Source organism: Malaclemys terrapin, chromosome 1 (assembly GCF_027887155.1).
Source record: "Malaclemys terrapin pileata isolate rMalTer1 chromosome 1, rMalTer1.hap1, whole genome shotgun sequence".
Taxonomy (NCBI): Eukaryota; Metazoa; Chordata; order Testudines; family Emydidae; genus Malaclemys; species Malaclemys terrapin.
Window position 1 is genome coordinate 304155086 of NC_071505.1, and position 1153433 is coordinate 305308518.

Here is a 1153433-nt window from a genome sequence, read left to right on the forward strand (position 1 = left end):
AATTAACCCTCGTGACATTCCTGCAAGATGGGTAGGGATTATTATCCCCGTTTCATAGCTGGGGAAGCTGAAGACTTGCCCAAAGGCAAAAGAGGAAATAGGAGTTAGTGTCAGGTTGGAATTAGAACTCCAGCATTCCTCATTCACAGCTCAGACCACTAGACTACACCTCACCCAAAGGGTTTTGAAAAACTGGAGAGGGTGCAGAAGAGAGCCACCAAAATGACTCAAGGGCTAGGAAAAATGCCTTGCAGTAAGAGACTAAAAGAGCTCAACCTGTTTAGTTTATCAACAATTGATTAAACTGCAGCACAGGAGGTTTAGGTTGGACATTAGGAAAAAGTTCCTAACTGTCAGGGTGTTTAAACACTGGAATAAATTGCAGAGGGTGGTTGTGGAATCTCCATCTCTGGAGATATTTAAGAGTAGGTTAGATAAATGTCTATCAGGGATGGTCTAGACAGTATTTGGTCCTGCTATGAGGGCAGGGGACTGGATTCGATCACCTCTCGAGGTCCCTATCAGTCCTAGAATCTATGAATCAAAAGAATATTGAGAGGTCACTTGATTGCAGCGTATAAATACCTCCACAGGGAGCAAATACTAGGTATTAAAGGGCCCTTCAATCCAGTGGAGAAAGGCGTAGCAAGAACCAATGACTTGAACATAAAGCCAGACACATTTAAATGAGAAAGTAGGCATGAATTATTAATAGTGAGTGATTAACTAACTGGAACAAACTACCAAGGGAAGGGGTGGATTCTCCATTTCTTGGAGTCTTCAAATCCAGTTTGGATGTGCTTTTCTGGAAAAAAGGCTTTAGTCAGACAAGTTGTTGGCTCAGTATAGGGGTAACTGGGTAAAATTTAACAACCTGTATTATACAGAGGGTCAAACTTGATGATCTCATCATCTCTTCAGGCCTTAAGCTTTATTAATTTAAGAGGGATCTCCAGGAGACGTGCACTGCCTGTGAATGGTAGAGGACTAAGCCCATTCCAGAAGACAGAATATTGTTCTTGATCATTCACAACACTCTGCAGTTTGGGAGAACCTGATCATTTTGCCAGAATTCACCGAGCTTTGGCAGGATTTAAGGTGTCTCCAATAAGCATTGGAGTCTTCCACTGTTAGAGAATAGAATTTTGTTAGTCTATAACAAAACTTTAAAGCTCAGTTCCTACTGTTCCCCCTTTTGACACATGCTGTTAGACAATGTTCAAGGTCTTGTGGGTTGTTTCTGTTAGGAGGAGAAAATTATGATGGAGTCTGATTGCCCAAAGAAATACCTAAAAATGTACATAAAATCCTGTTTCCTTGACCACAGTAGGTATCAAACAACAGGAGAGAATTTCTCTGTGTGTTTCTGTGGTGTTTGTCTTGCTCTCCTGTGTACATGCGCACAAACACACTCAACCAAACAATAACCAGCTTCACGTATGTGCATTCAACCCCTACTTTATCCCTTCCACTTACATAGCTCAGACTCCTAACTAGCCTTACATGTGGTCTGTGTTTTGGGTGATGGCTCCTATTGTTTCAGCTCTTTAGACTATTCCATAAAAGGAGCTTTGCTGCTTTTTACATTATCCTAAATGATGGTTGGCTCTTGTGCCAACTCACTTCAACATGGTTTCACCCAACCGCCATCATAACACCACAAATATGTTTATAGTGCTCTTTCCCTTCCACTTTTTTAAAGGCAGCACTAGATTTTAATACTAGACTGGAAATAGATTCTAAGCTGAAAAGGTGTGAATTTGCTCATCAAGAATCACTTAAAACATCCCTGTTTTTAGAGGCTAGGTGAGGACGGTCCCAGGAAAGTGGTGCAGCAGTCTGGCATACTCCACAATAGTAACCCTAGTGTTGTCCACAGCAAGAATTCACATTTCAGAAGCCAAACCAAACTAATTCAAGAAATGTATTTCCAGCCTAAATTTCACCACATTCCCAGATGGCTCCATCCAACCCTGGGTAGCTTACTTAATGCAGCAAAAAAACTTTGGACAGCTTTATTACCACCATATCAACCAGCATCACCATCATGGCTGTCACCACACCAACATGCTAGCACACAGGTATTTACTATTACACTGTTGGCCTCCTTTGTCCTGAAAGACTTTTTGACAGGACCAAATGGGGATTTGAGACTAGATGATGCCATCACTGCTGTGGCTAGGTTCTTAGCAATTCCTGAGATATGAAACTAAGGTTTCTGATATATTCTAATATGTCCATTTCCTCTCACCTTATTACTCCTTTTTCTTTTCATCCTAAGCCAGTTGGCACAAATCTAGACTTGCAATGCTTTGCTATGTCCAGGCTGGCAAACTAATAGGTTTGCAGTGTGTTGTGCCTGTGGGTTGCCAACAGTTTACCAACTACACAGATCAAAGACAGAAGCAACTTTTCCCTTTCTTCCCCTCTTCCTCTCCTCTGTGCTACACCTCAGCTTTGTGTTCCTGAAGAAACCAGATAGAACTGTCTCAGATGAAGCTGAGCACTATCACCTAAAACTGACATTTTCTTCTCCTTGGGAAAGGCATTTGTCACCTAAGAGACTTCAGCCAAAATGGATCCCCTTTGAACGATTCCGTGCCTCTAAAGAGAAGAATATGGTAGTTTGATAAAATTAAGATTTATTAATTTTTTTGTTTTAAATATTTTCACTCTTCCACTGCCACCGTCTCCATTTCTTAACCGTCCTCCTTCCCTCCTTATTCTTAGCTGCTTGGGAATGTTTTTTATATCTATCTATCTATCTAGATATAGATATACACATACATACACACAGAGAAACTGTAGTGCCAAAAGCACTTTTATGTGGATAAAGAAGAACAGGAGTACTTGTGGCACCTTAGAGACTAACAAATTTATTAGAGCATAAACTTTCATGGGCTACAGCCCACTTCTTCGGATGCATATAGAATGGAACATATATTGAGGAGATATATATACACACATACAGAGAGCATAAACAGGTGGGAGTTGTCTTACCAACTCTGAGAGGCCATTTAATTAAGAGAAAAAAACTTTTGAAGTGATAATCAAGATAGCCCAGTACAGACAGTTTGATAAGTGTGAGCATACTTACAAGGGGAGATAGAATCAATGTTTGTAATGGCTCAGCCATTCCCAGTCCTTATTCAAACCGGAGTTGATTGCAGGACGCATGATTATCACTTCAAAAGTTTTTTTTCTCTTAATTAATTGGCCTCTCAGAGTTGGTAAGACAACTCCCACCTGTTTATGCTCTCTGTATGTGTGTATATATTTCTCCTCAATATGTGTTCCATTCTATATGCATCCGAAGAAGTGGGCTGTAGTCCACGAAAGCTTATGCTCTAATAAATTTGTTAGTCTCTAAGGTGCCACAAGTACTCCTGTTCTTCTTTTTGCGGATACAGACTAACACGGCTGCTACTCTGAAACCTGTTTTTATGTGGATAACATCTACAGTTAGTCTAAGGCTTATACCAACATAGATATGTCATAGAAAGGTAGGGCTGGAAGGGATCTCGAGAGGTCAATTAGTCCAGGACCAAGTAAACCTAGACCATCCCTGCTAGGTGTTTGTCCAGCTTGTTCTTAATCTCCAATGATGGGAATTCCACAACCTCCCTTGGAAACCTATTCCAGATCTTAAATACCTTATCGTTGGAAGGTTTTTCCTAATATCTAACCTAAATCGCCCTTTCTGTATATTAGACCAATGACTTCTAGTCCTACCTTCCATGAACATGGAGAACAAGTGACCATCATCCTCTTTATAAACAGCCCTTAACATATTTGAAGACTTATCAGGTCCCCTCTCAGTCTTCTTTTCTCAAGACTAAACATGCCCCGGTTTTTTGTTTTGTTTTTTTACATTTCCTCATACGTCAGGTTTTCTAAACCTTTTATCTTTTTGGTTGCTCTCCTCTGGACTCTCTCCAGTTGTCCACAACATTCCTAAAATGTGGTGCCCAGAACTGAATACTGTACTTCAGCTGAAGCCTCTCCAGTGCTGAGTATAGGAGGCCAATTACTTCCCTTGTCCTAAATACAACATTCCTGTTTATACACCCCAGAATGACAGTAGCCTTTTTTGCAACTGCATCACATTGTTGACACATATTCACTTTGTGATCCACTATAACCTCCAGATACTTTTCAGCTGTACTAAAGCCTAGGCAGTTATTCCCCATTTTGGAGTTGTGCATTTGTTTTTTCCTTCCTGAGTGTAGCACTTTGAACTTGTTTTTATTTAATTTCCTCTCGTTGATTTCAGATCAATTCTCCAACTCATATTGAAAATATTGTATAGTACTGGACCCAGGACAGATTCATGCAGGACCCCACTAGGTACATCCCTCCCAGTTTGAGAGCATTTTTGGGAGGGAAATCACAGCCCTAATCGGCAGAGCTATGCTGGTATAAGTTTTAAGTGTAGACAAGACCGAGTGTAGATGCAGCTATTCTGGCAAAAAAGTGCTTTTGCCAATATAGATTATTCCAGTCTGTCAAGCAAAATAAGCTATATAAGCAAAAGCACTTATATGTCGGTATAACTGTATCTACAGTAGGGCTTTTGCTGCCAGAGCTATGTAGCAAAGAAAAAAAATGGCATTATAATGCATCTGACATAGCTATGCCAGCAAAATGTAAGGTTAGATCTGGTCTCAGTCATTGGCAATAACCCCCCACATACAAATTACTGTTAATGTTGTGGCAGTAGAAAACTAACAGACAGATTAATTAAAAATTATCCTAAAAATCCTGCCACTAAAGCTTTACATAGGGCACTAAAAGGCCCGTACCCTTTTTGTTGTAAACAGGAAACTGGTAGATGTACAATTAAAATAAAGTTTGCAGTGTGTGATGTACAGTAAGTTTGATTCCATTTCTAAGGGAGGGCATTATGTCCCTCCTGGAGCTGCAAAGCAGGGGACTACAACTGCCATCAGGCCCTTTCCCACTGCACTTTCCTTTCCTCTGGTCAGGTAAGAAGGGGAAAGATCCTTCTGAACCAGGAGGTGGCCAGGGCCTCTTTGGAAGTTTAAACAGCAGCCACATGCCAAGCAGAGAACTGGAAAGAAACTGGAAACAGGAATAGATGCAGAGCATCATCTGGAACAGGCTGTGTTATTTATATACTAGAAATAAAGACTGGGCTGGAGATGGCACCCCAGGCACTAGGGCTGAAGAGCCTTGACTCTGGGTTGGACTGCCCCCGGCACCCAAAGAAGAATTGCTATTGCTCACTTTGAACTGCAATTGTTGAAGCCTCTGTACTTAGGGTGTCTGCAACCTGTCCCTTTCCTGCCATCCTTAGTAAAAACCTTTCCTTTAGGCATGAGTTTGAGTGGTTACTGGGACTCACCAGGTCTACTTCCTACAAGGCCTCACTGCTGAAGCACCTACAGTGCTTGCCTCTGAGATGTGGTACACTGGGAATGCTATTGTCACCCTAGGGTGTTGAGAAACTCCAATAATAGCAACAACATAAATACAACATATACTGCATACGTTTTGCAAATTCTTTCTATTAGCATTCATTCTTTAGAGCCTGCCCCAGGAAATAAAAACAGCAGATTTCCACCTATATCACAAAAATATTTTGAATCAAAATATAATTTCATATTTTACAACAGTGTTAGAGCTGCAACTTTCAGTAAATTGGCAATAATGTACATTCCATTAGCATAGTTAAAAACAACATGAGCATATGCATTTCACAAGCCTATTAACACCAACTATCTCAGATGCGAAAGCTTGTTAATTTTCAAAACTAAATTATGCTATGTTTAGATCTCACTCTATTTTTATAATAGTGTTCTGTTGTTTAAAAATTAAAATCTGGTTGCTGTCCAGTCATGGCACAAGCTACTATGGATGCTCTCTTCACAGAAGAGTGTTAAATCACCATTTACAAATAAATACTGAAAGCGAAAAAATGCCATCTGTACCACACCCTGATTACTGAGGAGGAGCTGAATCAGTCTGCAGGAGCACAGTGCAAATGTTACGCAAGCCTTAGGGGAGTGGTGTCCAATCTTAGACCACTGAAGGGCCAGTTTGGCAGTTTTCAAGGAGTCTGAGAACTGCTCCTAATGTCCATAAAATGAAGGAGACTGCTGAATCTATACCCTGGCATGTGCTCGAGCAAATCAACCTGTAGTTTGCTTGGGCCACCGCGCCATGTTAAAGGTGCAGAATTAATTCACTCAGATTTGTACAGTGTTCTGAAAAGGTAAAGCACTTTATAAGCGCAAGGTGTTATTTGGCCAAAAACTTTCCTTTGGACACTCCTGTCTTATTAAAAAGAGATTGTTCAGTTTTAAAACAGCCTGCACATGGTACTGAAGTAGATAGGATATTGTGGGAAATATTTCTGCATATATTTATATTGAATACATGAGGTCAGTGTTCTTCAGTGATATTTAAAGTCAGTTTTGAAAGTAAGAGCACAAAAGGCTGTATTATTTCTACAGGTGCCGGCAGCATTATTGTATGGGATAATGTTTCTCTTACGTCACTGTAATGAATCCCTGATTTACTTACACTAGCTAGTCAGTAAGCACCATTTGAAAACTCAACATTTAGCGCTCACTGACTACAGTATCACCTAATCTAAGTATCGGAAGAACCTGCAATGGTTGCAGATACTTGATCAATTAATTTGTTTTAATGGTGCTCGGCCTCTACTGATTTCAGAGGTGGAAATTTTCACCATGGTGATTTTTAAAATGGCACAGCAGGATCATCTGGCAAAATGCCAACCTAACCATGGAACTCTAAACAATCCTATACTTAGTCCAGTCCACACCAAACACATTTATCCTATTACTACTTGTGAGCAGACTTTATACATTCTTACTATGTCTGGTCCATCCTGAGTGTCTTGCTCTGTATAAATGCAGTTTAGGAAATAGGTTGTTGTTTTTTTTATGGTGCAGGTGTTATTACAAGTTGTTGCAGTTATTGCACCATTGGTGCAATCACTGATGCAGATAAATGGAACAGACATGTCCCCTGCCATCTTTTTGCTGCTCTATTTACATCCCCCTCGATGTGCATGCAGGTTTCATGCATTCTCGCTTCAGGCCTCCCACTGCCCCCAACATTTCAAAATGTGGCTTTACAAATGACTAGCTCAAGATAGTAATGCATTGATCATTCCTAGGTAGTGAAATAGTCGCATGTTAAATACACATTTAAATAGCCAACCAGTGGGGAAGAGCGAAGGAATATAAAATACTTGGTTTGGGTTAGGATTTTCAGAGGTGCTCAGCACATGCACACACACAATGCAGTCAGTGAGAGCTGCACATGCTCATCTACTCTAAAAATCAGGCCCAGTATTTATGATTCTAGCATAGTTATAGCAAGGAAAACTAGCACGTAGATATATTTGGCCATGTATATATTAAATATTGTCCTTTTCACCATCAGTTGAGTTTTCCACCTGACACCATGAAGTAAGCTATACATTAAATATGTAAATAGGTGACTCTTTACAATGACATGGAGAAATCTAAATAGCTCTCCATGTATTCATTAAGAACTGTCTTTTTGTATTACAGTCCATGTAGCACCATATGGCAGCAGTTAAACGTAGAAATGACACACAGTAAAGTTTGAAAATATATTCTCCTTCAGCAAACCTTTCCAGGCTAATATACATTTTCTATACTTTATCACCTACCCCGAATTTGTCACCTGAATCCTCATAGCAAAATATATATATATATATATAGTGCAAATGGAGACTCTTGTAAGTCTGAAACTAAAATACAAACATATTAATCACTATGACTGAACAATAATCATTTTCTATTTCGCTACATAACCTAAATAGGAAAGAAATGTAATTTAGTTTGCAAATGAAAGTAGGCATGTTTCACAAATAAATTTCAATTTACAGTAGATAAACATTCACATTCAATACAGCAACATCAGCTTCTGCTAGATAAACTACTTATAATTTACACAGAGCATATTAGATTAAAAAATCCTCTCCTGTGATTAACATAACTCACGTGGCAATATGGAAATAGAAGCATAAATGCATCTGAAGACAATGCAAGCACGGAGATAGAGAAAACAATCACTGTTCTGCATTATGCAGAATGGGCTCCTAATATACTGATTCTATTAATAAACAGTGTTGCTTTTTTTGCTAATTTATTCCATTGAGAGAGAAGGGAAAGTCGCTCAGACTTTCAATGGTATTTCTGGATCTGAGTGCTATCAAGGCCTGATCCAATTCCCATTACAATCCATGGAAAAGACTCTAATGGGAGTTGGGTCAAGCTCTTAGAGAATAAATGAGTGAGTTTCAAAAGCAAGGGGTGCAATACTTAAATTCTTGGCAAACAAGGCAGCAGGTTGCCTGGGTAGAGGTGTGAAATTTAAAGGCTTAAAGCCTCCAGACCCAACATAATTCAAACTCAAACAAAGCCCTTCCTCAAATCATTCCACAGTTTGCTAACCAATGGGAACCTGGGAAATGGTTAATTGCCTGTTTTGTTTTTTAATTGTTGGGGGAAGGTGCACAAGTAGGAGGAAAAGGTTCTGGTTACTAGGTGGTGGTATGGGTCCACGCTATATTTGCCCTCTGCACCTCCATAAGACATACAGTTTCCTGCTATCAAGCACGGCAAAGGTCAGTGCAGTTCTCCCATTTGTCAACTGGGAGCACCCCAGATCCTTCACAATTACTACTCTCCCCCCTCACCAAACAAAATAAGACCCTTTAATCCTCTTTAACTATCCCACATCTCCAAGGCCTGGACCCTACCCCCGAGTGCTTAATTTGTAATGGAAGAGGTGCCGGAGCTCAAGCAATTAGGTGTCAGGGTTCAAGCAATTTTTTTATTTTCATAACTGACACAGCGAGCCCAGAGGTGCCAGGGCTAGGAACTGCCAAGCCCAGAGGTGCCGGGGCTCAGCCCTGGCAAGCCCTGGCATAAATTAAACACTGCCTACCCTTTGCCAGGAACCACCTTTACTGCCCTCCAAACAGGAGTCAATTCCCCTTGCTGCTGTTTCCCGATGGATTTGTCAGGTTAGACACAGCAAGGTGGAGCTAGGTCACGCTCCACAGCATGGAGCCAGGGCAGTAGACTGGCAGGGTGACAGCACCAATAGGGACAGAGCAGGTAGGGAGTGTGGGACCAGCAGCCTGCTTTGCAGTTAAGTGATTTACCCAAAGTCACCAGCACAGCAGGGAAAAAATTCCCAATCTCTTCACTCCCTGTCCTCTGCTTTAGCAAGAAGACTCTCCTTTCCCTTTTGGTGCATACAGTTGTTGAGTCTCTACTTTCCTGATCATTTAAATCATGTGTTTGTTTTGTATCAGGTGCCATAACACCTGGTTTGGGGAGATGGTTTATTTTGTTTCTCATCAATCTTTCACTCTGAGAACTCCACATCTGTAGTTTTCCACTACTATATGTCTTAAAATAAAACCGAACCCAATATACATCTAAGTTAATATCTTTGTTTGTGTCTCCACCATCAGGCTAATTGTAGGCCTTTTTTAAAAATACCCTTGCCCGAGTGGAAAAAAACCTGCCCAAATAAAGGGCCTCAATCAAAGTTCTGAGATAAATTTGATGACAACAATCAAGGATCTGTCATAAACCAGAAGTATTAAAACACAGAGAAGGATTTCAGGGCCCTATGTTCACAATCCATTTTCAACTTCAGTGCTTCACAGTATTATAAAGTGCAAATGGTTCCCTAGTATTGAAGTGATTACAACCTTGTGTGCCATTATTTCAGAATTCCCAAGGGAATGCAGATGAAGGAGTAGCGAGTGCTGGATGCGAAGGGGCAGCACTATTTATACCTTCTTTCAACCCTCCTAGAGTAGTAAATAATGAAGAATACAGTACAAATAAAAGCAAAAAATATAAAAGATATAAAAGCTAATAAAGATTTTCTGGTTTGGAAAAGGTTGCATTCAGGGCACAAGACAAGCATTTCTGGGCACAGTCTATCAGGAGTTTCTGAACTGGGAAAACCATTATTGTCAATTATTCCTCTGTAATGTTTCATGGAAGGCTTCGGCTCATACTGATTAGCAATGTAACGATAGAGGCCGTATTTGGGAGCAGTCCTGTCATTAAAAGAATAGACAAAATATCCCCGTAGATTGACATTATCCAGGGTATATGCTGCAAAAGAAAAAGGGGAGGGGAAAGGAAAATAAATCAGTTATTAATTTATTTAAGAACAATGCTGTGTGCTACTATATGTTGCTGAGGAAGATCAGATCTAGGTTTGACTCTGAAGAGAGAGAAGATAGATATGCATACATATATTACAAGGTTATCATTAAAAAGTGAGCATTGGATGACAATTACCATACAGCATGATCTGTGATTACCACACAGTTTTTCCTTTTAATTAAAATATATATGGTAACTCTGGGGTAATGGTTAGCCTATTAATGCAGGTATGGATCTGTTTGTATCAAACAAACAAACAGTAGTATACCCATGCACAGACATAAACTTATAGTATAACATATAACTAGTATGGTCAATGAAAACATCTTCATTCAAGGGAGTGAAACCTAGGGGCATGGAATCTATCACAGAATGCAGCCAGTGAAATTACCTTTTTAAAGGCATGACAAAAGCAGTTTTCATAATTTTCTGCATGATATGTTGTTTGGGGGGTTGGGATTTTTTTAATTTTCTCTGCTTACCCATGCCCCCAGCAGTGAAGATAAATATGTTGAACACAACCAAGCTCTTTACACAGTGCTTCCAAATGGTAAAAGGGGAGAGTCACATGAACCATTCCTGCCCGTGGCACCAGGAGAGCATACACACCAACATGGGGGGAAGGGTAGAGTTGGAATAGTCAATGTAACCTTCCTCAATTGGTAAATCCTGCTCCATCACATCAGAAATCATTCCAGGACATGCTATGTGTATCAACCCCATCTCCTCAAATTGCCCTGTGATTTTGGACTGAGGTGACCTGAGTCATTAACTGAGTCAGAAAGGTACTTAAGCACAATTCTAGCTTTAAACACATGAGCAGACTCACTGAAGTCAAGTTAGGCATGTGCTTAAGTACCTTGCTGAATCAGGACCTGTCAAACATGGACTATTCAGCTGACATCATCTCACAGTGTATCTTCAACTCACATAAGTAAAGTTATGCATGTGCACAAGTGTTTGCAGGAGAAGGCTCTTACTGAAAGGTACAGGCTTCTTGGCAGCAGGCCGTGCAGTTGGCAAGGAGAGTCAGACTGAGGTGAGGCAATTAGTAAGGCTGGTGTGTAACGCTGGCGGTAAATTGCTCCTTAGCACAGGTAGGGAACATCCAACAGCAAATATTGGTATCTGAGAGTGTATTTTTATATATCACTTTATTTACGGGCATTCAAAGATATTATCTGCCACAACTCGAGGTTCCTTCACACATTACACTAGAATGACCAAAAGCTACTCTTTTTCTTTGTTGTAAAGTTCTGTACTATCCAAGTACTTGTAGGTTGGAAGGCCCAGGGTCTCAAAAGTATTTAGGCACTTAACTCCCGTTGTATTCAAAAGGAGTTAGGCACCTTAATACCTTTGAAGCTCTACACCAAAGCTTTTAAAGGTCGGCAACATGCAGCTTTTTGGCAGATGTCTCCCACTGCACAGTATGGCTTATACGTACAGCACTGTGCAAATTATTTTTATTTCAAGGTGATGTAAAAACATTATATTGGGAGACATGAGCCATTATTTAAAACTGGTCTTTTTGGATAACTAATTTAACTGTGTGTGCAACATTACACAGTTAGAGTGGAAGACAAGTGCTTATTAATTTTGTAAATAAATCTAAATAAATAACTAAGCTCCTCCATCCAAATCTTTGTGCGGGACAGAAGTAAGCTTTTTTGTTTCAGTTTCTCCATCAGTAAAATGGTGATAGTAAGACAGAGAGGTTAAAGGACTTGCCCAAGTCACACAGAGTATGAGAACTGTGATAAGGAGTCAGGAATTCCTGGCTACAAGTCCACTAGATCATACTGCTCTCCAAAGGCAATGTTTATTTTTATCCCCATACACACAAAATGTAAAGGGAAAATATTTTCCTGTGCTATTTTTTCTGGCTCATACACCTGTGTGTTATTTCACTGAAGTTGAAGATGTAAGCTATACAAAATTGCATACATCATTCAGAACCTGCTATAAACATTGCAGGCACAAAACTGACATCTAACCCAGTTTCAGTCCTAAGGAAAAAAAACTGAAAAGAAAGTATGTTTGCTTAGATTCCTGGCTGGTGCAAATGGAGGTTACTTACCTGTAACTGGTGGTATCTCGAGATGCCTGGACCAAGCAGTGTCTGTTGGTCTGCACCTGCACCGTAGCTCTCCACATGCACCGAACCAAGGGCATAAAAGGCAGCACAGAACGTGTTCCTCCAAAAACGGTCAAATTTAAATTACTGTGCATGCCCCTGCGTAAACCACAACTGTCTCAGCCAGATGGGCACTATAAGGATGACTTGAGCCCTGTCTTGATGGATTTTCTATAGAACCTGTGGTATTAAAGGAACGGGAGGTAAGGCATATCTCAGGTGATCCTTCTGTGATAGCAGCTCATTGTCTCCCATTGAGCACTTGCCTAGGGGAAGTTTCTCGATCACCTGTGAGACAAAAAGATTGCAGGACAGCATTTCCCATTGAGTGAAGACCTTGTTGAGAACTGAATTGTGAAACTTTCATTTGTGATTCATGGAAAAATGTCTGGTGAGACTGTTCACTAGGTGAGAACTGGTGAGTTCTGCACCCCGGTAAGTGTACTGCTGAAAGGGTTTATGATGGCTGATGCACCTATTCCAGAGGTTGGCTGCCTCTGTACCAAGAGGGAGGGATCTCGTTCCCCCTGAAAAGGAACCAGGAGGAGGTTTGTGGATAGGAGTTGCCAGAAACTGAATCAGGTAGCTGCTGTGAATAACTTCCAGTACCCATTTGTCGGCAGTTAGGGCCTTCCGGTTGCAGACAAATTGAGTAAGGCAGCCTCCAAAAATCTGAAGAGGGCAATGATGTGGCATCAATAAAGGGAAGGAGGTCTTGACAGTCCTATTCAAAGAAGCTCTTTGGCTGAGGGTCAGAGTAAGATGCAGTGGTAGATACTGCAGGGGCTGCATTCCTGGGATGATAAACCTTCTGTCTTTTACATGGCGGTTCCTGAGGACATTGATGCGAACAGGGCTGAGGAGGCAGTCACACCCTATACTCTGTCTGTGATGTTTTCTCTTGGGGGTTGGGGTATAGATCCTAGTGAGCAAAGAATTGTTCTAAAGTCCTTGAGGGAGTGGAGAGATTCATCGGTCTTCTTGTGGAACAGACTGATCCTATCAAAGGGTAGATCCGGGATGATACTCCGCATCTCACTAGGAAAACCACAAGTCTCTCCCCATAACAACCTCTGGAGGCAACGTCCGCAGAATTCACCATGACCTGGAGGGAAGTTCTGGCCACCAATTTGCCCTCGTCAATTAAGGCCTGAAAGTGGGCTCTATCCTTTTCCCGCACCTTGTCCTTGAAATTTAGAAACAGCATAATTGGTAAAACCATATTTGGCTATGAGGGCCTGATAGTTTGAGATCCTGAACGGGAGGGAGGTGGAAGAGAGGATTTTTCTTCCCAGAAGATCAAGCTACTTCTGAATCTTATCAGAGGGAGTAGCCATTGGTCCTTGCTGCCTGGATCTCTTGGTAGCCACTTGGTAGCTTAGGCAATGGGTGTGAGAATAAAAACTCTCCCCTTTTGGACTGAACAAAGTCCTTTCTGAGATGGGAGAACAAGAGGTAGGAGGGTGCCTTGCCATCTTTCCTGGGTCTATAATGGCTTCGTTGATTGGGAGGGCCACCCAAATGGGACCAGAAGGCTGCAAAATGTCCAGCCATCTGTGTGAGGCCACTGAACTTCCTCAAGCTTTATCTGCAGCTTGGAAGCCATCCTGTGCATGAGCTACTGATGTTGCCTGAAGTCATCAGGCAGAGATGGAGAAAATGAAGTCACTGCCTCATCCAGTGAAGACTATGAAATAATGAAGTCACTGCCTCATCCAGTGAAGACTATGAAATCACCCCTGGAATTGTCAGAACCGGCGGATCTGGCCTTCTACCAAATACTGCGATGGGGCCGGTTGGTGTTGGCGGGGCAATGGTAAATATGGCTCATGTACTGAATCCCATGTGTCTATGGTAGGTGTCCTAGAGCCCCCAATAGTGCCAGTAGATGGGATCAACTGGCAGGGTAGGACCCCATGGCATAGGGTACCACTGGTCCCATAGCCAGTCATATCTGGCCAGGACCCTGATCTTCTACAACTGCTGTCCAGGGCCACCTCTACCTGGTACCACAGAGACTCCTGAGGAGCTTCAAACTCATCAGAAAAAAAGGCTGGATCCTGGACTACTGGCAGAACCAACAGTACTGATGGCTACATAACTAGGCTGGCAAGCAGGATGGGAGAACGACACTGCATCCTTGGGGTAGCCTCTTCCTCTGGAGGAAGAATGTCCAGGAACAGAAATGGTCCTGTTAGGAGGGGTGAATAAGGATGGGGAGAACAAAAATATCCTCCAGGAAGATGTAGGTCTCAGATCACCCTGGGTATGGGGAGAGTCCATTGGTGGAGCTGTCAGATCCAAAGCTTCCCTGGTCACAGTGGAAGTCAGATCCATCAGGGACTATGTTGTTATAGGCACCATGTCAGCTCTAGATATGGATGGGAGCACCAGAGGCTGTTTGTCTTTAGCCTTAGCCATCAGAACTGGTGCCAGAACCGGAAGGTCTGTAGTCTTGCACATCACTTTCTCTTGCTGAGGAAATTTATTCAGGCCTAAGTTCTTAGCACCTGTGTGTGCAGGCTCTCCCAACTTTGATGGGGTTGGAGAAGGATCCTTTCTCTTCAGGGCAGGCTTCAATGAAGATGGTTTGTCCCTATGCTTATGAGAATGCCCCTACTGTCATGGGAAACCTTCCCTTTAGGCTTAAAAGATATAGCTTCCATTCCTGAGCTCAAGCTCAGAGGGGTGCTGCCAGCTTGATAAGGTTGATATACTTGGGGGGTGGTCTGCGCCAAATCTGATTGGAATCTCATTGTCTTCTCCATCAAACCTCAGTCCCTGAATCTTATAACTTCTGGGGGAAAGGAGCGGCAGATACAGTTCTTGGCTTAGATGTGAGCCTCACCCTGGCAGTAGAAGCAGTGTTGATCTTCATCACTCACAGCAAAGGAGTGAGGGCAGGAAACACAGTTCTTGACCCTTGGGCATAATCTCAGCCTTCTCTGGGGAGAAAAATTCCCCCAAGGTGGGAACAAGAAAGGGGAAAACAACAATCTAACTACACGATACCAGAAAAATACTAAAACAAACTACTTACAATATATTTACAGCAATGATGCAGCAGAAAGGCACTGAGGACACCGAGGATTCTGACTCAGACTAAGCAGCAGTAAGAAGGAAGTGAAGAGGCATCAGCCTGCACCACCCGTTATGCCCTCAGTTCGGAGCATGAGGAGAGCTACAGTGCATGTGCAGACCAATGGACACTGCTTGCAAAAGAAGTCCAGACTCAGGCGCAGACTGTGCATGCATATCCACTTGTGGGATACACATAGGTTCTTCTTTGAGTGATGGTCCCTATTCTCTGTTGACTTCATTGACACCAGACATAAATGCGCTCTATTACATCTAATGGACATCTGAGAGTGGATTTTCTGAGTGATACAGAAACAGAGCTGTAACTAGGTATTTTTGCACCCGAGGCAAGAATATAAAATTGTGCCCTCCCCCAGGGACGGCTCTTTGGTGGCAATTCGGCGGCGGGTCCCTCAGTCCCTCTCGGAGGGAAGGGCCTTCTGCCGAAGAATGAATGAAGCAGCAGCGGTAGAGCCTGTGATTTTGGGGGGTCTAACTCATAATTTTTGACTGCTTGGGCTGGTAATGTTGCTTCCAAGATGATCTTTGGTTCCAGTCCAGTTCCAATCCAGAGAGGGACTCACAGGTTAAGAGAGGAGGGAGATGCTGGATATCAGCAGTGGCCACTAGGAATCAGCATGTGTCCTGAGAATGCTGGGAGTTCAGGTTTGCAGGGCAGGATCAGGGGTGGCAGGTTTGTAGAAATTTTGGTGGTGCCCAGAATCCGCCCCCACCCAAACTCTGCCCACCCGCCCAAGGCTCTGGGAGGGAGTTTGGGTGAGGGAGGAGGTCTAGTGTGCAGGCCCTAGGCTGGGACAGGGGATTGGGATGCAGGCTCTGGGAGGGAGTTTGGGGATGGGAGGGGTGCAGAGGGAAGGGTTGCAGGGGTGAGGGTTGTGGGTTGTGGCTGCAGATGAGGGGTTTGGAGTGTGGGAGGGGCTCAGGGCAAGAGTAGGGGTGAGGGCTCTATCTGGAGCTGGGAATGGGAGATTTGGGGTGCTGGAGGGGCTCAGGGCTCAGGCAGAGGGTCGGGGTGTGGGTGGGTGAGGGTTCTGGCTGGGCCTGGGGATGAGGTGTTTAGGGTGCTGGAGGGGCTCAGGGCTTGGGCAGAGTGTTAAGGGTGCAGTGGGGGGGTGAAAGCTCTGACTGGGGGTGTGGGCTCTGGGGTGGAGCAGGGCTGGGGATGAGTTTGGGGTGCAGGCAGGCTGCTCCGGGACAGGGGCCAGAGAGGAGGACTCCCCCCAGCCCCCTTCCCTGCTGGCAGCAGCAAGCTCTGGGGGAGAAGTCCCACTTTCCTGCCCCCCCAGCAGCACACTCACCCCCACCACTGTCACTGCATGTGCTCCTAGGGTCCCCCTCAGGTCCAGGAATCTTCCTCGCCGCCCCCATGGTGGATGCCAGGGGGCGCTGCCTGCGCCTCCTCCCCTGCTGTTGCCCCTGACTGTAGCCTCACTGGGGGTGAGGGATGGGGCTGCCTCCTTGCCCAATATGGGGCAGGAATGGTCACTGGGGGTGGGGGAGGGGCTGTGCTGCTGGAGGGTCCCATTGGAAAATGAAAGGGTCTGAGGGGGAAGGGCAGGCTCAGTCTGCCCTGGCAGTCGAGGTGGGGGGCACTAGGACCCTGTAGCAGCAGTTGCTGCAGGGGAGAGACAGGGACTCTCTGCTCCCTTCCTCCCCCCCCCCCCACTCGCCTCGCCCTTGTTACGGCACTGTGCAGAAAGCAGGATTTGTCTTAATTATTTCAGAGGGCTAGAAGTAGGTATGGACCCAAACCAAAATCCTTGATTTAAATACTCGAGTACTTTGAGAAAAATTCAGTTTGGATCTAAATTTGATTCCAGACTCATATTTTGCACCTGCATTCTATCCCTATAATGGGCCATATCAAACATGCAAATCCCAACACCCCACAAACTTTGGGATCTAGGTGCAACTTTTCTGCACTCTAGTTAGGTGTAAATTGGCCAGGGGGAAGATTTGGGATTTGAAATCAGAGCCACAAAAAGGCAGAAATCTGTTCTAGATGGTGGAAACAGTATAGGACAGAATTTACTGTTCAATACAAAGAGCTAAGGGGTGCGAGGGAAATCACAAACATTCTACTATATAAGAAAAGCAGGGGATGGCTGGAGAAAACAAAGAGGCTAATATTCAAATAATAAGTGAAAGAAGACCGTGGATAAATATTGATGAGGAAACCTTGTCCTGAATTCTGAAACGGAAAGCAAGCCAAGAAAGATTACTGAGAATTGGGTTGATGTATTCCCACTCTTGGATATAAGTAAGTAGAGCTCTGCAAATCCACGGATATCCGCTACATATCCATGGACCATTTTTGCAGATATTGGACCGGATGCGGATACAAAAGGGCTCTACCAATGCGTGCTGCTGCTGCCACCGCTCAAGCCCCCAGAGCAGCATGCGATGCTACGCCTCTTACCCTGAGCCCCCCATGCCGCCCCTTACCCTCAGTCTCTGCCCTCCCGCCATCTCTTGCCCCCGTCCCACCCCACTTGCTCATCTTTACCCGCACGGCTCTTCCCCCCCCCCCCGGTCACTGGCCCTAAGGGCTTTTAAAATGATGGGGCCTGGCGGGCGGAGTGGGGCAAGTGCCCGCGCCTCGAGCCTGCTCCCTGATAGTAGGGGGCGTATTGCAGACTGCAGGCCCCATAAACCCCTAATCTACCTCTGGCCCCCTTGTCCCTGGTTCCAGCACCCCTGACCTCCTACCATCCAATGGGGAATTTGCTTGGCAGCTTCCCTATACCCAGCGTGTGGCTCCCACTTTGCATTTTGCATCCCAACGGTGATGGATCTCAAAGGCAGGGAAGCAGCTGGCTGCAGCTCATAACCTATGAGTCACATAAGCTATGACCTGCACACCGCTACTTCCCCACCTTTGACATCCTACTTCCAGAGAAGGTGGAACTTGAGTACAAACCTCTCATGCCTCATGTGATGCTTGCTGTATCTCCACATAACTCTGCAAAGGGGAACATACAACCTAGAAACCCATATAATGCAGCAACCACACCACCACATCTCATCTGTCTAAGGGAAATAAAATCACTGGAAATACCCCAGGCATGTAGTTCTTGGAGGCATGATCTGGTGCAATATTTGTTATGTTTTGTGCTGCCTCTATGAGAATATTCTCCATCCTGATGTGCGGTTCACAGGCTGCACTGTGTCACTCCTTCCAAACACAAATACAGCCGTGTCCTTCAGTGATCACCAGGAGGTGCTTGCCCATTTACAGTGGCAAGCCTCTGACATAGGAGGCTGGCAGGGGTCAAGGAATCCACTGGAAATAGTAAAGGTTTAGTTGTGGTGGGGCAACTTTGAACAACATATAAAAGAGCAGGACAAATGGAGCAGTATTTAATTTAGCTGAGAGAGGAAAAAGCTATTCCTGAAAACTGCGATTGTCTGATTAATTTGGTTACTTTACCTATAGCAGATATTTTAGAATACTGTATCTGAAATAAAAAATATTTTGCTTTTTACTCAGATCAACAACAATAATAATATTCTTTTCTAGTTGATACAGCAAGATCAAACCGAAGGCCAATTTTGCAGCTTCCTAGGAACCAGAACCCATGGTGCATAGAAAGGGAGAAAATGCAGTCTCCCTCACTATTGATACGTAGGAATGGCCAACAGACCCTACAAATCCCCTTATGCAATCTATTTTGAGTCATGCTTCTTCACAGACCACACCTTCTTATTTAAAATGAGGTTAGCCACAGACTGCCTATTAGAAATCTATGGGCTGAATTTGGATCATGAGATGTATCTTATCCACCCTGAGATACAGAGGCAGTAATTTAGCTAAAAAAATGCTTAGTAGATAGAAATCAATCCAGAAACTAGTGATCTATCATCAAGCCCATTCAATCATGCTAAATTTAGCCCTGTAAATTTATTAGGTGCGTAGATGCTTTTAAAAATCCCAGTAGGCACCTAAATACCTTTAAAAATCTGGTCCCTACCTCGTGGAAGCAACAAGAGTTTTGGAGGGATCTGAATGAGGGAAAAATAAGGGAATGTCTACACTGCAATCAGCATGGACTTCAGTGCGGTCTAGCTGTCCAAATAAGTACCCAGGATCCCAGGTAGGCTCCTACAGCCCATGATGCTGTGGATTCACTGCAGCTAGTACACACACTAGCTACATTAAAAGCTAACTCAGGTATGTCTAAACATGGTGCAATCACACCTCCTACTGTAGTGCAAACATACCCCACGAGCTCATTTCAAGTGTATGGACAGTGTGGAAGAAAACATGAGACTCATAGACTTTAATGCTAGAAGGGACCATCATAGTCATCTAGTCTGATCTCCTGCACATTGCAGGCCACAGAATCTCACCCACCCACTCCTGTAATAGACCGAGAACCTCTGACTTAGTGACTGAAGTCCTCAAATCATGGTTTAAAGACTTCAAGCCACAGAGAATTCACCATTTACACTAGTTTAAACCTGCACATGACCCATACCCCATACTTCAGAGGAAGGCAAAACCCCCCCAGGATCTCTGCCAATCTGACTGAGGGGGCGGGAGGGGGAGGAAATTCCTTCCCAACCCCAAATACGGCAATCAATTAAGACCCTGGTGGGCAAGACCCACCAAGCAGATACCTGGGAAAGCAATATCTGCTCCCAATCTAGTGTCCCATCTCCGTCCGTTGAGGATTTTTGCTACTGGCAGTCATTGATGGGCAACATGCTATTGTAGGCAGTCCCATCATACCATCTCTTCCATAAACTTAAGCTCAATCTTGAAGCCAGTTAGGTTTTCTGCCTCCACTTCTCTCTTAGGGTAGATGTATGAAAGCAAGTGTAAAGTCTTCCTGGCAAGGAAAAGTTTTAACTTGATACAGAGAGCAAGGGGAGCTAGTGCAGAGATGTGAAAATGGGGCCTGCGTGTTGTGACTGGAAAGATAATGTGTGTTCTGGATGGACAGTGGGAGTGATACCCTACATGACACAATCAGATGAAGAGATAAGGGAATGTGCAAGTGTTTTAGCCAGCAGAAAAGACAGGACGGACTGAATTTTTATAAATTGTGAAAGATGTAGTGGCAAGACTTGGTGATGGCCTAAATGGGCAGAGAGAAGGAGGAGGAATTAAAAGTGACCCCGAGGTTGGAAGCATGAATGACAGGCAGGATGATGGTGTTGTCAGCAACCACAGAGAAAGTATTAAGAGTTTGGTTTTGGCCATGCTTATCTTGAATGGGAGACAGGCCACCCAAGACGATGTGCTGGAGAGATAGTCAGATATGTAGCACTGGTCAGAAATAGTACGCAGAGGTAGACTGGTGAATTGGCGTGAGGAGAGGACATCACCAATGAATAAGGTGTAGGGAGAAAAGGAAGGAACTGTGACTGAGGCCTGTGGTACTCAAACAGGGGGAAGAGGAAGAAGCACCAAAAGGGATGATGAAAGGAGCAGTCCAGGGGTGGAGAGGAGGTAGGAATCTCATGAGCAGATTTTGAAGCTATCCACAACCAGTTACTTAAAGATAGCTTTTTCCTCTTCTGCTTTATTAAGAACACGTGGAAGTAGATCTGACTTCCTACTGCTTAAAAACAACAACTGATTTATGAACCATAGAATAAGTTATCCATTATAAAGTATAGCATAACTACATGTTAGATGCTAATTTTTTTTCAATCATACACTATGCCAAAATTTATGCTAGTACTTTCAGCGTATAAACTTTGCATGGATTCCTTACCTTTTAAAGCTTCATTGATATAATTTTGTATGTAATATACTCTCAGTTTATCTTGAGCCATATTCTGATCATCATCAATTCCATTGGCTGTAATATAAACTGGGACATCCCCATACTTGGATTTAACCCACTTGAGCATTTTGCGCAGTCCCCAGGGCACCACAGCGGCTCTGCTTGGGGAGTTCAGCCATGTGATGTCTTTTATCATTTGAACTTGAAGATAGTGATCATACTTCAGTGCATCTTCTTTTTCCCAGTCCACAAGAATAGTGGTGTAATGACTTAAGGCAAAAAAATCAAATGAGCCTTGGATTAATTTCTTTTCTTCTTCAGAGAAATAAGGCAAGTGGAAATTGTATAAATCAATGCTGTTTCTTTGGTGAAGCCATTTTCTCATCACATGTGGATAGTCACCGTTCCCAAAGATGGGCTCAGCAAGCCAGCCAATGTCAAATTCTAGAACTCGATCAGCAACTTCTTGGTCATTTTTGGAAAAAGGACAGGCTGGCTCTACCCAATCGGCTTGCAGAGCTATAGATATTTTACCTTTCTGAGATCTTCTAAATTCTTTGTCATACAGGTGCCAGGCTTTAGCATGGGCTTTCAACAGATTATGCCCTGCAGAGTATGTCAGGTTCCTCACATAGGGTTCATTCATTGTAATCCAAAATTTGACATGGTGGCCCAGACTTTTGAAGCAGAGCTTGGCATACTCAACAAAGGCTTGAACAGTCTCTGGGTTCTCCCAGGCTCCATATTTGGCTAGCACAACAGGAAGCCCTTGGTTGTCAGCCATAGGTTGCCATAAAGCTACAACAGGAGTTATATTAACTCTGAGAAGTTCACTAACAAAACACTGATAATAGTGCAAGAATGTGTGGTTGATTTGAGACAGGTTACCCAAAGGGAGAATCAAAGACCATTTCAGTGAAAAATGAAAATGTGTGACATGCATTTCCTGCAGCAGCGAGATCTGGAGCCTGATGGCAGCAAAGTCAACACAGTGACGCTTACATTTTGGGGTAGCAACTCCATCAACTTTAATAAGTTTCTTAGTGTGGTGAACATCCCACACATATACATTAGTGTCAAGGAATTGGGTGGGGGTTGTGTCTACCTAAGAAGGGAAAAGAAATACACAAGATTCAATTTGTCAGTTCTGATTACATAGAAAATTCATAACCATCAGACAAGGTTTATTAAAAGATAATCACAAGTAGAATATTTCTTTTAATTGATGCTGCCTCCTAAGATGAACACATTTTCCCTTTTAGCATCTCCCTCATACATCTCTGATGCCATCTCTGACTCATATGAATGAATGCATCTTAATATTGTGAGGTCCAGAAAATGCCAAATACATGTAGCACCTTCACCGGACTTATAAAAAGCAATGTACTAGCGTATGCCTTCTGTTTACACTCTCCCTACAATGCTCAGTTCTGAGAGAGAAATCAGGGGCTGCTCAGGGACAAAAAAGCAAATCCAGAGAAGGATAATACAGCAAAGTCTGTACTTATTTTTCAAAATAATTTCTTTAAAGATTAAAAGGCTATATTTTAGGGCTATTTGTACACTATACATTACCATAAATAAGCCTTCCTTTTTCCTGTAAGGTGGAACAAAATAAATAATAAATGAAACATGAAGAAGAATTAAACAGTTTCCTTATTTGAACCTGTGCTAAAAGAGAAATGTGTCTCTGAGCCTGATTTTCAGCATGAATACAATTGACGGGTAAGAATTTTGCTTCTTGCTAAAGAAATGTCCTTTAACTGCACTAGCATATTGAACTAAAAAGTTCCTTCACTTTTACAACATTAAATTGGTTAAAATAGCATGCTGTTGATTTCTGAGTCATATTTTTGTCTGATATCAGAGTTATGCCAATGTGCATCACTCCAATAATAAGCAAATTTTCCACAAATCTTTTGGGCCTCAGAGCTGGGGAACACCTGCATTACCCACTGAAATCAATGAGAGTCTTACAGCATCACATCTTCATTTTTTAATAAATACCATGATCATAAAAAGGACTCTAAAGGGAGGGAAAGAGTTTCTTAGAAGGTTTTATTATGTGTATTATTTTTTTCTCCTTCCTGTTGCCGGCACAGAGGGCCCAAGGGGGCAACAGCGGGGTTCGTTGCCCGGTGTGTTTCGCGCCAATGAACACACCAGGGTGGAGAAGCAGACAAAGTTTATTCAAGAGCTCTGAATAGGCACTAGGAGACCAGCATGTCTCAAATCAAGCTCGCCAACATAAGCAGTTTTTCTCTTTTTATACTTTACTTTAGCTAAGCTCTTCCCCTTCCTCCCCTCCCCCTCCCTTCTCCTACAGCAGTTACATTTAAGCAGTTAAGTCATTTTGGCGGCTATAAGTTTAGCTTGTTAGTAACTCTTTTTGAACTGTTATCTTGTCCTTTTCCCTTTGATCTGTTATCTTGCCTTTCAGCCAGAAGCATGCAGGCCTTAGTACTACCGCTTCCCAGCTGCTGGCCTGTGAGGTTAGTAAAGTTTAACATGGAGGGGCTTTGGTTTACTTTGGCCTAGTGCCGGGGGGCTTCATCGACTCTCGTGGTCTTCCAACCCCCCGAGTTACCTAGGGTGATGCCTAGTGACACCAACATTCCTAGTCCAGTTTACCTTCAAAGGAAAGACCCAAACTATAAGACACAGTTCCTACATATACATCTACCTATGTCCACTATTTTTCTTCTTAGATTAACCCTCTGAGCATAAGTTTCCCTGTCGGACCTTTTGTTTCAAAAGCAGGGTCAACCTAAACCCACTGTTGAGCCTGTAACTGAGACTGTAGATTGTGCAGAGCAGCTGCAGATCACTTGCTGTTTTCTCTGGAGAGGTCAGTGTTGTGCTTACAGAGGAAAGCAATAAAAAACAGCATGTCAGAGGGAAATTGCTTTTCTGGAGAATTGTCCCTTGTAGATTACTAAAGCATGCATTTCCACTAATATTGTGGGAATGCTGTCAGAAATGTTTTTCCACTATGATGCATCTACAAATCATTCTACCTCAGCCTTACAGCACAAAATGTTTGAATATCCTTTTGAAGTGAAAATATCCAGAGTTTTAAGGGTTCTTTTAAGTGTCTTGAACTAACAGACTCAGTAACTTTACAGCTGTTATTGATCCCAAAGGTAGTAGTGCCATTTCCAGTCTCAACTTATTTAGGACCAGAAGGACAATGATTGCTGAATTTTCTTAAAAATCAATGCATCAGATAAGGAGGTTGCAATGTTTCTCAATAGTGTGAAGTTAGAGCTTACTTTTAGGGTATGAAACAAAACCAAAAAAACCCCAAACCTATGCTCCAGCTCATAGGTGCTGGAACTAGGGGTGCTGCACCCCCTGGCTTGAAGGGGTTTCCATTATGTACAGGATTTACAGTTGGTTCAATGGCTCTCAGCACCCCCACGATAAAAATTGTTCCAGCATCCCTGCTCCAGCCTTCAGAAAATTTCTGTCTTTGTGGAAAATCTAAATTAAAAATTTTGCTCTTGGATCCAATCTGAGAGCTGAATTTTACATTACATCTTTATTGTGGCTGCAGGAGCCCTACAGACCAAACAGAATCTGAGAATTATACAGTCATATTTTCAAAGAGACCACAACCTGTCTATAATTTTTGCAAGTGAAACAAAGGTTTTAATCGTGAAGGGTTGTCAGAGTTAACAGATCTAGCTGGAGAAAAAAAAAACTGAAAACTAAGAAGAGGGTCTCAGATTGGTTGCTACAAGGGGGCAGTGATGCAGCAGAGGCAGAGACAACACTGCACTGCCTGGCAAATGAGGAGCACAGCAGAATTGTCCATTCCTGATACAGAGGTACTTTCCTGTACACTTTCTGCTTCTTTTTTTTTTTTAGCACATAATACCAATAATAACAATGATGCTGTAGTGCACTTGCAGAAAACATGAACACATTAGGAACAGAACCGAGCAAATAACAGAGTTTTCAGTTTGGGGGCTAACCAAAAAAAAAAAATCCAACCCCCTGACACCCCCCACAAAAACCTCTTAGATTGACTTTAAACAATTTATTTTTGTTTTTTCAATTTGTTTTTGTCATTTTTCAGGTGTGGTTTTCTAATTGGGCAAATTTGAAAACAAGACTCCGTTTTGAAACAAAAAGTTAAAGTGAAATGATTCAATATGATTAAACCAAAATATTTTAACTTTTTTTATTTTTTTTCCATTTTTGGGGTGGTGGGATGGGGGGCAAACTATTCACCAGATTTGACCCAGATTTGCAAATAGTTTCACAGCCCTGAAAAATGCATTTTTCTGTAAAATCCTAATGGCAAAAAAAAAAAAAAAAAAAATTCACCCAGCTCTAATTAGGAATGGCTTTTAGAAAACATGAGTAATGATGGTTTCGTGACTTTTAACATTTCCAAATACAAGGGTATATTTAAACAAATTTCTTGCCATTAAAAGGAATAGATTTGGATCATAACAACCAAATATGCTGCTGTTAAAACTATGGAGATAAAAATGCCACTTGCAATATTTGCCATTTTCATATATTAGTATCTTTGTGTGGAAGTGATGAACTTAGTAGATAATTATCTTCCAAAATGCATTTGAAAAAGGACGTATTTTTGTTAACTTAACACATAATAAGTGTTCTAGGAAGATGGACATTAGATCACATTTTCTGTTTTTTGTTTATGTGGTGTTTGTTTTTAGAAAATCTGTTATTTATGATATTTAAATTTGGATCCGCTTTCATGGTCACATTTAGGATGCCTGGTGAAAGCTGGGAAGATATTCTGTAAAATGTGCAGCTTTAATAAATTGGTGCTCCCACTACATCATTATGGTAACAGATCTTATATCACCCAAGTAAAAATGATTATATACTTGCACAATACAATTATTATATACTTAAAGAACAATTTGGTTGGAGCATCTATTGACTGTCATCAGACTTACCTGAACGTAGTTATCAACAATTCCCCAAGCAAAGTCACAGGGAAACTTCCCATCTATGGGTTGATTCTCAGGTAAAGGCGGGAAGCCATTTCTCTCAATTAGCTTTTGGTAGAACAAAGCTGAAGACTTTGGCAAAAACTTCTTGTCGTGGCTTTGAAAATCAACATAAAATAATCCACGTCTAATGCTGTATCCTCTATGCCATTCAAAGCCATCCATGAGGGACCAAACGGTGTACCCAAAGACATCAACTTCATCATATCTGATGGCTGAGAGGAAAAAAAGCAAGATGACCTCATATTGCTCATTTTTTCCAGATAGAGTATACCATTTAAAAAACGATTTTAGTATTTGAGCATTAGAACAATGTAGGAGGATAAATAAATGTCTTAAGGCTTGATTCAAATTCCATTCAGTGGAAGTCCTTCAATTGACTTCAATGGGCTTTGGATCCAACTCTTACAGTTTACATCCAAGAAGTTATATAGAAACAAAAAAGTTACCCTGAAGAAATTATCCTGAAAAATTTAACACAACTTTTTGGTGTTCTTAGGGATTTGCATTAACTATCCAGGCAATGCGGATGGTAGTGATAATGCTAATGAGACTTTACTCATTTGATTTTACAGACCCCCTCATATCTGTTATGAGAATACCATTTTCTGGAATAAATATCTGGCGTTTATTAACCCTAAAGTAGGTTGAAGGCCTGTTACAGATGTAAGGGTCATACCAGCATTATTATTGTTGTGACAAGTTCCACTCTGTGATTTAATCTGAGGTTTACAAATGGTTTGCATTTCTATAGATATTAAACACTTAGAATCAGCAAAATGTGCTTAGAGAGGGTCCCGATTCAACAAAGCCCTTAAGTGTGTGTTTAATTTTAAGCACATACTTAAATCCATTCCTATTTAGCAAAGCATTTAAGCACATTTTAAAGTGCTTTGTTAAACTGGGGCCTGTATCAGTATCCAGCACAATTTAGCTTTATCACTCACCACCGTATGTAAACACAAATTGGATACATATTGAACTTAACATTACCCAGCCTAGTTACACTGCCAACGTTTTACACAATCAAATGTCAAAGTGTTCATATTTCCTAGTTTTATTAATGTATCTCATTACAATTAGATATGAAGGGCCAAACTGATTCTTGATGTAGTACCGTTTGAACCAATTAAACAAATGGAATTATAAAAGAGCTGAATTCAGCAGTCTCTTTAATTTGCCATGATAAACTCGCAAAGAAACTGGAATATTTCTTTCCCTAAAGATTAGTTCAAAACATTGATTTTTTTTAAAAAAGCCCTCCACATTCACACAACATTTGCTGTTCTCAGAGAGTAAAAGTCAGGATGGATTCAAATTGTTAACTAGCATCAGCAAAAATTTCTCTTAGACTAGCATTACACTCCTGCTGCAAGTCAGCAGGGAGAGTTTCCACATTGCTTTTCGGGCTCACCAAAAATTCTCCTAAAATCCCTCCTTAAAAGTTTGCTGACTTGTGCCATGTTCTCTATGAGAAGTGAGTTAAAAAAATTTTGAAGCAGGAAAAAAGTCTCAAATACAATGTAACCATCAAGTAGTGCACATGCCTTATCAAGTAACCACATGACTTATTGATATTACTTTTATCTTCCTTCATACTTCTCCCCATCTTCAGGGCAGGAACCATATCTTTACTTGTTTCTGTAAAGGGCTTAGCACATTTTTGGCATTCCAAAATAATAGTAGTTCTTGTTATTTATTATGAACTTCTTGGTGACCGAGTGGCAAATTGAAAGGGAAAATATAGTCTATAATTTAATATGTTGCCAGTAAGCCCTAGTCACACTCAGAGTGCAGATCTATGTATATATATCAATAATTTTATTAAATTGAATAAATAAATAACACCTTTTTGTTAACAAGAATATGACTATGTAGTTTCCATATAACTCCACACACACCTCTAACATATTGTATATGCAATAATTAATAACTATGGTATATACTATCCCCCAGACTTCAGATACAACATTGGTTTGCATGTTAATTCAACTTTTAGTTTAGCTGTAAGAGTGAGGTGTTTGGAACAGCAGCTGAAACAAATGTAGCAATTCCAGGATCTTTTATCCCGGTTGAGAGGCAAATGGAAATCATCTTCACTAAACCATTAAAGGAAAATTCCATTGTAACATGAAAGCTATTTAAACTGAATGAATAGTTTAATTCAGCTACTATTTTAAAAACCCTTGAAGCAGATAACAGAGAAATAAACCAATTATAACATGTTTTGTAGTAATAAGAAGTACAGTATAATAAAAATAATTATTAAGGAGGAAACAGGGAACAGTCATCCCAATAAGTTGTTGTTGACAAGCCGGACTGAAAGAATCTACAGTACTTTGCCATTAAAGAAGTATTAGAAATGGGATGTGTCAATGTTATAAAGTAAGTTGGGGGGGGGGGTCATTTTTTTAAATCTAGGTTAACAATTGGTAAAAAAAAAATTAGTTAAAAGAATTTTATTTAAAACTTCAAAGGCCTGATTCTCAGACCAGTGTAAATCAGGTTTAGTTCCACTGAAGTCCACAGAATTACACTGCTGTAAGAACAGAATCAGGCTCCAAAACTACAGGAGAGCCCCATATATCCGAGCCTTCATTATCTGGCTCTCCATATTAAGCAAACAACCAGCACACACACAGGATCATTACAAAGCATTAAAATGTAGCCTCCTTATTTATTTACAGCGTACACAAACGGTTACTTCTAGTAAAGAATACAGTACCAGTTTTTAAAAATGCAGAAATAATAAACTCAAGCAACTCAAAAAAGTATAGTATTGCTGTTATTGCAACTTAAAACTATCATTTTGGCATTTTTAGAAACTGGATCTCTTTACTAGACGTAACAGTTCGTGTACGCTGTAAATAAAGGATGGTATGTTTTAATGCTTTTCCAGGAAGGGTCAGCTAGTTTAAAAGCAACTCTGCATCTTAAAATAATGGTAAGAAAGCTCTTTGCCCATTCTCTGGATTATCCAAATTTTTTATTATCCGATGTGTGTGTGTGTGTGTGTGTGTGTGTGAAAACACACACACACTTCAGCTAACATATTAAAACTCATCACTGGAGTTTTCCTGTAATGATTCCAAGCAAATCCCATTGATGACTATAAAAACAGCAATGTTCACACAGGGTGTGCACTTGCTCTTACTGAAATCAATTGAAGTTTTGCCATTGGCTTCAAGGAGAGCAGGACCAGACCAACAAAATCCCATCCATACAACACTCATTAAAAGGCACTTGTCAACAACTGATAAAAATGAACCTAACTAACTGATTTGAAGTCTCATTTCATAGTGAAAGTCTAGATAAATGTTCAAGACCAAAATTAAGTTTTGGAGCATTTGTTTAATGAGCTTTAGTCGGATATTTTCCATACGTTTTGTCAGGAGAATAATATTAATTTGTCAACAGAGCTACCTTTTAAAGTTTCCATAATGAACTTCTTGAGATAATAAATATACTTGGCATCATCTCGCTTGGTGCTACCAGAGACAAACCAGCTGTTCTCCACAATGAATATTTTGGGCTTGTTATATTCACGGCTTATCCAATAAAGGAGCTGCCTCAGGCTTAGTGATTCCAACTGATGGAATTTCATCTGAGAGTCCAAGAGCTGGAAACTCAGTGTTGCTCCAAAAGAAAGAGCAAAAAAGTCAGCTGTTCCCTTGATATACTTCTTCTCTGCATCACTGAATTCAGGCAGCAGAGATGAGAGGTTACTCTTCATGCTCTGAGGGTAGTCACCATCAATAAATATGGGTTTAGCAAACCAGCCCAACACAAAGTCAAGGGATTTTTGACATTCTTGTATGTCTTGTTCAGTCATAGCTTGAGGTTTTATCCAGTGGGAGCTGAGGGCAATGGACACTTGGCCTCCTTGAGTTGGACGAAAATGATCATTGTAGAGATGCCAGACTTTGGCGTGGGCCTGTTGAGAAGAAAGATTATAATGAATGCATCTGAAATTCTGTCTTGAATAACAGAAATGCAATAGCATATTCAACCACTAATGTTCAGATTTGACTAGCAATGCTTTATCCTCACATCCCTAGGCTAAGTCTTATTCCCTTCTCAGTGATTTATGATTGCTAACTTCTATTATCCTAATCAGAGTAGATAATATTACACTGATCCAAGAAGAGCTTGTTTTGGAAAAGCAGCAAGATCTGCTTAATATGGTATATATTCCATGCACTGAATATAATGCTGGTTTTTCTGATCTTTTGAAAAATAGTGTTTTAATTTTACAAGGAAACCTGGCTTTGTACTTACCTACTGGTATGAATGAAACTTAGGCTTTGGTTTGAACACATATATAAAAGAGAAAGCCCATTTTGTTTGATATCATTACTTTTTAAAGTTTTGCTGGTTTTAAATTTTATTAAATTGGTAACAAATTACATCTTACAGTATTATTGGCATCATGAGATTTCAAATAGTTAAAAAGTAAGAGCACATTTTAAAATGTATTTGAAAAAACATGTTTCAGATTATATTTTACATTACAGGAGTCTTAGCTTGTTTATTACTGTTTTAGATTGGGTGTGTAGAAATTGTCAAAAATTACATTATTACATTTTTAGACAGTTACAAAGTAAGGCAAAACTAGAAAAAAGCTATGGGCACTTCTTATCTGGAAATGTGGAAAAAAATCTGGAGGTCATACATTTAGCAATTAGAGCTGGGACTGGTAGTCAAGAGATGACTTCAAAACTCTGCCATCTCTGTCCTATATACAATCCTTTAAAATCTTTTATTTCTTTAATTTATAAATGAATGAATAAATTAAACCTGACTTTTCTTGTTGTTCAAAATAACTGGAGTTTTCAAACAGATTCTGAATCATCTGATTTAACACTATGCATAGAATCAAGAGGATTTGGAAAAAGGATAGACATGGGCAGGAAGAGAAGCAAGTGCCCCTTCACACCCATTATAAGTGGGTTTAAGGCTACTAAATCCAGATGGTCAGGAATCTCATAACCCCAACATAACCCACACATCTCAACTCTGGCCCAGCTCCCAAACACACACAGAGACACACCCACACATTCACTCTCTCTGCACCAACCTATTCAGAGCCAAGTAGGAGCCCCATTCTACAATATTCAGGAAATGCAGAGACATCCATGTATAGCCACTGTTTCCAGCCCTTCCTCAGGAGTTAAATGATACAGAAGGCCTTGCACCTCCATCCTGATAAATGTATCACTGATGCATTCATAATTGCTTCTCACAGTTTCATTTTAACAGAATTATCATTCACAGCTTCCAGTTGCAATGAAATGCCAGTTTTATTAAGAACTAATTGTTTAAATGTTAGATTATCTTTTATGGCAATAGAGATGACAAATTTAAAAAACATGATTAACTACTGAGGGTTAGGGTTAGGGTTTACTTTTACAGTTCTTACAAAATCTTAATTCTCAATGCTAAGCAAAAAAGCAATTAGAACTAAACGGACAGTTAAAGTTATGGATAATAACGGACTTCATGTGTGTTTTCAGTTATTAGTATTGTACCAATAATTAAAAATAGCAAAGATATAGTTGTACAGTTTATATACGTACAATGGATTGTGAGAGAAGTGAAAATTGAGAAATAGTAATTCTACTTCAAAACCTCACAGTACAGACATGATATCTGAATTGCAGAGACACAAGACAATTTTGCCATCCTGCCGACAAAAGAAGAAAATATCATGGTGTCACGCTGTCTGGAGTTGCTAACTACCTCAGGGAAGACTATCAAAACCTGGGCAGACACCCCAAACTGGTGGTATGTTCTATAATTAGATTTCCCCAACCCAGTAACAAATGTGAACTCCTGGATCACTATAACAGTCTTACCACGGAGTTCCACACAGTTCCTTTGGGCTCTCCAGTCTATTTTGCCACCCAGGCAAGATAGACTATGTGATAAATGGTCACTTACACCAAAAATCACAAAATATTCAGCAACAGAGGGTCCTGTGGCACCTTTAAGACTAACAGAAGTATTGGAGCATAAGCTTTCGTGGGTGAATGCCCACTTCATCAGACGCAATATTCAGGTTACATCCAGTCCCAAATGGACCAGTCACTCACCTGGGTTGATTTGCATTCTAGATCTCACACCAAAGATAATGCTTGGAGCCAATTCTACAGTAAACTAACTAAAGGTTTATTAGCTAAGAAAAACAAATGAGAGTTATTGAGAGGTTAAAGCAGGTAAAAATATATGTACATGTGAATCCCAGTCTATAACAGTGGTTCTCAAGCTGTAGCCCCCGGGCCGCTCGTGGCCCAATGAGCACACAGCTGCGGCCCATATGACATCCTCAGAGCCCTACAGATAGTATATGTATTGTGTAGATGCAGCCCACATAACACAGAGAGCTGCATAGGCAGCCCACAATTTAAATAGATTAAGAACCACTAGTCTATAATTTCAAAAGGTAGCAGAGATGTAATCTGCCAGTTTCCCAAAAGTCTTTTAGGGCTACTCAGAGTAACTCCAGGGATCTCCATCTTCTTTTCCGTTATTTTGCCTGTTAGAATCCAAACAAAAGATTTTTTCATGTGTCCATATTTATAGTTTCTTTTCACAGAAACTAAGCTGACATGTGTCCTTTCTTTCATGATGGGGAGAGAGAAATGTACTTAGAGACTTTGACCTCACACACAATGATCATATGCTTTCCATTCACAGGAATTAGCACTTTCCTGTTAAAGTTCTTCATTTGCATTACACAAGGTTTCTTTCTCATTTGATGGGTTACTTAGTTACAGGGGTATATACAATGCAAATGTTTGCTATTACATTGTAACAGGGCACAGATAAGCGAAAACAATGCACGCAACATTTCCCCAGTTTTTCATGAAGTTTAAACTCTAAACACATTCTTATACATTTTAACATCTACTTTGAATTATACTAACACACAAGCAAGCTGGCCTGGCTTACAGCTGTGAGTTTGTCAGTTCTTAAGCTAGCAACTGCGGCCTTGGCCAGAGCTGGCACTTAGCTTACCAGCATCACGCACAGCATGAATATCTTCTTGTGACCATGACTATAAATATGATTTATAAAATACTATGAGGTATCAGATATGCATCATTAGGTGCTACTCTATGGAATGTTTGAATGTATGCTGCTGACAGCCAGCTTCAAAGTCACCCTCCCTCCCCATCTGAAGACACCAGCATCTGAGCAAGGAAGCCCCTGGTCAGATGACCCACTCTGTCGCAGACACTTTCCCTTTGTACTATCTCCTCCATAAATCCCCCTATGTTTCCTCATAATAGTGGTATCTATTCTCCCCATGTGACTCATGCCTCCCACCCCATATCCCTGACCTGACACCTGGAGACACTCACCATCCATGCTCCCAAAGATACATGACTTCTCTATGTCAACCAAGACCCATTTCACGATCCATGTTCAAAACGCTTGTATCCCTGTACATGCTGTCTCCTCCAAGGTTATACAGGGATTGGCCCAATATGTCCTGATCCTTTCCCTCTAAGGGAGCAAAACAGATGCCTCCTTCAGATAGGTGCCAACTCCAGGGGTGCTCCGGGGCTCAAGCACTCACAGGAAAAAATAGGAAGTGGTCTGAACCCACAGGGTCAGATTAATCTTTTGTGGGCCCCAGCATCTGGACTGTGGCCTCGCCCCCAACTCCACTTGTGTTCTGCCCCAAGGCCCCACCCCCACATGGCCTCTTCCCCCCAAGGCCCTGCCCCCACCCTGAGGCCCCATCCCTGCTTGGCCTCTTCTCCCCGAGGACCAGTTCCCACTCAGCCTCTTCTCCTCCAGGCCCTGTCCACACTCCACTCCGAGGCCCAGCCTCCAGCCTCGCTCAGCCTCTTCCCCCCCAGGCCCAGCCCACCACCTTCATGGGGGGTGGGGGGAAGGGGCAGAGAGGAGGTACCAGCAAAAACAAAAGTCAGTGCCTGTCATCCTGCATCTTCATATCCACCTATCCCAAAACAAAGCCAAAGACGAGGGGACTTCTCACAGCTCAATCCTTTCTTCATAGTAAAGAGGAGAAAGAGGCACTGTACAGTTCACCACTGGTGAAAAAGAAAGTACAACAATGGCCAGCCAGTAAAATTTTGCAAAGTCGCATTTATACAACAAATGCCTGCCTTCCGCAGTTTGCCTGGATAAAAGGAATGAGACTGCTTTTGTGGCAAAAAATCCTAACACAGAAAATAACATACCATACATTCATTCTAATGATAATGGACGGAGTGCCAATCAACATTACTGGGGTATTTGGGTATAGTTTGGTGTACGGAACTTGGGAATTTCTGTAATTAAAGACTTCTGGAGATAAAGCTGCAGGAGGCCAGTGACAGAGCAGAGACAGCTGGTAGTAAATGTCTATCTGTTCCTTTGTCCTTATTTGACATCTCAACTCCTGATAGTGTAGCAATGGCAAGCAAAAACTAACCTATGGTTCATGCAATTCCGTTCATGGTTGAATGCAATTAAGACTACCAAAATCCACTATTTACTTGTATTAACTGATACTTCTACTGAGCCAGGTTTGCCTAGGCATTTTTGAGCTGGTTGCTCAACTTGGCATGAGCTTGGGCTGATCTGGAATGTGCAGTGATCATACCTTTTATATTTTGAAAGGAGGTACCTCACTAAAATGGACTTGTTACAAACTGGCCCCCTGACCCACTATACAGTCACCAGTCTGTTGCAAGTGGACCCAATCACTGGGTTCCACATGCTTTCAAGCCACCTGAGTCTGGATGTAGTCTAGTCACCATTTCTTGCTCTTGGACTCTAAGGCTCACTCTTAGGTTCAAGCCTCTAGTCTGATACCTTTCTGAGGGATGTGAAACATTCCATCCAGCCACCCTAGACCCTGAAACCTCTGAGCTCTCCTGAGCCCTCCAGTTACTTTCAAACACTCCCTCAGCACCCCACTTACGCTGAGGGCACTCTGAGCTTAGTAGTTTAATTCCTCCAGGGATAACATGGCAGGGCAGCAAGGAATATGGAGTTAGCAGGGGAATTTCTTAACCACAGTCACTTTACTCTTAAAGTAGCTGAGAGTTACAGCTCTTTGAAAATAACAAAAGCCCTGAGACACACCCTCCCTTAATCTCAGCTCACCCCTTCTTGTGCACCTGGGGTTCATAGTGTTTCAGGTATGGAAGAGCCCCTCCTGTCCTCTCTCTCCCTCTCCTGCCAGTTTTTCCTAATATTTAATCTAAATCTCTTTGCTGCAGATTCAGCCCATTACTTCTTATCCTACCTTCAGTGGACATAGAGAACAATTGATCATAGTCCTCTTTATAACAGCCCCTAACATATTTGAAGACTTGTCAGGTCCCCCTGCCCCAGTCTACTTTTCTCAAAACTAAACATGCCCAATTTTATTAACCTTTCCTCATAGATCAGGTTTTCTAAATGTTTTATCATTTTGGTTGCTTTCTTATGGACTCTCTCCAATCTTATCCACATCTGTGGTGCCGAGAACTGAACACTCTACTCCAGCTGAGGCCTCACTAATGCCGAGTACAGTGGGATAATTACCTCCCTTGTCTTACACACAACATCCGTTAATATATTCCAGAATGATATTAGACTTTTTTGCAACTGCATCACACTGTTGACTCATTCAATTTGTGACCCACTATAACCCCTATATCTTTTTCACCTAGCTAGTTATTTCCCATTTTGTAGTTGTGCATTTGATTTTTCTGTCCTAAGTGAAGTACTCTGCACTTGTCTTTCTAGAATTTCTTCTGGTTGAATTCAGACCAATTCTCCAATTTGTCGAGGTTGTTTTGAATTTTAATCCCATCTTCCAAAGGCCTTGCAAAACTCCCCATACCTTGGTATCATCTGCAAATTTTATAAGCATATTCTCTATTCCATTATCCAAGTCATTAATGAAAATATTGAGCAGTACTGGACTCAGGACTGACCCCTGTAGGACTGCACTAGACACACTCTCCTACTTACACATAGCGATGGTCAGACCCCTGGCACAAAACAGGACACGACTCTTAAATTGACACCTGTCTCTGAACCACATATTCAAACTTTGAAATTCCATATCCACCTCTCATGTTTGCCTCCCAACCCCTCTGTGGGCCCCTGTGTAGAAAGCCCATTGTTCCATGGGTAGGCCAGTTGTTGAAAATCAATACCCCCAGCTTCAGTTTTGATGGCTCTCAATGATGGCCTTCCAATGAGGTGTCAACTCCCTTTCCCCAGCAGAGCATCTGTCTGGAATGCAGCATAACGGTGTCCCTGGGCAAATCCAAACTAATGCAGCCACGGTGCCAATATTTCAACATGGGTATAAAACATATTTCATAATTTTATACAGCCATATCACACTCCATCACAGAGTTCAGCAGAGTTATGAGATATATATTCTTAAATTAATTTTGAGTATATACCAGCCTGCCTATTCCCCAGGATTCCTGCCCCAAATAACCGAGACCTCCTAAGGTTTGGCATTGGCAATACATATCATTCTGTGCAATCTTGGTGTCAATCTCTAGGATTATCCTTATGTTTTTACTAGTGGCAAATCCAGAATAAGAGTTTAGGGCCTCCTGACTCCCAGGACCATGCTTATTCTAGACCAGTGTTTCTCAACCTGGGGAAAGCAACCCCCGGGGGGGACGTGGGACAGGTTTAGGGGAGTCACAAGCAGGGCCAGCATTAGGGGGTAGGAAAAAGCAATTCCCTGGGTCCCCATGCCACAGGGGCCCCATGAAGCTGATTTACATGTTTCAGCTCAGCGCCAGAGAGGGCTGAAACCCAGAATCCCGAACTTAAGGGGAGATGGGGTTGCAATTTTTTTTTTCTATTGTGGGGCGGGGGAGGGGTCCACTATTTCCACGATTTTTTTTAAAGTCCAAAGGGGGTCACCAGCACAAAAAGGTTGAGAAACACCATGTTGTATCAATTTTAATGGTGTTTTCTGAACCAAGAACTGTGCGCTATTCATTTCACAAATAAACTGCTTGCCATGCCCAAGTGACCTACAGTAACTCCTCACTTAACGTTGTAGTTATGGTCCTGAAAAATGCAACTTTAAGTGAAACAATGTTAAACTAATCCAATTTTCCCATAAGATTTAATGTAAATGCAGGGGGTTAGGTTCCAAGGAAATTATTTTGGGGCAGATAAAAGACATTATATACTGTACAGTACTGTACTGTAGTGGGGAGATACCCCTGGGGCTCGGGGTGCAGGGTCTGGGAGGGAGTTAGGGTGTGGGAGGGCGCTCAGGGTGGGGGTTCGAGCTCTGTGAGGGAGTTAGGGTGCGGGAGGGCACTCAGGGTGGGGTGCTGGAGGAGGCTCAGGGCTGGGGCAGGCAGGAGGTGCAGAGCACTTACCTGGGGCAGCTCCTGTTTGGTGCAGGGGGTGTGCAGGTGGCTCTGCACAGCACAGCACCATCCTTATGGCCGCGATTCTGGGAGGGGAAGTGCTGGGAGGGAGGAAGGAAGGGAGGAGGAGGACACAGAGAAGCGGAACTTGTGCAATGCTCCCTTGTAAAGTCAGCCAAATGATGTTATAAGGGAGCATTGCACAACTTTAAACAAGTATGTTCCCTAATGGAGCAGTGACGTAACTTCGAAGCAACATTAAGCGGGAGGACGTTAAGTGAGGAGTTACTGTATCTGTATTAGCTCTCTATCTGCATGTTAATGAAACTCTGCATAGTAAAGTGTTACCAAAATTCTTTTAGCAATACAAAGAAAAAAGATAACTGGAAAAGACATGAAAAGGATTTTGATTACTGTAAGTACATTAGATATACCTCCAAAAAAAATTTGTTATCCAATCCTAGCTCAGAAGCCCTTTTGAAATGCATATCATTATCACTATGGCTTGGAAAATATTGGTATATGATTAGTCAGAAAATACCTTGTACCAAGAAGAAGAAAAATGTAATCTGTATTTTTCCTTACCATCAAAAGGAAGGATGTGAATCAAAAGTTACAACATAATGTACAACACATCTCATTCCATGTGCCATCTTTAGACCCAGAGTGAAGTAGGTTTTATCTATACAATCTCTGAGCTGACACAACATTTCCTCCCAGGAGAAGATGACAGCCCTAGCATAGTATAAGGGACAGATATGGCTGTTAGAAAGCTAAGCTATTTCTTCATATTTGGAAACTGCTAATATAAAGTATATAAAGGAGCCTCTCTCTCCTATTACTTGCCATAAATATCTCTTGGTCTACTTCTTTATTAGAACAAGGTGAACTACTTTGCAACAAACAATTACCAAACAAAATGTAGCCCCTTCTTCTAATTGCAAATATTGGAGACCAGAATTAGATATTTACAAGTATGTTTGGTATTTGATGAGTGTTTTATGTGAACATATTTCAGCCTATGACAGGGTTCTCGCAACACATTTTTAGTGGCCTCAGAGTGCAGTCAACAACTCTTGCTGGTGGTCACATTGACCCTGTTTCCTAAAATACTTGATTAACTTTAGGAAAAACAAATAAATAGCACATGTACACATCCAAATCATTGTCATTTCTTTATGCAGGGGTTTGGGGTTTTTTGCAGACTCAATAAAAATATTACTGTGAAAAGTGATATTTGTATGTTTGTTAATATCACTTTTTTCAGCAAGTGCCAGGACAAATTAAGCCCTGGACGGGGTGGGGAGTTGGAGATGAAGGCAGTGGGGGACATGGTGGGATAGATGTGGGCTGGGGGCAATGGAGGGGTGGCGATCAGCGCCAGGAGCTGGCTCCTGCTGCCGCGTGGCTGGGACTACAAGTCGGCACCCGGGGTCAGAGCACATGGCAGAGGATTGGTGCCCAGGGCCAGTGGCTGCTGCTGGGGTCGGGGATCGGTGCCTGGGACCAGCAGCTGCCACCGGGGTTGGGCTAGAGACTGGGACTGGAGCCTGCCGCCACGTGGCCAGGGGTTGGAGCCTGAACTAAAACCCCATGGCCAAAAACCGGGGCTGCCTGGAGCCTATCTCCCAACCACCCCAGGCTGAAGCATGGAGGTGTTGGCTCTTCCCACTACACAGATCAGAGTTCTAGTCCCTGAAGAACCCAGCACCTGTTTTTATAAACCCCCCAATGACCGAGATTCCACAACCTCCCTTGGTAACTTATTCCAACACTTTGCTAGCCTTAGAAATGTTTTCCTAATATTTAACCTAAATATCCCTAACTGCAGACTAAGCCCATTACTTTTTGCCCTACCTTCATTAGACATGGCGAGCTGATCACCGTCTTCTTTATAAGAGCCCTTACCATATCTGAAGACTTATCAGATATCCTCTCAGTCTTCTTTTCTCATGACTAAACATGCCCAGTTGTTTTTTTAACATGCCCTCATAGATCTTGTTTTCTAAATCTTGTATCCTTTTTTTGCTCTCCACTGGTCTCCAATTTGTCCAAATTTTTCTTGAAGTGTGGACCACTCAAAACCAGACCCAGTATTCCAGCTGAGGCCTCACCAGTGCCAAGTAGAGTGAAACAATTATCTCCCGTGTCTTAGATACACCACTCCCATAAATACAACTCAGAATGGTATTTGCCTTTTTTGAACCTGAATTACATTGTTGGCTCATATGCAATATGTGATCCACAATGATCCCCAGAACCTTTTCTGCAATATTACTGCCTAGCAAGTTATTCCCCATTTTATAGTTGTGCATTTGATTTTTACTTCCTAAGCAAAGTACTTTACATTGTCTTTATTGACTATGGTTAAACAGCAAAAAATAAAGATCATACAGTCCCTACTTTGTAAACGCTGATGTTTGTATTGTATATATGTATGATGACAACATGGATTCTTCTGTTTGTATACAAAGGACTTGTAGAAATGTTGTGATCATTAAACTACCATGTCTTTTTTAATGTAGTTGAAACGAGGAAGCCAAGTTTTCAAAGAGCAGGTGTAGGAGTCGCTCCTAGAGTTATTAGTTTTCCTGAAGTGCAAGTACTTTCCAGTTTTTTTTAATTATTAATCCAGCAGAAGCATATTAGTGTTGCACCACTATACTGCAATAACAGCTTGAACAGCCAAGAAAAGAAACTGTAGTAAAGTTTGACCTTATTTTGGAACAGTTTTCATCCAAATCTAGAAGTGCATACAGTAGGGCAGGACAAATTATTTGTTGGCTGTATGACTGCAATTTTTTTTTTTTAGATTTGATTCCAAAGCATACAGATTTGAAGACACTCCCATCACATACAAATAAAACCAAAAGCTAGTTAGCCATTTCCCCATCACCAAGCCTTGTTTAGGTTGCCAGTTTATTTAGCCTGAGTAGTGTTTCATAGGCTCTGAATGGAAGCTGATATTGTTTTAGGAGATGGAAACTATTCTTAGAATAATTGGTTGATGTTTAGAGGTGCTGCGTATCCACCCATGCCACTAAACTCAATGAGAGATAGAGGTGCTCAGCACTTTTGAAAAATCAGACATGTGGTTTATAATTAAGGCTACGTTTTAGTGACGGGTATTTTTAGTAAAAGTCATGGACAGGTCACAGGCAGTAAACAAGAATTCACAACCCATGACCTGTTCATGACTTTTACTAAAAATACCAGGTGCTGGGGGAGGGCAGCCCAGCTGCTTGGGGGGTGGGGAAGGGGGTGGCACACAGCTGGGACCCCCCACTGGTGCTGGGATCGGGGTGGGGATTGGAGGGGCCAGGCAACCCCATCATATAATCCCATTCAAATGTATCAAGCTCCATTTTAAAACCAATTAGGTTCTTTGCCCCCACTACTTCTATTGAAAGGTTGTTCTAGAAACTCACTTCTTTGATGGTAGATACATCCTTCTAATTTCCATCTTAAAATTATTCATGGCCACTTTATACCCATTTATTCTTGTGCCAGCAGTTGTCTTTTAGTTTAAATAGCTCTTCTCCATCCCTGTTGTTTAGCCCCACGTTTCATGTTGAAATGAAACATTTCAACCTTTTTCAACCAGAACAAAAAAATCCAGTAGCAGCTAGTTTGATTGGAATTTTCACTGCATCACTTAGTCCAGGCAGGGAGGGGCCAGAGGAGGATAGGAGTACTAGTGACTGAGAGATGTAAATAAAAGTGAGATAAATAAATAAATAAAACCTCCCTATAGCAGAGATGGAGGGAAGAGTGGTGTGGAGGGGGAAGCTGAAGAGGAGGGAGCCTCTTGCCACTCCACAAGGTGATGCTCAAGTATATGGGAGAACTTTGCAGTAGTGACAGGGCAATCAAAGGTGGCTGCCCGCCACCACTGTGAAAGGGGCTCCCAAGTGCACAGGGGAAAGACTCTGGAACCAGTGTCTCTGGTTCCACCTGCAAAGGAGACACCCAGAGGTACTGTGGAGGCACCAAGGACCCCACTAGGGGCCTCTGATGTGCAGATGAGACTTTAGATGATCCAGTGGTCCCTTCTGGCCTTAATCTCGATGACTCTGAGTAGGCCTATGACATTCCCTGTCAAGAGACACATGCACCTGTTGGAGACTGTAGGGCCTGCTGCACTAAAGCGGTGCTCCAAGTACAGATTTGATGGGAGGCAGGAGAAGTGGGCAACAGCCAGCTAATGCAATGCTGGCCATACATCCTTCCTTAGCTGCCAATAATGAAGAGAGTCTGAGTCAGGGGCACCAGCATCATATCTTGTAAATATTCCTCCACCATCCTCTCTGCTGAAGCAGCATCGGGCTCCTGCTCCTTAAGGTGGGAAGAAGCAATGTGACCATTCCAAAGTCCCCCAACCTCTGCCAAAAGGAGGACGACGACCTTTTGCTCTCTCCCTTGGCAGAATCCGTGTCGTACTGCCCACTGCTAGTGTTGCCTCCTGGTTGTGACAGTGTCTTGAATCACCCCATCAATGACATTAACCACCATGTCTTTCAGGGTGTGACTACATTACAGTCAGAAGTGTGACTGCAGCACATGTAGAATAGTTAAAAGCTACATTGGGTAACTAACACAACAATTATCAGTGATGCCACGGCAGCATGGGTGGCAGCAGAAGCTGTTTTTCCACCTGAAGTATGCCTGCCTCCCTGTTCTCTGATGAGAGGAAGGAAGCCATAGTCCTTTGAATCAGCAGTCTAGATATGTTGCTATCCAGTTATGCTCCTTCTCCCAGCTAAGAGATGGTGATTTTCCAGAAGAAAAGACCACATGACTCCCACCAGGGTTTCCCCACTCAGTTTCTGGAACATGTGTCTCAGTTCTCTCTCCAGCAGGCACAGCAAGGGAATTACTTGTTTAATCCCTGCATCCCTGTGGTCTCAAAATGTCAAAGGAGGTTGGTTAACTTCTTCATGAGGACCCAGTGGGTGGGTGAAGTTTGGAGGCTGGTGTTCATCTGTACTTTCCTGGGCCCACAGATGTGGAATTCTACCATTGCTTTTCTCTGCTCATACAGACTTTCCATCCTGTAAAACAGGGGTCAGCAAACTACGGCCCACGGGCCACATCCGGCCTGTGGGACCATCCTGCCCGGCCCCCAAGCTCCTGGCCTGGGAGTGGCAGTTTGAGTGACTCCTGTAGCTAAGTTTGTGGTGCACTGCACAGGTCTAGCTGAAATGACCACAGAGCTTCCTGGCCATTGACAGCAGCATCTGCAACCCTGTATCCCACCCCTCCTAGGAATTTCCTCACAGAGAGACTGAGGCAGTGAGCAAGACAAGGGACAAGCTGGAAGCAACCATCACACTCTGCCTTTGTGATGTCTACTCCATTGTCCATTGCCAGAAACCCAGCAGACAGGTCCAGGGGCTTTAGCCACTTGGTGACAGCACAGCTTATTTAAGATGTTTCCAGAGGTGTGCTGTTTTTCAAAGCCCCACATGCAAAGCATGGTGGGCTGTCAACTGAGGGTATACATATTGCAAGTGCTGTTGCTAATCTCTCTGCTGCTGCTCACCCAAATGATCATAAACAGTCATGCACTCTGACCACTGATACACATGTCTATGGGCAGATGCGCCCTTCCACCTTCAGTTACCCAGTCAACCCTACTGCACTTCTCACAGCAATACACAGACCTGGAACTGCATTTTTAGGAAAAGAGGAGTGTCTAAGGTTCTGCAGGAGCGCCACCAGCTTTTCCTAGGTGGCGGAAGGTGCCGCCCTCCCCCCCGCCCCCGAGGCAGCAGAAGATCCCGCCGCGGAAATACCGCCACGGTCGCCACCCCCCAAATCGCAGCGCCCTAGGCGACTGCCTAGGTCACCTAATGGGTTGTGCCAGCCCTGAGGTTCTGCCATCTGCAGACAGCTGCAGCCATAAGGTGTCTGCAGCCCTCATCCTCCACATGGGAGAAAGGAAATATGTCCACAGCCAACATCCTCACGCATCTGTAGCCAGTGTCACAACCCTAGGGTGGCTGCGATCATATTTTTGCCCCTTCTAAACACTCTCTGCTAAGCTGTCAAAATCATGGAATTCACTGGTTGTGCCAGCCTCTGCTCCATAGAAGATCCAGTGCCTGGCTGTTTTTCTCTGAAGCCAACCTGTTTCAGTATGTGCGCTCTGTGATTGAGTTCCATGTGTGCCAGCATGCCTGATGTGCCCAGCCTTTGTGGTGACAGCCCTGTCTGACCCTATGTCTACATAATTGGCAAATGGCACTGATACTTTCTCCAGGATCAACTTTGAAGTGTTTGCAAACCCAGGAGGATGTCTGTTTAGGATGTCTGTTCAGGAGAGATTTGGGGGATTGTAGCTGGTGACAGTTGCTGCTAAGTTACATGCTGAGTGGGCGCAGTGCCTTCCCCTCTACTGTTCCCACCAAAAACCACGTCCGGCAGAGATGGAGTCAGAGATTGTCCTCCCATCTGGGAGCTGTGACTAAAACCCCATCCTTTCCAGAAATTAATGAATGGGAGCAGTGGAGCTAAGCTTAAGAGGAAGCTAATGGGTCTCTGTTCATAGCTTGCTGGGGGTCAGCCTCTAGATCAGAACCTGCAACCTCAGGCCAAACTAACTGGAGATACACTAACCTCCTCCACCTCCTAGTATTGCCACGTCCACCAGCCTGGTCAATTGTGCCTCAGGGAAATATTCCTTTTCAGAGGAGCTGTCTGCCTGGGGCAAAGAGGATTCTGCCAATTCCTGTTCCTTATGAGATTCTGGTTTCCCTCCCTTCACTCCCTGTGGTTCATGTTGCAGAGTTTAAACAACCCTTTCTCCACTGAGCAAGCCAGAAGTCATCTTTCTTTTTCCTAACCCTGAACTGCTCCATGGAAGAACGCTGCTTCTGAGCAGCCTCACACTACAATCTATTAATTCCACTGAAAAAGTTTTAAGAGAGGCATTCTGAGAGGGATGGCACAAGTTCACCACTGCTTGCGTGCAGCTTCTGAAAATGTTTTTGTCCCTCAAACTATTGCTGCTTTAAAATTCCTCTTTTTATCTTGCAGGATTGGGGGAAAGGATGATGGAGGAATGAAGGCAGGCAGGCTTCCTGAGGTGAAATAAATCATTGAATAATTACTGTCTCACACAAGAGTCATGCCAGCAGCCAGCAGCTACAGGGGCAAGTCGGACAGTACCTACTATGCCAGAGGAATTCTATCCTGACAGTCCTCAGTCGTCTACATTTTTTTCACTAAAGAATCAGATGCATCAGTCTGTAACTTCAAGCAAACAAAGTACACAGTCCTGCTGCAACAACTCACACTGGAACTTCTCATGGGTAAGCTGAACAAAGGTTAAACAATGTGCACTCACCCAATGAAGGAACACACAGGGCAACATGTGACAAGAGTGACTGACACACTACATTGTAATGGAATTTTTCAACAAGATGAAATGAAACAGGAAACTCAGAATGAAATTCTAAATTTGGAATAAAACGAAGTGGTAAAGTCAAAACAACTCAGTTTTTTAATTTAATTTTATTCCAAATGTTTGTCAAAATTGAAATGTCTCTGTGAAATGTTCTGATTTCAATGAATCTGCAAATTTTGATAAAAAATTCAATCAAAATTTTTTCAACCAGCTCTAATTCCTATGTCATTTGGGAAGGAGAGGAAGTGTCAGGAATCTGAGCAAGGGGTAGCTGATCTGATAAAGGGCACACTGAGCCCTCATGGATCCAGTTAACACAGCTAATTGGACAGAGGTCATTGGTCCTGCCAGACTAATTAACATCAGGGAGGCCAACAGCAACATTCCAGATGCATTGGGACCAGCAGACCAGGAGATGGAGCCAGCCTCACCTGTGCCTTAATTAATTAATTGTTTCTCTGTCTGTGGGGCCAGGACTAACTGGGGGGTCAGGTGATAGTTTAATGAAAAGCTGGGCCTTATAGAAGAGCAGTGAGAGATCTGTCTGGGGAGTAAGCAGGCTTCTGTGGAAGGTCCTGAGCCATTATCAGTCAGGTGGGTACTCCAGGGAAACCAGTGCTTTATGGCAGAGCAGTGAGGAACCTCAGGGAGCAAGATGGATTTCTGTAGAAGGCCTTAGAGTAGGGTCTTGAAAGAGTATGGGAGTCTGGGCTCTATCCCAGAGCCAGGAAGGTAGCCCGGACTGTGAGAAGGACTCCAGTGGAGTCCAAAGCAAGGTGGAAAGAACCTTTTGTCTGTTTGGGACTACTGTTACCCTGAAAAGAGACTGAGAGTGACCCAGATAAGAAGACTGAGCCATATGAATCTCAGAGAAAACACCTGCGTGAGGAGAATTTGAAGTAGGAAGTGCCTGCAGTGCCATGTTCCACCAGAAGGTGGTGCTAAAGGGCACCCATGGCCCACTACTTACCCCCACAGAAAGTTCCCTTCACACTCAATACAGCAGAAGAGGAGCAGAGACCTCTGGGGAAGATGGATTATCTAGGTTACCATTCATCCGGATTCCCCCTGACATGTCCGGCTTTTTGAGCTAAAAATAGCGTCCGGGGGGAATTTGTAAATGTCCGGACTCCCGCCCCCCCCCCCCCCTTGCAGAGCGCTCCCGGCTAACAGGGCAGCCGGCTGGATGGTGCCACTTACATGGGGCTCCGACAGCCAGAGAGAGCCCCTCCTCCTCTCCCCTGCAGCAGAGATCATTCTTTCCCTCCCTCCCTGCATTCGCAGATCGCCTCCGGCAGTCTGGAGCTCTTCCCCCCCCGCTGCTGCCCGGCGTGCCGGGATGAACAGCTCAGGCCGTTCCTGAGCAAGCTCACAGAGATGTTAGGCGAAGGCCAACAACAAGGGGGCCAGGGGGTCAGAGAAGGGGCAGGGAGGTTTTGGAGGGGGCAGTCAAGAGACGGGGGTGGGTTGGGAGTTCGGGGGGGCTTTCTGGGGGGGTGGATAAGGTTTTGGGCAGTCAGGGCACAGGTAGGGGGTAGGGTCCTGGGGGGCAGTTAGGGTGTGGGGGGTCTTAGGAGGGGGCAGTTAGGGGATAACTAACAGAGAGGCTTAGGTGGGGGGGGGGGTTTTGGAGGGCAGTTAGGAGCAGGGGTCCCAGGAGGGGGCAGTCAGGGGACAAGGAGCGGGGGGAGGGTTGGGGGTTCTGGGGGGGCAGGAAATGGGAGGGGCAGGGGCAGGGCTAGGGCAGGACGGGGGCAGGGCTCCTTCCGTCCTCTTTTTTACTTGCTGAAATATGGTAACCCTAGTTATCTCCAGTGGTAGAAGCCCTCCCGTTGGTGTAGGTAGCATCTTCACTGAAGCACTGCAGCTGTGCCACTGCAGCCTTTGAAGTAGAGACAAGCCCTTAGGCTCCTTTGAAAAATCCCAAAAGTCAAATACCTATGTGCTCATATATTTTATTGAGGTGAATAGACTTACCATTTGATGTCACATCATATGTCATTTACCCTTTTCTCATGGATGGAGGGTGGAGCCCCTTCAGGGAGGCTAGCCCCTGGCTCTGCCCCTTCTGCCTGCTTTCCCACCCCCCACCCACGTCCCCTGCTGGAGAAACCCTGGGCCTGAACATCTCCCCCCCCCCCCCCTCCACTTGCCCAGAGGAGCCCCGAGCCAGCTGCACCATGCCTCCTCAGACCCCAAGCTGCGGTGGGGAAAGGCGGCTTGGACTCTCTCCGGAAGAAGCTTTTGCTATGCCTCATTCAGGTTCCATGGCGGCTGAGGAGGCAGTATTTGCTACTCAAATTCCTGAGTTTATCAGTAATCTCTCTGGAGTCCAGGGAGATTATTTATGAAGCCAGGAAGCTGAGTAGCAAATAACCGCCTCCTCAGCTGCCCTGGAACCTGCATAGGACATAATAAAACAAAAACTTCCCCCATAAACCCCACAACCGGGGTTCCAGTAGCAGAGCCTCCCCTGCCCTATTATACCCACTGCCTTTGCCTGTTCTGTTTTTCAGATTGTTTGGCACTCCCTCCCTTTCTCAGAGTCATGAACTGGCAATGATGAATATGATCAATCACATCTCTGCAATCCAGATCAAGTGCAAAAATCTGAATCTTGGCCTTGAGCTCCATCACCTGCACTGTAGCTCATTAAATGATGAGTCCGACTCACCAAAATCATAAGATTATCTTCAAAATCTTATGATTTGTAAACTAAAGTCATGGTGGGGTTTGCCAGCCTTCTGATATTTCTTGCCTTTGGGGAAGGCCAATTGCCCCGAATTCCATTTTAGGTTTAAATGTCAAGCTTTAAAAACACATCACACAAATGCAGGCCTCCTTGTTTGCGACTCAGAGGGGAATCCACTTACCAACACATACCCCTAAGTCTGCCTCCTGCTCCCCACTTTCTCCTGACTCCTCATAGGATCAGGTCCTGTTTCCTAACACATTCCTCATGCCATTTTCCTCACAGTCTCACTACCAGCACCTCTGCATTCTTCTTTCTCCTGCCTGGCTTTCACATGGCCACTAAGAGGCCACCATTTTGGAAATAATGGGAGATGCTGGCCATTTTAGCTCAGGGCAGTCCCGCTGTCACCTACAAAAGGTTAAATGGATAGGGGGACCATCTTGCTGAGGGCAGCCTGTGGCTATGTTTATAGTTGAATAAGAAATAAAATATGATGCCAACAATACAGTAAAGTACATCATCATAATAAAGGGCCCAATCCAATGTCCATTTAAATTAATGGGTTTCTAGCATTGACCTTTTTGTAAAGAAAATTAAATTGAAATCTAAGTAAGAGGACATAATTAATTATAGTCCATAAAGTGAATTAACACCACTTCATCTGACTACACAATGTATTTCAAACTAACTTTCTCAAAAGAGAACCAATAATTGGCATGGGACTAGTGTTTGCAAATACTTGTGGCTTAAGGCAACACAATCAGGATAATGAATCAGTGACCAGGTTCAAGAGTTACTGGGGCTGCTTTTAAAATGAGATAATTTTTTTAAAATGCCAAAAGTTAAATAAACAAATTAAGTAAACTTTGCCCTTAGCTCTGGACAACAACTGATCTAATGGAGCTGCTAAATACACAGAGCAATAACTGAAAAAGAGAGCTGATTAAAAAATAGCTCTGATAATTACCGTGGACATTTATCAGATAGTACCATTTATTAGCTACAAAAACCAGATTACCTTTTGTTGTTTTCTTTAGAAGCAAATGAATATTCTTATCTATCCAACTGTAAAAACAAACATTCTATATTGGGATGGACATGTAATGATTCTAGTAGTGCCAAAGTTTCCTAACCTTTGCTAAGGACATTAAGCTGTAAATAGATTTCTAGGTTGACTTTTGGACTTACAAAATAGCAAGGCATTACCATAAAATAATCTCGCCTGGCTGATTTTAAACTGTCCTGTTGCTCTGCGCTATGGTGGTAAACTGGAGTAAAACATAAGTCCAAGATCTATGGCTATTACAGCCTTAAAATTGGAGGAATAATTGTCTCAATTTCAGGGACTGCTGGGAGTCTCAAAATTAATTGATGTTCACTAAAGCTGAGTGGAAATTTTTCCAACACAGCACCATTCCGTCAGAAAAACATAATTCACTGAAACCAAAATAAACACTCAGGAAACCTGTTGATTTTGACAAATCGCCATCAGAAACCTTCCTGGTTTCCTGCCAGCTTGTGGGCCTCCCCTGCAGCCCACCTAGCAGGCTGCCACAGAGCCAGAACCCCCAGGCTCTCCAGCTCGCAAGCCAGCTAGCTCTCTGATAGTCAGACCCAGCTGACATGGGAGGTGGGAAGCTGAAGGAGCCCCAGCCAGGTGGCATGCTGCAGATCTGGAGTTTCCAGGCTCCCAACCTCCAAGCCTCCCATGGCTTCTAGGCTCCCAACTCACCATTTGCCTGCCTGTTTTGAAATTATCAAACAATGTATTTTGGTTTTTCAAATAAATTGTTTTAATAATCTTTGTTGCAATGAGAATTTCTAAATTTTTGGTTTTGTCTGAATTGAAACAAAAACAGATTTTGAAATCCTCCATGAAACTGAATTGCCATTCTCTGCTCAGCTGTAATACACACAGAAATGAAGAGTCATGGGTTTTGCATGTCAGAGAGGCAATGTACTTTAATTTGGGCTAATTCAGAAACTCTGGAAGTTAGTTACCTGGCAGATGCTGGACCAAGTTACACCAGTTAAAATTCAAAATACCTCCATTGACATCAATGCAGATATACTGTGTAAAACTGGTGTTAAGCGGGAAGAGAATCAGTTCCAGAATCTGACCCACCGTATTTAATTTACAATTCTTTTGCCCACCCACAGAATGCTGAATCAGTGCAAGTTATACTACGTTACCAATTATGGGTGAGATTCACCAGCACAGTCTGGCTGCTTTGAGCTGCTCAGACAACACAAAACAGCCATAAATCTGGTTTAAATGGCAAGTTAAGCCATTCTTACGACTGTCTTTCCCTGCTGAAGCAGTGTGAGGTGCCTCGAGCATGCCCATAAATCTGGTCCCCATATCCAGTTTTATGGCCAAATTAAATCAATGACTAATGTACATCATCTTTGAATTTGCTCATTGAATCCAACTCCTACTGATTGTACCCTACCTCTTACCAGCCAACCCTATCCCTGCAAGAAAAAATACTCTCAGCACTGGTTATCTGCACACATCTATTATTTTGGCCATATTTCAGGTTAGCGTGAAGCAATAGTTGAAGACAGGGGAAATTCATCTTTTGTTTCTTATTGTAGGTAGATCCGTGGAAGGAAGCTTTTATAACTCAGTGAAAACTTTATAACTTTATGGAAGGAGTTAGTGTCATAAAGAACACTGAGAGCCAGATTCTGCAAGTTACACCAAAATAAATCCAGAATGATTCCTATGAACCCATCAGTGTCTCTGGGCCCAATTCTGATTTTGTTTCCACCAAAGCAAAAGAGATCAGAATCAGGCCCCCAGAGGTTCAAATGCTGAGTAGGAGATAAGGAGATAATGTCTTTTACCCCAGAGTTCCCGTATAGCTTTCTGCTAAGACGTGCTGAATAGAGATTGCTCTTCTCTTTGTCATAGCTCGCACAGCTTTGCTGTCTTCAGTCAAGAAGGAAAGGCAGGAATTACAAAATGATAAATGCTATCTCAAATTAAGCTAACAATTTCACCCTTTAAAAACTGAAGTTGTTTTTTATTCCAAATGTCCAGACAAAATGTTTAAGTACGGGTAGGGATTATTCCCACCCTTTACCTGGAATACTAGGGAAAATTTGTAAAAATAAGGAGAAATGTAAAAATAAAAATTTGTACAAATACAGAGTAGAACTGTGCACCTCATGAAGTATTTAAGGAGTGCTCTGTAGAAGCATTCAAGTCAAGAAAGCAGCCACTCCTGCAGCCCTTAATCATAAGAGTGGGCCCACAGCCCCACTATTTCCAATGGGACTATTCCTGTGAATAAGGGCTGTGGGATTGGGCACTGGATCTTGATCAAAGCCCACTGAAATTAGTGGGAGTCTTTCCATTGACTCCAGTGGGTTTTGAATCAGGCCCTCAAAAGTACAATTATAAAGAAGCAAAGGTTCTGAGTTGCTTGATTGAAGTGTCAGTATCAAGAGGTCCCTTCCACTCTATCATCTTTTATTAGATTAACATAGAAAAGGGTATCAACAAAGAGCAAAAACCTTTTGACTTTCAGTCCTTCAGTGCCTAGTAAAGTTTTAGGAAGGATTATTTTGGTGCCTATCCAAATGCCCTTTATCTTTATTAAACTGCAGTTAACCAATAGTTCACTATCTTCCTGGCAATGAGCAGAAAATATCCTATCCAATATGTACCAATGTCAAACTAGAACTTTGATCTTAAATAAAAATATTGGCACTGCTTACACAGGAAAGCAACAACAAAGAACTTACACATAAAGGGCATGTCTTCACTACCGGCTGGATCGTCAGGGAGTGATCGATCCAGTGGGGATCGATTTATTGTGTCTAGTCTAGATGTGATAAATCGATCCCTGAGCGCTCTCAAGTCGGCTCCTGTACTCCAGCTCGGCGAGAGGCACAGGCAGAGTCGACTGGGGAGTGGCATCAGTCAACTCACCGTAGTGAAGACATCACAGTAAGTAGATCTAAGTACATGAACTTCAGCTTTTCCTTTTATCTCTTCTGATCAAGACATAATATGCCTACAGTTGAAGGACATCCATTTAGAGCCTAACCTTATCACTCTTACACACCTTGAATAGCATCTTACTTCACAAGTAGCCCTCTCTTACTTCACAAGTAGCCCTAAGTAGCCAATTGCAGAGTAAGATATCACTCAATGTTAGGAATGTGGTAAATCAGGGACTTTATTTACTCAGACTATTTGAAAACAATTCATTCTGTGAATGTAGTGTGCAATCATATGCTTGGAGGACAAAATGGGGTTACTTTCATCCTTTCTTCACCAGGTATTAACAGTTGATTTTTATAAAAGTACAGCCAACCCAAGAATTCTTGCCTTCTGTTTTAGCATACTTTACAACTGAACTCTTACTTTTTGTTTTTAATTTTTTTCATTCATGATGAAAGCTTCAAAGAGTTTCTCACCTCACAAATGGTAGAATTGTGACTATATCAGAACCGCCTATATCAAGATTACATTATAGGGAATCATGATGTCTAATCTGAATCCTCTCTACTGATTTAATTATACTTGTTCGTCATCTCTGATGCTTTAAAGCCACATGACTCAAAAGATGAGTGATTAATTTCTATTGAAATAAAATATTTGCAAACAAATACTATCAAAGAAGAGGAAAGGACAGATACTAAAAGCTAGAAATTAGATATTTTCTTATTTGTTTCCATTTCCATTGTAATTGGTAATATTAAAAAAAAATGAAGGAGAAAATCTGCATGATGTGGTAAAACAGGATTATTTACAGTTGCTCCTTGTTAAAAAAAAAAAAATCTGTTAGATATATTTCTACAATAACTATCAGGTGTATTCACCTCTAACTGGCCAAGTTCTGCTCTCAGTTATTTCAGAATAAATAGATCAATTTACTTCAATGGACCTACTCTGCATTTCCAAGTGAACAGAATTTGGTGCACTGACTATGCATTATTCTTATTTAATATAAAGGAAGTGGTGTGCATGAATTGAGGAGAAAGTTCCTAGATTTATAATTTTTCACACTTTTTAGGGTTTAGTGTTCAATGGTCAAACCCCAAAAGGTCAACACCTAAGAACAGTATTTATCCAGGAAAAGGAGAGGAGAGTCAACATCCTGTCTACAATGTGACTGGTTTCTAGGAATCAGCTCCTCTCCACGTCTTGAAGAAATAAATGTGTTGTTCAGTTTCTGAAAATGCAGTTTATATTGTGAAAATTGGCCCAAATTCAATGCACAAACAATTCACTTAGATCAAGAAACAGAAAAAATGTATTTGCAGAAACAGAACATTTCTCTGATTCTTTGAGGAGAAAGGGGACCGGCCACCAATACTCTAGTCACTCAGTAAGGGGACTGTCAAGGCTGGATCCCCACTTTGAACTTTAGGGTACAAATGTAGGGGCCTGCACGAAAAACTTCTAAGCTTAACTACCAGCTTAGCTCTGGTTCGGCTGCCACCATTTCAATGGATTCCCTTCCTGGGAAACCTTGAAAAACCTTCACCAAATCCCTGGTGAATACAGATCCAAACCCCTTGGATCTTAAAACAAGGAGAAATTAACCATTCCCCCTCCTTCCTCCCACCAACTCCTGGTGAATCAAGTTCCAACCCCCCTGGGATCTACAACAGGGAGAAATTAACCATCCCCCCTCCTTCCTCCCACCGACTCCTGGTGAATCAAGATCCAAAACCCTTGGATCTTAAAACAAGGAAAAAATCAATCAGGTTCTTAAAAAGAAGGCTTTTAATTAAAGAAAAAGGTAAAAATCATCTCTGTAAAATCAGTATGGAAATTAACCTTACAGGGTAATCAAACTTAAAGAGCTCAGAGGACTCCCCTCTAGTCTCAGGTTCAAAGTACAGCAAACAAAGATAAACACTCTAGTAAAAGGTACATTTACAAGTTGAGAAAACAAAGGAAAACTAACATGCCTTGCCTGGCTATTTACTTACAAGTTTGAAATAGGAGAGACTTGTTTAGAAAGATGTGGAGAACCTGGATTGATGTCTGGTCCCTCTCAGTCCCGAGAACAAACACACTCCCAAACAAAGAACACAAACAGCCTTCCCCCCCCCCCCAAGATTTGAAAGTATCTTGTCCCCTTATTGGTCCTTTAGGTCAGATGCCAGCCAGGTTACCTGAGCTTCTTAACCCTTTACAGGGAAAAGGATTTTGGAGTCTCTGGCCAGGAGGGGTTTTTATAGTACTGTACACAGGACAGCTATTACCCTTCCCTTTATAGTTATGACAGGGACACTGACTCTTCTCTTCCTTATCTGAAGGATAGTGTTGCCCCTTTTCAATCTGAGGGGCTCGTCAAACTTCGGGCTCTTGGAGGTGTTCCAAATGGAAGTATAAACTGACTATGGAATCTCATGTTTTCTTTGATGCAATCTTGTTTATTTACAAGGAATATACAAGGTCCTGCTTCTCCAAATACAGGAGGAACTAGAATCAAAACAATAGCTTCTTAGGCCTAGTCTACACTAGAAAATTAGGTCAGTTTAACTATGGCAGTCAGAGACAGAGCCGGCACTAGGCATAAGCAATTACTTACCCTGTTTCCCCGAAAATAAGACATCCTCCGAAAATAAGGCCTACTTACAGTTTTGCCTCTCGTTGTAATATAAGGCATCCCCCCGATAATAAGACCTCCCCGATAATAAGGCATCCACCGATAATAAGGCATTTTTCATTTCTGAAAAATAAGACATCCCCTGAAAATAAGACCTAGCGCATCTTTGGGAGCAAAAATTAATATAAGACACTGTCTTATTTTCGGGGAAACAGGGTAGTCTGCTTAGGGCCGCAAGCAGCTCAAAGGGACCCCTATTCGCTTTTTATTATGTGTTGTATGTGGAGCCCCCCCAGAGTTTTCCCACTTATGGCCTCCAATGGGCTAGCACCGCCTCTGATCAGAGATGTGAAAAATCCACACCCCTCAGTGGCATTGTTAAGCTGACCTAAGTCCTCATGTAGACAGCACTAAATCGACAGAAGAATTCTTCTATGAACCTAGCTAACGCCTCTTGGGCAAGTGGATTACCTACACTGACAGGATAATCTCGCCTGTCAGCGTAGGTAGTGTTTACACTGAAGCCAGGGCTGGCTCCAGGCACCAGGCAACCAAGCACATGCTTGGGGCGGCACCTGGTAAGGGGCGGCCAATCTTGGGGTGGCAGGGAGCGGCGCGGCGCTCAGCGGGGGGAGGGGGAGGATGCTCCGGCGGCATGGCGCTCGGCGGGGGGCGCTCTGGCGGCGGGGTCTGGCGGCATGGCGCTCGGGGGGGGCGTTCCGGCAGCGCAGCGCTCGGCGGGCGGGGGGATCTGGCGGCATGGCGCTCGGGGGGGGGGGGCTCGGGGGCAGCGCTTTTTTTTGCTGCTTGGGGCAGCAAAAAAGTTAGAGCCAGCCCTGACTGAAGCACTACAATGGCACAGCTGTGCCACTGTGGCATTTTAAGTATAAATATGCCCTTAGCTTACAGTCCCAAGCCTCCTGAGTCAACACTAGACCCAAAACCCCTCTCCAGTTTTTTTCCAGGGTCATACACCATGCTCACAGGCTGTTGCTTGGATTTCTTGCTTCTTGCCTCTGAGTCTGTCTCTGTTCTAAGTAACAGAGGGTCCTGTGGCACCTTTAAGACTAACAGAAGTATTGGGAGCATAAGCTTTCATGGGTAAAAACCTCACTTCTTCAGATGCAAGATGTCTCTGTTGTCTGTCTGTCTAAGTTTCTGTATCTGCAGCCCAGTTTCTCCCTCTAATCTCTCTCTCACACCCACACACAAAGAGTAGAAACCTCCAGCTACATGGTGCTGGTTTGTGAGGTGTGGCCTCTTAACTGTCTCTTACAACTATCTTAAGTGAAGGGCGTATTCACACATCAGTTTTAACAAGGTTGTAACTCAGCCCATAACAAGGTTTAACCCAGCTCATAAAAATAGGATGGATCCTATAATAAAATAATAAAAAAAAAATGGAGATATCCCATCTCCTAGAACTGGAAGGGACCTTGAAAGGTCATTGAGTCCAGCCCCCTGCCTTCACTAGCAGGACCAAGTACTGATTTTGCCCTAGATCCCCAAGTGGCCCCCTCAAGGATTGAACTCACAACCCTGGGTTTAGCAGGCCAACACTCAAACCACTGAGCTATCCCTCCCCCCTATATGTGTCAGCTTTCTACCATTCTGTTTTCTGGCTGTAAACTTGAGGGGGTGTCAACCTCTATGGATTCAACTTGTTCTATTCAACTTCTTTTGTTAATAAAAGCACATAATTGCACCCATTTCTTACCCAGTTTTGGAGTCTTAGACAAGTCAAAAACAAAGCGTTAGCTTAAGAAAAATATTCATTTTCCCCAGTACCCTAAAACTAAGAGCCAGATCTTCAGCTGGTGTAAATCAGCATAGCTGCATTGACTTCAGTAGAACTATCCAGTGGTTTGTTTCCTACATACTCTGGGAGAACAAAAATAATCTAAAGTATACTCACCTACATTATACATCTTCCTTATTATTTATTAGTTAGATAAAATGTGCCTTATTTTATCAATTCAGAATTTGAAATGAGGCTACTGCAAAGAGCTTTATAACTAGTGAGTGGACATTTATAGAACATGTGATGCTTTCAAGTGGTACCCGGGGTTGTGAGGCACCTTGCTAATACCTTCCCTTAGCATGAGGAAGCCTTATCTGTGCCTTCTGCTGGTCAGCTCCCCAACTCTATGTGCAAAGGCAACACAAGCATGCCCCTCTAGGCCTAGGCAGGCCTCACTGCCTACACGTTAGCAATAGGTACACTGCAACCCCCAAGCCTTCTGAGCATATCCCTGGAGGGCCCAGCCCCTGATCCACTGGACGGACACTCACAGAATTCCCAAGATCCACTGTTCCCAAAGGAGCAGTACACCCCTGCTTACCAGATTCACCTCAGGATCACTGCTCCACTCAACTCACAGCACTTAGATTTGTTAATAGTGAAATTAAGTATAAGTTTATTTAACAAAGCACAGAGACTGAAGTAATAACAAGTAGTATTGGAAACAAATGGTTACATATAAAATAAAACCGTAACATGCATTCTAGAACCTAAACTTAATTAACTAGATACTTTCATGTCTTGTAGAGTAATGTTCACCCAAAGTCTTTTCAGTGTTTTACAGACAGTCTGGCTGGGACCCTCCTTTCATACAACAAACACGCTGTTAGCTTGTCTCCTCAGTGAAGGATCCTGTGTTTTTTGTGCCTTCCCTGACATACCAGACTAATCCTTTTATCTTTGTCATAAACAGGATACCCCCCTGCTATTTTATTTCTTCCTGTAGATTTTCTCTCTTGTAGATTTTGCAGGGGTTTTTTGACTGACTTTTAGCTTAGTGTGCAAATAAGCCTCCACTGTGAGACATACAATGCACAATACACACGTGGCCAGACAGAGACATAAGCATCTGTTTCCTCCTGCCTGAAAGGAACATGTCCAAGGTATGTCACTGCCCGGTGACCTGCCTTAACTCCCAGACATTAAGAACATACTTTTTTAGTATAACTACATAATTTCTGAAATATTATCCATACATACATTTCACAATGATAAAGATGACCAGTGGGTTACGGACTCTCAGTAGAGACCTCACATGTCAACCTTTGGTTATGCAGCTATTTGACTCAGGGAATCCCTGTAGAAATCTTTGCAACCCCTATGCCCTCTGGCACTTAGCACTGAGAAGTCCCTGGGTCATGCATGCTTATATTTCTCTCCAAAATTAGCACTGTGCACATGCAGTAATTGGGCATGCAGTTTTACTAGCAAGCACTTCAACATTTTCAACAGGTGGTGCTATTGGACAAATCCTACAAAGGTGACTTCTATAGGAGATGAAGTTGCCTCAGCACTTCACAGGAAGCTCACAGCATTTTGCAGGATTGGGCTCTAAATCATGAGAGCTACTGTGAACCTAAAAGAGCACAAGAAGTGGTAGGTTGGCCGGGGTTATGACCATAAGCATTCAAGTGACTATGCAACATGTATTTTAGAAGTTCTCTATTTATAACGTTTCACTCCACAATTCCTATATGTCGAAGTATGGCACTATATACTGGATTTTCAACATTATAAAAAAAAAATTTTAAACTATCACCTTTGCCCTAAAGTTCACAAATTTAAAAATGTTAACCACAAAGCAGAACAAACAGTGACTATGTAAATTAAAAAGTTCAAGAAATGAAAAGGTAATACATATCACAGTGTAAAACGAACACCTAACCAGCCAAATTCAGACCCAGGTAAATGCATGAAATTCCACTAACTTGTTTACATCAACCCTGAATTTGACTCACATTCTAATTCTTATCTGATTTAATTATTCAGATAATAAACAGAAACAGTTCAATATCCACATTAGTATCTGTGGGATTTAAAGGATTTGAGGGACATGAATTAATCCTTTATGGTAATCAACATTCTGTAAAATGCATCAGTAAAAAGACTTGCACGAGCTTCTTTTTGCTCATAAAGGTCTTCATTTTAATAAAAGCAAAAAAGACGCTAGAAACTCTGTACATATTGTAAATTAGGGGATACATGTGAAAGGACATGTATATTAGAGAGATGGGGTGTTAATCTGTTGATAGCCGAACAGTTGAGAACAAAGGAGTTTTTCTGAAGTTATTCAGCAAGCTTGATTTCACTGGGACAAGTAACGAAGGAGAGGTGTAGTGGAGAGACTCAGAAGGTCAGTTGGTGGAGACAGATCAGATGATGAGGTGGGATCAGAGAAACTGAGACTGGTTGGAGAGAGAGACTGGGAACAAGGAAGAGAGCTGTGAATGGCTGGGCAAGAAGAATTGGACTGGGAGCAGGGTAACTGGAAATGGAAGCAGGAGGGGAGCCTGGCACTCGGACAGGAAGACCAAAAGGGGAGACTAGTGTGGGCTGGGCAAGGAGACTTGGATTGGGATGAGAAGCCTGAGGAGTGGAGACTGGGACTAGGACGAGGAGCTGGGTTGGGGGAAGAGACAAGACTGACACAGGGATAAATTGGACTGGATGGGGCAGAAGGGGTCAAATTTCAAGGTAACAGACAAAAGAATCTGTGTCACTAGCAGTGATTAATTTATGCTGAGGCTTGCCAGGGCTGAGATACGGCACCTCTAAATTTGGCACTTCATAGCCTCAGCAACTCTGGGCTTGCCGTATCAGTTATGAAAGTAAAAAAAAAACTGCTTGAGCCCTGACACAAATTACATTACAAATGGGAATGAAACCCAAGATTCCTGAATCTCACCACTGCTCTGCTGTCAGCAAATATCCATGAAAACTGCTGAAGAAGTGCATGTCTCATCCTCATCTAGTACTGTTCCACAATGAGAATGACAGCCTATCAATGTTACTCAGTTAATCAGTTACTCTGTTAGCTCAAGTGGCAGTGGTCTGTGTGTGGATCTAAAAACTCCCTGCTTGATGATCCATGTGGGTGTCAATGTGATGCCACACGATGGAGTTTGGGGAGCAGGAGGAGTGTTTCAGTTTGCTTTAAAAAAATCTAGAATTTTACACACACACAAACTGTGTTAAAAGAACACTATTAAGGTTACAAAATAAACCACTCAAACGTTTTGAAATGCCTGTGCAACTTTAATTCAGTCCCCTTATGCATAAACATTATGATACCGTTTTAAAAGATCACATACTATAATTTTCTACAGGACTTTTGCCTTATTCAGTGCACTGAATGGGATGGTGCTACCACACACCTTCCAACTATTGCAACAGGGGGGTGGTTTATTCACAACCCTAAGCGACATAAATTATGCTTGTATAGGCTGTAGTGTAGACATCGCGCTAGCTACTATAACACGGGGACGTGGAGTTCCTTCGGTGATGGAAAAACCACTTCTGTCGTTGTAGTCTGTGGCTATGTCCTCATTACGGGGGGGGGAGTTTGATTTAAGATATGCAAATTCAGCTACGCGAATAACGTAGCTGAATTCGACGTATAGGAGCCAACTTACCCCACTGTGAGGACGGCGGCTTCCCCGTCGACGGCGCTTACTCCTACCTCCGCTGGTGGAGTACAAGCATCGATTCGGGGATCGAATGTCGTGTCCCAACGAGACGCGATAATTTGATCCCCAAGAGATTGATTTCTACCCGCCGATTCAGGCAGGTAGTGTAGACGTAGCCTGTGTCTACCCTACGGTACCATAGCTTTGCTGCTGTAGCACCTGTAGTGTAAACAGGTGCTACACATTTCCTAAACATTATTTTTGTGGAGAAGACACTACATCATTCCATCACGCAGACGTATAGCACTGAAACTTTTTTTTATATTGCAGATGGCATAGTCAGAATTTGCAGATTTAATATAGTGGCAATTTTAGCAGGGATACCAAATGTATTTTATCTTCTCTGGTGGATGGCAATGAATTCACAAAGTCTGCGCACCACACAAAAGTTCACAGGTGGATAGACATTAGGGAGATGGATATTATCTGCAAGCAATCTACAAACATGTAGAACTCCACTTCATCTCCTTTGCCTGCCTCTGAATCCCATTTATCTGCTCTAGAAAATATCCTCTGTCTCAGTAAATCCCAGTGTGACATATTTTCAGATTCCCCCAACTGTTCTTAGAGTAGGCGTACATCGTTTGCAATGCTCTTCCTAGGAACCTCCTTCCTTCCACGTTTCTTAGATCGGCAACTCCTGCCAGGCATTTTCTAACTTGGCCAAGTCCCGTATCACTGCCAGTGGAAATCTGAACTAACAAATCTGACTTTGTAAATCCCAGCTCCTCAGCTGCTTCCTCGGTGTGTGAACGAGAAAGCCCTTTTCCTCTCTTGCCCTTTCCTCCACTAGCCACCCCCATCTCCTCTCCCCTGTCCAGCCACCTCTCCTTCCCAGCTGGGGGAGGGATTTTCTCTCCTCTCCAACTCAGAGACGGGCTGGGAGAGGAGACTGAGGCGCTTTCGCCTTCTCCCTCCATTCCTACTTGTGGGGCAAACACTCCTTGGCCGGCCTGCCTGCCATCCAGCTCGGCTGGGAGTGGGCATCGCCCCCCATCCATCCATCCCTAGGCGTTTCCTCCCCTCCATCCCCTGCCCGCGGGGCGCCCAGCCCTTACCTGGAGGAGGTTGTGCGCCGCCCTGTAGCCCAGCGGCGGGCCGCCCTTGACGCCCGGGGGCAGCCTGCCGGTGGCGTAGCCGTGCCAGGCCACCACGTAGGGGTTGTCGATGGTGAGCCAGTAGCGGACCTGGCCGCCGAAGTGCTTGAAGCAGAGCCCGGCGTAGCCCCGGAACAGCTCGGCCAGGGTCGGGCTGGCCCAGCCCCCGTAGGCGTCCTGCAGGCGCTGCGGCAGGTCCCAGTGGTAGAGGGTCACCACGGGCTCCACGCCCAGCTGCCGCAGGCGGGCCAGCAGGCGGCCGTAGTGCGCCAGGCCGGCGGGGCTGGGGGGCGCGGTGCCGTTGGGCAGCAGGCGCGCCCAGGAGAGCGAGAAGCGGTAGTGGGAGACGCCCAGGCGCCGCAGCCCCTCCGTGTCGCGGAAGAGGTTGTTGTAGCTGTCGCTGGCCACGTCCCCGCCGGCGGGCGCCGAGGGCAGCGGCTGGGGCTGGCGGGCGCCGGCCGGCGCCGCCCGGTGCGCGAAGGTGTCCCACACCGAGGCGCCTTTGCCGCCCTGGCGCCAGCCCCCCTCGGCCTGGTACGCGGCGCTGCCCGCCCCCCACAGGAAGCCCGCGGGGAAGGTGTCGTAGAGGAAGAGCTCGTCCTCCGGGTAGGGCAGGCGGGCGAAGCGAGCCCAGGTGCCCGCGCCTTGCCCGGGCTCCCCGCGCAGCCGGCGGCCGCTCAGCAGGCAGAGCAGCAGCAGGTGGAGCGGGGCCGCAGGTGTCATGCTGCCGGGAGGGCGGAGAGGGGACGCGTGTGAGCGCCTGGCTCCCGCCCCGCAGCCCCCTTTATCCCCTCCCCGCCCCCCGGGTGGGCACGGCCATTAATCATTACCTAGGTGCTCAGCGCCCTTCGGCAGCCTCGCCCGGGGAGGGGGCGAGCTGGATCCTCGGGGCGTCCTCCAGGGGCGCGCCGGCCTTAGCCGTGACTGGGGGTGGAGTCCTAGGGGTGCACGGCCCGCGCTGCCAGGAGAGGGAAGGGGACGGGGAGCAGCTGCCCCGTAGGCTCCAACTCTTGTCCCCTGAGAAGCAGCGCGTCGGTTTGTCTCTTTCCCTCCCTTGCACCTGGCGCAAAGACACACGAGCGCTCCAGAGACAAACGCTGCGGGACCCATTGCAAAGGGCGGCAGGCGCTGAAGGGAGGCGGGTATTGAAATGGGGCACTGGGATGCCTGGGTACCTAAAACGCCCGCGGTGCCCAACTTTAAGCACACGCCTTTGAACAGGAGCCCTTTGCTGCTGCCGCCTTGCTCCGCTTCCTTCTCTGGAAGGAGCCATTTCAAACCACTTTGGGATGTTTTCTTTGAACCGATTAAATCAATGATTGATGGAGCACAAAGACAGGTGAGAAATAACCTGAGGCTCCTAAGAAGCAGTCCGCCATACTGTATGGGGGTAGGATTCTCTCAGCACCCCCGTGCAGCAGCCCAAATCTGGCTGGGGAGACACTTATTACCAGCCCCAGGCTTGGGCTGTGACGGTGACCACGCTTTTAAGTGCAAAGCGCTGGTGCGGAATGGATTTATTGGACAGAAGTGACGAGTAAGCGTTTCACCAACTGTACCAAAGTCAACATAAAACAGTCTTCAAGAAACATCTTAACAGGCGTCTAAATGTCAACTCTTCCAGAGCTCTTGAGACAAATTTATGATTAAATTGCCTTTCACGGTCATTTCTCCACCTGTGCGCATGGCTAATTAGGAAAGAAAGGGGGAAAGTACAAAACCGTCCTGTAATCTTAGCTCCAACAGTGGAAAAACTGGCTGTGAGGACTCGGAGGAACTAATGTCTACACTGGAAACTTCAAAGCGCTCGTGTAGTCGGGCGCGAGTGCTGGGAGAGAGCTCTCCCAGTGCTCCTGGTAATCCACTTCCATGAGGGGATTAGTTCCGAGCCGGTCTACACTAGCGCTTTCAAGCGCTCAGTAGACTAGGGTCTGGTCTATACTACCCGCCTGAATCGGCGGGTAGAAATCGACCTCTCGGGGATCGATTTATCGCGTCCCGTCGGGACGCGACAATCGATCCCCGAATCGGCGCTCTAACTCCACCAGCGGAGGTGGTAGTAAGCGCCGCCGACAAAAAGCGGCAGAAGTCGATTTTGCCGCCGTCCTCACAACGGAGTAAGTCGGCTGCAATACGTCGAATTCAGCTACGCTATTCACGTAGCTGAATTTGCGTATCTTAAATCGACTCCCCGCTGTAGTGTAGATGTACCCTAGGTTTATGCTGCTAACTGGAAGGCTGTACTTGTGGTCGCAACGAGGCAAAGTTAGAATCGCACCGACAATCACAAACAACAGAAATTGAACTGATTTATAACGCCCTGCAGTCACAACCCCCTTGCAGTACAGTTACATACAGCACTTTGTCTAGTAGTTTTAAATGTCAGAGGCACGGGGGCTCCAACCACCTCCTATAGAAAATTACTCTAAAAATAAATGTAGCCCATGTTTTTTCTATCCAGAATCTATTTCATGATACAATATCAAGAGTCACCGCAGCTGCGATCATTCCATTTATGCAATAAAAAAATAATTGACCAAGAACTCTATACTCTCTCACCCACGCATATACTAGTTTCTGGGTAGCCACACACAGGCAATATCCTATTTTCCTTTCTGGAGGGGAAGGGTATGGTATATGATTGTTTGCTGCATGAAATTAGAAATGCCTCACAGATCTTCACAGGGCAAAATCCATCAAGCAGGGTATTTAAGTTTAATGATTTTAGTCACTCCCTTTAATTGCTTGTGTGAATGTGATATGTGGACTGTTTCTAAAGGTCAGGTTTCAAATGGCTACTCTTCTTATCTCATTTAAACCAAAAAAATCCGACTAGAGCAGTCAAATAAAAAAAGTTGAAAAGGCCAGTATTTAAAATTCAAATATTTGAACTCTAACAGTTGGGGCATCTAAAAGCAATATGCATCTGCTAGAGAGGCTGATAACTACAGATAGATGTTCCCAGGAGATAAAGTTATTATTTAACCAAAGAATGAAAGTATTATGATAATTTAACTATTTTTAGAAAAATAATTGACTGCAGAGGGGAAAAGGCAGGTAATTGCTTATAATTCATTGTATCTCAAGCAGCAATTGCTGGTGAAGCTGGAGGTTTTACCTATTTTTTAGGTTGGTTCTAACCTTTCACAAGCACGACAGACCATTTTACTTGGCCTTTGATAGTGTTCCATCTTTTTCCCTTTTGGCACTGATTAGACTTGAAAGGGTTTGGCTGCTTTGTTTTTTAAATATAGGAACCCAAATTTGCCATACTGGATCATACCACTTTAAATTAATCAGAATTAATGGAGATTCTTCTGTCAGATGGCTAGAGCTTTAAGTTCGTGGCTGTACAGGGGCAGACTGTACCCATTAATGCTGTGTGCAGGAAATTTATGAAATGGAAGCAAATAAGAGTGAAGGTAGGGGTTGATACTATGATGGTGGTTAATCAGCTGCAAGGAGTGTATTTCCAGGCTGATAACCAGACAGTAGCAATACAATCTGATCAGCTGGATACATTCTATTCCAGTCCAATTAAATAACAATTTGTTTCAAACAGGGCAATACAAAACAATTCTGAGTTTGTGCTGAAGCACCTAAAAGGTTAAATCAGTTGCCCCAGCAAGGAGTCTGGTGGCACCTTAAAGACTAACAGATTTATTTGGGCATAAGCTTTCGTGGGTATAAACCTCACTTCTTCGGATGCATAGAGTGAAAGTTCCAGATGCAGGCATTATATACTGACACCTGGAGAGCAGGGAGTTACTTCGCAAGTGGAGAACCAGTGTTGTCAGGGCCAATTCAATCAGGGTGGATGTAGTCCACTCCCAATAATAGATGAGGAGGTGTCAATTCCAGGAGAGGAAAAGCTGCTTCTGTAATGAGCCAGCCACTCCCAGTCCCTATTCAAGCCCAGATTCGTTTTACCCAAGAAAGCATATGCCCAAATAAATCTGATAGTCTTTAAGGTGCCACCGGACTCCTTGTTGTTTTTGTAGATACAGACTAACATGGCTACCCCCTGATACTTGCCCCAGCAGTAAATTAGGACGGAAACCAATGAAACATTTCAGTGCAAAGAGCGGTTTAATTTTTCTGGTACTGTACAGTGAAAATACCTTGTTTGTTGGGTGGTCTGTGAGTTTTGCATTGCTTTTAAACATGCTCTTTTATGTAACATGCCATGTTGCTGTTCTCTGTTTTTTTTTCCTACGAGTTTACTGGTTAAGGAAGAGGAACATATGATAACTATTATTAATCTTAAAAGTAGTGACCAGAGGCTCCAGTCATACTTGGGCCCTTTGTGCTGGGTGCTGTACAAACACATGGTAAGAAACAGTTCCTATTCTGAAGAACTTGCACCTCAGAACTGCCATGGACTTCACTGTGTAATGAGTGTAGAATGAAGGTCATTCTGTTACTGATCTGAGTTCTTAAATCGATCTAGTTTACCCCATACCATGATATCTGAGCACCTCACAATGTTTTTAATTTATTTATCCTCACATCATCACTGTGTTACCACTTAAACAGTTTTACATTTCTTAAATAGAAGATTTGTAAGTCATCTTTATAACTAAACTGTGCTCCGTGGTAAAAGTAAATCAAAATAGGAAAGGGAACTCACGTGTTTTGGTGGTTGTCTCTGGTCATGACACCAGACCATCTTGAGGTATGGGATGCAGCAAGAAGAGGAGAATGCGGAGAAGAAAAGAAATGTATCCGTAAATTCCTTTGCCCAAACAAGCCCAAAGCCATCTAGGTAAAGGTGTGGGCAGTGTGTGGAGCTGTGCAATAGTGCATCTCTGAAACTCCCCACTCCCTTTCCAATAAATCCCATTGTATAAATTTAACCAGGAAGGAGACTCTGAACTGATGTAGAAACAAATACAAATGGGGGAGGGGAGGTGTTTCCCTTGGAGAATTTTTAAATATCTGATGCAACATTTATGAAGATGTTTCACAAGAGCACTTTTATGAAAAAGGAAACACATCTGATATAGTTGCCAATGACAACTATATATTCTGTTAAAAAAACACCAGGGAGTTTGCACCATTAACATCAAGGCTCCTGTCAGTCATACATACTTAAAAATTAAAACCATGACCGGTGTTAGTAGAAATGAAGAACAAAGACAACAAAAAAAAAAAACAGGGAAGGTTATCCTGCTACTCTGTGCATACAATACTGGGCTCATTCCCATCCACAACTAGATCTCTTAACCCCCTTCCTCCTTCTCGGTCATGTCCCCTAAAAACTAAGTTAACGGTTACATATTTCATTGTAATATTTTGACACAAGACTTTCTATATTACAGTGTCTTTTTAAAAAGCTTACATTGTCTCCCAGATTTTCTCTTTTCTTTTCCTTCCTTTCATTCATTCCACCCCCCCACTTACTCCTATGTCTGCCTCTCTCTTTTCATTAATCTTTAGTTTTCTCTGTGATTAACTATTATTTCCCCCATACTTTTTCTAGTGCCCTAGTTCTCTTCCTCCACCTCTTTTATCTTAATGTCCTTCATTTCCCCCTCCCCACCATCATCTCAATTCACTCTCTCTCTCTTCATCTCATCCCCTTCCCATGACTCACAACCAGGGTATGAGAATGGAATATTCTGAGTGAACATAGTTCTCTCAATCACCCTCCCATTCTTAGCTTCCCATCTTCTCCTCTCTCCCCCCGTTCCTATCTTCTGTCAGGCCACATCCTAATTCCATCTTCAAGTCTCTTGCTCCAATCTCTTACATTTTCCCCCAGTCACTCCTCCTTGATTCCATCTCCACAAAGGATGAAAGAACTGACAGGTCTGTTTTATTGCCTCTAGGATCTAGCTAGGTCTCTCTTTTCTTCCAGAGAAGAAGGTAAGGTAGTATCAAGATGTGTCCCCTTCCTGTGCTCTGTCCCAGAATGGGTGAGGAAGTCAATGGAGGAACAGATCTTCCCTTAGAGAACAGAAGATTGGTAGAGAACTTCTCCTGACTTGGACATCTTGTCTTCTCCTGTCAGGTTCAGCTACTATTCCATCTATTGGCAGGAAGGCTGAGGACCTCAGAAGCTCTCCACCAGGCTCTAGTGCCTCCTGATACTACTAGTTCATATTCCTTCAGAGTCCTCACTTGACCAAAGAGGATGGGAAATTCTGTGGGACAGTCCCAGTAAGAGGAAGAATGAAATGAGCTCTCAGTCTGCTTTTAATAGAGCAGAGAAAACTATACTCTGCCATTCTCCCCTTTAATTTCAGGTTGTGTGCAAACCAGCATTTTGAAACCAGTTAGGTTTGGTCCTCAAATGATACTACAAAAGCTTGATTGTGTGCCACTGACTCAGTTTAGAAGTGACAACACACTAAAAGTACCTAAGGTGACCTTTCATATAAGAACACATCCTTAGTTCAGGTATACCTGAAACACTTCAATTCACTGTTGACAGTCATAATCTTTCAAAACTGCTGGCCAGATGCTATGTCTACTATGATGAGTATGATCCACAAGGGTTTAAATGAATAGATAATGTTGTCTTACTTTAGTTACTATTAAAATGAATGCAATGTAGAGATTTCAGTATAATTTATATCTGTAAAATTCTGTCCAGACAAACCGTCTACAGATCACTTTCTGCAGGGAGATTGATGAGAACTGCTCTTGCTGAAGTTACACAGCAGGACAAGTAACTGCTAACAAAATTCATATTTATAGTGAGCAGCTGTGAAGTCTAGAAATCAGCAGTGAAGTCTAGAAATCTTTGGTATCCATATGCCTGTGAGCAAACCAGTGTATTTGGTCTGCCTCTGCCATAGGTGGGAGAGAAGACCCAAATCTTGGTTGAAGGAAGTGATGACAAGTCTTTGGTAGAGGCATATTTGGTACACCCTTAGTCTCATAACACAGGCAGAGGATTAGGTGTTTTGCAATCCTGGGCAGGTTCAACTGTGGTGCTAAAATCAGCAGGGAGAGGGATTTGAGCAACAGTTTTATTTCCTTGTCAACACATATTCGCCAACACTGGACAAAGATGCTGTCTAAATCCTGCAGCATGGTAGAAGAGGACACTTCCACAAAAATAAATAAACCTTTCATTCAAAATGAGATAAAATAGAAGGATGCATGTACTAGATTTAAGATACTCAGTTTAATATTTGACAAGACAAACTTTCTAAAATTTTTCCAAGATTTCCAGACTTACAGTAAACACATCTACCATTGGGCTAAACCACCTAAATCTAACACCTAATAGGTATCAAACTTTGATTTATAATGCTCTTTTATATATGCCCAAAATATAATCTGTGCACAAACAGTTTTAGTGTAGATATTGCTCATCTGAGCCTAAATGAAAAAAATAAAAGTTATATTTCTCTTGGAGGACAAAGACTTTCACATAGATACAATACACCCACAGAGAGAAAGATGGACCATGATGAAAAGCAGACCTTATGAAACTCGCATTATAGGATACAAGATCAAGATGTCTATTGAATGTAAGAAGTTTATTGCATTCACTCAGTGTAGAGAAACTCATACATTTGATGAACATAGGGAAAGGATTCAACCAGGAGCGCTGCCAGCTTTTCTGCTGCCCTAGGCGGCGGAAGGTCCCGCCCCAAAATGCCGCCCCCCTCAGAGGCAGCGGAAGGTCCCGCTACCGAAATACCGCCGCGATTGCCGCCCCCCAAATTGTAGTGCCCTAGGCGACCGCCTAGGTCACCTAATGGGTTGCGCTGGCCCTGGATTCATCATTGCCACACTTACTGTCGCGGTAACGAAGAATCAAGATTTTTCTAGAAGATTTTTCTCTCTTTTATGTACCAAGAAATACAAGAGATTTTTTTTATTGACTTAACTAAGCATCTATAGAACATGCCCTTAAAATGAATTTTCACATGTGCAATTCCTGGCCATACAAAATGATTGGTTGATATTACTCTTTTCAGTATTAACTTTGTGGCCTGGTAACAGATACCCAGCAAAGTTAATTTTGTCTTTTATGATTAACTTGGCCAGATCATCAACTGGTGTAAATCAGCATAGGTACATTGACATCAACAGAGGTACACCCATTTACCCTATCTGAGGAACTTGGCCATGTGTCTTTTTAAATCCTGAATGAAATATAAGTTTGAAGGAGAATTGAAAACAGAAATAATAAAAAGCTGATCAACTTATTAAACATTTTTACATGTTTAGCATACCCTTCTACTTTCTATGCCCATCAGCATAGTACCTGTGCATCTAACACATTTTCCAGAATTTGAGATTATCATGCTTTTCCGTTGCCCCAAATATTCTTTCTTTAAAGTAAACTAAAAGTAGCCTTGATGTCTGAAGGTCCTCCAAACAAGAAAAAGCCACAGAAGAGTACATAACTGGAGGTTCTTCGAGATGTGTGGCTCCTATTTGTAGTCCACTGTGGGTACGCATAGATGAATAGACTGACCATAATTCCAAAATACTGATGTGCATCCAGGTCTCTTGGGTATCCAAGTGCCCTGTGGCAAGTGCCTGCCCATGTGGGCTCCCCAGCCAGAGTGGGAGACATCCGTAATGATTGTCCTTTCTGGTAAGGGGAAAAGGAAGGGAATGCCCACACATACTTGATGGGGATCTTTCCACCCCACAGTAGAGATGATGTTACCTTGGTGGGAACTGTTACTATGATATTCAAGAACTGTTTGTTGGTGAGTACACTGTTGGAAGCCATGCCTGCTAGCAATGAAGGTGGAGTCTGGCAAATTGTGTAACATAAGTGCATGAGGTCATATATCGCAGGAAAGAAAACAAGTTCTGAGTGGTTTTCTAGGGTTGTACATGAACTGATCTATTATTGTCCATTGCTTGGAATCTTTCCATCATTAGAAAAACTCTTGCTGTGACTGAATTTAGGGTTGCTCTGATGAAGTTGGAGTGAGACTTTTCAAAGCTTACGATGATCCTTAGGGAAGAGAGGAGATGAAGCACTAATGAAATTGACTTATAGGCTTCTTGATGTGTCTTGACAATGAGAAGCTACTCATCGAATTGATAAAAGCTGGTGAAGCTGTCATATCTGATATGGGCTGCTATGACCAGGAAAACATAGGAAAAGACCATATAATCTCTATGGATAGAAACTCCATGCTTGAATAATGAATATAGCTGTAGGAATATACTACTGACCACCTGACCAGGAGGATAACAGTGATTGTAAAATGCTCAGGGAGATTAGAGAGGCTATAAAAACAGAAAACCCAATAATAATGGGGGATTTCCACTATCGCCATATTGACTAGGAACATGTCACCTCAGAACAGGATGCAGAGAGAAAAATTCTGGACACCATTAATGACTGCTTTTTGGAGGAGCTAGTCCTGAAACAACAAGGGGCGGGGAGCAGTTCTTGATTTAGTCCTAACTGACATACAGGATCTGGTCCAAGAAGTGAATATAGCTGAACAGCTCAGTAATAGCAAACATACTGTAATTAAATTTAAAATCCTTGGGGGGGGGGAGGGGAGATACCACAGAAGCATTTATTTTCAAAAGGGGGAACTACACAAAAATGAGGAGGCTTGTTAAACAGAAATTAAAAGGAAAAGTCACAAATATGAAATGCCTGCAAACTGCATGGAAACTTTTTAAAAACAACATAATAGAGGTTAAAATGATATGTATACTTACACACACACACACACACACACTAAGAGGACCAAAAAATGCCACCATGGCTGAACAACAAAGTAAAAGAGGTGGTTAGAGACAAAAAGACATCCTTTAAAAATTGGAATTCAAACCATACTGAGCAAAACAGAAAGGAACAAACTCTGGTAAGTCAAGTGTAGAACTATAATTAGGCAGGCCAAAACAGAATTTGAAGATCAACTAGCAAAAGGCACAAAACCAAAAACAAGTACAGTAGAAAAAAGAAGGCTGCCAAACACTCTGTGGGGGTCACTGGATGATCAAGTTGGCAAAGGAGCGCTCAAGGAAAATAAGGCTGTTGCAGAGAAACTAAATTAATTTTTTCCATCAGTCTTCAGTGCAGAGCACGGGATGGAGATTCCCACACCTGAGCCATTATTTTTAAGTGACAAAACAGAGGAAATGTTCCAGATTGGGATATCAGTAAAGGATTTTTTGGAACAGATTGATAAATTAAACAGTAATAGGTCACCAGGACCAGATGGTACTCACCCAAGAATTCTGAAGGAACTCAAATATGAAACTTTAGAACTACTAATTGTGGTATGTTACCTATCCTTTAGATTAGCCTCTGTACCAGATGACTGAAAGATAGCTAATGTGACACCCATTTTTTAAAAAAAGGCTCCAGAGGTGATTTTAGCAATTCCAGGCTGGTAAACCTAATTTCAGTAGCAGGCAAATTGGTAGAAACTATCATAAAGAACAGAATTATCAGACACATAGATGAACGCTATATGTTGGGGAAGAGACAACACGGCTTCTTGTAAAGGGAAATTATGCCTCCACAATATATTAGAATTCTGTGAAGGGTGTCAACAACCATGTGGACAAGGGAGATCCAGTTGATATAGTGTACTTGGACTTTTAGAAAACCTTTGACAAAGTCCCTCACCAAAGGTTCTTAAGCAAAGTAAGCTGTCATAGGATAAGAAGAAAGGTCTTTTCATGGTTAAAAGACAGGAAACAAAGGGTAAGAATAAACAATCTTTTTTCACAGTGGACAAAGATAAATACCAGGGTCCCTCAAGGACCAGTGCTGTTCAACATATTCATAAATGATCTGGAAAAGGGGTAAACTGTGACATGTCAAAGTTTTCAGATGATACAAAATTATACAGGATCGTTAAGTCCAAAGCAGACTGTGAAGAGTTACAAAGGGCTCTCACAAAACTGGGTGACTGGACAAGAAAACAGCAGATGAAATTTAATGTTGATAAGTGCAAAGTAATACACATTGGGAAATATAATCCCAACTATACATACAAAATGAAGGGATCCAAATTAGCTGTTACCACTCAAGAAAGAGATTGTGGAGTCATCATGGATAGTTCTCTGAAAACATCTGCTTTATGTGCAGTGAGAGTAAAAAAAATTAACAAAATGTTAGTAACCATTAAAAAAGGGATAGATAATAAGACAGAAAATATCATAATGCCACCACATAAATCCATGATGTGCCCACATCTGGAATACTGCGTGCAGTTCTGGTGGCCACATTTCAAAAAAGATATATTAGAATTGGAAAGGTACAGAGATGGGCAACAAAAATGATTAGAGCAATGGAACAGCTTCCAGATGAGGAGAGATTAAAAAGACTGGCACTGTTCAGCTTGGAAAAGAGATGACTGACAGAGGATATGACAGCAGTGTATAAAATCATAAATGGTGTGAAGTAAGTTTTATTTACCTCTTCACATAACACACAAACCAGGGGTCACCCGAAGAAATTAACAGGCAGCAGTTTAAAATGTACATAAGGAAGTACTTCTTCACACAACGCACAGTCAACCTGTGGAACTCATTGCCAGGATGCTGTAAAGGCCAAAAATATAACTGGGTTCAAAAAAGAATTAGTTAAGTTCATGGAGGATAGGTTCATCAATGACTATTTGCTAAGGTGGTCAGGGACACATCCCCATGCTGTGGGAGTCCCTAAACCTCTGACTGCTGGAAGCTGGGACTGGAGGGGAAGGGTGAGGATAGGTCACTAGATAAACTGCCCTTTTCTGTTCATTCCCTCTGAAGCATATGGCAGCGACCACTGTTGGAAGACAGGCTACTGGGCTAGATGGACCATTGGTCTGACCCAGTATGGCCGTTCTTTAGTTTCTATGTCCACTTCTTCCAAACCAACCAACATTAATTCTATCCCCCACTTCCACTCCCACTATTACCCCACTTCTTGCTGAGGTCACTTTCTCCCTTGGATTTTATCATCATATCTTGCTGCCTTTTCGCTTCCCTGATGAATAGTTGATAACAACCCCTGTTGGATCAGTACAATCCCAGGTTTACAACACCCATCTCATGGAACTAGAGTCCTGGTCAATGCCTCATTACTGTGACATCTGGTAGGGTCCTTACTGTATTCCTTTACCTTCTCCCAGCACTGGAGGGAAGGGCAAGTCTTCGAGCAGCCACCACATTTATGGGCTGATCTACACACAATGTACATGACTAGATTAGTTTAGAAATGGATATTATTAAATTGGTATAACCCCCTGGTGTGGATGCATGTATACTGGTATAAAGGTGCTTATATCAGTAGAACTTATTTCTGTATATTTAGGGGAATAAGGTCTACTGATGATAGAACTTATATATCAGTATAACTGTCCAAAGTAAGGGGTTGCATTCGTTTAACTATAGCCATTTCTAAACCAATACAATTAAATTGTTAAAAAAATTGTGTTTAGATGAGCCCTGTATTCAGCACAGGAGGAATGGGCAATGGAGAGATCATAGCAGCTTTTGAAGCCTTGTAAATCACACTTTGCTCATCATGAGATTCCAGATGAGTTAATAACAGATAATGGCTCACAATTCACACATGGCTCATTTTGGCGATTCTTATTGATATATCAGTTCAAGCATACCACATCAGGCCTTTACTATGCACAATCACTTGGGTTAGGAGACAAGTCAGAACAAACAGCAAAGAACAGAAGAGAACAAACCAACCCACGGAGGATACTAGCTCTGTTTCTTCAGGACATTTAGGATGCTACTGATTTTACACATGTATGGATAGATGTAACGCAAGCCCATCTAGTCATTGACAGTGATGGAGCAGCAAACAGACTTCAGGTGGCAGATCCACCTCAGTGGCTGAAAAGGGCAATGCTGATAGCACTGTTTTGAGAACAAAAAGTAGCCATGTGATCAGAAATTATTACAGTTCAGACAGCAGTTACTGATTGATTGTATAGGTTTGTAAGCTGGTATTATACTATACTTGCATTTTATATATTTTATGTTTTAAAAGAAAAGTTGTAATTAGCCAGTGACCCTGTGTTGAGTTAGGGGCATGGTCCTTTGTAACCCAGTTACAGGACAAATGAAGGATTCAAAACATTCCATTGTGACCTTCCTGATTGTGAAGTTCCTGACTAGCAGGAAATCTTCATCTACAATTCCCCCAACATCCCCGATAAACACATGCACACATGTCCAAATTCTGCAATCATGTAATAAGGAGTAACTCTGAATTCAGTGGAGTTATTCCATGTTTACAGTGGTTACTATGAACTGAGAAGTTGGCCTCTCACCTTGCCAAATCACCTGTTCTCAGCCCCCAATACACACACACACACACACACACACACACACACACACACACACACACACACACACAGCTAGTATGACATAAGAATGTGAAGCAAGTGGAGGTGGGAAAGTTGTACATGACGTCTTGGGTCTTGTAGCTGGTAGGCAGTGGGGAAAGACATTTGAATGATCTCAGAGAGGCCCAGGTTTGCTATAAACAGACCTGAGAGTGATAATGAAGAAGAAAAAATCATGCTCCAGAAACCATAATCTTGATCAAGTCTTCTGCTTTTAAAAGCTTCAGGCCTTAACAGATGACCTATTCAACTTAGATTTACTTTGCTTGGATTGAAAGCTCCTTGGGGCAGATCTTTTCATTGTGTGTGTGAACAGTGCCTAGTACAGTAGAGCTTCAATCCCTAGCTTTTGTCCATAAGGGATCTATAGGTTAATGCAATACAAATAATATATAATAATTATAGCTCCTCCCCTGAGATGTGGCATAAGTCTCCTCCCTTTTCGCTACCAGGTGCTTAGAATAGTCAATGTTTGCAGCGGCTTGTAGGTCCTCAAGTCTATCATGGTGACCACTCATTGGGCCGATATAGGGGGTGCTTTCCTTTGAGACATCGCTGATAATACTATTACTGGAAAGTAGTGTAAAGCCCAGTGCCCTGGGGCCAATAAAATAAACAAAAACTTCAGCAAAGGAATGACACACCAATAATAATAGTATAACAAAGTGAGAAACTTTTCGGGAACAGGAAAATAGGATTTGAGGATGGAAGAGGTTAAGGCTATTTAATAATTAACCAACATTTATAAATAAGCTAATTCTCCAACTCCGCACATTCAAACTTTTCCCCTGGGTGGGGCTGGGTCCTCTCCTGACTTCAACCAACTCATTGGTTTCCTTGGTCTGGAATCCTTCTGGGAGCTCATCTGGTCAGAACTGTCTCTGGATCCTAGCCGCTGCAGTGCTGGAGCTGCCTGACACCTCCAAGGAGAGTCTTAGAGTGGTACAAACTCCCTTCAGGGAAGTAGTAATTTAGCAGAGCCTTGCTGAGCCACGTTGTCTCTCTTAGGGTATGTCTATGTTGTAATTAAACACACATGGCTGGCCTGTGCCAGCTGGCTCAGGCTACGGGGCTGTTTAATTGCGGTGTAGATGTTCAGGTTCAGGCTGGAGCCCAGGCTCTAGGACCCTGCGAGATGGGAGGATTCCCACATCTACACTGCAATTAAACATCCCCTTAGGTTGAACGTCCTGAGCCCAAGTCAGCTGCTACAGGTCAGCAGCGGGTTTTTAATTGCGGTGTAGACATAACTCTTCGATTCTAAACTCTTTATCAGTCTGCCCCTTCCCCAATTAACTTGCTGGGGGATGTGCAGCCCTATTTTGTCCCTGGTCCAATGGACTGCTCAGCTAGATCACCCTATTCAGATACCTCCCTATTTGCGCCCAGCATGGGGTTCCAGTTTCATCTGTCCCCTGCTGCCTCCAACCATGCTGGGGATAGGGTAACGGGACTTTGGTAGCCATCGTAGTACTAGCGCTCCCTTAGATGGCCTCTAAGCATGCCAACTGGATGTTGTTCCTTGCATGTGAGTTAGTTGGAGGAGCAGCAGAGCATGCATCTTTCACTGGTTTGTGGATAGCAAGCAGAGATAGGCGCCTTCTTGCAACCCAGAATTGGGTGCCTATCTCTGTGAGAGGGGCAGGGCTTAGCACAGACCCCTCTTTGTCAGCCTCTCCCATTGGCTAGCTTAGGCATTCTCCCGGCCTAGTGTGTTGCGTTTTGTGGATCACATTCCAAGGTGCCTGTCTCTCCCCATTCATTGTAGAGGGAGCCTAAGCATCTGACTCAGGCTTTGTGGATTGTTTCTGTGATTTCCTCAGTTGCCTGAAAGTTAGGCATTGTAACACTCAGTGTCACAACACCTCAGTCTGTTTGTGGATCCATGCTTCACCACTACCCTTCCAACAGCACATCTTATTTCCTCTTTCATGCTTCACCAGCACGTGGCAGGTGGAGGAGACAAGGCTCTGCCCCCTCCTGACCCCCATGTTTACAGGGGAGTATCTGGAGAGCAAGGGGTGTACTCTGCACCCCAGAAAACCTGGACCCAAAATCCAGGTAGGTCTCGCTCAGTTGATCCAGGGGAGTGGGGAGTCTTACTACCCTGTTCAACCAAGTACGTCATAATCTAGGCTTTTTTGTAATTTACCAAATATCAATAAAGAACACAAAAGGAACAATTATGTGTTACCTAATCACCATTCTGTTGTATTAAAGGCATTCATTTTTTCTGCCTATGGCCATGACATTTGTCTTATCCTTTCAAAATGTCAAGTGAATTTACAAGTGCCTTTCAATAAGACATTTGTAGTCATTTTCTTTTTCTAAAATAATTTTTTTAAGGAAAAATAATGTCTCCCACATCCATTATAATAAGTCCTTTTGCAAGACACATTCTGCCCAACACATTTCCTTACAACAAAAGAGTACATGACGTGACATATTGCAGTTTCTACTCAGCCGAACAGCATTACAGTCCTATTCTTTTCCATAGTTTAAGCCACTGCAAGGAATATTTTACACAGACTTTTTTTTTCCCGTTGCTTACATGTACAAAAGAGTAACTAACCAGAAACTAAAATTATATTTGTGCTTTTTCTAAGAGTTTTTCATTATCTTTTTCTGTTTTAGCCCCCTGACCTTATGGATCAAAGCATGAAATAAACAAGGCTGTGTTCACTGACAGAAAAGAAGCGTGTTTGCAGAGAACTTTGACTCAATTCAAACTAATGCATTTGCCAGCAGTTTTGTAAACTTCAGCCATCTGCTGTTTAGCTTTGGAAACCATGATTCCCTTTTACATGGAGTAAAAGGTGCTAAATTTAGATGCTATTTAAGAACAAGACAAGCTATCAGGGTGAAAACCTTGAGAAACAGCAGAAGCAATATGTGAAGACAGCTCTGAAAAAATTTAAGGTGTGCATCACAACATCACAACACATAGTGGGTGTAGATTCTCCTCTTACTTACACTGGTGTAAAATCGGGAGTAATTTCATCAAAATTGACATAGGTGTAAAATTGATGTGGAATTAGAATGAGGCCCATTGTTTCTAAGGATATCTGCCTGAAGGATTAAATTCTCAGTTACACTGGCATCAATCTAGAATAACATTACTAACTTCTGTGGATTTGCACTGGTGTAACTAAGGCTGCATTTGGCATAAAAAGTTGTTTATGTCCTCTGAGATAATGGCAAACATCCAGACTGATAGATATATTAAATGTTTTGGTCACCTGAAAAAAACTGTTTGGCTAAATGCAATAGTTTGTTCTATTTCTTTTCACAAATCATTCCTATTTCCTGCATGTTTAAAAATTTAAAAAAAAAATAGATTTCAGATAATTCTCTCATTCAAGTGCCTTATCAACTACAATGAAATTTATCTGTTTCCAATTATCAAAATGTATTGCAGAACACATCATCCTTGAGAACAGAATCTCATAACTTTAAAAATAAAAATATAAAACTTACAGCAACAACAAAAAACACAAATGAGAAAAGCATTTTGTTTCCTTTTGGTGGATATTCTATGCAGAGGATACAGTGGCTATATTCAGCAAACAAACCCTCACACCTTATGAGACTTGTGCCTGACATCAGGTTTGGCACAGGTTTCAGTGTTTATTTGAACTCTATGACTTTTTAACCAAATTCAGATATGTCTTTTTTCAACTCTCTATGCAGTTTTGTTTGTTTGTTTTGTTTACTAAGTACGTCAGGGGAACAGATAACTTGGGGTGGGGACTAGCATTAAAAATAATAACATAATAGCTGTTGAAAAGCACTTTAATGAGTAGTTTTGCACTATAACTCAAGTTGTCCACTTTTAATAAAGTGAAATAAACTTCTGTTCCAAACTCAGTGCTTGTTTATTAATTAAATCCCTAAATTTTGAGGGGATGCTAAAGCGCTCATTATCTATATCCATGTACATATAAAACAAATCGGTCAGTTAGGTTATCATGCCAATATAACTCCAGAGTAACTCCATTAATTTCAGCAGAGTTTTAAAAACCTAAGAATGGCCATAATGGGCAAGATCGATGGTCCCTTTAGCCCAGTAGCCTGCCTTCCAACATTGGTCAATGCCAGATGTTTCAGAGGAAATGAATAGCACAGGACAATCTTTGAACTCCCCATCCCATGTCCTCCAGTCCCAACTTCTGGCAGTCAGAGATTAGGCATAGAGCATGGGGCTGCATCACTGACTATCTTGGCTAAATAGCCATTGATGGACTTATCCTCCATGAACTTATCAAATTCTTTTTTGACCCCAGTTATACTTTTGGCCTTCACAACATCCCCTTGCAATGAATGCCATAGGTTGACTGCGTGTTGTATGCAGAAGTACTTCCTTATGTTAGTTTTAAACTTACCACTTATTAATTTCATTAGGTGACCTGTAGTTCTTGTGTTGCGTGAAGGGGTAAATAACACTTCCTCATTCACTTCCTCTTTTCCAAGATGAATATTTCCAGATGTTTTAATCTCTTCTCACATGGAAGATGTTTCATTCCCCTAATCGTTTTTGTTGCCTTTCTCTGTATTTTTTTCCAATTCTAATATATCTTTTTTGAGAAGTGGTAACCAGAACTGCATGCACAGTTAATCAGATTGTACGTTAATAAGATTGTAAGCTCCTTGGGACCATCTTTTTTGTTCTGTGTTTGTACCGTGTGTGGCACACTATTGTCCTTGGTCATGAGTGGGGCTTGTAGGTCCTATGGTAACACAAATAGAAAATAAAAATACAAAAAGGTATTGTAACAGTAAATGTTTTAAATATTACATTCAATAATTACATATTTTATTACATATTTTCAAATTTGAAATTGGTTAACTAAAGATTTAGCTGATGTGAAAGTGATAGATGCAGCAATACATGTTAAAGAAACATGTTTGTTGTGATTACTAATGCTATCCTCTGCCCCTCCTTCAGAGGCTGTCCACACTAGGATCAAAGGTATATTTTTAAAGAGTGTTAGCTAACATGTTTTAACAACCTAGTTTAGACAGGGGATATTGTGTTTTAACACATTAGCCATTCAAGGTGAACCCTAGTGCAGAACTTAGAGTTTACCTTTACCAGCCAGCACCTGTTAAAATCCAAAGACAGAAGATAGTGGAGCCATCAACCACCCTGGAGTATAAACACTTCAAGGACAAATGGACCTTTCCTGGAAATCTTCACAAACAATATGACAATGTTCGAAGCATACGTCTGGAGCACAGTTAGGGCCTGATCTTGAAAGAGTCAATAAATGTTGAGGGCCCTTGGCATCTTGCAGTCTCTAAAATAGACCAATCACTTTTACTAGTCCAAAACTAATTTTATTTGACACAGCTGTCAAGTTTTAGGGTTCAACCTAGACCAGTGAGAAGTTGTGTCACCTCTTGTCTTGTAACCTCAGGTGCCTTAAATGATCTGCTGCTGTGGCTCATAGCCCGGATACCAGCAGCCAAGCATGCTGCAGTTCCCTGAATTTCTGTGTGCTGTACAGCCCTGGTTCAGAACTCCGACCCCAGCAGCCTGCCTACGACACAACAGACCCACGCTGGTTACCATCAGCCTTGGTTATTATGTGCAGGATGACCCCAACATACCCTCCATCCCAAATTTACCCAAAATTGTCTGCCCTGAAATGTCCAGCCCTCTCCTGGAACGTTCAGAGGAGTAATATAGTCTGTTTTCTTAAAGAGACAAAAGCCCCCAGAAGCTTGTTGCTTTAACTGGAGTTAACAATGACTTCAATTTAAGCACAGCACTGCGTTGGTTTAGATTAAAAGTAAAACAAAAGGTTTTAACAAAAGAGAGAGGTTTTAAGTGAGTGCAAGTACAAGGCTAAAGTCAAGACAAAATGGGTTACAAGCAAATAGAAGTGAAATACACTTTCCAGTTGCTAAGACTTAACTCAACAAGCTACAGCCTTGGTTCAAGTAGATTTCTTACCAATCTTTTTTTTTTTTTTTTTAACAGCCGTGGCTGACTTTCTATCAGTCAAGATGTTCTACAGAAGTACACAGTGCTGATTTCCCTTGTCTTCCTAGGTGAAAGATCTTTGCCTAAGCAAGATTTTCCAATTATATTCAGTTCCCAGAGACTTCAAACCCTTGGGTAAATGGCCCAGCTTTCTCAGCTTGCAAGAGCTCTGTCATTCAGGGATGGATTCTAAGCTAGTTTCTTCTCTCTCCTTATATCTTCCCAAACTCACTCTTTTTTGTCCTAGACTCAGGATGACCTCATGTTGTTCCTCCATTCCTATGGACTTCCCATCCCCCTGCTGATTTATAAATGTGGCTTCCATTGTTTTGGTCACACTTGGACTAATTTTGTTGGAGAAAGTAAAATAGCAACTTTCCCACACGTTTGCGGGGGAAAACCTGTTTCTCCCTGTGTTTGGTCACAAACTTTAAAGCATAATATCATTGAATATTCAAAATTTCACATATAGTGTTAATATTTATATTTTCAATTATATTAATCACCAGTGCGTCATTAGCTTTCATAAAAGACCTTACCTGATACACTTTTATAATACACTAATATTGTATACAATCAGTTGCATCAATTACTTACCATTTGAGGTTTAGACTCTCCATCTTTATAATTCAAAGGCTGTCTCTCCCACTCACTAAGTTGGTGGTTTTGTTTACCTTTTATGTAAATGTACTTTCATTGTCTGTGCCTGACAATCAGGCTGGTCAGACAAACAAATACACATTCCATTGTCTAGGGCAGACTGGACTTATAACTGCTGGCCAGACACATTTTAAGAATGTAATTCTAGCACATACCTGTAACTCTTTGTACATGTCCTGTTATACACATCACGCAAGAATAGTAATGGTTAGTGAGTTACTAGTTTTCTAATGATATATACCCAAAAGGTGGCATATAATATATCATGACAACAGTGTGTTAGGTGTAATGAGTATGTCAGGCCTGATCGGAATTGTTGACACAGATTAGTGAACCACCAATGGGCCATTGTGTCACAAAAGCTCAGGAAGTGCAACCATTTCCCTTAATGTTTTCATCACAATTCTTATTTCCTATCTGAGTGGAATAGTGGCACCATGTACTTTAATGTGTTCCATAATATACAGTATCAGTCCCTGCATACGTTGCTTCCTGCAGCTGACCTGCTATTGCAATAAATAGCACTGAAGAACTATTCATTTTAATGACACTTAATGTAAGAAATGTAGTGGAGCACTGTATTCCTGCAATTGTGTTGTTCAGCAAAGGGATAGTATAGTGCACAAGAAGAGGTTGGTTTTATAGTATATGATAGGGATTGCTGCTTCATACAGTTTTTTCCTCCTAATGTTTATTCTTCCATAGCTTATGTTCAGAAAGTTGCTACTCTGAAGTGTAAATACAGGTCACTTACCACTTGCTAGTTGCAGCATAGGCTCAGAGCAAGAATAGAAGGGACATTGACAATTCACATTCCAAAGTGAAACACATACCCTTCCGACCCCAAATCAGACAACTCTAATCAATAACCAATGATTCTTTATTACAACAAGATTTACACAGTGCTTCTCATCCTGGAGGCCCTATATACATAGAGTAACATTAATATGCAGCTATATGTGGAATGCATGTAGGGGGAGGTGGCATCCAGCCAGAAAACACACTGCACAACCATGAAGAGAGATAAAAACTTTGGCCAAGTTCCATAAGATCTTTAATGTCATCTCAGAGCAGTATTGCTGAATATTTTATAACTATGACACCTGGTGGTCCCCATCAGGATTAAGGCCCAATGATGCCAGGTACTATAAAAACCACACATTAAGATAAAGTCCCTGCCCCCAAATAATTTATAATTCAAGAAATCAATACTCTAAAATAAATACCATAATCTGGATTGATTTGGCTCCAGGCTATTTGGCACAGAAATGCTCAGTGCCATGCAAGAGGCTCAATCCAGCTTCCATTGAAGTCCGCAGACAGCTGCCCATTGTTTTCAACAGGAATTGAATAAGACCCAATGTGCACATTCAGTGAGGCAAAGATTCTCTGCTCACTGAGTAATCTACCTGGCAGACTGAAAGAGATGGAGATCACTTTAAACAATACGCATTGTATCTGTATAGCCCTGCTTTATTCAAAGCGTCTATTTGCTATGTAGCTAAATTAGCCATGCACAGTAGAGACTTACCTTCCTTCTGAACATTGCTTATTTAGTGCTATCATTACTAAGCATTTATTGCACATGCAGAAAGTGTGATGGTCAGTTAGTCATAAGCTAACCAAAATCAGGATTCATTGGAACATTCAAAGACACTACTTAGTCAGAGCTAATTCTCTCCCAACTGTCAATCCCCAGCCATTTCAGCTCTATCGTTCAGAAAAAGGTTGGCAAGATTTGTATTTATTTATATAATAGGATAAAGTGTGGGTTTTTTTCACCTCTCTCATACTAAAAAATGGCTTTCAAAATATCAATTTTAGACAGAGACCAGGCCTGGGAAATATCAGCCTGGTACATGGAAGTCTGAGAAAGTTACGAGCAATTCAAAACCAGGATCTCTTCACCTATGCAGAACCCTACTGATGGATCTTCTTTCAGGATCAGGAAATAGTTTGGGTACTTTGCACTCACAGCAGCCATACTGGTTTATAGGCCTGAGATAGAGAATAGAGTTTAAAGCCATATATTGCATGCCATGCATCCATGTGGTTTTAAGGATTAAGGAAACAAAGTGAAATTTACCACTGTGTGACCTATGCAATACTTAGGTTCTCCTTAAGCACTCAAAATAGAATCATAATGCTAAATTCCCTCCTGGAGTAGCTCACTTGAAGTGATTAGAGTTAGATGAGCAGAAAACGTGGCCTATAGATTTTAAAACTGATCATCTAGTTTGAGAAATCTCCCAATGTTTGCAGTAGTATAGGGAATTATTCTTTGCTATTAGGCAAGTGAACACTGTCAAGCCCAATATTCAGAAAGACCTGCAAAATTAAAGACTCTATGTGATGATGAATTTACCACTTCCTGTGGTAAATTGTTCCAATTATTAATAACCCTCTTAAAAGTCACGTCTTACCTGCAATTTTAATTTTTGTAACTTTAACTTCCAGCCGTTGAATCTTGTAATTTATAGACTATGATGAAGTTGCTCTTTATAAACAGAGCTTAAAGGGAACTTAAGTTGTGCATAGGTCTTGTGCAGGCCCTCTGCACACAGACAAGTTTCAACCAAGGAGAAGAAGACAGGCAAGGGAAAATACAGAATGGCAAAATAGTGGGTTTATTGCAGAGTGAAAGTAGAATGATAATTGCTACTGCAATCTCCAGCAATTACAGATCTTGAAACACAATTAATGTTTTTTTAAATTAAAGTTATTGTAACTACACTCATGATATTTACACTGTAGTTAAAGTATGTGTTATCATGAAAACATCATGGTATTATATCTAACCATCAGTATTACTGCAACAACTATAATTCATTCTTAGTTTTCCTATAAAATATACTTTTTCAATTTTTTTATGTTTGCATATTTCTCAAATTCTATTTAAAATGTTAAATGTATGGTAGGAATAACAAGACTTACTTTGATTTTTCTAGAAGTATCACTTTAAAGGTTCTTCTAATAAGGCCAATAGGCCCATGGGGGGGGGGGGGGGTGGAGACCCGGAAACAAATTGAGATCCTTCATAAATGAGAACAGCTCACCTTTGCTGTGATAACTAAGATTTGATAGAACTGTAATATTAATCAGACTAAAGAGCAGAGGAAAGTATTTAAATGGTCAACTTGTATATTAAAAATATTGAATGGTGATGGAGAGAATGTGAGGAGAAGGAGAGAAAGGAGGAGGAGGGAAAGGAGAAAGAGAATTGGATGGAAGAGAAAGAGACAAGGAGAGTGGAGAAGAGGAGGAGAGATTTGGTAGAAAACTGGAAAGGAAAACTAGGGGAGGGAAAGTGACAAGACAAAAAAGAGGGAAGAGAGAAAATGGTCCAAAAAAGGTCAGAAATATTTTAACCATAACACTGTTTGGCATATGGGGAAATGCAAAACAGTAGCTCAGGCAGTTACAAAAGTGTGCTTTCCAACCAGAAAGTTGGCAACCACTGCCATAATGCATAATGGTTAAATAATGAATTGCCCACACAATCAATTACATATATTCCAAGACCATATTGCATTAACTACTTACTGTGCTTTACAATAATGAATTAAGCCTTACAAACTTCCCTTTGAAGCAAGCATAAGTAGTCATTCCACTGAACCCACAGGAAACTCAGACACTGAAGGTTTTAGTGCCCAAGATCACACAAGAAATCCTTGGCACTGCCGGGAACAGAACTTGAATCATCTGACCAATGGTCCCATACTTTAACTGCTAGATCATGTTCAAATTCTAGAATGATCATTTAGAATCATCATGGTACAACAGGAAAAACAAACTGGTAGACAATCTCATCAGCTAACCAGGCTAATATATATGCTTAGAGTGTCCCTTCTATCGCAGCAGCTATAATAATTATCTTCTAAAATTGATGCTGTGTGACAAGTGTATAGCAAATTAGCAGCATCAAAAGCTTAATAAGGTTGCTAAGCAACATAGCTTTGCATCATTCACAGACTGATTTGTACAAAGTCACTCTAGAATAACTTTGATGATTGCAGCCTTTCTCCTTGATTACCCATTAGGAGTAGGAACTGTAATTTGGGGTTGCCACCTGCCTGTTCTATTATTAGTAAGACAATTTCTTATTCTCATTCTCTGTCCTGCAGGCTGCACCCAAGACAGTGGTGTTTGGGGACAGGGGGGAGAAAAGGAAATTTCAGTGCTGGAATCAAATTGTCACATTTTAAAGTTCCAGCTGGAAACCTGTTACTTTGAACGTAGGAGAGGTATTGAGCATCTGCAGTTCCCACTGAAGTCAAAAAGACTGTGGGAGATCGCCACCTTTAAAATCAGGCCATGTCTGTGTGTTTTCAACTCCTGATGACCTATTCTGGAAGATGGGTGAGATAGATCAAAGAAGTGCGACTTCTTTGCATACAAACAACAGCAAAGTTTTCTAAAACAGATGACGGTTATTTCATGTTCTAGAATAAACTGTGTATCATACTTTGTGACTGTTGTACCTTACATAGCCTCACTTGGCTCCCTTCTGAATTTTGCCCAGTGAATTCTAATGAGCATGAGTTTTGTGTAACTGCAACCATGGATCAATACAATTAGATTCACAGGCAAAACTGGACAGTTGCTTGAGTCTCCCAAAGCTTGAGTTCACTGAGAAAAATGAGAGTGGTATGTGAAAGAAGAAAATAAGATTTGTGAATAGTTATATTTGACCAGGACAAAGATAAGATTAGTTCTCTAATGAACGTATGAGATAAACATAATTAATTCTTTCTAAAAGAATTGTCATAAGGTCATCAAGATCAGCAATAATATTTCAAGTTCTTCCTTCTTTAGCACAGGGACCACATTTTTGTTTTGCGTGTATAAAGAGATACCCTAATCTCTGACTGCTGCCTCTAAACAACTACCAGAGTATAAATAATAAGTAATAACCTTAAATAGTGGAAACCTGGCAAGAACATCTAGTCACATTAAATTTTTGCCACCTTGAGCCAACATGTAATGAGAGATTATTTGGATGAGATTTCTGTTATATCAAACCACATCAAATCATTTCTTCATACTACCGTCCAAAGGCAGAAGATGCAGAATTTGCATTAGTAGTTAAATCAAGACACACAGTGCTTAGGGAGTTTTCACTGACTACAATTGCCTCATTATTTTTGATAAAACATGCCAAATGGATGTTATACCAGATGTTGACCTGGCAGATCTATATGAAAATATTAAAGAAGAATCAAAACTTATATGCTTCCAAAATGTCAATATCAGCTTTACTAGTTCTAAGATGGGTTAGTCATGTGGTAAGGACTAGAGGCAAATTGAAAAACAAGGACAAGCTGGTAGTCATAGTAAAGAATCTACATACAGGTGATCCAGGAAGATACTGCTATTTATTGCTTGACTGGGAAACAGCATTCGTGTTCTGCACATCTTACATTTGAAAAAACTTCTCAGCATGTATCTAACAAACAATTTTAATTGTTTATGTATCATCCATTGCTGTGGTATCTAGAAACTTTTAGCACAGCTGTGCTCACCCTCTATAGGGAATGGGCATTATAAGGTGGGTATTAAAATTATCTGTTTTAAGCAGACCAGCAAATAGCATTTGGAAGGACACCAGATAGCACATGATATCCAGTCATTTTCACCTTTTGAAAACCCAAAGAAACTGATAAACATGGTTGGATGTGGGATATGTAGGATTCTAGAACTATGGATTAACACTCAGCTAACATAAAAACCTGTTTTGATTTACCTGGAGCATCCCAAGACAGAGGGATTCATTTTAAGGTCTGTATTTTAAGAAATTATATGCACACTGTGCATGAACTGCATGCTCAAATCATCCACTAAATCTATGATTGCTGGTTTGTGTGCACAAACACAGAATATGTACACGTATTGGATATTTATTTACATCCATATATTTCTGAAAATTTAGGTTGAAATCCATTCAATTATTAGGAAATCTAGGTAGACACCATTAGAAAACCACACCCTAACTTTGAGACTCTTCAAGAATGCCCCATTTTCAGAATGGAAGTTAACCAAGGAATTCTTGCTTGGTGTAGTTTGCTAAGGTAAGTTTATAGGGCTTGATCACTGGAGGCCTTTCCACTCATTTCAGTGGGTTTTAGACCAGTCCCATAACCCTTTATATTGTTATGTATAGGTTCTAATTCTATCATAGAAACTAGCTTTGCTTGTGTCCGGGATAAAAATGTGCTTCATTGCTCCTATTTAAGGGACAAAGATGGTGGCTTGCTCAAATTAAAAAACAAAAAAACACAGACCTCCACATTTTCAATTTTTTCCTCTGCTTTCAGTTGTTTCCTTTCTTTTGTCCAACCAACAGACAAAAGCGTGGGAACCACATACACACTTGTACTCACCTATTGGATGAGGAGAAGCTGTAGACATGATATATCTTGATTTTAGACATTTAATATAGTTCCATATGACATTCTCATAAGTAAACTAGCGAAATGTGGTCTACATGAAATTACTAAAAGGTGGGGGTAAAACTAGTTGAAAGACTATACTCAAAAAGTAGTTATCAATGGTTGGTTCACTGTCAGACTGGGAGGTCATATCTATGGGGTCCAGCAGTGGTCGGTCCTGGGTCTGGCACCGTTCTATCCAAGTCATTAATGAAAATATTGTAGAGTATATTTATAATGTTTGCAGATTATACCAAGCTTGGAGGAGACGCAAGCAAAGCACTTTGGAGGACAGGATTAGAATTCAAAATGACTTTGAAAAATTGGAGAGCTGGTCTGAAATCAACAAGATGAAATTCAGTGAAGACAAGTGCAAAGTACTACACTTGAGGAAAAAAATCATATGCACAAATGCAAAATGGGGAAATAATTGGCTAGGCAGTAGTACTGCTGAAAAGGATCTGGGGGTTATAGTGGATTACAAAATGAGTCAACAACATGATGCCATTGCAAAGAGGCGAACATCAATCCAGGGTCCATTAACAGGAATGTCATATGTAATTGATGAGAGATAATTGTCCCACTCTACTGAGCACTGGTAAGGCCTTAGCTGGAGTGAAATGTCTAGTCCTAGGCACCACACTTGAAGAAATATGTAGAAAAACTGGAAAGAATCCAGAGTAGTAAAAATGGTTTAGAAAACCTGACCTATGAGGAAAGGTTAAAAAAAACCTGGGTATGTTTAATCTTGAGAAAAGACGACAGAGAGGACATAATAGTATTCAAATATGTTAAGAGCTGTTATATAGAGGATGGTGATCAATCTTTTTCCACGTCCACAGAAGGTAGGACAAGTAATAATCACCACTAAAGGAGATGTAGGTTAGATATTAAGAAAAACTTTCTAACTAGAAAGGTAGTTAAGCACTGGAATAGGCTTCCAAGAGAGGTTGTGGAATCCCTATCATTTGAGGACAAACACCTATCCAGGATGGTCTGGTATATTTGGTCCTGCCTCAGCATAGGGGCAGGGGGTGGATTAGATGACCTCTTGAGGTCCCTTCCAGCCCTACATGTCTGTGATTCTACTATTCTAATTTTACCACTGAACAACTGGAGCATTGAAAAACTTCCTTAGGGCTGGAAAACATTTTGACTGAGGTTGAATGCATTTAATATTTTCTCTAAATACAAATTCCATGCACCTGATATATATATGATCAGATATTATATAGATATGAGAACATTCATAGTTAAATTAAATAGGCTACTTCTATAAAAGATACAAACCTAGGGCATAATACAACAATTAACTATCATGGGGTGGGAAAAATCTTCCCTTCTGGATAGGTTATTGCAAAACTCTCCATTATGTAGCTTCTTGCACCTTTCCTGTACTGGCCACTGTTAAGGACAAGAGACTGACCCAGATTATCTGATCTGGTATGGCAATTCCTATTATTCAGAAACGTTCAGTGCATAAAATCTGCTAAAAGCTGCTACTTGAACAGAGATATGCTGGCCTAAAAATAGAGATAAGCATCGCAAAAGTACACCTGTCTACCAGCTCAGCGAGGGCTATTATCTTCATTGATTTTTTTATTATTATTATTTTTGAACAGTTATTTTCAACCAGAGTAAAATGATTTTTAAATGGTGTTAAACAAGTCATTCAGACAGTTTTCCCCTAAATGCAGTCCTTCTAATTGGTTTATTTGTATTTGTCCAGTACCCTAGATCACAATGTTCTTTCTTCCTTTTGTCCAGTCCTTTATTTTGTATCACACGCTTTTCTATTGATGTATTCAGAAAAGAAATACAGATTCACAACTAAACAAAGTATTGAAGCATAAGCTTTCATGGGTGACATCTGACGAGGTGGCTATTCACCCACGAAAGCTTATGCTCCAATACGTCTGTTAGTCTGTAAGGTGCCACAGGACTCTTCGTCGCTTTTTACAGATCCAGACTAACACGGCTACCCCTATGATACTTAACTAAAAGAAGATAACACTGGTAACAAGAAACACTATGTTACCAGGAGCACCAAGGCAGATTCAATGTACTGTTATCGAATTAATCCTGGTAATATTAGTAGTGAAAAGAAAATTCAGTGTTTACATTCAAATCATACCTACTACCAGAACAATATTAATGTACAGAAAAATAAAAGAACAAGGGACATAACAAATAATGCTATGGCAATTATTAACAATCCCAGCACTGATTACAAGGAAGTCTTTAAGTAGAGAAGCTTGTAGTTGGAGATGGAGAGATGGGGAGGAAGGTATATGCTGGAGCTCAGCCATATGCAGAAGCAACTTTCTAGGTGCTCTGGATTGTCCAGCAGATGTTGCCTGCTCTGAAAGTTGGTGAAAAGAAGGTCAATATTCTTCCCTCGCCCACCCGTAAGTTACTGTTATTATTTCTTTGAATTTATATAGATTTTGAAGTCAGAAGGGACCATTACATCATCTAGTCTGGACACCTATATATCACAGACCATAGAATTTCACCCAGTTACCCATGCATTGAGTCCAATAACTTGTGTTTGACTAAAGCACACCTTCCAGAAAGGCATTCAGACTCCATCTGAAGACACCAAGAGAGAGAGAATCCACCACTTCCTTTGTCAAGCACCCTGACTGTAAAAAACTATCTATAGCAGCAGACACCCACCCTATGCTCTGGACCTAACTGGTTTGCCCAGAAAGATAATCACCCCCAACCCCAGCTTGATCCCTCCTCAGTACCTTGAGAAAAGAAATGAGAAAGATGAGCTCCCATAAATAACTTTATTGCAACAGCTGTTCAATTTGTCAGTGTCAAAATACAAGTGTATATTTTGCAGATGCAAACTGCACCCACAAAGAGGGACATGCCCATCCTGAAAATCTGTCCGAAAAGGTATTCTTTGAAAATGTAAACCTGAACGTGTGTACATCTGTGACTCACCGAGAAGCCCAATCCTTTTGCCATTGAAGTCAATGGCAAAACCCAGTGACTGCAGTAGATGGAGATGGAGCAGTTCCTTAGCTAGCATCAAGCCTTCTAACCATTCTCAAATCTGTTCTCAACCAACAGCCTTTTATAATGACAGTAAAGTGTACAACTTATTTAAAAAAAAATCAGTCTTACCCTGAAATATTCTGAAGGCTCAATTGTAAATCTTGTACAGACAGTATATGTATTTTACTGTTCTGGGACAAGTCAAATAAGAGAGTAGAGGCATTTTATTCTTAAGTGTAAAATGTATTTGCTGAAGTTAAAGATTAATATGAAGACAGTAGTTCAGAATTCCAGTAATCACTGAAGCTAAACGTACCATGTGTACAGGGCTTGGACTTGTTTTTCTCAGTCTTGTCCCGGTTCACTGATCACAAATGTATAAGGAACTTTAGAGCTATCTCGTCTTCAGGTCAATCTTTGTTGCGTCCCTTAGGTGTTTCCCTTTGCTACTTCAGGTTTGTTTCTTTCAGATTTTAGATTTAAAAAAACAAACAAACAAAAAAAAACACTGAAGATAGGATTTCTTCAACATATTGAACCTCAGCCCATCCTCAAGGAATCAAGCCATTAGTCTTTATGGAACTTTTCTACAAAAATTATTTAACATTCACCTAACATTTTCATTTTGTTCTATTCCATAATATTCCTTTTTCTTCTTAAGAACACAGGCTTTTCAAGACTTAAAGACTTTGATAACATTTCCATAAGACATATATTCCAAATCATGTCATTTTATAAGTGAGGCTAAACAAAATGGATCTAGTTAACAGTTTCAATTTTTCCTATTCCTTCATATATAAAACAGATAAAATGAAGAGTCATAAACAACAAAGAAAATCAGTTTCTTTTTGTTTAAAATTAACAAGCCTATTTTATACACAGAGATGCAAAAGAAATATTGTGAGTTTATGTATTGCAAAGTACAAAAACAGGAGAGCTAAATTTTTCCTGTGGCCTTGTACAAATCTGAATTTGTCCTTTGTCTGGAACTACATATTGGGGGGAGAATTAACTACTCCAAGGCTAGGTCTACACTACCCGCCTGAATCGGCGGGTAGAAATCGACCTCTCGGGGATCGATTTATCGCGCCCCGTCGGGACGCGACAATCGATCCCCGAATCGGCGCTCTTACTCCACCAGCGGAGGTGGGAGTAAGCGCCGCCGACAGAAAGCCACAGAAGTCGATTTTGCCGCCGTCCTCACAGCGGGGTAAGTCGGCTGCGATACGTCGAATTCAGCTACGCTATTCACGTAGCTGAATTTGCGTATCTTAAATCGACTCCCCCCTGTAGTGTAGATGTACCCCAAGTTACCTAGTGTTTCCCTTCAGGTAGTCATGGAAAATGTATAACAATAACAACAGCAACAAATAAAACTATTGACTTCTACAGTACTTTTCAGCTGAATATTTCAAAGCACATTTCAAATGTTAAGCCTCACAACACACTATTATTCCGATTCTATAAATGTGGAAATTGAGGAAGAGTGATGCTAAACTACAAAACAAGTTAAAAGTGGAGCAGGAAATAGAGCCAAGAATACCTGACTCTAACCGGTAGACTCCACTCTTAATTCCTTTGATTTTGCTGTTAAACTCCAATTTCCTAAATAGCTGAAACTAAACCTAGATATATGGGAAGAGTTTCCCAGTATTATAACCCAGTCAGTCAAAAAAACAGATGTTTTAGATCAGAGCCTTAGCATTTGTGTCTGGAACTGCCTTCTAATAAGGTTTGCCCCGTCTACCAAAACTGAAGGCATTAGTCTCAGAGAAAACTATCATTTCCCTATGACAAGTCTGAATAACACATGAATTTGCTAAGAGCACGACAATACAACGTAACTTCCCTTTGTGATAATGTTCTATGGGGGAGACTGAGTTTCACTCACAATAAACTGAAAATAGTGGCTTGATAAGGTTGACAGGATTTGGAAGATACACTAGATATTGCTGTATATTGGACAAATTAAAATATCATTTATGGGAGGCAGTGTTGTCCAGTGGGTAGAGCACTGGACTAATACTGAAAAGACCTGGGCTCTATTGCAGCTTTGCCACTAATCTGCCGGGTGACTTTGGGCAAGTCATTCTCTACATCTCTGTTCCCCTGTCTGCACAACAAGGGACAATGATACTAAATCCTTTATAAGATGCTTTGAGGTTTACTGATGAAAAGCATGATATAAAAGGTACTGTATTATTATCAATACCCAGATGAGACACAAACACCAAAAACCAAATGATCTCACAAAAGATACAGGAGAAATAGATGGGCTTCAGAGACGGTGGATGAAAAAGATTAAAAGCATGAAGAGCGAGGAAAAGATTGAGACTGTTTAGTTTAAAGAGACAAAGGTTGGTGAGGTAATATCTTTTACTGGACCCACTTCTATTGGTGAAAAAGACAGGGCTTGTCTACACGACTGCTTAAGTCGATGTAACTTATGTCGCTCAGGGGTGTGAAAAAACCACCCCCAAGTGACATAAATTACATTGACTTAAAGCGGTGTTTACACCTTGCTATGTCGGCAGGAGATGCTCTCCCACCAACATAGCTTCCGCCTTTTGTTGCGGTGGAGTAATTATGCTGAAGGGAGAGCACTCACCCATGGGCAGGGTGTGTCTTCACCAGATGCGCTACAGCGGCTCAGCTGCTTCGATGCAGCTGCACCAATGTAGCGTGGCAGGGAAACCAAGCCTTCAAGTTACACAGAGCTCTTTCTTCAGGTCATGGTAGGATGTATACAAAATAATGAAGGGAAAGTAAATCAAGAGCTACTTATCCCCTCTCCTAACAGATGAAAAAGGCAACACTTGAAAGGCAAGAAATTTAAAAGTGATAAAAAGAAACTTCACAGAATTAAACTGCGGATGACACTAAACTGGGAGGAGTGATAGATACGCTGGAGGGTAGGGATAGGATACAGAGGGACCTAGACAAATTAGAGGATTGGGCCAAAAGAAACCTGATGAGGTTCAACAAGGACAAGTGCAGAGTCCTGCACTTAGGATGGAAGAATCCCATGCACTGCTACAGACTAGGGACCGAATGGTTAGGCAGCAGTTCTGCAGAAAAGGACCTAGGGGTTACAGTGGACGAGAAGCTGGATATGAGTCAACAGTGTTCCCTTGTTGCCAAGAAGGCTAATGGCATTTTGGGCTGTATAAGTAGGGACATTGCCAGCAGATCGAGGGATATGATAATTCCCCTCTATTTGTCATTGGTGAGGCCTCATCTGGAGTACTGTGTCCAGTTTTGGGCCCCACACTATAAGAAGGATGTGGAAAAATTGGAAAGAGTCCAGCGGAAGGCAACAAAAATGATTAGGGGGCTGGAGCACATGACTTATGAGGAGAGGTTGAGGGAACTGGGATTGTTTAGTCTGCAGAAAAGAAGAATGAGGGGGGATTTGATAGCTGCTTTCAACTACCTGAAAGGGGGTTCCAAAGAGGATGGATCTAGACTGTTCTCAGTGGTACCAGATGACAGAACAAGGAGTAATGGTCTCAAGTTGCAGTGGGGGAGATTTAGATTGGATATTAGGAAAAACTTTTTCACTAGGAGGGTGGTGAAGCACTGGAATGGGTTACCTAGGAAGGTGGTGGAATCTCCTTCCTTAGAGGTTTTTAAGGTCAGGCTTGACAAAGCCCTGGCTGAGATGATTTAGTTGGGAATTGGTCCTGCTTTGAGCAAGGGATTGGACTAGATGACCACCTGAGGTCCCTTCCAACCCTGATATTCTATGAGTCTATGATTACCCAAGTTGGCATTGAGGACAAGAATTTATTGAGTTCTTTTTAAAAAAGGGAGGAATTAGGAATTTATATGGATAGTGAAAATAGCCACAGTTACATCAGACAGGGGTTTTTGGATGGGTTATAAACCCTCGTGCTCCAGGATATAAGAGAACTACTAACGGACGGATTAGAAATAAATTTGGTATATATGTGCCAGCAATGCCCCTCTGCCATGTGTATTAGCCAAACCGGACAGTCTCTATGCAAAAGAATAAATGGACACAAATCAGACATCAAGAATTATAACATTCAAAAACCAGTCAGAGAACACTTCAACCACCCTGGTCACTCAATTACAGACCTAAAAGTCGCAATTCTCCAACAAAAAAATTCAAAAACAGACTCCAATGAGAAACTGCAGAATTGGAATTCATTTGCAAACTGGACACCATTAAATTAGGCTTGAATGAAGACTGGGAGTGGATGGGTCATTACACAAAGTAAAAACATGCTAATTTTTCCACTACTGTTACTCACTCCTTCTTGTCAACTGTTTGAAATGGGCCATCCTGATTATCACTACAAAAGTTTTTTTTCTCCTGCTGATAATAGCCCACCTTAATTGCTTAGTCTCATTAGAGTTGGTATGGCAACACCCATTTTTTCATGTTGTGTGTGTGTGTGTGTGTGTGTGTGTGTATATCTTCCTACTGTATATTCCACTGCATGCATCCAATGAAGTGGGTTTTAGCCCACGAAAGCTTATGCCCAAATAAATTTGTTAGTCTCTAATGTGCCACAAGTACTCCTTGTTTTTTTTGCTGATACAGACTAACAGGGCTACCACTCTGAAACCTGTCACCATGCAAGGCAATTATTTTAAAATAGATAATAAAATGGAACTAATAAGCCATGTGCTAATTATCATCCTGACTGCTTTGCACATATGTTGTATTTCTTTCACTTTCTGTATTTTTGTCTCCTTAAATTGAAAGTTCTTTAGGGCAAGGACTGACTCTTCCCATGTTTTTGTACCTCAGTAAGTACAATGGGGCAAAACCTCTAAGCACTAAGTAATTTTAATAATGCACAGTTGTGCCGTGCACTACAGAAGACTATGTGTCTCAGGTTTGAAAGCCCTCAGCACCAAGAATTCCAATTGACTTCACTAGGAGTTCCAAATATGAAATGCTTGGAGAACTGAGCCAACAGCTAGCAGAAAGAACTTTACTTCTCATTAGATGTATTTTCAATTAAAGTTCTTAATTTTAATACTTAAGATGTTTCAACACTAATTTTCTGAGGCATGCAGGGTATTTCCGTTGAAAAAAGAAAAATAATTAATATGCCCAGTTTAGTTTTCCAGTTTCTCAGATCTTGTTTTCTTATGCTGCTTCCAGAAAAATGTAACTAGCAAAACAGATTAACAATAATTCAGCAGCTGCTCTTAAGTTTCCTTAGTAACAAAGACAATCGTAAGAATCAAAAAAATTCCATTTTGCTGTGCTGTTATGCAGGCCAGTAAAAACAATCATGCCAACTGACATCAGGCTTTAATTTTTCTAAGGGACTCTAACTACATTGCAAATCCTGCCATAATGTACCACCATTAAGTCATTATTAGTAATATTTATAATTATTTGGGGTACTATAGATTAAACAACTTACTCAGTTATACCTGAAGTCCATGGTAGAACAGGTAACAATCCAGATCTCCTGAGTCCCAGTCCAGAGCCTTAGCCACAAGAACATCCTTCCTCACAATTCATTTTGGAGCCATATAAGTTCCTTATTAACTCAATGATGACAATATATGATAGGCAATGTATACTACAATGCCATAATCTCACATTCCTAAAGTAATGCTCTGAACACCACAGAGGATCTCCCCATTAGTGACTGGCAAACCAGACTAGATGAAAAACAGATCTGGATCCACAGAACTATCCTCTGAAATTTTGCCCAAAACTTGAACCAGAGCTTTTTTTTAAGGTGTAAAAAAGGAAGAAAAAGAAAACTTACTAACTTCTATATTTACTGCTATTTTTCAGTTTTGTTCTCTTACTTGTAAGTGGCAGTTAGGACTAAAATCAATAGTGCCCAGAAAAAGGTGAGAAAGGCTGTTTTTGTAGTATATCCATGTATGATGTAGTACATCAGAGGAAAGAACCAGGAATCTCACAATGAACCCTGATGTCCAGAGATTTCTAGCCACATTTTGCAGAACCAAGAGATTTGGATAAAGTCTGGGTAAGCATCCAAACTTGTGATGGCTTCTCTGACCCAACCCAAACATTGTGAAATGTCTATCAATAATCTCAATACAGGAACAAATGTGGAAAGTCTTCTGTGAACCGACTGTCATTCCTTGGGATTAAAGTAACCCAGAGAACACAGGAAATTTACCTATAAAGTACATTTCAATATAGAGTCTGTATCCCCCTTTGAAGAGAAGTGAGCAGCATATTGAACTCTTAACCTTCAAAATAAGAAAAAAGACTCATAACCCATTGGCTACTGAGTTTTTGAAAACAGCAAATATACAGTGGCTTTTCTTATAACAAATAAATCCCTGTGGTATTAACCCTTAGAACATCAGTATGGATGTGCTTGTACTCAGCATTTTTCACATTTACTCATTCACCTTTGTAGAAGCACCTACCCAGATCTGTGGGTGCAGACAGATATGGCACATACATTCAAACATTCAGGAGGTTAAAATTACCATAAAGCCCACCCACACCAGTACATATGCTGCTTCTTCCCAATAACCCCTGGAAATTAACAGCCTCTAGAGGACATAGATCTGGGTACTAACTAGCTTCCAAAGAATTAAAAACAAACTGAAATTGACAGTTTGTACAGTAAAAGGAAAAATTAGCTCTCTTGAAACAGCAGAGATCAAACCATGTTCAATTTAGTTATGCAGTTTGGCAGGGAAATCCTCCAGGTTCCCTGACATTGGATCAGTGTTTGCAAAACTCATCATGCCCAGCTGTGTAGAGGCTCCAATTTGGGACCTGCGTTAAATATTTTGGGGATCAGATTACTGCTGAAACTTGTTGGTTATCTTGAAACATGGGATCTGCTTGCATGGAGAAGTTGCCTCTTTCAGTGTTGTGTTTAGGGCAGCTCTGATTTTCCATAGGTTCAGGGAGCACTTGAATTTAATTCCTATTAAATATTAAGATTCAATAGTAAAATCCTATTAAGATTCAATAGTAATCTTCTTTGTGGGCCAATGATGGAGCTATCCTGTAAACGTGCTAGCTAGAGCCAGGTATGAGTCAAGCAAGGTGCATTGTCAGTTTCTCCACACAGCTCTGCCAATTCTCATTAGTTCTGACTTACAAAACTGCTATTATTCCACTCCTGGGACCCTGCTAGGCAGAGGCTGCCAACTGTTTATGAGGCATGGACAAATAGGCCGCGGTGCTGAAACTCGGGGTCCTGCCGCATCCCCTGGATTGATACCAAATACATGGTTTCCATCATCAGTGCCCCCACTATAAAAATTGTTCCAGCACCTCTGCAAATAGGGTCTCGCTCAACCCATTTTCAGTTGAAACCTAACAAGATTTAAACTCAAATCTCCAGAGGTAAAAGATTATCACAGCCATCCACTGGACTACCTCATTTTTAGATGACACTGACTCTTTCAAATCCAAATATATAGTGTATTTTACCTTTAACCCTGATTTATATTCTCTCCCTTTAGAACGCCTCCTTTAATAAAACAATCTTTGGGATGCATTTGTTTGGTATGTGCAGTTTAGGTTTATTCCAGCTATTACTAAATGAATAGACCACCACGCTGTTATTATTATGCTATGGAAGGTGTTGTTTATTCCATACAGATAAATAGATTCCAAGGCCAAAAGGGACCGTTGTGATCATTTAGTTTGACTTCCAGTATAACAGAGACCATAGAACTTCCCCCAAATCATTCCTAGAACAAATCTTTTTGAAAAACACCCAATCTTGACTTAAAAAATGGAGAATCCATCACTGCCCATGGTAAGTTGTTCCAATGGTGAATTACCTTTAAAAATGTATGCCTTATTTCTACTCTCAATTTGCCTAGCTTCAGCTTCTAGCCATTGCATCATATTATATCTTTCCCTGCTGGATTGAAGAGCCCATTGTTAAATATTTGTTTCCATGTAGATACTTACAGACTGTAATCAAGTTACCCCTTAACCTTCACTTTGTTAGACTAAATAGATTGAGCTCTTTGAGTCTATCACTATATGGGAGGTTTTCTAATCCTTTAATCATTCTTGTGGCTCTTCTCTGGATCCTCTCAAATTTATCAACATCCTTATTGAATTATGGACCCCAGAACTGGACATAGTATTTCTGCAGCAGTTGCACCAGTGCCAAATTCAGAGGTAAAAAAACCTTTCTACTCCTACTCAAGGGTCCCCTGTTTATGCATCCCGGGATCACATACCAGCTCTTTTGGCCACAGTGTCACACCGGAAGCTCATATTCAGCTGATTATCCACCGTGATCCCTAAATCTTTCTCAGAGTGACTGTGTCCCACAATAGAGTCCCGCATCCTGTAAGTATGGCCTACATTCTTAGTTCCCAGATGTATATCTTTATATTTAGCTGAATTAAAACACATAGTTTGCTTGAACCCAGTTTATCAAGCAATCCAGATCATTCCTGTGACCTGTCCTCTTCATTATTTACCACTCCTCCAATTTTGGGGTCATCTGCAAACTTTATCAGCGATGATTATATTTTCTTCCAGATCATTGATAAAAATGTTAAATAGCATAGGGACAAGAACAGATCCCTGCAGGAGCCCACTGGAAACAGACCCATTCGACCATGATTCTCTATTTACAGTTACATTTCAAGACCTATCAGTTAGCCAGTTTTTAATCCATTTACGGTGTGTCATGCTAATTAAAAAAAAAAACCTAGAAAGATATAATCAAAACGACGTGTTACCAAGTCAAATGCCTTAGAGAAGTCAACACTATTATCTTTATGAACCAAACTTGTAATTTCATAAATAAATATGTCAAGTTACTTTGAGAGGACCTATTTTCCATAAACCCACATTGATTGGCATTAATTATATTAACCTCTTAATTCTTTATTAATTGAATCCAATATCAGCCACAGTATGGGTTTCCTTCTTGCCAGCAAAAGTGGGAGGCATTATGTTATTTTATTTCAGTGAGAAATATTGAGGAGTTCTGAGGGAAGCAATATCTCCTAACAGTGGGCCCAATACAAGGGTAACAGTGTGACATTTAAAGGCCTGTGATACATAGGTCAGGCTAGATCTAATGCTCGCTTCTGGCCTTTAACTACATGAATCTATGAATTTGTCTTATGGAAAAGAAGCCTGTTTAGGGGAGCAGCTGGCAGCACTAAGAGAGGAGACTCGGGATTGTTAATGGTGAAGTATGTCTGCATTTTCAAATAAAATTCATTTTCTATAAAAAATATCACAATAAACAAAAGCTGCATAGTCTACATAAAATAAAAGCTTTTGTGTAAGGAGATAAGGTTATTGATGGTTCTTTAATCCTTGCTCAAACTTTTTTGTACAGTAGGTATGCAAGTGTGTCATTCTGTACCTCGTAAATAAACACGAACTTGGCTGTTTGTAGTTCACACAAACAAGAAGATGGTGAAGTAAAAAAGGATCAGACTCTACCTAAGTAACTGACAGATGTTGAAGTGTGAGAAATTAAGGGCCTGATTCTGTTTGCACACAGCTGTAGCTTCATTTGCTTTAAAGGAGTTACTGCTGGGTTACAGTGGTGCAAGGCCAGAATAAGACTCCAGGGGTACATATACACTTGGAAAATTCACACATGCAGTTCTCCACAGGCAGTACCAACGGCAGAAGCTATAATGTAGACAAGATGCTGGCATTTTTAACACCATATTGTCTAACTCTTGGTAGAGCTGCACGCTGGTTTACATACCTAACCTTCAAGAACTTCACCCAACCTTCGCTGGCTAAGAAGTTTGTGTTTGCAATACAAGGTCTAGATAGCTGGGGGTCATACTAAAAAGAACTCTTTGGGAACAAGATTGTGTACCTTTTTGCAACAAACTAATTAAAAACGTGTGTGTGTGTACACACACATGAGATTGAGAGAGCAGTGCTGCTATTTCCTGGTGCATTTGTTACATGGGTTTTTTATATTTGTGAATAATATAAAAATATATATTACTTCCCATTCCAGCAAGAGTATCTATTTTAATATATAACCTAGTCTTATTCTAATTGCCACTATGCAAAATGTTGTCATCAGTTTCTACCAGTATCCACCCTCTATCACATCGCTCTGGCTCCTTGGATGGTTGATTTAATTGCCTCTCTTGTTTAATTAATCTCCATTACCTGTGTGTTCTTTTGAGAAACAAAATGAAAAAAAGTATTTCCGAGTAATTGAAGACAATAAAAAGAGAAATTTGAAAGGCAATTTAGAGGTTTAATAGGGTTTGAGCACAGGACTGGGAGTCAAGACTCCAGGGCTTTAATCCAGTCCCTTTCACTGGAGTGTTGTATCCTAAAAAAGGCTAAGAAGTAAACTTTAGTAAGGCGAGGTGAGAAATCTGGGGCACAGCTCCACCCAGAAAACTGAGAAAATAAAGACAGAGTGAAATAAATGCATCTTTATTGGGGGGAGGGATAGCTCAGTGGTTAGCATTGGCCTGCTAAACCCAGGGTTGTGAGTTCAATCCTTGAGGGGGCCACTTAGGCAGGAGCAGCGCCAGGGTGTTTGCCGCCCTAGGTGGCAGCGCTCCTCCTCTGAGCATTCAGGGAGCCTGGGGTCTTCAGTGGCGGGGGTCCTTCCGCTCTGCGTCTTCGGGGCACTTCAGCGGCGGGTCCTGAAGCAAGTGAAGGACCCGCCGCCAAATTTCCGCCGAAGACCCGGAGCGGAAGGACCCCCCACCGCCGAATTTCCGCCGAGAGCGGCAAAATGCTGCTCCCCAAATCTTGCCGCCTTAGGCGACCGCCTAGGGTCGTCTAGTGGAAGCGCAGGCCCTGTACTTAGGGGTCTGTGGCAAAATTGGTACTTGGTCCTGCTAGTGAAGGCAGGCGGCTGGACTAGATGACCTTTCAGGGTCCCTTCCAGTTCTATGAGATAGGTATATCTCCATATATATCTCCATATATATATATATATAAATCAAAAATGCTGTGTCATTCACGTCTGTTAATGTAATCAAATACCTTTCCCAAAAGAATGACCCATGCAGAGGCAGTTGGTCCAATAGCCCAGAATATGGAGTTTCATGCACATTCCAGTAGGGGGCTCCAAAGAAGTGGTAGCAACATTAAACAGCTTGGCAGCGGCAGCATAGAATTGAGGGGCACCCTCAAAAGCTCCTATAATTAATGAACATTTGGCAGCTAAAATAAATAATGTCTTGTTGTCCATCACACACATCTTTATGTTGATTGCCAGATTTCATTCTCCAGTCCAGCTGCATTGGATTTGAAATTGACCAGACTGAAGGAAATGGGGTACACTGATTTTTCAGTTCCTTATGTTGCAAAATAAAGCAAACCCACTTTGCCTTTGCTGTTGTTACCTGTTTAACATTTTTAAATGTTTTGTTCTATTTATTTAGTAACCATCTGTAGAGATGTCCTTTCTGACAGCCAGGTGTATGGGACAGAATCCCAAGAGAAGGGGTGGAAATGCCATTGATTGATTCATTTTTAAATGGACTGGATATGCTCCCCAACCAGGCTGTTATTTTAAACTGGAGCATATTATTAAAACTTTTGCAACAATCCAGAAGAAATGAACACAGCTTGCATAACCCCCACTGCTGGAGAGTCTTCCAGGAGCACTGAACTCTTCAGACAAGTCTGAAAGAGTGCTTGATGCACTGAATGGCTTTAATGAGGTCTGGGATCGGCTTTGGATCAAAAACTCGCCTGATGGCAGCCATTAATGCCTTCCATTATAACAATACTCTAACATACATATTATAGCTTCAAGTGCTACAGACAGGATCCTTGGAAATTGTAGTGAGGAGCCAAGTCTCTTCATATATGAGTTTGTACCAAGTATTCATTATACTGCTACTTTTTGGCCCACTTGTAAATTACTCACAAAAGTCTGTGCCCCACAGATGATGATGATAATACACCACATACATAGTATTTATTTGTATTACTATAACACCTAAGAGTTCTACTCATAAATCAGGACCCTATGGCCTGTGGAGAATTTTTTGGCAATATCTGGGGTGCAAACTGACCAAAAATCAGAGGAAAGAATCAAAATGGTCATGAATTTACACCCACTTCTATCCCCTTTGGCATATAAATTAGGATCTTTTAGACAGACTCTGCAAGGCTCAAATTGCGCACACATCTATCACCTCTGAATGTGGCCCACTGACTGGAACTGTGTTTAAGGCAGTGTAAACTAGTGTAATTTACATGCTTAAGGCAGGAATAAATTACACTGCTTTAGATTTACCTCTAAATCGAGCCCCCAGAGTTTGAGATATGGGTTTGGGAGGAAAAACTAGCCAAAATTCAGCTTTTGAAGTCTTCTGCGTCTTTTTTGTCATGTCATAGCTCAAGAAAGTCTTGCTCTGTAAACCTGTATGTTTTTAACTGATGAGCCCTTGACTAGTTCTGGTTCATATCACCATTCTGAAGCAGCTGAAGTGCTTATGTTCAGAAAGATTCAGCTCAAAAATAGAATCATACAAGCAATCTGTCAGCCTTTATAAAATTCAACAAAGGTCTGGCCATTTTATGATGTTATCAGATCTCCAAAGACTGGTGCAGGACAACAGGCTCCACAAGACCTCCAGGAAATAGTTTACAATGCATTAGTACCTCGTATATGGAAAGAGAGAGAGAGAGAGATTCCAAGTGAAATCCGGGCCAGGATTTCAGCCTCCATCTTTTGAAATCAATTATGTTCAAAATATTACAGACAATTAGTTTAAAAAAAAAACAAACAACAATTCAGGAATTTTTTTTAAAAAACCCTTTACATGGAGTGAAGGTTATACAGATGTATCAAGATTTAAGGAGGATGTGGGGAGGTGTGGAGAAATCTTAAAATAAATAACAGTCTTTTTAAAAGTTTCAGAGAGGCAGTTAAGGTATCACTTTAAAAAACACTGCAGACAAATGAAAGTAGCCAAAGCAGAATAAAGGCAACTAAGGAACCCTTAATTCTGTACTCCCACTTCCTTCCCTCCCGTCACTCAAGCTCATACAACAATCTTACACCCACACATCGTACATCTTCAATAGCATAAACAGAGGCAGAGGTTCCCCTCTCTGGTAGTTAGCTTCACACTCCCACCCTTTGTGTTAGAGGTGAGAAACCAGCATTTGGGGCAGGAGGAATTCACCCAGAAATCACTTCTGCTCCTCTATCAGTATATAAACAATCACCTTTACCAGCAAAACTGTCTAAACGCCCTTCCAGCATCAGTCGCTCAGTCAATGATCAGGGTGCCTCTTTTCCACTTGGGGGTCTCGCGGATTCTCACTTGTGATGCAAGTTTATAGTGACACAGGCTGCTCCCTGATCCTGTCCCCCTGCCCTGGGCTCAGACTCTCAACCTGCAGTGTCCAGCAGCAGCATGTGCCATCTCTGGCAGCAACCTGCACAGTTCTGTCTCAGAAGGCATCTGCATCCTCCAGTTGGAGGAGATCCGGCCTCAGGAAGAAGAGGTGGAATTTCCTGCCCGCTCCCTAGGACAAGCACGCCTCTGGGGCCAGAGGACTGGCCCATTCACACAGTTGGTATCAGGAATAGGGGCTACATCACTGTACTCTCCCATATGTGACATATTAACATATTTGCAACAGCCACACACTCTACTTCTTCTCTAGAAGGAACCTTGCTAAGTCACAGGACTGAGAGTAAAGGCATGTCTACATGAGCACTTACTGTGTGGCAAGATGGCATATAAATCTACAGAGCTCTAGGCTGCCACACACTAAATGTTCATATGGACCTTGCTGATGTGCACGTTACGTCAAAGTGCCGTAAAGAACTTTTAGTGTGCATCAGCAGGGTCCATACAGACACTTAGTTGGTGGCAAGCTGGGGTGTAAATATACTTCGCACTAGCCTGCCAGGCACTAAGTGTTTGTCTAGACAAGCCCTTGGTTCTCATTGAAATGCTGCATTCTGATCTTACCTCCAACCACTGTACACAGGAAAAGCAACCTGTGAAATTTAAAAAATACAAAAAACAAAACAAGAAAAACCACTTGTGCAGCTGTCCCTTTACAGCTTAACTGAGTTATGATGAACATTTGCAGACACTTGAAACTTTCACTGTAGTGTTTGCTATAACATAGTAGATGGTGATAAGGATCATATTTGCCCATCACGTTCACCCCCATATATTAGCCATCCTAGAGAAGGGTCTGAAACAAACCCCCAGATCTGAGCACACCTCAAGCTTGAGGTGTTAAAAAAAAATCAGATCTGGGTCTGAAGGTGAAAGAGTCACCTTCATTTCATTTCTGCAGAGTATTATTCATAATGTAATTCTCAGAAGCCCTGATCAGGATTGGGGCCCTCTTGTACTAAGGAACTGTGCCAACATATAGAGAAACATAGCGCTAGCCTCTCTTCTTGCCGTTGAATGGTTACTACTGTCCTTCCACAGAGCTAGTTATTCATCTTCCCTCTCCTTGGATGCCAGAGTTCTATTTTTGTCCAGGTTCCTATTCTGGGGGCTGCACAGTGCCAGGGGGAAATGATATTTATCTTATTCTCAACTAAAACTTAAGATGAGCGTGTACCTGACAGCCAGGCCATGGATCACAATATGATTATGCATGAACTACATTACGTTTATCTCATCAACTTGGCAGTCTGAAGCGCTACTTGTGAACCACGTGGACCCAGTACAGGAAAAACTCACATTTTTCATTCCCCTTCAAAAGTAAAGCCAAACTGACAATGGATTACGGAGGCCCTGTCTTCCCACAGTCCACATGCAGATCTTCCTCTGCTGCAAAGAAGTGCTGCTTTTGTAGCACAGTCACCTTGGATTCCATGAGGAAAGGGAGAGGAGAGAACAGGGAAGCAGGGAGAAGCAGCCAGTATGGAATCACTGAACATGTAGGGCTATATTAGGTTTTCTCCACACTGTGGAACTTCCACTTTTAAAAAGTATCTAGGGCCAGAGAATGGAGACTTGCGGCCAAGGAGCTCTGGGGTGGGCAAAGGACCCAAGAACCAGGCCAGGGCCTCTGTAAAGGTGGTTACCACCGTCAGGTACCTGAAAGCTGAATGAATCAATGGAGGGGAAAGTCCCTATCCCCTAAAAGAACAATCTAGAGAAAATTGCTTGAGCAGAACCCACACCCCTCCCAAGCCTCCTCCCTGCTCCTGCTATTTTTCTATGGGAGGCGCCAGTCTGGGATATAGGACAAATGCAGGACAGCAGTAGTGTGTGTGACTAGCTGCCTCATCTTACCTAGTGGGCCTATTGCTTTCTGAGCAAGCTGGTGCTCCCCAAAGCATGGACTAGTTACTCTTCTCTTGCAGTGTCTCTGATTTAAGATGTCCTTGTCTTTCAGCAATGGAGAGACTAATGATTTAGCTGTCACTACCAAGCTTTGAAAGACAAGTGCGGAGAGCTAGGACAGTGAGTGAAGGACAAAAATACCTTAATGCCATGACAGTGCTGATTTTAGTTTCATACCGCTTTCAGTCACACCATGGAAAACTGACAGTGTGGTCATCTAGAATTGTATTCTGGGACAGCTGAGGTTAGGACAGGAGGAGAGATACTAGAAAGTCTGAAGAATGACAACAGTGATGTGAAGAGAAATCTAAAGATGATTAGAGGTGTTTAAGTTTATAAAATACCTGCACTTCTAAGAAACCATTGGAAGACATCTGATTCGTACTGCTGACAGATCGTTTTGTTGCTTAGTGATGGTTTGAAGTAACCTGATGCATTACTAAACAACATATAATTCATTTAAAAGGAATGGTCCCCCCTCAATATCCCTGCCACAGACACACACACTTCGATAGTGTCAGAAAAACAGACGATATCTTCTTTTAACGCCTTTGGGAGTTTGGCACTCCTGAAAGAGAAGGGCAAATTGTGTTGGCATCAGTCTGGTAATCTGATGCACTGCTCAGACTCCTGAAGTTTACCTTGCTGTTAAGAGAAGCCGCCACCTCAGTAGGAAGAGATTAATGGATATAGGGCCAGCAACAGTGAAGCAAGGTGACATTTTAAAGAATTTGTTTTAATTAAACAAGCCTGCAACAGAAAGAAAGCTGGTTCTAACTAGCTAGCAAAAATCAAACATCAGGATAATCACAGAGAACACTTTTCAAGATCTCCTCTCTATTTTAAATTAGTTGTGTGAATTTGATGCTCATGAAAATTGCCCAGTTGATTGCAAGGACTGGAGTGTAGCTGTAAAGCGGTTTCAGGGAAGTTCTGGCTCTGTCATTTACCACCAATGACTTTCATTGGTTTGCTAGGAAAACTTTGCAAACCTGGCCAGGAAAGCTTTGTTAAATACACCTAGAATGTTGTTATCCCCTCTGATCAGTCAGGGAAATGTTATTTAAGTCTAGATAACAGCTCCCTTTTCCCAGTGATTGCAAATTTTGAGGTTTTGCAGTGGGTTACTTTCCTGTTGAAAGAAAGATAGGTCACACAGACACACGATTATCTGCTCCTCTATCTTTATTCACAAAATGTACTTAAAGCCTCTTTACCTTAAGCAAAGATGTAAAACCATCAGCACACCAGGCAGTCCACTGACAGAAAATCCAGCTAAGACACCACAGTGTCCAGCCCATTTTCCCCCAATATTAAAACTTGCCAATGTCTGAAATAAGCAATAAAGATATGTAGGACGAATGACCAACTTGCAAAGCACCTGTATTTTGTGGGCATCGTACCATAACTGACAGATTATAATTGTTTTTAAGGAAGCCATGACCAAGTGGGAAAAAATCTGTTTTATTTTTTATGAAGATGGTATATGCCTCGGTGTGTGTTTCTGATGGGTTAATTATTATGGAGTTAGATCCAAAGGATATGTTAAAGGATCCAAGTACAAAAGTAGAACAATGTCCTAGATAAGGAGCATCCCAACAAACACTCAGACACAATAACCAGATTTATAGCCATGAAAAGGCAACTCCTCAGCCCCAACCCTGGTACACAGCTGTTTTGCCAAGGCTGAGAAAAGAGAGATCAAAAGGAAGATGAAAACATTAGAGGACCCCAGGAGCTAGGCAAGGGGTGGGGGGATTGAGTGACCAGAGGCTGCCCAGCGAATGTCAGTGAAAGCTGACAGGCTGCCAAGGGACATGCTGCAAACAAGACAGTCTGCTTCTCCCAGCCAGATATGGGGGTTAGCTGGGCTGAGGGAAACTCTCAAAACCTGGCAAGAAAAGATTAAGGTGCAAGACAGATCCAGGCATATTGGTCTGCTATTATTTTTACCCTTTTCTCTGTGTGCTTTGTACCTCTGGGGAATGAATAAATAATGCTTTGTTTTGAAGATGTTGGATTTGAGTCGCTTTAATCAACTTGCTGGTCACAGGCCCCTGGAATGAAAGGGCTTACAGGTGCCAAGCAGAGATGGCCTGTCACATGAACTTCATTGGAAAACTGGGGGCTGCAACCCAGAGATCCTGTCTAAGAGCAGTTGGACCACACGGTTCCACCCAGAGTGAGGTGCAGGAAGCGAGGCCTGTTAGCTCAGGTGCATTAAAAAGGGACTAAGAGGGGTTTAAAGTGCAGTTTGCCCAGTAACCATGACAGATGTTTTCTCACTGTGTAAACTATATAATCCCATTTTTAATAAAGGAAACTGGAAAAAACAAAGAGTATAAGGAGGGAACAAGATTCAAACCCTTAATCTTCAGTTCTCCAACACAGACTTTTACTCCTTCAACGAAAGGAGTAACTGCTAGCTCTTATGGGGACCTGCTTCCAGGACAGGACTTGACACACACTTTGCCAGTGGGTTACACAACTATTTGCTAGTCAACAGTGGACTGTCGGAAGTCAATATCAACAGTAGAACGTTGGGATTCTTTGCTGACTCACAGAGGGGAGCGTAGTCTAGTAGTCAGAGCAGTAGCTAGCAATACGCTAGCCACCCTCGTAGACAGGCATGTTCATTCTGGGAAGTAGTGTGGCTGAACGGATAAGACTTTAGTTTTTCTGACATGACCTTGTACCACCTCTCAGTTATGAGCAGGAGATGTAAGAGAAATACTTGTGGATGGGGTTGTCAATGCTTGGAAATGCTGAGGCTGGCAACAAAGGTTCGACTGTGGTTGGTGTGGTTTGGTTATTTACCAATTTGGAGCTCCTTGCCAACACTTCAACGTCAGGCAATGTTTCAGGCTGTGTTTCAACAGATCAGTTTTAAGGCAAAGATGTCAGCTAAGATAACCGTGAGGCTGAACACCAGAGAAGCAGACTTAACTATATTCATAGCAAGGCTTAAGCTTCAACCCAGGTGTCATCATTCCCATTGGATGGTAAAATAGCACTTCTGAATCACTGTGCTGTGCCAGCATGCATATCAGAGTCTTTGTCCAAAGTGCAGGGAGGTTACTTATCCAAGTTACTTGAAGCATTATGTTAAAAATGATATCTGAAGACAGAACTGCTGGAGGGATGCCCAGAGTCACTGCTACTGGACTTTTTCTCTTAGTAAATGTTCCATCGCTGGAAACAATTTTCCTCTAATAATAAATAAACTCATCTTCTTTTCCAAGGGGAAAGGTTAATTCTTATAAAACAACACTCGTTCACTGCTGCTATCAATTTTAATTCTTGAAATGAAAAAAGAACTGCTCACTGTTAGTTACAGTTGTTGAAATTGGCTATGTTTAAACCTTTTGTAAGGTATAAGAGTTTCTTTGGTCCTGTAAAAGGAAGCCCTAGAAAAATAACCAGGAGATCTAGCTGCCACTAAGTACTATGTATTTAGATTGGCAGTGAGACGCTCCATAGCATCCTTTCTTCAAAATGGCCCGAGACTTTCAACCTTCCTACCTACAAAATGCAGGGGTTGGGGAAGATTCTTTTCTTCTCTTGAGCAGAGAACGCCAGTCACACTGAAATGTATGACACTTTCATTGCGTCTTATGATAGACAAATGTTTACTTTAGGATTACGTTGAGACCATCAAATGTATAGGAATGTATGCAGCATTGAGACCCAGGTTTCCAGAGAAGAAAGAGTAAGTACATTACCGTCTCCCATTATTGATATGTGAACAGTTGGTAAATAATGTAAACAACCCAGAAACATTTATCCCTGTAGAAGTTTTGTCATAGACTTTCTGTGCCACTCTATGAGAGGGAGGTTCCTGCTGAGCAGACTTGGCTGGAAAAGGTTTTTCAATGAAAACAGTGAAATAACTTCCACAATAGTTTTCTCAAAATATATTTTCCTTTTTTGACAAGCTGGTTGGAATTTTTTTTAAATGAAAAATACCTTGGACAAAAAAGAGGGGGAAACGACACAAGTGTTCACTGTTTTTCAACCACCTCTACTGCTGAGTAATGTGCAGCTCTCTTGCCAACCAAGGGCTAAGCGCACCGGGACGTCAGCTTGAGCAACATCATGTGGAGAAGGACAGCATGTCCAGAAACTGTACCAATGTCTCTTACATGGCAGAGCAGAGCTCTATCACTAGGGCATCAAAGCAGAAGCAGTTACCAGTCTTCGTTAAAAAACAAACCTGTAAGGAGGTCTCTGAACTATAGTATAATCGATCACCGATAAACTGTCTTCATTAACCCAATGGCAGGCGGGACTCACGTTATGAAAAATCATTTAAGAAAATCATCACTGGCATTTAAAGGAACAATTAAAGATAAAGTGAAGCCTGCAAAAGTCCTGGAAAGAATAAAAATCTACATTTTCAACTAATTTCTTCTTTCAGCTGCAACCATTTTGGACACTAACGTGAGCACAAAAACTCCAGAGCAGGTTAATTTTTTGTATTTAACATTTTCACTGAATCCAAAATACTGAATGACAGCTTATGTTTGCCCAACAGTCCATTTATATTATTCTTATCGCTGCAGCTGAGCATTTTGAGTTGAAAATGATAATCCTCGATTACACAAGGTGCACGAAATACCAAAATCAGTGGGCATCAAAGGAGGATAATGAGCAAAGGGAGGAAAGCAAAAGAAAGCTCCTCACAGACAGCACTTAGGTAAACTAATCTTACCACTAAGAAAAGACCAAACACTAGAAATGGTCTCAAGCCACAAAACTAGCATCAGGATCCAAACTTCCCCAAAGCTTGAAATGTGGCTTGGATCTAGAGCTCCAGTTTGGGCCCACCACTGCTAGAATCCCTAATTTATGTAGACAGAAGCCTTCCCCTGCTAACAGGCAGATAGTGGATTGTTGTACCCTTTCTAGGGGGCTAACATCAAAAAGTTTACTTTGGATTCCTGTTTTTTCCATCTGCTCATAGGACCACTGTGCATTGGCTAGACTGGCAAATTTGGACCTTGGAGGATGCACATTTCCTTACGTGGCCTGCTCTGAAGGCTCTCGTAATATAGGATAGGGTTAGTTCTAGTTCTTTCCTGTGTGCTTAGAGGTGAATGGCTTTGATGATATGCAAGGCCAAGCAAGTACATAAGAATTTTATCATTTCTTGGATGCCATGTTAGAATATCAGGGTTTGAAGGGACCTCAGGAGATCATCTAGTCCAACCCCCTGCTCAAAGCAGGACTAATCCCCAGGCAGATTTTTGCCCCAGATCCCTAAATGGCCCCCTCAAGGATTGAGCTCACAATCCTGGGTTTAGTAGGCCAATGCTCAAACCACTGAGCTATCGCTCCCTTCTTTGTTCATGGATGGCTGCCAGGTAGGTATGATATGTCCCAAGTTATCTGTCAAACTCATCAGTGGGAAACAGTGTGTGTGACTGAGTTTAAAACAAAGTTCTTGTTTCAGCATGAATATAGAATTATACAACCTGTATTTTAAATTCACATTAAGTTTGTGCTTTGGAATTTAGAATTCCCCCCTTTCTGTGGTTCTGCTGAGGGCCTTGCACATTTTATTCAGAAAGGACTTTATTGCAGTGAAGACTGATGAATGCTGAAGCCAGAATGAAAAACATTTTCAGGGAATTATTAAAGAAACAATATTGCACTGTCAGGGCCGGCTCTAGGATTTTTGCCACCCCAAGCAGAAACAATTTTGGCCGCCCCCTGTTTTTTTCTTACCCCACCCCGGCCCCGCCTCAGCCCCACCCCTTCCCCAAATCCCCAGCCCTGCCTCCTCCCCCCGAGCCCTCAAAAGCCTAGGAGGGAGGGGGAGAAGCTGCATGGGCCGCGGCCACTCGGAGTCTCCCCCTCCCTCCCAGGCTCTCAAGCCTGGGAGGGAGGGGGAGCAACGGTGGGCGAATCAGCTGTTACTCGGGATCTCCCCCTCCCTCCCAGGTTTGAGAGCCTGGGAGGGAGGGCAAGCAGCGGCGCACGAATCAGCTCTCGGTGCGCAAGCAGCAGCAGCGGAGGTGAGCTAGGGCGGCGGGGCACATTTTTAGGGGCGGCATTCTGGCGCCGGCCATGCCGCCCCTAAAAATGTGCCGCCCCAAGCACCAGCTTGTTTTGCTGGTGCCTAGAGCCAGTCCTGTGTACTGTTCACTGTATTGTTTGATAACCCACAACATTCGCCTGGAAACTACCGTTCTTTTTAATACCTGATCTAATATTCCTCTACTCCCCAACTACAATCAAAGGGGTATCCCTCCTACTCCAACTGTTACATCCAATTAAGAAAAAGACAGCTGCTTTATACCATGCCATTCACTGTTTGACAAGGCATATCACTAGTTCTTTTTTGATATCTCCCAGCCCTGACACACCCCTCACAAACTAAAATCTCAGCCTCTCTGACATCTCCTTGTGGATGTCTAGCCACCAACTCAAGCTCAACATGGCTAAAACAGAGCTCTCATTCCTCCCCTTCAAGCCCCCCCCCTTTAATTAACTGCTCAATCAATGTTGACAACACCACCATCCTGTCACTCAGGCCCTAACCTGAGCATCATCTTCAACCGTCTCTCTCGGTCCTCACAACCAGGCTAGGACCAAATCTTGCCCATTCTTGCTGCATAACATCTGTATGATACATGCTTTTCTATCCACTCACGCAGCTAAAATTGCCATCCAAGCTCTAATCTCACCTCTTGATTACTGCAACATCCTTCCTTGGCCTTGACAAATGTGATTTTGCCCTGCTTGTATCTATTCAGAATGCTGCTACAAAAATCATTCTCCCAGTCCATCACTTGGACCATGTCACCCCTCTCTTTGAATCCCTTCACTGGCTCCCATTATCTAGCTCATCAGATATAAGAGCCTTCACAGTCAATCCACCCTACCTATCACCTCTCATTCACTGTTGATGCTCACCTCCAGCCAGCCCATGATGCCAGCCTTCATTGTCCACATGTTACATTTTCAAACAAGCACCTATGTACTTTCTCCCACCCTGCCCCTCATGCTAGGGAGGAACTCCCCATAAACATCTGCTAAGCTACCTTATCCACCTTCAAACCCTCCTCCTCTGTGATGCCTACAAGAAACTTGACAATAATTAGGCTGCTAGTGTGCTGAGACCACTGCCCATCGTGCTGACCAATACTGTCATTGTTCACTTGTACTCCGCAGTCTGTATCACATGTGCTGACTTTGTGAGTTCCCAGCTACTCCAGGCCCTGCCCCCACTCCTCCTCTTCCCCCAAGGGCCCACCCTGCCTCTTCCTACCCCCGCTCTGCCCTTGCCCCTTCCTGCCCCTGCCCCACCTATTCCCACCCTGTTCTGCCTCCTCCCCGGAGCACGCTCTGCCCTACCCCCCCGGCATGCCGCTGAACAGCTGATCACCACAGGTGCTGGGTGGGGAGGAGTTGATTGGCAAGGCCCACCAGCGGGCATGAGGCACTGGGTGGGGATGGGGAGAAGTTGATTGGCAGAGCCGCCAGCCGGTGCTGAGCACTTACTATTTTTTTCTCGTGGGTGCTCCAGTCCCAGAGCACCCACAGAGTTGGTACGTATGGTCTGTATCCATCTCCTGTCTCTTCTCTTATACTTAGATAGTGAGCTCCTTGAACCAGGGGCCATTTTTTTGTTTGGTGTTTGTACAGCCCCTAGCACAATGGGGTCCTTGGATGCTAGGTCTCCTAGGCATTACAGTAATATAAATAATAAAAGTAATATTCCTCCCACAAGCAGACCTGCAACGTAAGAGCATCCTCCTCCCATTGAAAGGGTAGAATTAAGGATAGGGCGACAAAAATAACCTTTATCTGGCAGTAGGAGAACAATGTATTTTATTTACAAGTTAAAAAAAATGTACGGCCACCTAGGACTTCACTTTTATCACCATGGAGTCCCTTCTGCTCCAAAAGCAGAGGCCTCTACCACTTGAGCTAAAGGATCTTATCTCCATTAGTTATTTGCAGCATAAACGTGGGTGAGTAGTTCTGAGTCTAACCAACAGGCAGTAGTCGTAGCTATATATACACACACACACACTAGCCAGTTCATTATACATGCATATCTACAGTGCTCAACACAGTAGTGTCTACTGTCAACCCTCTCTGGAATAGAGAGCATTGACTGTCATTCCCAGGAAGAGATTAAGAGGGCCACCAGGGGATACTATTCATCTGACCTGGAAACCAGAGTTTTTAATATATAGTGTCTTTCACTGAAGTCTCTCAAGTTAATTTAGAACACATTGCTATGAATGACAGAGGAAATGTAGTATATTTTTCCTTTGACAGGATAAGGGTTATAAAAAAAAATACAGGCTTTTAATCCTCTATTAACCTCTACAATTCTATATTGTGCAGACTGTGAATCATCCATTCAAAGGAGGAACTGACAAGAGTAGATTTACAGTGGCAGGAGCTGTCACTGAATACCTGCTGGGTGATAAATCCATTAGGAGTTTTCAGTTTCCATGCTCAGACTTGATGAAAAAATATAATATAAAGCGCACACAATCGAGAAAAGCACAAGATGCCTCATGACCTGGTCTTACTTAATGACATGGGACATTTCTGTCTCTGGCATGATAAATTATATATAAATATACTTAAAAATAGGTTGAAAAGATACAAATAAAGCCGGCATAATCCATAAAACTATTGAATTACATAACATTCAGTATCTACCATAATCTTTCTAATTTGCATTAATGATTGGGAGACCAATTGCAAAAGACTGAATTTTACAAATTAGTGAATGAACAAACACAATTTAAAAAGCAAGGACATCATCATAAAATATATTTTGCTCATATACTTGATAGTGAAGCTTAACTTTTACCAAAGGTAAAATAGAGTTATGAAGTCATAGCAACATGAAATTTCATCACAGTGCCCATTAGCACCAGGCCAGTCCAAAATGAGTACTAGTACCAGACAGATGACATAAGAAGGGGTCGCTGGAATTGCAAGTCACCAATGATAGCATCTTAGTCTTGGGTCGTTCTAAGGAGGAAGGTGATGTGAACTTGTATTGTATTCAAGAGTCACGTGAAAAAAGTGCATGCCTCAATGCAAAAGGAAAAGAATTATTTGCATTTCAGAAGTATTATTTATCACCAGACATGTAGAGCACAAGCAATGAGAGTACCAATTTCCACAAATTGACCAACAAAATTGCTTTGTCCCTGTTCTGAAACAGCCAGGGAAGAGAAGGTAGTTCAAGACTTGTCTAGACTAAGGTCATGGCAAGCTCGGATGTAAATCTACAGCATGCTGACCTGCCATCTACTATCTGTCCGTGTGGACCTTGCTACTGCACACTAAAAGTTTCCTAGTGCACTCTGTTCTATTCTGATTTGAAAAGAGTGTAGGTAGTGTAGGTAAAGGTGCACTAGGGAGCGTTTAGTGCACGGTAGCAGTGTCCACAAGGACACTTAGTGGCAGCATGCTAGTGAGCTGTAAATTTACACCCACCTTATGTGAACTGTTTGCCTAGACAAGCTCTCATTCTCCATTCAACTCTTTGCCTCACTACTTATACTGCCAATAAGGATGTCACATTTTAGAGCTGGATTTTTTCTTGATTGTCAGGGGCCAGACCAGGTAGGACCAGCTGCTGGTCGGCTCCCTGACTAACTTCACTACTAGGCAACCAATGAACCCAGCTGCCCTGCCTTGGAATTGATGGAGTAGCCACAGCCCCTTTTTGGCGGATGGTTTAACAGGCTTGCTTACAAGCCTGGCCCCCACAGCAGATCAGTGGTTGCTCAACACATACCACAATAGGGTTACCATATTTTGTGCCTCCAAATGGAGGACACTACACGGGCCCCCGGCCCCGCCCCCTCCCCAAAGTCTCCGCCCCCTCCCCTGCTTCCCGCGAACATTTGATTCACGGGAAGCCTGAAGCAGGTAAGGGGGAGCGTGGGGGGAGGATGCGCGGCCCAGGCTGGCCCCCCGGCGTTTCCAGCCTGGGTCGGCTCGGGCCCTGGGGTGCCGGCCCCAGCCCCCGGCCAACCATCCCCGGCCCGCCCAGCACTGCTGGCCCCCCGGCTCCCGGCTCGGCTCCCCGGCTCCCGGCCCCGCGGGCTCGGCTCCCCGGCTCCCGGCCCCGCGGGCCCGGCTGACCGGCTCCCCGGCCCCGGCTGACCGGCCCGGACCCCAGCCCGGCACCGCGCCCCCGGCTCCCCGCCCAGCCCCGCACCCGGCCCAGCACTGTGACCCCGGCTCCTGGCCCGGCACTGCGCCCCTGGTTTCCAGCCCGGCACCGCGCGCCCGGCCCGGCTCCCGGCCCGGCACCATGCCCCCGGCCCCGCACCGCCGACCCCAGCCAAAGAGGCCCCGGCCGAGCACCACCGAGCCCTCCCGATTTTCCCGGACATGCCCGGCTTTTGGGGATTTACCCCCGGACGGGGATTTGAGCCTCCAAAAACCGGACATGTCCGGGAAAATCCGGATGTATGGTAACCCTATACCACAACCACAGCTGTGCTTGCCCATGTTCCAACCCTGCTCCAACCTGTTCCCCTCCTGCTTCTGCCTTTGATTCCAGGCTCTGCACTTGGCTTATGACTCTGGCTAACCCTCTGGCTCTGGCTTTCAACTTCTGTTTCTCCAGTACTGATCCTCGGCTCATTTATGCACTCTGCTCACCCTGGGCTCAGCTTTAGCCAATAGGCCAAAATCTCATTTCAATCACTAGGCTTGACCACCGCACAACCCAGTCGGCTACAGTTTGAGCAGCCCAATATACAGGCTAGATGCCCACCTCAATGTCATGGATCCCACTCAGGCCAATTTTTCTCTTGCAGAGTTGGTGGGAGCCATCTGGAACTTGCAGGTGCCCATCCTGCAAGTGCAGAATGCAGCCCTACAAGCCTAGGCGGCTTTGCCAGCAAACCTGGCTCTGGCCTCCCAGGAGCCAAAGCTCACACTGCCAGACAAGTTTAATGGTGATCATGGGCACTTCTGAGATTTCCTAAACCAGTGCCTGCTCCTATTTTTGGTACGCCCCTAATTGTTTCCCACAGACCAGCCCTGAGTAGGGCTCATCATTAGTCTGCTCACTGGGGAGGCCTCAACCTTGGTCTCCCATCTTGTGGAACAAGGGCATCGATCAGCTGCCCAATACACCGCCAAATTCTGTTGTCTCTCTGCTGACAGTGAGTGAATGAGGCCGCACAATGTTATTAGTTTCAGACTGGGCTGAACAAGGATATAAAAGATGTGCTTGTGCAAGTCAAACCACCATCCCATCTCAATGACCTGATTGGCCTATGTATCAGAATTGACAACTGCCTTACCAAGTGACACAATGAACAGGGCCTACTCCTTCAAGTCCCAATGACACCCTGTACTCTGACCTCACAAGAGCATCCCCTGATCCAGAACACATGCCCATCGACTGGTCCGTCCATGCCTGTCTGAGGCAGAGAAGCGTGGTGTGGCATTGCACTCCATATGCTTTATGAAAATATGCTTATGAATGTGAATATGATATAACTGGAATATGCTTTATGCAAAAGGTCTCTTGTAAGGTATCATTACAAAGCTTATAATCTATTGAGTGTGTTCATCCTATTTGTTTGCATGTATTATTTCTATGTCTGAATTTAGGAGAATAAGCTACAAAATTGTATTACTGTTGTAAACATATTAAGTGGAAGCCATTAAGGGTGCTTCAGAATCAATGAACTGTGAATGGTTTATTTACCTGCAAGCCTTCCTGTTTACATGTGGGCCAGCCCGTGGGTAATGAAGAATAAGGTCTCACAGGGACATGTGACCATGTCACCTGATGCTGAAATCCATCTTAAATCTGGTACTTTTCCATTTAGGAGGAGGGGTGGAGACCCAGAGAGACAAAGGATTCTCACCTTGTGCCAAAGCTATAAAAAGGGCATGGAGCAGGATAAAGTGGCAGCCAGTCATGAGAAAGCCCCTGCTTACCACCTAAGATGTCTGCTGAAACTAACACCGACTGTACCAGGGGACAGGATTGGGCCCAGACTAGGAAGGAGTCTAGTCTGTGAAAGAAGCTTATTGGAACAACTCTGAGGGTGAGATATTACCTGTAATCAGTTTCTTAATGTATTAAGCTTAAACTTGCGTGTTTTTGCTTTATTTTGCTTGGTAACTTACTTTGTTCTGTCTGTTATTATTTAGAACCACTTAAATCTGACTTTTTATACTTAATAAAATCACTTTTGTTTATTAGCAAACCCAGAGTAAGTGATTAAAACAGCTGTGCATATTTCTCTATCAGTGTTATAGAGGGCGGACAATTTATGAGTTTACGCTGTATAAAGCTTGTACAGGGTAAAACGGATTTATTTGGGGTTTGGATCACACTGGGAGCTGGGTGTCTGGGTGCTGGAGTCAGGTAACCTGCAGAGCTGTTTTCACTTAAAGCCTGCAGCTTTGTGGGCGTGGCCTGGACTCTGGGTCTGTGATGCAGCAGACTGGCATGTCTGGCTCAACAAGGCAGGGTTCTGGAAGTCCCAAGCTGGCAGGGAAAACAGGTTCAGAGGTAATTTCAGCACGTCAAGTGACAGTCCCAAGGGGATCTCTGTGACCCAGCCCGTCACACGCGGATGGTGAACTTCTGACCTGTGCCTGTATTTTGGGAGCAGCAGACACATTGTGTTGAGATGCCCTATAAAGGTCAGACCAGCTTTGAAGATGGGAAACAGCAAGCCACAGCCTTGATAAGGGGGTTTGGGCTGGGCTGATCCCTTTTCCCCTCCAATGAGTCTTCACACTGTAATTACGACTGCCCAACTGACATTCAGCCAGGAGCCAAAATTCCCTCTGGCCACATGTACACCCTTTCTGAGCCAGAGCTCCAGGCCCTTTGTATCTATCTACAGAAGGGGTTTATCTGGCCATCCACCTCTCCAGCAAGGCCTCAATCTCCTTCATTAAAAAGAAGGATGGTTCCCTGAGGATCTGAAGTGACAACTGGGCCCTCAACAAGGTGACTACTCCCCCTCATTCACGTACTCCTAAACTGTATTTTTATGCTCTGCCTGTATTTTTATGAAGTTAGACCTCCATGGGACCTATAGCACGGTGCGGGCACGAGAAGATGATGAGTGGAAAAAACTGCCTTTAACGCCCGATATCAACACTTTAAATACATGATCATGCCATTAAGTCTGTGTAATGCTTCTATGACCTTCAAGCACTTTATGGGACATTTTGGATCAGTTCATTATTATCTCAATGACATTCTTATTTTTCAAGTGACCAAGCAGAGCACAACCTGCACCTGTGCAGTATCTTAGAAAGGCTTTGCCAAAGCTGCCTGTATGGCTAGCCAGAGAAATACCAATTCAACCAGGATACAGTAGCATCTCTCAGCTACATCATCTCCCTTGAAGAACTGGCCATGAATCCACAAAAAGTGACAGCCATTGTTGACTGGAGGTCACCCAGGGACACCCTGAAGGTGAACCACTTTTTGGGCTGTGCCAATTTCTATAGATGACTCATCAGTGGTTTCTAAGAGCTGGTTGCCCCACTCACAGCCCTCCTGCAGGCCTGACCACCCACAGCCTAGTTAGTTACACTAATGTAAATACTTGACCACAGGAATTGAACTGATTTCACCCACAGGTTTCACACAGACCAGTGAACAGCCCCCAGATACCACAGCTTTGTTACTGCCAACCTGGGCCAGAATTCCAAAACTCTGGATCTCTGAAGGTTCAAAAGGATTTTTGCCAATACTCTGTCAATAGAATTTGGGTAATAAATATGAATCATAGGACTGGAAGGGACCTCAAGAGGTCATCTAGTCCAGTCCCCTGCAGTCATGGCAGGACTGATTACACTGGTCTACAATTTTTGAGAAATCGTCTGCTTCAGAGATAAAATGTGCTATTTATTATGTATTTTGATGTGCTGAATTCAAATATGACAATTAAAACAACTGATTGACTACTGTTTCTAAGATATTTAAGTTTTTACATTTTAGGTCTATGTATATTGTGTAGATAGAGTTTTAATCATAAATTGTAAACCTAGGTCTTTTCATGTGTTTATGGTTGCTTTACATGATAATATTTCACCTGTCAAGTTTATGTAACACTTTAAAAATCAGCAAAAGGGTTATATAAATAAAATTTATTATGAAACAAAAGGAAAAAAACTATTATGTGCATAGTTTAGTCCTATTCAGTGTCTACTCAGCGCTTCTTGGCTTGTCTCTTGTATTCATTAAATGGAGCATCTCTTGTCACTGTCCAGCAACAGTCTGCAAGCATTGATGGGCTCCATTTGCCCTGATAGCGTTTCTCCATTGTTGCAATGTGCTGGTGAAATCGCTCACCGTGCTCGTTGCTCACTGCTCCGCAGTTCGGTGGAAAAAAATCTAGATGAGAATGCAAAAAATGTATCTTTAGTGACATGTTGCAACCAAGGCTTTTGTATGCCTTGAGGAGGTTTTCCACTAACAACCTGTAGTTGTCTGCCTTGTTGTTTCCGAGAAAATTTATTGCCACTAACTGGAAGGCTTTCCATGCCATCTTTTCCTTGCCATGCAGTGCATGGTCAAATGCATCATCTCGAAGAAGTTCACGAATCTGAGGACCAACAAAGACACCTTCCTTTATCTTAGCTTCACTTAACCTTGGAAATTTTCCATGGAGGTACTTGAAAGCTGCTTGTGTTTTGTCAATAGCCTTGACAAAGTTCTTCATCAGACCCTTGATGTGTAAGGGTGGTAACAAAATCTCCCTTGATTCAACAAGTGGTGGATGCTGAACACTTTTCCTCCCAGGCTCCAATGACTGTCGGAGTGGCCAATCTTTCTTGATGTAGTGGGAATCTCTTGCACGACTATCCCATTCGCAAAGAAAACAGCAGGCTACAAGATCACCTTCCATGAAGAAGACTGGGACAAAATCCTTTTGACGGTCACGGAACATGGAAACCCTAACATCACCTGCCAGGAGATTCCACTGCTGTAGTCTGGAGCCCAACAGCTCTGCCTTACTCTTGGGTAGTTCCAAATCCCTGACAAGGTCATTCAGTTCACCTTGTGTTATGAGGTGTGGTTCAGAGGAGGAGGATGGGACAAAATGTGGGTTCTGTGACATTGATGGTTCAGGACCAGAAGTTTCATCCTCTTCCTCATCTGACTCAAGTGAGAATGATTCTGGTGCATCAGGAACCGGCAGTCCTTCTCTGTGGGGTACTGGGCGTATAGCTGATGGAATGTTTGTATAATGCACAGTCCACTTTTTCTTCTTTGACACACCTTTCCCAACTGGAGGCACCATGCAGAAGTAACAATTGCTGGTATGATCTGTTGGCTCTCTCCAAATCATTGGCACTGCAAAAGGCATAGATTTCCTTTTCCTGTTCAACCACTGGCGAAGATTTGTTGCACAAGTGTTGCAGCATATGTGTGGGACCCACCTCTTGTCCTGATCTCCAGTTTTGCAGCCAAAATAAAGGTGATAGGCTTTCTGAACCATAGTGGTCATACTGCGCTTTTGTGATGCAAAAGTCACTTCACCACAAACATAGCAGAAGTTATCTGCACTGTTCACACAAGTACGAGGCATCTCTGCTCACTTTGGCTAAACAGAAATGTGTCCCTTTGCAAAATCAAACACTGACAAATAAGAGAGCACGACACTGTACGATTTCTAGAGCTGATATAGGGCAGTTTGTTCAGCAGAGTGATGTAAGCTTCGTTAGGATTGCATCATCCATGACTTCTAGGAATAACATGATGCAATTCATATCATGTATGACGCAATACCAGCTTCAGACTGCATCATTCATTGTTTTGCCTAAAAAGCAAGTACTGTCCAAACCCAGTCATAGATTTATTCATAGATCCAGTCAAAGATGTATTTTAGTCATTTCTGGTTAAAACTGAGATCCCTTCCCTTTATAACTCACTTATCCTCTGCCATTCCCAAGTCAAGGGTCATATATACTGACCCAATAGCATATCTTGAAAACTAGAGCCAATCAACAATTTTAAGCATCATTTTAGTTCAGTGACCCAGAATTAGTAAAGTTTGACTACATTTATTTCAGAAGCATTTTGGCTGTAGAGCAGTGTTATCTAGACCACCCCTGACAGATATTTATCTAACCTGCTCATAAAAATCTCCAATGATGGAGATTCCACAACATCCCTAGGCAATTTAGTGCTTAACCAACCTGACAGGAAGTTTTTCCTGATGTCCAATTTAAACCTCCCTTGCTGTAATTTAAGCCCATTGCTTCTTGTCCTATCCTCAGAAGTTAAGAACAATTCTTCTCCTTCCCCCTTCCTCCTTGTAACAACCTTTTATGTACTTGACAACAGTTATGTCCCCCTCTCAGTCTTCTCTTTTCCAGACTAAACAAACCCAATTTTTCAGTCTTCCCTCATAGGACATGTTTTCTAGACTTTTAATCATTTTTGTCTCTTTTCTCTGGTCTTTCTCCAATTTGTCCACATCTTTCCTGAAATGTGGCACCCAGAACTGGACACAATACTCCAGTTGAGACCTAATCAAGGTGAAGTGGAGTGGAAGAAGTACTTCTCATGTCTTGCTTACAACTCTCCTGCTAATACATCCCAGAATGATGTTCGCTTTTTTAGCAAACAGTGTTACACTTTTGACTCATAGTTAGCTTGTGGTCCACTATGACCCCCAGATACCTTTCCACAGTGCTCCTTCCTAGACAGTCATTTCCCATTTTGTATGTGTGCAACTGATTGTTCCTTCCTAAGTGGAGAACTTTGCATTTGTCCTTATTGAATTTCATCCTATTTACTTCAGACCATTTCTCCAGTTTGTCCAGATCATCTTGAATTATAATCCTATCCTCCAAAGGATGTGCAGCCCCTCCCAGCTTGATATCGTCCGCAAACTTTATAAGTGTACTCTCTATGCCATTATCTAAATCACTGATGAAGATATTGAACAGAACTGGACCCAGAACTGATCCCTGCAGGACCCTACTCATTATACCCTTCCAGCATGACTGTGAACCACTGATAACTAGTCTTTGGGAATGGTTTTTCAACCAGTTATGCACCCATATTATAGTAGCTCCATCAAGGTTTAATTTCCGTAGTTTGTTTATGAGAAGGTCATGTGAGACAGTATCAAAAGCTTTACTAAAGTTAAGATATACCACACGTCTACCACTTCCCCCCATCCACATAGTTTTCTTTGATAGGGTAACAAGCCATCAGGTTGGTTTGACATGATTTGTTCTTGACAAATCCATGCTGACTGTTACTTATCTCATTAACTTCTAGATGTTTGCAAACTGATTGCTTAATTATTTCCTCCATTATCTTTCTGTTTACAGAAGTTAAGCTGACAGATCTGTAATTCCCCAGGTTGTCCTTATTTCCCTTTTTATAGACTGGCACTATATTTGCCCTTTTCCAGTCTTCTGGAATCTCTCCCGTCTTCCATGACTTTTCAAAGAAAATTGCTAATGGCTCAGATTTCTCCTCAGTCAGCTCCTCGAGTAGTCTAGGATCCATTTCATCAGGCCCTGGTGACTTGAAGACATCTAACTTGTCTAAGTAATTTTTTACTTGTTCTTTCCCTATTTTAGCCTCTGATCCTACCTCATTTTCACTGGCATTCACTACGTTAGACGTCTAATCACCACCAACCTTCTTGGTGAAAACCTAAGCAAAGAAGTCATTAAGCACCTCTGCCATTTCCACATTTTCAGTTTTCCCTCCTCATTGAATAATGGGCCTATCCTGTCCTTGTCCTTCCTCTTGCTTCTAATGTATTTGTAGAATGTTTTTTTGTTATCCTTTATGTCTCTAGCTAGTTTGATCTTGTTTTGTGCTTTGGCCTTTCTAATTTTGTCCCTACATACTTGTGTTATTTGTTTATATTTATCCTTTGTAATTTGACCTAGTTTCTACTTTTTGGAGGACTGTTTTTTGAGTTTTAGATCACTGAAGATCTCCTGGCTAAGCCCAGAGTGGTCTCTTGCCATACTTTCTATCTTTCCTCTTGAGCCCATAATGTCATCTCTTTGAAAAACTGGCAATTGTCTTCAACTGTTTTTCCTCTTAGACTTGCTTCCCATGGGATCTTACCTATCAACTCCCTGAGTTTGCTAAAGTCTTCCTTCTGGAAATCCATTATCTTTATTTTGATGTTCTCCCTCCTACCATTCCTTAGAATCATGAACTCTACCATTTCATGATCACTTTCACCCAAGCTGCCTTCCACTTTCAAAATCTCAACCAGTTTCTCCCTATTTGTGAAAATCAAATCTAGAACAGCCTCTCTAGTAGCTTTCTCCACCTTCTGAAATAAAAAATAGTCTCCAATACATTCCAAGAACTTGTTGGATAATCTGTGCCCTGCTCTGTTATTTTCCCAACAGATGTCTGAGTAGTTGAAGTCCCCTATCACCACCAAGTCCTGTGCTTTGGATGATTTTGTTAGTGGTTTAAAAAAAGCCGCATCCACCTCTTCTTCCTGGTTAGGTGTTCTGTAGTAGACCCCTACCATGACATCACCCTAGTTTTTAACCCCTTTTATCCTTACCCAGAGACTTTCAAAAAGTCTGTCGCCTATTTCCATCTCAACCTCAGTGCAAGTGTATACATTTTTAATATATAAGGCAACACCTCCTCCCTTTTTCCCCTGCCTGTCCTTCCTGAATAAGCTATACCCTTCTATACCAATATTCCAGTCATGCGTATTATCCCACTCTGTGATGCCAACTATGTCATAGTTGTGTTTTTTACTAGCCTGTCAAGTTATTCCTGCTTATTCCCCATAATTCGCACATAAGTATACAGGCTTCATACTTCACATACAATAGCTCGATGTTTCTTACGGTTAAGAATGATGCAGCTTTGTTGACTGATGCATCATCCCTGTAGAAATCAATTGTAGCATCTTCTACGTACATAGTGTCCTTCACTGTCTGCAGGGTCTGAACACTGTACAGAGCAAAACACAAAATATAACATTATTAGTGCTTGGAAACAATTAAAATCTATTATGTGGGGAGGTTTGCCTGGAGCTTGTTAGAGTAATCCCCTTGAAGAGACTTTTTGTTGTTGTTAGCTTTGTAACAAATTAAAATAGATCTATTCATCTCTGTGATTTAGCAGAACCTCAGAGATCAGTAACATGAGGATTGAGAACGTTTGGATATATGCTGCTGTAGACAGTGTAGATGCAGCCACCTTTGTCAAAAGAAAACAAAATTTCAAGGCACCTCTTGGTGATAATTCAGCCTCCATTTAGAATTACAATTAGAAAAAATGAGAATCACAGTTTTCTGAGCTGTGTTTGATGTAATGGTCACTACCATTAAAAATGCGTTTCAGTAATGAGGCTAAACTAGTACTTCAAGCATTCTGTTGTCTGGCAACTTCTCAGCAATAGTGGTTCAACACAAAAAATCTGAAGACTGTGATGATAGAATTTTACTATGGGCAAGAGAGCCTCACTCACATTGAAGAGAACCTTTTGGATTTTCTGTTAGTAAGGACAGTACAGACACTGGAACAATATGGCAAACACAAAAAAGTGATATCAATAAGAGAAATAGGAGTCGAGCTAATAGTACAGATTCTTGAAAAACAACATTCAAGGACTATCCTCATTTTTCTGACCTCCTAATGCATAATTCCCCTTCCCAATCTCAACAAGTACCTTTCCTCTGCTGCCAGCCCATCAAGAGAAGAGGTTGTCTCATATGTGGGGCTCTGTGCTAGCTTTGTATCAGAGGGGTAGCCGTGTTAGTCTGGATCTGTAAAAAGCGACAAAGAGTCCTGTGGCACCTTATAGACTAACAGAAGTATTGGAGCATAAGTTTTCATGGGTGAATACACATTTCATCAGACGCATGTGGTGGAAATTTCCAGAGGCTAGCTTTGGCCAAGGTTTTCTTCTCCTCAAATGTTACAGCTTTGTGTGTGTCGGGGCATTACTATGGCTTCAGACAGCAAATATGTAATTGAATTATTTTGAACCAATGCCAGAAAACCCACTTTTACTATCCAGGGATCATTTTCAATAAAAAGAGTGGTTACTGGTATACCCTGATTGTACTCACGGCTAATACAATCCCCGCTGAAGTCAATGGAAAGAATACCATGGTCTTTCCATTGAGCCGAGTGGGTATTTGATCAAGTCCTTAATCCTTAGGTATCAAAGGAATGTCAGGGATACAAGGCAAACAGAATGCCTAGTCTAAGTGTCATTAGACCACTATCTAGCCATAAAAAATAGAAAAGAGATTTGTGAGTGAAATACCAAAAAAGTGTTTTAAATGTTCACATTCTAGACAGTCCATCACTTTGTCTAAATACTATAATTGCCACCTAGCTCTTAAACATCTCTTCTCATCAATATCTCCTTTATAAAGTGCTTTGAGGCCTATTGCACTGTTTGGAATTGCTCTAAATGATTGCCCCTCAGTGTTTCTCCTGTATAAACTTACTAATTCCTTTGATGTCACGCTGTTCATCATATACAACTGTGTAAGGGCAGCACTTGTGATCACAAGGAAGAGAAGGAACAAATTAATAACACTGCATTCCCGACACAAAAGAACGCTCCACAGAAGCTACAGATATTTTTTCAGTGGTCTCTTATTGCTCTGCTTGTGTTGCAGGTCTAATCTCAAGAATGAGAGAGGCGGCGTGGGGGAAAGGGAAATCAGAAGTGAAACAGCTCACTTCAATGCACACACAGACAGACTGCTGGGTGGTAGTCCACCTGCCTTTAACAAGCACATTTACAGTGTGAGCCTACAACTCCCACTGAAGTTCACACAAGTTTTGCCATAGTTTTCTGTGGAAGCAGGATCAAGCTGCTGAGGACCTCATGTTGCATTCCAAAAACGTGGTTCTAATTGCTTTTCTATTTTGAAATAGAAATTGGAATATTCTGCTTGGAATCAGTCTCCACTCCGGGGTGCTGATAAACATTATAACAGAACACGAGAAAGAAAATCCATCAAGATACAAGTGCATCTCTAGCTCTAGAATGGTACATTATTTTGGGGAGGATTAATCTGGAATCAATTTAACAATTCACAGAAAAACTTTATCAATGCTAATTGGACCAGGTAATAGACGTATGAGGAGGAAGCAGTACTGACATCCATGATGGTCTGTGGGACCCAGGGACGACTCAGTGCTAACTGGCAGAGGACAGAAGGTGTACATAGAGGTTTACAGGGATCCCCTGGGTCTCATGTCTACATAATAGGGTGGCATGTGAGGTCTCTACCACCAGCCAGTAATGCACTAGCCATCCCAATCATTGCGAGATTTATTTACAGATATTTAAGGAGTTATGTATCTATACTGAAAACTGTTCTTAAGGTATGTGACAAACCTACTATGAAGGCACACACTTTAGGAGGGTCTCCTGTTTATGACTAAGAATGAATTAATCTGATATATCAGGAGAATTCAAGGAGTCACACCGTATCCTTCACCTAGGGGACAAGCTGCCAGCGGTCTTGACTTATGAATGGAGGATTACAGCTAGCCTGGCTGTTAGACACTGTGAGGAAGTCTTTGGCTGAACTAACCTTTATGGGACAGCAGGCTGTTTGTTAGTTAAGTCTCAGCTATAGTAGGTGTATTATGGTTTCATTTTACATGTAACCATTTGTTTCCAATATGTTTACTTGCTATGTCTCAAATGACTAGGCTTTGTTAAATAATAGTAAAAACAAGTATAAATTTAACAAATCTAAGTGCTTTGAGTTGAGGGGAGCGGTGATCCTGAGGTGAATCTGGTAAGCAGGGCTGTACTATTGCTTTGGGAACAGTGGATCAGGGAATTCTGAGAGAGTCCAGTGAACCAGGGGCTGGACCCTCCGGGGGGGGGCCACTCAGAGGGCTCAGGGGTTGGAGTGTGTCTATCACTAATCTGCATAGGGGCAGCAGAGCCTGCAGAGGCTGAGGGGCGAGTGCTTGTGTTGCCCATGGCTGGTGGAATCAGGGAGCTGGCCTCTGGCAGGCATAGACAAGCTTCCTCACGCTAAAGGCAGGTGGTAGCAGACACCTCACAACCCTGGGAAGTGTTAGTCTGCCCTCCACACAGCTTCACCTTGAGGTAGACTTGGCTGGAGAACAAGAATTCCATTTCATGACACCTTTCAAGATTTTGAAATTCATTTGTGTTACACATTGGACAAGAAATGAAACCGTTGAAATGTCCATTCGTGGATCAAAAAGGCCAAGTATTTATTTGAATCTCGCTCTTCCCTCCCCCCCTCAAATTGGGGAGTTCACTCTGGACCTCAGAAACCTTACCATGAAAATCAACACATTCCCACTAAATGCTTCATCTTCAATGAAACTGCATTTTGACCCAAAAAAGGTGTAGGTTTCCTATTGAACTGACCCCGGGGGAGTGAGAGGGGGGTAAGATAGTCAAAGTAGTGCACTCAGTTTGCTCGGGATTGTTAACCTGTTTTAAATGGAAGTTTGGTTCATTATTTTGAAAAGCGAGAGCACAGTAGACCCCTCCCCCCTGCCAGCTGTGACTTTTACTCTTCACACAACCTGCATAATACGAAGGAACCACATGGGCACAGTGGGGTCCAAGTAACAATGATTACTAACTATTCACAACATGCAAGGCTTCGCGAAGTATAGATGTGTATGTGTGTGTGTGTGTGTGTGTGTGTGTGTGTGTGTGTGTGTGTGTGTGTGTGTGTGTGTGTGTGTGTGTACACACACACACACACACACATATATACACATACACACACACACACAGGTGCTCAGACAGGGCTTCTGAAACAGATGATAGCGAGGGTCAATAGGATTTATTAGCATACAACTTAGCATAACCATCTTTCCAATATAGGGTGACCAGACGTCCCGATAAAATTGGGACCATCCCGATTTTTAGCTGTTTGTCCTGATATTTTGCTCCACCAGCAGCACTCGGCTTTTTTTTGCCCCCCCCTCCCGGTCCCAATATTTTCTTCATCTCATCTGGTCACCCTATTCCAATAGATCTTTCCTAATCATCTGCCGGTACAGTGATCTGCTCCAATATGTCACCATTCCTGCAAGCACAGTTCCACCCTCCAGAAAGCCATAGCTCTGATCCAAAGCTCATTAAATGGGAGCCTTTCCTATAACTTCAGTGAGCTATACTTCCAGTCGTACATGAAGATCATAACAAAGGAGGAAATCTGAACCAATGTGAAATGATAATTTCTTATTTTATTTGCAACCAATTAGCATTTCTGAAGTCAACAATTTACAATGAGGAAAAGAAGGACTTTACAGAAGATTTGTACAGGAGGGAGGAAAACCAGAGTACAACAGGATGTGCACTTCTGGGTATGACGAACAGTTGAAAGGTGCGATCCCAAGTGATTTGCACCACATAAGCAGCTATAAAGACAGAAGAGATTGAAAAAAATTATGGGTAAAATGTAAAACATTCTGTATGATACTGTTTGTGAATGAGTTTTTAAAGAGGGGATTTTTAATGTATCTTAACTCTTTATACACAAGTCCTCTGGGCACATCCAGGGACACTTCTTTTAAAGGCAAGTCCAACAAGTTCCTCAGAGAGGCATGATGTACTATTCAGCATGGGGTGCATCTGGTGCCCATTTTGCATGAGATGGGCTGGGCAGCTCCTGGGTCCTGTGGTATCAGAGCAGAGGCAAAACTCCAGCTTTATATTAGACTCAGAGAAACTCCATTCATTTTTCTTCCTACTTGGCATTCAAATTAGAAAGGGAACTTCATTTATATGGGAGAAGTTCTTTTGCACTGCAATTTGCAAATTTCTTTGGATAAAAGTCATTCAGACAGCAAAGAGGACCTATGATTAATCAGTTTATTCATCTAAAAAGTTCACACTATTATGAGTGAATCAGTTTTCAGAGAAATTGCCAGGAACAGATTATTTAAATCCTCCAGGATTGAGTATCACACGTCATTTAGCATCTCATGTGCAGTAGATCTCTGATATTTGATGAGTCACATGCACCATCTACACAAACAGACTTTTTTTGTGTGGTTCTTATCTCAAGGTATTGTGTTCAGCTTATCTTGTCTTAGGGTATGTCTACACTACAAAATTAGGTCGATTTAATAGAAGTCTATTTTTTAGAAATCGATTTGATACAGTTGATTGTGTGTGTCCCCACTAAGCGCATTAAGTCGGTGGAGTGCATCCACAGTACCGAGGCTAGCGTCGACTTTCGGAGCATTGCACTGTGATAGCTATCCCATAGTTCCCGCAGTCTCTGCCACCCATTGGAATTCTGAGTTGAGCTCACAATGCCTCATGGGACAAAAAAAATGTCATGGGTGGTTCTGGGTACATGTCGTCAGGCCCCCCTCCCTTCCTCCCTCCGTGAAAGGGATGGCAAAAAATCGTTTCTCACCTTTTTTCCTGGGTTACCCGTGCAGACGGCATACCACGGCAAGCATGGAGCCCGCTCAGCTCACTGTCGCCGTATGTCTCCTGGGTGCCGCTGGCAGACGCGGTACTGCAGTGCTAGACAGCAGCATCCCCTTGCCTTGCGGACAGCAGACAGAGCAATTTATGACTTTGGATTGGAAAAATATCAATAGGATCCTGTATCAGATTTGCTAAGATTCATTAAAGAATAAGGGACATGGGGGTGTTTGCTACTATTGCAATCCCCAATGTCTGGATCCTTTAGTATAGTCTAGCCCTTAGTGGAAAGCTCTAATTTACATCCAGCTGCTGCAACACTAAGGGACCATTCCAGCAGATGGGAATAGCTGGAGCACAAAGGTGCATCAGCCATGCCTCTACTAGGACTGAAAGTGCCTTCTTTTGAGTTTGGACAGCACCTGGCACTTTGTGGGTGCTAATGAAAATAAATACATAAAATAATAAATGAATATTTACTACAGTCTCAGAATCAGTGTTCTTATTTTGTGTTTTATACACTTATTTTGTGTGTGTTTATACAGCTTGATTACAGATACCTGCTTTAAATTCACTCTGTGGTATTTTAATACATTTATGGGTGCTCTTGGAAAGAGGACAATTATATCAGCAACTACTTGAAAACCTACATGCTGTGAACAACAATTCTGGATGAATAACCAAAAAACAAACTAGAAATGTCAAATTTTTGTAAATATTCCTAGCTGTGACCACACTTCCACAAACAATCAGAATGGGCAGATGTGTCAGCGAATGTCCAAATCTGAAGATGAATTGAGAAGATTAAGACAAAGAGGCAGAACAAAAGCACTAATTCCCAAACCCAGTGCAGCCTAAAGGAAGCAGAAAAAAGAGGAATAATCCCATATAGAAAAGAAATAGGAAGCAGGATTTCAATGTAGCCAAAAGGAACATACCTGAATACAGCCACACACCACAAACAGTTCATAACACCATCTCCTCACTCATTATGCAGAGAATTCTAGTGGAATGTTACCACATATTTTCTATAAACCATTTCTCTCTCTCTCTCTCACACACACACACACAAAGAACTTTTACACCCTTAATTTCTGCTGGAGAGGTTGTGAGTCACTGTGCACACAAGTTCTGGAACTTCTCATGGATTCAGATATGCTGGCCACACATATACAATCCCCTAAAAAAGTCTTTATTATACAGTTTGATTACAAATTCAATACACTCTTTTCTTGGATATTCACCCCCACTCCCCTAAAAACACTGCAAAATATAAAGAATAGCACATGATGCATCATCATGTTATGACTCACCCCCCAAAAAAAACCACTACAATGCAAAGTGCAGCCCAGAACAAACAATATGAGGACCAATATGAGGTTAGATTGCCTTTAGAGATATACTAAACACGTGAAAAAATTAAACAATTTCCACCCAGGCACATACATATCACCATTGTATATTAATTGTTAAGTGCCAACATGTGCAGTGCCATACAAGTCAAGGAGTTCAGAATCTAGTAGACAAAAAGACAGAAAAGACAAGACAGTAGGAAATGAAAAGGAGGTTCATTTGAAAATCTGTCTTCAAACAACCGCAGATCTTAATACACTTTAAATAATTTCACTTAGTCCCTGTAAAAGACATGGTCAGGAGGGCCCCATCTTGGTGGTTCAAGTAGAATTTTCCAATGCCAAGATCATCAGAACTTGCAAGTTGCAGCCAAGAATTTAACAAGAGTTAAAAAGTAATTGATTCTTTAATAAATCTGTGAATATCAAGAATAGCCAGTGTTGTCATAATCAATTATGACAAATTTTGAAAGGATATTAAACTTCATGCTTCAGGTCTTAAGGGATCAGGATGAGACCTACGCGATGGGCAGATTACTCACCTTTGCCTACTGTGGTGTTTTACTTTCCTCTGAGGCAGCTAACCCTGGCCCTCTCAGAAACAGGATACTGGACTCAATCAACTTTAGTTCTGGTAAGTGCCTCTGTTCTTACAAGTACTTTATGCTACCGTTGAGCATTGTGAAGCTAGTGCTCTCCACTGTACTGGAGAAGAAAGTCTATATACTTTATCACTAAAATATTTCTTCAATCAGATACAAAATTACCCAACTCTTACTATTTAACCTGTCATACTATCAGGATCATAACCTGAATAATTATGGAAATTATTCAAATGTAACAGCTAGTGATACTGTATCAGCAAGTGATATAAAATACATTATTATTAACATGTTACCTAGCAACTGAACAACATCAAAGCTTTCAACATATGAAAAAGGTAGAGGAAGTAAAAGAACATTAATCTTTTCTTCCAAATGTAAAATGTGTGATGCTGAGAATCAGAAATTTTTTCTAATTGACAATCTCTCTCTTGCGTTTTATACAGCCACCCAGCACATAAAATCAATGGCAACAGCAGAGTCCTTAGTGGACTTCATGGAGTCTCTGGCTTGTCTTCCTTTCTGGAGATAAAAGCCCTGCTTGGGACATGGTAGGTTTTGGTGGGTTGGTTGGTTGATTTGTTTGTTTCCGTTCTCTCCTTAATGTTTTTCCTTTCAGTCTTTAGCATTATACAGAAGCTGGCTTATTGAAAAGAAATGTGCACGTGTGCGCACACACCCACACACCCTTCTATTTTCTAGATTTCTGGATAAAATAGTCCAGGAGGTACTTTTTAGCTGTCTTCTGTGCTTCTGTCATTCATTACCTGCTTTCTGAATCTTTTTATAGGGCAGTGCCAAAGCCTAACTGAGTTTTTTAAACTGGAGAGACTCTGTGAATTAAAATAAACTATTACAAGACACTAAGGCCCCAATCCTGGAATCTGATCCATATAGATAGACCTGTGCAGCTGCGCAGGGCCACGTTTACTTTGACAGGGCTCCCCACAAGCATAAAGGTCCACTCATGCAGAGTCATAGTCTAATATAGTACAAAAAACACACATTGAATGTCAACTTGTGAATGAGTAAATGAAACCCAGATTACATTTAAGGTTTTTGGGCAGGGATTCTCCTTCATCCTGTGTTTGCAGAGCACGTAGTCCTGACCTGGTTGACCTCTAGACACAATGGCAATATAAATGATCAATAAATAATAATGTTAAGATGGACAGGCTCTGTTGTTCAGAAGTTCGATGTACTAGTGTTTCAACTCTTAGAGTGAGGGTTCCACCTAAGATCATACATGAACATTAGTTGGGTGGTCTCAATCTAGTCTATAGCACAAATGCAGAGTTTGGCACAAGTCAATATAGCTGTCAGACAGGAGATGCCCTCTGCTGGAATAAGCAAGCTAGGCATTGCAAACTGAACAGAACTCTGGGAAAGAGGTTGCACAATACAAGCCCATACAATACATGGCTGTAGGCACTGTGGTTACTGTTGCTTTGATGAGCACAAAAATTAACATTAACAACAACAAAATTAATTTCATATTTATGACCCTATGTGGTAGGGGGATAAAATCTTAATTCCAGTGAGTTAGAAATACTGATATGTAGGTGATGCACAAAGATAACTATTCTTCAGTAACTCAACAGCAACGTACTTAAACAGCTACTCATTTCCCATAGTGGGTCTTAGTTAAGAAATTTACAAAAGCATCCAGATGTTTAGTGGATGTCAGGCACTGTCAGATTTTATTAAACCTATTTAAGAATCCTATACCTAAAGCAACTGGCATAAACAAATGGGAAACAACCCCATTTCCTAAACATCAGAAATACTGCAAGAAAAACTAAGGTGATGCTGCTTTAATAGGGGGAGTCTGGAAAGTATAAAAACATGCAAATAATGTTAATGTACAAGAATTTCTTTTTCTAACAATACATGGAGATACTTAAAAAAAAAAAAGTTCTATTCTCTGATGTTAGTGGCAAACTTAAAACCAAGGTTCCAGTAAGTTAATCTACTCTCCTCTGTAAAGTTGGGTTGTATGTATTTTACAAGGGTTGCAGCAGAGAACTCAATTTATTTTTAACAGTGCAACAGGCCCTCCACTAACCTGTGTTGTTTAAGAGCTTCTTTGAGGTTGTCTGGGGACATATTTATGATCATCCAAAACTGGACTCCGATTGCTGGGTTGGAGTTTTTCCATAGCATCCCAGACATGCACGAGCCCACAATGATGCACAGGCAGGACCTCATTACTCAAAACAAATGAACAAAATCTCTCTCTCTCTCTGACCTCATTATGTTCAATGGGTGAGGGGAAAAAAAAATAAAAGGACTTATTTTCTTTTTTTGAAGAGAAAACCCTGGCCTTCCACCTGTGCATTTTAAAGTGTTTTATTTTTTAATATAAAGCCACACATGATGGTACATTTACGGTGAAACCTATAAACCTACACTTTGACACCTGAGTGCCTGAAGTGAAGCTCATACACATAAGGGACGCGATTTACAAATGTGTTGAACAATTACAGCTCTCACAGAGTTCCAAGGGAGCAGAGGGTGCTCAACACTTCTGAAAAATCAGACCACTTTTGCATAGGTGCCTGCCACTATTCATTTTGGAGCCTAACCTTCACACAACCAGTTTTCAGAACATTGGCCTCGGGGTTTCAGCCATGCTTCAATTCCAGGTGACTTGGGGGGTAGGAGGGAATCTTTCCATTTTTACTGAAAAAAGGGCTCTCTCTAGTCCCCCCCTCTCCCCTCAAGGGCTCTCTCTAGTTTATTTTCCAGTCAAATCAGAAAGACAAAATGTCACAGTGACAGGTGCCACTCACTTCTTGAGCACCTGCTTTTGCTGCATCGAGTACAGCAGGCCTCTTCCTACTCCTGGCACTCCCGTAGATTGTCAGCCTCTTTAGGAAGGTGTTCAGTGGCTCAGCCCTCTGGCCAAGTCACACACAGTAGTAGGAAGATGAACAATCGAATGAACCCCTTCCAACAGAGGTCCAACAAAGACTATTTCTGTGCCCTAATTAGTGTCTTCAGCCCTGTCTCTGGGCCCTTTGAGTCTAGCCCCTTTCTCAGGCTTTTAATAAAGAGTCCAGCCAGAACAGTCAGTCTGCCATCACCAGGTCTTCAGCCCTGTCTCTGGACACTTTTGCTTAGACTTTTAAACCCACCACATCCCCTTTCTAGGGCTTAGGCCATTTCAGCACTGGCTGGTGGAGGGAGAGGGACCCTATACATAGCAGACACATACTGCTCCTTCCAGTTCGCTGCTGCTTTTCCCACATAGCTCCCTTCTCTTCGCCCTTACCTCCAGGCTGAAGTTCTCGGAGCTTCCTCCTCACCACAGAATGCAAAATATCACCAGAACCCATCTTCTGATTCTCTCTCAAGCACCTCTGACCAGCAAAAGGCACCCTACCTTGCTCCCCTGGTCCCACCAGGAACTGACCTGTTTAGGGCCTGCAGCTCCTTTTATCTGAGCCTGCTGGGCTCTGACTGGCTGCTTCTGTGCAGCCTCTCTAGGCAGGTCTGGAGGACCCACTTCCACTGCGCCTTCCTGAAGCAGGATGTAGTAGGATCATGAGCTGCCAGCAGGGGGCCTCAAAGGGCCAGGTACAGCCTATCACAGTCACACTGATTGAACAGATGGGGGGGACCCTTAAAACTTTAAAATGCATGGAGCCTGAATCTCCTTTCACTTACACCGATGTAAATCAGAAGTAACATCACTGAAGTCAGTAGATTTACACCAGGGTAAGACTGGTTTAAGCAACAGGATAATCCAACCAATGTATCCATAGATGGATATTATCCCAAATCACCTTTGATATTTTTATAGCTGAAGCTGTAGGGTAGGAGAGGGAAGATTGCCCAATGGTGGAACACTAACCTGGGACTTGGGAAACCTAGGTTCAATTCCTTCCTCTGCCATAAGGCTTCCTGTGTGACCTTTGGCAAGTCACTTGGTCCCTCTCTGTCTCAGTTCCCAATCCATAAAATGGGGATAATAGCACTTCCCGACTTCATGGGGGTATTCTGAGGCACTCCCAGGGCTGGATCCACAAAGGGACCTAGGTGTTGCAACATTTAGTATCATGGTGCCTATAACACACAGAAACCCACAAAGCCTGAATTAGGTACCAAGGTTCCCCATACAGTGATATGTGCCTAAGAATGCAATCCACAGATGCCAGCATTGATTGCAATGGGACTTATGCACATGCTTGAATGCTTTGTTAAATCAAGGCTTGGTAAAATGGGCAGCTCCCAGTTTACCATCTTTAATTTTTATAAAAAAAGAGAGTAAGAAAATTTGCTGCTGAGTAACCCAGTTGCCAGCGGGACTTAAAGGAATAGAGGATTGAGGGGCAAGGTACCTAACAGTGCAGGGTTTTAAAGTTTAACAACTTTAAAAAGAGAGAGAGAGAGAGAGAGAAAGAGAACAGGTTAGAAAAAAATAACAAAAAAGTGTTTTTAACTTTTTCACTTGTTTCCTCCTCATTTCACTAGGAACTACTTTGCAGAGTGGAAATATATATTGTGACAAAGTTGCTCCTCTATCTTGGTGGGTCCTGCACTTATTGGCGGATTTTCTTGCCTCAGAGATTCACCATGTGGGTTGGGGAACGGCCCAGAGACCTTCCCCTCTGGAAGAACCCACAGTCCAGGTCAATTGGGAGGTTTGGGGGGAACCCAGGCCCGCCCTCTACTCCGGGTTCCAGCCCAGGGCCCTGTGGACTGCAGCTGTCTAGAGTGCCTCCTGTAACAGCTGCATGACAGCTACAACTCCCTAGGCTACTTCCCCATGGCCTCCTCCAAACACCTTCCTTAGTCTCACCACAGGACCTTCCTCCTGGTGACTGAGGAGCACAAGCGTTATCAGACCTCCAGCAGCACACCCTCTCACTCTCAGCTCCTTGTGCCTCTTGCTCCCAGCTCCTCACACTCGCACCACAAACTGAAGTGAGCTCCTTTTAAAACCCAGGTACCCTGATTAGCCTGCCTTAATTGATTCTATCAGCTTCATCTTACTTGGCTCCAGGTGTCCCAATTAGCCTGCCTGCCTTAACTGGTTCTAGCAGGTTCCTGATTACTCTAGTGCAGCCCCTTCTCTGGTCACTCAGGGAACAGAAAACTACTCATCCAGTGACCAGTATATTTGCCCTCTACCAGACTCCTGTACCCCACTGGTCTGGGTCTGTCACAATATACTGTGTAAATCCCCATAAACTGCCTTTTAAATGTTTGTTTTATTTCTTTAGATTTAACATTAACAAGAATGCCCCCATACAATCATCGAGTAATAACCAGTCAGCATCATGAATACTCAGATACAAATAAATTAATCCCATCAAGCAGCAACCTGGAATAATCAAATGAGGTAACAATAAAATTTGAAAAACTTCTCACCTGCAAATCACACTCTGCAACATGCCTCCCCATCCCAAACTTCCCAAGCATGTTTTTTTAAATGATTTCTAAAAGTCAAATTAATGATTCATATTATAGTACCAGTAAACTACTCATGGAGTGCATTAGTAGGCTATTGGTAATTACTGAGTTATTGGCCTCAATCAATCCAGGGCTGGATTAAGGCATTAACACTACAGGCCCATATCTAGGGCCCCCAGTTCCTGGAGTGTGCGATTAAGTCAGAATTTAAAGCAGAAACTCTCCCCATCCCTCATGGTTGTGAAGAAAACCTTGACAATATGACCTGAGTGTACCCAATTCAGTGATGATTGCCTGGATCTGTAGAGAGCCAGAAACAGTAGCTCTGAGAGATGCCCCATTCATCCCAATGTTAACTCCAAGACTGCTAATCTGGGAAGCCATACCAACACCAACCTGACAGAGGGGAGAGAGAGAGAGAGTGTGAGTGTGTGTTTATGGCAGGGAGAGGTGAATGTAGGCAAGCCCTTAGTTCTCATTGGCTCACATTGAAATGCTGCATTAGTTTTTTAACTCCAGCCATGGGACACAGTTAGGAAAAGCAGCATGTGAAATTAAAACAAACTCAACCTGGTACAACTAATGTAGCATGCTGTCCCCATTACAGTTTACCTGAGTTACCACAAACATTTGAAACTTTCATTGTAGCGTTTGCTGTAACATAGTAACTGGTGCCAAGGATCTTGCCCATTACTTTTGCCGCCATATTTTATTAGCCAGCTGAGCCAACCCCTCAGATCTGAGCACACTTGAAGTTTGAAGCATTAAAAAAAATCAGACTGAATTTTGTGATGTGAGTTCATCTGTACTCCATACCTGCCAACATCCGAGAGCTAGATAACAGGGCATTTGGGAAGGATGCATGGTTAAATTCCATGTAAATACATTGGAGTAGGGAAGCTTTTGAAGGGACACAGACTTTTTCCCCCTCTTAAAAATAGGGACACGGCTCCTCCTGCCCGAATGGCTACTGGTAGGAACAGAATGAAAACACCATGAGAGAGCCATGGAGGATAAGCTGAGTAGATATGCTTCTCTTTGGCTTCCACTGCATATGTGCTGAAATCATGAGGTTTGTATAAACATTAGCACTTACGGAATTTATAAATGTATTAGCATAGATTAGATACAGAAGTGCAAGATGTCCCTCCAAAATATACCTGGATAGATGCAACAGAATTCCTGCCAAGCTGCCTTCACAATGAACAAAACAGGAAGTACAATTGTTACCATAATTTCAGACTGCAAAGAAAAAAATTATCAGCATTCAGGGGCATTAAGAGAGAGTCTTAGCATTTGAAGGGAAACTTTGGTTCATTTTTCCAGATTTTAGCCCCTCCACCCAGTCCCACACGAGAGAGGATGTAGAGATTAAATAAGCTTTCTAACAAGACAACAATGAAGCAACAAATCTGTACTCTGCCCTGCTCAGAATAAAATGATAGCACATAAAATATATAGCTTTAATTAACTGTTGAAATCAGCAAAGATGAAACAGAAGGTACAGATTGGAGATTAATTAAGTGTCCTGCTTACACAATCTTATGTTATTGGAAATCAGAAACCTTTCACCTATAAATGTTTGCTGAACTTGATTTTTTGGTGATATGTCTGACAAGATTTTGTTTTTCTGCTTCCTCAACTCAGTGAGTTTATGGACAGACACTTACAATATCCTGAGACTCTAAAATATGGTGTTATAGATAATGTTGTTATATTTAATTGTGAAATTTGTTTCATATTTGAATATACACAAGTGTCTGTATCTTGCTGTTTAGTTTTATGTGTACTGAAATAGAAAGAAAGAAAGAAAGAAAAGCTTAAAGTCAGTGTAACCCAGCTTCACAGCTCTGTTGCCACTTTCAGTGCCTGTTACATAGGGTTACCATATCTCATAAATAAAAAAAGAGGACCCTCCACGGGCCATGGCCCCGCCCATTTCCCCACCCCTAGCCCCACCCCAACTCCGCCCCTTCCCCCACCCTAACTCCGCCCCCTCCTCCCTCCCACTCCCAGCCAGGGGGAAAGGGCTGCCCCAGTGCTACCAGCTTCACGGTTTGCCGGGCAGCCCCCAGACCCTGCGCCCCCGGCCGGCGCTTCCCCAGCGCAGCTGGAGCCCCAGCGCGCAGGGTCTGGAGGCTGCCCAGCAAACCATGAAGCTGGTAGCGCTTGGGCTTTGGGCAGCCCCTATGCCTCCGGACCCTGCGCCCCCAGCCGGGCACTTCCCCTCCGGGGCTCCGGCGGCTCTGCGTAACTTACACTGTATAAGTTACACAGAGCCGAAGAGGAGCAGAGCCCCCGCAGCTGGAGGCTCTGCTCCTCTTAGGCTCTAAGAGCCGGGCTGCCCCAGCGCTACCGGCTTCGGGCAGCCCCCGTGCCTCCGGACCCTGCGCCGCCGGAGCCCGGGAGGGGAAGTGCCCGGCTGGCGGCGCAGGGTCCGGAGGCAAGGGGGCTGCCTGAAGCCGGTAGCGCTCGGGCAGCCCGGTTCTTAAACAGAGCCTCTGTCAGTTACACACAGCCCAGGGGGCTGGAGGCTTTGCTCCTCTTTGGCTCTGTGTAACTGACACTGGATCAGTTACACAGAGCCCCGGGGGCTGGAGGCTCCAGCCGCCCCTGCTCTGTTTAAGAGCTGGGCTGCCCGAGCGCTACCGGCTTCGGGCAGCCCCGTGCCTCCAGATCCTGCACCCCCAGCCGGGCACTTCCCCTCCCGGGCTCCGGCGGCGCAGGGTCTGGAGGCACGGGGCTGCCCGAAGCCGGTAGCGCTCGGGCAGCCCGGCTCTTAAATAGAGCAGGGGCGGCTGGAGCCTCCAGCCCCCGGGGCTCTGTGTAACTGATCCAGTGTCAGTTACACAGAGCCAAAGAGGAGCAAAGCCTCCAGCCCCCTGGGCTGTGTGTAACTGACACAGAGGCTCTGTTTAAGAACCGGGCTGCCCGAGCGCTACCGGCTTCAGGCAGCCCCCTTGCCTCCGGACCCTGCGCCGCCTGCCGGGCACTTCCCCTCCCGGGCTCCGGCGGCGCAGAAGTGCCCGGCTGGGGGCGCAGGATCTGGAGGCACGGGGCTGCCCGAAGCCGGTAGCGCTTGGGCAGCCCGGCTCTTAAACAGAGCGGGGGCGGCTGGAGCCTCCAGCCGCCGGGGCTGTGTGTAACTGACACAGTGTCAGTTACACAGAGCCGCAGCCGCTGGAGGCTCTGTTTAAGAACCGGGCTGCCCGAGCGCTACCGGCTTCGGGCAGCCTCCTTGCCTCCAGACCCTGCGCCCCCAGCCGGGCACTTCCCCTCCCGGGCTCTGGCGGCGCAGGGTCTGGAGGCACGGGGCTGTCCGAAGCCGGTAGCGTTCAGGCAGCCCGGCTCTTAAACAGAGCCGCCATTTTCCCGGACATGTTCGACTTTTTGGCAATTCCCCCCGGACGGGGGTTTGACTGCCGAAAAGCCGGACATGTCCGGGAAAAAGAGGACGTATGGTAACCCTACTGTTACAAATGTAATTATCTTCAGTAGCCAGACTATCCAAGTCATGTAACTGCATAATTAGGGGCTCTTCTGGTTTGTCATTATGGTAGGTTAAATAAGATTTTTTTAATGGCTTGATCTTATCTGTTGTTTTCTACTGCGTCATCTGAATTTTCTTGGTGGCTATTAATAGGACAATTAATAAAAAAGGAAACATTTTGTTCCTGTTTTCCAGTAATAACTCTTGCTAATTTCCATTGCAAATAGTTTTCCTCAGGCTTTGGAAAAAAGCATTGCATTGATAATAAGTCATTTATTTCTGTGAATAGTAAAGCCTCTACTTTACAGCTGATAATAAACAAGTAAACATTTTTCTTCAGGAAAAAAAACCCCTAAAATGCTTCAAAATGACCTCTGATGCACAACCTGACTTTTATGACTGATCTGAAAGTGGCTGTTCCCCCCTCTCCTCCCCCCCCCATAATAGAATATTGGCTGGGGCTCAGGACAGGGGAGAATATCAGACTTGTTTACACACATTGATGTACCTAGTGATTGAATACTATGCATGCAACCCAAGGCCATGAAAATAGAACAGCAGACTTGAGACTTGAGTAATAGGGTCAAACAACAATTAAGCAGAGGTGGCCCACAGATATTAGGAGGTCATTCAAACTCTCGGGCTCTGACAAAGACAATTAGTAAAACCAGATCTACTGTTAAAGCAGGCTGAAAATGCTATCTTCTCATGAACAGTGAGACGTTCTAGCACTTCCTGGCTGTACACCTGAAAACACTCTACTAAGCATTATTATCCCTACAGAAGGGAAAGACAAGGCCCAGAGAGTGACCTGCCCAAGGTCAAATGGCACAGCTGGTAATAGCATGCACGTATCCCAAACTTCCACCCCAGGGCTGTAACCACTGGACCACACTTCTCTACTTTATACGAAAAGTAATAACGATTTTGAAGAATATATTCCAGTAAAGTAACCTGGTGGCTTTTCAGAGTGTGAAGCACATCATCACAATGGGGAAAATATAATATTCCCTTTTAAATGGCCAAGGATAGGCAAATGGCCAATTTACAATTCCTCATCTGGCACCATCTGAAAATATTTTCTGTTCATATATATTTACCCAAACTGTAAAGTCTGAGATTGGCTGCAGCTCATTAGCTAACAAAGAGGTCTCCCTTTCTGGTAACTATTATGATGAGATGGAGTCCTAATTAAAATATCGATTACAATAGACTCATTATGAATACTTTTAATCTCTATAAGAATTTCACACAATATAAGATTTTGCAAGAAAACTACCATACTATTTATGCAGATGTCACTCCATTAACAAGTCATACACATTGTGACTAGGCCCATCCCACTCCCTGACCTCCATAGAATTGGCCCAATAGTTGTAAAATGAACATTTGCCAAAGGTTATGCTCAGAAGTATAAGCTCATATGCTGAAAACACCTCAGGTATGCAAAGTGGACAGAGTTGCCACAGGACACGAATGTGCAACAAATACATTAACAGGCTCTGTCACAGGGTAGCTGGTCCCTGTGGATAGACTAGGCTCAGCGCCCCTAGACGAGAGCACATGAATCCAATCCAGCCAATTAAAGGGAGCTGGACTACACCTGGACCTATAAAGGGCTGCTAGTGTGCAGATGGAATAGGGATTGATTGAAACAGGCTTTGCCTGAAGAGGGAAAGTGAGAGAGGAGTAGAGCCATTTCCTGTACTGGGTCCCCTGGAGCAAGGAGTCAGGTGCTCAGGGAGACAGAAGCGGGAATGCTTCTTCTGCTGACAGAGCTACCGTGTCTTGCAGAGGTTGTTTTATTATGTCGATGGGAGACCTCTCTTCTGTTGGCATAGAGCAGGGGTGGGTAGGGTTACCATATGTCTGGATTTTCCCGGACATGTCCGGCTTTTTGGGCCTCAAATCCCCATCCGGGGGGAAATCCCAAAAAGCCGAACATGTCCGGGAAAATAGGGAGGGGCCGGTGCCGCTGGGTGCTGGACCCGGGGCCGGGCCGGCGGTGCTGGCCGGGGCCGGCTCCCCAGGAGCCGAGCCAGACTGGAGACACTGGGGCCAGCCGCCGGAGGGAGCCGCTCGATTGGGGGGGCCAGACTGGGCTGCGCCTCCTCCCCCCACACCCCCCAGCTTACCTTCTGCCTGCTTCAGGCTTCCCGCGAATCAAATGTTCGCGGGAAGCAGGGAAAGGGGCGGAGTTGGGGCAGGGGCATGGGCGGGGCTGGGGCCCCGGACCCGTGGAGTGTCCTCTTTTTGGACACTCAAAATATGGTAACCCTAGGGGTGGGCAAACTTTTTGGCCTGAGGGCCACATCGGCATTGCGAAACTGTATGGAGGGCCAAGTAGGGAAGGCTGTGTCTCCCCAGACAGCCTGACCCTGCCCCGACTGCCCTCCTCAGAATCCCCGACCCACCCAACCCCCCCCGCTCCTTGTCCCCTGACCACCCCTTCCTGGTACCCCCACCCCTAACCATCCCCAAGGACCCCACCTCCTTTCAATCCCCCCTGCTCCCTGTCCCCTGACCCCTATCCACACCCCCGCCCCCAGACAGGCTCCCCTGGGACTCCCATGCCTATCCAATCCCCCCTGCTCCCTGTCCCCTGAATGCCCCCCCCCCGAACCTCTGCCCCATCCAACTGCCCCCTGCTCCCTGTCCCTTGACTGCCCCCGGGGACCCTCTGCCCCTTATGCAACTCCCCTCTCCGCACCCTTACCATGCTGCTCAGAGCAGCATAAGCTCGCAGCTGCGCTGTCCACCAGGAGCGCCGGGCCACAGTGCTGGTGGCGTGGCGAGGTGAGGCTGCAGGGGAGGGGCTGGGGGCTACCCTCCCTGGCCGGGAGCTCAGGGGCCAGGCAGGACGGTCCCGTGGGCCGGATGTGGCCGCAGGCTGTAGTTTGCCCACCTCTGGTCTAGCACATCCCTACTGTGGAAACCTCAATTCTGAATTTTTAGGGTGATTAAATGAAGATCAAGAGTAGACCTGGGTGAATAACTGATTTTTTGATTTTTTGGCAATTCTGAAAAAAATAGAATCAGGAAAAAAATTCCTTTTGGTTGAACCAAAAATGAATTTTTAAAAAATTTTTGTGGAATCAATAAGTAAAAAAAAGTTCTAGATTGAACTAAATATGTTAGACCCAAAACAAAACATAAAAATTGAGCAATTTTTAATATTTTTGAATTTAGAAAAAATTGACATTTCTAAATGAAAATCATGTAAAATTGAAACTTAAAGCATTTCATTTAGAAAATGTCAAAGCAAATTGTTTTGATTTTTCCATATTTTTTTATTTAGCTTTGTTTTGTTTTTCAAAATGAACAATTCAACACAAACGCCACATATTTGTGATACACTTTGGTGTCATCAAATTTGCATTTTTTGCCAAAAAATAATTTCTGCAGAAAAAAAATCTCAGGACTAATCAGGAATAAGTTCAGGTTGGTATCAGATACAGTCTCTTTCATTGGGAGATGATATGCTGCTTTTATGGGGATGATTTGGCAGTCTTTTCCATCTTTTATTCCTATTATCCCATGCTGTCAGTCTTTTGTAGCTCATTAACATCACATTTTTGTGTTTAATTCCCTTTGTTTCTTCAGAGAAAAAGGGAAAAGACAGACAAATGCTGGGGCTTTGGGGATGAGATGGCTTCTGCTCTGAGATCAAGCTGCAAAACTGCCAACGTCCATGCCTGATGAGACTTGCACTGCTTGGAAAGCAATATTTGAGTCAGACTCAGGTTTGGCCCAGAGCCAGCCATGCTTCTCCCAAGCCACCCCTGAGATTCAGGAATCTGTCAGCTTTTCTCCCACACACACCACTTCACTAATTTTTAGATGAAATAAAAACTGGATCCCTCTCACCTCCAAAGTACAATAAACAGCACCTGTAACAGAGCTGAAGCAGTCTCTCTCTGCTCCTGCCCCTCCATCCCAGACATGAGAAGGGGAGTCTGCTGCTGGTCCTTGGCTCTGTCTGGCTGTTAGAGAGGGAATTGCCAAATAGTGCCCGTCTATTTACTTAGATTCCCAGTGCAGGAGTTGAGGACAAGGTTCTCCCTCCCTCTCATCACCTGAGCTCAATTATATAGGTGCTTGCTACAGAGTCTGAAAAGAAAACTTTTGTCATCCAACCCTGCTTCTCTCTTGGCCTGCAGCCTGCTTACAAGCAATAACTAAAGACAAAAGTCCTGAAGCTAAGTGTGCAGGATGAAGTTTTCTTTTCATAAACAATGTGGTCATTTTAAATTGGCTTCTCTGCTTGGCTTTTGCTAACGAGAAACTAACCATTTTCCAGTTACCATTGGGCATGACCTATTCCCTATGTTGCAGGCATGTGAAATAAAGTCGCAGTGATGTACAATCAGAATTGTACAAGCAAGAGTGCTGTGATATTGTGCCACACAGAAGGCTGTACAACAGTTTGAACAATAATCAACATTAAGGATAAGCAATGAGTCAGCTGACGAGGATGAGGGCAGTCTGGCCTAGTTGCCGAGGTCAGAGCCGTAGTCAGTCACTGGAAGCCAAAACCAAGGGTCAAAACCAGAGATCAGGAACTGAAGTGAGCAGAGTATCAGGCAAGGAATGGTTCAACGCAGGGGCAGGACAGAGGCAAGACTGGATGCAAGGCAGAAGCAGCAGGAACCCGATAATGCAGAAGCAGGCACAGTGGTGAGCATGAGCGTTGAGAAGTGGGCAAGCTTCTGCTGCTACTGGCTTAAGAGCCAGTCAGGTTGTGTAGACTAATCAGGCAGCCTGCTGCAGGCCAGTTGCACTGAGGCTGCCTGGAAACTAGCTTTGCTGCAGGCCCTGATTCCTGACACAATGTCCCATACCTCCAGAAAAACACTGCCTACCCCAGTGGTTCTCGAACAGGGGTCCGGGGGCCCCTGGAGGGCCGCAAGCAGGTTTCAGGGGGTCTGCCAAGCAGTACCAGTGTTAGACTCACTGGGGCCCAGGGCAGAAAGCTGAAGTCCCACTGCCTGGTGCTGAAGCCCTGGGCCCTAAGTCCCGCCACCTGGGGCTGAAGGAGGAGCCCGAGCAACTTAGCTTCACGGTGCCCCCGTGGCATGCAGCTACGGGCAATTGCCACACTTGCTACCCCTTAATGCCGACCCTGGCTTTTATATGCAGAAAACCAGTTGTTGTGGCTCAGGTGGGCCATGGAGTTTTTATTGCATGTTGGGGGGGGCCTCAGAAAGAAAAAGGTTGAGAACCCCTGGCCTACCCCATGAGCTGCAGGATACATTGTGCCAGTGAGCAGAAAGAAAATACTTGTTTTCTTTACTGGCAGAAATGTGAAATGTGTCAGCACCCAACATCTTTGTCCCATCTGCCAAACTCTCTTACCATCTTTCCCCAACTCCCTCACTCTAATCATGCAAGTTCTACTCCCTCTCACCGAACCAGAAAAATAAATACCCATTTTAAACAACCAAATTTAAATATATTTTTTAATTATATATTGGAACCATCAAAGCCTGCACATAAGAAACCTACATCACAGCATGACCTTATCTTCCGCCAATCTCCTGACACCAATTTTCTCCTGCTCCCGCCCTAAATAGTCTCTGTAGTTTAGATTTTGTTGCAATGATAATACCTGGCTCTGGCATAATGCTTTTCACCCACAAATCCTCAATAGTATCATTATCCTTGTTTTACAAATGGGAAAACCGAGGTACAGATAGAGGTCTATAAAATCATGACTGGTCTGGAGAAAGTAAATAAGGAAGTGTTATTTACTCCTTCTCATAACACAAGAACTAGGGGTCACCAAATGAAATAAATAGGCAGCAGGTTTAAAACAAACAAAAAAGTATTTTTTCACACAACGCACAGTCAACCTGTGGAACTCCTTGCCATAGGATGTTGTGAAGGCCAAGATTATAACAGGGTTAAAAAAAGAACTAGATAAGTTCATGGAGGATAGGTCCATCAATGGCTATCAGCCAGGATGGGCAGAGATGGTATCCCTAGCCTCTGTTTGCTAGAAGCTGGGAATGGGTGACAGAGGATGGATCACTTGATCATTACTTGTTCTGTTCATTCCCTCTGGGGCACCTGGCATTGCCACTATAGTAAGACAGGATACTGGGCTAGATGAACCTTTGATTTGACCCAGTATGGCCATTCTGACAGAGAAATTAAGTGATTTGCCCAAAACTTCAGAGCTTGTCAGTGGCACAGCTGGAAATAGAATTAATTCTAATGCCCTCTCCACCAGATAATACTTTTTTCACAGGGTCTTCAGGACAATCACTATACATTTTTAACTTATCTGCCTGGCACTTTGCAAACTGTTGGGTGTGGTGTAAGTAGCAAATCATTATGAGCATGAGTTTGGAAATACACATCACTCGATGCTCATCTGTAATGTGGTCACCCCAGACTCAGGCTGATAAAACCTTTCTAGCACAGCAGGGAGGAAAAAACAAATTTTTAAATAGCGAAATAAATCAATGTTCCAAAAAAGAAAGTATCTAAAAAGTGTTATTGGGACTACTTCTGGGATCCCTTCCTGAATAGGCAGCCTGAATCCAAATATACCAGACTCAGAGGGAGAGAGAAAATATATAAATAATACACGTAAAACACCAAAATGATCATAAATAACAGTTCTACAGATTTTAAAAGTCTGTTATTTGGGGAACTTTCAGAGTTAGAAGCTTAGAATTCTCCCCTTTACAGTGATATGAACCTTCTGTTCCGAACTCTGCAGGACGTCCTGGTGCAAACCCCTTGCCCTGTTAGACCCACCATTTTCCATGACGGGGGCTTGGTTTCTATCTATTGGAATAGTGGGAGGCACTGTTCCCTCTAGGAACTAAGACCATCACAAACCTCAGTACCTTCTGCTCCAAATGCAAGGCGCATTTCTTTGACCTTGCCTTCTGTAACAAACACATAGGATAGGTATGTTTATATTTAAAATACACCACCCTACCAAAACAAGACACTCCACTGCACACACCTCTCCCTCTGAGAGGGTGAGAGAACAAGTGGCGGATGTATAGTCACATTGCTTAATGCACTGCTAGAAGATGCTCGAATACTTCAGTATAGGGTTCCAGGAGGGGGTGTGAATGGGGGCAGGGGTCCCAGGGAGCAGTCAGGAAGGAGGAGGGGTTGGATGGGGTGGTGGGGGGCAGGCAGGGGTTCTGGGGGCGGTCAGGGGACAGGGAGAAGGGGTGGTTGGATGGGGCAGGGGTCCTGGGGAGGCAGTCAGGAATGAGAGGAGGGGTTGGATGGGATGGAGGGGGGCAGTCAGAGGCAGGGATTCCAGGGGTGGTCAGGGGACAGGGAGTTGGATGGGGCAGAAGTCCCGGGGGGGGGGCTGTCAGGGGGCGAGAAGCAGGAGGGGTCAGATAGGGGACAGGGGCCAGGCCACGCCTGGCTCTTTGGGAAGGCACAGCCTCTGCTAACCAGCCCTCCATACAATTTTGGAAATCCGATGCGGCCCTCAGGCCAAAAAGCTGGCCCACCCCGGTCTATATAGTATAGAATAGGTCATTTCGAAAGAAGGCATCTTAACTGAGGGTATGCGTGTGGCCTCAGTGTCCTACTGAAAGCAATGGGTGATGGCAGCCATTTTGAATTAGGACAATTCTTCACAGATTTTCCTGAAGATTATTATTAAATTGCTGTTGAGAAAGACACTTTCCATTTTTAAGAACAGCCACTAAAAATGATCATTGATTGTAAAAAAATTTCTTAGTGTGGTGTTTAGATGCTGCTGGTATTATTAGAACTGGGAGCACTGGCTGTTGGGAGTCTGAAAGGACAGGAAACAGGAAGGAGGGGGGAGGAGTTGAGGAGGCTGGGAGAGTTACAGAGTGTGCAGCTACAGCTTGGAGAAGAGACTTGCACTGTAAATAAAGTTCTGTTAAAGTTTGTTAATACCTTGTCTGGTGGATACAACATTTTGGCGACAAGGATGGATCTTCTGCCTCTGAACCCACCTGCACCCTTTCTGCAAAGCCCAGGTGAGCCTCCAATTGCTTTTACTGCCTGGATCCGTATGTTTGAGACTTCTCTGCTTGCAATCAGTGCTACAGAGATTTCTGAAGTAAGAAAGCGTGCTCTGCTAATCCACTGCCTTGGAGCAGAAGGGCAGTGTATATTTTACACTTTTCCTCTCACAGATGATAAATATGAGACTGCACTCACTGCATTAAAGAACTTTTTTGTGCCAAAAGTGAATGTAGTAGCTAATCGCTACAGATTTCGCCAGCGTGAGCAGAAACCAGGGGAGACTATAATGCAGTATATTGCCTCCCTAAGGAGTCTGATTGCAACGTGTGACTTTGGGAATATGGTAGATGAGATGATTAGAGACCAGCTCATTGAGAAAACAACCATGCTTCGTGTAAGAGAACGCTTACTTCTAGAACCACAACTTACACTAGAAAAAGCAATAATCATTGCTACTCAGATTGAGTCAGCTACAGCTGAAGCCAAAATAATGAGCCAGGGTACAAGAGGCCCAGTCCAGGCTGTGACTCCTTTGCAGAAAAGTTCACTATCGCTGCAGACAAACAATTGCAAAAGGAAAACTAATGAAAAGCCACTGAATCAGCGAATGCAAAATACAGTAAAAGCATGCGTTCGCTGTGGATCCTGTGGCAGAGCTCTGACCTTGTCCCCATGGGTCCTGCACTCTAGGCGGTATACGGTAGCCTCAGTGGCTCTCTGTGACCCTCCCTGTAGCCCTTCGCTCTCTAGGGCCAGGGTTACAGTCTACTGAGCCCTTTTCATCATAAGCCAGCAAGGAGGTTGGTGAGAGAATTCCCACAGTCTGTTGTCCCTAGGGGGCTTGTTTTAGAACAGTTTAGCCTCCTGTCCTGACAGGGGCCTGACTTCCCCTCCCAGGAGGTGTTCTGGTAGTGGTGGGTTGGGGGGAACCCGGGCCCGCCCTCTACTTCGGGTTCCGGCCCAGGGACCCTAATAGTAGCAGCTGTTGGCAGCCAACCTTTCACTGCCAGAGTTGCTACATTTCCCTGGGCCACTTCCCCACAGCTCTCCTGCTTCTCCCTTCTTCACCCTTACCTTAGGGCTCCCTTATCAATAACTTGAGGGTGTCTTCATTAACCAGTCCTTCAGCCGCACTTCCTCTCCCCTAGCTCTCTTCTGCCTGACTGGAGTGAGCCCTTTTTATAGTATCAGCGGGGCCTTAATTAGAGTCAGGTGGTCACATTAGCTTAATGGCCTCACCTGACTCTTTGCAGGTTAATTGGAGTCAGATGTTCTCATTAGCCTGGAGCAGCCCCTGCTCTGGTCAGTCAGGGAACAGAAAACTGTTAATCCAGTGGCCAGTATATCTACCTTCTGCTATTCTGCTGTACCCAACTGGCCTGGGTCTATCACAATCCCCACAACATCTTGCAAGCTACACAGGATGTCCAGCAAAAGTAGCTCAGTGCAATCATTGCAAAAAGATTGGGCATGTTGTTAAAGTATGTCGCAGTAGCCAGTTCAATCAACAGGTGCATGCAGTTACAATACCAGATGTTACTGTGCTGAGTGTAGACAAAATCACTACTGCACGTATTCCACAACAGATAAAGTGCACTGTAAATGTTTCTGCCATACCCTCAGGCAAATCACACTCTATTCAGCTAATGTTGGACACTGGCTCAGCAGTATCTATACTACCTGATTCCATCTATTTGCATTACTTTAAAGATGTGCCTCTTACTGAACCCAAACTTCACTTGGTGTAGTATTTGAAAAACCATATTCCAGTACATGGCTGCCTGCCAGCAATAGTTACTTTTGGAGATCGCTGTGTAACTGCGGAGTTCTACATTGTCCACAAAGGCACTGCTATCCTTGGCAGAGATTTATTAACTGCTTTAAATCTCAGGGTAGTTAATGGACGAATTGATCTTCCTCAGCAAAGCAGTCTTGCGGTACACACACCAGTTTCAGCTGGGACCCAACTCCAGGTTGAGGAGAAACTCGGCTGTGCTTATGGGTTTCTGCATAAAGTTAAAATGCGGAATGTGTTGCCTGTACAACAGAAATTACGGCACTTACCATTTTCAGTCAAGGAAGCTGTTTCAGAGGAACTTAGAAAACTTGTTCAAAAGGACATTATTTAAGAGATTAACTCCTCGGAATGGGTTTCATCTATAGTAGTGACGCAGAAGAAAGGTGGAGACATTCACCTTTGTGTGGACTTAAGGGAACCAAATAAAGCTATTGTGATTGACAGCCATCCTCTTCCTCACATAGAGGAAGTATTTGCAGAACTCCGTGGAGCAAAGATGTTTTCTACTCTTGATTTGCAGCGCGCATACCACCAGGTTATGTTGCATGAAGATAGCAGAGACCTCACAGCATTTATTACACGAGGGACTATTTCGTTTTAAACGTGTTCCATACGGTCTCACATCAGCCCCAAGTGCCTTTCAAAAAATGATGTCATTGATTCTGAAGAATCAACATGGAGTTCAGTGCTATTTGGATGGTATTATTGTGTTTGGAAATACTACTGAGGAGCATGACAATAACCTGCAGTCTGTACTAAACTGCATCAGCAAAGCAGGCCTCAAGCTCAATAGGTCCAAATGCAAATTTAGACAAACTGAACTCTCCTTTCTGGGGCATACAATTTCACAGGCTGGACTAAAACCTGATCCAGCTCATATCCTGGCAATTTCAAATGCTCCTCCTCCAACAGATTTGCAAACCTTACGTTCCTTCTTGGGTCTTACCTCCTGGTATGCAAAATTCATTCCCAATTATGCTTCTGTCATTGAACCGTTATGAGAATTACTACAGAGAAGTTCAACCTTAGTGTGGACAACGGATGCACAAGTTAGTTTTGAAAGGGTGAAAGACTTGATTGTACATAGTCCAGTACTTGCATTATTCAGTCCCACATTGCCCACAATTGTAACTACTGATGCTTCTGATTATGGACTTGGGGCTGTTCTCAACCAACTTCATGAGGGCAACACAGAGAGGACTGTTGCATTTGCTTCAAGGACACTAAGTAATGCTGAGAGAAAGACAGTTGAACAGAACCAAGCAAAGTCTAAGGCTTTCACAGACAAATGGCGGGGTGCTAAGGAACTAAAGTTTGAGTGTGGTTCCTTTGTTAGAATATGAAAACCTGGAATCTTATGCAAAGGGGACCATAAATTCACAGCTCCTCTTAAAATCATAGAGAAGAAGGGACCTTACACCTATCAACTTTCTGGTGGGCGGGTATGGAATGCTTCTTATCTTTGTTCCTGGGGTTAGAACAACAATGTTTATTCTAATTTGGAAAGTTTCTTAAGAGAGGAGGGAATGTGGTGTTTAGATGCTGCTTGTATTATTAGAACTGGGAGCACTGGCTGTTGGGAGTCTGAAAGGACAGGAAATGGGAAGGAGGGGGGAGGATTTGAGGAGGCTGGGAGCATTACAGAGTGTGCAGCTACAGCTTGGAGAAAAGACTTGCACTGTAAATAAAGTTCTGTTAAAGTTTGTTAATACCTTGCGTGGTGGATACAACACTTAGATATACACAATGCATGAGATTTCAAAGTAGATGGGAAGTTTGAAGAGTATTGTAGGTATTGTTCTGTAATTAAGATGATTGGAGACAAAAAAATGGTCTGACACTGGGCACTAAATTAAGGACTCATTTTTAAAGTAATTTTAACACATGCACTAATCAATTAATTTACTTGTAAATTCTCAAAAAAAAATTGTGCTCAAAGTTTCAGGGCAGTAATTTTGGGGAACAAATGATGTATTTTTCTTACATAACAAACATAACGTACATAAAGAGGTTGAGTCCTTGCCTTATGTGCAAAACTCAACTCAACCTTAATAAACTAACAATTATATGGCACTGACGCTGGTGCTTACACAGTATGGAACCACATAAATGCTTCTATAGTACAGCTGTGTCTGAATCATATTACCCACCACTGTAATGCAGTCAACTCTGAGATGAAACATATTAACTTTTAACAGTGCACAGCAACAGTATGTAACTTTAAATCAGGAATGACGACTTATTGTGTCCATTTGAAAGTATGACCAGAGTTTAGGTAGGTAGAATGTACCCAAACTGAAAGTAGAATGGGGCACCAAGGTGAAAATCCCTACTTCATACTCTGGTATTAGTGCAATATTGACTCTCAAAGTAAAGTGTCACCTATGAAATTGCCAGCACACTCCCTGCAGCACCTACATTTTTTCAAGAGCTCTCCAATGTAACTTGTAACTCATACGGATATTGCTTAGCTTGTGAGATCTGATAAGATCACAGCTCGAGTTGATATAACTGCTGTGCATATGTACACATGAAGGAGTGATGGAGACATCTACTGCATGCATTATTGTGGTAGGGATCTTTAATCAAGGCTGATGTCATAATACACTTCATTTAAAAGGAGAAGCAATATAGAGAAGAAACTCTAAACCACATTGCATTTCTAGAGTTATGACTCCTTTCAACTGGTACATACACTGCCATACTGTACTTATGACTCATTTATTATTTGTTAAAAACTGACAATGTACTCAGAACTGAATACGTGATCTTTGCACCAAGGATCTTTAATGGAAAAGTAACCTGTGGGACTACTCAAAATGAGTAAGGGCTGCAGGAGGCAAGTGCTCAAACAGGAGGAAGCAAGTGCTCAAACAGTACCAGTTTATAATCACATTCTCTAACATTAAACAAAAATATTAGCAATAGCAGCACTTGGCTATCCTGTAAGCTTTAATTCTAAGAAACACTTGGTAAGCTGTTCTCTTCCTTTAAGTATATCCCAGTGCAACATGAGTTGCTTTACTTTAATAAAAGGATCTTATGTGCTTGATGAAAACATAGCAGAGCTAGGACTGCTGTTGCTAAGCAACGTTACTACCTTCCTATCTACTCTTGCGTTACAGCTTTGAGTAATTATTCTTTCATGTAACCTTTATTTTTCTGTCACTTATGTTCCATAGCTGGACATCTTCATAACTAAAAATGGGCCCAAACCAAAACCCTCCATCCAAATGCTTCTCATATCTGAGGAAACAATTCCTCACTGTCTGTAACTAGCTGAACTGGAAGCCTGGATCCAAACATCCCCAGACTTAGGGTCTGCATCTAGATCTGAACTTTGTGGAATAGGCCACCTCTACTCATAACTATGGTTTGTTTATTTTCATTTATAACAATATTAAAACATTCACTGGCATTTGTTAAAATGCCTGTTTTCATTTAATTGCATCACTTGTGATATTGAAAGGTGTACAGAAAGAACACTTGACTCAGAAGAAATGTTCTTCCTATATACTCTATTAATACGGCTCCCCCAGGCCATGATTCAAGGCTTTAAGCATGGGTTCCAGCAGACATGCCTCTTGCCTAACATGTTGGAGAAGAAAGATGCATTTGTGGCGGGAACGCAGAGCCTGACGCTTAGATCTGAGTTCTCTACCCAGCTCTGCGGTGTGACTTTGGGAAAGTTGTTTAATTTCTGGATCATGGTGTTTAGGTAGAGGCAGCATGTCCTCCGATAACAGTGGTAGAGAAGAGAAGAGAAGATGCACATACTCACTGCATAGTCAGGGCTTCAATATTTCAGCTCCAGCAACTGCACTTTGACCATCCATCTGTCTCACTTCACAGTCTGGTGCAGTTTTTAAGGTCTAACCACCACCAAAATGACATCTCCAGGTACACCGTGTGGGCAAAGGTAGTGGAGGAGCAATGTTGCTGTGGGTGCAGGTGTATTGGGTGCGCCAACAGGGAGGCACCCCAAAGCACAGGTCCCTGTGCAGGTGCACACGCCTAGGCTGTTCCTGTTTCACCTAATATTTTAAACTAATTATTATGGATCCCCTAAGATAGCATCCAGGAAAGAAAATATGTTTAAACTCTTGAGTGAGAGTTTCAGAAGTACATTGCTTTGTATATGTGTTGAGCACAATGGCTGCAGAAGCACTGCCAATATCAAAACCAATAGAAGTTGGCTTATTCCAGAATTGTACTATCCAGACAGGCATAACTGTCAAATTTTAAATATCTATTTTAACAAATAAAGCCATCGCTTTGTTTCCAAGAAACTAAAAAGCTCTATAATTTCCATAATTTTGGTCTGATCCTAGCAAATTACACGTTATAAACTCCCAGTGCTTTGCTATAGCAAAAGATATGTAAATAATAATGCATTTATTCAACACCTTCTATTAGAGGATCTCAATGCAATTTATAAACATTAATTTACCACACAACACCCCTTAGTCAGGGGCATATTCACTTCATCAAGTTACTGACTTACAGTAGTTTACACCTGACATATTGATTTAGTGTAAGTGTGTCCACATAGGGGTTTCCATCAGTTTCAGTATATTGATTTTTAAAATGATTTAGGTTATGTACACAAGGCCCATGCCTTCCTAAGTGTCTGAGCACAACACCTAGCACAATGGGGCCCCAATCCGAACTGAGCCATTGGGATGCTACCACAGTACCAATGAAATAATAAATAAATAATCATTTGGTAAAAACAAATGTAATTGGAAAAACTGTGTTATTGTTCAAGCAATGGGCAGAGGATTTAGAAAATAATTCTACCCATGGAAATGTAATTCTTTACGTAGACCAAGAAATTAAAAGTCCCAGCCTCAATTCCCACTGGTTTCATTGGGAGTTTAAGCAGTTCCACACCTTGTCAGATTGAACCCCTACACTTTACACCTCTTATCTATATATAGCTTTTAATTATTGCTATGCACCAGTCCCAGGGATGCTGCAGGCTGCTCTCTACTGTACAGTGGCCTCTGGGTACAATGAGGTCCATTCGGATAGACAAGCTTTGACCATTTTTTCAGCTAGCTCACTGAACGTTTCTATTGACTTTTCTGTGGTTAGGTTTTGGCAGTAACTAGTACACGTAGTAGGAGTGATTGCATTGCTGTTCCATACAGTACAAGACTGTGACGGCTATTTCATTATGACCTTCATTTTATAATTGCCTTAAAATTCAATAAGAGAAGAATTTTAATCAAAATGTATTTATGGAGGATTAACCAGGCAACAAATACAAAACTTCTATTGCCTGGGTTTAAAAATTCACTAAATAGGTCTTCATGAATATCTGAACAACATAACTTCCCTAATAAAATTAGCTCTCTATCTTGAATACAAAGATGTGTTCAATACTAACAGTTAAACATGTATTTACTGAGGCCGGACACATAACATATGTAGCATATAACTAACGCTCCGCTATCATGCTTTAATAATCATACCATTAACACACTGTAACCCCCCGTAAATCTAAATTTTAAACCTTCATTTTAATTGTTAACCTGCTTCAGTACAGTATATATGTTTGTACATTGACCAATAATCTTCCTATCTAGTTAAAGTCACTGAAGATAATTTGGTCTATTAGAATTAGGAGGAGTTCAGAGATTGGCAATGGTGAATGGTTAGGGATATGGACAAACTCTCTTATGAAGAAAGATTGAAAGGATTGGGACATTTACGTTAGCAAAGAGGAGAATGAAAAAGGAAATGATAAAAGTATACAAATAATGAGTAGTATAGAGAAGGTAGATGAGGAACATCTATCCTCCTAGGATACATTTTTTAAGTGATTTAGGTACTTAAGACCCATTTCCCAAAAGCGGCTTAGGTATTTAGGAGCCTAAATCTCATTGAAATTGAGACAAAAGATTAAAGTAAATTCCACTAACCATCTCAGCCACTGCCTGCAGCTGGTATTCACCAAACAATGCCCTCTCTCTAATCCCTCTGGGCCAGAGCCAAACTGTTCCAGGAAGTACAAGAATGTCTGATATGCTGGGGATGCATGAGTGGCCACCCTAACTTTACCCCAGAGCTCCACTCTTGTGGGAACTTTGTCTTTAGAGATGAACCATAAAGGGACAAATGATAGTGGAAGGAGGCAGACACACAGGCTTTGCTAGGTTTCCAAAAACTAATCATTCTATACTGTAGACAGCAAAAGAAATATACAACTCTAGACAAAAAACAGCTGTTGGCATTTCCCTGACCCAACATCCTCACTAATCTTGAGCATTCTTTAGGCTTAAGACAGAGTTCTCCAAAGAGTCCAGGATCCACACTCCTGGACATGGTTTCTTCTCTGAATCATGGAGTGTCTCTCTTTTTCACTCTCCTCTACAGCCAGTTTCCTTCTTCCTTGGCTGGACCCACAGTTAAAATTTGAATTTTGACCTAAAAATATTTACAAGAGTGACCAAAACCATGTATTTTCCACTTGATCTGAAGTACAACAGCACAACAAACCATGATCTGGTTTGTCAGATGAATATGAGTAACATATGGTTCTCATTTATTCAAGTTAAACCGAATAAGAACATAACACAGAATAAGACCTGTTATAACCATAAAAAACAAGCTATTATTGGAAATCATTCTTACATACTGCATATTACTGACAGGACTGAATGTCATTTGGGGCCAATAATCAACCACCATTTAATCCTAGTGTTTACAACCATCATAGATTAATGGTTTAAAATACAGCCACATGAATATAAAAATTTACTGTGTAAGGTGGATGAACTAGCAGAATGGAACAGTACAAAGTGCTCCAATAGATGTGCAATAACTAGGACATTTTAAATTCAAAACAATAATAAAATCCGTAAGAGCTGTTATCAGAAAAACTAGGTGGACACACCTTGTTTTAACTGCTTGTTTTGCTTTTTAGTGACATGTTCTTGTGGTTTACTTATCATGAATTAGTTGCTTGCAATACCATGTGGTGGTTAAAAGTCCAAAGCTGTTTTGGGTTACACAGAGCAGAAACAACAGTAATGTTTCATTAGCAAAGAATGAAGCTGAATGCAGGCTAAATTGAACAAATGGGATTTTATTAAACCCTGTGCACTGCCCTATCCATGTGGCTGAATTGCTTCCACCTAACTCCACCAAGTCCTTGTTCCCAGTGTCCTGTCAATAATAGTCCCTCCAGGGAACATGGGCCCTCTGACTCCAGTTCCACTTATGATACATCTTTCCTATTTTATAAATATTTTCATATAAACATTTAAAACAAATAATTGATGCCCCATGTCCCTTTGGCCAGAGGTGGCTAGCACACAGCAGAGTTGGATTCTCATCTTTACAGCAGACTCAGCTGGTTACCAAGTTTTTGAGATAGTTTGGTCTTCTCAACAGGTGTCACCTGTCTAGCAAACTATTTCTCTGCAGAGTCTCCTCCATTCTAGATGTTTCATTGTTATTCTGTTCTGTGATGATCTCTTTAGGCTCTCTATGGGTGTTGTGTCTGCTGGCTTTTTAGTGCCACCTGTTCCTTTTCATCATTTGTCAATCTTGCATAGTCACCTCATTTTGACCTGGGTGCCACTGTGCCCCTTACAACGTCTTCAGTCTGCTCTTTCTAGTATTTCTTTTACGGTGGGATCTTCACAGGAGTGCCTGTCTCTGAGGCCAGTAGGTCTTTGTCTGACCTGTCATACTTTAGTGCTTTCTTTGATTGTTGGCCATCTCCTCTCAGTATCTTCTTTCTTCTGGCTGCAACAGGTCTTCCCTCATTGGTAACAGGGTTTGGATCCTTTGTCCCATCAGTGCCTGTGTTGGATGGTTTGGTACCCCAATGGTGGGGTATTCCTGTGCCAAAAATGCTAACAAGGGGTCTGAACCACAAGGAACAGCCTCGTGTAACAGTCTACCTGTTTTCACAGCTGATTTTACCTTACCATTACTCTGTATGTATGCTGGGGAGAAGGTGTGATAGTCAAATACCCATTTGTGTGCAAATTCCTTGAACGCTTCCCAGGCAAATTATGGTCAGTTGTCAGTAAATACAATGTGTGGTATGTATGTGACAAAGTGGGCCTTCAGTTTGCCTACTTCTTATATCAGGCAGGGCACTGACATCACAAAACTTTGAGTAACAGTCCACTGTAACCAAGAACTACTTTTTCTTGAAAGTAAATAAATCTGCTCCCACCTTTTCCCATGGTCGTGTGGGCAGCTCATTTGGTAACCGGGTCTCTTTCTGCTGGTGGTTCTCCTGCTACCAAGGAACAGAGTTGTGCATTCCCAGCTAGTAAACAAAGTCTTGAGCGTGTTAAAGATAGCTGTCAATGCCCAGGTGCGAAGCATGTATATTTTGCATGACATCCTTGTATCTCTTAACAGAAGTTAATACCAATAAAAGGTATTACCTCACCCACTTTGCCTCTCTAATATCCTGAGATCAACAGGGCTACAACACTGCATACAAACTATAAGAACTTATCTTTTGCCTTCTTGCCATCCGGATAGTATCGGTCTCCTAACTTCCTGTAGTTGGATGTCCTTTTCACTAGCCTCTTTGATTTTCATCAGCTTCGCTGTTGAAACTGGGAGATAGGACACTGAATCCATTAACATGCTGCACTGATACCCTTCACCCAACTCGCTGATGCTGGGTAGATCTGCCCTGCCCAAGGTGTCAGCTAACACCAGTAATCATCCTGGACAATATCTGATCTCTCCCTGGTAGCATTGGAATTGCATCAATATGCACTGCAGTCTCTTTGGAGCATTAAGAAGGCGCTTTGCCATGATTGTCTCTAAGGGGTTGTGGTCTCATTATACTATTGCTGGATGGCCATAAATGTACTGATGGAGTCACTCCACTCCAAATACCACAGCCAGAACTCTCTTTCTATTTGGATAAACTCCTGTTCAGTCTCTGACAGGGCTCTATTGGCGTAAGTGATCAGCTGCTCTGGCAAAAGAGCTACACCTAATCCTCGCTCCAATGCAGCACACTAGAGTGTCAGTGTATCTCCAGTCTGGGAGTACCTTCAGAAAAGGGGCATCTGGCAGCTTTAGTTTCAGCATATCAAATGTTTGCTGTTAGAAACCTGCCCAATTCCACTCAACAGCCTGCCTTGTGAGCTAACATATGGGTTCCACTACTGCAACCAGGTGTGGACAGAACTTAGACAGAAAATATAACATTCCTACGAAGTGCTGTACCCCTTTCACATCCACTGGAGCTGGCATGTCTCTGACTGCCTTGATCTTGTTGGGACTCTGCTTTCAGTCCCTCTGTTGTGAGCAGATATCCAATGTGTGTCGCCTCATGCTGTTTGACTCATATTTTCTCTAGGTTCAGGTTTATGTTCTTGTTCCTGCATTGCTGTAGAAAAGTTTGTAGTTTTCTGTCAGGATCTCATTCAGCTTCTTTATCATTGTTCCCTTCACCTACAATGAGGCTATCATCTACAATTATTGTCATGCGAGGCAGCCCTTCAGAACTTGGTGGAGTCTTCTCTGGAACACCTCTGGTGCTGGGCTTATGTCCATTAACATGCACAGCCATCTGTGACACCAAATGGTGGTGCAAAGGTTGGCAGCATGATGGACTCTTTATCCAGGTTTATGTACCAAAACCCATTCCCTCACATCACAGACCATAAAAATTCTAGCTTTGGAAAGTTCTGGTAAGATGTCATCAAATATAGGCAGTGAATAGTGGCAATTTATTGATACCTGGTTCGGTGGCTTTGGATCTATGCAGATGTGTAATTTTCCTGCTGGCTCCTTTACCACCACCATACTGCTTATCCAGACTGTACTGGCCTCTACAGGTGCAACAATATCCCTGCTCTGCAGACTTTCACACTCCTTATGTACTGGATTATGTAGTGCCACTGTACTTTTCCTTGGTGGTAAGCACACAGGTTCCTCTATGGAGTCTACTTCCAGTCACAGCTTTCCTTCAAGGCACCCATCACCTCTGAAAACATCCCCATATGTTTTAAAAGTGGTCTCTATTTTCCCTGGGACTCCCCCTTTTTGCTTCTTCCACTGCAGCTATACAATTCTGATGCTGCACCCTGATGAGATCCAGGGCTTGTATGGTGATATTCCCTCTGAGGAATCTGTGGTGCTTACCATCCACCACTGCACAATGCAGTTCGTAACTTATCCAAAAAATAACAGACAGTACTAAGAGGTCACATTTTCCTATGAGCTGCATTATGCTGTCATTGTACGTTATTAGAGTGCCCCTGCGCTCTGTAGTGGGAGTGTTTGATTCCTATTCACCCCAAGGAATCACACTGCAGGAAGCCCCACTATCCAGCTGAAATCACATAGAGCATTTCCCTATTAACACTGGTGCATAGTCAAAGGATGGTATTGTCCCGTGTTGCTTTCCTGTCCTGAAAACCTGAATCTGATGAACTCTCAGACTCAAGGAGAGAGCCATGATATCATCACCACTGTGATGTGCCACTGACCTGTTGTGCAAGCCAGACTGAATCTTTCTGGGACCCTCCTCTGCTCTTGCACACACTGCTAAAAGTGGTTCAACTTGCCACATTCCTTGCAATGCTGTCCTAGTGTGGGGCACTTCTTTACCTGTGCATGCTGTTTCCTACAGTAAATGCATCTCACTACAGGCATGGAACTCTGGCCACCTGCTCTCCTTTGCTATTGTCTCACTAGATGTTCTTCTGAGGCTTTTATCCTCTCTCTTGAAGCTTCAGCTACAAGCCACATATCTAAGCATCTGTCTAATGTGAGATCACCTTTCTGGAGCAGCCACTCCCGCAGGTGGTGATCCCAAGTTCTGCAGACTATCCTGTCCCAAATCAGGGAGTCTGTCAAGTTCACAAAATTGCATGTAGCAGCCTGTATGCTTAAGGAAGTAACAATAGGGGTCTACCCCCTCGCCTACCCTCCAATTGGCAGCTAGTGGAAAAAAACTGTGTAGCTCCACAGTTAGGTTCTGTGATGTGATGTGATTAGATTAGATTAGATTAGATTGCTGTGAGGCTTGAGGCAGTGGTGAACTTCAGAGTGGTGCAGACTTCTCTGGGTTGCTCCCCAGTAAGGTAAAGTAACAGTTTTACTTTCCTGCTGTTGTTATCTCCTGCATGGCCAGGTCTCTGAACAGTTCAACCTCCTCTTTCCCCTGGGTTCATCACTGGGCTAGATTTGTGTCTGCAAAATCCAGGACTCCAGGAGGCTTCAGACCAGGAACTGCAGAGAACTCACAGCTCAGATGCTGCCACCATATTTTATTCATAAACTCTGAAGCAGAATGCAATTTAAGTTGAATAAGTGAAACTTTATTAAACCCTGTAGACTGCTGTGTCCATGTGGCTGAGTTGCTGACACCCTAACTCCCCAGTTCACTCTTAAATAACAGTCCCTCCAGGGAACAAGGGCTCTCTGACTCCAGTTCTGCTAATCATAATACAAGTGAGACAACTCATGCCACCAAGACAGAAAGCATTGAGCACTGTGTCATGTAGACCTGCTTTAAGTAGGGTTAAGTAATGACTCTCCAGCTCTACAATTGTCTGTGTAGGTAGAATACTGTCCTGAACAGATTTCGACATTTGATGGGGCACATGAGCCTTTAAGACCAAAATGTGATTGGATGGCACTCTATGTTGCCTGGAGAAATGAAGATCCTTTGCTGCTTGATATTAGGTGATGGTCTTCCAAGAGAGAAGCTGGTTTGTAATGTTCTCATGTCAACATCTAGTCAAAAGACCTAAGTCCTCAACTGCAGCCAGCAAAGTGGGAAGACTCTTTGAGAGCCCTAAGGGATGGAGAGAAGAGTTAAGTTTGTGTATTTTGATCTAATGCCTTGTCAACATGTATGTTGAAGCCTCCAGGCCAATGAGTCTGGGCCACCTCACCACTTTCTCCAACAGCATCTCAGTCACTCTATTATGAACCCTTTGGTTTTCAGTGGTCTGTATGAAAATCCATGGTGGTGTTGGCTCTGGTTTCACATGGTAAGTGTAGGAATTCCCTAGCGGGTCCTTGTTTTGTATTTGAATTTGGGAAATGGACACAACGCTGCCTGTTCACTTCTCTGCTGGTACCCTTGGATGAGCAGAGTGAGCTGGGGAGATGAGAAGGGCTAGCACAGGGTTTGTGTTGTCATCCACCCTATAGAAAAGCAGGGTGCATCTGGAGACTTACTGACAATGAGATTGTGACCGGTTTTCTGTCTGTTGACTGCTGTAATCAACACAAGTTTGAATTCTTGGGGCTTCTTTGCATCAGTTTCATCATTGTATGTAGTTGCTATTTATTACCTGGGTACAGTTCACAAGCCCCCAGTGTTATAGACTTCTAGGGTATACGCCATCTTTCCTAAGGCTGTTCCTTCCATTTAGAATTTTAATAGGGGAGGAGGATGGTGCAATTGAGTGAGGACTGCTTCTTGTGTGTGCCAGATGAGTCTGCTCCAGGGTGGCCTTGTCACCTGGCAAAAGAAGATAGAGTTGGCATAGCCTGGCTCAGAAGGGGTGGTGATGGGATGGAATAAAATATGCATAACAAGGCTACCCAGTGACTAATGCAGCATACAAGGATAAACATCTACAGGTATTTTGAAAGTACAAAACATTAAAGAGGAAGAGGCTTTGTTTGAAGTAGACCTAAGAATAATGGGATGCAACTGAGGAAAGGAAAATTTAGGCTGAATATTAGAAACCATCCCTGAGAGATATGATGTCACCATCCAAAATAGCTAACCGGCACAAGTCAAATGTTTAAAATATGGACACAAGTGGCTAGGAGAATTGTTGTGCCTGAGAGGGTTAAACTAGCAGTGTAGCATACTAGATATTTTCCTACTTTAATTGCAATAAAACATGTCTGAGTTAAATCCAAAACACCAGCGAGTTCCCACAGAGTTATTCCCAGAAAGGCTCATAGTGAAAGCGGTGGCGCTTTAGCTATCGCTCAGCGACACTGAGGATTAGTTAACATTTGTAAAGTGCTCTGAAGATGGAAAACACTCAGTGTCTAGTCAATTAATATAAAATCTGTCCTAACAATGGGGTCTATGAAAGGATAGAATAATCCCTCCAGGGAAGTGGCAGAGGCAGCATCACTTCACACATTTAAAACTTGCCTGAACAACACTAAAGAATATGCTGTAGGGAATGGCTCTGCATTTGACCCCAGGCAATGAACTAGCTGACCTAGCACCTAGCAAGTGTTTTCTATCTCTAGTTTGTAGGAGCCTTTCCTGAGGTTCAAGCAGTGGAGAAGATTATTTCATTTAGATTTTCTTTATAACTAACAAGTGAGATGTATTGACAGAATTAAGTGTATCATTAACCTAGTAAGGCTGGCAGCTAAACGGAGTCTACTAGTTACATATTCTCTAGGATTAAAATATACACACTGGAGAAGAATGCAGGGTCATCTGACTTTTCTTGGTAACCAGTACAAATTTACAAGCCTTTTTCATTCTCTGTGCAGTCCTGCTCACTGGTGAGATGTCAGCCAGCACTGATCAGGAGGGAGTGCACACTCCATCAGCTGAGTGCAGCAAAATCCCTCGTCATTAAGAGCCAATCAGAGTCCAAGTGTAATGCCAACAGACCCCAGTCGTGAGGATCGAACCTGGGACCTCGGGAACTAAATGCATGAGCCTTTACTGCATGAGCTAAAAGCCATATGGCTGTTTGCTAAGGCTGTAGAGTGGACACATTAATCTCTCTCTCTAAGTGGTCTCAGTGCCACTAGCTGGGACAGAACACCACACTCAGGAGGCGTGTGGGTTACACAAGCAGGGGAAGAAAGGAGCAGCTTCTATTCTTTTCTCCTCCTGCTGCTGCTACTGCCCACCATGCAAAAAGCAGCTCTCTTCCCCGCCTCCTGCCCACTTTGGGCTTAACTCAGGTTGGGGAAGCAATGCCTCAAAGGGCTGTGCAGCCAGCATTACAGGCTCTTGTAGAGGTGTTTTCCCAAGCAGGGAACTGAGTGCAGTGCAGGCAAAGGGCGAGGGATCTGTTGGGGAGAGAGATGCCCCACTCCACTGCTCAGCAGTACCAGCTTACCACCACTCACCTGTTTTAATGCATAACTCACTAAGTGGCTAATGATCATCACTGTGACTCAAATCTTACACCCCCTTACATCCTCAAAGGATTGTGGGATATGGGGTTGATGGGACTATCTATCCGGACTTTTGTGTGTCACAAACCAAAAGCAAGTTAATAGATTTAAGGTCAGGGAGGATTACTGTGATCATCTATTGATCCTGCAATTAACAGGCCCCGGTGTCAAGCATAACCACGAGGGCTTGAACTAGAGCATATCTTCTAGAACATGTCTTCGCTGCCATGTTAACTTGAGTTACCTACTTTTGAATTTCTCCTCTTGCATTAGCCTAGCCCAAGTGTGAGCGGCAACACTGAAATAACACTGGCGTTACTGTGTCCACATTGGCACTTCACTCACTATGTGTAGCACTAACACTTTTGGGACATAGCCCGTGGTTCTTAGCACTGCAGTAAGCTGAGCTGCTAACGCTATGAATTCTTTCCCAATGGACTGTGAGAGAACTTGTCTGTCCTCAGTGGACACACCAGAGGAATTGTGGGAGCGCATTGGAGGACTAGCAATATTTGAGTGGCAGTAGCCTGTATTCACCTTACATAGTGTTTATGTTAGCAGATAACCAATTGTGATCACTGGAGCTGTAGCCTATACCCTCGATGGGGCAGCCAACTTAAGTTAAAAGCACCACCTCACTCAAATTAAGGTGCTTGGCGTAGACAGGACTCGAGAATGACCTGATAGTGCAGTCCTTGGTTATCATAATTAGAGTTCAAGACTCAGTGAGGATTCTCTCTCTACCTTGAATCAACATCAACATTCAAATTCCCAAGTGCCCAGATTTCACCATCAGCAAACCTGATGGATGTGCTAGAAATGAGTTTAAGACAGTTATTTAAACTTAATTAGAAAATGAGGACCGATTCCAATAAATCAACAAGGTTTTTGTAAACCCTATGTAAAGATTACTAATAGAATAGAGCACAGAGGCTTATATGTATGTTAATATTCATGCCAGTCCTGGGAGGATATAAAATGCTGTAAACATACCACATATCACCATTATAAAACTATTTCATTCACTATGATAATATTCTAAAAGTATTAATAGGTCTATCTTGTTTAATTGAAAGTTTTTTGTGGCGTACAAATGTGCCATGATGCAAAACAAGAACTCAGTATGATGCATTACATTTTGAATATAGCTTCAGCTTATTTAAATAAAATTTTAATGTATGGACAGGATGAATCAATAAAAGCCATTTTCAGAGTCCGTCTCCGAGTAACCACAGTAACTCACTTGCCATTGTTTTTGTCCCCCCTGCACATTGTGTATTGTTTGGAGGTAAATAATGGTTTGTAAAGGCTATTGACGGATTGATAACAGATTATTCAGAATAAAAACACAAAGTAATTCATGCAGCTGCAGAGGCAACACATTTACTGAACTATTCCAAATAAAAGTACATATGTGACTAAAACAGCTGACTCCCAGTGTGCAGTGCTTTACGCTATCCCACTTTAATAGTCGAGTTCACTTTCTGCACTTTTTATCCTTTCATAGTCTGCAAAATAAAACCAAACAATGCAATTCTTTGGCAAACAATGCCAGGGTAACATTTTTAGTGCTGTGTGTAGGGAATTAAATGAGCAATTTTACCTCTACAGTTCCTCATTCAACCGTCTGAAATCTGGGAAATGCTTTGTTAGAAAAAAGTTTGCACTCAACTTCAGTCCATGAGTTGTCTAAGGATAGCTCATAAAGTTACAGTCCAGCCTGGATAAGGTGCAGCACGTAGGTGGGATGCCTCTGGAGCAGATAAGGGATGGAATTGTGACTCAGTCATAATTCTCACCCTTATCCCATTTTACTCTAGGGGAGGCAGTAATTTGCTGCTGGTTTGTACCTGTAACAGCTTATGTGTCTGCACTGGCCTAGCTGGCGCACTGTGGGTGGAGACAAGACTCTATTCATTTCCCATCTCCCTGCCTGAGAGGCGAAGGTATCAGCCCTGCTGAAGCTGCTCTTCCCTTGGACATGCCAGGTACATAGCTCATGCAGAAGATCATGACATTCCCTTACTCTCTTCAATGTGGGACTAGGGCAAGAGTAAATCTTGTCCTTAGTCAGCATGATCCAGGAAGTAGGGCACTAGACTAGGAGACAGGAAACTTGGGGTTTGTTCCTGGCGTGTCCTTGGTCAAGTCACTTCATCTCTCTGTGCTTTAGTGTCACCCATGTTACAAACAGGGACAATGATCCCACTTACTTACCTTTCTAAAGCACTTTGAGACCTCTAGATCAAACGCACTATTTAAATAGTAACGACAATCATATTAGCCACAGAAGTTAACTCCTTGAAAGTCATGTCGTTTCTGATACGGATATAGTCCCTTTAAATTGTACTGTATCACTAGCATCAGACTTGTATCCTAGCACCTCAGGGCTGCTGATGCCCAAAATAAGTCATGCGGCTGCCACTAGCCAGCTCCCCCCCTCACTCTCACACCCCTCTTCCACTGCAGGTTGATCTTCTTTTGAAAGTGAAAAAGTGGGACACTGTGTTTGGGGGTACCATCAGGAAGTGTTATGATGGAGGATAAGGGAAGTTGTGGGTAAGTGGAAGAAAAAAGAACCCCTTTCTCTCCCCCACCCTTTAAGAATGAAGCTAGGACGATTTAGACAGGATGGGAGAAAACAGTATTTATGTCTCTGTGTCCCCTTCACTGTCCTCTCCTACTCCTAGTCCTTCTATCCCTCCCAGTGCCCTGCCACACATATCCCATCAATTCATCCACATCAAAACACGTTTTCTTTACACTAGATGCACTGTTTTCTGTATTTTACAGGTAATTGAGTAGAATATTGAAGCTAGTGAAAATCTCCAGTGCTTGAAAACTTAGCACCTGTGAAGTCCATCATGAGAAACATAAGAGTTGCCATACTAAGTCAGACCATGGTCCATCTTGCCCATATCACAGTTCCAGGGGGAGTGTACATAACAGGGCAATTATGGAGTGATCCACCCTTCTCTTCCACTCCTGGCAGTCAAAGTTTTAGGGTCACCCCGGGCATGGGATTGCATCCCTGACCATCTTGAGTAGTAGCCATTGATGAACCTATTCTCCGTGAACTTATCCAATTCTTTTTTGAACCCAGTTATACTTTTGGCCATCACAATATCCTATGGTTAGTAAGAACATAAGAATGGCCATACTGGGTCAGACCAAAGGTCCATCTAGCCCAGTATCCTGTCTTCAGACAGTGGCCAATGCCAGGTGCCCAGAGGGAATGAACAGAACAGGTAATCATCAAGTGATCCATCCCCTGTCGCCCATTCCCAGCTTCTGGCAATAGTTGGGCATTGTGTGAACAAGTATTTCCTCTTGTTTGCATTAAGCCTGCTGTCTATTCATCTCGTCAGATGACCCTTGCTTTATGTTGTGTGAAAGGATAAATAAAACTTTTTTCATTTTTTCCACACCATTCATGAATGTAGAGACCTCTATCATATTCCCCGCTCCCCAGTTATCGCCTTTCCAAGCCAAACAGCCCCAATCTTTTTAGGCTCTCCTCATATGAAAGTTGTTCCATACCCTTGATCATCTTTGTTGTCTCCTTCAGAACTCTTGGGTGAATACCATCTGGTCCTGGTGATCTTCAGAAGGTCACAAATCTGGTCAATTTAACTAGTACTTTTCTCTCATAATCTGGATCTGAAACCAGATTATATCCTCATTTTTCTCAAGTGCCAAGACGTACCTAGAATCACAAATATTCCTCCTTTCTCCCACTTATAGTGTGGGTGGGTCAGGGGCTTATAGATATAAAGGTCATGTCAATTGATTCCCTCTCTTTATATTAGTTGACACTCCAGTAATGATACCACTTCCTGGCCTGTATTGAAGATTTTAAACTTACAGGACAATGGGAAGCTTTGTAAGCATCCCACACAAAAATCTGTGAACTCTGAGTTAAGGTTGCTGGCCTGCATAGCTCAACAACACAAACCATAAAAAGCAAAAAAAAAACCAGCTATGTGCTGTGCCCCACCTATCAGTTCCCTTTATCAACCTCCTTTCTACTCCCCACACTGCCTCACGCTCACCCTGAACTATGTGCATCCTTAAATTCCAATTTGATTACATGTATTGGTTATACATTAATGGTGTTCCATGATTTATACAAGGTTGATTCAACTTTCATAAATTACACCATACATGGTTTTGCACTGGTATGTGTAAATAAGTGAGCTAAAAGATACATTTTTCCTGTGATGTTTAGGTAAGCTTATGTGAATGGGTGATCTTTGTTGTTCATGGTTATTTTAGAGCTAGAAATTACAGAAAAGCAGTGGATCTGAAACGTTATATGGATAGTCTGAGTTAAAACTGTACGCTTTTTTTTCTTTTTTTTTTTTCTTTTTTTTTTTTAAGTCTAACTCATAACACATCCTTATCTATAGAGTCACTACCAAAACTTTCATAACATCCATTGTGGGAGACTTCATGGATTAGCTTGTTCCTATTAATTTTCTCTAGGTTCAGAATGGCTCTTCCATTCATTCCTACTTTTTCTACATCATCAGTTTGGGCCAGTTGCTTCAGTTTACCAGTCTCTGCATTTCTAATAGGCCTCTCGCCTCGGCATGGAGGCCCAGTATGCATCATTACAAGTAGTAGCATTTCTGTATGAAAAAGACAAGACTCTGCACCTCTCCCTCATTTTGCTCAGAAATGGGTCATTCTTCATGGCTGTCTTCATGAGAAAATATTAGTTAGCAACTCCCAATTAGTGGTTTTTTTTTTAAACAGGAATTTCTATAGCACTCATCACCACAGCTGGCTTCCTCACTAATAAGTGAGGAACACTCATCACCACATGCGGCCTCCTCAGTTATAATTAGTGAGGAAAGGCCTGTGCAAAGACAGGACATCTTGCCTTGCATTTAAAGGTTATAGCCCATGCCAGACTGTTCCCTACTGTATATTCCTAGTACTCTCTCCAGTACCTTTCTAAATAGCTCCAAGAAAGGGGCTTCTATAATTAGAACAAATACAGTTAACTCCTAGACTACCATTGTTTTCCCTTTTTTCAAAGAAATCATCCAATAGTGTGTCTAGTATGATTTGATTTAACATGGGGATTATTTTATCTCCAGTGGAGCAAACGATCAGCATTTTCCACCCATTCCGGAGCTGTCTTTACAAGTTTATCTTAATCACAGCCTTGTAGTTTGATTCAGAAGGAATGAGATCAAAGTGGGGAGCAGAGGAGGCACACTTTCAAGATTAAAAATTGGCCAGAGGCAATCAACAGAGCAAGTAAATAGCTATTAAACAGTCTAAGGAGCAGTCTAGTCTCATGTGCACATATTTATGTTCCAATAGGATTCCTGCCGTTCTTGCTCTTCTTCAGTTACACAAGCTGGCTCGGGAGATTACGCCTGCCAGTCACACTATTTCTTGTTCCCTCTCGCCCCCGTTTTAGTTCTTGTACCTTGTTAACAATGATTACAGGATGTATTCTTCTGGTAGCAATAGGTATGCCCTGTGGTTTTTCACTTTTATTTAACAAGACAGGACAGAGCTATTTTTCTTACAAATATAGTGGCTATCCATGCAAAGACTTAATGCATTATTTGACTCATTGAAACTCCTTATTCTAGTAAGCATTATGCCCAGTAGCAAGCACTGCCAAATTGAACCATAGTGTTTAATCCACACCAATAATATTATAGTATGTAGATGGGGCTTTGCGATGGGAATTTCAAAAGTGCTCAACACTGGCCTGGTTTTCCTCCCATTGAAATCAGTGGTAAAACTCCCAATGATTTCATTAGGAGCAGAGTTAGGTCAACAATGAGCAATTCTGAAAATTATTTGCTTGGTGTTTATGTCATGCCAGGTATAACTCAGTTCCTTAACATTGTTTAATGTTTCTCAATATTTTATATAATAAATGAACCCAAAATTGTGTCATTAAGTATTGGTGGTGTACCATGTGCTGAGCATAACAGTGGGACTGGAAATGAAAATAAAAGGGGATTATCCTTGTTATTTTCCTGGAGAATTTTATACATTTTTGTTTCCATTTTCTTGGTAGTTAAAATTTTATACTGAAAACACATACTTTTTACTAATTTTTTTTAAATGTGTCATTTTATTAGTTTTCATTGTAGCTTTACTTTTAAAAAAGCACCCTCCCTCCTCCTGCCAACATACTTGGGACATAGTTTAAAGCCATTAGCATCTTGCTCTTGGAAATTCATTTCTGATCCATGGTCATTAGGCTTGTTCCATGCCTTCAGCTTGACAGAGTCACAATGGTTCAGCCACTTGGTCCTCACCTTTGACTGAGAATCAATATGGCCAAATGCATCTAGAAACAATAAAATGTAGGCCTTACCTACTGCATGGGGGACTGTATCCTGGAAAGCAGAGAAAGGCACCTTATGGGTTGTAGTGGCCAAGCAACTGAACATGAGCTCACAGTGTGATACTATGTCTGAAAGGGCTAATGCGATCCTTGGATATATATGGGGGGAATAGTGAGTACGAGTAGGGAAGTGGTATTACCTCTGTACACGGCACAGGTGAGACCATTACTAGAATACTAGGTCCAGTTGTGGTGTCTATGCTTCCAAAAGAAAGCTGGAAAAATAAAAATCAGAAAATGTTCAAAGAAGTCACAAAAATTATTCGAAGACTGAAAATATGTTTTACAGTGAGACTCTAGGAGCTCAATCTACTTATCAAAGAGAAGGCTAAGAAGTGAGTTCATCATTGTCTGTAGGTACCTATATCAAGAGAGAATGTATCAGATATTAAAGTGCTCTTTAATCCATATTTACAGAATGGGGGATTCTATCCTGGGAAGCAGTAACTCTGAAAAAGATTTGGGGGTTGTTGTAAATAACCAGCTAAACATGAGCTCCCAATGTAATGCTTTGGCCAAAAGAGCTAATGCAATCCTGGGATGAATAAAGAGGGGAATTTTGAGTAGCAGTAGAGAGGTTATTCTACCTCTTTGGCACTGATGCGACTGCTGTTGGAATACTGTGTCTGGTTCTAGTGCCCACAATTCAAGAAGGATATTGATAAATTGGAGAGGGTTCAGAGAAGAGCCATGAGAATGATTAAAAGATTAGAAAATCTGCCTTTTAGTGATAGACTCAAGGAACTCAATCTATTTAACTTACCAAAGAGAAGTTAAGGGGTGATTTGATCACAGTCTATAAGTAACTAAATGGGGAACAAATATTTAATAATGGGCTCTTCAACCTAGCAGAGAAAGGTATAACACGATCAATGGCTCGAAGTTGAAGCTAGACAAATTCAGACTGGAAATAAAGTGTACATTTTTAATGGTGAGAGTAATTAACCAATGAAACAATTTACCAAGAGTCATAGAGGATTCTCCATCATTGACAATTTTTAAATCAAGATTGGATGTTTTAAGATTTGTTCTAGGAATTATTTTGGGGGAAGTTCTATGGCCTGTATTATACATGAGGTCAGACTAGATGATCACAATGGTCCCTTCTGACCTTTAGAATCTATGAGTCTAGTAGATAAAGGCACAACAAAATCCAATAGCCAGAAGCTGAAGCTAGACAAATTCAAACCGGATATATGGTGCAAATTACTAACAGTGAGGGTAATTAATCATTAAAAAAAAATTTATCAAGGGTTGTGGTGGATTTTCCATCACTTGACATTTTAAAAACAAGATTGGACATATCTCTAAAAGATCTACTCTAGCTCAACCAGAATGATTGGGCTTAAAGCCAGAATTGCTTGGTTAAAGTCTATGGCCTGTGTATGGGTGAGGTAAGACTAAATGTTCATAATGGCCCCGTCTGGCCTTAAAAATCTATGACTCCATGAATGGTTTAAGTGCCAGCACCAATTTTGTAACTTCTCCTTGAAGGCCGGAGGATTACTATAGCAGCTTAAGATGGGATGGGCTATGGTACCTTAAGATAAAAACATTACTTAAATAAAACAAAGCTTACTGATACTTGAGAAGTCAAATTGAAAGAAAGAACAAAAATAGAGTGAAGACCAGGTTGCTTCATCTAAGTAGGTCCAAACAGTCTATCTAGGGCTTAGATAGTGTCTACACTTAAACCGCTACAGCGGCCCACTATGTGGTAATCCACCTTCCCAAGAGGTGGTAGCTAGGTCAATGGAAGAATTCTTCTTCAACCTAGCACTGTCATAGGAACTTGAGTCATCTTATCTATGTCGCTCAGGGGGTGGATTTTTCACACCCACGAATGATGTAGCTAGGTCAACCTAAAGGTGAGGTAATATATTTTATTGGACCAACTTCTATTGGATATTCTATTCAGTTTCTCAGGCCCTCTTCTTTCTCACCCCAAGACTTGTCTACACTGCAAGAATGCTTGTTTGCTGACAATGGGTGTCAGCAATGGAGATTAACTCAGTTTAGCAGCAACCATAAACCCTGTAGTTAGAGCCAGTTGAGGAACTGTGATTATAATCTGCTTCTGTATCTGGAAGCAGATGGAATGATCTGGCACGTCTGATATTCGTTTACAAAACAGACCAGTTCACGTCTTTAGTTCTAATTCTTTTCTTATATGCGTGGTCTTGGTTTTGAAAAGATAAAATATTTAGTAACAAAACAAATAATCACTTTCTTCTAGGAAATAGACATTTTAAACAAACTTCACAAAACTGCTCACAGTATGGCTAAAAACAAAACAAAAAAGTGTTAGTGCTCATCTGACTCTAGCTTATTTTTCACTGGGCTTTGCTAAATGGCCTTTCATGTCCTGGCTTATGTTAGTAAGAGCTCTGCTATGCATGTGAAATCAAACCACCACTGGGCTGATTGAAGCTAGAGTAGGAACTAGAGGATCAGCCTTAATTACATCTTTGAAAGCTAAAACAGCTTCCACAGCCATGTCAGGCATGTCTCAGCCCTGCTTACTCGGACAGCAAATTGAGAGGCAGACTAAGTCATTGTAATTAGATGGTCTCAGTTTCCTTTATTGTTCCCACAGGAGGTGTTTACAGAAAGAAGCAGATGAAGTTTTGGGAGGCCAAACAATTTAGTATGAATAGATCAGCCACATTCAGAACCCTGCCCACAAAAAGGATGGGCAGCATTTGTGAAAGTTTGTCACCAAATTATTTCCTTTCTAGGGCTGACTTCACCCCTAGTCTGAGAATTTGGACTGTACCTTACTTTCTGGAAATACTAGAGGCAAACAGACTTGTCCATGAGGTTGCAGGACTGGACACTCCCTTTCTACCCTCACATCAGCTGAGTACTTCAAAAACTGTATGGAAAAGTTACGTTTTTCTTTGTAAAATAATTTAACACTGCCAACTTACATCTCTTTATCATACCCTCGGACCCTAAAGAGATCTCTGTAGAGATAGCTGGAAAATTTGTCTTGTGTGGGATAAACTGCAGGGGAGGGTCAGAAATGAAATCAGGTGATAAATTTGCCATTCTACATCCTATCTCTTGCCACCGTGTGAGACATTTGGGATACATCTAGCTGGAAGGAAAAATTAGTAGGGAGAAAGAGAAATCAAATGGGAGGAGAGAGAGATTTCTGATTTCCCCTAAATTAGTAGTATGAATCTATTCTGAGATTACCACTTGGAGCACTTTCCTGACAAAGGATATTTCTGCAAAGGACCGAAGATCAAGACCGTGATGCTTTGTAGAAGTGTTTGCCCAGGTGACAGCTTTACAAATGGAACACTTCTTGATTCAGTGCCAGTTCACTTTTGTGTTCAATGATCCCTCTGTGTATTTTCCCCTGATGGCTGCCAGGTGATGCTAGGAGAGAACCTACACGCATTTAGACATGAACTTCTGGTATCTACTTGCATTACGTACTGTGACAAAGTTCCTCCTCTATCTTGGTGGGCCCTGCGCTTATTGGCGGATTTTCTTGCCTCAGAGATTCACCATGTGGGTTGGGGAACAGCCCAGAGACCTTCCCCTCTGGAAGAACCCACAGTCCAGATCAATTGGGAGGTTTGGGGGGAATCCGGGCCCGCTCTCTACTCCAGGTTCCAGCCCAGGGCTGCAGCGGTCTAGAGTACCTCCTGTAATAGCTATATGCCAGCTACAACTCCCTGGGCTACTTCCCCATAGCCTCCTCCAAACACCTTCCTTATTCTCACCACAGGACCTTCCTCCTGGTGTCTGATAACGCTTGTGCTCCTCAGTCCTCCAGCAGCACACCCTCTCACTCTCAGCTCCTTGTGCCTCCTGCTCCCAGCTCCTCACACTACAAACTAAAGTGAGTTCCTTTTAAAACCCAGGTGCCCTGATTAGCCTGCCTTAATTGATTCTAGCAGCAGCTTCTTAATTGGCTCCATGTGTCCTAATTAGCCTGCCTGCCTTAACTGGTTCTAGCAGGTTCCTGGTTACTCTAGTGCAGCCCCTTCTCTGGTCACTCAGGGAACAGAAAACTACTCATCCAGTGACCAGTATATTTGCTCTGTACCAGACTCCTGTACCCCATTGGTCTGGGTCTGTCACATATCCCTAACCCTGCTCAACACGAAGGGGTTGGGCAGCTTGTGACGCCAGACAGTGCACACATGACAAACCATCGGCGTTGCCATGACGGCTCCCTGCTCTGTGTTGCACACGGAACTGGAAAGGTTGGAGGGATAAGAACCATCTGGTCACCCTTGTGTTCTTCTCCTTATTCCACTGCAACCATTGAAAAGGGGCATGGTCGGTCACGAGGACAAATCTGCGCCCGAGCAGGTAGTAGTGCAATGTTTCCATGGCCCATTTTACAGCGAGGCATTCTCTCTCCACCACTGCATATTTTTGTTCCCTTGGAAGGAGTTTCTGACTGAGGTATAGAATTGGGTGTTCCTCCTCCCCGACCATCTGTGATAGAATGGCCCCCAACCCTACTTCCGATGCATCTGTCTGCAGGATAAACTCCTTGGTGAAATCAGGGGCTATCAGTATGGGGTTACTGCAGAGGGCAGTCCGTAGGTCTGTGAATGCTTCCTCTGCTGCGTCAGACCATCTCACCAGATCAGGTCCACGGGCTTTCTCTAGGTCTGTCAGGAGGCTTGCCCTGTTTTGCCTGGCAAAGTGGGGGATAAATCTTCGGTAATATCCCACCACATCTAGGAACGCCCGGACTTGTTTCTTGCGACTTGGTCGGGGCCAATTTTGGATGGCCTCTAACTTGCTCACTTGGGGTTTTACCAGACCTTTTCCCACAATGTAGCCAAGATATTTGGCCTCTGTAAACCCTACAGCGCACTTGGCAGGGTTTGCTGTAAGGCCAGCTCGCCTGAAGGTATCGAGGACTGCCTTCACCTTCTCCAGGTGGGTTTCCCAGTCTGGGGTATGAATGACCACATCGTCCAAGTAGGCAGCAGCATCACTGTTATGCGGGCGTAATAGCTTGTCCATGAGGCGCTGGAAGGTAGCAGGGGCCCCATGTAGTCCAAAAGGGAGGACAGTATATTGAAAAAGACCCTCTGGTGTAGAGAACGCAGTCTTTTCCTTTGCGTCTTCTGCAAGGGGAATCTGCCAGTACCCCTTGGTCAAGTCTAGGGTAGTCAAGTACCGGGCATTACCCAGATGGTCCACTAGCTCATCTATGTGAAGTATGGGGTATGTGTCATTTAGTCGCCAGAAGTCATTGCAAAAATCTTGTGGTGCCATCAGGTTTGGGCACCAACACAATTGGGCTGGACCACGGACTGTGGGATTCTTCAATGATCCCCACCTCCAGCATTTTTTTTTTTTTACTTCTGCTTTTATTTCCTCCCTTTTTGCCGCTGGCACCCAATAGGGCCTCATTGTTACTCTGGCCCCAGGGTTCATGACGATGTGGTGATATGTCTCGGTTGTTCGACCCGGTTTTGTCGAGAACACATCTTGGTGCCGGAAGATCATCTCAGACACCTCATTCTTCTGGTCTGGTGTAAAAGCGGGAGACACTCTCACCTGTTTGGAAGGCTTGTTTTCCTGGGTTAGGTCTTTTTGGACCGTTGTGCATGCCACTTGTGCATGCCAGGGTTTCAGAAGGTTAATGTGATAAATCTGTTCTTGTTTTCTGCGTCCTGGCTGCCGCATCTTGTAGGTTTCTTCCCCCACGGGTTCAACCACGTCATAGGGCCCCTGCCATTGGGCCAGAAGCTTACTTTCTGCCGTGGGTACCAACACCATAACCCGATCCCCTGGTTGGAACTGTCGCACTTTTGTCTGGCGGTTGTAATGGGTTCGCTGGGCCTCCTGTGCCTTCTCCAAATGTTCCCATACAATAGGGATAACACGGGCTATCTGGTCTCGCATCTGCATTATATGCTCTATTATATTTCTTCCCTCATTGGGTTCCTCTTCCCAGATCTCTTTGGCGATATCTAGTATGCCACGGGGGTGACTCCTGTATAATAACTCGAAGGGGGAAAACCCAGTTGAGGCCTGAGGTACCTCCCGGATAGCGAACATAAGATAGGGTAGTAGGGTGTCCCAATCCTTCCCATCCCGACTTACCACCTTCCTTATCATAGCCTTGAGGGTTCGGTTAAATCTTTCTACCAACCCATCAGTCTGCGGATGGTAGACCGAAGTTCTCAGGGTATGTATATGGAGCAGTGTACAGAGGTCCTTCATTAGCTTCGACATAAATGGGGTTCCTTGGTCAGTTAATATCTCCTTCGGTAGCCCCATTCGGGCAAAGATCCCCACCAGCTCTTTGGCTATAGTTGTAAACGCCGTGTTCCGCAGGGGGACGGCTTCTGGGTAGCGAGTAGCATAGTCCAAAACAACAAGTATATATTGGTGGCCCCGAGTCATCTTCTCCAGGGGTCCCACTAGGTCCATGGCTATTCGCTCGAAGGGGGCCTCTATGATGGGAAGAGGTACTAAAGGTGCCCTCAAGTGGGGACGGGGACTGTGCAGCTGACACTCCGGGCAGGAGGCACAGTACCTCCGCACATCTTCATGTACTCCAGGCCAGAAGAACCATCGTAGGACTCGTGCCAGGGTCTTCTCTACCCCCAAATGCCCCACAAAGAGATGACTATGAGCAAGACTTAATACAGCGTTCTGGTGTTTTTGAGGTACTAGGATCTGCTGTACCTTCTGCCCCTGTACTGGTGCAACCCGGTATAAGAGATCTTTCTTCATTATGAAGTAGGGTCCTGGTCCCTGGGTTTTCCCTTCCACGGGGACCCCATCTATTTCAGTCACCTCCTTCCTAATGTTGTCATACCTTGGGTCTTCTGCCTGGTCCTGTCCAAAATTTCCTCTCCCGGGGCTAATCTGCCCAAGATCTAGGGGCCCAGTCTCTGTTGGCTCTATTGGTTCAGAAGCATTAGAGTGGGGGTCAGACTCAGGTGCTTCTCCCTCCTGCGTGGCCTCCTTTTCAGCTGCGCGGGTCCACCTACCTACGAGAGCGACCCTCTGGCTTTGGGTCAGTATTCGGGTTCCCAAGGCCTTAGCTGCCCTTCTTTCCCTTTTTGTCTTTCTACCCTGTCTGGGAGTAGAGAACAAATCTGGGGATATTTCAGAGAAGATTGGGGGTTGACAGTCTGCTGTGGATGCCTCACCAATTTTAGGGTCCCCATCTTTCTCCAATCCCCCTATAGGGAGTACGTTTCCAAACCCTGGGAAGTTCCTCCCTATGAGCACCAGGTATGGGAGTTTAGGGACTACACCTGCTGCTACCTCAGTAGTGTTCCCTTGGATCTCAATTTTTACTGGGATGGTGGGGTAGTAACTAACTGTCCCATGGACACATATTATCCCCATACATTTAGCCTGCAGAAGCTGACTACGCTTCATGAGCTTCCCTCAGATGAGCGTGATAGCACTCCCCGAATCAACCAGTGCCGTGGTCCCTACCTCATTTAGTTTCACTGGTCTGGTATACATATGTGGGGTTAGTGAGACCCCCACAAGGTGGATTAGGGAGCATGGATCTGCCCAGTTCCCCAGGTTACACTGCATACGCTCCTCAGCATTGGGACACTGTGCAGCTATGTATCCCCACTCCCCACAGGCATAACATCTGTATGGAGCCCTAGGCGTTCCCCGGTCTCTTGGTTTGGGCAGTCTAACATCACGATCCTCTTCTCTCTCAGTGCTCTGACTCTTTGTGGCCTCTGATGGGCCTTCAGCCTCTCTCTTTTTCCACCTGGGCCCTCCTGGTGGCCCAGTCACCCAAACTTTAGGGCTTGGTGCTACTAGTTTAACCCGGGGTGCCTCTTCCTTAACTGGTCGGGTCAGCTCCCTCGCTGTCCTTCGCCTCTCTACCAGCGCGACAAACTCATCATAGGTGGAGGGTTCGTTCTGGCTTACCCAGGCACGAAGGTCTGGTGGTAGTCCCCTCATGTATCGGTCAATGACCAGAACCACTAGTATCTTTTCCGGACTCCGGGACTCTGTTTGCAACCACTTTCGCGCGAGATGGATGAGGTCATATAATTGGGACCATGGGGTTTTGTCTTCCTGGTACCTCCAACCGTGATACTGCTGGGCCCGCACTGCTGTCATTACCCCAGATCTGGCCAGGATATCTGCTTTCAGCTGGGGGTGGTCTGCCGCAGCCTCTTCAGGCAGATCATGGTAGGCCTTCTGGGCCTCCCCACACAGGAATGGGGCAAGGATGCCAGACCACTGATCTCGAGGCCAGGCCTCTCGTAGGGCTGTCCTCTCAAAGGCCAGAAGGTATGCATCTACATCATCCTCCCGTGTCATTTTCTGCAGCCAATGGCTGGCCCGTATGAGCCGCATCCCATCACGGCCACGATTCAGCTCTGTAAGGGACTTTATCTGGTTTACCAGTTCCCGCAACATAGCTCGGTCTTGAGCAGCCTGGTCCATCAGCAGGCGATTAGTCTCTTGCTGCAGCCGCACTGCCTCCTGTTGGGCGGCTGCCTGGACACAGGTAGCCTCCTGCTGGGCCGCCGTAGCTTGTATCAGTGCCCGCACTACGTCATCCATTGTGGTGAAAAAAATAAACCCTCTCCCTTTTGTTTTTTATTTTTTTTAAATCACCCTCCTTCTTCCGCCGCACTGTACACCCCAAAGATCCCACTCTTGACAACGGTGTGACAAAGTTCCTCCTCTATCTTGGTGGGTCCTGCGCTTATTGGCGGATTTTCTTGCCTCAGAGATTCACCATGTGGGTTGGGGAACAGCCCAGAGACCTTCCCCTCTGGAAGAACCCACAGTTCAGGTCAATTGGGAGGTTTGGGGGGAACCCCGGCCCGCTCTCTACTCTGGGTTCCAGCCCAGGGCCCTGTGGACTGCAGCTGTCTATAGTGCCTCCTGTAACAGCTGCATGACAGCTACAACTCCCTGGGCTACTTCCCTATAGCCTCCTCCAAACACCTTCCTTATTCTCACCACAGGACCTTCCTCCTGGTGTCTGATAACGCTTGTGCTCCTCAGTCCTCCAGCAGCACACCCTCTCACTGTCAGCTCCTTGTGCCTCTTGCTCCCAGCTCCTCACACTCGCACCACAAACTGAAGTGAGCTCCTTTTAAAACCCAGGTACCCTGATTAGCCTGCCTTAATTGATTCTAACAGCTTCTTCTTAATTGGCTCCAGGTGTCCTAATTAGCCTGCCTGCCTTAACTGGTTCTAGCAGGTTCCTGATTACTCTAGTGCAGCCCCTGCTCTGGTCACTCAGGGAACAGAAAACTACTCATCCAGTGACCAGTATATTTGCCCTCTACCAGACTCCTGTACCCCACTGGTCTGGGTCTGTCACTGTATGCCATGGTCATTGAGTTGTCTGATTGAATCAGGATATGTTCCCTCCTCAGGTGAGCCCAAAGAACCAGCCTGTGGGCTCACCTCTCTTAGGAAACTAATGCTCATGAGACCTTCTGAATTTGACATTACCTGTGTATTGTGGTGCCCCACAATTGTGCTTTCTCCAGCTCACCCTCTTTCTCTGGCTGGATTTGAGTGATGGCTATCAATTCCTTCAGTGATGGGTTCAGATATAGCTGGGAAGAAATAACCCTGAGCTGGAGAATCAGGGGTGATTGTCCTTGTCAAAGAAGTTTGTTTTTTGGGGTCTCATGCTCTCATTTGGATCTTAGCCCACTATGGTAGAGTGTTGTCCTCAGCAGTTGTGGTCATCATCACATGCAATAACTGGACAAATGAAGACAAACATTTCTAAGAGAGCCCAGTATCATTGTGGGAAGGAAAATCAAAAGGATGTCTGATTCCTTGGCAATTGACTTGATTACCCACTTAAGAATCTGGGAGCTTTTCCCACTGTAGGTGGATTCAACCAGGGAGGGGTTTGAGGGGATTATTGGGCCTAGGCTCACAACAGGCCCTTGACTGCTGACGATAGTCCCAAGAGCAGAAGAGGAATGGGCTTGTGGAGGTCCCTCTGCTTTTGTGGGGGAGATGGACAGTTACCAACAAGCAACCCAGAGAAAGGATATACACGCTGGGAGCTATCACAGTAGAACTCCCCTTTCTGTGTCTCCTGAGAGGGTCTCCTCTCAGATATCTCCTCTTAGTTTTCAACTTGCTCTATGTAGTGTCCTTCATCAAGAAGGGGAGAGGGTATGGAAGGAGGAGCTAAGTGGGTGCCCTCATTTGCAGACCAAATTCCCCTAAATTTGGCCACCACAGGCAGGGATGCGGTAGCATCCCCTGGCTTGAAGTGGTTTCAGTCTTATACAGGGTTTGCAGTTTGGTTTAATGGCTTTAAGCACACGCACTATACACATTTTTCCAATGCCACTGACCACAGGAGAGTGAGGGGAAAGGATGCAGCTGCCCCCAAATCAGCTTTAAAAAGTGATTGAAATAAATAAAATTGGAACATTGAATCATTGCTTTGTTTGCACCCCTGGAAGCAGAGACTCTCTAGTGTAGTCAGACTGGATGGGGTTAAGCCCTAGGACTTCATGGACAATTCTCAATTGTCTCCACTATTTAAAGGGGAAAAATGTGCAGCCCAAATATCAGGATCAGAAATGTACTCATTTTATTAAATTAGAAATTCATGTATAGGTCCCAAAGTTGTGAGAACTTGCAATATTTGAAAGGCTATTTTCCAAGAGCTGCATTTGACATTTCTTATTTTTCGACACCCAACTTTGCTGTAACGTTTTCCAAGGCCAACACTGCTCTCGGAGTGTTTTTAGGTGCAGAAAGGCACTTAAATGAGCCTTTCTCCATCTACCTCCCACGTGCCCCTTGTGCATTGTGTGAAGGAATATTTCCTCTTGTTTGTTTTAAACCTGCTGCCTATTAATTTCATGTGGTGACCCCTAGGTTGTGTGTTATGAAGAGGAGTAAATAACACTTTACTTTCTCCATACCAGTCATGGTTTCATAGACCTCAATCATATCCTCCCCCCCCCCTTAGTTGTTTCTTTTCCAAGCTGAAAAGTCCCAATCTTATTAATCTCTCCTCATACAGAAGCCTTTCCATACCCCTAATAATTTTTGTTGCCCTTTTCTGAACCTTTTCCAATTCCAAAATATCTTTTTTGAGATAGGGCAATCACATCTGCATGCATTATTCAAAATGTGGGCAAATCATAGATTTATACAGAGGCAATATGAAATTTTCTGTCTTATCTATCCCTTTCTTAACGATTCCCAACATTCTGTTAGCTTTTTTGATTGCTGTTGCACATTGAGAGGATGTTTTCAGAGAACTATCCACAATGACTCCAAGATCTCTCTCTTGAGCAGTAACAGCTTATTTAGAGCTCATCATTTTTTATGTATATAGTTTGAATTATGTTTTCCAATGTGCATTAATCAATATTGATTTTCATCTGCCATTTTGTTGCCCAGTTACCCAGTTTTGAGAGATCCTTTTGTAGCTCTTCAGTCTGCTTGTGACTTAACTATCTTGAGTAGTTTTGTATCGTCTGTAAATTTTGCCACCTCACTGTTTACCCTTCTTCCAGATCATTTATGAATATGTTGAATAGGATTGGTCCCAGTACAGACCTCTAGGGGACACCACTATTTACCTCTCTCCATTCTGAAAATTGACCATTTGTTCCTACTCTTTGTTTCCTATCTTTTAACCAGTTACTGATCCATGAGAGGACCTTCCCTCTTACCCCATGACTGCTTACTTTGCTTAAGAGCCTTTGTCAAAGACTTTCTGAAAATTTAAGTACACTATATTCACTGGATCCCCCTTGTCCACATGCTTGTTGACACCCTCAAAGAAATCTAGTAGATTGGCGAGGCATGATTTCCATTTACAAAAACCATGTTGACTCTTCCCCAACAAATTATGTTCATCTATGTGTCTGACAATTTTGTTCTTTACTATAGTTTCAGCCACTTTGCCCAGTACTGAAGTCAGGCTTACCGGCCTGTAAATTGCTGGGATCACCTCTGGAGCCCTTTTCAAAAATGGGCATCACATTAGCTATCTTCCAGTCATTTGGTACTGAAGCTGATTTAAATGAGAGGTTACAGACTACAGTTAGTAGTTCTGCAATTTCACATTTGAGTCCCTTCAGAACTCTTGGGTGAATACCATCTGGTCCTGGCGACTTATTACTGTTTAGTTTATCAATTTGTTCCCAAACCTCCTCTAATGACACCCTCGTGGTCAGGGGAGTGTCTGCAGTACTTTAACAATTTCTCCCTTCTCCAGGGCTCCCCCATTACAATCTCACAGGCTCTTCGGGCTGGGTTTCAATCCCAGGTCCTTTCCCAGGCTTTTATTTCTTTTCCATTTTCCCAATGCAGCAAACCAAAGCTGAAAACAACAACATTACCCTTCTAGTCTCGAGTTCTGTTCTGACGGGTCTCTCCCATAGTTTATTGCCAGGTCTCCTACCTCAGGCAGTCTCAGCAATTCTCAGACACACACCTTAACTGCAGCTTTCTGTTGCATTTATAGGGGAACTTCCTGATCCAGCCCAGCTGTGGCTCCTTTGCAGTCAGGGTTAGCTAGTCAGAGGCCCTCCTGCCCGTAAGGGCAAGTCATCCCGTTACAATCCCTTTTAAAAAGACAACACATTTCTATGTTTTTCCTCAGGAATCAGAAGGAATAGGAGAAAACAGGGCCACATTCACTAAGCTAGAATAGAAGAAAGTTAGGAAATAAAGTTTTGTTTTAAAGAGTAACTAGCAGTAAATTTACAACTACAACCATGTGGGGCATGTTTGGAAAAGTAATGCAGGTCATGTGCTTGCATATTCTAATGCCAAAATGTTTTAGTGACTCATGCTACGTTTTTATAGCTGTGCTTAACACCGTACTTTATCTTTACGCTATCTGATAAATGGCTTCAGAAGTTCCAAAACACGACTACAATTTACAGTGGCATTGAACTCCAAATGGCCTCTTGGTCAAATTTAAAGAAAGGAAAGAGTTAGATGAAGAAAACATGTCAGTTATAAACAATACTAATAGGGTATAAAGCCTTAGCTGCTCTTCTAAATACATTGATAACTAAATCTGGGCCCACAGATACACTCAACAATGCCATAAGCCCTGCAAGAGCTAATGAGCGTCTCCACTTTAAACCACATTTTTGGTATTATGTAAATTATTTTTTTCCAGTATGAGGCAAGTTAACACTTGGTACACAATTTGCAGCACCAGCTGTGAACTCTCCTCTCCCCCAAATATTCAATGATCTATTCAGAGGTTACTGCTTTTAACGGGACTTCCCTTTCCAAGTTTGTTTTTTTACATTTTGGTGAAATGTTTATGGGTTTGGTAAATGAGTTTCCCTTCACTGTTTCAAATGGAAAGAAACACATTCACTTTGTATACTACTATTTTTTTTTTTTTTAATTGTCATCAGCATTATCAAGGATGTCAGCATAGGTTTGTAAACTGTCACTTACGCTCCAGCTGCTGGTTAGTTTGCAGCAGCACAGGAGAAAATAAATATTGCCAGATGTAAAATCTAATTTCTCTGTCAATAAGTAATGGGTTTAATTCCCTTTCCTCCTCACCACCATTTCCCTACCCTTTTAACACACATGCGCACCAAGTTCTAATTTGATTTTGGACAACATCCAAATGCACAGCCAATTCTAACAGTTGTAAGGTTGGATATTTAAGCTTTAAATATTTAAGCTTACAATACAGAATGCTTCACGGACTGCAGAGTGAGTCTTCCTTCACAGTATTTATAACAATACTGAAAAAAACTGCCAAAATTTTGAAGAATTATCCTCTCTGTTTCTCCAAATAAATCTATGGTTAGTTCTATAGATCCCACAATACAATGTAGTATTTAGGAAACTCCCACAAACCCACTTCAGAGATCACAGATTCATATTTTTAATTGACGGTACCGTGTAGCATATAAAGTGAAGTGTTATACTGCAGGGAGCAATTCTACATTGGAAAAGTGATTAACTGAAAGAGTTAGAAGAGATTTTCTCTCTCTAGTTTCTATAATGCTAGATAGTGTATTACAATCCACAATGGGATATCCAGATGTTTAGCATCCATCTTACACGATGAAACAAAAAAACTGAACTGTAAGAAAGCATGACTTTCTAAAATATGGAGTAAAGACGTGACTATATTTAATTGGAATAAAGTTTCAGATTAAATATAATGCAAATGTATTGACATACGGTAAATTAAGCTTAAGGGTTTAATTGTACTGTATTAAAAATCTTCCACCATTTCAACAATTTAAAACACCTCTCACAGATCAGCAATTGTAGCTGAAGGCTACCACAAACTCATATGCAAGTGATAAAATATGGTCATGTTGTCCTTGTAGGATGGTATTCACAAATGGGAACACAGTTGACGATGAGTGCAAGTCACTGGACTAGATGACCTCAAGATCCCTTCTAGTCCTACAATCCTATGATGCTTTGATTCAAAAGAATCCACAATAAATCAACCTCTCTCACCCCTCCTTCCATTTTATTCATTTTGAAAAAGGGGTGCATACAGTTAGACTCATTTTCTTGCACCATCTGCTGGGTTTTAGCCGTAACTACAGTCCAAATGCTGGCATACTTCATTTCCTAGTCTATACATATATGGGCATAGGATTCCTTAATATGTCTTTATTTTTCAGACTACCCATTTTCCTTTGTGTCTTGTAAACTATTGCAATACATTTTCTTTGGTATACAACTAAAGAATGTGTCATACATTTTTTTTTCCAATACTCTTTTCACTCGTATATATTTCTCCTCCATGCTATTGCCATTATACTATACGCTGATGAGACAATATTTCAGGCTACTGAATAATTGATTTCAAACTAAACTAACTTGGGCTAATGGCATAATCAAACCTTGCAATTTATACAGCTCCTAATGGAACAGCACACATCCAAGATGCCATACCAATTGTACATTCCTATATTGTTATCCAAAGACTCCACATCACTAGGAAGAACACATTTTGTCATTATCCTGTAACAAATTACCTTCCCTGAGTCTCTGGGCCAGATCCTCAGCTAGTGTAATTCAGCAGAGCTGTGCTAATTTAGAATGACTGAGGATCTGTTCAATTTCAACTTGAAATGATCTCTTTGAAAAGCCTAACTTCAGAGATGATCATATCACTTGTATGAAAATTGCTGAGAAAATTGTCCTATATTTTGCTAACTTGGAACGGGACACACTGATTAATTCAATTTCATATTTTGAAGAGGAAAATCAACACAATTCCTATAAAGAACTTTATAGTGATGGAGGAAATGTCAGTGAGTTCTAAAGTTATTGAAAGTACTGAACCTTTTGAGCCTGGGCTTCTCATCCATAATTTCTTTTATCTATACTGTAGCTCAAGGAGTAGCTGAGAATTGGTAATGTAACCAGTGCTGGCCTGATTCCGAGAGGTGCTGAATACTTTCAGCTCCCAGGAGAGTCAATGGAGAGATGTAGGTGCTCAACAACAGACTCAAATGATGGTATGCCCTAGGCACTTATGAACCACATACCAGTTCTGTTTTGTTCTTTTTTAAATGTAGATTTTGTACTGTCCCAACATTTTAAATTTAAAATATTAAAATTCAGAAGTATTTAAATCATTGTGCAATCATGATCGTTATTGGATGTGACTGGAGCTGACAAGGTGTTTTTGGCTCAACTTAAGTCTCATCTGGTTCCAGTTTTTAACTAGTCTTTTCAACACATTATGAAAAAATATACCTACTATCCACTGTGCTCTGGAACCAAATACTTCTTCCTCAACCCCCCAAATCTGCAAACCCCTTATTCTTCTATTAGTTATCTCATACTTGTCGGGATCACCTAAGAATCTCCTTGTTTATGATTAAATTGAACCAATGGATGTTAATCATAGAATCATAGGACTGGAAGGGACCTCGAGAGGTCATCTAGTCCAGTCCCCTGCACTCATGGCAGGACTAAATATTATCTAGCCATCCCTGACAGGTGTTTGTCCAACTTGCTCATAAAAATCTCCAATAATGGAGATTCCACAACCTCCCTAGGCAATTTATTCTAGTGCTTAACCACCATGACAGGAAGTTTTTCCTGATGTCCAATTTAAACCTCCTTTGCTGATATTTAAGCCCATTGCTTCTTGTCCTATCCTCAGACGTTAAGAACAATTCTTCTCCCTCCTCCTTGTAACAACCTTTTATGTACTTGACAACAGTTATGTCATCTCTCAGTCTTCTCTTTTCCAGAGTAAACAAACCACATTTTTTCAATCTTCCCTCATAGGTCATGTTCTCTAACCTTTAATAATTTTTGTTGCTCTTCTTTGGACTTTCTCCAATTTGCCCACATCTTTCCTGAAATTTGGCGCCCAGAACTGGACACAATACTCCAGTTGAGGCCTAATCAGCACGGAGTAGAGCAAAAGAATTACATCTCATGTCTTGCTTACAACAGTCCTGCTAATACATCCCAGAATGATGTTTTCTTTTTTTGCAACAGCGTTACAACTGTTGACTCCTATTTAGCTGGTGATCCACTATGACCCCCAGATCCCTTTCCGCTGTGCTCCTTTCTAGGCAGTCATCTTCCATTTTGTGTGTGTGCAACTGATTGTTCCTTCTTAAGTGGAGTACTCTGCATTGGTCCCCATTGAATTTCATCCTATTTAATTCAGACCATTTCTCCAGTTTTTCCAGATCATTTTGAATTTTAATCCTATCCTCCAAAGGATGTGCAACCCCTCCCAGCTTGATATCGTCCGCAAACATTATAAGTGTACTCTCTATGCCATTATCTAAATAACTGATGAAGATATTGAACAGAACCGGACCCAGAACCAATCCCATGGGGCCCCATTCATTATGCCCTTCCAACATGACTGTGAACCACTGATAACCAGTCTCTGGGAATGATTTTCCAACCAGTTATGCACCCACCTTACAGTAGCCCCATCTAGGTTGCATTTCCCTAGTTTGTTTATGAGAATGTCATGCGAGACAGTATCAAAAGCTTTACTAAAGTCAAGATATACCACGTCTACTGCTTTCCCCCATCCACACGGCTTGTTACCCCATCAAAGAAAGATGTCAGGTTGGTTTGACATGATTTGTTCTTGAAAAATCCATGCTGGCTGTTACTTTTCACCTTATCTTAGAGATGTTTGAAAATTGATTGCTTAATTATTTGCTTCATTATCTTTCCGGGTACAGAAGTTAAGCTGACTGGGATGTAATTCCCCGGGTTGTCCTTATTTCCCTTTGCATAGATTGGCACTATATTTGCCCTTTTCCAGTCTTCTGGAATCTGTCTTCCATGACTTTTCAAATATAATTGCTAATAGCTCAGATACCTCCTCAGTCAGTTCCTTGAATATTCTAGGATGCATTTCATCAGGCCCTGGTGACTTGAAGACATCGAACTTGTCTAAGTAAATTGTTCTTCCCCTATTTTTGCCTCTGATCCTACCTCATTTTCACTGGCATTCACTATGTTAGATGTCCAATCACCACCAACCTTCTTGGTCAAAAACGAAACACAGAAGTCATTAAGCACCTCTACCATTTCCATATTTTCTGTTAGTTTCCCCTCCCCCCCATTGAGTAATGGCCCTAACCTGTCCTTCGTCTTCCTCTTGTTTCTAACGTATTTGTAGAATGTTTTCTTGTTATCCTTTATGTCTATAGCTACTTTGATCTCGTTTTGTGCCTTGGCCTTTCTAATTTTGTCCCTACATACTTGTGTTATTTGTTTATATTCATCCTTTGTCATTTGACCTAGTTTCCACTTTTTGTAAAAGGACTCTTTTTTGATTTTTAGATCATTGACAATCTCCTGGTTAAGCCAGGGTGGTCTCTTACCATACTTCCTATCTTTCCTATGCAGTGGGATAGTTTGGTCTTGTGCCCTTAATAATGTCTCCTTGAAAAACTGTCAACTGTCTTCAATTGTTCCCCTTAGACTTGCTTTCCATGGAATCTTACCTACCAACTCCCTGTGTTTGCTAAAGTCTGACTTCTGGAAATCCATTGTCTTTCTTTTGCTGTTCTTCCTTCTACCATTCCTTAGAATCATGAACTCTATCATTTCATGATCACTTTCACTCAAGCTGCCTTCCACTTTCAAATTCTCAACCAGCTCCTTGCTATTTGTCAAATTCAAATCTAGAACAGTCTCTCTGCTAGTAGCTTTCTCCACCTTCTGAAATAAAAAATGGTCTTCAATACATTCCAAGAAGTTGTTAGATAATCTGTGCTCTGCTGTGTTATTTTCCCAACAGATGTCTGAGTAGTTGAAGTCCCCTATCACCACCAAGTCCTGTGCTTTGGATGATTTTGTTAGTGGTTTAAAAAAAAACCTCCTCCACCTCTTTGTTCTGGTTAGGTAGCCTCTAGTAGACTCCTACCATGACATCACCCTTGTTTTTTTACCCCTTTTATCTTTACCCAGAAACTTTCAACAAGTCTATCTCCTATTTCCATCTCAGTCTCAGTCCACGTGTATATATTTTTAATACATAAGGCAATAAATCCACCCTTTTTCCCCTGCCTGTCCTTCCTGAGCAAGCTGTATTTCTTAAATACTGGGGTGTGTGAGTGTGTGAGAGAGAGAGAATTAGAAACTCAAACACAAACATTTTAATGAAAACCTGGTTTCTGATTCATCACTGAAATTCAAGCTTCTAATGGCCAAATCCTGCTCCAACTGAAATCAATGAAAGCTTTCATGTTCACTTCAGTGGAAGTAGAATCAGGCCATTAAGCCAACCAATTCATTTTTTAAATAGGGATACAGTAATCAACAGTTTGCCACAAGCCTATGGTTGCCTACAGTTATGGTAACTGTGCCACACTGCACACTTAAGACACAATTTAACATCAAAATGCAGTAATTTGTTAAAAACCAACCACCACCATCACCACCACAGTACTATCTACGTGCAAGGAGATCAAGATCCTCTGGGATCTCTTTTACATTTAATAGATGAAAGCTGCAGACTAAGGATGGCAAATTTAGTTTTGGATGGGAGAGTCTTCTTTCCCTGGCTGCATCTCAGTGGTGGCCACCAGGCTCTATACTCACTCTCTGGCCCAATCAATATTGAATCATTTATACAAAGTGGAAAAGCTTCAACAGGGGCGAGAGGAGGGGAGAGAGAAAGAACATGCACAACCCACCCCAGACTTGCCATAGGCTGGTGCTTAGGTCACTCACCTCAGAGGAGGGAGGGCTGGGTTCCAGAAATGAACCGTTCTGACATTTGCCAATTTTTTCCCCAACCAAAACAATTAGCTAAAACTAACTCACACAATGTTTTGATTGACCTGAATCTGCATTTTTCAGGGAGAAAAGAAAAGGGTTGGATGAAAAATTTTGCCCAGCTCTACTTGGCAGAACACACTGTGTACTATGTCTTGCTAAATGCTGCATTAACTGATAGCCTGGCATCTATCAGTAATAACCACATAAAGTGTTTGGGAGATGCAAGCCCTGATTTCTGATTCCTCCACACAGAGAGCTCCACAATGGTACATCAGACCTGCACCCACATTTCTGATTAATGTGGTTATGGTATTTTACTTGAACATATCCATCAAACTCCCAAGTATTTTTCTCTAAACCACACTCACTGTTCCTTTTATTCTGACTGATGCTAAAAGTGACGCATCAGAAATGACCACTTGAATGAAAGGGAAGCTGTATCCCCTACCCAGAAGCATTCTACATGCAGCTATGGAACCAGCAAACTGATCTTCAACTTCTCTGAACTTCCTACCTCACAAATTCCTATTACTCCCGCTGTTTCTCCTCCCTATCCTTGCCTGCCTCCCACACAACTCCTGCTACTTCTCCAACCCTGACTTCCAATCTCATTCTTTAGTTTAAAACAAAATAATGAAGGGGCTGAAGGGCTCACCTAGAAGCATGATCACTGAGCTGTTGGAGGGGATTGTTTAAATGTACATGTACAACATCATGTACAACATAATTTTAACCTTTTACATCTCCTTAATGCGACTCCTTCGGTGATGCGAAGTGCTACTGCCTCACTCAAGGCATTAAGCATACATAGCACTCTTCAAGCTAAGAGCTAGTGGACAATAATGTTACTGTTTGTGCAACATTCAAAGAGGTTATTCCTTTCTGCACAAGTTGTGTTTATACATTTTTACTAATGGAGACATTATCTTCACAGTAAACCACCTCAGCATCACAAATTTTTTATTGTTTATGTATATTCTATATACTGCACCAGAGGGACACATTCAAGAATCTGCAAATTCATATTTCTTACATTATACCTCATTATTTGTAACATATTTGGGATCTGAAAAACGTATTTCTCCCCATACCAATTGTTGAATGTTGAGACTTTTCCCTCTGTTTTGAATAGAGCTGACTCTTGGCCAAATGCAGGCTCATTGTAAGCAGGAGAAACTTCCAACAATTTCAATAGGCACCTGCTTACTCAAGGAATTCAGTCCCTTGTGAATATCAACAGCCTTAAAATGACAATGCCACTTGAGCTACTGTACTGCTTGAGTAGTGGAGAGAGTGAAAAGGTGTTCTATTAACAGAATTAACACATTCAAAAGGGAAACTAGACAATTTGGGGGGGATACCCAGTTTTTTTAAATTTATATTTTTACTATTAGACAAAAATATCAAGAAGGATAAAGAACAGGTGAATAGAGGTATAGAAGGAAGATAACTAGAAGCTGAAGAAATGAAAAGGCACAGTGCAAAACAGAACGAACAAGTGTGGTGTATGTATAGCCATAGCTTATGATTTTGCTTTTTGGTGTACTACATCTTTACATTTCTCAGAACCTGCAGCAGCAGCTTTCAATTTTGTGTTCAGCTCAGACGGAACCTGGTACAGAAGAGACGACACTCCATTCTTTCATTAGGACTTTGTTTTTTTCTTCTTTGTACATGGAAAGCAGTATAGGAACTATAGAATGTGATTTTCTGCTTTATCAAGTGATGGCATAAATCCACTGAGAAGTTTATATTGTGAGCTATATTACAGGCCTGTACATTCATTTTGTTTTAGACTCTCCTGATGTGGACAGCAACTGATCTAAAGTATATTCACACGTACTAGCAGATCTGTGCTGTAAAGCTCACTCATTCTCATATTTCTGATAAATGTAAAAAAAGCAGGAGAAAGGGGATTCTGGGTTATTAGAGTATTGGGACTATTAATCTATTAATAAGAGATTCGAGTATATGAAACAATTTTTTTTACTTGTGTAATTTAAAAATAAAATCAAGAGCACATAACAGAAGGAAGGAGTTAAAACATGCCTTAGGGGTGAGGAAAGCAGACCCCCCGGCCCTGCACATCCTAGCTTTCAGAGCCTGAGCTCCAACCTGATCCCAAACATGGACGCAGCTATTTTTAGCGCGAGCCACTAGATCCCAAGTCTGGGGAGATGGGCTCTGAGACTTGCTGCCACAGGTTTCTGCTGGCCATGTAGACATCCCCTGTGACATTCCATACTTTGGGGGAGCATCCTGTAACTCCTAAAAAAACAAGGAGTCTGGTGGCACCTTAAAGACTAACAGATTTATTTGGACATAAGCTGTGAGGTTTTTACTCACGAAAGCTTATGCCCAAATAAATCTGTTAGTCTTTAAGGTGCCACCAGACTCCTTGTTGTTTTTGTAGATACAGACTAACACGGCTACCCCCTGATACTTGACATCCTGTAACTCCTGTATTCCTCATTTATATATAATTGTGATATTGCATATAAAGCAGGCCGTGTGAGGTATTGGGGAAAGGTTATGATCTGCTGAAAGTCATTGTTCTATCGAAATATGTATATCATTAATGCATATAAAGTTATGAGAATTGTGTTGTATGACTATCACTAAAACATGCTGTGGGTTTGGGAAGCACCCAGATACTAGTTCTCCAGAGACAATGCCAAGGAAAGTAATCAACACCCAGGCAGGTGTCAAACAACCCATCAACAGCTATTGTCCAGCAAGGGAGCTACAATTCAATGACTCACCTGCAAAAGGCCACATCAGGGAAATTGCTCAACCTTGCCTGGGGACTCAGCAATGCCCACCAGACATGCCTGGATTTAATGTTCTCCAAGCACATGGACTGAGGGTATAAAACAGAACATAGGGGCCCCATGCTTGGCCTTTCGTCTGCCCCCACCTGTGCTGCAAGAAACAAAGACACTCAGAAGAAGACTGAAGACTCCACCAGAGGAGTCTGGCCCAGGTTTAAGGGACAAACCTGTATAGTAAGGACTGCAATATCCAGTGGGGTGAGAAAAACTGTTTAATCTAGATGTCGCCCCGTCTAATAGGTTGAGAGTTTAGACTGCGTGCTTATATTTTATTTTGGTAACTAACTGACTTTTTGCCTATCACTTAAAATCCATCTTTTGTAGTTAATAAATTTAACTGTTTATCTTTACCAGTGAGTTTGCCTGAAGGGTTTGGTAAGGGTTCTTGCTGAGGTTTACAAAGGCAGGTGTTTATCCACTTTTGATTGATGAAGTGGTGAATCAATTAATAAATGTGTACTGCTGAAGCAGTGCAGGACAGTATATTCCTGAGGTACAAGGCTGGGAGCTGAGGGGATCTGGCTGGTGCCTTTCTTTGTGAGACTCACGAGTGGCTCTGGAAGCATTCATGCAATGTAGCTGGGTGTGGGGCTCCACATGCTGTTGAGCTGAGTGATGACAGCGCCTGGAAGGGTTTGCTGCTTGTCACTAGCAAAGCACTAAGAGGGAGCGCAAACCCAGACTGGGGAGTTAAGAGGGCACAGCGGTCCCACAGTCCCAGACTGCACTCCGGGGATCCCGTCACATCCCTTAAGTGTCTTGGTAGGGACAGGAAACAGGTATCTCTTAGGGAAAGGAGGGTAAGTTGGATTCCTGACGAGCAAAGTGGGGGTTATTCATGTTGCGGGACACTGAAGCCTGGCAAATAGTTATAGCTGAATTACAGAGAAAGGCAGGTATTGAAGGGTAGTGTTAGATAGCATATTAGGAGCTCAATACGAATACCGAGATAGATTTAATGGATGGCTGCACAGGTGTCACCATGATTGTCAGGACTCCATTGCGATATGGATTGGTGTCCTTAGTGTTAGCTTCAGTACTTGCAGGGGCCTGGGAAGAAATTGTGGTGCCTTTTTATCATCTTAAGTAACCTTGAGGCATCTGTTCTGGGGTGAGATGTTGGCCTCTCTGTCCTTATTTTTAGCCACATCTGCTTCATATTTTGCTCAGATGGTGGTTACTTTGACCTAAGCAGTTTGGTTTCTGGCCTCACTTGTTTCTGCCTAGGAGGCATCTGAAAAAAAGCAAGAAAACAGTTCAGTTTCCAGGATGGGGACATTGGCATTTTTCTGACTTTGCTTAGCTTGGTTTGGTTAGTGTACTTCACCTCTTATCTCAGTTAGATTCCCAGTGCCCTGCATTTTTAGTAAGGAAAAGGAGATGGGGATTACAGAGAGAACACAAGTTAAATCCTCTTAACACACCTTGGATACTAATATCTCACAGCTATGTGGGTATCTGCTCATGTAATCTTCCACCTTTCCACTTTTTCCTCAATTTCCACAGGCAAGTCAGTTAGCCTCTCTCCGTCTTTCCCCATCTGCAAAATGGGGATAATACAGATTTATCTATCTCATGTAGGTATCCACCTTGCAGCCTTCTGTTAATATAAAAGGTGGCACTCAATCCCATTTCCACTTGGTTGAAGTTTGATGTTCTGCTACTCCTTGCTCCTACCGCCATTCATCTCTGTAGATTACCCTACTCTCAACTCAAATTTCCAGTATCTTCAAAGTGCTTCCTTCCACCAACAACCATTCTCCCTCCCAGCCACACACCCCACTCCACGCACCAGTGTTTAGAGTTCATCAAAATCATTTCAAAGGGAAACTCTAAGAAGTAGAAGCATGACAAGATTCTCTCCTACCTCCATGCTCAGTTCTTTTCAACCTTACACAGAGGGTCAGTTGCTTCTTTAGGAAAAAGTGGAGCAGTATCCGGCCTAGTAGGCAGAAGGTCAAAGGCTACCCCATAGAGAAATGCAGGTATCTCAGTATACTTAATCCCAGAAGGTATGTTATAGCACCTATAAAATTGCTTTAAAAAGAAGAAACTAATTTATTTAGAATTAGCATGTTATGGTTTTATTAAATATAGATTTAAAAACATTTCTGTTCTTTCAAATAGCTTTAGTTTACATGTCTTATTTTTTCTGAATACAAATATGCTATAGGGACTGTAGAGACATGGAAACTTAAAATATAAGTTCTTTAAGGCAGAGACCTATCTTATTCTAGGTCTGTAGCACACTGTCGGACACTTGATAAATACTAATAGAAATAGCTGCTAATCTAGAAACATCTTTTATATTAGATTCCCACATGCTTTGTAGTCCAATCCTATTCTCATTACTAAGTTAAACAAAGTGTACTTCTACTACTATACACACAGAATAAAGTGAGGGGGAATACTAACATTCTCTTTATAGTACCCAGCATTTTATGTTCTGCAGTTTTGTGCAGAACCAAAGACACTAGCTTATGAAATGCAGAACAAATTAAAAAACATTTTCTGCAGTGACAATGAGTATGAATAAGCAGGGAAACACAAGAAATGCATTCAATAACACTGCTTAGGTTTTCAAAATATGGTTCTTTAAGTGTCTACCTACATTTAAAGTTTAATACAAAATATCAGAAAATAAAAGTAACCCAATAAAATACCTGTGAGATACTGTACTTTATGCATGTTAAAATCAATTCCAAAGTTGTACTGCATGATTTCTGAAATGTCAGAGTATGGATTTGTGAAAAATCTATTTTTATTTCAGAAACAAATCTAAAGCATATGGAAACAAAGGATAATATATAGCAGTTGCCAAAGAATATACATGCTAATTATTTAAACGAATGTGTATTAAAAACAAGACTGAATACTTGTAGTGAGGCATTGATTTACAATGCAACATCAGATGCTTTGTTTTAGTTGCTACTTATATGGGATATTTAATATATAATAACTAATGCACATTTATTTATCCTCTCCTGCTCACAAATTTGTTAATGGCACTTAGTGAACTAATTAGACGGAAGTCAGAACTTTTAGATGGAAGGATTTGAATCAAAGTTTAAGAATAAATTGTTTGGGTTCTACTGTTTTTGTTATGCTTGCACCTACAATTGTTAACATTCAGATTTGCATTCTTCACTGGTCATAATAAGAATGGATGCTCTACTGTAGATAAAAGAGCATTTGTTTTAACAGCATGTTGTGTAATCCTTTGGAGACAGCAGTATAAACACATGCTCTGCTTACATTATAGCATCCATCTTTGCTATCAAAAGGGGGAGTTGCATCTAAATTAAAGGTAGAATTTTCCTAGTGTAGACAGGGTCTTTGTGCATGTGATGTCCATTAAGGGTAATGAGACAAGAGAGTGCCAGCCTGCCTACTACAAGGGTGAAGAGTTGAGTTCTATTCTTCATTCTGCTTCTGACTCAATGTGTGGCCGTGTTTAAGTTATTTGAACCTCTCTATGCTTCATATCTGTAAAACAGGGATAATGAGAGAGATCTACAGGATAGTAGTCAGGTGCTCATTCTACTCATGACTCACTGTGTTGCCTCGAACAAGTGTCTCAACATCTACCTCAGTTTCCCTAGTTGAAAAATGGATAAAATACTTACAATACCTACCAGCTCACTGATGTGAAGTTGAATTAATCTGCCTAAAGCTTTGAAAACAAATGGCCAGATTTTCAAAGGCTGGATGCACGCACATGCTCGCAATTGTGCACAATTAGGTATACACACTTCTTAAAGACAGTCTTGTGTGCGAGTGTTATAATAGTCAAAGTATTTTAATGGAGTTGGTTGCTGAAAAGAGCAAGTACATATGTTAAATCCCAATCCTGCAAAAATTTATGCATATGAGTTTGCAGGATCAGACCCCTAAAATTTACAGTGTGCATTCATGGAGACAGATTGTGATAAACTATCCCATAAAGCAATTCAAATCCTAAGTCTTAATAGCAATAATAATTCAACCCCTTTGTGAATGGTTTTGAGATCCTCACAAGATCCCCACAATGAAAGATATTACACAAGTGTTAATACTTCACCTCTAAGTTTGTTGCATTTTAGTCACAAACAGGACATACTAGTATTTAATGGAAATTTCTTCAGCATTGGTGATTCCTCCTTTTGTAAATTATTATTTAAATGTTTGTACTAATAGAAAAACTTCAAAACAGTAGGAGTCATATGCTTGAAAAATGGTTCAATATTTTGTTATGAAAGGTAAAATGTGAGATTCAAATATGAATTAGTATGTAGAGAGCTTAGAAAAAAGCGGGCCAGATTTTCAAAGGCCATCTTTATGCAGAGGCTCACAATTACGTGTGTCAGGGTACTTAAGGAACTTGCTGAAGCAATTTTGGAACCACTAGCAATTATGATGGAGAACATCAATATCTGAGAAAATACTGGAACAATCTAACACCTAGAGCAGGGACGGACAAACTTTTTGGCCTGAGGACCACATCGGGTTTTGGAAATTGTATAGAGGACTGGTTGGGGGGGGGGGGGGGGGTGTCGTGGCCCAGCCCCCACCCCCTATCGCGCCCTCCCCGCCGGGACTCCTGCCCCATCCAACCCCGTTCCCTGACGGCCCCCCCCAGGACCCCTGCCCCATCCACCCCCGCTCCCTGTCCCCTGACTGCCCCCCACCACCTCATCCAACCCCTCCCCTCATTCCTGATGGCCCCACCCAGGACCCCTGCCCCATCCAACCACCCCTTATCCCTGTCCCCTAACTGCTCCCCGCCATCCCATCCAACCCCCCCATCCTTCCTGACTGCCCCCAGGGGACCCTTGCCCCATCCAACCACCCCTTCTCCCTGTCTCCTGACTGCCTCCAGAACCCCTGCCCCTGACTGCCCCCCACCGCCCCGTCCAACCCCTCCTCTCATTCTTGACTGCCCCCCCGGGACCCCTACCCCCAAATCAATTCCCCCGTTCCCAGCCCTCTGACCACCCCGACTCCATCCACACCCCTGCCCACCTCCCCAAACTTCCCTGCCCTCTATCCAAATCCCCCCGCTCCCTGCCCCCTTACCGCGCTGCCTGGAGCATGGCTATAGCGCCGCCTGGCTGGAGCCAGCCAGGCCACAGCGCAGCAGGTCAGGGTGATAAGTAATAGCCAACATGGATTTTTCAAGAACAAATCATGTCAAACCAAGTTAAGTTCCTTCTTTGGTAGGGTTACTGGCCTCGTGGATTGGGGGGAAGCTGTAGACATGAAATATTTTGCTATTCTTCAAAAAAGAACTACATAAATTCATGCAGGATAGGTCCATCAATGGCTATTAGCCAGGAGGATGTCCCTAGCTTCTGTTTGCCAGAAGCTGGGAATGGGCAACAGGGAATGGATCACTTGATGATCACCTGTTCTGTTCATTTCCTCTGGGGCACCTGGCAGTGGCCACTGTCAGAAGACATGGTACTGGGGTAGATGGACCTCTGGTCTGACCCAGTATGGCCATTCTTATGATTTTAGTAAGGTTTTTGATACAGACCCACATGACATTCTCATGAGCAAACTAGGGAAATGTGATCTAGATGAAATTACTCTAAAGGGCCACAAAACTGGTTGAACGACTGTACTCAACAAGTAGTTAAAATGGTTTGCTGTCAGACAGGGAGGATATATCTAGTGGGGTCCTGCAAGGTTCTAATCTGGGTCTGGTACTATTCAGTATTTTCTTTAATGATTTGTATAATGGAGTGAAGAGTATGCTTATGAAATGCAAGTATAACCCTAAACTGGGAAGGGTTGCAAGCACTTTGGAGGACAGGATTCAGACCTTGATAAATTGGAGAACTGGTCTGAAATCAACAGAATGAAATTCAATAAAAATGAGTTCAAAGTCCTACATTTAGGAAGGAAAAATCAAATGCACAACTACAAAATGGGGAATAACTGACTAGGCTGAAGTACTGCAGAAAAGGATCTCAGGATTATAGTGGATCACAAATTGAATATGAGCCAACAATATGATAGAACTATGAAAAAGGCTAATATTATTCTGGAGCATATTAAAAGGAGTGTCATATGACAGGCCTGGTCTACAACTAAAAATTACAGCAAGCTAGCAATATCGCTCAAGGAAGTAAAAATGTCATGCCTTATGTGACATAGTTAGTTAGATTGACCGTACCACCACTGTAGAGATAGCCAGATTGACAGAAGAATTCTTCCGTCAACCTGGCTACAACCTCTTGGAGAGGATGATTACAGACACGGAAAGAATAAAATCCTTCCATGATGTAGGAATCATCTATGGTGCAGCCTCGGAGGCGTGTTGCTGTAGTGTAGACATGACCTAAGACATGGGAGGTAATTGTTCCATTCTACTTGGGCCTAGTGATGCCTCAGTTGGAGTAGTGTGTCCAGTTTTGGGCGCCACACTAAGGATGTGGATAAATTGGAGAGAGTTCAGAGGTGAACAACAAATATGAAAACCTGACCTATGAGGAAAGGTTAAATTGGGTATGTGTAGTCTTGAGAATAAAAGACTGAGGGGACACCTGATACCAATTTTCAAATATGTTAAAGGCTGTTATAAAGAGGATGTTAACTCCATTCCAGTGAAGGTAGGACAAGAAGTAATGGGCTTAATCTGCTGCAAGAGAGATTTAGGTTAGATATTATGAAACACTTTCTAACGATAAGGATAGTTAAGTAATGGAATAAGTGACCAATGAGGTTGTGGAATACCCATTACTGGAAATGTTTAAGATCAGGCTAGACAAGAACCGGTCAGGTATGGTCTAGGCATACTTGGTCCTACCTCAGTCCAGAGGGATAGACTAGATGACCTCTGAAGGTCCCTCCCCCAGCCTTCTACGATTTTATGATTATGTATAGGTAAAGATTATCTAATTTTGTGGGTAGATTATTCAGATACAACTCTCAAACAAGCAGTTGCATATATTTCCCTATTTATGAGTAGCATTAAAAAGAGCCCTTAATATTCACATTCTCAGAGGTGGTGGTGGAAACAAGGAAGAAGTGTCAAAAACCAAGGTTATGGAGTCAGAGGTAAATTAACCTTTAACAGCTAGAGAGGAGTTACAGTCACTGTATGTATTTTACATATAAAGTGAAGAGCATGGAAATTTTCCTGTTGGACTGCAGCAGGAATATGAAATATAATGAAGATTAGCTTAATTTGCTGCAAGATACAGCAAGATACTCACTGTAATTTTGTAAGAACTTCATACTGGAACTTGTTACAGTGAGTTCAATTTGATTTTTTAATGTAATACAGTACATTTTTATAAACTGAACATTATCATTGCAGAAGAACATGCTAACTAAATGTTAGCAATTTATATTTTTATACATAATTATTTTACTCTACTGTAGCTACTGTATGCAGATCTCAATATTAGTACATAAAATATTCATTTTACTTATATGTGGAGATGAGGATGAACCTAGAAGAGGTTTGAATATCAGAATGTCATATCTGCTGCACCTGTTTTCCATTGTAATAATGAATTACACACCATAACCCAAAAAATAAACATTTAAATTGCAAAACTATAGTTTAAATTTACATTAATCATATTTTATGATCAGTTGTTGTACATCTATATTCTATGAAATTTGATTTAATCATGCTTATGGACATATAAACAACAGCCCTCAGCAGTTTCAACACCAATTTTTCATATTTTGTATAAAATGGACTTAGACATATCTTCCATAAATGTTTTCAGTGCAATTCTGTCAATGAAGAAAATATAAAGTTAACTTTCAAATTTTATTTTATAGGATAAAAAAATTGCATTTGCACTGCTGAAGTGTAAATAAGCTATTCAGGTTAGTTGTGCTAATGAAAATTTCAAAGTCAGTCATTAAACCAACTTTAACTGCCCTTACGGGCAGCAGTTCCCCCGTATTCATGGGTATAACTGTAGAATAGCTGAATACTGGGAAAAACTTAAGTAGAGGCAGAATAATCTACTTTTTGAAAATAAAGATTTCAATGAACAGAAATTTTAAATTGAAAAAGTCAAAAGAAAACAGTTAAATTTCTTATGATGTAGTCTTGAAATCGGTAAAACCATGTTTCAACACTATCATCCTCTCTCACATCCCTATGCTCTATGTGCTATCTTGCAAATATAACTTAAGAACATATGCTTTGATGGGTTATATGAAAATGCTTCATTATTCAATGAGATAAAGATTTAATAAGTTAGAAACTGATCTTTTTCACGTCAACTGCAAGGAACCAGAGGGAGAAGTGCACCTGAAATTATAAAAACGTGCTTGACTAAGCATAAAATAATAACCTATACATTTTGGTTCAAAGACAGTTTGTAAAACTGCACACAGGATACTGCCTTACATATTTCATCTCTGTTCTTTGTAAATTACACCCAACAAACAAAAATTCAACAACCCTAAAGTAGCACTAAATAAAAGCGAGCGTCATTCAAATCTTGAATACCTGACTGCAAAGACCTACAGCTGGTCATTCAATGACAATTTAGCTCTTCATACCAAAAAAAATTTGGCTCACAAAAAATAAGTACAATAAACTCTTGGTAGAAGGTGCTCTCATGAAGCAACCTACCATATACTACTGCTAGATACGAGTTTCCGAAAAAAATTACATCCCATTTTCAGCACATTTTTCATAAACATGCAACTCACTATAAAATACAAAACACTTGGCTCTCAAGAACAGCTTTATAAAGACACACTGCATCAATAAAATTTTTTTTCTTTGTGATTAACTTTACATTGTAATAAGAGAACTGTATTTTCACTAAAGTTTATATATCAGATTTCATATTATAATGTAGTAATAATTTGCTCTGTGTGAACATAATGTTCAGGAGGAAATATCTATACACATTAACATACTAGACTATTAAAAACTCATTCAGTTACAGAATTTTATTGATACAGTAGATTAATAAAAACTGATAGGGGAAGATAAAATGGATAGGGTATTCAGTACATTATTTAATAACACATTTTTAAAATTAAAATATTTTAAATCCTTTCTGAATTTTCAATGCCACTAGAAGTCCAGAAAAGCCTGGCATCAATACTGAGGTGTAAAGTGAATCAGACAACTTATTTCACAATTTGAATATGTTGTAGTATTCTATCGGACATCGTTCACTGGTAAAAGGAAGTAATTTAGCACTTTGATGACAAGTGGGTGCTTAGAAGTAAACTCTAGATTAGATATACAAAGGAAACAAAGATCATTCCTTTTCTCCCCCCTCCACCCCCAAACAAATAGTGGCAAAAGAAAATGGCACTATTTATTCAACTGATTTTTTTTTCACAGTTAAATGTCAAGGAGAGTACAAATATGAACACTGACAGATATTGCTTGAGATCCATTCTAACAAAAACTTTTTTCTTTTTTAAATCAACAGATCTAATAAACAGTTGGGCACTGTCAGTTTAAAGCCACTGATAAAAGCTATACAAGCACTTCAGAAGTCAGAAACATTAAAAAAGGGCTATTTACACGTTTCTTCTTTAGTTCATATGTCTACAAAGGCAGCGCACATTACACTTCACAAAAATCCACAGTTAATGATATCAACGTGTGTGGCTAAAGCTTGTGACCTAGGGACTGCAAACGTAGGGGTAGTAAATGTAAAGTAAGTTTTTGTCTTCAGCAACCCCATTTTGTGCACTAAAAGCTTCATTCAGCCTCAAGCTTCAAATTATGAACATTCTTCAAAGCTTTCACCTTGGAACGTGGATAATTACATGCTTCCTCATCGCCTCTCTCTTTTGGAAGTTCTGCGACGTACCTGTTATTTGAAGAGAGAGTCAAGAGATTCATTTTATAAATTACAACAGTGTCCTGTGGCACCTTATAGATTAACAGATGTATTGGAGCATAAGTGGGTATTCACCCACGAAAGGTTATGCTCCAATACGTCTGTTAGTCTATAAGGTGCCACAGGACTCTCTGTTGCTTTTTACAGATCCAGACTGGCTACCCCCCTGATATTTTATAAACTATTTTTTTTAAATTTAATTAATTGATTTATTTTAAAGAAAAGCTGCACATACATTATTTTGAAAAAGTTCATGTGTAAATGTATTCTATTATGGGAAAAATGTTGAGACTGACAATGAATTTACATAGTTCTTCATAAGATATGAAATAATATATTTATAGGAGCTCCCTAGGCCTGTCTCCTTCTAGTATTACCAAAAAAAAACAAACAAAAAACAAAAAAACCCACCCCTTTTGGGGAGATACCAGTTACCAAAAACCGCAGATGGGCAGTTCTTGGAATTGGCCCAAATAGTAAACTACTAGTTAAATAGTTTTTGGGGCAAGACTTTGCATTTTGGGTTTCATTCTTATAAATTGTGCTTTTCTGCAATTTCATCTGGCCTATAGTATGGAGGCATTGTTTGCAGCTCCTCAGTTTACACAGATTTGCAGTTACGTGAGGGATTAAATCCTGTGCTTAGATACAAAAATGCTAGTCTATCATTCCCGAATTTAAAACAAAAAACTCTTTCCTGCCTATCTTAAGAATTAGATAAAGACTGAATTTTCTGAAAATTAAAAGTAAATCTTCTAAAGTTTGAAGGAACTAAAAATTTCTATTTAAAATTTAAACTTGGTATCACATATGTTCCTTGGATCTGCCAAGCCTAAGATTCATAAAAGTAACAAGCCTTAAACTTGGCACAATTACAGATACTGGTAATATCTCAGAACTTAAATAAATTATTAGAATTATCTGTCCTAGCAGTTTCAATGTATGCTGTAGAAGCAAACTGAGAAAATATTACTAACCAGCAAGAAATACTATTTTCCACATCAACTTCTAAGGCCTGTAAGGACTCTTGCAGACTTTCTAAACTCAGCAGGCAGGTACTCAGGGATTGCTTAGCAGCTCTTTGACAAATGGGAACTAGAGGGGAAAAAACAGTTACCCATCTTTTCGTAACTGTTGTTCAAGATGTGTTGCTCATGTCTTTGGAGTGGAGTGGGTCGGCCAAAAATTGCAGGGTATAGCCCCGCGATATTATGTCCAGGTCCCAGAGGTCTGACATAACCCACAACCGGGCCAAGCGTTAGGGGAACAGGTGGTTGAGGAAGGTAGCAGACCCAGGGAATTGGCTGGGGCATCGCTCTCGATTGTGCCATCAAAACAAGTGTTTCTGCCCTGCAGAATGCTTGGTCTGGCCGGCTTGCGCAGGCGAGAGGGAAGTAGAAGGGCGACAACAACTAAAAGCAGTGCCCCTGTGCCTCCTCTCAGATCCAGGGCGAGACTGCCAGGACCTCAATGGCGGGGGTGGCCGGAATGGCTTATGCGCCAACTGAAGTGTGTGGATACCAATGAACGGAGGGGAGCCTTGGTGTCTTTCACCCCGTGCAGCCTCGCATCAGTCTGCTTCGAAAACAGACCGTTCCCATCAAAGGGCAGGTCTTGGATAGAGGTCTGCATCTCCTGGGAGAGACCAGAGACCTAAAGCCAGGAGCTGCGCCTCATAACCGGCACGGATGCCGAGCCCGCCGCGTCCCATGCCATCTGAAGAGCAGAGCAGGCCGCCGAGGTACCCTCCTGCACCAGAGTAACAAACTCCTGGGCTCAGTCCTGTGGGAGGGAGTCCTTGAGTTTATGGCGAAAGCCCCACAAATTTCACAATATAGCGGCACAGGAGGGCCTGGTGATTTACCACCCGAAATTGTAGACTTGCAGTGGAATAAATTTTTCTTCTGAACAAGTCAAATCTTTTGACCTCCTTATTTCGTGGGGTGGAGTTGGTGTGCCCCACTTCTCTTTTTCATTGGCTGCAGAGACCACCAGTAAGCCAGGAGGAGAGTGGGTATATAGGTATTCAAAGCTATTGGCCAGCATGAAGTACTTCTTCTCCCTCTGCCTTGAGGTGGGAGGGATAGGGAGGGTGTCTGCCTGATGCCTTTGTCAATTCTCAAGACCCCCTCGTGCACGGGTAGTGCAATACGGATGGGGTGAAGGCTGACAGCACGCTGAAGAGTTTCCTCTTCCTCAGCCATCTCCTCCACTTGCAGGCCCAGGTTGTCAGCCACCTGCTGGAGCAAGGTCTGGGGGTGGTCCTTGAAGTCGTCAGGAGGGCTGGCACTGGAGGGCTCCGTGACTGCTTCGTCAGGGGATGACTAGGAGTACTGAACCCGTGAATGGAGGGCTTGTTCCTCCTCCTCCGCTGGGGAGAATGAGTTAGGTGTAGGTGCAGCCTCCTGAACCTCGGACACCGGGTGTCTCTCTGGCACAGGGCCTGCTGCCGATGATCACAGGGCTACACGGCCCTGACCGACGAGTTAGCTGAGGGGGGCAACGCCATGACTGGACCCCCCCAGGTACTCCAACATGGCCACTGAGCAGGCCACTGTCCTGGTTATCACTGTCCTGATGTCGCTACTGGCTCGGCTACCTCGCCACTGAGGTTGGGGTGATGGGCTGAAACGCCCCTCGGTTCTGGAGGAACCACCCTCTGGAGACCACAGAAGGGCTGTCAAGGCCTGAGTTTGCCTTAAGACCACTGACACTGGAGATCGGTGTCTTGGGGACCGGTACCAACAGCACGGTGAGCGGGTGCAGTGCCGGGGAGATTGGAAGCGGGAGGGAGATCATTCCCACGGCGTCGGTGACCAGGAACAGCATCAGGATGAGGACCTCTGGGACTTTGATAATAGGACGACGGGTGGCTTTCCCTTGATGAATCACATCGCAACAGGGGCGACCACGACACTGGAGACCGAAGAGAAGTTTGCGATGATCTAGATGATGGTACTGGTGTCCATCAGTGTGGAAGTGGACAGCGCGCCATTGTCTCAAGGGATCGGCAGTGCTCCACTGCTCCTTGGGGAACCTTATCGACTGGCTTGAGGAGCCTTAGTTGAGGCCTGCAGCACTGGTTGTGCTGTCAGCATGGGTGGAGGTTTGAGTTCCTTCAGCGCCTGAGTTCATGAAGGTGTCGGTGCCAGCAAGAGAGTCGGTCCCGTACCACTCGCTGAAGTCAGAGGAGGACCTTTCCCCGGGTTAACAGCCTCAGCAGCAGATGGTCGACTGTGGGGCTCCAGTGTGGATAAGCGATTCGGGGCAGGCTCTTTGCTCACTGCCACCTTCTTCGTCTGCGCCGGGAAGCTGTGTTTTTTAGCCCTTTTCTTAGGTACCAGCAACTAAGAATGGTGCCAGGGGTGCACTTTGCGCTGATGTCGAGGTGCTGGTTGACTTATGCCGGGTGGATTCCATAAGAAGAGCCCGGAGCCTGATATCCCTCTCCTTCTGGGTGCAAGGCGAAAAGTTCTTACAAATCTTGCACCTCTCTAACGTGTGCTTCCCCCAGGCACTTGAGGCAGCTGCCATGGGGGTTGCTAACAGGCATAGGTGTGTTACAGGAATCGTAGGGTTTAAAGCCCAGAGACTGGGGCATGTCCCACTGGGGGCGAAGTCCCCACTGGGACCCAATTCTAACTACAACACTTAACAGGTACTTAACAGTAAAGATAATGATGTAGAAGCCTAAAGGCACAAAGTCCAAGATAAGGAAAACTGCAAGTCCTTGACGAGCAAGGAAAGGCACTCCAACTGACCACCACAGGCAGTAAGAAAGAACTGAGTGTGCATAGGGCCGGCAGCGCTTGATATACCAGTACATAAGCGCTGCACTCAAGGGGGTGACACAGCCGGCCCTACAGATACCACTAAGGTAAAAATCTCCAATGACTGCGCATATGGGCACGCGCACACCTACAATGAAATCAACATGAGCAAACACTCGAAGAAGAACTTCTGTTCAATTTACTGAGCTCCTTAAAGTAGCTAGATGGTTTGTTATGAAAATATGCAAAAACAGTAGAACATCCGCGGCTCAGCCCTTCAACTCGGGACGGTATCCTCAGAGACGTCCAGAGAGGGTAGATGGGCACTGAGCGAAGGCTTTCCACGGGATCGGGGGCCCGACTGGTGCGGCGCCCCCAGTACCGGAAGCGTCATGATGTCGCACGCGGCCTGAGCTGCCTCCAGCATTGAAGGCATTCTCACCTCTGGCGAGGCGCGCGTGGACGGCACCGGACTACTCCGCTCTACCCGAGTCGGAGGTCTCAGTCCCGATGGGGATCGTGGGCTGCCCAACGCGGGTCTAGCCTCCCCCCGATCTTTCTCCCGGCACCACTGAGTCTTCCCTTGCTTCTTAGAAGGGGAATGGTGCCAGCTCGTCGACGAGGCCTCGCTGCGCACCGACGACGCGGTACAGGGCGCGGAATCACGACGGCGCGCCTGGGGCGCTTCGCTGCACGCTGAGGACGAGGTGCCCAGCATGGGGTTGACTCGGCGCGTCGGTGCCGGGGTCAACGCTGACTCCATTAGGAGAGCTCGGAGTCGGATCTCACGCTCCTTTGTTCGGGGCTTGAAGGAGCGGCAAATTTTACACTTCTCACTAATGTGAGTCTCGTCAAGACAGCGAAGACAAAGTATGTGGATCGCTTCTGGGCATAGGATTGCGACAAGAGTCGCACGACTTGAAGCCTGGGCCACGGGGCATGCCCTGAGCGCAGCACTAACAGAGAAAAGTTCCACAAGTAACCTCAGGGAAAGCTGGATACTACTAAGGCTAGAATTGCTGCAGCAAAACTAGAGCACAAGTTCCGACTACCTTCACTGACAGCAAGAAGGAACTGAGGATGGGGGGAGCACGCAGCCCCCTTTATGGCGCGATATGTTGGCGCCACTCCAGGGGTCGCAGCGGTGCTCCCCCACTACAGAGGGAAAAACTTCCATTACCGGTGCACATGGCGAGCACGCACACCTACTGTGGAATAGACAGGAGCAACACATCTTGAAGAAGAACTTGATGTCCCCAGTATACCTAATCTTAACTATTAAGGCTCATTTTTTTTCCTGGCAGAAAACTAGGAAATACGATTTAAAAATTGTTAACTTAGAGATAATGTTGCCTAAATAATATAATCCTTATGCAAATATACATGCTTTAGCGTTACCATTAAAAAAAATCGAAGTTAAAAGGACTATCGCTAAATTCCACAAATATTTTATTACTCTTATATTTCAGACATTCAGCTAGTGACATTGATCATGAAAAGACCACCTTAAAACATCCTCTTACACACAAGGCAAACAAGCACACCCACTTAAAAAAATATACATCACCAATATAGGTACATATTTGAATATTTATGATGTACAGGTTTATATTGAAGGAGTTCATACATATAGCTAATTGAAAAACAAGATTTCCATTGTATGGGAAATTCTGAATTTCAACATTTGTCTTCATCCCAAATCTGGATGTAAAGTCAAAATGTTGAAATTTATAGTGGAATAAAAAACATTCTGAAAATTTTTATTCATAAATGTCAAAATGTTTCATTTTAGGGCATTAATCTGCATATGCCTGAGCCACTGCAATACTTCATGGGAGTTATTGGTCAGATCATGTTCCCAATTTTCCCAGGGGCTAGGTTCCCCAACTGAACCACATCTCCCACAATCACAAGACTCCCAGGATGTCTGACAATCTCTCCTTCCCTCTGGCCCAGGTGCATCATAGGAATTCCATGACTGTGATGTATCACGGGAGATGCAGTTTGGCTGGTGTGTCCTGCGAATGGAGGTAAGAAGCACATGAATTACAACTCCCATGAGGCATCACAGCAGCTCAGGCAAATGCTGAGATTAATACGGTCTTGAAACAAAATTTTTGGAAACTTACGGAAAACTGAAAGCGTCTGACAAAAATCGACAATTTTCCCATACAAAATTTCAATTTCGCAGAATTCCTATTTTTCACCAAAAAACACTCATACTTCTAAGTAGAGCTGGTGAGAATTTTCCATATCTTGAGAGCTAAAATATACGCTATCAGAGTCTGAAAAGTGAGTTTTTGCTCGTCAACATTAGGCATACAGAGAGGTACCAGATAGATCTACAGAACACATTTCAAACATGTATCTTACACTGATCGTGGAAACTTCCTCTTCCTCCATTACTTCTTCTTGGGGAATGTCATCACTGATAGGAGAACTGCCCTGAAATATATCCATCTCTTCACTAGATTCATTTTCTTTACTTGCTGCTTGTTTGGTGCGTCCAGCACGGCTAAAATTAAAAATCACAAATTAATTTTACAGCACATGGGTCTTTAAGCACACAAACTCTGCAATGGAAAAGCACTTCCAGCTAGCCTTTTAAACAGTTGTTCTTAATTTGCTTCCTGTAAAACTTATAGTAGATGTGCCCACCTACTTTTTATCTGCAACCAGAGGGTAGAAATTCTATTAGGCTGAGTGATTTTGCAACCAAAATTACTCCAGGATAATATATCAGGAGTACAAGATATTTATGAGGCCAGACTATTAATACGTTTAGGACTATTTATGTTGAGCTTAAATTTGATATATTTTTCTTCCCAACACCTTAAGTCAAATTGCAGGCCAAGGGGTGTGTTTTTTTTTCTTATCAATAACCCTTATGAAATGATAGATGTATCTCAGTTATATTGTTGGTTTCATGGTTCTCAGGTACATCACTGGTTTTGTGGTAAAATGAAAGACATGGGAGAACACTTTTCACAAAGCAATCACTCCATATCTGATCTTTCAATACTTGTCCTCAAGGGAAACCTGCACAACACCTTCAAAAGGTATGTTTAGGAACTTTGCTAGACACCAAAAAACATGGACTTTATCACTGGTTTTATGGCTTATTATGAAATTTTGTAATATACACCTCTACCCCGACATAACGCGATCTGATATAACATGAATTCGGATATAACGCAGTAAAGCAGCGCTCAGGGGGTGGGGGTGTGCTGTGCACTCCGGCGGATCAAAGCATGTTCGATATAACGCGGTTTCACCTATAACGTGGTAAGATTTTTTTGGCTCCCGAGGACAGTGTTATATCGGGGTAGAGGTATATCACATGGCCTGTGACCCTTAATTTCCCACTTCAATCCCTTTATGCATAACACTAACCCCCAATTGCCCATATCATTTCGAGTGGCCACCTCCAAAATGCATTAAACCTTCCGCTTAGCAATCTGATTTTTTTGTTCCTAAGTGAAGTACTTTGCACGTCTCTATTGAATTTCATATTAATTCTCCAATTCGTCCAAGTCCCTTTGAATGCTAATCCTGTCCTCCAAAGTGCTTGCAATCCATCCCAGTTTGGAGTCATCCACACATGCATGCTCTGCACTCCATTATCCAAGTCATTTTTAAAAATACTGAATAGTATCAGACCCTGGACTCACCCCTGCAGGTCCTCTCTAGATACATCCTCCCAGTTTGACAGTGAACCATTGATAACTACTCTTTGAGTATGGTCATTCAACCAGTTGCTCACCCACCTGTAATTTCATTTCCCTTCATTTACGACATTTGCCTAGTTTGCTTATGAAACTGTCATGTGGGACTGTGTCAAAAGCCTTACTAAAAATCAAGATATACCATGTTTACTGTTTCTCTCCTATCCAACAGGCCAGTAAGCCTGTCAAAAAAGGTTGGCTTGGCATAATTTGTTTCTGACAAATCCATACTGGCTATTCCTTATAACACTATTATTCTCTAGGTGATTATAAACTGATTGTTTAATCATTTATTCTAGTATCTTCCCAGGTATCAAAGTCAGGCTCATTGGTCTATAATTCCATGTATGCTTTCTTCCCCTTTTTAAAGATAGGTATTATGTTCGCTGCCTGCTAAACCCAGGATTGTGAGTTCAATCCTTGAGGGGGCCATTTAGGGATCTGGGGAAAAACAAAACAAAACAAAAAAAAACTGTCAGGGACAGTGCTTGGTCCTGCTAGTGAAGGCAGGGGACTGGACTCGATGACCTTTCAAGGTCCCTTCTAGTTCTATCTCCATATATTTATTTATATACACCTCTACCTCAATATAACGCTGTCCTCGGGAGCCAAAAAATCTTACCGTGTTATAAGTGAAACCGCGTTATATCGAACTTGCTGTGATCCACCGGAGTGCACAACTCCGCCCCCCCCGGAGCACTGCTTTACCGCGTTATATCCGAATTCGTGTTCTATTGGGTCGCGTTATATCGGGGTAGAGGTGTATTAACCTTTTTAGTGAAGACTGAAACAAAACAGCCATTCTTGATGTCAGCCTTCTTGAGGTCATCAGTTATTAGCTCTCCTTCCCTGGCAAGTAGAGGACCTACACTTTCCTTAGTCTCTCTTGCTCGCAATGTATTTAAAAAACTTGTTCTTACTTCCTTTTATGTCCCATGCTCCTTTTATGTCCCATGCTCTAGCCTTTCTGATTTTGTCCCTACAATCTTGTGCTATTCTTTTGTACTCCTCTTTGGCAATTCATCTATGTTTACACTTTTTGTAGGATTCTTTTTTGATTTTCAGGTAATTATAGAGCTATTTATGTAGCCATATTGGCCTCTTACTACTCTTCCTATCTTTACTTCACACTGGGATAGTTTGCAGTTATGCCTTTAACACTTTAACCTGAGGAACTGCCAAGTCTTGTGAACTCCTTCATCCCTTAGATTTTCTTCCTATGCGACATTACATTCCAGTTTGCGCCCCCCGCCATTGTTTTTATTCTGCAGCTCTTCCTTTTTTCTTTCCTTAGACTCATGAAATCTATAATTTCATGATCACTTTCACCCAAATGCCTTCCTTCTTCAAATTTGCTACCAATTCCTCCCTGTTAGTCAGAATCAAGTCTAAAATGGCCGTCCTGGTTATTTCCTCCATTTTCTGGAACAAAAAGTTGTCCCCAATACGTCCCAAGAACTTACTAGAAATTTTGCGTTTTGCCATACAACTTTTCCAACCAATGTCTGTGTAGCTGAAGTCCCACATTACTAAAAGGTCTTATGTTTTGGCTATTTCTGTTATTTGTTCTAGAAACGCCTTATCCACCCCTCCTTGTATTGATTCGGTGGTCTACAGTAGACTCAACCATGATTTCACACCCATCTTTGATCCCTTTTAATTTTACCAATCTCACCTTCTTCTGGACCTCAGACAAGTGTATACATTCTTGTTGTATGATGCAACAGCCCTCCCTGTCCTTCCTGAACAAACTATATGCCTCTATACCAGGGGTGGCCATACTTGCTGAACATCTGAGCCACATATGATAATCTTCATAACTTCAAGAGCTGGGCACACCTGCCAGTGCTCAGGGCTTCAGCCCTGCAGGGCTGCCAGCCAAGGTTTGGGGCTACCCTGCGGGGCTGAAGTCCCAAGCCCCACCACCTTGCTGCATGGCAGAAGCCCTGCCAGTCTGGTAGGTGGAGAATGGGGTTGTCTGTGTGTGTGTGGGGGGGGGGGGGGAGGGAGGAGAGGGGGGACATGGTGGGCTCCGCGAGCCTCACTTTAACTGTAAAAGAGCCACATGTGGATCATGAGCCAGGGTTTGGCCATCCCTGCTCTATACTAATATTCCAGTCATTAAACTTATTCCACCTAGTCTCTGTGATGCCAATTAAATAATAATTTAGCTTATGTACTAATATTTCCAGTTCTTCCTCTTTATTCACCATACTCCTGTCATATATATTGACTGAGCTTCAGATACCTACAGTTCTACAGGTAACTACGGAGAAGTGAGGTAAACCACGTGCCCTAAGACCTTCAAGAATAGTAACTCTCTGTAGACTGTAGCACATCTTGTATAAAAAATATTAACCACAGAGATGGTCTCCAAGTGGCTAAAGCCTGACCTTTCAATAGGAAGGCTAGACGAAAATTCAGAAGGTTACATTCAGAACTTACCCTTTTTTTTGCTGCGATGGTGGTGTTTTTGGTGGCCTTCCTCGTCTTTTCTGTGGTGTAGACTGTGTTGATTCAACTGCACTAGTTTCAGATGGTTCTACTCTGTTTTGAGGGAGACCCAAATTGCAAAATATCAAATTATAATTAATATCCAAGGTGTGTGGGGTTTTTTTTTTAGAATGCACTTTATAAGAAAAGAGACACACCTTTGTTGCGCTCTTCTTGGTGTCCTGTATTGCCTGCCTTTTGGCTTCTGTTCCACGTTTTCACTTTGCCCTTCCTCCTCCTCCTCTTCCTCCACTGCTGATGCTACGGGCACTGCTTTTTTTCTGCCCCTTTTAGATGTCTTTGCTGTTGGTTCTTCCTTTGGTGTATCCCCACTAGCTGCTTTAGGAGGTCGTCCTCTTCTTCCCTTCTTTGGTGGACTGTTTTGTTCATCCTCACTTTCTAATACATCTTCCTTTAGCCTCTTTTCCTCTGGCCACTGTGGTTCATCAGATTCTGAAACAACTGCAGCTCTCTTCCTCCCCCGCTGACTCCCTCTAAGTTTCTGTTCCTGCCCCAATTTATTCAGGTCATCTATGCCCAACTTCTCTTCTGAGTCTGTGATGGTTGCTTTCTTTCTACCTCTGGGCTTCTCCATCTCTGACTGAAAAGACAGATTAGGTTACTTTTTTTAAATTCAACATTTTAATGATCTTATTTGACTAAAGTGATTTTCAATCCATGAAAAAAGTAATTTATGGCAATTTTTCACCTTCAACAAATAAAGCCTTAAAGTTAAGGTATTAGAGTAAGATCTTGCACCACACTTCAAATACCTTTGCAAGGGTATATATATATTGACAATGTTGACAAGATGACAGAAAATATTCTAAGGAAGCCGGCTATTAAGGCCTACCAATATGTGGGGTCTTGCTCACTTGGATTCTCAGCTGTGAAAATATGCAAGTAACTGGATAATTAAGACATTGCAAAAATACCCATAATCCCATTCTTTAATGGTGGTAAAGGACCAAGATATAGTATCTTGCCTGGTTTTGTATAGGAGGAGCTTGCAGAAAATAGGTTACTTAAAATGATATGTAAATTATGTTCACCAAATACAGTATTCCGAGTTTCATACTTTTGGTGTTGGGCTCAGTATAGTTGAAAAATTATAACACTTGATCTCTCTACCTATACACAAGACTAGATTATATTTAGACCCCCCATCACAGAAAAGGGAGAGCATTCCAAAAGGAAACTTACATTACATCATTTTACACCAATAATACGTTTAGTAAAGCAACATCATCATTATATTGCAATCCAAATATAATGCTTAAATGCATACGGACATCTGCTCTGTCCCCATTTGGTTGAGAGCAGTCATGTTCACCAGTATGTCATTCATATACAGATTGGACATTTCTCCTTTCAAACTACCCTGTGAAGACTTAAATTAGTAATCAGAGAGTTTATGAAGAGAAGTCTCTGCTCTGGTACCCCATCTTTGCTCAAGAAAAAGGTGGAAAGTCCAGTCAGTGAGAAGGAGTTGTGAGAAAGAACAGGGAAACCTACAGGATGAGATTAACTAGAAGAAAATGACCTGGTTACTGTTTTTAAAAAAAAAAAAAAAAAAAAAAAAAGGTTACTACCCTTTCCATAACTATTGTTCTTTGCGATGTATTGTACATGTCCATTCTATTGTAGCTCTCTGTGTGCTCCAGTGCACAGTTGGAGAGTTTTCCCTTTGCAGTATCAGTTGGGGCAACATGAGCACCTCACACACAGTGCACAGGCATAAAGGGCAGAGCCACCCTGACACCTCTCACTACCAGATAGATTCTGATAGAGAGGGGAAGAAGGGCGGGTTGTAGAATGGATATGTGCAACATCTCAAAGCACAACAGCAAGAGAAAGCTTACTAACCATTTTTTACAGTGACCAGATCATGTTTTCTCAGCTTAGTCATGTATATCTAGTTGTGGTTCAAGTTACCAGTCCAAATTCCAAAATAGAGGTGGGCTTGGAGTCTATTTGAACAGGGATTGGAGGACTACTTGTCCAAATCTGACATCATCTCTAGACTGTTGAGAGATCGTGTAATTAGAGGCAAATTTATGACACGAAGACCAGGTTGCTGCTTTGCAAATGTCTAGTACAGGAATGTGAGCCAGAAAGACCGCAGAAGCTGCTTGGGACCTAGTTGAATGACCTAATGCTCTAGCTGGAAGCATCACATTAGCCAGCTGGTAGCATAAGTGATTACAACTGGAAATCCAAGGTGAGAGCCTTTGAGTAGATAGTGGACAGCCTTTTATTCCGTCTGCAAACACAATGAACAATTATGTCAAAGACCTAAAAAGGCTTGGTGCAGGCCAGATAAAAAGATAAAGCTCTTCCAACGTTTAGATTATGAAGCCTCTCCTCACCCTTACGGCCATGAGGCTTTTAGAAAAAGGTCAGCAAGAAGATACCTTGGTTAAATGAAAACTGGAAACCACCAAATGGAAGGGGGCGAAAGAAACTGCAACCTGTACCCTAGGAATATAGTGTTGCGGACCCAGCAGTCCGTAGTAATACGGAACCATTGCAGACTGAAGGCAGCTAAACGATTGGCAAACCTGAACTTTAGTAACTGGGGGGGGGTGGTGTGTCGCGCTTAACCTGGCAATAGGCCTGGCGACCCCCCGCAAGCAGTCAAAAACGCCACTTCCCTGGCCTCCTGGCCTTAGAGGGCCCCAGACGAGGGGCCAAACGGGATTGGCGTTGTGACCGGCACCTCTGCTCCTGCTGCTTCTTAGGCAGGAGCTCATATCTGCCCCGAGCCTTTGGAGCGGAGGTGTGAGGCTTGGGCTTGTCCTTGGCCGGCGGGACGTACAGGCCCAGCATCTGCAGGGTGGTACGGGAGTCTTTCATCCCGTGCAGACGGGTGTCTGATCAGCAAACAGGGCCCGACTGTCGAATGGAAGGTCCTGCATGATCGACTGGGACTCAGCCGATAGACCAGAGAGCGAAAGCCAGGACACCCTTCTCATGGAGACTGCCGCGGCCATTGAACGAGCGGTCGTGTCCGCTGCACCTGAGGCCGCCTGGAGCGCTGCTTTAGCCGCCATCGTACCTTCATCAACCAGAGCCCAGAACTCCTTCCTGTCCTTCTTGTGGAGGGAGGGCTCAAACTTCGAAAGGGATCCCCAAAGGTTAAAAATCATATCTGCTCAAGAGTGCCTGGTGGTTGGCCACTCTGAGCTGAAAACTCGCAGACGAATAAAACTTTCTTCCAAAGGAGTCCAGCCTGCGAGCATCTTTGTCCTTAGGGGTGGGAGCGGGTTGGCCATGTCTCTCCCGGTGGTTAACGGACTCCACCACTTGAGAGATCAGAGCTGGGTGAGAGTAGAAATACTTGTGCCCCTTCATGGGCACAAAGTACTTCCGCTCAGCCTTTTTGGAAATAGGACCGAGGGATGCAGGGGTCTGCCAGAGGCCAGTAGCGATATTGGCCACCCCTTGATGGAGCGGGAGGGCCACGCGCCCCGGCGTTGAGGAGGTAAGGACATCGCACAACGTGTCCGATGGTTCCTCCATCTCCTCAGCCTGGAGCTGGAGGTTTGATGCTACCCTCCTGAGAAGCTCCAGGTGGGCACTGAAATCCTCCTGAGAGACCGGAGGAAGGGCAGCCACAGAGTCATCCGGTGCCGAGGAGGTCGGTGCCGCGGTGTTGTCGGCACCCGGTGGTACCGGTAGCTCGATGTCCTGACCCTAGGCCCGAGTCGGTGCTGGAGGGTCGGTGCCCACTGCCTCATCACAGTGCCGAGGTGGTGACATCGGCTGGGCTTGGGACACTCCCGCCACGGAGCAGGGTCCCGGCGGTGCCCACTGGCACCACTGTCCCTGCCAGGGAACAGCCTGGCCCTGGGACGCAACGGGGCCCGGAAGGGCCGGCTAGTCCTGCAGCACCGAGCGGCTTGAGGAGGGGCGGCTGCGTGCCGAGGTGGAGGTCCGGGACGAACACACAGTGCCGTACAAACGGCTGGAGCAGTTCCAAACATAACGTCTACGCCCCTGGACAAGGACAGGTAGGAGTCAGGAGTGCTGTCTCTGTATTCCCTCCGACGCTCGAGACTACAACGCCTCGGTGCCTGGGACTCCCGTGACGAACTCCAAGCATGGCGCCTTCCACGGTGGGTGCCGGAGTATGAACATCGGTGCTGCCGCTGCCGAGACCTGTCCCTGTGGGCAAGGCTCGAAGACGAGCGGCGACGTCTTTTAGTGCCACCCCTACAGTCTCCCGGAGAAAAGGAGGTAAGCTCGCTCACAGATGACCCTGCTCACGGCGTGGAGGCGTGCCTTGGTCCGTGGCTCGGCCCTTCGACTCGAGACAGTGCCTCGATCTCAGAGATGTCTGGAAAAGGTTGATGGGCACTCAGCGGTGGCTTCCCACGGGATTGGGGGCCCAACTGAGGCGGCGCTCCCGGCACCGGAAGCATCATGGTGTCACATGTGGCCTGAGCTGCCTACGGCGTTGAAGGCATTCTCACCTCTGGCGAGGCGCGCGTGGAGGGCACCAGACTACTCCGCTCCACCCGAGTCAGAGGTCTCGGTCCCGATGGGGATCGTGGGCTGCCCAACGCGGGTCTGGCCTCACCCCGTTCTTTCTCCTGGCGCTGCTGAGTCTTCCCTTGCTTCTTAGAAGGGGAGCGGTGCCAGCTCATCGACAGGGCCTCGCTGCGCATCGATGAGACAGTACCGGGGGTGGAATCCGGACGGTGCATCGGAGGTGCTTCGCTGCGTGCCGAAGACGAGGTGCCCGGCGCTGGGTCGGCTCGACGCACTGGTGCCGGGACCAATGCCGACTCCATTAAGAGGGCTCGGAGTCGGATCTCATGCTCCTTCTTTGTTCGCGGCTTGAAGGAACGGCAAATCTTACACCTCTCACTAATATGAGCCTCGCCCAGACAGCGAAGACACTGAATGTGTGGGTCGCTTCTGGGCATAGAGTTGCGACAAGAGTCACATGACTTGAAGCCTGGGCCATGGGGCATGCCCCAAGCCAGGCACCAATGAAAGAAAGTTCAGCAAAACAGTTCAGTGAGACTGGACACCACTAAGGCTATAAACGCTGCAGCCAAGGCTGGAGCACAAAATTCCGACTACCTTCACTGGCGGCAAGAAGGAACTGAGGGTGGGGGGAGCACACAGCCCTCTTTATGGCGCGATATGTTGGCGCCACTCCAGGGGTCACAGCAGTGCTCCCCCACTACGGATGCTGCTAAGGGAAAAACTTCTGGCACCAGTGCATGTGGCGAGCACGCACACCTACTGTGGGATACACAGGAGCAATCACTCGAAGAAGAATGAAAACTGTTATGTACACTGTATGTCGATATTCAAGTGCACATGTAATTTAATAGCCATTGCTTTCTCCCTCACTTCTATAGTAAAAGGGGTGTTCTGAAACTTGGAGGTAGTTGACAAGCACTCTATCATCAAGGTAAAATTATCTGAGGGGACAGCAGACGTACATGTTTTAGCTAGCAATCTCTCCACACAAAGCAAAGTTCTGAGAATGATTGTCAATGAAAACCACAGCTATCTAACTTTGCCTTAATCAACTTAGATAGCAACAGGCATTCTCAGAGACCCAACCAAACACAAAGAATGGATGGCAGTCCATAAGGAGCACCCAGCTTTTGCTCAAAATGCTCTGGGAGACAAGCCTGAAATCCAGTTCTCTCACCAACAAAGAAATCTGAAAAATCAGTGATCAATTAAAAGGGCAATTAAGAGAGCAAGGCAGTCTGGAGTAATCAGCTTTCATACCACATGAAAGTGTTCAGGCAGACTGCTCCTTGTGCTGTGTAAGGATGAGACCAAATAATATTTCTTGGCCTCAGTCATACCTCTTCTGTGCAGCAGTACAAGTTATCTGTACAAAAGATGATCTGACTCTCGGTGGCTCTTCAGCCAATTCTTCTCCATTCGCAAGGCTTAGCTGTTTTAACTTCCAGAATTCTGTGTTATGCTATGGTGCCCTTTGGGCACCTGAGACAGCCAGGACACAGCAGATATTGGAGAGTCCTATCAACTCAATCAGTTGATAGAAGCTGTTAGCTGGAAAGGGAGGCCTGATTTGCCTCATCACCAGTGAAGAGACAACCAAAATATACGATAGTAAAGCATTAACACAGTAATAAAAATCGATACCAGGAACATGGATATGAAATATCCCGCTTATTTAGGGGAAAGAAAAAAAAAAATCAGACTAGGGGTGCATTTTCAAACTTCTCAGTAGGGTTTACCCAGTATCTTAGCCAGCCAAACTAGTCCCCAAAGCCAAGTCAAACATATGGTTAACCTTATGGGAGTTCTCCTTGATCTGAAAGGTAATCAAGCTTAATCTTCCATAGCTGGACTTGTTATGCAGTGCTAACAATAGCTAGGGTCACCTTTAAGCACAAATTAGAGCAAGCAACTGCTAGGGACGGTGAGCAAATCTGCAATTCACATACCTGTCCAATTTCTTTCCAACAGGTTTTGAGCACAAGGCAAAGCATGCACCAATTCTCACTAGTCTAGCTCCTCTAAAGCCTTCAGTCCCAACCCTTGTTGGTAATCTGCAAATCTTACTGCTAGCCTTTATGGTTTGGTTAGTAACAGAAAGCAAAGACAACTCACACAAACGAAACAGATATGTTAAGTAAGAAGGTGCCTTTTTTTTTTGTAAACAGTCCTATTTCATATCATAACCACATTGACCATCATGGACATTAGCTCAACTCCATGTAAAAGTGGGAGCTTACAAAACTACATTAGTTAATGTTTGTTATAAGGACTGTATACACTTATTTGTTCAATGTTCAATTAATTAAGTTTAAATTTAATTGAAATAGCTGCAATACAACCACGCAGCTCACCCTTACAAGATCAGAGTCGTCCCTCTTGTCAGTTTTCTTTCCTGGTAAAGGTGAAGCCATCGTGAAATCTTCATTTTCACTGTGGTCCATCTCAGTACTGTCAAGCCTATCAACGCAGACATTTATCATCACTTAATATCAGGAATGCAGTAACATAATTTTAATGTGATTGCTTGGATCTAAACTGTCAAATTGGCAGCAGCTTTGTCTACATAATAAATCTAAAAAAAAACAAACAAGAGCAAACTGAGCATACCTTTAGTTATTTTTCAGATCACCTATCACTGGCAATATCATAACGGGTGACTTATAAAACACCTTTTTTATGGTTTTTCCTCAGCATTTTTGCAATTACTGAAGAAATCAGTTTTAATAAGAGTCAATCACCCAGGCCATCCTCTGTCTTTGATTCAGCAGTGAAGACATAATGCTCAGTTTATGACATCCCAATCAGGCTGATGTCAAATAAATTCAATACTTCTGTGACACAACGCAGAAAAGATTAAGCATCCTGCAGGATAAATGACCCAAATTCAACCTTTAGGGACATATTGGTAGATAATGTTTGTGTTTTTACATACATATTGTTAGCGGTTAACAATGTAACCAAACGGTTCCTGCCTGTGCTATATTCTGTTCATTCAGAGATCAACTTTTTTCCCCTAAGTTTTCCTCATGTTAAATTCCTCTTAAACCACGCATTAAAAATTCAAATTCTGAAATAAGAATTTAGCTTAATAGCTGCATAATACATTAATCAACAAGACTAGAATTCAGAAGATGATTGAGCTCTAAGCCAGAAAAGGTTTGGCAAAGTCATTCAACTTCGGTTACTGGAGCTGACACATGGCAGTACGTCGCATCATAGCATAAATTGTCACTCCCAACCAAAACAAAGATGTTGATGGCAAACTGGGGGGCACTGAAACACAGTGATGAGAATTTTTAAAAATAATAATTTCAAGACTTAACATTCTTAATCCTGCACCATCTAAATGATGGAATAAATAATTCATTTAGCTTCACAGATGATAAACATAATAAACTTGTGTGACGTTATTGATATACTCTGGGACCATATAGATCATTGTTGCAACCAAGGTCCTGTAGTGGCACCCAGATCTTGTGTAAAGGGGGTCAAATGGGGTGTCTAAGACAAGGCTATGGTTTACTGGTTATAATTATGCTGTCTATATGTATGTATCAATTTTGTAGTTGAAGTTAGGAATATTGGCTCTATACTGTCTGTATTTCAAACTTAGGCTATGCTGCTGGGTGACATCCCAGACAACATGGTGTTAGCTCTGCCTAGCCTGCTTGATGGCCCATTAAGGACCATCAGCTATACAATGGACCCATTGAGAGAAGGCAGATACGCCTTGTAACTCAGCAAAGTATGCAGGGACTGGCCCATGTGACTCCAGACTCCATTTTGCTGTAATTTTCCACGGTAAGAACAAAGGTGTTCTTACACCTGGAAAAGACTATATAAGGCTGATGCCTCATCTCCATCGGGTCTTCAATCCTGCTTCATACCTCTGGAGGAACTTTGCTACAAGCTGAAGCTTTGAACAAAGGACTGAGGACCCATCCCAGCGGGGGATGTATTCCAGAGACTTGATTTGAACCTGCAGTTTATTCCATCGCTGCTGCAAGCCTGAACCAAGAACTTTGCCATTACTGTATGTAATTGATTCCATTTAACCAATTCTAACTCTCATCTCTATCTTTTTCCTTTTATGAATAAACCTTTAGATTCTAAAGGATTGGCAACAGCGTGATTTGTGGATAAGATCTGATTTGTATATTGACCTGGGTCTGGGGCTTGATCCTTTGGGATCAGGAGAACCTTTTTCTTTTACTGGGGTATTGGTTTTCATAACCATTTGTCCCCATAACGAGTGGCACTGGTGGTAACACTGCAAACATTGCACAATTGTTTGGGGACAAGAAGTGAAGACTATCTTATCTAATAGAGCAAAGGGATAATTTAGGTATATGTGGAATATAGTTCCTTATTCTAAGATATGGTCTGAAGACTGTCGTAGTTATTCCTACTCTTAGAAAAAAGTGCCAATGAGATCTTTAATGGACAGGAGTGATCAAGAGCTCAGTTTTATATTTCATCTCAAAGACTATATACATATACTGTGTTGCAATGTCCTGCCATCATGCTGGTAGATTGGTTCAGTACTGATTACAAAGGGGAGTGATAACTATTGAGTCATTAGCATCCTTTTGTGCAGTATTTTGTTTTTTCCTTGGAGGTCTCCATTCAAGTACTGACCAAGCTTGGTCCTGTTCAACTTGTAAGATCTGATGAGATTACAGTCCAGGCTATACATTTTGTAGAATTGCAACAATGAGAAGACTGCTCAACAATCTGAATCTAGCTATATTATTAGCCTAACAGACTGAGTTTACTCACTGGAGCAGGGAAGAAACTGACTTCCAGTCTGTCTTCAGTGAAAAACTATTTCCATATACTACTTGTATTTCTTCTTAATTGTTGTTCAACATGGTGCTTCCAGCAGGTGCTCCAATATATGCAATCAATCACCCTCATCAACCGCTCACAAATTCTTTAGTTATAAACCACTGGTCACATTAAAACTAGTATTACAAATTAAAAGGTGATACGTTGTCAGGTGTCCAGAGGCAACGTATAATTCACCACCACAGGACAGTCTACCAAAAATCTTAGATCATGACAAAGCTCACACGTCCTTAAACTCTCAGACTCAATGGGAGATTATGATGATGTAGCTAGAATTACTGTTTACTACACAAGCTTGATGGGAACCCCAGATCTATAACTGAATGTGGGTTGCTTTTTATTTTACATTGTACATGATGATTTGAATTTAGCTTGCTTTCATGTAATGTGTTTGGACTGCTTTTTTAAAAAAAAAACATCTATTTTTATTGTGGTAGTAAGCCAAATTCTGGTTTCAGTTATACTAGTGTGCTGGTTATTCTGGATGTACACCAACACAAGAGAATAGAATTCAGTCTAGCACTTTTAACCATTATAGAAACCCTTGCAGCTTTCATAAAAATACTTGAGCATCAAAGCTGCACTGCTGTATACTCACCTCCCTTTGATCCTTCCTGGAGAGCTTGGATTTGAACTGCTGCTGGCATTGCTTACAGTTTCCATTCGTGAAGATTTGGATTGGGACTGTTTGCCTGCTGCCGAAAGAGGCTTATTAACTGCTCCAAGAACATTGGCTGCTTTGGGCTGAAACAAAAAATATTTTTTGTTATTTTAATCTACATATTTAGTATGTTACATACCTAGTCTCAAACATGTACTAAGCTTAAAATGTTTGCATGCAACCTGCACACATTCTACAATCACCAGTGTCTTTTTTTTTATTGGAACACAATTTACTTAAAAAGCAAAAATAAGACAAAAAAGTTACAACTGAAGCCAAATGGAAGGTGGCAGAGACTACAATTTCCATGAGGAAAAAATAGGTTCAGAAGCAAAACATTTGGGATGAAGTCCTGACCCCATTAAAATCGATGAGATTTTTGCTACGGACTTCAGTGAGATTAAGATTTCACCCGGGGAGCCAAAATTTCCAAACATGATTGGATCTTAGGTTAAAACTTCAATAAAGAGTGGTTTGATTTTCAGAGGGGCAGAGTATCTTCAGCTCCCACGGACTTTAATATAAGTTTAAGAGGTTAAGTCACTCTCAGCATTAAGCCACATACCTAGATGCCTAAATAGAGAGACAAATTTGAAAACCTGCTAGAGATAATACATATAAAAGAACATAACTCTCTTATGGATGACAGTATAATCCATTATTTTCCCGTTTCATTACAGGACTGTTTAATATTAAATCACTCCCTGACTCTAGCTGACTACACTGAATGATGAAGCTGTATAACATGCAAGCTTTACCAAAGACAGTTATCAGTGATTCTGTAGACAGAATGTGTGTCTTATGGAGGTGCTCGTTGTGCCTCCAAAGTTAAGGTTGAATTGAGTTTTACACTTACAGAAGGGATTCACTCCGTTGTGTATGAAGACCATAAAATATCCTTCCCACAACTGCGTTATTCTCTGTATATAGTATTAATTTCTCAGAATGTACAAGTAAATCTGTTACTTTATTTAACATCAATCAACAAATAGGTCCTTTAAGAAATTTAGCACCACTTCAGACCCCCTTTTGTCCTGAATGATCTTAGCAATGAGAAAAACTCCTCAAACTTCTCATACAGTTAAAACTCATTTAAATCTTGTGTATAGGCTACTTTTGAAGACATATGGTTATAATTAAGCTAAATTAACACCAATTGTTGTATTTAAGATTTGATTATAGGCAGGGCCATGTCAACAGGTCAGATCATTCTTAATTTAGCTCAGATATTAGATAACACAATTAAACATTACCATTCATCTGCACCCAATTTGCATGCAACAGTTCTATCTATTGTAATGAGAGAGATGGGACTCCTGTTAGAAGTTTTTACTGGTTGGTTACTTGGCCCCAATTGTTGCTTCTATGACCACTTGCTAGTTTGGGTATTGGTGTCTTGACTCCACTGTGCAAGATGCAGCACTGCCTGGGGAACTCAGGCAGAAACACGAAGGCAGCCCTTAGAGCAAGGGAGCCTTACAGGGGCTGGACTGGGCTCCAATCCAAAACTGGACTATAGATTCCTACATTATAGAATCATAGAAATGTAAGGCTGGTAGGGACCTTGAGAGGTCATCTAGTTCAACCCCTTGCACTGACGCAGGACCAAATATACCTAGACCATTCCTCAGGGGTGAAAGTAAGCCTCCCCCAGCCAGACCTTCTGCGCTGCCTGGCCCGCAGGCTATGATTTAAATCGCTGGACCCCAGAGCAGCTACCCCTTTTCCCCTCCCCGTCATCAGCAGCCTAGGGTCTCTACCGGGGACTGCGTGCGGCCCCGTACTGGTGGCCACTTCTTACCGGTATGCTGTACCAGCACATTTTCAGCTCTGCCATTCCTGACCATTGTATAAGGCCAGAAGGAACGACTGTGATCACCTACTCTGACTTCCTGCATAACACAGGACATAAAATGTCCCTGAATTAATTCCTGTTTGGACTAGGGCATATCTTTTAGAAAAAAAAACCCATCTTGATTTAAAAATTCAAATGATGGAGACTCCACTACAACCCTTTGTAAAATATTCCAATGGCTAATCATCACTTAAAAATTTGCACCTTTTTCCAATGGGAATTTGACTAGCTTCAATGTTCTGCCACTGGATCTTGTTATACCTTGCCTGCTAGACTGAAAAGCCCATTATCAAATTTTTGTTTCCCATATAGATATTTCTAGATTGTGATCAAATTATCCTTAAACCTTCTCTTTGTTAAACTACACTGAGATTCTAAAGTCCATCACTATAAAACATGTTTTCTAATCCTTTAGTCATTCTTTGAACCCTCACCAATTTATCAACATCCTTCTGGTGGAGACCAGAAATGGATACAGTATTCCAGTTGCACCAGTACCAAATACAGAAGTAATATAACCTCCTTACTCCAACTTGAGATTCCCCTGTATATTTTCTTAACATTGTTGCCATTATTTCTAGTTCATATTTCATAGAGTTTTAGTCTACTATAAATTTTTTTAGAAATATAACATTGTTCAAAAAAAAAAAAATCCCCAAACATTTTACAAGTTTGCTAAACTTTGTATTATCAGGAGACAACCACCTTACTGTTACGTGTTCTTCCCCCCCCCCCCCCCCCCCAGCTTCTGTCCCTGTTTTGTGGGATTTGTTTTTTTGGGGGGGCAGGGGACATGCCTCCTTTTGTGCCTGTGCAATGGTTAGCCTACTGGGAGAGTTTAGTTGAAAAAACAGATAGGTAATAATAAAAAAAACACACCTTTCCAGGAGTGAAAAAAGATTTCATTTCCGGAGGGAGATAATTTTTGGTATTACTGAAATTCTGCAAGCAAGGGAATAAAGAAGGAAAGAAAGGTCAATCAATAAACAAGTTATAAAAAATAGGTTTATGAAGTAGAACAGGCAATTAAAAAAAAAACTACTAAATTTTTTCAAACTATTTATGTTTTTTAAATGCTAAATCTGAACATTTAAGATACCACATGTGCATTGACTTGAGACATTATTGGGATCATAAGTAAAAAGAGACTATGTAAATTACAAGAGCTCTATCGTAATAAAACAGATGAAAACAACTAGTCTATTTAAATCTTTAGTGCAATTTAATTTGAAAAAAAAAAAAAAAAAATCCAACCAAAAACCTAAATTATACCTTGTCAGGCTGCGTGAAATATCGAGCTGGAAGTACTGGATCTTTAGGGGATTCCAAACTGTATGTTGTACTCTTTGACATAATGATATTCATTGCTACATCACAAACTGTGTAGAGTTTCTGTTACAAAATAAAAATGAGTTATTTTTTTTAAAACAGACTTGGCATCACCCTTAATTTTGACAGTAACAAGTATAAGTTCATTTGAAACTTTTAGCCACTTTAGAGGCATACTGGAAATTATTCAAAGTCCAAAGGGTTTCTTTGCTACCTGAGTGATCAAACTATCTGGTCAAACGGAGCTCATTCTTGTGGGGTCTCTACATTAGAAAACTGTACATTTCAAGATTAAATCCTGGTGTTCACACCTCAACTGCTAGCAGAGGACCTCACCCTCCCTGATTGAACTAACCTCGTTATCTCCATACTGATTCTTGCCTGCATATTTATACCTGCCTCTGGAAATTTCCATTACATGCGTCTGATGAAGTGGGCATTCACCCACGAAGGCTTATGCTCCAATACATCTGTTAGTCTTAAAGGTGCCACAGGACTCTCTGTTGCTTTCAGCCTATAATATGTCTACAATATATTCAATGCTACTGTAATGCTAATAATAAACACAATAATCTGGGAGATGTACGTAGTATAGAATACATATATTCCCACAAACAAAAGCCATCTTATCATTGTAATAGTTGTGAAGTACAACCTCCGCCCCCAACAAAATTCCTTACAAGTAAAGAAAAGTCCTGTTAAGTGAATTATCTTTAACATACATTATCCACACATCACATTAACTACTCTGTAATAGGCTCCACCTCTCCAAATTCCCACAGAAACAATACATACCAAATTCCTGCATCTCTCACTAACACAAAACCTTAATAGCAACCTCACACTTTTCCCATGTACATAACACATCACACACCTAACTAGTGCATGTCTACACTACATAAACAGAAATACTAAAGATTTTGCATTGTAGAAGGGGTGTCAAACTCATACTATGGGGAGGACTAAATTCTATTTTCAATTATGGTCCATAGGGTGCATGGGAGACATATTTAGGACTGTACACCCATTCCTCAATCCACAGAAGATCTCCCACTATGTCAATGGGAAATATTAGCAAAAACAAGGGTAGATGTTGGCTTTATGTAATACCTAATAAATGTGAAGTACAAAGTTTATTTGTTCAGTGACACACACTGACTACAGGGAGTTCATTCCTACATTCTTCCTCAATCCATCCATTAAAATGATTAGAACTGTATAGTTAATACTAAAATTTAAAATGTCATTTTTAGGCAAGAGAGTTAATACCCCAAATGAGATTATGGGGGTGACTGGGAGTCTGCAAACTCTCAATCACTGTTTCAGGCTATCTGCAGTAAAAGAAAGACACAATCAGTTTATACTCCGTTCATTTGGAAGGTGAGGTGTTGTGTGGGGTGTTTTTGTGCAACCGTGAGAGTTAAAACTTATTTAGGGAGAAAAAAAAATAAGCTTACATTCTTCAGAATCTGAATATACCATATCACGTGATTTACATAAACACATGAAGCGATCCAAATAACTGACATGTTTGTGTTATTAATGCAAGTTAGAGAAATTTGGTTTGTGCATATTTTTAAAATAAATGTTCAAGAAACTGCTTACTGGTACTACACTGCAATTTTTGAACATTGTTGCAAAGTAGAAAAGCCTCACATTATAGAACTTAACCCTAACTTGCCAGAACTTAAACTTCTATACCAGTAAAGATATTTTATGCATATTTAAAGAAAATGGTTTATTGAAACTAATTTTTAAAAGAAAGATAAAAGGCTCCTAACAATTCCAACTAGCTTCTGAAGAATATAGGCATCTACTGAAGCCAAGTAAAGTAACAGGACACCTAACCTAAACTAAGTCCATAGTTTTGATTCTTGTGTACAGAACACCTATTGCCTTCTATATATAATTCTATTGAGAAATATACATATTTTAAAATAGGCATCTAAAATGCCTCAGTTTCATGCTATTAGAATAAATAAGCAACTTTCACTAAAGGTAAAACATACTTCATTCATTTTTGGATCATCTGGTCCTTGAGCATCTTTTGTCTGCTTAATGTTTTCCACCATTTTTCTGATAAACGCATGACTATTATTTTCATTTTTAGACATCAGTATTTCCAGTATGAACCACAGGCACCTAAGGGGAAAAATGGTTTTCCTTATTAAGTACAGTAAGAAAAACTGTCAAAGAAACCTTGAAAAAGATCTAGTTTAAGAATACAGTTTACTTTAACTTGAATTCATCCACTGGTAAGTTTGGCTTTTGGGAATGAATTCATTTTCAAATTTTCTAAAGATACTAGGAAGGAATAACCAAACATAAGAACAGAAAAATGCATTACTGACATTGAACTGTCCCCAAATGAAACAGCCAATATGATCTAGGAATATTTAGTATTTTTTATACCAATTTAAGAAAATAATTACTCTTCATAATTATGTACGGGACAATTTATCATGGTATCTGTAACGTAAAAAGCTATCATGGAATTATCTCAGAAAGTGACAAGTTAGATCTTAGGCCATGTCTACACTTACAAGCTTACAGCAGCACAGCTGTACCGATACAGCTGTGCCACTGTAAAATCGCTTGTGTAACAGTGTTATGCCAACAAGAGGCCGTAGCTATGTCAGCAGGAGAGCCTCTCCTGCCGACACAGGACTGTGCACTCAAGCACGTATGCCACAAAATTCATGCGACTCATGGGGATTGTTTTTTCCACATCCATAAGCGACAAAAAATTTGCTGGCATACGTGTTAGCGTAGACATGGCCTTAGAAATCCTCGGAAAAAAGAATATCAAAGGAAATAGTCTTACTCTTTAATGTCCTTAAGTTGTTCAATATCCTGGACTTTCACATAATCTGGGTCATGTGCCAGAAGGTGGATAGTATATGGAACAACATATTCTGGTAGAAGTGACAATAGTTTTTCTGAAAGTATAGAATAGAATTAAAAAAAAAGGGAAACAGTTATGTTAGAAAGCTGTATATTAGTTCAGGATTTTTATTTTTATTTTTTTGCTCCTTTACATAAAATTCAAAGAGCACTATATAAAGTCAGTCAGCATTAATATATAGGCTAGTGCTGGTTTGGTGGACATAAAGAACAGTTATTTACCCTACAGTAACTGTGGTTCTTTGAGATATTGTAGTCTGTACAGATCCTACAATAAGTGCACTTGCACTTCATGCTCACAAGAACTGATTTTTTGACTGTCTATTGAGGCCTCACATGTGCCTTGTGCCTCACTTGTTCTCCTGTATGAGGACAAAGGGCAGGACAGCCGTGACCCTCCTTCTCTCAAAGTTCAACCCCACGTTACTGAGGACTCTGAAAAGCAGGGACAGAGGGGCAAATTGTATATCTACAATAACTATATCTCGAGGAACCAGTTACTGTAAGGTAATTAACTGTTCTTTCTTCTCCAAGTATGTCTTGGTGTGGATTCCGGCATAAGTGACTGGCATGCAGTAACCTCCCAGGATGGTGGGAATGAGGAGTTTCAGCTGTATCAATCAAATGGTGATTGCATACTGCTCTCCTAAACAGGTGTCTGACCTGGCTGCCATGTCAAGGGCGTAATATTGAACAAAAGTAAGCAGGTTGCTTCATGTACTGCTACCGTGCCAATCTCAGAAAGTACCATGTTTCTGAAGCAGGTTAATAATGCCACCTGTGCCCTGGTGGAATGTGCTTTGATGTTCAGTGGGAGAGGCTTGGCAGCCCAATTGATAGCAGGAGGAAATATACTCCGTGACCCACTGACAGTCTCTGAGTTAGCTTGGCCTGATATGGTTACAAAGATGCAGAGAGAGAACCTGAAAGGCTTGGTCCTGTTAAGGTAATAAAGCAAGGCTCTGGAGACATCTGAACTATGCAGCTTCTTCTCTCCCGGTGTTGAGTGTGGATCGGGAAGGAGACTGGTAAGGTGATGGATTGGTTCACGTAGAATTCCGAGACTATTTTCGGGATGAACTTGGGATGTGGTCTCATCACTTTGTTCCTGTGGCAGGGTGTTTAAGGTGCCAGCTGCAATGGCTTGGAGTTCGCTGATTCTCCATGCCTAGGTAATGGCCATGACAAAGACATCCTGATAGTTGGGAGGGCATGTTGAACATTTCAACAGCAGCTCAAAGGCAGGCTCTATAAGCTTTACAAGGATGATTCTAAGGTCCCACGTGAGAATTGGGTCTCTGACTGGAGGACAAGTATGAAGAAGGCTCTAGGAATTTCGATACCAGAGGATATGAACTGGAGTATGACATGCTGATATTGTGGCAAGGTGAACCTTAAGGGAGTTAAATGCTAGCCCAGTTTGTTTCAGAAGTATTATATAATCCAAGATTCAAGTGAGTCTTTGTGGTGCAAGGTCTCCTCCTCCGCACAAGAATTTCCTGAACTTGTAGGAACACAATCTTTTACAATAGTGCTGTCAGTCAGTCAACATCCAAGCCATCAAGTACAATGACTGCAGGTGCAGCATCTGACTGAGGTTCTGGGATATTATGTCTAGGTAAGCCAGGTGGCATATGGGAGGCTGCTTGGAAATCTAGAACAGGTCCAACAACCAAAACCACTTGGGCTATCATATCAGTATGGGGCTATCATGATGATCAAGGTCTTGTCATCTGATTTTAGATATTATTCATGGGCTTGGGTGAAATCAGGGGAACTGGCAGTAAAGCATACAGGAGGCCCTGAGACCACAAAAAAGATGAAAGCATCTAGCAGGAAGCCAGGGCTCTCACCTTCTTTGGGGCAGAGATTTGGACACTTGATGTTGTCCACTGTGGCAAACAAGTCTATAGTGGGAGTTTCTCACTGACAGAACATTGGGTCTAGGATAGAATTTCCGCAGTGACCATTCATGACTGGTTACCACATTTCTATTCAGAAAATCTACTGTTGACCCCTGACAGGTGTAGAGTTAGTGGGATCATGTCCCAGAACTTGAAGCCTTCCTGGCAAAAAGGAGATGATTGAGCATCTCCTTGTTAGTTATATAGTGCCTTACCAATGTGGTGTTCATCAAGATTTGAACCATGAGTTGCACAGAATGGGCAAGATGCTATATGCTATACAGGCTAATCTGATTACTCTCAGCTCCAAGACATCCATATGTAGTTTCAAATCATCTTGAGACCATGTGCCTTGCATCTGAAGGTGGTTCAAGTAAACATCTCAGTCGGCTCTGCAGCATCCATGAGAGAAGTTACTGGGACAGAAGGTGTCACCCTTTCCTCAAAGCAAGCTCTCACAGAACTTGAGGTAAGATTATGATCATCCTGTTCATGTGATGTGTGAAAGGACCTCAGCCACAGTTATAAGTGTTGAAGGTAAAATCTGGCAAGTGGTGGCATGTACTTGCATGCTGATTTAGGGCTTTAAGAGTCTCAGGCACACAAACACAGTCATAGTCTTGCCTGTAGGTCATATACTGGTGGACTGAAGAGATTGGAACTTGTCATCTAGCAGTTAGGCTTTTTCAGATCTAGAGCTGATCAAAGTTCCTATAAAATCTTATCAGTGATGGTGTGAGATTATTTCTCACAGTTCATAAGGAGTCCCAGTTGAGATAAAAGTGAAAGGACACAATCTGAGGCTATTTAAATCACCTGCTATGTCCTGTCCCTGATCAGTCAGTTGTCCGGATACAGGCATACATAGATCTTCCATTTCCTTAAATGTGCTATCACGACCACCAGTGAAAACTCTCAGTGCAGTGGAGAGTCTGAAGGGCAGAACCTTGTATTGTAATGATTGGGCCCCACCATGAATCTTAGCCTCCACTCAGCTCACAGGAAGTACCTATGTAAACGTACATATGAGAACGGCCATTCAGTAGAACCTCAGAGTTATAAACAGGCCAGTCAACCACAGACCTCATTTGGAACTGGAAGTACACAATCAGGCAGCAGCAGAGATTTAATTAAAAAAAAAAAAAAAAAGCAAATACACTACCATACTGTGTTAAATGTAAACTATTAAAAAAAGGAAAGCAGCATTTTTCTTCTGCATAGTACAGTTTCAAAGCTGTGTACAGTTAATGTTCAGTTGTAAACTTTTGAAAGAACCATAATGTTTTATTCAGATTTACAAATATTTCAGAGTTACGAACAACCTCCATTCCTGAGGTGTTCATAACTCTGAGGTTCTACTGTACTGGGTCATACCAAAGGTCCATCTAGCTCAGTATCCTATCTTTCAACAGTGGTCAAAGCCAGTGCTTCAGAGGGAATGAACAGAACAGGTAATCATCAAGTGATCCATGCCCCATCATCCATTCCCAGCTTCTGGCAACCAGAGGCTAAGGACACCATCCCTGCCCACCCTGGCTAATAGCCATTGATGGACCTATTCTCTATGAATTTATCTAGTTCTTTTTTGAACCCTGTTGTAGTCTTGGCCTTCACATCTTCTGGCAAAGAGTTCCACAGGTTGACTCTGCACTATGTGAAGGAATACTTCCTCTTGTTTGTTTTAAAGCTGCTGCCTATTAATTTCATGTGGTGACCTCTAGATCTTGTGTCATGAGAAGGAGTACACAACACTTCCTTATTTACTTTCTCCACACCAGTCATGATTTTATAGATCTGTATGATATCCCCCCCAGTCATGTCTTTTCCAAGCTGAAAAGTCTGTCTTATTAATCTCTCCTCATATAGAAGCTATTCCATACCCCTAATCATTTTTGTTGTTTTTTTTCTGTATCTTTTCCAATTTTAATACATCTTTTTTGAGATGGGGTGACCACATCTGCATGCAGTATTCAAGATGTGGGCATACATTCATTTATATAGAGGCAATATCATACTTTGTCTTATTATCTATCCCTTTCCTAATGATTCACAACATTCTGTTAGCTTGTTTGATTGCTAATGCACATTGAATGGATAGTTTCAGAAAACTATTCATAATGACTCCAAGATCTCTTTCTTAAGTGGTAACAGCTAATTTAGACCCCGTCATTTCATATGTATAGTTGGGATTAGGTTTTCCAATGTGCATTACTTTCAATTATCAAAATTGAATTTCATCTGCCATTTTGTTGGCCTGTCATCCAGTTTTGTGAAATCCCTTTGTAACTCTTTGCAGTCTACTTTGGACTTAACTATCTTGAGTAGCTTTTTATCATCTGTAAATTTTGCCACCTCACCTTTTGCCCCTTTTTCCAGATCATTTATGAACATGTTGAAGAATATTGGTCCCAGTACAGACCCCTGGGGAACACCACTATTTACCGCACTCCATTCTGAAAACTGACCATTTATTCCTACCCTTTGTTTCCTATCTTTTAACCAGTTACTGATGTGTGAGAGGACCTTCTCTCTTATCCCATGACAGCTTACTTTGCTCAAGAGTCTTTGGTGAGGGACCTTGATAAAGGCTTTCTGAAAATCTATATCCATGAGATCACCTTTGTCCACATGTTTGTTGACCCCTTGATTAGTTCCTTGATGCCTGTGCAGGCAAGCCCATTACTCCCAACAAGGCCATGACACACTGTATGAGTACAGATGACCCCATGCTGTTGGCTGGACCAACAGCAGGCTTGGTGGCCCAGCGGTGGCTGAGGACTGCAGGTCTCTCGATGGCACTGACTGCACACCTGATAGGGGAAGGGTCTCTGGTTGATGACATGGAGAATAATAATGTCCACCCTGGTGAAGGCTCGGAGGAGTAGAATTCTTCTAGGGATGGCATCAACGTACAATGCACTAACTCTGTACTGGTGCTGATGGTCATCTTGGTGCCAACAATGGACCTGGGTTTGCACGAGTCTGATGCCTCCAGGCCGGCATCAATGCGGAGGTCACTGCAGTAGAGTCTGCTGCACTGCAGTCTGCTCCAGGACGCCATCCCTTGATACTGTGTGGGGCTTGGACAATTTTACTCTGAGGTTTTGCTATGTCTGTCCCCACACAGGAGCTCACTGAGTTCCTTCTTGAGCTTCTGCCTTTGTGCTCACACTGTCCGCTTTCAGCACTTGACTTCAACACCTGAGATGTTACTAACAGGTTTAGTGTCAAAAGCTGAGGTCAGTTTTGATATTGGTGCTGGGTCTTTCCTTGGTGCCTCTTCTTAATAGTAGTCTTAAGTGCCTAGAAGCTCATAGGGTAATAAGTAATAGCCAACATGGATTGGACTAGAACAAATCATGCCAAGCCCACCTTATTTTCTTCTTTCACATAGTTACTGGCCCAGTGAATGGCGGAAAGTAGTAGATGTGATATATCTTATGTTCTTAACTTGATTTTATAAGGTTTTTGACACAGTGTCACATGACATTCTTATAAATAAAATAGGGAAATGTGGCCTAGATGAAATAACTATTGTAGAAGAGAGCACTGGGCCTGGTGCAAGACCTGAGGCCAGCTCATGTATCAGACAGTGAATCTGTAAGCATCTGAGTCTCTTGCAGAGAGATTAGTCCATCGTAGGATGGACGGTCTTCAAGCCTACAGGTTTCAAATCCACCATTTAAAAAGCCCTGCGATAGTGAGGGTCAGATCAAACAAAGTTTGATCCAGACAGCTGGTTATCAGTTCATGACAGTCAAAACAGGATCTCAAAAATGGTTCTAACGATTTGAAGAATATTTCAAAGAAGTTTAGCTTGATTTCAGAACCAGCAGATTGGACATTCATAGAATTTCAGGGTTGGAAGGGACCTCAGGAGGTAATCTAGTCCAACCCCCTGCTCAAACCAGGACCAATCCCCAACTAAATCATCCGAGCCAGGGCTTTGTCAAGCTGGGCCTTAAAAACCTCTAAAGAAGGAGATTCCACCACCTATCTAGGTAACCCATTCCAGTGGTTCACCACCCTCCTAATGAAAAAGTTTTTCCTAATATCTAACCTAAACGTCTCCCACTAGTTTCATCTTGCTGCCCTGGGAGGGATTAGGTAATTGAGGGATGGTGGTGGCTGTTCTGCCTTTTACGCTCTTGTACAGAAGCATGAGGTGGTACAGGGTGCCTATTCACTTTGAGTGATGTGTGGTGGAGATATTGACCCAACAAAGGCTGTTTGGTTGAGCTTGATATTGATTTACATACTTGTACATTTTTTTTAAATTATAATCTTGCCTTTACATTTTCTAATTTCTTAACGGATTAGCTTTCATTAACCACAGACTTATTTTAATGTTTCCTCTGACATTACCAATACATATTTTCATGGCCTTAAATATACTGGTCTTAGAATTTCTTTAAGTTTCTAAAGTTATGTTCATAAAACATTCCAATGATTGCTGTGGTGCAGGAATCCTTTTGTTACTAATCCCCACCCTGAAGTCTTTAGAACTCAAAGAACATAATCTGCAACCCTGTGCCCAATGTAGGTTTTACAATCCCTACATAGGACTCACATTTTTCATGATCACTGTATATAATAAATTATTAATCCACGAAATTTTCCTAAATTAGTCAAAAATACCTGTTGCCACTGAAACACACAGAAAAAAATAGATTTAGCCAATCCTAGGACAAGCCAAAACATTTGGCTTGTCACAGGATAATCGAAGAATCAAAGGGAAACTTTAAAAAAAAGAAGTTATTTTAAACAAATCTAAAATTATCCAAGTTGCTTTAAAATTTCTAAAAAGGTCCTACATTGGTAACAGATTATTATGGCCATTTTCACATGTGTTTATTTAATTCTGGTGAAATTAGGTATATGGGCCCAAACTGGAATTATAATGGAAAACTAGCTACAGCCTTAATTGGTCTCTCTCTGTAATGATTCATAAAACATATTAAGCACTAAACTGCCAAGGTGTATGGGGGGAAGGACCAGTCCTTGTAATTCCCTTAGTGCCAGAGACTACAATTGTAGGACACACGTAGGATTAGAGGGAAGGCTCTGGAACACACCAGCACAAGGGCCAGACAAATTTGACACCATGTGCTTTTAAACCATTAGTCTTGTTTCCTATTAACTAATGAACTAAAATCTAAAGTCAACTCAACTAAATCTGAACTAAAATGAACACTTTGTTCATAATGCTGTCGTATGTAACAATACCTTTACATTAGCTCTTGAATTTTAATTTACAGTCTAACTTTGAGCAAACCCCTCTCAATAAAAAGGTTGTAATACTTCATTTTGTAACAGTATACTCTATTTTAACAACTTGTGTTACGCAAAATTAGTTGTAAAATGTGTATAATCTTTCATTAGCTAAGATATCTCTTAAATGAAATTTATTACAAATTTAGAGTTAGTTTTTATTTACTGAAATACTCTGCAAAAATCAATCAATATTTTTACAGCCTAGTCAGGGTCTGCATACAAGCTAGCAGACTTGTATTTGCATTTGCTGAGAATTACTTCTATTTATTTTTCTTACCACTCACTGCTGCATGCTGCTTCAGATATTCTCTTCTCACGTTTATGTTTTTCACAAGGCACTGCCTAGCATGTGCTCTTCTTTCCTTCACTGGGTCTTTCGCACACAGTGCACAAATGGCCATATATTCCAGAGGGAGCCGTAGTCGGGAAAGGCCTTTGTGGAGTTTCTGAGCAAATATTTGTCTAACTTGGTAACACTCATCCTGTTTAAAAAAAAAAAAAAAAAAGAGAGAAATAAAAAACGAGCATTTTTACATATAATACAGACATTTAGAAGTTACACACAAAAATGAATGATGGTATGTATGAAAAAAATCAATCCGTCCCCTTGCAGCCATAAAATTCTTCCTATTCTATAGAAAAGGAAGATCTCTTCATCCCACCCCAGGAACTCACTAGGATTCAACTGGATGTATCCTAAAGGACAGAAAATCCCCTATAGAACAAGAAGAATGTTAAAGTATAGGTTTAGGTCCAATCTTGAAGCTTTTTAAGGCCCACTTAAGAAGCATGTGCCTAACTTCTAAGCACATGAGCATTCCCTTCCGTTGACTTCAAAGGGACTGCTTGCAAACGTAAACACGTTTAAGTACCTTACTGAATCAGAACCAAAAATAAGGTGTTCCACTGAAGTAATAAAGCCTTTATTGATAGTTAAAACAAACAATAAAACAATGTGGAAATGTAAAGTGGTAAAATCAAAATAGATTTTCAGGCCACTGAAAAGCACCTGACAAACTCTATCTCCCTGCTTAATGTAAGCTTTCTACCGGTCCTGCTTAGTCAAGAGACGTCAAGTTTACAAATATTTTTATAACGGCAAAAGATATCCTCCCCTTTAGTCCTGGTTTCTGAAAATTCACTATAAATAACGTAGTTTCAATTATTAGAACTATAACATGAAAACTCATACATTATCTGTTAAACAGTGCAAAACTATTTCAGCAATAGACAACAAAAGGTGCGTAATTAGAGCACCAAATGCAGAGAGCATACCAATAATTTGACAAGTTATTATAACGTGGTACAGTTTCAAAAATATACCCAACCAGCACAGGAGCACAGTGAGTGTCTGAAGTACTGCAGGAGAAAGACCATAGATCAGAAAGTAGACCAAAACAAAAGGGGAAAAATAATCTTTCCACTTTTAGAATATTCCCTGCAAATTAATCTATGAAGCACCATTGGGCTGTGGCTTTGTCAGTTGGCATTCTAACCTGTGACTAGAATCAACTGATGCTACTAAGCAGAGGATGAGAATTAAAGAGGGGTGGGACTGAATGTCTAACATTAAGAAATGGGCTCCAATACCAAAGGGTTACTCTAAACATGTGTGTACAAGTATCAGGGGGGTAGCCGTGTTAGTCTGGATCTGTAAAAAGCAACAGAGTCCTGTGGCACCTTTAAGACTAACGGATGTATTGGAGCATAAGCTTTCGTGGGTGAATGCCCACTTCGTGGGATGCATGTACATTCACCCACGAAAGCTTATGCTCCAATACATCTGTTAGTCTTAAAGGTGCCACAGGACTTTATGTGTGTACAAAAGTCTGAAATGGAATATTTGACACCCAGGCATAGCTTTTTATTCCACCTAGGTGATATAGATTGCTGTTCCATTGAGCATCCGTAGTAGTACCTCCTGGAAACACAAAAGTCATTAAACTATATTAGCTGCTCTAGCACCAGGCACAGAAAGAAAGGTTATTTACTTTACAGTAACTAGAGTTCTTCAAGTTGTGTGGTACCTATTTGTATTAGACTGCAGGAATGCATGCGCCCCACATGTCTGACACCAGAAGATTCTTGCAAGCAGTGTCTGTTGGAGCACACCTGTGCCCCTATCCTCCTTGTGCTCCAAACCAAGGGCATAAGAGACAGTGTGGACCAACCAACTGCTTCTCCAGTACCTTTCTACCATGAAAAACCTTAGCAATGCTCTGCAGCAGAGGGAAAGGAGGGCATATAGTGGAATACAGACAGGGACCACACACCTTAATGTAACTGGAGTTCTTAAAGACAAGTAACCTTTCTTTCTCTGAGTGAGGGCCCCTATGTGTATTCCACCATGGGTGATTCACAAGCAGTTTTCATTGAGGAAAAGCATGCAAGGACCTCTGCTCTACCACTAATTGGAGGACTGCTCTGCCAAAAGCTGTATCAGTTGTAGAAGTCTGCACCAGAGCATATGTCTTGTGAAAGTGTGAACAGAGCTCCATGTTGCCACTTTACAAATTTCCAGGAAAGGAACCTCTTGGAGCAAGGCTACTGATGCAGTCTGTGTTCTAGTCAAGCGGTCCCTTACCCCTCATGGGAGAGAGGTTGCCTTTAACGCATAACAGAGTATGATGCAATCTGAAATCCATTTGGACAGGCTTTGGGATGAATCACTTACAAGTTCCACAAAGGATACGAACAATCTAGGTGATTTCCTAAAGGACTTATTCCTTTGCAGGTAGAATGCCAAGGGTTGATGGACACCCAGAGTGAAGCCACTTCTCCTCACTGGAGGCTTGCGGCTTTGGGAAGAACACAGGTAAGAAAATAATCTGATTTAGATGGAATTCTGAGATCATCTTGGGGGTGAAATTTGGGTGTAATCTCAGGGAGACACTGCCCCTATGGAAGACTGTGTAAGGCAGATCAGTCTTAAGGACCTCCAGCTCACCTACTCTTCTGGCTAAAATAATGGCCATCAGAAAGACAAGCTTCACTGATAGGTGGGCAAAGGAACATTTGGGTAAGGGTTCAAAGGAAGTCTTTGTTAACGCTGAGAAGACTCAACTGAGGTCCTAAATCAGGGTAAGATTTCAGTATCGTAAGAAAGGTTCTAATGATAAGCCCTTTAGAAAACGTACTGTAAGAGGATGGGTGAAGATTAAGTGGTTGTCAACTACACAGTGACAGATGCTGATAAGCAGCTAAGTGCATCCGTAGGGAGCTAAGAAATAGACCAACGACTTTAAGAAGAGGACATATTCCAAGATGATAGGGATGTCAGAATCTTCTGGTGTTACCCAACAATGTTGACACCAGATACAAAATCTTTTCCACTTTGCCACGTAGCACTTTTTTGTGGACTCCTTCCCTACGACTATTATAGATGGATTGAACTGCTTCTGACCATGTCTTTTCTAGGTCTGTTGCCCATACGAATGAATACCAGGCATTTAGGTGTATCGATGCAGGAGTGGAATGACTGATCTTGCCTTTGTCTTGGATCAACAGGTCTGGGAAGAGCTGGATATGGATGCATGAATGTGCTGACATCTGGAGAAAGATGGGAAACCAGAATTGTCTATGCCACCTGGGAAAAAATCAGGATTACCAATGCTCCCTCTTGCTTGTTCTCTCTTAGAATCTAAGGTAAAAGTGGAATAGGTGGAAAGGCTTATGTTAGTTGCCCTGTCAATAGAACCAGACATGTGTCTCCTCTCCTGAGAAGAGTCCCTGAAGAGAGACGGGGAAGAAGGTTTGGAGGGGAAAAGGAAAGAAATTCTATAGTGTTGCCAGTATAGATGATCTCCAGGACTCATTTGTCTGTCACTAAAAGATGACAACCATGGCAAAAATGAGCTAGGCAGCTACCAAATTGGGTGCTGGAGTCCTGGAGAGATCTGGTAGATGGATTGATTTGCAGCTCTCAAAGATCTTGTCATAAGTGCTTTCTAATGGGAGGTTGGGGTTGGAAGCAGGGTGAAGGGGGAACAATATGCTTGCTCCACTGTATCCACTGCCGGGTCGCTTGTAATCCTTTTGATGATAAAAGGGTTGAGGAGCTGGTCACTGCTTGTATGTTTGCAAACTGGTATGGTATTTCTCCCTGGCTCTGGAGTGTAGCTAGCCAGTGAGTGACCGACGGTCCTTTAGTCCTTTAAGGAATATAACATCTCATCTGTCTTTTCACTGAACAAACTGTTTCCCTCAAAGGGCAGATTTTCCATCATGGATTGGACTTCTTTGGGAAATCTGCAGGATTAAGTCCACAATGCCCAAAAGAGGACTATAAATATAGATGCCAGCCAGTAGGAGGCTGTATCCACTGTATTGCCTGAGGCCTGAAGAGGAGATCTAGCCAGCAGTTTGCCCTCTGTGATGAGCACTTTGAACTGCAGCCTATCCTCCGGCAGAGTGTGTCAGTGAATTCTCAAGCTTAGTATAATTAATGTAGTGATACTTTGACATTAGTGCCTGATAGGATTTTACTTCAACCAGCTTCCCATTCCGCATAGCAAATTTTCTCCCTGAGAGATCTAAATGTTTTTAACTTTTCTACTCGGAGGAGTGGATCTCAGCTCCTTCCGAGTCCCATGAGCCTGAGTCAGCTGACAGAGGCCAGCAGCGGTTATTTAATTGCAATGTAGCTATACCTTTAAGGTCTGCAGGATGAGAGCTCTTTTCTGCAGACCTCAAAATAAGTCAATATCACAAAGTGAACTTTGCATGGCTCGTAAGAACCGAAGCTCTCTCTAAAAATCATCATACCCCAGTGTATCTTTCTTACATTACTACGTCAGCATTAAAATAAATTTGTTATCTAGCTGAAGTTTAGCAAATAGATACTAGAAGAATCTTTTAGTTGCAATGAATACCAATTTTCTAATGCTCGGTCCACTGCTCTTACTATTAGACCACTCCTTTATTGCTTTTAGTTCCTAGTAGTATCCATCATTTCAACATAATAAAAAAACCCTGAATTTTCAGGATCATGAGAAACAAATTTAAAATTGAGGACAAGTTAGAATTGCAATCTGAATATTGAGAATGACTCTTCAAATGAATATTCTTAGTGATCTGAAGCCACAGATTATTAGCATACATATTAGCTGGTTCAGACACACACACACACACACTCCTCTCTCTTCCCTCCACCCCATTTCCTTACATTAACGGCTAATGCACATAGCTGGTATTGTTCTAATGTGATGATTTCATGGTAACAAGGTTCCTGTGCCAGCTTCACAATAGCACTAGCAGCAGCCAGCCTCAGACGAGACATATCGGGTTTACTGAAAAACAAGCACAGAGGTAGATAGGTTAAATTAGTGCAAGATTATTTAAGTATCTGTGTCATGGAATCAAGTTCCTCAAGTTTGAAACAATTTTTCTCCACAATGCTGAAAAATGGCTCAGGTGGAACAGTGAGGAATCTGAATGGCCTTTGCTTTCTGTACACAAAATAATTATGTAAGTAACTGAAAAGTAAAATTAGAACCTTGTAAATTAATACTTCTCATGGAATCTCTACCCATCTAGAGGTTTGCACAGTACCTCTACTAAACCTTGTGTTATTTGTTGTATGAAAGGGATTAGTTTCCAGATTCAGGACAGCATAATCACAACCTACTTAGGGTACACCTATACACTTGGGCACATTTTCCCCAAGGGAATTAATGTCCTTTGTGATTTCCTCAAAGAGTTTCACATGAGGAAATGGTTCCAGTTTGCCTTATCATAATGCCTATGTATTAGCGAATGCTAGCACAATATGAATCATGTCCTTGTGTATACTAGGGCTTACGAAATCTCAGTATAATGGCTAAAGCATTCCCTCTCCTATGAAGCCAGATAAAGGGATCTGGTGAGTCAAACCAACCATCTCTCAACGTTTTAGGAGTACCAGTAATTGATTTACATGCTCCCCTAATCAGGCATTTGCTATTTTCCAAATAGGGTTGGATTTTTGGTACACCGAGTAATACTATAATGACAAAGAGATCATAAGAGTATAAAACAGTTTCAACTTATCTCTGCAAATTGGTATTGACCCAATCTGTATAAACTTATAATCACTTTATTGCTAGCCTTCAGGGACTTTCAAAACCCTCTCTCTCATTTCTGGTAAATTAGCATTTCTTTTGGCCTTCTGTGCATCTAATTGTCAAAAAGAAATAGATCTCGAAGAGTCTCATGTCTCACACAGGCTCTGGCTTGGGCCTGGACTCTAGTGTTGACTGCTACAACAAGCATAGCTTTTTCCCCTGGCAACTTGTAGTAGAAAATAAATCTAATTAATGAGGGGATAAAATTATTGATATATGAAAGATGACAAAATATTGAACGCCTTAATCTTTCTCTCAAGTATTTATGGAGCAACAGCTACCAGATTATTTTAAATTCATCTTTATCATGAAAAATATATTTAAAAGTTGGGGTGATTAGGAAGGAAAAGATTGTAACTATACTTATTAATAACCAGAACATGACAGAATACTTGGCGGTTTTGAACATACTCAAATTGTCTAGTCGTGTACCGTAAAGTTTTAAGGGGGTTAGCTAACAATTTTTTTGAAGTCATGTAGAACTGGAATACTACTACAACAAAAAGGGCATGAAGAATGATCCTGGAATTTTCTAGTGCACAGTGGCTTCTAACTAAAATAGAATGGAAAAAAATTGAGAGAAAAAACAAGTATGCTAATTGAGTCATATGCAATAAGTAGCATGGGTTTATAAAGAATAAAGTCTTGCCAGACAAGTTTGCTTTCTTTGTGGTAGAAATCTATTTGTTGGTGAAGAGAAAGGATAAGCTTAAGAACTCAATTTTACTCAACCATTTTACAGTATCACAAAATCTTATTTTGAAAATTAAAGCCAGATTTTACATGTAAACTGGCTAAATGATTACAAAGTTCAAATTATTCATATTAAATATTATTTGCATTATAGCAGTGCACAGAAGCCAGAATAAGATCAGGGCCCAACTGTGTTAGAGATTATACAAACACATAAGAGACAATCCCAGCCCTTAAGCGTTTACAATCTGAATTAAAACAAGCCACAAGTGGTTGTAATAAGCAAATGAATTAAGAATGTGGGGGGGAAGGCCAGAGGGATGAGGCTAACAGCAATCACACGTGGTGTATTGTATAGGAGGAGGCATTGTAAACAGAAATATGAGGATTTAAGAAAGGGGTTCTGATATAAGGCATATATTTGAAACTGCAGCAAAGTGAGACCAAATGGGTAGATAAATTGTTGGACCGGAGTACTCAGTCTTAATTTTGTGAAGTTCTGTTGTACATAACCCAAAGATGTGTCTTGAAAGCACTTGTAAAAATCAATGGCTTATAAACTTCAGTGTGAAGTGACATTTTCTCTCATTCCACAGACTAATACTTAGGTATGTCAGAAAGAAATCCTCTTCTGAATGCACAGCATGTAAACGAAAGTTGTCTAACCCTCTAAATTTCTTCCAGGTCACATGGAGCAAAAGGATTCCTCTGAACAAATCAAATCCTTTGGCAATAGGGTATCAAGCTGGAGCCCAGAGGCAGCATTATGCCTGAATCTATAAAGCAATGGCAGCCATTGAAACGGTATATTTTTCTTTCATCCAACTCTTGGCTTTCCCCTGCTAGTTTCATTTTTCTGTAGGCCTTCATTCTAGATCCATGTGGATGGCATGGCCCTTCAATATTCTTATTTCCAAAATGCAGTTTTATGAGGGGTGACTTCTGGGACTTACTGCCAGTCAGTACTTCGGTGGGGCTGGAGATCTCTTCAAATAGATTCTTGCCCTAGTATCAGTGTTCTTGCCCTAATATCAGAATTTTAACAGCTATTTGCAGCAGCTGGTGTCCTGTGGTATTGCAATATCCTAGTGCTCTTTTCACAAATACTTAAGCAATACTGTATTTTTACATTTAATGCTTTATTTACATCAAATAAAAACAGTATTAAAACAGCGTGGTGTGGCAGCTTTAACTTAAATTGTTTTAGTTTAGCCTATTTCAATTAAGTCTCAAGCTTTTCTAAAGAAATATTTAAATTTAAAGGGTATTATCAAGGTAAATAAGCCAAAAATATTTCATCTGTACATGTGCTAACATTGTATGCATAAAGGAGTATAGTTGCTATGTAGAAGATTTACCTAGAAGCTAAAAAATAAAGCATTGAAGCCAACTATCCAAAGAAAGCAACAGAGTCTCCTGTGGCACCTTTAAGACTAACAGATGTATTGGAGCATAAGCTTTCGTGGGTGAATACTCACTTCATCAGATCACCCACGAAAGCTTATGCTCCAATACATCTGTTAGTCTTAAAGGTGCCACAGGACTCTCTGTTGCTTTTTACAGATCCAGACTAACATGGCTACCCCTCCGATACTATCCAAAGAAACTACCTCAGAGAAATATCTTAGCAGTTGCAGTCTACCAAGTTTCTTCAGCCAACTGCCCCATGGTTTAAATGGGAGGTGGCTAGTGTCAAAGTGTTTTCCATGTGGTGCTCAGACTGGAACCCAGTTCATACCTACATATGACAAAGTCTGGACTTGGCAACTTTCAGAGGATGCTGCAAGGCCCATGTCCCCATACTGTCCGTAAAGAAGTGGGGCTGTATAGGTGTATAAATGAGAAGAGGGGGGTTAGAATCTTATTTATGGTGGATGGGAGATTCTCTTACCAAGATAGGGACATTCTTGAGGAGGGTGACTGAAGAGGAAACCGACCTCAGTCGCTGAGTATGTGCATATCCTGGATGGATATTGTGAACCTGATGGTGTTTGATACAGTTCAAGACCCATCTGGAGAGCTGTTGGGCTGATATAGGACTGTGCCTTTAGACCTATTTGCAATGGAAAGAAAGAACTTAGGAGATTTCCTAAAAGCTTTTGTCCTGTCCAGGTAGAAGGCAAGAGCTCTCTTAACATCTAGCATGTGAAGTATGGCCTCTCGGTTATTGAGGTGAGGCTCAACATAAAATGTCAGGAGGTGAACTGGTTGGTTTATGTGAAAGGATGAGGTCACCTTGGACATGATCTTTGGGTGTGGCCTCAGAGTAACCTTGTTGTGAAAGAAGACTGTAAAAAGGGGGGTGCACCCATAAGCACTGTTATCTCCCCTGTTCTCCTTGCCGAGGTGAGGGCAACTAGAAATGCGGTCTTCATTGATAGGTTTGTGAGCGAACAAGTGGCCATAGGTTCAAAGGCTCTTTAAAATTAAGTTCAGGTCCCACGTTGGGATGGGATGTATGGGTTGGGGAAAGAGGTTCGCTATACCCTTCAGGAACCTCTTTGTTTGAAGTGTGAGAAAACTGAGTATCCCTGTTTGTTGATGGAAAGTCACTAGGGACGCCAGGTTTACTTTGAGTAAACAGAGAGAGCCCTGACTTATTGAGAGTCTGTATGTAGTCTAACACTGCAGGGAGATGCCAGGGTAATTTGCCTGGATTAATACCAAACTTGAAACCTGATCCACTTTTCTAGGTAATTACGACAGGTAGCCGATTTCCTACTGTTTATTAAACACTTTTTGTACCTCCTAGAACAGGAGCTCTCTATGTGTTGGAACCACGAAGGAGCCAGGCTTTGAGCCAGAGTATCCATAGGTTCGGATGGAGAGTGCGTCCTTCATTCTGCAACAGAAGGTAAGGACTGAGTTCAAGAGGGATCGGTGGACAAGCCACCAGCTGCGACAAGTACGGATACCACATCTGTCTTGACAGGTGGGAGAAATCAGTATGTTGTTTGCTTTTTCTCTTTTCATTTTTAACAAGACCTTCAACAGCAGAGGGAACGGGTGAAGCCGTATAGAAAGCCCTCATCCCATGGAAGGAGAGCATCCCGAAACGAGTGCTGGCCAAGGCCTGTTCTGGAGCAGTAGTATGGGCATTTCTTGTTCAGGTAAGTGTCAAAAAAGTCTATCATCGGTGTCCCTCACTGACAGAATGTGCTATGAAATACTGCTGGGCTCATTTCCCGCTGGTGGTCATGTGAAAACTTGCACCTGAAACAGCCTGCTGTTGTGTTCCCGGTAGACAGACCACTGATATTACAAAATTGTGGGAAATGCACCAGTTCCACAGCTTTAGTGCTTTTGTGCAGAGGACGGATGATCTGGCATCCCACTGGACGATTTATGCAGTACATGCACGCAATGTTGTCTGTCATGACTTTCATATATGTACCTCTGATAGGTGAGAAAGCGAGCACAAGCATTCCTGACTGCTCTGAGTTCAAGAAGGTTGATGTGGAGAGTCGCCTCTGCGGGTGACCATTTGCTGTAAGTCATGAGGTTGTTGAGATGGGCATCCTCTGAGGGATATGTCCATAGTGAGAAGTGTCGGGGGGAAGGGAGAACTGTGTGAACGGGAGCCCTGTGCAAACGTCTGCTGGGTCTTTCCACCAATTCAGGGAGTGCTTAACCCTAGAAGGCATCAAGTGTGGTTTGTGTAAACAGTTTTTGTTTGGCTTGAAAACCGAGGTGAACCACGTCTACAGGCACCTCATGTGAAGTCTGGCATGAGATATTATGAACACGCCAGCTGTCATGTGCCCCAGAAGCTGGAGGCAATGTATGGTCAACGTTTGAGAGCTGGTTTGCACTGTCTTTAAAAGCAAGGACAGGCTGTGAAATCTGTGCTGTGAAAGGAGCGCCTTTGCTTACAGTGAGTAGAGATCAGCCCCTACAAATTCCAAGCATTGTATTTAAGTTAGGGTCGATTTTTGGACATTGATTTGTAGACCCAGTTTCATAAATATGTCCATAGTTCCATGGGTGGCCTGTAGAGCTTCTTCGAAGGAGCGGGCCCTGAGGAGACAGTTATCTAAGTATGGGTAGATGATGATCCCAAGTATGTAGGTGGGACAGCATTAGAGAGAGGACCTTGGAGAATACTCTGGGAGCCAATGAGAGGCCAAAAGTAATACTCTGACCAGGTAATGGTCCTGACCCAGAGTAAATCAGAGGAATCATCTGTGGAACAGCAGGACTGATATGCGGAAATACGTGCCCTGGAGAGTGAGGGCTGAGAACCAATCTCCCATTCCAAAGATGGAACAGGGATGCTACTTATGCGATCACATTGAATTTTTGAGCCTTGATGTATTTGTTCAATGCTCTGAGGTCCAGTATGGGGGTCTCACCTCCCTTTTTCCTGGGGATCAGAAAATATTGAGAGTAAAACTCTTTGCCCCAGAGATGCAGTGGGATGGGTTCTATGACACCTATCTCCTGTTGTAATAGTCTCTTTTGAGAAGGGTCCCTGAAGAGGGACAGGGAAGGGAAGTCGGGGGAAAGGAGGGAGGTGAAGTGGACTGAATACCTCTGGAATATAATTTCTGAAACCCATCTGCCGGATGTTGTGTGTTCCCCAGTTATGAGAGAACAAAGTAATGCAGCATTCAAAGGGATGCAAGGGGTTGGAAAGCGTCAGCTGTTGTTGAAAGGAGTGGTCTCTCGGTGCCTCGACCAAGGCATCAAAACTGATGTTTTGAGGTGGAAGATTATGATGCTGAGGATTGAGGGCCTGATGGTTTGCACCTCTGAAACTTGGAGCTTTTTCTCTGTGGTTTGTAATAGTGTTGTTGTGGGAACTGAGGTGTACGCAGTTTGTGAGACGACTGATTAAGGGGAGGTATTCGACAGTTATCTGAACCTCCTTCAGAAAACTTGAATGACGAAACCACAAAAGCTCGTCACATCTCAACTATCGTTGATTCAGCTGATACAGCAGTCCATTCCATCTCAAATGCTGTCTGGAGCACTGTTTTAGCCACCAACTATCCCTCGTTGATAATGGCTCAGAATTGTTCCCATTGTGACTCCACTAGATGATCAATAAAGGCATTGAATTTGGCATAGTTCATATTGTTGTATTTTGCTGTTAGGGCTTGGTAGTTTGCAATTCTGAATTGCAAAGTAGCAAAAAAGTAGGCCTTCCTCCCAAATAAGTCAAGGCACTTTCAATCCCAATCATAGGGTGTGGATTTGGAATGATGTTAGCAGCCACAGAAATTCACTGCATCAACAACAATGGAATTAGGCAGAGGGTGGGAGAAAAGAAATTCCGTATCCCGGGGGAGGGGAACATAGTACTTTTTATCAGTCTGTCGGTGTGGCCAATGCTGACATTTGCCATATGAGTTTAACTGGATCCAAAAGGGCCTTGTTGATAGGGAGGGCTATCCTCAAGGAGGAGGATGTATGTAAATTATCTTGCAGCTTATGATGAGTGCATTGCCTCCTCTAGAAGTATTTGTATGGTATTTGCCACCCTCTTTGTAAGATCTTGGAAGAGCTTAAAATTGTCTGCCATAGATGATGAAGAGGGCATAATCATCTCTTCTGGAGGGGAGGAAGAGATGTAAGAATATGGTATAACATCTTCCTCTAGTCCCACTTCCTGCTCCTCCAGGATTTCCTCAGGAGGTTCTGAGGCTCTAGATGCAGTGGTTGTGGGAGAATGCCTCAGTTTTTCAGTGTGAGACACCAGACACCCAAGAAGGAATGATGCCTATAGGCCAACCATGGATCCCATTTGGCCGCCACTGGGGCAGTGGGAAAGGCATGGGAGGCTGAGCCCATGCCTGGTTATGGTAGCAAGAAGGAGCACAGTAGAGTGATGAAAGAGAACCTCCTCCTGGTCACTGTCCAAATCTCCACTGAAAAGTGGTGGAGCTCACATGGAAATTGGAGGTGCACAGCTTGGTGCCAGTGGTGAGCCCTAAGCCCGAGATTTGCTCAGTGCCAGGGCCCTGGTACCAAATAGAGGAGACTCTGGTGCCTCAGGTATCATAAGGTCCTTAGAAAATCTAAACTCCTGTGGTGCCGCAGTAATATCTACCGGTAGCGGTTGCTGGTGTTGAGTTGATGGTGCCAAAGGGATTGGAGACCTTGGCCGCAGAAAGCGGTCTGATGATGGCTGTCTCGCAGTTGCCTGTGCCGGGGGCTTCTGTACCGGAGCCATCTGCCCAGAGGTGGTACAATCTACGCCCCTGTCCCTGACTGGCAGTAACGCTGCTTTGGTGCCTGTGTCATAGGGTTCTCAGGCTTACCAAGCGTGTCTATTGCACCCTATGCCACCCAATCTAGGAGTACTGTGTTTACACGCCTTTGATACCAAGGAGACTGAATGTGCTGGGTGGCAGCTGGGCTCCCAGTGGGGAGCTGAGAGCCCGGGTTGCAGCCTGGCTCACTCAGCAGCTCAGTGCTGAGAGCTCACATTGCCCCATTAAGTTGATGCAAGCACTCCTAGTGAAGACACAGACAGAAGGAGGGTAGTGGGGACATGGAAAACCACAGTAATTACTGCAGTGGCTGTTTGTCGACTTAAGTCTACTTAAATTTGTAGTGTAGACATGCCCTAAGAAAAGAATAAAAGCACTAAAAACCAGCTAACACCACATTTCTAAAGAAATAAAGTATCTGTAAATGGACTGCTAATCACTCCATCTTTAGCCAGGGGCGGTTGAAAAGGAACTGAGCGTGATTCTCCCAAGGCAGAGCACGAGGACATGAGCATGCATGTGCGGGCCGAATGGACACTGGTACAAAGATTTCCGATCAGAAGCACAGGAACGCACATACGCCTATGGTGGAACTCCCATAGGGACACTACTTGAAGAATTATTACTATTTAATTCCTTCGCAGACAGACTTCTATATATGGGTCATATGATGGTATTTTAAATTTAAGAGTGTTATGATTATTTACAAGTTATACTGAAATGGAATTTTCAGCTTGAGTGCAGTGACTAAAGTTAATGCACAACTGCAAAATGCTCTATTTTGCAATTCCCTACCCTCTGGACTGGTCTGGTGTTTGATTTGCATAATAATTGTAAAGTCATTTAACTATATACCAAACATGCAAATCTCTTTATTTTGACTACTGTAATCCCTCTCTGCTCTCCATTTGTTTCTGTAAACAGAATTTTCAACGTTTGCCAAGAACAATGATGGTGAACTCGGCTCCTCACTTGTGCTTGAAGAAAGATTAAAAAGTTTACACAAAAATAAACATTAGCAGTCAAAGCAAATGGGCTAACAGCCAGATGAAACAAATTGTTAAAAAGCTAATCTTCTTTACTTATGTCCCTCCTCCCCTTCATCCTTATCTCCCTTCCTAAAAGCAGTGTGCCTTCAACTATGTATAAAGTGCACCACAAGGTAAGATTTTTTTAAAAAATTTTTGTTTAAAGTCAGTTTAGAAGGAGAAAAAGGAGAAATTGTGCAATTTTTCCTTCCAGTATGAAAAGTAGTTCAGAGTGAAAGGATAAGAGAAAAAGTAGAGGAAAAAGCACAACAACTCTTTACTATGATTTTGGATTATATTTATAGTAGCAAAATAAATATGAAGTTCCCTGGACTTCTTATCTGGGAATTCAAGCCTAGAGTACCATTACCTCATAAAAAGGTAAATTTTATATATAAAGTACACCTCTACAACGCGACCCGATATAACACGGATTTGTATACAACGCGGTAAAGCAGCGCTCTAGGGGGCGGGGCTGCGCGCTCTGGCGGGTCAGCATGTCTGGCTCCGACGTGCTGCTCTGAGCAGCGTATTAAGGGCGGGAGGCAGGTGGGCAAGCAGGGTGAGGAGGCAAATGGGGAGGTAAGCAGCAGGCAGGAGTGGGGTGAGGTGGGCGGAAAGACAGCAAGCAGGAGAGCGGCGGCCAGGCCGACGCGGGGAGGCATGGCGGACAGACGGTGAGGAGACTAGTGGGGAGGCGAGAGCGGGCAGGTAGGTGGGATGAGGAGGCGAGCGGCGGCTGGGAGTGCTGGGCAGACGGTGAGGAGACTAGCGGGGAGGCTGATTTTTCCTGGGCCCCGCACCCCTCTAGGGACAGCTCCGACACACTGCTCTGAGCGGCATGTTAAGGATGCCAGGCTGTGGCCGAGGGATTGGTTAAGGGGCAGAAGGTCTCAGGGGGCAATCAGGGGACAAGGAGCGGGGGGACTGGATGGGTCCGGGGTTCTGAGGGGTCAGTCAGGGGGTGGGAAACAGGTGGAGGTCGGATAGAGGGCAGGGCCAGGCTGTTTGGGGAGGCACAGCCTTCCCTACCCAATATAACGCGGTTTCACCTATAACACGGTAAGATTTTTTGGCTCCCGAGGACCGTGTTTTATCGGGGAAGAGGTATATAACATATCCATACATCCCAAATGCCTTTAAATTCTTCTTCTCCATACAGTGCGCATTGCCCCTTCTAAGTTACTGAAACTGTTGAGCAATTATACTGTCCAAATAGATGGTTTCACTTAATTGTCGATGGTATACCTAATTTTTCCCTGTTCTGTCAAGTCTCCATCACTGTGCAATATTGTTGTTAGCAATCTCAGAGTAGAAGTTCCTGATTTACTGTGGTTATTCTTCATTCCTAGCAACCATCGAACCATCATCTTAATGGCCTGGATCTGAAAGAAATGTTCACAAGTAGTATGTTAATTATGCTCTGCAAACAAAATTTTGAAATAATCTCTGTAGTAGTCTGATCACTTAGCAATATAATCGTCTCAAATGCTTTATTAGATAGAGAACATATTCCTCATAAGCATGCGAAACATGCATTCATCATCATTGCAACATGCATAGTTTCTAAATTTTCTGAAATGTAAATAAACCTTACTAGTTTTTATGAAATAAAGCAATTTTTCATTGAAAGGTACAATAAAAAAATTATACAACATTTACTACTGTAAGTTAACATCTGCTACAGAACATGGCTAATCAAGCCTTTCACGATAAACATTCACATCCGCTGTCCTGTGACACCACATAATATTTAATTTGAATTACATGATAAACGTATTACTATTAAACGCTGGAACTCACAAGACAGCCAATATAAATAATCCAATCACCATTTATTTTGTTTTTATGCCTATGAAGAGCAAAATTATCTTATTTGTGCATAGAGATCTAAGATATTGAGCAGATTCCCCCACTGTTGTCCCTCTTGCTGCTCTCCTATGACTTTACTATAATTTTCCCTTTTCCTCCCTCACAACATATTTAGCCCTTTGTTAAGATCACCTTTTTTAATACCTACCTGTGGGATTTTGTCACCTGCCCCCTTTGAACCTAGTTTAAAGCCCTCATCCCTAGGTTGGTGAGTCAGTGTGTGAAGATATTCTTCCCCTTCTTGGTCAGATGGACCCCATCTCTTCCCAGCAGTCCTCCTGTTCAGAACAGCATCCCATGGTCAAGGAAGCCAAAGCCCTTCTGTAGACAAGATCTGTGCAGTCATGCATTTATCTCCAGGATGCACGTGTCCCTGCCTTGGCCCTTACCCTCAACTGGGAGGATGGACTAGACTGCCACCTTTGCTCCAAACTCCTTCACTCTCACTCCCAGAGCCCTGTAGTCACTGCTGATCTGCTCAGGGTCATACATGGCAATATAATCAGCACCCATGTGGGTGAACAGCATGGAGAAGTGATCAGAGGGACAGATGAACCTCAGCATCCTCTCTGTAACGTCTTCAATCAGGGCTCTAGGCAGACAGTACACCTCCTGGGATATCATGCTACTGTCTGAGATGGCAAGCAGCCAGCCTCCTCCCCACAGAGCAGCCAGCTCTCCTCCTTCCTCTGGTGTTTCTGTAGTCACCTGTAGCTCGCTAGCATACTCCATCTTGGATGTCTCCATGTGCATCCTGTCAATGAAGTCCTTATGTTCTTGATATGTCTGCAGATGAGACACCTCTTCCTTCAGCTCTCTTACATGCTTTCTAAGGGGCTACACCAATGGTTCTCAAACTTTTGTACTGGTGACCCCTTTCACACAGCAAGCCTCTGAGTGTGACCCCCCCCTTATAAATTAAAAAATTTTTTTTATATATTTAACACCATTATAAATGCTGGATGCAAAGCAGGGTTTGAGATGGAAGCTGACAGCTCACAACCCCCCACGTAATAACCTCGCGACCCCCTTAGGAGTCCCAACCTCCAGTTTGAGAACCCCTGGGCTACACCAGCAGATACCTCTCACTGAAATAAATTTAAATAAAGGGAGTGGAGTCTCTCGTCCTCACTACTATTGTGAGGTTTTGGATAAAATACAGATAGGTGGGTGTTTGGTTCAAGTGAAATTGGAAAGAACCTTGGGAATAAGCCTGGGATGTAATCACAGGTAAATTGTCTCCGTGAGAGATCATGTAAGGTGGGGGAACTATGAAGTCCCCAAGCTCACCCACTCTCCTGGCCAATGTACTAACAGCTGGGAAGGCTACCTTCACGGTTAAGTGTAAGAGGTAGCAGAAGCCCAGGACTTGAATGGCAGGTTTATAAGTCCCAATAGTACAGAGTTCAGGTCCCACGCAGGCATAGGTTTTAATACCAGCAGGAATGTTCTGATAATGCCTTTTAGAAACTTTATTGTTGTGGGGTGGCTGAAAACGGAGACGTTCTCCATTGGAAGATAAAATATATTAATAGCTGTTAAATATACCAGTAGTGCACTGACAGATAGGCCTGATGAGTTCAAGGAGAGTAGATACTACAGGATAAGAGGAATCCTTGACTCCTCCCGAATCCTGCTGACAACACAAAGAGAACCCCTTCCACTTGGCAGTATAGCACCTTCGTGTAGACGATTTCCTGCTATTGAGAAAGACTGGCCCTCCTCTGACCAAGACTCCTCTAGCTCTGTTGCCCATCCAAAAAGCAGGCCACCAGATAGATGGATATAGGTTGGGGTGGCTGGTGCTGCCTCCGTTTTGCAACACTAAACCCAGAAATGACTGTAGATAAATGCAAGGGTGAGAGGCCATCCAAAGGATCATCATGAACCAGAACTGTCTCAGCCTCCATAGTGTTATTAGAATTACTGCTGCCTTGTTCTTCTCAATCTTCTGGAGGATGCAAAGGAGCAAGGGAGATAGGAGGGAAGGTATACATCAGTGGATCTGACCACTAAACTATGAAAACATCCCCTCTGGAATTATGTCCTGGGCATCCCAAGTGCAGTAGCCCAGGTATTTCCTGTTTTTTTTGGGTTGCAGAGAGATCCCAATATGGAAATCTGCATTGCCAAAAAATGTGCTGCACTACAGAGTTGTATAAAAATGCTTACAATTTGGTGGTTGCATTAATATTGTTTAGCTCAAGGGTTCCCAAATTGCGGTACATGTACCACTGGTGGTACATCAGCTCGCTGGAATGGTATTCTGTAACAGGGTAGTCTGTCTCCTTTAAGGGGTAGTGGGGCCTGGGGCTAGTCAACTTTTAGTCTATGACATGACCCATTTAGGGAAACAGGTATTCAAAACAATAGAAGACTAACTGGGGAATAAGAGCCAGGGCATTAATGAAGTAGCTACCTCCTTAACATGATAAACCCCAGCTGCTAAGTGACTCCCAGTACAGGAGATAGGGCAGACAGCCTGGAGAGCAGAACTCCAGAGAAGTATCAAGTCAGGAGAATAGGATGGGAACAAGAACCAGAAGGGAGACAGGTGAGCTAGGGAAGCCAGTCTGAATCACAGGCCTGCCTCAAGAAGGATGCATGTTGGGCACCCGAACCAAGGTATAAAGTGTGAAACACCAAGGGATGTTTTGTGGAGCAAGACCGGAACCTGGATACCAGTGGGCTGGGGAAGCCCGCTTGGATCATGGCAGAGCCCCAGGAATGAGACCTGTGGAATCCCAAGAGGAAGGAGTTGCAAGTCCAAGCCTATTCTGACAAAATCCTTATTTTATTTAAACCAGACATTTTTAGTTTTAGAAAGATCATGGGACTGATAAATCTGAAGGAAACATACAGAAAAGAATGACAATTATTAATTGCAGCTTTAGAAATACTAGGCATCTTCAGGTATACAGACATCATTAATTCACAATTATTATGACAGTAAATATACACCAAGAAAAAGTTTTAAGAGCTACTTACTTTGACAAGCGTTTCTGGAGAAACTTCCTCATCTGGAACCCAAAGTTTAGTTGTCTTTTTCCCAGGAAGCTAAATCAAATTTTACATCTTGTTACATTTAGTTTATTATTCTATTATTAATAGGATACGATACTATTGGTAAAGCCTACTATCATCTTATTTGCTTCTGTTTGCTTTTAAAGACAAACAGCAGCATTCACTGGTTAACTATTTTGTAATGCTAGTACATGTATTCACTATTGAAACAGCCAGTTTAATCATACTGAAAGATTTTTTTTTTTTTTTTTTTTTACTTATTTCATTTTTCTATTTCCCAAGAGAAAGCAATTGCTTTAAAGTATAAGCCAAACTGAAAGTTAAATTCTTGTGTTTACAGACCTACTAATTATTTCAAAATTGGAATAAAGCCTTGTTAAAATGTCAAGTTGTTGGCCCAAGCACAGTAGAGGAAATCCTGACCCAGCTTGAAATCAACCACAAAAATCCCATTGACTAAAATGGAACTAGGATTTCACCAAGTGGGTTTAATATTTTTAAGAATTAGACAGTCACTTGCTATGATCCATGAAAGGAAAAATGATTCTACACTATCGGGGAGGGGAGAAAAAACCCTCTTAGCCCTTTTTACTGCATAAATTTCCAGTCAAGTTAAAAAAATACATGCCAAAACACCAAAATATCTCAAGATGTATATAGACATGTTACTAATTTTTATAACTATCCTAATTTTGTATTTCCTGAATATCTTACCAAAGAAAAAAGTCAATTTATCAAAAAAGGCACAAATAGTTAAAAAAGTACTTACCCTATCATTCATTAGCAAATCTTTAACAATAAAGGTGGCTACCAAGGATTTCAAAGGGGCAGCAAATTGGTCTGGGGCCAGCATGGCTATATGACCAATAGAAACCAATGGTGTAATGAGATGTTCAAGGTTGCTTGGATCAAGGCTCTTATGCAGTGGCTAAAAGATAAATATAGGCAACAAATTCAGATCATAGCAATCTAATCAGTTTAGCTATACTAGAATAGTACTTATTATTGAACACTAAATTCCAGTCAATGGAAAGTTTCACCTGCTACTGAAACAATGTGTTTTCTCTCTCCCTCCCTCATTCACACACAACTCCCTCCCCCCCCCCCCCCCCGAAAGCCTTGCAGGAATTATGAATTCATTAGATTAACGGATATATTTTTCTGTGTTAAATTGCTGTCAAAATTACTATTTCAATAGTGGAATAAGCGTTTCTTCTTTGAAAAGTGATTTAAGATCCTTCGAGATGAAAGGTACTAGAAATGTTAATTATAAAGGATGCTGAAAGCATAAATTTCCATCAGTCCCATTTAATCCCATTTACCCTGAGCTTCCAATGAAAGCGAATGATATACACTGTTCCCTTTCCAAATACAAACTGAACCATCAAGGACTGCTTGCTGGAGCCAGTAATCACTACAAGGTAAGCATAGACCCTCTACCAGAATCTATTCAACCAGCAAGATTGGAGCCCTTTTATATGACCTCCACTGCACCAACAAGAACTATTTATTTGAGATTGAAGGGAGAAAGGAAAAAAGTTCATTTCCTAGTTTTATGACTTGGGTACTGGGGAAGGACTGATAGTGGTAACTAATCTTGAAACAAGTTATTCTAACACTCATTTTAACAAAATAAAAATACAGAGGCATAAATATGAATATGCAATATGAAGATTAAAAGAAAAATAATTAAAACCTTTTCTTCTTACCTCAAATATCTGTGCAAACTGTGTTTCTTTGCTGGAAAATATTGCATGGATGCAGTGAATGGCATACTTGGCCTGACGAGGGGGGCCTTTTTTAGCTTTGTGATGCAAGACTGGGAGCAAAGCACTAAAAATAAAAAGTGAATACCTTTTAAAAATTGTAAGTTTGCTACTTTACATGCTTTCACAATACAGCTATACAAAAGAACTTATTTGTACAAATGACTGGGGGACTCCTTGGGAAATTCAGTTTTTTCCCTGTCCTTCATCTGGTTCTACAAATGTTACATATGAAAACATCTTTTCTGCATTACAAAAGTGATTAACTTAGGAAACAGGCTGTGGTAACTGAAGTACAGTAATATGGATTTAGTTTTCAGACATGCACACTATGTATCCATAGCCAGAGAATTTGAAAGTAGTAATGTCCATTGGTCTGCACGCGCACCCTTGGCCCACCTCACGGTTTTCTGAGGTGATAAAAGAGATGGGCGGACCAACCGGCTCTCCACTTCCTTCTCTACCACAAATCCAACAGATCCAAAGCAAAGGGGAAGGAGAGTGGGAAGTGGAATACAAATAATCTCTATACATCTCAAAGAACCTCCAGTCACAGCCAAGTAACTTCCTCTTCTTTTTCGAGTGATGGTCCCTATTGTATACCACTGAGGGTGATTAACAAGTAGTACCTCAGTCGGAGGAGGGTGCAAGGATGAAGATGGAATGGTTAAGTGAAAGACAGGTGTGCTGAAGGAAGAATCTGCCACTGCATCCTGCACCAAGGTGTAATGCATAGCAAAGTTGTGTACTGAACTCCACAAGGCTGCTCTACATACGTCCCCAAGAGGGATGCCATTGAGGGAGGCCATGGTTGAAGCCTGGGCTCTCATGGAATGGACCCATATCCAGGAGTGTGGAGGAAGTCCTGATAACTGATAGAGTATAATGCCCCCTGAAATCCACTTGGAGATCCCGTGTGTGGAGATTGCCACAATAGCTGAAAGAGTTACAGGTCAGGCACACAGTTTAGGAGATTTCATGATCGGTCTTGTCCTCTGCAGGAAGAAGGCCAAGGCTCAACAGACAGAGGGAGTGGAGATGTAGTTCCTCTACTGAAGTGTGAGGGTTCAGAAAGAAAGCTGGTAAGAAAGTGAATGAGTTGATTAAGATGAAATTGAGAGACGACCGTTGGAAGAAATTTAAGATGCAAGCGCAGGGAGATTTTATCTTTATGGAAAGTGACAAAAGGAGGAGCTGTCATCAAGGTCCCAAGTTCACCGACCCTTCTCGCCGAAATGATAGCAACAAGGGGACTTCATGAAAAGGAGGGATATAGAGCTTGCTGCCAGCAGTTTGAAGGGCAGTTTCATTAATGTGGATAGAACTAGGTTGAGATCCCACTGGGGAGTGATGGGTTGAATGGCAGGAAGGTTCCACAGGGTGTGTAAAGAGTGCCCTTCCACCAGGGGGAAGGCGTCAATTGCTGCTAGGTGAACATTAAGAGAGTTGAAGGCGAGACCTGATGCCTTCAATGACAGGAAGTCCAGAAGGAGAGGAATCCTCACCTTTTCTGGGGAAAGCCCCTTCCGTTGGGCCCAGGAGTTGAAGCATTTTCACTTGGCCTGGTAGGAATGCCTAGTGGACTCTTTCCTGCTGCTGGAAAGGATGTTTTGCACATCTGATGAACACTCCCGTTCTAGAAATGATGCCTATAAAAAATGATGCCCATGCTTTGAGATGAGGTGTTTGTAGACTGGGATGTCTGATCCTGCCATTGTGCTGCATCAGTAGATCAGGGAAAGAGGGGATGGGAATTAAGCAATGGGAGGACATACAGAGGAGAGTAGGAAACCAGAACTGTCTGGGCCAGCAGGGGCGATCAGGATGACTGTTGCTGTGAGTTGTCTGATCTTGTGGAGTACTCGTGGCAGGAGTGGAAGAGGAGGGAAGGCGTAGTTGATCTGACCAGTGAAGTATGAGAGCATCATCCCGAGAGTCAGGACCAAGATCCCCCTGAAGCAGTATGTGCTCCATTTGTTGTTGATGGGGGAAGCAAAGCTGATCAGAGTCCCCCATTGGTTGAAGATGTTGTGCACTACAGTGTAGTGTAGTTCCCACTTGTGCTCAATCACAAACCATCTGCTGAGCAAGTCTGCAATCACATTCTGAGTCCCCAGGAGATAGGCTGCACATAACAGGATCTGGTGGGCAATGCACCAATTTCAGAGGTTGACTGCCTCTATACACAGAGCAGCGACTTCGCGCCTTGTTTGCAGATGTAGAAACGGTGGAGCTGTTCAACATGATAAGAACATGATGGGAACGATGAACAGGAGAAATGCCTGGCATGCCCTCCTTACAGCCCAGAGTTCCAGAATGTTGATGTGTATCCTAGATTCCCAAGTATCAGCGGGTAGCCGTGTTAGTCTGTATCCACAAAAACAACAAGGAGTCCGGTGGCACCTTAAAGACTAACAGATTTATTTGGGCATAAGCTTTCGTGCATGCAGATGCATGGCCATGCATCTGAAGAAGTGAGGTTTTTTACCCACGAAAGCTTATGCCCAAATAAATCTGTTAGACTTTAAGGTGCCACTGGACTCCTTGTTGTTCTTCTAGATTCCCAAGGAATCCACATTCCCTATGTCATGTGATATCGCACATGCGCTCCCATCCTACGAGGGACGTGCCGGTGATGACTGTCCTGTCCAGGGAGGAAGGAAGAAAGGGAACCCCTATGCAAATCTGCCATGGGTCCATCCACCAGTGGAGGGAAAAGAGTACTGGGGGTGGGGGAGACTGTCAGCATGATGCGTGGGTGAGTAAACTCTTTGGAGATGCATCTGGATACAGCAAAGGTGGAGGCCAGCAAAGATGGTAACATATGTGCAGGAGGTCATGTGACCGAGAAGAAATAGGCAAGTCCTGGCCATGACAGAAGGACTGTTGACTATGCGGGCTATGAGTTCTTGCAGAGTCTGAAACCTGTTCCTTGGTAGGTATGCTCATGCTGTGACAATCTAGGGACTGTGTGGGGTCCAAAGTTGATTTTTCAATGTTGATGCTGACTCCAAGGCAGGAAAGGAGTCCAAGCAACATGGAGGTTGAAAGTTGAGCTTTGCATCTGGACCTCACCACCTAGGAGCCAATCACCAAGATAGGAAAATACAAGGACCCCATAATACCTGATGTAGGCTACCACGATGGAGAAAAACTTGGTGAAGTCCATGGCAACAGCGGTAAGTCCAAACGGAAGGACGCTGTACTGAAAATGGTGCAAGCCAACAGTGAGCCTCAGGAACGATCTGTGGACGGATGAATGTCAATGTGAAAATAAGCATCCTACATATCAAGAGCCATAAACCACATGCCTTCTTCTAATGTACATGTGGCCAGCATATGGCAAACTGTTCTAGCTAACTCTAGCTAATGTACATGTGGCCAGCATATGGCATCGTTGATTGGCAAAGCAACTCTAACTGGCACTGATGAGTGAAGTAGGTCCCACAGCTTATGCTGAGTGTCTTGGATCTCCTCAGAGGACTGTGCAGCTCTTCTGCCACTTTACATAGGAGATCCTGGAATTGGAGACAGTTATCATGGGGTGGGGGAAATGCCAAAGCCACTGCCGCATCAGATGAGGATGATGGGATTCTCTTCTGTTCCAGCAGTACCATCGGAACTGGACTGAACGGCTCTTCTTCCATCATCTGTTCAGAGCAGCTACTCTAAGGCACCCGAGATGGGGAGATGGGCGAAGTTTTCCTCATGGGTTTCAACTGTGGGTATTGGGGCCAGGATGATAGATAGGACAGTTAGCTGTTCTGTAACTGGCGTTCTTCGAGATGTGTTGCTCAGGTGTATTCCACAGTAGGTGTGCGTGCTCATCACGTGCACCGGTGCCGTTCCCCCCACCCTCAGTTCCTTTTTGCCAGACAACTCCGACAGAGCAGAAGGAGGGCGGGATGTGGAATACAACTGAGCAACGCATCTCGATGAACGCCAGTTACGGAACAGGTAACTGTCCTTTCTTCTTCGAGTGATTGCTCATGTGTATTCCACAGTAGGTGACTCCAAACTATACCTGATAGAGGTGGGTAGGAGTTTAAGGGTTACCCGGGCGGAGTACCGCCCTACCAAACCTGGTGTCATCCTGCGTTTGGGAGACGATCACATAGTGTGATGAAAAGGTGTGGACAGAGTACCATGTAGCAGCCCTGCAGATGTCCTGAATAGGGACATGAGCCACGTAGGCCGCTGATGAGGCCTGAGCTCTCGTCGAATGAGCCTTCACTATAGGAGGCAGGGGAACCCCTGCCAGGTTGTAACATGTGCGTATGCACAAGGTGATCCAGCAGTAAATCCGCTGGGTGGAAACCGGTCGCCCCCTCATGCACTTGGCCGACGCAATAAAAAGCTGAGGGGATTTCCGGAATGGCCTGGTTCGGTCTAGGTAAAAAGCGAGTGCTCTACGCACATCTAACATGTGCAGGCGTCGTTCCTCATTGGAGGAATGGGGCTTAGGACAGAGGACTGGGAGGAAAATGTCCTGATCCATGTGAAAAGCCGAGACTACCTTAGGCAGAAAAGCTGGGTGCGGGCAGAGCTGGACCGTATCCCTATGGAAGACCATATACGGGGGTTCAGAGGTCAGGGCCCTAAGCTCCGAGACCCGGCAGGCTGAGGTGATAGCCACCAGAAACACCACTTTCCACGATAAGTGGGACCAAGAACACGTGGCCAAGGGCTTGAAGGGGGACCCTGTGAGGCAGGACAGCACTAGGTTCAGGTCCCAGATCGGGACTGGGGGTCTAGCGTAAGGGAATGCCCGATCCAGCCCTTTTAGGAACTGGGACGTCATGTGGTGTGAAAACACCAAGTGACCCTGCACCAGGAGGTGGAAAGCCGAAATGGCCGCCAGGTGTACCCTGACCGAGGAGGGGGCCAACTCTTGGATCCTAAGGGACAGGAGATAATCGAGGATGACTGGATACATGCAGAGAAGGGGGAGGAACCCCTCTCCCTCGCCCACGTGGAGAACCGATAGCATTTGGCCCGGTCGGTTCGTCGTGTGGACGGTTTTGGTTCTCAAGCAGAACCTGTCTAATCCTCAAAACACCTTTCCTCCTGCTCCTCCTCCTCATTTAACCACGGAGCAGCCATGCTGTCAAGTGGAGCACAGCCAGGTTGGGGTGGAGGAGATGACCTCCCTCCTGGGAGAGGAGGTCCGGTGGAAGCGGCAGCCTGCGCAGGGGGCCCACTAAAAGTTGCAGGAGAGTCCCGTATCAATGTTGACGGGCCCAATCCGGGGCTATCAGGATAATCCGCGCCCCGTCTGCCTTTACCTTCTGTAGGACTTTGCCTATCGGGGGAAGGGCAAAAAGGCGTAGAACAGGTGGCCCGACCATGGAATTAGGAATGCGTCCGATATCGCCCCTTCGCCCTCTCCCTCCCTGGAGCAGAATCGTGGGCAGAGGCGACTGTACCGTGGCGAACAGATCTACCTGGGGAGTGCCCCACTCTAGGAAGAGTCGCCTGACCACCTCCTTGTATAGAGACCACTTGTGTTGCTGGGAGAAAACCCTGCTTAGGCGATCCGCAAGCGTATTGAGCTTGCTGGGCAGGTGGAAGGCCCTCAAAAGGATGTTGTGGGCTATACAGGACTCCCACCGGTGCTGGGCTTCCTGGCACAAGGCCCCGGAACGCGTGCTCCCTTGCCTGTTGATATAATACACCGCGGTTGTATTGTCCGTGGGACTCCGACCACCTTCCCCCTTAAGTGGCGGCTGAAAGCCACGCACGCCTGACAATTTCAAGGACAACCATCTTCCCTGGGTTTTGAATCTCCCCACATGGGCTCCCCATCTCAGGTCCAAGGCGTCTGACACCAGATCGAGTGAGGGAGGGGGCTCCCGAAAGGGGATACCCTGAAGCATGTTGCTCGGGAGGTACCACCATTGCAGGTCGGCCACTACATTGGGTGGCAATGTGACGACCTTGTCCAGGCCGTCCCTGGCTGGGAGGCCAGCCAGAGCTGGAGGGGCCTCATTCTGAGTCTGGCATGTCGCACCACCGAGATGCATGCTGCCATATGGCCTAGGATCTGAAGGCACGCGACCAAGGCGATGAGACCTTTGAGCGTCTCGAACCTGTCCCAGGGGAAGGAGGCCGTGGCCACCATCAAGTCTAACAGCGCCCCTATAAAGTGTATGCGCTGAACAGGGACTAACGTGAACATTTCCTCATTTACCACTAGGCCTAGACTTGTGCAGGTATCTAACAGGAATTCCATCTGTGACTGCACTAGGGACCGAGACTTGCCCGTGAGCAGCCAGGCGTCCAGGTAGTGGAAGATCTGCAGCCGTTTCTCCTGAGGTGGACTGTCACCACCACCATGCATTTGGTAAAGACCCTGGGGACCATGGAGAGGCCAAAGGGAAGGACCGTAAACTGGTAGTGGTCTTTCCACACCAGGAAGCGGAGGAAGAGCCTGTGACTCTCGAAAATGTGGATATGCAAGTATGCATCTTGGAGGTCCAGGGCTGCGAACTAATCTCCCGGGTCTAGGGATGGAACAATAGAGGCCAGGAACACCATACGGAATTTGCAGCGGACCAGAAACTGGTTGAGATCCCGCAGGTCGAGGATGGGCCGGAGCCTGCCTTTCACCTTTGGGATTAGGATATACTGGGAGTAAAATGCTTTGCCCTGGAATTCCCGAGGTACCCTCTCCACCGCGCCCAGGGCGAGGAGGCACGTCACCTCCTGATCTAAAAGGAGGACGTGCTCCGGGTCCCCGGGGACATCCCGGGACGGAGGATGGTGGGGTGGGGGCGAATGGAACTACAGCCTGTACCTCTCGGAGATGGTACCGAGGACCCACCGGTCCGACGTTATATGGGACCAGTGCACTCTGAAGGCAGATAAACGGTTGCCAAAAACCAACTTTATTAACTGGGGGGCTTCCCTGGCAACAGTCCTGGTGCAAAGAGTCAAAAACCCCTCTTCCCCTGCCTCTTGTCCCTAGGCCTCTTAGGCAGGGGCTCGTATCTGCCCCTTAGGGGGAGCCAAGGGCTGCGGCCTGGGTTTGTCCTTGGTTGGCGGGACATACAGGCTGAGATCTGCAGGGTGGTGCAGGAGTCTTTCATCCCGTGCAGATGCATGTCCGTTTGGTGGGCAAATAATGCCTTGCCGTCGAAGGGCAGGTCTTGCATGAGGGACTAGGATTCCACGGACATCCCTGACAGCGAAAGCCACGACGCTCATCGCATGGAGATAAGAGGCCATTGAACGAGCTGCTGTGTCGGCCGCATCTGACGCCGCCTGGAGAGCCACCTTCGCTGATGCCTCACCCTCGTCGACTAGGGCCCTGAATTCCTTCTTGTCTTTTTCTTGGAGGGAAAGCTCAAATTTCAGCAGAGACCCCCACAAGTTAAAATCATACCTGCTCAGGGGTGCTTGATGGTTTGCCATCCTGAGCTGGAAACTCGCAGAAGAATAAACTTTTTCCCCAAAAGTGTCTAGTCTCCTGGCATCTTTGTCCTTCACGGTGGTTAACGGTCTCCACGACCAGTGAGTTCAGGGAAGGGTGAGTATACAGGTACTCATGCCCCTTCGTTGGCACAAAGTATTTCCACTCTGCCTTCTTAGAAATGGGTGGCAGAGAGGCAGGGGTTTGCCAGAGCCCGACAAATGTTGGCTACCACTTCGTGAAGCAGTAGGGCCACACGGCCTGCTGCCGAGGAGGACAGGACATTAAATAAATTGTCCGACGGCTCCTCCATCTCCTCAGCCTGGAGCTGGACATTGGTGGCTACGTGTCGGAGAAGCTCTTCATGAGCCTTAAAATCCTCCTGAGAAGGAGGGGGCGGCGCCGCTATGGACTCATCTGATGCCGACGAGACGACCGGTACCGCCCCTAGGGCATCGGGTGGTACCGGCGGGTCCAGGTCCGGGTGCGGTGCCGGTGGTTCGGTACCCGAGGACTGCTCTCGGTGCCGAGACGGGGATGTGGAGTGGGCTTGAGATGCCCCAGCCACGGAATGGGGCCTCGCCAGTGCGGGCGCTTGGGGCCACGGTGCCCACTGGCACCACTGTCCTTGCCATGGCGCCCCTTGCCATTGAGCTGTCTGAGGCCCTACCAGGGCTACATGCTCTTGAGGGACGATGAGGCCCGGGAAAGGACGGCTGGGAGCCGAGGCCGAAGTAACCGAGGAGCACACGGTGCCGTATGAGCAGCTGGACCGCTCCTATCCATGGCAGATCCGACTCCGGGATTTGGACCTCGACGACGATGAGATTTACACATTGGAGGTGCTATCTCTAGAATCCCTTCGGCAACCGTGGCTAAGACGCCTCGGTGCAAGTGATGGTCAGGATGCACTCCGAGTATGGTGCGCACCATGGTATGAGCGGCGGTGCCGATGGCATCGAGACCTATCATCACTCCAACTGGAAGAGGAGCATCAACACTTTCTGTCCCGGCGCCTGCGACCCCTCTGGGCGGAGGAAGACTCCGGAGACTCGCTCTCAGGCAACCCTGTCAACAGGGTGGAGATCTGGCGCGGTCTACAGGGAGGCCCCGCAGATTGAGCAGGGACCTCAACCTCCGATCTGGCCGGGGAGGGCTGGTGAGCACTGAGCGGCGGCTTCCCTTGGGACCGGGGGCCCGACTCGGGCAGCACGCCCGGCACCGGCAGGACGAGGATATCGCGCGCTGCCTGAGCTGCCTCCAGTGTCGACTGAATTCTCACCGCTGCAGAGGCACACGCAGACGGGACCGGACTACTCTGCTCAAAGCGACTCGGAGGTCTGGGTCCCGAGGGGGATCGAGGGCTACCCAACTCGGGTCCAGCCTCACCCCTGTCCTTGTCTCGGTGCCGCTGGGTCTTGCCTTGCTTCTTGGCAGGGGAGGGGTGCCAACTGGTGGATGGGGCTTCGCTCCGCACCGTGGACGCGGTGCCAGGCGCCGAGTCGGCGTGCAGGTGTCGGGGCCAATGCTAACTCCATAAGCAGGGCCCGGAGTCGGATCTCACGTTCGCACTTAGTCCGATCTCACGTTCGCACTTAGTCCGGGGCTTGAATGACTTTTTGCAGCGCTCACTTATGTGAGCCTCGCCCAGACAGCGAAGACACTCAGAGTGTGGATCACTTCTGGGCATGGAATTGCGACAGGAGTCGCACGACTTGAAGCCTGGGACCTGGGGCATGCCCCGAGCCAAGCCACTAACTGAAGAAACTACTAACGGTCGAAGATTGTACTACTAATGATAGATGCTACAGCAATGCTAGAGCACAAAGTTCTGACTACCTTCACTGATGGCAAGAAGGAACTGAGGGTGGGGGGAGCGCGTAGCCCCCTTTATAGCGCGATATAGAGGCGCCACTCCAGGGGTCGCAGCGGGCTCCCCCACTACGGATACTGCTAAAGGAAAAACTTCCGGCACCGGTTCACATGGCAAGCACACACACCTACTGTGGAATACATCTGAGCAATCACTCGAAAAAGAACCAGAGGATGCTATGGTAGGCACCATAGCATGGGGAACCAGTGGCTCCGTGGCAGCTGCTGTGGAGGATATTACCATGGGGTAGGTCTCAGCTGATATTCGTAGTGGTAGGAGGGAATGGACGGTCCCTGCCCCATATCGGACTCCTCTGAAGACAAAGAATTTGAAGACCGGTTCCATTGGCGGTACCGCTGGAAGGGTATACGCTGCCAGAGCGGTGAGTAAGTGGGGCCTCAGCTGTGGCATGTCCTGAGCAGGAGATACTCTCCCTCGAAGAATATGGCCCCAGAAGACAGAGACCTCAGTTCTCCAAGGGCAAACACTTCCTGGGGTTCTGGCGCTTTTCCCGGAGAGTTAAGAGTATTCTTTCCGTCCCCTGAACCAGTACAGAAGTGGTGGTCTTCCCCGGAGCAGGCAGCTCTTGAACATTGAAGGACCCCGATGTTGACGGCGTATGTGGTTCGGTACCCTTACACCTATGGATCCGTCAGTTTGTGCTTGTGCACTTCAGAGCATGCTCCCTCCCAAGACTGGAACTTGTGGAAGGAGCATCACCTTTCTTAGATGTGGAAGAAGACTTACTGCCATGCTTATGTGCATACTTCTTTACCCCCCGAGTAGGCCCCGACATGGGGTCCGTGGTGTACTGCCGGTGCCAGACTTGGATTCCATAGCTGGAGGCGCACTCTTGGCTGTCTCAGGCCAATGTACTGGGGGAGGGGGGGGCGGCAGTTTGCCGAGCCTGGGTCTGAATGAGGTCTTGTGGCAACTTCCATGAGGTGCTTCTGAAGGCAGATCCCCCAGCCTTCTCAGGTACAGCTTGGGAAGGACTAGCAGATACTGGGATCCAATGTGGGCTTCTCCCAAGCAGTAAAAGCGTTAAACGTTCCTCACTGACAGAGAAAGAATGAGGCAGGAGGCGCAGATTTTAAAGCCTAGGGCCATTGGGATAGTCCAGTACGGGCACATGACTACAAGGGGGAGGGAGGATATTTACTCAGAAACAACCCCCCCCCAAAGTCCCAATTCTACTCCTAAAACTAGTTAATTATGAAAAAGGACTATATAAACAGTAAAAAGAGTTAGTTTTAGAGTATTTTACTATGTACAACTATATATTTTCAGTTCATCACATGCAAGAGGACACAATAGCTCTGACCTCGACCATGTGGCGGTGGTAAGAATGAACTGCAGACATGGTTGGTCTGCCCTACCTTTTATCACGTCAGACAAAACCATGAGGCGAGCCTATGGTACATGCGTGAAAAAACTGTTACCTACATTTCGTAGCTGCTGCTGTTCGAGATGTGTTGCTCACATCCATTCCATTCTAGGTGTGTGCGCACCCACATGCACAGCCGTCTGAGATTTTTGCCATAGTAGTACCCACAGGGATGGCTGTGGCGCCCTCTGGAGTGCCACGCTCATGCCGCGGTATATCAGGTGCCACCAGCCCTAAGCCCTCTCTGTTCCTTCTTGCCAACAACTCCAACTTTTTCCTCAGCCCGTTTCAAGATGGGCGAGATGGAGAAGGCGGTCTGCCACAGGACCTTTGACTATCTCAGCCATACACAGGGGAAGGGCTTGATGCTCCCTAAAGCCACCCGGCGGGCCAGCTCTAGACGGTCCTGTGATTTCATCCCCAGATGGGGCAGAGGAAGACTCAACCACCGGTGAGGGTGCTCGAGTCTTGACCACTGTCATAGAAAGAGGCTTTGGGGTAGGTACAGGTTCCTCCGCCCTGACCTCGTAGAACGGGCTTCCGGTACTAGGTCCGGGGCAGGTGGGGCCGCTGCCAGATGTTTCGTCGCAGCAACCGAGGAGTGCTGTGAAAGAGGCATCGTCACAATCTGCACGCCCCTCCTGCTCCAATAAGGCCACTGTGCTGGCCACCGGCAGTGCAATCATTGAGGTACTGCTGAAGAGGGAGCGGGCTCCAGTGCCTAGTGATGCCGATGAGACCGTGGTGACGGGCTGAACCAGCCCTCCGTACGGAAGGAACCCCCTTTCGGCAACCAGGGAGGAGCAGTCGACGCCTGGTCATGGCTACCGGTGACCACTGACAAGGCGTAACTGAACTCTAACTGTAGCGTGGAGGGGAGGACCGGTACTGGGAACATTCCCACCATGCTGGTGATTGGGACTGATCCCTAGACGATGAACCTTGAGAAAGTGAATGGTGCTGGGAATAGGAAGGGGAGTGTCACCCCCGTGCCAGAGTAGCGCCGCAGAGATGCAGGAGCTTGCCTGGGCAACCGACGACACGATTGGTATCTCCCCCGGGATTCCCAATGCAGCAGCGAAGATCAGTGCCTTTTCTCCAGCGACTGGCATTGCTCCCCTGTCTCCTGAAGGGTCTTAATGGCGGGCTTGCCCTCTTGGGGAGCCTTAGCTGGGTCCTGAGGTCCTCCATCATCAGAGCAGGTGGAGACCTGTGCTCTCTCTGCACTGTGGGAGCCTGGGATGACCAAGATGCAGGCAGGAGTGCGGATCCCCTACTGCTCCCAAGAGTCGGTGACAGACCTTTAAGGGAGCTGGGTGCCCCAACCAGGGATGCACGATCATGTGGCTCCGGAGCAGTCTGGTGGGCAGGCCTGCGTCCCTTGATAGATGACCTCTGGGCCTTCTTGCTCAGCGCCGTGGTACGCTTCTTTCCCTTCTTCTTCGGTACCAGCAATGGCAAACAGCACCAGGAGAAGTCGGGTGCCGGCGATGCGCTGCACATGGGGGCCGAAGCACTTGCCACAACCTGTCTGGATGGCTTGGAAGCTGGGCGGAGGGCAGACTCCATCAAGAGAGCCCTGAGGCCAATGTCCCGCTCCTTCTGGGTGTGGGGCGGGAAGTTTTTGTAGATCCAGCACCGTTCCTTAACATGTGACACCCCCAGGCACTTAAGGCAGCTACTGTGGGGGTCACTCGCAGGCATACACCTGCTGCAGTCAGAGTAGGGCTTGAACCCTGGAGACCGGGGCATGCCCTGCCTGGGGCAAAGTCCCCCTGAGACCCTAACTACTAACTAACTTAATTACTTAAGATCTACTTAACAACTACTTAAGACTAGTAAAGCGAACTATATACAATGGCCTTAAATCACAAAGTTCAGAATGGTAGACAACCACTAGCTCTTGCTAAGCGACTGAGCACCATGGGCGATCAGAAGGAACTGTGAGGGAATAGGGCTGGTAGCACCTGACATACTGTGGCATGAGCACGGCACTCCAGAGGGCGCAACAGCCGGCCCTACGGGTACTGCTAAGGCTAAAATCTCTAACTGTCATGCACATGGACGCATGCACACCTAGAATGCAATTGACATGAGCAAGCACTCAAAGAAGAACAAGTGGACATTACTGCTTCCAAATTATCCAATTCCAGACACATGGTGCGCATGCATAAACACTCAGTGCAATACAACAGGGACCATCACTCAAAGAAACATTGCTTTTCACATATTACTTGTACTTCTACCTTTCATCAGTTAATGCATTTAAGGTTATTTAAACCGCACTGCTATTCTTATTAAAAGCCTGAGTGCCCCAAACTTTTCTTTGGAGTAACATTTTCCTTCAAAAAAAATAACGAAGGATGTTTAATATGGCACTTCCATATGAATAAAATGTAACATTTCTAGACTTCCATTTAATAAAGAACTGTACTCAAATAGAACAGTATAATCTAACTCACGATCTGATGTGAGGAAAGTCCTCTTCAATTTTACTTCCTGTGTTTTTGAAAATTTGTAATGCAGCTTCTGCCACCTTTTCATCATCCATTTTCAGGCAAGCCAGAAGGGATTCAAAAGTTTCAGCTGAATGAAATGAGATAGGGTGTGTAAATGACAGGACCTGCAAAAAGAAAGTGACAAGTCACATGTTAACTTTAAAAAAAAAAAAAAAAAAAAAACACACACCCACACAATTGTTTAAATGATCAAATGTTATCTGCCATATTTTGAACCCTTAGAATACACTGCAGTTTTTGGAAAAGCAATCCTATCTCTCCCCTCTCTGTTGAAGACCTTATTTCGCTCCACTTCTGCTCACCCATCTCCCTCCGCCTATGGTCTTAATAATGTTTATTTGCTTTCCCCATCCTCGGCCTCCTTTCACAATCCTTTGATTGTTTTTTTCCTTTGTCCAACAGTGAGGTCTCTGAAAACATTTATCCCTAAAACCCTTTACACTGCCAATGCCATCCTACTCCATCCTGCCTTGCCACCTCCTTCTCTCTTTCCTGGCTCTTTCCCTTTTTTCTCAAAGAACAGACTATCTCCGACCGTAAAGAAACACTCTACTTGATCCTACTTCGTCCTCTATCACCTCTTCTTCCCGTCATCGACTTGAGTAGGCTGTTGATTTTCTGGAGCTTCAACTTCCTTCCTTTCACACCTGATTATGTCCTCTCCACTTTGCTAAAACGGTCTTCATGAAAAATCACTAATGACATCTTTTTCAAAATTGTGTGCTTTTTCTCCATACTCCATAATTTCTTTGCTGCCTTTCATATTGCTGACTATCCCTCTCTTCCTTGGGCTTCTGTGGACACTATGCTTTCCTAGCTCTCCTCCAGCCTTGCTCACTGCTTCATCAGCATTAATTTCAGTGGATTCTCTTCCTCCTCCCTCTCTTCTTTGTTGATATTCACACAGTTCTCTTCTGTATTAGATCCATCTTTCTCCATTGTCTTCAGGAGCAACATCATGGCTCCTATGGTGTCTTACCACCTCGGATGACAAGTTAAATCTACCCTTTCATTCCCGACTTCTTCCAACTTTATCCACACATGCACAGATCTTCAACTAGGGATGTTAAACACCTACACTCACCCTTCCACATCCCCAAATTCCCATATTGTTAAACCAGCTGGCCTCAAATCTCTGCATAATCTGGGCTGTATGTTCTGCAGACTTCAAAGTCTACTGAGTTCGCATCTTTAACTGTTGGAATCCAACTGTCAATTTTTGGTGACCCAGAAGACCTTCATAAACTTGAGGCTGTACTCTACAGCATTAATGTATTTGATGCCATAAACATAAAAACATAAGAATGGCCGTACTGGGTCAGACCAAAGGTCCATCCAGCCCAGTATCCTGTCTGCTGACAGTGGCCAATACCAGGTGCCCCAGAGGGAGCGAACCTAACAAATCAAGTGATCTCTCTCCTGCCATCCATCTCCACCCTCTGACAAACAGAGGCTAGGAACACCATTCCTTACCCATCCTGGCTAATAGCAATTAATGAACTTAACCTCCATCCAGTTCTCTTTTAAACCCGGTTATAGTCCTAGCCTTCACAACCTCCTAGGACAAGGAGTTCCACAGGTTGACTGTGCACTGTGTGAAGAAGAACTTCCAGGAAATGCTACAAAGACACACTGAAAGCAGGTCTTAATAAAACTGATGTGGACATCACAAGCTGGGAAGAGCAAGTGACCAGCTGACCCCAATGGCACCATATCCTCTATCAGGCAGTGACCTGCTTTGAGAAGCGCCTTGCCCTCGAAGCTGAAAAAGGAGAGAGGAGGAAGGAAAAAGAAAACTTCTTCCTAGCAGGCTGCTGGCCTGCCACAAAATCTCTGTAGCTACTGTGGGTGGATTTGTGGTTCCAGTATCAGACTCCTGAGTCATCTCAGGACCCATATGTAAATCCATGGTAGAGATCATCCTCAAATTGAAGGATCGCCAATCAATCCAAACAGGACTCGGATTGCAAAGTTATGCAGCAAGACAATACATATGATAAAGGTGAAAATGGTTGCACTAATGTGTGTGTGTGTGTGTGTGTGTGTGTGTGTGTGTGTGTATACGTACAACGAACAGGACAAAGGAATAAGACCAAAAGAAGAACTAAAGTAAAACAGAGGTGAGGGATGGAAGTGCAGGCAAATGCACACTCCAACAGCTATAGCTCGGACACAATCCTCCAAAAGAGAATACTTTCAATTTTAAAATAAAATTTAAGAATATATAGCATGGTATATAAATATCCTCACTGCCTTGTTATTTACGTCATGCATGAAAAAGGGACACACAGTAATGTTTGAGAATACTTGTGAAAAGATACTGAGCTTGCAATTATAGTTTCTATTGCTCTATCACACTGATTAAATGGAAAACATTTTCTTCTGGATAACTGCTGAAAAGCCTATAGTAGTTTAAGAAATTGAGAAAAGACGGTTACTCACCGTTGTAACTGTTGTTCTTCGAGATGTGTTGCTCATATCCATTCCATTAGGTGTGCGCGCGCCGCGTGCACGATCGTCGGAAGATTTTCTACCCTAGCAACACCGTCGGGTCGGCTGTGGAGCCCCCTAGAGTGGCGCCTCCATGGCGCTGAATATATACCCCAGCCGACCCGGCGCCCCCTCAGTTCCTTCTTGCCGGCTACTCCGACAGTGGGGACGGGGGGCGGGTTTGGAATGGATATGAGCAACACATCTCGAAGAACAACAGTTACAACGGTGAGTAACCGTCTTTTCTTCTTCGAGTGCTTGCTCATATCCATTCCATTAGGTGACTCCCAAGCCCAACTTAGGTGGTGGGGTCGGAGTGAGACATTGCTGTGTGCAAAACCGCTGACCCGAATGCAGCATCGTCCCTGGACTGCTGCACTAGTGCATAGTGAGCTTTAAACGTGTGGACTGATGACCAAACCGCCGCTCTACAAATGTCCTGTATCGGATCATGTGCCAGGAAAGCAGTCGAGGAGGCTTGGGCCCTCGTGGAGTGAGCGGTGAGGTGCGGTGCTGAGACACCTGCCAGGTCATAGCAAGTCCGGATGCAAGACGTAATCCAGGAGGATAGGTGTTGTGAGGAGACCGGTGAGCCTTTCATTCGGTCGGCCACTGCAACGAAGAGCTGCATCGTCTTTCTAAAGTGCTTTGTGCGGTCAATATAGAAGGCCAGGGCCCTTCGTACGTCCAGGGAATGCAAACATTGATCCTGGCGAGTGGCATGTGGTTTGGGATAAAAGACCGGGAGAAATATATCCTGGTTGATATGAAAAGGAGAAACCACCTTAGGGAGAAAGGCAGGATGTGGACGAAGCTGCACTTTATCCTTATGAAAAACTGTGTAAGGGGGCTCAGATGTAAGCGCCCTGAGTTCAGAAACGCGCCTTGCTGAGGTGATGGCTACGAGAAAGGCTGTCTTCCAGGATAGGTACAGAAGTGAACAGGTGGCCAGTGGCTCGAATGGAGGACCTGTGAGCTTGGAGAGAACCAGGTTGAGGTCCCACGTCGGGACGGGCTGACGTTGTTGTGGGTACATCCGGTCTAAGCCCTTGAGGAATCTAACGACCATCGGGTTAGAGAATACCGAGGACGCGAGTTCCCCTGGGTGAAAGGCCGATATAGCGGCCAGGTGAACTCTAATTGAAGATATCGCCAACCCCTGCTGTTTTAGGGAGAGGAGATATTCCAAAATGAGAGGAATGGGTGCCTGCAACGGGGACGTGGCTCGTTCGCACCAACAGGAGAACCGCTTCCACTTGGCCAGGTACGTGGTGCGTGTTGAGGGCTTCCTACTGCTCAGCAGAATCTGTTGGACAGAGTGCGAGCATTGCTGCTCTGCCTGGGTGAACCATGGAGCAGCCACGCTGTGAGGTGGAGTGATTGCAGGTCGGGGTGACGCAGCCGGCCGTGGTCCTGAGAGATGAGATCCGGACATAATGGAAGCGGGATCGGTGTCTGAACCGAGAGTTCCAACAGTGTGGTGTACCAATGTTGTCTCGGCCAAGCTGGAGCGATCAGAATTACCTGTGCCTGGTCTCTGCGCAATTTGAGCAGTACCTTGTGGACCAGAGGAAACGGAGGGAAGGCATAAAACAGGTGGTCTTTCCAGGGAAGGAGAAACACATCCGAGAGGGAGCCCGGAGCTCGACCTTGTAGGGAGCAGAACACGTGGCACTTCCTGTTGTCTCGAGATGCAAACAGGTCTATCTGGGGAAACCCCCACTTCTGGAAGATGGAATGTATGATGTCCGGACGGATAGACCACTCGTGCGTCTGGAAGGACCTGCTGAGTCGGTCCGCTAGAGTGTTCTGGACTCCAGGGAGGAACGATGCCGTGAGATGGATTGAGTGGGCGATGCAGAAGTCCCACAGGCGAATGGCCTCTTGGCATAGAATTGACGAACGTGCTCCTCCTTGCTTGTTGATGTAAAACATGGCCGTGGTGTTGTCGATGAGAACTAACACACAACGGCCACGTAGGAGATTGAGAAATGCTTGGCACGCCAGGCGTACCGCCATCAGTTCCCGAACATTGATGTGCAGGGCTAACTGGGGTGCAGTCCACAGGCCCTGGGTATGGTGTTCGTTGAGATGGGCGCCCCAACCCAGAGATGAAGCGTCTGTGACCAGGTGCAGAGAGGGTTGTGGGGTGTGAAAAGGCATCCCCTCGCAGACCACATTGTGATCTAGCCACCAGGTGAGGGAGGTCAGGACCGAGTTCGGGACCGTGACCACCATGTTCAGGCTGTCCCGATGTGGGCGGTATATTGATGACACCCAGGTTTGAAGTGGGCGAAGCCGAAGTCTGGCATGCCTGGTTACGTACGTGCAGGAAGCCATGTGACCCAGCAGGGTGAGGCACGACCTCACCGTGGTAGTTGGGAAGGCCTTGAGCCCTTGAATGAGGTTCTTGATGGTGCCAAAGCAGTTGTCTGGCAGGATGGCTTGTGCACGTCTGGAGTCTAGAACTGCGCCGATGAATTCTATTCTCTGGGTAGGTTCTAGAGTGGATTTGTCCTTGTTGAGTAGGATGCCCAACTCGTTGAATGTGTGCACTATTATGTGGACGTGAGCTTGAACTTGCTCCTTGGTGCGACCGCGTACCAGCCAGTCGTCTAGGTACGGGAACACCTGTATCCCTTGTCGACGAAGGTACGCTGCCACAACAGCCATACATTTCGTGAACACTCTTGGGGCCGAGGATAGGCCGAAGGGAAGGACTGCAAATTGGTAGTGCACCGTGTTTACCACGAATCGCAGGAAGCGTCTGTGAGGTGGGTAAATTGTGATGTGAAAGTATGCGTCTTTCATGTCGAGGGCGGCGAACCAGTCTCCAGGATCGAGGGAAGGGATAATGGCCCCCAAAGAGACCATGCGGAACTTCAACTTTACTACGAATTTGTTGAGTCCGCGCAAGTCCAAGATGGGCCGCAGACCTCCTTTGGACTTGGGGATCAGGAAGTAACGGGAATAAAATCCCCTGCCCCTTAACTCTATCGGAACCTCCTCTATGGCCCCCAGGGCCAGGAGCGTAGAAACCTCCTGTATAAGAAGTTGCTCGTGAGAAGGGTCCCTGAAGAGGGACGGGGAAGGGGGGTGGGAGGGGGGGATAGAAGAAAACTGGATAGCGTATCCCCTCTCCACCGTGCGGAGGACCCAACGGTCCGAAGTTATAAGGGACCAAGCACGGTGGAAGTGGGAGAGGCGATCCCGGAAGGAGGGGGCTGGATCCTGGGGGATGACTGGGGCGCCGTCCTCGACCGCACCTTCAAAAGTTCTGCCTGGGGCCTGAACGTGGTCTAGGTGGCCCCTGGTTCTGGCCTGGTTGAGGGCCGGTCCACCTTCTCCTACCACCTCGCCCTCGCCTCCGGGCCGAGTCCTGTCTCTGACGAGGCGGGGGGGGGGGGTAGAAGCGCTGAGGCTGTGGCCTAAATGGTCTGCGCTGAGGGCCCGCAACATGCATCCCCAGGGAGCGCATGATTGTTCTCGAGTCCTTGAGGCTCTGCAGGCGAGAGTCCGTCTTGTCCGAGAACAATCCATGTCCCTCAAAGGGCAGATCCTGTAGGGTTTGCTGCAGCTCCGGAGGCAAACCCGAAACCTGAAGCCAGGAGATCCTCCGCATAGCGATACCCGAAGCCAGGGTCCTCGCAGCCGAGTCCGCTATGTCCAAGGAGGCCTGCAAGGAGGTCCGAGCCACCTTCTTACTCTCCTCTACCATGGCTCCAAACTCCTCCCTGGACTCTTGGGGAACCAACTCCTTAAACTTCCCCATAGAGTTCCAGGATTTAAAGTTGTAGCGGCTCAGGAGCGCCTGCTGGTTCGCCGCTCTAAGTTGCAGCCCTCCGGCTGAGTAAACTTTACGGCCAAACAAATCGAGTCGCTTAGCCTCCTTTGATTTAGGCGCTGCAGCCTGCTGACCGTGGCGCTCTCTTGCGTTCACTGATGCCACCACCAGTGAACACGGTTGGGGGTGGGTATACAAGTACCCGTAGTCTTTAGACGGGACAAAGTATTTCCTTTCCACCCCTCTCGCTGTGGGTGGGATAGAGGCAGGAGTTTGCCATATCGTATCTGCATTGGCCTGTATCGTGCGGATCAGGGGTAACGCCACCCTCGATGGGGCATCCGCTCCGAGGATGTTCACGATAGGGTCCTGCACCTCCACTATCTCCTCCGCCTGCAGGTCCATATTACGGGCCATCCTACGCAGGAGATCCTGGTGAGCCCGAAGATCTATCGGAGGAGGACCTGTACATGATGTGCCCGCCACTGCCTCATCCGGAGAGGAAGAGGAAGATGCCTCCGGTGGTACAGGATCCAAGGGAGGGTCCTGGTCTCCCTGCTCCTGGGCCAGAGCATCACCTGTGCTTGGGTCCATGGCGTCGGGTGGCGTGGACACGGAAGCCTCCATGCCCCCTGGCGGAGGCCGAGAGATGGTAGACTCCGGGGCCCTTCTAACGGAGTGACCCGAGCGAGAGGTCGAGGGTATTGGAGCCCCTTGCTCCTGGTGGTACGCCCACGGGGTCCAAAACGACCAGTGAGATGGGCCATGAGAATGGTCCTCTGTCATCTCCTGCCAATGGCCCAAGTCCCGTTCCTCGGCTTGCCCTTGAGGGGGGTATGCCGATCTCGACAGGTCTTCGGAGGAGCGAGACACCGATCTTGATGGCCATGGCGGTGCCGAGAGAGACGAAACGATTCCCGTGAGCTGCGGTGCCGCACGGTGCCGGTCCGGAGATGATCTATCTCTACGCGGTGCCGGGACCGCGATCGGTGCCGATGACCTCGTCGGTGCCGGGAGCCGGATCTGGACCTCGACGAGGACCTGGAGTATGCCCGGTGCCGGGAGCGGCCTCTCGACGTCGAGCGTCGACCGTGGCGGTGCCGAGAACTACGTCTCGACGTTGATCGGTGCCGACGATCATAGTGGTGCCGAGACGTAGAGCGGTGCCGTGACGAAGATCTTGGCCGCGAGTACGACCGGTGCCGAGGTGATATTCGGTGCCGGGACTGCGAGCGGCGTGGGGACCTGCTTCGGGACCTGGACCGGTGCCGAGGTTCCAGCCCTTGCGATGGAGGGCGCATCAAGGCAGGTTTCCCCCTCGACTGGACCGGGCGAGTCAACGGTGCCGTCGGTGCCGGTGGTTGAGGCGGTGCCGGCTCCATGAGAGCTATCAAGTCTCTCGCCACCGTGAAGGTCTCTGGAGTCGACGGGAGTTGTATCACCGCCGGTCTCGGTGGAGACGCTATCTGCACCGGACTCAACGGCCTCGGCGCCGGAGTCGACAGTGCTGGAGGCACCTGTTTTCGGTGCTCCACCGGCGAACTCGGCTCTACCCCCGGCACTGGGGGAGCCGGCGTCTTCGGCACGGAGGCCCCCGTCTTATGGGCTTTTTTATGCCCCGGGGATAATGACCGGCGTCGAGGCACTTGCTGCGGTGCCGACGAGGTCCGGTGCCGAGGCGGCTTGTCCGACACCACTCGCGTGGTCGGCATGGCCGGTGCTGCCGGGGCACTGCGCACCGAGGCGCTAGGTGCCGGGGCTTGGCTTGTAGAGGGAGTGTCCGGACTAAGTGCCGCCTCCATCAGGAGTTGCCGGAGCCGAAAGTCCCGCTCTTTCTTGGTCCTTGGTCTGAAGGCCTTACAGATCTTGCACTTATCTGTTTGATGGGACTCTCCCAGGCACTTCAGACAGGAGTCGTGCGGGTCGCTCGTGGGCATAGGCTTAGCACAGGAGGCGCACTGCTTGAAGCCGGGAGCGTTGGGCATGAGCCCGGGCCCGCGGCCGGGGGAGAAAGGGGGAGACGACCCCCTTAATCCCCTGGACTACTATAACAACTAGAACAACTTTAAAAACTATTTAACTATTTAACTATAAACACTAGAACTATAACTATAACTGCAACTGCGAATAACTAACTAAGCTAGGGAGAGTGGAGGACAGCTATGCCGCGCTCCACAGTTCCAACGACCGTCAGGGGCGGTAAGAAGGAACTGAGGGGGCGCCGGGTCGGCTGGGGTATATATTCAGCGCCATGGAGGCGCCACTCTAGGGGGCTCCACAGCCGACCCGACGGTGTTGCTAGGGTAGAAAATCTTCCGACGATCGTGCACGCGGCGCGCGCACACCTAATGGAATGGATATGAGCAAGCACTCGAAGAAGAATTAATAATATATTTTAACAAAGTTACTTTATAGAATTTTAACAAAGCTATCTTAATGTTCACTGAACAACAAGAGAATATTTACCTTAAGCAATTCAAGACCTGCTCTGATTGCCTGATCAGTAGGTACACCCTCATCTTCATCATCTGCTGTTCCATCTATAGACTTGTTTACTTGCTTGATAAGGGCACTGAGAAATGGAAAAACAGTACGTTGACTCAAATGTACAAATTACTGCAGATTTCAGCTAACATGTCCATTTTTAAAACATTAAGTTCAAATCTATTAGGAAGGCATTGTTAATCAGCCTCACACAAATATCTGATTACTCTTCCCCAATATATAATTTGAGATGATGGCTCTAATGTAATATTTACGCTCACAAAAATGCCTTGTTTACAGTAAGGAATAAATAAGCTGTAAATAAATTATTCTGTTCAAGGGGGACCAATGCGAAATAAGTGAATAGTTTAAGTGCTACTAGGAAATGAAAATAGAGTTGAAATATTTTTCCACTTGAGATTACTGGCTATCATGGTTTCTTAGAACTGATAAACTCAGAGGTTGCTCATTATTTAGCCTAAAGCCAGAATTTTAGGAATTGAGTGGTGAAATAGAAAGAAAAAAGTATAGATTTTAAGTGTACATTAAAGATGACAGATATTGTAAAGTTGGAGGTAAAGCTTGATTGCTCTTCCTTGTATTACACTCAAAGGGAAACTGTGATTGCCAGACTAAACATGTTTGGCAATACTCCTGAAAAATATCGTCCGTAATCCCTGGGTTCGCTCTGGCAGAAAGGGACTTTAGCGAGACATTTTTTCAAAAAATTCAAACATTTTCCCAGGACAGAAATTCAGTTTCCTAACTGGGCCTAGTCAAAACACATTCAGACACATTACTTCTGGTCACTCTTAAAAACATATTTGAATTGAAGATGGAGCTGGCAGCAACAGCTATAGTTAAGAAGCAACAGTTTCACATTGCTAAGATGTAGCCATTGTGGTGTGCAAAATGGACTTCCATCTTGAACGATCCCTTGCAAATACTTCTTCCTTCACCAATAGTACGGAAGAGTTTAGGCTTAAACCACTCATAACTGCATCTTCCAACATCATTTGTGGTTGGCTTTGTACTCTACTTCCTTCGATCTTAGCTCTAGAAACCTTCTGTAAAAGTGTACCTTCTTCTACCTGTTGTACATGACCGCACCACTGCAGTCGTCTTTTTCTCAACTGGTTCAAGACTGCAACTTGTCGGGATCACCTAAGTATCTCCTTGTTTATGATTAAATCGAACCAATGGATGTTAATCATAGAATCATAGGACTGGAAGGGACCTCGAGAGGTCATCTAGTCCAGTCCCCTGCACTCATGGCAGGACTAAGTATTATCTAGACCATCCCTGACAGGTGTTGTCTAACCTGCTCATAAAAATCTCCAATGATGGAGATTCCAAAACTACCCTAGGCAATTTATTCTAGTGCTTAACCACACTGAGAAGAAGTTTTTCCAGATGTCCAATTTAAACCTCCCTTGCTGTAATTTCAGCTCATTGCTTCTTGTCCTAGTCTCAGAGGTTAAGAACAATTCTTCTCCTTCCTCCTTGTAACAGCCTTTTATGTACTTGAAAATTGTTATGTCCCCTCTTCATCTTCTCTTTTCCAGACTAAACAAACAACAAATTTTCAATCTCCCATCATAGATCGTGTTCTCTAACTTTTAATAATTTTTGTTGCTTTTCTCTGGACTTTCTCCAATTTGTCCACATCTTTCCTGAAATGTGGCACCCAGAACTGGACACAATACTCCAGTTGAGGCCTAATCAGCGCGGAGTAGAGCGGAAGAAATACTTCTCATGTCTTGCTTACAACAGTCCTGCTAATAAATCCCAGAATGATGTTTTCTTTTTTTGCAACAGCGTTACAACTGTGGACTCATATTTAGCTGGTGATACACTATGACCCCCAGATCCATTTCCACTGTGCTCCTTTCTAGGCAGTCATTTCCCATTCTGTATGTGTGCAACTGATTGTTCCTTCTTAAGTGGAGTACTCTGCACTGGTCCCCATTGAATTTCATCCTATTTAATTCAGACCATTTCTCCAGTTTGTCCAGATCATTTTGAATTGTAATCCTATCCTCTAAAGGACTTGCAACCCCTCCCAGCTTGTTATCGTCCGCAAACTTTACAAATGTACTCTCTATGCCATTATCTAAATCACTGATGAAGATATGGAACAGAACCAGACCCAGAACTAATCCCTGCGGGGCCCCACTCATTATGCCCTTTCAACATGTATGTGAACCACTGATGACTAGCCTCTGGGAACGGTTTTCCAACAAGTTATGCACCCACCTTACAGTAGCTCCATCTAGGTTGCATTTCCCTAGTTTGTTTATGAGAAGGTCATGCGAGACAGTATCAAAAGCTATACTAAAGTCAAGATATACCACTTCCCCCCCCCCATCCACGAGGCTTGTTACGCTGTGAAATAAAGCTGTTAGGTTGGTTTGACATGATTTGTTCTTGAAAAATCCACGCTGTTACTTATCACCTTATCTTCTAGATGTTTGAAAATTGATTGCTTAATTATTTGCTCCATTATCTTTCCGGGTACAGAAGTTAAGCTGACTGGTTTGTAATTCCCTGGGTTGTCCATATTTCCCTTTGCATAGATTGGCATTATATTTGCCCTTTTCCAGTCTTCTGGAATCTCACCTGTTTTCCATGACTTTTCAAATATAATAATTAATAGCTCATATCTCTTCTGTCAGCTCCTTGAATATTCTAGGATGTATTTCATCATGTCCCAGTGACTTGAAGACATCTAACTTGTCTAAGTAATTTTTAACTTGTTCTTCCCCTATTTTTGCCTCTGATCCTACCTCATTTTCACTGGCATTCACTATGTTAGATTTCCAATCACCACCAACCTTCATGGTCACAAACGAAACATGGAAGTTATTAAGCACATCTACCATTTCCACATTTTCGGTTAGTTTTCCTCCCCTCATTGAGTAATGGCCCTAACCTGTCCTTGGTCTTCCTCTTGCTTCTAACGTATTGGTAGATTGTATTTTTATTTGTGGATTCTTGTTACCCTTTATGTCTCTAGCTAGTTTGATCTCGTTTTGTGCCTTGACTTTTCTAATTTTGTCCCTACATACTTGGGTTGTTTATATTTATCCTTTGTCATCTGACCTGTGCCCTGCTGTGTTATTTTCCCAACAGATGTCGGAGTAGTTTAAGACCCCTATCATGACCAAGTACTGTGTTTTGGATGATTTTGTTAGTTGTTTAAAAAAAGCCTCCTCCACCTCTTTGTCCTGGTTAGATAGCCTGTAGTAGATTCCTATCATGAGATCACCCTTGCTTTTTACCCATTTTATCTTTACCCAGATACTTTAAACAAATCCGTCTTCTATTTCCATCTCAACCTCAGTCCAACTGAATACATTTTTAATATATAAGGCAACACCTCCCTTTTTCCCCTGCTTGTCTTCCTGAGCAAGCTGTACCCTTTATACCAATATTCCAGTCATGCATATTATCCCACCAAGTCAATATGTGATGCCAACTATATCATAGTTGTTTATTTACTAGCATTTCGAGTTCTTCCTGCTTATTCCCCATATTTATCACATTAGTATACAGACATCTAAAATACTGATTTGATTTCCCTTCCCCCCACCCCTAGTTCTGTCTTGTCTCTCCCTTATCCCTGCTGTAACAGGCCATGCTTCCCCCAAATTCCGACCCTTCTCTCAAGTCTCCATATTTTTTACTTATCTATGGGCTTTGGTCACCTGACCCCTTCAAACCTAGTTTAAAACCCTCCTCAGGAGGTTAGCCAGTCTATATCCAAATATTCTCTTCCCCTTCCTCGATAGGTGGACCCCATCTCTGCTTCGCAGTCCTTCCTCACCAACCACCACTACCCGATGTTTCCTCCGGGGAATGGTAGCTGCGATCCTCCCAGCCTTGGGGCTACGTGGCTTCTCCTCCTGCACCTTTGGGGAGGATTCCTCATCACTCATTGCCAGGGCAGCATAATGGTTTTCCATCACCATGGTGGGTGGGTTGAGAGTAGGGGTGGAGCACTGCCTGCTGCCAGAAGTAACCAGCAGCCAGTGTCCTCACTCTGACAAGAGCCATATCCTCCTGCCACTGTGGTGTGACAGCAGTTCTCTGTAGCTGGATAGCTTCCTCAGCCTTGGATGTCTCCATATGAATACTCGAGGAATTCCTCATGGGCATGGATGCTCCTCAGCCTAGCCACCTTCTCCTGTAGCTCTCCCACCTGCTTCCTGAGAGATTCCACCAGCAGGCACCTTTCCACACTGGATGGTCCCCCAGCCTGGCTCTCTGTCAGTGGGAAATGCAGGCCAAAGTCTCTGCAAGTCCACACCAGGATATGGATAGAGGTATCCATGGTTAGGTTGTCCATGTGGATACACAGGTGGAGGAGACAGGAGCAGGGTTAGCACTTCCTAACCATAGCAATATTATGTCTCCCTCCCATAACTCCCTCTCAAACTTCGCCAACGCCATAACTTTTAACAAAGAAAACTGTTTAGTTTCCTCACCTCAGCTGTTTTTAACAGCCATGTTTCTGCTCCATATACTCTCCATATAGCTCTCATCACTGCCATGTTGAACACCTATATTTTAGTTGTCACGCAGACATCCCACAACCCAAACGGAAGCCTTTGAAGACATTGAAAGAGGAGGTTACTTCTTGTAACTGGAGGTTCTTTGAGCTGTGTGGTCCCTATTTGGATTCCAGATGTGGGTGTGCATGCGCACCATGCACCAGAGCTGCAACTGTTTGTAGTAGTGCCTGTTGACCCACACATTCATTGTGAGTTGGCTGCGTAGTAAGTAGATGCTGCTCCAAGTCACTCTTACCAGCAAGCAATAGAACCTGCAGTAGAGGGGATGGAAAGTGGATATTGGAATCCAAATAGGGACCAAACATCTTGAAGAACCTCCAATTATAGCAGTAACCCCCTCTTTGTCTTCGAGTGACGGTCCCTATTTGGATTCCAGACGTGGGAGAGTAGCGAGCAGTGCTCAGAATGGAGGTGGGTGCGAGGACTCGCAAGAAGTCATAGGTTGTAAGACATTGCGGCTGACTGTCACATCTGCCACCACTGCTGGGATGATCGTGTAGTGAACGCTAAAGGTGTGGATGGAGGACCACATGGCTGCTTTACAAATGTTCTGACACAGCATCTCTGCGAAGAAGGCCGACATGGCAGCATTCACCCACTGCACGTGGGCCGTGACTCTCACTGATCTCAAGTCTCACGGATTCTGCACTTTTTCACAGCTCTTCCAGCATTAGCTGCAGTTGGTCAGTAGGGCTCTCCAAATAAGGAAATATAATTTGCATACTCTAGATCCGCTAAAGATGAATTTTTAATTTCACACCTGCTACTTTGGCCTCAATCAGCTTTGCCGTCACATGGTCTATCAGAACATTAAATAACAGTCAAAAAACACATCCAAGGTGTACTCCTGGTTCTACTGAAAATCAGTCTAATATGAACATTTAGCTGTGTGAGGGGTCAATGGATCACTATATAGTTTCTCCACTAGGGATACTAAGTCCTCAGACACTCCATACTGGCGTAGCAGTATCCACGGTGCTGATTGATGCAGCAAAAGCGGCTGCAAAGTCTACAAATGTGATGCCAATTTCCTGTTGTCACTCTAGTTGTTTTTCAATTACATTCTGCAGAACACATATAGCATGGATTGTTGATTGACCTGTATGGAAACCAGACTCGTTGTCCCTCATTTTTGAATTAAGACACTATTCCAGTCAGTTTAGCAGACACCTTCCTTGGGACTGACAGCAGTGTTATTCCCCTATAATTTGAGCAAGGATTATTTCTTTCCTTTTTTGAAAAAAAGGGATGGCGCGGATCCTTTTCCAATCTTCTGAAATGTGGCTGGTTTCTCAAATTTAAGATAACTCTTTGAAACCAGTGAACTAAATCTGAGCCGCCACTCTTTAGCAAATCTGATGAAATACTGTCAAGAAAAGAAAGCATCTAGTCTTAACTGTCTGACTGCAAGTATCATGTTCTCTAATGTCACCTGACTGTTTTCTGGACTGTTCATTTTTTGATTAAGATGTAGTTTACACTTTGATGGGGATCTGTTCATTAATTCATTAAAAAAATATATATGCCAATGCTTAAGTTGTGCATCAATGCTCTGGCAGTATTCTCCATTTTTGTCCTTAACTGGCAGAAGCTACAAGAACAGATGTCCAATTAGGACCTCCAAAGTCTCAAATACACATTTCTGGTCATGTCCTCAATGCACTTCACCATACTAATTATGATAATTCTGACAGGCCTCTGACTGCTTGTTCAAGACATTTCTTTTTCCTCTATTGCCCATTTCCACCTCTCATCACTGACACAAGAGAAAGTTACTCATCTTGTACAGGAACGTAGGTTCTTCGAGATGTGTCCCCCTGTGAGTGCTCTAATTTAGGTGTCCATGCATCCCTGCGCTCGTAATCAGAGATTTATGGTAGCAGTGCCCGATTGGGTCGCACATGCGTGGTCTCTGTCTTGTGCTGCTTCAGGTGGTTAACTGACTTTGTGCAACCATCTCCACCTGCACAAGGTGAGTAAAGAAGAGGAGAAAGTTGAGTGATGTCCCCGTGGGTGCTCCACTTCGGTGACTTCAGAGCAGTGCCCTCCAGTGGAAGGAGAGAGTTGAAGTCATAGCAGATGAGAGTACAGTGGGACCGAACAGGGTATCGGAAGATGCATGATGTTAAAGCGTAATGCTGGGTAAATGTGTAGGGGAGGACCAGGTTGTGGCACTACAGATTTCCATGATGGGAACATTGTTAAGAAACACTATAGAGGCTGATAGGGCTCTGGTACAACGTGTGCGGCTCCCCGTAGAGGGTTTTCGGTCATGCCATAGAAAGTTTTATGTAGTCTGATATCCATTTGGATAGCCATTGTTTGGATATGGTGTTGCCTTTTCATCGTTTGGCGATTGAGACGAACAGTTTTCGAGACTTGCAAAAAGATTTTGTTCTATCAATGTAGAAGGCTATAGCCCTGCAGACATCCAAGGAGTGTAATCTGGACTGTCACCTATCCACATGTGGTTTGGGGAAAAATGTTGGTAAGTGGATTGTTTGGTTGAGGTGAAAGGATTAGGCAACTTTAAGTAGAAACTTGGATGTAGTCTGAGGGATACTTTATCTTTGAAAAATATAATGTAAGGTGGGCCAGCCATGAGAGCTCCCAATTCTTCCACCCTCCTGGCGAATGTAATGGCCACTAGGAATGCAACCTTCATGGAAAGGTGTAGCAAGGAGCTTGTAGTCATAGGCTAAAATGGAGGGCGCTGAGGGTACGGAGGATTCAGTTGAGGTTCCATGATGGGTTAGGATTTCGAACTTCCAGGTAGGAATTAGAGAGGCTCTTTAAAAAGCGAGTGTGTAAAAGTAGAGAATCAGTCTACATTGTAATTGAACGCTGCGAGAACGGATAGGTGTACTCATATCAAACTCATGGAAAGGCCCATCTGTTTTAGTTCTAGCAAGTAGTCTAGAATGAGAGGTAAGGGGGCTGACATAAGTGCGGCCTGTTTGCATTGGCACCATGAGTCAAATCGCCTCCACTTATGTATGTATGAGAGTCAGGTAGTTGTCCTCCATTTGTTTAACAAGATGTTTTGTACATCTGTGGAATATGTCATTTCAGATCCCGAAAGTCATGCAGTAACCACGCTTTGAGATGGGAGTCTTTGGGGATCCAGATGGATGACATGTCTTGCGATAGCAGCCAAGGAAGAAGTGGGTGTGTACGTGGTGGACAGACCTCCTCCATGTCGAGAAGGTAAGGATACCATGTTTGTCACTACCATGTGAGGGCTATTAAGATCACTCTGGATCTGTCTTGTCTGATCTTGTGAAGCACATGGACTAGGAGGGGGATGGGAGGGAAGGCATATAGGAGGTGAGCGTTTCACTTGATGAGGAAGGCATCACCCAGAGCATGTGGACCGAGTCCTGCCCTGGGGCAAAACTGGGGGCACTTGGTATTTTGTGTAGTTGCAAAAAGATCTATTGTTGGAAACCCCAAAGTCCAAAAAAAATGTTTAGGAGTACATGTATATTCAACTCCCACTTGCAGTCCTGATAGAAGTTCCTGCTCAGGGTATCCGCTGTGGTATTCTGGCAACCGGGTAGATATGATGCTGTAATATGGACATTGTGCTTGATGCACCATTGTCAAAGTCGCATGGCTTCCACACAGAGGGAGTGTGATTGCGCTCCCCCTTGTCTGCTTATGTAAAACATACAAGCCACATTCTCTGCGAGGATCTGCACCATCTGGTCTTTGATTATTGGTAAGAAGTGGGAGCAAGCGTTCCAAACCGCTCGCAGTTCTAGCAGGTTTATATGAAGATGGGACTCCTTTGTGGACCACTGGCCCTGTATAGAGTGTGGTTTCAGGTGCGCTCCCCAACCTAGAAGGGATGCATCCGTGGTGATGGTGAGAGACTGTGAAAGAGCACCCCCTCTGACGATGAGGTCTGGATTGGTCCACCACAAAAGGGAGTCTTATTGCATCCGGCATAGTGAGGCTTTATACTATGCCTGTGGGACATAATTTGTCTGGAGCCACGCTTGTAGACACTGTATATGTAGTCTTGCGTGTCTGATGATGAAGGTCATGGTGGCCATATGGCCTAGAATTTGTAGGCAAGTTCTTGCAGACACTTGTGAGCTGTTTTGCGCTATGGAGATCAAGTTGGTTAAAGGTCAGAAATTGTTTTGTTGGTAGGGAGCCAGTTGCCTTGAGAGAGTTGAGTCTGTCCCAATAAATTCCAGGTGTAGAACTGGTGTCAGAGTAGATTTTTGTATGTTTACCTGAAGGCCTAACCTTGTAATTAGAGTTATTGTGCGTTCGGTGGACTCTCTCACTGCCTGCAGTGTTGGTGCTTTCAGCAGACAATCGTCCAAGTAGGGAAATAACATGATTTCCTGTGTAGGTAGGCAACTACGTCGTCTAGTACCTTTGAGAGTACCCAAGGGGCAGTGGAAAGGCCAAAGGGTAGAACTTTGAATAGGAAGTTATCTTGTCCTATTGCAAATAGTAGACATTTTCAATGTAAGGGATGGATGGATATATGAAAACGTGTCCTGAAGGTCCAGGGCTAAGAAGTAGTCAGCCCTTTCTAACGCTGGGATTATGGTTCCTAGTGTGATCATTTTGAATCATCGTGTTTTCACAAATTTGTTGAATCGCCATAGATCGAGGATAGGTCTCCAGCCTCCTGTTTTTTTCTGAGAGAGAAAATAATGGGAATAGAACCCCTTCCCTCTATACTCGGATGGTATGGGTTCTACTGCTCCTAGAGATATGAGGTGAGTTACCTCTTCTGGCAGTAAATGCTCATGAGAGGGGTCCCTGAAGAGGGACAGGGAAAGGGAGTGGGTAGGGGGTTTGGAGGTAAGGGGGATGGAGTAACCAGTTTTGATAATTTCTAATATCTATCTGTTGTAATACTCTACCAGATCGGGTAAAATAGAATCAGGTGATTTCCTAAGGTCTTGCAAGTGGTAGATGGTTCTAGTATTGAAAGAGATGGGGTTCTTGGGCCTTCGACCAGGGCTTCAGATTTGTTGTCTGGAAGTTGATGGCTGAGATGTAGTATTCAAGGGAGCAGACTGTCTTCTCCTCGAGGTTTTCTGTTTCTGCCCCGATGGCCATAGTATCTATGGCGTTGTGCATACAGAGGGGGCCAGGATGTTTGAGGGGCTTGATAACTTCCCTGTCTTCTTTTGATCTTACATGTGTAAATTTCCAGAGATTGCAATGTTGCTCTCGAGTCCTTGAGAGTGTGTAAGGACTTGTCTGTCTTGTCCGCAAAGAGTGTGGATCCCTTGAATGGTAAGTCTTCTACAGTTACTGTACTGGCTTTGGGAATCTCAATAGATGAAGCCAGGAAGCCCGCCACATAACCACGGTCGCTATGGATCTCACTGCTGAATCTGCTGAGCCAAGAGCAGCCGTAATGATGTTCTGGTTATGAACTGACCTTCTGTGATGCTAGATTGTACTGTTCTTTTTTGTCATCTAGAATAAATTCAGAAAATTCAGAAAGACCTGCATAGTTAAAGTGGAAATACCTTGCCAATAAGGCTTCATAGTTGGCTTTTCTTAAATTGTAAGGTTGCAGCCGAGTATGCTTTGCAGCCGAAAAGGTCAAGCTGTTTCCAGTCTTTGTCATAAAGGGTGTTGCTGGGATATTGCTGTCTACCTTGCTCATTGACTGAGTCAATCACAAATGAGTTCAGCGTTGGACACGAAAAGAGAAATTCAGTGCCCTATGCAGGCATGTAGAACTTTTTATCAGACCTCTTACAGATAGGTGGAATTGTTGCAGGGGTTTGCCAGAGCAATTTCACAGGGTTCATAATCATATCATTTATCAGAAGGGCAATTTTAGATGAGGTTGATGTGTGCAGTAATTTATGTCAAGACACCCGGACTTTCTTCCAGTGAAATGTCCAGAGAAGTGACAACTCTCTCTGTTGAGGTCTTGGACTTGTTTGAAATCATCACCTGTGTTGGAAGGTGGGGGCATAACAGTGTTGTCAGGTGAAGATTAAAAGAAGTGGACTTCAGGTGGATTGTCCTGGTCAGAGAATTTGTCCTCCTCTTCAGCCCCCTGTTCTGGAGGTGTCAGGCGGTCCCTGTGGTGTTAATAAAGATGACTGATATGTGCCAGCTCTGGAAGACTGGCAGATGCACAGTTGTTGTGGATATGCTGCCCATTGGTTCCAAAATGACCATTGTGGCAGGAAGGGCATAGTGGGCATCCAGGGGTGCCCGTACCAGGATTGGTTCAGAGGGTTTGCTGGGTAGCACTTGAATGGAGGAACATGAGTGATGGGAGCAGTCACAGGGGAGGAATGTTGTAGAGTGCCCAACATCCTCGTCTCCATCTTCATCCTCACTCAAGAATTGTGGAGCAGAAAGAGGTGGAGAGCTCGATTGTTTGGCGGCTTTTGTTTTCTTGGTACTGACGGTGCCGGAAGGTCCCACTGTTTCGGCGGCTGACATGGCAGGTGTGGTCGGTACTGGAAGTGTTTGCCCATTAGTGGAGTGCCTTTTCTTGACCAACTCCAAGGTCGGGAATGTGGTACCCTGTTTTTTTGCCGCCTTCTTGGCAGGCTGATTGGGAGCCCGGGCCATGGAAAAAAGGGTCCTTGTCCGAGGCTGTGTTTGGCAATTTCTGGCCAGGTGGGGTGCGTACCTCAGGCTCAGACGCTGGGCAGAGAGACTTCTCCATGAAGAGAAGTTTAAGTTGGAGATCTCGTCTTTCTAGTGCTTTTAGATTGTGACAGTCTGAGCACTTCTGTGGTATATGTGTCTTGCTGAGACACCAGACATACTGAGAGTGGCCATCTGAGAGTGGCCGTCAGAGAGAGAGAGAGAGAGAAAGAGCGCCTGCAGCATCTGAACTCTGGAGAGCCAGGCATGCCCCTCAGGGAGCATGCTCTCCCCATAAGGGGGCAAGGTATGAATATTGTGCTGCGGTGGTGGAAAAAAACCCGGAAACCTACAGCCCTCCCTTTGAGGAGAAAATAATTTTTTTTTTTTTTTTGAACAATCAAAAGAACGGGGATAAAGTACTAACACTAACTATTCTAGTTGAAAAACTATGCCAGGTATTCTCACCAGGCTTTTATTGAAAGCCCCTGAAAATCGATCAGAAGTTTCAGGAAACAAAGCACAGCAAAACAATGTATTTTTCCCTTATGTCAAAAAATTCTTACAACCGTTTCTTTGAAAAAACTCTAGCCTGCATGTTTTGGAACAGACAATCTGAAGTTTGGCAAGAGAGTCACTCTGGAGTCAGAGAACTTCTTTTATGCTGACTCTGAAAATTTGAAGAAACCCAGCCAAGTCATAAGCCTCTGAGAACTGCCACTTCCACATGCTCAGAGGATTGCAGCTAAATTCTCTGAACATTCTGCCGACACCAAGCATGCATCACACCAGGGTTGCTGAGACTGCTGGGCTGGCCTACATTAAAGCTGTAAGTTGACCTAAGAGACTACTTCAGTTACAAAAGTTACGTAACTGAAGTCAATGTAACTTAGGTCAACTTACAGCGGTGTCTACACTGCACTATATTGACAGGAGACGCTCTCCCGCCAACTTACCTTCTGCCTCTCGGGGACGTGGAGTACAGACGTTGATGAGAGAGCGCTCTGCCATCGACTTAGCTTGTCTTCACCAGACCCGCTAAATTGACACCGCTGCATTGATCATAGCAGTGCTGATTTAGCCATAAGTATAGACAAGCCCTAAGAAGGGCTTTTCCTGCAATTGGTGCTTGGTAAGTAAAACTGACAGCAGGGCTCTCGATACCCTGTGCTAGCCCCCAGACAGCATGAAGGAGGAAGAGAAAGCAGTTTGACTCAAATGAAGAGGGGAGAGAAGCAGAGGGGAGCAGAGAGAGACTATGATGGAGAATGCACACTCCCCTGCAGAACCTATATTAGAATCCAACACTTCCAAATCCAGGCTGTCTTGCAAATAGCTGTGCTTTCCGCTGACAAAGCCTACTACTGCTACCAGTTATTTCATTAGGACAAGTAGTAAAGGTCTGTGATGTGAATCTAAAGGCCTGCTAATGAACCACATAGAGGTTAATAGGTTACCAATTCTAGAATTTCTGTTTTTTTTTCCAGTTTGCTTTCTAAAAGAAGTTAGTTGGTTTTTGTATGCAATTTCCTATTTCAAAAGACTGTTAAGGTTGAAAAGTCAAACACTCAAAAGTTAAGAATTGGGAGAATTTAGACAGTCTGTACAATCTTAGTTCTGCATTTCTTTGTGCCTAGATATTATGATAGATTTCAATTACATGATCATATACCGATCTTTCCACGGGACCGACCCCTGCCTTATTCAGTGCACAAGATACATGGTGATCAGGGAATGAATGAGGGTTGTGTAGTGACTAAGGCTGCAGGACTCCTACTTCCTTTGTTGCAGAAGTTGGAAAGTATGTACGGAATGAGGCAGTTGACTGTGGGAAAAGGAAAGATGGTCTTGTGGCAAAGCTGTACACTTCTGCGCTCTTATCACATATGCACTTTTTTTCCTTCCACTACTTATTTAATAGTATAGAGTTCAACTGATATGTCTACAGTGAAAAATATTACTGTTTGTAATGAACTACATGAATATTATTAGTTAATTAAAATGTGAATGTTTTCTATTGCTTTTATGATTGTTCATACTTCCAATATGACCAGTTTTTTGGAATGGACATACAATTAACTGGTTCTAATAATTAAAAAGGGAACAAGAAATCCAATCCAACTTTTCCATATAGGTTAATTCATGTAAGTTTTCATGTAGATTAATTCTAAAATAATCTTTTTATGACCTGACCAGAGACTGAGATAAGACCATGTGGAGAACAAAGATTTTGGTGTAGATTTTTAAATGGAATAATCTCAGTGGTTCAGCTATTTTCTATGTTGAATGAAATGGAAAAAATAAACAAACAGTACAAATGCTGAAAAATTAAATTTAAAAACCTGTTTTAATCTAGGATACAATTATACAACATCTAAAAATATTTTAATCTGATTGTGTCTTTTTGACAACCCACTATTACATCTCAAAGCTTCCATTAGTTTATCTGCAACCCAATCAAAATACATACCTGATTGATTCTGTATCAATGTGCACAGGGGCTATCCTCTCTAGAAGAAACTTAATCATTTCCAGGAAAGGGTTTGTAGGTTGTTTGGGATTGCCCAACTTCTTTGTAATTTCTCGCTGCAATATATATTTGAAATCGGTTAAAACCCAATTCAGTACCAAAATATCATAAAATATTCTGAAAGCTATTCTTACCACACATCCTTCAGCCTGCTTGCAAGAACATGATGGGCTAACAAGCATTTCTAACTGGTTTCTTATTTTCTCATCATCTTCCAGAACTTGAGTGAACTTCTTCATGAAATCCTGAGCCTTACCAGGATCTGGCAAGTTTCCTTTAAATATTAAAAATCTTCAAATTAGTATCAAATTAGTGGCAAATTTTAATTTTTAAGCAAATGTTTACTTGCTTAATAAAAGCACTAAAGAGAAAACACAGAATGAAGCCTCATATTTCATACTGCTGCCGATTTTAACTAAAGTGTCCATTTCTAAATCTCTTCCCCCTGTGCTCTCAGCCTCTCTCTTTGCTTCCCTCATAGAACCCAGGCTAGACAGCTCCCTCTCCTTGCTGCCGCCTGAGGCTTCCCTATTCTGCTGGTAATACAAAGAGCTAGGGCAGAAATGGTGATGGGCCAGCATTTGACCTATAGACACTTTATTACCAGGGAGATGTAGATCAGAAACAACACAGCAAGGCTGGTACTTACTAAAAATACAAAATATATTTACACTAACTGATCTTATCCAATTTACGTATCACTTGCATATAAACATGGAACCTCACACTGCCATTTTAACAAAACTACTTTTCCACTAGTCCTAGACTATACTTTATGATACTTTCTATAATGTAGAAAAAAAGTTTGAGAAGCCCTTCCCTTAAACGGTAAATACAAGATTACTGAATTTAAAAAAAAAAAAAAAAAAACTCAGTCTTTTAGCAATGGCAGCATTTAATGCTAATCAGCATACTTATTCTGCTGATACATTAAGAAATGGGTGACGACGACAACAAGGGTAGAAGACCACTAGACGCCTGTTAAAGCTAATGAAAAGCAATCTCTCTTGGACAATGTCATACCAAAATATTTATTTTGAAAATTATGTAGCCTAGAATTGAAGGAAACAAGAAGTTACAAGCTGACCATCCCTCCTACTATGGAGGGAAAAAAAGATTCAGGAGAAGGCTAAAGGCAAACAATAGGAACTTCTATCATGTGCTAAACTCTTCCACAAATGTCATACTTTATGTGAAGTCTGTGTTATTTGAACCAGATTATTTTTATCCAATTCATGATTTTTTAGATAAATTAAAAAAATAATTTTAAACTAAGATTTTTATTTTTTATGTTCTCCAGTTCTTTACTTTATGTTTCTTTAACTAGTTTCTTATTGGAAGAATTTCAGATTTTACATAAGGGTTCTCTCTCGTCCGAAGTCTCACATTTAAAATGATCATCTACACCAAAAGTCAAGTCCCTTGGGGTCATGAACATCTGTCATTGTGGGAACACACTCTCAATACAAATCTTAAGCAAACAGCCTATGTTAAATCTGCAGCCAACATCAACTTCTAATATATTTTGTGCGCTACTGTAAATGCTGAAGGACAAGTTGTGTCATCCATATTCATCTGACTACTTTACTGTAATCTCTAGAAATGCTGTCAAAGTGTGAGAAAGAATATCAGTACCATGAAACTAGTTCTGTGATTTGAGACTGTGGACTATTTTATAAGTAATAGTATTTTTACAGTTGCCTTGATGATCCCTCTCTTTGAAAAAAACGAAGTAAAATGCAAAGTTTGCTGCAATAGTTTACAGGCTAATGTACCAAACATTTGAAAACCAGGAAACATCATATTTCAATTCTAATTTTTAACAGCATAAATATTTAATCAGACTTACTTGTAATGACCATCACTTTTGAGAATATAGCTTTACTGCTGGCATCTGTCTGAAAAATCACAAAATAAGAAAAATCTGTTTAAAGTGAAGACTTGACATTATATGCTAGCAAATGCATATAGTGTGAGCAAAATTCTGTAAAGCTATATAATCAGAACCAGACTTATTACTAATGCCAGTATATTAAATGAAAAAAATGGCAATATCCATATTAGATGTTTAATCACAAAGTCAAAGTTTTCATGTAACAGTACTACACCCTCGTGGCGTATTATGGATATATTTAGACAATCATTTAATAGTTTAACTATTAAAAATATTTTATGCACAATGAAGATGAGTTGTTTCTATGAGGAAACATTGCATTTAATGACCTTTTGTATTTCAATCTAATCTTAACACTGCATTCATAGTTTTTTGCATTTTATTATCTTAGGGATTTTGTTTGTTTTTAACTGCTTTTAAAAGTTAATATATAAATAACCCCAGCTGAAGTTTGTTTCTCACTACAAAGAATGAAGTTCATACCAGCTGTTCAACTGAAGGTGTTTTTTTTTTTTTTTTTTAGTTTTGGGGGGTTTTGTGTGTTTGTTTTTGAGAAACGGAGGAACAAGAGTGACTAACCGTACAACAACACAACTGTAAAAGCAACCATCAACACCTGCAATAGCAAGGAGTAGAAATGCATTTCTGGAGGACTATGCTATTTGTATTTTACTGAGACATTTACAATCTCCTTCATACCAAATGTCTCAATACAGGACAGTTACCTGTTCCATAACTGGCATTCTTTGAGATGTGTTACTCATGTCTATTACACAGTAGGTGTGCGTGCTCGCCACGTGCACCGGTGCCGGAAGTTTTTCCCTCACCAGTACCCATAGGGGAAGGGCTACTGCGACCCCTGGGGTGGCGCCACTATAGCGCGCTATAAGGGGATCCGCGTGCTCCCCCCACCCTCAGTTCCTTCTTGCCAGACGAATTCCGACAGAGGAGAAGGAGGGCGGGATATGGAATAGACATGAGCAACATCTCGAAGAACGCCAGTTACTGAACAGGTAACTGTCCTTTCTCCTTCGAGTGCTTACTCATGTGTATTCCACAGTAGGTGATTACAAGCTATGTCTGATGGATTCCCTGGCTGAAGCACAGCCCTACCGAAAACAGCGTCATCCCTGGTGTGGGAGACGATCACATAGTGCGATGTGAACATGGGTACTGAGGACCAGGTAGCGGCTCTACAGATGTCCTGGATAGGGACATAGGCCACAAAGGCAGCCGGCAAGGCCTGAGCCCTTGTCGAGTGAGCCCTTACAATAGGTGGTGCGGGAACCCCTGCTAGGTTGTAGCATGTGTGGATGCATGATGTAATCCACCGGGAAAGCCTCTGGGTGGAGATCGGTTGGCCCCTCATGCGCTCGGCCAAAGCAACAAAGAGTTGGGAAGACCTGCGGAACGGCTTAGTACGATCCAGATAAAAGGCCAGAGCTCTGCGCACATTGAGCGTATGGAGGCGGCGTTCCTTGTTAGAGACATGCAGCTTAGGACAGAGGACAGGTAGGCAGATGTCCTGGCCCATGTGAAAAGCAGAGACCACCTTAGGGAGGAATGCAGAGTGTGGGTGGAGCTGAACCTTGTCCTTGTGAAAGACTGGGGGGGGGAGAGCTCCGAGACCCGCCGGGCTGACATGATGGCCACGAGGAAGGCTGTGCCCCCCAAAAATATATGGAAGTATGCGTCCTGAAGCTCCAGGGCCGCATACCAGTCGCCAGGGTCCAGAGGGGGTATGATACATGCCAGAGAGACCATGTGGAACCAGCATTTTGCCATGAACCGATTGAGGCCTCGCAGATCCAGGATGGGTCTGCGCCCCCCTTTCGTCTTGGGGATCAGGAAATAACAGGAGTAAAACCCTTTTCCCTGGAATTCCTACAGAACCTTCTCCACGGCTCCCAAGCTGAGGAGCTGGCCCATTTCCTGCTGTAGCATGGGTAAATGCGACGGGTCCCTCCTGCTGTCCAGGGAAGGAGGAGAGAAGGCGGGGGCGAGACAAATTGTAGCGTATAACCCTGGGAAATGGTGTTGAGGACCCACTGGTCCGATGTTATCCGGGACCATTCCGTAAGGAATGCAAACAAGTGGTTGCTGAAAGCAAACTTTATTGGTAGGAGGGTCCTCTCGGGAGTCCCCCAGGTACCCTCCTGCAACCAGTCAAAACCGTCTCTTGCCCTACTGCTTGCTCCTGGAGGGCCCAGGCTGCAGGGCAGAGCAAGACTGCCTCTGAGGTCGCCTCTTGAGTTTTGGACCTCTTGTAGGTGGGCTCGTATCTCGATGGGGCGCAGGGACGGAGGTTTGCAACTTAGGCTTCTCCTTGGGTGGGACGTAGAGCCAGAGGGTCTGAAGGATGGTACGTGAGTCCTTCATGCCATGGAGCCTCACATCTGTTTGTTCCATGAACGGGTCCTTTCCGTCAAAGGGAAGATCCTGCATCACAGACTGTGCCTCCGCGGAAAGCCCCGACAGCAGTAGCCACGGCGCCCTGTGCATGGACATTCTGCATCCGACGACGCCTGCAGAGTGGCCGTTGCAGCGGCAGCGCCCTCTTCCACCAGTGCCTTAAAATCCTCTCTTTCACGCTCCGGAAGGGAAGGCTCAAATTTTGGCAGCAACCCCCACAAGTTAAACTCCTATCAACTGAGGAGGGCCTAGTGGTTGGCCACCCGGAGCTGGAAGCCGGCGGACGAATAAAGCTTCCTGCCAAACGAGTCCAGTCTTTTAGAGTCTTTATTTTTGGGTGCGGGTCCTGGTTGACCTTGTCTTTCCCTGTGGTTCATGGACTCTACCACTAGGGAGCTGGGGGCCGGGTGGGTATAGAGGTATTTGTGCTCCGCCTTCCTCGATATAGGGGCAAGGGAGGCTGGTGTTTGCCAGAGGGCATTGGAGAGGTTAGCCACCCCCTCATGGAGCGGGAGGACCACTCTGCCCGGTACCAAGGATGAGAGTACATTGAACAGCGAGTCCAAAGGTCCCTCCATCTCTTCAGCTTGGAGATGGAGACTGGATGCTACTCACTTTAGCAGCTCCTGATGAGCCCTGAAATCCTCCTGCAGTACGGAGGGGGGCGGGGCTGCGATCTTGTCATCCAGTGCGGGGGAGGGGGCCGGTACCGGTGCATGACCGAGGGCCTTGCTGGGTGTGCACAGGGAGCCAGGGGGTCCACTGGCTCTGCCACGGGGGCCCTTGCCATTGGCTCTGGTGTAGCACCAGGTGGTCAGGTGGACCTGCTAGATCATAGCATGCTGCGTGTGGGTCGAGGTTGGGGATGCCAACGACCTATCCGTGTCATGCGAGCAGTACGCACGGCGGTACCGAGAACGACGCCTGCCACGGGACTGGGACTCCAATATCGAGGAATGGTGCCGCCTCAAGCTGCTATTCTTCGAGACCCTTTGACACCTGGATCCGTGACGACGTGGAGCTGGCGATCCCCACTGGGAGTCGTGGGTACGGTGCCTCGATGCGCGAGAGCTGGAGCATGACCGGCGACTGCGTCCGTGCCGGGAGCGGCTCCAGTAGCTCCACCAAGAGTGGGAGTGTCTACGGCGTCGGCGCCTATCACGTGGATACCCTGTACGCACCGTGGAGCGGTGCCTGGAACTCTGCTCCGACAGCACCCGACCAGACAACCTAGAGGGTGACGAGAGTGGAGACTGGAGGTTGCATCCAGACAGAACACTGAGCGACGAGCGGGCCCGAGAGTGATCCCCTGACTGGGATCTGTGTTGGGTTGGCATGGGCTGTCGAGAGCCCAGCGGCGGCTTGCCTCTAGAGCTGGGTCCGGGTGCTGGCGGTGCCCCAGGCACCTGCAGAGTCATATAATCTTTGGCCACTTGCAGGGCCTCCAGTGTCGAAGGCATGCGGACTTCAGCCGGAGAGGTCTGAGTTGACCCAAACGGGCTGCTCCGCTCGACCTGAGTCCAAGCTCTAGAGCCCGGGGAGAGGGGGGGGGGGCGACTGGGGCTGCCCGACACGGGTCTAGCCTCACCCCGTGCCTTCTCTCGACACTTCTGAGAAGACGAAATCTTCCTCTGCTTTTCCGACAAGGAGCGGTGCCGGCAGATTGCCTTGCACCGAAGACAGAGTGCCTGGTGCCGATTCCGCTCGGCGCACCGGGGTTGGAGCCAGTGCCGACTCCATGAGAAGTCTAATGTCTCTCTTTTCGTCTTGGGTTTGAAGAACCTGCAGATTTTACAGCAGTAGCTGATGTGGGATTCGCCCAGGCAGTGGAGACAGTCGGTGTGTGGGTCACTCCTGGGAATCGAACTCATGCAAAATGCACATGATTTAAACCCCGGGGCCCGGGGCATGCCCCAGCCCGAACATTAACTAACTAAACTAGAACTTTTAACGAACTAACTGATACAGGTACTACTGACAAAGAACAAGATCTGGGACAAGCTGCAGCAAAGTGGGAGCGAGCAGTTCTGATGCACCGTCACTGGCGGCAAGAAGAAACTGAGGGTGGGGGGAGCACGCGGCTCCCCTTATAGCGCGCTATAGTGGCGCCACTCCCGGGGCCGCAGCAGCGCTCCCTCTACGGATACTGCCGAGGGGAAAACTTCCAGCACTGGTGCACGTGGCAAGCATGCACACCTACTGTGGAATACACATGAGCAAGCACTCGAAGAACTACAAATGAGTATGTCATACCTAGCAAAAAAAATGTGCATGTGATGTCAGAAAAGGAGAATGCAGTTTTTCATTCACTAATGACTCAAATGTTGGAGAAGGACTTTAAACTCCACATGCAGATATTTAACACTAAGAACTAGGCTCCCTTTGCTAGGAATGAGGGAGAGAAGGGAGAATGTTTCAGAAATTCAGAGCACATAAAACTACCAGGCAACTGCTATTAGTTATCCAAATAAGGACATTTTTCCTGATCTGTAATTCTGGTTTCTGGAACATTAAAAAAAAAAATACATCCATTGGCTTCTTCCTGTAGGTGTCACTCCTGTAGGTAGTTAAACCAATTACCAGACAACCTCTTCCTTATTAGCTGTACTCTATGAGGCTCTACAGTTTGGAATTTTCCATAGCATTCACACAACTTTTTTAAAAAAAATAGGAGAAAACTAACATTGAATAATATTCCCACCGACAAAATGGGAATAATAATGCTTAATCACCTTTGTAAAGTGTTTTGAGATCTATGAATGAAAATTTAAGTATTATTCTCAGATATTTGAGTATTTAATTCTGGTGTCAAAAAAGAGGTTTGGGTTTGCAGCAGATTCTCAAATGAACAGTTGCAGAAACCTAGATTTACAAGTAGAGGAAATCTGTACATCAGCTCCTATCCATTCTCAAATCTGCATCAATACACCCAAGTAGCAGGTCTACTGACTCTTCAGTCATAATGGGAACACTTCTGTTGCAAGGTTCCAGCTCCCAGTACTCTTCTGGCAGAGACTGACCATCCTGAGGCCAGATTATGAAGCCTGTAATGCCTTGCAAAGGCATGCAAGGCACACTTTCAGTTTCAGCTTTAAAACAGCCATGGCTCTGACATTTTGAGCTCCGGTGGAACTGAGAAGAAAGTGTTTGATATCTGAAGTGATCAACACTAAGTTACAATTAAGCTGAACAATTCTCCCCACCACCACCACCCAGACACACACACTCACACACTTCGGGTAAGTCATTTTACTGGAGGCAAAATTAACAGCCAAAGTGAACCACCCCAAAAAAACTGAGGACAACTTATGAAACTGAAAAGAAATCTCAGAAATAAGTCTTACCTTACAAAAAAAAAAATTCCCAAAGAAACACTTAACTACAGCATGAGACAGAGGCCTCAGCCTTATCCTTAATAGGTTCTAGTCAAGAAATTATGCTTAAGATGTACTAAGGGAAAGACCAAGCTCCAGATCTGCTTGTAGGAAGTCTAAAAAACATTTTTGGGGGGATAGGAGGAGAACTGGAGGCAAAGGAGGAAAATCATGCCCAGGCAAGTTTCACTTTTTTGCATTCTTTTAGAGGAAATCTTTCCTAATACCAAACAAAGCCAGGCAACCAAGCTATATAGGCCTTGGGATGACAAGATATCTATCTAATAGGGCAATTTTGACCATTGTGTGTCTATGGCAATCTAACTCCAGAAGGGAATGACTTTGAACCTTTAAGTTCCCAGCATGTGCGTCATACTTTGGTGATTGACTAGCCCGTGACAGAAGGTATGGGAATCCTAAATTCTGAGTGACTGTCAGATTTTTGGAGCAGGACAGAAATATGAAAGTGAATAGTGGTGCATTAATGTTAACTTTAACATATTTGGAAACACAGGCAGTAGCGGGAAATTATATATCATCTGATAGAGCAGGCTTCCACAGAACACATTCCTTCACATAAATCTTTTGCATAATTTAGCTACTTTCCTACTCAAATCAGAGAACAAACTGATCGTTTGGTATCTCCCCCAAGACTGCCGATTTCCTGAAACAATGAGTTTCCATTCCATGAGTGGGAATAAAGACTCTCTCAACTTGGACACAGAGGACTCTTGCTAGATAGATTACTCAGGTGGACTGAAAATACAGTTCTGCTTAGTGCAATAGAGCATCGGTGTCCACAACGGGTTTATTTTTCATCCTCCTTTCCTATGTTTACAGTGAATATGCTATTACTGAAGTACTGTCTGTTTGAATAATCACTTGGTGATCAATTATCTCATTTTGAACATAAGTTTTCCAGCCAGTAGGGATGCCATTTCTTTCCTCCTGGAAGACTAATTTCTTTAGTCAATCAACTGTTCAGCGTGGCTGTCCAGCTTTTCATGCGGACATCAGAGGCAACCAACATCCCACAACTGATGGTAATCCTCCTACCTCTGAAAGGAGGCTCAGAATTCTACGGAAGATGACCAGGTAATGAGAGAAGCTGGAACCACTGATCTCAGTAAGAAATTAAGTGAAGTAGCAGACTCTTGGAACAGGGCCTGGCTCATGGAACAAGCTTAAATATTGAAGTCAACAGACTCAGCCTCCAGGGTTTCCAGATTTCAGCTGAGTTAAAAGATGAGACAGAGCACGCAAGATCTGACTGGTCTGACCTTGCAGCGCTGAACAGGGCTCCCATATGAGGCAATGTTTGGACTCAAGAAGCTGCTAGTCTCCTTTATCAGAAAATGCAGGCAGACAAAAGCGTTAATAACTTTGGACACGGTCTCAGGTAACCAGCTTAAAAGGCCAGATTTGAAATTACTTGAATTACAAGACTCCCTCACAGATACCACCACTACCAAAACTTTGTTTTGCCTATAACAGGCTGAAGGAAATCAAGACACTTACCTTTCTAGAAAGCTTACTGTGACATTCTATCTATTTAATCAAGTTCTGAATTCACCCTAGAGAAGCTGTATACTAGGAAGAACTGGGAATTAAGCTATGGCCTTCAGGGCAGACTCATGTTCCTTTCAAGTCTAAATAGTCTCTTGAATTAGAAGTGGTGACATCAAGGTCACTAGGAACTGAGGATTCTTTAACAGCGCTATAGCAACTGCCTTATCAAGTCAACTTGCCATCTTTAGCTGAAGGAAAGCTAAAAATCTTGCCAAAAACTGGAGAAAACACTCCGAATCCAGCTCATTTCAGGTCTCCAAGATCCACTTTCTCCAGGTTCTCTCTCTTTTTGCTTTTTGGGGTTTTTGTTTGGGGTTTTTTTTTTTTTTTTTCCGTTTCTTAGAGAAATTACTTCTTTTCTTTAATTCCTTGGATTCTTCCACATGTCTGAGTACAGGCCTTGTACAGACGAACAAATCATCAAATGGTACATCAGCGTAATGCCTTTTTGCAAGGCAAGATCCAGACACTTTTTATGTGCCTGTCCAAATGAGGAGAAGAAAGGAGAATCACCACACAGAGCTATAGAACCAGTAACCTAAAGGGCAGGTCAGCCTTTCATCCCCACCCATGCCCTTGCAAGAGACAGAACATTCTGAAGTCATACTGACAGAAACAGATGGAGTCTGCTCATCTTCATGAACAGGAGCCTAGGGCAACGAAGAATAAAAGCTGATCTGCTAGAGGCAGGAGACCCTTCTCTAACTCTATAGTACCAAAGGTTCAACTGTCTGACCCGAGAGAGGAGAGGAACCCAAATCCAGGAGAATCACTTACTGGACCTATGAATCCTTAGATAATTGCCCTGTTCATACCCTCTGAAGCACCTGGCATTGGCCCCTTGGGAAGACAGGATACAGCTATGCTGTTAGTTGTCAAGCAAAACACTGATTTTACAGAATTTTACATTAAGTTGTAGAAATAATATTTATTATTCAACATTTATATGCAACACTTTATCTATGAATAAATGTTTATTTTTTTCCATCGTCATATAAATTTTTAACGACTGTAACTAAACTGTCTGTCTTTGGAATAACCGAATGAATTTCCAACAACTTGCAGAAAGAAAACATAAAATGAACACTGTCAGGATAATTAATATACTTTTTTTTTTACACTGTTAAATAATGATAAAAAAAGTTTTCAATGTTTGTGTACTTCCTTGTACTTTACTCATTTGGCCATCAGAAATAGATTGGTCAGTTTCAATTTCTAATTCTCCAGCCAGAATACATTCCTGCAAGATGTGGCTTTTCAATACTGGTATTTAAAGCCAAACAAAATCTCTTTTTAACCCTATTTCATATTTTTTTAATTTTCCAAGTAGCTACAAAAAAACCTCCTCCTACCATAGAGACATACACACTTTGCTATCTCATATATAGTCTGTCAGAATTTTATTTGGGTTTCCAAAAGATTTCACATCTGTCACTGAGAGTAAACATGGCAAATTTCAGCTCACAGATAATAGGTTCTGGACATAAATTAATAGTGTGCCCCTTTAAGTAAAGCCATAAGGGATATACACACAAAATAATTCAAGAAGGAACTTAACTTACTTTGGGCTGTTTAATTAAGTCGACCAAGTCCTTTACCTGGTGTCGTAGCAGATTTTGACATTTCCACATTTCATTCAATGCTCTGAAGTGAAAAAAAAATTAGTTGACAGAAGCTGCTACACATTAACATGCCTGTAAACCTATAATATACCAAGTGACTTCAATTCCCATTGACTTCAATGAAACTTGAGGCGCTGAGCATTTTCCAGGGCTTGCTAAACTAGACAAGTTCAAACTATAAATAAAATTGTTTCCCCTGTGGTATGACATTTAATTGCTTGTCTTTTATTTTAAAGGTTCTGCTCGTACACCTGTAGAGTTTAACTTCCAATTATTTCACCTTTAAAAAGGGGGTGCAAGTCATATGTCTCCTCTACAAAGAGTTCTTATTTGAACAAGTCTGAGCTCAGTGTCCTAAATACGTTGAAACATGGTAGGTTACAGCAGATAACACTTAAAAGTCCATTGGTTTAAACCAGTATCTTTCTACCAGCTGCCTTTTTTTATTTGCAGGAGCAGCAACTTGACAAAGAAGAGACCAGATTGGACTTCTAAGAAGAATCTTAGAAACATTATATAAAGGAACCAAATCAAACCCCTCCCCCAAAGGCAAATAACCTACATTTTAAAAAATCCTCTAATCTCAGCATCATTTTGAAAAACAAAAACCACCAAATTTTACAGTCCATTGTTGATAAAAATACATTTTTTAAACTTTTAAAATAAACTAAGGTATAATTTTAAAAGATGTATTGCTACAGCTTTATGAACCTCTACAGAAAAACAACAGTAGCAAAAGCATAATGAAGATTTTTTTTGTCATTTGTTATTCTGCCCAAAATAAATACTGGAAAAGCAATTCTTTCTACTCTTAAGATAGCTATTTATTTCTTTCACTGCAACAGTTTTAAGGACATCTATGCCACAATATTTCAACTTAAACTATGTAACAGTTCTTACAGTATGCTAAAGAAAACATCTTTAAGCTTTTTTTTTTTTTTAATTGTTCTTGACCAAGTTAAATACATGCTACAGCAATGCAGCACTATTAAAAGATCAAGACAAAATGACAAGCGTGGAGACCTTAGCCAACAACTTACGCAGCACTTAAAAGCTTTCATTCGGAAATAATTATGTTTCTGTCCCTTAGCGTGGCAAAAATAATCTACCAAATGTAAACCAAATAGAATATATACTTTTCCTGAGTTTGCAGGCATAGAGCTCCACTGTTACTGTAATGCTCATAGCACTGTCAAACAGGAGCACAGTGAAATTAACAACACTCTTGGTCAGCTTCTGAACCCTGGAGGCAGCAGTGAAACTATCAATAATCATGTCATGCTTCTGCTTGGGAAAGCGATGAACAGCAGCAGACGCAAGCTCTGCAGTTACCAAAAACAGGTGCTATGGGGAAAGGGTTCAACAGACTTTCTTCACTTTCCCCTTTGAGCAGCCAGGAGACTGAAGGTGGGGTAGAATAATGGAGACCAAGCTGCCAAATATGATCCAGAAACAGCACCCCTACTTCCCCATTTCCAGCAGCTATAAAGGATATGGTGCTCTTGCTTCTCACCAGGGATTTGCTCCTGGGCACATCTTTCATATCTATTTATAGTTAGTGGGTTTAGTCATCTGGTTAGTAGGTGTTTCATAAATTTTTCAAGCCCTGAATTAATTTTTTTATATATATATATATATATGACATTTTAGCACTATATGTTTATTGATAATTTATTAAAAGGATTTGTCCACTATGGCCTGAACCATCTACAGTTTCTCCAACATTTATGCAAAGCAGTGGTAATACTTTGTACTAATACAAAGCAACAGAGGGTCCTGTGGCACCTTTAAGACTAACAGAAGTATTGGGTGCATTAAGAGTTAGACTTAGAGGTGCCACAGGACCCTCTGTTGCTTTTTACAGATTCAAACTAACACGGCTACCCCTCTGATACCTGTACTAATACAGTGCTTTACAAAGGAATATCATTTTTACAAATGAAGAAGCTCTGGCACAAAGACATTAGATGACTTGCCTAAGATCACTTAGTTGGAGGCACAGTCTGGTCTAGAACCCAGGCCTCCTAATTCCCAATCTAGTGCTGACTTCCAAGACAGACCTATGCAGCTCCATCCAGGTTTATTAGGATCTCTATATTAAATATTCTCTATAAAGTAACTCTGTCACCCCTCTTAGTGCTGCAAAGGTAAAATATATTCAAGTTCACATTTATTATAGGAAACATACTTCACAGCATTTGAGTCCAGTGTTGCATAAAGGTAATATAAACATTTCATTCGTTCATTTGTTTCCAAATTGTGAGGGACCATATATTGAGCAAAGATGCGTTCAACAAGCAATCTGAAAGAGAATATGAAGAAGGAATTTTAGCTATAAAGAAGCAAGGTGGTTCTAAATTCAAATTACTAAAACATTCATTTAAAAATTCTCAGAACAGAATCAGTGGTAGGTTTACACAAGAATATGGGTGCTGTTGAGAAATCTGAAAGCAAGCCACTTGATTCCCATTAATGGTCTCAAGTAGAACTTGATCACAACAGAGCTAAAAGTTATAATAACCCTACTATCAGAGTCTGACACAAAAAAGACTATGCTTACTAGACTCAAGTGTATTGGAATTTGGGTATGAATCCAAGTATGTAGAGATTATTTTAGATCAGAAAACTGGAATTAGTAGACTTTTTCCAAGTGAGGGAGTTTAGAGTATGAAAGCTTTTACTTCATGGGTAAAGTCCTTTTAGGGTCATCTGACATTGCATGTGTTTGATTCTACTGTATTTATTTCTAAAGTTTATATGTCTCTACAGATTTGTTGATCTGTCCAATGCATAAATCAAAAGAATAAATTAATGAAGCAAACAACTTTTGGAACACTAACATGGGCTGAGTGAGAAACAGAAAAAAACTAGAGTAATTCTACTCCATTGAAGCAATACTTCTGAGTTTAAAAAAAAAGGAACACAACTTGGCCGTGTCCATTTAAGAACACAAGTTGACCTATAAATAAATAAATGTATCTTTTATTTATTTATTTATATTTTTTTCCTTTTATCATCATTTAACAATCAGAAAATACATACAAGTTATAAAGCTAGGCAACCAGTATATAACAAGTCTCTAATCTTCAAAACCTAGTAAACTGACCTACCGGTCATCAATACTGTTTTGATAATATATATGCAGCAGTTTGTCCTTGATCCATGAAATTTGTTTTGCAGCTTCTTTCCCCGCTTCTGACTGTAATGAATATTTCTTGTATATCTGGGCAAGTCCCATCATAGCTTCTTTTCTCACTCTCCACTAAAAAAATAATATCACAGTTTTAAAACGCAAAATAAACAATTTTTTAAAATTATGGTAAAAAAAAATCTCTTGGCAAATAAATATTTCCTTTTTCCTTAAAAAACTGAAATAGTGATTCTAACTTGTTTAAAAAAATTTTTTACTGCATTTTATTAAATTCACTAAAAAAATTTATATTTATCATATCTGCAACTACCAACATTTTCATCACCATTCATAGCTAGCATGTGAATAAAACTAATATCTGAGTAAGCAACAAACCCTCTGGACTTTAATGGGTAATATTTCTAATATCAAAATATTCTTTTCTTCAGGGAACTATACTGAATACCTACCATTATTTTATGGCTGCATAGGGGGAAAGCATGTCACCAAATGAGAAAAATAAAATCAGAAAATGACAATGTGATTGATAAAGTTTGCCCTCAGCTTGCTTGCTGTTAATGCTATTTAAAATACATGAAAACAGTTTACTGGATAATGAAATATGGTTAACTGGAATTTCAAAAATGCACAAGTTTGGAAGTTAGTGAATTTGCTCAGTCTTCCAAGGTTCTAATTAAAAGTGAGCAACTTGACAGGCTGAGGATGATTGAATATTTTTCACTTTAATCCACAATAAATTTTGAATTCTGTGTTCCATATTTTTCAAAAAATATTTCAATATCTTGGAAGGATTTCATTTTTATTTACAAATACTAATATAACAAAGACAACAAATGATACAGAAAATACCATTAAAATAGTTGTAAGACCTACACTGAACACAATCCACAGTACTACAATGCACGACTATGGTTTGATTTTTGTTCTCTAGGTATGAGCTGGCAGGGACAGAGTACTACGGAAACAGGATATTCAGGCCCTAGGGCAAGAGAATGCCTCAGTGTTTAGCAGTGACTATTCCAGTTAAGTATAAAGGACCACCAATAATTTCTCCAAAGGGAATCCTGTCAAGTTTTCCTCAGCTGGAAGGATAATGGATAAATTCATGGTGGTTAAGTCCATTAATGGTTATTAGCCAGGAAGGGTAAGGAATGGTGTCCCTAGCCTCTGTCTGTCAGAGGATGGAGATGGATGGCAGGAGAGAGATCACTTGATCATTGCCTGTTAGGTTCACTCCCTTTGGGGCAGCTGGCATTGGCCACTGTCGGTAGACAGGATACTGGGCTAGATGGACCTTTGGTCTGACCCGGTACGGCCTTTCTTATGTTCTTAATGATTACACAATGGTAATGTGATGTTTAAAATGGGATATTTCTCAGGGCTGAATGAGTGACACCCATTCTCCCATGCCCTAGGACAGGAGTGGCCAACCTGTGGCTCCGGAGCCACATGCAGCTCTTCAGAAGTTAATATGCAGCCCCTTGTATAAGCACCACTCTAGGGCCAGAGCTACAGGCGCCAACTTGCCAATGTGCCAGGGGGTGCTCACTGCTCAACCCTTGTCTCTGCCACGGGCCCTGCCCCCACTCCACCCCTTCCCGCTCCCTCCCCTGAGCCTGCAGTGCCCTCACTTCTCCCTCTCCCCAGAGCCCCCTGCATGCCACAAAACAGCTGATCGGGAGGTGCAGGGAGGGAGGGGAAGGTGCTGATTGGCAGGGCTGCCGGTGGATGGGAGGCACTGGGAGCGGATATGGGGCTGCTGACATATTACTGTGGTTCTTTGGCAATGTACATTGGTAAATTCTGGCTCCTTCTCAGGCTTAGGTTGGCCACCCCTGCTCTAAGAGGAGGAGAAGAAAGTGGACTAAAGTGAACACTCTATTATGCTATGAGGCAATACTCCAAAGAATGCAGTTTGTCTACCTGTCTTTGACAAAGACATATACGATGGTGTTACCAGATATTTCATCAATAATCTTTCAATGACAAGTTATTTTTCTCTTCGGTTTTAACATTTTTTTTACCAGTAGACTTCAAAATACTTTAAAAACTGAAAATTTGAGATGAATAAACTTTAAACTATCAACAGCAAATGTTTTTATATTATTTAATAGTTTTTATAATCTGTTCAAATGAAAGTTTTTAATTCTGGTGTTTTTAAAAAGGAAGGTTATTTCTTATCTAAAAACAGAACACTAAATTTATTACAAGATATTTGAGACTAACACAATTAATCATTATTAGAACTAATCTACGTCTTACCCGTTTGTCCAGTGTTCTCTCTCTTACAAAATTAAGTAGGTGATCATTGACAAGCAAAAGATCTTTTTTAGCAGCAGTAACTATGGATACAATAACATCATGCCTAATGGCTTCTTCAGGGTCATGTGACCTTACTTTAAGGTATTCTGAAAGAAAAATACTATCATTAAAATGAAATATTTATGCAGCTTTAACTGTGTTTAATCCCTAGAGACTGCTTAAAGAAATATGACTAAAGTCAGCCACATTTTACACTATTTCAAACATCAAGTATAAAGTCACTGAATTCTTCTTAAGCTTAGATGAACTGCCAATTATTTAGCAAACTTTTGTTACTTAGAGTATAGTATATCTAACAATTATTCCACTATTAGTCTCTCAGCTCCCATCTATAATTAGAAGTTTTTTATTTTTGTTAATAGTTAATTCATTCAGATATAGAGTAAGATTTTCTTTCCCAGACTACCTCATGGTATCCCTAACTGGTAACTATTTCCTCTGCCTGATCACCAATATTTTAAAAACAATACAAGGGGGAAAAAGCTCAGAATCAGTAATAAAATACATAACCTTTTTGCCAGTACAGTAATTTAATCAAATTTGTATAAAACTGATAGGTGACGAGAAGTCATTGCATCTTGATCACTGTTCAGTGATCAAAGAAAAATGAGTTGATCATCGCAAACAACCACGATTAATACTACTGGCAGCAAGCCGTGGTGCCACAGACAATGTCCAGAAATAATGAAGTCCTGCCTTGCATTTAAAGAGGCTTTGAAATTTGAAAGCTATACCTACCAGGGTGTGTGGTTTTGCCTTTTTTTTTTTTTGGTTAAGTATAATTTGGCTAAAGTGATATTTTCTAAAAGAATTCACCTAGAGGACACAGTAATGAAAACAGTTTTAAAGTTTACTGAATAATGACACAGTATTCAAAAAAAGTTCTCATCCACAGTTATAAAGGTTGGAACTTAAATATATTTTTCAATGACACAAACTTAATTCCGTGGAAAAAAAGCAATACAAATCCACTATTCTCCTCCATATCTCAAAGTGTTCCACAGTGTAAGCCAGAAAGTCTAGTACCAGACATGAAAGCAGGCAAAAGTCAACTCAACCACACTTCCAGGACAACAGAAGTAATACAATTAACCTTTTGTTTAGTAAAAGATTGAAAATAATGCGCTGACATTTTAGGTGAAACATTTCCTCAGCTATATTTGTGTTATTTTGCTCTGCTTATCTGAAACACTTCATACTATATTCTGTGAAGATCATGGAGGCAGTGGTGATTAGGTAGTTATTAATTACTGAAAATACAAGAATAATCTGGTCCGAAATCTTAAATTCATCTCTGCTCATATTTATCAGCTTTTCCATTTTTCATTCACTGTAAAAATCTACTTAACCAGCACATTTCAAAACTGCATTTTTCACAAATGTTGCAAAGCCACAATAGTAACCAGATACCTAATTCTGCTATTACCCTTGAGAACAAGATAAAAAATCCTGAAGAATATTATTAATAATAAAAAAAACTGGTACCTGTTAAATCTTTTGCTAGATCTGGATGGTTCATAAGGCAGTGGCTAGCAAATTTCACACATTCAAGCCGGATAGGTACATGGATATCATTAAACCTGTTTTAGGAACAAACACTGTATTTAATAAATCAAGATGTGTAACTCAACATTATTTTATTTCATTTCCATCAAAGCACTATTTCTATATACAAAGCACTGAAATAGTGATAGTCCAAGACTTATCTTAAACTCACATTTTCACTTAAGAGTAACGCCTTACCACTTCCTGTCCTCTTGTATCATGCAACCTTGTATACATACAATTAAGTTCTATGTCTCTGATTCTATTTCTAAGGCCTGCAGCCTCAGTTGATGAACTGATAACTAGGATTAGACTAGAAGGTTTTGGGACATAGGACAAAGTGTTCCAGGAACCACTATCTGCTTTTACATTTAGCTAGGCAGCATGAAGCAACCTAACTTAAGTGAACACAAAATAGATGTAGCTGCTTTCTAGCCCTTTTTTCTTTTCCAACTATGTCTATGCTTCTCATGTATGGATGCATGAATAAAATAGATGTCCTTAATTTTACACTGATAATTTGATTGGTCTTGCAAAGTCTCGTTTAAAAAGGAAACTTAGAAATATTTCCTATATAAACACAGTTAATTTATTTGCCTTTTACTAATGGAAATATCTTCCCCAATGAACACGAAAAACTCCCACAAACACAAATGACAGTTGCTTATGGGTAGCAGACATTGGTTTAAAAAAAATAGATTGTTCACTGTCCATTTCCATAAACATCAAATATTTAAATAGTAATATGAAGAATCACATGAGTTTCACTAAAAAAATTAGTTTCCTAAATTGTCAATCCCGAACAACCTATTTCTCTTTGAACTGAATAATGTAAGGCAACATTAATAGGCTTCTATATGCATCAAATGTAACCTAAAAGGAATCTGTTTAAAGATGGACCACTTTAAAAGTACAGACGCTCCCCAAGTTACGTAAACCAGACATACGCAAATCCAAGCTTACGGAAAAAGGTCCGTAAGCTAGAAATGGTCGGAGATACATTTCTGACTTACGCAAAATTCAAGTTACGCAAGGCGTTCCGGAATGGAACGCTTGTGTAAGTCAGGAAGCGTCTGTAGATAAAACTTTAAAAAAGTTTAAAAAAGTCTCGACAGAAGTGTCTGAACATTTGAAAACAAAATCTAGTCTTGTTTGATTTTGATTGGCATTGTCCTATAGAACTATCCAACTTTAAATTATTACTTTGTAATATGATCAAATACAAATTTATTACAAGATACTATACAAAAGGAAATCTTTTGAAAAAGATCAAATGCCTTTTACAAAAGGAATTCTCTGGAAAAAAAATCAAATCTCTAAATTTTCAAAATCTCTAAACTAAAATTATCTAAATTAAATAAATTTAAAATTTCCAAATCTTTAAAAATATAAATTCAAGATTGTGACAACACAGCTCAAATGTCAATTAACAGCATATATGAAAAACTTTTGGTACAATAAAGATGACATTTGAATGAAATAAAGCTATACAATAAAAACATTCAGCACATAATTTAGAAAATAAAATATAGAATTGCACTATATTTTAATGAAAATGGATTTATAAAAGGATTTATTTCAAAATGTAAATTTACTGGTTACTTATTTTTTCAAATGTTTAAAAGATTCAATAAAACAAATATTGAGTCTTCAAATTTGTAACCTTCTTAAAACAGCCACTGTGATTAGTTGATGACAGAGAAATAACACATCTTCATTACTATTTTACTTTACAATGAAGTATTTTTCGCTAGGCCCAATTAGCATCTAGTATTTTTTAAAATATAGTATGAAAATATGTTTGATAGTGTCTTCAAAAACAATTTCAGGCAAAAACACTTCTACATTTAAATTTTCTAAAAATTTTATCGGTAGAAAATTTCCCTGAATACTGATATTTTATCATTTTAATATGATGTAATATTATTTGCCGTATAAACTATTGCCCACTTGCATTAATTTACAGGGATTAGCACTGACCCAACATCAGGTACGCTATCACTACAGTCTTTATACCAATATTTTTAAACACAGCAATTATTATTCAGTAAGATACAATGTAGTATAAGCATACAGTATATGAAGTCTCAGGATTTCTTAAATATAGTCTGATACTACCAATGCCATCTGATGTTATTTTAAAAGTTATAAACTCATTCATAGTTTTATATATAATAAATATATAATATTTACAATATTAAAATTATATAAGTAAAGGAACAGGATGGTTTATAATTATTAGCTCTATAGAATCACAGATGTAATATCTTTAATATTATCTGTGTCATATTTCAGAGCAAGCAGCAGAATAGAATTCTTACTTATCCATAGATTATACTTATTTTAAATAAAGGAAATTTGTAAAATGTTGAATTATACTTCATTGTTTATCCCTGTGGGAAGGGAACTAAAACAGTGTATACCTCCCCAAGTAGCACTGCCAAAGTGGTTTGTTTTGAGATGCCAACTCTGAATCCTTTGCCCCAAACATTTTTGCTAGTAGTTTTACAACCTGCAGGCGTTCTTCATTGTCATTGCTCTGGAAAATGAACACATTTTTCAAAAATAAAAACTGTATAAATGACTTTTACATACTTATCTTACATTACATACATTTATCTTCAGACAAATTAAAATGCAGATTAAAATATTCAGTTCTGGTATAAAGCAATCTGTGTTTCAGAGAGATAAAAGACTATTAATCATGGCGATGAAGAAATTAGTATTGAAATTAAGGAAGTTCAAATAAAGATGCAATGTAGAGTGCCCCAATATTACAAACCTGTTGAAAGAATACCAGGCTTATGTACATTATTTCAACCCTCATTAACAGTTTGCTAATATTTTTTATCTGTATTTGTTAAAAACAGTAAAAGAGTTAGGCATACTTATACAACCAAACTTAGGCAGATAATGAATGAGATAAAATGCAACATTAAAACACAATTTAGAATATTGTCAGCAACTATACTATAAAAATGTTCTGCATATCTCCTACTGTTGATATAATGAGAACCTCAGCAAGGAGTAAGGTTCACTGCCCCTAAGATTTTATGGAGTCGTCACTGAAAGCTCTTCAGCATAATTTTCAAAAGAAACTAGTGATATAATGCCTCAAATTTTTGGGTGCCCAACTTGAGACAACTTGAGGCCTCATGTTCAGACAATGATGAGCAACAAACTTTAAAAAAAATCAGGCTGCTTTAAAATAATCTCTCAAAACTTGGGTCCCCCAAATTGAGGCACCCAAACACACTGGTTAGGCTTTCATAATTCAATACTTTCCAAAACTACAACACTTCCTAAAACTATGCTTTTAGTTGAAAATTAAATGTGCTCCTACACAGTTCAAAATTATATTCTCGCTAAATATTCTAGTACTAATTTTCATTTCCACCTGCTTGAAGTACAGAACATATCCTTTAAGTTGAAAATATACTGTAGAGATGTTGTCACATTTATTAGCTTTCCATACGTTTGTAATTCACCACACAATGACATGCATATTTTTGCATAAAATAAGAAAACATGAAAAAGTTCTCCCATGGCTACACTCGCAGTTTAATGCTGCTTCTTTGCCCCTCCACAGTCATTAGCTGGGCACTCCTGGCTCCTCCCACTCTCCAGTCTCCTTCCTGCTGGTATAATACAAGGGGAGTGTTGAGGCAGGAAGGTACAGTTCCACTATCACAGACATCCCTACCATATCGGTCCAACCGTTTGCCTCCTTTGGAGTTAGTTTCTATCATCAAGAAATATGGGCAAGGTGGTCTTCGTTAACATTGCCTAATCTGACTTGGTGCCTTGCTGTGGCTGGTTCAATACATTCTACATACCAATGGTTACTGTGTGGGGAAAGCACAGAAAGCTGGGCTTGCCCCAACTTGAATGGTGTCTCCTACTTCCAGCAATACCATTTTAAAGGAGTTCTGGCCACTATCAAATATCCCAATCTGTTGGTAGGCACTACTACACTCTCCAGCAGTGGCCACTAATGTCACCCCCAGCTACTCAGGAACAGGTTGAAAATGTTCACTGTACACTTATTTTCACAGAATTGTCAAAATCTGAAAATATTTCACATATTTACAGTGAACATGCTCAGTTCTGCAATGTAACTATAGTTTAAGAAATAGCCATATCCAAAATATGTTGCTCATATAAATACTGGTCATTTCACATGAGAATGGAGACAACCCTTAGCTTGAATACAGCATTTATCTGGTAACAGAACAATTAAATATATTTTACTTCTAAAATTAACCAATAAATTCCCTGGTTATGATTCTGCTTTAGTATTAGCAAGAACTGGCAACAACAGTATGATTTTATTCTGTTACAACTGTGTATTTATCTGTCCATTTTTTTAGATGAGTGTTCCAAATTTGTCATTCTATTATGTGGTAATAAGGCAGATGGTGGCAATATTTTCAAGAAAACTATTTTTCAGTTTCTGCTCTCTTAATCAGGTTATAGGATTATTTGTCTGTCATTGGCTTCAACAAGTGCCAGGACTACAGCATCTTTTCCAAACTCATGCCAAGAATTTGTCTACTTGTGCGATTTTCTGCCTAACCACCTGGACAAAACAAACAAAAATCCAAAGGTCTGCACAGACTAGTACTATGTGCTACTTACAATCTATCTATTCTTATGTGTATATCTACTTTCCTTACAGGGAGAAAAGTCATGCATACCACCATACACTGAAGCATCACTCCTGATTATGCCATATAAATTTCAGAATCTGACTGACACTAGCAAGCCAGTTCTTACCAGGACTGGAGGCATTAGCTAAGAACTAACAAATTCGTATCCGGAGACCAGACCAGCTCAGCTGTATGTTAGTTTTACTCAAAACAGGTATTAGTCTTATAAGAATGTGTTTAGTGCTTAGACTATATGAAATGCCTGTAAGTTGCTACATGCTTTAGTCCCATGTTTAATGTCAGTATTCCATGCTATAATAAAATATGTAAGTTTTGCTTTATAACTTTGAAAATGTTTGCTATTAACTTGTAAACTGAGGTACAGGAATCGTCGCCCCATCCAGAAAGGCTATAAAAATCAAACGGGCCATCAAGAAACATCACAATACAAAGGATTGATTAATGGTCCTATTGCACCTTGGAAATGCTACATGCAAGGAAGCTCCTCCCATGGGCTTGGAAGCTAAGTGAAGGAAATAAAATAAAGGCTATGGTTACAGTTGAGAACTTACAGTGGCACAGCTGTAACCAATACAGCTATGCATGCCACTGTAAGCTCTCTAGTGTAGCTGCTCTAAGGCTATGTCTACTGTATCATTTCTGTCAGTGTAAAAAACAAACAGTTACTCACCTTCTCGTAACTGTTGTTCTTCAAGATGTGTTGTTCATGTCCATTCCAATATGGTGTGTGGGCGCACGTGCACAGTAGTCAGCCTGGGCGCCCCCTGGAGTCGCGCCTCATGGGGCCCAATATAGAGCCACCCCCTCAATTCCTTCTTGTCGGCTACTCCGACAGAGAGTGGGTACTGGAACGGACATGAACAACACATCTCGAAGAACTGTAAGGGTTACTCATCTTGTTCTTTCTTCGAGTGCTTGTTCATGTGGATTCCAATCAGGTGACCCACAAGCCCAAGATCAAGAGGCGGGGTCGGAGTCATTCACTGACTGGAGCACTGCTTCTCCAAAGGCCACATCGTCTCTGGCCTGCTGAGTAATCGCACAGTGCATGGTGAAAGTGTGGATAGAGGACCACATCACTGCTCTGCAAAAATTTTCTGAACCTGTGGCAGGAACACTGTTGACAAAGCCTGCGCCCTGGTGGACTGCGCAGCAATTGGGGGTGCGGGAACTCCCTCCAGGTTGTAGCATTCCCGGATGCAGGATGCGATCCATGACAAATGCATTGTGATGACACAGGCAGACCTTTCATTCTGTCTGCCATTGCCACAAATTCATTCTGGACCAATTTTCTGAACGGCTTCGTTCTCTCAATATAAAAGGCTAGCACACTGTGGACATCCACAGGGGAGTGTGTGCTCCCTGCCACTGGAATGCGGCTTAGGTAGAATACCGGGAGAAAGATGTCCTGTTTGATGTGAAACTGCGACACCACCTTTGGAAAGAAAGGAGGATGAGGTCTGAGCTGCACCTTGTCCTTATAGAACACAGTATAAGGGGGCTCTGATGTTAGGGCCCTGAATTCAGATACCCTGCTGGCCGAGGTTATCACCACGAGGAATGCCATATTCTAAGAGATAGAGAGAGCACATTGCCAAGGACTCGAAGGGTGGTCCCATTAGTCTAGAAAGGACCAGGTTGGGGTCCCAGGCTGGAACAGGCTGTCGGACGTGAGGATATAGCCTGTCGAGTCCTTTTAAAAACCGGCTGACCGTAAGGTTAGCAAACACCAAGCGGCCCTTCTCAACCGGGTGAAAGGCCTAGATGGTGGCTAAATGCACCCTTATTGATGACAACAAAAGCCCCTGCTACTTCAGACTGAGAAGGTAGTCCAGAATAAGCGGCGCCGGGGCCAGCGTCGGGGACGAATGGTGCTGCGCCGACCAGATTGAAAACGTCTTCCACTTGGCAACATAGATGGCTCTTGTGGAAGGTTTTTTGCTGCCAAGGAGGACGTGTCTAACCTGTTCTGAACAGGACAGCTCCATCAGGTTCATCCATGGAGCTTCCACGCCATGACGTGAAGTAAATCGAGGTTCGGATGTTGAAGATGACCATGATCTTGCGTGAGAAGGTCCAGGAAGAGCAGCAGGGTGACTGGGGCTTCCACGGACATGTCTAGGAGAGATGTGTACCAGTGAGGTTAGGCCCATGCTGGAGCTATCAATATAACCTGAGCTCGTTCCCTCCGGATCTTGAGGAGCACCTTGTGAACAAGTGGTATGGGCGGAAAGACATATAGGAGACAATCTCCCCAGTGGAGGAGGAACACGTCCGCTCTGGGGCCCAGGCTGTGGTTTTGGAGGGAGCAGAACTGTTGGCACTTCCTGTTGTGTCACATGGCGAATAGGTCTATCTGGGGAAAGCCCCACCTGTGGAAGATTGAAATCGCAACATCCGGACGAACGGACCACTCGTGGCTGTGAAATGACCTACTGAGGTGACCCGCCAGTTCGTTCTGTTCCCCGGGGAGGTGCAACGCTTGCAGGTGTATTGAATGTTCTACACAGAAGTCCCACAGCATGAGGGCTTCCTATCACAGCGGAGAGGAGTGTGCGCCCCCACTTGTTGATGTAGAACATTGAAGTGGTGTTGTCCATTATGACTGATACACACATTGTCCCACTAAGTATGCCCAGAAGACCTGGCACACCAGGTGCACCACTCTCAGCTCTCTGACGATGTGGAGAGCAAGACCTGGCTGCGGAGTGGCGAAGGAGACCCCCTGAGCCAGGTATACTGACGCCAGCCACGACTAAAGAGGTCGTAGTCTGAGCCTGGCATGCTGCACCACATAGGTACAAGCCATGTGTCCCAGAAGCTTCAGGCAGTTTCCTGCTGTTATGGTGGGAAACCGTCTGAGGCCTTGAATGTTATCGGTGAGGGCCTGAAACCTCCCTTGCAGCAGGTATGCCCTGGCCTGGGGTCAAGTCCAATATTGCTCCTATAAACTCTATCCTCTGGATGGGGGACAGAGTGCACTTTGCTTCATTTAAAAACGAGACCCAGGTCGACAAAGGTGGCTCTGATAAACTTGATCTGAGCCTCCACTTGGGTCTTGGAGCGAAGCCAGTTGTTGAGATAAGGAAACATGTGAACATGATGCCTACGCAGAAACATGGCGACGACTGCCATGCACTAGGTGAAAACTCAAGGTGCTGCTGACAGGACTAACGGGAGGACTACGAATTGATAGTGGGTGTTGTTCACCACGAACCTGAGGTACTTCCTGTGGGGCTGAGTAATCGCAATATGAAAGTATGCGTCCTTCAAGTTGAGGGCGGCATACCAGTCTGCTGGATCCAATGAGGGAATGATGGAGGCCAAAAGAGATCATGCGGAACTTGATTTTCTTTATAAACTTGTTGAGTTCCCGCAGGTCCAAGATGGGCCTGAGGCCGCTTTTGGTATTAGGAAATACTGGGAATAAAAGCCCTCAGCCCTGTGCTCCTGAGGAACCTCCTCCACTGCCCCTAAAGATAGGAACAACTGCATCTCTTGGAGAAGGAGTTACTTGTGAGAAGGGTACCTGAAAAGGGATGGGGAAGGGGGGTGGAAGGGCTGAAGGGCACCGAATTGGATGGAGTATCCCCTCTCTACCATGCCAAGCACCCATCAGTCTGAGGTTATACGGGACTATGCACAGTAGAAAGGGGATAGTCGGGACGAGAAGGTAAGGAGGGGTGGGATCCATTGCCAGGTGTGGTACACTGTCCTTGACCAGGATTTCAAAAGGCATGCTTGGGGCCCGAAGACAGCTTCAGTTGTCCCAAGCTCTGGCCAGAAAGTTGACGTGGCCTTCTCCTGCCACTTCTGTTATGCCTTCTGAAGCCATCTTGGCAGTTCTGCTGACCGAACTTCTGGGTAGGCTGGATCTCCGCTGATTGGAGGGCATCCAGAGGCCCAAGGACCTGAGGGTGGCTCTGGAGTCCATCAGGCTATTTAGCCTTTTGTCTGTTTTCTCAGAAAATAGTCTCTCACCTTCGAAAGGCAGGTCCTGTATCATTTGTTGGACTTCAAAGGGGAGAGCCGATACCTGGAGCCATGAGCCCCTTCTCATGGCTACACCCCGGAGATCAACCTTCCCTCCTTGACCAAAGCCGAGAACGCGGTCCAGGAGTCCGGGGGGGGGGGGGGGGAGAGGAGCAACTCCGTAAACTTAGCCACTACTGAGCAAGAATTGTAGGCATACCTACTGATGATGGCCTATTGGTTGGAAATGCGGAGTTGTAGTCCCACTGTAGAGTATATCCTCTACTCAAATAGATCAAGCTTTTTTGCGTCCCTATTCTTGGGGAAAGGGCCTTGAAAACCCTGCCTCTTTCTCTCTGGTTTGCAGCATCCAGACAGTCAGCTTGTGTGTGGGTGTCTAAGTGTTCATAGCTCTTGGAGGGCACAACGTAGCGCCACTCATTGTGCCTGGTGGTAGGGAGGCCGGGATCTGCCACAGGGTCTTGGTCGGGTCCATGATTGTTTTAATTAGCGGTAAGGCTATACAGGAAGGGCTCGAAGGGGCCAGAATAGGGTCTGCATCATATGTAACTTCTTCTGCCCTAATACCCAGACCCTGTGCAACCTGGCGCAGCAACTGCTGCAACACCCTGGAGTCTTCCAGGGCAGCGGCAATGGTAGCTTCTGTGTGCGCCTCATCCGGGGAAGATGAGGATGAAGCCACTAAGGGAGGTGGTTGTTCCCTTCCATCCCTGCCAGAGGGATCACGTGAGCCAGTGGGGACAGTGATGGGCTGGGGCTCGCTGGTCTCGGTGCTGAAAAGAGCGCCGGCATTGATATCGCACCCCACGTTAGTGCTGGAGGCACTCAGGTGGTGTGTCTGCACTGTGGTGGTCATCGACTTCGGCGCAGGCAGTATCAATAATGGCATCAGTGCCAGTGCCGTTGCAGGAGCCGCAGTCGGTGCCAAGGGCGCTGTTGGCATCATGACTGAGCCACTGACACCTTTGGTGCCAAGTAAACTGCCAAAGGGGGCACCGCCATTGGTGCAGACATCGTCAATGTTGATGCAGATACTGGCATCGATGCCGGAGGTAGCTACTCAGCCGCTGGACGTGGTGGGACAAAGGTAGCAGACAACTGAAGCGGCACCCAAGCGAGAGTGTTGGCTCCAACCCTGGGCTTGGTGGAAAGCCCATGGAGTCCAGAAGGGTCACTGAGCTGGGTTCTGCCATTGAGGGGCCCATTGCCTCAGTCGGCACCTCCTATGGTGCCTGAAGGATGACCTTCTGCTCCTACTATAGTCATAGTGGTACGAGTCCAACTCCAACTCAGAAGCCTCGGAATATAAGGACTAAGGCAGCACTACACCTCTTAATGTGGACAAATTAGATGTCTTTAAGTAACCAGGGCCTGATGAAATGCATGCTAGAATACACAAGAAGCTGACTGAGGAGATATCTGAGCCATTAGCGATTATCTTTGAAAAGTCATGGAAGACGGGTAAGATTCCAGAAGACTGGAAAAGGGCAAATATAGTGCCAATCAATAAAAAGGGAAATAAGGACAACCTGGAGAATTACAGACCAGTCAGCTTAATTTCTGTACCGGGAAAGATAATGGAGCAAATAATTAAGCAATCAATTTGCAGACACATAGAAGATAATAAAGTGATAAATAACAGTCAACATGGATTTCTCAAGAACAAATCGTGTCAAACCAACCTGATAGCTTTCTTTGACAGGGTAACAAGCCTTGTGGATGGGGGAAGGAAGCAGTAGACAAGGTATATCTTGATTTTAGTAAAGCTTTTGATACTGTCTCGCATGACCTTCTCAAACAAAATAGGGAAATGCAAGCTAGATGGAGCTACTATAGGATGGGTGCAAAACTGGTTGGAAAATCATTCCCAGAGACTAGTTATCAGTGGTTCACAGTCATGCTGGAAAGGCATAATGAGGGGTCCTACAGGGATCAGTTCTGGGTCTGGTTCTGCTCAATATCTTCATCAGTGATTTAGATAATGGCATAGAGAAATACACTTAAAGTTTGTGGAAAATACCAAGCTGGGAGGAGTTGCAAGTGCTTTGGAGAATAGGATTAAAATTCAAAATGATCTGGACAAACTGGAGAAATGGTCTGAAGAAACAGAATGAAATTGAATAAGGACAAATGCAAAGTACTCCACTTAGGAAGGAGCAATCACTTGCACACATACAAAATGGGAAATGACTGCCTCGGAAGGGGTACTGCGGAAAGGGACCTGAGGGTCATAGTGGACCACAAACTAAATATGAGTGAACAGTCTAACACTGTTGCAAAAAAAGTGAACATCATTCTGGGATGTATTAGCAGGACTGTTGCAAGCAAGACATGAGAAGTAATTCTTCCGCTCTACTCCGCACTGATTAGGCCTCAACTGGAGTATTGTGTCCAGTTCTGGGTGCCACATTTCAGGAAAGATGTGGACAAATTAGAGGAAGTCCAGAGAAGAGCAACGAAAATGATTAAAGGCCTAGAAAACATGACCTATGAGGGAAGATTGAAAAAATTGGGTTTGTTTACTCTGGGAAAGAGAAGACTGAGCGGACACGATAACAGTTTTCAAGTATATCAAAGGTTATTACAAGGAGGAGGGAGAAGAATTGTTCTTCTTAACCTCTTAGGATAGGACAAGAAGCAATGGGCTTAAATTGCAGCAGGGGACATTTAGGTGGGACATTAGGAAAAACTTCTTAACTGTCAGGGTGGTTAAACACTAGAATAAATTGCCTAGGGAGGTTGTGGAATCTCCATCATTGTAGATTTTTATGAGCAGGTTAGACAAACACCTGTTGGGGATGGTGTAGATAATACTTAGTCCTGTCTTGAGTGCAGGGGACTGGACTAGACCTCTCGAGGTCACTTCCAGTGCTATGATTCTATGATGCTAACTGAGTTTGGCCCATCACACTTGCTGAAGCACAAGAATTCCTAAAAATAGCAGAACAACCTGTGAAACAGACCCAAAACTAAAACAACAACAAAAAACCCACTACTGATTAACAACTATCCCCACTACTAATGAAATTGTTAACACTTTATTCAGAGAAACATGCCTGCCAAAGTCATTGAAAAAAAGCAATAGCTCACCAGTCCTCAGAAAACCATCACTCTGGCCTTAAACGCTAACAAAAATTATGAAATCTCATTGGGAGCAATTTCTCCACATTAGCGAGGAGTGTAGTCAGTGCTACATGTGATTGTATGGAGTGCTTCATAATCAGTATCAGGGACCCTGGTACCACCTCAGAGTCTTTCAGTGCCAGCCGTTTCTGAAGACGAACAAAAGGCACAGATGTTGGCACTAGGTACTTTGTTGCTGGATTCTTCAATGGTGATGGGAAATGAGCTGCTTGTGTAAGTGATGCTGAGATTGTTCCAATATCAATTGGCACTAATCGAGCCCTTGGCACTGCCTCCTGGCTTGGACCTACTCTGTGTCAGTGAGGGAGATCTACGTCTTCCAATCACCCTGGGAACAATGCTCCTTTTTCCCCCTTTCGTCTGATGACTGAGCTAAGGAGGATTTGGAGGCTCTTGCTGATTCCACAGTTGAGTAGTAAGACTTTCACCAATCAGTGGCTGTGGAGCTTAGGGTGGACCTATGGCTCACCATCACTACCACCACCGTTATCTACTCCAGTCTCTTTCCCCTAGAGCTCAAGAGAGGCTCTCATGGATCCTTCCACAAGGAAGAATTTAAGGGCTGATTCCCTTGCTTTGTGTCCTCTTTTGAAACGAGTGGCATATTGAACACTTGTCTGGCATATTTGCTTCACAAAGGCAAAAGAGGCACTTATTGTCCATAGTTAATGGGGACAGCTGTCTTGTAGGTTGGACAGGATTTAAATCCTGGAGACTAACTCTGCTGTATCAATTCTATATAGAGGTTTATATTGTACTTATCACCATAGTATCAGCAGCGGCTAGTAGTACATTAAGCAATGTGACTTCACATCTGTCACGTAGTTTGTTCTCTCCCCTCGATCTCTGGTTTAGGACTCCAATTGACCCTACAGGTTCTGGCATTCAGCTTGTCCCTCTCCGGTACTGACCCTTGGCTCGTTTCCTGGACTCTACCCATTCTGGCCCGAAGTAACTGACAGGTCGAATTCTCGTTTTCACCATTAGGCCTGACTGCAAATGGCATGGTCAGCAACAGGATAGTGGTGAGGTTTGTAATGGTTCGTAGTTCCTGAGAAAGATCATTCCCAGTCTCAACTTTCTCTGAGGGCAGTCTCTGTCTCTCACACATACAAGCTATGTTCTTATTGTTGAGCATTCCATTCTACCCAAGGAGCATAGTTGTTAACCACTTCCTTAGTCCCAGAGTTTTAAATGATCTTTTAGATATTCACAGAGTGATTCAAAAATAAGGACTGAGACCTTGAACTTGATTTGAAATCCTATGGGAAGCCAGAGCAGAGGACAATTCTGATATGTTTGTAGTAGACTGTGTTGCTGCACTGTTTTGAACAAGTTGGAGTTTCTTAAGTGCAGAAGGCTTCATGCCCAGATATACTATAATCCAGGCAAGAGGTGATGAAGGCAAACAACAGAGACCAGATCCTCATCCACCAGAATGGGATAGACATTCCTGGCCAAGCAAGGATAGTAGAAAGTGTTACATGTGGGGAGTCACCATCAGCAGGGAATACAAGACAACCCTTAGATTATGGGTGTGTATCTTCAACCAATGGAGACTGCACCATTGCTGCAAGTTCTTCAAAGTACCTTCCCCTCTATCCACCAACATCACCTCTGTCTTGCTTGGGTTCTGCTTCAGCCAGTTCTTCATCCAAGATCAGATCTCATACAAGCACTGGGCCATCTTAGCAATAGTGTGGTCTTACATGGAGAAGGATAGGTAGAGCTGTGTGGAGATGCAGTTTCCCATCACTACTCATTGGGTGTCTGCCACCTCTTTCAAGTGAGACTTTTTTCTCATGGTCAGTGTCAAATACTGCAAAGAGGTCCTGGAGGATGAGAATCGATGTCTAACCTCTGTCCATTGACAGGAGATCATCCATCAGTGATACTATGGTGGTTTCAGTTCCACATCCAGATTAAGCTAAATCCAGAATGTTAACTTCCATTAGATGAGTTGTAATTGGCCTAACAGGCTTCTATATGAGCTTGCTGAGGAATGGGAAGTCTGATGCAGGGAGCTTCTCCCAGACCTGAGGCCCTCCTTTTTGCTAACGGGCTAAATTATACTACGCTAGAACAACAACTATAACATAGTGCTCAGAGATGCAGTTACTGCAGGGGATCTGTCTTGCAACCCTAGCAGTAAGAAGAAATTAAAGGATGGTTGTGGCCATCCCATTTTTTATGCCAGTAGTCCCCAAACTGTGGGTCGCACGCCCCTAGATGCGATGGAGCCTGTGCCAGCCCCCACAGGGGGCAGGGAGGGAGCACCACCCAGCCTCTCTGGCCCCAGCTCTGCTCCAGCCCCACCCCCGGTCCTGGCCTTGGCCCTATTCCGGCCCCAGACACAACTCTGTCCCCACTCCCAACCATGGCTCCAGCTCTGGCCAAGCTGAGGCTCTTGATCACAGCTCCAGCTCCTGGCTGCACCGCTTGGGGGTGCTGTAGGGGCATGGACAGATTCCATTATTGGGGGGGAGCGGAGCACATGACATAAAAAATTTGGGGACCACTGCTTTATGCCCTGAGCTACAAGGAGCGAGAAGGCATCGAGGGCACAGGCTATTAAAAATAATCTGATCTCACCAGCATGGGGTGCAAGCACACCAAAAATGGAATACATATGGACAAATCACACAAAAAAGAAAATTCAATTGCCCACCTTCTCTCTGGCTTAGGAAGTGGTGAGCACATCAAGCCTGTGCTCTGGTCTCTTGACTAGCTCCCAGGCAGTTTCCTTTGCCAGTTTAAGGCCTTGGTTCTAATCTTCAAAGCAATTATTGGATCAAACCCCATAAAGACTACATTGTGATTTATAAACCACTGGAAGTTGTGCTTATCTAGGACAATGCAAATGCAAAGCACAGGATGAAGCACATAATAGCTGGGGACAAGGCACTCAGTTGAGGTTATCTTGTTATGGAACAAATTTCCACAGGCGATCAGGCAAATCTATAGTCTGATCATCTTTAGGAAAAGCTTCAAAACCTTCCTTTTTCAAAAAGCCTTTCCACCATAGGTAGAATGACAGTCACAATATGACACCCTATCTACCAAAAAAACCCAACCCCTAACTCTACCCCCACTTTGACCAAAAAAACCTCTAGCCCCTAAACAGAGAACAGAGAGATTCCATGAATTTCACTAGGTATTTTACATATCAGGTGTTAAAAGCACAGTGATAGGCAGGCATATAAAATCCAAAAGTAGACAGATATAAAAAACACTCGCCACCCACTCTACCAGTACAGCTGAAACATTAAACCAGTGTTTCCCAAATTGCAGGACACACCTCAGAGGTTGGGGAGCCCAAAGGAACAGTTGGAAAGTAGATGATATGCCACAATTGAAATCCAGAATCTGAGCTCTCTTTTAAAACATGTCTGTTAAAATATTATGGTTGTAAAGAAAACCTTGAAAATAAGATTTGACTGTAACAGAGAGTGATGACTGCAATAGCTCTTAGATGTAAACTGTTTCATTAGCGGAGATACTAATGATATTTTAAAGGTCAACATTGTTAACTATTTAACTCCTAATTAAATCACGTAGGAAAAGAGGAAGATTTACGTAATACACTTAGATGTTGCGAGATACCACCACTGTTTTTTTTCCCCCTTAATCAGAGAAGGCATGTTGGCAATTGACCCACAATGAGGAAAAGCCAGGCTCGAAGACCCCAAAGGAGACGATGGCTATGAAACGTTCTGTTCGAGAAAAAAAACTTAATGCAGCCACATAGCAACAACAAATATCATTAATAGGGCCCTACCAAATTCACAGTCCATTTTGATCAATTTCACTGGCATAGGATTTTTAAATTTCATGATTTCAGGTATTTAAATATCTGAAATTTCAGTGTTTTATCTGTGTGGGTCCTGATCCAAAAGAGAGTTTTGGGTGGGGGTCACAAGATTATTGTAGGGGGATTGTGGTATTGCCACCCTGACTTCTGCGCCGCTGCCAGTAGTGGCACAGAAGGAAGGATGGCATGGTATGTTATTGCCATCCTTCTGCACTGCTGCTGGCAAGGCACTGCCTTCAGAGCTGGGTGCCCACCACTGCTCTATGACCACCAAACTCTGAACAGTGCAGAAGAAAGAGTGGCAATACCACAACCCCCCTACAATAACCTTGTGCCCCCCCCCCGTGACCCTCTTTTGGGTCAGGACCCCCAGTTTGGGAAATGAAATTTGTATAGTAGGGTAAAAGTACACAAAAGACCTGATTTCATGGTCATGATGCGTTTTTCACAGCTATGAATTTGGTAGGGCCCTATATAAAATCATTGGTAACACTTCTATAAACGTGAAAAATAAAGTTCAATGTCAGTTTTGAACTCTAAAACATGTTAAAATGTTTCTTAACATACAATATTGAATATACATCATTCCTTACATTAAAAAATAGACATGTTTTAAAACAATTTAATTTTATTAAAATCTAAAGTATCAGTATGTATTTACAACATATTTGAGTTAAAGGAGGAGGAGTCTGATTGGTTTAATTTACCCGGGGCACGATGCAACCAGCCTGAATGGAAAAAGGAAGATGGGCTGAAAAAACACAACAGGGGGGGCTCAACCCACCCTCTCTGCCATAGAAGTACAAGGCATGTGGTCTTCAAACTCCTACTCTTTTTTCTTTATCCACTGAATCTCAAAAAAAAGGGCAGAAAACTGGAAACTCAAGGAAGTTGGCAGGGACCCAATACTCTTTTCCCAGGAAATGAAGTGCAGTGGGATCCTTAACCTAAACAGCTGAAGCATGCTCTACATGGCAGAGGAGGACAGTGAGGTGATTGTGAAGAAACAGTTGCTGAAAAGTCATTCTAGGGTCTGTTGGAGTCAAGAAGTCAACTGTCTGGGGGCAGGAAAAGGAAGTCAAGGGGGGGGGAATTCTACTGGCTGAATTAGTGTGGAAAAATGGGAGTCAATTTATTTTGGGGCTAAGGAATGATGTTAAAAGCAGCAGCTAGAAGGTCACAGGGAACTTTAATTGGGAGTAGCACATATTTGGTGTATAGGAGAGAAGTAGAAGACAGAAGGTATCATGGATATGCGGGATTAAACTGCAGCAAGGGAGGTCTAGGTTGGACATTAGGAAAAAGTTCCGAACTGTCAGGGTGGTTAAACACTGGAATAAACTGCCTAGGGAGGTTGTGGAATCTCCATCTCTGGAGATATTTAAGAGTAGGTTAGATAAATGTCTATCAGGGATGGTCTAGACAGTATTTGGTCCTGCCATGCGGGCAGGGGACTGGACTCGATGACCTCTCGAGGTCCCTTCCAGTCCTAGAATCTATGAATCTATGACTAGCTGGGGAAAATTGGGCTGAAACAAAAGCCAGTAAAAGGGATTTCTGCATGGAATGGCAGCACAGAGGGGAAAAAAATATAACAAGTAGAAATAAGAATAAAATAATATACATATCAACATTTGACATAAAATACTGGAGTAATCATATGAACTACATAGCAACTATTCAATGGTATCAAAACAGTCAATTTCACAGTTCTCAAACTGCACACTGGGGACCCTGTCGAACACCAACTATTTCCAGGTGACCCTCAGAGGTGCATCTATGAGTGTCTGTATCTGTCAAACAGTGAGTCTACCTGCTAACTGTAGCCCAGCCCAATACAGTAACCTTGGCCTCCTTCATGACTTTCATGCCCTACTTTTTTGGGGGTTATTTTAATGTAAATTCAGCCATGATCAAATTTGAAAATGACACCAACACTGGAAATGTGCAAACACAGCAAAGGACAAAAACAATCTGCAAATTACCTTGGACAAATTAAAGCAGTATGGGCTGTAAACTAGGAAAGATTCAGTGATAATAAATACAAAGGAAAACACTCAGATACAAAATTGGGGACTAGAGAGGAGTAGGATGGGGAATAGGATGCAAGAGGAAAAATCAAATGCACAAACATAAAACGGGGAATAACTGACCAGGCAGTGGCACTACAGAAAACGATCTGGAGTTATAGTAGATCGTACACCGAGTGAGTTAATAATGTGATGCTATTGCAAAAAAAGACGTCATTTTGGGATGTATTCACAGGACAGTAATATGTACGACATGGGAGGCAATGTCTTCTCTACTGGATACTAATGAAGCTTCAGCTGGAGTACTGTGTCCAGTTTTGGGCACTACTCTAAGAAAGAAGTGACCAAATTAGAGAGGGGGCCAAGAGAGCAACAAACACGATAAAAGATTTAGAAAACCTGACCTATGAGGAAAGATTGAAATAACTGGGCATGTTTAGACTAGATAAGAGAAGATAGGGGACACTTCATAGTTATACATATTTAAATGGTTGTTATAAGTAGGATGGTTATCAATTGTTTTTCAAGGGTAGGACAAGTAGGGAGATTTAGGCTAGATATTAGGAAAAGCTTTCTAACTATATGGACAGTTAAGCACTGGAACAGTTTACATGGGGAGGCTGTGGAATCCCCATCAATGGAGATTTTTAAGACCAGATTAGACAAAAACCAGGGGTCTCCAAACTTTTTTGATCACGCACCCCTATCAGTAAAAAATTTTTTGAGAGCACAGCCCCGGCCGCGCTGAAGCGCAAAAGGGAAAATAAAAAAATAAAAAAAAATAAAAAACCTCGGACTCCCGCCCGAACTGCCGAAGCACGCAAAAAAAATTAAAAATAAAAATAAAAAAAGCGCTCCTCCTGCCACGCACCCCCAAGGATCCTCTTGCGCACCCCCTGGGGTGTGCGCACCCTACTTTGGAGACCACTGGTCTAGACTTTAGATATATTAAACCTGCCTCAGTGCTGGGAGGTTGACATGATGATCTCTTGAGGTCCCTTCTAACCCTACATTTCTGTGATAAGTGAAGCAGCAACACGGTGTACTGAAGCGAGTTTATTTACAGTTAATTATTTGATGTTCATCTTATTTTCCTAATTTTTTCTTATATTACTTATATTATTAAACGTAACATTTATACTATGGTAATACCCAAAGGTCTAATCAAGATTAAGGCTCCATTCTGCTAGGTATTGTACAAATACTGATAGGAAGATGACCCTAGCCCTGTAGGGTTTACATAAGGCATAAACAAATGAAAAGCAGGATATAAAATACAACCAAATAAATATGAGGAGTTATTATTGTATTGTTGGGTTTGTTTTTATTTTTATATGGGGCAGGAATGCGGGCATTAGTAAGAGTCATGAAGGAAATGTGATGTGATATAGTGAGAGGAAGGAAAAGAGTAACAAGTCTCTGCTGCATGGACAACTGTCACATAAGCGAGAACGACAACTGCCACACAGAAGGTAGGGAATCAAGATTGGGGAGAGATTGTTTATCTTAAGAAGTGGGCAATCATAAGAAAAATTTGAAATCTAATGCTTTAGAAAAGTGAATGGAAAAGTGCATACATCTTCAAAAACAGTTGATGAACCGGATATCAAGCATTCTAGTGTGCTTGCTCAGTAAACATCAATATGTATGAACAAACCACCATATTTTTTTATATGAGAGAGAGAATGTATCTATAGATATATATAGAGAGAGAGAGTGCAAATTTGTTCAAAGGTTTAGACACCAAGTTCTTGAAGTATTCATGTAAATCAAAATTTTACTGTTTTTAAAATCAATCACCTAACAGTATCTCTTAAAATCAGTAATACAAATCAGTTTAGAAGCACAACATACACAAACTCCTCCACTTACTTAAAAATCCTAGAGACTAACAAAAGTACATTTAATGCTACACAAAAAGTTTCAAAGGAATGTGACGGCTTTTAGAAATTACGTATCTGAATACAGATATTTACATGGGGGTAGTTTGCAGCGTTAGAGAAAAAGCTAGAAAGAAGGGCCCATTAATAAATGAGGATGACAATGATTTATATACAGCTAAGATATTGAACTCCCTTTCAAACTGAAAATTTTTTGCAAAATTGGTAAACCATGAAACCAAACCCCAAAATGATCTGTGGGCATATATTTTGGAGTCCTGAGCTCAATTTTCAGCTCCACCAAAAGCTTGTGTGTGACCACATCATTCAGTGTATTTACATTCTCCATCAACAATGGGTCAAGTTCTTCCCAGCTGGGTTTCACCAGCCTGGAAAGACATATGTCCAAAGCACACAGTTTGTAGCTCAAAATATTTCCAACATCACTTAACACTCCTCACAAGGAGCAACACCGACTGAAGTAGAGAAGACAAAGGGCCGAGTCTCCAGTCCACTAAGTTCACTTTTCTCCATGAAAGCAGTGCAAGGAGAACTTAAGCCAACCAGAACTCCCACAGAATTCTCTCTGAGTAGGGGCAATCTCCACTAGCATAAAGGAATAGGTAACATAGCCACCTGTATCATCAGCTGCCCTCACCCATAACCACGCAGAGGAGTGGGTGCTGAAGGCAGGTGGTAATGTGAAGGAGGCACAGCCCACTACACCTGGTTGTCCAAAGGTATAAGTTAGAGTAGGCCCCCTATTGCTGTGTCACCAGTGCTGGGCCTCTGACAAGGAGCTGCAAATGGCTCCCCTGTGGCTGCCCCTTCTCCACTACATCCAAGCACAGCCACAGAAACAGTTAAGTCCAAATCTTTCTAATTTTATCTACAAGTGAACATGACATTTCCCTCACAAAATGACGCGGAGGAGGGAAGTTGTATTAATTCAGTGCCTCATACAGTTTTTATTAACCACCCTATCTACTACATGAAACATACAGTAGTCTACATGAGACTTGTTTACACGAGAAAGTTGTATGGTCTAACCTAAGGTGCAAATTAAATTTACTTTAGTTACACTGGTAACAAAGGCTGCATGGACACTTATTTCAGTTTAAACCAGACTTATGTCAATTTAGCTTTAGTTTACTGGGAATAGGTTTAAGCTAAGCTGAAAACCACTCTTAAATCAAAATAAGTGTGTCTACATGGGGTTTACACCAGTATAATAAAATCAATTTAAAAAATATGAACTAAATAGGTTACAGTAATAGGTAAAAACATACATAGGTGATTTTTAAGTTGATGTGCTTTTAAGTCTTAAAGAGGAAAGCAACTTTTAAATTTTGTGTAGTTTGTCTGGGTCCGCATCCATATAGTTAATTCATCTGGACTAATTCCTTCCTGGCCATACTTAAAGCATGCGACTTATTGCTTTGTACACATCTACAACACTCCAAATTAGCCTTCTTAGGATTCATTCCAAGGCTTTCTTGACACTATATACTGGGTGATAAAGTACAAAAAGAGTTTATTTAGGAAGATCTGATTATGATCTATGTAATTTCATCTTAAACTGAGGGTATGCCATTGCTTTTTCCAGAGGATGAAAGGATCTTAGAAAAGAGAACTTCCTTCAATCTGTAAAACTGGATATTCGATTTTAGGAATAAACTCCACATTAATGACAAGAACCACCTTCTACTTGCAAAGTATACAATGTTAAGGTTCAACGGATAATGCCCCTACTTCAGATACCTTCCTTGACATGGTGATGACTAAAAGAAAATTATTTTCATTGATAAGTAGTAAAGACTTCAACAGAGATTCTAAATTGGCACTTAGTGAGAGTATTCAGGAAAACGTTCAGCTCCTATGGCTGTGTTCTACGATTTTTGAGTAATAATTGGACATGCTCACTACACAATTTTCTTATACATGAGTGAAAAGCCTGTTGACACACAAATGCTGAAATATAGCCTCCAACTGAAGTTAAATTTGGAGTTTTAAAATCCCTAGTGAGCCCATTTTGCAGAAATTAAAACAAGTGTTGACCATGGCGCTTATAGGAAAAAATATCCTGGTCTTTACACCAAAATTTGAATTGAGACTAAGTTATAGAATATGTTGATGCATTCCTTGATACTAGTAATTTGTCAAGACTAACATGTTAATAGCCTCTATTTTTTAACTCTCTCCTTTCAAAGTTGAAGCAGCTACATTTACGGTTGGTGTACACAGACTAGCCCCCAAATCATGAAATATGTCCTTAAACTTATTTATTTACTTGGGGGCAAGTCTTTCTTTGGACACATTTTGGAATATATGTGGATTAGATAAACTGATTTTAGCCACTTTTATTCCAAATAAGTGTCCAGGGACAAACTTGCACTGAAAATAATTAATCTGGTTTTAATTCACACTTGTTATTTCAGTTCAAGTTTGTACACAGCCCCCTTGCATTTTGATGTAGAATGAGTCCACGTGACAACAACAGGTATTTTCTGCAATGGAAATAGATGAGCAGGCTAGCTAACATATTGCCTACATCACAGAAATGAGGTTGCCTTGAACAGCGAGGGGCAATTAGAAGCATAATTGATTTCTCCTTCCTGATCTTCTGAATTAGGCTGGATTGACATAGCATTAACACAGAACTGGACACAAAATTGCCCATAAACTCTTCCTTGACACATGGGAGACTGAATGGAAAATCTAAGCCCAGCCTCCTGGCCAATACTGCAGGACCAAGACCTGGTGAATGGATCTAAGCTACCTGGAGAGCACATCAAAACAACCTCATCCTCAGAAATAATTACATTTCTGAACTTTACATCAATAACTATTAACCATAGTTGTGCATGTTCTTGAAGGCTGCAAGGAATGGCAATGCAGGGAACTTCGTGGAGAGAAAAATTAATTTGCACCAGCAAATCGGTGGTTGTTGCAATGGAGCACATGGGGCCCTTTGCTCTGATCGATAATATAAACTTTTTGGCAAGGTTCTCCAACAAGTTAGATTTAGCACAGTATGCCCATTCCTCTTGGATAAAATTCTCTATAGACAGCTATGGGACACAGGTGTTTTAGATGCAGATGAAAAATACTTCTGAGTTGTCTGATCCTTTTGTATTTTCCTCCTCTCATTTCTCTTCCTTTGTCAGACTGTTAGGGGAAAAGATCTGGACTGGTAATTAACCATGTGAGTAGAGTTTTAAAAACATTTTTAACTGAAGATGTCTTACCCTCTCTCCTTCTAAGGTTTCTGCCCAGCATAAGATCACTGGCCTTCCAGAAGGAGAGGAAAGTATTCTTTCCCTTTTTAGGTCTCAAAGACTTTTTCTTAGACTTTGATGACCTATAACATTTCAGTTTATGTCATTGGCCATTTAAATATAAAGAAATGGCTCAGGGAGAAGCTCTGGTGTTTTCTCTTTGATCTGCAGTATACCACATATTTTATCAATGTATCTGGGGCTAGTTCCTCCTCTAGAATGGAGTTAAAACTAGAGGAAAAGTTAACTATTCTTTAGTTTTAATGGAATCTTGGATATCTTTGCTTTTTCTCAGAAGCAGTCTTCCCCTGGTCTTGGGGAAGGTATGTCTGCCTGAGGGTATGTCTACACTGTAATTAAAATAAAATAAAATCAGACTTGCGGGGCCCAGGCTAAGGGGCTGTTGAACTGCAGTGTAGACATTCAGGCTCAGGCTGGAGCCTGGGCTCTAGGACCCCAAGTGGTGGGAGGACCCCAGAGCTCAAGATACAGCCCGAGCCCAAATGACTACACCATAATTAAACAGCTTGTAATGGGATTGCACTCACCTCTCACAAGCACCCGCTGTCCAAGTGCGTGTGCCTACACACTGAGTTTGTGGTGGGTCTTCGGTTGCTCAGCCTTCCAGCCAGAGTTACACACAGTTTGTATGTAAAATAGGGGAAACAGTCCAAAAGGGGGGCCTATCCCAGTACTCTCAGTAGGCCTCTCTTTCCCTGTCGCCCTCCCTGGCCCCGGCCCTCAATTAGTCCAGCAGTCTTCAAAATGGCCTTGGCCCTGGCACTGAGCTATCCTCCAGGGCTCCCTCCCTAGAGACAATGTCTTCACACCCTCTGGGCCTAAAAGAGTTCAGTTCCCTTTTGGGGTGCACAGTTCAGGCCACTTTCCCAGCGGCTGGTGTGGGGAACCCAAGCCCACCCTCTACTCTGGGTCCCAGCCCAGGGGCCCTAAAGATAGCAGCTGTCCGCCATGTCCTTTTAACTGAGATGCATTGCTGCTATGATTCTCTGGGCCACTTCCCTGTGGCCCCAGTACATTCTTCACCCTTATCTCAGGGCGTTGTCTTGGTTGAGTCCCAGCCGCAACCCAGAGCTCCTTCTCGCTCCTCTGGGTCCCTGCCAGCACTGCTCTGTCCAAGGTCCTGTAGCTCCCTCAGCCAGCTAGGCACACCAGTCAAACTCCTTCAACTCCAGCAAGGAACTGATCTCACTCTGCCTCTGCAGCTCTTCTTATACTAGCCTATTGGGCCCTGATTGGCTGCTCCCTGCAGCCCCTTTCTGATGGAGTGGTTGTGTGGGATATTGACAAACAGCTTGAAGGATCCTCTACACTGCCTTTTTCTAGGGCCGGCTGTGGCAAGGCAGAAAGACCTCCAACATGGGGCCTCGGAGCCTGGTCCACCCCACCCACACAGCCCCTTAGCCAGAGTCAGCTGGCACAGCCTGCCACAGCTGTCTAATTGCATTGTACACATATCGTCAAAGGTGACAAAGAAAGGGCTTTCCATATTTACTAGGGACAGAGGAGATTCCTTAGGCTCACACTCAGTTCCATTTTTAAAAGGACACAAAGCTTGGTCTTTGGTGATCTGACTCCTGGGAGATGGAAGTTCCTGATTCAGGAAGGCAGGGGAGGAATAGGCAATGACAAAAGGTTAACACAGCCACCAGCTGTGGCTGGTAAGGCAAGTCCAATCATCTTCCTGCCCTTTGAGATGTATCTTTGGCTAATGCTACTTTGTGAGGACTCCCTCTCAGTTAAGGTATATTACCACTAGCTTCCCCCTATCTGTCTGAGTTTCTGGTCCACTGTCGCTTCTTTCTTGTTTTGTCAGCTCATTGCTTTGAGGATTGGTGTGAATGCTCCTTTCAGACACTCCCATCAGAAGAGAAGAAGAAGAAGATCAGCTTTAACCTTTGCTTCTTCATAAGCTCATCAGACATTACCAGGCTCTCATATTTAACACACTACAATGGGAAGACCTCGTTAGCCTGCCTACAGCTGTGGATTGTGGGCTTGTCAGGGACAGAGACACGCCTATTCTGTTCTGGTCTGTATCCTAAGCTCAGAATTGGTTGAAGACCCATTATTTAGGATCTGTGGACCTTATTACGCAGAAGAATAGAGAAAAGCAGTGGTGATAGACAAGATCAGAAATGGATAGGACAGAGGCAGTATTATGAGAAGGAGAAAAACATTACACCCCAAGCCCACAATGCAAGTGCCTTTTTATTCAGAGCTTAAACATTTCTTCCAGAACTTTCCCAATTCAAACATGAGGAAGTACAATGAGTAATACAGAAGACCTGACCCATGGTAAAAAATACTGACCATAGGCCTCATTTTTAAAACTGTAAGGCCTATTTTCCCCCCCATTCATGAGACTATCATTTTGACACATTTTTAAAATAAAATAAAACCTGAAAAAAGATGTGCTGCTTACTCAAGCAAGATTGGGGGGGGGGGGAGGGGGGAAGAACAGCTCAGCACCCACATCCCCTTCTAATATAAATTTGAGAAGACCGACAGCGAGGCAAAAAGTAGCCCAGAGAGGGGGAGCATAATGCTCAGGGATGACCACAATAATGAAAATGCAGTAAAATGGACATTAATTCTTAAATTTCCAGAAAGTTACAGTAAAGAAGTTGCTGTTTTCCAACCACAAAGGATAACAAATGTTTCCCAATCTAGTGAAAGCTATACAGTATTTTAATGTTGGCCAGACATATGCCCAGAAATTCCACTCTTCTCCACTCAAATTTATTAATTACTACATACAAGGGCATAGTATGCCATTAAGTGGCACATGATTTTCAATCTATTAAAATGTATGAACCACTGCATAAGCATTTAAATAAATAGTAGCTTGCAATGCCAATGACAAAAAACTGGAAATAAGTTATTTTTGTATGAAACATGTGAATCACACTTATAAATGCAGTCTTTTCTAATTACTCTGTGAAATAACTTCTATAATTACATTTTTTCTACAACTTTCAGATTAGTCTTCTTATATATTTACTCTTATGAACTGGTTGTTTTGAGTTACTTAGATGTGACAGTAAGAAAGACATTTAATTCCAAATTAGACATGGTGATCTATCAAATATTACATAGCGCATATTCAGAGAGAAAAAATCCATTTTAAGACTGTCTAAAACAAACATAGTATGATATTTACCTTAAGTTTGAATTCAAGCTGCGGTAAAACAGAAAGCAAGAGATGACCGTCAATATTGTACAACTCCAGAATTAAGTCAAAGACATGCTCTGACAGATCACTGATAGAAGTTTTCCCAAGCATAAGCACCTGATTAAAGAACTGGAAAGGAAAACAAAGAACATTACATCAGTAACAGAATACAAGTAAAACAGTATACATCTTCTGTGTCTTTTCTAAAATTCTAACTTCACATATCACAGAATCAGCTTACAATATCTTCACTAATTCTGAGTAAGGATACAAATTTCTACCTATTAAAGTGATAAAAGTGGGGGGAAATGAGTTAATGGAAAGATGACCCTTAAGATACACAGTACTTTTTTCTCTCGATTTATATTCGTAAACTAGAGATGAAAAGCAACAGTACAAAAAAGGTGCTATGCAATGTTTAGTTTATCACAGCAAGTCTAGAAACAACTAACAGAAACAAATAATTCCTCTACCAGTTTCAATTATATCAGATCTTTTGTAGTGTGACTATTTTTAGAGTTATTTAACCACAAGCGACACCAATTTATTTCAAAAGCATTCCATCCTTTTGCCTAAATGGGACCAATATAGAGAAACAGATAGGGAATTATCACACTACTGTAAAAAATAAAGTGTAGTTGTAGCCGTGTTAGTCACAGGATATTATGAGAGAGGCTTTTGAGCCACACAGGTGTGTGATCTGAAGAAGAGCTCTGTGTGGCTCGAAATCTCTCTCTCTCTCTCTCATCATGAACAGAAGTTGGTCCAATGAAAGATATTACCTCACCCACCTTATCTCTCTAATTTATAAAGCTGTTAAATGGAAATTTCTGAACTCAATGACTTTGTATGTCTAAGAATTTATATCTGCAAAGCAGCATTTTTGTACACTGCAGTTATAAAGCAAACACATTGACTTAGGTGGACGTGAGGGTAAATCTGTACTTTCAACTATAAGAATATCTGATAAAATTCTACATTAATATTAAATGTAAACAAATTAAACATTGCTTTACTTTTTAATCACTCTGTTACTTACTATGTACTGAAATATGTACTGTGTGGGAGAAAGGAAGGAAAGTTATCATGCCTACCTCATTTTAGACCACAGAACTGTTTCTCAAACTCCTTTTTTAATCTACCAAAGAGCCCCATGCCCAAAGTGTGCAACACTGTTCATGCTACTCCAAAACCACCAAGTCTGCTGATGGAGCACATTTAATTGGTACTCACTGCTGTCTCTGCCTGGACTAGGGCACAGCATCAACCACAAAGCTTGCTACTCACTCTACCTGATAAATGTATATCAGATCAGACCAAGTACCAAGCAATAGATCTAAATTTTCAAAATATCCACTTTTAGGTACCCAACCTGAGAAATCTTGAATCTGATTTTCTTAAGTATTAAGCACCTACACCTCATCTGAAGTCAAGAGGAGCTCCAGGTGCTCAGTAACTCAGAAAATCAGGCCCAACTGTTTTGAAATGGGCACCAAAAAGTTAAGGCACCCCAAAATCAATGGCTACCTTTGAAAATTTGACAAGTATTGTGTCAAACAATTGATATTGTGCTGTGCAACAGGCAAGTCAGGATAAAGGAGACCCCTCTCCTTCGCAATAGTCAAGATGAAGAAGAGTACCCTATCAATAACCAAAAGGCTGCATTAACCTGATAGGGAATTCCTTTATGGATCCTTTGAGAGAAACAGGTGTGATTTGAGGTGAGAGGAAGAACACAAAGCTTATGTTCTGCACCTTTTAGATGGGTAAAAATGATCTTCACTTCTTTGAAATAAAAAAAATATTAACCAATTATGCCCCTTTCCCTTTGTCAAATTAATTTTTCCACCCTTGTGTTTGTAAAACAACATATCATAGAACTCTCTTGTGCATCAGCATGATCAATTTGCAAGGAAATGTATAGACCTTGGTAAAGCATTTGAACAATTAACTACAAAACCAGCAGAGGGAGTTCACATGTTCCATGTGCTATTGTAACATGAATCGAGCCAATTAGGAAAAAAAGGGGGCTTCTTTCATAAGCTGAGAAGCGCAAGAAGAAAAATGAGAAACTATTAACTGACCAGGAAAGGATGCACCATATTTACAAATCAAAAAACTGTGTGCTACCCTAGAAACACTAAGCCTGTGAACTGGCCTTATGAGGGTTTTTTTGTTTTGTTTTGTTTTTTAAACAAGCAGCTTTTACTGGAAGATGTACATTCCTGGTTCAATAGTTGTGTGTCCTCTATTGTGTTTGTTTATTTACCCTACCAAAAAAAATAGTTCTTTAATGCTATAGAATGTACTGAGTATCATTCCCCACTTGTGGGGTGTGTTTTCAGAACAAGAGAACTGTGAATGCAAAGATTTTTCACCATGAGGGAGGATTTTTATTGCAGTAGCACTTTGAGGCCCCCGTCAGGATTCACAAACCCTTTATGCTAGATGCTATATCTACCACAAACATCTTACAATCTTTGCACGTGACAAGATAGGTAGTTACAAACAGCAAATGGGAAGGTTGTGGAGAGAGAATCAGTGGGACATGGTAATAGTGAAATAATCACATTAAGTATAATAAGTAGCCACAGTACACCAACTGCCTAGCATCGAGACTAAGTTTGCCACATTTCCAAAAAACAAAAATCAAATCAAGCTCCATTTTTGTCTTTCCTTCCTATCTTCTTATCCATGTTAATTAACATGTATCATGCAACCATGAATTATGGTGGAGTAGCAGCAACAACTGAGTTAAGCCTAAGCCCAAGTTTTGCTTAAACAGGGATGTTAAACTTGCAAAGTTATCTGCTTTATCATCATCAATATGAATTGCTAGATGTCCTTTGCATAATTTTTACACACACCCTTAACAGCAACCTCTCCAATCTTAAGATTGTAAATCATATTTAATATTATATCAGATGTAATGGTTTCTTGTTACAAGAATATGAGGTCAGAGTTGCAAAATCTTGTAAGTGTACGTTTGATGAAGTTGGAGTGCCTATTGCTTTTATCTGTCACAGTTGGAAGTAAATGCAGTGTGGTATTGAAGGCTACATGAAGGTGGTAAGGAATACTGAATATTTTCCCCAAGTTTATTTCCATGCTCTTAAGGTTTAGGGTGGCTCAGGTATGCCCTACTGCAACCTTACCTGTAATAAACAAAATTTGTGTTACTTATGTTACTTATAGTAGAACTCACATTTTTCTTATGCCTGATTGCTCTTCCTTCTCATCTCTTATTTCTCTCCCTCATCATCCATCTAATCTCTGAGGTCTTCCCTCTCTATTCAACTCTTAACTATTCTTTGCAATCCACCTGTAGTTTTTCTTTGTCCTCCCATCCTTCCTGTCTATTCCTTCCTCTTTAACTCCCTGTCCCCCCCTTCTTTCCCATGTGACAAGATAGGTAGTTATAAACAGCAAATTAGAAGGTTGTGGTGTAAGACAGTGGTGTAAGAAATCTATTCATGCTCCCATGGTCAGATCACTTTCTCCATACCTGTAACAAACAGCAGTATATTGCCTACTTTCTTAAGTACTTTAGAGTAACAGAGGTGTGGAAAAAATCAAACAGATACAGTAAAAGCTGCATAGCTACTGCTCTCAATTCTGTGGATCATGCCAGGAATCTAAGAAGCAGTTTAGAAATGGAGGAGAATGAAAAACATGCAGCTAACACCCCTTGTCAAGCCAAAGGCTTCAACAACGTAGGCACTAGGCCTAGGTAATACAGATAGAAAATAATAATGATATATCCAGAATAGGGCTGTCAAGCAATTAAAACAAAGTAATAGCGCAGTTAAATTAATACCATTTATTTAAATATTTTTGGACGTTTTCTACATTTTCAAATATATTGATTTCAATTACAATACAGAATGCAAAGTATACAGTGCTCTTTATATTTATTTTTTATTACAAATATTTGCACTGTAAAAATGATAAAAAATAGATTTTTCAATTCACCTAATACAAGTCCTGTAGTGCAATCTCTTTACCATGAAAGTTGAACTTACAAATATAGAATTATGTACAAAAAAACTGCATTCAAAAATAAAACAATTAAAATTTTAGAGCCTGCAACTACTTCTTGTTCAGCCAACGGCTCAGAAATACAAGTTTGTTTACATTTGCAGGAGATAATGTTGCCAGTTTCTTGTTTACAATGTCACCTGAAAGTAAGAACAGGTGTTCACACGGCCCTGTTGTAGCTGGCGTCACAAGATATTTACATGCCAGATGCACTAAAGATTCCTATGTCCCTTCATGCTTCAACCACCATTCCAGATGACATGCGTCCATGCTGATGACTGGTTCTGCTGAATAACAATCCAAAACAGTGCAGACCACCGCATATTCATTTTCATCATTTGAGTCACATGCCACCAGCAGAAGGTTGATTTTCTTGTTTGGTGGTTTGGGTTCTGTAGTTTCCGCATTGGAGTGTTGCTCTTTTAAGACTTCTGAAAGCATGCTCCACACCTCGTCCCTCTCAGATTTTGGAAGGCACTTCAGATTCTTAAACCTTGGTTCGAGTACTGTAGCTATCTTTAGAAATCTCACATTGGTACCTTCTTTGAGTTTTGTGAAATCTGCAGTGAAAGTGTTCTTAAAATGCACATGTGCTGGGTCATCATCCATGACTGCTATAACAGGAAATATAAGGCAGAATGCGGGCAAAACAGAGCAGGAGACATGCAATTCTCCCTCAAGCTGTTCAGTCACAAATTTAATTTAAAAAAAAAGCGTTAAATGAGCATTTTCAGCATGGAAGCATGTCCTCCGGAATGGTGGCAGAAGCATGAAGGGTCATACAAATGATTACCACAGGGGTCTCAAACATGTGGTCCGCGGAGTTCTTTGCTGCGGCCCGCCAAGCTCCCCACCCTCCCCCCGGAGTTACTTCCTGTGGCCGCCAAACTCCCCTCACCCACTTCTCTCCCCTCTCCTCCCTGCCAGCGCGCCGCTCCCTGCTCCTCTGACTACCTCTGGGCGCTTTTCAGGAGGGAAGGGGGAGGAGCAGGAAGCCGTGCACTCAGGGGAGGAGGGGGAGAAGAGACAGGGTAGAGAATGGGTTGGAATAGGGGCAGGGCAGGGGTGGGGCCTCATGGAAGGGGTGGAGTGGTGGCTTTAATAGAAGTAATTCTAAAACTAAGTGCGTGTTTTGTCCTTTGAGTGAGGTGCATTACTGAGTGTATATATTTTATTAAAACCACTCAGAAATGACTTAGTTGAAAAAAAGAACACTCATGGAAGAAAGTTTTCCAAGACAAATGGGAGAATTTATATTTTTTCACAGAGGTAAAAGATAAAATACAATGCCTTATTTGTCAGCCAACGATTGCGGCTCCCAAGGAGCATAACGTGCGTCGGCACGACGACACGATGTACTGTGAAAAATATGATGCATTCACCAAAAAAATCCGAGAGGAAAAAGTTCGGCAACTTAAAGCAGCATCTGCCAAGCAAAGAACTTTCTTTTCAGAGACTAACAAGTCTAGCAAAGATTCAGTAAGAGCAAATTTTGTGATAAGCGAAATGATAGCTAAATGATAGCTAAATCATCACAACCTTTTACAGAAGGCCTATTCGTAAAAGAATGTCTTGTGAAGGCCAGCGAAATTTTATATCTTGATAGGAAGAAAGTTTCTGAAGGCATAAGCTTGTCTGCCAATACAGCTGCCTGCAGGATAACGGATTTAGCAGAAAATGTGCAAAAACAATTGAGTCAAATGGCAAAAGACTTTGAAGCATTTTCAATTGCTCTTAATGAGAGTACAGATGTCTCAGATACCACACAGTGTGCAGTATTCATTAGCGGTATGGATTGCAATTTGAATGTAACTGAAGAATTGCTAGACTTAATGCCACTGAAGGGTACCACAACGGGACGGGACATATTTCAAGGACTGGAAGAGTGCATTGAAAAAGCTGTGCTGCCATGGAACAAACTCGTATCTTCGGCGACCAACGGTGTGCCATCAATGTGCTCTGAAAATGTTGGTGTGGTTGGATTACTGAAGACCAAACTGAACAGCCTCAATATACCAGGAATTAGCTTCACCAGTATACATTGCATTTGGCACCAAGAAGCCCTGTGTAGTAAAAGTCTACAAATGAAGGAAGTTATGGATGTAGTTAAAACCGTTAATTTTATACGTGCATGAGGGCTGAATCACAGACACTTCACTTCTTTTCTAGCAAGTATGGACAGCAAATACGGGGAACTCCTGTATCACACTCAAGTTAGACGGCTGAGTCATGGAAACGTTTTCAAGCTTTTTTGCACTTAAAGAGCTTGATTCCTTCATGAAAATGAAAAACAAGGAGGTTCCACAGCTTGCTGATTCCACTTTTATCTGCAACCTTGCTTTTCTAACAGATGTAACTGACCACCTGAATGCACTGAACTTGAAGCTTCAGGGTAGAAAACAGGTGATAACACAGATGTATGACAGTGTTAAGTCATTCAAAGTCAAGCTTACTTTGTGGGGGAAACAGCTGACTGCTGGCAATTTGGTCCATTTCTCAACTCTGAACTCCTTAGGAAAAGTTGAACCCAAATCCTTAGAAATGATATCTGCATATTCTTTCGACTTATACAAAAAGTTTGGTGTGTGGTTTAAAGATTTCAAGGCACATGAACCACATTTTCAACTTTTTTCCTCACCATTTGCTGTGGAAATTGACAATGTTGCAGAGGAACTGCAGATGGAGTTAGAGGAGCTTCAGTGTGATACCATTTTGAAGCAGAAGTATACATAATCTTCATGGAAGAGAAAAACTATATAGTTTTTCTCTTCCATGAAGATTAACAAATCTGTGTTATGGTCAAGGCTCACTGATGAGCATTTGAAAGCAACACAGATTGGTTTCGTCTCAGGATATCAAACCTAATATTGATGCTCTGGTTGATGCAAAACGCTGCCAGCTAAATGGCCAAAAACGGAATGACTGTCAAAATTAGCACTGACTTTCCGCATTACAGTTTTAAAAAAAGTTAATAAATAGACTTTTTATAGCATATTATATTACTCTTCATTTTTACTATACTTTTGTATCATCATATGAAAAGGTTTCAGTGATGTGGCCCTCAGGCCAATGTACTAGTCCTCATGTGGCCCTTGCGGTGATTTGAGTTTCAGATCCCTGGATTACCATATCTGGCACGTAAATAACTCGCAATGCCAGCTACAAAAGTGCCATGCAAATGCCTGTTCTCACTTTCAGGTGACATTGTAAATAAGAAGAGGGCAGCATTATCTCCTGTAAATGTAAACAAACTTGTTTGTCTTAGCGATTGGCTGAAGAAGTAGGACTGAGTGGACTTGTAGGTTCTGAAGTTTTACATTGTTTTGTTTTTGAGTGCAGTTATGTAACCAAAAAAAAAAAATCTACATTTGTAAGTTGCACTTTCATGACAAAGATTGTGCTACAATACTTGTATGAGGTGAACTGAAAAATACTATTTCTTTTACTTATTTTTACAGTGCAAATATTTGTATTCAAAAATAATATGCACTTCAATTTCAATTACAACACAGAATACAATACATATGAAAATGTAGAAAAACATCCAAAATATATAATAAATTTCCATTGGTATTCTATTGTTTAACAGTGCGATTAAAATGGTGATTAATTTTTTTGAGTTAATCACGTGAGTTAACTGCGATTAATCGACAGCCCTAATCCAGAACCAATTTTTTTTTCTAGCAGGAGCTTTCTGGAATGTATTCCACTGAAAGGCCAGAGAGACTGGTCTGAAGGTGGGACTTGCATACACCGACATGCCAGAGGTTGAGGGTGCACAAATGAGCAACTGAGAAAGGAGATGTTCAGTCCTATTAGCAACAGTGTCCAGTACCACAACCTTTAGTCTTTCCAGAAATCAAGTTTTCTAAGAGGAACCTGAGCTATCATCTGACTGTCACAGATGACGGGACAGTTCTATTTTAATCATTATTATGGGTTAGATCAGACCAGTGAAGAAATTATGCAAGAAGCTGCTATACTTACTGACACTGACTACATATCAATGCTAGTTTGTTATATTAAATTACCATCCCCCTTGTTTAACTGGGATAAGTCCCTGACACCAGATCAACTGTAAAAAACTTTCATTCCATTCATATACACACAAACCGTGTGTGTGTGTGTGTGTGTGTGTGTGTGTGTGTGTGTGTGTGTGTATATACATACGCACACACAAAAACAACCTCCTTTGATTTCCATTTTAGAACACTGAACCTAAAAGAAACATAGACCATCAACTCCCTAGTTACTGGTATTAGGTCTTGCCTACACCAACTTGCAATTAAGTCCCACAGTATGATAGAACACCTCTCCAGCAATGCAGCATAATCTAATAGGCAAGACACTGGACTGGAAGTCAGAGACCTTGCTTCTATTCCTAGCTCTGCCACTGACCTGCTGTGCCACCTTGGGCATGTTGCTTCATCTCTCTGGGCCTCTATTTCCCCTCCCACACTTTGCCTTGTCTATTTATATTGTTAGCTCTTTGTGACAGGGACTGTGTCTCACTACGTATCTGTACAGAACCTAACTGAATGTGACTAACATGAATGGGACCTCTAGGTGCTATCCTAATACAAAATGATGATGATAATGAAAGCACACTTCGGTTTTGCAACTGGGTCAGGAAATTGTAACTGAGTACCTCAAATTTGGTAATGGCTTTGGTAATTCCCAAAAACAATTGAGTATTAGATTTTAAGGGCAATATGATATGGTATTTTTAATGCAGCAGATCTTCTCCATCATATAAGAGTTCCAAATTATTAATCTTAAAAACTACCTAACCTACAACAAAATTAATAACTACCAATAAATTACTCAGCTCTTTTAAAGTTTCTTTTTTTCACCCATGTGTTTAATCACTTGCAAATCTTGACTTACGTTAGTAATGTACGGTTCAATAGCTTGAGCTGTCCTCTTTAGTAAAGCCTTTGCCAAGTCATATGCTTGCTTGTTTAAATTCTGAAAAACATAAATAGCAAACTTTGATCCACACAATCTTAAATATAGAATTTAAGAATCTTGAAATTAACATGTACTAATAAATAATGAACCCCCTTGAATCCCTCAGTAGTTAAAGGGATGCTGTCAGATCAAAGTTGGTCCAAAATTTAGGTTTTGTAAAACAGAGCTTGGAAACTTAATGAACCTAATAGACAGTGGTGAATGCGGCATTTTCCCAGAGAAATTCAGAAGCATGAACAATCAATTCTCACAGAAACTAAAATTTTATATTTTTTTAATTAAGTTTATCGCCATTATGGTTTTGAAGATAACCTTCCAAATATGACCCAACATGGATGGAATCGGTGCTGCCTGTCTTCCTGATCTATAAACCAACAGCCAAAGTGCCTACATCTGCTGCTGTTCCTCATGGCTCTTTTGCTGCTTGGGGAAAGCTGTGCTCCACAGCATATACTGGCACTGGAGTTAGTCATGTGAGAGACACCCAAAAATGGAAGCCGGTGAGAGGCAGAACAGCAGATGCCTGGTGGCTGCAAGGGTAGAAGGTATCTATGTGGGAGGGGTATATAGCAAAGAGATCACAGCCTCACTCTCCTATAGGGGTATGCAGCATAGAGAGGACAGCCTCGCTCTCCTACAGATGCAGACTCTGGATGACTAGGGAGAGAACAAAACCAAACCTTTTTTCCCTTCTACAACAAGAAGAGGTTGGTGAATACAAATATTCCAAGAAGCATTTTGGTAGGGATCTTGGCACACTTTCCTCTTCTGCGATCTAAAGAGTTGGGTTTTGTTTCTCACTATGGTATTGCCCATAAAACACATCAATGGTGGGCTTCCCCTGCCTTTCCCACCACTTATCTCTTGTATCAATCTCTAACTAGTATGTAAGTTTTTCAATCCCTGTTGCAAAACTAATTTTTCAATAATTTCAGGAGCAGCAGACCAAAAAACATTCTCCTGCAGTATTTGCAACACCAAAATTGCAGTACTACTTTAGTGCAATGAAATTTTCTTTTAAAATTACCCTTTAAGGTTAAGCAAACAAATGTGAAACTGAAAACTTCAACTGTAAAAAAATCAAATGCTCAGTTCTGGTAATCTAGTGTTATTGGTAATAAGTAAAAAACTGAGTAACCTGAAAGAACCCTATATAAGATAATATGAAGTTATTTTTATATTCTATTTAAAAGAAAAAAAATAGTTGTAAAGTATGATCTGTATAGAAATCATAACACAATTGGGTTAGAATGGATCGCAAAGGTCATCTAGTCTAAGTCCCTGCCAAGATACAGGATTTGTTGTTTCTCAACCATCGAAGACATAGCTATCCAGCCTCTTTTTGAAAACCTTTACTGAAGGAGATTCCATGACTTCCCTAGGTAGTTTGTGTAGTATAGTAACATTGCTACATATGACAGGATATTCTTCATTTTACTCTAAATGTTTTCTAAATTATTCCTAAACAGCATGCATTATCAGAAACAACTTACCTGAAAATGGTTTGCTTAATTTCTACGCAGCTATTTTAATGCACACAGGGAGAAATACATCCTTAAATTTGTAATACCCCTCTACCCTTAAACTTTCCAACCCTAAAACTTGACCAGAAGGTTCCAATCTGAGGGATGGGAGCAAAGAAAGACATTTTTAGTTGTAATAGTACAAGAAAAACACGCCATTAGTAAGTAAAAATATTAAATCAGTCAACATGAAGGAAAAATCTGAAGACTGAAAAAAAATTTTTGAATATTTATTGGACTCAAGATTTGAGTCACTGCTTAAGTTCCCTCTAAGCTGCACAGCCACGCAGCAGTCTATTAAGCGCCTCTCCCCCAGCCCTGGACCTACCGCAGCAGTGAGAGGTGCCCCTCCCCCGGCCCCAACCCAACCCAGCCCAGCCAGTATCGGGTTTATAATGGTGCCAGGCTCACGATCAGCAGGGGCCCCGCCAGCCTGGTGTTCCACCTTCACTTGTGCTACGTCCCAGCAGCCGCTGTGCTGGCTCCTCTCCTCTCTGGCCCCTCCCTGGTGCTCCTCTAGGCCCGAAGGCCCAGGGCATCACCCAACCTCCCACCCCCCACCCCCGTCCACTCGCTCCTGAGGGCTCCTCTCTCTGCCCTCTGTCACTGGCAGGCAGCAGCCACCGGCTACCTACCAGTGATCTGGGGTGGGGGGGAACAGCAGCCCCGGAAAGGAGCCCACAGCCACTGCTGCACCGTCACTGATGGACAGACCACTGCTTCGGGCTCCCCGGGGAGCCCAAAGCCACAGACCATCACCAGTGGCCCGGACTACAGACAGACCTGCTGTGGCCGGGGGAGAGGAGCCCCTCCCCAGCCTCCAACCCAGCCCAGGAGCTGCCCAGGCCAGGGGAGAAGCACTTATCCTGCGGCTCCAGCCGCAGAGCTGCCGCAGCAGAGAGAGGCACCTCTCCCCACCCCAGCCCAGGTGCTGCTGTAGGGAGAGAGAGCTGGGGGGAATCTTCTCTCCCCCTGCTGTAGCCGTAGGGCAGCCTGCACCCCAATCCCCTCATCTCCAGCCCCACCCTGGAGCCCTCACACCCCACCCCCTAACCCTCTTCCCCAGCCCTGAGCCCCTTCCTACACTCCGAACCCCTCGGCTCCACCCCCGCCACATTAATTTTCTTATGTGCACAAATATGGAGGTGATGTGTCTCATCACCTCCATATTGGTGCACATAACAAAATTCATTCTGCACATGCATGGGAAAAATTAGAGGGAACACTGGCCACTAGAAGCATATACAAATTCTCATCCTGAACAATTATTCAGTGTTTTCATAGAACCTGATCATGGAAAAGACTTGAAACAATAACTGATCTACAACTATCTTCACTTTTTTTTCTTGAGAGAGAGGGACATAAAACTGCCATATTTAGCACCTGAACCCAGACGGCAAGGGGAAATATACTACATACAATGAACAAAAAAAATCAATCACTGGAGACACGAAGTCATAGTTAGCAAATAAAACCCAGAATGAGCAGATGAAGTCAAGATATGATTTAATATGCTCTTGAAGATTCTAAAACAATTAAAGAGTATAGTAACTCAATTCTCTTGTTTTTAAAGAAGGACTTGGGTAATGTAAAAAAAAAAAAAACCTTTTTTTTTAAACCACCCACTGTTGTCAAAGGGTTATCTCACCAATGTCACAATGAAGAGACAAGTCACTCCTCTAGAAATGTTCATTTAGCAGTAATGGGGAGGAAACTTTAAACTGTATTCAAGAATTGCAGATCATACAATTTTCCACTTTCCAAAAACAAAATTTATTAAAAAACTTGACAAGTATTTTTTGAAAGATGTAGTAACTTGCATTTTTTAAATTTATATTTAATGGACGCGAGACATAAGGAAAGCCATTAACACCCAAAGAGACATAGCAGTAATAATGGACAGCAAATTACATTATAGTTTGCAACATGATGCGGCAGCAGTTACAAATAATAACAGTAGTAATACAAGACTGCGGGCAGCATACGTAGAAACCTCACATCATGGAGCAAGTAACAGCTTCTGTCCAGTGAAAACAAACACTGAACACTGCGTTCAAGGTCTGGACACCTTTACCCAAAACGATCAACACAAATTAAAGGGAGTTCAGAAAAAAAGCAACAAAAATTAGAGTACTTGAAGGAACGACTCTAGGTAAAATAAAAACAGCTAAATATGTATAGTTTGACAAAGCAAGTGTTTAATAGGGCTGTGCTAACGGACCATGAACATTTGAAAGGTATAAAACAAGTAAGAGGAGAAATTATTTAGGGTGATACAAGCAGGAAAAGCTGTAAGTGACAGAAGGAAGTTAAGAAAGGGAAAATGATAGTGAGATCATCAGGCTGTGAAATAATGTCCCAAAAGGTGATGGAAATCCTACTATTTGAAGCATTTAAAACCAGACTTCACAAAGAGTAGCCCAAGTGTACTGTTGGGAGCAATCATGCTCTAGCAACAGGACAGACCAACACTAATAAGGCCTTTCGTTCTTAATTTCCATGATCTGATGCATGGTTCTAATTATGAAAGTTATTTTACAGAATCATCTAAACACTCTAAAGTGGGTAATTATACCAATTTCTTCCCCATCTATAATGAAATGCAACAGAACTCTATAGTATGATCCTTTATGCACTACAGCAGAGATTGGCAACCTTTGGCAAGCAGCCCATCAGGGTAAGCCACCCTGGCGGGCGTGTCGGTTTGTTTACCTGCCGCATCCACAGGTTCGGCCAATTGCGGCTCCCACTGGCCGCGGTTTGCTGCTCCAGGCCAATGGGGGCGGCGGGAAGTAGTGGCCAGCACATCCCTTGGCCTGCGCCGCTTCCCGCAGCCCCCATTGGCCTGGAGCGGCAAACCGCGGCCAGTGGGAGCCACGATTGGCCAAACCTGTGGACATGGCAGGCAAACAAACCAGCTCGGCCATGTGCCAAAGGTTGCCGATCCCTGCACTACAGCTTGTCACTGTTGGCAAGGGTATCTAGCAGTCAACCCAATGAAATCCTTTATTGGCCTAAAAAGGGGAGGCAGTCAATGGTAACTAGGTGCCAAGGAGTTTCTGAAAATCCCACTAGGTACATTATCTGCATCTTTAGATGCCTAAATACCTTTGAAAAATGTTCCTTTGTGCTTTAGCTAGTAAATTTTATGACTATTTCACACTGTGCACCAAAAGCACTATAAATACAGCACAAGAAATAACAAAACATATGTTTTAAAGAAAAGCTTAGACCCATTAATACACGTGAGACAAAAGCAAGATGCGATGAATTCAAAAGTGTAAGTGGCTTCAGGGGAGGTGGCGACAAATAGGAGAAAATAGGATGTAGGGAGCAAAGAGCAAAAACAACACCACCACACACCACTTGATTTTAACAAATCCATAAAACCAAAATGCAAGATATTACTCTGTGGAATATGTGGATAACTACTGAATAATTTTCAAGTTTTCCCTTGTCTTTCATCCCTTGGTGTTAGTTGGTACAAACACCACAGAATACTTGCAAGAAGAAAAACTACTGAACTCCCCACATGAAAAGAAAAGCTACATCTTCATATCAAGTTAAAAAAACTTCTATCAGATTGTTCATTATTGCAAGAGACTACTTATTCTATTAAGAGTTTGCTCTTTTTACCTAGTTATTAATTGGTCTGTTTTTCCTGACACACATTTTCATATTACAGAGTATTTTGCTAATGCTTAACATTCTTTGGCATCTCATATTCACTCCGAGAATCATTTCACCTATCTCCACTTTTTGTAACATCATGACGTTTGACATTATTTAATCTTTATATTAAGTAGCTGCAGAGGACTCAAATAAGTCTATTGTTCTATACACCATGCAGAAAGGTAGACATGGTCCCTGTCAAAAAGAGCATAAAATCTTAGAAATCTTGCCATGTTCAGGTTTTCTCTTTCAGCACTTGTGGTAAAGACATGCTTCTTTTTCTGCATCAAAGCACTTTTTTCTTGCATTGATTGCTACAAGCCTAGTGGGAATGCTGTAGAATGGAGACAGTTCTCCCTGCAATTCTATAATTTAAAATTAGTAGAAGATAAAATTGCACACTTATTCACACACTATTTCACTAAAGTATCAGAGGTGTAGCCGTGTTAGTCTGAATCTGTAAAAAGCAACAGAGGGTCCTGTGGCACCTTTGAGGCTAACAGAAGTATTGGGAGCATAAGTTTTCGTGGGTAAGAACCTCACTTCTTCAGATGCAAGACTTGTTGCTATTTCACTAAAGAGAACCAATACCATATAGTACACTAAGGACTAGCATCTGAAGGCATTGTTCATGTCACATCTCTCAATTTCCCCTACAATTTTAGTGAAATATTATCCATGAGAAATTTCTTCATAATCTATATGTTGCAAAAGCCACCAAGAGATTTAATAATTCAAAAGCTAGTGCAAAGATTAGGAGGCATACTAAAAATGCAGGAAAGCCACTAGATACCAAGAACATTGCTGACTCTGCCTGATCTGCATTCTTAAACATATTACTGAGCTTTAGATTTTCAGGAATCAGCTTACTTTCAAAATCCCTGACAAATATATCCAGAGAACTGACATATCTGAAAACTGAGCACTTAAAAAAAAAAAAAAAAAAAAAAGGAAGAATTTATTTTTAATCAAGATGTGTATCTTATTGAGCAGCTATTTGCCAGTTTTATGACCATCACTTGTCATGTCATGTTTAAATATGAACTGCGTTCTATGGGGAGCAGGGAAGAGGTTTACAATTTTGTGAGGCACCTAGCACGTTGCTGGATGTTTTAAAAGATGTATAAATAAATTTGTTTTCACCTCTTCTCCACTACTTGGTCAGAAAAGACCGTATGGTTGCCCCCCTCAATGATGTGTCTGTCATACACACACAGAATTTTGAGACACTTGTGGGTCCTCCTATGTTCTCCTTGAGCTTCCCCACTTTGATTTCTCCCAAGATGAAAAAAATTAGCTCTACCCCATTTAAGAGGTTTGTGTTGTTTTCCTGTAAAAACAGCTTCCCTCCTGGATCAGTGTTTGTACCAACTGACAAAATTACAGAACACAGCCAAACAGCTGCCTCTCACCCTGTATGGGTACATAATCTTAAAATACGAATTAACGCTAAAATACTAACAAAGAATTAAATCTAACGCTAACTGAGTAACACAAACTATTTACAACAGACTAAACAACCAGAGTTTAAAACAGAAATAAAGGACCACTAAAGTATTCTGACTCTAACCTAAGGCTATGGTTGAAGGAACTGAGTGGCAGGTGGTTCACTACGCCCCTTTATGCCCTCGGGGGAGAGGGAGATGGCCTGAGAGCACGTGCAGACCATCAGGAGACTGCTAGCAAGAAGAAAGTTTCGATCTCCAGTGCTAGGGAGCATACAATATCATGACTGGAAGACAGACAACCACACGAAGAACTAAACTGTAGAGACAGTCAAAACACAGCAATTAGCTCCCTTATTCTTTAGGCTGAGGTACCATCTACCAAAAAAACATGCCCCTTACTTTAAAACATGTCCCTAGACTAAAAAATGAAACCAAACTTATTACAGACTTGCTATCTATGTGTACTTGTAATGGTTCTCACTCAGGGTTTGGTATGGAAGCATGGCCTAGTGGTCAAAGCTGCAACTTGTGACCAGCAGGGGGGTTGTGGGGAGGGGAGCCTGGGCCCTCCCACTCCACTGAGCTCTGACCCAGGGCCCTCTGGACTACCGGTAGTCTGGCAACCGAAGCCACAAAGGCTGCCCTCCCTGGGCCACTTCCTCTCGTCACCGCACCACCCAAGTCAGCTTAGTTCACAACTTTCCCCTGTTGGGGAAGTCCAAATCAAATAAATAAAAGGGGATTACCAGTGTCCAGAGTCCACAGGCCGGGGGTACTTCTCTTCTCTGATTGTTTCTGGGGTGAGTCCTCCCTTTCCTCAGGGAGGGCCCTTTTTGGGCAGCTGTGTCAGACTCTAGGCTTCCCTGGGCTCTATGCTACTGGAGCTGTGGGCTGCCAGTCTGCTCCTTTCCAGCTCTGTCACCCAAATGAGCTGTTTACCTGTCTTAATTCCTCCACCAGATGGAGCATTTGCAGCAGCTGTGGCTGGGCCCAAAATAATCCCTTAACCCCTTGTTGCCCACTGTGGGGTGTGAACACTCCAAACCCTTATAGAAATACCTGGTATCTCCACTTATTCTTTTTTTTTTTTCGGGGGGGGGGGGGGGGGGAAGGAGGAGAAGAGGAGAGAAAGGCTGGAAAAGAAATGGACATGAACCAAAGATCTTTTTGATGGCTACCCTAACAGCCCAGGAGCTTCCCCTGAACTAATTAGAGCACATGATCCATGGTCTCAACACTCCCAAAAGCCCTTGAAAGCTTTTTAAGTTATCAGGTGGGAAGGTTACTACAGGAACCACTAATTATGTCTGAATACACTTTGAGGGGAAATAAGACAGTAACTGACAGGAGCAGGACAAACTGAAGTGAAGATATTGTGAAAGTGACTGGTCAAATAGTGTCAACTGACCACCTATTATTTTACTATGGTCAAATACCCCTGATGTAAGCAGCAGCCTTCCTTTTTGATTGCATCATGATGCCACTGATAGCAAGGCTACTTAAACGTATTTATCACACACTAATGTCACCTGTTGGGAAAAAGGTGAACTAACTGAAAGTTGAGTATCTCAATTGGCTGGAATCTTCTAGAACAACCACTGTATGTACATACATCTTTATTTGTATACCGAGCCATCAGTTTACATCATGGTTCACAAAGCACATTAAACAAGTTAAAAGACATGATCCCTGTGCCCCTCAGAGCTTACAAAACTGGCAAAACAAACATACAGAAATTAACTCAGAAGGGAACTGGAGAAAGGAGATAAGGGTTCAGATCATAGAATATCAGGGTTGGAAGGGACCTCAAAAGGTCATCTAGTCCAATCCCCTGCTCAAAGCAGGACCAATTTCCAGACAGATTTTTACCCCAGTTCCCTAAATGGCCCCCTCAAGGACTGAACTCACAACCCTGGGTTTAGCAGACCAATGCTCAAACCACTGAGCTATCCCTCCCCCAAGGTTCAGTCATTAAACCTTCTCCCACAACACAAAGAACAGATGCACAGCTATTAAACCTCTCCCTTAAACAAAAGTATCACAGCTGTTCACCCCTCAACACTTCCCCCAGTCTCAAAAACAAACAACCCACATTAAATGCATATAAATACACTTCCACTTCTCCCCTCTCGACAACCCCCACCCACCCCTATCCCCAGTGAAACCTTGCAGATATGCAATGTTCTATGCTAATGAGAGGGGTGACACCACATGTCTGCAGAAGTCCTTCCCTTCATGCTCAATTTCCCCTCCTGCTGTTGCTGCTGATTCCATTTTTCTGAATTAAAATAACTCCGCTGAAAATAACTTGTTTTTTTAAATTAGACATAAGTATCTAAGGCTAAGCCTAACCCTACGGGAGACCATAAATTCTTTACTTTTTTTTTTTTTGGTCACTTGTTACTGTTCTGATAAATTAGTGGTTTAAAATATTTGCACATTTGTGACATTTAACCAGGCAATTGACTATTTTTGGACCATCCTAACATATTCCCTCTCCCTCTGAGAACAAAAGATGCAATGTAGGTCTTCTGTAAGATGGGTCCAAGCTCTCTCTCTAGAAAGTTATAGGTGAGGCCCATTCTAAAATAGCTCTAACTCATGTTGAGGCTGCAGAAGCTACAGAGGTGCAGAAGAAACCTCAATTTTGTCTTAAAATTTTTTAAATAGCCTATTTGTAGCTCTATTGGAGAGAAAAAGTTCTCTAGGATAGTGACCAAGCTATTCTTCATTGGCAAGACAAATCAGTACTGACCTTTGAATAAAAACATTCTACATGGAGCCAGCCAAACATGTGGAGTCTTCTCTCCTTATCTGGGCATTCCCCCCTACTTTCTCTGACCGCTTGAAATACTGAACATAAATACCAAAGCTTTTTTTATTATTATTATTATTTTCAGAAATATTTTCGCTGTTTCAATTTTCATTTCCCCCTTTATTTGTTCCTTCGTAGGATGAACTACCCGGCTTTTTAACACAGTTCAAAACACTTTAGGGAGAAATAACCTGCTAAATATTTTGTCCTCTAATGATCAGGAGCAAATTCAGAACCTTCTCTTTTTGCTAATGACAAATAGAAGGCGAGTATTAATCTCTTTTTAATAAAATTGGATTTCTTTACTTTTGGGTGTTTAGAGAGAGATGTAAATAACTGAAATTAACTCTTACTGCCCTCCTGGATCAAATATTCTTCCAAATAAAATAGTCTAGTTTTCATTTTGGCCTTTTAGCTTCTAACTTTTGGAAGGGGCTGCAATTTTACTCTGATAATCAAGGATACAAGGATTGAATATGCATCTGAGTGCCAACAGTGACCTTATCTTTACAAAGCACTAAATTAAAATATTCCATAATCCTGTCTTTTTGCAGATATTTTAAGAGCCTGATTTAAAAAAAATCTTGCTAAGGTGCCTCCAAGGGAAGAGTTAATTATGAGTAAACTCCTGACAAAGAGCCAATTTAGGAATTTAAATAAATTGCCAATGTTGCTGTCTTTTTGAAAGTAAACGTGCTTACGCTCTACGATATGGGATCCCAGTAATCACCGTTACTACTGATGGAGACAGAATAATCTGGCAAGTGCTTGAGGAAATGAAGATATAGTATGATTGTTTAGGTTCTGCCCCTGCTCAGTCTGGCTGGAGACAAATATTACCTACAGGTAGGAATGGAAAACTCAGATGAGATTGAGAAAAGGGATATTTTTTATTATGCTTTTGCACTGCAATGCCAGAAATGGGGCAGACCTGGTTTATGTTCTGGCTCCCATATCAACAGAACCATCCTCTAAATTCCAGTTGTACAATCATTCTAACTGAGTACGTCAGAGCAAGATAGAACAGATTAAATTTTAGATTCCACACTGAGTTTTCAGTACTAGCAGTTTAAAAGTGTTACTTACCCCAAAACTTATTAATTATATTTATTATGATAATGCCTGTGAAGGAGTGTACTAGCCTTTAACTGTTAACCAGGAGTTCACACCCTAGATATAATTAGACTCCCTGCTCCCCTTAAGACTGACTTACTGTTTAAATAAGAGGTAGCTGGCTGGTTGTGGGGATAGAGACTGGAAGATCCACAGCTAGCATGGGGATCTCTGACCAGCTAGCTACCTGAAGGCTGGCCTGACCAGACAGACTTTTGTTTTGGATTCTTAACTTTTGGAGTTCTGAACATGGGCCTTGTGATAAGGGTCTGTTGAGATATCTGAGTCTACAAATTTACCCTAATTCTAAAAACTGTAAAAAGTGAAAGTTAGTTCATAAACTGTCACAATGGCCTGTTATATAAAATTGTTTAAGAACAGATGTAAGGAGGAGACTGACAATTCAAATAGAAAGGAAGGGTTTTACTGATACCACTCATGGACTGTGTTAAAATTATGACTGGTAAACAAGAGAAGCAGAGGACCACAAATCAATGAACCAAAATTGGTGTGATGGAAATTAGACCTATTGAGATATGCCTACACTGAAATTAAACACCCAAGGCTGGCCTGTCTCAGCTGACTCAGGCTCACTGGGCTCAGACGACAGGTGTGTTTAGCTGCAGTTTAGACATTCAGGCTTGGGCTGGAGCCCAAGCTGTGGGACACCACAAGGGAGGATCCTAGAGCCTGGGCTCCAGCCAAAACCCAAACTTCTGCACTGCAAGTAAACTCCCCCATAGCCCAAGCTCCATGAGCCCTAGTCAGTTGATATGGGTCAGTCACGGGTGTTTAACTGCAGTGCAGACATACCCTCAATGAACAATTAGAGGACTGACTATTCCACTCAAAAAGAACAGGAGTACTTGTGGCACCTTGGAGACTAACAAATTTATTAGAGCATAAGCTTTCGTGGACTACGGCCCACTTCTTCGGATGCATATAGCTATATATAGCATATGCATATATATGCATATAGAAGTGTGCTGTAGTCCACGAAAGCTTATGCTCTAATAAATTTGTTAGTCTTTAAGGTGCCACAAGTACTCCTGTTCTTTTTGAGGATACAACTGTCAAAAAAGGGGGTGTTGTCAAAAGAGGTTTTTTCTCCCTTCTAAAAGCTTTTTCCAGATAAAGGGAAAGGGAACAAAGGATACTGTTAAAACGAAAGCCTTATTTAATACTTATTTCAAATTCTCTGGTTTTTTTTTTTTTTTTCTTTTATGCATCTTCAAGCACATTTGTTGGCAAGCAGTTGGGAAAAACAAGGCATAACGGCAATGCCACACCTAGCCACAAGGAGGCACGTGGGGTGGCCCAGTCATTTACAGGGCCTATGGGTCAACTAAGAACTGGGCCACAGGGACACATTGTGCTAGGTACTATGCAAACATGGAATAAGTCATAACCCCTGTCCAGATGAGTTCACAATCAAAATAGACAAGACAAAGGGGTAGGGAATATATAACAAAAGCAGAGTGAACCAGCATGATGTGTCAAATGTCATGTTAGCTTTCACTTATGTATTTATTTAAATCCTTTCAATGGGATGTTAGGAGGACATTAGCTAGATCATGGAAAGGGAGTGCAAGGGGATGGAGCACACAGCTAACTTACACAGTGAGGAAAACATTCAGTGTGAAAATGCATAAAGTACTTGGACGACATTATCAGTTTCCATCCCTACGCCTGAACTGCATGCGGGCAGCTGCTCTACTGGCATCAGACATTCATATTTTATAAGGCTAGAAGGGACCATTGTGATCATCTAGTCTGGTCTCCTGCATAACTCAGGCCACAGACTTTCTCTGAATTAATTCGTGTTTGAACTAGAGCATATCTTTTAGAAAGACAACAAAACCTGATTTTAAATTTGCCAGTAATCCAGAATCCACGACCACCCTTCGTAAATTGTCCCAATGGTTAATTAATCTCACTGTTAAAAATGTAGGCCTTATTTCTAGGGCTGTTGATTAATTGCAGTTAACTCACGCGATTAATTTTTTTTAATCAGTTTTAATCACACTGTTAAACAGAATACTAATTGAAATGTATTAAATATTTTTGGATGTTTTTCTACATTTTCACATCTATTGATTTCAATTACAATACAGAATACAAAGTATACAGTGTTCATTTTTCCACAAATATTTGCACTGCAAAAATGATAAAACATTATTTTTCAATTCATCTCATACAAGTACTGTAATGCAATCTCTTGATCGTGAAAGTGCAACTTAAAAATGTAGATTTTATTGTGTTACATAATTACACTCAAAAACAAAACAATGCAAAACCTTAGAGCCTACGAGTCCACCCAGTCCTATTTCTTGTTCAGCCAATCACTCAGACAAACAGTTTTGTTTACATTTGCAGGAGATAATGCTGCCCGCTTCTTGTTCACAATGTCACCTGAAAGTGAGAACAGAGGTTTGCATGGCACTGTTGTAGCTGGCGTCAAGATATTTACATGCCAGATGCATTAAAGATTCATATGTCCCTTCCTGCTTCAACCACCATTCCAGATAACATGCATCCACGCTGATGACGAGTTCTGTTAGATAACAATCCAAAGCAGTGCAGACCGACGCATGTCCATTTTCATCAGCTGAGTCAGATGCCACCAGCAGAAGGTTGATTTTCTTGTCTAGTCAAAGCATGAAGGGGCATACAAATGTTTAGCGCATCTGGCATGTAAATACCTTACAATGCCAGCTACAACAGTGCCATGCAAACATCTGTTCTCACTTTCAAGTGGCACTGTGAACATGAGGAGGGCAGCATTATCTCCTGCAAATGTAAACAAACTTGTTTCTCTGAGCGATTAGCTGAACAAGAAGAAGTAGGACTGAGTGGACTTGTAGGCTCTAAAGTTTTACATTGTTTTGTTTTTGAATGCCCTTGTTATTTTGTACATAATTCTACATTTGTAAGTTCAACTTTCATGATAAAGAGATTGTACTACAGCAGTGGGTCTCATTTTTTTTTTTACTGGTGACCCCCTTTCACACAGCAAGCCCCTGAATGTGACATCCCCAATAAGTTAAACACACTTTTTTATATATTTAACACCATTATAAATCCTGGAGGCAAGCGGGGTTTAGGGGTGGAGGCTGACAGCTCGTGACCCCCCATGTAATAACCTCGTGACCCCATGCGGGGTACGACCCCAGTTTGAGAACCCCTGTACTACAGTACTTGCATTGGGAGAATGAAAAAAAACTATTTTGTTTTTTACAATGCAAATATTTGTAATAAAAAATAAATATAAAGTGAGCATTGTACACTTTGTATTCTGTTATAATTGAAATCAATTTGAAAATGTAAAAAACATCCACAAATATTTAAATAGATGGTATTCTATTATTGTTTAACAATGCAATTAATCGCGCAATTGAGATTAATTTTTTTAATCGCTTGATAGCCCTACTTATTTCCAGTCTTAATTTGTCTAGGTTCAATTTCCAGCCACCGGATCATGCTATACCTTCCTCTGCTACACTGAAGAATCTTCTATCAAAATATCATTCCCTGTGTGGGTATTTCTAGACTGATCAAGTCACTCCTTAACTTTTTCTTTTTTAATTTAAATAGTTAGAGCTTGTCTCACACTACGAGAGATGTTTTCCAATCCTTTAATCATTCTCTTGCTTCTTGTCTGAACCCTTTCCAATTTAGCAACATCCTTCTTGAACTGTGGACATCAGACCTGGACACAGTATTCTAACATTAGTCGCACAAGTGCCAAACACAAAGGTAATATCTTTCTATGCCTACTCGAGAGTCCGCTGTTTATACATCTAAGGATCCCTTAGCACTTCTGGCCAGAGCATTGCACTGGAAGCTCATGTTCAGCTGATTATGCACCATGATGTCCAAATCGTTTTCACAGTCACTGCTTCCCAGGGTAGAGGCCTCCGTTCTGTAAGGCTGACATTCTTTGTTCCTAGATATGAGAGTTTATATTTGGTCATATTAAAACACACATTGTTTGCTTGGACCCAGCTTACAGAACAATCAGGATGACTTGGTATCAGTGAACTATCCTCTTCATTATTTACCATGTCCCCAACCTTTGGCTCATTGGCAAACTTTATCAGTAGTTATTTTATATTTTCTTCCAGGTTACTGATGTATTGAATTTTATTGGGCCAAGAGCCAATCCCTGCAGGACCCCACAAGAAATACCTGCTCCATGAGTCCCTATTTAGTTACATTTTGAGACTTATAAATTAATCAGTTTTTAATCCTGTCAGTCTCTGGCTGAGGACCTTATAGTTTCTTTGCCAAAATCCATATGGCTAGGGGGCCAGGTGGGAGGGAAGGGACATGCTACATGGTCATAGTGCCCACAGAGGGGTGTTTCCATTGCACAGTTCTTGGGGTGCTGGGAGAGGATTACCCCCAGCTAGGCCCCATTTTCCCCTAGTGCAGCAAAACCATTGTTTGCAGCTGCTGAGCCTGCTTTTAAGCTAAGCTGAGCCAGTAAATTCTGGATGTCACCGAGACACTGAAGCTTGAGACAAACTCCACTGTGCCATTTTACAGGGTCAGTTTCTCAGAGGCCAACAGCCTAATATGGTGGTGTGTAAACCTTCCTGACCTGGTGTTTCTTCCAGGTCTAAATTTTAGTTCTGCAAACATACTGCTAATGGTATTAGTAGACATGAGCAGTAATAAGATTTTCTGTTTTGCGGGGAAAACAAATAAGTTTTTGAAAAAAATTCATTCTGTAGAAGAACAAAAATGAAAAATTTCTTATCTGGGAATTCTCTTTTATGCAGCCTCTCTCCAAATTCATTACTAATAAGTTAATGCCCCCCCACCCTGTGGAACTGGGAGTGGCACAGTGTTGTTGCTGCAGGATCTAAGACTAAGCTCCACCCTTCAGCTCAGGCCACCAGAAAAGTTTTCCATAGCAGTAGAAACACTCCAACTTATTAACATTAAGACAACCTGAGAGTGTATTAAACATATATTGCCTTGAGGTTAATTTAAGTCTCACTCTAGAGAAAAATTTCAAATTTATATTCTCGTCATTTACCAGATTATCAGCGTGGGCTGAATTTGGAGAGAAGCTACTGACAAAGTTATCGGGTAAGAAATTTCTGAATCTGTTGCAGTTTGTATACTCATTCATTACTCATGGGAAGTAGCTAGAAGTGAATCCCAGAAGTAGGAGTGGAAAGGATAAGCAGAGTTTAATTATTATAGTAGAATAATAGAAGGAACAGAAACCTCCCCTACATAAAGCAAGAACTTTTTAAACTTAGAAGTTTAAACTGCAGAGAGATGGCAACTTACTTTGCAAATCTTCCTCTAATGAGGCTCATACACTCCCCCCCCCCCCCCCCCAGTGCCTCCTGGGCCTTCTGTGAATATTTTCCCCATATGCCTAGCATGCCAACTCATGCCAGATCTTTACATTTTGCCTGCAGCAACTTTGAGGCACTGAGGCCTTGGCAGGTTGGATACAATAAGATGAACAGAGTACAATTGGCATATTTACTCAGTAAGCTTGAGATGTATCTTCAGAGCTCTAGGAATGCCAATTAATGCCACAACCTTCCAAGGGTTAGCAAAAACTTATGGGAGAATTATTTCCCAAGAACAGTGAAAAAAGAAACTTTGCTTGAACAGAAAGGTTTCTGGAGCTAGAAGAATAAGCTTTTCCTCATGATAAAAGCAGTGTAGTTCTTCTTTGATTACACTTAACACTTGGAAAATGGAGAATACAATGTACCTGTCTACAAAATACTGGTATGTTTGGTAACCACTTTCCTAAGGTACTTGTTTGCTGGACTCCAAACAAACCTTCTGGAGAAACTAGCATAGGTGAAATCACCAGAAAAAATAGCTACTGAACTGTATAGCAACTGATGTTCTTAGAGACGTTTTGTGCACATATACATTCCACTGTAAGTGTATAAGTGCCTAATTCATTCAAGTCCTAGACTTTTGCCAGCAGTACCACTAGGTGGCACACGCAACTCTGCCCTCTTTGTGAAAAGGGGCATGCTACCTCCCTCTCTACTGCTTCACTCTGAAATCTAATACACAAAGTAGCAGGAAAGGTGGGAGGATTGTAAAAATGTATATGTGCATAATACATCTAAAACATAGTTACTTAGGTAAATAACCTTTTTTTCCCCCATTGAGTGATTGTGCAAATATACATTTCCCTGTAGGTGACTCCCCAGCAGTTGGCTTACAAGTGACTTCTGATTACTTGAAAAGAGACTGCAGCATTGACTTGCCAAAATTGGTATCATCCCAGGAAGTCTGAGTGATAGCATAGCATCTGACAACCATTTTGCTGGCTTGCAAACATCCACTATAAGTATATTACTCAAGAAAGCTGATGAAGTGGTATGAGCCCTAATAGAATGGGCCATTATTTTCAGAGGAGAAACCTCTTCTAGATTATAGCAGATTTTGATACAGTCAGAAATCCAGTGAAATATATGCTGACTGCCCTTTATCCTTTCAGCAAGGGGTACAAAAGTCTAGGATACAATCTGAAAAATTTCGTGTGGTCCAGGTAAAAGGAGAGAGCCTTCCGAATGTCCAAAGTTTGAAGCCTCTCCATCTTTGCTAGAATGAGGTTTCAGAAATAATATTCGGAGATGAAAGGTCTGATTGAGGTAGAATGCAGATACAACCTTCAGCATATACGATGGGAAACCATGTCTTTGTTAAATGTCATAAAAGGGAGTCAGCTTATGGTGCTTGTAGCTCCAATACCCTTCTCGCTGAATTCATTGCTACCAGAAACAGTTTTTATTTACAGCAACAATAGGGAAATTATTGCTAAAGGCTTGAAGGCAGAATCAATTAAACAAGACAATACTTCAGGTCCCTTGAGGAGATGTATGAAAGACCATTTAAAAATCTATATCCAAGTTATTTGAAAAACTGAAAACTCATCTATGGTAGATGTAGCTTCCAACTCCAAGATACATGTTCCTAGAACTCAGCACTGGACTCGGTACCGGAGTCCAGATCGGGTACTGTCCAATGAGGTGGCCAATCCCTTTTTCAGAGGTCATAGAATAGGAGCACCAGGATTGTAGGAAACCCCCACGGGTTCCGAAAGGGCTGCTGCATTGGCATAGGCCCAGTGACCACTATGCCAAGCACTTGATGGCACTCCAGTGCCTGGATCAATGGCAAGGTAGGGATGACTGGAGGAGTGGTAGGACTGATTCCCTGGAGGAGGAGTCAGTTTGACGACCACAAAAAAGTAATTCCCACTAGTGCCACATACCAGGGCCGAGGCGTGGAAGCCTGCGTCGGGGCCAACATAGTTGGTTTCCCCTTAGACAGTACCACAGGGCCTGGTACAGGCCAATAACTGGTGGCCACACATTCTCTCCTGCCTGCTGGCACCGATACCACCAACTCCTATACTGCAAGTGACTGACGTGATAGCAGGTCCCAGGCAGAAGCAATGCCTCTGGTGCGGACAGCACTGCAATAGCGCTGGTACCACACTGTTCCTCGGGCTAAGTTCCCTCTAAGCTGCGTGGCCACACAGTCACATGGCAGCCTATTAAGTGCCGTGCAGACACTCAGGGCTGCAGCGGGGAGAGGAACCTCTCCTCCAGCCTGAACCCAGCCCCGGCCTGCTGGGCCAAGGGAGAGCCGCCTATCCTGTGGTCCCACCCAGCCCCGGAGCTGCCATGGAGGAAAGAGGCGTCTCTTCCCTCCAGCCCAGGTGCTGCTGCAGGGAGAGAGAGCTGGGCGGAGTTCTCTCCCCACTGTAGCCCTGAAGCAACCTGCACCCCAAACCCCTCATCCCCAGCCCCACCCCATAGCCTGCACCCCCACCTGGAGTCCTTGCCCCCCCCAACCCTCTGCCCCAGCCCTGAACCCCCTCCCACACTCTGAACCCCTCGGCCCCTTCCCCGCAACATTTTGTTATGTGCACCAATATGGAGGTGATGTGTCATACATCACCTCCATATTGGTGCTCATAACAAAATTCATTCCACACATGCATGGGAAAAGTTAGAGGGAACAAAACTGCCCTCTGGTGCCAAAGGTTCAGCAAATGTCTCAACACTGCCTATATACGGACTGGGGTCAACGACACCAACTGCTGCGATGCTGGGATGGAGGAGTGGCCTGACTTAGGTTGCACTCCTCTCTTCTCCCCAGGCCAGGCCTTCTTTGGTGTCGGGGCACAACCCTTCCTGGCCGGCTGCTTCTTATGCCTCTTCCTCAGCACTGGGGATGGTGAACAGTGCCATGACTCTCGCCCGGCAGGAGGAGTGCTCCTCACAAATGCCGAAGTGCTTGGTGCCAAGTCCAAACAGCTCACCTCAGAGGAAGTTCTCAGTGCCGCTTCCATAAGCGTCAACTTCAACCTGGCCTCCCAGTCCTCCTTCGTACGGGTTTAAAGTCTCTGCAAATCTGACAGTAATCCCCAATGTGAGCCTCATCCAAGCACTTCAGGCAACTAGAGTGCAGGTCACTCAAGGGCATAGCCTTGTCACAGGAGACACAGGGCTTGAAGCCCAGTAACTGAGGCATGCCTCAGTACCAGGTACGGACAAAACTCCGCTAACGAATGGAGAAAAACAAACTATACTAATGAAGACTAATTAACTAAACTATATACAACTATTGGAAAAACAAAGACCACAGAGAAATCTTACTGTAGCAAGAAGAACAGTTTCAGAGACCATCACAGGCAGTAAAAAGGAATTGAGGAGGCACGGGGTGGGCTGGGCTCTTTATATCAGTGCTATAAGCATGTGGCACCAGAGGGCGCCTGAGTTGCTCTGATGGGTTCCGCTGAGGGGAAATTTCCGGCAATTGTGCTCAAGGTACCCATGCACCTACGATGGAGTAGGCATGTACAAGCACCCGAAGAAAATTTTTAAGACAGAAATCACCATTTCTTTGTCCTCATGGGGAATGAGGTATAAATAGGACATATGTCTCTTACAAGGCCCTTGCCTAAACAAATTAGGTAACTTTTGTGCCTATTGGTGACAGTAAAAGCAGCCCTGAATGTGACACACTGCTTACATCAAGGGAATTTCTACAAGCAAAAAACTTCAAACAACTATTAACTAACTAAACTATAACTATACTAAAGTGACCTATAACTATATACAAAGCAGAAACCAGTTTCTAAGCTAACTGAAGTTCAAGAGCAACAGGGAGCTCCAATTCCTGCCATGGGCAGTAAGAAGGAACTGAAATGGAGCAGATGGCCATGCCTGTTTTATTCTGTTGGCTCTGTGCAGCAGGAGAGCATAGGCACATGCACTGCCTAGTGGTATTACTGGCAAGTCTTCAACACAAGGGTATTGAGCACACACACCTACAGTAGAATGTATACATGCACAATCACCTGAAGGAGAATTTTGGGATTATTATATTTGCATTACAATTGCATCTAGAGGTTACAGCCCCATTGTGATGAGCTCTGCACAAACACAGAAGCAGTGTCTGCCCCAAAGAGCATTCTGTCTTCTCTTGAACTGTAATGTAGATAAATGAATTAAATATCCAAGTTATGTCTGGATACCACACTTTATTGGACATTAATCTAGAATCCAGGCTCAACTACATTTTTCTTCCAAAACCCAAGCTTTTAACTGTATGTATTCCAAAACTGAATGAAAAGGTCCCTTCTAGAGGTCTGGTGTTTTGTGTAGATACAGTGTGGGGTCACTGGCTATCTAGCAAGTCCAAAGTGACTTCAGGTCCAATGGAGGACTATGAAGAGGACTTCAACTCTCCTTTTTCTCTATCCTTTATGTGAACGGTCTTGAAGGTAGCAGGTTTTTGATCTATCCAGGACACTGTTTCCCATTGTCATAAAAAAGTTCTGATCTCCGGTTACTCCCTGGTTTTGGAAAGGATATAAACACTCATGCCTCAATCATAAGTCAACCTCTAATGGTAGAAGACTTCCTCTGAGTACCATAATTGCTCATTATGTGGTTTCTTGCACCTTCTACTGATGCAGCTGATACTGGTCACTGCCATAGACAGGGTATTGGAATCGATGGACCACTGGTCCAGTCCCATATTCCCATATGGCCACGTCCGTGGAGTCTGGGGGGAAAAAAAACCCACCACACCACCACCCTAATAGAGATGTCAAAATGAACTAAAAGAATGCATTTTATGAGATTTCGGAAATCAACCCTCCACAAAGACAGGTTTCAGAGTAACAGCCGTGTTAGTCTGTATCCGCAAAAAGAAGAACAGGAGTACTTGTGGCACCTTAGAGACTAACAAATTTATTAGAGCATAAGCTTTCGTGGACTACAGCCCACTTCGGATGCATCCGAAGAAGTGGGCTGTAGTCCACGAAAGCTTATGCTCTAATAAATTTGTTAGTCTCTAAGGTGCCACAAGTACTCCTGTTCTTCTTTTTCCTCCACAAAGAGTAAGCAAGGGTCTAGAAGAAAGTTGGGTTGACTTTCGGCTTCTTGTTCATATTTACCTGCCCACTAAGGGGCATTTGGATGTGATCTGAAAACAACACCTAATATTGCATTGCATCAAATGCCTGGTTCTAGGTCCTGTCAAGGAATTTCTGCAGGTGCATTGAGAAACCCACTCAAGGGATGAAGCTAATGCATGGCACGAGCAATCCTAGCTATTGGAGATAACTGACTATCCCTCAGGAAAAAAAATTGATGCAATGAAGTTTGGATCTCTGCAAATCTTACCATTAGGGCAATAGCCATGTCTGTTTTAACCTCAGGATGAGCAATTCTCTGCATTGAGATCAAAAGATGTTCTTTATTTTGAAGAGACTTGGTAGTTCTGAATCCTTTCTAGCTGTTGTCCATTTATGAATGGGTCTTCTTCAATGGACAGGGTACTGATTAGCATGCTGCCTATGAATGGGTATAGGGTGCATAACATGCAACTCTGCCTTGCTGTGATTGGCACCAGTCACCTATGACTCTGGGTGTAGGGGGTGAATCAGAAAGGGAGAGTCTTGTACCGGAATTGTGAGCTCTCCTACGCAAATGCTCTTTTGTCTTTGTCATGTTGAGGACTGTGTTAGTTTGGAGGAAAATTTATGTAGGTTTCTGTGGAAGTTTCAGCTACAGTTTTTTCTTTCTGCCAGGGTAACTGTCCCTTTTTAGATACCCTTGATGTGGTAGCAACCAACAGATTGCTATGCTGTCTTCGATAATGAAAGTTGAGGCCTCTCTTCAATCTTCGCTACTAATTTCATTAATATTTCCCCCAACAGCTCCTTACCTGTAAGTTTGGATGCATAAGGTATCTGTTTAGGATGATCAATGGCTATTCATGAGTATAACCTGGCTTTCTTGTAGCCACCAAGATATCCATTGCTCATCATATATCACATCAAGGGTTTGACTAACATAGAACCCAGGACATCTCTCTCCAAGCAAGGATCGAACATCTAGATCAGTGTTTCTCAACTACCAGTCTGTGGACTGGCATCACTCCCTGACACAGTTTAAAAAGGCAGCAAGCTGGTTTCTAACATCAACAAGGTTGAGAAACACTATTCTAGATAAGCCACTTGTTTGCCACAAAGTAGACTTTCCTTACTAAATGTATGAAAAGATTTTAGTCTGAATGGTGATCGCTAAGGTTCTGAAATTGCTATGCAGTGTGTCACCATTCAGAGGTTCTGTGGGGTCTTTTGGAAGGAAGTCCCCTTCTGATGAGGATTGTCTTTCACTGGTGGAGCTATTGCTGCATCAACGTTAAGCTCCCAAAATTTATTAAATTTGTGTTTTTGTAAAAACATTTTAGTTTAACATTTCATTTAATCAGATATCCTCATTTGGATATTATGATACCCTCAAAAGCCACATCAACAGCAAACCATGCATCTAATAATGCTTGAAAGGGACGATAATATTAATGAGTTCCTTGCAAGCCACTGATAAGAACATAGGAACATAAAAATGGCTATAGTGGGTCACACCAAAGGTCCATCTAGCCCGTATCCTGTCTTCCAACAGTGGCCAATGCCAGGTGCCCCAGAGGGAATGAACAGAACAGGTAATCATCAACTGATCGATCACCTGTTGCCTATTCTCAGCTTCTGGCAAATAGAGGCTAGGGATACCATCCCTGCCTATCCTGGCTAATAGCCATTGATGGACCTATCCTCCATGAATTTATCTAGTTCTTTTTTGAACCCCGTTATAGTCTTAGTCTTGGCCTTCACAACATACTCTGGCAAGGAGTTTCACGGCTTGACTGTGTGTTGTGTGAAAAAATACTTCCCTTTGTTTTAAACCAGCTGCCTATTAATTTCATTTGGTGATCCCTAGTTCTTGTGTTATGACAATAAGTAAATAACACTTCCTTATTTACTTTCTCCATACAAGTCATGATTTTATAGACCTCTATCATATCCCCCCTTAGTTGTCTCTTTTCCAAGCTGAAAACTCCCAGTCTTATTAATCTCTCCTCATACAGAAGCGATAATCATTTTTGTTGCCCTTTTCTGAACCGTTTCCAGTTCCAATATATCCTTTTTGAGATGGGCGACCACATCTGCACACAGTATTCAAAAGATGAGCATACCATGAATTTATATAGAGGCAATATAATATTTTCTGTCTCATTTTCTATCCCTTTCTTAATGATTCCCAGCATGCTGTTGGCTTTTTTGACTGCTGCTGCACATTGAGTGGGTGTTTTCAGAGAACTATCCACTATGACTCCAAGATCTCCTTCTTGAGGGGTAACAGCTAATTTAGACCCTGTCATTTTATATGTATAGTTGGGATTATGTTTTCCAATATGCATTACTTTGCATTTATCAACCATGAATTTCATCTGCCATTTTGTTGCCTTGTCACCCAGTTTTGAGAGATCCTTTTGTAGCTCTTCACAGTCTGCCTGGAACTTAACTATCTTGAGTAGTTTTGTGTCATCTGCAATTTTGCCACCTCACTGTTCACCCCTTTTTCCAGATCATTTATGAATATGTTGAATAGGACTGGTCCTGGTACAGAGCCCTGGGGAATACCACTATTTATCTGCCTTCATTCTGAAAACTGACCATTTATGCCTACCCTTTATTTATCTTCTAAACAGTTACCAATCCATGAGAGGACCTTCCCTCTTATCCCAAGACAGCTTACTTTGCGCTTAAGAGCCTTTGTCGAAGTCTTTCTGAAAAAATATAAGCACACTATATCTACTCGATCCCTTTGTCTATATGCTTGTTGACCCCCTCAAAGAATTCTAGTAGATTGGTGAGGCGCGATTTCCCTTTACAAAAGCCACGTTGACTCTTCCCCAACAAGTTACATTCATCTATGATAGCCTGTCTTGGAAAGGTCCTGTATGTAGTTTGTTTTTGTAATGCATGTATGGTACTTCTTCCCCTGGTTGTTTAAATGGGAGTGGTAGTATGCTATTCATCCAGGCACAGGGACCACACAACGGAGGAGGGGTCCTGGTACACATATCTTGATTGTGGAAACAGCTTGTTAAAATATCCTTAGAGAGCTTAATGGGCCACCTCTATCTGCACCCCAGGCTGCCTGGCACCCAAGTAAGTACTGTAGGAGCAATCAGAGCTCTACCTAGTAAATCAGGATTTTATTGCACACAGGAAGAGATTTCTCACCCCTCTATAATCCTAGGGTTGTACAGCTTTGTGGGGAGTGTAATCCTCATGTGCCTCTGTTCTGGTCACAGACTGCCTGAAGTGCTCCTATGGCTTTAATGTGGAGTGAGCCTGTGGAACAGGGAAGGGATGGTGAGCAAGACCCTTTCCCTAGCAGAGCAAAGGTTTATGGCTGATGATGATAAGTCAACTCCATTCCACTCTTTCCCCAAGCATGACACTCTTTCCCTTGCAGAGAGGGTGTCCTTGAGTTGAAAGCCAGGCAGGAACAATTCCCTTTAGGCTGCAGCCTGAGGCAGGACTGCACAGGAGAGAGAAGATTCACTACATGCCCAGACATGCTGCAGGATCGGGGAAGGATGGTGAGCATGATACAAAGGACTGCAAGACGTAATATACAGGAGAAAACCCCCAGCAAACACTCCCTCAGGAGAAGAAGAGGTTTAACCTTTGATTTTCATCCTACTTGTTGATTAATAATACTAACCCCTAACTTGCAAAGGACACACTTGTTTTTGCTTTCTTGAGATCTGGAGTTTGCAAGTCTTACCTCTGAGACGGTCATGAAAATCTCTTAATTCACAGTAGGAAGAAGGGGAGTTGCATAGAAGCCCTGATTCTTTTCCCAAGCAGTTGACAACCCACTTAAGCATATGAGGGTCACTGGATCCTTTTGGAAACTTTCACTCCATCCCCCCACCTCCAACCTGGGTCTGTTGTGGGACTTACCCCTGAGCCAGCAGGATAATTTCCTCCTCAACCTGAGACTCCCCCCCTCCCCCCAAAAAAAGCTCAGAAGCTCCTGATAAGGCTTTTCTGTGTTGCAGTCAAGGCTCTTCAGGGCATGGTGAAAGACCCAACAGGTCAGTCTGACTCTGAGCCCCATACCCTGGCAGTGCAAGAGTTGTCTGGCTGGGAACAGGCAGGGCATAATTCACACACTGTAGAGCCTGTAACTACTTCCTCACATATAAAACACTGCTTACATTTAGATAGGTATTTGCAGGGAAGCTCTGCCATGGCTGAGTGGGGACAGAGTACTCCAATAGGCAGCAGCAGATGGTGGTAGAAACCAGAAAGCTACCATGTACCCAATCTGGGAGGGAGGAAGGGAGGGAGAAGGAGAAGGAAGAAGACGAAGTCACAACTGCACAAAAACTATTAAATAAAAGATTTTAAAACAAAATGGCTGGAAGAAACTGAACCACAAACTTATTCCACTGCTAGAGGCAGAAAATCTGCTAGGTTGAGCTGAGGACAGAGATTAGGCCTGAAGCCTCAAGCAACCACACTGGACTGCCTCCGAATTCCGCAAGTTGGAGGCAGTAGGCCATTTATAATGAATGGCGACAGAAGCGCTATATATATTTTTTTATTTAAAAAAAAAAAAGCTAACATTTTTGTAAAGTAATATACATTTAAAACCATTTATTTGCGCCTTCAATCTCAGGCTTCACTGTAACTAAGGCCTGGTCTACACTGGGGGAGGGAGGAAATCGATCTAAGATGCGCAATTTCAGCTACGAGAATAGCGTAGCTGAAGTCGACATCTTAGATCAACTTAGAATCACTTACTTCGCAGCACGGGATCAATGGCCGCCGCTCCCCCGACTCTGCTTCCGCCTCTCACCGTGGTGGAGTTCTGGAGTAGACGGCAGAGCGATCGGGGATCGATTTATTGCGTCTTCACTAGACGCGATAAAATCGATCCCCGATAGATCGATCACTACCCACCGATTCAGCGGGTAGTGTATACATACCCTGAGTTTTTGTGTTGAAATATAAATATATCACTTGTATTCACTATGAAGCCTAAAATCTGTACAAAAAAAATTCAGAATACTGGCTGAACAACCAAACGTAAAATACAGACCTGTATTTAGCAGATTTAGATCACAACAGACTTGGATCACATACATACAAGTCTCAGAACATTATACTTAAGCAAATTATGCAAATAATTGCAGCAATTAGCGAGCATGTATTTAGGGCTTCTGATTTGTGGTTTTAACCCACAATACAAAAAAAATTAAATCAGTGTTTAATCCACTAAAGATCAGAAAAAGAGCAGAAATGGTTATTTGTATCTAAAGGCTCATCTATATGGAGTAGTAATGAGGACTCACGGGGTGTGATTTCTAAAGCGTACTTTCATGTTGCGCATTTTTTGCTCCAGGTAGACCCTGCTGGTGCGCATTAAATATTTATTAGTGCACTTTAATGTAGTGCTGCTTGAAACGTTTAAAAAAAAAACACTTTAAAGCTCACTTCGGAACAATACGAAGTGATTACTCCCTGTAATGAGTAATGTATATTATATGTATTATTCATTACTGACTATACAAAGTGAAAGCCCCAAAAAAACCCAATTCTTGGATTCCTACTACTGAAAAATTGATAAAATTAACTTAAAAAAAACGAATTAATAAACCCAAAAAACACAGAAGCCCTGTATATAATTAACATTAGTGTAGTTAAAAAGGCCACCTTTTATTAGCAAGAAGAGGAAGAAAAGCCAGAATCGAAGCACTACACAATTCGGGGGTTTTCCTGCCAATACCTTGTTTTTATCCACTATAAACTTTCAAAATGCCCATCTGAGATCCTACTATTCAAACCAGCCTGCACAGTGCTCAATACTACATCCAATCTTCCCTGAATATTTTCACTTTTGTTCTATAGTAAGAGTCAAACTACTGTACTTTTATTCAATAAAAGTTTAGAACTTTCATGGAAACATATATTGAATCATCTCTAACTAAAGATGCAGGAACAACTTTCCACAAAAATGATAGAGAATAAGTTGTAAAGTCTAAAGATCAATGTGGCACAAAAACACCAAATAAAAGAGAGATGTTAAAAAAAGAGAAATTCCAAATTGAAGAAACACAGTGTCTGTAGTCTTGCTTTTACATTTTTCATACCCTAAGGTCTCCTCTAATAAATCTGAATCTGAATTTTGGGGCTGATTTTTTTTTGTCACAGATAAGTACTGGTATTTCTCAAATTACATACAATATAGCTGTGTGTAAGAATGCATTTTGAATATTTTCAGTCAAAAAAGTCTGATACAACAATTTAGGTACTCTCTATATGCCTTAAGTAAGATTGTCAATAAAAAACAGAAGCTTTTCACCCGCTTAAACTCTGCTTCTTATTAATCCCGGTAGCGCTCAGTCAGCAAGGGGGCCACGTCCCTTTGAGGTTTGCCATGATGATAATAAAATTCTGCTCTATGAATTTTCTATGTTGAATACACAGAAGCGAGATGTACACAGAACATTGTACTACCTTGCTTTATTCTGTCAAAGAGCACCTCTTCAAAAGTGTGACTACATTCCTTGCAGTGAACCATGCTCTCTTACATACTGTTTGAAATTGCTACAATCAATTTACCCATAAAAAAATATAAAATCACTTTTTACAAAAAAAAAAAAAATACACACACACACAAATATACCAGGCAGCACTCGGAAGTGACAATCAAAATCTTTCACATATCCATCTACTGTAGCCTGTCTGTAGCAGTATAACATTTAAAAAAAAAAAAAAAAAAAAAAAACCACACTGAGGCCTCTTCTTGAATATATAGTTTAGTTTCAAAAGACTCTGTTCTCCACTGCGTACATCCAAAGCTGCCCAAAATTTAAGCAGTAATATTTCCAAAACTATCTTACAAAATTCAGTTATCTCCATGTAACTTATATAACTTTGCATCATCTTATCTATGTTACATCTTGTATCCAAAGTTCCACGCGATAACATCCCGCATTTGTTTATACCTCAGAACAAATCAGGCTTTCCTCCTTTTTAAAAAAATTCAAGGATGACAATGTATACCAAAGATAAAAGTCTAAAAACAGTCATTTCTCAGTTTGCCTAGTAATAACTGCATGATTGCATGTAAGCCATCAAAGTAAAGCATCCATCCTTTTAGTACTTCATGTTCCACCACTTTCCTAACGTTTTTATTGTCAAAAACAATGTTGAGAATACATTATGATGCACTTAGTCACTGACACTTGTTAATTCAAAGGCAAAAAAATATGAATTTGATTAATTTTGCCTCCCCCCTCAATTTATAGAAGTATGGTACTTGGGCCTGTTCACACATGTACAACTATAAAATCATAAACATAATTAAAAATAAAACTAACCGTATCAACCTTGGTTTCAAAGGAAACAATACATTTATTCAAGGTTCTTACTACCCACATACCACTTAAAGATGTCACTCACAATTAACTTTCAGACAAGTCACAATGCAAATAAAGTTTACAAAGAAAAATATTTACAACATTAGGCTACTGTTAAAAACTAAGACAAAACATTTTCACTTCATGACAACCCAATGAAAGCAATGAAATGTCCCTGAGTTTTACATAAAATTGAGTCATGAAGGCTAGACCAAGCAAATTTAGTGGATTAATTCATCTCACAATTTGCCCTGTGATTTGGATCAAGTTTCAACACAACCAAGCCGTAAAATTCAACGGCTATTAAGGCTTACCTTATGTGCTGGCACTAGATTCACTAAAACTGTATCCAAAAGCTCCTGAGACACAGTATCTCCTTCACAAATGATAGAGCTCATCAAATCCACCATGTGCATGTGTACTTTTTGATTATGACCATTGCTGAAATTAAAGGTAGAATTTCTTAGCATATATAAATATATGTACTATATTACAACAAAGTACTACCTCTAATCAGTCACAAGACAGCCAGAAGCCGTACTTTTTCTTAAAAAGTAAAGCATAAATTCATCCTGAGAAATCAAACTAATTACGAGGCTCTATATGCAAATTTTCATGATAATGTTTCTTATATTCTCTATTCTCTCTCAATGTACGACGCTATATAAGGAAAAAACTGCACATTTGCACAGAGATAAAAATTCTCTCCACCCTCACAATATGAACTTTCTTTATAACAAAAGTTCTCCCAGTGTTATATGAAAGTCTCATAATTGTGATGTCATTAGTTCAATGTTCAGCTTGAAATTCTCAATAAAGATTATAAAAAACATGGAACAAATTAACAAAAATTTTAAGTAATGCACATGTACCAGTGACACAAAAATAAGCAATGGAAAGTTCAGGTAAAATGTGTTTGATTTACTTACACTAGTGTTCACACTACTGATGTAAACTAACAGATCGTATCTAACCACAAAACTCAAATTTGGGAAAATGAAACGCATAAATAATACTGTCAACTCAGTGCAGACAGTAAACTCTTATTAACAGTAAAAAAGTCTACATAAGTGACCACTGACCAGAAAAGCAAGGTACTAAAATACAGAACGACCAAGTCTGAGTCATTACTGGAGATGTAATATGAGAATATGTACTTCCAAAGTAGGGACTAAATGCATTTAATCTATTGTCTACACCATTTTTAAAAAAATTTGAGATAATAGTTTCAACAGGTAAGATGAATACAAACAAATAGACAGTGAAGGCAAAAACAGTGCCTTTTTTTAAAGGAGCATTTCCAAAAGAAGTGGTTTATAAATTTTGGGCTAGGAAGTTTGTTTCAGTTTCATTTGTTTTAAGGATATTATACAAGACAAAACCCAAAAGAGTAGAGCCAGAGCAAGCTCTCATTTTCTACTCTCTCAGACACTATCTTGGAAATATTTCCCACACTTCTGACCTAAGATAATATCTAAATAAAACATGCAACTAAATTTTTAAAGCTTTTGTATATTCAATAGTTATTATCCAAACACTAATACATTCTGATATCACCAAGATTTTTGGAAAGAGGAGGTGGGTAACTGAATCCTCCCACAAAGTATTATCTGAAAAACGAGGCAGAACATACACTTTTTTAATCCTAGGCAGCAGCATAAGTATAATAAACTGAATTCTTAAAACAGAAATGTTAAGCTTTGATTGCTATAATATCCAGACTAACAGCTTTATTGAGCAAGCAGAATATATACAGATTCAATGTTTAAATTAGAATAGTTTTCCTGAAATGTATAATTAAAACTATATCAATCAGAATATACTTACTTTATTACGGAAAACAGCGTTCTGTACAACTGTGTGAAAATTTCATTGCTGTCTTCTAGCTCAAAGCATATATTATAAGATTTGACCCAAGCAATATTCTATGTTTGGGGGGGAAGAAAAGGATATAGTTATTACAAGAACTTGAAAAAGTAGTAATAATAAATAGTAATAATTTTAGCTTACCTCAAGTAAATAAAAATATCTATTGAACTGTGGGCTTTTTGTATCTTCTAATCCTTTCAGTTGCCTTGTTATAAACATAAATATATCCTAGAAAAAACAAACATAATAGTAATTTGTTTCATCATGTAATTTATGACTGTATTTAACTAAATTGTCTAAATATTCCTTTTGAACTATTGATCACATTCCCCACAACAGAACTCCCACAAAAGCCAGAGAAACCAATCCTCACTGACCCTGGTAACTAGGATGACAAATAAACCTATGAAGAATTATGTGAACGACAGTAATCCTTAGAAAGTTTCACCTTGGTAACAAGGTGAGGAAGGCGTTAATGTTGGTTAAGTTTCACATGGAAACATTCAGCTTGATTGACAGAAGAAAGCCTAGAGAAAGTTCCATTCTGCACTTGGCGGACATGACCCATGGGGTCAATAGAAATGTTACGCATCCTCTTGCGGGCTGGATTTTCATTTCACAGAGCAACAGTTTTATCTGTTTGATTTTGGGGACAGAGGTAGCCTGTTTTTTTTTTAAAATAGAATTTTAACCTGTACACGGTGTTTGTCCATCTCTGTTACCATTAAAGACTAGCATATTGAGCAATGTTCCCTCTAATTTTTTATATTCATGTGCAGAATGAATTTTATGAGTACCAATATGCAGGCGACGTGTGGTGGGGGTTCCAATGGGTTCAGAGTGTTGGAAGAGGTTCAGGGCTGGGGCGGAGGGTTGATGTTTGGGTGTTAGGGCTCTGGGATAGGGCCAGAGCTAAGGGATTCAGAGTGTTTGTATGGGGGGGGGGGTGCCGGCTCAGGGCTGGGGCAGAGGGTTCTGGGGTGGGGTCAGGGCTGAGGACTCCAGGTGGGGGGTGAGGGTTCTGGGGTGGGGTCAGGGCTGAGGAGTTTGGGGTGCAGATTGCCCCCAGCGCTCTCCCCACCGGCAGCAGCTCCCAAGACCTGGGGATAGGTGCCTCTCCCCGCCTACCCCTCTCATTTCCCCAGACCCCTGTGGCTGCGCGCCTGCACAGCCCTTTATAGCCTGCTACGTGGCCGCGCAGCTTAGAGGGAACTTAGATATTTGAGCCCGCTGTTGAGGGACAAAAAGCAACCAAGAAAGGGTTATGGATGCCTCTCTCAAGCTTCAGTTTGTCCAATGAAATTTCCATAGCAACATCTCTTATGAAACAGAAAACTCAAATAGGTAACATTAAGCAACAGCATCAGAAAAATTAATTATGTAAGACTCTCTGGATTGGTAAGTGACAAACATCATTATCTTTTAAAACTATTTGTATACACTCAAATCACCAATACATACAGGATAATTATCCCAACCAACTCAAAATTCAAAAGCATGCGTGCCCACCACACGAAGACAACATCCACAGACTTAATTTCCAGACTTCAATGCCTAAAAAGAATCCAGCAATAGCCAGTTTGCAACCTTGCAATTCTCTTCTAGGATTCTTTTCACTGAACAAGGCAAGGCTCTGGTAGAATAAGAGCATAAGAACGGCCATACTGGGTCAGACCAAAGGTCCATCTAGCCCAGTATCCTGTCTTCTGGCAGTGGCCAATGCCAGGTGCTTCGGAGGGAATAAACAGAACAAGTTACGAACAAGTGATCCACGCCCTCTCATCTACCCCCAGTTCTAGCAAATAGAGACTAGGGATACCATCCTTGCTAATAGCCATTGATGGACCTGTCCTCCATGAATTTATCTAGCTTTTTTTAGAACCCTGTTATAGTCTTGGCCTTCACAACATTCTCTGGCAAAGGGTTCCACAAGTTGACTGTGCACTGTGTGAAGAAATACTTCCTTCTGTTTTAAACGTGCTGCCTATTAATTTCATTTGGTGACCCCCTAGTTCTGGAAAAGAGTAAATAATTCCTTATTTACTTTCTCCACACCAAGCATGATTTTATAGACCTGTCATTCACCACCCCCACCACCCCCAGTCATCTCTTTTCCAAGCTGAAAAGTCCCAGTCTCCTTAATCTCTCCTCATATGGAAGCTATTCCATACCCCTAATCAATTTTGTAGCCCTTTTCTGAAACTCTTCCAATTCCAATATATCTTTTTTGAGATGCGGCAATCACATCTGCATGCAGTATTCAAGAGGTGGGTGTACCATGGATTTATATATATTTTAATGTCTTAGTATCTAATCCTTTTCTTAATGATTCCCAACATTTTTAGCCTTTTTGACTGCCGCTGCACATTGAATGGATGTTTTCAGAGAACTATCCACAATGACTCCAAGGTTTCTTTCTTGAGTGAGAAAAGCTAATTTAGACCCCATCATTTTATATGTGTAGTTGGGATTATGTTTTCCAATGTGCATTACTTTGCATTTATCAACCATGAATTTCATCTGCCATTTTGTTGCCCAGTCCCACAGTTTTGTGAGATCTTTTTGTAGCTCTTCGCAGTCTGCTTTGGACTTCACTATCTTGAGTAGTTTTGTATCATCTGCAAATCTAGCATCTCATTGTTTATCCCTTTTTCCAGATCATTTATGAATATGCTCAAGTGATGGGGTTCACTCACCACTGTGGCACCTCCTGCTGGCTGTCCTGGGGATTAGCTCTGTGTGTTAGTGCACCCTCTTAGGGTGGTGCCTCGCCACCATCACTCCTGCGCTAGGACCCACGTCTCTCCAAGGACTGCAGCATCCTCTTCAGCGACACAGCCCTCCGGCCGTGCCACACACTGTGCTCCCCCCTTCCTGGGAACCTGCAGTGCACTGTTCAGCCACTTACCGTAGTAGCTACTGCAGCGAATTGTCTGGCCACTTCCTTGTGGCCCCAGTATCCTCTCTGCCCTTGTTTCAGGGCCTCAGCCTGCAAACCCCAGCCGCCAGGAACAGTCTCTCATTCCCCCGGTCGCTGCTAGCAGCGCTTCTCTGTCCAGGGTGCTGGCAGTTCTCGCAACCCTCCAGAGACAGTCCTTCCTCCCTGGGTTCCCAGCAGAGAACTGCCCTCCTCTGCCCTGCAGCTCCCTTTTTATATGTGCCTGCTTGGCTGCTCCCTTCAGCACTTTTCTGATTGGCTGCCTCCTGCGCAGCCTCCCTAGGGCTCTATTAACCCCTTAGAGCCCAGTGTGCAGGTGCCCCGTCACAGGATCCTTATTTTGTGTTGGGGAAACAATATACTTATCTGTTCAAAAATACCAACATAGAACCAAAGTCACCTACTGAAAATTTAGAAACCCTACAGTTCTCCTTGGACCCATAGAAAAAAAGATGTCCCATTTTTTTTAAAAAAGGACAAAAACTTTCTAAACCACAACTTTTTCTTCAAGAAAGTGGTGGAAAGGGAAGAGTGTCAGGATGGGTCAGCCAACTTATTTCTTCTCAGAAACTAAGGACACAAAAATCCAACCCTAATAGACAGGCTGACATATTTAAAATGGTTCAGGGTAAAGCCATGACAGGAGCCACTTCAGACTAAATAAAACTAGTCTCTTGGTAGAGGATGCAGAAGGAATACTCTTCATCATTCTCAAGGCAAATACCAAAAGGACATGGCCGTCATGCAGATCAAGTGGCATCCAAACTGACCTTTATCTAGGTCTTAAAATGGTCTTGCTGCATACTCCCTCTGTCCATCACTGACTGACTGACTCACTCATTGCACCATCAGAGCTTTTGACGACATGATCACCAACCACAAAGCAGCATTCCTTGGTAAATGTGTTTTGTAATTTGTTGGTCTTCATTCCTAGTATATCCATATAGAGAAAGCTGCCAAAAATCAAACCAGTAAAAATGGAAACTGTTGCTCTGTTTGACTATGAATATTCTCATTGCTGATCTCATCCTACTACATAATATGGAGCAGCTGACAAAGACGAGAATCAGAAACAAGACAATTCATCACTCTTCAACCTTCCCAGTGCTTCTTCCACATCTCACTGCTATACAATAGTGGTTCTATAGATCAGGAACTTCGTGGTAAGCTTTGATATTCCAGTGTCTTCACAGAGGCCACTAAAGAGTTTGGAACACAGAAATAGCTGCTGCAATGAGTACTGCTCAAAAGATATGGATGTTTTGTCTATGACACTTCTCTAGTACTTGACAGTTCCCATCTACTCCATATACTATCCAAATAAGTTACGACTGAACTGGTTGTAATCTAGAATTACAGGTTACTTGATAGTAACAGCCAGGAACTTTGTTTCATCCAGACTGATAACACTGGTCTACAATTTTTGAGAAGTCGTCTGCTTCAGAGATAAAATGTGCTATTTATTATGTATTTTGATGTGCTGAATTCAAATGTGACAATTAAAACAACAACTGATTGGCTACTGTTTCTAAGATATTTAAGTTTCTACATTTTATGTCTATGTATATTGTGTAGATAGAGTTTTAATCAAATTGTAAACCTAGGTCTTTTCATGTGTTTATGGTTGCTTTACATGATATTTCACCTGTCCTGTTTATGCAACTCTTTAAAAATCAGCAAAAGGGTTATATAAATTTTATTAAGAAAAAAAGGCAAAACACTATTATGTGCATAGTTTAGTCCTATTCAGAGTCTACTCGGCGCTTCTTGGCTTGTCTCTTGTATTCATTAAATGGAGCATCTCTTGACACTGTCCAGCAATAGTCTGCAAGCATTGATGGGCTCCATTTGCCCTGATAGCGTTTCTCCATTGTTGCAATGTCCTGGTGAAATCGCTCACCGTGCTCGTCGCTCACTGTGCCGCAGTTTGGTGGAAAAAAAATCTAGATGAGAGTGCAAAAAATGTATCTTTAGTGACATGTTGCAACCAAGGCTTTTGTATGCCTTGAGGAGGTTTTCCGCCAACAACCTGTAATTGTCTGCCTTGTTGTTTCAGAGAAAATTTATTGCCACTAACTGGAAGGCTTTCCATGCTATCTTTTCCTTGCCACGCACTGCATGGTCAAATGCATCATCTCGAAGAAGTTCACGAATCTGAGGACCAACAAAGACACCTTCCTTTATCTTAGCTTTACTTAACCTTGGAAATTTTCCAAGGAGGTACTTGAAAGCTGCTTGTGTTTTGTCAATGGCCTTGACAAAGTTCTTCATCAGACCCAGCTTGATGTGTAAGGGTGGTAACAAAATCTTCCTTGATTCAACAAGTGGTGGATGCTGTACACTTTTCCTCCCGGGCTCCAATGACTGTCGGAGCGGCCAATCGTTCTTGATGTAGTGGGAATCTCTTGCACGACTATCTCATTCACAGAGAAAACAGCAGTACTTTGTGTATCCAGTCTGCAGGCCAAGCAAGAGAGCAACAACCTTCAAATCGCCACAAAGCTGCCACTGATGTTGGTCATAGTTTATGCACCTCAAAAGTTGTTTCATGTTGTCATAGGTTTCCTTCATATGGACTGTATGACCAAGTGGAATTGATGGCAAATCATTGCCATTATGCAGTAAAACAGCTTTAAGACTTGTCTTCGATGAATCAATGAACAGTCTTCACTCATCTGGATCGTGAACGATGTTGAGGGCTGCCATCACACCATCGATGTTGTTGCAGGCTACAAGATCACCTTCCATGAAGAAGAATGGGACAAGATCCTTTGGACGTCACGGAACATGGAAACCCTAACATCATCTGCCAGGAGATTCCACTGCTGTAGTCTGGAGCCCAACAGCTCTGCCTTACTCTTGGGTAGTTCCAAATCCATGACAAGGTCATTCAATTCACCTTGTGTTATGAGGTGTGGTTCAGAGGAGGAGGATGGGAGAAAATGTGGGTCCTGTGACACTGATGGTTCAGGACCAGAAGTTTCATCCTCTTCCTCGTCTGACTCAAGTGAGAATGATTCTGGTGCATCAGGAACCGGTAGTCCTTCTCCATGGGTACTGGGCGTATAGCTGATGGAATGTTTGGATAATGCACAGTCCACTTTTTCTTCTTTGACACACCTTTCCCAACTGGAGGCACCATGCAGAAGTAACAATTGCTGGTATGATCTGTTGGCTCTCTCCAAATCATTGGCACTGCAAAAGGCATAGATTTCCTTTTCCTGTTCAACCACTGGCGAAGATTTGTTGCACAAGTGTTGCAGCATATGTGTGGGACCCACCTCTTGTCCTGATCTCCAATTTTGCAGCCAAAATAAAGGTGATAGGCTTTCTTAACCATAGTGGTCATACTGCGCTTGTGAGATGCAAAAGTCACTTCACCACAAACATAGCAGAAGTTATCTGCACTGTTCACACAAGTACGAGGCATCTCTGCTCACTTTGGCTAAACAGAAATGTGTCCCTTTGCAAAATCAAACACTGACAAATAAGAGAGCACGACAATGTATGATTTCTAGAGCTGATATAGGGCAGTTTGTTCAGCAGAGTGATGTAAGCTTCATTAGGATTGCATCATCCATGACTTCTAGGAATAACATGATGCAATTCATATCATGTATGACGCAATACCAGCTTCAGATTGCATCATTCATTGGTTTGCCTAAAAAGCAAGTACTGTCCAAACCCAGTCATAGATTTATTCATAGATCCAGTCAAAGATGTATTTTAGTCATTTCTGGTTTAAATTGAGATCCCTTCCCTTTATAACTCACTTATCCTCTGTCATTCCCAAGTCAAGGCTTGTATATACTGACCCAATAGCATATCTTGAAAACTAGAGCCAATCAACAATTTTAAGCATCATTTTCGTTCTCAGTGACCCAGAATTAGTAAAGTTTGACTACATTTATTTCAGAAGCATTTTGGCTGTAGAGCAGTGTAACCAGACCAGCACACACTGCTTCTTGCCCAATCAAATTGGCCCCCAGTTGCAATAATTCACCATAGTGAGTCAACAAGGCAACATCATTGGCACATTCAAGGTCTCGAAGCAAAACGGTGTGCTCAGCTCAACACTACTGACAGCTGCCTCCTCAAGCTTATCCATCAATTTCACCAGAGCACAAGCTTCATCAATGGCCTTACTTGCACAGGTACTGATCCAAGACACCTACAGAGCCGCTACCTGTAGCGTCAGTCCATACCTTTGCGTCCCATTACGCCATCACCCAGCAAGCCCAGGACAATGCCAGCTTCGGCAGAGCAGTGTTGCAAACCGCACATAAATGAACTCAGAACTCACCTCCAGGGATACTGCTTGTGAGTCACATGGAATCGACATGAACAAGCACTCAAAGAAGAAAAAATGGTTACCTACCTTTTTGTAATGGTTGTTCTTCGAGATGTGTTGCTCATGTCCATTCCATAACCCACCCTCCCTTTCAGTTGGAGTTCATAGGAAGAAGGAACTGAGAGGGTTCGGGGCTGGTAGTGCCCCATATACCAGTGCACAGAGTACTGGGCTCCAGAGGGCACCAGAGCCAGCCCTCCAGATACCACAAAGGAAAAAATCTCCTGCAGCTGTGCACGTGGGCATGCACACACCTAATATGGAATGGACGTGAGCAGCATATCTCGGAAGAACAACAGTTATGAAAGGTAGGTAACCATTTCTTATAAAGAGGAGAGAGAAAAATTGTTCTCATCCACCGAGGACAGGACGAGAAGTAATGGGCCTAAATTGCAGCAAGGGAGATTTAGGTTAGACATTAGGAAAAACTTCCTAACTGAAAGTGTAGCTAAGCACTGGAACAAATTACCTAGGGAGGTAGTGGAATCTCTGTCATTGGAGGTTTAAGAACAGGTTAGACAAACATTGTCAGAACTGATCTAGATAATATTTAGTCCTGCCTCAGTATAGGGGACTGGACTAGATGACTATCAAGGTCCCTTGTAGTCCTACATTTCTATGATTTAAAAATTGCCAGTGATGGAGAATCCTCTGCAACCCTTGCTAATTTGCTTCACTGTTAAGAATTTGAGCCCCATTTCTATTCTGAATTTGTCTAGCTTCAACTTCAACTTCCAACCCTTGGATAATATTCTGCCTTTGGCTGTTAGATTGAAGAGCCCATCATCAAATATTTGTTCTGCAGATAGGTACTACTGTGATCACATCACCGCTCTTGATAGACTTGATAATGTCACACTTGTAGACTTCCATTGGGCCTTTGATTCAGTGCATTGAGCAAGATTGTGAGCTCTCCAGTGAGGTGACTTGGCACTTCTGGGGAAATAGTGTTATTGATAAAAAAAAAAAACTATCATGGAACAGTAAGCTGCATTTCAGTTAATGGTAGATACATGGCATGGTTTCCTATTTCTATAAGAGTTTGGCGAGGCCTTTCTCCATTGTTGTTCAGTATAAGAACCTAAGAACAGCCGTACTGGGTCAAACCAAAGGTCCATCTAGCCCAGTATCCTGTCTACCGACAGTGGCCAATGCCAAGTGCCCCAGAGAAAGTGAACCTAACAGGTAATGACCAATTGATCTCTCTCCTGCCATCCATCTCCACCCTCTGACAAACAGTCTAGGGACACCATCCCTTAACCATCATGCCTGCCGGGGGCGAAGACTGACAGCAGTTACATCTGCAGGGGTCTGAGGCGCAGCCGCGCATGCTGTACGACGTAGAGTACACACTGCCATGTGGTCTAGTAGCCTGAGGCATACTCTGGTGCTTGTGGGTGGGCGCACTGTGTTATAGGCAATAAAGTTCCAACATTACTCGGGACCAGAAATCTGGTAGGAAGGCTCTGGCCTGAGTGGAGTCAAGCACTGCCCCTATAAACTCTGTTCTCCGAAGTGATGTCAGAATTGATTTCTGTTCCTTTATAAGCAGGCCCAACTTTTGACAGGTGGCCCGTACTAAACTGATGCTGTGCTGAACCTGGGGATCACAAACGGCCCTTGAGGTATGGATAGATCTGCACACCTGGACCTTGCAGGTAAGCTGCCACAACTGCCATGCACTTTGTGAAAACTTTCGGAGACGACAATAGACCAAAGATCAATGCTGTGAATTGCTAATGGCGTTGACCCACCACAAACCAGAGGAATCTCCTGTGCCCACACAAAATAGAGATATGGAAATAGGTGTCTTAAGTTGAGGGCAGTGTACCACTCTCCCAGATCCAAGGAGGGGATGATGGAGACCAGGGACACCATGCGGAACTTTAACTTTTTGAGATATTAGTTGAATCAATGCAGGTCCAAGATGGACCTGAGGCCCCCTTTGGCATTCAGGATTAGGAAATATCAGGAATAAAACCCCTTTCCCCCTCAGCTCTCGAGGAAATTCCTCTATAGCCCCCACACGCAGGAGAGCTCCTCCTGGACAAGAAGCTGCTCATGAGAAGGGTCCCTTAAGAGGGATGAGGAAGCGGGGGTGGTAGCGAGGAGTGGAGGAGAACTGTAGGGTGTATCCAATCACTACTGTGTTAAATACCCAACAGTCCCAGGTAGCATGGGACTATGTAGTAAGGAAAGGAGACAAACAGTCCAGAAACAGATTTGAGGGGGGGGGGGAAATGGATCCTAAGGCAAGTCCGGTACACCATTCTCGGGTACACCCTGAAAATCCCTGCCGCAAGCCACCAGGGTGGCTTGCGGAGCCCGACTGGTAAGTCGGGGCGGACAGAGTGAGTTGATGGCACTTATAATCTCTATCCATTTTCTTATAGGGACCTTGGCGAGATGGGCCCAAGAACCTAGGAGGAGATGGCTGTGGCCAGAAGTGCTTCCATGAGGCCGGCAACATGTGCAGGCCCAAAGAACACTGAGCAACTCTCAAATCTTTCAGTCCATGCAACCTGGTGTCAGTTTGTTCTGAGAACAGTGCATTGCCCTCAAAAGGAAGATCTTGGAACAGCTGCTGCAGCTCATGGGAGAGTCCCAAGGATTGTAGCCATGAACTGCGCCACATAAACACTGCCAACCAAATTGGCCACATCCAGGGCAGCCTGGAGAGAGAGGTTACTTCCTTGCCCTCCACCAGGATGGTCAAGAACTTCTGTCTTGCCTCCTGAGGCAGGGAGTCCTTAAATTTGGCCAATGAGTTCCAGACATTGAAGTCATAGCTCCCCAACAATGCTTGCTGGTGGGAGATATGCAGTTGCAGGCTGGCCATCGAATAAACCTTTTTTCCAAATAAGTGCAGCTTTTTAAAGTCTTTATTTTTATGGGATGCGCTAGTTTGCCCCTGCCTGTATTGTTCGTTAGTGGCCAAGACCACTAGTGACCCTGGGGGAGGGTGGGAGTACATGTACTCATAGCCCTTGGCAAGGACATAGTACTTCTCTGCCTACTTCGATGTTGGAGACAGAGAAAACGGGGTTTGCCACAGTGCCTTGACCAGCTTGACTATCCCATCATACTGGGAGTGCCACCTCAGAGGGAACGGCCGCAGCCGACATATCAAAGAGGCTGTTCACAGGTTCCTTAATCTCCTCAGCCTCCAACCCCAAGTTCGAGGTAACGCATTTGAGCAGCTCTTGGTGGGCTCGAAAAACGTCCAGTGGCAGCAGGTTGGTGTGCCCCATAATTGACTCATCCGGAGAGGATGAGGTAAAGGCCGTCACCACAGGAGGGGATGACTCCTCCACAGTCAAGGCCGATGGCACCAGGGCTGTTGGGGTTTCGGTACTGGCTTCCAGATCCGAGTTGGTCTCCAGTGGTGGTGGCCAGGTCAGCACCAGAGTCCGCCTCTGGGAGAGTACTGAGGACCATGGCTGGGAATATAGTCCCTGAATTGATGGGAATCCCCACGGGGTCCAATAAGGCCATTGCACCGGCCACCGCCCTGGCAGCCAAGCCATCAACGGACCTGCAGTAAAGTCCAGTGCGTACGGCCGATGTCAGTGCCACGACATGGGAGGGGTAGCTTCCTCCCCAGACTCTAATGAGCACTCCTCCCTCAGTGACCAGGGAGGAGCCGTCGCTACCATCTCCTGCCAGCTGTGATGCAGAGAGTGGTGCCACACCTGGGACTGGTGGCAGGGAGCGATAACCACTGCCACAGTGCTGGAGATGTACGACATGGCGCTGGGGAGCAGTGCTGGTGACTGAGAAGACAGTGATTGGTGCCATAACACCAGAGATCAACGTCACAGATCCGGCGACCAGTGACAGGACAAGGACCTGCACGGGGTCAAGGCCAACTGGGGCAGCCCCATCAAGGGATTCTATCTTGAGGTGACCACCTTTGCTGATGGGTGAGAGTCTCTAGGCATGGGCGGCACCAGGAGTGATAGGAGGAGGCCTTTTGCCACCTGAAAAACCTCCAGCATCGAGGGAGCTCAAAGATGTAGGGGTCCCTGACTGCTCCCAGGAGTCGGTGATTTGTCCTGAACAGGGCTGAGTGTCCTGGGAGGCGTATCTGCCGCCAACTGCAGCTCTCGAAAAGACGAGCAACCTGGCAGGGATGTCACTTTGTTAGGAGTTCGCTGCCTGACTCTCCGCAGCCACTGGAAGTACCCCCTGTTGCCAAGCCGTTTTTTGTACCTCTTCTTCGGCATGGAGGAAGGAGAAGAGCCCAGTGCCGACAGAGCACTCTGCACTGGGGCCGATGTGCTTGGTGCTAAGTCAGCAGCACAGCTCCGAAGCCAGAGGAAGAGCAGCTTCCATTAACAGGCCCTTCAAATGAATGTCCCTGTCTTTAAGAGTGTATGGCCTGAAGCCCTTGCAGATCCTGCACTTTTCTTTGATGTGAGCTTTCCCAAGGCACTTTAAGGAGCTCATATGAGGGTCGCTCACTGGCACAGGCTTGTGGCAGGCTGCATATGTTTTAAAGCCCGGGAAACGGGGCATGCCCCAACCCTGGGACAACAGCCCAGATGGGATCTTTAACTAACTAACCTACTATTAACACTAAGAACTATGTACACAGAAAAGTCCACAGACAAAACCACAACTGACCTTGCAATTGTCATGGGCAGTAAGAAAGAACTGAGCGGGCGCGGGGCTGGCAGCGCCCCGTACACCAATGCATGAGTGCACAGCTCCAGGGGGTTCCAGAGTCAACTCTACAGATACCACGAAAGGAAAAATCTCTGGCAGCCATGCACGTGGGAGCGCACAAACCTAACATGAAATCAACATGGGCAAGCACTCAAAGAACCACCTTTTACATACTTGAAAACTATTATTTCATCCCCCTGCCCCTCAGTCTTTTTTTTCCAGGCTAAAACAATTTTTCCAATCTTTCCTCATAGGTCACATACTCCAGACCTTTAATCTTTATTTTGCTCTCCTCCGATTTGTCTACATCTTAACCAAAATATGGTGCCCAGAACTCAACGGTGTGCCTGTTGAAGCCTTATCAGTGTTGAGTAGAGTGGAAGAATTACTTCTTGTGTCTTGCTTAGACCAGTCCTGCCAATACATTCCAGAATGAGGTTTGCTTTTTTTGCAGTAGTATTGCATTGTTAACTCATACAGTTTGTGATCCACCACAACCCCCAGATCCTTTTCTTTTGTACTCCTTCCTAGGCTGTAATTTCCCATTTTCTATTTGTGCAACTGATTATTTCCTTCCTAAGTAGAACTTTGCATTTGTCCTTACTGAATTTCATCCTATTTACTTCAGACCATTTCTCCAGTTTGTCCAGATCATTTTTAATTCTAATCCTGTCCTCCAAAGCACTTGCAACCCCTCCCACTTTGGTATTTTCCACATACTTTATACGAGTACTCACTATGCCATTATCTAAATCATTTATGAAAACACTGAACAGAACAAAACCCCAGAAAGATCTCAGCGTAACCCCACTTGATATACCCTTCCAGCTTGACTGAACGATGCATAACTAGTCTAGTCTATATTTCCCTAGTTTGCTTATCAGATGATCATGTGAGACTGCACCAAAAACCTTACTAAAGTCAAGATGTGATGTATCTACTGTTTCTCTCCCATCTACCAGGCTTGTTACCCTGTCAAAGAAGGATATTAGGTTGGTTTGACATGAATTTGTCGACAGATGGGGTCGAGTGGAAGGGCCGAGGGTTGAGCCCCCTGCCCCCGGCAAAGTCAGTGCCTGTGCTTGCAAGAAAAGCAAGAGGAGCAGCCGGACAATCCATCCTCTTCCACTCTCTGACTCCACCATGTCAACCAAGCTTCATACTCAGCAGTGATGATTGTAGTATTGTTTCTTTAAAATTGTTTAAAATATATATAATGCCTTTTGTCTAGCAAAAAAAAGTTCCCTGGAACCTAACCCCCCTCATTTACATTAATTCTTATGGGGAAATTGGATTCACTTAACATTGTTTCATTTAAAAAAAAATAACATTGTAGTTATGTTCCTGAAAAATGTGAAGTGAGGAATTACTGTACTCTCAGTTCTGGTACCCAACACCACACCACTCTGCAGCAGCCGAGTAGCCATTACAGGGTAAGTCTGACTTTGCTTCTGAAGCTCTGGGCTGGAGCATATTCAGAGATGGTGCACATGCACATACAGGAGCTGTGAGAAGACTAATTATATTCTCTCCCTCTGAGGGGATGGCACATGTGCAGCCTCCACTAGAAGTTATGAGGGGATGGAGCATAGTTAGTGAAGACAATCTTTGGAGATTTTAACTGCTGAACTCAGTCTCCACTAAACACGTACGAATTTTTCCAAGTCTTATCTTTTAGCCAAATTAGGGCAGATTTTCACAGGAACAGCAAAGACAAAGGCCACCTGCCTGCCACATTTCAAGTCCCTGCTCCCAAGTATAGGGGCACTAGAGAGTCTCAAAGAAAATGTCACCAGTATTTTTTAAAATGACAAAACAATGTATTTTTCTCTAGCCTCATCCTCAGGAACAACTGAACCATTTTGGATGGAGTTTTCACACAATAACTTCAGCCTGAGTAAGACATCCAGCATGGAAAATTTCAGACCAAATGGTCAAAGTTGAGCAAAGTTATAAGGCTCTGAAAATAGGCTCTTATAATGGCAAGTGTCAGACAACTTTAACAGGTGGACTACAGACTCCACCTATACCAAGGAATAGGATAGAAAATATTGATTTACATAATGGCATTATAATTCCAATTATATGCCCTAACTGTGCTCATATATTTTAAAGGCCAGAAAGAATAATAGGATTTTAATGCCAGAAGGCACAACTATTAACATTTAAGTCTGATTTTCTTATCTCAAAACACAGAATTTCACCAAGTGATTCTTGTATTGAACCCATAACTTCTGGTTGAGCTAGAACATCTCTGTCAGAAAGACGTTGAATTTTTATTTAATTTGGGGCCATTCACGTTCTCAAAAAAAGATATAGCAAACAGAGTGAGATGGATGACAAAAGTTAGATTGAAGACCTAGATTTTAATTTTCGTTGCCCAACACGAGACAGCTTAAAATGGCCTAGTTTTTACAGTGCAGGGATCACTCCTCAGATGAATCTCCCCCTTCCTCAAGAGAAGCTGTGCACAACCTTCTATGTGGATCCTAAGGACAACACTGTATGAATTGCACTATCAGATTCTTTCATGGGAGACTCAAAGCAACAGCGCAACAAACCTTTGAGTGCAGGGCCGGCTTTAGGCCGATTCAGCCGATTCGGCTGAATTGGGCCCCGCTTCAAAAGGGCCCCGCGCTGCAGCTGTTCACCCCGCCCACTTCCCCCTCCTCCCCTGCCCTGCACGCCCCGCCCCCTCCCCTGCTTCCCGCGAATCAGAGATTCGCGGGGACTCTGAGACTAAGCAGCAGGGGCGGGCCGGCCAGCAGCATGAGGTAAGCTGGGGTGGGGGCGGGAGAAGGGCTCCGGGGAGGCGCGGCCGGTTCCCGCAGGCCCCAGCACGGCCCCCGTGGCCCGGCTCTAGCCCGGCGGCGCGGTCTGGGCTCGGGGCCCCCCCGGCGGCGCGGCTCGGGGCCCCCCCGGCCCCCCCCGGTGGCGCGGCTCGGCTCGGGTCCTGGGGGCGGGGCTTGCAGCAAGCCCCACCCCCAGGAATCGGGCCCCGCTCTTGCTAAAGCCGGCCCTGTTTGAGTGGGCCTTAGAGGCTGAAGCCCAATCTCAATTTCAGGCTAAAACAATGTATGCATGATTAAAAAGCCAGAAAGATTTAAAAGGAAAATAGTGGGGTAAGATCTGGGAAAACAAAACACTGGTCCAGAAAGAGGCATTCTTCCTCTTAATTTCTTCATATTCATGTGGGAATAAAGGTATCGTCATTCTTTGTATCAAAAAGTCTTTAGCCCTGCAACCAGGACACCTGTGAACTCATTTCATGAATATAAACTGTCTCAGTGTGACACACTATACCCTATATTTACTATTTTTACAAGACTACAATAAATTTTGTACAAAGTATGCCTTGAGAGATACCATATGAAAACTCAATCTACTGAACATTATTGTCCTGGTAAAATGTGTATATCAACATTAAAAGAACAGGAGTACTTGTGGCACCTTAGAGACTAACAAATTTATTAGAGCATAAGCTTTCGTGGACTACAGCCCACTTCTTCGGATGCATATGGGCTGTAGTCCACGAAAGCTTATGCTCTAATAAATTTGTTAGTCTCTAAGGTGCCACAAGTACTCCTGTTCTTTTTACATGCTCCAAGTTTAAGAAAAATTAGGCACAAACTAGTTTTTCAGAGACAGACACATGGGTGCCTCAGCCAGATATCAGCATAATCAGATGAACTATTACAGACTATCACCTAGGTAAGTGATCATTCTTTGTCAAGAAGAAGGGTGTGAACGAGAACTTTACATATTGACAGTGGAACAGCTGGGAGTTTGTGTGTAAACAGATTGGCTGTCGCCTGAACCTCAGCTGGAGATAATCCTCAAAGAGGGGAGAAGAGCATAAGAAGGAGAAAACAAACAAACAGTGGCCTCCAAATCACCTAGGCTCCTGCCCACCCCGTCTCTACTCATGGCAGCTACAATGCTTAAAGACAAAGGAAGCAACATTGAATTGGGGGAGGGGTCCTGGCTGAGAGCCTTATAGATTGCTGTAAGCATATTGTGAGATAAAATCTTTGCTTTGAATCCATTTAGCTTGCTAAGTTAGGTATTACTTTGCATATTATCATTTATTTGCTTCTTAACCAATTCCGCCTTTATGCCTCATTACTTGTACATCACTTAAAAACTATCTTTCTGTAGTTAAAAAACTTGTTTTATCTAAACCCATTTGTTTGGGTTGAAGTGTTGGGGCATCTCCACTTGAAATAACAGTTTGTGCATATCCTATAATAGGGAGTTTGTGCATATCTAGATAATACTTAGTCCTGCCATGAGTGCAGGGGACTGGACTAGATGACCTCTCAAGATCCCTTCCAGTCCTATGATTCTACGATTTTCCACTGATGAAATGACAGACTTTATATGAGCTCATATTGTCCAGTAGAGAGCTGGGCAGTACAAGATGCACATTTCTAGGAAAAGGTCTGGTACTGGGAAGTTGTTGGTGTTGCCCTGTATGTAAATCATGAGTGGCTGGCCAGAGCATTCATGTAATTCAGTTGGGAGTAATTTTGCATGCTAGGAGTAGCAGTTCTCAAAGCAAAACAGTGTAAAAGGCACCCCAGGATTGGTGAATTGAGGGGACACAGCTGTTCAACAGCTCAGACTGTACCCGGTGTAATGTCATACTCCATCTGCTGCACTACTATTTTACAAGAAAGTGATACCACTATCTGCCCTTTTTTTCATGTCTTTGATGCACTTACAAATTTATCTCTGAAAGGCACAATTCTGAAATCTGCAGACAAAGACAGACTAGAGAAGTGAAAGCCAAGAGCAGGAGACAATGAACAAAAGACACCACTATTTTTTAAATATTAATTTTCACTGCTGCCTATTAAAAAGAAAAAAACCAACCCATCAGTCAAGATTCAGACAGGGTAGTGAAAAGCTGTTTGTTTGAGGGGCAGGAGAAGAAGGAGAGAGAAGGTAGGACCGGTGTTCAGTGTTCCCTATATTTTTTTTACGTGCATGTGCGGAATGAATTTTGTTATGTGCACCACTATGGAGGTGATGTGTGGCAGGGGTGGGGCCGAGGGGTTCGGAGCATGGGAGGGTGCTCAGGGCTCTGGCTGGGGGTGTGGGTTCTGGGGTGGGGCCAGGGCTGAGGAGCTTGGAGTGCGGGAGGAGGCTCAGGGCTGAGGCAGGGAGAGAAGGCTCTCCCCAGCCTTCCCTCTCTCTCCGCAGCATCTTGGGGACGGGCTGTGGAAGAGGCACCTCTTCCTGGCCACCTCTCCCCCCTGCGCCATAGGAGGGGCACCTCTTCCCAGCTGCCTCTCCCCACCTGCATGGCCCTTGATAGCTTGCTGCGCAGCTTAGAAGGAATTTAGCTGGTAGTGGTTCCCCCCCCCCCCGCATTACAAAAAGCATAAAGCCATCTAAGAACTGCCATAATAGGAAAGTTTCTGTAACAAAAAGATGACTTTGCAGCTGCTTAAACTGTCATTTCCCAATCAACCATCTCCATCTCGTTGGGCTATGGGTATTTCACATAATGTAGAGTAAGGTCACTCTTAAAACTTTGCAACTTTCAAATTCTCAGTAGAAATGATCACTCTCTCAGTTGGGTGGAGAGTAACACCATAATTTGAACTATTTTCAAACACATCTTTCTTCAATAAAATTCTCTCTGCCCTCCAAGGGCATTTCTACACTACACACTAAACTTGGTCTCTGACTCTGGTTTGAGCCCAAGCCTCCCCATCAGTCCAACTCAGTCAGCAAGCACTCAGGACCCAGGCCCTAGAACCTAGATAGAGGAGTGGATCAGAGTCAGAGTCCTGCTGCAGCTCAGGTCCAAGCCCTGTTACTTTTCAGTGTGGACACATTTCAAGTAATGGACTAGAGTCATAAGGTCTGCGTAGTGCAGTGTAGACATGTTAGTACAGCTGTGACCTAGGTCCAGCAACTGTAAACTCAGGTTTACAATGCAGCGAGGCACACAAGTGCAGGCTTGGAAACACCAAGTCAACAAGCATGGGTCCCACAGATCCCAAGAGAAATACCCAAAAATGCTAACTGAAAGCACTAGTGATCACTACCTTAAAAGTGCTGGCAGAGGGGATTTTGCAGCTCTCTCACAGAAGGATCCTGTGGAAGCTATAGACCTGTCAACACTACTAAAAGGACAGCAGAGTAGATATTCTAGTTAATCTCATATTGAAAACAGACATAAAAGTTAATTCCAAAAGCCTTTAAATATTATATATGGAAACAGAGATTGCCTGAGATATAAAGTGGGTGAGGTATTATCTTTTATTGAACCAACTTCTGCTGGTGGAAGATACAAGCTTTCAAGATACACAGAGACTCAGCAGTTCGAAATCTTACAACTTCCACTAACAGAAGTGGATTCAACAGAAGATATTACTTTACCTATCTTGCCTCTTTCATAGATTGGGACCACAGTTGCAACAGTTATGCTTCTAATCAGTTATATTTGTTATGTCTACAATATAACTGAGTTAGGAGATTTAATTATAACACTTATCTCCCAACTTTTATAGCAGTTAAAATTTGCAGTGCAGACAGAACCTGTGTCCCCATAACCAGGTTAAAGCCTTGGATTTCTCAAGTAACTTATTGTATAAATCAAAATAAATAACTAGTAACCTGGTGGAACCAGTAGTAGATAAAATCATTTTGCTTGGGGTGCAATGGGCGAAATATATTTGTTCTGCCCTTTCTCCCCCACCACCACTTTTTTTTTTCCCCCTTCATATATTTTCTGCATGTGTGCTTATTTCAACTTACTTTCAGTTTATCTGGTGAGGTGTATGGAGCTTCAGGAGCATAAATTCTGAAAATATCAGCAAGGCAACATGCTACCAGCAAGCGCACATCTTTATCAGGGTGTTTGAGAAAAAAATCTGAAGCAAGATGTAATGCAAGATTTAGATACAGCTCCTTTTCTTCTTCAGAGTCCTGGTCCATATCCATGAATGTTTTCACAACCATCTATAAAAAAAATTACATCAACATATAAGTGAAATTCTCTATGTAAACAGGTCTTCGTTCAAAATAAGACAAGAGCTCATGCAATTCTACCCTTTCTCCACCCTCCCAACACTCAGCTTTTGCACAGTTGCTGAAAGCCACAAAGTAACATTTAATATACCTTTAAAGCAGCAGTTCTCAAACTGTGGGTCTGGATCCCAAAGTGAGTCCGAATCCTATTTTAATGGGGTTGCCAGAGCTGGCGTTAGACTTGCTGGGGCCTGAGGCCGAAGCTAAAGCCCAAGCCCCACTGCTTGGGGCTGAAGCCCAACCTCCACTGCCCAGGGCCCTGGGCTTCGGCCTTGCTCCCCATCCCCACTCGGGGCGGTGGGGCTTGAGCTTTGACCTTCCCGGCCAGGGCAGTGGCACTTGGGAGAGCTCAGTCTTCAGTCCCCCCTCTGGGGGTTGGGAGTAATTTTTGTTGTCAGAAGGGGGGGCGCAGTGCAATTAAGTTTGAGAACCAGTGCTCTAAAAAGACAATTACTGATTCGACTGAGATAAGAGAGGTGTTTACCTTTGCATTAGCCATGCACAAGTAAACCCAGAAAGCAAAAGCAGTCAACTTTTATTAGGAAGCTTAAATTTCTGCTTAAAACATTTAGAGTGACACAGACAAAGCTGACAAACCCCAATCTGAATCCCCCCCCCCATTTATTTTCTTTTTGATATTTTAAGTTTCTGTCCTCTAAAACAAAGGCTGAAACAAGCTTCTCACCAGGACAACCCACCAACCAGAGCAGAGTGCACTGGGTTTCAATGCAATCATACATTAACCCAGGACTTTGTGCAAATTAATTCTATTTTTATTACAGTAGCACTACGCGATCCCAATCAAAATCAGGGCCCAACTGGGCCAAGTCCTGTATAAACAGAGTAAAAATGGTCCCTGCCCTGAAGAGTTCACAGTCTAAATGGACAAGACAGACAAAGAAAAACTAAAAGCCCAGTAAAATATGTTGATGAAGACATTCAGTCACTAGTGCAATTTAAATAAAATGCTTGTGTGAAGGGGATAAAAAGATGTATTATGTTTGGCCCTTTGATTATTAGAATGAAATTCCAATACCCACTTTCCATATGATGCAATTTATTTTATGGGCTATTTTTAAATTGAAGAATCTAAGTCATTATATATGAATTTCTTATTTGAATCCCAGAGATGTAACTATTTTAATTAGTGCAACTGCCATTGGATGTAGCAAAATGGCAATTAAAGCTTGATCCTTCACTCATTGAAGTTAGTGGCAAAATTCCCATTCTTAAAGCCTTAATTTTGTAGCACTAAAATGAGAGAGAACATTACTTGTTAAGTGGCTCACTTTGCACTTCCTGATAAAATACTTCAAAACAACTATGGTATTTTATAATCATAATATTTGTGAGCAGTAAGAAGGTGGGCTCGCATGCACAAGATGAAGTCTGCCATGACTTGGAATCAAGCCTCGGGGAAGAAGGCTCTGGCTTGAGCAGAGTCGATGACTGCTCCAATGAACTCTATGCATTGTACCGGAATTAAGTTCAACTTTCTCATTTATTAACAGCCCCTGGTCGTGGAACAAACCAGATCGAGATGCTGCCACAGCTGATCCCGAGACTGGCCCTTTATTAGCCAGTGTGACAAAGTGGGGGATTTTCTTGTGTTTTCCTTAGTTTTCCAATGGTTTGCATGCCGAGGGAGTGGGACTCAGTGTCCCTGGGTGTTACTGGTTTAACGAGGTGAAGGGAGAGGGAGTTTGTTGTTACAGAGGACCGGAGAGGGAACTTGGGACCCCAGCCAATGGCCTGGAGGATGGACACCCCAGCGACTGGTGACCTGACAACCTGAGGACCCAGCTCAGGAGTCACAGCCGGTTCTGGCCAGAGGGAGTACAATGGACTGTAAAGAGAGGACCCCATGACCTAACCAGCCGGTTCCAGCCAGAGGACAGAAGCAAGGAGAGGAGGCCCAGCAACCCAGTTTATGATCCTGTTTCCCTGGAGAGAAGACAATGGACAGAGGCAGGGCTTGAGGCCAGTGATATCAGATGCCCAGCTGGGAAGCAGGGGGACTCTGGGCTGGAGAGAGAGAGAGCAGGCAGAGCCCACCTGGATGCTGGGGAGACTTGGATGTGTTGTGCTGAGGGAGGCCAGGCCAGGGGCCCTGAGAATTTCCTGTGCTGTGTTCAACGCTCAATAAACCCTCCTGTTTTATGCTGGCTGAGAGTCACTCCAGTCTAGAGAACAGGGTTGCATCATCCCTTTCAGGGGGTGGAGGCCCCGGGGGTCCAGAGCGAGTGGACTCCCTGAGGGGGCCCACGGCGAGAGACAGACGTGCTAAGGCTCAGAGAGGTGCAGCTCCAGAAGGTGGAGAGGCTTAACCTTGAGAGAGAGTGGACCCCCGAGAAGGGCTGTCTCACTGAAAGGGGCACCCCCTGACAGACCGCACAGGGCCAAGAGTGGGCACGATCTGTGAGTCTGTGACAGCCAGTCGTCAAGGTCTGGGTAAATCTGAACACCCTGACACCTCAGGTAAGCAGCCCCTTGTGCTATGCACTTTGTGAACATTCTTGGGGATGACGCGAGACCAAATGGTACTGACGTGAACTGGAAATGGTGCTGGCCCAGCATAAAACAAAGGAAGCGCCTGTGCTCTGCAAAAATGGAAATGTATCTTTCAAGTGGAAGGCAGCGTACCAGTCTCTCGGATCCAAGGAGGGAATGATGGGAGGTAAGGGAGACCATGTGAAACTTCAACTACTTGAGAGATTTATTGAAGCGATGCAGGTGCAAAATGGGTCTGAGGCCTCCTTTTGCTTTTGGGATTAGGAAGTAGCGGGAGTAGAACCCCTTTCCTTTCACATCCCAAGGGACCTCCTCCACCGCCCCTAGGTGCAGAAGGTTCTCTGCCTCTTAGACGAGGAATTGCTCATGAGAAGGGTCTCTGAAGAGGGATGGGGAAGAAGGGTGGGACGGAGGGTCAGCCACAAATAGCCGGGTGTAACCTGAGGATATTACTTCAAGCACCCAATGGTCCAAAGTTAGTCAAGACCAGGCCAATAGGAAGAGGCGGAGGCAGTCCAGGAAAGAGGGGAAGGGTGGATCCTGGGAAGCGACTGGGGCGTCATCCTTGAGCGCACCCTCAAAATGTCTGCTTCTGGCCTCCATGGTTCCTGGAAAGGTCAGGCTGAGCAGAAGAACACGAAGATAACAGGTGTCACCGCTTAGGATAGAAACAAGGGGTCTTTCTCCTGTAGGTGCTCAGCCGAAGAGTCTCCCAGCACCCAGACTGTGGAGGCGGAGGGCGGAACAGCTTCCTGGCCTATTGAGGAGTATGGAGGCCCAAGGAGCAGAGTGGCACGGGAGTCTTTAAGGCTGTAGACTCTCAAGTCCATGAGTTCAGAGAAGATCCCCACCTCCTCAAATGGGAGGTCCTGAATGGTGGACTTCATTTCCTGGGACAACCCAGGACTGCAACCAGGAGCTGCGTCTCATGACCACCGCAGAGGCAATCACAGTAGCCGCTGAGTCAGTTGTGTCCCAGGCCATCTGGAGGGCCCCCCTTGCCACAACTGTGCCTTCGTTGATTAGAGCAGCGAACTCCTGGGCCGCTCCTGAATTTGTTAAGGGAGTCCGGCAGGTTAAAATTGTACCTGTCTAACAGGGCCTGGCGGTTAGACACCCGAAATTGCAGGCTGGCCGTCAAATAAATCAGCCTGCCAAATAAGTCCAGTCTCTTGGCATCTTTGTTTTTCCAGCGTGACACTGACTTGGCCCTCCCTGTCCCTTTCATTAACATCGGACACGACCAGTGATGCCGCTGGAGAGTGTGCATACAGCTATTCAAACCTTTTTACAGGGACATAATACTTCTTTTCTGACATCTCAGACGTAGGTGGAATGGAAGAGAGGGTCTATCACAGCGATTTGGCAATCTTAAGGAACCCTGAGTGGACAGATAGTCGACCCGGGCTGGGATGGAGGAGGATATAACATTAAAGAGGTCAATCAATCTCCTCTGCGGCCTCAATTTTTAAGTTCAAGTTGGTAGCCACCCTTTTAAGAAGAGACTGGTGTTCACTGAAGTCGTCAGGGGGACTGCCCGTGTGGGAGGGACCCGCCATTGCTTTGTCTGGAAATGATGACGATGATTGCCCCACCGGGGGAAGGCCAGGTTTCCCTTCCTTCTCCGGGGACGGCTCCTTGGGTGCTGGAGTCCAAGGTGCTGCCCCCGCATCTGATCCGGTACCATGTTCCGACTCTGGTGCTGGCAATGCCAAGAGCAGTTTGTCTGAGGCAGCCAGGGAGGACTGGTGGGAATATGGGACTGGCATTACAGGCACACCCCACAAGTTCCAGTACGGCCATTGAGCAGGCCACTGTCCCTGCTGCCACACCAGAGTTGCAGATACAGCATGGGTTTCGCAGGTCCCAATCCAACTCCAACCATTGCCTTCCAGCATCCCGGGCAGAACCGTCAAGGCCTGAGTTTGCCGACTGACCCTGGCCAGCAACCAGCGAGGATCGGTGCCTGCCCAACGAGCAGTACCAGGGAGATGGAGACCGGTGCCATGACTGGGAGCGATCCTGCCCAGGTGGGGACCAACGTCTGGGAGATGGGCTGGGCAAAGGTGACCTAGGCCGTGACAACCTTTGGCAGGAAGCTCACCAGTACTGGTGGCATGGGGACCAGTGCCTCGACTCTAGTGTCCCGTGTCTCGTAGGGGAAGAGCGCAGTGTCAGGGACTTGGGTCTTCTGACCGGAGATGCAGTGTTGGGGTCCTAGGCCAGAAAGATGGGGATCTGCGCCTGCGGTCCAGGGACCGAGGATGCTCCATTGTCTTATGGGGCAGTCCCATGATCGGCTTGCTTTTAGGTGTTGGGGCCTTAGCCAAGTCTGGACCCTGGTGCAGTATCTGCAGTGAGGTCGGCCTGCTTTTACTTTGGTCGACGGGCAACTTCTGGCAATGAGGGCCCTAAGAGAAGCCGGGCTCCCCTGCACCTCTCAGGAGTCACAGAGAGCAGGCTGCAGTTCCTGGAGCAAGAGGGACTGCAGGGCATGACGACAGGTAAAGATACCGCCAGATGAGGGCAGTGCCTGGCAAGAGCTAATTCCCAGAACCACCAGGAGGCAGCGCCACGTGCCTTGAGTGGACCCCATGACACTGCCCTTAAAGCTGCAAGATGGCTAATAATATATGGAGACATACCTATCTCATAGAACTGGAAGGGACCCTGAAAAGTCATTGAGTCCAGCCACCTACCTTCACTAGCAGGACCAAGTTCTGATTTTGCCCCAGATCCCTAAGTGGCCCCCTCAAGGACTGAACTCTCAACCCTGGGTTTAGCAGGCCAATACTCAAACTACTGAGCCATCCCTTCCCCATGGCTGAAGACCCACTGTTTGGATCTGAAGGTGAGATAACCCTAATTTTTTCCTAATGTTATACTGCACTAAGATTCTTGGATACAGGAGACTCCAAACAACTTTGACTCTATCCAGTCATCTTGAATACTGAAGGATACATTAGATGTATATAGTACACCCATGCTAGAATGCCTTTCACAATAATGAACCTTGGGCTGTAACAAACCCTGGGGGCTGACAGAGCTGTCACACACACACACACACAAGGCCGGCTCCAGGGTTTTTGCCGCCCCAAGCCGCGATCGCGATCCGCGGCGGCAATTCGGCGGGAGGTCCTTCACTCCAAGCGGGAATGAGGGACCGTCCGCCGAATTTCCGCTGAATAGCTGGACGTGCCGCACCTCTCCGGAGTAGCCACCCCAAGCACCTCCTTGGCAAGCTGGTGCCGACCCTGCGCGCGCGCGCACACACACACACCCAAAACCCCTCCGCAGGTCTCTTTTTGTTATAACAAACCCCTGGCTATAACAAATAAATGGCTTGGATCCAGAGGGGTTTGTTACAGTGAGGGTAAACTGTACTTTTAAAGAATAAAGGAAAACTCTTCCCAACTCATGAAAGAATCTGAAGGATCCTATGTATGGATGTGCATATCAAGAAAAATGTTAGAAAAACAGGAACTGAACTAAATGCTCCCTATTTGGAATCTGAAAAGGGACTACCCATTACTCAGGCTCCTGATCTCGAAAATCTGATACCTGTCAGCAGTCTATAAAAATTCAACTGCAATACAGAAGTATGTATCTGTCTGCCATAAGATTTACTTTGTGGCAAAGTCTCTTGAGAACCTTTGCTAACAGCAGATCTCCATCAAAAGGCATTCTAATGAAATGAGTTTTCAATACCATATTTTCCTTCTATAGATTGGACTAACTTGTTTTTTGGATGTCACTTGCCATCATACCTCCAAGACACTAACAAAGAACTCAAGGTGCGGTCAGCTAACCATTCTGCTGCCTTAGTCAAAGCAAATGTTTTATTTAAAACAAATGTACAGGAATTCGCCCTTAACTCTTGCAGCTACAAAAATAACTCTGGAAATCAATCCAGCATACATTGGGACCTGCACCCCAGTTTGTACTATCTCCAATGCCTGGCTTAAGGGAAACATCTGCTACTGACAGATCTTTAACGCTTGGAGTAACCTTGAACTGGAATGACATTTTCCTTCCCATGTTAGGGCAAATATTTCAGTAACATTTCTAATTCTAAAAAATCAAGAGCATTATTACAACTTATCAGAGTTGTAGCCACCCAAGAAACTGTTGCCCATATGGTTTATGTGATACAAGTTTAAACATCTTAGAAACATCTAGTTGAGATTTTCAGCGCAATCTAGAGTTTTTGGTAACAAAATTTTAATGGAAACCATTTCTAAATCCCCTGTACTTCTTCCAAAATTTCAACTATCTTTATCTAGGAACTCCTGATGCTGATCCACCAACTTTGTCGTATCATAATGGGCAGGAAAAACTTTCTGGAGCTTTACACTTAGAAAAGAATTACATCCCCATATGTTTTCCCTAGTTCCATAATATCTACTCATCTTGCTCAGAAAGGTTTTCATATCCAAACATGTCAAATGGTCCAATTTAAACATCATGTTATTCAAGACTTTATCCTTAACTCATAATTCTCACATTGCAGCCTGGTACAAACAGAAGTACTTATAGGAAGTAATTGTCACTTACTTGCAATCTGCTGTTCTCAGCCACATTAAGATAGTGCATTAGAATATAGCAACTAACAACTGGGATTAACCCTACAATATTTTCATTTTATATCAGACAGCCTCCTACTAAAAGGGCACCAATCAAGCTAATCAAACATATTATTTCTCTCTCTTTCCTAAGTCTAGATTTTATATGAAAATGAACCACAACACGATTGTTCTTCCACTAAAGAGAAAAACCAAAACAAAACAAAACACCAGGAGAAAAGATAAGGTATCAAATAAAAATTTTAATGCATTTCCATGTGCTGATCAAAAAAATTAACATACTTGTTCTGGACTGGCTCTGTTCTATGTGACACCTCAGCACCACTATAGTGGAAATCTATCAACCACAGATTCCTAATGGAGCACAGAGAACCTACAAGAGTAGGCAAATTATTTTTAAAAAAAGCAATCACACCTCTTTCCAGAATAAAGCAGCTGGCACCACCACCCTCCTGAGATATGTGAAAGGGATTCTGAAAGTGACAGAAAAAGATTTCATCCATACTTCTCCCATAAAGATCTCACACACTCACCCAGGGCAATTCTATTTAAGGCGATCCTTCCATATACATAGCCTTGTTTTTAAATAAGAAGAAATTATTTTAAATAGTATGTCTCAGAAATCGTAATATGTCATTTATTTCCACTATTGATTGCCACTTTGTACTTCAAAAATATTTGAATAAAATTGGGACGGACTAGTCTGAGGCAGCGGAAGAACACAAAAACAGAAAGCAGCCAATAGTTACTCTGAGAGTTAACACGAATAAATAAAAAAAAAAAACCACACAAATTTAATAGGTATAATGTATATTATGCAAAGTCTCATTTCATATTGAAAGTAATTTCAAGATACCCCAAATGAAACTCCAAAACTTAGCAAGCTATTTACTAACCTTTAACCGCCTCACCATCTCTTCTTTAGATATTTTATCAGATATTTCTTTGACTCCTGGAGGATACGTAATTTTTCCATCATTGGCTCGTGTCTTTGAATGAGCCATGATTTCACGGTTTTAAAAACTGTAAAGAGAAAATCAAAATTAGTTAGTACTTTCACAAATCATTGTTTTTTAATCTATCTTGATATAACTTGCAATACAGTAGACGGGGTGAATACATAAGCCATCTGCCCCACTGGGGTATTATTTTATAGGCAGTGAGATAAATATGAAGGACCCTAAATTCACCCTTCAAATAAACACTTGCAAGTCCAACTGAAGCCAATAGGAGCGATACACTTATTATTGAGGGTAAAGTTGGGTCTTGTTTGTCTTTCAATAATTAACAGTGTGACTATACAGACCCTAAGGTTTCTTCTCGGATAATGGCACCCTAAATAAAGGAACCAAGAACAACTGTTTTCTTGAAATATTTTAAGCCACCAAGACATTCTAACTGAACAGGACCTCCAGAAGTAAAATAAACCGTAATATAACAATCCCTCATACTTAATTATAATTTGACCATTATACTAAAGATGCAGATAATGCTGCCTTTAGTTACCATGCTGATAACTTGATAAATCAAAACAACAACATGCTCCCTAGATCCTATGGGCTTCTAGGCTCTCACAGTAGAGCTCTCTTAAAAGGAACTAAAAGAACAGTTAGAAAAACAGAAGTAAACAAGTTAAAGATGTTGGGTAAAATTTTCCCAAGCGCTTAAGTGATTTAGGAGACTAACTCACTTAGGTACTTTTTGAAAATTTTACTTTTAATTTGCCAGTGATGTGTAAGAAGCTTCTTTTCCCATCCTAGAAGAAATGTGGAAAAACTCTGAAATGTAGAAGCAGCATGGGTAGTAGCAACAGCAGGAGAAGGGAAGAGGACAGGCCTATTGGGAGCTTTCTCCCATGCCCCTGCTCCAAATTTTGGGGCAACAGGCCCAAGGTTCCCATTTAGCCCCCAGGAACATGTTGACTAGAACACTCCAGCAGCACTTCCAGGGAACCACCTATAAGAAGCCCAGGGAAAACAGGAGAGAGGCTACACATCAGCAGACTTTTACAACCTTTAATATCTGCAGGGAGCTGATGCTCATCTTTATTTTTATATTGCCACAGCCCATAAAAGCTCTATTCATGGATCAGAAACCCACTGTGTTAGCTGCTGTACAAAACACTGAACAAAAAAGTCCCTGCCCCCACGGAGTTTACAGTCTAAGCACATGCAAGAGACAACAGGAAGAGTACAAGGAAACAATGAGACATTTGTGACAGACAGTGGTCACAGCACATCAGCAGCCCAACCATCCTCAAGATTTTTGTAGACATTGTTAAAGAGTTTTGAGGAAGGCTTTGAAAGAGAATGAGATAGTGGATGTTTACAGGGACCACCTCCCCAGCATGACAGGCAGCATGGGAAAAAGAAAAAAAGATGCTTGTTTGAAAATTTAACAAGTGGGCAATGGAGACTGACATCATGGGACAACTGGAGGCAGGCATCAACAGCTTGATGCAAATGAGAGATGATAGGTAGGGTGGGGATGATGTGAAGGGCCCTGAAAGTGAAGATGTAATAAACAAGGGGGAGCCACTGGAGGGTGGCAAAGGGAGGGATGACAAGGTCAAAGCAATGGGCTAGGGAAATTATCTTTGCACTGGCACTCTGAACAAGGAAGACTGCCAAACTCCAAGACAAGTATATTGCAGTAATCAAAATGTAAGATGAAAGTGTGGTCAAGTTTTAATATGTGGATGGGTAGGAAGGGCCATATCTTAGAGATGTTATGCAGGAAGTATCAGCAAGATTTAAACATAGCCTGGATATGAGGATCTAGACAGAGGTCCAAGTCAAAGATGAGGCCCAGATTACAGACCTGAGTGACAGGCAGGATTGTGATATTGTCCTCAGTGATTAAAAAAGGAGGTAGTGGGGAGGGCTTGAGGGGTAAGATTGGGAGCTCTGTTTTTAGTCATGTTTAGTTGGAACTGACAGCAAGACATTTATAAGGAGAAGTCAGAGAAAAAGGCTGAGATTTCAGTCTGGACAGAAGGAGACAGGTATGGAGTAGAGAGGAAGATCTATGAGTCATCAGCATATAAATGGTAGCTGAATTTGTGTCTGCAAATCAGATTATCCAGAGAAGGTATAGAGGAAGAAGAAAAGGGGACAAGGACAGAGACATGAGTAGCACCTACAGAAAGCTGGAGATGTATGAGCAGAATCGTCTAAAGGATAACCATTCTCCCCACCACCACTGACAAGTGGTCTATGTGAATACCTATTTTCCTCTCTCCCCCCATACAAGGGTTCCCCAATCTCCACCCCACCAGGGGTTGTGTCCCCCCACTCCCTATCCACCCACTCCAAGGTCCCTCATTCACTCTCCTCCCATGGCAGAGGCTCTGTATGAGCTCATTCCATACCAGTGGCCCCCTCCCATTCTAGTGTCCCTCATTCTCTCCCTCTCCCCCCCATGCCTTGAGCTGTGTGCACACCTCCATCCCCCTCTTACTCTCTCCCCCACCACCATTATTCTTCTGTCTGGCTGTTATGTCATTCAGAATGTCAACATGTTAACTCTATTGACAGGATAAGCAAGGATACTGTTATGCAGAAAGCATTAATGGGTGCCATCAACCAACTGTTTGATCTATACATAATTGTAGAGGGGCTTGAAGCCACTATGGCTCTGTAAATCAGATGGAAGGGGCTCCATTTGTCCCGCATTTTTCTCCTTTGTTTTCCCAAGATCACAAGGGTTCTGGTCAGTGGCCACTGGTGCCTAGTACATTCCATGAAATGTTGAAATTATGGGATGCAGCATTCAAAAGTTAATGCATTACATGTAGAAAAAGGCTGTGGAGTTGAGTGTAAGGCCTTTGTAAGCAGGGCCAAAAATTTTCTATTGTTTGGAACCAGGTTATGCAAGAGCTCACCTCTTTCCCCAGGCCATGCTGTCACACCTGAGATCAAAGAAGCATTCATATTGGAGCCCCCTTGATATAAAGTGAGAATGAGCTGCTGAAAGGTACTCACCACTGGGGTCCTTGACATTGGAATTTGCTCTCCCCACCATTGGTTCGCCAGACCCCAGATGTTAACCTTCTTGGCACACTGAAAAGCTCACCTTGCCGCCCCCCCCCCCCTTGAGTAATAAGCTAAGAGTTGGAGGAGTTTGATGGATATTTGTTTATCGGTCTTATAGAGGTGTTAGGATTCCACAGTTAAGGCTGAGCTGAGTTTTTCACCTAACCAGAGACCACTCACTCTGTATGAAAGACAGTGTGTCCTCCCCAAACTTATAAATTCTAAGAAAATTAAAAAATGCTGTAAGTAAATGTTGGCTGATGAGTTAAAATGGGTCAGTGTCGGACCTTTTAACTTCCCATATAGTTAAAATTCACTGAAACTTTGTGCACATAGGCTACATATGAATTGTTTTAGGCTTAACTGTTTTTTTGTTTTGTTTTTTGCCTTTCTTCATAATAGAAATTTCTTCTTTAGCAGAAACTAAAGAACATTGTTCTACACCAGAGAATTCTACAACAGACTACCCTCTTTAATGGAGGACATCTGCTGCTATTTATCTAAATGGGAATGAGGCCACAGCCTAGGCTACTATAAACAACAATGGCCATTCCCTTCATTCCCCTGCACCTCACAGAGGGCAGTCTAAGGCCTTGGCTACACTGGCGTTGTACAGCGCTGCAACTTGCGCCCCTTCCCCCCCCCCGAGCGAGAGTACAGCGCTGTACAGCACCAGTGTAATCAGAGCCTGCAGCGCTGCACGCTCGCTCACAGCGCTGCATGCTATTCCCCTCGGAGAGGTGGAGTACATACAGCGCTGTGAGAGAGCTCTCGCAGCGCTGGCGACACGACTACACTCGCACTTCACAGTGCTGCCACGGCAGCGCTGGGAAGTCCCGAGTGTAGCCAAAGCCTAAGGGCTTGTCTACACTGGCACTTTACAGCGCTGCAACTTTCTCATTCAGGGGTGTGAAGAAAAAAAAAAAAAAAAAAAAAAAAACACACACACACCCGAGTGCTGCAAGTTTCAGTGCTGTAAAATGACATTGTAGACAGTGCACCAGCGCTGGTAGCTATCCCCCTCATGGAGGTGGGTTTTTTTAGAGTGCTGAGACAGCTCTCTCTCTATCCAAGCCAAGTTAAAGGGTTGCCCCAGCAGCGCTTTAACATTGCCAGTGAAGACGTGCCCTAAAGCCTCAGGCCCACTGAAAACAGACGATATTTTAAAAGAGCAAATCTTTGCGAGTTTCTCTGAGAAAAGATTTTATACATCAGAATCTGCTGACAGATACATTGAAAAAGCAATGGCAAAAGACTACCACTCAATAGGAGGCCAGCAGGGAGGTAAAACAACCAACATGTGCGGACTTAGGGGAATATGGGGTGTCCATCCTGGCTGATTTCCACAGCCAGAGTATACCAGCGAATTGGGCTTTCAACATTAAAATAGGATATGCACCCATATGCACCCATAGCACAACATAAACTCCTATTGATTTTTTTAAAATATAAATTTGAAGAAAAATAATGGTTCAGCCATGACTTGGGTGTATATCTTCCCTCAAATCACCTACCCTACAATCCTAGATTAAAAATCCAATTTAAAGTATGGCATACTTTTACATGTATCAAACACTTGGAATAGGTTCCATTTTTTTCAAGCTCATGAGCTCTTAAACTAGCCTAGAACATTCATCATATACATGGTAAATTAAAAGAATGAGGAGTACTTATGGCACCTTAGAGACTAACAAATTTATTTGGGCATAAGCTTTTGTGGGCTAAAGCCCACTTCATCGGATGCATGCAGTGGAAAATACAGTAGGAAGATTATACATATACATACATACACACATATACATACAGACAACATGAAAAATGGGTGTTGCCATACCAACTCTATGGAGACTAATCAGTTAAGAAGAACAGGAGTGCTTGTGGCACCTTAGAGATTAACAAATTTATTAGAGCATAAGCTTTCGTGGGCTACAACCCACTTCTTCGGATGCATATAGAGTGAAACATATATTGGAGGAGATGTATATACACACACACAGAGAGCATGAACAGGTGGGAGTTGTCTTACCAACTCTGAGAGGCCAATTAAGTAGGAGAAAAAAAACTTTTGAAGTGATAATCAAGATAGCTCAGTACAGACAGTTTGATAAGAAGCAAGTGTGAGAATACTTACAAGGGGAGATAGATTCAATGTTTGTAATGGCTCAGCCATTCCCAGTCCTTATTTAATCCTGAGTTGATTGTGTCTAGTTTGCATATCAATTCCAGCTCAGCAGTCTCTCCTTGGAGTTTGTTTTTGAAGTTTTTCTGTTTTAAGATAGCCACCCGCAGGTCTGTCATAGAATGGTCAGACAGGTTAAAGTGTTCTCCCACTGGTTTTTGAGTATTATGATTCCTGTCAGATTTGTGTTCATTAATTCTTTTGCGTAGAGACTGTCCGGATTGGCCAATGTACATGGCAGAGGGGCATTGCTGGCACATGATGGCATATATGCAGGTGAACGAGCCCCTGATGGTATGGCTGATGTGATTAGGCCCTATGATGATGTCACTTGAATAGGTATGTGGACAGAGTTGGCATCGGGGTTTGTTACAAGGATAGGTTCCTGGGTCAGTGGTTTTGTTCAGTGATGTGTGGTTACTGGTGAGTATTTGCTTTAGTTTGGGGGGTTGTCTGTAAGCGAGGACAGGTCTGTCTCCCAAGATCTGTGAGAGTAAAGGATCATCTCTGATGATGCGCTGGAGAGGTTTTAGTTGGGGGCTGAAGGTGACAGCTAGTGGTGTTCTGTTATTTTCTTTGTTGGCCCTGTCTTGTAGGAGGTGACTTCTGGGTACGCGTCTGGCTCTGTCAATCTGTTTTTTCACTTCAGCAGGTGGGTATTGTAGTTTTAAGAATGCTTGATAGAAATCTTGTAGGTGCTTGTCTCTATCTGAGGGATTAGAGCAAATGCGGTTATATCTTAGAGCTTGGCTGTAGACAATGGATCGTGTGGTGTGTCCTGGATGGAAGCTGGAGGCATGTAGGTAAGTGTAGCGGTCAGTAGGTTTCTGGTATAGGAGGGTATTTATGTGACCATCGCTTATTAGCACAGTAGTGTCCAGGAAATGGACCGCTTATGTGGATTGATCTAGGCTGAGGTTGATGGTGGGATGGAAATTATTGAAATCATGGTGGAATTCCTCAAGGGCTTCTTTTCCATGGGTCCAGATGATGAAGATGTCATCAATGTAGCGCAAGTAGAGTAGGGGCATTAGAACAACGCTTCCTTAGCTCTCGTCCCCTAAGTCAGCCATAAAAATGTTGGCATACTGTGGGGCCATGCAGATACCCATAGCAGTGCCGCTGACTTGAAGGTATATATTGTCCCCAAATGTGAAATAGTTGTGGGTGAGGACAAAGTCACAGAGTTCAGCCACCAGGTTAGCTGTGACATTAATCGGGGATACTGTTCCTGATAGCTTGTAGTCCATCTTTGTGTGGAATATTGGTGTACAGGGCTTCTACGTCCATAGTGGCCAGGATGGTGTTTTCTGAAAGATCACCGATGGATTGTAGTTTCCTCAGGAAGTCAGTGGTGTCTCGAAGACAGCTAGGAGTGCTGGTAGCGTAGGGACTGAGGAGAGAGTCCACATAACCAGACAAGCCTGATGTTAGGGTGCCAATGCCTGAGATGATGGGGCGTCCAGGATTTCCAGGTTTATGGATCTTGAGTAGCAAATAGAATGTCCCTGGTCGGGGTTCTAGGCATGTGTCTGTACAGATTTGTTCCTGTGCTCTCTCAGCGAGTTTTTTTAAGCAGATGGTGTAGTTTCTTTAGGTAATCCTCAGTGGGTTCAGAGGATAATGGCCTGTAGAATGTGGTGTTAGAGAACTGTCTAGCAGCCTCTTGGTCATATTCCAATTTATTCATGATGACGACAGCACCTCCTTTGTCAGCCTTTTTGATAATGATGTCAGGGTTGTTTCTGAGGCTGTAGATGGCGTTGTGTTCAGCATGGCTGAGGTTATGGGGCAAGTGATGTTGCTTTTCCACAATTTCAGCCTTTGCACGTTGACGGAAGCAATCTATGTAGAAATCCAGTCTGTTGTTTCGACCGTCCGGAGGAGTCCACGCAGAATGCTTTTTTTTGTAGTGCTGGTAGGGGGGATTCTGTGGGTTAGAATGCTGTTCAGAGGTATGTTGGAAATATTCTTTGAGTCGGAGACGTCGAAAGTAGGATTCTAGGTCACCGCAGAACTGTATCATGTTCGTGGGTCTGGAGGGACAAAAGGAGGAGCCCCGAGATAGGACAGACTCTTCTGCTGGGCTAAGAGTATAGCTGGAAAGATTAACAATATTGCTGGGTGGGTTAAGGGAACTACTGTTGTGGCTCCTTGTGGCATATAGCAGTTTAGATAGTTTAGTGTCCTTTTTCCTTTGTAGAGAGGCAAAGTTTGTCTTGTAAATGGCTTGTCTAGTTTTTGTAAAGTCTATCCATGAGGAAGTTTGTGTGGAAGGTTGGTTTCTTATAAGAGTATCCAGTTTTGAGAGCTCATTCTTAATCTTTCCCTGTTTGCTGTATAGGATGCTGCTCAGGTGGTTTCGCAGTTTCTTTGAGAGTGTGAGAGTCTCTCAGCATAGTCTGTGTGATATGTAGATTGTAATGGATTTTTTACCTTTAGTCCTTTTGGTATGATGTCCATCTGCTTGGACTATTATCAGGAGGAGAAAAAAAAAAAAAAACTTTTGTAGTGATAATCAGGATGTCCCATTTCAAACAGTTGACAAGAAGGTGTGAGTAAAAGTAGGGGAAAATTAGCATGGGGAATTAGTTTTTACTTTGTGTAATGACCCATCCACTCCCAGTCCTTAGTCAAGCCTAATTTAATGGTGTCCAGTTTGCAAATTAATTCCAGTTCTGCAGTTTCTCCTTGGAGTCTGTTTTTGAAGTTTTTTTGTTGCAGAATTACCTCTTTTAGGTCTGTAATTGAGTGACCAGGGGAGGCTGAAGTGTTCTCCGACTGGTTTTTGAGTGTTACAATTCTTGACATCTGATTTGTGTCCATTTATTCTTTTGCATAGAGACTGTCCGGTTTGGTCAATGTACACAGCAGAGGGGCATTGCTGGCACATGATGGCATTTATTACATTGGTAGATGTGCAGGTGAACAAGCCTCTGATGGTGTGGTTGATGTGATTAGATCCTATGATAGCGTCCCTTGAATAGATAAAAACACTCAGGACAGCAAAGTCAGCCCTAGCAAATTCAACATCAATTTAGATATGAATTACGTTAGGGAGAGGGTGGAAGATAAGTAGAGGGTCCAGACGCTGAGTCTCTTCCCATGCAAGAGAAAGCCAGGTAGCAAAGAGTCCTTGCTGTTTTAAATTGGAGGATATAGGGAACCAGATGTGAGCTTGTGGGTATATGTGGGAAAATTGGTAGGTGTAGGTGAAGTAGCCAAGAGAAGAAGAAGAGAAAAAAAAAATTCTAAGTATAGTACAGACTTTGGGGGAAGAAATGGGAGAGACAGTAAACAGAGGAAAATGAGAAAAAAAACAACAGTGTAGGAGAAGGAAATTATAAAGAAGGAAGAGAGGGAACACACCCAGAACAATGATAATATGAACATAAAAGTGGAGTGAAGCCAGAGAGGATAGAAAATGTGAAAAGAAAGGAGAGTGTAAACTACATTTTTAGTTTATTAAACAGAAGGTGATTAACACTGCTACAATTAAATACAGTACAAAGTACACAATTGTTTTATTCCTTTACTCTGCAGAAGTGCAGCAGAGCAGGTATTTTTCCACTTAAACTAGCAGACTGAATCATTGTGGCTAGTTGATATGAAAAAGTTCAATTCCTGGTGATGAACACTTTAGTAATACTTGTAACAGTTTTCTTTGAAAGCTAAATTATGAATTGGTCCAAATGGCATACATGCAAGTGTCATAGCATTTCACTCTACTTCTGTGTGAAGAAAATTACATTTAAACCCACATTTAATGCAAAATTATGGTTATCTACAGGGGGCTGGATTGAATACAACTCATTGCCATTAACAGAAACATCAGGTAGTAATGACTGTCCCTGTCAAAGTTGGACAGATTACAATTGGTAATTTGAAAGTTAATGGTTCTGTAAATAATTGCAAAGACCCGAGAGTCATCCAATTATGTTAAAAAAACTCACATGTCTATTTTAAAATAGCCAAGTTACCAAAAGGTAAAAAGTGCCTTACACATACACTATTTTTATTAAGATTTTTAGAATATTGTTCCTTGCTCTGACACATGTATGAGAATAGAACACCGATTCTGCTGTGTGCTTAAGTGTAAATATAACATGGACTGTGGGTCACATTACTAAATACTGACATGTTAGATTTAATGGATTAGTAAGCACTGGTCAAGTGAAAATAATTCTCTAAGTTATATCTCAAGTCAGTGATCCATGCCTTACAGACAGGTCTTAACACACAATTCAGTCAGATGCAGTTTATTATTTCTGTTTGGATGGCAGTTTACTTGGCTCAACATTCTTCACTTTAGTAAGTTTAAGACAGACCCATCACATGGTGCTTCAATTGTGATTGATATTGTGGCGATATTAAAATAGGAACATCTCCTAATATATACGAAGCCAACTAATGAGAGCACTTTTCAAAGATCCAATACATATTTCACTGTAACATAAACGCTGAAGACAAATGAAGCTCTCCTCCCTTCTGCTATTCTTGTATGAAACTGTCCCAAGAGATAAAAGAAACTTTGAAACTTCAAAGTAACAATGATCAATTTTACATTTTATGCAAGTTTATCTTTCTATTTCTGTTGGCTGACTTTAAATCACGTATTTAAAATCCAAAATCCAAAAAACTACCAATACAAAAAATTCACTCTATTTAAAAAAAAAAAAAAGAAAACACCACTGTATTTTTACCACTATTCCACGTAAGATGTTTATAACGCATGGTATGGTTACCACTAAACATTTTAGAGGTTTATAAAGGAGAGTAATTTTAAGGGCTTGTCTACAAAGGGATATGATTTGTAAAGCGCTCTAATGTGCTGCGCTCACTGCCTCATGCAGACCCTGATTTAGCACTCTAAAGGTACCTAGTTCATGTTCTTCAGTTAATAGTAAATTACTTGCAATGAATTTCCTATATGAAGCACATACAACCTTCTTTCTAACACTTACACTTCATCTTTACAACACAGATTACTCAAACAGAACAGGGTGTGCAGTAGACAACACTCTTGCCAAGTGTTCTCTGCTGTCTGTAAGTCAATAGCATATGCCATGGAAGTCTTCCCTCTTCAAAGCAAGCACTCTTAGGGACAGTGCTGGCTCCAGCTTTTTGGCCTCCCCAAGCGGCGGAAAAAAAACCAAAAAAACTAACAACCCGATCGAGCTGCCGCCGAAGAGGAAAACGGCAAGTGAAGGACCTGCCGCCAAATTGCCGCTGATCTGGAGCGAGCTGATTGAGCTGCTGCCGCCGAACCAGACGTGCCACCCCGACAACGGACGCACTGCCGCCCCTTACTATTGGCCACCCCAGACACCTGCTTCTTTGCTGGTGCCTGGAACCGGCCCTGCTTAGGGAGATGGCGGATACAGTTTAGAAGAGAAGTCTTAAGAAAAACTGCCATACATTAGGGTTGGGCATTTGACCAGTCCAAAAATGACTGGTCAACTGACTGGTCATATATTGTCAATGTAAAAAACAGTCAAATATTTTAAAGCATTAATTTATTAGAACAGTAACAAAAAAGAGTAAGACTTTATGGTCGCCAAAGGCGGCACACGAGCTGATTTTCAGTGGCACTCACACTGCCCAATCCTGGCCACCGATCTGGGGGGCTCAGCATTTTAATTTAATTTTAAATGAAGCTTCTTAAACATTTTAAAACCCTTATTTACTTGACATACAACAATAGTTTAGTTATATATTCTAGACTTATAGAAAGAGACCTTCTAAAAACGTTAAAATGTATGACTGGCACGCGAAACCTTAAATTAGAGTGAATAAATTAAGACTCGGCACACTACTTCTGAAAGGTTGCCTACCCCGATTTAGATCAAGAGAAGATTTTAGTTTCATTTCTGCTAGATGAATTTCACTTTCAGATTTGATTTGGAGTGTTGTAGAACCCCTATTTTACGAACTAATTGGGGACTACAAAAGATATGGTGCTTAAGTTGCAGTATGGTCACTGCATCTTTTTTGTCTGGTCTTTTGGAGTATTGGAAATTGCTTTGCAATGGCGTTTGAAGACACGAACATGATGGCATGTCAATTTGTTTTTCATCAACATCACCTGCATTATGTGATTCTCTCTCTCTGACACACACACACACACACACACACACACACCCCAATCATCAGGAAAAATGGTTTATATAGCTGGTCATATATAAAATAGTTTTTGTAAAAATCAGGATTCTATTGTAGTTCAAAACAAAGGGTTTTTACACACATTTCTTTTGGTTTACCAATCCACCACGAACAGTTCATTGAATTGGTGACTGAAAAACTACAGAAATTCTCTTCCTTCTCCCCTTCCCCAAAATCATGTGGAACTATAAATCTCCCCATAAAAATAAAATTACTTGCTCTCTTATTTACCGTAATAATTTGAGCAATCTGTCTATGTATAATTTATTAATTCTGTTTTAGGTTGTGTTCTCCATATATTTAAGCCCTTATGACTAGATGGCAGTCAGCTCACTAGACAGAGCATTGGACCAAGACACCAGAGACCTAGGTTCAATTCCTGGCTCTGACAATGGTCTACTGGGTGACCGTGGGCAAGTCACTTCCTTCCCTGCACCTCTCTTTCCCAATTTGTAAAATGGGTATAATGATATTGACCACCTTTGTAAAGCACTCCAAGATCTACTGATGAAAACTGCTGTACAAGAGCTAGGTTTTATCATCTGCACCATATCCCTGCCTGAGTGGTGCACCTGACTGACTGTCTCTGAATAGGATGGTTGTTAAAGACCATCAAAACCTAAACCTGAATAGATTTTGCCTAAACAAATGGAAAGGCTGAAACCTAAAAGAATCAGTTAAACCCAGCTTGTTTGCAGGGAAGGAGAAGAGCACTAGAACTTCTCCAGGATTGGAATAAAGACTGAGGTACAGCCCTTTAAAAACAGAGGCTGAGAACCAGAACGGATAAAAAACAGTAATTTTTTCTTTAAGTTAAAATCCAGATTTAATTTTAAACAGTTATTTTAAAAAAATGGTAATTGACAGTGTACGTTAAGGCCTAAACTTGTTAAAATCATTTAAATTAAATACAAAAAATAGAAAGCAGTACGTTTGCTGCCAAGTTTTAAAGTTAAATCACTGAAAATGTGGAAGTCATTGGCCAATCACCTGTAACCAGAGTTAGCTGAACTGCTATATGAGCTTTTGATAGCAGCTTCTTCTGCAGGTGCAGAAAGAGTATTTTCTTAATTTCAGTATATGCAACTACTTCAACTCAATGATTAATTAATGCAAAGTTAAACTGGGAGTTGAAAAAAAGCAGGGAAGTTTTTTCCATTTCTAATCTATGAATACAAACTATGTGCAAAGGGATGTGACCTACTAGTTCTAAAATACTGAAAGATATGGTCATCAGAAATCAGTTCCATTAACCAGTAAATACTTCCTTTAAATAAACTACTAAATACTTCCTTTTATAAATGCAAAACATGTTTTGATAAACGTTTTCTTATGCAGCAAGCACATTTAAGGTAGTTTTATTTAATTAAAAAAACTAAACGCTGTTCTGGTGAATTGAACTGAATTTCCATCCATATTTGGCACAATTTGACACAAATCATCTAGTAAGTAAGAAATGCATCATTTATTTTCTAACATCATGACAAATATAACAGTTAATCTGAAAAAATGCAAATTAAACTGAAGGAAGCAGACTGCATAGGTCAGAGATGATTTCGGAGGAGAAGGTCTGAGCTGAAGGAGTGTGCTCCAACAGAGGGGATTTGGAACCCTGAAAGGATACTGACCCAAATCCCAAAAAATGCTCAAGAGTGATGAGGAAACTGACGCAGAAATGCTGTACAAGAGTTTCTTACTTTGCATTCATCTTTACATCTCTTGTGCTGTATAAAGTGAAGAAAAGTGATTTTAGAAATTATTTTCCAAAGCCTGTATCTATTTGCTTCAACTATCACATGTTCATGAAGCTGTTATAAACCACAGTGCCCCGAAGAGTGGAATTCTGGGAAAGGGTGTGCTTAAGCTATTGGGATGTCTTGGTAGGTGATCATTGATCTTGGGGTCCCACTTCCAGAAGGGGTACCAGACAGAGTCCATGCCCAGAGAGCATGCTGGACAGGCCGATACCAAAGACAGACTGTGTCTACACTACGAGCAAGGGATGTAATTCCCAACTGACATTCACATACTCTCATCTGAGCTACCATGCTAAAAATAGTGTAGCTGCAGTAGCACAGGAAGCAGCGACCCAGGCTCACCACCCCGAGTACATACCTGCACAGATCAGGTGGCTTTGTACTCAGGGTAGCCAGCCCATGCCACTGTTGCCTGTTGTACCATGGCTACGTTACTATTTTTAGTGTGCTAGCTCAGATGAAAGCTAGTACAGAATATGACTATACAAGCTGGGAATCCCATCCCTAACTAGTAGTGTAGCTGTAGCCTCAGTGGCTGAAGCCTACTAGTGACTAAGGGGAGCTTAAAAGCCCACAGATCCACTGTTTGGATACAAATACAGCAGCCCAGTGAATGTCCAGCAAGGGGACCTCAACCAGGTCTGTAACATTTATTATCCAGTTCCTTCTCAACCCCATATTTTTTTCTGCCAATCTCTTCTGCTACTTCAATCCAGAATTTCTTCCCTCATTCCCCATTCTTTTTATTTCCTCTTCTTCAAAGAATGCACAGCCCTTTGGCAACTTTATAGACGTGGGGGAGAGAGAGATGGACCATTCAGGTCCGAAGCAATAGCATTAACCAAAGCCAAACAACTTTATAAACTTAGTCTTTCAAGGAAATCTTACTTTGGGTCTTGTTAGACTCCTACTTGGGTTAGCTGGTGATCAACAGTGCTTAGGTCTGATCTGGCTTAAAGTTTCTCCACTAAAAGATTAATCTATTGTCAAGGAATCATAAATTATTATTTTTTTTAAACAATCAAATCACTCCAGGTTGAAACTTGGCAGACAAGTTCCCAGATCTAGACCAAAACATAAAACTTTACAAAAGTTGAACCAGTATGATTTAGTGGGTAAATAGAGAAATGTTTCATATTGATTCAGACAAAATATTTAGATGGAAAGAGTGCATTTTCCTTCCTCTCATTAAAGTGTCTTTAGATGTGACACTGCTTCAACTGAAGAACTGCTGTTCAAACAGTGAAGGTATACAGTATTATCCACAACCTACAGTGAGCATCAACAAAAGAGGAACTATAAACCTTAACGGTTTTATCCTCCTCTCTCTGTAAGACAGCATTATATCCAGTAAGGATTGTAAATACTTCTTACACCAGAAACTGCTATCTGCTTAATCAACCATCTTCCTGAACTGAAGAATCTTGCCAGAAAGGCAAAAGTAACACTTCACCATAGACAAGTGATATGAAAAGTAGTGGGCTTCACCACAAAGAGAGAGTCATTAATGGCAGTAATCTATTGAGAGTCACTGTTTAAGGCAACTAAGTGTTTCTGCTTAAGTCAAGAAACCTCTTGTATTCTTTTAGCCTTGTATTACAAAATATGGAGGAGAAAGTTACTATGAAAAGTTGAAACAATGAGAAGTCCTTGTGGCACCTTAGAGACTAAAATTAATTTGGGTATAAGCTTTCGTGGGCTAGAACCCACTTCATCAGATGCATGAAGTGAAAAATACAGGCGCAGGTATAAATACATGAAAGGATGGGGGTTGCTTTACCAAGTGTGAGGTCAGTCTAACGAGATAAAGCAATTAACAGGATATCAAGGGAGGAAAAATAAATTTTGAAGTGGTAAGAGAGTGGCCCATTACAGACAGTTGACAAGAAGGTGTTAGTAACAGTAGGGAGAAACTAGTATTGGGGAAATTAAGTTTAGGTTTTGTAATGACCCAACCACTCCGAGTCTTTATTCAGGCCTAATCTCATGGTATCCAGTTTGCAAATTAATTCCCGTTCCGCAGCTTCACCTTGGAGTCTGTTTTTGAAGTTTTTTGTTGAAGAATTGCGACTTTTAGGTCTGCTATTGAGTGACCAGAGAGACTGAAGTGCTCTCCTACTGGTTTTTGAATGTTATGATTCCTGATCTCAGATGTGTCCATTTATTCTTTTGCGTAGAGACTGTCCGGTTTGGCCAATGTACATGGCAGAGGGGCATTGCTGGCACGTGGCATATATCACATTGATAGATGTGCAAATGAATGAGCCCCGGCAGTGTGGCTGATGTAGTTAGGTCCTAAAATGGGGTGGCTGTAAATTAATATCTCGGTAAAACAAATTAAATAACACTGCTCTACAGCCAAAATGCTTCTGAAATAAATGTAGTCAAACTTTACTAATTCTGGGTCACTGAGAACAAAAATGATGCTTAAAATTGTTGATTGGCTCTAGTTTTCAAGTTATGCTATTGGGTCAGTATATACGACCCTTGACTTGGGAATGGCGGAGGAGAAATGAGTTATAAAGGGAAGGGATCTCAATTTAAACCAGAAATGACTAAAATACATCTTTGACTGGATCTATGAATAAATCTATGACTGGGTTTGAACAGTACTTGCTTTTTAGGCAAAACAATGAATGATGCAATCTGAAGCTGGTATTGCGTCATACATGATATGAATTGCATCATGTTATTCCTAGAAGTCATGGATGATGCAATCCTAATGAAGCTTACATCACTCTGCTGAACAAATTGCCCTATATCAGCTCTAGAAATCATACAGTGTCGTGCTCTCTTATTTGTCAGTGTTTGATTTTGCAAAGGGACGCATTTCTGTTTAGCCAAAGTGAGCAGAGATGCCTCGTACTTGTGTGAACAGTGCAGATAACTTCTGCTATGTTTGTGGTGAAGTGACTTTTGCATCACAAAAGCGCAGTATGACCACTATGGTTAAGAAAGCCTATCACCTTTATTTTGGCTGCAAAACTGGAGATCAGGACAAGAGGTGGGTCCCACACATATGCTGCAACACTTGTGCAACAAATCTTCGCCAGTGGTTGAACAGGAAAAGGAAATCTATGCCTTTTGCAGTTCCAATGGTTTGGAGAGAGCCAACAGATCATACCAGCAATTGTTACTTCTGCATGGTGCCTCCAGTTGGGAAAGGTGTGTCAAAGAAGAAAAAGTGGACTGTGCATTATACAAACATTCCATCAGCTATACGCCCAGTACCCCACAGAGAAGGACTGACGGTTCCTGATGCACCAGAATCACTCTCTCTTGAGTCAGATGAGGAAAAGGATGAAAATTCTGGTCCTGAACCATCAATGTCACAGGACCCACATTTTGTCCCATCCTCCTCCTCTGAACCACACCTCATAACACAAGATGAACTGAATGACCTTGTCAGGGATTTGGAACTACCCAAGAGTAAGGCAGAGCTGTTGGGCTCCAGACTACAGCAGTGGAATCTCCTGGCAGATGATGTTAGGGTTTCCATGTTCCGTGACCGTCCAAAGGATCTTGTCCCATTCTTCTTCATGGAAGGTGATCTTGTAGCCTGCAACAACATCGATGGTGTGATGGCAGCCCTCAACATCATTCACGATCCAGATGAGTGGAGACTGTTCATTGATTCATCGAAGACGAGTCTTAAAGCTGTTTTACTGCATAATGGCAATGATTTGCCATCAATTCCAGTTGGTCATGCAGTCCATATGAAGGAAACCTATAACAACATGAAACAACTTTTGAGGTGCATAAACTATGACCAACATCAGTGGCAGCTTTGTGGCGATTTGAAGGTTGTTGCTCTCTTGCTTGGTCTGCAGACTGGATACACAAAGTACTGCTGTTTTCTCTACGAATGGGATAGTCGTGCAAGAGATTCCCACTACATCAAGAACGATTGGCCACTCCGACAGTCATTGGAGCCTGGGAGGAAAAATGTTCAGCATCCACCACTTGTTGAATCAAGGAAGATTTTGTTACCATCCTTACACATCAAGCTGGGTCTGATGAAGAACTTTGTCAAGGCCATTGACAAAACACAAGCAGCTTTCAAGTACCTCCATGGAAAATTTCCAAGGTTAAGTGAAGCTAAGATAAAGGAAGGTGTCTTTGTTGGTCCTCAGATTCGTGAACTTCTTCGAGATGATGCATTTGACCATGCAGTGCGTGGCAAGGAAAAGACGGCATGGAAAGCCTTCCAGTTAGTGGCAATAAATTCTCGGAAACAACAAGGCAGACAACTACAGGTTGTTGGCGGAAAACCTCCTCAAGGCATACAAAAGCCTTGGTTGCAACAGGTCACTAAAGATACATTTTTTCCACTCTCATCTAGATTTTTTTCCCACCGAACTGCAGAGCAGTGAGCGATGAGCATGGCGAGCGATTTCACCAGGACATTGCAACAATGGAGAAACGCTATCAGGGCAAGTGGAGCCCATCAATGCTTGCAGACTATTGCTGGACAGTGACAAGAGATGCTCCATTTAATGAATACAAGAGACAAGCCAAGACGCGCCGAGTAGACACTGAATAGGACTGAACTATGTACATAATAGTTTTTTGCCTTTTGTTTCATAATAAATTTAAAAATCAGCAAAAGGGTTATATAAATAAAAGTGTTACATAAACAGGACAGGTGAAATATTATCATGTAAAGCAATCATAAACACATGAAAAGACCTAGGTTAACAATTTATGATTAAAACTCTGTCTACACAATATACATAGACATAAAATGTAAAAACAAATATCTTAGAAACAGTAGCCAATCAATTGTTTTAATTGTCATATTTGAATTCAGCACATCAAAATACATAATAAATAGCACATTTTATCTCTGAAGCAGACGACTTCTCAAAAATTGTAGACCAGTGTAATTAAACATTCTGTGGAGAGTGTGAAGGCATAAGGGCAAGAACCGGACCAAAGTACAGATGTTTATATGATGGACTGGATGCAACTGGAGGAGAGAGAGAGAGGGGCTTTTTTGTAGAGCTTATGGCTAAAGAAACATTTGCTTTGTCTTTGAAAAGTTAACTGATTTACTACTGTCTTCTTAAGTCTTCAGATGCACCACTCCAGTGCAGCTGCAACAGGTTCACAAGCTGCAATGAAGTGAAAACTAACCAAACTCTTGTCAGTTCTCAGTGGGCACAGTAAAAGTGACAAGAATGGAGTCACTTTCATTCATTTGCCGCTTAGGAGAGCTAGCGCCACCATTCAGTGGGGTGGGAGGAACTAAAAAATGAAGGCTGCGGGGAACTGGTATAGCAGCAGAAATACAACCACTACAGCAGTCAAAAACCTGAGGGAAGAAGAGAGTTCCCTTGAATGGTGGGATCTCTGAAGCTTTCATATCCATCTGCAACTGATCTATCTAGTCCTGAATGCCTATTTGATACCTACCTCCTTTAAAAAGCACTCTGAGAACTACTGATGAAAAACAAATTAGTATTATTAGTAAACTGCATGAATGGGAGTGGGCAGGAGTGACTAACTACAGTAGAGAAGTTAAAGGAGGAGAATAAAAGAAAATATGGGAAAGGGTTGAGAACACAATGTAGGGAAAGAAATGAGAGAGGAAAAAAAAAACAAAAGATTCACTTTTTAAAAATCATGGTGTAAGGAAGAAGCAGAGTTCTTCAGGCAGAAATAGAAAAAAAAATGTCAAGATTAAACAGGTCTGGTTCCTGAAACAACTCAGCAAATGTTTTGTTTAATTTTACCAATTAATAATTATTTCTGTTAATACATTTCTGTGATATTCAACCAACACATTAGCTTTATTAATTGCTCAATTACTATACTACAAATATACTAGATTAAGACTGGTAGAAGTCTAATATATTTAACAGATTTTTCTTCTGACCTAGTAGTAAGTTAAATGTTTTAAAATATTTATTCATATATTCCAAGTCAAGAAGGGATCATTGTGATCACCTAGTCCGACCTCCTGCATAACACAGATCATGGAATCTCTCCAAAATAATTTCTAGAGCACATCTTGGTTTGAAAGTTGCCAGTGACTGAGAATCCACCATGATCCTTTGTAATTTGTTCCAATGGTTAATATCCTTACTGGTAAAAATGTACACCTCCCCCACTTCCCCTCATGCAGAAGAGAAATATTTATTGAACAGTTCTGCTTCTTTTGCATCAATACTGGTAATTCTACCATTTCCATTTATTAATAGACAAATTATTGTTAGCATTTTTGTTCCCAATACACTTCAACATTTTATTGTCCTTAACTCTGCTGGCCACAGATTTCTCCTTGTGTCCCTTAGCTTCCCTTATTTTTCTACAATTCCTAGCTTCTGATTTACATTCATTATCAATCTCCTCTTTCTCTATCTCTATCAGAAATTGAAGATAGATAGATCTATCTATCGGCTTTCACTGCCTCTCTAAAAAAAGGTATTTTTTTAAACTAATACAGTCTTTTCCCTTGATAGTGGGTTTGTGGCTTTTGGGGCATCTTGTAAAGTTCTTAAACAGTTCAATTGTTATTTCCATTATTCTGATTAAATTCTTCCTCCCAACTGATTTGGCTCAATTATTTTCTGCTTTGTGAGACTAGCCCTTTTAAAGCACCATTTTTTTTTAAAAACTAGTCTGGCCTTTATTCTTCTTGCACATTATAAAATTGATCAAGTCATGATCATCTTTACCTAAGCTGCCATTAATTTTTAGTTGTGACAAGATCCTTATCTGTCAAGACAAAGTCTAATATATAATTCCCCTGTGTTGGCTGCAACATTTTGAGTTAGGAAATGGTCATATATTATGTTTAGAAATTCCAAGCATATTTTAGTATCAGTAGCATGAGACCTGCACAGCATGTCATTCAAATTGAAGTCCCCCACGATCACACAGTTTTTTCCTCCACATATTACAGATAGCTGCGTAAGGAGGTGGTCATCCTAAGTGTTATTTGGTCGTCTGTAGCAGACACCAACTAACATACCGTCTTGTGCTTTGTGTGTTACAACATTGATCCATAAGCATTCAAGATCATTTTCTTCTTCAGTGATTCGGAAACAGGTAATGCCATTTTTGACAGAGTGCAACTCCCCCTCCCCTTTTGCCTATTCCATCCTTGCTAAATAGGCAATCACCATTGATTTTAACATTCCAGTTATGCAGATCATCCCACAAGGTTTCAGAAACACCAGCTAGATCAAATTTATGCTAATAAACAAGCAATCCCAAATCCTAGTGTGTTATCCAGGCTCCTCGCCTTTGTGTAAAGGCAATTAAAGAACTTATTCTTTTTATGTCCTTTTGTTTGCTTGATTAATTTTGTTCTCAACATCTTGATTTTGTGCTAAGTTAGTGCTCATATCATCCTTCTTCTTACCCTTCCTTTTTGCTATTAGTTTAATGCCTGCCTGACTACTCTTGTCAGCCTGTCCCCAAGGAGATTCGTTCCTCTTCTACTGAGGTGCAGGCCATCCATCCAAACTATACAGACCCCTCTCCCCATAGAAGGTGGACCAATGTTAAACAAAACCAAAAGACTTCACCTTACACCACTTACCTAGACAACAGTTCACTTCCAGAATCTTTTGCATTGACTTCCTTCGCTCATAAGGTAGGAAAGATCTCAGAGAAGAATGTCCAAACTTTCTTCTTCAGCACGATTTTCAAGTTCCCGGAGTCATCTATTATCTGTGAGATAGTCCACGATGCAGTATCGTTAATGCCGACATGAACCATCACCAATGGATCCTTGCCAGTCTACTTCACAAGCCTATCAAATCTTAGAGCAACATCTCTTGTCTTGGCTCCAGGAGGATAGCACACTGTCCTGTCATCTGCATATTTTGTTCCTTGCGAAAAGTTCTTTTGATTCATCTGGGTACTGAATCCCCGACAAGGATCATCTATCTTCCTTTTATGGCTGGAGACCTCTGTGGGCAAGCCTGATTTTCTTACAGATTGGGCCAAGCTGTCGTCCACAGGTACGTCCCGTACCTCTCTCCATTCCCTTCAACAAGCTGAATCTTGAGAGATATCTTCCACAGTTTCCAGGCTGAAGTCCTGGTATTAATTGGAAACTTCTAGCTCTGTTCTCTTAGTTCTCTTCTCTCTGGTGGGCACAGCCAGCCCATCTTCACCTATCTCCAGTTGTGTACGATGTCTCCATGTCCTTTTGCCTCTGGTAGTTACGAATTGCCAAGCCTCTTCTCTGACTCCTTGGTGACCAGTTCCTTTCCTCCTTGAACTTGGGGGACAGATATCTCCTGAATCTGGCTGGCAAGGAACTCCTCAGTATCATCTCTACTAGCCCCTCCAATCCAACAATTTTTTTTCCTCCAGCACACAACCACCAATCTGCATTTCATATATAGGAAGTCCGTTCTGCCTTCAGGCAGGAAATAAAATACGGCACATGCATTGCAGGTCACCACCACTGTTCCCTTGCTGACCTTCTTGAAATCAGAGATGAACCTCAAAGGCAAGCCTCACACACTTCCTCTCTCAACTCCCTCCAAAACCCTCCTGTAAGCTGCCTATGTTCACGGCTCTCGAGTTTGCTTCTAGTAAGTGACTTTTCATACCAAGTCTCCTTGCTTAGCTCAATTCAGCTTCAGCGCTCACCACCAGGGAGCAATGAATTACTTAGAGGCTTCAAACAGCAGGGATGATCAAAGTTCCAAGGGTCAGAGCCACATGGCCCTTAACAAAACACCAAACAGTCGTCTCAGGGTCCGCAGCCCAACTACACAGCCTGTATGCAGAAAACAGCCGAACAATGCACCAATATATACTTCCACACAGAGTCCATAGTTATGCCCTCCAAAAACCATTAACAGAGACAGATAACAGGAAAGTTAAATAATATGTTACTATTAAATACAAAGTACAATAAGCAGTTCACAATTGCCTTATTCTTTTAGATTACAGGGAAACTGGCCCTCATAGAAGGTAAGGCAGCACCCTGACTAGTACGTTTAACCATAGGGCTTGGTGTCATCTGGTAATTTCCTCAAGACCTCTGGTACATAATTGATTTCACTCAATGGAGTGACAACTTTAGTGCTCCTTAAAAGAAACGGAGGCAAAAAAAGCATGTTAACTTAGAATAGCAAATAAGCGTGCTATCACCATGCTTGTGAAGACAAACCAAGAAGAAACTAGTTGTCTCTATTTTCAAATATCTTCCTATCTCAAAATTTGTGTAAAACTAATCTTACTTAAAATGTAGTAGTGGGGGGGGCGGTTGTTTTTAAGATAATACCTAAAAAATTACTTTATAAAATGTTTGACTATGACCCTGAAACTTGATAATTTCAGGGGCTATTTCTTTTCTAAATATATGTATGTACAAATGGTAAAGTTTAAGAGGCACTGCTAAATACTTTATAAAAGTCACTTTTTAAGCTTTATTTTAGGGAAGGCTAGTAGCATCATCTCCTAAGGTTGCATTATACTTTCCACTGTAAAACCCTGCTTTCAGTTACTTTTAACTTTGCCATTTAATTGTTTGGGCTGACATTTTCCCTGGTGGGTGTCCCCCTAAGAGGGGATTTTGTTGGAAGATTTCAGCCAGAAGGATTCTTCCATTTTTGAGAATATGGCTATGGGGGAAAAAAAAGACATCTTTCTCAGGTTCAATTATGGTGAGCTTTTCTTTGCACAGTTGTAGTGACCCCATGCTTTAGGGCAGGAACTTGAAATTTGGCAAGAGGTGGCATGTGTGTCAGGGATGTACCTTTTGTTCTCTCTGAAAATACACACAAATTTGGCCAAGATGTACATCTTTGAAAACGCTCAGTTTGCACATGCTTCAGAAAGACTGATTTTAACTGCCAAAATCACCAAAGATTTCATCCATACTCAAGCCTCTCACAGTAACAAGGACTGACAAGACAGCACATGCACCATCCCCACAGAGTAACTGAGCATACTCCAGCTCAGGGCTTCACGGATAAAGCTGGACTTTCTCTGTAATAGCTGCTCCAGATCTGGGTGAGGTCAGCATTGGAACTGAAAACAGGAATTCTGCCTCTTCTGTCCTCTAAATGATATCCCTGCAGGGGCATTCAGGCAACATGGACAAAGAAGCCATCTGATCCAAATGCAGAAGGACCAAAACTGGACTAGGAAGATGGATGGACAAGAGTAAATTGGGACAAGGATGGGACTTAGGGGGTGGAGAGAAAACCTGGGATGGAGCCAGATGGGAAAGGATACAGAGTCAGGAAGGGGGCGCAGGGGAGACTAGGAGCTGGTGCGAGGAGAGGCAAGGACTTGTTGGGCAAGAACACAAACTAGACGCTAGGGGGAGGGGAATAATGAGACTGAACAAGGCACAGGAGGAGGGGGCAGGCCAGGACAAAGAATCAGCATGAGGGGAACGGGAATCAGAGGAGACTGACTGACAAGGAGCTGATATGCAAAAAAAGAACTGGACTGGTTGGGAAAAGAGACTGGAGCAAGGAGCTGGGGGACGAGGGTTGGCGCAGGGGAAGACTAAGACAAAGAACCAGCATGATGGGGGAGGCGAGAGAGAGACTGGACAAAGAGCTGGGAAAGAACTGGGGCTGACTGGGTATGGGTGTGGGAGGAAGGGGGGGGAGAGAGAGAGAGAGAGAGAGAGAGAGACGGCATGGGTTGGAATTTGGGACTTGGACATCAAACCAGGGTGGATCAATGATGTTTTTATTTAAAACTGATTTTTTTGATAGAAAGGTTTTTTCCTCAAAAAGCAATCTAAAAATAGTTTTAATTAAGATACATTATAGCTCAAAGATATCTCATCATGGAATAGGGATTATACATTCTAATTCTATAGGATGAGAATATATTCATGTAATGTTTAAGAAAAGTTTTGTAAATGAGTTCCAATAGTTCATGGATTAGCGACCCAATTTTCATAGAATATCAGGGTTGGAAGAGACCTCAGGAGGTCATCTAGTCCAACCCCCTGCTCGAAACAGGACCAATCCCCAACTAAATCATCCCAGCCCAGGGCTTTGTCAAGCCTGACCTTAAAAACCTCTAAGGAAGGAGACTCCACCACTTCCCTAGGTAACCCATTCCAGTGTTTCACCACCCTCCTAGTGAAAAAGGTTTCCCTAATATCCAACCTAAACCTCCCCCACTGCAACTTCAGACCATTACTCCATGGTAATGATGACAGAACAAGGAGAACAGTCTAGAACCATCCTCTTTGGAACCCCCTTTCAGGTAGCTGAAAGCAGCTATCAAATCCCCCCCTCATTCTCCTTTTCTGCAGACTAAACAATCCCAATTCCCTCAGCCTCTCCTCACAAGTCATGTGCTCCAGACTCCTAATCATTTTTGTTGCCTTCCGCTGGACTCTTTCCAATTTTTACACATCCTTCTTGTAGTTGTGGGACCCAAAACTGGACACAGTACTCCAGATGAGTCCTCACCAATGTCAAATAGAGGGGAATGATCACTCCCTCCATCTGCAGGCAATTCCCCTACTTATACAGCCCAAAATGCCATTAGCCTTCTTGGCAACAAGGGAACACTGTTGACTCATATCCAGCTTCTCGTCCACTGTAACCCCTAGGTCCTTTTCTGCAGAACTGCTGCCTAGCCATTCGGTCCCTAGTCTGTAGTTGTGCATGGGATTCTTCCATCTTAAGTGCAGGACTCCACACTTGTCCTTGTTGAACCTCAGATTTCTTTTGGCCCAATCCTCTAATTTGTCTAGGTCCCTCTGTATGCTATCCCTACCCTCCAGCCTACCACTCCTCCCAGTTGAATGTCATCTGCAAACTTGCTGAGGGTGCAGTCCACGGCATCCTCCAGATCATTAATGAAGATATTGAACAAAACCAGCCCCAGGACCGACCCTTAGGGCACTCCACTTGATACCAGCTGCCAACTAGACATGGAGCCATTGATCACTACCCATTGAGCCCGACGATCTAGCCAGCTTTCTATCCACCTTATAGTCCATTCATCCAGCCCATACTTTAACTTGCTGGCAAGAATACTTTGGGAGACCATATCAAAAGCTTTGCTAAAGTCAAGGAATAACATCCACTGCTTTCCCCTCATCCACAGAGCCAGATTTTATGGGGTCCCAGGGGCTTCTGTATACATTATTTAGGTTAATCTTGCTATCTTCCCAATGAGACTCAGTGCTCAGTCTAGAAGATACCATCAGAGATGCTTAGTTTTGCAGTTCTCAAACTGTGGATTTGTGTTTCTAGAGGTAACATGCTTGTTAACAGTAAAAATGTTTTTAAAATAAATAAATATCTAGAGGTGAGAAACAACAGGCCTCAACCCTATTGTCCCTCTGCAAATTTGTGTACACAGAGTCAATCCCTTAGCTCTCTCTAAAAGTGCAAAGTTTCAAAAAGTTCAATGGATAGAAGATTGTTGGGGGCGGAATAGATCTGGACAAGGAGAAGAAGTCTGCAGATAAATGTCCAAAGCGAGGGACAGGCAGTAGAAACAAAAGTGAAACTGAGCAGCATATTCCAGAAGTCTTGAGGGTCTTTCTGAATGCAGCCTTCATTGATTTGAGATCTATGATACCATTCTCTCACTAGAAGGGAAAACCTTGAATATGCTTGTTTTTTGTTAAAATATTATATGTTTGCTGTTGAAGAAAAAAATCCAGAATTCATAATGTTTTAGTTAAATAAAACAATGTAAATGTCCGTCTGGTGATGTTCTCCTCCTAATATAGCATGGCAAGAAAATCCTCCAAATATTAATGATTAACCTCCTAATGACTTCATAAATATCTGCTTCAATTACCTTTGGTAAATTAAATAACCAATCATTCATTTTCTGATATAGCTGTAAAACTAATCTGAAAAGTTTTCAAAATAAATCATTTTAAAAATGTATAGTGTGTACCTTCTAAAAATGAAACCTACATCTATCTCTTAGTTGTGAAGAATATGTATTAAGGTTATAACAACCAACAAGAATGCACTTTTATGTAGGAATCCATGATTAAATTGAGTCTTCCTGACTAGTGACTTAAAATTAATTTGATTTAAATCAGATCCACCCTGCATCAAACCTAGAGGGGGAGACTATGCCTGGCTGAAAAAGAAGCCTGATGAGAGGCAACTGGGACAACAAAGAGAATGAAACAGGGAAAAGGAGTCCGGGGGTAGGGGGGAAGAGAAGGGGAGGGAGGAAAAGAGAACTGGGACAGGGCAGAAGGGGTCAAGCTTGGAGGCGAAGAGACAGAAAAGCAAGCTCACAAGTACACAATTCCCCTCCAGAGCCTGGAATGAAATCCAAGATCTCTGAGGATCACCATTCCTCTACCAAGAGCAAATAACCATGAGAGCCATATATATGTCATCTCATATCACCCTCTACTGCTGTCCACATAGCAGCAAAAGTTTGTGTTGTGGCTCTAAAGGTTCCAACCCTGCTGATGACCCATGTGTAGGTCAATAGGATTCCACGTGGTGGAATTTCTACTTCTTCAGTTTGCCTTTTTTTTTTTTAATTAGACTATTATGAACATTAAGATTGTGAAGTCAAACATTCAGAAGGTAGGAAATGCCAATATGATTCCCATGTGCATCTTTATTTTAGCTCCCTGGTGCATATGCATTATTATACAAATTACACGATCATATACAGTTTTTTCTACAGGACCCTTGCCTCATTCTGTGCACAAAATGGATCATGCTCTGGGGATGAATCAAGGTTGTGTAGTAAAAGAGGCTGTTGCTTATAGGACCCCCTACCTCATTTGTTGCAGAAGTGAGCGGGTGTGTAATGAATGAGGAAGGGGATCATAAAAGAGAAAGGATGGTCTCATGGTTAAGGCAGTTGAATTCTGTCCTAGAAAAGTGGTGTCTGTCCCGGTCTCTGGCACAAAATTCCTATGCAATGCTAGGAAAGTCATGTAAACCAAACTTTTCAGAGGTGGTCACTAAACTATGTGTTTTTAATTTTCTGGGTATCCAACTTGATACTCCAGGGTCTAACTTACATGAGTGCTGAGCACTCACAGCTGCAGCTGAAATCAATGGAGCTCTGCTTGAATATATAAAATGCTATATAATGCCAAGTACTCTGAAAAATCTGGTCCCAGGTGTCCAAATTGGGTACCTATAATTAGCGGAAACTTTTGACCTTAATCTCTCTCAACTCTCCACCTGTAAAATGCAGACAATACGGCAACCTCTCAACTCATGGGCTGTTGTGAAGATAAATTAATTAATATTTGTGAAGCAATCAGATATTATAAGCACCACAGAAAAACCCATGATGAACTTAACTATCTCCAGAGCAGGGGCTTCCTTAATTCTGGTCTTTACTAATTTTTGACTTTGCAACTTTAACAATGTTTTTTTAATGTAGTTTTGTGTGTGTACTGTATAGCATGTACAGATAAACCAATACAAATACTATGGCTCTGATGTTAGGAAGTATAGTGCATGGGCAGGCAGCTGACCCTCCATACCACATTTTCCAGGATTAGGCCTATAATTAATCTTTTTTAACATGCCTTTTTATTGGATCAAATTTTAAAAACATACACTAGAAATTGTTACAGAAGCCTTGTTGCATTAAATTATACTTTAAGAGATTTATTCCTTCAGTGGGACTTATTTTGTGATAACTATTCATAAATTACATTAATATATTACTGCATATATTCAATCATAAGCTGGCTCATTTATAAGCCAACACCTCCCTCCTCCCCCACTCCCCAAAATGGATAAGTAAAAATGGAAATTTTTTGTGACCCATTCATAAGCTGACCCAGGGGTCAGCAAACTTTGGCTCTTGGGCCATCAGGATAAACAGATGGTGGGCCGAGACTGTTTACCTCGAGCGTCTGCAGGCACGGAAGTAAACTTAAGTCAGCATTTCCCAAACTGTGTTCTGCAGAACACTGGTGTTCCACACGATGTGAATAGGTGTTCCGTGAAAGAATTGTAATTTTAAAAAAAAAGGGTCTTTAATTTTTTAATTTGGCATATTTGAAGCATAATTTACAACTCTTTGACTATAATTTAACATTAAACTCTTTTTCCGGTTATTGATAGATCTCATATTGAATATCATGGCGTAAAGAGAACGAGGCACACAAGCATGTTGACATCTACCCCTTTCAGACACGTTTCAGTTAGTGACGTTGTACCACTTCCGCTCGAGGCAGCGTGAACTGCAGCGGTATGCACACACCATTCTCTTTACGCCATGTTGAATATAACATTCATCAACACGTTCAAACCTGTGGATCTTTACCGTGTGTGCGATAAGCACAACTAAACTAGCTTCACTCAAAACAATATAAATTTGTGACAAACGAAATTTGACAAAAATCGATATTTCTAAATATTGTTACTAATCACCATGGATTTGTGGCTAAAAGAAGGAACTTTGAAACGAAAAGCAAGTTCTTCTGATACTACAACTGTGGCCGAAATAAACGAGCAAAATACTGTGATACTTCAAAGTGAGGATGAACAATTGCAGTCTTTTGATGACGAAAAATCTGTTAGTACTAGTGAATTATCCAAGGTGAAAGAATTTCCACTGAAGTATATCAAAAAACAAGAAGCAGGTGTTAAAAGTTCAAAACGAAAGTATGATGAAAGTTATTTGTCTTTCGGTTTTACTGTTGCACGCCATATTAAAGATCTTGCCGATGACATAGAAAAAGAGCTAGTTTGCCGACTGAAAATTTGCATGAGTATTCATTGCAGCTAGATGAGTCCACTGACGTTTCAGGACTTGCTGTGCTACTAGTATTTGTCCGATATAGATTTAATAATATTATTGAAGAGGACCTGCTCTTATGCGAATCTCTGCAAAGCAACACGACTGGAAAAGAAATATTCAACTGCATCAAAAATTTTATCAGAAAGCATGAAATTAGTTGGGGAAAGCGTATTGATGTATGTACTGACGATGCTCGGGTAATGATCGGGAAGATGAAGGGAGCTGTAACATGAAACTTAAGTGTGGCATCAGAAAGCACTAAGAGCCATTGTGTTCTACACAGACAAGCACTTGCAGTTAAAAAAATACCAGCATATCTGAAAATTGTGCTCTATGAACCAGTACAAATGATCAATTTTGTCAAATCTCGACCACTTCAATCCAGGTTATTTAAAATTTTGTGCGAGGAAATGGGTAGTCAGCACAAAACGCTTCTTTTACATACGGAAGTGAGGTGGCTATCCAGAAGAAAAGTGCTTGTGAGGCTTTTTGAGCTTCATAGTGAACTACTAGTATTCTTCACTTCAGATAATTCAGGACGAAAATTTAATGACTGTTTGACAAATTCCTCATGGCTAATGAGACTTGTGTATCTTGCAGATATTTGTGCAAAATTAAAATGAAATTAATCTGTCGCTGCAAGGAAAGAATGTAACCATTTTTACTACAATGGATAAAATTTCATCATTAAAAAAGAAACCTGAATTCTGGGCATCTTCTGTAGAACAGAATAACTTTGACTGCTTCCCTACAGTACATGAATTTCTGACTGAAATAAATTCTGCAGTCTATGAAGAAGTTTCCAGCACCATTTTACAGCACTTATGTGACTTGCAGGCCTCTTTATTGGAATATTTTCCTACAACTACTGATGATAATGCTTGGGTTCGAAATCCATTTGTAATTACAGCCAAACCAGTCGGCTTTACTGCGCATGACTATAAGCGGTGCGGGCGAGCAATGTGCTGGCTGCGGCTTCTCGCCACCCCCATTTGCCCGGGACGGCGAACCGCGGCCACTGGGGGCCACGATCGGCCGAACCTGCCGCGTCAGCAGGTAAATAAAACTGGCCCGGCCAGCCAGGGTGCTTACCCTGGCGAGCCGAACGTTGACAACCCCTGATGTACAGCATTCAATTTTCTTTCTTGGTCCTTGGAAGATTAATAAAAAAAAATTCTATTTCAATCCATAACGACTAAGCTTGGCAGGATTCAATATATTACAATTCAGTAACAAGCTTAATGAAATCTAGATTCAATAACTTACTTCATCTGAGATGCATTTTATGAAGTTGTCTCTGCAGATCCCTACTGTATCACTAAAAGAATGATGAATTGTGCTTCCTGATCTCAGGACAATTCTATAGCAGTTTAAATTATTAGGGATATATATGCTTCAAGCAGTGAACTGGGAGTTCCATTCGGTTATAAAGCCCATGCCCCTAATAAATCTGTTTTCTTTCCATTTGAGAATGTGGTCTTAAAAACAGTCTTTCCTTTACTGTGTAATTTGTTTAGCTTTACATTTTTATTAATCAGTATGTTGAGGCAGTTTAAATATAGATATAATTACAGCAGTAGTAGCTGATAGCACTGGCCTGAAATGAAGGATTGGATAAGTGTGTTCTGGCTTTAGGCAATGTGATTAATAAGATTACATACTGGTCTATGATGGGAATTTAAAGAGCTTGAAATGCCTGGGAGGAAGGCATTTCCTTGTTCAGCTTTTATTCCCAGAGCAAGCAACACCTCAAGTTTATACTTTTAGAGAGAGAAGGCAAAGCAAACAAGGCTATTTCTAAAGGCTCAGAGTTTTGTATCTGAAACTGTCAAATCCTTCATCAAGAATACAATGAAGAAAAAAAATGGTTCCAGGAGCTCATTTTAACCACATAAAGTCTGTGGTGCCACTACCATCCTCTTCTCAAAAAGCTGTATTCCAAGGCCTCAAGATGCTCTGACAAATGTCTCCAAAAGGAATTCCAAGTTCATTAAACCAATCAAACGAAAGAGATGCTCACCTATTTGGATGTGCCCTGGTGCCATCTAACTTCTCTGATTAATAAAGACCCACTGATCAATCTATTCAGTCCATCTCTTTGGCTGAAGGTGGAAATGGGGGAGAAAGTGGGAAAGAGAAGGCCATTTGAATTCTGCAATGTCCTCTCCTGAAAAGTTCATCTGGGCAACATCTCAGAAATAATTACTCCTAAAACAGAGTCCAATAAAACTGCACCAGAATTTATCCCCTTTAATAACTCTTCACTCCCTAACCCTGTATCAGAGAGATTACAATTTTTAAGAAAAGCAGAGAACTATCAGATCCAGAATGAATTTTCATCATATCAGATCATCATCAGGTCAGGTGCCCACCTAAACACCTCGGCTAGCCTATCTAACACAAATACTCTCAAGCCAGACCACCCATCAGTATCCTAGAGATAAGGGCAGGAGAACACTACAAAAACTTCAAATCTTCCATGCTAGGGAATGAAAAGTCGTGATACTGTCAGACAATGCTACAGTTTTAGATGGGCATAAAGCAAAGATGAGTACGAATCTTTTGGAACTTGATTCTGCAATAAGGACAACTGTCTTAACCAACAGTCTCACAGAGAAATTTCATCACTCTCAAAATCTTTCAGATTCTGGTAAAGCGGAGGAAAAAAAGAGGGGACCACCACACATGCTTCTGTGTCAACCAAAAACTTCATAATCCAAATAGGCTACAGCCATAAACTTAAAACCAAAGGCATAATCCTCCCTGTGCAGTCATTCATTTGCAAATTTAACACCATTAATCTGGGCTTGAATAGGGACTGGGAGTGGCTGGCTCATTACAGAAGCAGCTTTTCCTCTCCTGGAATTCTATGCATCCGAAGAAGTGAGGTTTTTACTCACGAAAGCTTATGCCCAAATAAATCTGTTAGTCTTTAAGGTGCCACCAGACTCTTTGTTGTTTTTGTAGATACAGACTAACACGGCTACCCCCTGATACTTCTCCTGGAATTGACACCTCCTCATCTATTATTGAGAGTGGACTACATCCACCCTGATTGAATTGGCCCTGTCAACACCGGTTCTCCACTTGCAAAGTAACTCCCTTCTCTCCATGTGTCAGTATATAATGCCTGCATCTGTAACTTTCACTCTATGCATCCGAAGAAGTGAGGTTTTTACCCACGAAAGCTTATGCCCAAATAAATCTGTTAGTCTTTAAGGTGCCACCAGACTCCTTATTGTTCCTGTGCAGTCAGGCAAACTATTTTGGGGTGCAGTGAGGAGTGAAGCACAACTGTTTGCCCCTTTTCCCAGCCTTGAAATATCACCCTTTTCTTTACATTGTCAACTGAAAATAGTGCATAGTTATGTCATTTTAATGAGTTAAACACAGGCACAATTTTTGTTTCAATATACAAGTCTCAGACATTTTTACATTATTCTGCATTTCACTTTTTTGAAGGCCAATCTTTGTAGTACTTATGTACACATTTCACATTATAGACAACAGTAGTATCAGGTTTGAGACCACAAGAAAGGAAAGAAAAATCTGAAGGAACAAATAAAACTGGGAAAAGAAAAATAAGTGAGGGAAATAACTGAAGCAGAGAAGGTAATATACAAATAGAAAGGAGAAGACTGCCTAGTACTTGTGATCTACTGACAGCAGACACAACAAGGAGTCTGGTGGTACCTTAAAGACTAACAGATTTATTTGGGCATAAGCTTTCGTGAGCAAAAACCTCACTTCTTCGGATGCATGAGGTTTTTGCTCACGAAAGCTTATGCCCAAATAAATCTGTTAGTCTTTAAGGTGCCACCAGACTCCTTGTTGTTTTTGTAGATACAGACTAACACGGCTACCCCCTGATACTTGACAGCAGACCTCATCCTCTGAACTGTCCCTGGGTAGGAAGAGTGATGGTTAAGCAATTTTAACAGCCCAACTAGTTGACAAAGAACAGCAATGAAAAGGTACAAAAGGAAGCTGTGTAAAATCCCATCCTGGGTTGAAGTTTTAAACTGTCTAAAGTGGACAATAGATGCCAGGATGGTTATTTTAAATCTATAACATGAAATTTTAAAAATAAAGCATGAAACAGAATCAAATGAATTTGTAAACTAAGTTTAGAAAAACTTACTAATTAGGGGTTTTCAAGGCTTTGGGTAATTTTTCAAAATTGTTTAACAGACCAGAGGAAATGCAAGTAAATGCACTATCAAGGAATTTGTGCTGAGTGGTTGAGTTTGAGAAGACAAAGTTGCCTTCTCTTTGGGGGATTTTTTTTTCTCTGGGGAAGATGGCAATTTACTCAATGTCACAGTGAACTGAGAGCTTTCTATGTTTTTACACTAAGTTGTACAATAATAGTCTCTTGATACTACTATAAAATAAATAAATCTTCTCTCCATTTGTGTGTACATCTTGACTGGTCTTTTAAGAAACAGACTCAATCTTTAGCAACAGAACATAAGAACTGAGAGCTACCAACTAAAACTCCTCAACAAAGACATTTAATACTATTTGAGAAACTCAAACAAGAGTTTTCCCCCTTTAAAATCCCTATACAAATAAGAGGGGATAAAGGAGACAAGGTGGTTGAGGTAATAGCTTTCATTGGACCAGTATCTGTTAGTGAAAGAGAAACTTTCAAGCTTACACAGAACTCTTCTTCAGGTCTATGGAGTAAGGGAGATTATGTAAAATATAGGATTGAGTAAAAATTTATTTTAACATTTTGTTTTTTCCTTCCTTCCTTAGTTCAGGGCACACCAGCACAACCAAACCCTAAACACCAAGTTATTAGCAATAATGGTGTGTTAGTAAAGTTAATAAATAGGGTAATCAGAAAGCCTTAAAACTCCTATCCTAACACCACAGAGACATACACTGGGATAGGATAGAAGGAAAGGGAAAAGGGAGATCCTAGAAACTCCTCCATCCTCCCACATATAAAGGAAGGGTAAATCTGCTAAAAAGGCATGAGAGCAAAGAAGTGCAAAAAAAATCCAGGAGAGGTGAAGAAAAACTAAACATTTTAAATTGCAGGACCCAAGATAGTGCCTGAATATTGATCTCTCCTCCAACTCCACAAACAAAAATCTAGGCTTTAGAAGTATTACTTGAGTAATAAGGTACCACTGGAAAGGGCCCAGTTAACCTGGCACCTCAGCAGGACTAGCTTCAAATTTTTCATTTTTTCTATAGTGAGTGTAATGCCCTCTGGCCATATAGCTGAGATCATATAAAATTTTAATTGAATGTACAATTGAACACATCCAGATAAACACATCTGGGATGGTGGTGTGCATGGCTGGAGGTGTTTGGCAAAGATGCCAGCAGAGTCCAGGGATGTTTAAGATGACAGTGTAATGCTTTTAAAAAAATGACATGGATTAAAATATGCCACTCAGGTAAAACTAATCTGGTTCATCTTATGCCTAAACTTATTTAAACTGTATGATGCCCAAAATACTTGTACTCCTATGCTTATTAAAATCTTGCACCTTCCTAAATTCTTAAAAATAGAAAACAATGTACATATACCATATACTACTATGTTTTCTAACTTGCTTATTTTTCTTCAAATATATCTAAGGCACTTCTCAATTTTTATTAATAAATAGACATTTATATATGAATATCTAAAGACCCCAGTTACTGTCATTTTACTGGGCACTGTACAAATAGAACTCACTTACACAGCTGGGGTATATAATTTAGCTTAATTTGCTAAATAAAATTTAAAAAATAATTTTAATTAAACCAATACAAGTTGTATGCATATAGACAAAGACACAGAGGAAAGCACAATCCCTGCCCTGAAGACACAGACAAAAGGTTGACAAATGAAATATAACAAAAATCAATAAGGAGAAGACTCACCACAGATTTATCGGTTAAATGTTTTGTTGTCGTTGGGTTTTGTTTTTAAAAAATTTTAACAGGGTGGGGAAGGCGGTAGTTAGGGAAAGGAATGGGCAAGTTAGTAAGTGAAGAGGAAGGACAGCCACAATTTGTCACCTACTTAGCCATGATCAGCAGGTAGAGTTTTGTAGGCAAGCAGAGATGAGTCTTCAGGAGGTATGTGAAACAGGATGAGGTAATGAACCAATGAGAACTACAAACTTAGTTTAAAGGTACTTTTATAAAGCCATACAAGTTATATGATTACACATAGTACTTCCACAAAATGTTTCTGTTTAGGAAAAACACTTGTAAAGTGTTTTGAATTCTCAAAACAGCCAAACAGAATCCTATCAAGCTTAAAAAAAAAAAAAAAAAAAAAAGATGGATTGAGAATATACATGAACTTCAAGCAAACAAGTAATTTTTTCAGTATGTTATATGAACATGAAACATGGAACTTAAAATTATATCTTCAACCTTAACTACAGAAACATTAATAGAGTGCACATGGTCCTAACTGTATCAGGCAACCTGCACCTCATAAAGGACAATACACCTCTAACCTGCTGACTCCTTCAAACTAATTCCACCAAAACCCTGAGGGGATGCCATAGAGTTCCAGCTCAACTGGAGGTGAAAAGTTTGGGCTGAAGTAAAGAAGTGGTCATCTGGGACACTCCAAATTCTCCCTTCTACCCCCAGCCAGTAATATAGCACCACATGTTAATAAATCTCACTTATTAGCTTATATTAGTTCACCAACACATTGTAGAACAGAGGTTCTCAAACGTCTGTACTGGTGACCCCTTTCACATAGCAAGACTTTGAGTGTGACCCCCCCCCCTTATAAATTAAAAACACTTTTTAATATATTTAACACCATTATAAACGCTGGAGGCAAAGCAGGGTTTAGGGAAGAGGCTGACAGCTCGCAACCCCCCATGTAATAATCTCGTGACCCCCCTGAGGGGTCCTGATCCCCAGTTTGAGTACCCCTATTGTAGAAGCTGACCAGATATGAGGGAATCCACAGAAAACAGTACAACAGGCAGCAGGATGGAAAAAAGGGCAATCCATCCAAATGCCCTTTGCCTCTTCAGATTAAACAATGGGAGAACACAAATCACACCCCATAAAGAAATTCCACAAATTGATGCCAGCAAAATTTATTCTCTTTAGAATAGATTACTCCTATACATAGGAAAACAGGGTCCCTAAATGCTTAACCATAAGGAAGCTTTTTTTTCCCAAGTAAAAAAAGGATTTTATTTAAATCAGATTTTTTAATTTAAATTATAATATGGTTTTCTTTTAAAAAATAAACCTGTTTAAAATTACGTCTGAATTTAATACAAAGTAAGTTAAGGCCTAAATTTATTATAATCTGTCAAAACACTTAAATAAAAAAAATATGCTTAATCCATGTGTCTATCACTTTTCTATATAAAGAAAGATGTTTTTCCCCCTGATTCTAACTTGTGAGGTCAAGCTTTATGAATATGGAACAGTAAGTCATGTACTGTATTGTGAGCTTGTTTTGATTTAATAAAAATACATTTTATTTGCTGTTGTGTGTTTAATTAAATTCCATCTACCATCCTAATGTAGCTTGACACAAATCATGAGCAAAAAGTTAATTATCTAGTAAATAAGCAATATATCATTCATTTTCTAACATACTACAAATATACATTTAACTAATATGAAAATATTAAGCTATATAATTGCTTAAATAGCTATAGTGTATCCTCATAGGCAGAAGAAAGATGTACCAGATGTAAAGTAAAGGTTCTTTTTAGTTGATTAATCAACATGTTTTAATGGTTGTCAACCAACGTAAATGCACCTTTCTTTACAAAAAACTGAAGTACAAAGAGAAAAATTGATTAAAATTGATTTAAATTGGGGCTTTCCACTTGGTCATTCAAATCATTCTTTAAATCACCTTGATTTAAATCAATCCACCCTAAGCCACCTAAAATCTTCACATTGTCACATAACAGATATGCTCAACATAAAAAAAAAAAAAAAAAAATCAAAACAGCAGAAAAACTTCAGCTTGTTTGTTCACAAAGTTCACCAGGATGCTTAAAACAAAGTGTCTTCCACAAGGTGCCCTTTTGCCCCATATTCTCAGTTTACAACTTCTATCCATTTTGCTTTTATCAAAATGGAATTGTATGGGATGCACTTTGCCAAATCTATGGAAAACAAAGTTCTTCATTTGCAATATCCACAACAATATATACAGAAGCAGTCTAGAGACATTAAGGGCATGTCTACACTTACAGTGATGCAGCTGCACTGTAGCGAAGATGCTATCTACACTGACAGGAGAGCGTAGATCCATACAGCAGTCTCTACTCTGGGAGGTAGGTCAGTATAACGGCATCACTAAGAGTTGTTTTCTCCCCACCCAGGAGCAACGTATTATACTGATATAAGTTTGTAGTGTAGACCAGGGCTAAGAAAAGTGAAGCAAATAAGTTAAATTCCAAGGGATTTTAGAACTGGATATGAAAAGTTTGTGTATTTAATTAAAGAGATGTTTGGACACTTCCTACAAATTACACTACTTGCATCCACTTAGTGCCACAAGAGTTGAAATCTCTCAATTTTTGAACAAGTGTCAATTTTTTTCTTTTCTAGTTTAACTTCTCTCAGAAATTGATATTAGGCTTAACTGTATTATACTCATCTCCCATGTGAATAAACTGGGTTTGATTAACAGAGAAGCAAAAGCTGGAACTGCTTTGAAAGCAACAGACTACGCTAACTCTTAGTACAATGGGAGAGGAGCCCCATTCAATAGTTGCCCTTCCAAAGGGAGAGATAACTAGGCTTTTAGTTCACAAGTGAGAATCTAGTCCTCTTTACATGGAAAGGTATAAGTGATAATTTAGGCAACCAGAGCATTGGGGGATTAAGAGAATGATGATCTAGGTTCTGGACTTTAAGGACACTTGTGTTTATTTTTTCATTAAAAAGTGCATCAGATGTGGCACAAGTGTAAAAAAATGGCACTCGAGGAAAATCTACAGTAGGACTCAAGAGTTTCTCCAAACAGTTGACTACTTACTTCTAAATTCTAAAGATGGGTCATCAGATTCTTAGATCTGCACAGAGTGGCACTCATCCAACCCTTCATCACCCTCCTCACCCCCAACTACTGCCCCATTGACAGCTGCACATCTTATGAGTCCTGCAGTTAAAAGGGAGGAGAGTGTAAATTAAAATAAAGTTGAGAGCAACACACACACACACACACACACACTAAATTTATATTTTCCTGTTTGAAGGACTCAATTTCATTTACAAATTCTGACAGAAGGAAAGGGAACCCAGGAGGTTTTATTCTTCACTTCCATTTCACAGTTTCTATTAAAGTTAGTAAGTACACCATACTTCAGTGGTAAGAGCTGACATTTCCAAAAAGGCTTTGTGAGGGATAGATATGTATAATTTCTGTGACAATAAAATGCAGTTTACTGTAAAAAAATGTGTACTCTATGCTTCAATCTGTCACACATACTATTTACAATGTTATAAAACATTAAACTACTTAGTGAACCAGTGTCATCTCTTGGAACTGGCAGTTTTTTTCTATGTTTATTTAATCCACAAACACAAAAAGACTGCATTCTCAGGTACTGCTTACGGCCCCAATTCTGTATTGGTTATGTTAAAACTGACCCATGTCTGTCAATAGTCCTAGTGATCCCAATGGAAGATCACTCTGATTCAGAAGTCTGCATTAGAGGATCCTGATGAAGGATCAGGGCCTAACTTAGAAAATCTCAGATAAAATTTAAAAAAAAATTTTTTTTTTAAATCAAACATTTAACACCAACATAACCCATCTAATTTTGATGGGGAGTTGCTGTTCTATCATCTCTCACCACGAATACTATACCAAAGTTACAATCAGCTAAGGCACTAGAGCAGGAACACTCTCAATTTAAAAGCAAGGGGGCTGCTGGCAGGACATTCCCCATCAAAGGCCCTCAACTCTGGAATTCACTACTTCATCCCCCATTCCAGAACACCACAAGTCTTGACTTTCAGGACATGCCTCAAGACCTACCTTTCTCATACTTTGGAGTAAGACTGAAGAAGCAATTTGTGGTAGGAGCGAGGAAAGAGATTTGTGGACTTTAAGAAGGCTGAGTTTTTTATGCTTCTGCGTTTGATTCTTCGTTTATTACATTACACGACAGGAGTTAAAATACAACAAACCTAATTTAAAGTAAGTTTTTGTATGAACTGTGTATTTTATTTTTATTGTGAAATCTTTTAGGGCTTTTGTATAGTCACTTGCATAAATCACAAATATACACACACATTTGCTAATGCAATCCCTCACTAGCAAAGTTTCTCACACTCAAACTCATTTACTGTTTGTATCAATACTTTGTTTAAAATTAAGCATATTCTACTGTATTTAAAAACTAAAAAGAAAATCAAATTTTCTCTGAGACCAACATTTAACTGATAATTTCACTGACAGAGGGTTGATAAAGATACATCTATCTTCACATACACACACAAATATAAATTGTTTCACTTTTCTATGTGTGTTTGGAGGCAGGGAAGACGAGAGAATCCATTCTTAAAGGCCCTGTGTTCTGGCAATTCTTCTCCAGCTGATGTCTGCACAATTCCCTCCAGAATCTGTCAATGTCACTCAAGCACTGTCCATAAACTAAGGCAACCTAACACACTCCCCACCACTCTCACAGAGAAGGACCAGTCAGCTTAATAACCTCTTTCCAGGGTTTATTTTGGGTTATATGATTGGAATCATGTACCCAGCCTACACAGACACTTAGGTTTATAAACCTATGAAAGCATGATGAACTGTCATATCAGCACAAAGTGCTAGACACTAGAACTGCCACTAGGCAGTAATGTAGAACTACTCTGGAGGAAGCAAAGGATGTATGAAGGAAAAGAGACAGTAAAGGAAGGAAAGCCTAGCAAAGAATTGGGTCTGAATAACATCAACGAGGGTGAACTAAGAGATTATGAATTTGCTCTCATTTTTCCGACTCTACTCTTCCTATACCTAAAAATCACCCTCCTAATGTCCCACTTTGGATCCTTCTTCCACTCATTTTCATGCCTTCTTCCAAGTTGTCCCTTTGAAAATACTCCTTTTGTGCAACAAGTGGAGTATGCTGACTCCTCCAAATCCAACCTTAGAAAACACTTCCTTCAAGAAACCTTTTAATGATTATCTCGACTAGACTTAACACTTTTACATTATAATCCTTTTACATGTATGAATTGTGCGCTCTGCTCTGTCTGAACTAGGCTATAAATATCCCCCCCCCCCATGTACTTCATGCTGTACAAGCATAATATCAGTGCTCAACAAATAAAAATAGGACACAGAAAGGGAGACCAGAGAAAGACGAGAAAAACAAAGATAAAACAAGAGTGAGACAAAAAATACATCTCACCAGAAAAACCTCTCAGACATGCAGCATTGCCTCTAGAAAATATGTACACATGAGAGACAAGAGTAATAAAGGATTACACTTTTCCTTTTCAAAACAGTGACAATTGCTGAAATTTACATTTTTTTTATTTAAACCTTAATGATTTCACTGAACTGTCCAACTTAAATCTCTGAAAAAAATCAATCTGATTCAAAGTAAAATGTGTTTTAGCATGTGAACTTGCTACATAAATCTAACATTCACATTTCCACAACTTTAGTTTATCCAGCTTCTTCTCAGACAAGACACACGGAACTACAGTTTGGTATACCAACCAACTGGTATAATAGTAAAAAGTGTAAATGAAGTATTAGCTATTACCATTGACCTATAAGAATAAGAAACATGGGCACAATGGAAAACAGATTGAATACTTAGGCATAAGGTGTCCGGCTAACTACAACTGTTTTCTCTTGTACATGCTTTCAGAAAGGTTGTGAGCCCGTGGCACATTTCAGTCAAAAAGAGAGCATAATTTCTTGATTCTCTAACAATACCATAAATCTTTTTTAGGTGGTTTGTGCATAATATATATTCAAATGTTTCACAGAATCAGAGAAGATTAGGGTCGGAAGAAACCTCAGGAGGTCATCTAGTCCAACCGCCTGCTCAAAGCAGGCCCAACCACAACTAAATCATCCCAGCCAAGGCTTTGTCAAGCTGGGCCTTAAAAACCTCTAGGATGGAGATTCCACCACCTCCCAAGGTAACCCATTCCAGTGCTTCACCACCCTCCTAGTGAAATAGATTTTCCTAATTCTACTTCGACTCCTAATTCAATTCCACCTTGATTAACTAAGCACATTTAGTGCTGTTCAAAAAAAAAAATTAAAGGTTTTTCAACTGCTCTCCACAGTAATTTAAAATAGAATACACAGAACTTGCACTATACCAACTTTGATCAAATAAATTAAAACCTACTGTTGTTTTCAGGAAGAAGACTACAACTTAATTTGTTTCGAGGGAGGGAATGTGAAAATGTATGTCACTAAATACCCCTCCTGAAGTCAAATATTTGAGATGTATTCCACTTTAAATATCCTCAATGTTTAAAATTTTCTACCTTGTTTGTTATCTATTTCACAGTTAATGAAGAGACACTGAACATGGCTAAAGTGCCTCCCCATCACTTCATAAAGTGTTGAAATCAAATAAAAGATTGAGTGGCATTCAATAACTATGTTAAACCAAACTTAATATAACACAATTGAAAAGAAATAGTTATCAATAGGTAACCATTTAAAAATCAAAACTCACAATTCGGAATCTCATTATTTCTTTTAGAGTAAAATCCTGTCCTGTAAAAGCTCAGCTACTGCAGTTGAATGTTCAGGTTTGTACACCATCATTTACTGTTGATTTGTTTTGAAGAACAGATAGCGAGTTATTTGCAGCAGCATGAAGTTACAGACCTAGATTCCTCGACCAGAGACTCAAACAATACATATCCTACACACAAAATGTCCTTCACCTGGTAATTCAAGTGTAAAATTTCAAATTTACTAACCAAACGTCCATATTCCCCCTCCCCCCCCCCCAAAAAAAAAAAAAACAGAACGTGGTGAAAAAAGACAACATGGGGGAACGAGCTTGCTGCAAATAGTGACCCACCAAATCCAGGTCCTCCTCAGTCACCACCTCCCCCTAGCTGAGCAGCCTCCGATCACTGGATAGTGGAGAGTATTGAAGGGAGCGAGATGGGCTCTTTTCCCCCCTTCTCGACCCCGGGCAGCAACACGAAAGGGCTGCGGGAGCCCTGGGTGCCGCTCAGCGGGGGCTAGGCCAGCTGCCCGGGGCAGCGAGGGGACAGCCAGCGCCAGGAGAATCACAATCGTTAACCCCCTCGGCACAGCTCCGCCACAAGGAGCCACCAGCCAGCAGCACATTGAGGGAGCGACGCCGCCCGCCAGGGAAACAGCAAGAGCCCAGGCCACCCGGGGAAGGGGCGGGGGGCGACCCGCAGCACCAGCCACCAACTCTGGGCGAGGGGATCAAAGCCCCGCCAAGGTCACCCCCTAGCCAAGGCCCCCGCGTTGCGACCCCCCCCCCCGAGCCAGGAAGGGGAGGGGGCGCCAAGTTTAGTATGTAGAGAGGCTGGAGATCGCGCAGGGGCGGCGGCGGGGGGAGGGGAGCAACTAGCGGGAGGGGGGGCGGACTCGGCTCCGGGCCGGGCGCCCCCACACACTGGCCGTGCAGCATGGTCCGGGCTGGCGCCGCTCCGGCCCGGCTGCAACGGGGGAGAAAGGAAAATGAAACAGCATGTGGAGGGCGCACGGCCACGCTCCTTACCTCCCCTGCAGCCGCCGCCTTTCCTTGCTGCCAGGCGGGTCCGCTCCGCGCTGCCGCTGCTCTGGGCTCGGAAAGGAGCCGCCGCCGTAGCCGCAGCCAATCGCCTCTAGCCCCCTCCCCTTCCGCAGCTCGCCCCGGTCTGCCTGTCGGCTTCAAAATGGCGCCAAGTTGTCTCCGGCTGTTCCAATGGAACCGCCGAGAGAGGCGAGCAGGCAGCAGGGCGGAGCAGCAGCGCCCCCTGCCGGCCGGCGCGGGCAGGCGGAGCGAGAGCGAGCCACCCTCACACAGACACAGAAACAACTTCCACATCTAGGCAGTTACCCCCTCATGGGGGCGAGACCCCGCATATCGCTCTGCAAACCTGTACCGGCGGCTGCAGAGCAACTCGGCCACAAAGGCTGCGGAGCGGAGCCGGCTCAGATTCCCCCTACCTCAGCAACGTACAGAAAACTAAACTCCTGCTGCCATCACAGCAAACCCTGCTTCCCCTGTCAAGCACTAGAGGGCCAAAAAGTAAACCCGAACGAAAGCGAGATCCATCTCTAAAATACGAATTCATTGCCTGGGCGCAATAACGTTAACTTCCCACAAGGGAAGCAAAACACGCATCCCCTAACGAAAAAGCAATGAAGATGGTAGCCCAACAGCTAGGACACCAATCTATGAATCACTAGGAAAAGCAACAAGCTAAACTGTTACAGATCCTAGCACGGAATTCTTGAACTAGCAAAATACCTCACTATAGTGACTTGGACTCTCACCAAATACAGAAAGCAAGGTCAAGGACCATATGCAAGAGGAGGAAACAGAGGGACAATGCACAGTCCAAATGCAGAGAGAACTGTGCAATCAATGTGACAGATGGGAGAGAAAGATACAGTCTATGTCACCGTGCAAAAGAAATATTTCCTAAAAGTAGCTGGAATTATAAACTACTTCTAGTAGAGCAATCATGAATAAATGTGTTTAACCTTGGGAGGGAGTGAGAAGGAGAGCTGAGCAGCTCCAATAAGTGCATCACTTTATTGGGAGGAAAGTGAGAACAAATGTGGTTTATTTCCATCTCCCAGGTAAACGCTATGAAAGAGGGGAGCCAGGATATCAGAAGACAAAACTAAGCAGTTTAAACTGCAGTTATGTTTTTTTAAAAAGTGACGACACTTCACTCAACAAGTCTACTAATACAAGGGGCTTTGTCTAGACTAAAAATAACTTTTTTTTTTCATTAGTTAATATGTTACCCTAGCGTAGACAGGTTTCCTAGGACTCTCCTCAGCTATCTAACACATTAAAATACAATATGTGTGATCTTCACTGAAGTTTTAAAATATGTTAAAATATGCTAGCTAACAAAAATATATTTTATTATAGTCTAGATAAAGCCTACAAGAGTAAACTGGATCCTTCATTGCCAGAATTGTTAGTTTAATCTAGTTGCCAGGGCCAGGTCAAATCCTGACCTTTACATCTTTGCAACTCTGTCTGCCCTTGGTTATGCCTGTTCCACCATTCTTGAAAACAAAAGCATCACTGCACAGGTATAAAAGAGGGCAACATTTTGCCTGACAAATCTTTATTGCGGGTGATAATTTACCAAAAGTAAAGAACTCAGCTCGACTTTCAGAACTCAGAGGAAATTTGTTGCACTGGCAGTTCAGGAAAACATTTTTACTTGCAAGCTGAACACACGATATGTCAATAATAATTAAAATAAATTTCCCATGTGACCATGTAAGATTATTTTCCTTTTCTGCCCCTTTCCCAGTCCTCTTCCTATTGTGGTGATCTTTACCTAGATGATAAGATTTTATGGTCAGGGAGTCTGTCTTTATCTTTATTTGTTGTGTGAAGTGCTAGACACATATATAAATCTCTATACGTATCTCTTTCTCCTCATTCCTGGGGCAGGGAAAGATACTTATCCCGTCCATCTGATGTCAGGATGCCTGTCAGCTATGGACAGACATTTGGAGACTGAAAAATGGCGAGGTAGATGCCGTGAGGAAGCCTAAGACTTGATCCCAAGTTACCAGAAGGTCTTCATAAATGCCCACACATTTGAATGTATCTGCACTTAGTCATTCAGTCATTTCAGAAGTTAACGCTTTTAAAGAAATCCCTTTATTTTTTCTCCCCTCCTCTACCAGTGTTAATTTTCTTGTAGGGGTTAACACACAAAATAAAACACGCACCACTAGTTTACAAACTATAGTATTTAGCTACTTCTTACTGCTTGGTAACTCAACAGCAGTACCTTTCATGTTCCTCCAGAGGGGGCCCTTACAGCACCTCTTTTCATGAGGGTTAGCTGCTGTTTCCTCCTCAACTGTCATATAGGGGTGATGGAACTTGGGTGCTAGGAGTATGGCTGCACCTCCAGGCTTGAAGTAATAATAGCAGCTGAATGCACGGCTTTCATCACATTCAGGGTTTCCAATTTTGTTCAATGGTCTTCAGCATCCCTTCTATAAAAATTGTTCCAGTGCCCATGCTGTTATTCCCAACTGCCAGAGATTGTTCTGATTCTAACATCCCCTATTCTTCTTGTAAAGGGACATGACTCAAAACATTCAAACACTGAAGTTTGAAAAGAGGAAAATAATCACTCCATACACACACCCTCCTATACATGCAGCAATTTTTCTGCTCCCATTGCTCCAGCACCACCCCTGGAGTTAACTTATGGCAGAAAACAGCTCCTGATGCTACAACTTCAGAGAAACGGATGAGCAAACTACCGTAAATTGAATACTTGCCCTGGGTGGTGATAATCAGCAGTACTGCCCTGCCCACATAAGCTGCAGGAGGCAGCGAGGAGCTGCTGTTACCCAAACACCAGCCAAATCCAGGTGCATACTGACTGAGGCCAGTGATGAGGCTTTGCAGAACACTCTCATATGTTGCATTAAATTTCAATTAACATTAAAATTACAGGGTTATGCTGCTATAGTCCCTGTAGTATAAACATGAGTTGTGTCTCAGCTCTCCATCTGTAAAAATTAGGATTATAGTACTTCCCTACCTCACAGGACTACTCTGAGAATAAATACTTTAAAGATTGCAAGGTTTTCAGATACTATGGCAATGATCCTATATAAGTACCTTAGATAGAGAGAGGCACATGAAGAAACAGAATTCAGTACACATTCCCTTGTTCTGGCTCTTCAGTGCAAGTAAGAGTAAAAAGCAGTAATAATGGCCACAGGCAAAATTGGCCCCTTTTCCTACATACTGTAAAAGATAACAGTATCCCAGAGAAAACCTGGAAGAACAATGATTCAATTTTTCCACATAATTCTCCGGACTCTTTCCTCACTGAAATAACCCTGAATGAGAGGACAAGGATGTGTGTGTATATACAGCTGGAAAAAGTTTTCAGGTGAATAGTTTATTCCCCTGAAAAATGCAGTTTCAGTCAACCTGAAACTATTGTACCGTGCCAAATGCAGTGAGATCCCTATTAATGATTGGGATATCTAGCTGTTACTGCTATCGAAACAATTAATAAACCTGGATAGCAACAGCAATAGGTGTGTTGGGTTACAGAATATTTTTTCTCAAACCTTTTCCTTAGGAGCTTCTGACACCAGTTTCTTTCATGGCTTCCTGACAGTTTTCTGTCTCCAACTACCATGGAACCTTCTCTGGTGTTTTATAACACCACTGACAGTCTGTCTCATTCATTAACAATGACAACTCCAGTTTTTTACAGAGTATACAGCCGACAATATTAATTTTAATAAAGAACACAGCAGTTACTATCCAAAAAAATATGAAGCTTGAGAAAATAATTGTTCCTGTCTTTACCTTCTTTCACTGTATGGAAGATAGATGCCTTGATGGCAGATGGGGTATCAGAGATCTAGCATTCTTGGAGACTGCAGGAGCAGTCTGCCTCCTTCCAAGGTAACTGACTGACATCCGTAGAAATGGTTTAACTCAAAGTTGTTCAAAGCCCTATACTAATCTATACTAGGATACAGTTCTGTATCTGATTTCACAGTTGCTGCTACTGTATTTTTGTTTGTTTGTTGTTTATTGTTTTTATAGGTGGAGCGTGGAGCTCTGCATATACTTTCAGGTGCCTAACACTTTCCATTATAAGACTCTGTTTTCAATTGCTTATAACGTTGCCAAACTTAAATCCTTTGAGCTGAAATTTTCCATGCTGGGTATCTGCTTTGGACTAAATACTTCTGGAAAGTTTGAGCTAAAATGGTTCAGCTGTTTCTAAGAATGAGGTTAAGGGAAAATTGTTTTGCCCTTGTTAAAAAATTCTTATAATCATTTCACAGAAAAGATCTAGTGTCTCCCATGTTTTGGTGCAGGGACTTGAAATTTTGCAAGGGAGGTGCTAGTGTCAACGAGGTGCTTTTGGCTGCTCCTGGGAAAATCCAACCACATTTGGCCAAGTTATACATTTCTACAAAATTGAAGGTTGCACATACTCAGTGGAGGTTTGTTGGAGTCTGGCAGCCTTATTCCCCAAATTTTCTATCTGCATTGAGCATACTCCATTCCCCCAGACCTGGCTCCTATTTGCTGACTGGACTGACCATGCTCCATTCCATGTTTGCAAGAGCTGACTAGGACTTTTTCTGCAAAAGTTCTTCATAGCTATTGGGAACTATTGTGGCACCAGGTATCAGAACTGAGAGTAGGGAAACCATGTCACCTGTGCTTTCTATGTTCCCGTGCTCGAATCCAGGCATCAAGAGGAGGAGAAGCAGCCTGACCCAAATGCAAAAGAGCAGCAGAAGAAGGGGGAACCAAGGTAAAGTGGAAGTGATAGGAATATGGTGTGGTGGAGTATAGGAGCAGAGGGGACAGGTAAAGGAAGCAGGATGGTGGTGGGTAGCAAAAAGGAGGATAGGGAGAGAAGCTGGGGGGTGGTGGCCATTCTTATGCCAGAATTAAGTTTGCCCATGGAACCTTAACTCAGCACTCTGTGCATATGCAGTCTCTACTGTACTGTGTACTCAAGTGCATACAAAACACTAACATGATCCAACCAATGTACAGATGAGTAATTACTCAACAGGTTACTAACAGTAATTACTGATCTGTACATTTGATTAAAAATGTTAAAAAGGGAGAAATGTAAAAATCATTTATTTGTATTTTCGCCCTAGATTCAAGACATTGGAAACTGACTGCTCATTCTGATACTATACTATGGGCAGGGATGGTCACATTTGTTTTAATTGATTCAATGTAGTATTTAGTATAGGTGAGAGAACAGTGGAGGGGAATTTTTGCAAATAGTTGTTTTAATTATAAACAATATTTTGATTTGATCATGTTTTTTTCATATCCAGCAGACAAACTTTTTAAAAAATTCACATTTATGTACAAAAGTAACCATATAACATTAGTTGTAACTTTTTTAGGGAGGAAATACTCCAGCATGTAAAATGCAGTATCAGTGCTAAAATAAATTACCGGTTAGCAAGAAAAATATTATTTAACAGTTATATCAAAATGGAAGCAAGTTAGCTTAGGGAACCAAAAAAGTAGGATTCCTGAGTTCTATTCCCAGTTCATAAACTGGCTTGCTTTGTGACTCTGGGCACATCATTTAGACTCCTTTTGCTTCATTTTCTCCATCTGGAGAAGCTAATATATGCTCATCTTTGTAAAGCATTTTGAGATCCTTTAGATACTATAGAAGGGGAATACAACATTTATTTGTAAATGTTTATTAATGCATGTTTCAACAGATAGGTTGTCGGCTTGAGAAACTGCTTTAGTCCAGATATGCATACTATTTTATACAGAATAGTGTGCATATGAAAAGCTGTTCCAAAGTATCAATCTAAACAAAATATGTATTTTCATTTCTCATTAATGATAATCATATTAAGGAAGATAAACCAACATGTGAATTGCAAATACCCTTTATCCCCAGATGACGTATTATTCATGATTTATCTCCTTAAATGTAGAAAATCATTCAGTATTGTAAACGTGCCCAGAGGCTTGGGCAATGAGAATATGTGGGGTTTATTTTTTTTATAAATCTAAATAAATTAGCACAACATCAACATTTGTGCCAGACAGAAAAATCGCTTCTACTGTGCCAGGAGACCCAGACATCATTATTTGGGTCTGTTTGTATATATATTGGGACTTCTAGTTCTTAGTTTGGGTTACCTCCTACACCTTTGACCTATGTCAATATTTGTTATATTTTACGATACTGTAGGTGTGCATAAAAGGAACACATAAAAAGACAGATCCCTATTCGGTGAATTTACCATCTAACAGTATCTCTATATTTCAAATGAAGTTTACTCGTGAGGGCATTCTGCGCCAAAAAAATTTAAAATTCTGCATACAATATTTTAAAATTCTGCAAGTTTTATTTGTCAATAAATAAATGCAGAGGGGAGCATAGGCCACTGGCCACACAAAGGTGGGAGAGCACCCTGCAGACCCCCCATCCCCACCCTTGGGACACGATTTAGCGGTGAGGCTGCACCTGACTCTAACACAGCACAAGGCCTGGACCTGCCCCTCTGCGCCAGGCACACCAGGTGTGTGGCAGGCAGGCTCAACCAGACAGGATCCAAATGTGAAGGGGCTCAGTGTGGGGGGATACAGGTGTGGGGTGAAAGGGTTCTGTGTGGGACAATCTGGGTGCAGGCAGTTCATTGGTGGGCCCAAGTGTGGGGGAATCTGGATGCACAGAGGCTTGTTCAGGGGGTTCCAGGTGCAGGGGCAATGGGACTCTGCAGGGGCTTCCAGGTGAAGGTGGTTGGGGCTCAGCAGAGGTATCTGGGTGCTGGGGGAGTGGGGCTTGGTGGGGTGGAGGTCTGGGTGCAGCTAGTTGGGGGTAAGTGCTGTGAGTGTCTGGATATGGGGGCTTAGGGTGGTGTGGGAGGGATGGGATTCATCAGGGTGGGGGTTTGAGTGCAGGGAGCTCAGTGTGGGGAGGTCCATACCTGAACCCCACCTGACTGAATCTCAACTCCTGCATCTGCAGCCCCCCTGCACTCAAACCTCCTGACTCTGGACCCCCACCCCTGCACCACAGGCCCCTGGTGTCCTGAGAGCTTCAGGTAGAGAGGGAGGGTGCGGCCTCAGGGTGCAACATGAGCAGGGCCACATCCTGCGTCAGGCAGGGTTGCCAACTTTCTAATCACACAATACCAAATACCCCTTCCCTGCCCTTTCTCTGAGGCCCTCCCCATCCCCTGCTCCTTCTCCGAGGCCCCACTCACCAGATCCCCCCTCCCTCCATTGCTTGCTCTTCCCCACCCTCACTCACTCTCACCAGGCTGGGGCAAGGGGTTGGAGTGCAGGAGGTAATGTGGGCTCCAGCTGCGGGTGTGGGCTATGGGGTGGGCCAGGAATGAGGAATTTGGGGTGTGGGAGGGGGCTCCGGGCTGGGGCAGGCAGTTTAGGTGCGGGGGGGGTGAGGGCTTCATCTGGTGGTGGGACTGGGGATGAGGACTTTGGGGTGAAGGAGGGGACTCCGGGCTGGGGCCAAGGGATTCAGAGTGTGGGAGGGGTGTGGGCTCGGGGTGTGGGCTCTGGGGTGAGGCCAGGGATGAGGGGTTGGGGTGTGGGAGGGGACTCTGGGCTGGGGCAGGGGGTTGGAGTGTGGAGGGGGGTTGAGGGCTCCGGGTGGGGGTGAGGCTGGGGATGAGGAGTTTGGGGTGCAGGAGGTGGATCTGGGCTGGGACAGGGGGTTGGGGTGTGTGGGGGTGAGGGCTCTGTCTGGGGCCACAGGCTTGGTCTGGGGCCAGGGATGAGGGGTGTGGGGTGCAGGAGAGGGTTCTGGGCTGGTCCAGGGGGTTGGGGTGCGGGCTGCAGCTGCGGGTGTGGGCTCTGGGGTGGGGCCAGGGATGAGTGGTTTGGGTTGCAGAAGAGGGATCTGGGCTGGGCCAGGGGGTTAGGATGCAGGGGGTGGGGTGAGAGCTCCAGCTGGGGGTGCAGGCTCTGGGTGGGGCTGGGAATGAGGGGCTAGGGGTGCAGGAGGGGGCTCTGGGCTGGGCCGGGAGATTGGGGTGCAGAAGGGGGTGCAGGCTCCGGCTGGGGATGCAGGCTCTGGCTGGAGGTGTGGGCTCTGGGTTGGGGCCAGGGATGATGGGTTTGGGGTGCAGGAGGGGACTCTGGGCTGGGCCAGAGGGTTGGGGTGTGGAAGGTGGTGCAGGGTCCTGATGGTTCTTACTGCGGCTCCGAAGAAGCGGCCGCCAGGTCCCTGCAGCCTCTAGGCACATGGGTGGCCAGGCAGCTCTGTGTGGTGCACACTGCCTTTGTGCCCACAGGCACCGCCCCATGCAGCTCCCATTGGTCATGGTTCCCAGCCAATGGGATTTGCAGAATCAGCACTTGGGCGAGGGCAGCGCGCAGAGCCTCCCAGTCCCCAGCCAACCCAGCACCTAGGGCCGCAGGGAACTGGCGGCCACTTTTGGGAGCCACACAGAGCTAGGGCAGGCAGGGAGCCTGCCTTAGCCCTGGGCCTCTGCTGCGTCATCAACCGGACTTTTAACAGGGTCCCTTTTTGACTGGGCGTTCCGGTCAAAAAACAGATGCCTGGCAACCCTAAAGTCAGGGGAGGTTTAGCCTGCCTTGGCCTATGATATCCGCCATCCATGATATTAACTTATGCATTGTGAGTAGTCTCATTACAGTACATGCAAAAGTCTTTGCAGGATCACGATCTTAGTAAACTTTGAATAGTATTTTAATTTTTAACTTTTCAGAGTTTTACAGAAGAACTATTAGCACAGTATTTCCCAAGCTGGGGGGTGGGGCAAGGCTTGGGGTAAATGACAAGAGCAGCAAGGGCCAGGGAAAGTTGACTGATTCTAGATTTAACCTTGCACAGTTGCATTCCTTCTCTTCTCCTCTCCTCTCCTTTCCTTCCCCAATTCCCCCATTGCAAACATGCTTCTACTGCAGCGGCTGGCTCCTTGAAAGCCAACTTACCCACCCACTGTGCTCCTACGGGAGCTTCTAATGCAGCTGGGAGAGAGCTTGGAGAGAAGTTCATTCTACTATGGCTTCGGGAGGCATATTCCAGGAAGACTATTTTTATCTATATAATAACCAGATATAGCAGTTTCCCATGTGGGAGCTGTAGCAACTGTAGTCATATCATTAGGGAAAATTTATTTTATCACCTTCATTGAGGTTAAAACAATTAACATTGGGGTATTGTCAATTATACAGTGATGTGGTTTATTTAATCAGGTACATGAGTACTGAGAGAATTCCCAAAATGAAATATATCTGAGAGAGGAAATGATTGTTGTTATAACAAGAGGCACTTGAGATTTTTCATCTCCGGATACTGGCTGCAAAAGACACAAATGAGGAAGCAAATATAGTATATTGTTTTCCTATTTAAAAGGTTAATTTTGATGTTTCATGATTTAGCTTGTCTAGGGACCTGAGCAGTAATGATTTAGGATGGGATATCTTGAGCGGGACCAGGGAGGTCTTTAGGAGCAAATAATCAACAGTACCCGTATTCAAAGGGGGTTTTTTTGCCATCGAAATCAAGAACAATTTGTGCCCAAAATCTTCTTACATTTGAAAAATCAGGAGCAACTCCAATGACTTCAGTAGAATTAAACTAGTGAAAAGCTGGTATGAGTGAAAAGAATTGGATTTGTCTCCATTTTGAAAATGGACATTCTAATGCCCTTTTCAAGTTAAAGTAATAGTCCTGCTTGCATGCATAATAAATAAATGAGTGTATCTCTCTCCTAGCATCCAGTCCTCTTGTTTTAGTTTTTCCACTGGAAAAGGACAATTCTTTAAACCATTTCTATTTTCTTTCTCATGAGAATTCCTGTACGTTTAAATGATACAAGCTCCTTTACACATTCTTTTGCTGTGGGCTCTGAAAAATTATTAGAGCAGTCAGGTTTCATGTCTCCAGGCAGCGGTGTTATTGAAGAAAACACTGTTCCAGCCCAGGCAATGAGTATGTTGGAAGAGGTCCCACCCTATTTCCTGGCCTGAAGTGCAGTGGAGACTGTGCCAGCTCTGCTCCCTTGGAAGAAGCTATACACTGGTTTCTCAGAGTATATCTACACTGGCAGAGTTACATCACTGGCAGTTACATCGCCACTCAGAAAGCGCTGAAGGGAAACCGCTGTTGTGTGTTCACATTGTCAGCTGCCTGAGCAATAGCGTGTTCACACTTGCAGCACTTGGATCAATATTCAGAGCGGTGCACTCTGGGCAGTGATCCCTCAGAGCATTTCTTCCTCTTCTGCCACTAAGGGTTGTGGGAAGGCGGAGAGGGTCAAAGGGCATCCTGGGTCCTGTCCCAATGCCCCGTGATGCATTGCTTTGCATCCCAGCAATCCCTGCGCTTCCATCCGCATTTGGCGCCATCTTTCAACGGTTTGTGTACTGTGTGCTCTGTCTCTTCGGTCTGCAGGAATGGATCCCGCACTGTTGACTGATATGCTCCTTGCTGTCACTAACACGTCTCATGAGTGGCAGTGGAGTTGTTCCTTAAACTACAAAGGCAAGAGGACCATGCCACGCATAGTAGCTATGACATGAGATTGCTTTTGGCATTCACGGAGGTGCTGACCACAGTGGAAAGCTTCTTTGGGGCTCAGGAAACAAACACTGAGTGGTGGGATCACATCATCATGCATGTCTGGGATGATGAGCAGGGGCTGCAGAACTTTTGGATGAGGAAAGCTACATTCATGAGACTGTGTGATGAGCTCACCCCAGCCCTGCAACGCAAGGACATGAGAATGAGAGCTGCCCTGCCATTGGAGAAGTGCGTGGTGATTGCACTGTGGAAACTGGCTACTCTAGACTGCTACTGATTGGTCGCTGACCAGTTTTGGAGTGGGAAAGTCGACCATTGGACTCGGGTTGATGGAAGTGTGCAGGGCTATTAATCGCATCCAGCTCTGAAAGACTATGACTCTGGGCAACATGTGGGAGCATTTCACAGACATTAACGCAGGCTGGTCCGGAAAGGTGCATGATTCATGCATCTTTTGGAACACTGGCCTGTTCAGGAAGCAGCAAGCAGAGACTTTCTTCCTGGACCAGAAGATCACAGTAGGGAAAGTCGAAATGCCCATTGTGATCCTGGGAGACCCCGTCTACCCCTTAATGCCATGGCTTATGAAGTCATACAAAGGGAACCTTGACAGCAGCAAGGAGCACTTCAACAACAGACTGAGCAAGTGAAAAATGACTGTTGAATGTGCTTTGGGCCGTTTAAAGGCCCGCTGGTGCTGCCTCTATGGGAGACTGTACCTGGCTGATGACAATATTCCTATGCTTATAGCCGCGTGCTTTACTCTCCATAATATTTGTGAAGGGAAGGGTGCAAGCTTCACTCAGTGCTGGACTGCTGAGGCTCAGCACCTGGAGGCTGAATTTGAACAGCCAGAGACCAGGGCTATTAGAGGGGTGCAGCATGGGGCCATAAGGATCAGGGATGCCTTGAGGCACCAATTTGAAGCTGAAAACCACTAATATTTGTTGCTATACTTGGGAATGCAGTGCTTGTAATGCTAGCAGGTGATTGTGATTGGTGCAGACGATACACTGTGAAGGTTTAAGAAAATTGCCTGTTGCTTTGCAGAGCTCTGTTTGCTTTCAATTAATGGAATAAAGATTGCTTTCAAACCAAAACAATTCTTTTATTAAAACACAACAACCGGAGGAGAGAGACAAACAAAAAACCACATCAGCACTGTGGAGAATGGGAGAAGGAAGCAGCCCAGGAGGAGGTGGAGTCCTGGGACGGTTAAAGATTTGTGTATGTCCAGGTATCATATGCAACCTTGTCCTTTGGAGTACAGTGCAGCGGACACTGTTCTTCAGCAGGCCTAAAGTGCAGAGGGACGGGTGTTGAGTGCAGTGGGTATTGGGAGTCCGCAGGGCTGGACTGTGACGGGGCCGGAGTGTAGGGCTACCATATGTCCGGATTTCCCCGGACATGTCCGGCTTTTCGTTCTATAAATAGCCGTCCGGGGGGGATTTTTAAAAATCTAAAAATGTCCGGGATTTCCCCAGTCGGCTATTTATAGATCGAAAAGCAGCGGCCAAGTGCCGCTGGGCAGCCAAAGCCCCTTCCCGGCTCCCCCCATCCCCTGCAGCCTTACCACTCCGCTGGCCCCGCAGCTATCTTCCCCCTCCTCCCCTCCCCTGAACGCTCCGCCCCCTGCTCCCCTGATTCCCGCGAAGCTCGAAATGAAGCAGGGGCAGGCCGGCGGCAGCAGCAGGTAAGCTGGGGGGGAGGAGGAGGAGAGCTCCGGGGAGGCGCGGCCCTGGCCAAGCGGCGCCCGGCGGCCCCAGCAGCACCGGCCAGGACCCGACCCGCGCCCCAGCACCCCCGGACCCGGCCCGGCCCAGGCCCCAGCAGCGCCGGCCCGGCCCGGGCCCCAGCAGCGCCGGCCCAGGCCGGGCCCCAGCAGCGCCGGCCCCAGCACCCCCGGACCCGGCCCGGCCCAGGCCCCAGCAGCGCCGGCCCCAGCACCCCCGGACCCGGCCCGGCCCAGGCCCCAGCAGCGCCAGCCTGGCCCGGGCCCCAGCACCCCCGGCCCGGACCCCAGCAGCGCCGGCCCCAGCACCCCCGGCCCGGCCCCCAGCACGCCCGGCCCGGGCCCCAGCACGCCAGCACCCCCGGCCCGGACCCGGCCCGGGCCCCAGCAGCGCCGGCTGAGCACCTCCGGCCCGACCCCAAGCCCTGCAACCCCGGCCGGAGCGCAGCCCGATTCCTGGGCTCTTTAAAGCTGGCCCTGGAGTTTTGGGGGGGGGGGCTACCAGGGGGGCAAGGGTGTGGAGAGGGGTTGCGACAGTCATGGACAGGGAGTGGGGGGGTTAGATGGGTCTGGAGGGGCTGTCAGGGGGCCAGGGGTGTGGAGAGGGTTTGGGACAGTCAGGGACAGGGAGCAGGGGGGGTTAGATGGGTCTGGGGTTCTGGGAGGGCTGTCAGGGGGCAGGGGTGTGGAGAGTGGTCGAGGCAGGCAGGTAGCAGAGGGGGTTGGATGGGTCAGGAGTTCTGGGGGTCCTGTCGGGGGCACGGAGCAGTTGGATAGGGCATGGGAGTCACCAGGGGTCTGTCTGGGGGCAGGGGTTTGAATATGGGGTGGGAGTGTGGATAAGGGTCGGGGCAGTCAGGGGACAGGTAGGGTAGTAGGGCATTTTCAGGAGGGGGCAGTCAGGGGACAAGAAGCAGGGGGGCTTAGATAAGCGGTGGGATCCTAGGGGGCAGTTAGTGGCAGGGGTCCCAGGAGGGGGCAGTCAGGGGACAAGGAGCGGGGGGTTGGGGGTTCTGAGGGGGGCAATCAGGGGGTGGGAAGTGGGAGGGAGTGGATGGGGGTGGAGCTGGGGCGGGGCTAGAGCGGGGCTCCTCCCCCCCCCCCCGTGTCCTCTTTTTTGCTTGTAGAAATATGGTAACCCTACCGGAGTGGAATGCAGTGGGTACAGACTGGAGCCAGGAGTCTAATAAGAGTGTGTTGGTTGTGTCTGGGGGGTGCATGGAAAAGAGTTTTGTGACAGCGGCTGCAGGGAAAGGTGGGCGCAGAGCTGCTCGGTTTGCAGTTCTAGTAGCGCCTAGAGCATGTCTGCTTGGCGCTCCATAACATTTAAGAACTGCTCCGTGGTTTTGTTCTGGTGTGCCACATTCTCCTTTCGGTCCCTCTTCTCGCTGTCCCGCCACTCCTTGAATTCTTGTTTTTTGGCCACGGAATGCATCATGACATCACATAGAAAGTCCTCTTTAGTTTTTCATGGCCGCTTTCTAATTCTGCGCAGCTGTTCAACCTGCGATAACAAAGAGGGAGGCGAGGCTCCTAAGGTCATATCTGTGAAGCCAAAATGCAACATTTTACGGAAGCAGTATTGTTTGCAACATACAGACCACTGATTCGGTGATTTAAAACACAGCCACTATTAACATACCTGTCACTAATTGGCTGACCCCAGGCAAGCACACATGAGCCACAAGACCCCCAAAATGGTGAGTAACCACAGGGGAAATCAGTGTTCCAGGACCATACTGTACACTGGGCACGTGGCTCCTGGGGAGAGCCAGCACTGTAGTGGGGGGGGGGTCTTATAATCATTACTGTCCCCACATTTTCCATATGCTGTGTTCATTATGGAAAATATCTCGCTGCTTAGGGTGAGCAGGGAATCAAGGGAGGGTCTTCTCCAAGACTGCGGCTTCTGCCCTGGCCCTTATGCAGCTCAACTATGTGCAGCAATGCCCCCCTCCACACACCCCCAGTGATGGCAGAGTGGCGCAGGAAAATTACCCTTAATTGGGCAAGAAACAAAGCAGCTGTGCCAAAGAACCTACGGCAGCAGATTGGCCAGTATCTATATGAGAGTTTTGTAGAGATCTCTGAGGCAGATTCCCGTGAAGTGAGGGAGTCAATCAACACCCTGTTCCGCTGCTCAGACTAGGCATGTGGTGGTACGTGCATCATACAGACACAAGCCTGCTTTCTGCAACCCTCCTGCCCCCAACAACTCGCTTCAGTGATTCCCAAAATCAAAGCTGCTTACCAGGGCCTCCTCTCCTGTTTGCGCTTCGCCAAGCTCCGACTGCTGCGACTGCCTAGCCTCCTCCGGGGTAGAGAAGAGCTCCTGGCTGCATGCATCTCTGACCTCCGAGTCATCCTCTGCCTCTGGATCCACCCCCCCTTCATATCCTCGTCCAAGATTTCCTCCTCCTGGCTTGGTCTACTCTCGACTGGCGCATGAGTCATCAAAGTATCCATAGTGGCCTTCACAGTGGAGGTAGGGTCGCCACCGAGTATCATGTTCAGCTCTTTGTAGAACCAGCAGCTTGTGGGCACAGCACCGTAGCGGTGCTTTGCCTCCCACGCCTTGTAGTAGGCATTCCGCAGCTCCTTCACTTTGACCCTGCACTGCAGTGTGTCCCAGTCATGGCTCCTTTCTGTCATGCATCGTGAAATCTGTCCATAGGTATCATAATTCCTACAGGTGGAGCGCAGCTGGGACTGGACAGCCTCCTTTCCCCAAATGATTATGAGGTCCAGCAGCAAGGCATTGTTCCAAGAGGGGATTGCCTGGTGTGTGGAGCAGGCATGGTCACCCAGAAAGTTGCGCTGAGATCACTGCACGTATCACCGAACAAACAGGAAGGGGACTTTCAAAATTCCCCAGGAATTTAAGGGGTAGGGCTCATGGTTGGTCACCTGAGGGCAGGGCAGTAGAGTTCAAATCGATGACCAGAGAGGCAAGAACAGGCATTGTGGGACAACTCCAAGAGGCCAACTGCAGTGCAGTAATCGACTGGGATGTCTACACTGGCAGCGCAGTGCTGTAGCCCCGGCGCAGAAAGCTGTATGCCTCTCGTCGGAGTGTTTTTTTACAGCGCTGCAACTGCGCGGTTTCTGTGCACTATGTGGCTTGGCAGTATGTACACCTTGGGAGTTACACCGCAGAAAGCTGCTTTACTGTGTAGAAACTTGCCAGTGTAGACAAGGCCTCAGGCTTGGTTGTGGTGAAGAGGAAAGTTAGCCATGGAAGATAACACACAGCAACCACACCCGAGTTGTCTCCATTAGAGCAATGCTACCACAACATAAGAGGTAAAGCTACACCCTGCTCACTGGGACTAATGTATATATAGGGAATGGCTGACATAGAAGTAACAAACACTGTGAAGTGCTTGCTGCATATACTAACTGAACTGGTGTCGTTGAGACCTTTTTCCCACCTTACAAATGACCATTTATGCAACAGAGTGATATGAAAGTTTAAATGTTTGTTTTTTAATACAAGTGGTTTTAATACAGTGGTTCTTGTAAGTAATTTGCCAGTATTAATTTTACATATCTTGTATAAGAGACCATGATAGGGAAGAGTACAAAAGAACAGCACAGGCATGTAGGGACTAAATCAGAAAGGCAGGAAGGATGGGCTCCATCTAAATCAAAACAGAACTGGAATGCTGGCATGTAAAATTAAAAAGGTCCTAGAGGAGTTTTTAAACTAAGGCTGGGGGAAAGGTATGGAGGAGCACACTGTTCAGACAGAGACATCAGCTAGGTGAGGATCTATTAATAGGGATTCTCTGTAAGCTAGTGTAGGCCTTGCTGGAGCCCTAAGCATAAGTAACAGTATGAATCAAAGGCTGTGAACCAGACTAAGCCTGGCTTTGTCAAAATAGTGATGTACCAAGATGTCAGCTAACCGAGTAAGCACATTCCTGACCGGAGAAGATGGTACAAAAACACACAGATCTCTCAAGTAACTGTAAACACATTCTGAAGAGATGATACAATGTTCATTCTCTCTGAAGCATCTGGCATTGGACACTGTCGGAAGACACGATACTGGGCTAGATGGACCACTGGACTGATCCAGTATGGCCGTTCTTATGTTTTCATCTTAAAATCTGTGAATGTCTTTTTCTTGTATCTAAAGGAAAATTAATAAAGGGGACCAGTTTCTTGGAAGTAGTGTGGCTGCTTTGTTTCACATTCCTAGTAGCATCCGGCCACAGGAATATCATCCCATGTAGGGTATTCTCTGGTATATTTGGGACGGGACCAGCACACAGCCAGCCCAAAATCAGGGGAGTGCAAAGGTGAGCTTTACATCCTGCTCTCCCAACCCTGCATACAGTGTGCTCCTTAAAGGCAGTTGAGGATGTGGCCAATTACCCTTTTTCCTTAAAAGATTGCAAACTATTATTGTTTAAATGACCTTGATGCTAAGCAAGCTTTTTCACAGATTAATAGAATTTAAGACAAGAAAGGACCATTAGATGATCTAGTCTGACCTCCTGTCTATCACAGGCCATCACATCTCACCCAGTTACTGCTGTATTGTGCCCAATAACTTACGTTTGACTAAAGCATATCTTCCAGAAAGGCATCCACTTCCATAGGAAGACATTCAGATATGGAGAATTCAATGCTTACCTTAGTAATTTGTCCCAAACGTTAATCATCCTCATTGTTAAAAATGTGTGCCTTCTTTAAATTTACCTGGCTGCATTTTCGTCAGTGGTTATGCCTTTCTCCACTAGCTTAAAGAGTCCTGGAGTACTAGTATTATCTCCCCTTATCAACTGTAATCAGTGTATATGACTATGTGTTATGACAGTTATTATTTTTGCCATTATCAGTAAAGCATTGCTCTTGTGTGTTTGACTTTCCCAGTCCCTATGATCCAAATGATCTGTTCTCAGGAGAAATTCTGCTGTCAGCTATGCTGATGTCAATCTGGAATCACTGAATCTCTGGAAAGCTTGCTTCTTGGTTAGGTAAAAAAAGAGCATCTGTTTCTATAAATGTATCTTTCATCATATCTGCATCTTTAAAACGGATATATGGAATCCTTTCTACTTTAGTGCCAAATCCAAATCCTCTGAAATTAATAGTAAAACTCCAGTTTAAGTAAATGGAACCAGTATTTGGTCAGTAATTTTTATAAACACATTATTTATAATTGTTTAGTTGACGCTTATTTGTCTCAACTGGCTTAACACAATAGAAATTAGCTATACATTTTGCTGAAATTTTAAAATAAATGTCTAAATTAAAAAATTAACCCATGTTTAGGATGTGGATAAACCTGGGGTTTAGTAATACAATTTGTCACCTTTCACAGCCAAGTCAGCAGTTAAAATCCAACCTAGGTTGGCAATGACCACAATTTGCTATATTTAACAGTTTACTAATTTGGTGATTCATTTCTTAGTAGAAGAGTCAGTTCTAGGATTTTTGGGTGGGTCAGAACAGTATTTTTGGTCACATTCAAATATAACTGTCACCATGATCAAACCATTATGCACAGTCAGCCTGAGGATTTGAGGAAGGTATGCTACACCCCATTACTTATCAAAATTGTTTATTTGTAGAGATGATCTTTGTGTTTCCTACTGCTGCAGAAGTGGATTCCAGCTGTATGTGTTGGGATCTGTACGTAGCTGTGAACGTTTAAAAAAAAATTGCATGGAGCTTTTGCTCAAATGAGCTGGAGATATGGGATGGCTGTACATTTATTGAAAGAGAAGTGTGATCACTCTAGTAACTGACCTCTAGTAACCCATTGTTAGGGAACAGTGAGAGACTAGAAGACTTGTTTACAGACTAGTTGTTCTAAAAATGTTAGGAGTGTGGGGAAGAGAATCAGAAAATCAGTCTTTTCATGAACAGCTAGAGAAAGAGAAACAAAAATGTAAGAGAGGCAATATACTGTAATCTGTTTTAGTACAAGACAAATGCAAGCCAAAGAAAAACGATTTCTCTAAATCTCAGAACTCTCTACAAAAGAAAACTGATTATGTCGTTTCTTTGCATAGTAAAAGGAAGTTAGTCTGCTAAGATACAAACAGCTATGGGGGAAGAGAATTATACTAGTCAATATTCAAATTCATATTGACAGAGCAGTTACTAGCCAGGATCTACCACTGTAGTTTATTTGTAAGAAAAATAATCTAGTATTAAAGAGTTCTAGGAAGCAAAACCAAACTGCAGCAACCACAAATCAGAAACAGTTTCAAAATGTGATTGTAGGTATAGTTTGCAACCTTCAGCAAGTGGCCACTGAGAAGAAACCACAAACCATCAGCCATGCCCCCATGTTTTCAACAGCATCCGAAGAGGTTTTCTTTTTCTTTTAAAGCTTTAATACTTATAATTTAAAGAAATCACATTTATTACATGTCTGCAGTCCCACTCTGTAACACTAACACTGACGTTCTCCCCTCATTCCTAAAACTCAGGGAGAGGGGGCAAGAGACTGTAACAAATGCAGAAACCCCCGCCCCCTCCTACCAGCAAATAGATCATTCACAGAGAGGGAGACTGGAAACAGGGGCCCTAAAAACCAAGCCCCAAACAGGGGATATCCCATCCCCTCCGGAACAAGGGGAGCTCCCCGCTTCCCAGTTAAGGACACCCCCCAAAAGAGAGGTCCGCACTCTAGTAATAATGTGCGTTGCATATTCCTGCCTGTCACGTCAGCCTCAATACAGGGGTCTCCTTGTGACCCATCAATGTACAAGGCATCACCCACGTAAGAGTCACCACACCCCACGAGAGACCTTCTCCCCAGCCTGCCCTGGTTCACCACGTTCAAACAGCCTCTGCCTGCGCTTCTCTACGGATCTTTCCCTGCCCTGGGCAGCCCCGCGCCTAAGCTGTGGCGGAAGGGCCGCCCGCCGGGCATTCTGGGAGTTGTAGTTCTAAGCCCGGGCCGGGCTGCACTACAAGCCCCACAACAGGCCGCGTTCGTGCCGGCGCGGCTGCTGAGGCTGCTAACGCCATCTTGAGAGTAAAGAGCCGTAGGAACTCCCCTCCCCCAACCGCCCGGGACTGTGTTGCTGCGAGCCGGAGGCCAGGCTAGGCCGCGGAAGGCTGTTGCTGTCTCTGCCTGGAGGTTGGTCCCTTCACCCAGCCGCGGTTGTGATGAGAGGGGGGCGGGCGGTGCCGGGCGCCTCCCCGCGTGTGAGAGGGCGGTCGAGGGGGGGTCCCCCGAGAGTGCTGCCGGGTGGGCCGCGCAGTGCTGGTCGGGGCCCAGTGCGAGAGAATCCGAGTCAACAGCAACACCCCCAGCCCAGAGAGAGCCTGCTATCACACAGACACCCGGTAACACCCTCAGCCCAGAGAGAGCCTGTTGTCTCACACACACACACAGAGCAACATCCCCAGCCCAGAGAGAGCCTGCTGATACACACACACACAGCTCAGAGAGAGGTTGTCACATGCACAGCAACATCCCCCCCAGCCCAGAAAGGTTGTCACACACACAGCAACACTCCCTAAGCCTAGAGAGAGTCTGTCACACACACACACAGAAACACCCCCAGACCAGAGGGAGAGTCTGTCTCACACACACAGCAACACCCCCAGACCAGAGAGAGGTTGTCACACACCGAGCAACACCTCCCCCAACCCAGAGAGAGTCTGTCTTTCAAACACAGGAACACCCCTCCAGACCAGAGAGAGGGTCTGTCACATGCACAGCAACACCCCCCAGCCCAGCGGGAGGCCACACACAGAGGAACACTCCTCCAGTCCAGAGAGAGTCTGTCTCACACACACAGCAACACCCTTCAGCCCAGAGGAAGAGAGACTGTCACACACACAACACCCTTAACTCTCAGAGAGAGCACGTGATGAACACACACAACAACATGCACCCCTTCACAGAGGGAGAGACTGTGTCACACAAACAGCAACACCCCCTACAACTCAGCCCAGAGAGAGGGGAGAGACTGCAACACAGGTCATTACCCCCAACTCACCGCAGAGAGAGAGAGACCTTCTCGTGCGCACAGCAGCACTTCCCACCCCAGAGAGAGGGGCGAGACTGACACCGACACACCTAACACTTCCCACCCAACCCTCCCCGGAGAGAGGGGAGAGACTGATACACACAGCAACACCCCCCAATCCACTTCAGATAGAGGAGAGAGACTGTGACACACACACAGCAATAGCCTGCACTCTATCCCGGAGAGAGTAACATTCTCCACCCTAGCCCGTATCATTCTTGAAGTTGAGGGTTGTGGCACGGATGACAATTGGGGAGACAAGGGTGTGTGTGTGTGTATGTGTGTTTATATGTGTGTGTGTGTGTATACACACACACACACACACACACCCCAAGAGAGGAGAGACATTTCTTCCCTTCCCAGTCCAATCTTCTCCCCAGAGTAACTCTCAACACAGAAAACAGCAAAGTTCTCTTCCCACCCCTTGAGATTGAAGAGACTAATATGCGCATAGCAAATTTATTCTTATTTCCATATTGGGGCAGGAAGGTGGAGGCTAACCTTACTCACATACAGCAAAACTTTTTTCTGTAAATGGAAGACTATAAAAACTATTTAAAATTTTGTGTTTAGATAAGGGAATCTCACTCTCCCTGCAAATTAGAGAGTTCTCTTTTAATTTTATTATAGTTCAGTTAATGGATGCCTGTCACTTTCCCGAATTCAGAAGTTTAATAGGTTACAGACACTAGTAGAATTAACCCTCTAGTAGGAACTTGAAACTGGAAATTGTCTGTTATCCATCATCTTGTCTGATGCATTTATCACATTATTTCATGCGAAAAAAATAGCATATGTCTTGTCTTTTGAAAGGCAGTTGATATTGCATTCCATCTACTTTATATACCTCTGGAATGCCATGAAAGACCATGTACTTTTGAGTCTGTTTTTGAAGTTTTTCTGTTGTAATATAGCCACCCGCAGGTCTGTCACTGAATGACCAGACAGGTTAAAGTGTTCTCCCACTGGTTTTTGAGTATTTTGATTCCTGATGTCAGATTTTGAGTTAGGTAACTTAATATGTAGGTGACTGGATGACATTCAGAGGAATGATAATGGTGGCATTAGGAAACTACTGCCTGTCATGCTGACCACTATTATGTCACTGTTTCCTTGTACCTTTCCATCTGTTTGTATCCATATATTGTCTCTTGTCTTGTACTTAGACTGTAAGCTCTTTGAGGAAGGGTCAATCTTTTTGTTCTCCATTTTTACAGTGGCCTTTTACAGTGAGGTCCTGATCCTTGGCTGGGGGCTCAGAGGTTCTATGGTAATACAACTAATAATAGATTACAGCTTTAATTTTTAAATCTGATCTATTTTATTATTGATTAATAACTGGCATCTAACAGATGTTTGGTGGGCTATGAGTTGGATTAGTCCAGTGCATATCATAGACATTACATCACAGTGGCTCTAAGTAACATTTTGTTGGCAGTCTGAGTAGAAAGGTCAAGCATTAACCGAATGTCTGTGCTCAGTTATCTGATTCTTAGGGGGGATCCCAGCAGAAAAAGGATTGAAGCTTGTTGGCAATGATGTAAGTAATTGCATTGCTAATGCCCATACTGAACCTGTATGTGGATAACCAGAGAATTCCAGTATTCAGGCTGCTGATCTAATTTATTTCTGAAACACTAACTTTTAAAAAATAGCTTAGCACAGATAGTAAATTGCTAATATTGTCACTGAAATACGAGAAAAGCTCTACACTAAAATAGTTTTTATTATAAACCTACTGAAATAGGTATTTCTTATTTAAAACCAAAACTGCATTAGCCTATAGTGGATGCTTTCTTCGATGAAATTAATAACTAACTTATTTTAGTTGTGAAGGTAGATAAACTCTGCTGTTACAAATTATAGCTTAGAATAACTTCTAATTTTGCATAATGTATTCCAAAGGTGTATGTATTGTTAATATTCTTGCTTTTTTTCTTTAAGATGCTTCATGCTGAATGTAAAGTAAGGCCTTTGGAATGTCAAGATGAAATGACAATTGAACCGTGTTCTAAAAAAATTAAATCAACAGAAGAAGCTCATGATAAATCCTGTGATGATGGTTTCCAGGGATCTCTTATGAAAACAGACACTGAGAGAATAAACAAAGAATGGATACCTTTATACATCTCCAATGACCAAGGAAAACAGGAAGTGCAGCAGAAAGAGAGTGAAAATACAGATGTCTTGGAAACATTCAATGAAGAATTCCCTGGTAATAGGCCAGGGATTATTGAGTCTACTCATTCAACGATCATGCAGAGTGTAAATCTTCCAATAAAAGACACTGAGGTTACAGAAAATAAATGCCCATTCATTACTGAAAAAGTTGATGAAGCTAATATTAAAGAAACTAGCAATAAATCATTCACAGTAAATGGAGATGAAGTAGAGGCTGAAGAACATGGTACAAGCAAAGTATTTATTGGGCCCGTTTACAGACCTGTGGAGGAGAACAAGCAGGATGAAACCAGGAATTTTACTAAATTTAGCACAGGCAAAGAGAAACAAAATGTTGTACTTTACCACAAAAATGACAAAGAAGCAGCAAATAAAATACAGACTCTTTCTTGTGATGTATCAGAAATAGATGATGAATTGTGCCAATTTTATAAAGAAATTCAGCAGCTTGAAAGCGATAAAGATGAGTTAGAAGGTCACTTACAGGAAAAAGAAACCGAATCATCTCAGGAACGATTTATATCATGTAATAAATATAGTCAGTCATCTCACGAGGATGAACAAGATACCTGTTACAGTAGAACACAGTCCTATTATGACCATGAACAGTGTTTCTATAATGAACCAAGTGGCCAGAAGACAGTCAGTGAACCAAAATGTTTTGACAATGAAGCAAATGGCTGGAGAAGTGAGAATCATTTTAATTGGCAAGCGGATTCTAAATTCTGGAACCATTCAGTCCCTCAGTTTAGGCCGGCATGGCAGCCAACACAATCTTTCATAATACCTCAGGGACCACTTCCTCCTAGGTTCAACCATTTAGATGTTCAAACTCTTAATTCCACACCACATCAACCAAATACTCTCCATCCTCAGAATGATGGACTTCCTCACAAGAATTATGCAGGTTACCATGGAAATAGTGGCAGTACTAACAGGAGCTGTCCATTGTTTGATCAGAATAATAGTTATGCTGGTCATATTGGTATCCATAGTATGCAAGTCTCCAGAAATGGATATAGCGACCAGGATGGATGCAAGAATAATGGTTTCTGTGAAACCAGAGAAGAGTGTTGGAAAGATCCTAGAACTTACCAGAAAGAGGGAATACACAATTTTAATTTTCAGCAGTTTTCAGAAGACAAGTTATGTAGGTCGCAGAAATTACTTCTAATTTTAAGAGGTCTGCCTGGCTCAGGAAAAACAACACTGTCTCAGTAAGTATATGTTTGAAAAAAAAAAAAAAAAAAAAAAGTCTGCTAGATTGTTCTTGTTTTAGATCCTGTAAAGTTTTACACAAGTAGTATTCTTGAAGTCAGTGGGACTACTCATATGTATAAGTCTTTGCAGAATTGAGGCCCTAATTGTTACATAGTGAAGGGGTATAGTAGTGAATATTGGAAATATTAGTCACTTCATTGTTAGCTGTTCTTTTGGTCTTTTTCAGTAAGAATGCTGATGATCACAGAAAGCTGTTTTATATTTTAAAAATATTTTTTTCTTCTATCCAGTGACTCATGTATCCTTCCATGCTGACTTCTGAAACTCCAAATGCTTCTAATATGAAAGTTAGCCACACTCTGGTCTTTCAGATTCCTTTCTTAAAATGTCTTCTTCCAAGTCTACTAATATTAATTCATCTAAATTAGAAGTGCTCTTATATGCCATTAAAATAAACTTTAATGGGACATTATCAACTTGAAAAATCTCATATGAATGTTTTACATTTTCTATTATTATTTAATTTTACAAATAACACTTAAGATTATTAGAAGCGAAAGAGACACAAGAGAGAGAGAGAGTGCCTCTTGTTTTTGGTGTGTTTCATTTGTGCATAATTAATTTAATAAAACTTTGTTTATAGTCACTTCCACTGTTTTTCCAGTGTAGTCAGTCAGTTTCCACATTTGTTGGTGAAGGCCTTTCCCACAACAAAAGGGGATTAAAAAACTTTTCTAAGGAAGGTATGCTAGTTAAACTATAGAAATTCTCAGGGACTCAAGTCTGGTAGGAACTGACACCACTTTTAATTTTTTTAAAATTATTTTAATTGACTAGTTTTCAAGTTCATAGTGTCTTACAACATTCTATGACAATGTGCCTGTCATCACGGAGCATAGTTTATGTATCTGTCACATCTAAAAACCCTACATTAAGAGAACTCTGAATCAGTAGTTTCACTCAATTTAATAAAATCACCAGAAACAACACTTCCTGGATGATTTAAAGGAGCTTACCCAGTTAAGTAGAGAGATCTGATGATCATATTACTGCATATTATTTCTCGGAACAAAAAAAAGCGCACTGTTGTAATAATTAGTTTTTGTGTTTGATTTGTAAAGCTGCTAAAACTTCCTTAAAAAAGAAAAAGAAAGTTATTAAAGGGGGGGAAAAAGAACAATATTGAGCATGCTAAGTCAAGCACTCAAAAGTTAGGAAATGCCAGAATTAAGTTTGTCTTAATTTGAGCCCCCTTGTGCATATACATTATGATATGGTCTTTATTTATGTGATGAAATATTGTTTTTTCCACAGGACCTTTCCTTATTCAGGGCATAGAATAGACCAGGGGTCGGCAACGTTTGGCACGCGGCTCGCCAGGGTAAGGACCCTGGCGGGCCGGGCCAGTTTATTTACCTGCTGACGCGACAGGTTCAGCCGATCGCGGCCCCCACTGGCTGCGGTTCGCCGTCCTGGGCCAATGGGGGTGGTGGGAAGCGGCGCGGGCAAGGGATGTGCTGGCCGCGGCTTCCCGCCACCCCCATTGGCCCGGGATGGCAAACCGCGGCCAGTGTGGGCCACAATCGGCCGAACTTGCCGCGTCAGCAGGTAAATAAACTGGCCAGGCCCGCCAGGGTGCTTACCCTGGCAAGCCGTGTGCCAAAAGTTGCCGGCCCCTGGAATAGACAGTCCTCACTTAATGAGCAGCTATTTGATATTTTGTTTCCTATGCTTTTCTTACTGCATCTTATTCAAACCCTGCTCCAAAGACAGAATTGTTAATTTCTTAATAGGCTTTTTATGGAATTTGATGCTATAGTATATGAGTGCTTCACAAACATTAATTTGTTTTCACAACACCCCTGTTAGATGATCTGGTTTTATCATCCCAGTGCTACATATGGGGAGCTGAGAGACAGAGACTTTAAACTCAGAAGTATCCACTAACTTTGGGTGCCCAGCTTGAGACACCTAGAACCTGATTATTTCAGAGCACTTAACTTATATGTAACTTTGTACGTTCAAAGGACAGCTCCCAGTGATTTCATTTGCAGTTGGGAGTGCGCAGTACTTCTGTAAATTAGATCCCAGGGTCTCAAATCAGGCATCTAGAAAATGAGGGACACGCAATTAGTGACCACCTTTTAAAAGTTTGGTTTATGTGATGCTTGGTAAATCACGTAGGAACTTGTTGGCAGGGGCAGGGATAGAATCCAGTTCTCCAAGGCAGCATTCAGATGCCTTAACTATGCTACAATTCTTTCTTTTCTTGCAGTTCCGTCTCATTCACTACACACCTTTCAATTTCTGCAACAGAGTTAGGGCAGACAACAGCTCTTTTAGTTCACAACCTTGATTCATTCCCAGAACAAGTCCATCCTGTGCGCTGAAAGAGGCATGGGTCCTGTGGAAAAAATAGTCTGTGATCATGTAATTAAAGACTGAATCCTTAATAACATTTTAAATGTAGATTTTTTGTGTGTAATTTCCTAGATTTTTTTGAAAAGCAAAGTGAACAAACCGAAATTCCATCATGACATCATATTAACACCTACCTGATTCATCAGCAGGGATGGAACCTTTAGATCTACTACACAGATCTGTGCCACTTGAGCTAATGGAGTAACTGGTAGAAATAGTAGGTTGTCATCCTCTTTGCAGACCAGCACTATAGGGAGCTGAGAGGCACACTTTGCCCAGGGGATTTCATAGATATGTACTGACATCAGAGAAATGTCTGGAGTGGAATGTGGTCTAGTAGGCAAGGACTTTTCTGCTCCTTCCCTCAAAGTTTGACCCCTTCTGCCTCATCCCCTTCAAGCTGTCCCAGTCCTATCTGTTTCCCATCCCATTCCCCTCATCCAAGTCCCAGGTCTCTACTCCTCAATCTCTAATCCCAAACCAAGTTTCCTTGTCCAGCCAGTCCTGGTCACCACCTCTTGACTCCGTATCCCTGTTTTCCCCTCCCAGTCTCCTTGTCCACCCATTTCCAGTTCCCCCAAGCCCCTTCAGCTCCTTGTTGCCTGTTTCCTTGCCTGGCCATTCCCATCCCTCCTCCTTCCCCTCTACTCCTTGTTTGATATGTCTTCCTCCCCACCCACTTTTCCCATCTCGACTGGGTCCCAGTCACAGTTTACCTCCCCGGTCTCCTTATCTAATCTCATTTCCCACCCCTGGCTCTTTGCCCAGCCAGTCCCAATTCTCTCCCCATGCCCTGTCGCCTCATCAAATCTTTTCCCCATACTTCCTTCTGCCCTTTCTAATGGTTCCAAGTCTTGTTGCCCAGTTAGTCCCAATTCCTACTCCTTACTTCCTGCCTGGTCCACATCTAATTTAAGTTTTCTCCCCCACCTCCCTGGAAACTGGCTTCCAGACCCAACCCCACATTTCCCACCTTGGCTCCCATTCCTAAGCCCTTTACCCAGCCAGTCTCTTCCCCTCCTCCCTGCTACTTGTCCCATTTTGCTCCCTAATCCCCTCCTCAACTCTTGTCCCCTCTGCATCTGAATCAGGCAGCTTCCTCTTCTATGCTGCCTGGGACCAAAAACACAGAATTGACATGCTCCCTGCTCTTGCTGGCAGCAGCCCAGAGAAACAATTGTGGCGGAAATACTTGCTCAGTACAGATGGAATTTTCAGAGAGTTTAGCTATGCTAGCAAGTGTCTGCTGAATATATGTGAACTGACTTTTTTTCAAAGGTTTATAACTTGGCCAAATTTGGGTTGTTATGGGGATGGCATATGGCCCATCTTTGGCATTAAGGTTACCCCCTGCCAAATTTTAAGTCCCTGGTTCAAAGCATGGGGGCACTAGAACTTCTCAGAGAAAAAGGTTGCCAGAATTGAACATTTGCAAAACGCTGTATTTTTCCATTGCTTAGTTCTCAGAATTTAGCATGACAGACACCTCTCATAGAAAATTTCTGTTATAAGTTATAAGCAACTGAAAACAAGGTTTTATAGGTCATGTAGGTAGTCTGGTGAAATGGAATTGAACTCTGGTCTCCTGAGTCCAAGGTTAGCATCCTAACCACTGAGCAGTCCTTCTTTTATAGATTCATAGATTTTAAGTCCAGAAGGGACCATTAGATAATCTACTCTGACCTATATAACAGAGGCCATAGAACTTCACCCAGTTACTCTTGCATTGTACTGTCAGTGTCATCTGTTAATGTGAGTCTTCAACATAGCAGCAAGAGGGGAGAAAGAGACATTTTTAAAAATAGGAAAATGTGGATTTTTTTATAAATTTATAAACAAGCGATTAGGAGTCAGGCCACCTAGGTTCTAGTTACAGCTGTTCTGCTGACATGATATGTGATCTTGATGTTAATTTTTTGTCTATAATACTTCTCTGTCTTCCATGGGTATCCCATGGATGTAATCTTTGTAAAGAGCTTTGAGATTTTTGAATTAATGCTTAATAATTCAAGTCCAATTCCTCCAGGACTTGCTCTGTGGAAGTATATGTTCAAATAATGAGTTTTATAAAGAATATCCATTATATCGTGACATGGATCTATGTAAAAATAGAATTGACTAGAAACTGACTATGAAGTTGTATGAGCAAGTTTAATTAGCAGGGAAATTTAGGATGCAGATTCTGACCTGAAACCTTTCTTGGGGACCATCCTTTTTTGAAAGTGAGGTCTGAGGGTCCCCCAAGTGTGCTATAGAGTTGCGGGTTTTGCCTATAAAAAGGCTCAGTTATTCCTCAGAGATGGTGGAAACCTAGTAAGTCAAATTGCATGTTTAACTCTATGGACTACTGAGACTGGTGGCATCTTCAGATATCTAGACTGAGGCCTTGTTTCTACACTGCAGGATTTTGTGAACACAAGTTATGCAGATGATCAAAACCCGCTATAATTACATTGCTTTTGCATGTTGACACGGCGCTCCTGTCAGCGGAGCGCATCCATAGTTGGTGCTCTAGCATCGACAGTGAGAGTAGTGCTGTGGGTAGCTATCTCACTGTGCTACTCGCCACCTTCTGCAATTAGGAGTTGTGGGAAGGCGGAGTGGATCACAGTGCATCATAAAAGCGGGGTCAGTGTCCTATGATGCAGTTTTTTTCTGTCCCATCATTCCATGAGCTTCCGACTGCATTTTGGGTAATTTTTCAACAGTTCCTGTTTACAGCGCGACTGCCATCTCTGCCTGAAGGGATGGATCCTGCACTGCTCTCTTCTGTTGTGGTCACAGTTATGAAAACGTCACAGCTGGTCATGCAGTATATCATGAGTTCCCAATCCGAATAGGAATCCTGATCTGACCTGCTATATGCCATGAAAAGAAACAATGCCAGATTACTTTTGGCATTCCTGGGGCAGATGCATACAGTGGACCATCACTATGGGGCTTAGGAAACAAGTACTGAGTGGTGTGAACAAATCATTATGCAGGCCTGGAATGACGAGCAGTGGCTGCAGAACTTTTGGATGTGGAAAGACACCTTCCTGGAACTGGGTGCGGCGCTCGCCCCAGCACTGTGGTGCAAGGACACCAAAATGAGAGCTGCCCTCTCAATAGAAATGCGCGTGGCAATTGCTGTGTGGAAGTTGGCAACTCCAGACTGCTACCGGTCAGTCGCAAATCAGTTTGAAATCGGGAAGCCCACCGTTGGGGCTGTGTTAATGCAAGTGTGTAGGGCCATTAATTGCATCCTTCTAAGAAGGACTGTGACTCTTGGAAATGTGCATGAAATAGTGAATGGCTTTGCGACAATGGGATTCCCTAACTGTGGTGGGGTGATAGAATATAAGAATGGCTATATTGGATTGGACCAATGGTCCATCTAGCCCAGTATCCTATCTTCTGACAGTGGCCAATGCCAGGTGCTTCAGAGGGAATGAACAGAACAGGTAATCATGAAGTGATCCATACTCTTTTGCCCATTCCCAGCTTCTAGCAATCGGAGGCTAAGGACACTTCAGAGCATGGTTTTGCATCCTTCCCATCCTGGCTAATAGGTGAGTGACCCCTAGTTCTTCTGTTATGAGAAGGAGTAAATAACACTTCCTTATTTACTTTCGCCGCCCCAGTCATGATTTTATAGACCTCTATCGTATCCCTCCTTAGTCGTCTCTTTTCCAAGCGGAGAAGTCCCAGTCTTATTCATCTCTTCTCATACGGACGCCATTCCATACCCCTAATAATTTTTGTTGCCCTTTTCTGAACCTTTTCCAAGTCCAATATATCTTTTTTGAGATGGGGCAACCACATCTGCACACAGTATTCAAGATGTGGGTGTACCATGGATTTATATAGATGCAATATGATATTTTCTGTCTTATTAGCTATCCCTTTCTTAATGATTCCCAACATTCTGTTCACTTTTTTGACTGCCGCTGCACACTGAGGGGATGTTTTCAGAGAACTATCCACAATGACTCCAAGATCTCTTTCTTAAGTGGTAACAGCTAGACCCCATCATTTTATATGTATAGTTGGGATTATGTTTTCCAATGTGCATTTGTATTTATCAGGCATAAATTTCATCTGCCATTTTGTTGCCCAGTCACCTCAGGAGACTGCCCTTCACTGGGTAGGTTCTTATAGCTGTGTGTAACTCCAGATGTCATTTTGGAACCTGTCCGAAGGGTGGAGTGAATGGGGTACTGCAATGTGCCAGGAAGATGCAAGGAATGTGTGAGAGGAGTTTGGGGAGGGCATGGAAAGCAGTTCTGTATGGGCTGTAGGGGTGGGAGTGAGCACTCATGTATTCTGCCTGCAGTGCAATTAGGGACTTCAATATTTCCGTTTGCTCCTCCATCACTTCTCCTTCCTCTCCTACCTAGCTATTTTATTATTTTAATTTACAGTCTCTCTCCATGCCCTGTGTTCTTGTCTTTTGGCATCTGAGGATTGGAGCATGTCCTCCTTGCTCGCTTCCTTATCTGGCAGAGGCATTCCACTGGTGTGTAGGGGGTTCCCCTGAAAGCCACATCAGCAGAAGCACAAGAAACAGTAAATTGTGGCATGATTGTTAGTGCACTCAGAGCATCGAATCATTATAGTAATGATTCCCTTTGTTATCTTTCTCGCTGTCCATTGTCAAGCATGCAGCTTGGCGAAAGCCCTAAAGATGGTGAGTTTGGCCTGGGGTGTGTGTGCTCAAGATGGGGAAAAGGGTCTTGGTGGCTTTCTAAGGGGATCACTGCAAGTGACTAGAGACAAAATTGTAAATTAAGCTACTATTTTCCACAGGCGGGGGTCATTGAAGGTGATATCTCACTCTGAGGGTAAGCAAGAATGCAAGGGTGCATCTCCAGCATGTGTGTGGCCTCTGACTGGGTCCCTCTGCTGCTCGCCTGTGTGTTGCTTGGGTCCCTGTACAAGTGATTACCAATAAACATGGGAAAATTTCCTACAATGGGGGAAGGAACAAAGCAGCTCTGCCAAGGAGCCTTCAGTAGAGAATTGGCGAGTACCTCCAGGAAAGTTTCCTAGAGATCTCTCTGGAGCATTTCCGTGAAATCTCAGCGTGCATTAACACACTGTTCTGTCCCACAGCGTAGCTGCACAGGGGAATGTGAAGCATACGCAAACACAGCTAGTCTTCTACATTTCTATCCCTTAACCCACTTCTAGCATATAACAAAGCAAAGGACAGTTCTACTTCATATAAGCAAGCAACATCAACTCAAAAAGATCACGCTCCTGCGTCATGTGTGCCAGAGAAAGAATGCTGGATTGGCTTGAACCCTCCTGGGTCGAGAAGAGGTCCTGGCTCATCACGTACTGGACGACCCTGTCGCTTGTCCCATCTCATCCTCCAACTCGACCTCTTCATCCACCACTTCATCCTCGGGGTTCATTCCACTGTCCGCTGTCTCCACCCTACCCCCGAAGTATCCACAGGGCTCTTGGTGGTGGAGATGGGGTCACTGCCAAGGATAGCGTCCAGCTCCTTATGGAATCAGCAGGTCTTCGGCACAGCGCCAGAGCGATGGTTTGATCCCTTGTCTACTGGTATGCCTGCTTCAGCTCCTTTATATTCACACAGCATTGATGCGTATCCCATTTGTACCCCCTATCCAACATGCCATGAGAAATCTGACCATAGGTTTCGAAGTTCCTATAGCTGGAGCGGAGCTGGGACTGCACAGCCTCCTTTTTCCACAGAGCCAGCAAATCCACCAGCTCAGGTGTGTGCCAAGCAGGGGAGCTGCCATGGTCAGCTGGGAAGATGCGATGTGACCCTCCATACCAAGCAAATGGGAAGTGGAATTTTAAAAATTCCTGGGCCTTTAAAGGGGGAGGGTCTGATGCCTGGTCTGGTGCAGGGCAGCAGAGTTCAAATGGCTCCCGGAGGTTATTTACAGCGACATAACCAAGCACAGTGTCTACGCTGACACTTTGTCAATCTAACTTTGCCACAAAAAGTTCTAAGCCTCTCATCAAGGTGGTTTTATTTTGTCAGCAAAGCAGGAGAGTTTTGTCAGCGGAAGGAGCATTGTAGTGTGTACAACTCCACTGTTTTCCTGACGAAAGCTGACTTTTGTCAACAGAAGTCTGTAGTGTAGACGATTTCTGAGTAGTAGTAGTAAGATAACGAAAGGGTAAGAATGAGGAACAAGGAAGTAGCTAAAATTTGTAGCTCAGTTTTAAGTATATTTTGTTTTCCTTCTGTTTCTATTTAAGTGTTGGCTCTTTTAATATTTGTTTTGTTGTTTCATGCCTGTTGCAAGTGACATATTTCTATTTTTGTATCCCTTTACTCACCTTAGTAATAGTTTAGCTTATTACTAAATGTTATCTTTTAATCCCACACCCGAGCCTCTTTTTAGGTGACAAATCTGAGGAACTGTCCCAGATTGAGGTGTCACTTGAGGAGTTTTTGGAACAAATTGATAAATTAAACAGTAATACGTCACCAGGATCAGATGGTATTTACCAAGAGTTTTGAAGGAACTCAGATGTGAAATCGCAGAACTATTAACTGTGGTATGAAACCTACATTTAAATCAGCTTCTGTACCAGATGACTGGAGGATAGCTAATGTGATGCCAATTTTTTTAAAAAAGGCTCCAGAGTCGATCCCGGGATAACAGATCAGTAAGCCTAATTTCAGAACCAGGCAAATTAGTTGAAACTTTAGTAAAGAACAGAATTATCAGACACATAGATGAACACAGTTTGTTGGCGAAAAGTCAACCTGGCCTTTGTAAAGGGAAATCATGCCTAATCAGTCTACTAGAATGCTTTGAGGGGGTTAAGAAGCATGTGGACGCTGGTGACCCAGTGGATATAGTGATAGGGTCCCTCACCAAAGGCTCTTAAGCAAAATAAGCTGTCATGGCATAAGGGGGAAGGTCGTCTCATGGATCAGTAACTGGTTAAAAGATAGGAAACAAAGGGCAAAAATAAATGGTCAGTTTTCAGAATGGAGAGAGGTAAAAAGTGGTGTCCCCCAGGGGTCTGTACTGGGATCAGTGCTATTCAACATATTAATAAATGATCTGAAAAAAGGGATAAACCGTGAGATGGAAAAATTTGCAGATGAAACAAAATAAAAAAAAAAGATCGTTAAGTGATCTGCAGAAAGGGGTAAACAGTGAGGTGGCAAAGTTTGCAGATGAGACTAAATGGCTCAAGATAGTTAAGATCAAAGCAGACTGTGAAGAACTTCAAAAAGATCTCACAAAACTAAGTGATTAGGCAACAAAATGGCAAATGAAATGTAATGTGGATAAATGTAAAGTAATGCACATTGGAAAAAATAACCCCAACTATTCATAAAATTAGCCCCCATCATATTGAGCTACAACTAATCAGGAAAGAGATCTTGGAGTCATCGTGGATCTGAAGACATCCACGCAGTGTGCAGCGGCAGTCAAAAAAGCAAATAGGATGTTAGGAATCATTAAAAAAGGGAGAGAGAATAAGACGGAGAATATCTTATTGCTCTTATATAAATCCATGGTACGCCCACATCTTGAATACTGCATACAGATGTGATCTCATCTCAAAAAAGATATACTGGCATTGGAAAAGGTTCAGAGAAGGGCAACTAAAATGATTAGGGGGTTGGAACGTGTCCCATATGAGGAGATTAAAGAGGCTAGGACTTTTCAGCTTGGAAAAGAGGAGACTAAGGGGGGATATGATAGAGGTATATAAAATCATGAGTGGTGTGGAGAAAGTGAATAAGGAAAAGTTATTTACTTGTTCCCGTAATATAAGAACTAGGGGCCACCAAATGAAATTGATGGGCAGCAGGTTTATAACACACAAAAGGAAGTCCTTCAGACAGCACACAATCAACCTGTAGAACTCCTTGCCTGAGGAAGTTGTGAAGGCTAGGACTATAACAGGGTTTAAAAGAGAACTAGATAAATTCATGGAGGTTAAGTCCATTAATGGCTATTAGCCAGAATAGGTAAGGAACGGTGTCCCTAGCCTCTGTTGTCAGAGGGTGGAGATGGATGGCAGGAGAGAGATCATTTGACCATTACCTGTTAGGTTCACTCCCTCTGGGACATCTGGCATTGGTCACTGTCGGTAGGCAGGATACTGGGCTGGATGGACCTTTGGTCTGACCCAGTATGGCCATTCTTATGTTTTGTTTATCATTTTTACAGTGCAAATATTGTAATAAAATAATATAAAATGAGCACTATACACTTTGTATTCTGTATTGTAATTGAAATTGTTATATTTGAAAATGTAGAAAAACATCCAAAAATATTTAATAAATTTCAATTGGTATTCTATTGTTTAACAGTGAGATTAAAACTGCGATTAATCGCAATTAATTTTTTTGAGTTAATTGCATGAGTTAACTGTGATTAATCAACAGCCCTAATTTTAATCTGTTTGTTATGACAGTTTTAATTGTGCTGTAGTCAGAGTTTTGGCTGGGGGTAAGCAATACATGGAAAATAAAATAATTTATTGTGTTTCTGGGATTGCAGGACTTTCGTGCCATTGTCAATGTTGACTTGAGCAAATAGGAGAATACAGCAGAATGAGCTCGATATGTGTCAGTACAACATGAAACGCTATGTCAATTGTACATAACGACACTGTAAAATTTAAAATAAAAATAAAGGTCCCACATTTAGCCTTGCAGAGAGACTTGTTGAAGTCATTGGTGCTCCACAGAGTGCATGAATATGGCTGTATGCAGCCAGTTGGTGGATTGTGGCCTAGTTATCTACTAGCTGTTTCATTAAGGTAGGTACTTTCTCTTAAGATAGGAGATATTTTTGTATATAAGAATCTACTGAATTATCAGTTATTGCTTGGGGAGAATAGCGACACCTGAAGTACATGTGTTTTATACAGGAGGTGAATAATGTGGAAGCTGGATCTCATTGCCAAATGCAGAATCATCTTCAGCTGAATAAGAAAATCAGCTACTTGTCTGAAATCATGGCTTCCTGACTTGGAATGTAGTATCTATAGAATAAATTCCCAGGAGAGGGGGAAATGAAGTGTTGTCAGACATGGGCAAAACTCACCATTTACCTCAAAGTTGTTAAAAAGGCCTCAGTACTATGAGCTTTATTTGCCCAGGAGGAAAATTGTGTTCAAATTCTTATGTTATATCCCAAACCAGCCCAACAAATCTTTTGCTAAAGGAAAAAATATTCCACTCAGTTTACTGTTGAACAATTTGAACCAAAAGTATATGTAATTATACATTTAAAATGTCATGTCATAAATTGTATTACATATGTTGATAAAGATGTTTATGTCACCCTATCTATAGAGGTGGAGGAAGAAAAAAAAATGTTCTTAGCACAGTCTTGATGATACTACTTGGATCATTAGTACCTTTTGGACTTCATTATTCTTAATACCATTATAAATTGCTGTGTTAGGACACTATAAATGAATAAGTAATATAAAATATACACAGATTAGGTACTGTGTTATGAGCTTTATCTTCATGATTGATCTGGCAGAGTGGTGTGTCAGATTCCTTCTGTGGTTGAATTTTTAAAGAAGATGTGTGGTTTTGTTACTGGTCTACGATGTTAGATTATATACTAATGATCCACAACCAGTCTCTTGCTGATGACAGTGGGTTGTGTGCACAAAGTTAGAGGACAGAATTGTGTAATAACGAAACTTTTAACTAGTAAAGTTATTATTGCAAATTTTTATGGACAGGTATGGTAATTGAGAGTGCAAATGGACACACTTATGCTTCTACGTTATTTGTGATTTGGCCTGTTCTCCTCCTTTCCTGGTCTCTAATCTGTAGGACATCCCAGAGTACAAGGCCCCACATGCTGCTCTATTTCTTATCCTCTGGCTACTCTGTCTCCTTTTGAGGCAATATAGCATAGCTGCCTAGATTTCCCAGAATGCACTGATAGAGATATCAGTGTGATAGTTGTGGACATGTGTTGGTAGTGACAGACTGCTGTGTACATACAAATTTAACCATGTTTACTTGAAACCTGTTAAAGTAATAGTGGGTCTAAGAAGTGGTAGATAAATATGAATATAGTAATAAGTATCATTCTGCCCAGGGGTTGAGATTTTGAGTGTGCTGCTGAGGTAGCAGATAATTCTGTTCCTATAACTGAGCTGTAATAAATCAACCTTGCTCGTTCACAAATATGGTTTGGCAAAACTAGGCAATAGTGAAATGAATTTTGGATAAAACAAAAGTTTGTTAATTTTAGTTTTATTCAGAATTTAAAAATTGAAAAGAATAAAATCATTCATTTAAAAATGGAGACCTCTTCTGTAATGGCTTATTTATCATGGTAGCTGATGACAACATTAGATAAAAATATAGAATTATAAAAATGTGAGTATAGTAGATTTTGGTGACACTGAGTGATATGTTTTCCCAAGACAGAACTGCTTTTGCATTACTGATTTGTATATTTGAGATTGCAGTAGCATTTCCAGTGAAAATAAAATGCATATTCATGATGGTCCCATTCCCTTAAAAAGAACTGCACAGACAGACCTCCCATGGCTTCAGTGGGGCTTCATAGTGTTACACTGGTAGATTGTAGCCTTAATTATGTACGTACTGTTCTTCTGATGGATATTACAGGAGCTGCAGAGGGCACTAGATGGATTTGTTTTGGGGATGATATGTCTTTTATAAAAATAATAATTTCCTGGCTCTGTATATTTGAAATCTGAAAACACTTGATTGGTTAAATAACTAATAATTAAGTGTTAGGATGTCTGAATGAAAAAATTAGTAGTATTAAATGGATCCAGTCCATGATACAATACCAAACTGGCACTGACAAATTTTAAAAAAATGTTTAAAGTGGAGAGGGAGGTGAGGTGGTTTAGGAGGATAGATTAGTAAGAGAACAGGTAAAGGAAAAAAGAGCAACAAAAGGAGAATGATTTATTGTTATATGAATTTCTGCTTTCTCTTTTTCTTCGCCATTTCTTTAAAGCTTTTTAAGAAGCTATTGTCAAACAAGATTGTTTAATGCATAGAAATAAATATTTATTTAAAGTGTTGGCAAAGGTTTTATTTTAAATTAAAAAAGACTGTGCATCAAATAATTATGAAATGTAAACGCTTAATTATTGAAATTAAGATATTTAATTTTTTGGCATTAGGGAGTGATAGTGTGATGATTAGATCTAGTATTACATTGATGGAGGACTGACTGCTTTTTTTTTTTTTTCCTGGTTGAGCTAAGAGTGCATGCAGTGACACTAAAACAATGTTTTCCACTGAAAGTTTAGGAAAGATGGAGGGTAGAAGGAATCATCAAATGATTTCTCTGTGTGACCAAAAATGGGAGAAGTTAAATTTGGGGGGTGGGGGGAGAGGGAGAGAAATCAAATAGCTTGTCTTATTTTAAAATAAGTTAAAAGTGAGGGTTGCTTTTAGGGAAAGGCATATGCTCTGTTGCAGTTCTGACTTTCCTCAGTAGAACAGCCCTGCAGGATTATTACATTGGTTCTGCTGCCACTGCCTGTTTTTCTTGTGTGTGCAGCAACAATAGAGTAATTGACGTGTAAGTCTTGTTAGTTTTACTGTGCTGCTCCAGCTAGGCATGTACAGTACTATATACTAGAGCAAGGGTTCTCAGGACAAATTTTTTGGTGGCCTCAGAGTATGGCTACCAACTCTTGCTGGTGGCCGCTCTCACACTTTCCCCTAAAATACTTAATTAGCTTTAGGAAAAAACAAATAAATATGCACATAGACAGTCCAAAACATTATTTATTTATTGCTAGTTAGAAAGTCTGTTGTGAAAAGTGATATTAACAAACATGCCAGTATCACGTTTCACTGCTGACTTACTCAGCCCTGCCCTGCCAAGCCCTGGATGGGAGGCTGGGAGAGGCAGTGGGGGGCTGGAGCCCAAAGCCTTGGAGCTTGGGGGTCTACCACTTCATAGCCAGAGCCTGGGACTGGAGCCCAATGTCCCTCAGCCAAAACCTGCCGCCCTGCCACCCCAGGGCTGAAGGCCAAAGCCTGAGCCCCACTGCCCTGGGAAGGTGGGGAATTCACTGGCTGCCTTGTGCCTGAGGTGTCTCCAGAGGGAGGCAGAGCCCAACTGCTGCTGGCAGCCCCAGCAATCAACACTATCATGGTGCATCCAGGAGCAACAAGGAGGGGGAGAGGCTGCTATTTTGCCACTCACCCCACCCCATCACAGCACAGGAGGGTGTGGCCGCTAGAAAAGCCCTGGTGGCTGCATGCAGCCATGGTGGCCGCATTTGAGAAACAATGTGCTAGAGTTGCACAGGTACAAATGAGAGAAAGGATGATCTAGTGGTTAGGGTACTGGTCTCTGACTCAGGAAACCCAATTCAGTTCCAAACTCTGCCACAAACACCCTGTGTGATTGTTTCCCATACTATCCACCTGCAAGATGGGAGTAATACTTCCCAGGAGTGTTGTGAAAATATATACATTAAAAGATTTGGAATGTGCTCAGTTGTTACTGTCATGGAAAGTAGGCACAAATGTGCTTCCTGTGAGGAAGGGAGAAAAACCAACAAATAAGGAAACAGCGGAGATAAAAGAAAATGCTTAATTTTGGGTTGGAAATTGTTGGGTTTCTTTTAGCGACAAAACTGAAGGTATCGAAGATCAAAAATAGTACAACATTAAACTTCCCTATATCACTTTATTGTTTACCCTCTAAAGAATAAGATTTGGCTAATTTGTAATGGTTTTGCTTTTTTCCTTTGTTTGACAGTATTCTACTTGGTCAAAATCGTGATGGCGTGGTGTTCAGCACCGATGATTATTTTCGTCAGCAAGATGGATATACATATAACGTTGCTCAGCTTGGTGATGCTCATGACTGGAACCAGAAGAGAGGTGTGAACACAGTAGAGGAATTCTTTTAGATCTTGAATGGTTAGAATGTGCATGTGTAGCATAAACATGTAGATAGAAGTGTCAGTGGTCAGTTTACATGGAATTCACAAATACATAACTTCTGTACCCTTCTTTAAAACTAAAGATTCAGATGTGAGAAGACCATAGACAAAAATCCTTTTTCTTCTTTATGCAAAATCCACAGATCTATTACAGTGGGTACGTCAGCCTGCTTGCAAATTCAGGGCAGAACCAGATCTCTTAGTCACTGGTAGCAGAGGAACACCCTGTGTCCTGAAGTTCCCTCCAGTGACCAGCATCTCTGCCACCCCTCCCTGCCACAGAACTTTTCTGTGGGAAATTCCTGACTTTTATTTCAAAATTTTAGACTAACACCTGTCCTCAGTAATGTTTCTGTCTAATTCCCAGTCATGTCCCATGGCTGCACTTGATTTTGGGGGCAGTTGTCCCCTCAGCTATGATTCCCTTTCTGAGGTGTTTGAAGCAGATGGTGCTTCAAACACCAGGCTTCAGGGTCCCAGCTAGGTCAAGAAAAGCTAGAGGCAAAAGGAAGGCCCTTTTGTCTCCTGCTCCCCCACTTACCCAGTGAGACACAAAGGCTACATCTACACTACAGGGGGGAGTCGATTTAAGATACGCAAATTCAGCTACGTGAATAGCGTAGCTGAATTTGACATATCGCAGCCGACTTACCCCGCTGTGAGGACCGCGGCAAAATCGACCTCCGCGGCTTCCTGTCGACGGCGCTTACTCCCACCTCCGCTGGTGGAGTAAGAGCGTCCATTAGGGGATCGATTGTCGCGTCTAAATCGATCCCCGAGAGGTCGATTTCTACCCGCCGATTCAGGCGGGTAGTGTAGACCTAGCCTAAGTATCTCAGCTGGCTGTGCAGGCAGGACACATTTTCCCTCTCTGCCCAGGCATGGCAGGGTTGGCTTGTTCCCTCACCTGTTCCTGGGAAGAAAGGGAACCAGACAGTACTGGGGAAGCCAGCTTTGCTGGGCAAGATGCAGCTCCGGCTTGGTGGCGTTGCTTCAGACCCTCTTTGCCCAGTAGGAAAGGAGTCAGGTAGGACTGGAATGAAACTGGCTCTAGGGCAAGCAGCTGCTCCCTTTTCCCTTCGCATGATGGGAGGGAAGCCAGAAGGGCAGCACACTAGATGGAAGATTACATCTGAGTTCCTATAGCCTGCACCAGCAGCTGTGCCTCTGACTGAGGAGCTCAACTGCCTCCTTGTCTGTAGGTCACAACTGGAGGGAATCAGACACAGCATGGATGCTGCCAATACTAGAGACAGTGGTAAAGGGCCTTTGGACCCAGCTCCCTCCCCATCCTCTCAACTCTAGAACTGCCTCCTCTAGGAATCCCTACTCCTATTCCAGGCTGAGTCCTTCTGGGAAACACTGACCTATCTGGATATAAGAGGGCCGGACTCACCCCTGCGGCGCCTCCTGCTGGTGGTCCAGGGAATTAGCTCACCAGCCCCTAGAGCGCCCTCTGCAGTCCGGTGATCCGCCTTGTCCTCTTCTGGCACCTATGTCCCTCCCAGGACCCTGGTGCCCCTTGCCCTGGGTGCTGCCCCCTGGCAATAACCACACACACGCTAGGTCTCCCCTCCCAGGGGAACCCCCATCCACTAACCCCACCTCACCTCAGGATAAGGCCACTGCCAGTCACCAACTAGCCCCCACTCTCTGGGGCAGACTGCAGTATAGGCCACTCATCACTGGCAAGGTTGGGTTTGGACCTGCTGCCTTGGCCTAGCCCTGGGCTGCCCTCTGCAACCCCCAGTACCCCTTGGCTTTCTCCTAGGCTGCAGCCTGTGGCTTTCCAGGCTGGAGCTCCCCAGCCTTTCCTCAGCCCTGCTCCACTATGGGTACCCTGCATCTAGCTCCCTGCAGCCAGGCCCTTCTCTCTCTGAAGGCAGAGAGAGACTCTGAGTGCCTGGCTCCCAGCCTCTTATGTAGGGGCAGCTGGGGCCTGATTGGGGTGTGGCCCAGCTGTGGCTACTTCCCCAATCAGCCCAGTAGCTTTTCCCTTTGCCCCAGCCCTCTGCCAAGGCTGTTTTAAACCCCTCAGGCAGGAGCGGGGTAACTACTCTGCTACACTGGACCATGTGGATCCCAGGCAGTAGAGAGGGATGGAGCTCCTGGGGAAGCCCATCTTTGAGCACCAGGACAGGGCCATCCTGAGAGACACGAAAGGAAAACAAATACGTCCAGCCTCATTGATGACAGAGATATCGGTAGCCACTTGAAATATTTCTGGAGCAATTTGGGACCAGTTTCACTCCCCCTTCTGAAGCAGGATTATGAGGACAAACTCCCAAAGAGGGAATAAATTAATATTAAAATTGGCGCTGTTTCCCCTGCTGACCTTCACAAAGTGCAGCAGGGCAGATAATCCTCAGTGAGAGTTTCTCTGCTCACCTTCAAAGTGCAGCAGGGCAGATCAGTGCAGAAAAGACTAGGCCAGGGGTAGGCAACCTATGGCACGCGTGCCAAAGGCGGCACGCAAGCTGATTTTCAGTAGCACTCACACTGCCCGGGTCCAGGCCACCGGTCCAGGGGGCTCTGCATTTTAATTTAATTTTAAATTAAGTTTATTAAACATTTTAAAAACCTTATTTACTTTACATACAACAATAGTTTAGTTATATATTATAGACATATAGAAAGAGACCTTCTAAAAACGTTAAAATGTATTACTGGCACGCAAAACCTTAAATCAGAGTGAATAAATGAACACTCGGCACACCACTTCTGAAAGGTTACCGACCAGGCCATAGACATGTGTTGATTCCTCTAGGCTCCTCCCCCGACTTAACACACATGCAAAGGGAATTCTTCCGGCTTGCAGGAGGAAGGCCAGCAGATGAAATCAGAGTTAGAAAATCAAATATAAAATACATTTAAACAAATAACACAGCAGAGGATAGACACTGTTAGACAATAGAGTACTGAGTATTGTGAAACAACGTATAGGAGGTCTGCAGTTTCTTACCCAAGAAAGGTTGTAGCCATATACTTTTCCTTATGCACTCCTGGAAGATGTACTAAAGGGACAGGGATTTCTGGCCACACCAAAAAGCCTGGGAAAGTATCATGCTGTCATTCCCATCTGCTACTGTGCATCACCATGCCATAATATCCAGGTTATTGTTTCCAACCTCTGTTGCAGGTTGCCATGTTTCTCGTCATCGCTTCTATCCCTTCCCAGCAGCAAATGGCTATGGGGTAATGAAAGAGACAGATGTGAAAGAAACAGTGGGCAGTGTTGGGCCTCTTCACTCACCATTTATTTATTTCTGCCCTGGCCTCCATTTTATAAGGCCAGAAGATTCCTCAGTGTTCACTAGTCAATATTTAACATAGGATTGGTGTCATAGATAAATGTGGCTGTTTTCCCCTGTGGTCAGGGATTCAGTGTTTTGAACTCAGGGAGATTTTTACTTGAACGAATGGCCTCTTCACTATACAGACCCTTTACAGCTAGCCAAGTTCAGTCATGCATCATCTCATCGCAGCCTTCTCCTTTGGGCATGGAAACTTTTGGGTGGCATCAGACGAACAAAAATAAACAAATATGAACTGTCATCTGACATGCTGACTTGTCTCCCCATGCTTTCACAAGCAGCTCTAACATAAGTGGAGATTATTGCAACCTAAAAATTGCATGGCCTAAGGACTTTTCCCTGGAAAGAAGAAAAAGGGAGAGAAAAAAGGGATTCATATTTGTTTCATGCATGTATATGGGGCTTTGGATCTTGGGATTAGATGCTCAGACAAATCAGTTCCCAGCTATCGTAGTGATACAATGGGAAACTTTATAGAAAGCTGAGGCTGCTCATGATCAACAGAAGAGTCTTTACAGTTCTGACTCCTGCCAGACATCATCAAAAGGAATACAGGTCATATGGCAAATTGAAGCAGTTTGTGAAGTGTAGCCGACGAAAATACATCTTTACAAGTGGTAGCTAGAACAAGTGCCATGTCAGTAACTGTCCTCTGTTGCTTCAGAGGTATCTGCGGGTCTCACAACCAGCCTTAACTGGAGATAGACACCTGATTGGTGACAGGCTCTCTTATTTTGGGGGCAAAAGGTCTTACCTGTAACTTTGATCAAATGGGGTCACTGGACATTGTCCAGAGTGAACTACCTATGGAGCTTTGGAAGAATTTCAGGAATATCTTTGTCCCATTCCCAGTTACTTACAATCATAGCATTGTAACCTGCTCCTAGTTCTAGTCACACAAAATTGGGGTCAGGCAAAGCAATGTCCCTCTCTGAAACATCTAAATAAGTTCCTAATGCAGGCTTGTCATCAAAGCTTTCCCATTTTACCATCATCAGGCAATTCTTATGTTTTCCAATTTCTATCTTTACCGTATGATCTTATGAGTGCTCGCCAGGATCAGGATAGCAATAATATTCGCTTTAGGGAAGAAGGAAATTCACTCATCTCTTGTCCAACTATTTGTCTTACCGGGGTTCTGTACAGATAGAAAGCTGAAGAAGCAAACACACCCAGAGTGATGCAGTTCCTGGAGTTCCTTTGGATTCAGGACAAACACAGACATATGGTTCCAAGGAATTCAGTCATAGGCCTGTGACAAGAATTAATACCATTAGGTACAAAGGAACATTCATCTCAGAAAAATGTTAACAGAAGATGAAGATGGCCATAAGGGAAAACAAGTGCTGTCACAAAAACAAAAATCCAATTCTTATTGGAGCCTTTTAGGAATTCTGATATCGTACACATACGATACTGTTCATACGATATTTATCCAGTAGATTTGGGTATCCCCTCCATATCTTGCACTGTCTTATCTATTGGCAGAGAACAAGCTCCATTTGTATGTTCTGTGCTCCTATAACTGGTGTATGTAGAAAATCAGATATTTTGAAGGGTTCCTCCAGATCAGGGTACCAAAAAAAGGGAGATCACGGCATCCACTAGCTGGAACACAATGAATTGAACCGAGATATCAGAGCATTGCTCCTTCTATGGATAACAGACCTGTTTGGGTCATGATAGTCAACGTGACTGATAGATTTTCATAATATATGGGAAGAACACAATCAGCTCTATCCCAGAGAGAAATTCTGTTTTCGGTGGAGCAGAGTTTCCTCTCTCTGTGTGCGCTGCCAATCAAGGAGGCAGTGGTCATCAAGATTTACACATGGCAAAAGTCAGATTAGCAGAGTGACTTCTATACCCAGAAATAACTTGCTAATTTTAAATCAATTTGGTGGGCTGATGATTGACCTCTTTGCACCTGGAAACAGTAAATAAGTGCCCTGAGGCCTCTCTGTGTGTCAGGACCCAGGAAGTAAGGTGGTGAGTGACATCTTGCTAAGTTGTGCAGGGTCCCTCCTATATGTCTTCCCACCTTTTCCACTGTTCCCCAGAACAATACAAAATATAGGAATGAGAAAACAGTAAAATATCATTTAAACCTTTCTGGAAGAAGGTGCTGTGGTTCTCAGGTCTGGTTAACATAGCAATGGAACTTTAGATGTCCCTATTTCACAGAAGAGATCTGCTGTTGCAAAACCAATCCTTCCTCTGGGACAGGTTTAAAATGAATATTTGGATGAGGTGACTTATTGCTGTCATGGACTCCAAAAGAGAAGGAAACAAATAGAACTTAAACTGTGGACTGTGCACCAGCCAGTAGAATAACTACATATTAAATCAGTGAAACATATCCTTGAGTGGCCATAGCCTGGAGCGCATTATTGTGAGAGCGTGAGTGTCCCAGCAGAAAGGTCAAGGCTCTGTAGTATAATGTTCTCAGCATATTCAATAAAAGGCAGTTTTTTACACATCCCAACATTAAATATCTCTTTAGGGCATCAATCTTACCCTAACCTCACACAGTCAATGTGTCACACAGGCATGTTGTCCTGCTCCTTACAGCATTGCCCAGATTGAAACCTTGCAGGAAGGGTTGTTATACTTCCTATCCATTAGAGTAGACCTCCAGATAGCTACTATCTTCAGTCAGATGTTTTTTTTATTTATTTATTTATTTTTTTTAAATAAATTGAGAGCTTTTTAACTGAGATTTAGTATTGTACTTTTAATTCAGACAGCTGTCATAGCATCCATTCCTTAAATAAATTCAAGAAATATTCTTCCTTCAGTTAAGCATCAAAGTTCAGTCCTTAGGAGCATTGACAGTGTCAGGACAGAGTAGTCATGTCTCTGCTATTGAGATCTGCCAGACTTCACCATATTCTGAATATTTACTCATCCAGTCTTAGCCAATGCCATTTCCTTTCTTTGGGCAGAAATTTTATCCACACCGTAGTGCCCAAGGAAGGATGGAGGCAATATTTATATAATTTACCTTGTTTTGGAAGACCATTTTTAAAGCATGTTCCTGCTTCCCATTGTGGTAGGACACTGTTATGAAAATCCCGTTGTAATGCATCTGTGGATCTATGCACCAAGAATAAGAAAATTTATCCATGCTTACTTGAAAATTTTCTTTCTTTAAGTAATAAGGTCCACAGATCTGTCCCACCATGGAGACAAATGGATCATAAAGAATAGAGATGGAAATTGACATCCAAGGATTTGGGTTTGTTGCTATTAGTTAGAATTTACCTTGCTTTGCAGTAGGAGAAATTGTTGTTGTGTTTTTTCTCAAAGTATATTTAGCACAATCTATACATTTAAGTAGGTGTGAATTATCCTGGCTGTGGAAGTTATCTGAACTGGAGGGAACTTCAGGAAGTAGGGCATTCCCAGGCTGGTAGCTCTGGTTCTACCTTCAAGCAGGCTGAAGTACCCATTGTAAAGGATATGTGGATCTTATTATTTAAAAAAAGGAAATTTTCAAGTAAGTACAGATACATATTCGTATTCCATCGAAATAGTGGAACAGCAACAGTGTAGGCTTCATCCACTGCTTCTCAATAGTGTTGTAGAGGGACCAGCTTCAGGAGTAGAGAGTAGGTTAATTGATTCATTGGCCGTTTGTTTAAAACTGCCAACTATGGTAATTGTGGTGGATTTTCTGATATAGACACTTGTTCACTTGGAATGAGACTGTAACTCATTTGGTGGCTAATCTCTTCCTGGTAATGGACAACAGTTGTTTGACTATTCTGAGCCTTTAAAATCTGTCAGCAATCTTTGATAGTGAGGTTTTGTTAATCTGCCTGTGGCCACTAGTTGAAAGTTTCCTCTCCAAACCTTTGTTATAGAGTAGGGGAAAAGGTGCTTATTTTCAATCAAATTAACTCAATTCAATTTAAAACCCAATTTAGCACCAGTATAGACTTAGTTTTATATCCTTTGCTCATTTTTAGTATGCCAAGGCTATAATTCACCTGGTAAAATTGAGCTAATGTTGTTAATTCCATTTAGCACCAATATACATAGTTAAACGCAATTTGAAAATAAGCACCTTTTTCCTACTCTAGACAAGGCCCAAGAGGTATTGGAGAGTGGTTCTGAACAATTGCTCATCTGTTCTGAAGAATCTCTTATAAATGGCGTGAAATTTTGGGTCATCCTTATGCAAATTACATGCTGCTCTACATTTTCATTTTTATCAGACCTGGATGATGATGTGTCTGTGCTTTCTCAGCACCTGGCCAAGATTGGGACTTGGATGAGAATAATCTTTCTGTGTAAACCAGACAAAATAGAAGTGGCTGATGGGTTAAGGGAAACAATTATTTCTACTCCTTTTATTTGCTCCTCTTTTGTCCAAGGAAATTTAAACGTGGGAACGCTCTTGGACCCCTGTAAACCTGGGTGGTGGGCGTGGAGGTGGTGAGAGGATTTTGGTGTTTTTTTTTTTTTTTTTTTTACATCTGTCTGGCAAGTTCAAAAAAGAACTAGATAAATTCATAGAGAATAGGTCCATCAATGGCTAGGTAGGGATGGTGTCCCTAGCTTCTGTTTGCCAGAACCTGGGAATGGGCGACAGGGGATGGATCACTTTATGATTACCTGTTCTCTTCATTCCCTCTGGGGCATCTGGCATTGGCCACTGTCAGAAGACAGGATACTGGGCTAGATGAACCTTTGGTCTGAACCCAGTATGGCAGTTATGTTCTTAAGTTGTTGTATACAACATTTTCTTACACATCCAGACCTCAGCACAGTTATCCATGCCACTGTGTTTTCTGGATTTGATTACTGCAAAATGCTCTGATTTGGGCCACACTGAAGAAGTCTTGTGTACCCCAACTAGTGCAAAATATGGTTTCCTACATGCAGGAAATGTATTACAGAAGTCTTCATAGTTTTCCAATTCATTTCTCGATATAGAACAGAGCTTGACTTTAAACTCGAAAAGCTTTACTTGTTCTAGATCTTAGGTATAGAAAAGACCACTTTTCTCCCAGTGAGTCAGCATGGTGAATCAGGTCAGCTGAAGTGCTTCAGTGAATAGATTCTAGATTTAAATGTTCAGTGATAGAATAGTCTCAGTTCAAATGTTCGAGTCCGTTGGAGTCTGTTTTTGAAGTTTTTCTGTTGTAAGATAGCCACCCGCAGGTCTGTCATAGAATGGCCAGACAGGTTAAAGTGTTCTCCCACCGGTTTTTGAGTATTATGATTCCTGATGTCAGATTTGTGTCCATTCATTCTTTTGCATAGAGACTGTCCGGTTTGGCCAATGTACATGGCAGAGGGGCATTGCTGTCACATGATGGCATATATCACATTGGTAGATGTGCAGGTGAACGAGCCCTTGATGGTATGGCTGATATGAATAGGTCCTATGGTGATGTCACTTGAATAGATATGTGGACAGAGTTGGCATCGGGCTTTGTTACAAGGATAGGTTCCTGGGTCAGTGGTTTTGTTCAGTGATGTGTGGTTGCTGGTGAGTATTTGCTTTAGGTTGGGGGGTTGTCTGTAAGTGAGGACAGGTCTGTCTCCCAAGATCTGTGAGAGTAAAGGATCATCTTTCAGGATAGGTTGTAGATCTCTGATGATACGCTGGAGAGGTTTTAGTTGGGGGCTGAAGGTGACAGCTAGTGGTGACATCAGGAATCATAATACACAAAAACCAGTGGGAGAACACTTTAACCTGTCTGGCCATTCAATGACAGACCTGCGGGTGGCTATCTTACAACAGAAAAACTTCAAAAACAGACTCCAACGAGAAACTGCTGAGCTGGAATTGGTATGCAAACTAGATACAATCAACTCAGGATTGAATAAGGACTGGGAATGGCTGAGCCATTACAAACATTGAATCTATCTCCCCTTGTAAGTATTCTCACACTCCTTATCAAACTGTCTGTACTGGGCTAGCTTGATTATCACTTCAAAAAAAATTTTTCTCTTACTTAATTGGCCTCTCAGAGTTGGTAAGACAACTCCCACCTGTTCGTGCTCTCTGTATGTGTGTATATATATTTCCTCAGTATATGTTCCACTCAATATGCATCCGAAGAAGTGGGCAGTAGCCCACCAAAGCTTATGCTCTAATAAATTTGTTAGTCTCTAAGGTGCCACAAGTACTCCTGTTCTTTTTGTTTGATAAGAGATTGTTTTGGAAGGGAATTTTGTTTTGGAGAACTGTAATTTTTTTCTTCTTCTGGTAGAGTGCAAAAAATATACATTTTTAAGGGTTTTTTTGTCCCTGAGATATGTTAGAGGGCATTTTATAAATAAAAATATAAATAAAGGCCACCAAACAGTCATTTCATAATGATTTTTAGTAATTTCTGACCTGAGACTAGCTCAAACTAGTGACCTAGAGGTGAAAAGCTCTCTATCTCCTTATCCATTTATCTAAGTTATCCAGTATTTCTGTATTTCAATATTTTATAGGAACACTATTCCTATTTTTTGAAGCTGGGGTGTGTCTGTGCAGTACCAGAACAGCTGATTACCTTCAGTTTTAGCTTGCAATGAATGCCTTTGTACAGCTTTGGGTGCAAGCAGCTATTAATTACATCATTATGTAGGTGGTGGGGAGGTGCATACATTTATTCATAGACTTGCTAAAGTGCTTTGTATCCTACACATATATATAAGCCTTGAATACTACTTATACTAGGATCATGGTGAAGAAAGCAAAAATGAAAGTACACTTCCCAAATGAGGAAATTAGTCAGTCAACGAAAATTTATGAAATTTTTGTAAAGCTGAAAAGGTAATTTAATGTTATCCCTGTCAGAACACTTGAGAGTTACCTGATACCTCTTTTATAAAACTACTGATTACATTTTAGCTCTGAGTGAAATTTTAGACTCCAAAATATTAATTTGAAAATTAAATGTAAAGATGGTAACTGATATTAAAGCAATTTGTATATTATAATTATATATTGCCTTTAAAAAAACTGTTAAAAAAGTAAGGTTGCAAAGTCAAATAGTCAACCATTAGGAAATGCCAGAATTATGGTTGCTTGTGCAACTTTAATTTGAACTCCTTGTGCATATGCATTATGCTACTGACTTTAATTACATGATCACTATCACAGTTACAGGGTGACCTGTACCTGAGTCCCTCTAGTGCACCCTTTCAGTGATAGACTTCACTGCTACAACTTAAGTAGCAAAATGCCCTCTTCTCTAATAAGATATTGCTTACCCAAAATGCTTTTCATGGTGTTTTCAACCAGAATGGCTGAGACCTTCCTTTCATGAGACCAAAGGCCTGCTGTCACCTTGTCTTCTTACCCCTTTTTTGCTTTTGAGTCAGTCTTGCCTCCTCCTTACCACCTCATGTTGCCTAGTGGCTAGTCCTTCCTGGAATACTGCATTCCGTTTTGGTTTCCACACTTAAAAACGGATTTTGATAAATTGGAAAGGATTTAGAAAAGAGCTACCAGAATGATTTGAGGTCTTACAGTGAGACTAAAACTCCATTCAACAAAGAAAGTTGGCTGGTGATACTTGATCCGTCTATAAGTATCTATATGGGGGAAATATTTCTGGTAATAGAGGCCTTTTCAGTTTAATACGTGAAGTCATAACAAGATGGAGTGACTAGAAAAGTGGTTCTCAAACTTTTGTATTGGTGACCCCTTTCACACAGCCAGCCTCTGAGTGTGACCCCCCCCCCCCTTATACATTAGAAACTCTTTTTTACATTTAATACTATTATAAATGCTGGAAGTGAGCCGGGTTTGGGGATGGAGGCTAACAGCTCATGACTTCCCATATAATAGTCTTGCGACCTCCTGAGGGGTCGCGACCCCCAGTTTGAGAACCCCTGAACCAGAAGCTGAAGCTAGAATAAATTAAGATCAGAAACAGGGTGCAGATTTTTTTACAAAAAGGTTAATTAGCTATTAGAATATTTTACCTAGAAATGTGGTGGTTGAAGTCTTTAAATCAAGATTGAAGGTCTTTCTAAAAGATATGCTCTAGCTCAGCCAAAAGTTCTGGGCTTGATAGTTCGCAGTTATTCATATGGGATTTTATTAATGGAAATATGAGTTTCTTAAAGCAATAAAGTATCTTAAGCATAAGTTTTCTAGAAGCATTTTCATGCCATCTCTGTCACAATAAATGTGTATTCCATGTAATGTGGCCCTGGTAACTATTATTCTAGGAATTAACTGTAAAAGTAACTATAAAAGTTGTTTAGCCAACAACTCTTCGTCTTGTTTCCCAGGACAAATGCCTCCATAGCTTCTTATTAGGAATCAAGAAGGCAATAGGCAGTTTTCCCTGTTAACTATATAGCTCTGTTAGCACTTGTCTCTGTTAAGTAGATTACTGTTTGTTGGTTTACCCTGAAGCTGTGGCCTTCTTATTTAAGTGGAATCTAATTAAATAGAAATCCAATTTAGATTGCTTAATTAATCACGTGACATACTAATGCAAACCTCTTGTAGAAGAAAAATGCTTGTCATCATTTTACTTGAAATAGAATATTCATTCCAATTTTTTACTCAGATATTGAGGGTTGTATTGTAATCTTTATTTACTGCAGCAAAACAAGCAATGGACCAGGGAAGATCTCCCATTATAATAGACAACACTAATACTCAAGCCTGGGAAATGAAGCCGTATGTGGAAATGGTAAATATAATTACTGTGTAATTAAATCCATTGTTGTTATACTGTGGTTGTGTTTTTTGTTTGTTTTGTTGTTGCAGACCTACCTTCACAAAGCACGAATGCAACTACTTTGTCTAGTAATGGGTCTTCCTTGTTGACATTCCTTCCTCTCCTTGAACAGGCTATTTCTTTGACATAGCCACTAACAGGTAGTCTAGTTTGGATTGACTTGACCTCATGTTTTAAGCCTAAAATGAAACCTAGAGGTTGTGGGGTAAGTGATCTAAAGTTCAGTGGGCTAAGACTGCTTCGTATTTAATTTGAATAACAATCTGGTTTTCATTAATATTTTTTCTATTTGTTGCAGCATAAACTAGTATAATAATGTTACACCTATCATGCATACTGTATTTCTTTGTTTGCTGTAGGCTCTAGGGAAAGGCTACAGAGTGGAATTTCATGAGCCAGACACATGGTGGAAGTTTGATCCGGAGGAGTTAGAAAAGTAAGACTTGTGTTATAGTAGCCATCATAGTTATTTTCTTTTTTCATTTGTATTGTGGTTTAATTTAAATTTTTCTCCATGCTCCATCAATTGCTTAAGTGCTTTACTGCTAATGTGTTTTCTAGTATGTACTGACTTCTGTTAATATTTATGTAAATATACTGCTTACATAAATATCAGCTCAGGAATACACAGAGGACCCTGCGTCCTGGTCCCTTTGAAATCAACAGCAAAATTTCCATGGATTTAAGTGGAAAAATAATCAGGCCCATAGGACACACTTCCTTACACAGTGGATGATTAAACTAACCTGGGAAGACATTGCTACAAGATGTGACTGAGGCCATGAGCATTTATGTAGATTAGACATTTATATAGATAAGAACACCCACAGTTTAATTAGGTAAGATAAAACATTTTATAAGGAATATAAATCCTCATGCCTAAGGGTGTAACTCCACTCCTAACTAGTGGGGATTAGGAAGAAAATTCCCATATAAGCAGGCTATTCCATAATTGTCCATCACAGTGTTACTTGAAACTTTTCTCTGTGCCCCTTCGCCCCCCCCCCCCCCCCCCAATCATTTGGTATTAAGTACTGTTGGAAATGTGATACTGGATTAGACAGACATTTGATCTGATCTGTTATTGAGGTGCCTATTTAACTTTGTTTGTTAATTCCTGATGTTTGTCATCCACTCTAGATCCTCTTGAAATTATGGGATGTCAGTGCATGCCAGGCAAACTTGGGAGAAGTCAACTGTATAAATATTTTTACTATTTTTTCCCCATCTCTTGTTGATATGGTATCATTCTAAGGCCACCGACAAAGTGATTGGATTGAGTTAGCCTTGCCATGGTATGTTAACGGGATAAGGAAAAAATAGTAAGAACATTCATCTTCTAACTAGATAGTAGTCAGAAGAGCACCGTTTTTGGTTTTCTTGTTTTGGTAACTAAAAATATTAAAATAGTGTATATAAAAAGAAAAATAATTACTAAACACTAAGAAATTGCATGAATAATCTCACTCAAATTAAACTAAACTCTTTATGACCAAGTATCTGAACTTTCAAAATGTAGGTTATAATGAAAACTTACATAAAGAAGTGTAATGGCTCTAATATAATACTGGAGTGAAACAAAAGTAGGCATAGCAATTCAGTATCTCATCAGCTCTTAATAGCTAAGCAGGGGAAGGTCTGGTTAGTACTTATGTAGAAGGTCATCAAGGAAAATGGGTCATCAAGGGTTGCTTAGGAAATGGCGTTTGGTGGTTCAGTAAGACATTCTATCCTCAAAGTCAGTATTGAACAGGCGTTGCACATGTCAGAGGCACTTTGCTATGAGAATCAACATCTTACCGATTAGTTCTGACCACATGTAATTATGAAATAGTCCATGAAATTATTTTGCAAGAGTTAGGGAAGTTAACACTGATGACCTGGCCAGATTCCTCTCTTGGTAATTGCACTTTACATTTCTCCTGCAATTGGGTACAGTATTGGCGTGGAGTGTTGCTATACTCTGTTAAACAGTTGCTGTTTCTCCCTCCATAGAGGCCTGCCTTCATTCATTCATTCATTCATCTATATCGGTCTAAAGTGAATTGTATGTGGAGGTACAAAATTGTAGTTCCATGGGCTGGAGAGGTTCATTGTGCTTTGGGAGAATTTACAATAGGGTAATGGCAAGTGGTGGTTCTACTATCCCACTTCTTCAGGTTTTATGCCATTGGAGGGCAGCCTTACGCTGCATTCAGTGTTCCTTAGAAATCCTGTCTGTGGACACTATTGTGGGGATGTACTGAACGAATGCATCAGCAATTGTGGCCATGCCCCCTCCACTGTCAGCACCGCGCACCTTTGTGGCCTTACTGGCTCTCTGAAGATGCCTTCCTCAGTGCAAATTCTTTGCATCTGTCTGTGCCACTGGACACTGCCCTTCCTCTCCACATCCCTTACCAATTCATACAAAGGAAGACTTAAAATAGGAGTGACCACATACTAATTCTGTGCTAGGGGCTGAATTATTATGGCGTTGAAAATCAGTGAGTTGGGAGTAAAAGATTGACTGGCAAAATCAGAAACATCAGCCTCCATTGTTAACAGAAGAGGTCTAGATGGACAAGGATGGAAGCAGAAATGAAAGCCTCTTTTAGCCGATCGAATACCAGTTGAGTCTCCGCAGACCAGACAAACCAGGCTCCCTTTTTCAGAAGGGCCATTGGGGGGCTACCAGGTATTGAAATCTCAGGTGAAACACTGGTAGAAGTTAGCAAACCTTAAGAATCATTGTATGCCCCAGACATCCCTCGGAGCAGCCCATTCTGGGATGGTAGAGACCTTATGTGGGTCCATAGCCCCTCTGGAGAGACAACTATGATTTAATTTAGTGTATAAGTCGTCTGACACATACATTCTAGAACATGGTTTACATGCTGGTCATTCTGGTTCTTGTTTTCAGAGAATATCAGGATGTCATCTAAGTAAATTACTACAAAACGGTCTAACATATTTTTGAAACTGTCATTTATAAAATGTTGAAAAGTAGCAGCGGCATTGTGTAGTCAGACCAGCATCACAGTGTATTCAAAATATCTATAACAGGTGCAGAATGTAATAGTCAATACACAGGTGTAGGAAACCATCCTTCTCGGTGACAAATAAAATTGGAGCCCTGGCCAAGGACTTGGAGGGACAGATGAACCTGTTGCACAGGCTCTCTTGTAGGTAGCTTCTAGGGGCCTGCAGCTTGGGTTCTGAAAAGGAATAAATATGTTCAAAAGGGATTTCCACTCTGGCCTGGATATTTATAGGGCAATTATAGGGCTGATGAGGCAGCAAAATATTGGTCCTCCCTTTGTCAAAAATATCAAACAGGTCCTGGTACTTTGCAGTTATAGCCATAGTAGTTGGGGGGCTGGCTGTGTCTAGTGAGGCCCCTCCTAACCTGCCTTAGCCTGGCTTGGAGAGAGACAGCTTCAACAAGTATAAGATGGGGGCTGTCTCTTTCCCCTGACTGAGGTTGAGACGCCAGGTCTGACATGATTGCAGAGAGGTGAACTTGATCATGATAGAGCTCCAGCAGTTGTGAGGGTGATGGGTGGTTTGCCAGGTGATGCCAGAAATAACTATAAAGAGGGGGGAACAGATTAGGCCAAACTGTAAGGTCTCCTGGTGGTCCTGGATAGTGGCGACTTCTGAAGGAGCTGTTTCTCATGTAACTGGGCTGGAGGAAAATAGAGATCCATTGACCGCTTCAGTGAGGTCTGGGATGGAATTGACTCATGTTGGTATCTGGTGTTATGAGGTGCTCCTGTGTCCACGAGGGCTTCCAGGTGGATGTCTGCCATGGCCAGATGTCTTAAGCAGAGTGGGAGCTGAAGGTGAGTAAGTTGGAGCACTGCCACTAACCTGTGAAGTGGAACTGGTGTATCGAGCTAGATCCAGGGGAATTACAACATCCCCAACCAGGATTCTCGTAGAAGGTTGAGGCCCGGTATTTCCTTGTTGGGAGACGGACCGACCTTTAGCTGGGCAACTTGAGCTGTAATGTCTAGTTCTGCCACAATAAAGGCATAGGCCTTCCAAGTGGCATTGGTTCTTTTCACCATCAGAAAGGCAGGACCAGACAGTGCCAAGTTACATAGGCTCTGGTTGCGGCAAGAGGTCAGTGGGGAGCTCAGTCTGGGCATGAGTGACCGAGACTAGTATATGGTCAGGGCACCATTGCCTTTTCCTGGCAACATTCCAATAGCCGGCTATCAATTCTTATGTTTAAATTGATCGGGGTGCCAAGATTTCTGCCCAGGCCACTTGGTCCTTCTCTTCATCACTCAGACCATGACAGAAGTGGTGGTGCTGCATGGCCTTGCTCCATTCCGTGTCAGCTGCAAGGCAGCAGAACTTTGTGGCATAGCTAGCGACCAGCTTGTGGCCTTGTCTCAGGGCTTGAAGTGCTGATTCTGCCATATGTGTCCGGTTCGGGTCATTGAAATGTGTTGTCATGGCCTGGATAAAGTTCATTGGTTCAGAAACCCATGAGAAGCCCTGTGGTCCCCATTGCACTTGTCTGGGTGGGGAATCATAGGACTGGAAGAGTCCTCGAGAGGTCATCTAGTCCAGTCCCCTGCACTCATTGCAGGACTAAGTATTATCTAGTCCATTCCTGACAGATGGTTGTCTAACCTGCTCTTAAAAATCTCCAATGATGGAGATTCCACAACCTCTCTAGGCAATATATTCCAGTATATTAACCACCCTGACAGGAACTTTTTCCTAATGTCCAACCGAAATCTCCTTTGCTGCAATTTAAGCTCATTGCTTCTTGTCCTATACTCAGAGGTTAAGTAGAACAATTTTTCTCCCTCCTCCTTGTAACAACCTTTTATGTGCTTGAAAACTGTTATCATGTCCCCTCTCGGTCTTCTCTTTTCCAGACTAAACAAATCCAATTTTTTCAGTTTCCCCTCATAGGTCATGTTTTCTAGACCTTTAATCATTTTTGTTGCTCTTCTCTAGACTTTCTCCAATTTGTCCACATCTTTCCTGAAATGTGGCGCCCAGAACTGGACACAATACTCCAGTTGAAGCCTAATCAGCGTGGAGTAGAGCAGAAGAATTACTTTTCGTGTCTTGCTTACAATGCTCCTGCTAATACATCCCAGAACAGGGGTGGGCAAACTACGGGCCGCATCTGGCCTGTCAGAGCTTTTAATCCAGCCCTCAAGCTCCCACCAGGGAGTAGGATCGGGAGCTTTCTGTGCGGCACCCAGAATCAGTGTGGCATGTCCCCCTTCTGGCTCCTACATGTAGGGGAAGCCAGGGGGCTCCACATGATGTCCCCCCCCCCCCAGCTTCTACTGGCCAGGAACTTTGGCCAATGGGAGCTGTCTGCAGACAGGACAGCGTGCGGAGTCACCTGGCCACGTTGTGCCTCCGCATAGGAGCCACAGGGGGGCATGTCGCTGCTTCCGGAAGCTGCGGGGGCAGTGCCTGCAGACGGGGCAGCGTGCAGAGCCGCCTGGCCAGCACTGTGCTTCTGCATAGGAGCCAGAGGAAGGACATGCTGCTGCTGCTTCGTGGAGCTGCTTGAGGTAAGCGCCACCCAGAGCCTGCACCTCTGAGCCTCCTGCGGCCAAACCTCCTGCCCCAGCCATGATCCCCCTCCCGCCCTCAGAATCCCTCGGTCCCAGCCTGGAGCACCCTACTGCACCCCAGACCCACCCCAGAGCCTGAACCCCCTAGCTGGAGCCCTCATCCCTACCCCAGCCTGGAGGCCTCTCCCACACCCTGAACTCCTCATTGCTGGCCCCACCCCACAGCCTGCTTCCTCAGCCGGAGCCCTCACCCCAACCCCCAATTTTGTGAGCATTCATGGCCCGCTATACAATTTCTATACCCAGATGTGGCACTCAGGCCAAAAAGTTTGCCCACCCAGTCCCAGAATGGGATTTGCTTTTTTTGCAACAGTGTTGCACTGTTGACTGATATTAAGCTTGTGGTTCAATATGACCCCCAGATCTCTTTCCGCAGTACTCCTTCCTAGGCAGTCATTTCCCATTTTGTGTGTGTGCAACTGATTGTTCCTTCCTAAATGAAGTACTTTGCATTTATCCTTATTGAATTTCTTCCTATTAATTCAGACCATTTCTCCAGTCTGTCCTGATCATTTTGAATTTTAATCCTATCCTCTAAAGCATTTGCAACACTTCCCAGCTTAGTATCGTCCGCAGACTTTATAAGTGTACTCTCTATGCCATCATCTAAATCATTGATGAAGATATTGAACAGAACCGGACCAAAAACTGATCCCTGTGGGACCCCACTCGTTATGCCCTTCCAGCATGACTGTGAACCACTGATAACTAGTCTTTGGGAATGGTTTTCCAACCAGTTTTGCACCCACCTTATAGCAGCTCCATCTAGGTTGCATTTCCCTAGTTTGTTTATGAGAAGGTCATGTGAGACCGTATAAAAAGCTTTGATACTGTCAATAGGAATGAAAAGGAATCTTTGGTTTCTTTACTGTATACTCCACCTGCAGAGTGCTATTCTGCGCCTCTGTGGGGAACCCAGATCAGCTAAGGAAGGACCTCCAGGTGCAGAATCCATCCCTATCAGTGGCTCTTTTTCCTGCCCCTCTCTGAATCTTCTCTTCAGTTTTGTGGGCTGCTCAAACTACAATGAACAAGCCATGGGCAGCCTTGCCTATTGGTCAGGGTGGGAGGCTGGCTTAATGGTTGGAACAGAGGTAACCAGGCTTAGTGGCCAGTTTTGGAGTCAAATTATCACTTTTGGGGGGCCAGCCGAGAGCCAGAGACCCGGAGCCAGGGGCAGAGCAGTGATCAGAAACTGAATGTCAAGTCCAGGGAGTGAGCCAGAAACCAGGAGCCACGGGTCAGAGCTGTAGTCAGAAGATGAATACCAAGTCCAGCAAGCAAGTCAGAGCCAGGAATCAGGAGTCAAGGGTCAGAGTGTAGGCCGGAGACAAGAGCAGGGATTAGGAATCCAGGAACAGAACCAAAGACAAGGAACAGAAAGCAGGAGCGGGGTTTCAGAGTAAGGGCTAGGAGCAAGAAGGGAGCTGAGAGCAGGACCAAAAACATAGCTGCTGCTGTAGAATGCTGTGGAGCAGCCAGGAACCTACGGCTGCTGCAGTGTTTGTTTGAGACTGAGAGTGCTGAAGTCTTCAGCCAATCTGGGTTCATTAGCTGAGTCAGCCAAGTACAATGAGCAGGGTCTGTGTTCAGCTGAGGGTCCCTGATATGGCCCCCATCACGGTTGTATCTAACAGCACCATAGTATCTGATAGATAAATAGAAAGAAGAGTTATCTTAGAACAGTATACACATATTGTCCATATTAACAGTTTGTAAGATATTGCAAACCCATGCAGTATCTTTGGGGTCCATTGTTTTAAATAAATGGTTTATGTATGATTGTGTTCTATTCCATGAGGGAGGATTACCACAGCTCTTCCGGGAATTAAAAACAGTGGGTCGTGACTAAGGTAAATCAGCCAGGTTGTAACCCTCCCAGAGAGGTACCACTTCCTGGAGAGGCTCACATACACTATTTCTAAGCAGATTCTCCAAAGACCAGTAGACAAAGAAAGGACTTTTGGATAAATAGCCTGAGTTTAAACTGACTCGGGGTCTTGTTTCTAGTCTATCAAACAGACAGTAGCTGCTGTCCAAGGGAGGCCCTATCCCTTGCAGAAGAATTGGAAAGACTTTGGCCTACTGGGGCCCCATAAGACTAATGGGTGACCTCTGGTAGGCTGTTTGTTTTTATGTGTTTGTTTACCTGATGAATAAATGTACTTGCTTAGAAAAAGCTGTGTAATGACCTGTCACTGCTGGCATTCACACTACTTATAGCCCTTGGAGAGAAAGCAAAGCACGGGTCTTGGGTTTTTTTAGGCAGAATGGTTTGCTGCCGTTATTGTAGTAGAAGACCGGGAGCTGTGCAGCCTTAAAACCACTGGTTGGGGGGGAGTGAGATGCAGGTCTCTGCCCCAGAGAGGTGATGACTGGGAGCCAGAAACCTTGAATTGGGTGCCCTCAAGGGACCACAGAGGAGGAAATACAGGTGCAGTTCTACTGAAACTGTGACAAACAGCACCACATTTCTGTATAAAGGAAAATACTTTTTTAAAAATATTTTTGAATGTACAGTATATACAATGAATTGTGTTAAAAAGATGCAATACAATTTGGATATTATAAGACGGTAAATATTGTGTAATTAAATCTGAATTTCCACCCACTACAGCATATTGTTTTTCAGAAGTGTGTAGTCAGTTGTAGTGAATTCATCTGTTTCAACTATATTTAAGCTTGCTGTTTTGTAGTGTTGGAAAAACCTATGTGATCCTTCTGGATCTTGAAAGTAGGCAGAAGATTAAATGATGGCATTTGACAGTCTGGATAGATGGAGAGGATAAAACACAAGATACTCTTCAAAAGTTTAAGAAAGACTGAAAACATATAAAAAGTACCAAACAGTTTATTTAAATTATTATTTTTGTAGGAGGAATAAACATGGGGTCCCTCGTGAGAAGATTGCTCAGATGTTGGAACGATATGAATATCAAATGTCCATCTCTGTTGTAATGAATTCAGTGGAACCTCCTCACAAAAACACACAAAGGCCACCTCCACAGCGAAGACAGAGGTGGGGAAGCTGTATAGACTCTTGGAATTCTTTCAGTGTTTCAAATAACCGATAACTCAGGTTATATTCAACTAACACCATTTTTTTGATCACCCTTTTAAAAATATTGAACAGTGAACTTTCTCCTGAGGTTTAAATAGGCTTAATGCAATTAAAGGACCATTCTCTCTTGGAGATTGTTCCATTAAACAAAGTTTTGGAGGCTTAAATGTAAATAAAATTTAATATAAAAATGTATGTTAAATGTTTTTACAATCTCTATTTATTACATTTGTACTAACTTTGGTTTTGGATAGTATGAAGTAAACAAGTTTTCCTTTATAGTTGGGTCTCAAATAATGTTGTCTAAGGAGGATACTGTTGAACAGTTTTTTGTGTTTGTTCTTTTTTTGAGGAAGACCTGACAAAACTGTTTTTTAAATAGAACTCAGAAAAGCCTAGAGGAATAGGTTATGTGTGTAGTTTATTGCATTTTAACTATTTCCACTGCTTTTTAATATTTTATCCAATTTTTACCAGGTTTTTATATTGAACAATTATGTTTTCTATTTCTTGGTGGATGCTTGTTCATTTTAATTGGTATCCAAAATGTTGTCACACTTATAACCCAGATTTCTTTCCCTCTTCCCTTTGTTTCCATCTTCACTTTTGGCCCAGAGTCTCATCTGGCAGCTAAACCAATGTGCTGCAATTGCAGTATTCACCAGCCTGAAATTACAAACCAGGATTTGTCTTGAATTTGCTATCTACTGAAATACCAAATGTAATTGTGCCTAGAAACTATCTAAATTTATTTTTTGAGATTTTTGTTGGCATGAAAATGTACAGCTGCGTTTCTTTAAGTTACAGCATTAAGATGCTTAATTAGAACTGAGTCTTGGGCTAAGTGTTCTAACTGGGCAAAGAAAACAGAATACTTAAAATATTAGTCTCTCAGGGCCCATCTGCAGTTGGAGTGTGTGCAATTCCACCAAGTAGGTACAGGTGGACAGTGGTCTCAGTTCTGTAAAACCACATTACATTCTTTTCATGATTTTGGCACAGATAATATTCTCTTCTTAGCAGATACCTAAAACTGAACCAGCATGGAGATTGATCATTTTATTGCCATAGATCCTTTTTACCTTAGGCTTAAACACTGGTATGGTAGTAAGTTTTAAATTTAATGCTTGCATTTTTCCTGGTCCCTGGACTAATAAAGTATCTCTCTGTCTATTATTGCTGTCATTGTTTTAGTAGTCCAGTGTAAGTCTGACAAAATTAATATTTTGTTCTTATGTTTTATGGTTTTATAGTACTTAAACAGCAGTTGATATAGTGCATCTTTGGACTCTGCCAGATTGGATTTTCTGTTGTGTGTTAAGAAATGTGGGGGAGATGTTGATGGCAAATTTGTTCAAGAATATTTGTCCATTGCGTAAATAGATCTTAATTTAATATTTAATTCTGTTCTTCAAAGACAATTGTAAAGAACTTGGTTGTGTGCGGTACTATCAGCATAAGATAGCAATTATATTGCAGACACCAAGATGCATTTTTTACAATGAATGGATACGTTTATCATGCCTCATTGAACATGTTTATACTGTAGTGATACGATGGCAGAAAAAAGAATTGGCATATTTACAATGGCTGCTCAAGTAAACTGCCTAAAGCAAACCTCATTAATTTCAAAGAATGTAATATGGTATCCATTTGTACCTCTACAATAAGGGGCTAGTCATACAAGACATCTACAGGGAATGGGATGAATTTAGTGATCTTTAGATACTTGTAAGGAGAGAACAAAGGTCATTGGCTGTCTATATGCTGTCTGACTGAGAACCACAAAACAAGTTTTTAAATCTGAGGCTCTTACTTGAAAAGTGGTTGATGCAATTAAGACTTCTGTAATTGTGTAGGAAACTATAACAAAACGAGGTTTTTTTCAATTTTTAAATAAAATTTAAATCTTGGGTCTAAAAGTACTTGACTTTGTCCTTCCCAGGCACCATTTATTGGGAGTCCAGATATGCAATGCAAACTTTTAGGACTTTATACAGCTGTCATTCTAGTATTCTAAGAAGAGTATATGATCAGGCCCCATTATAGTGGTTTTGAAGGGGAACATTTGAACTTGTAATGGGGTCAGGTTGAATAAACCATAAAATCATTATTTCGTTTTTGAGAAAGGGAAGAACAGAAAAGTTAAGGCGAAGTTGTAGATGCCTTTGAAGGATGGCTTCATATAAAAATACATGTCATATCACTAGGCCTCTCGATTAATCGCAGTTAACTCACGTAATTAAGTAAAAAATTAATCAAGAATTAAAATATTAATCGTGGTTAATCACAGTTTTAATTGCATTGTTAAACAATAGACTACTAATTGACATTTATTAAATATTTTTGGATGCTTTTCTATATTTTCAAATATACTGATTTTAGTTACAACACAATACAAAGTGTACACTGCTCACTTTATATTACTTTTTATTGCAAGTATTTTCACTGTAAAAATTATAAAAGAAACAGTATTTTTTAATTCACCTCATACAAGTACTGTAGTGCACTCTCTTTATTGTGAAAGTGCAACTTACAAATGTAGATTTTTTTGTTGATGTTAGATAACTGCACTTGAAAACAAAACAATGCAAAACTTTAAAGCCTACAAGTCCACTCAGTCCTACTTCTCGTTCAGCCAGTCGCTAAGACAAATAAGTTTGTTTACATTTATGGGAGATAATGCTGCCCACTTCTTATTTACAGTGTCATCTGAAAGTGAGAACAGGTGTTGGCATGGGACTTTTGTAGCCCTTGCAAGGTATTTATGTGCCAGATATGCTAAATATTCGTATACCCCTTCATGCTTTGGCCACCATTCCAGAGGACGTGCTTCCATGCTGATGATGCTTGTTTAAAAAAATAATGCATTAATTCAATTTAGATTGAACTCCTTGGGGGAGAATAGTATGTCACCGGCTCTGTTTTACCCACGTTCTGCCATATATTTCATATTATAGCAGTCTCGGATGATGACGCAGTACATGTTCATTTTAAGAACACTGTAGCTGCAGATTTGACAAAACGCAAAGCATGTACCAATACGAGATTTCTAAAGATATCTACAGCACTTGACCCAAGGTTTAAGAATCTGAAGTGCCTTCCAAAATCTGAGAGAGATGAGGCATGGAGGATGCTTTCAGAAGTCTTAAAAGAGCAACACTCTGATGCGGAAACTGCACCAAAAAAGAAAATCAACCTTCTGCTGGTGGCATTTGACTCAGATGATGAAAATGAACATGCGTCAGTCCGCACTGCTTTGGATTGTTATCGAGCACAACCCGTCATCAGCATGGATGCATGTCCCCTGGAATGGTGGTTGAAGCATGAAGGGACATATGAATCTTTAGCGCATCTGGAATGTAAATATCTTGTGATGCCGGCTACAACAGTGCCATGAGAACACCTGTTCTCACTTTCAGGTGACGTGAACAAGAAGTGGGCAGCATTATCTCCTGCAAATGTAAAAAAATTGTTTGTCTGAGCGATTGGCTGAACAAGAAGTAGGACTGAGTGGACCTGCAGGCTCTAAGATTTTTCATTGTTTTATTTTTGAATGCAGGTTTTTTGGTACATAATTCTATATTTGTAAGTTCAACTTTCATGATAAAGAGATTGCACTACAGTACTTGTATTAGGTGAATTGAAAAACATTATTTCTTTTTTTAAAGTGCAAATATTTGTAATAAAAAAAATATAAAGTGAGTGCTGTACACTTTGTAGACTGCATTGTAATTGAAATCAATATATTTGAAAATGTAGAAAACATTCAAAAATATTTAAATAAATGGTATTCTATTGTTTAAGAGTGTGATTAATCGCAATTAATTTTTTTAATTGTTTGACAGCCCTACATAGCACTAGAGAGTAACAAGGTCCATTGCACAAGATAGTAGAGCACTGTTTTAAGATATTGGTTTTAGAAGAATCGTCTGTATTTTTAAAAAAATCAGGATTTGGTAGTTAAGAAAATTTTTTTGAAATTTGCTAAGATTTTTGAGATGGTTTTCCATATAAACATATTAGGCAATAAATAGAAATACTTGATGTTGAACTAATGTTTTAAATACACTTTTTGGTTTAGTGGGGTTTAGTTTTGAAGACTTGCGTCAGCATGCTTTTGTTTTATTATGAAGCAATTGTGAAAACAGTATTTTTAATTAGAGTCTGAGAAACATCAAGATTGAAAATCCAGACATTTAATGCAGTCTCTTTCTGTGGTTCTGTACACCTATTGTGCAATTTTAAGTTTGTACAATGTGATGTATATCTAACGTAGTGTTTTGATAAGAAATTTTATTAAAACTAAAAGTTGACATACTATTTTGTTTTCTTTTTAGTAACGGTTTTAATCATTTGCAAGTTATTGCAGTTAAGATGTTTTTGTAGTCAGTGCATGAATTGTTAAAATATTTGAATTATAGTGTATTTCATAAGTTAACATTCTATTAAATACATCCCCTTATTGTATCTTATTCACAACCACTTGTATTACTTTTTCTTCAGTTTTCATGTATGGTTATCAACATAAATATACTTAAAGAAGGCATAGAAATCATAGGAAAAAGTCTCAATTGTTTTCTGTATCCCAAATCTTTGTACACATTACTACTTTAAGGGGGAAAAAAAAGTGTTAGGAAGCCTCATTTCACTTACCATTGTGATTCTGTCAGTTTCTATAGCCCATAATTAGGTTAGAAAATTACTTGGTTTTGTCTTCAGTTTACATCAAGATATTATAGAAAAAATAGCCAATGACTGGAATCTGATACGTTTTTGTAAGAATTTTGCAATAACTTAACCTTCAGCTTTTAAAGGAAGTTTGGAGGTGACACTGATTTTTCGTTTTCACTTGGAAACTTTTGTTTAAATTGTGAGGTTTAATTCTTGTCTAAAAGGTTAAAAAACAATGTACAGGCATCTTCTATGTTTTTGGCCTATCTGGAATTATAATTCATGGGTCATGGTTATGTTTTTGGTATAAAAAGCACACAGATGAAAGTAGGCTAGTATGTACGAAGAATATATTACTTTTTACAACTTAGCATGTTACCAGCATTTTCTGTAAACCTGTATTCTATCTCATTTGTAAATCTATATTCTAGGGTAAGTGCAAAGGTGTGGTAAGTGTAAACAAAATGAAAATGCTCTGCTGATTGTATAATAGATGTCCTTTGTTATATATATATTTTTGGCTATGTTTTATTTCCTTGTATTTTGTATATCTGTATCTGCTGGGGGTATGAAAAGTCATTGTAATGAGCACTAATTTATAAATAATATCAGAACATTAAGCCCTTCATGGCAGAAACTTTGCCCTCTCTTTTGAGTCTATGTCCTTAGTGATGCTCCACCATAGGATGTACATGTGCCTGTGTGCTCTCAGTCGGAGACTGCAAGTTAATGTCCTTAGACCTGCACAGAGTAGCACCTCATGTGCTAAACAAGGGCATATAGGGAGGCGTGAGCCCAGGCCCACTCAGTTCCTTCTCATCTGCCTGCAGCTTGAGATAGAGAGTTCTGCTGTATTCACTTCCTGCCTTCACTTTGTGAATTCTTTATTTTGTTTATTTGTTTTAATAGTTTCTATTCATTATCTATTTTCGTTTGATATCTTTATTTTATTTAGTACTCTTGTATTGGTTGAGGGGCAGGGGGACTCTTTCCTCTTCTCTTTTTTTCGTCTTTTTTTGGTGTCAGAGCACAATTTGTTATGCCCAAGGCCCCACAGCTTAGGACCTGAGAGATTTGCCACATGTCATTTGCCCATAGTGAGGAACAATCTAGCTACCTGTGGTGTTTGGGGACCCCTCCCAACACTTCTAAATGCAAGGTCTGTCTGGCTTTGAAAGGAAGATGCAAGAAAGACAGGGAGAATAGACTTAAGCTCCTATTAATAGAATGTGCTCTAGCTCTGGAGGGGTCTGCGTCCTCTCCCTGTACATTGGCCTCTACATCTCAAGCTGCCTCAGTCTCAATTGCTGCCTTGTCTGCAGCCCTGGACAATAAAACTCTTAAAAAGAAGAAAACATAGGTCTCAAAGCAAGGAAATGAAGAAAAAGGGGCAGGTCATCCCATGAGACTCGCTGTCGGGAGACCTCTCATTCCTGTAAGGATACAGGCGATGCTCTGACTGAGTCCAATACCAAAGCAGAAACCAGTTTTGACATACCTACCATCAGAGCAACTACCATGGCAGCACCATCTGATACCTTGTAGCACTGTGAGATACACAGGACTCCTGTCCGTGCCCTGGTATCGGTATTTCACTGTACCTCTGAAAGGGGAGATGACTCTGCAGTTTACCTCAGTACCACCATAGCTTCCATCTCACCTGCCAGTAACTATCCAAACCTTATGTGAAAGCCCTCCATCTCCTTCCAGGTTCCTTTCATCAGAGGATCTCATTATCTCTGATGCACCTGTGTCGCCAGTGCTGGCAAGATCTACCAGTACCACCACCTTGGTACCACTACGAAAGCAGCAAATTGAAACTTGTTTATGTCTCAAGGCTTCAGTACTGGTTAGAACACCAGAGTGCAGCTCCCTCCTCCTTAGTTCAGGGGAAGTTTTCTCTGATTCAGAGATCTCGGTACAGGGATACATACCAGTACTGTATTACCCTTCCCTCATGAGTCCCTTTCATGAAGAGGATCCTAGAGAACCTACCAGACATCATAGGCTCAGAGATTATGATTATCATTGAAGTCCCTTCTCTTATCCCCTTCCCATTGGGGTTACTGGGACCCATGGGGTACTACAGCAACCAACTCCATCAGGTGCCTAAGAGAAAGCACTGGCACTCACCAGTACCCTACCAGCCACTGGCACCTACAAATCATCCTATAGTATTGTGTGCATCTGTACCACACACCTCAGTACCACACAGTTCTCCAGTGCCGGACAATGTACAGGAAGAGCAAGAATTGCAGGCGGAGGAGATCTCCCTTTATTTCCAGACTAGGCAGTAATGCTACCACCTCACTCTTACACTGATGATTTTAAGATCTTCCAGGACCTCCTGAAAAGACTAGTGGACTTACTTCAGATCCCACTAGAGGAAGTTCAAGAGTCAAAACATTACTTGATGGACATCCTGAACATTAGTCTCAGAGAAAGGTTGCCCTACCCATCATTGAGGCTTTATCATCTGCTGCACATACCCTTTGGGAAACACCTGCCACAATCCCACCAACCTGTAAGTGGACAGATAAGAAATAAAATATCCTACCGAAAGCAGTGAAGTACTTCTTCCACTCTAACCACACTTTCCTTGTAGTGGATGCAACCAGTGTAAGGAACTGTCAAGCTTACTCTAGATTCCCTGTCAGATGGAGATGCCTAAACAGTTGGACTTGCCAGGAAGGAAGAGCTACTCATTAGCTACTCTCCAATTTTATATTACCAGCTACCAGGCCTTGACAAAATATGATTTTTAACACACACACTAAATTTACCCATTATATTGAGCACGTGCCACAAGACCAGAAAGATCAATTTCAGTCTGTCATCACTGAGGGGAAGTTGGTTGCAAAAGCCTCCCTGCAAGATGTTGTAGATGCTGCTGACACAGCTTCCAGGTCCATGGCCATGGCGGTAGTTATGAGAAGAGCATTCTGATTTCAGTCTTCAGGCATTGCAAGGGATGTACAAAACACCATGAAAAATGTCTCACTTGAAGGGCCCAAGTTCTTCAGCGAACATACAGACTCCTCTCTTCACATGCTCAGGGATTCCAGAGCAATGTTGCAGTCACTGGAAATGTATGTGCCTGCAACGAAAAGGCCTTTAAGTAGATTCCAAACCACTCAAAGATCAAAACCATTCCAATACCATCAGCACACTTTCTCTAAGCCTCAGGAGCCCTTCAGGAGAAAGGTCAGGATACAGAAACTGGGGCCTCCAATCCCTACTTCTGCCCAATCAGCCCTCTCCCTCTAAGAGGCACTTTCGACACCTTGGTCTAGAGCAGGGGTTCTCAAACTGGGGGTTGGGACCCCTCAGGGGGTCACGAGGTTACTACATGGGGGGTCACGAGCTGTTAGCCTCCACCCCAAACCCTGCTTTGCCTCCAGCATTTATAATGGTGTTAAATATATTTAAAAAGTGTTTTTAATTTATTGAGGGGGGGGGGTCGCACTCAGAGGCTTGCTATGTGAAAGGGGTCACCAGTAAAAAAGTTTGAGAGACACTGGTCTAGAGCATCAACCAATTCAGTCCACTGGATCACATGTTGTGTGACTATCCCTCCTTTGGAGACCATCACGCAACCTACTTGTCTGGAGTACCTTATCTCAGATAAGTGCATCGTGGAGGTTGTCAAAATGGGCTACTCTGTACACTGGGTTCTTTTCCTCCTTCCTACCACCTTTCCATTCCTCTTCAGGGATTCTTCTCATGAGCAACTCCTAAAAGAAGAATTTCATTCTCTCCTCCTCCTAGGAGCAGTAGAACCAGTCCGACTAGAGTTCATCAGAAGATGGTTCTATTCCAGTTACTTGTTCCCAAGAAAGGTGAACGGTGGACACCAATCCTTGACCTCAGGAACTTTGAACAGCACTTGAGAATGGTGTCATAATTCCATCCCTAAGTCTATAGGATGCCTACTTTCATATAGCCATCCACCTCTCCCAAAAGCATTTCCTAAGATTTGTGATGGGGCACACTGTCAATATTGAGTTCTCCCCTTCAGACTCTCCATGTCCCCAAGGGTGTTCACAAACATTCTCTCAGTGGTAGCGGTTCACAATGTTCCCATATTTGGATGACTCGCTTCTCAGAGGCCAGTCACCGCAAGATGTCCAGTCGGCAATGTTCAGAGCAAGAACACTATTCCAATTTCTGGGCCTCCACATCAACCACAAAAAATCCATACTAACTCCAGTACAGACAATAGACTTTATAGAAGCTACTCTGGACTCTGCAACAAGAGCTACCTCTCCAAGGAGTGATTCTTCACCCTGTCCAACCTAATCTCAACATTACAGTGCAGCCCGCAAACTGTGAGACTTGTCTGCAGGATTTGGGCCATATGTCGGCCTCCACATATGCGACTCCTCACAAGGATGCCTCCAGACATGGATAAGAACAGTGCATACCCCAGACCCAACCTCTCCAAATGTGTTACAGTGCCTCAGAAGGTGTAGGACTCTCCTACATGGTGAAAGGACTCAAGGAAGGTCTGTGTTGGAACCACAGTCTTAAATCAAGCACCTTCGAAGGCCCTTACAACATGCATCTCTGTTAGGATGGGGAGTTCAGCATAGGGAGACAGCAAAGGGCAAATGGTTGTCACAGGAATTGGTGTTCCATATCAATATCTTGGAGCTAAGACTGGTACATTATTCTTGCCAATACTTCCTTCACGCCATATGAGGTCACTCGGTCAGAGTAATGCTGGACAACAGGGCAGTGATGTATTACATCAACCTCCAGGGCAGAGCAAGATCCCAGTCCTTATGTGCAGAGTCGTTAAGGCTGTGCAACTGGTGTATCTACCAGCAAACAGAGATATCAGCAGTCTGTCTACCAGGGCTCCAGAAAACAGTCACACAATCCCTGAGTAAACACTTATAGTAAGATCAGGAATGGGAGCTCAAAGACTTTTCCGCAGCATCTGCTACACATAATGTAGTCCAAGGGAGGTTACAGCCACAACACTCTGGGGGATGTACTGACAACACCATGATCCCATACCCTTCTTTGTACTTATAACTATACCATTATCCACAAGACTGTTCTCAAGCTGCCCAAGAAGGAGCGAGAGCTATCCTCATAGCACCTGCTTGTCTAAAACAGATGAGGCACTCAAACTTGGTCCACCTCTCAGAGGTAAGACCCCTCTGACTTCCTGTGTTCTATTGACTCAGAACTCAGAGTCCCTCATGCATCCCAACCCCTCCTCCCTGAATTTGAGAACAGGGCTCCTCAATGGCATTCAAGCATGGAAATGACCATTTTGCATAGAGATCAGTCAGTTCTCTTATCCGGCAGAAAGCCTGGTACTTACAAGACTTGCCTCCAAAAGTGGAAGCACTTCCAATCCTGGGGCTCCCTTCCATCTTTTCAAGCCTCAGAAGTTCCACTTTTCAAGATCCTGGACTACCTGCTAGAATGAAAAGCACAGGGTCTCTCAGTGAGCTCAGTCTTAGTCACATCTGACCGCCATCACAACCTTCCACTCATCTATCAAGGCATCTCAGTCTTTGCCCATCGTACTGCAGCCAGATTTCTTAAAGGCCTATACAATTTGTTTCCTGCCATTCAACAACTGCCCCCCCAATGGTACCTCAGTCTGGTTTTAAATACTCTAAGGAAACCCCGCCTTCAAACTAATGGTGATCTGCTCCCTCCTCCACATTTTCCTCAAAATTTTGATCCTAATTGCCATCACCTCAAGGAGAATGGGGGAACTAGGAGTGCTCATGATGGACCCAGCATACACCACCACCTACAAATACAAAGTTATATTGCATCCCCATCCTTGCTTCTTCCCAAAGGTCTAATCCTAACATCACATTAACCAAGAAATTCCCCAAGTTTTCTAACTGGAACCTCATACCTCCAGAGAAGAATCAAGCCTTCATTCACTGGATGTCAGAGAGGCCTTTGCATTCTATCTGGACAGGACTAAACTATTCTGGGCCTCTCCCAAGCTATTTGTATAGGATGAAGGGCCAGCTGATCTCCACAAACAAATTGTTTAAGTGGGTTTTGGGTTGCATCTTGAGCTGCTATGAAAATACCAGGGTGAAATTCCCTCACAGAGTAACAGCACATTCCATTAGAGCTCAATCCACAGCTATAGCTCTGCTGAAGAACATTCTCATAGCAGAAATCTGCAGGACTGCTATTTTGTCATCTGTTTATACCTTTACCAAACATTACCCCATCTTACCGAAAGACACCACCTTTGGTGATGCACCTTTGAACCGTCCTGGACTTACCTCTTCAGCACCCACCTCCTCATTGAGTTACTGCTTGGGAGCGCACCCACAGGAACATATTCTTAATGAAGGAGAGGTTACTTACTTAACAGTAACTTGCGTTCTTTGAGATGTTTTGTCCCTATGGGTGCTGCTTCACCTCCCACCCTCCTCCTCCTCTGCTTTGGAGTTCAGTTTCGCAGTTGAGAAGGAAATAAGTGGCAACCAGCTTGCACTTCCCTATATGCCCTTGTTGAGAGCACAAGGCACTTCTCTGTGCAGGTGCAGGCCCACAGATGTTACTTTGCAGTCTCTGATCAAGAGCATTGGACACGCATAAAATATTTTGAAGAACTCAAGTGACTGTAAGGTATATAACCTCCCCTTCTTGCCTGTTTGAAGATCATAGAGCACACTGAGTGCTATATAAATAACAATAAGAGGTAATGAATAATAATAATAAAAGAGGAAGTGAAACTGAAGGGAATTGCAGGAGAATTTCCCTTTGTATCCTTAAAAGTAAGGAAAATCACCAATTTTGTCAGCAAGGAATACTCCTTAAGGAACAGGCTCAAACGTGGGGCCTAATCCTTTTAATGCTGTCAAGCATAGTGCTTAATACTGTGAATAGTCTTTTTTTTTTTTCCTCAATGCAGTAAACTATATGTCCAATAGTACTGTATATACTCATTCATAAGCCTAATTTTTTTAGTAAAAAAAGGGAAGCACCAGAGAAGGAGGTTGGCTTATGAACGGGTATAGAGAGGGAGAGGTGGGACACAGCCCCTCCCCCCAACAGAGGGAGCAAGGAGAGGCAGCAGAGCCAGAAGGGACGAGGCGCGGCCAGAGTCTCTCTGCTTCTGGCCACGCTGCTCTCCCCCGAGCCTCCGAAGCAGCTGCAGCTCCGGGACTGGCAGGCTGCAGCCATGCCGCTCGCCCCACCCCCCCCAGAGCAGGCTGTGGCTGTGCCGCCTGGCCTGCCTGCTGGAGCACGCTGCGGCCGTGCCGCCCGGCCCAGCCCGCTGGAACATGCTGTGGCCAGATAAGGTGGGAAGGGATGGGATGGAGAGAGTGGGGGGGTCCTGGGCGAGGGGTGTGGTCATGTGGAGGGTGGTCCCAGGGGTTACTCCCCTGACTCCCAGCTTCTTTCCCCCCAAAAATTTCCCCACCAGTTGCTGTCCCGGCCCATCAGGGTAAGCAGCTGGCGCACCGGAACACTTTGTTTACTTAGGTTTATCTTTGTGTCTGCGGACGCTCAAGGCAAACAAACCATCTTGGCCCACCAGCGGCTTATCCTGATGGCCCGGGAGCCAAAGTTTGCTGACCCTTGAATTATAGGATTGGCTTATGAACGGGTTATAAAAAAATTTTCATTTTTACTTATCCATCTTGGGGGGGTCGGCTTATAAACGAACCAGCTTACGATCGAGTATATACGATGTATATATCCAGAATCAGGTCCTCTTTGAATATTTAAGTAACCAACTTGTAAAGTAAACTGCCAGTTCCTTGTATTTTATGTATTAGTGGAACTAGAATTTGCTTTCTCATTAGTTAATATACAGAATTGCTCAGTTTTCTAATCTAAATAATAGCCATTGAAGTAGGAATACTCTTTAATGCTGATACAATGGCATACAACAGAACTTTGCTAATCCACATTTTGCTAATATTTTTCATAATCTACCCCAAACTATCCATATTATCCTTACCTCTCAGCAAAGATTCAATAAGTGCTATTGCATGGTGTTACAAGAAGTTCTTGGAATGGATTGGAGAAAATTTTTTATTTCAGAAGATGCAGAAAGCTCCTAGGGGAGAGGCTGTTCTAGATTTGATTTTGACAAAGAGGGAGGAACTGAGAATTTAACAGTGGAAGGCAGTTTGGGTGAAAGTGATCATGAAATGATAGAGTTCATGATTCTAAGGAATAGTGGAGGGGAACAGCACAATAAAGATAATGGATTTCAAGAAGGCAGACTCTAGCAAACTCAGGGAGTTGGTAGGTAAGATACCATGGGTGGGAAGTCTAAGGAGAAAAACAGTCCAAGAGAGTTGGCAGTTTTTCAAAGAGACATTATTAAGTGCACAAGAGCAAACTATCCCACTGCGTAGGAAAGACAGGAAGTACAGCAGGAGACCACCCTGGCTTAACCAGGAGATGTTCAGTGATATGAAACTCAAAAAAAGAGTCCTACAAAAACTACAAAGGATTAGTATAAACAAATAACACAAATATGTAGGAACAAAATTAGAAAGGCCAAGGCACAAAACGAGATTAGCTAGAGACATAAAGGGTAACAAAAACACATTCTATAAATATATTAGAAGTAAGAGGAAGACCAAGGACAGGGTAGGCCCGTTACTCAAAGACGGGGGGGAAACAACAGAAAATGCGGAAATCGCAAAAATGCTAAATGACTTTTTTTGTTTCCGTTTTTAACAAAAAGTTGAGTAGCAATTGGACATTTAATGAATGCCAATGAAAATAAGGTAGGATCAGAGGCTAAAGTAGGTGAAGAACAAGTTAAAAATTATTTAAACAAATTAGATATCTTCAAATCACCAGGGCCTGATGAAATACATACTAGAATACGCAAGGAGCTGAGAGAGAAGATATCTGAGCCATTAGCAATTATCTTCAAAAAGTCATGGAAGATGGGAGAGATTCCAGAAGATTGGAAAGGGGCAATTATAGTGCCCATCTATAAAAAGAGGAATAAGGACAACCCAGGGAATTACAGACCAGCCAGCTTAACTTTCAATACCCAGAAAGATAACAGATAATTAAGCAATCAGTTTGCAGACACCTAGAAGATAATACGGTGATAAGTAACAGTCAACATGGATTTGTCAAGAACAAATTGTGTCAAAGCAACCTAATAGCTTTCTTTGACAGGGTAACAAGCCTTGTGGATGGAGGGAAGCGGTAGACGTGGTATATCTTGACTTTAGCAGGGCTTTTGATACTGGCTCACACGACCTTCTCACAAACAAAGTAGGGAAATACAACCTAGATGGAGCTACAATAAGGTGGGTTCATAACTGGTTGGAAAGCTGTTCCCAGAGAGTACAGTAGAACCTGAGAGATACGAACACCTTGGCAATGGAGGTTGTTCATAACTCTGTAATGTTCGTAACGCTGAACAAAATGTCATGGTTGTTCTCTCAAAAGTTTACAACTGAATATTGATTTAATGCAGCTTTGAAACTTTACTATGCCAAAGAAAAATGCTGCTTTCCCTTTATTTTTTGTAGTAGTTTACATTTAACACAGTACTGTAATGTATTTGGGGTTTTTATGGGGGGGAGGGTGGGGAGGGAGGTTGTCTCTGCTGCTGCCTGACTGTACTTCCTGACTGGTTCCAAGTGAGGTGTGATGTTGACTCGTCAATTCATAACTCAGAAGTTCTACTGTAGTTATTAGTGATTCACAATCAAGCTGGAAGGGCATATCAAATGGGATCCTACAGGAATCTGTCCTGGCTCTGGTTCTGTTCAATATCTTCATCAATGATTTAGATAATGGCATAGAGAGTACACTTATAAAGTTTGCGGACGATACCAAGCTGGGAGGGGTTGCAAGTGCTTTGGAGGATAGGATTAAAATTCAAAATGATCTGGACAAACTGGAGAAATGGTCTGAAGTAAATAAGATGAAATTCAATAAGGACAAATGCAAAGTACTCCACTTAGGAAGGGATGTTGTTCACATACAAAATGGGAAATGATTGCCTAGGAAGGGCAACTGCAGAAAGGGATCTGAGGGTCATAGTGGATCACAGGATAAATGAGAGTCCACAATGTTGCAAAAAAAGCAAATCTCATTCTGGGATGTATTAGCAGGAGTGTTATAAACAAGATAAGAGAAGTAATTCTTCTGCTCTATTGTGCACTGATTAGGCCTCAATGGGAGTATTGTGTTCAGCTCTGGGCACCACATTTCAGGAAATATTTGAACAAATTGGAGAAAGTCCAGAGAAGAGCAATGAAAATGATTAAAGGTCTAGAAAACATGACTTATGAGGGACGATTGAAAAAAAATAGGTTTGTTTAGTCTGGAGGAGAGAAGATTTAGGGGGGACATAACATAAAAGGTTGTTAAAAGGAGGAGGAAAAGAAATTGTTCTCTTTAACCTCTGAGAATAGGACAAGAAGCAATGGGCTTAAATTGCAGCAAGGGTGGTTTAGGTTGGACATTAGGAAAACCTTTCTAACTGTCAGAGTAGTTAAGCACTGGAATAAATTGACTAGGGAGGTTGTGAAATCTCCATCACGGGAGATTTTTAAGAGCAGGTTAGACCAGTGCCTGTCAACCTTTCCAGACTACTTACTCCTGGGGAAATTCTGCACTACTGCGCACACGCATAATTAATGAGACCCACAGATTTTTATTTTTTTGCACAGAAAAAGCTGCCAAAATGTTGCTGCAGTTCCATCTTTTGCGCACCAGACAGTGCTGTGGCAATAGCCTCTTTGTGGCCATGTATGGGGATTAGCTCCATTTAGGTCTGACACCCCAGCTCTTCTGGTGGATTGCTCACACCACATCTCTCCTTGCTCTCCAGGACTTGCAGTGCTTCCTTTTTGTGGCTCAGTCCTCCAGCCAGGTCACTGTGTAGTCTCCCGTTCCAGTCTTCTGCTCCAAGGCTGGGTCCTGTGCCACTTCCCCCTGTGATTGACTGGGGAATCCGGGCCCACCCACTACTCTGAGTTCCAGTCCAGAGACTCTATGTCTAGCAACTATGCTCTGCTTGCTCCCAGACTCTGTAGCTATTTGCCTACTTCCTTGTTCTGTCTTTTGCCCCCTCCTTCCCTGGGGTTACTAGTCCAAATTCCCTCCTTTCAGGGAGTACCTATAGGCTACTTCCCTCTTGGACTTCTTGCCAGACTCTGTAGCCCTAAACACCCCTCTCTTTTCCCAGGGAGTGACTCCAGATTACTTCCCCTGCGGCTCCCTTCTGTTCTCAGCTTCCTGGCTTTCTACAAGCTCAGCCTATCCCTGCCCAACTGAACTTCAGTATCAATTAGACTTTCAGTTGCTGGCTCTCCCCCAGGTGCAATGTACCAGGTTAATTGGCCTGACAACCTGCTCTGCCTTATGTGGGAGAGCACACTCTCCACCCTATCACAGAAATACTTTATTTTGGATTGTTTCATCCCAAATGGGAATACTATGTTTTTTTTTAACTGACCAGGAACATTTCATTTCAAATGAGTTTTAAAAAAATTTAAACTGCATTTACATACAGTGCATTGCTGTAAGGGTGTTGTAGTTATTATTAATTTGTATTACCAAATCGTCTAGGAGCCCTACTTATCGACTAGGATCCCACAGTGCTAGGTGCTGTCCAAACATAAAACAAAAAAAAGATCCTTGCCCCAAAGTTCCAGCCCCCGTTCCCGTCCATGGGCTAGGTTCCCTGGAAGACATCATTACATAATGCAGTACATTCCCCATAATGCTTTTCCTCTGTATGATGCATCATGGCTGTCACATGAGTCTGGGTGCATTATGGAAGATATATTTTGGCCAGGAAGCCTGGACCATAGGAAAGAATGGGGGTCTGAACTACAACTCCCATAAGGGAATAGGGAAATGCAGTTTAATGTCGAAATGCAGTTCAACAAACTGAGACAAAATTTCTATTTAGGGAGTATTTTGATAAAAAATGTCAAAATAAGTTGTTTAGACATTTCTGAATCAAAATATCTTTGAATTTGTCCATTCTGCAAAAAATTTCAACCTTCAACTTTTTGTCCTATTTCAGAAAGAAAACAGATTTTGAAATATTAAAATTTGTCCTGGAATAGAAATTAATTTTGCTTGGCTCTCGTTAAATATTTGTGCCTAATTTCTATTTTTAATTTGTCAGGTTTTAACTACTAGACATTGATTCTTGTTATGCCTTTCTCCACTGGATTAAAGAGCCCTGTAGTACCTGGTATTTTCTCCCTAGGAAGATACTTTCTGTATATACTCGTTCATAAGCCGAATATTACTAAATAAAAATATGCAGTTAGCTTTATCAACCAAACTTCATCAGTCTCATAAAAAACAAAGTCAGGTTTGATTGGCATTAATTGTATTCCCATGCTTTTAATTCTTTATTAATAGAATCCTGCATCAGCTTTTCCATTTTTTTGTCTGAAACTGATGTCAGGCTAACTGGTCTATAATTACCTGGGTCATGTTGCTTGTGCTTTTTGAATATTAGCACATTAATACTCTTCTAGTCTCCTGAAATATTCTATTATTAAAAATTAACATCAGTGAGCCAGAGATCTCCTGAGCCAACTCTTTTATGACTCATAACTTGGGTGCAAATTACCTGAGCCTGCTGAAAATGTTTCTCCCTAGTAGATGCACTATAACATAGAATCATAGAATATTAGGGTTGGAAGAGACCTCAGGATGTCATCTAGTCCAATCCCCTGCTCAAAGCAGGACCAACACCAACTAAATCATCCCAGCCAAGGCTTATTTACTAATAGACTGAAGAGTTCTTCATCGTCTTCCTGTGATCTGAGTACATCATTCTTCTTTCCAAATAGAGAACAGAAATATTTATTGAAGAAGAGGCAGAAGTATTATTTATTATTAGAAATTTGACCATCTCCGTTTAGTAATGGCCCTATATCATTGTTAAGTTTTTTGTTTCTGATAGATTTTAAAAACTATTGTCTTTAGCACAGCCAACCATGCATTTTTTCCTTGATGCCTTTAGATTCCCATATCAGTTTTCCTCACCACATGACTTTCATTTTTGTATTGTATGTTAGTTATAGTGTGCCTTTGTTTTTAAGTGAGTTAATTATGTGAAAAGTTTGAATGAGTATTAGGGTGTTTTACAGCTAACAAGGCACAAAAGTAAGAGAAGTAAATTTTGAATCAGGCTAATTTTACTTACATTTAACTCAAACTTTGACCAATTTTCTTCACACTTCACAGAAAAATTCTATCCAGCCTTTAGATTAAACCTGGCAATTTTTAGGACAAACCAGTTTACTATTCAAAGATATAAAGGGAATAAATATAGAACTGTTTAAGAACCTCGTTGTAGCCTTTATTGTGAAGAGCAATATTCTCTCCATAATAGACGACTGAACTGTTATCAGACAGGGATGACTTTTTTTTCCCTACCACCTGGGCTGGAATCAGATTGCTGACCTAGAGTGGGAAAGCTCTGTGGCATTGTCTGCACTAGCCTTTTTTTCTGGAGAATTTCTCATTACTGCTAACACTAGTGCAGTTTCACTGGATTGGAGTGCTAGTGTAAACAAGGCTTCAGACTGTTGGCATTTTAACTACTGTGTCTTTTAAACTTTCTCAAAACAGGTCTACACAAGATGGAGGTTAAAACACCCATTGCTCCCTGGAGCTTTGTCCAGAATAGCACTGTCACCACAACTCAGCAGAACTAATGATAGAGTTGATGTGGAATTTTTTCAGAAAATAGATTAGCACAGACAGGACACTATAGCTTGAAAATCTTCACTTTCTAATGCTGCAAAGGTACAGTTAACAGGGCCTGGGTCTAGGAGTCACTGAATGGCTAGTTCTCCCACTGACTCTGCATCTCTTCTGGGCATCAGTTGCCCTCTTCTGTAAGATGATAAAATATTTACTTTTTAGAGTATGACAGATGAAAACACTATGTAAGTGCTTATTATTATTAATTTTCTTCAACATTAATTATTATATGGAAAAGTGAAAATCCTATTAAGCATTAGAGTATCCTCTTCACAAGAAAAGAAGAGAAACTTTTCCCTGTAAATCAAAAACGATGGAAAGTAAAACATCTGGAATTGGGTAAGTCAAAAGGTCCTAAAAATCCTAACCTTCTGTACATTAGACTTTAGTAAATGCTTACTCTGGTGGGGTTCAATTTACAGATTATATAGCAGATTACTGCTTGGTATATGCTCAGAATATTCAGATAAGTATATATGAAGAAATTCCAGATATTTTTTTTAATCTCATGATGACTACAGTTGGAAGAGGGTTTGCCTTTGGCCACATAGGAAAAGTAAAACAAATGATTTTGTTCCATTTTAATATCCTCATTCATCTTCCACTTTCAAAAAAAAAAAATGGGTTTCTGATTTTCAGCATCTTAAAGTTTAAATGATGAGACTATCTTTCACAAAAAGTATGAGGGGAAAAACCCTTTCTGTTTATTTTTCTGGAATTTCATAAAGGAATTACTTATAAAACACGTTCAATGAGAGATTGAATAGACAAAGCATAAAGAGCTAGGGGCTAGGAGGCAAAAAGTAGAGGGAAAATATTCAAATATTGGGAAAAGTAGAAGGAAAGACTTTTTACTGTAAAACTATTTTAAACATAATTCTAGAAGCTGCATTTTATATAATATGCAGACCTAAAAGTTACTTGACTTTGTTTTTCAGCAATCCATACTAAGCATACCAGTTTCTAACACTATATTCAGGTAACTCCACTAGAATGTATCTATAATGTTGTCTTTGGACACTGCAAATTAAGGGCAAGATCGTGAGGAAATGATCTCCTGTGAACCAGGGCAACACTCCCTCCTGGTTCCCCGGCTGCCCTAAGAGGGAATAAATTGGATGCAGGATGGTCCTGTGGTTAGGTCACTAGCCTAGGGCTTGAGAGTCCTGAGTTAATTCCCTGTTCCACCACAGATTTCCTGTGTGACCTTGGCAAATATCTTAGCCTTTCTGTGCCTCAGTCCCCTCTGTGTAAAATGGGGATTATACCTGTGAGGATAAATACATGAAAAATTGTGAGGAGCTCAGATACTTTGGTGATACGAGGTCTACACAGTGGGGATCTACACCCCCAGGTTTGTGGAGACAAGGCTTTTCCCATTCTTCATGCCATTCCACCCCCTCCCACCCACTTGTTCCAGATGAAGGGGAAGTAGCAGCTCTGTAGAGCCTGCTTTCACACTCATGCTATGATTTGTTATGTGCCCCCTTTTGCCCACATGCTGCTGTGTTAGCTAGGCCATAATCGGGACCATAGTAAGTACAACAGTTGCACCCTCCTCAGGTTTCATCTTCAGAAATTAGGACTATTTTTGCTAATAGAATAATACTTTATACTTCTCATTCATAGATCTTAAAGTACTGTACAGAAATGAGCACTATGAAGTTCATTTATAGATGAAGTAATTAAAGTTGTATCAAGTCAAGTTGTATAAAGTTGGATAAAGTGGCCAGATCCCCCAATTCCTGGCTCTGTTCTCTAATTATCAGACAATAGCTGCCCCGCTCTACTCTTAGCTTTATTGTAAGGACAGATTTCCCAGTTCACTTTTCTTCCTGTATAAGTTCTCCAGTAAATTTTTCCTCTCAGTAGAAAGGGAAAATATCTTTCTACAGTCTTAGTCCCTGTATTCCTCTTCCTTGGCATAGCTGTCTTGGAAAAATGATCTTCCCATTTGAATTGTTGCCATTTAACTAACAAAAGTAGCATTTTCTAATCTTCATAGGAAACCTAAATACATGTATTAGTAGAACCCTAAAAATTCTCAGATATCCACTTTATATCTGCAGACCATTTTTGCAGATCACGGATCAGATGTGGATAGAAATTTTGTATCCGCACAGGGCTCTAGGTATTAATATCTATCTGTTCTGTTAGAGGAAAGTGATTAATGGAAAGGGGTACATAATACTTCTCCTGACTGACTACAGAAACTACCCATCCATGCCAAAATTATTACATTTGGAAAGAGAAATTTGGGCTCCTACATAAAGGGTAACTTTAGCTTCATAGTTTTTCTTTGTATAACTTCTGCTCTCCCCTTTATACTTTGATTTCTTTTTAATGGTGCTTAAGCATTGGTGAAAGGTATTGAATTGACAGATGTTTCCTGAGGTCCTCTATCTAGCCACAGAATTGGAATAACGGGTATGTATGCTTCTTTATTCAGTGCATGTTTCTTTGTTTCAAACATGTCGTGGAGGGACCTCCTCAAAAAGTAAAACGGTAGCTGACCACGTGCCTGTTGAGTCTTTGGTGCCTCCACTGAGAGCGCCAACAAAGATGCTGAGGAGCAGTATTGAGACAATCAAATGATTTACATATAGGCCTCAGATGTTAAGAACGTGAAATCACTATCAGGTCTGCTACAAGAATTTACAGGGTGTCAGAAATAGGGTTCTACTGGTACACATTGCGCCCTCACCCTTGTGAGAAACCTATTGTCTCATGGTTCAACCTCCTCTCCCAGAGCAGCAGCTGAAGGCACCAGCCAGACCTTCTGCTGCATTTACTTGGACTGATTATTCTGTTCTTCAGATGCATTCATGAAATGCCATCAATCCAAGCACAACTACCTTGGCTCATCTCTTTTTCCCATGAAGCAGTGGCCATGACTATTACAATCTTGTGTCAGATTCATACTTGTCACCTAGACATGCAAAACTTCTGTATTCTATTATTTATACCTTAAATAGTTCTGATTCTAAATTCACTGACAACAATGTCTGTTGATGACCATCAAATTTGGGGACATACATGATTGTATGGCAACATAAAACAATTCTATATCCAAACCACTTCATTTTATCAGAATAAAAAAGTAGTACTTGTAGTTGTACATTTCTCCAGACGATAAGAAGAGTATGCGACAGTTCTTCGAGTGCATGCTCATGTCCATTTCATATTAGGTGTGTGTGTGCTTGCCACATGCACCGGTGCTGGATGTTTTTCCCTCAGCAGTATCTATAGGGGACCAGCTCTGGTGCCCTCTGGAGTGGCGCCTGCTTGACGCAATATAAGGGGTGCCGCTGGGGCCCCTCACCCTCAGTTCCTTCTTGCCGCCAGTGACAGTGCTGGAATGTCTGCTGTGACAGCTAGCATTGATTCCTTCTCTGTTCTTGCAAACTTTAAAATCCGGTAAAATAGTTATATCACCAAAATATCTGAGCTCCTCACAATTTTTCATGTATTTATCCTCACAGGTATAATAGTTAGTAGTTTTCTTAACTACCCTTAGTAGTAGTTCTCAAACTCTCCATTAGTCCCAAATGGGACCCAGCTGGGGGTTGGAGCATGTCCTGGTCCCCAGGCTTTAAACCCTGTGATCGCTGCAAATGGCCTATGCCTGTCAGTGAGTCCATACCAGCTGCCTAAGGTGTTTAGGCAAAGAACACATAAGTGACAAGTGCCATATCTGCAAGTCCTTCAAACCAGGACGAAGAAGGAGCGCTCCTAATGGAGTTGGCACTCATTCCGGCACTGGAGCAGCGGTCTGTCTCCACACTGAGCACCATGGCCTCAGTGCACAGTGCTCCCCTAGCATCGTCCATGAGCTGGCACTGGTCTACCTCCATGGCTCCGGTCAAGAAGCCAAAAAAGACACTATGGGGAAGATCTCCTACCTCCCATAAGGGAAAGAAGAGGGCAGGGGGTTAGCCAAGACCCGTGTCAGGCAACTCAACGTCCACCTCAGGAAGTCAGGCCCCAGCTCAGGTCGAGCGGTGCAGCCCATCCCACGCTTTGCCTGCAACTCCAGATAGCAGTGCAGGCCCCGGCCAGCTTCAGGTGCTGTTGACCCCCAAAGCCTTTCAAGCAGCTCAGGAGATCCTGACACTCCTGGTGCCACTTTCACCAGCTCCCGCGGTACCCCGGTCTCGGGACCTATGAATGTGACCTTGCCTCAGCGGTACCATTCCCCATTGAGAGGGACGTCCCACCAGAGTTCACCCTCCTGCAGCTGTCTCTCCCGTCCTGAGGAGTGGCAGGTTCAGTGGAGCCCTCTTTGGTCCCCGCACCGGGGGCATCGATTGAGGGACATGAGGCATACCTCGCTGGTAGATTGGCACAGACCCTCTGAGGCATTTACCACCCAGCAAGAACTCCCGGCCCGGCCCCGTCCATCTTCAAGAGCCCGGAACTCATCGGGCACCAGAGACCACCGATTGCCGGGCCATCATTGCCGTCTCCAAAAGGGAGGTCACCCTACTCAGGACAATCCTCCTGGCAAGCGGCTTATAGTAGCTCCCTGTCCCATTTGACGTCCCGGTACTGGTCGAGTAGCGTGAGGCGTGGTTCACCGCATATATGACACAGATCAGCCGAACACCGTTGGTCCCCGAGAGCCCGACCAAGACACTCCTGCTCGGACAGGTCGGCTTCGGGACTACCGGTCAAACAAGAGCCACCGCTCAGCCTGATCCTGCTTGCCTGGGACCAACCACTCCGCTGCTCCTCGGCTTGGAGCGAGGTTCCCTGACTGTGGGACAAGCCCTGGTACCAACGGTGCTGACTACATTATCAGCACCAAAATCTGTCCCATGGCCCCAAGCACAGTGGCTGGTGCCGTGATACCTGTGGAACGCTTGGGGGTTCACCCAGCCTTCCCAGGTTGCCTGATTGGTGTCGGGAGCCTTGGAGAGGCCAGTGGCCTCGGTATCCCGTCCCCCTTCGGTACTGGAGACTTCAGGGGGTAAGAGCCTGTAGCTCCAGGATGAACCAGGGGAGCAAGTTGCTGGACCACCAGTGGACATGGAGGTTCCCACAGCACTGGCATTGTCCTTGTCATTGCCAGACGAGGCTATCACAGAGTCCCCTCACCCAGTTCCTCAGGATGATGCCAAAGTGCACCAGGAACTTTTGAAGAGGGGAACCTGGGGCTTCAGGCAGAGGAATTGGAAGAGCTCTCGGACTCTATATTTGACGTCCTCTGCTCCTTGGCTCTTGCCAGTGTGGCTTTACACCTTCATGAAGCCCCCAAATCCCTTATGGTTGAGGCAGTTAATCACAAGGAGAGGCAAGGACAACCCGAGGCCACTTCCAAAAATAAAGACTCGAGGAGGCTGGATCTTTTTGGATGTAAGGTTTATTCATCTTCCAGTCTTCAGCTGAGAGTGGCCAACCACCAAGCCCTCTTTGGCCGATATGACTTCAGTATGTGGCAAGCCATTGCAAGTTTGAAGGGTCGCTCCCTGAGGCTTCCAAGAAGGAGTTCCGAGTGATCCTCGATGAGGGCACAACCATGGCCAGGGCGGCCCTGCAGGCGGAATCAGATGCTGCAGACGCTGCTGCCCGCACCATGGCTTCTGTTATCACCCATGCGGCGAGCCTCTTGGCTGCTCCTCTCTGGGTTGTCCACCGAGGCTCAGAAGTCAATGCAGGACCTGCCCTTCAATGACTAGGCCCTATTTGCAGAGTTAACAGACAGCAAATTGCATGGCCTCAAGGACTCCTGCACCACCCTAAAAACCCTGGGTGTCTGCGTCCCAGCCCCGGTGTGTAAGCGGTTCAAACTGCAGGAGCCGCAGGGCCAGGAGTGTCCGCCTCAGCAGAACCAGCTCTACAAACAAGCCAAGTACTACAAGCATTGCCCAAGCCACTTGCTTCCACCCTCTGCCTAGTCAGGCTCGACCCATAATAAGCAGGGGTCCAAACAGTCATTTTGAGGGTGCGCCTGAGGGCGACCTACCAGACTATTCCCTGGATCCATCCTTTCCTGTGTTCTCCAACCGCCTCTCACTCTTTCTCCCTGCCTGGAGGGCTATAACCTCGGACTGATGGGTCCTCAGCACAGTGAAACAGGGTTATACCCTCCAGTTCCTTTCTACCCCCCTTCCCACCCACCTTCCCCATCCATCTTCAGGGACTTCTCTCACGAGAGTCTCTTCGCGCAGTAGGTAAACGGGTTGCTCCAGCTGGGTGCGGTGGACAAAGTTCCTCTCGAGTACAGGAACAAGGGGTTCTATTCCCAGTACTTTTTAATCCCAAAGGCCAAGGGTGGTCTACAGCCCATCCTGGAGCTGCGAGACCTAAACAAGTACCTAAAGAAGGTAAAGTTCCGCATGGTTTCCCTGGATTCTATTATCCCTTCCCTGGATCTGAGAGACTGGTATGCACCCTCGCCTTGAAGGACACATACTTTCACATAGCATCTGTGTCCTTGAAAGATTGCTTTCTCTGGTTTATGGTGGGGCCCCACCACTACCAGTTTGCGGTCCTCCTGTTCGGCTTGGTGATAGCACCGAGAATGTTTACCAAGTGCATGTCAGTGGTAGTGACGTACGTCAGCCGCGAGGTATTCAGATTTACCCGTACCTTGATAACTGGCTCATCAAGGGCAGCTCCAGATCTTAAGTCCAAAGGGTTGTCGTGGTGCTTCAGGCCATGTGCCACTCTGTGGGCCTACTGGTAAACAACAAAAAGTCGATTTTGGTGTCGGTGCAGAGGATAGAGTTCATTGGAGTGGTCCTTGACTCGATCTGCACCAGGGCGTTCCGGACGCTGGAGAGGTTCCACACGTTGACGAACCTCATCACAGAAGTCTCTGCATTCCCTCTGACTAGAGCCAGGGTCTGTCTGTCTGCGCCTCCTGGGTCACATGACAGCGTTCACTTATGTGGTCCGCCATGCCAGGCTCCAAATATGGCCCCTGCAACAATGGCTGGGGACAGTCTATACCCAGTCCAGAGACCCACTTGAAAATAATGTTACAATTCCCCAGACGATACTTACCTCGCTGTGATGGTGGACTGACCGCAAGACAGTCCTGGAGTGGGTTCCGTACAACACCCCCCATCACTCAATTGAGTTGGTGTTGGATGCCTCGGACTTCGGCTGGGGTGCACATCTCGGCGACCTCCAGACACAGGGGATGTGGTCCCTGGAGGAGGCGAAATTGCACAGAAACGTCAAAGAGCTCAGAGAAGTCCGGCTGGCTTGCGGAGTCTTCCTGCCCCACCTGTCAGATAAGGTAGTACAAGTCCTGACGGACAACACGGCCTTGATGTTCTACATCAACAGGCAAGGGGGAGCGCGCTCTTCAATTCTCTGTCAAGAGGCACTCAGTCTATGGGACATCTACATCAGCCACTAAATCCACCTGGAAGCTTGTCACCTTCCCGGTGTCAAGAATATGCTGGTGGACCAGCTCAGCAGGGACTTCTCCTCTCACCACAAATGGTCTCTCCATCCAGAGGCAGCCTGCATGATCTTCCAAATGTGGGGAACTCCCCAAGTGGACCTGTTTGCTACCAGGCAGAACAAGAAATGCCACCGGTTTTGCTCTCAGCAAGGTCTGAGCCAGGGCGCTCTCGCAGATTCCTTTCTCCTGTCATGGTCAGGGAGCCTAATGTTCGTGTTCACTCTGATTCCACTCATCTGGCAAAGATCAAGAGAGACAAAGCGCAGGTTGTCACGATTGCCCCGACGTGGCCTCGCCAACATTGGTTCAGCACGCTCATGAACTTGTCAGAGGCCCCTCTCTGGCCCCTGACCAACCGCCCGGACTTGCTGTCACAGGACCACAGCCATCTCCAACACCCCAACCTCGAGTCCCTCCACCTCTTGGGGTGAATGCTGCGTGGCTGAACCCGGAGGAATGGACCTGTTAGGAAGGAGTCCAACAGGTCTTCCTGGGGAGTAGGAAGCCCTCAACCAGACTGACTTACTTGGCCAAGTGGACAAGGTTTTCCCGCTGGTTGTCCGAGTGCGGCATCTGTCCCTCACGTTCCTCCATACAAGCTGTCCTGGACTACCTGCTCCATTTGAGGAACCAGGGCCTGGCACACACTTCCATTAGAGTGCATCTAGTGGCCATCTTCACTTTTCACCTCTGATCCAAGGACAGATGATGTTTTCTTGTGACATGATGGTCAGATTCTTGAGAGAGCTCGAGAGACTCTTCCCGCAGGTATGTACTCCTGTCCCACAGTGGGAGCTTAACTTGGTCCTCTCTAGGCTTACGGGCTCGCTCTTTGAGTCACAGGGTTCCTGCTCCCTTTCCCATCTGTCATTGAAAGTCGCGTTCCTGGTGCCGGTGATGTCGGCAAGACAGATCTCTGAAATGAAAGCCTTGTCCTCAGAACCTCTGTACGCAGTCTTCTACAAAGATAAGGTTCAGTTGCGGACCCACCTGGCCTTCCTGCCAAAGGTGGTCTCCACCTTCCATGTGAACCAGGACATCTTCCTCCTGGTGTTCTGTTTCAAACCGCACAAGACCAGTGAGGAGAGGCATCTTCATGCCCTGGATGTCCAGAGGGCCTTGGTTTTCTACTTAGAACAAACCAAGCCTTTCCGAAAATTGACTCAACTCTTCGTCGCTACAGCGGATAGGATGAAGGGTCACCCGGTGTCCTCGCGGAGGATTTCCAATTGGTTTACTTAGTGCATAAGGACCTGTTACAACCTGGCAGGGGTTCTGTCGCTGTCAGTTGTCAGATCCCACTCGACAAGAGTGCAGGCGTCCTCGGCGGCCTTCCTGGCACAAATCCCTATCCAGGACATCTGTAGAGCTACAACGTGGTCCTCTGTCCACACGTTTATGGCTCATTATGGCTCATACCACTCATTATGCCATCACTCAGCAGGCCAGAGATGACGCTGAGTTTGGCAGAGCTGTGTTGCAATGTACATGTCCGTGAACTCCTACCTGCCTCCAGGGGTACTGCTTGGGAGTCACCTAATATGGAATGGACATGAGCAAGCACTCGAAGAAGAAAAAACAGTTACCTTTTCCGTAACTGGTGTTATTTGAGATGTGTTGCTCATGTCCATTCCACAACCCACCTTCCTTCCCCGCTGTTGGAGCTTCCAGCAAGAAAAAACAGGGTGTTATCAGGAAATAAGCAATAAGACTCTTATATCATATCGACATAAAGTGTCACCTTTGAGGTTTACTTATGAAGAAACATTGTTTTTATACTTACTGTACAGCAATATTTAAATAACAAAACTGAAAGAACAACTTGGTTTATTTTCTTGGTATTCTTTGGGGTTTGGTTTTGTTTTTACACAGTCCTACTAAAAAACTCCACTTTGTAAACAACTATCTCCATGCTGGTTCTCAAATTTCCTCTGTGTTTCAATGTACCTTATTATGTGTGTGGTTTTATCATACGGAAAACTCTCCACCATGGATTTAGGAGTGATCAAAAAGAGAATGAAAGAAGCAAATGTTTCTACTCATTTTCTTTGATTTTTTTATTAAATTCTAAAATCTTAATATATATATATAGAATATACAACAGGCAAAAATATTATTCATAGTGCTGCTGGCACAATGAAACATTGACAAACACTTGTCTTATCAACCAGACTTAGGATAGAATCCATTGCATGAAATGCAGATGTCTGGGCAAAGGAGAGGTAAAGAATGAGGTCAGATGTTTGATCTAGAGTGTAGCACCAATGCATGTTGTTGTTTTTTTTTTCACCCAGAGTTTTTTGCTAAACTGGCTGAATGTGTCTCGTCCTACTAATACTTCTCTTCTTCCAAACCCAAAGTCACTGACATGGTCTTATGAACGTGGAATGATCTAGATCAGGGGTAGGCAACCTTTCAGAAGTGGTGTGCCGAGTCTTCATTTATTCACTTTAATTTAAGGTTTCGCGTGCCGGTAATACATTTTAACATTTTTTAGAAGATCTCGCTCTTCAAGTCTATATTATATAACTAAACTTTTGCTGAATGTAAAGTAAACAAGGTTTTCAAAATGTTTAAGAAGCTTCATTTAAAATTAAATTAAAATGCTGATCTTATGCCGCCAGCCTGCTCAGCCCGCTTCCAGCCTGGGGTTCTGTTCACCTAGGCTGGCAGCGGGCTGAGCGGGGCCTGTGGCCAGGACGCTGGCTGGCAAGGGGCCGGTAGCCGGGACCCCAGACTGGGGTGGGGTTCAGGGGTCAGGGCAGAGGGCTGGGGTGCGTATGGGGGTGTAGGACCGAAGGCTGGGTGTGTGTGGGGGAGTTCAGGGGTGAGGGCAGTGGGGATGTGGGGGGTTCAGGGGTGAGGGCAGAGGGGATGTGGGGGGATTCAGGGGTCAGGGCAGAGGGTTGGGGGTGGGGGGGTGTAGGGCAGAGGGCTAGGGGATGTGGGGGGTGCAGGGCAGAAGGCTGTGGGGGGGGGTTCAGGGGTCAGGGCAGAGGGCTGGGTGTGTGTGGGGGTGCAGGGCAGAAGGCTGGGTGTGGGGGGGAGTTCAGGGGTCAGGGCAGAGGGCTGGGGTGCTCGGCTCGGGCAGGGGCAGGGGGCTGGAAGGGATATGCGCTGTTCCCCCCCCTTCCCCAAGGCTCCGTCCCTACCTCTTCTCTGCCTGCTCTACGGAGCAGTGAGCACGCTGCCGCTCGGCTCTGCTCCGCTCCCCCTCCCCCTCGCAAGGGCCATCAGCTGATCGGCAGAGGGAGGAGGAGGAGGGGCAGGAAAGCACCCGCAGGCGTGGGACCCCCCTCCCACCGCTCTCCCCTGTGGGGGCAGGAGGCAGAAGCTTGGTCCTGCGGCAGCCAAGCTTCCCCCCTCCCCCGCTTCTTCCCCCAGCTTGGTGCTTTCCTTCCCCTCCTCCTCCTCCTCCTCCTCTCACCAGGCAGGCAGCGTGCCACTCAAAATCGTCTTGCGTGCCGTGTTTGGCACGCGTGCCGTAAGTTGCCAACCCCTGATCTAGCTCAATCTTTGCTAAATCCATCAGTCCAGATTGATGGGTTGCACTTCTTATTGAGTTTGACAGGCAGCAATTTCAATGAAATAATCTCTGTTGGTTCCACTAGATCCTTCAGATTCCTGTTTCCACAGTCTCTGGTGCCATTAGTTGCTCCAACTGTGAAAATACAGTTAATGGATATACAATCATAGAAATGTAGGGCTGGAAGGGATCTCAAGAAGTCATCAAGTCTAGCCCTCTGCTCTGAGGCAGGATCAAGTAAACATAGGCCATCCCTGACAGGCGTTTGTCCAACCTGTTACTAAAAACCTCCAATGATGGGGATTCCACAACCTCCCTTGGAAGCCTATTCCAGTACTTAACTACCCCTATCATGGGCGGTGAATATCGTAGACTGGGATAGGCTATGCCTCTCCAAACAGTCTAGCGTGGCCCCACCCCTAGGGCCAGGTCCCCCTCCTGCAGTTCCCCCCATCACTCTGCCCTGGCCCAGGATGGCTGGGGCTGGCCGGCCTGTCTCTTGCAGGGACTCAGGGCGGCTGGTGCTGGGGTCATGGTGCCTACCCAGCGCTCAGACTGTGCCACTTGGCGCTCTGGGACTGGCCGCCCAGCGCACCAGGGTTGGGGGCACTGCTGCCCGGCTCACCAGGGCTGGGGGTGCTGCGGCCACGCCACCCAGTGCACCGGGGCTGGCGCCTCAATCCCGGTCCACCCAGCGCTGGGGCTGAGGGCCACAGTGAGGGTGCTCTGGACTCCTGTGGTGAAGGGAGGGCAGAAGGGGAGGGTGAGAGGCATGGCCCCAGGCACAAGGGGAGGGGGTGGGGTTTAGCCTCCCCCAATGGCCACATCACCGTCCGGCCATGATCCTTATAGTTAGAAAGTTTTTTCTCTAAATCTCCCTTGCTGCAGATTAAGCCTCTTACTTCTTGTCCTACCTTCAGTGGACATGGAGAACAATTGATCACAGTCCTTTTTATAACATCCCTTAACATATTTGAAGACTGTTAGCCGGTCCCCCCTCACTCTTCTTTTCTCAAGGCTAAACATGCACAGTTTTTTTAACTTTCCCTCAAAGGTCATAACCTTTCCTCATAGGTCATGTACTTCTGCTCTTCTTGCCCTGCAAGTTGAATCCTGTCAGGATGTTTTTCTGCTACCTATTTCAAAATGAAGGTTGGGGCGGGGGGGGAAGACAAACTCACAGGACTAACACAGTTATTCCTCGCACTTTTGTAAACCTCTACAATACTTTAGGAAACCACCCTCCACTGTAGGCCACAAGAGAACTGGGCTCTCATGTGGAATGGATTGAGAGAAGTGGCCCAGTATATCAGGAGGGGCTGAGTGAGTCCTCCATTTTTTGTCTAATTTTTTAAGCCCATGGGGAAGGTACAGAGAACCTGCTTTAATCAGTACTTGTAATGTTCCCTTCACTTGGGCCTCAGCAGGCTGCAAAGTCACATCTGGGAGAGGAGAATGGTAAGAAGGGATAGGGCTAATCCAGCAACCATAAGAGAAGTAAATGATGACTCCATACCTTTGCCTCTGGATTTCAATTATATTCCTGCTAACAACATTGGTAGTATATCTCTCAGATCTTTATAGTTGTTCAAGCACTTTTGTACTGTAGTAGCGTAATACCTTGTTCTTTTGTAATAGCAAGGAACCAGTTACTGCAGAGACACAGGGCAGCTCCTTTTGTGAAGTTGGGACATCCCTGTCTGTCTCATTGCAAGTGACCTTTAAAGAAGAAGTTTGCATCAGTTCTAGAGAAGTCTTCTAACATCCTTGTAAATCTTCCATATAGAAATGTAGGGTTGAAAGGGATCTTGAGAGGTCATCAAGTCCAGCCCCCTGTGCTGTGGCAGGACCAAGTAATCCAACCATCCCTGACAGATGTTTGTCCAACCTGTTCTTAAAAATGTCCAATGTTGGGGATTCCATAACCTCCCTTGGAAGCCTATTCCAGTACTTAACTATCCTTATAATTAGAAAGTTGTTCCTACTATCTTACTTAATCTCCCTTGCTTTAGATTAGGCCCATTTCTTCTTGTCATACCTTCAGTGGACATGGAGAGCAATTGATAACCATTCTCTTTATAACAGGCCTTGACATATTTGAAGACTGTTTTTAGGTCTCCCTTCAGTCTTATTTTCTCAAGACTAAACATGCCCAATTTTTTTAACCTTTCCTCATAGGTCATGTTTTCTAAACCTTTTATCATTTTTGTTGCTCTCCTCTGGACTCACTTCCATTTATCCACATTTTTCCTGGCCATGGTACTCCAGCTGAGGCCTCACCGGTGCTGAGTAGAGTAGGATAATTACCTCCTGTGTCTAACATACTACACTGCTGTTAATACATTCCTGAATGATATTCGCTTTATTCTCAGCTGCATCACATTTATGGTTTACATTTGATTTGTGGTCCATTATAACCCCCAGATCCTTTTCAGCAGTATTACCATGTAGTCTTTTGTTTACCCATTTTGTAGTTGTGCATTTGATTTTTCCTTCCGAAGTGAAATATGTTCATAGATTCACAGATTCTGAGGAGCTGAAGGGACCATTGTGATTATCTAGTCTGCTCTGCTGTATAACACAGGCCATAAAACTTTCCCAAAATAAGTCCTAGAGCATATATTTTAGAAAAGGATCCAATCTTGATTTTAATATTGTCAATGATGGAGAAATCCGTCATGACCATTGGTAAATTGTTCCAGTGATTAATTACTCTCACTATTAAAAAATTACACCTTATTTCCAGTCTGAATTTGTCTAGCTTCAACTTCCACCAATTGGTTCATGTTATACCTTTCTCTGTTAGGTTGAAGAGCAAATTATTAAACATTTGTTCCCATGTAGATACTTAGATTATAATCAAGTCACCCCTTAACCTTCCCTTTGTTAGACTCAAAGAGCTCAATCTAGTTAGCTTATCACTATAAGGCATGTTTTCTAACTCTTTAATGATTCCTGTGACTCTTCCACCCTCTCCAATTTATCAACGTCTTTCTTGAATTGTGGGCACCAGAACTAGACACAGTATCCTGGTTCCTAGGATAGAGTCCCCCATCCTGTAAATATGGCCTACATTCTTTGTTTCTAGATGTATGTAACGCCAACAGACCCCAGTCACCGGCAGGCGGGATCGAACCTGGGACCTCTGGAGCTTAGTGCATGAGCCAAAAGCCAACTGGCTGCTAGCTAAGGCTGTAGAGCAGATCTCTTTCTCTCTCTCTCTCTCTTATTTTTATATTTATATATATATATATATATATATATATATATATATATATATATATATATATATATATATATATATATATATATTATTGTTTGCTTGTGCCTAGTTTACCAAAGGATCCAGATCACAGTGAATCAGTGATCTGTGCTCTTCATTATTTACCATTCTCCCAAGTTTTGTGTCATCTACAAACTTTATCTGTGATGATTTTTGTTTTTTTCCCCAGGTCATTGATAAAAATATTAAATAGCATAGGGCCAAGAACCAGTCACTGTGGGACCCCCACTACAAACACACCCACTTGATGATGATTCCCCACTTACAATTATATTTTGAAACTTACTAGTTAGCCAGTTTTTAAACCATTTAATGTGTGCCATGTTAATTCTATATTGTTTTAGTTTTTTCATCAAAATATCATGCGGTACCAAGTTAAACATCTTATAGAAGTCTAAATATATTACGTCAATACTATTATCTTTTTCAATCAAACTTTTAATCTCATTAAAAAAGTTTAGTTTGACAGTTTCTATTTTTTTGTAAACCCATGCTGATTTAAATTAAAGAATGAAAGGAGGGTAATGTAATTATTAATCAAGTCCCATATCAGCCACTCCATTATCTTGCCTGGGATCAATGTCAGGTGATAAACTTACAATTATTCAGGTCATCCCATATACCCTTTTAAAAAATTCTGACAACACTAGCCTTCTTCCAGTCTTCTGGAAATTCCCCAGTGCTTCAAGACTTATTGAAAATCAGATGAATGATCCAGTAAGCTCCTTAGCCAGTGCTTTTAAAACTCTTGGATGCAAGTTATGTGGACTTGCTCATTTTAAAATATCCAACATTAATAGCTTCTGTTTATTATCATCCAGAGATACTAGAGGAATGGAAAGAGTTATCATCACCAAACGATTAGACTATATCTTTTTCTCCTCTCAAATAGAGAACAGAAATATTTATTGAACACTTCTGCCTTTTCTTTATTATTATTGATGATACTACCATTTCCATCTACTAATAGACCAATATTATTGTCAGGATTCTTTTTATTCTAAATAGATTAAAAAAAACTCCTTATTGTCCTGAACTCTGCTAACCATAAATTTCTCCTAGTATCCCTTTGCTTCCCTTATCAATTTTATACAGTTCCTAACTTCTGATTTATATTCATTACTATCTAATTTCCTTTTCTTCCGTTTGATATATGTTGTTTTTTACAGCTGCCTTCACTTCCCTTCCTCTGTAAACTCTTCACTTGAATTACATCTTGATGATTTCAGACCAATTCTCTAATTTGTCAAAGTCATTTTAAATTCTAGTACTGTCTCCAAAGTGATTGCAACCCTTCCCAACTTGGCGTAATCCACACATTTTATAAGCATTCTTTCCACTCTATTATCCAAGTCATTCATGAAAATATTGAATAGTTCCAGACCTAGGCTAACCCTTGTGGGACTCTGGTAGATACGCCCTTCATATTTGACAGTGAACAGTGACAGTGAGCCACTGATAACAACTCTTTGAGTATGGTCTTTCAACCAGTTCTGCACTCACCTTACTCCTACTCACCTTATAGTTATTTTATCCAGGCCACATTTCTGTAGTTTACTTATTAGAATTTTGAATATCTGAAGAGGAAGAATTAATCAGCTCTGTATCAGGGTTAAAGGGATTTATTCTGTTTTTCCTACATACTTACCCTAGAAAATTTTTGTCTCTGTATATATCAAACTTTCTACCCAACTGCTAAAGCAACGTGAATAATTTTTATATCAGAGTGTTGTCAAAGTGTTAAATATGGCCCACTCATCTCTAAAACTCATTCCAACACCCTGTGTCTTTAATTTATTGTAAATTTCATTCATAGTTAGATCTAAAAGATGTCATATTTTTAATAGGGAGTACTTGAATGCAGACACTTAGGCTATGTACACACTACAGCTTACGTTGGTATGAGTTATGTCACTCAAGCGTATGAATAAGCCACTTCCTTGAGCAACATAAGTTACACCGACCTAAGTGCCAGTGTGGACAGCGCTATGTCAGTGGGAGAGCTTCTCCCGCTGTTATAGCTTCTGCTGCTCGCAGGGGCTGGAGTAATTAAGTTGAGGGGAGAGCTCTCTCCCGTTAGCATAGAGTATCTATACTAGCAGCGCTACAGTGGTGCAGCTGCATTGGTACAGCTGCGCCGCTGTAAGCTCTGTAGTGTAGCTATAGCCTCAGCTACTACAACAGTGTGCACAATATAAATGTTCATCTATGTAAATGGGGTGGCATGGGATAGGTGGTCTCTCTCAAAAAATTCTCTCCATTTAATGTGTTTAGGTTTATTGTTACCAGGAAAGCTTTTTGACCCTTTGGAAAAGTAGAGCCATATCCTGAACTGTGAGGATACTTCTGTAACAATGTACTTCAAGAAATAGGAAATGATCGATTGGAGGAGGAGAGTGAGTTTCCTTTTATCTAAGTGGAGGCATCCCCTCGCCTTAAGAGCCTGCCATCTATTAAGGAAGACTAATCTCTTAGTAGAATTCCTCAGCTGGCTGTTAGTTCAGGGGAAGCTAATGTGCACCCAAGCATGTTTAATCTCACAGACGCCAGTAAGAACTCCCAAGACCCTATTTGCTTCTTTGAGCAATACTGAGCTGTTCACTTCTGCAGCTGTTGTCAGATAACATGGTGATTTTCATGGTCACTTTTTCTCCCTATTGCCGTGGTTCCAGAATTTTATGTCAGATCATTCATGCCCAAAAATAATTCATTAAAATGGAACATCAGGCAGAAGACCCCAACATATCTTAGTAGTTCTTGCCGTGGACACTTCGGCTCTGATTTGTCAATATGGTTCCCTCATTCTGTTTTGAATTCTTTCATGAGAGGGATACATTTAACTGCTTATCTGTCCCCTCAAGTACTCATGGATTGATCTGTGAGAGTGTGCATCTTCAGAGACTGAGGGTCAAGCTCACCTGTGCACCATTAGGTTATAAAAGGCGAGTCAAAAGTGACTGGTTACTTTTAGCGTGAGTTTCCTTTTGAACAGTTGTTCAACCTTGGAGCCTTAATATACTTAATTAAACTGTTGTCTTTGGCCGCTCATGTTCTTGAGCATTAAGTGCTCTTTTAGGCCTGTTGTACATTACAAAAAATAGCATTCATTTTAATGCAATTGCCAGCATTGGTAAGGCTGCAGTGATGGTAGTAATCAGATAAGTGCTAATGTAGAACAGCCTCAGGCATTTTTATTAGTGTTATTCTAGTAACTTAGCACAGGTACAGCTACCCTGTTGTTGTGGGCTGCTGTAACACTTTTTCTAGTGTGCGCACATACATTGGTGACCACAGAATGACAAGCTGGCAAATTGTATTATAGTTTTTGTTTTATATATGGAAAGTATTTTGTGTTTAGGACCATTTTCTACTTCCTTTTTTCTGTTTATCTCAAGGTTTATTTTGAATTAAAAATGCACTTTTTTGTCCCATTCTGTATCCAACAAAGAGCACGTTTTGGTGCTTCTTTAATTGAGGAGTCTTCTGTGATCATCTGGAAAGAATTCAGCATGTTTCTGCTAGTGGAGGGTCTCAAGTATGTTCACAGCTTAGATATCAGGTTAATTGATGCCTTTTTTTAAAACTGTAATATAAAAGGAAATCAACACTTTCAAATCCACTATAGCTTGATGAATTTGTATGAGACCTACCTAGAAGACTGAAACCTATCTTTGTCTGAGACCTATCTACCATGTCCACTGAGAGTCAAGGTGCCTCGTCTTTGATTGGTGGTCCCAATGTGTATTCCACTCCAGGTGTGCATGCGCTCCATGCATCTGAGACCAGAAGATTTTTGCTAGCAGTGTCAGTTGGTCCGCACCAGTGCTCCTTATACTCTGAAGTGAGGGCATAAAGGGTGGTCTAGACTAATGGCCTCTCCAGTTCCTTTCTGCCACCTGTGGTCTGAGATGGACTTCTCTAGTGTTTGTAGCTTTAGCTAGCATTCCTGTTAAAAAAAACAAAAAACAAAAAACACCACTTAGATACTGTTAATAGTTTTACCAGTTTAGATAGTGTCATTTCAGTAGTTCAGGAATACAAGGGGCACCCTCACCCTGATACCCCCCTATGCAGGTGCCTAGGATGCCCAAGACCCTGGGATTCAAGATCTGTGTGGCCTGTCCCCAGGCTTTTCCAGTCAGTGACGACTTTGATACATGCCTCTATTGCCTCGGGAAAGCTCATATCCTCTCTCAGCACAGTGTCTGTTGGTCCTCTCCTCACCAAACTAATCAACCCTGTGAGTTCACACTTAGAAGGTTACTGATGGATCATTCCATGAGACGAGACCTCATCCAGTTCTGGACCATCAGATATCAGAGAGAAGCACTGAGAAGCTCCCCCTTGAGCATGGTGGTCTCTGGCTCTGAGGCTGTTCAAGGTGGAGTTAAAGACTCTACTCAGGGGGGTAAAAGCAAACACTTTCATAAGAAAAGTGAGAAATCTCCCTCCAAGACCTCATCCAAAAGAGGACTTCCTCTCCGACACCGTTTAAGTCAGGTGTCACTTTGCACCTATGTGTGGTGTGGAGCTCACAAGGAGCACGGTATTGGTTCCTCAGCACTGAGAACCAAGAGGGCCCCAAAACTGTTGACAGCCGCAGGGCTGGAAACATCCTCAGTATTGATGAGGGAAAGAAGACAGTGGACACTTCTTACACCGATGATACTGATGTGCAGAGAAAAGGAATAGTCGGTACCAAAAACTGCTGTCCATCTGAAGCTGGCACTGCCAAGGTACAGGCGTCTGCTCCACTGTCCAGCTGGGGCTGCCACTAGATACACTATACTGGAGGACCTTACGATCTGTGCAGACCAAGAATCACCCATATTTTCAGATCCAATCCTAACCAAGCAGGTCCGTACACCAACACTTTGGCGCTTTCCAGTATTGTCGACCAGCTGAATCATAATGAGACCACAGATACCGACAGCACCTCCTATTGTCACAGAGACCTCATTCTCCTCCAGTGAGTCTGGAATGAGTGGGAGAGCTTCACCACCCTTATCAAGGCGGGAAGTGAGCCCCAAGAGAGGCTCCAAGATCTCCAGGGCACCTTCCCAATCTCACAGGAAGGAATACCCAACTCGGAACGAATGGTGTCCTCCATGAGGACAACCCTGTTACCCGTATGATTAAGCTTAAGATTTTATCATGGTTATTTTTAGTAAAAGTCATGGACAAGTCGCAGGCAATAAACAAAAATCCACGGAAACCTGGGACCTGTTGATGACTTTTACTAAAACTACTTTTTTTTTGGTGGGGGAGAGACTACCTGGGGGGGACTAAAGCCTGAGTTCCATGTCGGGGGGAGGAGCCTGACAGCTCCAGTCCCCACCACTGGCTGAAGCCCATGGAGGTTCGTTACAGTCATGGAATACGTGACTTCCATGATTAAATCATATCCTTACCTATGATCCCTCACACTGGCCTTATTGGGGGTCCCTGGAATCCATATATGAGGCATCCCAAATAGGCAAGGTTTCAAGGGGAGTCGAGACAGGCTTCCCCATCTGGGGAAGAGCCTTAACCTGCTCAGGGACACTGAGAAAGAGGAGCAACCTGAACAGGTGGAACCACTCGTTGCTAAAGAATTATCAACATCCTCACCAGATAAGGCAGTCACAGCAGCCTTGCCATCACCACCTGATAACTACAGGCAATTCCAGGGCCTCCTGAAGAGAATTGCAGACACACACAAGATCCGACTGGAGGAAGTATATGAGACCCCTCATAAGATACTGGATATCCTCCAGCGCGCTAGTCCCAGTATAGTGGCACTGCCTGTTAATGAGGCTATTTTAGAACTGGCCAAAATAGTCTGACATATTCCAGCCACTTGCATTCCCACTCCCAAATGAATGGAGAAGAAATACTTCTTATCATTAAAGGGGGCAGAAAAGTTACTTTCACACTGTGCTCCAAACTCTTTAGTGGTGCAGGAAGTCACCAGAAGGAACAAGCAGCAGCCAAGCTGGATCTACACCCAAGACCAAATGTGTAGCCCTCTTTGGAAGAATGAATTTCACATCTGCAAGTTTGTAGTTCTACATAGTGAATGACTAAGCATTGATGACACTAAACTGGGAGGAGTGGTAGATACGCTGGAGGGTAGGGATAGGATACAGAGGGACCTAGACAAATTAGAGGATTGGGCCAAAAGAAATCTGATGAGGTTCAACAAGGACAAGCGCAGAGTCCTGCACTAGGACGGAAGAATCCCATGCACTGCTACAGACTAGGGACCGAACGGCTAGGCAGCAGTTCTGCAGAAAAGGACCTAGGGGTTACAGTGGACGAGAAGCTGGATATGAGTCAACAGTGTGCCTTTGTTTCCAAGAAGGCTAACAGCATTTTGGGCTGTATAAGTAGGGGCATTGCCAGCAGATCGAGGGATGAGATCATTCCCTTCTATTCAACATTGGTGAGGCCTCATCTGGAGTACTGTGTCCAGTTTTGGGCCCAACTCTACAAGAAGGATGTAGAAAAATTGGAAAGAGTCCAGCGGAGGGCAACAAAAATGGTTAGGGGGCTGGAGCACATGATTTATGAGGAGAGGCTGAGGGAACTGGGATTGTTTAGTCTGCAGAAGAGAAGAATGAGGTGGGATTTTATAGCTGCTTTCAACTACCTGAAAGGGGGTTCCAAAGAGGATAGATCTAGACTGTTTTCAGTGGTAGCAGATGACAGAACAAGGAGTAATGGTCTCAAGTTGCAGCGGGAGAGGTTTAGGTTGGATATTAGGAAAAACTTTTTCACTAGGAAGGTGGTGAAGCACTGGAATGGGTTACCTAGGGAGGTGGTGGAATCTCCTTCCGTAGAGGTTTTTAAGGTCAGGCTTGACAAAGCTCTGGCTGGGATGATTTAGTTGGGGGCTGGTCCTGCTTTGAGCAGGAGGTTGAACTAGATGACCTCCTGAGGTCCCTTCCAACCCTGATATTCTATGATGTCTAAGTATGATTTTATTAATTACAATAAGCTCTCTGAATTCACTAACAAACTACCTCAAAAGGATAGATTTCAGTTCCAAACAATCATTGATGAAGGTAAATTGCTAGCTAGATTGGCCCTTCCTGGCTTCAGTGGACGCAGCAGGTACAGCCTCCCTGTTTGATGGCAACACCCATAGTTATGAGATGGGCTTTGTGACACCAATCCTCCAGATTTTCAAAAGAAGTTCAGTCCACTACAGAGGATCTGCCTTTCATGGGAAATAACCTATTCAGTGAGAAAACTGAGGAATTGTTACATATCCTCAAAGACTCAAGAGCAACTCTTTGTACTCTGGGTATCTGCATTCCAGCACCAAGGAGGATATATATCCTAAGGCTCAATCTTACATGCAATAACCATCTCCTCAGTCATTCTACCATGAAAGAGCTTTCAAACCTCCTAGAAAACACCAAAGAATACAGTATAGTGAACAGAATGTTCCTTCTTCATTATCCTGCTAGCCCCAGCCTCCCATCAAGAAATCTTTTTGATGGGACTTTTGTGTCCGTCCCCCCCACCACATCCACATATACGGAGATTCTATACCCTAGTCTAAAGAGTGTATTCCAACAGTGGGGATTCCCATTGTGGGATCTCTTTGCATCCCAAGAAAACAAGAAAAGCTGGCATATTGCTCCAGAGTGGCTAGGGGCCTCAACTCCAGAAGGGACGTGTTTCTAGTACAATGACCAGAAACACTGATGTATGCATTCCCACTCATCCCTCTCTTACGTTGAATCCTGAGTAAAATCATACAGGACAAAGCATTGGTGATCTTAGTTTTTCCTCAGTGGTCAAGACAGTTTTCGTTCACCAGCCTTCTCCAGATGGCCTCACACCCGTTCCTCTGCATTCAGCTCTTCCCAGACCTTTTGACCCAGGAGAAAGGCAAGATCCTCCACCCGAACTCAGTATCTCTCCCTTTAACAGGTTATTATGATGGATGACAAACACCGAATGATCATGCTCAGAGATAGTACAATCCATTCTTAGTTATAGCCGAAAAGACTCCATGAGAAAATGCTATACAGCTAAATGAAAAAGATTTTCTACCTTGTGCCAGAATCAATATAAACCATCAGAGGATGCTTTATGTCCCTACTGTTCTGGACTACTTCCTTTCTCTAAAAACATTGAGACTATCTAACATCTCCTTGCAAGTGCACTTGAGAGTAACTTGTGCCTTTCACCCTCCAGTGGACAGACATTTGGTCTTTGCCCATCCTCCTACAGAACTGTTTCTGAAGGGACTTGTCAGAAACTTTCTTCTGGTACTGAAACCTACCCCAGTATGGAATCTCAGTTTAGCCCTAATAGCATTAATGAATGTTCCATTTGAACCATTAGCTCCATTTTCCTTTGCTTATCTAGCTACAAAGGTTACCTTTCTGGGTGCAATTACCTCAGCAAGAAAAGTAGGTGAGCAGTGGGTCATTATGGTGTATCTGCCCTATATGGTCTTCCAGAAGGACAAGGTTTCCTTGAGGTTATAGCCTAAATTCTTCCCCAGAGTAATCTCAGAATTCCATCTGAACAAGGTAATCCACTCACCTGTCTTCTATGTGAAGCCACATGCCACCAGACTGCAAAAGCAGCTATGCTCTTTGGATGTTTGTTGAGTCCTGACATTACACCTACAAAAGGACAAAACCCTTCAGGAAATCCCCTAAACCAGTGGCTCTCAAACTTTTGTACTGGTGACCCATTTCACATAGCAAACCTCTGAGTACGACCCCCCTTTATAAAGTAAAAACACTTGTTTATATATTTAACACCATTATAAATGCTGGAGGCAAAGCACGGTTTGGGGTGGAGGCTGACAGCTTGCGATCCCCCATGTAAGAACCTCATGAACCCTGAGGGGTCCCGACCCCCTGTTTGAGAACCTCTGCCCTAAACTGTTTGTCTCCTTTGCCAAATGCACAAGTGGGGGGGCAGTCTCCTCACAGAAACTTTGCAAAGGGATTTCAGGCTTAATCTTGCTTTGCGATGAACTAACTGCGACCTCTCCCCCACAAATGTGAGGGCCCACTCGACCAGAACCCACGCTATGTCAGTAGTTTTGCTTTGAAGTGTCCCTCTTGTGGAAATCTGTAAAGCAGCGGGATGGGACCCTGTGCACACCTTTGTGAGACATTACACACTAGTACAAGCCTCTACAGCAGATGCAGCCTTTGGCAGAGCAGTCTTCCAATCTGTGGTAGCGGTTCCTCACCCCAACTCCCCTTTTCAATTAATACTGTATGTAAGCCACCTCAAGTGGAATACACATAGGGACCATCACTCAAAGAAAGTACGGTTACTTCTCTTGTGCAATTACTAGAGTTCTTTGAGATGTGTAGTCCCTATGTATATTCCACTACCCACCCTCCTTCCCCTCTGCTGTGGATCCTTCTGGTAATTCACTATAGAGAAAGAACTGGAGAAGTTGTCAGTGCACAGTGCCACTGATGCCCTCTGCTCAGAACACAAGGAGGCGAAGGGTGCAGGCATGGATCAATGGAGCAGGGGGTTGGACTAGATGACCAACTGAGGTCCCTTCCAACCTTCATATTCTATGGTTCTATGGTCATGCTAACAAAAATCTTCTGGTCTCAGACACATGGACTATGTGCACATCTCAAGAGGAATCCACATAGGGACCAAACATCTTGAAAAATTCCAGTTACTGTACAAGATAAATAACAATACTTTTCCAGATGGACTCAATAATTCAGAAGCTACTAACTATAAAAAATCCTGATTGACATACAAGTTTAATAATTATTTCCATTCCCTCAGACCTACTGCTCAAGGTACCATGTTTAGCATGTGTACACATATAATTTATCAGGGGAGTATAGTACCTCTAATTACTTACTTATTTAATTTGGAACAAAGTGGTACCTCATGACTGTCAGAAGGGAAGGCATATTTAGGCCTTCCAGAAGCCTGCTGTGGATTTTAAGATTCTGTTCTGATAAACCAAATCTCTATGGATGTGGCCTCGAGGTATGAATGTGGTACTTTACTGATGGTGTCAACTTTTCCCTTATTTTTTATTTCTATAGAATCACTTCTCAAATTGTATCAGTCTGTTCTGGTGTACATGAAGGTACAAAAAGAAACCTATTTTACCTATATAGGTCATCAATCTCTTAGATTTGTTTATTTGGAATTACCTTCCCTTCATTGTTTTTTCTCTATAAATAAAAGTATATCTATAGACTATATTAAATTCCTGTAATAGGTTTCCCTAGTTATCTTCATTTTCTTTATTTAGGACTTAGTTTGGTTAGAAACCTGTAATTGGGACGTGTGATGCCAAAAAGTTTAGTTGCCATTTTATTTGTACTGCTGCCTGTTAATCTTGTTGAGAAGTGCAACCCAACAATTCAGATGTATAGACCTGAGATTCATAAGTAATCTTACACAATTGCCTACTACTAAATTAATTTGTCTTTAGTAGACTTAGGTCATTGGATTGAGGTTCACTTACTCAACAGATGGGTCTAACAAATATTTATTAAGGCAAAACACTCAGCAAGTAGTGATCAGTTACTTATAAGTAGGAAGCTTATTAGAACAATCTCATCAGTCACCTCCAGCACCAGACTCTACAGCTTCAACCTTCCTTTGTTACACAAACTTATTTATAATTTTTTGTTATCTTTTCTTATACATATATATTATTCTCATTTCCATGTTAACTCTCCTTCCCCATCAGTACAGGTTTCAAGCTTTTTAATTAGTTTATCTCTTCTTGTTCTCATGAACATGATTACTCTGCAATTTCTTACACATGTGCAGCAATAAACATAAGTATTCTGCAATTTGTTACACATACAGTTCTATTTATGCTTAAACTATTGAACATTATCAGAACAGAATCTTAAAATCCACAGCAGGCTTCCGGAAGGCCTAAATAAGCCTTCCCTTCTGACAGTCATGAGGTACCACTTTGTTCCAAATTAAATAAATAAGTAATTAGAGGTACTATACTCCCCTGATAAACTGTATGTGTACACATGCTAAACATGGTGCCTTGAGCTGTAGGTCTGAGGGAACGGTAATAATTATTAAACTTGTATGTCAATCAGGAGTTTTTTATAGTTCGCATCTTCTGAATTATTGAGTCCATCTAATCTATTTTGTCCAATAGACGAACACTCTGATATCAGTGGGATATTCTAACAGAAGGAAAACAGATCATTTTACTCTCCACCCATTTTCCACCATTCTGAATATTGCACAAGGTGGAACTTCACAAAATTACAGAACATGGGCAAACCCTAGATGCTGAATGACTAGTGGGGATCAATCATTCATAATTTTGAAAGATGCCTGAAAATGCTGCTTTACCTACTACTTTGTTTTAAGTTGGAAGTTCTTGAAATGAGATTCAAACTAAAATTCAGTGTATGTATGTTAAACAGTTTAAAGATGCTTTGTGAATTGTAAGATACATTTACATCATGTTTCTGAAATATACAGAAATGGTACTTTTTAAATGAAGTATCAGGATTTAAAAAAACAAAAATTTCAGTAGTGAAGGGATCAAAACTTGATTACCCAAATAGTTAAATAAATATTTTTTCCTAAAGCTGCATATTATGAGTAGGTTATTACTGCTATGGATTTTTTTTCATATTTAGTTTTTTATTCTACATTTAGGGAAACAGACATTAAGAAGAAACCTGGGCACAGACTGAGCAAAGCTAAACAGAGGAAAAAGCGAAAAAGAAACAGAAAAATGAAGCATGATAATATTAAAATCACAGAGAAAAAATCAGATGGAGTCCCTTGTCATCTAATTCCTGATGACCAGGAAACGTCAGACAGTGAAGAGGAAGATTCAGAAGAAGAAAACAGAAAATCAGTATTTACATTTAATGGAGATCCAGGAGATGAAGGTTGTGAAGATCGTTCCAATGGTGATTGTAATGAAAGCCCAAAATCTACAAAGCATCAAACAGGAAGTTTACCTATTGCTGTGTCTGAGACTTCAGCAACACTAGCTAGTCCAATGAAAAGTGACTTGTTTACAGAAGATGACGGTACATTTCTAATAAATTTGACATCTGCTCCTAATAAAAACTTAATTGAATTTGAACACACATTTGATGATCAGGTGGTTGATCATAACCAAAATAAAAACCTTATGGTAAATGAGAGCAATTCCTCAGATACAGATGATCACAGTTCTGTTCTAGACACAGAATATAACAGTAAAGAAAATAGTTCTATGATGTTAAACAATCAAGATGAACTTACATCAGATCAAATTGCATGTGAACCTGATCTAGAAAGTAAATTGTTAAATGTGAGTAACGGAAAAAAAGAAACCCTGTCTCTCCAGCATGATTTGAAAACATCTGAAATTTGTGTTGTCTTGCCTGATAAAGCCATGAAAGACAGACAGACATCAAAAAGGTATGAGAAAAATCCTTGGGCTTTTTTTTCAATTGATTTAACTGATATACAATTCCAGCTTGGCTCTGATCGATCGGGTTCTTATTCTTGGCCTGAGAGGACCCATAAATTCATATGCGAGCAAAGACCAAAAAGAGTGAGGCGGCCTAAAGAGACCTATCCTGACAGCACAGTAGAACAAACTCGTGAATCTAATGAAGAATTAGAAAAAGAAACCAGTCTGCAAACATTAATTGAAGAGTGTGGCAGTGTAACACATGGTGGTCTACAGTCATCACTGACTGACAAAGTACATCATAATTCATTTATAGAGTCGGGAGTCACTGTCACAAACTGCTTAACTGAAGTCAATGTTCCAAGCAATGTAGGTACACCAGTTCCATCAAAGAAGAAAGGAAGATGCAAAAGGATTTTCAACTTGGCACCAAACTTTCATCTACCAAGGCAGATTGCTGTTAGTACAAAGGAGGGACTGAAGGATGTTCTATTAATGGATGATAACCTATCAGAAAATGTTTTGAAAACAGAACAAGAGAGAATTTCAAATAAGGACAATGGAAAGAAGAGTGAACAAAACCTTGAATTTCAAGAACATCTAGCACCTTCTAATAATGATGTGACAGATTCTTCACTTAACCATGGTGTGGGATCTCTCTTACATAGTAGTCAGTTGGGACAATCTCTGTGTCTTTCAAAGAAAGCTGTTTCTTCTCCAGCTCAGAAATTTCCCTCTAGTTATTGTATAGTTTCTTCAACAAGTAAGGAACAAATTACAACTTTTAAACAAGAAAAAATACTTGATAAAAAAGAGGGTGAGAGAGAACAGTTCTCTTTAGAGCTTACAAATAGTCAACCAGATATTTTGTGTTCTGTTAAAGTAACATCTGACTGTCCTACATACCCTCATGTATTTGAAAGCTGTGGTGAAGATATGTACAAAACAGATGAAAGTAAGCCATCACAGTCCTCACAAATTGAAGCTAATCAAGATACTTTAAATTCTAAATCCAATTTTTTGGGTCTTCCCTTATCATTGGGATTTGCATTTCAACTTGTAGACCTTTTTGGTTCTCCTGGATTTCCACTGGGTAATATTATTATTTATTATTATTTATTTTTAACAGTGCCTAATGATATAAGTCTCAGTTTCTTATTGCAACTAGCAATTGTACAAATGTGATAATATACTGTAGCTGATCACTGCTTGCCAATATAGATACTTTTGATGGCATTCACTTAGTGTCTTGCAAATGGTACTTTGCACCAAGATTTTGCTTTTCAGCTCTGTAGATTATCTATTATGCAATGATCATTGTTTTCTTTTGTTAGCAGTTTACCCTCATTGCATGATCTTGCGTAATGCTGAGTATTTACTAACTTTAAATCCAAGGAATGATGTCCTTGTAGCTGTGTTGCAATTTCAGCTGCACAAATACATCATACTGAGTGAATTTTTAACCTGTCATTTAGAAACTGCATGAAAACACGTGCTATTTGGATTTGTATTTCTTTGCTGGTAAATGTTTGTTTCACCTTCGTAATACAGTAGTATCCCTTTACTAATAATCTAAAGTTATAGGGTAAAATTTTCAAAAGCACCTACATTACATGTTCAAATGTGCCATAGGCATTTTGGAGGCTTAATCCCACTGACTTTCAAATAGACCTACTCTCTTAAATCACTTCAGCAGTATGAAAATTTTACCCCTAATCAAATTTAATTTGAAATTGAAATTAAAAACCATAAAGTATATTTTCTAGTACTGAACATATTCTTTTAATCATGCAGTCCACACCTTCAGATGTCATGGTTAGAAGGTAAATGAACAAACAGAGCTTGAATTTTCATATTCTAGTGTCATTTAATGTATATTAACTCATGTAGTGTAAATACTTTCAGAAAGATAAAAAAAGAATGAACTGCTTAAGCTATAATTCTTCAGACTTAGGCACATGGTTAATTTTACAATGGGACTATTCACATGTCTATATTTGAGTGTGCATAAATCTTTAGAGCCCTGCGCAGATTCAGAATTTATATTCTCATCCAATCCATGATCAGAAAAAATGGTCTGTGGACATAAAGCAGATATCCACAGATTTGCAGGGCTCTATAAGGGCTTGTCTATACTTACCGCGCTGGTTCGGCGGCAGGCAATCGAACTTCTGGGTTCGATTTATCGCGTCTAGTCTGGACGCGATAAATCGAACTCAGAAGTGCTCCCCGTCGACTCCGGTAATCCTGCTCGCCGCGAGGAGTACGCGGAGTCGACGGGGGAGCCTGCCTGCCGCGTCTGGACGGCGGTAAGTTCGAACTAAGGTATGTCGACTTCAGCTACGTTATTCACGTAGCTGAAGTTGCGTACCTTAGTTCGATTTGGGGGTTTAGTGTAGACCAAGCCTAAATCTTCACAGAATTGATGTCACTTAGGCCCCTGTTTAGCGAGCTACTTGTGAACCTTCTAACTCTCTAATTGTAGTCTCTCCTTAATGAAAACATTAACAACTGCACCAGTGCAGGTACGCCGCTTAAGTTCTCTATGTAGCTGTTCTAACCTGATGGGAGAGAGCTCTCCTGTCGGCTTAATTACTCCAGTCCCCATGACAGAGGGTGGTGGAACCTTCCGAAAAGTGGGGGGGATGGCCCTGCCCCTTCTGCCCAAGGCCCCGTCCCTGGACAAGCTGGAAGCTGGAGCGGGCCAAGAGCCGCAGGTCCTCCACCTACCTGGGGGGGGGCCAAGAGCAGGCCCTGGCCCATGTCCGTGCCCCACAGGTCCCCCGCCAGGCCAGGAGGGTCTGCAGCTCCCCACGGCTGCCCGTGCAGCTTTGACCTGACCTGACTCTGGCCAGGGGATGGGGCCTTGGAGCCACAGCCCAGCCATGGTAAGAGCCATGCACCCTCCATCTGCCCTGGGTGGGGGACCTAGTGGGGGTGGAGACACCCCGGCTGCTGGAGGGTCCGCGGCACAGCACCCCGTGCTACCCGGAGTCCCCAGCCAGGCTCCAGCTGCCAGCCTGGCCGGGGCCTCAGGTGGAAGAGGAGGGGTAGGGGCGGGGCCTGTGGCAAAAAGTGGATGGGCCGGCAAGTAGGAGGGCCATGGCCCTCTGGGCCCCCCTATTTCAGTGCCCCAACCCCACGAGTGGCGGCAGCTATGTTGGTGGGAGAAGCTCTTTTGCCAACATAGTGCTGGCCACACCGGTGCTTAAATTGGCATAAGTTATGTTGCTCAGGAAGGTGGCTAATTCACACCTGTGAGTGACATAACTTATGTCAACTTAAGCTGTAGTGTAGCCATAGCCTGAGGTACTGGCCACTTGTGATCATTAAAGAACCCATAGCATTTTTCTCAGAATTATAGGTGTTAATTCCACTTTCCTAGCCATATTCTGATTTGAGTATCAATATTATTTCTTTTTTAATGTCTGCTTCAATTTCAGTCATAGATATTTTTCCTCATTGCTTGTCCTAAACTGTTATGTACTGCTGCGTATTTTAAGGCAACTACAATGAATTTGTGGGTGAATGGTTTCATAAAGCATTTAGGAATAGTCCTAAATGAAAGGTACTATAAATGTTGTTAGTTGTTCTATGGGAAGGTAAATAGCTTTTTAGTTAACAAATTTATTTGTCACTTATTTACAGTTAACACATAGAACATATATTCCATAAACATTTTACACTGTTTTTCTACAAAGCATTTCTTTTCAACTTTAATCATTGAGGAACTCTGTCAGGTTAAAAATATGACATATTTATAGAACAATTTCCATATACTATGTTAAAATATCCTCTTATTATAAATGGTTAAAACTGATAAAATTTTAAAAACTATATTCACTTTTCGTTTAAGATGTTTGTTTACTTTTTGCATTTTACTCAATTTAGAGAATGAAGTTTCACTTTTGTTTTTAGTGATTTTCCTAGTAAATTTCACTTTCCAGTTCCCATGTGCTTGGACAAAGCAACAATTTTTGGGTGTGTAAATACTGCAGGAAAATCTTTGGTTTAAAAAATATCTTTACATTGGCATTAAACAAAAATATAGATTTTTTTTTTAATTGGTCTTAGGTTCTGTAGAAGCTTATTTGTATAAAACCTAAATTCTGGGCTTTGTTTGAGCTCGCAGTATCTCCTTCAGATATGCATGAAACCTGACAAAATATAATGCCATGAAAATGTCTTGTTCTTTTTCAGTGTCTTTATTGCCGGATGATTACATAGTTCCTCTTGACTGGAAAACATCAAAGATGATCCATTTACTATGGAAGACATCTGTGGAGGTATGGGTTTTAGTTCTCTGCAAGGCTTTCCTGTATTTTAGGAGTAAAGAGGCACCATTTACTCTAGGGTGCAATCAGAATTTTCCGAAGAAGTGGGCCCAGGTCACCTGCCATGTCCTCACTGAGCCACCATCTCTCCTTCCAGTGTGAGACCATAAGTGGAAGAGACGGTGTGAGGAGATGGCATCCTGGGGTTCTGGGAAGCAGAGAGCTGGGTCGAGGGGGTGCTGGGAGCCAGAGCCACAGGAGAAGCTGCCACCCCATGTCCCTGCCCTCCCCTCCCCTCCCACAGGACCAGCTGGGATCTCCCCTTCCCCTGGAGAGACCAGGGGAGACTGTGAATTTGTGTTAGCATCTATGCCCCTCCTGTTACCCCCCGCCCATCATTGTGCTTCTGCATTCAGTTCATGTGGAGAAAGAGTATTTCTTGCTGATAGATCCATGTTTTATATAAGTGAATACAAACAGTGAAGGAAGAGCATTATATAGGTCCTGTCCTGCAAGCCCTGTGCAAGGGAGAGCTCTAACCTTATAGCAGGGTTGAGGGTTTAGGTGGACAGAGCAGAAAAATATATGAACCAGTCAACAAAAATAAAACCTTTCCCTATTGCTCAGGGTCCTTCTTTTTACCCTGCAGATACTGTCCTCCATTTTCCTTTTCCTCCTCCTGTTCTTCTACCACCTTCTAAGCAGACTCCGCCCTCTGGTATCTGCAGTTCCTTACCCATCAATTCTAGCAAAAATGCTCTGAGTGGCTGACTGGGATTTAGCTTATTTTGTCTGGTCAGAAACTGTAATTGTTTTATACTCTATCAATGCACTCTATTCCGAGACCCAGCTCAGTGCCACTCCCCTCTGTTGGTGAAGAGAAAAAAAGAGCCTTTCTTCAAACCTTCCTCCCTTGTGGGGATAGATAAGAAGAAATCACCCTAAGTGTGTTGAGGGGAGGAGGTGAATGAGCTTAGAATCATAGAAACGTAGGCTGGAAGGGACCTCAAGGAGGCAGAACCAAGTGAACCTAGATCTAGCTTATAATTTCACATGTTAGGAAATACCCCATTATTGACAAAGTAGGACAATGCAGAGCTGTAAGTAGATCTTCTAAAGGTCTGAATGTAAGCATAGTTTCATATTTCAATATTACATATTTATATACTGTTTATACCAGAGTAGTTTAGTCAATAGTTGGACTGAATCATATTTCTGAAATAATTTTTATATTTCTTAACCTTTCTTTTGTCACTTCTCAATGAAAGGATAGCCTATTACTAGGGCTGTTGTTTTATGGTGGCAGTTTTTAGGAGATAATACAGGATAATGTGATGAAAAGGACAAAAGCCTTGTAAATACAGTTTAAAAACTTATGTAATGTAATGTGGACTTTGTTCTGTACACTGATTACCCAACCCCCCAGACCATCATATATATTTCCTTTTTCTTCTTCTCTCCTTTATTATTGCTTATTTTATTTGTTTTTAGAGGAAACAGAAAAAGAATGGATTACAGAATGGGAATTCTTTGGCTGGTAAGCATAACAAAATGATTGTAAACGTTATTTATTCAGTGCAACAATCAGTTAATGTGTTACCCGGGGTTATTTCAACCCAAAGCTCTTGGTAACTTTTACTATGTGCGAGGAGGCATCAGGAAATAAAACAGGGGAGACATGGCCATCCGACCGATAGATGGTTGGCACAAACAGGACAACACAAGAGTGCTTTCACTTAAAGCTAAACCTTTACTTAGTCTCAAGCACTTACATACGTCCGCAACAAGATTAGTAAAACACCCCCAACCCTTGATAATTACCAAAGCTGCGTGTGGCTCTCGAGTGGCACAGCCGCAGCCCGTTTGCTGGTGGGGAACACAAGATGCATCCAGAGGGAGAGACCAGTCCCGAAGAGTCCCCCACAGGAGAGTCCCACCTATCTCAAGCTTTTCCCACTTATTTATACAGTAGTAATACAATGACATGTCCCTTAAAGAAAACTTGTCAAGCAAACAGTTCCACTGGGCAAGCAAGAGGCTCCTTCTGATTATTGATTAACCAGGTGTGGGTTTTCCAGAACTTGCAGCCTTGAGACCTCAATAGACATTCCTGGGACATATCCTACTCTTTTGAAACGCATGTATCAGCAACTTCAACACAATTCTTATCAGGAAGGATGCGGAGTCAAGCTGCCCTTTCTGTGGCACCCCAAAACCCCCTCCCCTCCTGCCTTGGTCAAGCTGAGATTGCTGAATGGCCAATTTACAGCTTGCTGACTAGGTTGCTTTTTAACAATAAGCCATAGTGGTTTTAGGCACTTTACTGGTTTGCCAAAATCTCCCCGTACAAATGTAGAAGTAAGTAAGTTGAAAGTTACTGTGTCCATAGTATCTGTAACTACTTCTTGTGCAAGTGCAGGATTTCGTATTGTAGTGTATGGTATTAAATGTATGCCTCCATATACAGCATACATACAATGTGGCAGAGTTACAGCTGCTGTGGGACACAATTTTGAATTTCCTGATTTGTGATTTGAAATTCTCCACCTTAACAGTTTTTCTTATTAAATGAATCAAATAATTTTACTTTGAGTTTACTTGAATCCAATTCAGATGGAGCTTAAAGTTGTAGTGCATAGGCTTGCCTTTACTATATTCACTGCCTTGCCTTAATTATATTTAGCTGCTTTCATTATATTCAGCTCTAATGGAAGAAGCCTACAGTATCCTATATCCTGTAATACATTAACTGAAGCATAAGCTTGCATAAGTGTGGTTAAGTAGGCTGTAACCCTTGGCATAGATCAACGGTTACCTTTAGATTTTAGGAACTAAGAATAGCTTGCTCAATGGTAGGAGGTAGAATGTTCCAGTAAGTGCTACCACAAGGAACATGGAAGTAATAACCCCAAATCTGCTTAAGCAAGCGATGGCAGATATGATCATGAGTTGAAATTGTTGTTACATGTATCAGTATACTAACCTATAGAAAGAGGACACCTCAACATTAGTAGGATGAGGAAATACATATAAGGAAAAGGGGAAAAATCCCCTACTGACTATGCATTAGATATAGTGGCATCAGCGTAATGTATTATAGAAGTTGCATGCCAGTCTTTGGGCAGTAGGAGAGGGAGAGCTGTAGCCCTTAGAAGGGACCAGAATGATGGCCACTAGTGGTGAGGAGGAAGGTGATGGTGATGAGGAAGATAATGGTTAACATTTCAGGTCGTCCTGCAAGGGATGGTGTGAGTATATGGATGCTCAGATGTACATTCTGTAGTCTCTCTATCTGAGAGTTAGAGTGTTTGTGACTTTGCTAAATGTATTAATAAACTATTTGGAAATATAGAAGAATTCTGATACTGTGAGTGTTGCAATTGTGCACGCTGGGGTTCCGAACTATATAGTAATTTTAATAATACTGGGCCTGATATTGGGACAAGAACCTGTCAACCCTCAAAGTGATCATTGGGAATTCTTAAAGTAATCAATAGAATTAATACATAATCTATAGATCGGGCTGCAAAGTGAAAAACATGTTGTCTTAGATTTTATCTGTGAAGTGTTGAGGGTCATCAACTCTCATTGAATTCAGTGGGTATTGAAAGTTATCAACACCTCAATGGATCAGGCTCCTAGGCTGCAGAGGAAAGAGGCTTGATGAGAAACATCAAAAGTTTGGTGTTAGGTGAAGGAATCCTGTAGTGTTCAGACGGTAGGAGCATGTTTCCAGTTGCCTCACACTCTGATTTTGATTTCTTAGGATGGGTGGGTCACCACTGGCTTCCACTCAATGTCCTACTACTGTGGGGATTGAGAGCATCAAAAGCATCCATCCCGCAATTCTGCTGTCTTCAGTGGGAGAGCTGGCTTCCAGCAGCCTCCCTCTGTAATCACCAACTGCATCTATTCTCTCACTCTAGCCCATAAGGTCTCTGAAGGCAGCTGGAGAATACCCTGCTGGCAGCCTTTCTCTAAAGGTATCTGCTGCAGCAGAGTCTGGTAATGCATGGTACTTCATATACTGTATATATGTGTTCTAAAATACTATACCAGAGGAGAATAATCACATCTAGGGAACAGCTTTTGTTGTTTAATATAATTGCACAAGTTGGCATAAGGCCTTCTAAAATTGTTGGAAATGCATGATATAATTGTTCCCTGGAGAATGACAGACAAGTTGGTGTCTGAAGTTGGGGACAGATCCTGTGGGAAAGGCTGAGGGTATGTCTACACTGCAATTAAACACCCGAATCTGGCCTGTGTCAGCTGATTTGGGTTCACAGGGCTCGGTATAAGGGGCTGTGTAGATGTTTGGGCTCAGGCTCTGCAATCCTCCCCACTCATGGGGTCCCAGAGCCTGAATTCCAGCCTGAGGCCAAACTTCTACACCTCAGTTAAACAGCCCCTTAGCCAGAGCTCTTTGAACCCAATTCAGCTGACACATGCCAACCACAGGTGTTAAATTGCAGTATAGACATACCCTGTAGCTCTTGGCTTGGAAGTTAATTTGCTGGAGAGGCAAGAGAGATTCAGACCGGTAGGGAATGTATGTAATTGTCAGGGCACACTGAAAAATCCAACAAAATAGATTAAATATTTTATGTGTAAAATTGGTAACATTTGTAGTTTTCTAGGGCAATAATCTTGTTCTGTAAATAATCTTGACATAAATACAAATGACAAACTATATAAATTATACTTTGGGTGTCATTTGGCAAATTGCAATCATGTTTTTTTAGTTGGTGCCAATATACTGGAGGATACAAATAAAGATTGCCAAAAGAGTCAAGAATCTTATGAAACACATCCGGAAACAAACCTATATCAAGATGTAGTAGAAGAGAACTCTGTGACTTATCCAGACAATAAGCACTTGTATAACGTATCAACCAATCTTGAATGTCATCTTAAACAGAAAAAGTCAACATGAAGATAAAGGTAACATTTTATAAAACTATCATTCTTGTGGATAATGCTGGTCTAAACAGCTGAAAAACAAAGATTATTGCATTCATTTTTGATAAAATGATTTTTAAAATACTAACAGCTCATCCTGTTTGTAAGCACCTATGACTTTACTATAAGTAAATATTTAATTATTTATACAAAGTGGAACAGCTCCAACAGGAAAGACTGAGAGAGACCCATCCCAGAATAGCTATAGCCTGGTGGTTAGGGCACTCTCCTGGGATATGGGCGATCCAGGTTAAAAGTTCTTTCCAGGCAGAGCAGAGGATCTCACACATTTCAGGTGAATGCCCTAACCACCAACCTATTGGCTATTTTGGGTGGGGAAATCTCACTTTCTCCTTTTGACCAGAAATTCCATCCTGGACCTGAGAAACCTTCCTGATAAAAGTTTAATTGAAACTCATATGTTTCAACATATTTTCAGATGAAAAATGTTTTGTCAAAAAAATCCCAACAACCTCTACCTATCATTAAATGGTGCTAATGAACAGCACATATACTGTGTCTCATGATCCAGAGGTTAGAAGCTTCATTTCTCCAATCCTTTTAATTCTAACTATTCCTAGTAATTATTTGAGAAATATCATCTAGGAAAATATCAAACACGTTTTGTAGGACAGGACACTGGCTGATATCTTAACCATTAAACGTATAGGCTAACAAATTTATTAGAGCATAAATATATATAACTTGTTTCTCAAAAATATACTGACTATGATAGCAGCATTAGCACTGTGTTCAACTTGTGTAATTTAAAGAGGTTACAGTGGAAATTCCCAGGAGTCTTCTCTTCTGTGACATTTATTTTTAAAATACCTGACATTTGGTAAAATCTGGTCCATTTCAAGATTTTTATATTTGGTCTTTAGAGTATTTTTTAAAAGCCTCCGGAATATCACTTCTGACTGGGTTACTTTATTAGCATCCATTGGGGAGGTGGGAAATGTGTGATTTCTTGAGAGGGAGAGAGATTACCCCAACCTCCCTTCAAACTGATGGCAAAATTTTAGCAACAGGCTCCTGTGAGCCTCTCAGAGCTAGTTCTCACACATCCCTGCATATCTCACACATATTCAATACTCTCACATAATTAATAATTAATTAATGGAGATATCTTATCTCCTAGAACTGGAAGGGACCTTGAAAGGTCATTGAGTCCAGCCCCCTGCCTTCAGTAGCGGGACCAAGTACTGATTTTTTGCCCCAGCTCCCTAAGTGGCCCCCTCAAGGATTGAACTCACAACCCTGGGTTTAGCAGGTCAATGCTCAAACCACTGAGCTATCCCTCCCCCCTCGTATGTTTAAGTAATTATAACTTAACTTATAAGTAATTATACCTGATTATGCATTTTTAAAAGCAGATCTTTCACACTATTGAGTTCAAAATGTCAGAATGAAAAATAACCCAATCACCAACAACTCAAATGTTATTAGACTCCTCCTTTCACCATTTGATGACATGATCGTGTGTTGGATTTGTCACTGTCTATATTTATATATGCATAATTTTAAAAACCCCAAAGAGGTTGATTAAATAACGTTTACTCCATTCTGAGTCAATTTGAAGGTATTTCAACTAAGAACTTACTGAACATCCATCCACATACAGTCTGATAGATAGGATGTACAGCATTACAAGAGAGGCATTGAATTGTAAAAAATAACCGCCTTAGTTACATTTGGAATATCACACCCCAAATTTACTCTGTCATTATAATGACATCCATTACATTTTAGGACTTCTATTTAAACCAAAGTGGGTTTTTTTTGGAGCTTGGAAAGTTTTTTCTCCCCATGCTCATAATGTTCACACATACCTTCATAAACACAGACATACTTGTACATACAAAATACACAAATAAGTAACATAAGTTTAATGACAGGTTTCAGAGTAGCAGCCGTGTTAGTCTGTATCCACAAAAAGAACAGGAGTACTTGTGGCACCTTAGAGACTAACAAATTTATTAGAGCATCAGCTTTCGTGGACTACAGCCCACTTCTTCGGATGCACACCAGCAACCTAACCGTTGTCCAACTTTTTTGCAGGCATCATAGACGCAGAGAGTTTTAAGCAGAGTTCTGAATGAGGATAATGAGTTAATTTTCTGCCCAAGTGTGAGGGGCAGCATAGAAGAAAGCACAGAAGTGCTTATTTGAAAATTTGAACAAATGGGGAAAGAGGCCAGGATCATACTCCAATCAGCGGCAGGGTACAACATCTTGATTGCGAATGAAAGAAGATAGGTAGGGAAGGGAAAGGCGTGAAGATCCTTAAAAGTGAAGACCAAGTAGCTTATGGAAATGTGGACAAATTGCTAAGGATTGAATACAAAAGAACAGAGCAAACATGTAGAGACAAAATCATAAATGCTAAAGCACAAAATGAGTTACATCTAGCAAGGGGGCTGTTATAAAGAGGACTGTGATTAATTGTTCTCCATGTCCACAGAAGGTAGGACAAGAATTAAAGGGCTTAATCTGCAGGAATGGAGATTTAGGTTAGATATTAGAACAAAAGTTTCCAACTGTAAAGATAGTTAAGCACCAAGGGAGGTTTTGAAATCACTGTCGTTGGAAGTTTTTGACAACAGATGAGACAAATACCTCTCAGGGATAATCTAATTTGCAGAGTTGTTATAGCGGTGTTGGTCACAGGATATTAAGAGACAGGGTGGTGAGAGACAAACTTTCGAGCTTACACAAAGCTCTTCTTCAGGTCTGGGCCCAGCTCACATTTTATCACAATGATAATGAAAACTTAATGATTTTTTTTGGACAGGTGACTAAAATATTATGTGCCCAGTTCTCTAACTTTAGTGGGAAGTATAATCTATTAAATACATATAGTAAAAGTTATTTTATCTGGCATTTCACCAACCAGAAAGCTCTATAAACTGGCATTTCTGATCTTCATTGAAATTCTGGTTTATAGTCCAGTTGGCGTGGGACTGGCAGGGGGCTGGGGTGCAGGAGGGGTGCGGAGTGCCGGATACAGGGGGCACTCATCTTGGGTGGCTCCCTGCAAGCAGCAACATGTCCCGGCTGCTCTTACGTGGAGGTGTAGCAGACGGCTCCGCGCGCTGCCCTGCCCCAAGTGCTAGCTCCGCAGCTCCCATTGGCGGGGAACCACAGCCAATGGGAGCTGCGGGGGCAGTGCCTGTCAGTGGAGGCAGCGCACAGAGCTGCCTGTTGTGCCTCCGCCTTGGAGCTGATGGAACAGGTCTCCACTTGTGGGATCCACCCAAGGTGAGCGCCAGCTGGATCCGGTACCCCACACTCTCTCCTGTGCCCCAACCCACTGCTCCGAGTCCCCTCCCGCACCCAAACTCCCTCCCTCTTAGTTAACTGGCATTTTTCACTTACTGGCATCCCCCATTTCCCCAACATGCTGGATAAAACAGCTTTTACTGTATTATCTTGGAAGAACTGTGTGATGTAGTGAGTATACAGATATCCGCAAAATTACATTTCTAGTTTACTGAATCTTTCCCATGTTGGTATAACCTTTAATTTACACTCTATTATTATTCAGCATAAGAGAAAACTCTAACAATCTGCAGAGAAAGGTATGCTAATACAATAGACACGTGGATAGTCAGTGCCTTTATGAGCACAGAGAGCTATCCATAAACAATCTCTTCTCATCATTAAACGCAAAACCTCTACACAAAACAAAATAGATCTTAAGGCCTGGGGGGGGGATCGACCTAAGATATGCAACTTCAGCTACGAGAATAGCGTAGCTGAAGTCGACGTATCTTAGGTCAACCTACCTCGCGTCCTCACGGCACAGGGTTGACTGCCGCTGCTCCCTCGTTGACTCCGCTTCCGCCTCTCGCTACAGTGGAGTACAGGAGTCAATGGCAGAGTGATCGGGATGGATCGATCGATCCCCGATAGATCGATCACTACCTGCCGATCCGTCGGGTAGTGTAGACGTACCCTTAGACTATTAGACATTTTATGCTAGAACTAAAGCTCAAATGAAGGAGAATACTACCCCCTTCGTTAAAATACAATTATTTGTTTAAATATATCAGAGATAGGACAAATCTGGAGCAAGAACTCCCTTGTACAATGTTTACCAATAGAGCCCAGCCTCACATTTGACTTCAAAAAGAGAGGGAATAATTGATAGGAGACACAAGAGTTATATAGAATAGGCTTGTATCTACTTAGAAGAGCTTAAGAAATTGTAGATCAAATTATGCTGATATCTTCCACAGAATTCCTCAGATTTTTTTATAGATGACAATCAGGTTCCATATAAATTTTACAGAGGAAAAAAAAATTGAAATTAGTTTCTGAAGCCTAGCTATGATTGAAGTAATATTGGTGGAATTTTAAATTCATTTTAAGTATTGTTATCCTTTATTCCTTTTCTTGTTTTTGATTCTTCATGATGTCTAGCTCCTTGCCTTTCTCTATCTCTGACATCGTCTTCCTATCTTCCCTTCCTCTATAATCTTTTCAGTTTTCCCACCTTTTATACTCTCCACTTCATTTCTTTTCTAAGCCTTCAAAATCCCTCTTTGTACATCCTTCAAAATCAAACTGCTAAAACTGAGAAGGAAATAGATCCCTTTATCAGGGACTGGAGGTGAAAAATTATCCTTTAATACTTTCTTTTAGCCATAGGGTGGGTTGTGGCAATATTGAAACAATGTTTACAACGGTTAGTATTTTTTAAATCTGCAGTGACTGGTTATTATGATACTTCAGCAGACTCTCTTCTTTTATATTACAGAAATTTGTCAATCTTGGCACCATCATGGAAGGACCTCAGTTTACAATCAAGTGTTATAAATGTAAGGAATAACCTGGAAGAAGTATTCAGTGAAGAATTTGGTGCTTAATCCATGGCCCTCAATAATCCTTAGGCTTTATATCCACATAGCCACCCATTCTGGTTTTGAAATAAAAAAAATTGTAATAATTTTTGATTGTCAAATGGCCACTTTCAGAAGTCACTTGATATTTATGCTTCCTTTACTTATCCTTCTGTGGGACAGAGAGACTGAAAATAAAGGAGATTGCTTTGGCCAATATTTAGTCTGAAGCAAAAATAGCAAAAAGATTTCCAGTGAAGGATTTCTGTGTTTACAAATCAAAGGAAGGAGAGGGGTCTGTTGTCTACATAAACTGTGAGCTTCAGACTCCTAGATCTAATTCACTACTGGAACACTGAAATATTTGCTACATGCATAAAAAGATAATGGCTTGATGGTAACCATGCTTTTGCAGAGCTGGGTATCTGACTTCACTGCTGGTGTCCCTTTATAAGTCTTGTGTTTGTGGCAAGTTAGATAATTTATTCTTTCTACTTCTGCCTACTTCTGTTTTCTCCTATTCCTGTTACTAATTGTTTTTATCCGTTGCCTCCTCATGATACTAAATGGAGCAAGTCTTCATCAGTCTCTCCTCCCTATTCCTTGTTCCACAAATACTTAACCTTTTCTTGTTCATATTTACTCTGTCTTGAATCCATGCTTGCCATCTCCTTTAGGCTACATTGATATAGACTTATTTCTGACTATAGAAATAAGTAGAAGTCATCTTTGATTTTTTGTTATTGGGGCTGATCTAAATCCCATTGAAGTCAATGGAGACAGTCCCCTTAACTTCAATTGACTTTTGATTGGGGCCTCTACAAACATTGATATTTAGTTATTTATATTACCATCAATGATGCTCCTTTTGCCTCTATTGTCTAAAGAACCTCATGATGACTCATGGAAAACTTTGAAAATAACCTAATTAAAAATAATTCTTTTACTGGTATAACACATTTTTGTGTTTTACTTCCCTAGTTTTAATTGCTGGGTTTTTCCTTCAGAATTAATTAGCTACTACTTATTCCCCACTTGAAGCCATAGTCTTATTGGTAGCATCTCTATTTGTTGCTCTGGAAATGATCATAATAGCACTAACAGAAGATTGATTTCATGTGGGGAATGGGCAACAAAAGCCGATTAACAATGCTCGTGTTTTTAAAATAGAATTTCAGTTTTCTTTGAGGCATTGATGGGTTTCATAAATTTGTCTGTTATTTGGAGGATATAGGAACAGTGTGGCTCAGCAGTGCTTTAGGACTTCCATGGGGAAGCATCAGATTGCTCTGCTGCCAGTAGTGTTGTGGTGCACAGCTCACAATCATGCCATTCCTTAAACTGGTGCTCAGTTACTTGGTGTCTCTGAGAGGCAGAGGTGGGGAGTGGAGCATGTTTCAGAGGTGCTGCAGGAGGAGAGTGGTCAAGTAGCACTGAATGACCAGCACTCATAGATAAATGGTGTCAGAACAAGTGTGGGAGGGGTGAGGAGCCCAGAAGGGAATGAATGTGGTGTGGTGAACTAGAGAGGGAGGCGGAAAGCAAGAGGACATATGTAACAGGGAGGGGAGTGGAAAGAGGGGATAAAGTATGAAGAGGGAGTGGTTTGGGCTATGAAAAGGAGTAATAACACACAGGAGGAGAGGAGGAAATTAAAAGCAGTAAAGGTGAAGACTAACAGTGGAAAAGGCAGTTGGGGGGGGAGGTGAAAGGACAAATTGATAGTTTATGGCATAGTCTGATGGCACTGCAAAATAGTTACACATAAAAAAACCAGAAGGGAAGAGAGAAAGTTCTACTTACCACTAGCACAACTTTTGTCAATCACAGGAGTGGATGAAAGCTTCTCTGTGATGTGTGGGAATGAATAGAGGAGGACAAAAATTACCTTGACACACGGCAGGTAAAGTGGAAAAAATGAAAGAACACTGGGTGGAAGAGTGGTGAGGCTATCACATTAGAAAGCTTAGATTGAATATGTTTGTCAAACAAACAAATCAACGATTCGGATTAGTCCTTCCCCCCCCACATACACACATGCTTCAGATTGAAAAACAATTTAATACAGTTTCTCTGACTTGGGCATCTCTCATCTTCTGCCCTCCCCCACCTTTCCCCCTTGCCAGTATTTTCTTATGTATGAGCTCCTGACCAGAACGCCTGCTAAGGAATTGCTGCTTTGTGATCTAAACTACCTGCAATTTCCCCCCAGGCTCCAATGTAAAACCAGTAAACAAAATTGAATAAGCAGCTCTAGCACATCAGTATTTCTAAAATTATTACTGCACCATTGGCAAAACTGATACTTTCATTTTGCTTAATATTGTTTTTCCTTGGGAGAAAATGTACTGTACTTCTGCCAACATGAACACTATATAAAATAATAAGGGGGTTGGTATTTCACATTGTTTGAAACATTAGTGCAGCATAATTTTGCATAAAATACTAGTGACATTAGAACAGGCCACATTTAATTTAATTTAAAGAAAGATTTACCCAAACGTTTAATAGAAATGTGATTTTTTTTTCCTATTGATAAAGAATAGGAATCTGAGTACATTTACTGTCCATGAAATCTAATATTGTTAACTGAGTATTGAACTTCCAGAACACCTGAAATAAAAAAGAATGTCAAAATCTCTCAGTATCTTTTTTTTTTTATGAAAAAGAAAAGGTTTTGAGGTTTGACTCTTAAAGGAATACTGTCAATTTAAAAAATAAATTTAAAAATCAATTTGTAAGCACCTAGAGGATAATAAAATTATAAGGGTTTGTCAAGAACAAATCATACCAACCATTATAATTTCCTTCTTTGCCAGGGTTACTGACCTGTTGGATGAGGGGAAGAAGTAAACATGATATATCTGCGGCTTTTATCACAGTTCCATGTGACATTCTCATAAGCAAACTAGTGAAATACTGTCTAGATGAAATTACTGTAAGATGGGCGCACAACTGGTTGAAAGACTGTACTCAAAGAATAGTTATCAATTGTTTGCTGTCAAACTGGGAGGGTGGGGCCAGTAGGATCCCACAGAGCTCAGTCCTGGATCCAGTACTATTCAATATTTTCATTAATGAGTTGGATAGCAGAGTGGAACATATGTTTATAAAATTTGTGGATGACAGCAAGATGGGAGGAGTTGCAAGCACTTCGGAGGACAGGATTAGAATTCAAAATGACCTTGACAAATTAGAGAATTGGTTTGAAATCAACAAGATGAAATTCTGTAAAGACATGTGCAAAGTACTTCACTTAAGAAAAATCAAATGCACAACTAAAAAATGGCGCATAACTGGCTAGGTGTTAGTACTGCTGAAATAGATGTGGGGGTTATAGTAAATCACAGATTGAATGAGAATCAACAGTATGTTGCAGCTAAGAAAAAGGCTAATATTCTGGGATGTATCAACGGGTGTCGTATGTAGGACACGGGAGGTAATTGTCTCACTCTACTCTGCATTAGTGAGGCCTAAGCTAGAGTTCTGTGTCCAATTCTGGACACCACACTTTAGGAAACGTGGACAAACTGGAGAGAATCCAGAGGAGAGCAACAAAAATTATAAAAGAACCTGATCTAGGAGGAAAGGTGGGAATGTTTAGTCTTGAGAAAAGGAGATTGAGGGGGACCTGTTAATATTCTTCAAATATGTTAAAAGCTGTTAAAGAGAACTGTGAACAATTCTTCTGTATGTTCATGGAAGGTGGGAGAAAAACTAATTGGCTTAATCTGCAGTAAGAGAGATTTCGGGTAGATATTAGGAAAAACTAACTATAAGAGTAGTTAAAACCTGGAATAGGTTTCCAAGGAGGTTGTGGAATCTCCATCATTGAAGGTTTCTAAGAACAGGTTGGACAAATATTTGTCAGGGATGGTCTAGGTTTACTTGGTCCTGCCTCAGTGCAGGGGGCTGGAGTCGGTGACTTCTTTAGGTCCTTTCCAGCCGTACATTTCTATCATTTCTCTGATTCTATAATGTGGCCATAATATGTAGCACATATGCCTGGCTTCTGCAGATCTTCATAAGAACCTCAGCATCCTCCCCCTTTTCAAAACATTTCTCAGTGTTGTCAACAAAACCACCTCTCAGCCAACGTGCATAGTCTTGTATTGATCACCCACTGATGTCACAGAGCTATCTTCAGCAGATATGTTTATAACATTTCCCCTTCTTGAGGTCTGATTAGCTCAGCTGTAAGGTGAATAAACACAGAGTGACCTGTCAAGTGGCTTGCCTACAATGAAAACATCCTTTATAGCTTCGGAAACAAATACAGAACATATCTAGTAACTGCCATCTGGTTTTTGGATGTTTCTTGGTCAGGTAATGGTAGGGTTGCCAGGTGTCTGGTTTTTGACTGGAATGCCCAGTTGAAAAGGGACTCTGGCAGCTCCAGTCAGCACCGCTGACCTGATCGTTAAGTCTGGTTGACGGTGTAGAGGGGCGAAGGCAGTCTCCCTGCCTGCTCCCCTGGCTCCATGCAGCTCCTGGAAGTGGTGACATCCTTTGACTCCTAGGCACAGGGGCTGCCACAGGGGCTCCATGCGCTGCCCATGCCCCGAGCCCTGGCTCCATAGCTCCCATTGGTCGGGAACTGCGGGGGCCGCATCTGTGGATGAAGGCAGCATGCAGCCCCTCCCTGGCAGCCCCTGCACCTAGGAGCCGTAGGACATGTTGCCACATTTGGGGGCTGCCTCAGGAAAGCTCCACCTGGAGCCTACCCCAAACCCACTCACTCACCCCAACCCTGAGCCTCCTCGTGCACCCAAACTCCCTCCCAGAGCCCCCAACCTCCTGCCCCAGACCTGAGCCCCCAGATGCACTCTGAACCTCTTGTCCCCAGCCAGGAGCCCCCTCCTGCACGCCCCACCCTCAGTCGGAGCACCCTCAGTCGGAGCCCTCAGTCGGAGCCCTCAACCCCCCCTGCACTCCAAATCCCTGCCCCAGCCCGAAGCCCCCTCAAACATGCCGAACCCCTCGCCTCCACCCCCCCAGCCCAGAGCCCCCTCCTGCACCCCAAAACCCTCATCCCAGGCCCCACCCCCCCGCCCTGTGGAAATGAGGAAGTAAGCGAGGGTGGGGGAGAGCAAGCGATGGAGGGAGGGGGGATGGAGTGAGCATGGGCAGGACTTGGGGCAGGGGCAGGGGCGGGGCAAAGGTGTTCAGTTTTCTGCAGTCAGAAAGTTGGCAACCCTCAGTAATGGACCCTGCACTTTGCATGTGTGCTGAGACACCACCACCACAATGTTTTTAATATTTTTGTTGCAGCCTCTCCTACTGCGTCCTCACATCTTTGTGGATATTGCAATAATGAACTCATTACAATTACCATCATAATGTAAGAAAGGTGTAAACACAACAACTGCTGTGTTTGTAAGTTAACTTTTCCTGGGAGCATGTACTTAGTACAAGATAAGGTTTATATCGTGTGTGATTATTGAGCAGGCAGAAGCTGAAATCACAGAGGAATCTTTATATTTAAAGCACCAAAAACATGGATCATTTGGTTAATTCTAATGGGACAAGAGTGCCACCACGTGATATGTATTGCTTATAGAGGGGATCCCTGTACAGCTAGGCCAATATCCTCTATGTGCACAGCAGGATATATCTTGGCACTATTAGGCCTTCATTCTCCTGCTCATGAAAGATGTCCTGACCAGCACCGGGCAGAAAGAAGGAGTAAGATCACCTACATTTTAACTTTAAACTAGGGCTGTTGATTAATTGCAGTTAACTCACATGATTAACTCAAAAAATTAATCATGAATAAAAAATTAATTGTGATTAATCGCACTGTTAATAGAATACCAATTGAAATTTATTAAATATTTTGGATGCTTTTCTACATTTTCAATTATATTGATTTCAATTACAACACAGAATACAAAGTGTACAGTGCTCACTTTATATTATTTTTTATTACAAATATTTGCACTGAAAAAATAGTGTTTTTTAATTCACCTCATACAAGTACTATAATGCAATCTTTCTCATGAAAATGAAACTTACAAATGTAGATTTGTTTTTTGTTACATAACTGCACTCAAAAAAACAAAACAATGTAAAACTTTAGAGCCTACAAGCCCACTCAGTCCTACTTCTTGTTCAGCCAATCGCTCAGACAAACAAGTTTGTTTACATTTACAGGACATAATGCTGCCTGCTTCTTATTTACAATGTCACCTGAAAGTGAGAACAAGTATTTGCATGGCACTTTTGTAGCTGGCATTGCAAGGAATTTACATGCCAGATAAGCTAAACATTTGTATGCCTCTTCATGCTTTGGCCACCATTCCAGAGGACATGCTTCCATGCTGATGACGCTCGTTTAAAAAAAAGTGTTAATTAAATTTCCTTCAGATTGACAAAACGCAAAGAAGGTGCCAATGTGAAATTGCTAAAGATAGCTGCAGCACTCGACCCAAGATTTAAGAATCTGAAGTGCTTTCCAAAATCTGAGAAGGACGAGGTATGGAGCATGCTTTCAGAACTCTTAAAAGAGCAACACTCCAATGTGGAAACTACAGAACCCGAACCACCAAAAAAGAAAAGTAACCTTCTGTTGGTGGCATCTGACTCAGATGATGAAAATGAACATGCGTCGCTCCGCACTGCTTTGGATCGTTATCAAGCAGAACCCATCATCAGCATGGACGCATGTCCTCTGGAAGGGTGGTTGAAGCATGATGGGACATATGAATCTTTAGAGCATCTGGCACTTAAATATCTTGTGATGCTGGCTACAACTGTGCCATGCAAACACCTGTTGTCATTTTCAGGTAACATTGTAAACTAGAAGTGAGCAGCATTATGTCCTGAAAATGTAAACAAACTTGTTTGTCTGAGCGATTGGTTGAATAAGAAGTTGGACTGAGTGGACATACAGGCTCTTACATTTTCCATTGTTTTATTTTTGAGTGCAGTTATTTTTTTGTACGTAATTCTACATTTGTAAGTTCAACTTTCATGATAAAGAGATTGCACTACATTAATTGTACTAGGTGAATTGAAAAATACTATTTTTTGTTTTTTACTGTGCAAATATTTGTAATCAAAAATAATAGAAAGTGAGACTGTACACTTCGTATTCAGTGTGGTAATTGAAATCAATATATTTGAAAATGTAGAAAACATCCAAAAATATTTAAATAAATGTTATTCTATTATTCTTTAACAGTGTGATTAATTGCACGATTAATCATGATTAATTTTTTTAATCACTTGACTGCCCTATTTTAAACCATTTCTTGTAATTTTGTCAGGCCAATATTTACACCTGTGAAATATTGCCAAGGCTTTTCTACAGGAAAAGTTAAGATGAGTGCTCCATTACTTCAGCCCTTCTTTTTGGACTTAAAAAAAATCAAATGTGGGTTACACCTAGCCAGTACAAAATTTTTAAAATGTTAAAGACGAGTCAAAGACCTGATGATTAATAGAGGGTTTGGGAGTGAGTCCTGCAATCTAGGGTTGCCCTGACTGCCATTGTCAAAACTAAAGGCACTTCATTTTTCAATGAAATCATCCACACAGGTTTAAGGCACTGTAATGTATATACATTAACTTCACACCTTTACTGTCACATGATCTAGACAAGCCCTTACTAAGGGAAGTAATGAGGGAAATTGAGGGGGACAGGGAAGCCTCTATTAGTTCCTTTAGTTTAAAATGCTTTAACAGGTTTTGAATGACACCAATTAGGGTGACCAGATGTCCTGATTTTATAGAGACAGTCCCTATATTCTGAGCTTTGTCTTATATAGGTGCCTATTTCCCCCGTCCTGATTTTTCATACTTGCTATCTGGTCACCCTATTGCCAATCTATCTTGCGGTTGTACCTATCTTGAGTAAAAATTACAGTAGACATTTATGTTTGAGAAGGATTTAATACACAAGAGTATAGTGCTTCTTAGGGCCAGATTTTTAAATGTATTTAGGCAACTAGTGGGCTTTTCAAAAGCAGCCAGATGCTTTCGACTTTTAAAAATGTGACCTGTAGTGAACCATGTTCTAAACACAAGTGGGGACGTAAAAAAGGACGAGGGTGCTGGACAGAGGCAAAATAACAGTTGACAAATCCCCTTTGGTGGATTAAAGGAACCCAAAGTTTTGCCATCAACCCAGGAAATCAGTCACCCTGACATCATACGAGCCCCCAAAATCAACTTGTGTAGAAAAAAAATCCATGTATGTGCCTGGCAAGGGAAAGGCCGCCCAGACCCCAGTTCAGCAACCAGGCCAGCCGGCAAGGCAAGGCAAGGCAAGGCAAGCTTGTCACCTGCTGAGGCTTTATACACTTGTCAACCCCTGGCCATTAGAACTGGTTGTGGTAGCGGCGGGAAACAGACGTCACAGACTCGCGGCTCCTTGAGCGACTCACCGCATGGGCGCAGGTGGGGCCGTGGGCGGACACTGGGCTCTGGCGCGGTGCCGTGACGGGCACAGCCCTGGGAGCCCGGCGCTACGAGCCGCCGCCTCTGCGCCCCCCCCATTCCCCTCCCCCCCCCCCCCGGCGCTGCAGCCGGCTCAGCGGACCTGGGATACCGGTTCCCCCTCCCCCCGCGGCTGGCAGCGCCTCGCGCACGGGCTCAACCCCCGCTCCCCCCTGAGCTGGGCCTGGGGCCCCGCCCCTCGTCCTGCCGCCGCCGTCAGCTCGGCCCTGCCCAGCCCCGCGCGCCCCGGAGCACGTGGCCATGCCTAGCTGGGCTGTTAGCGCGCATGCTCAGTGCCGGCCGAGCCGCTGCTGCTGACGGGCCGCTGTTGGCGGCTGGCAGCTGCCCGCTCCGCGCCCATGGAGGGGAGCCTGGTCCGCGCCTTCGAGGCCCTGAGCCTGCAGCCCCCGGCCCGGGCGCAGCCCCGCAGGCGCCGCTTCCGCAAACGCCTCTACCTGCTGCGCGGCCTGCCCGGCTCCGGGAAAACCACGCGGGCCAGGTAACGGGGGCGCCGGGGTGTCGCGGCCCCGCTGGGGCAAGGGGCGCCCCGCCCTGCTCCGGGCCGCTCCCCCTGCGGGGCTGCCGCGGCAGGCGCCGGGCCGGAGCCTGGCCTGGGTGTGGCGGGGCCAAGCGCCCTCCTCGCGGCCATCCCGGCCGAGGGGTCCGGGTCCGGGTCCGTGCCGGGCGCGGGCACAGGCTGACGGGCAGCGGCCCAGCCGCGGGGAACATTTGCTGGCAGCTCCGCACGTGGCTGTTGTTCGTGCGGCCAGTGGCGGGGAGCGGAGCCTTTGCCCGCAAGTGTCTCCCAAATCCGGACAGCCGCGGCGGTAGCGCCCGCGGCTCTGCCCCCTTCTCCGAAGCTGGGGGAGGAAGTGCCGGGTTCCTGTCAGGCTACGGGACCAGCAGTCACGTGTCTGGCACGCTACAGGTCTGTCTCATCTTGCGCTGGGGTTACCTTCCGCAGCCAGCGCCTAAAGCCAAAATCACCTATAGTCAAAATTACATTGGGTGTAATGGCAGGCGGGATCGCCTACACTACAGAAACAGTATTTAAATTATTTTTCTCTCTCTTGTTTTTGCCAACGGAGTAAAGCTGAAATCGCACATGTTAAATGCGCCTAAGATGCGACAGACCTGTACTGGGTGATGTTGTGCAAAGTGAACAAGGTGTCAGCAGTAGCTTCACGCGGGGGAAAACCTGCCTCTTCCCTCCCCCTTTTGCTGAAGGAAAGTTAATGTAGAAACTGATTGTCGTTGTTGTTTCCTTTTTGTTAATAAAGTTGAACTGAACTGATGTACAATAAGCAGTGATTGGACCACATAGAAGCTGTGACTTTTCTTCTTTTAATGTATTCTTTGGATTTGTATACCAACACTTCCTAGCCACTTTACATACACAGACCAATTTTCATCTCTGAGATACCTTTTCTTCCTCCTGTTGTGCACTCTCCAGCGCTCATTTTTCTGACCTGTTGCTTAGACTTTGTGATGTATTCTCCTAGCTCATCACTACAAAACAAAACAAAAATCTTTGCTTTAGTTTAACTCAAAGCTAAAGCAAACTAAGGCCACTTTACTTCCAAATGAGCTTATCGATTTTTAGAAATCACACCTTCTTTGTGTTTTGTCACATCTGCTGTGAAAGTGTTCTTAAAATGAACAACATGTTTTGGGTCATAATCCAAGACTGCTATAACATGAAATATATGGCAGAATGCGGGTAAAACAGAGCAGGAGACATACAATTCTCCCCCAAGAAGTACAGTCACAAATTTAATTGCTGCATTATTTTTTTAACGAGCATCATCAGCATGGAAGGATGTGTTGAATTCATATGGTTAATTAATTTGGCTTAATTTCCCATGCAGACAGCCCTCATTGAAGAAAAAACCTTGGCTTACACAGCACAGTATACAAGTACCTTACATATACCACGGGCAAGATTCTGTGCTGCATCTCTTGTGCAGCACAGGGGACTTTAAGGCACTTTTTTTTGCCTTGGCCAAGAAGTTGGAGAGGCCCCCAGCATACCATACACAGTCCTGGGGGCTTCTAAATTATGGCAGCCTCCCCCAGTTGCCCTGTAGGCTGCAGTGTTATGGCCTTACTCTTCACATATCCCTCCTGTTCCCAGCATGCTTCCTGCACCAGGGCTCACTGCTGTCTACTGTCCTGGCTGTACTGAAGGAAACCTCAGCTGGAACTGGGACTTTTAAGGCCCATTTATGCTGCTCTGGTCCTTTTCTTCAGCCTAAAGGGGCTGGAATGGGCTTGAGGATCTCACCCAATTACTGTAGCTTCACAATACGCTTATCAGGTAGGGAAGTATAATCTCATTTTATGCATGGGGAATTGGGAGATTGACTGTTCCACATCCCAAAGGAAGTCTATGGCAGAGTCAGGAATAAATCCAGTTTTCCCATGATCTATGACACTCCCTAAAGTATAAGAGCATCCTTTTTTCCTCTGAAGGATCTGTGACAAAGTGCAAATCTGATAAAACCCTCATCACACTGTTAGAGGTTAATGTACATAAAGCATCGTCTTCTAATGGGAGTTGAGGTTGGGGGCATGTCTATATCAACTGTTAGTACAGGGCAAGCTCATGTTTAAATCTACCTTGCACTACCCTGCTGCGCATTAACTGTTCATGTGGACACTGCTGCCTTGCACTTCACCTTCTGTAGTGCACTTTGATCTACTCCCATTTCAAGGTAGAGCAGATCAAAGTGTGCTAGGGAACTTTTACTGCATGGCCACAGGGTCCACATGGACAGTTAGTATGTGACAGGCTAGTGCAAGGTAGAATTACAGCCTTGCTTGCTATGTGCTAACTGTTTGTATAGCTGGGTTGTTTTTTTCTTTTGTGTCTGTCCATGTACGTTTCATATTCAGCTTTATGTACTACTATTCTGTGAATATGAGACAATCTCCTCTCCCATTTTTCTGCTGTTTCTGTGTGATGTCAGTTAACAGGCAAGCTAAATGCATACACAAGTTTATGTGTGAACTGAGGAAAACAGCTGGCATAGAAGAGCAAAGCCATCACTGTGAGTGGTTTCACAAAGACTGTTGCATGCAGTGATGATTAGTTGTGTGTGTGTGTGTTGTGGTTAAGTCACTTGTGCATTTTAATCATGCCCCGTTAGGAGGGAAGAGTAACACAAGAGAAATTGATTCAGTGAAAAGAGGAAAATGGATTCACAATGCTGAAAAGTTAGGTTTCAGCCCCATGGGGAAAGTAGCTTGCAAAAATCTTAAACAAGCAAAACAATCTGCTTTTTCTTCAGAACTGCTGCAACAAATTGAGTTTATCAGTCTATCCTTAGAAATAATTACTTTTAATCACATCTATAGCACTGTAACTGTATATGCTGCTGTTCAGAGAAAGGTCAGTGCCAAACTAGTGTTCTTCTTAAGAAGGGCCAATAATCTAAAGGCATGGGTAAATATGTTGCATCCACAAAGTATAGCAGAGGAAGGATGGCTCTATGCTTAAGGCACTAGACTGGAACTCATGTGTTCTGAGTTCTTTCCTGGCTCTGTAACAGACTTCTTGTGTGAACTCATTAAACCACTTACAAATTATAAATACAATAAGCAGAGAGAGTGTTACCATAAGCCTAGAGCTACCAAGGGGACTTAGATTCAGCAGTGCAATGCCTAACTGGCATCCATAGCCCTCAGGCACCCAGGCTCCCTATGCAATGTCTGGGGAAGGGTAAGACGCCTAAGAATGGGATTCACAAAAGCCATCAGGCTGAATGGGGAGCCACCTAAGCTGGACAGTAGGAAGAGCTGAGGAGAGGGATGTGCGTGCCCCTCAGAGATAAATGTCTAGTGAGAGGCACCCCCTCTGCTTGGGATCACAGCTGTGAACCCTCTCCAACAGTTAGGCACCTAAACCAGGTCAGTCCTTTCTCAAAAAAAAGTAAGGAGGAGGTGGTGCAGCACTTGCTCAGGATGTGGGAGACCAGGGTTCAAATCACACTGTGTGAGATGTAGAACAGGGACTTGAAGCCAGGTCTCCCTCCTAGGTGAGTGCCCTAACCACTTGGCAATAGGTACTCTAGGGCAGCTATTTCCCACTTTCCCGTTGAAAGTTGTTCCACTTTGTATAAAATACTTAAATATTCAGTGGGTAAGAAAGATTGATTCTATAGCCCAATGATTAGGGAACTCACTTGGGATATGGGACACCTTGCTTCAAGTCGCTGCTCCACATGAGGCAGAGTGGGCATTTGAACCTGGGTCTCCCACATCATGGGTGAGTGCACTAACCCCTGGGCTATTGGAGTATAAACTAGGGTGGTACCACCACCTGTGTGTTGTACTGACCTTGACCTAGTAGGCGTGCTCTGACAACATCTCCCAGATTGGGCAAGATAGTTTAAGGATCCAACTGGGACTTCAGTATGAGCTAGGACTGAAGCAGCATTGTACATGTCCACTAGCAGAAATTTAGGCACCTCCAGTTAGGTCCTCAAAAGCCCTGCTCAGTGGCGACCTATGTTTTGGATTTAAGCACCTAAAGTGACAGGTGGGCACTAACTCCCTTTGTAAATCTAACTCATAGTGCTTAGGAATCATAGCCATGGACCGGGAACCCCACTGTTCCAGGTGTTGCACAGATAGAACAGAAAAACAGTTTCTGCCCCACAGACCTTGCAATCTAAGGACTGATCTACATTAGAAAATTAACACGCAGGCTGTGTGAAAAATCCACACCCCTAAGCGACACAGTTAAACCAATCTCACCTTTGGTATGGCTAGAACTAGGTCGATGGGAGAATTCTCCCCTCGATCTAGATGCTACCTCTTGGGAAAGTGAATTATCTGCCCTGACAGGAGGAGCCCTCCCATTGGCGTAGGTAGCGTCTTTACTGAAGCACTACAGCACAGCTGCAGTAGTTTATGTGTAGACAAGGCCTTAATGTAAGACAAGAGACAGACGGATATAGATGGGGTGGAGGGGTGGGTACAAAAGACAGTGAGACAATTACTGATTAGAAAGTTGGCTCTAATCCAAGTAAACCACTCCTTACTGAGGCAGAGAAATGATATACAATGCCGTGGGGCACTTTAATTGCTCTGACTCTACGACCCCATAAGAAAGGAGACTGGTATTCTCCTGTGTAAGCTCACCAAAGTTTTCTGGGCAATAGTCATGCAAGGCCTAACGCAGGAGGAGCTTTCCACTCCACAACCCCAGCCTAACTCCTCACATTCCCTCAAAAAGGGCCCCATCCCTAAAAAAAAGTAAATAAATCCTAACCCCTGCTCTTAGCAGCGCTTTTACCATGACAAGGGAGACATGCCATAGACTCCCTGAAATCCACTAGGGGGACATTGCAATATAAATATATTTTCATCCCACTCCACACTATGGTTACAATCCTTCTGAGCCTATCAGTGCAGATTAGTAAGCAGTCAGAAGTTGTGGTTGAACTGATATGAGGTACTGGCTCCCAGGTGTCCATAACATTGCATCTGCAGCACCTTTATGTCCGAAAAGCAACAGAGGGCTTATCTTCACTGCAGGAGTCACTCTAGTAATAACTCAAGTTGCCCCTAACGTGTTTCCCCTTCACACACAAAACCCCTCAACATGAGTGTGATGGAGTTTCTAACTTGTGTTGGTTGGCATCCCAGAAGGTACATACTACAGCTCAAATTAGTGCAACTTCTCAGCTGCCATTACAAGTCACTGTGTGTGGGTCGAGTGTTGTTTTGCAGTATGACCACTCTTACTCAAGCTAGGCTATGTAGGAGCAGGCAGCATGGGTAACTTCCCTGATTTATAGTTACAATTTTGAGACACTCCATGAACCTTGCAGCTTATCACTAACAACTGCAATTCATCCCAACTGTGTGGGATCAAGGCCTTCATTTCAATTGGCTTCACCAGGCTACTTTCAGGTTACATATGTGGGAAGGACACACGATTCATTATATGCACTGATTCTTAAAGTAGCTCTACTGTACAATATTTATATCTATACCCATTACTGTATTACCATGATGCACAAAACATGATAATGTCATCTATTTGGCATCACTGCACAAACACTAGGACCTGATCTAACAATCATAACAGACCATTCAAACTCTCCCCTTAAGTCAATAGGCCAATATGTAACTTTTCAGCCAATAATTCCGGTCTCTTTTGATTCCTAGTTTTAAGAGGGTCATCTCTGTATCCCTCCTAAGACATGCAGTGAGTGGTCCTACTGATAGAGGGCTCTAAGAAATGCTAGGACTAACGATACTAGCATTCCCAAAGGAAGTACTGTTCCATATAGTTTGTGTTTCTTTTTCTCTATATACTTATTTCTAACCCTTTTGTCAAATTCCTTCCCTTACTTCTTCTTATTTTAGTCTCCACTCCAACCCTTTTGTAAGGTTAGTAGGATCTTGAATGCATATCCAGCTATCCAGAAGTTTATGGGCTATGACTAATAGATCCTGTAGCTCCTTAACATATTGTAGAAATTTAATGTTGACTATTAATAATGTGTAATCAGCACATAATTCTCCTGTAAACCCCCCCCTTCTGAACTATTGCTACTGATTAGAGAGTTGGCTCTAATCCAAGTAAACCACTCCTTCCTGACACAGAGAACATGATACATTGTGCTGTGGGGCACTATAATTGTTCTGACTCTACAACACCATAGGGAACTCCTGTGTCAGCTCACCAAAGTCTTTTCTGGCAATAATAACAGTCTTGCAATCAGTATTACAAGTAAAAAGGTACTTTCTGTGAAAGTGCATGCGTTCTAAATATGAATGATCCTTGAGTGTACACCATACTAAATGCCCTTCTAGATGTTCCAGTGATCCCTTGCTTTGTGAGGTGTGAACAGAATGGCATGTGGAACTAGTGTTAGATGCATCAGAACTCTAAGACATTAAATAGGCAACAAATAAAAATCCTGGAACTGTACCAGTTGTTGGATATGGGTAACCTATGATGCCTTTCCCAATCTGAATGATAGGAATATCCTTTTCAGTATGCTTTCTAAGACTCAATGTCTTTCAAATTCTGCGATTAAAAACACCTGAAAGCTCTGATTATTTCCCCAGCAGTGTTATCCATGAACCTGAAGGCCTCTCCCCAGCTGCTTACTTGCATTTCAACACCCGTTCAAAATGAAGTTGAAAATAAACTTCTTGGTTTCATGGACAGAAACAGGCATATAATTAAATCAGAAATGATTATATGGAAGCCTTGAAGAGTTAATATACAGTGCTCTCAGCAAAAAAGGACTTTAATTTTATCTTTATTGTTGTAAAACACCAATAATGTAGAATGATGTGTGAACCTGAAAAATAATAAATAGCATGATTACAGTGCTTCCCAGCTCATCTAGTTATTTCATATAAACATTGGACAGGAGGGGTGATAAGACAGAACCCTACAGATCACATCTGAGTGCCTTTGGAGTGGACAACAGTTGGCCAGCGTGACCTTGTGGGATCTCTCCAAGAAGGACCAAAGCTACTGGAGAGCTGTTTGTCCATTCCACAAGATCCCACAATATCTTGTGTCAGCGACATCAATGACTGTTGAAAAATCCAACAGAACCAGACGTTGGTATTCTTTTTGTATTGGTTTTCTTTCCTTGCTATATTAAATTTCAATTTTTTTTAAAGTGGACCTTCCATGGGCATATACAAGGACTTCCCTTGAAACCCTTAAGCAACATATGCCATCATGGACTATGTTCTCGTACATTATATACACTTACAACAGTTTGCAGTTCTTTTATCAGAGAAGTTATCTGGGACGTCTCTTCTATAGTGCCTGTACTGTTCGGGTTTTTTTCTCTACCATACCATATTTTTTTATTGCTATATTATTATTACTACTCTTATTACAAGTAGAGATACAGTTCCTAGCCGGAAGAAAGTAAACCAATACACAGACGATGAGAACTCGCAGCTCTAAGTGTGGAGAGGGTATCTGGTGGCTTATGCTACCTTTGCCCCCTCCCAGTCTTGTGGTATTCTGGAGGGTGGAGAAGTCTCCAACATAAGTTGGACAACCCTGGGGCTGTCTACGTTACAACAACCTGCCCAGGATGCCCTACAAGCCACAGCAGTGCTGTGTGCTCCCGTCCCACCACTGACACATCCCCCTACACCAGGGCTTGTCATAAGATCCTCGACCAACAGCCTTACAGCTCTCTTCCACTGCACCCTCACTGTGGGAAATCCTCAGCCAAATACAGGCTTTTCGATCCCCTTTATGCTGCTCTGGCCCTTTTACCTAGCATAAAGTGGCTGGAGCAGGCGTGAGGATCTCATACAGAATATTTTAAATAGTCTCAAGAAACACCGCCAATTCAGCTTTCTAAATAATTGCCTCTTACAGTTAAAGCCCATTGGAAAGTTGGTGTTAGAGTTCAAGCAGAACAGGAGAGGGGAAGAAGAAAGATATCATGGTTTATGTGCTGGCTTCTAAAGCTAGATATCCAAAATATTTGAATGACGAGAATTTCATTACAAATAGAGGAAATACTGTTTCCCTAAAGCAGTTTTATTCTGTCCAGTCTAATGACAAAATTAGTGTTTAGCAAGATTCACCCAGGCCAGGGCTTTATAAAGCAGCGCACAAGCGACCAGGGAGCTTTTGCGAACAGGGGCTGCTAACAGGGAGTTTCGCAAGGGAGTTCTCCAGGTGAAGGAGGAGCAAATACAGGATCCTTGGGGTAAGTGACTGTCTGTAGTGTGTGTTTGTTTGTGTTTGGGGGTTACTTGCTGTGTGCTGAGCTTGTGTTTGTCAGTCTGTTTGTTTGAAGGTCCGTGTGCTGTGGCTGGCAGTTGGAAGCTGTGAGCTTCAAAGGAAGGTCTGAAGGCTAGAAGCCTCTGGTAATTGGCTGAGCCTTAATCAGTGGGCAGGGCATTCACCCAGGCCAGGGCTTTATAAAGCAGCGCACAAGTGACCAGGAAGCTTTTGCGACTAGGGGCTGCTAACAGGGAGTTTCGAAGGGGAGCAGGAAGGGAGCGCGGATCCCTTGCCGGTTCTATCTTAAACCCTTTATTCCCCTTAAAACCTATAGCCCAAACTACATTCAAAACTTCTTGCTTTAAACAACCCCTTCATTAACTAGGAGACAATTCAGGCAGAAGCCCAGCTGCAGAGTGGGGGCTATCCAGTTTATTGCACTGAGTGTAGCATGGGCGGGTGGCATATGTGTGCATTCGGTGCAAGGAGCTCCTGGCCCTCAGAGACCACATACGGACTCTGGAGTCAAGGGTGGCGGAACTGGAGGAGCTAAGGGAGGCAGAGAGGTATGTTGATGAGGCTTTCCGGGACACTGTAGAATTATCCCACCTCCGGTCAGACAGCCCCTGCGCTGTTGAGGAGGATGAAAGGCCCAGGGCAGCAGAGCAGTCAACGGGAGCAGAGGGAAACCTTCCCATATTTGGGACCCTCCTTCCAGACAGTGCTGGGGTTGTCTCTCCCACTGAGGTTACCTCTCCGGGGGAGGGAACTCCAGTTGCTAGGAAAAGGCAGGTATCAGTATTGGGAGATTTGATCATTAGAAACGTAGATAGCTGGGTTTGTGATGACTAGGAGAACCGTATGGTGACTTGCTTGCCTGGTGCAAAGGTTGCGGATCTCTCAAGGTATCTAGACAGACTTATGTGTAGTGCTGGGGAGGAGCTGGTGGTCGTGGTACATGTAGGTACTAATGACATAGGGAAGGGTAGTAGAGAGGTCCTGGAGGCCAAATTTAGGCTGCTAGGGAGGAGACTGAAATCCAGGACCTCTATGGTGGCATTCTCAGAAATGCTCCCAGTTCCACGCGCAGGGCCAGGTAGGCAGGCAGAGCTTCAGAGTCTCACTGCGTGGATGAGACGATGGTGTAGAAAGGAGGGGTTTACATTCATTAGGAACTGGGGAAACTTCTGGAATGGGGGGAGCCTATACAGGAAGGATGGGCTCCACCTAAACCAAAGTGGAACCAGACTGCTGGCACTAAACATTAAAAAGGTTGTAGAGCAGTTTTTAAACTAGGAGATAGGGGAAAGCCGACTGCTGCAGAGGAGCATGTGGCTCGGACAGAGACTTCTCTCAGGGGAAAGTCTAATGATAGAGAATCTCCAGGTTATAGTCAGGAGCAGAGGATGGAAGAGGATAAAGTAGGGGCCAGATCAGATGATAAACATTCACATAAAAAAGAATCTGATACATCAGAAAAGGGCAGACAAATAAACAGTGACAAGTTTTTAAAGTGCTTGTACACAAATGCTAGAAGTCTAAATAATAAGATGGGTGAACTAGAGTGCCTTGTGATAAAGGAGGATATTGATATAATAGGCATCACAGAAACCTATTGGACTGAGAACAATCAATGGAACACAATCATTCCGGGGTACAAAATATATCGGAAGGACAGAACAGGTCGTGTGGGGGGGCACTATATGTGAAAGAAAATGTACAATCAAATGAAGTAAAAATCTTAAGCAAATCCGCATGTTCCATAGAATCTCTATGGATAGAAATTTCATGCTCTAATAAGAATATAACATTAGGGATCTATTATCAACCACCTGACCAGGACCGTGATAGTGATGATGAAATGCTAAGGGAAATTAGGCTCTCAAAATTAAGAACTCAATAATAGTGGGGGATTTCAATTATCCCCATATTGACTGGGAACATTTCACTTCAGGACGAAATGCAGAGATAAAATTTCTCGATACTTTAAATGACTGCTTCATGGAGCAGCTGGTACGGGAACCCACAAGGGGAGAGGTAACTCTAGATTTAGTCCTGAGTGGAGCGCAGGAGCTGGTCCAAGAGGTAACTATAGCAGGACCACTTGGAAATAGTGACCATAATACAATAGCGTTCAACATCCCTGTGGTGGGAAGACCATCTCAACAGCCCAGCACTGTGGCATTTAATTTCAAAAGGGGGAACTATGCAAAAATGAGGGGGTTAGTTAAACAGAAGTTTAAAAGGTACAGTGACTAAAGTGAAATCCCTGCAAGCTGCATGGGCGCTTATTAAAGACACCATAATAGAGGCCCAACTTCAATGTATACCCCAAATTAAGAAACACAGTAAAAGAACTAAAAGAGAGCCACCGTGGCTTAACAACCATGTAAAAGAAGCAGTGAGAGATAAAAAGACTTCCTTTAAAAAGTGGAAGTCAAATCCTAGTGAGGCAAATAGAAAGGAGCATAAACGCTGCCAAATTAAGTGCAAGAATGTAATAAGAAAAGCCAAAGAGGAGTTTGAAGAACGACTAGCCAAAAACTCCAAAGGTAATAACAAAATGTTTTTTAAGTACATCGGAAGCAGGAAGCCTGCTAAACCACCAGTGGGGCCCCTCGATGATCGAGATACAAAAGGAACGCTTAAAGACGATAAAGTCATTGCGGAGAAACTAAATGTATTCTTTGCTTCAGTCTTCACGGCTGAGGCTGTTAGGGAGATTCCCAAACCTGAGCCGGCTTTTGTAGGTGACAAATCTGAGGAACTGTCACGGATTGAAGTGTCACAAGAGGAGGTTTTGGAATTAATTGATAAACTTAACATTAACAAGTCACCGGGACCAGATGGCATTCACCCAAGAGTTCTGAAAGAACTCAAATGTGAAGTTGTGGAACAGTTAACTAAGGTTTGTAACCTGTCCTTTAAATCGGCTTCTGTACCCAATGACTGGAAGTTAGCTAATGTAACGCCAATATTTAAAAAGGGCTCTAGAGGTGATCCCGGCAATTACAGACCGGTAAGTCTAACGTCTGTACCAGGGAAATTAGTCGAAACAATAGTTACGAATAAAATTGTCCGACACATAGAAAAACATAAACTGTTGAGCAATAGTCAACATGGTTTCTGTAAAGTGAAATCGTGTCTTACTAATCTATTAGAATTCTTTGAAGGGGTCAACAAACATGTGGATAAAGGGGATCCAGTGGACATAGTTTACTTAGATTTCCAGAAAGCCTTTGACAAGGTCCCTCACCAAAGGCTCTTACGTAAATTAAGCTCCCATGGGATAAAAGGGAAGGTCCTTTCATGGATTGAGAACTGGTTAAAAGAGAGGGAACAAAGGGTAGGAATAAATGGTAAATTCTCAGAATGGAGAGGGGTAACTAGTGGTGTTCCCCAAGGGTCAGTCCTCAGACCAATCCTATTCGACTTATTCGTAAATGATCTGGAGAAAGGGGTAAACAGTGAGGTGGCAAAGTTTGCAGATGATACTAAACTGCTAAAGATAGTTAAGTCCAAAGCAGACTGTGAAGAACTTCAAAAAGATCTCACAAAACTGTGATTGGGCAACAAAATGGCAAATGAAATTTAATGTGGATAAATGTAAAGTAATGCACATTGGAAAAAATAACCCCAACTATACATACAATATGATGGGGGCTAATTTAGCTACAACAAGTCAGGAAAAAGATCTTGGAGTCATAGTGGATAGTTCTCTGAAAATGTCCACACAGTGTGCAGAGGCAGTCAAAAAAGTAAACAGGATGTTAGGAATCATTAAAAAGGGGATAGAGAATAAGACTGAGAATATATTATTGCCCTTATATAAATTGATGGTATGCCCTCATCTCGAATACTGCATACAGATGTGGTCGCCTCATCTCAAAAAAGATATACTGGCACTAGAAAAGGTTCAGAAAAGGGCAACTAAAATGATTAAGGGTTTGGAACGGGTCCCATATGACGAGAGATTAAAGAGGCTAGGACTCTTCAGCTTGGAAAAGAGGAGACTAAGGGGGGATATGATAGAGGTATATAAAATCATGAGTGATGTGGAGAAAGCGGATAAGGAAAAGTTATTTACTTATTCCCATAATACAAGAACTAGAGGTCATCAAATGAAATTAATAGGCAGCAGGTTTAAAACAAATAAAATAAAGTTCTTCTTCACACAGCGCACAGTCAACTTGTGGAACTCCTTACCTGAGAACGTTGTGAAGGCTAGGACTATAACAGAGTTTAAAAGAGAACTGAATAAATTCATGGTGGTTAAGTCTATTAATGGCTATTAGCCAGGACGGGTAAGGAATGGTGTCCCTAGCCTCTGTCTGTCAGAGGATGGAGATGGATGGCAGGAGAGAGATCACTTGATCATTGCCTGTTAGGTTCACTCCCTCTGGGGCACGTGGCATTGGCCACTGTTGGTAGACAGGATACTGGGCTAGATGGACCTTTGGTCTGACCCGGTACGGCCTTTCTTATGTTCTTACAAAATATTTAAACAATGTATTGTAAATAGAAGTTATATATTTTATAATCACACTAAGACAATAGAGTGTATGTTGTTAGGCAATAAAATGGCCCAACCCATGTGAATTCATATTAGCAGTTAGACAAATGTTCCCTATCGCATTTTAGTAATTAAAGTCCAATGACATTGTTTAATAATAAAAAACAGAGCTGATAAGGTTCAGTTACAAGCATGCTTTGATCTTGCTACCAGCTATGTTTTCAGTCTTTTCTTTCTCTATATGATTTTGTGTGTACTAATCTAACTAATATGTGGGTTTTTCTTTTTACAATTCTGCTCAAAGTCTACTATTAAATTTGTATTAGTCACAAAATTTCCCATTTTAATGCCTGGTGTAGATTTTGATAAAATGTAGGCATTGTGTTGTTCAGAGTAGTATTTATGGTGACACTATTGATAGTGGTACTATATAACTTTACTTCAGTCAAAAATCAACATGTTCTTAATATGGGTAGACTGACACGGGTGATTTTTAGGAGTACTGTGTGCACTTTAAATAATAAAGGTCAAAAGAGAAAGCTTCTGACAATTAGCCTTTTACATAGACTGTAAAAAAGTTTACTGAAAACATGAGAACCTATTATTACAATATTTCAGTTTGGTTACTTTACAAAGCCAAATGTAAACATCTCCTTTCAATTAATGTAAGCTTATGCTATTGTTAATAGGCATTTACATATATGCTTCTAAAAACAGAAAATATCAAATGTGCTAATGATTCATAATTTGTAATGTACATTATGTAAAATGATTTTCTTTTTGAAGCACAAATATATTGGAAGCTGTTAGCCCTAAATACCAATGGGGTGAAACTGGTAGTGCTAGTTTTGAGTTTACAAACACCCTGCAGATACAGTCTAGATAGCTATGAGGATGAATATCAAAGCCACCATGTGAAATATCTGAATGTATGTGATCTGTGTCTGGAGTGAGATAAGGCACACATCAAGGAACAACAATTAACTTGTCCTGATTAAGCAACTTATTTTCTCAAATTGTGAATTTTACTAAAAGATGCTTATCTGTTTTCTTGCTCAAGGAACTTTGAAGTAGCAATTCAGAGGGGACAGTATTATTCCTCTCAAGATAACCACCTCTTCCTCTGACAATCAAAGAAAGAAGGGGCTATGTTTACACTATCTAAACTATTTTTTTTACTGTAAAGGTCATGATTCGGAGGCTAAGATTGAGACAGAGGGCAAGACAGTGTTTTGCAACATCAGAGTTAAGACACAAGGTCAGTTTAAGTTTATCAACATACAGAAATACCAGTTTCATTGCCATGGTGACAACACGTTGACAGAAAGTAAATGTTCCTTTTTAAACACATACATCACCATATTTTTTCATTTTGCAGCAGTTGGAGTTAAACTTTCCTGCAACTAAATGATCAGTAGACATATAGGCACATTCATGCAGAATGTAACTTCTGGACAGAACTCAAGATCTTGCTCCAAGATCTCAGGGACAATGTGATGGTGGTTGTTTAATTTGGTTCTCATGCTTATTTTGCTAAGAAAGGGCTATATTTCGCCAATACTGAGAGTGTGAAACTCCCAACAATTGGAGTTCTTTGCACAAACAAGGGCAGAATCAGGTCTGAAGCAAGATGAAAAAGTAACTGTTTGCAAAAGTACCAAGAGTATTTTGTTTAGACATCTGTTCACATAACTGCTTTAAAGAACATGACTTCTTTTCAGGGGTTGGAAGGCATAGATTATATAGCTGTATGACTTTTGCAATGTGGTGTAGTAGCAAGCACAGGATCACGAGCCAAGATTCTTGGGCTACTCTTCTATCTCTGCAATTGACTTGGTCTGTGATCTTGGGCGAGTCACTTAAACTCTATGGCTCAGTTTCTCTATCTGTAAATTGTAGACAATACAGTAGAGCTGCAAAGATACGAACACCATAGTTACGGGCTGACCAGTCAACTGGACACCATGTGAAACCGGAAGCAACCAATCAGGCAGCAGCAAAGATTTTTTTAAAAAAGCATGTACTGTACTGTGCCTGTATTGCATCTTAAAGGTAGGCACATCTGGGCTGCCTACCTCTGCCCCTGCCCCCGCTCGTGGGGCAGCCACTTAAGCAAGATGGTGGGGCTGCCAGCCCAAGACAGCCAGAGACAGCAGACCAGGAGCAATGCTGGGGTCTGCGCAGCTTCTCCCCTCCCCTCCCCCGCTGGGAGGGGGACATGCTGTTCTTACCCCCCTCCCTGGTGTTTACACACAAACACACACATAAGAACAGCCATACTGGGTCAGACCAAAGGTCCATCTAGCCCAGTATCCTGTCTTCCAACAGTGGCTAATGCCAGGTGCCATAGAGGGAATGAACAGAACAGGTAATCATCAAGTGATCCAGCCTGTTGCCCATTCCCAGCTTCCTTATTTACTTTCTCCACAACAAGCATGATTTTATAGACCTCAGTCATATCCCCCCTTAGTCGTCTCTTTTCCAAGCTGAAAAGTCCCAGTCTTATTAATCTCTCCTCATATGGAAGTCGTTCCAAACCCCTAATCATTTTTGTTACCCTTTTCTGAAACTTTTCCAATTCCAATATATCTTTTTGAGATGGGGCAACCATATCTGCACACTGTATTCAAGATGTGGGCATACCATAGATTCATATAAAGGCAGTATGATATTTTCTATCCCTTTATTAAAAATTGCCAACATTCTCTTCGCTTTTTTGACTGCCACTGCACATTGAGTGGATGTTTTCAGAGAACTATCCACAATGACTCCAAGATTTCTTGCTTGAGTGGTAACAGCTAATTTATATGCATAATTGGGATTATATTTTCCAATGTGCATTACTTTGCATTTATCAACATTGAATTTTATCTGCCATTTTGTTGCTCAGTCACCGATTTTTGAGAGAGCATTTTGTAGCTCTTGGCAGTCTGCCTGGGACTTAACTTTCTTGAATACTTTTGTATCATCTGCAAATTTTGCCATCTCACTGTTTACCCCTTTTTCCAGATCATTTATGAATATGTTGAATAGTACTGGTCCCAGTACAGACCGCTGGGAGACACCACTATTTTCCTCTCTCCATTCTGAAAACTGACCATTTATTCCTACCCTTTGTTTCCTATCTTTTAACCAGTTACCAATCCATGAGAAGACCTTCCCTCTTATCACATGACAGCTTACTTTGCTTAAGAGCTTTTGGTGAGGGACCTTGTCAAAGGCTTTCTGAAAATCTAAGTACACTATATCCACTGGACTCCCTCAAAGAATTCTAGTAGAATGGCTTAATTTTAGAGGCATTTGAGGAAAAATTAATTAAATTTGAATTCAGGATTTTTGTCATGAGACTCAGTCATGCAAAATCTTTGCTCCCAAACCAACTTCCAGATGGTAACACACAGATACCAGAGCTTTTTCTCATTGCCATTATTGGACATTTAGCCATGAAATTACTTCAGCAAATACAATACAGAAACATTTAATTGAAAATTAACCCCAAGATCCTACACCCTTAGCTGTAATGTCCGTGGAAGATAGTGGTGCACAGCACCCTTGAAAATAAGGCCATTGCTTTAGGTGCTTAAATGTGGATTTAGGTGCCAAACTTTAGGAACTCATATTGGAAGATTTTGGCAGTATCTACACAACCTCAGTGTTACTCAGAACTGAAATAATTGCAAATATTGGTCCTGCATTGGGGTTTTATAGGAAATAGATGTTACATTGAACTCAAATAAACTAAAAGATCTTAAAGCCTGAATGTTTTTAATAACTACGCTTAGTTATATAGAAAGCAGAAATAGGAGGTATTGGATGTATTAGTCACAACAGTCACAGGGCAGTCTGCAAAAGGCAAGTTAGAAACAAGAAATGCAAGCATAGAGTACACTAGAGGAATATACCATTCTAACCGGTCTAACCCATTAAAACACTTGCAATACACCTCAAGCTCACACAAGCTCCAACCTGTTTTCTTGCATTTTTAAGAACTATTTAGATTAGAATAGCTTTCAGCAGGTCTAAACCAATTTAGTGCCAATGGGGACAGCATGAAGATGCTTAAGATAGGCCTCCTACTACGGCCCCACAGGGGACTGATGGTCTTTCCGGGTCTTCCTGCTTCTGGTAGCTATGGCAGGAACTGGAAGATAGGTACCCAAAGGCAATGCAAATTAAACAGTTGAAACAATGGCAGTATGGACAAGAGCAAGGTAGTTAGTGTGGATTGATATATTGGCAGGCTCTAGTACAAATAGTCAGTTACAAACAGCTGAATTCTTCACTGCAGATCCAGCTTTTGGATGGTGCAGTCTATGGAACTTTTATAATACAGAGGCTAGTTCTGGCCATCAGCCAGTAACTACTGAGTCACAGCTGAATGTGGTAGTAGCTACCATCAACTTGCACTCATTTAACTGGCAGATAAAAGCCACAATGGAAAAAAGAAGCAAACTCAACAGCTGAACTCTACTGATAGGGATTTATGTAGAATAATTGCACAGTCTAAAGCAATATACAACACAATTTACAAGTGAGGAACTTCTAACAGCAGGCAGATTAAGGTAAACAAGTACACAGACAGACAGCAAACAGAGATGACAGAATTAATCTTTGTCTGTCTGCCTCTCTGTTTATTTGTAGATAACCCAAAGCAGTTCCTTCCCTGCTATTGCTCAACTAGATAATACATTGAGAAACAGTTTTGAAGCTTAAGAATTATGGATCCGGTAGTTTAACCCTTCTTTGAGAGCACCCTGCACTCTTGAGATGGATGGGGGATTGGTGCCCCCTACTCTTCATAACCATATCCTGACACTGTTGCTGCCATCTATCTTTTTTCTCTCTCCTGTCAGTCTGCTTTTCTGTCTCTTCTCATTGACTTTTTCCCTTTGTTCTTTCTTTTTTCTTGCTCCATTACCTAGCTCTACTCCTCTCTTCCACTCTTTCTGTGGTAGTTCTGACCCTTTCTCAGCCCCATTCACCAGAAGAATCCAAGGTGTCTGGGGTGCATGATATCCACTGATGGCACCCAAGGCTGACTTGAGTGCTAAAAGAATGGAGAAAAGAACTTGGACTGATGCACAACTGCCTGAGCCTGAAGTCTCCTATATAAGAGCTGCTCCCCCTGTCAGCTATGTAGGAGGCCACAGTAGGTATAGAGACGGAAGGTGGGTGGCTTTCAGTGCACCACCTGACATTTTATCTGCAGACACAGCAATGCAGAAGGAAGGTGGAGATTTCACCTGCAACTTTCCCACCCATGTTATCTTCTGTTCTGCCCTGTAGCTCCTAACTTGCCTGATCCCCGCTCTCGCCCCTCCACCACGGGAAACATTGCTTTAGAAGATGAACAATCTACAGTGAAATTATTCAGTAAAGAAATTTAATGTCCTTTTCAAGAATGCATATAGCCAGTGTTGTCTTTTGCACCTGTGCTGGGCTACAAATGAAACAGTTACCTTAAAATACTTAACAATGAGGTTGCAATTACAAAGTTTTCAATAATAATAATAATTAATAATTAGTTGGCAGTGAGAACTGAGTGGAAAATAAATATGAGAAAAAAAGAAGTAGAGCAGGAACATGATGAAAACACACCAAGTAGCAATGCTCAGGAAAATCAAGAGAAGAAAAAAATAGGGCTCAACAGTCAAAGCAGAGAAGTAAAAATTGTAGCAGGACTTTTAATTGGCTCTGAAAAAGGTCAAAAGGGTTGGAAAAATAAAAAGTTTAGTGCAGAGGACATTAGACCATTGGTAGAAAAAAATAAAAGTGAGGGCAACATCAAACAAAAGGATAGCGGATAAGACTGTGGGCTTCAAATGTGAGAGGAGGGAGAGATCCGTGGACAAAAAAAAAGGAATATATGGAGCACAAGCGCTCAAAGAGGCAAGACGACAAAAATAAATGAACTGAATGTCTGCTTGGCTAATGCACAAGACAATTTTCTAGAAGTGCCCTGTATCTGACTATACAAAGTGACACTATCTCACCACAAGCGTCAATACACCAACAATGTAATATAACCACCACGTAATTTGACCTTGGGACACAGCATAGTCAGAGCTGTTAATGCTTCCCTTACCCATGGGTCTGTGCACATTAACTGAACCAAAAGAAAAACAAATACTGGAGCTTCCCTCAGTACCCCTATTCTATATTTAGCGTGGCTGGCTGTTTTAAGGTGGTGACTAGTAATTGGCCAATTTGAAATTCGTTCTAATCCAAATAATAACATGTATGAGTAGAAAAAAAATCACAGCAAAAAATATGAACTTGAACAACCTATTCACGTATCTGTTGTTACTGATTAATGGCAGCTATGTCTTGCCCGCCACTAACTTCTCCTGTTGTCCAGTATCAGGTCTTAAAATGGTCTGAAAAAAGTGTGTGTGGGGGGGGGGTCTAGCTACAGAAATGAAATTGCTATCACATCTGCCTGACCCTCCATTAATTCTGCCCCCACATCTGTCTTCCTACCCTCCCCCAATTCTTCCTACAAGTTGACCTTCACCTCCCACTTTCCCAGGCCTCGGAGGCTGCAGCAAGGTCCCTTTCTCCCCTTTCCCAGGAGGGGTGTTATAGAGAGGGGTGTGTGTGTGTGTGGTTGGGGGCGGGAGCAGCAGAGGAACTGGCCAGTTAGTCACAGAAAGGTGGGGAAGAGGAAGGGGTCACAGCCTAAATAAATCAACAAAAAGTCAGTGTTAGACAAAAAAATATTGTAACAACACTTTCTTTGTATTACATTAAAAGAGCTGGAAAATCTTGATTAATCATGCTTACATTTATTTGCAAATATGACAATGCAGAGGTGTGTGCTATGTAGCTAAAAAGGCAAAAAGTGAAGAGGTAGGATAGAAGAAAAAATATGAAAAGTGGTAAAACAGAGATGAAAATCACATCTTCCTTACTTGGCACCGAACCATGCCCCTTAGCCACTCCACCTGTTTTTCCCAACAGTCTTTGTTTTTTTATGTACAAAGAGTTTTTCCTTTGAAAAACTCACACACTCAAATTCTCTTCGTTTCCTCCAAAAAGACAGATTAGCTTGAGGTTATTGATAGCTTTTTGGAAATTTACAAGCGTTCCTCCAGCTAACTCAGAAAGACAACATGATTTGTCAATGTGATTTATGGCTTAGACTCACATGTTGGACACTTATTGTTGAGCTCTCTTATAGATTAAAGGAAGGGAAACATGCCCTTCAACTCCATTCCTTTCTGCCTATGTTCCAAGAGATTGAGGAAATAATTTTTAATTTTCTTTGAATTGGCATCTGCAGAATGAAAACATTATGCAATTCACAGTCAGTCATGCAAATTTTTATTTGGAAGTTATATAGTAAAGGGATAGATTTATGTGCACTAATCCTTCTCTCACCATTTTTCAGACAACTGAAACGTGAATTTCCTGGTGCTGTGATTCTTAGCACTGATGACTTTTTCTTCATGGAAGATGGCACCTATGTGTTCAGACATGATTGTCTAGAAGAAGCACACTTATGGAACCAAAAGAGAGGTGATTGAAACCATTCCTAGTTTCTTCACAGTCTTAATAGATTCACTCGCATCAGTTTCTAGGTACTTATACAGCCTTCAAAACCATAGCATTTCAGCTTAGTATCCTTGCATTATAGTGACACCCTAGGATGAGCGAGAACAAGTTTAAAGTTGATCTTCCATTGAAGTTCATGGCTTGTCAAAAACCATATGATTTACAGTCTCCAACTTTGTTCTCTAGGATGTTAAAGAAATAAATTCAATATTACATGAACAAACTTTGATAAACTCATGGCTAATTTTGTTTTTTAAAAACTTTTTAAGCAGTACACACTCACTATAGAAGTGCAGCTGCTGCGAAATTTAGATATTGACGTGCACGAACCCCAGCTGACGTTGTTCAGAATATAGCAGCTTAACCATCTACAATGACTGATTTGTGGCTTTTACACTAGGTATTTGTTGTGTCAAAGAGGTGGTTTACAGAGTTTATTAGAAAGATTTTTACTAGGTTTGGGAGCTGAATAACAGTAACATTTTAGGGAGAAAACTGTGACAGTCTTTTAAAGAGATTGATGAGTGTGAACTTGTGTATATCAATATTACAACATTATATTTATTCCTGGGGGGATTCTGTGCCAAAAAATTAAAAATTCTGTGTCAAAAAGTTAAAAATCCTGCATATTTTATTTGTCAAAATAATGCAATACAATCACACCAGTTTCAATTGTTTTGATAATTTATTTGAACTACAATACAGAAAAAAGTCACAATAACTATTCAGCATTTCCTAAGCACATGAAAGTTAAGTTATAAATACTTGTAACTAATACTCTGCATTCCAGTTATAATCCTGGATTTTCATTTAAATTAAATTATGCCAAGGGAAAAAAAAGTAGAATGTCATTTTAAATTGCTCAGACTTTCACACATGAAAGTCATACAGTTTTGCTAATCATTGTCCTGGACCTGGCTGGGTACTTTGGGAAGTGCTCGGTTCTGATTGTCCTGACATTTTATTGACTGCTTGGTAAATGTTTTATTTGCTCTCAAAGTCTTTTTTTTTTTTCAAATAGGTAAGTAAAATAAATCCTGAGATGTAATCTAACTCCATTGTGCCACTTTGGCACAGGAAAAAAGTGTAAAAGCACATAGATCTTCCTAGCTGATTCCCTTACTGTCATTTATAAGGCTTTACATCACTCTGGCAACGTAGCAGCCTTAAAATTGTTTACAGGTTTTATGCTCCTGGGGGAATTGACTGAGAATGGGAACAGTTAACTAACAATAGGAACATTAACAATGTTACTAGGCAGGCAGGCTGCTACGTTTCTGCCTCAGAGCATGAGATCAATTAACTAGCAGGCAGGCTGCTATATTTCTGCCTCGGGGACAGAGCCTTCCTCATGCATAATAAAAAGCCCTACCTCTCCATGCCAGGCTCTCTCGTTTGTTGGCAGGCATGCATGCCAGGCCCTGCCCCCTGACAATGATTACCGTCTCCCATACAGGCATGCACACCTAGCCCCCGTCCCCCCTGCAGCGATTTGCATCTCTGAGGCTTCTCCAAGCATGCTGGAACAGACGCGCTGCCTGGGCTGCCAGGGAAGAGGCGCGTGTCCCCCCGCAGATTTCCTCTGCATTTTTTTGTGAGGGGGCAGAATTCTGCCAGGAGTATATATTGTACCAAAGTGTATTTATACCTGCCTGCAATCACCCTTTATAAATATTTCATTTACATTGCTACTGCTTATATAAATCCAAGTATGTTCTAAAACTAAATATCAATATTTAGAATATATTGTTTTTAATTCAAGGTTTACTGCTGAGCACATCCATTGGCTACTTAACATCTTCTAGCAATTTTAAAAGCATTAGCTGATTACAGTCTATTATTTATTTTCATTGTGATGGGCATAGACGCCAACTTCCCCTCTGCCCCATGGGTGCTCGACCCCCCCTCGCTCTTGCACCACTCTGATCCCACCCCAATTCCACCTCTTCCCCCAAGTCCCCGCCCCAACCCCGCCTCTGCACTGCCAAACAGCTGTTAGATGGTGGGCAGGAAGCAATGGAAGGGGGAGGAGTGGGGACGCAGAACGCTCAGGGGAGGCAGAGGCAGGGAGGGGGTGGGGGGAGCTTGGCTGCTAGTGGGGGGGGAAGCACCCACTAATTTTTCCCCGTGGGTGCTTCAGTCCCGCAGCACCCACAGAGTCGGCACCTATGGTGATGGGTCCTCAAAGTCCAAGTCAGGAATGGGACCCCACTTTGCTAGGGGGTGTACAAATAGAGCCGTGGTGCTCAAACTGCGGGTTGGGAACCCAAAGTGGGTAATGACTCCATTTTTATGGGGTCACCAGGTCTGGCATTAGACTTCCTGGGCCTGGGCTGAAGCCGAAGCCAGAGGGCTTCAGCCCTGGGCAGCAGGGCTCAGGTTACAGGCCCCCTGCCTGGGGTTGTGTAGTAATTTTTGTTGTCAGAAGGGGGTCACGGTCCAATGAATTTTGAGAACCTCTCAAATAGAGAATGTTTTCAGTCTGGATCCATCTGTTGTCTGGTGTTTTTGAGCTTTATTTAATGTTATGTTACAGCACATAAAGCAATGAAGAATGGGAAATCCCCCGTTATTATTGATAATACCAACATCCACGCTTGGGAAATGAAGCCATATGTGATTATGGTAGGCAAAACTCTGATCGACTATCATTCTAAATGCTTAGCTATGAAATTTAAGAGGTGGACTGATTGAAAAAAATTGGAAAATATTAAAAAAATAGTATTTCAATTTTTCTTTTGATCTTCAGTTATATTTATCAATAGTTGAGTCCTTGCAGAAATGGTGAAGAGGTTTGCCTGTGTACATGCTAATAAACTCTTTAGTTCAGTAAGAGCAAAAATCAGGTGAAAAAATTGTCTGTTAAACTTACCCAATAATTACTGAGAGATCAACTTGTAATTTCCCTCCCCCCCCCAATAGTAGTCTTAGATTTAACAGTTTCCATATTGTTTATCTGACAAACATATAAAGTCCTGATTTATGGCCTTAGTTTACAGCTTGCTGTGTGGAGATCATACAAAGAGTCTAAAGGCTGTATTTGTATCAGCCTTTAATGATTGGCAGAGATGAAGCTTTATTTGCAGTCTTCCTAGTATGACAGTGAGGCCAGTTAGTGCTAATGTTTCAGTTATGCTTGAGTACAGCCACCTTCGATTCAAGTATCAGAGGTGTAGCCATGTTAGTCTGAATCTGTAAAAAGCAACAGAGGGTCCTGTTGCATCTGAAGAAGTGAGGTTCTTGCCCACGAAAGCTTATGCTCCCAATACTTCTGTTAGTCTCAAAGGTGCCACAGGACCACCTGGGATTGTGATCTTGTCAGAGTTTAAAAGGCTGAGACCTCCAAGATGCAGGAAATAATGGCGGTGGCTCTGTGTCCTCTCAGCTGCTATCAAACTAGTGCTTGTGTGTAATTTTTCCAATGAAAATCAATGTCATGACCACTTGTGGATGAATGCAAAGTAACAGCAATCTAGATCAGAGGTCCCCAAACTGTGAACTTGTGGCTGGTCACGTGGTGCTGGCTCTCCCCCTCCTTTCCAGCTACTAAATTGGATTCTTTTAGAAAAGGTAAAAATATTTTAAATACTTTTTTCCTAATCTCACTTTTCCATCTAAGCAATTGCTGTAGTTGCCACAGACATGTTATGCAATTGTGAATGGGAAAGAAGATGATCTGTGTGATTAGGAATGGAAAGAATGGTCCACCCTCTAAGTTTGAGAATTCCTCGGGTAGGTGACTAGGCACATAGTGAATGTTAAGTGCTAGCATAAATATTCAAGAGATGTAAAAGGTCTAATGGTAACTGCTTTAAAATTTGTGCACTTTTTCAAATCAGGCACGTGAGAATAACTATGAAGTTATATTCCAAGAACCTGACACACACTGGAAATTTAATGTTCGAGAGTTAGCAAGGTACATCTTTTTTCCTTGATTCATCAGCTTGCATCTCAATTACTATCACATTTGTGCTAGAAAAAAGAGCAAGACTGTAAGATGCTCCTTCCTCCTTGACCATTGACTAGAAATAGTCTAGTAAATGACTAGCGGAAGACGGTTGAGGAATAGTTTTGTTACTTAGCTCTCACTGTGGACAAAATTAACATCCAACAACTCTAGTCATGCTGAAGGGTCTGAATCAATGCGAAGTTGCTCGTTAGATTGTAAGATCCTTAGGGGAAGGGATCATGTTTGTGTTCTGCATCTAGCACAATAGGATCCTGGTCCATGTCTTGGGCACCTAGGCGCTACGATAATACAAATAAATTAATAAATATAATAATACTAACATTTTGTGACTTATGCACTTAAAATATAACCATAATATTTCTTTAATATAGTTTGGGGAGGAGTGGATGCTACATTAATAATATGCAATAAATCAGTCCCTGAAGATCCTTCTTTAGATCTTGACTGACATCTATAAAAGGGACAAAATATTGTTGGTCTCAAAAATATGGCATTGTTTGCCTTATTCATGTTGCTTTTAGCTGATTATGATGATGATTATTTATTTGTGTTATGGTAGTGGCTGTGAACCCGTCAAAGATCAGTGAGTTTCCCCATTTTGTGCTGCACAAATACCAAAGACGATGGTCCCTACCCAGAAAGCTCACAGTCTAGGTGTCAGACAGGATGGAAATGTGGGCAAAAGAGAAGTGGTTTGGGGATGGGGATGAGGTAATAAAATGAACAGTTTAGCAGCACAATAAAAGTTTGGGTTGCCTAACCAATGCCCCAGATGGTTAGCGATTTGTAAGCATCACAGCAGAAGTAGGTTTTAAGGATTATTATTATGTATTTGTAGTAAGAAGAGGACCTGAAACATAAGGCCTTGTATCAGAGGCCTGAGGCCTAAACTAAAGTAGAGGTTAAAATTTTGCTGATATGAGGCAAAGTCAGGTTGTGAGCAAGAGGCAGGCCCTGCTCACAGAATTTGGCAAGCACAGGGCTGATATTGCAGAAACACATATTCCTAAGAGGTGCTGGGCATAGAGCACTCATGCAAGCACATTCCAGAGGGTGATTCCAGAACACCTCGATACCAGTACATTCCCCAAAGATAACAGGAACACACTGACCCATACTAAAGATAAGGTCAGGATAACAGCATAATAAATAAATAAAAAAAATTAATCAAACCAACAAATACAAGACAATGGGTGGCACCCTAATTCGTCAGGAGCAATACTTGTTTGTATTGGTGTATAAAGATGTAGCTCAGAGGGAGTGTCTTGGAGAGGTGGAAAGTCCTACCATTGACTGAGCTGCATCCATTGTGACAAGCATACATGTCTTAGTACCCTCGTAGAGTCTGCCAGGTGCTATTACCATGTTTTTTCAACAATAAACCTGGCCAGGTGCCTTTGCTAAAAACCGAGTCTGTGGATTTATTGGGCAGTTGAACTGAGGTCTGCTATCTCCGCAAAGCTGGGACAGCACACTGAATGAACACACACGCAGTCAACATCTGACCATAGTATTAATTTTAGGGTCAGCTACCTAATGATTTGTATTTTATTCTATTAATCGGTGGCATGAATGTCAACATTTCATCCATATGTCAGGCAAGTGGATATCTAAACCAACTCTTTCAAACACATAATTTTAGGCAATACATTGGAAAGTAATTCAGGTAAAGACTGAAGATGGATACCAATGAACTATTCAGTCAGTCAGTACACACTGAAAAAGTGTCCTGATTTTGAAATGCTCCCCTATCCCTTAACCCTGATACTAAGAGTTGGGGTCTCAAGATACAATGGGTTACCTTCAATGGCAGGTGTTACCGCCCTGTCTAACCACCATCTCTTTGTGGATGGTCACTAGGCTGCTATATTAGATCCAAACCTTAGATCTCACATATTTTCAAATCTACTGCATCTGAGAAGTGTCCAGAAACGGTCTAAGAATAGCCTTTCAAGTACACTCCTGGGGTACAGACTCTAATGCTGGCACCCCTTCTTGGGATGTGGGGCCCTTCAGCCTAGTTGCCCCTAAGCCCCAAGACCAGTGCAGACCTCCCAAGCCTAACTCAGTAGCTCATGCACACTCTCTAGGGTTCTACCCACATGGTTTACCACTTAGCTCTTTGAGGGCTACATGACAGTTAAAGCAAGGGGGGGACACACTTTGCAAACTCAGACAAAGCACAAGAGATATACAGATGTATGGAAAAACAACCACATTCAAGACCCTGCCTCAGTTTCCTCACCAGTCTGAAAGCCCTTTGGGTCTTAATATTCTTCAGAAGATCCAGGGTCCTTTTGCATCCCCTCTCCTGTCAAGTCTTCCCTTCTGGACTCCCCTTGCTAGAGAGTATCCCTTTTTGACAGCAGATTCTAGCACCTTTGTCTCTTGGTTCTTCCCTTGTGGGTTTTCCATTCTCCGGTCCTCAATGTTTGTTACAGCAGATCAGAGGCCTTACCAAGTCTTTGGTAGTCTCCATTGTGCTGGTAGGACCCTGAGTCTGCCCTACGTGGAGGGTGCTGTGCTCCACTTGGACTTGAACAATAACAGATCTTGGCACCTGTGTTGTTTGGTTATCAATGAGTGGGCATCTAATGCCATTGTCTGCCTTTCTGAAGATGTGAACTCTCCCAGGACTCTCTGCACCCATGCATCAGACATCATGATAGTAATCAAATAGAGCTACATATAAGATTCATAAAAATAATAAAGATATCGCCCCTGTTCTTTGCAGCAGGTTCAGTGGACTTGCCCTTGTTCCAAGGATGGAATTACATCCTGGCTGCCCATAAAAATATTTGGGTTACATTTTGCAGTGAAGTGGCCAAAAATAGCTTTGAAAACTAGGTTAGCTGAGATATAGCAAAAATGTTAAAGCCTGACCCAGGGGGAAAAGAATTAGTACATTATTAAACACAGCAGGAAGATTTGCAAATGTAAGAAAATCCATCTGATACATGTAGAGAGTTAAATACTTACATTTTTCTGTTAATTTTAATTCTATAGAAGAAACAGTCATGGTGTCCCGAGAGAAAAGATACAGCGCATGAAAGACCAGTATGAGCATGAGATTACCTTTCATATCGTGCTTCACTCTGAAAAACCAAGCAGAGATGGCAGAAATTCCAGTGGACCCAATGCCGCTCACAACACTGGGGCTTATTCCAATATGTGTCCAACATTCCCAAACAGAAGAACACACAGCCGCTACACAAATGAAAGATCATTTAATAGAGGTGGATTCCAGAATGTATTTTAGTATTTCATTAGGGTATAAAAGACTAAAAAAATTTAACCTTTTACTCTCAATTTTTGTATTTTTCTACTAAATCTAAATCAGGAGTTATTTCTGTTAATTTACAAGTCTTAAAATATTACTGTAATGTTGTTTTGTCAATTACCCAATCTGAGATCACTGAAACCAATATAAACTACACACCATCTCTGTCCCAGTACACCCAGTATTTGCCAATTTTCCTTGTTCAGTCATGTCTTAACCTTCAATTATAAATTTTGCAGGGTAGGGATGTGGTTTGTCTCTTGCCTGCAAACGGTCATGAACATTTCTGGTGCAGTGTAATTATTTCTTCCTGTCTTCCAGGCACATTCTCTCTCCTTCTCCCCTCATATGCAGTCTCTCACCAACGCCAATCATTTCTTTCTCCTTAATAGTTCCAAAATCCACCCTTTCTTCATGGTCACTGTTGCCAAGACACTTGTCCACGTTGTAGTCTTTTTTAGCTTCTCTACTTTCTCCTGCCTGGCCTCAGTGCTTCTCATCAATTCCCACCTCAGCTTGACCAGTGTAAACTTTCAATTCTTCCATTGGTTTCCTGTCTTCTTACAGGAAATTCACCTTACAAGACAAGCAGAAGAAATCTAAAAAACTTTGTAAGTATTTGAATGTATGGAAGTTCTCTCTGTCTAAACCATGTCAAATAAAAAGATAAAATTGGACCTTTTCTTTTCCTTTTTTAAGTGTGAGAAAGTAATCTACCTTAAAAACATGCATGACCACCACCAAAAAAATAAAAAAGAATAAATGTGAGTGCTTTGTGTATTATAAAGTTTGAGTATTAAGGCATGTGAACTGAGGAAGCCTTTGCCGAACCACATCATCTCTGTCTGTTTCCCATCTATAAAAATGGAGATAATGTTTACCCACCTAACTCACATGGGAGTTGTGAGCATTCACTAGATAATGTCTCTATAGTGCTTTGAGCACACAGAATGTCAAAGAACTCTAAGTATATCATTATGGTGTGGATGAGTACCTTGGTTTAGCTGGTGATGTGCCTGATTTCTAGTGATTGCTTTATTAGGAATGTGGAATTTATTATCTGATCATTTTCTTTCTGCTAACAGCTTCTCTCCTCATTCATCTCTAATGAGTCCATGTGCCACACCTGGGGAATTCAGAGACGACCCAGTGTTGTTGCTGGAAGCCCTAGGACTAAGCTCTGCCCTTCAGCTCAGGTCACCAGGAGAGTTCTTCCAAAGCTGTAGAAATACTCCAGGAACCGAGTATTAGCATTAAGACAACAGATTTGATACATCAATGAACCTTAAGGCAAAGAGATTCTGTTCCAGTTGTTTATCGGGATTCATTGAATGAGGAGAGGAGCTGCTAGCAGAAAGAAAACCATCAGGTAATAACTTTCTGGTTCTGCAGCACAGCTTCTCTTCTCATTCATCACTAATGGCTGGTAGCGAGCAGTGAATCATAGAGGGGGGAGGATTGGGAAGAAGGAGCAGAGTTTTAAGCATTATTATAGTAGAACAATAGGTAGAAATGAAAGTGTTACTCCATATAAAGCCAGAGTTTTGTAATTTAAACAATTATTTGAGGACAAACCCAATAGCACCTTCCTACCCTAGAACAATACTACAGAGGAATGGAAAGCTACTTTGAAATCTTTATTATGTGAAGCTCATACACTTTCCCCCCCACAATACCGCTAGAGTCCTTGTAGAGAGTCTCTTGATTCCTTCTCCATAAATAGTTTCCTAGATGTTTAGCAGGCCTGCTGGGGCAGGATTTTGACATCTTGCTGCAGCAAGTTGCGGCCCTAAGGCCCTGGCATTTTGGATGGAATGATCTGAGCAGAGTACAATTGGTGTGTGTTTTCCATATGTTTGAGATATACTTTAATCATTTTCCAAAGGGTGCTAAGGATTAAAACAAATGATGGGAGAACTATTTCCCAGGAATTGTGGAAAGAAAAATTTACCTTGAACAAAGAGATTTCTGGAACGAAGAGTAACTTTTTCCTCCTGACAACAGCAGTTTGCCTGACATAGATCGAGGAACTAATTCCAAAACCTATCTGTATTCCACTTAGGGTTATGCGCATGTGCCACGCGCCTCTAGCCAAAGCTTTTTCGAAGTAGTTATGTCTGTTGGTCCGTGCATGCGCCCTTGCACTGCATTGTGATTTTGCCCAAGGTGATAAAGGGCAGGGCAGACCGACCATATCTTTAGTTCCTTCTCCACCACAGATCTAACAGATCCGCAGCAGAGGGGAAGGAGGGTGAGATTGAAATACAGATAGGGACCACACATCTCAAAGAACTTCCAGTTACAGGTAAATAACCTCCCCTTCTTCGAGTGAGGGTCTCTATTGTATTCCACTGAGGGTGATTAACAAGCAGTACCTAGAAAGGCGGGGGGTACAAGGAAGATGACAGAACTGTGGAATGGAGGATCACTGTGCTGAATGAGGTGTCCACCACAGAACCATGCACTAGACTAGAAGAAAAGGTGTGTACCGTACTCCACGTGGCTATCTTACATATGTCTGCTAGGGGCACGTCGTGGAGCATGGCAGTAGTTGATGCTTGCGCTCTCATGGAATGGGCCCATATCCCATCTGGTGGGGACTGTCCCAGTAATTGATAGCAGAGCATAATACATCCTGAGACCCACTGAGATTCTCTGGGTGGAGACGGCCTGCCCTTTAATTCTCTCCACTATGGTGGCAGTTTGGGAGTTTTCCAGAATGGCTTTGTAGGTAAAAGGCCGGGCCCTACATATATTGAGGGAGTGGAGCTGCCATTCCTCATTTGAGGTATGCAGTTTAGGAAAGAAAGTGGGTAGATGTATGGGTTGGTTTAGGTGGAAGCAGAAAACCACTTTTGGATGCAGGCGCAGTGAAACCATGTCCGTATGGAACGTGGTGAAATGGGAATTTGCCATTATGGTCCCAGTTTGTCAACCCTTCTTACAGAGGTAACAACAACAACCAGAAAGGCGACCTTCATGGAAACGAGTGAAAGAGAGCAGGAAGCCAGAGGTTCAAAGGGAAAGTTCATTAATGATGTAAGGACTAGGTTGAGGTCCCATGGGCGGGTATTTATGTACAAGACCCTTCCAGAATCAGACAGTCAAAGGATGGTAAAAAACTAATGTCCCTCTACTGGAGGTGGAAAACAGTAATAGCCACTGTGTGCACCCTGATGGAGTGGAGAACAAGCCCTGAGGCTTTCAGATGGAACACACGGTGATGCCCGCAGCCTCAGGGGCAAGATCTCTGTTGGGCCCAAGAAGTGAAATGTTCCTATTTGGATTGGTAGGATTGTCGTGTGGAGTCCTTCCTTCTGTTGAAGAGGACAAATCGTACTGCCGACAAACACTCCGGTGCTAGCGGAGGTGTCCATCTAAAAACCAAGCTGTTAGGTGAAGTGTCCATGGATCAGGGTGCTAGAGTCTGCTGTTGTGTGAGCAGTTCTGGAACCGTCAGTAGTGGGAGGGGAAGATGCTTTGATGTGGAGAAGACGGTGAAAACAGAACTGGCGAGGCCAGAACAGAGTTATCGGGTTGAACATTGCCTTCTCTCGTCAGAATTTGTGATGGATATGTTGCAGGACTGGTAGGGGAGGGAAGACTTAGTTGATTCAGTCCAACCATTTGATGACCAGGGCGTCACCTTGTGAATGGGCACCAAGTCCTCCCCTTGAACAGAACTGAATGCACTTGATGTTGGTGTGAGATGAACATAGGTCCCTGATCGGAGTTTCCCAGCGACCAAAAAGGTCTCTGATTACTGTATCGTGTAACTCCCATTCATGGTTGGTTGCAAGGTTCCTGCTGAAGGCATCAGCAATCACATTCTGAGTTCCTGGCAAGTAGGCTGCCAAAAGAAGGATATGATGTACAATGCACTATTTCCAAAGGCATACAGCTTCTGCACACAGTGTTGGGGACCTTGTGCCCCCTTGCTTGTTTATGTAGTAAACTGTAGTGGGGTTGTCCAACATGACGAGGACATGATGAGAACGGAGAGCTGGTAAAAACACGCGCCATGCCTTTCACACTACCAAAAGTTCCAGGATGTTGATGTGCACCCTGGCTTTGTGAGTGGCCAAGTGCCTTGTGTCATGCAATCTCCCTTGTGGGCGCCCCAGCCATCAAGTGACATGTCCGTTATGATTGTCACGCTTGGGGAAAACGGAAGGAAGGGCATTCTAGAGCAAACTTGGAGCGGGCCTGTCCCTCACTGAAGGGAAGAGATGACTTCTGGTGGAATGGCAAGAATGGTGTCCATGGGTTGGTGCATGGGGGAGTAGACTCCCTGTAGCCATAGCTGTAGATGGCGGAAGCACAGGCGAGCAAAGGCCATGATGTAAGTGCACGCTGCCGAGGAGGGAAAGGCAAGTTCTGGCTAGACTGAGGGACTGGTAGACACCAAGGCGATCAGGTCTAGTAAGCTTTGGAACCTGTCTTCTGGCAGATAAATGCGTGCTGAGGCCGTGTCGATGCATGCTCCTATGAATTCCAGGGACTGGGTAGGGTGCAAAGTCAATTTTTCAACATTGACGTTTACTCCTAGGAAGGAGAGGACTAGAAGGAGCTGGATGTCGACTCTTGAGTTTCCTTTCTGGATCGTGCCACCAGCAGCCAGTTGTCTAGGTAAGGGAAGACGAGGACTTGACATCAGAGGTGAACCTCTACCACAGAGAAAACCTTTGTGAAGACCCATGGGGTAGTGGTAAGTCTGAACAGGAGAATCCTGTATTGGAAATGCTGAGGACCCACCATAAATCTCAGGAACCATTTGTGGGTTCTGTGAATATTGATATGGAAGTAGGGTATCAGAGGGGTAGCCGTGTTAGTCTGGATCTGTAAAAAGCAACAGAGAGTCCTGTGGCACCTTTAAGACTAACAAATGTATTGGAGCATAAGCTTTCGTGGGTGAATACCCACTTCGTCAGATGCATGTAATGGAAATTTCCAGAGGCAGGTATAAATATGCAGGCAAGAATCAGTCTGGAGATAACGAGGGTAGTTCAATCAGGGAGGGTGAGGTCCTCTGCTAGCAGTTGAGGTGTGAACACCAAGGGAGGAGAAACTGCTTTTGTAGTTGGCTAGCCATTCACAGTCTTTGTTTAATCCTGATCTGATGGTGTCAAATTTGCAAATGAACTGAAGCTCAGCAGTTTCTCTTTGGAGTCTGGTCCTGAAGTTTTTTTGCTGTAAGATGGCTACCTTTACATCTGCTATTGTGTGGCCAGGGAGATTGAAGTGTTCTCCTACAAGTTTTTGTATATTGCCATTCCTGATATCTGACTTGTGTCTCATAGACTTTAAGGTCAGAAGGGACCACTATGATCATCTGGTCTGACCCCCTGCATGCTGCAGGCCGCAAGACCCTTCCCTGGACTCTGCCGTTGAAGTCCCCAATCCTGTGTTTTAGTGACTTCAATCGGCTGAGACCCTCCTGCTAGTGATCCCTGCCCCATGCTGCGGAGGAAGGCAAAAAACCTCCAGAGGCTCAGCCAATCTACCCTGGAGGAAAATTCCTTCCCGACCCCAAATATGGCGATCAGTAATACCCCGAGCATATAGGCAAGAGTCTCTAGCCTGACCCTTGTTGGCCATTATGCTATTCATGTACCATTGCTTGGTTTTCCTTGGCTACTATGTTTTACCATTAAACCATTCCCTCCATAAACTTATCCAACTTAATCTTAAAACCAGACAGGTCCGTCGCCCCCACCGTTTCCCTCGGAAGGCCGTTCCAATATTTCACCCCTCTGACGGTCAGAAACCTTCGTCTAATTTCAAGCCTGAACTTCCCCCCGGCCAGTTTGTATCCATTCGTTCTCTTGTCCACATTAGTACTAAGCTGGAATAATTCCTCTCCCTCCCTTGTATTAACCCCTCTGATATATTTGAAGATAGCAATCATATCCCCCCTCAGCCTTCGCTTTGTCAGACTAAACAACCCAAGCTCCTCTAATCTCTTTTCATACGACAGGTTTTCCGTTCCTCTGATCATCTTAGTCGCCCTTCTCTGCACCCGTTCCAGTTTGAGTTCATCTTTTTTAAACATTGGAGACCAGAACTGCACACAGTACTCCAAATGAGGTCTCACCAGCGCCTTATACAACGGAAGCAGGACCTCCCTATCCCTACTAGATATACCTCGCCTAATACATCCCAAGACCGCATTGGCTTTTTTCACCGCCACGTCACATTGTCGACTCATAGTCATCCTGCGGTCCACAAGGACCCCTAGGTCCTTCTCCTCTTCCGTTACTTCTAACCAATGCTTCCCCATCTTGTAACTAAAATTGTTATTAGTCATCCCCAAGTGCATCACCTTACACTTTTCACTATTAAATTTCATCCTATTTCTGATACTCCAATTCACAAGCTCATTTAAGTCTCCCTGCAGAATATCCCTATCCTCCTCCGAGTTTGCAACTCCTCCCACCTTCGTATCATCCGCAAACTTTATCAGCCTACTCTTGCAATCGGTCCCAAGGTCAGTTATAAACAGATTAAATAAAATGGGTCCCAAAACAGAACCTTGAGGCACTCCACTAGTAACCTCCCTCCAACCCGACAATTCACCCTTTAATACGACCCGCTGCATTCTCCCCATTAACCAATTCCTTATCCACCTCTGGATTTTCATATCGATCCCCATGTTTTTCATTTTAACCAATAATTCCTCATGGGGTACTGTATCAAACGCTTTACTGAAATCTAGGTATATTAGGTCCACCGCATTTCCTTTATCTAATAAGTCAGTTACTTTCTCAAAGAAGGAGATCAGATTTGTTTGGCACGATCTGCCCTTCGTAAAACCATGCTGTAATTTATCGCATTTGCCATTAACCTCAAGGTCCTCAACTAGTTTCTCTTTCAGAATCTTCTCCAGCACCTTGCACACTACTGATGTTAAACTAACAGGCCTATAGTTACCCGGGTCACTTTTTTTCCCTTTCTTGAAAATAGGAACCACATTGGCTATTCTCCAGTCTAACGGGACCACCCCCGAGTTTACAGATTCATTAAATATAGTCGCTAATGGGCCTGCTATTTCCCGCGCCAATTCCTTCAATATTCTCGGATGAAGATCGTCCGGTCCACCCGACTTAGTCCCATTAAGGCGTACTAGTTTTGTTTCTACCTCGGATGCGGTAACCCCCATCCTGTATGCCCCTCTGTAACGGTGCTAGTATCCCTAATACCTTCATTGCCCTCATTAAACACCGATGCAAAAAATTCATTGAGATATTGCGCCATGCCTAGATTATCTTTAATCTCCTCTCCGGCTATAGTCTTCAGCGGTCCCACTTCTTCTTTCTTTGCTTTCTTCCTATTTATATGGCTGTAAAACTTCTTACTATTGCTTTTAATTCCCCTCGCTAAGTCCAACTCTTCCCGGCCTTTGGCCTTTCTCACTCTATCTCTACATTCTCTGACTTCACTAAGGTAAGTTTCCTTACTGATCCCTCCCCTCTTCCACTCTTTGTACGCTTTCTGTTTTTTCCTAATCGCCCCTTTCAGTCGGTCGCTCATCCAGCTCGGTCTAAATCTCTTGCTTAGTAATCTTTTTCCCTTTTTGGGGATACAGGCCTCTGACAGCTCATGCATCTTTAACTTAAAGTAATCCCAGGCTTCTTCTGCCTTTAGATCCCTTAATACGTTTGCCCAATCCACTTCCCTTACCAGTCCCCTTAATTTGTTAAAATTGGCCTTTTTAAAATTATAAACCCTAGTTTTTGACTTAATTCTGGTAGTCCTTCCATTTAGTTTAGTGTCCATTTATCCTTTTACGTAGTGACTGTCCAGTTTGGCCAATGTACATAGCAGAGGGGCATTGCTGGCACATGATGGCATATATAACATTGGTGGACGTGCAGGAGAATGAACAGGTGATGTTTTAGCTGATCTGGTTAGGTCCTGTGATAGTGTTGCTGGTGTAGATATGTGGGCAGAGTTGGCATCGAGGTTTGTTGCATAGATTGGTTCCTGAGTTAGAGTTGTTATGATGCGGTATGTGGTTATTGGTGAGGATATGCTTAAGGTTGGCGGGTTGTCTGGGGGCGGGGATTGGCCTGCCTCCCAAGGTCTGTGAAAGCGAGGGATCATTGTCCAGGATGGGTTGTAGATCACTGATGATCTGGAAGTAGGCATCTTGCATATCAAAAGCAATGAACCACATGACTTTTTAATATAATAATAATAATATATGGAGATATACTTTTCTCATAGAACTTGAAAGGTCATCGAGTCCAGCCCCCTGCCTTCACTAGCAGGACCAAGTACTGATTTTGCCCCAGATCCCCAAGTGACCCACTCAAGGATTGAACTCACAACCCTGGGTTTAGCAGGCCAATGCTCAAACCATTGAGCTATCCCTCCCACCCGATCCATGTGGAACTCCAGCTTCTGAATGGAACGTGGAGGTGTCAGACATCCAAGACTGGTCTTCATCGACCCTTCTTCTTGGGTATGAGAAAATAGTTGGAATAGAAGTCTGTGCCTGATAGGCTGCAGGGACTGGCTCCACTGCTCCTCTCTGCAGGAGGGAGTCCATTTCTAGAGTAAGCATACTGTCATGAAAGTGATCCTTGGGCCACGATTGGGGCAGGAGATGTGGAGGAGATCACACCACAGACTCGATGGTATAACCATATCGAATGACATCCAGGACCTACTTGTCCATTTTCACTCTCCATGCTGGCAGAAATAGTTTGAGATGAACTTCGAAAGGGGTGGTTGGCAAGAGAGTTGAGGTGCAAAGAGGCTAACAGCTCTCTAGTTGCACTCAGAAGGTTTTTCTTTCTAAGTTTTGTTACATCATCTATATGAGACTTACTTGACAGATGACACTTTAAGAAATCCAACTTCCATACATCGTTCCACACTCTTCCTGTTGAAAATTCTCCCGAAGTTCTGGCATCTCGACAATATACACAAACCATTCCGTTGTCCTCATTATATGTGAATATTTCACAAAGTTTAACAAGCATTACACTATGTGACTTTGGTGTAACCATCTCTATAGTCTCATCCAGCCATCCAGATTTAAATGAAGTCGCTGTTCTTTTACACTTTAGACCTCTAAGACAGTGACATTTTGGGATTGATTTTTTACCAGATTGGTTTATTTAAAATTAATACTTTTATTATATGGCTACTATTTCAATGCGCTTAATAGCGTGATTCGACAAAAGAGAAAACAGGAGATCATTCAGATCAAGATACTGGAAGTTTGTGCATAGCAAAAAAACAGGGCAAAAAAAGTGGGAAAATGGTAAAACATCACGAGTAAATGTTTGAAGTCCAATGCCTTTGAAAGATTTCAACCACAAAAACAACACTTACCTTTAAAAAGAACAGGAGTACTTGTGGCACCTTAAAGTACTCCTGTTCTTTTTGCGGATACAGACTAACACAGCTGCTACTCTGAAACCTGTCATTATGCAAAACACTTACCTTTGTTCATTTCTGGGAAATCTTTGCAGTTCCTTAGCAACTACGGCCAGGCATTTTGACTTATTCGCACGTACTTGAGTTTGTACCCAGCCAAACGAACAGACTACAAGGAGATGTGTGGGTCCCAACCGTCAGCATTTTGAACATGGAACGTTGATCACGTCAGGACGGTCAGGACCCACACATCTCCTTGTAGTCTGCTCATTTGGCTGGGTACAAACTCAAGTACGTGCGAATAAGTCAAAATGCCTGGCCGTAGTTGTGAACAATGTCAAAAGTTGTCCGTAAATGATATTTCGGTCTGGCTCCGATGTAGTATTTCATTTTTTGTGCACGTAGTGTTTCGCTGTGTGTGCGGGGTTTAGGATCTGTGTGCATGTGCATAGCTTAGAGGGAACAGTGAATAGGGACCATCACTCGAAGAAGAACTTGTCTCTCTCACCAATAGAAATTGGTTCAATAAAAGGTGTTAACTCACCCTCCTTGTCTTTCCAAGATCAATGACTGAAATTTTCTGGTTGAGTTTTGTCTGGAAACCAAAATGGATCAACAAGACTAATGGAGAAATTAATTTCTTCTGATGCCCAGGCTAACTAGGTCGTGTAGGTCTGATTAAAGGAGTCCCTGCTTCAAGAGGTCTGGTCTTTTCCGACAGTGCAATGGAGGTTCCTTGACTGTCCATCAAGTCCAACAGGACCATTCTGCAGCTGCCTGAATTCTGAGCCACTTTCCCTGGAGAAAGGCTCTTAACCACAATTCCCATTACACTGCAGCCTAAAGCAGGGCTTCACAGGAATAATAGGCTGCCAGGCAGTGAGAAAGAGGTGGTGAGCTTGATACAAGACAACAGTGAGACTGTTGGTGTGCTGATACCACTGCCTATCATGTTGACCAATATTTGTCTCATTCTTTCCTTGCAGTCCTCCTTCAGGCTGTATCCATCTGTCGTCTCTTGTCTTGTACTTCGATTGTAAGCTCTTTGGGATACGGATTGTCTTTTTTGTCCCATGTATGTACTGAGCCTAGCACAACGGGGTCCTGGTCCATGACTAGGGCTTACCGGATCTACCGTAATAAATAATAATAATAATGATACAGAACACTGTGAAAGAGGCTCTGTGTACTAGCAAACCCCCAGCAAACACTTCTTCAAGGGGAGGGAAGGCAAGGTACGAGTTTAACCTCTGATTTTTATACCATTTGTTCATTATCACTACAAATTGCTATTATCAAGGGGATGATTGCATTTGCCTTTTTTGGGACCCAGTGTCTCTGGAGTTTGCAAGATGTAGCCCCAAGCTTCATAAGAATCCCCCTGTTCATAATGAGAAGGGGAGCTACATACAAGCCCTGGTTCTTTCCCCATGGAGCTGAGAACACCCCTTCCCCCTCCCACACAAACACTTTGGTATCATGAAGAGAGAAGGCAGCTTTGGATTCCTTCAGGAATTTTTTTCCCTCTGACCCAGGGACTTACCCTCTGATCTGCTGGCCAGATGGTATCCTCCTCCTTAGATTCTCTCCTCAAAATGCTCAGAAGGTCCTTATTGGAGTTGCGCTTCTCAGGGGAGGAGGTGCTGATCCAACTCTGAGCCCTATGCTCTGGCAGTGAGAGCATTGTCTGGCTGTGAACAGGCAGAGCCTAATCCACCCGCTGTAGAGCCTGTGAAGGCTGCCCCACTTTGAGAATGCTGCTTAGATTTAGCCCAGTATTTGCAGGACAGCTCTGCTATGCAGCAATTCAGAAGGGAGGTGCAGCAGTGGTGGATCTGGGTGGTTGAAACAACCATGCTGCCAAATACCTAATTCAGGGGAGGAGAAGGAAGAAAAATTGTAAATTGCTACTGCACAAAAACAAAAAAATTAAAATTATAAATCAAAATGGTCAGGAGAAACTGAACCACCAACTTGTGCAGCTAGAGGCAGAAGATCTGGTAGTCTGAGCTGAAATGTAGGGCTTAGTCCAGGAGCTTCTAGTAACATTGGACCACCTCTGAATTTCACAGGTACAAGCATTAACCCGTTAGTGATGAATAAACATAGAAGCTATGCTTAGAACAGCTTTTACCTTCATATCTGTACACCTTGAGGAATCTTTTAAAAGTAGAGGAATGGGGAGTGTTGGGCAGGGGGCAGTACTGAGTTATTTCGGTGCACAGACCTGGAGGAAGTGGGGAGGACAGCAGGAGTTGAGGGATTGGATTGGAACAGAAGAGGCATGGCATAGAACGATTGTGGACATGGGAGGGGTAGAGTGGATGGTGAGCAGCATAGAGGGAGAAGCAGCAGTGTTTGTGCAAGTAGACATGGAAGGGTGGAGAGGGTAGGTAAGTGGCATGGAGGAAGAAGCAGCAATGTTTGTGTGGGGGAGCTGGGCTTTCCATAGCAGTCACTGAAGGAGAGCCGATGTTTTACGGGGAAAATGGTGTTTCTATTGGGTGGGGAGAAACAGGTTTGTGCTGTGACAAACCGCGAACATTATGCTACAGAGGATCTCCACTCTACCACTTATAAATAACTGCAAAGTAGGGAGCCAGATACTCATTAGGGACAGGAAACTGGGAAAAGGTGTGCAACAGCAGTATTAGTGAGTCAGTGGCGAGTCCGTTTACACCCCACCATGTTCCCTATAGTCCTCCTTTAAGCATGACAACAATAGGAGTCCCAGTCCAACTTGCTAATGGTCATAGCAGGTCTCTGCAGGAGGTTTGCCAGAGTTGCTAGCTTAATTTTTCAGACAATCCTTACCCCTTCTTACCAATAGGACATGATGGGAGGAAGGCGGTTGAGGAGGAAAAGCTGCAGTCAGACAAGTAGCCCTATCCAGGGAGGCAGGTTCTCCCTCTAGTGAATCTTTGTGATTTGTTATGGGGAAATCAAGCTCTGACAAACCTCACTTGGTATGTACAACCGGAACTAAAATAAAAGTGGTCAGTAAAAATATGTATTCAACCCTGGAGTTGAAGGATATGTTCCAGGCAAGTGAATTTGATTGTTTACATGTTATAAATAAATGAAGAAGATTTGAGCCCCTTTCATGCTTTACAGTTCTAGGTGATCTCTTCATCCAACAACTACTAGTAGTAGATATACTACCAAGAAAACATGTGTGTTCTACCTGCTTGAGGGTCTGGCCTTGGCTACCCTTGCGGATTCACAGCGCTGCCGTGGCAGCGCTGTGAAGCACGAGTGTAGTCGCGCCGCCAGCGCTGCGAGAGCTCTCTCACAGCGCTGCAAGTACTCCACCTCTCCGAGGGGAATAGCTTGCAGCGCTGAGAGCGAGCGTGCAGCGCTGCAGGTGCTGATTACACTGGCGCTTTACAGCGCTGCACTCGCTGCGCTCGGGGGGGGGTGTGTGTGTTTTTTTCACACCCCTGAACGCAGCAAGTGCAGCACTGTGAATTGCCAGTGTAGCCAAGGCCTCTGATAATCCTTTCACAGCAGATGTCAGATTTTCCTATCAATCGATGCATCAAAACTATGGCTGCCTTTTAACATCTTAACATTAGAGAAGTACAGAAAAGGTAAGGATGTTAACTCTGTTGGAAATAGTGTCTTATAATTTACCTCTATTGCAGTATGCGGAATCCAAAAGTATCTCTGGGATTCTAGATTCAGCAGCTAAATATTGTAAATACATTCTAATGACTTCCCTGATAATCCAAGAAAGTGAGAAAAGCCAACGGTTTAATTTAAAACAAATATTCTATTCTACTTTATCAATACATCAGGTTCAAAAATACGGGTTCATGACTAAACGTTGGCAGACCTTTAACTACACCATTGTGAGCAGTGCTGCTGTAATATACCGGTATGAAGGAGATCTTAATTGATAAAAACTGCACCATTCTTGTTCAACTCTAAGGTTTTCTATTCAATAGAGTAAATGCTATTTATTAAACCTTTGTTTTTGCAATATAGATGTGCATTATTAAATACAATTAGGTACTGTATAAATGTTTACAATGTGCAAAGAGTAAAAAAATCATTTAAATATGAAGTATATACAGTACTGTACATATGCATTTAGTAGCATTTTCGTTTTCTTAGCCTTTGTAGCTTCTTTTGGATTACTAATAAGCTCTCAGTTTCCCTTGTGTCTTTCCCAGAAGCCTCAGCTCCTTCAGTACTGTTTTGTGAAGTTTTTGTTCCTGCAGCAGACTTAGGAGAATTATTTTTGAGTAAAAGGTGATCTGATGGATCACTGGATATTGCACTGGTGGATTCATCCACACAATCAATCTTCTTTTCTTCTGGCAAACTATACAAGAGCACTTGTGTGTTTATCATTGCAAGTTCTTCATCGGCAACCAAGTCATTCTCAGGAAGAGGGGCAGTTTCATTTGTCCTTTTAAAGGAGTTGATATGACCAGAGTTAGGATTTGTTCTCTTCAGTGATTTGTTAAACTGAACACCAGAGCTTCGTGGTGGCTGAAAAGCCTTTTTCAAAGATGGAGAAACAAATGAATTCATTGGTGTCACTGGAGGAGGGGAAGGTATTTTACAGAGCAGGTCCAGAGCTTTTCTTTTTTTGCAGTTCTTGGGGGGTTCTTCACTATAAGAAGCATGTGGGGTCATTTGTTCTGAGCCTTGTAGAACAAGTTTCAGGTCACGCTTGCTGTCTGGCAGAGACCTCTGATACTGTATTTCGCTATTAGGAGAGGAAATCTAATTAAAAAGAAGAAAAAGTTTTAATGTTGAGTCAAACACCTTATTTTCTTTAATTTCCTATTATTTCTACATACAATAGGAAATTGGACAAACAATACTGTGCCCCCATTTATGTCTGAGCACATTAGTCAATCTTCTGGTAATGGCTAGCAATCCCAAACTGAAGTTAGTAGCAAAAAGTTGTATGACTCTCTACAGATTAAGGTAGAGAACAGTTTGGCACTGTATTGCAAATCTAAACTTCCCATATGTGAAACCTCTTCCATCAGATGATGAGGATTCATAAAATGCCTGACCAGCTATGAAAAGACAGGCTGACCTAATATATTCTAAATGACAAGAGGTTGAAAAAATACGAGGTAGGGAAGTAGGGAGACAGGAAAGGAAAACAAGGTATGTTGCTCTTGCACTGAAAGCTGGGAGCTGATCTTTAGTTTGTTTCAGATAAAAGTTAGTTAGGAAGTGTAACAGATGTGATGAACAAAGGCATATCTTGAGACCACTTTATTTGACTTTTTTAATGTTATATGGAACATTTTGGGCTAGGGATTGTACTCTATTCCCTGGAGGAGGGTTACCACAGCACTCCAGGAACTAAAAACAGTGGGAGGCGATTATTTCAGTCCTTGAGATTGTGAACAGTTCTAGAGAAGTACCACCCCCAGACTAGTTTGCATATACTGGTTCAAACAGCTATGAAAGGTCTAAGGAAACACTGATCTTACACTTCAATAAACTTACCAGATATTTATTTTCTGCATTAGGGCCTGATTTCCAGGAAGGAGAAAGGTGATCTAAGCCACACTCTTTAGATAAGTTATATGGTTGTGGGTCATTTATTTGAAGCAAATTCATCAGTTTGCGTTCTGCATCATTGCAAAAGCAATTTACATTCTACAAGACAGAAGAGAGAAAAATGTAAGGAGGTTGTGGGTTTTTAAAATGTGTATAAAATATAACATCTGAGATTATATTTACTACTGAAACAATAATGCTAAACAGATCTTTGTGAACATTACCATGCTTGTCTCCTGGCTAGTAATTCAAGTTACTAATTCAAATTGTGAATTTAAAAAAAAAAAAAAGATTACTGCAGCTCTTAGAGAACAATGTCAAATACTGTAAATCCTACTTAGTTACTGTTAATGGGGAAAAAAAATAAACTTTTCCCCCATGCCTAATAATCTAAAACAAAATAAATGTGCTTGTTTAGTATCAACTGACATTAAATGATTTCCTATTCAATGTGAATTACAAATTTCTGGCTTCCTGTACCAAACTGTAGTTAATACCAATTATTTCAGGTACTATTGATGATTTTTCAAATATTTATATTATTTTCTATATATACTAGCTATATGAAACAACAGCTTGGTAGAGCAATGACATAGTACAAAGTTTTGCTACTTGAAGAGTAATTCTAATTGTTTGTGTATATTTGTATAAATTTGAAAGAAAACTAAATAAATGGGAGAAAATGCAGGCTTTGTTGATTTCATATTCCACTTGACACAGTTCAGTTGGAAAACTGCAGTCACTGGAAAAATATTATGATAGCAAACTGTTATTAACAAATGGGCTCAACTGTACAAAGCAGTGTACTTCTCGTATCTTTAACTTCAGCCAATTAAAAGTGGTAATGACTGGTTCCATATAGAAAACTATTCTACTTTTCTTGAGCAGAGGATGATGACCCTGACAGTGCCCTTGAGGACAGTAGTGAAAAGCCAAGAAAAATGAAGGAACTCCATGAGTGATATGGAGGCTCCTCCAGAATTAAAATAAACAATCCCCCTGCAAAAATCCCATCAATCAAACTGAATATTATCAGTGTTACCATAGGTTGGTCAGAGTATTACCTGTGTTTATGGACTCTATAATGAAAAAAACTATCCTATACTAATAAGTATTGTATTAAAAAATCCATCACTTTACCTCTGTTGTGTTCTTCAGTTTATTAAATCTCTCTCGAAGATAGCGATCCTTTGGACTTGCCGAGAATATGGAAAGGTCTCCAGCAAATAACGTGGGAATTTCTGATTTGAATTCAGATCGCCACTGAAGATTGCTTGCAGAAATCAGTGTAAAAGGGTTTATTATGTCTTCAATAGCAAGTTGCTTAAGGTCTGTCCAGATCTTGATGGCCACTAGATTATAATCTTCATCTGACAAATATACCAGAGTAGTGAAACCTAAAAAGTTTTAATTAAATTGAAATGATACATGCAGTTTGGACAAATGTTTTCATAGAAAAACACCTGCTCTACTATTACTTTTGGGTTGTTTTTCCAAAGTTCAAAGAAAGGAAGCCTTCAACTTGCAAAATGATTTTTATTTACTTAGGGCCAGATTCTGCTCTTAATAACACTAGTGTTAATCTGCTGTAATTCCACTGACTTCAGTAGAGTTACTGTACTCTATATTTACACTGGGATAACAGAGCAGAATTTTGCCCTTAATACCTTTCAAGTCAAATGCGTCTGGGACTCAAATTAATATTTAAAATGTCTATGCTGTCTAGTGGGGTAAAGTGCTTTAGGTCATTTAAAAAACATTGTAAGTCCTTGTACCAGGTTATTGCAAAAATTTGAAGGATACGTATAAATGATCAATTTTTTTTAAAAAGTTACAAGTACAAGTAGAAACAAAAATTATGCCTGCAAAGTAGTAGTTGACTAAACCAGGAGATGAAAGTAAAAGAACAGTGAGAAATCTCTATTCAAAAATGAATAAAGTACTTTACAATCTGCAAGCAGAATGCTTCACAAACAACTTCTGGTGAAGATCCCTTAGTAGTTGTCTAATTAATTTCTATGTGAAAGAAATCATCAAGCTTAGCAGAACAATTCAGGGCTCCAGAGATGAGAGTTGAAGATAATACCATTGCAAGCAATCTCTGAAGACAACCTTACAGTTTTATTGTTTCTACGAGAAAAGGAAGAAAGCAGCAGCAGGACTGGTGATAAAGCAGTAAAAGGAAAAGAGGTTTGGCAGCACAATATTCTCCAAGAAACTGGAGAGGGAAGACTTAATAGGTCAACTTCAGGTCAGGGCATGGTATCAAGACATTCCTTGTTCTGGTAGATGATCTATCCACTGACAAGTAAAATAAAGCCATGCTCATCTTGCTGTGCCTATCTGCAGTGTTTGATAGCGCTGATCACCAGATATTGAAATGTCCTTCCTCTATGTCCAAACCAAGTCGATTATGGGCAATTGTTCTTCCACTTCTGGAGCCCTTACCTGTAGAGTCTCATAAGACTCAGTCCTCTCCTCTTTACTATTCAACATCTACATGAAGTCCTGGAGAGAGCTGGTGAGATACCACAGGCTGAGACGCAGGCTGTACCAGTACATCAACAACAACCAGCTCTACATTTCCTTTTGTCAAATATAAGCCAGCTCTATTTCCCAGATTTCTCAATGCCTAGTTGTAATCAACACTTGACTGAACCCAGGTAAGACTGAAGTCATGTTGGCAGGGAGAGAGAAATGCTTCAAAGAACTTGCCTCAGCTATAACATCCCCACTATCAAGGGCATCTGACCTTAGACTAAAAGTTGGTCTGTAGCCTGGGGTTCCCTCTGATGGATTCAGTGCTACCAGATGCCTAAATAACCATGCCCCTCCCCCCCCCCCCCCCCCCCAAAAAAAAAAGCCCATTTCTATCTGCAACTGTCCAGAAGAGTGTGCTGCATCCTACTGGGAACAGAACTGCCACAAAGACCAAATATTTGTGACCTCCAGATTTGTTTACTGCTGCTTATATCTAGGAATGAAGCCAGACACCTTAAAAAAGGTCTAACTGGTAGAAAACATAGCTGCTCATCTGCTTAGCAAGAAAGGTTGTCTTGAGTACATTAGTCTTGTGTGCAATTCAGTCTCTGCACTAGTTCATTACTGAATAGAGTCCAGTTCCAGGTCTTTGTTTTGATATTCAAAAGCCCTCTCTAGGATTTTCCCTAGTTACCAATAAGATCACCAGTCTCTCTGCAACCATCAGCTCCAACGGCTAGGTTCCACTGGATCCATGCAACTGCTGTTCAAGAGGGGAGCTCATGAGTATAGGAGACAGAAACGTCACAGGTATTGAACCTAGACACAGGAAACCACTTCTGCAATAGATGAGAATGACCAAACAAAAAGAAAACTCATTTCCACTAAGTTCTTCCCCAACAAATAATTAATCAAGATATTTTTCCTAAATGGCAGGGAATGAAAAAAAGATTGTTGTTACTATTTCTAAAGTCTCAGACAGCCCTCAGATACTATGGTGAAAGGTCCATATCAGCAGATTTATCATAGTGGGGTCTACTATAGAACAGCAAATCAGGAGGAGGAGGAGGAGGAGGTGTATGAGCCATTTCTAGAGCAAACAACATAAATATCCAAAACACAAGACCTGGTAGTAATGGGGGACTAACTCCCAGGCAGCTGTTGGAAAATGTAATATGGCAAACCACAAAATTTCCAGTAAGTTATTGGAATGTATTTGGAATAACTTTTTCTTTCAGAAAGTTGAGGCAGTAACCAGAGGGACAGCCATTTTAGACTTGATTCTGACCAACAGAGAGGAATTGGTGGCAAATCTGAAGGTGGAAGGTAATTTGGATGAAAGTGATCATGTGTCTAAGGAAAGGAAGGAATTAGGGCAGCACAATAAGGACAATGTACTTCAATAAAAGAGACTAACAAACTCAGAAAACTAGTAGGTAATGTCCCATGGGGAAAAAAATCTGAAGGATAAAGGAGTCCAGGAGAGCTGACACAATGTAAACTAATCCAATTCAAAGGAAAGAGAAAAAACAGTAAGAAGCCAATAGCACTCCATCAGGAGCTCTTAAATGACCTGAAAAATCAAAAAGGAATCCTACCAACAATGGAAACGTGCAAGATTTGCTAAGGAGATATAATAAAAGGATAGCACACGCATATAGGGACAAAATCAGACAGGCTAAGGCACAAAATGAGTGAAACCAAACAAAGGACATAAAAGGCAGTAAGAAGACATTCTATAAATACATTAGGAAGCAAGATGAAAGAAAGGGTAGGTCCTCTACTTAACAGGGAAGGAGAAAAGACAGCTACCTTTTCCGTAACTGGTGTTCTTCGAGATATATTGCTCATGTCCATTTCATATTAGGTGTGTGTGCTCGCCACGTGCACCGGTGCCAGAAGTTTTTCCCTTAGCAGTATCCATAGGGTGTACGGGGAGATTTTGGCAAACCAGTAAAGTGCCTGAAACCACTATTACTTATTGCTAAAAGCAGTCATGTCAGCAGGCTGTAAATCTCGGACGACTGTACTGCTGGGGGAAGCCCCCAGGCATCATCCCCCATGAGGGTAGGGGGTTTGGGGTGGGCACTGTCTCCTCTACCCCAACCTCCAAGCGTGTTTCATGCACCAACCCCAGTGCCGCTGGTACAGTCAACTGTTGCTCTGAGGTGGTGGCAGATGAGCGGTGCGAAGGGGCCATTGTTATCACCAGCATGGCCCACGCACTCCAATAAGGCCACTGGGGAGGCCACTGACCATGCTGTCAAGGCGGCGCCGTAGACGTAGATGCGGCCTCAGGTGCCCAATTGCGCCGGTGGAGTCTCAGTGAGGGACTAAACTGCTCTTCCATGCCAGGGGAATCCCCTCCCAGTGACCATGGTGGGGCCGCAACGCCTGTGTCTGCCTGCTGACTGTCGCCACCCGAGACCGGTGCTTGGAGTGGGAGGATCAGTGCCGGTGTCGGGGGGACTGGTGCGGTGGGGATGGGGGGGAATTGCTATTGAGACTGGGAGGACTCCCATGGGGTAAACAACGGAGATCTGCACAGAGAAGATGAATGGTGCTGGTAGTACAGAGACTGGTGCCTCCCCCTAGATGATCCACGTCGAGATGGCGGGGACCACGAACACTGTGCCGGTGACCAAGGGTGAGCCCCAGAGGATCTTGGCTGCGATGCCAGAAATCTGTGGCGCGGAGACGGAGAGCGCTGCCTTGGCTTGGGGAATCAGCAGTGCTCCACTGACCCCTGGTGGGGTCTTAGCGGCTGGCTTACCCTTGAAAGGAGCCTTTGCCACTTCCTGTGGTGCCTGCAGCGCGGGCCGAGGCCTCTGCTTTCTTGGTGCCAGGGGAGCTTAGGAATGAGTCGCTGTCACCACAAGTTTGGGTCCCCTACTGCTCCTGGGAGATGGTGGTGGATCCTTTAAGGGGCTCAGGGCTCTGACTGGGGAGGCACGTCCACATGGCTCCGGATTCCTGGGCGGCCTGAACTGGGTCCTTTGCCCGATGCCCCATGGCCTTTCTTGCCCAGTGCTGGAGAACCATGTTTCTTAGTTTTCTTTCTCGGCACAGGCGATGGGGAGTGGTGCCAGGGGTGTGCTGCACCCCGAGGCACTAGGAGTTGAGTCTTGGCAGGACGGCTTGGAAGCCGGATGGAGGGCAGCCTCCATGAAGAGAGCCCTCAAATGAATATCCCACTCTCTGAGTCCTGGGTCGAAAATGTTTAGAAATATGACACTTGTCCTTCACATGCGATTCCCCCAAGCACTTGAGGCAGCTGCTGTGGGGGTCACTTACAGGCATAGGCTTGTTACAGTCCACGCAGAGCTTAAACCTCAGAGACAGGGCATGCCCTTTCTGGTGTGAAGTCCCTGCTGGGACTCTAACTTCTAACTACACTTAACATTAACTACTACAAACAACTATTTACAAGTCCGTAAGGCTTGAACTCAGAAGAGATGAAACCAATAGCCCTTACTATGCAAGGAAAGGCACTCCGACTAACCACCACAGGTGGTAAGAAGGAACTGAGAGGGTGTAGGGCCGGCAATGCCTGATATACCAACGCATGAGCGCAACACTCAAGGGGGCGCCACAACTGACCCTAATGATACTGCTAAGGCAAAATACTCTGACGACCATGCATGTGGGCGCACACACACCTAGAATGGAATCGACATGAGCAAGTACTCGAAGAAGAATATTTAGATAAGTTACATGTGTTCAAGTTGCCAGTGCCTGATGAAATTCATCCTAGGGTACTTAAGGATCTAGCTGAAGCAATCATTAGCAATTATCTTTGAGAATTCATGGAGGATGGGTGAAGTCCCAGAGGAACGGAGAAGGGCAAACATAATACCCATCTTTAAAAAAGGGGAAAAAAGAGGATCTGGAGAATTATAGACCAGTCAGCCTAACTTGGATACTGGAAAAGATTCTGGAACAAATTATTACACAATCAGTTTGTAAGGACTTAGAGGATAATAGGGTTATAAGGAATAACAAGAACAAATCATACCAAACCAACTTAATTTCTTTCTTTGACAGGGTTACTGGCCTAGTGGATAGGGAGGAAGCCGTAGACCTGATATATCTTGATCTTAGTAAGGCTTTTGACAGTCCCACCTGACATTCTCAAAAGCAAACTAGGGAACTGTGGTCTAGATGAAATTACTGTAAGGCGGTTGCACAACTGGTTTAAAGACCATACTCAAAAAAGTTATCAATGGTTCACTGCCAAACTGGGAGGACTTATCTAGTGGGGGTCATAGAGGGGTCAGTACTTACTATTCAATATTTTAATTAATGACTTGGATAATGGAGTGGAGAGTATGCTTATAAAATTTGCAGATGATACCAAGCTGAGAGAGGTTGCAAGCACTTTGGAGAACAGGATTGGAATTCAAAACCACCTTGAAAAATTAGAGAACTGGTCTCAAATCAACAAAATGAAAGACAGTAAAGACGAGTACTTCATTCAAGAAGGAAAACTCAAATGCACAAATACACAATGGGAAATAAATGGCTAGGTGGCATAATGCTGAAAAGGATGTGGGGGTTATAGTGGATCACAAATGGAATACGAGACAACAATGTGATGCAGTTGCAAAAAAGGCTAATATAATTCCATGGTGTATTAACAGGAGAGCCGTATGTAAGAGACAAGAGATAACTGTCCTACTTTACTCAGCATTGGTAAGACCTCAACTGGAGTAACTGCATCCCGTTTTGGGTGCCACGCTTTAGGAAAGATGTGGGCAAATTAGAGAGTCCAGAGTAGAGCAACAAAAACAATAGAAGATTTAGAAAACCTGACCTATGAGGAAAGATTAATCTGGGCCTGTTTAATCTTGAGAAAAGAAGACTGGGGAGAGGGTAAGGGGGGAACCTGACAACAGTCTTCAAATACATTAAGGGCTGTTACAAAGAGGACGTGACCAATTGTCTTTCATGTCCACTGAAGGTAGGACAAGAAGTAATGGGCTTAAATCTGCAGTAAGGGAGAGGTAAGTTAGATATAAATAAAAACTTTCTAGTTATGACTATATCTGCACGACAAGGTAGGGGTGTGAATCCCCTGTTCGCATACAGATAATCATGCTAGCACTCATCAAGCTAGTGTGAGTATAAATAGTAGTGTAGTTTCAGTAGCACTAGTAGTGGCAGCAGAGACATGACTAAGCCATGCTGAGTACAAACCCACCTGAAACTGGTGGCTATGTAACTCAGCACATACCCAGTAGTTTCAGAGGGGTTTATACATGGTACAGCTAAGCTCTGCTATTGTTACCTGTGCTAGCATGGCTACAGTGCTATTTATATTCATGCTAGCTTGATGGGAGCTAGCATCACTATGTGTACATGGGCAGGGGAATCACACTCTTACTTCTTAGAGTAGGCATAGCCCAGGAGTTGGAACCTTGGCACGCGGCTCGCTAGGATAAGCCCCCTGGCAGGCCGGACCAGTTTGTTTACCTGCCGCGTCCACAGGTTTGGCCGATCGCAACTCCCACTGGCTGCGGTTTGCCACTCCAGGCCAATGGGGGCGGCGGGAAGTGGCGGCCAGCACATCCCTTGATCCGCGCCGCTTCCCGCAGCCCCCATTGGCCTGGGACAGCAAACCACAGCCAGTGGGAGCCACGATTGGCCAAACCTGTGGATGTGGCAGATAAACAAACCGGCCCGGCCCACCAGGGGGCTTGCCCTGGCAAGCTGGGTGCCAAAGGTTGCCGACCCCTGGCATAGCCTATAAGGGTAAGGGAATAGGCTTCCAAGGGATTTTATGGAATCCTCACAGTTAGAGGCCTTTAAGAACATGTTGGACAAACACTAGTCAGGAATGGTCTAAGTTTACTTGGTCCTCCCTCAGCAGAGGTGGCTGGACTTGATGACCTCTCAAGGTCCCTTCCAGCCCTACATTTCTATGATTCTATGGTTTGGTCTGTCTAACCTAAACATTAGACAGTTATAAACCTGCAGGTATAACACCAAGATCAGCTTGGAAAGTTGTTAGATTTTTAATATGATCTGTTTAAACATGAAAAAACTTGGACACGATGCACAATATACCTGTTCTCTTGCTAACAGAAACTATAAATCCCACTAAATCCACTTCAGCACAGGCTGGTCGAAAAGATGGATCCAACAACATGCTGAACTGCAGAGCCTTCCTTGGAATATAAATCTGTAACAGCACCTCTTGCGAAGCCTGAAGAAATAGAACTTTAAATATTTATGCCATCAAGCTTATATAAATTGTTTATGCTGTTATACACATATTTACAGTTAAAAGTTTTTACCTGTAGTTGGAGGTACTGAGTTTTGTTTGTGGCTGTCAACTGTACGTTAACAGTGTCTGATTTGCCTTTGGATTGCGAAGCTACTAGCTGGTATATTCTGTACCGACCACCTTCTTTTAACAGGGAACATACATCCAGTAATGGACGCCATATACTCAATATAATGGCTAAAATGTAAGATTAGAAAACATATTAGTATGCAGTAACATGGAGACCTCAAAAAAATTCAACTTAAGACATCCTTGGTGTAACTCAGTTGAATTTATAGACTCATAGATTTTAAGGTCAGAAGGGGCCATCATGATAATCTAGTCTGACCTCCAACATTGCTGGCCACAGAACCTTGCCCACCCACTCCTGTGACCCTGAGCCTCTGGCTGAGTTACTGAAGTCCTCAAATCATGATTTAAAGACATCAAGTTACAGAGAATCCGCCATTTTACACTAGTTTAAATCTGCAAGTGACCCATATCCCATGCTGCCGAGGAAGGCAGAGAACCCCCAGTCTCTCTGCTTATCTGATCCAGGGAAAAAATCCTTCCCAGCCCCAAATATGGTGATCAGTTGGAACCTGAGGATGTGGGCAAGATCCACCAGCAAGACACCCAGGAAAGAATTCTCTGTAATAACTCAGTCCTCCCCATCTAGTTTCATTGCCTGTTGGAGATATTTCCTGCTAACAGTCGCCAAGGTCGTCAATAAAAATGTTAAATAAGACTGGTCCCAAGACCGATCCCTGAGAAACTCTGCTAGTAACCTCCCTCCAGACTGACAGTTCACCTTTCAGGAGGACTTGTTGCAATCTCCCCTTTAAACAGTTTCTTATCCACCCTTCTATTCTCAAATTAATCTCCATCTTCTCCAATTAAACTAATAATTTCCCATGTGAAACTATACCAAATGCCTTACTGAAATCTAGGTAGATTAGATCTGCTGCATTTCCTTTGTCTAAAAAATCAGTTATTTTCTTAAAGAAGGGGATTCAGGTTGGTCTGGCACAATCTAACTTCTGTAAAACCATGCTATATTTTATCCCAATTACTGCTTACTTCTATGGCCTTAACTACTTTCTCTTTCAAAATTTGTTCCAAGACCTTGCATACAATTGAGGTCAAACAGGACTGTAGTTTCTTGGATCACCTTTTTTGTTGTTGCTATTTTAAAAATAGGTACTAGGTTAGCAATTCTCCAGTCATTGGGTACAACCTCTGAGTTTGCAGATTCATAAAAATCATTATTATTGGGATTACAATTTCATAGAATCAAAGAATATCAGGGCTGGAAAGGACCTCAGGAGGTCATCTAGTCCAGTGCTTCTCAAAGCCGGTCCGCAGCTTGTTCAGGGAAAGCCCCTGGCGGTCCAGGCTGGTTTGTTTACCTGCCACATCCACAGGTTTGGCTGATCACGGCTCCCACTGGCTGCGGTTCACCATCTCAGGCCAATGGGGGCTGTGGGAAGCGGAGCGGGCCGAGGGATGTGTTGGCCGCCCTTCCCGCAGCCCCCATTGGCCTGGGGTGGCGAACCGCGGCTAGTGGGAGCCGCGATTCGCCAAACCTGTGGACATAGCAGATAAACAAACCAGCCTGGACCGTCAGGGGCTTTCCCTGAACAAGCTGCGGACCGGCTTTGAGAAGCACTGATCTAGTCCAAACGCCTGCTCAAAGCAGGAGCTATCCCCAACTAAATCATCCCAGCCAGAGCTTGATCAAGCCTGACTACGTGCCAGTTCCTTTAATATTCTTAGATGGAGATTATCTGGGCCCCCTCATTTAGTCCCATTAAGCTGCTAAATTTGACTTCCACTTCTGATGTGGTAATTTCTATTTCCATATCCTCACTCCCATTAGCCACCCTGCCACTACCTAAACTCTTCATTACCCTTATTAAAAACTGAGGCAACGTATGTGTTGGTGTGTTGGACCATGCCTTGATTATTAATCTTTAATCTCCACCCCATCCCAAGTGCTTAAATTGGCCTATTATGGTGAAAATTGAAATTTATATTTTTCAGTACTAACCTTTATCTTTTTCTTGTTTTCTGTAATCCACAACACGTAACTTCCATACAGTAGACACATCCCTTTTGGAGCAACCATGTTCCTCCCGTTCAGCAGACTCTATAGCCTTCTTGAATTCTGCTTGTATCTGAGCTTGCTTCTTATCATTCAACATCTGCCTGTGAGTAGTCAAGGCTTTTAACTGCTCTTCACTAAGACATCCCTGTAACCACAAAGGGCAAACCACTCAGCTTCATGTGTCTATCAGTAAAAAAGTCTGTTATAGATTTTGAGAAAGTCTTCTCTAAATATACAAGATTAATTTTCATTTCATTAATATAACAGGATTTCAGAACTATTATTATATATTATAATACAAAGGGGCCCCGATCTTGGTTAGGCCCTCTAGGTATTACTGTAATGCAAATAATAAGCATTTTACAGCACCATAAATACATACATTTTACAAAACATTGACAAAGTCAAAGTCACAGACTCTATGGTCTCATTACAGTCAAAAGCCCTGATCCTACAAATGCTTAGGCATGTGCTCTGCTTTATAATAGACACAATGGGACTACTCACTACTTGGCATGTTGCTAAGTGTCTGTGCTTGCATGAAGATTGGGAGAAATGGCAAACACAGGCTGGAGCTGGAAAAGGAGGAAGATTGGGAGCAAGGATAGCAATCACTTAGGTGAAAAGTACATGAGTTTTGAGGGTCACATCATGGGTTTTTTTTTTGTTTGTTTGTTTTTTTTACTTTAGTAGAAAGCAAACCTGGATCAATTTCTTTTGCACAAACAAAATAGGACAAGGGCATAAAACTACAAACATTAACTTTAATTACATTGATTGCTGAGTTGGTTGTACTGAAAGTATAGAATTGTTTGGTGAATCTCTCTCAAACTGCTACTCAGTTACTTTAGTGATTTTTGTATGTACCAGATTCTTGTAGAGGTCTTGTTATAATTCCATGGGGGAGGGAAACACAAGCATGGCGAGAAGCACCAATTGTCATTGCGCCGCAAATATTTGGTAAATATTTACTCTAGTAGAAAAATTATTTAGATACTACTAATAATTAGGGTTGTCAAGCGGTTAAAAAAAATCAATTGTGATTAATTGGGTGATTATAAAAATTAATCACGATTAATTGTGCTGTTAATAATAGAATACCATTTATTTAAATATTTTTGGATGCTTTCTACATTTTCAAATATAATTATTTCAGTACAACACAGCATACAAAGTGTACAGTGCTCACTTTATATTTATTTTTAATACAAATATTTACACTGTAAAAAACAAAAGAAATAGTATTTTTCAATTCACCTAATACAAGTAGTGCAGTGTAATCTCTTTATCATGAAAGTTGAACTTACAAATGTAGAATTATGTACAAAAAAACCTGCATTCAAAAATAAAACAATGGAAAACTTTAGAGCCTACAAATCCAATCAATCCTACTTCTGGTTCAGCCAATTGCTCAAACAAGTTTGTTTACATTTGCAGAAGATAATGCTGCCTGCTTCTTGTTTACAATGTCACCTGAAAGTGAGAAAAGACGGTTACTCACCGTTGTAACTGTTGTTCTTCGAGATGTGTTGCTCATATCTATTCCATTAGGTGTGTGCGCGCCGCGTGCACGATCGTCGGAAGATTTTCTACCCTAGCAACACCGGCAGGTCGGCTGTGGAGCCCCCTAGAGTGGCGCCTTCATGGCGCTGAATATATACCCCAGCCGACCCGGCGCCCCCTCAGTTCCTTCTTGCCGGCTACTCCGACAGTGGGGACGGGGGGCGGGTTTGGAATGGATATGAGCAACACATCTCGAAGAACAACAGTTACAACGGTGAGTAACCGTCTTTTCTTCTTCGAGTGCTTGCTCATATCCATTCCATTAGGTGACTCCCAAGCCCAACTTAGGTGGAGGGGTCGGAGTGAGACATTGCTGTGTGCAAAACCGCTGATCCGAAAGCAGCATCGTCTCTGGACTGCTGCACTAGTGCATAGTGAGCTGTAAATGTGTGGACTGATGACCACACCGCCGCTCTACAAATGTCCTGGATCGGAACATGTGCCAGGAAAGCAGTCGAGGAAGCTTGGGCCCTCGTGGAGTGAGCGGTGAGGTGCGGTGCTGAGACACCTGCCAGGTCATAGCAAGTCCGGATGCAAGACGTAATCCAGGAGGATAGGCGTTGTGAGGAGACCGGTGAGCCTTTCATTCGGTCGGCCACTGCAACGAAGAGCTGCGTCGTCTTTCTAAAGTGCTTTGTGCGGTCAATATAGAAGGCCAGGGCCCTGCGTACGTCCAGGGAATGCAAACGTTGATCCTGGCGAGTGGCATGTGGTTTAGGATGAAAAACCGGGAGAAATATATCCTGGTTGATATGAAAAGGAGAAACCACCTTAGGGAGAAAGGCAGGATGTGGACGAAGCTGCACTTTATCCTTATGAAAAACTGTGTAAGGGGGCTCAGATGTAAGCGCCCTGAGTTCAGAAACGCGCCTTGCTGAGGTGATGGCTACGAGGAAGGCTGTCTTCCAGGATAGGTACAGAAGTGAACAGGTGGCCAGTGGCTCGAATGGGGGACCTGTGAGCTTGGAGAGAACCAGGTTGAGGTCCCACGTCGGAACGGGCTGACGTTGTTGTGGGTACATCCGGTCTAAGCCCTTGAGGAATCTAACGACCATCGGGTTAGAGAATACCGAGGACGCGAGTTCCCCTGGGTGAAAGGCCGATATAGCGGCCAGGTGGACTCTAACTGAAGATATCGCCAACCCTTGCTGTTTTAGGGCGAGGAGATATTCCAGAATGAGAGGAATAGGTGCCTGCAACGGGGGCGTGGCTCGTTGTTCGCACCAACAGGAGAACCGCTTCCACTTGGCCAGGTACGTGGTCCGTGTTGAGGGCTTCCTACTGCTCAGCAGAATCTGTTGGACAGAGTGCGAGCACTGCTGCTCTGCCTGGGTGAACCATGGAGCAGCCACGCCGTGAGGTGGAGTGATTGTAGGTCGGGGTGACGCAGCCGGCCGTGGTCCTGAGAGATGAGATCCGGACATAATGGAAGCGGGATCGGTGTCTGAACCGAGAGTTCCAACAGTGTGGTGTACCAATGTTGTCTCGGCCACGCTGGAGCGACCAGAATTACCCGTGCCTGGTCTCTGCGCAATTTGAGCAGTACCTTGTGGACCAGAGGAAACGGAGGAAAGGCATAAAACAGGTGATCTTTCCAGGGAAGGAGAAACGCATCCGAGAGGGAGCCCGGAGCTCGACCTTGCAGGGAGCAGAACACGTGGCACTTCCTGTTGTCTCGAGATGCAAACAGGTCTATCTGGGGAAACCCCCACTTCTGGAAGACGGAATGTATGATGTCCGGACGGATAGACCACTCGTGCGTTTGGAAGGACCTGCTGAGTCGGTCCGCTAAAGTGTTCTGGACTCCAGGGAGGAACGATGCCGTGAGATGGATTGAGTGGGCGATGCAGAAGTCCCACAGGCGAATGGCCTCTTGGCACAGAATTGACGAACGTGCTCCTCCTTGCTTGTTGATGTAAAACATGGCCGTGGTGTTGTCGATGAGAACTAACACACAGCGGCCACGTAGGAGATTGAGAAATGCCTGGCACGCCAGGCGCACCGCCATCAGTTCCCGAACATTGATGTGCAGGGCTAGCTGGGGTGCAGTCCACAGGCCCTGGGTATGGTGTTCGTTGAGATGGGCGCCCCAACCCAGAGATGAAGCGTCTGTGACCAGGTGCAGAGAGGGTTGTGGGGCGTGAAATGGCATCCCCTCGCAGACCACATTGTGATCTAGCCACCAGGTGAGGGAGGTCAGGACCGAGTTCGGGACCGTGACCACCATGTTCAGGCTGTCCCGATGTGGGCGGTATATTGACGACACCCAGGTCTGGAGTGGGCGAAGCCGAAGTCTGGCATGCCTGGTTACGTACGTGCAGGAAGCCATGTGACCCAGCAGGGTAAGGCACGACCTCACCGTGGTAGTTGGGAAAGCCTGGAGCCCTTGAATGAGGCTCGTGATGGTGCCAAAGCGGTTGTCTGGCAGGATGGCTTGTGCACGTCTGGAGTCTAGGACTGCGCCGATGAATTCTATTCTCTGGGTAGGTTCTAGAGTGGATTTGTCCTTGTTGAGTAGGATGCCCAACTCGTTGAATGTGTGCACTATTATGTGGACGTGAGCTTGAACTTGCTCTTTGGTGCGACCGCGTACCAGCCAGTCGTCTAGGTACGGGAACACCTGTATCCCTTGCCGACGAAGGTACGCTGCCACGACAGCCATACATTTCGTGAACACTCTTGGGGCCGAGGATAGGCCGAAGGGAAGGACTGCAAATTGGTAGTGCACCGCGTTCACCACGAGTCGCAGGAAGCGTCTGTGAGGTGGGTAAATTGCGATGTGAAAGTATGCGTCTTTCATGTCGAGGGCGGCGAACCAGTCTCCAGGATCGAGGGAAGGGATAATGGCCTCCAAAGAGACCATGCGGAACTTCAACTTTACTACGAATTTGTTGAGTCCGCGCAAGTCCAAGATGGGTCGCAGACCTCCTTTGGACTTGGGAATGAGGAAGTACCGGGAATAAAATCCCCTGCCCTTTAACTCCACTGGAACCTCCTCTATGGCCCCCATAGCAAGGAGCGTAGAAACTTCCTGTATAAGAAGTTGCTCGTGAGAAGGGTCCCTGAAGAGGGACAGGGAAGGGGGGGAGGAGGGGGGGATTGAAGAAAACTGGATAGCGTATCCCCTGTCCACCGTGCGAAGGACCCAACGGTCCGAAGTTATAAGGGACCAAGCACGGTGGAAATGGGAAAGGCGATCTCGAAAGGAGGGGGCTGGATCCTGGGGGATGACTGGGGCGCCGTCCTCGACCGCACCTTCAAAAGTTCTGCCTGGGGCCTGAAGGTGGTCTAGGTGGCCCCTGGTTCTGGCCGGGTTGAGGGCCGGTCCACCTTCTTCTACCACCTCGCCCTCGCCTCCGGGCCGAGTCCTGTCTCTGACGAGGCGGGGGGGGGGGGTAGAAGCGCTGAGGCTGCGGCCTAAATGGCCTGCGCTGAGGGCCCGCAACATGCATCCCCAGGGAACGCATGATTGTCCTGGAGTCCTTGAGGCTCTGCAGGCGAGAGTCCGTCTTTTCTGAAAACAACCCTTGTCCTTCGAAGGGCAGATCCTGCAGGGTTTGCTGCAGTTCCTGAGGTAGACCCGAAACTTGGAGCCAGGAGATCCTCCGCATAGCGATACCTGATGCCAGGGTTCTCGCAGCAGAGTCCGCTATGTCTAAGGAGGCCTGTAAGGAGGTCCGAGCTACCTTCTTACCCTCCTCTACCATGGCTCCAAACTCCTCCCTGGACTCTTGGGGAACCAACTCCTTGAACTTCCCCATAGAGTTCCAGGAGTTAAAGTTGTAGCGGCTCAGGAGCGCCTGCTGGTTCGCCGCTCTAAGTTGCAGTCCTCCGGCTGAGTAAACTTTACGGCTGAACAAATCGAGGCGCTTCGCCTCCTTCGATTTAGGCGCTGCAGCCTGCTGACCGTGGCGCTCCCTTGCGTTCACTGATGCCACCACCAGTGAACATGGTTGGGGGTGGGTATACAAGTACCCGTAGTCTTTGGATGGAACAAAGTATTTCCTTTCCACCCCTCTTGCTGTGGGTGGGATAGAGGCAGGAGTTTGCCATATCGTAGCTGCATTGGCTTGTATCGTGCGGATCAGGGGTAACGCCACCCTCGATGGGGCATCCGCTCCGAGGATATTCACGATAGGGTCCTGCACCTCCACTATCTCCTCCGTCTGCAGGTCCATATTACGGGCCATCCTACGCAGGAGATCCTGGTGAGCCCGAAGATCTATTGGAGGTGGACCTGTGCATGATGTGCCCGCCACTGCCTCATCCGGAGAGGAAGAGGAAGATGCCTCCGGTGGTACAGGATCCAAGGGAGGGTCCTGGTCTCCCTGCTCCTGGGCCGGAGCATCACCTGCGCTTGGGTCCAGGGCGTCAGGTGGTGCGGACACGGAAGCCTCCATGCCCCCTGGCGGAGGCCGAGAGATGGTGGACTCCGGGGCCCTTCTAACAGAGTGACCCGAGCGAGAGGTCGAAGGTATTGGAGCCCCTTGCTCCTGATGGTACGCCCACGGGGTCCAAAACGACCAGTGAGATGGGCCATGAGAATGGTCCTCTGTTATCTCCTGCCAATGGCCCAAGTCCTGTTCCTCGGCTTGCCCTTGAGGGGGGTATGCCGATCTCGATAGGTCCTCCGAGGAGCGAGACACCGATCTCGATGGCCATGGCGGTGCCGAGAGAGTCGAAACGATTCCCGTGGGCTGCGGTGCCGCACGGTGCCGGTCCGGAGATGATCTATCTCTACGCGGTGCCGGCGAACGGTGCCGGGACCGCGATCGGTGCCAATGACCTCGTCGGTGCCGGGAGCCGGATCTGGACCTCGACGAGGACCTGGAGTATGCCCGGTGCCGGGAGCGGCCTCTCGACGTTGAGCGTCGACCGTAGCGGTGCCGAGAACTACGTCTCGACGTTGATCGGTGCCGACGATCATAGCGGTGCCGAGACGTAGAGCGGTGCCGCGACGAAGATCTTGGCCGCGAGTACGACCGGTGCCGAGGTGATATTCGGCGCCGGGACTGCGAGCGGCGTGGGGACCTGCTTCGGGACCTGGACCGGTGCCGAGGGTCCAGCCCTTGCGATGGAGGGCGCATCAAGGCAGGTTTCCCCCTCGACTGGACCGGGCGAGTCAACGGTGCCGTCGGTGCCGGTGGTTGAGGCGGTGCCGGCTCCGTGAGAGCTATTAAGTCTCTCGCCGCCGCGAAGGTCTCTGGAGTCGACGGGAGGCACTGTATCACCGCCGGTCTCGGTGGAGACGCTATCTGCACCGGACTCAACGGCCTCGGCGCCGGAGTCGACAGTGCTGGAGGCACCTGTTTTCGGTGCTCCACCGGCGGACTCGGCTCTACCCCCGGCACTGGGGGAGCCGGCGTCTTCGGCACGGAGGTCCCCGTCTTATGGGCTTTTTTATGCCCCGGGGATAATGACCGGCGTCGAGGCACTTGCTGTGCTTGCGGTGCCGACGAGGTCCGGTGCCGGGGAGGCTTGTCCGACGCCATTCGCGTGGTCGGCATGGCCGGTGCCGCCGGGGCACTGCGCACCGAGGCGCTAGGTGCCGGGGCCTGACTTGTAGGGGGAGCGTCCGGACTAAGTGCCGCCTCCATCAGGAGTTGCCGGAGCCGAAAGTCCCGCTCCTTCTTGGTCCTTGGTCTGAAGGCCTTACAGATCTTGCACTTATCTGTTTGATGGGACTCTCCCAGGCACTTCAGACAGGAGTCGTGTGGGTCGCTCGTGGGCATAGGCTTAGCGCAGGAGGCGCACTGCTTGAAGCCGGGAGCGTTCGGCATGAGCCCGGCCCCGCGGCCGGGGGAGAAAGGGGGAGACGACCCCCTTAATCCCCTGAACTACTAGAACAACTAGAACAACTTTTAAAAACTATTCAACTATTTAACTATAGACACCAGAACTATAACTATAACTATAACTGCGAATAACTAACTAAGCTAGGGAGAGTGGAGAACAGCTATGCCGCGCTCCACAGTTCCAACGACCGTCAGGGGCGGTAAGAAGGAACTGAGGGGGCGCCGGGTCGGCTGGGGTATATATTCAGCGCCATGAAGGCGCCACTCTAGGGGGCTCCACAGCCGACCCGCCGGTGTTGCTAGGGTAGAAAATCTTCCGACGATCGTGCACGCGGCGCGCACACACCTAATGGAATGGATATGAGCAAGCACTCGAAGAAGAACAGGCATTTGCATGGCACTGTTGTAGCCGTTGTCGCAAGAGATTTACATGCCAGATGCTCTAAAGATTCATATGTCCCTTGATGCTTCAACCACCATTTCAGAGGACATGCATCCAGGCTCATGACGGGTTCTGCTCGATAATGATCCAAAGCAGTGAGGGCTGATGCATGTTCATTTTCATCATCTGAGTCAGATGCCACCAGCAGAAGGTTGATTTTCTTTTTTGGTGGTTTGGGTTCCGTAGTTTCCGCATTGGAGTGTTGCTCTTTTAAGACTTCTGAAAGCATGCTCCACACCTCATCCCTCTCAGATTTTGGAAAGCACTTCAGATTCTTAAATCTTGCATCAAGTGCTGTAGCTATCTTTAGAAATTTCACATTGGTGTCTTCTTTGCATTTTGTCATATTTGTAATGAAAGTGTTCATAAAACGAACAACATGTGCTGGGTATTAATCCGAGACTGCTATAACATGAAATATATGGCAGAATGAGGGTAAAACAGAGAAGGAGACATACAATTCTCCCCCAAGGAGTTCAGTCACAAATTTAATTAACACATTTTTTTAATGAGCCTCATCAGCATGGAAGCATGTCCTCTGGAACGATGGCTGAAGCATGAAGAGGAATATGAATCTTTAGTGCATCTGGCAAGTAAATAGTTTGCGACGCCAGCTACAACAGTGCCATGCGAATGCCTATTCTCACTTTCAGGTGACACTGTAATTAAAAAGTGGGCAGCATTATATCCCGTAAATGTAAACAAACTTGTTTCTCTTAATGGTTGGCTGAACGAGAAGTAGGACTGAGTGGACTTGTAGGCTCTAAAGTTTTACATTGTTTTGTTTTTGAGTGCAGTTATGTAACAAAAAACCCTACAATTGTAAGTTGCACTTTCATGATAAAGATACTTGTATGACGTGAATTGAAAAATACTATTTCTTTTGTTTATCATGTTTACAGTGCAAATATTTGTAATAAAAAATAATATAAAGTGAGCACTGTACACTTTGCATTTTGTGTTGCAATTGAATCGATACATTTGAAAATGTAGAAAAACATCCAAAAATGTTTAATAAATGTCAATTGGTATTCTATTGTTTAACAGTGTAATTAATCATGATTAATTTTTTTAATCGTGATTATTTTTTTGAGTTAATCATGTGAGTTAACTGCGATTAATCGACAGCCCTAATAATAAATAATAACAATAATTATAAAAAACATTATGAAAATAATTTTGTAGAGCCATATATTTACAGATTTGTAAAATTTCACCATTCACAGTTGGACACTTAACTCCAGAGAAGAGCTGATCAAAATTTGGAATTTTCCATTCACAGGGAATTTCAGTATTTTGAAATTTGGTTTCAGATTCATTCAAACTGAAACCAAATATTACAAATTTTCTCATGAAACTGGCAGATTCAAAAAAATTGTGTTTGGGAGACACTGAAATACAGTGTTTTTGAAACAAAATGTTTTTGAAACAAAACATGCTCCCCAATCCCCAGCAGCTGCCAGTGAACTTGACATGATTCATGTCAGTTTCACTGCTTCCCGCCACTAAATAGTAAGTCCAAAATATGAACAGAGTGCAGAGCTGAGAGCCTCAACTCAGAGCCACAGCTTGAGCCAGGGCTCCCAGGACCTCCAAGGCTACCAGGCTCCTAGCTCTGAAGCAGAAATGTTGGAAGCCAGGGACCCTAAAAACCTGAGGTCCCTGGCCCATAAGCAGACTGCATGGTGGACCTAGTTGGGTTCCATTAGAACCCTAGCAGCCAGGGTATCTCTGGAAACGTGCCTGTGACTGAGTGAAAGTTAGCTGAACCTGACTCATTTTCACAAGAAATTTTGAGTGTGACAAACTGGCATTTTCTGATGAAACTGTTTAGTCAAAAAATTTCTGTTCAGCTCGACTCTAGAGTACATCTTTTAACACCTTATAAATCCACTAGTAAAATATTTATTTAATTCAATAAACATCTTTTATATTTATTTTTATTAATATGTTTGTTTTTATGGAGAACTGGGAAACTTCTTTCATAAAAATAAATCAGAATTGTGACTCAGTTCCCCCATCCCCTCTTGTATTGTTACTCATCCCTTAAATGAGATGTGACAGATGTGAGACCTTGGAAACATGGAAAACTTCAAAGACTATTACATTGAGATATGCCAAATGCTACAGACACATAACATTCATAGATCTTTGTATTAATACGTTTTCTGTGTGTATCTTTATGTTTCTGGTTCCCTGTATGTGTTTCCTATGGAATATGGAATCACAGGGATAGGGGCAGGAGCACCGCCAGCTTTTTTGCCGCCCTAGGCGGCGGAAGGTCCCACTCCCGAAATACCGCCTCCGACAGAGGCGGTGGAAGGTCCCGCTCCTGAAATACCGACGACAACTGGGGCGGCCGAAGAGCCGGCCGCCGCAGTCGCTGCCCCCCAAATGTTAGTGCCCTAAGCGGCCGCCTAGGTCGCCTAATGGGTTGCGCCGGACCTGGATAGGGGTTGATTAATGCTGAGTCCCAGTACCAATTATGTAGATACCCAATCTTTAAAGCTTTTCCCCCTAGGGAAAAGGGCACTGACTAGTTATACCTGTTTCATGAGCCCTCAGGAACAAGCCCCCAAATTGTAATAATGTGTCAGTCTGAATTGAGTCAGAGATCCCTCACTTAATCCACAAACTTACATGAGACTGTAACCAAGAGGGCAAAACCCTGCTGGAAGGGTTGGAATGACTTTGAAAACACACTGGGTCGCCACATGGAAGATGGTTGACATCTGATAAACTTAGCATGCACATAGACTATTTATTGTTTTATTACATGTTTCCTCTATAATGTTTTTGTCCAAAATAAATATACTGGGTTTTGTAAAAGCTGGCTGGTCACTGGTAAATGCTGTCACAGAGAGCAGAACTGCAGGTGCTGGACTAAAAGTCAGACCTGCTGGGATAAGCACAGTGAATTGCCGGGGGCTGCAACCCTAATACTCTGGTCTGGAAGGAAAAGGAACATTGGTTCTTGTCCTTAGGCCACTAGCCATCACCTTTCTAAGACCCAAAGAGATGCCCTTGAAGAGACCACAAATGTAGCAGAGCTGTAGGTAACTGTGACAGTTCTAACAGACCAATACTAGTGAACGAAAAAATGCAACAAAATTTGAATCCTTCATGCAATCTTTTAAAATTATTTTAATCTGAATTCTTATTTAATGATCAGCACACTGCAGAACATCTCACAAGAAGGCAACAGGCAATACTAATTTAAGGTCATATCATGTCCTTGAATCCAGCAGAAACTACTATTGAATAAAAACAATGGAGATTCCACATGTATTTGAGGGTAGTATTCACAATTAATAATTACCTCCATACAACCAGGATCAGATGCATTCTGAATTGCTTCATAAAGCTCTGCACCATCTTGCAAAGTATGAATCTGCTGTCTGGTGAGTGTGCGTGATCTCAGTGCTCTTCTTTGAGGTTTGTCTGTTTTAAAAAAATGTTAATGTTATATCCAAACTGCTACAATCTAAATAAAAAAAACAATTAAAAATGTGATGTAGAAAGCTCATTAGAGTGGCCAAAGTGTGTCTGAATGAAAATATCAGGCTGAGTCTATATACAAGAATTCACTTTTTTTAGTAATACAAGTGGCAGAAAGTCTACTATTCCCTTGGATTTCACATAGTAGAATGTGGTATAAGCTCACTGTAGAATCACTGGAGACAGAAAATATCTATTAAAAAGGAAAGTCATCTTTGCCATATAAGAGGGATAAAATATTTTTTGCAATTAGGTGGCTGAACTACTTTACTTTTATATTTTAATGGCATGTGAATCTATATCAGTGTGTTGATTCAAGACAAGTCAGGACCTCTTTGTGTAGGGTAGAGGGAAAAGGAGCTGATACGTAATAATGTTATGATTACTACAGGAACTGCTAAGCAATATTCTAAGAATAATGAGATGTAACAATTTTATGGATGTTATATGGGACCTAGTCAGTGAAGGGAAGTTGTTGTATATTGGGTTATAAGACCTTCCTGTACGAATGTATTGCTATAGCGTAAGAAGGGGTTGCAGGAAGAACAAACAGAAAGGCAACATGTCTCCTTAGATAAGCAAACTCTTGCCAAACACTTGGGGTGGCAATTATAAGACAATGGCATACTTCCAGGCTCCAGGCCGAAGTGACACAGCTGTTTTGCCAGGCCAGAAACGAGAGATGAAAAGGACAAAATTAAAAAGAGCTTCTCAGAAGTAGAAGAGGGGCTCAGTTGTGAGTGAGCTCTGAAAGAAAGACATGCTGTCAGGCTCGATGGAGGAGTGTGAAGGAGCTGGACCTTCCCAGACTCGGAATGGTAAGTTTTAGGGAAAAGCAGGCATTCATAAAGGCTAGTTTATTATTTTTAAAGTATATTTTTCTTAAAGGCTTTTATTCTAATAAATAATATTTTGCTTAAAGAAGGATGATTGGTCTCTCATTACCACTGTCATTGCTCCCAGAAGGCAAAATGTGTGAGCTTAAATCAGATTTGTTGAGGCAATCATGGGTAGTTAGCAGGGGATTATTCCCCAGGGCCTGGTAGGAGAGTGGAAGAATCACTTGATTCCACCCCATGTCTTGATCTCATAAATATATAGAACAAATGGAAGAAAGAGTAAGTTGATAGTAATGAATATAAATCAGAAGTTATGAATTGTAGAAAACTGATAAAGGACGCAAAAGGACACGTGGAGAACTCTATGGCCAACAGAGTTAAAGACAATGAAGGCAGAGTTTTAAGTACATTAAAAACAAAAAAAACCCTTAACAATGGAATTGATCCTTTACTAGATAAAAATGGTAGAATTGTCAATATTAATGCAGAAAAGAGAAAATATTTATTTTCTTTACTTAGGAAAATCAGATTATATAAGTAATATCATGTGATGAAACACTTTTCATTCCAATAGTAACTTAGGAGAATGCTAAATAGGAGTTACTACAGTTAGGATTTTTTAAAACAGCAGGTCCATATAACTTGCATGCAAGAGTTTTAAAAGAGCTGGCCGAGGAGCTCACTGGATCACTAATGTTGCTTTTCAGTAAATCTTGGAACTTTGGAGACGTTCCAAAGGACAGTGAGAAAACTAATGTTGTGTGTTAATATTTAAAATGGATTAACAGGACATCCTGTGTAATTATAGGCCTGTCAACCTGACATTGATCTTTGGCAAATAATACAGCACATGATACATGACTCAAATAATGAACTATTTTGTCCTCCTTTAATTCTTTATGTTAATCAACATGGTTTATGGAAAAAAACAGACCCTGTAAAACTAAGGTTTTGGTTTTTTACAAGATTACAAGTTTTGTTGATAAAGGTAATAGTGTAGATGTAATATACTTAGACGTCTGTAAGGCACGGAACTTGGTACCATACGATGATTAAAAAAAATAGAATGACATAAAATGAACATGGCACACATTAAATGGATTAAAAACTACTTAATGGACAGGTCTCAAAATGCAATGTAAACAGGGAATCCTCAAGTGAATGTGTTTCTAGTGGGGTCCCACAGGGATCAGTTCTTGACCCTATGCTATTTTACATTTTTATCAGTGACGTGGAAGGAAACATAAAATCATCACCTACAAAATTTGCAGATGACACACAGACTGGGGAATGGTATGTGACATTGGCAGGCCAGGTACCAAGGCTACAGACATTAGTTAAGAAATGATAAACTCATAGCTGGAGACCAGAACAGTTCACTTATGTGTTGCTCAAAACAGGTATTAGTCTTATAAGAATGTGTTTAGACTCCATAGAATGCTGGTAAATTGCTAATGCATTAAAGACAGGTTTCAGAGTAGCAGCCGTGTTAGTCTGAATCCGCAAAAAGAACAGGAGTACTTGTGGCACCTTAGAGACTAACAAATTTATTAGAGCATAAGCTTTCGTGGGCTACAGCCCACTTCTTCGGATGCATATAGAATGGAACATATATTGAGGAGATATATATATACACACATACATACAGAGAGCATGAACAGGTGGGAGTTGTCTTACCAACTCTGAGAGGCCAATTAAGTAAGTGAACAAAAACTTCTGAAGTGATAATCAAGATAGCTCAGTACAGACAGTTTGATAAGAAGTGTGAGAATACTTACAAGGGGAGATAGATTCAATGTTTGTAATGGCTCAGCCATTCCCAGTCCTTATTCAATCCTAAATTGATCGTATCTAGTTTGCATATCAATTCCAGCTCAGCAGTCTCTCGTTGGAATCTGTTTTTGAAGATTTTCTGTTGTAAGATAGCCACCCGCAGGTCTGTCATTCAATGACCAGACAGGTTAAAGTGTTCTCCCACTGGTTTTTGAATATTATGATTCCTGATGTCAGATTTGTGTCCATTAATTCTTTTGCGTAGAGACTGTCCGGTTTGGCCAATGTACATGGCAGAGGGGCATTGCTGGCACATGATGGCATATATCACATTGGTAGATATGCAGGTGAACGAGCCCCTGATGGTATGGCTGATGTGATTAGGTGCTATGATGATGTCACTTGAATAGATATGTGGACAGAGTTGGCATCGGGCTTATGCTCTAATAAATTTGTTAGTCTCTAAGGTACCACAAGTACTCCTGTTCTTAATGTATTAAACTTATTTTGTAATGTCTGTATTCCATGCTATAAGGAAATATGTACGTTTTGCTTTATAACTGAAAATATTTGCTCTAAACTTCTGAACTCAGATGGGAAGAGTGTTTCCTGCCACCATCCAGAAGAACAATCAAAATCAGATGGGAACATCGCAATACAAAGGATTGATTAATGGCCCTATCGCATTTTAGAAATACCACATGCAAGGAAGCTGGTCTATGGACTTGGAGGCTGAATGATGGAAATGAAAAAAAGACACAGGAAGATGTTAGATCTCTCTGCAGTTTGAACTCTGACAGGGCCAGAGACTCTAAACTGAGAGGCAGAGACACCCAGGAGTTGTCTGCCCTGAAAGCCATCTTGAATTGACAGAGATGTAGTATCTTTAAAAATCATAGATGGTAACTCGTTTGTGTTTATGTTTGCTTGCTTTAGCCTGGAAATAAGAGAATTATTTCTTTTTTCTAGTTAATAAACCTTTAAGTTAGGGCACGTCTTCACTACCCGCCGGATCGATGGGTAGCAATCGTCTCTAGTGAAGACGCGATAAAATCGATCCCTGATTGCTCTGCCGTTGACTCCGGAAATCCACTGCGGCAAGAGGCGGAAGCGGAGTCGACGAGCGGAGTCGACGGCGGCGCGGCAGCGGTCGACTCGCCGCCATCCTCACAGTCAGGTAAGTCAACCTAAAATACGCAACCTATTCACGTAGCTGAAGTTGCGTATCTTAGGTCGACCCCCCGACTCCCCTCCCACCCTCCACCCCCCACCCCAGTAGTGTAGACCTAGCCTTAGTTTATTACAGGATTGGCTACAGGCGTTGTCTTTGGTGTGAGATCTAAGATACAGATCGATCTGGGGTAAATGACTGGTCTCTTGGGACTGGAAGCAACCTGAATATTGTGTGATTTTTGGTTTAAGTAACCATTTATCACTAAATCCAGTTTGCCTGGGTGGCAAAATAGCCTGGAGAGTCTAAGGCAGAGTTTCTCAAATGCGGCCACTGTGGCCGCATGTGGCCACCAGGGGCTTTTCTTGCAGCCACAACCTCCTTGGCAGTGATGCGGGAGGAAGGGGGAAAAGCAGTGGTCCTGCCCCAAGGGCCACCAACAAGAGACACAAATGCTAGAGGAACAGGCAGCTAGTGAGTTCCCCACCTTCCCTGGGATGTAGGCTCAGGCTCCAGCTCCAGGGTGGCAGACAGCAGGCTCTGGTCATAGGGCTCAAACCCCCAACGGCAGGGCTACCCCCTATCACCCTTGACCCCCGCCAGCCCGTCATGCATGATGTCCCCCACATCCCCCCTACTGAACTCCCTATCCAAGGCTTAATTTGTCCCTGGGCTTGCCAGGACTGAATAAGTCTGCTGCTGTGAAAAGTGATATTTGTTAATACCACTTTTAACAGCAGTAGACTTACTAGCTAGCAAGTCTTTTAACAAAAGCAGCCAAAAAAAGCAAAAGAAACGACAACAAAAATGACAAGAACCTGCAGAGCACCTTATTTGTGTTTCTATTCTGTTACGGTCCTGTAAAGGAGAGAGACAACTGTACATTATTTTTATTATTGAGTCTGCAAAAATATTCAATAAATTACAATGATTTGGACATGTGTATGTGCATTTATATTTGTTTTTTCTAAAGGTAATTAAGTATTTTAAGAAAAAATTGTCAGCACGGTCACCAGCAAGAGTTGGTGGCCGCACTTTGAGGCTACCAAAAAATTTGTTATGAGAAACCCTGGTCTAGATACTACTTAGTACTTCCATGAGTGCAGGGGACTGGACTAGATGACCTCTCGAGGTCCCTTCCAGTCCTATGATTCTATGATTTAACTTAACAAGGTATAAGTTAAGAGGGGTGACAATCACAGGTTATAAGTACTTACAGGGGGAACAGATATCCGATAGTAGAGGGCTCTTGAATCTTACTGACAAAAGTTTAACAAAATCCAATGGCTGGAAGTTGAAGCTAGACAAATTCAGGAAATATGGCATAAACTTGTAGCAGTGAGGGTAATTAACCATTGGAACAACTTACCAGAGGTTGTGGGGGGCCATCATTGGCAATTTTAAAATCAAGATTGGATGTTTTTCTAAGAGATATGCTATAATTCAAATAAGAACTATCTGGGAAAGTTCTATGGCCTGTATTATGCAGATCAGACTAGACCAGTGGTTCTCTATCAGGGGCCCGCGGTCCCCTGGGGGGCAGTGAGCAGGTTTCAGGGGGGCCGCAAAGTAGGGCCGGCATTAGATTTGCTGGGGCCCAGGGAAAAAAGCATAAATCCCACTGCATGGGGCTGAAGCTATAGCCTGAACTTAGCTTTGCAGGGCCCCATGTGGCGTAGGACCCCAGGTAATTGCCCTGCTTGCTACCCCTAATGCTGGCCCTGGCTTTTATATGCAGAAGAACAGTTGGTGTGGCAGGCGTGGGTTGTGGAGTTTTTATAGCATGTTGGTGGGGCCTCAGTAAGAAAAAAGTTGAGAATCCCTGATCTAGACCTGTGGTTTTCAAACTGCGGGTCGCAATCCAGTACTGGGTCCCGGAATGTAAGGCACTGGGTCGTGGTAGCTCTGGTCAGTACCACCGACTGGGCCAGTAAAAGTCCCGTCAGCGGTGCTGCCCAACTAAGGCATGCTAGTTCCTACCTGTTCTGACACCACGCTGCGCCCCGGAAGCAGCCAGCAGCAGGTCCGTTTCCTAGGTGGGGAGGGGGAGCATGGGGTTCCGCGCGCTGTCCCCCACCCCAAGCACCAGCTCTACACTCCCATTGGCAGGTTCCTGGGGGGCGGCTGTGCCTGTGGACGAGAGTCGTGCAGAGCTGCTTGCACGCCTCCACCTAGGAGCTGGACCTGTTGCTGGCCGCTTCCGGGGTTCAGTGCAGTCCACAGTGCCAGGACAGGCAGGAAGCCTTCCTTAGCACCCTTGCTGCGCCACTGACTGGGAGCTGCCCGAAGTAAGCCCACACCCCAACCCCACGCCCCAGCCATGAGCCCCCCAAACCCAGAGCCCCCTCCTGCATCCCAAACTCCTCATCCCCAGCCCCACCCCAGAGCCTGCAACCCCCTCCCACACCCTGAGCCCCTCATTCCTGGCCCCACCCCACAGGCCTCACCCTCACACCCCAACCCTCTGCCCCTCCCACACCCCAAACCCCTCATCCCCAGCTCCGTTGGGTTGCAGGTATCAACAATTTTCTTCAACTGGGTCACCAGAAAAAAAAAAGTTTGAAAAAAGACAGTTACCTTTTCCGTAACTGGTGTTCTTTGAGATGTGTTGCTCATGTTTATTCCACAATAGGTGTGCGTGCTCATTACGTGCACTGGTACCGGAAGTTTTTCCCCTAGCAGTACCTGTAGGGGAGTGCCCCTAGTGACCCCTGGAGCGGCGCCTCCATGGCACAGTATAAGGGGCGCTGCGCGCTCCCCCAACCCTCAGTTCCTTTTTGCCAGACAACTCCGACAGAGGGGAAGGAGGGCAGGCTGTGGAATAGACATGAGCAACACATCTGGAAGAACACCAGTTACGGAAAAGATAACTATCTTTTCTTCTTCGAGTGATTGCTCATGTGTATTCCACAATACGTGATTCCAAGCTATATCTGTTGGAGGTGGGAAGGAGTTCACAAACTCTTGGGACGGAGTACAGCCCTGCCAAACCCGGTGTCCTCCCTGGTCTGGGAGACCATCGCATAATACAAGGTGAACGTGTGAACTGAAGACCATGTGGCAGCCCTACAAATGTCCTGAATGGGGACATGGGCCAAAAAGGCAGCCAACGAGGCCTGCGCCCTAGTTGAGTGTGCCTTCACAGATGGTGCCGGAAGGATTCCTGCCAGGTCATAACAGGAATGGATGCACGAGGTGATCCAGTTGGCGAGCCGCTGAGTGGAGATCGGCCGACCTTTCATGCGCTCGGCCAAGGCGATGAACAGTTACAAGGACTTCCTGAACGGCTTAGTCCGCTCCAGGTAAAAAGCCAGAGCCCATCTCACATCCAGTGTGTGGAGGCGGCGCTCCTCACTGGACGCTTGGGGCAGAGGATGGGCAGAAAAATGTCCTAACCCATGTGATAGGCAGAGACCACCTTTAGGGGAAACAAAGGGTGTGGGCGGAGCTGGACCTTATCCTTATGAAACACTGTGTAGGGGGGCTCAGAGGTCAGGACCCTGAGTTCCAAGACCCGCCTAGCCAACCTGATCATAACCAGGAAGGCCACCTTCCACGAGAGGTGTGACCAGGAGCATGTAGCTAGCGGCTCAAACGGGGCCCCCGTGAGATGGGCCAACACCAGGTTTAAGTCCCACTGTGGGACTGGGGGCCTAACATACAGGAAAGAGACAATCCAACCTCTTAAGGAATTGTCCAGTCATAGCATGTGAGAATACCGTGAGGCCATGCACCGGTGGGTGGAAGGACAATATGGCCGCCAGGTGCACCTTGACTGACGAGGGCGCCAGGCCCTGGGCTTTAAGGTGAAGGAGATAGTTCAGAATCAGTTGGATTGGGGCGGTCACTGGGGAAACGCCCTGCTCGTCCGTCCATCTGGAAAACTGAGACCACTTTGCCAAGTAGGCTCGGCATGTGGAGGGCCGCCTGCTTTCTAAGAGGACGCGCTGTACCCCTTCCGAGCACATCCTTTCCTCCCGGCCTAACCATTGAGCAGCCACGCTGTGAGGTGGAGTGCCACTAGGTTGGGATGGAGAAGGCGGCCCTGGTCCTGGGAGAGTAGGTCAGGGCGGGACGGCAACGGCCACGGCGGGGTGACAACCAGGCCCGTGAGGGTCCTATACCAATGCTGCCTGGGCCATGCCGGGGCAATCAGAAGGACCAGGGCCTTGTCCATCTTTATCTTTTCCAGGACCTTACCAATCAGTGGGAACAGGGGAAAGGCATAGAGAAACTGACCTGACCAGGACGAAGGCATTGGAGATAGCGCCCCATCCCAGCCCTTCCCACCCCCCCGGAGCAGAACTGGGGACAGCGATGGTTCTGCCGAGTCACGAACAGATTCACCTGGGGAGTTCCCCACATTTGGAAAAGTCTGTGCACCACCTCTGGTTGGAGAGACCACTTGTGCTGAGAGGAAAAGTATCTGCTCAAGTGATCTGCCCGCGCATTCTGGGCGCCCAGTAGACGGAAGGCCTGTAAGCAGATGTTGTGGGCTATACAAAAGTCCCACAGCTTGAGGGCTTTGTGGCAGAGGATCGGCCCCCCCTTGCCTTTTGATGTAGAACATTGAGGCCGTGTTGTCCGTGAGAAACCTGACCACCCGGCCCTCCAGGTGCGAGTGGAAAGCCATGCACACCAGCTGTACCGCCCTGAGTTCTTTGACGTTTATGTGGCGGGTCAGATCCTGAGCTGACCACAGACCTTGGGTCTGAACGTTCCCCACATGGGTCTCCCATCCCACGTCTGAGGTGTCGGACACCAGTTCCAGTGACGGGGCCCTGCAACTGAACGGGACCCCTTGGAGCATGTTTCTCGGGGAGGACTACCACCGTAGGGAGGTGATCACTGGCTTGGGCATCGTGAGGACTTTGTCCATCCTGTCCCTGGCCTGGGAGAACTCCGAGGCCAATCAGAGCTGAAAGGGCCTCATCCTGAGTCTGGTGTGACGGACCACATATGTGCATGCTGACATGTGACCCAAGAGCTAGAGGCACGCTCTGGCTATTGTCACCAGAAACATTGCGACCGTGTCGATGAGCCCCTTCAGGGTCTTGAACCTGTCCTGTGGGAGGGAGGCTCTGGCCGACGAGGCATCCAGGACCACCCCGATAAACTCTATGAGTTGTACCGGGACTAACGTGGACTTGGTGTTGTTTACCAACAGACAAAGTGGTGTATGTGGACAGAAGGAGCACCACATGATTCCGCACCTGCGACCAGGAGCTACCCTTGACCAACCAGTCATCCTGATAGGGGAAGATCTGGACCCCCTGGCACCTGAGGTAGGCCGTTACCACTGACATACATTTCGTGAATATCCTGGGGGCAGTGGACAGGCCAAATGGGAGGACTGTAAATTGGTAGTGTTCCTGCCCCACCGTGAAACAGAGGAAGCGTCTGTGCCCTCGAATATATGAATGTGGAAGTACGCATCCTGCAGATTGAGGGTGGCGTACCAGTCCCCGGGATCCAGGAAGGGGATGATGGAGGCGAAGGAGACCATGTAGAACTTGAGCTTCACCATGTACTAGTTCAGGCCTTGCAGGTCCAAGAAGGGCCTGAACCCCCCTTTGGCCTTCAGGATAAGGAAATAGCGGGAGTAGTACCCCTTGCCTTTGAACTCCCCCGGTACCGCTTCCACTGCTCCTAGGCCCAGGAGCCAACCCACCACCTGCTTGAGCAGAGCCTTGTGTAAGGGGTCTTCCAGGAGGGATGGGGGGGGGGAGGGTGGTTGGGCAGGGTCAAAATAAACTGGAGGGTGTAGCTTTGGGAGATGGTGTTGAGGACCCATCGGTCCGAAGTCAGCCGTGACCACTCCGGGAGGAAAGCACACAACCGATTGGAGAAGGGAAGCTTTATTGAGGGTGGATCCCTGATGAGAACTGGCAGGGCGCCCCCGGGCATCCAGTCAAAACCGCCTTTTCCCTGCCTGCTTGCCCTTGGATGACCCAAGCTGGGGGGCAGGCCGAGACTGCCTCTGTGGGTGCCTTTTATAGTCCCGTGACTTTTTATAAGTGGTCTTGTATTTTGAATGGGTGGCCTGAGTGGGAGTTTACTGCGGCTTGAACCTAGGTTTAGCCAGAGCTGGAACATAGAGACCCAGAGGCTGGAGTGTTGGGCGGGAGTCTTTTCAGCCCATGCAGCTTTGTACCCATTTGTTCTGCAAACGGGTTTGCTGTCAAACGGGAGGTCTGCAGGGAGGTCTGCGCCTCACTGGAGAGCCCAGAGAGCAGGAGCCATGACGCCTTTCTCATGGACACCGTGGAGGCCATGGACCGCGTGGCCATGTCCGCTGCATCCAAAGCTGCCTGCAGGGTTGCCCTGGCAGCTGTTGTGCCCTCCTCCACCAGCACTTTGAACTCCTTCCTGTCGTGCTCCTGGAGGAAGTCCTCGAACTTGGGCAGGGAGCCCCACAGATTGAACTCATACCGGCCCAGGAGAGCCTGGTGGTTTGCCACCTGTAACTGGAAGCTCGAGGACAAATACATTTTTCTTCCAAATGAGTCCAGCCTCCTTTAATCTTTATTTTTCAGGCCCTGCCGTTCCCTGTGGTTGACCAACTTGACCACCGGGAGTTAGGAGCAGGGTGGGTGTACAAGTATTCATGCCCCTTGGTGGGTACAAAATACTTGCGTTCCACTCTCTTAGAGATGGGGGCCAATGACGCCGGGATTTGCCACAGGGCATTTGAAATTTTCACCATTCCTTAGTGAAGAGGCAAGGCCACCCTGCCTGGTGCCAAGGAGGACAGTACATTAAACAGGGACTCCGAGGGCTCCTCCATCTCCTCTGTCTGCAGGTGGAGGCTTGATGCCAACCTTTTTAAGAGTTCTTGGTGGGCCCTAAAGTCCTCCTGCAGAATGGATGGAGCAGGGGCTGTAATCGCCTCATCTGGGGAGGGCAAGGAGGCCGGCGCGGTACTTTGTGTGTCCACTGGCACCGGAGGGTCCATAACCTGGTCAGTCTCCAGGCACGGTGTCGAGGATGTATGTCCCACCGACTCCTTCCTCGGAGGTCTGGAGAGGGAGTCTGATGGTCCTTCTGAGGCTCTGGCCAAGTTGGGGGCCATGGTGCCCACTGGTACCATTGGGCTGGCCATGGGGCCCGGTGCCACTGCATCTGCTGTGGCACCGGCAGAGCCGGCTATTGGGCCTGGCTGGCGTGGCCTATCAATGGACGACTACAAAGGGAGGCCGGGCTGACATATGACCTGCTGCTGTCCCTGGACCGGGAGGAGTGGTGGTGCTGGGAGTGATGCTGACCATAGTACTGCAATTCTGACGTAGAGGACCTGTACCATCGGTAACAGCTGCTCCGTGATCGGCTCCGGCGGGCGAACCCATGACGGCGATCGACGCCCAGGGCTGCGGGGGTGGTGCCGTGGTGGGGTCCTGGAGCGAGACAACGAACCGGAACGACGTCGGCGTTCGTGCCGTGACTGGCTGCGATAGCCCCTCCGGGACAAGGACCTTTGGCGTTGTCTGCCTCGGTCCCGTCAGTATTCACTCCTCGAGGCGGAGCGGTGCCGAGAGTCTTGGTCCGACGGAACCCAACCAGACAGCCCGGTGGGAGTTGAGGGCAATCCACGTGGATTTTGCCCTGAATGGTCACTGGGCAGCGAACGGCATCAGGAATGTTCCCTTGACCGAGACAGGGGTGACTGCAAAGATCCCAGCGGCGGCTTGCCTCTGGAGCGCGGGGCCGACAACGGCGGTGCTCCTGGTACCGGCATGGACATAACATCCCAAGCCGCCTGCAGGGCCTCCGGTATGGAGGGCATCTAGACAGGCCTGCTCCGAATGGGCCAGGCTACTCTGCTCGACTTGAGTCGGAGGCCTAGAGGCCAGTGGGAATCGAGCACTGCCCAACATGGGTCTAGCCTCTGTCCCAGGTTTACTCCAGGGCCACGACGAAGAAGGCCTCTTCCTAGCCTTCTTGGCATGCCCTGTGGACGGGGAGCGGTGCCGACTAGTCGATGGTGCTGAAGGGTCGCCGCGCACCAACACCACGGTGCTGGTGCCTACTCGAAGCGGCGCACCAGAGCCAGTCAGTGCTGCCTCCATCAGAATAGCCCAGAGCCTAATGTCCCTTTCTCTCTTGGTCCAAGGCTTAAACGACTTGCAGATCTTGCAGCGATCGCTGAGATGGGTTTCCCCCAAACAGCGTAAACAGGCCACATGCGGATCACTCACTGGCATAGATCTCCTACAAGTGTCACATGACTTAAACCCCAGGGCATGGGGCATGCCCCAGCCCGGGCGCTTTAGCTAAACTAAACAACTAATTAACTACAGGTACCATACACTGAATGAACAAGCAGTTTTAGGGATGAGCTACAGCAAAGCTGGAGCAGAGCAGTTCCGAAGCACCTTCACTGGCGGCAAGAAGGAACTGGGGGGGGGGGGGGGGAGGAGTGTGCAGCCCTCCCTTATACCGCGCCATGGAGGCGCCACTCCAGGGGTCGCGAGGGATGCTCCCCTATGGGTACTGCTAGGGAAAAAACTTCCGGCACCAGTGCATGTGGTGAGCACACACACCTATTGTGGAATACACATGCGCAAATCACTCAAAGAAGAACCACTGATCTAGATCATCCTTGCCATGAGTGCAGGGGACTGGACTAGATGACCTCTCAAGGTCCCTTCCAGTCCTATGAATCTATGATTTAACTTAACAAGGTATAAGTTAAGGGGTGAGCTCCTGGAGTTCATCACTATGCGTCATGCTTTAATTATTCTTGTGGCTTTTTCCTGAATCCTTTCCACTGTTTCAACATTCTTCTTGAATTATGGACACCAGAACTAGACACAGTAGTCCAGCAGCAGTTGCACCAGTGCCAAATAGAGGGGTATACAGACTCTGCACTCCTACTTGAGAGTTCTTGATGATGCATAGAAGGATCTAATTAGCCCCATTGGCCTCAGTGTCTCACTGGGAGCTCATGTTCAGCTGATTACCACCTTGACCCTGAAGTCTTTTTCAGAGTTAACTGCTTCCCAGGATAGAATCCCTCATCCTGTAAATATGGCGTATGTTCCTAGATCTATAACTTCATTGGGCCATATTAAAACACACAGTTTTTGTTTGTGCCCAGCTTACCAAGCAATCCAGGTTGTTGTGGATCAGTGATCTGTCCGCTTCACTATTTACCATGTCATGCTGTCAGGAGGGGCTCACAACCTTGAGTGGCTACCTCAGGGAAGACTAATAAAAATAGGGCAGACACCCCAAACTGGTGGTATGTTCTATAATTAGATTTCAGCAAGCCAGTAAGAAATGTGAACTCCTGGATCACTGTAGCAGGCTCACTATGGAGTCACAGACAGTCCCCTACATGATCACAGTGGTCTCTTCTGGCCTTAGAATCTATGAACCTGGTGATAGCTAGAGGCCTGAGACCAGAAGAATTCAGAGATGCAGTTCACCAGAAATTGCGACAACAACCTCACTTAACTATCAGTGACTCTATACTTGTATCTGTGTATTCCAAGTCTACACCTCACAGGAACAAGTCCTAAATTATGTACAAAAATCTGTTAAGTTACAGTAGAACTTCAGAATTACAAACACCAGAGTTACGAACTGACCAGTCAACCACACATTTAAATTGGAACCAGAAGTATGCAGTCAGGCGGCAGCAGCAGCAAAGACACAGACATACACAAATTAAAAAAAAAAAAAGCAAATACAGCACAGTACTGTGTTAAACGTAAACTACTAAAAAAATAAAGGGAAAGCTGCATTTTTCTTCTGCATAGTAAAGTTTCAAAGCTGTATTAAATCAATGTTTAAATGTAAACTTTTGAAAAAAAAAAACACCATAATGTTTTGTTCAGAGTTACGAACATTTCAGAATAATGAACAATCTCCATTCCCGAGGTGTTCATAACTCTGAGGTTCTATTGCAGTATTTCTGGTGATTATTTACACGCGATGGGGAGTAGCAGCCCATCAGACTTGCCTTAAACATCTCAGAAATAACATTAAAAAAACAAAACAACTGCATTCAGACTTTGCAGAAAATCTTAGTACTATCTCCCAAAGAACTTCAGGAAAACTCCTTTTTCAGCATAAAGGAGAATCCTCTATAAACAAGATCCTCATGTTCACACAACACATTCCTGTAACAATGAGAATACCTTTGAGACAGTGAAACAGAAGACCTGACCTGAAGAATGAACTGAAAAGCTTCTCTCTCTCTCACCAACAGAAATTGGTCCCATAAAAGATAATACCTCACCCACCTTGTCTCTCTAATATCCTGGGACCAACATAACTACAACTACACTGCATACTTGGAAACAAAAAGTTTTACCTTCATGCTGTTCAAATTCCACTTGGATTTGTGAAAACAGAGCTTCCAGGTGTTTTTGTCGATTCTCTGCATGCTTTGCAGCTTCCCTTTCTTCAGCGCGACCATTACGAAACACATATGATCCAGTTGGTATCTTTTCCACCCACTGGAATAAGAATTCAGATATAAAATTAAGGCTTTTATTTATTTATTTAAAAGTACCCTAACCCAGTCTTTTAAAATTCTATTCTCCCTCCAATAAGGCCAATTTTTTTAGGCTTTTTGAGGCTCATAAATTTTAATTTCAGTTTTGAAAAACTCCCTTATCTTCTCCCTCTATTGCAATATTTTCAATTTAGGTTAAAATCTGACATTACATCTGGTAAACTGGGTTTAATTCCACCACAAAAACTTGAGGGTTGCACTGATTACCAAGCGCATGATTTTACAAAAATGGAAGAGTAGGCTTATGCCCAAAATACAGCATTGGTATTCAGATCTGTCCGAATTAGCAGCCAAAAAAAGAATAGCTTACTGCCCTAGGAATCCATTATATGAAATCAAAGATATTTGGACCCTGTTTCTTTAGATATGTTTGAATACAAATAACAGACTGCTCAAAGAATGCCAGACCTCCATTCTAGCTAGCTGCCATGTCCCCCTCTAACTCCCTTCAGCTTTGGTTAATCTTCCTTTCTCCTCATGTACATCTTCTCCCATTTTACTATTTCAATCTCCACCTTATTGTGTTACGTTTATCTGATCAATTATAAATCTGAATCCGATCAATTATAAAATTGCATAATTCTGTTGGAGCTCCCATGAAGTATATGGTAACTGGGAACATATACAAGCTATAAATAATTTTGTATTTTTATCTGCTCTCTGAAAATTAATAAAGATAACTCCAAAGTTCAGGGCTGTAGCTTAGTTAAGATGACAGTTACAAAACAACAACAACAACTACCTCTGTTGCAGTTTAAAAGTGAGGGAAGAGTCGAAGACTGAAAGCAATAGTACAAAATTTTACTCATGAAGGACTGTTTGAAGAAATTGGACCTCTGAAAGGAACCATGACAACAGAAGTGCCTAGCATTACAAATGTGAAAGATGCCAGAGAGGACAAAGAGCATAGGTTGGAAGCAAGGGACAACTTTGTTTTATCTCAAAGAGAATTATTTGCAAGAAAACTAGCAAAACAAAAGGAAACGATAATAGGAAATTTCTTTGCTGAGTATGCTCTTTCTGCTAGCAGCACTTCCCACAATTCTGAGATATATGAATGGTTCCCCTCCTTTTTGCAGTTCCAGTGATAATTAAAACATTGTAGCGCAGCCTGTGCTGATCACATACCTTTCTCTGGCTTGCTGCCAGACTATTCATTCCAAAACTGTGTAAGAACTCTTTGAATATTAGTAACAATTTCAGAGCCAACCAGAAAACTACATACACTACATTAACTTGCTCACAAACTAGAGATATAAAAATTAAATTTGTCCATTGACTAATAAGTCATACAGGAAGAGTAGAATTGTGGGAGATGCTGCTAAACAGAAAGAAAATTATTGGATAAGAAACTCTTCATTTTGCAGCCAACTGTCTCCCACATTTCTGAGACACATGGAAAGTAGCAAGCAATGTACATAAGTAGGAAGGGATATAGAAAGACGGAGACAGGGAAGTCTCCCCCTGAAATTAAATGCCAAAATGGGAACTATTTCTGGTTCACTACATGCAGCACCTTCCCTTCCAAAGGAGACCCCCACAAAGGACAGAAATTCCACCTTATAGAATCTAACAAAAGTTGTTAGTAGAGGACCTTGTTGCTGCTCTGCAGATTTCCTCAGTGGAAGCGTAAGCTTTTTCTGCCCAAGATCTTGTAGACATTAATCTGATGCCTTGTATTGCTCCACATATATAACTGGCCAGGGATAGCTTGGATCCTTGAAGCCTTTGACACTGGGCTTGTAGTCCTTTCTCAAGATACCATGTGGCAGAGGAGGAATTGCTTTGTTTAGATGCACTGTACACCACTATGTCACACACTTTCTCTCCAAATAGGGAAGTGCCTGTGAATTTGGATGAGCACAGCATTTGTTTGTAGTGGGCATCTGCCATCCATGGGCACAACCACATTTGGTACCTGGCTGTTAACTGGATGTGATGGCCCTGGCTGAGAATCTCATAACATCCACTGAGATATCTGCCACAAAGGCTGTTGCTAGGGATATTTTCTTAATGATAGATGAAGTCAGGTTGGTCCTTGTTGTCCAGGGCATTTGGGTCATCCAGCTAGGACACTGGGGTGACTCTTGCAAAGGAGGCAGTGGCCAGGGACACTGAGGGCAACCAAGGAAGACTCAAAATCCCTTTGAGGGTGATTTCCACCTTACTATCAGTTGTATCTTTGGTTGGTATTATCCTATCTTTTGCTAATGGCATTGTAGCATCTACCTTTCATGTGATGGCATTTTTGGGCTCTTGCGACTTGTAGTATATAAGTGCATGTCTGCTTATATGCTTATGTTTCTAAGGGGAATCCCATTTATCCCTGATCATATCTTCTAAAGAAGAATACAATGGGATTGCTTTTTCAGGCAGAGACTTGCCTGGCAGGTACTTGCCTTTGGGCTTCCCATCAGGTACCTGCTCTGGTTGGATCTGGATGCCAGATGTAACCTTTCCACGCATTTTTTTCCATGCTCTGCTCAGAGCCTGAATCAGAAAGCTCTCTCATCCTGAGTAGATGTGGTGAAGCCTGAGTCAGAGGTCTTAGATTTCTTGTAATTTTTTTCTTTCCCTTTTTATATTTTTTGACCACTATCCAGGAGTGTATGTCTCTCTCTTGTGGCCCTTTTTATCAAAACCTTGAGGCCTGTCAAGTTCTACCTCTGCATCATCCTCAACAAGGTCCCCTTTTGCCACAGTTCCTGGGTTAACTGCATTTCTGTTCCTTTTGTGGTCTCCTCCAGGGCACCTCTTTAAGGTCTCAGGACTCTAGCTGCCATCTCTCTATAGGTAGGATTTCATGTTTTTTCCCTCCAGACTGGAGTGTTACAATTACAGTCCCGTTACAATTCACTGTGCTTATCCCAACAGTCTGACTTTAGTTCAGCACTTGCAGTTCTACTCTCTCCTAAGGGTTATGACAGCATTTACCAGTGACCAGACAGCCTTCAGTCCACACAGTACATTTATTTAGGACAAAAGCATTATAGAGGGAACAGATAATAAAATAAACTGCCTACACACATGCTAAGCTTACTGTCTGTTATCCACTTTCCACATGGAGACCCTAGCAGGTTTTCAAATTCCTTCAACCCCTTCAAGCAGGATTTTTCACTCTTGTTTAAAGTATCATGTCAGTTTGTAGATCAAGAGAAGGACTGAGTCAGTTCAGGATGCTCCTTTTGGTATAAAGCTTGTTTTTTGTATGGTGGGCTTCTTGAAGCTGATCTGAACCAGTATGTGCTATTCCTCCAGTTTGTGATACTTCTCTGGAGTTGTGTGCCTTTCCAGGGATTTCCAGTAATTACTCCCAAGTGAATTTTAGTTCCTGGAGGAAGATCTGTAACCCTCCTCCCATGGAGCCAGACTATAATCCCTACCTCACAGCAATACATATAGGTGCAAAAGTGCCCATAATGTCTTGCACATCTCAGTATTACAGTCATAGAATCATAGAAGATTAGGGTTGGAAGAGACCTCAGGAGGTCATCTAGTTCAACCCCCTGCTCAAAGCAGGACCAACCCCAACTAAATCATCCCAGCCCAGGCTCTGTCAAGTCGGGCCTTAAAAACCTCTAAGGATGGAGATTCCACCACCTCCCTAGGTAACCCATTCCAGTGCTTCACAGCCCTCCTAGTGAAAGAGTATTTCCTAATCTCCAACCTAGACCTCCTCCACTGCAACTTGAGACCATTGCTTCTTATTCCATCATCTGCCACCACTGAGAAAAGCTAAGCTCCATCCTCTTTGGAACCCCCCTTCAGGTAGTTGAAGGCTGCTATCAAATCCCCGTTCACTCTTCTCTTCTGCAGACTAAATAAGCCCCGTTCCCTCAGCCTCTCCCCGTAAGTCATGTGCCCCAGCCCCCTAATCATTTCCACTGCCCTCCTCTGGACTCTCTCCAATTTGTCCACATCCTTTCTGTAGTGGGGGGCCCAAAACTGGACATAATACTCCAGATGTGGCCTCACCAGTGCCGAATAGAAGGGAATAATCACTTCCCACTGGCAATGCTCCTACTAGTGCAGCCCAATATGCCATTAGCCTTCTTAGCAACAAGGGCACACTGTTGACTCATATCCAGCTTCTTGTCCACTGTAATCCCCAGGTCCTTTTCTGCAGAACTGTCGCTTAGCCAGTCAGTCCCCAGCCTTTAGCAGTGTATGGGATTCTTCCGTCCTAAGTGCAGGACTCTGCACTTGTCCTTGTTGAACCTCATCAGATTTCTTTGGCCCAATCCTCCAATTTGTCTAGGTCAGTCTTTTGAAGTTTCCATGCTTTCAATGTCTCATAACTGTCACACCATCCCACTACCTGTGGGATGGGGTTTCATTGTGAGAAACCACTGATTCATGTAGGGGAGAAGAGGAGTTGTGTAGAAGACCTGCTTTATTTCCCCCGGGGAACTGAGGTCCATTTCAGTATCTTGGGGTAAATGATACACATGGTGTCCCTTAAGGAGTCTTTTCTTTCTGGGCTAGGTCTTTTGTGAAATTTACCTCCCTGAGCTGGCTGGATGGCGCTGATCTTATCCTTAGACTCTCTCCCTGAGATGATCAGAAACATCAAATTATTCTCCATTGGAGTTGCCATTCCTCGGGGGAGGGGTGTCCCAATATGTTAGTCTGACTTTCAGCCCGATGCACTGGCAGTGTGAGGGTTGGCTGGATGAGACCAGACATGGCATAAATTTGCCTTCTGATAAGCCTGTAAAAGCTGCCTCACATATGATACCACCTCTTTGGTTCAGCTCTGTGTTCATGGTAAAATTCAGCCATGTCTGAGGCAGGAGCAGAGGCAAGGAAGTGCTGCAGCAGTAGATTGAGGTGGTTGAAACCTGCTAAATACCCAATCCAGAAGATGAAAAGGAGGAAGAAGGGGTAAAAGTTGCTTGCTACTGTCCAAAAAATGTAAAAAAATAAAGCTGGCAAAGAAAATGGTCAGGAGCAATGCAAACTGCCACTAGCTCCTGCTGAAGAAGTTGAAGTTCTGCCATCAAGCTGGAGAAGGGGCTGTGCTACAAAATTACTGAGAGGAGCGGGATCAGCCCATTCTTAGTATTGTGGGAGATGCTGGCCTGCAAAAGGAAGCGTGTATCTGAATATTAAAAAATTCCATCTGAATTTCTGGTGGTGTTTAAAATGACTCTGTTCTATTTTATATACATTCACAACTTATTTTCACTGAAATTTAAAAATAAAATGATAATAGGTCACACAGTGATGCAACCAACTCAGGCAAAACAAGCAGCAATCCTAACAATGCTCCTTAATTTTTAACTTCTATGCTGTGGTGCTGTATGCTACAAACTGAACCCAACTGGTCTGGTTTGTTCTGCTTTGAGCTGAAAGGTTGTTCGTCAACATTTTTCCCTAGCTTGCTCTCAAACAAGTCTCCCACTTTAAAAATTACAAAGTTCTGAAACTCTCTGTTACTCCAGACTCTGAGGAGCCAAAAGTAAAGCTGATTAGAGGATAATGGGCATAAATTGAAATAGTTGTTACACTGAGATATACACTCCTCTTGAAGTGTTAAGTCAAGTGCAGACATAATGAAGTGAGAATTTACTCCATTAGTATTTCACAAATGATACCTTATCTTATTAAACTTTTTAGCCCAAAACTATTCATACTGTACCTGAATAGGATAAGCTCTTTGAATAACTATATCGATACACCCAACAGTACCACCTTCACTGAAAAGTGATGACAAAGGCAAAGGAAAAGGTCTGGGATCCTGATGAAATCCTAGTTTGGCATGCCACCGAGCACGTCGAGTACTGTTAGCTGAAATCTGAGTAAATTAAGTGTTTTTAAGTGAAAATGCCACAAACAGACCAAAAAGATCAGTAAGTAATTGAATTTAGAGGGAAAACTCTCGATCTAAAATGTTCTTATATGTGAAACTGAACATATTAAGGGTTTTCCAACTTTTTCATAGTGTGAACCACATCTGAATACAGAGACATGCAAACTGACGGCCTAATGTATTTTAGTGAATAGTGAGTGTCCATGAGACCTAACAGCCTTATTACTTCATACCAGAATAGAAAACTCCTCAAATAAAAATATTTCGCATGTCTCATACCCCAGAAACAACTTACATCCCAAATTCTCCTCTCTTCTTCAAAATCCTTCCCCCAAACCTACTTTTTTCATCCCCCTCCCAAACAATGTCTCACATTCTTGAGCAATTTAGTACCAAATTATTTAAAAAAACATTTAAAGAACACAATGTCAGCATGTAGTAACTTGATACAACTTTGCTGTATAAAAACTTTCCTTCATTTCCTACCTCTCTTGTATAATATCCTCTATCATGTCATGCCCCATCAAATCTAGACTGCAAACTCTTTGTGACAGAGAATATATTTTTTATTTGCCTGCAAAACTCCATCTACGTCTATGGCACTGCCGAGATAACTACCACCATCCTCAAAATGCACATCTAATCAAGTTACAGTAATACGTAATTTCACCTTTAACATAAGAGAGTCTGGAGTTTCCAATGGTGTGCACGCATCTTGAGAGCCCACAAGTTCTGCTCCATGTACTATGATCTTCTGACCAACAGTCAGCCTTCTTCCATGTAACAGTGCTTGGAGAGGAGGATCCAAGAGAGCCCTAACCCCATACCACCCATCTGTAACTTCAATCACTGCTGCTCTTTTTTTGCTTTCCACAAGGTTTTTATTACTACAGATATCAGACATGTTTTCATTTAATGATATGATTTTAGAAACACACAGTATGAGTGTTTTTGCAGCTATATCATCTCTCTCCACTATCTTTTTGATAGCTGATCGCTGACTTTTATCAATTTCCAAATCATATCTACAAAAAAAAAAAAAAAAAAGGAACAGTGCATTCACAATACACTTAAAAATATACATGGTCTAAGATATTTTCTTTTAAATTAAACAGTGCTTAACTATAACTAACCAATCTATATGACCAAGCCCCTTGGCAGAAACTGGAATTTCTATATATTTTTGCAAATATTTATGATATATTTTAAGTATCAAAGAGATTAACTTAAATAACACAAGCATTCAAACAGATTCAGAAATATAAAATTGGCGTGTGCAAAATTCACAGATCTTACTGTGCAGCAAAAACCTTAAATATATTGCTGTACACTTACCTGTATTTTAACTGAAGTAGCACTCTTTCTGGTGTCAAACACCTATTAGCAAACTCCTGTGGAAAAGAGATTTCCATAGCTGCCAATTTCCATACAATCCATCTATAGTGGTTGTAGACCCAGGCTTCAGTAATTAGCTTTGGATCCACACCAGGTGTATCACAGAGTGCCCTGCATACAAATTTTTATAATATTAAACTGAACTCCATTTTAAGTTGTTCAAATTTGTATTTTCAATAATATTTTAATCTGTTATATTAGTATTTTGGTACCTGATACAGGAATACATCTAAGGGTGCATGTACTGGAAAATTACTGATAAAATACATATTTTAATATATCCTATTTATTGAGGAAATCAGGAATGGACATTGAATCAGAAAATATGAAAAATGTTGACAAGTAAATAAAATATTTTAAAAATCATTCTAAAATAATCAAAACCGAAGGTGCAGTGTTTTGCTTCATATGATGTCTTTTGGGTTGTAACTAATTTGCAAAATGGCCAGTAGCAAGGTAAAATATAATTGATTTATAAAAGTGCACAGTAGAGTTACACTGCATGTGTATATTTTGCTTTTAATTGATCTTCAGAAGGGCCTGCAAATGGGTAGGGATGGGGAGTGTGGAGGAAAGAGTTATGTTTGCCTCCTTTTTGTTTCTTATACCTTCTTAGACAATATTATGTATATTTACAAAATGTTTTGTATTTAGGCTAAGTTGTATAACTATGAACTAGATTCCCAGAATGCTTTGATTTTTTGTGGAAATTTACTTTCTATCAGAAGTTGTATGTTCTGTTAAGGAATGTTACAAATAAATTGTGTGCTGGGAGCAGAAAACAGTTCTTTTCCTTTACTGTCTAAACTTACTTTACTGTCTACTAATATCTGAAATGTTATTGTTTATGGTTGGTACAAATATCTTTGTATCCTGAAAATATAGGTATGAAACTAGATAAGAAAAAAGGAGTAAGGTGTATTTAATATTCTACTTGTCATAAACAAGTGGACTATATTTATAAGGCAAATTAAGCTCACACTTTGGGACAGACTGAACTGTTGCAATACTGTTCCCCTGAAACAGGTAATGTATAAACTCTTCTGTGCTGATCTATCTGATTAATAAATTGATTGAGCCAAGTTATGTGACATTTTGCTAATTGATAATCTAAACCAAACCACTAACAATGTATATAAAAAAGCCCTAAACAGCATATTCCCCCCTCAAATAAGAAAAGTTAGAATTTTTTTCCGCTAGTTGTTTTCCTTAATAATTTTAGGAATGTCTTGTCTCCCCATTTTTTTTTTTAATTTTTTTTTTTTGGTTTGGAAGACTCCTTGGACAACTCACAGTTAAGGATCAAGGGCTTTTAGTCCTTCATCTGAAAAGCAGGGGTGTTAAATCCTTAAGAGAACTTTTCAATCAAGTGTTTTAACAAGATAGGTATTAACAAAAAACTCACTAATTTTTAATCCGAATAAAAATGAGAAAATGAAACCAAACTAGCTGAGAGGGGTCATCTCCATGTCATAATCTTGCCAATACTGCAGTTATTCAGAGGCTTCCAGAGTGGACAAACCCTGAATTTCTAATGTAGAAAGGAAAAATCCTTCAGGCCTTTCTTATAACTTCAAAAAGGTATGAATGAAAACTGGACCCACTGAAATCAACAGGAGTCTTACCATTGACCTTTGTGGAGTCAGGATCTCACTCTATAAATCCAACTTCCCTTTGCAAGGGAAGAGAGAGTAATAATAGAAGTGGAAGATTTGCAAGTTCTCTCACCCATCATGCAAAAAACAAACAACAAAAACCTTCCCCCCCCCCCCCCACCTGAAAAAGTCAAAAGATCTCAATCAAAAGATTCAGCAGGCTTCCAGGCTACATGAATCTTGAAAACCACTCCGAAAATATGCTCCTGATTTTAATATTAGTCAACCTTCTATATTCCTATTTGCAGATCACCACAGTGGAGAAATGGACAGATGACCCATTGCACATATTAAGCCTCACATAAATACAAAGGATTAAAATATTCTTATGTACAATGGCATAAGTAGACTAAAATGTGCATTAATGACCTGTAGTAAGAGAGTAGCTACCATCCTATAAACACTTACTGTGTATACTGGTTTTATCATAGGGCGGGGTTATCAAACTTGGTTCGCAGCTTGTTCAGGTCAAGCCCCTGGCGGGCTGCATGACGCTTTGTTTACCTGAGCGTCCGCAGGTACAGCCACTCGCAGTTCCGAGTGGCTGCAGTTCGCCATTTCTGGCCACCGCTTCCCGCAGCTCCCTTTGGCTGGGAAAGGTGAACCACGGCAACTGGAAGCTGTGAGCGGCCGTACTTGCAGACGCTCAGGTAAACAAAGTGCCTCGCAGCCCGCCAGGGACTTACCCTGAACAAGCCACGAACCAAGTTTGGGAACCCATCATAGGGTAATATCATGTAGTAATATAGGAATAATATTTTCCTCAAACTCATAATCAAACCTGTAAAATTCTTCTTTCCCTGCCTTTCCCCCATCAGTAGGTATAAGCCATCCTCCATCAGCAAGCTGTATTCCATGTCCAGCCAGTAAATACTCCTTACTGAAAAAATCCTGGATGAGAAACTGGAAAGATTCTGCATTTATGCTGTTAACTTTTATGCAGTGCTTCGAAACACCATACATGTGCAGCTGTAAATGATCAGGTGAGAGACAGCAAAGTAAGAAAAACTATCCGCTACAACAAGCATTTCAGCAACCAGAAAATTTTCTTGTTAATTACAGAGTTATTGTAAAACATCTCCTTTAAATGTGTTCAGTTCTCATCTGCCAGGGAAAACTAATATGTAATCCAAGCAGAGAGGAGGAACTTCTAACAATATTACACCTCTACCCCGACATAATGCGACCCGATATAACACAGGTTTGCATACAACACTGTAAAGCAGCGCTTTGTGGGGCGGGGCTGTGTGCTCCGTTGGGTCAGCGTGTCTGGCTCCGACACGCTGCTCTGAGCGGCATGTTAAGGGTGGGAGGTGGGCAGGCAAGCAGGGTGAGGAGGCAAAGGGGGGGGTGAGGAGGCAGGTGGGCGGGAAGACAGTGAGCAGGAGAGCGGCGGTCGGGTGGATGTGGGGAGGCGCACCGGACAGATGGTAAGGAGACTAGCGGGGAGGCGAGCGGCAGGCAGGTGGGGTGAGGAGACGAGCTACGGCCAGGCAGGCAGGAGCGCTGGGCGGATGGTGAGGAGACTAGCAGGGATATTGATTTGTCCCGGGCCCCGCACCCCTCTAGGGAGGCTCCGATATGCTGCTCTGAGTGGCGTGTTAAGGGTGCCGGGCCAGGGGGTTGGATAATAATATACCTATCCTATATCTCTCTCATAGAACTGGAAGGGACCCCTGCCTTCACTAGCAGGACCAAGTACTGATTTTGCCCAAGATCCCTAAGTGGCCCCCTCAAGGACTGAACTCACAACCTTGGGCTTAGCAGGCCAACGCTCAAACCATTGAGCTATCCCTCCTCTCTTAGATTCACATTCACATTAAGGGGCAGAAGAACTCGGGGGGCGGTCAGGGGACAAGGAGCAGGGAGGGTTGGATGGGTTGGGGGTTCTGAGAGGTCAGTCAGGGGGCGGGAAGTAGGTGGGGGTCAGACAGGGGGCGGGGCCAGGCTGTTTGGGGAGGCACAGCCTTCCCTACCCGATATAACGCGGTTTCACCTATAACGCGGTAAGATTTTTTTGGCTCTCGAGGACTGCATTATATTGGGGTAGAGGTGTAATTGAAAGTTGAAGCTAGACAAATTCAAATTAGAAATAAAATGCAAATTTTTCACAGTGAGGGTAATTAACCATTGAAACAATGTTACCAAAGATTTAGGTGGAATCTCCATCATTGTCAATTTTAAAAGAAAGCTTGGAAGTTTTTCTAAAAGATATGCTCTGGGTCAAAGAGGAATTAATTCAGGGAAGCCTTAGGGCCTATATTACACAGGAAGTCAAACTAGATTTTCACCAGGGTCCCTTCTGTCTATTAATCTAAAATATTCACTTCTCAAACATTTCTCAACAAAATTTGCGTAAACAATATGAGATCCTCAATCAGCAGTAAAAGATTTTACATGGATATTTTTGTATTGTTGAATTGGGCCCTTTTGTCCAAAGTTTACAAAGGAAATGAATATAAACACCAAAGAGTAAAATATTTCAAACAAAACAAACTGCCTAAACAAGATCCAAAAGATCATTTAAAAGATCATTTTTCTCTATTATAATGGCAAGCTTGTCATTTTAGCTGGAAAAAAAAAAGTGGAATAAGAAGGTGGAATAAAATCTGAACCCAATTTTCTACATTCATGCCTAAGAAACCATACATGTCACCTATTAGCTATTACCAGGCTTTTCAGTTAATCATTTCTAAAGCTATCAATTCTCTAGTAAAGCCAAGTATGTTACACACACTGTGGGCTATGAGAAAGTGTTAGGTTTTATAGTAGTGATGTCACACATATGAATTACAAAAAACAAAACCAAACACCACAGCCAATAAGAACAGTGGGATGACTATGAGATTCTGCTCCTTTGCTCTGCTGGGAACAAGAGGGTTCTGATACCAACTTGGCTCCAAGGTAGCAGAAAAGAGGAAAAATCACTAGTAGGATCTCAGCAGAAATCAGAACATGTTATATAAAAGGCTGAAATTTCATTTTAGGATTAACTATTGCGGGTTAAGAGCCATCTCACTGGGGGATTTACAGCCCCTCACTTTACCTTTGTAATTTGCTCTACCCTTATTTTATAATATAATTTTTGAAGGGCCACAGAGATACAAAAGTTTCTTAAAACTAAAATGACTGCATGTACTAGTTAATTTTTTTTATTATGATTACTACCTTAGTGAATGTACTGCTGTAATATTTGGCTATAAAATCCAAGGAGTATTTAAGTATTTCACTTAAATTCACTTATTCAAAATTAGCTAAACCTTTTGAATAATACAATAATGATCCACCTGTTCGATGGAATAAGTACTAGGAGACTTTTCCTCTACAGCAGCTTTCAGAGAGATCCTTTTTGCTGCAGATGTTTTCATGAGATAAAGACTGCCTGGCTGCGGGTGAATATTTTGCCTTTGTTTCTTTCTAATTCTCATCTCTTGCAGATTTCTGGCACAGTGAAGGTTTGCAATCATTTCCATCAACTCTGCTAGGAAAAAAAACACCACACATCAAATCTTGTTTCAGTTGTGTGTTAATTTAGGATATGAACTCATTTCAATAAAAGCAAGTGGGTAACAAGCATGATTTTTTTAGCTAGCATAATGATTTTTAGAATTTGCCATAGAGCAAACATACAGAATCAAAACTATTTAAGAAGTATCATTCATTGAAAACATTTTAAAATGTTTAATTCAATGAGTGCATTTCGAAGTTAAACACTCTTTTATTCTAGCATCTATGTTTGTTTTTGTTGAAAACATTAAAATAGAAAGTAGTCAATCATTTCTGAATCTATAATCTTGAGATTTTAAAAAGAAGTGACCTTTTCCTTGTAAACAATGGGCCTAACTCTGCAAACACTTATAGATGTGTATAATGTATGTATTAGTCCCATTCAAGAAATTTGGACTACTCACATAAGTGAAGTTACACATGCTGACTGGGATTTTCAAAAAAGCCTAAAAGAGGTAAGCCCAACTCCCACTGAAAGCTGAGTACCTAATTCCCTTACGCCTCTTGGAAAATGCTGGCCATGAGCGTTTGGTAGGATTGGACCTAAATTTTAAAAACATTGCCAAACAAAATAAACGTACGTACATACGTACATAAATAAAACATACTAGAAGTGACCATTCTATACAGCGCCTAGAATAATGTATGATAAACAAAAATATATAACCAAATGTTAACTGAAATTCAAATAGCTGTCACACAACTTATTTTCCAAGAACTGCTGTGTCCAAAGGTATAGCAAGTCCTTGACTGACTTTCAAAATGTACATATAAATGAAAATGCAGCATTATGAATATCACAGACCAAAATCAATCAAATATTGAAAAAAGTTTTTACTTTCAAATTTCTATTTCCTAATGCTCCTATGTATAGGTTTAAAAATAAAAGCAATAAACTCTCAATAATATGAAAAAAGCTTCAAGGTTATATTCAAACAATTACTGTTCACAACAGATAAATGGTCAAAAACGTTTGCCTGAAAATACCTGAATCACCATCTCCATTATCTCCTAAATTACATGCTGTAACTTGGTTGGTGCAATCTTTCTCCTCTGACTGATAACCTTCAGTCTCTCCAGTATTTGGTTGAATTGTGACATCTTTTAGTTCTTTATCTCTATTCATATTCTTGTTAATCAACGAGTCAAGTCTTTTGCTGCCATGCTGCTCATTTGTAGAAACATCTGACTTAACTTTGAAAGGTGGCACAAAAGTTTTGGCAGTTTTGCTTAATACAGGCACATTTTTTCTTTTATTACTTTCTTCAGCAGAAATCTTATTAAATGGAGTAAAAAAACCTGATGTACCACTTAAAGACTGTCTTAACATATTATGCTGAAAAATGTCAGATTTAGATTTAAACCCTTTAAAACCCTGGTCTGGTATAGTAAGATTAGGATTCTTGACTTCTTGTCGTTCTTTAGTAGCACTGTATAGAGAAAAATATTGAAAAACATAATTGAGCTTGGCGATCAGTAAATTTTCATACAAAACCTAACAAAGTTTGTCATTCTATATAATTTTCTTTCTTTGATCTAGTAGCCTTCCATTTAGTAAATAACTTTCAATTACATTCACATAAAATAATTCTTAGAACTAGTTAATGCTTTATTACTTCAAAGAAATCAGGTTGCCTAATACAACCTTTTATATCTATGGAAAAATAAAATCTGAACACAGATGTAGAAATTCCATGGAATATTGCAGCATTTTTATATTAAGGCAAAAATTTAAATGATTTTTCAGTATAATTTAAATTAAAATTGATTAGCATTTTTTTTAGATAATTGTGTAGCAAATTACTAGTAGTAAGATTAAAATCAATCCACAAGAACATATTCACCCCATATTCTGTGAAGCAATTCTTTAGAAATAAATCTTAAATTATACTACATGCTTTTTCTTACCTGAAAGGAACACAAGTTTCAGGTTTTAAAGGAATATGGTACATAAACTTCCTTCTGTCTTTCATCATGCCTAAAAAATAATTAAAACATAGTATGTTTCAATGGCACATGTGACGTTTCTTGAACATATTAGAGATTTTGTGTGTGTGTGTGTGTGTGTGTGTGTGTGTATATATATATATATATATATATATAAAAATACACACAAGTCTACAGAGTCAAACAGTTTTCCTTTTTTATTTTTTAAGAAAATTAACTGATTTCATAGAAAATCCTCTTCGTTTTTAAGAGACCAATATTTAGGTCTCCTTGGTTACCATTAGTGAGTGAAAAGTAAGTTTTGCTGTACTGACAAGTGAGCTCAGATATGCTTCCCAGATCCAAAACCTGCACAGCTACTATTATTGAGAGAGCAGTTCTTGTTGTTAGAACTCCCATGCCCGCCTAACAACGCTCCTAGAAACCAGCAGCAAAGCCTCCTTGGGCACAGATCTGTGGGCAGGTCTACACTACAACCGGGATTAACGCTCTGAAATCGATCCACCAGCGGTTGATTTAGCAGGTCTAGTAAAGACCTGCCAAATTAACTGCAGATCGCTCTCCAGTTGACCCCTGTACTCTACCCCAATGAGAGGGAGAGATAGCTCAGTGGTTTGAGCATTGGCTTACTAAACCCAGGGTTGTGAGTTCAATCCTTGAGGGGGCTACTTAGGGATCTGGGGCAAAATCAGTACTTGGTCCTGCTAGTGAAGTAGGGGGCTGGACTCGATGACCTTTCGGAGTCCCTTCCAGCTCTATGAAATAGGTATATCTCAAAAAAAAAAAAAAAAAAAAAGAGAGAGAATGTTAAGTTATCAGATTTTCTCCTGTCGACCCCCCGCAGTGTAGACCGCGTGATAACTATTCATGCAGCTGGAGTTGCGTAGCATAGGTCGACTTACCGCAGTAGTGTAGACATAGCCTGTGTCTCTTCACCTGCCTGCTGCTAGAAATCCACAGGCATTCTTTCTGACTGGAAATGTTAAGCCCTGCTATATTTCAGATTAGCTCAACAGTAGACAGCTTAGACTTTTCACATCTCAGTACTTTAGACACGTGTGAATACATCTTACAGTAATTATTTTTTGTCTTTTGGTCAATTTTATAGCTGGTCTAGCTCAAACTAATGGTGCCAAAGAAATCCTAATACATCCTTTTTAGCATCTACATGAAGCCACTGGGTGAGATGCAAACTGGGGGAGACCACAATCTCACATCAGCATTATGTAGATGATCCCTGGCTTCGCTTCCAGTGCAGAAGGCATAACTAGTATCCTCTCCTAAATATCACAATATGTGGCTGGCTGCAATCAGTACCGGGATTAAAGGTAACTGGCAGAAACTCAACCAAGGCAAGATGGAAGGGATGCTAGTAGAATTTGTAAAATGCTTCCAAGAGCTATCTACTGCTATCAAATCACCCCCTATTAAAGGAGTCTGCTTCCAGGTCATCAGTTGGTCAATACACTATGGGCGTTTTTACACTCCTCATTGATTCTAAAGTTTCAAGTAACTGCCACTTTGAAGAATGCCTTCTTCCACCTATTAAATGCTATAGAATTGTCAGATGACAATTTCATCACTGTGATACATGCTTTTGTGACCTCCAGAGTGGATCACTGCAACTTTGTACATCTAGATAGGATGACAGTCCTTAAAAAAGATCCGTTAATCTAATTAATTTGCAGCCTCCCTCCTTACCAACACCAGGTGCCAAGAGCACATGAACCCCAGTGCTTTGGTCACTACACTGGCTCCCCATAAAATACCATGTCAGGTTCAAAAGGGAGCTAGATAGAATCATGAAAGATAGGTCCATCAATGGCTACTAGCCAGGATGGGCAGGAATGGTGTCCCTAGCCTCTGTTTGCCAGAAGCTGGGTCTGGGTGACAGGGCATGGATCACTTGACGATAACCTGTTTGTTCATTTCCTTTGGGGCACCTGGCACTGGCCACTGTCAGAGGACAGGATACTGGGCTTGATGGACCTTTAGTCTGACCCAGTATGGCCGTTCTTATGTTCTTGGACCCAGTCTTCAAGGCCCTCCATAAAAATGTCTCAGGGTATCTAAAAGAGCATCACTTCGGGCTGTTAAGATCTCTCTGCAGCTATGTTCCTCAAAGCCTCTTAGGTGTTAATATGTTTTAACTCAGACCTCCAAATTTTTATGTAGAAATAATATACAATTTTACATAAAAATGAACCTATTGGTAAGGAATTCTCATCTTACTGAGGTTGCAGTTTGAGAGTCTGAGTAAGATTTTGATGTACTGGATGTATGCACTGTGGATGACTGTATGTTGGAAGTGATAAATTTTTATTTTAAATAGAGGTGAGCTGCGAATATACTTCAGTATTATATTTGTGTGGTAAGGCATCTGATTTCAGGTTAGCACAGATGTTAATATTGCTAAAATGGTATTTCCTTGATTTTTCATGTGTGATGATGGGAAAAGCGCTTACACAATCTTAATTCATTAACTTTTTTGTGTTGGTTTATTCAAAAGAGAACTATAAATGGCACTTGATATGACAATTTACTATATCATATATAAACAAGAAAAATAAAATTACCATCTGGAGTGCTTTTTGAAGCTTTCAAACATTTGTGGGGATTCTCTGTTCTGTCAAATTCAGGTAATAGTTGTCTTTTAATTGGAGGTTCTCCTGAAAAATAAATTCCGTACACTAATTTAAAAAAATAATTTTCTCTTAAGTTCAGTATATCTCCCACTAGAACATAGTAGCTGAACTTCTAAATTTATCATTTAAAGAGTTGTGTCCAACTGAAATTAGAAACTTTACAGACCACACTTCCTGAATTAAAATGTCTTTTCCATTTAGTACAGATGTCTTTTCCCACAATTTGGCTTCTTCTATTTAGTAATCAAAGCAAAGAGAAGGATGTAAAATAGTAGAATGCAGTTTGTTTAGGGTTCTGTTATACACATATATCATGCCTGTTTCAAATACCTTGATTATTTTAAATACACCTCTACCTTGATATAACGCTGCCCTTGAGAGCCAAAAAATCTTACCGTGTTATAGGTAAAACCGTGTTATATTGAACTTGCTTTGATCCACCGGAGTGCACAGTCCCGCCCCTCCGGAGCACTGCTTTACTGCGTTATATCCGAATTCATGTTATATCGGGTCGCATTCTATCGAGGTAGGGGTGTACTGTTACACTATGTAAAGTGTTTTGGAAAAAATCACTGCCAAAACTGAACATGATAAATAATTTTAAGTTTGAATATAAAGTAAAGAGAGAGAATGTTTCAAAAATCTTTAAAGAAGAATATTCCAAATCTGACTCACACTGTTATCTTAGGCAGGACCGGCTCCAGGGTTTTGGCCACCCCAAGCAGCCAAAAAAAAAAAAAAAAAAAAAAAAAAGCCTCGATCGCGATTACGATCTGTGGCAACAATTCAGCGTGAGGTCCTTCGCTCCGAGCGGGAGTGAGGGACCGTCCGCCGAATTGCCGCTGAATAACTGGACGTGCCGCCCTCCTCCCGAATGGCCGCCCCAAGCACCTGCTTGACAAGCTGGTGCCTGGAGCCGGCCCTGATCTTAGGTACTATTATATATCCTTATTACCATAGTATTAGAAAGTCACAAGGTGAAGAGAAATGTTTCCTTAAACCCTCCCAACTAAAAACCAAGGTCAATTTTATAAGAAACTGCTGACTATCCAAACACTTAATTAAAAGACATTTAAACAAAAAGTTTTCATTTATATTTGCTTTTGCATATCCATAAAGCAGCTTTCCTACGGGGCTAGTGATGTCAGGGCAACCTACACATTGTACTAATGTAGGGAAATAGCTTGTGTATGTGGAAAGATTAGCAAAGTTTTATCAGCTTTGGGGTTTTCTGTTTAGGGGGTGTGACAAAGTTCCTCCTCTACCTTGGTGGGTCCTGTGCTTATTGGCAGATTTGGTCGCCTCAGAGCTCTTCCCCTCTGGTGGAACCCACAGTCCGGGTCAACACTTCCTATGTCTGATCAGGAGTTGGGAGGTTTGGGGGGGAACCCGGGCCCGCCCTCTACTCCGGGTTCCAGCCCAGGGCCCTGTGGACTGCAGCTGTCTAGAGTGCCTCCTGTAACAGCTGCATGACAGCTACAACTCCCTGGGTTACTTCCCCATGACCGCCTCCAAACACCTTCCTTATTCTCACCACAGGACCTTCCTCCTGGTGTCTGATAACGCTTGTACTCCTCAGTCCTCCAGCAGCACACCCTCTCACTCTCAGCTCCTTGTGCCTCTTGCTCCCAACTCCTCATACTCACACCACAAACTGAAGTGAGCTCCTTTTTAAACCCAGATGCCCTGATTAGCCTGCCTTAATTGATTCCAGAAAGTTCCTGATTGTTCTGGAACCTTCCCTGTTACCTTACCCAGGGAAAAGAGACCTACTTAATCTGAGGCTAATATCTCTGCCTTCTATCACTCTCCTGAAGCCATCTGGCCTGACCCTGTCACAGGGGTTATAGCCCTTTCTCAGAACTACACTAAATACTATCAAAACATTCTTGTCAAATCAGTTTAAATGGTTAAAACCTTTTCCAGAAGTGATGGATCCTGATGTTTAATTTGCAAACTTTTTTCCTGTCTGGCTCTATTATGTAGCATTGTTGGGAGTGCTTCTAAAACTTCATACAATAGATACTTTGTTGGAGACTTCTTTTGTGGACAATATGCCTGATTCACTCCATGGTAATATCTATGGGGGAGCATAAACTACTATAGACCTTGGAGCAAGAAAACCACAGGAAACCCTAAAAGTAGCTTTGGAGAGGGTGTGACTAAGAGCTAGTCTACACTGGCAACGCTAAAGCGCTGCCGCTGGGAGAGAGCTCTCCTAGTGCTCTAAAAAAACCCACCTCCACTAGAGGCGTAGCTACCAGCACTGGTGCACTGTTTGCACTGGTGCTTTACAGCGCTGAAACTTGCTGCGCTCAGGGTTTTTTCATACCCTGAACGAGAAAGCTGCAGCGCCGTAAATTGCCAGTGTAGACAATCCCTTAGGCAGGTAGAGATGTCCTAATTCAGACATCCATGTAAGGAGCGCTTCCACCAGTGGAATCCCTATGAAATCCTGCCACAACTGAAAGCTATTCTCCACTGATGAGACACTAAATAATGAAGGTGGAAACACTACCTGTCCTTTTCTGGGGTTGAATACCCTTTAGACACAGCTAATTAGATTTGCAGAGAGAGATACAATTAGCACTTGCCTGCTCCCAGGAGGAAAGGGCTAGCGTTCTGGCCCCCTATGGTGAAAAGTTAGAGTCTAACACAGCTTTCAGGTGACAGCTGTAGCTTTCATAAATATTAGCCAAAAAAATCTGCAGCTTTTGAATTATGCTAATTATTATGGGGGGGAGGGATAGCTCAGTGGTTTGAGCATTGACCTGCTAAACCCAGGGTTGTGAGTTCAATCCTTGAGGGGGCCCCTGGAGGATCTGGGGCAAAATCAGTACTTGGTCCTGCTAGTGAAGGCAGGGGGCTGGACTCGATGACCTTTCAAGGTCCCTTCCAGTTCTAGGAGATGGGATATCTCCATTAATTAATATTATTATTAGAATTATTAAAGTATGGTTTGTGCTTCATAACAAGAGTCCTGCTCGTGCTCCATCTGAAATCAATGAATAAATTATCACCAATGTCAAGGAGAGTTTTGACACTGAAATCAAGGAGAGCAGGCTCAAGCTTTAGATTACTTAAAATCAGCTTAAACAAGTTCTATTGCAAAGTGCTCTACATTATTTAGAAATACGAAATTAAATGCACTTACTGGAATTTAAAATAACACCTACCAAGTGAGGTTTTTTCTTCCATACGTCTTTTCCCAATTCTCATATTTAATGGACAGTTTTTATCAATCTTTCTACAAAAAAAGAGGGATTTTTTTGTATTATTTTCTACTCCAAAATCAGTGAGTTCATCATCTTCCATAAAAGCTTTGGCACTTTCTACTGCTTCTGTTTCCAAGTATTTTTCTGAACTTTGGGAGCATGTAAGATGATCAACATCCAGCTTTGTTTTAGTTGCAGCATTGCAAGAAACTGCTTCAGCTTCTATTTCCATCCTACTTAGACCGTGATGCTCTTTTTCAAAAAGCTGAGTCTCCTCTGAAAGTGTAAAACTGTTTAATAGAGTTAGGTGCTTATCCTTCTCACTGTAAGGTGCACACACAGGTATTTTAATATTGTAAATGTTTTGTAAAGGCTTCATTTCAACAGGACAGCTGTTTGTTAAGTCAAGTTCTTCATTATGAGTATCCTGGATTTTGCGTTTTAAAGAGGCTTCATCTACTGCTTTGGTTGCACCAACATAATTAACAGAAGATATAAGGGCTGTAACAGGATCTTGTCTTGAACTAAGTTGATCTGCAAAGCAGTATTTGCTGTTGGCAGTGTCATCGAACACCTGCTTCACTTTCAGAAAAGCATTTTCAGAAACTAGCACTTGCTTTCCACTTGCTGTGCTGAATCCAAAAGAAGCATTTGAAATCAGTTTGGGGTTTGAAATTTTTTTTTCTTGTGATACTGCTACCTCAGATTTCCTAAGTGCTGAAGTACTTCCTGTTCCAACAAACTTTTCAACTTGGTCTCCAACTGAAGATGCATCATAATCACATTTCAGTTCTGATACACATTGTTGATCTGATGAATTATTATTTTCAATTTCAGAAAAGAGACTTCTAGCTTTCTTTAATGAATCTTCTGATAACTGTACAGGTTTACCACTTGCTGTGCTAAAAAAACCATAATTACCTGTAGAAAAGTCTGACTGATGATGATTTAGTTTATTAGGAGATTTACATAGGCCAGAAAATGTGTCATTCACCTGAAAGCATGATGTCTGAGGATTTGGCTCAGACCCAGTATCTGCAGATTTATTTCTATTGTGCTGTAGTGCTTGTTCATCTTCACAGTTGTTCTCATTTACATTGGGAAAATGGCATGTAGCTGAATTATAGGTCTCACTCTTGTCTACATTTGAAGAGTTAGCAGAAGTAGGGCACTTAGCACTGTCCAAGGTCTCAGAGCAATTTGCTGCAATTTCATTTTGATTAGTTTCTGATTTAGTCTCAGTGTTTTGTTTCCTAGATTTATCACAGTTTTCTGAAAACATTTGTCGGACTCTCTTTAGTGCATCATAGGAAACAGTGACTGTTTTACCTCTTGCTGTACTGAATGCAACAAGTCCCTCCTTAGAAAACTTTGAATTGGAGCCTGCCACTTCAGTGGTTGAGATTTTCAAAACATTCTTGGCATCCAGAAATTTTAAATCACAGTTTTGAGTCACATAACTCTCATTTTGAAAAGTTTCTTCAGAACTAAGTAAGTTGTTTTTGTCTGTAGTGAGACTTACTAGTGGCTGATCCTGAGAAACACTATCCGTATTTTCTGGGAAGCAGTTGACATTATGGCTTGAATCATTTGAATGTTGAAAGTCAGACCCTTTACTATCGTCTTTTAAATGAAAAGAGCAATGTTCGTCCCTGTGAATTAAGTAAAGGGAATCATTTTTTATTTTGTTATCCTTTACAGTTAAAATATTTTTCATATTTATGTAGACGGGATGTTCTGCAAGAATATCTGATACTTCTTTTAAATGCAAATCTATAGCAATCTGGTCATTAGCAGAAACAATTAATGTACTTTTTGAGCCATCATTTTTTCTTGGTGAATTTTCCAGATTTCCCTCTGCAAACAATTTTCTTGCCTCAAATAAAGATGCCTCACTTGGAGAATTTTTTTTGCTATTTCCAGTATAAAATCCTAAACCTGACTTTCCAATGGCCACACAAACAGGCTTTTTTGAAAATGAAGTTTCTGATTGTTCTTCAAGTTCTTTGTCCAAATTAGCAGATAAATGTACCTCTACTGAAAGTTTTTTCACAGTTTCAACATCCACAGGTTGTTTAATTAGACTATCATCTAATATCTTTTTAGGTGGATGATCAAGTTCTTTAGAAACAAGGTTACCTGTAAGGTTAAGCATTTCTTGATAATATTTGGGAGTGATTTCTGCAAATAACTCACAATCTTTGATAAAGTCTTTGTTATATTTCTTTTTTTTTAAAGCCTGAATCTCAGAGTCCTCAAAATTACCACTATTATGCTTATTTTCTAGGAAAACATTTTCTTCTGCAAAAATTTGTTTTGCTTTGGTCAAAGATTCATCAGTAATTATAACTCTCTTGCCACTAGCAGTATGGAAACTTGTCATATTGTTCTGTTTTATATTCTTGATTTCAAAATCTGTGTCTTGTTGGATGGAGACTTGTTGATGGTAAGAGCCTATTTTGCATTTGTTTTGGTTTACATTAATGTTTTTTTTTACAGAAGTAGCATCTATTCCTTTCATGTTTCCGCTATTTCTCATTTCCCTATTGGAATTTGATGAAATATTATCCAGCTCTTTTTCTGTGCATGTTTCAAACAAATGGAGTTTATCCAATGGTGCTTGGGATACTGATATATTACTGCGAGATGCAGTTTGAAAATCATCTAGATTTTTTATCTTTTGTTCATTTTTATTAGGATACAGTTCTGTTTCATCTGAAATATTTAAAGTTAATATTTCTTCAGTTTTAGACACTTCGCTCAAACATGTTAGGTCTGACAAACCTTCTTGTAAACTAAACTGAGACTGAGTGTAACTCTTATTTTTTTTTGAGATGTTCAGAGTCTGATTCTGGTTTTCACTAGATGACAGACCATTTTTCATCTTATGTCTAGAATATTTAATAACTTTTAAATTATTAATTTTGGTACTACTAGAAATACAATCATTTTCAATAATATTTTTTGTACTTTCCCCCTGATTTTCTTTATATAGTTGCATAAATGTATTAATATTTTCTTCATTATTTTTCAGTGTATTTTGGTATTCAACATTTGCATCTTTTAAACTTTCTCCACAATAGTTGTCTTTTTCTGTCAAACACCTGGAAACATTCCTTCTAGAAGTCATGTGTCTATTAGAATAACCACTTCTGGGATTCATCTCTGTGGATTTAAACATCTCACCATCATCATCCAGGTTACTGAACAATTTTGCAGCTCTCATCAAAACCTCATTAGAAATATTCATTTTTTTGCCTCCAGCTGAACTAAACCCTCCAAAATTAGAAAAACTGTCCTGTGTAGGTACTGAAAAACTTGGGACAAGAGGTGTCTTATTTGCATTTCTGCATAAGTTAGTAGAGGTAACTTCACAGTTATTTTTCTGGACAATATCTCTCTCTTCTTTCACATTACCCATCATTGTAGACTCTTCATTTGTGTTGGTATGCTCACTGGATTTATCATTTACTCTTTGGACTTCAGTTTCAAAAGAGTCATCAAAATCAGCATCTTGCCACATAGCAGAAATATTCTTCAAGTTAGTTGTTTCATTTGTATCTACATATCCAGACAAATCAGAGCTATTATTTTGCACCATATTAGTTTGCTTTCTAAACTGTGTAAATTCAAACTGACTATTTGTTTCTTCCAGTATGTTAGAAAGTTCAGTAATTTCAGCTTCTTGGCTTGCTGTCAAGGTTCGGTTTAGTTGAGGTTGTTGATTTCTAGGCAAGTTTTGAAGAGATGAATCTGTGCTTTCAGGCAGGATACCTTGTGCATTCTTAGGTTCAACAAGACTTGTCTGTGAATCTAAACCATGGGAATAGTTAGTGTCCAATTTATTATCCACAACTGGAGAAATCTTAACATTTTCCTTTGTAATTTGATTTGAAATGTTTTTGACCCTGTCTCTGGAAAAGTCTTCAAGACATTCACCTTCCATATCTTTGAACAACATTTTGCCTTTTGTAATGCTATTTTCAGAGAGTTTTATCTGCTTATTAGAAGCAGTTTGAAAGCCACCAAAGCTTTCATTTAAGCTATGGCCATTAAAACTTGTGTGTCCTGACCATTTCTCTTTGTCTTTTGGGTTTTCTTTTGAGTTGACGTCTAAACATAAAGGTTTTTTTGAATATAAATCTTTATCTGATGCAACATGTTTAGAAGGAAGTTTGATCACCTTCTTTATGCAATACTTATCTTCTATATTAGGCTCTGGTTCTTGTGTAATAAAGCCTGAGACTATTTGTTCAGGTCTCATTTTTAATGCAAGCTCTGGCAAGGTAGATTTCTCAGAAATTACTACCTGTAATGAACCACAGTCTTTGTGATCAAACAGTTTTTTGCCACTTTCTATAGTTACAGTGTTTTTGTTAGGAGCTGTTTGAAGCTTATTTTCATCCTTTTCAATTGACTCGGTTTCTTGATCAGCAGCTATAACTTTTGAAAATGGAACTGTATCTGTTTTTCTCTCTCTGTTTAAATTAGTGCTAGAATTTTTATATGGCTGAATTACCAAAGGTGGCAGACTTACAGCTTTGCATTCATCTATTGGCAAATGGCCTGTAACATCATTTTTGTCTCCTGATTTGTTTTTATTGCAACAAATACTACTGTTCTTACTTATATCAAGGTTAATTTCACTCAAAGTATCATTGAAGTGACAATTTTTCATAGATACTGGCTCTTGTTCCATTTCAACCAAATGTTCATTATCACTAGACGGCTCTCCAGGTTGATCCTTAAAGATCTGAAGTATAACCGTGTCATTATTTGGATTAACATTCGTATGCATATCCATCTCATCTTTCTTTGGGCATTGAACCACATGTTTAATCCTACCAGAGTCCATTTTGGAATGCTTTGTTGCTAGGAGGCAAGCTGTAGCTACAACTTTATGCTTTACACGCAAAACATTATTGTTTGAAGAAACCACTAAATATTCTTTCGGAGTGTTAGACGTTTCTGAGCAATCTAATGATGAAGCAGGCTGATGTTCCCTGCTATTATTTTTTAATGCATCTTTCAAGTCTTGATGTATTATTCTGTTATTGAAAGAACTATTAGGTGAGTTATCTATTTTATCTGCTCTTGTGGCATATTTGCTCAATAGCATGGAATTTTCCTCAGTATCTGACCGCAAATACTTTCTCTCAGCAGAAGAAAACAAAAGATCTATAAGAAAATGAAAAACATTGCAAAATAGTTAGACATGTCAATAAATAGAAGACACAAAGCAATTCTCACTTATTCAAATAAACTGAAGTTAATTAACTTAGCCCTTAAATACAATTTCAGCCTCAATTCTGTAAACATTCGTGCACATGCTTAATTGTATTACCATGAGAAGTCCTATTGATTTCAAGTGTGTGTTTGCAGGATCGGGGCCTTATATGCTTTAATCATGGTCTGACAATTGACTTTATCATGAACAGAAATCAGTAGCCATCAGTTAAAATACCATGAGTTGTAATCACAAATCAAATAATGCTATTGTTAAAATAGAGGAATAGGTGTCCCTCTCGTGAAGTCACAGCTCATGGATTCTGGGGTAAGAGCATCACATGAGGTGGGATCCTTAACTCCCCAGTCTGAACTAATTATTCTGGAAAAATTCACAGCTTTTGAAAAGAAATTATGTACATCACAATAGGTGTATAACTTACATTAACCCTGGCAGATTTTTTTTAAAAGTGTTTTAGTGCTCCTGAAAGGTCCAGATGGAAAGGTCTGGAGATCCAAGCCTTCTAGCTATACATAAAGGATGCAATGGTAGTACAATGTTCCCCATATTGTTCCATCAATCCTGACCTACAGACACTATCTCTAGAATATTCCATGCCCATTCAGTCACCTCTGGCAACAGTGAAAAAAAAGTTGTCAGCTTTGACAATTTATTTGAAGTGGAAACTTTTCTTCTAGAAACCAGACTGAGATCAATACATTTCACATAAGCTAACCAGACTGTTTTCAAATGGTAATATCTTTCTGTCACTATTTATTATCATCAGATCCCATTACCAATCTTATGAATTACAGTTTCCTTCAGAACGATACTTCTTCATCTGAATTGTGAAGGGGAAGTAAGAGGTAAGTTTAATTACAAAAAACTTCAACTAGTGAAAATAATTAGAAGACATACCTTGATCCTCATTATTGGCTGTATCAAGACCTTTAAAGGTACATGATTCAAATTCTGAATGAGATGATGCAGAATAACTAGAGGAACCTGTTTTTATTTCTTTCTGGACTTTTCCCTCTTGATATGGGGAAGCATTGTTTATTGTATAAATAAATCTTTTTGGTCTCTTTTTCAAGATGGATAGCACACTCGTGCTTTTAGAGCCAGATCTCCTGGGGGTGTTTTCATTGTTTGTTGACCATTTTGTGCCATCAGGAATATTTGGAGTTGAAGCATTACATATAACAGGGTGAGAGGTAACATCAGTTATGGAAGATTTAGAATGTTCCTTTAAATGTTTATGAAAGCAGCTATGGACTTCTGGGTTTTCTGTAAAGTTTGTATTTTCCATTAAGGAACTACAGTCTAAAAAGTTCACTTCAGAAACCTTTTCAGCTGCACATCCTTTCACTAATGGTGGATCCTGAACACTCAGAGAGACAAAATGCATTAGAGAGGTTTCAGAGGTTGAGTACTTTTCATAAGTTTTTGTTTTATTCTCTATGTGTTCTGACCAATTGATATTTAACAGCTTTTCTGCTTTTATTAGACTTGAAGTGTTCAGTAAAGATGTTTCAAAAGTACTGAAGTTAGCATGTTCCTTGGTCATAAGTGCTAATTTGCCTTCAGTTCTTTTCTTGCTACAGACACTGGATGGTGAACAAGTATCACGGGCGGATATTTTTTCCAGCTGTGTTACATCTAAACCAGATAAGTTCAGCTGAGACCATTCAGAGGTTAAAGAAGATGGCATATCCTCCCTTGTAAATTTTCTATTCTCGGAGGGCTTCTGTATTCTATTATTTGGTATGTTAGTTGTAAATAGCTCACACCTAGGAGAATCCAATTCTCTTTCACACCTTAAGCAAGCATCTTTAAAATTCCCCATCACTTCATTAGTCTGCTGAAGTAAAACAGATGGCATTTTATCAAAGTGTGTTTTTGTAGTCCAGTTGGTTGTTTTTACTTCTTGTAGATGTTTGCCACTAGTATGACATACAGCAAAAACATGTTCCCCTGCATCTGGCATATCTATGGTCATTTCATGCATTTCTCCATCTTCCAGGGCATTTTGTGCCATTGTGTTCCCATCTGACTTAATGGAAACGTGAAATCTATCTTCCAAGCTATTCATCTCACCAAATGAGCCATCTAACATCTTCTCCAGCTCTGTAAATAGTTAAAAAACAGGATTATTGAAAATATCTTAGAAACACTACTCTATTTCTATCATACAGTCTGCAGACTGAATTTACTCCTGCTGTTTCCCTCTCAATACTGACCCTTTGCATCAGTTTGGAGATATAGTGGGTATCCACAGCAGGAGTGCTCTCCAGTGGCCAGCATTTGCTGCTATGGATAGGAGAGAGGAGACAAGAGGCATTAATGCAGATATCTCTTGCCTCCTATGGATTGCAGTGGACCAACAAGTTTTGAGGATGGAACTCCTGGCTTCTTCTACCAGGGGAAGGGAAAGTGTGACTGTCCCGTAGACAGAAAAATTAGTAGAAAACTCCACAAGATAAATTTCTGTATTTGTCTCCTATGCAAGTTATACCATGCAGGGGACAATGAAGGACCTACAATTAAATCCAACGTTTTACATTTCCCCCTTCCTTTGGGTCTACTGTTTGCAGTTAATGGAACAATAATCAATAAGCTCACCCATGTGTATGAAGTCTTATCTTGCCCAGTACATTACCCATCGCTAAAAGCAGTGAGATGCAAGGTCCCAGTACATTTGTGCCTTTTCTTTAAAGAAGACATTTTAGATAGAGTTCCCATCATACACACAGTAATTTTAGAACTCCCACATATATTGTGTTTCCTTTTAATACCTATATTGTTGTACCCTAAATCTGATTTACCATATATTTTTAAATTCCGAGGCCTATTGTTTTTAATTAATATAATTTTTTTGATTAGAACATCTAACTACATTTAACATCTGTTTCTATTCTCTTATCCCATTTCCCCTGTATCCCTCCCTATGCATTCCCCCATTGTCCCCAGTCCCCTCTAGCTGTGGAGCCTGGACTCTCCTTACTTACTCCATGGGCATGTCAGCTCCCTGCTGGAGGGCGGGTTTTTTAATATATATATTTTTAAGAACCAAGCCTTATTTAATCCCATCAAATTTCTTTATAACACTGGGCATTATGAGAAAATTATACCATCTTTGAGTTCACATATTCTTAACATTTTCCACCATAGGTGTTCCTTTTCCAATTAATATAACATTTTAAAATGTTTGTGAACTCTAAAAGTCAAACTTACTTCAGTAGGGGAGATCTGGGTCTCTTGCTATTTCGTTATTAACTTTGTTTATAGTATAAATCACAATGTTAAGTGTTATGCCCATTAAGTATTCGGTAGCCATATAGCATAAAATAGCCTGGATGCTGTACAGCCCAGCTTCCATTTAACTATATTCCTTTATCATTATAACCACATGGATATCATATCCATTATTTATTGTAATGTCATAGCCCAGATACTAATCTTATTCTTCTGGATTTGGACTGTTTCGTCTGCTCTCATGTCTGTCCTCTAGGCTTGATATTGCATCTTTCTGAGCTGTTCTGGCTCTCTTTGATCTCACTGATTCCCAGTAATTTCTTGGTAAACTGTAGGACTGATGCCTTTGAGCCCATTCAGATTTGTCTTGAGCAGATTCACCTATTCCCATGTCTAACAGTACCAATTTCTCTTCTTTTGGATTTGAGATAGGCATATCTATCCTTTCATTTAAAAGACAGTCTAAATGGGGACCCCCCATTTGTACCTTATTTTGTTCTAAGAACTGTGGTCACCTGGAAGAGTTCTCTTCACTATCTAAAGGCTGAGGCTGCCAGATCTGGGAAAATTTGTATGGACTGCTTAAGAGTTGTCAGCAGTTCAGCTCTCTCTCTCATTGTCCTCAGTATTTTATCCCTGTCTTGATAGCAGTATAGATGAATAATCATTTCTCTTGGTCTGGAGCCTGCTAAGGGCCTGGGGAAAAGGGATCTGTGAGCCTTCTCAGTATGAATGCCATCTTTATTGCCACATTTTAATGTGTCATGGAAAACATCATCTAACATGGTCAGCAGATTTGTCCCTTCAGTCTCCTCTTGAACACCTTTAATCCTTATGTTATTCCTGTGTTCTCTAATTTCCATGTCCTCCAGCTATATTTTTATTTCTTTTTCTCCTTTTGCAATTATTTGGATTCTTTCCTCTAGATTAGTAATGATGTCTGATTGCTCATTTAATCCTGTTTCCACATCTGATATTTTCCCATTAATCTCATTATTTTAATGTTTTGTATCTATTGTATGACTGGACTTTTTCCCTCATCTCCTTATTAATCTTTTTGATTTCTACAGGCAGGGCCTTCAGGTCAAACTCAATGACTGCTGCTTCTCTACCCACATCCATAGTGTGTTTGCTGGAGTGGCAGTTACTCTCTTCCACAGCCATGTCTTCATTTGGGAGAAGAGGTGGAACAGATCTGGAGGATTTCCTTCCTTTCCCAGACATCTAAATCTTCTTGTCTTCCATCCTTGCTTGTTGTGACTCTCTCAAAATGGCTGCTGCCATACTTCCTCCCCCAGCCATAATAAAACTCTCATTGCACTCATCCCCTGTACCTTTACAGCATAATGAGGGTCCAGATCAACATCTCCAAGCGTAAAGAGTAATTTTAATATGTTTTGCAGCCTAATGGCAGTGGATTCTGTTGCTGGATTTTCTCTTCCAGAGCCTGCTCTCTAGGACTGAGATCTGCCAGTTCCCTTTAGCCTTCTTTTTTCATTTGCATATTTAGGGCACAGATCTGTGTATTCAGGTTGGCTTAGTTCTTTTTATCTTCTTAAATTGCTTTAATTTATTCTCCCTTTATTGTAAACAGGTAGATTAAACTACCATCTTGTTTTCTGGTTTAGCCATACCCCCTTCTTTCTATGTCAATTTAAGGTGTCTCTCTCTCTGCTCCAGCAGTGAAATGCAGCTCTTTCTCTCGCTCTCATTTGTTTCCCCTAAGCCAGTTTCTAGTATGGTGACTCAAATCTTTCTGAGTTGCTGGGAGATGCTCGACCCCCACCCTGTCCCAGGCCCACCACCACTATATCCCTTCCCCTAAGCGCCCACCCCGCCAATTCCCACCCTTGCTCCGCCCCCTCCCCGTAGTGGGCCGGAGGTACCGGGGGCTGGGGAAAAGAGGAGCTGATCGGCGGGGCCCACCAGCAGGCAAGGAGCTAGGGGAGGAGCTAATCGGGGAGGCTGAGCACCCACTATTTTTTTTCCGGTGGATGCTCCAGCCCCGGAGCACCCATGGAGTCGGTGCCTATGCACCAGACTATTCCCTTGGGCCTTTATACAGTATTCTAAAACTACTAAATCTGGTAAAACTGCTAATCTACAAGTTATTTAAGAATTAATAGTTATAATTATTTAGTTAGAACAAGGTCAGAGATGAGGACACTAATGTTCCGACCCAGACCATGCGGTGGTGAGAAAGAACTGAAGAGGCAGTCAGTCCGCCCCGGCCTTTATGGCCTTGGCTGGAAGCATGAGGCAGGCCAGGGCACATGTGCGCACGAAAATACACTACTTTCAGAATTCTCTGACTCTGGGCGCCTGGTGCGCATGCATAACCTACAATAGGGACCATCACTCGAAGAAAGACTCAGATGGTTGGGTGGTCTTGTGAGCCCAAGATGCAACCCGAACCAAAACATTAACACTGCTATATTTAGCCCGCTAGCCTGAGCTCTGCTAGCATGAGTCTGTCTTCCTGGCCTGGGAGGCTTGCTCCCAGGTGGAGTGTAGACATTACCAAATGACTGAGGAGTTTAAGTCATATTGACTTTCAAAGAAGCTCCTAAGTACTTAAGTCATTTTTGAAAATGGCACTTAAAAGCCATTTCATTGAAAGTCAATGGGACTTAGACACTTTTGAAAATTTTACCAAAAGCCCTTAATATATTTACTTTAATAGAGTATGAATGGGAAAATAACTGCTACTACAGTCTTTTGTATCCTAGCTAAAATTCTGAACATTGATGGTTGCATTTCCTGACCTCACAACACATGTCAGTCTTCTCTCTAAGGTATATGAGTTCTGTATCACTGATCAACAGTCAACTACCCTGAAAGAAATATATGCAAGAAAAACTTTTAGTGAAGGTAACTTAATATTTGAGGCTAAGAAACAATAAACCCAATAAGGAACTAACAATATTAAAGTATCAGTGCTTACCATGGTCTTTGACATCAATTTCTGTATTTAAGTTTACTGTCTCTGGTATGGATAGTACATTTATATCATTCTTCTCAGGCCTTTTACCATGACTGGAGAAAAAGTTGTGCAAGACCTGTAAGCCCAAGAGTCAAACAACAATTATATAATATTAAATGCTCACTAGGATTTACTAATACTTATGATTTGTACTAGTTTTAATAATGCTAACGTGTATATAGTTTATGTATAGTAACAAGTGGAGTTTGCATCAGTTCAAAACACAGAAAATACTAAACACATTACATGAAATTATAGCTTGGTTTTATATACTAAATTTTGCAAACACTAAGTATTAAAATGTAACTTGTTTTAAACCATACTGGAGATACCAGAATGAAGAGAAGAGGAAATTAAAATATTTCATTTTTTTGGCTCAAGGAATATTAAATACACAACTATACATAAATACATAACTATAAATTTTAAAAAACAGATTCAGTATTTCCTGCTTAAATTTACTCACCATAGTAATTCTCTCATCATGTTGCTTTGCTCCAGAAATTGAATCATTTCCTCTAGCTAAAATTAAAAAATAATTCAATTCATTTGTACTTATGTGGCTAATAAACTGCTCTGAAATGTGTAAAATATTTATTTCTGCCTAGTACTTAAACAGTTCAAATCTGTGGACCAGTCATTTAAAAAGCTTATGGGTGAGATTCTGTCCCGTGCTTTTAAGTGTTCTGAGGGCCTGTTTAAGTTACAGCCGTCTCCTTGGACTGCACTCTGCTCCCAACATGACCCTAATGCTAAGGTTTGCAAAGGGGTCCTCTGAAAACAGCCTTATTGCTGTCTTACATAGTTTCTGCCCTCGGAGGAACTCCCCCCAGGTATTATGAAGAGCTTTTAGAGACCCACTGCACCATTCCAACCCCTAAGGATGACATACAGGGGCAAGAGTGGGGGTCAAGATTTCACTGTATATTTGGAATACATAGGATATTTGTAATAATCACAGTAAAATAGTATGAGGATGATGGATTGCACTAACTATTTGTTTTTATGTCTAGCAAGAAGGTATTGCTTGATAAACCTGTTTTTCTTTTGCACTGCTATTTCTGTACTAGACACTAAGCCATTAAACACTTTGCGCATCATTCTTAAATTGACCAATACATGTGGATTCTGAATGGCTCTATGAAAATCACCTGTAAACATATTTTCAAAACAATTATGAAAAAGTTGAAAGACCATCTGGATAACACCCTAATCTTTCACCTCTAGAAACAGACACAAATGAAATAAATGTGATGGTCTCAACCTAATCCCAGAGTTGACATCTACCCACATCACAAAGGCTGCCACAATTTAGCATGATTGTGTTAGATATTGCACACCAATATCTGAAACAATATTTATACCTATATAGTGTGCTTCATCCAGATATATCAGAGTATTTTATAAACTGATTATACAAACTAAGTATATTAGTTCATCCAACAATGACATATAAACACATTTGAGATCAAACATTGCAGCTGTTTGGTTTTGTATTTAATCTGAAAGACCACGTCCCCAGCAGCCCAGTGCCCATCAACCCACTGTGGGCACGTTTTTTCAATACTGAATTTTGGGGCAAATTAAACCTATTGAATAACCAATACCACTTACTACTGAATCTTATTTCTCCTAGAAATATTACATCTAAGTGCCGACCCAGCCTGACATAGTTTAGGTTGACCTTATAAAAATCACAGCTTGAGGTGGTATGGATGCAGGCAATCAATGTAACATGTTAATCTTTGTTCCTATAAATGTTGCTATGTTATTCTGTCAGCTAGGATGCTATTATTATATGCCCTAAGCCCTGATATAAAGGAACTAGCCTTTCAAAGAGCAACAACACAGTTCAGGTTCACGTTTTCCTTTCAGGATAATGTTGTTGAAAACCAACTGCTACTGCTGAATTACGGACACCACTTTACAGTAAAGACAAAGAGGTCATATAAATACCATATAAATATCCAGTTCACTCTTCAGTCACGTGTTCCTGGGATTATAAGAACATTTAAGCCAAATATGTTAACCTTAAAATACCACACATTTTTAGTGTTACCGATTATCACTGTTGCACTAAGCGTAGGGGGTGTGGCTAAAGAACTTGACCAAGACATATCTGGATCCACTTCTGCTCCCAGGCCTTCAGAAATACATTTTGGTGTCGTAACCTAGAAATACATCAAATAATTTTTAAAGTATATTTTAAAACAACACTCTTGCTTAGATGCCTGACTGGTGCATCTTGCTCACATGCTCAGGGTCGTACCGATTGCCAGCTCTCGGATCAGGAAAGAATTTTTTCCCACTTTGGATTAGCAGGGACCTTAGGCTTTTTTCATCTTCCTCTGAAGCATGTGGCACGGATTGGCAGCTAAAATCATCTGGGCATATCTCACCTAATTAATTCAATGCCATTGAAAGAGGTTCAGGCATTGATAGTACCTCAGTATCTTCTGTTTTATGCCTGTGGCACACAACAGTTTGGATTCTTTTAGTCTAGCTAAAGTCATTGAGATCAACATAGGGCATCTGCCTGGAATTTAATGGTCTGTAATATACAGAAGGTCAGATTAGATGATCTAATGGTCCCTTTCTGGCCTTAAAGTCTATGACTTTAAACCCGGAAATAAAATGCTTACCTCCAAAAGTTTAGGTGTGCAAAACAAGCGTCCACATCGCACTGAAATTTTTTTAGAAATAAGAACATTTAATTAAGTCATCCAATGATCATTAGAGATAAATATTCTGGTTAGTAAGAGAGGAGCACAGATACTCACCAGGAATATTATTTCTTTGTGGTGTTCTGTAAATATCCCTTAAAGCAGCTGGACTAAATAACAAAATCAAAGAAAAAAATTGTTACTCATCAAAGTTAAATGGTAAGCTTTCTTAATAGACATTATTTTACACTCTATTATATTGCCTTCACACACAAAAAAATATTTGCAGTTTTACTTTAGCTATATGGGCCATCAAAACATAACTCATGAAATATTTAAGATCCAGTAACATTGCATGTGATAATTAAAATAAGGAACAATGAAGATATTCCATGATCAATACCAGTTTCCATGCGCTTATACCACCTGTTCAATAAATGCTTTGATTGAATTGTATTAAAATCTGGCATACAAGCTCATAGTTCAATTGTTATTTTAAATGAACATACTTCACTAAGGAAGTGTTCTACAGTTTCAGATACTTTGGCCTGGTTTATCTGGAAAAAAAAAATTCTAGAATTTTGAATGTTGCAGGGACTTGCACCATTTGGTCATAAACTAACTCCTTTACAATACAAATTTTATGAATAGTGCATGTGTTAATATGTTGCAGTTAGTATTTTATGGTCATTGTATCAAATGCTAAGAATTTGTGAAGTTGAGATGTCAACTAAAGCATCCTAGACACATTATGCTACAGTTTAAAAATAAAAAGGAAATAGAGTATTTTAATAAAGTTTTTTAAGAGTCCAACAAACCTAAAATAGGGGAAATTCCAAGTATAGCTGATAATCCATTTGCAAATCACTCAGCTATGTACAGTAACTCCTCACTAAAGGTCGTCCCAGTTAACATTGTTAGGTTGCTGATCAATTAAGGAACATACTCATTTAAAGTTGTGTAATGCTCCCTTCTAAGGTCGTTTGGCAGCCGCCTGCTTTGTCTACTGCTTGCAGGAAGAGCAGCCCGTTGCAGCTAGCTGGTGGGGGCTTAGAATCAGGGTGGACTGGCAGCCCCCTATCAGCTCCCTGCTCCCCTAAGTTCCCTGTGCAGCAGAGGCCTGCAGTTCAGCTGTGTCCCTCCCCCCACTGCCATCTGCTGCTCCTGTCCTCTGCCTTGGAGCAGCTCCCGGAGACGCTTGCTGTGCGGGGGGGGTGGGAAGGAAGTGGGGGGGCTAATGTCAGGGTGTCCCCCTCCCCCCTGCTCCTGCACCTCACTTACCCCAACTTCCATAGAGCAGGGGGGACAGACCAGAACTCTGCCTGTCAGCAAGCTGATCTAATTAACAAGGCAGTGTACTTAAGGGAAATGCGCATATCTCCCTCCATTCCTACTGCCTTGTGTAGAGAGTTAACCCTTGAGGGCTCAGCCAATTGCCAGTTAATCATTTAGCAGTAAGGGAAATATCCCACCCTCTGACTCCTCCACCTCAACCAAGCTTCACAATCATCATCACTGTGTATCAGTATTAAATTGTTTGTTTAAAACTTATATATATATTGTGTGTGTGTGTGAGTATGTATATATACATATATATAAACACACACACAATATATATAATATAGTCTTTTGTCTGTTGAAAAAATTTTTCCTGGAACTTAACCCCCTCATTTACATTAATTCTTATGAGGAAATTGGATTCGCTGAACATTGTTTTGCATAAAGTCGCATTTTTCAGGAACATAACTACAACGTTAAGTGAGGAGTTACTGTATATATGCAAGATTATCCACTGTTCTGAAACTCTAACGTTTCCACCCGTGCTAGCCAAAAGTTTTTATAATATAATTTGAATTTAAATATAGCCTTCCTATAAAATACACCTCTACCCCGATATAACGTGACCTGATATAACACAAATTCGGCTATAACGTGGTAAAGCAGTGCTCTGGGGGGGCGGGGCTGCGCACTCCAGCAGATCAAAGCAAGTTCGATATAACGCGGTTTCACCTATAACGCGGTAAGCTTTTTTGGCTCCTGAGGATAGCGTTATATTGAGGTAGAGGTGTATATTAAGTCAAATATATTAAGTCATTTTAAAAAGTGTTAACATCCATAACATACCTTACACTGAGGGAGGTATTGAGAGGTGAAAATATTTCATCTGTTTGATCAAATTTTGTCTTCATAACATGTGGACTTGTTCTATGTTCTTTGTTAATCAAATTGACTTTGCCTGCAATGTATAGTATATACAGTACAATAGTTAACCAGATCCTGCAGATATAACTATTTTTATTATGAAATTTAAAAATAAACTTACCTTTTAAAATGTGCTTAACTAAGCCTTAGTTTTTAAAAAGAAACATTGTTCAATGTTACTTACATTTCTAATAATGATCCTTTTGATCAAGCTGGAATATGTTCACAAATTCTAGTCAAAATGACAATACCAAGAATATTTCAAATACATGCTCAGAACTTCAGTTAAGTTCATTTAATAAGCCTCATTCTTTTTAAAAAATATTTATTAAATTTAGTCTGTATTTATCTTCACTATAGATTATGTCAAGTAGGCAAAGCAGTCAATGTGCAATGTCATTGCATTTCCTGTTACTACAGGAGAAATGATTTTTGCAGGCCATAAAGCTCCTTCACAGATATATTGTACCAGCATTCTCCCAGGTCTGCACAAGAAATAAATTTCTTGGATTGAATGAGCTAGCATAAAGAAGAAATATTTTTGGTTTTATGTACAGTGCCAGACAGTACCTATTTGTATTACAAATGTCTCATGAACAGTTAATTGTCAAGAATTAGTAAATGAAGAAGAGCATTTCCACCCTGGCCATTGGAAGCCTATGGGTTAAACTGTGAACCTCTTAGATGGTGAGCAGTTACTCATATGAGTTTTCCCATTGACTCAGATGAGAATACTTGTATAAATAACTGCTCATCGGTGAGAGTAGGGGTTCAAAATCTGGCCACATGATACTAAGATATATCCTCGAACCATTACACAAATATATTGTAAAGCACTGAAATACAAAACAGCTCAAATAACCTTTTTAAAATGGGACGCCCATAAACTGCCCTGATTTACATCTTTTGTAATACTATTCTGACTTGCTGAACATCTTTAAAGGCTTTATTGTAGAATCTAGGTATGCCTCTGATATATATCAAGAGATTCAGTTTCAGCAGAAGCCAATATTGAAAGGAAGGACACAAATTTACAGTAAATGTACAAATCAGATATAGTAGCAATGGCTGCATCAGAAATACCTATGCAGAAAACATTTTTATAGTTCATCTAATTCTGGTCCAAGAGGCATAGATGCTAGAACTTCTAGATATGTCAAAACTAGAGTGAAAATTAGCGTCTTCCTCAAAGTACATAACGAGGTACAGTCTTAAGTGAAATGCTACCTGAAAAGGGAAAGAACCTTCTCTTTTCATATTGAAGATTTTATTCACCAATATGGCCACACTCCATAGCTTACAATTGTATTAAATTAACAACAAACTTACATCTATATACCTTAAAACTTACACATCTTGATTCGAAAGTTCAGTGAGTGCCCTTAGGACTGCATGGGACCTCAAATTGGCAACAGACATTTTCTATTTATCCCAAACCAGCAAACTAACCTTTTAGAATGTTTATATATTAAATGCAGCAAAGAGTCCTGTGGCACCTTATAGACTAACAGACATATTGGAGCATGAGCTTTCCTGGGTGAATACCCACTTCGTCGGATGCATGTATATACATTAAATATACACTAGTTTTACTTTTTAAAAAGTAGGGTAAGCAAAATTCATTCCTGGACTCTCCCTACATTTGGGAGCTAGCAATTCCAAGTTTACGTTCTGCTGATATAAAAAGAGTGATTAAAGCACTGGAAAAGATATCACACCCAATCCTGCAGTGAGTTCTGTGCGCATGGAGCCATACAGAGCTCACTGCAAGAGTGAATTCATTGTAATGAAGAATTCTGCACTTATACAGGGTGAATTAGAGGGCCTAGTACTGTATGTCTTTTTCTTATTTAATGTCTGTGATAGCATTATTTATTGTAGTACTAATGGGAAACTATAATAATGAAATATAAAGTCCCTGTTTTAGGGGGCTGTGGGAAGCTATAAGCACACTTTTACTTCAAACAAACCCAGTTACTCACCTGCTTCTATTTTCTTCTGACCCAGTTCTTTTATCGGAGAAGACAAAAGTGGCAACGTTACACTCTGTTCTTTGAAAATCATTGGCGTTGATGCCAACTGGCTATATGTAGAGGGTTTCCCCCTTGGAGTTTTAGTAGCACTTTGATCAAGCCAGCCAGCTCTGTATTCAGGTTTCTCTGATGTTTCAGATTCATAGGGTGGAGCTTCTGTGCTGAGTTCCTCAAACCAGTTGAGACTTATCGGTCCTAAGTCTATAAAGAAAAATATCACATTTTTATATGTAATTTAACCTAGCCTTTATATATATATATATATTTTTTTTTTTTTTTTTTTTGAGGAACCCTAACTTAATCATAAATTGTTGTCTGAATTCAAATCAGTTTAATGTTCCACGAAGGTAATTATACAATAGCTGAGATATACTGGACATTTAAACCAGCCTGTTATAAAACCCAACAACACTCCTCTAACATGTACTTTTATATTATAGTACGCCTTTCAATTTTGATGTTGACAGAACAACCAAAGAATGTTGACAAAACTACTACTGTGGCTTTTTACCAAAAGAACAGTTACCCTTCAGTAACTGTGACTCTTCAAGATGTTGTAGTCTGTGTGGATCCCATTGTCATGCACATAAGCCTCATGCACATGAGAGCTTACTATTTTTTTTTTTTTTTTTTTGAACAGCAGTGTCAGCCAGGACAGCACACATATGCTGTGCCTCCTTGTGCTGCCCTATGAAGGCATAAAGGGCAGAGGAGTCACAAGCTTCCCTTAGCTCCCTCACAGCTCAGAGCCCATGTTAGCTGAGACTCCGAAAACATCCACACTGACAATACCTTGAAGAACCACAGTTACTGTAGGACAAAGCAACCGTTATTTCTTCCTTGAGTACGTGTGGATCCCACTATACGTGAATGGCAAGCAGTGTCATCTCTAGATAGTAGGAGTATCACAGCTGCATCAGTCAAATAGAGATAGGAGTACTGCTCTTCCAAACTTGCCATCTGACCTACTAGCTAAATCCAGTGCATAATGCTTGACAAATATGAAAGGGTGGAGCCATATAGCTGCCGTGCAGATTTCAGATATCAGTATACTTCAGGAGCAAGTAGAGGATGTTGCTTGTGCTCTGGTGAAGTTAGCCTTAATAGTCAGAGTGAGTGAGAGTCACATTGCCTAGCTGGTAACCCAGTGAGATATAAAGCATAAGCCATTTAGGCAATCTTTGCAATGAAATAGCCTGGTCCTTGGAGCAGCCAGCTATGACCACAAACAGAGGTGGGGACAGTCAAAAAAGTGCTGTCGATATCACATAGTGTGTAGCTTCTTCTCCTCCGGTGTGGAATGTGGTTTTGGGAAGAACACAAGAAAGTTAACTGATTATTTTAAGTGGAACTCAGAAGTTACCTTTGGAATGCATTTTACATGAGGTCTCAGTACTTCTTTGTCTTTATGGCATTAAGTATATGGGAGTTCTGCCATGAGTCCCGGAAGCTCACTTACTCTTCTGGTCAAGGTAATGACCAACAAAAAGGCTATTTTGAGAGTAAGATAACAGATGGAGCATTCCAATAGGTGCTGGGGGAGGAGGGACAGACGGGGGAGGAGAGGGGCTCCATAAGTTTTAAGAGGATGTTGAAGTCCCATGCTGAAGTAGATACTTTCCTCATGGATTGTATTTTCTAAATAGGCAACCAACCTAATTCTCAATTACTGAGGGATAATCTCCACTCATTGATATTCTTTGCTTTCCACAACCAAATTTCTGTACAACTTTTCATGAGTGACGTACCCGAGTATTCGGATTCTAATATCTAAACTGTATTGTTAAATCTATTCACCTAAATTTGGGTTACTGCTGATTATGTACTCTATGTATCATATGACTTTTAAAAACTAACTTTATATTTGTGGATAATCTAAGCACTATACCCAGATGTACAGACACTCTTTTCCCAACCTATATATTATATATATATATTTTTTTAACATTAGCTTTAATAAAAATTTTAAATCTCTAACCAGTGATTAAGCATGCATTAGACTCTTAAGAAATTCTGATACTAACAAATGAGAGAAGACTAAGAACAACTATCAGTGGATGATACGCTGATAGTGCTCCCAGCTGGATCTTGATGTAGCTAATTAAAATCCGAAGTATTTCAGCTGCAGCAAATAGTCGAGAATCTTCAGTACTGGGGCCTGCAGCAGGTCTTGGCCGTGTCGGGCTGCCAATGTTAAGAACCTCATCCATTTGAAAGTGTGGATAGCTTCCTGCTCTGTGCCAATGTTTCCTGAACATGCAAGGAGCAGTCCCTTTCTGTGATGCTCAATCAGCCAGCATCCAAGCCATCTGGTGTAGTGACCTTGGGTCTGGGTGGAGTACTTGAGCCTGATCTTTGACAACAGGTTTGGGCAATCTGAGAAACTGACTGGTGGTCACGTGGACATCTGTAACAGGTCTATCAGCCAGAACTACGTTGGCCAGCAGGGAGCTATGAGAATGAGCATGGCCTGTGTGATGGTGCACCTCATAAGGCTTTATGGAAATATGCTTATGAATGTATATATGACATAACTGGAATATGTTTTATGCTACATGTTCCATGTAACATATATCTGTAAAGGTTATGATCCACTGAATCTATTCATCCTATATGTATGCATGTATCATTTTTGTATTCGAAGTTATGAATATTGGCTGTGTACTTGCTTGATTTTTAAGTAGCCTTAGTAAAGCATTTGGTCTGCTTCTTGAGAAAGGAATGTGAAAATTAAGTGCCCAATCAAGAAACACTTAAAGGACAATGAATCTTGGAAGGCTCCAATCCACATAAGAAGTCTACCTGAGGACGTTCAGGGTAGCATGTAAACAATGGCTGCTGCCTGTAAAAACTGAGTCATGCATGGACATGTAACTTGCCTATGTGACTTCAAAACTCCATCTTGGAGCTGGACTTTGCATAAGAGAGAGGAGGGGGTCTCCACCCACAAGAGAAAGTCTATTTAAGCCCGTGGGAGACCCCTCCAGTTTGGTCTTCAGCTGGCTAAAGAGATAGCCTCTCCACCTCAAAGATACCTGAAAGAAACTGGAACAAAGGACAATAACTACAGGGGTTGGGAGTGATTGCTGGACCCAGACTAGAAGGAGACTAGTCTGTAAAAGGAAACTTACTGGAATTCCTCTGAGGGTGAGGTTTTTAATCTGTATTCAGTTTTCTTACTGTATTAGATATAGACTTGCGTGTTCTATTTTATTTTGCTTGGTAATTCACTTTGTTCTGTCTGTTACTACTTGGAACCACTTAAATCCCACTTACTGTATTTAATAAAATCACTTTTTACTTATTAATTAACCCAGAGTATGTATTAGTACCACTGTAGAAGGAAGGCATGTGGCAACGATCCAAGAGTCATGCCCCCTCTGGAACAGAAGTTTGAGCACTTGGCATTGTCCTTGATGGCAAACATGTCTGTCAGCACCACGAAGACACAAGGGAGTATTAGAGCCTTCTTTGTCAGTGACTTTGCAGAGGAATAGACTGACCAGAGCCAGAACTGTAGCAATCTCCGGAGAAGTCTGGCAACCAGTATCACATAAATATAAGAGGGCACATGGCATAATGCTGCAAGGTAAATCTGTACCATTAGCCAGGTGAAATTTACTGTATTCAGTAATGACGGGCATGATTTAAACCCTGTGGGTTTAGAGAGTCTGCTACGCCAGTGGTTGGCACAAAATTTTTCACTCCGTGGTTGAAGGGATTGTATGGGAGGTCTCCCCCAGTCCAAAAAAAATTAAGAAAACAATGAGAGTGAACAATTTCTTCATGAAAGGTTGAGTTTTAAGCTAAAAACTGTGTACACTGTCCAGGTTCCATCTCACTGCCATGGGGAAAAAAAGGGAAGGGAGGGAAGGTTGCAGTCATTCCACCCTTTGTGCGCTCATATGGAAGTATGAGGTGGTACAAGGCACATGCACAGCACCGATACATACTACTATCAAAAAAAAATTCTGAGTTTGTATGCACGTGGCACATGTGAATCTACAGTACAATCCACACTGAAATATACTCCAAGAAGAACCGTGGTTAAACAATAGGTTTCTTTTACAGTTAGAAGGGAAACTGGACCCATTTTGCTAAAACCAGCAATATAGGAGTTTAAAAAATAAGAAGTCCTTCTCAACATGAATAAGTCACAAAATACAGTATATTTGAAAAAAGAATCATGACCACTAGCACTTCTGAGCCTAGAGCTGGAGGCAACTTACAAGTGAATAAATTTTAACACTGACATATAAGAGATTTAAGATCTTGATAACATTAAGTATATTTAAATATTAGAGCATTTATTAGTCTTGAGCCATTATTAAAACCATTTGGAATTACAACCACATCTTGTGCATAAAGAACATAAGAATGTAAGGAGACAACCAAGTTAAATTCAACTCTTCATTGGGACATAGAGTTTATTGCAAATGCCTACAGAATACAGCACCCTGAAAATGCTTCTGATTACAATATGCTTTCAGTACATTAATTTTAATCAAATGAAATAATAGCTGTACCTGATTCACTGCATCGTGCCTTAAATATTTCAAAGAAAGTTGGTCTTTCCACAGGTTTGTCAGCCATTTTCTTTTCCATGACATCACTGGTATGCTTGTTAAAGAAGCCTGCAAAATTATATCAAAATGCTTTGTTACTCAGCTATCCTAATGGTACTTGTAGGAGTCCATGGCTTCCATTCCCATCAGGGGTCAGCAACATGTCCATACACAGACACAAGTGTCCATGGTAAAAAATTTTGAGGTCCGTCGTAATTTTTCAAAACACTGAATGACTGAATGACATAACACTCCTCCCCTGCCATGTCCATCACTAAGTACAGTAATTTTGTCAAGTGTCCATCACACAACATGGTGGTGCCGACCCGTTTATTCCCTTTTTTTTGCTCCTCAGTGAGTGATGTAAGGCAGCACACACTTAGGGCAGGTCTTCACTACGAGGGGGGGAGGGGGGGGGCGATTTAAGATACGCAAATTCAGCTATGTGAATAGCGTAGCTGAATTTGACCTATCGGAGCCAACTTACCCCGCTGTGAGGACGGCGGCAAAATCGACCTCCACGGCTCCTGTCGACGGCGCTTACTCCCACCTCCGCTGGTGGAGTAAGAGCGTCGATTCGGGGATCGATTGTCGCGTCCCGACAAGACACGATAATTCGATACCCGAGAGATCGATTTCTACTCACCGATTCAGGCGGGTAATGTAGACCTAGCTTAAATCCAAGGGAACGACCTTTCTCACCAATTAGTTGTGGTGATAGATTATGAAGAGGGTTATATCCAGTCCTACTTGGCAGAATCATAGCTGCAATGTGTGCACTCAACACAATAATGGGCATGGCACAAAAACCTAGACAAAAATAATATGATCTCCAGTGTATGAATTTTCACAGCAAGGAAAGGAAAAAAAATCAACTCTATCACAGAAGATGAGAACACCATGCAAAATACAGAATACTTTGGTAAAGTTTTACACTAAATGAATCAGTGTTCACAATGATTCTTGATGAATAAGGTATATCACTTTGTATATAATTAGGACATATACACATAGTGAATTCTGAAAGGCTGTTTTTGCTGGCGAATGCATCCAACGAATAAGAATGTGATTGAAATTGGAATGCAAGCTAAAGAGAGACTGCCAATTTCAAAAACACACATCTGTGTTGATTTTTTTTAAAACAAATGCTACAAGTAACAGCTAAAATTACTGTAGCAATTTTTCAGTTTATTTACTTTGTGCAATTGAAAGTATTTTTAAGTAGGGTCTATTTTATGGTTTCCTTTTGGATAGTTAGTCTGTCAATTTCAGCTATCTATGTGGGTCTCTCTGAGTACCAGGGGAAACAAACATTGTTTAAAACGGGAAAATGTTATTACAAAACCACAAAAATTGGCCAAGGAACTCAAAAGTAAGAGTACTTGAAAAGTACTCATAACTCTTTTAAATTATGAAATGTAAAGTGAAGTCCTTTTAATTTCCAAATGTTTGACTCTGAAAATTTTTGCCACATGCATTTATGTGACGCTCTCATGTAAAATAAGTGTTAGAGGACTGCTGATCTTATTTTACACCACATATGTCTGTAACATTATCACTAATGAACCATGTCATTCCTCAATTTGCCTTCAAAATCCCTGCATAGAAAATTTACTTTTGGGGGGATGCAAGGATGATAGTTAGCAATGTTCAAAAAATGCATTTTTATTTTATTTTATTCAGAAAAATTCTATATGTCGTCTACACAGGCACAGAAGTGAGCCAAATCCCAGTGTGGGATGACACTTAAATCTTGCCTCAGAAGTGCTTTGTAAAGTTAAGTGTACATTCACCTACTCTAAAAATAACATGCAGAGACCCCTTTTATTTGTGCTTAGCTTCTCTGTGACCCTGTACAAAAGGACAGCTGATCAGACATCCCTCAAACTTCTTCCTCCTCCCCTTCCTAGGGAGGGCAAGAAACCCCTTCACTGGGAATGGATTTTTAGAATCAGTATTTCAAATGTAAAAAGAACAGGAGTACTTGTGGCACCTTAGAGACTAACAAATTTATTAGAGCATAAGCTTTCGTGGACTACAGCCCACTTCTTCAGACGCATATATGCTTATGCTCTAATAAATTTGTTAGTCTCTAAGGTGCCACAAGTACTCCTGTTCTTTTTGCAGATACAGACTAACACGGCTGCTACTCTGAAACCTGTCATTATTTCAAATGTAATACAGAGGGGAGGATATAACTGGGCCCCCCTCACTTTCCTATAATACACAGTGCCCCTTGTGTCCTGTGGCACCTTTGAGACTAACAGAAGTACTGGGAGCATAAGCTTTCGTGGGTAAGAACCTCACTTCTTCAGATGCAAGTCCCAGATGTGCTGATGACCCATGAGGAGGATCAATGTGGTTATAGATGGTAGAATTGTCTGCTTTAAAAAAATAAGTCTTGCATCTGAAGAAGTGAGGTTCTTACCCATAAAAGCTTATGCTCCCAATACTTCTGTTAGTCTCAAAGGTGCCACAGGACCCTCTATTGCTTTTTACAGATTCAGACTAACACGGCTACCCCTCTGATACAGTGCCCCTTGTTTATCCTTCACTCGGGGGCGTGGGGGGGAGGAGGTCTACAGCAGGAATCATCTCCCACATGTGTTAGTACAGCGCCCAGCATCCTTGTCCTACCAATATCGCTCGGGATCGGCTTTAAATAGCAGTTATTTCCAACTGACAGCAAAAGGGAGGCAGAGTGACAGGGAGTCATCTGGGCCTCCCCCCACCCCTCCCTCGGCCACCATGGGGCTGAAGGGTGGAAGCTCCCAGGGATCATCCTGCGCGTGTCTGAAGGGGAGACGGTCCCCTCCGCGCAGGGAATGAAATCCAACGCCGCCCCCACCCAAGAGCAGCCCCTCCCCATGATCTCCCCCTGCCCCCAGCGGGACGGGCCACCGCAGTCTCTCAACCGGGATGCGGCCACCGGGGCCCCGCACAGGGAAGCAGCGAGCCCCACCGAGCCCCCCGCGGGAGACGCCGGGCGAGCCTGGGACGCCCCCCTCACTTGCCTCAGCGCTGCCGCTTCCACAACATTCATTCAACGCACACAAGCGCTGGCGCCAAATCCCCTTGCGCCTGCGCCGCGAAGGCTGTTTCTAACGCCGCGCCGCCTGCTTCCTACTGCGGCTGCGCCTCAGGCAGGGGCGGGTGGGGCTGGGCGGCCGCGCGGGGCTCTGGTGCCAGGGCGGGCTGCGCCTCTGCAGCGTGGAGGTGAAATGAAGGCGAAGGAGTGGGAGGGAGGATTTACACGGGGGATTGAACAGTTATTGTCAGATCAAAACACACCGCGACATACATCCCCCTAGAGACAGCCACACAGCAACACTCCTTCAGAAAGAGAGCGGCTGTAATACACAGCAACAGCCCCTGAAATAGAGACTGTAGCACACATTAACATACATCCTTCTAGCGAGAGACTGTAACACACACAGCAACATCCCCCCAGCAAGAGGTTGTAACACACACAGCAACACCCCCCATAGAGAGAGACCGTAATGCGGGGGACATAGACAGACTGTGAGCAGGGCCGACGGGGGGGGGGAGCCGGTACAAATTACTGGGGCCCAGCAGTCCGGAAGGGGGCCCGGGGCCCAGCTTTCACACCCCCCCCCCATCAGCCCTGTTTAGCCGGTCCACTCTTGCTGGGGGGCCCGGAAAATTTTTTTCACCGGGGCCCAAACCCGCTCTTGGCGGCCCTGACTGAGTGGGTTAGGAGAAAAGTGGAAGTAAATTCAGGCTGTGGGGAAGGGGGATCTCCGGAGTAGGAGGGGAAGAAGCACATTGTAGGAGTGGTAGAGGAAGAGACAGGCAGGTATGTGCTAGGGGACAGGGTCAAAAGGAGGGGTTAGGTAGGGAAAGAAATGTCTGTGACCTCTAAACACACTTCCATCCCGAATCTGAGAACCCAAGATTCCTACATCCCAGCATTTCTCTGTTATCTGCATATATCTATGTATCCCACTGGTAATATGTGTGTCTTATCCCTCTGTAGTGGCTGGTCCACATAGGGGAGGATAGACTACTACAGGTATCTGTTACTCCATTAACTCAAGTGGTAGAAGTCTGTACAGTGGATGTAAAAGTCCCAGATGTGCTGATGACCCATGAGGAGGATCAATGTGGTTATAGATGGTAGAATTGTCTGCTTTAAAAAAAAAAAAATCTTGAAATTTCCACTTTAAAATATAAGCTATGATAAAAGAAAGCTAATGTTGCAAAGTTATGTACTCAAAATCTAGGAAATTCTAGTTTTAAGGGTTCCTGTGCAATCTTCATTTGGCTGCTTGTGTGTATGCATATCTTTAATTACATGATCACATACTATTTTTCCAGCCATATCCCTATGTCATTCAGTGCACATTATGGATGGTGCTCATTGAATGAGCAGCTATTCAATATTTCTTTTTATTCTCATCCCTCATTGTGTGGCCCCACCATACTCTAACTACAGAATCATTTATTTACTCCTGACAACACAACTCACTGGGATAGGACATCCTTGTCCAGGCCTACATTACCAAAACTGAAAGGAGAATTTATCTTCCAGAAACTATTTTCTCTCAGCACCTCCCTTTAGAGATTACGGTGTTTACTTTGTGGATGGACTGCATGAAATTGTCCATATAACAACAATCTTAACAAAAACAAGTTTTATTCAAAATAGAAAGAACATATAAGTAAAATAAAATTATTTGCTTAATGTATCTACATTTTTACTTCTCATAAACTAGACTACATAAGGTATTTTCAGCTTCATTATAGAGAAAAAAGTAAGTAAAGGTTTACATCCTTTGAAAGCAAACCCCTCTTTCTTGCCACTGTCTAGTAACTAACTGCCCTTTATGTCCAGAAATCTCTCTTATCAGAGCCCTCCTCCCATCCAGGCCACTACTACCATTTCCCATCACTTACCTACCCACAGAGTAATAATATAAGAATTGCCATATTGGATCAGGCCAGGATCCATCTGGTCCAATATCCTGTCTCTGGCAGTGGCCAACACCAGATGCTTCAGAGGAAGATGCAAGGAACCCTACAGTAGGCAGATGTACCAATGGGTGGAGGAATCTGCCCCTCTATAAAGGTCTCATCCTAATCTCTAGTAGTTAGACATTGTCTTAAGCCCTGAAACACAAGGTTTATCTCCTTTTCAATACCACTCAAGAAAGAGTTATTGGAGTCATTGTGGATAATTCTCTGAAAACATCCACTCAATGTGCATCGGCAGTCAAAAAAAACCCTAACAGAATGTTAGGAACCATTCGGAAATGGATAGACAATAAGACAGAAAATATCATAATGCCTCTATATAAATCCATGGTATACCCACATCTTGAATACTGCGTGCAGATGTGGTGGCCCCATCTCAAAAAAGATATATTAGAATTTGAAAAGATACAGAGAAAGGCAACAAAAACAATTAGGAGTATGTAAAAGCAATGTCTAGGAGGGGATATGATAGAGGTCTTGACATGTAGAGAAAGTGAATATGGAAATATTATTTGCTCCTTCATGTAACTCAAGAACTAGGAGTCACTCAGTAAAATTAATAGGCAGCAGGTTTAAAACAAACAAAAGGAAGTAACTCTTCACACAATACACCATAAACCTGTGGAACTCATTGACAGGGGATGTTGTGAAGGCCAAGACTATAACAGGGTTCAAAAAAGAACTAGATACATTCATGGAGTATAGGTCTATTAATGGCAACATCATGCTCTAAATGTTCCTAGTCTCTGTTTGCCAGAAGCTGGGAGTGAACAACGGGGCACGGATCACTCAATGATCACCTGTTCTGTTCATTTCTCTGAAGCACCGGGCATTGGTCACTGTCAGAAGACAGGACACAGGACATTGGTCTGATCCAGTATGGCCGTTCTTATGTTTTCCTCAACTCCCTGTGCAGATAATTAACAAATATACTAAACAACACCATACTTACGTGCAACCTTAAGGCATCTCACTCTTAACAGTGAAAATTGACTATTTATTTCTGCACTTCATTTCCCAAGTCTTAGCCCATTTTTGATGTAGGACAATGTTTTGTCTCTCATCCCATAATTGCTTAGTTTCTTTAGTAGCCTTTTCTGAGGGACTTTGTCAAAGGCCTTTTGAAAGTCTAAATAAATAATATCCAGCAGTTCTTCTTTATCCACTATTTTATTGACATGTTCAAATAATTCTTATAGATGAATGAAATACATTTTTCCTTTGCAGAAACCAGGTTGGTTAGACCCTATCATTTCATGATTTTCTGGGTGTTTTATTATTTTTAAATGACTATTTCAACCAATTTCCTAAGTACAGATGTTAAGTATACTGGTATGTAGTTGCCCAGATCACTGTTAAAGCCTTTCTAAAATATAGGTACATTTGTTACTTTTAAATCCTTTGGTACAGTAGCGGTTTTCAATGACAGATTACATATTTTTGCTAGCAGCTCAGTCACTTCATATTTGAGCTCTTCAGACCTTCTAGATGCATACCACCTGACACTGATGACTTAGGGCTTTTTGAATCATGAAGTTGTTACAGCATATTTTCTTCTGATGCCCCAATCACTGATACTACCTCATCTTTACTACCAAAAAAGATAAGATCCAGAGTAGGTGCGTCTGGGAGAGATCACTGTCAACCGCGCCGTCCCCGGCACCGACAGCCCACTGCGCCCGGACATCGTCGTCACGGACGAGGTGGGGAAAAAGATCATCCTGGTCGATGTAACAATTCCGTTCGAGAACAGGACCCCGGCCTTCCACGAAGCCCGAGCCCGCAAGCTCGAAAAATACGCCCCCCTGGCTGACACCTTGCGGACTAAGGGCTACAAGGTGCACGTCGACGCTCTGCTCGTTGGGGCCCTGGGTGCCTGGGACCCGTGTAATGAACGCGTGCTGAGGACCTGTGGGGTGGGCCGTCATTACGCACGGCTCATGAGACACCTAATGGTCTCGGACACTATCCGCTGGTCCCGGGACATCTACATCGAGCACATCACCGGCCACCGCCAATACCGAGAGTGAGCCGGGGAGACCTCGTGCACCCACACACACACCCTGCTGGACCCTATCCCCTGAGCCCTAAACCCACCAAACCTAACTGAATCCCGCCACGTGAGGGTCACCCCATCCCCATTACCCAGTCCGCTTACTTATACCCATGACTGTCTCTACTTCCCGTATGGGTGTTAGACCCTCACCGCTTATCGACTGTTTCCTGATCCTGCCCACAGATTACCCACCCCTCATTGGGGACATTGCAGTCTGTATATACTATGTGTGCTGCCCAGCCCCAAAACACCAACATACCCCTATACTCTGTATGTTACCCCCAATGACCAATAACTAACGCTTCAAATTTTCTGTATCGTTTATTTTTTTTCTAAATATTCTCTAATAAAATTTAAATCTCCCTATCATTCTCTGTGGTGAAGACTGATGCAAAGGAATCATTTAACTTCTCAGCAATGAGAATAGGGTTTAGGGAAGTCTGGGCTACAAACAGTTTTTGTACTGATTTAACCATATTGGTTTAGAAATGAGTGGTTTAATTGGTGCTGCTTGCACGTGTGGATGGACACACTGGTATAAAGGTGCTTGCATCAGTATAACTTATTACATTATACAGATATAAGAACATTCATACCAATATAAGTGCAGCCATACAACAGGGTTGCACATATGTAAGTATATCTTATCTGTTTCTAAACCTGCACAGTTGATACAAAACCTGTGTATAGACAAGCTCTAGGACTAAGCTCTAGGATAAGCTTGGGTTAGAGACCAGACTCTGAGACCTTCCCTCATTATGGGTCTTTCATCGCAGTGTAGACATACCCTGAGTGTACAAGAACTCTTTAACAATTATTAATAGCTGCCTTTCAACAGTTTAAGAACCTAGCTTCACTGACTGCATTCCACAGATGTGTGTGTCTAGTTGCTACCCAGCTTATTCAGGCCTCTGGTTAAAATCCTTTATTTTTATCAATTTCCCTCATGATAATTTTTCTTTTGTTAAAAATAGGAATTATGGGTAAGTCTGCAGCCCTGCCATCATAGCCAATGTTATAACCGATCTATATATTGGTAGAGCATAGCTAGTCGTCTCCAAAGGGTTTGCACTCTTGAGCTACTTTTAGACCTTGATTGATTTTGGATTCTCAGGGCACGTCTACATTACGCGCTGGATCGATGGGCAACGATCTATCCAGCAGGGGTCGAGCTATCGCATCTAGTCTAGATGTGATAAATCAACCACTAAGTGCTCTCCTGTCGACTCGGGTACTCCACCAGAGCAAGAAGAGTAGGCGGAGTCGACGGGGGAGCGTCAGCCGTCAACTTACCACAGTGAAGACACTGCAGTAAGTAGATCTAAGTATGTCGACTTCAGCTACATTATTCACATAGCTGAAGTTGCGTAATTTAGATTGATCCCACCCCCAGTGTACACCAGGCCTCAGAGTGGCTTGTAGCACTTTTTATAATTTGCAGGTAGCTAAACAATTGCAATCCTTGTTGATTATGGGGACACTGCTGCAGCTATAAAGCCTTTGTTGCGGTGTTTTCTACTTTGGGCAACACTTGAAGATCAAGAGGAAGCTACATGCATTTCATGTAAAATGCTGTAGCTTATCTGTTTAGTGAGGATATCATAAGGACAAGGTGAGTGAGGTAATAACTTTTATTGGACTAACTTGACAGAACAAGGAGCAATGGTCTCAAGTTGCAGTGGGGGAGGTCCAGGTTGGATATTAGGAAAAACTATTTCACTAGGAGGGTGGTGAAACACTGGAATGCGTTACCTAGGGAGGTGGTGGAATCTCCTTCCTTGGAGGTTTTTAAGGCCCGGCTTGACAAAGCCCTGGCTGGGATGATTTAGTTGGGAATTGGTCCTGCTTGGAGCAGGGGGTTGGACTAGATGACCTCTTGAGGTCCCTTCCAACCCTGATATTCTATGATTCTATGAACTTCTGTTGACGAGAGAGACAAGCTTTCGAGCTGCACAGAGCTCTTCCTCAAGTCTGAGCTTTGTGCAGCTCAAAAGCTTCTCTCTCTCTCATCAACAAAAGCTGGTCTAATACAAGATATTACCTCACCTACCTTGTTTCTCAGGTGCAATTCAGAATATTGGTTTTGAGCTGTATAGCTTTTCATGTTTACAAATATTACAAACTATAGGTAAGCTATCAGGTGACATCCTGGGCCCATTGCAGTCAATGAGCATCTTGCCTTTAACCTCAGTGGGACCAGGATTTCACCCACATTGTTATACAACACAATTCATTCAACGTCTGAGTATAAAGTAATCAACAGTTTACTGATTTCCCTTTCCACTTTAGTTACAAGAAAAGAACAAAACTCATACTGAATTATTTTGTGTGTGGAACTTTGTAAAGTATTTTGCTTATGCTGTGTTTCAGTGTAACGTGTAAAATATCATCCTTTTTTGGAGCTGGAGAATAGAGATGCTCATTTAGACCCTAATGCCGCAAAGATATACATTCTTAACTTTGGGCATGTGAGCAGTGCAATTGTAAGTAAATTTAAGCATGCACATATTTACAGGATTGGGGATTTTGACAGACTGGCTGCTGACTTTTCTCTCACTTGAGATTGATGTTATGACAGTGTTTAAAGTCTTTCCCTCTTGTGATGATTAATGTATGTATCTATGCTAATGGGACATTTTAAATCGTATATTTCTGGAAGAGAAAATCCCATTAATTTAATCAGACTTCTACCACTAGCCTTCCTCATGTTTGGGTGTACTTGGAGTGATGGGAGATGGGAAGGCGTACTCCCTAGTGGGCAATGGATTTTAGGCAGCGTTTATAAAGATGGGTGATGAATACTGAATATAGCATTTTGTGGTGTGTGTTGCAGTATCCCCTTCTGAGGATGGGGAAGGAGTATGTACCTTGTATTACAGTCTCTCCTATTCCTCTAGGGAGAGGGGAGGGGGATTTTGTTGTGTCTGCACTCATTTATGCATAATAATCACGCTCATTTTGTGAGTTGAATCTCATTCTTAATTAATCACTGAATCCCCTCCCCCTTTGCAGAATCAATGAGGAGGGGGTGCAAGAAGAGGCTATCCAAGAAGCTGCTAATTACCCAGGAGGATCATCAATTTCCCTATAGATTAGTATTAATTACCAGCAGCAGAGCCGGCTCCAGGCACCAGCTTGGCAAGCAGGTGCTTGGGGCGGCCACTCTGGAGAGGGGCGGCAGGTCCAGCTATTCGGGAGCGAAGGACCTTCTGCCGAATTGGTGCCGCAGATCGCGATCGCGGCTTTTTTTTGGGGGGGGGGTGGCTGCTTGGGGCGGCCAAAACCCTGGAGCCGGCCCTGACCAACAGTTCCTTGCAGGATAAAAGTGGGGGTCGCGGTGCTGCCCAGGCAGTCTCTCTCTAGCTGAAAGGGGAGGGGAGAAGAGAAGGATTAGTAGGCCATGGAGAGATTTATCTATCCCCTCTACAGTGTGTACCAGGGGTATGGTGGCATCTTCACATCCAGCCAGGGAGAGGGCTTTGTGGGCCCCAAAAAGAAGCAGCCCAAGTGGAAGCAAAGCAAAGGCAGCAGCAGCCCTTCCCCGGGTGTTCCCACCACTCCCTCCACAGCAGCTGCCCCGGAGCCCGCTGACTACCTGGACAGCTACATGGGGGCGCAGCTCAAGGTGCTGCTGTCCCAAGTGAGCCTGGGCCTCACCCCCTGGCTCCACAAGGCCAACACCAAGGAGGTGGGGGTGCAGGTGAACCCGCGGGTGGACGCCTCAGTGCAGTGCTTGATGGGGCTCTGAACACTGCAGGGCAGCCGCCCGCAGAGCCCCTCAGCCCACTTCAGCCGGGCGGGCCCAGCCATCTGCTCGCCCGGGTTGGACCGGGACCTCTTCACCCTGCCCGAGGCGGCCAGGCCTCAGGTGGTGCCGCCCACTCCCCTGGAGAGGAAGGAGGGAGCCAACAGGGAGCAGGTGGCGCTGCAGCCAGAGGAAGAGCCTGGCGAGAGGAGCCAGAGAGCGGACACCGCCCCTGCCCAGCAGTCGCAGCCGGAGGAGGAGAAGGGAGCCTTTGCGGGGACAAGATCCGCCTTCCAGGTGGGCCGGGCTCCCTGTGTGCAGCGGCTCACCGCGAAGTGCAGGGAGTGGGAAATGGGGAGCCTGGTTAGGGCACAGCCGCCTTCCCCCGCTGTGACCTGCCAGCTCCGCAGCCCAGCCTCCGCCCCGGCACCAGGAGCGGCAGGTTCCCGCCCCTTGGCAGTCACAGCCCAGCTCCCGCTGCACAATACCACCGACAGAGGCTTCCCCTGGGCGGGAGCTGCTGCCCCAATGGCTGCAGTTCAGGAGCGGCCGCAAGTCCCAGTGTGCCTGGCTCTGGACAAACAGCAGGAAAAGTTGCAGGCGCTGGAGAAACGTTCAGGCTGAACAGGGGCAAGAGGGAAGGGGGCGGGGGGAACTGGACAAGGTTGTATTTGCACCAGTGTAGGGGCATAATCTCTGAGATGTGAATAAGGGGTGTTAGTTATGCGGTAATGGGCCACCTACCTAGCCACTGTCATAAGGGTGGGTCACAAATCATTTTTGACCAATAGTTTATTTTTGAGCATTTATAGATTTTTTTTTATTTAAATATTCATAGTTGCAGGAAATTATAAGGGGAGTCATTAACTTTTTAATTACAATTGACATTGAGATTCAAAGTTAAAGCTTTATAACCATTAAAACAAATTGTCAACATGACATGTGAAGATATACTAAGTGAATATCCTTAAATCAAACTAAGTTCTCAAGTAGCACTCTCTTCTTTGCCCGTCTAAAATTTTTGTTGATGGAACTCTTTGGCTTGTGCACAGTGAAGTCAACATTTACTGACATTTACCAATAAAAATCTAATCCAGGCTTAATAGAAGTTTCCTATGGCTGATGGCAGCAGTGGGTTTTATGGGATTGCAAGGAGTGGGTCTGGTAGCAATCTCATTTTTGAACATGGCTACCTCTCTGATCCCCACTAGCATGGTATCCATGTTTCTGAATATTCTTGCATCTCTTAAAGCTTAAGTGCAACCATACTAGCACCACCCTGAAGCTGTAATGTCACTTAATTTTAAGATCCAGATCACTTATATAGTCTTAAAATCCTCCATGGATTTGATTAGACCTTATAGTGATGGGACGGGATGCCCTACATAACACACATCACACTCCCTGTATATACTCCATTTTTTAATTTATTTTTTAGCACTGGTTGCTTCTGTTCAATTAGTAGTCTCTAGGGCAGTGGTCACTGACTGCTCGATCCTGGAGACATAACCCTTGAAACAGGTCCACCTGCCCTCCTCTGTCTGCGAATAATGGAATGTCTTCTCTCCTAAGACTTGTTCAAAGACTCGTTGCTCCTGCCCCCAGAAGAAAAGACACATTGACCTCAAGAGAACCCACCGCCAAGAGCTGTGTGGTCGCTGTAAAGGCAAGAGATTATTCTGTGACAACACTTACAGCTTTAAGTACATTGTTTGATCTGTGGCCTGTCTTAACTTGTACCCTTTTGTTTTTAGCACTTTGTCAGTCTTTGTTACTGGGCTCTGATTTTAGGCTTTTGACCTGGTATTAGATACTGGAGGAATTGCAAGATGCTTTGTAACTTTACAGTATACTGTGACAGATGCAGACCAGTGGGGTACAGGAGTCTGGTAGAGGGCAACTATCTGGTCACTGGATGAGTAGTTTTCTGTTCCCTGAGTGACCAGAGAAGGGGCTGCACTAGAGTAATCAGGAACCTGCTAGAACCAGTTAAGGCAGGCAGGCTAATTAGGACACCTGGAGCCAATTAAGAAGAAGCTGCTAGAATCAATTAAGGCAGGCTAATCAGTGCACCAGGAGCTGACTTCAGTTTGTGGTGTGAGTGTGAGGAGCTGAGCGTGAGAGGGTGTGCTGCTAGAGGACCGAGGAGCACAAGTGTTATCAGATACCAGGAGGAAGGTATTTGGAGGAGGCCATGGGGAAGTAGCCCAGGGAGTTGTAGCTGTCATGCAGCTGTTACAGGAGGCACTCTAGACAGCTGCAGTCCACAGGGCCCTGGGCTGGAACCCGGAGTAGAGGGCGGGCCGGGATTCCCCCCAAACCTCCCAATTGACCTGGACTGTGGGTTCCTCCAGAGGGGAAGGTCTCTGGGTTGTTCCCCAACCAGGGGCGGCTCTAGACACCAGCAAAGCAAGCATGTGCTTGGGGCAGCCCATTTGCAGGGTCGGCAGTGATCCAGCATGGGAGCTGAGAACCAACAGGGGGCCCTGGGAACTGTAGTTCCTTGGTTAGCTCCCTTCCTATAGAGCCAGCCCTGGAGCAGGGAAAGAACGACATTTCCCAGCATTCCCTTGGCCACTACCAATAGGAAAGAGGGAGAGGGAGTGAGGTAGCTAAGACCTCATGCTGCAGCCTGCTATGAATGGAGAGCTGCACTCTGAAGGGTAGGGATACCATATTTTAACATTCAAAAAATAGGACACTCCACAGGGAGGGAGGGTAGCCCCACCCTGCCACCATCCACTCCCTCCGACTGCCCCCCACAGAAACCCCAACCCATCCAACCCCCCCTGCACCCTGTCCCCTGATCACCCCCTCCTGGGACCCCTACCCCTAACTGCCCCCCACGACCCCACCCCCTATCTAAGCCTCCCTTCTCCTTGTCCCCAACTGCCCCCTCCTGAGACCGCCCCAACTTCCCCCCAGGACACCACCCCCTACCTGTCTCCTGACAAATCCCCGGGACTCCCATGTCTATCCAACTGCTGCCTGTCCCCTGACTGCCACCCCAACCCCTGACCCATCTAACCCCCCCTTCTCCCTGCCCCTGACTGCCCCCCCCAACCTCCGCCCTATCCAACCCCCCAGCCCCCTTATCGTGCCACTCAGACCAGCATGTCTGGCTCCACGCAGCGCCAGACACACTGCTGCATACATGCTGCCGTCCTTCCCTGCGGAGCCACAGCCCCCCCCCAGAACCTGCCTTCCAGATTTGAACACCTCAAAATTCAGGAGTGCTCAAGCTCAGTTTGGGCAGCCGTTACTTCATTTCTCCCAAATCAAATATACTGATCCACTGTAACTTGCTGTAGAAAAAGTAGGATAAAATTGAGCAAGAAATTGGTTATTAGGACTGGAATTGCTATTTTCAACAGTCATTGCCTTTTTGTTTGTTTGTTTGTTTGTTTAAAAGGAAGACAGTGATATTGCATTGGCAAATTCCCCATAGAAACAAAGAATGGAACAAAAGAATAATAAAGGCACCTCAACTTTTCCTCATTTATGTAGGACAGTCTTATATCCATCCAGATAGCCTTCAATCACACAAGCTGAAAATTGTTCCACTTTACTGCAGTTCTGTAACCATATGGGACCCAATCCTGTCTGTGTTCTGTGCACATCCAAAATTCCTGCTGAATGACCCACCCTGGGAGCGAGTTACCAGTGACCCAGGGCTGGGGCGGCAGGAGGGTGTGGGGCGGGGGCAGCCAAAATTTTTTTTGCTTGGGGCAGCAAAAAACTTTGAGCCGGCCCTGTCCCCAACCCACATGGTGAATCTCTGAGGCAAGAAAATCTGCCAATAAGCACAGGACCCACCAAGATAGAGGAGGAACTTTGTCACAATACATTGTAAATAAAGTTGAATAAAACTCTGCATTTGATTTACTTACTTTTTTTTAAAATTAATCCTGCCTTAGCAGGGGAGGGATTAATCATTCTGAAGATGAACATCTTTCTGACCTATGTTGGAAATATCTGAAGGAGGGTAAAAGGTAATTTAGCCTACTAGCTTAAAAAAAAAAGTCTACCTGGGATGAGAGTCCATGCTATACTAAAACTATTGCCACAGGAAGACTAGAGGAATCAAAAGGCCTCTTGATCCACTGTATAAAGTCTAGGATGACTGCATGACTAACCATGGCTTCAGCTACTGAGAAGCAGGAGATCTTCTAGAGCAGGGGTTCTCAAACTTCATTACATCGTGACCCCCTTCTGACAACAAACTACTACACAACCCCAAGAGGGGGACGGAAGCCTGAGTCTGCCCAAGCCCCTCTGCCCTGGGCAGGGGGGGGCCAAAGCCCCAAGGGCTTCAACCCCAGGCAAGGGACCTGTAATCTGAGCCCCGCTGCCCAGGACTGAAGCCCTCAGACTTGGGCTTCAGCCCTGGGCGGTGGGGCTTGGGTTTCAGCTTTGGCCCCAGGCCCCACCAAGTCTAAGCCAGCCGTGGGGACTGCATTAAAATGGGGTTTTGATCCACTTAGGGGTCCCAACCCACAGTTTGAGAACTGCTGTTCTAGAGAATGAATCAATGGTCTGTACCTTAGTCTGGCTGTCAGAATCTTCTCAATTCTTTCTGATTCCTGTTCCTCAACTGAGGGAACTGAGTTATCAAAGGTTCAAGATGGTTTTGAAAGCAGCACAACATGCGGAAAAGGAAAAATTGCATCTGACAATTAACAAAAATGCTAAATCTTTCTGAGTGAGGAGACAAAACAACTTGTACCCAAAATAATGGGGGAGATGATACAAAGCAAAAATCTCAACAGTTAGAGCATGTTAGTAAACAATCTTCAATCCGCTTCACAAAACCTCAGAATTACTATATAGAAGAAGCACTAATTAATGTCTGTTAAATTAAAACTCCATCAGTCTTGAGTGAATACTTTTTTAAAGACTACATGTAAAGGACTTAAGCTACATAAGGAATAGGTAATGTCTTGCCAACTAAAAGGGAGTATGAATATAGCCATAAGTGAAAGAAGTTCATTATTGCAGTTGAGAGTGACTTCAGGCAATGTATCCAGGCCTCGAGGGCAGGGAGGGAACACATGTCCAAGTAACTTACCGTATTTTCCGGCGTATAAGACGACTGGGCGTATAAGACGACCCCCAACTTTTCCAGTTAAAATATAGAGTTTGGGATATACTCGCCGTATAAGACTACCCCTCTTCCAACGCACACCAAATAAAAATTAAAAAAACATCAGATTTGATTTCAATATGGTAATTTTAATTCAAATGCTTATGACATGCAGGTACTTAGCAGGAAAACTGTCACTTATAAACATAAGGCTGTTTGTCATCAAACATGTAAACATAAAACAGTGCAAGTGGATTAAACTTTTCCTAATTCACTCTAAAGCTGAAAGGAAGGATAAGACAATAAACCCATGGGAGCTGCCATGCTGTTTGTTTTCTAAGCTGTCAACCAAACTGGAACTGATGATGATAGGAGGAAGATAACAAACAATAGAGAGAGAGCAAGTGCCGGGCAAGTCCCTGGCGAGTTAGCAACGTCCATCATAACTGCAAGCTACGGTATTTTTACAGGTTTTGCTGGCGTGACAGTTTCCCTTTAAAAGCCTTCAAAATCCTCCTGTTCGTCATCTGATATCATAAGTACATCAATGACATCTTGTGATACATTTGTAAGGCAGTCATTGTATGGATCGAATTCCGTATCAGATGGTGTGGTCTCAGCTTCGGCTTCCTCTTCATCTTGCCACAAGTAGTCGTCCTCCATACCATCTAATGAATTTGATATGCCACACTTCTTGAAAGACTTGTTTACTGTTTCTGCATCAATATCATTCCAGGCTTTTATGACAAACTTGCACAAAACATCCAACTGTGGAGCACGCATGTTTCCTCCTTTTGTGAATGACTTTTTGCCGCTAACCATCCATTCATTCCACCGTTCTCGAATGCGATCTTTAAATGGCTTGTTTAGGCACACATCCAGTGGCTGTACCAACGATGTCAATCCTGCAGGAATAACTGCCGCATCTGTGTTTAGTCTTGCAAGCCTTTGCTTGGTGCTGGGAGTTAAATGAGCCCTGAACATATCCCACACCAGTAGACTACATTTTTTAATAAGTCCACCTGGTCACCTGCTCCATACATTATCAAGCCATAGCTTTACCCCTTCTTCATCCATACAGCCTTTTTCATTCACATGTACAAAACAACCAACAGGGAACTTGAGTTTCGGCATTGTTTTTCTTTTAAAAATAATCATTGGTCTCAGTTTGGCGCCATCAGCTGTGCATCCTAGTACCACTGTAAAACTGGACTTCTCATGTCCTGTTGTTTTAATTAAAATTGTTTTTTCACCTTTTTGATGGACAGTTTTATTTCCAACCATATCAAAATTCATTGGAGTTTCATCCATATTTCCAATACTACTTAACGCATAGCCATGTTTAGTGCGCTGTTGTATTATGTATCGATGGAAACTATTTACTTTGCTATCAAGATCTGCAGGTAATTTTTGGGCAATTTTCGTCTTTTGCTTCAGTACCATATTATGCCTTTCCATGAATCTAGTACACCAGGATACAGTGGCCTTAAATCTGTTGCTGTGATCTGGGTTAGATTTGGCCCACTGAAGTGCAAACAAACGTATTTTATTTCGTGTCACTACATAACCGTTTTGGCGATGCTCATTCACCATGTCTGCTACACGTTTTTCGAGTTCTGGCCAATGTGGGGTGCCTCTTCTTAATGCACACTTACCCCTTGGCATACTCTTTAATGCTTTTTCATTTGCTTTCCAGTCCCGAACCATCTTTTCTGTTATTCCATATTGTCTTGCAGCAGCACAGTTATTATGTTCCATGGCAAAGTTTACAACTTTAAGTTTGAAACTGGCTTCATATTTCTTTCTTCTTGCTGGTGGAGCCATGATGGGGTTTTGACTGTTGGACATTTGTATACTGTACTGTATGTACTGGTGCTGTACTGTATGAACAGGTACAGATACTGGTGCTGTACTGTATGTGGTACCCAGTATACAACAACCAGCCAATCACGGCAAGCGATGTACCTTACCGGCGATTGGCTGGTTGTTGTATACAAAGCCTGCTTGGATTGGTCAGCTCTCCCTGCCTGCCCAGCCCTCCCTGTCTCCAAGACTATCAGAGCGGTAGCGCAAACACGCCTCTTTCACCCGTCTGGCCCGCCCTTGTATCCTATTACCTCCTTCTCTGCCTCTCAGATCTCGCACATGCGCGCCTGCGCCGCTTCACTGCAGTCCTCAGGAGCGAGATCTGAGAGGCAGAGAAGGAGGTAATAGGATACAAGGGCGGGCCAGACGGGTGAAAGAGGCGTGTTTTTCTGGGCACAGCGCCGCTCTCTCTCTTTTTGCCATACCCCGGGCGTCCCGGACGCCTGCAGCTTGCTCCGCCCTTGCTGCTTTCATGCGTCCGCGGCCGTTTTTGAGCTCCCCCCACCATATGCGGTGACCGCAGATTCTCCAGTCTGGCTCGGAAGTTTCAGCACCCGGCGTATAAGACGACCCCCGATTTTTGAGAAGATTTTCCTGGGTTACAAGGTCGTCTTATACGCCGGAAAATACGGTACCTCCGTTCATAACTGAAGAAGTCACTAATACTTGACATAAGACAGTTCTTAACATTGGCTGGAATCCCACTCTAAATTCCTATAACAAAAACTTTTCAGTTGGCCTTCATTGTAGTTGTGGTGCTTGATTCTGTTTAGTGTGGCTAAATGTAATTTCTGTGGCACCGGTAGAAAAACGCAGTTGTGCTGGGAAGTCTAGAACTCCTCTTTCCTTAGTGATGTGACAAAAATAAGGATATTGTAAAACCTCAGTCTTCACAAAGAGCATTTCTGACTAAGACAGGTCCCATGCTGCAGGTATCACTGAGGTAGGGGGCTGGGTTCCAATGTGTCTGTACATTGACCTAGTCACAACAGTTAAGATCAAGGGCAGAAGTGATAGAGTAAGGCTCTGTAGAGTCCAGGATCTTAAATTCATGTATTAAATTCTTGCTCTGCCAGAGGATCTGTATGTAATGGTTTAGCACTGACAAGTTTAACTCCATTGTTGCTGAGTTATTTTCCAAACCCATGAAAGGAACTGAGTAGGTGAGTGGGAAAGCGGGAGGGGGCGGAGGGGAAGAGAGGAGAGGATTGTCATTTCTATTTTTAGCCTTTCAGGCAGGTACATTAAACAGATATGCAATTTGGCTATAGTCACCATAGCCATTAACTTGATTACATTTTATCCAGGAGTACAACATGTTTTCTTTACAGAATAAAAAAGTTTTCCTATATGTTAGTATCTACTTCCTCCCCCAAACTATTTTTGCAGTTTAGAAAAAGTGCACTGTTCAATAGACACTCCTTCAAGGAGATTTATTTTGAAACAGTAGTAGCAAGAGTAGCTGCTCCATTGTGGGAGTTGCATTCAGTCACACAGTATAGTCAGCTGGCAATGTGGATTTGAAGGGAAAATTCTAACATTTTATTATTCATAGGGGACTGGTAATTTTAAGAGTAAATGGGCAGACCAGGGAGAATGTGATTAAATTTTCTACTGCTCCAGTTCCAACTGTCTATTTCTTCTAATAGTTTTAGTGGCTAAAACTAAGTTCCTTTTACTGTATAATAAGTTCACTCAGGAAAACAAGGTCCCAGTGACCAGCCTCAATACTTGCATCCACATTCACATAGATGCAAATTGGGATCCCTATTTATTTTATCACAAAAATCCCAGATGGGTATAAAATTGTGGGCTGAAATATATTGAAACGGGTGATGTTAATGAGCACCAACACAAAGTTCTTACAGTACTTCACTAATGAAAGTCACTCAAAACAGTACTTAGAAATGAAATATATAGTTGAGATTTGATATCTTGTTTTCCATTACCTTTAAAATGTTTCTGCTCTGAAAAAAAATACTATGTATAACATCATTTCTTCCTGAACAGACTTTCCCTGTGTTTATTCAGTCATACAACTAGAAGTGGATTTTTTTGTCTGGGTACACCGCAAGAAGGACAGGAGACTTGTTATGGGTTTTAATCAGGCCCCAACTTTATTATATAGATGTCTGGGACTACCTGGCAGATAAAGTGTACAGTGCAGGCAAATCCATGCTTATTCACATCAATTCTCCAGGGCTTCCACCAGCCCCCCTTTGTTTCCATCCAGGTCCCCCAGCTGACCCATGGCTTGGACCTTACCATCCACCAACCTCGCAAGAGGCTTAAGGAGGGCTAGGAGAACGGGGGGGTAGGGGGTGTTGGCTCCCTGCTGTACTGGTCATGGGAGTCCCTGAACCCCCTCCCCCATTCTTTTTCTTTATCCATACCTCCTTTTAAGTCCTTTATCTGGTCACCGGCTGCCCTCCCTATGGAGTACCTGCACTGAACAGCCACCGCAAGGAGGCACCAGCCATTTGCTTGGCTGCCTCCCCCCAACCATGCCGGGTTTCCAGACATCTGCAAATGGCCTCTTGGCTAGCAGCCCTACTGGGGAGAAAGAACCCATTGTCCCATGTGTGATCGTCAAGGGGCACCAGCAGCTGCATTGTCCTTGACCTGCAGCAACCGCCTTTAACGGAGGGCCGCATAGGGGACCCATTCTCTGGATCCTTGTATTGACAAGACTCTTTAAAAGAAAACAAAATAAAGGCTGGAGCCAAAAAATCTGCATTTCTCCAACCACATGACATTCCAAGGTTCCAGAGAGCCCATGGCAAACTGGAAATGAGACAAGGTGTTTGCTATGCCATTATCCATGCCCGGCATGTGCTTGGAAGAAAAAACAGATGTTGAAGGTTAAGCATGGGAGGACAAATGCCCTTACCAACTTTCCAATCCTGTGTGATCTGAGAGTTTGGCTATTGATAACCTGTACCCCTGCCATGTTGTCGCAACAACAGCACACCTGTATATTAGACCCAAATTAATAACCATTTGTACCTCCACAATGATACCCTCTTAAATTTATTTAGAAAACTTTTCAACACCCACAAGTCTTACTACATCTGTGTAGTGACTCATATGTAATTGTGTGGTCTGGCTATGCCAGCCGGTGCCACTGGCAGTCTGGCACCAAAAGTCCACCCCGGGGCAACAACCTTGCAAGCAAAGTTCAGCTCAAAGCCCAGGTAGGTTAATGTCTCGACAGGGGCCTTCTGTTTTGTCCTTCGCTAGGGATTTCCCCAACTATTTAGCCAGGGCCTGAAACGTGTCCAACAGGTGAAAACACTCATTTGTCCCAGCTCGCTCTGCTAACAAAAATTGTGCAATTAATGCACTATTTGGTTTAGTCCCACTGACTTCACCACTGCCCAGTGCAACATTGTACTAAATTTCTGAAAAACTACACAGGATACTGAACAGCTCCTGGGCATAGCCTTGTTGAAATAAAATTGCCAGTGGTAGGCGTCTTAAACAACCACCATTATTAAATGCCCAGCAAATACTATTATGGGCCCGGGGCCCTCTTCGGGCTTGTTGCAGTATGAACAAACCCCTGGCGCCCTTGGTGTTATGCCCTTGAACCACAGTGTCTGATACCACCTTATTCCAGTTTGTGTTGCTGCCCTTAATGGAAACGGCTTATGATATGCCCCCAAACATATTGGGTGCCCACCTAATTATATTAATATAATTGACAAAGGCCGGGCTGCTGTCTGGGTGGGCCTGTACCATAACACCCGCCTAGACGATGAGGGTAGCCTCCCCATTTTTTCGTGTTCTAGGCACCCTTGGCCTCTTGGGAAGTTTGCTGTTTTGCTTGCCTTGTCCATGTTTACTGCCTGTGAACACCTTCCTGTGCCATAGGGATACCTGCACAAATTGCCTGTGAGAATTCTATATTTAGTTGCACTGAGTAGGTGAACTCCCATCAGGTCAGCTCCCACGGTAACCGTATTGCAGAGTCCTGCTCCCCCATAGGCCCCTGGGGAGTGTCTACCTTGTCCCCTGCGGTCACATACCCTGATGGCTGATGAGTTGCCCTGTGCCCCTTCCTTGTCCTGCTGCTAAAAGTTGAGCCCATGCTGGGCCTACCCTGTCACCCTGTGCAGACCCCTCACACCTAGCTGCCTGAAACTGCTGTTGTAATTGCAAATTAGCTTGCAGCAGCTGTGTAATACTGTCAGTGCCCCCCACTGAAGGTGACACCCCTAGGTGGGTCTGCCCAGGCTTCTCAACCTTCCACTCCTGGGCCCAGAGTATTTAATACCCCAATTGGCTGACTCCTGTTCCCCTTAGGTGAACTCACTGAGTGACTGGTTAAGCACAGTCCCTGCACCTGGCTGTGGCCCCTGCAACTGCCACCCTTTGCCAGGCTGGAAGGCCGGATAACACCTCTACCACCCATTTCCCCAGTCTCTGTGTGGTTTAGATTACACTCACCTCAGGATCAGCATTACCACCATCCCTTGTGTTAGGTGGAAGAAAACATCCTGTTTTTTTAGGTGACCTTGCGCCCTTTGAAGCATTGTAATGCTGTGGAGAAAACCTCAGAAACATCACTGACCATTTGCTGCACATCTTAGCCGACCACCCCATTAATGCACACAACCTGCTCACCTGAGTGCGTGGACACTTTCCTATGATCATTTGCCTCCCTTAGTCCATGAGGCTGCCTTGGGTTATTAAACAGTAGCAGTCCACGTACTTGTGAGCCCCCTTGCCCCTGCTGCAGTACTGTCTGTCTTGGGTTTCCTTCCAGTCCATGGGCTCCCTTGGGGCTGCCCTGCCTGTGCCTGTCCCCTTTCCAGCAAAGGTATAGGCACCTGAGCAGCAAGGAGCACACAGCTATGAAACAGTTAAATTGTTCTTGCCTTCCTCTGTCCCTCCCCCCACATTAATTGTCCCTTGCTCCCTCCCCCTCCCAGGAGACACCCGCTTGCTCCAAGTGAAATGAGAGGAGGGACAAAACCCATGCTGATGTTTATAACTCCTCATTCCTAGGTGATGAGTCATCCACCACACTGACTGCTCCCCCCCCATGCACACTGAATTCCTTGCTTTGCAAACACTGATTGCTTCACCTTGCTTGCAAATTCACCGTCCCTGGTTGCACCTTCCAGGCTGCCTGGGGGTGATAGGACCTGGGGGCAGGGCCGGTGCAAGGAAGTTTTGCACGCCCCCCCGTCATCCAGCTAACCCGCCCCCCTGCTGCAGTTAACCCCCCCCCCCGCGGCAGCTAACCCTGCCCAGGGAGATGCCCCGCCCCTGCGGCAGCTAACCCCGCCCTCGGCTCTGCCTCCTCTGGCGCCGCTCTAGTTCTCCTCCCCTTGCAGGCTTACAGCGCCGATTGGAGGAGACTTAGAGCGGGGGCTGAGTGTTCAGTGGAGGAGGCAGAGTGGAGGTGATCTGGGGCGGGGAGTGGTTCCCCTGTGTGCCCCCTCCCCCCCGTTACTGCGGGCGGCCCTCCCCGCCACAGGTCACCTCCACTCCACTGCCTCACCTGAGCGGGCTTTTAGGCCCCCCAACCACTAGGCGCCCGCTTAGTTTACCTAAATGGTTGCACTGGCCCTGGGGCAGGGGACACTAGTTCCCCTTCTTTTCACTGTCCCCGTCTGTGTAATTTGCCTGTGCCTGCCCTTCCTTATCTCTGGGGCCAGGGGAGGGGAGTAATACCCCCCCATTTTCCTGAACTTACCCTTCTCTGTGCCCCTGAAACCATGCTGTTGCCAGTGCTGTTTGCTGCTTTTCTGGAGCCATGCTTTCTTGGGGCCATGCTGCTGCCAAGTGGTCCTGCAGCAAGGCTTAGAGCCCCAGCCTGTTCCTGTTCTGCTGGCTTCCTTTTGTTAGTCTCTAAGGCTGGGTCTACACTACCCGCCTGAATCGGCGGGTAGAAATCGACCTCTCGGGGATCAATTTATCCCCGAATCAACGCTCCTACTCCACCAGCGGAGGTGGGAGTAAGCGCCGTCGACGGGAAGCCGCAGAGGTCGATTTTGCCGCCGTCCTCACAGCGGGGTAAGTCGGCTGCGATACGTCGAATTCAGCTACGCTATTCGCGTAGCTGAATTTGCGTATCTTAAATCGACCCCCCCCTGTAGTGTAGATGTAGCCTCTGGTACCACAAGTACTCCTGTTCTTTTTGCTGGCTTCCTTGTTGCTGCTTTCACATAGAGACTTGCCTCCCCCAGGTTTTGTACCTTTATGCACATACCAGGGAGGAGGGGGGAGTGAATCATTGCTGCAAAGTTGACCACCGAGCACCTTTTGCAGCAGTTTCTGACCTTCTTTCTCTCCCTCCCCCAATCACAATGCAGAGCTGTCCTTCTTTGGGTAAGCCCACACAAATTCTGCCCCACCTTTAGTTGTGGTGCAGTCATTTTAGTACTTGTAGCCCTTCAGGGTCAACACAGATCTGAGAGATGGATTATATACCATTTTGTGCAGCAACACAGTTGTTTACCAAGTTCCAATTACAGGACCAATCAATTATAGCTGTGCAAGCAAGGAATAAGAGAAGGGTGGCAAGTCATTGTGTTTTCAAAGGAAGAAATGCTACTTGACTCTCAGATGCCAGATTGAATTGGCAACGCTGCCAGTTAGAAGATGTTAGTACCTGTAAACCAAGAACACCTGAGATGGAAATCTTTCAGACACAAAGCTGGAAGGCCACAGTGCTACAGTCATAGTCACTTTTCAGAACTGAACTTTAAACCATGAGATTTTAGAAACTTTTTTTTTTTTTAAATCTACAGTCAATTTGCTCTTCCCTTTACATGTTATTGCTAAGGAATAGAATACAGATATCTTACATTTTCTTTCTGTATAATGGGCTTAGACTTTTCAGAAGGAAATAATTATGAACATTTCAGTGTCTGCATGTTATTAATAGCTTGAGTCAGTATTGTAGACTCAGTCGAGAACAAGATCTTCAGCAAACCAATCAGCACATACACAGTTGTGATATATGACTTTTATATTTTAGTTAAATGAATGTACTGATCAAAATATCAACCAATGTTACTTCACAAAAAACTAAGTGTATTTACAACCCGAATAAGTTATATAATGTCTGAATAAGAGTGTCTCAGATGTGCAACAGATTTACATGCACACATTTAACAGCAGTTAAATGTAAGGAAACAAAAACATATAAGAATGACATATATATATAATATAAGTCATTCTTGTATGTTTTATGGTATATATATATAACAAATCAAATAAGACATCTTTTTAAGAACGTAAAGTGAGAACTTGCATTTCACATTAATATTTTAAATTTTATAGTCCAAATTTATATTAAATAAAAATATGCATGCGTGAGAGTTCAAAAGATTTTGAATATGTGATGTGACTTTTTCCTACAAAATGGTAAGGTAAATCAGATCAACCATCCTTTAATAGTATAAATATATTAATAAAAGCAACCTTCTAGTAAAAAGCAGCCAAAGTCCTTAACAAAAAGAAGAAAGAAAAAAAGAGAAAATTTACCTAGACCATTCATGGCATTCAGGGCCTAAGAACAGACCTCTGCAATATGATCCAGTACCTTCAGAAACAGTAGCCTAGCAACATTAGGAAATGTACTTTCATAGCAGCTCATCGTTTTAAGATACAGTAATCATATTCAAATTACAGTGTACAGTAAATTGTAGTCCATTTACAATTTGTTTCATATACACAGGCTCTCAGCTTTCGACCAATTTTGCAATGTTCTGTGGCCAGCTTCATTTTGCCCAGCTTTCGCTCAACCAAACAACACAAAAAAGAGAAAAAATGTTCACGTTTTATAAGAAAAAATATTCTATAGTGAAGGAAACATTGCACTTTTGCCAATCTAAAATAATTTTCTAAAAAGGAAGTACTGTTCAGTGTAGTAGGCTTTGGTATGCAATGGAAGTCACTTCTTCAGTAGTGAGTTGCAGTTGCTCAGTGAAATGCTAACCAATTTTTGTGCAACACAGAACAAAGGATTCTGTCCTGGATATTCTATGCTTCCTTTGTCCTTACAGTATTGCTACACATTTGAAGTTCTGCCCATCTCTTTTTAGAAGAAGTCCTAAATGTAACAAGAGTCAGTACAGCTTGACCAAACTTTTCTAAGGCTGAGAAGACACTGAACCACCTCACTCCAGCAGGGCAGCACTCCCAGCTTGAAAGAGACAGGGGACACAAGACTCCTGTCAGAGACTTGTGCCGGAAACACTGGAGTCTGGAAGAAAAGTATTGATGACCCGATAACTCTGAGCTCTGCGAATCATGTCGCGAATCTCTATATTCAGCTCCATTAGTTTGGTACAGATTTCAGTCAGGCTCTGGTTGGAGCCCACTAGTGCATAAGTGCCAGTCTGGCCCAGTGTTTGATGCCGGAAGTAAATATTCAGTAGTGTCTGGACCTCATCATCAGAATTGCTTCCAAAGATGTCATTTGGCCACAAACTCCTGCAGCGCAACCAATGGAAAGCATATTTATGTTATTACTTGTTTAGTGGGATGATATTTGACATAGATATATACATCAATTGTATTTTCTACATATCTATAATCATACTGGAACTAAATAATTTCACAACACTTGTTAATCAGACCCAGAATATTAGACACTGAATTCACATACCATATGAAATGTAAGCCCCATCATATAAAACTGGAAAAAGAAAACTCATACAAAAAAATGGAAAAGACAATGGGCTGGATCCTTAGCTGGTATAAACTAATGATTTACACCTGCTGAGGATCTGGTCCTAAAAGTGAATTAATTTTCAAAAACAATTTCACTGCAGTACTTTTGATCTATACTATAATTAAGAAATTAGGATAATGAGATTTGTTTGATCTAGTATTAATATCCTTAAAGTTACTCAAGATATCACTTAAATGTTCTTGCTGGAGAAACAACCCACTTAGGAAACTGATAAAAACATGCATTTTTAATAATGTGACTGTTTAGTATAAATCAGGTGGGAAAACTTGCCTGCATTCTCTTATCTGTAGTAAAGCTTTACTAAGTTCATTGCTTTTTAAACACTCCAGCATGGATTGAATGGCTGCTTCTGTAGAACTGAATGTGGGCTCAGATAAGGCAGCTTCCATATTTAGAGGATCAGCTGCAATAGCAGCAGTAGCATCTTTAAGATTTTTCTTTAATTCACTCAGTTCTCTTGACATATTTAGGAGCTGTTCAAAGAAAAGAATTGATAAACATATTTATATTTTCCTTTTGTATCAAGAAGCAGCAATACATTTCAGATCAGCTCTATCATATTAGAATTATTTGTTGCTCATGGAACAAACATCATTTTAATACAAAAACAATGCTTCTCCATCTCAATGGCAAAAATTCTCAAAAATTTTCTCATACAGTATATGCATCTACTGTACACAAACTGAAAAGATCTTATTTTTATTTTTTATTCAATCATCTGCTTTGCATTTGGCTTTTAACATATAAGAACACATCTAGCTTTCAAAATATATCATATCTAACAGGATCAACCCCCTGAAATGTTCAATAAGGAGATAGTAGTTATGTAACCCTTTTACTGGACAGAAAATTTAACGTGGCAAAAGATAGACAATTCACAATGCCTTAATTTGGTTCTAAGGATGTAACAGAACATGACAATATGTGATAAACATGTTCTATCGACTGTGACAGCAACTGACAGTGGCTATTCCTTTTAAATAATCGTTAATGTATCCAGCAAAACATGCTACTTTCATGATTAAAACTATTCCTCCTATTGTTTTTTCCACTCTGTAGGTTGCATTAATTGTAACAAATGATCCCATTGATTCACTCATTAACCTCAGGTATTGTGCTAAAATATGTTTACAAAATCAATCCTCTACTAAAAAAATTACTAAGATCTTAAAAAATAAAGTCTACCATTCATGGTACTAGAGTCCTAATAACTGTCCTCTGCAATATGATCCATTACCGTAAAAGAGAACAGCTTAGCAATATTACAAAACATACTTTGCAGCAGCTTCTCAAGATAAAGATATGGTAATATTCAGATTGAGTGTAGTGTCCACACCACAATCACTCTTGAATTAAACCAATAACTATATAAATTAAACAATCCCCAATTACTACAAAATCTGCGAGCTACTTGCTGTATACACTTTGCAATTTGAAACTTCTTGTTCTAAGAATACAATCATATTAAAAGCACTAGTTCTTTCCCACTACTTTCATATATAACACATTTTTACAAGGAAAAAAAAAACATATGCTGTAATTTATTTTATCATCTTCTCTTAAGTGATGACCACAGAATATACAGTAGTTACATGAAAAATACCGTTTCTTAATATATTATGTGTTTTGGAATATTTATGAGACTATATTTGCCTCCAAAACCTGCTGATGTGAAGCATTTTAAAAAAGTAATCTGTGTAGAAATATCTGAAGAGAAATGGCCAGCTATCAAGCTCAAAACAGACCATTTCTGTGTCATGGTTTTAGAACTACTGTATCTCAAAGATGTAGTAAGAAATTTTAGGAAACATTTTCTAAAACAAGCGACACAATGTTTATGAATCAAATTAAAATTAAATGACTATGATGATATTATGGTTCTTCGTACATTCTAATTTTAATATTTTTTCTTTTAAGTGAATTTAGTACTCTTGGCTAGAGTCAGATCGACAGCAGCAGAGACTGGAGACCTTTGTGAATCCACAGAAGAGGTACGGCATGAACACTTACAATGCAAGCTTAAGGTCAAGTCTATACTACAGACTTCTGCCACCATAACTATGTCAGTCAGGGGTGTGAAGAGGTGTGATCTCTGACTGAGACAGCTGCACTGGGAAAGCTGCAGTGTAGACTCAGTTACACCAGAAAAAATGTGCTTTTGCTGGTATAATTATATCTACACTAGAAGCTTTTTATTTCATTCAGGGGTCTGGAATAAGCAAAGTGCAGTATTGCCAGTATAAACTGCATCCACTAGGAGCACTTTGCTGGTATAGTTATAGTGGCAAAGTGCTCCTAGTGTAGATCTGGCCACAAAGTCCAACTAACGTCAGCCATGGCTAGAATAAGAATCATTTCCAGACAATGGAAGCAAGGTCAATTTCCCTGAACATTTTCTTTGATCCTATAAAGACTTATGCACTTATTTAATTTTACATAGAATGAGTAATCCCAACATGTTAAATTAAGCATTTGAATAAATCTCTGCAGGACTGGGCCTAATTTAGTATTCTCACTCATTACCATGCAAATTACTGAAATTACCATAGAAGACTGACTGCATAAAAGAACTCAAACTTTGAATCACTGTACTGTCTCTTACATACAGTGCAGAATTCCCAAACACATTTTAATTCAGACAAAGGAGTGTTATAGAACCATTTAGTTTGGAGACCCATAATTCAGGTTAATAATTATTTTTTGGTGAAAACATGTAGAAATAAAAATACAAAGATACAGTGATTATTTTAGTAGAAGGCTTGGTTGTGCTTATGACATACCTCTGGCATGGAACTAACTTCATGCACCTGTCCAATGAGTTTACAGTACGACTGAAAAAGCAACAGCAGCTGGAAGTGGAGTTTATATAATCTCTGACACAGTTCCAATTGCTAAGGAAAGATGTATAGGAGGAGAAAACATTAATAAAGAGCAGCAGATTTTGGGTCATTTTTGTGCAGCCAATAAAACATATTTGGGGATATATCTATTACTGTTTCTCTGGTAAGAAAAAGCTGGTTGGCATATCATATCAGAGTGAAAACACCCACAATTTTGTTTTGTCTGTATCTGGTCACAGTTCAGAATAATAATTCCTAGTTCTTATATAGCACTTTTCATCAGTAGATGTCAAAGTGCTTTACAAAGGAGGTCAGTATCATTATCCCCATTTTACAGATGGGGAAACTGAGGCACAAAGAGGGGCAGTAACTTGCATATATATAATGCTTTTAAAATTAAAAAGTGGCCAGAGAGATGTCTTCTGAGAGAAAGGAAATCCAAAATGGGGTCCTGTCCCATGACCGGGACTCCTAGATGCTATGATAATACAAGTCATAAACGACAATAAGAATAACAAGGCGGTGCTCCCTTCTGCTTCTATGAGTGGAAAGGAACAAAAAGCAGTGAATCCAATCATGTGGACATAGAATGTGTGGGGGAGGTAGGAAGTGCTGGTTCTGCCACATAAACCCCCTTTTCCTCAACCTTGATGAAATCACTCCATGGGGACTCTGGGAAGGGGAATCAAGTTCCATAGATAAGGGGAGATCTGGTCTCTGTGGTATCATTCCTGCCATCTTAAGTTAATATTGCCCCAGGAGTATTAACTTAAAATTATTCTCTTAACACGATGTGCAACTCCATCCCCAAGGGGGGACTGAGGATACCAAGGTATCATGGAATGGCTATAGTAGTTATGAGGTTCAGAAGAGCAGATGGACCTGGAGTTGTGGCTTTCCCAAGAGTATGGGTTTTGGGATTCTGAACCCTCCGCTAACTCTACAGGTGGACCAAGGGCCAAATTCTGTGTCCCTGACTGAACTATGAGGTGGAAATGCTTTGAATCCAAATTCAAGGAGCTTCCTGTCTCTCATGGAGGAAGGATTAACTTGTGTAGGGAATGATTTGTCTTACAGACTTTTTAAAAGAAAAAAAACACCAATCTTTAAAGCTTCAAAAGGGACCAAAAGGACTTGTGCCTAGACATAATCTCAGTGGCTGCTTTTGTTGCTTTAGAAGCAGGGCTGCCCAGAGGGGGAGGCAAGTGGGGCAATTTGCCGTAGGGGCCCCCCATGAGAATATAGTATTCTATAGGATTGCAACTTTTTTTTATGGAAGGGGCCTCCGAAATTGCTTTGCCCCAGGCCCCCTGAATCCTCTGGCCCTGTTTAGAAGCTTGTTAACAAAAAATACCTCACAAAAGGCTTTATGAGGTCCATTTCACCAACTCTACCCCAAACCAGTATTGTGTCAACTCTTTATAAGAACAAGGAGAGCTGGACACAGCTCATTCTGAGTGTCACATGATGGAATCACTTGATAGCAATGCAAAGTGCTTCTTCCCCATCTCCCACGTGAGAGATTAAGTATGATACTTCTGTAATTTGTAACCAGCAATTAGTTAGAAACAAGGTTCTGATTTAATCACAGAGTGTAACCAACCCTTGCAATATCTCCACAAGTCACAAGAGTTTGGCCAGGGTTGGAGTTGGAGCCAGTCTCGCAATGATTTGAGAAGCTCCTGCCCTCCGTTGAATTTCAGCACTACCTGGAGGGAAAACCCCTCTGACTGGCTGCCTTCCCCACATGCTCACTTCCTGGGGAAGAGCAGCCAGCTAGGGCTGCTACAGGAAGCAGGCAGAGCTTTCCCCCCTGTGCCCTCAGGAACCAGTCTCACAAGAGTGGGGAGGAAGGAACAGAAAAATCCCATTAGTTTAGGACGGCTCCACTCCTCCTTCCCTCCTGGGAACAACTTGCTCTCTCCTTGCAACACCTGGCCTGGCAAAGGGGAGAAGAAGGAAACCTACTGCAGCTGCCTCCACCCCCCACACCAGTAGCTGCAGAAGGAGCAGAGCTGAGGCTTGGGGGTGGGGTGCAGATAGGGTGGCCAGATGTCCCGATTTTATAGTGACAGTCCCGATTTTTGGGTCTTTTTTTTTTTTTTATATATAGGCTCCTATTACCCCCCATCCCGATTTTTCACATTTGCTGTCTGCTCACCCTAGGTGCAGAACTGATGTGAAGGTGGGGCAGATGTGGGGGCAGAACTGAAGGGGTAACTTGAGTGGTCAAAATTGGGGATGAGCAGAATTAATGTGACAGGCAGCTCTGGTAAGGGGACAGAACTGATTTGGGGATTGGGAGGGCAGAATTAATTCCTGAGCAGGGGAATGAGCAGGTATGGGGTGATTCTTGCTGCAGGGGCAAAATCATTTTACCCAATCATTTTGGGAGAGTGGGCCACAGTAATTGTCACCCATGCACTGGGGGCAGGTGGGGAGAATTCAAAAATCAAACACAGACCAAAAAACACAATATAACTTTTTTTAAAATCTCATGATTTTGGGGGGTTAACTTGTGATTTTTGAACCGTTAGGATAGCCAATACTATAGTTTTAACATTCAGTTTTTCCCTTCTGACTACTAGATTAAGCTAACATAATTGTGCAAAACTAAACTAATATGAATTAAATGCAAGTTTGATATATTCAGCAGTTAAATATCATATCATGCAGCTTACTTTTTTTTATTTGTGAAAACTTATTGAAATGACAACATGGTGAAATTATTCAAATTAGCATATGATGAAAACATTTTAAAACCTAATTTAAAATTAGAATTTCCAATGTTTCATAGAGATATATTGAAACATTACAAGTTTTAAAATAACCACTTCAGCTCTCCATTCTAGCTTATTAAAGCTACTTAGAGTCTGGACTGTTAAACAAGACTGACGCACATTCAAAATTAATGTAAAGAGCTGTTCTAAATGATATGTGACAATGCCAGAATTTGTAATAGTAGCTTAGATTTCTGCTTCAAGAGAAAAGTGACTCAAAACACAACTTAGTTACTTACAACATGTTGAATCAAAATTGCTAAGGAAAAATTGAAAAGAAAAAGGGAAAACATGCCAAGAGATAAAAAGAAAAAAAAACAAACAGTAAAACCAGGCTGTATTAGTCCATCTCTAGATGGACAAAGAATATGAAAGAACTTCAACTTACTGCAAGAGATTCCATTTGCTACACAGCAAGCATGGCACAGGAAAAAGGAAAGGAAAGAAAGTATAGTGTCAGTGTAATGCATGCAATAGGAAGCACAGCCCTTCTTTAATAGCTTAACTGTCAACAATATTAGCATTGCTTGCCTCAGTTTGCTAAGTGGTTGAAAATGTACCACCCACACATCATGCACAGCATTCTCATTAAAACCAAGCTTTACTCCTAATGGTAAATTATAAACTAACTGAAATCAGTTAGATTTTGAGATTTATTAGCCCCAATTTCTCCCAGAGTGTATTTCCAAAAACCAGGAAATTATACCATCAAAGTTTCCACTGCTTAATGATTTTTAAATGAATAAATTTGGCTAAGTTTGGTCTTTTTATTATGGACAAAGAATTCATAGCACAGAAGTTCTCAAAAGTTTATGCAGTGGTTTCAAATCGTTAACAGAACTGAAGCAAAAATGTTGTGTTGTATGGCCGTCTAAGGTCAAATACTATTTCTATTAAAAACCCTGTGGCTTCCAGGTTTATAACTGGGCATTTTAGAACTGAAAAGTTTGGTGTATAACTTTTAAGTTGTGAATTATTTTAAAATCTGAACTTTAAAGAAAGTCCCCTCCCTGAAAAAGGAGAGATGCTTGCTCTTCCTTTTCCCAGGAGCTAATGTTCACTCTAATATATCGGTCTATGCATTTCTAATACAGTTTTCACCATTTTGTCGAGGTGCCATATCTGGTCTATAAAACCATCATATCATCAGTTTAACTCTCGCATAAACCTATACTGACATCTGCCCAGCTGCAATGTGATGTCAGTGCACATGCAATGATGTTAATGAACATTTGTAATTGTTATAAAATATTTTATATTATTATTTAAAAACAAAGAAGGCAAATACAAAAAAGTTAACAAATGCTAAGGGACTATCTTGGCATTGCCAAAGCAAAGGAATTCAGCCCTGTCCTCATCCCATTGTGCTTTGATATTAAAGTATGTATGAATTTAAGCTTGCCCGGTTTCCTACATTACCTGTATACAATGGGATGAGTTAATGACTGAATGGCAGACTAAGCTCTAAATGTGCTAGCTTTTGTGGTGGTTAACATTAAGCCTTTGACATTATTGGTCAAATTCCATGCAGTTTATGTAATTAAGCCTTGTACAACTAAATATAAGATCAATCAGGAAGAGATAAGACAAATTACTGTGCCAGTAAATTCAGAACTACACTGATTTGCATTTGTCAAAGCATTTCACTTATATATTTCCAAATTTTGACACCATCTTCACGTTTTATGTGAACTTTTAAAAATCCCTAATTCAGTAAATAAGTGTGTCCTAATCTACCATGGAATTTACTTTTTAAAAGTGGGGGAAAGCAGCCAAAAAAAAAGTGAATTCCATGGTCTGTTGTTCAAGAAAAGCTGCCTTCTCTCCACTGCTTCCAAAAAGAAAGTATGTGTATGTGTGTGGGGGGGGAAAGGCACAGAGTAAGTCAAGAGGAAAAAAAACCCTCCCTGCTCACTGAAGGAAAACATACCACTCTTTAAATAAATATTCTAAAGATTCTCTAGGTTAATGATGCCCAGCCCCAACTTGGCGCTATAATTTGATAATGATTTTAATTCCTCATCCTGGCTCCCTCAGCATGAAAAGTAATATTCCTTGGAAGTTGAGAGGGTAATCAGTATTTGATTGAGAACTCATTTGCCTTCCCCTGCCATTTAACTGTTCAGGCAGAATGACTTTAGCATTCAAAGGTCTCTCAGGTTCCAGACTAAATCTTCTTGGTGTGTGTGTGAGAGAGGATAGAGATTAGTTGACAAGCCTGCATGGTAAAAACCCTGTAGGGATGAATGTTACCTATATTTTTCAAATAGGTCTAAGAAAGAAAAAATAAGAAAGTTACTGTGCTCCAGCAAAATTTGTATTTATCTTTTTTTCAGGAGAAGAGTAGTTTTTCAGTTTTAACAAGATCAGAACTGGGGCCATTAAAATAGGGTAGAAAGATGGCAAAGAAGTAGTCTGATGCCGGTAAGCCTTCTTGTGATTTTAAGGAAGTACTTATAGGTCCTAAAAAGAGATGGGAGTCACCCCATTACTCTGAAGGTGCTAATCTGACTCCAGACTAGACAGACACTTTAAAGGTAATACAATTCTTAGCCATTCATTGACACAGGAGAGTCCCACAGGAGCTGGGGCATTCAGCAGCAAGTGGATGATGTTTGGGTGTTCTAGTCCTCAGCATTGGTTCTACTGTTTTCAAATGTTGTGCTGCAAGCCTTGGAAAGTATGAGAGAGATAGAACATGTGCTAATATATCCCAAAGTAACTGTTGGATTTGAAGGCAGCAGAAACTGTGCTCAGCCGGTAGCTGTATTTTGGATAGCTATGTATTTCCAGGAGCTGGGTGCAGAGCCAATTCAACTCCATGTTTAAAGGCTGCATTTTCCCATTTGTAGTCAGACGGTATAGAGGACTTACATCATTAACAGAGTTCCTAGTTTAGCTTCAGGAGTTGCTGTGAGTGCTCAACTTTACTGCAACTGAGACTTGATTCCAGATCTTCCTAATCCAACTTTATCAGGGAGCCTTCTGTGGCTAATCCAGTAGGAATTAAATCAAATTGACATCAAGTAGGAATCACACCTTGTAAAATGACTGGTTTTACCCACATAGTTGTTATTGGGGCATTCGATGCACTGGATGAGGTGCATCACATGTTGTGATAAGCATGTGTAGGACTTGTGAATCTTGAAAGGTGTATTGTGTGTAGTATTGATCATCGTAGCAGTGGAGATACGTCTGCAGGGTTTGCAAATGTTGTTCTGGCAGGGGCTGGTGCTTCTTTGAGTTGGTGTGTCCTAGTCTGTGGGGAACTTGCTTTTGATGATGAGCTTGGCAGCGTTGAGGGGCTGTTCGAAGGTCAGAAGAGGGAGTTCATGTGCCAAGCAGCATTCTAGGACCTGTGTATTATCTTTAAATGGCATTAAAGAGTTTAAGTACTGCTCATAGGCACCGACTCTGTGGGTGCTCCGGGGCTGGAGCACCCATGAGGAAAAATTGGTGGGTGCAGCAGCTCCCCGCCCCAGCTCACCTCTGCCTCCTCCCCTGAGCGTACCGCATCCCTGCTTCTCCTCCCAGCACTTGCCGCCGTGAAAAGCTGTTTCGCAGCATAACAAGCTATGGGAGGGAGGGGGGAGGAGTGGGAATGCGGCACGCTTAGGGGAGGAGGCGGGGCCGGGGCAGGGATTTGGGGAAGGGGTCCAATAGGGGCTGGGAGGGGACGGAGTTGGGGTGGGGACGTTGGGGAAGGAGTTAGAATAGGGCCGGGGCAGGGGTAGAGTCGGGGTGGGGGGAGGGGTCGAGCAACCACCGGCGCCAGGAGAAGTTGGCACCTATGCTACTGTTTCCTCTGCAAGATGGAGGGCCTTTCTTTTACCAACAATTATTTTATTCTTTGGCATATCCCCATCTTCTTCATTCTGTGCTTGTGTGGAACTATCATTTCATACTCAGGGTGAAGCGCAGAAGAAAGGCATGGAAAAAATTACTCACCATTGTAGGAGTTATTTTTCCCTTCCCAATGACACTTTCTCAGCACATGCTTCCCTGAAGTCTTCCTCCCATTCTACTTTTGGTGAGTAAATAGAATGGAAAGTGTTGGAGAAGAAAGGCCTTTTGGTGAGAAGGACTGTTTCATATGGACAAGTGAATGGGAGGGGAGAAGCGAAACTTATGAATCTGTCGATCAAAAGTCCTACCGTCTTGTGAACTCCCAGGAATAATACATTTTGTGTTGAGGGAACATTGCTGGGAAGAGAATAGGGATTCCTGCAGCAGCGAGAAACACTTCTTTTCATTCTGACCAACAAGTAGTTTGTATACTAACCCTTTTTTCACAAAACACACACATTTACTCTGAAATAGAGAACACCTTATTAAAGACAAACACAACACAACTGTAATATGACATTCATATTTTTAGATGTGTTTAGGCCATTTAGTATCTTATGCAGATTCTATGTACCCGATTCATATTTTAATCCCCTTTGTGGATCATTCAGTGTTCTCTCTATTCCTTCTGCTTTATTTCCTTTTAAAATAATGAACAAGATGTTGTAAAATGGGACTGAGAATTACAATTATGAAAGCAGGGATGGGTGAGGACGAGGAAGCTTTAAAAACAGCAGTGCATCAGCAACTTTTTAAGCTACTGTTTGGTTTCTGTTCTAGTACAGTGGGAAGATAACGATTAAACAGATTCCAGTCATTAAACCTCCACACAAATTTTATCTCGTATTTGAATTGTATTTATAAAAGCAGTAAGGAATCTTTTCCCATATCCATCCAACAAATGGATATAAACTGGCCATCAGGAAGTTTAGACTTGAAATTAGACGAAGGTTTCTAACCATCAGAGGAGTGAAGTTCTGGAACAGCCTTCGAAGGGGAGCAGTGGGGGCAAAAGACAGATCTGGCTTCAAGACTAAGCTTGATAAGTTTATGGAGGGAATGGTATAATGGGATAGCCTAATTTTGGCAATTAATTGGTGTTTGACTATTAGTGGTAAATATGCCCAATGGCCTGTGATGGGGTGTGAGATGGGATGGGATCTGAGTTACTACAGAGAATTCTTTCCTGGGTGTCTGGCTGGTGAGTCTTGCCCACATGCTCAGGGTTTAGCTGATGGCCATATTTGGGGTAGGGAAGGAATTTTCCTCCAGGGTAGATTGGCAGAGGCCCTGGGGGTTTTTCGCCTTCCTCTGCAGTGTGGGGCACGGGTCACTTGCTGGAAGATTCTCTGCACCTTGAAGTCTTTAAACCATGATTTGAGGACTTCAATGGCTCAAACGTAGGTTTGATACAAGAGTGGGTGGGTGAGATTCTGTGGCCTGCGTTGTGCAGGAGGTCAGACTAGATGATCATAATGGACCCTTCTGACCTTAAAGTCTACGATTCTGTGATCTTTTACTTAGTTTTGCACACAGCCCATTCACAACATGACCATGTGTCACTACATCAGGGCTTGTAAAATGCAACCCAAGCATTGTCAGGTATGTGAGCAGCTTTCCCAATGTGTGCATGTACTTGTGCTGGCACTGGTCCATGGGCTTTAATGCTAAAAATGTCAAGGCAGCCAAAATGCACTAGGGGGAGAGGGAGGTGAGAGGGGAAGCAATAGCTGTAGAATTTGCTCTCCCTTCCCATATGTTCACAAAAGCATGTGCATAAAAAGCAAGGGAGAGCAGGAACAGAAAGTGAAGTACAAAGAAGAAGGAAAAAATGAAGCAAGAAACATAAGAACGGCCATACTGGGTCAGACAAAAGATCCACTGAGCCCAGTATCCTGTCTTCCGACAGTGGCCAATGCCAGGGTGCCCCAGAGGGAATGAACAGAACAGGTAATTATTAAGTGATCCATCACCTGTCGCGCATTCCCAGCTTCTGGCAAACAGAGGAAGAGGAACAAAGGATGATCAGAAAAAAAAAGGGAAGAAAGAAAATGAACCAGAAAAAAAGGGAGAGAATGGGAGAGGAGAGATAATGAACAAGTAGAGAAAACATGTTAGAGGAAAATATGGCTAAAATTTCAGGTGTGTAGTTCTGAAAAGGTTATTGTCCTTTTTTACATACACAAAGACAAGGAAAGAGGGAATGTCATGTTTCTTCTTTCTTCTGCCTCCAGATGTCATTTCTTAAGTGTGTTCGTTACTGCTCCTTCTTTTCTGTCTGTCTGTCTGTCTCTATCTTTCGAGGACTGGAACAAGACATCATGCTTCTCTAGGTGCCTGTCAGAATATCTGGTCTGTGAGTCAAAACCCTTCAAATCACAGAATAGTAAGACTGGAAAGGACCTCAAGAGGTCTTGTAGTCCAGTCCCCTGCACTTAAGCCAGCACTAAATATTATCTAGGCCATCCCTGACAGGTGTTTGTCTAACCAGTTCTTAAAAATCTTCAATGATGGAGATTCTACAATATCCCTAGGCAATTTATTACAATGCTTAACTACCCTGACAGTTAGGAATTTTTTCCTAATGTCCAACCTAAACCTTCTTGCTGCAATTTAAGCCCATTGCTTCTTGTTCTATTCTCAGACGTTAAGGAGAACAATTTTTCTCCATCCTCCTTGTAATAACCTTTTATGTACTGTTATGTCCCCTCTCAGTTTTCTCTTCTCCAGACTAAACAAACCCAATTTTTTCAATCTTCCCTCATAGGTCACATTTTCTGGACCTTTAATCATTTTTGTTGCTCTTCTCTGGACTTTCTCCATTCTGGCCACATCTTTCCTGAAATGTGGTGTAACCCACACACCTTCTGGGTGTGGTGTTCTGTCCCATCTAGTGGCACCGAGACGACTAAGAGAGTTAAGTGAGTCTGCTCTACAGCCTTAGCCAAAAGCCAGTCATGCACTTAGCTCCAGAGGTCCCAGGTTCGATTCTGCCTGCTGACGACCAGGGTCTGTCAGTGTTACAAATAGGGGCTCATCCAGGATTTCAACTGGGAAGACACTGAAGCTCGGGACGTGCTTCCTCAGCTAGAGGAAATACGTAACCCATACTCCTTCTGGGTGTGGTGTTCTGTCCCATCTAGTGGCACCAAGACCACTAAGGGAGAGAGTTAAATGAGTCTCCTCTATAGCCTTAGTTAACAGGCAGTTGGCGTTTAGCTCATGCAGTAGAGGCTCATACACTAAGCTCCAGAGGTCCCTGGTTCGAAACCCCCCCCCCCCCCGCTGACAACCAGGGTCTGTCGGTGTTACAGTGGCACCCAGAACTGGACACAATATTCCAGTTGAGGCCTAAACAGCTCGGAGTAGAATGGAAGAGTTACTTCTTGTGTCTGGCTTACAACACTCCTGCTAATACAAATCAAAACCACGTTTGCTTTTTTTACAACTGTGTTACACTGTTGACTCATATTTAGCTTGTGATCCATTATGATCCCCAGATCCCTTTCTCCAGTACTCCTTCCTAGGCAGTCATTTCCCATTTTGTATGTGTGCAACTGATTATTCCTTCCTAAGTGGCATACTTTGTATTTGTCCTTATTGAGTTTTATCCTATTTACTTCAGACCAGTTCTCCAGATCATTTTGAATTGTAATCCTAGCCTCCAAAGCACTTGCAACCCCTCCAGCTTCAACCACAGACTTTATAAGTGTACTCTCAATGCCATTATCTAAATCATTGATGAAGATATTGAAGAAGAACTGGACCCAGAACTGATCCCTGTGGGACCCCACTCAATATGCCCTTCCAGCTTGACTGAGAGCCCCTATAACTACGAACTATATTTGCCCATTTCCAGTCCTCTGGAATCTCTCCCGTTGTCCATGACTTTTCGAAGATAATCGCTAATGGCTCAGATATCTCCTCAATCAGCTCCTTGAGTATTCTAGGATGTATTTCATCAGGCCCTGGTGACTTGAAGACATCTAAATTGTCTAGCACTTGCTCTGCCATGAACATATACAATATTTGCCATTAGAAAAGAAAGAATAACATTTTCCAACACTTCCCACACAATGGTGTTTGAGATACCAATTGTTCTGTATAGTTAAAATAGCAAAGAACCAGGAAGACTGACTGCTTTATGGCAATCACTTCATAGCATATACAGGAATCTTTTGTTTCAATTGCAATGCATGAAACATTGTTTCGCATAAGTGTTTTTCCACAGCATTAATACTTCACAGACCACTGAAAAGTCCTTTGATGGTAAATATTTTGTTACTACTAACATCAGCTGGATTTCAGCCAATAACTTAACAGTGAAAGGCTTAATATTTCAGGTATTAAAGCTCAAATGCAAAAAGTCTACATACAATGGGCCAGATTGTGGTTGCAAAGCCACTGGCAACATTGAAGGTGCTCTGGAAATAAAGTGCACCAGAAGGAACTCCCAGAGACATTATGCTGTAGGAACGTCACTGCTGTTACAGGGCAACATCCATTTGCCCTGATCAGGGGCCAGCTCTGCTTGCTGGTGCAGAGTGGGAGGACAGAGCTATATCCCCACCCATTCTCCATCCAGTTTGGGCAGGCCTGTGCCAACAGCAACAACAGACTCATGAGTGCAAGAATTGGTATTGCGTACAAGCTCTGCAAAGGGACACAAGAGGGAAAGGCACCAGCTTCATTTGGCATCAAGAAACAATGCATAAATGTCACTTGACAGGAAAGTAAAATAGCTCCTTATTACCTTTTCTTCAGAGTCCCCTGGCTGACAAGTAATAACTCCATCTTGTGAACCCCCAGCAAACGTTGCTTTGCAGTTTGCAAGCCACTGTTTTCAGAGAAAAAAAGTGAGGTATTAGCTCTGGCTAGATTTAAAGACGGGTAACAAAGTATTTTAGTCTCACAATATGATGTCTTGAAAACATATTAACTCAAGTTTTTCAATTAAGCTCTTCATTCATACAGCCCAACACATTTTGCATTAGTGGGTTGAGTTAAAAAGCTAGAGTTCTGATTTCTAATAGTGTTTCTATTGTATAAACAAAACAAATTAATACATGAATTACTAATTAATAGAGAGGAGGAGCTTGACAGACTAGAGAATGCACACACATTTGAAATTAAGCTCTATAAAGAGCCATTCTTTTAATTCTTGTTGTATCAATTACCATATCTTCCAAAAAAAGAGAGAGAAGACATTTATGGATCCAAATTCTAGATACAATATTGACCTACAAAATGTTATACTACTATTAATTTAAACAGATTTGAGATCAAAACGTTTTAATATTTGAATACACAGGGCAATAAAGCATAGAAATCTCACTTACTGAGAGAGTTGCTTCTTTCCTGTTGTTGTATGTGTCCAAATACTCCTGTAGTTCTAGAACACTGAATTTTAGCTTTTCAAGAAGTCCACAAGAGAGAAGCTGGAAACATTAAAATAAAAAATAGGCCAGTAAATTTTACTATTAAAGAAGAAACATATTTGTAAAGTAGAAGCTATGGTATGCACTGCAAAAAGGCACTTTAAAGTTTACCCGTTGCCAGTCTCAATCCCATGCTAAAACTCTACTAACACTGCTGGATGTACAGGTTCCTGCTCCAACTGGAATTAAAACTGAAAACACAATCCATCTTGCTAATGGTTCTGGCAGCCAGTAAGGGTTTCTGGAATAACTAGCATTTTCTTTTGACTTTCAGAGCTTGATTCCATCTGCAGTGCATGTTCAGGGGCTACCGGAGCTGAGACAGCCACCTTAGCTCTTACTACTAAAATCTCAGGAAACACATTTGTACTCTGGGCTTCAGCTCAAAATGCTACAGAGCTGACCTTCCCAAATAAATACACAAAGTGCTGTACAAATATTAACCAGTTAATCTTCACAAGTCTCCTGTGAGGTAAGTAACAGTATACACATTTTTACAGATACAGAAACAGATGCACAGAAATTAATAACTTTTCAGAGGCCACAGCAGTGAGTCAGAGCAGACCCAGATTACAGTTCAGACATTTCTGGCTTGCAGCTTTATATAAAATGTGCAAGATCACACTGCCACCACAGAACATCTACCTATGGCTAACTGATAAAAGATGGACAGTCACAAGAAATTAGAAAGGTTGTCTCATTTCGTAGAGCCAGACTGTATCATACAACCCATATTACACTGAACTCAAATGAAGCTGCTGAGCATATTGTGTTGCCTGATGTCTCAACGTGGCTAGAGCCAGCTCTGCCCCCTCCTCTTGTCTTTCAGATATAGAGCTAGAAGAGGAAGAGATGACTCAAATGTTATGAAGTGTTCCATGCCAACCTGGCAATGCACACAATGTTGGCTGCTTGTCAACTTCAATCACTGAGGCATGTAGGGCAGCTGAGGGAGTGCACAGGCACTGTTGGCTTTCCCAAGAGCCCCATACTGAACAGCAAAGCAGCAAAAAGAAGGCCATTCTGAAAGCCTGCCCCACTAAAATCAGTTGGCCTCTTCAAAAGCCACCTGCTGGTGGCTTCTTCACTCTTTTTTATCCAACTGAAATACATGATACTCCAACTACTTTGCCCTGTCCAGAGCAGCACCACGAGAGAAGCCTTGCTTCACAGCATGACAATGTACTGATGGAATCAATGTGTATAAGATGGTGCTTTCCAAATAACAATCTCCCTATTCTTTCCAACATATCTATAGAACCTGGCTAGTTTCCACTTGAGCGTATGTCTACGTTGCACAGTTAACCTGGATCTTACATGCGTGCTAGCCTTAGTCTTTCTACCATCCATACAAAAAAATAATAATAATTCTCTGACTTGAGTTTGGAGGCTAGCTTACCAGGCTGGGGGTTAGAAAACGGCCTCCACTTCAATTCGGGCTGGAACCCACCCACTTTGCAGTAAGGATGGAGGCTAAATCACTCAGGTGCTGACAGTAATTCAGTGACCTTTCTACAATTTTCCCCAAAGGACAGACAAGTTCTCCCTCAATTGACTGAGAAAGAAACCTAGAGCTTCTCAGCACAAAGAATCATGGGATGTGTCCCAGATGCACACAAGCAAGTGCAGAAACAGAAATGCTTGCACACAGGCTAGGTTAACCTATGTGATCAGACCTATGCACCAATCTACTTGATTAACTGTGCAGTGTATACATACCCTTAGTTAAAATAGGAGAGAGCACTGGACTGGTACTCAGGAGATCTGGGTTCTATTTCTGGCTCTACCACTGGCCTTCTGGGTGACTCTGGGCAACTCCCTCAGTTTTCCTATCTGTAAAATGGGGATAATGAAACCAGCCTCCTTTGTAAAGTGCTTTGAGATCTACAGATGAAAAGTGCTATATAAGAGCTAAGTATTATTGGCCAAGATTGCAAGGCCTTAGTCAACTTGATGGCATTTCTCTGTTTGGATGCAATACAATAATTTTTGAATACTGCATCTGATCAAATCCAAAATTTCGGGGAATGTTTTAGGTATCAATGGGCAAAACCGTCATGATTTCAGTGAAAATCGGAAAACTGAAAAAGGAAAATGGAGAACACACGGAGCCCATGGCATCTGGTTAGCTGAGCTAACAGCTTTAAACACCTCTGAAATTGTCTCTAGATCTGAGAACTGGTTGAGGCAGTCATTAGCACCTTCCATTATAACAATACCCCTCATTTTAGTTCTGCCCATCCTCCCAATACAGTTTCAAGCAGCTGACACCCCAAGTCTATGTGTACACTAGAAATGCAGCAGCTGCACCACTGTAGCGCTGTAGTATAGACCCTTATGATAGCGCTGGAAGGGGTTCTTCCATTGCTGTAGTAAAACAGCCTGTCTGAGAGGCAGTAGCTAGATAGACAAAAGAATTCTTCCATTGACCTAGTGCTGTCTACACTGGGCTTAGCTTAACTATGTCTCTCAAGGGTGTGACTTTTTCACATCCTGAGCCAATGTTGCTGCATTGACCTAACTTTCTAGTGTAGAGCAGCCCTGAGAACAAAGAAAAAAGGAAGAAGGGGAATAATGGACACACACAGAGCTCCTGGCATGGGAAAGAATGGGGGAGAGAGCATGGAAGGGGCACATGCAGCGCCCTGGCATAAAGGAAATGGGGGCACATAGAATCATAGAATTGGAAGGGACCTCGAGAGGTCATCTAGTCCAGTTCTCTGCACTCAAGCCAGAACTAAGTATTATCTAGACCATCCCCGACATGTCCAACCTGCTCTTAACAATCTCCAATGATGGAGATTCCACAACGTCCCTAGGCAATTTATTCCAGTGCTTCACCACTCTGACAGTTAGGAATTTTTTCCTAATGTCCAACCTAAACCTCCCTTGCTGCAATTTAAGCCCATTGCTTCTTGTCCTATCCTCAAAGGTTAAGAACAACAATTTTTTTCCCTCCTCCTTGTAACAACATTTTACATACTTGAAAACCATTATCAAGTCCCCTCTCAGTCTTCTCTTCTCCAGACTAAACAAACCCAATTTTTTCAATCTTCCCTCATAGGTCAGGTTTTCTAGACCTTTAATCATTTTTGTTATTCTTCTCTGGACTTTCTCCAATTTGTCCTCATCTTTCCTGAAATGTGGCGCCCAGAACTGGACACAATACTCCAGTTGAGGCCTAATCAGTGGGGAGTAGAGCGGAAGAATTACTTCTCGTGTCTTGCTTACAATACTCCTACTAATACATCCCAGAATGATGTTTGCTTTTTTTGTTGACTCATATTTAGCTTGTGATCCACTATGACCCCCAGATCCCTTTCTGCAGTACTCCTTCGTAGGCAGTCATTTCCCATTTTGTATGTTTGCAACTGATTGTTCCTTCCTAAGTGGAGTACTTTGCATTTGTCCTTATTGAATTTCATCCTGTTTACTTCAGACCATTTCTCCAGTTTGTCCAGATCATTTTGAATTGTAATCCTAACCTCCAAAGCACTTGCAACACCTCCCAGCTTAGTATCGTCCACAAACTTTATAAGTGTACTCGCAATGCCATTATCTAAATAACTGATGAAGATATTGAACAGAACCGGACCCAGAACTGATCCCTGCAGGACCCCACTTGTTATGCCCTTCCAGCATGACTGTGGACCACTGAGAACTACTCTCTGGGAATGATTTTCCAACCAGTAAGGCACCCACCTTATAGTAGCTTCATCTAGGTTGTATTTCCCTAGTTTGTTTATGAGAAGATTGTGCGAGACAGTATCAAAAGCCTTACTAAAGTCAAGATATACCACATCTACCACTTCCCCCCTATCCACAAGGCTTGTTACCCCATCAAAGAAAGCTATCAGGTTGGTTTGACAAGATTTGTTCTTGACAAATCTATGCTCACTGTTATTTATCACCTTATTATCTTCTAGATGTTTGCAAATGGATTGCTTAATTATTAATCACATACAACTACAGGCAGGGTGGGGAACCTCTGTGTGGGGAGAATGGGGAGCACATGAAAAGCCTCTGGCATGGGGGGAGAAATGGGAATCCTAGTATGGGCAGAAGAAGGAAAAGAGGTATATGGGGGACAGTGGTGTACCCTGAGATGGGGAAGAGGGGGCAATGGAAAGCATGCAGAGACCCTGGCACAGGGCGTGTGCAAGAAGTCCCTGAAAAAGAAGAGACGGGAGAATGGCACATGGGAGCTTGAGGGTGGAGTGCGGAAATGGAGGAATACAAGTAGCCCTCTGGTGTGTGCAATTCTTTTGGTCTACAAAAGCAACTAAGTGTTGCTTAGTTATTGCTTAGTTATGAACTCTTAGTTATGACCCCCTAGTTATTATCATCATTATTATCATTACTAATCCAAAACATAATGCAAACTGTGAATATGTGGATTTGGGTTTCATCAAAGTGTGAACTAGCAAGATTCTGCTCTACAATCTCTTCAAACTACAAACTCGCAACCTTATTATAAGCACAATTTTGACTGAAGAAAACAAAATCACTTCCAACAAAAGAAGCTGGATATTTCCAGTATTCTCCGATAAGGCTTTACAAATAGTTTGTGTAGAAATCTAAGCCTGACAACCCAAGAACATTCTGAGTGAGGTTCAGATGTTTGCATTGCCAATCATTGTGTCACCACATTGCAACATCAACACCACCAGCTCACTAGGAATGTAGGTTTCGGATAAACTTTGCTGAACTGTCTGGTAAACAGATGAATCTGAACTTCCTCCAAGTTTGGTCACCCTCATCCTCCTGTCATTGTAAATAGTCTACAACTAGTGAGCTGAACCTGGTTTCTAAGGACTTGTCTATATTAGAAAGTTGTACCACTTTAACTACATTATATTATAGTTAAAGTGGTACAACCATCCACCCCTTCCCCCCCCCCCCGAGTGTAGATGCAGTTATATTGGCATAAAGTGCTTTATACCAGCATAGCTATTCCTGTACAAGAAGGAGAATAACTATGCCAATAGAACTCACCTTTATATTGGGATAGCTGTGTTCACACAAGGGCTTCTACTCTTATAAATATCTTGTTAAAAAATAAAATCATATCCCTAATTGACACAGTTATATTGGTAAAACTTACAGGCAATTATATCCTTTGTTCATCTTGAGACACAGATTCTTGAACACATCTCGTTTAAAGAACCACTTGCCAGCATTATTAATCTCTAATAAAAGAGTATGAAAATGCAATGGAAGTTTGGTTGACAATGGGGAAAAAAAGCACTATAATTAGGAGGTATATATGTAGGAATCCAAGAGGGCAGGTGCCCCTTGATAAGTATATTCTTCAGCAGACCAAAGGTGGAATAATCAGGGGGTCTCTCCAAGGCCCCAACATCTGTCTCCAAACTACTAGACAACTTAAACAAGAAAAATCTCCCAAAACTGTTGCCACCCTAGCCTCTTTTACACAACACAAGCTGGACATGCTAGTTATTATCCTCTACCGGAATATACTCACTGTTTCAGCATCTACGAAAAGAGTGGGGCATTCTGAACAGGAAGTTAGCATCTGAGAAGAGCTCACAAACTTTGAGCCTATTCCTCGTAGGTTGTCGCCAAGGTAACTGGCAGCATCACAAGTTAGGAAGCAGAACCTTTTCTGAATATTCTGTGAAACAAAATAGTTCTTATCACATTCATTGCTCAAGTACAAACGTCTTTCCTTTGCAAACACAATTGCATACATTCCTTCTTCATACAATAACAGCAAGTTCGAAAGAAACCATCCCCATGGGAGGAAGTGAATGTTTGTCCAACGATATTGAATAACAATTACTATTACACTGGACACAGTGCTCAGAAGTTTCTCCAGATAGGCAGCTGTGGAACTGGCCAGAGAATTCACATTTAGCAATAGAATTACAAACTGCTGCTGAAGTACCATGTTCTTGCTTGTGAGGATGATTCATTCTTTATAAACTATGTACCCTCAAATAACGTATGCTCAAATAAATTTGTTAGTTTCTAAGGTGCCACAAGTACTCCTGTTCTTTTTATGTACTCTCATGTAGCTTTTTCTTGTTCCTGCTGATTACCAGTGTTGATCAATATATGAATCCTCTGCCCATTCTGGATACTGTTTTGTTAGTTCCCAATATCAAGAGGCCAATCAAACAATGTAGCAACAAGCCTAATATCAAACAGCAGCACAGAAATGCATGAAAGAGGTTTATCTGCTTTTGTTTTCCACTCTGCAGAGAAACCTCCTTGCTTGAACACCTCTGCTGCTTGGAAGGGCTCCAACAGTATAAAGTTGCATCTGGAAACTATTGTTCACACAGCTTTTTGATATCTGAGTGGGTACAGCACCTAAAAGAGTACATAGTCTTGGTCTTCAAGGAGCATACTGCTTCTGTAACTTCTTTTTAATGACTTCCATTTAATAAATAATAGTAATAAAAAGACAGTTTAAGTCTTTCAAGAACTGAAACAATTATGCAAATATCACTGCCACAATATACTTCTGAGACCAAAAGCTGAGTAGGATTGATATTTAAAAAATGGATGAGACAATGTATGGATTATGAGACCACCTAAAGGTGCATTAGATAGGAAAAGCAATTTTAAAAAGGATTTATAAATCCTCATGCCTTGGGGCACAAATCAACCATGGCCAGGGAGAAATCTCCCCTATGGACAAACTTATTCCGTAATTGTCCATTCCTGACTGTTCCTCTAAAGCACCTGATACTGGTTACAACCAGAGACAGGATACACAATTAGATGGACTACTGGTCTGATAAAGCAATTCCTCTGTTTCCCCCATTCTGCCTCTAGACTGAAGAATTACAATTTACACATTACACAGTAAATGGGTTGGATACTCTACTGTACTGAGTTTCTCTTCCATGCAGCTGAGATGAGGGGCTGTCAGGGAGCTGATTACAGCTCCTTGATTCTCTGCCTAGCTCTGGTGCAGAATATGCCAGCTAGCAATAGTCCCCAAGGGACTGTCTGTCATCTGAGGATAGCCAGAGCACACAACGCTCCAGCCATGCTTGCACCCCACCCTCTGTACCGATGGCTAAAAGGAACGGTCGCATAGGATGAGCCAATGACAGTTCTATGCTTGATAATGACTCCCACCACATGCCAGGGGGATCCTTAGCAGGGAATATAGGACAAGATTCCATTCCCTTTTCTCGACCAGAATGGGGCAGCATCTGGGCTTATATTTTTAAATATTACAGTCTTGTTCATTTTGGAACACAATTTTGTTTTTCACAGAACATGGTCAAGTCAATACATTTTTTTTAAAAAGATCATTTTTAAACATACAGATAGCTTTAGGATGCATCGGCCAGATGTTTATGGAACATGATGATGCATAGGGCAAATTCACTATTTTATCATCTTTATACATGTGGATGAGGTCGCAATAAAAAAAAGTTTAAAAGAAATTAATTTAGTGGTCTCCTACATTATTCCTCATTTGTCCACGTTACAACAATCTCTGTTTGATTCAGACTGATTGACAGCCTATATTCATGGCAGACTCTGAAGTAGAACTGGAAGGATGTTGTATGTCAGAAACATGACACCTTGTTAGAACTGTGGCGGGACGCTTGAGTATCTACTTCTGCTATGAACTGGTTGAAGCCAGTGCTATTTGTTCCCAACTGTCATCAATTCCAATTTCACGCCATATTTTTATGTTTTAAAGTATTATTTTCCTAGAAATGGTAACAGAATACATAGATATCAACAGGAAATTATTTAATTAAAGCATAAAGTATAGATAGGTGAGCATGAAGTGCACATCTGATCATTACCTGGGCTAGCATTACTTTGAACCACATAGCTTTTGATAAGAATCGATTTGAGATGACTGCAAAACCTCTCTTTTCTTCTATGTCGGGGTGTTCAGACTCAGTCTAATCTTACATAGACATATGACAATCTTCAGAAGTTTGAGAGCCGGGGCATGCCTGCTAGAGCTCAAGGCTTCAGCCCTGTGGGGAGGGAGGTCTGGGGGCTTCAGCCCCAGGGGAGGTGCCTGCTGGGGCTGAAGCCCCAAGCCCTAGAAGGCGTGCCCCGCAGGGCTGAAGCACCGAGGGCTCTCTCCCTGATGGGCAGAAGCCAGAGGTGACACATGGGGCGGAGGGCATACTATGTCGTACCCCCCACCCCCTGATTTTTTGCCAGGGTTTGCTGGCCCTGCTTGGTCACATGATGCTGCAGGGCCCACTCCCTGCATGGCAGCTGCTGGAACCAGCAAGCTGGTAGCTGCAGCCGTGGGGAGAGGCAGCAACAAACAGCTGGGAGCTGCAGGAAGAGTTGCTGCCTCTCCCCATGGAACTAAAGAAGTGGCCCCTCCCTGCAGTTCCCAGTTGCAGCTGCCTTTCCACACAGAGCTAACAGCTGGGAGCCACAGGGAGGGGCCACTGAGGGTAAGGTGGGGGATGATTCAGGCTGGGGGGGGGCTGAATCTTTAAATTGTGTCGTCCCCCCACCTTCTTGGCAGGCACCAGTCATTCCTGGTGGAAGCCCCTACCCTCACCACCCCATCGCAGGGCAGAAGCCCCCAGCTCCCCTCTCCCAGTCTGGTAGGCAGAGAAGGTGGGTGGGTGCTCCGCAAAGAGCCGCATGCAGCTTGCGAGCCATGGTTTGGCCTCCCCTGTTCTATGTGCATCACAAAGTAAAGTGAAATTGTTTATCACATAAAGGAAAAGTTCCTAAGGCTATAACAAAACATATTACTGGAAAGCAAACAGACAGTGTGTTTTCATGTGTTTATTTTATTTTCTGGTCACAAGTTTCCAAAGCATTTTAGCTGTAGATTAATCAAAACCTGGTTCAGACTAAGTGTCCTCACTCCTTCATTTCCTTCCCCTTCTAACAAACTGCTCTTTTACAGTTATTCACAAATATGACATTCATTCATACTATAGCTCAGCAGGCAAAGTGAGCACCTACACGATGCTGCATTCCAACCAGTAGGAGGTGTTCCTGTTATGTGCATCCAACCTCCTTGTAGAAAGGAGTGCCACGTCCCTGCTGCACCAGAATTCCACAAGCTCCTGGAGTGACTATTCTCAAATCTGGGTTTCTTGTAATCCTACCTGTAGCGGGGCGGCCTGGCTTCCAGGCGCCCCAGGAAGGGATGAGCCAGAAAAGCCGCCAGAGTGGGCGGAGCCACCGCGGCCTGTCCCCGCCCCCCGGAAGTCAAGGGGCGGGACAGGAAGTATAAAGGCCAGGCCCCAGCGCTCAGTAGCTGGCCGGCAGCGGGAGAGGACGCTGGTGCCCGAGCTCCCGCGGACCTGAGCCGGCCGAGAGCCCGGTACCCTGAGGAGGACTGGCCGAGCCGGCCGAGAGCCCGGTACCCTGAGGAGGACTGGCCGAGCCGGCCGAGAGCCCGGTACCCTGAGGAGGACTGGCCGAGCCTGCCGAGAGCCCGGTACCCTGAGGAGGACTGGCCGAGCCTGCCGAGAGCCCGGTATCCTGAGGAGCAGTCTGAGCTTCCCCCCGCCGAGGGCCCAGAGGGAGTGACAGACCTACCTGGTGCTCGGGGCCCGGAGGAGCCCATGATCTGTGACCCAGCAGACGGAACTCAGGAGGAGCAGGTACCCATGGAGGAGGAGATGGGAAGTGGCCCGGGGATAGCAGACCCCGAACCCATGTCAGTGTGTTGCGGTCAGGATCCCCACTGACTGCGCGGCAGACGGACTGCTGCGGATAGGGCCCCGGGCTGGAACACAGTGGAGTGGGCGGGCCTGTGTTCCCCCCTGCCACCCCGCGCCGGGTGGCAGTCTCTCCTCCTCCTTGTCCAAGGGGCCTGGGCCCGTGACAGACTATCCGTTGGCTGCCCTGCCCTGACCTAGGGCCTGGGCTAACCCAAACTGACCCAGCCCCTGCTACAAGGCCTGGGCCTCTGACTGACTATTGGTTTGCTGCCCCGCCCTGACCCAGGGCCGGAGCTGTTAATTGTCTGCTCAGCCCCTGCATAAGGGCCTGAGCTCAGAACTGTTAATTGTCTGCTCAGCCCCTGCACAAAGGGCCTGAGCTCAGAACTGTTAATTGTCTGCTCAGCCCCTGCACAAAGGGCCTGAGCTCAGAACTGTTAATTGTCTGCTCAGCCCCTGCACAAAGGGCCTGAGCTCAGAACTGTTAATTGTCTGCTCAGCCCCTGCATAAGGGCCTGAGCTCAGAACTGTTAATTGTCTGCTCAGCCCCTGCACAAAGGGCCTGAGCTCAGAACTGTTCATTGTCTGCTCAGCCCCTGCACAAAGGGCCTGAGCTCAGAACTGTTAATTGTCTGCTCAGCCCCTGCACAAAGGGCCTGAGCTCAGAACTGTTAATTGTCTGCTCAGCCCCTGCACAAAGGGCCTGAGCTCAGAACTGTTAATTGTCTGCTCAGCCCCTGCATAAGGGCCTGAGCTCAGAACTGTTAATTGTCTGCTCAGCCCCTGCACAAAGGGCCTGAGCTCAGAACTGTTAATTGTCTGCTCAGCCCCTGCACAAAGGGCCTGAGCTCAGAACTGTTAATTGTCTGCTCAGCCCCTGCACAAAGGGCCTGAGCTCAGAACTGTTAATTGTCTGCTCAGCCCCTGCATAAGGGCCTGAGCTCAGAACTGTTAATTGTGTGCTCAGCCCCTGCATAAGGGCCTGAGCTCAGAACTGTTAATTGTGTGCTCAGCCCCTGCACAAAGGGCCTGAGCTCAGGACTGTTAATTGTGTGCTCAGCCCCTGCCCAAAGGGCCTGAGCTCAGAACTGTTATTCGCTTTGTAGCGGGGCGGCCTGGCTTCCAGGCGCCCCAGGAAGGGACGAGCCCCACCCCGGAACTACTACACGTGGCGAGCCAGGCAGGAGTTCCGCCCAGGATGTGGGCGCGAACCCTCGACTCCGGGGAGAGAGGGGCCGGGGGAGAAAGATCCCCCTCCCGAGACATGGATCTGTCCCAGCTCTTGGCCCTGGTGACAGAAACCCAGGAGCGGCAGCAGGCGGCCCAGCTGCAACAGCAAAGGGAGCAGCAGGCCGCACAGCTGCTACAGCAGCAGCAGCTCACGGAGCAGCTTGGAACTCAACGGAACCAGCTCGTGCAAGACCTGGTCACCCAGCAGCAGGAGTTCCAGCGGGAATGTCTCCAGCAACTCGCAGCGACGCTGGCCCAGCCTGGAGGCGCAGCCGGGACTACGCGGCCCAGCCCCCCGATCCGGCTGACGAAAATGGTGCCCGGCGATGACCCCGAAGCCTTTCTCGTCACCTTCGAGCGGGTGGCCGTTGTCACCGGTTGGGCCCCGGAGCTATGGGCTTCCATATTAGCCCCATACCTGACTGGGACGGCGCAGATGGTCTACCGAGGCCTGTCGGTGGAAGCCGCCCAAGACTACAGCCAAGTAAAGGCTGCCATTCTTGATGCCCTGGATGTGAGCCCCGAGACTTTCCGGCAGCGGTTTAGGAGTCTGACCTACCCCACGGGGGCCCGACCTCGGCAGGTGGCTCAGGAACTCCGGGAAACCTGCAAGCGGTGGTTACAACCCGAGCACCGAACATCGGAGGAGGTAATGGAACAGGTGCTGCTGGAGCAGTTCACCCATGTTCTTCCACCACGGGGGCGGGCCTGGGTCCTCCGGCACCGACCAGCGACCCTGACCGCCGCGGTGTCCCTAATGGAGGACTTCCTCGCGGCTGACACGCCGATAGGCCCAGGACTCCGAGGGCCCCCACCCGGGGCGGAGCGCCCTACCCCCGAGAAGAAAGGAACACCCGCTCGAGCAGATTCACGGATTTCGTCCCGGGGAGCCGAGGGTGGGACTCGGGCCCCGGTGGCACCCGGGCGACCCGCTCGGACCCCGACCCCCATAGGGCAAAAAGACCACCGAAGTCCGCCGGGACCCCCCCCTGGCGTCCGGCCCCGGACGGGGCGGGCCACCCCGGGGCCCTGTTTCTCCTGCGGGGAGTACGGCCATCTCCAGCGGGATTGCCCAGGGCTGGAGTGTACCTTTGGCCAGGTCTGTGCAGGGGAGGCTCGGGCCCGTCCTTCCCAGGCGGCTAAGATCACCGTGCCGGTGGTCCTTGAAGGATACCCGACGGTGGCCCTCCTCGACTCGGGCTGCGGACAGACGCTAGTCCGCCAATGCTTCGGTCCCCCGGCTGACGCCCGATTGGGTGAAATTCGCCTGCAGTGCATCCATGGAGACGTACGGCCCTACCTGAGTACCCGGGCCCAGCTGACGATCGAGGGGGTCACCCGATCAATGGTGGTGGGACTGGCCCCACGACTGGCATACCCCGTGATCCTGGGCCGAGACTGGCCGGAGTTTCCAGCACTCCTCCGCCGGCACGCAGGAGACGACCCGCGGGCCATGCCCGCCCTAGAAGGGGAGACCCCCGAGAGTGAAGGAGAGGAAAGGGAAACCCCCGAGCCAACCAGCTCGGCCGGAGAACCAGAGGATGCTTCCCGAGGGGCGGCGACGGATTCCTCGGCCACCATGGACTTCTGCCGGGACCAACGGGCCGACCCCACTCTTCAGCGAGTATACGAACAATTGGCCATGGCGAATGGGACTATCCTCGACCCCGGTCGAGCGGCCCAGTGGCCACACTTTGAGTTGCGGCAAGACCGCCTGTATCGGGTCGAGCGGGACCCCCACACGGGGGAGACCCGAACCCAACTCCTCGTTCCCCGGCCTCATCGACAGTCCGTCATGAAGTTGGCCCATGACGTCCCCGCGGCTGGGCACCTCGGTCACGAGAAAACCCTGGCCCGGATTTTGGGACGCTTCTTCTGGCCAGGGGTGTACCAGGAGGTGAAGAACTACTGTAATTCCTGCCCGCGCTGCCAGTTGGCTGCCCCGGCCCGGACTCCCAAGGCCCCGTTGATCCCGATGCCCCTGATTGAGACACCCTTCGAGCGCGTGGCCATGGACCTAGTGGGGCCCCTTCCCAAAAGCAGTGCAGGGTTTCAATACATCTTGGTGATGTTGGACTATGCTACCCGGTTCCCCGAGGCAATTCCCCTCCGGAACATTACAGCCCGCACCATCGCTGATGAGCTAGTGAAGATTTTTGCCCGTGTCGGCCTACCCCGCGAGATCCTCACGGATCAAGGGACAAACTTTACGTCGCGGTTGCTCCGCCAGGTGTGTGAGCTTCTGGGGGTCAAGCAACTGCGAACGTCCGTCTATCATCCCCAGACGGATGGGCTGGTCGAGAGGTTTAACCGGACCTTAAAAGACATGCTCCGTAAGTTCCCCCCGGAAGACCTTCGCCGATGGGACCAGCTACTCCCACCCTTGCTCCTAGCGGTCCGAGAGGTCCCCCAGTCGTCGACGAAATTCTCGCCGTTCGAGCTGCTCTACGGCCGTCGACCGCGAGGCCTATTGGACCTAGTGAGGGAAACTTGGGAGCAAACCCCGTCACCGGCCCAGGGACTCTTAAAGTACGTGATCCAGCTCCAGGAGCGTCTTAAGCAAGCGGGAGACCGGGCCCAAGAGAATTTGAACGCCGCCCAGGAGACGCAAGCCCAGGCCTACAACCGGGACGCCCAAGCACGGGACTTCTTACCCGGAGACCGGGTATTACTCCTTCTCCCCTCCAGTGAGTCGAAGGTTCTGGCTCGCTGGCAAGGACCATATGAGGTGGTCCGGAAAGTGGGCCCGGTTACATATGAGATCGACCAGCCCGAACGAAAGAAGCGGATACAGCAGTACCACATCAACCTGCTCAAGCCCTGGCGGGAACGAGAAGGGCTTTTGATTAACCCCTACCCACCAGAGCCCGAGCTAGGGCCCCAGGTAGCCCATACCCGGGACCCTGAGGAACCCCAACTTGGGGAGACCCTGACGGAGGAACAACTCAAGCAAACCCGGTGCCTCCTACGAGCATTCCGTCACACCTTCACTGCCCAACCAGGAGCCACCTCCCTGGTGTACCATAGGATCCAAACGGAGCCTGGGGTGGTGATTCGCGGCGCGACCAGACCCTTGCCTTATCACCGGAGAGGCGCCGTGGATGAGGAAGTACGGGCGATGCTGGACCTGGGCGTGATTGAACCCTCGCACAGCGAGTGGCGAAGCCCCATCGTATTGGTACCGAAGCCCGACGGCTCCCAACGGTTCTGCATCGACTTTAGACGTGTGAACGCCATCTCCAAGTTCGATGCCTACCCCATGCCCCAGATAGACGAGCTGTTGGCTCGGTTAGGTGGAGCTCGTTACATCACGACCCTGGACCTCAGCAAGGGGTATTGGCAAATCCCCCTGGATCCTACTTCAAGGGAGAAAACTGCATTCGCCACCCCTACGGGCCTATACCAGTTTACTCGAATGCCCTTCGGCCTCCACGGAGCCCCGGCCACGTTTCAGCGCCTGATGGACCGCCTCCTCCTCCCCCACCAAGACTACGCGGCGGCCTATTTGGACGACGTAGTCATTTACAGCCCGCAGTGGGAAAACCATCTGGAACAGGTCGTCGCCGTCCTGAGGTCCCTGCGGGCCGCCGGGTTAACGGCCAACCCGAAGAAGTGTTGCATCGGCCGACAAGAAACTAAGTATCTGGGGTACGCTATCGGGCACGGCCAGGTGAAACCGCTGGTGGACAAGGTGCAGGCCATTGCGACCTGCCCCCCGCCCACCACGAAACGGCAAGTACGCCAGTTTCTGGGGCTAGCGGGGTATTATCGACGCTTCATTCCCCACTTTGCGGCGATCGCAGCCCCCTTGACGGGACTCTTAACGAAGGAAAGCCCCCGGCAAGTGGTCTGGACCCGTGAGTGTGACGAAGCCTTTCAAGCCCTCAAGACAAGCCTGTGTCAAGAGCCAGTCTTATATAGCCCCGATTTCAAGCAGGCCTTCATCCTGCAAACCGACGCTTCGGAGGTGGGTCTCGGGGCGGTCCTCTCCCAAGAGGTTGGCGGCGAAGAGCACCCGGTCCTTTACATCAGTCGGAAGCTCTTCCCCCGAGAAAAGAACTATGCCGTGGTGGAAAAGGAAGCCCTAGCCGCGAAGTGGGCTTGTGACGCCCTGCGGTACTATCTCCTGGGAGCCCCTTTCATCTTGGTCACCGACCACTCTGCTCTCCAGTGGTTGGCCCGCATGAAGGACCATAATATGCGGCTGCAGCGGTGGTACTTAGCGCTGCAACCTTATGCCTTCACCGTTCGCCATCGGGCTGGGAGAGACCACGCAAACGCCGACTTCCTTTCCCGCCTAGGAGGTATGGAAGGGTCTGGCCCCGGTACCCGGGAGCCAGCCTTGAGGGGGGGGCCGTGTAGCGGGGCGGCCTGGCTTCCAGGCGCCCCAGGAAGGGATGAGCCAGAAAAGCCGCCAGAGTGGGCGGAGCCACCGCGGCCTGTCCCCGCCCCCCGGAAGTCAAGGGGCGGGACAGGAAGTATAAAGGCCAGGCCCCAGCGCTCAGTAGCTGGCCGGCAGCGGGAGAGGGCAGACGCTGGTGCCCGAGCTCCCGCGGACCTGAGCCGGCCGAGAGCCCGGTACCCTGAGGAGGACTGGCCGAGCCGGCCGAGAGCCCGGTACCCTGAGGAGGACTGGCCGAGCCGGCCGAGAGCCCGGTACCCTGAGGAGGACTGGCCGAGCCGGCCGAGAGCCCGGTACCCTGAGGAGGACTGGCCGAGCCTGCCGAGAGCCCGGTATCCTGAGGAGCAGTCTGAGCTTCCCCCCGCCGAGGGCCCAGAGGGAGTGACAGACCTACCTGGTGCTCGGGGCCCGGAGGAGCCCATGATCTGTGACCCAGCAGACGGAACTCAGGAGGAGCAGGTACCCATGGAGGAGGAGATGGGAAGTGGCCCGGGGATAGCAGACCCCGAACCCATGTCAGTGTGTTGCGGTCAGGATCCCCACTGACTGCGCGGCAGACGGACTGCTGCGGATAGGGCCCCGGGCTGGAACACAGTGGAGTGGGCGGGCCTGTGTTCCCCCCTGCCACCCCGCGCCGGGTGGCAGTCTCTCCTCCTCCTTGTCCAAGGGGCCTGGGCCCGTGACAGACTATCCGTTGGCTGCCCTGCCCTGACCTAGGGCCTGGGCTAACCCAAACTGACCCAGCCCCTGCTACAAGGCCTGGGCCTCTGACTGACTATTGGTTTGCTGCCCCGCCCTGACCCAGGGCCGGAGCTGTTAATTGTCTGCTCAGCCCCTGCACAAAGGGCCTGAGCTCAGAACTGTTCATTGTCTGCTCAGCCCCTGCACAAAGGGCCTGAGCTCAGAACTGTTAATTGTGTGCTCAGCCCCTGCACAAAGGGCCTGAGCTCAGGACTGTTAATTGTGTGCTCAGCCCCTGCACAAAGGGCCTGAGCTCAGAACTGTTAATTGTGTGCTCAGCCCCTGCCCAAAGGGCCTGAGCTCAGAACTGTTATTCGCTTTGTAGCGGGGCGGCCTGGCTTCCAGGCGCCCCAGGAAGGGACGAGCCCCACCCCAGAACTACTACACTACCATTGAACAGGAACTGCCATGCTGGATCAGATCAGTAGTCAGGGCCATCCCTACCCACATGCAAAGTACGCAGCTGCGTAGGGCACCAGGAAATTTGGTGCCCCAAATTTCCTGGTGCCCTATGCAGCTGTGTGCTGCTCTAGCCCCTGCTGCGCCTCTTCCCCATGGCCCTGCCCTGCTCTGCCCCAGTCCCGCCTCTTCCCAAGCCTGCTCCGCCCCAGCCCCGCCTCCACTCCAGCTTTTCCCCTGAGGACTGCAGTAGGAGTTGGGCGTCCTGCACTCACCAGCGGTGGTAAGTGGAGCGCTCCGTGCCGCTGGCGAGTGCTGGGGGCAGTCCTCCCTAACCCCCAAGTCCGGGAGCCAGGGGAGCAGAGTGGAGCGGGCTGGGTCTGGGTCGCTCCACTTCCCGCCGCCCCATGAGTGCAGGGTCAGGCCTGCCCTGCACTCACCAGGCGGCAGGAAGTGGAGTGTCCCAGCCCCAACCCTCTCCACTCTGCTGGCTCATGCTGGGGTGCAGTTTCTCCCCTGGCTCCCAAGCCTGCTCCTGCCCCCCTGCAGAAGCCTGGGGCCAATGCCCCCCCCCCTCCCCCCGGGGAGGCCTGGGGCCAGACACAGCCCCCCCTTTGCCTTTGTCCTTATGGAATTTCATCCTATTTATTTCAGGCCATTTCTCCAGTTTGTTAAGAGCTGTTAGAGAGAAGAGCATCTAGAGGAATATAAATATTGGGCATACCAGACCTGGGAACATTTCCACTTTTGAAGGTGGTTTACTACTGCCCAGGAGTACAGATTAAACTTCCAGAGAATAGTCAAGTTCTATGCCCGAGAACCATCTAGCAGCCAGACTTGGGAGGTGAAGAGCGGCCAGACTGGGGTGGGTTATGGTCCCTGAGCTCTGAGTCAAGAGATCTGCTGCCAGAGGGAGGTGGAAAGTCATCTGAAGGAAAAGGTAAAACAGGTCCTGGAACCAAACTTGGCAAGGACAGGCCAGAGGTATGAACATTACTACAGCGTGATCTTGTTTCAGCTTGTATTAGAGGTGTTGGAGGTAGAAATAAAGGTGTGTGTGATGTTAGGTGAAGATGAGGACATCCCCCAGGGAGTTGTGACACTCCTCTCCCTCACTTTGAGCAAAAAAGTGATGGCATTTCTCATTGGAGAGTGTTGCAAAAAGATCTACCTCAAGAAGTCCCCAGGACTGCCAGATGTTCTGGAAGACCAAGACATTGAGTTCCCACTTGTGGTCCTGGTGGAAGTGCCAGCTGAGGGAGTCCACTATGGTGTTCTGCAGGCCCACTAGGGAGACCACTGAGATGTCTGTGAGGCAGGAGATGCACCAGTTCCAAAGCTTCATGGCTTCTGTGCATATGGACTGGGATCTTGCTCCCCCTTGGCAGTCTGTATAGTACACTGCTGTCCTGTTGCTCAGCATCATCTTGATTGAATGGTCTTTGATGCTGGGGAGGAAGTGCTGCCACACATAGTGAACTGCCATGAGTTAGATGATATTGCTATGGAGAGATGACTCCTGGAGAGTCCATTTTCTCTGGGCTGTGGAGTCCAAGCGTTGAGCAAACCAGCCCAGGAGGGAGGCATCCACAGGGATGACCTCAATGGTAGTGGTCATGTAAAGGGGACCCCTGCACTTGCAAGGGTCCTTCCACCGGGTTAAGAAGACAAGTACTTCCGAAGGTAAGGTGAGCTGTTTGATGAGGCAGTTTCTCTTGGGGGTATAAGCTATCCTTAGTCATGCCTGAATGCAATCGAGGTGCAACTGTCCATGAGGCATCACAAATGTGCAGGCCAACATGTGGCCTAATAGACAGAGGCATGTCTATACTGTGGTCTGAGGATTCTGTTGCAGTGTGGTAATGAGTCTGGCCATTGTGACAAACCTGTCTGCTGGCAGGTAGGCTTTGGCAGTTGAGGAGTCTAGAGCAGCTCCAATAAACTCTATGTGGTATACAGGGGATAGGGTGGACTTGTCTTGGTTCAAACAAAGTGAAAGACGGCAAAGGCCTTATTGGTGGCTGATGTCGGGAAGTGAGCGGCCCTTGAGGAGCCAGTCATTTAGGTGGAGAAAGTTGGTTAATACCCAGTGGCACAGGTTTGGCCATGACAATGGAGAGGAATTTGGAAAAGACCCTTGAGGCAGCTGAAAGGCAAAGGGTCCCAGTACTGGTAGTGATCTGTATCAATGATGGAGCACAGGAAGAGTCTGTGGGACAGGGGCATAGGTACATGAAAATACATGTTCTGGAGATCGAGGGCAACAAACCAGTCCCTGGGATCCAAGGATGGCATTATTGTTGCTAGGATCAATCTCCAGCTCCCTTTCCTTTTGGGGACCAGGAAGTGCCTGGAATAGAATCCTCTTCCAGTGAATTCTGGGGGAACTGGCTCAATTGCCCCCAAGAAGGAGAGATTGGACCTCCCTGGAAGAGGGACAGGGAACAGGAGGTGACTGGAGGGAACAGAACAGACTAGAACAGAGTATATCCTGCTGAAACCACCTCCAGGATCCATTTGTCTTACACAATGCACTCCAGGGCAGGCAAGAAATGATAGAGATGATTCTAGAAAGGTGCGTGGAGGGTGGTTTCTCACAGCATGAGATTCAGAGAAGGGGCTGGTTTGTGACCCTTGACTGGGTAATCAAAACTGTTTTTTGTCAAAGTCACTGAATGAGACGTGATGGTTGCAGAGGGTCCTTTCTTGTGTGGCCTGAACTCCTTTCAGGGTGGCTCCATAGGCCTTGTCTAGGCCTGCTATGCATTGGCCTGGAACGTTGAGCTATCTGGGATTTACTGAACTGTCTTTTCATCGCAGGCATGTATATCTTGAGGAATTGCAGAGTTACTCTAGAATCATTTAGGCTATGGAGAGAGGTGTCAGTGTCACTGCTGAAGAGGTTTGGCCCTTTAAAAGGGAGGTCCTTGATAGCATTCCGTACCTCCATGTACCTGGCTGTTTGGAAATAGGATACTCTGTGAATGACTATGGTCACCATCAAGGCAGTGTCAACTGCATCAAGGGTGGCCTGCAGACAAGCTTTGGCAATGGTCTGCCCTTCTAAAATAAGGGCCTGTGATTGTTCTCTTTAGTGACCACCTGTTGCAGGACCAAAATGTGTGAATTTTGCATCATTAGTAAAGTCATATTTAGTCCTGAAGGATTGATAACTTGCAATCCTCAACCGTAGAGCAGTGGAGGAGTGGCTCTTTCACCCCAATAAGTCCAGCTGTTCGATTTCTTTATCGAGGGGTGGAGGAGGAATCCATTTGCCATGGGGAAATATTTCATTGATAGCATACACCACCAAAGAGTCAGGGGAAGGGTGGGAGAAAAAAAATACTCCAGGGCCTCAGCTGGTAGAGTATTTTTTGTCTGCCCTCTTGCAGGTAGATGAAATGGTGGCAGGCATTTGTCATACAGTGTGGGTTAGAGCCAGCAGTGCCTCACTGATAGGCAGAGCAATTTTATTCTGGAAGTAGAATCTAAAATGTTCATCTGAGTGCTGAGTCTCCTGGGTTTCCTGGGGGGGGGGGAGGGGGGAGCGGGAATCTGCAGTGACAACAATTCTTTTTACCACGTCCTGAAAGGATCTGAAGTCATTGGCATAGGCTGGTGGGGGAAGTATGACCACCTCATTGGGGGAGGAGGAGGATGGCAGCATCTCCTCCTCCTCAGCCACTTGCTCTTGCGGTGGAGGGTCTTGCAGTATCAGTGGCTGCTGAAGTTTCAGAGGTTGTTGTTTGGTAAATGGCTTCTTGTGGGCAGGGTAACTTTGTATGGGGCCCAAGGCTTCCAATAAGCCCACTGTGATGGTTCACAGGGAAAGGGGCAGGGCCCAAGGCTACTCTGACTAGGGATGGTGAGAATGTTTGCTGGTCACAGATCAGGTCTTGTAGTTGGGAAATACCTCCAGGGAACATTGGAAGGGGAAAGAGGCAGAGTCCTGGACAGACATGTCTGAATCTGAGGACATGTCTTCTTCTGTATCTACAGGGAGAGCCTCTGCATCAGTACCAGAGCTCTTATCAGTACCAGAGCCCGAGGAGGCAGAGACAATCAAGTCAGCACTGGCAGACAGGATCTTGTGCTCAGGTGTAACAGCATAGATGAGGGCTCTGGCTCCAACCAATGGGACAATACCAGGAAAGAATCCCTCTCGGTACCTCATTGAAGGGGAAAGCCTGGTTCTTCTGTGATGAAGAGGTCCTCATGGGAGAAGACCATAGTTGGTACTGGGGAGCCTGGAGGGTACATTTCAGCCTATCCTTCCTTGTCTTGTGAGATCTGTTTTTAAAGCTGGTGTAAGCCTTGCTCATAGACAGGATGTGGGATTCTCCAAAGCAGCAGAGACAGCTGGAATGCCCATTGTTGAGGAGGAAAAATTCTAATTCTAGATGCCTTAAAAATTGCACATCTTTCGCTAAACACAGTATTAGGTTGACAGGCTGTTCCAAACAAGGATTTTGTTGTACAATCAACTATGTTGGCAGTATTTTAAATTGCAAACTTAGCACATTTTGGACTTGTTTGTGAAACTTCCCATTGGCCTGGGTCAACAGTCTTATATTATGAAGTTAGCAAATACGTGGCAAAGTTCTGTGGTGCAAAAACAATCAATTTCTGGACAAGTCAGGAACTAGATGAAAAAAGCTTGTGGAAGATGGTATCCCTGTGCTTCCACCTCAAAGAAGAGAAGACTGCCATTTCATGGGGCTAAAAATACTCCCAGCTTGCAATGCTAGCTTGAAGATGCTAGTTTCCTCCCAAACAGGGCCAGCTCCAGCATTTCTGCCGCCCCAAGCAAAAAAAAAATGAAAATAAAAAAAATCTGCAATCGCGATCGGCGGGCCAGACCGGGCGGCGCAGCCGCAGCATGTTCCAGCGGGCTGGGCTGGGTAGCACGGCTGCAGCATGCTCCGATGGGCCGGGCGGCGTGGCCACAGCCTGCTCTTGGGGGTGGGGCTGAGCAGCATGGCTGCAGCCTGCCAGCCCTAGAGCTGCAGCTGCTTTGGCGGCTAGGGGGAGAGCAGCATGGCCAGAAGCAGAGAGACTCTGGCCCTGCCTCGTCCCTTCTGGCTCTGCTGGCTGTGCTGCCTCTCCTTGCTCCCTCTGTTGGTGGGAGGGGCTGTGTCCCACCTCTCCCTCTCTATACCCGTTCATAAGCCAACCCCCTTCTCTGGTGCTTTCCTTTTTTACTAAAAAAATTCAGGTTATGAACGAGTATATACGGTATATTATTAGTCTATTGCCTTTCAAGATCTCTCTTTCATGCTTTGCTCGAATAAATAGGCTTATGGTGCAATTTACATGGGATATAAAACAGCCTCACTTATCACAATGGACTTCTGAAAAATCCTGGGCAACTGGAGGTTACATGGGGTTGCCAGATTTTTATCTATATTCTCCAGCATTCCAATTGTGTCTTATTGTAAGGTGGTTCCACTCCAGTGGCTCTGTATACACATTGGCCTGGTTTGAGATAGAAAAAAGTTCAGGTATACCGTTCGGTTCCTGCTCTTCTTTTATATATCTTAAGAGGCTACCCACACCCTTAAGGAAAAATCCAGTCTTTGTATCTACATGGCGCATCCTGCAACATATTAAGATGATTAAAGCATCCAATCTTACTAATTTTCTTCTCGTACCACTATGCGATAATCCACTCCTCAGTATCAAGGCCAACTCCATGCTTAAGACAATTTGGATAGAAAAAAGAACTAACAAAAATTAAAGTCCTCATACAAAATGATAGACTGGCCTCCTTAGACAACATGTGTAACAAATATCAGTATCACTGTTTCACGGTTCCTTCTTTCTGCAGCTATGCTCAAGGATTCATGCACGGATGGGGACAACTGGTCCATTTCAACTCTCACCTCTAGAAGAACATGTTAAGAAATATGGAAACAAGAGTCACTTTGTAGGAATTACTGATATGTGGTTTAAGGCTTTGCAGTAACCTCTGTCTCTGTCTCAGTCTCAAATAACAATGATAAAAAGAACTTAGCCTCACTATCACAACAGAAACCTGGGAGGATATCTGGCTTAATGTGAAAGATACTTCAAGTTTTTCATCCTTGCGGTTCTTCCAGAGCAAGATATTAAAAAGGTACTACAGTAATTCCCCACTTAATGTCCTCTCGCTTAATGTTGTTTTGATCTTACGTCCCTGCTCCATTACAGAACATGCTCATTTAAAGTTGTGCAATGCTCCGCTATAACGTTGTTTGGTTTCCTGCTTTGTCCACAGCTGGCAGCCTCCGTATCAGCTCTCCTATGCCCCCCCCAGCGCCTCCCCCACAGATCAACGCCTTCACCCTGCTCCCCCCGCCTCCTGCCCACGGTAATCAGCTGGTTTGCGGTGTTCAGGAGGGAGGGGGAGGAGTGAGGACTCGGCGCGCAGGCTCCCCCTCCCTCCCCTGCCTCCTGAACGTCACAAATCAGCTGAATGCTGTAGGCAGGGGAGGGAGGGGGGAGGAGCGAGGACATGGTGTGCGGAGTAAAGGGGGAGGAGATGGGGGAAAGAAGAGGCAGGTTAAGGGTGGGGACTTGGGGGGAAGGGGTGGAGTGGGCGGGCCAAGGGTTGAGCCCCCCGCTCCTGGTGCTTGCACAGTAGGGGACACTGCAGCTGCTGTTGCGCAACGTGTTTCTCCTAGCCTACAGCACCTTCAGCCTCCTTGCCTGCCTCATTGTCTGCAGTGCCAGTGGACTGTGCCTGTGTGGGGTAAGGCGGGGGCACCTCCCATTGCTTCATACTTAGCAATGATGATTGTAGTATTAAATTGTTTTGTTTAAAATGTATATAATGCCTTTTGTCTGGCAAAAAAAATTTCCCTGGAACCTAACCCCCGCTATTGACATTAATTCTTATGGGGAAATTGGATTCGCTTAACACTGTTTTGCTTAAAGTTGCATTTTTCAGGAACATAACTACAACGTTAAGTGAGGAGTTACTGTACTGAACTCCAGGACATTTAAGTCAGGGATCTCAAATGTCTGGCCCGTGGGCCATCTATGGCCTGCAAGCCTCCCCAGTGTGGCCCGCGGGGCTCCAGCAGTTGGGGCCGAGTCTCTCCCTTGGCCCCACCTGCTGCCCCCGGGCGCTCCCCACTCAGGGGTCCCGGCAGCGCAGCAGAGCTGAGCAGTGTCTGCCTGCTTGCTCCAGTGGCTGCCAGCCCCTCCCTGCCGCCCAGGGGTGGGGCGGGGCTGTACCTCCGCGCGCTGCCCCCGCCCCGAGTGCCCCTGCGGCCAATGGGATGCTGTGGGGGTGATGCCTGGGGGCAGAAGCGCGTGGAGGCCCCCCAGCCTGCCCTGCCTTGGAGCCCCAGGTAGGCACTACACCCCCGCTTCCTCCCAGAACCTGCACCCCTTTCCCCTTCCCACACACCCCCTCCCACCCCCAAACTCCCTCCCAGAGCCTGCACCCCCTCCTCACATTACCCCAGCCCCCAAACTCCCTCCCAGAGCCTGCACCCCCTCCCCACACACCCCTCAGCCCCCAAACTCCATCCCAGAGCCTGCACCCCAGGCCCCCTCCCCCACTCAAATTCCCTCCCAGAGCCCAACCTCTCAGCCCTTCTGCATCCAAACTCCCTCCCAGAGCCTGCACCCCAATCGCGTACCCCAGACATCTTCCCCCACCCAAACTCCGTCCCAGATCCTTAGGCAGGTGGGGGGGGGCAGAGTTTTTTTTGGGGGGGCAAGTTCTGGGCAGCATGAGTGACATTGGCCCTCTGGGAGGATTTGAGGACTGGCACTGGCCCTAAGGTAAACTGAGTTTGAGACCCCTGGTTTAAGGCTAGATTGGCAAAATACAGAGGCAAACAGCCACATGCCAACCTTTTGTACATCCTCTATACCTGTCAAAAAATGCATGTTTCTGGAACACCATATTCAGTACTTTCTCAAAAATTTTGAGTGTCCCTATCTTTCCTTCTCCAAGCTTGTGTATTTTAGGGATGCTGTATGAGACTTAGTATTGCCAGTTAGTATTAAGGAATGGATTGCAGAAACCTTTAGTGGCCAAAAAAGAGTTATTTTGAAAAAAAATGAAATCTGCAATTCCTCCCTCATACACAGACTGGCTGAGTCAGCTCTCTGCTACTGCATTAATGGAAAAAATTACTATCTACTAGAAATGCTTGGAAAAATATGAAGATGTCTGGTTACACATGAAACTATTGCATATTTTTGCAGTTTAGTATGTATTAGTCTCCAGTACTCATAGGTTTATGTTCTCACTTATTTATCTATTTAGTCACTTTAATAATTAATGCCCTGCATGACTTCTATGGGTTCAGTTTTGTTTGTTTTTTCCATGTTTTGCATTATTGAATTTTCTTATTTATATTCTATTTCCATCGTGTGCATGTATTTTTATTTATGTTTTGAGTTTCATTATGTGTTTCTATTTTATACAAAAATAAAAATAAAGTTAAAAGAAGAAAATTCTAGTTTGCTAATATTATGAATCACCTTTTCTGTTGTTGTATTTAGTTTAGCTTTGCTGTTATTAAAATGTCTTCGGGAAACTATGTTGTACATTTAGCATCCAATATCATGTGGAGGAGAGTAGAAAGACTAGCAATCAAGAATGGAGCAGACAGGCACAACAGCCAATCATTTTGTGTATAGTTGTGCTTTCAATTAGAGAAAAACAATGTCCTTATTTGTAATGTTTAGGGGGACCCTGTACACAGTATAATTTATTATTTTAGTTTTCAGGTTTGCATGCCCTCAATCCCCTTTCTCTCCTCTAAAAAAGAGACTGTCAGGACACTTTGAATAGATGCTTATTATTTTACAGCAAGTCAAATTTTGGTCTATCAACATCTATAGTTAGCATATTTAGCAAGGGAAGAAACACAGAGCTAATTTTCAAACTTGGCTGTCTACAGTAGCCTAAATCTACACTGAAGTGCCTAAAATGGTTATTTTCCAGTAGTCGCTTAAAAAAAAGGACTTAGGTGCATAACTTTAGGCATCAAAGCTTGAAAATGGAGTCCAGAGATTGGTTGCAGTGTTTAAAGCCTAAAGAAGGGTAGCAAAAGAATAGAGTGTGAACCTAGAGGAAATAGGGAGGAAAACAGGTTTTAATATGGGTGTTGTTTCCTTTTTTTGAGGGAATGGATGTATTCCTAAATTGATGTAAAGATGCTTAGACATTATGGCAATTAGCAACTTAGAACTGTGAATAGTAATCAAGGCCCCATGTACTCTGTGGCTAACTGAACCTAAATTGTGCATGAAGGTCTTTGGATTCTGTGGCATACTGAAGCAGCAGACTAGAAACTGTGCAAAAACAACAAGGAGTCTGGTGGCACCTTAAAGACTAACAGATTTATTTGGGCATAAGCTTTCGTGAGTAAAAACCTCACTTCTTCGGATGCATAGAGTGAAAGTTACAGATGCAGGCATTATATACAGACACATGGAGAGCAGGGAGTTACTTCACAAGTGGAGAACCAGTGTTGACCTCTCCACTTGTGAAGTAACTCCCTGCTCTCCATGTGTCTGTATATAATGCCTGCATCTGTAACTTTCACTCTATGCATCCGAAGAAGTGAGGTTTTTACTCACGAAAGCTTATGCCCAAATAAATCTGTTAGTCTTTAAGGTGCCACCAGACTCCTTGTTGTTTTTGTAGATACAGACTAACACGGCTACCCCCTGATACTAGAAACTGTGCAGTAGCTTCATTTAAAAAAAAATCAAGCCATGTAATGAATTAGATATGAAAATAATCAGTCAGAGTAGCCGTGGTGACATCTAGTTTGATATTAAATTCAAATTATTTTAAATTGTCCCCACGTTTTCAATTTTTGTGATGGTGCAGATTTTTAAACTGGCAACATATAAAAGTTGCCAGAGGGAAGCAGAAGGTTTTAGGAGCTGGATAGGGGATGGTAGGAGCTCTGGCACAGGGGGGCGGGGGGGGAAGCATGGAAGGGACGTTGGAATTTTGGGATAAGAACATGAGCTGGATTATTAGCAGCAAAACAATTAACAGTGTTAGATATTTAAACAGTCATCTTTAGTTTTCAGAGTTAGTTGTCCTTTCAGATAAATGGGGCATTTAACATCTTTCACAGCTATTGTTTCAGGCTGTCTGCAGACTCAAGATAAAAAAGTGTAAAGTGATAGTATTTTCCTAAGGTTATCTTCGGGTCTAGATACATAATATTTTAGAGGAAAACTGTGATCCTAGGGCACATTTATGCAGCAGAGAGTATATTCTGTGGCCAAGTAACCATGCAATACAGGAGGTTAACACAACATACTAAGTAATTCATTACTACTACTATTTAATAATGTAGTGGAGGCGGAGGTGTCTATGTTCTCACCTAAAGGTATTGTTTTAGAATTCCAAATCTATTTTCTTACCTTAAACAGAGAGGAGAACACATGAAATGTATAAACTGCGCAGGACCCATCAGAATCGCACATGAGTTGGTTGATATGACTACGCCAGGCTTCTTCTGCATCATCACATGCAGCTGGCTGAAATGCAGCAAGGATGGCAGAAAAGAACGGAGAGGGAGGAGGGGAGGCATTTCTGTCACCTTCACCAAAACTGGAGGAGAAGAGAAAAATAAACCATCTAACTCTATAATGCAAATACATCCAAAAGAGGCTGCAATAAATTGATGTAATCTGAATACCACTAAAGTATCTTTCTATCATAACTAGAATCTTGTCAATTACTGCTTGAGACTGGTGAGATGTGAGATTATAACTCAATAGTTCTAAATCAGAATGCCCACCCATAACTTTTTTCCTTAAAAATATGTTTTACAAGTAAGTGTTTTTCAATTATTAATTTTATCTTTCTTTTTCTTTTTGTGTATTGAATACATTCAAAAGGTTGAGCTTAAGCATCTGCAGCACACACTACTGGTATAAGAAAATGTTGTCTTAGTAACATATGCACAATTATCTACAATATTTTAAAGCACTGGTTCTCAAAGCCGGTCCACCACTTGTTCAGGGAAAGCCCCTGGCGGGCCGGGCCGGTTTGTTTACCTGCCGCGTCCGCAGGTTCGGCCGATTGTGGCTCCCAGTGGCTGCGGTTCGCCGCTCTAGGCCAATGGGGGCTGCAGGAAAGGAGGCCAGTACATCCCTCAGCCCGCGCTGCTTCCCGCAGCCCCATTGACCTGGAGCGGCTAACCGCGGCCAGTGGGAGCTGCGATCGGCCGAACCTGCGGACGTGGCAGGTAAACAAATTGGCCCGGCCCGCCAGGGACTTTGCCTGAACAAGCAGCGGGCTGGCTTTGAGAACCACTGTTTTAAAGCAGGCCTCGCTATATAATTAAGGTTACAGAAGTGTTTCCATTCTAATCCTTATTTTCAGTTGCACAGAACTTTCTGAAATTATCACCTACTGGGCTAATATTTTCCATACTTGGTTTCTGCTCAAAAGTTAACATTTCTGAAAGTTTGAGCAAATATTGTATAGCTGTTTTTGAGTAGCAGGAGAGTAAAAATAAACATATTTTCCTCATTGTTCTCCTCTCTCCCCCAAATATGTTCTGAGTAGCTTTACGGTCCATGAGGTTGGAGGAAGAAAGTGAGAATTTGGCAGAGAAATAGACCCAATTGAGGAGAAGGGCCTTTTGCTTTCAGTGGAAATTGGTTTTGATATAACTTGAGTATGACCTATGGAAAACTGCACTTTGTACACGGGTAGTAAGTTTTGAAAGGGTTTTCCTGCTGTGTCGGGTGGAGCTGCATTGTCCCAAGGGGAGCTCTCAGAGGAATTCTCTCTCAGGGAGGAAGAATTCTTCCTGAAACATGGTGCAACAGGGGAATGTGCTGACCAATACTTCCTTTAGGAGGTGCTAAAACACTCCCTCCTGGGCATTCCCCCTGTGGAATGGTGCATGTACATGGAGAAAACAGTCCCTGTGCTCCCCTGAAAGCCTGACTGCTCTGAGAAATCTGGCTATCTGGGGATGCTGTACCAAAGAGCCAGAGGATCCTGCAAACAGAACTCTACTAATGGCTAATACTTAGTGTACTATGGTGCTGGGCTGATGATCTTTAGCCATACTTTCTAACTAGTCCTAGACTTTCTTCAAGATTTCCAGGATCTCTTGAATTAGCATTGCTTTCCTGGCACCAAAGGTTGAACTTGGTCCAGATGGAAGAATAGACTTTTATTGTGGATACTCTCCTGGATGCAAGTAAAATCCTGATCAATTTGGAAGACAGGCCTAGTATGGTTAATGCTTTCCTTCCAACAACAGTGCATGCAGTCAATTGAAGATGGTCTGGGTGGAGAAAAGGGCCTTGGAAAAGAATGTCCAGTCTGGGTGGCAGCTGTCATATTGATTCCAATTTCAGCTCGATCTGATTGCAGAATCTCCTGGGCCAGTACGGAGCTATTACAATCACCTTCACTTATTCCCATTTTATCTTTTGGATTACTTGCCCTATGAGGAAAGGGCGGGAATGCATATAGCAGGCCTTGTGGCCACCTGCATGACCCCTATGCATGACACCAGGAGGTTCAGTAGCTGGAAGAACCGAGCTATGGTTGTTTTGGGGCACTTGTGCAGGACAGAGATGAGCTCCTGGATCTTCTGGAACCTGTAGAGTGATTGGTAGATCTTCGCCACTGAGCTCTCTCTGTCCACTCCCAGGTGGGTTATCCTTACCGATGGGATCAAGGAACTTTTCTTGATGTCTGTCACAAAGCTGTGGGCTTGTAGGAGTTTTCATCATGAGCTGTAGGCTAGGTCGGATTTCTCATTAGAATATCATCCAGACAGGAGTATAGATGAGTCCCTTGTGACCTGAACCTGGCTCTGACCACCAGCATCTTCATAAAGATCTTTAGGGATGATGAGAGACCGAATGGGAGGGTTTGGTACTGGTATTGCTTTGTGCCATAAGCAAATCTCAGAAGTCTGTGGTGGCACAGGTGGATGGGGATACGAAGACATTCGTCCGCCAGATCTATTAGGTTAGGAGATCCCCATGACACGGGGATGTCACCATACAAACTAGGGTCCACATCAGGAATTTTGTTTTTGTCATCCATTTGTTGAGCTTTCTGATATTTAGAATGGCTCCCCTTGTATGCTTTAGAACGATGAAGAAGCCTGTAGCGTATGAACTCTATGTTTCGGCACGATGAAGAGTAGAACCCTGAGAACTTTTCTGCTGAGGGAACAACTTCCATAGCTCCTATATCCAGCAGATGGGAGATTTAATTATGGATCAATTTGTGCTTGATGGGAATGGTGGAGATGGGGGACTGGATGAAGAAGGGGGAGGGAGGAGTCCATAGCTCAAGGGAATATCCCTGACTTACTGTCTCTCTTACCAGTTATCTGTGGTCGATACAAACCATTCTTTTGAGAAGTAGGAAATTCTGCCTTCTAGATTCAGTTCTGGGCTGAGGCATATCTGCTCATTGTCAGGATGGGCTTTTGAGGGTTGCAGGCCAATCTCTGGGCTTTCTGCTTGAATTCTGGCACCGGGTCTTTCCCTTGGTGTATCTGCTATGCTTCTTCTGGTACTTAAGCAAGGAAGAATAATGAAAGGAGCACCTCTGCCTGAAGGTGTGTTTGTATTCCCTCCTGCAGGAACTCAATGGAAAAGGGAGGGACTGCTTATATTTAGGAGCATTTTCTGCCACAATCTTATCTAATTTTTCTCCAAAGAGGAGAGATCCTATAAACTTGGAGGGACACAAGACTTGCTTAGAGTGTCTACCTTCCAAGGATGGAGCCTGACATGATGCCTGGCCACTGAGCTGGATGCCACAGTCTTGGCTGAAAACCTCATTGCATCCATTGAAACATCAGCCACAAATACTGTTGCCAGGGCAATTTTCTTGAGAAGAGAACAGAAGTCAGGATGATCCACCCAGGACTGTGAAGCTCTTGCAAAGCACGTGGATACAAGAGATGCTCTGAGAGGGGCTGAGGATGACCTGAAATCTCTTTCTAAGAGTGGTCTCCACTTTCCTATCTGTGGGGTCCTTAGGAAAGAATTCCCCTTCAGTCAGAATAAACATAACTCCTGCTAAGGATGCTACTGTAACATCCAACTTTGGAACCTCAGCTACACAATTTTTTGGCTCTTGCAGCTTGTAAAATCTAAGACCATATCTATTAATGTGCTTGCCCTGTCGGGTTTTCCTCACTCCTCTTTAATCACATCCTCAAAAGTGAAGTGCAGGGGAATTGCAGCCTCGAGGGAGGATTCTGAAGGGAGGTATTTACTTTGAGGCTTGTCCTCAGGAGCCTCTTCAGGTTGGATCTGTGGTAGACACAATTTTTTTGCATATGGCCTCAAACTTCTTTGGAGGAAATTTTCTGTTGTTGCATTTTCCCCAAATCCTGCTCACATTCAGAGCCCGGGAGAGGAGGAGGTGGCTGAGGTCTTCTCGATTTTTTGTACTTTTTCTTTCCCTTTTTGTTCTTTCTGGACTTTTTGACTTATTGGCACACTTTGTGGGCATGGCTACCCAGGGATGGCCAGAATGCGGTCTCTCGCAGCCTGCCTCACACAGAGCCCAAAGCTTTCCAGAGAGTTTTCTCTCAGAGTCTTCCCTGTCAGAGTCCCACTCCCACTGGGTCGGAGATGGGGGTTTCATTACTGGAGTCCCCTGATCTGGACTGGGAGGGTGAGAGGCTATTTAGGAGTCTGGCATCTCTCTCCAAGGAATCTAAGACCTAGTTCAGGACTTGTGGGGGAGACTGGTATCCTGGTAGGGTTCTTATCTTATCGTTCCTGTTTACCCCTGAACTTACCCCCAGGGCAGGCTGGATGAAGTCCTCCTTCTCCTTAGAGCCTCTGTCTCTCCTGGCTGGATTCTTTCATGGTGAAGTCATAGCTTCTTGGGTGCAAGGGGACCCAACTGGCCTGCCCAACTCAGTGCCCTGTGCCCTAGCAGAGGTAGGGTCAGCTGATTGGGAATGGGCTGGACAAAATTTAGCTTTTTTGCTGAGCCTGAAAGTGCTGCCTTCCATATAGAGCATCATTTGGATTTTGCCCTGTGCTTGCATGGCTGCTCTGCCATGCCTGAGAATGAGTAGAGGAGCTCAGCAGGAAGCCACTAGAGTGGAGGCTTCGGGTGGCTGTAACCATCGTGCTTGAAGCAAACAAAACAAAATGCTCGAACTGCTCAAAAAAACTGCCAGAACAATAAAGGTGAAAGAAAAGGGATGGGAGTGAAGTGAACCGCCACTATCTGCTGCCACGGAGGCAGAGGATCTGGTGGCAAGTGGGAGAAAGGGGCATGGCCAGCATAAGCCACGCCACAGCTTCAAACTGCGACTGGAACCTGCAGAGAGAGAAGAGCAGCCCATGTGTAGCAGAACTGTGGGAGACACTGGGCTCAGAGTGGCTGCAGTGTGTATGTACCAGAACCTCAAGTTGTTCCAAAGTATGCTGAGGGGCCATCCTTGCACACAGCACTCACAGGATTGGAGGAATGAAAAGGTGAGAGTTATGACATCCTTGCACCCCCTATTCCCTGAGACACAAGGGGTGAGATTTCCTGGATGATCTGACTCTTGAATGTTAATCATACAAAACATTTTTTTTTTGGGTGAAATGTACTATACACATGATCAGTGTAACTGTACAGATGGATGCACAAATCATATACAATTTCTCCTATGAGGAATGTCTTGCCCTGTTTTTCAAGTGTTAATAAATTTGGTTGAGCAGATAGATATTTTTCTGAGTTGTCGTCTCCACAGTCCTCAATTCCAATGAGTTTTATTCCAGTTGTGGCCAACATAGCCAGTGGGGATATATTGTTTATGAGGATATATTAAGAAATGAATTACATGGCTACATCTTTAGTCTGTGTTGTAGAAGAACTTTATACCCCACAGAGTATACCAGTACCTGGCAAGAGCAAACTGCTCCAACAATCTGTCCCCTTTTTCTTCAGTCTCTGTCATATCCAGGCTAAGGCTATCACTACATTCAAATGCTGCTGGGAGTTCATTTGTAGACCCAGAAAGGTCATCTTCATGTACTGTTGTATCTTCCTCTTCATGTGCAGCTTCGGCCTGAGAAAGCAAACAACAGCAATAACATTTTAGAGGAAACAGCAAATTTAATATGTATCATTTTGGCTCATAAGCAGATAAGCTAATATGTAAAAATGTATATTTAACAACATTTGTTAAGCAACAGAAATATAAAGTGAAAATGAAAAAGACTAAAATTAAGTTACTTTTGATCAGAAATTGTACATATTTGTACAATCCATTCCCTTAATCAAGATGTTTTTAAAGAAACGTCATCAGCATGTCTTGCGCCTATGTTTACAGAGTGACTTTCATTCAGAAAGGCTCCAAAGCACTTTTAAAAAGTGTATATAGGGATTATGCGCCCACCATTTTGGAAATGCAACAGCCTCTTTTTGTACTTTGAAACCTCCTGTGTTCTTTTCCCATCTCTCAGAACCCAATCAGCTTCCTGGGTGATCCCTATCCCAGATCGAACCTCCTTATAATCCCCTGAGGTTTTTCTATCCTGTCCCACTTTTAAACATGAACAAAGTTCAGCTCAATCCCAGTTCTCTCTACTTTTTTGTTATTCTGCATCCTCAATGGGGTGCAAGTCAGTCTCTATGGGAATGGATAACATCTTCAAATCACACTTTCTCTTGGGCACCTTTCAGATTAGAGGTGCCTCACAATGCATTATATAACTGACTTGGGGGAAGCTGTGTAACATGGGATTTGAAGACAACAGTTGGCCCTTCATAGATTACCACACTTGCTCAGCCCTGCAACAGATTCCAAATATCATGAGGTGTGTGTGTGTGTATATATATATATATAGAAGGAAGGATGGGAAAGTTGTTAGGCTCAGGTCAGCAAGAAAGCAAATTGCTGTTGAAGAAAGAAATGAAGGTTATCTGGTTAGAGTGCAGGAATAGGAGATAGTGGGGGTGGGGTCAGATACTGCACAATTAGAAGTACTATATTCACATTATGCCTTCCTTTGTTTTAGCAACTGCATTAGCCACTTTGAAATATGGGAGATCAGATACATGGACCATCGGTTTGTTTTGATTATGGCAATGTCAGTGTTCTTATCAGAAGAGATAAACTAAGTTAGGAGGAAGAAAGGAAGATGATATAAAGAAAAAGATGGGATATAAAGGAGAAGTAACCATCAAAGGTTCAGTTATGTTGTAATATGCTTTCCAAATATGAGGGGTTTAGATATTACAATGATAGGAGCCATGAAAATACCAGAGATAGATAGATCTGAATCTCTGAATATCTTTTAGGTTTTCCCATCTGTAGTCTCTAATTCCTTATTAATAATCTACTAATTGTTGCAATCTTTGCCCTTAGAGACATGACAAAGTCACTTAATTTCTTTCCAGGCTTAAAATGGTGCCATCTTGTTCTTATCTTTGGTACTTGCTTTATCTTCGGTGGTTGAAAAACTGACTATACATTGGCAGATACTTTTTGGCACAGGAATGCTTAAGAAGAACCTTGAAAAAGAGACATAGGTTTGGAAAGGTTTCCCTTTCCCCCACCTACTCTCATTGTTTGTTGCTGTCACTCCTTGCATTGTGTCTAAAACTGATGTAAGATTCCTGGGGAAGGGACCATGTCTTCTGTGGTTGCCTGTAAAGTGCCTTGTACAATTTTTGGCACTATATAAAAAGCAACAATTCCTCCTCTGCATTGCTAACCTGCTAGTACAGTAGTAAATATAGGAATAAAGAAACCAGGGGGGAGTGGAGCTTTGCTTTTACTAGACTAAGTAACATGATTTAGCTGCAAGTTTCAAGTTTTTGTAATGAAAGACTGGATGAGATAAGCTTTTGAGTCACACACAGCTCTTTTCCAGACCTGAGGAAGAGCTCTGTGTGGCTCAAACGCTTGTCTCTCTCACCAACAGAAGTTGGTCCAATAAAAGATACTATCTCCCTCACCTTGTCTGTGGAAAGGTCCCTATCAACTTGGGTTATGCATTTCATAAATGTTAAACCTGTTGTGGGACTAACCAAATCTGTGTATCAGTTTTACAAACAGCTCACCGTGTGTTTTCATTCTCTACTTCTTTACAGATTGCAAGCATTCAACTTTGTACCAAACATGTCAATATGAGGACAGGGAGTTTATGTGAATTTTCATGATACTGTTTTTTAAATTAGGCATATATGTAGCATATAACATTCATGAATAGTGATCTATGACTTTAATTTACAGATCAGTAACTATTAAAAGGACTCAAACATTGGTATCAAGCGGGCAGTAGTTGTAGCCTACAACAGAATCTCTTTGACTAGAGCTACTTGAAATAAAATGTTATCAACCCCTGCCCACTCAATATCACTCTCTCATTTATTTTCTTTCCTTGCCTCGTTCTCTTATTTTCTTGTTATGTGAAAAGTACCCAACTCAGCCACAACAGCCTGACTGGTAACCCTATTGTGTCATAATGATACACATAATATCAGATTACTCTAATATTTTTGTTGTATCACCTGTTCTTTCTTTTCTTTTGTATTGTGGGAGGGAGGGAAGGAAGGGTTAGGTTCAGCTGATATACAGTAATGAAAGTATTACCAAAAAGAGAATTAACCATCCCCCACCACACACACACATTGATAATTTTTTACCAACCTTTCATAATGACAGAATTGTGTCTGCAGGCATGGTTCACTTCAGACAGCTGTATGGAACAGTGTTTTGCAAATCTAATATAATACTGCAATTAGGCATTTAACATTCTGACAGTATGCCAAAAGGCAAGAATTGAATCCAGTGCGCACAACTGCACAATAGGTTCTCACATACAAAAAAAATCTCACAAATACATGCATACACCCACACCCAGTTAGCATATTATCCTATACAAATCAGCATGAAGAACATTAGGAGTATTTCTAAAGCATTTGCAACTTCAGAGACTCATATATTTATCTTGCCATTAGTTAGTGGCATTCATACTATGTAAAACGCAAAATACTTAATTTAAAAAGACCAAAATAGAAAGAGACAAATGTTAAAAAAGAACTGTATGGGTCACACAAGAGTGTGTGAAAATATACCTATCTATCTATATATATATAGATATATATATAAAAAAAACACACAAACATTCTATACTACTAGGGGAAGAGAAAACATACTTGCCCCTGCATTCAAACCTCTCATGACATTTTAAAAATAAGCTATTTTTAAAAAAAAGTTAATTTAAGGAAAAGTATAATCAGAAAGTTCTCAAAACTTCTTCACCTTAGAACCCTCAGACACCTGGTGATTACTCATGTCAGGCAAAGACACTTCAAAGCTAGATGTTCTTGTATTAAAATGATGCGGGGCAGCTGCGGTGGTATCACATGATGTAGAAAGCGAGTCCATGTGAATTGTATCCTCAGAGGGGGAAAGAGTCATGATCTGTTAAAAAGAATAATTAAAAAAAAAAAAAAAAAAAAAGAACCAGTTATGAAGTTCCTCTATCACATGCCCTTTTATTATACTAAGGTCACAGCCCTGCCACAGTTAAGGTTAAGACCAGGTTTCTGGTTAAAGGTTGACTCTAAGTGCTCTAAAATCTACATGGTTACTCAGAATGCAAACTGAAATTTGGCGTGCCTCATGGGAGCATGGGGTTTTGTTAATGGACCAAACTTGGGACCATTTGCCCAAAGGATTTCAGGATACTGTCTCTGGAAAAAAACAACTTTTCTAAGAGTTGAGAGATTCTGGTAACCTTTTTTTGCTCACAGGCAGAGATCAAACCAAGGCCCAGATCATCCCACTAAGATGTCCAACACCCGAGGGTTATCCCAACAGAGTGCATGGCATCTGGGGGTGAATTCAAATGAAAAGGTTATTTCAAAAAGATTTTTTATTTCCTGTTTAGAGCATTGCAAGCCTTGCACACTGATATGCTAAAAAAATTACACTGAGCATGTGGGGAAAGAGGATTTAACAGGATTATTAACCTTTAAAGTTCCTGGGCAGTTCACGGGGCTAAGCAATAATCCTTGGACTCTAAGCAGCTGGCCAGTGTCAGATCAAGTCCCACTTTGGGCAGAAATTTGGAAAAGTATGGATGAGTGCTGTCATATTTTTCTTTTTGAGGGGAACATAATTCATATGTTTTGTATTCATCTTCATATGTATTTGTATTTTCATAAAAAGGAGATATGTGAATGTTTGCTTGCATTTCATGGGGTAGAGGAATGGGGAGGGAAAAGGAGTGAGGGGGTTAGGACTGCATTGAGGGGAGTAGGATAAATGGGGATGGGTAGTAAGGGGGAAGAAGGGTTGGGGGGCTCAGGTGAGGGAGAGACACACACTGGGGTGAGTGGCAGGAGGGCTGGGGGAGAATAGGGGCAGAGATGTCTGTCCACCCCACATTCTCTCCTTCTGTTTATGAGCCAGGCTCTGGGGTATCTGAGTCCCTCTTCCTCTCCTTCCCCTCCCCATGTGATCTGCAATCTGGAGAAGACCTGCCACTCTGAGTGGGGCGTTTAGAACAGGCATTCTTGGAGCATACACTAGGGACACAGTGCTGAGGCCAGTGTGAGGAGCTGAGGACTCCTATGCTTGGTGACACATATCAGAAATGTTCCAACCCTTGGGAAGAAGGAAGGGAATGCTCACTGACGGGAATGGAGCAGTTCACTATTGTTTCAGGCTGTATGCCTATCCCTGGGGTACTCTCTTTCAGATGAGAACATCTCCTTGAGATGAATGGGCCACTTCACACCTCTCTGAGCCTCTGACTTTGAACTTCGAAAGGGAGGGGCAGGGCGATTAGGGGTGTAAGAGTAGTTGGGAAGAGGGCAGAGTGGTTTTGGTCAGGGAGGGATATTAAGCATAAGGTATAAATGGGAATTGGTGGCAGGGGAGAGAAGAGAGGTTGGGGGGCTCAGGTAAGAGGGAGGGGTGAAGATTAAGGGATGTGGGAGGGGAGAAGATGGGAAGGGTTGGAGAACATGAGCGGTAGCAGAGGAAATTGGCTTAATTAAATGGGAACAGGAGAGGGGATCTGGAAATGTTGCAGAAATGGTGGGGCGGGGGTTGAGAAGGAGAGACAGTATTTTCTTACATGCTTAAAGTTACTGTAACAACCATATAATAAAACTCTCAGGGTTTTGGGACACAGACCATGGATGAGATTTGTCTCACTAGCCCTGTTAGCAGCTACACATTTCAAAGCACGACCATTATCCCCACTCCACTATAACAAAATATATGGGGGGGAGGGGGCAAGGTGAGGGGAGGAACACAGAGGAATCACATAGCAACTGCATGGCCTAGTGGAAAGACCTCTAGGCTGGGACTATTCCTGGCTCTGCCACTGGTTTGCTAGGTGACCTTGGGCAAGTCACTTCATCACTCTGAGCCTCAGTTTCCTATCTGTAAAATGGGGACAATGCTGTAAAGTTCTTTCAGATCTACTGATGAAAAGCTGTATACAGAAGCAAGGTTTTTTGATTATTCCTTAGCCAGAGTAGCCTTTCAGCTGCCAACCTAGGTGAGAACTACAACTGTCTAAATGACCACTAATCTACCAACAAACATTTCTCTTTCTGTTTAGAAAACTAGGAAATTAAATGGCAAAAACTGTTAACACAGAGGCTTGGTCTACACTGAAAACTTACATTAGCATAGCTACATCTCTCAGGGGTATGAAAAATCCATACCCTTTAGCAATGTAATTAAGTGACCTAACTCCTGGAGTATACAGCATTAGGTTGATGGAAGAGTTCTTCTGTTGATCTAGCTACTGCTTCTTGGGGAGGTGTATTAACTATAGCAATGGAAGTACCCTGTCATGACCCAGGTTCATGGGAGCAGTCATGCTCCAACCCTCCACCTGGCAGCCTGCTGACAACTGCTTCCCTAGGATCCAGGAAGCCCAGCCCCAGTTTGAGGTTCCATCCCTGAGGGTCTATTGGTGGAGTCCCAGAGCTGCTGATTAGCCCGCTGGCCCTACTTAGAGCAGGTATAGAAAGCTGTCTGAACAACTGGGTCCACCCTGCCCTGGACTATGCGTCTTGTGCTTCTTGCTCCTGCTCCCCCGGCTTGATTTCCTGGTATCCTGACCTTGCTTGACTCCTAGCATCTAATTCATGGTTCTGATCTCCAGTTTGTCTCCTTCGGATCTCCTTATATCCTGAACCGGCTGACTCTTGTCTCATGAGTGTGGACTCTGGCACTGATCACTAGTCTGGCAACCCATGACCCGGCTGTGACAAATCTCTTCCATTGCTGCAGTGAGTGTCTACACTGAATTACTACAGTGACACAGCTGCAGTGTTGTAGTTGTGCCACCATAGTGTTGAAATGTAGACATACCCAGAGTTAAGGCTGTTTCTGACAGCTTGTGCCCTTCCAAAACATTGAGTTAAGCAAAACTCATACTTCTGAAAACCAAGAAATACAGAGTTCAGGTAAACGCCAACACAACCGTAACTCTTCCTCTTTGAGCGATGCCCAATACACCCATAGCGCACACATTCCCACGCTGTCTTTTTACTGTAATGGACAGGCACTACTTGCATTTGCCCTACATTTAAGCACTAAGCCTACTCCCCCAACGGAATATCACACTTGTAAAATTTAACAACTTCATATCCTTTTACAAAGCCTTTACACTTGCACACTTGATACCATCTCAACCTATCCCTTCCCCTATCATTAAATCCACAGACTGCTCTCAGATCCTACCTCACTATTGACAATTCCTATGTCAAGAAGATCCCCGTGCCCTGCTGCTGACACAACATACACAATTTTGTACTGAAATGATGCAGACTGGAACCTCAAGATACATATGCACTTCTTTCCTTTGATAACACACATGGGTGGGGTGGGAGGACTCAGACTTAGATATCCTCATATCACAGTCAGAGATCTTCTAAGCTACTCCAACTTACTCTTCCACCATTCAATACAGCTACATTTAACACAGTGAATGCAGATGGAATGTATGCAGATCATTCCCAGTGACTATTGCCAGCTCCGGGTCCGGAAGGGGCGGGGAGGGGGGGAAGAGGGGGACGGACAGATGGACAGAGTTAAGGTTGTGTTGGTGTTTACATTCTCTCTGTATTTCCTGGCTTTCCAGAAGTTTGAGTTTTGCTGTACTTGACATTCTGGAAGGGCATGAGCTACACCAGGCAACTTTATCTCTGCATTAACAAAGTTTTTTGCCATTTAATATATGCATGCAATGCAAACACTGTGCTAATGCTACCTTCCCAATGCTGTTGATTAGCTTGTTTCAGCTTGTATACTTTTCATTTTATAATCTTTCAAATTTTTATTCATATTTAAACATCCCAAAGGTGAATTTTTCAAAATCGGATGCCTGCTACATTTTATAAACATTATACATCTGAAGGATTTAACATTGGCCATTTAAGCAAAACTAATAGCTTTGCTGAATAAAGTGCTACTTATCAGATCTGACACTTCCTGTGTTTAGTACTTTCATCAAAATTCTTTTCCATCTTCAGTTAAAGGACAAGCGAGCCATTAGAAAGCACTCAGTTACATGACATTTGGCATCCCACTTGATCAGTTTGCATTTAAGCAACAGGAAATTAAAAGATCAGTTTATTTTAAAAAATCTATGTATTCTTAATAAACTGTAAATTAACTACTTACTAGGTCTGAATGTTCCAATATTTGGCTTGTTGTTAGGTCCTCCTCCTCTGATGACTCATCGGAGTCCTCATGGTTCATTTTATTTAGGCTGGGTGTACTTCCTGAAAGCTGGCTTTCCTCCAGAAGCTGCATATCGCATTTGTCCAGACTATCTAAGGAACGTCTGCGCACTCCCCAGTTGAAATTGTCCATACTCTCACCCTGAAAACACATGCAGGCTCAATTTGCTTCCTATACTATTATATAAAATTACTTTCAAAATTACTAATAATTTGTTCTAATCTAGCAGAAGAATGTTTTTGATATAAAAATATAGTACAGATCTTATATGAACACAATTTTGTTAAGCAATAAAGTAACCAGAAGCTACTGAAACTTTCTAAGATTCCATCTGGAAATAAGAGCAATAAAGATGGAAATAAAAGTTAAATGAATATTCATTATTTTGAATACTAAGTGTTTTTCATGCTTTACTGCTTTAAAAATGTGCTTTTATAATTCCATGAGCACATATATGCATATCTATCTCAATGTCAATGAAACAGTAACAGATTAAATAAAAATCTTAAAGCCACTTGAAAAGATTTCCGCCCCCCATAATGTTACTGTAAAACATTAGGATCAATCAACAGGACATGTTCATGGTAATATTTCAATAGCAAATCAGATGTTAAATATTTTAGATTCTCTGTACTACATACATAACCACAATAATGAAATGCAAAGTTAAGGCAGATTTGAATGCAGCTCTAATTTTGCATGCACAATGCAATGGCTAAAGCAGCACAGCTTTTTAACTTTTATTCTAGGCTTATGATTGATTTTTCTTTATAAACTGGACATTTTTTCCCCCAGAAGTAAGCTGACTAGTATGGACCAACATTTCAGTTTTTAAAAGGGACACAGTCAACTTAAAAAATCAAATTTGTATCTGAATATTTTCGTCCTATTTAAGGTTCTGAGTCTATGCACACTTATGCAAATATGAGTTAAAGCACAATGGGTAAGTATATGCAGGATCAAGACAATAGTGGCAAACACTATCTAAGATTGTTATAAATGAATAAAGTTACTGAAAAAAATATTTCACACTATTTTTTCCCATTTGTTTACTTTGTGCATTTGACATTACTTTGTATGTAGTCAGTTTCACTAATTCCCTTCTATGGGCAAGTTAAGGCCAAGTCCTTGCAGATATTTAAGCATATGCATAATTTTACTCATGTGAGTAGGCCCACTGAGGTTAAAGGGGCTCTGCACAAGGCCAAGCGTTTTCCAATTTGGATCCAATTGCAGGTTTGGGGTCTTAATCATTTTCCCTCTTGCTAAAAAGACCCTTATAAAGACATCAACATAAGAAAAAAAGCTATGATAGGAAAAAGGATTAAAGGGGGGGAAAAGTAAGTAAAAACCTACTTTTAAAATGGTGCTCTAAAAGAAACCAGAATTGTAAAAAATGAATCTGCTTCAAGTTAACAATTATCCTTTAAATATATTTTACATTTGGCAAAAAAAATCTTTGTCTTAAAATAATAAATGGGAAGAAAAATTATATATTACACATGAAGTATATTATATTTTTATGAGTCCCACACCCATCTAGAATATATTCCTGAGTAATAAAATAAATTTTTATAGGTGAAAAAGGCCCAGTTCAGCATGCACCTAACTTTGGGAATACGAGGAATGCCACTGATGTTCACTGGACTTCTCACATAATTAAAGTTAGACATTTGCTTAATACCTTGCTAAATCAGGGCAAAAGGCATAAGCAGCAATGAATTAAGTATACGTTTATTTTAAAATAAGTCACTGAATTTGTGCAAAAATATCTAAGCATTTTGAATCACTGCCTTTTAGTGCAAAGAACATTGTTATACAGATATTCAGAGAAAAAGCTCTGGATAACAACGATAAGCTAACCTCTCATGAACAAAGATGGAGCAAAACTTAAAATAGATGCAGAAAAGAGAAAATACCTCTAGAAATATATGCTAGTCTAGCTCAGCCCACTGAAACATTTGGTAGACTTAAGGGATATACTACAAACAGCAGCAAAATGACAATGAAGCCAGACTTAGCAGAATATTGTGTCTTTCATGTTATGGAAGTGGGAGCACATAATAGGGTGGTCGTTGGAAAAGAACAGAAATTATGTCCAACATTTAAGGAAACTTGTTTCCTTGAATTGTAAAAAATATTTTATAATTTAAAACTATTTATTTGTGTTAAAAATTATTTCCCCCCCCCAGCTTGAAGGCTACAGGACAACTGCACCAGTTGCTCTTCCTCCACAAGGTATCTGGTAACAAGAACTAGACTAATGTCATGCCCTTGTCTTTATGATGCCAACTTCCACTGAAATATCCAGCAGTTTTACTTTGCAGCTGGTGCCACAGAAACGAGGCACTAATTTATTTCCACTGCTGCTCCTCTTTGGAATCTCTCAAAGAAGAAAAGATGAAAAGAAGAAAAGAAAAACAAAATGGATGAGAGATAAAAAGAAGGGCAACATACAGTAAATGTAATCAGGAAAAACAGGGGGAGAGAAAGTGGGACAAATAAAAGAAAGGAAAACAAATTATGAAGATGAAGACACTAAAAATGAGGAGAGAATACAAGAGAAGTGGCTTGCAGGAGATGTGAGATACACATCAAAAATATTTGGGGCCTGATCTTTCCAGTGGTACATACAGATTTCACACTGAATTCAATGACAGACTGGAGCGTGTAGACAGATTACTATTTTTGCACCACAAAATAATTTTGTTATCACAATTAACGAGGAGGAAAGATGGCCTTGAGCGGCTATTAACTTCTCTTTTGCTGCACGTAGAGATTATCGTCTACTTTCCATAAAGCTACTTGTTAGAAACACAGATCAGTTCATGTGATCATTGTGTCGCCTGAACAATGGCCAGATACGACAGCGTACTCTATCACTTAGCATCTTATGGTGTGGGAGGGTAGGGGTTGAACACACTGTGTGTCCATCCTAAACACTACCACAACCCAGACTGAAACTAGGACCTCTGTGGTTAGGGAAAAAAAATAAAATAAAAAGCAGTTCTACCAGGCAGACTAGAATATATCCTGAATCAAGCCAGAAGGAATTGTGCTAAGCTTGTTTCAGACAAGAGCTTCCCTGGCAGTGTTGGCAAAACATGTTTCCATTAACTTTGCACACAAATAGCAATGTATATAGATACACTGTTGTCCATGTAGATTAGATATGTTTTAGTCATTGATTTAAGATTAACACAGTATTTCCATATGCTTATGTTTTTCCATATGCCTGTGTCCATATGCTTGTGTCTGTTTCCCAAATGGTGGGGAAGGTTCTAGGAGGGTTGTAGTCCTAGTGTAAAGGGGAGAAGCTAGGAGGCATAAGGGGGTTGGAGAGCGAGCCTGCGCCATACTCATTCTGTAGTGGTGGCTTGACCCAGTTCTTACTCTGGATGTTGTGACTTGGCATGATAGGGGTGCAGCCAGGTCAAACCAGAGAGCTGCTGTGATCCCATGCATTAGGTCACAACACCCAAAATGGGGAGTCAGGCCCAATCCTGTGAGACAGGAACCGCCGCTGTAGGATGAATGAGGCTCTCTCGCTCTCCAAATAATATTTTCTATGATCTCTTAATAGCTTTCAGTGTCATTTCAATTTTCTACAGAAAGTTAAAGGTTTAAAACTTAGGCCCCAACTCCGCAAACCACACATGCACATCCTTAACTTTACTCACATTAGTCCCATTGACTTCAATGGAACTACTTGTGAATAAATGTAAGCACATATATGTTTCCGGGATCAGAGCCATAAATAGTCAGCAAAACTCTGGGAAACTGTGGACTACTGAAAACTTTTCTATAAAGAGGTCACATGTACCAGTTTTCACAGCATGCTAAGAAGAACCAATGTACCTATTAATTTCAACATGGAAGTTAGGAGTCAGTCATCAGCAGTTTAATGCTACAAAGGCAAAAAGCTTTTCTACATTTTAACAATATAAATGTGACAGATTAACTAAACATATTTCCTGTTTTTAGTGTCTATGTACTACTTGTGTGCACAGTTATTGAAAAAGAAAAAGAGTCCAACTTTGCAACTCAAATTAGAAATGAGGGGTTTCATCTAGAATCCCCATTTTTAAAATCACATATTCTTCGATAATGCAAAGCCACACGTATTTGAAGTTAAGCCCCAAATAGCTGAATTACTTTAAACTCAATTTTTCTAGAGCTCTAAAAATATTTCTAGGGCAAAGCAGCATGTGAAACACCACTTACATACATACACACACACACACACACACACACACTCACAAACTGAAAGAGAAAAAAAAACTATGATGTTATTCTATAATACAAATTTGCAACAATACACACCATCTACTTGCACATCGGAATTCAAATAGCATGATCTTACCTGAAGTTCCTGGATAGCAGATATAATAGATAGAAAAACAAATAAAAATCTATTTAAAATTACTGTATTAAAGATACCATATACTTAAACATTTGCCCTACAGTAATAAATAACGTGATCAGAAAAACTTTAGCTCTGTAATGCTACCATTAAGTAAAAAATAAAAATAAAATACTATGTTATTGGTTTTTAAATCTTTATTAAATTCTAAACAATCATATCTTGTGATCTGTGCATAATGCACCCAGCACTGACCTGTTTATAATATAATCTTTCCAAAATAGCGGTCTCCATTTGTGCTAGTCTGAGCTTTCCAACACTGTTTTATTCATGTTCATGAACACCAAATTTAAACTAGGTGTAAGTGGGTAAAGTTCCAATGAAGTCACTATAGTTCTCACCTCTTATTCACGGCCTGAATTTGGCCCTTTATTTGTATTTGTTTAAAACACTGAATTGCATAATGATGTGAGGCTTCAATTACAGGAAATATATTATTGGGTTGCCTAATAATGTTGCTATAGTTAAAAATAAATATATATTTCCCATTATACTTCCCTCTTTTCAGGCGTTCAAAGTTGAAAGTAATAACTCCAGTCTTGCTTAAATCTTGGTATGCAAGTTTCAGATGTGGAGCAGTTTATCAAATAGTGAAGGGTTTTTTTAATCTGTATTTTTAGTTTTACTTTATGTAAAAATAGAAATGTTAGATACTTGATCCACAAGTATCATAAGACTGATTTTTTTTGTTTAAGGTTTAGGAACAAGCTTTGTCATTAGCAGTTCAATACTGGGATGGTCAAAACTTATGGAAAACCACAGTAGAATCCTTTCCAGGATGAACTAAACACACTATTAAGTTTTTCCTCCTTTTGTATCTGACTTTGTAATTGCTACATGTTTGGTATGATCACTGGTTCAAAGGAAGCTGCTCATGTGATTCCAGGGATGATATGGCCATTACTCAATAACATGGACTAATCTCTTGTAGAGAGTTAGGAATGTTTATTTTATTATTAATTATTATTTATTATTATGAACTGTAAAATGTTTGCCAAAATTTAACAATCACAATCTGTTGAGTTTATGATACGTCCATTCCCCTCACCCTTCTATCGTATATTGACTAATTTAGGCCTCAATACTAAAATTAGGCACATACTTAAATCTTTGCAGGATCAGGGATTAAGACTATAAACTCTTTGGGGCAGGGACTTCACAGCACCTAGCACAATGAGGTGCCAACCTGGTTCTGGATCTGTAAGCATTACTTTAGCAGTGCTACTAATAGCAATAATAACAATTTTTTAATTGGTTTGTCTATATTTTAATCTTTGCTCTCTGGCTGAATATTGAAGTTTTTTTCTCCATCTGATTTTAACTGCTGAAGGGAAAGAAGCAGCAATTCTCAAATCTCAGTCTGTGGTTGGAATCCTGCTTTCATGATTCTGACACCAATTTATCATCTGATAATTGATCGAATTATAATAAAATTATCATTGCATTGTAATCATAGAATCATAGAATCATAGATTATAGGACTGGAAGGGACCTCGAGAGGTCATCGAGTCCAGTCCCCTGCCCGCATGGCAGGACCAAATACTGTCTAGACCATCCCTGATAGACATTTATCTAACCTACTCTTAAATATCTCCAGAGACGGAGATTCCACAACCTCCGTAGGCAATTTGTTCCAGTGTTTAACCACCCTGACAGTTAGGAACTTTTTCCTAATGTCCAACCTAGACCTCCCTTGCTGCAGTTTAAACCCATTGTTTCTGGTTCTATCCTTAGAGGCTAAGGTGAACAAGTTCTCTCCCTCCTCCTCATGACACCCTTTTAGTGTCATGAGGAGGAGGGATCTTTTGAATACATTTTTAAAGACGTGTTGTAATGACTGCAGACAGCTTTTTTTTTAAACAAAGTTATTTGGAAAAAATATTTTGTCTTTTATCATTATCTAACAGTTTTTGAACTCTATTATAACAACCACAGATTAAAATTGTTCTTGTAAATCTAGTCAGAACTCATTTAAAATATTTCCTGCAAGCTATTCAGTTTAGCCATGAATGCACCTAGCAGATGATTTTGCTTTCCCACCCAATGGGAACTAAATTAATGTTTGTCTCTTTCTGTCTTCCAGAGATCAGCATGGATGGATTGTTAATTCTTGATTAATTACGCTAGGGCTTCATTTCAGATAGCTCAAGAAAGAGCTGCTTTTATTTGTCAGATATCTACATCCAGTGAGACATTTAGTGCTTTCCTCCAAGAGGTCAAAGAGGGAAGTGCCATATCATACGGTGCCTCTTTCCCCTATCATTCTACCTAATGAGGTCTGAAATCGAAATAACCGCATTTTAGAGCAAATGGTTATGTAGGAAAATGCCTGTCATGAATGACAACAGTAAGGGTGAGTGAAGCCTGGCAGGGAGAGTGACCCTATAATTTCAAGAACTGAGATGTAAAATGCTATTGGAAAAGATGTCTTCTGCACGGACAGCAGTAGAGATAATGGCAGAACTGGCTGGGGTCCTGGAATTTTTATTTTATAAATCACATTATATTGTGTGAGTGTGTGTGTGTGTGTGTGTGGGGGGGGGGGGGTTGTGTGGAGGTGCAGTGCCATTTAGGTTTGGCCTGGCCATCCCTGAGAGGTACTGTGACCCCGTGCACCAGGTTGCAACATTCAGAATGGGGAGACAGCCTCAGCCCTGTGGGACAGGAAATACCACTGGTGGGATGAGTGATGGGTGCGTTCATTCTCCAACCACCCCTGGGGCCTCCTTTACTTATCTGGCCAGGGAAAGTGTATGTTTCCCTGGTTTTGCACCCTTGGTTTCATGATTTCTGAGAGTCCAATTGAACACATGAACCCACACTAAAGCTCCGTCTGCTCCATCCCTTCATTCTCTCTTCTATCTCTTGATTAAAAAAAAATAATCACAGGCATTATGACACCTGAGTTCACAATGGAGAAGGATGACTGCTTCTTGTAATACAGCTTGAAATGTGCCAGCAAGGTGCTTGTGAGCTCTGCTGCACACACTTTAGTCTCGAGGCTATAAATGTTGAATCTGGATCTCCACAGCGGTAGCAAGATGTGCTACCAGCTGAACTGTCAGGCTGGCCAAAGATCTGCATTTTAAATACTTGGAAATAGTTGACCAATAGTTTCTGAATTTTTAAATGGTAGCAACATTGTTAGACATGTACAACACTGGGTATGCATTTCTTGTCCCTTCCCATTCAAATGGAAAGGATTATTTTCAGTTGGAACAGGTTTGCTCAAGGGTTAAATGGTTTAAAAAAACTAAAACAAAATAAAGAATAGAACAACCTTATCCCTCAACTGTATGATGTATATTTGATTGAAGTTCCCCTGAAGCATTTGTAATTAAAGGTGAACTGACAGGCTTTACCTGCCAAGTCCTGATCTCAAGCCTCAGGGCTCTGTTTTGCTCCTGCAAGAGCCATGAAATCATTGACACCCAAGGCAGAGCAGAAACTGCATCCTTTTAAGTGCTCAGATGTTAGTGATTTCATCAACTGTTGCAGGAGTAACAGAACCCTGAGGGCTTGAATTCAGGTTTTGGCAGGTTATTGATGAAAGAACTGATTTTAAACTTTTTTGCTTTATAATGTAAATTCTTAAAAGCTGCAGATATATTTTGTTAACAATTTGGGATCTTCAACAACTTGCGTTTCAAAGCTTTTAATTTCACCTTCAAGTTACAGAAACATGATATTTGTGTTGTCATTAGAACTGCAGCTTTGCCTTTCAGTAGTAATTGCAGTGTGTATTAAAGTGGGTTCAGACAGGAAGGTGTGGTAGCTTGCCAATGTTAAGCTACTGTCACAACACTGTGAACATTATAAATACGTTTATTGAAAATCAAATCTAGAATCATATAGTTACATTTTATGTTATAAAGAGTGAATTACTTAGTAATAAGAAGTGTTAAACTGTGTTTTAGCCAGAGATAAAACTTAAGCAAAGCCATTTCATAGAGAATATACTGTACCTCCCCATCTTCCAGTTCAACATCTAGGAAATCGAAGTCCCTAAAGACTCTGAACTGTTGTTCACTGTTTGAATCGTCCATGTTCTCTTGTTCCCTCGTTCCGTCTTCTGAAGACACCAAGCTTGTCTGGTGCTCAATCAGATCCAAATCACCACATGAAGAAAAAATTACCTAAAATTCAAAAGATTTCTCTTTTGAGAAACTTTCCCCTCTGGTTGCTTGTTAGTAAAAGCTGAATTGGTTATTCAGAAGACTGTATTTCCAGTACACACCTAATTCCTTTAGCTGGTATTTTTAGAACACGCTCTTTTATTATTTATGTTGGACAGGTGCCTTGAGATTAAATCTTGTACAAAGACACAACTTCATGCTGCAGGAACATGTCCAAGAATGTAATAGCTACCTCCTAATGGCTGCAGACTGATGTTGCCTAAATGTTTATATACATTTATGGGAATGAAATTCAAAGAGCCCATTGCAGAAAGGATTGTCAAGGGGATGAGTTAATACTTTCACCAGAAAACCTCTAGTTAAACATGCTTAAGCATGTAGAGAGATTAGGAAACATAACACAGACTAATTTGTGCAGCAGTAGCTTTTCCTTTCCTACTGAACAATGTCTGCAGTTTAGATGAGAACAATTCATCCTGTGGGTTCCTGTTTTGTTCAAACTGAGAACACATCCACAACATAATAGCAAGAGTGACATAGTAATAATGTATCACAAAGTACTCAAGATTTATATAGTGCTTTTAAAATGTTTAAACATTATTTTAAAGAAAATAAATACAAATCTTTACCTTTGAAATTTAAAAAACCCCACGATCAACCAACAAAATTGGAATAGTCCACTATACATTCCACTGCATGAGACAATACTCATTTCCTTAAAGAGTAATGTTAGAATCATTATCTCATGGGATGATAAGGGTGCTAATCTTCATTGCTTTTTCTGTAATTGAATTTAGGGCTTCTGAAAGGAGCTAGATTGACAATACTGGAGACCAAAATGATCTATCCATAGAACACGTAAAGTTTGGACAGTGATAGTGCCAGCATCCCAACAACGCTCCACCGAACTGCTTCATAACCTATTCTGGAAGAACAGCCTCTAAAAGTGAGAGGGCTGTTTATGCTCCATGCTCAAACACTGTCCTTTATGCTGAGAAATGCAACATGTGCCAGACTGTGCTAACTACAATGATGGTTTTGTGACATGGAATAAATTAAAACACCTCTGAAATTCAGGGAGATAAAGTTCTTGATATTTAAAATTAAAGATACAAAAACAACAAAAGACGAAACAGTCAATGAAGCAAGACTCACTGAAGGGTTTTTGCTCAGCCCCACATCTTGACCACACAGGGTAAGGACGTGTACCAGCTTTTCCTTTGTCCTTTTCTAGAAAAAAAAAAATTTAATTTTAGCATCATTCTTTACAGGTTTCAGAGTAGCAGCCGTGTTAGTCTGTATCCGCAAAAAGAACAGAAGTACTTGTGGCACCTTAGAGACTAACAATTTATAAATTTGTTAGTCTCTAAGGTGCCACAAGTACTCCTGTTCTTTTTGCATCATTCTTTATTCATTCTGTTGGAAACTAGAGGATATGTTTTTAGGAAAAACTATGATCAGAGACTCACTGGTTTGATGTTAAAGAAATTATTTTAGAGCAACTACACATACATGGAAATAGATAAAAGCAGCAGCTAATATTTTTTCAGTACTTAAAAAAATTTAAAAACTGGTCTATTCTTTTCATTAGGCCCTAAACTAGTAAAGCACTAAAACACATGTATAACTTCACTGAGACTACTAAAGATCTTGAAATTAAGCACATGCATAAGTTTTTTAATCATCTCAAATCTCCAATATGCTTAACAGTAGCAATAAATAAATAAATATATTTGCATGGTTTTACTTTAGCTGGCAGCTAACAAAATCCAATAGTGCAAAACAAGGTCACAATCAGGAGCAATGCTGCAGGCATATTTTAATGAATAGGGGGCTCCATTACAGGAACTTAGTGGGAATTCTACCTGAGAATACTGAGGCCTTTTCCAGCTCACAGGAACGAGGACATTGGAATTAGAACCTGAGGAGGTTGAGGAAGTGCTTCGAGTGACAGCCATTGCCCGGGGTTTACCATCTCGGCCAGCAGAACTCTGTAGCTCATCATATCGTCTCCCAATAATTGGAGTCTGAAATAACATAGAGCCGCATTATGTAGAATAATGTTAATGACCTGTTAGCTCACTTGCAGATGAATGTTATTCTGAAGACAGGTATGCCCAAAATTTTACCTATTTTTTGTTTTTCTGTTTATAAGCCCCATATAAATCTTTACATTTATTTTTTCCACCATATATTCTTCACAGTGTCTCTGCCCCCAACAATGCCAGCACCTCAGCATTCAGGAGCAACTTACAGTAATAAATGAGTTTACTGAACAGGCAATGGAGAAAAGCAAATTTTGTTAAATAAACTTATTTTAACACAGGCTGTTGTTACAGGGGTTTTTCTGCAGGGTGCTGAGCACTCTGGCTTGGATCCAGCAGACCACTTACGCACATACTGAAATGTTTTGCTGGATCAGGCCAGAGTGCTCAGAGAGCCCAGGACAATAAGAGTGAGAAAACCTTTATGGAAAAATACTAAAAGTATATCCTTTTGTGGTAGTGTTTCCTTTATAAACCCTGTTTCTCAGTAGCTGTTGTAAGAATAAGTCTCCAATTCTGCATACACACATGTGATTAACTTTAATCAGGTGAAGTCCCATAAAGTTAAGTATGTAAGTAAGTGTTTGCATGGTCAAAATATCTCCTGTCAAAAGACTCCAGTCTGAAACTAGATAATACGGTGTTACTCAGGTAACATATTTTTGTACATTTTTAAAAAGAAGAGTTTATTATAATTTGTATTTAAATTAACCAAGTCAACAGCTATGTTAAAAAGATGCGAAATGTAACACACACACACACACACACACACACACACACACCCTATATATATTTGTTTTTTCCCCCACAGGTTTTTTTTTTTTTATTAAGAGTTTTTCCCTTGGAATTCCATGTTCTTAAAAAATAAGTTGAAACCAAAACCAAAAAGAGAGGTTGCTCACCCTGTGCAGTAACTCTAGTTCTTCAAGATAGTGTGTCCCTAGGGGTGCTCCACTTCAGGTGTGTGTGCAGCCCATGTGCCTTCGATGGGAGATTTTCATTAGCAGTGTCTGTTCAGCCCGCGCATTCGCTGTTGATATCCTTGTGCCCTGCACTGACATTATATCAGGCTGCGTGGGCAAACCACCCTTAATTCCTTCTCCACTGCCAAGTCTCAGATGGAAACTCCAATGCAGAGGGGAAAGAGGGCTGGTAGTGGAGCACCTATAGAGGGACACATCCTGAAGAACTACAGTTATTGTACAGGGTGAGTAACTTCTCTTTCTTCTTCAAGTAGTGTCCCTAGGGGTGCTCCACTTCAGGTGACTCCCAAGGTGTATCCTATCAGGGAACTTCAGAGTCAAGTCCATTACCGAGGAAAGAACTGCATTGCCAATTGCTGCTTCAGATCTGGAGGCACTGACTAAAGCATAGTGTCTGGAGAAGATATGTACCAAAGACTGTGTAGTAGCTCTACAGATCTCAGCAAATGGGACATTTTAAATTAGAGCCATAGATGTAGATTCTGACCTTGTTGAGTGAGCTGACACGCCAGGCGGGGGGTGGGGAGGGAAGTGCTGGTAACAAGCTATAATACACTCCAAAATCCATTTTGATAGCCTTTGGGTATAAATTGCAGATCCTTTTGATCTGTCTGCAAAAGAAATGTACAGTCTAGGGGATTTAAGGAATTATTTAGTCCTATGTAAATAACGCCCTTCTGACATCTAGAGTATGGAGTACAGTCTCCACGTTGGACTTGTGTGGTTTCAGAAAGAAAACTATCAGGTAAGTGATCTGATTCAGATGAAATTCAGAAGACACTTTAGGAAGAAACCTGGGACGTGGACATAAGGAACCTTATCCTTGTAGAGAACTGTGAAAGAAGGTTCTGCCATTAAGGCCCGAATCTCTCCAACTCTGCAGGCTGAGGTAATAGCCACTAGGAAGACTGTTTTCATAGACAAATTCGATAAGGAGCAGATCCATTCAAAGGAGGGCTTCCTGAGACTTTTAAGAACCCGGTTAAAGTCCCAAACAGGGGTAGGGCCTTTAACCAGTGGACAGAAATTTCCCAGGCCTTTCGTTAACCTTATGTTTTCAGGGTGAGAAAACATGGAGAACTTTTCAATAACAGTATGAAAAGCTGTTAGGACTGCCAGATGAATTTTGGGAGAACTAAGTGATAGCCCTGTTTTCTTTAACTGCAAAAGGTATTCCACAACAAGCAGAAGCGGGCCACATTGCTGGTCAATGTCCTGGAGTTCACACAAGTGACTAAATCGTCTCCACTTCTGAAGTACTTCTAGTAGAATCTTTCCTGCTGTTTAATAATACGTGTTGTAGCTCTGCAGAACAGGATGACTCTAGCCCCACAAACCATCGAGGAACCACGCCTTGAGGCAGAGGAGGCTGAGATTGGGATGCAGCAGTCAACTGGTAGAGGAGTGGAGGAGTGATTGGAAGATGTATTGGTGGACAGAGAGCTAGCTGGAGCAGGCAAGGAAACCACGCTTGCCTCGACCACGTTGGGGCTATTAGAATGACTCTAATCCCATCCTATATGATTTTGTTCACCACTCTGAGGATCAAAAGCATCTGGGGAAAAGCATAAAACAGCTTTCCCATTCCCAGGGAGTAGGAAGGTGTTCCCAGGGAATAGTGACCTAACCCTCCCCTTGAACAAAATATGTGGCATTTTTTATTCACAGTTGTTGCAAAATGCACCACTTCTGGTAATCCTCAAATCTGAAAAATGCTGACCAGGACCTGGGGATTCAGCTCCCATTTGTAGTCTTGGGAAAAATACCTGCTGAGCGCATCAGCCATGACATTTTGTTTGACCGGAAGATACATTGCGAGATTCCTATGTGATGTTTTATGCACCAGTTCCATACCTTATCACTTCAGCACAGAGGGAAGGGGAATCTCGCTTCCCCATGCTGACTGATACAGAACACACAGGCCATGTTGTCCATCATGATCCTCATGGATCTGTGCCTGATGAGAGGCAGAAAATGAAGACACCAATTTCTGTCTGCTGTGAGCTCCAGCAGGTTGATGTTGAGGGAGGTTTCCTGGGGTGATCATTTCCCCTGTACTGTGAAAGCATCCGTGGTTACCGTTGGTGTTGGTTGAAGAAAAGGAATGCCTGCCCCTACATTGCGATGAACCTTTCACCAGTCCAGGGAATGCTTTACCTGCTTGGGAACTGACATCTGCTTGTCTAGGCTGTGTTTGTTTGATGAGTAAACTGATGAGCCACCCCTTAGCACAGATGATCCATGCCTGCTGATGGGGGTAGGAGGGGCACAACCCTAGAACAGCTTGAGTCACGACCCCCAGGCAAGGAGCAGCTCCTCCATGCAGCTCCCAGCTGTTCCTTTGCTCCTGTCTCTCTCTCTGCCCGGCACAGTTCATCGGCTCAGCTGCTGTGCAGGGAGAGGGCCCAGTCCACCATGTGACCAAGCAATCGGCGGGGGGGGGGGGGGGTATGTGACCCCACATGCCCCCAATGTATCACCTCTACTTCTAGAAATAGCAAAGATGTAACCTTGCATGTTCGGACACAAAGGTACAAGCTGCCATGTAATCGAGGAGTTGCAGAGAATTTCTGACTCAAGTCTGAGGGCTCTTTTGAATAGTTCTGACAAGCTTTGATAATGTTACAAACTTGTCCATGGGAAGGAAGGCCTTGGCTACTAAAGAGCCAGGGATGGCCCTATAAATTGTATGTTCTGAATGGGAGTCAGTGTGGATTTTTCCACATTCATCTGCAGGCCCAAATCTAAGAACAGGGAAAGTGTTTTTTCGGGGCAGATGACACCTTGTGGTATGATTGATCCTTGGAGCAGCCGGTCACTGAGGTATGGGAATACTGTGATCGTTTGATGACGCAAGTAGGCAACCACCAATAGACCCTTTGAAAACACTCTCGGAGCCGAGGAGAGGCCAAACAGGATCTGACACTGAAAATTATCCTGGCCTATGAAAAAAATGCAGGAACTTTTTGTGAGACAGGTGTACTGCTATATAGAAGTATGTGTCTTAAAGGTCAAGGGCTGAAAACTAATCCATTGACTTTAGAGAAAGAATTATAGCTGCCAGAGTCACCATCCTGAACTTCTGAGACTTTATGATTTTTTTTAGGAGTCTGAGATCCAAGATTGGTCTCCACCCTCTGTTTTTCTATGGTATGAGGAAATACCTCAGATAAAAAGCTCTCCCCCTGTGCTGAGCAGGGACTGGTTCTACTGCTACTAACCAAAGAAGGGAATTTAATTCCTGTCTTAATAGGGAGTCATGACAGGGGTCCCTATAGATGGATGAGGAAGGGGAACAAGGAGGTGGGAGGGCAGTAAAATGGATGGTATAGCCCGATGTTATCACTTCTGTCATGCTGTCTGGAGTGACTCATGACCGAGAGTGCCAATCTCATGGTAGACTGTCAAAAGCAGAGCAGACAACCCAAAATAGTGGTATGTTCTATCATTAGATTTCACCAATCCAGGAACAAATGTGAACTCCTAGATCACTGTCAGAGTCTTACCTTGGAGTCACAGACAGTTCCCTTGGGCTCTCCAGTCTATCTTGCCACCCAAGCAAGCTGGACTTAGTTATACATATCACTTACACAAACAATCACAAAATATTCAGGTTGCTCCCAGTCCCAAGAGATCAGTCACTCATGCCTAGGTGGTTGAGAAGGAACTGAGGGTGGTTCGTCCATGCAGCATGGTGTGAGGCACAAGGATATCAACGGCGCATATGTGGGCTGAACAGATGCTGCTAATGAAAATCTACAATCAAAGGTGTTTATGCACCGTAAGTGAAGCACCCAGAGGCACACTACTCAAAGAAGAACATGGTCTTCCCATATAGGTCATTAAGTTTAACTCTGGATCTAAAACAATGTTTTTAAGATAATGTCTTGAAATTTTCCCTGCTTCCCAATTCTTCAACTTTCATAAAGAACTAAGATGGAAATTAAGGTCTGAATTAGTAGAATTTCCTTGTTATATATATATAGTACCTCAGAAATATCGAAATGAAACTCCAAAGTTTTCCCTGGCAGTTCCTTTGAAGCACTGTTCCACACTCGATGTATTTCCATTTTTGAAAGATCACCGTGTTGATAGGAAGGTAAAACCAGGCTGGCAGAGCGAGAAACTACCAACTTCAAGATGTTCAAGGCTTCTCTCCAGTGAATGCTCTAGAAGTAGATATTGTTTTTGTCAAAACAAAGCGAAATAAGAATGTACATCAATTAACAATACATTTACAGCCATAATATTAACCATGAATCTTAACAAAGACTAAAAGTGATGACACAATTAAAGTAAGTTAAATATTGAAATCATTCATAGATTTTGGAATTCAGTACAAAACTGAGTTCTAGAAATAGTGCTAGTAGAATAAAGGTTTTTTTTTTTTTAAATGAATGGACACTTATATAAATAACATCTGCAGTTAAACGAGAAGGAAAAAATTACAGGACTACCATCAACCCTCATACTTCAGAGTATGAATTAATTACCAGTTAGGTCAGGAAGAGATTTCTGCCATAGTATCATGGTACAATTTTGCATTTACTTGCAAATAGATACATTATTATATATAGCAGAGACAGAGGGAGAATATTGGACTAGATATTGTGTGTCAATGTGGTAATTCCTAAGTTCCTATATGAAAGTTTAATATTTCACAGTAACTACTGTTCAATTCATATTTTAATATAAGGAAGATGCAATATTTACCTGCACATATTTTTCAATTGTCTTTAACACTTCCATGTTAAATTGTTTAACAGGAATACCTGACAAGTCCATATAACTAAGAAGACTGTAGATCATCTGCAAGAGGGACTGTTGCATGCTGGGAAGGCCCTTTTCTAGTAGCTATGAAAAAACAAGTGAAAATAACTGGATTTTGAAAGGTTGTTTCTCAAATAAAACAGCACCAATATCAGTCATGTACAGACAGCATTTCCCTAGTTGAAAAACAATAATTTTAGAATTTCTTGTTACAATAATTAGTGATGATGTTACTAACAAGACAAACTACAAAAGGTAAATTATGGAGTCTGGAGCTAATTAACCATGTTCTGATAATGAAACAAAGCTTCTTGTCTGCCCAGTACTCCTATTCTAAGCTATCCAGAAAGTCTGTACAAGGACAGAATAAGCTGGCAGCTGAAATTCAGAATTTAATTGAGAGAGACAGCCAATAAAAAATAGCCAAACATCTTTTTATTTTTTCCTTGGCTGGAAGTCTGAGGAAAAGGTTGAGGAAACACAGGCAGAAAGAATTAGACCACTGTTATTCAGACAGCAAATTATATTTACCCAATAAATTTTACTACCAATGCTCTCCAGTGATAGCTTCCATGGAAACACATATTCGCTAGGTAGGAAGATGGAATGCCTGGTCTCTCTCACAGTAGAAATTAATATAGAGATGAGCCTAAACTAATCCTATAGTTTTAAATATTCCCAAACTCTGGAATGTTTGTATCTGCATCCAGGAGTACAAGATCTTGATTTTGCAAACATGATTATGCTTAACCTGGTGAATGTGACTAGTTCCACTGGCTTCAAAGATTAGTGCCTTAAGGATTTGTGTGTCACATGAATAAGAAATTTCTGATCTAAACATTTTTTGTTAGTGGCTTCTCTCCTCATTCGTTGCTAACAGGTAATACCTCTCACATGTGGAAGTTGGAGGTGGCCTAATGTTGTTGGAGGCTCTAGGACTAAGCCCCACCTTTCAGCTCTGGCTGCCAGAAAAGTTCTCCCAAAGCTGCAGATATACTCCAGCAGTCAATTATTAGCATTAACACAACAATTTGATATAATATGTAAATAAACTTAAGATCATTATATGTCCAAGTCTCCTTTTAGAGAAAAATTTCAAATTTTACAAATTGTACTCCAGTCATTTCCCAGATTAGTAGGTTTGGTTTCAATGAGGAGAAAAGCTCCTAGCAGAAAGAAAATAACCAGGTAAGAAATTTTTCATTCTGCAGTACAGCTTCTCTCCTCATTCACCAATAATGGGAAGTAGTGAACAATGAATCACAAAAGGGGGGGGGGGAGAAACGGAGTTTTAATTATGATCACAGTAGAATAATAGGCAGAAACAAGAATTCCCCCCATATAGATTAAGAGCTGTATAATTTAAGGAATTATTTGGGAACTGACCCATCAACACTTTCCTACCAAAGGATGCCTCTGCAGGGGAATGGAAATCCACGCTGCAAATCTTCCTCAGATTAGGCTCATATCATTTTACCCACAATGCCACCAGGGACCTCACAGAGTGAGCCCTGACTCCTTTGTAATTGGTTTTCTAGCATGCCAACTGGTGCAGGATTTTAACATTGCACCTATAGGAACACTGAGGTCCTAAAAACTTGGCATTTTGGACCGGATGAGATGAACAGGGTACAATTGGCATGTATACTCCATATGCTTGAAAAATATCTTTAGAACTCTAAGAATGCCCATATATGCCACAACCTTCCAAAGGGGTGCAAAGGAATAGAACAAAATGATGGGGGAACCCTATTTACCAGTAACTGTGGAAATAAAAACTCATCTGAAGAGAAAGGCTTCTGGAGCAGTACAAGTATCTTTTTTCCTCATGACAACAGTAGTGTGGTTCTGTATGGACAGAGGAACTAATTCCAACCTTATCTTTTGGAGGTGATGGCAAGTAAAAAAAGCCAGCCACAGACTTGTCTAATCTGTTATTTTGATTAATTTTGACACCTGATGATACTCAGATAAGGAGTCTGATGTGCCTGTCTGAAGAACCCACTTTCCCCTGGTGCTTGGTTGTAGGACTCCAGTGAAACATCCTGGAGAATCTCTAGTGTAAATGAGTGGTTACTATTATTGTTTATATTTTGGTAGCATCCAGAGCCCTGGACCCCCTATGGCTGGGCACTGTACTAACAAGATAACCCTTGCCCCAGAGAGCATTCCGTTTCTCCTCACACAGAAATGTAATTTGACCAAATCAATCATTGTAATTTCCTGGTTGAATTCTGTCTGGATACCAAAAAATATCTATTATGCTAATGGAGAAACTCAAACTACATTTCTCTTCCCATGCCCATCCTGTTAACTGTAAGTTGTCCAGGTCTAAATGAAAGAATTTGAGAGGACTGGTGTTTTCTGCAGGTGCAATGGAGGATCCTTAGTTGTCTATCAAGTCTGAAGTGCCTTCTGGGGCAGCGGTGGAGTGGGATGAGGTGGGACTTCAGTTCTGCTTTTTCCTCTTTTCTGCATCCTTTATGTGAACTGTCTTGAAAAACAGCATTCTTCTCTACCCAGGACATTATTTCCTTTATCACAGAGAGGTTCTGACCTCTGCTTACCCCTTGGCTTTGGAAGGAATATAAACATGCATGCTTCAGTCTTAAGCAAACCTCTAATGGGAAGTAAAAACTTCCCCTATGAACACCATAACTGCCCACTACAGGGTTTCTTGCACCTTCCTCTGAAGTGGCTAGTGCTGGCTATGATCCTGGACTCAATGGACCACTGGTCTGAGTCCATGTGGTCACATTTATATGTTTTTGTACACACATTGATTTGATAGGGCTGTTGAAGAGGAGAACTAAAAGGATATATTCTGAGATTTTGGAAATCAGTCTCCAAGTATGCTCCCCATACTGCAAGACTTGCTTCCATAGTGCATACGTAAGGTGCTACAGTAAAAAATGGGTTGGTTTTCAGCATGTTGCTCATACTTACCTGCCCACAAGGGATATTTGGATATGATCTGGGAATGACACCTAATTTGCATGGTCTCTGCTGAGTGGTTCCATGTATTTAGAAGGAATTGGAAGTACATATTGAGAAAAAGCATTCAGGGGTTGACCCAGTGCACCAGCAATCTGAGCCACCAGAGATAACTGTCTACAGATGACCACTGCCACGCAATGGATGATGCAATCAAGTTTTGGATCTTTGCAAATCTTTACCATGATGGTAAAATTATTACAAGATTCATGCCTGGGTATGAATCCGTTCAAGCAGCTGGCAAGCTATGAATGGGTCTCTTTCTCAGGACAAGACACTGATTGCTATATTGTCCCTGCTTGAGCCTGGCTGTGACTACTAACAGCCATTTCTTCTGACTCTGGGTGCAAAGGATAGAGCAGAAAGAAGAGTCCTGTACAGGAATTGAGAATTCACACAATTGCTCATTTTCTCTTTGTCATACTGAGGATTCTGTTGCTTTGGGAAGAAAATACATGCAGGTTTCATTAGGAGCTTCTACTCCAGATTCTTCCCTCTCTTAGGGGAATAGTCCCTTCATGAACACATTTGGTGTTGACAGTGACCAGCGGATTGCTATGTTGGTTTTGGTAGTGAGGGTTGAGGCCTGTTTGCAATTTCAACTACTAATTTCTCTAATGTTTTCCCAAAGAGCTCCTCGACTGTAAATCTGGATGCCTAAAATATCTGTTTAATATGATTGTTTGCTATTCATGAGCGTAACATGGCTTCTTTATAGCCACGGGGTTAGGAGACACTGCTCTTGTCACAAGTCACATCAAGGATCTGACCAGAATAGAAGCTGAAACCTCTCAGTCCATGCAATGAGTCACCAGCTTGCCATCAAGTCTATTTTCCTTATTAAGTACAAGACAAAGTTTTGGACTGAATGTCTACAGCTGAGGCTTTGAAATGTCTGTGCAATGTGTCCTCCTTGTTATGGCCTATGGAATCTTTTAGAAGGAAGTTCCGTTTTGAAGGTGTGACTATGTCTTTCACTGGTTCCCAAACTTTATGTTTTTACATAACATTTTGGTTTAACACTTTTTTCATGGTGCATGTGTGACAACCACTCTCATGACTGACACATGGGGGACTGAAATGGGGAACCTCCAAAGCTAAAACATGATCTACTACCGCTTGAGCTGAAGAGCCAAAGCTCTGAGGCTGGAGGCTAGAACAACTCACATCTTTTGTCCATTGGCAAAGAGGGTGACCTGAAACACACACTCATCAGTAGGTTGCACATGAGGAGTGCTTACCCAGGCTAATTATAGGTTGGAGGTAGCACCCTGTTCATCCTGGTCAAGGGATCCCTCAACCCAGGAGGGGTACTGGTACAAATACCTTCACTGTGGGAATAGTCTGCTAAACGGCCACAGGATCCTGAAAGGATGTCTGCTGCCTGCTCTCCAGGCACCCATGTTAGCTCTTTAGTAGAGATCTAGTATCACTTGTGACTTTATTCCATAAAACAGGAGTCAATTTGAACTCGGGAAGGGCTCTCTCATTTTCCTCCCTGTAATTCCATGATGATGCAGCTGTCTAGGGAATGGAGTCTTTGCATACCTCTGTTCTGGTCACAGTCTGCCTAAGGTGCTTCTTAGGCTTGCTGGGATTCTCTCAGAGACCCTTGTCACTCAGCATGCCCACAACACCTTGTCTACTCTTGGAGAACACTTCATCCAGTTCTCTGCGATCCAAAAACTTGTTTTGACTCCACATTTTGTCACTCGGGTTCCTTTATTTGGCATACAGCAAAGCTATGCTGAATTGATCAAACTCAAGCATAGGAGGTGAGTATAGAGCATACCACACATCCAAAATTACACATAAACCTCTTCCTTTATATATATTTACACAGTACATTTCACTATACAATATTCACTATACATTGCAACATTTGAGATTGGCTTGGTTACTTTGTAGGAACCAATCCCTGTACAGCATGCTCTGTCCAGGCACAGTTCATGTATAACCTGATCTTTACACTCCAAGTTAATCTTATCCATTGTCTGTAGCACCAGGGTGTTCCTGCTTATCTTAGTTAGCACAGACATCCTGACTCTCACATACGGCATCTTAAGCCCTAATTTACAACTTAACCTTCCATTCACCTTCCCAATCGGCCCACTAAGAAGTGAGGCAAGTTACTTATGTCATGCCAGGCCTACAATGCATTAGTGTGGAGCCAGAATACGGAGAGAGGAAGGGCAAAGAGAGAGACCCCTTCCTACCCATCAGATTCTTAACCCCATTCCTTGGCAGACTGAAAACTAGACAGGCACAATTCCCATTACACTGCAGCCTGAGTTAGGGCTGTGCAGGAGGAACAGGCTTCTCTGCTAGTTCAGACATGCTGCAGGGTAAGAAAGGGGCAGGGTACCTGCTACAGAGCATTGTCAGAGAACCCCTGTAAGCAGAGATGCCCCAGCATCCACTTCCCTCTCAGGGTGGGGAGGAAAAGGAGAAAGGTTTTAAACCCTGACATTTACTCCACTTGCTCATTAACAATCTGAACTGCTGCCTTACAAAGGGGATGCTTGCTTTTGCCTATCTGGAACTCAGGAGTCTCTGGCCTTTGCAAAAGCAAACCCTGAGCAGGCTGATAGGTGTTCCCCTCTCTATGGGAAGTGTCATGCTCCTGGTTGAGCCTCCCATGATGGAGTTACAGCTTTGGGTGGGGGTTGAGGCCCTCCACACCTCTCCGACTCAAAGCCACATGTTCTGGTAGTGCAAGGGTCAGAGACTTTATGGCTATAGGGCACAGTTATCCTCTCTAGCCTGTAACCTGGCAGGGGGAGGGTCAACTTGTGGCAGCAGGGCACAGCTTATGCTCTTGAGACTGTATTCCAGCAAAGCGGCAGCATGACAGAGCTTGACCTCTCAAGCTCACACCCTGGCAGAGTGAAGGGTCAGCAGCTTGTGGCAGCAGGGCATAGTTAGCCTTCTGAAGCCCGTACATCAGCAGAGTGACAGTCAATGGTTTGTGGCAGCAGAGCATCGTTTGCCCCTTGGCAGAGTGAGGATGATGGCTTGTGGCAGCAGGGCTCAGTTTATCCTGTGTGGCTCCTGGAAAGCTCCCTATAGCTCCCCCCCCGGACTTGGCTGGATGTTTGCAGGGCTTCTCTGCTGCCACAGTGGAGGGCAGAGGGTGCTCACTAGAGAAATGTTGAACTGGAGAAGCCAGAGGATTACAGCCTCAATACTCCACTGATTCCTCACCTCAAGGGAGAGAGAGAGGAGCTAGAAGCAAAGTGAAGTCATGCATGGCAACAAATAAACATGAAAGTTATAGAACAAAATAGTTGGGAAAATCTGAAGGGCCAACTTGTTCTGCTGCCAGAGCAGAAAATCTGGTGGCCTGAGCAGAAGAATGGGGCTCCAGCTTGGAGTCTCCAGCAACATTAGATGGCCTCTGAATTCTGCAGGCAGGTGGTATTACCCATTACTGATGAATGGGGAGAGAAGCAATGAAGAAGAATTGGTGTCTCTGGAGTTAAAAGAATGGGTTTGGATCCATTAGGCATAGACATTTATAACAAGAAATGGATCATTATGTAACAAGTGATTTAGGTTAGATTGTGCAGCCCTTATGTCCCATTGAAAGAAATGACAAAAAATACTATCTCCTGTAAGTGCTCACCAACACGAGTAAGGGTTGGACAATCTAGCCCATAATTATAAACTATAAAAGGCTGACAAATGCATAAAGGTAGTTACACATTCTTTCTTTGTACTCCAGTTCTGGGTGTAGTAGAAAACCCTATTTATTCACGGCGAGCACAGCTTTAATAAGTAATCAACTTGAGGACTTGACTTGACTTTGGATAGGTCAAGTAATCAACTTGAGGACTTTACTTGTTTTGCATTTAGTGTTCAATTTTTTCAAAAAAGCATAAAGCAAAACTCCGCTCTCATATCTGCACTGTGAGTAAGAACAGAGGATAGGAGATCTGTAATGAATATCCAAGAGGCTTTAGCCCTCAGTTTGTCTGTCAATAGAAGATGGAAAACTGTTTGGTTTTAAAAACTTACCTCAGCCAAATATGTAACCATACTCAGGGTAATGTCAGCAAATGCTTCATGGAGGTAACGGCAAACAACATTTACCCATGTAGCACAGTCTCTTGTATAGCTGTGAGTTTTATAAAGGGTCATTACATGTGCAAGATTTGATAGCTTGGGGTTCTTTTCTTCCAGACAAACCTAATTAAATATGAATGTCACATTATGTTAAGAACAAGTCAAAAATATTCACAAGACTTAATATGATGTACAATGTACTAAATAAGTTTCCTACCTGAGCAATTCTCTCTGCTATATCCTTACAGAACTGGTTTGGGCTATCAAAATGTTGAATTAAATGAGGCAGGAGACACAAGACATTCAGTGGGAACCCTGGTACAGAACAATATAGTACAAAGTGGATATTTGATGAGAGGACAGGAATATTAGCTGTCTTTTATGCAATATTTTGCTTGCAGCTATAATCACAAAAGTACATTACAGTGATGTTATATAGACTCTTTAAAATTGTTCAGGCCCCATATTTCACCTTAAGATTGTTATATCAGATTAAACATAAAATCTATTAAATATATGTGATGGTGTCATTACAAAGAATGGGACTGATTCTGCAAACATTTACTACCATACAAAATGCTTACTACCAGGTATAATCTCATGAAATTAGTAGTAGTAAGCGCTGCTACTAATCGTAAATGTTTGCAGGATCTGGCCCTACACCCTAGTATGCAACATTCCATTAATACTAGAGGCATTTTTTGTATAATATATACTGCTAGTATGTGGTAAGAAAAGGAGGAGGTAAATAAAATGTTGGGCCCCATTTCTCTACATTTTATACTGTCTGAGTGGGGGGGGGGAAAGGGAGGGGTGGGAGTAAGATGGCTGCAACTGGCCACCTGAGAATTCCCCAAGTGAGGCGAATTCTGAATTGGTATAAAGCTAGTGGAGATGCAAAATTCAGATCTAAGCCACACAGTTCTTCCCAAAGTATGGGGGTGTTTGGATAAAATATTCTAGTTTCAGACCTTGAGTAGTGAGGATTCTCATTCCTCTGAATATAGCAGCCCCTCCCCAGCCCAAGAAAAAAGAACTTGAGGCTTTATTATAGAAATACTGAGAAAACTTCATAGGCCCTGCTAGATTCTATAACTAGAAATGAAATGTGAAAGAATATTCCTGTACAAAAATGACACTTTTCCTGCTCCCCTGATATTGAATAGGTGTACTGAGACCTCAGACTATCATGCTGATCAAAACTATCTCATTGTTTCCTTGTACTCCCCCTGTCTGTTCTGTATCCATCTGTTGTCTCTTGTCTTATATTTAGATTGCAAGCTCTTTGGGATAGGGGCTGTCTTTTTGTTCTTTGTTTGTACAGCACCTAGCACACAGGAGTCTTGGTCCATGACTGGGGTGCTGAGGTGCTATGATATTACAAATAATAAATAATAGTAATAGCAAAAGAATTTCCCTTTAGTTGTTTCTTTATGCATTCATTTAAAAATGCATTACAATTTGTACACACAAAAATAAATTTATATTCCATAAGGTGAATAGGTATTTTTAAGGAGCATAGTGAGGTTTTCATATCAAACAAACTTAAAAAGAATTTCATAATCAAAATGTGAAAGACAGAAAAAATGGTCTTTACCTATAATTTGAGAGGAATCCACCATGGATACTCGTGACACTGGTGTCAGCAAACTGAAGAGCTGTAACGTGAGGTCAGTGGTGGTAAGAGAAGTGAATCCTTTTAGCAACAGCTGTTGCAGCCCCAAGAAATCTGACCACTTTAGCTGTGCTTGTAACTTTTCTAACTTCTCCCTATTTTCAACTTTATCCAGTGGCAAATAAGCTAGTAGTTTATTCAACAATCGTAAAGCCATTAGATACTCAAATTCAAAATCAGATTCCATCAAAGCTACAGCAACCCAGAAGATGGTGGCCAACAGGTTGGTTGGATTATTAATATTAGAAGGATCAGTGAGGCTGTCTTTTAGAGAGGATGAGCTCCTGGTTTTAGAGGAGAGGCCTTGCTGGGTGCATGCCTGAATTCTATCTAGTGTGGCACTGCGTGGTGGATCTGAGGATCTGTCCACAACACCAAACTTTTTGGGTACAGAAAAGCTCCTCTGGTGTCTGCTTCGTTCAGCAGTGGCTGTATTACCACTTACAGCCCCAGGATTCACGTTCAGTTGGCCCGTACTCTTCCGATTTGCAGTCAGTTTAGTGCTTGATGTTAAGTCTGGTGATGATGAACTAAGCAACAAAATAAAATAAAATAAATGGGATTTTATTATATCACAAAGCAGAAATGTAGAAAATAAATTAATACAAATAAAAAGGAAGTAAACCGAGAATTTATCAAAAGATAAACAGTAAAAAAAAGTAAACAAACACCATGCTATCTGTTTTACCATCCCACAGATTTCTCCATTATTATTTATATTACCTAGAGGCACCAACTGAGAAGAGGGCCATATTGTGATAGGCATTGCACAAATACAGAGTAAGAAACAGACTTTGCTCTGAAGAGTTTACAATCTAAATAGACAAGGAAGAATGTAGGGGGAAGGGCAAATGAGGGGTGAAGTGACTTGCAGAAGGTCATGCTCTGTGTCAGTGGTAATGCTGGGATTAGCACTCAGGTCTCCTGAATCTCAGTACCCTATCCACTGGACCTGCTGCAGGAGTTATTTGGCATAAGTCACACTTGTGGAAGTACTGGCAAATTGACCCGTGGAGGGAGGAGTATTGGTCACCATGGGTGAATGTATGCAGCCAAACCAATGGTTGGTAAGCAGAACCTTAGAGATGTTGCATTATAATTAATGGAGATATCCCATCTCCTAGAACTGGAAGGGACCTTGAAAGGTCATCAAGTCCAGCCCCCTGCCTTCACTAGCAGGACCAAGTACTGATTTTGCCCCAGATCCCCAAGTGGCCCCCTCAAGGACTGAACTCACAACCCTGAGTTTAGCAGGCCAATTTTCAAACCACTGAGCTATCCCTTATCCCTACAGAGGGCTGTCATTGAGCTATAAGGGCTCCCCTTAGAAGTACTGTTACCTTAGGTTCCATGGTGCTACCCTAGCCTCCTTTCAGTGAGGCTCACTGGAGACTTAGCTAGAGTTTCAAAGAGTTACAACTGCCACATGGATTACCACTTGGAATTCCATGCAGCCCTTATTAACTATTTATATTCTAATAGCACCCACAGTGTTTAGGTATTGTTCAAAGACAACAGTGAGACCCAGTCTCTGTTCCAAAAAGCTTATAACTTAACAATTTACAGTTCCAAGGGAAGCTTGCTGTACAGAAAAGCTACTTCCCAGCTCCCTCCAATCTCACCTCTGAAATGCTCTACTTACAAAACTGCAGAACCCCTACTCTATGGTATTCTCGCAGAGGGGCTTACACAGTCACTAGGGGCAGGAAAGAGAATGGTGTTATCCCCCTCCTTCCACAATTTGGGGGCATTTCTGTTTCATTTTGCTCCCTTCTGAACTGTGTAGTCAAGAGGAACATGTGGCCCTTGGTTTGGAATATAAAAGACTGTAATATATTGTAACAGCACCACCCTGGGAATTTTACCCACAAATTTTAATGTTGCCTGAAAAGCTTTAGAATTTAAGGAGATCCCTCCAGGGGCACACCCAGCTTCTACTATTGCTAACTGACATCACAGACAGACATTAGCCTCCCCTTGGTGCACAGATCTGTCACTGGTTGTGCTTTAGAAAGAGGAAGGCTTGCCATCCTCTCAACCTTGGAGGGCCCCCTGTGAGTTCAAGGATGCACAGCTGAGAAGGGCTGGGGGTGAGAACAAGAGCAGGGGGTGCATACTGTTGGACATCCTCAAACCTGAAAGAAAATGTGTGTGGCCTTTTTTCATATTGTGGAGCCCCTTTTCATAGGAGGCTTCACAGACATCTGCTTATGGAGGTTGTCAATGAAGGGGAAACATAAAGCAAGTGCAGAGGCATTGGACCTCCTGAGGACCCTTTGGGATACCTAAGTTCTGAAGACAGAATCCCCTATTTGTTCCACAAAGGGGACAAATCCTGCCCATTCATGCAGTGATTTGGGAAATATTTAATTAGGGGAACCGTGAGTTTTCCCACAGCAGGGAGTGATCTGAACCCCCATTGCAATATTCTAAGTAAAGTAAATATTGTTTCCATACATCTTTTCAAGACTATGTTAGTTACAAAAGCAGAATGTGGAATCCTAATTTTATTTGTTTAAAGAGGACATTAAATGTACTGTAGACAGCTGAAAGGAAGAAAGAAAATCTATAACAGGCTAGGAGGCGCCATAAGTTTATCAATATTTATTTCAATAGTTGCCAAATTGGGCTCAGATGCACTCTTAGGCTCGTTCTGTAAATGTATTTTGAGCAAGATCAGTTATATCAAAACCATTTTATGAAATTCAGATTGCAGAACATTGTATTGCTTCATAAGATTTATATGGGAAAAGATTATGTGATTAAGGGAACAGACCCTTACCGAGATAATACGGTCAGGAGATCACTGTTCTTCAAACAATCAGACAGATTATCCACTGTAGCCTCCAAGGTAAGTAGTGCTTCCATTACATAACCCTGTCAAATACATACAGTCAGCCATTTTAGCAAAAACAATCATCAGTAAGTCAGTAGCAGAAACCATTCTGTACTGAAGCATCTTATTGAAAACAGAACACAACACTAATCGTAGTAAAAAAACCCAGAGCCATTACATTGCACATTAAAACATTAATGCAGATTTTATTTTCTGTCTCCCTGAATGATCTGTGAAGGAGAGAGTATACTTAAGGAGACCAGTGATCTTATCAGGGGATGATGGACAATAGGATACTGAGCCTTTTGCCTACATGTCACTGGTTCGAATTCTGCAGAGGCAGTTGTGACAGAATATTATTGTCACCTTCAGGCTATTTGATGATCTATGTGGAATATGTTGGTGATCTCAGTCCATTTCCTAATGGAAGTGAATAGTGTCAAGATTATAAAAATAACACTAACAAGAATGCTATGATTGTAGAAACCTCAGGAGAGAAGTCACAGATTGAACAGCCATAGAGACCAAACTACTGCTCCATCAATAAAGGGGGGCATTTAGGTCAGGGTAAGGGTTTGTTGGTTTTGATTTTGTTGCTATGCTCTACCAGATAAAGTACAAGATGGGGTACAACAATGGTGTCAGTTACAACAACCAAACCACAGTAGAGAACAGGCTCCTTAAACACCTATCTATATACGGCAGGGGTGGGCAAACTTTTTGGCCCGAGGGCCACATCTGGGTATGGAAATTGTATGGCGGGCCATGAATGCTCACAGTTCCTGGCCATTGGGAGCTGCAGGGGTGGCACTTGGGGCAAGGGTAGCATGCAGAGCCCTCTGGCTGCCCCTATGCATAGGAGCCGGAGGGGGACATGCTGCTGCTTCCGGGAGCCGTGCGGAGCCCCAGCACGTGCGGAGCAGGGCAAGCCCGGACCCCATTCCCCGTCAGGAGCTCGAGAGCCGGATTAAAATGTCTGAAGGGCTGGATGCGGCCCCTGGACCATAGTTTGCCCACCCCGATGTAAGGTGTAGGGAAAAAATGTTGCATAATCATGGAGGACTTCAGTCTGAGTGACATATGCTGGAGGTCTCATGCTGCCAGTAATAAAACATCATTAGTATTTCTAAAAATTACATATAACAATCTGCTAACTCAAAAAGAATTGCATTCTGCAGAGAGGAATTCTATAGTAGAAATGATAACGACAGGTGAAATAATCACAGAACTAAAAATCAGTGGCTGGTTAGGTTCAAGTGACCCTGACTTGATTACATTTTTCATGGGTAAGCAAAATAAAGCCCCAACCAGTAATATATATTCTTGTTGCTTTTAAAGAACCAATTTAGCAAAGATAAAAACAATCATGAGTCAAATCAGACATGAGAAAGAATTCAAACAGAAAATATTCACTTAATATGATAAATGGGAACTATTTAAGAACATTTTACTAGAAGCACAAAAAACCACAATCCCACAATTGAGAAAGAAGGCTACACTGGTTAAAGGACCAGCCTGACTTATAGGAGGGGGGAAATAGAAAAAAGGGAAAGTTGATATGAATGAATATAAGCTAGAAGGTGGGAATGGTAGAATATTGATAAGGAAAGCAAATGGCACAATTGAAACCAATGGACATCAGAGCTAAGGACTAGAAGAAAAAGTATATTAGAACAAAAGGAATCCAAACACTGGTATTGGTCCATTAATAGATGAAGATGGCATAATGGTCTATAATAATGCAGAAAGGGCAAAACTGTTCAATAAATATCTCTGTTCTATGTTTGGGAAAAAGCCAGATGATGTAGTTGTATCATATGATGATGAAATACTTTCCATTCCAACTGTAAGTAAGCAGGGCCGGCTCCAGGCACCAGCTGAGCAAGCTGGTGCTTGGGGCAGCAGATTGTTCGAGGCAGCATTCTGCCCAATCCTAGGGCGGCACGGCCGCCTTTTTTTTTTGTTCTTGTTCCGCTCCAGCCGCCCTGTAGGGGGCGACGGCACGGAGAACCAGAGCGCCCTGCAGGGCAGTCCTCTTCCTTCCCTCCCCGCCGACCGGAGCGGAGCCCTCACAGCAGGAGGCGGCGCAGCGGGAGGGGCCGCGTGGCAGCGCCCCTGCTGTAGCCCTGGCCGCCCCCTTCTCTCTCTCTCCCGCCTGCTCCCTCCCCCCAGTCATGCCGCAGGTTTTTTTTTTCGCTTGGGACAGCCAAAAAGCCGGAGCCGGCCCTGTAAGTAAGGAGGATATTAAAACAGCAGCTAATAAAGACAGACATTTTAAAATCAGCAGGTATGGATAATTTTCATCCCAGAATGTTAAGAAAGCTGGCCAAGGAGCTCTGTGGCCTGTTAACGTTGATTTTCAAGAGGTCTTGCAATATTGGGGAAGTTTCAGAGGACTGGAAAAAAATTAACGTTAGGCTTATATTTAAAAAGGGTAAAGGGATTGACCTGGGTAATTAAAAGCTATCATTCTGACATCAATCATGGGCAAAATAATGGAATGGCTGATATGGGACTCTTATAAAGAATTAAAGGAGGATAGTATAAATAATGCCAATCAACATGGGTTTATAGAAAATAGATCTTGTAAAACTAATTGAGGTTTTTTTTTTGGTGAGATTATAAATTTGATTGATAAAGGTAATGGTGTTAATTTTTTGTAAGGCATTTGAGTATGGTACTGCACGACATTTTGATTAAGAAACTAGAACAATACTAATTCAACATGGCACACATTAAATGAATTAAAAACTGGCTAACTGACAGGTCTCACAAATGGAACTGTAAATGGGGAATCGTCTAGCTGGTGTGTTTCTATTAGGGTCTCACAAGGATCGGTTCATGGCCCTACAGTATTTAACATTTTTATCAAAGAGCTAGAAGAAAACAAACTCATTACTGATAAAATGTGCAGATTACACAAAGATTGTGGCAGTGTTAAATAATGAAGAGGACTGTTTCTGACAGATTTTGCAACTTCATGCAGTATCTATAGGGGAACATATTGTATTAAGTATAAATATCACTGTGGGACATGGATTGTGATTATGTTCTACTCCAAGGGGGAAGGTTACCACAGCTCCTCCAGGAATTAAAACAGGGGAATTAAGGTGAATCACTCACACTGTAAACACCTCCGGAAAGGTAGCACTCTCTGGGGAGGTTTGCATATACTGGTTCACACTTGGTTTCCAGAGACTAGGAAAACAAAGAATGGGGTTTGGGCTTAAAAAGGCTGTGTTTAAATTGAGTCAGGGCCCTCTTTCTGATCCAGCAAACACAGAGGATCTTCTGCCCAAGAGCCCCAGCCCTTGTGGAAGGATTGGAAAGAATTTGGCCTACAAGAGCCCCGTAAGACTGATGGGTGATCTCTGGTAAGTTTTTAGCATAGTAACTTTTATTGTTTTATATGTTTTCTCTGTAATGCTTTTGCTTGCTTAGAAAGAATTTTGTGGTATCTTGTAACTGCTGGCAATACACTGTCCATGGTCCTTGGATAGAAAGAAAAGCCCAGGCACTGGCGTTTAGAAAGACTGGCTTGCTGGGCATATCGCAATGTAAGACAGTGAGCTGTGCAGTCTTAAAACCCTGGTTAGGAGGGAGAGAGATGCAGCCATCAATCAAAGAGAGGTGATGGCTGGGAGCTGGAAACTTTAAGTGGGTGCCCTCGAGGGACCATGGAGGGGCAATATAGATGCAGTTACCCTGAAACTGTTACACAGGTCACTGATACAAAGTGATCTGACTGTGTGGTATGCTGGATACAAGCAAGCAATATGCTTTCCATACCCCAAATGCAAAATCATATATCTAGGCTATGATTACAGGAGGAGGAGCTCTATTCTGGGAAGCAGTGACTGTGAAAAAGACTTTGGAGTCATTGTGGATAATCAGCTAAACACAAGCACCCAGTATGATGCTGTGGCCAAAAGTGATCCTTGGCTGTATAAACAGAGGAATATTAAGTAGGAGTAGAGAGTTATATTACCTCTGTATTTGGCCCTGGTGAGACTGCTACTGGAACACTGTGTCCAGTTCTGCTGTCCACAATTCAAGAAGAATGTTGATAAATTGAAGAGGGTTCAGAGAAGAGCCATGAGAATGATCAGATATTGGAAAACATGCCCTACAGTGAAAGACTCAAGGAGGTCAATCTTTTTATCTTTGCAAAGAGAAGGTTAAGGGGTGACTTGACCATAGTCTATAAGTACCTACACAGGGAACAGAAATTTGATAATAGAGAGCTCTTCAATCTAGCAGATAAGGGTATAACAAGATCCAGTGACTGAAAGTTGACGCTAGACAAATTCACACTGGAAATAAGGTGCACATTTTTAACAGGGAGGTTAATTAACTATTGGAATAATTTACCAAGGTGTGTGATGGATTCCCCATCACTAGAAAATTTAAATCAAGAATGGATGTGTTTCTAAAAGATATGCTCTAGTTCAACCACTGCTATTGGACTTGAAGCAGTTATTTATTCAGGGAAGTCCTGTGACTTATTCTATGCAGGAGGTCAGACTAGATGATCATAGTGGTCCCATCTGTTCTTAAAAGCTATTAATTTATTAATCTATTTTTATTCCTTTTCATTCCTTTCCTTGGTGTTTGCTCCATCTTTCATTTTTCTCTCTTATCTTCCCCACTCACTAGAAGAATGCATGCTGCTCGAAGGGGTGGTGGCATATATCCATGAGTGGTTTCATGGTGCCAGTCTGCATGGTTTTCTCCTGGATGGGCTGGTTGGCACAGAGAAGAGACTCTTAGCTAGCAGCCTCAAGACCTGTATATGAGTATTCTTGCAGCCCAATTTATTTCTGGTGGAGAAGAGTAACAAAATGCTCCCATGCCACTTTGCCTGCAGCTAGGGTTGCCAACTTTTTAATCGCACAAAACCAAGCACTCTTGCCCTGCCCCCTGCCCCAAGGTCCCACGCCTATTCACTCCATTCCACCCTCCCTCCGTCACTCACTCTCCCCATCCTCACTCACTTTTACCGGGCTGGGGCAGAGGGTTGGGGTGTGGGAGGGGTAAGGGCTCCGGCTAGGGTTGCGGGCTCTGGAGTGGGACTGGGGATGAGGGGTTTGGGGTGCAGGAGGGGGCTCCGGGCTGGGGCCAAGGGTTTGGAGTGCGGGAGAGGGCCCAGGGCTGGGGCAGGGGGTTGGGGTGCGAGAGGAGGTATGGGGTGCAGGCTCCGGGAGGAAGTTTGGGGGCCAGAGGAGGCAGGAGGTTGGGATTTGTGAGGGGGTGAACTCTGAGAGGGAGTTTGGGTGTGGCAGGTGGCTCAGGGCTGGGACAGGGGGTTGGAGTGCTGGAAGGGGGTTCGGGGTGCACGCTCTGGCCGGCGGTGTTACCTCAGATGGCTCCTAGAAGCAGCCAACATGTCTGGTTTCTAGGTGGAGAGGCTGGGGGCTCTGCACACTGCCCATAACTTCATGTGCCGCCCCCACAGTTCTCATTGGCCGTAGTTCACGGCCGTGGAAGCTGTGGAGCTGGCACTTGAGGCAGGGGCAGTGCACGGAGCTGCCTGGCCGCCCCTGCGCCTAGGAGCCAGACATGCCAGCTGCTTCTGGGAGCCAGGACAGGCAGGGATCCTGCCTTAGCCCTGTTGCACTGTTGACTGAACTTTTAGTGGCCTGGTCAGTGGTGCTGACCAGAGCAGCCAGGGTCCCTTTTCGACTGGGTGCTCTGGTTGAAAACCGGACACCTGGCAACCCTACCTGCAGCCAGAAGAGACTTTTGCAGCAGGGAGCAGGACAGATTCAGGGTCATGCAGCTTTCCCATATCTATTACTACTTGTCTACTGCTACCCTTGTCGAGTCTGCCTCTCAGGTTAAGAAACACTACGTCATGGTTTGTTTTCAAACAGAACAGCTGCATCGTAATGGTGCGAGCTTGTTAAAACAATATGTTCTTTCTACTGTTCATTTATTTTTCTTAAAAAGCGAGGGCCAAAGCAGTTTGTTTTTAATTTTATTTTTACTCTCCATAGCTCATAGTACTCTTTACTTAGATTAAAAACCTTAATGATTTCATCTTTTAGCATATGGCAAATATAAATACTCCCACCAACCCATCCAGTGAATCAAAACCTGCAGACCTTAATCAAGCAACATTCCTAATTGCTTTAATGTTGAATATTGCTCAGTAAAGGAGAATGGAATTTGACCCAGTGTTTGCAATTTAACTGCTTTTGTAAAGGCAGCAGCAGAAGCTGAAAGTGCTGTTTCTGTGAACCCCACTACAGTTTGCTGTTTAAAATTTTTAAAGTCTCACAATGGGGTGATACATTTTGAAACAAATTAGACTTATTTTTCAGGGCTCAGATTATAACAGCTAGATCACGACTTTGACAGCATTTTTGTAATTTTGAAATTGTGATGAGAACACAGTTTTTCTTTTCTAAGGTCACATTCTCACTTGCATCATAGTTTCCAAGTTTATTTCACCCTTTACAGTAAAATGAAACAAATGATACTGAACATATGCAGAATTGTGAAACATTGTCAGGAATGCAGCATTGTCACACGTGTGTACCTGAATCTCATCTCCATGTTCGCCTATAACTTCCACCAATCTTGACAGAAGGTCAGACAATGCATGTGCAGAAAGAGGTTGCTTTAGTGCCCTGAATATCTGGAAAGATCGACCTGCATAATGTCTTGAAGAGCTTGCAAGAGCTGTTTGTAAAGCAACTTCACTCAGATGCTGCTCCAAATGAAAACCTAAGCAGCAAAAGAATAGTATGTTGATGTTTAAAATCTAACAAAGCAGATTTTACTGCACGAGAAAAAAAGTTACTTTACAGTTGAAACCTTTAGCGGACCAATTCCCTAGCATTTCAAAAAGTTTTGGCCATTTTTAAGGTATATTAATTTATGAAAGAACCACTAGAACCTTCTTTACAAATACGTGAACAATTCTTATTACTGGACAATACAGTATATAAAATTGGTAGTAGTCTACCAGGTAAAGACAGTATACTGCATTTAACCTGATACCTTAACATTAAGAAATAAAATCTGCACTGAATTAAAAACAAAGGGCAGAATGGTCTAGTTGTAGTGAGTAGAACTGCATGGGAACTTGTAGTTGTGTGATTTCAAAATTTCTTCCATTCCAGAACAAAACAAAACCAAAAGATTTCAAAATTTCCCATGAATTGAAATTCTGGAAAAAAAAAATTTGGGATCAATTGAAATGTTTCATTTTGACAAAATCTAAATGATTAATTTCAATTTTTACTTTTTCACTTTATATTATATTTCATAATATAAAAATTGGGGGGAAAAGGTTGTTTTGAAAGAGAAAATTGAAACATTCCATTCCAAAAAGGTCAAAACTTTCCTCAGTGAAATGCTTTTTCTCGGGGGGGGGGGGAGGGGGGGTGTTGTGTTTCTATAAATTTTTCTCAAAGGCAACATGTTTCCGCAAAAACATTTTGCTTTCAACAAATGAGCATTTCCAAACAACATTCTAATTGTGGCCACTGACTCAGTGTGTGGCCATGGCAAATCACCTAACTTGTAAGCTCCTTGGGAAAGGAACTGTTTTTTTGTTCTGTGTTTGTATAGCACCTAGCGAAATGGGGTCCTGGTCCATGACTTGGACTCCAAGGCAGAACAGTAACATAAATAACAGCAACAATAATAATAATTTCAATATTTTCAGCTGTAAAATGGGAATATCAGTTCTTATCTCCTCATACGGTTGTTGTGAGGATTAGCTAGTTAATGTTCATACTGTGCCTGGAAGATGTAAAATTCTATATAAATATGCTATATAAATACCTTGCTAAATGCAAGTACTGTAGCCCTGATTAGGGAAAGCAGTTAAGCACATGCCTAAGTACTTTCCTGAATTGGAATCTTAGGGCCTGGTCCAAAGCTCACTGGAAATCAGGAGTCTTTCCATTAACTTCAATGGAATTTGGTTCAGGTTCTAATTGCACACTATGTTGCTCTCTGCTCTACTAATAACAAGTGAGTTTTCATTACTTTTCAAAATACTATTTAGTATTACTAGTTTACTATGAAATCCCATAATAAATAATTAAAAATAAACTATAATTGTCAAATTAAATGAACACAGAATATTTTGCTTGTTGAGAAGATTGCTTAATATCTCCAGTCTATTTTACAAATAAGAGGTGGAGTTTTTCCCTTTTTTATCAAATAGAACAGTCAAAATCAACCATCAGTGATGGTTTAAAAGAATTGATTGTACTGTGAGTGCATGCTCAAACCATCTAAGATGGTATTTTTCTAGCAAGTACGTAATATGATATATGTCCTACATAGGACACCAAATGCTTCAGCATATGGATCTAATGAAAAAAAGATCACAGGATAAAAGTTTACTGTGGGCTAAATAAACTAAAGAAGAATATATACTTTTCACTGATCAAATGGAGCAATCTGTAGTAATCTCTTCAGGAATATAATAAAATGAAATGACAAGAGCATTAAAAGAATATGAACTTTAACATCCTACAAAAGGAAACAAAATTATTTAAAATTAATTTGAAAGTATTTATTTGCACCAAACATATTTGAATCCAATTAAAGTCACATAGTGTAATCAGATTATATGAAAAGAATAACTTGAAACAAGTTACGAAAACAAAATTGCTTTAAAACTTTTAACCCTCGCACATAAAATACTGTAAGAAAGAACAAAGAAAAAAGAATCATTATGAAATTATTACTTTCACAAAACAGAGGGCACTGTTGCACAAGCAAGCTCCTGTAGCAGCCATTCAGGAGCAAAGAAACTGGCATTAAAAGGCATGTTCTCTAAGCAAACACTAGGGACTTGTCCACTAGACGAGGGTTTTAACTACAGTACAATCAAGGAAAAAAAGTTTCAATACCTGACTTGGAATCTTTAAATACAGACACAACATGTCTCAGAAAATTAGTAAGTTGATCAGCACTCTTTGTATTCTGGTTCTTGGGTGTGATATCTTCATGGCACCAGAGTGGACCAAATGCCCTTAAAGAGAAGAAAAATGTAGCAAAATGTGTAAGTATTTCTTTGAAGCAGTTGAAATAAATTTAAATAATTTTAAAAATTATTATACTGTACATTCAAAAGGAGACAGGCAGAACAATTTGCTGGAAAACATGTGATTGAACATAAATCTATGAACAATACAACTACTACTACACTTCAACTTTACAAAGATTTCCAATTCAAAATGTAGTACTGGCATAACGTTATAAATGACTGATCATTTCAGGGCACTGCTCTACTTTCCTTTTTCTAAATGTAAGGCCATCTTTTACACTGGGGAATTTTACAAAAAATAAAATAAAATAAAATAAACAAAACCCCACTGGTGCTATCTACCACTATGGGAACCATAGTATAGACAATGCTCAGGTAGCTTCTGGTGTTTTTAGTACTGCTGAAAAGAGATTTTTTTAAAAAGGTTTATCTACAAGAACCTGATCTACATTAAGGCTCCTACTGGTGATAAAAATAGTGGGTATTTTTGGGGGTAAATTCCTTAGTGTAGAGAAGGCTTAGTGGTGTTAATCTTGATGGCTACAACTCTTGCTGAAGGCCTACTCAGCATGAGTTGTGAAACTGACAGATGCAGACACAGAGATTGATGAAAGCTCGAACTCGCTATCTTGTTTTATGTTTAGCTTGTAAATTCCTTGGTGAAGGGACCATCTTTTTGTTCTGACTATGTCCAGCACTTAATATGTTGAGATCCTGGTCTATGACTGAGGTCCCTATGCACTACCATAATAAGTATCAAAATAAGGACTAATTTTCAGTTTAAAAGCACATTTACTATTGAGTACATAATTTGAGTACATACATGAGTCTGATTTAATCAGACATTTGACTGGTAAAGTTCAATTTATATTACAACTTGAAGAAAATCTTATTACATGACATAATTACACAGCATTACTTAATGCATCTACTGTGCCAGGTTGAACAATGCTATGTATCAAACACAAATAAAACTAAAAATGCAGTGTAGTAGTTGCAAATAATTTGGGTAATGGGAATTTGCAAGAATTTTTAAGGCAAACCTAGGATTTCAGGCTTTTGTCCTGATGCAGACAAAATTTCCATTAAAGTCAATAGGAGCTTTGCATAAATCAGGATTTCAGGATTTTACCATTAAGCCTGGCCTCACCCACCTTGTCTCTCTAAACACCAGTGTAAACACATTTACAACAGTGTAACTGTATCCACCCTAGGGACGTTGTACTGTTTTAAATATTCTGGTATGATAATAATGGTACAGCTTTTATGTGTAGACAAGGCCCTTAGGCATGGTGACTGTTTTGCAAAAGTAGACTTCTCAAGTGTGCCTAGGACAACTATTGGGTTCAACTCTGTGCCAATCACCTTCTGTGCAAACAGGGGTATGTGTTAATGCTGCATGAACAGTGTTAACTTGGGCTGTATTCTAGCCCAGGAGGGTGTGAACAAACCCCACCCAGCTGCTCCTACAAACTTGTGCCAGGGCCATGATTAATCCCCAGGAGGAGTATGTAGGGAATTGAAGGACTACCAAGTAAAAATTCATAAACAGCCTCTGACCCAGCCCTGCAATGCTCCCTCTGTAGCTCCAGTCATATCGGATCTGCATAGCGTGGACATTAAAGAATTCAAAAGATGTTGCCAACATTATCCCTAAGGTCTTACTCCTGGCTGCAACCCCTTGGGTGTAAATTTCTTAGCAACACAAGTCCTGAATTTAATTAATTGGATGCACAGTACATGGTGTGTGACTGAACAGGATTTTTGTTCTTATTCTTCTTGCCTATCTCCTGACTTCTCAAGGTTAAAAAAAGTCAGTGGAATTGTCAACAACTAAGCACGGAGAAGAAAAATAGGTTGAAAGAGAGAACTTGCCTGATATTGAAAAGACAACTGTCTGTGCTAGATTTGTTACTTATTCAAAATGCTAAGTGCAAATATCAAAAAGCCCCACCAGAGGACTAATACACCAAAAAGCCTTTGCTTATGCTGTAATGAACTGGATGTTTTCCTTGGTAAAATACTGGTTAACTGTGATTAGAAAGACTTTCCAAAACTATTTCCTTTTAAAAAAATCAGGTAAGATGTGAGAAAGAAACATCATTTCAAATATAAGTTCACCAAGTAGACAGGAATATTATCAGTTTAGAAAATTAACAAAGTTAAATAAAATGAGTTTTAAGACCTAACAAAATCATGTATTACACTGGATTTTGCCAGTTTATAATGATTACATGTCACTTAAATCCTTTCCGCACTTAATACCAGCTCTTCTTTTGCTGTCAGTTAAGAACTACACTTCTTGATGGAAAAATGAAATGCAAAGTCACTCTGTAGCTGCTCTTCAACTGGCTAGACTTAGGCTTCCAGACACTTTGCCGGGGCAGTGTAAAGGGGTCTTAATGTAAATGAGAATCAGGCCCTAAATTTTTCAACAGAACAAGCCTAGGATGTGCCAGCCCTATTCAGTAATTAAAGCTAGGCTCACTGTGGCCCCTCACAACTGCTGTCTCCTTTATAGCAATAAAATTGTCCTATTTCATGAGTTCTGTCATCAGCATAATATTATAGGATAGTAACCTCTCCTTATCTTGGATTACCTGGTAGTCAGAAATTCAATTAATTTGTTTGCCTTTTCATCTGTTTCAGGAGCTGTGTCCATGTCCTCCACCTCTTGGGTAATCTGTGGGAGATTTCCACTGCTGCCTCCTAGACTGATACTTGAGGAGGTAGAGCTGGAGCTTAAACCAGAATCTGGCACTGGTGATGACTGGTACTCCCGTAGAAAGTCAAAACCACCTGGAAGCAGCAGAGGAGAAGATAAAGATGGAATGCACTACTTACGTCAGCATTTCAGATGAAAGAATAGGACAAACACCTCTTTTAAACAGTAAGCTGCTGAAAACTTTCACTTGGAAGCAGAAAATATAAGCAAAATGCAAAAACCTATAGCAAGAGTGAAAAACTGGTGACATTACACTTTCAAAGCTTCAGAACGCAATAAAAAAATGACTAATACAAAAGTCAAAAAATTTCTGCACTATAGGTATCGTATCTGTAAAATAAGTGTTTCACAGGTTACATTCAGAAGTAACATCTTTTTGTAAACTGTATTACATTTAAATAATGTTAAAATATGTCTACAATCAGGCTAAACCTAGGCAAAAGTCTAATTCATTAATCCAGGCTGGTCTGATGTTGAATAAGGTTTGCAAAAAATGTAAGATGGGGTCTTAAGTTCATAAAACAGAGTGAAGTAGGTGATATTATCTTCATTCATCCTTATTTAACCCTCCTTTGTCCGGCGACAGCAGAGGTGTTAACTGCCTACTTCACCTGGAATGGTCTCTTACAACATCTTAACTCCTTGTGCTAAACAATTTGCTCCACCTTGTGTTTAGCTCTGACACTCTGAGGGGTTGTCTACACTGGCCATTTATGGCACTGCAACTTTCTCGCTTTAGCGTTGCCAGTGTAGACTAGCCCTGAGTGCTTTTCCCAGACCTGAAGAAGAGCTCTCTGTAAGCTCTGAAAGCTTGTCTCATTCACTAACACACAGTCCAATGCAAGGTATTACCTCATTCACTTTGTCTCTCAGAGAGTCAGTTTCAGAGATCAAATTAGAAGCCAGGTGTCTTCATTTCAGATTCTATGTTCTAGCTACTGCACCATGTAGCATACTGACTGTATCTGAATTGCTTTCCTCATCCAAACAGCAACTCCTCAACATTAGCTGATTAAAAAGCATTTCAACTCAAAAGGGAGTTCTACTCAGTTCACCATGGCCACAAAAGAGGCCTTGACATGGGATATCAAAGGTGGGAAAACTCATGTGAATCTTAGGGGAAAATGAAAATGTAATTTAAATTTAATAGTTTATTGTATAGGTTTAACAGTTTGTGAACATACAACAGAAAGAAGGATTTTTACACAGTTTGGGAAGGAAATACGTTTTTCACTGCTGTTGAAGGTAAATAATGGGCATATAAATCATTTGATTTAATATTTTTGTCCTGAATTACGATAAAGTTTTGCAATGAAATATCTGAAACATTTAAGTGGAATAAATAATCCTGAATTATGCAAAAAATGTTGTTTACCATTACTATTGGCATTCTCCTAAAGGTCTCTGATAAAAAAAATGAAATCCATCAATCTTCATTTGTTCTGGCCATGCACCAAAGCAACTGATTGAAGGTCAAAAGATCAAAGTTCTAAAGTAATTTTCTTTAAGCTTCTACTGCGCATGAAGTTATGCACTATTCAAATTTCATAAGTAGGGTTAAAAACAACCTTAATTTTAATAAAAAAAAATTTGAGTGAGAATTTGAATCTATGTTATTGCTCTTTTTAAAAACAAATCATGTCTGTGACCTTTTTAAACTATGTGATTGTTTCCCTTCAAAGCACTGAATAAGAATCCATGGGACTGTGTTCCAGGGCAGAGGGCAGAATGGCCTTTGGATTGTTATGCTGCATTGCACATTCAATAGATTATTTTCTGCCTCCTTTCCCCATCATGTCTATTTTTATTTTAGTCAAAAAATCCTATAGTGATTAGTGACAGATAAACTTCAATAGGTTCAGATAAGTATCCAAATTATGGAGACAAAGTACCTGAAGCTTGTCCAAAAACTTGCAGAGCTTTGTTTCTCTTTTCCAAGGTAGCATTCTCTGAAATGCTTTCAGTTCCACGCGCAGAGCCAGTTAGACAGGCAGAACTGCAGGGACTCAATGCGTGGATGAAACAATGGTGTAGGAAAGAGGGGTTTACATTTATTAGGAGCTGGGGAAACTTTTGGGAAAGGGGGAGCCTATACAGGAAGGATGGGCTCCACCTAAACCAAAATGGAACCAGATTGCTGGCATTTAAAATTAAAAAGGTCATAGAGTAGTTTTTAAACTAAGGGCTGGGGGAAAGCTGACAGATGCGGAAGAGCACGTAGTTCGGACATCGCTTAGGGGAGGATCTATAAATGGATATTGCCTATGTCCTAATAAGGAGGCGAGGATGGAAGATGATAAAATACAGGTAGAATCTGATGAGAAACAGTCAAAAGAAAAGAAGTCCCATTCAATTACATCAGGTAATGGCAGACAGCTAAAAAATGACAAGTTTTTAAAGTGCTTATATACCAATGCTAGAAGTCTAAATAATAAAATGGGCAAAATAGAGTGCCTCATATTAAATGAGGATATTGATATAATGGGCATCACAGAAACTTGGTGGAATGAGGATAATCAATGGGACACAGTAATACCAGGGTACAAAATATATCAGAAGGACAGAACAGGTCGTGCTGATAGGGGAGTTGTACTATATGTGAAAGAAAGCATAGAATCAAATGAAGTAAAAATCTTAAATGAACCAAATTGTACCATAGAATCTCTATGGATAGTAAATCCACGCTTGAATAATAAGAATATGGCACTAGGGATATACTACCAACCACCTGACCAGGATGGTGATACTGACTGTGAAATGGTCAGGGAGATTAGAGAGGCTATTAAAATAAAAAAACCTCAATAATAATGGGGGATTTCAACTATCTCCATATTGACTGGGTGCATATCACCTCAGGAAGGGATGCAGAGATAAAGTTTCTTGACACCTTAAATGACTGCTTCTGGGAGCAGCTAATCCTGGAACCCACAAGAGGAGAGGCAATTCTTGATTTAGTGCTAAATGGAGCATAGGATCTGGTCCAAGAGGTGAATATAGCTGGACCACTTTGTAATAGCGACCATAATATAATTAAATTTAACATCCCTGTGGTGCGGAAGACACCACAATGGCCCAACACTGTAGCATTTAATTTCAGAAAGGGGAACTAAACCAAAATGAGGAGGTTAGTTAAACAGAAATTAAAAGGTACAGTGCCAAAAGTAAAATCCCTGAAAGCTTCATGGAAACTTTTTAAAGACACCACAATAGACCTCAACTTAAATGTATACCCCAAATTAAAAATCACAGTAAGAGAACCAAAAATGAGCCACCATGGCTAAACAACAAAATAAAAGAAGCAGTGAGAAGCAAAAAAGGCATCCTTTTTAAAAAGTGGAAATTAAATCCTAATGAGAAAAATAGAAAGGAGCATAAACTCGGGCAAATGAAGTGTAGAAATATAATTAGGAAGGCCAAAAAAGATTTTGAAGAACTGCTAGCCAAAGACTCAAAAAGTAATAGCAATTTTTGTTTTAAGTACATCAGAAGCAGGAATCCTGCTAAACAACCAATGGGGCCACTGGACGATTGAAATGCTAACGGAGCACTCAAGGATGATAATGCCATTGCGGAGAAAATAAATGAATTCTTTACATCAGTCTTCATGGTTGAGGATGTGAGGGAGATTCCCAAACCTGAGCCATCTTTTTAGGTGACAAATCTGAGGAACTGTCCAGGATTGAGGTGTCATTAGAGGAGGTTTGGGAACAAATTGATAAACTAAACAAAATGCTCCTCAAAATGAATTTTCTAGTCTCCTGCCCAGTCTAATTTTAAATGTACCAACAAGGAGGTTTCTACCATTTCCCATGGGAGACTATTACATAGCCTAGTGCTTCTCACATTGAATACGTTTTTTGCTATTCAGCTCCAAGATTCCCTTTCTTAATTTTATCTCTTTCACCACCCTAAATAATACTTCTCCATCCTCGTTGTTTACCTTTCAAATACATGTATTCTTATCTCCCAGCTTTATTGTTGTTTGGCCAAGTTATAAATATTTATCACTTTTAATATTTTTTCCTCATAAATCAATCTCTCCATTTTCCTGGCTGATACTCTTTGAACTAGCCCCCAGATCTGTTACTATCTTTTTGGTAACAAGGTGCCCAGAATTAAATTTGATATTCCAGATATGGTCTTACCAGAGCCATATAGAAGACAGACTTTTATCTTCCTGTCAGTGACTTGGTGCCTTTGTGTACATGGCCCAAAACTGCACTGGTCTTTCTTCTGCCACATCTCATTGTAAACTCACTTCTAATCTATTGTCAAAGATTAGCAGGACCAATACGTATAACTGCTCTTCCACTTCCCAAGCCCCCACTTGCAGAATCCAAAAAGGCATCAGTTCTCTCCTCCCCATTATTCAACGTCTATATCAAGCCATTGGAAGACCTTTTGAGACAACATAGACTGAGGCATTTGCAGTATGCAGATAACACCCTCTATCTCGTTTATATCAAATGTACACAGCACTATCTTCCAGGTTTCTTATTGACTAATTGAAATCAGCACCTGGATGACATGCACTGAGGCAGGAAGTGAGACGTGTGAAGAACATACCTTTTCAAGAACATTGAGAACTTCTGCCCTAAGAATGTTAAGTTGGGTTATGGCCTTGAGGTCCTTTTGGACTCCTCAGTGCTTCTGGCAAGTACAAATATTTAGGCAAAAAAATACCCATTTCCATCTTCAACTGGCCAGAGGATTGCTCTCTAAACACTGTGGGGGAATCAGGCTGTCCTCTGAAAGGACGATGTAAACCTGCACAGTGAGAAACTCAAGGACAGCTCAGGGGATCTATGAGGTACAATCCCTGTGTCCAAGCTACTCTTGGATTGATGCACTTCTGCATGGCCCTTAATCAGGGCTGTACCCCATAGGCATAATTCGCCCCTCAATACACTGTATTTACTGCCTTTTCTACATCCATTAGTTCTGTAGTTCTACCAAAAAAGCAATTTATCATCTCTTTATCGTTTATAAACTCACGCCGCTTTATTGCTCTTGGTTCTGTTACCATCTAAGAGTTTCAAGATTCTCTCTCTTCATATGCATTCTGCTATTTTACTAGAATCAGAAGTGACACTTAGGCCAAGATCATTCCTCTTTCCTTCTCCCTTCCTTCTATCACAATCATATTTTTCTCTTTTTTCTTTGACTGTATTCAGCCTTCTTCCTGAACTCCAATCTTATCTACACAATTCTAAACAGGCACTGTGACTCCCTCAGCTCCCAACTGTCTCCTTATATTTAGTAACACGTCACAACAGTCTAAAATCTGTCCAGCTACTTTCATCAAGCTTTGTCCCCACCCAACCCCATAAAAGTCCTTGCATTTGTAAAAAGTTGGCAGAGCAGCCATCCTAGCCGAGATTGGCAGACCTGCTGAAACCAGAAATGGATTTCAGCCAAGGGAGGAAGTGTGTTCATGGTCAGTAAGAGATAGGTGGTGTTGGAGGGAGTACTTTATATTGGAGCTCTACTGAATTGAAGGAAAGGTTTAATGGGAACTTTTGAGGTGGATATATCATCCTAACCATGTTAATTCCTTTGCTTTTCTTGTGCTGCAATCATGTATTATTTACTTAGGTTAAAGTTCCATTTCTAACAGAGTTCTGTGTCTCAGAGTGTTAGGGCTTGTCTACACAGTAGGGTAATGCACATTATTAGGGTTACCATTCGTCCGGATTCTCCCGGACATGTCCGGCTTTTTAGGTTAAAAATAGTGTCTGGGGGGGGGGGGGGTGGAATTTGTAAATATCTTAAAATGTCTGGCATTCCCCCCCCCTTGCAGAGCACGGCGCGGGTGATAGGGCGGCTGGCTGGATTGAGCCACTAGCATGGGGCTCTAGCAGCCAGAGCCTCTCCTCCCCTTCCCCCCTCCTCTCCCCTGCAGCTTAAAATCACTGGCCAGGCGGCCACCGGCAGCTCTAGAGCTCCTCCCCCTCCCCTGCTGCCCAGCGTGCTGCTCCCTGGGGAGAGCCGGGGCACGGCTGTTCTAACCTGCTTTTGCAGGGGGGAGAGAACCGCCCCGCAGCAGGGAAAACAGAGAGTTTAGCTCCTGTCTGGTGCCCAGGTGTCCCTTTCCTCGCGGGGCTCTGGTCGTGTCCTCGCTGGAACGGAGCGGGGGCAGAGTGACTGCGGGGTACTTGACGATGGAAAGGACGCCTGGCAGCAGTAGCCGTGCCCAGCCTGGTGCTGGGCACTGGGGGATAGATTTTGGGGAAGATTTAAAAAAACAAAGCCCCAGACAGATGATGGTTAGAGGCCTTGGGGGGTCCCCCCATTAATGTCTTCTGAAGTCTCCCCACCCCTAGGCCCTCTGAGCCAGTTGTGGCTGTGTCCAGATGCCCCCTGGAGTGTGCTGCTGAGCAGCTCGGTAAGGGAGCCAGGGGGTTGGAGAAAGGGCAGGGGGGTTCTGGAGGGGGCAGGCAAGGGATAGGGAGTAGGGGGGGGTTGGATGGATTGGAGGTTCTGGGGGGGCTTGTCAGAGGGCAGTGGTGTGGAGAGTGGTTGGAGCAGTCAGGGGATAGGGAGCAGGGGGGGTAGATGGGTTGGGGGTTCTGGAGGGGGCAGTCAGGGTACAGGGAGTGGTTGGATGGACATGGGAGTCCCGGGGGTCTGTCTGGGGGCGGGGGTGTGGATAAAGGTCAGGGCAGTCAGGGGACAGATAGGAGGAAAGATCCTAGGGGGACAGTTAGGGTGGGGGGATCTCAGGAGGGGGCAGTCAGGGGACAAGGAGCAGGGAGGCTTAGGTAGAGGGTGGGTCCTGGGGGGCAGTTAGGGGCAGGGGTCCCAAGAGGGGACAGTCAGGGGACAAGGAGCGGGGGGAGGGATTGGGGATTCTGAGGGGGGCAGTCAGGAGGCGGGAAGTGGGAGGGAGTGGATGGGGGCAGGGTGGGTGCGGGGCTAGGGCGGGGCTCCCCCCGTGTCCTCTTTTTTGATTGTTGAAATATGGTAACCCTACACATTATGAGGGTGTGATTTCTAATGTTTTGCACATTAATAGGTCCATACAGATCCAGCTAGTGCACATGAAAGTTTTCCTAGTGCGTTTTAATGCACTGTGCGCACTGTTTCAAACAGCGCTATGTTAAAGCAAACTGGGGAACCTTTAGTGCGCCCCAGCAGGATCTACACAGACAAATTAATACATAGCATGTTAATATGCTTTAGAAATCACATGCACATAGGGCAGATTGCCACACCGTGTAGACAAGCCCTTAGAAAGTTACAGGTATGTAAAATTGGCACATTCATTTCTAAAATGATATTATAAATTTTTCCTTATAGCAAGGGGCTTTTCCTACTTTGATAGTAAGTCATCATTTAGTAATCTGTGGTGCATTTCTAGAGTAATTCACAGGAAGTTAAGATCAATGGTTGCTGTACAGATTTCCCATTTTGATCATTCAGCGTATAGTACATAAAAAATATAACACTACAGTATATCAGGAAAGAAACCCTTATGTTCCAATATTTTAAACTTTTAAAATATAGTGTAGTGTCTCTTCCAAGTGTACTTGATTACCTGTATACAGGAATTCAGGTAGATAGGCTGGTTGGACTGTCAGAGTCTTGGTTTCATTCATCTCTCTGGTCTGAAGAAGCACTGAGGCAATGGCCTGAAAATGGCTGTTGCAAGACAATGCAATCAAAAGATGAAGCAGTAGCTTTTTACTGTGTTCAAAGACCTCAGGGCGGTAATGGTCAAGACCTGAAGGAAAGAGTTACAGCAATCACTGAGTATGAAGTGATTATAAACAAGTTTAAATTCCAGAAATAACAAAGATTCCAAGGCAGTTCATGGCAACAGTACAGAACAAACAGAAGATACAGTACTTCAGGACACAGTTCCCACAGTTTTTTCTTTAAATATTTGTGTGAATTTAGTACTTGAGAAAGGCGCCAGACCAAAGTCCTCTCTACATCTACTGAGACAGTACATCATAAGCTGTAGCAGTGCCCAGACCTTGAGATGGGGGGACCACCTCCAGAGATGAGAGGGTAGTCCAATGTCCATGTACTCCTCTACCCCAATATAACGCTGTCCTCGGGAGCCAAAAAATCTTACCACATTATAGGTGAAATCGCGTTATATCGAACTTGCTTTGATCTGCCGGAGTGCGCAGCCCCGCTCCCCCGGAGCACTGCTTTACCGCTTTATATCCAAATTCATGTTATATCGGGTGCTTTATATCGGGGTAGAGGTGTACATTCAGTATTTAGACTCCCTAGTAAGATTGCCAGGTTGACAATTAGTCCTGGGTTTTGAGTTGTTGTGAAGGGGTGCGGTAGCTTTTGGTCACTAGTAGCCTGAGCTGGATTTGAACTAAGGGTCTAGACATGAAAGGATCATGAGCTATAAACATAAATGATTCAAGTTTGTATAAAATATATTGCTTCACTGTGACAAAGCATTTTTTTCATTTATCGTCTTAGTTCTGGTTCAACACCTGAGACGGTGGCATGAGAGATCAAACTCAGAATAACAGAGCTGGCTGTCTCCTCAGCTCCTTCCTTGTCTGAATCTCCTCTTCCCTGGCATCCTGCCTTTTTAGTCCCCGCACACTGCTCCTTTGTGTTATGTGCCTCTGGTGCACACTTGCCAGTCTGCTCTTTGATGGGCCTGCAAAACTGTAGCAGCTATTAGTATGCCAGTTAGCCAGCAGTTCTTTTGACTCCTGTGGACCATCCTTTTAGAACCTTGTGATCCTCTGGTTCATCCACCTACCAATATGCTAGGACCCTCCTCCAGCCTCTCCATCCTTGCTTCTATTCCCTATTCCACTACTCTTATTCTCTTTCTTGCTCCCTCTCTTCCTCCATTTCTTTCCAGCTGCCAAGAATTAATATCTCCACCCACCCATCCACCCTTCAAGATATTCAGGAATGAGCTATAGATGCAAGTTGCTGCTCTGAACTTGCTTGGTTTAATAGTGCCTGAAAGCCACTGCCATTTGACAGCTCTTTGGTAGCTATATGAAATGAATTGGTGGGCACAGTCCTACTCCACCACCACAGTCTGCACCAGTTGGTAACCTTCAGAGTAAAGGAGAGAGGCCAAGGACTGAATGGGCATGGAAACGGAACTTTCCTCTCACCCCATAGGTGGAACATCTAGAGCAGGGGTTGGCAACCTCTGGCACGCGGCTCGCCAGGGAAAGCCCCTGGCGGGCCGGGCCAGTTTGTTTACCTGCCGCATCCGCAGGTTCGGCTGATCGTGGCTCCCACTGGCCGTGGTTCGCCGCTCCAGGCCAATGGGGGTGGCGGGAAGCCGAGGCCAGCACATCCCTTGGCATGTGCCGCTTTCCGCAGCCCCCATTGGCCTGGGATGGCGAACCGCGGCCAGTGGGAGCCGAACCTGCGGACACGGCAGGTAAACAAACCGTCCCGGCCCCCGAGGGTGCTTACCCTGGCGAGCCACGTGCCAGAGGTTGCCGATCAATGATCTAGAGCAATATTGGGCAATTTTACAGTGCCTCTCTGTGGTTAAAAACAGAGGATTTCTGTAACTGGTGCTGTCAATCCAACATCTTATACAAGGACTCAATTAACAGAAAATCTTTTTAACCCCTTCATTATCCATATTACAGACCATTCTATCCTTTACCTATGTTTCGACAGTAGATTCCCTTCACTTAAATATTTTCCTATTCCTTCCAATATGTGAAAAGGTACATGCTCAGTTTAACTGCCCAAATATCTCTAGTTTCTTTCTCAATCATATCCCTCATACACTCCTTCCCATGTGCATTCTCACATTCCAGCATGACATGATTTCTTCATATGCAAGTCACATTCACACCTCTGGCTAACACATTTAGTACTACTTCCCTACACCCTCACAAGGGGGATCTATAGAGATGTAATGAAACTAAACCATAATAAAATTGAAGATTTAAAGTTAATTTAAATGTGAGTCTTTATGAAATACTGTAATATTAAGATATTACCTGACAAAAAAGGTAAAGAAATTTTGATAAATGCATTTGTAATATCAGAAATCTATTTCTGCAAATATCTACTTGCATTGCTCAGTGATGGCTAGTATACACTGACTGTCTCTCAACCAAAACAAAAAGGCTAGAGTCTTTCATTGTGCTGCATATTGTTTTTATTCCTATTCTCAAGTCCCTTCATTGATTCATTGACTCAAATTAATAAATAATAATAATAATCTATGGAGATATACCTATCTCATAGAACTGGAAGGGACCCTGAAAGGTCATTGAGTCCAGCCCCCTGCCTTCACTAGCAGGACCAAGTACTGATTTTGCCCCAGATCCCTAAGTGGCCCCCTTAAGGATTGAACTCACAACCCTGGGTTTAGCAGGCCAATGCTCAAACCACTGAGCTATTCCCTCTCCCCCCCCCATAATTGAGTTTTATTACTAATAAATTTCTAACTAAAAAGGCCCATCTGTTTTTCAGAACTGCTACAACTATAATTCGTCAGCCATTCAATCAGTTCACCAGTTGCTGGCTATTTGTTTTGTCCACACAAGACTGATGTTACAGAGTCTTTTTACTTTCAGCAACTTTTCACGATATTTGGGGAGTCAGCTCCCAACTGTGTGAAAAGATGAATCCATTTTTGCTTTTAAACCTACATTTTGATGCTGCCTATAACATATTTTAAGACTGTCTTCGTAAATTGCTCGGGAATAATACAAAAGATAGATATTTTATATAATATTCTATGAAAATCACCATATGTTGCATAGACATTCATGGTAGTCTCGACATCTAAGGACATGGCTACACTTGCAGATGTAGAGCGCTTTGAGTTACACCAGCCTTCGTAGAGCGCATTAAGGATAACGCTGCACTCTGTCCACACTGACAGCTGACAGCACACTGGCGTGGCCACATTTGCGGCACTTGCAGTGGCATTGGGAGTGGTGCATTATGGGCAGCTATCCCAGCAAGTGACTGTAATGTGCTTTTAAAATGGGAGGGGTGGGGTGGAGTGTGACAGGAGTGTGTGTTGTGTGTATGTGGGGGGAGACAGAGTGGGTTTTTGGGGGGCTGAGAGCATGTCAGCATGCTGTCTTGTAAGTTCAGACAGCAGCAGACCTCCCCCTCCCCCCGCCTCTCTCTCTCACGCACAGCATTCCACCATAACGGCTTGCATGCCAGCTGTCAGAAACGGAGCTTTGAAAGGGCATTTCCGCATTCCTACAGGAGTTCAAAACAATGACAAGAGTGGCCACTTGACTTAAGGGGATTATGGGATGTTTCAGGAGGCCGATCAGAGCGCAGTAACGCAACACCTCGTTCACACTGACGCCTGGGCATTGTAGCCAAGGCGCAGCAAACATTATTCCTCTCGCCGAGGTGGAGTACCAGCAGCGCTGTAGCTGCGGAGTCAGAGTGCTCTGCGTGCCTTGTCAGTGTGGACGGGTAGTGAGCTAGTGCACCCGGGGCTCCTTTATTGTGCTGTAACTTGCAAGTGTAGCCAAGTCCAGAGAGAGAGGAGAGGAAAGTGGCATGAACGGTAATTTTACCATGACATCCATTTTATTAAAGAGGAATTCTATCCTTTTAAATCTGGATAGCCCTCTAATGAAACACTGATTTCTCTTTCTGGATTTTTTCTGCATGTTGTTAGTGCTTGTGAAAGGTACCAGAGTGACTGCAATGGAGCCAGAAGTACTTTTCTTGGTCCACAGACATAGGTAGATTATGGGTAGTGACACTTCCCCCATTGTTCTATAAATGTGCTATAATCTTCTAACTCAGCCTCCATGGCTATTCAATCCTTGCTGTCTATGCTGAGACTACCAATCAGGGTGGAAATTAGTTGCAATTATGGTGGTGGGTTTTAGAATGTGGACATTGATCCACTGAGAATGGACTGAGACCATCACTTATTATGAATTCATTCCATATGTCTAGCTATTCTAATGACCTACAGAAAGTATGTATCAACCACATGAATTGGATAATGCCTATACACTTCCTAATTTCTCTAGTATGCTCAACATTTCTGCTTCTGAGAACCCTGAAATGATGAACTAATAAAGTAAAGTGGGGGAAAAAAGGCCACAAAAAATTCAGAGTATTGCAAGGTGTGATAAGGAATGCTGTAGTCACAACATTCCAGCTGATCAATTTTAGTTTCAAGAACTGATGTAACAAAATATGAATGACGGCCGTAAACATAGCTATGGAGGGGAAGGCAAAGAGAAAATATATTTAAAATAATGCTAACAACACAGCTTCAGTTTGACTAATGGTATTGGAGTATACCCACGTTTTAATTCCTGTTGTATTGATCTTACCTAAGAAAAGAGCATGAAGTAATAAAGGGAGGTGAAGGGCCCAATCTTCTCTCACACTGTGATCCACTACCATCTCAGTCATGAAAATAACAGCAATATTGCACCTAATAAATGAAATCACAAAATCAATTGAAAAACTATTTCTGGGAGCTGGACAACAGTAATATGCTATGTAATCATATGACAATTGGGAAGACATGGGTTAATGCACTAGCCTTTCAGCTCTGGGGAATGAAATTCAAACCCTGACTTGGATCCCAAGTGAAACTAGTTTGATGGTCTTATCCTAGTTTCCCTTCTTGTTTTCATTACTAATCCATCATACAGTTTGGTACAGTTCATCATGATGGCCATTCAGCACTCAAAAGAGGCCCTGGACTAGAATGTAGCAGGTTTGATTCACGGGAACTGAGGCCCACGGGCAGAGGCAGGCAGCCAGCACACTGGCTGGCTCCACTGGTCACTGCAAACGCTTACTAAGTCCTGAGTTTCTACACCCAAACTACTATTTAAAGAAGTAGCAATACTAAAAACAACACTAATAATGATAAAAGAAGTGATAAATCATTAAGACAGTCACAGAAGTGCTATTGACCAGCTTTTGCCATAAATTATGATAGTACATGGGATGTATAGCAAGAAAAATGAATTGATACAAAGCTATACTGGAGGACTCACAAAATCCTCAGCATTTTCCCAAATTAAGCTTCCTTTTGAATGTTATTAATGTCAAAAATATATCACAATACCTAAAGTTACTGTATTTAGCTGTTAAGTACCATTATTGAAAATAATATTATTAATGTCAATATAGATTATATAAAAGAGGAGTTTTAGCATATGTATAGCATAATTAGAATAGCACAAAAAGTGCTATAAATAACAGTCTGTTAGGTTTGGGGAAGACAATGTTCAGCTTCTGTGAATCAGGTATGGTTGCTTTAATCCAATTCCTATCAGTACATTTGATCTCATGCAAAATAAACAAGCTACAGTTTTAACAAGGCACTAGAATTGCAAGGCCTTTTGATTTAACACTGAAATGTTGGGAAGCAGTAAAATGTATGTGTGTGATTTTTCTTAAGTGCAGGGTAATGGAGCCATTCAATTATTGTTGACCGATTATCTAATTAGTGGAGACTTATTTCAATATTGCTCACCTATGAAGGGGTCCCCGTGGTGTGACAGTTTCTGGGAGGTAGTCAACAAGTGGTGCCCAGCATCCTCCATTGTAAGGCATTGGCAAGGGTTGTGGCTGTTTGGTCTCCACAATATTCAACAGCCAGCTAGTATATGGAGAAACAGGATCATCTGCATGGTAAAATATTAAAACATGCTTTAGTCTGTAATGACTTAAAAACCAAATAGTTTCATTATCTAGTATCTAAAACAATGTGCATGCTAAATTCAGTTTAGAATATTTGGCGAGAGGACATGGGTTTGCAATAACAAGTGAAGCACGTTCAATTCCTCCTTCACTATGCTGAAAATGTAACACAGAGTCCAAGCAGGCAGCACTGAATTTTATAGGCTGCAGCTGAATTCCTTTTGTCATTTTTTAGTAGCTTAGGATCCAGATCACAAAACACCAAGCAATGGACTCTCTCCTAAAAAATGAGAGTAAAGTTCAGCCAACATAACTGCCATGGCAAGGCATCTGTTGTACAGGGCCTCCTAGCAGTGACACATTCTTGTAACAACCAGCAGGTGCCCTGCTGAGTGATGCTACGAAGAAGCCAAAAATTAAATCTGCTGAATTAAGAGGAGGAAATAAGGAATGTGAAAAACATCTTCAGTGTGATACAATTCTTACAATAGGGATAAAATATTTATTAAGCTTCTCAAATATCTATTTAGTTTAGGTTTAGTGAGAAGCGGTTGTTACATTAATAAACAAGATATTTATCTATAAATATACAGAAATATCACTTATTTGCCTTATAAAACTTGTGATCATTAATAAATGTTTGCCAAGTGCTTTGCACATGAAAAGCATTATATAGCTATGATTTATTATTATTGAATAATCTATTTAATATACAGAACAATAACTATTCATGTTGAACTAGACAGTACAGTATGGCCAGAGCCAAATCATTGATCTATTTAACACTAAGACATACCACCAGGGCCATTGCACCATATGACTTTGTTTTTTTTTTTCTATCAGTCAGGAATAAGGGTCTGTATAAAGGACTGGCCTTTCTAAGATGCAGTTTAGGGTTTAAATGAAATCAGAGTATCAGCCTCTTCACAGTCCATTGCAAAAATGAATTCATACTACCAGACTTCCCAAACACCTAACATAATTTAGTAAATAACTGAAATACCAGGTGTTTCTTGATACTCTTTACTAAATAAATACCAAGGGCCAATTTATGGTCAGTTCAGAGTAGGTGTGCGGGGGTGACAGAAACAGCGAGCCCTTTCTACTTCTCGCCCAACACAAGCGTGGAGCCATAATTAAGTTGCAGGTAGTGGGGAATGGAAGGGACGGGATATGATTTGCTGACATGACATGTTTTGGTGGGTCCCTGGACCAGCTCCCCATCTCCAGGTACTGAGGGAGAGTGCTGGTTACTTTTGTTATATTGATGTGGCAAGTCCTGATGCTTGGTGTGTTCCCCAGAGTGCACCTAGAACTGTTATAATTTTCAAAGTGAAAATGCCTCCAGCCAAGCACTGCTGCTTATATGGTATCTCACTTCCCCCATTCCAATGAAGCTCTGCCTGTGCAAAGGCTCTACTGCAGGGTCTCAAACTCAAATGACCACGATGGCCGCATGAGGACTAGTGCATTGGCCTGAGGGCTGCATCACTGACACCCACCCCTTGATGCTCCCGGCCCCGCTCCACTCCACCCCTTCCATGAGGCCCCGCTCCTGCCCCGCCTCTTCCTGCCCCTTCCCCGAAGTCCTCACCCCAACTCTGCCACCTCCCTGCCCCCAGGGGGTGCAGGATGTGATGGGGGCTCAGGGCAGGGAGTTGAGGTGCAGGAGGTGTGCAGGGTACGGCAGGGGGCTCAGGGCAGGGAATTGGGGTGTGGGCTGCAGGAGGGGTGAGGAGTGCGGCAGGGGGTCGGGTTGCAGGTTGCGGCGGGTGCTCAGAGCAGGGAGTTGGGGTGCAGGAGGGATGAGGGGCGCAGCAGGGGGTAGGGGTGCAGGGTGTGGCAGGGGGCTCAGGGCAGAGAGTTGGGGTGCGGGAGGGTGTGGAATGTGGCAGGGGGCTCTGGACAGCAGGGCGGGCTCCGGCCCGGCGCCGCTTACCTAGAGTGGCTCCGGGATGGCAGCACCGCGCACCGTGGCCAGGGGAGGCTCCCTTCCTGCCTTCCCTGGCCCCGCTCCGCTCTGCTCCGGGAGCTGCGGGGGGCAGTGCCTGGAAGCGAGAGCACGGAGCCCTCTACTCTCCCTTCCCCCCACCCAGGGCTGCAGGGACATAGTTCCAGCCGCTTCAGGGAGCGGTGCGGGGCTCGCGGCGCCACGGGGTCGGCAGAGGGGCGGGGGGGGCGCGCGGGCATGGGGAGCTTGGCAGGCTGCACGAAAGAACCTCGTGTGTTTGAGACCCCTGCTCTCTGAGTCCTAAGCTAACAAAAGGAATTATCTATAACATCAGTTTAAAGGTAACAAGGTGACACAGATAAGCCACTGGAATGATAGCTTCCTATGCTGTGACTAGACTATACAGACAGCTTTATCAGGTGTTCTCTTCAAGTCACAAGAAACATTTCCTTTCCCACCAATACACCCAATAAATTGCATAAAATGGAATGTCAGCACTTACTTTTATCATCATCATAAGATCCTCCAGAGCTATTACTGTACCTTGATTCTAGTCGAGTATGTGCTCTGATTACATTACTGAACCTTGAAATACAAGAAAAATCTTCATTAAATGCTTTATTTAGACAAAGCAAACCACTGTAGTAAATGCTTACTCTGACCAACTTTGCACTGACCACCTGAAGCATGGCATTTCCTACTTTTCAAGTACTTGACTTTACAACTTAAATAACATTCTTTTAGTTTAGTGTTTTTGTATGCATACAAATAAGGGTAACTGGCATATTATTGTGGCATTCTTTAAAAATACCCTGAAAAGTGTACTAAAAGATATACTTTGAGGGGAAAACACACATGAAGAAATGCACAATGTCAAATTCTATCCTCATCTGAACGTCATAATTTCAAGAGGGCTGCCTGGATGATGAAAGAATATAGCTAGACAGACTGCAAATAAGAGAAAGCGGTCACTTTGAAAACCATGTAACAGATGCTGACAATACAAACACATAACTGTCACAATATAACATGATAATGTCAAAATGCATTGATATCAAAACAATACAGTATTGTGATTTCAGAGAAAGAAATCACATCACAAGACAAGACACAATGCAACATCATCACCTTGAAAAGCTATGGTGCAGCATGATGACGTTGTGCCAGACCAAAAAATTTTCTAGACAAGTAAATGGCATTTCACACATTACTCAGGGCTTCCTTTTATGTGATATTGTGTCTTCAACACAAAAACTAAAATATTTTCTACTTAGATTCATTATATGTTATTCCAAAACAGGCCTGTGATTATGAGAGCAGATGGCAAATCTTCTATTACTTACTGTATAAATTCTTTATCATAATCATATTTAAAGAACAATGACTGTTGGAGACAAAGTTATCCACAACATCTGCTCTGGTCACCTTATTATTTAAAAAAAAAATGACTACAAAGAGAACACTAAGAACAATTCTACATCTGTGTATTTAAATATACATCTCAACCTTTCCAGACTACTGTATCCCTTTCCTGATTTGTCTTGCATACCCCCAAGTTTTACCTCACATAAAAACTATTTGCTTACAAAATCAGACATGAGAATACAAAAGTATCACAGCACACTATTACTGAAAAATTGGTTAGGCCATATGTAAATTAATTTTGTGAGACAGGAAACTGTGAAATTGCTGGAAGTTACAACTGGGTCAGTTGTTCGCTCTGCCATTAAAAACCCCCCCAATTAATACAATATACCTATAAACAATTTTTGTAGGGAAAAATAAGAAGGCTACTCAAAGGCAAAGAGTTTATTTTCTTGTTGCTCACACACGGCATCTTTCAGCTCCCTATTCTGAGACCCCTATCGGCTTTGGCACACACTCTATTATATGAAGTTTTTATACCATGCTCCACAGCATGACATCTGAATGCCTAACCAAGCTTACTCTATAGAGAAAGTAAGAGATTGAGCTGAGAAAATGGCAACCTCTTATATTTATAAGATCTAACAAACAGATAGTTCAAAGTGGTTATAAACAGGGGAACTACAGGAGACGATCTCTGAGCTGATTGTTCTTGCTCATTTGAGCCCTGATCCACTGGAGGATGGCTCAGACCCTTGACTTTGAAATGATGCTAGTGGACATCAAGAACCATAAACTAACTCAATATTAATGGGGACTTCACTGACGTTATTGCAGCTCATACGTATTTCCCATCTAAAGAGAAAAGGGATTTAGTAAGGAAAAGAAAATAGACTTTTCTGTGGCAAAGGATATGGTGTACTCCTTTAACTTGTGACTCTACCGTTTTGTAATCTTCTTATATGTAAAATCATAGGGTTAGAAGGGACTGCAAAGGTCATCTAGTCTAGCCCCCTGCCAAGATGGAAGATTTGTTGTGTGTAAATCACCTAAGACAGATGGCTATCCAGCCTCCTTTTGAAAACCTCCAGCGAAGGAGCTTCTACAACCTCCCCAGGCAGTCCATTCCATTGTCCTACTTTTCTGAGAGGTAGGAAGTTTTTCCTGAGATTTAATCTAAATCTGCTATGCCGTAGTTTGAACCTATTGTCTCTTATCCTGCCCTCTATGGCAAGAGTCAACAACTTTTCTCCATCTTTTTTTATGGCAGCTATCATATCCCCCCCCAATCTCCTCTTTTCCAAACTAAACGTACCCAGTTCCTTCAGCCTTTGCTTGTATAGCTTGCATTCCATCCCTGTGATCATCTTTGTTGCTCACCTCTGAGTCCTTTCCAGTTTCTCTACATCCTTTCTATACATTGGTGACCAAAACTGGACACAGTATTCCAGCTGAGGCCTAACCAGTGCCGAGTAGAGCGGTACTATCGCCTCTCGTGACTTGCATGCTACGCCTCTGTTAATGCAACCTAAAATTGCATTTGTTTTTTATGCAACAACTTTGCAATGCTGACTCATGTTGAAGCTGTGATCTACAACAACTCCCAAATCCTTCTCAGCAGTGCTGCTGACAAGCCAGTTATCCCACATTCTGTATTTGTGCATTTGGTTTTTCTTCCCTAAGTGTAGCACCTAACATTTGTCTTTGTTGAATTTCATTTTGTTGTCTATAACCCAGTTCTCCAGTGTATCAAGATTATATACCTACAATAAGAAATGAAAGATGCAGAAGGCTGGAAATATATTAATTGACTCAGGATTGCTAGGCAGAATATTTTTCAGATGTAGAAAATGGTCCTTCCAATATCTGCCATCTCATCCTAAAAAGGAAGAGTGACACTGACCTTCTCTGCACAGTCAGGAACACTGGTCTGCACACAGATTTTCATCCTCTCTTCATGGACTAAAAGAGTATGGGATCGAACCCAATATTTTAAAAAGATTTTAAAATTCTTTTTTTCAGTAAATTCCCCCACTTCTCTTTCTCTTGTCCAGTTGGTTCCTACAACATGAGCTATGTAGCACAAATTGCTCAATTTAGGTGTCACACATACCTAGGCTGTACCTACAATATTAGGCTTATGTTACTAATCAACTGTTTGAAACAGGAGGTTCTGCAGCCTGCTTTCCTGAATGACTATTTAAAAACATTCCTCCTGGGATAAAAACAGAAAGATCATCAGCCAGTCTAGATCAGTGTGGCTCCACTGAAGTCAATGGAGCTTGGTTGATTGACATGAGCTGAAGTCAATCTGGCCCTTAAAATATTTTTTAAAAAGCGTTCATTTTGGAGAAAGAGATTACAAACCTTTCATCAGTTTCCTTCACCATCCTGCTCTCCTCTATATCAGGAAAACTGTCTTGGCCAGCTACAACAGTATTACTGCTAGAGGTAGTTCCTGTATGCGAGATGACAACAAGCACACCCATTAAATAACATCCAGTCTTTTCATGAGCTTCTTTTCTTTCATACTAAAACAACAATAAAAAACTTTACCTTTAGATTTATGTCAAAGGCCACAGTAAAATTGGTCATTATGCATATACTACACACACATTCATATCCATGCAACACGTACATGTGTTTTAGGGTCTTGTTTCACATCCTAAAAAAAGTGAGTTCTCAGAGTCTTGCATGTCCTGTACATTTGTGTTCACTGTTCCTTACCGGTTTAAAAAGAAGCAGTCAGGGTTTGGTACAGTTCATCATTTATCTGAATTGGTTCTTCTATCATTAATATTACAGAACAGTGTGCGACCAGCAATCCCATGATCACAGCAGGTATTCCCCAGCGCCCTAGTTTATTGACAAGCTAGCACCTTAACTGTGTTGCAGTCCTAGTTTTGAAAGTCTAATGCAACTTTCGGGACATGGTGGTCAAAGAGAACATGACACTATGACATACACCAGATCTCAAGCTCAGTCTCACCAACATCCTGCTGAGCTCTAGAGAAGCAGTATAGTAGGCTGCACGAGAGAGAACAACTAAATGAATCTGTCATTCAGTGCATGTGATTTGCAGAGCATGCAGCCATGCTAGTAGGTGCTGTGACTTATAGGTGTCATTATTATTTATTTGTATTACTGAACGGAACTGAACAAAGAGACTGAGACTAAAAAAAAAGGTATAAAGTCATAGCTGAAATAATAACGCTTAGCCCATACCAGAAGCAACAGCTGAGGGTTTGTTGCTGGCAGTAAAGCGGTAAAAAGGTGGATTATCACAATGCTGGACAATAGGGTTTACTGGATCGGTCTGCTGCAGTTCAAAAAGCAGCTCTTCCATTGTTTGAATAGTGTTATTCCGACACAAATATATGGCAACCTTTTTGATCTGAAGGAGAAAAAAGACATTTAGTCTCCACACAAAATAGATAAAAAAAAGACGGTTACTCACCGTTGTAACTGTTGTTCTTCGAGATGTGTTGCTCATATCCATTCCATTAGGTGTGTGCGCGCCGCGTGCACGATCGTCGGAAGATTTTCTACCCTAGCAACACCGGCGGGTCGGCTGTGGAGCCCCCTAGAGTGGTGCCTTCATGGCGCTGAATATATACCCCAGCCGACCCGGCGCCCCCTCAGTTCCTTCTTGCCGGCTACTCCGACAGTGGGGACGGGGGGCGGGTTTGGAATGGATATGAGCAACACATCTCGAAGAACAACAGTTACAACGGTGAGTAACCGTCTTTTCTTCTTCGAGTGCTTGCTCATATCCATTCCATTAGGTGACTCCCAAGCCCAACTTAGGTGGTGGGGTCGGAGTGAGACATTGCTGTGTGCAAAACCGCTGACCCGAATGCAGCATCGTCTCTGGACTGCTGCACTAGTGCATAGTGAGCTGTAAACGTGTGGACTGATGACCACACCGCCGCTCTACAAATGTCCTGTATCGGAACATGTGCCAGGAAAGCAGTCGAGGAGGCTTGGGCCCTCGTGGAGTGAGCGGTGAGGTGCGGTGCTGAGACGCCTGCCAGGTCATAGCAAGTCCGGATGCAAGACGTAATCCAGGAGGATAGGCGTTGTGAGGAGACCGGTGAGCCTTTCATTCGGTCGGCCACTGCAACGAAGAGTTGCGTCGTCTTTCTAAAGTGCTTTGTGCGGTCAATATAGAAGGCCAGGGCCCTTCGTACGTCCAGGGAATGCAAACGTTGATCCTGGCGAGTGGCATGTGGTTTGGGATAAAAGACCGGGAGAAATATGTCCTGGTTGATATGAAATGGAGAAACCACCTTAGGGAGAAAGGCAGGATGTGGACGAAGCTGCACTTTATCCTTATGGAAAACTGTATAAGGGGGCTCGGATGTAAGCGCCCTGAGTTCAGAAACGCGCCTTGCTGAGGTAATGGCTACGAGGAAGGCTGTCTTCCAGGATAGATACAAAAGTGAACAGGTGGCTAGTGGTTCAAATGGAGGACCTGTGAGTCTGGAGAGAACCAGATTAAGGTCCCACGTCGGGACGGGCTGACGCTGTTGTGGGTACATCCAGTCTAAGCCCTTGAGGAATCTAACGACCATCGGGTTAGAGAATACCGAGGACGCGAATTCCCCTGGGTGAAAGGCTGATATAGCAGCCAGGTGAACTTTGACTGAAGATATCGCCAACCCTTGCTGTTTTAGGGAGAGGAGATATTCCAAAATGAGAGGAATAGGTGCCTGCAACGGGGGCGTGGCTCGTTGTTTGCACCAACATGAGAACCGTTTCCACTTGGCCAGGTACGTGGTCCGTGTTGAGGGCTTCCTACTGCTCAGCAGAATCTGTTGGACAGAGTGCGAGCATTGCCGCTCTGCCTGGGTGAACCATGGAGCAGCCACGCTGTGAGGTGGAGTGATTGCAGGTCGGGGTGACGCAGCCGACCGTGGTCCTGAGAAATGAGATCCGGACATAATGGAAGCGGGATCGGTGTTTGAACCGAGAGTTCCAACAGTGTGGTGTACCAATGTTGTCTCGGCCACGCTGGAGCGATCAGAATTACCCGTGCCTGGTCTCTGCGCAATTTGAGCAGTACCTTGTGGACCAGAGGAAACGGAGGGAAGGCATAAAACAGGTGGTCTTTCCAGGGAAGGAGAAACGCATCCGAGAGGGAGCCCGGAGCTCGACCTTGTAGGGAGCAGAACACGTGGCACTTCCTGTTGTCTCGAGATGCAAACAGGTCTATCTGGGGAAACCCCCACCTCCGGAAGATGGAATGTATGATGTCCGGACGGATAGACCACTCGTGCGTCTGGAAGGACCTGCTGAGTCGGTCCGCTAGAGTGTTCTGGACTCCAGGGAGGAACGATGCCGTGAGATGGATTGAGTGGGCGATGCAGAAGTCCCACAGGCGAATGGCCTCTTGGCATAGAACTGACGAACGTGCTCCTCCTTGCTTGTTGATGTAAAACATGGCCGTGGTGTTGTCGATGAGAACTAACACACAACGGCCACGTAGTTGATTGAGAAATGCCTGGCACGCCAGGCGCACCGCCATCAGCTCCCGAACATTGATGTGCAGGGCTAACTGGGGTGCAGTCCACAGGCCCTGGGTATGGTGTTCGTTGAGATGGGCGCCCCAACCCAGAGATGAAGCGTCTGTGACCAGATGCAGAGAGGGTTGTGGGGCGTGAAATGGCATCCCTTCGCAGACGACATTGTGATCTAGCCACCAGGTGAGGGAGGTCAGGACCGAGTTCGGGACCGTGACCACCATGTTCAGGCTGTCCCGATGTGGACGGTATATTGATGACACCCAGGTCTGGAGTGGGCGAAGCCGAAGTCTGGCATGCCTGGTTACGTACGTGCAGGAAGCCATGTGACCCAGCAGGGTAAGGCACGACCTCACCGTGGTAGTTGGGAAGGCCTGTAGCCCTTGAATGAGGCTCGTGATGGTGCCAAAGCGGTTGTCTGGCAGGATGGCTTGTGCACGTCTGGAGTCTAGAACTGCGCCGATGAAATCTATTCTCTGGGTAGGTTCTAGAGTGGATTTGTCCTTGTTGAGTAGGATGCCCAACTCGTTGAATGTGTGCACTATTCTGTGGACGTGAGCTTGAACTTGCTCTTTGGTGCGACCGCGTACCAGCCAGTCGTCTAGGTACGGGAACACCTGTATCTCCTGCCGACGAAGGTACGCTGCCACGACAGCCATACATTTCGTGAACACTCTTGGGGCCGAGGATAGGCCGAAAGGAAGGACTGCAAATTGGTAGTGCACCGTGTTTACCACGAATCGCAGGAAGCGTCTGTGAGGTGGGTAAATTGAGATATGAAAGTATGCGTCTTTCATGTCGAGGGCGGCGAACCAGTCTCCAGGATCGAGGGAAGGGATAATGGCCCCCAAAGAGATCATGCGGAACTTCAACTTTACTACGAATTTGTTGAGTCCGCGCAAGTCCAAGATGGGCCGCAGACCTCCTTTGGACTTGGGGATCAGGAAGTAACGGGAATAAAATCCCCTGCCCCTTAACTCTATCGGAACCTCCTCTATGGCCCCCATGGCCAGGAGCGTAGAAACCTCCTGTATAAGAAGTTGCTCGTGAGAAGGGTCCCTGAAGAGGGACGGGGAAGGGGGGTGGGAGGGGGGAATAGAAGAAAACTGGATAGCGTATCCCTTCTCCACCGTGCGGAGGACCCAGCGGTCCGAAGTTATAAGGGACCAAGCACGGTGGAAGTGGGAGAGGCGATCCCGGAAGGAGGGGGCTGGATCCTGGGGGATGACTGGGGCGCCGTCCTCGACCGCACCTTCAAAAGTTCTGCCTGGGGCCTGAAGGTGGTCTAGGTGGCCCTTGGTTTTGGCCGGGTTGAGGGCCGGTCCACCTTCTTCTACCACCTCGCCCTCGCCTCCGGGTCGAGTCCTGTCTCTGACGAGGCGGGGGGGGGTAGAAGCGCTGAGGCTGCGGCCTAAATGGTCTGCGCTGAGGGCCCACAACATGCATCCCCAGGGAGCGCATGATTGTTCTCGAGTCCTTGAGGCTCTGCAGGCGAGAGTCCGTCTTGTCCGAGAACAATCCATGTCCCTCAAAGGGCAGATCCTGTAGGGTTTGCTGCAGCTCCGGAGGCAAACCCGAAACCTGAAGCCAGGAGATCCTGCGCATAGCGATACCCGAAGCCAGGGTCCTCGCAGCTGAGTCTGCTATGTCCAAGGAGGCCTGCAAGGAGGTCCGAGCCACCTTCTTACCCTCCTCTACCATGGCTCCAAACTCCTCCCTGGACTCTTGGGGAATCAACTCCTTAAACTTCCCCATAGAGTTCCAGGAGTTAAAATTGTAACGGCTCAGTAGCGCCTGTTGGTTCGCCGCTCTAAGTTGCAGCCCTCTGGCTGAGTAAACCTTACGGCCAAACAAATCGAGCCGCTTAGCCTCTTTTGATTTAGGCGCTGCAGCCTGCTGGCCGTGGCGCTCTCGTGCGTTCACTGATGCCACCACCAGTGAACACGGTTGGGGGTGGTTATACAAGTACCCGTAGTCCTTAGACGGGACAAAGTATTTCCTTTCCACCCCTCTCGCTGTGGGTGGGATAGAGGCAGGAGTTTGCCATATCGTATCCGCATTCGTTTGAATCGTGCGGATCAGGGGTAACGCCACCCTCGATGGGGCATCCGCTCCAAGGATATTCACGATCGGGTCGTGCACCTCCACTATCTCCTCCGCCTGCAGGTCCATATTACGGGCCATCCTGCGCAGAAGATCCTGGTGAGCCCGAAGATCTATTGGAGGTGGGCCTGTGCACGATGTGCCCGCCACTGCCTCATCCGGAGAAGAAGAGGAAGATGCCTCCGGTGGAACAGGATCCAAGGGCTGGTCCTGGTCTCCCTGTTCCTGGGCTGGAGCATCACCTGTGCCTGGGTCCAGGGCGTCAGGTGGTGCGGACCCAGAAGCCTCCATGCCCCCTGGCGGAGGCCGAGAAATGGTGGACTCCGGGGCCCCTCTGATGGAGTGACCGGAGCGAGAGGTCGAAGCAATTGGAGCCCCTTGCGCCTGATGGTACGCCCACGGGGTCCAAAACGACCAGTGAGATGGGCCATGAGAATGGTCCCCTGTCGTGTCCTGCCAATGTCCCAAGTCCTGTTCCTCGGCTTGCCCCTGAGGGGGGTATGCCGATCTCGAGAGGTCCTCCGAGGAGTGGGACACCGATCTCGATGGCCACGGCGGTGCCGAGAGCGTCGAGACGATTCCCATTGGCTGCGGTGCCGCACGGTGCCGGTCCGGAGATGATCTATCTCTACGCGGTGCCGGCGATCGGTGCCGGGACCGCGACCGGTGCCGATGACCTCGTCGGTGCCGGGAGTCGGATCTGGACCTCGACGAGGACCTGGAGTATGCCCGGTGCTGGGAGCGGCCTCTCGACGTCGAGCGTCGACCGTAGCGGTGCCGAGAACTACGTCTCGACGTTGATCGGTGCCGACGATCATAGCGGTGCCGAGACGTAGAGCGGTGCCGCGAAGAAGATCTTGGCCGCGAGTACGACCGGTGCCGAGGCGATATTCGGTGCCGGGACTGCGAGCGGCGTGGGGACCTGCTTCGGGACCTGGATCGGTGCCGAGGTTCCAGCCCTTGCGATGGAGGGCGCATCAAGGCAGGTTTCCCCCTCGACTGGACCGGGCGAGTCAACGGTGCAGTCGGTGCCGGTGGTTGAGGCGGTGCCGGCTCCGTGAGAGCTATTAAGTCTCTCGCCGCCGCGAAGGTCTCTGGAGTCGACGGGAGGCACTGTATCACCGCCGGTCTCGGTGGAGACGCTATCTGCACCGGACTCAACGGCCTCGGCGCCGGAGTCGACGGTGCTGGAGGCACCTGTTTCCGGTGCTCCACCGGCGGACGTGGCTCTACCCCCGGCACTGGGGGAGCCGGCGTCTTCGGCACGGATGTCCCCGTCTTATGGGCTTTTTTATGCCCCGGGGATAATGACCGGCGCCGAGGCACTGCTTGCGGTGCCGACGAGGTCCGGTGCCGGGGAGGCTTGTCTGACGCCACTCGCGTGGTCGTCATAGCCGGTGCCGCCGGGGCACTGTGCACCGAGGTGCTAGGTGCCGGGGCCTGACTTGTAGATGGAGCGTCCGGACTAAGTGCCGCCTCCATCAGGAGTTGCCGGAGCCGAAAGTCCCGCTCTTTCTTGGTCCTTGGTCTGAAGGCCTTACAGATCTTGCACTTATCTGTTTGGTGGGACTCTCCCAGGCACTTCAGACAGGAGTCGTGCGGGTCGCTCGTGGGCATAGGTTTAGCGCAGGAGGCGCACTGCTTGAAGCCGGGAGCTCTGGGCATGAGCCCGGGCCCGCGGCCGGGGGAGAAAGGGGGCGACGACCCCCTTAGTCCCCTGGACTATTATAACAAAACTAACAACTTTAAACTATTTAACTATTAAACTACAAACACTAGAACTATAACTATAACTACAACTGCGAATAACTAACAAAGCTAGGGAGAGTGGAGGACAGCTATGCCGCGCTCCACAGTTCCAACGACCGTCAGGGGCGGTAAGAAGGAACTGAGGGGGCGCCGGGTCGGCTGGGGTATATATTCAGCGCCATGAAGGCGCCACTCTAGGGGGCTCCACAGCCGACCCGCCGGTGTTGCTAGGGTAGAAAATCTTCCGACGATCGTGCACGCGGCGCGCACACACCTAATGGAATGGATATGAGCAAGCACTCGAAGAAGAACTAGAATGATTCACACAATAAAAACATATTACTTTGCAATAACTAAAAGGCTAAAATGCATATATTACTGTTGAAAAAGACACCAGAACAATGTAACTGAATTAACCGTACTCATATTAATACGAATACAACTCCCTTTTGATTTCAACATACTTTCTCTTAAAAACAAATCTCTGATCTGGTTGCTCAAAATTTGGTTATTATTCTCCATAAGCCAACATTTTTAATATTCAGAATGTAATTTAAAACTCTGAAACTCACATTACTAGCATTACTAGTGAATCATATTCAGGGGGGTTAATCTTTTGATTACATGAATACTCTTCAAGGTAAAGCTTGCCATACTTCATAGGGCGAAAGTTCCAAAATGAAAACCAGGGGTCCACGCATAATTTCATGCGTACATTTATGCATGCAATTGTATGTGAAAGTCAGGTAATTGCACACACAAATGGTAGGTAAGGATCCAGCTAGCCATTTACACATGTAATGACAGTCAAAGATATTTTCAGAAGTCTTGAAAATACATATCTACATAGGTAAACAAGCTATCACAGTAAAGTCAATAATGTGTACCATGCTGAGACTACTCCTATTGAAGTGAATGGCAAAATTCTCACATTTGTTATTTTCTATTTATTTTAGTTTCTTTTTTAACTTTAGAGAAAATGTACACATTTAAAGACTATGCTAAAGTAACTGAAAAAATGTGCTTGTTGTATGTCACTGTGAGATATTGTAGGAGTTTCTAAAAAGCATATGCTCTTCACTAATCATTTGTACTATGATTAGAGATGGGCAACACCTTACCTATAAACCGTGCACAGCACCCTCTAAAGCCAGGGGAGCAGAGCAGTTCATGTGGATGCACTAAGAAAACAACACTTAAAAGAAAAAGAAATAAAAAAAGACCAGCCAGACACCTTTAAGCAATCTTGGCCTCTTTAAAAAAGCCAGCCAATAAAGTGTTAGAGGCATAAATTATAAATAAATAAATGGAGATATCCTATCTCCTAGAACTGGAAGGGATGTTGAAAGGTCATCAAGTCCAGCCCCCTGCCTTCACTAGCAGGACCAAGTACTGATTTTGCCCCAGATCCCTAAGTGGCCTCCTCAAGGATTGAACTCACAACCCTGGGTTTAGCATGCCAATGTGCAAACCACTGAACTACCCCTGCCTTGCCTTGCCTTGCCTTGTGCCCATTGAGCCAGAACATATGGCTGAAGGCAGGAAGCAGCTGGTGTGGACCAGAGGCACGCTGATTCCAAAACAGAGAAAGGTAAAGACGAATAGTTAATCTTGCAGCAATATGGCCTTTTGGATTCTGCAAGCCAGAATGCTGTGGATAATTTGTTGGTATTATCTTTAGTTGCTAATTATTTTGCTCTCTGCCATAGACGATGCATAGGAAGGGCATGTGGGGTCAAGTGCCCCCGCCCACAGATTTCTGCTTGGCCTACCAGGGCGGGAGAGGGGCTCTGTCCTTCTCCCATTGCGCCTGCCCCCTGGCACATTCGGCCTCTGTCCCTGGCAGCCAGGCCTAGGCAGGGAGCAGAAGGGGGGGACCAGACATTTCTCACGCCTGCCACTCTGGTTCGCTGCTGTGTGCAGTGTAGTGGCTGCTTGAGAGACAGCCTCGCTGGGGAAGTGGCAGCGGCGGCAGGAGGTCACCCCCAGCTTGAGCCCGGTGGCTGGGGACAGGGGCTGAGTGAACTGCAGTCCCCTTTCCCCCCGGCACATTTCCAGCTCACTTGGCTCCTGTCCCTGGCGGCTGGGCCTGGGTGTGGGGCAGCCCACCGCCACCATCTCTACAACCAGGCTCTCTCAGGCAGCTGCCTGGAGTGGCCAGTTTCAGCTTCGTGAGAAGCAGCTCTGTACTGCTCCTCGCCAGGCTGCCAGGGAGAGCAGAGCTCAATGTGCCGGGATAGGTGGGAGGGGAAAGTGCAGCAGGAGAAGGACAGAGCACCAACCCCCTGCAGGTAACTCTGATGGGAAAGGGAGAGCACTGGGCACAGGGCAGGGCACAGGGCGGGGAGAGTCACTGGGCAGAGGAGACACATGGGGTGGTCATGTGTCCTTTCCTTTAGATTGTGCTCCCCCCCACCAGTATGGGGAGGCATGACTCATCTATGCTCTCTGAAGTAAATATATTGTGTTCTCCTTGTTTCTAACTAGGATAGGGGTGAGTGGCATACTATTGCCATTTCAGGTCTAATTTGGATACAACAAATCTGAGTAGCTACAGGTTTTAACAAGCAATTGTCCTCCAGGGGTTTATTTCTCCTCCTTGGCTGCCACCATCCTTACTGTCTCTCTCTTTAGCAGCAAACTCACTCACCCAAATCTAGAATGCTGCTTTAGGAGCATTTAACTTTTTTTTTTAAACATTAAAAATGTTCAGCTCTCGGACCACATGTAGAAGAACAGGAGGAATGCTGATATCCCTATTTCTACGACCTGCTCCACATGTGCTAGTCTGGGGGGCTAGGGGCGCTGCAGGTGCTTGGGGAGGGGGGCGTCCAAGGACCCGCGCTGGTGCTTGGGGAGGCAGACAGCAGCATGTGGCCTGGGATCCCCACTATTGCTGGGAAGGGAGGGGGTTTGGCAGGGCTGGCAGGCTCCCTACTTGGTTCTGCACGACTCCCCAGAAGTGGTGACATGTCCCTCGGCTCCTAGGCATGCTGTGCCCGTCCTGAGCGCTGACTCCACAGCTCCCATTGGCCGGGAACTGCGACCAAAAGAAGCTGTGGGGGCAGCGCCTGCGGATGGAGGCAGCGCACAGAGCTGCCTGGCCAAGCCTCCACCTAGGAGCTGAGGGACATGTCGCTGATTCCGGGGAGCCCCCCGAGGTAAGCGCCACTTGAGCCCTCTCCCTCTCCCATGCCCCAACCACCTGCCCCAGCCCTGAGCCCCCTCACACACCCAAACTCCTGCTGCTGCTAGGAGGAGGGGGCATGGTGGCCTGAGACTGCCCCAGTAGCATCCAGTACAGCTGGCCCAGGGGCTGCCCGAGCTGCTCAGGCGGCCCCCGGGCCAGCCACACCAGCTGCTGCAGAAGTCCTGGAGGTCCCGGAAAGTCACGGAGTCTGTGACTTCTGTGATAGAGTCGCAGCCTTAATCATAAGGCTCCTATCATGGCAAAGTTGAGGAAAGACAGAAAGATGCCTTTGTTCTTTTAACTTTATGTTACAAAAAGCAGCACTGGAGGAAGAACTATATTCCAGTTTTTTGTGAAGAAGCGATAAATAGTGTTTGAATATATTACATTACTTCCCTTTTCTAAATGTTCATGGCTACTGCTGAAGTTTTGTGGGGGGTTTGTTTTGCATCTCCACATAAGAGTATATTCTCTAAACCGCCTATTTTTATAATCATTTTTAATTTTATGACTGCATTTTTTTTATCAGATTTCTCTTAAACAGGCCTTACATGTTTCTCCCATTGTTATATATGAACAAACAATACCTACATTTCATTGCATATAGGCATTGCTGTTTTAATACAAACTCTGAATGTATACATCTGTGTCTATTACTCCTGGGGGAATTCTGCACCACTGCGTGATGCAGAATTTGCGCAGGATTAATGTTATGCACAGAATTTCATTTTTTTCCCTGCAGATTTGGTGCTGCAGAGCTGCTTGCCACCACCAAGGGCTGCTGGAACCAGCAGAGTTAGGCTCCCCAGCTCACAAATAGAGGACACTGCTGATTGGAAGGGGATGGGGAGAGGGTGCTGGAGGGTTCCTGACAGCTGCGGTTCCCAGCACGTCCTGAAGGGAGGAGGCTGTGTGAAGGAAACTCCATACAAGCCCCATCTGACCAGCATCAGGCTGTTTCTTCCTCTAGATTCCTGGGCTCTGGGGGGGAGGAGGGGAGGGTGTTTGGCCCAGCGGCTGGACTCTGGAGGGGAGAGGATGTGGGTGTCTGGGCTGGGGAGCCCCGCACAGCTCCCTCCAACCCCTCGCAGTACACACACACTGCTCCACCACTCTTCAACTGTATTCCCCCCTCCAGTTCCCTCTATGCCTTCCCCTTCTCTTGGCAGTGTCATTTGTTTGGGAATCTATATATGGTAACCCTATGGGGTCAGGGCAAAAAAATTAGAATCGACCAAAAGACCAGAGGGACAGAGTTTTCCCCGATGTGCCTAGCTGGCATGTGTGACACACCCAGACTGAGGCATCCAACAAAAGCATAACAGAGAAACAGGAACTGGGTTGTCATAGAGGTTTTTTTAACTCTCTGCTCCTGGGGGAATCTTTTTTGTTGTCTGTATTGCTACAGACATGCTTGCTGACAGGTATTTTGAAATAAATTACCAAAATAACTGAAACTGGAGTGATTATATTGTGTTATTTTGACAAATAAAATATGCAGAATTTTGCAAAATTATAAAATACTGTGTGCACTTTTAAACATTTTTTTGGCACACCATTTTTAATTTTTTGGGGCAGAATTCCCCCAGGAGTAGTATTTGTATATTTCTCTATGAGCATATAACCTCTGTGAGAGTGTGTGGGGATATATGCCTCCTCTGGATTTCTTGGCTATGAAATACAAATAAAGCATAAACAAAAACAGTGAATTACTTAATGGTAATAACTTGCCATCACTGACCTCTGTAAATAAGCTATTTGAGCTAAAGGAAAAAGTCAGTTCCAGAAAACAAAGCATGACAGAAGTTACTAGATGGGGGCTTTAATTGCTTTACATACAGTTTCAAGAGAAAGTAACAGGTATCCTATGCACTTTGGATACAAATTCAAACTAAAGCATATCTTTTCTTGGGCTGACAAAACCTAAAACACACCTGTGCTTTTGACCATCTTTAGCAGCATTATGTAGACACAGACTGGAGAAGCACAAAAGGCATTTCAATAGCTCAGGTAGCAAAGAATGTTTTCTGAAATGGCTAGCACTGCCTTAATAAAATCAACCAGATTACTGTAACAGTCCTGCCTCTAGTCTACCCTCAGTTCCCAGCATTTTCTGTCATAGAACCATAGGGTTAGAAGGGGTTGCAGGGGTCATCTAGTCTAAACCCCTGCCAAGATGCAGGATTTGTCATGTCTAAATCATCAAAGACAGATGTCTATCCAGCCTCCTCTTGAAAACCTCCAGTGAAGGAGATTCCACAACTCCTGTCAACTCAACTGACCTTGATGTTCCTTTTGGGCCTGTTTCAAAGCCTATTAAAGTCAATAAAAAAACTCTCACTGACTTCAATGTGTTTTGGATCAGGCCCTTTGTCTCCTTCTCTCATAAGCTTTGCACCTTTTCCCATACCAACCTTTTAAACCTGAAATATTTTTCCTGACCAGGAGCACCACATTATCCTCCTTCAATTTTTTCTTCTTTGGATTAGCTTTCTTGCACTAACAACCATCCAGCTTTCATTGCACAAAGACAGAGTCCACAATTTTAATATATTAAATTAAAAAATAAAAGGGAACCAAAAAGATGTATATGTAATAATGAGGACATCTTGTGATCCTCTATTGTCTTCCCACAAACTCTCCCCCATCCTTTGTTTTCCTTACTCTGTTATGGGTGGTAAACTCCTCAGGGCATACCTGTCATTTTAAACTGTTTATAAAGAACCATGCACACCTGTGATGCTATTAACTAACGTAATCATTGTAATGACAGATTCTGATTTTCTTAGTATGGGAACTACTAGGGACAGTCAAATAAGAAACTAATTCTGCTGAAAAAAGTAAAAAGCACTAAATTTTGATTCAGTTTCTCCCAACCACTGAAGAGCCAGACAGAAGTGGAGCTATATTACTTCACTCAGAAAAAAAACTGTTTTATTCTAACGGCAGCAACAGCAGCAATATATTGTACAACTTGACTCACATACAAGAAGGAACAGTTATGTAACCAATGACAGCTATGTGGGGAACAAAAAGAAATAAGCTGACATGCTAAACTTTACAATTTCCACTAGTGTTTAAGTTGACATCCTGAATTGCACCATAGATGACTGATATAAGGTTCTGACTCAGCAAAGCCCTTAAGCACATGCTTAAGTTCAATTGACTAAAAGGAATCTTTAACACTTTCTTAAGTGCAATGCAATGGGATTTTTGAAAATGCTTAAAAGGAGTTAGGCACCCAACTCCCATTGACATACACTTTTCAAAATCCTAGCCTTGTTAAAGAAGGATGGACTTCAGCATATGTCTAAAGATAAACATATTCTTGGTGCTTTCCTGAATTGGAGCTAAATCCTTAAAACTCACACACACTAATACTGGAGATAGCATGAATATATTATCCTGTTCCTTGTATAACTTTTCATTGTTTTAAACCCTTACAAAATTTAGCATACAGGTTGTCTAAACTAGCTGCCTGCTGGGGAAAGTTCAAGGCACTTAATATTTTTAACTTAGTTAATTTTTCATGCAAGTTATTTAAACTTGGAAGAGTTCCTTTCTATCATGTTCATAACATTTTGTATGTATACAATGAGTATCTGTTGTGTAACTTCGATACTGAAAAATGGTTCTGATGTTTGTTCACAATGATTTCAGCAATTAGTGGCTAGCCACTGTTACTGTTGCATTATTCCGGGGCGCTGACAAAACTGAACTTAGACAAAACTGCTATTTTTACTGGTGGAGCTTACCCCTGCTTGAAACCAAGTAAGCTCCACTGGTGCAAAGAGAGGCTCTGATGGCACATTTTATCTGTTTGCCTTCAACACCTGGGCTCGTTTACTTTTCCCAACTGACCTAATTTCAGAAGAAATTCATTTTCTACAAATGCTGTTTTCTTCCTTAAAAATACAATGCAACCAACAGCAAATAAAACAAAACACAAACACTTACATAAGGTAAAAGGATGGTATCACTGCTAACCCCACACAAGCTAATTAGAAATTGCAGTGTTATTCTAAGGTTGTTGCTCCATTTCTCATTGTTGGCCAAGGCATTCCAGACATTTTCCATCTCTAGCCCAGGAACTTCATCTCCATACTGTAAAGAGGCACACAGATGGAATTTTTGAAAAGGTGCACTAAACATATAATTAATTTAGACATTTAGAAGAGAAACTAAAGGTATGTTATTTTACAACATCAGCTCATGCAAAATCAATAGCAAAACACAGTAACAAGATGTAGAGTACAATTTTCAAAAGCAACTAAGAGATTCAGAAGCCTACAAACCAGTCAGAAGTGAAATGGCATTTCAATGGGACTTGGGCTCCTAAGTCACGTAGAAACTTGTACAATTTTTTACTCAGAATGAAATTCACATTTAGACAGAGAAACATGAGCATTTGTGCTCATGCAAAATGTCAAATATCAACGGGAAGAATTCTAGACACACTTTTGTTTTTGAGTTTGCACTATGCAACTCAATTATTTTTGAATTTTTTAAAAATATCATAGCCTGAATATTTCAGAAAACAGTTTTGCTTTACCTTAGCTGTCATATACATGAGATTATTAAGCACCAACGATGTGGCCTCCGGAGAGCCCCATCCATTTCCTTTCAGTCCATATGTGACAGCTATTTCCCCTTCCTTGTCCTTTATTTCATCCTCTGGGGTGCTAGGGCTTGAACCTGGGAGAAGAAGTCTGCTGTCTACAAGTTCGATGTTATGAAGCCATGGTAGCAGATAGGTAAGCATGATCTGTCTCCCATTTGGATGGGTTGTTGGGAATCGTTGACTTACCTCTAAAATAGTAAGCATTAAAAAGCATCATTAGTCTATAAAGATAAGTAGAAGTATACTGAAAAAATTACACACTTAGCAAGTCTGATTGTTTCTGTTTTGCCACCCGATGACCTTAATCTTGCAAGCTAAGGGAATATTATCAAAGCACAAAAGCAAATATTTAAGTATTGGCAGGAGGAACATACATTAATTTGGTGTAAGCTACTAGTAAGCAATGTGTCAGAGATCTTAAGTGCAAAATAACTGAGGTAAGAATTTTGAATTTAGAAATATAAATTAAGAAGCGTGTTCAAGACATGCCCTATTATAGATTGCTGTGTACCAACACACTCAGCTAAATGTTTGCGAACACAAAAAAAATAGGGCAGATTTGACTAAATTATTCTAGAATTTTAAAAGCTTTTGGAGAATTATGGAAAATTTTCAGTAGTGTTCTGTAAATATTTATAGTATTCTGATATCTGGTTATAACTGTTGCATAAACATCTACATTTCCTAACTGTGGCCTAAATCTCAAGGCATTTACATACATTGACTGTATAAAAACACATGTGGTTATCACTAAGCATTATTCATATCAATGATATTATTTCTATAGTAACTAGTATATTTCAAAAAGAAAACTAGAAGAAGATAACAACAACAAAGATAAGGCCTAAACAAAATACATAATAGAAAAAAATACATGTCTTCAGAATACAATATAAATAGGGCTCCTGCCAAATTCATGGTCCATTTTAGTCAATTTCATGGTCATAGGATTTTTAAAATAATAAATGTCATGATTTCAGCTAATTTCACAGTGTTGTAATTGTAGGGGTCCTGACACAAAAAGGAGTTTAGGGGGAAGGGGGGTTTGCAAGGTTATTGTAGGGGGGGTTGCGGTACTGCTATCCTTACTTCTGAACCGCTGCTGGCAGTGGTGCTGCCTTCAGAGCTGGGCAGATGGAGAGCGGCGGTTGCTGGCCATGAGCCTAGCTCTGAAGGTAGAGCTGCTGCCAGCAGCAGCGCAGAAGTAAGGATGGCATGGTATGGTATTGCCACCCTTACTTCTGTGGTGCTGCTGGTGAGGCGCTACCTTCAGAACTGGGTGCCCGGCCAACAGCCGTTGTTCTCTGGCTGCCCAGCTCTGAAGGCAGCGCAGAAGTAAGGGTGGCAATACTGCAACCCCCATAAAATAGCCTTGTGACACCCCTGCAACTTCATTTTGGGCCAGGACCCCCCCAATTTGAGAAATGCTGGTCTCCCCCGTGAAGTCTGTATAGTATAGGGTAAAAGCACACAACGGACCAGATTTCACGGTCTATGATACGTTTTTCATGGCTGTGAATTTGGTAGGGCCCTAAATATAAAGTTTTAATTCCTTATCTGTGAAGACCTATTTAATTCACAAATGACTGAGTATTGTGGACATACTTTTTATGAAATAGTATTAGTGTTCTATAAAGTATGTGTGAGTGCATATTATAGACAAATAAACAATACACATAAACACAAAATGTATGCCATTAAAAAGTCATAATTTATTAATAAGTAAATATGACCCTGTGGTTAAGGCACTGGACTGGGGGGATTCAGGAGTCATGCCATAGATTTCCTGTGTGACCTTAGGTAAGCCACTTACTTTCTCTGTGCCACAATTCTCTACCTAAAAAATGAGAAAATAATACTTGTTTCTCCCACCACAGTCCATCTTGTCTTGTAAACTCTTATGAGGAGGGATTGCCTCTTGCAATGTTCTGTACAGGGTGTAGGTCTGAACAAAGGGGCCCTGATCTCAACTGGGGGCTCTAAGCATCACAAGAATGACTCCATTAATGACTGCTTCTTGAAGCAGCTAGCCCTGGAACTCACAAGGGGAGGCAATTCTTGATTTAGTCCTAAGTGGCATACAGGATTTGGTCCAAGAAATGAAAATAGCTCAACTGCTTGCTCATAGCGACCATAATGTAATTAAATTTAACATCCTTGTGGGGAGGGAAATACCAAAGGAACCCATCACAGTAGAATTTAACTTCAGAAAGGGAAACTACACAAAAATGAAGAGGCTGGTTAAATGAAAATTAAAAGGAACAGTCACAAGAGTGAAATGCCTGCAAGCTGCATGGAAACTTTTAAAGAACACCATAACAAGGCTCAAACTATACATATACCCCAAATAAAAAAACCCAAATGAGTAAGAGGACCAAAAAAAAAATGCCACCATGGTTAAACAACAGAGTAAAAGAGGCAGTTAGAGATAAAAAGACATCCTTTAGAAATTAAAAGTCAAATCCTACTGAGGAAAATCAAAAAGGAACATAAACTCTGGCAAGTCAAGTCAATTAGGCAAGCCAAAAGAGAATCAGAAGAGCAACTAGCAAAAGACACAAAAAATAAGAGCAACATTTTTTTAAGTATATGAGAAGCAGTAAGTCTGCCAAACAATGAGTGGGGCCACTGGACGATTGAGGTGCTAAAAGATAACTCAAGGAAGACCAGGCCAATGCGGAGAAGCTCAATGAATTCTTTGCGTCAGTCTTCGCTGCAGAGGATGTGAGGGAGATTCCCACACCTGAACCATTCTTTCTAGGTGACAAATCTGAGGAACTGTCCGAGACTGAGGTGTCAGCAGGATCAGATGGTATTTAACCAAGAATTCTTAAGGAACTCACATATGAAATTGCAGAACTACTAATTATGGTATGTAATCTATTGCTTAAATCAGCCTCTCCACCAGGGTGCGCGCATTTGTATGTTTGGAAGTTAAAGCTGGACTGGTGTAGACTAGAAATAAGGTGAAAATTTTTAAGTGAGGGAATTAACCAGTGAGGGAACAGCCCAGGATTGTAAAATCACCACAGTCAATGACGTTGGAACAGTTTTTATAGTGGGGATGCTGAAAGCCATTGAACAAAACTGCAAACCTTGTATATAATGGAAACCACTTCAAACCAGGGGATGCTGCCGTACCCCCAGCACTCCTAGTTCCAGCACCCCTGACCACAGCCCCTTCCCAGTCCACCCCCAAAGACTGCATACTCTGAGTTTTTAAATATCAACCACTGCACTTCGCATATATCTGCAGCCTATTGTGTATCTAATTACAAAGCATTTTGCTTAATTTTACTACAATAGAATTGGAATATCAGAAATATCAATAGAACAGAAATATCAATCTAATTGTTATTCACAACTTGAAATACACTAACAGGCCACCATTTGTACACTACATAAAAACAAATATTGAAAACATTAAAAAAAAATATCAATAGACAGGTACCTGAAAAAAGTGGAAGGGTGAGCTCAGGATACATCCTTGCTAGCTCATATGAAAGAAGTGCCAATGATACACTGTAAAGAGGTGGTAATGGGCCATGTGTACCATACAGGATACTGCCAGGTCTTTGCTCAGCAACTTTCTTTGAATAAACAAAAAGCTTTGCCTCAAGAATCTATGGAAGAGAAGAAAGTGGGCAGTGAAGTGACAGGATTTCATTAGTACACAAAACTTTCACATTTCAACTTTAAACAGATTAAGAAATCACATAAAGGTCTACATGTTTCACAGTAAAATTTCCAAGTTGCAGAAATATTATAAATAATCATTTGCATAAATTTTTATACAAGTAATCACTGCAGCATTTATGATGATTATTATTTACTATATTTATTACTGTAGCGCCTAGTTGAAATTTCAAAACAAAAAGTAAAACATCCCAACCAAACTGTAATATATGGTAAGAAGTTCATGGTGAAAACAATGATAGGGCCACTTGCATTTGGTTACTGTTTTAAAGGATATTTTTTTTAAGTAGCTGATACATGCCTGCATAAGTTGCATGGAAATTTCATAAATCTCTCTGTTGGTGTCGGATGCCTTGAATAGCACTAGGTTTAAAAGTGTCACTATATCAAAAGGATAGTTCCTGGAAGAATAAATAGTACATTTTTGTCAACATTAGAATCTCAGCTTAAATTCACTCTGATCTCCTATGCATAATAATGAGCTAAAGAAAAATATCACCTCTGTTTTTTCCACTCCTCACCAGACTATAGGAAAGGGAGTTATTTACTGATGGATACATACTCCTGAGTCAGGTGGCCATCTGGTGAGGGAGGGATGGACAATTACCTTGAGACAATAATTAGGAATGCCCTGCAATTGCCTATTCCATAAACCTAAATTCTTTTTAAATATAGTATCTAATTTTTTATAAACTAACTCCCAAAAGCAAAGATGGTTGGACAGAGAGTTTCCAGGGATAAAATATTCTTCAAGCAATTCCACTGACAGTTAAAATAGCCTATTCTGGAAAAGGATATATTCCTCAATATGCACATTCCCAGACATTAAAGTTAAAGAGAACTCTCTATCAGACTGAAAAATTAATGAAGGATAAACATGAAGAATGGGACTGTATTGGCACAACAAATGACAAGCTCTTGCTGAAGAAATTCCACCATCCTAGGTATTCAAAATTTAGTGTAGAGTGGATAAATAAGAGCAGGGTCCTGAAGTGACTATTGCTAGAAAGGCAATTTTCCATGTAAGGTTATTTGGTCTTGCACAAATCTAGATTAGAGATTTCTCCCTTTTTCCATGTAGATATGCAAATACACTACCTTAGTTTTAGCCAACATAAAATTGTGGAATTTGTATATCTATCACTTTGACCATAACGAACACAGAACTAAGGGCCTGTTTACACTACAATTACAAATGAGTCAGAGGATCTGATTACAGAGGGTTCTCTCCGGACTTACTTATGAGATTGTTCTAAATTGTAACATAGACATGATCTTAACCATGTTCAGTAACTGACCTACAACCTTCTTCATTATCTTGTCTATTAGGCTGAGTCTTCACATGCAGATTTAGAATCCATAATTCACCACCACTGCAGCTCCACCAGTGGAAGCAATGGCAGAAGCTATAATGTAGACAGGACCCAGGAGGTTTTTACCACCGAGACTAGGATAGACAACATGGTGGTAAAACATACCTGAATCCTGTCTACATTAGAGTCTCCACCATTGTTATAATCAGTTGAGATACTGTGGCAGTGAAATGCAAGTCCTAAATTACCTAGTGTAGACAAAGGCTGCTGGGTTGTTGGATGGACACAGAGTGATTTCGGGGACATCTTTACTAAATCTACATACTGGTGTACCCCAGCTCTGCTGCTCCATGTCAATCTCTCTGGTCCTTCCCCAACCTGGTCCCTCCCACAGTTCACAAAGTTCAAATAATCCCCATCTGAGGGAGCATCCTGAAAGAGGAAACTATCAAGGGTTACAAAAGCATGCCTAAGAAAATGCTACACAAAAATCTAAAGATTAGGATAAAACAAGATTACATTAACAGAATAATTATATGGTAGAGTACATTGATACAGAATAGAAAGAACTAAGCTACATGAAAAATAGCAGTAAAATGGCCAATAAATAACTGTAGTTAAAAATAAAGAACACTGGCTATCTGGCATAGGCCTCCTCAAATGAATTTGACAATCATATGAACTGGTCTGGTCACTATTTGCAAATCTGTGGTCCTATCTTTAGTCAACTAAATCCATATTTAGACACCTAAATAAGTGGTATAATTTTCAAAATGATGAGCATCTAGCAATTTCCTACTTCTTAAATAAGTGTTCTGATTTTTTTAATGTACATAAATAAAGATTCAGATACCTAACCTGTAGCCTCTCTTATGTAGTATGATGGAGGCTTTATAGTTTTGCCTCAAGGAAAAAGTCTTAACTGACTAACTTCATCATCAAAATGCCACTGGCCAAGTTATTGCCAAAGGATATACCTTCCAGGAGTTTGAACCCAAGTAAAATCCCTGTAATTACTAGCTGAAAAGAAATGGAAGAAACTGTAAATAAATGTTTTCAATTACTCCAGTATTCCAGTCTGTAGGGACATGATTAGTGAAACTCCAGAACATATTATTTACGGTATCACAATAGAAATGTAGCATGGGAGACCATGGGCTGGGACAAACTGAGTTTTTTAATGGAGAGAATTCTTTGTGGAAAGAAAGGCATAAGTTATGCAATACTACATTGCTTATTTACAGCTGGATTAAGCGGAGGTCCCCCTATACTTACTGATAACTGAGGGAAGGATGGAATATGGGAAACTGCCAACAAGTTTTTAGTATTAGCTAAACTCTCAACATAGCTCCCCAAATAGGCAGAAATATGAGTTTCTTCTTGAAAGTGATCATGCATTTTAAACTATTGCCAATGGCACATAAATGAAACCCTTTCCCAGGGTCCTTAGTGCTATCTAATAAAAATCTGAGGAGAAAAGTCTGTAGGTGAAGGGCTAGTATTATTGTGTTTTCTTTTAAGATAGCAAAGCTGAATCTCAGAAGCTACTAAATCTACAAGCATAAAATTCCAATCATACTTTTTAAATCTCAGGGTAATGCAGCTTGTACTTGCAGCTGTTTCTATAAGAACAAAATAGAGTTTTGTTTACAGATATACCAAATTCTAAAATACTTACGTTTTGCTTTGCACTGTCCCACAAATTACCCTCTCAAAACATACTGATCAGACATCTTGACAAACTATTTTGTCAAGAAATCTCAGACTAAAATATATCAGCATTTCAAATGCCTAATCAGATGAAAACTATCCTTTATTTCAAAATAACTGTTAAACCTCTTTTCCACTTTAATCCTGAAAAGATACTAAGAAAAAAAACAAAACAAAAAAATGTTTATGTAGGACCTATACAAAAAAATTAATGTTTTGTGCTCCCACTCTATTAACATCATTGATAATGCTAATCTGAAAACAAAAGGTAAGGAAACTCAGGTCAAATCCAAGGGCAGTTAGAAAAAGGACAAAAGAAACTTTGGCAAATGAGAACATAGAAAACTTTTATTTTCATATTATTTACTCTGAAAGTATGGGAAAAATCCATCAAAATTGTTTTGGCACTAGGTTTAAAAATGGTGTTACAAATAGAAAGATTTAGGCCCTATTTCAACTTTCTGTGTATGGAAGGGTCAGAAGTTCAAATGGCTACACAGCAACAGGACGCTACAAGGGGCAACTTATCACGTGCTCAAAAAATGTGCCTCTGGTCTGTAAGAGAGTGACAGGGAAGTGTAGCCTCAAAACATTGTGTAAAAAGACATGACATGGGAATGCTAGCAGCAATTCCACATAGAACTTGCTCAACACCCTGGTAACTCCCTTGCAGACTTGATCGCATACACAGACAGTGACCACTGGCAATGCAGAGATTATTTTTTTAACCTTCCCCCAATACTGTGCTGACTTTGTCAGTATAAATAAGCGTGTTTGCAGAAGCATTTCATGTGGTAAGAGATGCTCTTCCAAACTTTTTGCACCTGGCCCCAGATCTGGTCCCTTTTCTCCTGTTTGCTGCAAAGTCCCAGAGGTGAATGTTATTCAGTAGATTTTCTAAGGCAGCATAACACTTGGCTATGCAGATGCTTCACTGTTCCCATTCACACACATGAGTTTTTTTCTGTGTCTTTCATAGCATGCGACCCAGGGCAATACAGCAACCAACAGCAGACACACTTACAGCTTCAACCATTATTTTTAAATGTAATGGAAAAGAACATTTAGAACCTGTTTCCAATAGAAACAAGTAGGATTACACAAGATATCTAGTGTGTAAACATCTTAGAAATAGCAGCCCTGATCTTGTTTCACATTAACTGCCTCAGGGACAGTCTAGTTTTAGGTTTATTAATACCTGCTTCCGCACACAGTCGCAATGGCTTTGAAGCATCCAGAAGCAAGCTGGTATGATCCAGTATAACACCGATCTATAGCCCAGTTGAAAAGATTTACTTGGTCCGGATTTAGTTCCAGCAACAAGACTACAACTTCACATCCAAGCTGATGAACCTGAATACACATAGAATGGCAATTATTATTTTTTGTAAAACACAAACCTCCCAAGGTTTCTTAAAATTATTCAGGGAGATAGACACAAAGTGACAAGACTAATCTGCCTTTTAAATGGGGGGGAGAGGAGGGGAAGGACCATGTTTATTGTACACTAAAGAGAAAAATAAAGTGGAGAGTTTACCATAAATGCATTTTATATATATCACAGCATGGGATTTCACTCAGTTTTGAATAGTCCACACTTCATAAAAATATGTCTTGCACAAAACCCATATATGTTAAATATATTTTTTAAAATAGACCTTCAAAATAAGGGTTGAAGCATAATATTATGATTAAGGCCAAGACCAGTGTGTCAGGAGATCTGGGTTGTATTCCCAGCTTTAACACACACTTGCTGGCTGACACTGGGTAACATCCATGTGCCTTTGCTATACACCCTGTAAAACAGAGATACTGCTAATTTTCTACCTCACAGGAGTGCTGTGAGGTTAATTGATTCATGTTTGTTTACTTAAAGGATTAAGTTTGGACTACATCTTTTTGTTTCTTCGATTGCAGGTAATGTAGAAGCACAAAAATTATTATTATTATTGAAATTTGTCACCAAATGAGGCTAGACTCACTGTAAAGACTCACACTAGTATTCAGTTAAACACCCGAGGTTGAGTTTAGCATAAAGGGAACACAATAAAAAAAAAAAAGAGACTACCTAAGATTTTATTCTGGTTGGGTTTCCTTTCCCATTAAATGTTGACAATTTGCCTTTTATGACTTAATGCATCCTTTATGTACTGATTTTCAACTGGTAATTTAAAGTACTGATGGTGAAAAACTAATCATAGGAGGGAAAATACTCTTTTCCCTCCCCTGCAGCTCTGACCATTTAGCATCCCGTCCATAAATCCCCTCAATGGCTTTCCTCACCTATAATGTGTGGACAGAAAAACTATGTTGTTATGGGGGACTTCAATTTTGGGAGACAAATGCTGGGGGGGTCTCATGCAGTCAATTGTAAAACATAATTAGAATTTCTAAAAATTATAGATGACAGTTTTCTAACACAAAAGGTATTGCACCCAAGATAATGTAACACTATTTTGGATCTCACATATGATGCGTGAAATTAACCATTGGACTGGAGGTTAGTGGTTATCTAGGGATGAGTGGTTATGATGTGATTACATTCAACAGGGGCAAACAGAGGATAGTCCCACACGTAATATATATACTTGGAGGTTCAAAAGGGCTAATATCTCAAAGCTGAGGGAAATTATCAATGAAATTGACTGATAAGAAAAATTTAGACATAAAAATGTGAACGAAAACTTGGAATTCTTTAAGAAGAATTTATGAGATGGCAAAAAGCCATGGTTACACAATCAAGAAACAGAACAATCTTGGCTAAAAGCCAATCTTAGTTCAGCAATGAAGTGAAAGCAGCAATAGAAATAAAAAAACAATATGTATCAATTGGAAAAAGGGGGAAATAGACATCAATCAATATAAATTAGACATTATGAAGTACAAACAATTGATAAGGAAGATGAAAACATCAGAGAAAAATCCATGTTTGGCTGGGCTAAGGACAATAAGGAGATTTTTAGATGTTAGGAGCAACAGAAATCTTTGCAATCATTCAATTATTTAATTGAGATGGAAAAATTATTAATAATGATGCATAAAAAGTAGATGTGTTTGTGACAATCAGCATTCAATAAATATTTCTGTTCTGTATTTGAAAAGAAGCAGAATGAAGTACTTATATCATATGATAACACTGGTCTACAATTTTTGAGAAGTCGTCTGCTTCAGAGATAAAATGTGCTATTTATTATGTATTTTGATGTGCTGAATTCAAATATGACAATTAAAACAACGGATTGGCTACTGTTTCTAAGATATTTAAGTTTTTACGTTTTATGTCTATGTATATTGTGTAGATAGAGTTTTAATCATAAATTGTAAACCTAGGTCTTTTGATGTGTTTATGGTTGCTTTACATGATAATATTTCACCTGTCCTGTTTATGTAACACTTTAAAAATCAGCAAAAGGGTTATATAAATAAAATTTATTATGAAACAAAAGACAAAAAACTATTATGTACATAGTTTGGTCCTATTCAGTGTCTACTCTGCACTTCTTGGCTTGTCTCTTGTATTCATTAAATGGAGCATCTCTTGTCACTGTTCAGCAATAGTCTGCAAGCATTGATGGGCTCCATTTGCCCTGATAGCGTTTCTCCATTGTTGCAATGTCCTGGTGAAATCGCTCGCCGTGCTCATCGCTCACTGCTCCGCAGTTTGGTGGAAAAAAATCTAGTTGAGAGTGCAAAAAATTTATCTTTAGTGACATGCTGCAACCAAGGCTTTTGTATGCCTTGAGGAGGTTTTCCACCAACAACCTGTAGTTGTCTGCCTTGTTCTTTCCGAGAAAATTTATTGCCACTAACTGGAAGGCTTTCCACGCCGTCTTTTCCTTGCCACGCAGTGCATGGTCAAATGCATCATCTCGAAGAAGTTCACGAATCTGAGGACCAACAAAGACACCTTCCTTTATCTTAGCTTCACTTAACCTTGGAAATTTTCCACGGAGGAACTTGAAAGCTGCTTGTGTTTTGTCAATGGCCTTGACAAAGTTCTTCATCAGACCCAGCTTGATGTGTAAGGGTGGTAACAAAATCTTCCTTGATTCAACAAGTGGTGGATGCTGAACACTTTTCCTCCCAGGCTCCAATGACTGTCGGAGTGGCCAGTCTTTCTTGATGTAGTGGGAATCTCTTGCACGACTATCCCATTCGCAGAGAAAACAGCAGTACTTTGTGTATCCAGTCTGCAGACCAAGCAAGAGAGCAACAACCTTCAAATGGCTACAAAGCTGCCACTGATGTTGGTCATGGTTTATGCACCTCAAAGTTGTTTCATGTTGTCATAGGTTTCCTTCATATGGACTGCATGACCAACTGGAATTGATGGCAAAACATTGCCATTATGCAGTAAAACAGCTTTAAGACTCATCTTCGATGAATCAATGAACAGTCTCCACTCATCTGGATCGTGAACGATGTTGAGGGCTGCCATCACACCATCGATGTTGTTGCAGGCTACAAGATCACCTTCCATGTAGAAGAATGGGACAAGATCCTTTTGAGGGTCCCGGAACATGGAAACCCTAACATCACCTGCCAGGAGATTCCACTGCTGTAGTCTGGAGCCCAACAGTTCTGCCTTACTCTTGGGGAGTTCCAAATCCCTGACAAGGTCATTCAGTTCACCTTATGTTATGAGGTGTGGTTCAGAGGAAGAGGATGGGAGACAATGTGGGTCCTGTGACATTGATGGTTCAGGACCAGAAGTTTCATCCTCTTCCTCTTCCTAGTCTGACTCAAGTGAGAATGATTTTGGTGCATCAGGAACCGGCAGTCCTTCTCTGTGGGGTACTGGGCGTACAGCTGATGTAATGTTTGTATAATGCACAGTCCACTTTTTCTTCTTTGACACACCTTTCCCAATGGGAGGCACAATGCAGAAGTAACAATTGCTGGTATGATCTGTTGGCTCTCTCGAAATCATTGGCACTGCAAAAGGCATAGATTTTCTTTTCCTGTTCAACCACTGGCAAAGATTTGTTCGCAAGTGTTGCAGCATATGTGTGGGGCGCACCTCTTGTCCTGATCTCCAATTTTGCAGCCAAAATAAAGGTGATAGGCTTTCTTAAACATAGTGGTTATACTGCGCTTTTGTGATGCAAAAATCACTTTACCACAAACATAGCAGAAGTTATCTGCACTGTTCACACAAGTACGAGGCATCTCTGCTCACTTTGGCTAAACAGAAATGTGTCCCTTTGCAAAATCAAACACTGACAAATAAGAGAGCACGCCACTGTATGATTTCTAGAGCTGATATAGGGCAATTTGTTCAGCAGAGTGATGTAAGCTTCGTTATGATTGCATCATCCATGACTTCTAGGAATAACATGATGCAATTCATATCATGTATGACGCAATACCAGCTTCAGATTGCATCATTCATTGTTTTGCCTAAAAAGCAAGTACTGTCCAAACCCAGTCATAGATTTATTCATAGATCCAGTCAAAGATGTATTTTAGTCATTTCTGGTTTAAATTGAGATCCCTTCCCTTTATAACTCACTTATCCTCCGCCATTCCCAAGTCAAAGGTTCTATATACTGACCTAATAGCATATCTTGAAAACTAGAGCCAATCAACAATTTTAAGCATCATTTTCGTTCTCAGTGACCCAGAATTAGTAAAGTTTGACTACATTTATTTCAGAAGCATTTTGATTGTAGAGCAGTGTAATGAAGAAGTACTTTTGAGTTCATTAGCAACTGAGGATGTTAGACAACATCTACAAGGGATAAACCTTTTTAGATAAGCAGGCCCAATAACTTGTACTCAATAGTTAAAAAAGAATTAGCTGAGGAAATCTCTGGCCTGGTGATGTTTATTTTTAATAAATCTTGGAATACTGGGGAAATTCCAGAAGACTGGAAGAGTGCTAATGTTATACCAATATTCAAAACAGGCAAGCGGGATGACCCCGGTAACTAATAGATTGGTTACTCTGACATCAATTACAGGCAAAATAATGGAAAAGCTAATAGTGGATTAAATTAACAAAGAATTAAAGGGTAGGAATATAATTAATGCCAGTCAGTCAACAGTATTTTGCAGAAAACAAGTCTTGTCAAACAAATCTGATTTATTTTTTGATGAGATTACATGTTTGGTTGATAAAGGTAACTTCGTAGACTTCTGTAAGGTGTTTGTCTTAGTACTGCATAATATTCTGATTAAAAATTAATACTGTACATATAAAGCACACCTTAAATAGATTAAGAGCTGGGTAACTGACAGAGCTCAAAAATTAGCTGTAAATGCAAAATTAACATTGAATGGGGGTGTTTCTAGTGGGGTTCTGCAGAAATTGGTATTAAAACTGATGCTATTCCACATTTTCATCAATGATCTGGAAATAAATATAAAATAACTGTTGATAAATTTTGTAGTTACAAAGATTGGTGGAATGGTAAAGAATGATGTGTACAGGGCAGTCACACAGAGCAATCTGAATCACTTGGTAACCTGGGCCCATTCAAACTAAACGTATTTTAATACAGCCAAATGCAAAATAATACATCTAGGAACAAGGAATGCCTATACCTACAGAATGGAATGGGGGACTGTATCCTGGAAAGCAGTGACTCTGAAAAGAATCTAGGGGTCATAGTGGACAAGCACCTCAATATGAGCTCTCAGTTCAATACTGTGGCAAAACGGGATATTGAGATCATTGGATGTACAAACAGGGGAGCAGTGAGTGATTTTTACCTCTGTATATGGCATTGGTTAGACCAGTACTGGAATACTGCATCCAATTCTGATCTCCACATTGTAAAGAGGACATAGAAAAATTGGAGAGGATGCAGAAGAGAGCCACAACAATTATTCGAGGGCTGGAAAAAATGCGTTATCATGAGAGACATAAAGAACTCAATCTGGCAGTTTATCAAAAAGAAGATTTAGAGGTGACTTAATTACAGCATATAAGTACCTTCATGGTAAATGGAGGAAGATTAAGCTACTGCGAATTTAGGCCACTTTACTTCTGAATGAGAGCATCCACATGGGATTTCATGTGCTTGAGCTTCACACCTTTAGCTGATTTGGCTTAACTTTTCTGAGTGTTCCTGAGTAGAGAAGCCCTCTGTGCAGCATGGACCTATCTAAACTACATTTTGTAAACCAATAGTCTACCTTACAGAACTACGTAAGTAACAAACATCATTCTGCAGAGATACATATGACAACACTGAGATGCAGAGACATCAGGGCAGAAAGTCTCTCTTCCCTTTATCATCTAACCAGAAATGTCTTTAGGGCAGAATCATTTTAAATGCAAAAATAATCTATCAAATTATTACTCATGGAGTTATTTTCAAACACTAACAAGTCAATAAATATTTGGTTGTTACAGATCCAGGATATAAGGTAAAGACTCATCTTCCAATTCTGTGGGCTTACTTTTTCCTAAAATGAGTAGTTTTTTTGCTACCTTCTGAAGATCTGCCCACTCACATTGACTCACTCAGATTTGCCTTACTAGCAGCTATATTACTGAGCAGGAAATTATTTTACATTCTTACTTCACAAGACCTGGGAGCAGGTGGGATGGAAATACTCCAAACAGAAATATAAATACTTTTTGAGATCATACTCTCCTTGACCTTTGTATTAGTAATGGATGAAAAAACCTAAAATATTGCTGCAAACCAGTGTGAACCTAATAACAGAATCCTGTTTAGTTTGTATGCTACATAAACTGTGTGTCCTGAAATAATAAAATTCCTTTTACTATTTAAATGTTATTGTGATACGGTTCGTTATGAATTTGTAATTGAATACTGCACGGATCTATTGTTTTCTGTTCAAAACAAAGGTCACAAAGCCTACCGTTATAGAGTGGACTGTATTCAACAAGTACAGAGTTTAAAATCATTTAAAAAACATACATTATTGATGAGGTACTTACTCGTAAATCTTGACAAGCTAGAATGTTATCAAGCCATTTATAAAGATAGCCATCAGGGGAAAGACCCACATTGTCAAATACAGGGCCACAGCAGAGTACAGCTGACATTGCCTAGTAATACAGAGAAATCTGTTAATTAGGCAAGTGTTTAACATTTGTGAATGTGTTTAACAGACTGTGCTTGCAAGACATTTCCAATTGCTACCTGTTTTTAGTGAAATAGAGCTTTTTTGCTAGATTTCAACATTTACATTGATCTAGAAGGTAACTGCATTAGTTAAAATAGGTTAATTATAATTAAAAACTGCATTAATTAATTCAAATGCTGAATTAAAAAATTAAACACATTAAAGGCACACTGCAATAAGAACACTTTACAAATGCTTCAAAATGTGTTTTGTCATTTCAGCCAATCTGTTCTTAATGAGATTATAAAACCTATTAAACATTTCATTAGCATCATATTCTCTGTCTAAATTAAAATTGTTTTATATCATTTGATGCAGCATATACTGGTACATAAAACATTATTTTCCCAGTTTACTTAGGTGCTTGGGTTGCAGCTGTTAGAGCTGGACAAGACTTTTAAAACTACTGAGTACATCCCCATATAAGTGTAGGATATAGTCCTCTGGAAATACGATGTATCAGATACTGAACTGATACTGCACTTGATCTTAGGGCCTGATATGCTGCTTCCACTGAAGTCAGTGAAAGCTTTTCCTTACTGAAAATCCAAATAATAAAACAAAATTTCACTCTATGTGGGCAAAAAAGAAATAAGCTACAAGAAATGACTTTAGATTATAATTTTGGAAAGAAAAATAGGAATTTTTAACTTTATAGATCTCTCTCTCTCTCAAAATAATCAATTACTTTAAATAAAAGGAAACAAATAACCATATCTGCCTCTTTTAAATGTCTAAATTTAGGATTTGTTGTTGTAATTTATATTACTGAATAGATCACTTTACATAGTGGAAAGAAAATATGCTATACCTTTAATGCACAATACTGGTATCTTGTAATCTGGTGATTTCTGTCACTGTAACGATCCAGTGGTGTAAACATAATACTGAAAGGTCCAGCCCATTGACTAAATAAGATGAAAAGGTGGTGCCTTAAGCTTTGCTGAGGGAAGAGAAATCTCCGATGGTGAACTAAGGGAATAAAAATAAAATTCGTCATGGCTTGCTAAAGTAAAATAAACCCAATAGAAATAATCAGTCAGTGCCCTCTCCCAATGGCAGTAGTGATAGCATGTGAATTTCACACTTCCATGAATAGGAAGTCTTTCCTTATATTTGAGGATACACATAGTCCAAAGTAGCTAAACATCTTTTGTTAATCTAATATAGTTAATAAGACACATTTTATTTTGAAGAGCCTTAATGTTTTGAATGAACATGTGTTTATATTTTGTAATCATGTCTGTGTACAACTAACTTTAGAATCAGGGTTTTGGAATTCACTGCCTCATGTACTTCTTTCATGGTAAACTCCTACCTGCTTAAAGCAACAGAGGGTCCTGTGGCACCTTTAAGACTAACAGAAGTATTGGGAGCATAAGCTTTCGTGGGTAAGAACCTCACTTCTTCAGATGCAAGTGAGGTTCTTACCCACGAAAGCTTATGCTCCCAATACTTCTGTTAGTCTTGAAGGTGCCACAGTACCCTCTGTTGCTTTTTACAGATTCAGACTAACATGGCTACCCCTCGGATACTCCTACCTGCTTGGTATTTCCAGGTCTTTCAGCATAAGCTCTAATAGGGATATACGCTGTCCTACTATAGTAACAGGTGGAGATAGGAAATAGAGCAAAGCTTTTATCATATCATTCCCTTATAAAGAGGTTTGGTAGGCTAACTCAAATGCTAAGACAGTTCCTGAGCAAAAGAAAAATATCTATTAATGTTAAAAAAAAAAAGTGAGAAAAAAATTCAGAAGTTTTCAAAATTCTTCCAACTCAAAACAGGATGGGGGATAGGATCTCTCAGATGGCAGACAGAGACTAGGGAGATACTAATTTAATGGGGAAGAAATTACCATTCTTCAACATCCTTGTATGCCAGCCCAGAAATAGGAATTTCAGATAGCAATGTGCAATACAAAATTAAACAGAGCAGAAATTCACCCTGTGGGGCTGAAATGAACAAGAGAAAATTTTCCTAGCCCAGTGAAAAGGGAAAATCCATAAGAGAAGGAAATGACAAAAAGGTTTAAGTTCTGCATTATCCAGATAAAAAATAGTTCCCTTGAGAGGGCCTAGCCCAGTCCTGCTGCTACTTCTCCTGAAGCAGAGCCATTGCACTGACAGGTTGCTGGACTCATTTTGCCTTTGGCTATAAGGCAGGGAGGGGAGTTGTACAAGACCAATAAAAACATGGAACTGCATATACTAGAACTATCTCTGCTCAGTTACAGGACCTGTTAACCACAGAAATTAATGCACAGGCCTGCCAGCTGGTTAAGAGTGGACACACTGAACCTATAGAGTACACTATTAAAAAGGCATTTCTGGTTAACTAGAAAGAGGCATGGCACACTGCTACTGGTGGGCTGTTTCATCCCACGTCCAAAGAAGATAAAACCCCAAAGTCTAGTATAGCTAACCAATAAAAATTGCAAGTCAATATTTACAATTATCTAAAGATAACGGAAGCTAACAATGAAAATGTGTTTGTCAAGGAATTACATATTATGGCTTTGTTAGTTTTTGCCATGTTTTAACATCTGCTTGTTAACAGAAAGATAATTGTCTCTTCATAAAGAAATTTTGAATTAATTAACTAACAGTTATTGTTGGCTTTCTGCAGAACATATAAAACGGCTGTTTCAATGTGCAAAGTTCATAGAAATATAGTTACTATAGATAATGCAAACTAGATCATAAACACAATGAAAATACATGCAAAGAGGAATACCTTTGCAAATATTCACTACTGAGTAATTTCTTACACAAACCCTATATGGATGGGAACAGAAAAAAGGATTTCAGTAAATTGTCCACTGATAACAGCTAATGAGATGGCACCATTCAAATTAATGGGATTTTTCTATTGACCGGAATGGGAGCAGGATCAACTATAGATGGTCACTATGGACTTCTTTTCCTTATCTTGTACATATCTTAGGGCAGGTCTTCACTACGGGGGGGGAGGGGGTCGATTTAAGATTCGCGTAGCTGAATTCGACCTATCGGAGCCGACTTACCCCGCTGTGAGGACGGTGGCAAAATCGACCTCTGCGGCTCCCTGTCGACGGCGCTTACTCCCACCTCCGCTGGTGGAGTAAGAGCATCGATTCGGGGATCGAGAGATCGATTTCTACCCACCGATTCAGGCGGGTAGTGTAGACCTAGCCTAAGGATATGTCTACACTATGGGATTACTCCGATTTTACAGAATTCGATTTTTGGCAACAGATTGTATAAAGTCGAGTGCATACAGCCACACTAAGCACATTAATTCGGCGGTGTGCGTCCATGTACCGAGGCTACCGTCGACTTCCGGAGTGTTGCACTGTGGGTAGCTATCCCAGAGCTATCCCATAGTTCCAGCAGTCTCCCCCACCCATTGGAATTATGAGTTGAGCTCCCAATGCCTGATGGGGCCAAAAATTAGCCGCGGGTGGTTATGGGTAAATGTCATCAGTCAATCCTCCCTCTGTGAAGGCAACGACAGAAATCATTTTGCGCCCTTTTCCCTGCATTGCCCGGGCAGAGGCCATAGCACGGCAACCATGGAGCCCGTTCAGCCTTTTTTCATTGTCACCATATGTCTACTGGATGCTGCTGACAGACGCGGAACTGCAGCGCTACACAGCAGCATCCCCTTGCCTTTACAAGTTGGCAAAGACGGTTACCAGTCATAATGTACTGTCTGCTGCTGTCATGGGTGCTCCTGGCTGGCCTTGGTTAGGTCGGTCGGGGGCACCTGGACAAAAATGGGAATGACTCCCCAGGTCATTCTCTTCTTTAAGTTTTGTCTAATGGAGAGTCAGTCCTGCCTAGAATATCAGGCAAGCCTACTAAAGAACCGGAGAGGCAAACGACCACTCCGGGTCAGAGCCCCAGACATCCTGCAGAAATGATGAGCTGCATGCCATTCTAGGGGTGCCCCTACAACAACCCCACCTGTTGCTTCCCTCCTCCCCCACCCCTCTCGGGCTACCTTGGCAGTTATCCCCCCATTTGTGTGATGAAGTAATAAAGAATGCATGAATTTGAAACAACACTGACTTTATTGCCTCTGCAAGCAGAGATCAAAGGGGGGAGGGGAGGGCAGTTGGCTTACAGCAAAGTAGAGTGAACCACCATTCTGCACTTGCTCAGCCTATAGCTGAAAATGGGAATCTGTGATAAGCACTAGGATAGAAGCACAGGTAGGACTGAATCTCCATTTGTGTGTGGGCCTTTGGTTGACACTGGTAAAATACAAAATGTCCCAGGATATGTATGTTGGGGGACAGTTCTAAACGGCAGATTTACTTTTTTATTTGCAGCAAAATGTAGAGGTCTAAGTATCTGATTGTGAGCCCTGAGAGCAAGGGGTAGGTTGGGGTAGGTGCGACCGTGCGGTGCTGCTGACTGGGAGAGCAGCCTGAGGCAGAAGCCTTCAGATCACATGATATTCCAGGCAGGACTGAATCTCTATTACACAAAACTTAAAGAAGAGAATGTCCTGGAGTCATTCCCATTTTTGTCCAGGTGCCCCTGACCGACCTCACCAAGGCCAGGCAGGAACACCCACGTCTGCCCAGGTGCCCCTGACCGAACTCACCAAGGCCAGCCAGGAGCACCCATGTCTGCCTAAGCGCCCCTGACTGACCTCACCGAGGCCAGCCAGGAGCACCCACGGGACAACGATGATGGTTACCAGTCATACTGCACCGTCTGCCATCCGCAAGGCAAGGGGACGCTGCTGTGTAGCGGGCAGCACCACGTCTGCCAGCAGCATCCAGTAGACATACGGAGACAGTGAAAAAAGGCGAGAAACAACAATGTTTTTGACCCTTCAGGCATTGGGAGCAAAACCCAGAATTCAAATGGTTTTCAGAGAGTGCGGAAACTGTGGGATAGCTACAGTCGTCAGTTGCCCCTCCCTCCGTGAGCATCCATTTGATTCTTTGGCTTTCTGGTACGCTTGTCTCAGCTCCTTACGTTTCACACAGCACTGTGTTGAGTTCCTATTGTGGCCTCTGTCCATCATGGCCTTGGAGATTTTTTCAAATGTTTTGGCATTTTGTCTTTTGGAACGGAGTTCTGATAGAACAGATTCATCTCCCCATACAGAGATCAGATTCTGTATCTCCCGTACGGTCCATGCTGGAGCTCTTTTTTGATTCTGACTGTGCTGATGAACTCTGCATGGTCACCTGTGTTGATCAGTGCTCCACGCTGGGCAAACAGGAAACGAAATTCAAAAGTTTGCGGGACTTTTCCTGTTTACCTGGCCAGTGCATCTGAGTTCAGATTGCAGTCCAGAGCGGTCACAATGGTAAACTGTGGGATAGATCCCGGAGGCAAATACTGTCGAATTGCGGCCACACTAACCCTAATTCAAAATGGCAATGTCGATTTCAGCGCTACTCCCCTCATCGGGGAGGAGTACAGAAATTGATTTTAAGAGACCTTTATGTCAAAGTAAATGGCTTTGTTGTGTGGACGGGTGCAGGGTTAATTCGATTTAACGCTGCTAAATTCGACCTAAACTCATAGTGTAGACCAGGCCTTATATATGTTACATATATCATACACCTGAAAACAACCAAATCATGAAACCATCCAGTTGTGCACGTTTCTGGCCTATGTTAATGCGTACTCTCATTACTCTTTCCCTAATTCTTCTGCATTCCCACCTTCCTACTCCTTGGTACACCTGTTGATGTTGTCTGTCAAATATTCTGTAAACAGCAAATGTACTGGGAGCGAGCAAGTGTCCATATTTTAGTTTCTATTAGTTAGATGAAGCCTTTTGAAGCAGACCTTTTTACTTTATTTGCTAATAGAATTACTTTACATTTTAAAAACAATCTTGCAACAATGCATGAGTATATGGCAATATTATAATAATATAGCAAAGCAAGAGCAGATATGAACAATCCGTTGCTGTAAGAAAGGCCAAAGGGAGTTTTGCTGAAATGGGGTACAACTGGAAGCAAGTTTTCCACTATATGTTTAAAACTGAAAAAACATTTACTGCAGCTATCAATAGAAATTTTTTTCTTTTCTATGGGCCTGACTGAGTTCCCATGAAGTTAATGAAAATTTTGACACTTCAAAGGTTGCAGGATAAAGCCCTATGTAAAAGAAATCTGGAGCTGCAGCAGGCTGTGTATGGTTCATTTGCTGGGCTTAGAAAGAGAAGAGTCATATATATGTGCATTGCAAGCTTTTCTATGTTTTTTGTTTTGATTCTTGAGAGAATTCTGTATTCAGTTGCCCAAATTCCCTCTAATATTGGCCACAAAACAACCTTATAAAGCGTGGCTTATAAAGAGAAAACCAGAAAAATTAAATAGTGAATTAATATATCAATTGTACTTACACTGTGTTAAATGTAGTTGTGTAATATAATGAGGTAATATATCATACCTGGAACACACTGAATCAAGTTGGCAGTCATGGCACTGAAATGTGCTCTCATGTCCTTAAGAATTTCAACTTCTTTATCATTTTCAGCCTCTAGCAGCATGCGAGTTAGATCAACATACTCTAAGAACAAGGCTCCAAGGGCTAAAGTATCCCTCTCTAAGGCTCCATTTGTACTACGATAAAGAAAAGTTGAACATTTCAATATGAGTGACAGTGCATTTAACTTGCAACGTAATACGTTATAATCTTTAAACACAGATTTGAAGCTTCCATAGTCGCATATTAAAAAAAAAAACACATATTTTGTATGTTTTATAATTGTTCAAAGAAGCTACTAACAAACAGAATGATGACATCACCAGTGGAAATTCTTCCATACAAAACAGTGTTACCTGTCACTTATAACACCAGCATCAGCAAGCAATTCAAAAATTCGCAATAGCTGCAGTCTCAGCAGATCTCGGCGCTCACGGCGTTTCTTATTCTTGGGGTTAAAAAAAGAGATACTTAATACATGTGGAGGTGCAGACATTAAAATAATGCAAGCCTGGTCATTGAAGCTGTGTTTAAAGCAAAGCAGTATTACTGATGTATTTGCTTATGATGGAGTACTACTACATTTGCGTGTACCATAGTACAGGTATGCTTACATAACAACACAGGTATGTTCACATTTCTAACTTTCTAAACAATTCTTGAAGAAACAGTTTATAGCCATATTTGTCCATGAGGAAAAAGTGGACATGGTATTCTTGAAATTCTGGACCAGAAATAACTTTTAATATTCAAGTTTTGGTGCTAAAAACACACTTTCTTCATGTGCTGAAATATTATCATATGATATCCAAGAATGTTGCCTCTTGGATCTTTGAAAGTGAGCATCAACAGTACTTCCTACAACCATGGTAGTCTCAGTTCATAAACTCTCTCCTGTATTTTATATTTTCACTAGGAGAAAGTGTGGTTTAGTATCTCAGAACCTCAAGGCTTCCTCGTCACCTAACGCTTCCAGGAAACTCTCCTTCACCTCCAGAAAAAACCCTGCTTTGCTCCTGACAAACGTGAAGTCAGCTAGCAAGGCCTGCTCTTTGCCTGGACCGCTGTAAGTAGGGTGACAGGGGAGGGTGGTAATAGGCACCTACATAAGAAAACCCTGAATACCGCGGCTGTCCCTATAAAATCAGGATATCTGGTTAACCTAGCTGGAAGTGCAGCCTACAAAGCCTTCTTGGGAGTGAAGGGAGCTACAAAGATGACTTATTTTGTCTTCCAGTGAACACCAGAAAGTATGTCTTCCTTCTCCTTCCCCTCTTCCTATTGCTCTAAATTACAAAAAAATCAAGGGAAAGTGATAAGACCAGTCACTGCACTTAGTAGTGGAATTTGCAGTCAATATAGGAAAACCTCATTAAAAGTTATATTTTCCCTGAGCACAAGGGCAGTCTACACTTGAAAGTTATACCAGCATAATTATTTTGTTTAGGGGTGTGATTTGTTATCAATATAGTTATACTAGTACAATCCCTAGTGCGGATGCAGTTATATCAATATAAAGATACCTTAGATGGGAATAAGTTACATTGGTATAAGCAATTTTATTTTATTTATATCGATTTAATTGCATCCACACTGGGGGGCTGGAGGTTACAGAACTAGAACTATACCAGTAGAAGGGCAGCTTTCTAGTGTAGACAAGGGCTAACAGAAACTGAAGTCCCTGGTAAGACCTGTCTATACTACAGAGATAAACCATATTTCCAACATGGTTGTGGTTCAGTCATGTTACAATATCTTTTCCCCTCACCATTGTAAGTGGGATTTCACTATATCTAAATTCACCATGAAGAGGTGCCACTGTATTTAACTAACTTGTTCCTCCCCTAAAAAATATAAATAAAAATGTATGAACTGTATATTTTACACAATAATTTAATTTTAAATAATCCATTTAAATTCAGTTTTAAATGGAATTGCTTTCTAATTTTTTCTTATTAAAAAGTTCCTTTATTAAATATCAAGCTAGAGTTACCAATAGACTGTCTTTCTGTTTTTTTTTTTTTTTAAGAAACACATTTACTACTTTTAACTTCATGTTGCAATTTAAATAAACAAAACTCATTTCTTGAACTAACCTCTGGTCTTCTTTCTAGGGCTTCTTTCATTAATGGGTGAAGTTCTTCTACTAATTCCCTAAAATAAAACAAAACAAAAACTTTCTAAACAAAATCCTTCATAATTGAGTTCATCTTCATGAATGAAATGCTCCTTTTAAGACAAAGAGTATTACACTGCACTCTATAAGGCTTCTATAACACATTTATTGATCTGGATAGTGTATGTTCCCTCCCAGCTACATATTTGGGCACTGATATTCTTGTGATCCAACGAGCAAGGACAAATCTTAGGAAGGGTTCCAACTAGGGCTGCAGTTTCTACACCAAGGCAGTGGGAGAAGGTACTAACATAATGGAAGGTTAGATTAAACCTAATACGAATAGAAAGGTAAAGCTTTTTAGTGCTTCTGAAATATTAAGTTACTGGGGAAAAGCTATCTGTAGCTTTCACCCAGAACTTCCATCCAATACCACATCATAAGCATAGACTGCTAATTCAGTGCTCCTTGTCACTACCTTCTCCCACAAAATTCAACACCCTATTTATTACATAAACACTAACATTTTAGAATTAAAATTTTAAAAATTAATAATTTTACATTAAAACAAAAACAGCATATCTGAATTAAAAGTAAGTTCCTGAGATTATTGTAAACTGTGCAGTACCTGAAAACAAGAGAATTTGTTCTTCCAAATCCTAATACAAGTGATTCTGTGATTTCTATGCTTTCAAGTCTCATCAAAGGTACTAGCTGCTTTAACAGGACTCCAACAGATGGGGTTCCAATAGCCTAAAATATATTTATTAAGAAATCACCAACATTTAATTATTAGCATTATCCATATCAAATAAACAATTACAGATTCCAAAGCATAAATGAGTATTCAACAAAAAAAGAATAATTTAAGAGTCAAAAAGTGCCTTTTGTAAATCATAATGAAATCACTTTATAACTGTGGATATGTTCTAATTGTCTGTCTTCTACATCATATCTATGTGAGTAAAGTCCAGTATATATATGGATCAAAGCAATTTCAATCACTGATTTTAATCATGATTTAAATCAGCAACCAGAAAACATTGATTTAAAGGTTTAAAACAAATACAAGGAAGTTCTTCTTCACGCAGCACACAGTCAACTTGTGGAACTCCTTACCTGAGGAGGTTGTGAAGGCTACGACTATAACAGCGTTTAAAAGAGAACTGGATAAATTCATGGTGGTTAAGTCCATTAATGGCTATTAGCCAGGGTGGGTAAGGAATGGTGTCCCTAGCCTCTGTTTGTCAGAGGATGGAGATGGATGGCAGGAGAGAGATCACTTGATCATTGCCTCTTAGGTCCACTCCCTCTGGGGCACCTGGCATTGGCCACTGTCGGCAGACAGGATACTGGGCTAGATGGACCTTTGGTCTGACTCGGTACGGCCATTCTTATGTTCTTATGTTCTAAATAATTAATTTTGAATCTTGTTTTACATTTGAACTTACTTATATTCCTTAAAAAAGGTTTATTCTCATTGGTTGGTAACCATTAAAACATGTTGATTTGCAACCAGATATACTCTTTCACTAAATGTAGTGCTTCTTTTTGCTAACCAGGAGGATACACTATATCTATACACATTTATTTAAGCAATTAGATAGCTTTAACTTACATTTATTCAGACTCTTAATTTTTTACATTTTTCTATGTTAGAAAATGGAGAGTGTTGCATTTCTCATTTACTAGATGATGATTCATTTTTACTAGTGATTGATGTTATGCTCTATTTGGATGGAAATTAAAATTAAATTAAAAATGCACAAAACAGTCATATTTAATTAAATAAAACTTCCTTACAAAGCATAAGAAAAAAGTTTATCAAAACATGTTTTGCATTTAAAATGAACTGATTTATTAAACAGTTTATCCATCCATTCATCCATCAGCAGGAAGTTGAAGCAGACAAATTCAGACTGGAAATGAGATGTAAATTTGACAATGCGGGTAATTAACCATTGGAACAATTTACCAACGGTCGTGGTGGATTCTCTGTCCGTGACAATTTTGAAATCAAGATTGGATGTTTTTCTAAAAGATATGCTCTAGGAATTATTGTGGGGAAGTTCTATGGCCTCTGTTATATGACTAGATGATCACAATGGCCTTGAAATCTATTGATCTATTGTTAGTGAGTTGAACTGATTATTTCAGGTCACTACATCCTTCAAGATTTTAGAACCAGTAGATCTCATCCTTTCACATCTAGTTTTTATCAATAGATTGGAAGAAAAAAAAAACAGCTTTCCGGCTTTTTCAACTTCCAACTGGTTACTTAACTTTGCATAAAAGAGTCATTGAACTGAACTAGCTGAATAAACAGAAATGAAGAAAACAGTCTCTTCATCTGCAGAAAAGGTTACTGCTGTCAAAAGCTGGTTTGGTACTTCAACAGCTCCGGATCCAGGTGCTTAGCCAGTGACTTCCACCAGTTCAGTGGGCTGACTTTCTTTAAATCTTGGCAGCAAACAAGTACTCCAATATTATTTTTTGTAGTTAACTTTTAAATGATTTTAATATATTATAGTAAGTTTAGGCCTTAACATAGGTTATCAATTTCAAATTTAATTTTAAATAGCATATTTTTATAAATAAATCTGAATTTAAATAAAACATCTGATTTTAATTTTTTAATCGATATTTATTCACCCTGGTTTAAAAGTTTTCTGTATTTTAAAAGACAGTATTGTACTTTATTTTCATAAATAGCATTGTACTTTTTTTATTAAGTTTACTATATCAACAAAAGACTCCAGTCAATGAATTTGTAGGAACTAGTACATTTCTCAAGCAGTTACCACTTGGCCTTTGGTTTCATATCACACTCCAGAATTCCAATAATGATGCAGAAATACATCACCCATTGTGCCTTATTGCTTATGTATGTGCTATAACAGTACTTAACAGAGTGATCTGCATTAAAAGCATGACACAAGGTAAAGTTAACTTTAGCATATTATGTGCGGTATTTCCATACTTGGAATATATACTACTTAGAATACAAATTAACAACATAACACAGGAATGTGTTGGAAATACCACGGGAATTGTCAAATGTTTAATGGCAAATGGTGTAATGTGCTATAAAATGTATGTTTTCAATAATAAATAATAATACTTAAACCAAATCACATATGTCAAAATATGTACCTCAGATGTACTTTTATCACTACTACTTGGCTTTCACATGTAAATTCTTTTAAAAACATATTTAAAATAATTATGGAATAATTCTTCTGAAGCATGCCATGTCACCTTGTTATCGTAGCTCACTGTTCCATCGGGAGTGGTAGCCATGATCTCTGGAGTTGAAGCACGTAAGTGTCCAGGGCTCATAATACTGGGTTTCGCTACTCCAAAGCAGAGAATGAGATAGTTTCTCCACAGAGTTACATAGTTGTCTCCACTGCTCGCTGTACTGGTTTTCTTTGCATTAACAGGGATACTGGAATTAAAAAAAAAAAAAGTTAATTCCAGTTCCTAATTTTAATTTTCCAGAGCTTTTTTAAAAAACAAAACAAGCTGAGTAACAACAACTATACTATTAAATATTATATGATATAAAAATAAAATCAATGAAGGCAATAAGAAAAGGAATCATTACAGTTTAAAGTGGCAATTATTATATCAAATACCAAAAGTTTGGATACTATTAGCATAGCTGAACTGCCAAACTGGTCCGAAAATATGGGACTATAGAATTTACATAATAATGTCACTAACCCAGAGTATCACTTACTTTGGATCCACAAGAGGCATTACTAGCTGTAACCTTGTAAAAGCATATGGCCAAGCATAGCTAAGAGCCGTAGGACAATGTTTTGGTAAATTCTCTTGTCTAAGAAAACTGAAGAGGCAGAGAACCCATGGATCTTTAACTGACTGTGCAAATATCCAGACATGGGAAGGGCTTTTTACATCATAATGACTATTTACTAAGACTGCATTCCATTCTACCAGCCATTGCAAATCCACATTGTGTGTTAATGGTAATGTAGTCTGTGGAAAGAAAAAACAAAACAAAATCACAGTGATAATAACTTATTCCCAACTATTTCGGTCTGCAAGGCATTTAGGCATCTACTTCCTAAATAAAGATGCTCGCGCGTTTTGCTCAATCGAGGCATTAATCGGTTATAAATGCCATCTCCTATTGGCAAGAGCTGTTCCCATCATATGAAGAAACCATTTCTCTACTGTATATTCTTCAACTCTTTTCTTAAGAAAAATATCTGTGGGAATGAAGGCTAAAAATGTATAATTTGGTACATTAATAACATGAATTAAATCTGAAAAACACTGATGTTATTGGGTCGTAACTGTATATATAAAACTGTTTTTATATCATATACCAAACTTCTATATTGACAAAACAAAGGAACGAACAATGACTAAGCAATGTGGGCATATGTTTTTATGTACACATTTATATACATACCTATACTGACATAGATACAAATTTTCAGTTAAATTTTCAGTTTTGTTACAGACTTTTGTACCTAAGTCACTGAAATGCTTTTGAAAATGTTACCCATAAATAAAACCCCTGGAGCTTTGGGGCAGGAACTGTGTCTTTCTTTATGTTTGTAAAGCACCTAGCACAATTGGTTGCTACTGTAGTACAGTGTATATTTTATGACTGCCAGGATAAAACAAACCCAGAACTAGTACTGACATTTACATACAATAAGGGGCAGATCCTCAGCTGGTGTAAATTCTCATAACTCCACTGATTTCAATGGAGCTATGACAATTCACACGAGCTGGAGGATCTGCCCCTATAAACATGAAATAGCTGGTGGTATATTGCAAATGTCTATCATCAGATAAATTACCATTGCTGGTGTAGTAATAGTGCACTTATGGAGGCAACTCGTGCTCAGCTGAATAATAAATGAATTACCTGTAGTGTTAAAATGTTTTGAAATACAACTGCAGTTTTTAGACTAATCATATATCTTTTACATGTCTAGCATGTGGCACAGGAATTTTCTGTGCATTTCTAATAGCTTTCTTTAACTATTTCATGTTATATTTGTTCAGCATATATGGTGAGCCATTAGCAATCAGTGAAAATAAGCAAGTACTTACCGAATCAGAAACTGCCACATGAATAAAACTTTCAAGAATAGAAGAACTTAGTTGATCCATGACATCAATCATAGGCCTGTCATCATCCTGTACAAATTAAGGTAATAGTAGTCAACTACTTTCCTTAGCTAACTGATTCTTTTCATCTTTGTTTAATACATGAAACAGAACTGCATGAAAGATTATAAGATACAGAACTGGTAAAAAATATATTCAGGTGGTTGTCTTGATGGATAAATTTTGCCTTTTGTTGTATTAACCTCAAAGTCAAGCCCATTTTGTGGTTTGAAAGGAAGTTAATTACTGGCCTTAGTTCACTGAACAAAAGTGCTCATCAGAAAATCCCATATGACTTGGGACATCTGGTATCAAAGGACTAGTTTAACTGTTTAACTAAAGCATTCCTTTTCTATGAACACACACATTTGTGTTCCCAGGCAGCTAGATGGCTCAGTGTGTTGGGACCATCCACACACAGCAAGACTACATACTTTTATATCTGTACACAAGAAAAAAGTTAGACTTCTGTACTGTACAAGGAATATTTTATGTGAATAAAGTTAAATGTTTATTATGCTGTTTTTGTTGAATATACTGACATGTTGTAATAGTGAATTTTATTTTCACTAAAAATTAATAATGCTGATGATACAAAAATTATTTGCCCAATTCAAGGAATGATTTTACAGTATACCTTTGGGTGTACTTTATAACAGAAAAAAAAACTGAAAAAGGGTTAGATGTTGTGCAAAACTGGAGGTTCTTTGTGAACAACATAACAGGTTTTGCAAAAAGAACGTGATTAGTCCTTTACAGTCAACAGCCCATAAACTGTAAGGTCTGCACAAATTAAAATGGCAAATTCCAAATAGGTCAAATGTTTTATTTATAATAAATTACTTCTTGCATTATATGCATTATGGTAAAGCAGCACTGTTAATTTTAGTTCAGACTTTATCTCTGGAAAATTTTGTTTTGAAACTTCTAAAAAAAATCCATACCTCTGCCTGCCCCAGGGCGAGAAATAAAGCACGGATCTCTCTGAGAATCAAAACTGCTAGTTTACGGGTAGCAACCTGGAAACTACAAAGTAGTACCAGTGCAAATCCTTCCACAGCATGCAGTACATTGGAATAAGGACTTCTTTCAGACTGTATCCTATGGCTGGATCCGTTTGGTATCAGCTGTAAAGAAATGAGAAAACTATACTCAAAAGAGGGAAATATTAATGGGGGATGAGGATGAGGTTACTCAGAAATGCTCTATTTGGCCAGGACGCTCACGAGAATGAAAACAGATAGGCCACAACTTTATTTTAGTTTTAAGGGGGAACTGACCAAGCTATCAGGCATTAACTAGGTCCCATGTGGGGTTAAATGGCCCCATGACATACAATGAAGGAATGAGGATTGGCTCTCTTAGTGGCTCTCCACTTAATTCAAGGTTAAGCCCACTGCTAGATTCCACTATCCTCCTCCTGCAAGGGGGCATGAAGGTGGACCAGGGATCTAAGACTTCCTCTCATCCTACAGGTTAACAGGGTCCACTAGGCCCTCCTAGGTATTGTGCTCTGTCCCATGTGCTGACCCTTTGAAGCCTATTACCTGCACTGGACACCAACCACAAATTGCAACAATATTTATTGAAATTTATTTAACCCTTCCCCTTTTTAAATTATTTTCATAAGAACCATAACTTATTCTTATTATCCCCACCTGCCAGGCCTCCAGGATACCCACTAGATATCTTATCATTCTTGCCCAGAGGGAAAAATTCCTCCCTGATCCCCCCAAAAAACTGGATTAGACCCACAGCAGGCCTGGAAAGCAGAGGCGGATTAAGGTTTCCTGGAACCCTGGGCCAGAGCAAGTGGGGGGCCCTACCCCATCCCTTCCACCAGCAGACCCGCCTTTCTGCCTCTTCCCCAGGGCCCTGCCCCCATTCCACCCAGGGTCCCTGTATTCTGTGCCCCCACTGCAGCCCCGCAACCATTTTGCTACTTTCTGGGCCCCTCCCCCACACTGCAGTTCCAAGACTGGAGAAGCTCTGTCCCTCTGCCACAGCCTCAAGCTGCAGCAGGGAGAGCTCCCCCCGCCCTGAGGCTGCGGCAGGTAACGAGAGCTCCTTCAGTCCCGGGGCCGCAGAGGGAGTCCCAGTGCTGGGGCTTCCCCCACCAACTTCCATGCTTCTGTGGGAGACGAGGGTCGGGGCGCTGGGGGCTTCCCCTGCAGCCCCTGGCTTTTGCTGGGGAGTGGGGACGTGAGGGCACGGGGGCTTCTCCTGCCGCGCCCGCAAGGCGCTGCTACGGGGGAGCGGGGTCAGGCATGGGGCTTTCCCTGCCTTCCCGGCGACCAGGGCTCCAGGACTCCCAGTTTGTCCAGGGCCCCTGGGCACAGGCCCTGTAGGCCCAATGCTAGGGTTACCATATTTTGAGTGTCCAAAAAGAGGACACGCCACGGGCCCCTCCCCCCCACCCCAACTCCACCCCTTCCCCAAAGTCCCCGCCCCAACTCCGCCCCTTCCCCTGCTTCCCGTGAACATTTGATTTGCGGGAAGCCTGAAGCAGGCAGCAGGTAAGCTGGGGGTGGGGTGGGGGGAGGAGGCGCAGCCGAGTCTGGCCCCCCCAACCGAGCGGCTCCTTCCGGCGGCCGGCCCCGGTCCCAGTGTCTCCAGCCTGGCTCGGCTCCTGGGGTGCCGGTCCCGGGCCAGCCCCCGGCCGAGCACCCCCGGCCCGGCCCCGGGCCCCGGCCCCCAGCCCAGCACCCCCGGGCCCTGGCCCAGCACCGCCGGCCCCGGCCCCGCACCCCCAGGCCAGCCCCTGGCGGAGCACCCCCGGCCCCGCCGGCCCGGCCCCCAGCCCAGCACCCCCGGGCCAGCCCCCAGCCGAGCACCCCCGGCCCAGCACCGCCGGCCCCTCCCTATTTTCCCGGACATGTTCGGCTTTTTGGGATTTCCCCCCGGACGGGGATTTGAGGCCCAAAAAGCCGGACATGTCTGGGAAAATCCAGACGTATGGTAACCTTACCCAGTGCCTAATCTGTTACTGCTGGAAACCCAGCTCTGACAACTAGAGTACCTACTGGGTAGATGGGATAGCTTTCAGCAAGAAGAAATGTTCAATGCTTAAACATGCCTGGGGTGGGGGTTTTGCTGGAACTAATCACCTCCCTCCCCATCCCTTGAATTGACCAATGTGGCAGCTAAGGGAGGTGAAGCTCCACTCCATTGTCCATAGCCCCAGCCACCCTTATAACTGCAAGATCCCCATTTTCATTCTGGGCAGGAACAGAAGATAGGAAGGGGGACAATTGCTTTTCAGATGCTGGCTCAAGATTAGCAATGAGCATTTCCACATGCAGGATCAAGTCCTTACAGCAGATAATTAAATAATTGTGTTAATCTCAGTGCTGACAATGACAAGCATCACGAGTCAGCCCCCCGTAAATCATATTATTGATCAAAAATAAGACCAAAATAAACGGAGGAGGATGTCTTTTTAGTTGTCTTCAGGTTTTTGAGCCTTTAAGGTGCACTCAGGTCATGTTTTCAAGTTTTCTTCAACTATATGGTCTAGAAACTTAATTTCATTCTTAAATGAAAGCTGAGATTCTCATGTAATCACGGGACTCCAAAAGCTGGGGCTTTCAGAAAAAATGAATATTGCAAGACTCAATAAAATCATGAGAGTTGGCATCATCGGGAAACATAATGATCTCTTCTAAAAACACATTGGATCTATATAGTATTATTGATTCAACATAATCTACAGTGATATTTCATGACATAGGTGTTAATATAGTGCTATTACACGAGAAATACATGACAAAGATAGAGTGAGAGATATTGGAAAGTGTGGCCAAATCTTTTAGACCTTGACAGATCATTTAGGGAATACAAACAAAAAAGTTATTGAAAATTTCTGTTAAAAGCAAATGGTTTGTTCAGTTTCTTGCTCAGCTGATTTTCAAAAAGTGCTGATCACCCACCCACTGTTGAAAATTAAGCCCTTTTACAGTATCTCAATTTGGGCACTTAAAATATTGAGACACCTAAATTCACTTTTGAAAATCTTGGCTATAAATGCTTATTTATCCAAACAAAATGTCAAATTTTAGAAAGTTTGAAGGGTAAAACAGCCCCACCTCTTTTATATGTTTTTGTTAACAAGCCTATTCTGGTTTGACATACATTCTCCGATGTTGCTGCACTACAATGACATGTACTATGCTGCAAAGGGTAACAGCTGTTCTAGGTACACTTAATCCTGCCTCAGCATGGGTGGATGGACTAGTAGATAACCTGTAGGTCCCTTCCAGCCAGAGGTGAAAGTAAGCTGATACGTTCCAGTACGGCGTACCGGCAAGAGCTGGTGCGCCGTACCAGGGTGGCCCGGCTTCCCCAGGAGGCAATTTAAAGGGCCTGGGGTTCCCAGCAGCGGCTCTGGGCCCTTTAAACTGCTGCCGGAGCCCCAGCTGCCGCTGCTACCCCGACAGGGGAGGGGGAGGGCACTTACCAGTACAGGGCGGGCCGGGGCTGGCTCTGACCGCCCCATCCCCGCCCCTTCCACCCGAGGCCCCTCCCCTTCCGGGGCCCAGAGACAGCCCCAACCCAGCCCCGTACTGGTAAGTCCCTATTTCTACTTTCACCCCTGCTTCCAGCCCTACATTTCTATGCTTCTATGAGACAGCTGAACTAACTGTTTTATAGAAAAAAATCTAACAGCAGTGAATTCTGCTGGGGTACAACTTGAGTAAATAAGGCATACATAAAACAGAACACTATCCAGGAAAAGTTAAATAGCATCATAAATGGGTATAACTATTGGAATGCAGTTCTCTTTTATTCATACCTCTGATGATCTGCTTTTTGTCTGTTCACTGGATTTTCCTGGAGTGTGTATTACAAGTTTCCATTGTGTAAGCAACTGTAGCAGCAACTTCAGGGAAGTATCAAGAAGAGTGTGATGCATATCATTCACTTCACGTAGTAGGAAGTTAGTAAAACCAAAGAGCACATCCTCTCGCCAGTCAACAAAGTCAACAAGTAGACCCTGAAGAGAATTTTGTGCAATGTGCCGAAGTTCATCATCCATGTGAATAGAGAGTCTGCATGTTAAAATAAAAGTGACACTAAAAATGTAAACACCATTAAATGGTGTAATTGAGCAAAGTATAAATTAACACTGACAGAAATTCCCCAAAGTTAATGTAAAATTTCATAAAACGATTCAAGCTTTTATTGTTATTGACCACAATCACCATCATCAACATTTTATAGAAATTAATAAAGATACTATAGAGCAACTTTATGAGCAACTGATTTTTTTCACCTACAAGAGCATGTTTCAAGATAGTTGAAATATGGCAACTTTGCAGTTTCTCAGAACAAAGAATACTGCTGACTTGATCACTTATGAGATCAAAAGACTTTCACGATAATGCATGCACCTCAGATTTTTTTTTTTACTTCCAAGATAAAATCAAACAAACAAACAATCAAAAATCTCCCGTGTGCCCACAGAACATTTAAAATGAACCTTCAACTCAGAAAAAGCAAATTATAGTTACTTGAGAGAGGAACTTTAAATGAAATTAAAAATTCCTAACTAGAACACAAACATTGTCTCATACTTTCATTTCTTCTGGGAAATAGAAATAGAAACCACAAACTCCATGATACTCTCAATTTTTTAAGAACTAGAAGTCTATCCCCCCCAAGTATTTTCTAAGGAGCTGGCATTTTAGATCCCATTTTCTCTCTTTTATTTTCTCTGTTTCTAGATTTGCACCTCATTTGTGCCCTTTTCTGATGGACAGCAATCCATGTTTCCTCTTTAGAACAAAATGAGAAAGTCACTTCATAGCTTGTAGCTGGGCAGAATTAAACACTTAAAGATCAATACGCTCAGCACATTTTTAAGTTTGTCACTTCCACAGTGTACTAAGTCTTCATTAACCAAAAGTTGGTAATATTGATGGATGGGTTAGCATCCACTTTCCAAGTATTTAAATGTAGTTGTCCCTGAATAATTAGAAATGAGGATATATTTGTGAATAATTAGAGAAAAATCTAGAGGGACCCTAATAATATGCAGTGGGCCAAATTCTTTTCCGTTAAAATTGTACAATGTAGTAAAATTGAAAGAAGAATTTGGGTCAGTGTGTGTAAAAGTGAAGTTAATTGACTCCAACCAGTCTGAAATTCTTCATAGGCAGGTCAAAGACTGTTTTATTCTATGCCAGGAAAGTCTAATTGCCATGGAACTTCACCAACAGAGAACATGACTCCAAAGTGGATTGCTATGCTTCATGATCCTGTGGTGGGACAGGTTTCTACTCCAGTCAGCAAAGGGCGAAAGAGCTCCTCTAAGTACCTGTGAGGCCTGCCAAACCTGAGATGGGCAGCTTCTTAAAAGGGAGGGTCCAAGCCCAGTGCAGGGTGGCACTCAGAGGGAAGCAAAACTAGAGCACAGAGCAGGGGCTGCTTACCCGGGAAAGCTGCTTAAGAGCCTTTGCTGCATGGACCCTCTGGAGACACAGAGGGACCATCTTTAATTCATTATTCTTCTTTTGTTAGGGCCCAGGGCACTCAGCCTGGGCAACCTCAGACATAGAGGGGATTATGAACCTATTCCCCCTTCAGAGAGACTATTGACCTTCTGCCTTGTGAGGGAAAGCAAGGGTGAGGCCGGACTGTTTTGTGGCCTGGAGGACTATTTTGTTTCCCTTTTATATTTTGAACGGCTGTTATGCCCAGAAGGGAGAGAGCTGCCTCCCTCAAACTTCCAGTCAGAGGCCCGCACCCAACATTCCAAACCAGAGCTACAGCAAGATTTACAGCCAGGAAAAGAACATCTGGGATGAGAGAGGTGCCCACCCTCGCCCCTAGAGGTATAACCTGTGAAATATCCACATGAAATTCTTAACAGATTGGGAATTACTGTGTTTCTCTGGCACTAAAGGAAGGCAATTTATCACCTTCTCCTCTGGACACTAGGGCCTTGGCTACACTGGCACTGTACAGCGCTGCAACTTGCTGCGCTCAGGGGTGTGAAAACGCCCCCCCCCCCGAGCGCAGCGAGTGCAGTGCTGCAAAGCGCCAGTGTAATCAGCGCCTGCAGCGATGCGCGCTCGCTCGCAGCACTGCAAGCTATTCCCCTCGGAGAGGTGGAGTACTTGCAGCGCTGCGAGAGAGCTCTCGCAGTGCTGGCGGCGCGGCAGCGCTGTGAATCCCCAAGTGTAGCCAAGGCCTAAAGATCACAAAACCAAGCAATAAACTCAGATTATGACTGAGTCATTCATAAAATGACTCTTCCTAAGTGACACATGGAGGTAGTGGAAAACAAAATACAGACTAAAACTGCCTCCAAGCTCAAGTTACTGTATAAATGCATTGGACAACATTATCAAGAGAGATTAAAATTAAACCTAGTATAAAACCATAGCTCTGTAATATTATGGTAGTGGAGTCAGTAGAATGGACATGAATTGGATGAGTTACCATGGCTGTATTAAGAATTTCTCCTTATTACTCAATGTAAGACTTTATGAGAAGAACTCTTTCTGGTAAATAATTTGGCTTGGCAAAGTCATTTTTAGGATGAAGCAGATGAGGTGATGTCAAGAAAATATAAAGACAAGTCATCCTGTAGTATATTGGTGGTAGTAAGTACTTTGGTTTCTCACAATTCTTACTGAGCAAGAAAGATCACCAAAGCCAGTAAATATTCACTTGTTTGCACTTCAGACCCTTAAATCTAAAACCTACCTTGGGGATTTGTAATAAATGGATCCAGTGGGCAGCAAAAGGCAGAATATGAGCTTGACATCTGCTTTACTGCTCATAATTTGGATACAGCTGTCTTGGAAGAAAACCTAGTTTTTGAGTTACAGATTCTTTCTGGGATTTGCCAAAAGACACATCTGTTCTAAGGATGAAAATTCAAACTAAACTGTGGGTAAAAGAATCTGTTAAGCCAGAGATGTTGTTTAATCTTGAGAAAGAAAAACGCATTAATAGCTTTTTGTCCAAACATCAGAGCTCACACAGACCACTACTGAAAGGTGACCCAGGACTCTGGATTTCTCTTTTCAAAAGGATTATAGTTAGGAAAGGTAGAATCCCCAAAATTTGAGATTCCAGTATGGATTTTAGTCACAAAATGTGATGAATCCTGAACCTGAAGTGAGAAAATATTGTAGCATATTATGCAGCATCTCCAGACCAGCAAAGTTGGAGCCCTTGGGATGCAGCATGGGTGGCAGGAGAAGACCGGTGTGAGGGAAATAGCCCATATTTGAATTGCGACTGGGAAAACTTTCATTGTTTTATAGTGAATGCGCTTTATTCTGATAAAGATGTAAAAACAACTTTGTGTCTTTAGGTTAAAGGTCACTGGAGTAGTTCATAAACTTCCATCTAGATTAGACCCTCATGTTACTTCCCTAGCTGCCTTTCAAGGAAGCAACAACTGCCAGAGGCCCATCAGAGAATGATGAATGAGTGCACGTGCTGACAAGTCATTACTAAGCTACTAAAATATTAAGCATGGGCCCCACATTCATTATCCCAGATGGAAGCTGGTACCACAGCACAAGGGAGTTGGACAGAATCAACTATCTTTAAACCTCTGACCCCAAGACTCCACCCTGTACAGTTTAGACACAACCTAGGACATGGCCCAAATTGGTTAGTCACTTATCTGATAACAATGGTGGCCACAATGACTTGCTTTGTCACAGTAATCCAATAATAATTCCATTTTAAGGGAATATGTTGAAATCACTTAGCAAAGGTACCCTGACACCAGAATTGAGATATAATGGCAAAGGGTTCTGTGCTGAAAGTTCTTTGCTATCATCATCTGTTATCATAACTGTCGTACAACTGAATCTTCTCAGACTTGCATTATGTCACTGCTATGATATCTATGAGCCCACCTCCATTGTATAGATGACGTGCCTTAATCCCCCTCCATGATAGTGACACTGTATCCAGACAAATCAGAGGTAAGGACCCCAGCTCTGGGCGACAGAGACCCAAGCACTCCTGCCTCTCTATTTTTTCTCTTTTAATTAAAAATAATTATGATTAGGCTTGGAAAGATTAGGTTTTTACTGGTAAAATGTCAGTAAATGTCAATTTCACTGTACACTCACAAACTGATGTAAAAATATTTCCAACAATAATAATAGAAATTTACAGATAGGCAAAGTAAGAAAAATGCTGCTTGAGAACTTAAGAGTTTGATTTAAGGATACTTATTTTGTATATTTTGACATGTGATGTTGACTATTTGTGTTTTAACAGTTATAAAGCTTTACATTTTTGAATTTTAACTTCTACTGTCATAAGATAATTATTGTCTGACACCTCATTCTTTGACACCCCTCCATAACTGTGAAAATTTAAACAAATAAAAATTGAAGAAAATGCTTAAAAAAATAAACATTGATATTATCTGTCAAAATGATAAAAAAAATAAAAATAAAATTTTGCTAAGTCTGGTTACGATGTACTAGTAAGAAGAAGGTGAAAACACACCATCTCTAGTACATTATGTTTTGCCAAGTTGATGTGTAGGATTCATAATCCAAAACTGAATTTTAAAAGTTTGTTTTCCCATTACTGTAAAAATGAACCCTCTCTTCTCTTGTTTACCGTACTATTATGGTAAAAATAGTGAGAATTATATATACATCATATTACAAAAAAATAGTTTGTTTTCAAAGGGCTACCAAGGGGGTGAATCTATGTGCTGATCCACAGCATGAAAAACATCTTAAGAAAGCACATTTGCTTCTGTATCACATTTGGGGTCTTAGGCATAATGCCTCCTCTGTGATAATGCTGCTCAGGTCAGTTGAAGCTTAAGCTTTAATAACAGATGATTTTGTACATCTATGTGCCTCTAAGAAATAATTACACAGACTGGTGCTCAGTTTCATTCTATTCCTGCTGATCAATCTTTTCAGTGTTTACACACTTACCTTGCCAGCAAGTCAATCAACTCAAGTTTTGACATTCCATCAGGAAGCAATCGAGGAATAGCAGCAACACATGTTCTGAAAAGATCGATTTTTGGTTTCCTCTCACCACTGAAAATTTGAAACAGAGTTTATGGATCACTGGAAGCTGACCAAACTTTAGAAATAAACATGTTCAAGGATCTATAGTTTTGCTACAATGTGATGGAAGAAATATAAAACATCTAAAAAAATGTATCTGCTTGAGTGCCAGACCACTGGTAAGGTCCTTTTTTAATTAAAAAAAAAAATTTAATTTAATGGCAAAAAGTCTAAGCACTAACAATATAACAACAAGGAAACTTCTCTTAAATAAATGACTGGCTTTAGCTGTTCTTGCACAAAAGACTACCAAAACATTTGCTTATTTTTGTGGCCTTACTGTAAAACATATTATTTACCTAGCCACAGTACAGTATTTAAGAAGGCCCACATAATACACAGATTAAAGCACCAGATTCTGGCCTTCTTTATGGCACTGGCATGGAGGACACCTCACACCACCCGCAGAGCACTTAGGAATTTGGAAGTGGGGAGAGAGGGGGCAGCACAGCTAGCGGCCAGAGCACCTATGTTGATCCCCAGCTGATGTAACAACCTCTTGGAGGCTGTTACCAGCTGGTACAATTTATAGCAACCCTAAGTCTGCTCTAAATTGTGCAATGGCCAAACTGCTTCCTGACAGCCCTGAGGATTGGGTGAGCATAAAGCTCTGGGAGAACCAAGGCCAGGGCCAAAATCTTGAAATTTCTTAACATCAGGCTAAGTTTCAACCAATGATTATCTTAATGACAGATATTGCAACAAGCATGGCTTCTAGTTGTGCCACTTCCTATGATCATTACAAATATTTCTGTGAGAATGCAGGAGTAGAATAGAAATCCTTCCTATAGTCTCCAAAAATGATCATTAATTTGACTATTTTTACCAAATCTTCTGCTATTTGGCTATCTGACATTAGTAACCCATATAAATAAGCTAACCAAAGTACACTATTTTAACAGGCATGGTCTTTCACACAATTAATTATTTGTATTGCAATAGCACTCGGAGGCCCCAACCAAGTTCAGTACCTCACTGTGGTAGGTACTCTACAAAAATGTATAATAAGGGAGAGACTCTGTCTTGAAAATCTTACAGTCTAAACAGACAAAGGATGGGATGGGAAACCAAGGCACAGAGAATTGATGAGACTTTCCCAAAGTCATAGAACCCAGCTCTCCAGAGTTCCAGTCCAGTACCCTCTCTAGACTACATAGGGTATTAAATTTGGATATCTTATTCTCATGCTAAATAACATAGATGACATGAATTTAGAAACACTTAAACAAGACTAGAGAACATCACCGTTTTAATGCATTCTTGAAACTATTAATGTTACAGGTACAAACACAGTCTATATTTATTATAATGTGAAGATGTGAATTTAATGGTAGTTTTGTGGCCCTACTTGGCAGCCATTATTTCTCAGCACATTTTCATACATTCATCAGCTTGAATTTGGACTGTCAAAAATAACAAATCCAAATGAATGTTCAATGTACTCTGCTTCCACTGTACAATGCATGAATATTATTTTTCACGATTAATTACTTAATAATATCTGTACCTTAAAGTGTATCTCAACTGAATAGATTCTCATTATGAAAATCTGAATTTACTTGTAAAGTGCATTGAGATCACTTATGAAAAGCATGATGTAAGAGCTAGGCATTGTTATTATCTCTAAACTATAACTTTTCATGTGAGAATTTAACGATCTAATCCTTGTGATCTGTCCTAGTACTTCATTAATATCAATACCACTAGAAGACGAAATTTGCAGGGCTTCTAGGCAAACAAAGCAGGTTCAGTATTAGACATTTAATTAGTATACAATTCTTTACTAGCAGTCACTAGGGCTAATAGTTTGTGCGTTGAGTGGAAGCTTGTGAACTAACAGTTCAAGAAGAAACCTCTATAATGGTAGATGTGAAAATATTTATAAATATTATGTCTCTAGGTTGTTCCAGTAGTTTAGCAACTGTTCAGAGCACTCCTATGGGAGGATCCAAATCCGACAAGACTTCATGTTCAGACATTATCTGGGCTAGTGAGGGTTCTGTGGACATAACATGCAAGATTTTACTAAGGAATGGCTGACATAGCTCTGCAGTGATCTCTTTGATTGAATCAGGAACCCATATGATGAATTCTGGATGAAGTTGCTTCCACCTGTTTTCAGCTGGAAGGACAGTGTTTGCATGTTGAGGGTGGGAAATTAAAGCAGAATAGAAAGGAATTTTTTTTTAAGTCTACAAAAATTATTACAGTAATTGTAAAAAAATGTGTATACTGTATGCAGTTTTGGCATATGATGGCTTTGAGTGCAGTGCAAAGATTGGTAGACCCCTGCGTGGATGCAAAATTTGTATCCGCATCTGATCTCTGATCTGCAAAGATGGTCCGTGGATGTGGATATCCAGGGATATAAGTGGATATCCGCAGATTTGCAGGGATCTAGATATAAAATTTGGATCTGCATCCATCCACGATCTGCAAATATAAAGCAGATACCCACAGATTTGCAAGCTCTAGCAATCGAAGGCTCTGCAAACATTTAGGAACTGTGAGAGAGGTTTTAATGATTTTGTTCAGTTTCGGGAGAGGGAGGGCCTGTCCACACTTTGGCCAATTCTGGAGGACTGGGTACTTCAGTACATGGTGTCAGTGGCAAGCCAGGGGCTGGCGTCATCAACCATCTCCACTTTCCTATTGGGACTTACATTTGTCAGTAGGCTGAATGGTTACCAAGATGCTTGTGGCGGGATTTCAGGTGGGAGGTTTATAGTGGGGGTAGTCATCAAGCACTGGCCCCAAAGACGACCCATGTTGCCCCATCACTGTTAATACACTTAAGGTTTTGGTGAAAATTCCTGATCTTATATGTCGTTGTGAACAAGAGGCAACCTTAGTCAGGGCGGCATTCCTGGTAGAATTTTTGGGGGCTTTTAGGATCAGCAAATTAGTGCCTGGGCCATGGAGGGACACTTTGGGAAGGGCTTTGGAATTCAGGCATTTACATTGTGAGGATGATTAGCTATCTTAACATTGAGGATGTCAAAGATATATTTGGGAGACCGGGGTCAATCCATTATACTGTAGGATGGTGGCGAGCTGAGAATCTGCCCTGTGGGGGCCATGAGGGCATATACTGCAATAAGACCAAATAAAGATGGGCCCCTCTTTATTCACAGTGACGGAAGCCCCCTCACAACATTCCAGTCTGTTATAGTTTTAAGATGGGGCTGATGACGTGGGGCTTCCAACTCATAAATTTGTTTCCTATTCATTTCGGATCAGGGTGGCTACAGCGACGGTGCAGCTGGGTCTGGGGGCAAAGACAATTCAGGCAATTGGGCGCTGGCATTCTAATGAATACAGGATTCATGTGAAACCCCAGGTTGGGAATCAGAAATAATTTTGCTTATGTTTCCATTTCAGACAATTGCAGATAGGTCAGGCAGCCAGTGGGGAACATAAGAGCGGCCATATTGAGTCAGAGCAAAGGTCCATCTAGTCCCGTATCCTGTCTTCTGATAGTGGCCAATGCCAGGTGCCCCAAAGGGAATGAACAGAACAGGTGTGGATCTGTGGGCACAATATTGTGTATACAGTGCACAGGTTGGCTTCCAGGTTGACAGGAGGTTCACAGCTCAGCCTCAGTGGTGAAGCAATCCAGAGATAGCATGGCAGGAGGGGCATGATACGGCACCAGTGGATGCCCCTGTATACTCTGGTGACCGGATGTGACTGTACTTCACCTTGGGGAAAATGATTTGGGAAAGTGTAAAGGGGTAGACTTGATGTTCAGAAACAAGAAGGACTTGGTACAGATCCTATACATTTTCCCAGGAGTAAAAATTATTTACTTATTCAGGGAGGATGGGGTCCACCTATCTCACTGGAGAGCTGATCTATATTTGGCTGACATTAAAGAAGGGCTCAGTAAATACCTGGCTAAATATGGGGAGGAGGCAGTCAAGCAAATTACTGGCACCTCCTTGCAGCAGATGTCTAGTGCAGGTACTTCATATATTGGTCAGATAAAATGGATTAGTCAAGGATTTAAAGGAGGCATTAAAGAGGGTTTGGGGCTCCCATGACTAGCATGGCAGGGAGTCAAACCATCTCCCCTTTTTTCCCCCCCTCTTAACAAGAGACATAGTATGTCTGCCTGGGCTGGAAAAAAAAGTGTGTGTGTGTCAAGACCTTTAATTTTTCCTAAAAAGCATGGACACCCAAAATGCTTTGAAATGGCTGTGAGCACTGAAGAGCATTATGGGTATCGCGATATGAAAAAACATACCAAGCATAATACTTTGATGCTGAAATAGCATTATTATTATTTACATAGTAACATTAGTGTGCATGATGTTTAATAGAAATAAAAGATGACAAGGTTACTGACCAGAAGAGCTTACAATCTAATTTAGACTAACAGAGCAATGGGAACCAACAAAGGAGGACAGAAGAAAGGCAGCTACAACACAAAGATTATTCACAGCTGTAACAACAGCTGGATTTCAGCCAATTAGTGGAGTTGATTGGATATTCATTGTACTGCTGGTAAGTTGGCCATTTTGTCTGACAAACCTATTAAAAATCCACAACAGTCCAGTTGCCTCTCTACTGCCATATTCTCCAATGGCCTCCTTCCCTACAAGGGACAAGCCTCCCTTAAAGGGCTGGCTCTCTGATTGTACAAGAACTCACTCTGTCCCTTCCACAACAAGGATGGGCAACGTCTGTCCAATGATCTGGCTCCTCTTTCCATCAAGGCAGTTCTCTGCAAGGGGCCGCCCTGCTTCCTTCATCACATGACACCTCAGACTGCTCTGTATCTAGTAAAAATCCCTTTCCCATAGAACACTCAGAGAACTTGTTCAATGACTCATACTGGATGTATTTATGAATGCACCAGTGAAGAAATGCTCCTTTTAACCCTCTTAAATTTGAGGCCATCACCACAAGATGACTTGGGACTGTAATGAAGGTTTGATTTTTGACTGGTGTTATGGACATTGAGGGGAAATTTCAAAACTTCTTTACTATTAACTGCAGTTCTCAAAATTTACTGCCACCATTTTGAAGTTCAGTGATGGCAGAAATATTAGCAACAGTGGTCTGAGTCATTCCTTTGCATACTCTGCTGATAGGCCTGCACTGTGGACACTGATGCTTTTTACACTACCTTCCCATTCCTAAAATTCTGAGGTAAATTTTGGCTGCTTTGGGGGAGTAAATCCAATTCCCAAAATTACCACATGCATGCAAATAAATACTCAAATCCAGAAAAACAAAGCTATATTTTCTGATGACAAGAGGGGGTGACATCACTGACCGTTCCTGCTGTACCCACAAATGGTGGATTTCACAAAAGGCACTAAGTGTATGCTTTAGCAAACTGTACTTGTTACACTCTGTCCCTATGATAGCTAAGACAAAACTTGAGACTGGTTGGAAAAAATAAAGCAAAAGTTCCTTTTGAGTTTTTTTTCAATCATACAGGATTTTGCTTTACTTTTATTTAACACTCACGTGATCATGTCTTCAGGTTCCTTGTTTAACATCTGTATGTTAGTTAGCATCATACATCGTCCGACTTCTTTATCAAGATGTCTTAGTATGTTGTCCACAGCTTTTCTTACTTGAGAATAATACAATGACATACCTGTAAAATATATATTTCAATTTTTAAAGAAGAACATAATATTAATAGAGATTCAGGCATTTTGAAGAAGGGAGAGCTTATTCCAGTAGTGCTACAAGAAGTAAAACAACACTAAGTTTTAACTATGATGTAACCTATTGCCTCAACTACTACATCCTGATTCAGAGCCAGATCAGCCATCCTCTCTCATGGTGAGTAGTACCTTACTCTCAGAGTAGTCCCAATGATTTGGACTACTTATGGAGAAAGATACTAACACAGCCTTAGTAGCTTAGTAACTGAAATCTGGCTGTAAGTGGTTAAATGGAAACTGAATTTTGTATAATTCTAGTCCACGTCCTGAAAAGCTTTATTATATATTTAGCCACCCTCTGAGACTTTGAGAGCTTTAAAAAAAAATGACAAAAATAAAGGTTTTGAGCAAGCAGCTAGTCTTAAAATTAACACAAAAATTGGATTTGAACTAGCTCTCAAAATACTCTTTTGGTATGAAAAATTAGGTCATGCTGTTTTGTATTAAATACAATATTAGTTTCATGCTGTGATACACTAGCCAATGGAAATCAGATAATTTAAAAGTAGATATAATTTTCACAATTAAAAATGTAAACCTCAAAACATAACGCTTCCTACTTTTATCCTATTAGGCTGAGCTTTTCAAAGAATCCCAAGGAAACTTTATATAAATCACCACCAATCAAGAAGTATTTCTTAATCTGCTTTTCTTTAACCATTTCACTTTTTAGCAGATAACTCTGAAATGACCTCAACATTTCACTTCTTCATATGCTCTAAATCCCCTGGTAGAGTGGGAAACATATGAATATGTAATCTACCATGATTTTATATTACATTGAACATGAATAATTGACTCTCCATTTCATTTCAGAATTAGAATTCTGTTTATAAAAAAAAACAATGAATGCAGCCTCACTAAGTGGAAACCAGACTGGTGCTAAATATTTTGCTGAAAACTATAGTAACAAGAAATAAATTAGTAACAAGACTTCAATCCTGCAGACTTTTACTACTAGCTGCAGAGCTTACTAACGTGAGTAGTAATTGAAATAAATATGATTAGCACTAATAACTAGTAGTAATTGTTTATAGGATTGGGCCTTACATTTTTATGGTTTTTAGTATCATGATTATATACTATAATACACAAAAGTCTTTTTCATTGGTGGGGAATTATACTGTACTTGCACTTAAAAGTTTCTTCCAGTACTTAAAATATAGATACTCTACAACTGATGGTGTTTCTCAAACTGGTGGATACATGTGGAGTACAAACCACTGTATTTCAATTACTAGCAGGGAAACTGAATAAACAAACAAATATTCAGCATTCAGAAGATTTATCGATTTACCTACATACTCAATGAATTATGAAATATATCCCAATAAGCTTAAATTTAAGAAAATAGAATTAATCAGTCAAAAGGATATATTTCACTGAAAATAGATGATAAATAAAAATACAATTAAATACATATCTATATTAAAATTTTCTATATATTCACTTAGGAGTATTGTACATGGTTACGCTGGTCATTATAAGTTTTCACATTATTACATGCCTGTTACTGACCTATCATTTTAGCTTCCTCCTCTGTGAGAGTTTTGCTTAGGTAAGTTTTCTTCACTCTTAGAGTGTTTCCAGAGGGAAGGACAGCTCCAGTAACTGGCATTGGAGGTTCACCATCTTTTTGCTGCAAGCTATCAGCAATCACCAAGAAAGCTCTCAGACCAATATTCATTCTCTGTAAAGTTCAAAATGTGAATGAATAGCATAATCAAATAATTACCACCCTTTTCACATTTCAAAAATCACATTAATCAGAAATAAAATTTTGCTATACCAAATCGGAATAAATTAATTTACAGAGATATTTCCCTCTGCCAAAATCTGAACAGAATAAAATAATGTTTCTACTCAACTACATTAAATGTTAGCACATATATCTATGTCTACAATGCAAACTTCATACAGTTGTGGCAATTACAAAAAATCTATGGTATAACCATTCAACAATATTGCCTACAGTGCATCATATCTTGTATTAAATAAGGCTAAAATAAAAAACGGTTACTCACCTTCTCGTAACTGTTGTTCTTTGAAATGTGTTGTTCATGTCCATTCCAATCAGGTGTGCACGTGCTGCGTGCACGACAGCCGGAAGATTTCCCCCCTAGCAATATCAGTAGGGTTGTCTGGGCATCCCTGGAGTCGCGCCTATATAGCACCTGCCAATAGGGCAATATAGGGCCCTGCCAACCCGACCTCCCCTCAGTTCCTTCTTGCTGGGGACTCTGACAGAGTGGTAGAGGGGAGGGTATTGGAATGGACATGAACAACACATCTTGAAGAACAACAGTTACGATAAGGTGAGTAACTATTTTTTCTTCTTCGAGTGCTTGTTCATGTCAATTCCAATCAGGTGAATCACAAGCCAAAGTTCAGGAGGCAGGGTTGGAGTCGTCCATTGATTGTAGTACCACTCTATCAAAGGCCACGTTGTCTCTGGCCTGCTGGGTGATTGCATAATGTGTGGTGAAACTGCGTATGGAGGACCACGTCGCTGCCCTGCATATTTCCTGAGTAGGAACCTGAGCCAGGAAAGCGGCTGAAAAGGCCTGTGCCCTGGTGGAGTGTGCGGTGATTGGAGGGGCAAGCACCACTGCCAGGTTGTAGCACTCTCGGATGCAGGATGCAATCCACAACAAAATTCATTGAGAGGAGACTGGAAGACCTTTTATCCTTTCTGCCACAGCCACAAACAATTGAATGGACTTCAGGAACAGTTTCATTCTTTCAATGTAAATGGCTAATGCTCTGCAGATGTCCAATGAGTGAAGCCTCTGCTCCCTGCCACTCGAGTGTGGTTTAAAATAGAAGACTGGGAGGAAGATGTCCTGGTTGATATGAAACTGGGAGACAACCTTCAGGAGGAATGCAGGATGTGGCCTGAGCTGAATCTTGTCCTTATAGAACACCATTTAAGGGTGCTCTGATGTTAGGGCCTTGAGCTTGGACACCCTCCTGGCTAAGGTTATCGCTACCAGAAATGCCACCTTCTATGACAGGTAAAGCAGGGAACAAGTCGCCAGTGGTTTGAAGGGTGGCCCCATCAATTTGGACAGGACCAGACTGAGATCCCAGGTCGGGACTGGCTGCCTGACATGCGGGTATAGCCTGTCAAGACTTTTCAGGAAACGGCTGACCATAGGGTTGATGAAGATTGACCGGCCCTCCGCGCCTGGATGGAAGGCAGAGATGGCGGCCAAGTGAACCTTTATTGATGACATGGACAGCCCCTGCTGCTTGAGATGGAGATAGTCTAATATAAGTGGCACAGAGACAAGCGTCAGAAATGAACAGTGCTGTGCCGACCAGACTGAAAATCTCTTCCACTTGGCAAGGTACGTAGCCCTGGTAGAAGGCTTCCTACTGCCTAGGATGACTCGTCTAACCTGGTCCGAGCCAAAGCGCTCCGCTGGATTCAGTCACGGAGCTTCCACGCTGTGAAGTGCAGTGGCTCGAGGTTTGGGTGTTGGAGATGGCTGTGGTCCTGAGTTAGTAAGTCCAGGAAGAGCGGCAAAGTGACTACAGCATTTGCAAGAGCGATGTGTACCAGTGCTGGCGGGGCCAGGCTGGAGCTATCAATATCACCGAAGCTTGCTCCCTCCGTACCTTGAGGAGCACCTTGTGAACGAGTGGTATGGGTGGAAACACGTATAGGAGATGGCCTCCCCGTGGGAGGAGGAATGCATCTGCAATGGAGACCGGGCTGTGATTCAGGAAGGAGCAAAACTTCTGGCCCTTCCTGTTGCATCGCGTGGTGAACAGGTCTATCTGGGGAAAACCCCTGAGTTCGCAATGTCCGGGCAAAGGGACCACTCGTGGCCTTGGAACAACTTGCTGAGATAGTCCTCCAACTCGTTCTATACTCCAGGGAGGTATATCCTCCAACTCGTTCTATACTCCAATGCTTGCAGGTGTATCGAATGCTCTACATAGAAATCCCACAGCATGAGGGTTTCCTGGCACAGGGAAGAGGAGCGTGCACCCCCCAACTTGTTGATATAGAACATCACCGTGGTGTTGTCTGTCATAACTGATACACATCTCCCTGTTAAGTGGGCTCGGAAAGTCTGACACACCAGGAGTACTGCTCTCAGCTCTCTGATGTGGAGAATGAGTGCCACCTGAGACCAGAGGCCTTGTGTTCTGAGGTCTCCCAAATGTGCTCCCCAGTCCATAACTGACGCATCTGTCACTAGGAAGAGAGACGGCTGAGGGCCGGTAGTATGGGCTCCCACACATACTACCTGTGGGTCAAGCCACCACTGGAGGGCATCGAGGATGAGCGAGGTAGAGTTACAACCCTGTCCAAACTGTCCCGAGCCGGCCGATACACCGAGGTTAGCCACAATTGGAGAGGCCGAAGTCTGAGCCCGGTGTGTTGCACCACAAAGGTACAAGCGGCCGCGTGTCCTAGAAATTTCAGGCAATTCCTTGCTGTGGTGGTGGGGAACTGCCTGAGACCTCTTATGATGTCGCTGAGGGACCGAAACCTTGCTTCCAGGAGGTATGCCCTGGCTTGTGTCAACTCCAGTACTTCCCCTAACTCTATCTTCTGAAACGGGGAGAGCGTTGATTTCCCCTCGTTCAGAAGGAGGCCCAGTTTGTCAAATGTTGTTCTTATGAAGTCGACTTGTGCCTCCATTTGAGATTTGGTGCGGCTCTTGATGAGCCAGTTATCAAGGTATGGGAACACCTGTACCTGCCACCTGCGCAGAAACGCGGCCATGACTGCCATGCACTTAGTGAACATGTGAGGTGCTGCTGACAGGCTGAAAGGGAGGACTGTGAAATGGTAGTGGGTGCTGCTCACCACAATCCTGAGGTATTTTCTGTGGGACGGAGTTATTGCTATGTGAAAGTACGTGTCCTTCAAGTCGAGGGCAGCATACCAGTCTCCTGGATCTAATGATGGGATGATGGAGGCCAAAGAGACCACATGGAACTTGAGCTCCTTCATGAACTTGTTGAGTTCTCGCAGGTCTAGGATGGGCTTGAGCCCACCTTTGGCTTTTGGTATTAGGAAATACCGGGAATAGAAACCCTTACCCTTCTGCTCCTGAGGAACCTCTTCCACTGCCCCAGTGGAAGGAGTGAGTGCACCTCCTGTATAAGGAGTTGCTTGTGAGAAGGGTCCCTGAAGAGGGACTGGGAAGGGGGGTGGAAGGGCAGGAGGGCACAGAATTGAATGGAGTATCCCCTCTTTGCTGTGCGGACCACCCAGCAGTCCAAAGTGATACAGGACCATGCACGGTAGAAGGGGGACAGTCAAGACAAAAAGGTAAGGCGGGGTAGATCCGGTTCTTGACCTGGTGTGCGGTCCTCGACCACACCTTCAAAAGGCTAGTTTGGGGCTCAAAGATGGCTTGGGTTGGCCAGAGCTCTGACTTGAGGATGGGTGTGGCCTTTTCCTGTCACCCCGATTCCTCCTCCAGGAACCAACCTGTCGGTTTTGTTGGTAAAACTGCTGAGGAGGCTGCAGCCTGAAGTGCCTGCACTGTGTAGTGGGGATGTGTATGCCCAGGTACTTGAGGGTGGCTCTTGAGTCTTTTAAACTGTGCAGTATCCTGTCTGTCTTTTCAGAGAAAAGGGCCTGACTTTCAAAGGGTAGGTCTTGGATGGTCTCTTGGACTTTGTAAGGAAGCCCAGAGACCTTGAGCCAAGAGGACCTTCTCATGGCCATCTCTGTAGCCATGGTTTGGGCTGCTGTGTCGGCACGCCTGCAAGGAGGCCTAGAAATGAGTTTGTCTTCCTCCACCAAGGCATTAAATTTGGAGCGGGAGTCTGGTGGCAATAGCTTGGCAAACTTGTCCATTGCTCTACAGGTGTTAAAGGAGTACCGACGAATGATGGCCTGTTGGTTTAAAATGCAGAGCTCCAAACCACTGGTGGAGTAGACTTTTCTCCCGAACAAGTCCAACTTTTTCACCTCCTGATTTTTAGGGGAGGGTCCCTGAAACCCCTGACGCTCCCTTTAGTTTGCAGCATCCACCACCAAAGAGTTGGGTGGAGGGTGGGAATAGAGATGCTCATATCCCCTTGAGGGGATGAAATTGCATCTCTCTTTTCTCTTCGCTGTAGGGGGCAAAGAGGCCGGCGTCTGCCACAAAGTTATTATGGTCTCAGTTATAGTTCTGATGAGTGGCAGCGCAATGTGCGAGGGACCAGAGGGGGTGAGGATATCCACCCTGGGAACAGCATCTTCTACCAGCTCCTCTGCCTGAATCCCCAGGTTCTGGGCCACCTTGCACAACAACTGTTGCAGGACCCTGCTATCTTCCAAGGCGGAGTCCATTGACGTGCCCACAACAGCCTCATCTGGGGAGGAGGAGGCCGAGAGCACCAGCACATGGCCTTGGTCACTGCCCTCAGCCCCAAGACGGTCACGTTGTCCATTGGGCTGCTATAACGCTGGTGTCGCAGTTCCCAGTGCCGAGGAGGACAGTGCCGAGATGGTCGTCGGTGCCATGGTGCTTGCCGGTGCCAGGGTGGAGGAATGAGCGGCAGGCAGAGGTATCGGTGGCGTCTCTGGTGCCAGCTGCTGTGTGGGGGTGAAGGATGCCAACATGACCAACGCCGACCTGGATCTCAATGCCTGGCTCTGACACTGGGCTTGATGATAGGCCCAGGGAGTCCAAAAGAGCCACTGAGCTGGTGGTTGCCATTGAGGTGGCCACGGCGCTAGAGGAGGCTGGTGGTGTTGCCAAGATCTAGACCTCCTGCTGCTGGACCTATCTGACTAATAGGACTCTGCCTCAGACTCCGAGGTCTCCAAAATGGAAGACCACAGAGGAGCGGTAATGGGTCGTGCCGACGAGCAGTGTCGGGCCCCTGGGGATTGGTGCAGTCCCCCCATGTGGGCAGCCGGCACCAGGGAGTGGCGTTGTCGAGATGGGGAGCAGTGCAACATCATCTCCGGCTTGCCCCTAGATGGGATAGGTGGCCGGGTTATGACCAGTGCCTCATCCCACCTTGGAGCAGGCAGTGCTGTGAAGTGAAAAAGGTCCTGTGCCACCTCAAAAGTCTCTGCAGAGGAGGGGAGTTGAATATTCCGGCCATGACAGTCCGGAGAATGGTAGTGGGCCTGACTTGACTGGACCCCCCTGAGAAGTGCTGGGCCCAACGTAGGCTGGATGGGCTGAGGCCTCCCTGTCACTGGTTTCTAAGGCTTAGGATGGGGAGAGCGCCCTCTCTCCTGCCTCTTTTTCTTTTGGAGCACCGTGGATGAAGACCGGTGGCTACCAAAAGTCTTATACTTGGCACCCGGTGTCAGGAGTCCTTAGCCTCCTTCCTTGGTACCGGCTTGCATGCTGTCGGTGCCAGTGCGCTGCGCACAGAGGAGGCACTCGGCACGGGCTCCGCCGACTCTGGGTCGGACGGAATGCTGCCTCCATGAGAACAATTCTAAGTCTCTGCTCACGATCCTTAAGGTTCCTCGGCTGAAACCCTTTGCAAATGCAGCACTTGTCCCTTTGGTGACTCTCATCAGGGCATGTCAAACAAGAAGTGTACGAGTAGCTCCTTGGCATCAATTTACCCCACAGACTTCATCGGTTTGAATCCCGGCGACCGAGGCATACCCTGGTGCTGAGGGACGAAACGGGGGGAGAGGGGGGAAGGGGAGGGAGTAGGAGGAACCCTGCAACGGAAACTTAGAGAAACTACTTACACTGCTAATACTACTAACTAAGAATCTAACTGTATAGAAATGACAGTGGGACACTTCTAGAGGCGCTTGCAGAAGTAAGAGCAAGGGACGTTCCAGCCATCACTGGCAGTAAGAAGGAACTGAGGGATGGTTGGGTTGGCAGGGCGCTATATTGGGCGCCATGTAGGCGCGACTCCAGGGGGTGCCCAGGACGACTCTATGGATACTGCCAGGGGAAAAATCTTCCGGCTGTCGTGCATAGCACGCGCACACCTGATTGGAATTGACATGAACAAGCGCGTGAAGAAGAATATAAATTATTCTGAGCAATCAAAATTGAAGCTGAACATAATGCAATAAATACATATTTCATAAAAAGTGTGCATATATGTCATACCTCTGGATTGAGACTGAAAGCTTTTGCTGGTTTTCCAACACAAAGAAAGTCAAAGATAATTTCTTTCATTGCAAAATCTAAACGTTCCTAAAATGGAAAAAATTGTTACAAATCATATGAAATTGCTTCTTTTGTTAAAGGCAATAGAAATATTGAAGCAGGATGTCATCAGGATTTATTTAAATTTATTTAGGATCAGATTTTCAAAAGTGCACAGCACCCACAACTTGTTCCAGACTTTCAGTAGAGCTCAGCTCCTATTCCAACTCCTATCTAAATAGAAGTTGCTGAGTATTGAGCACTTTTGAAAATCTGGCCATTTAATTTAGGTACCTAAATGAGTGACTTTAAAAGTCTCTTTTTTAATTATTTAAATTTCACTTGAGCAATTGTAGTACTAATGTGCTATTTTATAAAACAAAAGTCTATTCACAGATGCAAAGCATCTAAAATTCAGTGAAACATTTAAGTATATGCTTAAGTGCATCCCCATTTAGCAAAGTATTTAAGCGAGGGCTTAATTTTAAGCACACATGTAAGTGTTTTGCTAAATGCAGGGCTGCCCAGAGGATTCAGGGGGCCTGGGGCAAAGCAATTTTGGGGGCCCCTTCCATAAAAAAAATTTGCAATACTATAGAATACTACATTCTTGTGGGGGCCCCTGTGGGGCCCGGGGTAAATTGCCCCACTTGCCCCCCCCTCTGTGCGGCTCTGGCTAAATGGGGATGGTTTGCTGAACTGGAGCCACAGAGGAGACTAGCCTTCCATTGATGAGTGCAGAATTTATGTGGTAAACTCCCATTAATACCACATAACATTTTGTGTGTCAGTCCCTGGTGCATTAAAATGGCATTACTGGACCTGATCCAGTCACTTTCCCTTGTTCTACACCAGTGTGACTTCACTATCATTTCTAGCCTAATCCACACCCACAATTTACCATTGCCTAGGAGAAGGCTATCAATAGTGAGGGATAAATAAAGTGACACAATACCGAGTTTATTCTTCCATTAATAATTTATTAGGAAAATAAATTATTCATTACTTGGACACAGTTCTTTTCCATACCTGTGCAATGAACTGTATAATTTTCACAAAGATGTTTAGAGGCATATCCCTTGGCACCACACCACGGGACCCTTTTGGGAATAGCGTTGTGACAATGGTTATAAGTCGACTAAGAAAAGAAAAAAGCAAGCATCAGCACAGTTCCATTCCTTGCAGATGAGTGGCAGATGTATCTTCTTGTTTAATTATCCCAAATTCTGTCTGGAAATCTCATTTAGAAAGCCTCAAGTATGGAAAGGCTTTTCCAAATTAAAAGGTACAATAGTACCTTGCTCTGTTTCTTTGTTTCTACATTTGACTGAGCTATTGCTATTTTGTTATTGTGCTGCAAGCATCCGCAATCCTGCCAATAACACACTTCTCTTTCTAGTTCCACTATTTCCAGAAGCAAAAAGTGAGTCTGTCTATATTCCGGCTCTTCCAAAAGCAAAAGCTTTTGGTATAGTAATTGCAAAAAGCAGGAGAAAAATTGTTAAATGTCACAAAAAGGAACATTTTATTGTGCACATTTGACAGCAGAATCTCTTCTAGGTCAAGGACACACAGTGGAGCCACTGGACTTCTACAATGGAAACATCCACAGCAAAGGGGCCTGGTTACAATTACAACTGCAAAACTTTACCTCTGGGTAGATGTATTGCTTTCACATTTAATTCTAATCATGTAAACCCACAGTAGTCTGTACAGAGACTCCAGTGCAACTCGAGCCATTTTGGGGTCCTTGTTCTAGAAGAAAAACACAAGCAAATAGTAGATTTCAGCCAGTTAAGTCTTAACTCTACAAATCCTTCTAATTTTTTCTTGGAGCACAATCTATAAAGGAAGTTTGGGCAGCATATCCACTCTTAGTGCATGCCAAGATTTATAGCTTTGGTACTGAGCATCACAAAAAGATGTGGAAACACACAGCTACTTGATGCCCAAATATAGTACTGGCACACAGAAAAACATATAAAATCATCATTGTACAGTATTTAATCTTAAAATTTGTTTAAAACTTATTTCTAAATGACCCATCTTTTAAAATACTATTAAAGAATTCAGACATCCTAAGTGCCTGTGTTAGCATAAAACAGATGAGATACAGTGCAATTCAGAATCACTATGGAAACCAATCCTATTAAAATCTAGACAAAAATTTCATCTTCAATTAAGCTGTCGGATGTTTTTTAATACAAATCTTATTCCATTTTTATGCACTGATATTAAGCATATACCCAATAAATTTATTATATACTACACACATTTAAAAATGACAACATTTAAACTTAGATAGAATGACCAGTTGGACTGGGTAACATTTGAGGCTGAGAACAACATCTGTGTTGGTTTTTTTCAAAAGAGTTTGAACCAGTAAAGTCTCTTGTTTCCCCTTCATCTAGTGTGCTGCTCAGTTGTTTTAGCCTTTAGGTACCTAACTGAGATTCTGTCCACCATGTGCTTCTATCACACAGCCTTTGGGCTGAAATAATGGTCACAGATCCCTCTCTGTCTTCTACAGATGGCTCCTAGTCATTGGTCCATTTAATTGCCAATCTACTGGTCCCTCCCTTGAGCTACCCTCAAAGTCTGCAGACTAGTATAGTATTTGTATTAGGACCAAACCAGAAGTGGCTGTTAGCAAAGGCACATAAATTATGAGAAATACTAGGTTTGATTATATTTTCAAGCTTTATCATTATTACTAATAAAAATCCACATTGAATATTACTTGAAATTAATACTTAACTTGAACTCTGAAATTATAACAGGTATATTTAGTATTCATAAAGCACTTTACATAGTCAACATGTTGTACAAATATTATCTGAAATGGTTTGAATTAGGACTGTCGATTAATCGCAGTTAACTCACAATTAACTCAAAAAAAATTAACTGCGATTAAAAAAGTTAATTGCGATTAAATCGCACTGTTAAACAATAGAATACCAATTGAAATTTATTAAATATTTTTGGATGTTTTTCTACATTTTCAAACATATCGATTTTCTTACAACACAGAATACAAAGCGTACAGTGCTCATTTTATATTATTTTTTATTACAAATATTTGCACTGTAAAAATGATAGATAAAAGAAATAGTATTTTTCAATGTACCTCATACAAGTACTGTAGTGCAATCTTTATCATGAAAGTATAATTTACAAATGTAAATTTTTTTTGGTTACATAACTGCACTCAAAAACAAAACAATGTAAAACTTTAGAGTATACAAGTCCACTCAGTCCTACTTCTTTTTTAGCCAATCGCTAAGACAAACAAGCTTGTTTACATTTACGGGAGATACTGCTGCCTGCTTCTTATCTACAATGTCACCTGAAATGAGACGCATGGCACTTTTGTAGTCAGCTTTGCAAGGTATTTACGTGCCAGATATGCTAAACATTAGTGTGCCCCTTCATACTTCAGCCACCATTCCGGAGGACATGCTTCCATGCTGATGATGTTCGTTAAAAAACATAATGCGTTAATTAAATTTGTGACTGAACTCCTTTGGGGAGAATTGTATGTCCCTTGCTCTGTTTTACCCGCATTCTGCCATATATTTCATGTTATAGCAGTCTCGGATGATGACCCAGCACATGTTGTTTGATTTACGAACACTATTACTGCAGATCTGACAAAACGCAAAGAAGGTACCAACGTGAGATTCTAAAAATAGCTACAGCACTTGACCCAAGGTTTAAGAATCTGAACTGCCTTCCAAAATCTGAGAGGGACGAGGTGTAGAGCATGCTTTCGGAAGTCTTAAAAGAGCACCACTCCGATGCTGGGAACCATCAGCGATTGGTTGAAGTAGGACTGAGTGGAGTTGTAGGCTCTGAATTTTATCAGGTTATAAATGGTAACATGTTTTCAAATATATTACAGAAGACACAAAGCAAATTATTTTTGTATTGGGTTACTTGCAGATTAAAAGTGTAGAGATACAGGCATCTACACTTTATATTATCATTAGCAAATCACATTTTAAAATAAAACAGCTCCTCTACATCCGTAATCTGAATAGCTGTCTTCAGTAATATTGAACAGCCTCCCAGCTGTGAGACAGTTTTGGAGGAGCTCCTAGGAATGACTTTCTTAAATAACAGAATTGGAAAGAAACAGGGTTGTGCTTCAACCAGGGGAGGGCCTGGTCCCTGGGCCTGGCCAGGCTATGTTTGGACAGAAAAAGGGAGGAAGAAGGTGACTAAGGGCTTGTCTACATTACCCGCCGGATTGACGGGCAGTGATCGATCCAGCGGGGGTCGGTTTATTGCATCTAGTCTAGATGCGATAAATTGACTGCTGAGCGCTCTCCCGTCGACTCCGGTACTCCACCAGGGCGAGAGACACAGGCAGAGTTGATGGGAGAGCGTCAGCTGTTAACTTACCACAGTGAAGACACCGCGATAAGTAGATCTAAGTATGTTGACTTCAGCTACATTATTCATGTAGCTGAAGTTGCGTAACTTAGAGCAATCTCCCCCGCACCCCGCAGTGTAGACCAGGCCTTAGTCACTTTTCAGCATCTAACATAATTTTGGCCTTGATCCAGCAAAACATGTAGGCAAATGAGTAATTTTTATTGACCTCTGTTGTACTACTCACCATTCTCAAAGTTAAGTATGTAGACCCTTAATACTTGCAGTTTGTCCTACAGTTCCTTCTGTGCCAGAGGGGAGGAGGAGAGAATAAAAACATACAGCTGGCTACGCTGGATTTACTCTACTTCCAGATAATGATCCATCAGGGGAATCTCTCACCTATGTCCTTAGAGCAACTTACTGTTTGTTTTGTGCTACTGAGCAGTGCAGAGCTGCTGGCCATAAGACCAAGTATCTCTAACTCGCACTCCACCGATGGCTATGAGGAGACCTGTAACTGCATTAGTTGATGTACCACATTCCAGAGGTGTCGTGATATGCCAGCTATGGAATCTGTCCACCCCAACCCCCGCTAGCGGCACATGCTAACCAGAGAAACATGTTGCTTCTTTTAGAGCAGCAGCATGGGACACCTGTTGGTGCACGGTTTTGGCATACCCTGAGAGATTCTGCCCTGCAATTACAGTGACATGTACAGCTGGCCCACTTGATTGCCTTTTAATATAAGGGCAGAATTTGTATTACTCTGAGATTCCTCTATAATTTTGCCCTAATACATCCAAATGTTTGCAGTGGTCATCTGGGATTTATTCATGGGCAGTTCCATTGCTTCGTCTCTTCTTTTCAGCTTTAACTTCATTCTACCTTAGCTGATGAGATCAGCTGGGATGCCTGAGTTTACTTAATAGTCCCTAGCCTGGGACAGGGTATTCTCAGTGATGGCCCTTGACTCTGGAACTTTTGCCCCTCTGGCCTGAAAGTGTCCAAGTTTCCTGACAATCATATACTGTATCTATTTCTCCCAGGGTGATGTCTTGGCCATATAGAAGTCAATGGGAGTTTTGCCAAGGAGCAGATGAGATTTTATTCTGGAAGGTTGGGATAAATCTGTAATACTGTAAAGTACATCACAGGTTCATATCTATGCAAAGCAAATAATAATATCCATCATATGAGGTCACAGGCGTAGTTCAGGAAGTTACTCCAGCCAGGCTAACAGGGCTAAGTGGGTGGGAGGGGGAGGGGAGAAGCAAATTCCACGCCTGACGGGGCTTGCAGTTTGGGGAGCAATGCCCCACCATGTCCTCCCAAACTATGCCTATGTATTAGGTTTTTAAAAGGCCCCACAAAAAAACCCCACATAAAAACCTTTGTTTCTGGAATGCTTGCTAACCATCCAAAAATTGATTAGCTTAGAGAAGTTTAAGGTGGTATAACAGGGGTCGGCAACCTTTCAGAAGTGGTGTGCTGAGTCCTCATTTATTCACTCTAATTTAAGGTTTCGTGTGCCAGTCATACATTTTAACTTTTTTAGAAGGTCTCTTTCTATAAGTCTATAACTAAACTATTGTTGTACTTAAAGTAAACAAGGTTTTTAAAATGTTTAAGAAGATTCATTTAAAATTAAATTAAAATGCAGAGTCCCCCGGACCGGTGGCCAGGACCCGGGCAGTGTGAGTGCCACTGAAAATCAGCTCGCGTGCCGCCTTTGGCACGTGTGCCATAGGTTGGCTAACCCTGTGGTATAAAGTAAAGCCTTCCGAAAACTTTCTAAACGCTACCCTATCTTACTGTTTAGAACACAGAAATGCTTTCATTTCCCCACCTGACTCCCTCCCTCTTCTGATGATTTATGTGCCTGAACTTTGACCAAGCAGCTTTTCAAGTTACCGTGCAGTATAAGTGAGCATGAAAGGAAAGCTTTGCTAATGTAGAGCAACAGAGGGTCCTGTGGCACCTTTAAGACTAACAGAAGTATTGGGAGCATAAGCTTTCGTGGGTAAGAACCTCACTTCTTCAGATGCAAGAGCGTCATGTATTAGCATAAACAACATATTTAATTTTAACATTACTCAAGCCACAGTCACTTAAAAAAGACATTTAAAACATTTACAAATGTCAGAATGATTTAAACGCACTGAACTAAATAACTACAGCCGAATTTCATAAATTCTATAAAAGCAAGTCACAAAAATTAATGGCAGTGCTGTTGAGCCACATCACTTTTTAAAAACTAAAATTAATATACAATCGAATATAAAAATCTGTATCTGTATCGAATTAACACTTAAATGACAAATTATTTTTCATTTGATTATTAACTATTCCATTTCAAAACTACCATTTGACACCAAAGCAATACTGCAATTAGTTAAAAAACCAGGAACCTCAGTCAGCAAAACAGTACATGAAATATTCATAAAACAACAGAAACTAGATATGGAAAAGATCTTTTAGGTCACCTTGTCTAACCTCCCTTGTCCAACCGAAGGAAGATAGAGAATATTTAATAAGGAATTATCACTTTGTCCAGTGCAACTTTAAAATGATCCAAAATAATAGGACTGCCACTTCCTTTTGGAAACTACCCCATAGATTACATTCCTCACTTGTTAGGAAATGTTTACAGTTACATAACGTAAATTCTTGTCCCAATTCAGCAAACTGTATCAATAGTCTTTTTTGCTGGACAAACCATGGATTCTGGCAACCTATTGAGAGGACAAGTATCAGAGGGATAGCCGTATTAGTCAGGATCTGTAAAAAGCGACAAAGAGTCCTGTGGCACCTTATAGACTAACAGACATATTGGAGCATAAGCTTTCGTGGGTGAATACCCACTTCATCAGACGCATTGAGAGGACAGTTCAACATACTGCAGAAACATCTTCTCAATGCTTAAAAAGCCTCCAAACACGCAACATATCTCAATTTCATTGTTCAGTAGTTACCTCTACATACTACTTTGTGTACATATGGAATTACCACTCAGTAATGAAGTGTTTTAAGATCAAACATACTACAGCACAAATATTAAACAGCAAAGTTCATTCTCAAAAAGAGTTGGAGTGCTTATTGTAGACACTTTAACTTTTATTTATCTGCCTAGATTCTAGTATAGCCTCCACAATCATAGTATCTGAGCACTTCACATATATGAATGAATTTGCCCTCACAAGGCTTGTGAGATAAGGTATTTACAGGTAATAGTATTGAGGCAGAGAAAGACTGAAAGCCTGATCAGAGCACTTTGAAGTCAGTGGAATGACTCTCACTGAATGTAATAGGCTTTGGAACAAGTCCTAACTACAAGACCATCCTTCCTCTCCTTCTTTAAATCAATAAGTGATGATGTAAGTTTCACATCTGACATTTCCTTCACTATTCAACAAAAGATCTTAATTTTACTGTACACCAAATAGCATCACAGGGTGTGCACACCAGAGAAAAAGCATCTTTTAAAGAAACACATATCATACATTCACATGAGGTGAATTTTTTAATATTTCTTAGTTCATTAAGGACTGGATGAAAATGGCTGTGATAATAATTAGTAAACCATGTATCAGTCTTTGGGAAGAACATCAATTGTTTAGGTGGACAGAAACAGTAGTACCACAAACGTTTTAATTTAGTTTTAGTTTCTTTAATGAGACTTTCAGATTGAAACAAGGAGAATCAGTACCACGTGACCAGCCAGCTTTCCTCAGGCCAGCAGCAAGTGCTCCAGTTTAAGAACCCCTGACTGAATGAAGTAAAAGGTTCAAAGGTAACATTTGGCAATTTTCTTCTTCCATTCCATTCCTGGCCAACTTTTACCAACAATTTAGTCTGTCCTCACATGCATATGCAATATTTGGGTTGTTTGGTTCAAGCCACTCTCCATTAATAAAGATATGAGAAATTCAAACTAGGTATAGGAATATTTGTTTTCATTGACAAAATCCTGTATTGTTAAATTATAAAAACATTGCTATGAAATAAAATTACTGATAGATTCTGCTATCATCAATAATCTAGCTCAGGGGTTCTCAAACTGGGAGTTGGGATCCCTCAGGGGGTCACGAGGTTATTACATGGGGGGGTCTCGAGCTGTCAGCCTCCACCCCAAATCCCATTTTGCCACCAGCATTTATAATGGTGTTAAATATACAAAAAAAAGTGCTTTTAATTTATCAGGAGGGTCGCATTCAGAGGCTTGCTATGTGAAAAGGGTCACCACTACAAAAGTTTGAGAACAAACTATCTAGCTAAATCACGTAAAACTAAAGACGACCCAGGCTACGTACAGTGGAGCTAGCAAAGTATTAAAAAAGAAAGTAAGATACTAACTTTGAGATTGGATAGGCAGTTGTTGAGGAAAATATGCCATCTGTTTAAAAAGAATTGCTTCTGACTGACACAAAGCAGGCATGTTACCAAAGGATACAAAGCCTAAATAGAAAGAAAGATGATACAGGATTATTTGTATGTCAACAAAACATCAAACTAATTTAACACTAGAACCATTGTACATTTAGAGTCCTAGATACCCTGTGTTATGCTATATGCACCAGCCAACATAAACACATTGTTCAATAACATAATTTAGAAGGAATGTTTCTCTAAAGCTGTTATGAATTTGTATGGATTACTTTGTACAAATTTAGAGTTACATTTGCACCAAAAACAATCAAATGCTTAAGTGTAGCACTGTTCATAAATCCTAAAGATGGGCCAAAATTTTGCAGCATCATAGGACTAATTTCTGTGTCAGTTAACTAAGAAATATAGTAGCTGGGGAATTATTGTGTGTGCCATACTCAGCATTAGAATTCCCATAGTCCATTGTTTGTTGTTTACAGAAGACCTAACTCCCCTCAAAATCCATGGTTATTTATTTGAAGAACTGTCAGATCCCAGGGGCACATGGTTTAAATGATGGTCAAAACATAAGCCTTCTGGAGGTTTAATCTTGTAGGGTAGTTACGCAGACTGTAAAAACAGGCAAGACAAAGGATAGAAAACCAAACACTGTGTGCGGGGTTCTTTTCCCAAATCTGTTCTGACCAGCGTTTGACATTTGTATTGCTATTGTTAAGCTAAAATATTAGACTAAAAGTCAGGAATAAATATATTGATTTTGACAGTGACCTGCTGTTCCAAGCTCCTCCTCTGGGTCAGTTCTTCTTTAAATGCAGCCAGGTCAGGCCTTTAAAAAACAATGACCAAAGAGGAGGCAACTTTCTGCACCATAAACACAACAGACTCTTAAAATTAACCCTAAAATTTCAGCCTAAGGCTTGCCCCTAAATGTAAACCTCACTGTAAAATCCAAATCCTGTTTCTCTCAACCTAGGGCACAGATTGTCCATAGCTAGTTTAACTCCAAGTTCACTGACACATAAAACCAAATACATATAACTTTTTAGCATTCTACATCAAAACACAGAAATGTAGTAGCCAGAGGAGAATTAAAGCTTCCTCACAAAAGGCTTCCTCACCAGACTGATAAACATCATGTATTTGGCAGATGAACAGCCCCATGCAGGCAGAGCCGTCCCTTGGGTACGGCAAATAGGGGTGACTGCCCCGGGTCCCAGGACCCCCCACGCTTCTATAAAATCATGAGGAGGCAAGCGGGGAGATGAGGCAGGAGGGGTGAGGAGACAAGCGGGGAGGCGAGCAGCTAGCAGCAGGCAGGCCAGTGGGGGGGGGGGAGCGGAGGAGGAGCCCCCCTACTAGAATCTCCCCCTCTCCCCAACGCCTCCTGCCCATCAGCGGGTTCCGCTGATCAGTACCTCTCCTCCCTCTCAGCGCCTACCACCTAGAGGTGCTGGGAGTGGAGGGAAGTGAGGGCGCAGCGCACTTGGGGGAGGGGGTGGAACTAGGCAGGGAAGAGGCAGGCCGCGGGTGGAGATGGGGTGGGAAGAAGCAGAGTGGGGATGGGGTCTTGGGGGAAGGGGTGGAGTGGGGGCGGGGCCTGGGCGGAGCCAGAGGGGAGCACCCCCCAGCAGATTAGAAACTTGGCACCTATGTCTTGGGTCCCACACCCTACTAGGGACGGCCCTGCCTACAGGACAAGATAGGTTAAATGGATATTGACTGAACAATGACTAATAATCCCCAAAACATAATTCTCATAGCAAAAGCTCACCCCCTAAAATTTAAAGTAGCATGTATTCTTGTTTAAAGAGGCCAATAGTCCTTCCCCTGGAAATATCTGCAGCTACTGCTATCACTGCTAGCTGCTTACCATTCTCTTCTTTGCAATGTTTGCTTTTCTAATAGATCATCTCAGGAGTCTATTCTATTTCATTACTTTTCATTATGTGGTACCTGTATGTGAGAAATCTCACAGAAAGGCCCCAACTCTATCCCTTACTCAAACTGAGTGCCATTTACTCTAGTGAGAAGCCCCATTATCTTCAATGAGGTTATTTGTTTGGGAAAGTTCTACTCAGCATAAGGATTGAAGAATTGGATCCTTAGTTTGCTGTAGTTTCAACAGTGTTATCAGTGTGTCTGCATCCGCAACAGAGTTGGCTACGCATGTGCCTAAAGGGAGAAATCTTGGCTCCATTGAAGCCAATGGCAAAACTCCCACTAACTTCAATGGAGGCAGAATTTCACCCAGAAAGAAGTATTTTGACTCCCTTCTGGAACTGGCTGGAGTAATGACAGAAGCAGTCACAAGTGTGCCTGTACGAGTCCATCAATGAAATCAGATAGCATTACTTCCCAACACTCAGTGAGATAGTGGGGGACAGGGAGTTCCTTTTGACTTGTACATAAATAAGAAAGGACCAATGAAAATAACTTTCTTTTCTTAAAAGGCCAAAGACTTCAAAATGGATTAACAGAGGCCGCAGTGCTGAGGTGTACTGACCCAGCTGGAAAGATAGAATGCTTAAGGCAGCCAGCATCCACCTGACTCAGTGCTCCATTTAATCCAATTCAACTATACACTGTTATGCCACTGTTAATCTCTCAAGAAAATATGAAATAGAGAGCTTCTTAGCCGACATGCTGTGTAAAAAGGCACTGTTGTTTTAAAAGGCTGTTATATATTGGTTTGTTCCTGCAAAACATTACTTAACCGTTTTGAAAGAGCTGTTCCCACATGTCCCATTAGTTCTCACTTGACAGGCAATGCACTCTCTGTTAAGTTTTTCCTCTGTGCTAATGGTCAGACACAACAGGTACTGACCATTTTATAATCATAATTGCAGGATCTGAAAACACCTAGAGGATTCAGACTAAAATAGATGTGGATATAACATATACTTTTGAAATAGTAATTAATTGTACATTGAGCCAGATGCAGATAAATGGTTTCGCAACAATTCTGCAAGCCCTTTGAGAATCTTGCCTAGAGAGACTTCTGATGAAGAATTTTAGCTTCAGCTTCTCAGGATTACTTACCAGTGAGTGCTTCTTTCGAGAAGAAAGCTCAAGTGTTGTGTCATACAGGCTTTCAACAAAGTTCCTCAGACAGGGGACATTCACTTCATTTTTAACAGCCTGAAAAGAGATTTAATGTTAACACTGTTTTTCATACATTGACTTTCGTATCTAACTTGAAAAAATCATGCAAATAAATAAAACTCACAGCAGCTACAGGTACAAGAATTTCAACGAACAGTCCTGCTAATGCATGCTTGATATCTTTGTCCTTCACTTCAAGGAAATAATGTGCACATTCCTGGCAGACAATTAAAGAGAAGAAAAAAGATTGCACATCAGGTGGAATAAAAACATCTCAATGTTTGCTAAAAGCATATGTGATAGCTTTTTTTCCCTTAAACTGCAAAGAACATTTTATATGTCAATTAAGATTTAGGTTCCACATTCACAATCTGCCCTAGGTATGAGGCAGTGCATAGTCCCAGCAACAGATCAGCAGGGAATTGTGGCTCTGTCCATGACTCTCCATTTGCTTTAGCTTGTGCAGGCTGGTTAATTGGGGGGCCAAATGCAAGGCTTCCCACAATCCCCATCCCTGCCTAGCCTCTCTGTGGGAGCAGTAGTAACAGCCCTGCATTCAGATCCATCTGGAACATAGCCCACAGAAGGGAATATGGAATCCCCTTTTGTCTCTTTACTCCACCAAGTGGGTGCGTGAACCAAGGGACAATCCTGCCCTAAATATTTTGGGTTAGATTATGTTTCAAGGACACAGTAATTGCGAGGGCATGAATTGTGGCTCAGAATGGAGCTCTTCACTGTGGAGGGTAGTAATTTATTATGGGGCTATACCCGCAATAAACTACTTCCCCCATCCCCATAGCTGTATTGGTCAGTGAGTGGAGAGGAAGGAGCCAAGGATGTGCCCATTCCACACTCCTCTCTCTTCAACTGCTCTGGAAACGGAGTAAACAGGCATCTAGCTCCAGTTACTCCTGCATATCTTGGCCCAAGGCCCAGACAGATACTCTTCCTCCTCCCTGGGTCTATAGACAATACAGGTCCTTGGCCACCCTCACAATTTTCCTCCATCCCTTCCTGTGAAGAGCATTTTTTCCCCATTGATGATAATTCACATTAAGAGCTCTCAGGTCTTGATCAACATTATCCCTCCATCTTCTTCTTCGATGGTTAGACACCATATGGATGTCCCTCCAAGAAAGGCTTAGCTGGTCCGGCTTCTGCTGTCCTAAGTACATGCCCTGCCCACTGGAGTTGTTGAGATTTCACTACATTTACTATACAGTAACTCCTCATTTAAAGTCGTCCCTGTTAACATTGTTTCGTTATTAGGTTGCTGATCTATTCGAGAACATACTCATTTAAGATCACGCAATGTTCCAATATAAGGTTATTTGTCTCGCCCCACTCCGCCCGCCCGGCATCCAGCTGGGGAGCGGGGTCGGGATGCAATGGCTACCCCACTCCACCCACCCGGCATTCCAGCCGAGGAGTGGGCAAGCCCCGGACCCTGCTCCCCGGCTGGAGCGCCGGGCGGAATGGGGCAAGCCCCCACGCCCCGACCCCACTCCCCAGCTGGAATGTCTGGTGGGTGGAGCGGGGCAAGGCCCCGCGTCCTGACCCCGCTATGCCCCTGCCTCAACCAAGCTTCACAATCATCATTGGGGAGTACAGTATTAAATTGTTTGTTTAAAATTATTTATAACTTATACTGTATATGTATATAATGTCTTTTGTCTGGCGAAAAAAAAAATCCCTGGAACCCACCCCTACCCCCGCATTTGCATTAATTCTTACGGGGAAATTGGATTAGACATATTAGAGGATTGGACCAAAAGAAACCTGATGAGGTTCAACAAGGACAAGTGCAGAGTTCTGCACTTAGGACGGAAGAATCCCATGCACTGCTACAGACTAGGGACTGAATGGCTAGGCAGCAGTTCTAAAGAAAAGGACCTAAGGGTTAGTTACAGTGGACGAGAAGCTGGATATGAGTCAACAATGTGCCCTTGTTGCCAAGAAGTCTAACAGCATTTTGGGCATTTTGGGCTGTATAAGTAGGGGCATTGCCAGCAGATCGAGGGATGTGATCATTCCCCTCTATTCAACATTGGTGAGGACTCATCTAGAGTACTGTGTCCAGGAGAGGCTGAGGGAACTGAGATTGTTTAGTCTGCAGAAGAGAAGAATGAGGGGGGATTTGATAGCTGCTTTCAACTACCTGAAAGGGGGATCCAAAGAGGATGGATCTAGACTGCTCTCAGTGGTAGCGGATGACAGAACAAGGAGTAACGGTCTCAAGTTGCAGTGGGGGAGGTTTAGGTTAGATATTAGGAAATACTTTTTCACTAGCAGGGTGGTGAAGCACTGGAATGGGTTACCTGGGGAGGTGGTGGAATCTCCTTCCTTAGAGGTTTTTAAGGTCAGGCTTGACAAAGCCCTGGCTGGGAAGATTTAGTTGGGAATTGGTCTTCCTTTGAGCAGGGGGTTGGACTAGATGACCTCCTGAGGTCCCTTCCAACCCTGATATTCTATGATTCTATGATTAGCTTAACATCGTTTTGCTTAAAGTAGCATTTTTCAGGAACATTACTACAATGTTAAGAGAGGAGTTACTGTAGTTGGCTCTTCGTAGACTTCCAACAGTTCCCTATTAGATCTGCTCTATACATCATTCTCCCTTAATACCCCCAAAACTCATATCAAGACTTTATTTTTGAAGGTTGTTAGTTGCTTTTCTTTCTTTTTAGCAAGAGGCCAGGTCTCTCATCCATATAAAATACAGGCCTTATAAGGGTTTTCCTTTTATCTCCTACAATAGCCAGGTCATCAGCACATCCAATGAGTTGGTGAAGGCCCTTTATAAATTCACCCCATCCTGACAATTCTGCAGTTAGCACTTTTTCCATAGCCACATAAAAGGGTATCTGGGACAGTGCGTCTCCCTGCCTTAGTTAGCACACAGCCTATATAGCATACAAGGACAGTTCTCACTATCTTTTCCTCCCTTGCCTGGGCGTGTAAACCAATTTCAATATAGCCTGTAGTTTATAATTATTATACTGTAAATATATGTGTAAAGTGCAAGCTGAATTATAAAACACATCAAGTATGGCTGATTTTAATACATACTTTTAACACCTATTATAATACATTTATATTCTGTGCGTGATGGTGAGTTTGGCACTCAAATAGTATGGTGATGACTACAGTACAAAAATCTAGATAGATTCAATTTGAATCTTGCTTCCACTAAATGGAAATTTTGCCATTGCCTTCAAAGGGAGCAAGAATGGGCCGCAATAGTACCATACTATCAGAAAACATTACCATTTATTCATACCACCAATGTACATTTCACACACACAAAATTGTGCAACATGACACCTCTGTGTAACTGATATGAAATTATGTCAGTATTCATGAATGTGGCTGCACACATGGAAACATAACCAATATGGACTGTGGGCGGGTTGCTCCAAAGAAAAGAGGAAAAAGAGATTGTTTCTATGTTGCTAAATATGATATAAAGCATTTTGCCAAAATAAAACTTATGCAGTTGCTATTTAGGTTTTATAGAAAACAAAAAATATATTTGTATTAATTTTTCAAATATTTACTGTAGGACATTACCATAGGGTATATTGATTTTTATCTCTGAGAAATCTTCACTCAGCTAGTCTCTATACACAGACCAGTAAAAAAGCATGTATTTTTAATAGGATTAAAAAAAAAAATTAATGGCGACTGCCAATGTGTCCATCTGTCACACAAAATGCCCAGAGGGAAAAAGAATAAAGATACCCACATGTAAGCTAATCTTTTAGGAATAGTGACCTTTGTGCATTAAGGACCAAAAAATGAGGATTTTTTCAAAGTTCTAATATGATTTTCCCTGCCTTTTACAGCATGATATACCGTATATACTCGTTCATAAGCCGAATTTTTTTAGTAAAAAAGGAAAGCACCAGAGAAGGGGGTCGGCTTATGTACGAGTATAGAGAGGGAGAGGTGGGACACAGCCCCTCCCCCCAACAGAGGGAGCAAGGAGAGGCAGCACAGCCAGCAGAGCCAGAAGGGACGAGGCGGGGCCAGAGTCTCTCTGCTTCTGGCCACGCTGCTCTCCCCCCAGGCTCCGAAGCAGCTGCAGCTCTAGGGCTGGCAGGCTGCAGCCATGCTGCTCAGCCCCACCCCCAAGCGCAGGCTGTGGCTGTGCCACCTGGCCTGCCAGAGCGTGCTGCAGCCGTGCCACCCGGCCCAGCCTGCTGGAACATGCTGCGGCAGCGCCACCTGGTCTGGCCTGCAGGAGCAGGCTGCGGCCGCACTGCCCAGCCTGCCAGAGCAGCTCCAGCCAGGCCAGAGACATCCTCCCCTGGCCCTCCCCAGATAAGGTGGGAAAGAATGGGATGGGAAGAGTGTGGGGGTCCCGGGCTAGGGGTGGGGTCATGTGGGGGGTGGTCACAGGGGTTACTCCCCTGACTCCCAGCTTCTCCCCCACAAAAAATTTCCCCACCAGTTGCTGTCCCAGCCCAGCAGGGTAAGCAGCTGGCGCGCCAGGACACTTTATTTAGGTTTACCTCCGTGCCTGCGGACGTTCGAGGTAAACAAACCATTTCGGCCCACCAGCGGCTTATCCTGACTCCTGAATTATAGGGTCGGCTTATGAATGGGTTATAAAAATTTTCCATTTTTACTTATCCATCTTGGGAAGGTCGGCTTATAAACGAACCGGCTTATGATCAAGTATATATTAAACTGTTTAAGACAGCCCAAGTGTAGTCTACATCAGAGAATATTACCTGCATAAACTGAAGAGAGGCTTCAAAGTCCTCCACGGGATACATCTTAATGCGAAAGAATTTCATCCCCATTATTAGACTGATAATGCTTTGAACCACATAGGGGCTTTGCTCTTTATGCCGCAGCTCTTTTAATTCTGCCATGAATTTCTTCTTCACAGCAGGAAATCTGTGAAATCACACTGGTTAGTTACAAAACAATAGACTGGTAGTAAGATTTGACATGTATTGTTAGGTACCTAGAAGAGAAACAATAAAAGAGATATATTATTATATCTCTTTTATTCTATTATTAATAGTTATTTGAGTTTTAATATATCTTACTAGATGTGTTTTTTTTATTTAGGGTATGTGTGTGTGTGTGCGCACTGTCCTCTGGGATGCTTCTCTCTCTCATTCCCATTTTCCCAATAGTTCCCTCTTCAAAACCTCTTCATTAAGTTGCCACATCTTTATGGCCAAAGATGGCTGAACATAACTCCCTTAGTGCCTGTAAACATTAAAGAGAGATCGACAGGATGGATGGATTGAGAGCAATGCAAAATGCTCCCCTTCCTCCCAAAGGCTGAGTGTACTGTTTCCATAGCGCTCCCAGTTCCCACAAGCTTGGAGAATGAGAGAAAATCTTATTGCCTGATCTTAGACCTATCCCATTACTGCATCTAATGAACTTTCCTAATTTTAATTCACTGTGCTTCTTTTTATACATAAGCTAACTCTACTATAAAATAATTCTTCATACTTTTTTGAAAATCCAGGATAAAAGACAGTTTTATTGCATGTGTCAAGTTTTCAAAGGAAAATGTTCAAATGATAACCAGAAAAATATTCAGATAGGTTGTGCTAGCCTTCAGGTTTTCTTGATAGTTGTTACAACACCATTGTATCTTAAAAAGAAGAACAGGAGTACTTGTGGCACCTTAGAGACTAACAAATTTATTAGAGCATAAGCTTTCGTGGACTACAGCCCACTTCTTCGGATGCATATCCGAAGAAGTGGGCTGTAGTCCACGAAAGCTTATGCTCTAATAAATTTGTTAGTCTCTAAGGTGCCACAAGTACTCCTGTTCTTCTTTTTGCGGATACAGACTAACACGGCTGTTACTCTGAAACTTGTCATTGTATCTTAGGTACCAGAGATAATTTCTATTCCAAGTGTAAGAAAATACTGTGGTTTCTCAGATACCACAGGGTAGTAAGTAACTGATGGTAAATGCTGACTTTTTTAATGGCAACCACTATACTAATATATTTTAGAAGGTGGTGGTATTATTTGACATACATTGGGAAACTGCAACTTTACAGTGTACTGTGCCCAAGGACATTTCAATTACTCATTGTCATCCAAAGGCATGGAACAGAAATCTACTATGATAAAGGTTACAATTTTTAATTCTATATTGGTAGCTCATCCACTCTAACTTTCTATTGAGATTCAACTTAGAATGATTTCACATAGTAAACAAGAGATATATGATATAATAATTCCCTCAAATCTGTTGTTCAGACATAATACTTTTTCATCTATTTCAATTTGCTACTGCAGAATAAACATTTTAAAAAATTGAATATAGATAATAATGTAGGTAGAATCTTTTAAACAATTATTTAAAACACATTAACACCACCAATGTTAATGCAGTTAAAATGGCACAAATCAGGCTGAAAATACACTCCTTAATATAGGCCCTGACCTGCAAACATTGGATCATGTGAATACTCATATGAATAGTTTAGTCATGAGTAGTTGTATGAGCAGTCTCAAAGAAGTCAATGGGACTACTAATATGTGTAAAACAAACGTATGTGCAGGTATTTTCAGGATCAGGCCTATAGTGATTAGATTAATAAAATTTTATGGAAACTCAGGTCAGAAACCTATATAAATGAGAAAATGATTCTGCAACTTTTTCTTGTAGATGAACTTTTATGAATGTGGAGATCTCAACTGGTTTCCATAGGACTCCATGCAAGTGCAGCCGTATGCCCAGGCACAAGAAGCTGCAAGATCAAGGCTTTATTGTGTTTCCACAAAAACACCTCTTATTTACACATGATCACTTTGTTCCGTTCAATGACTTATCCACCAATGATACCAAATTATTTCATATGTACTCTCATGTCATCTGTTTTCCTTGTAATTCAGTAATCATTCAGGAATCCTGGCTCACTAACTAACTAACTAACTAACTAACTAACGGAATTTTAATTTCCTGATGAATGTCTTACTGGTGAATATTTCTATGAATATTATATTGAATTATTAAACAAATGTACTTTATACTGCCCATGCCCCTTTTCTGTTTGCTTTCTTTAAACATTTATGCAATCAAGTTTTACTAGTATGGATGCTTAGCAAATTTTAAGCTTCTGGGCTTGTATATTTGTACAAAGTGAGCTTCAAAATGTACTTTCTGTGAGAGTTCACACTAGGAAACCAGTGATAGGAAACAATACCATGAGACTTATGCGATCTAGCATAAGCAAGCAATTCAGTTTTAATTTTGGATTTTGTTACTTCACGTAGCAAGCCATTGAGTATATGAAACTTCTAAAAAATGTAATTGAATAATTTTGAAAAATCTCAAAAAATCTTGATCTATTCGCAATTATCCCATGAATAAAATAGGAGGTAAAAAATTTAATTAAAAAAAGCAGGATAGATGCTTCTTTTTGATTGTTGTGCTAGTAACTGCTTATGGCTCTGTTTACTATTAAACAGAATTCAGAACTGGAACCATAAATTAAAAACTGTGGAGGGGAAAACTCAGAGATGGAAAACAGGTGAAAGGGACAGAGGTGGGCAAGAAACTAAACACAGAAATTAGATAGGGGAAAGAATGAGGAGGCACAGGGGAAAGAAACTGACTTCCTCAAGGAGACTGGTACACAACAGTCCTGTGTATCTTTTTAAAACAAAACTATATAACCTTTTATACATCGCTATTACTGTGTTCAGCAATGATATGAGCTTACTTTCTTTAACCTCCCACACAACGTCTCTGTGAGTTATTATTTCTTTCTGTTATTCTTGTCATGACTTAAAACCCAGTCTTGCAAACACTAACAAGTGTGTGGCCTGCTTCCACAAACAGCCCCCCCGACTCTAATATAATTAATAACAGCGTATATTAACAAAGAACAATATAAAAAATGGACAGAAACAAAAGATAAATAAAAGAACTAGCAATATAAGAAAATAATATGTTAAAAAAGGGAATGGAAAAGGAGAAAAAAAAACGCTTGCAACTTTAAGGTTGTTAAACTAACCAATATTTTGCTTCATTCATGTTCATTTCAACCTAAAAATAACTTTGACCATTTTTTGACAAAATAGCAGCAGGTCCCAAAATTATCTTTGTGACATCAGTATAATCTCCAAAAAATGCACCACTTAAATTTAGTTCTAAACTTCAATAATTGTAAACATTTAAAAAAATGTTTCCATGACTGAGTATGGGTCATTTTTAGCTTTGCCAAGTTAGGGAAAGAATAGCACATAGTAGAAAAACTCATTCAAATTAGGTCCCTCCATCCCTTTAGGCTTTCCACAGATAGCGTCTGTGATGAAAACTAAAGCTGTTGTAGTCTGGTTGAATTTAGCTTGAATTGGTTGACTGGATGCAGAAGCCCAGTCTGCACCTTCTGTGATTCCATAGGCTCCCATGCGATGGAACATTTTGGAGAACAGACTGCTCAAGTGAAATGATTTACAGTTTCTTTAAACTATAAAATAAAGAATATCAAAATATCCATGTTTCCAGAATAATAAAATTAAAATCTCTCTGATTTCCAATAGGCAATGTATTTAAGTATACTTACTTAGCTTGTGCTAGCACACCTATTACTTCTGCATACAGATCTGCAACAATGTGCATATTTCCAGTGTTAGGACCAAGGTACCTAGCAAGAAATAAATTAGATGGTTAGAAAGCACACTGCTTTAACTAGTACAATTTTATTAAACAATTCAGCAAGCAATTCTTTTCGTGTTTTGTGTGGGAAAGAGCCTTACCCTTCTTTATATTTAAAGTGCTTGAAAGCCAAGTTAATAACATCATGTACCAAACTGTCTATGACAGGATGAAGTGGAATCTGAAAGTACAAATAAAACATAACTGGCATGTGAATATTAAAGTTTATGCTTCATACTTCAATGCCAATATTATTTTTGTATATCGTCCCTGAATAAATATTATATTAGCTGAAAACTGGGCTAAAAATATAAAGACGGCTTATTACGAAGAGAAATATGTCATCTCTGAAAAATATGGCAAAATGAAGTCCATATTAATACTAAGTTCAATAAGATGTTTCCCATATGTGGAAAGAGAGGACAGAATAAACAAACAGTTGGTTTAGAAACCATTTTTATGCTAGACTATTTATGTTATAAATATAAATTAATAATAATTTGAAAATTAGCCTGAGAGATGAAATACTGTACAACTTCACAATCATTTACTTCTTAAAGAATCATTTATTTTAAGGATCCCATACCTGTTTCAAAACTTCTATTAATACTAAAGAAAAAATAAAATCAATGGCTAAATCTCTTCTTTCCATTAGATAGTCTCGCTGCTGTTCATCACTGCAAAATCAAAAAAAGAAATAAAACAGTAGTGAGACATGTGTCTTATTTTATATAATAGGTCTGCATAAATTATAAATAATCATACAAATCATACATAATATACAAATAATCATAAATTGGGTTTTAGTTCTAGGCTTTCAACCTGTAATCCTAAATTAAAAAATGAAAGGCAGTACAATGACAGTCTCTTAAAATCTAGGATAAATAGCACAAGTACAGATCTGTCACATTCATCTATTTTCAGAAGTCGACATGCCCTCCCTTCACTTCCTCTCTCTCTGTTTCCAGCTCCAGAGACCCATGTTGGCTCTTTCTCCCTCAACACTCAGGTACTCCATTTTCTCTTTTTATGCTCTAATTGAGTAATGCTGAACTGAAATCTACAGAGTGGATTTTGTATTTCAATCTCACTCTCAATGTCACTGTTTATTACATTATCAATGGTTTTGAAGGTGGAAATAGTACCAGAGTGTCGTATTAGTCAAAAATGATTTTAGGTCAAGATTTTCAAAAATAGGAGCCTGAAGTTAAATTCCCAAATCCAGATTTAGGCACTTGCTTGACAGTTTAGAGTGCTGCACATCCAGCAGCTCCCATTGAGATACATTTTTTAAACATGGGTACCTAAAGTCAGGCACCTAAATCCATAGTTAGACACCTAAATCAGAGGCCTGGGTTTCAGAGGTCTGAGTACTAATAAATCCTGCTGAACTCAAAGACCATTGACCAAATATGTATTAAATTGGCTAACTTTACACACTCAATTTTGAAAATGTTGGCATCTGCATTTAATTAGGGTTGAATGATAGTTTACTGTGTCATACTGACTAATGTTCTGTACTAAAAATTTGGGCATCAAAAATATATATACATCATATTGATGAATAATTTTTAGTCAGTGACAAGAAAATGAGACTTGCAAGAGCCTCAGGCAATGTTTTAAAGATTATTTTCAGAAAAGATTTGTTTGGCCTGGTGAAATTCAGTATCCTTTTCATATTCCAGTCAGATAGCATTAGAACTTAAAAGAAAAGAAAGAAAAAAGCCTAGTAATATCAACAGCAACACATTATATTTTATAATCACTACTGATTTTTGCTTCAATTGTAATCAAGTTCCCAAGAATAGAAAATCTTCACGCTGGCCTAGCAGCCAAACATGAATATCTAAATGCCCTATAGTTACAGAGGTGACCTTGCAGGATTTTTCATAAATAAATACAGAAGAACGTAAGACTGTCCATACAGGGTCAGACCAATGGTCCATCTAGCCCAGTATCCTGTCTTCCAACAATGGCCAATGCCAGGTGCTTCAGAGGGAATGAACCGAACAAGAAATCCTCTCTCCATTCTGAAAACTGACCATTTAATCCTACCCTTTGTTTCCTATCTTTCAACCAGTTACTGATTCATGCATGGGCGGTGCGTCGCATAGGCTGGGGGAGGCTGTGCCTACCCAAACAGCCTGGTGTGGCCCTGCCCATGCTCCTCCCCGAAGCCCTGCTTGTCTTTTCCAGCTTGGCCCCAGCCCAGGCAGGTTAGGGGGGCCAGGATGCTAGGGAGCTCCGGGTACCGGGGCCACGCCGCCCAGCATTGGAGGGGAGGGGCTGAAGGCACTGGGGCTGCCCGCCCTTTGCTCAGGGCCAGGGGGCTGCGCACTGCTCACCAGCTCTGTGCTCGGAGGCCGCCCGCCCTGTGCTCAGGGGCTGGGGCTGCGCACTGCCTGCCTGGGGCTGTGTCAGGGAGGGGCTGGCGGCCGTGGGGGGACTCCGGTGGGAGAAAGGGGGCAAATGCTCGGGTGAGGGGTGGGGCCAGCTGGGGGCTAGCCTCCCCCAGCCGGTGGTTCACCCGCCACCCATGGATCCATGACAGGACCTTCCCTCTTATCCCATGACAGCTTGCTTTGCTTAAGAGTGTTTGTCAAAGGCTTTCTGAAAATCTAAATACACTATATCCACTGGATCACTCTTGTCCACATGCTTGTTGACACCCTCAAAGAATTCTAGTAGATTGGTGAGGCATGATTTCCCTTTACAAAAAACATGTTGACTCTTCCCCAACAAATTGTGTTCATCTATGTGTCTGATAATTCTGTTCTTTACTATAGTTTCAACCAATTTGCCTGGTACTGAAGTTAGGCTTACTGGCCTGTAATTGCCGGGATCACCTCTGGAGCCTTTTAAAAAAAATTTACATCACATTAGCTATCCTCCAGTCATCAGGTACAGAAGCTGATTTAAATGATAGGTTACATACCACAGTTAGTAGTTCTGCAATTTCACATTTGAGTTCCTTCAGAACTCTTGGGTGAATACCATCTGGTCCTGGTGACTTATTACTGTTTAATTTACCAATTTGTTCCAAAACCTGCTCTAATGACACCTCCATCTGGGACAGTTCCTCAGATTTGTCAACTAAAAAGCATGGCTCAGGTTTGGGAATCTCCCTCACATCCTCAGCTGTGAACACTGATGCAAAGAATTCATTTAGTTTCTGCACAATGGCATTATCTTCCTTGATTGCTCCTTTAGCATCTCGATTGTCCAATGGATCCGCTAGTTGTATAGCAGGCTTCCTGTTTCTGATGTACTTCCAAAAAAAAAAAAATTGGTGTTATGTTTTGAGTCTTTGGCTAGCTGTTCTTCAAACTATTTTTTGGCCTTCCTAATTATATTTTTACACTTCACTTGCCAGAGTTTATGCTCCTTTCTGTTATCCTTAATAGGATTTAACTTCCACTTTTTAAAGGATAATTAAAAGGATTTAAAGGATATTGTAAAGTATAATTAAAATTAAAACATAATTAAAAACAACACATTTGTTTTTGAGTGGTTTGATGTGGTATGATGTGGGGTGAAGAGGTATTTCGAACATATGGAAAGATTAATGGTGTCTCTTTCAACTTTCATTTATGTGACAGCTATTATATACCAGTTCATTCACCCATGTGCAGTTAATTGTTAGCACAATAGGGTAAAAAGTAGATTTAATATAACATGAAACTGAATTTTTGGACAACTAAGAAGTGAGCAAAAAGTCCAAGTTAGCACGCTTATTTGAGGTTGACTGTTCCAACATCTGATTGGATAATAAATAAGACATTATCTGTCTTTTCTATGCCTTTCACTGGTTGAGAATCCACAAGCAGCCAGCATCCTCTTTCTATATCTTCCTTAGCTTTCCACTTTCATTATTTATTAATGCTAACTGCATGCTGGATGCTATATAAAACATGTACAAGAAATGGTCCTGCTCTGAGTAGCTTCCAATCTAAATAAGTGTGAACGTTTGCTCAGTTTTAAAGTATATTGAAAAGCTGTCATGAGAAAAATTGAACTTTTAAGTGTATGGCTATCAATCCCCAAAGGTCCAGCCCTGTAACCTTTCTCAGTCAAAACTCCCACTGATTTAAGTAGGATATTTTTCTGAGACACCAGTAAAGATCAGCACAGTTCTCATGTACATGAATAATCCCACTGACGTCTACTAGGCTACCTGTGCTTAAAACTAACCATGTGTTTAGTGCTTTCATTGATCAGGATGAATATAAGGGATGTGTGATCTGACCTGCTAGTCTACAATAATCTGAGAAAATCCAGTGTATTTTTCATAACAATCTATGAAATGCTAATCTTATATCCTCATTGAAGAACTGAAGTTCTAGCAGGCCCCACAGCTCCAATTGACTTCAATAACTATTGGCCACTTTTCAAGCAGTTATAGTTTTCAAAGAATAAAAGTGTACTAAAAACTCTTTAAAAAAATTCTCTGCTAAAAGCAGACCTCAGATACCGCCAATTATCTAGTTCCCTAAAAAAAAAGAATCAATTACATCATACGAGGTTTAGGTAGCATTATTGGGTTTTGTTTTGTTTTGAAACTTCATTAAGGCAAAGTTACAATAGAACATTAACATACAACATCATATATTACTTATTTGGGATCAGGTTAATATTTGCTAGAGCAGTGGTTCTCATCTGGGGTATGCATAACCCTGGAGGTATACAGGGGTCTTCTAGGGAGTACATCAATTCATCTAGGTATTTGCCTAGTTTTACAATAGGCTACATAAAAAGCACTAGCAAAGTCAGTACAAACTAAAATTTCATACAATTAATTGTTTTTCCGCTCTATATACCATACACTGAAATGTAAGTACAATTTTTATATTCCAATTGATATATTTTATAAGCAATTTTTCAGTAATAGCGTGCTGTGACACTTTTGAATTTTTATAATCTGATTTTGTAAGCAAGTAGTTTTTAAGTGAGGTGAAACTTGGGGTATTCAAGACAAATCAGACTCCTGAGAGGGGTACAGTAGTCTGGAAAAGTTGAGGACCACTATGCTAGAGCTCTTCAAGTGAGCTATTTGCAGTGTTTTGGTATATGGATATATGTATATGAGAAAGCAAGTATGCAATCTATAGTGTTTTTTACTGTTTCTTAGACCATCTGTTCTATTCTTGTGAACAAGCAGCTTACTAAATCTATAACAATCCTGCTCTCTGATGCGCCTGGAGATTATTGTCAGTACAGTACCTTCTCACAAGAGTAAAGCAGACGGACACAATAGATGAAAAGCACTATTTAAATGGCATTCACAAAATTCAAAATGGTGGTGAGGACCAATACTCTGGTTGATATGGGATCGTCCAGGAGCATAATTTTAATTGTAAGAATATTGCACTCCTTCTTTAGGTGGTCTGGGGGTAGACTCCTATAAACTTGATGTGAAGAATAAAATGATAGTATGTTATAATACAGATAGGTAGTATTTAAAGCCCAAGAATCTTGAGAGTGCCCTTTAAATATTTAGACATTTGTTTTGCTTATTCAGCTAAAAAGTGATTATTCAAATTGATATACAAAAAATGGATTGCCTACAATTCAGAAATGTCACCCAATACCAGAATTTTCCTGAAATTCCTGTTTTCCAAAATTTCAATGCCTGAAAAGCCACTTAAATAAAAAGTATAACAGAAGCTGAACACTTAAATGTAATACATTACATCTTTGAATCCAAATTATGTTTATTCAAGAGTGTACCTTTTGGATTTAGTGCTTGTTCTTGGTCTGTATTCATGAGATTCATCTTCTATGCCATTTTGCCTTTTATACCAATCAAAAAGAGTGCGCAGAATAGAGGGTAGGCAATACTCTGAAAGGGAGCTCATTGAGCTTATTACCTATGGGGGAAAACATCATAATTCAGAGAGTATTCAAGCTTTATCTTCACCTTCAAAGAGTGCTGTAAATTCATATTTAAAGGTTAAACTCGCTCTTGTTTTTATCTCCATTTGAATTTTTTATTTTACCACCAGCAATGCACCTTAATGTTCTTTATCCACACATACATACAAACAGAACTGTAAAATGGTTTGCACTTCTATAGTGCCTTTCATCTAATATCAAAGTGCATTAAAAATATTAATTACATCTTGCAACAACTTGGAAAGAATCTTTAAGAGGGGAGGGGCTGTTTCCTGTATACCTGGCTGCCGTGCAGTGGAGTTGAAAATGATCACTAGGGCAATCACAGCGGAACACTGTGGAACACCTAGTGGAGGCCAATTCAGTTGACTTACACAACACTGCATCTACACTGCCTCTCTGTCGACTCACCAACATTGAATTAAGTGATACGCCTCTTGTGGAGGTGGAGTAATTAAGTTGACGTAACAGGCAAGTACGGTCGGTGGAAGGGACCTAATAGTGCAGACACATACATTATTAGGTCGACATAAGGCATTTGGCGTTGCTCTAAGTTTGTAGTATAAACTAGGCCTAAATTTTTATACCATGCTCCCCACCATGGTGTCTGAGCATCTTCCAAGGTAAGGAAATATGTCCATTTTACAGATGGATGAATTGCTGAACCTAGACGTGATTTGTCAGAGGATTTGCAAAGCGATGAGCACTCTGGCCCTGGACCAAAAAAGCAGTGAAGCATGTGCTTACCTTAAAATGTGTGAGTAGTGTCATTAACTCCATTAGGATACCCACACGCTTAAGTTAAGCGTCTAGTTAAATGCTTTGCTAGATCAAGTCCTGACAGTTCAAAGCCTTGCAAGATCAAGCCCATTGAGTGTCAGTGACTAAGCCAGGAATAGACCAAAGGAGGTCAAATTCCCTATTCTAACACCTAACCTAACAACATATGTTCCTAAACTGTAGTAAATGCATTTATAGCAGCCTTTATGGAATGACAACTCATTCAGAAATGCAATTTAACCTAAATTCTGATTTATTTCATTATAAGACAGCAGATTTTTGATTAGCTGCAGAACTAACTTACTTCTCAGTCATCTTATGAGGCTTAAAGTTTGTGAAATGTTTTCAGGATGAAAAGTGCTAAGTATTATTACTATTTTCAATTGTATTCAGACATCATGAACTAGAACAGGGATCAGCAACCTTTGGCACGCGGCTCGCCAGGGTAAGCACCCTGGCGGGTAGAGCCAGTTTGTTTACCTGCCATGTCCGCAGGTTCAGCCTATCGCAGCTCCCACTGGCCGCGGTTCGCCACTTCAGGCCAATGGGAGCTGCAGGAAGCGGCGGCCAGCTCATCCCTCGGCCCATGCCGCTTCCCACAGCCCCCATTGGCCTGGAGCGGCGAACCACAGCCAGTGGGAGCCACGATCGGCCGAACCTGCGGACATGGCAGGTAAACAAACTGGCCCTACCCGCCAGGGTGCTTACCCTGGCGAGCCGCATGCCAAAGGTTGCCGATCCCTGGACTAGAACTTATGGGCTAGAATTGAATCATGTTAAACCAAAAAATTACACCTATTTCCTGTGTAAACATAGTACATTTCTACAAATGTATTATTCTTTCTAGAAAAGCATACATATTTCAGTCCAGCTGTTTCAACACATTTTATTATTTGATACATGAAACCAATAACTGGAAGTTGGTATGAAGACACTGTAATTTGGTGTAGCATCAGGGGCGTTCAATGAAAAAATATTACAGTAGTTCACATTAAATTATACTAAAGCCCTGAAGCATAAGCATTCAGATAAGCATGTAAAGGATATAAATAATATTGTCAGCTCAAAATGCTAATCACTATCAATTCAGGATGCTATCAAATTACAGCTTAGACAATTTTATCTTACTTTCTAAAGCTTGAAAAAGTTGTTTCTGCAGAGTGTCACACCAATTTTTATTAGTCATAAATAATAATTAAACAACACAGGTTGGGCCAGAGTATAAAACTTATGCAGAGATCCCATTTGCAGAGCACCCATTATACATTTTGATTCAATTTTTTTAAGGGGCAGGTGTAGGAACATGGAAATGTTGTTCTCAATTTAAAAATATGAACTTGCACGAACATATTCAACTTTGCATTGAATTAAATAAAAAGTCAATGAGTCCCTACCCCAACACTTTCAATGGCTATCAATTGTCATATCAAAAATACTGTAACAAGATGTGATGCTTCATAACAATAAAGTACCTAGATTGGGAAATGTATGTAGCAGAGAAGAAGCAAGCATAATTAAATTATGTTTTCTATGCATTCCAGAGAGAAACCTGTTTTTCACCCCAGTTGTTTATAACACGTTCTTTTCTAGTATAGCTGCCATTAATGTTTATTATTAATTAAAACAGCACTATAAATGTACATGACACTTTAAAGAACCTGTAAAAAGACAAGGTCCCTTCTTCAAAGAGTTTACACATCATCCATCCGAATACAATACACAGAAATAGGCCAAATATGAAAAAAGGCAGACACATCATTAATGAGCATGTCACCATAAGAAAGCTTTGTGGAAGAGGTGGCTTTTTATGAGGGATCTGGAAGATAAGGAAATTCTGGGTGCATGGGAAGTGAGACAGTTACAAATACAAGATCATGAGATAGATTAGTGGTACTGTTGATATCTTGTTTATTTTTTATTTTTTTGTATTTTTAGTGAAATGCTAGTTTAAAAAAACAAGCCCATATTTTCACTTTTACATAGACTTCTGCACTGCTTAGGTTGGCACCAGGGCCGGCTCCAAGCACCAGCTTGTCAAGCAAGTGGGGCGGCCACTCCGGAGAGGGGCGGCACGTCCAGCTATTCGGCGGTAATTCGGAGGATGGTCCCTCACTCCGGCTTGGAGCGAAGGACCTCCCGCCAAATTGCCGCCGCAGATTGCGATCACGGCTTTTTTTTTTTTTTTTTTTTTGGCTGTCTGGGGCGGCCAAAACCCTGGAGCCAGCCCTGGTTGGCACCAGGTCATAATGCCACATAAATGAGCACCCAAAGCCACACTGCCAACTGAATCAAGTAAAATTAGTTGCAGAGCTCTTTATTTATGATTTCCTGCAGAACGAAGCTAAACCCTAAAAGGCAAAATACTCTTCCAAATGAAGTTTCTTTCTCCCATTTACTACTAACTCTGATTCAACAGATTTATATAATTTACTTCAAGTTTGCACAAAAGGTTCGCCACCAGGAGTTACTTAAAGTTCATGACAAGCAATGGGAAAGCCTCAAAAAGTTCCATTCCAATACAAATTCAAAAATTTTGGTATCTATCCAAAGCTTATCTGAGTTATCTAGACCTATTGGTTCTGCAGCATTGGGCTGGAAATCTCATGAGAACTCTCGCAGATTTCAGCGTAAGAACATAAGAACGACCATACTGGGTCAAACTAATGGTCCAACTCATCCAGTATCTTGTCTTCTGACAGTGGCTAGTGCCAGATGCTTCTGAAGGAATGAACAGAACAGGGCAGTTTTGAATGATCCATACCCCTGTCATCCAGTCCTAGCTTCTGGCAGTTGGAAGTTTAGGAATACCCAGAGCATGAAGTTGCATCCCTGGCCATCTTGGCTGGTAGCTATTGATGGACCTATCTTCTGTGAACTTATTTACTTTTTTTAACCCAGTTATACTTTTGGCCTTCACAACATCCCTTGGGTTCCACATATTGACTATGCATTGTGGAAAGAAGTACTTCCTTTTGTTACTTCCTTTTGCTGCTTATTAATTACATAGTTCTTGTGTTATGTGAAGGGGGGTGAAGCACTTCCGCTCCTGGTCCCAGCCAAAATATGGAAGCCCAGAGGAATGCAAACATGGAAAAAGTCAACCACATTACAAAAAACTCCTAAAATGGTTGAGTCAATTTTGTTTCAAGTTTTGGTGAAGGTTCAGGAGCAAGGCTGAGCTTATTTGAATCAGTTGGCTCAACTCTGCTCTAGTCTAGACTACAGCAAATTTCTTGAGGAATTTATCTTTAGTTTTTAAAAGTGATTGAGAGCTCTCTCCCATTACATATGTATGTTTAATATTACCCAGTGTACTCCTACATAGGGTGTCTGTCTGGAAATTATCCACCCTACATTGGAAAGCTCAAGTTCCATGGTATATGGTTGTTTAATAATTATTACTCTCTAGTATTAGATTATATGAGCAGCACATATTGTTAAATGTCTTCTGGGATGAGTGACATAGCTGCCAAATAAAAAGTAGTAACAGCTTGCCTACTCAAAAGTTGGGTACTCTTATGTGTGTTTTACATCACATTCACCATTGCCAAATTAGTGTCTGAGGCTATCAGGATGAGAGCTACCAGATTGTGGTGTGCATGCAGCATGGAGAAGTCGTGGAAGATGAGGGAAACTAATGCAGCCTTTTACAGAAGCCACACCTTTTTAAATTTGTGCTTGTCAATCACACAAAGACCTCAAGGAGCTTCCATTGATGGGCATTTTCGGAGCCACTTTACTGCATGATGTATAAAAAAAAACATGAATAATTCAGTACATTTTTTTCATTTACTTCTTAATAAACAAGGGTTTAGATCTCAGATACTGTATGCACTATAAGAAAAGGAGAGATTACTCACCTTGTGCACTAACTGTAGTTCTTTGAGACGTGTGTCCCTATGAGTGCTTCACTTCAAGTGCCCGTGTGCCCCATGTACTTTCAATCAGAGATTTTCGTTAGCAGTATCCGTTCGGACTGCGCATGCATCCTTCATGTCCTCATGCCCTGCACCAAGGCTCCATAGGGCTGTGTGAGTGAACTGTTCTCAGTCCCAAGTCCCACAGAGGAAACTCTGAAGCGGAGGGGAAAGAGGGCAGGTAATGGAGCACAGATCTCGAAGAACTACAGTTACTGCACAGGGTGAATAACTTCTTCTAGTAGTGTCCCTATGGGTGCTTCACATCAGATGCCTCCCAAGCAGTATCCCTGCAAGGAGGAGGGATCTTCATAATCAGGTCCAGAATTGAAGACAGTAGTGCATAGCCAGCTGACGTATTGGATATAGAGACATGGACCAAGGCATAGTGCTTGGAGAAGGTATGTACTGAAGACGGTGTAGTGGCTCTGCAGATCTCAGATACTGGAACATCTTTAAGTAATGCCATAGATGTTGATTGTGATGTTGTAGAGTGCACTAACATCCTAGAAGGAGTTTGAATGCTGGTCACATCATAACATGCAATAACACATTCAGCTATCCACCTTCATAGACTCTGGGTGGAGACTGTAGATCCTTTAGATCTTTCTGCAATGGAAACAAACAGGAGCCCTCCAGAGTGGTTTGGCCCTATCTAGATAGAAGGCCAACATTTTTCTGACATCTAAGGTATGGAAGGAAGCTTCCTGTTTGGAATTATGTGTTTTTAGGGGGAAAACATGGTAAATGAATGGACTGATCAAAATGAAACTTGGATGACATCTTAGGTAGGAATTTAGGATGTGGACATACAGAAATCTTGTCCTTGAAGAGGGTCTACCATTAAGGCCCCAATTTCTCTGACTCTTTGGGCCAATGTGATGGCTACCAAAAAGACCCTCTTCATAGATAAGTTCAGTAAAGAGCAGGTAGCCGTTGGTTCAAAGGGAGATATTGTGAGACATCTGAAAGTTAGACTAAGATCCCAAGCTGGAGTGAGGTCTTTCCCTTGAGGGAAAAGGTTCCCCAATCCTTTGATAAACCTTAGAGTTGTTGAGTGAGCAAACACTGAGAACCCGTCAACTGGGGAAGGAAAGGCTGTTATGGCAGCCATGTGAATCTTGACCAAGTTGTTTTATAATCTTGTTTTCTTCAGTTGCATCATGTAATGCAGGATAACCGAGAGTGAGGAAGATTTGGGTGCAAGTCGTGAAGTTCACTGCAATGGATAAATCTTTTCCACTACTGAAGGTAAGTATTTCAGGTAGAGTCTTTCCTACTGTTTAATAACACCTGTTGTACCTCTGTAGAACAGGAAGACTCTAGCTACGTGAACCATTGAGGAGTTATGCCTTAAAATGGAGAATGCCTAGGTTGGGATGAAGCATCAACCGGCATCCTTGAAGAAGAGATGAGGGATGACTGGAAACTTGATTGCTGGACAGAGGGACAGGTGAAACAGGTAAGGACACCAGCCAGTCTTGGCCTCGTTGGTATGATTAGAATAACCCTGGCTTTGTCCCGTCTGATTTTGTCCATTACCCTCAATATCAGAGGCATTGGGGGAAACGCCTAGAACAGTCCTTTCATCCCAGATAGGAGGAAGGCATCCCCCAGAGAATGGCAGTCTAGATCCCCTTTTCAACAGAACAGACAACACTTTCTGTTCATAGAAGTGGCAAAGAGCTCCACTTCTTGAAATCCGCAAGTTTGAAACATGATGTTGAAGATCCTAGAGTCCAACTCCCATTTGTAGTCCTGGAAGAAGTGTCTGGTGAGAGCATCAACCAGGATGTTTTGATGCCAAGGAGGTACATTGCTGAAATGTTTATGCAATGGTTTATGCACTAGTTCCACAACTTCATTGCTTTGGCCAACTAGGAAAAACCTGTTAGCCAAAGCATGCGCAAGGTAGACATGCTAAAGCTTAGTCTCAGACTGAGGCAATTGAGAAGGAACTGAGGGTAGTTCACCCAGGCAGTGCTAGACAGCCTCAGTGCAGGGTACAAAGATGTGAAGGGAATGGACACTGCTAATGAAAATCTCTGATTAAAAGCGTGTGGGGAGCATGCACACTTGAAGTGGAGCACCCATAAGGACACTACTCAAAGGTTATTTATTAATAGTTAATTATGAAGGCTAACACCAATGTGTGGCTATTTCATTTTGAAAAGATATTTCATTTTGAAAGGATAATACTCTTTTTGGAAAATTGTGCGTTTCATGCTAACTGTCGTGCCCATAAAGAAAAATGCATAATTGACACAGAAATATCTTCGATCATAAAATTCAGCTCTATGTAGCTGAATTAGGTGTAACTGCACATTCCCCGTAGTATGCGTCAGTGCTATTCTTCAAATCTCAACTATAATGATTTTACTCACCATAAAAAGTCAAAGTAATTCTTTGTAAATACCCACATGCCATACTTTCGCCAGTAAATTTAGAGTGGGTGTCTTTAGTATGGATAAAAGGTCAATAGAGTTTTTTTAATCTTTCTGTCATTGCTCTTTTAAGGCAGGAAGGAAGGGTGGAATTTGCAAAGACCTGGTTCTCAGAGAACAGGAAGGGAGGAAAGTCTAGCCAGCATGTTGCTTACTCAACTCCATTTATGGGAAGCAAATCCAGTGGTGAGATGAATTCTAGGTCTGTGCTGTTACTGAAAGGGAGTGTACAGATGTACAAATATGTCCTTGTTGCATGATCGTGTTATTCCATCATAAATGAACGACATACTGTACAGCTTAAGGATATCAGGGCTACACAAGCACAGAGCTGTTTAAACCTTGTGTTCATAGAGCATTAAATGTTCTTTATGTAAATGCTTCCTTAATATTTATTTTGGCATAATTTGAAAAAATAGATTTAATGAAACTTTGCTCTAGACAGTTTGCTACAACTTATATACAGTTTTTCATAAAAGTCTTCTTATACTGCTCAATTGAAAATGAAAAAAAATGTATTGATACTATATTAATGACTGAATTAATCTGCATTTTTATATTTCAAATATTATTTTACCACAAAAGTGATAAATTCAACAGCAGTTATATTCACTACTAGCTCAATTTCCAATTATATCATTAATATTTTGGAACTTAGCTTCTATTTTTTTCATTTTGCTTATAACATGTTTTCATACATATGAATTTTACTGTCATTTTAATAATACAGAGTTGGAACAATTGTTTTGTCTTGCATACTGTGGGACAAATTCTGCTCTCAATCATGCTGGTATAAATGCAAAATAACTCAAAAGTTAGTGGAGTCATTTTGCATTTACACCAGTATGACTGAGAACAGAATGTAGTCATATATTATTTTCTTAGATATATTTAGGATACTCATAGTTATATAAGAATGCTTTTCCTTTGTTAAAGGTTTCTTGCACTTCACTCATTTCAGAGTAGGGAAAATAGGCCAAAATAAAGGTCTATAATGGAAACGTAACTATAAGCATAAAAGGCCTTAGTAAAGTAAGACCTAGGATGAAACTCTGATTCATTGGCGTCAATGGCAAAACCCCCATTGACTTCAGTGGGACCATGATTTCACCCATAATATTTAAAAACTAGAAGAGAAACTAAAAAAAATTCCTTCTTCAAATTCTATAGACTGTAGTAGAAGGTGATGCGCTGCATTGTGCTCTTATCCGAGGCAGTTACATGCTATAAGTGCCTTTGAGACACATAAATCACCTTTCTGCAAAGGCCACAGTTTCAAAAAAAGCTAATTCCCTCATGAAAAAAAGGACCAAGATTCAATATGAAGAGCAAATAGTGGCTTTCTGATAGTGTAGGTTTCTTTTATTAGCATCTTAGTTCCAAGCAGTATTCTTTCATGGCAGTATTGTGCACTTAAAAGTCTCCGGAAATATGTACATAAAAAGGGAAATTCTTAAAGCTGGTAAGGATAAAATTAGACCTGTTAGTTATGGTTTGTGGTCTCAGTTCAAACACCAGCTCAGCATCGTGAGTTTATTGATGGGTGATTTTACCTACTTTGCCTTCATTTTGGAGAGCTGATAGCTACTTTGGCACCAAGATACATTTTAAACAAAATAACATTTATTTTTAGTGTACTGTAAATTAATTTTTGAACCTATGACCCTTGAATCTGTCTCCTGAAGTGGTTCTTTCCACATTGTTTTATATCCAAATCTGTGATTAAGGGCCCACACCAGTTCCTGAGGTCCTATAAACATAATCTCCTCATCCTTTCTCCATTGTGTACCCTTCCTCTAGTGAACAGGGCTACTGTGTAAGACTGAAGAATTAAAGGGGAAAAAATGAAAACAAAGAGGGTCAACTATGGTAATGCAGCTGTTCAGGAAGATGAATGCAATCATAATACTGATGTGATTACTCATGTACTGTCTCTTGCAGACATACTGTGGAATGGGAATACTGATTTTGCTGGTGATTATCACCACATTATCCACCACCTCAAAGTTGTCATAAACAATGGACAGCTGTTGAGCCTAATTATCATATTGTTTAGCCTCTTATTTATTTTAGTTTCTATTTTCTACTTTGATGGTTTCCTTCACTTACATTTATTACAAGTGTAAAACATAAAAGAAATAGGCTTCTGTTTTTAGATCTGCACAGCGATTCCTCTGACATATCTTGGGTTCCCCCAAAAAGGACACTGCTGGGGGCAGAGGGGAATGGGGGAGCTGGGAGGCTATAGTTGGGGTGCTGGAGGAGTGGTGTGTGTGTACTTGGAGGGTTACCTGTGGAATACTGGAGGGGGTACCTGCAGCCTCACTCTCAAGGTGGGGGGCAGTGTCACTCCCTGTCATGGTGGCAGGACGGCAGGTGCAGGCAGGGCTGGCTCCAGGCACCGGCGGCTCTTTGGCGGCAATTCGGCGGTGGGTCCCTCAGGTTCTCTCGGAGAAGAATGAAGCAGCCGCCGAAGTGCTGCCGATCGTGGCTTTTTTTTGGGGGGGGGGGGGAGGCGGCAAAAAAGCTGGAGCCAGCCTTGGGTGCAGGCCCAGGATGCATCGCCAGCCCATCTGACAGCACCTCCCTGCATGACTTCCCCCTCCCCAGGGCTGGGAGCCAGGACCTGGAAGGGCAGGATCCTGCAGCTGCAGCTGCAAAGGAGGGACCAATCAGCTGTGGATGCAGGGGAGGGACAGTTTGCAGTTTTATAGCCCCTCAGACTGAGCCCCGCGAACCCAAGTCAGCTGACATGGCCAGCCAAGGTTGCTTAATTGCAGTGTAGACATAGAAGTACATACTCAAGTGGCAGCCCATGCTGCTGTAGCTTTGCTGCTATTCTTATTTGAATTGGCTAGATAAACGCCATCTTCAGGTATGTCTAATCATGCTGCAGTCACACCTCTGACTGCAACGTAGGCATACTTAAAGACTTATATAATTTGGCCAAATTTGGGCAGATTTTCATTAAGATGGTAAGAGACACATCCCTGAGACTAAGCCAATTACCCTGCCAAGCTTCAAGTCCCTGCTCCAAAGCACAGAGACCCTAGTACTTCTAGACAAAAGAGTTTTAAGAATGTTTTAACATGAGCAAAACAATGTGTTTCTCCCTAATCTCATTCTTAGAAATGGCTATACCATTTTGGCTGAAACTTTCCCAAACAATTCTGCCTGAGGCAGACAGCTGGCCTGGAAAATTTCAGCCTGGACAGTTTTAAGGTTGTCAAAGTTTTAAGCAACTGAAAACAGGGTCTTGTAACAGGAAGTGTCAAGCATGCTTAACTACAGACTTTGCTACCAGCTCTGTCTATAATATATATAGGGACAGATATGCAGTTAGAATTGTATACAGCTGCTATGTATTTCAAAGCTTGTTTATATCTCTATCTTTCTCCCCCCTTTGCCAGTTTCAGATTCAACACCTGTTACAACTTGGAAATGCATGGCTGGTTTACTCTAGTAAGCACCGTATGTCCTCATTAATCAACCTTGACTTAACAGGTGCTGTTCAAACTTTTATCTGTCACTGTAGCAACAGCTAGGAGATGAATAAGAATTTTAATTTATCCTAATAAAGGAACACAATTTGCTTAGCCCTAAGGCCTGCAGATAATACTTAGGCACATGTGAAACCTCTGATGACACTACCTAGTGAAATCAATAGACGTATTCACAGTGCATAAAGTTAAGCATGTGCTTAAGTTTTTGCTGGATTTGGCCCTAAAGAGTTTATGTACTGGTGCCTTCATTAGTTAATTTCTTATAACTTAATTTCTTCTGTTTGTGTGAGTCTCTTCTCTCATAGCAAGGGGAACAAGAAAACAGTCATAAAAATAGGAAATTGAGATTGTAGAACCAAAAAATTGGCATTGGGACTCAAAAGCACCTATAGGCCTTTAAGTAATTTTACCTCATTTTGTTAGGAAAGCGATTTAGGCTGGAGCCTAGATCTTCAAGCCTTCCCTTTTAAATTAGGCCCATAATTAAAATGTTGTGAAAATTATGCGTTAATAACATTTAAGACCTATAGAATTGTCTCCACAATGAACACAAAACAGTTGCATTAAAAAAAACAGATATTTCTCTGCAGTGTTTACAACCAAACACTGCTGCACTAAAGTCATTACAGAGAAACTGATTATAAACAAAAATGAAACTGAATTAACTGATTTTCATTTTGCAAACTGAGGAAAAATAAAAAACAACAAAAATAGATAAAGAGCATAGACAAAGACAAGTTGCATTTTTAAAATTCTTTCATTTTAAATAATTTAAAGCAGGGGTCAGCAACGTTTGGCACGCGGCTAGCTAGGGTAAGCACCCTAGCGGGCGGGGCCAGTTTATTTACCTGCTGACACGGCAGGTTCGGCCGATCGCAGCCCCCACTGGCCACAGTTCGCCGTCCCAGGCCAATGGGGGTGGCGGGAAGCGGCGCGGGAGAGGGATGTGCTGCTTGCAGCTTCCCGCCGCCCCCATTGGCCCGGGACAGCGAACTGCGGCCAGTGGGGGCCGCGATCGGCTGAACCTGCTGCGTCAGCAGGTAAATAAACTGGCCCGGCCCGCTAGGGTGCTTACCCTGGCGAGGCGCGTGCCAAACGTTGCTGACCCCTGATCTAAAGTATAATCAGTAACATAATTAAAGAAATGTGTTTGTTTATAAGTATTACTTTTAAGTTAACCATATCAATTTAAAAGGAGATTCACTAAAAGTATCCTACAGAATTAGTTTTGTGAGTTCTGGTATCCTGCATATACATAAACTTGATATCTTTTATTACTACATATTTTTTCTGATCTTTATCTCAGCAATGATGATTTATTCAGGACAGGAGAATTTATTTTCTTATATAAGCAGTACACAACAAAAAAGCTAAATCTAATATATGAAATTATTTTTAACCAGTTCATCCTACTTGGCCCATTTTTCCTCAAATGATCTATTTTATGTGTTAATCTATTAGAGGAAGTAAATAATTTTATTTCTGTTAATTATCTTTCTTCCTGTTGACAACATTTCTCTAGTGGGTATTTATTTTTGCAATGATTTGCCCTGGCCAATCCTGAAAAGACTCACGTACATGTTTAACTTTAATGTCTGTGAGATCACTCCTACTGCATAAAGTTAAGCATGGACATAAATTATGCATGATCACAGCCCTATTGAGAAAAAAAACTGATTAAAATGACTTCAGTGACAAGGATTCCAAAATCAAAATCTTTTAGGAAGTGCTCTGATTTACTAACAACATAAAATAGGAATTTGGGGCTACAGCCCCAAAATAACTCTTTCATCTTATTTCTAACATTGAACCAGAAGTCCATCAGTTTGGAATGTTCCGAGAAGATATGATGTTCGTCTCACGAATCACATCAGAAAAAATCCACAGTTGAATGTGTGGGAAAAAAATTAGAAACTTGTAGTGACAAACAATACTAAGTTTGGAAGAAATGGAAATTACTCCTAATTCCTAAGGCAGATTATTAGACAGAGCACTTTCAGTTCTACAGCCTCAAGTAGAATGAGAGACTTTGATTGCCTGCCTGGCAAATCATTGTAATGTTATGAGGACACTAGGCTGGCCTACACATACTGAGATTTTGTCAGGGGAAACAGAAGCAACAAGAAAGAAATGTCCTTGAGTTAGATATCACTTACTTGATCAAACTGGGGATCTTCTCCTCGTTGCAGAGATTTGGTCAGTGGCTTTTCCTAAAATTAAATATTAAAAAATATATATTATTTAAGAGACACCTTTTGAGATGTTCAAGCAACACTACTATTACATTTCTATTACCATTCTCTCCAGACAGCTTCTCCCTTCCCACCTACTGTAGTGCGGGAAAGCTCTTTACTTCATGCACACACAAAAGACGACATATCCATGCACATTTATTAACATTGGAATAGCTCCTTTCAGTATTATTCAGCTCCTTTTAAAGAAAAATGACTAAAATTTATGATGATTGAATAAGATTGCTCTGCAATTACTCAACAGTCAACTATACAAGAGATCTGAAATGAGTTCCAGTGTTTCCTCCTATACGTATTGTAGGTACTGTCTTTAACTACAGGATACTTTTTGGCCAGGGAAAGTAGTTTGCAATACAAAAATGACTGCACTGGACCTTAAGTGGAGGGCTATTGTCTGGCCTGCTGGGGGGAGGGGTATACCTCTTTAAGAGCAGAGGCATGGATGCTGCTGCAGATGCAGAGCAGGTCAGTGTGGGGACGCTGACTCGTCCACCAGGTGACCAGAAGAGAGCAGAAATAATACAGATGCAAGCCAGGTGAGAGAAGCCTCTCTTTCACTCAGACTAAGCAGAGCAGCACGCACCCTCCCACACACGAAAGTGGCAAAATACCAGGTTTGCTCAGACTCTGCTGTGGACACTGCACTAGCAGCTGTTTTCTTGAGGGAAGGGCTGGGAAGAAATGTTTCCCTCCCGGAAGGAGGACAGGAAACACTGGATGTGGTTTTACTTAGACCACAACTTTATTATTAACTGTCTGGGAGCACCTGGCAGATAAAAGTGTACAGTGCAGGTAGCTCCATTTCAATATCTACCTGGGGGGCTTCAATCATCCTGGTCCCCAGCCAACCTGCTGCTGGGACCTTACCATCCCCCACCCTCAAATGAGGGTTAAGCTGGGCTAAAGGGGGGGGATTGGTTCCCTGCCATGCCAGTCATAGGAGGCCCCCATTTCTGCTCCTTTAACAGATACCTTCTTTAAATCCTTTTCAAAACCATTTATCTGATCACTGTATCCCTTCCCTATGGAATACCTGCACTGGACATCTTCCCCATGCTTACGTAATGAGTTGCAACATCATAGCCTAGCTCTCATTCCATGCTCACCCCTACTAAGCCCTCACCCCCACGAACCTGCTGTGGGGAAGGTGAAACAAAAACCCCACTATGACTTAGCGACTCTGTACACAACGTCAGCCTGGTCCACAACCCAAGGATCATGCAAGTCAGAACTAATCAATGGACTGGAAAGCTATACTACATAATTAACAACAGATTTTTAAATTTGGTGTTTGTCCAGAAAAAAAAGACATTTTTCTTTTTAAGAACAATTAACTTTTTCTTCTATAACTTTATGACCCAGCACTCAATGGCCATTTATTGACCAATAACACAGGCATGAGATTTACAGGAGAGGAAAAAACAAGCAAGAGTGAGTAAAGTGAAGTGGCAGCACTACTGATTTGAATGGATAAGAAAAATGTTCACTGGACCAGCTTATAAAGTTATACTGGAATCCTTTCGGTGCTACCGAACTCCTTGTTTTTTTTTTGTTTTTTTTTTAAGTTCTGAATTTTTCTTGTGGGCTTTGCAAACACTGTGGGCCTCTATTACAAATGTGTAATCTTATCAGAGAGGTAAAATGGTTTGTGGTTAATGCACTGGAGTTGGGACCCAACAGACCTGGGTTAAATTACTGGTTTTTTTACAGACTCCCTGTATGATCTTAGGTAAATCACTTCATATATCTGTGCTTCAGTTCCACATCTGTAAAACAGATGATACTGTTTCCCCTAACTCATAGGATTGTCTCAGACAAAATGCATTTAAGTTTGTGGGACTCTCAGATACTATCCCAGAGAGCACTCCCAGACAGACAAAGAGACACAACAGGTTATTTGAAGATTAAGTTTATGGGAAAAAAGTGGGAATCAGAAAAACATTTTAGATTTATTTAGGGGAGTCATTCTGAATGAAATTCACTGGCACATTAGTTAATAAATGAATTCACTTTTTTGCTTATGAGAATGGAGTGTTTTTGGTGAATTTTTAAAATGTTAATTTTTTTTACATTTGATTACTATATTTTATATTGTATTTCTGCAGAGAGATTGAGTGTTATGTGTAAAACCTTTTTCTTTTATTTTCTTTTTAATTAATGTGGTCAAAAATAATTGCCTAGAGAACTTTGCATCCAGTAAAAAATTACAGCAGAAAAATGTCAAGTACAGGAGTGAGAATCTAGGCTGAACTTAAAAAAAAAATCAATAATAAATCATCATTTAAAATCTCAAATGATTTAAGTACATGTCTAACTTCTGTTTCCTTATGGAATATATGAAATGTATCTATTACTTCAAATCCTTTATGCATCATAATCTAACCCCCAATTGCCCATTTCAAGTGTCCGCCTCCAGCATGTGTTACCCCTTCTGCTTAACAATCTGTCCCAACTTGTATTTAGTTCAGAGCCTCTGCTTCCTTCCCCAGACCTGAGAAAGAGTTCTGTGTAACTTAAAAGCTTGTACCTTAACCAAAAGCAGTTGGTCCAATAAAAACAGTACCTCACCCACCTTGTCTCTCTCTCATCCTGAGACCAATGTGGCTACAACAGCACTGCAAATATCTATTACTATTGTTATTTATGCAGCAGCCTAAACATAACCAGCACTGTATAAAATGTGAATGTGCTGAACAGAAGTGCAGATAAAAGACCCCACAAGGCATGGAGGCAGATGCTTCTGTATTGTAGTATAGGATTCTCCCACCTAAGTCTGTGAGAAACTACAGGACAGGCTGAAAAATATATGATCCCTGCAACTGTGGATTGAATTTTAAGTTCTCCTGGTGAACAGTCCATGTCTCTGTGCCTGTATCACTTATCAGCAGCCTTTTTCTCCCACTCTCCCAAAACCAAGTATGTCCCTCTTTTCCATGATCCATGGGGAGAATATTATTTTGTATAATTTGTTGATTGATTTGATAATTAATTATGCTGATATAGTCTTAATGCTACCTGGAAACAAGGCTTTCTAAAGAGTCAACAAAGTATCCCCTGACCGCCTAGCAAGAAGAGAAATGAACAGGTTGTTTCTACTGAGTGTTTAGTCACTGCTTTGCCCAGTACAATGCTCAGTATTTCCCCTTAGGCAGTGGCTACTTCAATCTATAAAGTGACCTTTCCAAGTATACTGGTGGCACAATAACCTTTATTAAGAGTTTCATGGCAGCTTATTGGCATTTGTGCCACATATGTTCATTATGCCGCTTAGTGATAATACAAACAGTAACTGGGAGAAAAGGGTGCCAAAAATCATAGCACTAACCCCATTCGTTTGTGCAAGGGTTCAGCCTTTTCCCCCACTCAACTGCATCTCGTATTTGGCTAATACGTGTATTGTCAATTGATGCACACTTAAAAGGGAGGCAGCAGACATGCCAAAGCAAGTATTTAATTTGTTTTCAAAATATAAAGGGTTTCCTCAAGATTTTAGTGAAGGGCTAGGAACAAACCAACAAATGATCTTAATATGTGGGGAAATTTAGAAATGAAAAAAATGTATACAATACAATTGATGAGAGAAAGGGATTGTCATTAGTATTATCATTACTTACTATTAATTATGCGCACTTTACAGATGAGGAAATGAGGCACAGAGTGATGAAGTGACTTGCCCACGGACACCCTGAGGCCTATGGCAGAGCTGGGAACTGAATATCAAAATTGCATACATTTTTTTCATTTCTGACCCAGTATGGCCGTTCTTATGTTTTTATGTTAGAAAATTTCAAAATTGGGAGCGGGTGGGAGCCAAAATGAAAGAAAACTGAGGACAACACCCTTTAGGGTTTTGAGGGAAACTCTGATCCTGTAGTTGGAAAACCTATTTAAACCAAGAGGTCATGTGTTGAATTTCACTTTGGGTGGTAATTTCCTTCAGACAGAATACTCAACAGTAATTAATTCCAAAAAGCAGAAGTATTTTTTATAACCCACTATAAGATGAACCAGACTAACAGTTCAACAGCTTGACATCTTGGACAATATTAGTATCCTAAAGCACTTAGCAATTTTTCTTAGTTAAAATGCTCCCTATCATCAAATTGCTCTTAAACCATCTATCTCACTGACTGGCTTGCTTACACCACAGCACGAGAACAAATCCTTGTTTTGCAGCTGACAATCAATTGCTTTTTGACCAAGTTAACCTTACTTCAATGCAACAGTGTGTACTTATACCTGTACCACTGGCTCTTGCCTCTACAGCTGTCAAAAAATGATTATTACAAAATCTATGCTTTTCAAAAAATAAAAATGTAAACACTAACAGAATTTGTTTGCTTTCTGACCATAAACTAGAGGAGGAAAGATCCATTGTCTCAGAACTGTACGCAATAATATTCTAATAAAAGTTTGAACCACCGTTTGCTTACTTAATATGTCTCTGAAGCAAATAATAACCCTTTAACATCAGAAAAGGGCATAGCACAAATATTTTAAGACATATTGTAAATCTCAGACTTAATTGTACAAAAAATTCAAGAAAATATAATGATTAAGTAAACAGCGTGTCCTGAATATGGGGCAGCAGCACAATGGTTGGAGAAAGGAATTATAATTCAGGTCTTGCAAGTTACGTATTAGTGGCTCCATGTTGCAATAAAGCTTCACCCACCACTTTGGAAATAATACTGTATCATTCCACATGAAGGCCATGTTTACACTTACCGGGTATCGACGCTGCTGCGATGTATGCAGCGGGGGTTGACAACTGCAGAGCACTCTCTGTTCAACTCCAGTACTCCACCGGAATGAAAAGAGTAAGGTATGTCGATGAAAGAGCATCTCCCATTGATGCAACGCAGTAAGTCAACCTAAGCTATGTCGACTCCAGCTACGTTACTCAGGTAGCTGGAGTAACGCTAACTTAGGCTGACTTACCCGGTAGTGTAGCCAAGGCCTAACATCCTCACTGCATTACTACTAATTTAGAATGCAGTGTTTTATATCAATTTGATAGAATACCTGTGAGGGGGTGTCCGCTCCACACTCACCCTGAAGAGGTTAATGGAGGCCAGATAAGCTAATTAACCCATTAGGCTGAAGGCTGAGAGGAAAGCCATAATTAGGGGAAGCTCACCTGTGTGGGAACAGGTGGGACTTCTATAAAGCCAGGGAGCTGATAGCAGAAAGGGGCTGCAGGGAGACAATCTACAGTCACTCCCTGGGAGAAGGGAGGTGTGACAGGGGACTAGAGAGACAAGTAGTCCACATAGTAGGGAGTAGAGAGGCCAGCAAACCCCAGAGAGGGGAGAATGCAGGAGTGAGAAGCAAACCAGGGAGTAAGAAGCAAGGCTGGGGACTGAACAGGACTTATCTGCATGTGGTTGAGTCCCTGGGCTGGAACCCAGACTAGAGGGCTGGCCTGGGTTCCCCTATCTGCCACTGGGGAAGTGGTACTGGCAGGGCAGTGAACTGGAAGACTGTCGGGGTCACTGTGGGAGTGACAGAGACTGTGAAGGACTATATCCCGGAACTGAGGAACGCTGAGTGACCTGGCTGGAGAGCCAAGTCATGAAGAGGTCGCTGCGGTCCATGGAGAGGGAGAGGGGCTGCAAACCAGAGAGATATGGAATGATGGCGTAAAACCAGAGAAAGGGGCATCAACCTCATAAGCTTATCCACAGAGCGGCCATGAAGAGATGCCAGCCTAGCAGTGAGTAGAGCACCCTGTGACAATAGAATACTTAAAAAATATAAAAGGATGCATTCCCCTATGGTCATATGAAGAGTATAACAAGAAATTATGTCGGGAAGACCCTGCTGAGTAAACTCAAGGAGTCCTCTTAATGTCATGCTAAACAGCCATGTGAAATGTCTTAGGGCAGCCCCTGCCTGGAGTGCCCTCTTGCAGAAGGATTCAGCATGATAGGCATGCCTGCCTCAGTTTCCTATTTCAGAGTCCCTAGTAACTCCATGCAAGCTCTCTTGACACAATAAGACATTGTGCAAATGGCCCAAAACATAAAGTCTCAAACTCATATAGTTCATTTCTCACCCCAGTGCAAACAGCCATTAAGATCACCCAACACCTCGTGCCATGATGCCTCATGTATCATACACTGGCACCTTCAACCACACCGAGACTCTGGCAATCCTCCCCTGTCCTGGTACCAGTAAAGGCACCCCAGCCCTTCCTACTGGAGTGTCACCCCACTCTTCCCAGTGGGAATCCCCACAGCCTCTCTTCTGGGAGTGCATCTTTACCAGGGGATCATCACTCACTCCCTTTGGCCCTCTCAAGGTTCTTCTGGGTCCAGCTCTTTGACCTGGGAGACATCAGCAGGTAAGCTCCTCTGCTGCTCTCCTACCTTCGGCTCTCTCTGGCTTACAGCCAGCATTTCCCTCTGCTTCTCCTCCTGCCTTCAGCCCTGGCTCTCTGGCTTATGCACAACAGCCATCTAACCCTTCTTGCTGTTCTCACTCGGGCAGCTCTTATTCACCAGGTCTCTCCAACAAACTGGGGATGTTTCTGACCTTTTATAACCCCTAGGTCCTACTCTGCCTTCTTAATTGGCCAAATGGGAGCACCTGCTCTAGTACAGGGATGCTGGAGCTACTGCATTCACAGAGGCCAGCCACCCTATGACAGAAGTCTTCAGAAAAAGAAATGTCCGACTATTTCATACACCTTTATTACCCTTCCTGTTTCCTCCACTTATTTAGCACTAGCCATTTCTGTCTTCTGATAGAATCTCAGTGCCTAAGACACAAATGATTTTTCTTCTGAAGCTCCTGTTATCTAGGACAGCCTTCCTGTGTTAGCATATCTCAATCACTCTATATCTTTTAAACTCTCTTCTCAAAACAACTTTTCCTCCCTTGCCTATTATCTCAGTTTCTCTCGTCCTCTATTATTGTTGACTATGTAGCTCTTCCTTATTATTTGGCTCTGTTACTATAGATTTAACTCTAAAGTTATTTATTATTTAATTATATGAGGTATTTCAGATTCAGTTTGTATGAAAGCTATTATATACAATAAAGATGTATTGTTTGTATTGAAGATTAAAAAATACAATAAAATGAAGCTGTTGATGTGCAGTAGATTTTATAGCAGTTTATCTGCCCTATGGATGAATTTATTTAAAAAAAAAAAAAAAAAGTTTTTCAGCCTCAGGGAACCTTTTTTTTGTCCACCCGCCTCAGAAATGACAGAGAGGCTCTTTTATATGAAATGTCCATTCCATCTGAGCTGCTATAGCTTTATTACGCTACACAGAAAGGTCTTCCAATTCCTGTATGAATAGGTAGGTTGAATATGGAGCCAAGAATTACAGCCACATAAAATATGAATAAAGAAGGGTTTGATTCATCTGAAATAACCCACAGCATTCTGGACTGTGGAAACTGTCAGATAATTTCAGAAAAATTGAGTCCTTAACGAAAATATTCCCATTTTAATTATTAACATTCTTATTTCTTATCTGAAGTGCTGCTCTCAATTGCATATGTTGCATTTGTTTCACATGTGAAACCCACATTGACATTAATATACATTAGAGATAAGCACTGGAGATCAGAGAGAAGAATTTTTCCCTTAATTTTTAAGTTTTTTTTTTATTAAAAATATTGTCATAAACGTCTTCCTCCTTTCTAGGTCAATACACAAATATAACTGGGAAAATTTAGATAGGCACATGTTTTCCCAAACACCTGTCACAAAATTCAGAGTTCAGGGAAACATGAAAAATAAACAACGGGATGTTGTAGTGTGTATTAGAATGCATTGTGTCAATATATTACAATGATATATTGTTCCACTTAAAATGCCAGCCACTTCCATTCACAGCAACCATTATGCACACAACTAACACATAACTGCAGCTTTGTACTGTTACTAACATAGATAAAACCTATTTTCTTATAAAAGCTTTCTAAACACAAGAATATTCTGATACAAAATGGAAACAGGCTACATATTCTCTCTTGGGGATTCCCTGGATATTGGAATGGGAGTAGAAGGGACCATTAAAAAAAAGCTCTTTATTTCACTTTTATTTAAAATGTAATATGCACAGGCCACTTTCAATTACTAGAGCTGTTTTTATCTAAAACACGTTAAAAGAAGCATCATATTTTTAATACAGAAAAACATGCTTTCTTCAGCAATACCCATGAGGTCCTCAGCATGCTCATCTCCCATTCACTTCAATGGGAATTGAAAGTGGTCAGCTTTTTGTGGAAGGTGTTCAGAATCAGCACCACACAGGATTGTGCCATTTCTATTGTTGGTGCCATTTAAATTTTTAGGTCTGTCATTACTTATTACTTTTACAAAGATCAGAAATCCTATCACCGTCAGGTTGGTGCACAGCTGGTTTGTAAACTGTAACCTGTATTTAGAAGAGTGACTGAAAACATGATTTCAAGAACCTTCCGAAGGCTGTGTGTGTTATTCCATAGAGAGCTGGCTAGTCTTAGTCTAGCCAGCTAAGAAGTCTCACAAAATGACAGATCCAAAGGGTAGTCTTGAAAGGAGTAGCTTTACAGGTCTGCTGTAATGAAAATAATTTTGAACTTCTTTCAAGAGGCACTCCTGTCTCCTATTTTCTTTATTACATTTTGTGAATTGTCTTTACTTCTTACATGAGGAAGCCTGTTTGGAATATTAAAGTTCCAATCCTTACAATGGCCCAGATCTCTCAGTTAAATGCACAATCTCTCTTGAAACTGTTGAAAAGTAGGTGATTAATGTCCTGTGTATTCAAAATCTCTTTCTAAATCACCTGGTCACCATAACTTTTTAAAAAATCACTGTTTCAGTGTAGGAGTTTCAGAGTAACAGCCGTGTTAGTCTGTATCCGCAAAAAGAAGAACAGGAGTACTACAGACAGTATCTGATTGTTAATAGGTGCATAGCAGAGCAATAATAAATTTGTTAGTCTCTAAGGTGCCACAAGTACTCCTGTTCTTCTTGTTTCAGTGTAATGGCATTAGAATGCTTGAGCTTGCCCTGATGCTCTGCTATGCACCTATTAACAATCAGATACTGTCTGTAGTGCAATGTATTAGGGATAATGGTGCTCAGATAGTGAAATGAACAAAACTGGGTGTGGAATATTTTTTATAATCTTTGCAATACTAGACAGATGTGATGCTTTCTTGGGGTGCTGGGACTATGGGTGATCTTGTTAGCCCCTGCCTCCAGTGTGAAGGAGTCTATCTTGTGGTAGATGGGTGTCAGCTCCAGTACAATACCAGTACAATACATTCCACCACTCAAGCACTCTACTCAGTCCTATCCTGGCCTTGCAGGTTAGCATTAGGTGCAGCCCAATCTTCGAGCCCCTTTGGAGAGCATTCTTCTGCAGTATCCAGCCTCTGTCACTGGAGAAATCACCAAGTCCTCTGTCTACAACACCAGCCTTTAGTGTTACAGCACTGAGATGAATTTACAGTAAAACCAAGAATAAATTTATTAATAAAAACCAGAAATTTAAGAGATACTAAGCAAAGGTAATCAAAACAGAAATGGTTACAAATAAAAAAAAATGTATAACACACTTCTAAGAGACTACATTATAACCTTAGCACGCTCCAATCTGTCTACAGCAGTTTTTCTCACATACAGCCAATTCTTAGTGTCACCAATCAACATGGCTGGGGATCTATCATTCATGGATGCAAAGAGTGCTGACCTCTTTGTTCCCTCAGTGTTGGGTAACAAAAGGATTCCTTCCCCTCCTTCTTATAGTTCAGAAAAATTTTGAAATATATTCTTTTGATGCGTACACCCAGACAAAATTTCCCCCAACTAGCATGCAGACACAATGCTACCCATGCTGTTTCTTCTCACACGCCTCTTAATTTGCTCCTCCTGTTTTGATCGGATGTAAATAAACTTCCCATTGGTTCTGGCTTCACCATGATCAGGTTACATTAGCAACAGGGAGATAGCCACTGGCCCTCCTGTCTGGAAGCATCATATCAGTAAGTATCCATAATTTCTCATATAGTGTTAATACATACATTTCACAATGATATTAATGACCAGTGTGTAACTGGCTTCCATTTGATCGATCATACAACATTCTTTATAGATAAACTGTATGACAGCAATGTGTCAGGCGTATTGAGTTTGTCAGGCCTGCAAGAGTTGCTGACACAGCGCAGTGAATCACCAACAGGCCTCTGTGTCACAACATAGGGCAAAATAAAATATTAACCAAAAGCAGAATAAAATGGATATGAACATAATTTAATGTTCACATTTCCAAGAAAACATCAAATTTGTATTATACAAAATTATAAAAACTGAAACTGTTAAAGAAGAATTTCCTTTTGAAAAGTATAAAAAATGCAACACTAACTTCAACAGGCTCCCTTATATATACTTCAGATAGAGGAAATTGGTTATTACTTATTTCTGAGTGCATATGGGGGGAGGGATAGCTCAGTGGTTTGAGCATTGGCCTGCTAAACCCAGGGTTGTGAGTTCAATCCTTGAGGTGGCCACTTGGGGATCTGGGGTAAAATCAGTACTTGGTCCTGCTAGTGAAGGCATGGGGCTGGACTTGATGACCTTTCAAGGTCCCTTCCAGTTCTAGGAGATGGGATATCTCCATTAATTAATGGAACAACATTATCATATCCCCAAAATACTGTTTACTTTAGTAAAATCAAGTCAACATACATCTCAATTATAGTTATTACACTGAAATCAAGGAATGCTGGTACAAAGAGGATGGCTTCAAAGTTCAACTGATCAACGTCATGAAACCATCCCTCCCCCTATTCATGAAATCACTCGTCTTTTTTAAAATCCTTCTGTTTCACTCCTGGATAAATGGAATGATAAGCTTGGTCCCATCTAGTGTATCACAGGATGTAAAAATTGTGAGAGCACTACAATTTTGCTTTATGTACAGGTTTTTACTCTCTAGTTCCCAATCTTACTACTCTGGTATCCATTTCACCAGCATTCCAAGAAAGTAATCTAATATTGTTCTAAATCAGTGATAGATTATGCCATCACCTCACATATTACAGGCTCCCTTTTGTCTCCAGTCACCACATTCTTGATAAGAGGCGTATTACACATACCTTCTACTAACAACATTTTTAATGTGAATGTTCAGAAGTTCTATCCATGAGAATAATTAATTTTAAGTGATTGAAGGATCAGAAAAAATTGATCAAACATGCCAAAGTGTCAAATTAATATTCAGTATTCATGCTAAGCAAAAGTGGCGTAAACTGCAAACGTATTTGAGAGAGAAACAAGATTACTATATTAGAAACTATTCTTGAACCCACTAGGTGTGCAATGCAAGAATGAACAATGTAACAGTTTCAGTAACAATGACTCACTAAGAACTTCTTACTGTCTCGGTGTTTCTTCCATATCCTGTAAATAAAGGAAGTCTCTCAAAAATAACATACAAGTAGTAGTACTTTATAACTTTATTCAAATCTGAATGTCAAAACTGAGTGAGACACCTTTTTTTAAAATGAAAGCTGAGATCTTCACCATACATTTGCCCCTCTTTAAAAGTCCACTACAAGCAGCCTAGCAGAGGAGTCTGACATTCCTAGTTCACCAATGAAAACTTCTTTGATATGCCTTTTTCCAATGTAAAGTTTGCCACGTACTCTAGTTCGCATCAAGAATTTTTAGATAAACGTTACTGAAGTTTCTAGGACAAGCTGCTTTTGAGATAGGATGTACGTAAAAAGAAGCATTAGAACACTTTTAAAAACACGATTCAACTATTTATTCTAAATCTCATATTTTAAGAAGAGTTTATCGAAATCACCTCAAGTTTGACCACCAAATACACATGCAAAATCTATTCTATAGGGAGGGGCTGTGGAGGGAGGGCGGTGGGTCTAAAAGCCCTTTACCACACTCTCTGGTGTTGGCAGTGTGTGATGCCCTCCAGCCAAGACCTGCAGAGAAGCAAAGGGGGGTGCGGAGGAAGTGGCTGACCTCCACCATCAGAGGCATGGCTGCTGGTGCATGCTACAGGGATGCAGGAGCGACCGTCCATCTGGCACACTGCCCTTCCGGGTTCACTCCTCATGTAGAGATGAGGGGAGAGGGGCTGCTTGCCCTGGAGCCTGTTCTGTTCCAGTCCTATCTGCCTCATGGAAGGAAGAAAGCAAAGACGACCCCACCCAATGGGGCTGTGAGGGAAACTGTGTCCTGCCCACAGAGCTGGCCAAGCTCCCCAATGAGACACTCAGTAAAGGGGGTGGAGCAGAAGACAATTTCCCCAAAAATCAAATGCAGCCCTGGAGCACAGCTGGGAATTACACAGACAAATTACCGAACCCATGTGTTAGTCTAAAAATTTGAAATAAAGTTTGCAATTTCCCTCAGAAAAGCTCTGCAGCTGGGAGGTCTGGCTGAGCTGCTGGCTGCTGAAGGGGCGGGGAACCTAGGGGATGTGATAGATACTATGGACACATGGAATATCTAAAGACTATTGTATCAACTTTAGAAATGCGATATATATTTTTATGGGCTAGGGATTTAAAGAGTTTCCTGTATAAACTAATAATCACTAAGAGATAATTAATGCAAATCCTCAGGCAACTAACTAATCTGGAGAAGACTCATGTCCTGACGGAAATTGCATATACTAATTTGACCTAGTTCAAGAGGCCTGACAAACAATAAACTGACATCTACATTAAGTGACCATGCTGATGTAGGAAGAGAGGTCATTCTCCCCCAATCCAAGAACTGACATGAGACTGTGATCCAGAGAGACAGGCCTTCTGAGAGGACTTGAAGTCCTCTGAAACCTTCCAGGGTTTCCACAGGAAAGATGGGTGACACCTACTAAGCTAGACATGCACGTAAGCTATTTATTGTTTTTTAGATATGTTTTCTCCGCAATGCTTTTGTTCTGAATAAACAGAACAGGCGGATTCTGCCTGATAATGATCCAAAGCAGTGCAGACCTTCATTTTCATCATCTGAGTCAGAAGCCACCAACTGAAGATTGATTTTCTTTTTTGGTGGTTCAGTTTCTGTAGTTTCCACATTGGACTGTTGCTTTTTTAAGATTTCTGACAGCATATTCCATACCTTGTCCCGCTTCGATTTTGGAAGGCACTTCAGACTCTTAAACCTTGGGTCAAGTGCTGTAGCTGTCTTTAGAAATCTCATATTGGTACCTTCCTTGCGTTCTGTCAAATCTACAGTGAAAGTGTTCTTAAATTGAACATACGCTGGTTTGTCATCCGAGACTGCCATAACACGAAATATATGGCAGAATGTGGGGAAAACTGTGGAGTAGGAAACATACAATTTTTCCCCAAGGAATTAAGTCACATATTTAATTAACACATTTTTTTGTAATCGGTGTCGTCAGCATGGAAGCATGTCTTCTGGAATGGTGGTTGAAGAATGAAGGGGCATACAAATGTTTAGCGTATCTAGCAGGTAAATACCTTGAATCGCTGGCTACAACAGTGCCATGCGAATGCATGTTCTCACGTTCAGGTGAGATTGTAAATAAAAAGCGGGCAGCATTATCTGCTGTAAAGGTAATAAACTTGTTTGTCTTAGCAATTGGCTGAACAAGAAGTAGAAGTGAGTGGACTTGTAGGCTCTAAAGTTTTACATCGTTTGTTTCTGAGTGCACTTAAGTAAAAAAACATTCTACATTTGTAAGTTGCATTTTCACGATAAAGAGATTGCACTACAGTACTTGTATGAAGTGAACTGAAAAATACTATTTCTTTTATCTTTTTTTACAGTGCACATATTTGTAATAAAAAAAATATAAAGTGAGCATTGTACACTTTGTATTTTGTGTTGTAATTGAAATCATATATTTGAAAATGTAGAAAAGCATCCAAAAATACATATAATAAATTTCAATTCGTATTCTATTATTGTTTAAAAGTACAATTAAAACTGTGATTAATTGTGACTTTATTTAATCTAGTTAATTTGTTTTGCGTTAATCGCTTGAGTTAACTGTGATTTATTGACACCCCTAATAATAATCACAATTAAGAAATACATTCTTGAATCATGCAGCATGAGCACAGATGGCTACAGACTCATGGTGGAAGAAATATAGCATCTTAAAGGATATGCTTTCAAGGAAAACATTTACATTTTTCATTGATCAAATTTTTTGATAAAGGGCAAAAATGCACTTTACAAGGTTCCATTAAGTGTCACTTCACTCAAACAACGTTACCTTAATTTCTTCCTTTGGGCCTCCATACACTGAACTGATAGCTGGAGTAGAGGCAAGGTATAAAAACTGTTTACAAAATAATATATATTCGATAATAGTTGCGGCCTGTGTAATGTGCCTACTCTGTAAATAAATAGGGGACTCCAGGCTCTTATATTTTCAAGCCATTTATGATGACTTAAATGTAAAAAACTTAAATTGTTATAATGTGCCATTATATGAGAGGACAAAGCAGTGATGTTTCGATCTGTTGGTATTTTAGCCTGTACAAAAGAGAAAAGAGTGCATAGTGGCTGAATGTAAAATATACGTGATATTGTTCTAATCTGCACAAAACACGACCAGATAACAGAGCTTCTACCCTCAAAAACCTGCTACCTTATCTTCTTTCAAATATCTCCTTAACTCATTTTTGCTGTGATGCCTATAGAACACTAACAGCCTGATAATGACTGCACCAAAACTAAAGTGGGCCCGATTTTGTCTGGGGCTTAGCCAAAGAATGGCAGCTCTGCTTTTTTGCGGGGGGGAGGGAAGAGGAGGTCAAAAACTGCTGTAAAAAAGATGCTCGGTGGTCAGCTTTGCAGCAGTGACTCACCCTCATCCCCCCCCCTCAGGAATGTGCATAAAGGTATGAAACCTGGGTGGGGCAAGGAAGCCAGCATGTCTCCCGGGAAGCAGCAATCAGGATTTTTTAAGCAGCATGGCTCCAGGGGCACAGAGAAGGGTGAGCTCAGGAAAACAGGGGGCTGTTTCCCCCCCGGCCCCGGAGGCAGGGAAGGGCAGGCAGAGAAAAATTGCAAGTAGGACACATGGGGGGTGAGTAAAGCTCAATGTCTACTGTAGTCAGGAGACAGCCTGGCTTCAGGCTCTCAGCATCCAAAACAATCAAGGTGCACTGGAAGAGGGAAGGGAAGGGGAGGCAAGGGAATTTAACTATTTCATGTACCAGAGAGCAGTTTGCTGCTCAGGTGCCTGTACCTTGTCTGGAAAGGGGACAAGCAGGCAGCAGCTGCAGCACAAGGCAGTCCCAATGGAGCCAAGGGCTGGAAGGGGATCCAAGGGAGACAGTATTGCAGCAGGGACAGGGTATGTTCATAAGTACCGGGGCTGCTAATGCCCAGGGTGGTGTGTTTAATAACCCAAGGCATAACCTAGGGCAGCCTCATGAACTGAGGGAGGGAAATGACCGAGGGGAAGCGTTTACACATGCAGGTGGGCAGGCTGTGTGGATTAATGGGGTAGTCAGCGGAGCTGTGCAGCAAATACTCAGTGAAGTGGTTTCTGAGGTTTTCTCCACAGCATTACAACGCTTCCAAAGGACACAAGGTCACCTAGAACCAGGAAGTTCTCTTCCACCGAACACAAGGGATGTCAGTAATTCTGATCACAGGGGTGAGTGTGATCTGAACCACACAGAGGATGGGGACATGGATGGCAGAGGTGGTATCCGGCCTTCCAGCCTGGCAAGGGGTGGCAGTTGCAGGGGCCACAGCCAGGTGCAGAACGGTGCTCAACCAGTCCCTCAGTGGGTTCACCTGCGGGGGACAGGAGTGAGGCTATCGGGGTAGTAAATACTCTGGGCCCAGGAGTGGGAGGTCCAGAAGCCTAGGCAGACCCACCTAGGGGTGGCACTTTCAGTGAGGGCACTGATGGTATTACACAGCTGCTGCAAATTAATTTGCATTTACTACAGCAGCTTCAGGCAACTAGGTGTGCAGGGTCTGCACAGGGCGACAGGGCAGGCCCAGTATGGGCTCAAGTTTGGGCAGCAGGACAGGGGCAGGCCCCCGGCAAGGGTAGCAAAGCCCATGTTGGGAACGAAGCCCCTGGGCACATGGGAACACATCGGCCATCAGGGCAGGTATCCTCATGGGACAGAGTAGAGAATCCTGAGGGAGTCTGTGGGGGAGCAGGGCTCTGCGGAACTCCCTCCATGCAGTCCTGAGTATGGTTATGCCGGGGTGGCTGACCCGATGGGAGTTCACCTACTCAGTACAACTAAATATAAAATCCTTAGAGGCGAATACGTGGATATATTATCCCTATTGCACAGGGAGGTGTTGACAGACAGTAAACATGGGCAAGGGAAGCAAAACAGCGAGCTGCCCAAGGGTGCCTAGAACATGGGAAAACTGGGAAGCTGCCTTCCTCATCTATGCGGGTGTGGATAGTACAGGCCTACCCAGAGAGGAGCCCTGCCTTGGTTAAGTATATGAATATAATTAGGCGGGCACACAATATGTTTAGGGGCATGGTTTTCCTGGTTTAATTATGATGAGCAGTTTCAATTAAAGGCAGCAACGCAAACTGGGATAAGGTGGGACATACCTCATCACACACTGTGGTTGGAGTGGATGACACCAAGAGCGCCAGGAGTTCACACAGACAGTGGTGGGGACAGGTGGCGGAATGGGCACGGGCTCCAACGCCAGTTAGGCCAGATGTGTTAAGGGTTCCCATATGAGATTACCCTAACAGGGCAGATGGGGCATATTTGTGGGAGGGGTTTACAGCAGGATTTCGGATCCCTGTTGTGAGAAATAGAATTCATTTGATGTCAAAAAAATTTCAGTCAGTAACTGGGATGGGACATATTGTTCAAAAAAAGATTGCACAAGAATCAAAGGAGGGCAGGATAACTGGGCCAGTTAATCAATTGCCTATAGCACATTTGAGAGTTTCCCTCCTGGGGTTGGTCCCCAAGAAGACCCCAGGGACATACCGATTAATTCATCACCTGTCATACCCACAAGGTGGCTCTGTTAATGAAAAGGCTATGCCCATGGGCTGTTCAGTATCCTGTGCAGCTTTTGAGAAATTCAGTACAATGTTGCACTGGGCAGTGGTGCGGACAGCGGGACTAAACGAAGGGGTGCATTACTTGGATGATTTTGTTCGCAGGGCGAGCTGGGTCAAATGACTGTGTTCACCTGTTGGACACATTTCAGGCCCTGGCTAAAGAGTTGGGGGTACCTCTAGCGGAGGAGAAAACAGAAGGCCCTTCCACTACATTGACCTACGTGGGCATTGAGCTGGACACCAGGGAGGGCGTATCTTGGCTCCCTCAGCATAAGCTTCAGGAGCTATCAGGGTTGCTCCAGAGAGCACTGGGGGCTAGAAAACTCAGGCTGCGGGAACTGCAATTTATTTCGGGGCACCTGAACTTTGCTTGCAGGGTTGTGGCCCGTTGGCAGACATTTTGTGCCCAGCTGGCAGCGGCAATGGCTGGCATAGCCAGGCCACACCGTTACATACCAGTCACTAGAGAGATGAAGGAAAACTTGGGGGTGTGGGAAAGTTTTCTGAGTTGATTTAATGGGATATCATTGTGGAGGGAGGAATGGTTATTACAAAGGGGGTTAAAAATCCACTCAGATGTGGCAGGGGGCACAGGTTTTGGGGTGTTTTATCAAGGCAAATGGTGTGCACAAAAATGGCCCGCCGCCTGGACATAAAACAGGGTTGTGCGTGACATGACCTTCTTGGAATTTTTCCCCATTTTAGTTGCGGTGGTGATTTGGGGATCGGAGCTGGGTAATAAAAGGGTGTGCTTCTGGTGCGACAACATGGCAGTGGTACAGGTTATCAATCACCAAACTTCCAGATTGCACAGGGTTATGAAGTTGGTAAGGGCGTTTGTTCTACAATGCTTAACCTTCAACATCTGTTTTTCTTCAAAGCACATGCCGGACATGGATGATGGCATAGCAGACGCCTTGTCTCGTTTCCAGTTTGACAGATTTTGTAAGCTTGCACCAGGGGCTAGCAGGGAACCTGAGCAGATGCCACTGGCTCTCTGGAACCTTGGAATGTGATGTGGTCGGCAGAATGGAGATTTTTGGCTCCAGCGTCAAGTTGTTTATTTTGTTTTCTTTTAAGGAGTGTTGTCAATTCCAGGATCCTGAGAATTGGTCGCTTATGCGGCCCTCTGTTGAGGGCAGTTGTTGCAGTACTGGGTCAAGGACAATGCAGCTGCTGGTGCCCCTTGAGGATCACACATGGGACAATGGGTTCTTTTCCCCCAGTAGGGCTGCTAGCCAAGAGGCCATTTGGAGATGTCTGGAAACCCGGCGGGGTTGGGGGGGGAGGCAGCCAAGCAAATTGCTGGCGCCTCCTTGTGGCGGATGTTCAGAGCATGTACTCCACAGGGAGGGTAGCCAGTGACCAGATAAATGCCCTGGTAAAGGACTTAAAAGGAGGTACGGGATAATGGAACAGAAGGGAGGGGGTTGGGGACTCCTATGATTGGTACGGCTGGGAGCCAACCCCAACCCAGTTCTCATAGCTCTCCTTAACCCTCTTATGAGGATGGTGGATGGTAAGGTCCAAGCCATGGCTCGGCTGGGGGACCTGGATGGAAACAAAGGGGGGCTGGTGGAAGCCCCGGAGAATTGATTTGAATAAGCATGGATTTGCCTGCACAGAACACTTTATCTGCCAGGTAGTCCCAGGCATCTATATAATAAAGTTGCAGCCTGATTAAAACCCATAATAAGTTGCCTGTCCTTGTTGCGGTGTACCCAGACAACAGGCAGACAGTACTTTGTGCACACGTCTAGTCTTTACAAAAACATGCTCATGTTATTTTTACCTCATGCTCCCTCTTCCTGCCCCCACCAGTTTGCTCGTCTACTACTCCTGTCTCATGTTGAGGTAAGTCAGACTGTAAACTCTCTGGGGCAGGGACTGTCTTTTTACTATGTTTGTAGAACTTCTAGCACAGTGCCCTTTTCCCCCCTAATTCCTGACTGGGGCCTCCAGGCACTACTGTAATACAAATAAAGAAATAAATTGTTTAATCAGAATTACAGTTAGTCGCACCAGCACTATCAGTTTTTCATTTCAAAGGCCTTATACATTTATGCTGTCAGCTTTTTATTGGCAGAATGCATGGATACCCTACCAGCCCTAGTTGTCAAGGGACTCAGACTCCCTTCTGCGTTCAGTGTCAAGACAGAGTTCTTGAATTTGAAGTCCTATAAGAGACTCGCTTCAGAAGGATTGCTGTAGAAAAGCAAAATGGAAGTTCACAAGCAGCTAAATTAATGGTTAGCTAACCACTGTCAATGCCTTAATTTATTACACTTCTTCATTGTCTACAACTACACAAATACTGTAGAAAGCAGTTTGAAGACAGGCCTGCTAATGCTGAGAATAAAAACAGATATGTAAATATGGAGTAATACAGAATAAATTATCACCCAAAGTGATCAACAGGCATAAAGATGAAAATTAATTTTTTATGCCATTTCTATTCTTTGTATGTTACTTGAGATAATACATTTTATAATTTGAAAGAGCAAAATGACCTCCCTGCCTCCCTAATTCTAAACTAATTATAAGACTACCAGTGCAGGAAAAATGATCAAGGTAATGAACACAAAGTGCCAAATTACGGTTTTGGATGTGAAGCGATGCAAAGAAAAGGATTTCAAAATAAACAATCACAAATATACATATAAGTGCAATCAACTGGAAAAAACGGTGTCCAGGAAATATGGTTAAAGTTCATTACAGGGGAGGTTCAATAACTGTTTAAAAACAATAAATTATTAGAGAAAATTGCCGGTAAAAAAAGTTCTATCATACACTTAACTGAATATGATTTTATAAACTGGAAAGCATTTTTTAAAATTAATTCTGCTGTCAAATATATTTGACTTAGATTCATACAACACTTCAATATTTTAAAGCCATTTATATTATATATAAATGACTAAATAATTAGCCATGTGTTTGTGAATGTAATGTATTTATTAAGAACCCTGTTAAACTTTGCGGATCAAAACAAGGTAAAGAGGATGCCCTGCAATTCTAAACAAAATCCTTTCTAGTTAAAGCACAAAGAAAGATCAACATCTAAAAACAAAAGGTGTCAAGTCTTGCTAAGGTCTTAACGATGGATATTTCTACATTTGCTTTGTGTCTATAAAACATATTGAATAGGAAGATTGTCCTCATGATGATCAAAGCCTGCTTCAGTGGTCAAAAAGTCAAAACATAATTGGCTGAAGCTGAATCTTGCTATGGTCAGTGTAGAAAGACAGAGAAATGGCACTGCCCCTTGTATCCTCTACTGCTGGAGTTCTGCTGCCCCAGATTTTATGGGGTAACTAAGGGAAGCACTGTGGAGTGCACTGTGCCACTGTTCTAAAAAGAAACACTACTGTGTATCCCCTTCCACTGTTTGCTGCTGATGGCAGCATATCGATAAGCCCCTTCCACCCCAGTTGTAAGATCACTGTGATTTGTGGTAGGGTCGACCACCCAGTGCTGTCTTGAGCACTAGATAAATAAACTACCCTGCTGCTTTTGTGATGGGGACGGGGCAGCCTATGCCTTCTTTCCCCTATGGCATCAGTGGGTAGTATCTAGTTCACTGGATACTTCAGACAGTAGTGTTTCCAATATAGTATAAACTATTCTGCCCTAGCATGTGTTTGCAGTTCCATTGAGTTCAATGGGAGCCTCATGTGAACATCTGAGGTTCTGGGTAAATCCAAAATTTTACGTATTTTACCAAAAAAAGGAACTACCAAATTTTGGCTTGTATGTTGTCAGTTTATTAAATGTTCTCTGTCTTGTTCATTTAGATTCTGAGCTCTTTGGGACAGGGACTGTCTCATACTCTGCATTTCTACAGAGCCTGTCATAATGGGAACTCAATTCTGATTGAGCCCGCTAGGCGCTACCTTAACACAAATAATAAATAACAACAACAACATATTCTATACCCCACCATTCACCACATAAATAATAGAAGTCCCTGTTCAGTATCAAAGCACACGTTTTGGTGCCTGTGGGACAAAGGATGTGCTCAGACACCAGGTGGAGGAATCCAGGAACATGCTAATGCATGTAGCACGTTCTACTTAAAGATGACACCTTATGCAGCATATGCACGTTTGTGAGTCACATTAACTACCATGGAAGGATAGTGTGCATATGTAACCCATGCCTGCTTGGTGGGGCACTCTGTCTCCCTCTAGAGGCACCTAGCCCACCTAGAGATTGATGAGTCTGCTACAGTCTTGGCTAAGAGTAGTGTGGTTTTTAGCTCATGCAGTAGAGACTCATGTATTTAACTCTAGAGGTTCCAGATTCAATCCCGCCCACCGACAATCAGGGTATGTTGGCGTTACACATACATGCAAGGCAAGGGACAACTCAATGGCAGTACAAAACCTGTGTCAACAGTGGGAGAGGGGGCTGCTTTGGAATATGAATGGGTTAGAACAATGGGGTTGTTGTTCACTCTGGTTATTAGGCCTACAAAGCTTCAGTCTCAATGTAATCTTCCTGTCATGCCTCTGCCCAGATCAACGTAATTGCTGGCCCTGCCTCCAAGGGAGAATAGTGTGGCCAAATGGAACAGCCCATGAACCGAGAGTCTTCTTCTGGTAAATCTAGACTGTAAGATATTTGAGGTTGGGTCTGGATTTTAATTCCTATTTGTACAACACCGAGCACAAAGGGGGTCTTTACTGAGATTGGGAAAGCCCAAGTGCTACTGTAAAACAAAATTATTATTAATTTTTGTACCACAGTAGCACCTCCAAGCCTTAGAGTCAGGACCCCATTGTGCTAGGCACATATATAACAAAAAGATGATTCATATTTGTAAGAATCTAGGATGAGATTTTCACCCCAGCTCCAGCCCCTATGACTGGGTCTAACTAGAGAAGAATTATTTTGACACAGGAGCCGAGGAAGACAGCCTACTGTCTTCTGAGGACCCCACACAAACTCACTGTAAAAGTCATGCTGGGGTGGGACTGGGAGGGGTTTGTTGCAAATGCCAGGAGCCAGAGATGCAGTGCTATGTGCCATGGAGATTTTGGGCACTACAGATGCCCCTGTAAACTGGGGAGAGGCTACTGTCACATAGGCAGCCCTCCAGGAGTGTCTAAGCTATGCTGGGACCTCTGCAGCACCTGGAGCAGTTCAGAATTAGGAGGATGCAAATGTGACTTAAAGTCACCTTAGGAACCCCCCACAACTCCCTAGGCAGAGTACAGACTCTCCCCTCTACAAACTAAGGCCTTACATATATGACAAAAGGCAGCAGATGGATACAAACAGATATGGGAAAACTAGTGAGAGAAAAATACATACAAACAAAAATAAAATAATAAAAAAGTCTCTCCCATTCACACCTCTTTATGTACAACGAAAAATATCTGGGAAAAATCTTATCAATATATCTTTAATTTTACCCCTGTCTTTATTTCAGAGCTCATATCTGAGATATTCTTCAAGATAAAATAGAGAAAAAAGCTATTATCTAAATAAGGACCAATGCAAATGGATAAATAGGACTTGTGCTTCTAAGATAGGTTCATTTGCAAATCGCTCCCTACAATAAACTTAAGACGGCTAATTCAGAAAAAAAATGTTGCTATTTATTCATAATATTCATCATTGTAAATCCCAAAGGGATGTGGTCTCTTTGCAAATCAAGTGCCAACTGGATCAATTTCTGGCATTAAAGTGTTTGGGTTATATATTTAGTTTATATCCACCAAAGCATTTGAGGCCCATGTGATTGCCAGCTGTGTAGCTATGTAACACCAACAGATCCCGGTCATCGGTGGGCAGGATCGAACCTGGAGCTAAATTCATCCGGTCGGCCACTGTAACGAAGAGTTGCATCGTCTTCCTAAACGGCTTCGTACACTCAATATAGAAAGCAAGGGCCCTGCGTACGTCCAAGGAGTGCATACGCTGGTCTTGGCGTGTGGCGTGCGGCTTAGGATGGAAGACTGGGAGAAATATATCCTGGTTGACATGAAAAGCTGATACCACCTTGGGAAGAAAGGCAGGGTGGGGGCGAAGCTGCACCTTGTCTTTATGAAAGACTGTGTATGGAGGCTCAGACGTGAGCGCCCTGATTTCAGAAACACGCCTTGCTGAAGTGATGGCTACAAGGAAGGCTGTCTTCCAAGATAGGTAAAGGAGTGAGCAGGTAGCCAATGGCTCGAACGGGGGCCCTGTGAGCTTGGAGAGAACCAGGTTAAGATCCCACGCCGGAATCGGTTGACATTGCTATGGGTATAGATGGTCTAAGCCCTTGAGGAATCTGACAACCATTGGGTTAGAGAACACCGAGGAAGTGTGTTCTCCTGGGTGGAATGGCGATATAGCGGCCAGGTGAACCCTGGCCGAAGATATCGCCAAGCCCTGCTGTTTTAGGGATAGGAGATATTCAAGTATAAGTGGAATTGACGCCTGCAAGGGGGGCGTGGCTCGCCGCTCGCACCAACAGGAGAAACGCTTCCACTTGGCTAAGTAAGTGGTCCGTGTAGAGGGCTTCCTACTTCCCAGCAGAATCTGTTGCATAGGATGTGAGCATCGCAGCTCTGCCCGATTCAGCCATGGAGCATCCACGCCGTAAGGTGGAGTGATTGCAGGTCGGGGTGACAGAGTCGGCCGTAGTCCTGAGAGATCAAGTCTGGGCACAAGGGAAGCGTGATCAGAGTTTGTACCGATAGCTCCAGAAGCGTGGTGTACCAGTGCTTTCTTGGCCAAGCTGGAGCGACTAGAATCATACATGCCTTGTCTCTGCGTAGCTTGAGCAGTACTCTGTGGACCAGTGGGAATGGAGGGAAAGCATAGAACAGCTGGTCTCTCCATGATAGGAGGAAAGCGTCCGACAGGGAGCCCGGAGATCGCCCTTGGAGGGAGCAGAACACGTGGCACTTCCTGTTGGCTTGTGAAGCGAACAGGTCGACCTGGGGAAATCCCCACCTCTGGAAGATGGAATGGATGATATCTGGGCGAATCAACCACTCATGTGTCTGGAAGGATCTGCTGAGACTGTCCACTAGAGTGTTCTGGACTCCAGGGAGGAACGATGCCATGAGATGTATCGAGTGGGCAACGCAGAACTCCCACAGGTGAATGGCCTCTTGGCATAGGAGAGACGACCGGGCCCCTCCTTGCTTGTTGATGTAGTACATGGCTGTGGTGTTGTCTGTGAGGACTGACACGCAACGGCCATGTAGGAGACCAAGAAACGCCTGACAGGTTAGGCGCACCGTCATCAGCTCTCGAACATTGATGTGCAGAGCCAGTTGGGATGCGGTCCACAGGCCCTGGGTATGGTGTTCCCTGAGGTGAGCGCCCCAACCTAGAGATGAAGCGTCTGTGACCAGGTGCAGGGAGGGTTGCAGGGCGTGGAATGTCACTCCTGCGCAAACCGCCTTGTGATCCAGCCACCAGTTGAAAGAGGTCAAAACCGGGTTCGGAACCGTGACCACCATGCTCAGGTTGCCCAGATAAGGACAGTACACCGATGATACCCAGGCCTGAAGTGGGCGAAGCCGAAGTCTGGCATGCCTGGTTACGTAAGTGCAAGAGGCCATGTGTCCCAACAGGCCAAGACACGTCCTTATCGTGGTGATCGGGAAGACCTGGAGTCCATGGATGATGTTTGTGATGGCGTGGAACCGAGCGTCTGGTAGAAGAGCTCTGGCGAGTGTGGAGTCTAAGACTGCCCCGATAAACTCTATTCTCTGGGCTGGCTCCAGAGTGGACTTTTCTTCGTTGAGCAGAATGCCTAACTTGCGGAATGTTCGTAGTATTATCTGAACGTGAACATGAACCTGCTCTCTGGTGCGGCCGCGCACCAGCCAGTCATCTAGATACGGGAACACCTGTATCCTTTGATGACGAAGGTATGCTGCCACGACAGCCATACATTTGGTGAAGACTCTCGGAGCCGCAGACAAGCCGAAGAGAAGGACGGCAAATTGGTAGTGCACCTTGTTTACTACAAACCGCAGGAAGCGCCTGTGCGGGGGGTAAATTGCTATATGAAAATATGCATCCTTCATGTCGAGGGTGGCCTACCAGTCCCCAGGATCCAGGGAAGGGATGATGGTCCCCAAGGAGACCATGCGGAACTTCAACTTCACTATGAATTTGCTGAGTCTGCGTAAATCTAAAATGGGTCGCAGACCCCCTTTTGCTTTGGGGATCAGGAAGTAGCGGGAGTAAAACCCCCTGCCCCTTAACTTCGACGGAACCTCCTCTATGGCCCCCATAGAGAGGAGCCCAAAAACCTCCTGGATAAGGAGATGCTTGTGAGAAGGGTCCCTGAAGAGGGACGGGGAGAGGGGGTGGGGGGGGGAATGAAGAAAACTGGAGAGCGTATCCCCTTTCCACCGTGCGAAGGACCCAACGGTCCAAGGTTATAAGGGACCAAGCACGGTGGAAACAGGAGAGGCGATCCTGAAATAAAGGAAATGGATCCTGGGTAGTGGCTAGTACGCCGTCCTTGAGCGCACCTTCAAAAATTTTGCCTAGGGCTTGAAGGTGGTCTAGGAGGGCCTTGGTTCTGACCCGGTTGGGGGCCGGTTAACCTCCGTCTACCACCTCGTCCCCGCCTTCTGAGGAAGTCCTGTCTCGGACGAGGGGGAGGGTAGAACCTTTGTGGCTGGGGCCTAAAGGGCCTGTGCTGGGGTCCTGGGACATGCATCCCCAGGGAGTGCATGATGGTTCTAGAGTCCTTGAGGCTCTGCAAACGAGAGTCCGTCTTGTCCGAGAACAATCCCTGTCCCTCGAACGGCAGATCCTGCAGTGTCTGCTGCAGTTCTGGCGGTAACCCCGAAACCTGGAGCCAGGAGCCGCGTCGCATGGCTATTCCAGATGCTAGTATTCTGGCGGCTGAGTCCGCTATGTCTAGGGAGGCCTGCAAGGAGGTCCTAGCCACCTTTTTACCTTCCTCCACTAAGGCCCCGAACGCCTCTCTCGAGTCCTGGGGAACCAACTTTTTGAATTTACCCATGGAGTTCCATGAGTTGTAACTGTAACGGCTCAAGAGCACCTGATGGTTCGCGGCTCTGAGCTGCAGACCCCCTGCTGAGTAAACTTTACGCCCGAACAAATCGAAGCATTTGGTGTCCTTCGATTTGGGCGCTGCCGCTTGCTGACCATGGCACTCTCTTGCATTCACTGAGGACACGACTAGTGAACACAGTGGAGGGTACTTATATAGGTACTCATGGTACTTGGAGGGGACAAAGTACTTCCTCTCTACACCTCTGGCAGTGGGTGGGATGGAGGCAGGGGTTTGCCATATGGTATTGGCGTTAGCCTGAATCATACGAATTAGCGGTAATGCCACCCGGGATGGGGCATCAGCCAACAGGATGCTCACCACCGGGTCTTGTACCTCCACTATCTCCTCTGCCAGCAGGTCCATGTTGCGTGCCACCCTACGTAATAGGTCTTGGTGGGCATGGAGATCTATTGGGGGTGGGCCAGAAGCTGTTGTGCCCGCCACTGCCTCATCCGGGGAAGATGAGGAGGATGCCTCAGGGGGTAAGGGATCCAAATGAGGGTCCGGCTCTACGGGTCCCTGATGTGAAGGATCTCCTGCCCCGGGGTCTGGGGCCTGTGCTGGTGTTGGCACAGGAGCCTCCATGCCCCCTGGGGGAGGACGGGAGATGGTGGCCTCCGGAACTCTGGGCTCAGATTGTGCCGAGCGAGAGGCCGCTGGTGGAGCCCCTTGCGCTTAGTGATACGCCCACGGGGTCCAGAAAGACCAATGCGCAGGGTCCTGTGTAGGGTCCTCTGCCCCTTCCTGCCAATGACCCAAGTCATCAGCAGCCTGACCCTGAGCAGGGTACTCCGATCGGGAAGCCCCGTCGGACAAGCAAGACGCCGATCTTGAGGGCCAGGGCGGTGCCAAGCGTGGTTGCATCAGCTTGGCCCGGTACGGTGCCGGTCCACAGGCGAGCGGTCTCTGCGCGGTGCCGATGAGCGGTACCAGGATCGAGAGCGGTGCCGATGGCCATGCCGGTACCGAGATCCAGATCTGGATCGGGATGACGAGGACCGCCTGTAAACTCGGTGCCGGGAGCGGCCTCTCGAACGGGAGCGGCGCTCATACCGGTGCCAAGAACTGCGTCTGGATCCCAATCGGTACCGATGCTCAGGACAGTGCCGAGACGTAGACCGGTGCCAGGAAGAAGACCTAGGCCACGAGTACGACGGATTGCACGGTCCAAAGGGCAGGCAGTGCCGCGGGCTGCGACGGCGCCGGCTCCGTGAGGGCGATGAGGTCTTTCGCTGTTGCGAAGGTCTCCAGAGTAGAAGGGAGACAGGGCTCCACCACAGAACGAGACGGTGAACCAGTCCGCACCAGACTCAACGGCCCTACCCCCGGTGCCAGAGTCAACGGTGTTGAGGATGTCTGCGCGCTCTGGTGTTCCAAAGGCGGATGCGGCTCTACCACCGGTGCTGGGGGAGCCGGTGACTGTAGGACAGCGGCGTCCTGAGTCGTGCGGGGTCTTTTATGTCCCAGAGACAGGGAACGGCGCCGAGGCGCTTGTGGCGGACGCAGTGCCAAGGGAGGACGGTGCCGTGAGGCTCTATCTGCGTCTGCTTGCGGTGCAGTACCGGCGGGTGCCACTGGGGCGCTGCGCACCGAGGCGCTAGGTGCCGGGACTTGGCGTGCCGAAGGAGGATCTGGGCTAAGTGCCATCTCCATAAGGAGCTGCTTGAGTCTGAAGTCCCGCTCCTTTTTGGTCCTGGGTCTGAAAGCCTTACAGATTTTACACTTATCTGTCTGGTGAGACTCCCCTAAGCACTTCAGACAAGAGTCGTGAGGGTCTCCCGTTGGCATAGGCTTAGCACAGGCTGCGCACGGCTTAAAGCCAGGAGCCTTGGGCATGAGCCCGGCTGTGCGCCAGGGGGAAAGGAGGGACAAATAGCCCCCTTAACCCCCACTAACTATTTACAACTATTTATTAACAACAAACTACTAATCTAAAGAATATAACAACAACCATCTAGAATAACTAACGAGTAAAGCTAGGGAGAGTGGAGAACAGCTATGCCGCGCTCCACAGTTCCAACGATCGTCACGGGTGGTAAGAAGGAACTGAGGGGACGCTGGGTCGGCTGGGGTATATATCCAGTGTCATGAAGGCGCCACTCTACAGCCGACCCACCGGGTGTTGCTAGGGTAGAAAATTCTCCGACGATCGTGCACGCGCGCACACCTAATTGGAATCGATATGAGCAAGCACTCGAAGAAGAATGACCTGCTCCCAGGCCACTCCAATTTAAACCAGGAGACACTTTAGCTCAAAATATTCAGATGATCAGAACTGCTGCTTTATCAGAGAGAGAAAGAAAGGCAGTTTCTCAAGTAGCTAGGACTCAAAACCTTTAGGACTTCATATGTCAAATTAACACTGCAGTCATGACCTAAGCACACATCACTCTGAGAGCTTACAGCCTCAGGAGTCAAAAGCCTGCATAGATGGCGTCTTTAAAGAATGAACTCTGTGTGAAATCCTATTTAATAGGCAAAGTGCCATAGTCTGTAGTAGCTGCAGTTTCCAAACGGTGTGAGGATGTAGCCCTATTAACAGGGCCGTAGCAACAAAGAACGTGGCCCCCTCCGAACATATGTCCGGGCGGGGCCCCTTACAATGCAGAAACTGGAATGCGGTATTTATTTTATACAATATACAGGGTTCATATTAGGTATACATAGGCCTACAGTGTACATGTATTCCGTATTTACGCAAAGCGCTTCTTTCGAGCCTTGTTCTCCGCAAATTGGTTAATCAATGCATCATAGTCCAGAGATCTGGCAATCTTGTTTTCGATTAAGATAACTGCAAGCGCAGAAAGCCTGTCATCTGTCATGGTTGAGTGCAGGATATTCTTGATCAGTTTCATTCTGCTGAAGCTCCTTTCAGCACCAGCGACAGTAACTGGTGTGGTCAGAAGAATTCTGATGCAAATGCAAAGATTCGGATATATCTCTGAAGTCTGTTCTTGTATATGTACGTTAAAAAATTGTTTGCCGTGACAAGTCCTCTCTCTTTCTCGATGACATAAATAAAACGATTCAATTCCATTATGAGTTTGTTGGCATCAATGTCTCCCATTTTTCTTTAAAAATTTTTGCTGTGATTCTCCAGTTCATTTTCTCTCTGACACTGCTTCAGGCTGTTAGCGTTGTACAGAAATCCAAACAACTTATACTACTCCGCGAGTTGGTCGAATTGTGACGAAACAGAAGATATGGCCTGATCAGTGAGAACAAGAATGAACTGCGATTTGAATTTTTCTTCAGCAGAAAGACGACTCGAATCATCAGCACATTCGTAATCAAACATTCTCTTCTTACGTCGCACCCTGGTTTCTGGAAACACCTGCTCAATACCCATATGCTCTGCTATTTCACGTGCATTTGTGACCACAGAGATATATCCTGTATTTCGATAGTCTTCCAAAAACTTCTTTGTAGCACCGACTTCTGCCTGCAGTACGTCAATTGCCACATTTGGTGACTGAATTAATTTGCTGGTTTTATTGACGTGAAATAGTATATCATACCAAGTGTACACAGTCAGAACAAAAGGCCACATAGTAACATGGTCTAAAAGCGCACCGGCTTCTGTTGCTGTATTACCATCTTTCTTTTCGAGCGCATATTCTCGCAAAGATGACAAAGCATTGCACAATTCTTCAAGGTGATAACGCAATGGCTTCACAGCATCAATTCTCGACTCCCAACGAGTGTCTGATAACCCTTTAACAGATATTGGCATATGTTCTTGAAGTATATCCCAACGTGAAGGTGAAGAAGAAAAGATAACGTATATTCTGTTAATCAGACCGAAAAAGTCAACGGCATATTTCGATGACTTTGCCGCGTCTGAGATCACAAGATTCCAAGTGTGAGCTCCACATGGTACATACAAGGCAGTCATTTATTTCTAGCATGCGGGCTTGAACTCCTTTATTCTTTCCTCTCATATTTGCGCCGTTATCATAAGCTTGGCCTCTCATGTCAGCAATGTCTATTACTAAGTTGTTTGCCTTTTCAAGAAACGCTTCCAATAAGCCCTCGCCAGTTGTATCATGAACATTAAGAAAACCAATAAACGCTTCATGAATATTGACACCATCTTCACCGTTGCATTCAACAAAGCGTAACACCACAGACATCTGTTCTTCATGTGACATGTCGGGAGTACAGTCCAAAATAACTGAATAATATTTTGCTTTTTTAAGCTGCGCTATGTTGGCCTCTTGAATGTTACTGGCAACAAGTTGAATCAGCTCGTTTTGGGTCTGTGGACTGAGGTACTGAACATGTGTCTCTGCCTTCTTAATCCTCTGTAAAAGTTCGCTGAGGACGAACAGAGGATACGGAGGGCGCTCGCTACCCTCTATTTAACAATGCAGTAAATGTACTTTTTGAGGTGACATAGTCACAGACAGCCTTGATGAGGTCCATACCTCTTCCCCATTAAAAAAAAAAAAAAGAGGCAACCTTCTTATGAAGTGCAATTGTTAAAAGCATGCTTGGCAGACTACTCGGAAGCAGCTGGATATCCAACAGCTACCCTAGATTATAAACCCAAGCAAGAAACGGTGAGCATAAACCCTCACTCAGCATGCCAATATTTTTTTTGCCATTTTCCCCAGTTTCTTCCATCTTGTAAGTATTACTTCAGGGTCACCTGGGTTGAGTCTGTAGAAAGGACTGCTTAAATATGTGTCACCTGGTCACCCTCTTCTAGCAATACCCCATATGCTTTATCTCTACTAATTAGATATGAAATCTTAATTGAAATACTGCTAGCATTTCATAATTAAACAATATTTTCAGGAAAAACACTGTAGAAGAGAGCAAACTTCCAGTTCACCACAAAATTCTTAAACTCTAGACTCAGTTTTCCACAGCACAAGTAAAATTTTACATAACCAATAAGAAATAAGATTACCATTAACATTTACATACACTTCACACACAAAAATTAACATATCAACACACTGCAAATGCAAGTAATCCTAACACAAGTGAACTGGGGAAAAACAGAGACACTATATTAAGTCTCTATTTCACTGCATTTTCGCTTTTTTGACTGACGCTGAAAATATCTGTTCAATGTGTAGTGGCAGCCAAAAATGCTAACAGAATGTTAGGAAACGGATAGATAATGAGACAGAAAATATCATAATGACACTATATAAATCCCTGGAAATACTTCTTCACACGACAGTCAACCTGTGGAACTCATTGTCAGGGGATATTGTGAAAGCCAAAAGTATAACTGGGTTAAAAAAGAATTAGATAAGTTCATGGAGGACAGGTCCATCAATGGCTATTAGCCAACATGGTCAGGGACACAACCCCATGCTCTGGGTGACCCTAAACCTCTGACTGCCAGAACTTGGACTGGACAAGAGGGGAAGGATCACTCAATAATTGCCTTGTTCTGTTCATTCCCTCTGAAGCATCTGGAACTGGCTGCTGACAGAAGACAGATGGACTAGATGGACAATTGTCCTGACACACTATGGTAATTCTTATGTTCTTATGTCTATTCCTGTAACATTAAATGAAAGCACATGGTCAAGTGTTCAAAGGCTACATAAATGGCCTCAATACAGAGGTATTTCTCAGTATCTAGTCTCCTTTTAACTTCAGAATCCATCTTGTTGTTGCTTCTCTTATCTTGTCTAGCAATTTCATGGCATTATTTTGTCTTTATATGTTTAAAAGTGTTCACTACAGGTAATGTAAAGATTGTTTGGTACCAAACTGCCTCTGCCATTCCCTCTTCCCAAGCAGACCTGTACCATGGTTGAGTCCTTTATTTTACTCTCTCTGATTTATTTGGAGAGATCTGGAAAGAAAAGTAAACTGGATCGTCGTCCTTCCCCCAAACAGTTTGCTTCATTTTACCATTCTGTGCTTAAAATTCTTTCCCAGGCTTTTACCTCTGACAAAATTATGTAAGGTATCTCCATCTTCCATCTGCACAATATTACAGAGGGAAGAAATATTTCTATGTACAACAAATCCTCATAAATCTAAATAAAAAGACACAGCTTTTCATCAGAGCCAAGACAATCTGGATTCCCTACCTTTAGGAATCTCTAGAATCCTAAAGATATGGGGTCTAATCAGATTTTCTAAATGTTCTAAACAGTGTTCTATAACAAAATGTTATAAAGACACTACAAAAGTTTCCCAATTACTTAGAAATCTAGGTCCCTAATTATTTGTAAGAGATCCTATTCCAGCTGAAATATGTGCTGCAAAACTATTACTGGACTATTCAAGATCATAAAAAGGTAAATAAAATGCACTTTCTGGTTAAATGTACAGAAGGCTAGTTGCATAATATGGGCTACTCATATCTGGAAGATTAGGAATTATAACATTAGGTCAAGTGAAATAATTCTTAAAAGACAAACCTACTATTATCATGGAAGTAAAATACAGGTTGTTGTACTACAGATTTTTATGTTTTAGCTTTTGAGAACTGTTGACATTTTGAAACCTCATTGAAATTTATATCATAATCTGAAACAGACTAGAAATTTCATAATAAACTCAACACTGATGTAACAATAAACTTTTTAGGATTTCCTTTGTACTCACCAAGGGCTCTGCCATGATGATGCGAATTTTGCGCTCAGCCTGAGTCGTAAAGTTAACAAATAAGCTCTTCAGGACATATTCGCCTGGTTTACTGTCTGGGTCAACACTGATGGGCAACATGGCTGGAGGTCCCTTTTCCCTTTGTGTGCCAGAAACAGGTGGAACTGGTGGTTTGATGTATCCGTTACCAACTGGAGAGGCTGAAATGTACAAGAAATATGTTTACTTTTGGCAACACCTGCATGTTTTAGTTTTCTAAGACTTCCAGTTTCTTATCAGTGAAACAAAGCAACAGATTAGATAATACTTAGTCCTGCTTTGAGTGCTCTAGATGACCTCTCAAAGTCCCTTCCTGTTCTATGATTCTATGATCATCAGGCCAACATACTATGTAAAAATAAATTCTGAAAGTGTGCACTTGTTGAACAAAAATGTGAAAATTTATACTAGGTTCTGTGGTCTATACATGATCTAGATTGTCACAAGAAACTGTAGATGACATCTTATATCTTATGACTGAGTACAGTTTACTTTTCATGTTCCACTCTGTACTGTCTTTTACATGATGAGACTTGCCATCACTCAGCACTCTTAATAACGCTCCAGTTTCTCATCACCTTATCTTCCATGCAAGATCACTATTGCTCAATTGTCAACTATTCTCTTTATTGTTATTCAAAATGCTCAACTCCCACAAACGTCAGGAGTATAACTCTTTGTGTGTGTTAAAAATAGAATATAGAGCACCTGATTTTCCTCTCACTTATAAATCAGGAGTAAGTCCAGTGAGTTTCACCAGTATAAACCATATGCGAAAAGAGTCAGGCCCCAAATATTTTCTCTGATACTGAACATCTATTATTTTATCAGTTTACCTGAAAGGACAAAACACTGTTGTTTTATTAACATTATTTATCAACCTCATAAGCATTATGACAATGTGCACTGTATTTAGCTCTGCTTCTGTTTCTTATAACAAACCTGAAGAGAAATAAAAGTAAATGCCAATACTGTTTTTCTATTCATCAGAACCCTAAACTTAAATTCCCAAACTTATGCCAGAAGAGACTTAGTCCTCTATACGGAAAAAGTGACATGTTTGATCTTGTGGTGTGATGCTGGCTGCATCCCCTGCTGTTCACTTTCCAGTTGGTATAAGAAGTGGTATTATGAGCAGCTCTCGATGGAGCAGATCACCTGCCACTCTTGCTGCAATTCATGTGTCAGAATACCTTTGAGCAGCTGTGGGGGCAGAGAGATTAAAAAATGATAAAATGTACAAGGCTGATACTTCCCAATCTTGCTACAATCATAAGAGAAAAACACCAAAAAGTACATGCATCGCTTTTGTGTGCATCTTACTAGGTTAGAAAAAAATGAGAACTGCAAGTACAGAGGTAGATTTTTCAGATACCCAGTGATGGATACCGCACATCTAAGATTAGAATCTGGCTCTTAACATTTTATACCATATGCTCTTCTGGGACAAATTTGGTATCTTCTCCTGAAAGTTATTTTCAAATATTAACTATCTGAGTTTACCATAAAAATAGATGATATTTTATTTGCTTAACATCCTGTTTCTACAAGGTGCTAAGCATCTTCAACTCCCAATAATTTCAATTATCAGAGGGGTAGCCGTGTTAGTCTGAATCTGTAAAAAGCAACAGAGGGTCCTGTGGCACCTTTGAGACTAACAGAAGTACTGGGAGCATAAGCTTTCGTGGGTAAGAACCTCACTTCTTCAGATGCAAGTCTCAAAGGTGCCACAGGACCCTCTGTTGCTTTTTAATAATTTCAATGGCATTTGAGGATGCACTGGACCTGGCAGGCTGTGCTCAGAACCTTGCAGAATTAGGCCCAACATTTTTGCATTGAAAATGATGGAAACTGCATTGCAGAACAGAGAACATTTTAAAAAGACCCCATTATATAATGTATATGCTAGACCGAAGTAAATTTACTGTTCTGTGTATGACGGAATAGCCATTACTCTTAACAGGTGTCAAATATCCAATCCATATTGCTGTGCAGTGGGAATAAGCCTCTTAATTAACAAGATATGAGATCACATACAGCTCTAGTAAAGCTATCACCAATTATTTTCTCCATCTAGCTTAACTTTCCATAAAGCTTACATTGATTATTGACTGTTAAAACATAATAATAATGATAATTAAGCTATGCTGGGAATGTGATATTGTGTATATAACAAATCATAAATAGAGCACTTCTACATTTTTGATACAAATTTGTTTCTAAAAAAGGAGTGCCTCATTTACTTCAGCTATTCTAAACAACAACAAACTTCATAGTGTAGTAAGAAGAGAACAATTAGCAAAGAGTATAACTACAAATTCCTCTCCCATCATCATTTCTGATGGTATTATGAGGTATTATGAAGAATAATGGGATGCAACTGAAAAAGGGAAAATTTATATTCAATATCAAATCTATTAGATGATGGAAGTGTCTCCCAAGATACGTATAGAACCTCTGTCACTTGAGTCCTTTAGCAATGGATGAAACACTTTTAGTAAAGCTCTTTTCTGCAAAGAGATTATGTAAAATAGCATTGGGGTTCCAGGTTTATTGTGGCAATTTCTGACATTAAACTTGTTTAGTTTACAAGTAAAATGATCATTTTCTAACTGCCAGGTTCACATATTCAATCTGAGGACTGAAAGGCAACATCACCACCAGGGCTGGCTCCAATGTTTTTGCCGCCCCAGGCGGCGGGGAAAAAAAAAAAAAAAGACGCGTTCAGCAGCAGCTCTACCGCTGCCGCTTCATTATTTGGCGGCAATTTGGCAGCGGGTCCTCCCCACCGAAAGGGACTGTGGGACCCGCCACCGAAGAGCCGGACATGCCGCCCCTTTCCGTTGGCCACCCCAAGCACCTGCTTGCTGCGCTGGTGCCTGGAGCCAGCCCTGATCACCACCATTAAGAAGATTTGACAACTCAAATTCTATCCTAATTTATACCTGTGCAACTATTGTATGCAATTTCTGCCTTTTGTTGCATCTGTGTGGCATATTGTGTCAAATATTTGCATAAAAGAGTAAAAAAATGTGACCTGGCAATTGGAACTTCATTGGCAACTCTGCTGCTGATCTGTGAGCCAGATCGGAACCCATAGTGTTGGCTCTCTAATGCGGATCTTAGTAAAATAAGTGAGAACTTACATTTGTCACTACAGTCAACAGATGGTACTGTTTACACAAGGGAGCGGATATGCACAGTTACTTTTCACTGTAGAAACATACTTTAAGAATATATTGTAGGGACAAGTTTTGCACTTGCAGAAGGACACACAAAATGGAGCAAGAATTTTTTACTACTAATTACTATGGTCAAAATTTTTAAAGGTGGTTGCCTGTTAGCATCTTAAAAATATATTTAGGTTCCTAAATTAAGGAGGCCTGATTTTCAGAAGTGCTGAATAAATGCAAACATCCAGTTTTAAAAAATTTGTCTTCTGATTTGTAAGAAACACTGAAATATATTTGTACCCTGTACACTATGTAGTAAGTTTTGAAGTATCTACATATATACAAAGAAAAAACTCTTACATACAAAAAAATAAATTAACAGAATATAAAGGTTGCAAAGCCAAGCACTCAACATTTAGGAAATGCCAGAATTAAGGTTGCCAGTGTAACCTTAATGTGATCCCCTTGCGCTTATGCAGGATGATATAGTCATTAATTACATGACTACATACTATCCTACTAAGATACTATGATGACAGCATCATAGAAAATCCCATGGGAAATTAATTCTGTAGTAGGTACAGGATTTGGATGATATGCAGTAAATACTGCAAAGAGACACACAATAAATGACAAGGATAAATCAAAATGTTTAATTAGCATTCAGGGAGCACCCTCCATCCTATGCACAGCATAGGGTATAGTCCTGTGGAAAAAATAGTATGTGATCACATATTGTATTAACAGGTTTCCCTGTCTGTACTGGGCTATCTTGATTAACACTTCAGAAGTTTTTTTTTTTTCTCTTAATTAATTGGCCTCTCAGAGTTGGTAAGACAACTCCCACCTGTTTATGCTCTCTGTATGTGTGTATATATATCTCCTCAATATATGTTCCATTCTATATGCATCTGAAGAAGTGGGCTGTAGTCCACGAAAGCTTATGCTCTAATAAATTTGTTAGTCTCTAAGGTGCCACAAGTATTCCTGTTCTTCTTTTTATATTGTATTAAAAAGCATAAACACCAGGGGGGTGATTGTAGGTTGCATGGGCAACCTTAATTTTGACATTTCCTAACTTTTGAGTGCTTAACTTTGCAAACTTAATGTTTAACATATGTTTTTTTGGTTTTTATTTTTCACACACAGATGCACACATGCACACACACAGAAAACACCTGACCCTGAAAATCTGTACAAGATATCACCCTTATCAGATCATCCCAAAAATATCTCCAACATTTCAAGTGCAATTCTAGTCTAATTTTGCTAGAGAATCACCCCCATTAAGCAACCAGTTTTGCTTGGTACCTTGAGTTATTGCTTAAATTCTATCATACCTGCAACCAATGGTACCCAGAAACATTAATCCTTCCCTATAGAACACTTTCACTTAGACCAGGTTATAACAGCATAGCATTTTCTTTAAATGTAAGAAAGAAATATTATAGACATTGCAATGAAATATCCACATATCCTTCTGACACTATGCCATTACTGAAAACTGGATAACTGCATTAAAATGTATGTTATATCACTGTTAATTCTTTTCATGTTGTAAATAATTTGCCTTTCTGATGTGATAAACAATTACTATAGTAAGAGTTCTGAGAAAGCACAGTAGTTTTAATACATACATATGCAGTAAGCTGATAAAAAATGAGGAGTACAAAACTAAATTACGCCATTTCCTCTGTACTTCTTGTACATTATATTACAGAAACTTTTCTTCAAACTCAAAGATCAAGCAAAACAACAGAAAAATCAATCTAGTATGTGCAAGTTAAAAACTTGCAACAGAGTGGGTACAATTTTAGCAAAACACTGTTAGTGACTTCTCATTATCTTTAACAGGAAAAAGAATACATTATTTTCTTTAACTTAAGAGTGCCAAATTTTGAATCTAACACCATGCAGGCTAATGAGACACATTAAAACACAAAGTCCCAATGTTTTTATACCTACCAAGCTCCTTTATAAAACTGATCACACTGAATTTTCTCCAACATGCTACTGTAATATCCATGAGCCTGAAAATAACTGAGAAGTTCCAATTCTCAAAACTGTTTTCTTACTAAAATCGAGAAAGAAATTACTTGTTTCATGATCCTGTTTCACACTTTCACTTTAGGTTTTTTGTTGTTGGTGGGTTTTTGTTTTTTTTTAAATAGGCAAGTGCTGAAGTTAGAGCAGGCCTCCCGATCGGATCAGGCTTTCCATAACCAAAGGGGTAATTTTTAGCTTCAGCATATGATGATGACCTACAACTTGCAGAGTGGCTGCATGTCTATATTTATCCAAAAGTACATACTATACTGACAGATTAGTGAAACTACTTCAAGCACTCCAAGAACATGAGACTGGCTAATACAGTTCGGCATAAACAAACCATGTATATCAAATATATGTGTTAGCACACAGTTCAAGCTGAAGGCATTTAGTAAAGAAATGTTAAGGATAGAGATAATACAGGATGGGTGATAAAACCTTTGTTTTGTAACTAAGGTCTTTTGGCCACAAGTACAAACAGTTTACATTCCTTGAGACAAAACCAACATAGTATCCTTTTTCCATGCCAAAGAGCCAGTGAGAAACCACACATCCTTAGAGAAAATTACACAGTGGACATCTACTGGAATAACTCTTAAGGAAATGTGTTTGGTTTTAAAACTATAATTATAATATTAAAAAAGACACACAGAAATTGTTAAGAACTTAATTTATAAGGTCAAGAACATAGCAGCAAGGTTGGCAAAAGGAAGCTTTTATGCTCTTTGAAGAAAAACCCTTCCAGATCAGTGACAGACTGTCAGGCAAGGAAAATTTAATTCAAGGCTTAAAAACAAACTGAAAATGTAGTAGATTGATATTATTTTACCCACAGGAACTGGTCAGGGACAATATGTTTGTACAGACACACATTTTTGTTAATGTAAATATTACTTTGCATCATTAATTTACATAGTTTTCAGGAACAAAAAAGGCCTTATCAATTCAGATCTAAAATTAACAATGACATGTGATACACTTAACTAACCATTTAAACAATGTATCATATGAAGAAAACACATCTGAAGCACTATTTAAAAACACACATGATGTTATATTGACCAGCTAAGACTGCTGAAGTTGAGTCTTATAGTATTACTCTCAACCCTATGGGTTTTTTTTTTTTTTTTTTTTTTTCTTCAGATTTATCCTTAATGGGTGAAATTCACCTTTGGAAAGAGGGCCAGCACAAGTTCTATGCCCAGGTAATGTCACACTTTGAGGGACTAAGTGGAATTTATGTGCTGTAAAGACCTTGGCCTTAATCTCTGCACAGAATCAATTTCACCCAATATGAATATTTGTTTGTAGATTAAATTTGGCATTTGTTTTAAACATTTTTATAATACAGGGGCAAGCTGGCAGCAGCAGGTTCTGCTAAATGCAAAATCGCCATTTGCATCCTGAGTTCATTCTATGTGGTCAATATGTATTCAAAAGGTAATTTCATACCTTTTGTTCCCTAAGAGAGTACATTCTGCAATCTGAAATGCAATGGGTTTTCAGTGCTAGAGAAAGGAAATGATGTCCATATTGTATGTGCTTTTGGCTGACACACAAAGCAGCTCCCACACAGACCTTAGAAGATGTTATATGTCACACCCACCTACTTGTTTGCATTCCTTTCAGTGAATGGTGTTATGCTCTTCTGGTAAGGGGGGACGGGTGCATTCATCCGCTATCCTTATCTACTCAAGTGCTTATGACTTTGTTTTGGGCCAATTATCTTTCTTGACAGGGAGGACTGGACATGGGGCTCCATAATCCATCAAAATCTCTCCTGGTTGAGCCATAGGAATCACTAGAGAATGTGCATTGTTTTCCCCCCAAAGCACTGAGCACGCTGTCTCCCTACTATCCCAGATCCTTTTTGGCCTCAGACTGAGATGGACGCAATTTTAAAATCTGATCCACAGCACAGTAGTACATTAGACAAAATGTTGTACAATGGTTGTAGCAGAGGATAGGACATCAGGAGTCCCTAGTTCTTCTCCAGCCACTTAAGCTGGATATGAGTGTGCCCTTGTTGCCAAGAAGGCTAACGGCATTTTGGGCTGTATAAGTAGGGGCATTGCCAGCAGAGCGAGGGACGTGATCATTCCCCTCTATTCAGCATTGGTGAGGCCTCATCTGGAGTACTGTGTCCAGTTTTGGGCCCCACACTACAAGGAGGATGTGGAAAAATTGGAAAGAGTCCAGCGGAGGGCAACAAAAATGATTAGGGGGATGGAGCACATGACTTATGAGGAGAGGCTGAGGGAACTGGGATTGTTTAGTCTCCAGAAGAGAAGAATGAGGGGGGATTTGATAGCTGCTTTCAACTACCTGAAAGGGGGTTCCAAAGAGGATGGATCTAGACTGTTCTCAGTAGTATCTGATGACAGAACAAGGAGTAATGGTCTCAAATTGCAGTGGGGGTGGTTTAGGTTGGATATTAGGAAACACTTTTTCATTAGGAGGGTGGTAAAGCATTGGAATGGGTTACCTAGGGAGGAGGTGGAATTTCCTTCCTTAGAGGTTTTTAAGGTCAGGCTTGACAAAGCCCTGGCTGGGATGATTTAGTTGGGATTTGGTCCTGCTTTGAGCAGGGGGTTGGACTAGATGACCTCCTGAGGTCCCTTCCAACCCTGATATTCTATGATTCTATGAACCTCTCTTTAGATCAGTTTTCCAATTTCAAACCTTTTGCAGTTCATAGATCAGATACATCTTTTTATCATCTCTAGTTGTTTAAACAAAGTGTTATTAGTTAACATTTTTCATATATCTTTGTTTTTAATTAAATAGATGAGACCATTTTGGATTAAAAATTTGCACCTTAATTCCCTTTTTGCTTAGCATAGAAAAAGTATTTAAAGACTATAATAGTCTGTTCTCTTTGCTGACAAATTCTATTATTGATGTAGGTGGCTCAAATAGAAACAAGAAACTGCTGTTTCAAAATACGATTAGCATAGTAAAGCATGAAGTGAGTCTCTCAGGAAAAAATTCATGAAGTTACATACATAAATGCAGAAAAACACCCCAATATTAGCTTTGTCAACTTTTTACAGTCTTTCCTTTCTGATCTTAGGGCTGGTCTACATTACGAGGTTAGGTCGAATTTAGCTGCGTTAGGTCGATTTTATAAACAATGCGGCTATACAACCAACCCCATTCCATCAACCTAAAGGGCATTTAAAACCGACTGCTGTACTTATTTCCGACAAAGGAAGTAGCAGTAAAATCGACCTTCTTGGGTCGAATTTGGGGTAGTGCAGACACAGCGTTGTGCAAGTTGACGGTATTGGTCTCCAGGAGCTATCATCCCAGAGTGCTCCAATGTGACCGCTCTGGACAGCACTTTCAACTCCGATGCACTAGCCAGGTACACAGGAAAAGTCCCGGGAACTTTTGAATTTCATTTCCTGTTTGGTCAGCGTGACGAGCTCAGTAGCACAGGTGATCATGGAATCCCAGAATCGCAAACGAGCTCCAACATGCAGTGAACGGAAGACACTGGATCTGACTGCTGTATGGGGAGAAGAATTTGTGCAGGCAGAACTCTGATCAAAAAGAAGAAATGCTGATATATGCCAAAATCGCACAGGGCATGGTGGAGAAAGGCTACACCAGAGACACCCAGCAGTGCCGCGTGAAAGTTAAGGAGCTCTGGCAAGCCTACTACAAGACAAAGGAGGCAAACGGTTGCTCTGGGTCAGAACCCCAGACATGCCACTTCTATGATCAGCTGCATGCCATTTTAGGGAGGGAGCCTACCCCACTGGGTCCGTGGACACCTACAAGGGGGGAGTCTCACGCAACACGGAGGAGGATTTTGTGGATGAGGAGGAGGAGGAGAATGTGCAGCAGGCAAGTGAAGAATCTGTTCTCCCTGGCAGCCAGGACCTTTTCATCACCCTGGAGCCAATACCCTCCCAAGGCGGGTTCCCGGACTCTGAAGGAGGAGAAGGCACCTCTGGTGAATGCACATTTATAACTATACTACAGGGGTTAAAAGCAATAGTGTTTAATGTTTGATTTGCCCTGAAGAATTGGGATGCATTCGCGGCCAGTACAGCTACTGGAAAAGTCTGTTAATGTGTCTGGGGATAGAGCAGGAATCCTCCAGAGACATCTCCATGAAGCTCTTCTGGAGGTACTCTGAAAACCTTTGCAGAAGGTTTCTGGGGAGGGCTGCCTTATTTGTTTCTCCATGGTAGGACACTTTACCACACCAAGCCAGTAGCAAGTGGTCTGGAATCATTGCAGCACAAAGCATGGCAGCGAATAGTCCTGGGTTTTGGTCGCATTCATGCAACATTCGGTCTATATCTTTCTGTGTCAGCCTCAGGAGAGTGATATCATTCATGGTCACCTGGTTGAAATAGGGGAAGTTTTGTAAGGGAACAGTAATCCCCTCTGTTTGCTGATCACTGACACATCAGACCCCGAGCTGTTTGCGCTTGGCTAAAAGGAATCATCCTGGAGAATAGCCACCTGGTGGGGGGAGGGGTGTGCTGCACATCCACCCCAAAACCGCAGCCCCTCCTTCTAAGCGGCACACCCAACCGTCATTGCTTGCTATGGGAAAGGAGGGCGATGCAGTTTGAAAACATTCCCACATGTTATGAAGGTGGAAGAAGCCAATCCCGCATACCCTTTGGCTTACCATGGCTGCCTAGAAACCGAATTCTGTTGCCTAGCCGTGTGTGATGTGTCACCATACCGGCAGGCGCTCAATATAAAAGGCAAAAATGCGACCTTGTACTTAAAGCACATATGCTGTCTGCTGTGAATTGCTTGATTCTCTATTTCAGAGTAGCAGCCGTGTTAGTCTGTATCCGCAAAAAGAACAGGAGTACTTGTGGCACCTTAGAGACTAACAAATTTATTAGAGCATAAGATTTCGTCTACTACAGCCCACTTCTTCGGATGCATATGCATCCGAAGAAGTGGGCTGTAGTCCATGAAAGCTTATGCTCTAATAAATTTGTTAGTACTTTTGATTCTCTGTGAAAGAGTCTCCCTTTTGTTCTCAGACATGTATCTTCTTAAATTTTACTCTCCCTTTTTATCCCCCCTGCAGGTGCAAATGTTTCTATGCTCCCCGTATCAACTCCGTCCCTGAGGTTATCGCAGATTAGAAGGCGAAAAAAATGCACTTGCGATGACATGTTTTCCGAGCTCATGCAGTCCTCCCGCACTGATAGGGCACAGCTGAATGCATGGAGGCATTTGGTGGCAGAGGCCAAGAAAGCATTCAGTGAGCATGATCAGAACACGCAGGAGGAGATGCTGAGGCTAATTGGGGAGCAAACGGACATGATCAGGTGCCTGGTGGAGCTGCAGGAAAGGCAACTAAAGCACAGACCCCCACTGCATCCATTGTATAACCACCTGCCCTCCTCGCCAAGTTCCATATCCTCCTCACCCAGACACCCAAGAGAGTAGTGGGGAGGAGGGGAAGGCTCCGGGCACCCAGCCACTCCACTCCAGAGGATGGCCCAAGTAACAGAAGGCTGTCATTCAAACAGCTTTGATTTGTAGCGTGGCTACAATAAGCAATGTGGGCTTGTCCTTCCCTCCTCCCCCACCCCACATGGACTACCTTGTCAGTGATCTCACTTTTTTTAAAATAAATAAAGAATGCATGGATTCAAAAGAATAGGGACTTGATTTCCTTTGCCAGCTGTGGTCGAAGGGGGGAGGGGGATTGTCTTACAGGGAAGTAAATTCAACAAAGGTGTCCGTTTTGCATCAAGGAGAAACACACACAACTGTCACACCGTAGCCTGGCCAATCACTAAACTGTTTTTCAAAGCCTCTCTGATGCGCAGCATGCCTAACTGTGCTCTTCTAATCACCATGGTGTCCAGCCAAGCGATTTGCCTCAACCTCCCACCCCGCCATAAACATCTCCCTCTTACTCTCACAGATATTATGGAGCACACTGCAAGCAGCAATAATAATGGGAATACAGGTCTGTCACATCTTACGCTGGGGTTACGTTCCGCAGTCAGTGCGTAAAACGAAAATCATGTATAGTCAAAATGACCCTTGAAAATCCCTTAAATCTCCCATAAAGTACAGTTTTGTGTATACAACCCTGTACAGTACTATGTATTGTATACAGCAATGTACAGTACAGTATATAATAAAGACTACATATGCAAAATATAATTTTACAGTATTTTTAATAACATAACAGAGATGGAAGAATGAAAGAACAAAAAATGGAAACAGTGCAGTGCAGTACAGTACTGTAACCCTGAACAGTCATCAGTCATCCTGGATATTCTTGCTAGGCTTGTACTGTACACACTCCAAGGATTAGTCTTCCTCTTCCCCTGACAACACTATCATTGAGTCGTCAGGGCTTGATGTCCATCCAGGAGATGATGGGCCAGACTTGGGTGACGGAGAGCAAGTTGTAGACGAAGTGGTTGGCTCTGGTTCAGCTCAAGAAGTTGATTGTGTAGGCTCTGCTGCTGCTGGTTGTTTTTTCTTTAAAAACATGGTGATTGGCAACTGTCGCTGTTGTCTCTTGAGCTCCTCAAACATTTCTTGGTACGGTCTCAAATCATCCATAATACTACGTGTGATTTTGAGGCTTCGTTCCATAGAAGGATCATATTCAGAAATTAAATCATTCAAGTGTTTCGCTGCTTGGAACACTTCAGAAAATTTATGAAGATTCCAAGTTGCTGGCTCTTCCTGTTCATCATCATCTTCTGTAGACGATTTTATCAGTTCCTCTAACTCTTTGTTAGTCAATGTTTCTCTATGGCCCTCAATTAATTCCTCAATTTCTTCCTCGAGGATGTTGATGAAGCCATCACCACCCACTTGCCTGGCCACCTGAACAATGAGTTTCACTTCTTTGTCAATGATCGGGAAACCCTTAAAATCATTCACACAGTCTTCCCATAGGTTTCGCCAACATGCATTGACTGTTGCATCCATTGCCTGTTTAATATAAGTGATACAATCAGCAATGTTGAAGGACTTCCAACACTCCATCACATTAACATTGGGATCAGCATCCATAGCGGTAAGGATCCATGAGAATGTAAGCCTCGTGTGCGTGGCCTTGAAACAGCTAATGACACTTGGTCGAGAGGTTGGAGGATGGAGGTGGTATTGGAGGGGAGAAAGACGACTTCAACGTCGTTATGCGCAAACCGGAGTGCTGCAGGGTGGCCAGGAGCACTGTCTACGATCAGCAACACTTTAAAGTCAAGTCCTTTCTCTTCAAGGTACTGCTTGACCTCCAGAATGAAACACTTGTGGAACCAATCCAGAAATAATGCTGCCATCACCCAAGCCTTTTTATTTGATTGCCAGAACACAGGAAGGAGATTTTTGTTCTTGCCTTTTAGGGCACAGGGATTTGCAGCCCTGTAGAGCAAGCCCGGCTTTATCAAATACCCAGCCACATTGCCACAAAACAACACAGTCACACGGTCTTTAGCTGCTTTGAAGCCAGGGGCTTGTCTTTCTGATTTCGAAACGTAAGTGCGGGTGAGCATTTTTTTTTCCAGAAGAGCCAGTCTCGTCAGTATTAAAAACTTGTTCTGGAAGATAACCCCTTTCCTCTATGATTTTCTTTAATTGTTCAGGGTAGGCTTTTGCTGCCTCCTCATTGGCAGATGCAGCTTCACCAGTAGTCTGCACGTTTTTGAGGTTGAAGCGGTTCCTAAAACTGTTAAGCCAACCTTGGCTGGCTTTGCATTCCTTCTTATCAGAAGGCTGTCCCTATTCAGTGGGAGGTTTGAACAGCACATAGATGCTAAGAGCATTTTCTCGCAACATGTTGCCATTGATAGGCACACATTTACGGTTCATGTCTTCCAGCCATAAGTTTAATGCCTTTTCAGTCTTCACTAAAGTCTTATCACGCACTTGGCTCGTCACCTTAGTGGAGCACTTGATGCCACAGCTTGATGAATTTCTCTCTCTCGAATCTTGATGGCACGGATGCTAGATTCGTTGCGGCCGTATTTACGCGCCACATTGGCAATGGACATACCGTCTCTCAATAAGTCCAACACAGCCAGTTTTTCCTCCAGCGTTGGAACAGATCGCTGTTTCTTCGGTTGAGCACCAGATGAAGTAGGTGGCTTGTGTTTAGGGGCCATGTTATATGAAAAATACGTATTGTATCTTTAAACAGTATAGGTACAGTAGAATATCACTCAGCGTGGCGAGATGCGCACAGTATGAGAGGCACAGGGGGACTGAGTACAGTAGTGGGAACAGCAGTACTGTAGTGGGAACAGCAGATTCGCTACTCCCATCTCACACTCACTCCAGGGCATACGCACTATTTAAACTGTTATTTGTTTTTTTTTTTTGCCAACCCTCCAGGGTTATTATAGGGGAGAACCTTATCACAGGCCTAAAGACATGCTGTTGCTGTCAAGTCCCCCCAAAAAATATTTTAGTGGGAACAGCAGATTCGTGTCTCATGCTGGTGGAATCGCCCACACTTTCCCCCCGCACGACCGCGTTAACCTGAAATTGCGTAAGTTAAATACGCGTAAGATGCGACAGATCTGTATTGGTTTTGTTGAGGTCTAACCTAGTCAGCAAACAGTGCCAGCAGGCTTTTAAATGTCCAAAGGCACATTCTACCACCATTCTGCGCTTGCTCAGTTAAACTGCTATAGTTGAACTGCTCCTTACTACTGTCCAGGCTGCCTGTGTACGGCTTCATGAGCCATGCAAGCAGGGGTAGGCTGGGTCCCCAAGGATAGCTATAGGCATTTCAACATCCTCAATGGTAATTTTCTGGTCTGGGAAGCAAGTCCCTTCTGCAGCTTTTCGAACAGCCTGGAGTTCCTAAAGATGCGAGTGTCATGCACCTTTCCTGATCATCCCACGTTGATGTCGGTGAAACATCCCTTGTGATCCACCAATGCTTGCAGCACCATTGAGAAGTATCCCTTGTGGTTTATGTCCTGGTTGGGAAGGCGGTCCGGTGCCAAGATGGGGATATGCATTCTGTCTATTGCCCCACCACAGGTAGGGAACCCCATTGCAGCAAAGCCATCCACAATGACCTGAACGTTTCCCAGAGTCACTACCCTTGTTAGCAGAAGGTCACTGATTACCTTGGCTACTTGGATCACAGCAGCCCCCACAGTAGATTTGCCCACTCCAAATTGATTCCTGACTGACCGGTAGCAGTCAGGCATTGCAAACTTCCACAGGGCTATCGCCACTTGCTTCTCAACTGTCAGGGCAGGTCTCATCTTGGTATTCCTCTGCTTCAGGGCAGGGGAAAGCAACTCACAAAGTTCCATGAAAGTGGCCTTACACATGCGAAAGTTTTGCAGCCACTGGGAATCATCCCATACCTGCAACCACCAATCTGTGCTTGTTTGCCGGGCCCAGAATCGGCGTTCCACTATATCAACCTGCCCCACGGCCGCCATGATGTCCCAATTGCCACATCCCATGCTTTCAGGAACGTCTGTGTCCATGTCCTTACAATCGTCCTCGGGCTGGCGGCTCCTAGCCAGGTTGTGCACATACTGCAGGATAATGCGTGAGGTGTTTACAGTGCTCACAACAGCAGCACTGAGCTAAGCGGGCTCCATGCTTGCCGTGCTATGGCGTCTGTAGAGGTAACCCAAGAAAAAAGGCGCAAAACAATTGTTTGCCGTTGCTTTCAAGGAGGGAGGGAGGGGAGACCGACGACATGTACCCAAAATCACCCGCGACAATGTTTTTCCCCCATCAGGCATTGGGAGCTTAATCCAGAATTCCAATGGGCAGTGGGGACTGTGGGATAGCTACCCACAGATCACCACTCTGTGAGTCAATGCTAGCCACGGTATTGAGGACGCACTCCACCGACCTACTGTGCTTAGTGGGGACATACACGATCGACTGTATAAAATCGCTTTCTAAAGATCGACTTCTACAAAATTGACCTAATTTCATAGTGTAGATGTACCCTTAGTATTAAAAAAAACATATGAGGTATACTTTTATAGGTCTTGTCCACAGTGGCAATGGTGTGTAGGGTATGTGTAGCAACACACTGCAATGAAAAACAGGCTGTGTCCACGCTGCAATGTGTAGATACAAGCTGATGTGAAAGGCTCTGGCAGCAGAAGCAGCAGGGAAAGACTCTGGCAGCTCCCTGCAGCAGGGAAAGGCTGCAGTAGTGAAAGGTTCCTGCCAGGGGTGGCTCCAGGCACCAGCGCAGCAAGCGCATGCCTGGGGCAGGAAGCTGCGGGTTGCGGCCTGCGGGTTGCTGTGAGGGAGGCAGGCAGGCGGCTTTCGGTGGCATGCCTGCGGGAGGTCCTCCGGTCCTGCGGCTTCGGCGGCAATTCGGCAGTGGGGACGCCAATGGCGCGGCACTGGCAGACCACCCGCAGGCGCGCCACCGAAAGCCGCCTGCCTTCCATGCTTGGGGCGGCAAAAAACAGAGCCGCCCCTGGCTCCAGCAGTGGGGAGCTGCCAGAGCACTCCTGGAAATGTGTGTAGACTTAACACCCTGCTTCTCACCGTTGAAGCCTGTGTGACTTTCATCAATGACAAGCTCGATAATTTTTAAAAAAACTATAAAACAATAAAGTTGCATAAGATTCTCTCTTTAGGGTCCTTAAGAGAACGGGAGTCAGTGATCACTTTATCAACTGGGATTAAACTGCTCAACACCAGATCCCCCTCCTGGGTGATCACCAATACCTAGAAACATTCTCATTACAGAAAGGAACAAGGCAGGGCTGCCCACTATCCCTGTTACTCTTCAGCATAGCACTGGAACCGCTAGTATGCACAATTTGGGGCTGTGCAGATATAATGGGTATGAAGATCATAATAGAATCATGGGGGGACGGGGAGGCAGGTTCAACACTGTAAGCAGAAATGGCCTCTGGAAAATTCTAGAAAAGTTTGGCTGCCCCACCAAATTTGTTAACGCCATATGTCAATTGCATGAAGATATAATTGGTCAAGTACTCACAGATGGTGGCCTCTCTAAACCATTCCCCATATCTATTGGGATGAAACAAGGCTACACACTAGCACTGGTTTTCTTTAGTTGCTACATGAGGTACAGAATTGATGGAAAACTCTTCAGTGACCGAAAGCTTACTGCAAAGATAAAAGTAATTATGAAATTCATATGTGAACCCTTTTTATGGATGATTGTGGTCTACTTAGTCACAGTGAAAGTGACCACAGTGACAGGTTCTCAGAGGCTACTAAGGAGTTTGGACTCACAATCAGCATGGAAAAAACTGAAGTCATCTTCCAACCAGCCCCATCAACCACTAGCAATACCTACTTTGCTTCACTCTTCTCACAAAAAATAACATGTGAACTGATGACTAGCAATGTTACCATAGACAGTAAAGGAGAAGGGATGCAGATCAGGATAAAAAAAGAGCACATCAGAGACCAATTTGAATTAATTTAAATCAGCGGGGCCAGATGCATTCACCCAAGGGTATTAAAGGAATTAGCTGAAGACATCTCAGAGCCACTGGCAATAATATTTACAAACTCATGGATGACAGGAGAGTTCCAGAAGACTGGAGAAGGGCTAATGTAATTTCCATCTCTAAGAAATGAGGAAAAGGAGGAGCCAGGGAACTATAAATCAGTCACGCTGACTTCGATACCGGAGAAGCTACCAGAGCAATGTATAAAACATTCGATTGCGAATACCCGAAGGATGAAGCGGTAATCACTAGCAGCCAGCATGGATTTATCAAGAACAAATCATGCCAAACCAGCTTGATTTCCTTCTTTGCTAGGGTAACTGATTTGATGGATGGGGGAATGTGGTGGACATAATATACCTGGACTTCAGCAAGGCTTTTGACACAGTCCCACATGGCATTCTGAGAAGTAAGCTGGAGAAATGCAGTCTCGACAGAACTACCAGTAAATGGATATATTATTGGTTAAACAACCACAAAGAGTAACTATTAATGCAATGATGTCAGATTGGTGGGTGGTCTCAAATGGGGTTCCACAGGGATCTGTTCTGGGTTCAGGGTTATTTAACATCTTTATTAATGACCTGGATGTAGGAATAGAGAGCATACTGATCAAATTTGTAGATGAAACAAAGCTAGGGGGAGTAGCCAATACTTCAGAGCAGGGGTCAGCAAGCTCTGGCACGCAGCTCGCCAGGGTAAGCACCCTGGCGGGCCGGGCCAGTTTGTTTATCTGCCACGTCAGCAGGTTCGGCCAATCGCGGCTCCCACTGGCCGTGGTTCGCTGTCCCAGGCCAATGGGGGCGGCGGGAAACCACGGCCAGCACATCCCTCGCCTGCGCCGCTTCCCGCTGTTTCAAAATACGATTAGCCACCAAATGTTGCTGTGAAGTGAAATGAACAGACATCTAACTTTGCTTTCTTAGGAGCTGACATTTTGTCAAATGTATCCCTCAACTTACAGTGGGGGGAAAAATCGCAACAGACGGCACACACAACGTCAAACGGAATGTGCTGTTCCACATGACGTGATAGTGATGTAAGCAGCAAATCAGGACTTAAAAATATCCCAGATAGTGGCACTGGAACAATTTTTAAGGTGGGGGTGCTGAGCTGCACCACCTCTTGCCCCTGTCTGCACCCCTCACTGCCCCAGGCTGGGGCCAGTGGGCCACAGCTGGGGGTGGCTGCAGAGCCCCGGGTTGGCGGCCGGGATCTGGGGCCATCAGTGGGCTGAGCGAGGGGTGGCAGATGGGATCCCAGGTGGCAGGGGGCTGGCAGTAGGACCCCAGGCCGGCAGCAGAGCCCCTGGGACCGATGACCGGGACCCGGGCAGTGTGAGTGCCACTCAAAATCATCACGCGTGCCATAGTTTGCTGACCCCTGCCCTACATATATTCATGGCGAGTTATACCCATTTGTTCTTTTTCCAACATTGTCCTTTAGATTAAATAGCTCTTTCCCTTCCTTGGGTTCACACCCCTTAAATATTTATAGAGAGCAACCATTTCCCCTTTCAGCCTTCATTTTGCTAGGCCAAACAAGTCACGCTCTTTTAGCCTCCTCTCATAAAAGAGGTTTTCCATTCCTCTGATCAATCTAGTAGCTCTTCTCTGCACCTGTTCCCAGTTTGAATTCATCATTCTTGAACATGGTGAGCAGAATTGCACATAGTATTCCAGATGAGGTATTACCAGTTACTTGCACAATGGCATTTATACTTCTCTATCTCTTCTAGAAATGCCTTGCCTGATCCTAGAATTGCATTTGCCTTTTTTGCATCTGCATCACATTGGTGGCTCAGAGTTATCTTGTGATGGACCAACACGCCCAGATTTCTCTCCTCATCTTCTGTCATTTTCAACTGATGAGTCCTCACTTATAGAAGAAATTCTTTTTACCAGACGCTAGGTACATGACCTTGCACTTTGTACTATTAAAATTCATCCAAATTCTGTTTCTCCAGTTTTCAAAGTCATCTAATTCTTCCTGTTTAACATTCCATTCCTCATCTGTATTGTACCCAACTTTGTACCTTCAGCAAATTCCATTAGCGCATTCCTAATGACTTAGTGCCAAGGTCATTAATAAAAATATTAAATAAGGTAAATTCCATGACCAATCCTTGAGGAACTCCTCTAGCAACATCCCTCCAGCCTGACAGTTCAGCATGACTAGTTGTCTTCTCCCAATAGCCAGTTCCTTTACCTACCTTACAATTCTTGTACTAATCCCCATCATCTCTAATTTAATTAATAATTCCCCATGTGGTACTATGTCAAATGCTTTTCTGAAGTCCAAGTATATTAGAATTAGATCTACTGCATTTCCCTTATCTAAAAAATCTCTTCTCAAAGAAAGATATCAGGTGGACAGGCATGATTTACCTTTGATAAACATATATTTCATTACATCCCCTTTTCTGATTACCTCCATGAATTTAATTATTTTTTCCTTCAACATTTGATCTAAAGCCTTGTATATTACTTCAGACAGATGAATGGGTCTATAATTGCTCAGATCACTTTTGTTATATAGAACAAAAAACTAGATTGTATGTGGATGATGCTATCACTCTAATCCACAAAGGCTGATACCCAAATTACTAGAACTCACTGAAAAGTCTCGGCACTTGTCCGGATATGAGATTAACTAGAACAAATCTGAGGAGTTAGGATTAACTAAATGCATGTACTGGGCTTTGCTTAGTCAGTGGGATTTCCAATGGAAGCTGACAGCATTGAAATATCTAGGAATTCTAATCCCCTGAGATTTAAAGCAAATAGTGATTTATATAATAATTGGGTCTAAACTGATTGTAACTAACAACCTGGGTAAATGGAAAGCTATCCTCCTCAGCCTCTTGACAAAAATAAACCTGATAAAAATAAACACACTACTCAGATTAACATATATGTTCAGGGCTACTCCCACTCCAAATATCCTAATACTATTTTCAGAAAAATCAATTATATTTTTTTTGGGGGGGGGGGTAGTGCGGGGGCGGAGAATCATGTCCTTTAAGAGACTTCAGTTACCAGTTGATCTGGGGACATTTAGAATCACAAATCTGATGTAATATCATAATACCTTTGTAATAAGCCAGGTCATGCAATGGACATATACTACCACAAATCAAGCATCTAGTGGGTGACTATTAAGAAGGAGTTATCCTACTTTTTCCCATTATGGCTATATTGGGCTCTGGAGACTGTAGATATCAAAACTATCTAATTCCTACCACCAGTACGGCCTGTCAAATAAAGGCCAATTTAGCATACCAACACAAATTTCACCCTTCATTTGGGAATCCCATTCTAAAAATTGGGGGAAAGATGATAATGTGGAAAAACTGGATGGAATGTAGCATACTATATATATCTCCCTCCCAACTAATAAGTGAGGACCTAATCACATTGTTTACTTTTCTCCAACTACAATACAACCTATAAGGTACGGCAATGTAATAAAGCGGAATGACCTCATTCTGGCACAGAGGGCTCCTGTTGTGCTCAGCTAACCCTGCCCCTTCCCCTTCAAAGGAAGTGCAGTGGCAGGGCCGGAAGTATCAGAGCAGGGCCCTGAAGCTTAGTTGGAACCAGACCACGGAAGGAGCCCAATGTCCTTCCCAACGAGAAATTGCCAGCAGAGATCACGACCATCTGTGGCAGGTGACGACTGCCCTGAGCCGGCCTGGAGAGAAGGCCAGAAACTATCCCAAGAGATGGAGAGACCCAGAGAGGCAGTGGAGAGTGAGCTGCTCGGCACAGAGATGAGGAACCATGCCCTAGCAGCCGCAGAGCAGCCCCACCAGACAATAGTAGGAGGTAGCCCAAGGAAACGAGGCATTGACTTGGCTCTATTGCTGGGAGGCAAGGTAGCAACCCCACGCTTCCCTGCCAACCCTGACAGGATCACCCATTCACTTCAAGAGTCCTGGGCTGAGACCCAGTGGAGTAGGGTGGGCACGGGTCCCCCCACCAGACTGCTTGCTTGCTTAGCTCCTACCCAGAAAGCCTGAGCCACTGACTGCTTATTTGCTTAGCCCTCAGGAAGGCTGCTTGAGTATTCAACCCTTAGGCCAGAAGGCCTGATCAACTGACTGTTTGTCTGCTCTGCCCCCCAGCCAGGAGGCCTGAGCTAACACTTTCTTAGTGGCTTGGCTGCGAGCCAGGACACCTGACAGACCAACCCAGCATGAGCACCGATTTCCTGCTGCCACCAAAGGGGGCGCTCCTTGCCCTGAGACATAAGAACCTTACAGGCAACATATTCAAATCTGTCTCCTGCTCACCTCAGAATTTGTCTGAAAGCAACTGCACTGTCCAAAGTGCCTGAACTCAAATTTTGTAGAGTTATACCATTCCCCCAGACTGGCAGCTACGCTATACAACCTGCCAAAATATTAATACTGATGTAATGAGGCTAAAATGGAACAAAGAACTGGCAATGAATAACTCACCTCCACAGTGGAACAGAGCAATATCAGAGAATAAGGAAGCAAACTTGGACCTCCAATTATGTTTCATTCTACACAAAATCATCTTTAGGGTGCACTGGTCACCCCCAAGCACTACACAAAATTAAAGCTGCCCCCAGTGATCAATTTTGGAAAAGTGGGGGCAAAGGAGCCCCAGAAAAAATGTGGGTCCATTTGGGACAGTTTCCTAGAACTGGTTGACTAAAGATCCCTGCAGGAGACTTGGATGAAAGGCAGACAATAAATCCACATACTACCTTCTCTCATCCCTCCCACCCTTTTCCCTCTTGACTTTGATTTCTTTAATTTTTTGTTTGTTTATGCTGATATGTGTCTGGAAATAGTGCAATTAACATGTGGGAAGCCAGGCATTGTGTAAATAGAGTAAAAGCTGGTTTATCAGGCATGTTGGGAGAATGGGAGGTGCTGGGAAGTGAAAAATGCTGGTTAACTAAGAAGGAGGGAGTTTGGGTGTGGGAGGGGATGCGGGGCTTGGGGTTAGAGCCCAGGTGGGGGTGCAGGGTGTGGGCTCTGGGAGGGATTTGGGTGCAGGAGGGGGCTCAGGGCAGCGGGTTGGGGCATGGGAGCGAGTGCCAGGGGTGCTGGATCCGGGGAGTGCTCACCTCACAAGCAGCAACCTGCCCTGGCTGTTCCTAGGCGGAGGCGTGGCAGGTGGCTCTGTGAGCTGCCCCCCCCCCACCCGCTGGCTCTGCAGCTCCGATTGGCCAGGAACCACGGCCAATGGGAGCTGTGGGGGCGGCACCTGCGGGCGGAGGCAGTGCGCAGAGCCGCCTGCCGCGCCTCCGCCTAGGAACAGCCGGAACAGGTTGCCACTTGCAGGAAGCCACCCAAAGTGAGCGCTCCCTGGATCCGGCACCCCACACCTCCTGCTGCACCCCAAACCCCCTCCCTCACCCATACTCCCTCCCACCTCCCATGCCCCAACCCCCTGCTGGCCCCGCGACAAGCAGACTATAAACTGGACTTTCAATGAAGATCAGAAATGCCGGTTTATAGAGCTTTCCGGTTGGTGAAGTGCCGGATAAAACAGCTGTTACTGAATCTTGTTTTTTCCTCATTTCTGATGTTTATTACTTTTGAATTTGTTCTGTATGTTGGCACCTAGGATTTATATGGTTTGTTTAAGAAAAATTGAAAAAGTTTAATAAATAATAAATATTTGCAGAATATCAGAATGATCTTTTACTGTAGTTTCTGCATGGGATTAAACTGTTTCATACTTTCATAGACATTTAAGACATTTAACATTTATATTTAATGATGGAACTTGGCATACTTAGGACATGACATCATTTGGGGGATAACTTCCTCTCACTTATGGAAATACCCACATTGTCTCTGTTATGAGTTGAACTAAACACAAATACAGCTCAGCTTCTGTGTTTTGGAGAACAATTAAATGTTTCCTCCTTGAATGCTGACCTTGGGTTAACAAGTATGTTTAGGAAATCCTGACAAACTTTCTATATGTCTTTAAAGGTTTTATTATCTTTGCTGATCTTGCCAAGTATTTCAAAAGTAAAAAGGCTTTAATAATCAGGGGGAAAGTCATCACGTTTTGTACTTAAATAAGTAAACTGATTTGGATAAATTAAAAACAGACATTGAACATTGGCCTGTTTCCCAAACTGAACCAGAATGTCTTTGAGATTCAAATAAAGTTAAGAAAATATTTTGTTTTATAGTAAAGATTTTCACATTTCCCTACACTTAGTTGTTTTTGTTAAAATACTGAATAAAAATCTACTCTCTAAATTTCGGATCTGGTTAAAACTAGAGTACTGGCAAGTTCACATATAAAAAAACAGTTTCCCATACGATTTCTAGCCTGATATTTTGTTGAATTAGCCTTTCATTTTTGAGAAGAAGAGGTGAAGACGCTTCTTTGAATTTTGTGGGTGTAAAGCTTGGAAAAGGCGCAGGAAGCTCAAGATTTAAAAAAATGCAAATACAATGCTAAAAAGTAAGAATCTCTGCTTCAAAAAAATGAGGGGCCAGCAAACACAAAGGACATGACCTGCATTTTCCCTCCTTACTCCGCTTCTTTTGGGCAAGGTGTACTTTTTTCCCTCCCTAAACATGCAACAATAAAGATGATTAGGGTTTTGGCTGAGATAGAAAACAGATATATTTTGTTTATTAGAGATCATATTTTTCACAGGACTAGGAGTGTAAACACTGGTATCCTGGCCATATTCCAATGTAAGTAATTACCATCTAAGTTCCCTCTAAGCTGCCCAGCCGCCTATTAAGCCCTGTGCAGGGGCTCGGACCTGCCGCGGCAGGGAGAGGCGCCCTTCCCCACCAGCCCCAGTGCAGACCTGCCCAGGAGTTGCCGTGGCTGGGGGAGAGGAGCCCCTCCCTTGGCCCGGCCCAGCCCAGCCGGAGCTGCCACAGCCAGGCAGAGGTGCCTCTCCCCTGGCCCCGAACTGCTGCGGCGAGAGAGGGCTGGGGTGAGTCCTCTCCCCCCTGCAGCCCTGGGGCAGCCTGGACCCCAAACCCCTCATCCCTGGCCCCACCCCCGAGCCTGCACCGCAACTCTCTGCCCCCTCCCTCACCCCAAACCCCTCATCCCCAGTCCTACCCCAGAGCCCACACCCCAAGCCAGAGTCCTCATCCTCCCACACCCCAACACTCTGCCCCATCCCTGAGCCCCTTCTCACACTCCGAACCCCTCGGCCCCATCCACATCACATGAATTTTGTTATGTGCACCAATATGAAGGTGATGTGTCACATATCACCTCCATATTGGTGCATATAACAAAATTAATTCTGCACAGGGACGTAAAAAATTGAAGGGAACACTTCACTACAGATAATTAATTTTTTAGGTAAGTGAATTCTCAACTCTTTCTCATGGGGCCTGACTTAAGTGTTTTTTCATTCATTTTTGTCCATTTTTCCTCCTTGCCTCTGTTTCTCAGCATATGGAAGAGTGGATTAACAGCATGCAATAATGTATCTTTTTCCAGTGGTGATTTCTTTGATGGCAATCAGGGGTTTCAGTGTATAAATGGGGTGTTCATCACAGTCCACTGGGCAATATAAAAAACACTGTCTTTCTACATGTTGTATTTGGTGTTTACTACTGTCTGGTCAAGTATGATGTACAGTCAGATAATAGGTTAAATTCCATCTGGTTGAATGATTTGTTCAAGTGAACGGTTTTTATTTAGTAGCTGACTTCAAGCCAGAGTTTCAGAAGCTTTCACTGAGTTAAAGTGGATGCAAAAAGTCTTGTCAGGTAATGTCACGGCAAGAAGTGTTTTTGTCCGTGAAATCTAGGTCTAGCAATAGCTACTATGCAACGTTTGTTTTTTTGGGTTTGGAAATGAGAAACAAAGTGGGTTCAGTGTTGAAGGAGAAAGTACATAATGCTTAAATATTACAGCAATGGGTTCTTCAGAAAACCCTAAGATAGAATATAACTCTTTAGATAGTAGCAAATGATGACATCTCTTGGTGAGGTGGCTGTAAACAGGCCAGATTAATATGAAATATGGAAAATTTAGTTAGGCCTTGATCCTGCAAACACTTAAGCGTGTTGTTAATTACCCCATTGAAATCAATGGGAGTACTCATAGTTGTAAAGTTAAGAACATGCTTAAGTGTTTTCAGGATCAGGGCCTTAAAATGTCTTTTTCAGCAGAAACAGATCATGCCGTGGGAGCCCCCTGTCATCAGTGGTAAGTAATGATAACCAAAATGAAGCAATCAAAGATAGCAAATGACAATGGTAGCGGTAATTTTATTTTAAGAGTTGAAGATCCATATTCTGGTTGCATATATTTTTTCCTCAATTTTCCTTTAATATATGCCAAGTTGGGTGCTGCATTGTAGAGGTGCACCACTCAGTGTGACTTCTTGTTAAATTAATGTTTGTTCACAGAAAACATTTGTTTGTTTTATTTGTTTTGCTCACGGAAAGTGGTATAATATTTAAATTTTACCTGTGGAAATTTAACTTGTATGTGTAAAGTGCCAGCTAAGGGCTTTATTCTCGCCTTGGGCTGTTCCAGCTTCCACCCACACAACCCTGATTATGGACCTCCCCAGTCGCAGTTTAATTGCTGACTTACATGGAGTGCAAGAAACAAAAATAAAAATAGTTGCTGCCCCTGAATAGCTTATAGAAAAAAAGAGATTTAAAGTAGGCAAGAAGCACCGGGGGGATCTAGGTGAGGGAGTAACAAAGGCATCAATATTTTTAAAAGTATGGTTCTACTTTGAAAAGTAACTGTGTAAAAATGGTACCTTACTCACTTGGGCACAAATTCAGCAAAGCATTTAATCACATGATTAACTTCTGGCTCTGAGGTTCCAAGAGTGAACTGGCTTCTGTTTCTTGTGCATCATCAACAGAATTATTTACTAAGTTCCAGTTACGGGGACTATTAATTAACATGAGGTAATAGAGTTTCATAGGTATGTATATGCTGCACAGGAACCACTTCATCCCCAATTTATATGCAGCTGCCTATCCAGTGGAACAAGACAACTGTTTAAGAGCACATAACATTATACAATGGTTTTGAACAAGGACTGAAGAATAGTGACTAGAGGAAAGTTCAAGGGATGTTCTAGACATGCAGAATGGTAACCAGTGTTCCATCTAATTTTTTATATCCATGTGCGGAATGAAAGTTATGACACATCACCTTCATTTTGGTGCACATAACAAAATTCACGTGGTGGGGGTGGGGCTGAGGGGTTCGGAGTGTTGGAGGGGGCTCAGGGCTGGGGCAGAGGGGGGGTATGAGGGCTCTGGCTTGGGGTGCAGGCTCTGGGGTGGGGCCAGGGATGAGGGGTTTGGGGTGCAGGCTGCCCCAGGGCTGCGGTGGGAGAGAGGACTCCCCCCAGCCCTCTCTCGCCGCAGCACCTGGGGGGTCAAGGGAAAGGTGCCTCTCCCCAGCTGAGGCAGCTCCAGCTGGGCTGGGCCAGGCTGAGGGAGGGCCTCCTCTCCCCTGTCCGTGGCAAGTCTGGGGCAGGTCTGCACTGGGGCCGGCGGGGAGGGATGCCTCTTCCCACCGCGGCAGATCCACGCTGGGGCCGGTGGGGAGGGGCACTTCTCCCCGCCGCGGTATGTCCATGCTGGGGCCAGTGGGAAGGGGCTTAATAGGCAGCTGCACAGCCACGCAGCTTAGAGGGAACTTAGCTGTAGTGCTCCTTCACAGATCTGGTGGTTCCTTAATATCAGATATATTTCAGTTGTTAAGGGATCTGGCCACCCAAATCTATTTTAAAATCTCTCATAAAATGGAATCTTACAATACTGCAATTTAATATTCAAATAATATTGATATATTGGGGTAAGTTCAGAAAAGGGCAACAACAGTGACAAACTGCAGGGAATAGTTTATGGAAAAAAGATTGAAGGGCTAAATATATGTATTTTGACAGTGGCAATTAAGAGCGGACACAACAGTTCCCAAATATTTGAAGGGTGTTAACACGAAGAAACTAGAGAAATTATTTAGGATAGCACAAAGGGATATAACTACAAATAACTGAATTAAAGGGAAAATGTAGGGTGAATAAGAGGGAAGACTTCCTGACAGTAAAATCAAAAAGTGGTGGAAGCCCTTTACTTGGGACATTTAAATTTAGACTGGACAATATGGTATTCATTTTCAATTGATTTACCGGAACATGGGGGAAGTTCCAGAGGGCTGGAGGAAAGCAAATGTGCCACTATTTAAACAGAGTAAATGGGATCAAATGGGTAATAACATGCCTGTCAGCCAGACACTGATCCCAGACAAAAATAATGGAATGGATGATACAGGACTCAATTAATAAAGAGTTATAGGAGAATAATATATGTCAATCAACCTGGGTTTATAGAAAATAGATCTTATCAAATGAACTTGACATATTTTATTGAAGAGATTACAGATTTGGTTGATAAAGGTAATAGTGCTGAAGAGATATACTTAGACTTCTATAAGGCATTTGACCTGATACCACAAGACATATTGATTAAGAAACTAAAATGATACAGATAAATTCTAGTCTGAATTTTTCTAGCTTCAACTTCCAGCCGTTGGATCTTGTTATACCTTTATCTGTTAGATTGAAGAGCCTTTTAGTATCAAATTTGTGTTCCTCATGTAGGTACTTATAGATTTTGATTAAGTCACTCCTTAACCTTCCCTTTGTTAAACTAAACAGATTGAGTTCCTTAAGTCTTTCACAATAAGGAATGGTTTCTAATCCTTAATTATTCTCATGGCTCTTCTCTGAACCCTTTCCAATTTATCACCGTCCTTCTTGAATTGTGGACACCAGAAATGGACACAGTATTCCAGTAGTGGCCACACCACTCCAAATACAGAGGCAATATAGCTTCTCAACTCCAATTTGATATTTCCCTGTTTATACATCCAATGATCACTCCCCTACCCCTACCCCACCCTGCCAAGTTCTTTTCAGAATCACTGCTTCCCAGGATATACAATTCCCATTTGGTAAGCTTGGCCTTTATTCTTTGTTTCTAGATGTATGACTAGAATTGGGCAAATAATGTGTTTTTTTGGTTCACTAGCAATTCTGAAAAGCTGGGGGGGAAATTGGGGTCAAACTGAAAACAATTTTTTAAAAATATTTTTCAGCAAATCAAGAAGTTGAAAACATTTCAAGTAGGGTCAAAATGAAATGTTTTGTTTCAACCTAACTCAAAAACTTTTGTTTCAATTTTGGGTGTTTTGACAAAAGCAAAGGAGTATTAGATTCACAAAATGGTTGGGGCTGAAGGGAGGGAGAGAAGAAGGCAGCCTCCCTAATAACTTTTACCCCAGTGGTTAGGGAACTTACCCAGGATTTAGGAGACCCCAATTCAATTCCCACCTTTGCCTGACAGGGAAAAGGGATTGGAACATGGGTCTCCTACCTCTCAGGAGAGTGTCCTTCCCACCAGAATATAGAGATATTCTCACATTCACTGTAGCCCACTGCATGTATATTTGTACACAATAAGAGAGACCTAATTCAGAATACCCTATAGTCTCCCACATTCTGGAACCACCCACCAAGGGGTACTGGTGGATTTTCTATCATTGGAAATTTTAAAATTAAGATTGGATGTTTTTTCTAAAAGGTATGTTCTAGTTCAAACAGGAAATAATTCAGGGAAGTCATATTGCCTGTGTTATACAGGTCAGTCTAGATGATCACAATGATCCCTTCTAGCTTTATTATCTATGAACTAGTAGAAAACAACAACACAGGGAACAAGCTTGCATTGGTATGAGGATGGAACAGATTTCCTAAGTAGGTCTTGCCCATCTCCAATTTCTATATTTCTATAAGAATAAAAATTTCAGAATTTTTGAACAGACATCTTAACTTTGTAGTGCATATCTGAACCTAAATGTGTTTTGAGGTTTGCCCATCACTATTTGATTTTTGTCTTTGTGACCATTATTTTGGAATAATTTCCTACCAAGATGATTTGTTGAACATGCTTTGCCAAATGAGAAGCTGGTTTAAGGATAACTTTGTAAACTACGCTTCTAAGGATTATGAAAAATGGGAGCAGTTAATTGAGATGATTGTGTTTGCATGGCATTTTCTGAGGACGGTGGAGTACAGTATGTTGCCAGAGTCATTCTTAGATACCCTTTATGACTAATCCGTGAAGTGATGAAATCAGCTTTGGAAAAAACTGGTGGTTTTGCTGAGTTTATGAAACAACATTATTAAATCCACTGCATTAGTAATACAAGAAATTATTTTAATACAATACAAATTATTTCAAAGAAACGAATATACAGAACAAGCCAAAATTGTAAATACTTCCCTAAAACAATTTTCCTTTTATGAGGAAAAACCCAAATAAAATATCCACTCATTATATCACATTGAGAAAGGCCATTTGTAGTAGAAACATGATATGCTTCTTTCCTAATTATGTGACTGAGAAATTTGTCTGTATGTAATTTAAATAAAATTTGTTCTATTTTAACTTTTTTTGGCCATAAGAAAACTTTTGTTACAGAGGATTCAAACTCTGTCAATGACACTGTGCTATGTACGTGGGAGATTATATCCCACTTGTTCCGTTAACCTAAACAAAAATTCTGAAAGAGTGTTGAGTAAAACGGAAGAATTTCAGTCAGGATGCCATTTTACATAACATGCACACACTTGTATTCATTCCCTCGAGAATCTGGAGTGGTTTGTAACTCGATTGCTGTCCAGGGGGAAAGTGACAGAGTACAATCAAATGCCTAGACACCTGACACAGAAGGAAGGCAAATCAATACAAAGATTCTGGAGCAGCACCTGGTGTAACAGCAAATTTGGAATGGATTTAGTTTCATACTAGGACGTATAAGCAAGAAGTGGGTGCATCATGGAGTGATGCTTTCAGCGTATAGGAGGTAATTGTTTAGCCTTTCTGTTGTACACCCTTAATAGCTGACCATATTCAAGCAGATTGCCTTGCCCCTATTCTAGTGGGCCTAGCACAACACAGCATACAGCTGCCGCTGTATGGGATGAGAAAATTCAGAAGGCAAATGGCTGCTTACAAATAAGTCAATAGGCAAGAACCTCTTCATAATGGGTAATTAATGATATCACTAGACAGAAATTAAAAGTTGTACATCATAATATTTACCTTAAAATACATAAATAGTTAAATAGATATGTTGTCAAAAGTGACATTTCAGATAAATTTAATTAACAATAAACATCAGATGTTATGGGACATCACTTTGCCTCAAGGACCATGACAAACTATATTAGCATAATGGCTTATTATTCCCTGTACCATGTGATCAGTACAATGTGGCATCCCAAAGATAATGATCCGCTTTGGCATGCCACCAGGAGAAAGTATGTACAAAACAGAATGAAGTATGAACCTGAAGTAGCTGAAATGTTGGACACATGTTGCAGATAAAATAATTTATGCAGTGGCTTAATTGTGTACTTTTCTTTGTACAGTGAAGAAAAAAGGCTCCAAACATTTGAATATAGTTGTCCCTCTTCTCAGATAACCATCACAAGTAAAATATAGTCAGGAAATTTAGTATTTCAAAATGGAACTGGTCAGGGAGAGAGTAACTCATTCTTATTCAGCCCTTCATTCTGGGCTACTGTTTGAATCCCCACATACCCCAGTTCCTATCCAACAAGGCAAACACATGAATTCTTCATGAATGCTGAATTACACCTGCTTCTGGAATGGGTAAGTAGCAGCTTCCAAAGGACACAAAGTAGCCAATGATTAGGGTTGCCCAGGAGCAATACAAATTAAAACCTTTCCTGGACATTCAGACCATCAAAGCTACTGGCTGAAAGTACAGTCTTTAATTCTCTCCGATCAAGGTTCTTGTCTGGCAAAATAAGACATTATTTGGTGAGTTTGGGGAGAGGCACATAGGGCAGAAGAGCATCATTGGTAGCCACATTTAAGCATTAGATAACAAATGAAGGTTTTCCTACAAGTTAACCTATGTTTAAGAAAATAAGAATGGCAATACTGGGTCAGACCAATGGTCCATCTAGCCCAGTATCCTAGTGGCCAGTGCCAGGCACTTCAAAGGGAATGAACAGAAGTGGGCAATTTTGAGTGATCCAGTCCATCATCCAGTTCCAGCTTCTGGCAGTTGGCTTAGAGATACACGGACCATGGGGTTGTATGCCTGACCATACTGGTTAATAACTACGGATTGACCTATCCTCCATGAAGTTATATAATTCTTTTTTTTAACCCAGTTATACTTTTGTCTTAACAAGATCCCCTGGTAATGAGTTCCACAGGTTGACTGTGCATTGTGTGAAGAAGGCCACCTTTCATTTGTTTTAAACCTGCTGCCTATTAATTTGTGTGGCCCCTAGTTCTTGTCTTATGTGAAGGGGTAAATAATACTTCCCTATTCATCATTTTATAGACCTTTATCATATCCCTTATTAGTTGTCTCTTTTCTAACCTGAACAGTCTGTCTTTTTAATCTCTCCTTGTATGAAGCTGTTCCATACCCCTAACCATTTTTGTTGCCCTTCTCTATATCAATTCTAATATATTCCAATCCTAAGAGGGTTTTTTTGTGTGTGAAAGGGACAACCAAAACTGCACTCAGATGATATAAAATTACTCAAGATACTTAAATCCAAAGCAGACTGTGAAGAGTTACAAAGGGATCTCACAAAACTGGGTGACTTGGCAACAAAATGAAAGATGAAATTCAATGTTGATAAATGCAAAGTACTGTACTGCACATAGAAAAACATAATCCCAACTATACATACAAAGTGATGGGGTCTAAATTAGCTGTTATCACTCAAGAAAGAGCTCTTGGGAATCTTTGTGGTAGTTCTCTGAAAATATCCATTTGGTGTTCAGCAGCAGTCAAAAAAGCTAACAGAATATTAGGAACCATTAGGAGAGGGATTGATGATAAAACAGAAAATATCATAATGCCACTATTCAAAAGCATGATTCACACACACCTTGAATACTGAGTACAGTTCTGGTTATGCCATTGCAAAAAAGACATATTAGAATTGGAAAAAGTACAGAGAAGGGTAACAAAAATGATTAGGGGTATGGAACAGCTTCCATATGAGGAGAGATTAATAAGACTTGGACTTTTAAGCTTGGAAAAGAGATGACTAATGGGGTGATATGAAAGAGGTATATAAAATCAAAAATGGTGTGGAGAAAGTGAATAAGAAAGTGTTATTTACTCCTTCTCATAACACAAGAACTTGGAGTCATCCAATGAAGTTAATACGCATCGAGTTTAAAGCAAACAAAAAGTATAAAGGGGTTCAAAAAAGAACTGGATAAGTTCATGGAGGCTAGGTCCATCAATGGCTATTAGCCAAGATGGTCAGGGATGCAACCCCATGATCTGGTTGCCCCAAGCCTCTGACTGCCAGAAGCTGGGAGCAAAGGACAGGAGATAGATCACTTGGTGATTGCTTGTTCTGTTCATTCCCTCTGAAGCACCTAGCATTGGCCACTGCCAGAAGACAGGATATTGGGCTAGATGGACCATTGGTCTGATCCAGTGCAGCCATTCTTATGTTCTTAAAATTCAAGGTGTGGGCATACCATGGATTTACAGAGTGGTATTATGATAATTACTGTGTTATTATCTATCCCTTTTCTGATGATTCCTAGCATTCTATTAGCTTCTTTGCTGCTGCACACTGAGTGGATGTTTTCAGAGCACTATCCACGCTGATTCCAAGATTTCTTGACTGGTAACAGTTAATTTAGACCCTATCATTTGATATGTATAGTTGGGATTATTTTTTCCAATGTGCATTACTGTGCATTTATCAACACTGAATTTCATCTGCCATTTTGTTGCCCATCACCCAGTTTAGTGAGATCCCTTAGTCTTTTCAGTCAGCTTTGAACTTAACTATCTTGAGTAATTTTGAATCTGCAAATTTTTCCACATCACTGTTCATCCCCTTTTCCAGATCATCTATGAATATATTGAAGAGCTGTGGTCCCTATACAGATTCTTGGGGACCCTGCTATTTACTAATCTCTATTATGAAAAGTGACATTTTTTTCTACTCTTTGTCAAGTATCAGGGGGTAGCCGTGTTAGTCTGTATCTACAAAAACAACAAGGAGTCTGGTGGCACCTTAAAGACTAACAGATTTATTAGGGCATAAGCTTTCGTGAGTAAAAACCTCACTTTTTCGGATGCATAGTTTCCTATCTTTTAAGTAGTTACTGATCCATGAGAGGACCTTCCCTCTTATCCCATGACTGCTTACTTTGCTTAAGAGTCTTTTGTGAGGGACCTTGTCAAAAGCCTTCTGAAAGTCCAAGTACACTGCATCGACTGGACCACGCTTGTCCACATGTTAGCTGACCCCCTCAAAGAATTCTTATGGATCAGTAAGGCATATTTTCTCTTTACAAAAGCCGTCTTGACTCTTCCCCAACATATCATGGTCATCTATGTGTCTGATAGTTCTGTTCTTTACCATAGTTTCAACCAATTTGCCTGGTACTGAAGTTAGGATTACCAGCCTATAACTGCGAGGATCATCCCAGAGTCTCTTTTTAAAAAAATCAACATTACATTAGCTACCTCCAGGCATCTGGTACAGAAGCTGATTTAAGCAATAGGTTAAATTTGTAAATCAAAGGGGATTATCTCCTCCCTAAATCAGTCACTCAAAACATCAACTCAATGAGCTTCTCTCTTTTCACCAACCACTATAGTCTATGTAATCATCTTCTTCTCTTCTACATTTGCTGCACTATGTTCTGTAGGTCAAAGGCTGGGTAGCCTCTCCCAGTATGGCCAATGAACAACGGTGCATGTCTCAATTCCTGTTGCAGTAGTGTACTCAGTCTGGACAGAACTTAGCTGCTGCTTCTGTCAGCGCTTTCCTGTTTCCCTTCAGGGAGTTGGTTCTAAGATTCTTCCCATCTGCTGGACCTTCTGCCAGTGGGCTGGCTATTCCCTACAAACATAGATCACCATTCCTCTTCTGATCCTGAGAATACAGCAAGACATCTTGTTGCACCCTTGTCCACCCCTCAGGGCTGAATTTCTTTCTCTGTATAGCTCATCTAGCTGACTTTCTTAAGTTGTTCATAATTCATTCTCCCCGGTCTCTCTTTTCACTATTTCTTTCCTAAAAGACTATTGAGACTTTTTGCTGTGCTTTTCCCTCCTATAGTACTTGCTTTCCCTACTGTTGGCACTTATGCAATTCACAGTAATAGATCCACTAATGCTGCCACACTATGTGTCAAAGTTCAGGGCAGTGGCATATGTATTTCCCTCTCATGGTCCAGCAAGGGCACACACTTTAAGGCTTACAGCTCCCCAGCTGTCACCTCTCTTGGGCAAAGACCTGCGTCTCTCCCTCTCTCCCTCCTGACCTGGTATTTCCAAGCTGCAGAGTTCCCTGCCTGTACTGTGAATTCCCCAGCATTCACAGACTGCCCAAACAGGCCTGCTTTGCTTTTTCCTCAGAGGCCAGAAATCATATATACCTACAGTTATACATTACCACACAGCCCTTTCTAAGCAAGTACATTTATTTTAAGGTGAAAGCAATACAGGAAAAAAAACTATTTAAACGTTTCTAAAAAAACCTGCACACATGCTAATAAGCTTACCTGAAATCACCCCCCAACTCTAGCAAGGACTTTGGTAGGATTCAGTCCTTCAAACCCCACCAAGGGGTTTTTCTCCAGTCACAAGTTCATAACAGCTTTTGCTCAAAACAAGATCACCCATGAATCTTTGAGTCACTCCTTTGTACAGTTTAGGTCCTACCCCTCAGGATAAAGCTTCAAAAAACTGAGTTATTGAATAACGAGACAGGAGTACATTTGCACACACCTCCCCCAAAAAATGTCCTGGGAAGCGAACGTAACTTTTTCTCATAAGTTTACTCTTGTCTGGCACATTGTTTCAAATAGTCCTTTGAAGCTCATAACACTTCCCAGCTTTTGCACAGGTAACATCTCCCCCCCCCCCCACCTTATAAAATTTACATACAATTTCACAATAATATAATGTACTCCAAAACTACTTAAACTTAATTCTTTCAAGGATACTGCAGGAAACTGCTATATCTGTCACAGTACACAAGGGATGAATAAAACAATTTAAAACTTGGAGTCTACATGTGTCAACCCATTATACTTCCAATGCCAGACTGGCATTAGAGTGTAACTAGGTCTGTCCTAATCCTGGGTCCCCTGTCTATTTCAACAGTTTAAATTTTGTATTGTTTTGATTCTATTTAAGGTCAGAATTTTCTTTTTAATAAAGGATGGAGATTTCCTAACAGAGGGGGAGATTTTTATTGCTTATTGTATGGATTCAATTCTCTCTCTTTAGTTTTCCAAAGACATTCAAATCCTATTAGAAAGAGGTCTCTATTTTGGTATGGACTACCTATTTATTGTAATTATATTCCACTCCTAAAAGATTCATAAGTAATTTGTGAATCAGGAGAAAAAACGTGGGAAAGTCGATATTTGATTTTATAAGTGCTAGGAACTAGACATCTGCCTTTCATTTGTACAATCCAGTTCAACTAATATGAAGCTGAAACTCCAAAATAAATCTATTGTTCAAGTGAGAAAAAATGTAAGGAAGATAATTAATGAAACACATGACTACTTTCATTGATTTATTTTACTGAACTTCATGTTCATTAATCATTAACAAATGGCTGGGGTACAACCTTCTACACTTTCTTGACTGACACCTTCAAAGAAAATTTATGCAATTTTAAGTGGATTTCATTTAAACCAGATTATTATGAAAAACACAGAATGTGTTACTTAGCACAAACAAGTATGCTGAGCACTTCACAGGAAATGCATGGAAGATGGATCCTTGACTGAACCAGTTTACAGTATTAGGCCCTGTACGTGAAAGTGGACCCATGGAGTCAGACTCCTACCCTGTGCTCATGCAGAGCCTCAATGATACTCTCCACACCTGTAGGGTCTGACTGCAGGATCACTCAGGGCCTAAATGACTTTAAAGACAACAAAGGATAAAACATAAATCCAGGAGGGGGAGATGTGAGAAAGTTCACAGTTTATGGAAAAACGATTAAATGGTTCCTCCGCTTAGGCACATGCAGATGCTGGAGGCTCAAAATGTTATTCATTCATTTTTAATTGACATATAAACATGCTTATAGAATCACAGAAATGTAGGGCTGGATGGGACCTCAAGAGGTCATCTTGTCCATCCTTCATCAAGTATACCTAGACCATTCCTGAGAAGTGATGGTCTAACCTGTTCTTAAAAACCTCCAATAATGGGGGTTCCACAGCCTTCAAAGGTAAGCTTTTACTAATATCTAAATCTCCCTTGCAGCAGATTTAGGGGACATAGAAAACAATTGACAATAACTCTCTTTATAACAGCTCTTAACATATTTGAAGGCTGTTATCAGGTTCGCCCCTCTATCCCCCCCCCCCCCCCCGTCTTTTTTTCTCAAGACTAAACATGCCTAGATTTTTTTAACCTTTCCTCATAGGTCTGGTTTTCTATACCTTTTATAATTTTTGTTGCTTTCCTCCAGACTTTCTCCAGTTTGTCCACATCTTTCCTAAAGTGTTGTGCCCTAAACTGGACACAATACTTCAGCTGAAGCCTCACCAGTGCTGAATAGAGTGGGACAATTACTTCCAATGTTTTACATATGACATACTCTTTAAGACACCCCAGACTATGAGCATTTTTTGCAACTGCATCACATAGTTGACTTATATTTAATTTGGGATCTACTGTAACCCCACATTCTTTTCTGCAGTACTACATTCTAGACAGTTATTCCCCATTTTGTAATTGTGCATTTGATTTTTCCACCCTAAGTGTAGTACTTTTTCACTTTTCTTTACTGAAATCCATTTTGCTGATTTCAGACCAACTCTACATTTTATCAAGAGCCTTTTGAATTCTAATTTTGTCCTCTGAAGTGCTTTCAAATCCTCTCAGCTTGGTTTCATCCAAAAATTTTATAAGCATTCTCTCCATTGCATTATCCAACTCATTAATGAAAATAGTGAATAGTACTGGACGCACTACTGACCCCCTGAGGGACTCCACTAGATATTTCCCAATTTTGACAGCGAACCATTTAGTACTCTCTGAGTATGGTTTCTCAATGAGTTGAGCACCCACCTTGCAGTAATTTCACATAGACTACATTTCCCTAGTTTGCTTATGAGAATGTCATGCAGGACTGTGTCAAAAGCCTCACCAAAATCTAGATAAATCACAACTACTGTTTCCTCTCTATCCACTAGGCCAGTAACCAAGGCGGATACACATTTTTAAAAATCGAGATTTTTAAAATTTAAATTAAATACGCATTTATTTTTTTATAAAAGAAACATTTATAAATAAAAATTGAAATTACAACAACCTATGTTAAGTCCTAAGCTAACTATTATATATTAAAATAATTTAAATTAATTTTAAAAATATTAAGCAGTACATGTTTGCTGTGAAGCCTTAAAGAAAGGCAAACCACTGAACTGGTGGAAGTCACAGGACAAGCACCCAGAACCAGGATTTGTTGAAGTGCTAAACCAGCTTTTCACAGTAGATACTTATTCAGGTACAGAGCAAATATTTTCTTTATTTCAGTTTATTCAACTAGTTCAGCTCAATGACTAGCTCACTCACAGTTGAGAAACCAACTGGGATTTGCCAAAGCATGAAAGCTTGTTTTTCTCTCTCAATCTATGAATAAAAACCAGGTGTGAGAGGATGAGAGCTACCAGTTCTAAAATCTTGAAGGGCATGATGACCAGCAACAATCAGTTCAATTCACTAATTACAGATAGTACTTCTTTTGTCTAATAATTCGGTTAGCTTTAAATTCAAAACTTTTTAATGTATTTGATACACTTTTTTAATGTATCCAGCACATAGAGTTTTACTTAACTAATAAAAAATTAAAATTCTATTTTTGTGAATTTTAATTTATATCCAAATACAACTTGACACAAATCATAAGTAAAAAATTAGTCATATAGTAAATAAATATGCATCGTTCAACATTTTATAACATAATAAAACTGTAAAAATTAAGAATCTGAATAAATGTGGGTTAAGCTATGTATTTGCTTAAATAAATGTATATCAATACAGTGTATCTTCCTGGTTAGCAAAAAGAAGTACCAATTTTGTGTAAAAGCTATATTTACATGGAAATCAACATGCTTTTTGGTTACCAACCAATGAGAATCAACCTTTCTTTAGGAAAATAACTAAAAGGTACAAATGCAAAACAAGATTAAATTCATTTATTTAAATCAAGGCTTCTTGTTTGCTAATTTAAATCATGATTAAAATTGGTGACTTAAACTGCTTTGATTTAAGTCAATCCACCCTGACAATAACCCGGTGAAAGAGGAAATTAGTTTGCTTTGGCATGGTTTGTTCTTCACAATTCCACAGTTGGTATTGCTTATCACCCTATGATCCTCTAGGTGCTTACAAACTGATTTTTAAAATAATTTGCCTCATTATCTTTCCAGGTATCGAAATTAGGCTGACTATTCTATAATGCCTCTGGTGCCCTTCTCCAGATCTCTGGGACCTCCATGCCATCCTCCATGAGTTCTTGAAGATAATCGCTAATTGTTCCAAGATTGCTTCAGACTCATATTATTATTTTTTAAAAGGTGATGCTACAGAAGTGAGTTCCATAGGAAAAAAATTCCAAACATAAGGCAGAGAGTCACACACACTTTAAAGTTTAACTATACATTTGCTTGCATTCTAATTAAGTTTCTAAACATGAAGATTTTTTCAATAAATGTATTTATAGTGATACAGCGGAGAAAATGAAGTTCCTTAGTAATTTTGTGCTAAATAGCCCCCACTATACTGAGTTTTCATCAAGAGGAACACTGTAAGTTTCTAACAAAGGAAAAAATATTGTGCCCTCTCACAGAGCTGTAACTAGAAGTTGAAGTAATGGCCTAACATGACCTAACATGAAAGGAATAAGTAAGCATAAAAAGAAATCCGCAACTGATCCTTCCTGAAAATGTGTTTATAAACTGTAAGGTTTTGTTTGGCTCAAACCACAAATCAAAGATGGTAAGTTCAATTTTGGAAAAACAACAAAATGTATTTTCCCTGAAATACTGTAACTTAATAGCTGTAGTTTGATTTCACACAGTGGGTGAGATTTTAAAAAGCATTCAACATCAGCCTAACTCTGCTCCCACTGAAGTCAATACTTAAACTCCCATTGACCGCAATGAAAGCAGATTTAGGTGAGTGATGGGCGTCACTGCCTATATTGTCCATTTACATTTCATGACGATGAGAGGAAGTTGTGGACATTTGTTAGAGAGTTTATGGAAAATTATAGTGATAAGTTGAAGCCATTATGCATATTACATTTAATATCATACAATTTCATGCTGTTTTAAACAACAGCATGAGTCAGATACAGAACCTAAAAGCTGAGTTTCCACGTTTTCGTTGATTTATGTCAACCTTAATGATAATTAAAGATAGTTTTCGGTATTTAATTAGTAGCGTATAATCTCTTAATATACAGTTTCAGGCCTTCTAACAAAACATTCTAAATGTTGCTTCTATAAAATCATGTAGAAACCCGCATTCAACACAAAATGTATCAACTTAAAATGCCTTTATTGACTCACATATTGAAAAAATGTAACATTTATAACAATTCTTGCCCTAAGGGCCTTGTCAAATTGTGCATTCAGACTTTAAAATGCATGATTTGTAAGTCTGACAGGCTTTGAGATGTTTACAAATAATGTTAAAGGAAAGTTCAGCACATGAACTAGCTATGCAGCAACATCTAAGATAGGGCTACCATATGTCCGGATTTCCCCGGACATGTCCGGCTTTTCGTTCTACAAATAGCCGTCCGGGGGGGATTTTTAAAAATCTAAAAATGTCCGGGATTTCCCCAGTCGGCTATTTATAGATCGAAAAGCAGCGGCCAAGTGCCGCTGGGCAGCCAAAGCCCCTTCCCGGCTCCCCCCATCCCCTGCAGCCTTACCACTCCGCTGGCCCCGCAGCTATCTTCCCCCTCCTCCCCTCCCCTGAACGCTCCGCCCCCTGCTCCCCTGATTCCCGCGAAGCTCGAAATGAAGCAGGGGCAGGCCGGCGGCAGCAGCAGGTAAGCTGGGGGGGAGGAGGAGGAGAGCTTCGGGGAGGCGCGGCCCTGGCCAAGCGGCGCCCGGCGGCCCCAGCAGCACCGGCCAGGACCCGGCCCGGCCCGGCCAGTAGCGCCGGCCCGGCCCGGGCCCCAGCAGCGCCGGCCCCAGCACCCCCGGACCCGGCCTGGGCCCCAGCAGCGCCGGCCCCAGCACCCCCGGACCCGGCCCGGGCCCCAGCAGCGCCGGCCCCAGCACCCCCGGACCCGGCCCAGGCCCCAGCAGCGCCGGCCCCAGCACCCCCGGACCCGGCCCGGCCCAGGCCCCAGCAGCGCCGGCCCCAGCACCCCCGGACCCGGCCCGGCCCAGGCCCCAGCAGCGCCAGCCTGGCCCGGGCCCTAGCACCCCCGGCCCGGGCCCCAGCACCCCCGGCCCGGACCCCAGCAGCGCCGGCCCCAGCACCCCCGGCCCGGCCCCCAGCACGCCCGGCCCGGGCCCCAGCACGCCAGCACCCCCGGCCCGGCTCGGGCCCCAGCACCCCCGGCCCGGACCCGGCCTGGGCCCCAGCAGCGCCGGCTGAGCACCTCCGGCCCGACCCCAAGCCCTGCAACCCCGGCCGGAGCGCAGCCCGATTCCTGGGCTCTTTAAAGCTGGCCCTGGTCAGGGGACAGGGAGGGGGGGTTGGATGGGTCGGGAGTTTTGGGGGGGGGGCTACCAGGGGGGCAAGGGTGTGGAGAGGGGTTGCGACAGTCATGGACAGGGAGTGGGGGGGTTAGATGGGTCTGGAGGGGCTGTCAGGGGGCCAGGGGTGTGGAGAGGGTTTGGGACAGTCAGGGACAGGGAGCAGGGGGGGTTAGATGGGTCTGGGGTTCTGGGAGGGCTGTCAGGGGGCAGGGGTGTGGAGAGTGGTCGAGGCAGGCAGGTAGCAGAGGGGGTTGGATGGGTCAGGAGTTCTGGGGGTCCTGTCGGGGGCAGGGAGCAGTTGGATAGGGCATGGGAGTCACCAGGGGTCTGTCTGGGGGCAGGGGTTTGAATATGGGGTGGGAGTGTGGATAAGGGTCGGGGCAGTCAGGGGACAGGTAGGGCATTTTCAGGAGGGGGCAGTCAGGGGACAAGAAGCAGGGGGGCTTAGATAAGCGGTGGGATCCTAGGGGGCAGTTAGTGGCAGGGGTCCCAGGAGGGGGCAGTCAGGGGACAAGGAGCGGGGGGTTGGGAGTTCTGAGGGGGGCAATCAGGGGGTGGGAAGTGGGAGGGAGTGGATGGGGGTGGAGCTGAGGCGGGGCTAGAGCGGGGCTCCTCCCCCCCCCCAGTGTCCTCTTTTTTGCTTGTAGAAATATGGTAACCCTATCTAAGAGCTCCAATGCATGTGAACAACTTTATGCAAACCACATCACATAGGAAAGAAGAATCAACTGCTCCCCTCTTCGGGCATAATTCCACAAAATATTTGATTTAAATCAATTGGAGTTGAAGGTGCTCACCACCTTGTAGGATGAGACCCTTTTTTGTAACAAGAAAGTAACTTGTACAATTTTCTAATTATAGATCTCTAGGTGAGCTGGAAATAAAGGTATTAAAATTAGTGTTTACATTACATTTATTTATGTAGCTTTTAAATTAAAAGAGCTATTTATATCATGATTGTGTGACATCTTAACACAACTCCAACATGCCAGCAGTGAGGTGCTTCCACACTACTTCCTATATGAATACCATTCACCCTAAAACAAGAGAAAATCCCTTACTTGTAATTCTTCTACATCAAGTGTATACAGTTCACATGAGAGCTCTATGGATTTTATGCTTCTGGCAAATTACTAGTTGGAATTTGCATAGGTCTGCTTGGAGCACTAAAATCACAGGATGTAGAGATGAATAAAAGATATATTAGATCATCGAGTCCATCTTCCTTCCAATACAGGACTGTTCCCTACAACAGTTTTTAATGCATTCACCAATCTAGTTTTAAATGTTGCAAAAAACAGGGCTTCAATCATTCCACTTGAGAGACAATTCCACAGTCTAATAGATCTCCATGTCAAGAAACTTTTTCTGATATTCAGCCTAAATCTTCCCTCACAGAATGTTCTTACTCTTTGTCCAGATTTCTAACTTCTGTATCCCTTTCCCTACCCCATCTTCACTGATGTTCACTTCCCCCAATTGGAGAAATATCTGCAAATATCATTAATGTCTTTCACTTTCTTCCAAATCACTAAAGATCCTGATGAAGATAAAGTCTAACATCCATCCCTGTAGTACCCCACTGCTCTACTCTACTTTATCTAATTTGATAAATTATCATAAATAAATACACTTTATGTACAATCCCTTATGCCAGTTTTCAATATAGTACTCATAAAATTAATTTTGAAAATATTGTAAAATACTCAAATTCTTGTTCAATATTCAAATGCTTTACTAAAATCCAAACATACACTCTGCTTTCTTCATTTGCTAATTTTAGAATTCTATCAAAAAAAGCAATCCAGTTTGCTTGGCCTATCCTAACTTATGAGATAAACCAGCGTTGTGTTATTAGCCTGTACAATGCCTACTTCACTGGGGCCCTGATGTCTCTGTTATGCAGTACCAGTAGAAATAATAATTAATAGAAAAATTATAATCTGGTAAATTCCTTCTTTATAAATGCATGCTATTCCTCATGGTCCCATTAACTCCCAGGGCCCAGGCTTTCAGAATTGCATATTGACAATTATGGTAATATTATGCACAAGCGATCAATTTGATGCCTAGCAGACCAACAGCCCATACAATTACCTCAGTAGCACATGCAAATTATGTGTAGGTCTTCCCAGCTGATGGATTTTAATATTCTCCATCACGTCGCCTAACAACAGTAATAGTAGGCTGTCATCCTCCATGTGGACAGTGGGCAGGACTGGATTTAGGGGCAGGTGGCCCAGGCAACTGAGGTGTCAGGCTTGGGGGGGCACTGGGCTTGAGGTGCTGTTTTTGTTGTTAATGAGAAAACGGAAAATAAAATGTTTGAAGTAAAATGTAATAAAAAATAAGGTATTCAAAAGTTTAACTAATGGGGTGTGTGTGTGGCAAACACGCTCCTTGCCTGGGGCACCATTTGGTCTAGGGCCAGCCCTGCCAGTGGGCTTCAGCAGAGAAATGGTGAGACTGAAATCTTCCATTTCAGGTTCTGGAGGGGAATGTGCTGTAGTAGACACAAAGCCCTTTGCCTGTCCCCACAAAGCTTGATTCCTTCTGCTCTGTCCCCTACAAGATGTCCCTGTCCCAGTTCTGTTTCTTCCCCATCTCTATCCAGTCCTATTCTCCTCCCTGATCGAGTCTGCTCTCCACTCTTCAGGCTTTTAATTCCAATTCTAGTCTCCTTACTGAGCTAAATTCTAGTCTCACCCCTCCAGTCTCTCCACTGCAGCTCATCTTCCCCCCACTCCCAATCTCCTTGCCCGGCCATTGCTAGTTATCACTCCCTCCCACCCCATCTCCATGTCCCAGTCTCCTTGCCCAGCCAGCCTCAGTTCCCCTCTTCCTGGCTCCTCATCCAACCTTTTTCTCCTTCCCCCATCCCTGCTGGTTCCCAGTCTCAGACACCCCCCACAGCTCCTCATCCAATCTCAGACTGCCATCCCGCATTTCCTTCCTTCTAGCTCCTATTCTCCTTGTCCAGCCAGTCCTGGTTTCCCCCTCCTCCTCCATGGTTCCCAGCCCCCATCTCCTTACACAGCCAGTCCGCATTGTCCCACTTCATTCCTTGGCTCCTCGCTACTTCTCCATCTGGCTCTGGCTCTGCTGCCCCACCCAGTTTTGGCATTCCAGTCAACTCCCTGCACCCTCCTGAGGTCTGGCTCTAGACCCCTTTGCATTGAAATCAGCCAGCTTCCTCCTCCATGCTGTCTGGGTCCAGCCAGGTGGGGGCTCTGAGAGCACAGAAGAGAGCCTCCCTGCTTTCAGTTCCAGTGCCTGGTCTTGGCCTGGTCCACAGCTGCTCAGAGCTGCAATTGCAGGGAAAATCCTGCTCAGGCCCAAGCTGCAACATGCCCAGTGTAGGTGGAAACTTCAGGGAATTTAATTGTAAGGACTAGCATGTCGTTACTGAGCAAGTGCGAACTGTGATTTTTCAAAGGATAAGCAGGAAAAAAGCCATCCTCTGCCAAATTTCAAGTCCATGATGCAAAACATTGGAGCACTAGAGCTTCTCAAAGAAAAGGTCACCAGAATTTTTTAACATGGGCAAAACAACACCTTTCTCCCTAGCCTTGTTCTCAGAAACAGCTAAACTATTTTGGCTGAAAATTAAAACAAGAACAAAAAACAAACTGAGGCTGACAGCCAGCATGGAAAATTTCAACCCAAACATTTAAATTTATCAAAATGAAAAGCCACTGAAAGCAGGGTCTTATAATTATATGTATGTGTGTATACATTAATGAAATTCTTATGCTTCATCTTCTGTTCCATAACACCTCTACCATCTTTCTTAATTGAACATATTAAAGGGTTCGTCAGGAACAAGCAGACTTAGCTTTAATTCACCCAAACCCTAATGACTCTTGTACTTCAAATGTGATACTGACAGACCTTGTGATCCGAAAGTTACTGTTCCTGATCAACAATTCATCTAGGTGGAGAATATGTACATTGCTATGCCTAATAGCCTTTCAATATGATCCGGACCTTTGATTTTTAATTTTTACCAAAAATTTTCTAAGTTTTTATAGAAGCTATTATGGTTTTTTACTGATTTTCACCTGAATTTTGTACCACTCAGGTACAGAAAATACATATTACATTACAAAGATCCAATAGATGTGTTTATGTTAATAATAAATTAGTCCAAATGTAACTGTGAGGTTGTCTGTTAAACTAAGGTAGTGTAGTGGAAGACACACACACATGCATGAACATGCATATGTGTACATCAATGCTTAAGCCCTAAAGTGCCAAACTTTAGAGGGACACCTGTCAGGGGTGGTCGGATAATACTTAGTCCTGCCATGAGTGCAGGGAACTGGTCTAGATAACCTCTTGAGATCCCTTCCCATCCTGCGATTCTATGAACTTCCCTGACCTGGCTCCCAGCTCTGGAAGGAGAGAGAGTGGCTCAGTACCCTGTCTGGCCCAGGAAACTGAGCCACCATCTCTCCTTCTGGAGAAGGCACAGAAGCAGAAGAAGTGGAGGAGGAAGCTTGAGGAGATGGCGCCATTGCATCCTCTACCTCTTCCATTCCTGGGTCCATTTTTCTCTATTTGTTGCTTTCTTTTGTCCTCTCATTTCCCAATATCAACCCAGAAAACTGGGAAGTTAATTTTTTGACCGAATTTCCACCTGTTTTTTCATTTTTGTAACAAACACAGATAAATTCATGGGAAATTTTAGAAAGATAAGGTGGTTGAGGTAATATAATATAGGTCCAATAAAATATATTACCTCACCCTCCTTGTCTCTCTAATATCCTGGGACCAACATGCCACAACAACACTGCATACAACAAAACAAAAAACAAAAACAAAAGGCTCTGAACATGATTAATAAAACAAAAATCAAAGTAAAATTATCTCCACCTGTAAGGGCAAGACAGGAATAGAATGTGTTGGGAGTATTTGTTATAAGTATATGTGTTCAAAGAACAAGAATTATAATTAAATATTTTCTCTTCTCCAAAGGTATCAGTTATAACACATTTGCACCCTATGGAAAGTAAAATGCTCCAGAGATCTCTTCGGAAAAATTGCTATCTAATACCAATTAACAATCTTGTTATAAATAACCAGTAGAAGCATGATTCACAAAGTGTCAGTTGGCTACAGTCAATATGGAGGAAAGATGGTTCCTGTGGTTAAGGCATAAGATAGGCTTCTATTCCCATCTCGGCCACAGACTTCTTGTGTGACCCCATGTACATCACTAACTTCTCTGTTCTAGTTTGCCCATCTATAAAAACAATCCTATGGAGATAACACTACCTTCTTTTGTAAGCATGTCATGATGCTAAGTGAATGCTTTCCAGACATTTCTTCAGACAGAAAACACTTGAGAAGAATTATTTTACTGGCTATAGGTGAACAAGAACATTTTTAAATATAAAGGGATGATACAACCTACAAAGATACAATAAAACATATGAGCGGGCATCCTGAAAAACCAAAACATAGAAGACAGGAAAGTTGAGCTACTTCCAACCCAGAAAGAAATTCTGCAGAACAGATAGACCAAGCCTGGAGCCGTGTTCTGATTCTGAAGAAAAGCAATAGTACCTTATGAACATATGCAGAGAACTCTACGTGTCTGCTTTGCAAGTTTCTTAAACACAGTTCTATTCAATCAAGGGAATTTGTTTCAAAAGAAACAAAAATCTGGATGGACATTCTTACAGGTTTAATTTGTTCCACATAAAAGATTAGGCTCTTTTTTATATCAAGCTCATAGAAAACACACTATTTCTGGCTGGCTGGCTATGAGATAATGAGAAAAATATTAATAGAATGATCACTTAATTGTAGTGAAACTCCCAGAATACAGTATTTTTGTCAGGAATCTATAATATGTCAAGTTCCCCTTACATACTTATTTATTGAATGCACAATAATCCAACAAAGCATCTAGTCTCACTGCGAGGCAACTTTACTAATTTTTTATTATAATAATAAAATTAAAAGTAAAGCCATCAGCAACTCCACAATCACAAATTTTAATCAAGCTGTATCATAGTCTCCTTTCTTGGCAAGTAAGTGGAAATGAGGACTGTTTTGTGGGATTATGTCTCAAGCCACAACTCAACAACTCCCCAGTACAGAAGGCAGGACTTTGCTCCTTGCTGCTGGCTACTGTACAGGGCCGGCTCCAGGCACCAGCCCACCAAGCTTGTGCTTGGGGCGGCACCTAGAGAGGGGCGGCGCGGCGCTCCGGCTCCGGCCGCCTGGGAGAGCGGAGCTGCAGTGGGCTCGCTGCCCTCCCCCGGTGCTCGGGCCGCCAGGGAGAGCGGGGCCATGACTGGGCTAGCCGCCCTCTCCGCGGCGCTCCGGCCGCCGGGGAGAGCGGAGCCACGGCGGGCTCGCCGCCCTCTCCCAGCGCTCCGGCCGCCGGGGAGAGCGGAGCCGCGGCGGGCACTCCGCCCTCCCCCCAGCGCTCTGGCCGCCAGGGAGAATGGAGCCCAGGCTGGGCTCTCCGCCCTCCTCCCGGGGCTCTGGCTGCCAGCGGAGCCGCGGCGGGCTCGGTGCCCTCCCCTGCCGCGCTGGGGGGCAGAGGGAGGAGGCTTTTTTGCCTGGGGCGGCAAAAAAGCCAGAGCCGGCCCTGCTACTGTAAACTAGGATAGCCCAAGTAGTTGTATAAATCAATGCTACTTTTTGAGATAATTAGTTGCTGAAAGCCTACAATGTGTTCAGAACATTTATCTTAAGATGAGCCTCCTAGACTAGTGATCAAATACCTTTTTGCATGGGCTCCTTATCGTCGTCCACAGAGATCAATGGAGTCTCTAGTGAGTCCTGTCATGTACCTGCAAAATCTACACAATGGCTCTCAGGAAGGCCTTCAGACTAGCCTCATGCAGTCCAGCCAAAAATCTGTCTCCTGGAAAGACCAAGATGTGACCTTGCTGGCTAAGACACTGCAGCATCACCCCAGAATATGTCAAAAGGCCTGGAGCAGACAACAGTTAACCTCTTAGCAGTTCCTCTGATACCAAATGCATCAAAGGCTACTGACCTCTTGGCACAAGCATCAGTAGTGCTCACACACGCTGTTTATTCATGGAGTTCTAAGCCGCTCCAGTGCTAGGACATCTATGTAGTCATTGTTAAGTGGGTGAGAGCAGTCATGCAGCCAATATTGGTCCAGCCATGCTGTCATAACCCATTGGCTTTATCTTTCAGTAAGTGAACCAGAAGGTCTGGTGTGAACAGAAGACCCTAGTAGTTCTGAAGTTTAAGGCATATATATATTTAAAGCATATAAGGAAAAGAAAGATGACCCACCAACAGTGCGTGCCTCAGCTCAAGCTTTGAGGAAGGCTCCAATGCTTCAACTCTTAAGTGAAGAACCATGAGAGTACTGCATCATGACCTTGACTGCAACGAGATGTCACTTCATCTTGACACAATGAGGATTGCTTCATGGATGTCATTGCATCACCTTTGGGCCTATTAGGCTAGATCTGCATTGATCCACAATTATTCAATGCTGGGATTTTTAATCCTCCATGGGTACTACCCTATACTCATCTTATCTTGAGGGCTCCTTCCTTTAATGATGGACTTGCACGTGAAAACACAGGGAAGCTGAGTAATGACATAAGAAACCTATCCAGGGCTCCAACACCTTGAGGCTATAGCACATCACATACCATGTTATGATCCTCCTCAAGGAAGTACAAGTACTAGCCATTACTGCACTTAACACTGTTGCCCTGTTTCTCCATATATGCATTTACAAAACAACCCACATGGGACAAAAAAGACAACCCCCTCCTCCTCCCCTCTGAAAAGGTAAAATAAGAACCTCCAACCAGTAGTGACAGTTATTTTAAAAACAGATAGGACACAATGTGTCACTGATGCTTAGTACATCAAAGCCTCCCTAGCCAACGCGGGTCTTCAAAATAACTTTACATTACATTTCTTTTTCCTTTTTTAAAAATACAGGACTCTAGTGCAGTGCGATTCCCCTCAGGGCACACTCTCACCAGAGCAAGCCTCCTCAGCTCCAGCGCTTCCTGGATCTGGCCTCAGAGCATTCAGAATCCCTGTTCACACTGTGAGTTCCCCACAGTGAGTACACCTAGAGAATGGGGCACCTAGAGAAGCCTTACCCCAAAGCAGCCCTGCACCCCACATCCACAGTCAGCAATGACTCTCAACCAGCTTGGAAAACAGAAGTGTTTATTAGTCATCAGGAACACAGCATAGAACAGATCTTGTTAGCAGAGAAATAAGGAACATTCACCAAAGTCCATCATGGAGGGGGGAAATCCAGAGCCCAGAGCTCTACCCCCGAGTCCCAAAGCAGGAAACTGACCAGCTCCCAGCTGCCCAGCCTTGGTCACGACCTGCTACCCCACCTCCGTCCTTTTCTCTTTCCCAAGCAAACAGGTCACCTGACCTGTACCTCTCACTTTGTTTTCTAGCACCTCCAGCTGATTCTTGCAGAGGATGGGCCCTAGACATCAATTGCCAGGATACAGAGTGTCAGCCATTGTCTGTGCCCAGGTAGGCAAACATCAGTCACACCTGCCTTCTTGGGGTCCCTGCAATGATCACACATTCTTGTCCCACCACCTAGATACTTGAGTAACACATAAGGAAAACTGAGGTATGCACACAGTATTCAGACAAAACATTAAAAACTTTCCCACTTTGTCACATATACATAGACCTTTCACTTCTACACATCACAGAATAATTAAAATTCAGCTTTGAACAAGAAAGGCCTCAATCTGAATTTAAATTAAATGCATGTATAGAGATAAGGCTCTAACATTCAAAGGCAGAGAATTCCAAAGTCTTATTGACTTGAAAGCAAGTATCATTATTCCTAAATATGTGACCTTTATGATGAAACAATTGTAGTTGCTGAATCAATTCTATGAAAAGGAACAGAAGGAACCAAAATGTTAGCTATCCAAAATATGTCCCATCTATCGTTTTACAATCCATAAAAGCCATCTTAAAATCTATATTTGGGAACAGGAAATCATTGCAAAACAATCTGTACCAGCTCACATATTTGAATTGTGGCGAGAGGAAGGAAGCCATTTACCTGCACCATTTTGAATCTCCTACAGAATAGGAAAGAAATAAAACACTGAATTGCTAGTCTAATATAGAAAGTACAAAAACATGAATTTGTGTTCCTGTAGACAATAAAAAGATCCCTTATCTACAGATTTTTTTATTCTCAAAAGATAAGAAGTTAAGAATAAATCCAAGATGTAACAACCATTTACAAAGCAAATATTCTATAGACAGACCAGCCTAATACACTGAACCTTCTTGTTACATATATTCTTTGCTTTAATTTAAATAATTTCTTTAAAAATACAGGGTTTGGGACATGACCACAGAATAAATCTACAAATGATATTCTGATACCCTTGCTCACATTTAGAATTTTAGTCCAGGAGTAGTCCCACTTATTTCAATGGAACTACTCTTGGAGTAAGGTACTATTCAACACAAGTAAGGGTATCAGTATCTGGCCCTTGGTATTTTTATTAATATAAATTTTCTAAAATAATAATATGTACTATTTTAATGAACTACAGCCGTTCCTATATGAGAAAAATGGCAAATGGAAGCACTGTCAATCCATATATCTGGCAAATTATAGGAATATTTGCCAGCTTTGTTTGAAATGCAGTCTTTCATTAACATATTTAGGGCAAAATTCTGCCTTTAATCCTTAGAGCCACATATGGGGGAATGCAAAGGACTCAACTTGGTGGATGGCTCGAGCCACACCACTGAATGCATCCTTTTGCTGCTCCAAAAAGCAGCTGTATGTGCCCATCTACAACATGCTATTGCCAAGCTGAGCCTAAATATTATGAGCACATAAAAACACCTAAAATAAGTCTTAGCTGGTTCCCTCACCTGACCATGGTGTGCCAGTGAACATGACAGATGGGCCCCTTGGCAAGCACTCTGGAATGCCAGGTAGAAATCCTACCTTGCTGCTTCATGAAAGTGTAAAGTAGTATTGCATTTCAGAAGACCTTAGATAGCAAAGTTGGACACTAACACCATACCATGCAACAGAATGGGTAACTGTGCACTAACCAGTCCATTAAGAAAAAGTTCATGCTCTGTATAAACCTTAATACACTTCAGCAGGAATGACTGAAAAGCACGTTCCTGTGCATGCATGTGGAACCTCAGCAGTAAATTTTAAGCAAGGGTGTTCCATCCACCACTTACCAGAGTTTAATAGAGCCCCAAATCTTTTGAACTCCCCAGAATTTTCTGATTAAATAGCTTATTGTTCAACCACAGAAAATATGTACAATTTCATAAACAGTGTTTCAGACTGCAAGTAGATAGTCTGGCAACAACTTTAAATAAAACTGGATTAACTGGCTGGATTTCCTCAATGTTTAATCGAAGTACAGTAGAGAACACCATTTATCTGTGAAGGAATGGCAGAAAGAGTGATACTGGATATATCAATTTAATTTTTCTAAACCAGAGAAAAATACTGAATTTCATTTAAGGCCTTCTAATTTCAGTTTAGGAATGCATTAGCTATTTCAAAATATTTTCCTAGGAAAAAAATCTGTGGTATCAGCAATTTAGAAATTAAAAAAATTATATCCATCTTCATAATATTGTAACAGTGTTATGTTCTTACCTCTTATGATTAAAAAAATGTAAGGCTAATATCACCTGGCCTTTATTATTATTGTATTTTAGAAAAGAAACAGGATCCATTTATGACAATTTCCCTACCCTCAAAATGATTTATTTTTCTTTCTTTTCATAACACTGACTGTAATTAGTTATGACACCTATTGTTACAACACATACTTTTGTTTCCTTTAATCAATTAATAGTTCAAAAGCAAAATAATACTAAATTCATCATCTAATTCTTATTATGTCATAGATTCTAAATGTAATGAACATATGCAAAATGCTGTATGATTATAGCAAATCAAGAAATACTGTTTAAGTAACAGTATTATTCCCTAGTGGTTTCACACTTGTGGTAGAAAAACTGATTCAGACAAGCCCTATGGTTGAAATTGACCTGGAAAAAACATGGTTTCTATGGATATCATTTAGAGATGGATATCCTAGTATAATACATATTTAGGGTTCTTTTACATTTCTTAACAGGTTATAAGATGTATGTCAGGCACTAACAACGTCTGCAGAGGTATAATTTTATATACTATAGAATCTAACACACCATTTTATTCAGGAGCTATTTAATTATAGATATTGGGATGATGGTTACGTATGCAGTAATGAATCCAAATTGGATTTTTCCAGAGAGACTGTGTTCTATATTTTTAAACTGTTAATGTATTGAGTCTGCCACTACTAACAGTTGCTAATGTGAAAAGAGAATATAACATATATGTATATATTTTAAATAAAAATTCATTCTGTATCCGAAGTAAGAATCTAGAGGCCTGACTCTGATGTGACTATATTTACAACCATTGCCTCTACTTTGAGATCTTATACATCATAATACATTATTATATTACAATGCATTCCTGAAAAATAAGACTGATTGATATACATAGTGATAAATTATTAGCATTATGAATAGAGAAATAATTAAAGAAGACTATAATCTCATTTGTTTACATTTTATAAAGCTTCGGTTTGGATAAGATATACATCCTGATACCTTTTTGATACTAATGTTTCAAACGAGTTTGAATTTAAGCACAAAGGAAGGGGGGGGAAACAATGCTGTAAGTACCTAATTATTATTATTTTTTGGCTTTTACAATATTACAGTGATGACTTGCAGATCTGGAACATAAGCAGTCCATTTTTTTGTTCACATGATACAAGGATAAAACAAATACAAAATACTTCAAAACAATGGCACACCCCTCAGATTAAATATCACTTAAAATATTTAGCTAAAGCCTGAACAAATCAAACAAACATCTAGGCAGGAAATTCTGTTTTAATGCACTACCACTGTGCTATTTCAGAGAGCCTGAAAGCAGCCTAACTTGAGAATTCAATCAAGCAAAACCTAGAATAATCTCATTGCCATATTTGCAGTTAATGAAAGCTATTTAAATCTGTGACATTTTTATTTTTATAGAAGATGAAAGCAAAAATTATTTGTTTCACTAATAACACAAACATATAGTAAATTTAAGATTTTATTATTTTGGTTATCCTTACTGTCTACCAATCAATGTACAATATTAAAAGATTACTCTTCTGCTACTCACTATTGCTCCAGGATTTCAGTAAATATTTGATACTGATTTCAAAGAAGCCTGAATCCTGCTGGCTAGCCATGTCTGCTGCATACAAAGAGGCTTCTATAATTCTGAGCAGTTGAAGTGGCAGGTACTATGTATGTAGATGTAACTGTCACCAGTTAGTGATGTAAACGAGGGGTCAGAAGAGGAAATGAAGTCTCTGCAGATCAACTTCTTCCGTGGTAGATAAGCCCTCATTTAATACAACAACAACAACACACCATGAGATGCTCGTCCTCTGCTCCTCCTTCAGGGCTGGTACTTAGCTTTATTTGCTTTATTTTTTTCCCCACCCTGCAGACATTCAATAGGAGCTTTCATGTACTCCATTCCACAATGAATCAGATTTTTGCAGCTTTTCCATAGGCTCCGTTTAATACATGTACTGTACCAAAGCAGCTGTTGTATAAAACAGTTAGAATGTCTCTTGGAAGGGTGTTTGAGCTGGCCTTCTAATAGCATGCAATCTGCCTATCTGAAGGCTTTTTCCATTAGAGACTGATAGACTGATCGTATGCACCTCCTCCTGCAAGCAAACACAGAGTATCAACTTGAAGCCCTACTGAGAATGTCTCTTCTGCAGCTGAAGGAATTTCACAGGTTCTGTTATTCTTTTCTTTTTAGAAAAACCTCTAACGAGTATTGTATATGTGTTCTGGTCAGCTGCTTCCCTTCAGTCTGTTTCCAAGAACAACACACTGTATTAGACACAACTGCATCATGCTGCGGTAAAGCAAAGCTGCACCCATCTATGTGATTGCAGTGACGTTTTTAAAAAGCCCATCAGTCAGCCCAGTTGCAGAAGGGAAGCGCTTGCAGAGCATCAACAACCACACATTTCAATGGCTGTTTGTTCTTTTCTTTCACAGCTAAAGAAGAATCTCAGTTTGATGTCATTTTTGTCTTGAGTTAGACTTTTATAAGATAAGAGACAGAAAGCTGAATTCATATTGGAAAATAAAACAGGCAGCTAGTTGCTTATTTCACCCTCTGCATATTCTACACTAAATTTGATTACTAGCTATAATTTACCTATTTCTTAAAATTTTCTAATAATCACGATACATCAGTATGCACAATTTGCTAATAATGAAGAAGCAGCATCAGTTTTCCAGTGGCTTTTTGCTTCCTGAGTTCTTGGTATCATATTTCCTGATTTCAGTTTGCGTGGTTTGACATTATTTCTTCTCTCACCTAGTGGAATAAATAGTATACTGTCCTATAATGTTTAAACAGACATATAGCATCTCTGTAGTGGATTCATCCAACAACATTGTGAACTGTTGGATTTTCAGAAACTTGGTTCAATCAAGTGTACAGAAAATTTTATATTCAGATTTAAATTCCTAGTGATATGCATTTTATCAGATTACTTTCCCCTGAAAAATGCATAATTACACTGAAATGTTTCATAAAATACATAGAATATTGGGGAAAAAGCCAACAAAAATCATCATTCTAGAACTATAGTGACAATTCAAGGCATTGTTGAGGTTTCTCAGTCAAGATAGGAATGTTTACAAACTCAATCAGCCTGATAAAAAACCCAACCACCAGAGAAACAACTATCCCACTACTTTATTACAGTCCTTTATTTCATTGTATTCAACCTCTTTGTTAAAATCAGATTTACTTTATACTGTTAGTCGATATTTATTCTTTTATCAATGATGCTTCAAATAGCACGATCCACTCAATTAACAATCACATCAGAGTTTAACTTCTGATCAACTTACTTATTTAAAAGAAAAATATATCAGGTATAGCCAGTTAAAATCATACTGAATCTTATTATTAAAGAAACTTGAAATATAAAACATCAGATTTGAAGATGTATTTAAATGTATTTTGATCCTATTTAAATGTTTTTCAATATAAATTTCACTCTAATATTAGAACATCTAGAGATAACAGCACATTTTTGGCAACATCTCGGAAACATTCCTAAGACAGCTGTAACTAGCTGAAATGGCAGTAACAGCAGCACTCTACTTCAGATCCGAAAGAAATTCCCCAAATTGGCTTTAACTGGGTCAACATTTTTAAAAATACATAGGTTCTGCTTTCTTCCACATTAAATTAATTTCTGATATCTCAAAATCTTATTAATTATGTAGTTCGGTAGCTGATAAGCTGACTAGCACAACACAGAATCTTGAGGTGTAAAAGAACTCTTTTTTGATTAATTTTACAGTCCTATGTATTTACAGTATATCAGTAACACAGTGTACACGTTTTTGTCTATGACAGCGTGGATATTAGTACATGTGAGTTTAAAATAAAGAGTCCTAATATAACATCTTTTACCATAAAAAGGAAATAAAAGATCAAGAATCTGAGTATTTTCACAGATCTGCCATGATAAATTGCCTATTTCAGTCATGTACAACTGCCTTCAAGCTAGCCCCTACACTCCTGCTGTCTTGTCCACTTCCTGTGTTCTCCGGGCCTTTTGGAGAGCAGATATCCAGGAGTCTTGGGCAAAGGGACTAACCCCACCATCTGAAATAGCACCAACAGTAGAAATGGCTTTCAGCACATGGGAGGCTTAGGGGACTAGCCCTACATGAAAATCAATGATGCTCTCATGGTCAGTACTCTGTCTATGCACCAACTACTGTGATTGCCATAAACAGATATTCTCCTACTCAACTTTTGAAAATAGTCTTCAAAAATAATTACCCGATAAGAGAAAAAGAATGGAAAAAATGCAGAGTGTGTTTAAATCTTCATTATTACGGTTTATGATAAAGAGTCATGTATGCAGTTAAGAACTGTATATTCTAAGCAATACTTACAGGAATTCTTAAAACAGCTCCACTTAAATGGAGCTGTGAGTACTGCATAGGCCTGCAGCCTGATCAGATAAAATCTCTAAAGCTCATTTTAGCTTTAATGTGGAGGGAACTATGTGATGCCAAGACTTTTACATTCTGAACACACAAAAAATGCAATTTGAGGCTAAACACAAGAAGTAGGGGAGGCCTCTCAGTAGGGTGACCATATTTCCCTGAACTGAAAGTGGGATGTGCGGGGCTGGCCTGAGCTGCCTGGCGTTACCACTCATCCCTCGCACTCCCACAAACGTTCCTCCATGCCCCCAACAGATCCAAGTAGCAGAGATGGGGGAAAGAGGGAAAAGGAATGGGTATGGGCTGGGATCTGGGCAGCAAAGTAGGGTGTGAATGTATGGGTGTGAGTACTTTTGGGCTCATAGCCAGGAGATGAAGCTATTGGACTATGATCCATTTTAGCAGTATGATGCCCCTTTGGGGGCTGGGATAGCAGATTTGCAGGAAGGAGACTCCAGGTAGTGGGAGGGACCAAGGAGATTCCAGAGAGCAGCCCTGGAGAAGTGGGGGACGGCTGGGATACAGAGCTGCCATTTCAGACTGGGGGTTGGCAACTCCTGGCTGGGGAGGGAAGGGGGAAGAGGAGTGAATGACGGGGGGCGGGTCACCCCCAGCCAGTGACGGGAGTGGGGAGAGGAGCGAGCAAGTGATGGAGGACCAGAGGGTGGGGGAGTTGCTCCCAGCCAGTGATACAAAACTTGGGTGGGGGGAGATGCCCTCCTTAAATGGTGTCCCTGCTCGGATGTGGCAGAAGCGGGCTATTGGAGGCAGACTGGGAAAGAAAAGAAGCCTGTTGGAGTGGGAGGATGTACAGGGTTTTGGGGACCGGCTCTGAAGGACGGTAGATAGGAAAGACATGAGGCCGCCGTGGGGGCTGCAGGGACCACTCGGGGGGGAAAGGAGGGGCTGAGGGGCAAGCCATGCCATGTTTGGTGCTCTGGCACAAGCAGATGCTGCGGGACCTGGTCGTTCACTCACCAGCTGGGTTGCCCAATAGGGCCCAGGGCCCACAAATCACGGCTCCATGGCCCAACCGGAGAAGAGTTTGAATTAGGGCCCTGACTGCACTGCCCACTGATTGGGCAGCAGAGTGAGCACATGACATCCCATTACTCCCTGATTGGAGGGGCAGGGCATAGGGGAGACACATCATCCAGGCTCCTATCTCCCCTCCAAAAGTTGCCGCTTAACCCCCCAAATGTTCCTCTGTGCCCCTCAGGGGGGCGCACCCCAGTTTTGCCAAAAAAGTCAGGATGTCAGAAACAGGGCTTAAAAAGGGGACTGTCCCTGCCAAAACGGAATGTATGGTCACCCTATCTCTCAGGACCACGTCTAAAGCAGACCACAGGAGCAAACTAAGTATAAACTAGATCTGTGAGTTTTTGTATATGTAATACAGTGGATTAATGTACTTGAATGTATCTCCCCCTAGTGGCAGCTACTAATAATTAAAACTGATCCTTGATTTCTACTAACGGAATGACTCCTTAAGCACAGGTGGCAGGGGATTGTGCTTTTGGTCCTTAATTACCTTGTTTCAATCCCCACTGTTAAATCATAGTGTTTGTATTTGTCAGCAGACATATGCACTGTCTAATACGCTGTCGTAGTATAAAACTGGTACTCTGGTTTGGCTGATCTAGGACTTGGCGTCTGATTTAGGGCTTAATCATGCAAGGTATCAATCTGGGCCCTCCAGCCCTGACCCTCAAAACATTGAAGCACACGCTTAAGTTACTTGTTTATTTAAAGTACCAGCATAGGTATTATCAGTTAGTAAACTATCACAGACATCATGGTGCAAGTGGGTCTTGAGGAAAGATCAAGAAGATCAAGAACCAGCATACTGGCTTTACAAATTAATCTGGGGAGGGAATTCTATGAGTAAAGAGTAGCATGGAAGAAAGTATAAAGGTGCTCATGTGGGAAGTGGACAAGAAAGTGATGGAGGCTGGCACCGTTGGAGGAGAGGAGAGATCGGAATGTGTGACAGCACAATAATGATATATTTTGTTGTAGAGAAATTAAACAACTGTCTATATTTTGAATCATATATTTACTTTCGAAGATTTCCAGACTCTTCTTCCAAACTAAATTAACCCACATTAACCATTTCTCCACAGTAATACACCCTGCTAAACCAGTATAATAAATTTATACTTTTTTGACTAAACTGTAGGACAAAAGGCAACTAAAAGACAACACACTTTTCAAAATTATAACCAACAGAACTGGAGAAGACAATTTTTTTTTGTTTTTGCTACATTATCATTCTTTTTAGAATTGTTTCATTTCATTAGTTTTTGAAAACAGATTAAAAATCTATTATATCACAAAACAAACATAATGGAGTTCATAATACAGTGTGTAATGTTCCTAGCCCCCGCCCATCTGCAAGAATTTCATTAATTTCCAATGGACAACCTTTGCCTTTATGAATTACGAAGTCTTCACTTTCCTCACATTAAAATATTTAGCAGAGCTTTTTTTGCCTTTTAAATGCATCCAATTTAGATTTACCAAATACAAAAATGTGCATAGTACTAAAGAAGTCAAACTAAGTGTTAAGCACGCTGTATGCACACGTGTTGTATTATTAGTGTCCTCACTTGAAATGCAGATGACAAATTTCATCTGAGTCCATTCGAATTTGTATACTTATACAGGCATCCATAATCACTACATAGTAAAAGAGAAATTCAACTTGCCAAAATCCAAATTCAAAATATAGATTTATATTGAACCTATGCACAAAACAAAATGATTGTCATTAAGCTCAAAGCATTTAAGTCTGATAGGTTGTAAACTAAGGTGAGAGTAATCTCAATCCAGTTATAGTTTTGCCGGACCATTTTATCTTCTGTTTATAATTCTATGTCAATATACTGCCACTTAGTGGTAAAAAGCCTAACATAAGCAAAGAAACAGAAGAAAGATGGCTGACTAATGAAAGTGAGAGAGAAGGTGGTTGAGGTAATAGCTTTTATTGGACCAACTTCTGTTGGTGAGAGAGATTAGCTTAAACACTCATAAACTGAAAATAGAAGTGTAGTAAGTAATAAGGCAGATGTGCTTACTCACTTTCAAAGAAACTATATCAGACGACTAGGGGATTTGGATACCAATAATTTAAAGTATTTTAATAAGAATATTATTTTACAGTATTTATTTTAACACCTTTGTTCTAATCTTGGCTTGGACACTGAACAGATGAGCATCTTGGGCAAGTCATAAGTGATCTGTAACTCAGCTTCTCATCTGTAAAATATGGCTGATATTAATAAATAATAATAAAATCGACCTACAGTATCTCCATGGGGTGCCCTGGAAGATTAATTAATGTTGGAACAGTGCTCTGAAGAGACAAACTGTTACAAATGCTGTTTTTCTTGGTTGTGCCTTGTTTTGAAGCTGTCAGACTGGATGTACGCACTTAGGAATCTGTAGCTGCTTCAAACGTTTTTTCTAGCTGACTGATAGTCACAAGTAGTATCAGTCAACCAGGGATGAACTTCTACTGTTCTCCCAGACCCACCACAAACGATATATATTTCTAAGTCCATCCTACAAACCTAGTTTAAAATCTGCAGTTTTACCAGTTAGAGTAGGTTTGGGTAACACACAAAAAAGGTGCAAGCCCTCACTCAAAATAGGGTGCAGATTCTGTAGCTGCACAAATATGCAAAGCTTATATAGCCTACATGGATCAGCAACCATAGAGCTATTTGAGTAGTATCCTCTCACTGCTCTACACCCTATTCAGCTTCCCGGCAAGTTATTTTCCTGTGAGAACAGGCCTGTGATGTACCTGTAAACCAGCATTTTTCCCTTCCTAATTTTGTTACAAACTTGTGTGTGTGTGTGTGTGTGCGCGCTTGACAAATGTCCCAATATGCCTGGGAATACGAAGAGGTCCCACAGCTAAAATTTTCAGAAATGGCCACTGGTTTTGAGTGCCTTGATTTTTGGATGCCCAGATTGAGAGACAGGATGGGTACCGACAATGAAAGGCCGCTTAAATTATTGGTTCTGTGTTACAAGAGTCAGCACCAGAGCAAAGAGAACACAGGTGTTTTGACTCCCAGTCTCATGCTTCAATCCAGAGGATGTCTAATCTTTTCAAAGGTCAAGAGTGCTCCCATAGACTCACACAGACCTAACTGAGCTCTTATCTTGCTCTCCCAGGCCTCCCACAGCCTGACCTGGCCTACTCTCATCCTTCCCATAATGCATGAGGTAGCCAATCAGGAAGCTGCTAAAGGAAAGGGACAGCAGCTGAACAGAGCGCTCCTGATTCATATCAGAGCTGCTCCGGAAGCTCAAGGGGAAGCAGTGGGAGGCAGTTGGGAGGAGGTGCTTCTTAGTGCCTACCCATAGTGACAGGGCTGATTCAAACACTTCAATTTAAAAACCACAGGGTGCAGGGCCGGCTCTGGCTTTTTTGCCGCCCAAAGCAAAAAATGCCTGACCGGCGGGAGCAACAAAGGGGAGGGGGAGGGGAGGAGAAAAACAAACCTGCCCCCGGCTGGAGCGGCGAAGGAGGGGAGGGGGGAGAACAAACCAGCCGGCCGGAGCAGCAAAGGGGGGGGGGGGCAGGAAACAAACCTGCCCCCAGCCGGAGGGGGGGGGGGAGACAACAAACCAGCCGGAGCGGCAAAAGAGGGGGTGGGGGGGACCCGGGAAACAAACCTGCCCCCGGCCGGAGCAGCAAAGGGGGGGGGGGGAGGGACAAACCGGATGGATGGAGCAGCAAAGGGGGGGAGGGGGACAAACCTGCCCCCGGCCGGAGTGGCGGGCGGGGGGGACGACAAACCGGCCCGCCTGCCAGAGCGGCGAAGAAAAGAAAAAATAAAAACAAACAAAAAATACCTGCGGGGCGGTGGGAGCGTGGGTGCAGGGGGACTCCCGGCCCTGCAGACCCCGGGCAGCGGAGTGCGCACCCCGGCTAGCGGGGGGTGGGGGGAGAAGAGAGAAGGGGGATGGCCGGGGCTTCCTTAAGCGGGGCTCTTGCCACGCGGCCCCTCCTGCTGCGCCGCCTGCTGGGAGGGCTCCACGCAGGCAGGGAAGGACGCAGGCTGCCCTACCAGGCTTGATGCAGGGTGCTCCCCTCCTCTGCCCCCTACAGGGCAGCGGGAGCAGTAAACCAAAAAGAAAAAACGTGCAGGGACGGCCAAAGCGGTGAAGCGCAAAACAAAACAAAACCAAAAAAAAAAAAAAAGGATTAGATGGAATGCCGCCCTTTGAAATCTGCCGCCCCAAGCACGAGCTTGCTCGGCTGGTGCCCGGAGCCGGCCCTGACAGGGTGTGACTCAGGGATACATTTTCTGCTTAACACGGTCACCATCAATGGCCACAAGTTGGACACTAATCTCTAGACCAGGAGTCGGCAACCTTTCAGAAGTGGTGTGCCAAGTCTTCATTTATTCACTCTAATTTAAGGTTTGGCGTGCCAGTAATACATTTTAACATTTTTAGAAGGTCTCTTTCTATAAGTCTATAATATATAACTAAACTATTGTTGTATGTAAAGTAAATAAGGTTTTTAAAATGTTTAAGAAGCTTCACTGAAAATTAAATTAAAATGCAGAGCCCCCCGGACCAGTGGCCAGGACCCAGGCAGTGTGAGTGCCACTGAAAATCAGCTTGTGTGCCGCCTTTGGCACATGTGCCATAGGTTGCCTACCCCTCCTCTAGACCATGACAGCTCCCTCTATTTCATAATTTTCCTGTTTCTCTTTATTTTCTTCTTGTAAAAGAATAATTTGCCACCAGATGTTTGCACATAATGTGCTCTATTCACTCATGGCTCGGCTAATCAGGAACATGAATTGTCAATACAGTAGGCTCTGAACTTGTTTTCAGATTCTATCACAGCTTTGCAAAACCTCTGCTGTCTTGACTCAGGCAATTTTAGTGACAGTTTTTAATGAAAATATTTTTCTGAATATCAAAACTATTTACATAAATACATATTCTCTTTTCTTCACTCTTTTTTCTTTAATCACAAAATTCTCACTGTTAACTTCTGAAGCATCCAAACTTTACATCATTTTGTTCTTCTTGTGCATCACTTGATTTGTTCATTCTTTTTTAAAAACTCTTTCCTTTTTGTTTTCTTAATTATTAAAGTTTCTTACTTTCTGACTGACCTATTTGGACATTAATACCTTAGAAGTCCAGCTACTGTATTCTCCACCAAAAGTATTCCTCTGATTGTGTTGCCCCCTTTGCTCCATCCATCATACCAACCTCAAATGTCCATTTGTCTGTTTCTCTCACAAATAGTTAATGCTATCAAAATTTTTGGAAGGGATATTAAACCTCCTGCTTCAGGGTGTGAGCCAGTCTTTATCTATTAAAGATCAGTGCTAGACCAAATGTGGATGTCTTATACCTTCCTATTACTTCTGGAACTGGCTATTCTTAGGGAGACTGGCTATTGAACTTGATGGGCCTTGGGTCTGATCCAGCATATCAATTCCCATGTTGTTCCAAACATCTACGCACTTTCCTCCACACTGACTTTATCCATGAAATGGCCTCCATGAACTAATCCAAAAGGCTACTACCTTCTCCTCAAGACCCATTTCTGCTGCAAGCGTTCCAAGAAATCAGATATCTAATGATAGCGAAGTTGAGTAGTGAGTAGGAACAGATTATATCTATCTATCTATCTATCAACAATTTAAAAAAAAACTTTCAGATTATTTGGAAGTATCAAGTTGTGCACATAGCTAAACAAGATAGCTATATGATCTTATTGCCATTACTCTCATCCTCCCTTTCCTACTTGGCTCCTACAGTTTCTTACACTCATTTGTTGTGTTCTGTTTCAAAGTATAATGTAAATTCTTCTGGGCATGGACCATCTATGCCTTTGTGGACGTACAGCATCTAGTATATTAGGGCCTTTGGACATTACCAGATAAGTAATGGGGAGGTCTTATTCAAAATGCTATGCTCCAAACGAAAAGCGCAAGTATGGCTTAAAATATCTGAAGTCTATTTCAGATTTGCAATACAATCTGGTTATCTAGAATGATGATCTCATTACACAGCAGGGTAATATTTATGACTGTTTTCCTTGTTTCAGGGTGGAGAAGAAGGAATTCCCAAAACTCAGAACAGCTAAAGAGAAGTCACCACAGGATCCTGAAGCTTTTTTCTTCTTCTCCTCATTATGCAACTGGCAAAGCCTGGCATGTACTTACCCACCCTGTGTTATTTTACCTACTGTGTCTAGTGGCTATGAGTTTGAGTCTGCACTGCATTGCCCCAGTGAAGTTATTTACATATGTCCAAAATGTGCATAAAATGCTAACAAATCGGAATTCTCCACAAACTTGCACCATGGGTAGTTTTAGACCCACTTTGTACATATTGACTACACAGGGTTTTACAGTGGTGGATTACCACATGGGATCACGGGGCTCATGCCCAGGGGCTCCACTCAATTTGGGGGCCCCCACAAGAGCGCCAGAACTCTGACCCCATCCCCTGCTCCTCCTTTCCCCCAGGGTCCTGCTGCCCTGCTCCTCCTCTTCCTTCTGATGCCCCGCCCCCTGGCCAGACCAGAAGCCGGAGCCAGGCTATCATAGGGTAAGCATATTCTCCCGCCCCCCACAGAACTGGCCTGAGGCCCTCTCCCCCCTCCCACATGCAGAACTGGCCTGAGCCCTCCTCCTCCCGCATGTGGACCAAGCCATTTGCCCAAGCCCCGCTCATCCCCTGGGTGGGGCTGGCCCAAGCCCCACCACTCGCCCGGCCCAAGTCCCATGGCTCGCCTCCCCTCCCACCCCCTTTTTGGCAAAACTGGGCATTTGTCCCATTTGCTGTTGCCAACTGATGATCAGTTCGCAAGAGCAAATGGGACAAATGCCCAGTTTTACCAGTCAGGACATCTGAGGCAGGACTTAAAAAGGGTACTGTCCCAGCAAAACGGACATATGGTCACGTTAGGCTGTAGTAAGAGCCGCCCAGGGAGCCTGGGCAGCTCTGGGGAGCCCCAGACTCTCCACCTGCTCTGGGCAAAGGACTGGAATATCTGAGAGCAGCCCCCAGCCCTCATCCCTGCCTCCCCAGGGTGCACTGCCCAGGGCAGGTGGAGGTTCCCTGGGCAGCTCTTACCATGGCCTGCCTACCAGCCAGATCAGGGGGCGGGTCCTTGGGGGAAAGGGGAGCAGCAGGGGGTGGGGCCCAGGAGCAGGGGGGACCCAAATGTGTTTTGTGCCCAGGGCCCCAATAAATCTTAATCTGCCTCAGGGTGCAAGGCAATGGAGAATCAGGCCTTAAGTCTTTGCAGTATATGCACTGAGTGCAATGATTCTTCTTCCTTAAAGTGGCTGCTCATTGTGGGTTTACAGCTCCAGCCTAAATACTCTCCTGTGGCTACTCAAACTCCTCTCTCTATTCCCAAATTCTGATTATGTGATATCACTAAAACACCTGATCTTTCCATAGAATTCTTTACCAATGGTGAATAAGATACAACCGAATGGATATACTTAGTAATATTTTAAATCCTATTACACAAAGGCATGCTTGGATGCTTGCTAGACAGGAGATGGAGATTTGCACAACCATTTACACAATAATCCCTGTACTAGTCTGCAATATCATGCATACATTTTTACAATATAAAGGGACAGAACATTGCTTTCCAATTATCTTTAAGTATGTATCTTTTCACCTTTAAAAGTAGTTTGTGGGAAGACAAAACTCAGTAATAGAGAGACGTTAAAGATTTTTTCCCATTTTTCCCCCTTATATAATTTTAGAGTAGAACAGCCAGAAGTTTTAACAAAAGGTTCTCTCTCCTGACTGGTGTAGCAGAGAAGGGGCTACCTCTGGGTGATGACGGGGAGAGGGTTAATTGGGCTCTCAGTCCCCTCTCAGTTGCTGTTCTTCAAACTCCTGGTTGAAACCAATGGGAATAATCAGTACAGTAAAGTTAAATATGTGCACAAGTCTTTGTACAGCTGGGACTTTAGTCCCTTCTTGGCGTCTCCCCCTTATTGTTAACTTAAAAACAAACTTTTTGCCACAACCTGCTTCTGAGTTTGCCAAGTTCTACGGCTGTGCCTTACCAACTAGGTATCATATAAAGTGTTGGGATCTATCTCCATGTTGTAATTATTCCTGGGTAAATTCTTACCTCCCCAATGGTTGCAGAAGCAAGCCAAGAGATTTGGCCATAGTGGGAAGATGAGTATGGTTTTCCATCCCAAGGCCAAGGGGTGGGAGTTTGGGACAACCTAACAAACAGGAAAGCTCCCATCACTAGTGACAAACACAGCATGGGGTCCTAGAATCTGACACCCTGTTACAGAGAGAAATCTAGAAAGCAGTAATGCCGTATGAGACTTTGGGGCACACCTCCCATTTCCCCCACAACATACACACATTTTCAAATGAGCTGGTGAAGGGAATCTGACACTTTGAAGAACGATTTAGGAATTTTATTTCTGAGTTCCCCTTGGCTACTGTGATAAATGAAGGGGGGTGGGGTAGCTCCCTTTTATGGACTCCCAGCCAGCCAGTTAGCTATAAAATCCCTCTTGGTAACTGTTCTCTACTTGCTTTACCTGTAAAGGATTAAAAAGTCTGACTGCATGCATAGGTAAAAGAAAGTGAGTGGGCACCTGGCCAAAAGAGCCAATGGGAAGGCTAGAACTTTTTAAAATTGAAACAAGACTCCCCTTTTGTCTGTCTGTGGTTGTTCTCCCAGAGAGCAGGGACTGGGCTGGACTATGCTGTAAGAACTTGCGCCAAGTATGAAAAATGATTAAATCATACCTGGAAACTACTCATTTGAAACCCCAGATATGTAAGTAGATCAGGAAATGTTTAGGAAGACACGATTAGGTTTATCTCTTTGATTTCTTTATGGCTTGTGGACTTCTCTGTACTAACCCCCAAACACTTTTCTTTTGCTTGTAACCATTAAGCTGGACTTCAAGAAAACCATTCTTGATGCTTAATTATTATATTTGCTCTTTTTAAATCTAGCAATAGCCTAAGATCCAGATGTATTTACTTTCTTTTTATTTTTAATAAAATTTACCTTTTTTAAGAACAGGATTAAAATTTGTGTGTCCTAAGAGGTACATGCATATGTTGTTTAATTAGCTGGTTACTATAGCTCCCAACTATACATATACAATGATGGGGTCTAAATTAGCTGTTACCACTCAAAAAAGAGATCCTGGAGTCATTGTGGAGAGTTCTCTGAAATCATCCACTCAAGGTGCAGCAGCAGTCAAAAAAGCAAACAGAATGTTGGGAATCATCAAGAAAGGGATAGATAAGACAGAAAATATCATATTGCCTCTATATAAATCCATGGTATGCCCACACCTTAAATACTGCATGCAGATGTGGTCGCCCAATCTCAAAAAAGATATTTTGGAATTGGAAAAGGTTCAGAAAAGGGCAACAAAAATGATTAGGTATGGAACGGCTTCTGTATGAGGAGAGATTAATAAAACTGGGACTTTTCAGCTTGGAAAAGAGGCGCCTAAGGGGGGATATGATAGAAGTCTATAAAATCATGACTGATATAGAGAAAGTAAATAAGGAAGTGTTATTTACTCTTTCTCATAATACAAGAACAAGGGGCCACCAAATGAAATTAATAGGTTGCAGGTTTAAAACAAACACAAGAAAGTATTTTTTCACGCAATGCACTGTCAACCTCTGGAACTCCTTGCTGGAGGGTGTTCTGAAGTCCAGTACTATAACGGGGTTCAAAAGGGAGCTAGATAGATTCCTGGAAGATAGGTCCATCAATGGCCATTAGCCAGGATGGGCAGGAATGGTGTCCCTAGCCTCTGTTTGCCAGAAGTTGGGCTTGGGTGACAGGGCATGGATCACTTGATGATAACCTGTCTGTTCATTCCCTTTGGAGCACCTGCCTTTGGCCACTGTCAGAGGACAGGCTTGATGGACCTTTGGTCTGACCCAGTATGGCTGTTCTTATGTGAAAACAGCTGACTTCCTTTGTTTTCTTTCTCAGCTCTTCCCTGGAGGAGAGAGGGCGTGAAAGGGCTTGAGGGTACCCCACAGGGAGGAATTCCCAAGTGCACCTTCCTGGTTTTAAAGGGTTGTGGGTTTTTTTGCATTTGGGTGGTGATAGCATCTACCCATCCAAGGTCAGAGAGAAGCTATAACCTTGGGAGTTTAATTCAAGCCTGGAGTGGCCAGTATTAATTTTTAGAATCCTTATGGGCCCCCACCTTCTGCACTCGAAGTGCCCGAGTGGGGAATCAGCCTTGACAGCTACCAATCTAATTAATGGGGATAGTTAACAGGATTAGGAGCTGTTTTAACAATTGGGGCCTCACACATGCCTACTCCCAGGGTAAGTTCAATTGCCAGGAAGTGGTTAAAAGTTTATATAATGTTCCAGTGACCTATAATAAATGTTAAAATGTACAAAAGGGAGACAAAGGACTGGGTTAGTCCAAACAAAAAGCCCTCCTGATATAACTCAAGGACAGTGTTGAGACTGTGTCTAGTAAACAAGAGGAGTGTGGGACCAGAAATCAATGGACCAAAATTGTTGTGTCAAAACTAAGGCCTAATAGAACAGAATAATGAGAGGTTGGGCTATTCCACCCATCACTCTTCTGTGGGGTTCTTAAACTTAGGGCTGGTCTACACTAGAAAATTAGATCACCCCAGCTACATCAGAAAAATCCATACCCTGCTGAGCAATTTAGAGAAGCCGACCTAAGTCACCATGCAGACAGTGCTAGGTCAACAAAAAATTATTCAGTTGACCTAGCTACCGCTCTCGGGGAGATGGATGACCAATACTGATGGGAGAACCCCTCCCATTGACATAGGCAGTGTCTATACTGAAGTGCTGCAGCTATGCCACTGTAGTATTTAAAGTGTAGACAAGCTCTTAGCCAGCCAGCTGGCTGGAAGTTGAGTGGATCGGAAGCAGCAAGCTTCACCATTATAGCTACTACCCCCACTGCCTCCTTGAACCCTGGGATCTATCATGACACCGCTGGGCCTTCATCATCTTGATCCTGAAAGATGCCATGACCAGACTGGGGCAGAGAGGGGGACCCAAATGACATTTCCACTTCTATCAGCTGCAGCTCAATCCCAAACACCACTTGGGATGTAAGACCCCAACCCCCTGTATCTTTAAGCCTTCCGCACCTTATTTCTTCTCTTCTCATCTCTCTCCTTTTCCCTTCTGTTTTGAATAAGAGTTTGGTGTAGCCAGCCAAGGCTGCATATTTTGCAATAATACCGTAGCCTGTGACCAGAGAAGCAACTAAAAGCAATGCCCTAAACAACCTGATGCTACTACAAGTTCACCAAATCTCAGAGTGGTTAACAAAACTATGTGCTGTACCTGTGTTTTTCCATCAGCGAATAAAAGTGAACACCAGAGACAAAAGCTGCATTTGCTATCTTTGCTGTTCTTCTCTCTCCCGCTTTGTGTATGTTTGTCCTTCTTTGTCTTCAAGAAAACGAGACTGGACTTTTACAAGAGCAACAGCTCCAGCCCATCTCATTTTTCTTTTCACCCCAAAAGACAGATGGTCATCTTTAATACCATCTAAAAGACTGTCACACAGGGCTGTTTGTTTTTCTTTTAAAACCCTCTCTAAATTCGAACTCTCTCCCTCAGTTAAAGGGAAAGAATAAGGGATATAGTTAGAATAAAAGCCTTACTTATACTTTCCATTTCAAATGCTTTAACTGATCCGGAAAGATGCCCTGACCAGACTGGGCACACTTTTTCTGTATCCTCACTAAAAGGTTAACAAGATTTGTAATGGCGTGCTTGCGCTGGAACTAAGCAGGCTGGGGTCTCTGGGTTCAAACCCTCAAACCTTGTGTAATTGTTCAGTGTTGTACATTGACAAGGCTATGTTAACACCTTTGTCTGTCTGAGCCAATTTATGCCATCACACTTAAAGCCAAAAAAAGTATCTATGTATGTCCCCAACCTTAAACGCTTTGCTTCTATTTGTTCTTTTCTCTCCCTCATACATCCCAGAAATTCTTTGCTCTCATCACCTCAAAAAAACCTGGGTTGTGTTGTTCCTCATCTTTTGGCATCTCTCCCCCATTTCTCCAAGAGATGCTTCTCCCACTCCAGTTTCCTACATTGCTCCATCCTTCAATTGGCCATTGTCCCCTGCTAGGCTGCTCTTCTGAGTGGATCCATTCCCTAAGTGTCCAGTTCAGCCTCCACTCCCAGCCTCACCTTGAGTTGCTTGAGCAAGCTTTCTTTCAGACAACTGGGACAGGGAGCAGAACTTTCATTCCTGCCTCCACTTGAAGCCAGTGTTCAGAGCAGATCCACTGAAGGGGCAAAAGCTTAATGAAAAGAGAAGAAACCACACTTCCACCCTTTACTCAGCCTTTTAATCAATAAGGCCAACAACTAGATGATCAAAGGGCTGCTCCATCAGGCTGGTAACTAACTGCTGAATCCTGAGTGGAAGCAAAGACAACGATTTGTGCTCAACAGGCCCTGTTGCAGAACAGGGAAAGGTTTGAGGGACTGTACAATTCCTGCAATCATTCACAACCTAGCAGGATGGATTGATTTAAATCAAAGTTATTTAAATGACAAAACCAGCATTTTAATATTGTTTTTATTAGTTACATAAAAAAGTAAGCTTATCAAAAACATGTTTTCACAGAGTTTAAGGTCAGAAGGGACTACCAGATCATCTAATCTGACCTCCTGCATATCACAGGCCACCACCATGCTCACTAACTCTAACAGCCAAAGTTAGAGCCAAGTATTACAGTCCTCAGGAGACAAATATTATATGCCACAGGCAGAGACTAGGAGGAACCAAGGTGCACCAATGCTCGAGGCAACTGCAATGTCAGTTTTTGTTTTATAAATCAATCAGTTTTAAATGCAAAGGAAGAATTAACCATAGTTCATGAACTGATGGATTGTTTCTGATCATCATGAGCCAGATTTTCAAAGGTGATTTGGTGCCTAAAGCAGCAGACAGGTGTCTCCTGGGATTTCCAAAAGTTCCTAAGCAGCTTAGGTGCCTAACCAGCTTAGGCACTTTTTGAATATCTTACTAAGCACCTATCTGCATCTTCGGAGTGCCCAAATACCTTTGAAAATCTGGTCCCATGTTTGTCAAGTTTTTAGAAGTAGTAGATTTCATCCTTTCTCATCTGCTTTTTATCCATAAATTGGAAGTAGAAAAGCTTTCCTGCATTTTCAACTCCCAATCGGTTTCTCAACTTTGAATGAATTAGTCCAAATGAAAAATATATGCTCTCTGTCCCTATTAGCAAAACTGAAAATAGAAGTAATTAAGGGAAAAGCCCTGATGCATAACCAAAATGGAAAGTACTTACATTTGGAAAGATGCAAATACCCGCATTTGCAAAGATAAGAGGCAAGATGCTTTCATGGATTGGTAACTGGTTAAAAGATAGGAAACAAAGGATAGGTATAAATGGTCAGTTTTCAGAATGGAGAGAGGCAAATAGTGGTGTCCCCAGGGGTCTGTTCTGGAACCGATCCTATTCAACATATTCATAAATGATCTGGAAAAAGGGGTAAACAGTGAGGTGGCAAAATTTGCAGATGATACAAAAATTACTAAAAATAGTTAAGACCCAGGCAGACTGTGAAGAGCTACAAAAGGATCTCTCAAAACTGGGTGACTGGGCAACAAAATGGCAGATGAAATTTAATGTTGATAAATGCAAAGTAATGCACATTGGAAAGCATAAGCTCAACTATATATATAAAATGATGGGGTCTAAATTAGCTGTCAAGAAAGAGATCTTGGAGTCATTGTGGATAGTTCTCTGAAAACATCCACTCAGTGTGCAACAGTCAAAAAAGCGAACAGAATGCTGGGAATAATTAAGAAAAGGATAGATAATAGGACAGAAAATATCATGTTCCCTCTATATAAATCCATGTTACGCCCACATCTTGAATACTGTGTGCAGATGTGGTCGCCCCATCTCAAAAAAGATATATTGGACTTGGAAAAGGTTCAGAAAAGGGCAACAAAAATGATTAGGTATGGAACGGCTTCTGTATGAGGAGAGATTAATAAAACTGGGACTTTTCAGGTTGGAAAAGAGACGGCTAAGGAGAGATATGATAAGAAGTCTATAAAATCATGACGTGTAGAGAAACTAGATAAGGAAGTGTTGTTTACTACTTCTCATAACACAAGAACTAGGGGTCACCAAATGAAATTAATATGCAGCAGGTTTAAAACAAATAAAAAGAACATTTCTTCACACAACGCACAGTCAACCTGTGGAACTCCTTGCAGGGGATGTTGTGAAGGCCAAGACCATAACAGGGTTCAAAAAAGAACTAGATAAATTCATGTAGGATTGGTCCATCTATGGTTATTAGCCAGGAAGGGCAGAGATGGTGTCCCTAGCCTCCTTTTGCCAGAAGCTGTGAATGAGCCACAGGGGATGGATCACTTGATTATTACCTGTTCTGTTCATTCCCCCTGGGGCACCTGGCACTGGCAACTGTCGGAAGACAGGATACTGGGCTAGATGGACCTTTGGTCTGACCCAGTATGGCCATTCTTATGTTCTTATGTAATATAGTTAAGTATTTAATGCAGTACATGACATTATGACACACTTATAAAGCTTGAGTTGACCTCACAAGTTATATATTTTCCCCTTGATTTTGTATGTATTTTAAAAAGCAGCACTGCAGCGAGGCGGTGGGACACCCCACAGCCCCGCTGACGGCCGAACCTCCCCTAATACCAACGTGGGGGGAGCCACCGGGTCCGGCGCCTGCCCCTCCGAGGTCACGGCCCCGACCCGGAAGTACAAAAGCCCGCCTGCAGAGCTCAGTGGAGGCCAGGCTGGCGGAGAAAGCAGACGTCCGTGGCTGAGCTCCCGCTTGGGAAAAAGCCGCAGGCCGCGACCACCCTGCTGACTCACCAGGCCGGTCAAGCCTACCTCTCGCCCGGTACCCCGAGGAGGACGGGCCGAGCCTGCCCCGTGCCAGGTACCCCGAGGAGGACGGACTGAGCCTGCCCCGTGCCAGGTACCCCGAGGAGGACGGGCCGAGCCTGCCCTTCGCTACCTACCCAGAGGAGCCAATGCTAGTGGAGAGCACCGACGACACTAAGATGGCCCAGGTACCATACGAGGGGGAGAGTGGAAGTAGCCCGGGGGCAGCCGACCCCAGTCTGGCTGCTGCACTGCCAGAGCCAATGTCAGTTTGTTGCGGCCAGGATCCCCACTGACAGCAGCGAGTTTCCACCGCTGCTAGGGCCCCGGGCTGGGACGCAGTGGAGTGGGAGGGCCTGCATCCCCCCGCCACCCACTCCTTGGGTGGCAGACTCCCCTCGTTTCCCCTGGCCTAGAAAGGCTGGGTACCTGATTGACTATTTGCTACTGACCCAGCCCCTGCTACAAGGCCTGGGCCGCTGTTTGTCTATTTGTTTGCTGCCCCGCCCTGAGCTAGGGCCTGGGCTGCTATAGACTTTGCCTCAGCCCTGGCTTAAGGGCCTGGGTTCTGACCTCTTGGCTCAGTCCCTGCTACGGGCCAGAGGCCCTAACGGTGTGCCTGTTGTCCCAGGGTGCCGCCGGACCAGAGCAAGGCGGTGGGACACCCCACAGCCCCGCTGATGGCCGAACCTCGGTTGAACACTACTACAAGCACCCTTTATCTCATTAAAATTTGAGGAGGGCTCATTGATGCAGCATATTAAAGTATATTATATTTATTTAAATCAGAGGTCCCCAAAGTGTGGGGCAGGCCCCCCCCCGGGGGGGCATGGAGGTGTCTGGGAGGGTTCAGTGGAGCCCAGACCAGCCCCAAGGGGGCGAGGAGGGAGCACTACCCAGACCCTCCCCGCCCCCAGCTCTGCTCTGACCCCACCCCCAGCAGCATCCCCAGCTCCCAGCCCTGACCTTGGCCTGTACCCAGCCTTGGCTCCGCACCTGGCCATGGGCCCAGCTGCCGGCCCCCACCAGGGCCCAGCTGCAGCTCTGCTCCTGGTCCTGAGCCAGCTCCCAGCCTCAGCCGCTGGCCATGGTTCCATTCCCAGCCTGGGGCCAAGGCTGGGAGCAAGGCCGGGAGCGGAGCCATAGCTGGCCGTGGGACTGGCTGCTGGCCCCCATCACAGCCTGGCTACAGCTCCGGTCCTGCCCCTGGCCTTGGCCCCTGTTGGTGGCACCACTCCCGACCACAGACCCATCCCCAGCTGTGGTCCCGGCCTCAGCCCACTTACCTCTGTGTCCCCCCCCCTGCAGCCACTGCCCTGCTCCTGGCCCGGGGGTGGGGGGGGAAGGGCTGTGGGGAAGCCATAGACAGGAGTAAGGGGGGGCACGACCATCAAAAGTTTGGGGACCGCCGATTTAAATAATTTCAACAGATTTTTGTAAGCTTAGACCTTAACATAGGATGTCAATTTCAAATATAAATTTAAGTAAGGTTTATTTTTAAGAAGAAAAATATATTTAATTTAAATTAAAAAAAATCTATTATTTTTTTTTTAAAAAAATCAACAATTCTTTAATGCTTTGTGGATGTAAAGGCTCACTAGGAGCCATACTGCCATCAGAGCCAGTGTTGGAACAGAATTCAGTTTCTGGACATGGAATTTGAGCTGTATCAATTGCAGTAGTGCTCAGTGACACTGTATCCTTTGGACTCCCAACAGGTCACTAATGTATGACTTTTGCCTGAACCTCTCTTCTACACAGGTCAGGAGAGTCATCACTAGACACCAACTAATTTGATAAGCTGAAAATGCATCATCAGTATAGAATGAAATCTTTATGAAGTTAAAACTGCTCCAACAGTGCAAGGCTACATCTACACTACAGGGGGGAGTCGATTTAAGATACGCAAATTCAGCTACGTGAATAGCGTAGCTGAATTCGACGTATCGCAGCCGACTTACCCCGCTGTGAGGACGGCGGCAAAATCGACCTCTGCGGCTTCCTGTCGACGGCGCTTACTCCCACCTCCGCTGGTGGAGTAAGAGCGTCGATTTGGGGATTGATTGTCGCGTCCCAACGGGACGCGATAAATCGATCCCCGAGAGGTCGATTTCTACCCGCCGATTCAGGCGGGTAGTGTAGACCTAGCCCAAGACTATTTTCCTGTTACAATAAGATTACAGTTCCAGCACTAAATCACACTACAGCTTTTTGCTCGGGAGAAAAAACTGTGGGTTTTTTTCTTTTTACGGAAATATATGTTATTTTGATTCAGCATTTTAGTTTTAGGAGTAAAATATCATTTTGACACACTGGGACTCTGCACATACATACCTCCAAACATTCCGAGGGGCTAAAGCAGGACAAGTCCTGCTCCAAGGGAGTGGGTCAGGGGGAGGATCAGGTGATGGCAGGCTGGGGGAGGGCAGTTGCAGAGCGAACCCTCTCTCGCTCATCCTGCAGCAGTGGCTGCTGTGCCTCCTGCCCCATGGGGATAGCAGGGTTCAGTTCCCCACTCTGTGCGCTGCGACCTGGCCCCTGGCACTTGAAGTCGCAGCACCACTCAGGCTGGGCCCAAATCTGAGCGGTGCTGTGACCTATGTGAGCAGGGCCAGGTTGTGACACCTGGATCAGGGAGCTGAGCCCAGACAGCCCTGTGGGTCAGGAACTGCTTCAACCAGGACAGAAGGCTTTGGAGGTCAAAGTGGGACAATCCCACAAAACCCAGAACTATTGGGAGGGGGGTATGCACATATTAGGAACCATGTCAGACTAAGTGTGTGTGATTCCAACTGCATTTTATACATAGGAACACAAGACAGTACAGTGTGGTATAAAATTTTATTGACATGAGTTTGGCGTTAGTGCATTAATCACAAATGGTAACGCCAAAAGTGTGCATGCTCATGCAGTCACCCCAGAGATGGTCGGAAAATAGAGAAAAAATGTTTATGATAATTTAAAAGATATACTTTTCAGAGAAATTGCATTTTCAACAAAATTTCCCAACAACTCTAATCTGCATGCATGAGGAAGATTCTTTTAAGGCACTTTTTAGTGCTGAGCTATTTGTTATTTCCAGAAGCAACACTATTAAGCACTCTAGTTACTAATTGTGAGAGGCACTGCTTCCCGTGATGTCAATTCACAGATTCATAGGATTAAATCCAGAAGGGACCATTATGATTCATCTAGTCTGACCACCTGCATCATAATGCAGGCCATAGAATTTCATCCTTTAATTCCTCCATTGAGCCTATAACTTTCAGTTGATCTGGAGCAATTCAGTGCAACCAGGCAACACAGTAAAGGCCTTTTGATGGCTCTCAGGTACTAACTGACGGTCTGGATCCAGATTAAGATGTTTTGGAAATTGGTAAAACACATCAAAGTATTCAAGGTACCAGACCCAGTTTCCAGGACGTGTACTGAACATCCTAGACGTACACAGTTGCATAGACTGTAATAGATTAATCATTTAAATCAGGGGTTCTCAAACTGGGGGTCGGGACCCCTCTGGGGGTTGTGAGGTTATTACATGGGGGGTCGCGAGTTGTCAGCCTCCACACCAAATCTTGCTTTGCCCTCCAGCATTTATAATGGTGTTAAATATATAAAAACGTGTTTTTAATGTTTTAGGGGGGGTCTCACTCAGAGGTTTGCTATGTGAAAGGGGTCACCAGTACAAAAGTTTGAGAACCACTGATTTAACCCCCTCTATTAGCATCATTAATCATTTTCTATACAATTATATTAAAACATTTATGCTAATGTACCCATCTGTCTATATAATAAAATAATGATATTAATAAGCAGTTGCTGGAGAAAGAGCTCTATTCGTTTGTATTTTTGGATTTCACTAAAATAACTATTTAGAAATTCAGCAACTGAATGGTACATTTAAGATCGAAGGATCTTCATTGTATTACAATAATTTTAAAGTTGGTTTAGGCCCAAATTTTTACCTTTCAACATAAAATCTTTAACAGATCTATAGATGAGAAATTATATTAGGAATCTTAAATACAATCAACCCAATTCACCCCTTTGGTTCTGCGAGGGTTAAACTGCCAGCATCCAGGCTTTGGGGCCTACTGGCAGAAAGTCTGCTATGCACAAACCCGCTGTGCAGGGGGCAGGAATCAGCCAGTTGTGTCTAGAGAAGAGCAGGACTAGCCTCAGAAAAGATGGGGTCACCCTAACTAAGAGATCTACTGATTAGGGTTACCACATGTCCAGATTTTCCTGGACGTGTCCGGCTTTTAGTCCTCAAATCCCCGTCTGGGGGGAATTTCCAAAAAGCTGAACATGTCCGGGAAAATACTTCCAGCTTTGCCGGCATCCCTGCCCCAGTCCCGGGCTTACCTTAGAGTGGGCTCCGGCAGGCTGCGAGCTGCAGGCGGATTCCCCCCAGTGGCAGCGGCTGCTGAAGAGCCGAGCTGCCCGAGCGCTACCAGCTTCACGGTTTGCCGTGCAGCCCTCATACCTCCAGACCCTGCGCCCCCGGCCGGGCGCTTCCCCTTCCAGGCTCTGGCTGCTGCTGTGCTGGGGAAGCGCCCGGCCGGGGGCACAGGGTCTGGAGGTATGGGGGCTGCCCAGCAAACCGTGAAGCCAGTAGCGCTCACGCAGCTGTTTTGCGTGGCTGGGAGGGAGGAGGGGGAATGCGGGCACTCAGGGGAGGGGGCGGAGTTGGGGTGGGGACTTTGGGAAAGGGGTTGGAATGGGGGCGGGGAAGAGGCGGAGTTGGGGCGGGGGCGGGGCCCTGTGGAGTATCCTCTTTTCTCTATATTCAAATATGGTAACCCTACTACTGATTCACCATTTCTTCAGTGTAGATGCTCCATGGGCACATGGTGTGTAATGTGCACTTTTGTGCCTCGGGAGTGTATTTTCCCCTGTATTTGTTACATACGGCAACCTCAAAGATACAAAATCATGTATTATGAATACCACAAATGTTTCAACTTAAACTTAACATTATATATAATTTTTCTATTTCTAAATTATTTCCCTAGAGCTACAGAAAGGGAACTCCAAGCAGTGGCCTCATCATGCCAGATCCAGCTTAAAACTAACACTGAATACTTAACACTTTTGAAAACACGATCGGGAAAGTGCTCTTCATAATGAAATACATTTATAATATATAAAATAAACTGAATACATCCTATCCTTCCAGTATCTGGCATCTGTACTGAGGGAAAGGAGGTGTGTATAAATAACATTGAACAGTTAATCTTAATAATAATAGTAATAAATAACAAGTAGTTTAAGCAAACATCAAACATCAGTGTTCACAGTATGTATATACATATCCCTTCTCAATATCTTAAATCATTTTTTCCAGTTCACAATCACTCTTATATATCATGATTATCTAAAAAAAATCTGAAATGTGTTTTTGTCTCTTTACAAAAAGTTTTCCAAATAAAAAAAACATTTCAGAAGGTCATCCTAGGCAGCAGACTCTGAATAGTCTCCTGAAAACTAGAAGATATCATTATCACAGTAGGGACTTATAAATATGAACAAACCATAAAATAACAATGCAAATCCAAATTACAGTGATTTTTCATAATTATCAAATGGAGAACATCTCTCATGGGCCAGAATTGCTTTAAAAAGTGAACAAAAGGGAAAACAGTATCAATGAAGATAATACCATTTCTTCACTATCTCTGCTGGAGGAAGTTGCACTAGAAGCTATTCTGCTAGCGCAGCGCCATACCAGACTACTACTATATATATCCTATTTTTAGTTAGCCCAAAGTGCTAATTCTAAAATATTAAAATTTATGAGTGACTATAGCCGCTATTTAGCAGCTATTCTAATATTATCCATCCTTGCATTATACACATGGTATCCATGCATACTCAACCCAGGACTTGCATACACTTACTGTACGGTTCTCAAACCGTAGTCCATGGACCACCAGTAGTCCGCGAGCTCCATTCAAGTGGTGCACGGATAGTTCCCTCTAAGGTGCGCGCCTGGGCGACCGCACTTGAGCGAATGAAGGGCCACCCACCTAATTAGTGGAGCCGCGCAGGTATGGCTCCACTAATTAGGTGCCTGGAGAAGATGCACGTATAAGGTGAGGTGGTGGCCTGGGGGGGAATAAGGGGTAGGTGGGAGCGGGGAATTTGGGATGTGCAGGGCTGCGGCGGCCAGCCCGACTTTGGGAGATGGGCCCAGCACAGGAGTCCAAGTGTGCAGAAACTGAAAACTCATAGATATGCCTAGCTGCTCTGCAACTACTTTCTGCACAGCCTTTTTACCCCACCAGCACACAGTACATGAGATTTTCTGGGACTGGGCTAGGCAGCCATTGATATTTCTTTCAGGATTGTGCTCAACATATATTCAGGTTAATTTTTTTTTTAAATAACTGATATTCTCCTAAAAAGAAGAACAGGAGTACTTGTGGCACCTTAGAGACTAACAAATTTATTAGAGCATAAGCTTTCGTGGGCTACAGCCCACTTCTTCGGATGCATATAGAATGGAACATATATTGAGGAGATATACATACATACATGTATATATATCTCCTCAATATATGTTCCATTCTATATGCATCCGAAACATGTATATATATCTCCTCAATATATGTTCCATTCTATATGCATCCGAAGAAGTGGGCTGTAGCCCACAAAAGCTTATGCTCTAATAAATTTGTTAGTCTCTAAGGTGCCACAAGTACTCCTGTTCTTCTTTTTGCGGATACAGACTAACACGGCTGCTACTCTGAAACCTGATATTCTCCTAATGCTTTTAGTTCATGAAGTAAGATTTTAGCAAGGGGATAAGTTTAAAGAATACAATATTCTTACATTGTCTTTGGCACCTCTGAAAACAGGTTTGTAAAGGCAAACTTTAATATTATTCTACTCCCGTCTTTAAAGATACAAGATGAAGAATGATATAAATTAAACTCAATAATTACTGGCATTTGTAAGAGAAACTCAGAACTCCTGACAATGGAATTAATTTAGAAGAGGACACACAAACACATTTTTCACATAAATTCTTTTTTGCATTATTTTCAGTGAAACAGAATGGGGATATACATGTGTCAAACTGTGAACTCCATATTGTGTGGTGAACTCCATTTTGTTTCAGGAGTTCTCCTTGATATTGCAATCTTCACTTTGGAGTGGGACTTTTATGTTGTATTACCAGCTCCTTTGTGGATTAGAACATCCATTTTGTAGCAAGGACTTGACACCCAATGGAAAGATTATGTCTGAAAAGCTATGACAGAGTCATCAAGTCAAAGGGCTATTGACTTTGAATGACTGTCTACACAGAAGCCACTGAGCAGAAGAGTCTGGAGCCCGGAACTCCCAAGATGAAGAATATGGCCAAAGGGGGAGACAGGCTATTTTCAAATAGGGGTGCGCTTTTCTGAACAAGCAGCTGACCACCACCACATGCAAGAAGACTAGCCTAAGAAAGCAGGAAGGGCTCCCTAGTGGAAGGATGATTACTCAACACTGATGTCACCCCTTCTGAGAGTTCTTAATTGCGGCAGGGGGTGGGGAGGGCGCGCGGGAGGTTTGCAGTCAGGATTTGGTTGTTTCTGTAACTTTGTACTGCTTTTAAGAATAAAATGTCTGTGGTTAAGAAATTATTTTGCTAAGCTTGTCTTCCTTGCTTGCTTGCTATATTGTCCCTGAAGGGGTTATAAAATAAAAACTCAGAGCACCTCAGCATGATGGAACTGCAAGGGAGCACGGGGACAGGAGGGCTGGGACACTTATTTGGGGGTCTAAGGCAGCTGGACTGCAGGGTCCCACTGCCCAAGAAAGGTATCAGACAAAGGGAAACCCAAAGCTAGGAACAGTGACCAATCTGCACCCAGGCCCAGAGGGGCTTAGAGGATTCAGGGTTGGGTCCATTCACAATAAATTGTTATCTGTCCAGAGATGGGGAGTAGGCCAACTTGTGACATTTTCTATGCTAAATAAAAAAAAATACAATTTAACATGTAATTTATGAATATAACAACAGGATAAACTACTATAAATCTGAGTCATGTGTTATTCTACTGTCAAACAGCAACACATATATGCCATAATAGGAAGAGGGCAGAGGATTTTCAAAAAGCATCTAAGCAACAGAGGTGCACACATCCCAGTGAAAGTCAATGGAACCTGTGTTCCTTTATCACCTAGGCACTTTGGAAAATCCCACCCAAGGTCTTTAAAAGGGAATGATTAAAGTGTATCATATACTATTGATCAATGTGAACTAACACTTTCTGGGGGGAAATGGGGGAGGAGGTAGTTTACTCTAAAAAGAAAATTACCACTCAAGTGAATAGTGAAAAGAAAAAAACAAAGACAGAGGCTCATAGTGTTTCAGAAACTGCAGCATCAACATGTAGTGATGCCTTGCCCTCAATATGCTTTCAACATTGTAAAGCAGCCAGAAACCTGTGTACCTTACACCAAAAAATAATTCAACTTAAAGGTCTTCATCTTCAGAGGCACTGTGCAGCCATGACTCCCAATAAACTCAAAGGCAGCTGGGGATGCTCGGCACCTCTCAGGTTTAGGACCTGATTCCAAAGCCAATCCCAACAAAATAAGTTTTCCCCAACAGAATTTTTTTCTAAACTAACCATAGTTTTGTAGGAATAAGGACTTTCAGAATGTGGGATACATCTGGTGAACTTTACTTATTTTAAAAGTGAAACACAAATAGATCAGTCTAGAGCTAGGCATTGTTAATGCACACTAGGTACTGTAAAGGCTTCTTCACACAACTGTGTCAGAACATATTTATCTTGACAAGCAATACATCTGTCCTTCCAGCTAACTGCAGGTAATTCCAGTAACCTTTTTCTGAGCAGTCTGTATTACCTAGCATAGATTCTATTACACGTTAATCTTCCATTAAACAATATATTTATTTAAAATAATACAAGCAAAGGAGTATTTGAACCTAAAGAGAGAGAATTTTTATTTATTACTGCATTTCATTTGTGCATTTATTTTTGAAAATAAAAAAATAAAATATTTTTAGAAATTCCTGAAACCATAGCTTTTAATAAACTTTTTTTGCTTAAAATTTGAGGGAGGTAATATACACTAAAGAAATAAAAAAAAGAAAATACTGAAAACTTGTATTCTTTGGGTTATAAGATCATCTGGTTATTTAACTTGGATCAGGTTTACTTATTGAAGGTACAAGGCCATGTGACTGATCAACAGCTCTGATAAGATAGCTACCTGCCATATACATACAGCAAGCCTACAAGTAAGCAAGTACTATACAAATAGTAAACACCAAATGATTAACTTGTAGTATATAGCCCTATGCAACTGTCAACATGAGGTATAAAAGCCAAATTTTCCCCTCACTATCCACATAGATTAGATTAAAAAAACCAACAGAAAAACGAAGGACAAATCACAAAGGTTAGGAAGAAGGTTAAACAAGCAGCACTAAGATAACCCTTAAGTCTACTTCTTTAAAAAGCATTTTGTTTGCCGTAGGTGTTTTCATTACTCCAGAAGTATTCCTTTAAAATTTTGAGAGGGATGAATATTTCTGATGTTTAATGAAATACTCCAGAGTTTATCAACTCTATAAAAATGTAATTCAGACAAATTTTCTGTCATATTAGCATGATAACACTATTTTGTGGATGAAGAGTATGTACATTTTTATGTGGAATCTACACTCCTAAAGTACATCAGGAGCAAACAGATGGAAAAGATTTTATTGTTTAGGACTTCTGAACATGTACTTTTAAAAATGAACTATAAATATCTGTCTACTAACTACTATACAGTTACTGTATTTGAAATTAATTAAAATTATTATTTAACTTTAATAAGAGCATGGTTTTCCATGTTTTTGTTTCAAATTCCCATGTTTCTCTCTAATTTCTAACTAACACCTTTATACAGCTATAATTGTCATTCTATAACAATGGGGCCGGGGGCCGGCGGTGTGGAGCCAGGGGCCGGCGGTGCTCGGCCGGGGGCCGGGCCCAGCGGTGCTTGGCCGGGGGCGGCGGTACTCAGCCCGGGGGCCGGGCCGGGCCCGGCAGTGCAGAGCCAGCGGTGCAGGGCCCGGGGCCTGATGGTGCTCGGCCTGGGGCCGGGACCAGGCGGTGCTCGGCCGGGGGCCGGGCGGTGCTTGGCCCGGAGCCGGGGCCTGAAGCCGGCGGTGCGGGGCCGGGCCGGGGGCCGGCGGTGCTCGGCTGGGGGCCGGCGCCCCAGGGCCCGAGCCAAGCCGGGCGAGAGACACCGGGGCCAGAGCCTCTTGGCCTGGGCCAGCCGCCGAAGGTAGCCGCTCGGCCGGGGGGGGCGGACTGGGCCGCGCCCCCCCGCCCCAGCTTGCCTGCTGCTTCAGGCTTCCCGCAAATCAAATGTTCGCGGGAAGCAGGGGAGGGGGTGGGGTGGGGGGGGCGAAGCGTCCGGGGGGGTGGAGTTGGGGCGGGGCTGGGAAGGGGCGGGGCCCGTGGAGTGTCCTCTTTTTGGACACTTAAAATATGGTAACCCTAATTAAATAAAACAGAAAAGAAAATGGTTTGAATTAAAGCAAGTTTACTATGAAGTAGCTAATGAAGTGTGGAAAATATCAGTTTATTTAACAATTTTTTTCCTTTAGCAGAAAATGTAGCTATAAAACGTTTAGAGGACAATGAGTCTTGGGTCAGGAGAGTTTGGTTTTACTTTTGGCTCTTTCAAAGTGTTCCTGTGTGCGCTTGGACAAGTCACTTCTATGTCTCAGTTTCCCAAATATAAAATGGGGATACACTGAAGCACATGAATTACTTCTCCAGTTTTGGAGGGGAAAAGGAGAAGAAAAGGGAGAAGGAGACCGAGGATGGATTGATTTAAATCAAAGCAATTATTTTAAATCAGCAAGCAGAACTACTTGATTTAAATAATTGATTTTAATTATGCTTTTAATTTGTACTTTTTAAGTATTTTCTAAAAGAAAGGCTCATTCTCACTGGTTGGAAACCATTACAAGTTGATTTGCAATTAAACATAATATTTTACACTTGAGGGAATTCTGCACCAAAAATTCAGCACACAATATTTTAAAATTCTGAAAAATTCTGCAACTTTTATTTGTCAATAAATAAATGTAGAGGCTCCAGCATGGCAGTGGGAAGCACAGGCCACTGGCTGCATGGAGGTGGGAGATCACCCTACAGCTCCCTTCCCCTGCCTTCCAGGACACAGACTTGGTGGCGAGGCTGCACCCAACCCTGATTCAGTGCAAAGGCCAGGCCTTCCCCAACCTAGAAACACCTCAGGGCCCTTCCCCTCCACGCCAGATGTACCCAGTGTGTGCAGGCAGGCTCAGCCGAGCAAGATCCAAGTGTGGAGGGGCTTAGTGTGGGGGGTCCAGGTGTGGGGTGAAAGGGTTTTGTGTGGGACAATCTGGGTGCGGGTGGCTCAGTGGGGAGTCTGGGTGTGGGGAGGGATCTGGATGCACAGAGGCTCATTGGGGGGGGCGTCCAAGTGCAGGGGCAATGGACTCTGCGGGGAGGGGGGTCCAGGTGAAGGTGGTTAGGGCTCAGCAAGGGGGGTCTGGGAGAGGGGTGATGAGGCTCAGCTCAGGGGGTGTGTATGAGGGAATGGGGCTCGGCAGGGGGGTCTAGGTGCTGGGGAAGTGGTCCTGGTGCAGCTGGTTAGGGCTCAGTAGGATTGCGGTCCAGGTGTGGGGGGCTCGTCAGGGTGGTCCAAGTGCATAGGGAGTGGAGCTTGTTGGGATGAGGGTTCAAGTGTGGGGGGCACAGCGGGGGTGGTCTGGGTGAAGGGGTGGGGGTCTGTATATAGGGTGGGTTCTGGATGCCAGGGATGTGGGGTCAGGTGCGGGGAGCTCAGTGAGGGAGCTCTGGATGTGGGGGATGAGGCTTGGTGGCAGGGTCTGGGTATACGGGGGATCCAGATGCACAGGGGCTGGGTGGATGGGGGAGCAGCTCCCCGTACAGTGACCCACTGCCCTGTGGCTGAGGAGTAATGGAAACAGGAAGCGGGGGAAGGGAATGCAGAGTTGGGTGAGGTTTCAGGGTGGGGGGGTCTGACCCTACTCCAGCCACTCTGTGCAGGGGAAGTGCACTCCTCCCCCACACCCAGCCCAGCTGGGACTAGCAGCTGAGCCCGGCACAGGGTACGAGCCACAGGTCGGGACGCCTCCAGCCCTGGGTGGGGCTATGGAGGGCCGGGTGCGGGTGGGGAGCCTTGGCAGGGCAGGTGCAAGAGGGCTTCAGATGCAGGGGATAAGGTTCGGTGGGGTGGGGATGCAGAGGGCTTAGGGTGGAGTTGTGGATGCAGAGGGCGGTGAGGCTCGGCAGGGGTGTCTGGGTATGGGGGAGTCCCCAGCCTCATGCTCCTCCCCTCCCAAGTGAGTTCTCTCTCTGCTGGCTGCTCCAGGAGCCCAAAACGACATACCTGCCCACCTGGGGATAGGGGTGTGACCACTCTTGCAGCTTCCCTTTGCTTCCCTATCAAAAGCTATTTTTCTGAGAGGAAGCAAAGAAATATGCAGGGAACATGAATTCTGTGCCTGTGCAGTGGTGTAGAATTTCCTTAAGAGTAATATTTACACTAAACTTGGTGCTTCATTTTTCTAACCCAGAAGATATAGTGTATCCACACATATTTATTTAGGAAATTATACATCTTAATTTACATTTATTCAGATTTTTAGTTGTTTACATTTTTAGGTTAGAAAGTGGTGAATGATGCATTTCTTAATTACTAGATTAATTTTTTACTTGCAATTTGTGTAAAACTATTTAGATGGAAATTGGAATTCAATTAAAATGCACAAACAGCATTTTAATAATTTGTATTAAATAAATTACCTTAAACATAAGCTTATTTTTTCTCAGCAATACATGTTTTGCATTCAAAACTGATTTATTAAACAAAGAAAGTATTATCTGTAGTTAGTGAATTGAACTGACTTGTTTCTGGTCACCATGCCCTTCAAGATTTTAATACTAGTAGATCCTCCCACACCTAATTTTCATTCATCGGCTAGAAGAGGAAAACAAGCTTTCCTTCTTTTTTAACTTCCAACTGGTTTCTTAACTTTAAATTAACTAGTGAGAGATGACCCTTACCTCCTGATAGTAGGGGGACACAATTTAAAGGTTCGGTCGCCCCCGGAACAGCTCAAGTCAGGTCCCATACCAGGTAAGCCTGCCCCCTTCACCTCAGAAGGTCATTTAGTCCAATCCCCTACTCAAAGCAGGACCAACACCAACTAAATCATCCCAGCCAAGGCTTTGTCAAGCCAGGCCTTAAAAACCTCTAAAGATGGAGCTTCCACCACCTCCCTAGGTAACCCATTCCAGTGCTTCACACCCCCCCCCAGTGAAACAGTGTTTCTTAATATCCAACCTAAACCCTCCCCCACTGCAACTTGAGACTATTGCTTCTTGTTCTGTCTCTCCAGGAAAGCAGTGGCCCCTCCCTGCAGCTCCCAGCAGTTGCTCCGGCCTGCCTTTCCCCGCAGGGCACAGTTTGCCGGCTCTGGCAGCTGCTGTGCAGGGAGAGGGCCCAGATGACCGAGCGAGGCCAGCAAACCCTGCAGAAATCCGGGGTGAGAGGCACATAACCCTGCGTACCTCCTCCACCGTGTGGAGACCTTTGGGAGAAGCAAGTCCTGTCTCCCCTCTGCTTTCTCTGCCTGGTGCTGTTTGTGGGATTAGGCCTTAAATTACAACTACTGTCCATCATCCTGAACTTGATTATGCATTGGCGCACTGCCCCATTGAAGCCAACAGGCCTTCGCATGCACAGCAATCCACCTAACACAGATCACAATGCCGTATCGGGGTTTTAGAAATGACATAACTACTTTTAACTTAGTACAGATTTAGTCAAACAGGAAGTAGGATTATTCATAACTTAATAAAATGAGAATATTACATTATGTCTTCTTTAAATCATGTATTATATTTACAATTTGTAGCATCCTTATTAAAAGTAACTAGATTGTGAAAAACTTCTCCCCCAACGAGCATGACTAGCTATCAAAAGAAAATTCACATTTCTATCCCAATGTCGAACAAACAATATCATTTCTTTACTTACAGCATTCCCAAAGTCATTGAATATTGTATATTGTTCTAATTAAAACCTTCCTTTCTTATATTACATTTACATATTTTAGTTCCTGAATACATATTGCATCAGGTCAATTTATTTATTTTAGACAATGACACTTTTAAAATTATAAACTGGTCTTAACATTAGAAGTGCGTTACTTATACTGCCTTGAGGGATCACTTCAGGATTGCTGTTTAACTGAAGCTACTACATTTTCACTACAAAAATGGTGGTGGGAGTTTACAGTGGGATAATTAACATGTTCGCTATCCAGCTATAAAATCCTAGTGGACACAATGCATCTGTAATTTTTACAGAGAGTTAGCAGGCACGGTCAACACTATATACCCATCCATGAATGACCTTGCCTAGTTTAACCTGCAGTAAAACTATAGTTCCTTGTCACCACTATGTATTTCCAGTGGGACAGCTAATGCGTGTTAAGTTATCCCACAGTAAAAACACACCTCTTCTGGCAGCGAAAACAAAGTCTGAGTCATGGAGACAAGGCGCAGTTATGGAGGCATGCATGGTCCTGGGAGAAGCAGACACTTCCATACCCTTTTCTGCTCCTTCTGTCTTCCCAAACAAACAAGTTAGGATATGTCTACTCTACCTGCCAGATCGGCGAGCGGCGATCAATCCAGCGGGGGTCGATTTATCGCGTCTAGTGTAGATGCGATAAATCGACCCTGATCGCTCTTCCATCAACTCCTGTACTCCACCGCCGCAAAAGGCGCAGGCACAGTCGACAGGGGAGCGTCAGCAGTCGACTCATCACAGTGAAGACACCGCGGTGAGTAGGTCTAAGTACGTCGACTTCAGCTACATTATTCACGTAGCTGAAGTTGCGTAACTTAAATCAACCCCCCCCAGTGTAGACCAGGCCTTAGTCAAACAGCATTAAAGGCTCCACATACTGTGAGGTTCAAAAAAAAAGATCACCACAAGGTGAGTTCAAGAGCCAGATTTTCAATGGAACTCAGTTCCTATTTAAAGGCCTAAATGAAGTGGCCAGAAGAGCTGCAAGTAGTTCCCACAGTTCACTATGGGCACTAGTTGCTGAGCACTGTTGAAAATCTGTCCCACAGAGCATATAGCTATAGAAATAGCAAGGTGGAAACTTTAAAACTGACATTTACTTGTTTTATTCTGTGTCTTTTCACGACACAAGTCTGTTATTCGCATGTTTCCGAGATCATATGAATATGATAATAAGATGTGCTGACTATACCAGTTGTCCCGTCAAAGAAATTGCATAGCACATTACATTACACACCCTTTCAATTGATTTTAGCAGATCTTTAAAATTAGAAGGAGGATGACTATAAGTAGGGCTCCGTGTTTGTCACAGAGCTGTGGAAGTCACAGATTCCGTGACTTTCACGGAGGTTGCAGACTTCTGCGGGGGCCAGTGTGGCTGACCCAGGGCCACCCAAGCAGCTGGCTCCGGGGACAGCCACACCGGCCACTGCTGGAGCGGCTCTGCAGCTGCCAGAGGCCCCCGGCAGCAGTCCCCAGTCTACCAGAGTAGTTGCTTCCCCAGAGACCCCCAGGAGCAGTGCCTAGGTGGCCGGTGCAGGCGCTGCTAGCCGCGGTCCTCGGGCAGCTGGTGCAGCTGCTGCCCCCCAGCAGCGGCCCCCTGGTTAGCCCCCTAGATGCTCACCCCCAAGAAGCAGCCTCCAATATGTTCCCCCCAACCCTAGCAGCAACCCCCTTAAGATTTAGTCAGGGGTATTTTTAGTATAAGTCATGGACAGGTCACGAGCAGTGAATTTTTGTTTATTGCCCGTGACCTGTCCATGACTTTTACTAAAAATACCTGTGACTAAATCGTAGCCTTAACAGTAAGTCAACCAATGTTTTGACAACTGCCCTCCTCAGGGTTTGAACAGTATGTCAAACACATTCACTTCTTCATATGCCACGTGATTGACTTCAGTTGAGACATGACATCACTCCTCTCTAAGTGATGTAAAAGTACTGATGGCTTTTAACAGTTTACTAATTCATCATTTATTAATGGTCTTCAAAATAAGACAATACACCATTCATTTTTTTTATAAGATACCATCCAGACAAAGGCTGCATCAAGGGCTGCTATATAGAATCAGTCCTATCAGCTCAGATCTGGTCATACTGAACCAATAGCTCTTAGGGCATGGATTCCTCCATCCATATTAATAGATGTTAACTGTAAAGTTTAATTAGAATCTCTAGGGCCTGTCTACACTACACATAAAGAACTATATGTTAGCACAGTTCTCAGCATGGATAGGAGAGTCCTTGTTACACTACATTCTTTATTACCAGGCACTCAAACACTATTAGACTAAATATTCTGATCATTGTTGCCAGTCAGGATTTGTAATATATATGGTGAATTTAGTACAGGGTTTTCCTGTCATCATTATTAGTCGATCATTGATATGATCATTAGATTTACTCTCGAATTAAGCATACATACACAGAAAAGCAACTCTGCAACTTGAAGTTTTGAAATTTTCAGGATGCGAATCTACAGTGCTTCTTAAGTGATATCATTCTTGTGTTCAGCAATCCTACCAATTTGATCAATCATTTGCTAATGCCAGTGGAAGATTTGTGGGTTGACTAGTATCTTCTATAGGAGTATAACACATTATTAAAGAAGGGCATGCAGCATTTTTATCCATTTAGTGCCCATTCCAACTCCCAAAAAAATCAAAATAAATAAATCAAACAAAATTGAACCACAAAAACCCCCCACCCCAAGCAGAGTCTTTACTCTGAGAAGGAAGAAGAGTGAGAAACTCAATGAAGTCTACTAAGAATTCCTCTATTGCTACTGATTTTACATGGGAGGTGCTCAGATGTTATCGTGATGGACAGCAGTATAAAAACCCTAAGATAGACAGACAAACAAGTCAATATAAAAACTCTTTCTGACTTTCATTACATTGAATATGGTCCTTAATTCCCAATGAAACCAATGGGAATTTTGCATGCAAAAAGGCTGCAGAATTAAGCCCACAGGGTTTGACTTCAACTGTTTAAAATAAGATATCACTTGGGGGCCACATACTCTCCAATATTATAATATGCAATTCCTATTGGCAATGCACAAGGACAGCATATGGGCCTTTAGTTTGTTACAATTCAATCTACTGGTCTTTGTTCCAAATTAAAAAAATTAATTGCAGGTATAAATTCTACAAAACCTTTTGGTACTATTTAGGGGTGGACAATCAGATCAATAAAAAAATATGTATACATCTTGCAAAGTTAAATTCCTAGTCTTTAGAGAAAAAATTGTTCCAAAAGTTTGAATTTCAAAGAACTGAAAAATCAGTTGCTTTAAAAAATGTCTTAATTCATTTTAATCCTTTGACAAGGTTCATTACTGGAGCCCTACCAAATTTACGGTTCATTTTGGTCAATTTCACGGTCATAGGATTTTTTAAATCGTAAATTTAATGATTTCAGCTATTTAAATTTGAAATTTCACGGTGTTGTAATTGTAGGGGTCCTGACCCAAAAAGGAGTTGTGGTGGGGTCGCAAGGTTATTGCAGGGGGGGTTGCGGTAGTGCTACCCTTACTTCTGCACTGCTGCTGCTGCTGGTGCTGCCTTTAGAGCTGGACAGCTGGCAAGCAGTGGGCCCCACCAAATTCATGGCCATGAAAAATGCGTCGACTGTGAAATCTGGTCTCTCTCCAAGAGATTTGGTCTTTTGTGTGCTTTTACCCTATACTACACAGATTTCATGGGGGAGACCACTGTTTCTTAAATTGGGGGTCCTGACCAGAAAGTGAGTTGCAAGGGGAGTCACAAGGTTATTTTAGGGAGGTCGTGGTATTGCCATCCTTACTTCTGCGCCACCATCAGAGCTGGCAGCCGGAGAGCGGCAGTTCTCCACCACCAGCAGCAGCACAGAAGTAAGGGTAGCAGTACTGCAACCTCTCCTACAATAACCTTGCGACCCCCCAACAACTCCTTTTTGGGTCAGGACCCCTACAATCACACCACTATGACATTTCAGATTTAAATAGCTGAAATCATAAAATTTACGAATCCTATGACCACAAAATTGACCAAAATGGACCACGAATTTGGTAGGGCCCTATGTATAGTATAGAATAAAAGCAAACAAAAAGACCAAATTTCACAGAGGGAGACCAGATTTCACAGTCTGTGATGCATTTTTCATGGCTGTGAATTTGGTAGGGCCCTATTCATTACTTTTACTTGTGGTAAGCAATTTTCTCCTCTTCTCTCCTCCTTTCTCTCGCCTCCCTCCCCGCTTTATCCTGCAGCCAGGAAGCACATATAGTAAACCCATGTTTCCCAAAGTGTAGGGCACTCCTGCCTGTGTGTGTGTGTGAAGGACTACCTTTGGAGGAGGGGGAAAGAAGGCAGGCATGCAGACATATCAGTTGTTCTCCAGAGTTTCAGTTTTCATTTATAAAAAAAAGGCTCTAGTTCTTATGATTGTGACTAAAATGTGAAATGAGTCTAACCGGTACAGACATCTGTCTGAGTCTGCACAGTCTGAAACAAGAGAACTGATGTATGAAGTGCCCCATTCATCTTAAGGGGTGATAACTTAAATGCCTTTAAATGTCATCATTGTTAATTATTTCACTGCTCAAAGCACATAAAGAAGGAAGGAAGGAGAGGAAGGTTTATATTATGAATATCTACACATGTCCCAAACCTTGGGATGCAGGGAGGAGTGAAGGACTTGCAAGGGAGGAAGAGAAGGAGAAGATGCGGAATATGCTTACATTAAAAATATAACAACACTTGGTGAGGTTGGAGTAAGGGGACACTATTGATTTTACCTTCCTGAAGGGGGCGTTCAGCCTTCAGAAGTCTGGGGAAACACTTCAGTAAATCAGACTGCAGAACATTTGAATCACCAGTATAATTCCATTTCCATCCTACTCTATATATTTACATCAGCGACAATCTTCTTAGCATATGTGCAACATGCGTGACCAGGAATCATCAGTGACAATGAGAAGGCTTTTAAAATTTTTCTTACAGTAGATTTCTAAAAATTTATCAACTGAAAATTCTACATATAGAGTGATGAAGTTCCAGATGAAGGAACAGATCCCATTTCTCCACCCCACTCCACCTACAGCTTGGAGCCAGCAATTTGCATTACCTTTCAGTCACTGTGCACTGTAACATGTGCATGTCATAAGCGTTGTGGCAGCATTCCAGATGCACAACGCATTTTAGAGAATTCAAGTCTGAGATGGCACAAACCGTGTGAGGACAAATGCTAGTGAGAGTGATTTTGAGGAAGGGGAAATAATATAGTGGCAAGCAGAAAGTGTAGTCTTTCATCCAGAATCACCCTGGATGGGGTGAGGGGAGGGTATAAAAGGAAAAGGAGCAAAACTGAATGGATACAAGAGAATAAGATCAGGTCAGAAGGAAGAAATGGGTATGGTTACATACAAATGAAAAAAGTTGGTAGACAGGGCAGAACAAAGAAGAGGTACAATGGGGAAAGAAAGAGAGAAAACCAAAAAGAGGAAAACAAGAGAATGCAACAAAGGCAAGAAGAAAACAGGGTAGATACAGAGACAAAAGATAAGAGAGACTACAGTTTGATAGTCACACAGGCAGCACTGTCTCAGGAAGAACCGGTTCAGGCACTGGGAAGTGGTAGAGCTATAGGGCATGCCTGAGTCACCTGACATAAAGCTATTGTAGGAAATGTATTTTTTAAGAGCAAAAATAAAAGGGGGGGGGGGAAGAAGGCTTTATTTCCTTTAGTGTTCAAATGCTTCATAACCGATTTTACTTTTCAAAAATATTAAAGCGGGAAGCCCCTAACATTCCTATAACTCGATTTTAAAGATTCTAAACCCTGAGCAAATTTAACTTTTCTCTGGCATCTGGTCGTCCTTTCTCTTATCCGTGCTCCTATTATGATTGTCCAGCTCACCATATGTGCAGGGCTTTCCCTCTAGCAGCCTCAAAGGGAAACGCCCCATGATTTTAAAAATAAAATCTCAACAGTTGCTCTTTAAATGTCTGCATTACAGCACCATTCCCCAAAGAGGATTTGGGAATTTAAAACAATCTGATTTTTTCAGCTGAAAATAAGATACATACATTTTCTGAAACAAGTTTTGTTCCTTGGAATAAGGATTGTATTTCTTTGATTATTTCACTGAGATACACCTCCAGTTTCTACAGGAATGAACAGAAATATTGATTTTTTTTTAACCATTTTAAATCCTCTGGTAAAAAAAATCTCATAATTGGTCCAAATACTGCTCTGCAACAGATGCTTCAATATTTTCCTCCTAATATCTTGCTTATTTTAGACACTATTTATAGATTTTTAAAGTATATATTTATTCTGACTGAAATATACAGATCCAGCTTGTTAATAAATTTTAACAACCAGAGGTTAAACTGAATCATTTACTACAAACATCTTCAGGCTCCAATGCAAGACAGGAATTCAAAGCATGCATTTGAGTATTTAATGGTGTTAATTTCTGGCTACATAAAAGCCACCAGCTTCACTGAACAAGTCCATGCTTCTCCCACATCCCCACAAAAAGAAAAAGAGACACTGAAATAATTAAAAGTGCAAGTTGGATATCTCAAAATTATAATAAATAGTTAATTAGCTGTGCTCTTTGTAAATCTGATGGAGTAAATACAGAATTGTAAGCATTGTAATACATGGAAATTATTTTTTAATGGTAAGCATTAACATACGAAGCAAACAATATGAAAACAAAACCCCCAAGAATGCTGTCTTTTTAGTTACAGTTTAGACTGGTGTGTGTCATGCTGTTGTACTACAAACAACAGCCATATTTCTTCTGGCTTATAAATCTTAGACAACACCTGTAGATAGGTTTTATACTGAACATAGTCCATCTAATAATTGTTTTTAATAATCACTGAACTCCTCAAATATCATCACAAAGTTTAAAGAGGTATTGCACCAATCTACTAATAAACATAGCAAGTCCTACCTGGAAAAATAGAAGGTCTTTTCTTAGGGCGCCTTGGGTGTATAGGTTCTAAATTCTTAATATTTCTTTGAAACTTTCCTTTAATGTCATTTCCTAGGAGGAGGTCTGGTGGTAGGCTGCTCCGTCTTGTTGATTTATAATCAGTCTGATATGAATTCAGTTTACTCTTAGTCCTAGAGTACAAATTGGTGTCATCAATTGCCATTATAGCAGACTTATTTGTAAAGCTACCCAAGCATAAGACCAAACAATAAAAATCTGCACACTCAAAGGCTTATTTAACTGGTGGTTAAACTCCTAAACAATATCTGATGTTCATGCCTAACTCTGCACTCGTTTGGTAAGTTTAGCAAGTTGATAGGCGTGAGCTAAAACAGGTGTAGAATTACCATGTAGCCCCTCCTTTCAATACTTAAACACAACGGAGGAGACATACTGAAATCATTAGATTAAAAGGTTTTGGATCTCTGGAAAGATTCAACAAATCTGAACTCACAAGCTCCTGCTGCATAAAAGGGAAAATTTGCTTAACAGCCACTGTATAGGGTATTGTATTTCATGTTTCATCAATGATATTTCACAGTTCAATTCATTAATGTTTTATCGGCATGACAAACTAAACAAGTTGTTGCTCAACTGTTAAACAAACAACAACAAAAAGCACAGACCCTCCAGGTATCTGTCAGGGAAAGGAAGGTACAATTTGATCAGTGTGTTTGGGTTTTTAGCTGGGGCCTGTGTCCATCTGTCTCAGAATGAATGCTACTGTCCGGTCAGAAGTAGAGCACATTTTGAGAGTAATGCCCCAGAGCTTTTTATGCTCAATTTATGTACTAGTTTTGTTTCTACTCTCAGAACCACTGTGGCCTGTTTTCTCAACAACATAGTGTTTCTGAGATGGTATATCTGTAATTATTTAGGCTTCTTAACATATATATACACACACACACCTGCACACACTCTCTCCGCACCCCTGCCCCAAGAACAATTTTAATAAACAGCAGACATAGCAGAGACATTGGGAAGGAGCAGTAATAACATTATTCCTTAACTGTAGCCAGGGTTAAAATGTGGCAGCCTAAATAGTCAACAGTTAACTATTTTGATATATTCTGTACATATAGAACATATTTACAGACAGACAGAGAGTATGCACAATTTCCATTTAACAAAAAAGTAGGGATACACTGCCAGTGAAACCACATGATGTTTGCACAAACCTTTCAACAAAATCTTTTTGCTGTCTTCGGATTCTAGAAAGGGCAAGGTAGCGGGGTAGTCACCCCACTCCTGCCCAGAAGAGCTTAAAACAGCCCTGGGAGAGGGCTGTGGCAGGGGAAAAGCTGGGCTGATTGGGGGAAGCAGCCACATTCAGACCACAGCTGGCCTTATAAGAGGGCTGAGGGCCAGCGACTGAGAGAGACCCTTCCTGAGAGAAAAGGATCTGGCTGCCTGGGAAGCTGAGGAGGATACCTAGGGTGGAGCAGTGCTGGGGAAGGGCAGAGGGAGCTAAGGAGCTCCAGCCTAGCAAAGCCCCAGGCTGCAGGCCAAGCTAAGGGCTCACAAAAGGGTACTAGGGCTGCAGAGGGGCAGCCCAGATATAGGCTAGAGGCAGCTGGTCCAATCCCCCTTGCCGATGATGAGTGGTTTACAGTCTGCCGTCTGTCCCAGGGAGCGGGGGCTAGATGGTGACTAGCAGTAGCCACTGAGGCAAGATGGGGATAGGGGTTCCCCTGGGCGGGGAGACCCAGGCAGAGGAGGTACTGCGGTGGACAGAACCCCTGGGCAAAGGTCACTGGGAGGGACACGGGGCCAGCGGCAGGCGAGACATCAACCGGCCTGCAGAGGCGCTCCGGGCTGGAAATATCTAATTCCCTGGACGACTAGCAGGATGTGCTGTGCCAGTGAGTCGTCGCCCTGCCACAGGGAAAAAGAAGGGTGAGTACACCCATGTCTTTGCTAGAGTTTTGTAAATACACAGACGAAATTCATTAGTAAAAGAAAGTCATCAAAAGTCAGTATCATTGCAATTGCCATAAAACCATTCACATGTCTGACATGTGTGTTATTTTGGGGGTCCATATAAACCTGAAGGTTGATGAGAGTGAAGGTGCAAAACCACGTGAACTGAATCTGCCAGAAAAGTTCAAACTTGTGCAAAAGAGAAGCCAGCAGATATTGCACTGCTGAAATAACAACAACTTTTAATAAGCTGTAGGTGAACAAGCAGGGTGGCAATTCTACAAGTATCAGTAGCCAGTCTTTAGATGTTAAACAGGCCCTGTGACAAAATTACACTGCCTCTGCAGAGGCTCCTCCTTTCTTTCAAAAATTTCCTCTGCTTTCAAAGGAAGGATTTTCATATTGTTTTGCAAGATGCACAGATTTAAGAATTTGTCAACAGGGTCATGATTCTAAGAACTTTTAAACAATTTTAATCACTGGATTCAGATAGTTGGGGATCCAAAAGTTCATCAAAGCTCCCAGGTGTGTTCTACTTACACCATGCACTTATAACAGGAAAAATGAGAACTAAATAAATGGCTGGACATCCCAGTGTGACAGCTGGGATGATTTAACTTTAGCCTGATTCAAGTGAAGGTGGTAGCTAGCCTCAGGGAACAGAGGTCCTTAAGATATTTGCAGATCGTAGCTTCTTTCCAAAATGAGAGTTCCATTAATGCCAACAGATGGAATGGGTCATTGTCTTGGATCAATGCCTTGCTACTGGTTGGAACCGAGGCTGAGGACAGACTTCTAGTGTGACAGAAGCTGTTTACTGTGTTTGGGTCTTAGACCCACTTCTGCACACAGGCCTAGAAAGGACAGACAAGTTCTCCCACTGTGCATTTCCAAAAGAATTCATATAGTGGTGCAGCTTAGTGCAGTGCTAAGAACCATGGGATAAGCATCCAGAAAAGTCCTAGTGCCTCACATGAGTGAGTGCATCCCCAGAGTGCATACAGCAATTTGAGTATACCTTTGCACTGGAAACACTCACACACAAGCTAGGTTAACCTGGGTGCTGATCACCAGGGTTAACTCTGCAGTGAAGAAATACACAAAGAAAGGAGTTTATAGCTCTAGGCTGTTACATTCACCAAACATTTCAGTGATAAAGGTTTGTTTATTTTTGAGGAACTTAAGAAAAAACAAAATCTACTGCTCAGAACAACATATCAATACCTTCAGGCCAATAACTATGTAACTACCCTGAGCCTTCATGACTGGTCATTACTTGAAGCTAAAGCTGCCTTAACTAAAAAATGATCCACTTTCAAAGTCATATCCAGATTATACTGGATCTAAGGCCTTGTCTACACTTGGAAATTTACTAAAATAGCTATTCCAGAATAATTACTAAGCCCCTGTGTGATCACTCTTATTCTGGAATAAGAGTGCCTTTTTCTGACTGAGGGTATGTCTACACTACAAAATTAGGTCGAATTTATAGAAGCCGGTTTTATAGAAATCGGTTTTATACAGTCGATTGTGTGTGTCCCCACATAAAATGCTCTAAGTGCATTAAGTCGGTGGACCGCGTCCACAGTACCAAGGCTAGTGTCGACTTCCAGAGCGTTGCACTGTGGGTAGCTATTCCGCAGTCTCCGCCGCCCATTGGAATTCTGGGTTGAGATCCCAATGCCCGATGATGCAAAAACAGTGTCGCGGGGGGTTCTGGGTACATGTCGTCAGGCCCCTCCCTCTCCGTCAGAGCAATGGCAGACAATCGATTCGCGCCTTTTTACCTGGGTTACCTGTGCAGACAACATACCACGGCAAGCATGGAGCCCGCTCAGCTCAGGTCACCATCACCATATGTCATCTGGGTGCCGACAGACGTGGTACTGCATTGCTACACAGCAGCAGCTAATTGCCTTTTGGCAGTAGACGGTGCAGTATGACTGGTAGCCGTCATCGGCTATCTGGGTGCTGGCAGACGTCGGGCTGCATTGCTACACAGCAGCTGCTCCTTGCCTTTTGGCAGTGGATGGTGTATTACAACTGGTATCCGTCGTCGTCATACTCCTCAGTGAGTTCGGTCAGAGGCACCTGGGCAGACATGTTTTGTCTCCTGGAGACTCAGTCTGCCAGCAGTCCTATTGAACCGTCTTGATGATGATGGCTAGCAGTCGTAATACAGAATTTTCTGCCAAGCACCCAGAAGATGCCAATGGTTATCAGTCATGCTGCACAGTCTGCTGCCAGCTTAAGATGTAAAAAATAGATGGACCAGATTTGTTCTGTATTCATTTGCTTCCCCCTACCTCCGTGAAATCAACAGCCTGCTAAACCCAGGGTTTTGAGTTCAATCTTTGGGGGGGGCATTCTGTGTGACAGTTGTTTGTGTTTCTCCCTGATGCACAGCCACCTTTGTTGATTTTAATTCCCTGTACCTGTAAGCCATGTCATCACTCGCCCCTCCCTCCCTCCGTCAGACAATAGTTTCGCGCCTTTTTTCGGCCCAGACGCCATAGCACTGGGATCATGGAGCCCGCTCAGATCACCGTGGCAATTATGAGCACTATGAACACCACGCGCATTGTCCTGGAGTATATGCAGAGCCAGGGCATGCCAAGGTGAAACCCGGACCAGCCGAGGAGGCGATTGCAGCGCGGCGACGAGAGTGATGAGGAAATTGACATGGACATAGACCTCTCACAAAGTACAAGCCCCATCAATATGCAAATCATGGTGTTACTGGGGCAGGCGTGGAACGCTGATGCTGGGCTTGGGAAACAAGCACAGACTGGTGGGACCGCATCGTGTTGCAGGTGTGGGATGATTCCCAGTGGCTGCAAAACTTCCGCATGTGTAAGGGCACTTTCATGGAACTTTGTGACTTGCTTTCCCCTGCCCTGAAGCGCCAGAATACCAGGATGAGAGCAGTCCTCACAGTTGAGAAGCGAGTGGCGATAGCCCTGTGGAAGCTTGCAACGCCAGATAGCTACTGGTCAGTCGGGAATCAATTTGGAGTGGGCAAATCTACTGTGGGGGCTGCTGTCATCCAAGTAGCCAACGCAATCAAAGACCTGCTGATATCAAGGGTAGTGACTCTGGGAAACGTGCAGGTCATAGTGGATGGCTTTGCTGCAATGGGATTCCCAAACTGTGGTGGGGCAATAGACGGAACCCATATCCCTATCTTGGCACCAGAGCACCAAGCCACCAAGTACATAAACCGCAAGGGGTACTTTTCAATGCTGCTGCAAGTCCTGGTGGATCACAAGGGACATTTCACTAAAATCAACATGGGATGGCCGGGAAAGGTACATGATGCCCGCGTCTTCAGGAACTCTGGTCTGTTTCAAAAGCTGGAGGAAGGGACTTTCTTCCCGGACTAGAAAATGACTGTTGGGGATGTTGAAATGCCTATCGTTATCCTTGGGGACCCAGGCTACCCCTTAATGCCATGGCTCATGAAGCCGTACACAGGCAGCCTGGACAGTAGTCAGGACCTGTTCAACTATAGGCTGAGCAAGTGCTGAATGGTGGTGGAATCTGCATTTGGACGTTTAAAAGCACGGTGGCACAGTTTACTGACTCGGATAGACCTCAGCAAAGCCAATATTCCAAATGTTATTGCTGCTTGCTGTGTGCTCCACAATATCTGTGAGAGTAAGGGGGAGACATTTATGGAGGGGTGGGAGGTTGAGGCAAATTGCCTGGCCGCTGATTACGCGCAGCCAGACACCAGGGCGGTTAGAAGAGTACAGCAGGACGCGGTGCGCATCAGAGAACCTTTAAAACCAGTTTTGTGACTGGCCAGGCTACGGTGTGAAACTTCTGTTTTTCCTCCTTGATGAACCCTCCGCCCTCCCCCCCCCCCCCGGTTCACTCTACTTCCCTGTAAACTAACCACCCTCCCCTCCCCCTTTCGAGCACCGCTTGCAGAGGCAATAAAGTCATTGTTACTTCACATTCATGCATTCTTTATTAATTCATCACACAACTAGGGGGATAACTGCCAAGGTAGCCTGGGAGGGGTGGGGGAGGAGGGAAGGAAAAGGACACACAGCAGTTTAAAACTTTAAAACTTTAACACTTATTGAAGCCCAGCCTTCTGATGCTCGGGCAATCATCTGGGGTGGAGTGACTGGGTGGCCGGAGGCCCCCCCACCGCGTTCTTGGGCGTCTGGGTGAGGAGGCTATGGAACTTGGGATGGAGGGCTGTTGGTTACACAGGGGCTGTAGCAGCGGTCTCTGCTCCTGCTGCCTTTCCTGCAGCTCAACCATAGGCTGGAGCATATCAGTTTGATGCTCCAGCAGCCAGAGCATCGACTCTTGCCTTCTGTCAGCAAGCTGACGCCACCTATCCTCTTCAGCCCGCCACTTGCTCTCTTCAGCCCGCGATTTAGCCCGCCACCTCTCCTCTCGTTCATATTGTGCTTTTTTGCACTCTGACATTGACTGCCTCCACTCATTCTGCTGTGCTCTGTCAGCGTGGGAGGACATCAGGAGCTCCGAGAACATATCATCCCGAGTCCGCCGTTCTCTCCTTCTAATCTTCACTAGTCTCTGTGAAGGAGAAACATTTGCAGCTCGTGGAGGAGAAGGGAGGGGTGATTAAAAAAAGACATTTTAGAGAACAATGGGTACACTCTTTCACGTTAAATTTTGCTATTCACATTACACAGCACATGTGCTTTCGTTACAAGGTCGCATTTTTCCTCTTATATTGAGGGCCTGCCGGTTTGGTGTGAGAGATCACTCACGCAGTGCCACGCAACAGATTTCAGCTTGCAGGCAGCCATGGTAAGACACAGTCTTTTGGCTTTTTTAACCTTCTTAACATGTGGGAATGGTTTCAAACAGTAGCGCCCTCATTTCCCATACCAAGCACCCGTTGGGTTGGCCATTTAAAATGGGTTTGCAATGTAAAAGGAGGGGCTGTGGTTTCCGGGTTAACATGCAGCACAAACCCAACTACCCCCCCCACACACCCAATTCTCTGGGATGATCACTTCACCCCTCCCCCCTACCGCATGGCTAACAGTGGGGAACATTTCTGTTCAGCCGAGCAGGAACGGGCACCTCTGAATGTCCCCTTCATAAAATCACCCCATTTCAACCAGGTGACTGTGAATGATATCACTCTCCTGAGGATAACAAAGAGAGATAAGGAATGGATGTTGTCTGCATGCCAGCAAACATTGGGACCATACGCTGCCATGCTTTGTTATGCAATGATTCCAGACTACGTGCTACTGGCCTGGCGTGGTAAAGTGTCTACCATGGAGGACGGGATAAGGCAGCCCTCCCCAGAAACCTTTTGCAAAGGCTTTGGGAGTACATCAAGGAGAGCTTTCTGGAGATGTCCCTGGAGGATTTCCGCTCCATCCCCATACACGTTAACAGACTTTTCCAGTAGCTGTACTGGCCGCGATTGCCAGGGCAAATTAATCATTAAACACGCTTGCTTTTAAACCATGTGTAATATTTACAAAGGTACACTCACCAGAGGTCCCTTGTGTGCCCTCAGGGTCTGGGAGCACGCCTTGGGTGAATTCAGGGGTTACTGGTTCCAGGTCCAGGGTGATAAACATATCCTGGCTGTTGGGGAAACCGGTTTTCCGCTTCCTTGCTGCGAGCTATCTTCATCATCATCTTCCTCGTACCCCGAACCTGCTTCCCTGTTGCATGATTCTCCATTGATGGAGTCAAAGCACACGGTTGGGGTAGTGGTGGCTGCACCCCCTAGCATGGCATGCAGCTCCGCATAGAAGCGGCATGTTTGCAGCTCTGCCCCGGACCTTCCGTTTGCTTCTCTGGCTTTATGGTAGGCTTGCCTTAGCTCCTTAATTTTCACGCGGCACTGCTGTGTGTCCCTATTATGGCCTTTGTCCTTCATGGCCTTTGAGACTTTTTCTAATATTTTGCCATTTCATTTACTGCTACGGAGTTCAGCTAGCACTGATTCATCTCCCCATATGGCAAGCAGATCCCGTACCTCCCGTTCTGTCCATGCTGGAGCTCTTTTGCAATCCTGGGACTCCATCATGGTTACCTGTGCTGATGAGCTCTGCGTAGTCACCTGTGCTCTCCACGCTGGGCAAACAGGAAATGAAATTCAAAAGTTCGCGGGGCTTTTCCTGTCTACTTGGTCAGTGCATCTGAGTTGAGAATGCTGTCCAGAGCGGTCACAATGAAGCACTGTGGGATAGCTCCCGGAGGCCAATAACGTCGAATTCCGTCCACACTACCCCAAATCCAACCCGCAAAGGCCGATTTTAGCACTAATCCCCTCATCAGAGGTGGAGTAAAGAAACCGATTTAAAGGGCCCTTTAAGTTGAAAAAAAGGGCTTCGTCGTGTGGACGTGTCCAGGCTTAATTCGATTTAACGCTGCTAAATTCGACCTAAACTCATAGTGTAGACCAGGCCTGAGTTTAATCTATTTTCACATGATACCGGAATAGTTATTTTGGTAAACATACAAGTGTAGACAAGCCCTAAGTAAGGGATGAGGCAGAACAGCACTGGTAGAACTAAAAGTGGGCCTAAATTGATTAGATTAAAAACTCAAATTTTTAGAAAACGGAAAAAGCTGTTAGTATGATTGTGCCATTATAAATTACTTTTGATAGCTTATGTACTATAAAAAATGCACTATGATGTACCCTGGCAAGTGCTGGAGAGGATGTGGAAGAAGGGATACACATATATGATTGTCAGGAGCGGCCTGTGATACAAGATTTTTTAAAATAAATCTTTTCAACTATACAGAATGTTACCAGTAAATAAATAGGATTAATTCCCCCAAACCCTAATTTCCTGATAGTGAGACTAGAGGAAATTTCATTTAAATGAGACAGAGGCTAGTAGCTCAAATTGTACCAACATCAAGACATGCGGTTGCACTGTATTGGAAACAGATTCTAGTAAAGGAGCAATAGCTAAATCAATTGGAAGAAATACAGCTAGGTAAATTCTCAGCCAACAATCAGCAGAAAATGTAAGTATTATGATTCCCCCTGAAATAATCTAAACTGTGACTCCATTATAAAACTACTACCAGCCCTTACAAAGAAGCAAACAAACTGTGAAGGAGGAGCAGCAGTTAAGGAGAGCTGAACTTCAAAATCAATTATTAAAAGAGGGGGGAAACCAGGGACAATATCATGGCAGAAATATCCATAACACAAGAACTGGTAGTAATGGGGGATTTTAGCTACCCAGACATCTGTTGGAAAAGTAATACAGCAGAACACAAAACTTCAAAAAAGTTCCTGAAACATACTGAGGATAACATTTTGTTTCAAAAAGTGGAGGAAGTAACCAGGGCTACGTCTTCACTACCCGCCTGAATCAATGGGTAGAAATCGATCTCTCGGGGATCGAATTATCACGTCTCATCGGGATGTGACAATCGATCCCCGAATCAGTGCTTGTACTCCACCAGCGCAGGTAGGAGTAAGCGCCGTCAACGGGGGAGCTGTGGCGGTCGATTTGCCGCCGTCCTCACAGCGGGGTAAGTCGGCTTGGATATGTCGAATTCAGCTACGCTATTCGCGTAGCTGAATTTGCGTATCTTAAATCGATCCCACCCCCCAGTGAAGAGGGTAGCCCAGGAGGATAGCCCTTTCAGAATTGATTCTAAAAGGGAGGAATTGTTTGAAAATCTGAAGGTGGAAGGCAATTTGTGTGAAAGTGATCATGACATGATAGATTTCATGATTCTAACGAAAGGAAGGAATGTGAGCAGGAGAATAAGGACAATGGACTCCAAAAAGCAGACTTTAACAAACTCCAAGAACTGGTAAGTAAGGGTCTGAAAACTATCCCAACATGAAAGAAAGATAGAATAGTAAGAGGCCAATATGGTTCCTTCCAGAGCTCTTTAATGATCCGAAAATCAAAAAAGAATTCTAAAAAGTGAAAATATGGGAAAGTCGCCAAAGATGAGCTCAGAAGAATAGTGTAAGCATGGAGGGACAAAATCAGAAAGACTAAGGAAATGAGTTGCACTGAGCAAGAGACAAGACAATAAGAAGAGGTTCTATAAATACAAGAGAAAGAAAAGTGTACGTGTACTACTATGTGGAGGAGGAGATCCAATAACAGATGACATCAAAAAAGCAGAGGTGTTTAATGGCTATTGTGCTTCAGTCTTCACTAAAAAGGTTAATACTAAATTAGATACTTAACACAATTAATATTAACAACAAGGGGGAAGGAACACAGGCCAAAATAGAGAAAGAACAGGTTAAAGAATATTTAGATAAGTTAGATGTACTCAAGTTGGCAGGGCCTGATCAAATTCATCCTTGGTGTGATGAGGTATCCACCCCATACAAGCCCTAAATACGTTAACGTGGGTCAAAAGGAGCCAGTTCACTTCAGATGTTGCACTTGGAGGAGAGCCAGGATTGATAGGCCCAAAAGGCAGATGAAGCCTAGTTAGGGCAGAAGCTGGGACTGGATTATAAACCAGGAAGGGGCTGCAGGGATGAGGTCTGCAGTCACTCCTTAGAGGGAAAGGGAGTTGACCAGGGACCAATTATAATTAAAAACTGACCCAGTTAGGGCCACTCCATCCCCCAGCACCGAGAACTGTGCAGAGGAAACCCCCTACTCTAGAGGTGCACTAGGACCCCAGTGGTGACTCCCCTGCCCTCGTGGGCTGCAGAGAGGAGTCATACAGAGATTCCATCTGGTAAGGACAGAAGCAGCCAAAGCAGGTAAAATGGGGTCCAGCTGGGGGCCACCCATGTGCCTCCAAGAACTGTGCAGGGGACATTAGCTACCCAATTACTGGGGCACTAGGATCCAGGTGGTGCCTCTCTCCCTCCCCTACTATGTGGGCTGCAGGAAGGAGCCAGCAAAACAGTTCAGCCAGTAGGGGCAGAAGCAGCGATCTTTGGATCTCTGAATATTCAGATAACTTTCCACAGTTTTGACTGGACTTTCTCTGTCCTGTGCTAAGTGGCTGTTTGCTCCAACCCCCCCCCCCATCTCTTTACCTCAGTTTCACTCAACAGCTGGCCCTCTTACCCTCTGCTCCCCTTCCTGTCACTTTTCTTTCCATTTAGTTGATCCCCTCCCAAGGAACTCCACTTCCCCACCTACCCTCTAAAAATCATGGAACAAACATTTGCTGCCATCACACTGTTCACTCTGTTGTGTGTTATACCCCTGGCCGCACCCTGCATCTCTCCTTTATTGGGGGAAGGGACTATATTTGACTCAGTGTTTGTACAGTGCCTAGCACAATGGGGCTCCGTTCTTGTTCAGGCCTTAGGCACTGCATTAACAAATATGTTTAAATAATAATTTAGTAACTGAGTTGTATTTAGACTAAACTACCCTAAAACCATAATTATGAAACAAATTTCAGGCCAAAAAATTAACATCAATTTACATACTTTGCTATAGCTTTTAGTGTTACAGGAGGCAGAAAGATATTATGTAGGAGGGAGTTAAAAACAATGGTCATTCAGTACTAGACTATAAAACAAACACACAATCTCGATATATTCCCTACTGCCTTTTGGGGAGGTGGACTACCTACACTGACAGGAGAACCCTTCCCATTGGTATAGGTAGTCCCTGCATTGAAGTGCTACAGCAGTGCAGCTGAAGCTGTGCCACTGTAGCATTTCAAGAGTAGACAAGCCCTTAGCTATAATAACTACTCTGCTTTAAGAGTCAAGACAACAGGCAGTTGTCTGGCTATGTGTGACTTTATAGCTCTGCTAGCTAAATCAGAAAACTGACTGGTAAGCATCCAGTACATCGCAACATTATGAGATTATTATATCCTAATTCTTAACAATTATTTGTCACAGATTATTTTAATCATTGAATGAAAGGCTATATACATATTTTAAGAAAAGAGCATCATTACCAGTATTTGAACTCTCCACTTCTTAAGTATGATGCAAATAAAAAACTTCCTTTGAAATATATGTACACAGATAAATCAGAAAATGTACAGAACACACATCACTCAATAATCTGTGCTTTCCATATGGCCCTTGTCTTCCCCCTCCCCACCCCAACCACACACAGTAAAAGCAAAGGACAGGTCAAAATTCTCTTCTGGAATAACTCCTCTGAAATCAATGCAGTTATATCAACAGAAAATTTGGCCTAGTGTCTCCAATTGTTTTAATGGATAATTCATTATTTGGCTCAGAGACATTTTGCACCTTTAATTTTTTTTAACATATTATTTGTTTACCAGCAAGAAAGATAAAAGGCTAAAACTATAGATTCTATTCATAATGTGGCAAGTAACAATATCTTGATAGTTGAATACGCACATTCCATATTAACAGAGAAATCTGACTCATATCTGTCTTTCCTGTGCAAAGAAAAATTCATACACAGCTAATATAAAACAGTGATAATTTTGCTTCAGACTGATGTTCCATTGTATAATGATTGTTTCAGTCTGACACTCATGCTGGTTTGGTCAGCTGATCTTGACTCCAGCAGAAGAACTATGCAAAGAACAGCATGGACATGGACAGATTAAGAAACAAAACTGGCTGGAATGGCTCCCTACAGAGAGAGTGACTGAGTGAATGCGTGCGTGTGTGTGGAGAGATATAATTATTCCTACATAGGCCCCTATTAAAATTGTATGTGATTGCAAGGCCTCTGAGCAAATTCAACAGCCAGGGCAGTTCAGATAAAATACAAACACTCGAGTCAGGTTCCACAACCCTTTCCTCAGGACAAATTTTATTAAATAGTGGAAGATAAAAAGGGTTAAGGTAATAGAAAACACTTAGAAAGGAATACTTTCATGCTTTTTGCCTGCTGGAAAGGGAGAGGACCGTGCTAGGTACCCCTTCTCTGCTACTAGAAAGATCTCCTTTCAGCTCCTTCCCCAAACTAATGGCAGGCTGTCTTATTTATGGCAAGCACCCTCTGCAACCTCAGTCAGACCCCTCCCACATGCTCCCTGAATTCAATACCTCAGTCTTAAAGGGCTGAGGTATAGAACAGGGTGCAGGGATGCGTGCCAAGACCAGCACCTTCCTACAGTAATATTAACATGTTTACAGATACACCCCCAAAAAAATAATAACAACTATTTGCCAATGTAAGGCGAAACCCCTGCATCTTCATCAAGATCTGTCGTGTGATAGTAACAGTAATGCCTAACTCTTTTACAGCTGGTCAGGCTCTTTTCCTAACTTGATTCTAGTCACTACTGTTATGCTTTGAAGCACATCAATTATTGCTGTTTTCAATGTCTGAAGTGGTATCCCATCTCCTAGAACTGGAAGGGACCTTGAAAGGTCATTGAGTCCAACCCCCTACCTTCACTAGCAGGACCAAGTACTGATTTTGCCCCAGATCCCCAAGTGGCCCCCTCAAGGATTGAACTCACAACCCTGGGTTTAGCAGGCCAATGTTCAAACCACTGAGCTATCCCTCCCCCTGTTGTTATAGTTAAGTCTATATAAGCCACTTTTGCCCCTGGGTATACACCATCATACTGCCCCATATATTGCACAGACTTCCTATCAGATATTTTGGCCCAGGTTTGGGATATGACACACAAAACTGTCCAGGAAAATCCAACATAAAATGTTTAGCAGTAATATAAATATGATCCAGATAATGTTTATCCTTGCTTAGGAAGACTATTACATTTTCAACTAAGGGAAATGCTAGGGTTCTTTCTACCAAAATGAGCACAGGCAGAAGTATGCCATATACATTACGGTGGGGTGGACAAATTTAACTTCCTGAGACTAACAATTTTGTTCTTCATCTGGGATGACATTCTCGGCCCTACTCTGGCACCTGTATACCAGGTAAAAGTGCTGGAGCAGCATAAAGGGATCCTAAAAGCCTTCTAGCAGGGGGAGAATTTCCTCATAGCTGTTTTCCATGAACTGCCTTGAAGCCCTGTTATAGGGGCTGTCCTGGGGGTAGAATGGGCATGCCAGGGGTGGGGCTGTAGCATAGCACATATTCTGGGCAGTGGTGCTAACCATACGAAGTTGGGGAGAGGATGTCCTAACTTAGAATAGGTCTACATTTGAGCTGTAAAGTCTGATTCCCAGCACACGTAGACATACCCGTGCTAGCTCTGCTCAAGCTAGCTCCTAAAAATAGCAGTGTCCACAGTAACATGGGTGGCCGTTCCAGCTAACTACCCTGAGTACAATCTTCCCCAATTCCCCGGGTATATACTTGGACAACTAACTCAAGCTATCAGCCATGCTGCCACAGACACACTGCTATTTTTAGGTGCTAGCACTGCAGCATTAGCCAGAGGTAGAATTTGAGAGTTGCCCCAACCCCACTCCCATGCACACACAAAAATCCCTAGCTTGAGTTAAGTGGTGGCTTAAACTCAAGCAAGCAAGCTTGCCCGCTGGGGGTTTGTATTTAAGTTCAACTGCTGCTGAAACTGAAACTAGTAATGTAGTAGGGAGTCAGCTGTTCTGTGCTGCTTGAGCGTGACCGCTCCCACTTAAGCTAGGCTAACTTGAGAAGAGTTAGCTTGAGTTATTTTCACTCAAGCTAACACTGCATAGAAGATGAGCCGTACTACTTTTTTATTTATTTTTGTTTAACGTTTTGTTAGGACCTTTTAAATGCATCCATGGTGTTATTAACACTGGTCTGCCTAATTTCAAAGATTATAGGAACACTGAATAGCAGAATAGTCAAAATTTGTACAACTTGCTAGCAACACCCCCTAAAAACAAGTACATAGAATCATAGAAAATCAGGGTTGAAAGGGACCTCAGGAGGTCATCTAGTCCAACCCCCTGCTCAAAGCAGGACCAATCCCCAACTAAATCATACCAGCCAGGGCTTTGTCAAGCCTGACCTTAAAAACCTCTAAGGAAGGAGATTCCACCACCTCCCTAGGTAACCCATTCCAGTGCTTCACCACCCTCCTAACAAAAAAGTTTTTCCTAATATCCAACCTAAACCTCCCCCACTGCAACTTGAGACCATTACTCCTTGTTCTGTCATCTGGTACCACCGAGAACAGTCTAGATCCATCCTCTTTGGAACCCCCTTTCAGGTAGCTGAAAGCAGCTATCAAATCCCACCTCATTTTTCTCTTCTGCAGACTAAACAATCCCAGTTCCCTCAGCCTCTCCTCATAAGTCATGAGTTCCAACTCCCTAATCATTTTTGTTGCCCTCCGCTGGACTCTTTCCAATTTTTCCACATCCTTCTTGTAGTGTGGGGCCCAAAACTGGACACAGTACTCCAGATGAGGCCCCACCAATGTCTAATAAAGGGGAATGATCACATCCCTCGATCTGCTGGCAATGCCCCTACTTATACAGCCCAAAATGCCGTTAGCCTTCTTGGCAACAAGGGCACACTGTTGACTCAAATCCAGCTTCTCATCCACTATAACCCCTAGGTCCTTTTCTGCAGAACTGCTGCTTAGCCATTCAGTTCCTAGTCTGTAGCAGTGCATGGGATTCTTCCATCCTAAGTGCAGGACTCTGCACTTGTCCTTGTTGAACCTCATCAGATTTCTTTTGGACCAATCCTCTAATTTATCTAGGTCCCTCTATATCCTATACCTACCCTCCAGCGTATCTACCACTCCTCCCAGTTTAGTGTCATCTGCAAACTTGCTGAGGGTGCAGTCCATGCCATCCTCCAGATCATTAATGAAGATATTGAACAAAACCGGCCCCAGGACTGACCCTTGGGGCTCTCCGCTTGATACCGGCTGCCAACTAGACATGGAGCCATTGATCACTACTCGTTGAGCCCGATGATCTAGCCAGCTTTCTATCCACCTTACAGTCCATTCATCCAACCCATACTACTTTAACTTGCTGGCAAGAATACTGTGGGATACTGTATCAAAAGCTTTGCTAAAGTCAAGGAATAACATGTCCACTGCTCTCCCCTCATCCACAGAGCCAGTTATCTCCTCATAGAAGGCAATTAGGTAAGTCAGGCATGACTTGCCCTTGGTGAATCCATGCTGACTGTTCCTGATCACTTTCCTCTCCTCTAAGTGCTTCAGAATTGATTCCTTGTGGACCTGCTCCATGATTTTTCCAGGGACTGAGGTGAGGCTGACTGGCCTGTAGTTCCCCGGATCCTCCTCCTTCCCTTTTTTAAAGATGGACACTATATTAGCCTTTTTCCAGTCATCTGGGACCTCCCCCGATCCCCATGAGTTTCCAAAGATAATGGCCAATGGCTCTGCAATCACATCCGCCAACTCCTTTAGCACCCTCGGATGCAGCGCATCCGGCCCCATGGACTTGTGCTCGTCCAGCTTTTCTAAATAGTCCCAAACCACTTCTTTCTCCACAGAGGGCTGGTCACCTCCTCCCCATGCTGTGCTGCCCAGTGCAGTAGTCTGGGAGCTGACCTTATTCGTGAAGACAGAGGTAAAAAAAGCATTGAGTACATTAGCTTCTTACACATCCTCTGTCACTAGGTTGCCTCCCTTATTCAGCAAGGGGCCCACACTTTCCTTGACTTTCTTCTTGTTGCTAACATACCTGAAGAAACCCTTCTTCTTACTCTTAACATCCCTTGCTAGCTGCAACTCCAAGTGTGATTTGGCCTTCCTGATTTCACTCCTGCATACCTGAGCAATATTTTTATACTCCTCCCTGGTCATTTGTCCAAGCTTCCACTTCTTGTAAGCTTCTTTTTTGTGCTTAAGATCAGCAAAGATTTCACTGTTAAGCCAAGCTGGTCGCCTGCCATATTTACTATTCTTTCTACACATCGGAATGGTTTGTTCATGCAATCTCAATAAGGATTCTTTAAAATACAGGCAGCTCTCTTGGACTGCTTTCCCCCTCATGTTATTCTCCCAGGGGATCCTGCCCATCAGTTCCCTGAGGGAGTCAAAGTCTGCTTTTCTGAAGTCCAGGGTCCATATTCTGCTCCTCTCCTTTCTTCCTTATGTCAGGATCCTGAACTCGACCATCTCATGGTCACCACCTCCCAGGTTCCCATCCACTTTTGCTTCCCCTACTAATTCTTCCCTGTTTGTGATCATCAGGTCAAGAGGAGCTCTGCCCCTAGTTGGTTCCTCCAGCACTTGCACCAGGAAATTGTCCCCTATATTTTCCAAAAATTTCCTGGATTGTCTGTGCACCGCTGTATTGCTCTCCAGCAGATATCAATCAGGGTGATTGAGGTCTCCCATGAGAACCAGGGCCTGTGATCTATTAACTTCTGTTAGTTCCCGGAAGAAAGCCTCGTCCACCTCATCCCCCTGGTCTGGTGGTCTATAGCAGACTCCCACCACGACATCACCCTTGTTGCTCACACTTCTAAACTTAATCCAGAGACTCTCAGGTTTTTCTGCAGTTTCATACCAGAGCTCTTACCAGTCCTACTGCTCTCTTACATACAATGCAACTCCCCCACCTTTTCTGCCCTGCCTGTCCTTCCTGAACAGTTTATATCCATCCATGATAGTACTCCAGTCATGTGAGTTATCCTACCAAGTCTCTGTTATTCCAATCACATCATAATTCCCTGACTGTGCCAGGACTTCCAGTTCTCCCTGCTTGTTTCCCAGGCTTCTTGCATTTGAGTATAGGCACTTAAGATAACTCACTGATCATCCTGCTTTCTCAATATGAGGCAGGAGTCCTCCCCTCTTGTACTCTCCTGCTCGTGCTTCCTCTCAGTATCCCACTTCCCCACTTACCTCAGGGCTTTGGTCTCCTTCCCCCGGTGAACCTAGTTTAAAGCCCTCCTTACTAGGTTAGCCAGCCTGCTTGCGAAGATGCTCTTCCGTCTCTTCGTTAGGTGAAGCCCATCTCTGACTAGCACTCCTCCTTCTTGGAACACCATCCCATAGTCAAAGAATCCATAGCCTTCTCTCCGACACCACCTGCGTAGCCATTCATTGACTTCCACGATTCAACAGTCTCTACCCAGGCCTTTTCCTTTAACAGGGAGGATGGACAAGAACACCACTTGTGCCTCAAACTCCTTTATCCTTCTTCCCAGAGCCACGTAGTCTGCAGTGATCCGCTCAAGGTTATTCTTGGCAGTATCATTGGTACCCAGGTGGAGAAGCAGGAAAGGGTAGCGATCCGAGAGCTTGATGAGTCTCGGCAGTCTCTCCATCACATCATGAATCCTAGCTCTTGGCAAGCAACAGACCTCTCGGTTTTCCCGGTCGGGGTGGCAGATAGATGACTCAGTCCCCCTGAGGAGGGAGTCCCCGACCACCACCACCCTCCTCCTCCTCTTGGGAGTGGTGGTCGTAGAACCCCCATCCCTAGGACAGTGCATCTCATGCCTTCCAATCGGTGGAGTCTCCTTCTGCTCCCTTCTCTCAGATGTATCATCTAGTCCACTCTTCACATTAGAATGAAGAAAAATCTCCTAAAACTAGATTCATATGTACTCACTATAATTAAGGCTACGATTTTGTCATGGATATTTTTAGCAAAAGTCCGGGACAGGTCATGGGCAATAAACAAACAAAAAAAAAATCACAGAAGCCGTGACCAGTCCCGGACATTTACTAAAAACATTCCTAATAAAATGGGGAGGGAGAAGGGTCCAGCATCCTGCCCCACCCCCCGCAGCATCTGGGAGCTGCAGGGACCCCACTGCCCAGTGGCTGGGAGCGATCCCCCTGCCACCCTGGAGTTGGGGAGGATCCCTGCACTGCCCTGCGGGGCTAGGAGCTGCGGGGGGCCTCCTGCCAGCACTGAGCAGCTCCGGGGTCCCTCTGCTGCCAGCTGGGAGCTGTGGGGTGGGAGAGGGTGGTTGCTCGCAGTGGCTGAGCAGCTGCAGGGGGCGCCCCTGCCACCAGTGGCAGCTGGGGAGCTGCGGGGTGGGGGGCCAGCCCACTGCCACTGAGCAACTCTAGGGTCCCTTTGCTGCTGGCAGTGGCAGCGAGCTGCGGAGGGGGGAGATCTGTCTGTGGCTGCTGAGCAGCTCCAGGGTGCCTCTGCTGCCACCACTGGCAGCTGGGAGCTGTGCAGGGGGGGCGGCTGCTCGGGTTCTGTGACTTCTGCGACCTCCATGACATAATCTTAGCCTTAACTATAATCAAGTTACTCTAACTATGCACAATTGCAATACTGCATAATTTGTCCCATGATATTTAGGAAAAGTATTCCAGTAATGGTTTGGATGCACTCCTACCATCTAACTGGAGATATCTGAAAATTACAGGGGCGGGGGGAAATCAGTAAAATCATGAGTTTTTAAAACCATTGCTTGAAGCTGAGAAGCTCTGCAAGACCAGAAGTGGTGAGGTCTTAATAAAAACAGCATTGGCTCAAGCACCTTAAAAATTAAATAAAAACAAACAAACAAAACCCCACAAAAATGCTCCATTAAAAAAAAAATTAGAAAAGTGACACCTGCTATTTTTTCCTTGCTTTCTCATTTATGTTTCACTTTCTCTTTTTGCAACTTTAATGCATTTCAGAGTTTTCCTGTCTTAGTTACCATCAGATAAATTAGTTTTGCTGAAGGCAGCATTGTTTGTCAGTTGCTTACAGTTGGTCACTTTTCCTGTGGTCTGGAGATTTTACCAGACTCTCCACATCGATCCCTGTCCTTTTCGTGTTTTTCAACATCTCTCATTTATACTCAATATGAGGGGTGTCTAGCATTCAGGGGTGTATTCCCTGTTACTGCTCCTTTAATTATATTATAAAAAGGTGCATAAAGTTACTTCTAAATCCATGTTTAGGCACCCGAGTAGAAGTGGCCTTCCAGAGGTGCTCAGCATCCACAAATCCAATTGAAATTAATGGCAGCGAAAGATACTTATGACCTTTGAAAATCAGGTCACTTCTATTTAGGTTCCCAAATATGGATTTAGAAACTTAACTTTTGCCATCCAGGTTTGTGCCATTGGCAAAGACGACACCAGAGCTACGACTCTTACTTAAAATGTGCAGCTGGATATTTAACTTTCCCCTGGAAATGTCACCAGGGCAGAATGACCTTAGCTCCCTACAGAGAGAAACAAACATTTGTTTTATAAAAGAGTATGCTGAGAGCATTAAAACATTAGATGCAATAGATACAATCAGATGAATACCATACAAATGCAAAATAAAACATTAGCAATAGGTACAATCATAAAAAGTATTACCATAGTTATACTTAAAAAATCAGATAGTATATGTCCAATGCAATAAGGAGCCTAAATATAAATGACATTCCAGCAACCTAAGGACAGATTCTGGCACCTTTACTCATGTTGGGTAGTACCTTAGTAAGCAGTCTCACTTAAATTAAAGGAACTATGCGAGGAATAAGGTTACTATTAAATAACAGTGGCAGAATCATGTCCTGTGTGTTTAAACTTGGCAAAAGATGCACCACACTTATAATTGAACTGGGCAGCACAATCTGTGTAGGACCTACCTGAACTGTAGTTCCAGACACAAAGGAGTGAGCAGGCGCTACATGCCTTATGCTTACAGGTAGGGAGAGTAAGTGGATCTGGTGCAAAGCCATGACTCCCAGCTGGTGCATATGGGGAGCGAGATAATGATGTGAGCTTGCTGGACATGCCAGGTGGGGGAAGGGGAATTCATTATATCTCCCAAAAATGGCTGTACTACATTACTTGCCTCCCTTCCTCCAGCAAGTAAGGGAAGCCCAGGGAGGCCCAATTTCTTCCTGGTGCTTTGAGCTATGCACCATTCCATCTTCAAGGCTGAGCCTAAAAAGGCACAATCAAAACTGAAGAAATTAGGAAAAATATTGGCTTTTTTTCCAGTCTGTTTGAGCATTTGGCAGATGAACCTGTGGCTCAAAATGATGTTGGGTCTGGATCCTCTTTCCAGCCATGATTTAGATGCATTGGGGGGAGAGGGGGGAGTCTTCAGTGTTGGCAACTCTTGCAATTTTATCACAAGTCTCACAATTGTGCTTCTTAACGCCCCTACTCCAGGAGGCATATAGTTGGGTGAGAATTTCAACTTTCATTAAAAAAAACCCCAAAAGTGTTAATTGTGGAGAAAAGCTTGGAAACGTGGCATAGACGTGACCTAAAGGTTCAGATACCAGAAGACAAATAAAAAGAAGCCCCCCACATAATAATCTCATGAACCCCTGAGGGGTCCTGACCCCCAGTTTGAGAACCCCTGAACTAGATTTTGAATTGGAGGAGTACATATTATTTTTCAGTGTTTTACTGTTGCTATTATTTAATTTGCTCTTTGTACTTGCAGCATAAAAGGGAGCAACATGCTGGACAATTTTTCCTCAAGAAGAATACATTTTCTTCATTAATATGAACTATTCTCTTGTTTTTAGTTTAAGTGGATTCAACGTTGTTTTTACTTGATTGGAACTGGCTTATAAACAAGATAATAGCCCTGATATCACTAACAATGTGTTTTTATTTAGTTACTGCTCAATGGATCATTTCTGGCCATACTGTTAATTAACTGGAATTGGTTTTGACCTGAAGATAAATTTATTCATTTAACAGCTTCTCCTACAGGTACTACTATTGTAGCAACTTAAAAAACCTATGAAACAAAATGAAGGTTACTCACCTGTATCTGGAGTTCTTCAAGATGGACTCTACACAGTCTCACTCTTCGGACAGTTTGATAAGCAGAAATGTCAAATGAGGAAGGTGGGACATAGAGTCCTAAGTAAACAGTGACTAGAGTGCTGCACTACCAACGTGCACATCCGAGCTAGATGCTAAATCAAGAGAGTAATGTTTACTAAATGTGTGTGTAGCGCTCCGTGTGTAGTTCTGCAGATTTCATTACTGAAGATGTGCTTAAGGCATGCCATAGAAACAACCTAGTCCTAGTGGAGCGTTCCCTGTCCCTACAGAAAGAGGGATAGAGGCTAATTTGTAACACTCTTTTATACATAGTCTAACACATTTGGACAAGCAATGTGATTAAGTAGCCTGACTGTTACTGTTATCTTTGTAAGGCCTGGTCTACACTACGGGTTTAGGTCGACTTTAGCAGTGTTAAACCGAATTAAGCCTGGACACGTCCACACAACGAAGCCCTTTCTTTCGACTTAAAGGGTCCTTTAAACCGGTTTCTTTACACCACCTCCGACAAGGGGATTAGCGATAAAACCGGCCTTTGCGGGTCGGAATTGGGGTAGTGTGGACGGAATTCGACGTTATTGGCCTCCGGGAGCTATCCCACAGTGCTTCATTGTGACCGCTCTGGACAGCACTCTCAACTCAGATGCACTGACCAGGTAGACAGGAAAAGACCCGCGAATGTTTGAATTTCATTTCCTGTTTGCTCAGCGTGGAGAGCACAGGTGACCACGCAGAGCTCATCAGCACAGGTAACCGTGATGGAGTCCCAGGATCGCAAAAGAGCTCCAGCATGGACAGAACGGGAGGTACGAGATCTGCTCGCCATATGGGGAGATGAAGCAGTGATAGCTGAACTCCGTAGCAGTAAAAGAAATGGAAAAGTATTAGAAAAGATCTCCAAGGCCATGAAGGACCGAGGCCATAACAGGGACACACAGCAGTGCCGCGTGAAAATTAAGGAGCTACGGCAAGCTTACCACAAAGCCAGAGAAGCAAACAGAAGGTCCGGGGCAGAGCCGCAAACTTGCCGCTACTACGCGGAGCTGCATGCGATCCTAGGGGGTGCAGCCACCACTACCCCAACCGTGTGCTATGACTCTCTCACTGGAGAAACACACAGGGAAGACGGTTCGGGGAACGAGGAAGATGAGGATGGAGGTACTGTAGGTAGCTCACAGCAGCAAGGAAGCGGAGAAACTGGTTTCCCCAACAGCCAGGATATGTTTGTGACCCTGGACCTGGAACCAGTAACCCCCGAACTCACCGAAGACCCTCAGGGCACACAGGAGACCTCTGGTGAGTGTAACTTTGTAAATATTTGTAAACATTACACAAAAAAAAGGAAGCGTGTTTAATGATTAATTTGCCCTGGCAATCGCGGCCAGTACATCTACTGGAAAAGTCTGTTAACGTGTATGGGGATGGAGCGGAAATCCTCCAGGGACATCTCCAGAAAGCTCTCCTTTATGTACTCCCAAAGCGTTTGCGAAAGGTTTCTGGGGAGGGCTGCCTTATCCCGTCCACCATGGTAGGACACTTTACCACGCCAGGCCAGTAGCACGTAGTCTGGAATCATTGCATAACAAAGCATGGCAGCGTATGGTCCCGGTGTTTGCTGGCATGCAGACAACATCCATTCCTTATCTCTCTTTGTTATCCTCAGGAGAGTGATATAATTCACGGTCACCTGGTTGAAATGGGGTGATTTTATTAAGGGGACATTCAGAGGCACCCGTTCCTGCTCTTCTGAACAGAAATGTTCCCCGCTGTTAACCACGCGGTGGAGGGGAGGGGTGAAGTGATCATCCCAGAGAATCGTGTGTGTGTGTGTGGGGGGGGTGGTTTACTTGTGTTTGTGCCGCATGTTAACCGGGAAACCGCAGCCCCTCCTTTTACATTGAAAACCCATTTTAAATGGACAACCCAATTCATCCTTGATATGGGAAATGCGCTGCTGTTTGCAACCTTTCCCGCATGTTAAGAAGGTTAAAAAAGCCAAAACACTGTGGCCTACCATGGCTGCCTGCAAGCCGAAATATGCGACCTTGTAATGAAAGAGTGTACCCATTGTTCTCTAAAATGTGTCTTTTTTAACCACCTCTCCCTTCTCCTCCACCAGCTGCAAATGTTTCTCCTTCGCAGAGGCTCGTGAACATTAGAAAGAGAAAACGTAGGATGAGGGACGATATGTTCACGGAGCTGCAGATGTCCTCCCACGCTGATAGAGCACAGCAGAATGCGTGGAGGCAGTCAATGTCGGAGATGAGAAAAGCCCAATATGAACGAGAGGAGAGGTGGCGGGCTGAATGGCGGGATGAAAAGAGCAAGTGGCGGGCTGAAGACGATAGGTGGCGTCAGCTTGCAGACAGACGGCAAGAGTCAATGCTCCGTCTGCTGGAGCATCAAACTGATATGCTCGAGCATATGGTTGAGCTGCAGGAAAGGCAGCAGGAGCAGAGACCGCCGCTACAGCCCCTGTGTAACCAACAGCCCTCCTCCCCAAGTTCCATAGCCTCCTCACCCAGACGCCCAAGAACACGGTGGGGGGGCCTCCGTCCACCCAGTCACTCCACCCCAGATGATCGCCCAAGCATCAGAAGGCTGGCCTTCAATAAGAGTTAAAGTTTTAAAATGCAGTGTGTCCTTTTCCATCCCTCCTCCCCCACCCATCCCAGGCTACCTTGGCAATTATCCCCCTACTTCTGTGAGGAACTAATAACGAATGCATGAATGTGAAAAAACAATGACTTTATTGCCTCTGCAAGCGGTGCTCGAATTGGGGAGGGGAGGATGGGGTGGGGTGGTTGGTTTACAGGGAAGTAGAGTGAACCGGGTCGGGGGGGGGGGGGTTTGGAGGGTTCATCAAGGAGAAACAAACAGAAGTTTCACACAGTAGCCTGGCCAGTCACAAAACTCGTTTTCAAAGCTTCTCTGACGCGCACCGTGCCCTGCTGTGCTCCTCTAACCGCCCTGGTGTCTGGCTGCGCGTAATCAGCGGCCAGGCGAGTTGCCTCAACCTCCCATCCCGCCATAAAGGTCTCCCCCTTACTCTCACAGATATTGTGGAGCGCACAGCAAGCAGCAATAACAATGGGGATATTCTTTTCGCTGAGGTCTGAGCGAGTCAGTAAGCTGCGCCAGCGCACTTTTAAACGTCCAAATGCACATTCCACCACCATTCGGCACTTGCTCAGCCTGTAGTTGAACAGGTCCTGACTCCTGTCCAGGCTGCCTGTGTACGGCTTCATGAGCCATGGCATTAAGGGGTAGGCTGGGTCCCCAAGGATCACGATAGGCATTTCAACATCCCCAACGGTCACTTTCTGGTCCGGGAAGAAAGTCCCTTCCTCCAGCTTTCGAAACAGAGCAGAGTTCCTGAAGACGCGAGCATCATGTACCTTTCCCGGCCATCCCACGTTGATGTTGGTGAAACGTCCCTTGTGATCCACCAGGGCTTGCAGCAGCATTGAAAAGTACCCCTTGCGGTTTACGTAGTCGGTGGCTTGGTGCTCCGGTGACAAGATAGGGATATGGGTTCCGTCTATGGCCCCGCCACAGTTTGGGAATCCCATTTCAGCAAAACCATCCACTATTGACTGTACGTTGCCCAGAGTCACTACCCTTGCTATCACCAGGTCTTTCATTGCCCTGTCAAATTGGATCACAGCAGCCCCCACAGTAGATTTGCCCACTCCAAATTGATTCCCGACTGACCGGTAGCTGTCTGGTGTTGCAAGCTTCCACAGGGCTATCGCCACTCGCTTCTCAACTGTGAGGGCTGCTCTCATCTTGGTATCCTGGCGTTTCAGGGCAGGGGAAAGCAAGTCACAAAGTTCCATGAAAGTGCCCTTACGCATGCGAAAGTTTCGCAGCCACTGGGAATCGTCCCATACCTGCAGCACGATGCGATCCCACCAGTCTGTGCTTGTTTCCCGGGCCCAGAATCGGCGTTCCATGGCATGAACCTGCCCCAGTGACACCATGATTTCCACATTGCTGGGGCCTGTGCCTTGTGAGAGGTCTATGTCCATGTCAATTTCCTCATCACTCTCGTCGCCGCGCTGCAATCGCCTCCTCGGCTGGTCCGGGTTTCGCCTTGGCATGTCCTGGCTCTGCATATACTCCAGGACAATGCGCGTGGTGTTCATAGTGCTCATAATTGCCGCGGTGATCTGAGCGGGCTCCATGATCCCAGTGCTAGCTATGGCGCCTGGTCAGAAAAAAGGCGCGAAAGTAGTATCTGATGGACCAGGAGAAGGAGGGAGGGCGGGAGGGCCGAGTGACGACATGGCGTACAGGTACAGGAACAGGGAATTAAAATCAAGAAAGGTGGCTGTGCATCAGGGAGAAACACAAACAACTGTCACACAGAATGGTCCCCCCAAAGATTAAACTGAAAACCCTGGGCTTAGCAGGCCGTTGATTTCACGGAGGAAGGGGAAGCAAATGAATACAGAACAAATCTATTTTTTACATCTTAAGCTGGCAGCCGACGGTGCAGCATGAGTGATAGCCTCTCCAGTATGACGATGACGGATACCAGTCATAATATACCATCGTCTGCCAAAAGGCAAGGGGCTGCTGCTGTGTAGCAATGCAGCCCCACGTCTGCCAGCCCCACGTCCGCCAGCACCCAGCATCGCCCTCGGCCTCTTCTGGGTGCTTAGCAGACAATACTGGGCAATTGGCAGAAAATAGTATATTACGATTGGTAGCCATCATCATCGAAACAGTAGCATGTCTGCCCAGGTGGCCATGATTGACAGCCACTCCAGTACAACGATGATGGGTACCAATCATAATATACCATCGCCTACCAAAGGGCAAGGGGCTGGTGCAATGCAGCCCTACGGCTGCCAGCCCCACGGCTATCACTCATGCTACACCGTCTACCGCCAAAAGGCAGTTAGCAGCTGCTGCTGTGTAGCAATGCAGTCCCACGTCTGCCGGCACCCAGAGGACATATGGTGACGGTGAGCTCAGCTGAGCTGAGCGGGCTCCATGCTTGCCGTGGTATGTTGTCTGCTCAGGTAACCCAGGTAAAAAGGCGTGAATCTATTGTCTGCCATTGCTGTGACGAGGGGGGAGGGGCATGACGACATGTACCCAGAACCGCCCGCGACACTGTTTTGCATCATCCGGGCATTGGGATCTCAACCCAGAATTAAAAAAAAAGGCGCGAAAGTAGTATCTGACGGACTATGGGAAGGAGGGAGGGCGGGCCGAGTGACGACATGGCGTACAGGTACAGGGAATTAAAATCAAGAACGGTGGCTGTGCATCAGGGAGAAACACAAACAACTGTCACACAGAATGGTCCCCCCAAAGATGAAACTGAAAACCCTGGGTTTAGCAGGCCGTTGATTTGACGGAGGGAGGGGGAAACAAATGAATACAGAGCAAATCTATTTTTTACATCTTAAGACGACGGTGCAGCGTGACTGATAGCCCTCGGCATCTTTCTGGGTGCTTGGCAGCAAATACTGGGCGCTTGGCAGTTAGTGTATGACGATGGTCTTCAGGCCTATTGCACGATCGGGTGCTCGGGGAAGACTCTGCTAACGTGCGATGACCCGACTTGTAATAGGACGGTTAACAGTCGTAATACACCATCTACTACCAAAAGGCAAGCCCCACGGCTGCCAGCACCCAGATCGCCGATGAAGGCTACCAGTCTACTGCACCGTCTACCGCCAAATGGCAGTTAGCAGCTGCTGCTGTGTAGCAATGCAGTCCCACGGCTGCCGGCACCCAGAGGACATATGGTGACGGTGAGCTCAGCTGAGCTGAGCGGGCTCCATGCTTGCCGTGGTATGTTGTCTGCACAGGTAACCCAGGTAAAAAGGCGCGAATCTATTGTCTGCCGTTGCTGTGACGGGGGGGAGGGGCCTGACGACATGTACCCAGAATCGCCCACGACACTGTTTTTGCATCATCCGGGCATTGGGATCTCAACCCAGAATTCCAAGGGGCGGCGGAGACTGCGGGAACTGTGGGATAGCTACCCATAGTGCAATGCTCCGGAAGTCGACGCTAGCCTCGTACTGTGGACGCGGTCCGCCGACTAGAGCACCTAGAGCATTTTATGTGGGGACACACACAATCGGCTGTATACAACCGGTTTCAATAAAACCGGCTTCTATAAATTCGAACTAATTTCGTAGTGTAGACATACCCTAAGAGAAAGAGATCTGGGGACTTTCTAGTCGTTAGATGCTAAAAGGGAATTAGCCATCTATCTAACAGGACTAGCATGTGACTTGCCTGAATGTGCATAAGGTCTGAGAAAGAATATTGGTAGAGTAACTGACTAGTTAGGATGAAAGTTTGTTACCACCTTAGGGTGGAATTTAGAATATAGTGAGAGGACGACTTCGTCTTTGTGGAAAACTGACAGGTGGATCTGCCATGAAGGCTTATAATTCACATAGGGCTTATCTACACTGGCATTTTACAGCGCTGCAACTTTCTCACTCGGGTGTGTGAAAAAACACCCCCCTGAGCGCAGCAAGTTTCAGCGCTGTAAAGTGCCAGTGTAGACAGTGCACCAGCACTTGGAGCCATGCTCCCAGTGCTGGAAGCTACACCCCTTGTGGAGGTGGGTTTTTTTTTAGAGTGCTGGGAGGGCTCTCTCCCAGTGCTCTGCCGCAACACACAAGCCACGTTAAAGCGCTGCCACGGCCAGTGTAGACTAGCCCTATTCTTCTGGCAGATGCTATTGCTAGGCAGACGGATGAAGTTGAAAATAACCAACTTGCACCATTTCTAGGATCTACTTGACCATGGTGATGGTTTTCCAGTAACTGAAATAGTGTGAGAGTTGATTCCCAAAGGGAATGGGGTGTAGGTGATGACTTATGCAAGACTGGATCGTAGCTCTTGTACCTTGCATCAAACCTGCAGTCTAAGGCCTGATGCACAAGATGATGAGGCAGTCCTCCCACTCTGTTTCTTTTGAGAAAGAGGCAGCTGATGTTGATGAGGAAGCCTCTGTGTAAAGTATGAGGATATGAAGATTAAGATGGATACTGCTGTCTGTGATCTCTGAAGACAGGAGTTCCAAACCTTCCTTGTGGAGGCTGGTACACACCAAGGGATCTGGCCACCAATCTAGTATCCATTTTCTCAGAGGACGTCATCTGTCCTTGTACTAAATAAACCATCTCTTTCAAAAGGGAGATCTCTAGTTTCGGGGGGTAGCCCAGAAGACTTGAGCCATGTATGTCTTCTTCTAGTAGTGGTTGACACCACTGTCCTTGCTTCAGATTCCACAGCACCAAAGGCTGCTCTTAGTTACTGGCAACAAACTGCTCTTTGATTAATGCTTTTGCTAGTTTTCTTTGATCTTCACACATGACCTTAAAAACAGCCATCCTTTCTCAAAGATGGAACTGATACCAGGACATCACAGCTTCACAGTTTGACACTCTGATTCCTAATGTGCATGAGGAAAACATTTTCTTCCTAAGGTATCACCTTTCTATTTTCCCTGTCTGATAAGACTAAATGAACCTGGCCACCTTTTGCCCATTACACTGCCGCAGTCACCACCAGAAAGCTGGGAGCAGGGTATGTAAGAAATAACAATAAACCTTTGTATGGTGGCTGATCAAGCTTGTCACCCTTTTTAGGCATGGCCAGATTAGTTGCTGGGTTCGACCAAATCGCTTTGGCCAATTGTAAGAGGATAAAGTGAACTAGAAATTAGAAGGGGCTCACAGGTTAGCAAAAACAGAATCAGAAGCCTCTTGCACAGAAACTGACAGAATCTTCAGTGTAGAAGCCATTCTGGAGACCAACTCATGAAATCTTATGGCATCTTCAGATGGGGAAGCTGCTGCAGTGATTCCCAAATTGTCATCCAGGGATGTCTGGTCTACAGGCTGTACATCAGTGTCCTAAGATTCTACATGTCCCATAGACTCTTCTTTTGATAGAGTATCTGGGACAATCATTGGTGAGCATTCTCTGTACACCATGATATAGATGGATCCAAGACCAACAGATCCAATTAATGGGATTTCCTCTACGGTCTCAAAAGGAATAGCTCTTTGTAAGCACAGATATGTTCAGCTCCCATAGTATTTTGGAGAAGGCTAGTAGGGTCATCCAGCCCAAGGGGGAAACTGCCAGTCTCACCAGTAGTCAGAATCAGGTTTTCTGGTCACAAAACCTACCAATATATAGGTATGGTCTGTGTCTATATGTGGCTATGCATAACATATGTACAACACTCACTCTGAAATGATTTTCTGTCTGGTGAATAGAACCATGGTGGTAAAATAACCCGACTGTCCTTCTCTGATTCAATATCAGACTGAAAATCCAGCCTCAGATCTGAGCAGTAGATAGCAGTGAAACGAAAGCAATCTTTAAAAAACTGAAAAAGGGAAAGTTAACTTCTTTGTTGAGCTTGTAAGAGGGGGAAAGAACAGTTCCAGGGAATCTGATTAAGCTCAGTGACATTTTGCCTTTTATCTGCAGGAGAAGCAGGAGCACATGCATCTACTGCTTTTCTTGTAGGCCTTTTATGAGTCTCATTTGGGGGATTTATAATCTGAGTAAATTCCAGATCCATAAATAGTTGTGGATCTGAGCAGTGATCTTGTGCTACCACCGCTGCTGTCAGCATGGACAGAACCATGGCATCCAAACAGACATTCTGAATGATAATACTTGTTACAGTAGGGGTATGACCCTCTTTTAAAGATTTACCTTGAGCACTTCTCAAGCTTCAGTCTAGAATCCAAGGATGTTATTGGAACCAACAGAGGAATTCAAGAGACTCAGAATCATGCTTGACCCTACTGTCAGGAGGGGTGGGGGGGCTCATTAAGAGCCACCATCTTTTTTGGAATTGGGAGTATCAGGTCCAAAGGGGTGATCTTACCTCTTATTTGTTACAAAGTGGCATAATGACATTTTGCTGCAGCATCACCATTTTATGCTGCAACAGTGTAATGTCATGTTTCATGGACCCTCACAAAAGTTCTTTGGGGGATACGACATGAGGGTCAGAACAGTGGTTGGATTGTACACATGGAAAAACTGATAGGGAAAAGGGAAGAGTTTCCCAAGACTTGCCTGTACTGTGTCTGGATCATAATTTTCTAATGGATGCATCCTTTTAGGAATGCCTGCCAGAATTTGTCTTCCCATCATCTACTATAGCTACAGTGGTAGAGGATCAAGAGATTAACAGCAAAGGACAAAATTATTTTATTAAAGTTCTTACAAGATTCTTACTAAAACTAATGCCAAGTATGAAAACACCAGAGAAAATTATAGTATGCTGTAGATGAGTTGGCAAGTATGTGGTAATGTAGAGCGAAAAAATTAAATTCATATAGGCGGTTGTCAAGGCACTCAATATAATAAGTAAATATCTGACATTTTTCTTGATAGCGTCTGGGCATGTTTAATGATTATATAAATATGCTGACTCCCTCAAGAAAGAAGAATAAAGCTCCTTTCCATTTCCTCTCTATATAGAGGCCACTTATGTAAAAGGATTTAAATTTAGGTAGTTTATTTCCTAGAGCATGAAGCCAGGGCCAATAATAGTTTAGCTGTTAAAAGAAGGCTCGCCAAAGGAGAGGAATCTTGTATCACACCCAAAACGTGGCAAGATTCTAACTCTGCCTGAATATTCCATAGTTCAGGGTGTTCCACTGTGAATGCCTCGGAGACCCCTCCCAAACTAACAAGAGCAGTCGAGTACTGAGCAAAAGTCAGTCTCTCAGGGCTTTGTCTACAATGCTGCGCTGTAGACACTACTTAAGCAGATAGGAGGGTTTCTCCTGTCAGGATAGGTAATCTACACCTCTGAGAGGAAGCAGCTAGGTTGTCGGAAAAATTCTTCCATCAACCCAGAGTTGTCTGACAGGGGCTAAGGTGGCTTAACTATGTCACTCAAGGGTGGAGATTTTTCAAACCCTTGAGTGACGTAGCTGGGTCAACCTAACTTTTAAGTATAGACCAGGCCTCAAATACACACCAAGTCCTTTAGAACTCTCAAGATTAAAAACCAGGATTTTGAAATGAACCTGTTCTTCAATGTGGAAACCAACATAGAATATACAGTTTTGGTGTGATTTATCCCTGTAGCTTGGACTAGGTATAATTTCCTTGTGCTTTCAGAATCAGTTCAAGGTAGAAGTAGTAATCCATTATAGCATAGATCTGTGGCTATATCGGCATCAAAGTAAAAGCACAGTCAACCTTCAGGACAATAAAAGATGGGGAAAAAAGGATTCTTAACCACTGCTATTACTACTTGAGTGTCCATGAAAAGTGATGATATAGGGCCTGATCAAATGCTCACTGAAGTAAAAAAAAAAAAAAATATCCAATTGATTTCAATAGGAATTGGGTCAGATTCTCTAAATGCTTTGGGGCAGGAACCATTTCCCTCACATTTGTTTATTAAGAACCTAGAACACGTTGGCACTATAAACATGGTGCATAAATGATAATATTTAGTTGTCAAAAGACTCCAAATTTGGACACCACCTTGACAACAGGAGGGGAGGTGCCCTCCTTTAACAGCAAGAACAATTCTTGCTAGGTCTTCAAAAGGTTAACTTTGCCTGTAGTCACCTCTGTGTTTCCTGGACTAAGACAGCTATTTTATCATCTGGGTGCTTCTTTCAGGACCTTCTGATTCACTCAGACAGCGGGATAGCAAGGAAACAGCACTATTTGTAGTTAGTGAGGAGGTTACTAGATAGCATGCAAGAGAAGCAACAGAGATTTTTGAATGTTATTCAATACCTATAAAGATCTTGAGAATCCTTTGATTTCCTGCATACTTGCAGGATGGAGGACTCTATCCGGGGAAATAATGACTTTGAAAAGATTTGGGAGTCATGGTGGATAATCAGCTGAACATGAGCTCCCAGTGTGAGCTTCCCAAGTGCATGCATAAACAGGGGAATCTCGAGTAGGAGTAGAGAAGCTATTTTGTCTCTCTGTTTGGCACAAGTGTGACCGTTTTGGGAATACTGTACAGAATACTGGAAATTAGGTGTAAATTCTTAATGGTGAGAGTAATTAACCATTGGAACAATTTACCAAGGGTCATGGTGGATTCTCCATCACTGACAATTTAAAATCAAGATTTTTTTTTTTCCCTAAAAGATATGCTCTAGGAATTATTTTGGGGAAGTTCTATGGCCTGTATTATACAGGAGGTCAGACTAAATGACCACAATGATCCTTTCTGGCCTTAGACTCACAGAATCAATAAATCTATAAAATATTCTCTCTATACCTGCAATAGGCTGTCAAAAGCTGGTTTAGCACTTCAACAAACTCCAGTTCCAGGTACGTAGCCAGTGATTTTCACCAACTCAGTGGTTTGACTTTCTTTAAAATTTTATCAGCAAACAGGTAATGCTTAATATTTTTTTTAATATTGAAATGATTTTAATCAATACAGTAAATGTAGGCCTTTAACATGTTATTTAAAATTATAATTTTAAACAGCTTAATTTTTAAAAGGTAAGCTGTGTTTAAATATAAAATCAGCTTGAAATTTAAAAAATCTGTTTTTTTTTATTTAAAAAAATCATCGATTTTTGTCTACCCACTTTGTAAATATTATGAAAAATAACAAATTAAACAAATGATTAAAACTCACTGGATTCTTAGGCAGGCAGACAGAATCCGACCTAAAGAAAGAGGAGTTTAAGACCCAGTGTATTTTCTTGAAATCTCACATTATAGCCTGCCATTTTATATTCCAGAACTGACAAGCAGGAAGACCAGACTTGTTGGTCTGACAAGTTTCAGAATGTTATTTGTCTATACGGTTTACAAATCACTTTGAGGAAGTAAAGAAATTGGACCAGTCTGTCCTGTTTCTTTCTGTATAAACTGCTAGGAGAAACACGTTAGGCATTTTAGAGCCCAAATCTACTGCCATGTAGCAAATTTGTAGATTTAATCATCACTGAATAAATTCTAGATATAGCCAATGATTTTGTTGAGGTCTTTCTACTTAAAAAAAAAAAAAATTAAGACTAAGTATGATGCCTTTTTGTTTTCGTTAGTGAAACAAAAAGAAAAAATAAATGTAGGTGTGGTGTGACGTTCTTTTCATTTGTGCTAAAACTGGTATGTTGAGTCCCTTTCTGTGAACAAAAGCATTGCGCCCTATTGCTCTCTCATGAGGAAATACTACTGGGAACAGGTCTGTGAGCGGGAACACTTCTTGTGGTTAACCCTTGTGGAATTTTACCTAAGATTATTCTATCAGAGGTAAAACGTGCTCCTCTTTTACCTCTCTCAGCAACTGCCCCAAAATCTGTAGACTCCCCAACTCCACATGGATATCAGCTCTTGGACCTCCTGTCCTGCCCCAGCTTGCAGCTGCATGTGGAGTAGCCATTTGGGGGGAATTTCACAGTGCAGAGGGAACTCCATGTAGACTGGCTTTGATGCACATCCCAAGAATTCCTGATCCTCTATCCTCCTGATCCCAGGGAGAAACTTCCAGGCGATCCCAGAAAGAGGGAGATTAACTTCCCTTCCAAGTAGGCAGGGAGAGGATCCTGCTGGCCAGGGCCGGCTCCAGGGTTTTGGTCACCCCAAGCAGACAAACAAAAACAAAAACAAAAAGCCGTGATCGCGATCTGCGGCAGCAATTCGGCGGGAGGTCCTTCACACCGAGCAGGAGTGAGGGACTGTCCGCCAAATTGCCACCGAACAGCTGGACGTGCCGCCCCTCTCCAAAGTGGCCGCCCCAAGCACCTGCTTGGTAAGCTGGTGCCTGGAGCCAGCCCTGCTGCTGGCACAGACCAAGGTGGGTATAAGGCAAACATATGAGCCCCAGTCCTCTCTGCCCAATTGCATTTAGATAGATTTTCAAGACAAATGTTCAAATTGCAAGAGCTCCTGGTAAAACCTAACTCTCTCATAGACTGGGTATTTTAGAAGTATCAAGCTTTTTTAATGATAAAATAAATGAACATAAGGAATAGATACTTTTACCTGTGTTAAATATTCAATTACATATATAACTTCATCAATTTCACAGAAAATCTAATCCAAATCTTTTCACTTTTTTTTTTTTACCGCTATGTTTTTAGAAATGCTCAAACTGGGTCAATACACAGCCTAGAATAGCAAACCTGTATTTAGAAAAACTAAACAATATCTTTGGATATAAACTGAGAGAAGTTTTTCCCCTCCTTCCTACTCTTTGAGGGAACGTGTTCAGTAAAGACTGCCTAAGTTTAAAAATGGACAATGTTATTTGTCCAAACAACGTTATTTGTTTCAACCCAAACAAAATAGCACTAAGCACCGCAATTTAAAATTTCCTGGCAATTCCCTTGCTTATATATAGATTAATCTTAATACATTTAAGCACTACACCTTATTTCCTAGCAGGACTAATTATTAATAATAGTTTTATCTACATTAGAACAATATTAATTTTAAAAGTGAAGACTCTTGATGTGCTTTTATCATCGTCCCTGTTTTTATAAGGGTTCAACTATTTGGTTACTATTTCATCCATCATCAAAAGGAAATAATTAACAAAGTAGCACAAGCTCCATACTAAACCCAAGCCTAAAGTCAACCTGACTGGTGTCAGAGAGAACAAAGCACTCCAGAAATTACTGAGTTACCTTGTCTTTCTTAATGATTTTTTCCAGCAGAGGTACATTTAAGCCCCAAGAATCTGTGCTATAATAGGTGTTTAACATATTTATCAATAATCTGAGAAGGGGATGATTACCTGGCAAAATCTGCAGATAATAAAAAAAAATATTTAAATTTGCCAAGACTAGAGAAGACTGAGGAATTCCAGAGGGACCGAACAATGATAGGAAAATGGGCAGCACAATGGCAGGTGAAATTCAGTGTTGACAGACATGTATAATGAGAACATCCACAGCTACATCAGATCAGATAACAATATTAAAGAGATATAAGACTTCATGATTCAGGGCTTAAAACTAACTACTAACTGCCTGGGTTCATGAATTAAGCTTTCCCAAGGGCAGGTTATCATGCAATCAGCAAACCAAAGGGACAGTATCAAATTAAGTTCAGACACGGACAACTCACAACACAGCTTTACCTAGGAAAGCACTAGATTTCCCTTAGTGTTACCATATTTCCTTGCAAGAGCCCATCCTTCTGGGACTCAAATCAGAAAAATAGCAAGAAACCAAGTCTAAAATAGCTATACAACCCACCTAAATTAACTGATGAGAGCTTTTTTAAAAGGTGCCCAAGTGCACATAAAGAGTTGGCAAGATTAGTTCCCCTCTCACTCACACTATCAATAGCACTGGTTAAAGAACCTCCTCTTTAAAAGTAGATGAAAATACAAATTGATCCTTCCCTGTGCATGAGAGCATCAATCTCAAGTGTAACACACACCAGAACACATGTTCAAGATGAGTGTAAAGAAAAATAAAACCCACATTTCTCCTTTCATTACTTTCTCTAGCTTTGCTATGTAGCTTTCCAGAATGTTACACTGCTACCTCAAATAAGTCACTGGTACCAAATCAGTTGCAGCAGAACCAAAAGTACAGGTCCAAACTGAATTGAAGAATAATTTCTTCCAGTTAATTCACTAATTACCTTTTGTTTTACCACCCACTCCATTCAACTTATATCCCTCCCTCCAGTGACCTTTCTTCTACCCCAGTCTATTGTTTTAAATTCACGGGTACACCTCTGTCTAGTTAATCATTAATTTTCTTTGACGCAAGCTTTATCAACAACTCCCTAATCAAAACACAAATTAGTTGATGAAACAACCACTCCCCTCTCACTCTTTCAGGGAAATGGGTTTCTTCTGGAAGTGTATGTTTATTGTATTTTCGGTTAAATCACAAATACTCTTTGTTTAGCAGGCTCGAGAAATGGCCTCGGTTTGGCTTTTAGTCTCCCTCTGAAAATTCAAAAAAACAAACGAACAAAAAAACAAGTAAAACCAATAAACTCTCCATAATTAAAAGTTTCAATGGAAATCCTAAAAATACTGTGCTTCTTAATGATAATTTTAGTAAATAAAGTGCAAGTTTCACAATGGAACTGCCTTTTCTAATTTGCTGAATGAAGTTACTGTTTGCACAGAATTGCTTGGCAATACATGATATGTAAAAACTACAAATAAATATTGAGTTATTTTTGTATTAACTGACTGGATAATAGTGGAGTTCTTTAAAAATATCAAATATCTAGTACAGGGATAGGCAACCTATGGCACATGTGCCGAAGGTGGCACATGAGCTGATTTTCAGTGGCACTCACACTGCCCCGGTCCTGGCCACTGGTCCAGGGGGGGTTCTGCATTTTAATTTAATTTTAAATGAAGCTTCTTAAACATTTTAAAAACCTTATTTACTTTACATACAACAATAGGTTAGTTATATATTATAGACTTATAGAAAGACCTTCTAAAAACGTTAAAATGCATTACTGGCACGCGAAACCTTAAATTAGAATGAATAAATGAAGACTCTCGGCACACCACTTCTGAAAGATTGCTGACCCCTGATCTAGTAGAAGAGGCGGAGGACAAGTACGCATCCAGTTCTGCTGTAAGGGCTCAATCCTGCAAGGTGCTTCAAACTCTGGCCTTAACCCTGCAGAGCATTTCAGTCTCTATTTAACAATTAATGTTAAATAGAGACAAATGCTCTGCAGGGTTAATATGCAATTAAATTGAATGCAATTAAAATTTAGCATGTGCTTAAGTGGTTTACTGGATTGCTGGCAGAGTATTTAGCACCTAGCAGAACAGAGCAATACCTACAGCTTCTTCATATTGAATAAATCACAGGGTAGAATTTTATAAAATTCAACAAAGAAGGTAATTAAGATCATGTGACTAGGAGCAGATATAGAACTGAAACATTTTTATCTCTAGTATTCTCACTTTGATTGTGAGGAATCATGTATGCATGTGCATACACACAAAAAAATCTCCAAACATGGACACATTCCCCTGACTTTTCTGATATGGTGTCTAAAGTGTACCAATAAAAACTATTTAAAGTTAGTTTTATTTAACTTCATGACTAAAAATAAACTTAAAACACAATAGTAAATCATGTAAAAATATCTTCACAAGGCCACAGCATGCCAGCATGTTCCTTTTAAGAACAGACACCTAAAGTCCTACTTAGCCCTAGTCTACACTACGAGTTTAGGTCCAATTTAGCAGCGTTAGATGGATTTAACCCTGCACCAGTCCACACGACAGAGCCATTTTTGTCGACTTAAAGGGCTCTTAAAATCGATTTCTGTACTCCTCCCCGACGAGGGGATTAGCACTGAAATCGACCCTGCTGGATCGAATTTGGGGTAGTGTGGACGCAATTCGACGGTATTGGCCTCCGGGAGCTATCCCAGAGTGCTCCATTGTGACCGCTCTGGACAGCGCTCTCAACTCAGATGCACTGGCCAGGTAGACAGGAAAAGCCTCACGAACTTTTGAATTTCGTTTGGCTAGTGTAGCGAGCTGATCAGCACAGGTGACCACGGAGTCCCAGAATCGCAAAAGAGCTCCAGCATGGTCCGAACGGGAGGTACTGCAGCTGATCGCTGTAGGGGGAGATGAATCCGTGCTATCCGAACTCCGTTCCAAAAGACGAAATGCCAGAATATTTGAAAAAAATCTCCAAGGGCATGAAGGACAGAGGTTATAACAGGGACCCGCAGTAGTGCCGCATGAAACTTAAGGAGCTCAGACAAGCCTACCAAAGAACCAGAGAGGCAAACGGCCGCTCCAGGTCAGAGCCCCAGAAATGCTGCTTCTATGATGAGCTGAATGCCATTCTAGGGGGTGCCCCTACAACTACCCCATTCCTGTGCTTCCCTCCTCCTCCACCCCTCCCGGGCTACCTTGGCAGCTATCCCCCCATTTGTGTGATGAATTAATAAAGAATGCATGAATGAAAGAATCTGGAATATAAAACCCTATCCATGGAATTCCCTTAGAACCTTCTCTCTGTCTCCTGCTTCCACTAGAGAGTGGACTTCTGCTCTTAACAGACTCTCATTAAAAGGATCACTAAAGCAGGAAAAAGGCAGACGTTTTGGGAGAGGTATTATATTGAAGTAACTAGAATAGCCCCTCTGAATGATTTCCAGGATCCATTTGTCTTTCATGATGGCACTTCAGATATTGAAGGAATGGAAATATCTGTTTCCAAAAAGGGGAGGGGCAAGGAGATGAGGTTGAGGGATTAAGATTGGTCTAATGCTCTCAGGTGTCTTGTCAAACCTTAGGTCCAAGGTCTGCCATGGAAGACAAGGAAGTTGCTGGTTTACTCTTCATCCGAAGTTTATAGATTTTCCTCCTTTGTTGTTGTTGCAGAGGAGGAGATTGTTGATGGAACAGCCATCTCTTCATGTAATTGGAAGATAAGGAAGAACAAGAATATTGTTGTTTAGTCTATGTAAAGGCTGGAATACCAAATCTTCTGACTGGTTGGTAGATCCAAGAGATTTAGCTGTGCATTTACCATCCTTCAGCTTTTCTAGAACTTGGTCTGTCCTTGTACTGAACAGACCATCTCCCTCAAATGAAACGTCTTCCACATGTGTTCTCATTTTTGATGGAAGCTCAGGATCTCAGCTACGAATCTCAGAGAAGTCAAATGATCCTCTTAAAGCATCCTTGGATACTAACTGACCTTCAGAGATCAGGACTTTCACCAGCTTCTTTTGGTCTTCAGGAAGGGTTATGATGAAAGTGGCCATCTTCTTCCACAGGTGGTAATGATACTTGGACTTTGAGGCTTGGTAATTAGAAACCATAATGCCCAGGTATGTTGAAGAAAGGACCCTTCTGCTTAGGAAGACAAGCTTTTTCCCTTCTCTGTAAGACCAGGTGGAGCGTACCTATCCTTCTTTTGTTCTTTGGACAGTTGTGATGGTTCTCATGGTACCACGGATTATGAGTCCTCTTGCTACCATCCCATCAGTGTGAGGGAGTCTTGCTTGAGTTTAGCTGGGTATCAGTTCCCTAACAGCACCAGTCTGTTAGCCATTCAAACACTCTCCTCTGGGCTATGCCAGCCCTCACTTATCTTGCAGATTAACAATAGGTGTGCCCCAATCCCAAGTCCTTTTGAAGCACTCCCCCTGTGATGTCCAGCCCCTGACACTGGTTACTCACAGAAAAAACAGGTCTGCTGTCCCCAAAGGAACAATACACACATCAGTTTTTAAAGATTCAGCTCAGGGCCAGCACTTTACACTACAGCACTGAGATATATTTATAGTGAAAACAAATATGCATTTATTATCAAAGTCTAGAGATTAAGAAGATAGTGAGCAAAGACATTGGAAGCAAATGGATACATATAAAATAAAATCATAACAAGCTTTCTAAAGACTAAAAGTAACTATTAGGTTAATCTCTTGTCTAAAGAAATTTATCTCACCCAAAGTTTTCTGCAGCATCTTCAACCAAGGTTGGCTGATATCCCATTTTCATGAATGTAAATATACTTCCTGTTTACTTCCTAAGTGCAGGATAAGGTGGTGTGTCTTATTTGCTTCCTACATATAACCCCAACGTTCATTTTCTGTATTCCAAGATAGGACAATCACTTGTGGCTTGTTCTTCCTGTGCACAGTTTCCATGTTGAGTTCACATCTCTAGGTTAGCATGTGATTTTGTATGTAAACAGGCACCCATTGTGTTAGCTTACAATGCCAACAGAGTGATATATATGTCTTACCTACTGTCTGGAGGAAAGCTTCTTTTTCATCACTGCCTTGATAGATTTCAAAACCATATTTTCAGCACATAAACAACTCTTTTTAGTTAAATAAACTACTTGTTTTTACTGTAAATATGTTTACGTGCTGTGTCTTAAGTGAATGTAACTGGTATGTTGGGATGCATTGTTCCCTTGGGAGCAGAAGATCTGGAAATTCTGTGGGTGCCCAGTGGATCAGGTGCTGGGTGCTCCAGGGGGATTCTCGGATGACTCAGGGATTAGAATATGCCTATCGTTAACCTGCACAGAGAGAGAAGGGCCTGTGGAAGCAGTGCTTGTGTTGCAGAACTGGCCCACAGCAGGCACAGACAAGGCTTCCTCACGCTAAGGGCAGGTGGTAGCAAGGTACCTAAACACTTGGTATCCCTGGGAAGTGTCACATTGTCTCTAGCACCTTTTGTGGCAATTTTCTACGATATGCTCATTACATTAGAGGTCTGAGCGTTCTTTCAGGAGTTGCTAACACCATGGCCATTTGTTTTTTATTTTGGTTCCAAAGGTGGTCTTGGAATGGAAGTCACAGAATCCAAGGGAGTCCTGGTGCACAGAGTTGCTCTGCTAAGAGAGGCCAACACCTGTGACATTTCTTTATTCATAATGAGAGGTGGCAGGTGCCAAGGATTGCATTTCTGAGACCTGGTTCTGCTAACGAAGGCCAATACCTGCTGGGGCCTGATTGCCTGGCTGGTCAGATCTGATGGCTATGGATCCTTCGGTACTGTAGTGACAGGTTTTGCCATGATAGTGCAGGCCAGAACTTTGGATGGGATCTTAATAATGCTCTTTGTCCCCTGAAGTTGCTGGGGTTAAGTAAGCCTATCTGTACTCATGCATCTCAATGACTAAGAACTGGAGAGCTTGGCTGCTAAGGCTTGGAGCTGGTTTTAACACTCATTATAAGCTCTTGGGGTGAATGTACTGCATATAGCCCAGTAACATGGAAATTAACCTTCTTCCAAGCAAGCCAGACACCTAACATGGGCATCTGAAACCAGAAATATGGCAGGATAAGAAGCCCACCTTTTAAATCCTGTTCTTTTCCCATGTGGATCCACCATCAGATCTGCAGATCCATGCCAAGGCATGGAAACCAACTAAAATGAACAAAATGAAGAAATAAAGAACTTTATAAAAGGAGTTTAATTTAGAAGGCTAATCCTACACTCAGAGCTAGCTAAGGCACCGCGTCTTGAGTCGATGATTTTGGAGTGGAGCCATCCAGTGAGGTTCCTGTTCCCTCAGCAGCAGCGGTGGTAAGGAACTGAGGCAGTCGGCGTGCCATACCCACTTGTATAAGCTCGCCCTCAGAACACTCAGGAACAGGGAGGGGAGTGGCAGGAGGGACACAAGATCACTCCAGCAGGCACTGCTACAAGAAGGTTCAACCATCACAGCTGCACCACCAACACATCCCATGAGTGGAAATGCATAGAGGCCACTCAAAGAAGAATACACTCTTCCACAGAGAAACGTAGAGAGGAACCTCACAGAGCTTCTCTATCATTAGATGCCTGAGAGAGAGAGAGAGACTGTAGTTAGAGGCCTGCAGAAGATTTGGTCACCCGCGCTGGTGGATCCCAGGAATCTGCACAGATCAGTCCATCCATGGTGCTCCACAGGCTTCCCTTCTCCCAAGGCACCATGAATCATATACACTAAGATTGCTGCCACTGCCTAGGAAGCACAATCCTATGCAAAACTCCTCGCCAGATGGCTTACAGGTGCAAGTATTTTACTCTTAAAGATGCGGTGCTACAAATGAGAGAGAGGAAAAAAATGGAGAAGGAGAGGTGAATATTATTGTGAACAGCAGCATCCCTTCCACCACTTATCTCCATGGAACTCCAGTAGAGGGATTTGCATGGGATCAGGGAATGACATTGCTGTAAAGATAGAATTCTCCCCTTTGGCAGAATCTCACAATCTCTCCTCTAGGCTTATGAAGCAAATTGGATGGTTTGACCTCAAAACATTACCCATAATTGTAAATACAAAGCACAGTAGCACAGAGGGCTAGGAACTTAATTATGAGATCCGAGTATCTTCTTCCAAGATTACAATCAATAGCTTTTCTATATTCTGTGGTCTCATAAGTCAGTGTTTTACAAACTTTGTGAAAGCTGAACCCCCTTGGAAAGGACTGAAACCAACCATACACTCCTTGTGATTCCAACGTGTGTTGTTAAAGGCCTACCCATCTTAATTTTACATCTTCCATATCCTCTCCCTTCTGGCTAGTCCTTCCCATCCTTTTAAGGGAGGACTCCATTCAAAATTGTTAGGGGCTGCAAATAAAAAAAAAACACTTATCCAAAGTAGTTAGACTTTACTGGGGGTGGGGGATTACCCATAGCAAATGAAGACTGATGCAAGACCAATATATAGTAACTTTGATGCCTGGACTTTACTTCAAAGAACAGGGATGAGTTGCAGAGGAAACAAGTAGTCTCCAGTCAAATTCAACGTCTATGTGCAAGTATACCCCTTGCTGCTCTTCAACACAAAGAATTTGTAGTTTCTGTAAAAGCAATTAGAAACATTCTTCTCTGAAGCCAGAGGAAAAACCCAGAATCTGGACAAGGTTAACATTGAAAACAAAAACAAAACCCCTAAAACTATTTATTTTCTTGATCTAGATATATTCTGTGGTGAAATAATCTCACCAAATAGAACATATTGAATATAATGAGCGTGGCTTAAATTATAAATGATTTGACATCTTGGTGTGCATCACTGTGTAACATTAAAAAAGTGCATTCAGACCGATGTATCTCATTAATTTACACCAACTACATATATATACACCAAACTTATACCAAACCACATACATATGATAATCAAGTTGCATGGTAATCAGAGATTACTGCACTGATGTGCAGAAGACACAGGTCTGAAAATAGAGTTGCACTGCAAAACAGGGGAGGAAACCCAAAGAAATTGCCACGTTAATGCCAACTTTTCCTTGCTAATAAGTAGGACTGCCTCAAAAATAAATATTAAAAAAAATAGCACACAATAACTAACTTTTTAGGTGGACAGGTATCTTACTTTCTCTCTGGAATTTTTGTTACTAATTAGGAAGAGGACTTTCTGGAATAAAGTCTCAGGCCTCATGCAAAATGAAAACCAAGCCTATACAAAAATAAATAAATAAATAAATAATCATGGTATTACTCGCAATAAAAAAAAATCTAAAAAATTCATTTACAACTGATCAATAAAAAAAACTCTGTTCTATTAGCAGTAGGCTAATTTGGCTACACGCAATGATTTTAAAAGGTAAGAAAATAGTGAGAGTATCAGCTGCAGCACTTTATCACCCTCTTCTGGCCCTTTTGCACTATGCAATTAATGTCATTTGTCTATCTGTAACTAGGTGTAAAGTAATATATATTCTGCTTACTGTATTTTTCACTCCATGCATCTGATGAAGTGGGTTTTAGCCCATGAAAGCTTATGCCCAAATAAATTTGTTAGTCTCTAAGGTGCCACAAGGACTCTTTATTGTTTTAGGTGTAAAGTGGATTTTACACAAGAACATGTGTGAATTTGAAGAGGTGAGGGAATCAAAGAAAAATATGTAGCATATTAAAAATAGATCTGTAGAACAACAACATTACTGAACATTTAATGCACAAGCTTATCTTTTGATACAGAGGGCAGGCTCGGTCTCTAAATTTGTAAGGACAAAATACCCCCTCTCCAATCCACTCTGTTCATCTAGTTTCCATAATATGGATTTCTAGTGCATGGAGTCTCACATGGATCTTCTATTCACATAAATGACAGTTCCACATATGGAACATGTGAAGAATGTTTCTTTTTAGAAACCTCTCACTGTAACAGCTAGGTGCTTATTTTTTGTTTGTTTGCTTGTTTGTTTTTTTTGGGGGGGGGGGGGGAGGATTGTTTGTTTAACAAAAATATATATATAAACCATCCACAAAAGGTAGCAGCACTATCCAACCAAAAACAAAGACAAATAAAACCCAGAAATTAGACATAAATTAAGCAAAATACGAACATCACACATTGTGCTATGGACAGCAAGCCAGTGTGTTTTCCAGAAACTGGGCCCCTCAACTGAGAAAGCCCTGAAGCTGGGATACACAGAACTGACACCCAAGAACCTAAAAACAGAGTGTCTCAGATGACCTTAACTGCCACAACAAGGGAGAGGTAGTCTCAGAAAGGTAACTATCATACTTCCAGTCAGATAGAGAAGAATCCACCAAGATTAGTATATAAAAAAAGGCAGTGATCTTAAATTTCTGCATTGGCTCTTACTATTCTTCCTTATCACATTCAAATTTCTCATCTTCAAAGTGCTCCTCAATTCTGCACCTGCCTACATGTATCTTTGCATCTTCCTACCAGTCCCTATCCTCAGACTTCATGCTCATTACCTTGTTGTTGCTTTCGGCTCTTCCTCCACTTCCCATGTCTGGAATAACCTCACACTAGTTTACGCCAAGATCCCTCTATCTTAAATTTCAAGAAACTCCTAAAACCCACCTCTTCTGTGAAACATTCTGTGACCTAATGGCCACACGTCTCTCTATGTATTTTTTGTTTGTATTTCCACACACCTTTATATTCTAAACTCTTCAATGCAACTATGACTTGTTTGATATTAAGCTACTCCTGTACAGCAGTGGGTACATTTATTGTGATTTGTACATGATAATAATAGTCTCCAAGAGACTGATTGCTGTTTGGGGTAGAAGGCAGGACTAGGTAGCCGCATAAGGCTAAAAATCAACTTTATTTATCTATCTAGTGAAGGAGAAATGCTTTTGAGTAGAGAGCACTCTGTGATTGCAACTCCCCAGAAGTCAACCAAGCTGTTTGCAATAGAGCAGCCACTGAGGAAGTATGTCTGTCCCATATATACATTATGGGGACTTCACATGTACACAGAAAGGAAAATTACTTTTTAAAGGAGCTAAAAAGCTCCCAGCTAAGGCAAAATGGCCTTTAAAAAAAAAAATCTATCAGCCAAGTTTACAGTATTAGTCAAATTAAGACTACCACTCACGTCTTAAATCTTTACTTGCAATCAAAAAAAAAAAAAAAAACCAAGCTGGCCAACTTATCATTTTACCATATGATTGTGACCGATATGGCCATTTCCTGTAATATCTTTGGGAGAGTTTACCGTATTAAGTTTATGTATAATTGTAGGACAGGAATTACAGTAGAACCTCAGAGTTACGAACACCTCAGGAATGGAGGTTGTTCCTAACTCAGAAACATTCATAAATCTGAACAAAACGTTATGGTTGTTCTTCCAAAAGTTTACAGCTGAACATTGACTTAATACACCTTTGAAACTTGACTATGCAGAAGAAAAATGTTGCTTTTAACCATTTCAATTTAAATGAAACAAGCACAGAAACAGTTTCCTTACCTTGTCAAATCTTTTTTTTTTTAATTTCCCCTTTATTATTTTAGTAGTTTACGTTTAACACAGTTGTGATGGATTGGATCACAGAAATCCCCTTGGGAGCTGCCACCCGATGTGCAAAGACTACCTCTGCTCCTGTTTTCCCTACCAGCTCAGGACTCCAGCACCCTGTCTTGCTGAGCCAGTCACTCCCGTCTGCTCCAACACAGACCCAGGGTCTGAATCACTTGCCCCAAAGCTGAAAGTTTACCTGAAAACAGCTCACAGAAGTGTGCTTGTCTTTAGCACTCAGATGCCCAATTCCCAATGGGGTCTAAACCCAAATAAATCCGTTTTACCCTGCATAAAGCTTATGCAGGGCAAACTCAAACTGTTCACCCTCTATAACACTGATAGAGAGATATGCACAGTTGTTTGCTCCCCCAGGTATTAATACATACTCTGAGTAAATTACTAAATAAAACATGATTTTATTAAATACAGACAGTAGGATTTAAGAGGTTCCAAGTAGTAACAGACAGAACAAAGTCACCAAGCAAAATAAAATAAAATGCGCAAATCTATGCCTAATCAAACTGAATAAAGATAATCTCACCCTCAGAGATGCTTCAGTAAGTTTTTTCTCAGACTGGACACCTTCCAGGCCTGGGCACAATTCTTTCCCCTGGTACAGCTCTTGTTCCAGCCCAGGTAATAGCTAGGGGATTCTTCATGATGGCTCCTCCCTCCCTTTGTTCTCTTCCACCCCTTTATATATCTTTTGCATAAGGCAGGAACCCTTTGTCCCTCTGGGTTTCCACCCCCCTCACTGGAAAAGCACCAGGTTAAAGACGGATTCCAGTTCAGGTGATATGATCACATGTCACTGCAAGACTTCATTGCCCACTTACCAGCACACACAGATACTGGAAGACTAACAGGTAAACACAGCCATCTGCAGACAATGGTCCTGGTTAATGGGAGTCATCAAGATTCCAAACCCTCATTAATGGCCCACACTTTACATAATTACAATAGGCCCTCAGAGTTATGTTTTAGATTTCTAGTTTTAGATACAAGAGTGGTACATTTCTACAAATAGGATGATCACACTCAGTAGATTATGAGCTTTGTAATGAAACCTTACAAGAGACCTTTTGCACGAAGCATATCCCATTTGCATTATATTCACTTATTATCAAATCTTTATAAAACTATCCCAGTTACATTATATTCACTTATTATCATGTTTTTATAAAACCATATAGACTGCACAACGTCACAACAGTACTGTACTTGCTATTTGGGAGGGGGGCAGGTTTGGTCTCTGCTGCTGCATGATTGCATACTTCCAGTTCCAAACAAGGTGTGTGGTTGACTGGTCAGATTATAATTCTGGTGTTCACAAGTCTGAAGTTCTACTGTATATGTAATTCCATCGGGGAGTGTGACCACAGCCACAGCTCCTCCATGAACTAAGAACAGTGTGTGTGTGGGAGGGGGTGATTTGGAAATTCACTCAGATTGTAACACCTCCAGAGAAGTACCATCACATGTAGAGGCTATTTCAAACTAGATTCTCCAGAGACCAACAGACAAAGAAAGGATTTTGGATAAATAGCCTGAGTTTAGACTGACTCGGGCCTTCATTCTGACCCAGCAAACGGACAGGACCATCTGTCCAAGGAGGCCCCCAATCCTTCCTGGGAAGGGTTGGAAGGACTTAGGCCTACTGAGGCCCCATAAGATTGATGAGTGACCTCTGATGAGTTTATTAGCATGCATATAGGAACTTTTATCATTTTTAATTTGATTTCTCGTAATGCTTTCATTTTAAGAATAAATATGCTTACTTATAAAGGGCTGTGCGGTAACATAACTACTGGCAATTACACTGTTCAAAGCCTTCAAAGAGAAAGCAAAGTGCAGACACTGGCTTGGCTTGTTTAGGCTGTCTGGCTTGCTGGGACTATCACAGTGTAAGCAGGGAACTGTGTAACCTGGAAAAGCCTCAGTCAGGAGGGAGATGCACACGGATCTCTACCCAAGAGAGGTAACAGCTGAGGAGCCTAGAGGGGGTTCTCTCAAGGGACCATGAAGGGAGAATACAGGTACAGTTGCCCTGAATTGTAACAATGACTATGTGTGTGGGGGAAAATGAGTTTCAAGATCAGAGTTAGAGTTTTAAGATTTGGATTATTAGAGCATTATATCAGATTCATGTAATAAAACTGAGACCAGCTTATGAAAACTGTGCAGCTCATCAAGGCTATCAACCAGTACAGGAATCAAAGTTCGGCCTAAACCAGAAGCCTCCATCCATACAATCCCAATCTTGAAGAATCTTCACATCTGGATTCACAGTCCAGCCCACTATAACCATGATCACAATAAATTTAAAAACATAGCTCACCTTGATATGAATTAAAGCTCCAAAACATATATTTTCAGTAGTTTCAAAAGTAATTACTACTTTGTCCATTATTTTCTGACATTCATATTCTTCCTTCAAAGCCATTACTGCTGGCAGGAGGATTTTGTGTTTGTTTTTTTAAATTGTGTTTCTAATACAACTTCACCCTTTCATTTTTTCCACATCTGATATTCTTGTTCTGAACTGTAAGTTGTAGAAGTTATTTCCTCCAGAATTTGGCTGTTTGTAACACTGCTGGTTATGCCTTCTGTGCTTGTTCAGTAACTGACAGCTTACGCAACACAGCTCATCTGCCTAGCAACACTCAGGGTGGGGTTCAAAACAGAGAAACTACTCCAGTAACATTTTGCAACTGTGAAATTAGAAAGAGAGATGCAGGAACTGACTGTTTTTTTACAATGGAAAAAGACATTACTCTCACCCTTCCTTTATGAAACATGTTATTTTCTTCAGAAATGTAACATAGGAGAATGAATGAAGTTAAAATATCTCCCTCCCCCAAAAAGTGTCATTAATATAATGTTAAGACTATAATATATGCTTAGATAACCACAAATAATGCATACAGAGGAGTAACTCTTCCCCCCCCCCTTTTTAAATCCTGAATAAGATTTCAGTTTATCTAGTTACCATGCCTGAAAATTTTCTTATTACCAGGTATTTGCTGTTAGACATTTACAAAGCACCTTTAGTATCTAGGGGCTGACACAGTAATAAAAAAGAATAAGATAAAATCAAAGATCATACATTTGGATGGTGAAAATTGAGATAATGGATATGAATCTTTGATTTTTAAAAGGTTGAAATCATTTTCTCTATTCACTGAAGTCAAGAGGAAAAACTGATGAGGTAAAATTGACATTATTTATGGACTGAAGGATGGGTACTTTGTGAAAGAATTAAAGTCAGGACTAAAAGTCTAGTATCAGATTGAATTTTAAAAAATACAAACAAGACTTCTTCATAAAATATATGAATTGTTGCATAATCCAGTTTATTCTCTTGTTGCACATTACTTTCAATTCTGATTCTGTAACATTATTCACAGTGAATTCTTCCTTTTAAAAAGGTTCATTTTACAGATGTCCAAAAGCTGGCTCATCACCTGAGTAGGAGGACACTTAACTAGGAAAGATCTCCATCTATGTTTCATTTTGTTTTACAGGATATTTTTTTAGCATGTTTCTGAAAGTATTTTCTAGTATAGGAGAAACTAATGCCTTGGCTACACTTGAGATCGCGAGTGTAGTCGCGCCGTCAGCGCTGCAAGAGAGCTCTCGCAGCGCTGTATGTACTCCACCTCTCCGAGGGAATAGCTTACAGCGCTGCGAGTGAGTGTGCAGCGCTGCAGGCTCTGATTACATTGGCGCTTTACAGCGCTGCACTCGCTGCGCTCAGGGGGGGTGTTTTTTCACACCCCTGAGCGCAGCAAGTTGAAGTGCTGTACACTGCCAGTGTAGCCAAGGCCTATGCAGATGTTTGTGTCTATTGCATAGTTTGTCAACATGTTTGCAAATGTAACAATAATTTACCTGTTTTAATGTAATTTCCATCTCAGAATATTAGTTTCTCATGCACAACTGCTGAAATAACATTTTTTCTAATAGATAGGCCTGGTCTACACTAGGCGTTTATGTCGAAGTTAGCGCCATTACATCGAATTAACCCTGCACCCGTCCACACCGCGAAGGTATTTAGTTCGATATAGAGGTCTCTTTAATTCGACTTCTGTACTCCTCCCCGACGAGGGGAGTAGCGCTAAATTCGACATGGCCATGTCGAATTAGGCTAGGTGTGGATGGAAATCGACGCTAATAGCTCCGGGAGCTATCCCACAGTGCACCACTCTGTTGACGCTCTGGACAGCAGTACGAGCTCGGATGCTCTGACCAGCCACACAGGAAAAGCCCCGGGAAAATTTGAATTTGAATTCCTTTTCCTGTCTGGCCAGTTTGAATCTCATTTCCTGTCTGGACATCGTGGCGAGCTCAGCAGCACTGGCAACGATGCAGAGCTCTCCAGCAGTGATGGCCGTGCAGTCTGTGAATAGAAAGAGGGCCCCAGCATGGACTGATCGGGAAGTCTTGGATCTCATCGCTGTGTGGGGCGATGAGTCCGTGCTTTCTGAGCTGCGCTCCAAGAAACGGAATGCAAAGATCTATGAGAAGATCTCAAAAGACATGTCAGAGAGAGGATACAGCCGGGATGTAACGCAGTGCCGCGTGAAAATCAAGGAGCTGAGACAAGGCTACCAGAAGACCAAAGAGGCAAACGGACGCTCCGGATCCCATCCCCAGACATCCCGTTTCTACGAGGCACTGCATTCCGTCCTCGGTGCGGCCGCCACCACTACCCCACCACTGACCGTGGACTCTGAGGATGGGATATTGTCCACGGCCGGTTCCTCGGACATGTTAGCGGACGGGGAAGATGAGGAAGGAGATGAGGAGGGCGAGGCAGTCGGCAGCGCTCACAACACTGATTTCCCCGACAGCCAGGATCTCTTCATCACCCTTACAGAGATCCCCTACGAAGCGTCCCCAGCCGTTACCCCGGACACAGAATCTGGGGAAGGATCAGCCAGTAAGTGTTGTAAACATCTAAACATTTATTTTTAACAGAACAGGAATATTAACAATTAAAAGAATGGGTTGTTCATGATTACTTTGCCCTAGGCACTTAACCGTTCAGTCATGGGCAGTGCAAGTTTTGAAAAAAAATCTAGCAATGTCCGGTTATCCGTGATTGTCCTGCCCAAGCCGCTCTACTGTTTATTCCCTGCTACTGCAGCTACAGTAAAATGCGGTCTATATGTGCAGGGATAGAGCAGTAATCCTCCCGGGACATCTCGATGAAGCTCTCCTGGAGGTAATTGGAAAGCCATTTGTAAACGTCCGGTGCGGGGGTCGGGCCCTCTCAGGGGCCGTCGGGGGCCAGGCCGCCTCACTACACGGCCTGGATCGGTCTCAGGGTTCCGCCCCTCTGGCAGGGACTAGGCCAAAGGTACACGGCCTCTGCAATGAGCTCCTGCTCTCCGTCAGGGTCCGGCAGTAACTCAGGCCCGGGCTCCGGTCCTCACTGCCGGAGCTGGGGATTACAAAGTCAGTCAAGCCCCCGCGCTAGCTCAGGGCGGGGCAATAAACAATAGTTCGGGCGCTCAGCTCCGTGGATCCGGAGCTGAGCCCTGACAAACTCAGGACGTCCCAGGCCCTTATTCAGGGGAGGGCAACCCCCAATAGTCCAGGGCGCTCAGAACCTTCCTTCAGGCTGAGCAGTAAAGTCAGGAGTTCAGGCCCGGCCCTCAATCAGGCGGGGCAGCACACAATAGTCCAGGGGGCTCAGAACCTTCCTTCAGGCTGAGCAGTAAAGTCAGGGGTTCAGGCCCGGCCCTCAATCAGGGCGGGGCAGCACAAAATAGTCCAGGGGGCTCAGAACCTTCCTTCAGGCTGAGCCCAGGCAGGGTTAGTAGCCCCAGGCCCTCAGTCAGGGCAGGGCAACAAACAATAGTTCAGGGGCTCAGGACCCTCCTTCAGGCTGAGCCCAGACAAAGTTAGTAGGCCCAGGCCCTCAGTCAGGGCGGGGCAACAAACAATAGTTCAGGGGTTCGGGTTCAGGTCTGGGTATCAGGAGCTGAGCACGGACAAACTCGGGACGCCCCAGACCCTCAGTCAGGGTGGGGCAACAAGCACTCGTTCAGGGCAGCAAGCAATAGCTCAGTGGCGGTGCCAGAGCGCTGGCTGGAGGGGGAGACTGCCACCCGTTAAGTGGGGTGGCAGGGGGGACACAGGCCCACCCACTCCACTGTGTCCCAGCCCGGGGCCCTAAGAGCGGCAGTTAGTCTGCCGCTATGTTGGTGGGGTCCTGACCGCAACGCACCAACATGGGTTCGCTCTCTGTTGTAGCTAGACTGGGGTCAGCTACCCCCGGGCTGATTTCCATTTCCTCCTCCATTTGTACCTGCTCCCCGCTGGGCTCGGCAGCGGGGTCCCACACCATGGGTTCCTCACTTCGCAGAGGGTCGTCCGGGTCAGGTTGCTCCTCCGGTCTCCGGTCAGGGGGGCGCTCGGGCCCCTCCTCGGGGTACCGTGCTCGGGGAAGGCTTGGCCAATCCGCGTCGGGGTACCTGGCTCTGGGGAGGTCCGGTCGGTCGGTGTCCGGGTATCTGGCTCTGGGGCAGCTCGGTCCGTCCGTGTCCGGGTACCTGGCTCTGGGAAGCCTTGGTCTCGCCGGAGCTCGCACCGGCACGTCTGGCCTCTCCGGCTGCTGGGCTCTAACTGAGGGCTGGGGCCTGGCTCTTATACTTCCTGTCCCGCCCCTTGACTTCCGGGGGGCGGGAACAGGTGGCGGTGGCTCCGCCCACTTGGGTGCCAATTCAGGCTCCTCTCCCTCAGGGGCCGTCGGGGCCCAGGCCGCCTCACTACACCATTGCATGAGGTTCCTGGGGAGAGCGGCCTTATTGGGTCCTCCGAAGTACGACACGTTGCCGCGCCACGAGACTATCAAGTACTCGGGAATCATTGCTCTGCACAGCAGGGCGGCATACGGCCCTGGTCTTTGGAGGCTTTCCCGGAGCATTCTCTCTCTCTCGCTGTCAGAGATCCTCATCAGGGTGATGTCGCCCATGGTGACCTGCTTTGAATTAGGTAGGGGAATGTTAGTGTTGGGACTGCTTGCTCGTTCCTTTACAGAACTGTAACAGCTGGTTTGCAGCCACGCGGTGGAGGCGGGAGAGGGGCTGCCGAAAGGGATCGTTCCTGGGGACAGCCGCGAGGGGGTGGGACAGGGGCAGAGTTCCCGCTTGCCGGATTGCTGGCAGCAGGGACTGACATTGCTTTAAATGTGAAATGAGGCCAGTGGTAATATAAAAGTTTTAAACTGCCATAAGTCTACGGCTTACCATGTCTGCCTGCAACAGAAATTCCGTTGTGCTGCCCCGCTTCTCAAATGTGCTGTGGAAGACCCCAGGCACTGAATGCGAAGGCCGAGAATTCGACCTTGTGCTGAGTGCGCATGTGATAGGTGCTGTGCATGGTCTTGTTCACAGAGAAAGACTATGTTCTTTGTTCACAACTACATTTATCTTTCTGAGGAATTCACTCCCTTTTTCCCATTCCCACAGCCACATCTGCGACTGTCTCACAACCTAGCCTGGCATCACACTCCCAGAGGCTAGCGAAGATTAGGCATAGGAAGAAGAGGACACGGGAGGACATGTTCTCTGAACTTATGGCCTGTTCCCAAGCCCAGGCAGCACAGCAGACCCAGTGGCGGGAGAAATTGACCCAAATGCAGCAAGCAAACATGGATCGGGAGGAGAGGTGGCGGCAGGAAGACCAGCAGGCGACTCAAACGCTGCTTGGACTACTGAGGGAGCAAACAGACACGCTCCGGCGCCTTGTGGATGTTCTGCAGGAACGGAGGCAGGAGGACAGAGCCCCGCTGCAGTCCATCTCTAACCGCCCTCCCCCGCCACCAAGTCCCATACCCACCTCACCCAAAGTGCAAAGAAGGAGAGGCGGCAGAGTCCCTGCTAACACTCACTCCACCCCTGCAGAGAGCTCTAGTAGCAGAAGGCTCTCATTCCCCAAAACTTGAAAAGTTCTTTCCTTCCCGCCTGACACAAGCCCCCGTCCAAGTTTCACCTCCCAGTTCCATGTGTAGTTGATAATAAAAAATACGTTCATGTTAAGTACTGTTTCAATGATGTTCTTTTGGAGGAGGAGGGGAAAGGGGGTTGGTAATTGGACAGGACAGTCGCCTTTGGCAGGGTACATAGGCGGGGGCAGGCACAGCAGCAGGGCACATACACAGTGCAGTGATGCAGTGACTAGTTACCCTGGTTAGTCTGGGAGGTTGTTTTCATGTTATGTGGTGGGGGGTGGGTTGCTCTGTGACTTTGTGGCGGGGGAAGGCAGTTACAGATCTTAAGCGGCGGTCCTTATGCAGGATCACAGAGCCACGCAGCAGGGGATCTGTAACCGTCCTCCCCCTGCCACAAAGTCACATAGCCCCCCCATACACACAATCCCGATCAGGAGGGGTGACAGGCTCCGTTGAAACAACCATCCCACCGCAGCGGAGCCCGTCAATCCTTGAGTTTAGAAGCTTCATTCGCGTCACTACACTACACCCGCTCCGCACCACAGTCTGCGTCCCAGTTTTAAAAAATTCCCGCGAAAACAGTATTAAAGAAAACGGTGTGCATTAACAAAGTAGAACTATTTTTATTTCGAAACGTGTGTTGGAAGGGGGTGAAGGGAGTATGTAACTGGGTAGGATAGTCAACATTAACTGGGTAAAGAAACGGGGGCAGGTTCAGCTTCTCAATACACAAACTTTAAAGTCACAGGTTACCCTGCTCACTCAGGAACTTTGCTTTCAAAGCCTCCCGGATGCACAGCGCTTCCCGCTGTTCTCTTCTAATCGCCCGGCTGTCTGGCTGTGCGTAATCAGCAGCCAGGCTATTTTCCTCAACCTCCCACCCCGCCATAAAGGTCTCCCCCTTGCTCTCACAGAGATTGTGGAGCACACAGCAAGCTGCTATAACAATGGGGATATTGGTTTCGCTGAGATCACAGCGAGTCAGTAAGCTTCTCCATCTCCCCTTGAGACGGCCAAAAGCACACTCCACCACCATTCTGCACTTGCTCAGCCGGTAGTTGAAGAGTTCTTTTTCAGTGTCCAGGGCGCCAGTATAGGGCTTCATGAGCCAGGGCATTAGCGGGTAGGCTGGGTCCCCGAGGATGACTATAGGCATCTCCACATCCCCAACAGTTATTTTGTGGTCCGGGAAGTAAATACCTTGTTGCAGCCGTCTAAACAGACCAGAGTTCCTGAAAACACGAGCGTCATGAACCTTGCCCGGCCATCCCACGTAGATGTTGGTAAAACGTCCCCTGTGGTCCACCAGTGCTTGCAGCACCATGGAAAAATAGCCCTTTCGGTTAATGTACTGGGTGGCCTGGTGGTCCGGTGCCAGGATAGGGATGTGAGTTCCATCTATGGCCCCACCGCAGTTTGGGAATCCCATCGCTGCGAAGCCATCTATGGTCGCCTCCACGTTTCCCAGGGTCACTACCTTTGGCAGCAGTACATCAACGATTGCCTTGGCTACTTGCATCACAACAACCCCCACGGTAGATTTGCCCACCCCAAACTGGTTCGCGACTGACCGGTAGCTGTCTGGCGTTGCAAGCTTCCAGAGGGCTATGGCCACTCGCTTCTGTACACTCAGTGCAGCTCGCAACCGGGTGTCATTGCGCTTCAGGGCAGGGGACAGCAACTCACAAAGTTCCAGGAAAGTTCCCTTCCGCATGCGAAAGTTTCGCAGCCACTGGGATTCATCCCAGACCTGCAGCACTATGCGGTCCCACCACTCAGTGCTTGTTTCCCGTGCCCAGAATCGCCGTTCCACGGCATCAACATGACCCATTGCCATCGTGATGTCCTCGGCGCTGGGTCCCCTGCTTTCTGAGAGGTCTGTGCTACTCTCAGACTTCAGGACATCACCGCGGTGCCGTAGCCTCCTCGCCTGACTTTTCTGCATCTGCCTCAGGGAAACCTGTATGATAAGCTGCGAGGCGTTGAGAGCGGCCACAACTGCAGCGATGGTCGCAGCGTGCTCCATGCTCGCAGTGCTGTGGCATCCGCGCTGTCAATGACTGGAAAAGTGCGCGAACTGATTTCCCGCCGGCGCTTTCAGGGAGGGAGGGCGGGAGTGATGGACGGATGACGACAGTTACCCAAAAGCACCCTCGACACATTTTGTTACCCAGAAGGCATTGCCGGCTACACCCAGAATTCCAATGGGCAGAGGGGACTGCGGGAACTGTGGGATAGCTGACCACAGTGCACCGCTTCAAATGTCGACGCTTTCACCGTTAGTGTGGACTCACAAAGTCGAATTACTGTCCTTAGTGTGGACACAGACGTTCGACTTTGCAATATCGATTCCAAAAATTCGATGCAAGTAAATTCGAACTATTCTCGTAGTGTAGACAAGGCCATAGACTCCTTTTTACAGTAGGAAACTCCTGTTGTGTGTAAATGGGAAGTGGTTACCAACTGACTCTCCAGAATGGGCAGTTCTCATTTTCTGAAATGGTGTGTTAGTGTACCAGATATTCTGAAGAAAAATTCTACACACTGAAAACTAATTTAAAACCAAGAACAAGTCTGTTCATTTTTCACATACAAAATTCCATAAAACTGGCATCACTACTAGGAATTAGCAAGCATTTCTATAAAAAGGGAGGGAAGAATAAGACAGCTGACTTTTTAAAGGATTTATCTGAAATCTGTGTTTACAGAAGAGAATTGGTCTGCTTGACAATTTTTTTGTTGTGTTTTGTTTTGGTTTTGGTTTTTTGTTAAGACTTGCAGTTGGCTAGGCAAGCCCATCTTGGAGTTTCTCTCTGTTGACCTTTATATATCCCACACAGCACATATGGACATCCAAATTTACAGAAGGCTCAAGTTATATTAATGCAGTACTTGGAATACCAGATTGTTGAACTTCCTGAAGCTATTCTGGTCTTTGGCAAAGTTAGAGCAAAGCAGTGTCTCAGTTAATATGAAATAATGAATTTAATGTTGTTGGGTTTTTTTGGGGGGGGGGGGGGCAATCTCTTCCTAGAGACAAATTCTATTCCTTGATGTTCCAATCTCAGTATCTCACTAACCTTGTAAATTGAAATAATAGCAGAATAAGCATATTAAGGGTGACAAAGCTTAAAAAGGCTTCTTTCTATACATGGTTATAAATGAATATAAGTGAAGGCCTGAAGCAAAAGACTGAGATTCCACTTTGAAAAGTTTCTCTCACCATCAGTTTAATTTTAGAGATTGCTAAATTCCTTAAAGCAATGCAACAGCGAAAGGCCAAATTCTCTTGACTTCAGGAGAGTCTGATCTACCAATGCTGTGATTTATACATGAAACAAACTAGATCTAGGCCACTGTGGTGATCAATCTCTAGTGTACAGTGCATTAGGACCCACAGCGTGGGAATTGCATCAGAGGACATAACTTTCCCCTTCCCAGCCAGTTTCTAGAACCTTGTTGTGGGGCCTTGGACTGAAGCAGAATATAGACTATCTGTTTGGAGTAACCAAAACTCAAGAGGTTCAATTTTCAGATTCCAAGCTGCAAAGAAGGGGGATTGTGAATCTGTTCTGGGCCCTGGACAAAAGATTCAAAGAGAGAGAGAAAGATTTATATATATATATATATATATATATATATATATATATATATATATATATATATAAATAAAACTCCTTGGCTCAGCAACTCCCCATTTTTCTGCCTCCTTAAGTGTCATTGGCACATCCATGAAGACTACTGAATCCTTGAATTTGTAAGCAGGTGAAATTCTCACTCTGATCCAAACAGTGTATACCAGGGCTTTTGTTAACAGACGACAACAAAATATAAACTTCAGCCTTTCTCCTGAGCTGGGCTATTTCCTGACATCACTACCAGTGACAAGTTGAAAGACAAGAATGTTAGACCAGGCATCTGTTGTTCAGGCATCCTTCTCCCATCATCAACAGAATATATCCACCCTCCTGCTGAGTGATACAAAAGCATCAACTCTGGGATTGGTACTATCTGAAGATCTGAGACGTGTTATCAACACTTTTTAAAACCAGTCATGCTAAAGTTCCATTTGGAGAGGGGGTCACTGATTATTCTCATTGTAGAATGAATTTTGTCAACAGAAGAGCAAGGAAAGATCAGGACCAAGCTGTATTGTCTCAGGATACTTTATATGCAAGTGTGTAACAGGGTGGCACAGCTGTTTCTAATTTGTGTTAGAAATATTAACTTTTATATTGCAGTAGCACTTAGAGACCATCCAGGTCATGTCCCTATTGCGCTAGGCACTGCACATGCCTAGAAAATGATGGTCTGCCCCAAAGAGCATACAGTGTAAAAAACAAAACGTAATAGGTGGTTAAGACAAACAAGTGGGTTGGGATGGAGAGTTGGGGGAGACAGCATAACAAAAATAATAGGACGTGCACAATTCTTAGCCAGTCAGCTGTAGCAATCAACTTGCTGCCTAAATAGTCACCAACAGAGTTAACGTCAGAGAGAAAAAAAGTCTGTTGAACTGAGCTTTAAAGTGAGAAAATTGGACTATATATTTTACTTAAAGTTACAGTGATATGTGTATATATATCACTTTATGGATTAAATTTGTATTTTTAGATAGATAGACAGACAGACAGACAAAGACAAATTTGACCAGGTATCAACTGTTCTGAATAATACCTTAAGTGACTGCATTTTCTAGCGGTCATGTGTTTGACATAATTGAATCTCAAAAATAAAGTCAGAATAATAGGAATGAAGAATAAGCTCTGCTATAACGAAAGGATACATCAAAAAAGATATCAGGTTACAAAATTCCTTAAAAGCTGGCTTCATTTAGGACTAAACAATTCAGAAAGAGTCTGTAAGGAAGTCTTTGTAATTGCAATCTATATTGCTTTCTTCAGCACCACAATAAGCCACTGTTGTCATAATCATACTATCAATGCACTTCTTGAGGATTAAGCAATGAACACTATTCAAAATCCATACTAACAAAACCAAAGGAAAATTTATTCCCATTGGACAAAAACTTTTCTCAAAACATTCACATCCAGCAAGACTCGCAGTGTCTCCATTGTGCTTGGGAGAAGATCCAGACCTGTCATTCAATGGCACTGGAGCTTCGGACATCTTCCTGCCATTATAGGAACAGAGGCAGGAACTTATTAAGAAAATTCCTAGGTTGTACATAGATATGAATTTTAGACAAATTCATGGGGACAGTTGTATATGATATATGCAGCATTTTGAATAATCTGCTTTTAATACAACAAAAATTCACTGGTGTAAAAACAATTTAAAATATATTTTGAAAATGTTAAGAATTGTATGTTGAAAGCTGCTTACATACAACTATTGGTGATGGTTTGAATATTGAACATCTGTGTTCTGAGTGCGCGTATTGCCATGGTATTGTACGTGACAATAATTAGCAATTATAGTACTTTTCCTCTTTAAAATTTCAAAGTGCTTTTAAGAAAATGTGGGCAAATATTATCATCCTCATTCTTAGAGATATCTAGGCATGCGATAACCTTTGTAAATTCTTACAAATTGTTTATTTCCTCCCCTGGATATAGTGTTTATATCTGTCAAGATTTTCCTAGTAAAATACATTCAAATAAACTGCAAAGTGACAAAAATCAGACGTAGTCAGCTTCATTATTAAAATAAAGGATATTAATTTTTTCAAGGAAAAAGGTAGCTGTGATAGTAATCTATCCCCAAATTTGGAAGCAGATAGGAAAGGAAACAGTACCAGTAGCAATCACAGACATCAAGCTCCTATGTAGAATCTATGAAACAAAGGAGTTTCCAACTGCTGTCACCACCACAACTCAGTTTCAATTGTAACTATTGATGCTGGGCAGTTTTACTGAATCTAGCTAGATATAGCATAGCCTGAAGAAAGCAAATACATTATCCCTTTTATCTACATGAAAACACTCCAGTATGGTAATACAAAATGAGGGGCAATTTATTAATATTCAATAACCACCATGCCAACAGAAGAAACCAGACATAAAACCTAGAAAAATAATAGGAAAATAAATGAATATTAGATTACTAAAATACAAGTTTATTCCTTAAATAATGGAAAGAGAATAAATTCCTTTCCTCCTAGCTTAAAGCCTGTGTAAGTATGCAACAGGTCTCAAATACTATAATTTTCTCAGCTGTTACTTTCTTTTCAGATGCCTGAAAAGGGAAAAAGGCAAATGGTTCTGTCTCTGCAGTATTTATGGAGCATTAGATCTCTTCTCCATTGTCTGTAATGACATTTTAAGTGACTAGTAGATCAGACACATCTCAACTGCCTCCCACTCCAACTGCTTCCCTAAAGACAAATACAACATACTGCCGCAATGTCCTACATTCCCCCTCAGAAGCCATTCTAGAACTAAGTGCTGCAATATTTGCAGCATAAAATTATCCCCTTATTTTAGGGATTTACATAGCTGAAAGGCAACTTCTGTCCCCTAAAAGTTCCATGAGCTTCTTGGACCACAGCTGCTACCTCGTATTTAGGGAGAATTACTTTCTCTAATGGCTACATTGGATTTCACTCAGCAGAATTGTAATATGCAGTGCAGAATGTCAACCAGACTCGCAGAAATTACATCTCATTGATTTCTTGATGCATGGCAACATCTTACCCACCTTACTAAATTACTGTAGAAGAATTTTAAAAGTCCCAAATCCCAAGGATGGTAATCTCTCCTTAATTTACAACTCTATTTCACAATCAGCCAAAGGGAACAAAGACACCAAATAACTCAAAGAATACCTATTACCTGCCTATTCAGATTTTGAGGTCCTAAAGCAAAGATGAAGGGGTTGTGACCACTCCATTACATCCCATAAAACACAACATGATAATTTAGTGGAGGGAGACTCTCACCCATACCTGGGATGGAGACAAAGGCAACTCATCTCATTCCTTTTTTTTTTTTTTTTTTAATTCCAGTCCCTGGACTGAAGGCACTATTCCTCCAACACAGGTTTATAGTTCCCATAGAGTGGGATGCCATATTCTGGCTTGAGGAGCTAGAGAGAAAGGATGGACCAAGCTGTTGAGTATGGGAGCTAGGGCGCTCATCTCCATGAGCTGCTCATTTCCCACGTTTCCATAAATTCTGCATATTCTCACTGCAAAGCTGGTAAGGTTTATTGATGTTTCAGCCTGGCCATTCCCCTGATTAACTCAACTTGTGGTAGATCCAGAAGTTGCATGTTGCTGCTTGAAAAGATTGTGGATATATTTTCCAGATTCAGACCCTTAGTATTTCATTTCTTATCCCCATTTTTCTCTCTTTGATTAGCCTGTCAGCATCACTTGCTAGTTAGATACCAGACAACTCTCTCTGCATCCAGGACCTGCTTTTTAAGTGCCCCATACCGTGTCAGCATGCATTTTCAGACATGCCCCTCGTGTCTGCCTCAGGTTAGAGCAGGGGTCTCAAACACGCGACCCGGGGGCCGCATGCGGCCCGCAGGGCTGTTTTCTGCAGCCCGTGAGCTCCTCATGCCCCCCCCCAGCGTTTTTACCTAGAGCGGCTCCAGCCCGACGCGCACCGGGGGAAGGGCAGGCTCCCTGCCTGCCCTGCCCCCTGCTGCTCCGAGAAGCAGCCGGAACGTGCGGAAGGGGGGGGCACAGGGCTCTGTGTGTTGCTCTTGCTTCAGGCACTGCCCCCAGCAGCTCCCATTGGCTGCAGTTCCCCGTTCCCGGCCAATGGGAGCTGCTGGGGATGGTGCCTGAAGCAACAGCAACACACAGACCCCTGTGCCCCTCCTCCCCCAGGTTCCGGCCACTTCCCGGAGCGGTGCGGGGACAGGCAGACAGGCGGCCTTCCCTGCCCCCGGTGCGTGTCAGGCCAGAGCCCGCCCCCCGAGCCTCTCCTGTAGCCCAACTCCCTGCTGTACCCAGCACCCCTCCTGCAGCCGAACCCCCTGCTGTACCCCACACCCCTCCTGCACCCCACACCCCAACTCCCTGCCCTGAGCCCCCACCACACCCCACACCCCTCCTGCCCTCCCTGGGGGCAGGAAGGGGGCAGAGTTGGAGTGGGGATTTCAGGGAAGGGGTTGGAATGGGGGCAGGGCCTCATGAAAGGGGTAGAGTGGAGGCGGGGCCAAGGGTGGCAGGGGAAGGTGTCAGTAATGTGGCCCTCGGCCAATGTACTAGTCCTCATGCGGCCCTCGTGGTCATTTGAGTTTGAGACCTCTGGGTTAGAGTCATTACCTCAGCAGGTTTCACTAACATTGATACTAAGGAGCCTTTGACCTGAAGTCAAGGGTTGAGTGACAAAAGGGGAAGCCAAACAACGAGTGCTTCCTAATTACCTCTGAGAATCTCCCAGCCTTGGAGGCTGGAAGGCTGGGGTACACCAAAAGCACTGGGGATTTCAATTTTTTAAGATTAAGTGTGGTGACCAACTTTTGATCTGCAGCATTGTTACTTTCTATAGGAACTAGTTTACACCCTCTTCATGAATATATCCGGTGTCTGCTGGATACAGAGATAGCTGAGATTGGACCTTTTAAAAATTTCTTTTATTAATTTCTCTCATCATAAAACAAATTACTGACAGATCCTAGATCCTCTGCCACAGGCCTCCCTCTTTTAAGAATAAACTGAAAAAAATTATGGTCATAGGCATATTATGGAAGTTCACATGTGGATGCATAAGCCCCATATTCCAGAACATCCATGTCTTAGAATTAGTCCCAAACCTCTGTCTTACTTATTAATTATGTTTTCCAATGATCTGCTATAATACTGGATACAGTACCAAGAAACCATTTTATCATTTTTGCAGCTGCACAGTGAAAATTATTCAGTGCATAGTTACTGGAGAAACATGAAATAAAATGCATGTTTTATAAAACATAAATAAAAAAAATGCATTATTTATACCACAGGAAGATAATGCCCATTTATCAATTAAATACCATTTATGTTATAACTGCAGTCTTTTGGGGGGTGGGGGTCACTCTTTCTCTGCAGTCTTTTGGGGGAGGGGAGTCACTCTTTCTCAGCAGATCAAGAACCTTTTGGAAGAGGAAGCAACTGCAATTCCAAACATGTTTCACTTTTATCACTGAGTGTATACACCTTTAGAGAGACAAGGTAGATGAGATAACTTTTACTGGACCAACTTCTGTTGGTGCGTGAGACAAGCTTTCGAGCTTACACAAAGCTCTTCTTCAGGTCTGCATACCTCTGTCATCCTCAGTCAGAACCCTGCAGAAACCCACTTATTAGCATAAATATTCTAATTTCTACTTCCTCTTCAAGCCATGCTTTTCTTCTCAAAGACTATTAAAAATGAAGAAGTGTGCTAAGGCCATCATTTGTATAGCTTTACAACAAAAGGAGGTTCTGAACTCCAGTCACTGGTTATGTACTATATATTATATCCCTCATTAATATGAGCTTCCTCTTTAGAGTAGCAATGTTAGAGCCTCCTTTGTTGGGATTTCCTATATTAAGTGTTTCCTGGACCCATTGTGCTTAAACCTTTGTGTCTCTAGTCAAATTCTGTATTTACAACAGATTCCACTTCTATTCATTTGCTTAATTATTTTGCTGGCCTTGGTTCAAATGCAGACAACATAAACTAACTAAGCATAATTCAATTGTTGGGCATGAGTCATGCCCATCAACATAGTATATAAAAACAGAAAATAAAAAACACCACCTCACTCTCTTCCCAGAAACACCTTCCCAAAACATATGGCTTGATTAGTTTATAAGGATTAAATTTGCATGTTTACATTTGTTTGTGTAAGAGAAGATGGGTGTATTGTGTTTATGCACATTTGTAGCACTTACTACGGGAAGGTTATGGTGTCTCCCAATTTAATAAAAAGAACAGGTGTACTCGTGGCACCTTAGAGACTAACAAATTTATTAGAGCATAAGCTTTCGTGGACTACAGCCCACTTCTTCGGATGCATATAGAGTGGAATAAATATTGAGGAGATATATATACACACATACAGAGAGCATAAACAGGTGGGAGTTGTCTTACCAACTCTGAGAGGCCAATTAAGTAAGAGAAAAAAAAAACTTTTGAAGTGATAATCAAGATAGCCCAGTAAAACCTCCCAATTTAATGACAGGTTTCAGAGTAGCAGCCGTGTTAGTCTGTATCCGCAAAAAGAACAGGAGTACTTGTGGCACCTTAGAGACTAACAAATTTATTAGAGCATAAGCTTTCGTGGACTACAGCCCACTTGTGGCACCTTAGAGACTAACAAATTTATTAGAGCATAAGCTTTCGTGGACTACAGCCCACTTTGGGCTGTAGTCCACGAAAGCTTATGCTCTAATAAATTTGTTAGTCTCTAAGGTGCCACAAGTACTCCTGTTCTTTTTTCCCAATTTAATATAATCTTCACATTTCATTAGCATGCTGGGTTTTTTTAAACCTGTTCTAGGCAGTAAAATGTTAAACAGGATTGGTCCTAACACTAATTTTTGCAGTTTTTCCCTAGACACCTCTCTCCAGACTAGTATATTGCTGTTTATCGTAACTCCTTTAGTGAAAATTCTTCATTAATTTTGAATCAGTATGATAGCATTTCAGTCCACGAGCGATTAGAGTTAATTCTGAGAGATAATGTGTAAAATCCTTTCCTAAGGTTTAAATATATTTACTCCCATTGTGTCCCTGCACTCATTATATAATTCTATGCACGAAGTTAAACAATTTTATCAGGTAAGATTATTGCTTATAATGCCATGCTGCTTACTGTTCATCACTCCTCAACATATTAAGAAAAAACTTTCTAGATATTTGTTAAATTATTTTATCAGGATAGATTTTGGACTTCAAAAGTAACGCTTGCCAGGATCAATCTTCTCTCTTTTTGAAAACTAGTAAAGTACTTTCATTCTTCTTAGGAGCTCCTGTATCAAGTATCCCTCAATTAAGGATGTCTAATTAAGGGCACCTCATTTACATTCCTCGGCGGGGAAAAATTAATAAAAAGAAGGGAAAAAAAATCTAGGAAACTAATATTGCAGGGGCAATCTTATGCAAGATTAAAGTTAAAGAGTTAAGCCTTCAGACTAGGGTGACAAGACAGCAAATGTGAAAAATTGGGAAAGGGGGTGGGTGGTAAATAGGAGCCTATATAAGAAAAAGACCCAAAAATCAGGACATCTTGTCACCCTACTTCAGACAGGCTATTAAAATATTAAGGTTTCTGGTGCACCATTATCTCATTCCTCTCTTCCATGTTAAATGCATACCTTAATATATTGTTATTAAAAATATACTATGATATACACAGGATGGCAAAGTTAATATGATCTTAAAAGCCATACATTTTCTAACGGTCTCCGTTATGTGCTTGATTTCTCAACTTTAATGTTGCAGTAACTTTATATATAATTGTATGTACCTATGCACACATATGAGCTGTATAATATATTTAAGTTCTACATGGAACCTATCACATAATGTGCTTATGTGTTGCTTGAGAGTTTATAATGTACGAAGTATGCATACGTATCAAAGAGAACAGACTGTAAATGATCATTCCTAATCTTAGAACCATATCAATTATTTACTAGCTCAGTTCTTCTTGCGCTTTATCTTATAGACTTCCCCATGGCAACATCACACTTCACTTCCTAGTCTTAATCAGTGAAGTCTGAAAATTAATATTAGATTTATCTGTTGGGTTACTTCATAGTCTGCTTATCACACCATAAACTCTAGATAATTTTCTGTATGTCAATAAAGTTCACTTGTTTTCTCAAAAGTAAACAGCTGGTTATTTGTTCTGTGTTGGCATATCAATTATACATAATCATCAACATTTCAGAATGAAAAAGAGTAATGATAATAGTTTCCTGAGGCAATAGCCAATATATCTCCCTGACAAAAGCTGGAAAACTGTTCATTTAAAAAAAAAAAAACTGAACAGCCAAAGCACTAGAGTTACAACACTTACTTTTTAGAAAGTTTGTTTAAAATCAAAATTATTTGTTTAGTATCAATGATTTTCTCAGTGTACCATATATGAAAGATACAATTTCCTGCTCTGAAATATTAATATGTCCATGCTTTTTCTTCCTTCTTATGTTTCCCTTTCATAATCCACTACTGCCTTGATGCATCATTATTACTTCAGCAATTATGACTATTTTCCTATCATTTCTCATCCTTTTAAGACAGTTTACTTCTACAGCCTTTTGCTCAAGACATTTTCTTCTATTCTGATATGGCCTTTTACCTTCAGTATTTCCACTTCTTTCCTTCCTTCCCCAGTTTCTATCCTACTACCTTTTTCTTCACCATAGGGTATATCTATACTGGAAGAAACATGCCCTGCAGTAGCAAATCTCAGAGCCCCAGGTCAACTGACTTGTGCTTAGGGGGCTTGCTAAAAAGAGCAGCACAGATGCTCCTGGTCTGGCTGGAGCACAGGCTCTGAGACATGTAGCTGGCTCCTTTCACTGTGTGGGAAATGTCCTCTACCTTCACAATCATAGCACCTTTCCATTCCATCAACTTGTCTGCCCTTCTCCTCTACATTTCTTTTCTTGCTTCTTCACAACAATCTCATCCATTGTTTCAACTTGTGATTTCTCCGATGGGTCTTTTGGGAACACTGACTCAAGCTCTGTTTTGAAGTACTTTGCTACACTTCAGCATGGAAATGATTTACCAGGTTTTCTTTAATAGACAGAAATCTAACCTTTGCATTGCAAGGGATCTAACCCAAGAATCTTTAGAGAGATCACAGCCCCAGCCACTTCACTCTCAATTCCAGTCCCTTGGAATTCTTAGTTAGCAATTATGAATTGTGTGTTACCTCCCTTAAGTAACATTAATCTTCATCACTACTGAAAAAAGGAAGAATCTCTTATCTAAAGATACAGGATATATAGGATCATAGAAGTTACAGAAGGAAAAGACCCACTAGTTAGAATCCATCCTACTGCAACTGCAGGTCTTCCAACATATTAACACTACGTATCTAAAACGCTCTTTGTCAGGCCAAGACATTTCTCAGGGATATTGAAACAGATACAGACAAACTAGCCTCAGAATAAGGATAGACTTACAAATTCAACGTTAACTGGAGTACCTGAAATCACTGAACTAAAGGATCCAGTCTCAGCCATTCTTGGAAGAATGTCTAATACAATTCTTTGGTAGCCACTGTCTCCTCTCATCCCTCTGTAAATAAATATCTCCCTTTGTTATATCCATTGTACTTTTCCTGTGGGTGTATGTGTTCACTCTGGAGGGTTTGGAACAGGTGCCCCGGGGGTGGAAGGGATTTTTCCTGCTGCATTCCTGCGCGCGCCGTCTCCTGGCCAGAGCTGCCTGCAGAGCAGACTCCATCTTGGCCACGAGGGCGCTAAAGTTACATAAGAAAAGATACTGGAGAGTTTAAGTAACAGCAAACACTGTACTTATTACCGAGAACTATACAGATATGTATTGCTGACTTGTCAACCTGGCTCCAAGTCCATAGAAAAGCAACATGTATGTCTGCTGCTAAGACTCACTACATAATGATTTGCCCCATATAACACTACAGGAAACTTTAGTCCTTCTCCAAAATTCCTATCATCATTACATCTCCCTTTTAAAAAAACTATATGCAGACAATTTAACTGAATTTAAACTTTTTTACTTAATTGTATCACCTTAATTCAACATTCATAACTCTAATCTGAATCTTTAAAAATCTAGAATGGACTATCTAGCAGGTTTTCTTATCACTCTGCCTAAAGAGGCAGTAACAGGAGTTTCAGTGTCCCATTTTTTTCTTTATTCAAACTAACTGCTTGAGACTCAGTAGATTGGTTTAGTATTGCTTGCATTTCTGAGTTGGAAATTGACACAGTTTCTGTTTATTCAAAATGTTCATTCTCGTTCTCCGCAATTCATTTTGTTTTCATCAAATCCTACTCCTGAGAGCATTCTGAGGCAAAAAATTCAAAATTCTGGGGCAAAACAAAATTCTGCAAATTTTATTTGTCAAATAAATGTGGAGGCTTCAGCATGGTATTGGGGAGCACAGACCACTGGCTGCACAGAGGTGGGAGACCACTGTGCAGCTCCCCTCCGCCCTCGGGATACGGACTCAGTGGTAAGGCTGCATACAACCCTGACACAGCGCAAGGACCAGGCCTGCCCCAGAAACAGCCCAGGGCCATGCCCCTCCATGTCAGATGCATCAGGCTCAGCAAGGCAGGATCCGAGTGCGGAGGGGATTAGTGAGGGGGATCCAGGTGTGGTTTGAGAAGGTTCTGTGTGGGGCAATTTGGGTGTGGCCAGCTCAATGGGGGATCCAGATGCGGGGGGGGGGGGGGAGATTAGGATGCACTGGGTCTTGTTGGGGGGGGAGGGGTGGTAGGGTGCAGTGATAATGGGACTCTTTGGGGGGGGGGGAGTCCAGGTTAAGGTGCTTGGGGCTAAGCAGAGGGGTCTGGATGTGGGGGAATAGAGCTCAGCAGGGGGGAGTGGGGCTCAGAAGGGTGGGGATCCAGGTACAACTAATTGGGGCTTGGTGGCGTTGGAATCCAGGTGTGGGTGGCTCATCTGGGTGGTCCAGGTGCAGTGGGAGCAGAGCTCATCCGGGGAGAGGGGTGTTCTGAGTGTCAGGGGTGAGGCTCGGTGGGAGGGTCTGGGTATGAGGAGGTCTGGATGTGTGAGGGTTGAGCAGATGGGGGAGCAGCTCCCTGTACAGGGATCCCTCCCCCGGCAACTGAGGACAATGGGTGCAGGAAATGGGGATGGAGGAGTTTGCAGAGCTTCCTACAGCTAGGGGAGAAATCTGGGGGTTGGTCTGACCCAGCCCTGGACGCTGTGCATGGGAAGAGGAAGTCCCATACTACCCAGCCCAGCCAGGACTAGCAGCTGAGCCTGGCACAGAGTAGGAGCCACCAGCTGGGTCTTCCCCAGTTCTGTCCCCACCCCACAGTGGTTTACTTCTCTGCTGGCTGGCCTGAGCATCCAAAACATACTGCTCGGGAGGGTCGTTCTTGTGGCTTCCCCATCAGAAAGCCATTTTTCTGCAGGGAAGCAAAGAAATCTGCAGGGGACATGAATTCTGCACATGTGCAGTGGCACAGAATTCCCCCAGGAGTAAAATCCTTTCGGTTTCTTCCACAGACATCTTCTTCTGCCTGAATAAGATCTTCGAGCGGTATGTTGATCAATCACCTTTGCAGGTTTGCATGCTCCTTTCTGATTAATACAAAGTCTGTCCATTTTCCAGTGGTGATAAAGGCTATGTATTTTTGTCAAAGAAATATTTCTGTTTCGCTTGTTTCAATTTTAAGCTATTTAGTATGTCTCCTTGTATCAGCTTGGGTGGTAACAACTTCGATGAAGTCAGTAATCTGGTCCTTAGAGGAGCAGGTGATCCTAAATCTCCTATAGGTGTATTCCAATAGTCCACCAGACTAAGAGGCTGTGTTATCCAAGTTAGATTCTTTTAAGAATTCTTTTTACAGTTTGAATTGCTCTCTCAGCTACTGAAACAGACCTGTCAAAAGTAAACCTGAGGTGAGCAGAAGAGAGAACTTTCTCAGCAACTGGCCTCTCCCAGAAGATCAGGATGACCACAACAAACCTCAGCACCTTCAGAGCAAGATGTATAACTCAATTCTTTGACCCAGCTTTTCCATAATTACATGAGGACAAAAAAGATAAAGTCCAACCTCTGCTGACTGAAGGGAAGTGGGAGAGAGAGCACACACACTAAATGTATCTTCAGGAGTTCACTTTAGAAATTTAACAATGATGGTCACTAACTACATAAGAATCTAGACTGGGCCACCAGATGAAACTGTAGTGGAGTATACTTTGTGTCTAATCCTGTTCTCACTATAGTCAATGGCAAAATTCCTAATTATTTCAATAAGGAAGAATCAATCCTTTATTCCTTCATACTTCGATAATGCTATAACAGCTCAAGAGAAACTGTTCCATATTCCGTCACTCTTATCGACAAAGACGACTGAAAGCTCCATACAGCAAGAAACAGTTAACTTTGACATTTGTTTAACCCAGATTACCTTGAATCTGATACAGTTCCAATGGATAAAACTTCACAGATGATATTTTAGAGGAGGGAAAAAAATCACTTGGTCTCCACCATGGCAATGACATAGTAACATTAAAACTCTTTCAGTTGTACTTTTGCACAACATAAACTGGACCTATTTATTTGCTGCCAATTACAATATGGATTTTAATATATACTGTATGCATACAAAGCAGACTATGCAAAACAAAAATATTGTTCTTACATTCTGACTATAAATTTCTCCATAATTACAGCACTATTAAAATAAATTTTATATTGGATTATGTTTTTGTGGGGAAAAACTCAACAAAAATAAGATTTCAGTGCTTACTATCATGATGGCAATAACTCAGCTTCCTCATAAAGTTTGATCCTGTAAAGACAGTAACATTAGTGCTCTTTTTCAAACTTGGCTTCCTCTCTTAATTCTAGTTACTATTTGATCTGCATCAGCTTTAGTTATATTTAAGCAAAAGATCTAGGGATATTTTGTAGTAAGTCTAGCCATTGAGCACTGAACATGATTTAATGCTCTAACATTGTTTTGCAGGAAGTACTGCAGAATATCATCACCCTGGGGCAAGACCTCATTGTTAAACAATAAAGCATAACCCAACTTCATTAATAAGTAAGAAAAATGTTTCCCTCCTAAGTGAAATGAACGTTTATTCAAAAGGCTAAAAACTAAAATGGACTGCAAATCAATGCTCTCCCTCTTTTGGATTCATGTTTAATGTCCACTAAACTCCACAGCTTCTTGGCATCTTTGATGCATGAAATATGCTGTAATCTTTACCCCTGCACTTTGACCACTTGCAGCTCTCTGGAATCTTCAATTTAAGTGGTTATGGTTCCATGCCATACATTCAGTAACAGGGCTAAAAATATTTTTAAATTTAGAAAGGATTAAGTCCTAAAATAAGATGTTTTTCCACTTGGCCAGTAAAAATATTCCTAAGGTGTTCTGAATCACATGGAGGATGATCAAGACTAACTATTGGGGTGGGATTTTTGTTTGTTTGTTTAATTGATTGATTGTTTTGAACTGTCCATAGCTGATTTCAAAAGAACCAGGTCAAACAAGGCAAGCTAGATTTTAGTAATCTAACACAAAAGTTAAATTGTAATTATTTTAAAATATCTAGATAAATACGGTAGCAAAAAACCCAGCTCCACTCTCTCACAAAACATCCTAGGGGATATCCCCTCATTTGGTTCACACCATTCAGTTTTTTTCTTTCCTTTAGCTTCAAAGGATTTTTTTTTTTTTAAAGCACGAGAAGTGAGGTAACAGCCAGTAAATACACTGTCCGCATATTCTCACTGCTATTGTGAAATGGAAGACACATTCCACAAAGGATAGTTTGAGATTAATTAAAAAAAAAAAAAAAAATCAGAAATACAGTATATTTTACCATGATAATTAGGCAACTTTTTAGGCATCCCAGCTCAAAAATGGACAGGATTACTCTGAAAATTTTGAAGATAGTTCTATAATTGATCTAACTGATTACATATTGTGAAAAGCTGATAGTAACTTAGGGCCTGATCCAAATTCCACTGAAGTCAGTGGTAGAGCTACCATACGTCTGGATTTCCCCGGAGATGTCTGGCTTTTCGGTCTATAAATAGCAGTCCGGGGGGGGGATTTCTAAAAATCTAAAAGTGTCCGGGATTTCCCCCCGGTCGGCTATTTATAGATCGAAAAGCGGCGGCTAAGCGCCACTGGGCAGCCAAAGACCCTTCCCAGCTCCCCCCATCCCCTGCAGCCTTAGTACGCCACCCGGCCCCGCAGCTGTCTTTTCCCTCCTCTCCTCCCCTGAACGCTCAGATGTTCGCGGGAAGTGTGAAAATAAGCAGGGGCAGGCGGGCAGCAGCAGGTAAGATTGGGGGGGACGCGAGGAGGAGGGCTCCGAGGAGGCGAGGCACGGCGCGGCCCAGTCCTGCCCTGGCCGAGCGGCTCCCTCCGGCCCCGGCGGCTCCGGCCCTTGCCCCAACGGCTCCGGCCCAACTCCGGCCCCGGGGCCCCGGCCCCAGCCGAGCGGCGCCGGCCAAGCACCCCTGGCCCCAGCCCCGGCCCCGGCCCGGCTCGGGCCCCAGGGCAGCGGCCCCGGTTCCGGCTGAGCGTGCCAGCCAAGCACCCCCGGCCCTGGCCCCAGCGGCTCTGGCCCTGGCTCCAGTGGCTCTGGCCCGGCTCAGGCCCCGGGGCGCCGGCCCCAGTTCCAGCCGAGCACGCCGGCCTGGCCCCAGCTGAGCACCTCCAGCCCAGCCCCAAGCCCCGCGACCCTGGCCAGAGCGCAGCCCAATTTCTGAGCTCTTGCTAAAGCCGGCCATGGTCAGGGGACGGGGGAGGGGGGGGTTGGATGGGTCGGGAGTTCGGGGGGGCTGTCAGGGGGGCAGGGGTGTGGAGGAGGGTTGGGACAGTCAGGGACAGGGAGCGGGGGGGGGTTAGATGGGTCGGGGGTTCTGGGGGGGCTGGCAGGGGAGCAGGGGTGTGGAGAGGGGTCGAGGCAGGCAGGGAGCAGAGGGGGTTGGATGGGTTGGGAGTTCTGGGGGTCCTGTCAGGGGGCGGGGAGCAGTTGGATAGGGTATGGGAGTCCCGGGGGTCTGTCTGGGGACGGGGGTGTGAATATGGGGTGGGGGTGTGGATAAGGGTCAGGGCAGTCAGGGGACAGGTAGAGTCCTAGGGGGGCAGTTAGGGTGGGGGGTTCTTAGGCGGGGGCAGTCAGGGGACAAGAAGCAGGGAGGCTTAGATAGGGGGTGGAGTCCTAGGGGGCAGTTAGTGGCAGGAGTCCCAGGAGGGGGCAGTCAGGGGACAAGGAGCGGGGGGGGGGGTTGGGAGTTCTGAGGGGGGCAGTCAGGAGGTGGGAAGTGGGAGGGAGTGGATGGGGTGGGGCAGGGGCGGGGCTAGAGCTGGGCTCCTCCCCCCCCCCCAGTGTCCTCTTTTTTGATTGTGGAAATATGGTAACCCTAGTCAGTGGGAGTTTTACATAGATGTCAAAAAGCTTTGGCTAAGAACCCAGTTTGTGCCATTAAGAGAAATGTCAAATACTATAAATAAGATTTCTGAGCTTGACGTTTTCTCTCTCAAGATATTTTTGAGGACTTCTGTAAGACATTTTTAATGTGATTTTATGATACTGGTATATGAAAATAACTTTACTAGCACCAATTCTGTGCAAATAACACCCACTTTCCTTCAGAAACAATATCCCCTATGTGCCCACACGATCAAGTTGGAGAAAGTGAGGAGCACTGATTTTGTTCATGCTATCTATCATTTTCAAAGTTACTCAATGTCTAGAGTTTTGCAAGATTAGGTTTCCCTATAGGCACTGCATAACTTCTCTCCTCAGGTCTCTGCTAGTCATTCCATGACCAAATAGTGTAGGTAAAAGGCAAGCTGTTCTTCTAACTACACTTGCTTGTGAAAACAACCATTTTTGCTCTATATAAAGACAACTGTTTTGAAAATCGTATTTTAGATAAGATGCTTCCCTCAACATTTGAATTAGAACAAATTCCATTTTACCTGTTTTTTCCCTGTGCATAAGATTCTTTAACAGAATGAATACTTTTAGGACCCAGTGCTTTTTTCTGCATGGCTACCTATCATTTTCTTCTAAAACAAGTTTCTAGATAGTCCTTGTAAGAAGGGACATTGCTTTAGGGATTTTATTTTTCTAGAATTTTCATTTCAAAAGAAAAAAACAGGTAAAGATATCTTCAAAACTTCAGCCATCAGTTACTTCTTCACAGTTTGTTTCACTAGGCTGTTTTATGCAGGGTCTTTATTCATATTAAAACAATATTTACTTACAGCAAGGAAGCATAGATACAGAGGATGGTCCTAAGCGATTATGCTGGTGGCAGCAGCAGCAGCAATTCAAGATTGTCTGGGGCCATATCGTAAATAACCACTTGAAAGCCTTTTATTTGGTGGACAATGTACATTCTATATAGAAAATTTGAATTTTACACCCATTTGTTGAGAGAAACGAGCCATGACTCTTATAAGCCCAGTTCCCTTGTCCTATGCCCCTTCTGACTTCCAGAAATTTAGATTCCCCCATTCTAATGGGGCTGGGGCAGAAGACAGGGCCGGCTGTGCAGACATTGCTCCATTCTCTCCCACCAATGGATCTTAAGGGACCACCCCTTTGCAATTGGAGAAGTAATAGGGTAGCCCAGCCTGCTAGAAGCAGAGAGACGGGGACAAGATCAGAGCCTGGGCCGGCAGTTTCAAGCTGCAGTGAAACTAGCTGTAGCTCTTTCTGCTCTCACTTCTCGAGACAACATCTAGGCAGTTGCACTTCTTTGGTGGGACGGCTTTTCTCTGCCATGCTAACACCCCACCATCTGCTGCCTATTTAAAGGTGAGAAATACTGGCTTCCACCTCTATCTTGGACAGAGTGTGCTGGAGCTTATCCTGCCTCCACCTCATTAGATCAGAAGTTTGCAGACACTTGCCCTCAGCTAGTTCTACAGAGGACCCTGCTGCTCCTCTCCCATGCGCCACAGCTGCTGAACTGATCTGCTCTTCAGAATCACTGCTACTATATCGGTTTCTGCCTCCTACAAGAGCTTCAACCCCAGCTATAACTTCTGGAAGGGCCCCTCAGTATAGCAAATCTTCTGGGTGCCTCTAATATTGTCCTTTAACACAAACAAAACAACATAATTTACCTCTCTCTTGTTTTGTTTTTGGCAGACTTTGATACTAAACTAAGATATAACCTGCAAAAGCACTGTCCTAGGTAGAGAACAATGTAACTTAAGCTACTAGGTTTATTATAGGAAGGCAATTTTTAATAAATTATTTAGCCAGCTCAATAAAGGGAAGAAAGCATGGACTGAACTATGAAGATATATCGACAAAGCTCTATCAGCAATGCGTGCACTGTATACACCAAACTATTGTATTAGGCAAGCTCCATAATTATAAGGAACGCAGTAGGCCATTCAGCAAATTATGTGAAAAATAATTAGCAACAAAGCTTGATTATAAAAATAATTAGGTAAGAGAAGGCTACTTACCTTTAATTCATGTCCGTGGAAGATGTGACTGCAGTAGATTTCCACTCTGGGTGTGTTTCACCTCTAGCAGGTGACAGGTCAGATTTGATTTAGTTCACATTTTGAGCCATTAGAATTTCCACTAGCAAAAGACACGTGCCAGCATGCACAGATATTCTTCTGTACTGTAAGTGCCACTCTTCAGCCCCTTTCTAAACAAATGCAAGCAAACAAAAGAACAAAACACAATTAAACTATGGCTTTCCAAACTGATATTCAATCTCCCCCTACTCCAACACACACACACAAGGACATGACAGTGGTGATTAGCTATGGCATTGCATCTTCTAAAGGAGAAGATACTAAGTTCTCAGCCCCAGCCCCAGCTCTCCTAAAGCTCTGTAGTGACAAAAAGACTTCGGCATTGGCTTCTGATACTGTCTCCAGACTACTAAAAATTATCACTGCAGAATTATAAAGTGAACCATCTGTGCAATGTATACGTGATGTTGATTGCATAAACATGTATCATTCTCCTTTTTGCTCACAAAAGAAGGGGTTTAGGACTGGTGAAGAATGAACCACAGTCAGAACAAACTTACTACTACACCTCTACCCCGATATAACGCGACCCGATATAACACGAATTTAGATATAACGTGGTAAAGCAGTGCTCCGAGGGGGGCGGGGCTGCGCACTCCGCTGGATCAAAGCACGTTCGATATAACGCGGTAAGAATTTTTGGCTCCTGAGGACAGCGTTATATCAGGGTAGAGGTATACTAAACCATGCATGAAATATAAGGAGCTGGTGACCACTGAAAAAAGTCAAGCACAACTGTTTTTTTGCAAGGAAATATTAAATCAGTAGACAACTGAGAACACACAAACAAAGGCTTCATCATGCATTATCATAGTGCCTAGAAGTCCTAGTCATGGACCAGGACCCCATTGTGCCAGGCACTGTACAAACACAGAACAAAAAGATAGTCTCTATCCCCAAAGAGCTTGTGATCTTCTCTCCCCTTTTCCCATCCTATACCCATCTCTCTCCCTCATATCCTTCCTTCCTCCTTTCAATATCAGTTTCTAGTTTCCACCTACCTCCCCCCTTCAAATCCCTCAATTTGCCGTAGTTTCTAGGATATCCTTATTCTCGTAATCCTTGTCTTCCCCTTTTCTATTTCCATTATAACAATCTTGGGGTTCATTAAAAAACAAACCAGTGAATTAGAAAGGAATAAAACTTTAAAAACAAACTGGAGAACTTCTGTAGTGAGCTGCTGCACACAACCATGTTGTATTTCCAACACCCGTCTCCAGGGCACATCTCCAAATGCCTATGTTCTTAATACTGTCCCTTATAAGGGAGCATCTCTAAATTATTATCTTCTACAAACATATCTCTACATCTTCCCTCTTAAAGACAAACAAATTAACTCTTATATGCATATTATTACTCCTGGGGGAATTCTGCGCCACTGCACAATGCAGAATTGTGCAGAAATTAAATGTTGCGCATGCAGAATTTCCTTTCCCCCCACAGAAATGGGCTGCAGTGCTGCTAGCCACCACCAGGGGCCACTGGACCCAGAAGAGCCCACCTCACACATAGAAGACACTGCCAGGAGGAGAGGGAGGGACTGAGGGAGCTACAGGATTTCCGGCAGCTGCAGTTCCCAGCATGCCCTGAGGGAAGGAGGCGGCTGAACACAGGAAACTCCACGCAAGCCTGGGACTGAGCATCAGGTTGTTTCTCCCTCTGGATCCCTGGGCTCTGAGGGGTAGGGGGATGGGTGTCTGTGCTGGGGGGAGTCCACAGCTGAAATCTGGGGACAGGGGGTGTGGGTATCTGGGCCAGGAGGACCCTGCAACTGATCTCTGTGGAAGAGGGGTTGTGGGTGTCTGGCCCCATGGCTGGCCTCGGGGGGGGGGGGGGGGGGAAGTGGGCAGAGGGGGCAGAGAAACAGGAATTGGGTTGTCATAGGGGTTTCTTTAACTCTCTTCTCCTGGGGAAATTTTTGTGTGTGTCTGTATTGTTACAGACATACTTGCTGACAGGTATTCTGAAATAAATTATCAAAATAATTTAAACTCATGTGATTATGTAGTGTTATTTTTGACAAATAAAATTTTCAGAATTTTGCAGAATTTTAAAATATTGTGCACAGAATTTTAACTTTTTGGCACAGAATTATCCCAGGAGTAACATATATATATATAACAGCTAACAACTATCTTATAACACATGTATTCAATTCTTAACCCATGTAGTACATTTCCATAAACCCACTGTGTCAACTACCTAGAGAAGAGAGGTTACCAGCACATCACTCTCAAGTCTTTACCACTCATTTTCCTCAAATCCCCCTTCTCCAGGCAGGTTAGCAAGTCTCTATGAGTCTTTCGGGACATTTAATCTCCTGCTCTGATCTTCTCAGTATCAGCCTATCATTATAATCTGAGTTGTTCTCTTGTTCCTTGATAGTTTCTGCTTTGTGTATTGACGATAAAGAATCAGTCAGATGAGAAATGCCGAAGTCCACGTCTACACTTTTGGCACCAAGTATTAGAGGTGCAATTCCTCAGGCACACTCTATCACCTAGGTTAAGAGATGGGAGATCATGGGCCCTTTTGTCAAAATAATATTTGTGCTTCCACTTCTGATTTTCTTTCATCTTCTCTAGTGATTCATTGTTATGAGATTTCAGCAAGTTATCACTAATTGGTAAATTAGATCTCATCTTTCTTCCCATTAACAGCTAGAGAAAAGCCATTCTCCAAAGGCGTACCAATAAAACTTTATAGAAATCACCCCCACTGTCAAAAGTTTTTTCATAAAGTTCTTTGCTGTCCATATATATCTTTCCACAAGTCCATTTGATTGGGCATAATTTGGATTTGATGTTTTGCAATGAAAATCACAATCTATTGCAAATTGCCTAAAATCTGCACTGAAAAATTGCAGCCCATTATCACTAAAGATTTCATCTGGAGAAGATTCCCTTCATGCTGGCTAACACTGACTTACTATTAGTACTGTGCAGTGTGCAAATTTCTGGATACCGAGAATAATAATCTGTGACTATTAAATAATCCTTTGATTGCCAGGTAAATAAATCAGTGCTTTCCTTCTCCTAAAGGCCTTTGTGGAACTGGATGAGGTCTCAGTGTCTCTGCCTGTTGGCATGACTTGTATTTCAAGCATGAAAAACAGTTTCCTACCACATTAGTAATTTGGTGATTGCTCTGCAGCCAGTACTGCACCTCTTGTGCTTGTTGTTTGCACGTCTCAATTCTTAAATGACCCTTGTGGATCTTCTGTAGGATTTCTTTTCAGAGGCCCATTGTAATTACAACCTTACTGCCCTTGAAAATCACCCCTGGGCATGTAAACATCTCCAATATGCAGTTTTGGGAATGCATACAATATGTAGGATTCTGAAATCCCAATAATACCAATTTCAAAATAATAACCAAATTAAAGGTACACCAATACAGCGTACAATACAGTATGGTTATTATGCTATGAAGACATGATGTCTTAGTGTGTGGGGCTTCTGAATAAATTTTGATTATACCTACACAGAGCGATTTTACCTATCATCCTAATGGATATTCAAAACCCACATGAAAACTAAAAAATTGAATGATGCTCTGAATTTTATTAAAAACATAAGAATGGTCATACTGGGTCAGATCAATGGTCCATCAAGCCCTGTATCCTTCCTTCCAAAAGTGGAGAGTGTCAGATTCTTCACAGAGAATGAACAGAGCAGGGCAACTATCGAGTGATCCATCCCCTGTCATCCAGTCCCAGCTTCTGGTAGTCAGAGGTTTAAGGATACCCAGAGCATGGGGCTGCATCCCTGACCATCTTGGCTAATAGCCAATGATGGACCTATCCTCCACAAACATATCTATTTCTATTTTGAACCCAGTTATACTTTTGGCCTTCACAACATCCCCTGGCAACGAGTTCCACACGTTGACTGTGCATTGTGTGAAATAGTACTTCCTTATGTTTATGTTAAACCTGCTGCCTTTTAATTTCATTGGGTTACTGCTGGTTCTTGTGTTACATAAAGGGGTAAATAACACTTCCCTATTCACTTTCTCCACACTATTCATGACTGTACAGACCACTATCATATCCTCCTTAGTTGTCTCTTTTCTAAACTGAACAGTCCCAGTCTTTTTAATCTCTCCTCATATGGAAACTGTTCCATACCCCTAATCACATTAGCTACCCTTCTCTATACCTTTACCAATTCTAATGTATCTTTTTTGAGATGGGGTGACCAGACTAATATAGCAGAAACAGAACAAAATTCTTTGTTTACAGTATAATTTCAGCAGACCTAGATACTATTACAGTATTACCTACGGGTCATTTCACCTTCTGTGCCAACACTGTAACTGCAGGACCATCTGTGGCACCTCATGTGTGCTGAGGTCATAGCCTTGCTCTTCAACAGCAACCAGGCTGTCACTCTCATCAGTTTAACCTGCCTCTAACAATAAAATAAAAGTAGCATTCATTTTGAAAGCAACTGTGTCTAGGGCTTACAAAAATTAAGTAACTACTATAGTCATTTTTTGCTTTCATACAAAAATTAGGATTTTAATATTATATCAGGCAACGTAAAAGAAACATACAGAAACAAGTTGATAGTGCAACATATCGCTGTATGAAAAGAATCTAATAATGATTTCATCCTATAATGAATTCATGTGCTGTTTATATACAGTCACTACTTGCCAGCTATACTATGCTTGATGACAGTGAGGATAGCCCTACTCTCAAAATACAAGCCTCTACCACTTGAGTTAAAGAAAAGTCTCCATTAGAAAGCGAGTATTAGATATCAGTATTAAGGTTGGCTTTTTTTTTTTTTTTTTTTTTTTTTTTTTTTTTTTTTTTTTTTTTTTTTTTTAAGAACTAGCTACTACTAGACCAGGGGTCGGCAATGTTCGGCAAGCGGCTCGCCAGGGTAAGCACATTAGCGGGCCGGGTTTATTTACCTGCTGACGCGGCAGGTTCGGCCGATCGCAGCCCCCACTGGCCGCGGTTCGCCGTCCCGGGCCAACGGGGGCAGCGGGAAGCCGCAGCCAGCACATCCCTCGGCCCGTGCCGCTTCCCGCCACCCCCATTGGCCCGGGATGGCGAACCGTGGCAAGTGGGGGCCACGATCGGCCGAACCTGCCGCGTCAGCAGGTAAATAAACTGGCCTGGCCCGCTAGGGTGCTTACCCTGGTGAGCCATGTGCCGAACGTTGCCAACCCCATACTAGACAACGAATAATTACAAAGGCTTGATTACACCTGATGTTCGATCTAAGAGGAGGCAATATTACATATACAAGATTGTCAGTACATTACACACACTGTCCTGTCAGACAAGCATTACTCCTTCAAACGTCTGGTGTTCACAGTTCAAATCCCAGGACTGGGTAACACTCTTGATTCCGTGTGAAGTCTATGTGACTTGTCATGAGCAAGTATAAAGTTCAGAGATCTTAAGCTCTAAGACAAACCAAATGCAGGACATACTTTAATAGCATAAGAGGATCTATACTGCTTTCAAATAACTACAACTCTACCCCGATAACACACTGTCCTCGGGAGCCAAAAAATCTTACAGCTTTATAGGTGAAACCACATTATATCGAACTTGCTTTGATCCACCGGAGTGCACTGCCCCACCCCCCAGAGCACTGCTTTACCACGTTATATCCGAATTCATGTTATATCGGGTCGTGTTATATCGGGGTAGAGGTGTATTAATTTAACAACCCAGACTGACATGGGTATCTGAACTCCTTTTATAGACTATTACTGCTAATTTATCATGCTTTCTTTAATTTGTGGGAATGAGTGTTGGTATACTCTCTTTTTGTTCTCACCTCATTTTAAAAATGTAACTAAGTCCCTGACTAGAAAAAAATTAACATACCCAACAACTGGGTTCAAGTGTAAAAGCAAGTATTTATTGTGTTTTTAGTCCATACACTTAAGGAGGTGTTGTGGTGCTGTTTGAATGACATAGGTAGCAGATCAGAGCACTGCCCAGAAAAAGGCTGTTTGAGAAATTATACTATGTTGGGACAGGCTGTGGTAAGAAAATTATCCCACAATCTAGTTTAACTCTTAACTTCTTTGGCTGCATTTGCACTGAGAGTTCTCACACCATTGCTTTTGAACAGGTGTGGTGGTAGGGTACTAGTAACAGTGGGAGCACTAGAACAAAAGACAATGGCTACCAGCAGGATGTCCAATTCTGCTATGACCATGTTTAAATGACATGGCGGTAAAAATAGCAGAGACCAGTCCACTAGTAGTAGTTCTCTGGTAGTATTGGTGGAGCAGTAGTGGTGCTAGAACAACAGAGGGAGAATACCCTAAAATTCTCAGTATAAGCATAGTCTTTGGTCTACAAAGGATGACTCTCCAACAGAAGATGTGGTATCCCATCCAGCAGTGGACAGTGATATACACACAAGCCCTACATTATATCCTTAGAACAAGTCCATCTAGTCCTCCTCTCTCACAGGTTGGTGAAGGACGAGTTAAACAAGCATCTTCAGATACCATCTGGACTATGTGGTATGTACTGCCAAGTTTCACCAACAGACTAGAAACATCTCAAATCCCTCTACAAGAACATGAAAGCCAGCACAAAACCCTAAGGAATACAACATGAAGTCCAGAACAGCCCCACATGTATTCACTCAACAGTATTGACTGATACCCTTCCATCAGGAATGATTTTGACATATTCATAAATATGCACACACAAGGCACATCTCATTGCCACAGGAAGCCAATTAGGTCAAGAATTCAGTGAGACTAAAATGGGGACTGGATATATTGATTACAAGAATATCCAGAGTTATCATAATTAAGGCTAACAAAAATTTTGGAAGGGCTATTAAACCTCATGCTTCCAGGCGTAAGCCAGCTTCTAACCATTAGAGATTAAGATGAGAAAGCGGGAGGCAGATCATCCCACATACTTAATGCCGTGTTCTCAAATCCTTCTGAAGCATCTGGGACTGGCCACTGTCTGAGACAGAATACCAGACTATGTGGATATCAGGTTTGATCCAGCCTGGCAATTTTTATATTCCAATGTGATAAGGACATGCAATTAAAGTCCACGAGTCACAGTATGAAATCCTGCTGATAGATCCAATACCATCAACAGACAGGACAAGTTTCCTTTATCCCTTGTGGTAAGCAAATCATCTACAACTCTGACAAACACATTCTCAATATTATACCTATGGCTAAATACTGATTTGTATGATAAATTCCAATCATTACTGTCCAGGTGTTCCAGCAGCTGTATCACTAACTCCACTAACTGTAACTCTGGCCAGATTGAAAATTATATACTAGTATCTAACACTGTCAAGTTAGGCAGGATCACTACACTCACTTTATTCCTTCTCTTACAATAATGACCCATCAATGGCATATGTATCAGGGACAAACAAATTAAAAGTTGGGAGGATAGCAAAATGGCCACTGCTTAACCAGGTTGGATTTGAAACCATGGATAAAGAAAAACAAAAGAGTTGTACATTCTAAAAACCACCCAGGTTCCTTTGATATACTAATACTAGACTAAACAGTTCATGCTTAGAATTTAAAATATGAGATAAATCTCATTTTCCAAAAGTCATCAAAAACCAGTAGTGGTAAATTACAGGGTTTTACTAGGACACTCCCTCCCAGCCTGACAGACAATGACCTAGCCTAAATTATTCATCACCTCTTGGCTGGACTACAGCAATGTCATGTGCATGGGCATGAAGACTTCATTGTTTTGAAAATTCCAAGTAGTATAGAATACTGCAGTATATCGGCTCAGCAACAAAGACTATCACAAGCACATCCAACCTGTCCTCCACTTTCTATACTGGCTTCACATACAATTTCAAATCAAGTTTGAGATCTGAGTTCTTATCTTCAAATAGTTCCATGACCTGAGCCCAGAATATTGAAAAGATCACCTGAAGCTCTGGGATGAAGACCATGGTAGACAACTATGCTCCTCAGTCTCAAAAATCACTCTCCATCATAAGAATAAAGTGTGTCTGTGCAGGAGACAGAATGTTTTAGGACCCATCATAAACCTCACCACTTCTGCTAAGTACAAGGCACATTTCTTTGATCTTTGCCTTGTGTAACATAAATATATAGAACATATATATTAAAAGAAGGAGAAAAATAACCCAATTTAAACAAGACATTCCACTGCATACATTTCTCATCCTAGGTAGACGATGAGAGAACACCACGTGATGGATTTTTGTCACATTGCTTACTGCACTACTGGAAAGTTCTCAGAAACCACAGTGGTGAGTGAAGTATAAGAGCTTGTACAGAATATAAATATGTAAAAGATAGCACTGTATGAGCCTATGGAAAGGACTTGTGGAGATGTGTATGTGAAGAGTATCTAAGACATATCATACAGATTTATAAGAAGAAAGCAGGTAGATCTGACAGCTTCCTACAGTGGTAACTCACCATGAACATACCAGTCAACGGGTGTGACTGTGGCATTCTAATGACCAACATAGCATTGTACAGTACAGAAGGATGGTGTATGTAAGCCAGACAGCTTGTAAAATAAACACAAATTACAATATCAAATTCTGTGTAGTCAGTCATTGAGGCTGCTATTTCAATAAATTATTTGATACAGTACTAGTGAAAAGCAGAAGATATTCAAAAAAGTTAAATAATTAGTAAATGAGATCACACTAATTTTCTGGAATTCTATCCAGACATTTCCACAAGCAGCATGTTGTGAATCACTTTTTGGACATACCCTCTTGCTTTTGAAAGATTTTCAGTAAGGTCCAATCATTTGTATTAAAAACAGGTGGTAATTCAGCCATTCATATGTTTCATAGCTGCAAGTAGTAAATTTTTAACTGCACAAACTAGAAAAACTATGTTCACTGAACAAAAAATGTGCTCATATCATTCACTCCTCCAGCAGCATCACGAATTACAGCTGAGGCTTCCATTGCCTCATGAACTGCAAGGTTTCTCTAGTGCATTAAGCAATACATAAACGGTGCAAGGGCTACTTTCTGATAACAACAGGTTGCACTACACTGTTCAAAGCTTCTCCCTCCCAAAACACAGCCAACTTCAAGTTTAAAGTTAAAAAGCTTTCCTTTCATTAGAATATGGGGCAGAATTTTATTCACCCACACTGACTCAATATTTGATACTTTAAATGACAAATGGACCCTACTAAAGGCTGATGAAAGGGCAAAAGATAAGGTCTTAAATGTTGGGGACATGAAGCTACAGTAAGGGAAAAGAACAGTTACTTTATGAATATTCTAATAAATGAGTTTACAAATATCAATATCCACCAAAATAGTGAATTTTAAGCAAACAGTTCAGAACATTTGTGGAAAGCAAATTTCATATTCATAACTGAGTATCTGCACTGGAAACCTGATTCCAAGAATTACACTACTCCAAGAAGAGAAACACCATGTGATCTGCATATCCAATTAAAATTACACAAATTTCAAATTCTTATACATTAATTGCTCACAAACATTTTCAGAAATTATTTAGTGAAAAATCTGGGGAAAGTGATCTGGTTGGGGATGATTTTTTAACAGTGAAAGATAACTTTGTCAATTCAGTTGTTCATTAGAAATTATTTGTCCAGCTCTAAAAATGAAATTCATGTAGTGGATTAGATTAATCAGTTCCAACTCTGAAACTGGCTTGAAATCCTCCGAGCAAACCAACGAGTTTAAAACACTAAAATCTAGTAATAACCCTCTTGACTACATAATGAAGCTGAGATCATCCCTCAAGCCCAAAATCTTGGCACTGTCTCTAGCAGCTGCTGGCAGTATGCATAAATATGACTGTCATCACCTAGGAATAGGGTCACTAGACAGTCTTTGTACTTCTTTTCCTTTGTTTTTTCAGTAGTAGTAGTACTCTATTTACACTATGTCTCTCATGTATCTATTAGCGTCAACATGTAAAAGAGAAGTAATAGTCTAATAGTACAATACTGTCAACATTCCTGTAATGGTAAAGTCATCATAAAAATAAAATGTAAATTCAGTCTTAATACAATATTTTTAAAAAAAAATCAAAGGATTATTTTTCAAAATACCAAATAGGACTTCTTTATACTGCCTGCAAACACTTTTCCCTAAAAAAGCCCAACAACCTGTAGATGTTCTGAATAGGAACCACAGTACATTGTTAAGTCTTTATTAGATTGGAACCCAAGAACATGAAAAACTTTACATCCATGAGTTGCCCCATTGAGTTCAATGGGACATTTCACATGCATAAATCCTTGCTGTTCCAGGGTCTCACACTACAAAATAATGAAATTTTCACAACCAGGAAAGCCTCCTACACTCAGAATTGCCTTGCTTTTATAGGTTTAAATTATGACTATTTTTAAATTATTTAAAATACTGCAAGGTATCATTTGTATGGGACTCAGATAAGAATATTAACATCCTTAGGTTCTTTGAAAGTGTAAATGAAATATTTTTATTAAATACTGATGTTTTAAAATAATATCATCATGTGCAGTTGCCATTTTTCGTAATTAAATAATTCAGCCATTTAGAAAGACAAAGATAAAAGGCACTAATCCACCTGGGGCCAGCCTACAGAATTGGCTCTATTTAGTAATTTCTTTAAAAAGTCTGGAGCTCACAGGACCAAATCACTTCCTCTCTCAGTACTTAAATATGGATTAAGCTATTTATAAATACATAAAAATATGAGATACATCTAAAAATAAGTTTGCTGGCGCACACAGCATATGGCAGAGCCAGCGTTTCTAAGCATTTACTTCTAACCAGAGACGGCAGCAATTCCCATGCAAGTCAGTCGGCATCCAACCATACTGAGAAATAAAAACAAACCCCGTTGAGGAGAGGGGACCATTACTGATGTTTAGGGGGATTACTGTCACACTCCCGTGCACTGCAGGTGGAGGCAGGGGAAAGGTTTCAGGTCCCCAGCTGCCCACTGCTAAATGGCTTTTGTTCCTTTTGCCCATTGGCCCGGGCTCAGAGTAAGGGCAGCATCGGCAGGAGAGACAATAAAGGGAAAGGGAAAGGGGGGGGGGGCAGTAGGATGGATGGGACCCGCGTGGGGGCCAGGCTGGGGCTGGTACCTGCTAGGAAGGGCGCGGGGAGGAGATGCGGGCTCGGAGCCCCGGCTTCCCGGGAGAGATGGGGAAGGGGCCCCCAATGGACAGAGGCGCGGAGGGGACTGAGTGAAACTTTCTTCCGGGCTGTGTCTAGAACAGGCACCCCCGTCCCCCCCGCAGCCCCGGGGACCCCGGCTCGGCCCCCAGCGCCGGCTCCGA

At 42.8% G+C, this 1153433-nt stretch overlaps 9 protein-coding genes, 2 long non-coding RNA genes and 1 pseudogene across 27 annotated transcripts; 8 read left to right on the top strand and 4 right to left on the bottom strand.

The window, feature by feature from the left end:
- Positions 1–5508: 5508 nt before the first annotated feature.
- KL (klotho) lies at positions 5509–61548 on the bottom strand. Of its 2 annotated transcripts, none has more exons than XM_054015322.1 (5): positions 60772–61548; positions 29609–30119; positions 26132–26400; positions 22194–22296; positions 5509–10166 (listed from the first exon to the last, which is right to left on the bottom strand). In XM_054015322.1, exons 1-5 carry the CDS (start codon positions 61531–61533, stop codon positions 9829–9831), a joined length of 1983 nt encoding a protein of 660 aa, XP_053871297.1. In that variant the 5' UTR covers positions 61534–61548; the 3' UTR covers positions 5509–9828. The 2 variants fall into 2 exon arrangements, with proteins under 2 accessions (XP_053871297.1, XP_053871296.1); XM_054015321.1 differs by having other exon boundaries at positions 21180–22296.
- LOC128829878 (uncharacterized) lies at positions 51520–119357 on the top strand. The gene is made up of 3 exons (XR_008443501.1): positions 51520–51606; positions 117293–117514; positions 119073–119357. It is a non-coding gene; the product is annotated as an uncharacterized LOC128829878 (long non-coding RNA).
- Positions 119358–201936: 82579 nt separating this feature from the next.
- PDS5B (PDS5 cohesin associated factor B) lies at positions 201937–465508 on the bottom strand. 3 transcript variants are annotated; one of them, XM_054015327.1, is made up of 35 exons: positions 465485–465508; positions 402605–402731; positions 394342–394545; positions 375755–375841; positions 375572–375669; positions 374059–374185; positions 345288–345368; positions 336351–336491; positions 312787–312902; positions 310304–310398; positions 308759–308904; positions 306456–306607; positions 305534–305647; positions 303286–303367; positions 294324–294372; positions 292609–292748; positions 292415–292530; positions 278759–278864; positions 269962–270122; positions 256772–256895; positions 255832–255990; positions 255027–255095; positions 251415–251551; positions 241294–241417; positions 236407–236611; positions 228872–228986; positions 228057–228189; positions 225991–226110; positions 225598–225660; positions 222801–222946; positions 219706–219811; positions 213013–213455; positions 212807–212908; positions 209010–209151; positions 201937–202836 (listed from the first exon to the last, which is right to left on the bottom strand). In XM_054015327.1, the coding sequence occupies exons 2-35, from the start codon at positions 402710–402712 to the stop codon at positions 202801–202803; spliced, it is 4347 nt and encodes a 1448-aa protein (XP_053871302.1). In that variant the 5' UTR covers positions 402713–402731; positions 465485–465508; the 3' UTR covers positions 201937–202800. The 3 variants fall into 3 exon arrangements, with proteins under 3 accessions (XP_053871302.1, XP_053871303.1, XP_053871301.1); XM_054015328.1 differs by lacking the exon at positions 465485–465508 and adding an exon at positions 445249–445343 and having other exon boundaries at positions 219712–219811; XM_054015326.1 differs by lacking the exon at positions 465485–465508 and adding an exon at positions 445249–445343.
- Positions 431180–455226, top strand: LOC128840206 (zinc finger BED domain-containing protein 5-like; annotated as a pseudogene).
- Positions 464469–566683, top strand: N4BP2L2 (NEDD4 binding protein 2 like 2). 6 transcript variants are annotated; one of them, XM_054015329.1, is made up of 12 exons: positions 464469–464616; positions 466732–466784; positions 467459–468912; positions 484072–484196; positions 496144–496232; positions 496640–496716; positions 504753–504896; positions 549210–551056; positions 554164–554249; positions 555729–555774; positions 558983–559181; positions 563962–566683. In XM_054015329.1, the coding sequence occupies exons 2-11, from the start codon at positions 466782–466784 to the stop codon at positions 559171–559173; spliced, it is 4062 nt and encodes a 1353-aa protein (XP_053871304.1). In that variant the 5' UTR covers positions 464469–464616; positions 466732–466781; the 3' UTR covers positions 559174–559181; positions 563962–566683. The 6 variants fall into 6 exon arrangements, 5 of the variants coding, with proteins under 5 accessions (XP_053871304.1, XP_053871306.1, XP_053871305.1 ...); XM_054015331.1 differs by lacking the exon at positions 504753–504896; XM_054015330.1 differs by lacking the exon at positions 466732–466784.
- Positions 566684–572762: 6079 nt separating this feature from the next.
- N4BP2L1 (NEDD4 binding protein 2 like 1) lies at positions 572763–601207 on the top strand. The gene is made up of 5 exons (XM_054015334.1): positions 572763–572981; positions 593117–593244; positions 595817–595905; positions 597120–597196; positions 600257–601207. The coding sequence occupies exons 1-5, from the start codon at positions 572842–572844 to the stop codon at positions 600507–600509; spliced, it is 687 nt and encodes a 228-aa protein (XP_053871309.1). The 5' UTR covers positions 572763–572841; the 3' UTR covers positions 600510–601207.
- Positions 601208–602723: 1516 nt separating this feature from the next.
- LOC128829885 (uncharacterized) lies at positions 602724–642320 on the top strand. The gene is made up of 3 exons (XR_008443503.1): positions 602724–602835; positions 605080–605159; positions 640806–642320. It is a non-coding gene; the product is annotated as an uncharacterized LOC128829885 (long non-coding RNA).
- On the bottom strand, positions 613590–695069 carry BRCA2 (BRCA2 DNA repair associated). Of its 2 annotated transcripts, none has more exons than XM_054015324.1 (26): positions 694971–695069; positions 690394–690645; positions 688334–688445; positions 686327–686379; positions 686189–686229; positions 685606–685717; positions 684013–684068; positions 683508–683622; positions 678227–679435; positions 672043–677259; positions 668798–668890; positions 666183–666252; positions 665262–665704; positions 664055–664245; positions 661549–661736; positions 659053–659223; positions 658388–658742; positions 657547–657702; positions 651702–651846; positions 637422–637543; positions 626246–626447; positions 624227–624393; positions 623997–624135; positions 616590–616846; positions 615396–615548; positions 613590–614651 (listed from the first exon to the last, which is right to left on the bottom strand). In XM_054015324.1, exons 1-26 carry the CDS (start codon positions 695047–695049, stop codon positions 614010–614012), a joined length of 10740 nt encoding a protein of 3579 aa, XP_053871299.1. In that variant the 5' UTR covers positions 695050–695069; the 3' UTR covers positions 613590–614009. The 2 variants fall into 2 exon arrangements, with proteins under 2 accessions (XP_053871299.1, XP_053871298.1); XM_054015323.1 differs by having other exon boundaries at positions 664055–664248.
- A 10391-nt stretch (positions 695070–705460) lies between these two features.
- ZAR1L (zygote arrest 1 like) lies at positions 705461–708096 on the top strand. Its single transcript, XM_054034215.1, has 2 exons — positions 705461–705801; positions 707359–708096. Exons 1-2 carry the CDS (start codon positions 705461–705463, stop codon positions 707519–707521), a joined length of 504 nt encoding a protein of 167 aa, XP_053890190.1. The 3' UTR covers positions 707522–708096.
- Positions 708097–720144: 12048 nt separating this feature from the next.
- On the bottom strand, positions 720145–1142248 carry FRY (FRY microtubule binding protein). 8 transcript variants are annotated; one of them, XM_054015341.1, is made up of 62 exons: positions 1142063–1142248; positions 974616–974815; positions 941868–941921; positions 928903–929042; positions 923762–923852; positions 923277–923356; positions 923084–923164; positions 919262–919430; positions 914647–914739; positions 914460–914558; positions 911388–911489; positions 904309–904412; positions 903687–903795; positions 902619–902705; positions 896080–896251; positions 894356–894488; positions 888740–888847; positions 883600–883855; positions 879752–879934; positions 878751–878837; positions 877399–877658; positions 876915–877104; positions 874285–874409; positions 873637–873694; positions 871897–871988; positions 871505–871677; positions 865909–866069; positions 864910–865020; positions 858193–858347; positions 854273–854372; positions 853727–853898; positions 850207–850463; positions 849612–849758; positions 836316–836484; positions 835458–835548; positions 832228–832310; positions 829608–829758; positions 828448–828551; positions 823692–823877; positions 816030–816228; positions 813293–813414; positions 810958–811145; positions 804363–804457; positions 801503–802110; positions 800123–800220; positions 799858–800028; positions 792790–792930; positions 792066–792245; positions 786914–787075; positions 786204–786278; positions 784878–785048; positions 776430–776630; positions 772038–772199; positions 768667–768833; positions 763183–763372; positions 741857–742006; positions 736273–736371; positions 735687–735770; positions 727476–727493; positions 724248–724358; positions 721738–721940; positions 720145–721205 (listed from the first exon to the last, which is right to left on the bottom strand). In XM_054015341.1, the coding sequence occupies exons 2-62, from the start codon at positions 974733–974735 to the stop codon at positions 720947–720949; spliced, it is 8907 nt and encodes a 2968-aa protein (XP_053871316.1). In that variant the 5' UTR covers positions 974736–974815; positions 1142063–1142248; the 3' UTR covers positions 720145–720946. The 8 variants fall into 8 exon arrangements, with proteins under 8 accessions (XP_053871316.1, XP_053871310.1, XP_053871317.1 ...); XM_054015335.1 differs by lacking the exon at positions 1142063–1142248 and adding an exon at positions 1067283–1067502; XM_054015342.1 differs by lacking the exon at positions 1142063–1142248 and adding an exon at positions 1044602–1044620.
- On the top strand, positions 1089247–1091461 carry LOC128829888 (PAX-interacting protein 1-like). Its single transcript, XM_054015345.1, has 2 exons — positions 1089247–1089580; positions 1090894–1091461. Exons 1-2 carry the CDS (start codon positions 1089565–1089567, stop codon positions 1091394–1091396), a joined length of 519 nt encoding a protein of 172 aa, XP_053871320.1. The 5' UTR covers positions 1089247–1089564; the 3' UTR covers positions 1091397–1091461.
- On the top strand, positions 1117516–1121208 carry LOC128829887 (uncharacterized). Its single transcript, XM_054015344.1, has 2 exons — positions 1117516–1117941; positions 1120478–1121208. The coding sequence occupies exons 1-2, from the start codon at positions 1117539–1117541 to the stop codon at positions 1120951–1120953; spliced, it is 879 nt and encodes a 292-aa protein (XP_053871319.1). The 5' UTR covers positions 1117516–1117538; the 3' UTR covers positions 1120954–1121208.
- Positions 1142249–1153433: the final 11185 nt, after the last annotated feature.

What these genes read in the sequence shown, in the direction of transcription:
- KL (XM_054015321.1), bottom strand. Translation starts at nt 61,533, where the DNA reads ATGACACCTGCGGCCCCGCTCCACCTGCTGCTGCTCTGCCTGCTGAGC. An exon ending in CGGCGCACAACCTCCTCCAG is followed by an intron (nt 30,120 to 60,771) that starts GTAAGGGCTGGG and finishes TCTTCTCAACAG; the next exon opens with GCCCACGCCAAAGTCTGGCA. An exon ending in CATTATGGAAACTTTAAAAG is followed by an intron (nt 26,401 to 29,608) that starts GTAGCTCTGTTG and finishes TTTTCCTCTCAG; the next exon opens with CCATCAGATATGATGAAGTT.
- PDS5B (XM_054015327.1), bottom strand. Translation starts at nt 402,712, where the DNA reads ATGGCTCATTCAAAGACACGAGCCAATGATGGAAAAATTACGTATCCT. An exon ending in CCTCACCAGATAAACTGAAA is followed by an intron (nt 375,842 to 394,341) that starts GTAAGTTGAAAT and finishes TGTTTTTTCTAG; the next exon opens with GATATATTTATGTTTATAAC. An exon ending in AGGAAGTTTCCACGATCAGT is followed by an intron (nt 202,837 to 209,009) that starts GTAAGATACATG and finishes TTCAAATAACAG; the next exon opens with GTACGTCGCAGAACTTCCAA.
- N4BP2L1 (XM_054015334.1), top strand. Translation starts at nt 572,842, where the DNA reads ATGGAGGGGAGCCTGGTCCGCGCCTTCGAGGCCCTGAGCCTGCAGCCC. An exon ending in GGGAAAACCACGCGGGCCAG is followed by an intron (nt 572,982 to 593,116) that starts GTAACGGGGGCG and finishes ACCATTTTTCAG; the next exon opens with ACAACTGAAACGTGAATTTC. An exon ending in CTTATGGAACCAAAAGAGAG is followed by an intron (nt 593,245 to 595,816) that starts GTGATTGAAACC and finishes GTTATGTTACAG; the next exon opens with CACATAAAGCAATGAAGAAT.
- LOC128829887 (XM_054015344.1), top strand. Translation starts at nt 1,117,539, where the DNA reads ATGTCAGAGAGAGGATACAGCCGGGATGTAACGCAGTGCCGCGTGAAA. An exon ending in ATCTGGGGAAGGATCAGCCA is followed by an intron (nt 1,117,942 to 1,120,477) that starts GTAAGTGTTGTA and finishes CCATTCCCACAG; the next exon opens with CCACATCTGCGACTGTCTCA.
- BRCA2 (XM_054015323.1), bottom strand. Translation starts at nt 695,049, where the DNA reads ATGGAAAAGAAAATGGCTGACAAACCTGTGGAAAGACCAACTTTCTTT. An exon ending in ATGATGAGAGAATTACTATG is followed by an intron (nt 683,623 to 684,012) that starts GTGAGTAAATTT and finishes TTGGGCTTACAG; the next exon opens with GTCTTGCACAACTTTTTCTC. An exon ending in AACTGAAGAACACAACAGAG is followed by an intron (nt 615,549 to 616,589) that starts GTAAAGTGATGG and finishes TCTGTCTTGTAG; the next exon opens with AATGTAAATTGCTTTTGCAA.
- FRY (XM_054015335.1), bottom strand. Translation starts at nt 1,067,487, where the DNA reads ATGGCAATTGATGACACCAATTTGTACTCTAGGACTAAGAGTAAACTG. An exon ending in TGGTTACATATTTGGCTGAG is followed by an intron (nt 792,931 to 799,857) that starts GTAAGTTTTTAA and finishes GTTTTTTCATAG; the next exon opens with CTACTAGAAAAGGGCCTTCC. An exon ending in TTTTCGTAGATGCTGAAACA is followed by an intron (nt 736,372 to 741,856) that starts GTGAGTATATTC and finishes TAATGTTTCCAG; the next exon opens with CTTCTCTCTTGTGGACTTCT.
- N4BP2L2 (XM_054015329.1), top strand. An exon ending in TGACTGGAACCAGAAGAGAG is followed by an intron (nt 484,197 to 496,143) that starts GTGTGAACACAG and finishes TATTTACTGCAG; the next exon opens with CAAAACAAGCAATGGACCAG. An exon ending in TGAAGCCGTATGTGGAAATG is followed by an intron (nt 496,233 to 496,639) that starts GTAAATATAATT and finishes TGTTTGCTGTAG; the next exon opens with GCTCTAGGGAAAGGCTACAG.
- ZAR1L (XM_054034215.1), top strand. Translation starts at nt 705,461, where the DNA reads ATGGAGAGATTTATCTATCCCCTCTACAGTGTGTACCAGGGGTATGGT. An exon ending in TCAGTGCAGTGCTTGATGGG is followed by an intron (nt 705,802 to 707,358) that starts GCTCTGAACACT and finishes CTGCGAATAATG; the next exon opens with GAATGTCTTCTCTCCTAAGA.